This window comes from Bombus terrestris, chromosome 15 (assembly GCF_910591885.1).
Source record: "Bombus terrestris chromosome 15, iyBomTerr1.2, whole genome shotgun sequence".
Taxonomy (NCBI): domain Eukaryota; kingdom Metazoa; phylum Arthropoda; class Insecta; order Hymenoptera; family Apidae; genus Bombus; species Bombus terrestris.
Genome location: NC_063283.1, coordinates 1,479,121 through 2,460,000, shown reverse-complemented (window position 1 = coordinate 2,460,000; position 980,880 = coordinate 1,479,121). Strand labels below are relative to the sequence as shown.

Sequence of the window (980,880 nt, the reverse complement as noted above, 5' to 3'; positions counted from 1 at the left end):
TCTAGGTGTGATAAGATCAAGGACAATATAAATTCTCTGTGCATAGCGGGAAAAGGACAGGGGTGAAGAGAAAGAGGTAGGGAAATGACGAAAGAGGGCGGGAAAGAGGGAAAGGGGAATAGAGAAACGCGTTGAAAGAGAAGGCGAGAAGAACGCGAGATCGAGGACAAGCCAGGGGCACTTCCATTTAAGGCACCCCGCGTGCGATCTCTCGTTTCTCTCGGCGCCACTTTGACACGCATATTCGCGCAACATTTGCCATTCAAGTAACACACTTTTCGTGTCGAGCAGCTTTCCTCTCTCTACAAAAATTTGGATATAAGCCACATTGGCGACATTGCAATCGGGAAGGACGAAAATTCATCGTGCAACGAAGTTTCTCATGGTTATCTTGTTCATGCATTTATTTATTCGTATCGTACTTTTACATACATAGTTGCGGGCGATTTCGAATTACTGCAAGTACCGTAAAACCTCGATTATTAGAATATGGATTAATAAAAATCGTATCTCATATCAAATTTCACCGCCTATTTTTAGAAAAGTTACCATTGAACCTGATCGGTTGTTCTCTTTCCAATAATCTTTGCCATCAAATGACGCAAAATTAACAAAAGTATACTTGTCTACTTGTCATATATATATCCAATAAAAAAATGTCTTGAAAGATCCGTTTAATATTCATATTTATGGAATAATTCAAAAAATGTGATCTCTCGAATACAAACAAATCTATTCGATTGTCCAAACGACGTGTCGTCATAATCGATGTTCTACTGCAAAATATATTGTATTGGAATTAAATATAGAATTACATATATCGTATTAGGTGTCTCTGTCGATCGGCAGAAATCATCTTTTCTTTCCATCGGTCGTCAATTGTTTGTCGATTAAGCAAATTCGCTTATCGGAATAGGTTTCGCGTCGGGATCCTTCAAATCCAACGTGTAGCCTAGCACCTTCGAGGTATTCATAGTAGGGTCGTAAATTCTTTCCACGTGTCGAAGAATGTCGCCCACGATTTTATCCGTGCTCTCGCGAACGTACGGTTTTCCGTCCGAAGTGCGACCAGAATGAACGATCTTCATTCCATCGTTGTTAGATATAATCACGTTATTGCCTCCAATTTTGTGCACCGAAGCTGGACCATGAGCTAGAACAGTTTCATTATCTGATTGAAGAGCACGGGGAAAGAACATGATATTGCAATTTTAAGATTCAACATGCTACAAGAACATAATGCAAGGAAGAGCGTAACTGAATCCATAACGACAGATTTTATGCGTAATATATTTCATTCTCGTTGACATTAACGCATAGAAACGATAATTAATTTATGCGATTATTTAAATCGCGTATATTTTTCTGTTTTTCGCTAACTCGATTAGAAACTATAAATAGATGTGATTTTAGTTTTAAACACTGGGAAAATGTCGATGGTTATAACGTTAAATAAATCTCTAAGCTTTCACTATGAGTCGTAGATGTATCGCTTACTTAATTAGGAAGATATTTCAAAAAGTGAAACGACTAGACGAGCGATGCAAATATTGCAATTAGATAAAAAATTCGATCGCCTTGAAAAGCGAAGAGAGAACGGATCTCTTTGTCGATAGTGAAAGGAACGTTTACGTTAACGTTTAACTGTAATTGGTGTAATTTTCCAGCATTGAGTCGAAGAAAGAACTTAAAAAGGTCGAGTAATCCGTTTATCGCGTACAGTAGAACTATATCCATCTGAATCCATTGGGGTATTAATTTGCGTGTCTAGGGTTTATAGATGTATGAAGTAGTAGAAGTTTACTGATTCCTCCCACTATCTGATTGCTTGTTCACGTAGTAGTTCACTTTCAGGTAGACATAATAGTCATTATCAGGGAATTACTCATGCCTATTACGCAGGAAATCACATTACTCATAGCTGTAAAGACTAAATTACGTACCGAATGCATTCGTGGCAAGTATTCTTACATCGTTGTACAATGCCTACAAAAAGTATTCCTGCGCCAAAAATATAAGTACAATTCTACTTATTGCAGCATTTACATACCATTTAATTAAATGCGACTATATAAAATTTAGTATCATTTAGTAGTACTTTCATATCGCTACAAAAATTTGATACTATGAAAATGTAGTGTAGTAGAATTTGATTAATAAAAGCGCTCCGTTGCTTCATTTGCCAATACTCTTTGTAGTGCATTGTATAACTGATTATGTACTACTAAAAAAAAAAAAAAGAAAAGGAAATGTGCAAAAGCTCATTTGATGGAACATTAACTAAAATTTTGTCCCAACAACTACTTCATTCAAGTGGAATTCCACTGTACCTAATTCTTCGTTCAGTTTTTCCGTTACCCGATGAATCTGTGCCGAGTTTGCTTGCACCGTTTCTTGTATCCGTTGATTCAGTTGCATTACATTGTGCTGAATGTTTCTATTCAGCGCCCCGATATTCTCGTGGAGACCTCTCAGCCAATCCGTTCCCGCGTATACTTGTCCATTGGACCTGCTACCAATCAAAGTGCGCGTTACTTCAAAATAATGCACGCTGTGACCACGTAATTTCTCGCACGCACGAAGAAAACGCCGGAGAAAGTTAGCTTTAATGAAAACATACATCGCGACCAGACTGATACACCGCATTGACACTTGTCGAAACTTCACGAATTTTGACGCTACATCGTATGTGGTATTTTATTCAAAGACTACTTAGACTACTACTATCCAAAGACTGATCCAACTTCACTAATATAATCGTGACAGTTGACGTCCGTTATAGTATTAATGTCATTTCAAAGTATTTTGCATAAGAAAAGCTCTTTGCATAATGTATGTATATTAGTAAAAAGTTTCTAGAAATGTTCAAAGACATTCGCGAACAGTTGTAGGTATCGATAAAAATTGCTAGCTCTTTGATATTTACACGAAACGCTTGATCGATACTCGTACGAAAATATCCACAGGATATCGCATGAAAGTGTCGATACCAATATGAAGTTTTAAAAGTAAAGATAAAACTTTCGAAGCTTTCAGATGTTTCTAATTTATGAAGTCATCTATTTCGGTATTCGTAAAGTATTTGATAAATATTCGGTTGCTGTTGGATCGATAGATAGATTGGTATACCTGTTGCTCCATCAGATATCGGTATCGATACTGAAAATTAATACTAACCCGCGATTTCGATACCTTTTAATGGACTAAGTGCTCGGATATTGAATTATTCGAGCGTCAATACGTATCGCAATAGTCCCACCGCTAATTGCGTCCATAAGCCGCTGAACCGGCTATCGATCGACTAACCTGCACAACATCACCGTAGCGACCATCGCGGCGCAAAATACGCTGATTCGTCCTCTCATCTTTGCTCTCCGGCTTTTACAGTCTTTCTTCTGGTTCTCTGGTTCTCTGGTTATTCCGTATTGTTCGTAAGAGCACAAAGCGATCGGTGCATCAACCACGCGAGTTAAAGCGAGAATCGCGTAATCCTGGGATCACGGAAAGTGAAGCACGACTGTGAGGCGCGCAATAGAGGCCTTTCTTTCCCCCTTCAAATCTCTATCCGTGTTAACGTTCAAACCATTACCTTTCGTTGGCTGTGCGCGCCGCGTCATCAAGAATTACGTATTTATCGACCGCGATTCTACGCGCATCATCCACTGTCGACGACTATGCGCGGTATCGTTGTAGACGGTATCGACCAGAGACATCGCTCGCAATTAGTTAAAAAAGAATCAGCGAATCCATTCTATCTGTCAATGCTGAGCTAAAGTGAATTCAAGCTCGACATTGACGTAACGCGAATCAAGTACACTCGTATCCGTAAGTTACTCGACACTTGCTTATTTCGGGGAAAATTATTCTTAAGAATACGACTTTCTCAGTTGACTTTACTCTTCGCTCGTTGTTTATTCGTCGTTTACTCGGTCAAATGAAAATATTCACGATTTTTATACTGTGAAATAATCTATTGTGTATATCGTGAGATGAAGTTAGCATTTACGCGAAATATCGAAACTACGCAATGTCAAAAGTATGTATGCCTCTTAACGATCGTTTTGCCTAAAATGCAATAAATTAATGAGCTTATTCGCAACAAGTTCGTTTTTCTTCTATCCTGCTCGTAAGTCGCAGCGTGCGTATAATGTTGCTTCCGCTCGTGAACAAATCTGGTCGGTATGGACTTGGCATAAATAATAAAAATCGATGAACCGAAGAAGTGATTTAATTTATTACTTATAATCGTTACAGTACACTCTGACTGTACTTGTTCCTGGAATCGCGAGACGATGCAACCAAGTCCTTGACAAGATCGCGTTATAATACTTATGTGTATATCTCTCTGTGAGACGTCCGAGTTGGATAAGAGGGCACAAGGTTATCTACGGAAATGAAACGTTCGTCGAAAAACTCATAATATCGACATAATAGAATCGACGGGAGAAACAAACATTACGCTGGGTTCATATTGGCCTGAGCTACTTCCTGAATATCTTCCTAAACCGTTCGCCAGTTGTTCAGGCAGCTCGCAGATAGTTTGCGTACTGTTCACCAACAGAAGCAACATCGTATCCCCACTTTGAAGCTCGATGGTTCGCGAAAAGTCCATTCTACGATTTTCTAACGAATATTGCATGTAACAAATTCCCAAAACGTAGAAAAATATTTCAAGTACTGCACCGTGTTCGTTTGATGCAAACACTTCAGTTAACTATTACGTTTGACGAACAGTTCTGTTTACCATTTATTTGCATACTGCGCGAAATATGCTTGTGTTACGTAGAGTGGACATCAACGTAATACGCCTACGAAAATGTTGTCTCCGAACACTGTTCATCAGCTGTTCACTAATTTACATGTCTTTTAAAGAACGAGGAAAAACGGTTCGTCGGTATCGCATCGACGCAAGAATCAGGATTTTTCTATTATTAGATCATCGTGATCGGTCGATGATGGTTGAAAAACGTCAGAATGGAAAAAATACGAGGCGGTCACGGCGATTCGGAAGACAGGAGATGTATTGCCGTGATAGAAAGAGGGAGACTCGATTCGGGGGAGTGACGAACATGGGTCGAACGCGGTGGGAGACGACGTTGAAGAAGAGGACGGGTCTGGTTGACCCACGGGGCAGAAACTGGTTTCGGATTCGGATTCGGATTACGCGGCCGTTCCGAAACCGTTCTCGCGTACACATACGCTCGAGGCCACGACGCATCGACCCCCCACACGACCACTCCTACGGTAAACGCGCTTCTTTCATCCTCACGACCTTGAACCTTCTTTTCCATCTTCTTCTCCTTTTCCCCTTCCCCGATGTTTCTCCTTTCTCTGCCCTTCGATCACGTTGAAAAAATATAAACTACGTTTGTTCTGGTGCATTCTATGCATCTTTGTACACGTTGGAATGCACAGTTATCCGTCAGGCAGTCTGAGGCAGCGTGGCTGTTCCCTGTCCATTTAAGTGGTTTGTTAATCGTCGTTCTTTCTAAATTGCACTTCGTAAGCAACAAAATCCTGTAATACGAGAATCGTAGGTTCAGAAAAATTGTATCAATTGCGAATTGTCAGAGTCAAATTCGAAGTTTACTGGTCCCGATTGTAAAGCAGTAGTACTGTTCGTGATATTTACCTTTGCACAGAAACGTTTAATGTAAAAAATTAATATGTCGGTGAATTTTTCCAGATTTTATTAAATTTCCGAAATTTTCCTTATTTTCTCGGAAGCCTCGAATCGACTTACTGATATTCGTCCATTAAAAATTAAATCCAACCAACATGGTACCCATATCTCCGTTTCGGTATGACCGCAAAGGGTTAATATCTCGTTCCCATTCCCTTCCTCGTTTCTCTTCGGACCCTTGTCCATCTGTTCTTTCCTTTGCTTACAAACGAACGCATCCCGACCTCTTTCATCCGTCCGTTTTACGTCCGATGTCATGTAGGCAGCAGGTAGCAAACAAACTCGAATCGTAAACGGCGTAATCGTCTCATTCCTTCCTCTTTCCACTCTGTGGTCCCGATCGAGCAAGCAAGCCCGATCTCGAGGCAAGAGAGAGAGAGAGAGGAAAGGGCGAGAGAAGGAAGAAGAGAAAACTCGACCGAGCCGCTTCGTTGGAAGGATGATCGACCTTGGACGATTTGGCCTTCGAATAGGGTGGCTGGTCGTCCTTTGTCGAGGACGAGATGGGCGCCCTGGTGCGTATACAAATGCGTTTCTATCTCTCTCTCTCACGGACGTTTGTTTCCAAACAAGGCGAGTATAACAAGAAAAGTTCGCAAGATCTGTCCAGTTATTTTGAGGCAAAGTCAGGCAAAAAAAGTGCACGATATCTGTAAAAGTAGAGAAAAAGATAGGAAAGCGAAGAAAAAGCAAGAAGAGGACAGAAAAGGAAGGTAGGGAGTGAAAGGAAATTCTAGAGAAAATATGGGAAAGGAAAGCATACTGAACAAAAGATAAGAAATGGGAAACCATGGGGCAAGGAGAAAAAGGAGGAAGAATCGAAAAACCGGGAAATATGAGAAAGAAAGGGGCGATAGGGCCGAAGCGGAGTATCCTACGATAGAAAGAGATCGACGGTCGAGAAGTTCGGAAGCAGCGCTGCTGGTCTGTCGGCCATCTAGGGAGAATCGAAGAAAACTGCAAAGTGGTCTTTCCAGTGGGGACCTCGTGTATACTATACGCGTATGGGGTTCAAAAGAACGAGCCAAGGTAGTGGGGAGGTTGTACGACGAACGACGGTGCCTCAGTGTTCTCGCGGCAGTCGAGACGCATGGGTGTTATGTAATGTGTAGTTATTGTTTGTGTTTTCAACCTAACCTAATATACATTGAAACCCACGTTGCTTTTTTCCCGTTTCTCCCTATTTGCCATAAAACATTGGCGCTCGTTACCTAAATCACAAATTGCGAATTGAAAGAGCGCATCTTTTATGAAAAGTTTCGCGTCCAAGTCTTCGAACGCGAGATCAGACTTCTTCTCGATAATCTGGAGCTCGAAACGAATCACAGGACGACTTATCATGTGGAGGACAGAAGAGAAGGATATGTCAGTAGAATCCATGGATACGTGATTGGTTACCTCCCCTCGAAATTTGTGTAAGTGTATATGCATACGTATAGATTGTACGTTTTAACTTGACCACTTTACGAGCGACGCGAGTATATATTATTATTTGTCACGCGTTAATCGTCCCGGTTAACGGCTCGTCTATTCGGGTCTCGTCCTCTCCAATGTCGTTCTTACCGTAGAAAGCATACACTGCGGTATAACTGCATCTTATCACGGTACAATCGTATAAACACCTAAATACTATGCAAATAAAATAAAAAAGCTTCTATAAGATATTTCGTTCTTATTTTCATTTGATATCTCAATTGCTTTGGTCGATATTGAGGATTTATGGCCAATATGATTTATGGCCTTTGTCGGTCAAATTTTTTTCGAATTTTTAAGCTCATCGACGTTTCTTGAAATGGGAGTGTTGTACATATTTTTTATGTATTAGTCAATCCATAGTTTTGAGTTGTACAATGTGTACACTCTGCAACGAGGAGTATGTTGCACGCAAGATTGCTTAAGTGCTCGTTTCGCGTTTTTCTCTGCGATCAGTATGACGTACACCGGTATAATTACTTTTCGATGATTCGAGATTAACCTAGACTTGCCTATTACGTACTTTAGGAAGCACGCATGAATGATCGCAGATAAATTTTTCTATCTACTTTGCGACATTTTTTAGTTTAATAAGCATGCAACAGAAACGAGAAATCATGCGTGTATCAGTAACAACGAGTATTTCATAGTTCCCTCAAATTAAAAATCTTTCCCAATGATAAAAAATGACTGAAAAAACGCTGTACCGTTGAAAGCCGGGGGAAGCTTGAAAACAGATTATGCGATTTCAAAGTACCGAACATAAACACGATACGATGAGACGAGACGAAATTGAAAGGAAAGAGGAGAAAAAGAAGGAAGAAAGAGGGGAAATTGTGTTGGGTCCGAAAGCCGGAGGAAATTCATATGTGTCGCGCGCACAAGAGAGCGTCGCTGTCCACTCACGCCATGAATTATTTATTTATCGAACCGCTTGTTGTTTTTTAATTTTCGTTACGAAAGCGATCGTCAAATAAGAAGAAGGATAGAATTATAATAATAATCGTAGCAAAAATTTCTTCACCTATTTCTGTGTTTTATTCATTTAGATTTATTCGTTACTGTAGACAAAATACAAGATACATAAAAGGATGCAAGCTCGTGTAGAAATAAAAATACATATTGCGGGTATTTTACAAATGTTTAGAGACGAAAGACGCGTTTGTATACTAATGCGAGATGTATTTCCAGCATAAGAGAAATCGAACGCCGACCTGATTTCTTGCGAGAAGAAAATCGAGGAAAAATTCCACGTTAACGCGTGTTCGATAGATTCGAACGAATCGTGGTACATGGAACGCGCGTCGAACGCAGCTTCTCGATTCGATGGGTTTTTTCGAGGTCGAAGAAACAGAGAGGTAGTTTACGAGGCATTTTAACGATTCGTTGCATCTCTCGTCACGCATTGCCCATGAAACGCACGCGAGTCGTGTCGTTTCGTTTCTTTCGGTCACGTACGACGCGTTGGGTCCTTGTTTCTGATAATGTTTTGTCCTGGCTCGCCTACCAACGACTAGGCTCTCTCCGTAATTTGACGAAGTAATTGAAGAGGAATAGTTTTCCTTGCCGTTTATCGAATCCTGTTTACGAAAGTCAACGCTGACAATAGATAAGACTTACGTTTCTTCTAATGGAAACATCTCGATCACTTCGGAGAAATCATTACATAAACGTACGATTAATTCAAAGTGTATAGCTGCACATGTCAATTTAAATTCACGGTATATGCAAGTGAAACGAAGGCGATTCTATCGCACGACGTAAGATGAAAATCACAGATAAGAAGATTGCGTTGCAAGATTCATTTACGAGAAAATCGAATTTGAAAACTTGTCGAGTATACGTAAATTTGCTTAATCTCTAGACCGACAGTATTAATCAACAGAAGGTTATTCTACGTGCAACAATCTCTGAAAGTATATAAAATGTAACATAGAAAACTGTTATTCATATATTACGTGTGTTTTGAAATTCCATTGACGTGTAGTAGTTTATCGTGATTTCGTTCGTAAAATTAGTAGCCAGTATATATAGAAGTTAAAAATTAGTATAGAGTGCTCTTTTTAACTCTCGATCAGTAAGAGTCAACGTTAAAAGACAAACACGACGTTCGTTCGCAACCTTTTCTTCATTTTCAATTAATTTACATCCTCCAATACCGTCTCTACCTATCTGTTAACGAAGAACGATATACCGGTTAATAATAATAATAATAATAATAATAGTTATGAAGGAGAATTTTAAAGATTTGCTAAATATCTTTTCAACTTCGTGATACTCGAAAAGATCGAAGTATTTATAACGTTCTAATAAATTATCATCCGGTCCTCGAGAATTAAACGTTTTATTATACTCGATTTCCGTCTTATCTCGAGCCATAGTATCTCCTGGACTTGACGCGTAACACGTGAGTTTAGGCTCACGGTGTACAACTACACCGTAAATATACTCTTGGAAGTTTAAAATATACATTCAACCCTCGAGATTATCGAGTTTATCCGAAGGTTTCGAAGCACGTAGACTCGTTGACGAATGGAAAAAGGGCAAAGGTTCCTTCGTTTGAAACGAAGCGAAGGTGCGGGTGAGAATCTCCGTTTTCGCGGCAGGGTTCCCACTCGTTTTGGATGGTCAAACGGATTGGAGCAACTTCTCCTCACGCGGACCGAAACAACGATCCGTATAAGGAGCTGGCCCACTACCTCTCTCGTGCTCGTTCGTTCGACGTCCGGTCGAACACACACACGGTACTCTTGCGAATCGTTTCTCTGCGAGTAAAAGCTATCCACTTGGGTTCCGTGTCGTCTGCCGTCTTGTCTCGTTTCTTCTCGTGCTGTTTAGTATCAAGTGAGATTGGTTCACCATGTATCTGCTCTAAATTACGATTCGAATCTTCAGGTCCGCGTTCCGTGCACGCTCGAAATCGCACTTTCTCGCCTGCGGCAAGGCAGCGCCAATGGTCACCTTGCCGGTGTTTAATTGTATATACGTAAGCTGATTTAACACGTCGACGTTGACCATAACGTCAGAAGGAAATTCTGTTAAGCAGAGATTGGCTTTCGTTTAAGTTTGATAAATGTAAGAATTTATGGCTAGCCTGTTTAGCATCGAATCATTTTTTTTTCTTTTTTTTTCGATAGTGGAGAAAATTTCTGGTTTTGTTAATTATGTCGGAAGTTTTGCTGGGTGGAATTGCCTGGTAATATAATTACATATATTTCGTACAGAAGTGTTACGTAGTTTGATACGCATTCATCCTACGTACACTCGTCGACTAATGCGAGAAGAAGAGAGTGGCTTGTCGCCATTAGAATAGTATTGTAAATTAGTTGTAACTAGAAATATCGCTATTATTTTAATTTCGTGTTCTAATTCATTTATGCAGCAAGGATTAACTAGTTATTGGTAAAGTTAATCTTAGATTTGAATGCATTATATTCTTTTTGCAAAGATATCAGAGAATATGTTGTTATTGATCGCTACAGAATATTTGGCCCGCAATTAAAAAAAAAAAATTCGAGTCTGAAAGAGATAACACTGCGAAGCTCGTAAAAGATTTAATAAAGACGTTAAATATAAAACGTCATCGCGTATAACGCAATTAATATCTAAGTTTTGTTCGAAGATAAGGTAAACGGAGTAAACGAGAAACTTTCTGGAAAAAGTACCAATAAAACGAAATGGTGAGTAGACTCAATTACTTTGGAAGTTTTGCTTTCGGTTATTTCGTAACAGCTATCTGTACATAAATCGGTAATTGTAGTAATCCTTATACAACTTGAACCGAAACATGAAAATATTTTAAAACATCCAAAATATACTCGTTAATAGTATCCAATGAACGGAGTAAGTCCCTGTTTAGGTTCTTTTATTCTTTTATTTACGTTTATAAAAATATGAATTCCAACAAATACCATCCGCAATTTATCATACAGCTGTAGACTCTTTTTCTAAGAAGTGATCAGTTATTTTTTGATTCTCTTATTCCTAATTTTTCGTTATTTTTGTCAGTCACCAAAGCTGTAAAAAACCTTCGGTTAATGAAAGATTGAGTTAAGTTAAGAGTTTCGTAGTCGAAACAAGCATCTGTAGTGAGACATTAACAGAAATCCTGACGAAAAACAGGTGAGGTGATCGCGTGACAGAGCTGTCATCCAAATGAACCACCTTGACGCCAACTCGACCGATTTCTTTCAAAGTTTCTCACCCTCTATGAGAGAGAGAGAGAGAGGAGAGAGAGAGGAAGAGACGGAACAGACGAAGCAGCAGAAGGCAAAAGATCGTTGGAGAGGAGTGGTTGGTTGCCGTGAATGGCTTCTTTGTCGAGTTCTTCTGCTACGCGACTCTTCAACCAGAAGGAAGAACAAAACTTTTCTTCTGTCGAGTTGATGAAGCTTTCACGAAGTTTTCAACGTTCTACGAGCCCGATATCTGCCTCTGCGTGACATTACACATAATTTGCCCTTATCGTTCTCCCTTGACCGTTCTATCGATGATTTCCCGATAAGCCGTGACTTGACTCGATAACTCTCCTCGATAAATTTCCTCGGCAGACAGCAATCGAGACAGTAGAATGCTGTGGAAATTGTAGAGAGAATACGTTTCGATAAACTATTCTGAAAGCGAGGTGCGCAATCCGAGGGAAATTTATCGCGTGGCCAGACTGTTTGACGCCGTTTTCCATTTATCGATCCGAGGAGACGATGGTTAGTTCACAATATGTTTTTATTCGTTTTATATCTTGTGTTCGTGTTGCAATACTGTGAGATATTGTAAGATGAAGTTTCCATAAATTGCGCTCCGTTTTTTATTCCTCTAACGTCGATTAACTGAGCTCTTGTCAAACTAGACTAAACTTGTCAAACCAAATCATTCTACAATAAACAGTCTTTATATATAAAACCAACGATGAAAAACGCGAACAATCACGTTTCTCGATTTTTCTATGTCATTTTTATTATTCGATACGTTACGATGACAGTTCCCCGAACGTTTCTCAGAAAACATTGTGAATAATTTATCTCCTATCTTCGAAACACGTACGTACATTTCTGAATCTATCGGGTGATTTCCTTCTTCAATTGTTTCGTATTAAAATACTTCTTTTTAGCTGTCAAATAATACAATAGCGAAGAGACCAATAGAAATGGACTTATTATTCTTTTTGCGTGTCATCTTCCTATAGTATCGTTTCTTTAATCATATAGGTCATCCCTGCTATGTATTCTGTTTTTATAATAAATTCCCAAAATATAGAATGGACGTAAGATAGCGAGTTATAAATTTCGGCCGACATTTTGTAATTTATCGCGTCTCGATTTATCCGGGCTATCTCGGTTCCAGCGAAGCCGATTATCAATCGAGGTCTCGCTATATTTCCCTCGAAAAATCATATATTTTTGGTAGAAATCGCATTCAATTGCTTCGGTACGGTATCAACGAGAAGCTGTATACGTTCTTTCGCACGACACGCGATGGTGGTAACCGCAACCGTGTAGAGGTCGAGTCGATAGCACGCCCTCGTGTTATCTGCAGTGTTAAGCGAACGACCGATCGTCGAACCACCTGTTTCCACTCAATCTCAGAAAGCCACTACCCTGAATGTTGAATCACGATAATGGAGGAAATCTTAAAAATCAGATGCGACATGATAATGGCAAGGTGTGTGAAATTAAACGAAATGCAGTGGCTACGAAAAACGTTAGCGTATACCTTTCTTCTTCAACGAAGGTACTACACATCATTTTCATAACATGGGACTTTTGCAGTGATATAAAACTGCTAGATGGTATGAAATTTAATATACTTGCACCTAAAAAAAATAATTTAAAGCAGCGCCTTTTAAACCTTCCCCATTCGCGACTCCATTTTGCCCGAGAAAATTTTACGGGGCCGCAGTTACATACATAAAAAGGTAGACTTTTCGATCGTCAATGATGAAGATGTCGTTTTGCGATAGATAAGTGCGTTTAAGGCCATTTTAGAAATTGCTGAGAATCCTAATTTCAGCCAGAAACTCGTTTAAACGATTTTTTAAGAAAGCTAGTGTTTTATACGTATGCCGATATCAATAAATATCTCGGTGAATTCTACACATTTCCCATCCCATATGCGATCACGATCCATAGTTTTAAGAAGCCCCGATTTAGACCGCAGACTTTTATCCAATTTCCTACTTTTATTAACGTAATTAAAGAAATGCAACCTACGTAAACGTTTATTTCTCCCATTAAATATCGTGGAAAGTATTTGGAATATTTTTTATATTATGTGCATTTCTGCGTGTTGAAATTTTCTATAAATACGTAAGAATACGTAGTCTAGTTACAATAAATACAACAATAGCGTGCAAGTAAGAAAACCATAGAGACGAAACGATATTTCCAAGGAACCCGCGGCTATAAGGTCAAAATTGGAATTAAAATTGGAAATTGAGATCGCGGTCTCGGCCGTGGCCACTGAGATGCCGATCTCGGAGGAGAGCGCACCGACGATGCGGCAGCCTCCGTCGAGGTAAGTCGCGACCGTGTTACCATGTTTGGCGACCCGCTCCCATAAAATTTCTCGCAGGCCGGTCGCGCGCGCGTCCGACTACACGCAGCTATGTACGCTTCGCTCCTCCGACTAGCAACCTACTCTACTACCGGCTCGAGATAAATCGCGTCCGAGTAACGCGCTCGCGCGAGTGCGCTAGCCACCGCGAGCTTCTATCCGTGGTACTAGGAAACAAGACGGTTCCACCGAGAGAAAGAGACGAACGAACTGTGCACGAGCCACACCCTGCGAGGAGAGTCTCTGGAAAATCGGTAGAGTAAAACGCATCACGGATCGAGGCGAACAGAGATTGATGCGCCACGTGCTGCGTCGTGTACACGTTCTAGTCTTTGCTCTTCTTTGCGATTCCTCGAAGATGGTTCGAGGAGAGAAATAGGTACGATAGTGGTAATCGTTCGATCTTGAACCGCTACGCTGAAATAGAAATACATTAATTTTCTAGCAAAATTCTGAAGTATCTCGTTGAAAAATTGTAACCTCGATTTATAGCTTAGCACCGTTTACGTTGCGTGTTATTTTTGGAGTTAAATCGAGCCTCTCAGACGCCGAACAGATCAACTCCGCTTTTTATGTAGTTATCGATTTTACATTATCCAGACACATCGTTACATAATATCCATCGTCTGGAAAAAGAGATCTTGTTTCTGAAACATTTTCTCTATATTGATATTTTTGTAAATTTTAAGAGCTGGGGTCTGTAATTCTTGTCTTTTTCTAGATTCCAATTTATGAAGTTAATGAGCATGTCTTCGAAGCGACTCGATCGCGGTAATGTTTGTTACGACAGAGGTACTTAACATGGTCCATACCGTCATTCTTGCGAAACAGATTGCGATTTTATTCCAGGAATATTCTCTAAGCTTGTTCGCGTTACATACAGATAGCTATATTTATTCGCTATCTATATCAATAAGTTTAGACTACGCTTCTAGTTCGAAATGCTGATAGTGTGACGAGGCTGTGTACGTATAGCGTTCAAAGCGAAACAATTGATTGGCTCAATCTAACTTATTTTAATAAGGCTTCAGCTATACTCGACGTTATAGCTTTGGATCGAATAGGAAAGTGCAATAGGATGGAAAATGATTCAAAGAAAGCAGTATAATTGAACGCAAAATTATTGTATATATTAGGAAAAACGGGAAATTTAGAAGGGAAAATAAAACGGCTTGGTAGGACTTTAGGGTTTAAGGAGTCACTGTAAACAACAGCTACGAATCGAAAATAAGCTTCTAATCTCTTAAAAACTCGAGCGCGTTTATCGCCTTCGTTCGACCGTCGTTATCTCGAAGGTAATCGGAAGAAAAACGAGGTATCTCGCGTGCGATACGAAAGCTCCGGTTGCACCGACTAACGGTGCTCGTCACAGACATTCCGGCCATACATACCTAAGCATACGTTTGAGAAAGACAGGACAACACGGCATGACAGCACAGTATAGCGCGTCTTTTTCTCGTCACGCGCGCATAATCGATCGATCAAGTACGCTTCCGCTAAACGAACCAGGAACTCGAGAAGGACGTCGATCTATGCATCTATTATCGCTTCTCGCGATATCTATTCTTCTTTATCTTTACATTTCTTTCCTTCTTGAAATATTTTTTCAAGTTTCTTTATCTTTATCGTTTGATTAAATCATTTCGAATCACTTTTTTCCACGTTGTTTAATCCTGTTGATTCTTTTATGTTAGATAAGTGCGCGATTTCACGTCATCTGTTTGATCAAATCACTCGAGTTCGTGTAACTCGTCTAATACGAAAGAATCTTCAACAACGTGGAAAACCTTTTTCCCATCTTCTCCCTTCGACATCATTTCCTGATAAACCGAGCTCGTTCTTAGTCGATCGGAGATAGGCGACGACACGTTAAGTCTTCGCTCGACGTATCTCTTCTACGCGATAATTAAAGTTTACGTTTATTTATTCGACACCGGTTATCTGACGCGAGCAAATAAGAAATATAGACCTGGAAACGGGACGATATACATCGAAAATGTTACGAATTTGATGTCTTGTAGATACGAATTGAGCACAGTTGAATCTCGTTTATCCGCACGAAATATACAAAATATAAGACCGAGTAGAATCGGAAAAGTAAAATCAACCAACGAGTCGATCCTTACGATTAAATGAGATAGATTTAAACAACGATCTAGTTAACTGGTTAAGTACCAATCGCAACGAGTTTCATTAATGCTACAACTCGTAACTCGAGTTTATACGGAAAAATTAACGCTTAGCTTCGTACGTTCCCAACAAGTATTCCATATTTAATACATTCCATATTGTTCCGTAGTGTTACCTTCTTCGATCTCGAAACCGTTCGACGTGCCGTATGTATGTAGGTACATGCATACGCGTGTTCAGGACAAATACGGTAACTTTGGTGCTCCTCGTTGGCCTTATTCGTGGCGATGTCACCGTACACCGTTTCTCCTCTAATATATCTCGATATATCCACCTCTCTGTCTCCGCCTCCAATTTTATAAGTGTCCAAACGATCGATCATAATACACAGAGGACTCGAAGGCACGACAACAATAAAATAGCGAAGCGACGAAACGAGTAACAAAAATTGCCTGCCACGATATTTATATTCGAAGAAAGCACCGTATCCTGTTTAGGGTTTCTCGAGACCACCGTGACGTTCGTACCACCCTAGTATCGCGCAAGCAACCATGGACTTTTAAAAAGTTTACCCTACCGAGACCACCGCAACGTCGACCGGAATATTTTATCGTCGATGAGCAGGAAGGGGATACTCGGAAGAAGAGTCCGGAATTTCGTGGCTCTGTTCTTCCAACTACACGTCATGTCACGTATCCCTCGTGCTATTAATTTGAATCGTTGTTGTCGTGCTATTAATTTGATCGTCTTGCGATCGAATTTTCTGCATTTCGATAATATCAATTCGTTGTGTCCATTGCGCTACTTCATCCATATACAGTAGGACCTTCTGTAACGCGAAATATACGTTCCGGATTATACGGATTTCGCGTTGTACGAATCCAAGGGCGCGAGGGACTATAACTAAATAAATATGTATTTTTTCTTAATATTATAAAACACTGTAAACAGTGCCTTCTTATCGCACAAGGGTTAATGGGGGTTAATTCGAAGACGCATATATTTTTATATCAAAAACGAGTCATTTCCAACAATTTCTAAATTCCACGGGGACAGTGGCGCGATTTTTAGTCCGCGTTACAAGCAGTCCGACTGTAGAAATCTTTGGGAAATATTTCCATGCGAATCTTGGGCAAATATATCCACGCGAATCTGTGGGAAATAAATCCATGCGAATCTGTGAGAAATAAATCCATGCGAATCTGTGGGAAATAAATCCATGCGAATCTTTGGGAAATATATCCGTGCAAAGTTTCAGGAAGAATTCCCCCGCAAACCTCTGCAGAGAATTTCGCAGTACTTTGTTTTCTTATATTTATATCGCTGTTTTCTCTATTTCTCGTCACACTTCCGAAGCAGACAGAGTCTGTATATACACATATCGTAACCACGTGGGTCCGTCGACGTCTCGGGACGCGTCCTCCTTTATCCCGCTATCTATTCATAGACGAGAAAGCGAGCTGTCACCGTGACACGGACGTTCAAAGACAAAGAACGTGCAAAAGAAGAGATGTGGAGTCGTAGCCATTGTCGGGAAACGCGGGGTACATCCAAATAAGCATTTGCGGCCGTACGATAACAGCTTGGTTAGGTGAGAAGTTACAAACGTTGCGATCGATGTCGAATTTGACGGACTGTTACGTAGTTAACGTGACTGCACGTACGCGATCCGATGTTGTTTTCCCTTAAATCAACGCTCATACGACGTAGCTCTAACACACAGTAATAGCACATTGCTCAATCGCCCACCGCTTGCAAATATCTGTCACAACTACAAATATAAAGAACTTTTTCATAATTACGTGCAATGAAGGAAACGACGTTCTCTGATCGTAGTCGTAGCTTATTTATTTACGATCGAGAGAAACTCAAACTGGTAAGGAAAGAAAGAAAATTGTGTAACATACAAAGTAGTCTATAAAATAAATGACATAGCGAGATGAGAATTGATAAAGATGTAGACTTTAAAATTCGATATTCGTCACAGTATTGTCCGCGGTTTCGACGCTCGTGCGACGGAACTCTAACTTGACGTTTCAAACGGGGATCGTTTTTTCTTTTATAAAAAGCCGGACAAACGAAAGTCGAGTATCGATCCGAGGCTGCAAATCGATCGATCATTCGCTGATCACGAGAATAAATGCGATCTGGACGCAAAGAGGTAGTCGATACGGAGACGCAGGCGAGGTCGTCGACCTTGCGCGCGCTCCCGGTCGTCCGCTGTTTGCCGACTTTCGTCCGCGACGCCTTCTCTCCGTATACGCGCGTCCCATGGCGTCCGCGAGGCTTCTCGGCCGCCTTAGGGACACAGCTTTCCCGGCGACGCCGCTCATCGATCATTTCTACGTTTCTGCTCCCAGGTGAGAGAACACTCGAGAGAGGGAAAAGGAGGACAAAGCCCGATCGGGATGGACCGGTGGCCGGTGCGACTCGCGATTCTGGGCACGCTGATCGCGAGCCTACGCGCCACCGACGACTTTCGACGTATCTCCTACGAAGGTAAGAACCGTATTATCGCACTCTTTTTCAAGATTATAGTCCAGTACGCGATAAGAAGACGACTGTACACGTGACTTTTCGCACGTACGACGCGAACGTCGAGTAAACTTATGCTTTCACGAGAGATTCTTTCTTATCATAGACGATTAGCGTAAGAAAAATCGCGAATGTTTCTTAAGGCTCGATACGAACGAACGACTTTTTCGCGTGCGTTATCGAGAAAAGAGGAATGTACACGGGGAGATACAACGCTCGCTGCTAGGACCCTCTTGCACAATATTAAACTGATATTGTTAGTAGACTGCGAATGCTTACGCAAACTCACACTTTTGTGGAAACGGTTAATGAAACGGAATGTGAGCAGAAATCTGCTTCATCCGTTAAATACCTAGCGTAACGTGTATTATATATGTTTGGTGTTTCACGTCTTTCCGTAATACGTGTATTTTAGCATTTTCATATTTTCTGTAAATGGATATACGTGCACAGCCCGACGGTTTGTAAAGTTTTACGTATCGCAAATTGCGAGACGATAGGAGCCCGCTCAGAAGCCACTTTGATCAGTTCTGTAAATAAGCGGAAGAGTTCCATAAATAAAGCTGCGAACGTAACGAAAACTATCTTAGAATCTGCTGTTATCTACGTTGTCTTAGCGTAACAAATAAGCTCGTAGAAGAAAATAACATTATCGACGATTGAACGTTAATCACGTACTTATCTAACGAAATCGAAAAATTGATAAATCGATCAATTGATAATAAATTGAAGAAGTTGATCAATGTAGCTTCGATGAGCTTAATTCTTACTCCATACAGAAGATAGCAGCTTTATTTTAGACTTTTTTTACTCCTACACTCTCGATAGTCTTAAATTATGCATCCACGTCAGAGTAATTTTGAGAATCTCTACTCTTAGACGGACGAGATAGAAAATTATCACGAACTATCCCACGGATCGCTCAGAACCGCAAAGTAGTTTGCGCAAGAGTTAGAGAAGACGATCGTCAACTCGTGGGCGTGAAGGCGCGTCGGTCGCGTGGCGATTCGACCGCTTCGAAGTGTCTAGCTCCTTCGCCAATTTATCCATCGTACTATCGACGAGAGAGAAAGAGAGAGAGAGAGAGAGAGAGAGAGAGAGAGAGAGATGGCGGCAGGGAGAGAGTCGTTGAAAGTTTCGCCGCGATTTCGAGCGATTCGTCTGCGAGGTCCGCGCTCGGTTTCGACTCGACCACGCTGACGCGTAGGCGACGAACGTGGCACGCGTCGCCACGCGCGCGTGTTCTCGCTGCTCCTGCTTCGGCTCCTTCGTCGATCTGGCGACACCCGTTTCGAATCCACGTCCTCTTCTCTCGTAGTTTTCCTCTCTGTCCCTCGCCTCTGCGATCGATTCACGGATCTTTACGGATCCTTAGCGCTTTATTATGTCTGTTGTCTCACATAGCATCGCGTTGCATCGTTTTTCCTTTCTCTCATGCGAGGTCGCGGACGCGTAATTTCACGACCTCGAACATCCTCCTACGTTACGGCGTGGAAAACCTTTTTGTCGCGCCTTTGTCGAGTTGCGTCACCGTACGATCGTTGTAACGACGATGACGATGGGTTACGTGTACCGTTGATAACGCGGTCTCTTTCATTCCGTTTTTCACGAAACACGTAAACACGTTCCTGCCGATTTTCGGGTTTAAATGCCTCCTCGCGATTAAACGAAAGAATTTTAATACGTAATGATAATGTTAGAAGTAAAAAGAAAACTGGGTTAAAAATATGTGTAAAAAAGAATCGCCGTTGATAAGTCGACGAAGTTGCGTATAAGAAGGTAACTGTTAAAACCAGAAATACTTTAATGTCTTTGATACATTATACACGATATCATGAGCGATGTATTTAGGATTTTCTCAATGTTCAGCAGCATTCCTTTATCGGGTTTCTGTACATTTCATTTTCATAAACAAGATACGAAATTTAATATACTTAGATCCAATTTATTACATTCGGGAGAATTACGATCGGCCTGTTTGATATTGATTTGTCTTTAATAACCACTAACTTCATGATTATATATGTTTGTCAGAAAAAAGATATTTCGTATGCATCATAAATTAAATCACCTAATAAATTAAATTCCGTAAAAAAGAGGCAAATGTCCTTTGTATAATAGTGTACATGAACCTGTTTGTCCATCGAACACGAGCAAACAGTGTTCTCCTTGCCGTAGATCGATAGGTGAACGCGGACGACATGATGGAAGGAAGAAAATGCGAGGGAAAAGAAAGAAACTCGTCCTAGGGAGTAAAAGAAGTCTGGAAGAAGGTGGCGCGGGGAGGGTTTGGGTCCGCATGGAAAGGGAAGTGGCAGGGAACGAGAAAGAAAAAGAAAAGGCGGAGAGTGAAGGGAGGATACCCGAGAGGCCTTCGAGATCAGGTTATGCTAACTGGGGCCCGTTCGTCCCACACGTATCTACTTATAAGCGCACGTACGCGGTTACACGGACCCTGTTGTCGTACTTGTGTGCGTAGGAGGCACGCGCGACACAGGCAAACGCGTGCCCGAATACGTGGAAACGCGAGAAGTACGACGAACCGCGCGGAGCTACCTTTGCGGAATCGTTTCGCCGCGTCCGCAAAACCGGCTGGAAAACAATAAAACGAAGACAAGGAGAAAGAGCAACGAGAAACGGAGAGAAGAGAAAGCGACAAAGATGCAACTATTATATATAAAAGAGCATAAGAGCTCATAAAAAATATTCGAACGCTCGCAGGGTTATGCGAAACATTTTGAAATTTCGTTGATGCTGTAACCAGACCTGACTATTCCGATCGTATTAGGTCATCCGAAATGTTTCTTTCGTTTTATAAGGAAATAATGGATGCACGACATTTTCCCTTTTATATTATTTCGCCGAACTACGTATGATCCATTTTGTTCTATCGGAATAAAGATCGCAACGTTCGACAGATTAGGTTTCATGTTTGTATAAAGATGCATCATTGTAAAAGACTTGTCTGTAAAAGAAAGACACTTTTCGGACAACTTAATACTAGCAAAGTTTGAAGGCACTTGGTGCAAGCGCTATATATTTCGAGGATGTCGCAAAAGTGTGTAAATAGTCGATCATTCGTTCTATCGATAAACCGCAAAATATTACAGTAGGGGAGCACCTATTTTATATATATGTTTGACACCATTTATTATATATTTAAGACGATAATTCTTTACTGAATACATGTTTGCAGCGAATGTCTTGCAACATTTGTGTTGTGTACATTTTGATCGTATACACGGATTGATTCTTTATTTTACCAATATATTCACGATAATCGTATCTCACTAGGGCGCTAATAAAATTTCAAAAGGTTCTATGTAACCTATATATATATGCAATATGTACATGAAAGTTTCCTCTGCCGAGTGTGCAAATACTTTCGTTCATTTTATCTAGAGACGCGTGAATATCTTGAAAATTGTAAGCGATAAGGAAAAATGTTTCAGACACACGTTTTACGATATCTAAGGGCTCGTACGATGTCGATATTCATCTTAACCTGCATATATACTTAACTACTAAGGTAACTGCACATGTACACAAAGGGAGAGAGGAACGCAAAGCGAGAGAAACTCACGATATCGCGAACGAAACGCATCCGCTTTACGCGATGTTCTCTTCTCGAGCATCGAGACGAGAAAGGCCGAACGAACGCGCCAACATTTACCTACGCGTTGATGATGGCACGAGAAAAGTTTTCCCGCCTGAACAATTTTTCATCGATCGAAGCTCCTCGATACGGGGAACGATACTTTCGATCTAGAGCCCGCATCCAGCACGCATCGAGCACGCAAAAAGACAAACTAGAAAATCTGCTAGCTAGGAAGAAGATGCTATAGCTCGTCGCTAAACTAGTTTGTCCGGAAGCGAAAAACGACTCCGCTTACATCCTCTCGTTCTCGGAACGTGGAAACGATCGCGATTGCGATGGCGACACACGCAGGACAAGAAGCGGAAGAGCAACATCGATGGAATTCGTTGAAACCAAGAGAACCTCGAGTTTTTCTACGTACTCGAAGTTGCGTCCTTTATTCTTCTTCTATTTTCCTCTGTGTGTACAGTCTTCCTCGCTTAACGTTTAAAATCGTATGGATCGCAGGGTTACCAGAGACGCCGTAAGACAAAATGCAATACGCTACTTTCCATTGTATCGCATAGTTCGTTAAATAGTTGGATTTCTTCGATAAACTCTACTAAATCGTGACTCGATAGTCGTTCGAATTCTGACATGGGAACGCGGAACGGGGAAATTGCACTTACAGCGATTTAATTATCGTTCCAGATCTGGCGGATGCTAGCCAGTTCCAGCGAGAGGGAGTCACCACGTATTCTCAACTTCTGTTCGATGTCGCTAGACAGCAGGTCGTCGTCGGCGCTCGGTACGTATGTTGTAACTGGATGCCATATAACGAGCGATATAATTGTAAAGTAAAGCGTTAATTCTTCGAGTAAACGCATGATCGAACACGGAAACGCGTTCGCGAACGTGTCGCGAATGCGAAAAATCGAAGCCGATCGCGAGATCGACATGTGATTTGGCTATCCGCCGAGCCATCAACCGGTTATTTTTCTCGACGACCGAGAAGCGACCGGTCTCGTCGACGAGCTCCTCCGAGGATCGGGATAGCGTCTTGGCCGCTCGCCAAATTGTTCGTGTTTCGCTCGACTCACAAAAATACGTTTTTCACCGAACTCCAACCGATTCTCGAGAGTCTCTAGTGTCATTGGAATGGGAATTAACGAGGCTGAAAGCTTCGCGATGATTTCATGGGTAGGATACAGGTAGCACACAGTGATGTACGAACAGCTCCGTGTGAAAGTATTAGATCATTTACGATAATGTTACCTTAATGGCAATTATGTAATCGTATATCTAATTGACTGTGAAATACTGGAACATTCTATATATTATTTATATATACACTTCGAACCATCAACATCAAGACGCTTATGTTCGCTACGTCCATCGAGAAACCGTAAGAGATTTTACTTCATTCGGTGTTTTACATTAGAAGGCACGAACGAAGTAACAGATTTATAATAAAATACTTGGAAGATAAGAAAAAGTGAAAAGCATACAATTTGTACTAAATATCGGCTGACGTTGTGAAACTTATAATCGGCAATGTATATACACGATTATCAGACGCGTATTTTCTCTGTATATATACGTGCGTTGCTCCCTATTCGCTATCGCTGCTACGATGCATGAAAAAAATGGAAAAAAAGTAAATAAATAAATGGCTCGTCTGCACCTAAGGGTACAACGAGATAGCTCGGATAGCAGCCGCATTCCAGCTACCCGACCGCCTGCTCGAAATCGTCGAGGAACGCGCGAACGCCGGTGATCGATTTTCGCGATCGAGTACCGATCGAATCGAGCGTGGAAAGGAGCGTACGCCCTCGTGTTACCTTCTATTAATAGAATGCTAGTTATTAACCGCGACCCACGTACGCGCGCGGCCAACTAGTCGAAGAAACGGTGCCTGTACGCTTGTCTCGTTCCTGAAAACAAAAAAAAAGAAAAAAGAAAAAGGAAAGAAAAATCCAGCAAATCCGAGGTCGTTCTCTGACATATTTAAACCAAACCCAAGAAACATGTGGAAACCAACACGGTGAAATCGTGTTGGTAGAAGCTGTTCCAAGACGAGTCGCTTTCTCGCGAATTTATCGCGACTTTCGAAGATCGATCGAAGAAAACACGAGCGTGGAAACGCGACCGAGTTGTAGAAATAGCAAGAGGAGGGAAAGGGTGTGCTCTGATCTAGGTGCGTGCACGCGACACGGCGCCACGATTTGCATTCTTCCAGTTCGATTCCCGTGGTCGACAACCGTGACGTCACTGAGTAGTAGATTACCAAGAGCGTGTCGTACCGAGATCGCAACAGGTATGGCAGAGACGCGTTTTTCCCTTGTCTCGTTATTAAAACCAGCGGTTCCTTTCTAAGATAGGACTAGCTTTACCCGTTGTTGAAACGTTTCTTCGCATCATCTCGTAAATCAGAAATGATCGTATTTCCAGGACAAAACACGCTTTTCTCACCTTTCTTCCTACAGCTCTGTATATCTCGCTCTGCCCGAGCCATTTATTATTTTCCTACACAGTTTATCGATTTGTCAACCTTGTGGCGATTCTAGAATTTTTTTATAGCTCAATGTCTCTTTAACTTGAACCTCGAACAGGACTTTCGAACAGGACAGGTGTTTCGAAAGAGATTCTTTCACATTTTCCACGAATTTAAGAAATTTTCCAACCATAGAGAAGTTCGGTTCAGAGAGCTAACTTGCCTGACGAAACGTCATCCTCAACTTTCTGTATTTACATTCGCAAAGACTGAAACGTAATTGGAACTGATTTGCTCTTATTAAGCTTTAATTTCTTATTTTCTTAATTATAGAACTTTCTGATTAAGAGATGACCTGGTTAACAGGTTGATAATTAATGGATTCATTCTGAATTTCTGTCACGCACTGCTGCTTCTAGTTTATGCTCTCCTCGTACGGCCATCGAACTCCACTAGACGCGTAACAAACGCGAGTCGTTGGACACAGTTTCGTCGGACGAGAACGAGGTCTCCGAACGATCCATCCTATTCGTTTAACGAACAGGAAGCAATCTGTCTCAATAGGATTGCCCGTGCGTCGTACTCTTGTTCTACTACACTGTTCATACTCGACCCTCGAGTCGATCATTCGTGTCCTTTCTCAAAATCGCCGCATCTCGACCGCGGTGTCCATCGCCTCTGGTTTTCAACCCTCGTCTAGCCGATACAGGATTACATCCGATACACGCTACAGCGTTCGAGGTCTGTTTGTCTACGTATTATCGTAGACCGCGAATATTTATGCAAATTCGTATCTTTATAGCGTAACAAATGGAAGCTAGAAAATGGTTTTATTGGTAATTATCAGATTGCAGATTTTTGTATAATTTTATGTTTCTGTGAGAACTAAAGAGGTGGAATGTACGTAGTAATTTGTTTGGTTTGCTGAAAATTATGACGCGTACTCCGTTAAGTTTATCATAAATCAACTGATATACCTGATCTTTGGCCGGATTCTTATATAATTTTTGTAATAACATGGTTGACGATTTTATGAATTTATTGGCTCTGTAAACATTCTGTAGTCCGTGAAACACCGATTGTCACGCAACGAAGTCGTGAAGCTTCTGACATGCCACACGCTGAAAAGAGAAAGACATTGCTCAGTGGGGAGATTATATCGCGTCGCTATATCGTGGCAGTGATTCTAAACAAAACACGATCGCGGAAAAGAAGGTCGTTAGTCGCTGTTGCGTTGCTGATATCCGTAAATTGTTTCTAGTTCTTATTTTCGATCCCTGATTTACACGCCTAACGCCTACTCGAGAAACGCTCCTTAAAATGGTAGAAATCTCGTCAGAATCAATTCAGTGGTTCTCGAGATTAGCTCGAACGTACAAACGCTTATCGTGAACTTTATCTTATACTATATCTTATATACAAAATTATTCATCGATTTCGATGAGCCTAATATCTCATCGAGATACAACGTGTCGAATAGTTTTTCCCAACACGTATAACCGCTACTCGGCTTTAACGAGTTACGCTGTGAATCCAATTTTGCCACATTATATATGTCATATGAACTATTACGAAATACTTTTTTCATAATTTCGAGACTCCTAGTTCACGTGTCACATTCAAATCGATACGATACGTAATCAAAGAGCATGTGTCGGCTCGAATGCATGCTGCACGTAGCGAACATGTTAGAACCGTACAACTCTTCACTGTTGCGTTAAATAGTTGATTTTGTATTTTTATATATCGAAAGTAAAAGGAGTGAAATACAATGTCGAACCTAACTTGACGTAAGATCGCAAAGGGTTAATCGGCCCGTGTTCGGTACTCGGCCCGATCGCGGAGCCGCTTCGCTCGACTAACGATCGCTTTTGGTGCGACTGTCGCGCGCGTAGTCGCGCATAGTTGCGGCGTGCGCCCACGTAGGCGCCGTTTATGCTTCGTTGCGAGTTTTCTACGGCGTGATTGCGCGATCCGCACGCTCTCACCGTGCCGCCGCTTGCGAGCCACGGCTTTTTACACGCGTCGCGACCCACGCGTACTTTAAGCCGAGACTTTTAGACTCGCCGAGCCAAAGGAAAACGAATCGTTGCGATTCCAGAGATAACCTGTACCGGTTGACGTTAACCTCGTTGACGCCGCTCGAACACGCCTCCTGGCCCGCGCCAGAAGATAAGAGCAACACCTGCCAGAACAAGGGTCAAAGCGTCGAAGACTGTCGCAACTATGTGAAGGTTCTACTCACTAATGGAAAGAGCCTATTTACTTGCGGCACGTACGCGTTTAGCCCTTGGTGCACGTGGAGAGAGGTAAGTAACCATACGAAGTAGAGAAAACGCAGGAGATTATGAGCATATTAGGTGGAAACGATATACGTAACTAGATTGTGAACGTTAATGCATTTATGGAAAAATGCGAAGAATCCATATTATGTTATGTATAGGAGATGTTGTAAAATTTAGCGAATGACATAAATGTTCGCTTAGATTCTTAGATTCTTTGGTTAATTTGCATAAACATCCTAGAGGTCTAGATATATCGCAGCTATAAATTAACGCGCGACACCCATTGATATACGTAGCTGTATCAAGAATTGCAAAGGAAATTTAAATCTTGCACCTGTTTCGTAGAGGAAATCTAAATCTTCAACTATAAAAGCTATTTGAAGATCGATATATTCTACTTGCGATATTTCGTTTAGACTTTCGTCTTCCGACGTTTCGTGAACATTCCTCAGCGTGCACCTAAAAACATCGGGGCAGGAATAGAAACGTTTACGAAACGTTAGAACAATTCGTTCAGTTTACTGCTATTATATTTGCTCGAGATCTTATTAGCGATGATAGTATTATGTATCTTTTCAACGCACCTGCAGTACGTAAGAACAGGGTCGATTCGATTATTTCACAGATCGAGAACATCAGCAGCGTAACCAGCGAGATGTCAGGCGCAGCAATGTGCCCTTACTCGCCGCGTGCCAACGTAACTGCGTTATTAGCCAGAGGTCCAACAGGTGGATTGTTCACTGGGGCGCCAACCGATTTTTCCGGCGCGGATCCAGCCATATGCAGAACGCTTGCCTCGCCAAATCTTCGAACGCATCAGTACGACTCCAGGTGAGTTGTTTTCCCAATTCTCGACGATATCTCCCGCAACCTCAGTATCTTCAACGTCCGTGGCCGCTTTCAGATGGCTAAACGACCCACAATTCGTCGGCAGCTTCGAAACGGAGGATCACGTGTACTTTTTGTTTCGCGAATCAGCCGTCGAGTACATCAATTGCGGCAAGGTAACGCGGTTTAACGATCGATCAACCGAATCGTTGCACAATGATCTGGAAAACTCTATATTTTTTGGTTAAAATTAAAAAAAAAAGAAAGCGACTCTTTTTGTAGATTTAGTTTTTACGACACAAGATAATTTGACCATTTACAGTAAATTATTTGAAAAATTTGTATTATTTTGCACTGTGCAATGGATTCACTGATCTCGTTTCCTCTTCCTCTCTAACTATCCGACAACCAAAGATCTCTGTTTTCAGAAAGTCTACTCGAGAATAGCGAGAGTGTGTAAAAACGATCGCGGGGGTAAAATTATGATGAAAGAAGTCTGGACCACGTTCAGCAAGGCGCGATTAAATTGCTCTCTCCCCGGCGAGTTTCCTTTCTACTACGACGAGATTCAGGGCGCGGTCTATCATCCGGAAGAAGGCATCGTTTACGCGACGTTCACCACGCCCATGTAAGTCCCAGAGTCTCTGGATGTGTTACGTCGTAATCGCATTCCGCGTATCATCTCACGTTCGCTTAACATTTCTCCTCATGTCTGTGCCGGTACTCGCTCACGAAGAAACGAGGAAATTGGTATGTACAGTTTCCCGAAATTTCTCCCACGAAAGAGTGCTACGATGAAGAGGAAGGTCCGATTTTCCAGTAGTTTTAGTACACCAACGAGAACAGATTCAAAATCTGGATATCTCGTTTTCAAAGTGCTATCAATTTATAATCAACTAACATCGGTAGTAATAAACTTTTGCGCTCCCGCGATAAAATGAAATTGTAGCGACAACTTTTGTATAAGGTTGTCCGAAAAGTGTCTTTCTTTTACAAAGATGCATCTTTATACAAACATGAAACCTAATCTGTCGAACGTTGTGATCATTATTTTGATAGAACAAAATGGATCATACGTAATTCGATAAAATAATATAAAACGGAAAATATTGTGCATCCATTATTTCCTTATAAAACGAAAGAAACTTTTCGGACGACCTAATAGGTTCAATTGTTCGATTTTGCGTACTTCTGATCAGATTTTATCGCGTAGTATCCCCTACCTCGTATCTGCATAAGAATAGAAAGTTTTAGGGCGGTTTTATAGTTGCCAGACGCAGCGTATTTTTTTTGTTTCTTAGCATACTCTTCTTCTGCTTTCCTTTTTTCGTTTCTTGAATGACGAAGAAGGGGAGAAAGACCGAAACTCGCTAAACTCGACGTGTATTTTTAGCAATGGAATTGCCGGGTCGGCGATATGCGCATTCAACATGTCCGCGATCACCGCGAGCTTCAACGGACCTTTCAAGCACCAAGAGAATTCGGGCGCTGCCTGGGAAAGAAGGCCATCTCATCACAATCGTCAAAGATGTGGTTCAAACGCGAACGTCGCTCCTCATCAGATTATAGACAATCAGAGGTACCAGCTGATGGATGATGCGATCCAAAGCACGACACTGGAGCCATTGCATACCGCTTTACTCGAGAGATTCACCTTGATCGCTCTCGATGTCACGCCAACTAAATTGCACCGCGGTGTCACCGTGCTGTATGTGGCTACTGATGTTGGTTTGATCAAGAAGATCTCGGTTTTACCACGTACGCAGGAAACTTGTATCGTAGAAGTTTGGGGTCCCTTACCATCTACGCCGATGACCATGCAGTTCTTGAAGGACACGCAGAGTCTGTATGTTGGTACAGAACTCGGTCTATCGAGGTACGCGGTATGACATAGATTATAGATAATAATATCTGTCGTTGGGCCCACATTGGTCAGAGTCTGTTCGAGAACAAAAGGAATATCGTATTTACAGAATACCCGCTGCCCAGTGTCATAGGCATCGAAGTCGCCAGGCTTGTCTCAATGCTCAGGAGCCATATTGCGGTTGGAACGAGCATCTGATGAAATGCGCCCCGGCCCCGAAGCAAAACCATCTTGCCAATCACTGGCATCAAGAAGTCACCAAGTGTCCTGTCCTCACAGATCCTGTGGATGGTGGCTGGAGTGCCTGGAGCTCTTGGTCTCCGTGTCAACACGGTACCACGGATCATGGGCATTCTCATTCGCATGCGCATTTGCATCTTCATGCCGAGACGGTAAGTCAGTGGCACGCTGCCGTTCATGTCGGCGTAATGCACGAATAGATGGCGATAAATCAAAAGCGAATCCTTGCTTTCACCAGGGCTCAGACACTTGTCAATGCCAGACACGGGATTGCAATAACCCGCCTCCGCAGCATGGCGGAGCAACTTGTTCAGGAGCTAAAGTGAGAGTAACCAATTGTACGGTTCATGGTGATTGGACAGCTTGGTCATCCTGGTCAGCGTGCTCACAAACCTGCGGCTTCGCTATGAAAACACGTCGACGCACGTGCACGAATCCGGCTCCGGCTTTTGGAGGGCGAGTGTGCGTTGGTCATGATCACGATGACACCGTCTGTATAAATCTTCCACCCTGTCCTACGCCAGCAAAGGTGGCGCCGCCACCACCACAGACGTTTGGTCAGTGGTCATCCTGGAGCGCTTGGAACGCTTGCTCTCGGCCTTGCAACGGTGGTAAGCGTGATACGAAAATTTCACCAGTTCTTCTTTAATAAGAATCTCTTGATAAATGATCTCTCGTCTCAATGACTTGTATCCTGTCTCCTAGTGATTGACTTTTAATCGTCTGTTTGACAGGAATACGGATACGAAGAAGAACGTGCGAGAGTCCATCATCACGAAAACCTCCTACCGTCGAATGCAATGGTTGCGACTTTCAAGTAAGAGCAGCACGCACTTGTAATAGCTTCGTAAAATTTCATTTATTCGAACGTGATTCCAGTAAAACTCCTTTTTCTTTAATGTTCGATTAAACGAGCTTTCGCCCATTGAATTCATTTGAATGACTTTTAGACAAGATTTTTAATCTTTGTTATATGTAATACTATAGTTATTATATTTTATTACACTTCTGCTATCGCGTTTCTTTCAAACAATATATCACCACAATCACGAGCTCGCACTTCTATCTTCTACAGGTCGAGGAATGCAACTCTCATCAGTGCGTCGAAACGAAAAGATACTCCGGATGGACTCCATGGCTAGCAGTTAATGGCAGTCTTCAAAGTACAAACATTGGTTATGTAGAAAAACGGTTTCGATTTAGTTGTCGTGCGCAAACTGACGATCCATCCAGCGTCAGGGTGCAACTAGCTAAAGAGGAAGAGCGCTATTGCAGAAACGACGGTTCCTGTCTAAGAGGAAACGCGAATCCAAATCCGTATGGGGATCTCGGAGCAGAAGCTGGGTGGGGAGAATGGTCCGCATGGCGGCCTTGTGATCGACCTTGTGGCGGAGGTTCTCAGCATAGAATGAGGCAATGTGAATCGCCACCTTGCGAAGGTCCATCCGTGCAAAACAGATTGTGCAATGTGCATCCATGTCGGTCGAACCAAGTTGGACTCGCAGGGGCTGGAGGCCAGTGGTCTTGTTGGACTGACTGGTCCGATTGTTCGGTATCGTGTGGCGTTGGCGTCCGTTCCAGAACAAGAGAATGTCTAGGACCGGAGGGTTGCGAAGGTCCAAGGCTAGTTAGAGAGACTTGCGAGATGCCCAGCTGCGAGTCTTTGGCCGGTTGGGACTCATGGTCACGTTGGACGCCTTGTGACGATGATCATCAACAACATAGGAAAAGACAGTGTCTTCAACATGGTAACGGACTCTGTCAAGGATCCAGCAGAGAGGTGCGCGACTGTTTACCCGATTGCATGGACAATGGTGAGTATGATCGAACGAAGTCTGACTTATTTAATTAAAAGTACCTATGGAGAACTTTTTCGCAGACGCTGAAGCAAAAATTATTATGTGTGGTACATACATAGTGTATGTTACGTTTAAACGTAATTTTTCAGATATAAATGCCCTAAAATCAAGCGTAGAACGCTCGGGTGTATCTATCGGCGCGGTAGTGGGCAGTTGCGTAGCCGGATTCCTAGTTGGCTTGGCCGTGACCGCGGTTTTGAGCTTCTGTTACTTGAAGCGACGACAGCAACGAATTCCTGGTAGTCCTCACTATATCAGCAAACAAAACTCCTACGTTTCGGTTCCGTTGAAAGATGTGAGTCGACAGTCCAATCGCTATATTGTGGATGGACATATAATACATAAAAAAGATATAAGATATCAATAGTAATTTGTGTCTATGAGAAGTTTGCTAGGCAAAAAAATGCACATCCGATTTGTTCTGCATCTTCTTATTTCTGCATAGTACTTGTTACAAGATTTAATGAATACATATCTACTTAGGTTCCATTTCTTTAGTCATCTTTATTAAACTATGAATTTAAACATCTACAGTCCTCTAAACCACGCACGTGTGATACTTTTTTACTAACACGAGGTCTTCTTCCGATCTAGGTAAACGCCAAGCGACAGCCTAGCTTTTCCGGTAGTACGAATGGTAACGGAACTCTTCGTGGGAAGAACAATCCAAACGTGAACGGTCTCGGAAGTCCGAAACTGTATCCAAAGAGTCTGGACTACGAGTCTGCCACCTTGAAGCGCAATAGCCATGGCCAACAACACATTCGAGTCGATCCTGATCAAGACAAATACTACTGAACGGGCAGCGTGCAATTAGAAATGAACGAATTTATTTCACTGCCAGATGGCTTCTGCGTTGCGACTAAACGCGAAGACCTGACACGAACACCTATGACGAAGAGACATCGCCATGAAGGCGCATAGCGAGAACGGCGAGCAAGAAGTAACGAACGCAACACGACGTGGCTATCATCCGTCTCTCCAACAATTTTGAGCTATGTATGCGAAACAGTTTAAACGAAGACAGCTTCCAAATGGACCAAGGAGAGATGCAAACGCGGACAGATCGCCTATACTAGAGATCCAGTGATATTCATCCCATATATATTTGTTTACTCAAAACTATAGAGACGATCACCTCTGGTTTCGCGTTGAACGATTCAGTGCCATCGTTACGTCGCGAACGCGTGCATCGCTTCGTAATCTCGTTAAACATGAGCGACAAAGGACGAGCATGTAACGTATCGAAACGTACCTAACTAAACGTGTGCGGATGTGAATATGAGTGTAGCCTATGTGTGAGAGATCCTGAAAGAGAGAGAACGGGAGGGTGTGAATGAATGCGTATGTATGCATAAAGATTCGAGTCATATGATTCGCATATTTTTTATTATTGGCTCACATTGAGTCGCGGTCACGCGTCGACTCGTACGCACGACAAACGATAGTCGAGGAGAGAAGAGGAAAACAGCAACGATCGTCCGTGGGATTGCGTATCGTGATTTGCCGCGAAAGACGATCGAGCTTGCGGAAATCAAGATTTAGTCGTGGATTTGATTCGAACCGTTTCGGGTCGACGAGTTACGCGCGGCAAACGAGCGTACAAATGGACGACGTTCCGTGATCGAACGGACTTGAAACGCTTCACCTCGTGTAGTATCCATCACGCGACTGCAATAAAAGGAACGATAACGCCCGCAAAAATAGGGTCCTTGAGCGAATTCATTTTTCCCCCCGAACTTTCTTCTTCTTTTACCCTCTGCGGCGAATGAGGATGAACTTAGTCCGTTTACAAATCAACCGACAGCTTTTCTATCTTGTCGATCACGTAATCCATGGAAGCTTTGGTCGGTGGTGGTTGACAGGTGACGACCATGCGGAAAAAGTTGCCAATATTCTTGTACGATAGCGGCGTGTAGCCAACCATCAGCGTCCCCTCGAGCATCATGCGTTCCTTGATTTTGGCTGTGATTTCGTACAATTTGTTCCACCATTCTTGAGTTTCCTGTTGAGCTTGCATACTGGGTGGTATGTACCTGTTACGAATCGAAAGAGGGAAAGAATACGTAACACAGATATGAATTATGAACACAGAATTGAGAGGATACGATGATACACAAAGGAACAACGATACTCACCAAAAGCAAATGTTACAACCTTCGTACCGGGGAAGTACCAAACGAAATCCTTTCCGGCTTTTAATTCGTTCGAAAAAGTATTCGACCGTGGACATAGCGAGCTCCACGGATTCGCGAAGTCCTTTGGTCCCTCGTGCTTTCCACATCAGCCAAAATTTGGCTCCGTCGACCTACAACGAAAGAAATGTCGCATACAGAAAACATGACGATATGTTTATGGACATAGTCAACCCAGTTTACCTTTCTCCCACATTGCAAACTCTTATCACCGGTGTCCCAAGATACGTCATAATGTTTGTCCTGCTGGAATAAATACCGCGCTCCCGCGCAATTCGCTTCGTGCAGAGCGTTTTTACCCTTAACCAAGAACATCGAGCATTGGAACGGTGCGCCAAGCATCTTGTGTGGATTCCACGCCACGGAATTCGAACTGCATCGATCGAAATGCGTCATAATATATCGCGATACACGAGTCAATCGTGAAGTAGAGACAAAACAATACATCACTGAAGCAAGAAAGACAAAAAGATCGAAGATAATTACGTACAGTTCGATTCCTTTCAACCGGTCCCGATATTTCTCCGAAAGTAACAACGTACCGCCGAGACACGCCTGTAACACAGCGACAATCATGCGAATTACAATGGGAAACCTTTTTCATTTGCCGCTCGTTGCACTCATCATACTTGTACGGACGTCAACATGTAACCATAGATTTTCCTCGCGGCAGATGGCCGCGATTTCCGGCAGCGGATCAAAGGAGCCGAGGACCGTGGTACCGCATGTAGCGTTCACGAAGAAAGGCAAATGACCCTGTTTTTTGACTTCCGCTATGGCAGCCTTTAACTCGTCTGGTCGCATTCGTCCAAATTCGTCGCATTTAATCTATCGAATGAATGAATCTCCTGTTAGCCATTTAAAATGCAGCGAAGTTTTTGTCTACAAACGGTGGTTCACACTTTCCAGCAGCAGTATATGCATTCAGTTATCATACGGGGTTAAAAAATCATCCTTTTTATACGGATCTTCGATTTATCGCTATAAAATAAAATGTTCGACGTCCGTGATAACGATAATCCAGTTTTCTCTTTACCAAGATAATAGACGTAACGATAACGATTAATAGAAATATGTCAGTACGTTATCCAATATGTTATTGGCTATAAAAAATATAAAATGCAATTTGCTAAACGACTTCTAAGAATAACTGGCTGACTATGAGTTAGTTAATATTGTATGATGTATATGAATATCCGATGCTGCTTGCAAGGTGTTAACAGCCGAGGTGAATGCGACGATCCTCTTTTACCTTATAAACGTGATCGGTTCCTAGTCCCAACCAGTGGGCTCCTTTAGAGATTGAATAATGGCCAGCCTCACTGGTGAAACAAACCATCGGCGGAAGACCCGCGAGACCTTTCCTCTTTATATCCGGCATCATTTTGTATCTGGCCATCACCATACCATACATATTTGATATACTACCACCAGGACAAAGTATGCCATCTCCTTCTGGCAACGGAGGATACCCAACCAGTTGCAACGACTTTTCTATTATTTGTCGTTCCATCACGGTGAACACGGGAGCCACCTCGTACGTGTATCTAACAAATTAAAGGTATAAGGTAGAATTGTGTTTGAATTAAGCTATGTAATTTGCCTTGTAATTCGTCAAAGTACAATTTTTTAGCAGTCTACGTTTGGAAGGAAACGCGTTGACGGACGATGCTCGCAAGATGTTCGAAGATTATGATTATAATTCTTACGATTATAATTTTCTCGGATAGTTTTTCAAAGGTGCAAAAGTATTGTGTGCACAATGAAAGCATCGTATCCGCGGCGATTGGTCGCACGATTTATCATTGATAACAACAAATGCTATATATCTATGATAGAATTCAACTTGTTGACACATTAAGCAGCATGTCGTCGTGTGTACCTGTGTTAATTAGATACAATTAGACATTAACAAGGATAACTAACAGTAGATTAAAATAATAAAGGTATAGTAGTTAGCTGTGCGATAACAGTGCAAGATCTATAAGAGTCACTATATAAGACTATAAGAGTCACGTTCACGAATAAAAATACGAACATGCGATAAACTGTTCGCAAATAAGCGTGAACACGCCTTCCAAATCAGCGAATCGACGTCGTATAAAATATCTTAGATAAAATCTTACTGGCTAGTATTGAACACATCTGTCAACCAAGAACCTGCCAAACCATATTCATCGATACCAGCGAACAGCTGATTATGAAAATGTGGACTGAACGTCTTGACAGAATATCGAATCGTTTGTCGTATTGTTGTCTCGATTTCTCCTTTGGTAGCTGGTTCCTCGGTTAGTTGTATCGACAATCGTTTCTGCAAAGTACGATGAAAATATATTCAAGAGAAATTTCTGCAAACTTGTTTAGACTCGATGCGACGAACGAGCGGTGCCATGTTATTGCAATTTCATAGCAACGACGCTGTACGATTTGGCATTTTTATATCTTCGATAACGTAATAGCACGTTCGTGTGCATTCGTTCGTATGACGCTTTGAACGCTGAATCTTACAGTCTATGAGAAAAATTACTCGATCTAAGAAACTTCTCGATTTTATAAACAAGACATAATATACTGTGTGACCCGTTTTACCTAAAACACAAGTACGTTTATCGTTTAATTAGTTAATGAACATTATGAATACGACATAAAAAAAAAGCGTAATTTGAAGTTGAAAGGATTAAAAGCAAAATCCTTTCAAGTCGTACAGCGTCGCAATCGCAATATCGCAACAAAATTGCATCGCACGTGCGCATCAAGCCACAATTTACAGTCAAAGGCTCACCTGTAGCTCTTCCGGATGGACGAAGTGTATGACGGGTTCGTTACCCGTACGATCGAACGCATTTTCCTCCTCAAGAATTTCCAGTAATCGTCCTAGCAGCTCGGTCATCGCCTCTGTCGATGCTGATGCGACTGTTGTATCTCGTAAACTGTATTATGGCTGTTGAAACAGTTAGGTCGACGGCACCGAGGCAGCAACGTTCCCCCACGCTTCGACTCGATCTTCCTTCATTCATTCGTTGGTTTAGGTCGGCCTGTCCGCTCAATCACTGTTGCAGGCGCGGCGTCGAACCGTTACAGATTGTGCAAATACATATCGACCGGAAATTTTCGTGTCGTACAATCGATCAAACGAATACGGTGAAACGAGTCGGTGAGAGATGAAAAGAACGCGGTCAGAGATACGGTGGCTCGCGAAAATGTTTGAGCACTTATCATAGAAAACATTTATTATTGTGCGTATAATGTAAAACATTTCGAAATTTCATTAGCACTGTTATCGCCATTATATCGGTTAACGACCGTTAGCGCAAGCTAGATGGAAATTTAATGAAATTTCATAATATTTTGTGTAATACACATAATACATTCATATAAATGTTCTATAATAAATGTTCGAATAGTTTCTAAAACGAGCTTTCAAGCTTTTTTTTATTCTTGATAGTTAGGGAAGAAAATAAAACAATAACAGTACACGTATACGTTTAAACCATAGCGAAAAAGCTTCTTTTTTTGGAGTTCGACGGATGAATATGTTTGTATAGCTACTTTGATTTTATCGTTTTCAGCAATTCAGTTGAATGTAATTCCTACGTTTGCTGTAGAAAATTGCAGAGGGCGTAACAGGTACGTACTTCGATCTTCTTCGTGTCAGGTCTGTCTTGTATGCGTTTAATCTATGCCCATATAACGTTATGTCAGAGATACGTACAGTTTGTCTGCGGTCATGTTCATTCTGTCCTTAATATGCCTACACTTGACAAGTGCCGTAATCGCTGCTTTTTTCTGTGTTTTCATGAGCCATTTTATACGGTCGATAAAATCGTACGATAAAATACATACATTGTACATACGAGAGAAAATGACGAGATATATATATATATATAAAAAACAAGCAACGGATGGAGAGAAACTTCGTTCGAGAGTTCTTCGATAACAGCGAATATATACATGTAACGCGTGTCGAGCTGTTTCCTCTTTAAAAAAAAAAGCTGTTATCGTTCCATAGAGAGAGAACGAGACAGATTAAACACGGAAATAGGTTCGTTTTGCGAGAACGGATCGTCCGTGGAAGCTACGACTCGACCGCCACCACTACCGATGCGATCGACTGGAAGTCGAGGAACCAAGCCCCTCATCGAGGCCCATTGACCCTCGCACAGCTCGTGAAACGTCAGATGTAGCAATAATTTTCCACCGAGTGTGCCAGGACCTCTGCAAACCGCTCCAGCGCCAAATTCCCAAACGCCCAAATCTTCGCCTGGTTTTGTCTCATTTACTCGGGCTAGGTACATTCTCTGCAGCCACATGGCCAAATAGGAAACCGCGCAGTCACAGTGCCATGGATTTCTAGCAAGGCGAAGCTGCTCGATGAACTGCACCGTGTCGAAAATCCGAGGTGGCAAAGAAGATAGATAATTTGACTCCAGCTGCCTAGGCATTCGGGACCGCTCTTGTAGATAATAATACTGTGTCTTTCTTAGTGGCTTGTTGACGTTAACACTTTGACTGCTGCGCCGAAATCACATGTTTCGTTCAGGATGCCACGGGAGTATTTTTAATATTCAAAGCATATAATGGCAAAATAATAATAAATTGACGATGTAAGACAACATTCTTTCCCAATGGGCCGTCTATCTTATTGGTGGTCACGGGTGACTACCGTGACGTCTTGCTAACAATTGATAGCGACATATTGTAACAAGGCTTCGTCTATTTCGACAAACCATTCGCATTCGTTAGTTCGTCGTAGGCAAAACGTGCAGAATATATCGTTGAAACGTGTAGAAGATATTAGTAAACAACATTGGCTCATTCTATATATAATAGCAAGATATGTGCACACTTTTAACTTCAATTATGTGATTATAAAGCGGTATTTACGATTATTTTCTAAGCTGTGTTTATAATAATATTCGTAGATGATTTCTCAAAGATATGGATGCAAACACAGTGCACCGTTAGATGCAAGATTTGTTCTCATTTCTTTTTATTGATCTTCTAATAGAAACGTTTAATCGTTCAATGGGGCACTTTTTCTTTCAAAGTATCTTCTGTTTATCGGTTATATTCAAAATGTCCTAACTCTCAATTCTCATACAGTTTTTGCACCGTGGCGTCACAGGAGAAACCGTGGCCAGTCATATATGACCAACGTGGCAGTCAAAGTGTTAAACTAGGTTATCACTGAAGCAACGACGAGAAATATTTTGTTTGTGTTCCATGTTTCTCCGTTTTTATTCGCGTTTCTATTATTAGTCTAATAATAACAAAAGTTTCCTGCTCGGAGCAGTAAACAATTTTTTTTTCTTCACGGGTAAACGGGTGAAGAAAAGTTGAAAATCTAATCTCAATACCTCGCTATCTCAATCGCATAAAAATTGTTTATCGAAGAAAAGCAGAAAACAGCCGATAACGCGTCGCGATAGAAAAACACGTTTCTTCGATGCGTACAATTTACCAATAATTTCATAATATATTTGCACCTGAACAACTTGTTATTAAAAACAAGCTGTGTAAGAGAAGCAACAGCCAAACGTTTCTCTGATCGCGTTGCTTCAGGCTGGGCAATATCATTCTCCAGGTTGATATTTGCTAAATAGCGTTCAAAAGATGAAGCAACAACGGTCAACAAAAAGAGTTCCTCGTATTGCTTCAGTGAGAATGTTACTCACAGTTTTCGCAGGCTCGGCGTATCCTCGAACAAATCGGGATGCAGATTGCTCAGGTGGTTCGAGTGCAGAAACAGAGAAGTCAAGTTTGACAAGCCGTGAAACGCGCCACGCGATAGGCTTTCTATACCATTTGCATACAACACCAGTCTCTCCAAACCGGTAGAATTTGAGAATAGTCCCGGTGTTAAGTTTCGTATACGGTTGTGTCCTAGTTGAAGTTCTTTCAACGCTACCAAGCCATGAAAGGCCAATGAATCGATCTATGGCGAGCAAACGGGATTCGTGTGAACCAACGGAAAGAACGAAACGAAGAATGAGATCAATGAACGATATTCGCTAGTTACATCCGATATTTACTCTGGCTATCTTGTTGTTAGACATCTCGAGGGAGCGCAGACATTCGAGCGGAGCCAACAAACTCGCGGATATCTCTGTCAGTTGATTGCCCCTTACGTTCAATTCCTGAAGCGACGCTTGCGCTCGAAACAACTCGTCGGGTAATTCTTTTAGCCGGTTTTCTTCCAAACCGAGGTACTTCAGATTCGTCAGATCCTTGAGCAGGTCTACGGGAAGGGTTGACAGACGATTTTTTCCTAATAAGAGCTCCTCCAGCGTTGATAAGCCGCGAAACGTTTCCGACGCGAGGCTCGATAGTTGATTGCAGGACAGATCGAGCAGTACCAGCGACGTGGTACTTAGGAAGAGACTTTCCGGTAGAGTTTGCAGCCTGTTGGACGACGCGTCCCTGCGTCGTGACAAATATGAGATGCTGTCTGTATATATTTATATCTTATTTCAGAAGTAAGATGCAATGCAGACGAGCGAATTTTATCCCAAATGAGAATTTCATGCGCGTTTGAGCAATCTGTTGGATCGTACGACGACCACAGGCGAATAACAGGATAGACTGTCGATTTTTATGCATTTATGGAAAATTTGAAGGCATAGAAATGCATAAAATAACCAAAGTAAGACGAATCTCTATTTAAATTCCATTTCATACAAGTAGGAATCTGCATAAAAATTTGCGTATTTTAATTTCTTGCAGGAGAGCAATTTTAAAGTTCGATACAACCAATCCTATATTATTCTCCCTATTAAGGTAAGAAAGAAAAATATTCTTGCCGATGCCTTGAATATTTCGCAAATATATTTTAGTCAGCTACCAATATTTTAGAATACTATACTTTATGGATTTATCGTAATATTAATTTTTATCAACTCGTCTACACTGAGCGTTACTCCGTGGCTATGAATGCTCCTTCTTCAATGATACTGCATGTGGATTATGATAACGCGCGAATAATCAATCGCTCGTCTGTATCGAGTCTAGCTGTAAGAAAAGATGGAGAAATAAAAAGGTGAGATAGAAAAAGAAATTATCGATACGGTCAAGCAAACTCGAGCTTCCATTCTCTCCACTTGGTTCGCTGTCTCAAAGGAAAAGGTCAGTCGGTTCGAGGATCACTCACAGAATACGGAGATTTCTCGTGCTCAGAAATTGAGATCGGTGCAACTCGCCGAGCAAATTTTTGCTCAGCCTGATGCGCGTGACAGCGTGCAGCGAGAAGAACAAGTTTAGAGGAAGATGCTCGATCGAGTTGTCGCTGATATCTCTGAAAAAAGAAAAACGACGATCATCGAGTTTCGAACGCGACTCACAGTGATCTGGCAAGCGGTATTCTTCGAGCAACGTTAGAGAATTCTCCGTAAATTTTAAAGAGTTGTATCAATTTATAGAAGAAAGAAGTATTTTTTAACATTAACCGTTGCAGACGCTGTATCATCTTCGTCACAAGCATATTCTACTTTATGACGATAAAACGAAGAGTCGACTGAAAATGCAGTAAAGCAATAAAATCGTTAATATACAATAGTCTTGATAGAATAATGATGTAATTTTCCAGACGACTGCGTAAGTGTAACATGAAAAGTAATAATCGTAAAATATGTGCACGAATCAGAGTAAGAATCGAGCCAGCCTTCGTCATTCGTGAGTTAAAGTTGAAAAATTGGATTTTACACGATCCACCAGAAATTATAAATCACACAGTTACAATAACAATTATTCATAATCGTAAATAATTCTAAATCGGCAAATGTAACTTTCCAGACGACTGTGCGATATTTCGAAACGGCGAGAACGGCTTCAACCCTTTCTATACTCACAGATGATTCAACCGTGTCATGTCCAAGAAGGTATCCCTGTGAAGCGCCGTCAGTCGATTGCCAGCCAGATCCCTGAAAGCACCGTTTTTCCAACGATTTTCTCGATCGGATTCCATTGCCTCTCTGTTCGTTCTTTGACAAAGATACACGACGAGGGAGGAGAAGCGAGAGGAAGAGAGAGAAAGCTTACAATTTCAATACATCTCGAGGAACTAGTTGCGCCGCGGGAAGATCCAACAGATTCTGCCTCCAACAAGACACCGATTTAGTTTCCGGCTGACACCTACACGGCCCTTCGGCGCAAATCTCCCAATCTTCCTCGGCGGAGCTCATCTGCCAAACTGCGAACCATTCGTATTTTCGACGTGCTTCGAAACGATTACGTGGACGATACGATTGATAAAAAAGAAAAAGAAAAAAACGAAAGAACAGAGGAAAAAGAAGAAAGCTCGGACGAGATAAAAAGCTACGCTTACCGGGTTGCTCAACCGCCCTGAGTCTTCTTTCCAAACGAGATAAACGACTCTCGAGCTCCTCGAGAATCGTGATCGCGACGTTACCATCCGCCGAAATCGCTCCCGTTACCATTTCCGACTCCATTCCCGTAGTTGCGGATCGTTCGAGAGTGGACTCTGAATACGCGCAATCGCGAGAACTGTCTGGTCGCGGCTTACAATTTGCCCGAGAAAGAGTGGCCGAGAGCACGAGCAACAATCGAACGACTGGGATCATCCTCGTAGGCAGCAAAAGCTTCTTGTTTCTCGAGGCACCCGATTCGTTCGACTCGTCGCGCCAACTCTCCTCGCACGTTCGTTCCACTATTCGATCTCCTCTCGCTTCCCTCCGTCATTCTCGTAAGGGCTTCCGGTTTGTGTTCCCGTTAATAGTTGCAGATTTTCGCGTAACGCTCGAGATTGACAAACAATGGTGGAGCTTCTAAGTAAGCTGACGCGACCTCACGATCGCCTATCTACCACTTATCGTAATCGCTGGTACCCCGGCACTCCGACCTCCTACTAATGGCCACTCGCCTTCACTTCCATTACGAATCTAAACCTGCTGCCGTGCATGTATCGTTCTTCGAAAGGAAAGAAACGTACCAACGAAGACCAGCGATTCTTGTCACGGGAGAGTTTCACGCGTTTTACCAGTTAAGCGGATTACATGGGGACAATAATGAAGTACACGCGAGCGTATTCGCTGTGGATAAAAACCGATGCGATTAAGTACATACATTAAGCGTAAATATACTTAAACGTGTTACATGTATATCTATGCGTACATACACAACTTTCACCCTCTGGGTTCTTTTCTGTACGATAGTTTACCAAGTATTAACGAATATAATTTGATAAAGATCGTTTTCATTATGAGCCCCTCGATTGACGAGTTACGAGTTCCAGATCGTAGACTTGTATTTCGTAAGTTTATATTAAACGGAACAATCAAATAACTCGTAATTTGTAAAATTTTCTTTGCACAATCACAATTGTTTTATTAACAAATTCGTTACTATAATGTGACAAAATTTATCGATACTAATATTTCATAACTACTTGTGACTTGTGATATAATTATGATGAGTGTGTTACATTGTTGCTACGTGTACTCCTTTTAACGACGACTATTGTGTGCGCCCTTTGCGAGAAAAAAATCGCTCACCGGGCGTAATTGTAAAACTTGTGGTTTCTCTTTTTACGAACTCTTTTATTTTCATCTTCGGTTTCATTTTCATTCGAGTTTCTTTATTCTCGCCGAAGCTAAAGCTAGAGCTAAAGCCCAAGCGCGACGTCACATAAGCATAAGCGTTGCAGGTGTTTTCCCATTAACGTGGACGAAGCAGACGGTTGGTGCAACGAAAGATCCGTCCGTTGTTTAAGAGAGCCTCACGCCGCCAGCTCCGGCACACTCGCCCTTGTTCTTCATTACCAGCTCTGTAAAAACAGGTCGAAAGGAAACGTAAATTGGCGCGTTGGACCGTATTTCCGGAAATTCGTATTTCGATCGAAATGAAATTTGACGAGTATCTCGGAAAGAACGATGAACCTAAGATATGAAAAGATTTGACAACTTAGAATACAGAATATTCTATGTAACTGAATTATCAAGCTATAGGTTTAAAATAGTAGAAGATCGAAAAAAATATCGTTAGCCAAAATTATTGTAAATAGCTCCAAATGTATGTGCAATGTAAAGTGAAAGTGTTCTAAACACTTTAAAGTCACCGCTATCTTTTTTTAAAGAACCGCAATAATTTTTTTAACGGAACTATCAATCTTGATTGCTATTAGATGCTGCGTTCGAAAATTGCTGCAAATATAAGTCAGGTATATAATTGAGGGATACGTGCATGTATTGTATTCAGCTCGAAAACTCTGAAAACGCTCAATAACCGAAAAGAACACCAACTCCTTTAATAGGACGACATCGGTGTTGGTTTGACTGGTTGTACTTCAGATTCATCGTTCCTTGTTACATATATATCCGCAAAAATTCATCTCGATTTGTCACCGATTTCAGAATACAGGTATATTCGGAAGGACATGCGCGCGAATCACCGATTCGGACAAAGAGACACACTCACTTGTTCCCATTTCGCAGTTGTGAACGTCCAGAGCACATTGGGTACCGAACGTCCTCGGCTTAAAGCTAGCGTCGTTCGGATCATGGACGCAAATCGGATCGTACGCAGCTCCACATTCTTTCGCGCAATCCTTCTTATTCCTTTTCGCCTCTTTGGCCGCCTCTTTAGCTGCCTTTACGTCCTTGGATGCGGTCGCGGTCTCCTTGATCTCCTTAGGCTCTTTGACCCGTTTCGTCGACATGGTGGTCGTATCCGTGGGCAAGGCGCTCGTCTCCTCGATAAAAGCGAGGGCGCATACGACGACCAATGCTAAGTCGCGAAATTATGCGACGACCAACATACGATTATCGAATTGTGAACAATGGAGAAAAACGAGAGAACGTTCGCGATCGGTTTGCTTCGACGCGCAGTGTGTAACATTTCAACGATAACAAGACAAAATTATTCGTTTCTTTTACTACCTTAATTATCGATCTTATTAACCCAAGGAATTATTAATATTTCACTTAAAATCTATCGAACTAAGAAACCTTTGTCGATTTTATAAGCTTTTCCGTTAATGTGAAATACAATAACGATAAAAATAAACGTATAATTTTCTTCCAAGATCGATCTAAAAAGATGTTTTGACTGTGATTCGCGTGATACGCAGTGAACGTATTAAATAATCGACATCCTTTTCCTCCTTCGCATATTATCAAAGTCACGTGTCTGATCGAGATATCGTCTTACTTCTCAGACTATTTTTCTCGGTCTGTTACTCACCTAATAAAACGATGGACTTCATGACTTCGTAATGGCTGTGTGAAATTCGGTATGATTAATCTTCTTCGACTTGAACGACAGGCGATACTATACTCATCTGTCAAGACTAAACGACTGAAACGTTGTCGCCTGTAGCGGTCGCGTTTATAAACGGACACACCCCCACCGTACTCTCCGCTCCGGAAAACTCGAGAAGACCGAGAGGATCACGTAACGGCAATCTTCAAAATTACTCGCGCCTCCGCTCTTTACCAACGAAATTGCTAAGTGTCGCGATTTCGCTGGAAATGGAACAAAACGAGTGGAAAGAAACGAAAGTATATCTGCGACGCGTGTCCAATGTCGACGATATACGTATATTTATTCAACGAGAAGACAACGAGCGAGTCACGTAGATCTCGTGATACACATCATATAGGTACATGCGTGTACAGTCGGAGAGAAAAATAAGAGTGGAGAGGTAGAGGAAGCAGGTACATATGAACGAAGTTTAATCGAACTACATACTATATTAGCATTATACTTAAGCTTTATTCGTTGATAGACTGCGGATATTCAAGCAAATTCATATTTCTACGAATACTATTAAAAAATATGGATATAAAATTGCTTCGTCTATCGACCAGTTAGCTGTTTCGACCTATTTGAAAAGTGCGTACTTAAAATGTGTGGCAAAAAGTAAGCGGTGACGAGTATACTCGTCAAGCAAAGAGTATGCGCGACTGTTATAATGTAGAATTAAATTACAATGAAACGACTGTTTTATTGTTTAATTTTATTGCTGACGGAGCTCGTCGATATTATTACCATTTCTTCGCGACGAGTATATTCGTCAAGAACAGCTGACTAGTTAAATACGACAGAGGCTATTATAATTTAAATATCTATATATATTTTTGCATACGGTGTACATTCTTCGAACGTGTATCTTCGCATCTGAAAATTTTCTACGAATGCGTGAAAATCCGCAGTCTATTTATTATATATCCTTATAGTACATACATGCGTTTAATAAATAATGGAAATTGATATTTACACGTTTGTGCGGCAACAAGCCGTATTTAACGAGACTCGATCGATACCTGTCCACTTATTCTTATTCTCGACTGTACTAATAGCTAGGTAACGTATAAATACGCGACATGAGCAATGTGATCATGGATGAATCACTGAGTGCGGTCGAACCGAAAGATTTCCATAAGTAAGGACGAATCAACAAACAGCTAATAGGCTAAGACTTGGTTTGAAGGCGCCGCGTTTCCTCCATAATATAATTCTGCAGTAATTGCTCATAATCGGGCCACGATTGGTCGTTTTTGAAGGCTCTACGAACTTGGCACTCGAGCGTGGAGCATTCACTGGAGCGAGATTCGTTCGCGATCTCGTGTTGTTTCCATGCCTCGTCTACCACCAAGGTCAAGAGATTTAGTCTATCCCATACTTTCCAGTTAGCTAAAAGAATAAAACGTCGTTAGCATTGAAATCGATTTTAACGCGTTACGTAAGGTAACCTATGGTCAACAGACCAAGTCGATTAATTTTGAATCGTTCGGCTTAAAACTTTACACCAAAGTCTCACTTTTTTTACCCGATATTCTATCATTCACAACGCGACTAGTACGAAGAATATCAACGTATCGAGAATTTGTATTATTCATGTAGCCGCCCTTACTTGGCATTGATCGGCTATCGGATATTCCTATCAGCATTATCTTTGTAACGTGCTTGAAAGTACACAGCATCAGTTTTTCTCGATCAGCCACCCATCGAGTGAGTTTACCACTGAAGATATACGATCGTGACTCGTCGAATATGCAAAATTTATTAAATTTACTCCTTGATTTCAGGCAATTTATACATATTCGATCTACCGATAGTACATAAAATACTAACTGACACTGTCATGTGCCTTGGTGTACCGTATCTTTCGAAGTTAAATACGTCAGCGTCTTTGAGAAAAAGTCGTGATGACTATATTAGGAAAATATAGTCATCGTACGTCCTTTAGCCAATGCGCTAAGCGCGTAAGAGCAGTTGATAAATGTTATTGTTCGATAGAAATTTTCTAATCTTTTCGCAATCCTCCTTTGGATATAATATTAACAGGACATTGTCATCCTCGAATAACTTGCAATTGTATACTAAAGGATTATATACCCGTGAATAATAATAACGATAATAGTGATCTATGTGTGTAGCTCACGAATGTTTTTGGAAGAATTTTTATGATTAAGTACCTATATCGTACAATTGTACAAAATTAATTAATGTAATTTTGAAATTTTGTTACCATTGGTAACGAAATATCGCTTATATCGCATAACCATGTCGATAAGGTCGGAAACGAACGTAGAAACGTACGTATAAATTGCAAATTGCAAGATATTTATCAAAAGCATAAGCGCGCTTCGCAAAAACCTTGAGAAAGATTTTAAAAATGTTATTGCGCCGGACGTACACGAATAAAAACTAATAAAACTTTTTGTAAATCGCTTCACACAGCTTCATTAATATTGCGCATGCACAATTAATTCGAAGTAACTCGAAACCACTCAGTCAATCAAGAATTTCCCGTTATAAATACGTTCTAAATGTAAATCTGAAGAAGGAACATTACCGTTTCGCAAACTACGGCCTTCGTCTTCATCGTCATCGTCATCGTTGTTGCTCTGCATATTCACCTTCTTGATCGTCTTTTTAATCTCCAATTTGGGGATGAAAAGCAGCAGACAGATAACAGCGATAAACTTAACTATCATTTTGAAAATAACCAATTTCAAAAGTATCTTGGCCAGAGTGAAGGCGTTGAGCTTGAGGGCAAAGGGCCAAGAGAAGTCGATAGATGGAAAACCGAGATGCACCGATTCGGTCATTCCATGTGGAACTCCGTACGCTGCAATATATGCATCGCGTATTACTATCTTAAATCATAGAGGAAGGAAACGTGACAAACTTAATGGGAGTTGCAAACGATCAATCATATGAAAAATAACGTCCGTACACTATTGTATCTAGCGTATAGATTGAGAAAAATAGTGGAAAACCACTGGAAATGAAAAGTACAAGGATACGTTTAATCGACAAAGCAGAGATACGTAGTAACTGGTAAACAAGGCAATGTGGCAATAAATATAGAATGCGGTGCACTACTTCATTACCGTTGCAACGAAACTGAACTAGCATGACTGCGTACATCGGAAAAATATTTAGACATGCAAGCATGTAAATAACCGCGATATCGTTCAATATCCATATTCAGTGGAGCTATCTTTAAAAATTATATATGTTTGATATGGCATTCATGCCGTGTACTGTAACTTCCATCATTGATCGTATCATAATGCTAATACAGTTTCTGAACGTTCGATATAATATACACACACACACACATATAATATGCGCATAAACCTTTTCAATACTAGCTTCCGGAGCAAAAAATATTGCCTGTCTCGATCCTTATCGATTTTTTGCCAATGATATTGATCGTGCGCAATCCTGTGAAAATAGAACGTACGCGAAAATAATACAATACCTCGTGTCTCACCTTGCTGTGGCTGAGTCGGATATACACCAACGGACGTGTATTCTCCCCCATAGGAAGATTGGTCGTGATAAGGTGGTCCGTATGTTTCACGCGGTGGTCCGTATGTTTCACGCGGCGGTCCGTACGTTTCACGCGGTGGTTGCGATCGAGGAGGTCCGTAAGAACTTTTGAAGCCCGAAAAGTCACTGGACGATCGTGTCGGCAAAGAATACGAATCGCTCGGTACCATGGAGAAGGAATCTCTGTCCGAGCTGGTTTGGAAAGATATCTCGGACCTTTTTCCTGCATAGACTGGTCCCACCGATTGTTCCTTTCTTCGTAGAATAGAGCTACTTGTCGTTGCATCTACTGCAACTATTCCTTCGCGAGGATCCGTGCTAGTTCGAGAATGTCTTAATGCGTCCAAATAGCTGTCCTTGCGACGAGTAAATGGACCGCTATTTTGCCACTCAACACTTCTCGTCGATGGTTCTATTCCCAGCAGAGTCTCTCCTTCGGATCTCGCTTCCATTTTATCCTCGCGGCTAATAGACGTTGGGACGGCCGCTTCATCGTTGGCGATCGTAGTCGCGTTTTTGGAGATTTCGTCAGCGTTTGCGACTACGATCGTTAATGAAAATAACAGCCCAAAGACGCGAAAGATTCGCAAACTTTTTCCGTACTTTTCGATCATCGCTCGCTCTAGCAGAGTAAGCGGAGAAACAGAACTCGCGCACGCGCGCGTACGTTTACAATAGAGTTGGAACTCTCGATGGAACGGTCCTGGGGACTCGAAGTTTTCGAATGACGATAAACCAACGACCGAGGAAACGTGCACACGGTTCCATCTTCTCCCCTCGAACGATAACACCGTCGTTGCATATTAAGCGCATAACGGTGTTCAAGTTCTGTATTCGTGGTTCGTTTTCACCTCGAACGCTCGAATTTGAATCGCCACCTCCGCCGCGTTACGGTGTCGCCTTTTCATGCTTCGCCCCGAAACGACGAATCGAAGGGAGCGAAAGAGACAATAGGATAAGGCGTCCATCAATTGTTATGCATTTGGTGACGTTTTCATAACGGTGTTGCGATTCATCGAACCTCCTACGATCCACTGGCACACTTGTTGCCACACGTCGTACGGAAATCGGTCACGTTCCAATGCGTTCACTCGCGGAAAGGGAAATTCGCTGATCGATCGATGTACCTCGAGCGTCCCTAGGCAACCAGAATAAACGCTTCGACCCGAGCATCCTTCGGCTTCTCTAATTTGTTATTGGCAAAGTCATGTCGCTTGTAAAAATTCGATCATCGTAAGTAAGCGAAAACATTAATCGAATGGCAAGAAATTTAACGATTTGAAATTCGCACAGACACGCCCCTCGGTATTTTAATCGAGTGACGAATAATTTAGTAACTCGCCGCGTGTAAATACCGAGAGTCTTTAGTCGAGTAGTTTTAGTAGAACGTATGCAGTCGTTTAGTCGAGTGGCGAGTAAGAAAGTCGTGTGCCTGGTAATTTAGTAATTTAGTAGCCTGCTGTGTAGATACGAGAATTTAGTTGAGTAGTTTAGTAGAACGATTTAGTCGAGTAGATTTGTTTCGTTAAATTTTTTTTTTAGTCGACTAGGTTTGCCCCTCCACTCGCTACTAACCAAGGAGATTTGTAACTCAATTGCACTAACTCCGGACACTTTGTACGCACCAAGTAATAAATGGTTATTCGTCACTCGTCGAGATTACTGGACGTGTCCGTTCTGTTTTCATTAAGGGAAAATCGGCCGGTACCTGCTAAAGCTATCTTTTTTCCCTCGCTACGCTAAATGAGTGGTCGGTTCTGGCTTTACCTTAATCTTCGTTTATAGCCTCGACCATTCGATTGCTAGCTACTTTCCATTCCTTTGTAGATGGGCAAAGTTTGGAAACTGTTGCGATTTTGCGCTGATCGGAAAGGACACGATCGCGATGGCTTCTGGAATTTATGTCCGTTTCTACGATTCTACGAGTAAAAAGGCACGAGTAGAACGATTCGGTGGCGGCGAGAGAGGAGACGGCGCGTGCTGTCTCGCGGGACTTTCGGTGAGTTCGCATCCTCTTTAGGTTTGGATCGATTTACTATGTTTTATGCCATTGTCCTAATACATGTCCTAAGAAATAAAATCGGAAATAGGTGTATACGCGTGAAATAAGCACCTGTGCATCGTGAGTTAGAGAACCGGCAAAAGAACTTTTATCCTTAGTGTAATAATCGCGGAAAGAAACGGACGTCGAAAGAATATACCGACGTGTCCTCCGTACATTGTACAATCGCAGTATTATATCTTATTTTATGCCATTTATCCTTTTGGATCTTTATTAACTTTATCGAGCGCTTATGCAAGGTCGCGCCAATCTTCTCCGTGATTGAAAGGAAAGCCAACCCAAGGATCTCGATATTCGCTTATCCTACACTGCGAAGAATCGGTCAGTGCGCCGGAAGTCAAGAAGCGAATGGCTACTTGTGTTGCGTGTTCGCTGGCACCGAATACCTGCTCGGTCAAGCAACTTTCCCAGACTTTTGCCTGACGGTTTGGCAATGGAAAACCGGTGAACGACTGACAAAAATCAACGGGACAGATATGACGATGTTTGACATCGATCGCACGAGACTCGTGTGAGTAGAATTAGTAATATTTTTCAAAGGTATAGTATTATTTATGATTGTTTCCTACGGTGCGAGTGAAAGGAGAACGAATTAAAAGCAATGTTCTGTAACAAGTTTATTAAATTCTTCGATACTGACGCTATGATCATGTCTATTTAGCTTGGTATTTTCGTTTATACTTCGAGTATTCGTTCAACACGTATGCATCTATACATCTAAGGATTACATAGAATAATGAAAATTCTGACATTTGTAAATCGATATATTGAAACACGTGTCTGTCAATCTGATGACTACAGCATAGATTTCTCAGATCTGCTGCTTACTAGTTGAAACAGGAAAATACTGTCGATGATATTATAGTCCAATCATGAACGAACCTAGCATGAAGTCTCTTAGCTATCGGAGAATTGCTGCAAACTACTCTGGTCCCGTTCGAGCTGGTTAATAGTACTGTTTGTCGTTCGCAACTCCTACAATTGATTAAATTTTATGCCCCTACGATCTTTACTCCTACGTGGCTATAATTCAAAATATCCTCTCTCGGATTCTGTTAATCGCCTGTGCAATTTCATCGACTCGTTTCGCACGGTATAAGACTTTTTCACAGATTCTACTAACAATGCGAGCAGAATTTTCGTTTGAAAACTTTTGCATACCCTCCATACCATCTCTAGGAAATTCACGCTCGCAATTCTTTATATTCGAAAGTGTTATAGCACCTCCGAACCATTTAACGCGTTCAAATTTCGAATCGATATCTGCGATAGTTTCGGAGAAAACAAATTGTAACGCTTCATATGGTTCATCCTATGTATGTAATTAAGTGCAATAATACAATATATCGGAATAAAACTATTTCTCGATTTTCGATAGATGCTCGACCGATTCGGCCCACCTGGTAGCACGATTTATGCCATCCACCGGCACCCTTTCAGTGTACCGCGTATTGACTTGCTCGAATACCGTTCGACTCTTTCCGATGGAATTTCACTCGGAGCGCACTGCAGTTTCCTGTTCCTGGTCCACCGACGGAACTTTGCTCTGTTGTGACGAAAGCGGCACCGTTTGGTCCGTCGATTTCGAGCAGCAAGTGGACCCTGGCGTTCGAACAATCGTCCGACCTCTTGACGAAGATGATAGAACGATTTCATCGCGAAGAAACCCCACGTTGGTGGGTCACGGCGATGGCACGTTGGTCGTCGATGGCGCGACGCACGGTCGCGAGGTTCGAGCAACGGTAGGACGCGTGTAACTCGGGCCAAGATACGTATATCGAGATCGTAAAAGAAGTCGGATGTCAGAAATAAGTCAGGTTGATAAAGATATAGGGAACTTTACGAGCCGAAACCTCGGCATGAATTATGTATAAAAAAAAATAAAAAAGTATTGGACCAATCGATAAGTTATAGATAAGTCGTGTCAATTTTGAGAAGATGGTATCCCGCTGGGGATAGCCATCCACACGTTATTTAATAATAAAGTTAGACAAATTTATCAAATGTCCAGCTGGACAAATTGTAAAGCATAAAGCACAACTCAGGATATAAACGAGGAATCAGGACAAAAATAAAAATTCGTGGACCACGTTCACAGGTCACGTTCACACGTTTCCAGATCACGTTCGAGGGTCACGTTTACACGTTGCATAGTGCGGCATTTGAATGAGGATGCGGGACAAAGATCAAAAAATGCATATATACCGTGTAGACTAGCTGAAACTTGAAATCGGGCGATCCGAACTGCTTAAAAGTCTGTGTATCGGGGGTTTATTAGTATTTCCCCTATTTCATGGCTCGGTTGAAATATCCTGAATATTTGTTTCTTTGCATAACTACGCACGATGACAATTTTAACATCTTCCACGCGATAATTGAATGCTGGTGCTGATGGTGGTAAATGATACGCTAAAAATATTTAATTTACGATCTGATTGTATCTTGGTCTGTATTATGTATCTGTGGTGTTCACGAATCATTCACGGCCGATCTATCCGACGAATCATTACCAGTTTTACAGGAAACTTTGGAAAGATCAAAACGAAGAATGGCGCCCGGCTTGGACGATTTCGCTACCGTCGTACCCGAAACACGCAGAAAGCGATCCAAGTCAAGATAGAATCTTAATGCTTGGGAAGGACGGCGATCTCTTTGAGATAATCGGTCTGCTGCATCATTGTCCCCCTCGCCTCGAGTTTCTACTACGAGATGACACGGGTTATGCAAATATAGCTGCGTTACATGGCCCATATTTAGGAGCTTTAGACCAAACTGGTCGTCTGGCGATCATTGACGTTGCAACTGGTGAACTTGCCGCAGCAACTATACAGTTAACACATCACGGCAAAGGTCGGTTCAAAACTGGAATCGAAAATAATTTATCAGACTGTGGATTTTTTTTATGCAAATTCGCATTTTTTGGAATACACTTAAGGAAGTAGAATCTTGATAGAAAATTATTTGAACTGTTCGAAAATTTTAATATCTCGGATAATATCTCAAGCTGAATCCGTCGTCGTGTAGCTACGTGCGTTCTCTGAATCGTTCTTCACTCCCTGCGCGCTCTGCACATCGCAAATATTCGCTAGATCCTCGATAACGTATCATTCCTACCTTATCATTCAGATCGCTCATCCTACAAACATGTACAAAGAATCGTAGTTACTATACATAATGATTTTTATTTTTTGTATATTTGTTTAAAATGATGAAACAGAGAACTATGATTATTTAACTAAGACTATTTCTTAACACTTTGCCGACCGAACGGGGAGACTTCCCCTCTGTAAAGAATATCGCTGCGTGACCGAACGAGGAGATTCTTCCTTTTTGACTTTAGCAACGCGTTTTCTTTTTTTCTTTGTTGTTATTGTTATTATTATCAGTTATTGTTTACCTGAAATTGTTCCCAATTAATCGCACCACTTTTTCTGCTTTTATAAAGTACAGTATATAATAAAATACATCAATTTAGCGGTATTAAAGTTAATTAAAAAGTTACACTTTTGCACGTGTTTCACAGGTGTCCATGACCAAATATAATTAGGTATGTGCTTCCAAATACCCACTTTTCTGACAAGCCACGGACTTATCTACCTGGCCATATGGCTTAGCATAAACCTACTATGGCTTAATAACCCATGGCAACTTCTTATCCCTTCATGACCTATTAGCCGACTCTGTCGTTTTCTCAAATAATTATTTTACGATAGGTCAACCCAAAAATTTGTGCCGATTTTCGAGGGGTTATATATGTTATGATTGTTTACATACCTTTCAGTTTCATGAAAAAATGTAACCCCCCTCTCGTTGTACAACTTCTTCCCATTTTTCCGGTAGGGCCATTATTCCGTCTCGATAAAAGTTCTCTTGTTTTTCTTTAAAATAATTTTCTAAGCTATTTTTGAGAATGTCAATATTTTCAAATTTTTTACCTACTAAAAAGTGTTGTAATGCTCTGAACAGGTGGTAATCAGATGGGGCAATGTCTGGGGAATATGGGGATGAAGTAAAATTTCCCAATTAAATTCAGACAATTTTTTTGTAACGCTTTTCGCTACGACATGCGGTCTAGCGTTGTCGTGATGAAAGATAACGTTGTTCCTATTCACTAAACCTGGTCGATTAAACACCTATGAATCGTTGTCTTAGGTATTTTCAGAACATTTGACATCTCCTGAACTGTCAAACTTCGTGATTTTTCAACAAGATCACGAATTTTATCTTCGTTTGTCTGAGAAGGACGCCCGGAGCGTTCCTCGTCTTCTAAACAGAAATTTCCAGCTCTAAAACATTGGAATCACTTCCTACAGGTGCAAGATGAAAGCGCATTTTCTCCGTAAACAGCACATATATTTTTCGTGGCAATTGTTACAGAACTTTCTTTCCAAAATTCATATAACATGAGATGTCGAAAATGGATACGCATTCCATTCATGATTTTTTGCTATTAGAAGTCACTGTGTTCGCTATATTACGATCTTATACCCACGAAAATCTGCTCTAGCCTGTTCTCGATCAGCTAAGCTCAAGTGCATTGGTCCCTTATCGTCGTATGTTTAGAAATCGACACATGAAATGTATACACAAAAGTCGGCACGAACTTATGGGATGATCTAATATTACATTTATTATACCATATTATATTATATTTTTAATAATGCTATCACGTTTCCTTTTTTTTCTTATATACTTACGTAATCTGAAAGAAACCAGATCCGCTTAAACAACAGCTGCTCGATACTATTACGCAGTTGAAGCGGAAATATCGCAGATTTTAACGCTTGTTTTTTCCGGGTTCTTTTCAATCTGACTGAAAGAATTACGAAAGAGACAAATAATAATCGGTGTTAATCGCAGTTGCTGATTTCATCTCGCATCCCGTGTTACCGATTCTGGTAAGCTGCAGCGTCACGGGAAACTGCCTTTTCATCGAATCGTATCCTACGATACCTGTCCGAAAGCATTGCGTTCATCTTCAACGAGAAGCTTTGGATCGCGTCAAATTTTCTAACAGAGGTCATTTGCTGGGCGTTGCCTCGTCTAAAATCGGGCGCCTGTTCCTTTTATCGATAAACGTCGTCGAACTTGAAGAACGTGATTATAGGATGTCAGCCAGCAAAGTCGCGGCCTGGTTGAATCTTGGGCGAAAGGTAACGTAAAACGTTGTGTAAAGCTCGAACCTGTTTGATAGTCGAGTCACGTTAATTCCGTGCTAGGTGATCGATTTTTTGATCTACGAAATGGACCAAGATCGCGCGAAAGCGTTACTTCTAGTTACAAACATCGAATCGAGCGACTCTCGAGCTGGGGACGAGATCATCGTGTACTCGTGTCGACTCTTCGATCGAGATGTCTACGTCGAAAACGCGGATTGCTCGATAAAACTTTTGTCTTCCTTCGAGCACCTCCACTATGGAAAAGAATCGAGCTACGAAATAATTGGTGTCCCATATCTCACGAAACAGTTGCATCGGCTAGAGTTAAAGGTAAAAAGAGAAAAGCGAAAATTTCGAGAATGTATGTAAATAAAATAAAATCGCGATATCTGACGTACCAAGCAGAATACACATACAGTAGAAGACAAAAAAAGATGTTTAAACACAGGTGGTACATAAAGTATCATAACAGTATCAAAGTATCAAACAGAATAGTATTTGATAAAGAACAATATGAACAAATGTAATATTATCCATACTTCAGAATATGCGACTGTCAGTATTTCGGTAAAAAAATAATATGTGTAAAAGTCACAAGATGTATCTAATACGAATGTCACTGACATAGGCATGCATAGGTACATAAACAAATTACTTGGCAACTTTAAACTTTCTTTTGTTCGTTACTTTATCATTTCTATCGCCTGGAGAAAGATTAACAAATAAATCAATCTTCGTAAAGATATCATTAACGCGTTCGTATGAAGCTAACTGTACATATATAATAGAAAATTCGAAAAATGTACGTAAGCTAAAAAACTGAATCTACAGCTAGCATAGAGAATATACGAATCGTTGAATCGACTCGCAGGACGATTTCCAAAACGCCTTACTCTCGGAAGCTCTACCATCGCTGCACCAAACCAGAAGCATCACCATCGCCATTCATTACACGAAATCTGGCGAATCCCCGAGTCTGTTCACCTGCGGATTCGATGGACTAATCGTGTGGAGAGACTGCACCGAGCTTCGACGAGTATTCGCCCTGTTCGCCGCGCACCATCGTTCCGAAGGTGGTGTTCGACGCACAATCCTCTTCGACAATGTGGTCGTTTCTTTGGGTAGAAACGGCGATCTGGTCGCTAATAGATTACCAAACCGGTTACCTCTTTTTCTTCCTGTTTGCTCTTTCCTTTTTGTTTGTTGTTCCGACTAACCAAGTTGTTTTGCCACGATCAGGATGGTCGAACCGGAGGATAATCGAGGTTCGAGGTCAACCGAATCCTATTGTTGGACTACACTCGACGACCGCTTGAAAACGAGAAAAAGCAAACAGGTGGATGCGACAGAGAACGAGGAGATCGAAGGGACGGAGACGTGGATGGATATGGTGAATCGCCAGCGGTCGATGGCCGAGGAGAAACAAGCTCTAGCGACTCGTCTCTCTCTTCTCGATGATTGGAACAAGCTGAAACACCGGGTAAATAATTATTTATCACGTATCCCGTTTCTAACTGATGCATTTTGTGCGATTGGACTGTAATTACGGAAGTGTAATACGGTAGAACCTCGTTTGGACGAACAGCGCAGCAAACAAGGCAATCCAAGGCGATCCAGTACGTAGACGACATCGGTAAAAATAGGGAAATTAATTTTATTTCATTTAGGCTCTTGCAAGTTTTCACAGCTCCTAACTCGCACGAGGTATCAAAAATCTGTGCAACAAGCGCAAGTTTCTTTCTTTCCTCGTAGATCTTTTTCTACAAGCGGATCAGGGAAGGGGGAATCAACAATCCCCCTTCCTAGTTTGAACGATACAAGGTCAGCATTAACTCGTATTATCTGAAGGCACTTAGAGCTTGTACGTCTTCCTGTGTTGCAAAAAATCGCAAAGTAGTAATTAACGATGCTAACAAAGAACAATCTAACAACGATAATTTTGAGAGAACGCCTTTTTTGCTGACAACAGGTAAAGACATTGCTCGACTCGAACGAGACAGCACCACCAAACGCTCGACTGCCGATTTCTGCGTTCGATCTCGATCAACGTGGTAGAGAGCTCGCATTAGCAGCGGCCAGGTCAATGGAAATCGAATTGACGAAGAAAGCCGAGGAAAAAATCTCGCACCTGAATCGATCGATACTCTACTTGCGCGAACGATTTCTAGATCCATTGATCGTCCGACCGAGGAGCATCTTTTCCTTGTTCGGTGAATCGAAGGTCACCAATTATCCTCTCGATAAATTCGTACCTCGGGAGCAGTCGTATATTCCGCCTTGGTGTCAATTTTCGAGAAGAATGAGAGAACTTGTGTCTAGGTAATTATTATTGTCTTCCATTGTTGAAAGAATTGTTTTGTAACTGGGATAATTATTGATAAGATGTCGCATTGGCAGAGATGTTATTTAAAAACCGAAAGGAAGACAACAGGTCTATTAGTCTTATGCAGGATAATTTTCTCGTTAATTGACTCGAAGATTTATATATGTATATACGTACAGTGGCTCACGAAAGTATTCGAACGCTTACATATGCAAACTTTAATGACCGAAATAATGTACATTAAAGTAATTTGCTTAGACAAAAGCAGGTGTCAATAGGAAGATGGAAGTCTTAAGATGGGAGTCAAAATATTAATATTAAATAATTTAATAATATATGTAGCGTTCAAATACTTTTGTGTCATAACTCCGACCTACGTTGTTGAATCCCTTTCAAATTTTACTATAATCTTGATGTAATCTTGAGACTTTCCCGCCACTATAGATACCAAATTGTTTTAACAAATTAGTTTAGTACATCTCATTTTATTAATTGAAATTTGTGAGTGTAAGCGTTCGAATACTTTCGTGAGCCACTGTATGTACATACATTCTCGTTTGGAAATCTTAGAATATTTCTTAACTTTAATAAAAGTGTGACATTTGGCGTGAAGCTTAAATTGCAGGCATTTTTATTAAAATTGTCGATGTTAGCAACGCACGTTTTCTTATCGTATGATATACATCAAGATAAGCAGGTTATTACGACCAACGATCACTATAAGATTCTTAAACGAGGATCTATATATATTTTTGATACACTAATCGATGAGATACTTCTTTCTCCATACAAAATTATGAAGGTATTCATATCTGAAACTATTTAGCTTAAATGATACTTTGCTTTAACTCCGTGTAATTGTAAAACTCGGTATGAAAGGCAGAAAGAGATAGTCTTGTGTTCGTGTCTTTAAATACACGGTATTAATTTTTCAAATTGTACTCATCTCGTCCATAATTATCTCAACGAGAGGAGATCGTTTGCCCGATTCACTCCAACATTTACGTATCGTATGCAGATTGGAGGGCGAAGAAAATTCACGAACGACCAACGTCGAGAACCCACGGTTTCGTTGCCACGGTTTTGTAGACGTGCTTGAGACGTGTATTATCGCGGATCACCAAGAGCGCGAGTTAAAAGTAAAGTTCAACGAACTGTTTGAAAAGACACGATCAACGAAGCAAAGGGAGATGCGAGCGGCGAACGAACGCTCCAAGGAAATGCGTCGGCTCGTTCTCGAGCTGAAGACTGTGTTTCACGTGGATGCGAGTGCGAAACTCTTCGAGCCTCCACAGTGGCATCCAAAGGAAATAATCGAGGACGAATTCGAACGAGACGCGAAAACGATTGACGATGCACGATTAAATGGACCCGAAAGAAACAACGAGAATGAGAAGAACTTGGTTGAAGACGAAATAGAGGTGGAAACGAAAGTCAACGATTTTCGTGAACAGATGCTCGACAGGATGATGGACGGTGTATTAGAAGTTAGGTAATCGCATTTTACCATACTATAGATGATGCACGATAATACAGTCGAAATATAAAATTGAGGAATTGAGGAATTGAGGAAGCAATACCCAATACAAAAACTGATTACAATCTAACACTCGGCTCCCAACTTCTATCTTCTCAGATCAAAATAATGCTAATCCTCGATCCTCGCATCCTTCTCCCAATCATTTACTCATTTAGCTTTAACGTCACCAAGGCATACACTCTTACTTACACTCTCTCTCTCTCTTTCTCTCTCTCTCTCTCTCTCTCTCTTTTCCTCAGCACTCTTACTATTCTTAGTTTCTACCTTAAATTTACAACTTATGCTATTCCGAGAAACTCGAACTTAAATATATAATAGACCAAGTGTATACCCCCCTCTCTTTTTTTTTCTTTTTTTTTATATTACATTAATATTAAGAAAACTAAGACCAAACGCGGTTGCATCGATAGGTCTCTTGCCAAAGCCTTAATTTATCGTTTTCGTTTGTTACGTGCTCGATGCGACGGTGAGTCTTGAATTTTGAACGCGATCTCGCCTGCCGTAGATTGGAACACAATGCAAAGAGAAGCATTCCGAAACCCGACTGTCTCACCCGGAAAGATGCAGCTAGTTACACAGAGGAGGACATTCGGGCAATCGAATCGTACGAGGAGAAAATTCGCGCTAGAGAAGTCGATCGGCAGAAGTACAAGTCGATGCTGGAGGCCGAGATCGAAAGGATCAGCGGTATGACCAAAGAAACGTAACATTGTTGCTACCTCTCAATTAGGCGACTATCAGTTAAATTGCAACTGTTTGCTTGGAGTCGCGAACCTTGAACGATATTAATCCCTTGCTTTTTACCATTTAAGCTGCAACAGCACGTGCCGTAAGAAACGGCAGGGTCGGTCGGACGTCGAACCATTTCACGTCTTTGTCCCTCTATAAATTTGACCATTAGATTCAGGTAGAATCAAACATACGATAATCACTTATTATACACGATATAGTACCACGCTGGAATAATTTACTTATAATTCTCAATGAGAATCGATTGTAAAATTCTTCCAAATAAAAAAAAAATTTCACGGTGTGGCTTGAGCATTCGAAGTTGTTTTCATATGTGACGTACGACTAATTTTATGTTGCAAGATGTTTGATAAGTAATTATTACCAATTGATCATTGAACAAGAAAGATTTATTATCTTGAAGCGAATGATAAATAATATTTCAATAACATAAACGTAAGTGAGAGTTTTTGAACGTAAGTTTCTTTTTTTATTTATTTAATTTGTACGTTACAATTTGTCCAGCTAGGCATTCGATTAATTTTTCTAACTTTATTGCTAATAATATGCGAATGGCTACTCCTAATGGGATTTCATCTTCGAATTTGTCTATTTCTTTAGTGAGGTTAGTGGAGTGTTTTCTCTTTGGTCTTCTTTTTATGACAGTTTTACTGATTTCATTAGCCAGCTGGTTTGGACGTGTTGGCATTGACACGTTTCTCATATAACCATGGGGCGTTGACTATTATTCTGAGTATTTTATTGTATTGACTCTACTTTATTGAGGTAACTCATTGTTATTGTGCCCCGTACTGGTATTCCGTACGTCCAAACGTAAGCGTAAGTATTTTCAAGCGATGCCACTTTGCATACCTGGCCCAGGATTCGTCGATGCCCGTTAGCAACATTGTTCGATGGTCTGGTATGGTCGAAATTTGGCTCATCGTTCACTATTAAGCAGACCCATAAAGCGTTTAAGATATTAGTTAAGCCGTTAAGGTGGTCCGAATAATAGACATTTACAAAGTGCAATTTCACAAATTCCAATTTCTCAAAAATAGCAGAATCTGTCCCTATCATAAACTGATGTAAATTCTCTTATTTCTGTATAAACTCAACGTATATAAATGCAAATCCCCATCTCCTGTTGGCTAGAAAGTGTTATTATTTACTAAAGATAAATATCTTTTGTATTCCTGTACCTATAAACGATTCATAGATCCGTAAATACCGGCAGTTTAACGGTGAAAACTAAGCTTAAAAACAGATGTTGTCCGTGTTTCAGGAGAATTTTCGAACAGTGTAAAATCTTTCGACGACGAATTGAACGAACTATCCAAAGAAAAGATACAAATCGAACGATCGATACTGTCACAGAGATTGAGCAAAATGCAGGCGATCCTACATCATCGAAAAATCGTTCAGAAAAGACAGCAGATACGACGGACTATCGAGTTGGAACTTATACCCGCGACGAAGGAGGCTGATACACTTACCGAAGAACGAGATTTGTTCGAGGCAGGTGTCGCGGAACTAAAAGTCAGCTATGAGAAGGCGCGTAAACGAGATAAACAGCTGGAGACAAAGTTTCGTTCGGAGTTTGCCGAATTAAAACCATCGGTGCCGGAGCACCTGTTCCGACAATACCGCAAAAGACCGAGATTATTAACCGCGCATGGACCCTGCGGTACGTCGGCTACGTTTCTCACTGAACTCGCTGTTTGTATCATTGAACAGAGAAACTCTGATGTTTTGCCTCGAGAATGTTCAAGCTATCTTCGAGCTATGAATGAATTAGACAGATTACCGGAAGGACTGAAGAACGGATTAGAGCCGGACTATTGGCACCTTCTTTGCCGTCTTAGGAGACTCAAGGTAGAAGCGGAGATTAAGGTAAGATCATGCTAGATGATATCGTCTACATAGTAGTAAATATAGTGTAATATATGAAATTAGAATGCGGGGTAATGTTCAGGTTTTTTGAGTTATTTAACACGTTGAATGGCACACTAGTTTTACAGGGATTACCCACGGTGCCAGAGTGAATTTTTTATTATGCGATACATATAATGTTGAAATATTACCTACAAAAAATACGTTACGATGTATAATCATCATTAACCGATGGATAATGAAATTAAAGGATGCAATGAATTTGTCTCATTGAGGTTACTGGTGATTTCCGTGCCGCTGAAATGCGATTTCGCGCATTATTTTTTTTGCGATTATCAATTATCTTATATTGTTTCTTGACGTTGCTACAATAAATAATTGCTCTATGTTATTACGTCCCGACACGTATTAACCATGCCACAACTACCATAAATCGTAATTCATCCCTTCGTCATACTTATTCGGAACCTCAATAATCCTGAAGAACCGTTACAAGATTTAGCATTATTTACTTTAGTGTTGTGGTGGATGATGTAGAGGATTGTAACATAGAATAACGAGAACTTGCTATTTCGGGTGATCCAATATATCGAAATCATTATGATTCGAAAGAACATGCCATGAATAATATTAATTATTTAAACCTTATTCATCTTGTAACATTTCGTTGGCACTCTTTTTTCTTATCTTATTTTATTGACTATTCAATTCATTAATGTTCTTTTTATTTATATTAATTGATTGACATAATATCAATGATACCAAAAGTTGCAACACTGCAGTGTTTCTCCAAAAAGATTTGTCTGATACCCCATGCACAGTAATGTATACCGCCAGTCATGAATATTAATAGATTTTCTAATATCTAATATACAGGGTGGTTGGTAAGTGGTGGTACAAGCGGGAAGGGGGGTGATTCTACGCGAAAAAAGAAGTCGAAAATACGGAATAAACATTTTTCGTTTGAGGCTTTGTTTTCGAGAAAATCGACTTTGAATTTTCGCTCGGTGTGGGTGCACTTTATCGTGTAGATCGTTGTATCGATTGACGTTATGTTGATAAACACTTCCAATGTGTTAGAAAGTGTTCATAGAAATTTAATTAGAAGAACAGAAGTATATGTTCGGCAGAATGGGCAACATTTTCAGCAATTTTTGTAATAATAAACTTTATGATTACTTCATATTATTTCATTATGTATTCCTAATTTTCCATTACGGCAAAAACAAACTTAAAGCGTGATAATATCCATCGATGATACAGTGAGATCCGTTATAACGAGACTTAATAAAGTGCACGCGTACCGAGCGAAAATTCAAAGTCGATTTTCTCGAAAACAAAGCCTCAAACGAAAAATGTTTATTCTGTATTTTCGACTTCTTTTTTCGCGTAGAATCACCCCCCTTCCCGCTTGTACCATCAGTTACCAACCACCCTGTATGCTGAACGCTTTTCATTCTATTATAAATCTACAATATAAATAATATATATAAATAGTATAATAATATATAAAAGTAAAGAATAATAAGCTATATAATATAAAAGATGGATTTAAAATACTTGTTGAAATGATTCTTACTTTCAAGAAAACCCTACACCTTTTAGGGTTTCTTTTCTATTACTTAATTAGGACTCTACAATTTGTCTAGTTGGACATTCGGTAAATTTGTCTAACTTCGCTTCTACTGTTTAGTTTCCTTAATCCTCCAAGCCATAGAGTATTGTTCAGCTGTAAGTGAATTTAAAGGGCCAGTTAGCTAGCCTCTGATAGGGTCCCATGTACCGATGGTGGGGGTTAGGTCATTTTTCGAAAATCTATAAATTGCCACAGGTCCATCCTTAGAAACCCTGTCATAGAGCAACAGTGCTAGCGTGCTGATGTGAGCTACCGTACATTGTACGAATTAAACTAAAATTTGAGTTAACCATTGATAAATTGCTTAAAGTGAAATTTCGAGATTTCTAATAGAATTCCAACATTTATCGTGGTGTGTAATTCCGAATCATAACTCGTTCGAAGGTGAAAAGCTGCGCGATCGAGTTGGCGGAAGCTGAACAGTGCTTGACTTTTCTACGAAACGCGTGCTGTATTAAGCGAGACAAAGTGTACAAGTGCAAAATAAAAATGAAACAATTGAAAGAGCATATGAAGAATTTCATGGAGGACGAAGAAGTCATGTTGATTCTCAAAATGAGTCAACTTTGTTTAGAATCAAATGACAGTTCAGATGATGAGAGGGACGCACCGAGGAAGATGCACGGAGATCGGATGTATGAGAAAGAAAAAGGGGTTGAAAGAAAGAGATCGCTCACCTCGCAAGAACTCCAGATTAAATATGACATCGATTCGTATCAAGTAAGGCACCATGAATGCGATAACAGGATGCAGGATGTGCAGGAGTACGAAGAAAATGGAGAACCGATGGAGGTAAGAGCCTAAGAAGGTTTAAAAATATCGTTGATAGACTGCAGACAGTTATGCATTTATAGAAAAAACGGGATGTTAAGAAATGGGCATTTTTCGACCATTGTGAATGAAAAATTCTTGCACGACTTTTAACAGCATCTCTCAAGTAACAAAAAATGTTATTGGCATTTATCCGAAATGCAGTGGGAATTTATTTTCTTTATATTTTAGTCCACTTACATAATAACGATTAATCTATATCGGCATAATAATTCTTTGGAAATTCTGCCGATAAATCAGTTTGCAATCGAGTAAATCTGCGATGCCGTCAGATCGTCGCTACGCGAGAACAACAGCCAACAGCCAACAATGATCTGGTGGTATTTCGGATTCATCCGTTTTCAAACTTCGATTCGTTTACCAGCAGATATTCTGAAGAATTATTTCGTACATAGATCAGTATTTGAGGAAGCTTGTATTTTTTAAATTATATGAATTTCATGAAGATGAATTTTCAACAGTAGTAATAATTTATTCATTCCATTTTATTAGCGCAAAAATTGAACTTGGTTACATAGATTGTGGTATGTACATGATCTCTATCACACACTATTGCCGAATCTGTCTTGCATAATTATTTCTTTGATGATTCATTCACCGTTCCTATTCTAAAACTGCCTTTGACTTGCAATAAAGTACTTTTGTGGCATAAAATTACTCGAAGCTGTTTCATCGGATACTGTTTTCATTTCACACTTTGCACAGTAGCCCCCTTTGCTTTGCCTCCCCTCCCCCTCTTTCTCCTTTCTCCTCAGCTAGCATTCCTTTCACGCTCAGGCTTGTTTTATCAATTTCTTTTGCATACTTTCCAGTATTCGAATGTCCCTTGGCTGGTTTTACAATATAAACATCTCCTTTCCTCTTTCTAAAATCTCGCGAAACCTTCCCCTTAAGTTCAATAAACTTACTTCGGTTCCGAAAAATCAGACGCTTGTTTTTTATTTACAGTTGTGCAGAAACGTTGACGAAGATTTCGAGTTTTTCGATAGCGAAACGTCGTTCACCGAACCTAAGGTAAGGAGCGTTTCGAAATAAATTTACCTTTTCATGAATCGAGATGAAGCAGAGAAAAACAAAGCATCTACGTTTCGTGTTACAGAGGACTCATGACTTTATAACACACAACGGAGCCAAGTTGGAAGAGAACAAGAAAGAGACTAAAATCTGGAAACGAAGATACATCAAGTCGACGAAGAAGGTGAACCAATTGTTACGTCGGAAGAAAAATCAGATTATGGAATTAGAAAATTCGCATTTATGCTCCTATCATGTGCAAAAATGCAGAGTGCAAGTAATAAAACAAACATATACAACGCAAATATTTGGAAGTAGGAGAGGTATTAAATAAGACGGGAGAGGGTTTAGCTGAACTGAGGATAAAGGAGAGAAGAGCAAACGACAGGAAGGATGCACAACAAAGAGACTATAAAACTCAAAGATGCAATGATTTTTAGTTATTAGTGGTTAATTTGTAGTTCCTAGTTTTAGTTTTTAGAGAATAGAATAATCTGGAATGATCTCAGAATAACTAAGGAAGTGGAGTAGAATAGAATGGAAAATGGAATAGGTGGTAGGAGTGGAGTAGAATAGAATGGAAAATGGAATGGGTGATAGGAGTGGGGTAGAATAGAATGGAAAATGGAATGGGTGGTAGGAGTGGAGTAGAATAGAATGGAAAATGGAATGGGTGATAGGAGTGGGGTAGAATAGAATGGAAAATGGAATGGGTGGTAGGAGTGGAGTAGAATAGAATGGAAAATGGAATGGGTGATAGGAGTGGGGTAGAATAGAATGGAAAATGGAATGGGTGGTAGGAGTGGAGTAGAATAGAATGGAAAATGGAATGGGTGATAGGAGTGGGGTAGAATAGAATGGAAAATGGAATGGGTGATAGGAGTGGGGTAGAATAGAATGGAAAATGGAATGGGTGGTAGGAGTGGAGTAGAATAGAATGGAAAATGGAATGGGTGATAGGAGTGGGGTAGAATAGAATGGAAAATGGAATGGGTGGTAGGAGTGGAGTAGAATAGAATGGAAAATGGAATGGGTGATAGGAGTGGGGTAGAATAGAATGGAAAATGGAATGGGTGGTAGGAGTGGAGTAGAATAGAATGGAAAATGGAATGGGTGATAGGAGTGGGGTAGAATAGAATGGAAAATGGAATGGGTGGTAGGAGTGGAGTAGAATAGAATGGAAAATGGAATGGGTGATAGGAGTGGGGTAGAATAGAATGGAAAATGGAATGGGTGGTAGGAGTGGAGTAGAATAGAATGGAAAATGGAATGGGTGGTAGATATTAGGTCATCCTATAAGTTCGCACCGACTTTTGTGTATACATTTCACGTGTCGATTTATAAACATACAGCGATAAGGGACCAATGCATTTGAGCTTAGCTGATCGAGAACAAGCTAGAGCAGATTTTCGTGGGTATAAGATCGTAATATAGCGAACACAATGACTTCTAATAGCAAAAAGTCATGAGTGGAACGCGTATCCATTTTCGACATCTCATGTTATATGAATTTTGGAAAGGAAGTTCTGTAACAATTGCCACGAAAAATATATGTACTGTTTACGGAGAAAATGCGCTTTCATCTTGCACCTGTAGGAAGTGATTCCAACGTTTCAGAGCTGCGAATTTCTGTTTAGAATACGATGAACGCTCCGGGCGTCCTTCTCAGACAGACGAAGATAAAATTCGGGATCTTGTTGAAAAATCACGAAGTTTGACAGTTCAGGAGATGTCAAATGTTCTGAAAATACTTAAGACAACGATTCATAGGTGTTTAATCGACCAGGTTTAGTGAATAGGAACAACGTTATCTTCCATCACGACAACGCTAGACCGCATGTCGTAGAGAAAAGCGTTATAAAAAAATGTCTGAATTTAATTGGGAAATTTTACTTCATCCCCATATTCCCCAGACATTGCCCCATCTGAGTACCACCTGAGCATTACAACACTTTTTAGTAGGTAAAAAATTTGAAAATATTGACATTCTCAAAAATAGCTTAGAAAATTATTTTAAAGAAAAACAAGAGAACTTTTATCGAGACGGAATAATGGCCCTACCAGAAAAATGGGAAAAAGTTGTACAACGAGAGGGGGATTACATTTTTTCATGAAACTGAAATGTATGTGAACAATCTTAACATATATAACCACTCGAAAAACGGAACGAACTTCTGGGATGACCTAATATTTACGAAAGATAAAAAACCAAAAGAATCTTACACATTCGAAAGGTACGAATTAAGAAATATTAAATAATAATAATATAACGCAAATAGTTCGGAACAATAGTCAAGAATTATCACTTCCTGGGACTAATTCGAAAAATAAGAGGTTGTCACCTTATCGGGTTTTGTAACTGTAATTATTACCGCCTTGTTTAAAATATCTGATCTACAATCTTTGTTTCGATTCATTCAATTAAGAATGTTTAGTCGTCATTTCTATTTCATATGAAACCTCTGGCTAATGTACATATGTGCGTTTTTACGATCGTGTTGAATGTATCAGAAATAATCTATCAGAGTTATCGCGTTCAAGCCTAATTAATTTGCCGACATCACTGTATCTCTTCAATCGAGAATATGCAAAACGCTTCTAGATTTTCTCAAACTCTGCCGATATGATTTATTAGGCGATATGAATATGAATGAAAAATACGTAAACATAGGTTGTTTAAAAATTAATTACAGAATTACAAGAAAATTTCTATTTGATATTTATGGTTAGATAATTGTATTAATTTGTGATATTTTGTATGAATGGCATTTTGATTGTAAAAAGTAATATTTATATAAACAAACTCGTACTTTTATAAAACTAGTGATTTATAGGAATAGTAAAATAGATTGTGATTGTATAAATAATATTTATATGAAGAAACTTCTGCCTTTATAAAACCAATGAAATAAATCTATTAAAATATACTCGTATCAACGATTATTACAAACATTCTTGTTACAATCTTTTGCATATCATGTGTAGTTTTTGCTTTTTTGTCGTTTTACAATTCTTTGCGGATGGATAAAGATACTAGGATTTGTTATGCTTCCAAGGTCAGGTCGAACCTCCCGGTAAGGTCACAGTTCCTGGAATTTCCCAATGCAAAAGATACCGTCCCCGGCTTTTCCATTTAACTTTTCCTCTTGCTCAAAGCGAAAAAGAATTTCCTGAGGATCGCCGATAGCGCGTTAACCGTTCCGCGATGACACAACGGGAACGATAATTTAAACGAAGAGCAAAGGTTAACCGGAGGTCACGCTGCAGGTTATATTATTATCAAAGGCAGATGTTTTCGCATTTTCGCATCGATCAAACTCGATGCGTCTCGTCGCGAAAGGATGTAGAGACTCTCGGTGGGTCGTCGTAACCTTGACGCGAGGGGAATCACGCATTCATTCGAAAACATACCGCGTCGCAATCGACCAATCATGGTACATCGTTGACCGCAACTGCTAGCTATCCTCGACCGTCGTCGATTAGCTCGTAAACCGTATCGCCTTGTAAGACATACGCTTCGCGAAAACAAGAAAAGCATGGATTTTTATAGGGGTGCAGGAAACTGCAGGGGGGTCAAACAGACACAGATTGGATAGCAATGAGGCGTTCAAATATCAACAACGAAGCGAAGTTTTCCAAGATCACGGAGATTCGAGGCTTAGAGCCGTTAGATCGGTGTCTTGATAAATTTCTTTTATTGATTCTTTATGAACTTTTAAAATTTTAGTACGTTTCGGAGGTTTTGACAGGGTCGGAAGCAAATGTAATTTAACACGTACAGATTAAAATATGCATGGTTATACAAACGATTAATACTTACTTGTATTATCAGTTAAATTACATTACAGTAGGCTCATGGTTATTTGATGCCACTTTAACCGACCGCATCTTTCTCGAGATAAAGACAATTGAACAGAAAAGTCATTGACTTGTTATCGTTCTCTCTTGTCCGACTAAACGCAACCTTTATCTTTGATCAATCGCGAAAGCTAAAAGATTCCGAATTCGACTCCGACGAGTTATTAAAAGTAACAAGTTAGCTTGCCAAAAACATGATGCAAAATCGAATCAGCGAGTATTTCTCGTCAGGCAAACGAAATGCGATTGAACGGTTTCGACGATTATTCATTTTACGTTTATTTTTTATCCGTCTTGACGATGATACGAAATCTCTGGCTACTGGATCGGACGTGCTTCTCTTCGCTGTGAGATCCAGATTCGAAGTGTTCGAAATCCCGTGGCTACCTGTGCGCGCGAACTCGCGCTATGCAAATGTGCCCGCGAATACTTGCTTCGGCGAGGGGAAGAGAAAAAGGGAAGAACAGAAACAGACGGAGAAAGAGAGAGAAAGTGTTATAGCAACGCCGCGATCATCTATCTCCGTCTCTGATTACTCCCTCCAGATCGCAGGTATTACGCGAGAACACAAGACGAGGAAAAAGGCGCTCCTCTATATAAACGGGCCGTGCAGGCTCTCAAAGCAGCTCGTAGAATCTCGCAACAGTTTATCGTGTCTTCAGTTTTTCTATCCGATTGCGCATCTTTCTTACGTTCGATATTATATTCTCTTCTCTTGACGTTTTACTCGAGATAATTTGTGTACGCTGACGGCTATGATGTTCCGTCGTTCTGCCCTCGCGGCTCTCACGTTCCTCGCGAACGTGATACTTCTTACCACCGCTCATCCTTCTGAACGAATCTGTAAGTATGAGAATACGGTTACAACAAGTACATGTTCTAATCAACTGTCTTTCCCAAGAATGAAACGCAAACATCCGAAAAGCAAAATACGCGCAATGTAGCTATAGGTAGTCGTAGATAGATCGCGAAATTTTATGCGTATTCGTATCTTTGAGAATATTATTAAAAATGTAGAATCTCGGTGGAAGCTTGCTTTGCCTGCCAAGTGCTACGGAAAGCGCTTTGAACGTTCTAAAATAACAAAAAAAAAATTCTATTTTTCCATATTATGTGCGTTCTGTGCAATTTTACACTTTCGAGTGCCTTACAGATGCATAAAAGTCCGCGGTATCCAAAAGAATTTCTGTTAATCTCCTATAGCATTGCAAGTGCGTACGGGTGTTTGCGAACTTCGTGTTAAAAGAATTAGAAAAATAAAAAAATGTTTTTTTAATATGAAATAGAACAAACATGCATTTTATCTTATTGGACGTCGGTTGTGTCTTCGTTTACAAAGTGGCAATTTCTTATGATTATTTATTTTTGCAGTTACAATATGCGTCCCCGAGGTGTACTGGAAAGAATGCGCGGATATGATCAAAGACTCAGCTGTCAAGGGAATTCCAATCTCGTGCATCTCTGGTCGCGATCGATACGAGTGCATCGAAAGGGTTGGTAAAAAGGAAGCCGATGTGGTAGCTGTTGATCCGGAAGATATGTACCTGGTGGCGAAGAACAACCACCTGCAGGAGAAAGCCGGCTACAACATTGTCGAACAGGTGAGAAAATTTTAATTTATGATTCGTAAACGTACAACAAGAATTGATGAAGGATTTCTTTAATTTATTTTACGAAGATAGCGTATATTAGTTCCGTGAACAATTTGTCTACAACATTTATTGCACATTTTAAATCGTTATAGTTTTTAATAAGTAAAGCGATTGTCTATTTCTTTAATTATATTCGTAAAAACATATTAGAATTTGCATAAAAATTCACAGTCTACTATTAATCTTCTATCGGAAAAATAGAATTGGAATTGGTAAAGTTGTAGGAAAGTCACCTCCTATCCAACTTTGTAGATGTTTAAATTATAGGCGAAACTCGCTGTAGCGATCCGAGAGTTCTTTACGAATATCTCGGAAGTAAGAGAGTCCAACATTTTCGTGAGAGGAAAAAATTGTTCAGAATGTCGAGTTTTTACAAATGTATTTCGAAATCATCGGAATCAGGCAGGGAATTTGACATTTCGCATGCATCAAATCAGGTGAGAACGAAGGAGGAGCCACACGCGCCGTATCGTTACGAAGCTGTGGCCGTGATACACAAGGACCTGAACATCGACAACGTGCAAGGTTTGCGTGGATTAAAGTCTTGCCACACCGGTGTGGGCCGTAACGTTGGTTACAAAATTCCGATCACCAAACTCACTGACATGGGAGTACTGAACAATCTACACGATCCAGAATATTCAGCGCGCGAGAACGAGCTACGTGCATTGAGTTCTCTGTTCTCCAAGGGATGTTTGGTCGGCACCTGGTCTCCGGATCCAGCGATCAACCGCAGACTTAGTAAGTTTCTTCAACTACAGCGACAACGATAACGGTAATACCCATAATAACATGGAACCAATTCTATTTAAAGTCGCCATCTATCTAAAACCGTAGCTGAGCCCTCGCTGAAGCGACAATTTTTTTTTTTTTTTTATTTTTAATTTGTGCTTTACAATTTATCCAGCTGGACATTTGGTAAATTTTTCTAACAAAGCGACAAATGAGAAACTTTTCATCGCATGCTGTTGCAGCTAGTTTTAAACAATAGCTAACGAGTATCATGGGGTATGCATTTTTCTATCGATATAATCATGACAGTCGTATCTCGTTACAGTATTAATGAAATTTCAGAAGATTTTATGTAACATATTCATAATAAATACTCGGATACTTTCGCCGCTCATTGTACTTCGACGGTATTAACCTGATGTCGCGTACACGTATCGCACTGTTAAAGTGGCTACAAAAAATATCTGTACATATTCTTATTATTATGCTAAAGTGTTCTTTTTCTAGTAGGCTCTTTATTTTCACGGTATCGATTTTGTATACTTACACGAAAGTACTACTAAATGACACGAAATTTAGTCTACTTGAACCTAATTAAGCATTACATAAATGCTATAATTAATACAACTGTGTATACTTTTTGCAGTCACTGTATATTCATTCCTCGACTGACCACGTTTGCGTTCGATTTTTCAGAGGAAACCTATTCGAACATGTGCGCTCTTTGCGAGAAACCGGAAGTTTGCGACTACCCGGACATTTACTCTGGATACGAGGGCGCGTTGCGATGTCTCGCGCATAATGGTGGTGAGGTAGCCTGGACGAAGGTGATCTACGTGAAACGCTTCTTCGGCTTGCCAGTCGGCATGACACCTGCAGTCCCGACCTCAGAAAATCCTGCTGACTACCGATACTTCTGCCCGGACGGTAGCAAAGTACCGATAGACGCAACCACGAAACCTTGCACCTGGGCTGCCAGACCTTGGCAAGGATACATGACCAACAACGCAGTGAATGACGTAGAAGCGATTCAAAAGGTTCCTTTTTATTTTTTTTAATTTCCCTCTTCTTTTTTCTTTTTTTCTTTCCACTCTTTTCCTTGCAGAAGAATATGTATATTGCTAACTGATCAGTACTGATTCTAAGTGTTGTAATATTGGATTCTGATAATTGTAAATACTGCTGGGATTTTAGTAGTGATCAATAATGACCAGTAGCGGATAAGAGTATCCCTGGCTCATATTTCTAAGTTATTAAAACTCGTAGCTCGTGGCTGAAACCTAGCAGTGGGATACCAAATCATTACCGAGGAAGTACTAACAGTCGATAATATCGAGTACCTCTTCGGTATTATATTTTTTAGTAATTTTCAGTAGCTTTTTTCTGCTCGTTCTTACGTTTTTTCCTTATAAAAAAAACTTACTGAGATCTACTAAGAAGTATAACATTGAAAAGGCATTCAAGAGTACTCACAACTACCGAATACTTTCTCGGTAATGCTTCGGTCCGATCAATGAAATCTACCACGATCAGTTTTTAAGCTACCAGAACCTTCGATATTAATCGTAATACACTACTCAAAGTATTAGTATATTAGTGGCTAACCAGAAATATTTCTCTGTAGGGGTTCCTTTCATGGGAAGCTTTCTTTCTTCTTCTTCTTCTTCTTTGTATTTTTCTTCTTCCTCGACAAGTCTCGTTGGTTAATATTTGAATACACTGTCGATCATGCAGGAATTGACGGATCTTGGTAAACTAGGAGAGGAAGAAAAGGCAGCTTGGTGGAAAGACATCATGCTACTGGACGAAAAAACTTTAGCAGTCGCCGCGTCACCCGTATTGCCCGCGAACCACTTAAAAGACGCAAAATATCTTGATGTGATCGAAAGAAACTCTGGAGCTACAGACAAAAGTGCTCGATGGTGCGTCTGGTCCGAAAACGGTCTTGACAAGTGCAACGCTCTTGCGAAAGCAGCGTACTCGAGGTAAATCATGTTCGCTCTTCTGCTCTTACACGATAATTTATCGACTGATAATATCGGTAAAATCGGTGAATCGTAGAATATTAACGCTGTCGATCCTCGAATTTTATCATTTTCATCTGAAATATGGTAATTGGAGGATTTATCGTTGTTCATTTTCGTTTTTCATCAGAGATGTCAGGCCAAAGTTCGAGTGTGTGCTCGAAAAGAGTCAAGACGACTGCTTGAAAGCCATCAAGATAGGTAATGCGGAATTATTGGTTGTCGAAGGAGGTTGGGCCTCTCATGCGATCAAAAACTTTAACACGATCCCCATAATCGCGGAATCGTACGGCCCAGGTTCCACAGACCTCGGCGAGAGAGCAGCAGTGGCAGTTATCAAGAAATCTTCTTCGATAAACAAAATTGGTAAGAAATAGGAAGCGTTATTCCCGGCTAATATCATTCGATCTTAAAAAGCGCCGTTTCTCAAAAATCTCTGTTTTATATACGCAGTATGAATGGAAAATATTATCGAATAAACAATTCGGTTTTTGAATATAATAATAGAAAAAGAATTCATCCTTTCATCGGACAATAGGTTAAAAGTTACAGATCCATTCAATTTTGATACTTCGCTATCATCACCGAATCGAATGAGAAATTTTTTAATGGATTAGGAATAACAGTGCTGTAATAATAATATAGTAACGTATCGTGAATCATGATACGCGTATGAGATACGCATACAGGAGTAAAATATAGGAAGATATAATAACACGTGTCATAGTATCGATCTATGCGATAAGATAATCGGCTGTACCCATTGTCGTTTGTAAATTGATTTCAGAGGATTTGAAGGGCAAGAAATCTTGCCACAGTGGATACAAGGGTAACTTTGCCGGTTGGACAGCACCGTCGCATGTATTGAAACATAAAAAGTTTATATCCTCGGAGGACGATCTGGCCAATTTCTTCACCGCATCCTGTGCCCCTGGAGCGCCGATCGAGTCGACGCTGTGTCAACAGTGCGTTGGAAACTCGGCGAGCAAAGACGATCGAATCCGAGAAGCGAGCAAATGCAAGCCAAATAACGAGGAAGCGTACATCGGCGGCAAGGGAGCTCTCGCGTAAGTCGATAAACTCCCAAACGTGCATAGAATACGTGTCATTTTAAAATTCATAATCTACACGAAATATCAAATATCAAATGTTTCTTCGAAGAAGAAGATATCCTAACATTTTCGAGCGAGAGTGTCGTCATGGGATATAAATAAAATTCACCGTGGTAAAAATGCTAGAAATGTACAAATTTTCACGCCGTTATCAACAAAAATACATACAACGTGGCGCATAAAATTTCATTGCGAATTTAATATTTACATCGTGAAATATTTACTACCGTGGCGAATACGTCGCTTTGATTTACAATTTATAATTCCCGTTTTTCATTTTTTCTTCTTTTTTCTGTCACACTTAGTTGCTTGTTAGAAGGCAAGGGAGACGTGGCATTCCTGCCATCGCCAGCTTTGAGCGACGCCGATTCCTCAAAGATAGAGTTACTTTGCCCGAATGGTGAACGCGCTGCTATTAGCGAATGGCAGACATGCAACTTAGGACTGGAGCCACCAAGGCTGATCGTCAGCTCGGCTGCTAAAACTCCGAACGCTTTGGAAGAGCTCACTCATGGTATATTAGCTGCCAGTGGCCTGTACTCGAAGCGGCCCGATCTTCTGCACATGTTCGGCTCTTGGTCCGACCGATCGAACATACTGTTCAGGGTAATGAGCTTTCCTCCTCTTTTCTCCCAAAAATCGGCGATAATCGTTTTATGTAGAACTGAAAATTCCTTAAAGTTAAACGTTTTACTTCGTAATTTTTTGTTCGCGTAATTTCTCCCACGACGAGTCAGAGTACTCGTTCGGTAGCGTGAAAACGACGCTTTTATAAAATCCGTATGAAAGCATGTGAAAGGTAGCGAGCGAAAGAAAATACGGGAGCTAAGAAACAAGCGCTAGAATTTTGTACAATTTCACCCGTGTGCTGTTGGCAAAACGTTTACGACACAATTGAGAGTACGTAGAGTCTTACGTAGTAATTCTACGCTAGGAGAAGAATCTAACCAATCTTGAACTTTCTCGATTTCAGGACGAGGCAAAGGGTCTCGTATCAGTGAACAAAACGTGGAACAAGTGGAACGATTGGCAACAAACGCGACAAACTTACGGCATAGCATGAAGCTTGAGAGACACTATTCCTCGTCGCTGGTTTCAAATGGACGCGACGCTGTATATTTAACGATACAATAAAATAGCATAGCAAATAATTCATTTTATTGGTTTTAACAACAATCTGCATTTCTCCTCTTTGTACCAGAAAGTTACAAATATGAAACAAAATCATGACAAAATCATCAGAATCGAGAACAATGTAAAGCCGGTAGTCCTACGCCGATAAGCGAGGACCACATATAAAATGAAATAAATAAATATACAATTAAATTCGAAATATAATCAAAATGATTAAAAAGAATAATCAAAGTGGCAATTAAAAATAAATAAAGATCAGTCTTACCAATAAAAATCAATTCTACGGATCAAAAATAGTTTCTGCGGCAGGTATCCTGGCAACCTGCTGCAGGAAAGGTTCCGATATCCGACCGTATCTGCTGCGAGTGTATTTTCTGTATACCACATTGAAACTGTCCTGCTGAATTTCCGAATCTAACACGCGCCGCAATATTACAACACGAAGTGAATCGATCTCCTTGTCTTCTAACCTGAAAATAATCGCCTGATATTATATTATTTGTACATGCAACTCCAATTGTATAAATTATTCTCTCTCTCGACAAGTTCGGATAAATGGAGTTGTACCGTATAAGAAAGCACGATGTACGTTATCTACAGGAAAGAAAAAGAAGCGATGTTAACCTTTGAGGCGAATTAAGAGCGGCGGAGAGTAAACCTCTCCAGAACAACCATCGGGGTATAGTATTGTCTCTTGCGACGTCCAAACCGATACCGAGCACCAACTCTAATACCGTTACGCTGATCAATCTTGCGGATACTTTACAAAATTGCTCGTCCAGAAGCGTGATATCGATCTGAAACATTCACGAACAGAATACAATTCGCGTATATTTGTCAGATTTACCGTCTACGATTCGGAGCAAGAAATAACTGTTATAATCGCGGTTACAAGTTATGACTTGCTATTCCATTTAAATTCCATTTAAAGCTGCATAAAGCCATAAAGGGCCTGATAAAATCAACTTAAGGATCGAATAAATGAGAAACTAAATAGTAATAAGAAAAGATCTTCACCATGTAGCAGCCGCAATTGTATAGAAAGAATCCAGTTTCCTCGGATACGTCGAGGTAACGCTCGCAGCTGATGAAATGATGCGTAAAAAGGCTAAACGTGTCGGCGAACGTGATGTTAAAATCAAGAATTCTCAAGATCTTCCTCTCGCAATCGATCAACAAGTCCTCTCTTCCTATGTAAAGATCATTGGCGAGGGACACCATCTTCGGAGCCTGCGAATAAACCACCAAAGCGTCAAATAAAAACAAATGTTTGCGAGGAATAGTCCCATTCGCTTACCGACGGAATCTTGTGAAATTTCTCTTGCCTCTTGAGCACGATCCACAAACTGGCCAACGCGTACATTTGGATCAACGTCGTATCCATGGAAAGCTTGTCCATAACGGCGTCGAACAGCTTCACTGATTGATACACAATGCGCGACGGATATCGGCAGTGTATCTACCAACAACAACGAGATTTGTCATTGTACGTGTAACGTGCAAGACGTCAATTACCAGAAGCAATGCTACACAGAGTTGTTTCTATTAGAATAAAACCAAGACGTTTTAACGAAGACACGTGAAGATAAAATGGAAACGGCATGGTATGTCTGGATTAGGTGATTTTGTAATTTCGATATTAATTCGTAGCCGAGAGGAAGTAAGGAGTTTTTATTGTTCAAGAAAGAACAAGAATGCAGATAATGGGAACAATCATATTAGAGGGAGATCGTGGAAGATCGTCTGACGTGCCGAGAAAGATCTAATACGAGGGTAGCGCTCGATAAGACGTTGACTGCCACTCAAATTTTATGTTATTTGCTCTAGAAACCGCGATAGATCGAAATACGTACTACACCATCGTTTCTTAACTTGTAGTCCGCGAACGTTCGGCTACGTGGCCGCGAAGTTCTCACACATGCAAGCTATTGTTATATTATTAGATTAAAAAATATGTACTATGTGTATTTATTTATTTGTAACGAATGTTTTCTCTTGAGAAAGGACGTTGATGAACGCGATAGTTAACGCATCTTCTGATTATGCATATTTGGCATATTTTACGGGTTTAGATTTTGACAGGTTTTCAGAATTTCACTCGATATAAATATAATAAAAGGAAATATAGAACAGAGAGAGAAAATTATTTAAAGCGATAAACAAAAAGTTAAGAGCCGCCGTGTTACATCATAACATTTAGTTCTTCCAAAATATTATCGAATGTTATTATATTTGCTTTTTATATACTTTTTTCTGATAATGTTATAAATTATATCTAACTAAATTGTCTCCCAGTTTTTCAAATTTCTCATTCTACAAAATTGAATAACGACCACCGTGATGACTACAGTGGCGGTCAACGTTTCAAGAAAAAGGTACTACACGTACCATTAGTATGACCACGTGTTCGTTCATAGGTTATGGAAAAATCGGCAGAATCATCGAATACACGTGCACCATCTTCTCTGTTCTTGTCGTTTTTTAAATTATTTCATTATCAAATTATTACTCGCCGGAAGACGAACAACGACGCTGTCGCTGTGCTTAAGATAGTTTAGAAAAGGACAAACGAGAGGAGTACACGTGCATTCGACGACTACGCCATTTTTTTTTCTCTTCTACTCACTCCTAGACGTATTATAAAAATGACGACCAGCCTCCTCTGCTCCGCGTTGATGTGCCTCGTTAAGAAATTACGCGACAATTGTGGTGCTTTTTGCTCCCTTTCGCTCTCGATCATCGGCAGTTCATCGTGATATTCTGCATGATACAGTAATTCAGCGGGAAAAGGATCGATCTCTTCTTTGAAATCGTTTCGACGTTCCAGTAGCTCGCCCTTGTTAGATGCGCTTGTGGTATACTTGCTCCGTCGAATCACCACCTTCAAATTTAGATCAAAAATAGTAGACGAATAAATTGAATTTTTTAGATCGAGGGTATTTCTGAGAGTTGGAAAGTGAGTACATATCTGAATAGTAACGATAACCGATTAAGGGAAAGGGATTAAGGGATGAGTAGGGTAGGGAGAGACGAAGGGTCTAAATGTAAATGGACAGGAAAAATCGAGGGTGAGAAATAGCGTGCCATTATGAAGACGCACCAGGAAACGCGAAGAAATTGTGCAGATGTTGAGAGCAAAATTTCGACCTTTTAATATATCGTTCATGTGTATAAGTATAAATTATAAGTATTTAAATAACAAAAATTATGTACGAATCTATACGATTATGTACGAATTAATTATGTACGAATATGATCGAACGTATATACACTCAAACAATTTTTTCGAAAATAAAAATTCACGTAAAAGAGCGCCACTTTGCACCCTTAACTTGTCTTTTTACGTTGAACCCTTCCGCTTCAGGTGCCGCTTATACGCGGCGCCTGCGAAATAACTTGTAGGTACGAGCGTCCCTTATAGATGACATCCACGAAATGACCTGTAGGTACGAACGCCGCATATAGACGGCAACCTGGGTTCGGCAGCCCATATATCGGGCATACACCAATGCCATCTGTAGTCAATAATATACGTTTTCGTTATCGACAGAATATTTTCTGTTGACTTTGTTCATATATTGGATTTCACTTCTTAAAAGTTAGCGTTGAAACCGTGTTGTTCATCGAAACGTCTTACGCGATATATTTCAAACATTCAAACGATCGTATACCGTTTCGTGCTTAAAAATCTGTTAAATCCATTGACAGTGAAACGATATTTCATATACGGTTCTTACGAGAATTATTGTTATTTAAGACTTAGGAAAATCTATATACAGCAACCACGCACACTGTACGCATTTCAGTGACGGTACTTCGGCGGACTGGACTGCCGAAGCGAAAGGGTTAAATCAACTGTGTCTCGAGTTGCGCGCAACCGTCTGTATCTTGCGAACACGAACATGACCAAAACTGAGATTTTGTACGTTCGATCATTGACGGCAAGTTCTATTCCGATCGGACAGGTGAGTTATTTGAAAAAAACGTTTAAAGATTGTCTACCTTGATAGGAGTCTTTGGCGGTGGCGGTAGCAATGATCCGTCGGCAGGCGTCGTTGTTTTTATAATCAGCGACGTTTCCTTTTCTCGAGCGATCTTCGGTGAATTGGTGGAAATTTGTTTTCTGTCAGAAATAAAGGCACGCGTCCATAAAACATGAAGGCGTAACGTATCGAGCAAAAAAAAAATAGAAAAATCGCATAGTCGTACCTATTGTCGCTGATCTTGTTTCTCGACCTTAGAGCTACAGTTACTTTTGCTATTGGCCTCGATGCTGGTTTATTTAGAGTCGCGCATTTATTAACCGAGCCGAATCCAAAACTTTTCTCGCGCCAATCGGCCGAAGATGAACGTTGCGACGTGCTATGCGTGACGGTTCGCACCGGCTGAACGGAACGAGATCTGCGACGAGGTATTTTAGACGGCGGAAGCTGTTTGTCTATTCGTGACTCCTCTACCGACTGTATTTTTCCAAACAATTTGTTCGAAATTTCAATCTTTTTTGATTCAATTTGACGAACAGGAGGGCTCGTTGTCTCGTTTACCCGTTTAGAATCATTTTTTCCGTAGGATGGCGCGACTTTCGACTCGATTTTCAAGCGACGCAATATTCGTTTCGAATTGGGATTTACCCTCGGAGTGAAACTCAACCTCGGAGCGAAATTCGGCTTCGGAGTGAAATTCGGCCTCGAAGCGCCACTCGACTTCGAAGCGACACTCGACTTCGAAGCGACACTCGACTTCGAAGCGACATTTTTCTCGTCGAAATGCACACGAAACGGTGTTCTTTTCGCACGCGCGTTTCGTTCAAGCTCGCGGCTCACTCGACTATCTTCGTTTTTCAAAGCTGTTCCCTTTCTTCGTTCTTCGTTCGAGGCTAAAGCGAGACGCGTGTCGCGCGAGATCGATGGTTTCTTTTTACCGGTTGCCACGTTTTCCTTTTCACTCGATGGTAAAGTTTCCTTAGACGGGATCCTCGTTTTTAAGAAGCGCGCGTTTTGCCCCACGTGAGCCATCTATGCCGATTTTCTGCAAAATATTCTCAGAATTTCTTCTCGGAAACTGTTTTCTGTTCGATCTCATCCAACCGTTACGGGGAAACGCGCACAACTGTGGCTTTGTTTATATTTGCGTATTAATTTGATAACGCGTCGGCACGAGAGGACGATTCGCGCACGGTCCGATAAATATCCGTCTGATTAATTTCCTGTAAACCGTTGATCGCTGCGAGATCGTTGCTCCCGATTGCGACACACTATTCGTTCGACTAATAACACCAAACAGGTGACTAGATAAGACGAGATCAAAAAGAGAAGTAGAGGCACTGCGTCTTCCAGTTCTACCGAAGACCAGCCGGATTTTGCCTGAAATTCCAAGAAGATCGTTATGCTCGATTCGGTACTATCGTTTATATCGTGTCTACAAGGTTTATACCTTGGCAAAGTGAACACACAGTGGTTCACGAAAGTAGTCGAAAACTGTTAGAAACTATTTATGTGGAATCGAGTGCGAGAAGGAGAATAACTTGTAGCGGCACACGAGCTAGAGAATAATTCAAATCATGTTGTTGTTTTGCCTCGGAGTATCAAGATCGTTAGGATACACGTAATGTAAGAACAAATAAGCTCCGAGCAAAACAATGTCGCCGCTACGTGCAACCGTCGAACAAAGACGAATTTGAATTTTCCGACTCTCCCCCGACCGGTATAAATAAGCGGACCCTGATCAAGGTGGCCGACAACACCTACGGAAGCCACCCGAATCGCAACAGCCCGACCTCTGTTTCTTCCACGCGACGTTCCAGGGCCGCGCGAAGAAGTACCGTTGCCCAGGCACCTGGAATCAGAAATGGGACCTACCACCACGACGAACACGAAACGGCGTTTCACGGTGGCGGACGTTAGCACGCCTTTCATCGGCTTGGACTTCTTAAGCCACTACGAGCTACTACACCACAGCGACGAGACCAGCGACCTATCGACAACACGACACACGGACACGACAGAGGCTGTATCGAGCAAAGCAATCGTCAGTGAGTCGACGTATCAGCGACTTCTCGTCGAATTTTCGGACGCGACTCGTCCACTCGTTCGATAACGACAAAATACGACACAGTGCGGTACTTCATATCGAAAACCATGCCAGGCCCATCCGTCTTCAACGAACCTCGACGCCTCGCCTCCGCTCGACGCGAGCAGTTGAAGGCGAGATTTGAGACGATGACCGAGCAAGCAGTGATGCGGCCAGCGAATAGTCCATGGGCATCACCTCTGCGCGTCATACCAAAGAAGAACGGAAGCCTACGACACTGCGGCGATCGCGTGTTGAACGCCTGCTTCGTATCGACAGGTATCCACCGCCGCATATCGAAGATGTCGCGCAACATCTGCACGGGTTTGACAGCAAGCGGTCGACGCTTTACCCCGCATCGAAACGACGAACCCGCCGAACTTTCACAACCGCACACGAAAACGACGAGCGAAGTCGTACGACCGTATGTACAACAAAAGAAAAAAAGACTTTGTAAACCAATTTCAACGAATATGATGGTTGATGGAGCGGCACATGAGCTATAGAACAATTCAAATCATGTTGTTGTCTTGCCTCGGAGTATCAAGATCGTTAGGATACACGTAATGTAAGATCAAATAAGCTCCGAGCAAAACAATGTCGCCGCTACGTGCAACCGTCGAATAAAGACGAATTTAAATTTTTCGAATTTAAATTTTTTAAACTCTTCACCGACGAGTATAAATAAAGTTACAGTCAATTGTCGATCACTTATCAACCGGTTATCAACGAATTATCAGCGATCTAATTAACGAGTCCTTAGCGATCCTATTTTGCGACCTATGCACCGTCTTAGCGAATCGGTTAGTGCGATCGTCTTTGCCAACGTTATTTGTATACTAATTTATCATTTTAAATATATTCAACGGTTTCAACAACGAGCAATCTCGTCCATTAAACCTCACCGACCAATCATCCTCTATGCATAAACCCCTACAAATTGGTAACACCGATGTGAGTTGAACACGACTAAACAACCTCTACAAACTGATAGGTGCTAATCGATTACATCGATCAAATGTATATTGTTGAAACGAAACTTATGATTAATTATAACAGATGTTCTTGACGATACTCCTCGACACTCGACGATATAATTTTTTAATTGATTGGTTACACGTTCAATTCTTTTTCTTATTTTCTTTCCATGTCATCTGTACTGACACATACACACACTCGCATACAGTTTCCCTACATGTATGTGTGTAATTGCAAGTATGCATATTTTAAGATAGTTCACAATGACTCACCCAACGCACTTGGCTCGACCATTCGAGCTTAAGCAGCCGCTGAAGGATGCCGCTATCCCGTAGCAGAAGAATGCTACGAAGGAAAAGCCGCCGATAAGAGAGAAAAAAGAACGACGCAACACTATGTTTGACTCACTTGGTGTCGATAATGCCACGATAAGGACTGTGAATCGGGACTGCCATAGCTATCGTAGTCTGCATTATCGCATCCAGAGGTTCTACCGCGCACTCGACTTTCCCTTGCAGCACGGTGGCCATATTATCCAGCGTCATGAAAGCGTATTTCTTCTCCTGACAAACACGATTCAAACCGTCCAAATAGTTTACCGGCAGATCAAGTTCCCTGGCCAACAGCTCCTCGAACATGACCGTGAGCACGGTGTCACTGGTGTTCTATTTGTGCCCGAGAAAAACCAGCGAAATATTTTCACAGTAAATTGCCAAACTACTCGTACCTTTGTAAATTATTGAAATCCAACGATCATAATATTCTTTAACGATATCCATTTAAACGTTTATCAATAGGAATATTATTTGAATTTCGATTGGTATATTGTTATTGGAATATATCGATTCCTTGTAATTAAGCTTTTCCGCGCTTATAAACAAATTTTAACGTGCAAAAACATATAGAGCGTTAAATGAAATATGCAGTTTTCCCAGGGAAACTTTGAATTATAATATTTGAAGGATGAAGCAAATCTCCCAATTAGATCGCATTTCTTTAGGTACACTTATAACATTATGAATTTGTAGAAAAATTTATTTATAGTAGATTATATACAGTACGAATGGGAAATCGTCGCGAATCTATATCACGAGAAGTATTGATCGTTCGAATTGAATAATTGGGACGCGTTGTAGTTGATGGCGGATGGTGGATGTAAAAATACGATCTCTTACCTGGAAGAAACTGTAATCGGCCGAATCACCAACCACGGCAAATCGATAGGTACCATCTTTCAGCAAACCCTCCATCGTGGTAAATGGCATCACAAACGTCTTTATGGCCAAGAAGCTGATTAACGCTGCCGAATAAGCTGCAAGCACCACCACGCCTGTTAAGTGAACGTTCAGATGCACCAGTCGCGTGGGATCCAAAGGAGACGGTTCCATGCCTGTTCACAAATTCGAAATTAAGACTCCCCGTCCTTCGACATTACCAAAGTATTTAAACTAGACCGATTTTTATGCAAATTCATATTTTCGGGAATATAGTTGGAAGAGTATAAGCTAGCACCGTTTAATTTAGCCTCTAGCGGAAACGGTTTCGTATATACATTCGTGTGCAACGAAGCAAATACTTTTGAACATAGTAAATAGTTTAATAAAAATAAGTTTAACTTTGTTTAATAAAAATTAACTCGTAGGTTTCCTTAGGTGGCTTCTTCGCTTGTAACTAATCAAATTTGCCAAATTCGATTGGGCTATCACTCACCCTGTCCACAGAACGCACCAAATACGAAGAAGAGAATCTCGGATAAGGTAGACCTGGAATTGGACCTGAGATCAACCGGAAACCAATTCACTTTTCTCGAGAGAACATCGATCCCGGTGATCGTCAGCGCCACTACCACGACGGTTAGACCGATCGCGTTCCAAACGTTGAATGCAAATGGTGCCAAGTACGTGTTCCATTTCACTGCTGTTGTGTCCGGTCTCCTGATGTATGCGCGGCATCTAAATGAAAAGAAGGCAAGCAAGAGATACGTCTGATCCGATACGTTGCATGCGGTAAGTTGTTAGAGAAATTGCAGGATTGATTTCTTGGTTCTGTTGCTTGCAGGCGGAGGTAAAAAATGACTGTTAATGACCATCAGGTTGCAGACTTTTATGCATCGCTAGCCATAAACGATAGTAATAGCAATAATAGAAGAAAACTGCTGACTCTTAACTTACTTGGTCGAGTAGACGGGAGTGGTAAATTTAATGGCCTCCAGTCTGTCGGACGACATCATCAGCTCGGTTGCCGCGAGATCTGCCTTGTCTTCTACCAACATTCTGATCGAACCTGTCCACGTGCCATTTGGTAATCGGGTACCCCATGAGCTAGCCTCCATGTAGGTAAACCTGAGACCCTCGGTGTCGCGCGAGTCATTTGAAAGAGACATAAAATATGCAAATGAATACTCTTTCTCATTCGTACATATATTAAGTCTTATATCGAAGTATACTCTTTTTCATTTATGTATTAACTCTCCATAGATTAACGCTTCGGAATATGCGACGAACGATTTCGTAAATTACACCACTCGCGTACAAATGGACCTAGGATCTCATTGGGATTAGTCGAATTATTCGAATTCGAGCGACTTAAAATTCAAGCAACGACCGAAGTAAATTACAAATTCACAGCGGTAAAGTGGGTTTGTTAAGCTGCTTGGATTCAAGCAGCTTGCTTGATCATGCTCTAACGTCGGACGAAGCTCAATTTAAATCTTCGAGAGTCACCTCCCTCGCGAAGTTGTCGACAAATCGAGCCCGATATCGCGATCTTCGTACACGATGGACTGTCTGTTTGACAAACGAGAAAGGGTAAGAGGAAGAAGAGGAAGAAGAAGAAGAAGAAGAAGGGCTACGGAATCGTCCAACACGGAGAGCATGCTACGAGGCTTCGCATCGAAATGTCTAGAACCCGTTAGCCCAAGAAGAAATTCCTTACCGTACGTAGTTGCATGCGCGTAAAATTCAAGAAAAATTGATTTAACCATTTTTCACAACATAACGCGAGAAAATCTTGAGAAGAGATAGCAGTAACTTTACATCTGATATTTACTACTTACTCGTTGTTACTAGACATTCTTTTTATTCATTTCTAAATTTATTTCAGCTACAGAAATTTATTTTGCCCATTAAATGTCGTATAATAGATGCGCGATGATGTTACGCAACACAACCGCGACACCGCGGCGATATTTTTACGAAAGATATCGACGAAGCGGTGACGGCCGGAAGAGAGAATGGTTCGAAGAGAGATCGGCCGCTAATCAAGACGAATACTTTCGAAGGGAAACGGCCAGGCAGCTGAGAGAACTTCGACGTGCCCTCAAGAGGAAATCCGAGCAAGAAGAAGACGCGACGAGTGTCAGAAAGAAAAAGACAAGAAGGCACGACGTAGCATGCTCTTGCGACGAGGACGAAGAGACGAACTTGAAAAGATGAACGAAAGCAAACCGATGGAAACGCTTGATCTATGGTCACATGGTACAATGGTTCGCGAACGCTTAAGAAACCTTTTTTGAATGTATTAACGATGCGTGTCGTACGAAACGTAACGTTTCATTAGGAGGGAGGCGTCTCTCCCTGAGAAAGAAGATTCTTAGTTCCAATTTTCTAAATATTATGCGTATTGTAATTAAAATTTGTTTCGATGAAAGTAACAGTAGTATAATAGTAGTATATCTTAAAATAATTTTCCATTAGAAAATTCGAACGTGATACAAATTTCCCAAATTTTGTAGCAGCAACACTCCCATAATTAGCCTATATTTATAAAAGTTTTCTACGATAATTGAATCGATTCTCACTGTATATCGTAATCGGTATAGTTTCTGTAAACGCTATACTAACGTGCAATTCATTCCTTCTTTCAGCAGTTGAATCACTTCACCGAAGAAACCGCCGATCCTAGAAGGCTGACCAGCTTTATCGCGAATGATCCGCGAAACTGGAGGATCCTGCCAGTGAAACAGTTCATCAATACCGATCGATAGCTCCTCGGATATTTCTATTCTTATGTAAGTATCGAGACACTTGCAGAAAGCAAGTAGTGGTGTTAGATTAAATTAAATCAACAAAGTACAATGGCTGGCAAAAGAAAGTTTATAAAGTGAGTATGGAAAGACACCATAATTTTACAAACTGGATTTCTATTTAATAAGACCGGTAAATTAGTATAACGTAGTATATATGTTTATGTATAATACATGATTGTACATATACAAAATTTGTACATGCCACAGAACAGCTGACTATTAGCAATACGATAAAAAGCTTTTAACGCGATAATTACTGAAATTCATACCGTATCAGTTTTAAACTTTCTTTTATGCGCAACCGTACAACCTGTGTACGAACGATCGCTGTAACTCACGTGAACGGAAACCACTCGTATGTTGCGTCCATTTAGATCGTTTCTACGTTGATATAATCCAAGCTGAGGTCCCTGGAATCCTTCTCTCGCATTCCACTCGCCAAACCTCATCGATCTCAGATTATCCTCCTTGCTGATTTGGTACACGTCCCGGACAATCTCACCTGTTCCCTTCGAATCTCTCTGAGTCACCATCAGGACGCAGTTAAACGGTACGTAGACGTTCGACAAAAATTCGTCGAATTTAGTGCCGTCCCTCAGGAACAGCAACCACGTCGGATAAGACATCGTGATCCATTTGGAAACCTGTGATCGTTTCGTTTGGATTCGTCGACGATCTCCGTTTCTTTTCTCTGGTATTTCCTCTTACCTGTCTTTATTTTCACTCACCGAAGTGAATTGCTCCCTGATCTCGTCGAGATCGTTCAATAACACGAACAACGGCCTTTTGATGTGATAATAAGTCTTTCCTACCTGAAATGAGACGCGATAGCCGATTGAGTTACGTCACAAGGCATTAAATAGCGAATATCGAGGCTCACGAACTAGCGAACACATTGACCTTAAAAAGCTGATCAGTGTTGAGGTTTTTGAATTCATTAAAAGATACAAGACGAGTGTCTTCCTTTTTCTTTTTTTAAATATTTTTCGGTAAATGATTGAAAATATACGTTTTGATAGTAGATATAACAAAAATGCAAGAAATCGTCCGTTCCGAATTTTTCCTCTTTTTATCGTCTTTTTACTGGGCTATAGTCAAAAAGTTGAAAACTCGATCGCATCAGCTTCGCTGATATACGTAGTACAGAATACTGGAATATTCCTAAATACAGAAACCTTCGAATCCGACATTTCTTGGTAAACCTACTCGAGTCTTGAACATGCTAAAATCCATAATCACAGTCCGGATGTTCAGAGATCCACTCAAGTACCTTTGGAGCGCCAACAGTCCATCTATATCTTCCAATCCTAAAACGATCATCCACCGTTCGATCTTCGACGTTACGTTCTTACATTCATCGAAACATCACCAGCTCACCTTTCTTCTCTATCACGTTCATCGTGCCGTGAAAAAGTATGACGCAGGTGTTGTTGAAGTGATCGTGAACACCCTTGATCAAACTCTCGTAGACTTTGAGCGGTCGTATCAGAATAGGTTCGGCGTCTGCCAAAGACGCGGAGAGGCGCGTGCTCCTTGAGACGCACAGTAGCAGCAACGTCGCACAGAATTCCCGTCTGAACCGAAGCATGGTCACCTCCTTCGTTAATAATTTTCTAGCAGCCGAAAGAGCGTAAGTGAAAATTATTAGTTTTTCAATGATTGCAACTAAATGATCGCGGATTTTGTCGATACCACCTAACGACAAGATCCGCAATCGCTTAGTTGCGTTCATTTGCGAGTAAAACAATCTGCAGTTGGAATATTTCTCGCTGCGTTGACACTGATTATGCGATCAGTTAGCGATACGGATAAAGAATTATCCAACTCGCGATAGTTTTACTATCAAATGAACACTTAGCTTTGGAATCCCACGGGTAAAAAAGCAGGATAGCAGCAAAATTGAAATTGACTCGTAAGAAAATTGAGTCATAAGCAAAGGACAACGATATAGAAAAATAGCAGCGTACTTATCCTGTTGGCCAAAATCTGGCTTACACTCGTTTGCCCACGCACCGGAGAATTGTCTCGTACGCGACAAAGTTTGCCGACGGTCGATTAGTATCACGACGATTACTCGTTCGCAGCTGTCACGCGACTGATTCTACCTTCCCGATTTCCAAGTCAGAACGTACCTACATCCATCTAAATTAAACTAGATAGTGATGTATGAAATTGCTCGATCATACGAGAGCGGAACGTCGAAGATAGTGAAGCACGTTGCGCGTCTTGTCAGGTAATTGACAGTTGGTCGATCGAATCGCATCGGATACGCTCGATTAATCTGCGTCCTCCTCTTCTTCCGATGCGATAGTTGCCTAGCCCGTTGCGTCCACTAAAGCACAACAAAGTTACATAGAAATCGATCGCGATGGCGTGGATCGAAACGGTCGTTTCTGACGATACGTCAGAGTCAGTGACTCTTCCAATTCCGATACTCCGCTTTGTAGCATCTTCGCGCCATCAAAGTCTGCGTGCCGCTTACTGTACGCTGGCGTACATGAGTATCCGGAGATTTGGTAGTGTTTGGTAAATAAATAATATATGAATTTTATCAACTTGGTACTTGGAGTACTTGGTAAATTTGCGATAATAATACGATAATATCTACCAAGTTTTTAAACTGGCGATTAATTAATGACTACGGGTAGCACTTGCTATCTTCTTACGGAAGTTGTATATTTAAACTCTGTTAGAAAAGACGAAAAAGTTAGACTTAGGAAGCGTGTGTAACAATACCGAAGAAAACTGGCATGAAATTGTTAATAAATATCGGTTAAGATCTATATAGAGTTGTGACGATCACTTTCTTCTTTCCTTGTAAACTCATAAACTAAGCACGTCGAAGAAGAGCAACCGTCTGAATACTCTTATAGCATATTTTATTCCGTTCAAGTTGGTTCTCATTTACTTACGACGTTTGACCAGCTTCGCAAACACTGACTTTCCCATAACCACCGTTTTCGTGATTCTCGTTCATGAAAAAGAAATCCAAGGGGGTAGGTCGAGTTGGTCGCCGACAATATTCTCACGTGAATGATACATCTCGTAGAAAGAAGAGAAAAAAGATCGATCGACTTTGTCCAGGACTCTTTTCATTCCTTTGCATTTCGTTCCGACCAGGGCAGGCATGAATTATAGCGAAGGTAAATTTCAAAATCGTGCAGCATCGAAAAAGATGTCTAATGCGAAAGACAAAAATATTGGCACAGTAGGAACGTAGAAATGAGAGGAGCAATATTCTCTACATATCTAAATATGCTCAACCACACGCGTAAGTATGCTATGTAGATCCTACAAGTTTATGAAGAAATTCAAGTATTTTATAACACCGTGGTAAATTATTTCTCCGCTTTCTAAAAACTGGACTTGACAAAAAATTTCTTCTTAAAAAATTCAATCATAATAGACGATTATTTGGCACGATAATCGATCATTGTATCTACAATAAGGAAATTCGGAAACTTTTTACCTGCATCCTTGATATTTAAGAGGCAGACGACGAAGTATGCGGAGTATGATTGTAAATAACGTTGCCGAATCCGGTCCGGTGCCGGACACGAGCAGAAAATGGCAACTATCGATGGAAACTATTTGTGTAAAAATGAATAACAAATTGCACGAATTTTTCTTTGTGAAAATTCGAAATGATGCGATAATGTCGGATATAATTGCCGCGGCTCGCAATCAGTCCACCCGCTCCTCCTACATTTCGCTGTGTAGTTCGAGGTGAGTCAAGCAAGAGGGTTGGCATTTGGCGATAAGCGTCGATTTGCACGCGATAAACAGCAATAAATAATACTGAAAAATATTCGACTGACGCAATTTTCCGTTAGGCGATACATCGCGTGACACGTAAAAAGCATGCAAGGTTGTAAATTAGCATCGATAACGAGTCAAATGACAGTTTGACCGTGTTGGGAAGTCGATAAAGGGTATAAGCCGATCGCGATTCCGATGGTCGACCAAAAGTCAGAGACCAAGTTTCCAACAACCGCGATCCACATCGAACTTGCGCCATGAACACCGTTACGATCGTCTTACTGTTGTCCATGTGCTTTTGTGCACTGTGTGGGGCTACTCCTGTTTCTTCTCTCGATCAAGGTAAAAAGCGGCCGTGATCGATCGATCCACCACTACGCAATCTTGCGCCATTGAATATCTTATCATTATCGAAGCTTTTATAAGTCGGTGGCTACAAGGCATTAGTATTAATAAATTCCCTCTTGCTATTGTAATAGTATGTCTGACAATGAATTATTAAAGGCAAAGTTTACGAGTTACGAGTTGTCTTGTCATCTATCAGATTACGAATTAAATAAAAGAACTATTGCGAATACGTTTCTTTTTTCTCTGTTTAAAGTCATTAACAACTACGTACTTTTACATCGACAGACTTCTTTTATTCGTTCGTTTATTTATTTTGTCTTATCAATCTTAATTCGTATTCACGCCTGTTACGCGGCACCCGGCTTTTCAACGTTGACGCTTTTAAAACTGACTTTCAATCTTCTGATTCTACCGCTGGAATACGTGCTCTTGTAGATAAATTTATCCACCGATCGTCTTGACTTGTTTTCTACTGCCAAGAGTAATTAATTTTGCTGCTTTCGAGAGTAATTAATTTTCGATGCAATTTTTTATATAAATACCGGTGTGAAATCGTAAAATTGTGAAAGAGAATTTCGTAATCCGGCATATAGTTTGTCTATTCACTAATACTAAGTATGTTGATAAATTGCCAAGTTACAAGACTCCATATCGCGTCACAGATGTGTGTCGCGTTACGTCTATAAATTATAGACTTCTCTTTTACAATTTCCCAACGTTTTATCACATAGCTTGTAACTGTCGTTAACTTTACTCGTAAACTTTCCGTTTTCATTGATAACAAACTTATCACTCTTATTCGTGGTTTACGAATACCGGTAGCTTGCAACTTCTGTGACTCGTCAAATTTTGCTAATAACGTTAGTACGAATCTTCGATTGCGCAAGAGGCACCTGTTCAAGGGTAGTACAATTTTATTAACGGGATCACGTTCCAGTAGAGCTTATCCCGAGCAACTGTACCAACGAGACTGCTACGCAGTTGCAGCGCGTCACACGGCAGTCTCCTTCAATCAACTTCGTCGAAGGAATCGGATCGGATATTCTTAGAATTCCGACCAACCTGTTGGCCACCATCATATCCTTTATCCTTTCGATCATCGACGGGATCAAATCAACGTTTCTCTCGTGGATCGGAAACATCGAATCGTTCCTCCAAAACCCTTTAACACTGCTCAATAACAATCAGAATTCTAATCAGAGACGACGAAGATCAAATGTGTCGAATGGCCTATCAGATTTAATAAGTGATTTGCCGAACTTGCTAAATTTACCGGTAAGCTATTTCCAACAAGCGACAAGCTCGGTCGGAGATTCTGTCGTTTCAAAAGTCCAATATGTCATAAAAGCTGTAATAAGATTCGTATGGAACTTTGTAATCACGAAAGTATTACCCTGGCTGGACGATGTACTCACCAGAGTCAAGCAGTCAAATACTTTGCCATCCTTTTTGAACGACGCGATTGGAGATGCGAATTTTGTTTATTCCCTTTTGCGCCTGTTCACTGGAATCACCTCGAACAGTTCATGAGTGGCATCGTGATATAATTTTGGCTCGAGAGGCTGGTCGAAATTATTTTCTTGACTTTAACGCTAGAGCCGTCAAAGAAGTCATAATGTTCGGTATTTAAGACTTTCTGTTTCCACTTTTATCTCTTGCTTTTTTCTTTTTGTTTGTTAGATGTTAGTATCTACTGGTGTTTAACTTTACCGAGACAAATATATGAAACTGTATGAGCAAGTGTAATTATTTCGTTTGTCACGTTGATTTAATCTTATTTAACTGTTGTGTAATATATTTAGATACATATTAAAGATTGATAATACGCTCTAGTGTGAAGAAAAGAAAATATAAAATTCTGGGCGCAAGACGCGTAAGAGAAGAAGCTTCGAAAACGATTAATTATTATTATTTATTTCATGATAATGTTTTTGTATGGGAATTTTTAATTTTCGTGTTAATATGCGTGTAAGGGAAATAAGATTTCTCTATCAGCTTTTCTAACGTGTCAAATAGGGAAAAAGACAGTGATAACCCGAATAACAGACGTACGTTCGAGAACTGTTTCTCGATAATCAATGCGGATAGATCAGTTTATTAATCGTTATAATAGAGTTTATATGTATAATAAAGCGAGTGTCAACAAATTTTTTGCCGCTGTCATTGCACGTCGTTTGAAAAGATCGAAAAAAGATAAAAATTCCTCAAAATTCTAATAAATGTTACATTCCACGTTGTGAAATATATATTTAATCCTCTACACAGCATAATTTATATATCCTTGTTTTTCCTCTTATCAGTCATTGCGCCTCTTTCATCATCTTTATCTTTCTCGTTTTACGATCGTCTTACGAAAACGCTTGCAACCAGAACAGCAACAAGTGTAAAGAATAACAGGAGAAATCTTCTCCATTGTTAAGGAGTGCGGGTGCAAGATACGTTCGCCAATTACGTGCCTATACAATTACCGGTAAAATCGCTTCTAAAAATGCAATGCGGGACATTTGGCATGCAATCGATTCTTTCGCCATTCTCTCTTCTTTTTTTTTTTTTTTTTTTTTTACCATTTTCTTGGAAACAGATATCAGTTACCTAGACTTTAAACTTTCACGATGCTTAGATGACATATTTCGTGAACATTCTAAATCGTTTTTTCCATGGAGCTGATCTGTAACGTTGAGACAAAACGGAACGTGCTAACAGTAGACGTCCAGTCTCTTTTCGCGACGTATCGGTTCATTGATCGTTCGTCACGAGACTTGGTTAGGGATTAAACCGCGTATTCCAGGAAAAGCAGAATGACACGAGTAAACAACGAAACCGAAAGCGTGTAAAATCGCTGTTACGTAAGTCGAAGGACGCCTCTAATCGCGTATCGCGTCATCGTACTATTCGCCGTGACTCGCCTCTTTCCCGCGGCTCTTTGCTGCTCGTACACGAAGTGCGAAAACCATGAAATCGTCAGTGAAATCCACACGATCTAACATCAGCTTCATCTTCGAACGTTCAACGTCACAGCGTTCTCCATTCACCGGAAATGATCAAATTTTATTCAACATGCAATAACCGTCTGCCGATAGCAGCTCGCTGTCGCTTAGCCGGTTTCGCGTATTCTATTTATAAAATTCGTCGAGTCGTAAGCTTTTGAGTCATAGAATTTCCATAACCTCGCGTATACCGCTAATTACACACGAATTGCCCACGGTATGCGGTGGAGCGATAAGCACCGATGCACCGGGATGCGCCGCGTCGCGACCAAGCCTTTGTCGTTGATGACCGTAAGCGTCCGTGAACGCGCCCGCCCATCCGAAGTCACGTTTCAACGCCAACCACGGCCGTTAATTTGCACGTCTGGTTTGCCGAATCGCACGTCAAATCCACGCAAAACGCGTAAGAATTATACGATCGGAAATCTATGTATAGATGGACTGCGTGTTTAGTCAGCACGATGAAAGATAAAAGTATAGCGTCTCATAGTTTACGTAACATCGTATTAAATCGTATTAGTCGAAGTTGGTTTTAACGACGCTCGATTCGCGTGTCTTACAATCCATCAAACATCCGTTTACGAGTTTACATGTTATCGCGTTACAACACACCGCGATTATTCGTTTGTGGACCATCGCGAGCGCGCGGGCGGACGTGCACGCGCTCGTTCCTATTCGTTTCTCGCCACAATGCAGGTGAACGCGTACGCGCCTCTACCCGACCAGTGTGCATCAGTTGCTCGCGAAATTGCAGTTGGATCGCGTCTTTTCCAAACCGAATCCCTAAACCGACCAGTCGTTCGCAGATATTCGTTCGATGACGATCGTCGCGGCAATGGGTCGTTTACCGCGTTAATCGATTCCGATTCCGCTACTTTGCAGCCTCTTTCGACCATTATCCTCGTTCAGATCGATTCAAGTAACTTGCAACTCCTTCGTCTATGTCGCTATCGTTCAGCTAGCTTCAAATATTCTGTCAAATTTCTCTCGTATAAATATCCATAATTTGCATGACTCATATTCCATTAAAACTGCATTTATCTGTACTTCTTCCATCATTTAGCGACAAACACGGTCATTAGCGACGGTTATCTGACCTCGTCGAGAAACAAACAATTTATATGTAATAATTAAAGTTGGCGTAATAGGTGCTCGCAAATTTTCCTCGTTACTTGTTATTTTTGGTGACGTAGTAGCAGCACAACAACGTTCCGATACGTGAATGAATCAGCCGGCAAACGTTCGCTTAAACGAGCTTCGATTAAAATTTCATTGCGATAAGTGGAATTCGTCGAATTTTATTCGTTCGAATAAAATAAATGGAACTCTACCGTGTTGGGATTATGACGTCGAAAAGGTTTCACCAGCGCAATTAACAAACCGAGAGCGAAGGGTTAAATATCCGCTTGAAATCGGACTGCTTGCACTCAAGAAACTTAGGTGCAAGTAACTTGACGAATTTGAACGAGACTTGACGAGAATCATGACTTACTGCGACTCGTAGGCAACCGGATTTCCCCGGGGAAACGTTCGAACTTTCGTCCCGACTATTTTTTATCCGACTGGACTCAGGGTAATTACGTAAGCGAAGCTGATACATCGTCGTGTACACGACCGCGTGCGAGGCAACGTTCGCGAAAATCCTTGGCACGATATCGAAGCTCGCGGACCGATCGCGCGCCTGCGCTGCTCGCGCCATGCGATCGATAGACGAGCGATAAACATGACGGCGATCGCTCGTCTTCTCGCTGGGATCGTGATATTCGGCTTTATCGCGAGAACAGGTAAAAATCATCTAAAATTTCCTATGTAGACCGTTCGATCGAGTCGACTGGTTTGCCTCTGGTTGCAGAGGGCCGCTGTTCGCACAACAGTTGGGAGAAAATCGCTGGCGTTAAACCGGAAACCATCGACGCGCAAACAGTTCTCTTTAGCGCGGTCAACTCAAACGGAATAACGAAGCGTTGCTTCGAAAGGTAGGCGCGAATCTTACCCCTTCCGGTGTGTAGTAAAACGGGGAAAAATTCAAGATGAACTGTTTAAAGAATAATTTCTTACGGATCTCTTAGATTTTTGATATATATAATACGAATTGATATATCGTGGTAGATAATAAAAAATATATACAGCTTACGGGGTATATTCGTTATGGCTCTCATAGAATGTCTGATATAATATAACAAAATAAAATCGACAGTTTTATTTTACTCTAGTAAACGTTTATTTTTAAATACTACATTTTACATGTTTCTATTCTGTGTATCGTATGTTACGAACTACTTTGGCAATTTTTTGCCCGATTGCAAAAGATAAATCGCTTAGCCCGAAACAAACGTCCATCGATTCGAATGATCCTATCTTCCTGTAAAATCTAAATCAAGTAGCAGTAACAATCGGTGAAAATGCAAACCGTAAATCGTAGAAGGTAAACGAAATATGTTTCTTTGAGCAACGTCTTCCTTCGAACTTCAGATGCGAACGCGTAAACTGCACCGCGTTCGTGATAGACTTTGGTAGAAGCGTCTGCTACAGCGTGCGAATAGAGGACGACGAACTGGTACCCGAACCGAATTCCATCTTTTACCACCGAGTTTGCGTGAAAGGTAAGTCGAAATCGAACTATTTGTATCATTTTTTATTGTTCGTCGAAATTATTTTTGTCTGCCGTCAGTGCCGGTAAGCTGCGCGAGACGAAAACTTTGGCAGGTGGAGAGGAGTCCGGGAGCGGTGTTCATCGATACCAGCGCATTCCATCTATCTGGTCCGATCACGCGAAACCAATGTTACGAGAAATGCATAGAGACAGGTAAGCGCGCTGGATCGAGTCGAGATCGATCGAGTTAACCCGTTCGCGATTTCCGTTCAGGAAGAAGCTGCGAGTCCGCGCAATTTCGCACTTCGAAACCCCTTTCGATCGACAAAACAGCGTTCGGACGATGCTCTCTCTCGTTGTACGAACGAGGAACCAGACCAAGAGCGTACAGAGCGTCCATGTACAGGGACGAGTACCTCAGAGATCAATGTCGAAATCTGTGTGAGTAGCAACTTTCTAGTATCTTGCGGAAACTTGGAAAATCGATCGGTACCGATCATAACCGAATCGGACACGATGGTCGATAACGAAGAAACTCTGTGTTACAGCCAAAGACGAGTATTGCTCGTACGCGGAATTCCAAAATGTCTCGTTACCGTACTCTGACGTCGCTTTGATGGACCTTGACGAGAAGCAGGTAAATTTTTGGTACTTTATACGCCATTCAAAACAATGAATTTATTGCATGCATAAACATTTAATCATAGCCATAACCGACTAATTAATTTATTTTCGTGCATATCTTGTCACGTTGAAATTTTCCATACGCGCATAAACATCTCTAACCACAGGAATAACGGGTCCATCTATCAAACCTGTAAGACTTCTCTTCGCTCCTGTTCGTTTAGCTCGTGCAACAGAGTTTTAGATGGTGTTAATCCTCTAATTCCGCTTTGTATGTCTCGTATGTGTTCCTGTTGTTTGGTCTAATTTCGTTCGACGAACAAATCGACGCAGTGCGAGAAAAGATGCGACTCGAGCGTGGATGGTTTTATCTGTCGAGGATACACGTTTGCCAATTCGTCGGGTCAACCACTTTGCCTACTGCACTCGGAAGACACCACCAGTCTAGGAGTTAGCTCGTTGATCGACGCGACGAACGTGGTCTACAGAGAGCGAGAACCTTGTTTAGATCGTAAGTGATCTTGTCTTTAGATCTAAAAACCAATCATGCTGCATGGTAGATTTCACGCTTGATGTTTCTCGTGGTCAGTGAAGGTACGGTGCAACGATTCGACGATGACGGTCGAGTTGAAAACGAGCGACCCCTTCTTTGGCCGACTCTACTCGAACGGATACGCGGATGCCTGCGGCGTTCAAGGTACAGGCAGTAATCGAACAATATTGAAGTTACCTGTTCCACCCGTTGACCAGATTCGCGAAGGCACCCTTCGTTGCGGATTGCACCCTGCCTTTTCCGTCGACGATCAAAATCGGTAAGATATCATAGATGAAAGCAATATAGCGCAATCGTTAAGTCAGCGAGCAATTAGAGTTTACACGGTTCGAATATCGAAACATTAATTGGAAAAAATCTTAAAGGAGTAAATAGTTCGAGCATCTTTTATAAATTGCAAACTTTCTTTCTGTCTGTCACGTTTCTGATTTCTCGAGAAACTATCGTGTCGCGAACTTTATAGTTTGCTTTTTAAGGTTTACCCTGAAGACGTGACGAAACATTAACGCAAAAAGGTAACTCGTAACTGGATTGTCCGCCAAAGAACGAAAAGCATCGTAACAAAAATGAGAAAAAAATGATATTTTCATTCGTAGAACGCGACCGTTGGTTTGGGCAACGATCGTGGTACAATTCAATCCGATCGTTCAACGACTTGGCGATCAAGCAGTCAGGGTTGGCTGCTCGTTAAACGATCAAGCACCTCCGCAACCAAAAAACGTCACCGTTCAATCTAGTTTCAGCTTTCTCGATCCAAAGTGAGTATCTATGTCTTCGTTTTTTATCGACCATGCGATACTCGCGATACGCCATTTTCCATTTTCCATTTCCTATATTATTTAGCGCAGGAGTGCCTCCGATCTCCTCGACGATCGTCAACGCGTCCTCGCAAGCGCCGATAGTCACCATGAGGATATTGGACGAGAACTCGGCAGTCGCTATGGTCACGCATTTAGGTCAAAAGCTCACTCTGAAGATTCAATTGAGTCCACCAGATGGTAATGGAATGCTTTTACAGTAATCTTCATTCCCTTATCTTTCTACACGCTCCAAATATAATTAAGGTTAAAATAGCTTTTAAACTAATCAGTCGCAATTCTCTTTATCATTTCTTTGACGCAAAATATTCCAAGTGACCGATGTACGTTTAAAAAATGTGGATACGCTCCTCCTAAAAGCGTATGTATATCTTTTCAATACATCGTTACACAAACGAAACAACTGTACTTGTAAAATCGCAGATCTTACGTCCTTTTCATCTAACAATCGCTCTAACCCTAATCAGAAAACGGATACAACCTGTTCCAATAATAAGAGTTATTCTGTACGTGTAATTTCCTACAATTTGTGGCTCGTAGGTCCTTATGACATTACCGCCGGACACTTAGTAGCGAGCAGCGCTTCCGGCGATGCCTCGTATCTACTACTAGACGAACTCGGATGCCCCACCGATCCGACCACCTTTCCTGCTCTCTCGAAGGATCCAGTCGATGGTCGTTCATTGATCGCAACTTTCACAGCCTTCAAATTCCCCAATAGTCAACGAGTCCGTTTCAACGTACTCGTTCGATTCTGCTTGGACAAGTGCATACCGGTGAGTCAAATGCGCAGTAGCATTTGTCACTACGATCCTTTTCTCTCGGTACCCTCGACGGAAAGAGTATGACGAAGGTGTAAATGAAACATTAAATAACAAGAGAACATCGATCGATTTAATCGCAACTAAGATCGCATATCTGCATCTTTATTAGTTTAAAAGCGCTGCACAGCGAAAATAGCTTGATTTTTAAAAAATTAAATTACTAAAATTGTTACAAATTAATATTTAAAATTTCTAGTTGCAAGCTTACTTAATAACTGTTACTTAAGATCAAGCTGTAAAACTAGCATTAGTTCTAAATTTTCATTTTATGCTTCTGAAATTATTCTTATGAATTCACGAACTACGGTTTCAAAAGTTTCAGAAGGTTTTCGTGTTCATCCAAGCCTATTCGATTTAATATTAATTTAACGTCACTGCATAACGTCCTTTCCGCCAAGGATACGTTCACGATCGTCCCGATGATCGATTCACCTTGCGATACATGTTACAGACCAACTGCAACGGCGATAAACCTTCTTATGGAAAAAAGAAACGAGCTAGCGAGTCTTGGAGTACGCAGACAACCTACCACGCCGAAACAACGCCAACGTCCAAGGACGAAACTCCGGACGAGTTATCGCTGGAACTCTCCATAATCGTGCAAAATTCCGTCGCGTCTTCGGCTGATCGTTTATCTTCGAGAGAGAACTCGTCTCCCGATACCGTCCTAATCGCCGGAGGAAGTGAGTTTTGCAAACTTTTGCAATCTCCAAACCAACTCAAAACTTTCCTTTTTATTTCGCGTCCGATTTTGCTCGCTTATTATTTCTGTTCTATCTCGCCCTTAGATTCCGTGGACGGACTGCTCTGCGTCGACGCCAGTCTCGCTTTGAGTTTGCTGATCTTCTTGTTGATCGTCCAAATAGCGCTAATCGTTGGCTGTCTATTGACCGTGGCACAATACAGAAGAACCGCCATACGAGCGGAAGAAGACAGAGCCAATATCCTAGCCAGACATCTCTACGGCATTCACGGAGGAAACTTGGACGTAGCGCGAAGAGTCAGATGGGCTGATCACAATCTTTCCTCCTTATCTCGCGACTGACTCGATCTGATCGCATTGCCCGCATAGCTGCGTTTCTTCTCCCCTCTCTTTGTCATTGACACGTTTCCAATCGGTTTCTTTACGATGATTGAACGGATAGTAGGAAAGGACGTGAGATACAAGGCCGCAGAAGCGATTATTTTCAACCAAAACTTGTATTAAAGAAGGAACAACGATGAATAGACAATTACGTAACTATGCGGTAAACTAGTCTTATGTGAGTAGCATTCGCGTATCGACATTGTTGATCGGTAATATGCAGTCATTAAGTTATCTATCCTCTTATCTTCGTAGTCCTGCATTTTCCGTAGTGTCTTAAGGTAACATCTGCAACAAAGAACAAGCGCGTTTCATTGATAAGTTTTAAATAGACAGGGAATGAGATAGAGACTTACACACGTCCGTAGGTTATAGGATACTTATCAATTTTGAACATAATCTTAACGAATAAGATCGCCGCTACATAGTATGATTCAGTTTTCCTTATAATACACGTTATAACGAGTAGGTATCAATGCCATTTTGTAATTACAAAGTGACTGTAGCGCTCATTAACCGCGTGTATTACGAGGAAAATTAAATTCTCGTTCGAAATGTAACAAGTAGATTGCGGAAGTTTATGCAAAGTAAAGTAAAACTTCGATAGGAGTATCAGTATCCTTCGTCAAATTAAAGCATCTCAAAAATTATTTTCTATTTTGCTGTCACATTTCGTATTTAACTTATCCGTCCTGCATGTACTTTGCATACATCTTGGACGTATTTTTCATATTCATCTGCATATCGTAGTTTTCTAAACTTCCGCAATTTAGTCATAAATATTCCGTGACGTATGGACTAACATCGATCATTTCTTACCTTTTCCACATGCCGATGCGCAGGTTAATTGTCCTGGATTGGAGTACTCAACGTCGTCGGAGCCGCATACCGGATTGTATTCGCTCGTCGTCTGAAAATTTTATCGCTCCTTCTTATTTAGTGCAACGAATCGCGTTTCACTTTTCAGCTTTTGAACCCATAAGAATAGAGGACAGGATTTTCTATAAGCGTTAATCGCGTGTGCCCAGATGTTCTCCTTAATTCAAATGCTATTCTTCTTCGTTCAATTTAAAATATTTAGTTGTCGTTTCTTCTACTTCTATCCTACTTCTGTACAATATAATTTATAACGCATCGACTGCTGATGACACTATGACTGCTGATGACTGTTGATGTCATGGTCTGGTAGCTCTTAAAAGCGAAAAATACCACGTCGCCATCCTCAACACGCGTTAAGGAAACAAAAATTTCAGTCGCGCTAAGCAACGTCTCGAAAGATAAAAGATACGATAACTGTAAACATCTCGATATATTGTGAAAAATGGAAAAATAATTCATAAGACGTTTCAACGAAGAAGAATCGTTCTGGTTGAAACGTGAGTATCTGACTTAATGCTTATAGGAAATCCCGCCTCTACACAGCGTCAGGAGTGATGCGTCATTTGGAAGTTCGGCAAGTTATAGACCAAGTTAAACCAGTATGACCGGTATAACGAATTAATAGCCACGACCTTCGACACGTTTAACAAGGTTAACAAACCTCCGCGATAAAATAGAAGAAAGGAAGAAAAAGATGGAAAATTTCAAGGACTTTCATGACTCACCGGACAAGTAGTTACACACTGGTCGTATCGAGCGTCGAAGGAAGCACCCTGCGTAGTCGTCGAAGGTGTTGCAGAACTACTGGTACTTGCCGTGGTTGCGACATTTCTGCCGTCTGCAGGTCCGTCGAAAACGAATCCGTCCACCGAGAACGTACTGCGTATCGTTTGAATCTCGACTTTGCCACTAGCCACCACATCGTTCTTTGTACGACGGCAACAGTTAATTAATTCAAGATCCAATTGATGAAACGTATAAAACGTTTTAACGATTAAACAATTTCAATTATAATTACCTGTGGAAATGCGATCACGCTTCTGCTCGACGCGATAGCTACACACAACATGCATTTCCATCGTTAGAACGTAAATCGATCCTTTATACAAATCTCTACGATCCACTTATTTCACGAGACATACTCACCTAACACTAGACAAAGTTGCCACATTTTGGTTAATCGTGCACCTCCTTTTCTCTTTCGTAAATTTATACGCGTACACAGATAAACGCACTTTGCGGACTTTTCTCCTTTCTTTTCCGATCTTTATATTCTTGCACGTTTGGTCGATACACCAAGATCGAGAGTTTACTGAACGAAAAGAAGTCGTCCGCGTACTTTTATAGCTGAGCCGAACGAGCCAACCAGAGAGGATCGTTGATTAATCTTAAAAGTCCCCGCGCGAACTACTTAATACATAAGCAAATACTGGATTTTCCTGTTCGGCCACTATTCTGTGCACTGTTCAGTTTCTTCTTTTTTTTAACGTCTTCGAAAATAACAACACAGGAAGTAATAAAAGACCATTTCTAGAATCGTTAGTTCGTGCTTCTCTCTTATCCCCTTCTTTGTTATCTTATTATGCAGAACAGTGATAAATGATAGGTCTTCGTTACGTGTCTCGTATATATTATACATGTTATACATTATAAATACGTAATGAATCGCCTAGCTTGGAAATCTCACTTTCCGTGAATTTATTCAAGGCTAGTGACGAGTATTTCATATTAAAGATACCGTTTAGGTATAAATCAATTAAATCACGAATCGTGTTTAATAATCATTAATTAGAAAAATAAGAAGGCATAAAATTGTGTTTCTTAGTTTTCAATAAGATGGTAGTTTATTCGTATATTTTAACAATATACAATTTATCTGTTTACATAATATTTGCATAAGTTACAATGACGACTAAATATCAGATTAAGATTTCTTTCAACGTAAACATGATATAATCAGTAACTAGAATTTATACAAATTCTTCTATTATATATTTATGTAATGTGTATACATCAAGATATCTTAATTTTACGCTGTGTACGCAAAAGCGTGCACAGAATACGGAATTTTCACAAATATGTTCTAAGTGCAATTGCAATTTTACAATTACGTACGAAAACCATCGACACCGATATAAAATATTACATAGATACCGACGAAGTTTGGATCGTACCGGTAAAAAGTGCTTAATACTTAAGTGCAATATGCACTCGCTATTACCAGTATGTGTTACTCATGGTTCCTTTAAAAACCATCCATCTCGTTTAACCCTTTCGCCGGAATAGCGGTATTGAACGGAGCACTGCGACGGAAAGCATACATGTGTTATCGCGCGGACGTCGTCTATAGGCGACGCTCGTACACACAGGTCATCTCGCGGACGTCGCCTATAAGCGACGCTCGTAGCGAAAAGGTTAAAGAGATCATGCCCGATTCTTATTAAGACAAATACATTCGTATGAATTCTGGACTAATTTTCTTTATACTATTTTAATATTTTACAAAACAATCTACACTTTTCCTCCTACATTATTCACTTGTTATCGTGTTTAATCACGTTTACACGTTAAGCATATGTATTTGAAGGAATGAAAAATTTAGAAATTTTTTCGGAAAACAGATATTCCGACCTCAGTTTTGCCAGCTTTCCGAATTTAGTGAGATACACACGCATAGCGATATTGCCACGTTCGCGCAATTTAGCATCGTCAGTAATTGTTATCTTTAGAAATGTTGTCCCGACTATCACAAAAACATTTTAAATGAATCTTAAAAATTAAATATGAGTTGGCAGTTAACAGGAATGACAACGTGAAAATATTATACAGAGCCATTACAGTAAAGTGGTTCAAACAAAAATTTCTTTTCACCTTCCTTGCTTTATCGACGAACGAATCCTATTTAATCAACTATAAACATGAATATCGACAATGTTAAACAATTACCAACGATTTCATGCTATTCGCATGGTCGATTTGCAAGAATTATCTTTCGGTTCCATTTCGAAACTGTTTTAATTTTCTGTTCCCCAAATACTTTAAATCGTTGTTCACATCAATAATGTCGCTTTATTTACGACTGTTCAGATTGGTACGCAGCATAAATCGTTCCAGCTTTTTTCTTTGCCAAATCTGTTGCCTTTTTAGCAGCGTCCTTTACTTTTTCCGCTCTGCCCTGTAACGAATGTTGAAAATCTTCCGCGAGACTAGTCCTTGCCCCTGCTCCTTCATCGACCTTAAATAAAAAGAAAGAAACATGTAAATATAAATTTTTTCCTTTTGACGCTTGGATTATGTACGTTGTTCTTACTAGATGAGCAAAACCCATTTGGGAAAGTGTTGGATTCATATACTGTGCTGTATGTGGAAACATATGTGCCAGGACATAATTAAACCCATTATACATCAGAGTGCAATTCTTTTTAAATCTATCCAATCCAAATGCTTGAATAGCTCTACCAAATCCAAATACTTGGCTGTCGATCCAAGCTGATCTTTTTGCAACTGTCCAATTAGGATTTTCTTCGCACACCTTATAAACAACTTTCTCCACAACAACCTATAAAACAAGGAAAGCATAATAAAAGTTAATTTCCAAGTAATCGCAATACAACAGCTCCCACAAACTTGCTATATCAAATTACCATGACTTTAGTGTAACCTAAATTTCTCGTATATGTTGTTAAAGTTTTCGTTTTGGGGTCCACTATGGTCTCTTCGACAATTTTTACAACACTTTTACTAATAAATCTCTCTCCCCATTTTGGTACTCTGTTAGTTTTTGTCAGAAGTCGTGTGGTATATAACATGCCATCTTTGACCTTCCTTGATACAGTATCTTCCGTAAGTACATGGGTGCTGAAAAAATAATTTGAATAGTACTATTTCTTCTAAATATTTATCAGTAAATAATAATATAGTTTTACATATTTCACAAATGCATTTGGAGTGTGATACCTACCTATTAGGATTTGGATATCTTTGCCAAAATCCACGTGCTACTTGATCCCAATTAAATTGGAAAATTGTATTACTTTCATAATACTTCACCATTTTGTTGACCAGTATAATTTGTACTGTCTAAACAGAATTATAACATTCAAACAATTTCTTTGCAAATTGCAAACTTATTCATATGTCAACAATTCTTAGTTTTAAATTGTTTCTTTTAATCCAAAATTGAACCAAATGAGTACATATATCAATACACATGTGAAAACATATATGTATATAGGGAATTCTCTCCCTTTCAAAGAGGAGAAAAGAAAATACAAAAGTATACAAAAAATCAATTTATTTAGAAATAAACTTTTGTAATTCTACAAATTAATATCACAACATTAACATAACGCGAAAAAAATATAATATCACAGTAATAAAAATAATATTTCTTATAGATGAATAAGAAATTCGAGGTTTATGCAATAGTATTAAGCCATTATTGAAGACACATGCACGTGTGGTATATATTATTTACATATGAAGAGCATAAAATTCGTAAACGTACTTAAAAGCAAAAGAAGAAAAATCTTTTATACACATGCATTAATATAATTTTATCAATTTAACACGAAAACGAATTAACTATAATTAATTATCCGATCGAGTGAGAATGATATTACATAACCCTTTCTGATATTTGAAAGCTTACTAAATAAAATTATTAAATTATCACTTAGATTTATTCAGATTTGTAATAATTCCAAAATATCACAAAATTACAAATATGCATTGATAATTAAAATTTTTCTAAAGGATTACAAGAGTGCCTATACCAGAAAGATTAATCCACTTCGAACGAATATTTTGATTTGAAACTTGATTTGTTGTGAACGTATAGCGCTTTTTTCTCGAAGACTATATTGGTACTTGTTTAAAAGTCTGAGCTAACACAAAATTCATAACATATTTATGTTACTTACATAGTTATTTCGACAATAAATTACACTTTTTTCATATCCAATTGTCAGTTAATCGTTGTATCATATACTGAGTAACTCAGTAACTGGTAAACGACTTGTTCCACCGTCGATATTATCGAACTGTGCCTTACCGTGTTCCAACATGTTTGTTCAAATTCACACACGTGCAAATGCATGCTTGCATATACGCTAGGAATCAGTATGGGCAACTTGAATTAGACAAACAAACAAAGATAAATTGTTTGTTTAATTCCAGAAAACTTGGTCCACTGGAATTTCTATGAAAACACACGTATTTAAAGATAAATTATTCCATTTAAACACTCACTGTACGTAAAAAAATTTTAAAGAAAATGTTAAGCGATTGGTTATATACCATTTTTTAGTATAAAATGTGGTAAGACCGTAACGATTCAAAACATCAACGGATTATGTTTTTGTTTTGTTGTGGTAGTAAATTAAAAATCAATTATTTACTATTTTCATGTTGTTTACAAACAACCAAGAGTTACGAGATTAGGCCGATCATCGTTGATTGTTTAAAAAATAAAAAGTTTAAAAATGCCTATAAAGACAAAGCAAATAAAAGGGATATTAATACCCATGGAGGAACAAGTAAGAAAAATATAGCAGTTTTCTAACATTCCTGTATTATTCAATTTTGTAAAGAGTAACAAAGTTTTAATGTGTTCCATATCTTAGGTAAATAAATTGAAAGAATTAATAAATGCTAACCCTGTTACTCCAAATGGGTCTATGTCAAAAAACTCGTCTCTCTTCGAACACTTGGAATGTTTGGGAGAAAAATTTGACACCTTGGTAAAAGGAGAAATTAGTGATTACGAAGAAATGGAATCAAAGATTATTAGTATTGTAGAAGAATTTTGTTCGCTAAAATATATGGATGAGTCTGTATGTCGAAGAACATTATACATATTAGTTTATTGTCAACCATTATAAAAAAATTCCTTTTAGATTGAAAGCATAGACAAAGAAATGGCAGTTCAAATTTTGTCCACTGTGTTAGATAAATTTAAATTAACTCTTGAAGTACTAGAAAAATTAGAATGTTTGCCACTGAAACAAAGATTGACAGAATTCCTAGACTACATCAAGGAAATGGGTCAAGCCAATGAAATTGAACATTTTCAAAACATCAAGGTATAAAAGATACAGACAGTAGACATTCTGTATTGTTTTCTACAATTATCCTAATTATATTATATTAAATTATATTATCAGGAATTAGGCACTTCCATTCTGGAATTGCTTGGACCATTACAAATATATAAAAAAAGCTTAGTGTGTCAGTTGTTAGCTGAAAAGATCAAACTATATTTGTGTCAGTTGTGTGCAGCATTTAAACTGTTAGTACAATTAGTACAAGAACAACACCGGCTAAATGCACCAATCTATGTAATAAAATGTTTTATGATCTCTACATTTTAAAAGCACACACAAGCTTACTCTAATAGGATTCTTATGCTTTTATTCGCATAGAATTGCAAGAAATATGTCTGTGAAAGACTCTGCTTTTGCTTGAAGATGATAATAGAAATATTGGATACATCAGATTCATTACCTGAGGATGAAGCATTTGAACAAAAAAATCATTTTGTTTATAGGTAATCTAACTAAATAATTTCAATTGTTTTTAAGGAAACAGCACTTTTTATATCTCTTTTATCAATTTATTTTATATTTAGGATGGATTTGGTATTGGATATCTTGTCAGAGATTCCAAATAAATCACAAAAAGATCAAATATTGGAATGCAAAGACTTATGGCTTCGAATAGAAGATGTATTCTCGTGTGCAATGGCAATTGCACAGGTTTGCAAACCTTGCAATTTTAAAGCAATAACCGGAACCTGTCAGTCGATTATATCTGAATATGAAAATTTGAAGTTCCAATTAACGTCTGAATCATCTGATACAGCATTGAATAATTTGTTCATGAACAGTTTAAGCGACGCGCTTTATCGATTAGAACGTAAAATTAATGTGTCGGTATTGAATCTTGTTATGGAAGTTTTCAGTGATCCCTTTCACGCTCTGAGAAAACTTGTTACAATCTGTGGCAATTCATTAAGCGCTAAAAAGCGATCTAAGAACGATTTATCCAATGCTATAGAGGATTTCGATCAAATTATAGACAAATCCATGCAAATTGGATTGTTTGCTATTGCCTCTTGCAAAGATAAAAATCGTAAGTCAAACTCTATTAATTAATACAAAATTCGCATCTATGTCTTGTTAGTTATTCACCATTCTTCATGCTGTATTACCTAGGGAATAATCAAATACGAAACTGTTTGGCAAGTCTCGAATCTTTGGAAACAGAGTTGATTTCTGCCATTAGTACTTTTTATTTGCATCCAGAGAGTAAAGAAATGCGAGAAAATGTAAAACTGTTAACTGGACAGTGGCAATTGGAAGTCAATAAGTTGCACGATGCGATTAATCTAATTATAGATTCGGGTGCTTACTGTCAGGTACTTTATGATGATATCTATTCTATGCACATCAAAGATACATCTATACGAAATTTCCACGCCATTATCATTATTTTTAGGTAGTATTAGACGATCTTCAGGATCGTATTTCCGTAATGACAAATTGTCTCGACAATAGGAAGCCTGTTACTCAAGCGCAAGTACAAAGTATTGTACTTCGATCCTTGTCGCTCTCCCGCCAAATAAGTATCACCATAAACGATATTGGAAGCGACATTATTGAAAGGCAAACAATAATGATGATTAGAGAATTAAAAGCTGGTAAGCATTTATTATAAAATCGTCAATTTATATTTTGTTATATGTAAACCCGTAATCGATTTTTTTTTTATTTTAAAGCAATATTCGAAGCTGATGCTGCCTCGAAAAGTCTGTTAGTGGATAACGCTACGGAACCACAGCAATTGCGAGTAATAAAAAGATGCGAATTAATTTTAAACGTAGTAAAACGATTACATCCCGCTTTAGTTGCTATTATGAATAATACAACATTGATGAATACAAGTTATGGAAAAAGCAGTAAGGGTCAAGGTGATACTATTCACGGTAGGTTATTCTATTTTTAATTACCAATTAATTGCACATAATATTTCGATATACGAATCTTTCCTTTCTTAGACGTGAGTAACAAATTGGCATCTACAATTTATGGATTATCTAATGATCATCATCATCAAAAACCTTTAGCCTATGTAAGAACTCCTTATACAGGTAAGAATAGTATATTGTGTATCATTAATTCTACTATATGCTTCGTTACTCTTTATTCGGTACATCTTTTTAGTGAGCAGTTGCAAAACACCCTTATCTATACAGACTGCGAATAGTATTTCTAAAACACAATTGAATTTATCATGTTTGATTCCTTATATCAAGAAAGGGCGCGAGATGCGCACCGAACGTTCGGTCATGTATAAAACACCACGCAAAAATGACTCTGTTGTTGATCGATCCTTGATTGACATTAGGTTAAAACCACGTGGTTTGACTAGTATCAGACAGCATCTGTTTAGCAGGGACAGTATTAATTCTCATGATGATATCTGTTTGTCTGAGGAAACTATGAATCTAACAGGTAACGTTAGTGAGCACAAAAATACTTCAGTTTTGAATTATTGCATGTTATAATTTTAATTAACCACTAATTATTGGCATAATAAAACTTTCAGGTATTTTAGAAAGATTTGTATTTTCCTGTACAAATCTATGCACAACCTCGTCGAAGTTTCATCACGTAGAAAAAACGCAACATGATACAATCGCTGAAAAATCAGATAAAAAGTCTGTTAGACGTTTAACAGAATCGTTGGTTGAATGCATCGAAACGCAATCTGATATTACAACTGGTAAAATGGATCAATGTTCTACGATTGGCGGAGGCGACGGGCCATCAATTGTGGATATATCGAAAAGTTATGATGATACTCAACATCCGAATAAAAGTACAGAAATAACACAAGAACGACTATTTGGAGATTAAATGTTGCCGTTATGATTTACGTTGGTGAAGGAGAACATTGATCTTCATTGAATTTGGAGTTTCAGTACATCGATTAGAAAATATAAACGTTCGCTGTTGAAATATAGTACCTTAAAGTGGTTTCTATTAAACACAACAACAATACTTGCAGAGCGAGGAAATGAAAAAGAATGAGAGAGGGGAAGATAAAAAATAGAGATTTTACTTATATCTATGTTCTATTTCAATTTTTTCATAAATTTTAAGATTTGTAAAATTTTCATTAATAAAGGAATGTTTTTGAATTAACCTCTCCTCCATCTTAATTTCGATTATATTAATCAACTTTTCGATTGTCAATCAGTCGCGAACTGCGTGTATCGTATCGAATAAGTGATGCGATATATCGTATCTCGCTATTCTCGTTTCTGAAACTAGTGTGTGTATTTGTTGAAAGCAAATCGAGATATTCACGTGACTCTCATTTACATCAGTAAATTGGTTGTTCGGTGGGTTCAGCCCAATTTTAAAAGACATAAAAAATTTATTTATTACAAAGAAAATGGGAGCGTCAATAATACCACTGTTACTTTTTACGGCATTATGGGCTATAGTAGGAATTGTCTTACCAATCTTTGTTCCAAGAAGTACTAATCGTGGGTACGTGTTTTATTACAATTGATAAGTATTCTGAGCAAAAATTCTAGATGTTTAAAAATTGTTTTTGTTATAAGCAAAAGTGAAGTACTAGATTGTTTAATGATAACCTGAGTCTTCTTTCCTTGCAGGATCCTTCAGGTTATGCTTATGTTGACAGCATTTACATGTTGGTTATTGTAAGTTAACAAATGTAAAATGAAGCATTTAACTGAATTTTTTTTATTAAATACCATGCAAATTATTATTTGTTCTTACAGCTGGTTATGTTGCTATATGGCTCAAATGAATCCTTTAATCGGACCAAAATTACCTAAAAATACGATTCTTATGATGGCACGAGAATGGGTAAACATGTTTTCTTATTACAATAATATCATTATACATATACTTGCTATAAATTACACAGGACTAATAACCATAATTTTTTCTTGCATCAAATATATTTGTTACAGAGCCACGTCCAATTTAATCAATAGTAGAATAATCATAGGAGGAAAATGCATTTATCATGGGTATATCAAACTGTTTCTAAAAGTTTGTGTGTAATTAGTGAATTGCATAATTACTGCAATGAAAGTGAAACAGATTAGGCTTTTGTGTATATCGAAAGTTTTAAAAATGTAAATCAAGTATTAAAGGAAACATTCTGATAAATTAAATTAATATATATATATATATTTTATGACAATTGTATATTTTCATTTAGTATAAAACATTGTTTTAGTATAATCTCATACTGTGAAAAGGACTATGTATATTATGTAACAGAGATAATAATGATAATAATAACAGCGCAACAATAATAAAACAATTCATGTTCGAATGAAATTCGTTACATATACTTGTTCATTATATGTGATTGTTTCATTTTATTTTTTTAACACGACCCTTGTCTCATCAAATTTTGTACTAATAAATAAGAGAATCGATATCCTACATGAAAATAAATTTGCATGTGTCTATAGATAAAAATCGCGCGCGCGCACGTATATAATGTCACGTTTGTGAATACGAAAGGTATGTAACTATATTACTTGTATATAATCGTATGTGTGCACGCGAGATATACATCTACATACATGTGATTCGTGTTAGAGCAAAAGTGACAAGCAGTGACGTGATATCACTAAGAAAAACAATAATGGAGGCGTGTAATGTCGTTGAACGTGAAGTTGACAAGATTTTATTAAAATTTGGAGTGGTAAACGAGCATGCAGAGACAGTACTGCAAGATCTAATAAATCATATCGAATCTTTAAAAAGGGAATTTACTCAAGGTAAACTGAAAGCTCTCCCGCTACTTACAATGTCATCGTTCGTTGACAATCTATGAACAAAAAAATAACATTTTCTAAAAATTGTGGTAGTAGAAAGTGAAAATAGGGCAAGAAGATTTCAATTTTTCTATGTGAATATGTAGATCTCAAAAAATGTAACCTGAAAGATATTTATATTATGTATTTTCTTCTTATATTGTTCTATGTAGTTTTAACCTCTTTTATCGCAACGGTTATTTAGAACTTTCCTTTGTTCAAGATATCTCTCGTTCGCTTACATTTTTGGATAATATTTCTACATAGTTTGAATTCATGAAGTATTTGAATGCACTTTAATCTCGTATTTATCATTAAACGTATATGATATCTCACTTAAAAGGATTGGATTTTTTGTTCACCAGCACCAGACAATCATGAATTAACTCCAGGACAAGTGCAAATATTAAAAGAGGCAATGAAAAAAGTTTGTGAAACTGTACATCGTTTAACCACAGAACACAGAGAGTTACACGGTTCTGTTTCAAAAGTAGGAAAAGCAATCGATAGAAATTTCACTGCAGACTTTGCAAGTACAAGCAGAGAAGATGTTTTCTCAGGTCCAGAAAAATCACATCTTTTAAACCAAGTTATTTGTCAGCATTTTTACCGTCATGGCATGTTGGATATTGCAGCAGAATTAGCAGCAGTAAGTCTATATAAATATATCCATACATACACATGTGTACACCATATAAATTTTTTACTATGTACACAATGGATCTGTTGTTACAGGAAGCTGGAATTAAAACAGAGGAAGGTACAAAGGAGCCATTCACAGAATTAAATTATATATTGGATTGCTTAAAACAAAGAAATCTGGATCCTGCGCTTGAGTGGGCTAAAAGACATAGAGAAGCACTTCTAGCACAAGTACGCACAACATCATTCATTGCCACTGCTCAGATAACACTATATTGGTGCAAATATATCTGACATTAAACATTATTTGTAGAATTCGTCTCTTGAGTTTAAGCTTCATAGGTTACATTTTATAAGACTGATTCAACAAGGACCTAGCAAACAAACTGAAGCAATAAATTATGCTCGTCAAAATCTTACGCAATACGTCGGACGACATGGAAAAGAGGTGCAGGCATTAATGGGCACATTATTGTATTTACCAAATGGAATACAGTCCTCTCCTTACAGTCATTTATTGGATCCTACTTTATGGCTAGATATTCACGATGTATTCACGAGAGAGGCTTGCACATTATTTGGTTTAAGCGTAGATAGTCCTCTTTCTGTGTGGTATGTTTCTTCATAGTTTCCAATATCGTAAAACGCGTAAAAATAAATGCATAAGTGATAGGAAAATCTGGCAACGTTATGTTCTAGCATTAATGCGGGTTGTACTGCGTTACCAACGCTTTTAAACATTAAGCAAGTTATGCAACAAAGGCAAGTAAATACCGTTTGGAATGGAAAAGATGAATTACCTGTAAGTAACTGGATAAATAAATGTAAAACAAATATTGCATTATTTAACCGATACTTTCCTCCGCAGATTGAAATAGACCTCGGCAAAGATGGTCGTTATCATTCTGTTTTCGCGTGTCCAATTCTGAGACAACAAAGTACAGAGAATAATCCGCCAATGAAATTAGTCTGTGGACACGTTATTTCAAGAGATGCGTTAAATAAACTTACTAACGCAAACAAGTATGTATTTTAATACCAAGACGAATGTTAAATTAAAAATTGAAACCACTTAGGAAAAACATAATAAAAGGCAAGAGACATTAATAGAATATAAATAAAAATTGAATTTTATTTTCCAGATTGAAATGTCCATATTGTCCAGTAGAACAAAATCCAGAAGACGCTAGACTTATCTACTTTTAGATTACTGTGATACAATAATGTGAACGATCTATAACGCTTAAGTCAACGGGAAGGACATACATATACTTAGATCAAATCATTGTATGCCACGAATTTGGTAATCGTTATTTTTTATTTGACTTAGTACACTGATTTCCGATCTTGTCATCAAAACGTGAAAATAATATATTAGCACATTTGGTAAATACTTTGGTGACGACAATTGACACTGTTTTATTATTTTAGTGTCTTTTGAGAAGTAAATATCTCAACGTAATTACGTATAAGTTGAAGTATGTTAATTTAATTGTAATTGTCTGAGAATGAAATATAAATATAAATAAATATGCAAATATATATATATATAAATATATATATATATAAATAAATATGCAAATATATATATAAAAATATATATATATGTATAAATAAATATGCAAATATATATATATATTTATTTATCTATTTATTTATTTATTTATTTATATTTATGTTGCACATCTTCACGTATACGCGAATATGATAATATGATTATAGTAGTATTAAGTAATATGTTTTTGTATATACTGCTGTTGAATGTTAATTATCAATTAAAGTTGTTTGTAATAATAGCTGTCAATGAGAGATGATATGTGAGTTACATAAAAAGTCGATGTGTATTAACGCAACCATATTGTAGTCTTTTCGTTTGTAACGTAGGATCTGATTCATCCGTCGAAAATTATTACATAGTCAGTCATCGATACGTGTTCTCTAACAAAATATTTTTCTACCCTGGATATCTAGAGAATAAATAAATTTAATATTGTGTATATATGTGTATGTATATTATATTATATGCACACATATAAATATATATATATATATATCTATAATAATGTATTGAAATATACAATGCACAGTGACCAGAAAAAGATATTACCTAATCTAACACTCATAGAATATTCATGAGGCACTAATATTCTATTTTTAATTTTCCCAGACATGAACATATATATATGCAATGATTTTTCACGTTAAACACGTAAATGTTTATTTAAATACATATTATTGAACAACATACACATAAACATATCATGCGTTTCAACGACAAATAACGTCGAATAACACTCGATTCATTTGAAATAAGGTTGCCTCGTGTTTTTAGCGATCTTATAAGATAAAAATTCGAAATGTTTTGGAGCATCGCGTTCGGACATCGATATCGTTGGGCGAAAAACTGACGATTTTCAGAGTCGATTTGCATGCGCGTTCTAATTCTCTTGCCATATAATATTCCCTTCGCAAATACATGCATTTTTACGTACTTCAAAAGTTCGGTACAACTTTACATAAGTACACACACACGTACGCACACACAATACAATTGCATCGCTTATCAAGAATAAAAAATACCTTTCTTCTTCTTGAGTCTCGCTGTTTTTCGACGACTACACAGACAGATTAAATCGGACCCATACACCAGCTGGTTAAATATTATATGCATATATGTATATACGTTACAATGACAGAGGACAGGAGGAAGGAAAATGTATTGGTAATTTATTGGCTTATGCCTGCACGCAATGCCCGTTGAAGATAGAATTATGCACACTTAGATATATGTGAGACGTCTGTTGTTCGTTCTGGCTTCGTCTAAATTCAATGAAACCCACTTTCAACGACATTTAACAACCTGTCAAGCCCAAATGGATCAAGGACGCATTATTTATCAAAGAGAAGGTTTCATCAAACAACGATTAAAACGACCGTTTGTTTCCGCGATTTCGTGTGCCAAGAAACTTTCACGTTTCATGATATCGCTTATTGTCTGTTTGCAATAGCAGCAATCACTTTCAATTCATCCGACATGGGACGCTAAGACAAAACGTTGCAAAAGCGAGATAACATCAGATGAGTGTAATAACTGATCATAATTACTAGATTGTGGATTTTTATGTACTTATGCCAAATTTAAAGGTATAATAATGGACACAGTACGTATAGCATATGAAGATATATAAAACATCGAAAGTAGGACATTTGCTATGTGGTATTTAGACAATAGAACCATTTAAGCTCGATTTTCTAACATGTACATATTCATAAAAATATGAATTTGCATAAATATCCGCAATCTAATAATTATACATCATGGTCGAAGTTCTATCGTACGCGACAGATCTTTCATGTTGGTTAAATCATAGTCTAGAAAAAGAAGAATATGGAAATGAAGAAGCTGGTAAATCGTTGTTGATTAATAATGAAGTTGACCCGTAAATGTTAACTACATTCTGTTATAATTGCTCCTTAAATACATACGTACGTTCTCTATATTTACAGAAATGTAAAGAATCCTTAACGAGAATATATATTGCATTGTAACATTAATACAGATAATTTATAACGATATATCAATGCAAGGATGATAATTCGTACGTTTCTTTAACCTCTTTGGCTCGTTACACTCGGTTCTGGAAATCGTTCGAGATCTCGATCCACTTTTGTGAACACGATGCCCCTACTCTGTTACCTTTTCCTCTCGAGTACGCTCGGTCGTGGCAAACGTTCGCGATGAATTTGCAAATCGAATTGACTCGCGTTTCATATCGGGAGTAGGTCGGCGTTCGCGTGACAACGTAACGCAACCTCGAGAATTCACGGAATTCGCGGAGGAAAACTGTCTCTCTCTCTTGAATAGAATTCAATTCTATATATGTATATGTATTCCATATTATATTTCATCCCGTTGTAATCCTTTTGCTATATATATATATATATATGTATATTAACATAATACATATTTTTGTACAGGTTCGGCAACATCGTGAATTCAAACGTTCTACAACACTACTACAGAGATATATAATATTTTTCTTATCGAAAAATATGTATCACGAAATTTAATCGTGGTAACCTCGCACTCGAGATTCATCTAACATGCAACGACACGATCCGTATTTTTGTTAATTTCTATACGCATTCGCAGTAGCTTAGAATCCAAACGTATTTATAATCATATAACTTTTGTTCGTAACGACTTTATGCATTTTCCACGAGCAAACAACAATTATACAATGATCAACGAGCTTTAGCATATTTTGTAGCGATATAAGTAAACGATATATAAGTTCTATGATATATTTCTATAGATATGTCCTACCTATAGCTAATATATTATACGCGCGCGTGTATGTATGGATTGTGTATTGTCTACATAGAATTATTAGAAGAAAGAACGTGTTATATACGAGTTTGGTTCCTACGTTTCTATATTTTAATTCGTTCGATACCTATCACAAACACGCACAACGGACAAAAAGGAATCGACTTGATCGTCGGAAAGCATTACACGCACAGAAAAAGGAAGCACAAATATTTTCTCGTTAGAGTTTTCCGCCGCGAACTCACATAAAGTTTATCGTGTAATTTGCAAATTCGTTGAACGTTGTTGACTCATCCTTCGATAATTATAGTTTCGTTTTGGTTTGAATATATTTCCTCCACGTCGGAGGAATATTTCTCTTTGGTTATTGGCGAATAATCTATCGTAGAGCACAACGAAAATACTCGTCAGCGGATCGATCTGACGAGTATCACGCATCGTGCGAAAGAACGTGTCGAAATTCGGTCTTTATCCTAACTCGTTAAACACAAACTCGCGAATCTCCAATCCTTAAGGCATTACATGCTTCGTAAGTATGCTTACATAAAGGGTAATCAAACCACTTCTCATGGTCGATTCAATGCTAATTCATAATTCGATCCAATGTAATTTCGAGAACTCTTCATCGTACCTGCTCGCCATTATCGCATGGTTTCCCTGCAGCCATTCAGGGAATCCAAAGCAGGCGGTTCTCCGAGTAAATAATTTTCTTCTTTCTTTAGGAAATTGATACTCTTTGAAACATCGACAATGACTCGAGCGGTTGAAATTTCGCATAGTTTGCGTTTCACGACAGGACAACATCCCAATCTTGGGCATCGTGCGTTTATGCTACACACGTGTTCGTTATATCGATGTATTTTTGCCTCGGTGCCTCGATCAATTCGACGTAAGTATATTTATCGACGTTAGCTACGTGTCATCGACGTATACGATTCTCTTGAACGCACACACTTATTCTTACGATCTAATGTTACGTATATATACAGTTTGCGCTAGACAAAGGGATACATAATAATGTTTTGCCTATCTAGATTTCTCGGAACGTTATTAACATAGATATTTTCCGTATTACATTTAACTCGTTGTTCCATCTTCAAGAATGTAGAGAACGAAATGCACGCCGCTATCCTGTGTTCAGAAATATCCGTCCATTTACTGTTCCTCTTCCTCATTCTGGTACGTTACGTAGCGCACAGACGACTTTTCGCCAATTATCAACGACTAGAAGGTGATACATCATTAGTACGACGATCGAACAAGCTTTCCATTACGAATTTTTGAACAAATAGAAGCAGGAACTTTCGTCTTACTTTCTGTTCCTCTTTCGTTGGCGGCGCCCGCAAAAAGTACATCAGTGGAGCATAAATAAAGTTCAAAATGGCAATGCCAAATAACATCCATTCAAAGCCGATACTGTTGACTAACGTACCACTCAAAGCAGGTCCTGATAATGAACGATTAATAATCAGAATATTATAAGTATCACAGTTTTTTTGAAATTTAATTAAAAATTAAAATTTCACTGAAAGAGTAAAAAGTTCGTCGCGTGTTTAAAATTTCAATCCCCCCTCCCCCCAGACTAGCAGTATATGTTGTCATTATTTCAAGATTTTCAACTAGAAGGATCAATATGTATTGTCGATACAATATTGTCAATATTTATTGACAAATAGTATCTTGGTTGAGAATCTTACAACATTGACAATATTATTGATTAAGTTCAAGTATCAAGCAAATTTTTCACATATACACGTACCAACAGCGAAACCTAAACAAAACGCAACATCTCCGATAGCATATACACTTCCATAGACAGCGGTGTGTCGTATGTCGACTAAGTATCCCAATTCCGGCATCATCGAACTATCCACCATTCCGATAGCAAATCCCAAGCCTGCGTTAGGTACGATCAGATGATGAATACTTTTAGCCAGCGGTATCTGTGAATTTGAGAAAACTAATCGTATCATTGTTTAAGAAAATAATAATAAAAAATGTCGTGCTCTATAGTTTGACGATGATTCATGTTGGTCCGTACAAGTAAAATAAGAAAAAATGAAATACTTACGCACATCAAGCAAATGCCGATCACGACCAACCCGATCAATGCAGCTAACCATCTATAATAAAAAATAAGAGATATTGGTAGATATACGAGAAAATAGTTGGAATAAAACGAATTGAAAATAAATAAATTGCGGATATTTATACATTTATTGCATAAATTTAAAGTATAAAAAAAACAGAATGTATATATTATACAGAAGTATGTAAATTTATTTTTATTTTCGTAGGTAAAACGAATCTTTAATTGGGTTTCATTTCTTTAATTATGTTCGTAAAAAGCTAAATTTGCATAAATATTTGTGGATTACAAATACGGAAGAAAGTTATTAGGAAAAGAGAAAAAAATATAAAAATTAAAGCCGCCCGAACAGGGACTCGAACCCTGGACCCTCAGATTAAAAGTCTGATGCTCTACCGACTGAGCTATCCAGGCGATGGTAATCACGTGTTTGCTTCTCCACTGCTAGCAGAATTAAATTTTTACAAAATATAAAATATTCAAAATGTCTGACATTTACTGATGAATATTAAAAGGAGGACTTAGAGAAGAAGATATTTGTAATAACATCTACTAACCTGCCCATTCTATGTCCGAGTGGTCCGAAAAGATTAGTACCAATCAGATAACTAATGCTTGCTGGTAGAAAGGCAGCACCTTGCTCCCATCTACTCGCATCCATCGTGTCCATCATCCAGATAGGAAGACTGGGTTCTAGCATTGCGATACCCATATTGGCGAACGTAATAGCACCTGAAAAATAGATTGGTCATTGGCAACTGAAAGGGTAATAATACGCGTTAATCCGAGGTGGAACAAATACAGTTTAGCGGATAAAAGAATTCCATAAAATTGTATTTGACAAGAGTAATGAATAAATACAACATACACGATAATATGGTGAAAAATATACGTGGTACAAAAGTTGCTAACATGCGCATATACAACTAAATTACTTGGTAACTTTAAACTTTCTTTTCCCAGCTACTATATATAGATCAACGAATAAACAGATCGATATAATACGTTTGTCGTAAATCTATAATACTTAATATCCCGTATATTGGCTAGGTTTCTCGCCCTTATCGAAGATTTCACTTTTTTAGGTTAGTGAATGGAAAAATAATAGGTACCAGCAGCTAAAGAGATGTAAGGATCGGTGACCAGAGATTTGAGAGACGGTGGTTCCGCTTCGGTGTACACGACAGACGGTTGAAGCACCAAAAGTTGAAGAACTGGGAATGGTATTATACAAAGTACAATCGATAAATGTAAGATAGAATGGAAGTAAATGGCGCGTAAGAAAAAGATGAACATGCAGAAATACTCACTTCCGTCGCCAAGGGCCAATGCCGAAAGTACTAAGAATGGAGCAGATTTTCCGATATATTCGTACATCGCGCCGCCAAATGGAGGCCCGATGAGAACACCAAGAGCCAATCCACCGAGTGCAATACCCATCGCGTTACCACGTTCCTTGTCGTCTTGGTATCTTTCGGCCAACATTCCCATACCTGTGAATGAATCGCACGATCGATCAAAATTCGAACAGAATGAAGTCCAACAAATATTTTTCTAACGTTAAAAAATATCTTCGGTTTGGACAAAATACGAAAGAGATCTTATTTTTTGTTATCCTGTCAAACGAACATCTCTTTAAAGCGCTATAAATTTCTTTATTTGTTAGAATGAGAGCAAGGTTAAAGTATATATAGGGGATTGTAACAGGGTTAATAATACTCGTAAAAAGACACTTAACACATTCGCTCTGCTGGCATAATACATTCGAGACCGGCGATTTTGAATAAAATTCATCCCAATGACCGAAATCTTTTTTACATTTGTAATAAAAAGCAAGTGAAGCTAATCAATGTAGGAATAAAAAAATAAACACATGTTAGACAATTTTTATTTGGAAGTATGTCATGATATACACGGTACGTCATCGATCGTTCGTAATAATTTTGATGGATGACTATGTGATATGCTATGTGTGTCATCCGAATAAAATAGCGTTTTAAAAATAGCATCTCAGAAAAGAAGAAATACGTAGAAGATAATAATATTTAGTTCAAGGATTGGAATACTATACAATATATATATAATAGGCAGAAACATTATTTATACTTGTAACTGCCTGAGAATCGACCAAAGAGACTGATGACATACGTATGTCGTCGTCGGTCATTGCAGCGAGTTACATCTGTCTCGAATGTGTTAATTGATCTTCATCATTCTCGACCCCATTGATACGTATTCAATGTTCATACATGGATTGCTTCTCAGGAGCGAAACGTTAGACACGTGCTTCGTATTTTTGGGGTTTACCTGAAACGCTGGAACACGAAGAGCCGATTCCCTGAAGCGCCCTCGCTAAGAAAAGAATTCCGTAGCTTCGTCCAAACGCAAATATTAGCGTAGAAAGAAACATAATGATGAAGCCAGTAAACATGGGTATGCTATAACCGATTCTGGAAAGAAACACGATGGTGTTGGTCAAATCAGACAAATAACGAGTTCGTTTCTGTACATTGGCGCACTATAAATACGCGTGAAACAGCTTTTACATTTTTATTTCGAGTAATAATCGAATAATTAAGTGGAAGAGCGATATACAGATGCAACTTAAGTCATGTAAAATTAATGTTGTTTGTCTCGATATTTAGAAAATTAGGAAAGTCATTAGAGAAGAATATAATGGTATGCAATTTTTGGAAATTTTTAGACCAGTGAAGAGAAACTTAATTCCATTGCGAATGATAGAACAGAACAAAATAATAAACAAAAACAATATTAATCTTATATAAAAGGAAGAAACGAACATATTATACAACTTAATATACATACATATACAGCACACATTATGTATGTACTCGCTTACTTGTGGGTAAGCGGACCGACGATTGGATTTGCCAGCAATTGAACGAAAGCCTTGGAAGCGAACATTAAACCAACAGCAGTCGTTTCTTGCAGCAACTCGCGATGTCGTTGCGCCTTTTCATCCGGATCTTCCGTCGCCGAACTTAATTCACCGCTATTCGTACTCTCTGGGACAAACGCGAGCCAATAGCGATTAATCATGGTATACTAATCGTATTACAGATTTTCTGCGTTCATCGCATGGAGATTTTCCATCGAAGATAATTTTTCGCAAACAAATAGAATATTCAAGTAAACTATTTTCGTTCTAAATAAAAATTCGATAGTTGTAGATAAATATTTTCTCGAACACGACGAAACATTGTCACGCTCTAAAGCAAGTGTAAGAGGGTGAGAATATCAGGAAATTATTTACTCTTACCAAGCAAACCGCTCGACTCGATGTTAGAAGGCGTGCTCACGTAAAGAAACTCCAATTGAGAATCATTCGACTTGGTCACAGCACAAGGACATTTCGGCGTAGTTGTTACAGTCGAACTCGTGGATGTGACGATATTACCGCTTGTTGGTTGAACACCGGTGAACGTACGACGGGAACCACCCTCATTCAGATGCTGACTCAAGGTTGCGTTAGGATGCTTGATGTCGTATAGAAACTCGGGTATAATGGGCACTGCAGCACGATCATTGGAAACGTACAGAGCATAAGACAAAGATAGAATGGAGAAAACAAAATTTATTTAGTACCAGCAAAGAATCTATTCGACGAAGTAATTCTACGGTATAATACTAAATTAAAATTCAAAACGCGTGTGTGTTCTGGCTTCTGTGACGAGGCGTTCCGTTGTTGCATGTAACAGCTCGGGGGTGTAACTCAGTGGTAGAGTGTCTGCTTCGCATGCTGAAAGTCCTGGGTTCAAATCCCAGCACCTCCAACAATCAGAGCGTTATCGATTTTTTTTTTAATTTCGCCGATTAAGAAATACGTCGAGACTTGGACTCGTAAATTCGCGATGCTCCGATCCCAAACTTTGTGACGTCTCGAAACTCTCGTAAGTCGGAACGTCTTTCTTTTTTTTTTTTTTCTAATTAAATGGTACCTTTGTCGGGAAACAAGATCTTAACAAATTGCTTTTCAGAAAATGAAATTATTCGTCGGTGAATCTATACAACGTACAGAGGTCTCCGTGTGTGAATACGCGCGCGCGCGTGTGTATGTGTTCTTCGTAAGTATCAGAACACCTGCTGCTCTCGTGTGGAGCGCGATAATCGACACACATTGTCAGAGACATAATTAATTCATCGAATTAATATTTGTACAAGGTAATTATCGAGTCGTTGGAAACTTGTAAAAACACGTCGAATGGTTATAAAAATTAATTTGCAAGACATTCAGAGAAACATTCCTCGATGAATTTAACGAGTACGTAAAAATGTTCGAAGACCGTATAGAGACGCTTGCGATTGTCAGCGATGCGACGAAAGAAAGAATCAATGATGTAAACTGATAAACCGTTACTTTCTAAGGGGAAAAGGAAATGGTAATAAGAAATCAGAAACGCAGGTACGGTGTTAAAAGGGCGACGATGGTTCACGATCGTTTTATCCATCGGAAGCGCGTTTCCATAATTTGTTAGCGCGCGTGAGAGCGCCGGCAAGCTGTTTCGTATACGCTACATAAATGTATGACCACTTATCTGGATTGCCGGAACGTCGTCAGCCGTCCCCTCGCGTATATTTCCTGGCAGCTTCTAGCTTTCCGAGCGAGGAATCGTACGGGGGTCATATAGACGCGTGCCTCGTGAATTAAACATCTTTCGAGGGCACGATAAAAGAAAGCCAGCTTTCCACCTCTACTTGACCACCATCGGTCAAGAGTAAAAACGCTAAACAACTGGAAAACCCGAGTAACCATTCGCTAACGTCCTATCCATTTTTTTAACCATTTCCTTCGACTTTATTTCCCACATTTTATTTCCTACATTTTATTCCCTGTATTTTATTTCCTATATTTAATATCCAGTACTTTCTTCGACAGCTAAAACCACATATATAACGCTCCCCCTTTGGTTAAGAACTTGGTCGTGAACATTTTGGTCGAACGAAGACTCGAACATGATCGCGAGTCTGAGAATCTAGCAAGCTGGAAGAGTTAGGAATAAACGATTCAAGAGCGATTTAAAACGAGGAACATTCGCGTGAATCTACCTCATCGTTCAAAAATATTTTCCGGCATTTTCGGTGCTCTTTTGCTTTTATCGGATAATTTATTGATTGACATTGTTAGTCAAACGACGAGTTACAAATCGGAGATTATGGATCCCTCTTTTTTCGTACTTTTACGGAGAGAACCAAGGAAATGAAATTTACATAGTAATTTGTTTCGTCTACTGAAGATTATGACGAGAGTACACCACTTTGAATATTTTATATATCGTGTCATATACATTCTGTGGGTTTCTGAACCTTTAAATTTGTCACAAACATATGGAAATCCGCAGTTTACTAATGACATTAGTTCGATTACTGTTTGTTACTATTATAGTTTTCGATGAATGAATGTGCATCTTAGGAATCACGCGTAATTCGTGAATTTGCCCGCGAAGCTAGAACTTCTGACAAAGTGTACGTACTGCGAATTCGAAGAGGTAGAAATGCGTTCATAGTATTTGGCAGGTGAAGCAAATCTTTGCTTAAATATTAGAAATAGGTTCTTTATATTAAGTTTTCCTATATAATTAACGCGTAATTATACTTGTAACACCGTGAGCGTAAACGAGTAAACCGTAACACGTACAAGCTCTATGAAATAATACCGTAACAGGAAGCTACAATATTCGCTGAGTAACCAAAAAACCGAAGAGGGTAGTTTTATGACACTTCCCTCGAGACCGCCTACAAAACCGTACAGTTTCAAGAACATTAGAATTTTTGAGTTATTAATTATGTCTTGTCCGAAATTCATAAATATGAATAGCTAGCATAAACTATATTTCAATTAAAATGTATCTATGACTTACGATCTTTGGCATATTGTTGAAATGTTAATATGAGAGATAAGATTATTAGTCTAATTTTAAACATAAAATTATCGTTTTGACTTTAAGCCAGAATGTAATTAGTTTGTCTTTAAGCATCGGTACATATTGTTTGTCTACCGAACGGTGTTGATCGATAGTTTTTTCTTTTTTAATCGACGTTCGATTGACGTGGATGAATCGCCCAAAGGATACCAACGAATTCATATAAAGAGGAATTAATCGAAACGGTCGCAGTAAGTGATTAATAATAGTTAAAAATTATATACGTAATTATATAGGTAAATTTAGATTTTTATGAATATAGCCGAAGAAATAGAAATAGAAAGAAACGATAAAAGAATTACAATAGAGATTTCTTTCATCCCCTAAATCTAAATCTCTTATAATGACTACCTTACCATATATTGGATATCTTTTCCATAAAAATATAAAGATCCACGGTCTATTATTGATAATAACAAAATAGTAATAGATAATGGTGTGGTGGCACTCGACCACGGAAATTTCCAACGGCTTCGTGACACAAAGCGCTATATCTTTAAAGCGTGATGCCGACAAGCCTAATGTACCATCGATTTCCCTACGGTTCTTTCGCCGAATATTCGGAAAAGTGCATACGCGGCAACCGTCGCGGACTTTTAACAAACGCGCGCGTAGTGGAGATATCGAGGGGCAACAAAGGAAAGAATCGGCGTGGTTTTGAACCAAAAAGATTCATTCTGCCCCGAGCTGTGAAGTGCGAAGGATTAAGCGAAGCAAACATAAATTAGAGAACCGAGTGGTCGACTCTTGATAGTCAGTGTTAAGCGTTAGTTGTTATTGATCGTTGTTAATCGTTAATTGTTGTTAATCGTTATCTGTTGTTAATTGTCAAAAGTTTAACAAACGTTATTGTTGAAAATCAAGGGTATTTCTTGTGTTCGCGATCACGACATACACCTCCTCGATAGAATTTTAAAGCGGTCGAAGAAATTGATCAATCAATCGATGAAAGGAACGGAATCGTCCGTTGCAAATCGATGCTACTCACCAACCGTGGTTAGAAGCATATTGTCTAAGAGCAGAGCGATGGCAACGATTATGAGAACCAGCTTTCGCGATTCTCGACATCGCTGCAACCAGCCGCTCCATTCTCCACCACCCATCCTCGTTCTATGAGTCCCTCGTCTTGGTTTGTTGGATAATCTGTAAAAAAAAAGAAAAGAAAATAGATAAAAAAAATAAAGCTATTTAAACAGTTGGAAAATTAAAAGAGAAGTTATTTGTACGCTGTAAAATACGCGCTAAAGCCAATTACAAGTTATCATTACAGTTCTACCTTTACTTTTACTAAACGCTTGAAACCTCAATGGAAATTCATCTCCGCTTACACGAATATATATAAACGTCTATAAATTATGTTGTTAACTTCATCGTAGATAATTTTCTGCTGTCCATTATTACCTATTACGTAGGTGGAAGGAATATGGCGAGGGCGTAAAATTGGTCAGAGGTTAAAGTTTCCAACTTTCGACAAAAGCCTTGAGTAGGGTCACCGATTGATCTAGCCCCTAATTATGGCCCCAAGCTTAGGGCTGTATTCCGCACGCTAGTTTTTCCAAATCGACTTCTTTTGCTTGAGCAGCTTAACAGCGAGTAATAAAATCGAAACTTCGGGAAGCTAGAATTATAATTGTCCTCCTTTACAGCAGGACGATTTCTTCTAAACTACAAAGAAAGGACTAATCCTGAATTTACAAACAGTTTTGGACGAGGCTCGTTACGGTCATCAGACCCGTAATATACCCAATTGTTGGCACTATTAAAAGCTGTAAAGCTTTAACCATTGGACCGAATATACGACCTGCCTTCCAGCTACCTTCGAATATGTTTCGGTTCTATAGGATTAACTGCAACATAGAAACATCGAAATTTGTGGGGTTTATAGCTACGAATGTAACGTGGGTATTTGTGTATTTATCAGGAATTCAAAATTGCAAGAATGCATAGAATACGTAAAATATGTAAAGGTGTATAAAATATGCCAAGTATATGAAAGTAAATGAAACTGCAAGTGCTGAAATTAAAGTTTTGTAGAAAACAACGTCAACGTTATTTACACAAAATGTTATTTAACGTTAAAATATAAGAGAACTTATTTGTTACATGTACTACATATCGCTTTACGATATTTTTATTTCAATGTTTCAGACATCTGTTAACCAACGATAAGATTTTGCATTTTATACCTCGAGAACGAACGATTTTATATTTTAAGAAAGGATGTAGATCCCCATTATGTAGTTTTCTTAAAAACGCTGTAAGTGCCAGTACAGATTTTCTTATTTAATGGGATAATTGAAGCAGATTTATCTACGTACACGTTCAAGTACGAGGAAAGGGGCTCGCTGGCGCATGCCACTTAGAGCTTAATCTAGAAAACTGATCGTTAGACAGCGGATCTTTATGCGAGTTCGTGTATTTCTGAATATAATTTTAAAAAATAGGACTTGCACAATTGCTTTACCTACCAAGTATTACAAAAACCACTGCACCTTGAATATTTTATACATTTTTCCGTATATATGTACGTATATTATGTACCCACAATTTGTGCAATTTCGTACTTTCAAATTTCCAAGAAATCCAAAATACAATAATACAAAAATCCGTAGTACACCGATCATGCAACGTGTACATTCTATATTACATAGGAATTATTACCATAATACTTCTCTCCATATTCACTGATATTGGCTTTCATATAAACAACCTTTTTATGGAAAAAGAAAATCCTTTTTAAAAATGGCACTTACGGCCTCTTTTATTTCTTTCACTCTTCGAACCTCTGCTCGAGTTTTATATCTTCAGTTGTGCCCATAAAAATATAAATTTACACGTAAACCCCCAATCCATTTATCTCTTCAGTTGTGCCCATAAAAATATAAATTTACACGTAAACCCCCACTGCATTTAATACACAAAGCACAGGATTTACTAAAATTTCTTCTTTTATTATTATTTAATGTGTACTTTACAATTTGTCCAGCTGGACATTCGGTTAATTTTTCTAGCTATTTACTAAAATATAGGCAAAAGAAAGTTTTTGAAGCTTTCGAGAAAGTTCAGGTTGTATTTAAGTTACAGCAAAGTCATGTCGAAGAGAGATGCCGACCGTGTAAACTAATTAGTGGACCAAAGGTGTCGTTGTGTGCGTGTATATGTGTGCGCAATCGATGGCAAGTCCTTTTAGCTGCGTTTATTCGTTCCGTTCGATTGTTCAGCACGTTTCCTCGAAAGATCTTGGAGCGTCATCGAGCGTCGAAAACGCTAAAATCAAGTTTCGTTTCTCTCCGTTCGGAGATTCGTCGATTTACGCGGCGAGAGGAACTTGCTATCGAAAATGGGACAGTAGAAAGTGGTAGAAATAGGAAAATCTTTGAGAAAGGGCATTTGCTGGCTCGTGATTCGAACTTCCGGCACTCGAGGTACTCTTTGTCGAGTACAAATTCTTCCGACGAAATTTTACGCATCCGACGATCGAATGGAATTTCCACAGTTTCAACTCGTGCCTTTTGTAGATTCTACAACGTATTAGAAAATTGACATCGATCAACGCGCACTTTAGGATGTGGGCGATGTTAGACATTAAAACAACGAAGAAAGCTCCTGCAGAGAAATGTCGTTTGCGGCGTATTTTCCAACTTAGTTTTACACTTAAAAATACATTGACAATTGCGTAGTCCGATAAATCAGCCGGTGAACCTTCCTCTTTGTCTCATTCACGCTTCGTGTTTCTCAATCTGAAGCGAATGAACGTATAATACGCAAATATGGTATAGAGGGTGTAGCATAAGCGATGTATTAGTTTTACACCGCAGAAGATTTAAAATACTTTATAAAATTTATAAGAGACTGGGAAATATCGTCTTTGCAATCTAAAGTAAAAAATCTATCCGACCAAAAACTTTTCCACGTCTCTGTACATTGGCGACTAACAATCGAATGTAGGGTTCGCGTTAGCAACGGAAAGAAAATATTTTTCGGTTTATTTATATCGTTTAATTTACCGAACGTCCAGCTGGACAAATTATAAAGTAGAAATTAAATAATAAAGAAACAATGTATATCGTTTTTGGGAAAAGAAAGTAATTTACGTACTGTTCGACCTACGTGTAAGGCTGTTCTCGATAGCTATACGTCTATTTCGAAAATCTGGAATAATTTCTCTCCGAAACACGATCAAAATCGTTCGATGCTTGGGCTATAGAATTAACGGCATTAATTGGTCGCTTTTAACGGTATCTCCCATGAACCGTCGCGCAACCATTCCACAGCCGATGCCCTCGCCGCTCCTCTTTTATTCGTAATAACTCGATTACTCGATGCTTTTAGCTCGGCTAATTTTCGCACGCTCCCCGTGAATAGGAAACCATTAAGGCCGTCTAAAGCGGTACCTGGCAACGATTCCTACCACTTCCCTCCTTGTCACCTCATTAAAAGGCGCTTTCTCGATTTCTCTTTTTTCCACGAAAGGGCACAAAGAAGAATCCGCGAAGCAATCTGCAGAAACTCGTGCAGTCGATAGATCACCGACCAACCGAAAAGGTAGAAAAAAAGAGAAAAGAAAAGAAGAACTCTATTCGGATATAGAACCCGTCGTCTTCGAGAGGGTTGCTGGCGCGAGATAAGCCTCCTTTGGCTTTCGTTCGCTTCTTTCAGCGTAATGTACACACCTCTCCATCATTCGATGTTCCATCGTTTATCCGTCTAGTCCACCTGGTTGTCCCTTCCGATAATTTCGTATAATAGATAATTCGGAATTTCGTCGTACGCTGTTCTCCATAAATATATAGATATTTCCAAATTATCGTAACTTTACCGTGGCTGAAAGATGCATTTGCAAAGAATAATTGCATACCAGTGCATTCGTTAGAGCATTTCGCAAGTTTCGTATTGTTTCTTTAAGTAGAATATACCTTTACACGAGGAAAAGTAAAGAACGCTTTATCGAAAAATTAAGGTGCGATTTTTTTTTATTTATTTCATTTGCACTTTACAATTTGTCCAGCTGGACGTTTGGTAAATGATTAACATACGTGCATATGCTTTTTGTAGTCACTGTATAAAGAAAGTTAGAAAAATTTCCCAACGTCCAGCTGAACAAATTGTAAAATACAAATTAAATAATAAGAAAAAGAAAAACAGCTGTGTAAGGCAAATAGGCAATGTCCTCTCTTATTTGTCTAAGATAATAATTCTTAAATAATGAATTCCTGTAGTTAACCATCCTAATATTTATGAACGAGGATGTACATATAACATTTCTATCGGACAATGAGTGTGAGCCCAACAAACATCAGTACAAACGTCAACAACAAATTGGCGATGACGCATACAGAGTAATCGCGTTTTACGTCGATACGAACTTCCTGCATAACGCGGGTGCACAACGACTGTCACGAGCCGGAAAATCTCTGCCGTTTTGCGTCCTTCAGCAAGGGTAGGTAGGCGAGGAAAGATAAAGAGACGGTAGAGATAAAGAATAGGAAGGTAAAGCGAAAATTTGGAAAGTCCGTTGTTGGTGCGTCCACTCGGATCTAGTGGCCAAATGCGTAATGTTGACTTTAGCAGATAGGAGCGAACCGTCGAAAAAGTTCGGAGGAAGGGAAGAAGGTTGCAAGTATCTGAAGGAGAGAAGCTTAGGCGAAGAAGGATTTTCTGTCTATTGGCAAGGGACATAGTGACATAGTCACGCTATAATAGTCCCGAAAATGGACTGAACAAACTCAACCCAATACCTTATCAATGGTCAAAGAAGAAATCGGTAGATTCAAATACAAAGGAAGAATGTCAACACATCCAAACCATCTGGCTACTGAAACGAGCAAAATCCATATAAAAAGAAGACTAAAAAGGTAGCACCTCACTGACCTCACCAAAGAAATAAAATAGGCAAACTCAAAGATGGTATCCAGCTGGGGGTACCTACCCAAATGTTATTTGGCAATAAAGTTAGAAAAATGTATCAAATGTCCAGTTGGACAAATTGTAAAGTACAAATTAAATAAATAAATAAAAGAAACCCAATACCAGCGAACAATAGCATGTGTATCGACATATATATACACTAGGAAAACTATTAGTTCTCTTCGTTACTTTCTTCGCGTGGATATGCATATTCGCGAAAACGAAACGAAAGTGAATGAAACGAAATGAAGAAAATAGATTCTACGAGAGAAAAGACGGAACCTCGTAAGAACGAAAAGCCGGTAAAGACTTCTCGCAGATAGAGACGGAACTGCTCGCGGTCATTCTTCGTCGTAATTACCGAACAGATAAGAGAATGAAACACGACGGAAAGAGAGGAAAGCAAAGTATGGGAGCCAACCAAAGTGGTAAGAGAAAAATCTTCTTCGGTCTTTTCCGAGAATAATGCACGCACCCAGGGGACCCGGCTTTCAGGAAAATGCTGATTGCTTCTCTCTCCATCCCCGTCCACCACCCGCCACGCCCGGCTGTCATCCCTCCTCTGTTAACTCTTCGCGATTTCTCCTTGCCAATTCTTTTCTTCCCTCCGATACCCTCGCTTCTCTATACTATTCCATGGTTTACCACTTGGTTTCTTCCTTCATTTGCCGGAACACGGGCGCGCACACACTCGTCTTATCAATATTTCGCTCGACCCTGTACACGGTCATCCCTAACTATGGCACCCGCGTATCTATTCGCCTAGAAAGACATACATATATGCATGTCTCCGCTACCTCCATAAATATTTGGACACTCTACATTTGGTAGCTACTACTCTGTCCATTCCGTTTCGTTTAATTTCGTCTCATCCTGGCGAATATGTTACGTCAACGAGGTAGCAAGAAGAGTTCACGAAACTCGTTTTCTCGATATATTATATCTGCGTAATTCCACTATCCTTTATATCTGTTCGGACACTCTGCGCTCGAAAGATCTTCTTTTCACTTTTTTTCACGTTTCCATCAACTTTGTTTTATTTTCGCGAATATATACAGCGACTACGAAAGGTATTTGTGCGTACACATTGCGTTTTTTTTACTTTCTTTCTTCCTGCTTTTAATTTTCACAGTATCGATCTTTCGTACTATATTCCTATATCGTATTTCTATTTTATATTTATTTATTGTATCTTTTTTCTATTTTGTATTTTTATAATCGTACGAAGACGCTACTAAATACCACGAAATTTAATATCGCCCAAGCCCGATTAATTTGTTACGTTAGAAATAGCCGGGCAAATACAACGGTGCACAAATAACCGTAGCCCGTTGTATTACCGGCTATTGTTTTCGCTTCGTTTCATGCAATTTCGCTTCATCGTATCAAGAAGGTATCGAATACAGTTAACGACACCTGTTTCCCCGATAGATGTATATGCACCTCTGTGTTATATAGATGGAAAGACGGTTCGTTGCAATGGTTAATCGAGCTCGAATTGAATTTTCGAGAAGTCGTACCGCGTGCAACCGCGGACGCCTGGAATCGATGCCTGAAGTACAACGCGTTATCGACGAGAATCTAGATGCTGTCGAAAGGGTTTGACATGGTAGTGGCTTTGCGATTGACAGTTTAGTTGGCTTCGCGTTGATGAAGTGACTGTGGAACCAGCAACTCGTCCGACCTCGTTATCCCGTTTCGATGAACGCGTACGCGCTTCCACGCTGCTCCTTCACCACCGTCGACATCCGCGCCACTCCACCACCCTTTTTTTCACACCCCTGTTCCCGACCTGAACTTAATCGACACCGGACCTCTCCCCATCCCCGCTCTCACCCCTATTCTGCCTCTCATCTCGTCCCACCTATTCTTACGCCCATTTTCTCTTTTCGCTCGTGCTCGTGCATCGACTCGACGCACATTGCGAGTGATTATACAGCGGCTCGCGAAAATATTTGAACGCGTATGTGGAAACATTTTACGGGTATGTCTCACGCGTGTTACTCGAAGCTCCTTCGAATTTCCTTAGAACCGCAACGAAACACGATTATCACGATTTTATTGGACGAAGTTAATTTGAAAATATGTACCTGTTATATGCCATTTATCGCGAACATGTAGCTCGTAGAGATCACCATAGTATTTAGACAGACAATTATTCGTCGTATTAATTAGCTACAATATTTAGCGAGACTATTTTAATTCCACTATTCGTGCTGTGCTCGCATCAAATGGTCTTGTCGCTGTTATATTTATATTCGGATTGATTTTACCAATATAAAATTGTGCAAACTGTATATCTCCTTATATCGTTAATGAAACTTCAAAGTATCACTGTTCTTGCTGTGCCTTAATTTCCTAGCAAATATATGTTTGTAACAAATGTTATACTCTGGTTAGCGATATAAAAAGTTACAAATTTGACCAATATGAAGCAGTGCAAATTTTATCAATATAAAATTGTACAAATTGTAGTAATATAAAATTGTGCAAATTGTACATCTCGTTATATCGTTAATGAAACTTCAAAGTATCACTGTTCTTGCTGTGCCCTAATTTTCTAGCAAATACGTGTTTGTAGCAAATGTCATACTCTGGTTAGCGATATAAAAATTTACAAATTTGACCAATGTAAAACACTGCAGGTTTTACCAATATAAAATTGTACAAATTGCACCAACGTACATCACGATATATCGTTAATGAAACTTCAAAGTATCACTGTTCTTGCTGTGCTCTAATTTTCTAACAAATACGTGTTTGTAGCAAATGTCATACTCTGGTTAGCGATATAAAAATTTACAAGTTTGACCAATGTAAAACACTGCAGATTTTACGAATATAAAACAGTACAAATTTGACCAATATAAAATTGTACAAATTATTCCAATATACGTAATCGCGTTAGTCGTAACGTTAATTAATTTTCAAAATTTCCTGCAACGTAGTAACGTATTCATAAAAATGTCCTACGCTAACTGTTGGAATATGTACTTTCACGAGTCATTCCTGCAGCGAGAAAGGCGAGTTAATAGAAAAATCGTGTCGACCGTCAACCAGCTCGATTTATCTTACGTTCATGCCAGGCTCGTACGTTTTATTCGCCTCTACAGACTGCTCCTTCGATTCCCGATTCTTTTTCACGAACCATGAGTCATGGTAGTAGAACTGACTAGCGAAAGACGTATAACGTAGTAGAGTATAGAGGATACGCACGGTAACCGGCTAACGAAAATCGTTTCCTTTCCAAGAGACCCAGTCAGATCGGATTTCCGACGGGCGAACCCTTTGCACGCGCCACGGTAACTCCTCCTCTCTCGTAAAGTTAGTTTCCACTTTGAGAAGCAATTAGTACTGCTGCTGCTGCTGCTGCTGCTGCTGCTGGTGCTGCTGCAGACCGAACAACCGGAATAGCACAGTTCCGTCGAATGAATAGCTCGATCGTATCTTCCAGACAACTTAATAACGCGACTCTCGCAGCCAACAGAGAGAATTACTCGAGTAGGACGCGATTAATCGCGACGAATGTAATCGACTTTCCTCGAACCGTATTACGTTAACTATCTTTTTAAACCTTGTCGAGTCAGATCTGGCACAACTGGGAAAAGAAATTTTCTGGATGAAAAAAAAAAAAAAGAGTAGATGGAAATCGAGGAGGACGAAAGACGAGGGCGCGAGGAGACGCGTTTAAAAGGCAAACTGTTGCTTCGCGCCTCAACAAGTTGGCCGACCGAGGAAGCGATTAGCCGACAGATCGATTCACGGCTCCGTCTTCGACACACGGATAGAAACTCTGCAGTAATCCTGTCGCACCTTTCTTTTCCTTTTTCTCTCCCCCTTCTTACGCTCACGTTTCGCCGAGCTTTATCATCTGCCGTTGGATCGTTAGGCTTCGTACTTTACGTTTCTTTACGAACCGTCATTGAGAACACGTAATTTTCGACTAATTGAGAAAGCTCGAAGCACATTTGTCTGTAGCACATTTTGGTCAAAGTTGAGTCGATTCTTCGAACATCTAGTCCGTATACATGGCGTGAAAAGTGCTGTGATCACTAGAATCACAGTCAGATTGTGGTATTACACGTAGACTTAAATTAGGTAGGATAAATGTCTGTCTGAAATTGTCACGTATATTTCTACGTTACTTGCAGAAATTAAACCATTTATTTATTTCAGCGAACGCTCGAAAGATTAACCGCAAAGTATGGTTCCACGGTTCCTGTCGATCGTTTCGGTACACGCAGATTGATAATTCGTAAACAGAAGACGATGTAATGTTGAACACAAGAGGCACAGGTGTTTGAAATTTACTCGACAAAGGCCCAAAACACACTTTGCATAAAAGAGAAGAATACTGAAATAAGAATGGAGCATATCACTGTGTCCTGAGTAATTATTCCGCCGGTCGTTTCAATAGAACGACAGCCTACGGCACAAGAGAATTATCAGAACTTACCAAATACTGTGTGTCATTCAAAAACCGTATGAAAATGTGCTAAATGTACTTTACACCGATATCCGAGATTTCCATCGAATCGCAAGACACGACATAAATATCCGTCAACTACGTTTCACAAATTACTCTACTCCTCCTTCGTACCTAATGCGTTCGTCTTCTTGTTTTCGCCAATGTTCGCGGAGGAAGTCGCGCGCTATACTGAGATTACATGTACACAAATGGTTGACCGTTTGCACTGCTTACGTTCAAAGTGAACGAAACCTCGCGTATAGTGGATGTTTATGCATACAAAGTGAAAGATAGAGGAGAAAGACAAGAGACGAGAAAGACGATCGTTAAGCCGGAATAACGAGCTTAGAGCGAGTGCCGAGACGATCTACGTAGAACGTTCGCCGCCGCAGCTGCATTTACTGCCGGTTTCGAAAATCATCGCACCCTGTTGATAGGCAATGACCGGCGATCGGGAATTTTCCGACTGAAAATATGGCTTCTTCGATAACGATATCTGCATAATACACTTTCAGACCGTTTCCATACACAGGAAGAACATAGTACGACGGGGGAGAGGGAAGAGAAACGGTGCGTGCGAGGAGGAAAAATGATTCTGTCGTCTACAGTCTAGGATAGTGTGCGTATCTTTTTTGACATTTATTTTCGCGATTTATTGCTGTTACGACAAGTAAAGAAACCCTAATTGATTCTCCGTGTAGGAAGATATTGTTTAATGGAATATAATTGATCTTTCTTCGATAAATATTACCGCCCACAAACACGTACTCGTCCACTTTGGTCAATTTGTAATAACGTTATCTGAAATTGTATAGAGGTAAATGTGCCAACGAGGCATTGGTATAATGGCAAAAAGCCACTTTCTGTCTTTCTATGAAATTAGTAGATTATAAATTGAAATCAACCGTTGGAAGACAGCAGTGATTTATTTTGCTATCTATTTAATATTAGCGACTGCGTTAACACCGACTTATAATCCATAAATTATTGGCTCTAACGATAAACCGCTTATAGATCGGCAAAGTAGTTCGACAAGGATCGGCGATCGAAAATGCTAATTTTATCATTGAACGCTGGTTCTCAACGAGTAATTCGGTCGCGTCATGATATTCTATCGCACGTAGGTATAATAATTATAAAAGATGAAATCCTTGTTGATTGGCCATTTAGCCAGACTTCGTAATTAAAATACAGCTTGACAAAAATAAACAGTTAACTTTCGGATCTTTTTGTTTCGAATGCCAATATATGTATGTGTAATACTTAAACCGCGGTATTTGCGCGTTTATGTGAAGCGCAAATATGCAAAAATGCATAATGAGCTCGTACACGGACGCTAAATATAAAAATATCAAAAGCGAAACACGGCCAATTCAGTGGGAATTCCTTACGCGTGTTTGAAAAAATATGAAATTGCGATAACCAATTGCGGCAATTTATTTTTAGATAATACACGTAACATACGGTGTAATTAAAACGGATGAACGGTAAAAATGTTCGTCTAAACAAGCGGCGATTTATTTTCGTTTAGCATATCCAATATAGGATGGAATATTAAATAGCATTAAAATAAATAAATACTAGTAATGCTTTTAATTGAAACAAATGACAGTAATTTATTTTTATACTTAATATATGTAACGCACGATGTAGCAATATTAAAATAGATAAATGTTAAAAATCTTCGACTAAGAAAGAGTCACGTCGATTTATGTTTATTCAAAGCGTATATGTAACGTGGCCACGTTAAAATACGATAAATAAATGTTAAAAATCCGCAAGAGAAAATAACCGTGGCGATTGCTTGGAGAATAATTTGCGATCGACGGGTTCGGTATTCGTCGTAATGCACGTAGTACACGTAAAGCACACTATGGCCACGCGACTCGTCGAAACGATCAAATCGCGAGTACGCGTCTATATCCCGGACATTTTTGATCTCGTGGGGATGTTATAGGGTGCGACATGGTGAATCAGCAATAGGGGGCAATGAAAAAAGGAAGACGTGGAAGTAGCGAGACTCGACCGAAGGAATACGATCGAAGGCAAACAGGAACGCGAAATAAAATTACGGCTGTGACGTCGTTTAAACGAATTTACGATATCCTCGGATACGTATTAGGAAACTCATCGGCCGTCTCGCTATCTTTGCATCGTACGAAAGGGCGTAGCGACCGGCTTGCGTTTTCAATCGATACAAACTCTAACAAACCGTCATAAATAGGCAGATTGCGAAGACGTGAAATTATCAACGGGGCAAAGTGAACGCGAGAAAGACAAATGGAGGAAGAAAGGAAGAGAAGTAAAGGAAAGAAAAGAAACCGGGGAGCAAATGTAGAGAAGACAAAAAGAAGGGAGAGCGGAGAGAAACTGCTTTCTCCGTTACGGCGAGACGCCTTCGTAGACAGACAAATTGCAAAAATAAGAATTATTAACGGAAAGAGAAATGAAATCACTGGGAAAAATAAAAAGGAAAAGGAGAAATGGGAGAAGATAAAGGGGGAGGAAAAGGGAGAATTGTGTGTGTGTGTGTGTGTGAGAGAGAGAGAGAGAGATAGAGGCAAAGGATAGAAAAGGCGAGGAAAAGAAAGAACAGAGAAACTGCCTTCTACGCTACGGCGAGACATCTCGGTAGACAGGAAAATTGCAAAAATAAGAATTATTAAAAAGAAAGAGAAATGAAATAATTAGGAAGAAGAAAAAAAAAGAGAAATGGAAGAAGAAAAAAACGAGGAAGAAAGAAAGAGAGCGAGCGAGCGAGAGGCGAAGGACGGAAAAGGCGAGGAAAAGGAAGAGCGGAGAGTGAGTTCGAAGGAGAAACTGCCTTCTCGGTTACGGCGAGTCTGGCGATCGAGTAATCGCATTATACCTGGTAATTACAAGACCGCTCGCAGTGCTACGAGACAAGCCTGTAGCTCGAGCAAAGTACCGAGCAGGGTTATGCAGATTGCTTTATAACCTTGTTACCGATCTATTAACCTCGCGAGCTTGATACCGGAAACTGTTTTTCTTCCGAACCGTTATCAAAAACGTCTCGTTCCTGCCAAACATTCAGAAATACCACGCTCCAATCCGAAAGAATATCGGCTAGAACGTCGGACAGCACGATCAACATTTCTTCCTTATGTTTTAATTTGAATCGTTATCGTCGTAGCCGACGAAGTAAAATGTCAAAGCGGAGAACGAAGATTTCGCAACCGTGCGGTCGAATCTAAAGCCAAACCTGCGTGAGACACACGGAAATGAGGGTTGAGCCTGGAGTGTGAATCGAAACCGAGCTTTAAACTCGACTGGAGCCTCGATTAGAATGCTACGCGACCCCGAGCAATCGCGAGAAACAGACGAGACAAACGGAAATTTAACCAGAAAAAGGAAAAGCCGTGCACTCGTCTTCTTTTATCGAAAGAGTAGAAAAGGGAGGAACGCGAATCGAACGCGAATCCGATCTTTTCTCTCGTCATTGATCGTCGTTCGGAGCAGAGGTAGGGCGTCGACGATCAAAATTCTTTCTCGTCCTTCTCCTCCTTCTCCTGTTCGTTCATCGATCCACTGGTTCGCGATCGTCGCTCCGCTTTTATCTAAACTTTCGTCAATCTAAACTCTCGCGGAACGAACAACGCGTCGATCGTCGTTATCGTTCGCGATCAGTTGCCACTCTGTTTTCGTCGAAATCTTCGAAAATCTAAGCGTTTGTACCGTAAAAGGAACGACTACGCTTGTGCATAACAACTACGTTACGTTAATGACGTATTTGTGCTACTGAACATTTTTCACCGTGTTGATGACAGCCTCTGTGTTATATCTATTCATCGTTTAATCGTTCTTATCGATAATGACTCCATTTTCTAACACGATGCTTTCTTTTCGAACTGTCGTTCCTCCGAGCTTTCTTTTCTCCTCCACTGCATGCACAGAGAAACAAAAACGAAAACGAAACTGAAAAGGCAAACGATCGAGAGAAACGCGAAAGGGACTATATGGAAGAATATATCGATGTCTCGCTGCAAAAATACCGTATGCCCGCTTCCCGTCGAATTTGAGCTTTCACACGCAGGAAAATAGTTCCTCGTCGGTTTCTTTGCGCTGTACAGAAATCGCATTTACATCTACGTGGTAAACATTTTTGTTCATTACACTTACTGTCATCATCGTGTTTCGTCTTTTCGTCATTTTCTATTCGGCAAAGGAATCGCGACATTGTACAATTTGCAACCAATTTTACAATATCATCGACGAGAACAAATGCAACGACGCAGAGAGTATCCGTTTAACTTATTTTTCTGGAAAATGCCAGAGATGGACGCGCGATAGTTACGCCGCGAGCCATCGATATTATGGAAAACGATGAGCGAAATTTCTTACCTATGGCGTCGAAGATGGATCGGTAGGACAAAGTCGATCGAACGTGCGAGCGGACGATGGAGAAGTCGGCCCCTCGGAATTGACGAATCGCTGGTGAACGAGACGCGGAGCCGGTTAGCGTGGAGTAGCCGTGTTTCCAGGTGGAAGCGTCGCGGCCGATTGAGAGCGACGATGGTGGCGAGGGTGCATCTCACCCCGATTTTTCCGGCTCGGGGCTCGGTCGCACTCTCTGCCCACCGTCGTCCGCGTTCGCTTTCGCGTTCGCGTTCGCGATCGCGGCCACGTCCACGTTCGCGCCTCTGCCACTTCTTTACCCGTCACCTCTCTTCTCGATCCTCGAAGATCCAAAGTCCTTTCGGTCGGACGCGAAAGCGCATGGTCCACGGTGCCTCCGGAAGCCCCCACCGTTCTCCTTCGCTCCCGCCCCTTTAACGCTCCTCTTCGCCCTGTTTCGAACGCTTCCGCGTTAACCCTGTCCCTACCCACGCACCTCATTCATCCCTCCTTCGAAAGCTACGGTTCTCCTCGCCACCGTCGCTTCTCCGACTCGTCGTTCCATCCTTTCTTCATCCACTTTTTAATACTAGTTATCCTACTATTCATTTGCGGTAGTTTAGTCTTTTTCTTTTCATTTCGTTTTTTCTTTTTTTTCGGTATCTTACCTTCGATCGTCGTATCCTTCTTCGTTCTCTAATCGTACTGGTTGCTATTTCCTTACCTTTGCTTTTTTCCTTTCCTCTCCGTTATTCTTTTTCTTCCTTCTTTTGCGTATATTTTACCCATTGCGTTATCTTTCTTCGCTTTTTAATTACGCCAGTTATCATATAGCGTTTCTTAGGTGTTCTTATTCTTCTCATTCCATTCTTCCGAGTACCTCGATGACTTATGTTTCTTTTCGTGCTCATCGATCGCGATCCGATTCCACCTACGCACACCCTTGCTCCGTTTCTAAACCTACGTACCAAGTATATGAATATGCGCGTGCACGTGTCGGTGGTTGTCGTTCGCTGGAAAATCGCCTTAACGCGTCGATCCGAAGTAAAACCGAAATCGCGTAGCCACCGAGAGCTTTTTCTTTCTTCTTAACACGTTACGCGTTGGCGTCATCCGCCTCTGCCAGTCACTGTACGGTCATCTGCCATCAGCACCCTCGACGCGTTAAACTGGTAAGCCTCTAAGCCATCGTTCCAGGGAAATATGCCTTCTGATGAAATGTCCTTCCGAAGAATGAAACATTCAAAGACCAAGATTCTGTTGGGTCGGCAACTAAGTGATCGCGGACTTTGTCATTAGGTGGTATTGACAAAATCCGCAATCGTTTAATTGCCAACCCAATATCGTACATACGCACAATGTGTATACGCTAAAGGCGCATTATATTTGACTATTTAGCCCTATCGAGTTTATCAGAACGCGTATTCTTACGAGCAGACTGCGAATGTTCGTGCGATTTCACATTTTTACGAATACGTATAACTAAAGAAACGAAACAGCGCAAGATGGGCTTGTCTCTGCCCTCGAATCTACCCTGTGTATTTTATATACTTTCTGTGTTCAAGTTCGCGGAGAAATCCGCAGTCTATTTACGAGTGTGTGCGTTTCAGTTTTCAGATGCTCGGTCCGTCCGAACGATAATTTGTCAAGCCGCCGTAATTCGTGTAATTGTTCGGCGCGGTTTCAACGATTAACGCGAAAGAAGAGAAAGCTGGACATGGGAAAAAAAACAAGAGAGAAAAGTTGTGATATTAGCGTATTAATGGTGGTGACTGGAAATAAAGGCAGACGGCGAGAAACTCGTAATGAGAAGAATCGAAGGCGTCGAGGGGGAAAGACGAGGTATTCGCCGGGAGAACGCTATTAAGATTAAGATGCAAGGGGTGTGATAGAGGAATGGAAAAGCGGATAGTGGACGATGGGAATGCGGGCCGAGGTCGAAAGGAACGCGAAGCCTTCGTAGAATTCTCGATACGTGAACGCGTAGAAGCGTCGCTTTATTAAACCGGCTTTTATCACGTTCCAGAAACGGAGTCTCCAGTCTTTTTTCAGCCACGCGAGGCTCCAGAAAACGCGATCGATCGTTTTCTTGCGCGGTGGCGCTCGTGACACTCGGCTGAAAAATTCGTCCGTATAGCCGTGAAATCGCGAATGCGCGAAGCACAGATGGAAGAAGATCAAACTCGTGCTCGTTTCGTATAAATTTATAACAAGCTTTAGTATAAACGAGTAATCTGTTCGTAAACTCGTTTACAACGATCGAACAAGCATTTTGGAGCCTTTCGTGGAGCTACGTCTTCGTCAAAGAAAGAACGAGGAACGTTTTTTGTCCCAAGTAAGAGGCGTCAATTTCTAAAGAAATTTCGTCCACGTTGAAGCAACGCGATTAGCAGGCAGATATTTGCGCTTTGTTCCAACTTCGAAGCATCGTGTGTTCCCAGCGACCAGCGATACGCCGAACATTTGTTTCCGTCGCAGGGTGTTGTGGCGCGTGATTTCCACTATTCTTCGATCCTCACCACCTCGAATGGAAACAGGCAACGAGCAACGCCTTCCGTTGAACCGGCAACGGAGACGCGAACGAACACGGAGGAGGAACGTTAGAGATGGAACAGCAACGTCGACGGAAAGTTGCTCGTTGTTGCTCGAGCGAAGGCGCAGCTTACGAAAGGTGGCGAGACTCGGTCGTTTGATAGCAACGGTGAACGACACCGATTAAAGTGGCGTAGCTACCGTGCGAATCGCGCCTCCCGTGTTACCACCTGTGGAGCCGAACGAGAAAGCGATATAGAAATTCCAAGCAGGAAAGCGAGTTCACTTGTTGATTTTAGGAAACTCTAGGGAAAACGCGCACCAGCTGCAACTTGTTGCTAAACCGGCACGCTTGCACGAGCAACTCGTTCGATCTGCTGCTGCTGCTTCTCGGTCAATTCCTATTCGTCTCGACTGGTTCGCACGGTTGCTCGATTGGATCGTCGACAACGGCCAAAGACATTTCGCACAGATAGAACGAGATAGAAAGCCTGTCGGCGACAGACGCCCCTCTATCTCCCTATTCCTATCTGCTGTGCGTAATTAATTCAAGAGGAACGGATAGCGACACCAATAGAAGGCAGCGATACCGACGATCGTCTTTTACACGGGTTCTTCGTTTTTCCCTTTAGCCTGTTCGTCGATCGTTTTCGTCGGACCAGCGGTTCTTAACGTTTTGTTTACCACCGGAGTATTCTCACGAAGAGGGCACGCGGTTGTGTCGAAAAATTCGGAGTTGGTTTTTACACTTTTTTTAAAGATCGTAAGACGGTGTGACGGAAATGGTATTCTGAAGTGCTGAAAAGTGGCAATGTTTTATAACGCTGAATACGAATGCGTGCTTTTATCTTAGGGAAAAATTAACTGAAGACATTACGCGCTTCTCTAGAAACTACGTCTCTCGACGTTGCAGCCACTAAATTTTCCAAACTCTGCATTCGATCAACTTGAAATTTTCGCACGCTATTCCGCTTAACGTTACGTAGAACGTGGCGTGATATTAATCCGTGGAATTTGTATAAATGTTTCGAAGGTGGTTTTCTTCAGCGGGAAGTGAAATATCGTCGCTAACGAGCCGTCATTTTCCTATTTTTCAAAATTAAGGAAGAATAAAGTACACTACGTCGAAGATGATCTTACTTTTTTGTATAAGGTCGCACAAAAATGTCTCGCTTTTTAAGATTCGGTTATATTTAACGCTGAATGCGAGCAAACGAGGTTCCACCGGATTTGGAGCCAGGCAATGTCGTCAGCCACTTTGCTATTTTGTAATTTTATGTAAGAACAAAAATACCAACATAGAGTTTAAAGCATCCTATAAAAATCCTTTATCAAGCGCTCATACGCTTTCTACGCGGATTGCGAATTTTTATTTCGCGGTCTAGTCGTTACAGTGGTATAAAAATTTAAAAAAGTTGCGTATGACGTATATAATAATAATTCGTAAAAGAGTCCCATGGTAAATGCATCTAGCGCGAGAAAGGTCGCGAGTCCGCATCAGACCAACTGTACGGTCGTCTCGTGCTTGCTCGTTTCTTCTTTTCCAAACGCTCTCTCGTTCGTCTTCGCAATCTGTCGTCGGTAAGAGAAGGTCTGGATGCGATTCAAGCGACCCAAGTCAGGACATCACGTTGACAGTAATCGTAAGAATGATGCCTCCGGATAACGATCTCGTCGAAATCCTAGATATCGCGGGATTACAGAAAAATTCACTTAACTGGTAATTGACGAACAATTCACCCGTTTATTTATTTCTTCTCTCTTCTCGGTCTCGTCTATTTTGTTTATTTATTTATTTATTTATTTAACTAGCACTAAGCGTAAGTGTAGCGTAAGCGAGGCGTAAAAGACCGAGCACTAATTTCAAGTTACGACTTTTCAAATTTCACACGAGTTTTCAGCGTGGATGCTTTAAGTTGCGTTCACATCGATCCGATAGCATCACAGTCTAGCGACCCGATCCAGCGCTTTCGTTGCAGCAAGCGATGCAATCCAACGACAGCATCGAAAAGCTGGGTTTACGTCAGTCCAGTCGCTGGTCCCAGCGATTACGTTGCACAATGGTTTGACTGGAATTCGTCGATGTCCACTTTGTTCTAGATTTCTTCGAACCGTTGAATGCGGTAGACTACGGTGGCAGTGGATTCGCGTAAAAATCGGATAAAACAGTAGACGTACGCCTCAGCCAGCGTTGGATACTGAGCCACATCCAGATTCCAGTAACGCTGGAACGTCGCATTCTCGATAGCGGTGGGAATAAACGCTGGTTCGAAGAGCGGACTTTCGGTGCAGTTACTGGACTGGATTGTTTATTAAAATGGTAACACGGTCGACGAATCGATCGAGGATTTGAAAAAGTAGGGTCAGGCCCGCTATGGTTCTACGATGTTCGAGACGAACACATTATCGTTGTTATTTATTTATTTATTAGCTTGGATAAAATTCCCTTGGTGTATACGATGCAGAGGAATGGGAGACATAGACGAAACATACGGTATAAAAGTATAAAACGGAAGAAAAAGTAAACGTAAAATTTAGACGCATGTATCGACAAAGCTGGCGAACCAAGGACTGTTCAAAGCGTTAAGAATATTTTTATAATTATGAAAAGTTCTGACTGGCGGTTCGTTCATTTCAGAGGCGTCGTATCACGAGAATTTCCTTCTCAAGCAATTTTCTTGTTGTTTCCTCGCCTTCGTCTCTATCCATCCTTGCGTCAAAAGCAAAGCAGAACTCGGCTTAACGACCTTTCGAAGACGTCGCGAGTAACGACTCGCCCGTAGCCGAAAATGTAGTAGTCCAGATCGAAGAAAAGAGTAACAAAAAGAAAAAAAAGGAAGCAAAATAGCGAACGATAAGATAGACGTGATCATCGATAGGGAGGCCAATAGGGTTCCTCTAACGCAGCTTCGAGTATCGTCTACGAACAGGAACGTGGTTTTCTTTCTTCTGGCCAATATAAGAAGCAGCGCGTCGGTTCGCGCGTACCTGACCGCTAAAGGCGCATTTACACCAGGCGAACAAGGATATTCGCTCATCCGGTTTAGCTAGCCGTAAACTCCTTGGGGACCATAACAATTTAGATTTAAATTACTTCATTTGGAATTTTTCATTTACTTTAATTTTATTACCAGTATGTACCTGAATTAAATTACCTATATAATTACATTATAATGAATATAATGATAAATATAATTTATAGCGTAAATCACTACAGCCTAATGTCTGTATCTGATTTAAGGGTTGATAATATTAATTGAAGGATATTATATATGTTATTATTATTATGTACAGGATGAGTCAGTAAAATCTATCGCCCGGAAATAATTCTTCATCTATTGACGTACCATCGGGAAACGTTTAAAGCGAAATTTTTTTAATACTTCGTATTTTTTTCGATACTAAGGCAACCTTGAGTCTCTCGAACGACAAGAACGACGTAAACTCGAGAGAACTGTTTTTCATGCATTAAATTTGACAAATTAAAGTTAAGATACCTCTGTTAGATCGATGGTTTTTCCATATAAATAGGTCGATACTTTTATACAGAGAATGTTCAGCTGGATCGACTAATGTTGTAAATAATATACGATGTTGTTTAAAAAACTCAAGGTCGCCTGGATATTTCAGAAGATACGAAATATTAAAAAATTAAAATCCACTCGTCGGATCAGGCTCCTCGGGTATACTAAAATTTCAGTTGAAATATTTTTTTACAAAATCAGTAGATAACGAATCATATTTCATGTAGCAGTTTTTACCGATTCACCCTGTATATATTAATATAAATAATGAACATAAATAATTAGAATTAATAAAAAGAAATATAAGAAACTTCGAGTTTCAAGCAAAAGACGCAACGTATTTCTTGCTTCGGGAATTCGATGGCAATTAAATCATCGTCAAAGAGGAGACTTTGTCTGAGCCAATAGTTAGGAATAAAACTATAAGCGGGCAAATTCGTGGCCAGATGTCCGGACACCACTGTACCACGTTACGTTACAAGGAAGTACATCCCGAGCAACAGAACGAAACATCTCTCTGCTCGCTTATAGAGATTCGTCTTGCCACGAATCAAAACGAGAACGGAACGCGCGAAACGTTTTAACTCGAACGATCGATTACATCGAAACCCTTTCTCCCGTCTACTCTGCACTTTCCTCTTATTCTTCGCACGAGTTGACTTTGCGTCGATTATCGTCGTCCTTTCCTCCTTTCGTCCACGGCATCGCCTGGTTCTTTTCTTTTGATCGGTGTACAATTAGAAATGAAATTTCGAAATCGGTTTCTATTTTCGCTCACAACTATTCGTTCGTCTGCACGCACGTACAGACGATTAGTTGAATGATGTTTTAGTTTGATGACAAAAAGTATTACTAAGTACATTCGTATCTCTGAAATATCGTTAAAAGAGCAGAGAAGCTCGGTAGAAGATTGCCTCGCTCGTCGAGTAGCATAGACAACTGTATACTTTGAATATTTTGTGCATTTCTCCGTGTTACGTGCGTTCCGTGCAATTTTGTGCTTTTGTTTGCATTTTTTAGAAATTCATAAAAGCCCGCAGTCTAACGATCATCGAGTGAACGGACAGAAGAAGAAAATAACATTCCACCTCGTGCTTGACTCTGTCGCGATCTTCGAATTTGTACATTTTGCTCTTAATTTGGCAAACGAAAACATATCTTAACGTTGTAAGAAAATATTTAATACGAAATTGAAGCGAAAGACGATACGTACCAACGACGATGTTTCCATATTTTATGGAACTCTCAGAAATTACTTAGCGTTAGAGAAATACAGTTGGGTCGAAGATGACCGAAAGAAGGTAAGAGGGGGATTAATGACGATCTATCGTCGGTGTTTCGCGAAACGAACATCAGTTTCGTGCTTCCTCCCTTCGTGCTCTCCCTTTCTTCTTTTCGCCTACGTTTTGATCGATGAACAATCGGAAAAGAAATTCTGTGATCGATTTGTATTCTCAGTCAACCGTGTTTATTCGATCAGCCGTCTACTCGTATTCGCTGGAAATACTCGAATGACATCCGATACAACGATTATTGGACGAGCGTGAAGAAGGTAACGTTTTCTTCGTGTCCTGGATGGCGCGCGTTTATGGTCGGTGTTTCACGAAACGAAAGTCAGTTCATGCTTCGCATCATGGTGAAAAACGAAGCAGCGGTGGATATCATCTGAAAGAAAGGGACGACAGAAAAATGAGAGAAGGCAGAGAGAAAGTTTGGGACGGAGAAGGAAAAAAAGTTACAGAGGCAAACGTTTCCAGCGACAGCTCGATGAATTTCCCAGCAGTCAAGCGGACCGGTTTTTGACCTCTCACCATAAGCATGTTCACCGGATTTTGTAAATTGCGAGGATACCGATACCAAGGCATCGAATACCCGGCGTGGCCAATAGCTTCACTCTGAAAGAGAGAGAGAGAGATAGAAGGAGACTGAGGGACCGCCGAAGAAATTGATACGCAAGCTTTAAGTAGAATTTTCTATAAGAGTCAGACGTTGGCTGAAAATCAAAGACAGCGAAACACCAAACACGCAAGATTATATCGGATACAGTGTGGTAAAAGCGAGCGATAAGAATAGCGAGTAACTAGCAATAGGAGCAACCAAAGCAAATAACCTAGAACTGATCGTAAGTTGGACGGACGCAGTATGAGCGAGATAAAGAGCAAACATAAGCAAGTCCGTTGCAAGGCCAACCGGCTAAGGTTAATAAATATACTACTATGCTATTATTACTAGAAGCGTCGGACGCATCTAGATTTTTTGATCGGACACGGTGGCTACATGGAAAGATTTCCTCGTCACTGATAGGCTGACCTCGGGTTATCAATCATCGTCAATAATTTATGCCTCTCGACTAAAAGGGTCAATATATATATATTGTCAATATAATATCGTTAATATTTATCGGCAAACTGGATTTTCATTGAGAATCTTAAAACATTGATAATATTATTGATCGTCTGAGATTTATTATAAAGCAAATGTGTATCGATACATCGAAGTTATACGCGCCTGAGATTTATAGGAAATTAGAGTAATCGCGAGGGAGACGATACCGCGTCGAGACTGTACGAAATAAAGAACAATCTTCCTAAGATTTCCCCTAAAAATTTCCCAAGCATAGAGGTGTCGTTAGCAGAACGTCGTCCGTTGCTATTTTTATGTAAATAAATTAGATTTTCCGTATACGTGTACATACGCCAAAGATAATTTTCTGTTCAGTTGCACCGTGTTTCACGCGTAGAACACGAGTTATTTTAACGTGAAATTATTCGCAAATGAACGTAGGTGGATCGGGTGTCGAGTAGCTCGGATAAGGAACGCATCCGCCTTGAAAACTCGGCGCTTTAGTATGTGCGATATATCCTTACTATGAAATTGACAAAAAGATTGTTTCTCTCATCTTCGGTTCTTAATCAGAAAGAATCCTAAGGGATGAATCGTCCAATTTTTTTTTTTTAGAGCAAATTGAAAATTTCTTCCAATATGTTTTCTAAACTATGTCACTTTTGTCGCTAAACACAAATTATAAATACTCTGTCGAGCTAAATGTCCAATAAATATAAATGAAATTCAAATCTGATAATCACCTGAGAGGGTAATCTATTATTCGTTCTTGGTCTGTACAGACACCCCTTTAACTCATCGACTTGCCTCTTCGTTTTATCTGAAACAACGTTCCGACCTTTGTACGCTCGACACTTTTGTTCCAGTTCTGCATTTTTTCCCCAATTGAGCCTTTCTTTCTCGAGCAGCTCGTTTTTACACCGCTGAACGACGGTCTTCAGCAGCCGTTCCTCCAGTTCTCCTACTTTCTCCAGTAGTACTTTCTCAATGCCTCGCAACCTTTACGCATCGTCCAACTTTCCTCTCGAACGCGTCTCAGCCTCTAAACGTTGTTCTCTGTCCAAGCGTTTGTTCACGCTGTCCAAGCTGCTCGCTGTTACGTTCTATTTGGTTGTCGACGAGAAGGTAGCGTTAACCGACGTTTGATGCAACTGGCAATAAGCTCCACCTTCGGGCAACCTGCCATGTGCGGGAATACTGGCACGGGAGAGGATTAAAGTTGTTCAAAAGTAAATTAACAGTATGTAATGATTTGTTCGAATCTTACTTGATTTCGATATTGACAATTGTCTGACAGATTGACGGATATAAAATTCTTCGGTTGACTAAATGATCGCTAACTCTTCGATAGACAAAACGATAACTAACTGTTCGATAGACAACGGTAATTATTCGGTTGACGAACGGTAATTGATCAACATGTTCGATAAACGAACGGTAAATATTCTCATTCGACAACGCATGGAAATATTCTCATTATGACTTCTCTGAGTCGCTACATTTATATTCGTCGAAGATGAAAAAACGTCGGGGTCTTTTGAAAATATTTGGAAAGATTCTCAACGTTTCTTCAACTGCCGACTTTGTTTGTAATTTAAATTGTAATTAAATAATATCGTTGTAGAAACATAATTAGGTAAATACAGAAACGTGGTTAGATAAGTTTTCGCGAGTTATAGCTTTTAGCGGCTTTAACTGCCTTTCGCTTCAAACACTGTAAACATGGTTTCAATTAAACGTTTTAGATTGACCTTGATTCGAAGAAATTATCAATTTCACTTTCGCGCTACGGATCATGCGGGTCTCAGGACGCGACACTCGTCACCTGCCCCACCTACGTTCATTTGCGAATAATTTTCTGTTAAAATCGTTCGTGTTCTACGTGAATGAGAAAAGGTATATTTTCCAGAGAGGAACACCGCATTGCCTCGTCGAATTTTTAAATATCCTGTCTACATTTCATGCAACGTTAAGAACATCGTTCCAAACGAATCGGATATTATCGAAGTAACTCTTACGTTACGTCTATTGCGATTAAACGTGTGCGGTTGCATTTATCGCGGTCAAATGTCCATGAGCTACATATTCCTATTTCTATGTGCTATATCGAATACAATATATTCGATGTAATGGTAAAATTGTGGCAAGATAATTGTGGGGCTCGATATCCCTGTCACGACGTTTAAAATTTTGTAAATGTACGCACGTAGACTCTTTTGATCGATCGTAGCTACCTGGAAGAATTAGAAAATCCTCGAGAATAACGCGATTGACACAAAGAAACAACAGCAAACATACTCAGATGTTTGCTTCTACAACTTCCAAGTAGAAAAACGATCATTTCTCTTCTTTATCTTTGAAATATCGTCGATACGATGATTTATGCGGCTGTAACGTATTATCCACAATTATCCTGAATAATTTACCTTCGATCGAAGAAGATCCGGTGGCCAATTGCAGAGAAAGAGCTGAATAATAAAGATCCCAAGTTGCGTGACGAACTTGACCTTGCCGGGATTGTCCTGTTTGTCAAGTATCAGCCAAGTGTATGTCATGCAAGGTTATCACGCTATTGAAAGAGAGGAGGAGAAGAAAAAAAAGGGAAAAGAATCTTTGGCTAACTAGCTGAATACTTGCCTCGACTACTTTGAAGCCAATCAATGAGATATTGTACGTGCTGGTGATCAGTTGTATCAGAAACATTATATTTGTCAAGTTTTCGATATCCTCGCACAATCTAGCAGCATAAAAAACGGCAGCTAAAGACGCGATGTTGAGAAAGAATTCTACGTATACTTAGACCATTTGGGAAGCGTCATAGTTATTTTTAATTAAAGACTTGCCACTTATTTTAATATAACTACATCGCCATGGTCTATCAAGCCTGTAATTGCACAGAGATAAACTGGTGGTCAGAGTAATAATTATACGATTCGAGCGAATTCGGTGAATTTTATAGCGAAAGAACAATATAGAGCGAAATCATCCAATGTACAAAGTGTTTTCTGAAATATACAAAATCGTGGCACAACCAGCAAGATGGATATTGCTCGTGTAAAGGTAAGCCAAAACTATAGAATACAATTTTTTCATATACAGCTCCGTCTTCGAGAATGTTGAGTTTGAACACTCGTTGAGTACGCGTGCACTCAACTGGCCGTAATCTGTTTGGTACAGCCGATATAGCTAGATATTTCGTTACTTTTATTTATCCCACAAAGTAGGACGAAACAGAATTCGTCGCACACAAAAACCACGAGAAATCGACACGTCTCACAGACCAAAATCGGAATCCCGCAAAATGAAATTCGTTTCCCGCGAATTTCCCACAAAAGTCAGAAGATTTCGACGTTTCCCACAAACAAAAACCAGTATCCCACAAAACGAACCTCGTCGCTCGTAAAACTGTCGTTTTTGTCGATCCTCTGGGAAATCTGTGGGAAACGAAGTACATTTTGTGGGATAACGAATTTCTCTTGTGGGTCTTGTGGAAAAATTGTAAGAAACGAATTTAATTTTGTGGGACAGTGTCTTTGGTTTGTGGGAAGCGTTGATTTCTTGTGGGTTTTATGGGAAATTCGCAGGCAACGAATTTTGCTTCGTGGGATGACAATTTTTGTTTCTCGGGGGCGTCGATTTCTTGTGGCTTTTATGGGAAATTTCTGGGAAACGAATTTCATTTTGTGGGACAGTGTTTTTGGTTTATGAAAAACGTTGATTTCTTGTGAGTTTTATGAGAAATTCGCAGGCAACGAATTTTGTTTCGTGGGATGGCAATTTTTGTTTCTTCGAGGCGTCGATTTCTTGTGGCTTTTATGGGAAATTTCTGGGAAACGAATTTCATTTTGTGGCTGAAGGGCATGGGAATATTCGATATAACAAATGGAACGTAGATAAGTGCTACGGGAATTAAGACGAGAGATATGGGCTAGGGATACTGAATGTGGGATACACGAGGGGAAATGGTGAACATGAAACAGTAAATGTGGGATTAACGATGCTGTATGCGATGGATACAAAATATGAAAAATGGAATATGAAATATGGAAATATAATAGAACAGAGAATTTAAGTGTGAGAAGTAAGGTGAAAGATATGGATTAAGGTAATAGTTATGGAATAGCATTTGAGCTAAGGAGTACGAAATATAAAATATGCGACGGAAATGTGAAACGTTGTATCCATTTAGGATAATGGATACGATTAAAAAAAAGAAAAAAATATGTCAAAGCACCGAGTTATACGAATCGCACTCACTTTAGTAACAGTTGATGATGATTCAAGCATGTTCGCAAATTTTTCATGCCTACGTTCCTTGACGACGATTCTATTCCGGTAACAAACGTGGTTTCCGTTGCGGTCTTCGCCTTTGTTGCGATTGATAACGACGCCAAAATCGGTGGCGACGACGGTGATTCAAACGAATAGGAATTTTCAATTCTAGATTGAATCGTGTCGAAATATCCGCACGCGATCAGAATAAGCAAAGGACCAGTCGTGTCCACGCCGACGCAGGTCAAACCGACGCTGACCATGGACCCAAGTTGAACAACGTACGCGATCTCGTACCACGGTGTTTCTTGTACGTCGATAAAAAACGCGTATGGTAAATATCGTCGCTTATCGTCCGTCACTTCCAGAGATTTCACGGCTTCCGACGGAACAGAGCTGCTGTCGTTTCCATGAATCGTAACATTCGCGAAATGCTTCGGTTCGCTAAATATCAAAGAGCCAAATTCTATCAACAGCACGTAGAAGAATATAGTGGAAACGCAACTAAACAAGTAGCAGCGACTCAACAGTTTCGCCTTGTTCGTGTAACTTCGAACGATCTTCTTTTCGCGTGAATTTAAAGTCGACCAGAAAGACTCGCAAATGTTCAACATTGTTTGACAAGAATCGCGCAACCACAAAAGAATCACGAGTCGCGTTTGTCCTGCTACGAGTGGAATGATCATTGCGAATGATTCCAAAACGGTGGCCAGAGTGTACGAACTCGTTGCAAATTCGTACACGTACGAAATGGTGTTAATTGTCATGCAAACGAACGCCAAGCTCGCCAACGTGTCTCTGCTCGCTCTTTCGCTCGAAACTACACCGGTCAATCTCAGGAGAGCCAAATTTAGATCGATCGTTTTTTCGAATTCACGTTTCGTTTCGTCATCGCTCATGTCTATGTAGCTTCTTTTGTTCCAGCTTTTAAATATGAATTTTCAACTTAACCGAAGTTGAGCTCCAACTTCTTATCGATAGAAGTATAAATTCCCCGAACAATAGTTCACCTTGCCGCGAGTCTCGCGAGTTTCCGTCGTGCCGGCTCGGTCCGTCTATATTTGGCGATTCCTTTTTCTATCTTTCTTCCCCACCCTCCTTTTCTTCCGTCTTTTGTTGTATCAAAGTTAATGCAGCGCGTGAGAATCCGCGCGTTGTGTTCGCAAGCTCGATGATCAATGTTTCAACGCGTGCACAGGTATCTCTCTTCGGACACCTATCATTATCGGCAAGAGGGAAAAGTTAAAGTCGAAGTTTTCCGACTGCGCGAAATTTCGCGTAAAACACGCGAGATCGCGTGAACATAGCAGACGATTTATATTTTTTCATCCTTACAAGAAAAAATAACGTGACATTGCGGGATTTCGTGGACATAGGAAGATCGCAGCACTTGTGTTCTCCCACTGTGAGTAGAAAATCGCATCGGTTCCAAACCGAGCGAATATAAAGCAAGATTTTTATCATTTTACGGAAGAATATGGTACGTAGTTGTTAGTTTTACGCGAGTCTTGCGAATGAATATGCCGAACGCGTTGATAGAACCAAGGAAAAAGATCAATACGTCATTAATCGACTCAAGATCGTGAAATCGCAAAAACATTTTATTTTCTTACGTATCTTATTGTATACGTACCATTGATCGTTCGTACGACGAGATTCTGCTCTTTCAATTGCGTTCATAAAAGTATAAGTTTGCATAAATATCCGCAGTCTAGTTATATAACGAACACACGTGTCAACGCGTAGAATCGTTTATTCGTCTCCAAAATAAATTCCAAAGAAGGAGCAGTTGAAATCTTAGCGGTTAAACCTTATTACCCGAACTAATAAGAAACGCTAGAGTCGATAGCCAATAGACCTCGATTATCGGAACTGCTCGGTTGTCCGAGCTGTCTTGTCCATCGGTGGTTCGTCGATAAACGAGATTCAACCGTGTAGTGCGAATACAATAGAATCTCATTTACCAGCACTCCGCTTATACATACAAATTAACGCTGTGCCTCTATTATTCGAACTGCGATTCAGCAATACGTATTTTCGCGATACGTAATACGTACAATATTTATTTCCATCGAAAAGAAATTCTACGCGTTTAAAAAAAAGAGCGATTAAAATCGCGACGCTTGAATCCTGATGTTGGAACTAATAAAAAGAGCCGAAGGGAATATCCATCCAACGAATCTTTGTTACCAGAACTGCTCGATTGTCCCTCAGCCTGTTCGCATAAACGAGCTTCTATCTTGTAATACAAAACGGTTTGTAGGAACGACGAAAGTTGAGCCTACCGTTACGCAAGCTCTGGTGATTTTCCATAATTGTTATTTATTTAGAATGCACGACACAGAGGCGCGATTCAGGCATACGTGCAAGATCCACGGACGATTCTCTGCTTAATCGACATTCCGGATATCGTTGAGGATCGATCGCCTTCTTGATATTCAGCCGCGGTGTGCGTTGACTTTGACGCCGTACGCTGTGTCCATCAAATACTCGCAACGCTATCTTCGACCAAGTAATCCAATCGCTGCTAACGTGTTTATTAAATCCGCCAAATATTTGTTGTACAGAGCGTCGAATAAGTGGCGCGACTCGATGGTCGAGGAAGGAGGAACGCGATAACAGGCAGTAACGTGGCCGAAGGAATACCAAGAAGCTCGTGGAAATTGGAAGGAAAGAAAGCAGAAATCGTAGATGCGAGTGGCTCCGCCGCGAGAAAAGCGAGCAAGAGCGTTTTACCCGTGGAGAAAGGATAAACGTGGGTCGTAGTTTATCGACGTAGGCGTCTATGTACGAGAGAGCAGTGGCGCCGAAGCAACGACGTCCGTTGGCGTCGAGGGATGGCAGGACGGAAAAGATCGATCGGCCGTGGCTAGAAATCGCACCCCCGTGTGGACGTGGCCGCGTGGAACGAGGGCGACGGTGTAAAGTGGTGGTGCAGACGGGAAGGAAAGGTAAAGCGAAGGGTGGGTGGGGTCGCGATCGCGCGGCCGCGCGCTCGCTCTCCTCTTCTAGGAAGTCGATGTGATCGCAGTTTCGAGCGAAAGTCGCGCGAACGGTGACGGAATCTACGCGAAGGAAAGAAAGGAAGAACGAAGGGAAGGAAGGAAGGAAGAAAGACGCGAGGAAAGAGAAATCGGAGTGGTGCATCGAGAGAAACCGAATACTGCGACAGATCGCGATGACTCGCCGCTGGTTCTCCCGCCTCGCATTTCTCGCGATCTATCCTGACAGGCTCGTCGATACGTGATCGGTTGGAACGCGAGTCTCGTGCGGTCGTGAGTTTCGTACGCCGATCCTGGGCCAACTTTTCCAGACGGTGGACCTACGTAAGTAGAAGAAAATCGAAGGCAACGATGCCGGCAGGCGTGTTAATACGCGCAAGAAAGCGACATTCCCCTTTCCAGACGATGGCTGCCGACCTCAAGCTCGTGCCCGAGCCCGAGCTTTTGTCCCGGACCTGCCACTCTGATCGATATTCCACCAACCCCGCTGCTTTTCTCTCTCCCTTAGTTTCTCTGCCCCTCTCTCCTTCTCGCTTTCCTTTTCTACGTGTATATGCGCGTAAGCGCACGTAAAACCCCTTCCATTCTCTTTGTTTCTCCACGAGGTTTCGCGTCATTCGCCACCCTTTCTGGCTTTGCCGACCTTCTATCCGGCCAATTCCCTACTCCGTTTGCTCTCAACCCGCCCTGTAACACCGTTGTCTCGCGAGCCGCTATGTCGTTTTCGCCTTTCCGTACTTCGCGCCTTTCCATCCTCCTTTCCTACCATTACCTGTATTCTTCTTCTCCACATGTCCGCCTCCCTCCATCCGTGTAATGAGAAAAACGATGGCAGTTAAGAAACTGCACGGCAGCGCGAGAAACAGAGTTTTCCGGTTTACCTTGAAAGCGACGCGCGACCGTCTCGAGTTCAGTCGTTTGCATTTGCGCGTCGAGCGAATTAACCGTCGCAGGAAACGTAACGGAGCGTGCGGGCGTGTTCGTTAGCGGCTCGCGTATCTTGCTTCTCTCGCCTGTGTATATATCCCGCACGCGAGCGTTCGTGTATCGTGATTTTTCTGCCAACCACAACGATAGCGAACGAGACGACGATAGTCGGTCGCGGATGAGCCAGCGACCACGGGGACGCTCGATCTCGTCGAGGGTAAAAAGTGGCAGAAAGTGGCAGAAAGTGGCAGAATCTCGACGGTGGCTCGAGCGCCAAGCTGTTGGACGTGCACGAGGCTTCGATCTTCCTTTCGAGATTCTAATCTGAAAAGATAAATACGGAAGGAACGTGAAAGGGAGAAAGAGAAGCGTAAGAGGCGTAATGGTACGGAGAGGTGAAATGCGACAGGAAAGGGGAGAGACCGCGGTACACGGGTGAAACGTTCAAGACGATAGACGCGAACGAAAACAAAGATGCGGTGGAAGCAAAGATGAAGGGGCGAAAAGAAAACGGGAAGGTTTAAGCGTTTTATCGGTGCGCCGCTTCTGTGTCGAGTGTCTTGCCGCTTCCCTCTTTCCTCCTTTACGTCATTTCGCTGCTTCGCGAGAAGAGGATATCGCTATTAACTTACCTCACGGATATCCGCATTGTTTCGCGTCAACCAGCCAACTCAGCTGACCTACATTGGCCAGGCACCAGGCAAAATGGGATATCGAGCCACTCGATGCTCATCTACGGAAAACTACTCGCGGTCCCTACAGGGAGACCCAGGTGCCTAGCGTGGTATTCGTGCTCGTCACTGTGGTCGTCGTGGTCGTCGTTGAAAGTACTCTTTCATGCAGCACGGTTCGATATTTGCCGCAACGTCCACGCTACGAAACTTCTCCCACGTTTTCCTATATTTCTCGTTGGCACACGTGGATCGAACTCGGATTCGAAAAGAGAAAATTGACTCAGCCGAGCTCGTGTCTCGCTTCCCGTAGCGGGATATTCGAGGACGAACTTGATATTTATGTATCGCTAGAGACGCGCGCAGCTCTAGAGAACTTCGATCTACGATCGACGATCCATGCAACTGATTAACAGTCAAGTAATGCGATTCGTCGTTGCATTTACGAAGGCGCTTGGCTGCATCTGCTCTTTCTCCTCCTTCGATCGCGTTAAATATACTCGATCTTACGCCGAGCACGATCAAAGTTATCGGAACAAGACGACGACAGTGTCCGAGGGCATAGAAGAGCGACGAAATACAATGGAAAGTGCGCGTTCGTACTTTACATCGCGTTATAACGTTGCGCTTTAATAGTTGGAATCGTTTCAGTCGCGTAACTAAATCACAAGGCACGCCGATTAGACGATAATCTATGGTAATGGTCGATCAAGGCCGATCGCATAAGCTGCCCAGACATTTGGTACGTTTTTGATTGGCATCATTCACCGTTAATGCAACTAACTCGCTGCCCCTGCCCCTCTCGCACCTTCCACTCCTCTTTCTTCTCTTCCTCGTTTTCCTTCTCCTTCTCCGTCGAGCCTCCTTCCTCCTCCGTGTTCCTTCTCCTTCTCCACTTCCTCCTTTACGCTCCCCTTCCAACTTTCTATAAGTCCGCGTGCCGTACTAAAAATAAAGTTAATGCCGAAGCATCGTCTTTCGTATGCGCCGCCACGAAAAGAAGAAAAAGCGGCAGAAAGAAATTGTCGACGGGTCGGCCGAACGCGAGAAAACGCGTTCTCCTCTGTTACTTCCATGACGTTCAGTGAAACGGATCGCGAACCGGTGTCGATCGCCGGAAGCAACCGATACACGAACATTCGAAGCGAACGAAGAAGAAGAGGGAAGAGAAGCAAAGGAAGAGAAAAAAAGAGACAGAAGGTCGAACAGGGATACTCGAGTAACTCGGTTATAAGATTCGTGCGTTCGGAACGCGATTAGTCTTTTTTTTCTTGTTGTTACTGTCGTTAGTATTATTGTTATTATTATTATTCTATACCAACTGATAATAATTGGAATTGACAACAGGTATAGCTATCAAGCGACGAACAACGAAGTTGACGAACGGATACGATACCGCCAGATTGGTCCAAGTGTGCTCGATATCTCTGCAAATTACAGCTTTTCCACGCAGAGATGCGCGTATCGAGAATACGCGGTGTATGAAACGAGAGAACAGGATTAAAATGCAGGAAGAAAGACAGGAAGATACGCGACACCGCATGCTCCTATAAATATGTAATAGGGTAGGTGGATGTTATTTGTTTCTTCGTCAAAAATAGATATTCCATTCTAATAGGTATTAGAGTTAGCATTCTAATAGACATTAGAATAGATATTCTCGACCGTGAAACGAACGAATGGAAACTGAGCAAGGTTGCCGCGCGAAATACACGTTTTCGGACGAAGACCCTCTTTGGGAAAGCGAATGAGATCGAAGCTTCGTCTTCCTCGCTATCGGATAAAGGAGCTGAAAGAAGGACGAGGAAAGTTTAGGCTCGTACACGACAGTATGTAATACGAGAATAGATGAATAATACCGAACGCGAGAGCAGAGAGCGATGCTTCGCGCGTATTATTTAAGGAAATTGCAAACGACTTCGGGAAATTCTTCGGTTTCTTTCCACCTTATTGCCTCTCGTTCCGAGAATTTCTGGCCGATACAGCGTACGATATAACGTTCCAGAGTGATAGAAATATGCGTAACGATATATCGAGACAGCAGCTGACGGAACGATAAGAGAGAATCGTGCGGACTGAGCGATGTTACAACTCCGGCGCGAATAAAACGACTCTTTCCTATGTTTTGTCTTCGTAGGAAGAGTCGCCAGTCTGACGGCTGGATGCACAAAATTAGTATCACGATACCTTATCTCACGGGAGTCGCTGCATAAAGGTTTCTATGCGTCATTAAATATCCATTATACACGTCATAGCACGATAGGCGTACGAACTATTCAGAAGCTGTATCGATCAACTTGACGAATTCAAAAATGTCGGAGAGAAGTCGATGATGTTGCAAACGCTGTTTTCTCGCTATACTTTGCCATCATTTGTGTCATTTTTTAATAAACGAGCTCGCCAAAGTGTATCTTTTCTTGTTCTCGGCATCGAATATCGATCGCGTATACCCATAAAGAATAAAGTTGAACGGTTCGGCTTGCGAGCGACTCGGCGTACGAAGAAGAAAGCAAAGCCTCGATCTCGTTCGATTCTCCGAAGAAGATCCTCGTTCAAAAACCTGTATCTCACGCAAGAAGATATTTTTAACGAGGAAACGAACGATCGACATCCAGCTATTACATTAAATAAGTATGTATCGCGTGTACAGTGTTTTCCTACGTTTTACTCTGGGACGCGTATCTCTGCGTGTATCGCGATACACGTATCTCCGTGTGAAAGAAGATCTGTTAAACTGTAATTTCCAGCGACCGATAGCAACTGAGATTCCAATACTAATCGTTCACGCCCCCTGACACGATTTCTTTTTTTTTTTTTTTTTCTTTTGGGGGGGCCGACATACGCCTACCGAGCTCGAACGATCATGGACAAATTCATCCCTTCGTCGTCGTTCTCGCGATCGTAGTCGTGGTTGTTGTCGTGGTCGTAGTGGCGGTCGAAATCGCGATCTCAGCGAAATACAAGGAGAGATACAAGTATAAATATATGCAAGAGATGCTACTCGTTTTTATCAGTGCTCGTATTCGTTTCTTTTTTCGCAGATTTCGTCGAAATGAGGGACCATCCGTCGCGCCTTTTCTCTGATACGAGGTAAGACGGTGATTTACCTCCTATCAAATACAGTGGCTACGAAAAGTACTCGAACCCTATTTATGTACGCACTAATTCGTTTTATTTTATCTTAAATGCTAATTAATTAGGTCCAAATTCTTACATTCGTCGTATCATTTAACGATATTCTTATACGATTACCGCGGATTTTTATGCGATTTCATATTCTCTGTCAGCATAGCTAAAGAGATGGAACTTGCATACAAATTTATTTCGCTCGTTAAATGATACAACAGACGTGAGAAATGACGATTTCGTCTATTAACTGTGTTATACTGTTGCAGAACGGACGCGTAGAAATGCCAGAATGAGAGGTAAGAGAGACAATCCTATTCTTCGTCGAATACGAGAAAACATACGAGTACCATCGTTCAAAGATTATCCTGACACTATGATTAATTAGTAATAAGGACATTTGAATTTGTTCGGAGCAATGTCGTATTAATGATTCGAATTTGAATTTATTAGCTTTTTATGTGATCAACAGATCGACAGTTCGTTAGACGTCTAATAATAATATTTATCGATATAAACCGTTATTTACTACATTTGCTACTTATTACATCGATGTTACAATTACTATTTGCATACGATTTGCATTAAACTGCTTGCATTAGATCTTGTTTACCGTGATTTATCATTCGGATACTAAAGATGTCGGAGCCAAAGAGCATGTTATACAAAATTATTGCATGCCTTTGGAACGAACTCGCAATCTGACATTTAAAGATCAATTTAATATCCATTTTACAATTTTAATAATGCAAATAATTTATTAATAAAAGTAATAACAGAATCGTATATACCATCGTACAAAATCTTTGCAATTTAATGTATATTCGTAATTTTGCAATTAAACATGTTGTCAAGGATAGGCGAATTTTCAAATATTTTTAAACGATAGTACACACATGCTGCTTCGTTAACGCCGTTGATTAGCGAGACTGCGGAATAACACGGTATTTGCAGGAGTGGCGTTTCTGGGGACGGTGAGATCGGCACGCGGAACTTTCCTGAGGACGCTCGTCTTCGTCTTCCTGGCGACGTTCCTCTGGCTTCAACTTCATGTGATCAGCCTGACCGGCCGAGATTCCGCTGGACAGGCCTCGTCGAACGAGACGCTGCTCTCCCTCGTACCGCAAGAATTACATAGGTAAATCAGGCCGTGAAAATACGCCTTTTCACCATTTTCAAGGAAAATCCTCTTCGCCTGTACGTACGATAATGCGTACGAAAGTAATAATAAAAAAAAAAGACAAGCGAAAGGAAAAAGATAAGTAAGACGTTGGCAAAGAGGGGCAAAGAAAGAAAGAAAAAGAGTTGTTGTTCCAGGTTTCTGAAAGATCGTCGAAATGGTTCTTCGTCGACGTTAACGAACGCGAGCACAGAAACGTTAACCGAGTTCGAAATAGCGGAGATTCGTCGAAACATAGAAAGGGCGAATGCCGAGCAAAGAGTGTACAACGAAGAGTCTTTCGGTCCTTTGGCTAACGACGCTCCCATAATAGTGATTCAAGTGCACACACGGCTCACCTACCTCAGACACCTGATCGTGTCGTTGGCTCAAGCGAAAGGGATCGAGCAAACCCTTCTGGTCTTTAGTCACGACGTTTGGCATCCGGACATCAACTATCTCGTGCAAAGTGTCGACTTCTGTCGTGTCATGCAAATATTTTACCCTCACAGCATACAGACTCATCCTCGAACGTTTCCCGGCGAAGATCCGAACGATTGCCCTCGAAACATTCGCAAAGAACAGTGAGTAATCCTCTTCTTTATCGAATGCGTTAACCGTAGTGTTCTTAAGACGGGATTTTTAACGAGCGTTAGATTACGAAGGGCCATTGTGTGATCGCTACCTGGTATATAATAGAGTGAAACGAATAAATCGTTCGCTTTATATTCCAAGAGATTTGTGAAAGAATTTAGGGCAGTTTGAAGAATGTAGCAAAATGTTTACCTGATTGCAAACTTTAACATATCGTTGCTGAATACAGTAGAGACGAAGAAACGGGTTTCTGTTTTCTTAGTAGTAATTTTCAAACACTCGTGTACCTGTTAGGATAAAGGAGAGAATTGTAAATGGAAACAATGCAATGAGGTCGTAAAATAAAGCGCAAAGAGTCACTAATTGTCGCCGCTACATTCTCTATGCACGCACCTGCGTCAGGTTCTTGTAGGTCAGGTACGTCAGCTTCTTTAGATCAGTTTCTATCTTCCTTTACAAGGAAATAATTGCTTTACTTGTCCATTAAATTTCGTTCTATAATTACAGATAATTTTTTAATGTAGTTTAATAATTGGTCTGCATTGTAACAATCACTAATCGTTCGAAATTGAACGAGGAAGAACAAAGACAACAAGAGAATGAAAATTACGAAATTCCAGCTTTCGCGAATTAACTAAAAAATTTCGCGTCTAACGCTTATAGAAAATCCTGTCTTTATCTATCTCAAAGAACTTCGCTCAAAGATGTTAGGACATCTACTTCTTTTAATAAAATTTTGCGTCATTTGACGTAGATTACGAATTTCAAATCGCTGATAAAATCGTTAATATATTAGTAACGCATAATTTCTTTATCGCGTAAATATTATTTCTTCGAGCCATTATTATTCATAATGTATTTTAATCTTTTCCAATTTTCAATTACTATAATAAGAATTTTCCCAAGACCTTTGAGCGATGGTGCACGATTTCTCTGCACATCTATATATCTATATATCTATAACTCGCAACTCCACAGAGCTCTGAATCTCGGCTGCATCAACGCAAAGCATCCGGACCTCTATGGACACTACAGAGAAGCGAAATTCACGCAGACGAAGCATCACTGGTGGTGGAAAGCGAACCGCGTGTTCGATCAATTATCGATCACGAGAAATCACACCGGCATAGTTCTTTTCCTCGAGGAAGATCACTACGTCGCCGAAGATTTCTTACACGTTCTCCGACTGATGGAACGTACCTGTAAACATAGCTGCAAAAGATGCAACGTCCTGTCCCTGGGCACCTATCTCAAAACCTACAATTATTTTGCCGATTTCAGTCGAAAGGTGAGAGATTCACACGCGTCGCACTAATCGCTCCAATCGCTCTAACCGCTCTGGTCGCTCTAATTGCTCAAATCGTTCTAATCGCTCTAACCACTCTAATCGCTTTACTCGTTCGGTGCGCGAACTCGACACCTCCTTCCCTAACCAGATATGCGATCGAAAAATCGTGCTTCGCGAACCGTTAGCTTGCGCGACCTCTTACTTGCTTCGACGATCCATACTCCTCGCTACTCGATCGCTGTGATCTCTCGTTTCAACTGATTTCTCGCTCGATTCGAAGGCCACAGCCGAACAACGCATATAAGCGACACTGTCTGTGTCTTATGGAATCATTTCAAAATTCAATTCATAGTCGATTGATATCACGTGAAAGTTATCTCTGCGTTTGATTATAGGATTAGATAGATATGCGTTGCTGCCATCGTCTTGGGAATTTGAAAGATTTATCATCCACTTTCGAAACACTTATATATCTTCGAATCCATCAGGTTATTCCCTTCTTTAACTGTTTCATATTTAAAATAGTTTCTTTCTTAGTCATCGAGATAAACATACAAACGAGAAAATCAACAAACATTAAACGTACAATATTTTCCCGTGTGGTCTCTGTTTGATTCTATTGTGTTTGTTGTTTGACTCAACAACTGCACTCTCTCTCTCTCTCTCTATCTTTGCTCTCCTCTTTCCTCCGCTCTCCTCTTCTTACCGCCGCGTTTGCGACAAATCGTGCTTATTATTAAGAGACAAAGAAGGGAAGGAGAATTAGCTAAAAGTAGGGATAGATAAAAGGAACGAAGGAACGAAAAGTCAGGGCGCGAGAGGTAGGCAAATTCGAGTCGATCGGAATAAATAAAGAACGCGACCGCGTAAGAATCGTTGGACGATGGGTGCATACCGAATTATCGTCGTATCGAATCATCAGCTCGATTTCAGTATGAATATCTGTGTGTCGATGTTTCACGCACGCCTCGTCCGTTAGTTCCTTGGCGTCAACAGCGCCCTGCAAAAGGAGCTACTGCTCGGATTAAAAAGATGGGAAGCATCGGCGAGGCAACAGTCGGCTAAAGCCGAAGACGTCATCGGTACCAGTGACAGCGGAAGAATCAACGGAATCCCAAGCAACAGCGGCAGTGGGAGCAGCAGCACCGGCAGTAGCAGCAATAGTACTCCTACCGGGGCGAGCAACAGCAAAAACAGCAGCGTTAGCGGAAATGTCATCGCTAGCAACACTGGCGCTGCCGTCATCCTACCAATCGCACGCAACGCACAGATCGTGCAATCTGCCTCCGCATGGGCTTTCCAACTCCTACCCGAACTCTACAATCATTATCAAAAGGTTGCCGACATCTTTCGACGACCCTCGTTATGCGTGCAATTCTCTCTATCCTTCCCCCTATCTCTACGAAGTCGGGCGCGCACGTGCGCACGCACGCGTTATTTTCTCCGATTTTCCCGAAATTTCGATCGTCCTCCGATACAGATTCGTGATCGATAATTTAACACGCCATTGCGCATGATGCTAAAGCAAGCTTCGAGCAATCGTTCAGGGTATATTCGTAAATGTCAGAAAAGAATGCTCGACGTTGTTAGACAGCGATTAACGAGAGCTATGTATACGATAAGTCGCGTTGTACGAGATTTCTGTTGTGCGTTTGATACACAGTAGCATGCACGCGCGTGCGCGCACGCGCTCACGCGCACCGATCGTCCCGCGATCTTCCTATTTCGTTTTATCCTCGCTATGATACTGTAGTTGCATCTTAAGAACTGCGTTCGTGATATTTCATTCAGGCTGAAGTGATTCCATGGATCTCGAGCAAACACAACATGGGTATGGCGTTTAATCGCGTCACTTGGAACAAATTGAGAAAGTGCGCCGCCCAGTTCTGCTCGTACGACGATTACAATTGGGACTGGAGTCTTCAACATATCGCGCAAACCTGTATGCCACCGAGCAAAGGGCCGGGAATCGCGCCTCGTACAGAATCCGGTTTAATCACGATGATGATGCGAGCGCCCAGAGTTTTTCACATCGGAGAATGGTGAGTCGGAATAATTCTTTCTTTCCTACTGTCCTTTTTGCCTCCTCCTTTAAACTTACGCCTCCTTTGTGCCTCCTATCGTATTCCAACAGATATCTAACGATTATAGGAAATATACCACCTCTGTCTTTCCACACGTCGTATCTCCCTGTAGCGAAATACTTTTATGATCGTTAAATCGATGATCTATGAATGTTACCAATACCAGCGGAGTCCATCACAAGAAAACCAATTGCGAATCGACCGCTGTGATAGCAAAGGTTCAAAACGTCCTAAAGGCTGCCCGAGACCATCTTTTTCCTACTCAACTGACGCTTACTGTAGCTGGCACTGCGAAAAAGACGAAGCTCAGGAAGGGCAACGGTGGATGGGGCGACACACGGGATCATCGGCTTTGTTGGAACATTACCGTTTATCCGGATCTCGTTTTACCTTGAGACCAAACTCTCGAACGAACGACATCGAAATATCCTTTCAATTCCTTCTTTTTTCTTCGCAAACCCTCCTCTATCTCTCTACCTATCTTCTTCTTTGTCCCGTTGTCCAAAAAGTCGCATCCCGCTCAGCCCGTTTCGTTCCCGCCTCGTCCTGACTCATCCAGTTTCGTCTCTCGTGGAAGATGCTCGTTTAACAAGTTCCTTCGCGTCGACGAATTATTGTATCGATCCCACGGTCTGTTATCAGATCGCGCGGCATCCCTAGCGGCGTACTTATCTTTATATTCGTGCTAAACTTAGCAACCGATTCAGGCGGCGGAAGCACATTTCGCGCTTAGCGACTCAGCTCCTTAACGAATTTGCGTCTCGACCGGTCGCCAAAGTCCCAGAGAAACACGCTTATCACGTATTCTAGTCATCGTGCCCAATGATGATTAACGATAAATGGGTAACAAAACAATGGTCGTTGTCTGTCTATAAATTGCTTCCAGCAAGGTAGCGAACAACGTTAGACTGACGATACTCCCTACTCGAGACGACCCAGACTTTTGAACTTGGAGTGACTCCGAGAGCGAACCAAAGCCATCCACGAGTCGCGAAATTTACATAGGATACGTTTTATATTTGTAACGAGAATCAACGAAAATAAACGAATCGACCGATTTTCTCGTATCTATTATCTTCTTCAAACGTTTATTATCTTATTTCATCGTCCTCATTGTAAATCGAGTATATCGTACCTCGGTTGGTCGGCAGTCGTATTTGTACAGGCAGTTAATTGTTTCGTACCATCACCTATAAATATCAATGAAAAGAATATCCTTCGTAAGCCGGGTGCACGACTTATAGTCCTAAAAGTTTCGCGTATGTCGGCACGTTATCGTCGTACTCCACCCTCATAAAGTTTCCTGCTATTGGTCCTTCCAAGTTGTATTTTTCTGCAAACTTCTTTATGTTGAATCGCCTTCGTTGAGGACCATCCCTGAAATTCGTATCAACCGGTAATTCGCGATTTATCGCTTACCAATAACACGTTATTAGCTAGTAATTGATAGAAAACAATTAGTTCTTTGAGGTCGTATATCTGCTCTCAGCCATCAAAACGAAAAACCAGTCAGATTGTACATTATGTACTGCCACATGCTTTGGAAATATATAAGATTTTTAACCCATTAAGGATCAAGCAATAGTTTATCATAACACATACTTTATTGTACATAATTTATTATACGTACTATAATTTCTTTAGATTATGTAAGATTGTAGAATTTAAGTGCAAAAAATAGCACCGAGAAAGATAATAAGCGATATTTTATTACAATCCTTGATATTTTCTTTCGTAGTTATACAATTAAAAAGACAAGATTCAATAATGTAAAATAATTGCAAATAGAACGTTACGTTAACGCAACTTTGATCCTTAATGAGATAATAAAATCTCACAGGTTAGGTCAGTGCACCGTGAAATCGAAACTAGTGATTACAAACTTCAGTCTTTGGACATTCCTTTGATCGTACTATTAGCGTCCGTTCAACGAAAATTAATTCTAATCACCATGGTGTCTATCTTGAAGCTCAGTACGACCACAAAGGATTAAAAAACACGCAAGCTATTATATATCTACTATGCACGCTCCACTTTACCTGTTGCTCAGCCTTCTCTCGTCGAATGTAATGGATCCTTGATTCTGCTTGTAAACGAGAAAGACATATCGATGTTTCCCGCTACCTTTTGGTGGCGCTGGACCAACATACTCCGCCAGTACCTCTCCTTTCGCGACATTTTCTTCTGGAATATTTCCGACCAGCCAATGTCGAAATTCTCGATTGTATCCCTTCCTAGTCGGTACGTCAGGATCTGCGCATGAGAGAACGTCAGGATCTTCATTAGTAATGGCTTTAACGAGCACCAAATTATAAGGCATCGAATCATCGATCGATCAAGAGCCATGGCAAAGAAGAGATAGCGAACGAAAGAAACAGGTTTGTTCACGTCGACTCGGTGAAAGTTGTCGCGAGTTACACGCCTCGAAAGTTTCACAAGGATAAGGTAATGTATATAAGGTCGCGTTCTTCTCCATAATTAACTTGAATCGTCTTTAGCCTCCAAACAAATTTGCACTATACGAGTTTTTACTCTCTGCTCACTTACCTGTCATTACGAGCGTGTAAAGTACACCCCCTTCGTGCTTGTAATGAATCTCTGGAATTATTTGCGTCTCCGTGGGAGTTAACTCATTTCCAAAATCGATCACTTTGTCTCCGTACTTGACCTAACTCAGATCCATACGTATTATTGCCATAAGATAAATATTAAATAAAATAACTAAATAATTTCGTTTAGTTATATGAAATAATTTATTTGATACTTTTCATCTTTTAAACTATTCAAACACACGCATCTATGTCTACTAGATTCAGCTTTCTCCTTACGATACGCTTGCATTTGCACTCCCAGACTCACACTAACGTTAAGTGTAATTATTCAAAGAAACTACACCTCGATCTTCTCTGTTGGTGCCGTGTCTAGTATATCGGGTACGATTTGTGCTTCCTCAAATTTTGTACGAGTATCTGTACCGGTGATAATATGGATACCGCAGACAAGAATTCCTGCAATTTATTTTCTATCTCGTATTTAACACACAACGATTCGAAAATAGTGAAACTAGGTACATAGTTGTATTCGCGATTCGATTTTAATTAAAGATATACACGTACCTATTATCATGGAATACTTCATCTTTATCTCGTTCTGTTGCACTTAGCCTCGACACACTACACACGCTCGACTCTGTAGAAACGTTTTATCCTACCTACTACGTCCCCCACCCCTTTCCTAGCTTATAACCTGACAAGAATTCCTATTGCATTTAACTTTTCTTTTTATTTGGCGTCGAACGACCATGGTTCTCCCCCTCTTTTCGCGAATGTTCGCGTCCTCTTATTCGCTACTTGGCGCTCCTTTCCTTACAACTTTTTCTCTTTTCAAAATCCTCTAAAGAGGAAAGGAGAAAAACACTAATCATTCTATTAAATCATTGATCGCAAATATCAGATAATACAATATATCTATTACATAGTTGATGGAACAAATGTGCTGGTGGATCGAATATTACGATGATACGTTATAACTTTGTTTATTTTTGTTCATTGTGTTTTGTACAGGTGTTACATTACACAATGTAAAAGGGCTTGTACTACATAAATGAGCGTTTAATATCAAATTTCATACAAAATATCTGCGCACCGATCTCCAATGTTTATATACCAGGCTTCATATCCCTCATATTCTATCCATGCTATGTACTTAACCTCCTAATTGTTTATATAAAAGTGGAACATAATCATCAAATTCAGCCTGGTACATGTTCCCAGCAATAGGGTCTCCCAGTTTGTATTTTGCAGCAAATTTTTTAATAGAAAAATTTGCTCGATTATCTCCACTGCGATTAGTCAAACGAGGTTCATCGAATGTAAGTTTTTGAGGCTGCTTATACAAAAGGAACACATAGCGATGAAGTCCAGTGCCTTCTGGTGGACCTGAACCAATGTACTGAGAGAGTACTTCACCTTTGGAAACATCAGAACCAGGAATATTTCCTACCAACCAGTGGTGCCATTCACGAAATTTTGGTTCTTTGCGGCTTGGTGCATCTGGGTCTGGAAGGAAAATATAATAAATTAATCTAACTGTTAATTAAAAACTACTATTATATGTGCAACCTATGCAATTTTACGCTTTCAAATGTCCTATGACTGAATAAAAATCTGCAGTCTAATTATAACATTTAATGGCAGGAAGAAATTTTTACATAGATACCATTTCTTTAGTTGTGTTAAATATGACAATACATTAAAACCTGCAGTGTAATTACTATAAAAATTACTATTCTTTCAATACATACCAGTCATACAAAGGGTATAGAAAACGCTTGCATCGCCATCCCACTTAACAGAAGGTGGATCTTTCACCTGTGTCGGAGTCAATACTTTGCCAATTTCAATGGCAAGGTTATTTGGATAAGTGACCTGTAGTACATTTTGTGGGACCTTGTCTATAACGTCGGGTACGACACCGTGAGTTTGCAACGCTTGAGCCATGGAAGATAAAAGACGAGTTCCAATTTCAACGAGAGGTTTTCTTGCAATTAATGAAGCTGAAAATACACCAAGTAATAACAGACGGTAGACTACAAAACTAACAAATAATCCATTCTTCGCAATCGTGACCAAACCAAAAATACAGCGAGGTTATCGCAAATGATCAATAGGCAATTCGTACAATTTAACCGATACTGAGCAACCGTTTTTGCGTATAATCGATAATCTTTTATTAACTCGCAAAGAAAACAAAACATACAATAAAAAAAGAAAAGCACAAACGAAGTAAGGTTGAAAAAAGAAAAGATCGCGTATTCTACGACACCAATTATTACGCGCAACATTGGGAGGAGCGTAATGCGACACGCTTTGATCAATTTTTCTAATAGATATTACTTGCGTTAATTAAAAGCAGCATGACATCCAACACGGACTTTAACTCATAAATAAAATACTTTAAACTTTAAAGAAAGAATATCATGGAAACTACAAATACAACTGACTTTGCAACAATCTTAGAAACCGGCACACTGTAGTCGAGTCTTGTCCTTATCGTCCCCTCCTTTTGCGAATGTTTGCTCTATATAGATCAGCATACGCATTATATATGTAGTATATTGCAGAAGCCTGTAGCGCTGGCCAATCATAAACATCGCTGTAATACACGCCATCTATCGGAATTCAGGTATTGACAACACATTTTTTTAATTATTTAATATTTATTAGAATATTAACGTATCTGCTGAATTATTGCAAACATGTACATTACATTTCAAATGGAAATCTTTAATAATTTTAAAAATATAACAAAGATATTGATCTTTTGATCGAATTGCATCAGGTGTTTAGATACTTGCATTATAAAATACGAATTTCAAATAAAGAAACAGAAATGCAGAAACAAAATTATTTGAATGCTATATTATAATGAAATAATGCACTGTACACAGACTAAATGGAGACATATTTGATTTTGCTACATATCATCCTACATATACGCATACGCGCACATGTGTTATGTACATGTATACACATCATACGTACGTCATACAACATAAACTATCCATATACAACATTCGTACAAGCTTGCACATTTAAAGATATATTCATTTCTTCATAAACAATTGCTCTACACCCTTCTTTAGTCAATGTACCCCACTTAAACATAATTTCTTTACACTGGTGTACACATATGCGCTAAACTTTGGCGAACAAGAATATCAGGAAACAACGACGATGTTTAGAATCAATTTTTATGCGAAAACATTTCAAGGTCGTGCGAATCTGATGAAAATACGATATCGAATGGGTATGAGAGTATCCTATCCGAAAGTATTATGATACAATTTTGTTCTACAACTGTTTTATCTCAATTTTCGTATTAATACTGTTTCGGTAATGTGACCTTTTTCGCATTAATTGGATAGTTTTACTGTCGTTGTCCTTTATCGTACTCGTGTACATGCTCTTTATATCATCTCTTTACAATTGATCAACTAAAAAATTAAGCGTATTCGCAAATTAAAGAAATTACTATTATTTACAGTAATACGTAGGAACGATCGTACAAATTTCACGCGCAAAAAGGAAACCGTTTTCCTTTTTCCTATTCCACTTTGTCATTATTTTAACTTTTAAATTTGCACCTTTATACAATTTTCTGCAAATTCTTTATCTCGAGCGTATTGATTGTTAATTCTAGGAAAACAGAATAGAGATGAGAGGAATGAGGAAAGAAAAGAAAAAAGAGGTGGTGAAAGAAAAGTAAGAAGAAAAGTGAAGAGGAGAGAGTTAAAAGAGGAGAGAGGTAAAAGAGGAGATCAGGTAAGTGACAGAAACGATAATGAGGAAAATGGAGACTTATTTAAAAACCTAGACGTTTCAGATTACTACGCGTTGCACAACCATTAAATCTTAATCTTTCACCTTGCCAGCTTTTACTTTTGCTTCGGAATTGTCTGAGATCGGCTTGGTGATCAGGATGACTCATCGGTCGATAACCCTGTGGCGAACATAATTCCTTCTGTTCCCTGTAAAATTGCTCATATCCACCATGCAGCAAATAAACTTCCGGATAATAGAGAGCGGGATAATATTCCTTGTTACGTTGGCGATCCAAACTTCGTAGAAACCGTGAGAGGTTTGGACCTCGTTCCCACGAAAATTCACAATGAAACACTAGAATATTTCTTTTACTCGTATCTGGTTCAATTTCAGGCGTATTTTTCAGTGGATCTAATAGGGATTGCTCGATGAGATCTTTACTGTAAAGATTTAGAGCACCTTGGATATGACCTGCATCAAACTCGTACGGATAACGGCAATCTACGATTTCGAACGAATTAATTCTATCGTTAAATTCTCCACGTATTAAAGCGGCTAAGGTATCGACTGAAATTGATTTTAAATCTTCGTGATGACCAACAGCTAATGGCAGGACGCATGGTTTGCTGAAATCTCCTGTGAGATCGCTATCGGTGACGCTGCGATGAATAGCCGATTTGATATGCGCGTGTGCTTCCAATTCTGAGGACACTTCTGTCTCTGTCCCAGTTTCCTTTTCTGTCTCCATTTCTGTGTCCGTTTCCATTTTCATCTCTATTTCCATTTTCGTCGATATCGTCTCTATTACAGCCGCCGTCTCTATTCCTGATGTAGAAAAGCTCTTCTGTAACGACCTACACTTTGGCATCTCGAACATCGTGGCTTCACCACTGCTACAATCTTTGACGACTTCAAAGAAGTTGTTGGATCTTCGTGATCTCTTGACTAGTCTCGGGCTCTCGTTCATCAGTGGTTCAGGCCGTTTCGAAGCTCGAGCAAACGGCAAATTGAAAGTATCTGCGTCGGTGTTCTCGTCGGTGATTTCAGCAATTCGTCGACGTCGTGCAACGGGTATAGTCGTCGCTAGTGGGCTACCATCGTCGAAATCTAGAGTCTTAGTCGACGAGTTCGCATTCGGAGAACGAAACAAGCAGGAACGTACTTTCGAAAGCGACGAGATCTTTTGATTTTCCTTTTCATATTGCAACGACAATGACCGTCTGAAGTTTCCGCTTGCGCTGCGGTAGGTACGTGGATACTCGGGCGTGCTTTGATTACTTGAGACAGGATTCGTTGATGTACTCGTGACCTCGGCACCGACGATATTGCCGCAGAGTAAAGTGGAGATACCATTCGGTAATTGCGTCGCATCATCCAAATTCTCGGTATCTACCAGATCGTTGAACCCATCATCCATACTCTCGTAACCGGATGAAATGCTTCGAAAGAGGGAACATCGTGCGATTCGCGCTCGGTGTGGCGATGATCGTACCGGCGACTCCATCGGACTCCGAGATTCGATAGACATTCGACGTGGAGCAACGGCCAAGGGCTCCGCAAATCGAAATCTATCTCGCCTCGATTTTTCCTCTCTCTCAACGAAGCTCGCCCCATATCCGCTGTCTTGACTATTCGGATCGCTATCTTCTAGAGGATGACGGGTCCTTTTTGTACCGACGATCTATTACACATTAAAATACATTAATTAGACTTGAGTATTTATCACACTCTATCGAATTAATTTTGTCTTTTGACGCTTATTGTTTGACCATGTAAAAAAAAAGTTTTATAGACCGACCCGGTGTGGAATGTGACAGAATGTGACACGCCGGTTGTTCAAAATACAGATAACGACAACTAATTCAGTTCGAGTCTAGATTAATCGACAGATTAGATTCGATTTAATTCAATTCGAAATACAACAGAGACGGAAGTGTCATTTTGACACGCGCCCCCGTATGTGGTAACTATTTTAAATATATTCAAGATGCTGAAAGTGAGCGATAAATAGCCACGAATAATGTAGGAACAGGTGCATATTTTTCTTAACGCGACGATATAAAAGGTGATGTTTTACGCTTGTCCGTAATTCAACGAAAGAGCACTAGTTAGAATTAACAAGGGTAACAAAAAAAGAAGAAAAAATGGAAAAAGAAGTCGAAATATGCAAGAACATATGTATTGATAACAATACCTTTTGCGGGCTAGTACCATGCGGGCTGTTATTTTCTTTGTCGATAGATGGCGAAAGTGGCTCTGGACTGGAAAGACGTCGCGCAGCCATGCCAATTAGCCGGCGGACTTTTGGTTTGGGTTTCACTGTGCCGTCCGAAGTGTTTCTAATGTTAAATACATCCTTGAAGAGGCTATAAAGAAAAGAAATAATTATTACATACCTTTATACACACAGACACAATTGTACATGCAATTACAAAAATACAATATCAGTTCAATGATAAACCTAACCTCTATAACTAGATCCCGATAAAGATACGTACTTCGGAAATTAGAATTAAGAACAAAAGATTTCTCGAACTGAAGAAAATCACGCACCTTGAATTTCATTGAACACATCTTTAGGAATATTGCCACAGATATTATCGACATGTTTTACACGCAATAATATTCTACTGTGAATGAATGATTAACTTCTATAAATTGCCTCGAAATTAATCGCGTTTCTTCCTTCTTAAACACAGTTATATAATATTAAAATAGAATTTTACGCGATTTACAAAGCTGAGCGATACAAAAGAACACGTTGTCGTTCGCACATTGCCGTTTCATTAACGAAACTTACTGCCAGAATACTTTACATATGTACAACACGAAGAAATATGGTAGAGCGAGAGCGCGCCAACTGAATGCGCTTGCGCGTGAGCACCACATGCACTTAGCAGACGCGCAAAACTGATTTCACCGGTATATCTATTTTCGCAGTTTAGAAATCACTGATCCATGTATAATAAGAACGTATAATACGTAAAAGACATAGGATAAGACCTAATATAGTTATAGTAGGTGAAATTATGGACATGTTACTAAGAATTCTTTGCGAACATATTGAATTCCAAAAACACGTAGATGCAATGTAAACAAATTTTCTCTATGTACATATACTTCACTGAATTTGCACTGAATTTACAGACACATATTCACACGCACGTTCACACGAAAAGTACGAGGCGAAAGAAACGAAAAATCGACATAGCTCGGAAGCAGAAAATTAGCGTTATTATGATATATACCTTGTATATTGCCACATTTCACACGAATTAGTAACATCTTGCCAGAACATAGCGATCAACGACGAAACACGAAGTCACAGTTAAAACCAGTCAATGATAACAAACGAGAAGAAAAAGAACTGTGCGAGCCAGGATACCGCAGTACAGAATGGCCGTATTTATCGAATTAAATAATGAAATGACGGTACCTAAAAGCTCGAACGATACCCCGCCACCCGTTACACCGACTGCGGACTCGAATCGACGCACGGCAACCCGCAAAGTCGCCTACCATCTGAGTGGCCTGGCGGGAAGTCTGTCTTTATATGTAGCAGCCTGGTGTGGTGGGGGGAAAGGGCCGACCAATCGGTAACTGGGAAAGGGCCCGCCTAAATCTTCTCAGGGCGTACAGGGAGAACGGAACGCGGAATCCACTCTTTAGGGTAACCGCTATGGGGGGCCCTTTTCTGCCTCTTTGCCGCCCTGTTTCGTTACATCCGTTTGTTCGTTTACTCGATCGTTCGCCGATATTTACCAGTCGCTAAATCTATATGAAATGTACATATATATAGAAGCACACTTGCGTCTGCATATGTTCCCTTACGACTTTGTAAACTTCGATCTAGTTTCGAAATAAAAGTCTATTGATAAAATTCTTTAACTATTTAAACCTTAGTAACTTCAGGTTTCTTCACACGTGTATATTCGCTTACTCGTTGGCTTTGAAAAATATTATGTCTTCAGTAGCTCACGAAAATATCTGAATATTTATAGGGAGCTTCCATGAATACATCGCGCGTGTTACAGAAAACATTTTGAAATTTCATTAATATTGTAATGAGGTACAATTGTATCTCATACATACGATATTTGTGTATCGTGATTACGTTGGTAACATCTGGTACGAGTCTGTTAATGTATATAGAAATTGCAAGATATTCATCAGAAGCATACGCTCCATAAAGATTATCAGAGTATCTCGTACATGAACAGTTAATTGCTCGTTATATTAATAATACATAATATTCTATTTTTGGCACAATTATATGTTTAAAATTATTATTCATGTTCCACCCTAATATTTTAATGATCGTAAGCTTATGATTGCAGTAAATTACATATTTGCAACGTATATTATCGGATTGGTCTTAAATTTTTAATTTAACCAATATGACCATGACGATCGTGCCTCATTACAGTATTAGAAATTATAAAATGTATAACTCGTGCAATATGTACGTAAAAATTCTCCACTGTAGATTTCCAAGTTACTTTCGAGATCCATTGTATATTTGTTTCCAGTTGGAAAGCTTTTAAAGAAGACCATATCTAAGGCGCTCATTATCAAAGTTAATTAATATAGAAGAGACCGCGTTTTCAAAGAAATTATTTAACATATCTAGAGTTATCAAACCGACATATATATTATATTCAAAGAGGAAGGAAAAGGATAAGACGGAGGAGAAGACGAATAAAGAAGAAGAAGGAGAAGAAAAAAAGGAACATTTAAATCTATGCTGCTTATGTTCCCTTCTTTCTCGCGCTCATGCCTATGTGTATACTCGGTCATTCACTGGCTAGCTCACTTTCGATACCAGGCCGGAAAAGGTTGCCGACCGTAGGAGTTGTTGCTCGCACTGAAAGGGCCTGTTCTCGTCTCTCTCTGTTACTACGCTCCTCTTTCCGTCGACTGATGCACCGACCATTCCGAAGGATGCAGCTCTCAGCAGGTACAGCTCGGTCCGTTTTTTCATTCTGCCGATCACAATGCTTCACCTGATCTCCGATACCACCCTCGCATTCTTTAAAGATTTTCACACGGACACGTCAGGTATGCGTTCGTAAAATTCAATCGCGCAAATAAGTTCGTAACGGATGTTCGCGCGTACATATGAATGTCTTATTTTGTTTAATCATAGGGATAAATAGGGAAAAGGGATAAATAGGGATATCAGGTAGTAACCTCGCCACACTAATTTATGCATTGCTCTCCTTGTCGTTAATAAAATACCATCGGTACCCATCTCGTGCTTCCTGCTTGACATCTCATTACACATTTTCTAACGATGCTCTCTTCTTTTTCTATTTAATACAAATATACATGTACCTAAATTTATTTATGTTATCTTTTATTACCTATTTATTTATCTGGTCATTTATTACCAAAATCATTTAAAATCTAAAGTATAAATCTCTTAATTTCTTTAGTCCGGGTTGTAAAATTGTGGTTTACTGCTTTACGCTTCTCACTTTGGTGTGGTAATCGCGTATTGAAGCAATAAACAAAGGTTAGTTAGAGGACAGACGAAGTAAAAAAAAAAAGAAGCGGAGGAGAGAAGTCGAGAAGAGGGTGAACAAGTAAGGGACCGAAGGAACATAACGAACGATCCATCGGTCTGTTCCCAGCAGTCATAAATGCAAAGATTATTCGCTATAGGGCATCGAACGCGCGTAACGCACAGTGCGACCATGGGGGTAGCTCAGCTGCTTACTTTGCCATATATCGGGGGTTGCAAAGGCACCCCTCACGTACAGCTGGCTGATTGTGCACCTTCTCCATCCTCGCGACACGTTATACCCGTACACCGGCTTTACAGACAATCTCTAATCCAACTTAGATAATCGATAACTTGCGGAAAATCGTTAAAAAGTATACAGACCTGATATGAAAACTCGAATTCTTATCGATATATCAGTGCTATATACGAGTTAGTTATTTGTTCTCCAGTTAACTCCACAAATGAAGAAGTAGAGAGAGATTGATGAAATTACATACGAGATAAGCGTCGATCAAATACTATGTCATAAAAATTTCAGAAATTTCAAAAAGTGGCGTTAACCACATTGGCCTGTGAACGGGCTCGTATCATACACTATATCATGCTACACCCGCCGCTTTTTACTAACTTCTTCATTTCATTAGATACACGATTAACACGCGCTTCTCAAGAAACAAACGACCTACTTCTGTAAGTTCATTTGAGATGATGAAGAAGATGATCGCAGGTAGATAACGATAAACTTTAAGGTAAATTTAAAAGAAGCATCGTCTTCGACATCGTCATTTTTCTTTACCTCTCCATTTATGCGGTTGATTAACATGGTTTCTGAACGTAACATCGAAATCAAAAAACCAGACTTATCACGCTTTTTCTTTGCCGTGTGTGCGTGTAAGTACACACTCGGCACTGGTCCAGAAACCGTCTTCCGCGGGAAACGAACGGTTCGAACGTATAACGGACTGCAAGGGAACTGGGAACTTGGAATCGGGCAAACGCCTGGCTCCCTACGACTTTGATTTTTCTATAAGAAAGAGTGCAGATGGTCGTATCCATTGTGATGGTTGGCACGTGCCAACCATGGGTTACCCTGATGGTGCACCGCTAAGTGCATATACGTGTGTACATGTAACAGACACTTTCCAAACGAGCGTGTGCTGTATGCACGCATGCGTGTACAAGATATGATCGTGTACGTGTAGATACACGAAGATACGTGTACGGTGGGTGAAACGTATATTTCTATACAAACGTATAATCGTGACGATGTCCCATTGACGTTCCATTAACGACATACATCGGCACGAAAACGTGGGCAGTCATTTACGTAATACCTTACACTTTCAAGATTCTCTCCATTTTCAAGTATACACTATGGTTATTTATTTTTAATCAAATTCGTTGACATGTTATTATACACCGTACAGTATACTATACATCGATCAATTCGATTTTGCGAATGGAAGCGTAACACAGGAAGTAAAATAATTCGATAAGTACGGAAATATAAAAATTATTTTGTCGTAAGTTGCGTTTGAGTGATACTTCATTACTCTACCGATACAGGTATATGATGTATATGCACCTTATGTTCATCCCGCGAACGTTTCACCAGAAGAAGACGCGAAATGTTTCGTAAAGATTGCACATGATCGATAGACATATAAAAATTGGATAAACGTAACATTATTAAAGAACGTAACAGAAATATTTTTACATTTCTATAAAATGACGTATAAGATCTTATAACAATAATAAATAGTTTATAGAAATTTACTACGGAAAGGAAAGTGTAACGACACATGAATCGTAGGATACGAGGTTTCAAATGCCAGAATGTTCTAGGGTTAATACAAAGATAATAAGCAACAAACTTTAGCTTCGAAGGATCTGTAGATTAGGCAAATTTAATGCCAGATGTTTTGTTAGTTTAATTTAAGTTTAAAGGATTTATCGAACTATTGATTTCACTTAGTGCAATAAATTAAGGATTTTATTGAAATATCTGCTGTACCTTACTTACTTTAATTGCGTTAATATTTGTTAATATATAATTGTTAATATTTCTCAGGAGGGAAATGAAAATCTCTACGATTTTGTCGTATTTGCTTACCGGTAAACTATTTCCAGAGTTTAGGAAAATTATAAAATGACCGATATGCGTTATTCCTTATTTTAATTTTATCCTAAAGATTTTTCCGAAATGTTAAAACTCTTTTTCTCTGTTAAAAAAATAGTTCGGGAATTGTATTAGAGTCAAATAGACCTGGTTTTGAGATAACGATCTTTGATATCTCTTGTAAAGAGATTCGAACTTACTTCATAACCTGATATGATCGTAATGTAATCGTAAAAATACGAAAAAGACGAAAGATTGTTGAAAAAAATACGCTGATTTTAATTAGCAATTAGACAGTTGAATGTATTAGAAGAGCGCCGATGATAATGACCTCGCAACCGTAAAGCATTCTAGAGAACAAGACGGCTTTACAGCCTCCTAAACGAGATCATCATCTGTTCCTTCGGTATCCTGAAGGGTGTAGAAGACAGTCTGGTCGTTCTTGCTATTCTTCCGATACATGCAGCCGTCGCAGATGCACTGTACAGAAGATCGAAATTCGCAATATGCCGAGAAGCAGTCGAAAGGAAGAAAGAAAGACATATAGAGGAGGAAAAGAGAATAAAAATTGCTCGAACCCCTCGCTAACAGCTATCAAAAGTCCCCTCTTTTAGATGGATAGATGAAGACGAAGGGAAGTCAGAAAAAATAATCACCCTGGGAAGTGAAGAAGCAGCAGGAACGGGATGGACAACAAGAAACGCGACGTGCAAAGAGTAAAAGGAACGAGGAGGACTGATAAGGTGAAAAGAGGAGAAGAATGGAAGACGAAATGGAGAAAGAGGTACACTCCGGCCTTAAGTATCAGGACATCTACTCTTTACATTTATTGGAAAATTCTAATAATGGAAACTATTCAAGAATTACCACTTATCAATTAACTTACTTATCGATCAATGTTAATTGTAAAATTGATTGTGAAGATTTTTAATCCGTTATAAGGCGCATGGTTTATGGTTTAAAGAAATACAACTTTTAACACAAAATATTACATTATGGTCGATAGATATTGAATAGGGAACTTTATCCCTTAACTTAGGAACTACCTTTCTTATCGTTATGAAATCTGTCGTTTATGATCCTTCAAGGAATATTGCCTTTATTTTGGGTAGCATTAGGAAGCAAATAATCTCCATTGATGTACCGTCAGTCTGGGATCGTTTAATTACCTCAGGTACTTATCCTCAATTCGTCGTAAAACTTGTCAAGATAAGCTGTTAAGCTATTGTAGAGGACAGGTTATAGTGAAACAATAAGTGTGTGCATATGGTTTAGAAAAATACAATTTCCAACACAAAATATAAAAATAGATGTACCGTTAGTCTGGGGTCGTTTAATTACCTCAGGTACTTATCCTCAATTCGTAAGCTTTGTCAAAACGTAAAACTTGTCAAAACAAGCTGTTAAGCTCAGTAGCTCTACAATTAGAGGACAGGTTATAGTGAAACAATAAATGTGTGCATATGGTTTAGAAAAATACAATTTCCAACACAAAATATAAAAATAGATGTACCGTTAGTCTGGGGTCGTTTAATTACCTCAGGTACTTATCCTCAATTCGTAAGCTTTGTCAAAACGTAAAACTTGTCAAAACAAGCTGTTAAGCTCAGTAGCTCTACAATTAGAGGACAGGTTATAGTGAAACAATAAGTGTGTGCATATGGTTTAGAAAAATACAATTTCCAACACAAAATATAAAAATAGATGTACCGTTAGTCTGGGGTCGTTTAATTACCTCAGGTACTTATCCTCAATTCGTAAGCTTTGTCAAAACGTAAAACTTGTCAAAACAAGCTGTTAAGCTCAGTAGCTCTACAATTAGAGGACAGGTTATAGTGAAACAATAAGTGTGTGCATATGGTTTAGAAAAATACAATTTCCAACACAAAATATAAAAATAGATGTACCGTTAGTCTGGGGTCGTTTAATTACCTCAGGTACTTATCCTCAATTCGTAAGCTTTGTCAAAACGTAAAACTTGTCAAAACAAGCTGTTAAGCTCAGTAGCTCTACAATTAGAGGACAGGTTATAGTGAAACAATGGAAAGTGTGTGCATATGTTTTAGAAAAATACAACTTCCAACACAAAATATAAAAATAGATGTACCGTTAGTCTGGGGTCGTTTAATTACCTCAGGTACTTATCCTCAATTCGTAAGCTTTGTCAAAACGTAAAACTTGTCAAAACAAGCTGTTAAGCTATTGTAGAGGACAGGTTATAATGAAACAATGGAAAATGCGTGCTTATGGTTTAAAAAAATACAACTTCCAACACAAAATATAAAAATAGATGCCTTAAAATCTATTGTCGAAAAATAATGTCGGAAATTGGAAATCATACAAAGCCGAAAGGCAAGAATTAAATGAATAAGTAAAAAAAATATATTTTTTACGTATAATAGTTTTTAAATATTTCTTGAAAACATTGATAATTCATTGCCACTTACTTTACATTTTGTTTATTGTGTTCGACCTTCTACTTCTATTTACACAATAGAAGAAGGTAAACGTAAAAATTTCTCTGCGAATCGATCAAAGGAAGGAGGGTCACTAGGTTTTCGGCACCGCCGACCTGCCAAATAGAACAAAATTCCAACCCCCTGTCGAACCACTACCTATCTATTCTTTATATGCTATTTTTTACCTGTGATCTGCTATCATCTTTCCACCTTCTGCCGGCCTGTATTAATTCCAAAAATTTCCCGGAAAGTTGAGAAACAGCTTGTCTAAACACGCTCGATGATTATCGCACGGATACAGAGTAATTATACTTTGAACGCTTTACAACTCCATGGAAGAGTTGCTCTATCGAAATATTTGCTAATGTCACTGCGGTCGGTGATACGATTGTATCTCTCGCTGGATAGAACCTGAACATTTGTAACAAACGTCTAAAGACAATCTAATGAAAAATTCACGAATTCGTCGTGTCAACGATATCGACAATGTCGACAATGTCATACTTTTGCAAAAATGAGTTAATCCTGGTACCGAGTTTGTAAGCAATTGTACGTTCCATATAAATAGACGACAGTATGAAATTCTGTCTAGAAATGGCTATACTGGAATTTGTTGTTTTATTTCGATTTTATCGCGATTCTTGTCAACTTTTATTTTCGTGATTGTATAAATTTCCGTTCAAGATATAACTTGTTTAAAGAATTAACGGTATACAACAACCTAATATATGGAAATAACTATAATGTATGGAACTAACATACGAAGAGAATTTGTCATACGAGTTAAACGGAGAAACATACGAACAGCTTAGGGGCTTGGCGCGCTTCAAACAGCTAGGTTTCTGAGAATAGCCATGCAACGGTGCCCGCAAACCCAGACCTTGGGATTACCACCGACTCTTATCGACGCTTAACCGCAACCGAAATATCGCGACGATATCTTCCTTTCTTCTTCCTCGTTTCGCTCATCTGAACTTTATCATTCGATCTCTTTTTCTCTCCCCTCGTCCTTCTTCTCTTCCGCCCCCTTCTCCTGCGCGCAATCTCTCTCTCGCTTCTTCGCACTTTTCTCGCCTTTCTCTATCACTCGTTTATTCGCTACATCTTTCCTCTCCCGTTTATCTTTTTTAGCATTATCAACAATCTCGCCGATGCTAAACTGATGCCGACAAGCATATGCATGTGTGTGTCGGGGGAACAGAGAGAAAGAGAAAGAGAGAGAAAGTGCGGATGATACAGAAGAGATAAGATACGAAAAAAATGAAAAAGATATTAATTGGAAAATTAGAAAAAGGAATATACAGAACGATCTTGAAATTTCGATACAAACAGAAAAACATGTGATTCTTCGCGTAAAAAGTCGAAGATGTAGGATACTATTTTTTTTATATACATATAAATATCGTTGTGTGTTTCGCGTTCGTAATTGTTATGCAGTGGCTACAAAAATTATTTGTACACCACTGTTTTAATTTATTATTGCACGTATAAGATATTGTTACCACCGGTCAATCAAGCATCCGGATGACTTATGAACGATATTATACGACTGATTACGTTTCTCTCCCGTGATCTACCTGCGAATACGATTTATGGAATATCCTAATAAGAACGTTGATGGACGTTCGATACGAGCCGATTTATCCCAGCGAGAAAGTCGTTTCGCGTTCATCGATTATTCACGTGCGAGTAAAGCTCGTGTAACAGCTGCACCCGTATAGCATATCGCAAGAGCCAAGCGTTAGACAATACGGTACACAGTGCCCTCATGGGGGAGGCCGAAAGTGTTATATGGGGGCGTGTAACGCTTCCTACTACCCAAGCGAAAGTCGACTATACTCGATCACGTAAACCGTACACCTCCCCAACTGGCCAGTACATGAACGATCTAACGAACTTCCAAACGATCAAATCGTCGTACGTACGCATCTCGCATTTATTTCTCGGTAACGTTTCCCTCTTCGTACGTTCCACGTGGCCCTCGGTACGCGCCAACTGAACTTTGTCGCTCGAACTGAACGCATGTTAACAGAAATTACTTCCTGCATGAACATACATCTTACGCAGTTCCTCAATTGAGATCAAACTTTCTCGCCGACTGTTTTCAGTAAACCATATATCTTCCAAACGTGTAACGGGAGAAAACGCGACAAGAAAATAGGACGTTCTCAATTTTGTTGTATCCCTTGGACCCCTTGTAGCGTGGAACCAATCGCGTATTTCGTTGTCGAGAAAATTTACCAAGTTCAAGGAGACTAACGGTCATTGTTAATATACGTAAGAACTTTCAATTTTAATCATTTAAGCAACTTCCTCTTATCGAAACAAGAGGCAGATTCGAAGCATAAAAATTTGGAGGAGAATTTGGACAGTGAAATTAAAACTTGCTGCAAATATACGTGTAATAAACTCTTTTCACAAGAACGTGTAAAAATTGTCAATGACGATCGAATTTGTAATTATTATCACGTCACAACCGCAGAAAATGTTGAGGTGTTTCGTGTATTAAAAATTCCGTTCATTCAACTCACTCCAAACGTAATCAGATCATAAATCACTCCATTCGAAGACGCACGAGTGACGATACTAGCAAATTAAAAAAAAAAGCCAAATTTTATCTACATATCGTGCGATAGTTAACACATTGTCGACTGGCTATTTAATACAAAAATCAACTTGCGCAACCGACTATCTTGTATAGAAACTAACAGCATTTATCCATGAATATGCATGTTTACTTGTGATATATCAAAAATATGTTAAAAAGCACTGTCATTCCTGTTCTACTCGATTTTCAATTGAAGAAATACGCTCGTACAAATGCGTCTAACGTACGATTGGCCGAACGGCGGCCGGTTGGCAAAAACACGCGAAGGAAATAACGAAAGGAGTAACGAATTTCCTGTATCGTGCGATAGTTAAAAAGATCGGATTGTTGCTGTTTCACAGGATTTTCAATTGAGAAAGTACGTTTATATATAAAAGTACGATTCGCAAAACGGGCCGGTTCCCAAAAACACGCGAAAGAAGGAATGGAGGGAAAAACGACGATGACCGAACGGCGTAGACGGTCAAAGCGGCGAGACGATGAGTTTCTCCTCGTCCCGCGCAGGAAGGTTGCCGCCGTTCCCAGGCCGGAGACTCTTCTCCGTCCACCCAGAGAGGAATTTAAATCTCAACGGTCGGTCGTGGTCTTTTATAGTGGGGAGAGGCGACACCGCTGAGGTTCGCGACGGTGCGACGGGAACGAAGAAAAGAGAAAAAGATAGACCGAGACCAGGAGGTAGGGAAGGCGAGCGTTCTCGCGTGTACAAGTGTGTGTACATGCTGGAGAGAGAAAGAGCGAGAGTGGAGGGCGAAGAGGAGAGAAGAGAAGGGGAAAAGAGAGCAAGAGAGAGAGAGAGAGAGAGAGAGAGAAGAGAGCAACCACCCATGGAACACACTGTTTTGCCGTGTCTCGAACTCGGCTCTGGATTCGGTCTCGTTCTCGTTCTCGGTCTCGGGCTTCGACGACCCCGACGCGACTTCGGTTCCAACCCTGGGGAAAAGGGACTCGACATTGAACTAAGCAACTAGTACAAAGTAGACACGAACAGGCCGCGATGAAGAGGGCACAGAAATCAACGGATCTGGAAACGGGAATAGGGAATAGGGGCGAGAAGATTCCGGTTAAAAGAGCGAAAGACTACTGACAAGGGGATAAGGAAAACAGAGTGTTGGAAAGAAGTGACGATGTAAACATGGTAGGAATGACGATAAGGGATGGAGATACAGAGAAGGTACAATAGGAAAAAGGAAAAGATTCTTGTTTTCAAGAAGAATACCGATAGCAGTATGTAGGCGAACATTTCGAGTAAAAACAAACTGCATACTAGCTTCGATTTATTCGACACGTAACGGGTATTAATTCCCGCCTACCTATTCCCGCCAACTCCCGCTAACTCCCGCCGGCTTGTATATCAGTGCATATACATGCCCTGCATCTTTCTATGCTTCCTTCCCCTATACCAAACGGGAAGAGTTACGATCGAAAATCATTCGGTTGTATAACGTATTTGGTGAAAAGTATTTTTATTATTTGTATAATTTGTATATTCGTTTATTTGTATTTAAATCTGAATAATAGCGACAGTACATAGGGAAAGAGGGAAGCGACGCCAACGTCGTTTTGGCCTGGTTCTGACACGATATATCCTAACCCGTGTTTCGTTTAAAACGGAAAAAGAGTAATATCCACTTGATCCAATCCCTCGGCTCTAGAGGATATTAAACCGACGTTAAAGCACGTTGCTGTGACCATGTCCCAATTAGCGTATTTACAGTCCCTACGCAACCGCTTCCCGTTTAAATGCTCCGGTTACTCTTATCTTGCGGAACGCCTCTGGTATTTTGTGCCAGTCTAAACGATACGATTGATATCGTCGATCGTAATATTCAATCTTTTACAGCCTTATTTTCTATCAGATATATATACATGTATCGTTTACACATAAAACTTCCAGTCTAATTGGACCACTCACAGATCAAAGTTCGAGATTTAAAAAATTTTGGCGTCAATACACTTGATCGATATCGAAGCTTGCTGTCTCGTATAATTTCGTCAATTTCCTTTACTTCTTGGTTCGTGGAGTTAGCCACGATTTGGCAAACAAGCAGCTCGATTGTCGTCTAGTCATGCTCGATTCATTTTCTCATCTGCTTGTATGATTCTCAGCAATGACAACGACGAAGAGGAAAGGAGTACGATCTCTCGCGATGGTACGATCGCTTTGGTATGCTTCTAATGCGACTCAACTTTTCTCTTTTTCTCTCTTTCTCTTTTTCAACTCTCCGACAAAGCGATCTACCACCCATGTACCGTGCTAACCAAGCACCGCGGAAGCTCAAAATTTTCTTTCAATGCCTCTCACAGTTTCCTATTTTTGAGTTTGCTCTGGCCTCTCTTGTCGCTTCACAGTGAAATCTTAGTTCCTTTCAAGACGACGACGTTCCTTCGGACCTGTTCCGTACCGTTCTCATAAAACGACCTTCCCAGAAAGCCGTTCTTTTCTATTTCTCTATACTTGTCGCGTATCGTACAGTCTCGAGTATTTCGCTCACAATGAAACTAGTTGCAACAGGTTTCGTCTGCATCAAGTAACGAAACAATAAGCATCAATCGATATTCTTCAGTCTCGGTCTTAACCTGTTAACCTGGGAAGGACGAATTAACTCGCCGTTCCGATTCTTAATCGCTTAAATACGGGCCGCTAAAAAGAGCGGGGTTGGATGCTTAAACAACTTATAGTACTCATCGAGAGGAATAAAAAATGTCTAATCAGCGAAGGTCCTAAGAGCAGCCCTTTCGATGTAAAATCACCTTTTATTATTTATTAGACCATATAACTTTTTTCATTCTAGGCTTTTAAAAAATCTCAAAATTCACATTATACGATTAGTTCCTGAACGAAACGGTTGGAAAATTTGTCAGGAAAAAAGAAAACAAGCCTGGAAAAAATTGACGAGTGAAATTTCGCGCGTAAACGACTCAGCTGGTCTACAGAGAGGTCAGTGAAGTTACATGGGTTTTTCCAACCAGCTTTCCACGACTCGAGGAAACGAATTTCTTTAAAAGATGAAAATCTGCGACCAACGTCGTTCATCCCCGGGGCGACTTTCTCACGCTAGCTCGGTTACTAAGTGAGGATGTGAAAGACCACGGCGTTCGAAGGTCGTTCGTTCAAATTGCTCGTTTTGCGCATCGCACAAAGCCACCTCTACCAGGACGTTAAGATCTCGGTACACGAATACACTTTATAACCGATTACATACAGCGAGGTTCCAACGTTCGACGTTACGGACCGTTCGAAATATTGCGCGAAGCTAGTTTTTTAAATGCTTGTGCTTATGTAAGCACACGATCGATTGGCGCGTGAACGAACGACAGAGCGCGATAGGAAGCACGAGAGTGGGGGGAGACAGAGAGAAATGGAGTGGGTGGTAGGAGGCTTAATGTAGGAAATGGAAGGGAGAGAAAAAATTGGTTGGAAGGGCGCTGTTGCTGGGGGCGAACTCCACCGTTACGAGTGGAGTAAAAACGGTTCGAAAAAGTAACGGATAAACGGAGAACTGAGATGGCAGAAGAATAGTAAGAGAACAAACGAAAAAGGAGTGGGAGAAAAAAGGCGCGCGAGAAAAGAAGAAAGAGAGGAAAAAGGGTCGGAGGCAGGAGAAAGACGAAAGAACGAAGTGAAGATTGGTGGGTGGGGAAGATATGATAGAAGGAAGAAAAGGAGGAAAGAAAGCAAAGAGATACGGAAAGAGAGAGGCGAAAGGAGTGTTTGAGAGAGGGGCGCGAGAAGCGTAGAAGATGAGGCGGATGAGGTGACGGGATGATGGGGAAACGAGTATGGGTAGACATGCAGGCATGCAGACAAACAGGCACCGAGTGGATACTGGAGAAAGAAGTTGAGAGGAAGGAGGAAGTTGCGCAACGGTCAACCGACGCGGCATTAGAGAAACGCATCAAACCAACCCACGTAAATACTTCTTCCGTTTATTTAAAAATATAAGACGATCCAAAAAGATGAAGTCGGAATAAAGATGAAACGTGTGAAAGGTTGATAACACGCGCCCAAGAAGAAGAAAGACGAAGGCACTTATCGATCGATACGATCTGAACATAACGATCTCTGAATCTTGGAACGAGTATAAAAGGAAAGAACTATAAGAAGGCCGTAATAAAATTCATCCCCCGGAACGAGCCGCCGAGGCATGCATCCGATTTCTTTCTTTCTCGACCAGCTCTCGGGTTTGGTCCAGCTCGTTGGTTACCGCCGCTATGCAGCTACCTGTGAGGGAGTGAATCGTATAAGTACGAATAACAACCTGTTCCCCTCTACCTGTTCGGAGAGTAGCTACGTGTATGTGCGCGGATAACAGCTCCTTTCCTTTGATCTCGAATGACAAAAGACATCCTATGACCACACGTATACTCGCTAATTCGCGCGTTTACTTCCTCGCTTCCGTCAAATACGCATATACGCTTGTTTTAAATATTTATAAATACACGATCTTATTTTAGCGTGCTCCTCGAATACCACGCGCTTCCAATCCAATCTTGCATTTGTTCCACGTGTGCACTGGTAATACGAGAAGAAGGAGCGGAGTCTCCGATAACTCTCAGTAGGTAGTACGTTGGAAAGTTACAAGCGGAAAAGTTCGTATTGTAGACCGGTGGAAACATTAAAATAGTATTCTCGGCCAATGTCCGTTCTTCTTCTATAGATGTCACGGACTGGATAAGGGCACACAATAAATGGTCTGTACACAAAAAAAAAGCAATTAGCGACGCATGGTATTGGCTCGTTTCGCGGAAATGGTCGAAACCACCGAGAATCTCAGTCAGTTTCCCTCCAAAACCGGTCAGCTGATGGTATTTGCCCGACCAGCTGAAGGGACGGCTGTCAAGGGTAGGCATACTCGGCCATTTTTAAATCCCTCGTAGCCGCCGATTTAAAAGACCACGCTTGTTTTCTGCCGCGCGTCGGCCTACTCGCCTCAGCCCCAGTCCCGGCCCCGGCCCCGGCCCTGGCCCCATCCCCCACCAGGTTTGCCTTTCTGACGATGCGACGCGACGTACAGTGGCTCACGAAAGTATTTGAACATTTACAATAGAATTTTTTTACGAATCAACACTATGTATATTGTACCAGATTTTCGGAAATATCGCCAACATTGTAATCAGACGCGATTATCATAATTATAATACTAAAATTTAAAACCAATCCGAAAATGTATATAAAAGTTACAAGACATTTATTGCAAACATATATTTACTGAAAAATTAGTATACCTCATGAATCAAATAAATGTCTTAAATACACAATTGACGTTAAACATGGTTTCACTATATATCGTGGCTTGCTGGTATAGCGAATAGCTGACTGTCCATATAATTTGGCGATCTTTGCGAAGCACATGCTTTCCATTTACTGGAAAGTAAATATCTCGTAACTTCTATATACATTTTCAGATTCCGTTCAAATTTTGCCAATGTGATCACGACAACCGTGCCTCGTTACAGTGCTAATGAAATAAAACATTTTTCGTGCAATATATACAGAAAAAGTTTCTTCAAGTACTTTCGTGAGCCACTGTAACTTCGTCTTGGCCTGTCCCGACCCATCAGCTCTTGCCTGCTCTCGTGTTGTCTTCTTCTCGTCTCGTTTCATCTCATCTCGCCCCCTACCTTGTCAAGGCGTAAACACCATTCCGTTCCCTTTACATTCGTACCCTTAGACCGACGTTGGTATCGCGGCTACCTTTTCCCGCGCTCATTCCTACTTTCCTCGTTGTCTCGTTTCTTCACGCTAACCGGTCGAGTTGCAACGAACGTCCACGCACGTTGTCCGCGCATCCAACGAATCGCGCTTGTTTTTCATTATCTCCGCTTCACCGTTTTAGCCTCCAACCGTTACGACGATCACGGTTCAAATAATCAAACGCGAGTCGGTTGATCGCCGCACACTTTCGACATCGAACGACTATCTTCGATCTTTTCTTTTCACCGCAATGTTACACGTTCGCTGACTGAATTTCGTTCTCGTAAGTGCTTGCAATTTGTGACTTCTGTTCGTAACATATGATTTTTTTTATAGGATAATGATCTTCCTATCTCCCTCTTTCTCTCTGTAGTTTAAAGCTGAGATCTTTTACATTTTATCCGCCAGAAAGTATCCATTTATTGGCAAAAATACGTTTTGTACCAGTACTATACAATATACTAACTTTTTTGCTGTATTTACTGTATATTAATCTTTTCGCGCTAAATATTCCTGTACATACATATAGCAGCTCACGAAAGCATTCGTGGACTTGTAAAAACCTTTCCTTTTCTACGAAACATTTCGAAATTTCATTAGCACCGTAACGAGACTCGATTATCACGATTGTATTGGTAAAGTTCGAAACAAATTTGAGAATGAATATAAAAGGTACAAGATATTTCGTGCAAGTATACATATATATATATATAGTCTTCACCGGAATTTTGATTCAAATGGTTCACGATTAGAGCAATTGTTCCCAGTTTGCAGTTCGCTCTTAGGATTTCGCTATTTCGTAAAGTGGGAAAATTTAAGAAGAATGACAATCAACAATACGCTTAAATTAGCAAGAAGCTAATAGAAATCTTTCAAACTGCTTGACAGTCTGTGCACGCCAATAGCGCAATTATGTTTTGTAAGGTGGTATGAGAGAAAAATGCGAGACAACCGCAGAAAATGATCTGTAGTTTGATAAATGGAATTCTACGGTGGATTTATTCGAAGGGAACTGTATAAATAAAAGGCTCACGACATCAATAGCTACGTTCTAACGACAGGTCCCACACGGCAACAAAGCAAAATAGACCAAAAGAACGAAACGCGCCGTTTTTCCTTTCGTGGGCTCTTTTCTCGAAGATTTCAGGTAAGTATACAGATCCTCGTGACCGCGAGACACAGGTACTACACAAACATGTTCAACATCTTCTCATACCTACCTGAAGACTCGATTCAAAAAATACTCTAATTATGATACTCATCACGAGCGACAATTTAGTTTTTCGTATATTTTTCGATATATTTATCGCGAGTCTTTCGAATTTGTGTCCTTCGTTCTTTGACTGCTTCGTCGATTCTCCTTTTTTTCTTCCTTTGGTTAAGTTGATTGCACAGTTAATTCGTAAAATCGAACTTAAAGGTTAAGAACGACGGAGAAGAAAAGAGAGGAAGAGAGAAATTTGGAGGGAAGACTAGGATGGCGGTGGAAAAAAAGCGGGAATGTTGCGGCGATCAGCTGAGAAATATTCCAAAAGAGGCTGGTCGGTCGGCCCTTTCGACAAACCGGTTAGCCTGGCGTGGGGCATCTTGGCGGGAAACCTCCGCCAATGACAGCCGCTGCTTTATCTCTTTCTCACTTCTTCCCTTCCTCCTTCCTTCTCATTTGCTCGTTTGTCTTTCCCCTACCTTCCAGTCGGCTTTCTTAGAAGGAACGCAAAGCATTTGCATTCACGAGGGAGACCACCGCATAGATGCCTGGCCTGTATCGCGTACACGTTTTGTGTCGTTGACGCGTATCTATGAAAAATTCCTCTTCTAACAATTCTCAACAATTGTTCGACAAAAGGAAGTAATAACGATAAAGCGACCGAAAACGTGCTTCATGGTAATCTCGATTAGTAAAAGCAAATAACGAATTGTAAATAGATCTCGCTTCGTTGGCAACGTTACTGCTCTTCCCTTTAACAAACTTTTCGGTCTTAGAATATCATATGAGAGTTGGTATCTACTGTATATTACATTGTAAGGTAGATGCCTGTGAATATGTCCAAATACGATATTTCTTTTAAATTTCTGTTACATACGATAGCTAACGCTGTCTATGTGTATGTACAGCAGCGTGCAGAAATCTTAAAACTCATACAGATTAGTTCAAATAACTTGACACCATTCTGTTGAAAAATCATTATCATTTAATTAGGTTGGAATATTTTTTCAAATTTCTACTCTCGTCCTTGTTAATCGATCCATGTGACTTCAAGCAATTCGAGTCTGTTGAGCGAGATTGTTATCTTATCTGATTATTAATGTCGTATTAGAAACGATTAATGTAAGCTTGTTATACCTAATTAGAAATCTGTGTTCTCAAGTTTCTAAATAAAGTCGAGCTGTTATTGCTTTCAGCTATATCTTGACTAAAAGGAAACAACTGTTGCTAGGTTATGTAATACCATCCCAGTTTCGTACTTGCCAATGTCGGTTCCCTAGATCAAGTCAATTTTTTCTGAACTTTGCGCTCGCAGCTATACTTCGTATACGTGACATTTTTATTAGACGTTACTAAGTCATCGCTACAATTTCATTTCATTATATGCTGAGTTCAATTTGCGTGTAATAAAACACTCTGTTACGCTGGTTCTCTGGTTATGACATCAACGGAAACTAGTTCGTTACCATCCTTCCAATGAACATAACCTATCCTTTCTGAAGAAAAAGAAATGGTATACTATTTCATATTTTACGATGTATCAAACATGATGTGTCTCATTTCTTATCATACTAATCGCAACATATAAAAATCAAACATTTTTGAATAGTTTTATAGTTACGAGATACAGTGAACGATTAATTGCTATTACAAAATCGCCCAAGACTTGTACAGTACTGTACGCAAACGTGATCGGCGGGAGTAAAATTGCTAGAGACTTAGTTCACGTGTGGTCTCTCGTGTAGCAAAGTTGAAACATATACACGACCCAAACGCACCCGAACCGTCTACGAGCTAAAGTGGGCGGCGTTATTCTTAGCGAGTAGGGATACGATGAACTTGCTTGCCCGAACCGTTTTGCTTGATTTTTTAACGGTCGCGTCACGAGAGCAACGAAGAGAAATATAAAGATAAAATATCGGCTACTGCAGCAGAAACTTGCTGGAATGCGAACAAACGTAAGTAGACGAACTAACGCGTGATATAATTTTAACAACAATTTCCGTCTGCTGTTTGTCTACTTTTTTGTAAAAGGAATAGAAGAACTCCAGAAGGAAGAAGAAGGAAAAGGAGGGAGGATGATATCGAATAAAGCGTAGGAGCTAGTTGAAGCGTGAAACGGGAAAGAAAACCGACGAGTACGGCGCCGAACGAGATGGATAAGCTTACCAGAAACGGTGGGAACCGGTGAGTGAGGTAGAAAGAGAAAGAAAAGACAAGTGAATCTTCCTCGCGATGAATGGAACTAGAAAATATGAATGGTCTTGGTCAGCGTTTTCGAGCTATAGCGTTCAACGAGATATCCAGTACATGAATGTGTATATATTGTCCATTTCAAAATATTTCAAATGTCGAATAATTTGCAAATGATGCGTTAATATGAAATGTTAATTTTGTTTATACATCGTTGATTTTTTAGCATGGTCTCGAATAATTCGTAAATAACGAACGAATGCTTTGTCGGTATAATGATATGACGAAAAGACGAAACAAAATGACGAAGGACTTAGAGTAAACGATTTAAAAAATGATATCTCTATATCCAAGATTTCGGATAAAGAAGAGAAGTACATATTGTCAACTTTTTATAAGAAAAAAATATTAATGATAGTGTTACAAATGATGCTATGTTAAGACGTAAAGTTTCTAGTACTACGTTCGACGAGTTAGTATAAAATGTTACTCGACTATATGAATCGAAGCCAAAAAATACACTCACCGTTTTTTGTCGTTATAACTGGATTGTTCATGGTGATCCAAATCTGGAATTAAATAAAAGATAAGATTAGTTGATGTATAAGAATAAAATACACGTATAGAAAATTAAATTAAACAATAGATACATATATAAAAATATATATTCTACAAGCATACACTTCTTCATTTTCGATCAGTCGAACGATCTGCAAGCATCCCTTCATTTGTAAATATCCTAGATAGAAAGAGTTCTTATATTAAACGCTATGCTGACCGGATATTTAGATATGAGAAAAATATAAGAACATGAAATCGAGCAATAACGAGTGTATTTTGCGTAAAAGGTAAAAGAAAAGGTGACCGCAATACGAAAATAGGGTCGCTAGAAGACCGGAACGCCTTTCCTCCTTATTGCGTTCACTGTACAGCATTTCCGCAGGAAGTTGGTGCAGTGTCTGTGACGAGTTCGTTCGTTTTACTGGTTACCAACTTCTTACTAGTACATTTATCCTTTTGACTATTATTTATAAACAAAGTATATCTTCTATCTTATAAATAATCTACACTATACCATATCTATACTATATCTTTTATAAATAAAGCAAGTCTTCTTATATAAAATATTCTAAATGATTTTTTTAAATACACTATTTATTTAAAGAAAGAAAAAGGAAAAGAAAAGAGGAATATTCTGTTCCGACATATTATCTTTATTCTACCTCTTAGAGTTAACTCAGGTAGTATGTTTTTTTCTTCATTAACGATTCTTTTCATCTTGTCTTTCCTTTTCCTGCGATGGCACGGTTAAGGTGGTTACGGTTACGGTGGTTACGGTTACGGTTGACGCTATGCGGATACGGTTACGAAAATGAATAACTCTTTTTTCGCGACTGACCAGTCTTGTCACTGCACCAGTTTACATCAGAATTGTCAAACAGATTCCGAGGCAAGCGAAAGACTACAAATAAAAAGCAAGAGGGAACAACCGTTCCTTTACTACTGGACAAGACTGTATCGTGGCCAGTAGTGATTAAAAATATCGATACAGGACAGTTTTATTTCTAAAGTCTCGTGTAAATTTCCTTGAAGGATATGATCCTTCGCTAATTTTTTTTGTAAATTATTAAGTTTTAATGGATTTGCGGTTCAATTTCTTTAGTACAGACTTTATGCTTTAGTCGTCGCTGGTGTTAAAAGGGAAAGGATGCTGAAGGTTTCGAAGATGAGACTTAAGCTGGAACATGGAAAGATCTAACATAGACCGTTGGACCGCGTAAAAAACGACGGTGGTTAAATATACACCACATCACCAAGGAGAAAAAGATGAGGGGGAGACTTTAGGGTGGAACTGCATTTGTACATGTTCATGTCGACTTTTCGAATAACCGCCCTCCTACTAAAATCTATTTTCGACGTGAATATCTGTGTTCTATAAATAAAGAATAAATACAAACTACTAGCGGAGGAGCTGTCACAGTCACGCGGACCAGACTAGCGAGATTAGGATGCAGATGTCGAACGTATGTTCCGTAATCATTAGAATCGTACGTGCACACATCTATGAGAGTATACATGCCTGTACATGCTACCGATCGATATCATATCAATAAAATTCAATCAAATAAAAATCGAATTTAGACAAACGACTGAACTAACGTTGCAGTAAATGATTATCACGCATTGTTCGATGTAGCTAATGTTTATCTGTTTATCCACTGTTATTTGTATTTGAAATATAAAATAATATGTTAAAAATAATTGTCGAGTAAGAAGCAATTGTTTGGTGTTAAAGCAGATGGAATAGAATGATTGTGCAAACATAATGGTGGTCATCTGACCCACATTATAATAGAAACTTATCATAAGTAGTCCGAACTACGTACAGTTTATTCATATCTCTTAGCATTTCTATTTTGAATGAAGATTATAGGAGGAAAACATGACAAGTCAATATTTCTCAATATCCTGACTGACCACTTGGTAACCAAAAGAGTGACTTGTCGTTACTTGCATTGACAAATCACTCGCTATGCGCAGAGACATATTACGTTTAAAAAAACAAAAGGCAAAAAGTTCAAGAAATGTTATATAAAACTACAGAATAATTATACAATTACGATAGCCACAAATAATATGCAACTAGTTACAAGTGCATTAGACTTTAAAATTCCTATATGTAGCCTCCAAATATTAACAAATCGTTAAACTAGAACATACTCGTTGGTGTGTGAAGTAGACGTAGCAGAATAATCGTGCAAATATAATGAAACGGTGTATGGTCGCAGAGTCTAACCGTTTTCATCCAACAGACTGTCTTCGAGTCGATAACCGAGAGAAGAAAAGCCTACGACAATGTACGGTGGCACGAGCCAAGTGGAGGGTTGGGGTTGCAACGCGTTTCACTCGGGTACCCACCATTCGTGCACTCGCGTACGTTCGTATATTCGCTCAACGATGGTAAGCATTCGACTACACACTGCCAGGTGGTGACTGTCGTCCCATGTGTGCTCATATGTCTGCCCCCTGAGCCCTTACCTTCCCCTAGTGGGGTAAGTACCGACCCCTTGGAATACCAGGAGACACCAGAGGCACACGTTAGCGCCCCATCGTTTTTCTGCGTTCAACGCTCTAGTACCCGACTACACCTAATTGCTCCCGTTGTTCCTACCGTGGATCATATATTCTCTGTCTCACCCCTTCTCTTTCCATTTTCCTCATCCTTTCGCTTATCATCCATTTTCTTTCCTTTGGCACAACTTCATTTTGTTGTCCTATTAAGAAAAACAACAATTATCCAAACTATAGAGAAAGCTAGTATATTTGTATTGTATTTATATAATCGCATATCTCAGCTTATCTACGCTCATCGCAACCGTAATACGTTATATATCATACACCTAAGCGCACAAGTTCCCCATGCTGTACTAGCGTTCATACAACTTGCACAATTTCGTTGATGAGAGAAAATTCGACGGTTGACCAGTAGAAGTATCGATCGGTTAGCAAAAAAACGACAGGAGATATATATAGGGCGCGGACTACCCTCGCCAACTGGATATCACCGAATCCGATTGTAATTTTTATAAATAGCTGCTTGATGAACATGAAATAGTTCATTTTCCTAATATTCTTCTAACGCGTAGGCTCCTTCAATATTAATACTCTTTCTTTAAGCAACAATGATATTTTGCTTCTATTTCTATCCTATTTAAATAATAAAATTATTTTACAATGAATAAAAAGATGAACAAATTGGATAGCCAAATACATAATAAGAGAATAAATAGAAGCTACTAACAAATAAGTCACGAACCATGGAATGAAAGAGTTATATATCGCTCGTTTACCACACAGGTGCAACCCATTGCACCATGACCGTCATCGAACCGTCAAGGTATCGAACTGGAACGTTTCGTACGTTTACAAAGTGACGCAAAATTATTGCAAAATTAAAAATTATCGCAAAACAATTTCCGGTAACATGAGATAATCTTGCTTATTAATTGTACATTCTTACTCCTCTTCTCAACGACCTTCGATGAATAACATACCTGAAAAGAGGGTAGCACAGGTAATAAGGGAAACCCCTACTACCTATGATTGCTTGAAGATTTGAGAAAATTAACAACGTGCTTTATTATCTGTGCTCGCATTGTCTTACGTGTACTTGCACAATAATTGATCCAATATTATTAATGAAATCTGTACAAATATTTTGTAGCAAATCACAAATTACAAATTGACAGTACCAATAGATTCTCTCGCATAATTGGAACATGTTTGATAATAAAAGACATGAAAATTTACGATCGAATTTTGCAAATAACAAATAATCCAATTATCTTATTTGACATACAGTTATAAAATTATAGCTAACTTCTATAACCTACAACTTATCACTTAACAATTCATTGATAATATTGATTAGTGCAGAAGTATTCTGGTTGTTGCCCTTTTGTTTACTATACAATACTAATAAAAAAAGGAAACCCTAGAAACACAGCAAGTAAGTAGGGGGAGAAAAGACGGACTATACGTTAAATAGATATTTCTGATAACGTGTGTGATTATACACGCGCGTGCATCAGCGCGTAATATATGATAAAGCACAAATGGCGATTAAACAAAGGTCACCGTTCAGGGAATAACACAGCTGCTAACGAAATACGTTTCACCGCGCTCTTGCTCTTCCGCATCGCGAGTTGCGATAAACGTCTGTTTCCAACGTTTCAAACTGTCTCAAACGCTAACGCATCTTTGCCATAACTACGGAACGAACAATAAAAGCGAATGTCAAATTAAAATATTCGAATAGATATAAAGTCGATCAACAAGAAAAAAAGTGGAGCGGAGAAGCAAAAAAAAGATTATAGGAAGGGGAAGACGTCGTGGACGTACGGAGTGAAAGAAATTAAAGAAGGAGGGGAAAGAAGAGAGAAAATGACGAAGAGATGGTAAAGGGCTTCGAGAATCTATAAGGGCCTATAAGGTGTGAGGGGTATCTCAGGTTTTTGTATTCTCGAGGGTTTCGGTGTATTAGCATTTCTCGTGGAGCCGGTAAGGCAGGTCTTGCAATCTGAACCTCCGAGTTTTGATCGGCAACCTTTAACGGTTATAAACCGAATTACTAATCAGACTTTTTTTGTCAACCCAAACAGCTTTCCTTCTGATCAAAGAAGTCAGTCATTTCGTATTGGTTCACCATTAGTTCTACCAGATGAATTTTTGTTTCAAAATAAACGGAAAAATAAATGTATATGAAAACATTACTTATGTATTGAAGCAATCATTGCAAATTGCTCTGCATTAATTTGCTGTTTGCGCAAAATAACGTATTTATTCCGTTATTCTCCTTCCAACGTGAATAGCTTATTTCATATCCCCACTACGTTGCTCTTTACCCCCACTCCATTCCACCTTAATCACACTCCCCTCCACTTGCAGTTTTCTCTACACAACCTCAACATTTTTTTTATTGTCGATAATTAACCAAATATGAGTAATTTATGAACCAGAAATGAGACTTAACTCATAACTGCTATGGTGGTCGTTTTTGTAAATAGAAATGTTTAGAAACTTATAAAAAGTAGTATTGCAGGTAATTCGGGTAATACATCGTTATATAGTCGTTAAGTTATACATTAACTAACTACCTAGTGCTAGGAGAGGGTATTTTCCAAATTATCGTGAAAATGAAAATTACCACGGTTTTATAGCTCCCACCTTATCGATTATGCGTTAGAAACACGTGCATACGAAAAATTATTCTTTATACAAATCTGATGACTAAGATATGTCGATGTATTTTTTGAGACACTGTACTGTCGTAGTTTTGCAAGTATTCATTTTGCTTACCTACTACATTCTCATCGATTACATTGTTCTTGCGATTCGAATAATTGCGCGGTGAGAGCACGGTGTTCATCAAGCTACAAACAATTCCGGAAATCGGTGACACGAATGCTGCTGCTTGCTCTTGACGTTTGTCCGGTGAACATTCGTCTATTTCAGTAATGCACGATAATACAGACACACGTCTACAACCAGACATTGTATCTCTTGTACGTCCAATTTTTTCAATACTTTCAATGCGTCTAATAGGTTTTACGTGCCCTTACAAGGACTACGAATCAAAAATAATCTGCAAACGGAAATATAGAAGAGATGTATATAGAATCTACGTGAGAATTTGAAGAAATACGAATTTAATGATAAATGATAAATAATGAAGGGCGAAGAACGAACTCAATATTATATTCTAAATTTTAACATTATTAAATTATATATAATATAATATAATATTATTAAACTAAAATATTTTTTAATTATTTACTTTGTTCTCTCAGTCTAAATAGCTATCCAATTAAACTTTCGAATAGAAATTGTTTCACGAGTTAATGTGCAGTATCTTGTGAATCTTTCTTATACTTAACCTGTAATTAGAATTAGAAGCAATTAATTATACGTTTATCTCTTGTCAGTCGTAAATATCAAATCTGACCGATATCAACAATAAAAGGTTTCAGTATCTTACTTTTTACCTCTTTAATAACACATGTATAATCCTAATTATTCAATCTCAAATGCATCGAAAAACACTTTGACAATAAAAGATTTGAACAGAGCAACACACGTGTTCCCCTTGCTTACTTCGTTGATACTTTTAATACGTATAATATAATAGAGAATATAATAATTAAATTTCACTAATTACATAACTCTTTTGTATTATATTGTAATTATTTGATACACGGAACGAATGATAAAAGATAAAATCTTCAAAAAGTAAAAGCTAAAAGTAAGAAATTTTGAGAAATTTCGTAATAGAAAAATAGTTTTCACACTATCGATACAAAATGTGTTCCATTGTATTTCTAATTTAATAGTTTAATTACTCTTATATACATGCTACATTATACCTCATTTATAATCATTGAATGACAGAGAATCGTCTTTGAACAGTAACAGAACGAATGGAACAAAGGATAAGAATCGGATAGCGTATTTACACTGTGTAGGGTTAGGTGATAATAACATTAAATAATTTAAGATGATTTCTTATTATCTTTTATAGGACGAAACATTCTGCTTTAATAGTAACTAAGTAATATTTAAAGGAAATAAAATAATCTGTAAATATATCTTTAAATTAATCTTTCAGTTACTTACCTTTCTTTGACCAGACTTTATTTACAAGAATTTTGTACAAAAGTTTCCAACTTGAAATATTGAAAAATCAAGTTTTTTACACTTTGTACTAATTAACTGTAACGATTCTCTTTTAACATGGTAGAACAACATATCAAAAACTAAAATCAGATACATATATAATTTCGCTGACCGAAACACGATAATCAAATCGAACTTCGTTGACACGTATATCGAGCTAAACAAACTGACAATGATGACAAGCCCGCGTAAATATATTATCATTGCATATAACGCCACCTACAAAAGCGCAAGGAAATAAATCAAGAAATGAAGAATACAAAGGAGACAGAAAACCGTTGAACACATGTTCCTATGTGCGCCGAACATAAATTTACACGACTATGAAAATTTTCCTCCGCTATTTGTATCGGAATAAATATTGAATTAACACAAAAACAAAAGAAACGCTTCTATAAAACAAAGTTTATATAATTTATTTAATGTGCATAAAATCTCAAATATTTTTTCCATCGTTTACGTATAACAATATTCATTCACTATAAATTACAATAATAAAATATATGTCCTGTATAACCAGGAAAGTAACAGCTGTACTGTAAAAACATCATAAATAAGTTTAGACTACAATTTTTTTTATGATTAAAAATACGTTATGAATATCGTTAGAATAAAGGCATCTTTGAGGATCGGGCACCTTACCACCGATCGAGGCGAAGTGGTATAATACAAGATAGTAATCGTAATGGTAATAAGTTCTGAATAATACTACAAATACAAACTTTTTCGCCTTATTACCATTTTGTTTCAAATATGTAGCAATGCGTATGATACACATAAAATTGATTAGAAAGCACTTTCGCTCGTTTTGTGGTATATTTTATGTATTCTAGATACAAAAATATGTGAATGTCGTTTCCCTAATGCAATATGTTATAAAATATTTTTCCGAGTAAATTCGGTTGGACTTAAAGAAACGGCACAATTTGACTTTGGTAAAGATTTCGAAGACATGATATACCCACTTTTTGTTGCGCATGTTACAAGATTTTTTGGCTTCGGCGGAAGGGGTGGAGGTTTCGATGATTTCATTACACTTAACGAGTTGACTTGAGTATCGAAAGAATCCAAAGCAGTATTTCGGGAGCAAGATCCATTCTCTACAACGGTCCGATCTCCGTCCGTCAAAGTTGTATCTAATATGAACGAACTATCTGATGACTTACTCTGCAATTCCTTTCCAGTAGCCAATACATGGAATCGTTTATCAAGATCTCCATTCTTTGCTGAAGCCAACGTCGTCGTTGCGGTTGATGTTGTTGTTATAGGTGTTGCTGTTGTCGTATTTTGATCATGTCCACCACAGTTTTGCCGTTCGTGAATCGAACTGTAAAACTTGGCATTTGCTTCGCAATTGGTAGTTATTATCCTAGGTCTTCGAACTTTGTTGCGATCCGTCGGCTTACCATTTTCCTTGTTCTGATCAGTAATTTCATAGCTTTAAGGGTCGAAACGCAACGCATAATAAAAATTTCAAAAATGAAATGTATTTAAAAACGTTACTACGATAACTGACAATATGCTTTATGAAAATGTTTGGTACCATTGAAAAAATACGCATTATTATACCCCAGAGCATATAAATTTCGTTTTTTGTTTACCTTTAAAAAGTCTGGCAATTCAAAATTGATCTCTGTGCCTCTCTGATCTTCTAATCTAGATCTTTGTGCCCGTTTTAAACCTTCGTATAAATCTATAAATATAAATATAAATATAAATATTATCCTATACTTGGATAAAGATATTTCTAATTCTATTATTAGCAATACTATTCACGTACTATGGTATATAATTTACCTTCGCCGTCGAATTTTCCCGGTAATTGCAGTTTTACCCCGTTCCGCCATTTTGCTATTAAAGGAGGATGAGATTTGGCAGTTTCTTCGGAAACATAATCGTTCGCATTGCTTTTTTCGTTCATATTACATTTAGGCTTCCCTCCCTTTAACATTAAAATATATAGATATATAAAAATCGCTCTTCCAAAACAACATGTATGTATACTGAATGTAAGTAAACATATAAAATAACAGGCATCTACCATACCTTCTTTTTTCCATGCATTGTAGAATCTCGTAGAAAAAATTTACTCGGCAAGATAGAGGAACCCTCAGAACGTTGATCGTCGGACTATACCCCAGAAAATAAAATAACCCATAAATAAAAAAGCAATTAATTTTTTCAGATAATTATTTAGATAAATAAAACATTTCTTACCTTACATGAACCATCATTGTAATGATATTTACTCGCACCTTTGCCCACCAAAAGCTCTTCAAATACTCTATTTGTGATTTCGTCTAGAGTGGATTGAGAATTTGATCCATCATGAGCGTATTTAACTGTGTTCAATTCTTTCTGTGGATCTACAAAAATGTTTCCCCTCAAATTATTTCAACATGTTTTACCAATTTCTTATAGCTTACTATATCCCAACATTTTTATTACCTTGATCCTTTATGTTGGTCAAAATTAGCCTTGCAGGAGCATCAATAGCCTGTACATCCGTACAAACACGGTGGTTTTCACTCCATACAGTAATAGTTTCTAAATTAAAACCATACTTATTTAGAAGTGGCCTTAGTACATCTTTAAGAGTTCTGCCTTTATGTGCAATCACAGTTATCACTCGACGGGAAGGTAGATCGACTTTCAATATTTTCGTTGGTACAACTTCCACTTCTTGACCAGCCAGTACCGATGATGGATATTTTGTATCTATAGTCTGAAAACACAAGAAATTTTTTATCATTTTCAGATATTAATACTATATAGGTAATAACAAGTACAACGAATATTCGTTTCCATTAGATTGTTTATACTAGATTATAAATTACGCGTGTACGGCATACATAAAATACGTATATTTTACATCATGTTTAATGCAAATGTGCCCAACTACAAAAGCTACACCAGAAATGCATGCATAACAATTCTCATAAAACAACAATCTCCTACAATCGTTATACCATTCAACCTTATCATTTCATTCAATCAGACTATGTGCAAGAAAGAAGCACGTCCTATACATAGCATGTTTAACAACAAATTATTTTATTAGTTTTGAGCGATAATCTTAGAAGATGCATTAAATAAATACAAGAGATCACAAACCTCATCTGTAGCAAGGATTAGAACGTCATAGTTAGAATATCGAAGAGCTCTTTTATCAAGGAGGCGTGTAACCACATCTTTAATACTCTCCATTTGGCTAGTTGGCACAACCGTAGTCGATCCATCGGGTAATATTACCCGACATAACCCGGTACATTTGGCACGAACTTCTTTCGTTTCATTCGACTGTCCTTCGTAGGACGATAAAGACTACAAGTTATACATACAACAACTTTGTAGATTCGAGATTAAATGTGTGCTTAATAACACTAACATTAGCTTTCAACAAACATCTGCGCATAGTTGCAATACCAAAATATCTACTACACACTTGCATTACAAGTAAAACTAACACATACAATGGTTATACTTGCCTTCGATATAATTGCTTTACCAAACAAAATAGTTTCTAAGTTTGTTTTAATCACAATGTAAGAGAAAAAGAAAGAATACTTACATGTTTGTGGAATGATTGTCTTAATGCCAAATCCCATGATGCTAATGAAGACCTGCTGCTAGATATAGAAATACTGTCGTCGTTGTTATTACCTTCTGCTTCTCTTTTCATAGTTGTAAAGCTCTTATATATGGTCTCATTTCTATTAGGGCCTTTATTATATTCAGATTCCCCACGATCTTTTGATTTAGATCTAAAAAGACATTACTATGACGAATATACACTGAAAACACTTATTTTCAATTAATATTTATTAAATATTATTTATTATCAGTACCTGTTTTTTCTATTCCATGGAAGAATAGATTTTCTACATCGATCTTCTGCATCTGAGTGACTCTTCTTTAGCTTTACACTAGGAGAACTGGTAAGATTTAAATCACAATCTTCTACTCCAGTTATGGAATTTCCTGTTTCTACACAACGACGATATAAATCAGATCTTAAAAATCTCGGATAACTATCAAACTTCATTAGATTAAAAACCTGTTTTTGAGCCTGAAAATAAAATACAAACTAACGATTTCTATTAATACAGAACAACTAATATAATGTTAATAATGGTAATAAACACAATTGCAGAATTGAACAGAAGAATAAAAAGACATGTCATGAACACCTGTAAGAAAAGGTCAGCAGGTGCTTCACTAAGAAGTTCTTGCGTTATTTGGCCAGTTGCATGGCTATCAACGTTTACAGGTTCAGCTGCTGTAGTGGACAAATGACGTTGGTAAATTTGATTTGCCAACTTACGTCTTGTAGTAACATCTTTAGTATCTTTGTATCTCTCACAAGCAGCCCAAAAGTAAATATTTTCATGGCTAAATTCTTTTTTTAGAAATTCCTAAATTATGAAAAGAAAAAAGGTATTAGAAAAATATGCAATGTGTATTTATTTAGTGAAAATAAAATTTCATTCTTACCGCAAATGTTTGTAAACCTTTTGGATCTTCTAGTAATTTTTCAAAACCATTGGCCCATGCATGTATGTTTTTACAATCGGTATTCTTATCGCATAATTGTGTACTACCGTGCTGTGTGAAAGAAGCATTAAAAAAAATTATATTTTATTGATAACGTCGTTAAATGGGATTAAACGAGTCATAGGGGAAACGACCAAGCGCGTACGCCTTCAGCCTTATTCGAACGTTACGAATATTACGATTATCATATACAAGAATTGCAAACATAACAAATATTACAAATATTAGTTAAGAATAAATCGAGGAACAAAAAGAACGGTATGCAATAGATATAATCACTAACTTTGAACGGTCTTTAATAATTGTTATTATATAACATTTAATTTACTTGTCAATAGAACTTCATGGTCTTTTATACATTAACTCTAATTCGTATAATAGTCCATCTAATCCATTGTACTACAGCTATAATTAAGCAACTGTATATAAGTCGTTTTAACTTTAAATATTTATAATTATGAATTCAAAAATAAAAAAGAGAGAGAACTACTAAAACAAGAAAAGCAAATATAAAAACGAAAAATACTTATAATTGTACGTAATAGTAAATAATTCTTAATACATCTATTTCCTCCCTATTTCGTAACATTCCCGACAACAAAAATATATAACCATAAATATCTGAGTCACTTATTTAATATATATCAATCGTTGATAAGATTTGAACAAGTACATCATAATCACAAATGATTGAAATAGAATTAAGGAAAATATAATTGTAAAAAGATTGAAGAGGGCGCGAAATCATAATTAATTTCAATTATTAGAACGATAACAATACGTATCGGTGTAACAGTATAACGTATCGACGTAACATATCGATTTGACGTTGTCGACTATTGATCATAGATCAAATCATTAAAATTTCATTTTCTGTTCTGATTTATAAAATAATAATAGCCAGAATGCTCTTCGATTTCACTTTGTCACTTCTTTAATGTAAACAACTGATTAACTTTGAAAAAATAAAGAACGTCGAACTAGAATCCATTAGATGATCTCCTAGTAATTCCGTAAAATGTTGACCGTGTCATACATACCGATTTCACCACGGTATCCATGTCGTGATCGAAGATCGTATTCCTTCGTGTATACGCGTAACGATCCCATTTATCGTAGGAAAAATAAAAATACTTATATAAACATAATACAGTCAAGGAAATAATTTTCTTTGGTATTAACTATCAAAACAAGATTGCGGTATGCTCGTAATAATAAGGGCTCCGCCCAACTGCAGCGATGCACCCGTTGACAATTATGATTCCGCACACGGTGTCTGTTCAACCCAATGGTCAGCCGAACACGACGTACACCGACAGAACCGACACGATCGACCGATCGATTTCTTACAATCGAACCGATAATTTACACGAACGATTATTCAATTAATTTTTCTAAATAATTAATTCAACCATGATTCTATACTAATCAACATTGTAACTGTTGCACGACAGCGTCACATTCATTTTGTGTGTAACATGTCACTCTCATGTGCACTACCGCTACGGGTATATTCGCTCGTACTTCATTTCCTTCTCTTTCTCTTTCCCTCTCCTTTCCAAGTTCCAAGCTCAGTCGGTCGGTCGGTTTATCCGTCGGTACCTTCATTTATTTATACTAAATATATCTTCTTTCCTACTTTTATCTACTTATTCGATTTCTTTCGTAAAATTATTTTCGTTATTTCATTTAAAAATTGTAAAACTATCGAACCGAAATACGATACTCTAATTCCCACCATTCTCTCTTTTTCTCTTCTTCTTTCGCTCTCTCACTCATTCACACATACTCTTATACTCGTGTATTATCTCGCTCACTTATTCATAGAACTCGCTCATTTGCTCATACTTCCCCTCTATTCTCATATTTCTTTTTCCTTATTTGCACTTTCAGGCATTATTCTTTCATTTAATGCAAATATTTAAATTTTTTCCTCCTTTTTCATTATATTTGTATCCCATTTGTTGCAATAATCTCAAACTTCAAATTGCTAACTCATTTAAGAACCAATTAATATTCTGTGTATAACGTAAGACGTTTATGCCCCCAATGAGAACAATATCGGACCCGGTATTTGAGACAAATATTCCATTTTGAAATTTATTGGATATTGTAATAGAAATGTTATAATAAATATCCATTAACTTTCTCAGATTTTTTGAAAATCCCAAACAGGCCCCAAACACGATCTGATCCCGAATCTCCCACATTGTAGACCGCGTTAGCAAAAGTACGTATTGGAAATAACAAATAAAAATCTTACCAGACAGATATTCTGCGCACATGTCCCAACGTTCCTAATTTCTTGCAAGCTTCCCCAGGGACGTGAATTATCCGATTTATCTGAATAAGTTTGGCACAGTGGTCGAACGTAATCCATACTTGTATTAAGGTCTTCAAAACTATGCACTAAAGATTTGGAAATGCCAGAAAAAACTTTCGGGCTAAACTTGTCTGGTACGTCGATTTCTTTTGATTCTGCTAGTCTCGTAAGTCCCAACAATTGCGATTGCGACTTAATTGCGGCATCACCGGGCGTCTCAACAGGATCTTTTAAACCGTGCAGCATTGCGGTGGTGCAAACGGACACAAGAGAGCCAACGGACGAACTAAGCAACCCCTGCTTAACTGTTGGAGCAGATGGCAATGGACAGGTGGGCAAGTCCCCCCTCTTCGTTCCCTTTTGTATGTCGGAATTCATGTCGGAATTTTCTATCGCTTCCGAACACGTACTTATGCCATTGCAAAAATCATTAAACATCACACTTTCACGAGGCAATTCCAAACTATCTTTGCACAATTTATTTGTTTCGTTCCAACATGTTTTCGATACAGCTCGTACCGTTAGTCTCAAATCTACAGCTTCGTTACCGTATGATCTTGACGAATATTCACACGCATCCTAAACACATATCATGTTAATTAGAAGCAGACCTTTATTTATTAAGTAAAATGAGAACTGTTCAATTTAGAATAGTTACGAAAATATTTTAAACTCTATCATATATTTTAAGTATCTTTTTTATAATCACAATGGATTGAATAATACCCATATTACAATCATTAAAATTTCTTTAGAATTCAGATAGATAGAATGACAAAATGTAACAGGTGTATGCATGAAGAACTTTATATTTTAAATAACAAAAAAAGGACTACATACATTTCAATATATATTTACTGATTAAATAACAAATATTATAGAATAATGTTATTACAATGTAAATCCTACAATCCATTTAATATTAACTGAATGAACTGCTATGAGCATTTTAATCAACATACCCTATATTCCAAAGTTGGACATCTTCTTCGGGGAATATTTTGTACAATATTTTTATCTGATCGACTTGTACAATCATCCTTATAGCCAATTCCAGAATCACTATTACTCGAATGAGCTGTTGATGTACTTATATTGCTTGGTTGCGGAGAAGCAGTTTCTTGATGTCTCCTCATTTCATTATATGGATTTGTGTCAGTAGCTGTTGAATCTGATATGTATAAAGTTTGTATAGCACCAATCAGACCATTGCAACTGTCTGGAAATTCCTGACATACATTTAGTTCAGAAGTTTTGGTGCATGTAAAACCAAATATATTGCACACACTAGAATGTACTATATGATCAATTAATTTATAGTATATTGTAAAAACATGGCAGGAATTGGAAACAATATTTTCTTTATCTTTAACAGATTTAGTTAATATCCCAAAATACTGTTTATCTTGTTCAGAAAAGGAATTACAAAATATTATTCTATAGGACGGATATTCTGCTATAACACGATTTTCTGAATTGGTGAGTTTTATATTTGCTACATGTATTGTTAACAATACTGTGGTTGGATTTCTTTTCTCAGCTTTCAACCGTTTGATGCATTTTCTCAATACCTAGAAAAATAAATATAAATTAGTAAAATCGTATTAGATCAAATTCAAGGATAACTTAGTGTTTATAGAGAATTAAGAGATAGTAATGATAGTGTTATCAAAATTACCTGCATCATGCAAGACGGATGCAATTGATTTGGAATGTCTATAGTTCCAAGGTAACCAACAACTGTTCTATGCACTATTTTCTCAGAATCTCTTTTATGAGATGCTGGCGGTGGTGGTGGTGGAAGAGGACTAGACATATCCCAGTGATAATGTAAATTACAGTAAGTTCCATGGCTTTGCAATTCAGGTGGTGTTTTTCCTGCTACATCAAACATAGCACCACTTTGTAAATCTCGCACAACTTTGGCAACTCTACATTGTAATTGTAACGCTCCCATATTACTTGCACGAGGTTTATGAATATATTTGGGCTTGCAGCGTACTGCTGTTACTCCTTCTTCATCAGAGGAATCAGAATAATAATTTTCAGCTATTTGCAACTTTAAAATACCCTTTGAACGACCAATTAATTGCACAACATCGTCATGGGGCAGTTTGCTAACATTGTGGCCATTAACAGATACTAAATAATCGCCGGCTCGTAATCCAGCAATATCCGCTGGACTTCCTGGAACGATGCAGCTCAATATGCAAGGTTGTTGTCCCGAGATCGTAAAGCCAAATCCCTTCATTCCACGCAATACCTCGACTGCCCTTACACCGTAATTCACTCGCTTTTTCTTTTTTCTGTTTTGGTGCATTCTTAGATTTTCTTTTCATCAATTCATACAAGTTTCAATTTATATTTCTAATTTGTCAATCAAAGACTATCGTTCACCTAACACTTTCACGATCCAAAAAAACTCCCGAATCATCTTTCCCTAAATTCCATCAGTTTCTTTTAATTCTTTCAAATAATAAGTGAAAATATGAAAGTTGAATGATTTTTTTATTCTATCACTCGATCGACTCTAACTAATCATCTATAGAGGATCTATAATCAATTTCTATTTGAAATCGGTTTTCGACCGTTTACGCTTGCGGTTCGTGACGGCGTTCTTTCTGCGCTTTTGCACCTCTTTCTCTCACACTCTATTACTTACTGCATCACTAAACTTTAAAACAGAATTTTTCAAAATTTTTTTACTTGTGTATATAACATCCTATCTTTGTTATTACCATTGAAGTATGTACTAGTATTTATCTCATACATCTAAACACACGAACAACTATAAAATGTTTTGGCAATCTCATTATTCTTTTTCTTTTACTTCTATCCTTTCACTCCCTCCACTTTTCTTTCATTTACATCATTGTTTGTACCTATATTCATCGATCCATACACTTCCGGTATACAAATGCACATTCTACTAGAAATTTCATAACGAAACACTTTCTTTCTTCGTATGGAATCCTATTTTCGTACAACAAAAATTCTATTGTTGATAAAACCCTGTATGCCTCCCAAGTAATTTTATAGCGTTTTCTTTCCACTTTTATATGCTGATAATAAAAATAAAAAACTGTTATGCAAAGTGAAATGAACTTTCTTCATTACTTATTTTTTTTTTTAAATTCAATTCTATTTCATCATGTGTGATCCATTCAATTTACATACTCATTCATGTATAAGTGAATGTATGTAATAAAAAATTAACCGAGTATACGCGTACCAGACAAATTTCCAAATTCGATTTTCTCGAAAATGAAGCTTCAGAGGCTCAAAAAATTGTATTCTACATTCTCGACTTAATTTCGCATGTGGAATAACCTCTTATCGATTATCTACTTCTGTCTAGCCATGAATTAAGCAAATGTAGGTATACTTCGCAAATTTTTAAACTTGATTTGAAAAGAAATTTCTAACGCAATTTTACTTTTTATATTCGTTTTATTTTGAGCCATAGAATCTCCCTGGTTCCATTTGCACCATAAATTACGGAGTCACCTTGTATTTTTGAAAAACATATAAAATAAATTGTGATTGATGTCAGTTAAAAAATTTATTTCACTAAATTTTAGATGTTTTATGAAAGTTCATATTAATTTTAATAATTATATTCTAAATTTGTCTACCTTTTTATTTAATTTTACGTTTGACTAATATATAAATGTATTTTTGATCACTTTTATCGCAACAATTGAAAATGTATTTTAGGTATAGGTTTTGGAAGGCTAGAAAAGTGTTTTTAATCAAATATTATATGTAAAGGAATTGTATGAATTCATTTAAAAAAATGTTAAAAACATAATATGGAGTTCTAAATTGTATGTATACATATATATGTGTTACATGCGTATAAAGTTTCCTAACCTCTAAATTCGAATTCATTTCATTGAGTTATACTTGCGTGCCAGCTTTATTTGTGAAGTGATACATTTTTTAGGCTACATTATTGTAAACTGTAATTCAAGTAATCATTTTTCTATACCTATTAATTTGAGATGAATATTAAATGTAATTAATATTCTATAAAAAATATTCTAATATTACAGATATTGAGTTAGTAAAAAGCTACACTATGGAATCTGATGAAATTACATGGAATATAGTACCAAATACAGTTGCAAACAGAATGATAGATTGCTCTTTGTTACATAAACTGGTACCATGTAGAAGATTACGTCGCAGAAATAAAGCTATGAATGCTGCAATTAAACAGTATCAAAGCATAAAGACATATAGCCAATATATTAAAATGAAGACTTCAGTTCTTCGAAATGTGACAGATGACAGTGAAACAGATTGCAATGACACTTTCACTGAGGATGATTATAGTATTTTATACAAATCTAATGTATCTTTATCAAATTATATAAAAGAGACATTAGAAAAGAATAGAAGATATTCTTATGATATAGAATCTGTGACTAATGAAGATGATTTTATATCTAATGTAAAACCTAAAAAAACAGTCATAAAAAGACCTAAAAGTACGTCACCTATAAATTTAGGATGGCGAAAGGTTGTTAAGAGAAAATCTCAAACAGGTCTTTCTTTGAAAAAAAGGATACATGCAAATAAATTTACATGTGATAATGATGATACTAAAGAAGATTTTTCTGTAATGACCGATAATGTTCAAAGTAATATACAAAGTAAGATGAACACAGCTCATAAATATTTTGCAGATTGTATTAAAGAAAATGTTTTAAATTTAGAAAATCAAGTGTCAGTGAAAGATGAAATAAATACTGCTACTGTTGAAGATGTATGTGACACAGCTTCAGATTCAACTGAAATAACATGCAATGCAACTACAGTAAAAACAGTAACAAACAATAATGATAAATTAGAACAATCAGATCCTACAATGAATAATATCAATAAAGAATTTCAATCAGATAAAAATTATTGTTATAAAATGCTTGGAAGTCCTAACATAAGAACACAGAAAAGGTTGTCATTTTCATCATGTAATGTTAATGAAATTTGGAATACTAATAGTGAAAATATGTCTGTGGATCGAAATTGTCCTAATCAGGTAGAAAAAGACCTAAATATTACAGAAACATTTATGAACATGCCCTCAGTTATTGGTAACACATACCAACTAAAAGACTCAGGTATCGATGAAGATACCGAGGAAGAAATTTTAGAACATGGAAAAAAGCATTATAAGAAATTTAAAAATAGGACTGAAAAAGAAGAAGAAGAAGATACATCAAATACTTCTTCCATAGTAAACTCTAAAAATAATTTAATAGACGATGATGATAACTTGAAATCTAATACTTCTAAAGATACAATATTACTTGCAAATGAAAATATAGATACAAATCAGGTAAAATGCAAACAAAAGATACAAACAGATAAATTGCAACCCAAAGTTACTCATACAGAAGTTATTAATAAAAAATATAAAATAATGTGCGATATATCTGTGCTTAATGAAAATATCGAATCAGAAGAATTAAGCATAAGTGATTTTTGTGATGAAAAACCTGAGGTAAAGGAAATGAAGCTGATAATGGAAGACAGTACTTCTCCAATAACTGAAAAACGATATCAACAATTAAGGAGATTAAATTTAGTAGATAGTGACTCTAGTACCAGTGAGAATGATGATAGAAATTACGATGTTGAAAATATGAGAGACAAGCTATTCAAACGTTCCTCAGAATTTTCTGATGTATTAGGTAATGAAAATGACAACGTACATCCTAATCATGAAATTTCAATCCAACCTCATACAAAATTACAAAAAAATGAAGACTTTTCAGAACAGACTAACTATTGCTTGGATGATGAAGATAATATTTGGAAACAATGTTCAAACACCAATGAAGATTCATCTCCAGATACTAAATCATTTGCTAGTAATAAATCTGTTCAACATAAATCAGATTTAAACTGTGCAATAAGTAGTAATTTTGACAAAGAAAAGCATACGAAAGCATCAAGTGAAAAGGACTTAAAAATTGAAGATATGATGCAGTGTGAGAAAAAGGAATCAACATGTAGACCATACAATGTATAAATAAGAATTTTGTTTTTTCTATTTTCTCTTATATTACCTCTATATTTTGTTAATCTTTTCTTATCCTTTGCCCTCTTAAAGTTACAGGAATTTATAGAGAAGGAAAATTTATTGGTTGAAACAACAAAGCCTTCCTTTACACTCAGAGATGTAGAAGAAGATGATGAAGTCTTTATTATAGACATTCCATCTAAGGTATGATATATGTCATGATATAATTGCCCAATCCAATATGTAGTATATTATTGAAAAAATTATATTTTTTTGTATCTAGCTACTTGAAAATCAGTTACTGCAAAATAAAATAGCTCTCACAGAAAAAACATTGAAACTTGGCAAACAAAAGTACAGAGTTGAATATAAAGATATAAATAATGTATCTTGCTTTTTTGGTACTAGAAAACGAAAAAAACCTTACAAAATAGGTATGTAATGAGTAAATTGATAAATACTTAAATTAATATTAATAAAAAAATATGCTTCTTTTATTAATTGGTTCTCTTCTCTTTTCAGTAAACATTAAACCAATAGCAAGAATCATAGTACGAGAAAAAGTTACAAAAAACTCACATGCAAAATTCTCAGATCAGTGTTCTAATCATAATATTGATTCTTCTGATGAAATCAAAGATGAGATGATCTCAAGAGACACTCCCAAACAGAGCAAGATCTATCAGTCAAAAAAAGGTGTTTAAATATTGACGAATAAAATATTTTATGTAAATAATGTACATGTAGGAAATTACGAGTTTCTGTAATTTTTAGATTGATTAAGGAATTTATATGTTGAAGTAATATTTTAGAAAGGACAGAATTTATGTTGTGATATGCAGTTTATAAAATGTATAAATATCGGACAATAGCAATACATGCTTGTTTTTATACGTATAAACGTAACAAGAATTTTATAAATATGTGCACTTTTATTTTTTACCAAGCATTTACTTTTATACTTGTATTTTATGCTATAAATATAAGGTATTTAAATTCTAAAACACCTTTTAGTGTATGATTAAGAACATTAAATGAGTAAAAGGAATATTACACACAGATTCTAATATTAATGTTTTTATTTAACTTTATAAATGAAATTGACTTAAATTTATGAAGTTTCCATGGCTGCAGTTGAGTCTTCAGTATATTTTCCTTTATCCTTGCCTAATGCTGCAAGCCTACCTTTACTCCTCCTGTCAATAATCTTCTTACGATCCTTGTCCATCTTTAATTTTACAATCACTGTCTGTAAATCACAAAAGATTTAAATTAGAAAACAGTAAATATTTTTTAACCAGAAAAAAAGGTGAAGTTTTATAATATCAGTGCCAACTTTTCTGCAGTAAAAAAGCTAAACAAGTCAAATTCATAGACATAAAGGAGAACCCTTGTATATCAACGAAACCAACAAGCTTTGTGCTTTAATCTATGTGAATGGTTTAGTTCATCATTTATCAAAACTTAATAATACATATATACCAAAACACAATACAAAGAATAGCTGTACTTACCTTGGATGGGTCGATACCAACATATACATTAGCAGTGTTAGCTTTTTCACGTTGAATTCTTTCTATGTATATAACAAACTTTTTCCTGTATACTTGAACGACTTTTCCAACTTGTTGGCCTTTATAATGCCCACGAACAACCTTTAAACAATAAATAAACAAAAATGTTTAATGAATGAGATTTTATAAAATAATTACTTACTTATTCTTAATATGTTTTATCACATTTAATATAAACAGTTTTCAATCTTCAAACGATTTATAAAACATTATCCTACCTGAACTTCATCATCTTTACGAATTGGCATAGAACGAACGTTATATTTTTGCCGAAGTTCTTTGGAAAGAGGAGCTGACATAAGTCTCCTCCGAATGTGAGAAGGTGCCGTGAAATGCCTCTTTCGGTTTTTTCGACGTGAAGAAGAAACAAGTTTATTGAATTTCATTGTTGTTGGTTACCTGTGCATGCAAAATATAACTCTGTATTAATTATAATAAAGTACAATTATGATAGCTCGTAGTAAAATCATGTGGTATGTTGAATGTAAATAACAAACAGTTATAGGTTAGTTACTGTCACTATTTCAACTACAATTATTATACGTTTTCAAAACATAAAGATATTCATATTTATATATTAGAGAAAGAGTAACATGATTTTAATATAAAATTTCTGCCGAGATTATTTTTTTAAATACGATTGAAATCGATTTTGATTTCAATGAACTTACCGACAACAGCCTATCTCAGTATCCCCAACCGGAAGAACGCTCCTTCGGCACGAAAGAAATACAAATTTATCTATATAATCTAGTGAAAATCTATCTCACTCCCAGCTCACACATAGTAACATTGTTGTAAATTCGTCTTAAAGTTTTAACATATTTATGGTTCTATAAGATATCAAATATTGTTGTGAACTGGTGTAGGCTTGTGGCTCCCTCTAGCGTGAATATCTTGTATGACAATAAGGTAAATTCTAGCACCGCGAATTTAACTGTACAGCAGCGTAGCTGAAGTAACGAACAAAAGTTATTTAACAAATTAATAAATTTGATCTATCAATAGATTAAATGTCAAAATTATTTATCAGTAACAATTATGATTACTCTCAAATTTTCTATCTATCTTTTATAGATATCTTTCGTTACCATGGAAAAAATATTGTCAAGGCATAAATCGCTCGCTCTCTGATATTGTGAACTCCAATCAAAATAATGTTTATTAGCGTTAATTAATTTATCCTATTGGATAACAAATTAATCGTAGATTGTCGTGTAAATCCGAGCAGATAAATAGGTCACTCTACGACGCAAAAGGAAAGAATCATTAGAATCGTTGAATCGTTAGGATTGTTGAGCTCAGTGTCTAAGTAAATTTCATTAAAAATCAAATCTTGTTAAAGCAGTCAATCTTTTAGAAATATTCAGTTTCAAATATAATTAGTTTTAAATATAAAATATGCAAGTTAATCTTTGTTGTTATGTATTTCTTCATTTAAACATTAAATTAATTTTGGAATTGTTTGAAGTTATAACGCGAGCAAAGTACTTCAGCACTCCACGGGCTTCAATCACGTTAAATTCCCCAAATCTTAAAAAGGCCACGCAACAATATATATATATATGTAATAAATTAAATTTGATAATCAATACGATTATATAATAAAGAATCAATACGATTTTCCGTCAGTGTTTTCAATAACAACGTCAACGTTGTTTCTCTTCATTTTCCCTAGCTCCTTTTGTTAGCCTAGTTATTTTCCATTTGTCCACGAATAGGAAGTTTTCATTAGATAAAGTTACTGGTACTTCCAGACAACAAAACTTAATATATTATGAGTTTTTGTCAGCAAATGGTGGGTAGCTGTTCACCAGTCACGTTGTTCCGAAGCTCTGCAAAAATATTGCCGTTATGGGGTTATTAAATGTACAAAGACATCTAATATATCATAAAAATCGAGTAAGTAATCCACCAATATACATATTGCTGTTTTGTTGAGTAAAGCGTGTTTATTTATACTCGTACTTCAATTTTGTGAGTGATATACTCCAATAAACAAGCATGAGAAACGTAATATAGCAGAAACTATAAAAATAATTATCTTTCTCATATTTATCAAATTATGTAAATTTTTGTCGGTATAAATTTTATTCTTTCTCTTTTTTTATTTCTTGGTATTATTTCGATTACTTTTTTGTGTTTACATTTTTTGCCATTGCTTTCGAAATACCCTGGTTATCTGTCCTAGCAGATAATACAAAACAAAATGATTATTTGCCTTTTATAAAGAAATACTTTAATATCGATGTCGTTATAGACGTTGTAACTTATAACAAAAATATACTCTTGAGGGGAACGGGGGAGGAAGAAAGAAAGAGACAGAGAAAGAATACAAAAACGTATGTATGTAGAATATACTACTAGTTAATTGCAAAAATAAATACAAGTCCAACAAAAGAAAAGATAAAAGAGTATATAAATAGGAAACCATTAGTGAACTGATATTTTTTACAAATATACCTTTAGAATAATCAAAGTTATGTTTAGAGGGATCGAATATTATAAATAATGAGTCATTTTATCTTCCTTCTCATTTCTAGAGAATCTGAAAGTATAAAATTGCGTAAAATGCACATACATAAGATGAAGAAATATGTAAAATATACAAAGTATATATAGTGCTTTTTATAATATTTAATACATAAAACAATTTTTTACTAAGATGCTATTTTTTGAATCATGTTCTTAAAAATATGAATTTGCAACAAAATGAGCGGTCTAATCATGAAATATAATGTGTTTTTTCTTCTTTCAATGCATTTAAGTAGCACATATTTACAATGGAAAAATGCTTAATAAAATCAAATTTAATCATCCATAATTAAACGCGCCCATCCATCATTTTATTCATGTTCTAGGTCAGTAAAACAACGTGCAGATCAATCCTTTAGGAGAATTTGTTTTTTACTGAAAATTGTTAAAAGATTACGACTTTGAACTTTCGGATATCTTTTGAATCCTATGTTTCAAGGTGTAATCTATTAGAAGAAAAAAGGAAAAAGAAAGATATAGGCAAACTTAAACGGAACCAAATCTTATTTCTTATTGGATTCAATTCAAAAGAAAGGGAAAGTTTGGCGAATTATAAAAATGGGCTCCACGAAACAAGAAGATAGATTACTCGGCGTTGGAATATCTTTGCCACAGTGGATCAAAGGCCGAACCAACAATAGGTTCGTTTCTTTTCGAATCCTTTGTAGAATTGAAGTGTTGTAAGGTTGTCAAACTTCGACTTGTACTGAGTTGTAGGCTTGTGATGCCTTAACGTAGCATTGTTCCTTGGTGAATGTAGAAGAAATTTAAATCAATTGCAATGGTAAGAGGCAATTTTTTAGATTGCTGGCAGGGCATTTCTGTGAATCTGTAAATATTGAATACAAGTAGATTTAGTATTAACCCTCTTGATATGACCATCAAATATATTTGTTATGCAAAAATCGTACTGCCAAGGCGGCGATTGGATTTTATCTACTTTCACGTAAAACTAAGTCTATGATTTATGATTATAATGTGTATCTTGATGAACCTAATATTTGAAGAACAATGTAGCTATTCCTATAAGAATGCATATATATATTTGAGTGTTATCATGTGTCTTTCAGAATGTTCTTTCATCAGAAAACATACATTATAACCATAGCCTAGTGTATAAAATAGAAAAACAATATCAATCTTGATTGAAAACAAATTTAGATCTTGCAAATATGCTTAGCTCTCAAATGATGTTACAAACAAGAAATTGTTACGTTGCAAAAAAATTAGTGCATGCTATAAACAAATTTCTTACTCAGAATAATTATTATTATTTTTTAATTAAAATCGTTTAAATTATTCTGTGCTGTGTTTTCAAAGTTAAGTCACTTTTACTAATCGTAATTGACAGAAATGATCCGGTCAGATGAACTGATTTTTCCTTTTACTAAGTTTTATGGAAGAGTTGATCTCAAAATTAATCACTGAATATATCATAATCATTCACATAAAACAAGAGATTCACATTGTTTGTCTTGGATGTTCAATTCATACATTTAATAAACGATAAGAAATATTTATACGTGAAATTTGGCTAACGCGTGATACAACACGAATAAGCAGTTAATCGCATGGGCATTGTGCCCGCTATTCTTAGACTCAAGACACTCTTCGCAAGAGTAGTACGACCTCGTATAGTTTACTGTGTGCAGTGCATAACGTTTGTTATACTCTTTTCTTATTCTCTCTTGTAGATCTATGCCGATTTACATTAAAACATCGGATTAAATAACGATTGTTTGTTCACGCATGTTATGAATAGTATCGAATTCAACAAAATACTTATGTCAGGCATTGAATTATTCGTTGAATTAGTTGACGGGTTAGCATTCTGAGAAACGCATCGCTATAGGACTTAGAAATTTATAGACGAACTGTTGGTAGTAAAGAGAACAATATATCAATGGTAAGAAGATATCTAAAGCTGAAAGAATCTTCTAACAAAAGACCATCAGTCGAAGAGTCTTTATTTATCGAGTAGCATACCCTTGTTTGCTTCATTAACCTTACTTTCTTTCTTTGCAACGAGTAATTACCAACTTCTTGTCCTTTCTCTTTTATGCAGATGTGATATCAACGACACCACGTTTAGTCCACCATCTCACGACGACAGCTTCTTTTACATACCATATCCGAAGACACAAAATCGATCATCGGTTTCGCAAGAATATCGGCCGATTGACGAAGTTTTTGGCAAACAAAATATTACTTCATCAACAAATAACGTGAAAGTACAGGATACGCAACAACAGTTTACTGAGGAGAAGAAAAAAAATCAGGAAATTGATTTCAGCAAGCATCCCTTACCTTGTCAACCATTTATACCATCAACTTCAACAGCGAACAAAGGTAATTTACAATTGACTGTTGCATGCGTTTTTTGTGCAGCTAGTAATTATACGAATTTTCCTTTAATTATTACGACTGAAACAACGATTAACAAGTAAAATCTCTTTCTTACTCTTTGTGATTCAATGTTTCTGATTTTGCTCCCAGAAAACGGAATTAAATCAAGTCCGAAGGAATTACTGACCAATAATACGAAGATCACAAAATCACAGGGAGTAGATGATGGATTTCACGGCAAGCCAGCACTTTGTGGAAAGTCAATTGTTCTTGTAGCTAATCAGATGATGTCTAACAAATTTCACGAGACTATTTCGGCCGAGCAGGCCGCCAGTCAACCCAGAAGAGGAAGCAAATCTTTACCCGCCACTCCAGTCGCTTCGCCATCAGGCAGTCCAAGCGGTTCGCCTAAGGCTCGTCGTCGTGTTTCTTCCAATCGATACTTTGCAGGAGCATCCCTTCTTGATCGCGAGAAATATCAGGGAGGTTGGATCTTGGCAAGCATCTTCGGACAATCTAGAGAATTCGTTACTGGCAAGATCGAAGAAGAGGACGAAGCAAACATCGAAGCCGCAACTGCTCCACTTAGATCGCTTGCTCGGAAGAAATCCATTTCGTCGCAAAATCTTACATATGTAGGAAGCGATGAGAAATCAGAAAAATCAGCCGCTCACCCAAATGCATTTCGAGCAAGATCATCGCAATTAAGAGAAATGAATTTCTGGTCCCCAACATCGATGTAAACCAATGTAGTAAATTGTTATTCGTTTACATCTTAAACTTAGTTAATTAATAGTGATTGATTCAGAAAGGATTTTTTTTTTGAAGGAAAGCAAGATAGAAATATATACATATTATTGTCACTTTCTGAGTTTTTTAAAATCAACAAATGAACGCATTGATAAAACGAAAAATACACAAAGAAGAGCAACTTCTTGCTCGTTATTTTTCATATATTCTTAACAATGTGCTTATTATAGTTAGTACAATTAATATTTAATAACGTATTTATGCTTATTCTTTCTTTTTTCTATTTTTTTGGCTTTTAATTAATACTATTAAATAAAGATGTTCTTTCTTTAATAGTGAAATCCTATCATAATGATGATGACATAGGTCAGGAATACAAAAGGAAATATTTGTGTATCGAAAACTATGGTTTTTTTATAAAGCCTCGAGGAGCGAGGGAGGTACTTATATTCTGTGAAAACGAAACATAATTATTTTTAAATGATCCATCGCTTGACAAACTTAACTAATCACCGAAGACATTTCATTTTTAATTTTTGGAGAAAAAAGAAAAGTGAAGTAGGGAAAATGTTATGTCATATGTATACGTTTATATATTATTTTTTATATTTATAGAATAGAAGTGATCTTGGAAAAAATAAAATTACTTGAATGTTGACCATTGTTCGAAAAGCCTGTGTTAAAAAAAATATAGATAAAGTGAAATATGTAAAAATATATACAAATTACAATGCGCGAAGTCTGTGGATGTTTTGAAAATAATGATTATCGTGTAGTATCGAGTGAATAGTTTATCGATAGTAATATAATATTTTTCGATCCCGATAACATAATTGTTAAGAAACATACTGAAACACTGAAATGGAGATGCTTTTGTTACGCATTCGAGAACACGAGGTCTATTCGAATATGAAAATTATAGTATCAATTAACTTGTTACGATAATGTAAAAAATAGTGGAATTATTAATTAATGATCTCGGTATATTATTCCCGACATTCCTACAGCTTGAGATGGAGAATTGTTAGGTAACTCTATTCATATGTACGATCTATGTAATCGATATGACAATCGGAGACACTATTGGTGTTAATGATATATCACGGGAATCACCTCATATGTTGTTGCAGTACAATCAGCCAACAAATCGTTAGTATGTGTTATTAACAAGAATATGTTCTACTGTATTTTACAGAGAAATAATAAATAAATAAAACCTATTGTATCGATGATGTTTTCACTTCGACGCGATCGAATCTGTTAAAACCAGTTTATTCAAAATACTTTCTCTAATTAAATATGCTTTTATGTAGGTATTATTATCCTTATATTTCACGGTATAAGATATAATTTATAACTATTTATCAGAGTTACAAAACAGTACAACGATTTCGTTATTCTTTTTATTAGAAATTGTGACTATCATGTTGAACGCGGGAGATACATATAAATTATTAATGGCTAAAGATTTAGAAAACGAACAAGTCATTTTGCTACGTCATCTTACCAAATTATAATACACTCCTTCGCCTCCGGCGTGCTTATGAAATCTCGAAGTTCTTGGCCGTGCTTGTTCTGTTACAATTTGCCAATGTCAATTGCGTAACAACTGCAACCGGCAGTGGTCGTCTGATCGCGTTCCCTCTCACTTTGTACTTGTTTATTCTTTCCGTCGCGTCGCCTTCTACCCCTTCTACTCTCCACGCCCTCGTTTCCCATTTTTGTTATTTTTGATCTTGCGAAGCTACTTACATTCACGTTTTCGCAGAATTTTTTTCCAAATTACTTGGAACCAAATATGACTTTATTAACGGATTCAAGATAAGGTAACTTAATTGAAATAGACAAAATACTCGCATCTTTATACACGCAACAGGATATGTTAGAACGAAATAATTGATTCTTGAATCTTATTCATTGTAGCATCAGTTCTTTCTAGTATACATTGAAATGGACACAGATGTTACAAAAAGTATTGACACATTATTTCCCAATGAAGTGCCTCTGGCAGGGTTTTTCGTTTCATTTTTTATAGTATAAAATTTTTGTAATCATACAAAAGTGCACATGTACTACTAAACAATACGAAATTAAAATTTGAAAAAGGAAACAAATAAAACTTTAATTTCCTACTCTATTTCGTAACAAAAAAGAATCCTTGACAAAATTAACGTTTAAGGGCGTGAAAGTAGACGATTTGTCCTTTGAAACGAGCTCAAGTAGAGTATTGTACGATTCTTATCGACAAAGTTACATTGGTTCAAATATCGACAAGTTTTCGATCAAAATTTAAAGATCTTTTAATTTTTTAGTGTAGTGTATACGTATATATTCGAGGATCGTAGCAGGATTGACTTGAACGTCTTTGAAATTTGGAAAGAACAACGAATGAATAGCATTAAAGTCAGTTTGAATTTTATAACAGTGATATTGTATATACGATCTTGAATGCAACCTAACCCCAATCGATAGATTGAGACACGAACCGCTAATCATCAGCCATAAAGATTACAACAATCTTTTCAATAGTTTGCTATTATCCATGTATATCCTACGCGATATTTGTCAAACGTACGATTCTTTATACGATGGCTAAGCTGTAATTCTATAGTATACCTGGATACCAAGGCATATCAGTTGCAATTTGAGATACATTCACATTGAGTAATTGCGCAGGGTATCTGTCTGCTTTTTACTTTTCAATCGGTGTATATTTACATATCGGTGTTTTGTTATAACACACATTTAACGACACAAGCTAACGAAATTATACGTATTCTCTAACGCGTTTAATTAGTATTTTTCATTCCACCTTCCCCATTTCTTTGTCTCGCTGGTGGTTTGGTTATCGATTTCGTTTCGTGCTAGTCGAATAGTAAAAATCTTCTTTAGAAAGATCACAGTGCAATCTGCTACTTGAGTTTTACGATATCAAATTTTCTCTAGTCATATGCATGTGTTGTAATGCCGGTTCGTTGCAAACCTTCTATGCAATACGCTGGTCTTTGGTCGACGGACACTTGATACCAAGTTTTTGGTGAAAAAATGTTTCAAGTTAACTATCTGGACAGGATTACAAGAGGTTACGTATAAATAGGCTGACAAATCCACTAGATGCATTCAATTCGTTTGTCGTTTCCAATCGGTGAAGAAAGCAGCTCCTACCTATCATCATCATGTTTAGAGTAAGTAAAAGATTCATATACGCAGATATACGCGATGGTTCACGAATTAATTGCCACAATTTTCGATCTGGTTCTGATAATTTAGCAAAAAATTTATCTAACAGAATTTACTGATACAATAAACTTTTCACAAAAGTGCGCTTCACAAATTCGTTTAAAGAAAAGTTTAAGTAATATCATATGTTTTTTATAATCTTAAAGTACAAGAAGTTTTCTTTATAAGAGACTGTTCTTTATAAGAACTGTCGAGACAAACGATATCTGGATACTTTTCAATCTCTTACCATACCAAGCAACGTTTCTAACGTTACGAAGAGCCGGAGAAAGCCCGCCGTTTAACTTCGAAACCGAATGAAAAAACAATGTTGTCATGACGGTGCACCAAAATGATTCATCGTCTTCTTTCCCTGTAGTTTTCGTTTAAGATACTTAATAACTGGTATAACTTCGTTGTACCGTTTCGATTCTGGAAGCTTCTTACATCTAAACAAAGTTTTAAGCAAAGCGACAAATCGGAGAAAGGGAAAATTAACCTTTGTTTTTCAGTTCTTGGTGATTTGTGGTTGCTTGCTGGCGGTTGGACAAGCTGGCGTGATCGGCGGTGGTTTGCTCGCAACCGCGCCCGCAGCGGTCGCGGTGCAGCCAGCGGCAGCAGCGGCTCTTCCTCTGTCCACTGCAGCAGCCCTCCCTCTGCCCACAGCCGCGCTCGCCGTACCAACTATCGCAACATCGACCTCTAACGTGATACGGGGTATCGGTAACTTAGGTGCCATATCGGCCTACGCGAAGAGCGTAGATACGCCGTTCAGTAGCGTCAGGAAAGCGGACGTGCGCGTTAACAATCCTGGAATCGTGACGGCGACCGCTGTGCCCGCCCCGGTAGTTGCGGTCGCAAATACCGCTCTTGCAGGTACCTGATTAATGGGTGCCAATTTACAATTAAATTGTAACTCTCTAACATCCACAACTTAGTTGAACCTAGCCTATACGTTAGATCGCTACATATATTACATACGTCGATGGTGCGTCACTGTACAGCGACGCTACCTTATACGTATCACACACGCGCACCTTTACACGATCTTTTCTAACCGCAATGTACTTAACGATTAGAATATAGTCGAATATCAGACGGCGGTCGACTCGACGATGTCGCGAGGAAATCGGGCGCTTGGCATTCGCTTGCCGGCACGCTTCCTTTATGCTTTAGAATCGATATTTTGTTAGTCCGCTTTTCTCGTGTTCATTTTCCTTTTTATCGTTTCAGTTGTTGCCATAATTCCTTACTTGTTTCGTACCTTTCGTATCTTCTTTTATTGTTTTTTTTCTTCTTCCCTAGTTTCCATTTCCTTTTTTATCTTTCGTTTTGTCTTATTACTTATACATATATCGACTTGAGTAACAAGTTCGTTCGTCTCTTACGAAGAACGTGGAATTTTTTACGAAAGATAGTATATTTACGGAGAAATGGGACGAACAAATCATTGCTTGATCGGATACGTAGATTTTATAGGAATATAGCAACGTGTCTATGCACTCTTGTAAAAAACAAGCGAATGAACTTTATTTTATTACTCAACCCGATACGTACTATTAATATACTAAGCATACCACGCTTCGTCGTACGATATAGCGAAGTAATATCGTTGCGCGTGTATTGCGTGCGGTTAATTATTTAACGAATAGGCGTATAAGTAAAAGCTCGAGTTGAAAACGAACAGTGGCATACCATTGTTCGCTAACGAGGCGGACACTAAGTACGCCGATCGCTTGAACGATTCTTTCACTTTTGACTTTGATTCGATTATTACGATTGTTTCGTGCGATGATTTCAGCTCCAGTGGCTACAGCAGCTGTTGCCGCTCCTGCGCTTCTCACACCTGGACTGACCACCGCAATCGGAGCTGCGCCCGCTCTCACTGCTGGTTTAACTCCTCTGGGGCTTAACGGGCTTGGAGCTTTGCAGGGATTAGGAGCCGTCAAGGTTCTTTAAGGTCCACACGCTCGAACCCCTACGAAGCGGCGGAGGACTCGACTAAAACCACGACCGATTATGAAACGCGTTCAAACATTCGTGTCGATGGCGAATCGTTTTTACTACCTAAACGATCAACTTTGTCACAGAATGTAATAATCGAATATTCAATAAATCAATCGTAACTCTATACGAAGCTCGGACACCAAATTCGTATTCTTGTTCGCTCGTTCTCATCCAATCGAGTGAAGAAGCTCATAACAGCAACGTTTCGCGTTGAATTTTATTGATTTCTGAAATCGTTCTGGTCAAGACTATCGAGTATTTTACGGTCAAGATGATATCAAAATGATATGATTATATTTAAATTAACTTCTATTTCCTAGAAATACATAGTGCGTTCATATGTATACATATTGCATGAACTCTCAGATGCACTGCTCTCTGTCTCACTCGTTCTTTTTTGATATTTATTTTCAGGCCTAACGTATTCGCGAATCCAAGTCAGATAATAGCGATTACTTCGTGGGAATAGACCCGTGCCAAGTGGTAATCATATATCTGAACATCGTTGTATGATTGCAATAGATTCTTCGATTTACGTACTATGTGTATTCTCGTTCGATAGAAGATATAGCGAACATCTAGCAAGATATAACAGGATCAACGCTAGCCGAGAATACCTAACAAATATGAAATTGACGGCGGAGAGGGGAGGAAAATACAAGGCGCAACTTGTTATGTTTCAATACATGTCGTATTTAATAAATAGAAAGTAAAAGAAACGTTTAGTACAAACATAGTGCGATGAAAGTTATTCCAGATGATTGTCAGAGCAACGGTCCAAGAAACTCAGAAGGAGAAACGATTACCAGGAGTAAGAGACACCGATGGGGCTGCTGTAGGCCATGTGCGAAACAGCCACCGCTGGAGAATAAGCGACGCCAAGGAGTGGGCTCACGGGTGCTGCCAAGGGTGCTGCCAAAGGTGCGTGGGCTGCGGCGTATGCCACTGGAGCAGTGTGAGCATAGATGGCCGGGTTGGTTACGCGAATGTCGGATCTGCTAGTGCTGGAGAATGGGGTGGCAACAGTCTTCGATTGGGTCGCAATTTGTGCGAGATTTCCCGAGCTGCGAAGGATATTGTCCGATGTCGACGTTAAAGCTGCAGGGGTCAGAGTATATTGTCCAGTTGGTGCCAAGATACCGGCGTTGCTCATGGCAAGAATGCAAGCGAGTACTACGATCTGAAAAAGAAAGGAACAAAATTAGCTCAACGATACCGTTACCGAAACAACTTCTTCCTCACAGCTATTATCTTTCTTTGTTTCAAGTATATTACACGTGTATTTTAGAAATTTCTGCGACTCCCAAATAATTCAATCCTGTGTTAGAACAAGATCAGAACGAAGAGGCAGGCAAAAGAGAACTTTAGGACCTGAGAATGCAAAGTTACAAAAATAATTAATGAATAGTTTTGTTTGTAAACTTGCAAATGGTTTCCACTCGTTTGAGCCGAGTCACATTTGGAATACACGTGAGATATATTTCAAGTATAGCGCACAGCCATATGATACAGTTTCGATGTTCGTAACAAATTATTCTGCATCGCTTACCTTCGAGAACATTGTGAGTCTGAAAGAGAACCTTGGTCGATTCGCTAACAATGTACGAAAGCAAGTGCGTGTTGATCCTTTGGTAGCCGAAATCTTATATAGTCCGGTTCGGTTAGGTGAATGAGTTACGCGAAATCAGGTGGGGTACAAGGGCGTGTTTCGAACGAGCACCGAAAAAGACTTTCGCCATAGGAACATGCGTAATCGTTTGTATACTTTTCTCTGCCACGCCCGAATCTCCTTTTTCTCTTTTTCGCTCTTTCAATAATATATCGTTAACTTATCCCCCTCCGACCTTGGACTAAAAATCCAAAACCTTCGACTGGTCGCCGTCAGAGAAAAAAAATGACCGCGATCCATTTATTCTATCATTTTATCCTCTTGCCAAACCTCTGCTTGAAATCTGAAATACCGATGTAAATGATAGCGTACTATTCGAACAGTCATTGTTCTCACTTTCGAAAAATGTACCTATCGTATACCCCAGAAAAAATCCTTTCTATTTTTTTTTACATAAAACGACATGATTACAAAATCGTCTCTGTACGTTTCAGGCGAAGTATATTTTTATAGAAGGTATATTTATAGAAAATAATTTCTATAAATTCTGTTTACAAGTCAAATTAAATATTTTATACAGCTTCTACTTCCAAAATCACCTGTATTACAATTTTCAACATGACTGTTACATTTTATACAGAAATTTTTATGAATTTGTTAAACTTGTAAGTTATTTGGAATATTCATAGCAAAATTGGAGTAGTAGTTGAGTAGTAGTTTGTGTTTTGACTGATAGGCTCCATATCGGGCAAGTCACGATTTTATTATCGTTACTAGTGAGTAAAATTAATCTGTATTAGAGTTGCGAAACAGTCCACGTTTTAAGCTATAGTGGCGAATGAATGTTAATTTCACGCGTTGAATTAGAGCCGTTATAATTCCTAATACTCCTCTCTGTTAATACTAAACATGCAATCTTCTTCCATCTTAAACAAATATACAATAGCAGTTAATACTAATTGTCAGAAACGCTACGAATATATCAAATTAACATGTACAATAGATTAATTATTGAGTGAAAGACGTTTCCCGCCTTTTTTTTCTTCAAACATCAAATATCAGAGATATGCATCTCTGAAGGTACGGCCTCTATACGAAGCTTTGTCGAACTTATGAATAATATAATACTTGCACACATGTATTTGTATTCTATAACGATTTGAAATCTTACATTCTTGATAGATTGAAGTCAATCAGTAACGAAGCAATTGAAAATTCCGTGAATTATATTAAATTTATTCTGAATAAGAAAGGTAAAAGCAACAAATAGATTTAAAATATCGAAATATGAGTCAACGGTTTGAAAAATTGAGAGAACGTGGCAATAAATCAGAAATATGTACATTCGTTCAAGAATCGAGCGTAGAACAGGTAATCATAAATATTGCATTTCAACCATAACTTACAATTTTATGACTGACGTATGTGGTGGTAACATTTAAGATTAAAATGTAATTTCATTAGCTTACGCGATTAATACATAGCAGTATTTGTAAATCGAATGGATTAAAAACATTAGATGACCTTCTGCAAGCATTTTCCAATTCTGAAGCCTGTCAAACTAAGCGACGAAAAGTGATTGAATCTACGTTAAAAAATTTGGAGGAAACTAACATATCTCTAGGGCAGGCAAATGCGATCGTTAACCGAATAATTTCTGACTTGCCAAGCTATTCAAAGCAACATCTTGTCAAACTTGTTGACTTCTGTCTCACAAATATTCGTAATAACGATAATGAGCTATGCAGGTATAGCAATTTGTTTTTGCTCCCATTTTCTCCTCTTCTTTTTCTTTCTGCATGAAAGTTTTTTAAACCATTTTCTTCCTTTTTCAGTTGGAAGGATTTATTACCTGCATTACTGGAGGCACTGGAAAATGAAAAATATATTGTACATGCAGATGCTGAAGTTTCTGGAACTGAATATAAATCACTAATTATTAAAGCCATATGCAATTATCATTGGAACGTCAATCTTTTACCATCTTTGGCAAAAATGTTTGGGTAACTGACTTTTTGTGTCTATATGATTGAATCTTACATATATGAAATTTTAGAGATAAAAGAGTTATTTGATTTTACCCATATAAAGGGATATGGTACTAGATAAGACAGATCGTAATGAGGTTTTGAGGACATTATGTTCTGCTCTTCCAAATCTCCCTCTGGATCAAGTACCCTCATTCACATACCAGACATTAAAATTATGTCCAAATCAAGATAATAGAAAGCTTTTGAATGCCTTGTCCAAATACTTTAAGCTATGTTATTCAAAAACAAGTTTGTCTGATGACAGTAATAGTCTTGAAAATATTGGTATGTAAAATATGTAACTAAAATCTGTGTATATTCATTGCATAAGTTTCTAATTGCCATTTTTGTTTTTATATGGATATTTATAGATATAATTAATTTAAAAGAGGTACAAGACATTGAGAGCACTGTTTTGTATCATGTGTACCAAGCTGCTCAGTTAAATCATGAAAACATGAAAGATTTTATCCGTTTCCTTAAACATGTGTCTCATGCCCCAGAGTACGTGCTACAACCCTTTATGCTCTCTGTACTCATGTCAGTTTCTACAATATATGAAGATCAGGTAGTAAAAAACTTAGTATGAAATCAAAAATTTGTATTTTTACTTTATTATTCTAATGTAAAATATTCTTAACAGATATTTGAGATATTAAGACTGGTTGTGGTTAATAGTAGCTTAGAAAAAGAAAAACGACAAAACAGTGCATGGATGAGACAACTTTTACCTACACCTTGCAATATAATTGGGATTATTCGACAAGTCATTGATAGCAGGTCAATTTAATTAATATTTATTTTTTCACATATATGCTTTATTTTACTGTCTAATTTTAATTTTACAGCAATAAAGATCGTCATTTAGTACTAAGGGGACTTACAAATTTAGCTTTTACGTTAATGAATGCTGATCAAAAATCCAAAAATAATGCAACAGCTATGTGGAGTATTGGATCCGAAATAATACGAGAAATAATTAAGAAACGTCACGAGACAATTCCTATTGTGTTACAAGAGTTGATTAATAAAATAGTAGCAGGTGGTATACCTACAACACACTATACAGGTAAAAAAGCAATAATATTATCAGGGAATTGCACCAAATGTGACTCTATTCTTTAATCCTACTTAAAACAAATGTTTTCTAGATTGTTTAAAGTATATGTGCCGCGAATTGTCAATAGTTGTTTTGGATCATCAAGTCTGGATTATAACTATCCTCGAACGATTGTTATTTTTACATCCTACAGTTGCTAATCAAGTTTTGTATGCTATTTTTCCATTGGCGCGTGTTTCACCAAATATACGAGAAAACCTTTTATTGACTTTGAGAAAAGCTCTTTACAGGAAAGGTGCATTAAAACGACAAACAGCTGTGACAGGATATCTTGAAATGTTAAAATATACAAACATGCATTCCCAACTTAGCTTTAGACTTAGTCAATTTAATGATTCAATGAGTGCTAGTTCTAGGTCAACATTAACTCAGGTATATATAAAGATCATAAATAAAAATGGAAAAAAACTACTTCCACTTATCTTTATGAAAAAAATTCTACAATTTTTATCACTCGATCTAGGTAACTTTGGAGTATAATTCGCAACGAAGAAAATCGGTTACAGACTGTGATAAAACTTTATATTATGAAATATCGGATATATTAAAAAAGACCTTTACTTATGAGTATGAAACCAGATTACACTTGTACGAAGGTACGGAAAATTTGTTTGAATGATCAACAATTTGTTGTTTGATACTGCCATTTTCTTAATCTCAATTACGTTTTTAGGCCTGTATGGTACTGTGATCAAAAATCCCGAAATAACAGAAATTCTAGTAGACATGCTCCTTTCACATTTGAATCTATATCTTCATACAGATGATAGTACCTTGCCACCTGTAAAATTAGAATTGTGCACAGATGTTCATGGAGTGGAAGTAGTATTGCAAGAACCTATTGCTCAATTGATATTTACGTTGCAAAAGACATATATTAATACAGTTGTAAAAAATTCACATACTCTTGAAAAATTACATGATATTTTGAAATCACTGTGTAGGAAAATGGCAATTACAGAATTGGAGCATTTAAATTTGGTAATTAAAATTTAAACATCAATATAGAAAGTGGCGTTGATATGTTAATGTAAAAATAAACCTCAATAATTTTAGGAACATGGAACTGACTTACTTCATGGAGATTTTCCAAAGCCAGAGATCAAGTTAAAGAATCTTGGTATGGTCATTGGGATATATGAGGCTTTAATGGCTTTTCGAATTGGAGAATGGTCAAAGGGGAATGAGGAAAGCTGTCATGATACTAACAATTTGTTCAAAGGATATACACGTTTGATAGACTTTATTAAAAAGGTAAAATAATTTTTCTTTATATAATATCGTTTATTTTAGCTTCATGGCCATAAAAGGAACTCAGTTTACAACAAAATTATTCTCCTTATTTTCTTGCATTCTCACTTTACACACACAACTTTATGCTACCCTTATTTTACTATCCCTTATCTAATGTCTACCATGTAACCCTTAACTATTATGTATGTCTATTATCTGTTGCATAAATCTTTACTTCCTTAACTAGATATTCCCCTCTCTCCACTCTTTCGTTTTCCTTGTTTTTCAATTTCCTCATCCAGTCTACACCCTTATTGTTTCCTTTCTTGCTGGTTATCTCTCCTATACTAATCTCTTACTCTTTTACTGCGTGCTCTTGATTTCTGTATTTGGATTTTATTTACTTAGTTGTTGTATCAAAAATCATGACATTCACTATGAATTTTTCTAGCAAAACACAAAAACGAAAAAAAGTGATGGTAATAAATCTAAAAAGGACCGAGATCCCAATAATACAACTAAAAAGCCGGCTAAATCAAATAATATCAAAATACCAAATACTATTATGGATTTGGATGTAATTCGTCAAAGTTTACCGCTCTTATTTTCGTAAGTACCATGATGATCGAAATGAGCGTTGCAATTACTAAATCATTCTGAATGTTTCTATGGTTTTAAATTGCTTATTTTTATTTTAAAAATGAATTATAATTCATAAATAGAAGGTCTTCTACTCAAAATGATGTTGCACTTAGAAGAGACCACAACTTTTGTTGCTATATATTACAAACATGTGAACAACTCTTACAACATACAAAATCATTTATACAGGATACCTCTCAATTGCAAAATCATAACTATATAAATACATATATTGATGTTGGAAGGTAAGTTCTGAAATAGAATAATAGTGCCAATAAAAGCATAATAATAATAATAATGAAATCATTTTTAGATTGCTTTATAAATATTTTGTACAAAATTTGGATGAGGCACTTATAAATGATGAACAAGTAACTATATTGGCTTTACAATGTTTCAAGGAAATTTCTTGCTGTATATGTACATTACTCTCATCTGAATTACCAGAATTTCTCAATTCAATTTGTATGTATTTATCTAACAGTTTACTACGTTATTTCGACAATTTAAATCATAATTTTATTTACTGTTTCAAGTTGAAGTACAATCCAAGAAGGAACCAAAATCTACAAATATAAATTCTCAATTACAAGAAATTATTTTTTCATTGAAGTCGTACCTCAAGAAGTTTCTTACAGAAGAAACGCACAATGATGACAGGGAGAAAGTATCACTTCTGTTATTACAAATAATAGAACAATTTACATATAAGATTAACTTCGAAGATTACAATTCTGAAGAGGTTAGTATATCTTTCATGAAAACTATCTTCTTTGTTTATATAAATCCCTTTTTTCACTAAAAAAGATGCTCGAATGTATAAAAGAAATTATTCAAGTAGAAGATATTCGAAGCCCTATTGTTCCTACAATCATACAATTCTTCTTGAACTTGGAAGAACATAGTCAAGAATGTGGAGATACATTGAATGAAATTTGTGTGGAATTATGTGAAAAAGCTGGAAACATTGATAACGTAAGCAATAATTTTTGTTACATAATATTCAAAACTTTTATGTCTTAAATTGATTGTTATTCTTACCTAAATGTAGGCAGCAACTGAATTAATAGCAAATGGTTCATATAAAAGTATACGTGAAGATACTATACTACAAGTTTATAACGTTTTGAGTGGTCACATTAAACAAAAATTAGATAGTGCCTCGTGGTTATTGATGCGATTAAAGGCAGAAGACACTATAGCTAGAGCACCTGAAACAATTGATGAAGCTTGTAAATATAAATTTGAAATTCCAAATCAAAATTTTATAATATTCATAAAAAATGATATTGTCTTAACAGGGAATAACAGATTAAGGGATAAAGAACGAAATCTATGTAGACAATTATCTTATCTTGCTCAAGCACTTCAAACATTAGCTAATACATTGATCAAACCAGGTCCATCCACTGACTTGACCTTCAAAAATTTGCAATACTTGTATCATTTACTTGGTAATCTTACAAAATACTTTTATGCTAAATCGAATGATCAGAATGCAGCATTTCAAGCAGTCAAGTATGTGCTGCAGATACATATATCACTTTGTAATTAATGATTTATATGTTCACCGAAATTGACAAATCTCACTGGTTGTAGATTCATTCAGGTGGTACAAATAGCTGGAAAATCATTAAAATCTGCTTTCTATAATTTGGTAACATATGTAGAGGTATGTCGAATTCGAATTTTTCATACATTATATATAAAAATCAATGTCATCAGTATCATTATTTTATTTTATTATAAAATATCTTCTGAAGGAAAATCAAAATAAATTAAAATTAAAATCCGATTCATACGCACAAAGGAATAAAATTTTAAAAGAAACCAAAGTAATACCTCGTGTAGTATATGAAATCGAGCAATTTAACAAAGAAATATTACTACTTGGCAAAAGAACGGGCGTAAGTATAAAACACAAGTATTAAATATTTTGTTCTTCGTTCCTTTTTATATTCATAATTTTTAATTCGTATAAATCTAGATACCGCTAGAAAATTACTTGAAACGAAGTATAACAAGGGATTTTAGAATTAAAAATCCACAACTGATAGAGGGGCTTGAGGGAATGGATGTCAGTTTAGTAAGTAAAAGAAAAGATATTGCATTGTACATTATTTTTCACAAAATTATCCGTACTGTAATAATTCTAGAATATCTCTAAACTTTATAGCTCAATACACAAGCTCCAGAAAACACTGAGAGTGAAACATCGAATATGAATGATTGTGACAGCAATAGTGATGATGATACATCTCAAAGCAAACGACTCAGGGTGGATGATTGAAACATTATTAATTAAAATATTTAATACTTTCTTGTTATAAAAAAGCTTGTATTTTAAGTATTTTTATATAAAAATTGTTTAATAAATTTTAAAATGAAAAATTTTACGGATCTATTTTTGTCAACCTATATCACTTATTTTGTCTACTTATATTTTCATTTATATAAACTATTTTTTGTACTATTTGTACGTCTTATTATTCTGATTAGATTTATGAAAACAATAGAACTTGCACAGGTTAAGGAATCTCTATCAATTGTAAAGAATTTTATGGAATCATCACATTTATAATTTTTATGCTACAAAATCCAATGGTCTATTGAATCCTCCTTTTCTGTTCATGTATTGTCTATACTTTCGTTTAAGAATAACATGTACGGCTCCTACATCATTCCCTTCAACTTTTTTGCCTTTAGTAGTGTCAAAACCACAAAAGCCCATTATTCTCATCATTTCTTGTTCCTCTGGTGTTTTTCCTTGAAGATCAGCCTCTGCAAGATATTCATTTAAAACAGTCAGTTATTTTATAATTTATATCGGGCTTTACTAATATTAGATTTACATACCTGTAATCACAGGACGTTCTGTTGTGGGTTTTAATTTGGGTTTAGGTCTGTCCCTTTCTCTTGATCTAGATCTGCTATATGAACGTCTATGTCTGTCCCGTTCACGATCACGATCTCTTTCTCTATCCCTCGACTTTACTCGGTCTCGTTCAACGGATCTAGGATTATTTGAAATTCATGCAATCTTTATACTATTTAAGTCTAATAGAAAAATATAAGAAAATACCTTCTTCTTCTTTCACGAGAACGTCTTCTTCTTCGATCTCTATCTCGTTCGCGTTCTCGATCACGATCTCGGGACCGATCTCTTCTTCTTGGTGAAGGTGTACGGCTACGTCCCATACTTCGTATTACTTAATTATTGATAATTAACTTAATAACAACGTGATAAAGTCTGTCGAATGGACATATTCATATATGCACGTACGTTTTTATATCGAATATATAATTGATAGGATGAAGAGGTTATGTTTACATAAATTGGATCATATTAGGTTATGTTTAACACAGTTGTAATATTATGCTACATAATTATATATCCATATTTGGTATGCTCATATCATACACAAAATAATAGTAGATAAGATCTTCAGTTATAATATAGCAACAATATCTTGTAGTGTAAATGATTTCTTAGTATGTATAGCAAAAAACAGTGTTATGCTTCGTGATATCCTTTATAGTTGACGACTCATCGACATTTATTGCCATGTTTGTATTTGTACATAATATAGTTAATCCATAATATCGATATAATTTAATCATTATTGATCATGCTTAAAATACGAAGAACTAAATTATTTTCATTCGAATTGCTTATTCAGAAAATTGATTAATTAATAGAGTTCATATTATTTCATAGCGGCTTAAAGAGCTAAGAAATAATACATATTATTTGTATGTATCAGTTATTGATACTTAGTCATTAATTCACTAATATGAACTTAAAATATTATAAATTTGCATGAGGATATGTTGTAGAAAGTGAAGGGTTAATAACAAAAAAACAAAAATAAAGAAAAATTTTTTATACGAATTGATAGTTTATATATTTTTTATATGTGAAAAATAAGAAAATTTAGGAATATAAAGATATTCCGCACATTGCGAATTTAATGATAGAATATATATGTATTTTTATATGTACTATATGTACATAATGATCGAATTGCAAGTGTCAAAGATATACATATGTATGTGAACAAAAATAGACCACAAGAATGTGCATCACGAACTTTTCGTTCAATTGGCTAGTTACGACTTGGCTAGCAAAAGCTAGTTTTAGCTAAGATATGCTATTTATATTCGTTTATTAGATTTAATCTTAAGTGCGACGTAACTGAGAGCGGACTTGTCAAATATAACTTTTTATATTCACACTGTTACTCTTAAATCTAAAAACGATACTTCGATGAAACAAAAATTCACAGTTTAGTATCAAATTTAAACACAGTTAATTATGAAAAGTATCAAAATAGGAAAATAGCTTTTCCGATGAATACTTGCAATTAACTTGAGTACATTTCGAGATGATTCGAAGTGGAGGATATAAGAGGCCGACGACCGTTCTTGTGTTGCATCATTAAGTTTCAATCGTTCAAAGAAGCGGCACCCATCTTCTGTGTAAACGTGTTATTCGTCAGCAAAAAATTCTGTGTTTAATAAAGTTTTATATTTCTACGTAATTAAAATGGTAAGAAAAGTTCACAATTCGGTCCAAAGTGACTACTGTAGTCAAAGTAACAGAAAGAAAAAGATGAAATAAAAATTTTAACTAAATAATAAATCATTAATACACTATTAGTCTGAATAACATTCTGTTCATTATTAAACGATGTAAAAATTAGTCTCCTGTATTCTAATTTTCTTTGGAAAAAAAGTGATAGTTCGATATTTTGAATTCAAAAGAACAATTGTATATGCAATAAAAGCAAAGGGAGAAGAAAAAGATCTTTATAGAAAAAAATTTTACGTTTCAGCGTGAGTGTATATCTATTCATGTCGGTCAAGCTGGCGTCCAAATTGGAAACGCTTGTTGGGAACTTTATTGTTTGGAACATGGAATACAACCGGATGGACAAATGCCATCAGATAAGTTTAGTGGCGATGATAGCTTTAGCACTTTCTTCAGCGAAACCAGCTCCGGAAAACATGTGCCTAGAGCAGTATTTGTTGACTTGGAACCTACAGTAGTTGGTAAGAGAAAAAAGGAGTCATTAAATCATTAAAAATTTGATATTCAGAGACAGTAACGATATTGTTTATGCGTTTGTAGATGAGGTTCGAACTGGAACGTACAAGCATCTTTTCCATCCAGAACAATTGATCACTGGCAAGGAAGATGCAGCGAATAATTATGCTCGTGGTCACTATACAATTGGTAAAGAAATTGTCGATCTGGTTATTGATCGAATTCGTAAATTAGCGGATCAATGTACCGGATTACAGGGATTTCTTATCTTTCATTCGTTCGGTGGTGGTACTGGATCAGGATTTGCTTCCCTATTAATGGAGCGTCTTTCTGTTGACTATGGAAAGAAATCTAAATTAGAATTTGCGATATATCCAGCTCCGAGAATTTCCACGGCAGTTGTTGAACCATACAATTCCATTCTTACCACGCATACGACTCTCGAGCATTCAGACTGCGCTTTTATGGTCGACAATGAAGCGATCTACGATATCTGTCAACGTAATCTGGATATCGAAAGACCAACTTACACCAATCTTAATCGGTTAATCGGTCAGATTGTTTCTTCCATAACAGCTTCGTTGCGATTTGATGGTGCTTTAAACGTAGACTTAACCGAGTTTCAAACGAATTTAGTTCCTTACCCAAGAATCCATTTTCCTTTAGTTACGTACGCTCCTGTAATATCCGCCGAAAAAGCATATCACGAGCAACTCTCGGTCGCGGAAATCACCAACGCATGCTTCGAGCCAGCGAATCAAATGGTCAAATGTGATCCCAGGCACGGAAAATATATGGCTTGTTGCATGTTGTACAGAGGAGACGTGGTTCCAAAGGACGTAAATGCTGCAATCGCTATTATTAAAACGAAACGAACGATACAGTTTGTCGATTGGTGCCCGACAGGATTTAAAGTTGGTATAAATTATCAACCACCAACAGCTGTACCAGGTGGAGATCTAGCTAAAGTACAACGCGCTGTTTGTATGTTATCTAATACAACAGCTATTGCTGAAGCTTGGGCTCGTCTTGATCATAAATTCGACCTTATGTACGCTAAAAGAGCTTTCGTTCATTGGTACGTTGGAGAAGGCATGGAAGAGGGTGAGTTTTCCGAAGCTCGTGAGGATCTTGCAGCTCTTGAGAAGGACTACGAAGAGGTTGGGCTAGATTCGGTTGACGTAGAAACAGATAATGCCGACGAATACTGAATCGAGCTTATTTTTCTCATACTTTTTAGTCCTTTGGTCTATTCTTCGCTAATTTTCTCGTTTCACCACTTAACTCTGATTTTCGCGCTTTTTCCTCATCTTTTTTAAAACTTCTACTGCCGAGAAATCTTGTCAGGAACAGATATTTTTTATCTTAACATATATAGTTAATAAATTAATATTGTAAAGTATAATGATGTATCATAAACAGAGAAGATTGAAAAATAGTATGTAAATGTGACACATAACGTACTTACATACAATAGCTTAAATAGAGGCGGCACAAGAAGGGATAAGGATATACATATTTGGAATAAAGAAATTGAAGATGAAAATTATAACACGACGAGGAGTTATCCCACATATTTTCTTGTCAATCAGAGACGTATTTCGTTTGTTTCGTTTTATTGCATTACACAAACGGGGCTGGGGAGGCAAAATTAAATAGCGGATTAAATAGTTCAGCGCGACGCTTTAACAAATTAAAAACGTAAAAACATTAACAGTACAATATAGTTTCTTATCGTACGTAGACGTAATGCGATGGCAGTCTTGAGTCCTGGAAAGATGCTGTGATTGTTGCACGGTTATTTCAATTTTAAATTTTCTATGTTCTATTTCCTATTTTCTATTTTCATTCGTCTCCGGTATATGCATTTTTTTTAACTCGCTTTGCGATCTTCGACTCTTCTCTGTCTCGCAGCTTAATCCTCATTCGGTAATAGTTCTTTTATTTGCGATAAGCTTTTGCTCGTGGCAGTGTCTGGAAATAAAAAATTGAAGGGAAAACCTTTCATAAAGTACGATCCAATAACAACTTATGTTTCCATTATTTATACTCGTGATGCATGTCGAAACAGACATCGATTAAACAGTATGATTTTCAGAGACTAGTGAACAAAAGACGAGTTACACGCAATCCCGAATAATAACGTGTGACCGTATAAACACCATCATAGCAATCATGATTCTAACTGGCGACTATAGAATACGAAATCTAAGATTGCTGCAACTATGCGAATTACATTAGCATTAATAGCTCTTCTACTCTATAATAGTAATAACAATAACAATAATGAAAATTAAGAAAGAGAAGGAAGACATATTCTCACACAGAAATTTCTATCCTACCTTTCTTCTTTGAACTTCTTCTTACGATTAGTATTTCCTGGATACAAAAAATCTGATGTAAGTCGCGGTATAACTATTCCAATTAGCAAAAAGATAAGTGAAAGTTTCGTGTAAAGTGACAATTTTATTCCTGTCATCAATCATAACATAACCTTTCAAACAAATATCTGCTAAAAATGCGACATTGATCTACGCAAAGTCAACTGGTTAGAATCAATAATTGTAAAAAAAAAAAGGAAAAAAGAGAAAAGAGATTAACGCATGTATAATCGAGAATAATGAATGAGGTGGATATGAATAAAGATACCAATTCCAATATTGTGTATTTTGTACATACGTACCAAAGTTAGGACTACCTACGCCTCGACTGGCTTCTTCTTCTCTTTCTTCTTCTTTAGGAAAGATGGTGTCCTAAGGCCTTTCTTCTTCTTCTTTTCCTTTTTCGGTGACTCCTCGCTAACGCTCACATCCTGCGACACGGAACCCTTAACACGGAAGGTCCCAACCGTAACCATAAACCTTTCTGCATGCACATGCAAGTAGCCAATTCGCCTTTTCCTTCTTTCTCCCTACAAGCTCGCACACGCGCGCGCGCCTGCTCTTTCTTCCTCGAATCTTTTCTCCCATTATGTATCGTTTTATCAATATATATATATATATATGTACAGTACTATGCAAAAATATTAAACTATCTACATAAAAGGAAGTATTTCATTTTTATGAACGAGTATAACGATACTTGATGTTGTTTGAACTTTGTTCAAGAATTTAATTCACGAATTATCAGTATAGCTGAAAATCTTTACATATTGAAATATAAACTTATTATATTTCGAATTATTTGTCATATTACTAGGCGCGATATTTTACCCTCATAATTCGAATTCGAAGACACCTAACCTTTGCAAGTAAAAGTTTACTAGCTATAAGTTGAAGTTTGGTCACGGTTACTTTTACGATTCGAAATACATAATATTGCATATGTATACATTACGGCAAAAAATTCTATATCAATCTGTACTCACTGTAGAGAATATCTAAAGATTCGTTTTTATTTGAATCATAATGGTATAAATCAGATCACTGATTACACAAAACAGTATTCTATGTTTATTATTATACAGAATTGATTATATTTTTGCACGCCATAAAAACGTACTGTGACAGCAAATGAGGTTATAGTTTAATTAATTATAAAACTAAATAAATGATATTTTAAAATATTCAAGTTCTCAAAATCTTGACTTATACCACTATGACTTTCAAAATATCATATAACCCTGTATAGTATGGGAATATTTCCTAAAAATTACCTGCAATTATGAGATTATCGTCGTAGATGGTCTAAAATGTTTCCATAGCATTGTACATACATATGTGTATAAATACACGCGCACGTGTGTCCCATTTTCTTTTCCTTCGCCCCTTAGCGTTTTGCATGATCTTTATTGTGGATCCATAAAAATCGGTCATTCTTAGATTCATGCAAGCGAACACTATTGGCGTACTAGCTTATTCCTAGCATTATATCGCAGTTAATGACGAAGCAGCATTTGTGTATGATTCTTAAGACTCGTTTGATAAATTAAAGATGAGATTGTGATATAAAGATTCGTAAAAATTTACGATTAGTTTAAGATAAAAGATAATCACGACTAATTCTTTCACGTATAAAACACGATGCGACGTAGATTCGTTAGAAATAGTAAAAGACAAAAATGTGTAGCTTTATCATTTTACGAAACATCCTTATATGCAAAATGTGTCACGCAATTGGCACTGATCTTTAAATTGTTATAATGAAGATTTAATGCATGATAAAAGGTATGTTCCAATCTTGTGACTGTGTGTATATATGCGATATATATTTCGTTATCGCATATATACTTTGAGAATCCTCGAGCTTTTCTTTCGATAATTCATCGCTCCCTTTTATTTTTGCATTTTTCAAGTTCTATTAATCGATAATATAGCACGATAAAAATTAAAGTTATATAAGATAATATTGCACATTTGTGATAAAACTCGAGGATAATAATGATATTATTTAAGTTAAGATGACATATGAAACAAACCTCTTTACTACTTTGAGAAAATGTACTGTGATGGGCATCAGAGTGATCGCCGTTTACGGTATTTTCCCCTGAAACAATAAGGTGAGAAATATTACACGTTGTCTAAAAATTTTACATATAAATGATAAAGAAGGGAAGCATAATATCATGTAAAATTTATGTTTACAATTAATAGAGTGTATAAATAAAATTAGTGTATAAGTTAGAATGTCACAAGAAATTGGCGAAGAATAGTCAAATACTCACGCTTACCTCGAAAACGAAAACCAAAGTATAATTCTTGTTTGCTCTTCAAGCGTTTCGAATATGTAGTCACATTATAACAACTGATAAAGATGTTAAAATGAATATTAAAATGATTTGTTTTGATCTTTGTATCTCGTTACTTTTAAGAAAATTATTTATTTCATAATCTTAATATGTTTCGCATACAAAACATGTACGATACAAATAAAAGAAAAAATAAATAAATAAAGAAAGAAAAACTAAAAAGACAAAGTATGCAATATCAGGACACGAACAATGTGCATAATACAATTGCAAACACTAGATATAAACAATAAACAAAACGAGCACTGTGTAAAAATAAAATACAAATTAACATATCGTTTTATACCTTTGATAAATAAAAAAATTTCTTTGGTTTGCAGCAACAGAAAAGGAATATTTTTGTGGATATTTGAAAAAGTATTCTTTAAATAATCCTAGGAACTAAATTCTACGATGATGGTTCTACTATTGGTTTTCTCAAGTTATTAACTTAAAGAAACTCCACTGAAGCAAGTGTTACATCTTTGAGGGGATGAATTTCTGAAAAGGATGATGGTTGATCGTTTGATGAGATCATTTTAAAGGAATGCGTTATTGTTATTTTCTAAGTTATGACTAGATAATTCTTTGTCATTTACGATTTCGTCGGAATCATAAAATGTATAAGTATCATTAAGTCGTTTTCCTCCAATTTCTGCGTTTAAATCCACGATCTTCTCGTCTGATTCTTCTTCACCTATGGTCGACAACGGAGAATATTCTTGATTGTAATCCATAGGACAGGAATTCATACAATAAATACAATCAACGCACGCTTCTACAGCTTTAGTAGTCTCTGATAGTGTCATTGGTTCTCTTCTTCTTTTCTCAATTTCGAACAAATCATACGAACCTACATTGCAATCCATTTCAACGAGTTTCTCTAAACTTTCATGCTCAACTTCTTCCTTATTTTGTCTATGCGATGTTTTATTTTCAACACTGTTCTCAACATCAAAACTTCTCTCTATTCGGAAGTTCAATTCAACTGCTTCTTTATCAGTATTTATTGGCCTCGCTTTCACTATTGTACGAAACTCGAAAATTGCGTCTGCTTCTGTTTCAATAGATTGATTATTCTCCTCGTCTAAAGCCAAATTCTCAAAAGAAATCGATGTAACTCCCATACTTTGATCAGGAACTTTTTTTGATTCATCGCTGTTTATCATTGTTGTCAAATTATCCACCTGCTGTCCGATTTCCTCTTTCTCATTGTTACTAGTATTACTGTCTTCTTTTTCTTTCAGCTCTACAGTCTTAGAAGTCTCTGATAGTTTTGTTAATTCTTCTTCCCTTGTATCAATTTCGGGTAAATTATCCGAATCTATATTCGAACCCACCTCAGCAAGCTTCTCTAAACTTTCAGATAGGCTGAGTTTAACTTCTTCCTTATCTTTTTTATGAGATCTCTTATTTTCAACATCTGAATGTATATTCCAATCTATCTCAGCGAGTTTCTCTACACTTTCAGATAGACCGGGCTCAACTTCTTCCATATTTTGCCTATGCGATTTTTTATTTTCAACGCTGCTCTCAACACCAAAATTTCTCTCTATTCGGAAGTTCAATTCAAATTCCTTTTTATCAGTATTTGTTGGCTTCGCCTTCACTAGCGTATGAAATTCGAAAACTGCTGCTTCCGTCATGTCATCTGCTTCTGTCGCTGTTTCAGCAGACTGATCATTCTTCTCGTGTAAAACCAGATTTTCAAAAGTGGTAACAGTCGGTGCAACTTGTGTATTTCGATCAGATGCTTTTTTTAATTTGTCACTGTTTATCATCGTTGTCAAATCCTTCTGCTGTCCGATGTTTTCTTCGTCATTGTTAACAGTATCATTGTTCCCCTTTTCTCTCAGCTCTATATTTGCATAGGTTTTTGCTTTCTTAATTTCATCGCATGCATCGATCACATGGTGAATAACTTCATGTATAACTATAACAGGTGTAGTTTGATTGGTCTGAGTCTTATCGATTTCCTTCGGCGTGTGTTTATCATCTTTTACGTTCGAACATAATTTTGGAGTTGAGAATTGCCAAGAAATGGTTGATAACGGCGAACTAGATCGATCATTTAACTCTATACTCGAGAGAGTATCATAAACTTTCTGAAAAATTTCATTTACTAGACAGTAAATGATCATATACGTGTCATTTCCATTAAGTTCCGCGATAATTTCATTCGCTATATTGCTTATGTCATTTCGAAAATATTCACCGGTAGTTTCCAGCAATTCTAAAGGCGTGTCAGCGAATAGTTCCGATATATCAGATCCTTCGTTCGAACAAATTTCAACTTGTCCATTATCAAAACATATATCGTTATTTATAGTCTTATTATCGTTAGAAAGCTCAGACTTTTCATTGTCGGATAACGAATTGAACCAAATATAATTATCAGTTTTATCGTCTACGCAGTCCTTTTCTCCCCATCGTTGTTGTTCGTTTTTGGGACTTTTCTCCTCTTTTGATTGCAAAAAGCAATTCTGCTCCAAGTTATTATTGGGTTCAAATGTAAATGTTGATAACTTCGACGATTTGTCTATCATCGTTTTATCGATATTTTCGTGATCATTTTCTGAATTCATACATGGTGTCAAACTGTATATTAAACTCATATCGGACGGATCTAAACTATATTTCTTTGAGATTTTAAGTTCAGGAGAAGATAAAGCGATTAATCTTGTTTTCGTTGGCTGTATGTTTGAATCAATACAGCTTACTATTTGGGTAATCTGTTCCATAGAGCTTGTATCGATCGACTTCAAATTCGTTTTATCATTTCTATCTTTTTCTTTCATTTTTTCGTTAGAAGACGGAACATTCAATGAATTTACGTTATTTTTCATTTCCAATGATCTACGAACTTTAGATTTTCTTTTCTTGATCGATTCTTCTTTTGTTTTTTTGTCTTCAAAGTAAACCGAATTTGGAACTTGTTCAAGACCATTGTATTTCGTGTCACCCGAGCAATTTACTTGCTCACCAGTTAATATAACTGGAGGACAAGGACGGTAGTCGATTAACTTAGTTACTAACCGCTCTGCGATTATGTCACCTCGGACAATTTCTAAACGTGGTTCGTATCGATATAGTTCAGCAACTGGATAATGAAGATGTTTGCTAATAATGCAGGCATCATTTTCAATCTTGTTCTCACATTTGTTTTTGCATTGACTGCAGAACCTGCTCGGTGAACCAAGATCTGCAATCATAGTGTCCCATAACACCACAATTGTATTTTAATATTTGCTCCTTTCGTTTATCTTCTTTCTCAGAAGATATTTATTATGATCACGGATGCTCACACCTGCGTATCTGAGATATTTCTTGTATTCGCAACAGCTGACAAGATGAAAAGTATAATATCTTAAAATTTTTCAGCTGTGACATCAAACAAATCAAACAAATTGATCCGAGTATATATCAGGACAAATTGATTTCTTAAAAATCGTGTCAGTCATTACCATACTCGAGTTGTGCACACAGCATTTATAAATTACATTTACTATAATTCGTAATTCAAGGAAAAAATTATAATGAGAATATAATATTATTTATTAATGCGAAGCAAGGTAGTTAACGTGCAATCTAGGACAAAAATTAAAAAAAGGGGAAGAATATGGAGGAAATAACACTTATTCTCCTGTACCAAACATAAATATGCAGAATGTTTATGCGAATGTAAGTACATACATGCAAGGTGCAAGCGTTAGTGATCATAAATAAAGGTGACAAATTAAGGTAGGGAAAAAATGTAATGATAAATTGCAACACCTTCGTGCTTATGGAACAAGCCTTGCGATCGTTATCATTAATTGTACGAAATTTCATTTAAAAAATGCAATATTATGAAACACATAGATGACAAGAGAAATAAGACTTAAAAAAGAAAATGTAAAAGTAATACGACACAAGACTCCCCATATATTATATCGAACATGCATACTGCACGTTTCTTCGATCATTTTCAAAATATCTCCGCCTCTATGAAAATGATCGATTTAAAGTGCATAGGCTCTGGAAGCTAAAAATTGTAAAAAATAGCTTACCGTCGCTCAATACAACTTCAGGTTGACTTGGTGCAGGCACTTGTTTCGTTTCTATCCGTAGTACTCGGGGTTCTGAAAGTAATTGAGACACGATGCATTGATTGATTGATTTATTTTTCAGTTCTGAGATAACAATAAAATATAAAAAACATATGAGAATTTGTTGTTACTTACCATCTCTGCTCTCTTCTTCTGTTTCCGAAGTTACAGATACCGGCGATTGAATTGGACTTTTGGCAGTGCTTGATTCGTGTGTTGCTCGACTAACATTGAATGATGACAATGCTTCCGATTCTGATTGCGATTCATCATCTGTAAAACAAGAAAAGATCAAACCAAGATTAAATTTACTCACTATGTAAATTTTCAATTGAGGGCAAGTTTATATGCTATTTTGCTTACAGATATCTCCTTTTTGTTTGCGTTCAACTTCTCTCTTATACTGATCGAGTTCTTGATCAGTAACAGCATCGAAAGGATTTTTGGCATACGGTGTCTTGTAAACCATTGCGTTGTGTTGAAACCCTCTTTGTATGATACCTTTACTGGCTGCCCCTACCAACACTACTTGTTCTCCTGTTCCGCTAATAGTGGCATCCTTTCATAAGCGAATGTTCTCATCAATATATATTTTACCAAAAAATAAGATGTATAATTTAACAAAATAGTAAACTAATAAATTATTATAATTTTAATTTCGAGTTATTACTTAAAAATGTGTCACATCACCTGCATTTTTTTAGCTTCTTCCCATGTAACTCCTTCTAATATGTGGGATTGTGGTCCAGCTGATATCTTATCCGCCCTACGGTAATCCTTTATCTAGACAAAAAAGCACAGCTCCAAGGGTTTAATCAGTTTGCAAATACAAAATATTTACATATTATTTCATTGAAATATTTTAAGAAATGAACGTAAACTGAATCAATACAATTTCATGTTACTTACCTGTTGTTGTAATTGTTTAAATTCCTTTGGATTGGTATTTTTCGGTACAAATTGAAGGGCACTGTCGATCTTCACCGGTGTACTGCTATGCGTCGGAGATCCGTCTGACACCCACTGCACACAAAACCAGAACGTTAGTCGACCCTTATCGATAATTCGACATCCAACACAGCATTATGAGATACCTATTTTCGCATTGTCTGCGTATGTTATGTGTGCCTGCTTTGCTGGTGATGTCGTCTCGTTATCATTTCAATCAATTTGCGTGCATAACACATTATTAATGTTGCAACATTTTAGACTGTTCATTTGCCAAATTCAAGTACAAATTTTTCGATTAATTTACCTACGATCTAATCTTCTTACAACATTAAAAAAATTACGTCTACGTCTATTTACGCCTATATATACTACTTTCATTAACAGCGAATATTCTTCGAGTGTTTCATATCTACCTCCCTCTGATCTAGGGTCGATCGATCTGGTTTTGTAAATGCAGTGGGACGAAGAGTTGAATATCCATCCCTTCGACGACACGATTTTAACAGGCACACATTCATACACAGTTTCGAATGTGAATCAGTCAAATAATGATATCCATGCGCATCATATGATTATCTTAAATTCGATGCTCATACAACAGCGTTAAAATGCCATAAACTCGACAAAATGCTCGAGAATAAGGCTATTATTTGTTCATCGAATCGATCATTGAAACATAGATTCATAACACACTTCAATAAAATTCTTTCTATTTTTTTCTTCATTTTATACATGCTGCCATGCCGTTGTAAATTAAAGAGAAGGGTTCTATCTTTTTTCGGAAAATTACCTATACACGATAAACAGTAGACATATATTTATTTATATATTAATAAGCTACAAGAGAGAGGCGCGATAAAGTCCCATTATAATTTTAGTCAATCCACCGAAAGATACACAATATTATAGCAACATTTATTTAGAACTACATTTTATATTAATCATAAGTAGATCGTTGAGAATTTATTAGATGTATTAGGTTGTATTCCCTTTTCCCTCTCTCTTTCCTTTCTTTTCACATGAATTTCTTTACAGTGTATTTTCTACTATAATATCATAAATTGGAATGTATCGAAGGTACGCAAATATCACTACGAAGATTATAAACAACGAACAAATGTAATATAATTGATCAGGAGGATTCAATGTTCAGAATAATTATGAACTTTTACTTTCAGTTACTTTCCATATGAGATCTTTTCTCTTTCGCCGTGTCTTAAATGTATGCAATAAAGTATATTGAAAGAGAATAATGGACAACATGAAATATGATTGATTTGTTTCCTTAACTCAAAGGAACTAAGCAATATTTTTGAAAACTTGTACGATCTCTTTTCTTACAATTAACGATGATAATTACGTTTCGACAAATAACTTTATAGAAGATTATAAATGTAACAACATGTGCATGTAAAATATTAATCTTAATATAAATGCAAATCTTGACATTGTCTTAATAGTACTTTTTTTAATAATATTATGCAAGATCGTCTAATTCTTGCGCAAATTTCATCTTCCTTCCCATACACTGTTTTTTACTTTCTTCTATTATTTTTTTTTTATTTATCTCTTATTTTAGACGCACGCCGTTACATCTATTCAGTTTTGTTCTCAAAAGTGATGACTTCTACCTTTGTAATTTTCTTCGGATCGGGTGTTCCTGTTTCAAGTATTTCGACCTTTTGGTATACATTGGGCGAATTTAACCAACGTGACCTATCCGTGCCTTTACGGCCACCTTTCCAGAGCCTATAAAAAAGTGGGAACGTAATAAGTTTTCTTCAATAATTGTGAAGCACCTTTATGTAACAAACATATTTACCCCTGTTTATAAAGTTCTTCTTCTTCGAGTAAATATCCCAAAGATGAGACTGCCGGTGGTACTTCTACATCGTTCCGAGGCCGCGGAGGTTCTCCTTTTACTAGTGGATTTCTGTATATATAGCCGGTTCGGAAACCCTGTGAATGACCCAATAACTTGTTAGTTATTACAGGATCATTAATAAGCAAGAACGATGCAACGTTCCGGAATGAAAGAAAAAAACAGGAGGACTAAGGTAAAAACAACGGAAGGTCTATATACTTACTGCATTATCGAGCATTCGCATAAGTGCCTCAAATTCAGTTCCACCAATTCGCCAACGCTTTTCGAGTTTCTCAGCAAGAGCAGTGGTTTCGGTGATTTGAGCCGTTTGTTGCGGTGTGGGTGGTTTTCTCGAGGCTTCGAATATAGCTTTCTTAGACTCTTCGGAAATAAGATTTAAATTATCCAAACCAGCAGGCATTAGTTTTAACTGGGTCTCGCAAGCTAGGACCGTATTGTAAACATTGAAGAAGGCTTCTTCGACAGTTTCTCCGCAGCAGAGAGCACCGCGATTCGTTAAAAGCATAACTTTATTCATCGGTCCAAGATTTCTTGCTATCTTCTCTTTTTCTTCTGGTTCAAAAAATCCACCTACATACTGATGCGTGCTTACCTCTCCTATTACTATACTTTCTTGTCCAATTGGCAGTAATCCGCACTTTAATGACGAGATCTGAGGAAATATATAATTAACAGAGATGCAAAATGTAAAAACAGAATAAAATATGTATTTCTTTACTCACAGCAGTAACGGACGGAGTGGTAATATGAACAATGCATTTTATATCGGGTCTAGCAGCGTGAATTGTTGAATGCAATTGAAACCCTGCCACATGAACACCAAAATTGGTCGTCCCTTGTTCCACGACCGTTCCTTGCATATCAACTTTAATCAAGCTTGAAGCAGTAACTTCATGATACAACAGACCATACGGATTAACTAAAAAGTGTTCTTGATCTTGATTTAAGCGTGCTGTAATTTGTCCACCAACACCTTGAGTCCAACCATAGAGATCAAGCAGTCTAAATACTGCTGCCAATTTGCAACGCAATAGTTTCTCTCCCTTTGCATAACCCATACTTTCGACACCGCGTATATCGTTGATAGGTAATACACAATTAGAAGCTGTAATAGAATTAGTTAGATAAGCATTTGATAAAACACAATTGAATAACTGGTATTTAATGAACTTACTTTTAAAAACATTTGCATTAAACCGAGCACCTTGTGCACCCATCATATCAGAGATTTGCTGTAGTAGACCTGATGGTCCAGCACCATCTTTCATTTGTGTCTCAATAATTCGTTCTAATTCTTCGCGAAAAATTCGAGAATTCATCATCATTTCAACTCTCTTCCTTCTTTCCATCTCCCTCATATCCTACACAAAAATGTAATGGAAAATATAATTTAAAAATATTTCTTAGATATGCAACACTGTTGTGCGATTTTTCTTTCAAGTCGCATATACCGTCTGATAGTGGACTATTTTATATATGTCTAGAAATCCCAAAGAGGTGGTTAAAAAGCGCAGTATTTGTCGAAAACGTTACACGTAGCACAAAACGTAAGTACAAGATACCACAAAAATTCTTCTATTCCTTAAAAAATTTTTTTCGAAATCTTACCGCATCAATGTCTGCAGGCCGCATTTTACTCTTCTCTTCTTCTGTCAAACCGTCCATTACCCCATTCGTATGTGGTTCAGTCAACGGTTGTTGCTGACTTGTGTCTGCCATTCTTGCTAATTACTGTCCTTTCTTTTCTAAATTATATTCTTTTTACTCGTCGTTTGTTTGCTTTTTCGTATTTTTAATCACTGTCGCTATCACTATCACCGCCACTACCACTAGCTACGACACTACCACTGTCACTGCTACCGCCGCCGCCGCCACCACCTCCTCCACCGCCGCCACCACCACCGCCGCCACCTCCTCCGCCACCTCCACCTCCTTCCACCCCTGCCGTTGAATACCGACTAAAACAAAATGTTTTATATCATTATTAATAACTATTAATACGTTTTAATATATTTTTAAAAATTAAAAGGAAAAACAAGGGACTCGTTTCTCGATTAGATATAATTCTTATCTTCCTAGTTAAATAGAACTGATTTAACACATTATCTTTTAGTATTCTTTTGATTCTGACATAAAGGGTATATCATACTTCGTTATCTATAGGAAAGATAATTTTCAGGCGTTTCTCTGCTCATTTCGAATGTAGAAACCAATGAACACAAGAAAAGCGACAGGAGACAGCAAACGATCAATAAACTTCCGAGTAACAGTCAAGTAGAGTAAGGTGCGTCGAACGCGTAGATGGTAGGGGCAAATTACAAGAATCCTTAGTGCGACTGAAATCGTAGTTTCCTTTTTTCAAATTCTTACTACGTTTATTTATATCACGTGTTTCCATCGTCTTCCCCTATGGTCGTATCCTAATCCCTCTATCTTAACGCTATCTTTCATTTTATATTTTCCGTATCTCTTTTTGTTCAGTTTTTAAATATACTACAACAATAAATGTATCTACATCCTGCCATTCTACTATCAAAAATAAAATATTTAATCTCTTATATTCTAGATTATTTGCTCTTGATTTTTTTGCCGCCATCTTTATTTCTGATATTTCAAGTCTGTTTAAAATAACACGTATGCTAAAAATAGATACATCTTAAAACCATTGGAGCATAATTGTGACAAGAATAATACTTATAAGTGTCGTCAGACTTCTAAGAATATTTGGTTAATAAAAGAAGTTTAATACGGACATATAGAATTAATATTGTTGAAGATTATATATTTAATGTGTGCTTTATTTTTTCTTTATACTTATCCAACTAATGATTGCTCAGAAAATGTACAAAAATCTGAGCACTGAATAACACGAACTGTTTCTACAATACGAATTTATAATAAAATTATAAAGAACAGAAAAGGTTGCTTTGGTATATTATTATTTAAATTAATTTGTACAGTAAAAAAATAAGTATATTTTATATTGCACCTGTTCATCGTTAGATGTGTCAAGCACCATACACTAAAGTATCGCTAATAACCTTGTTTAACGGCTCTTGATAATTCGGAAGCGTATGCTTAACCCAAATTCTCAACTTCCGCAAATTCTACTCTAAACAGGCAAATTGCAGAGATCGTTCTACAAATTCTTTTTACAACTGCTCATACGAAATATCTTTGCCACTATGTCTAGAGCGATTTTCTATTCAACTGCTTTTTTGCCGTTCACTTTATCGATTTCGTTCCAAACGTTATCGTACACACAATGGTGGAGAAAAGGATTTTATTTACCAATTTCCTCAATTCCTTTTAATTTCAGTAAACGTAATTATAGTTTATTATTTCTACATTTTAAAAAAATAATACTACCTATTTTAAAATATGAACAAAATTCTGTAACTATATGCTACGTTAAAACAAATAAAAAGTACTGCAGTTTAAGTTATTGATCGAATAATGCACGTTGTTTAATATTAAAGTCATTGTATTATTTTATAAAAAAGCAAATTGTTATATTGTTATACCAATATTCGAGATATATAATAATATAAATTTTATTTCTCATAGTTTAACAATAAAATTTACTTTCAAGATTAATCATAAACAGTATATATGATATAACAATAGCGATCACTATTACAAAGTTCTATCCATATTTACATTATTATATATTTTAAATATTAATATGATTTTTCTCTTGTATTATATATATCCTAACTTGGTTAATTTTTTACATTAAATTTTATTGATTAGTATGTGACAGGTAAAAGATATAAACGTTTATTAAATTATTTTATATTATTTTATCTCAATATTTAATTAGCGGAAAGAAAAAACTCAAAAAGATTTCTTATTTTAAACAACTTCTTTATCTTACGTACGTACATAATTCATTATGACCAAGTAATGTCATTCCTTCAATTAACGTTCATCAAGGAACGCCAATTGAATTCTAGCTATTCACGGTTAATCGACATTACCTTGCTATCATTTATCTGTATCATGACGATATCAATTTTTCGCTTTCTCGTATATTTCATACGAATGACTTTTTATTAAATTTATACGTCTATTTAAATATGTGTTTTTTGAGAAAAATATAAAAACTGGTCAAACAAGTTACGAGACCTGTTAGTATTTCGTGGAAAAGAGCCAATTAGGATGAAAAACGTAGATAATGTATTGAACTATCGAGATAGTGAACTGAATGCGCGTATTGCGCGCGAGATACTTAATGCGACGCGTCCGCTGTTTCTCGACGCGATGATGTCATAACTTAAAACGTAAAGCTTACTATCGGTGCTCGTTGGGCGATACTACGTTTGCCCGGGCATAATGAAAGGCACGATCGTTGTAGTCTACGTCAATATAGTACATTCGTAGAACAGATCTTTTAACGAAATAACGAACCATTTGTTATTATATACGTTTTACTTAAATTCGAATAGTAATATTGTTCAAAAATATTTGATAAGATTCAGAGGAACAGCAAATTATAATTACAGGTAAATTCAAGTGAAATGCATTTAAATCAATCAAAAGTTGAAAAAAGCTGAAGAGATAAATCAACACACTAGCAAACGCACAGGTGAGCGTGGCTACTATAGAATCGAAACTCGAGAGTAGCAAGTTTATTTCCAAGCGACGATAGATTGCGCGCGGGCGGTCTGGAGTTTGTAACAAAAAAAAAAGACGTCAACGATTATGCAGAAACCTATTGGACCTACGTGTTAAATAATACTTTTCACGGTAAAATTGGTGATGATTTAAGATTTTTGTTTAAGACACTTGCCTACGCGAGAATATCCGCGTTGCATTGTTATTTTCTCACCATTTACGAATCCGATCATAAGGACGTTGAGACGAACTCAGCGTATGGTTATTCGTGTGAATACGCCCAAATGACCACTACATGTATGTCAATTTAGTCCTCTACAAACAAACGCGAGCAATTTCGTGTACACAACCGTGCGCACCCGCGACATTCAGAAGTAAATTTAATAGCATAAAAGAGAATCAACTTGTACACTGGTTACACCTTGCCGAGCTTTTTTGTCCTGACACTACTAGGCGGAGCAGTGTAACCAATTGATTAAATACACGTAGAGAATAACGAAAGGAAACTGAATCTCGCCTGCTGTTCAAATAATGACACACTTATTTATCATTGTAGAGACAACCTCCATATAGAACACTAAAATAATATCAACTTTTAAATTCACGAAATAAAAAACTGAAATGAATATAGTTTTTAGTTTCAACTGAATGGTTCCCGCCGGTCATAGTCTACGCAATGCTGTAAAACATTATGTTAAGTGAAAGAATGGAGTAGCAAATTGCAATCGCGTTTAAGGTTAAATTTTTCATTAAAGCTGTATGTTTAACACGAATATAGAAATAAAAGAAGGTCAATGGTTTAACAATGCAAATGGCGATACAGCAATGGTGAATAATGGGTTTCAATGGCGCAATTATGACAGCGAGTATCTTGACAGTAATTATCGACGTACTTTTACCAAATATTCTTAAACCGATGAGAAACACGACTAACGAAATTGTGAGACAATGCGTTGTCGAAAAGTGTCTACAAATGTAGAAAGAAATATCCAAGATTGCCGCTCAATCGACTCGACTCGACTCTACACAACTCGGCACGGTACGACACACCCCTTACGCTACGTCATTCTTGTCAATTATTTCGAACCACGTTCTCTCGTATAGAGTGCTGGAACTTTCCAAGTGATTCGTATTTACAATGGTATTTTTTACTATTAGTTAGTGAAGTAGTGACTTACCTAGCGCAAAATCGGCAACTATCGTCAATGATCGATATATCCGTATTCGTTTGGGGAACCGTTCGACTCGCTGTTCGTATCACCGAGCGGTCGTTCCGTTCGGTGGACAGCTTCCCCGCCCCCGTCGCCGTCGATGCTCTTCCGGCGGCTGGCAAACCTTCCCCAAGCCTCCTCCTACCTACTTCGCTCCTACTACCACCACTACTATTCCTACCACCACCACTTCCACTTCCACTTCCACCTATATCTTCTGTTCACCACTTTCGTTACAACCACTTCGAGCTTTATATCTCCTTTTCTCCTTCTGTATTTACTTTTCCAACCAGCCTACTTTTTAACCTATGCTTTTATAATTTATTTATATTATATAACATGTATTTATGTCAGTCAGAATACTCATACTTGGCCCCCTTTCGATTGTGTACAGAGGTCGATTCTCCTAAACGATGTATTAAAACTTGGTTATCAAGTGTGAATATTTCGTCTTCGTCTCTACACTGCCCCGCATTCCTGCTTTTTTCCTCCAACTAATTGTACAATGGGCACGCGGATCGTGCGCACAATACTGGTGCGCAACTGATCTGAAAGCGACCCAATGAGAAATCGCTTCTCGAAAATATACCGTCTGATTGGCTGCCTTTCAAGTTACCGTCCAATCAAAACGTTCGAGTTTTGCACAACCAATGAAATACTACGTACAATACGTATATACCAAAAATCATCGAAAGTCGATATGTTACGATTAATCGATAATATTTTTTTACTGCGGCAATATAAAATACTTTAAACAAGAAAAAGTAGAATCTCTGTCATTTATTAATAAATTGACAATGCAGATTGAAATATTGTCATTACAAGTTAATCTTAATACTTCCTTCCCTACATAATTCTATATAACAATAGTTATATCGAATAATATATCGTTTTACACCTTAATTTTAATGCAGCATATATATGTATGTGTTTATCCATTCATTTATCTATTCAATTCATTTCTGTTTCCTCACATTCTATCAATAAAAATATACATATATATGTATATACCTTTGATATACATCGTTCGATTTGGATTGTGTGCTTTGAAAATTTTAAACAATGCGCTTCGCAAAGAATATACCTACTGCTGCTAATAAGTTATTAATTTGAAGTAGCTACAATAAAATAAAATGAAATTAATTTTATCAATGAATGTTTAATATATTAATATTATTCGTAATATTTGAATTATCTGTCATTAACATAGAATAGCTGGATTAAAGCGGGCCGAGCATGAACAAATCGACGGGCAGTAAACCGGGTTTCGTAGTAATATAACGGGCAATGTAGTAGTACCGTAGAAGGGATCGCGCGTCTTTAAAGATACTATATTATACATATAGTCGGTTTATAGTTTAAGCTATACGAGTCTATAGTATTGCTCCCCACTCAGAATGATAGTCAAGTCAAGTGTCACTGGCCGTAACTGGTCTGAGCATCGCTCGAGCGCTTACGTTCGCCAAATGGCGGGCTAAATAATACTGACAAGGAACACCATTTAATTGATGATATAATAGCATAGCTTTTTTAAAGAAAAATATTTAACAAAATGTTATTAATAAATAGTATAGAAGCTAGATCTCTCGTTGCTTTATCTTTATCTTTATCGTTATGTTATCTATATGTTGCTGTATCTTTTTTGTAGCGAATTAGAAACGGTTCATTTAAGCAAACAGTGCATACTTAGTTTTATTACATAATTCAAACATTAAAGAAATTTGATATTATATTTTTTTGATTTACATACTTTTTCACGTATGACTACTCCCTTGTTGATTGTATACCACGATGTCTGGAACATTCTGTATAAGCGATATTCTTGCGTAATTCATAAAACGTGATTCCCTACGTTGTTTGACGATCAACAAACTGATCGTTTTAAACAGACAAACAAGCTTACCAACGATTACAAAAGTTTGAAGCTTGTTGGTCGTTTTAAAAAGAAATAGATCTAACTAATTAACAACTAAACTAATTGCAAGTGATAATTTTTATTAAATTTTTTTATGAGATTTGTAGAGTACCCTATCGAATCATATAAAAGAGTCTACATATATGATTCAGCCATAAACCGAATAACATTCTTTGTGGGTTAGAAGGTTAAAGTACATCGATAAACATTATAAATAAGATATGATTCCATATCTCGATTTAACGAGAATCATTGTTAAACAAAAATTTAATATTTTCATATATGATTCCTATCATTCTTTCCATATTTTCTTTATTTTTTAGATTCAATTTCATATTCAATTTTCAAACATTTTCGCATGCGATATTAAAAAGCTATGGAAACATCAATATATAATATCAAAGTCTTGTGTTAAGCGATTTTAATACATTTTATATAAACTCCAACGAGTAACAAACAATATCTTCAGATGAGTATTAAATTCAATTATCGCAATCTTTTATTTAACAGAAATGACGAACAATAAGTTGTAAAAATTTTATGAGATCTTCTGGCTATTACTAGATGTAAATATCCTTGATTTATTCATTCCTTCCACCGAAGTAACATACGTTCGTTATAGATCATTTTGTATGTTTTCTTTTTTGTTGTGTTGTAACTTCTTATCGATGTTTCCAATGCTATATTATATATGCCACAATAGTATATGTCACTTTTTTCTTATCTTAACTTAGCCTTAGAATGCACTAGCAACGTGTGACAGCAAACAACTGGGACATCCCGTATATAATATGTATGTGCAGGCAATGTTTTATATTCTACACAAAAGCATAGGAAGTAATAAAGTATTTAACCTCGATTTAGGAAACATAACTACATAGATAGCAATTGTCACGACTTCGAAATTTCTTTGAATAAACTCAACATAAATTTGGATAAAATGGACAAGGATTTCTTCCCATTATTCCCGTTACGTAAGAACCTGTTTGGAATATGTTTATGTGTTGTATATAGGAACAAGTGGTAACAGATACGTAGGCACAGTGTTACAATCGAGTCAATGATACAGTCTTTCATCTGCTGTCCGATCAACAACATACTGATTTACGTTCCTCTGCTTTCATTTGAATCACTAAATTTTCCAAGGACAGTGATACATCGCATATACGCAGTGTGCAGCTGGAATTTTCGTGAATATCATCGAAATTAAGTTGTTATTAAAAAGTGTTTTGGACTTTTATAAAATAAAGTATTAAACCAAATATGAATTTATTTACATCTTCGATTAAGCAGGTATGTATATACGTGTATGTTTCTCAGAGATTTGTGCATCTATCGCGCGTTCCTAATAATGACTATGTAATTTTTAACTAACAATTTTAATAATTTCAATATAGAACGAGAGAAGGAAGTAATTTCGATGACGTGGCATGTAAAAATTTGAAATTTAATAAAATTAAAAAAAAAAAAAAAAAAGTCTGTTACTTAATGAGAACTTGTCTATTCTATTCTAATATATTATTAAAAATTTTGATCCGCTTAAACTGCACAGCCTAACTATTACTGTACAATTCTTCTTGTATTCTTCTTTCTTTATAATAACACAATTTTCATTTGTTGATATTCCTATTGCTTTCTTATTTCGCTATATTTACATTTTTTAGAACACTATAGACTTCAACGTTACAAATCAAATTCTCGAATCGATGTTTCCATTTACTTTAATCAAACACCTTTTTCTTTAAAGAGATATACTTTATAGTAGTCTGGAAACGTAATTTCAAATATACAAAATTAAAGCAGGTCCGATGAAACCAATTTTCAGATATCACGAAAAATGTATAGCAATAGGCATCTGACCACCTGTGTAACACAATTACACCACTGTCCTGGCCCTTTAACTCAATTTACAGAAGAGGAACTTTTGATGAAAGAAAGTGGTAAGATTATTGTTATTGTCGAATATTCTGCGCGTTTCATAGATTACTCACATAATCACAGATACCATATGCTTCTTCATCTTTTGCTCGATTAATTGTCACGAACTATCATTCTTAAATATCTACGTACGAAATATAATTTTTGCAAAATTTCTTAGTTGCTAAATTGGCTAAAGAGGAAATTGCTCCGCTTGTGCGAAAAATGGAAAAAGAGGGAAAAATAGACGATGCTGTAGTACGAGCACTTTTCGAAAATGGTGTAAGTTTTTTATCTATCCCTGTAGTGAATTAATATATGTATATAAATTAGTATAATATATACATATATATTAATTTTCGAATCAACTACTATCAATTAATAATTAATCCGAGACATTTATGCTATCAAACTTTTATTCGCATTTTTTATTGACGCATAATATAACACACATTTAATCGATCTATTGATAGTTAATGGGCATCGAAATACCGGAGAAATACAGTGGTTCTGGGTGCAATTTCATGACAACGGTTTTAACCGTTGAAGAAATTGGCAAAGTTTGTGGAGCTGTGGCAGCTCTGGTCGATATTCATAATACCTTAGTGAACTCGTTAATTGTAAAAGTCGGCACGGAAGAACAGAAAGCAAAGTATCTGCCGAGATTAGCACAAGAACACGTAAGTAAACAAATGAAATAAAGTAGTTAAATAACAATGTGCAATAAACTGATAGCATCTTATAAATAATTTCAAATAGCAACAATGTTTTTCATCTTTTATGTTTTCTAGGCGGGAAGTTTTTGTCTTACGGAGCCTGGTTCAGGATCAGACGCCTTTTCTTTGAAAACCGAGGCAAAAAAGGATGGATCTGATTATGTTATAAACGGAACAAAAATGTGGATTTCAAATTCCGATATTGCGGGTTTGTTCCTTGTTTTCGCAAATGCGAATCCTTCTGCCGTAAGTTTAATATTCTTATTCTATTAAATTATGTTTGTAATTTAGAATGAACACATAATTTAGAGTGAACACAGAGGAAGAAAAAAATAGAAGAAAATAAGCGATACGGACTCGACCCATATTGTTTGATCCTGCAATAAAAATTATCGTTTTGATTGATACTTAATAAAATCGCGTATAGTATTTAACGTTGTTTACCAGTTTTTAATAAATTGGATCAGACTATGGTATGCTTCGCGCTATCTTTATCTTCTCAGGTTTTTGTTAAATGCATTCGTCCAAATGCTCGAACTTTCAACTTTGACCTCTGACCGATTTTACGAGTTTATTATAGAATTTTCTATCGTAATCACTTGTTTTTTAAAATGCGATTTAATTAAATTATAATTGTAAGGAAATAAACAATATTATCAGATAACAATAAAAAATCTTTTAAATAGGGATACCGTGGCATTACAACATTTTTTGTAGAACGAGATACACCTGGATTAACAGTCGCAAAACCTGAAGATAAGCTAGGAATTAAAGCATCGGGTACATGTATGATTCACTTCGACAATGTCAGAGTAAATAAAATGATTTTTTGAATGTAAAAATGGTTCGAATATTGCTCGTAGATACTCATTTTTTAAATGTTTGGTTCTCTTCTGAATTAAGGTTCCTGAGGAAAATATTTTAGGAAAAGTTGGCCAAGGGTATAAATACGCTGCAAAATTTTTAAATGAAGGACGAATTGGTATTGGAGCTCAAATGATTGGTATAGCACAAGGCTGCTTCGATGCTACCATACCATACACATTGGAAAGGAAACAATTTGGAAAAGACATATTCTCATTTCAAGTATAAGATAGATAAATTATTTTTAATATAATGAATATCAAAACTAAGACTCAGATTGTATAATTTTTGTGTATAGTCTATGCAACATCAAATTGCTCAAGTGGCCACTGAACTTGAATGTGCCAGGTTACTGGTTTACAATGCGGCCAGATTAGTCGTTGCCAAAAGAGATGTAATAAAAGAGGCTGCCATGGCAAAACTGGTTGCTTCCGGTAATTAACGTTCTCTTTCTAATTTTTTAACGGCAATCGTAAAATACTAAAATATTGACCGTAAAATTTATTATATATTTCTTTTCAATGCAGAAACGGCTTTACGGGTTACCGCAAAATGCATCGACTTTATGGGTGGAGTAGGATTCACGACAGATTTTCCTCAAGAAAAATATTTTAGAGATTCGAAAATTGGAACTATTTACGAAGGCACTAGTAATATGCAATTATCAACCATAGCCAAATGCATTCGTCAACAATATTCGTGAAAATATGTAGTTACATTCGTCTTTTAAATCAAAATTTTATACTGTATTTCTTATTATTATAATAGATATTTTTTACAATTATCTTCTTTTATATTCCACTAATAATAATAAATATTTTATTGATAAATTTATATTATTTTAATTGAAACTAACTCCCATTGAATTCATTTCGGATCATGAGGTAATTTAAATCCGACGAGATCTGCGGTTTCTTTGATACTTCGTTCTCCTTTACCAGCATATCGGATTTGAATTTCTTTACATACTCGTTGAGAGTTTAGATAACAAAGATATGTTTCTGCTAAATTTTTTAGCTCTTCTCGTGCTTTGCACAAAACTTCAGACGTTTCTCGATGGGATCGTGCTTGCTCCAAAATGTATTGCGTCATAATATTATTTTCTGATTTTTGTTGAGATGATGTTCGTCGAATTTCTTGTATAAGTGTGTGAAGCAACTTGATATTAGGTTTCATCTTGCTTGTTACCTATAACAGACAGAAAAAGTTATTTGTTAACAAATATTAATATCTGTTTTAAATTTTTAATCTGTTTAATTTACTTTTAACCTTTTCTTGTATCATAATGATATTAATTTATACAATTTTATAAAATCTTATGAAATAAATGTAATAATTACTTTATTATTCAAATTGCTTTGCACATAATATATCAATACACATACAGATATACATATATATCTCAATAACTTAAATTAGCAATATTAAAAAATAGCAGAGTTACTTAATAATACATTTAAAAGATATAATTACAATTCTTAGCATCTATTTCCTTAGTTTGCTTAGCAGTCAAATAATCAATATCTATATCTTGATAGCAAGGCTTTTCTCGTGTATTCCAAAAACTCTCAGGAATTGCATTAATATTTTGTTCGAGAAACGTATGAATACTTAAGTCATTGAATACTTCTTCATATATGAAATCATTCCGTAAAGCAATTTCTGTAACGTATGGTCGAATACGAAAGACATAATCAATAGGGCTGGACTTATTTGTTTTTCTCAAGTCATCAGCAACTATTGAAAAACTATTTGTCAAGAGGATGCACTTATTTAAGTTTTTACACCAATTTGCATAAAGGAAATTGTTGATTAAATGTACTGAACAGTGTGGCATATATACCAATGTAACATTATCACCTATAACGCGTTTGCATTCTTCATTAATTGTTATAACATTAAAATCAAGCTGTTTCAGAAACTTGATTTCTTCAGAAGAAAAAACTGGGTCATATACATAAATTTGAGGATCATAATGTTTTTTCAAAGATAAGAGTAATGCCAATTGGTATTTAGAGGACCTATGAGTAGAAAAATGACCCAAACCATAGCACAATATATCACAAATGCCACTGCTATTTAAAGCAGTTAAAGAATCTTTTAAATAATGAAAAACATTGTCAGCAAACGATGAATTTTTTACTTCAACTTCAGCCTCTAGTAGCTTTCTGAAAATTATTATAGAATTGTTGTTAAAAAAGGTTGTATACACACCTTCGAGAAACGCGTATGTAAAAGATCCTTACCCAAACAGTGTTTCGTAATTAATGTTCAGATTACCATCATCGTCATCGTTAGTGGTTAAAATTGTGCTCGTATGGCATATATTTCGAACATGAGGTATACGTTTCTTTCGACGAGTTACGAGTTTAAATTCACCACTGTCTCGCATTTTATATGTGTATACATATATATATGTTCATAGTTACAAAACGGCAGATGATTTGTTTTTATACTTGATCATTTTATTGCTTACCTAAAAAATTCACTTATTTTATAGCTTGAAATTGCCATAAAAGCTGTTTCACAACATTGTCACGATTTCGTAGTTTGAGGCAGGTGAAAATATCCAATAAAAACAAGCAGTTATATTCAATAAAAATAATGAATGATGAAAATGATAAGTTTCAGAATTTCTTTCGACAGATAACCTTATATGCTGCTTGTATTACATAGATGGCGTCACTTTATTATTGGATGGAGCGAATTTTGCATTATCAATAACCATAATCGGCTATAACATTTTTAAAATATATATAAAATTGTGACCGGACATTGCTAAAACATAGATCCTTTACTTTCTATCGTTTTATCTAAATATCAATATTTGTGTCAATGTCAGAAATTTTTCAATTAGAAAAATTTGTTTAGATAACTCATAATTTTTGGAAATTTGAAAATCTGAAAATAAATAGTTTGTCAGATAACAAAACACCTGTAGAAGGTTCAATTAATTAAAAACGCTCGCTTTATATACTGGTTTCCAATAAGATTTAATCACATCTTATAATATATACATATAATACTATACGTACATATTATACATAGTTATAAAGATTTACGTCTGCAATTAAAATACATCTTATCAAAAATAAGCAAGTGTTTGTTTATTTTTAAAAGATAGTGTATGCACAATGATAAATTAGCACTTTATGGCAATATACCATTTCGTGTATACTACATCATAGTGGTATATGACATTTACCTATAAATTTGGACAGCAGAATAATGTGCTGCAGTTTCGCCTATCAATTTCGAATTTAATGAATAATTTCCCTTTCACTCAGAGCCAAGCATCTAATCAAACTTTCAATAACATATAAATTTCTACGATAAACAAATTACGAAATCTCATGGTCATCTTGTACGATTAAACTAATATTATTATAGTGAAATTTTACAAGACACAATGATGTTCAAATTTAAACTTTTATGAAGGAATTTGGAATGAGGTAGAAAATTTAAGAAAACGTGTACGAATCTATCAATTACATGGGATCAAATAACAACTATGATAGAAAGACGACTAAATAATATGAATATCAAAATTAAAACAATGATCCAATGATACAGTGAATATAAAAGTAAAAAAAGATTTAATTATGTTGTACATAGTGTTGTACATAATCATATCCTTATAAACACAATTGAAAACATGGAACTTAATCAAAGATTTTTTCTACTCACTAAATATTATATCGAGTCCTACACTTTAGATATGTTATATATTATCGTATATATAAATGTATAAAAACCAGGAATTTAATTATAATGTTAAATATTCCGATTTTTGGATGTAATCTAAAATTCTGAATGAAATAGTAATTATTTCAAAGTTCTAAATAATTTCTTAATGACTTTTCATTTTACTTCGCTTTCTTTATAAATATGTATATTTTGATACCAGAATCACATTGTTATACATAATCCTTTTAATTTGTTGACTTTGCAAAAGTTGATAGTTAACAATGATAATTACTAACAATGAATACATATACATGTTATGCAATTCCAGAACTCAACGCTTTCAATCATAGAGGGCACAAGAAAAGCTTTGATTTTTTGCACGATCGGTATTTCAGTATAGGACACAAAGTCTTGTAAAGTGATAGATCTATCCTATACCTTGTCTGTGGTATAGCGTATGACGAATGCATTGCTCCTTGATGACAAATTGATCGAACAATTAGCCGATCTTAAGAATGGCTAGAGCAAGCAATTAAACGAGTGTGCAGCCACAGTTATGATCGATCGGTATAAATCGACACGGATATATAAGGAATCCATCGTAATGTATTCGTGCCGATCAACTTTTATCAACAGCGTTTTAATACAGTGCGTTATAGGAGAAGAAACGCGATACGTAAAGGTAAAAAAAAGCTATCGGACTGATCACGTCCAACAAACCAACAACGAATATGCGCACCGTAATAGAGGGAGAATGGTGAAAAACATTCTTATTAGTCAATTTTTCTGTTAATAACATAGAACTACAAGAAAATTAAATCTTATCAATACAGCTGTTCTTTTCTTTTCATTACGTACTTATAACTAAATTATCTACTATGTGTTGCCATATTTGTTGGATATATTAACAACTCTGTATAACGGTACTAAAATAACTTCACCCGCCATTTAACTAGGACTTTTCAATTTATTTGCAGTATTAATGAAATTCTTATTCAACTATCATTTAAAAATCGTTTATTTATTATTCATTGAATCATTCTAAATGTTGGCGATTACAAATATATTAAAAATTTTATTTCTCTCTTGAAGACATATTAGGGAGCCTTTCAGAATCTAAACATTTGGTAATTTGTAAACACCAAATATAAGTTACCTTTATTTAAATCATGAAAAAATGTGAAGTTCATGTTATAAAAAGTTAACAATAGTGAGATAATTTTATTATTTTCTTTTATCATGCTATGTGTCGCCTTATTGACTTTTTATTTAATGATTCAGGCGCAAGCGGGCCATACGATATCTACGGGAGACATTTTTTTTTAAAGATGCCTTCAAATATAGAAATGAATAAATGGGCTACAAAATTGACAATCATCTTTCAGCTGACTATCTGGAGTATAATTGGATTCATATTTCTACAAAAAGGTGTAATTTCGCTATGTGAAAAGACGAAAGCACGAAATGATACAATTAACATGCAGGTTCGATATTCTAATCGATTATAAAAATGTACAATGCTATATTTTACGCCAAATAATTTGATTATTAATGTTTTGATAAATATTACTTTTATAAATAAACAAGCAATTATCTTTTTTAATTGAAGTAAATACTTCATAGCATTTTTAGTTAATATTTAGTTAAAATTGATTTTTAGTTAATACTTGAATGATAATCAATCGCATTTCCAATGATAGAAAATTATCGAACTATATATAAAAAAATGTGCACGTTTTAATATCTAATTACATTTGTATACACATATCATTTATATTTCTTGAGATTTTGTACATAGTTTTAAATAAGAAAACTGAGGAAACATTCGAGGATACTATTTTCACAGGAAAAATTCTCGAGATGGAACAAAGGTGAATTGTTTCGAGAATCGAATGTCACAGAAAATCGTTTTAAAATTATAAAATTTCAAATCGGAACTCAGCGAGAAGACATCGCTGTTGATCATTCTGGTGATACTGTATCAGATGAACAGTGGCCCCGCGAATTATTTGCTTCCGATAAAACGGATAGTATCGGCAGCGGAATATCTAGAACGATATCAACAATCAAAAGACGTACGACGATTCATCGTAAACAAGATGCTAAAGACGTATATTCGACTCAAACTTCAACTATTTATTCAAACAACAGAAATGAAGTAGAGAAAGTAAATCACAAAGTGAACGTTATTTTACCACTTACTTCCAATAAAAATCCCTATGAGACAGAAGACACTGTAATAAATAATAGCACGCCAAGCGCCACGTTTGAATCGAAAGACTTTGGTACGACTAATTTGATCAAATTGACTGAAAGAAATTTCTTCGAGCATGAACATAATAAAATATCCGACGAAAGTATAGGAAAGAACAAGAATGAAACAAAATCGCGACGCCGCCCTGTAAATCGAGTCGGGACGGCTATTGCTATAACCATGCTTGTGATCGGCGTTGTTATGTTACTTATAGGACCGCTTATAGTTATTATTCGTACTTTTAACAATAGAAGGCGAAACAGACAGATGTTAAAATCAAGGTGTTATAATGATCAACCACCAACTTACGAAGAAGCAACACTAATGGATGAAACACCGAGATACTCCACACTCCAACTGGATGCAACCATCGATTCCTTTTCTCCTTAATTCCTTATATCGTTGTTTCATTTTCTTCTTTTTTAATTCGCCCTTGATGCATCTCCGCTCGAAAGTCTCAAGACAGTTATATTTACTTTAAAATTAAAAAATATTAAACAATCGTTAAGAGATACAAAGAAATAATTTAAACGTATAGTTTATAGGACAAAGAAAGTAATTTATGCATAAAGTGTTGGTGTATTAACAAGCTTTAAAAATGCATATAATCTACACTAAATACTGAAGTTTTGTTAAAAATGTATAAATATATGTCCTAAGATCTTTGAGCGGAAGTGTATATTATATTTTCCATCAAGTCCGTTCTCCATTTCTATGTTTTTCATCTTCAGGATTTTTCGTTATCCGTTTTATTTTATTGCCTCAAAAGGCGTTAAAAGTCTTTAATCTAAGCGTAAACAAATGATTTTATCTTGTAATTTGTATTTAATTGAAAACTATATATATACATACATACATACATACATACATACATACATATATATATGTATGTACGGCATAATTTTTAATATGTACACGCAATATTATTTTTTCCTCCTTCCCATAATATCATTTTTCTCCATTTCAGCCAATGATTATTGATTAACTATATTTATTTTGAATACATTAATATCTGAAACTTTTCGTAAAACATACAATAAAGTAAATCAAAAAGGTAAAACGAAACGGAACGGAACGGAATGAAATGGGTCGAGACAGAAAATTATCTGTAAATATGACAGAACGGAACGAAATGGAATGAAACGATTTAGTAATTCGAACCAAGATGGTACTGGAAAGTACGATGATATGGTAAGCTTTTGATATTTATTCGTTGTAAACTTGCAAGAGGCATTACATTTTTTGCGTTCTTAATTTATCTTCTTAATTTTCATTGAATTTCATATCATTATATTTTTACGCTTTCTATTTTGGCAACTATTTTGGCAATTTGTAAACGATAGGATGAGTGACAGTGCAAAGTTGAAATACTTCATAGTATATTCACGATTAACTTTTCCTTCTTGAATTAAATATAGCGAAAGTAAAATATAATTTTAAATTTAATTGTAAATGAGATATTTGCAATTGTAGATATAATGAGCGATAAGTAAATTGCGATATAAATATTTCGATTTGTATAAATCAATCGAGTACAGGTTATGTGAGTAAGATAAAATAGTTTCCTTTAAATCTGTTCACGAAACGTTTATCGTTTCGTTCACACATTTTGCAATACTTATAGTGTTGACAACAGCGATTATATGAGAAATGGAGATTTTTTACCGACACGACTGCAAGCACAACAGGATGCTGTTAATTTGGTTTGTCATTCAAAAACGCGCTCGAATCCTGAAAACAATGTTGGCTTGATAACACTAGCTAAGTATGTTAAATCATATCCTATATACCAGTGGTAGAAAATATTTGTTATTTTTTCATTTAAACTTTGTTCTTTTAAACAGTGTTGAAGTGTTAGCTACACTTACTAGCGATGTGGGCAGGATTTTATCAAAACTCCATCAAGTCCAACCAAATGGTAATCTATGTCTAATAACAGGAATCCGAATTGCACATGTGAGTATACTAATTATCCTTATGTTATGTTATACAAAGTTTATAATTTTAATGTCTATGAACAAAAATAAATCAACAGTTGGCACTGAAACATCGTCAAGGTAAAAATCATAAAATGCGTATTGTGGCCTTCATTGGTAGTCCCATAGAAATTGATGAGAAAGAACTTGTGAAATTAGCAAAAAGATTAAAAAAGGAAAAAGTTAATGTGGATGTGATTAGTTTTGGTGAAGAAAGCATTAATAATGAAGTGCTGACAGCTTTCATCAATGCTCTGAATGGAAAGGATGGAACAGGGAGCCATTTGGTCACAGTTCCACCTGGGCCACATTTATCTGATGCATTGATTTCTTCTCCTATAATTCAAGGAGAAGATGGAATGGGTGGCACAGGCATGGGAGGATCTGCTTATGAGTTTGGTGTTGATCCAAATGAAGATCCAGAATTGGCATTGGTTTGTTATTTTGCAATTGTGCTCCTTAATAAAACTCCCACTCTTTGTTTTATTTACCATCTTTATCCTATATATATAGGCATTGCGCGTTTCAATGGAGGAACAACGACAGCGTCAAGAGGATGAAGCGCGACGCGCACAAGCTAATGAAGCGGCTACAAATAAACCGCCAGAAACGATTAAAGAAGTACATAACGAAGAGGCAATGTTAAAGCGCGCACTCGCTATGTCACTCGAGGGTGCAGAAACTTCGTCTTCAACTGCTGACAATACTGCTACTCCTGCTAACATAAATGCACCGGATTTTGCACGTATGACCGAAGAGGAACAAATTGCTTTTGCAATGCAGATGTCTATGCAAGATCAACGTACGAAAATTATCCTTATATAACTATTTATATCTACGTACACGTGTGTGCACATTATTATTATCTATTTTGTTTTATAGAAGAACTTGAATCTCTCAAAGAGGAAGCAATGGAAGTTGAAGAGGATTATGCTGCTGTTATGTCTGATCCAGCATTTTTGCAATCAGTTTTGGAAAATTTACCAGGTGTTGATCCTCATTCGGAAGCCGTCCGCCAAGCCGTTGGGTCTCTTCAACAGAACAAAGATAAAGATAAAGAGAGAGAGAAAGAAAAGGACAAAGACAAGGACAAGGATAAAAAATAAAAAAATTATGCTCATTATTCTACATCATTACAAATACCCTTACTTTATATTAATTGCTGTTCGAATGTGAATATCTACATATATACCAAATATAAGTTTCAGATTTTCCAGAAGTTTATTTAACATTTTTTATACCTTATACTATACATTTTTATACCTTTGTCAAATGATTTTTTTATACGCAATAATTTTTTCTTAATTTTTCCTTCCCTACATCTTTCCTTTACACATTGCAATAGCCGAGAGACTTTGAAACCACTGTCATTTGAAACCGCTGGAAAAGAAGTAATGAGCCTTCAAAATGGCGCCACGTAGAAAAAGCATTGGCTCTCTACGCATTCCACTAACTGACAGTTTAAACAAGGAAAATAATTATTTGCGTTCGTTGAGTGATTTTCAAGCACGAGTTCGCAGACGAGAAAGTATTCGAAATTGTAAAAATGTAGCTGTGAGTAAATATTCGATTATCTATAGAATTTTGTTATTTACTATACGTTGTATCTTATAATATTTTTTATTTTATCAAGATTTTATTATTAAAAAGTAGAAATTGTCTTCATTCACCTTAATGTTTTGAAACATGCTATATTATTGACATTTGTTAAATATCATTTTAAAATTGTTAATTATCGTTAAGAAAGCATAGGTTATGTTTGACATTTGAAAGAGCCGTTAAAGGACTAAATGTATATGTATAAAATCTAAATTAAAATATGATATGTATTCAATTTTCTACATAGTAAATTTTTTAAAGATATATTTAGATATTTAATTATAGCATTTTTAATAAATAGAATTCTTTCAATTATATACACTACTTATTTATTTGTTTTCGAAGGTATTTAGTACAAATACAAATAACTTATATTTCTTTTGTCAACAAAAAAAATGTTGCAGTTTTAAAATTATAGTTGTTCATAATTAGCGATTGTCACGTTAAATAATCTATAACGCGCATTTTAATTTTAGCGTAATTATTATTTTAAATGTTACTTTGAAATAAGGTTGACAAATGGAGAAGTTTTGAAAACTGATCTTTTGTTTCACGTCTTGTATAATAATTTATTGAAATTAGAATTTTTTAAAAATACGTAGATAATATTTGGATATTAGTATTCTTTACTATCATATAGTGGTATTTCTATATTCTCATATATGCATGAATAAAAGCAATAATTACGAAATAAAGTAACATCAAGAGGTTGTTAAACAATTAATTCATTATTATGAATTAAAGCTTTTCAAAATATTTACTGCAAGTTGCTTTGAAATAGTTCGTATACATAAAAAGTCCCATATGATACACATTGCATTCATCTTTTCTTACAGTTAATTGATTTGTTTTCTTCTGGAAAATCTAAGTAAAATTATAAATATTTTCTGTTCAATCCGTGTTCTTTTCACGAGGCATAACGATTTTAATAATAGAAATCGTTATAAAAATATAATGTTTTCCATTTTAGGAATATGATTTGGAGCAAAAAATTAAATTAGAAACTAAAATAAAAGAAGGCTCTTCCAGATTGTTGGCTGCTGCGCGGCATCCTGCACAAAGTTTGGAGGCTGCACGTGCTTTATTTACTTCTAACAAACGAATGTCCGCCTATATGGTTGAGTTAGAAAACCGAGGAAAAGATGCATCATTGAAAACGAGGTACTGGTCTATTTATACAAATATATTGTAGATAGGAATACATGGAAATAATACTATTTAACTTTGTATGTTTTAGCAGTTCGGATAGCAAGGCCAAGTTATCTATCTCGGATCTTAGATTTCCTTTGATGTGGAGAGATTCTGATTACTTTAAAAACCGTGGAGATTATCGAAGATTCGCGATTTTTTGTATAGTTCGAATTGGTGCAGAGGTTCAGGATACGAGTTTACTTTTTCCAATCGATAGAAAGCAAACGGATATTAGTTTTCCTGACGTTTTATTATTCAGTAACGTATCAGCTGAATTTGAATTATCTTTAGAAGTTTATAGTCATATTTTGCAAGAAGATCTTAGTATTGCCAGCACTCCGAGAAAGATCAGAAGAACTATTCATTCTTCAATTTCGAAAACAGTAGGTCGAAAATTTGCGGCCGCTCTACGAAATGAAAATGAGTCTAATAAAACACCACAGTTTGAGTTACTGGCTTACGCAAAGATGACCCTTAACGATACCGATGAGAATATACGTTCACATGATCTAATATTAAACAATTTTGGTAGTAAAGCTAATGCATTGCCGCTTTTCGGACATTTTTGCTGTCGTTTAGCTGTTCAACCGTATTACATCGATAAGGAAGTTTGTGCTGGATTCGCAATTATAAATAATCGACGATGCTGGATACGATTACGAAGTTTCCAAATTGAAGTTTGGAAATCGAAGAAATGTTTGGAAAAATTAGAAAAACCTACGTATACGATTTGTGTAAACAAGGTAAAATGAAACTTTGGATTATATATTTTTTAAATTTTCTATCGATATTGAATATGATTATAATATTGTTATATTTCAGGAAACTATTGTCCGCCGATCGAAATCAACGAAAAATCAATTACGTATAATAAATCACCTAAATGGTAATGAGATACGTGATGTTATAGAATTATATTCAAACGAAGATGTTCAAGAATGGTTTGAAAAATTGGAAACATGCATTAAAGAATATGTCAGATGGAAACATGCAGCAATAACAGTTCAACAAATTCCACATTCCGAATATTCGAATGAAAATATAAATATAATGAATACTTTTAATGGAAGGAACAAACGACACCGATCTCTTTATGACGAAACTTCTTTAACAGATAATATTTGTAGGGAAGAAAACATACTTTGCTCTACATAAAAGTTTTATTTCAAATATATTAATATTTGCTAAATAATAAAAATTATAGTTATTAAAACCTGTGAATATTATAAGAATAAAAATTGTAAAAATTTTAATATATAAAAATGCCAATTTTATTTTTAGAACTGACTTACCTATGCATTTTTTCGAGAATAGGTATCAGCTTAAATATATCACCTAAATTTCTCTTTAAATATTATAATAATGCATCAATAATGGTATATTGTCATACCATTATTCATTTCATTAAACTCTTATAGGCATTTCTTCAATAAGATTTGTCATTTGACATTTGTGTAAATAAACTTAATTAAATCATGCATAATATTGGATTGTTAACTCCTAATAATAAAGAATAATTTTAAAACAATTTCAATAGTTCATAAAACTTTCATGTTATGCTTTCCTGATAAAATAAAAAATGCAGTTGACTATAATTGACTACTACAGTTTTTACATGATTACTATTAAATAAATCTTTTTATAATAATTATACATCGGTACTTGGTTTTTTTCCCATAACTATGAGCCCACCAACCATGGCTATAATAGTGAAAGCTTGTGCTGCAACTCGACTACGCATCATATATTGCGCCATTTGACTATTTCCTATAAAAGTATTGTACAAGCCATAACTCAGAGCAGCTACAGTTGCTGTAGCACCTGAAATAAGATATTTGACATAAAATTTTGAAATTGTAAATATATAAATCAAATAATGAAGTTACATTTTTGGAGGTTATAGTTACCTATAGGTACTAAAGGATTCTCTTTGAATTTTTGTATTGCTCCTTTCGGCTGTTTGATATTATCATTTTCATTCAACTCAGTACGTACTACTTGAATCCATTCCAATTCATTTAACGTTTCTTGATCTTTTGTTGTACCTGCCAGCATTTTTTATTATGTGATAAACTGCAAAGAATCAATTAATTTAGTATATAAAGGACAAATGTCAAGATCGAACTTCACTTGCAAACAGAAGAATATATTTTATGTAACTGACAAACTTTATTGTATACGTTTTTTTAAACTATATAGCCTTAAATACATGTTTTGCCTATTAATTAATATAATTTTCTAATTAAATGTGATAGTACTATACTGCTGTAAGGCGAGTTTATAAAATGCGTGTTCATAGAAATAACCAAACAGACCTGTATTCCTTTGCCTAGCCAATTTCTTATCTGTACTATGCGTATGTAATTACTTACATGGGTTTGGAATCCCCTCCATCAATATGTTGTCCCTACTATTTATAACGTACCACTTCTTTTTCTCTATTGTTTGTGCTATTCCATGATATTTTAAATTGTTGAATTTATTTTAATAACGAAAGTCGATACACGAAACAAAATATGAATGTGCAGGAGACAATAGAAGAATTGATAGAAACTGGTATGGAAATTGCCAAAAGTCAAAGTTTAGAATTGTCGATTAACAGAAAAGAGGAATTGGTATTACGGCATATCAAAGAGTTTTCAAAGAAGGAAGCGCGGATCACTGATTTTCAACCAGGTTAATGATTACGTCTATTTTATTACTCGATGTTGTATAAAGTGAACATCTCTTGTGATATGTGTATTCTATTCGAATATTAGTCGCATTAAGCTTATTCAATTTATGAGACTTGATTGCGATGTTGATTATTTATGATCTATAGTTTCTAAACTTTGAAGGTAATTCTGTATATGCATATAAGATCCTTATACTAGAAGCTAATTTAAATATGTATTTTATTTAGTCATATTAACTTATCTATCGACTTTGAAATTCTCATATCGTAAAGATTTTATATAACTTTGGTTTTCGTCAGGCAAAGAGTATTGTACGTGAGAGTTGTAAGTGAAATGTTTAAGAAATCCAACGAACAAAGTATGAAGAATATTAGGGGGGTAAATACACCAAGATCGGATCAGTCATTACATTCGAATAATAAGAATATTTTACTTACGGAAGAAGAGATACGCGAATACTTCAAGCTCGTAGAATACGAAAAAATGCTTGATCAAGAATTGTCCAATTTGAGGATGGAAGAGACAGAATTTCGTTCAACTCAAGAAACTATGGATTTATTACATAAATACAATGATATTAAAGATGTAACTCAAATGGTTCTAGGTGCAATAGCTGTAGCAAATAAAACGACGATTAGGAATCTGTATAAACAATATGATTTATCACTGGAAGAAGATTAAAAATTCACATTTTCTTATATATGACATATATGTACCTACATTATTTTTTTTCTGTTACCCACCCTTTTTTTCCTATACATAAAATTTAATATTTGTCATTTGTTACATTAATTTTGTATATTAATATTGTTATAGTGATTTTGTAATAAAATTTCCAAATAAGATTCTTGTTTAAATATGTTAGGTTTGGAATGGTTCAATGTCGCAGAAGGATTATCTATATATCAACATCTTAAAGGAAAAATAGTTATTTTGGATTTCTTTACATATTGTTGCATCAATTGTATGCACGTTTTATCAGATTTAGATGTTCTTGAGAAACTGTTTTCAATTCAGGATGGCCTTGTTATTGTTAGTATATACAAGATATACTATAAAATATGCAACAATTAATTACATAAGATTAATAATTGAACAACATAATACCATTATTTTCCTACAGGTTGGAGTACACAGTGCAAAATTTCCAAACGAAAAAAATTCAAAAAAATTGTTGTCAGCAATACAGAGGTATAATATAAAACATCCAGTTGTAAATGATACTACAATGTCAATGTGGCATTACTTAGGAATTGTATGTTGGCCAACATTAATAATGTTAGGTAATGATCGTACATTTACATCTATAGGTGACAATTATCTTCAGAGACGCATCAAATAAACAACTTATTCCCCTATTAGGTCCTACTGGTGAATTACTTGCAGTTTTTGTAGGAGAAGGACACAGAGATGAATTGATAATACATGTAGGCGTAGCGTTAACTTATTTTAGATCATTAAATAAAATTCATACAAATGATATTCCTTTGCAATTGGCACAACATTTACTGCCTGTTGGAAATGGAAACATTCTGTTTCCAAGTAAGGTGGAAATCCTTCAAACAGAGCAAGGAGAAAATTTGGTTGTTGCTGATACAGGCCACAACAGAATTTTAGTAATGGATACTGCAGGAAATGTGCAACACATTATTGGTGGTCCTAATCCGGATTTCAGAGATGGAAATTTTGAAATTGCAAAGTTTAATGGACCTCAGGGAATGTCTACGTTAGACAGTGTGATTTACGTAGCCGACACTAAAAATCACGCAATTAGGAAGGTAGTAATTTAAACTGTCAAATGTGAAATTGTCTTTTTGATACGATGTACGTATAATTAATATTTTTCTTTAGATAGACCTGATAAAAAAAACAGTGATTACTATTGCTGGTACCGGTACTAAAGGTAATGATTACAACGGAGGTAAAATCGGTACAGATCAAGTTTTAGCTTCACCATGGGATTTGGCTATTTATAAACACGAGCATGGTAACAATATCACACCCATATTGTTAATTGCAATGGCTGGTAACCATCAGATTTGGGCACTCTTCTTGGAAGATACTATTTGGTGGAAAAATAAGTAACATCAAAATTATTTTAATATGTATGGAAGTTCTTTTTTCATCAATGAGAATCATATATTTTGCTGATAAATTTGTCTAGAAAATACAAAGAGGGTACTTGTCTGGCGATAGTAGGAAGTGGTACGGAGGAAAATCGCAACAATACGTATCCTCTCTTGGCTGGTTTAGCGCAACCGTCTGGTATAACTATCGCCGAAGTACTAAAGATTGCTGTTTTTGCCGACAGTGAAAGCAGTGCTATTAGGAGCCTAAATTTACAAACTGGACAAGTTGTCCACATTTGTGGTGGAAGTAGAAACCCATTGGTATGTTTGAATGAATACGAATTAATTTCAACGATTTCCGATAAGCGAGGATTCTTCTTAATTAATCGAATAATAACTATAACATTGATAATCATGATATCACAGGATCTGCACGACTATGGAGACACAGACGGTGTAAACTATGGGGTAAAGCTTCAACATCCTTTGGGTATAGCATGGCATCCGAAAGAAAACATTATTTATATAACAGACACTTACAATCATAAAATTAAGATAATCAATGTATCCACTAAGCAATGTAAAGCCATATATGGTGTTGGAATACCACATGCAAGCTTTTTAGTATGTTGTCTATAAAATAAATTTTATAGTTATCAATTTAATCATGTATTTATGAATTCTTTATAATTTATAGTTCGATGAACCTAGCGGTATTGCTATAAATGCAGAAAAAGGTCTCATATACATAGCTGACACTAATAATCACGCTGTGAAAATGATCAATACGGAAAGGGGAAACATTACTACGGTAAATTATTACACATTTTAGAGCATAGATGTTAAAAATAAAACTGAATGACTAAGTTAACAGTTTATTCATCACGTTTTAGTTACCGATAAATATCCCAGTAATCGAAGATGACAATAATTGCAAGAATATTTATTTCTTCGATACTACCATCAGCGAAACAGGCGGTAAATTAAACGTCTTGTTCAGTATAAATTTTTCCGACCGTGATTTAAAGTTAAATCCGAATGCGCCACAGAAGTGGACTGTGAATTTGACAACGAATGGTTCTGGATGGACAGCTATGGAACATTCTGGAGAACTTACAAATCCAATAGTTGTAACATTTTTAAAAGGAAATGAAACACACGAGGTGCGTGTAATTTTGGATATAGTTGCCTGTAAAACTACCGAGTGTATATCAAAAAGATTGTTAATAGTGTACCGTGTACATCAAGTAGCAGATGCTTCCACTGTTGTAACAGAAAAAAGAAAGGTTTTTGTTAAATAGTAAATACATTCTTATTTCCATTTTTCTTTTTTTACCGAATATCAAGTATAAAATGATTAATCATACGTTGTAATTTAACTGTGCATGTTCATCACAGAAATAAAAAGGTACAAACGTTCATTTAAAAGCCCAAGATAGAGTTGAAAACGTGATTTCTTTCTGAAGTATCCTTTACATTCCTGTTTTAATCAATGAAATTCAACGAGACTGTCAATAAGATTTTGGAAATGTTCATTTTTTTCATTAGTTAGAGTCTTTTCTTTGCTATCTGAACGAAAGGTGGTCAATCTTAAAGGAAATAGAGGTAGGGATGATTAAAATTGATGTTTGCAATTATTTAATTTTTGTGTATTTTTGCTTGTACCTTTTCCACCAAGGTTCGAAAGACTCGTTCGAAAATGGTAATAGCGTTGAAAGAAACTTCGTGTCAAATTTGTCGGGAAACCAATTTTCGTAAAGATCTTTTCGATTTCCGGTTGGCTCGGACCACGCTTTCTGACAGTTCTTCTGTATCCAACGAGTGAATTTGGTATTTGGTATTTCAAGTACCTTTGAATATTTGGAAAATTTAATAAATTATTGCATAACAGACTTTTCTTTTCGACGTACGTACCTTTTTCGAGTCTTGGTGGGATACAATATGATATTTACATGGATTAAAAATTCCAATGCCTGCATCGTAGCATGTAGGGGGAATAAGAAATTCGTTTCGATCATTTGTGCGTAATGTTGCTCCACCAGGTCTCAATCCGTATTTAATGCACGTTTGATATCTAAAAGACGTTGCTTTAATGAAAGACATATTTTTCTTTCTTTCTTAGCCCCTTCCCTTAACAAGTCAAGTAAGTTTTTTAAGATACGATGACGCAGTGTAGTTTATTTTTAATTTTAATATCCGTAGTATTTTATTTTAGTCAATTACTGCAAATTACTTGCAAATTAGTTGCTTTCAGAAGAATGGTTGGGACATAATTGAATGGTTTCGAGAAGTACGGATTTAATTAATTTTTCTGTCCGTGAATACACTTTGTAAACAATATATACACGTTACATTTATTGGAAAAAAGTCTAAAGAATTTTACTTTATTTAACATTTTACGTTATACGACACATATGACGCGAGTAAAATAACGGAAGTAACGAGAAGTATTCAACCTGTACTAAATCAACCTGTAAGAAGCACTTCAACCTGTATCACCAAGTTCTAATACGTGTGGCTATAATAGTGTAAATGCGCTAATTGACGCAACTCCTTATTCCCCATAAAAAAACGTGTTAATTCATTTATGTTAAAAAATTAATTTACCAACGACCTTCATTGATCGATGCATTAAAAATTATATGTTCCTATTAAAACAAAATATCGGCGATCTTCGCATGTCCTGTACGTGTCTACCTACAAAAAGGACGATTTACAACAAGTTACGACCCTCTTGAAATCATTCAACCACTTTTTCATGACAACAAATTAATAATCTATGACTGATCTCTAATAATAGATGAAAACGGGACAATCTACAGATCGACGAGCTTTATCTTTATCTTTAATCTATAAAGTACCTTCAGGAATGGAACGTGTTTTACCAACCGTCTGTCAGGGAATCTGCAGTACTCCCAGTTATGGCTACGAAAAATTAATCCATCGTTAAAGGTATATCGTTTGTCCTTACATTCACCTTGCGACCAAATTCCATCTATTCTCTGTAGGCGAGGAAAATATAAACTACCATGCCCATGATATGTACCATCGCGAAACTCTCCTTCATAGATGGCATCTATTGCGGGCAGATAGATTCGGTTTATTTACTGAAATGAGGCTGAAATGCAGAAGAAGGGGACTAAAGGAGCAAGTGACCTAACGGTAGAAAAAATAAGATATATATATATATATATATATATACATACATATATATATAAGAGATAAATATATATATATATATACACACACACACACACATATATATATACATATATATAGAGAGAGACGAAGCGAGAGAAAAAGAAGAAGAGAAAGAATAAATGTGCGCGTACGTGTGTGTATGTATGGTGTTGGTGAAATTTGTATGGTGAATGTATGTATTTTAAGACCGGGATTCTTAAGCCTATGGGTAAATGAAAAACGCGTACAAACTCTAGAACACGAAGCGACGAAAATGGTCGCGTAACGGTACGTGTCGACTTACGCGCGAGAAATGCTCAATGTCGTGCTCAAAAACCAGTACATGTGCTGTACATACATACTTCTTAGACACAATTATTAGAGTTAGCATGTACATCTTAGAAGACTTAATTCCGAGTTCCGCAAAGGATAACATACGTATCTCGCATACGCACACGATACTCTCTGGTTCTTGCTTTTTCTTTTACTATTTACACTTCACCACCTGCATTTTATTTCCTATTATGGTCGCTTCTTTCTTTTCCCCTTTTTTTTTCTTTTTCTTTGCTCTTCCCATAATGCCTTTCACCTTCTGTTTCTTTCTTTTCCCGAACGATTCATAGAGGAAGGTGCAAAGTAACGCATTCGAGATCCTTCTGTAATACTTCTTGGTAGTTATACTAACTGTGCGGCAGAACGAATTTGCCAATTCCCTCCATTCCTAGTACGTTCCAAGTGCCCCTGTATTCGCTTCCATCGATGAAACGCGTTTCTTCTCCGGAATTCTTCGATTGTACGTTCATGTTGCGTGTGTTCGGCCTCTTCTCTATCGGTCTTGTAATTTTGACGCGATATCCGAATAATAGAGATAATATAAACGCGAATCAAATACTACAGCGTTACCATAGAAAAACGCCTCGAATCAAAATATCATATAGTTTCAATTATTTCAACGATATCGAATATGACGCGAAGTGCCTTTAGATCGATCCGAAGCATTTTTCATTTGACCGTTTGATCGATCGTCGATGCTCGTGCTTTTTCATACAGTTGTGTCTGTTACCTACTCTTTCTCTGTCTTTATAATTTAATTAACGAATTACGTATATCTTTTGAACGTGGAATTTGAGAACAAGCAAAACGATAAGATCGTCTGGTATTTTTACGATCGCAATTTTTTCTGCCACCGCGAAATTATTTATTTCCAATATTCGTGGCAACCTGTACGCGTTAAGAATATCAAGCTATCCTGAATTTCAACTATGCGATAAACAATTACGGTTTCTGCTATGATCGTGGAATTTCAACTCGTGACCGATGACGAACAATCGAGGTACCACGGGCAAAATTACACGAACGAATTTGTAGAATCTCGTTTGTATTTCCTATATGTCATTCTACTCTTGTGATACTTTTGCGATTTTTGGGCAGCAGGTCAAGTCGGTCGAATATTTCTTAAAACAGTTGGAGAACAGAGTGGAAAGGGAAGTAGAATAAACGAATACCGTTAAGCGCTCGTCGCTGTTTCTCATCGTAGAATAGATAGAAATAAGATACATGCACGTATATAAAAACAAAGTATTTTGCATCTTTTGTCGCAATATCAACATACAAATTCGTACGGACATTTATAAACAAAGAAAGAAGAAAGACCGAGACAGTCACACGTGTCTATATACTTTGACGAAAGTAGCTTCGATAAAATTTCTTTCGTTACGAATTACGTATCATCGTGAAGCCAACTTATTCAGTCGGTGTACCGTTAATCGCTGTTAATTTCTTCCGGCTAAATATCATTTTACCAGCTTAAATACAATACATTCACTGCAACGAATTACGAAATTAAAAATAAAAGAGAAGTTAATATCACTTTCGTAGAAAGAAATGGATCTCCGTGGAAGAAACGTGGAAGAAACGTGGAAGAACGGTGTCACGATGTTATTAAGAAATATTATGATATCATAGCAACGATTGATGGACAACAAGCGAATGGTTGATTCGTTTCTCTTTTTAAATAAAGAGCACGCAGCTTTTATCTGGAAATGCAAAAGCGACGCATCGCCCGGTCCACGGATTCGAAGCATCGGTTCCGATCTTTTATTCCACCTTCGATTTACATCTGCTTTTACCCGCGTAACTCAACTCTACACGTTGGTCCTTCAACTTCATACTATCCCTCCTTCTTTTCTCTTTCTTCCTTTTTCTTTCGATATATATTCCCATGTATTCCGACATTCGTCTGTCCCCCCGCGTAAACCGTTCCAACCAACATCTCCACTCTCCAAGTTCACCCTTTCTCCATCTTTTCGTTCGAAGACTATGTTCCCCCTCTTCGATCACTTTTCTTTCTCAGTCCGATGCACTCGTCTTAACCGAGGATTCAAGCACGTAGTACGCGCTCGTCCAAGGTGGAAGACAGTAGAGACGGCAGGTGATACGGGAAGAAATACAGATCTGCGCGCGCTGTCAAGAAGACACGGCAAAGGATAAAAAGAGGAAAACGAAACGTAGACAGCGAGAAAAAGGAAGAAGGAAAAGTCGAACGCACGCAGTGTTAATCTTCGCAGCAGTATTCCTTTAAATCACGTTTTTAATCGAGGTAGTTGAATTTATCGTCTCGATATTTACCCTTGTACAGAGGTGCATAAGTATCTCGCTGTTCGTTAAGCGCTAGAATATCGTCGCTGTACTAGAAACAATCGTCGATACAGATACGATGAACGTTGGCCGAAGGGAACATTCAGCAGGCAGGGTATCGTCAAACGGCGAAGAAATACAATTAACGCGCTCAAGAGCGCGAATAACGCAGTTTTCGTTCCACCAAACATTTCGTTTATTATATTTTGTAGATTTTCGGGATTGTCGTCGACATTTCTCGATCGCACGTTTCCTCGCAATCTCATTGTACGCCGCTTTCTTCGTACGACACGCGCCGGTGTATCCCGATATCTCGGGAAATCCAGATATTCCGAATCAAGTGCAACAAGTTTCTTCCTTCCAACGCGAACTATAGAATATATATTCTCTTTCTCATTTTACTCCTTTTATCACTGATAGTTACACATCGACTACCCGCGAAGAGATCGTTCATTTAGTTCGAAAGTCGACGTGCCTACGGTTAAACAATTAAATACGATTAACAGGTAATTGTTTGGTAATTCAATCGATAGGTTTCAAGCGAATTTCGATAAAAGTCGTTCGCAAGCTGCACTCGAGTAAATCGCGATTTACTCAGCGATTTATAACACGACGGAGAACCGGTCGTCGTGTTAAGGCGATGATCCGTAAGAGGGTAACAAGGAACCGTAGGGTCGTTCACCTAAAAGAAAACAGACTCGTCCCCCGTTTATTTCTTCCCATCTATTTTCACGATCATTTTTCTATGATATGGACGGTGTTTGCTATGATCTGGCGTATGATACACCGGTCTACCGTATCATTGCTAGTCGGTCTTTGTCTTTTACGTAGATAGACATAAATCAGCGACTCGATGATTTGTCCTTTATTGATTGCAGATCGTGCAAGAGGAGAGGCATTAGAAATATGTCGTTGAAATCGTCCCATGCCACTTTGGCGACACTTGTGCTGTGGGCATGTTTAAGTCTCAGCCTGGCTTCGGAACGCCTACTTCCAGAAACCACCACAACCGTGTTGCTGCCTATGAAATATTTTAAATCTAGGTCAGTATTTCAATGATTCGTGCATGAATCGAACGAGAAGCACGACGATAAATAACGACGGGATGTAACCACGCGCGTCCTTGCTTCGTAGAATAGCCGATGTAGCGATTGGAGATCGTTATTGGAAAAGAATCGCGCGGAAGCTAGAAACGGAGGAGTAAAAAGCTCGTAAAGATCGCAAGAGAGATGCGAGAGATTCTTAATCGAGTTTTGCAGCCGACGTTGCAAAATATATATCGTGAAAAACAAGTGGTAGATCGATTAAACGATAGCGAAATTACCGTTAACGTTTCCTCTGTATTTTTACATCGCTTTGTATGTCTGTCTTTCCTTTTTCGTTTTCGTCGTGTCTTTAGCTTACTTAAACGTACGGTCATTCGCAAAAATCCTCTTCGTGGATATTAAGTTGAAATTGCAATTTTGTAATACGGTAAAAGCCCGATTGTACGATTTGATCGTGGCACACATTCTTTGCATACTGGAATAACCACTTTATAAATATCGATATTAAAGGGAATCAAGAACATTCGAATGAAAATATAACAATTTCTTCCAATTTCTATTTCTGTATCCCAGTTTTTCTTTTACAAGAGAACCTTCGCGTTATCCAACATTTTTACTTGCATCCAAATTTCGCGTCGATTGATATTCCAATAGTGGTTCGTTCGGTTGATCGGATAATCAAGAGTCTATTGTATTTCGTAGATACAAAATGTACGTACGAAGCACAATAATGACAAGTTCAACTAATTGGCATGCACGATCCTTTGCCAGACGGTCTGCCAATGGTCTAGTATACATCGCGTTTAGCTCGAGAAGAATCGGTATTCCAATGGGTTGCGACTCGTTCGATTTTAGTTTGCAGAAGTTTCACGTATTTATAATTCCCTGGAATTTCTAGGGCGGACACGTATCAGCCAATATCGGGCATATCGAAAGAATCGAAAGATACGAAGAACGAGGTTGTTCGTGCAACGGGAAACAACAGGTCACCTGGCTCGGCCGCAGTCAATTTTCATCGATTGCCACCGTCTCCGGCGAATTTACTGAAACCCGACGGATTTCAATTTTACACGTACAACGAGAGAGGCGATATGATCACGAGGCAAATGACTATGCAAGAGATTCAAGCTTTAATCGCGAGTGGAGGTCCGGATCATTCTAACATGGATATTCAAGAGCCCCAAAAAGCCGAGGATATACTTACGGGAGGAAAGAAGGTAAAGTAAGATGCGAGTTCTTAGAACGAGTGGTTGGTTAAACCGAGAAAATAGAAAATTCGGCCGCAAGAGTGAAAATTGAAAGAAATTATTCATATCCAATTTGTTTAAGATCTTTTCGTTATCCGTCTCGATTCTAAGATTTATATTTTTCATAGCATAGGCTTCTAACGAAAAATCGCCTATTTTAATACGTACTTCACGTCGACGAAATAATATTTAACTTATTTTAATTACGTCTTTCAGTGTCTAATATCGCGCATTTACGCCAAGTTTTATTATCGTTTCTTAGCTTTGCAGAAGTAACGAGGTAACGTTATGTTAAAATCTTTTCTAGGTAATGGACGTCGTGGAAAAAGTGCAAAGCGTACTGAAAAGCGCTATGAATAAACCGTTATCGACGCTCTCTGGCTCGCACCCGATGATCCCAGAAAACGTGAACGTCGAGTGGAGCAATATTTTACCAGCTATTTTGGCCGGTGACAAATACGGAAATAAGGTCGAAGAAAGCCACTACGTTGAAAAGCCAACATCGAAACCGTCATCATCTGCCATCTATGTCGTACATAAACAGAATAATTCGGTTTCCGATTCGCTGAAGCCTGACGTAAGTGAAACGGTTGCACAGGCGAAACCCGAAAATACTAACAAATATACAAACGAACGAAACGAGCAAATCAAGAAGAACGAAACGCTGCCGACAATTGCTACGAAACCTACGACTATCTCTTATACGGAGAAATTAATGATCCCGGTATCTGTCATCACGACTGAGCAAAATGTCGAATTGATGGCTCACAATCGTTATACCACTCAGAGTTCCATTTTGCATAAGGTGACTGGGGCGATACCGTTGTCAGAAAGTACTACTACTTACGGATTTAACGTTCGGGACAAAGAAAACCTGGCATCCACAAGTGCTATTACAAAACCAACAACCACCGGCGTTTCTGTTTCATCGAACATAGGCGAGTCCATCAAAAACAGTTACGATAACATCGGTCTAACGGCGAGTGAAACGTTACAGGCAAAATATAATACATCGCACATTGATGAAACTGTTACCGACCAGACTGTTTCGTTGGTAACACAAACGAAGACGAAGCCAACGACCGATATTTCGAACCAGGAATACGATAAAGTTCCATTGAAAACGCAGACACTGTCCATGATGGAAGCGAATCAAGTTCAAAACACTAACAAACCGTTTAGCAAATTACCATCACAGTCTTCTCTACCGTTTACCAAACCGCCGTTACAATTTTCTGTATCCTTTACGAAATTGCCACCGCAGTCTTCTGTATCGACCACGAGTACTCCTGCAAGTACAAATAAATACAGAACAACAACTTTGGTACCATCGACGACGATACACGACACAGTAACCAAAGCAACTGATCCCTTAAGCGAGCCGATCGAGCCTCCAAAATCTTCTCCATCTATGGAGCTGGTAAATTCTTTATCAAACGTGATCAGTCAAATCTCCAATGACGTTTCTCCCGTGTTATCTTCCTCTTTCGGGTTCCAGTCGATTCCCACTGAAAGCGAGGGAAAACGTAATGACAGTTCCGAAATTACAACGCATCCTTCCACGACCAACGATGACCGACTAGAAAATGCGAATAACACGTCCGAAGAACGTATACAGGAATCGTCTAGCGAAATGACGATGAAGTTCGATCCTGATCAAGAGAAGATTTCCTCCATTACTATATCCGCGCCGATTGTTTCGATGAGTACGACAGAGCTTGATAAAACGGCAAACGTTTCGGATATTTCGACGAAATCTGATAGTATAACGAGTGTTCAGACAAATGTGACAGAGCCAACGACGAATATTAACGAGACGCCGGTTACTAGTTCCAACGTTTTACAAGCGATAGCGCTTATCGAGAGTATGCTTCATACCGCCTCACCTGCTACGAATAGACCCATTATCGAGTCAATCACCTTACCGAACGATTTATCGGACGATTTGTTACCTAACACTGTAGCAAGCTCGCTCATCGCTGATTCTTATTTATCCAATTCGAAGACAAATAAAACACAAGCTGTATTCAAGGAGACAACAGTGTCATCTCCTGAGAAGCTCAACTCAACAGAGACTGTTACGTCAAATTTGGAGTTGTCTACCTCGGTTAACGAGGATGGCACGAATGATACAACGAAAAAAGATTCGACAAACGAGAATGAAATTTATCGAACGTCGACAACAAAGGACGACCTGTTTACCGACCAGCAGAAAATTGAATCTTCGCTATTAAAAAACGAACTGTCCACCGCTTCGGAAACTACGACAGTAGCGTCGTCTACCCTTGATGTTGCTGTAAAAACTACCGTCGCCGATGGAATATCAACTTCCTTCGCGAATAACGCGCTTAACGAACAGACATCAACTTACGAGACGACAATATCGAGTAACGAGGCTTCGACAAGTACAAACACAGGAACCACAATTGCGAATGCTGAAAATATTACTGAGGGAGCATCGCAAAACAATGATAAAACTTCTATAACATACCTAGACTACACGACAGAAACGTCGTCAGAACACGACAAACAAACATTTACGTATCAGACCGTGATAGATGAATTGTCGACGAACTTGAGCGAATCTAGCACGGTCATCGCGAATTTATCTAACGCAGAGGAGCATCCAGTGGAGAGTTCGACAGATAAAATCGTACTGCAAAGTCCTTTAAAGAAGACTGAAGAGCAGGCAAAGAATGATACGGTTCACGCGATCGTGAACCAACAGAAGATCAACATTTTGGGAAACGCAACCATGAACCAACACGAAACTGACATCTTGAACAACGCAACTATGAATGAACATAAAATTAATATTTTGAACGACACAGCCGCGAACCAACACAAAATTAACATTTTGAACAACACAGCGGTAAACCAACATAAAACGAACATTTTGAGCAACACAACCGCGAATCAGCATAAAACGAACATTTTGAGCAACACAACCGCGAATCAGCATAAAACGAACATTTTGAACAACACAACCGTGAATCAGCATAAAACGAACATTTTGAACAACGCAACCATGAGTCAACATAAAACGAATATTTTGAGCAACACAACCACGAATCAGCATAAAACGAACATTTTGAACGACACAACCCTGAATCAGCATAACACGAACATTTTGAGCAACACAACCCTGAATCAGCATAAAACGAACATTTTGAGCAACACAAACGTGAGCCAACAAGAAATTAACATTACGAACAACACAATCGTGAGCCAACATAAAATGAACATTTTGAATAACACAGATGTGAACGAACATAAAATTAATATTTTGACTAATACATCCGAGGATCAACATAAGATCAATATTTTGAATAATACAACCACAACGCCTCTCAGCGATACGAAATCTTCCGTTGTCTCGTCTACTCCTGAATCGATAACCACTGCTCTAAATTCCATCACGGAGGAATCAAACGAGATCAAAGGTAGTACGATGAATTCGGTAGATTGGAACAGATCGGAGAACAAAACAAAAATTCCCGTTGAAATATATTCGTATAAGAGTAATGTCAGTATGAATAATTCGATAGGAACGCAGTTGCTGGGAGCCGCAAGTAAATTACACAGTAACGAGTCGCACATAAATCAGAAGATGAATGATTCTCCAAGTTCGTTGTTACAGAGCAAAATGAACAACACGAGCATAAATCAGCACACGTGGCAGCGGATATCGTTGCACCAAGTAATTCCATCGTCGACAGAATTCACCACGGGATCTACCACGTCAACGAAGCACTTAGAGGCATCGACATCGACAATGTCGACGATGGTAGACGCGAGTTCGACAAAATATCCCTCAAATTATCAATCGACTCCCGCGAACAAAGCGGAATCGACTGTTTCCCTAAATGCCTCGAAAAGCATCGGTGGATTGGATACTAGCACGAGCAACGCGAGTGCCGATATTATCAATTTTTCGAGGCTTTGTAACGAACTAGCAATTAAGTTTTGGGTCGCGGCGAACAGCAAATTGAGTACTGGAAGATCGCTCGTTCTTTCACCGTTTGGCATGACTAGTCTGTTGGCGATGATCTTCCTCGGTGCTCGAGGATCGACGTCAGACCAGATGAACGAAATACTTGGACTCGACAATGTGGCCACTTTCAACCCGCATCTTATTTTCCAGAACGTAACGGACACGGTGAGCTTGGCGAGGCACCAAGGTATCGCGAACGCGGCGTTTGTCCGCGAATTATTTGCGGATAAAGCTAAGGTGAGAAGACTGTTGCCGTTTTATAAGGAGCAAGCTCAACAATTTTACGAAGGATTGGTGACCGAAGTAAATTTCGCTACTATCAGTGATCTCGTGCGTCGCCGAACCAATCTATTGATTAGGAAACAGACTGGCGGTAGAATAAAGGATTTCGTGAAGAGCAACACGGTTCCTCTAAGATCACCGCTGGCTACAATTTCAGCAAATGTGTTTCAGACGGATTGCAACACAAGTTCCGCGAGTACAACAGGCCGAGACGGGGAATTATACTTTGCCGTCTCAGCTGCTCATAGACTGAGGAAATTGATCCCCGTTCCGGCTACCGTTTGGCGATCGAACGTTCTTGCCGGTTATGAGCCCAGTTTGGATGCGACTGTTAGTGCCATTGGAAGTGTGGATAAGCTCGTTTCGACCATATTTCTCGTACCAGGTCAACAAGGTCACGCTGCACCCGGTGATACTTTGGATCGACTAGAACAGAGGTTTATCAAGGAAGCTTTTCAAGATGGAGCTTGGGATAAGCTACTGAAGGTTCTTATACCTAGACCGAGCCTTGAATTACAAGTACCCAAATTTAGTCATCGGTCCATTGTGAACGCTACTGCTGCTTTGAAGAGGATGGGACTCGATCAGCTGTTTTCGTCTAACGCTGACTTCAAAGGGATCAATGGAATTGGAAATCGTCTCTTCTTGTCCGACGTTTTACAGGTAATTCTACAGATTACTGGTAGTTACACAGGGTGTCGCACACTGTCGAACACTTACTCTGTCGTTTATAAGTGTCTAAACACTTCAGTCACTCTGTAATGGCAGTGCGTGGATTTTACCAAAGTTTACAAATCAATGACAAATTAATAATTATATGCACCAGTTCCTAAGTTAGTCCTGTAAGATCATCAGACCATAAGCCTAAAGCAAAAACGCAATACAAATCCATTAATTCAATTTATTCAAAAAATTCTTTCAAGTTGTTTCTCTAAATTTTCTTAATTCACGGTAAACGTATTCTATATATGCTTACTCTATAATTGGTCACTTCCAGATGAATCTATTCAGTACGTGCGGCGATGAAAACATCGCTAATGGACGACATCACATGGAAATTTATCCAGCAAGTCCTACTTTACGAAATTCTCGACACATCGGCGAACAAACATCCCGTAGAAGAAGACGGACAGTCAATATGGAGCCGGCAAACTATCGTACAGTTTCGTTCAAGGAAAGAATGAGGACTATAGAAAGATCAGAAGAGAAGCCGAGATTGAAATTGGACCAGCCGTTCCTTTATTTCGTACGGCACAATCCAACGGGTCTCATACTTCATATAGGCCGTTTCAATCCTAGGTTAATATAAAATTAGGACCTAATATTAGGTTCGTTTCTATGTAATACTTGTGTAGTTAACCTCGCGTATTCTTATATACATATTCTTTCTTATATACATATGTATAATCGCATTAGATATTTCACGCGAGTGTTGCCACATTTATTATCTTTAACCGTTTGGTAGTGTAGTCTGAGAGAGATTCAGGCATGCCGTCGAATAACGCAATTATTAATATTTATTTCGTCCAATGAAAATCCGAACGTATGTATCTTTTTGTATTTGATAGAGTAAGGTAGGTCTATTTGATATTTCAATCAAGTGCGAAATTCGGATATGAACAATTTTTAAGCGAGTGTGTCACTTTAGTGTGTCATTTTAGCTAATCGTTATTAGCTTAGTTTTAGTGTTTTTTATTTACAATACGTTCAATCGACTGATTTAGGGAGACAAGAATTCCAATATAAGTGACGAATGTTATAGCGTAATGTTGCTTATACTATTTACTACATACAGGATGATTTTGATGTCGCGGCACGCCCGGAAAAGTAAGTTAAATATATAGAATTGATGTTTTTCATACGGGGGTTCGTTTTCGAGAAAACAAAATTCGAAAGTTTAAGTATACCCGCACTTCGGAATCGTCCTGTATAATTAATATAATATCGTCGACGACGATTTAAATAATAATCTATGAAGCAGAATCACAATTGCTCGTGTGTTACCATCAGAAAACTTAGGAGTTTCATATCCAAATCGCAATTCCAAACTGATCATATCCAAAATGCAATTTAACCAAGTTTGAGCAAAATTGTTTCCTTTGTTGGCAAAATTCTTGTAAAATCTTTATCGTCACGATATGCATATGTTTGCCAAGTCATATTCGTTAAATTAATTTAAAATTAATTCAGAAAATGCTCTCGCGACGCATTATTAATATCATTGTTCTCATTGTGTATATAATGTATTCAATTTTTACTGCATTGGATATCTAACCCTCTTACCTAACCCTCTGCGCTCTTTAGGTTATTTTCGGTTATTTATGAATCTTATTTTTCTATCGTTACAAAAATTCTTATGTATGTAGGAAATAAGAGACAATCGCCGTTAATGTATGTAATTTCAATGGTATTCTAATTATTTTCTTAAAACATTAAAAGCTCTTTTCCGATTGAAACGAAAGTGACATCAAGATATGAGGAACTCGAAGATTGCAGCAGGGTTAACTTACGCGTCTATATTGATAACGACAATAACAATTATGTTTTAAATAAAAATTTATTTTATTCACTTGAATTTCGTGCGCTAGGACAAAATTAAATACGATGGAAATTATTTTTAAAAATAAAACCATTCAGTTAAAAAGAAAAATGTATTATTTGATTACGCACCATTAGAAAGGCACAACCTTCCACAGGATCCGATACTTCGTGATTTTATGATCCAATATGTAATTCACACGATTACTTGTAATACTCGTATTACAATATTTGTGATAACAAAAATTTTTTCCTGAATTCATCATTCTTCGACGTTCTTTTGAATTTCACAGAGTCCCTCTACTATTTCAAAGTTTTCTTCGCTATCAAGCAATAGTCTTCATAAAAGAAAACCAAAACATTAAAATAAATACATAAAAAGAATACGTTATTTAAAGATAAAACAATAGTCAACGTTAAAATAGTCCTGAAAGCTTATTATACGAGCTATCAGGAAATCTGATAGCAAAAAAAGCAATCAAAAAAAGAAGATAATCAAATAATACATAATAATAATAATAATAATAATAATTTATTTTTATTTTGACCTCTCAGATTTAGAAGTGGATTTGGTTTACAATTGTTTACATTCAATTCTCCATATTTTCTATACTTAAAACATTTACGCATTAATCTAATCGTAATTTACTTAACCTAATAAGTTATAACAAAGCATTAAACAAAAGAATACCTTAATTTTACGAAGTTAACAATAGGGTGGTTTTAAGCGATGAAGAAATGACTACGAAAATGCCACGTAATGGAAAGAAAAATATGTATCTGCTACAGAGTGACACGAAAACACACCTAATCGCTCTGATATTCGACACTAAACTAGATCCCGCGCGACGGGTTAGCCGGCGAATTTCGGTTGACGAGGAGTGGGGAGAGGAAGACTCGCAGATAAGTCAAGCGTGCATAAATAAGAGTCGTCAAATTCCTAGAAAAGATATGTTTTCAATAGCGAGTGTAGTCAAATAAAGAAATAAGAAATAAGATATGTGTAGAAAATAAACGCTCAATGTTTACTTAGTTTACTACTACTAGAAAATAACACTCACAATAATATAGTTGCCATGAAAACAATTTATGGATTTAAAAGATAGAATATCTACGCTTAGAAATTTAGTGTATATATATATATATATATATATACATATAGTGATAACTTTATTTGATTAAATAAGGTTGATTTACCAGATAGAAAGATTAAGAATGACACGATTAAGATGAAATATGATATTTAGTGTTACCAATAAAAATGTTGTCTGATTATTGATTCATTTTGATACAATCGGTTCAGTTCTATACGTTAATTCTAAAATTTTGATTTTTTTTGTGCAGATCATCACTACAGAAACGACTTTAAAAGAATAGAGACACATACATAGACGTTAATACAGTCACATTGCTGCATGGAATTCGATAATATTTTCTTGATGACTACCTTGGTGATGACCTCTTCCGAATTACTGCAGCATCGATGTCAACGAATTCACATCTAATTGTGAGTTGTATATTTTACCGTTCCTCAGGTCATCCAATCATGTCGTAGGACAAAAGGTCCGAATCGACACGAATGACTAGTTGTATTATTTAGAATTCTTTACGAACGTACTAACCTCGAATATCTATTATACCCATGAATAGTAACATAATTTTTATGTGTCTTATTTATTAGTCGAGGATAGGCCTTCTTGCACTTTGCGATTTTTTATACTAATGAAATGATATTGATTATTAAAGTTCATCGCTATGTTGGGCAAATCGCGGATTTATATTAATGTTCCGAGAAACTAATTACGGGTTAAATCGCGAAGTAATTTAAGTCGCGAAGTAATTTAAATTTCGCGTTTTCGTTTAAAGTTGGGCACAGATATTTATTTCGGTTTGAATTATTGATTGTGTTTGCTTTAGTATTAAGGTTTATGAAATATCACGATTGTTCTTAGTTTTGATTATAAATTACTGTAAATTCATAGAAATCAACATTAGAATTTATCGCCTTCTATTTTATTGAATGGAATAGAAAATAGAATAAAAAGTGTATTAGGTATCTCTCTTGCATTTATACGTTTAACAGATTAATATCTTTTCACAGCTGTTATCTTTATCGCTTTCAAAAATTGAATTTTGAATGTAATTCGTACGTTCGCCGTAGCAGGTCGGTATTTCAGAAAGTGAGATACAAAATTTCATGTTGTGATGTCTATTCTGTAGATATCTGCCTAGTCAATGATATTGTTTGTCATACACTGCTACGGCGTTATTCACCGGTTCACAATTTGTTGCGATTTTATCATGATTTCCTGTAATTTATTACAAAGAATTAATTAAATACGCAACATAAAACATTTTTAACAATCCATTTTATTTTAATCATTATGGATTATAAAGATGAGCAACACAATGAAATCGAAGCTTTGGAGTCAATTTATTGTGGAGAATTGGAAAGTATGCATGGAATGTCTAATAACCTACAAATTTGTTTGTATATTGTAAAATATATTACTTTATAAAGAATTACTTATAATTATTGTTTGTTCGTTTCTTAGTTAATTTATTGAAACAATAGATTTATGTTAAATAATCTTCTGCAGTTCCAATTTTGAGATTTTTATAAATGGAACATTTTTTCAGTTTTAGCTGTAGAACCATTTTATACATTTTCCATACCTATTAAAACTGAAGAGTATGAACCAGGTACTGGGAATGGCCTCAGCTGTTCATTGGAATTTACATATACTGAAAAATATCCAGATGAGTCACTTCTTATATCGATAGAGGAACATGAAAACTTCGGAGAAGGAAATGCTGAGAAATTAAAGGAACATCTGATGGAACAAATGAATGAAAACCTTGGAATGGTCATGGTATTTACTTTAGTTAGTGCTGCTCAGGAGTGGCTTAATGTACAGTGGGATAAAATTAAATTGAAAAGAGAAGAGAGTGCAGCACAAAAACTCAGAGAAGAGGAAGAAGCAGAAAGAGTAAGATATATCTAACATTGTAAAAATATTGAAATAAGATTAATTTCATTGATCTTGTAATATAAAAAGCTCTTACATTGTCATAGAAAAAGTTTGAGGGAACACGAGTTACGGTTGAAACATTTTTAAGTTGGAAAGAAAAATTTGATGAAGAAATGGGATACACAAAAAGAAGAGAAATGGCTGAGAGAGAAGGGAAAAAATTAACTGGTAGAGAATTATTTATGACTGACAAAACATTGGATCAGTCTGATTTGAAGTTCTTAGATGATGGTATTGTTTTAAAATGCTTAATTTATTTAATTTAAGTTGAGCTATGCAAAATATTTGTAAAGAATATAATATTACTTTTTTAAATTCTTAGATTCTGTTAAAGTAGACGAAAGTCTGTTTCAAAATCTTGATGATTTGGAACTAGAAGATGACGATGATGACGATCCTGATTATGAGCCAAACGTTTCTGACGATAGTGCCTAAATAAATATGCTATAGTTCTCCACTATTATTTATAAAATAATTTTTATTCATAGAATGTTTAAATACATACTTAGTACTTAAAAGTATTGTTTAAGTACTAAGTAGAGTTTAGATGTCAGATTGACATGTTCGAAGCAAATCTACCAATGTAAAATGAATTCATTAAAATTTATAACTGCCATTTGCATTTTGTATAATGGCTGAAATTTTATACATATATGTATGAAAGGGAATAGATATATTTAATAAGAAAAATAATTTTTATAATTATGTACATAACTGAATCTTTTTCATAAAGCTTCGTTTAATGAATCCAAAATAATCATTTTTCTTGCACTTATAAATGTCCGAAACTATCTTCATTCGAATATCGGAGCAAGAATATAATGAAATAAATACACATTAACGACCATAATTTAACATTTATTCATAGCTTTAGTGTTTAATGTATACATTCAGTAACAAATTCTAATGAGCACATAGTTGCATTTAAGTTGCATAACTTGAATTCCTCTCGTTCTAGATAATATGCATATATTAATACAGAGATGAGAAATGGCTAGCGGGACGACAGGGACAAGGGAAGTACATACTGGTCTTTATTGTTCGCCGTCACGTGTTGCTATATGGTCTTGGTATGTGACGTTTTCGACCAATAAGCGTGTTTGTTTTTGTGATTGTATTAGGTCTACTAGAAATAACCATAGGAAATAATGTGAAAATATCTAATCGGACTCGTATTAATTTTTTTAGCCATTTTTCACCTTTGTAATAGTATAATCTGATATAATTCAGAATAATTTAGAAGAGAGGTGTTTTGTTATATTTGTCACGTGATAGTAATAATCAAATCCATGTTGTTCATCAAAGTTTCTATTTCATGGAACATATAGGAATCTTGTGACAGAATTTTTACTTTTGTATATTTACTTAACTTAAAAGTGACAATTACAATACAGTACAAAAAACACGGTTTTTACAATGTTGCCTTTCTATCTTTTTTCCTTGATGACAGTGTTTGTTAATGCAATATAAGACCATGATAAAATCGAACAAACGAAGTGACAATTTACATACATACATATGTGGCCTTACATAGTATACCTAACAGAACAGAATATATTTTCGTGTTTAGAAATTTTTACTTTTTTGATGATTATAAATATCGCCTTTTTTAAAATATAATATACTATATATCATATATATAATATATTATATATATAATATATATATAATAATAATATAATATATATATATATAATATATATATATATTATATATATATAATATAATATATATATATATAATATATATATATATTATATATATATAATATAATATATATATACTATATATACAATATAATATACTATATATAATATCATACTAAATTTCACACAATTACTTAGATTGCAGTTCTTGAAAAAAGATTTGTTCATATATTAAAAGAAATTCAAATAACAGATAATATATCAGCAATATATAGACGTAATTCCTACAAGCAATAACTATTCACTAATTTCTTCTTTAAGTGTTCAAAAGAAAGTATCACAATATAATAATACTTTTTGATTTACATACATTAGTCGTTCAATTTAAATATAAGTAAAAATAAAAGTTATAAATAAATAAAATAAATAAAGATACGAATCTGAAATTAGTGAACAGCCTACGTACATATATAAATTATAATTGTGGCTTTAAATTAATAATAAATAAGTACGGAGTATCAGCACTTAAAGAATTTGGATTAAGAACTGAATTTCCTGATGTATCAGAATAAAACTTTTGTTTAAAGGATTATGGGAGTGTAGCCATCTTTTGAGTCATTCTGTTTGAAATTTGACTCGAATTAACTTAAAACGACTGTATATACGTCAGAGCAGTCGTCTTGTCTTTCAACTCGCCAACACGTCATAATCTGTTGGGAGAAGAACACGGTTAGTAATGGTGTAATAATACTTTATTAACGTGTTACGCTTAACTAAGTGACGATTTGCGACTGTATTCAGCTACATGTATAAGAAATCAGATTGGGACATGAATATATTTCTTCCAATCGCTGTTCTAATGTACTATCACTCGACACCGAGATTTCGTCACTTGGCTAAACTCACTGTGACATTTTAAAGTGTAAAAGTAAACAACGAAATTCGTAGTAGCAAACATTCTCACGCATTGTATCCGGGCTCAATAACCGGCATTTTGGCTAACTAACGATCAATTACATGTTATATGACACATACAAACACATTTTATGCATGTATAGTATACGTTTCGTGCGGTTTCTCGGAATTTTATATTGGACAGAGCATGCGAAACTCGACAAAATATATCGTTAAAAATCTAGAATAAAATATTGACATCTATATATAGCGCGTTTTTAATACGTCTTCGTGAAAATAGACACTCTTTGATACGTAGAGAAAAATAAGTCGTACTATTTGATTTGTATAGAATTGCTTTATACAACAATTGCCCGAAAAGTATAAACACCGAAAATATTTCAGGAACAAATACGTAACTGCATGTATATTTTAGGATATGAAATACATATCTAATGATCTCATTATCGTTTGTAAAATACTTTTTACATGTGACACACAGACATTCAAATAGCAAATTCGAAACCAGTTTTCGATTATGTCGGTAGCTTTAAACATTACATTATTTTACCCGTAAAATGTTATTCGCTTACGCGCGAATATATTTGAGCAAACCTAAGATAAATTCGTCTATAATTTGAAACGGATACTAATTGCAAAAGCAACGATCAAACGTGTTGTATTAAAAGTCACAAATGATAGTTGTTTTGCATAATCTCACTACTATCTTTTCCCTTTCTTATTTATAAAATGATGTTTATTTATTAAAAGTATATATAAAATATGGCAAAATAAAAATGTGACAGCACTAAAGTGTGCTTCAAGTGCACCAATCATCTTTGGACCGTACATTTGTTCAATTTGATTGGGATTGGGGAAGTAGATTGATTCTTCAGGGTGAGAGGAGATTGGGACATATTGGCATCGTCCGAAAAGGAAAAATCGGGTAACCTTAAACATACAGTACAATATGTATTTGATTTTTACGAAAATTCGTTTCTATGTCGAAAAAAAATGTTATTTATAAAATAACATCATTCAGAGAGAATCCCTCGAAATACTCGAAATAAATGAAAAAAAGAAAAAATGAAATTTCTAATCATACTTAGAAACAATCGTATGTATTCGTGAAATTTTTCATTTTATTTGTTATCAATTTTACGATCGAAAAATTTCACTGTACAAATATATACTTAATTTTATTACGTTATGTTTATATATGTATATTTAGGTATGTATGTGTATAATATAAAATCATAAACGTACTATGCAGGCGTACCTCTATGTGTCATATCGGTTTTTGTGTCTTTCTTTTATGCAACATAAATGTAGGGCATAGAGGTGAATAACAACGTTATAAACTTTCTTTAAATACTTTCACTGGTTAATACCTAGTACGGTTTTGAACGATAAACTAGCAATCCTAATATTGCATATGGGATGAAGGAGAACGTTAAAATACTGCAATGTTAGCTTACTGAGTCATTCGATGCTGTAATAATAGCACTATGTAATTGTTTCTCGTGCTTAACACCTCGTGCAAGTTATATGGTAAAAGCACTGGCATTAGTCACTGACAGAGTAACAGTCCTTACAGTTAAAATTGTTTTACAACCGCACTGTTGCCTGTACTTGTGTCACGACCTGTCTTATAGTTTCAATACAGGATACAGCGATATTTTTATTGATAATGGTAATAATGATAGCTTCTGAATATTCCGCCCGGTGAAATCCGCTACAGATGTTTTAAATCGTGGCGGATTTCTACAGTGTCTCTGAAAAAGATTAATTAAGCTTCAGCGGCCTGCACCGAAGTCAGTCACTGATGAGCAACGAGCATACGATAACGTAAAATGCTAAAGAAATAGTTGAACTATGATTCATACAACAAGCGTTTAATATGAAAGGTAGCTGTGCAAAGAAAAAATATTCCTTTCGACTTTTTCTAGTTTTTAGAAATTGCAAATTAACAGATAATATTCTATAGCCTTTCCTTCGCAGAAGATAATGAATATGCGCTAGCTAAATACTGAACATTTATGATTAACTATATTTGTAGTTAACTGCAACAACGAAAAAAGTTTCAGTTTCTAAGTGATATTAAATTTTTGAAAGAAAAGTATTAAACAAAACTAAGAGAAATAAAGCAATGCTACATTTTAAGCACTTCTGCAAGAGAGATTAAAAAGCGACATGCATATTAATGTATTCACTGAATTGATGTTAATTTGCCTACTATCATATCTTTAAACTTACTATTTCTCGTATGCACTATTACCTTTTGAAACAAATTCTAATACCATTAATTCCTATTAGTCTACGCATCCCTATATTATTTCTAAAACGCTTCCTTTTTTAAACAAAAGTGTTTTTACAATAAAATGCGAAATGCTAGATGGAATTGTTGATTTCATATCATACTTACTTATCTGGTAAAACACGTGGTTTGGCATAATCTCCTGGCCAGTCGTAAAGATTTGGCAGTGGACTGTCATAGTTAGCATCGTACATCTTACTTACAATAAATTCGCGTTTGTCTTTTGGTTCTGGATACTCACTTGCCAACCCAGCTGATAAATGAGATAAAATTTGAGATATATTGTTCAAAACCACATTTAGAAGTTTAATATCATTATTATATATCACATTATCACAGTGCGCTCAGATAAAGATGCTAGAAGATTTAGGAGCCACTTATACGGCAATTAAGAAAACAAAAAATCGAGACTTTTATTAATCAATGATATTTAAAACTCAACTAGCGAATAAATGTAACAATTAAAGTTTCGAACGTAATTCTTACATTCTTCATTTTTATCTTATTGTGGCTTTCAGAAGCACTTTCAATGTTCTACAATCTTTGTTCGGAGACCCTGTATATTGCTATTGATTTGAAAAATTAAACTTAAATATACGTAGTCAAAGAACTTACTTTTAGCGTAAGCGTAGTCAGCAATTCGTACGGCGATATCAATTGAACATTCACGAATAGTGCTTAACGGTGGGTAGAGACTGCCCACTTCGAGATCTTCGTCTTTCACGTGATCAGCAACAGCTTGAGCCGAGATTAGGAATAAATCTTCTGTAATGTGATGACATCCAGTCGCGATGACGCCCAATGCGATTCCAGGAAAAATGTACGCGTTGTTTCCTTGTCCAGGTTTATATACTTTTCCGTTATAGTGCACTTCGCCAAACGGAGAACCCGACGAGAAAATGCATTTTCCCTGAGATACAAAATATATCGTATTTTTCTGCACGCTTCGAATAAAGTTTCATTAATACAAATAATTTTCTTACATTTGTATAATCGTAAGCTTGTTGAGCTGTGCACTCTGCTTTGATAGTTGGATTACTCAATGCAAAGATCAAAGGTCTTTCATTGATTTTGGCCATTTCTCTCAAGACTTCAGGAGTGAATGCTCCTGCTGCTGCTGAAGCACCTGTACCAACATTCTTATTTTAGATAGAGATGAAAGCATACCGATAAATTAAGGATTACGCACCAATTAGAACAGTTGGTTTCACTTCTTTTACAACTTCCAATAGTGATTTCATCACTTTGTGATCTTTCGCATACCAGATCTTATGACCTTCCAGGTTACCTTCTGGTCGATTTTTAACGAGCAATCCATCAATATCCATCATCCAAATATTATTACGTGCTTCCTGTTCAGTACAACCATCTGCTTCCATTGCTTTAACACAAAGGTCAGCTATTCCAATGGCTGCCTATATTAATTAAAAGAGATTTAAGAGTCAAAATAGGACTTGACTGTACAAATAGCGATCTGTTTTTATGATATATAAACTATTGCATACCTCACCAGCACCCAAAAATACGAATTTATTTTGGGACATAGATTTCTTGGTTATTCTTTTCGATGCTAAAATTCCAGCAACCGCAACTGCGGCAGTACCTTGTATATCATCGTTAAACGTACAATACTTGTCGCGATATTTATCTAAGAAACGAAAGGCATTGTGATTTCCGAAATCCTCGAACTGTAACAGTACAGTAATATGAAATATTTATTACATGTAATTAAATTGAAGGAAAAGAAACGGCATCGTTTGTAAGCGTACTTGAATGAGAACATTTTGGCCATATTTTTTCACGCAAGCAGCCATAAATTCATCAATCAATTCATCATATTCAGCGCCTTGACTTCTGGGTTTGTTAAGACCAATATAATGAGGATCGTCTCTTAGCTGTTCGTTATTTGTGCCGACGTCGATAGTAATTGGTAGGCATTGGTGTGGTTTTATGCCAGCCAGGGCGGTGTAAAGAGCTAATTTTCCTACCGGAATTCCCATCCCACAAGCACCGAGATCACCGAGACCGAGAATTCTCTCTCCATCTGTTACGCAAATTGCACGAACCGCTTGCTCAGGCCTAAATATAATGTTACGTGATAAATGATATTTGTGTAAATTAATGTAAATTATTGTAAATTAATCTATATTTTACAAGAAGAGGAAATATAATTTAAAATATGTTATTTTATAAAATTGATTTATGGTTTAAAAAATTCAGTGCAGATATGAAAGTTTTTAATCTAATTGTACATGCTTTATAAATCATAGAAACACATTACACGGTTTTGAGTGCTAATCTATTCAATAATTTATTCCGTTAGCTTTCAAAACAAGCTACATACTTATCCATATCTTCGAAATATAAATTTCAAAGATAGGAAGCACAACATGAAACATAAATATGTATATTTAATATAAAAACAATGGTAATATAATTCAGGACTTAAAGCGCTAATTAGCACTTTTATGAAATACGAACCAGTTGTTTAAGATCTCGTAAATGTGACCTTTATCATATATTGTGATAAATAATCCACGAGGTCTGCGATAGATAACGCCAAACTTCTGACAGGCTAATCCGACGGTAGGAGTATATACGATTGGCATCATCTGCTCGATGTTTTCACTTAATAGACGAAAAAACAATCTCTCGTTTCTTTCCTACGAATTAATTGATTCGTGAATCATCACTTCGAATTTGGCAATTATCGATATCTTATCCATTTCAGCGACTTCGAAGATTTTTTGATATGTTGTCAGAGCTATAATACTAGACAACTTTTTCTTATACATGTAACCATTGCTCGGCCTTATAGCTTTAGCCAAAAGCTATCGATACCACTACAGTGAACTTTCATGTGAATCAGTATTGATAGTCAGCTGCCTCGTGGCCTAACCCAAATCTATATAAACTATAATCAAAAATAAGAAATAGGTTTTGTTCAGGCGTCATTTTATCTGGTCGCCTTGAGGATGCCGCCTATTAAGCTGATGTATCGTTAACCAACGCATAGTTAAAACATAGATACCGACAGTTTTTTGCGAATATTTTGGAAATTAAGGCCAATTGGGAGTTACATGTATAGGAAAAAAATGAGGAAAATGTTGATTTCTTCAATGTATCCAAAAATTATCAGAATCGATGAGGTGGCTGAGATATCGATAATTACCTTGAATTTTATATGTCCTTAGAACTGAAAATTATTTCTTATTTTACCTGTAATTCCACGAGATAAAGATACCGATTTAAATCCTCAGTATACTTCATGACTGAGGCCTTGCACAGAGCCAATTGTTCTTCCTGAGTTTTGAATCTTGGTGGTTGCAAGCCGTGTATACCTAAGGATATTCTTTCTTGCAAAGTAAATGCCAGTCCCTGAATAAAAATATCAGATCTTTGAATATCTCAAGAAGAGGTACACTTCTGTGATAAATATCTGTTTTCACAATGAGGGAATTTTATCATTTGATTGATGATAAAAAAAGATTATTTCTTTCTTCGGTTTTTTTAGAGATTGCCCTCTGTTCGTTAGATTTAAATTACAGTTTTAAACAAAGAATTAAAATTTATGAAAGAAAAAATATGAAGATATTTTATAAGACATGGTAGATAATAGAGATGAATTTTAAATACCTTATTAAGTCGAGGGTCCCTCAAATGGCCAATACCTTTCACCATATTGATAGGTACGACATCTCCAGACACTTCGTGGATTTCTCTGTATATCCTTTGAATATCTTTTGCAGCAGGATGCGTAGGTGGCAGCATTCGCGCCCATGATCCTGCACAATTTCTGCTGCTGGGCGATCTAGTAATCATCGTAAAGAAATAATCATTTCATCTGTTTTTTCTGTATCAATTATTTTTATAAATGCATACGATGTTGTAAATTTTCAAGTTCGATATTCTTGGAAACTTTGAGCTCGTGACTTCGCACAGAAAACTTGATATCTTCGACTTATTTCAGAATAAAGTTAGGGTAATCTTCTACCAATTGTCTATTAGATAGTGTTTAACTAATAGAATTAGTTAAATACGCGCGTATACACGTTTTTAAATTAATCTTCTCAAAAATAAAGCTTTCAGCACATTTTTTTTTTATTCTTGACTATAGAATCTCTATATTCTATCAATTTAATAATAATTAGTTATTACGTTGGTTGGTGTGCATGATTGTACGAAATATATGCAATGTTTTGTCAAAGAAGGATAATTTATAAGAGGGATTAAAAGATAATTCTCTTTCAAGAGTTTTCTTATCTCTGAGATGATAACAAGCGTAAAAATAGTGTAAAAGTTGAAGTTCCTTATTTCTTACAACGTAATTTAAGTAATTTCGGGAGAAGTAAACTTGCTAGAAATAGAAACTTAATATTCCTCTGCATTTAATTGAAAACGTTTCCTGTTTCGTTCATAACCCCGTGTTATAAACATCGTATATTGTTTGTTCCCTAGCTATTAGCAAAATTGTATTTAAAATTAAAACATCCGTTGGTTTATGAATCTTCAACACAAATGCTTGCCAATTAGTACGTTCAACTGAATGAATGAATCATTTATGTAACGTTCGATGCGTGAGAACGAGTTAAAACTGCCTAGCTTTTCTAAAGACCGATTAACGTCACTCAGAAAATTTCTGTTCAATTCTACCATGATCGACAGCTTTTTCTTTTTAACGACAAACACTTGTTGCAAAAGTAACTTGTCGAGGAAACGATAAAGTCACGAACGATTTTAGAGGAAAACGTTTGAAACAAATTGAAAAAAATAAATTGACAAATCACGATAACAGACACCCTTTTTGCGCAATTAAACTAGTATTATTAGTGAAATTTTACAATTTGTAAATTACCAATACCAGCTTTTCTATAATATAGTCAGAGCAAATATAATATGATGAGTATTTTATTAAAAATACGTATTTTTTCTGCTCAGTATGTGTTTTTTTTTTTTTTTAGCAAAAAATTAATTAAAATGAAATTAATTTCAACTTCCCCATATGTTTGATGCTTATATCGTAATATTTTGCATCTTACACACAAGGATCTCAGCATTTTCAGTTAGCCTAGAACTGCTGCGTCGGGAACTTAATGTCACGGATAGTACAGATATCGATTTTACGATTGACAGATATAACTATGATTATATTCGTATTCTTCTTTTACGTAATCGCACGAAAGAGCCCCAGGCGCATAGAATCGATTTGTAGTAAATCAAACTGTCGGGAGAGATCGAAAATGTCAAAGTGGAGAGTTCGTATCGATTAAGGACGCGTTGAAAGCATTGTAACCAGAGAAACCGAGCGGAATGTGGATAACACGATACCCTGTCATTTAATCGTATATTCATTAGACTTAGAATAAATTCTGTAGAAGTAGTAGTTTGACACGTTCGCACATTCGTCACTGGCCATGGTCTTTCAGACACTTTCAAACTAAGCTAACAGACAGTTGCACGAATAAAAATTGCAATATTACACGTTGGCAAAAGACATTTTCTTAAACCAGAAATCGGAATTCGCTTTGTTAGTTTTAAACGCTACGCAAAATTTAAATAAACAACTCTTAAATGTGCAATAACAGTATTTAAATGTAAATTATGTTCGTACGTTGAAAATATAATTTGTGATTTTTAAGGTCGAGTGATTTTCTGACCATTCGGTAAATTTCATGGTCACTTAATACAAACAATAATTCGCAAAAGCGACAATCAGGTGTATTTAGCTGTTCTTTTGAATTCGTTTTATCCGTTCCTTTATCCTGTTCGTTTGAATTCGACAAGATATCTGAGTCATAGATAATAACTGGACATTGCAATAAAATCTTATCGGTTTGATCTGGTTATAACTAAACTATGGAATTAAAGCACGTGACTGCAATTGATTATACATACTTCATGGGTAGGCGTGCAATAATAAGATAGATACTTTCAAGTATATGTAACTAGGTAGGAAAAACGTTATTGCATTTCTGCAAAGAGAACGAGCCAATCTATAATTATTTTAATGGCACGCTGCCAAATTTGAACAAATAACTGTGAAAAATATGTTGGTGGAAACGTTTATGTCTTGGACGAAGATATATTTCATGACGATTATCAGTCGTTTCAGAGAAATCATTGTTATATTTTATCGCTATTAAGATAATATTATCGGATCGCTATTGAAAACCATACTCTCAGTTCCAATAATTTTCAGATTCATAAGAAAAATATTTATTCGTCGTAAAACGTAGAAACGTGCGTTCATGGGATAATATTAGAAGATGTTTCAGGATGAAGAATTTTGCGTATCAAACTATCTTTTCGATTGAATCGCAACTTCCTCCTGTACGCAACTCATTCGTATGATCAGCTTTGACCTATATCAGCTCTATCATATGGTAGCTTGGTCATTACGGTTTCCTCGGTATTAGCTGGGTGCAGCTACATGACATAGCGTTGACGTCATTTTCTGGAAGCACGTGTGTTTGTAAAGACTATTTGTTATAAAACCAGGAACAATAAATATTTGCATATGTAAAGTTACAATGTGCTCACTAGCTTTGCGAAATACCTGTATACACGGTTTACAATTTGAAAGTTAAACAATAAACACGGGATCATCTTCAGAGATGTTGGACGAGGTGCTAGAATTTGCTAAGATAGATTCAAGCATTTCACATTTACGATTTAAAATTTACTTTATAGTATATCTCTTTCATGGACTACTTTTAGAAATCTTTTTTAAAAAACGTGCACGTGATAGACAAAGCGTCGAAGTCGACACGCCGAATGAATAATATCGCAATCGAATGATGCTGAACGTATCAAACCATCGATTAATTCCTTCTTTTTTTTCTATAAATAACATTCATAGTTAAGATATAAGTTACACGATAAGGTATAGAACCAATAATTTAAATAACTATGAAAAAATTGGTAAGTTATCTTTTTACTGTTTTCTAGCCATTAATTGTCTTATCTTAAAATATTTTACTAATTTGAAAGACCTTGACATTTAAGTAAATTCTGTAAATTTTTCAGAACTGAACTACATCCCACGTACAGAACGATTGTTTACATACATTACGTAAGTTAGTCGATTTAAAGTATTATGTAAAATACCAATATAACTTTATTGGTATGTAGTGGTCATGGTCTATGAGTATACCGTAATTTCCACAGATGAATCTGACGAGCAATCGCTTGTAATCGAAGCAAGAACATTTTTCTGCATGATTGGTTTATGACTTTTCCTTATTCACTGTTAGAGAAACATTTAAAATATGAAATATGAAACTTTTAATATTTAAAAGTTAACGCATGTAATAACAAGGATCAACAGAGGTAGTTGAAGTCAGAGGTACATAAAATAGTTGTTAAATGGCGGGGAAGCTTGTAGATAAAAATTAGTATTTTTTTTTATTTCAAAAATAATGTTAACAAATACAAGAGTAGAAACTAAGAATTTAATTTTTATTGTTTCTAATTAAATTGAAGAACTTTTTAATAATAATTCATCGGTCACAATTACGTTAATATATAATTTCATTTTTCTTCGAACGATTAATATTTGTCTATGAACGAGTAACACTAAAACGCAAATATTTAATATTGAAATAAGAAACGAGGACTTACACTAATTCGTATTTATAGATTACCTTCCAAGTTTATACTAAACATCTATTTAAACTCCTCTTTATCTCCATTGACCTTGTATTACTTGACGATGAAATTTTTTTATGGAAAAATAGCATTAATCTAACGAAATAAAATACAAATTTAAGATAACCTTGTCAATATAAAAAGAAAATATTGGTAAGAATTTCAGTACCATACTAAAGATCAGGATATAATAATAGTTTTATATTTTGACTTCTCCCTTCGTTCAATAACGTTAAATATTTTAAATATACAATTTTATTGCATATATTTCATTTAATATGCAACACGAAGTCTCACATTGTATATCATGTTTGCAAAATATTTGGTAGCCACCAAATATACACAATCAGGAATGCATTAAACTCATGTAAACATGTATATATATGTATGAGTTCTAGATGCCATAATAACGGTATTGGTTATTGTCTCATAGAACGAAAATAGAAATAAGGAAAACAATCCAAGCAATTCTTTTTTGTATACATTTTCAAATAAATAATAACAAATAATAATAAATAATAAATTTAAACAATTTACTAAATATAGCGAAGATCGATAAATATGGGTGGAAGAAGAATAAGAGAGGTCAAACGAAATGCAAGGACATTCAACTCAAAATTCGTCGACACTGTTTTCCACAAAGACATGATATTACATATTTCCAAGAACACCTCAAACAACGTCTAATATCATTCGGTTATAAAAATAGATTAATGCAGTGTATATGTATGTTCGTTTGGGGAAAGACGAATACAACGAGCGAAATACTTGCTGCACGTGTTACGATCGATGGAAGACTTCGCTAAAACGATAGGTGCGCCAAAGGGAATCGAGCGAATGAACTATTTCGTACAAATAAATGATCACTCATTCATAAATAAGATTTAAAGAATGACGATAAGGCACGAACAGAAAATTTCACCGAAAACGAACCCCTATTTTGTCAAATTTTTCGACAAGTATCAGTCAGCACGTCCACGAGTCGATGTTTCGAGAGGAAGGAAAGACGAAACAGGATGCGATGATAGAGGGGATAAAATTACCGGCCCTTGCACACGTTGTACGATACCGGCGGAAATTGGATGCTGTAGGATGAAGTATAGAGGAAACAAAGAGCGTGCGAAATGGGAAAATTTGGGAGTTTATCCGGACGTGAGCACGATACGATTTCGTTTGGCACTGTCCCACAGAACACACGGTAACCCCGTATCGATCGACGGATTCCCAGCGCCTTCCTATTTTCAGCACTGCATTGCGGCAGAAGCTAGGTTACGGCGGCCCTTCTCCCGTATTTTACAAGCCTTTTCCGCCTCTCTCGGTGATCTGAATCGACGCGCACGTGCGTGCCTTACCGTATACCGGTGTAGTAAGGTCAGGCTACGCGTTTAATCGAGATCCGTCGCTTCGTGTACGCGGTTTGTTGTAAAAATTGATAATACTCACAATATAGACCTCTGCAGGACGAACATTTCGCTCCTCGCGTGCTTACAGCTGATCGCCTCCCACCCGACAGGATCACCGCGCGACTGCGCGTTTTCGGCTAATCGTGTTCTTACTTGCTTGCTTACCAATGCTGACCCGCTTGCCTGCGCTCGCCGCCGCCGCCGCTCTGTCTACTCTCGCACAGCTTCTTCCCTTTCGACTTCAAGTTCGTCCATATAGCCGGTTACGCATACGCACGGCTGCTCCTTCAGGCGATACACCGCACTGCACACGCGCGCGATTCACGGTATACAATCTGCTGTCTTTCTACACGTCGATCGCACACCTTTCTTCCTTGCCAACCTCTTCACGTTTCCGCGTGCTCTGCGGACGTTAACTGTACTGTACGAGCAACACAGTGTAAGTGAATCGATGTAAGAGCACATATGTACCTCGCCTGTGGCGAGGGGCAATCAAACGTCACGAGAACACCCGAATTCTCCCGATCAGCGACTCTCACGTATTTGTTCTCTGATAGCATATCGCAAGAAGCGTCGCGACGCTCTGGCAATCGACCTAATTTCTTTTATATATTGAATTGATTAAGAATTTCCGAAGCGCATTTTCGAATGCGCAAGAAAGGAACTTTAGAGAACTGCAGGTGTTTTCTGTGTTTGTCACAGCTACAACTAAGTTGTAACAAGATTTTCTCTAGTTGATTTTTGAGAAAATTCGTCGAGCTGAGAATTAGGCATTTGTTTTGAGTATTTTTTCTAATAAGCAGAGAAGAAGAAGGGATTTTTAATTTTAGATGTTACTTATTACGGATAATTTTATATTTATTTGTCTGTTTCTTGCGAACGACGGATAATACCACCTGCGACACCACGAACTTTGAAATGCAGGTAACATCTGTGATACGTGGAATGAATATCAAAATACAGGCGCTTGCCGCGGTGTGCCGCTACGTGTTTAGGTGAAAATGGTCTATTTCTGTATGAGGAATAACGAGGGTATCTTATCTACGATAACATCGCATGATAACAAATTTATCAAATAATTTAAAAATAAACATTGGTGTTTTAATTGTTTGTTCGATCAATTAAATATCGTAATAGTATCTATAAAGCTTATCACTCACACTGATGATTTAATTGAAGAAATTCCGTTTTTACATTATTTATCAGAAGATCTATTTTATCGTCTTTGAGGTATTATCACACGAATATAATATTTAAAAAAAAAAGGACATCTTTGGTCGTTCTTTCGCAAAAATGTCTTCGGAAATCGAAAATAAAGAACGTGATTCGTTTCTTTAAATAAACCAACGATACCCGGACACGGACATTAGCTGCATAAAAAAGTACGTTGAATCTAACGCATTTTATTCTGACGCAAACGGGACGCGCTCTAAAATAAAAATAAAATGTTAAGGAGATTTAATGGCGACAAACCTTTTTTTTTTAGTGTAGCCCACCCGCACGCGTTTTATCCCAGTTACATCTATGTGCATCTGGCAAGTGACCAATGCCGTTAGAAAAACGGAAGGCTTTCAGCACGTCCTTTGTAGGTTATTTTCACCTTTCGTACTTGAAAAAATAATTTTGTTAAAGAATAGTGACGTTTTACCGTTGTACGAGAGCTTGCACACCGTTTGTCCGCGTTCTAATTGCTACAGATAATTATCTCAAACAATTTCACTCGGACGTTTATACAACGTGAACAGAGTATTCTCATTTCATAGCACTTTAAGCTCAAGTGGTGAGATCTTTCCGTGGTTAACGATCTTGCAAAGTTATGGAGGAAATTAACCAGCGTCTCTAGGACCATAGTGGTTTGTTTTCAACGTGAAAAGAACACCGTAAAGCGAACAGGCAATGTAGCACGTGAAATTGATGAACAGGTTTTCGTGGTAAATCTACAAAGCAGTTCTCTACGTGGCGAACATCTGCGGAGTTCCTGTGTATTCGATATTCTGGTCGATTAGCGTATTCGATATAGACAGCTAACGTGATGGCTAGTATAAGTAAGGTCGTTTCGCTGCAAACTTTTACGAATGCGATATACGTATCCGCGTTCTTCAAATACAAATACACAGTTGTGAATGCGGTTAATAAAGCGGATGACATAATGTTGAAGAATTTGTTGCGCAAATTTATTGTGTAATGACATAAATCTTCTGCGTTGAAAGTGAAGATTCAGATCTCTTCACCTGTGACACTGTGCTATTTGCGTGTGATATCAAAGGCCAAAAATGAAAAATAAAATAAGATCGTGTAGGGTCAAAGGATTAAAGTACGTATATATATACATATTTTTGTAACATTTTATTAATCTCAGTTCAAATTGTAATTCTCAGTTAAAAATTGTAATTTTAGGTAAATTCTTTTTATAGTTTACACGACAAGGTAAATTCTTAATATTACAGGTATGTTATTACTTTCATATCTCTTTTTAATAAAGTTTTTTTTATGCGGAATATGTATGAATTATTTTGTTAATTAAAACTGAACGAAGATTACTTGGAATAGGAGAAAAAGAAAGATTGCGGTCATTTGAAAGCAATTTAAAATAAGAGCTTTTATTATGTATTGACACTATATGTATCACTCCAAAGTAACTTTTTATCCTAATTAATTGTTTAAACAGATGACAACAAAAATTATGTTTTAATTACGTTTGACACAACTGTTCCGTGTCTTTATGAAATTTCTGATATCTGAAACGAAAACAGAGCAGCATATCTTAAGATTGGTAGTTTCCACATGTAAAGAACAAAGTAAACAGTTAAAGATATGCATTAATCGAATGTACAAAAAAAAAAAAAAAAAAAAAAAAAAAAAAAAAAAAAAAAAAAAAAAAAAACAAACATGCAAAGAAATTCTTAATAATGTCAGTTCCATTTAGGAATATATTTGTAAAAACTAGATTTTTGAAAATAAATACAGCTAGTTACGTATATAGCTATATTTCATGTATTTTTATTTTCAGTATATATATTTGACTTGCTTTTAACGCCATAGATATAAAATATTATTTAACATCGTCGTAATAATTCATTTTAGGATGAAACCAGAAGACATTCGATTTTATTTAGGACGTTGCTGTTATACGCATCTACTCGAACGTTTCCCAAACAGAACTGAAATGAACAAAATCGTCTCGTTGTGACGCAAAGAAAAATTATTAGACGTCTCGTACAGAGTCATATGTTAAGGTTTATTAGGACAGTAACGATGATTGCATTACAGTTTAGTAACTTATGCGTGAGATGTTCCGGCAAGAGCCTCAAAACAGAATAAGAAAATACATCCGCCACTAGCGGATACCATAGTCGATGCTCCGATCAATGATCGCACTTTGTCCGGAGCATGACTACGATGCTTTTGAACAGTTTTAACCGCAGGACAAAGTTTTGGAGCGCCCCAGGCGCAACTTTGATAACTTACAGGTCCCAGTAATATGCGGTGTGTAAGGATAAAAGTTTATTTTTTTATTTCTCTTTTGTTTCTTTGGACTCAGGAACTTGCTGCTAGGCCGCCCCTGAACTTCCTGCCTAATTACGGAGCGCTCGTTGAGTCGTAAATCGCAAGAGATTGAAATTTTAATAACTATTCAACTAGTTAAGTCGTTCTTGTACACATAGATCCTCCTTTAACTGCATACAAGTGCACTAATCTTCGCAAACTCAACTAGGCGTTTTCTTTTTTTCGTTTTTTTTTTTATTGTAGCAAATTAACTTTATAGAACGACGCAAAAGTATAATCTCGCCTACGTTTAGAAGCGCGCACGTATATCAAATCTTCTGCGTTTAATACGTAGCTCCTAATAGAATCGATAAGTGTCGTTTTAATTAAGGCTTTAGCTGTAACGCGAAACGAACGAATTCGCCTGTTTATCGCTGTCTAAATCAACGTAGACGTGAGATTGAGTGCATGAAACGGAACAGCAAAATTAGTAGACCTCAGGTTCGAACCACCAAAGCTACGACATATATCGTTCTCATTTAATTCCGCCACGTACTCAGCTTCATCGGTACGGAATGAAACAGCTTGACAATATACTGTTGTTGACAGCAACTCGAACGGATTAAATATAACAATATTTACAACGTGGTAGTTACATAGAAGCATTTCATAGTGCCAATTCGGGTGTACAACTTCCTAATAGTGTTTCTGCCGTATTCATCTCTTCATAGACAACATATAAATAACAATAAACGCAAGTGATAACTGCTCATATACATTGTACAGTCCATTTTTTACTTTCTCATGCGCACAGAGACGTTCAAATCGTAATACACAGTCATACTCCTCTCTTTTACCTCTTTCTTTCTTTATAAATCAACTAGAAACTCGGGAGAAGTAGTCAACGCATTATAAACCTATTAAAAAATATCCACAGTAGTCTAACATACACAATGACAGTATTGCTACCTATCCTTATGTATCATTGGATACATCGATGCATTGTCGAACTCGCGAGAGTTTAACGATTTTGCCTTCTTTCGATGCATCCTTGGCGCTTTAACATTTTTGAACATCAACGATGATCTTTGTATTCTCCTTGTTCGTTCGTTCTAGTTTATTTGCTTTTGTTGTTCGTTACACGATATATTTGATCGACGTATCTTCGAGATTGACGGTCACAATGATTGTATAAAACGACATTTCACTTCTGTTGCTGGCTATGCTTAACGCGAGAAGCTCGAGGAAGTGAGCTTGATTTTCGGTTTACAGTTTGGCCGGTTTATAGTTTGAAATAATTTTCCAGGAAAGTGGCGGACCTTTGTGCGAAGTACCGCGAAACTATCGTTAACTTCGACGATAATGACTTTCTGCCTCGGCATGGCGATGCGCCGATGCATTTCTCCATTGTCTCTCCTTCGTCCCTCTTTCTCGCATTGGTCGTTAAACATTTGTCTTTATTGATTATATCTGAAGTGGATGAAGTTTGAACATGAAAGTTTTATGTATCGTGTTTTATCTTAACAGCCTCCGAGCTGCAACTTCTTACTCTGTTGTCTTTTCATTAAACCGCGACTGTTTGCACATTTCCTGAACTATTCGCTCTTGCTTCGGTTCGAAACAGAATCTAACTATTGTTTAAGTGCCGTTCATTGTTGCTTTGAACGTAGCTTATCAGCGACAGAATTGAGAATCAATAGGTCAATCAATGAAAAACTCGATTATTTTGTTTGTTAAAAATATCCGAATTATTCATGCAAACATATCACAAGATACATTAAAAATTGTATATCACTTGCTGTTAGATTACACAGGTTGTTACTCATATATTCATATAACTGGAGCATATAATAAAATAATTCTTCTTTAAGAACGAAATATTCCTTCTCAGCAACTCAGCTTTTGGCTTCAGCAATTTGCGAAAATGAGCCTAATTTACATATATACTTCATACTAGATAGAATCACCCTCCTATAGTATTCGAACCGTATTCGGAAAATTATTTCAAACTTTTTCAGCAATAACCAGCGTAGTCGTAATTGTCCCGATCGATTATTAAAGTTAGGTATTGCTCTTCCCTCTACTGTCTGACTATACTTCTCGATTCGATAGTCATCCTTATGATTACTCATTTCAATACTCGAACACGCGCATACATTATTAAAACCAGCCAATTTCGCTTGCCAGCGAAATTCGTATCGCGCCGGTACTTTCTCCGCTTGTTTAAATCGATTCTTTGAGGATATCGAAGCTCTGATAGCAAATCGTAAATCCGTTTATTTTTCACTTAATTTGAGCGGCGGTTCGTAACCGTTCGATCAACTATTGTTCACGTTACGAACCCCTCTATGATTTGTTCGCGTTATATCAGACTTGTATTCGTTTTTCTAATGAACTAAGAAGGAATGGAAACATCACAGTCATATAGAGGATGTAATAATAAATACATTCGTAGTGTACTTAGGAAGGCGAATATTTCGTGTTTCTCTGTTCACTATACGTATGACTTTCAAATAAATTCTTCGGGCAGATAGTTCATAGCGATTTAATAAATTCGTTTCCGTACGAGGAGAAAAACATTAACAATTCAGCACTTTGGATACGTCATTCTACAACAAATTATAGACTTGTATCGTTACTTATACAACTCTCGTAATATCCTCTCTTCGTACGCGTTCGTTAAGTAACTATACTAACAGGGAACGTTCTCGAGTTTGTAAAGATAAAACGTTATGAAGTTTTTAGCAAGTGCACGCGGCGTGTTGTTAAGCGATACACGAGCCTCTTACTTTATAAATTTGTTAAGAGATGCGAGGTAAGTGATCGTCGGAAGAGATCCAGTGAATCCGTCGAGAGTTGTATTTCATCGTTTAAATCTATATTCGAAATAATACGATAAATTTGATTTTTTAATAAAAAATTACGCTGCTTGTAAAACTCGATTGGCCGGGAAACTCGTTACTCGCATTTCCAACTGATCAAGTGTAATAATATTTTTATTTGCCAATCTCCCGTGTTTCCACCCAACGTTAACAAGTTTGCGATCGTATCGATTTGTTAAAAAATAAATCATATTCAGACTTTTCCAAGGATTAGAATCCATCTAACTGAAATCGAATATCGAATATTCTTTATCAACTTTGAATTCCACGATGAACGAAATTTCAGAATTAAGAAATCGTTCGGTTAAGGACACGCGAAGAAAAGAAATTCAATTTTCCAATTAGTCGAAGCTTCGAAATTTACTCGAGGATTAAGACGAAACCGCGTATCTCTGATCAACACGCCATTATACGCTCTTCTAAAACTTCACAGTTATCTCGCATCGCGAATCTTCGTTCGGTAGGTTTGGATCTCCTCTTATTGCCAATACTCTTTTCCGTGATAGTTATACGTATTAAAACGATGGAGAATGAACGGTGGCGAATTAGTGCGGCGACATAGATTTAATAAATGAGTCGTTAATGTCCTGTACGTATGTATCTTGAGGGAGATCGACTTTGGTATCCCTTTGGCAATTTCACTGATGCAAACGGTGTACCCACTTTCCTTCGTACGACGAATAATGGAGGATTTTGGATGGCTCCTGTCTTCGAAGTTATAGTTCGTTGTAAATTGAGCCAAAGACCCGTCCAAGTTACTGATCGTGATTAAAGCGAAACTCGGCCAAAGAGAAGCAGGCTCACAAACAGCATCACCAGCGCCATTCCACCTTTAACAAAAAATAAAGTAGCGAGACTTGTGATTACCTTGACGCGATCAAGATAACGACGTTCTAAAAATCTTTTTACGTTCTAGCAACGGGGTGGCTGACGACCAAGCCAGTACTCGACGTAAGAAAGAACGGACGTAGAACGCGATAACAGGCATTTACGATAACACAAATAACTGGTGCTGTGTGGCATCCGCTTGCCCTAAGTCTTCCCGTAAATACTCGTTTACTGCAACGGCCACCATGGAAACGGGGAAATATTGTCTGTATAATTATCCAGGCGAATCTACGTGCAAATAACGTCCATGAAATGATTTATGCGAGAATAATGGCCCCTGGCCAATATTTAACTCTGATCATTTACGTTTCCAGCAACTATTGTACTTTCTTGCTTTTATTTCCCTTCCCCTCGATGTTACCGTTTATCTTGTAGTTGTTGCTCGTCGCCGTGAGAAATAAAGAATTTTATAAAATAGCAAGTTTGCAATTTGATCGATCGGTTTATCGTGTATGCAGGATATTCGAGTAGTTACCATCCGATGTTTATCCTGTGAACGATAGCTTTGTGAAAGAAGCAGAAGAAAATAGAATTTCGCTGTTGTGTTTGATAAGGAACGTAACGAGGAAACAGCGATCGTAATAAGAAATTGTCGATATGAAAAAATTGACGTTTAGCTGTCGTGTTGGTTTCGAAAGACGTTTGAAGCTTGTTCTTTTTCGTACTTTCACACTTTACAAGGAACGTTACCGGCCCGTAACTACGTGAACACCCCGTGTATACAATTTATTTTGGAAATAATTTGATCGTTACGTCGCTTTGCGTCGTTCATGCGATGTAACTCGATCGCCGATCCGATTGATTTATTTAACCCCAGGTTGCCAGCACAGAGTTAAATAATTAACGAAAATCACGTGAAAACTTTAACAAGCGATGCGACATTCACGATAACGTTAGAAACATTAATTCAAACGTGACTGACGGCTGCCGCCACATAATAAAACGATTAAAGTTAACGATATTTAAATATCGCTGTGTAATTTCAACACGGGGCAGTTGCACATCCGATGGTAACAAATTTCCCGATCAGAAACTACATTTTCGTAACAAACTCAATTTCTTTTTATCCGTCTTAATGAAAACTCTAATGAAAAAATTCTACTTAAAACTTCATTAATTGTTTTGCGCCTTTCACGGCCGCGCTATAAAGGGAAAACCATGCTTAATCGTTCGTTTAAACGAATTATTATTGCTCGTTATTATTGTATCGTTATCATTATGCTCGTAAGTAACAGCTCTTTCCTATACTCTCGTTTCTTCCGTTCAATCATTGATACAAGTTTACACGCGCTGAAAGCGCGTTTACGTTCCCGTAACAACGTATAATGCGATACACCTTTACAATAGGCGAAAGGATGAAACGTTTCTCGCGTTGATTTGCATCGCAAACGAGTTGCACGGATTTTCGTTCCGTTGTAATACAGATATTGGGAAAAATCCTGTATCGGGGCACGCTCGAAGGGGGCACTTGCAGAGTAATTGCATTCGAAAGCACGGTCGATAGCAGAAGAGAGAGAGAGAAAAAAAAGAAAATGAAGAGGGAGGGAAAGAAACGCCGACTCGAAGCGAGCAATACAGTGGCTCGCAAAAGTATTCGATCGTTCGAAATTCTTCTTTGTATAGATTATAAGAGATATTTTCTTTCATTAACGCCGTCGTTACATCGATGAAATTTGAAAGCAACGAAGATGCGCGTACGGAAGTTACGAGGTATTCGTTGAGAGTATGCGTTTCGCGAAGATTACCAAAGTATTTGAACGGACAGTTATTCGCTAGATTATCTTTAGCGCTAGTTCTATGTTCGAGACTTTTCTATTAAGATTATGCTATTATTCGCGCTGTATGCTAATTTTCCACTAAGCGTACGTTTCCAATAAACGGCATGTAACTTTTATATACGGTCTCAAGATGCTTCGAAATTTCATCGTTGCAATCGCCGATAATCGTGTCTCGTCGCGGTGCCAGCAAAGTTTGAAGAAGCTTCGTAAAATGCACGTAATGTCTAAATAAATGATATATTAGGTCGAAAAGTTTCTTTCGTTTTACGAGGAAATAATGGATGCACGTTTTCCGTTTTATATCGTTTTATCGAATTACGTATGATCCATTCTGTTCTATCAAACTGAAGATCACAACGTTCGACAGCTTAGGTTTCACGTTTGTATAAAGATACGTTGTTGTAAAAGACGCGTCTGTAAAGAAAGACACTTTCCGGACAACCTAATACATTCGCAAAAGTCTTCTGTAGTAAACGCTGGAATACTTTCGCGAGTCACTGTACCTTCGCTTTGTAACGAAGAGAACGTTACGCAATGTTGTGCCGTCGTGTCGCGGTAAATATCGAAGATCAATGATATAATTAGGGATATCGAATCCTTTAAATGCATTCTGTCGTCTTAAAGAACGAATCGCCGAAGAGAACGCGACGCTGTACGCTATGGAATATATAAATACGATGTGCCTGTGTCCTATTTACAGTTTGTTGCAAAACAATGGCGTCCAATTCAATCGTATCAGTCGCTCTCGAAGCGCGACGCGCGTAATAATTGGCTCTGTTTAGTTTCACCGAATTCTCTCTTTTTTTTCCCCCCTGTATTTTCCTTTTTTCCCGTCTCTCTTTCCCCTAACTTCTCTGTCAGTTCCATTACCAGCCGGAGTCTGTGCGAGGATATCGGGTTGAACGCATTAATTACTTTCATGATCGACTAAATTGCACGGACTGATGCCGGCGAATTGTATTGTTTTGCTACCGTACTCACGCCATTGCCGCTGCACTCGCTACATCCATGCAATTTTCCTTTTAATTTAGCTTGCAATTTCTTTCGCGACCATTTTTCCCCCATTCTTATTCGACTGAAAAATGTTACTCTCTATCGACAGACAAATAACACAGTTCAGCATTGATTGCTTTCACTTTTTCTCGCAAAACCGCTGGAAATAGTTGAAAATGAATTTAACGTTCGAGCTGTTAAGCGCTTTATGTATGTGCCGTTTTAGATAAACGAGAAGAATGTTGTTAAAAGAGAGTTAATCGCTTATAAATGCGCTCTATACGAAGTATCGCAGAAACAAATTGATCAATATACCGTTTCTTATTATACAGGGATACTGAATCTTGATTTAATATCTGGTAGAAACAATCTTCCATATGCATTCAATTATTTTCTAATCTATCTGTGTAGTAACTTGTATTATTTTACTCTTCGGCAATATGAACGTCGTACAATTTTCTGCTATTTCTATTAAGAATTTTAGAGTACAATTTCCGTAAAGAAGGCGAATTTACGCAACGATTATGTAGCATAGAGTAAATGGTAAAAAGTGGAAACATGACCAGGGATACGAAAAATTATACAATCACAATTTTCATTACGCAATATTAAAAATTAAGCAGTATTTCGATATCGATAAAAGCTGTTCACTTTAAATTAATACGATGCTGTACACGAGAATCCTGTCCGATGCGTATCCATGAACGTCGATACAGTGGGCGTTTCGTATTTAATTGTATATCATTATATAAATCAAATTCGTTCATTTAATACACAGACACGCTATACATTTAGAAGCCTTTGATCAGATACGTCATTACTGGCCATCGGTTTGCTATTAATTCCACGTTTCCTGCCATTGCCGTTTGAAAATTCTTCTGTCCCAGTTGTTTGTTAAGGTTTACTTGTTGATCCTCCAAATATTTCTTTATACTTTTTCTTTGTTTTAATGACATCCTATTGCGAATCGTTCTTACGCAAATTTAATTAGTTTTAACGGGCGAATGGCAAGCCAATTTCGCAGATTATATCGTAATCCTGTTAGAGTAATATCGATTCCATTTAACTTTCACGGGATTCAATTGTACAACCTATTTCGATTTCTTTCCGCGATTAATACGTTCGCCAATTTATTCATAACATTCCACATTATGGGACGTGAACGAGAGCACGTGAATTATTACGCGCGGTAATGAATACTGTCTGTTAATCGCCACTGATTACGTCGGTAAATCCGAAAACGAATTTTACGCGTTCGATCGTTTAACAGGGAATTTTCATAACCGAGAAAGTTTACAACGTAGAAAACCAAGTTAATACGCGTGGATGTTCATACGTTCATAGGAGATTTACGGATACAAGAACGCGCACAGAATTCCCGTAAAACGCAAACGCTCGCAGATATAAAGATATCGATAAGAATAATTTTCGAATCGTGGAAAATAAGTTTTTAGGATATTTCGAATATCGGAAGACGGCCCGTGGTATGTGAAAATTTCCAAATGCTAATATACGATTCGACTGTTCGATACGAACGACAAACATCGATGTAAGTAAATACGTTCGAGTGAATTTCTCTGAGGGAATCGAAGGAAGAGAAGAAACGTGGCCCTCGTAATTTCTATTATATCATCCCAAGGGTTTCCGTAAGATTGTTCGGCTTCCTTTATATCCGGGAAACTTGATTCTTGTCTTTAGTATTGGTCTGTGTTCCGTGCTTTACATCGCATCCGAGTTTAGAGGAACGGCGACGAGTATATTCTCTGCTTTGACTTCGCTGCTCTTTCTATTTGGATTTTTTTTATCAAGCGCAGACACATATAACGTGTGTGTAATATCACGAAAACGAAAGAAGAAAGGCCTTTTGTTTCATCCGTAAGGGAAACTTTGTAAAATAAAAATGCCCGTGCACCAACGTATTTCGAATGTAAACGTTGCCTCAACTCGAAACTTTTGTTCCATTGATATTCGGCTGTTATCTCTGTAAAACGCTATCTTTACAGCGCTGTATTGCGAACAACTGTTGACTATAAATTTTCTTCGCTACGATACTGATAATTATTCATACGCGTATATGTATGAATATTTGCATCTTTCGCGCAATTGTACTCTATGTACGTATCCTACATTTTTGTACGCGCATAAATGACTTTCGTAGTATGGAAATTGACTGGATACGAAGGAGATAGAGGCGGTTTAAAAATTCGAATGATCGAAATTTGTCGAAGTTAAAGGCGAAGCTATGGGTTGGCAACTAAGTGGTTGCGGATTTCGTCATTAGGTGGTAATGACAAAATCCGCAATCGTTTGGTCGCCAACCAACAATACATAGATGAGGTGTTCATACAGGAGAAACGCGGGAGAAACGAGCTAAGGGGAAGAATTGCGATGAAAATAAGCCAAGAGTATTTGACCGATTGCACGTTATTGGAATTCGTTATTAGAAAATTGAAATTTAATTAACTGTATTAATTTACAACGCTATTAATTTATGATTTTGTGATATACGGTTGTCCGATTCAATTTTGCGGTTCAACGATAAACATTGTTACAATTTCCATAAAATTTACTTCACTGTTTATTTATTTCTATAGCCTATAGTATATGTAAATTTTATTCGTATTTACGTTTGGAAAATAATATATTTTCTCCTCCACGATTCGACGATAAAACAGGCAAAGTTCCGCAAGTATATTTTACCAACAAACTGTCGATTCTTCTGCACCTATGAGAAATTTAAAGATACATAAATATAGAAAATATTCAAACTAACGAAACAAACTAGCGAAACAATTCCATGCTCAAGTTCCATTTGTTTAATCGTGTTCATAAGCCCATGAATTTACCAATATTAAAACTATCTACAAGTTGTACGTTATTTTTCCTATCTAATAGAAAATTCTAAAATTGTAAAAACTATTCGCGCAATTAGCTGCTACTGTCGTTAATAGCTTATCGTGCAAGACGAATGTTCATATACCCAATTGTATTTTTCTAACGTTAAGAAACGTCTCGAGCTTGAGCAAAATATGAACAAAATCGTACGATTCTTCGTATCAACTTCATACGAAATTCGTATTAAATTTCATATGAAATATTTGTTTAAAACGTTAACGTACGTTTTTTTAAGGTAAAGCGAGGACGAGGTGGAAATGGAAATAAATCCGAGAATAGCAACAGCATTGAAGTTTTGGAACATGAGGATCCGGGCACCGGTATCCGCTTTCTATTCCACGTATCGCTCTTGATTCGTTCGATTTATGTACGATTAAAGCAAACGAATCCATCTTCCGAGTGATTTAATAATGGAAGAAAGTACACAAAAATTCGATTTCCTCTATCAATATCTGCAGGGCAACACTGGTCGCTCGTCTATCGCAAATCCTCTTATAAATCGTGTATAATCTTTTTTACACTAACGCATGCTTCCGCTGTTTCGGATGTAAACTGTCGATTATTCATGGGATTGCACGATAAACCGGTGAGTATTTGAATCCGATGAGAGGTTGAATTTTTTTAAACCCATAACCAATGTAGCCTTTCGTTTCGCGAACACGGTAAACTAGTATCAGAAAAACTACGGAACCAAGAAGCTTAAGCATTGGCAATTACGCGAATAACAACAAATTTTAATATTATCATTTGTCTGTACATAATCCTTGTCTCGTGGCTTTGTATGGTTTCCGGTTTGTACACCCCCCTTTTCTATGTTGTAAAAAAAAAAAAAAAAAAAAAAGTTAAATACCTAGTAAGTCAAAGACATCTTGATTTATTCGATTCTTTATTAAAATCAAACGAGATAACGCCTCGGATTATTTTTATCGATTCAAAACGAAATAAAAGCTCGCTATTGTTTCTGATGGTTTGGAAAATACGTTCTTTAAAGAGCAATATGTATATAAAAGTGATACGAAAGGGAGGAGACAATAAGCTCGTAATTCGCTAAAAAAGGGAACAGAGGAAAGTTCGTCGAACTTGCGCGTTTACCTGCTTTGCGTATACACATGTGAAAATATTAAAACGCACAGTGCACGCGTCTCGTGACGCGCAATCGCGACCGTATGTATGTTTGCATTGGAAATTACGGCCTCGGGAGCCTTGCTAGCTCGGTATCGCGTTACTAAAGTTAGCATTAACAGTAGAGAATTGATTGCTTCATTAGAACGTGTGCGTCGATAACGCATCGTTAGGAGGTTTTGTAATACGTGACTGCGTTATGTTTAACCTAGATTTTTTAATCGCGTCGCAGTAAATACATTTCACTGATGTAATGTTAATCTTACTACGTTTTTTGTGTCATTTTCGAACGAGTATTTTTCTTATAGAAATCACAGATTATATAGTTGAAGATATTAGGTTCATACAGGTTAGGAAACTTCTTCAATTCGAGGAAAATAGCGATGAAGATTGTCTTAGAGCATTAAATGTTCCTGCTTTGATCGAAAGAAAAGCAAATAAGCTGATAGATACAAATTTCGGGTCGCGTTTTTCTTATAGATATCAGAGATTATATAGTTGAAGATATTAGGTTCATACAGGTTAGGAAAATTTTGTTAATTCGAGGAAAATAGCGATGAAGATTGTCTTAGAGCATTAAATGTTCCTGCTTTGATCGAAAGAAAAGCAAATAAGCTGATAGATGCAAATTTCGGGTCGTGTTTTTCTTATAGAAATCAAAGATTATATAGTTGAAGATATTAGGTTCATACAGGTTAGGAAACTTCTTCAATTCAAGGAAAATAGCGATGAAGATTGTCTCAGAGCATTAAATGTTCCTCCTTTGGCTGAAAGAAAAGCGAATAAGTTGATCGATACAAATTTCGGGTCGTATTTTTCTTATAGAAATCAGAGATTATATAGTTGAAGATATTAGGTTCATACAGGTTAGGAAACTTCTTCAATTCGAGGAAAATAGCGATGAAGATCGTCTTAGAACATCAAATGTTCTTCTTCCGGTTGAAAGGAAAGCGAATAAGTCGATAGATACAAATTTCGGGTCGTATTTTTCTTACAGAAATCAGAGATTATATAGTTGAAGATATTAGGTTCATACAGGTTAGGAAAATTTCTTAAATTCGAGGAAAATAGATAATTATGAAGATCGTCTCAGAACATCAAATGTTCTTCTTTAGCCGATAGATGGAAATTTCAAGGATCGTAGCAGTTTAAGTATAATGATATATGTAACAGGAAATAGTATGTATCGTAAACAAACATTCTGTTAGATAACAACGTTCGGATATACGGATAATGTATGTACCGATATTTATTTTCTAACGAGTATATCCTCGGTTAGACAATATTATTTATCGTGGAATATAAATAACCGGACAACGTTACACTGACATTCATTTCTTATTTTGTATATTTCTTGTAGATTATATTTTCATATAGAATCTTTTGCATACAGAATTGTTACGTTATCTTAATATTTACTGTTTTCACGTCGTTTAATATTAAAAGTGATTCGGTCGCATATATCGTATCTGTGATCATTCCGATATGAATTGATTTTAAAATATTTAACAGGGAGTCGGAAACACCGAACAGCAGTTATTTGTATTAATTTTTAATTAGAAGTATTTGCCCCGTTTTATAGATAGACGTCGAAATTATATTATTTGAAATGATATTCGACTCAATTAAAGCTTTATAATTATTTTAATGCGTTTTTATACATGTTACTCCGCGTACACAAATTTCATTACTTTTTACGTATAAACGTGCAAACATACGAACCGAGTTTCCATATCATCTCCGTTATCTCGCGCATACATATATTTGCAAAAATTGTAGAATACGTTTCTCGTTGTAAAAAAATTTCTTGCCTTTCTTATGCCGTAATTATATATTTTGTATGAAGCAGGGATATACCATGCGCCTTCTCTCTTTCTCGTGTATGCTTTAAACAAGGCGTATTTAAATTTCCTTTTGTACAATCAGGATGACGGGATTACATTAATATTTTAGAAATTTTATTTTAATTTCTCTGTCGTCGTACGGAAATTAACCAGAATAGAGTAGGGAAAAAGAAAAAAGGGAAAAAACGCCCGAGCATTGTGTGGGGAACGTAAAAATTCGAGTACGAGAGAAAGGGGACGAAAGTTGCTCGTCGAGAAAAAAAGGAAGTTTAGTTTTACCTTTTAACGTTGACGCGTTACTCGGCGGCTTTGTTGTATAATTTCCTTCCTCGTCCATAAACACATAGCTAGCGTTAAATCCTGTTCCATCGTATCTGCCGTTGCTTTTAAAGGTTACGCGAAAGAACTTTCTGTCGCTCTCCACGTCGAATTCCTTTTGTTGACCGCAATGCCTCGAATACTTCCGGTCCCTAGACATGTAATTCGAAAATTCGACGAAGTCGCTCGCAGACACCGCCTCGCAGCTGTAACATTAACATCGTTTATCTCAGAGATAAAAAAATAGCACTCGTTTTTTAGATTCTTCCGATAACTTAATTTTGTTTAAGCCTGCTGTCCGCCTCTATATCATCCGAAATGGACGTCGTATTTCGATAGAAAATTATTAGAATATACATACGTCGTTTTCGAATATTTGGTTTTATCATTTCGTCGTTCTCGTACCTTTTGTGTATTGCACGATTTTCACGAATAAAAGAGTTGCAAAAGCATGATATCTGACAAGATACAAACGCGAAGAAGAAGCGAGGAAGACAGTAGGTTTCAATGGAGAACAATGATCGCTAAACATTATATCAAAGAGATTTTAAAAAACAGAGGATTAGAAAATAATAATTTAAAATTTGTTTTACTTTAATTTTAAAGTGCATTACGAATGTTTATCATTCGTTTTGTTATCGTTGACCACCATCGATAACGATTATTGACGGTGAAAATATTTTTCAATTACCGGTAACCATTCTTGGTGTTGAAAATGTTTCTCAGTTGCCAGTAACCTGCGTTATTGGCGGTGAAAATGTCTTCCAGCTGCCAGTGGCCAGCAATATTGCCGGTGAAAATGTTTTTCAGATGCTAGTAACCAGTATTATTGAAAATGTTTTTCAGTTACCAGTAATCATTATCGATGGTAAAGAGTCGTTTCTTTGGAGAGTCACAGGTTTTCATTGACATTACTGATAATTATCGGTATCTAGAGGAAAGACGTCAAAGTCCTCAATTCGTAATTTTTTCCAACGAAGCTAATTTCTAGTTATTCCTTGAAAAATATTTTGACAGTGAAAAGTTAACGTTTAGGAAGTTACATCAGGTTGTCCGAAAAGTTTCGTTTCATAAGGTGATAATAGATGAACAACAACTTCTGTTTTATATTATTTTATTTCGTTTTATTTCTATTATTATGTTCGCGCATAATTCAATAAACCAATATAAAACAAAAAACATTGTGCGTCTATTATTTCCTTATAAAGCGAAAGAGACTTTCCGGACGACCTAATACACAAAAGTCAGCGAAGTGTGTGCATATAGAAGTTGCATATAATTAACAAACAAATCTTCCAAAAGGTTGAAACATTTTTGCTTGTAGCGAAAATTCCAGTACTTTGTGCTACCGTGAAAATTCCCTTCGAAACCGCTGACCTGCGATTTTCTGTCCTCTTAAAACGTCCTCTATAGATCGGTATAATCTTATGAATTGGATAGTAATACAACGTAGCAGGGGATGTTATTGCGTTCGATATTATACCGAAGAAACGACGAGGAGACAAGCGTATCGATGTCTGCGTATAAAACTACACACAATACGCGAGCACAATACGGAATCGAAGTTTACACAATTTTCAGAGTGTTTTATTACGGAAGTCTGGTTCTTTCGCAAGTTATCAGTTTTTGCAACGCTATCGATCGGCTACGATATTTAATAACGTATAAATCGAGTATAATTTAAACGCATTATTTGCTTCTAATTTCGCGCGCAATCATATCGATTAACAGATGTTGAACTCGTCTCCCTTCTACGATCGCGGTAGAAAATTGTTTCTGAAATACCGCCGCTAATTATCAAATCTTCGATGGATATTTTATCGTGGTATGGTTTGTTAAAGACCGCTTGCAATAATTCATCGATATGCGTCTCATAAATTTAATAGCAGCGGGAGTTAATGTTGCAGTAGAAATGAGTAATTGGCAATTAAAATGAAATAAAAACTGCGATTGACTGGAAGATCTTTCTCGTCCTAAAAATGTTCCATTTCTAATTCTTCCTTCACGTGATCACAAATACAACGAGGAGCAAATACTTTTACAGTCACTGTGTATATCTGTTGGTTTCATAAAATGATAGGAAATGTTGGTTTTCAACGTTAGTTTCCCATTAAATTCTATATTTTAATAATATTCGTGTCGTTGTTGATCGAATGTCGAATAAAAATGTAAAACGTAAAGAAAGAAATCGATCAAAGTGTTCAGATTCTTACGAACGACAAGTGAAAACGATCCACGGTGGCTACGAAAAGTATTTGCACGTATCCCCTTGTCCAATCCTTATCAAAGAAGCATCAAATTTTCGTAACGATATAAAGGTACATATCGCCAAACGATTGCGAAATTTGTGGGATCTAATTAATTAATGTATAAATGCAATAACAAATACAATGATGCGCAAACACCTTTTGCAAGTTACTGTACACCAAAAGGACTAATCACGCTAGAAAGATAGAAACGTACGTTTATATTCCGACGAGGAAATTCATTTCTTCATCGGCACATACAATCTTACCGGATAAAGCACATATTTAGTAAGCTCATAAAAGTTTATGACATCACCCATTTCAGCAAGGATGACCGGTTCGCCGTATAACCGGGGCGCGCTTCTATTACGTATAAAATACAATTGCCGATGTATTATTCAGCGGTGCCCTAAGTTTGTCGTTCGTCTGGTAAATTTATATTTTCGGTAAGGTCGTGCGTTACGCAATCACCGGTAAATTGATATACATGGAGGACTAAGAACGTCGGCACGTCGCTGAAATATTCACCTTTCGCGGCGAATATCGAAGAGATTCGAATGATTTTTCTGGGCGCGCGTGCTCATAAATTGCTTTGGCGGCTGCGTGGGCCGGCAATTCCATAAGTAATTCAATCTTGGCTCTTGCCGCGCATAATTTCGATATCTGTACGTGTGTAAGTGCGCGGTCTCGCCTTCATCCACCGTATTTACAGTGGGAATATCCTTCTGGATATTCTGTTTTCGGATATTCCGGGGTAGCCGGCCTTCGTGCTCCATAAATATTCGCTGGAGGTTTTCGCCGGAGTCGACGAATTCCCGATTACGTAACCCGTGATTAAAGCTCGGCGGAACAGAGGCGGTCAGAAATAACGCTTTATTTCTGCAACGGCGAAACGATTTGAGGGCACACGGCCGGCCACGGTGTGCCAAGTTCGAGTTTTTGTTTGCCACGACCGCGCGAAAATAACTTTAATGGTAACGTGCAGGTCGGTACCGCCAACGTCACGTCACCACCGTCTGCTGGATTGCGGTCGCGGAAATATCAGAAATATTAGGAAGCCGCGACCGAAAATATTACGATTCCGTGTCCTGTAATTAAAGTCGGAAGGAAACGGCGATCGCGAAGAACGTACGACATCGATAACGACGATTTACGCGACCGTTTCTTCCGTGGAAGAATGCATTCGCTGCCTGCAAATAATATATCGCGCTCGTAAGAAATGTTGATACGTGAATGATGATGCTATTATCGTCGAAGCAGAGATGTATAGCATGCGAATCGCCCCCTCCACCGATGACATAAGTGGCAATTCCCGTGATAGATCATCATTCGGTTTTCACGTTTCCCAACATATATTTCGCAGTGTTTACTCGCATCCGGATTTACGGATAGGAATGTATCTTTTCTTCGCGAGACGGCAACGAAATGAAGGCGCGCGGTCGAAGAATCGCGAGGTTCGCGTTGCACTTCGTCTAATTCGAGTCTTGTTCGAATAGCGATATTTACGGTGGATGTTTTTTGAACGAAAGAAGGCCAGAGAGAAGCAAAGGGCGGAAACGAAGTCGCTGTGCCCGTCATACGTAAATTTACTTTATCAGTAACAACAGACGCAAGTGCCTTCTCCTAAGGATTTTGATATCGGCCGACCTCGAATTATTAAATTCAGGTCGTATTTCGCCGGGGAGAGCAGAATCGATGGAGTCACAGAGGCCTACTTCGTGCTTCCTCTCGGTGTTATTGTTCAAAAGTTCGGCAGAAATCGGCAAAACACGACTAATTAGCGGCTTCCAGTAATGAACGATGCGGTGTATTACAACGTGGTTATTGATGGCGATTTAATACGACCCAATTAGGTTATTACGTAAACTTCTTTTTTTCTCCGTATCGCGAGGCTACTGCTCTGTATCAGCCGTATTACGGTTTGCGATTAATATCGAAGGAACGATCGAGCATCTAAGGATTTGCCGCTCACAAGCATTTGGGTGTTTTCGTAGATTTTAGCAGTAACATTACGTGAATTTTAACCAAATATTTAAACTAACTTTTTTATATTTTATTATTTACTATACGTACCATTACATGCACTCGCTATTTAAATACCACTGGTTGCATTAACGTTAGAAGTCCTTGCATCAATTTAGAGGATCCTTTTTAACGTAATTTGTAATTTAGGAACGAAAGAATCAAAGGCTTTCCAAGTGAGAAAATAGCGCTACAACGTGTTCCATAATTACAAATACCAATTTTATTATTGCACGTTGACGGCAAAGAAAGCGAAAATCTTATTTTGAGAAACAGCAATCGCGGCAATTGTTGAAACCATCTGATAAACCACGTAGCCGTAGCCCTTAGCAATCTGTTCTAATATCAGATGATGGATTACATCGAGCTCTTCCGTCTCTCATCACCGATAGTCGTTAATCAGCTGTGCTTGCTAATTGGTCAGCACGATGCAAATACTCTACGTTCCAATGAGCTTTTGGCCTATCGGTTACTGAATTCTCTTTGCATGTGAAGTCTTCGTCCCCGATAAGCAGCTTGAAACTTTGTCTGACGTAGTTTGATTTAGTGGAACGTCGAACTACATCAGGAAACCCAATCGAACTAGCATCGATTTGCTTCCAGTAGCCTTCTAGTTGGCTAAGGATACTCACTTTGTCTCACCTAGTCTCGTTGAGTGACGAGAAGGAAACGGAGAAGGATCGATACATAGAATTCTAGTCACGCTCGAATAGCTAGTTTATCTGTCCTGTCCGATGTTCGTGTTCCTTCCCATTTACGCGATTCGAAGGATTCCCCTTATGTGACTTTTATTGCCGTTTCTGATTTCGCTAGTATATACATTATTGATTTCTGCGTTTAAATATTCATGGAATAAATATTAACAGAAAGTAGATGAGCATCGTAATGGTAAATTTCATGGGAATACATGTTTCTCGTTGCTAGTAAAAATTAAAGGCACGATCGATTGTTTTTATAGTAATTTTATAGAAAAATCTCAGCGAGCTAATCCCCCGGATTTTCGTAACTGACAGGATAAAATATTAATTTTAACGGAACGAAACGTAATGCGTGCCGTTCCACGTGACGTTTCTTCGCGTTTCTTTTAATCTGACTTTTCACTTTTCTCCCCTTTCTACCGTGCGTTTTCAGTTTAATTTTAAACACAAAATGTATTTTAAAAATCGAAGTAGTAAAAGTATCATCTAAATAAATTGTTACAAGCCTTCTTTGTCCAAATTGTTATGGATACCAGCTGATTCTTTTCTTCGTACGCCGAATTAATTTGTATAGTATTGTATGACGAATAGAATACCGGTACTTAAAGCCGTCTCATCCGGATGGATAATTCTTTTCAAGTTATTTAAATGAAATACTACGGTAACGTGTACAGCCTTGAATAATTCTCCGCGACTCTGAATTCTTATTTAATTTATACAATCAGAAAATTATATCGCAAAATGGTAGGCTCTGCAAATACAGCCACGTCAAAATGAAAATCAAAGGACGTCTTTAACGTTTACAAAATTAAAAACTACTATATTATTCGCTTTAAATGACATTCAATTCCTACCAATTTTTCCTATATTTTTAAGTATCGTATTTGATATACACTATAAATACATAAGTATCCAGACACTACAGTAACAACAGATATTTAAATATACCTGAACAGCACGAATCAATGAAAAATTAGTAATTAGAAACAGCGGTTGCAGAAATTGATAAACAGTAAATTGAAAATATCCATCAAAAGGGGTAGTAATAATATCTAGCATTTGCTACGTATATAAAATTACTACTTACGTGTCATTGTTTGCCTTAACATCGCAACTTCCCCATTCCAAAATCATTTTGAAACTCTTTTTAACGATATCAGGGCAAACAATTTGCAACCAGATATATAGCGAAATATCTTCCACCCACGTAACGCATCGTTGCATAACAACAATCATTAACACATAATGGTCATCTTGAAAGTTTTAAATTATAAATCTAATATTCTATAACTACCAGGGAACGTGTAGGTAAAAGCATTGTCTCATCGAGTATTTTTACTTACGGCGACACGCCCTCCACGTCGAAGAAGTGGAAGTGAAGATGCACCCGCTCGTTTAGCTGGCCATTGAAGAAATAATGACATTCCGTGTCGCGTGGGTACAAGCCCGGGTAATTCGGCGAGGCGAACGTACCATTTCGTGTCTCGTTGCTGTTGTAAACAAACGCACAGGGGTATTGCGCCTCCTGTCGGCCTGTCGTTACGCCGAAGTCTAAAACACACGTTAGAATACAAAATGTGGCGTTAACGTGGCTTAAATCTGCTCGCAGCCGAGAATAAACTTGGCGCGCCGGTAGAAGTAGTCTCCGGGTGAGGCGCGACCAGTGGGCGCACGTTCCGCACTGTAAATATGACGTTTCTGAAGCTCGTTAATTAAATCGCACCTATTTCAAGTATTTAATTGCGGAAAGAAGGAAGGAAGGTAACTTTGAATCGGTCTTGGAATCACCTTTGTTCGACCTTTCTTCCACCGTGGTTCGTTCGCGTAATGAGAAATCGCTCAAAGAGTGCTTTGAATAAGCGAAATAGCGATTTCTTCATCAGACGATGTTTCGACACGGCTAGAGAAAATGATCGAGCTGTCTTATTATGAATTTGAATATTTTGCCACTGATTAACGAAGTTGTTGAAATGGTAAATCATGTACAGTCGACCAAAAAAGTTTCCCCACTTTCCTTAAAACAGAATAACAAACGATTTGAGATTCCTTTGGTTTTGAATTGTTAGAAGAATTGGTTTATTGGAGGAGATGTACGAAAAACTATTGAGAAAATCGCAACTGATCGGAATCACGAAGGAAATGCTAAAGGTCACTTTTTTTAACTTCTTATTACCTTCTTATCCGAGAATTTTATCTGAAAATTATCATGCTTCGAAAGGTGTACGGAGACTTTTTCCACTGGCTGTATATTATCGCTGAAATATTATGGTAACGTGTGTGGTTGTGCTTATCTTTCACAGTGTGCGATAATTATATGTACAATGAATTTAGCAATATACCACTATTACGTTAGTATAATACAAGTAATTTTTGTGGTACAGTATAGTAATTCACATCGTACGTAGATGTAATAGACGTTAAAGAAGATGTCAAAGTTAAGCGTTGTTGGAATATGTGCGGTAGATAAACTTTTTAAATGTTTAGTGTGATTAGTTGGTGGCAGATGTATGTTTTTGTGTGTTTGATGGCGAGAGCACTTTTATTGGCCAATAAACGTTGAAAGTAGAATACGGCGAGAGTTGGAAGTGGAAGGTTTTAAAGAGGATATTACGGACGAAATATCGCGGAAAATATTTGAAGTTTAAGTAATACAAGTAATAGTCTGCTTGTAATTACTTTATCTCAAAAAATGAAAAAGAAGTACGGCTACGTGTAAGTTACAAATAATTACTCAATTTGATCGATATAATTTAATTCGACCGTCTTGATATCGATGTTGTGCAACTTTTTCATTGTCATTTACGAGATACTCCTCAAAGCTGCATCTCATAAATAAAAAAACTAAAACGTTTAGCATCGTTGTTTTTATAACGACGGATAAATTGAATTATAATAAAACGTAAAGGTTGAATTTATTGCTTTGGTTCGATGTCAATCGCTATTTTCGTTATTCGAAATATCAGCAGACGATAAATGGCCCATTGATCGTAAAACTGCACGAAAATTTTCCTATCTTTGATAATGAGAACGAAATCTGCTCTGCTTTATTCAGAAAATAATTTTACCCGGTCTCGTATAATCAAATTGCAGGTCAGGATAATTTCGTTTCATAGAAACTCTTATTAGCCGTTATTTACACATTATTTGATCACTTCGTGATGTTTGTGATTGCCTGCACGGCATTGCTATCCATCTGGTACGCTTAATAAATATTGACGTTCGCTAATGAACAGCCACGCGTCGAAATATAAAGCACCACTGTCATAATCGCTATATTGTAACGATGGGCATCAATAAACAGAGGCATAATTGCTTACGTATTATTAACTAGATGTCCGAAAACCAAACGGCAGGGCAACTGCTTTAATTTGTCAATGAATATACAACTCACGGGTGATTCTGTGTGTCTAAATACGAGAACGTGCAATCTAGCTTGATGTGCCAATACTTGAGCGCATAAACCACGTACCAGACATATTTAATATATCATGGTAAATATTGAGGGACATTTTCGTTGTTAATCGATAAGATGGTTTTAATATCACCAGTTTCTGACAGGCTAATGGTATTAACCGTAAAACGCCATCAGTAAAGAGAATCACGTTAATGCTGTCACTGGTGAAATCTCATCCTAAAACGTTCTTTTCTTTGCGAAGTCGATAAAATTAAATAAATGCGATTAATTCTTTAAAATATAATTACGAAATTGCTGTCGTCGATGCCTCGAGATCTTTTCACAGTAAACATCCGTTCAAAAGCTTGAGTTACCCTTTGCCCTCTGCAAGAAGCAAACTTTTTCGTACGTTCCTCTAGGAAATAAGAATATTATAACTACAACTTTCACCTTTAAATACGATCAATTACAATCGAAATATCGTAAGAAGATATTATTGCGACTAAAATATTGATTTACTTCAGGAGGTCATTTTCGTTTCTTTTGGAATCCTAAGATGCATCAAACTTTTGATCGGAAGTGCGTACATGCGTCATCGAAAGGCGAACGAATTTATTAGTTCATCAAGTATATTAATCGCAATGCATTCGTCATTGGCGTCGTTAATTTACAATTAAAGTTAAGGACATTCGTTGCTTTTAATATCTAATGAAATGTCGGGTCTTTCACAGGTTTTCCCTCTTTTTATACGCAATAAATCGCGTAAGAAAATAATCGTTTTAGGGGATTTCACGCCGCGAAAACCGTTTCATCCGTCGAAACGATAAAAGTTTCGCGACTGCCGTAGTTCGGCGACGCCACTGTTACCGAATCGCAACTTTTGAATCTCGGACGGGGGACCGAAAATTAAAGCTGCACGGCGAAATGGGTTAATTATAAGATTGGGAGGTCGTCAGGCCTCGTTTGAAATCGTTCGGAGTATGGCCGGCAAAGTTCTGCGGCTGAAACTTCCCTGTCGAGTTCCTAAAGTGTACTCCGCCGTTATGTACGCCGACCAAGTTTCTTCGCGATTGTAAACATCGAGTAATAAGCTTTCGCGGACACCGCGTACTTTTGTGCTTAGTCGCATTTGTTATAACAGCCGCGCGCTTCGTCTATTCGTTCAACGCGAGCATGTGAGTTTGAGAAGAGAACGACTGCGTGATAAAGCGGTGTAAACGCTTCCGGCGAACTGACCTCGTTCGAACGTAAATGCCACATGGGATTGAACTTTTTCCCCTTGCAATGTTCATCGTTAAACTAGCGTAAAAGCGTGGACGAAAAGATATCGATCTTCACTAAGAGTGGATTGGAGATATTTTTTTAAGCTTTATCGGTGGATGTAAATCGTAATACCGTTCTAACAGTTCCCAATCAAACATCGGAGAACTATAGTCCTTCGATTGGATACATTAGATGGTATTGTATCGTTGCTTTATTGTCTTACGCGTGACCCATGTGCCTTGCGGCTTCGCATGGCTTCCGCTTACGTCTCTCCATTTACATCTGCAAAAGTAAACTTAACGTGGACTCGAACGGACTTGAATTCAACTTGGACTTGAACGTATTAAACACAAACATATCCTGAACCTATTCTTTTTCATACATCATATTCTGATACATCGTACGTATCCACGGTATTGTTGAAAACGTGATCCCATACTTCTCGATTAATTAATCTCTACCGATATCGTATTAAATACAAATTACATTTTCGAACACGTATTACTATGTCGTTTGATATGTTTTGCTGTTTCCCGATAGCGTATCCTTCCTATCCTTCCTAAATAGCGTCTCTGCTAGCTGCTACACAACAGAGATTGAAGTAAATAAAAAAATCATGCTTGTATGTTTATATCACGCTAATTTTTACATCATAATTTTAATACACTACGAAACGGTTATTCTGATCATTACACATGTTTATTACGTAGCTACATATTATACGTAGATTGGCGAAGTAGTTGAAGAGTTGCTAAAATTAAAATGTAATTTTTTATCGTACGATCAACTAAACCAACTAGCCAATCTTTATAATACATTTTGAAATATTTTACCAAGACCTATCTTTCTTTTTAATAGCGTACGAAAAAGATTCTAAAATAAATCCGATCCCTTTAAAATAGTAATTTTTGATTCACGTTGACTAACAATTTTTATCATTTTCCTTTCGTTTTAACTCCTTTGTCCTACGCATCTATTCTTCTTCCTTTTTTTTTTTTTTTTTTGGACTAGAAGATAATTTTCCATGCTTTCAGATTTATTCTGTTTTAGAAAAGAAACAAAAGACTAGTTTCGAAGCTCTATTTCCTAAACCTAATAGTCTTTCTCGGCATTAATTTTACAGAGGCGTTGTGTGTCGTTTACTCGTAGCTGTGTGCTTTGCGAGAAAGGAAAGAAAGTGACTGCATGATAAAGCGTTCCGAACGCTTCGGGCGAAGTGGCTTCGCTCGAAGTAAATGCTACGCCCAACTTTTATTCGTCTAGAGATACTTTCTTCCTGCATGTTAATTTAATTTTTAAGACGCTGGCAAAAGAAGAAGAAGAAGATTCGCTAAGAAAGAAATCATTGAAAAATAAAACGATGACATTTTAACGTCTCTTTCGTTCCATCATTTAGAATCAATCTTGCTCGCGTTGCTATTTATGCAAATTCATATCTTTACGAAGCCAATAATTAAAGCCAAACCTACCAAATATCGAGTAATTCTAATCAAGCTCGAGATATTTTACGTATATTTACATATCAGGTATATTTTGTAAATTTTTGCATGTTTAAATGGCCATTAGCAAAAACACAGGAATAAAGTACAAATAACAGTATTCAGATGGATACAGAGAGACAAATGTATACGTTTCTGATTAATTTCCTGTGTATAGTAGAAAAATGTTATAACAGATGTACCATATAGTGTATTATTCAAACTAGTGAATAAATGATAGTTCTTGCACACGGAAAGCACAAGTTTCGTTTAATTACTGAAATTAGTGACCAGACTATTACTTAGATACGGTTGGCGATTAAATTAATGACCATTTGGAAATTCGGTTTGCAGTTAGCTTTAGTGGTTGGAAACTCCTACAACCGTAATCTGCCAGCTAAATAACCAGTCGTTATCAATTAAATGTCAGAAATAAAGAAAGCTTACTCAGTTCAATAAATTACCCAAAGTAGTAAATTATAACTGTTTAATATCGGAAGAATTACAAAATGAAATTGTATCTCGGCTATTGTGGCAAACGTTTCTAACGAATAAATTAGTTTCCATTATTATAATTATTTACTTCGCATATGGAAAATCAAACGGACCGAGACAAATGAAATCGCAAGGCACGTAATTAAAATTGTGACGCGTACTCTTCTTCGTTTAAAGTTTCACGAGGCGCAACCGATATCGATGTAAAACGTTTCGGGATATTTAAAAAAGTAATGCTGCATCTTAACGTATGTCAATTAATAATTCACGTAATTATTATATTAATATCGATATATTAATTATGCCTATAAAAGCGAAAGTAACGAAGCAGAGGTTTAAATCAGACATTAAATCTATGTATATAATAAAATAGTAGAATAGTAGGAGGGTCGTGTCCGTGAATTGAATAAAAAGGAATAAAAATAGTCATCCAGGAACAGTTCATGAGCTATGAAATCGAAAAAATTAATTTTTGCATTTTTTCTTTGTCTGTTTGTTCGTTTGTCTGTTTGTACTACCGAACGGATTTTGATGGGGTTTTCTCAGCTGTATAGCTTAGTCCCCGGGAAAGAAAAGAGGGTATGTTTCATCTCGATTGGTTCCGTAGAAACTGAGAAATAGCCTGACATCTGAGTTGTATGCGCTACCACGTTTCGACAAGCTCGAGCATCGATGGTTATTCGCGTTTGTTCCGAAATCCAGGCTTTTTATATTTTTTAGCACGCAGAACAAATTAATTGTTAGCATGAAAAATACGCAGGTATTTCGTTTATAAAAATTCATTTGCGTATATTAGTAGCGCAGGCGAACAAAGTGCTGGCCAAAAGATAGTAATTAAATCAAATATTCGTCTGTTACATTTTTCAATTTTACGTGCCATTCTATGCCTAGATAGTATTTTATTTCTTTTTCAAAGCGTTTATTGCCAATATTTATAATACAGAGAATATAAAGAATTAATGCAGCCACACCCAGGCAATATTTTATTTTAATTCGTTGGTGTACGTACTCATTTTACAGCTTACCGATCGAAAATTACCGTTCTGATAAATAATCTATATAAATTATCAATATAAATAGGTATCTGTAAGCGTAGAAAAGCTATAAAAATTTACCTCTGATATTTAAATATTTTATTTAGCAATTAATTGTTCGCTTTTGACAGTTTTTAACACAGCATGAAACGTACGCTTTTGTATTATACTCGCTGCAACTATTAATTCATTTCACTTATTTTATACGTTTTATAGCTTAACAAAAGTCCCATAACCATTTGTAGTTATTTAAAGCGTATAAGAAACTTCGTAAAATAACATTTCAGGTATAGAACTCGACGGCTCAAGTTTTTACGATATTCCTACGAAGGTTATTATTCCAGAACTCTCGTATTGGAATCTTAAAGTAACTACGGGAAGTACTTCTACGCCATTGTATTTATTATAGTGTTTAGATATTAATTAATCAGGTTTAATAAGAAGATGGCGAGAATTATGAACTCTCGAATGAGTTTGCTGCAGTTGCATTCGATGCTTCGGGTTGATGATAAAATATCATTAAAAGGATTTCGGTCCATGGTCCTTTGTTTTCGAGAAATTAATCTTTTCTTTCTTTTTAATAACAGATATTTACGATCCATTCTGATAAATTTTCGATTATTTTTATTCAATACAGTACTGCTGCGTATTCTCACAATTTTGACGGTGCAAATTGCAATAAAAACATTTAAAACTTAATTGTCGCTTGAAGAACATAATTTCTCGATTAATTTCTCGAAAACAAAGGACCATCCACTCAAATCTTTTGGCGACTGTTTTATTGCCAATCTAAAGCATCGAATGCGCATATTCGCACAATGCACGCAAGCATCGAACGTATATTAAATTCCATATCACGTAATAGTATTGTTATACGACTAGAAGAATTTCAAACTACGAAAATGAAGCGTGGAATCTGATGCAGAAACGCTTCATCAGAAAATAGGGCTACGTACAGATACTTTTTTACAGCGACTGAAGATTTAAGACAATTACATTTTGAGACCAATTAATTTTTAAAGAAAAAATTAAAAAAATTCTATTTTTTCTTTCGCCTTCGCGAATATAGTTGCGTAAATTGCAAGATCCATAGAATCCAAGAACAATATTATTAATAGACCGTTGAATTCTTCATACCTTTTCGCTTCGTTATTCTGTCTCGTTAAAGAAACTCTTTTCGATACGAGATTTATAAAAACGTTCTTTTATCTATTCGAGTCCCTTAACACTTGCGTAACTGTGATTTCCTTCGAAACACCTTCCATAGACGGTTCACTTCGTAGTTATTTATGATTCAGGGCAACACGCGGATTCTCCGCAATTAACACGCAAGTGTGCGAAACTGCTCGCAGACTTTTACGACTGCAGCAGAGGTTCTGAAGAAATTTCCTGAGCGTCGCGCAGCGTTGGGACTGTCGCGAGTATTTAACATCCGGCATTATGTCGACGTACAAGCCTATAGTCTGCTGAATACGCACACGGTTTTGCTGTTTCACGTACTTCCGTTCTTCCTGCCGTACTTATACGTGCTTTTGGAAACAACGAACTTTGTCTCTCGTTGCGTTCTGTGTCTTTTTCTCTATACACGCTGTACGAGTTTCGTCCCTTTCTCAACCATCGTTGTCAAGTAATGTCCTGATTCATGAACCGTGTTGCAGTTGCACCGTTCGTTTTAACGTTCCTCAAAAATTTCGTCTGAGATGTACGAATAATTTAAAAGTCGAGGATAGTAGAAAGAAAAACGACGAGAATATACCGTGGCCCGCGAAAATATTCGAACGCTTCCCATGGAATTTTTTTTTTTTTTATGAATATGAAATTTACGAATTCGAATAATCGTGTCGCGTTTTACGATTTATCGTTTTAGCTCTTGTATCATACGTTTCGGTATGATTCGTGAAACGCGGTAGAATTATTTGCCAACGTTGGTACACAGCCTGCTGAAATTACCCAATGTCATGTCCGTACTTTTTATTTCCCGCGAACGTGTATATTAACGTAACGAACGGATGCAGTTCGTGATAATCACTGACGAAGTAAATCGACCACAAAGCACGCGCATCATCGCATCTGCCTTCGGTAAATTTCGTTGTCGCAAATCACTGCATAGATCGTAAATATTTACGCATAATATACTGCATATTCCGGCGCGGAATACACCGTGGAATAACTGCGGACAGTGCAGAAGCGGCTGATTATTCTTGATGTGGGTAACTGATAACGTCTAAAATCAATTCCATAATGGCTCCGCGGTCTGCGATGACCAGATTGTTGCTACGGATAAGCGATAAGACAGTTTTACCATATTATCGGTTAACCGATTGCTAATTGATAGTTCTTCGTTTTTTCCACACTAATTTTTCGATATTTTTCTCAAGCCTGTCTTGGAGAAGCGAATTGGAACGTTGAACGAAACGTCGGAAGAAAGCGTAATGACACGGTTGAAACCGGAAGAATCGCAAACGCGTCGGTTAACCGGTCGATTAACCAATCGCTAATGGAACGTTTTTCTCTCGCTCGACGCTAATTTTTGAATCTTTTTCCATATCTATCCTGGGAAACTAGACGAATTGGATGAAACGAATAATGCAAAATAATGATACGGTATAATGTAAATGATATAAAATCATTCGTAGGAAAAACTCGCCGACTGTTTCGCTCTACGCGTTAATCATCGTGTTATGAAATAATGTTTGTTCCGTTTCACGCTCGCCAGTATGTGATATTACTAATTAAAAGTTTATTTTCTCGTCGCGTTTCCGCCTGCGCGAATAAACAGCTCAGCACGTGACGCTTTACGATTTCCTGGGACTTGAATTTTACCAGTTCGCTACTTTGAGTACTTAATCGACTTCGCTAATTTATAAAGACACCCGAATTTCCATGTACATCTTTACACAGTTGCGAAGGTGTATAAGTTATATCGCGTCGCCTCGCCGATAGCAAACGTCAGAGTTCGCCTGTTACCCTCTATTTCATGCAACTTTAATATTTCGCGCTCTGAACACAGGCTCCTTGATTAAAAGACTGAAACCTTGTGCTGATTTATCGAGAGAAACTTCGTTTCATACGTCGAACAGAAAGTAAAACGATTTCGTAACATGACCCGCGATCGTGCGTACCTTTATAAAAATGAATTATCGATCTACAAAATGTACTGTATCGCGAGAAAATGACTGCGAATACCTAACGATATTTTCTGATGGAAATTATAGAATTTCAGGTGCGTTGAAAATTAATTTCATTTTATGGTAAAAATAAAATTAGAATTAAATTTGATTAAAGGTAAAATTCTATTGAAGGGGAATTAAGGGTACCATAAATGGAAGAAACATTGCAAATGACAAATTTTTCCTATTTAATTTTAACTTTAGGTTTATTAAACATTGAAGGATTTCCTGACTATGCTCCGCGATACATCTTCGTTATCGATTTTATTACGCGCAGATAACGTTCATTGTTATTCTTTCAACATTTAAATAATAATTAAGCAGTTATTTAGAAAGTCTAAAATAATATCACAGATTTATTCTTAGCAGAAAGAACGTATATATATCGTGGCTATTAAAAGTTTTTGCTCAAGCTATATTACTATTTTCATTAATTAAATTCTATTATTTGTTTCTCTCATATCTATGGAGTTCTTCTTAGAAGAGATTTAACAATATTATATTTTACAAGTTCTTAGAGGCTGCTAGTAAATAATATATTTTCTGTCTTCGATAAATTAATCATTTGAAATTTGCAAGCAACTGTGCCAGGTAATGTACGTGTTAGAACGGAAGGATTTTTCAGTGAAGTGTATCTATGATTTTCAAAATGCGTGGCTATTTGGACGTGCGTTTGAATTTTAGTACAATTGCACATAGTTATACGTAAATATATTGAACAGGAAAATTTTAGGGACGAATAGGAAATTCGACGGAGAAATTTATAGGAAAAGTTTAGAGTGGAATATTTCAACGTGTTTAAAGCTTAATGCAACGGTATTTTCGTTGTTTGCTTTTTTCATTCGGTATTAAATGTTTATACCATATATAGTTTACCTACGATACTCGTGATAAATTGTAAAACTCTTAAATAATCATTCAACTTCAAAATAACCTTTTATAATCATCTTCGCCATTGAAAACTACAATTCGAAAGAACATCATAAGCTGTTATTTAAAGAGCCTGGAACAATATTACAGATTTATTTTTAGTAGAAAGAACGTCTTTCGTGGAAACTGGAAACGGAAGAACATGAAGTTTTTAAAAGAAGATTAAAAGTATCGTACGATTCAGGAATTATAAACTACTTTCTAGTACAATCAAAAGTAACAAAGAGCCGCCAAATGTTTGAAAATTTCACGGTTACATTGCTATGAGACTCGAACGTGTTTCAGGTATGGAACATACTACTTGAAGCGAAACGTTAATAGGTCAACAGGTACTCCAATTTTCTATGTCGACTGAAATATGTAAAGTCGTACTACGAAAAATTAAGGAACGTCGTGCATACGCTACGGATCTTAGTTTGAAGCCCTATTGAATATGCAAAGTTGTTTCGATTTAATTTTCGCTCTATATGCCTTTTTTCATTTGATTGCGTTGAATCACAAAAACTCGAATTATTAGGGAAACGCGATCACAATGAAATACTTTAACTCTTTGATCCTTACAATTTTCACTTCGCTATTTAAAGTCGCTTTTCCCTTTATTTATACAGAACGTATTATGGTCGTGGAATAACATACAGCCATTGACGTTTTAACATTTATAGGCATTTTTTTGTAAATTTATTACGTTACACAAAACATTTTGAGCAATAGATAGGCGACAGACAGCAGTCGTGCAATATGGTAAAAGGAGGGTAAAATAAAAGGTTGCGTGTATGAGCGGATGTACATGTGTGTAGATGATCGAGCATGAATGAAAGGCAATAGGGAAAATAATCGTAAACAGAGTGCGTTATATGATCGGGAAGCTGAAAATGAACTATACCACTACAGTCAGAAATTTCAATTACGATTATATCGGTAAAACTTGAAGCAAATTTGAAAATGTATAATGTACATAATAGTTCGTTGCTTTCTTAAAAAACACAATTATTTAAACAATCGATCATCGAAGTTTGTAATTTATGTAATTGTTACACGAGGAAATTATCGGAGAAGGAAATAAACGATATAAAAATATGAATAAAATATAGCAAATACAGATGATATAGTTATTAATCAAGAGATGTTATGGCAGGATGTTCACAGGAACACGTTAATTAATTTTCCTCAATTACACAGAGTGTTTGTAATTGGTCTATGTACTTTTCTTGGAGGAACATACATACGTGTATAATGTGCAACTCGTTATAATGAATTGTTTCGTTTACATGAAAGCACAGGCGAACGTGTTTGTGCAACAATATGTATATGTATTTTACGCGGTGTACTTCAAACAAAGTAAAGAGTAAATCGCGTTCATGCGAAACATAACTCCCAGGGGATATGCCATGTATTCGTGCAAATATAATTATCATCGTCTATTTACATTGGTAAAATTACCCAAGACTTTTCATCAAGACAATCTTAATGATACACTTCAAAATCATTGAAATCTGCGAGTGTGTCACAGACTATAGCCTATAGTGATATATATGACACGAGAAAAGGAACAGATAGAAAAACAAGGAAAATAAACGTGTCGCGCGTTACGTCGACTTAGGAATAAAGTATAAATTCTCCTATTGTTATCGTCGAATCTTTTACACAAATTACGATAGATACGTTCCATGCAAAATGTAAAGAAAAGTGCGACACGTAATATATTTATTTTTTAGTTTAACAAAAACCGTAGCGAATGTCATTTTCCGACAAAACCCGTGTACACGGAACGACATAACACAGCGATACGTACAACTGTTCCGAACTGATCTTGAACGTGATCAAACATTCGCATTAGTCGACGTGGTACGAGGTATGATGGTTGAATTTCGAGATTTTGAAACGACCATTTGCGACAGAATCGCGGCCGATTTTATGACGTTTGTCGATAGCTTGCGGAAGATAACGCACGATTAAAGGTATCGCTGGATAACGGATATACGTACACACGACGAATCCTATACAGAGGCAATCGGATATTCATTTGCGGCCAGCCAAATGGGAGAGGTTCGCGAACCCTCAGTTGCCCCTGCGCGTTTCTCTCCGCGTTATGCCGCACCATCCCTTCTCTTACCCTTTGCCACCCTGTTCTCGGTGATTCACAATGGCCTGGGAAACGACATGTCGCGCTGTGTTTAAAACATTGCTGCCTGACCGGCAAAACGTTGTGATTCTGATTATTTGTTACTTAATTTCTTCTTTCTTTTTTTATTTCCAAATCCTTCGCTATCCGTAATTGTTTAACCGAGCAAAAGAATATTCTTCCCCACTGATCCACGTTTCTATTTAACATATGGGAAAAGTAGATTTAAGATCACTTATCGAGTAATAAATGTCTTATTTCATTTCGAAAAGCGAGCTGCAGCACGTCAATTCTACTTCTTGTGGAATTAACATGCACAGGTACGGCTTCTTCCTCTCGACGTTCTTCAAGGGCCGCCGACAGAAACTGACGACCACGGGAGTGCAATAGAAAGCCAAGGAAGATTCGAACATGTCCATACGACGTCTGAAATCTATCGAGGAACTTTGAAGCGACTATCTCGTGTATGGCAAAAACGATCGTAGAACGTCATTTACTTAATTGGTCAACCGATCGATTAAATACATTTTTTTTTCACGACGCGAAGTATCGTACAACAGTTTTAAGTGCGATAATTTGAGTCGCGGAAGCCGCAAAACTATCGCGTTCTCTATCGTTCGAGTCGCATTGCGATACCTACAATTGCCTTGTACACGCGTTCGCGGATCATTATGCGTTTCACAAGCTTGTTCGCGCGAGAATACGCGACACGACGAAAGGAACCGCAGACAACGAGATTTTGAAGCTGGAAGTTATCGTTATGCGAACGCACCTGTTGTCACGATAATTGGGATCGTCATTATTCGGTAGACAGTCGTGTTCCGAGCGATCGCACGATGCTTTATTATTCCTCACGGATTATTACGTTGTTTTTGCGTCAGCGAGCGTGTACCGGTGTATAAATAAAGGCGAGACCAAGGGGGATCCCTTTGAAAAGCTCGGAAGGGTCGACGAGCAACCAAGCAATAAATATTGATCCATGCATCGGTTAAATGCGATTTGGTGCTATTTGTAGCGGTCCCTTTGCAATCCGATCATAATGAATTTATAGAGATTGCTTGAACGCATTTTGATCGGACGATAAGAATATCATAGCGGAAAAATTTAATAGAAGAGAATTCTTAAAATATGTAACACTTGATTATTTAGTCAGTGACACAAGACACCTGTCCTCCTCGACTGTCAGATAAAAATAACGATAGTCGTTCGGTACGAATGCCCTGTCTCGAACCAAATTATAATATATTTTTTCGTGTGCAAGATTTTAGTTCGTGGGTTAGAGGATGTTTGTTATCCAGGAGGCAAAAAATATTGAAAAATCACTGGTAGATGGATACGTGTGCTGACACGAAAGGGGGAAAACGTAAGAAAGAAATTAGGAAAACTGTACTGGAACCGTTGATAAATAGCATATTGAAACTAGCAAGAGGCTCGAATTGCAAGAGCTTTTATATTCAACACGATTATAATTACTTTAAGATAGACCAGGTGAAACAAATAGGTTTGGTGATTTTCTTTCTTTTTTATATATCTTCGAATATATGACGTACTTTATACTATTCATAAAATTATAAATATACGGAATAACAAAATACAACTCTTTCCGTAACTTGGTTAACTGTTCACGTCCATTGGCTGATATCTAACGAAGTCGTTGATTTATTCAGCGATAATAATGAAATATTTCCTACGTAACAGACAATTAGCGAGGCCATTAGAGCGTTGGTTTGTAATGCTAGAATCATTGTGAACGATTTTGACTAGATAATTAATCAATAGGATATCAAACTAGTTCGCGAGTCGTTTTACATTAAAGCATACGTTACACGAATCGATTAAATTTCGCATCAATTTCACATTTTTCTCTATTACGAACCTGTTTCATTGCGCTGTAAAATACGATTTACCGTTTGAAATATATGTGTATCGTAGGTCCTCCATTTATGTTACTATCAAATCTCTACATTGCAAACATATCCCCCAACGTGAAAGAGAACAGATGTGAAACAATCACATATCAGATGCACAAATTGCGTTCCACTATCGTGGCAACATCGATTGATAAAAATCATAATAATTAACAAGCTGTACCTTGACTAGAGGCAATTGTTACAAATACCGATGGAGTTTATAAACAGATATTAAAAATTACTCCTCTTTGCCATGATGTTCGCCTTGTTCTCGTATTTTATTCTTAAAATTCGTATAGGTAGAAAAATACAAGAGAAATAAAGCTAAGTAAGAAGCTGAATCACGAACTGATACATTCGATATCGCTGTACATGTTATACCATTTTCACCATCGATACTCATCTATACATTCATTGAATCCATAAATTCAATTTTATTTTCAATATTTATATTGACCACGAAATATCTCGCTTGGAAATATCTATAGCAATGGGACGAACGCTAAAAAAAAAAAAAAAAAAAGAAAGGAAAAATGATGGAAAACCGCGGATGGGAATTAGGCACAGCGGTCAGCGTTATATCGCTTAACGTTTTTTTCGCTCCATTTCGTTTTAACGGTAGCGTGCGTCGCGGAGGCACGCATCGAGCAGGTTGGCCGCGTTCTAAATTAGAGCCTCATATTGCCGGTTTCAAGCCGGACAGTTCGATGTAGCTGGTTTTTTGTTCAGCTAGACTCGTCGCGGCCCGGACGAGTTTTCATTTTGAAATGACCCTATTTGCATTACCGGCCGGCCCTTTTTTTCGACACCACCGGTTGTTTTACAGGCAACAAACAGTGTCCTCGATTACACCGGCGGAATGGTGGTTTAAAAGTAACGAGATCGCTACGTTTCCCGACGCTTTGTGCATTTTTACGGAAATTACAGGAGGTTGTTTGTACGCCGCAACATGGTTTTCCACCATCTGACACTATGACCTGACTCTCCACTTAGCCACGTTAACAAAGTTTTTAGCTTTGACGCCGCTATGCGTACGCGTGGTTTTGGCTTTTGTAGTATTATTAAAAAGCAAGAGGGGAGAGAAAAAGCTAGACGAAGAACAGTACGTACCACTCGAATTACGTAACTGGACGAATAACTCGCCTTCGATGTTGTTGCAACGATCTACCGCGTAACAGTAGGACATAGCAATTGTCGTTTTACCTTACGATCCACAGATTCTTCTATTCTCTTGTTCCGTTTATCTGCTTTCTTTGGTTAAATTCTACGTTTGTTGAAACATTGCGCGAAAAAAGAAAGGAGCGAATAAAATATTTGTAATATATCGTAAATCGATGATTTATTAGGTTTTCCGTTTTCCGTTTGGTGAAGAATGAATAGCGAGCGATAAATGGACTTTAAAGGAAGCTGCCTTATTATTTTGCAAGTAAAGTACGTATTGTATTGGATGTTAAAAGATGGTCATTTAACACCATCAATAAGATAAACGGTGCATTGGGGAAGAATGTTGTCTTACATCGTCAATTTATTATTATTTTGCCATTATACGCTTTGAATAATAAAAATACTCCTGTGGCATCCCGAGCGAAACATATGATTTTGTCAAAGTGTTAAATGGCACACGATGGATGGTCTTCATCGTAGATTGGCTCGTAGAAACATCCCTTAAATTACTCATCGTCGTAGCATGTCATATATATCAAATCGATGATGTGGCTTATCAGAATTTTTCAATAGAATTTAGAAAACTTATGAAAATTCGACAATATACGTAGTTAATCTCGTAATGCATCTTCAAATCCAGGTGTGTCGTTTGTCCAGCTGTTGATCACAGGTAATTAAATTCCAGAGGTACAAATGTCTATTGTTTTATCTGTGTGCGTATACGATCAATTCATAATCCTAAGAATACGACTGTAATGTATCAGATGTAAGGTAAAAATGTCTTGATTTTATAATATTTGCTATACAAATTAAGTTATAGTTGTCAGTAATCTCACAGATTTAAACGACACACATATTTCAATTTTACCAATATTTATTGTCATCGTATTTTTTCCCATTCATATTTATTTTTAAGATTTGAAATAAATTGTATTTTTTTTTATTAACGCGCAAAAACAGTTTGCAGCAATGATATTGATTTTTTTGGAAGGTATTTCTCCTTTCGTATCAAATATTTGTATGTCGTTAACAGATAAAGAAAAACACGATAAAGCTTCTCTATCGTCGATAGTAGGCACTGAAATACTATTTCAATAAAAGTTTCTTTGAAAATGTAGCAGCCATATTTGCCAGTAACATTTTGTCAAAAATAAAAGATAGTCTTTGCCATTCGAAATTTTATATTTATAAAAATTGAGCAAAAATTGTTGGTTCTTTCGTTGGATTTTTTGGCTTGACTGATGAAAACTGAATTACGTGGCAGGTATCTTTCATCTACCTACCATTTGTAACTATAAACACACGTCTATCGATAATAATCCTTGTTGATTGCAAGTGCCAATCAAAATGAAAGTTTTCGAGAATACACATTTGTATACATACAGCTGAAAGCGTCTTTCGAATGTTTTTGACATTCGTTTTATTATCTTAATTCATATTGATGGATCAAAAAATGTTTCGTTCTCTTACATTGTTCGCTTAAACCGTAATTAATCTTTTAAATATTTTATTCAACTAAATAAACACTTCCTCATTCTCGAATTATAGATTGGAAATTAAGTTATAGTTATAATATTTATTAGGAAGACTTTCGACTGTGTTTCAACGATAATCAACGACTTTTCTACCATCAAATATATAATCAAAATTTTTCAGACAAAAATTTTAGGAAATTACTATCGATTATCGAATAATTCGTAGAAGAAACTAAGAAGTAAGAAACTACTAATTCCACATGGTTTTATTTCTACGATTTTATTTATTATATCGACAGGGAAATCGATTATCGATAATTATGATTACTAGCAATTTAATGAATAAATAGATAAATTTGTCGAACCAAGCCTCTGTAAAATTGCGTCTATGTAATCACTGAATACGAGTTACGCGTATCAAACGTTATTTCAACGTGCGAATTCAAATTGGGCCACGTGATTCATAATTCGAAATCGGCAGGTACGATTTTTTTCCACAGGCAATTTACGCGCTACAATAGAACTCTGTTCGCCGTTTCCACGTGTTGGTCTCGCCATCGAGATTTGTGCATGGTTACACAACCGCGTCTGGTATTTGTAGCGTGAACGATCCAATAAAATGGTACGTTTAGTAGCCCGTTGGGCCGATAAAACCGAGCCGGGACGATCCGTGGCATCAATTTTTTAAGATCGTTCCCTGAGAAAATTTCGTTTCGCTTCGCGATATCGGTTTCTTCCGCGCAAAACCACATACACCGCCCCAATCGAATTCATACACGAGAAAGTACGTCAGTTTTCGTGTAACATTGCGAGATGAAATGGCTGGTTGGTGTATCGATACGCCACTCGAACAATGACGTCTCCGCTTTTGCCTTTGAAATATTTATCGTAACCACCCTCTCTGGGAAACATCACGTGCCATTTTTACGTTATTGACCTGCGAGCTTCTGCGAATACGGCGTTCCCTTCCGTTTTTTCCTCGGCTTTCTTACGATATCCCCACGATTTTTGGATAAGATATCTCGCGAGAGATTGCGCAACTGTAAAAAGGCCGAGTTCTCGTAAGCTAGCTTGTTATACAGCCGTACAGTGACCGACAGATCGGCCAAAGTAGGAATAGTTTTTCTAGACAGCCGAGAATCGATAGAACGTCGTTTTCTCGGTTGATAGTTCGATTTATTCGCGATTGATGGTGGAAGATAAAATGTGCGCCGTCGAGTTGGAATAACAGCGAGGCAACGCGAAACAATCCTTATAACGTAGAAAATCTTTTCCACTTAGTCACTGAATGCCGAAATCACGTTGCAGCTTGTTCTGTCGATTTCGCACGATCACTTTGTTACTTGTAAAATCGAAGTTTCTCTCCGTTTATTTGAATATTTGTCTCGTCCAACTAAAAGTGTCCTAATGATTCATTTTAGAGAAGCCTCGTCGGCAATTTTACACAGAAAAATGTGGAAATCGTTGAGGGGTTGATCTTTCGATTTCAACAGTTTAGACGACGACTAAATATTGAAATTCTGCTAATTTCTAAGTGCGTATAACAAATATTCCCGTGCACGACGATCGTGTCTCTCCCTAGCCTAAGTGGGGGGAGCAACGTTCTCGCTCGAAACAGCCAAGTTGTTTCGTCTAATTTGTAAATTAAACAGCATCCGCGGAAAACACTGATTTGCATAATCACCGAAATCACCGCACCGACTTGCCCCCTTGTTCCGCCCTTCGTAACGTCTGGCCTTTTTTCAGCGGCGGTCGACACGTTTTCTGAATCAGAGACCGTACGTGTGCAGCCACTTGCGGAAAGAGTAATTGAAAGCGGCGGAAAGTCAAGGGGAGGAGAGAGCAGCTTTTTTCCCTGATACACGTGGCGAATCCGTTAAATTGATAAAGTTTTGCAAGAACTTTTATAATACCAGGCTGTTGAAGAATGTTCAAGTATATACGAGCTGGCAATTTATGTTCTTCCATGTGGCAAGGCGGCCGCCTTCGAACCTCGAGAAGCAGCGGTTAGGCGAGGCAAGGTAAGATGGCGACCTGTATGCCCCGCAGCTTTGACCATCTCAAGTTTCTCGCGTCTATGCGGGTAGGTGCGGGCTGTTTATCACACTTTCGAGGAGCATAACCGTCGTAAAATCGTCCCGCGATCTACATTACAAAAGATCCGGAGCTGCCGTTGGTTTGGCAGTGTGTGTAACCGAGTTCCTGTCGAGGCCCGCCTTTCGTTTCCTTCCTTCCTTCCTTCCTTCCTGGCTGTCTGGCCGCCCGCTTTCCCAACTTTGCAATTGTAATCAACGATAACGATTCCGGCAGCTCGTTTCGTTATTCGCGCGGAATAATTCCCGCGAAATGCAAAACGGCCATTCGAACGTTTCTATTTAAGAGATTACCTTTGAGCCTGGCTGCGACAATTTTGTCGACTGTTTTTCGTCGCTTTGGTACCAACCCCCGTCGCACCATCGTATTTGTACCGTCACACCGCCGAACGTCGAAGCCTCGGTTTAGATCTTTGCTGTTATTTACCGCGCGGCGCGTTTCCATGGTCGCGATCGCGAATTAATTAATTTTCCGGCGGATTAGTGCTATTTTATGAACAACGCGCGATATTATCGGTGAATAATGGAACAGTTAAAATTAATATTCGCCAACAGCACTTTTAATTTGTCTAAATTATACAACCACCGGATCAAACATTTATTTGAAACGAACGTTCGCCGCGTATAGATGTAAATTTAGCGTCGCGTATTACAAAGACACCTAAATCGAATATATTTTAATAACGCGATACAGTTTACGAGACTCGCGATATTTATATTAATTCGATATTTATATATGAATTCTATTTATTAGATGGTAAACGTAGATCACGATAGAATCTAAATTAATTTTCCTGAGAAAGCAAGTTGCCGAGCAAATTATTATATTTCAGATTGTACAGAAGAAAAAAGAAACTCCCACCGATTGAATTGTCGAACCGAAATTGAATAAAGCGGATCTTTTGATATTCCAGTTGTTTTAATTAACGAGGTTACTCGAATTATACGCGTATATCGAGGAATTTCATTATTAGAAAAATATTTCACTCTGTGATCGCTATCCGAGGTAGAGGAAAAACGATTCGGACAAATACGAGGTCGTTGCCACTTTCGAAGATCGTAGTAAAAGAAACCATCGCACAATTTCATTGTACCTGGAGAATTTCAATTTTGACGAACCACTCTCTATCGCTGCTCGTTTTACTTGCGTGCACGCAATAACGTTGGTATTGTTTAGTGAAATCAACGGCGAATATATAATTCGTTTGAATCTCAATTGTAAATCCACAGTATTTTATATAATTCGACGTATGTATAAAAACAGGCCCAATAATTCTTATCAATTTATACATGTTATGTACATGTCAAAATATAGATGTAACGAGGAAACTTTGAAGTTTAATCTAAAAGTAGAAGGAAACTTCTTTGAATCTAAATCGATTCGAATATGTACTTTGGAAGAATGTCGTGGAAAGAAATCAAAGAATTTTATATATAAAGTTCAGAAGGGAGGAGGAATTTATGGGCAAGTTGAATAGCTTAATTTGATTAAAGCAGTCTTCAAACACCCGGGAGATGCGGGTACGTGTTCAAATCCGATTCTCCTTCGATAATCTCTCTTTTCTCGTAGCGAAAACGAATTTAAGGAACGTGTTCGATGTGTAAACCAAGCAAAATACGAATTTCCAGTTTCCTAGTGTTTCACCGCTGTAGATATCCAAGAATAAAAATTGAATAAAACGTGCGAGAAGAATAAGAGCGAAGTATGTACGCAAAAAGGAGTCCGCGGTTGTTTTATCAATTCGCGTAAGAGAGTGTTTCGTTCGTGCAGATCCAATTTCTCCATCATCGTCCTTAATTCGTTCCTTCGCAATTTTTGCAAACAAACTCTGCCTTTCATACATTTTTCTCCATGTTCTCAGTTATTACATCGCACAATTGGATGGTTTCGCACGAGATTGGTGAATACGCTGATACTCATATAAAGAAATGAATTTCGTCGAAGAAGAGATACTACACGAACGGTGCAAACGAACGAAGATAGTAGTACTCGTGAAATACGAACAAGCGGCAAAGACACGTATACGATAGAGTAAAAATTGGTAGCGACGTCGCTTTTTACTTTCTCCGAAATATTAGAAGCAGCTGGCGAAGATGTATGCCTATGTAGTTACACACACGCGTGTATCGACTTGGCCGGAGTAAGCCGGAAATATTGCACGTGAACCCTGTGCGCCAAGTTTGGAAGTGAAATACGCCAGGTTACATTAAAACCTTGCCGCGGATATGGATGCAAGTTTTGAGCATTTGACACTGGGGACGGCGTGTCGAGGTGTACAGGGCCGCGTCGAACTCGCGTGTACGTGTACACACGATATACTTTATCCCTTGTACACTGGGAAGGATCGATAAGTGCGCGTGTATCGACATACCACGGGCACAAACGCGAGTATTCCGTTGTTTTCGAAACTCTTGGCATACTTCTCGTTGGCAGGGGTTCGTAAATCCGTCAGACTGTTTCCCGAGGAGTTTTCGAAAAACGTCGGGAAGAATATGTCTGCCGGTATCCGTTTCTCTAGCTACTGTTGCTATCGATGCTATCTAACTCGTTTCAGCGAATTCCAAAAGTTTCACGTCGATTTCGTTCGACGTCCGTCCCCGACGACGACGTCATCCTCCTCCTAGTGGTCGTACGTATCAGCCATTGCCCTATGTATGTAATCGTATGTGTGTATGTCCGTGCTCGTCGCCTCTGTTCCGGGATTCAACGGGTGTGAACCCGGCATACCGACGACTTTACCTCCCTCTGAAAATGAGTCATTCCTTTCCCGACACGACGACGTCCGCGCCGACAGGAATGCGGAATATATCGTTGATCAGATAGGTGAAATGGAGTTTCACGTTGACGAGGAACACAGAAATGCGGCGTGATTTCTGTGATTTCGAGTCGGTGCACCCGTGGATGGTTCTACGGAGCGATTTGCGTTCGAAAGCCGTTTTGAGAAGCAACGTTGGCCGAGGAAACACGCGGTCCCTTTATTCCTTCCAATCCCAGCGCGGATCGCACGACAATAAATGTTCGTTCCGTTATGGGGCAGCCAGTAAAAATCGTGCGACCAACTGTAACTTATCGCTGCGTTATTCCACCCATCAATTTGCATAATTTCGAATCCCTCGATTTCGTTGGTTTGCTTGCTTTGGAATTAATATAATATCGTGGATTATATTGTTCGCACGTTTACGTTATTAACTCTGCCGAATACTTTGTAAAAATTCTTTTATCCAAATGATATCGTAGGAAACACTGTACTTTGGATACAAATCTCAAATATTTATATCTCGTTACAGTGCCAACGAAATGTTGAAAAAGTCATACGACACGCGCTATACTCACCATTTTTATACCATTTTTATACCGATTGTTCAAATATTTCCACGAGTCTCTGCCAGCGAATTTGGTTTTTTATTATATACAAGACCGAAACAATTGGAAAAATAATACAAACTGTAAACATTATCCCGGAAAAAATATCTTACTCCGTGTTTACACGCAAACTCCATCGGCTTTTTTCTTTCAACCAGTTGTAAGTGCATTAGCAATTCCATTGGTGCAACTAGGAATCGTACTTTGAAACTGTAGGCGAGGCAATAAAAGTACAGAGGAAAGAAAACTCTTTCAGAGGTGCAGGGGACAATTTCGTTCGTTTTTGCAGAAATCCGTCGACCGACGAGATTTCCCGCCGGCAGAAATTCACTGGCTTGCGTGGCGTCAATTTACCGAAACACGAGGAGAGCGGGTTCGTTTGAAAAATTGATTCGTCCGACAGCCGGCTGTTGCTTTGAAGTGGCGCGTCACACGCGAACGCGGTTTGCTAATTTTAATGGCTTTCGATTTTAAAACGCGAGACACCTGGTATCTTAGAAACGGTAGAAGATTCGTTTACGAATGGTTGCTGAACGCGTAACCGGCAAGTCCGGCCTTTTCATGGACGATATCCAGCTTTGAAGTTTCCTAGAAGGATATCCTACCATAGCAATTAAAGCGAAACTTTTTATCGTTAGCGGGGCTCGTTTCGGAAAGGAACGACTTGCGCTCAAACGAAGAACTTCGGTGCCGCAGATCCTCCTTTCTGCCATTGTGAATGGCTCGAAATCCGTTTGTTCGCGTTTCAATTACGCGATAATAGGAATCCTGTCTACTTGCCGGAACTTGCCGAACAATACGCTGCTCGCACATGAGCGATAGAGACGGATGGTGGTGTCAGTGTTAACATGGCAAACTTGTCTCTTAAAATTAACAGGCATCCGATATGTGTATGTAGAGAGGGTAGGAATCATCGGGCACGAGACATCAAGATTTTCGTCTGTACGTCATAGTACCGGTGTTTTGAATAATTGGAAGATGATAATGGGAACTGTGTCTCGCGTTTGTAGTCTTCATTTTGAATTTCGAACTTTTACTCGCGAGCACTTTTACTAGAGCACCCTGTATATTCATGGATAATAATATTCTTCGTTTAAACGCTTTATGTTATTTCAATAGGTATATAGATAATATAAACGTGAATATTATTTTAACATTACAACTACCGATAGTTAACACGAAGCTATTTCTACCAAAACCAATGAAAATGACTGGTGTTTAGAAAATACGTGAAATAGAATATTTTTATATTTATTGATTTATTACTTTCTTACAGAAGCAATTCCATGTTATGTAGTAGATTTTTAGTATTATTAATCCATCTGTGACCATGATCCCCGAACGAGGGTTGACACGTTTATCGTAGAACCAGTCACTTTGACTGATGTGGTATTCTAGCGTTAATATCCAGCGATCTAGCGATCGATCCAGAATTCTTCTGATAATCGATATCATCATATCGAATGATACGCAGTAAAAATTTGAAAAACGCGTGGCAAGTTGTACAAAACGAGGAAACTGATTAATTGAGGTTCGATAAACAGGATCCTTTTACGCTTTGACGAGTACCAGTCATTTTGATTGCTATTGGTATATATAAGTAGCCTTGATACAAAGTTATTTTGATTTGAATATATAAAAAACAAAATAAAATTCATTATATTATTCTTTTAGTTATCGTTGAGAAAGTCATTACATCACTGTGGAAAAAGATATAACATGCAGTAGTTATTAATTTAAAAATAAAATTGTAAAACCAATCAATTTGACTGGTGTGATAGTTCTAGTGTTAATATAGATATAATATTTTCTTTCGATATACATATGTATTTCTTGCTAGTATAATTTATAGCGTAATTTAGTTTAAACTAGTTTAGTTTCATATTTCTCCGCGTATATATAACGGATAGAGAGTATTTTCCTTTCTCCACTGAAAGTGGTATGCGTATCTGAAATTTGTTTGGCTGAAATATGACAATATTTCTCTAAGAATCGCACCTCGATACTTATCGGCTACTGTGTCTCCTTTACGTGGCGAATATCGCATACTCTTCCCTTTTATCCAATTTCAAGCGTTTCTTCCGAAAATGGAGAAAGTTGAAATATCCAAGTACTAAGTGTTTTACAATTGCTCGATTCTCAGATTCGCTAGCGATTGGAAAAGTAAAACCATTTCCCTCCGACTTCCGGACAGACGTGCGTGCGTATAATTTTTAGCAAACTCGAAGTTAAATGTCCGACTAGATCAGAGTTAAATCAAAACGTAAATTATCTGTATATCGAAAGCCAAACGTTCCTTTCTTGAAGCTGTAAATATAGCAGCGAGCAAATATGTATATTCGATTGGGCGATTATAATTTCTATCGCAAATAAAATTCATATCTTCGAACTATAAACCAACTTGTACAGCCGAGATAAACCTAACGGGAGGTTTCCAGCGTTTAATGAACAAATAAGCTAAATTTTGATCTCTTTTAATTTACACCAAGGCATACAATTTTAACCATTTTAATCTCCATTGTTCGACAAATTTAATTTCAGTTGTTGAGACTCTAGAAACCTCATCGTCCATTTCATGCAATTATCAATGTAATTAAATCATAGAACAGAAAATTTCGTTTATAACGCACAAAGAACACAGCTGGACGGCGTATTGTACGCGCATTTGAGATAATTTCTAAATGTTCGAATGCTTATGGTCGACTAACATGTACAATCTTCCTCCTTCCCTATTTCCGTTCGACTTGTTCCTATCTGCTGTCTGCAACTCTAAACACTGCAATCTTCGAATGCTTTCCTCCAAACAGGAAGAAAGTTTCGGTATGAAAACGCTTCCGCAGTCAGGCAGAAATATTCGCGATGCGGTAACCTCTTGTACTTTAATTCCATCCGAATTTTTCGCATCCTCTTCTAAATTCGACCGGCCGTGTTATCGTCTATGCTATCGTTTCCCCTCTCTTCTTACTTCCCCCGGCCAGCGGAGTGGATGGTTCGACGAAAGAACGAATTTTTGAGTATCACGGAGGCGAGTATCGTTTCTCCTCTGGCGAATCTGTTCTCCAGGCGAAAGACAAACACACTTTGCGATCCATTTGTTCCGCAGGCCGGGCATTCCAGCCGTGTACGCTGCAATCTGAACCTCGGCTGTGGATGATGAACGGCCGCACGAGGAGAGACACATTGCCATCACGATAGAATGCTCAACGGAAATTGAAATTTTGACGGGACATAGGCGCGCGGCAGAAAGGACCGGACCCACTGTGGCACAGACGCCGCGAGCTCGTATAAGACCGTACGTCATGCGCCGACGTTACGTCTCGAACACGTCCCGTACCAATAACTTATTCTCAATGATGCGTATCGTCTATCTTTAACCGAGCACATCGAACCGATTTATGGTACTGACAATATCTGAATTTACTAGACGCGAAAGGGACGAGCGAAGGGAGCGCGGTCGCAGCGACACAGAGGTAGCGAGGGAAAAGATAAAACGAACGTGCGAAAGGGAGGAGGTGGAAGCGGAGAAATGTGTATGTAGCGTGGCGAGGAAAAAAAGAGAGAAGAAAAGAAAAAAAAAGAAAAATGAAGAAACGGAGGACGATGTGGAAATAGGAAGAGAAATAGCGGATGGAAAAGGAGTAATGACGCAGGGAAAGAATTTGGCAGAAATGAGTAAAAGTAAAATAAGGGGAAGTTCCCTTTATTCCTCTTGAGAAAAGTCGAGAGCCAGAAGAAAAAGCAAGAGATCTATGAAATGTATAAAAAGGCGCGGAAGAAAAGAGAGCATAAATAATAGAAGGGATATCGAGGGGAAAAGGTAAAATAAAAATCCTAGGAATCTTACGTTAAATGGTAATCGAACATACGTATACCTAGTGTGTTACCTAGAGATCGAATTTTGTTCGGTTATTAAAAAATATTTCCAGTTCGTTGTATATCTCGGTATCGTTGTACTATAAATCCTCATCTAGCCCTCTGTAAAATGGTTTTCCCTGCGCATTCAAATCGTTTGGATAAAACGAACGAAGGAATCGTTTCTGGTTTATTTCTCCTGATATTGGACATTCCTCTTTAAAAACCTAAAGCGATAGCTTCATCGTAGACAAACTACAACGGTAACGTTGAAAGTATTCCAGCGGATTAAATTCACACGTAACTTTCGCGACAAAAATAAAAAATAAAAAAAGAAAGAAAGGACTCTCACTCCAGAAATTTAATGTTTCCACAATTTGTACGTAATAACTTTCGACGCACAAAGATCTCTATTACGTAATACAATTTATCATTAAGAAAAGCAGAAAGAGGAAAATAACACAGTTTCTCAGTTTTTTCCCCCTTCAGCTTAATTGAATCGTCGCAGCGTGTAAATCAAGTATTATAGATAGAGGAAACATTTCGACTTGTTCCGCTTTCGTAGTTTTGTAAACGTCGATTTAAACGCGTCAAAGCACCGAGCACTTTTTCTAATGAAACGCTCCTTAATCGTTCTGCCGACGATCGACGAGATTCATTCACGACCTAGTGATGTAACCGACATCATCGTATCGCCTCTCGATAAATTTAATATTATCGTTGTTTGTGGAACGTGTTCGATCAAACGAATACAAATGACAGTTATTATGAAACACGATTTCGCGTTAATATTATCTCAAAACTGAATTCGATACACGAATGAGTGACCTATGACGTATCAATAGAATGCACTCGCACGTTCCACATAAAACGCGTTTATTTATTAGGGGTTTGAATAACATTGGACAAATTACTATCGCGTCTGAAATAAATTGAAAATGCGAATTATTTTATCAACAAGGTTATCGTCAGAATTGCGCGTACTAAGTTCGACGCTGTTACAGACAAAATGCAAATTGTCAAACTTCTCTAGGCAAAATTTATCGTGTCTGTGGAAGCATAATTTAGTTAATTCTATTTTAAAGGGAGAGATATCAAAGTTGGAAGTTTTATCGAGAATTCGGTCATTTCGTATGCGACGACTTGACAAGAAGAAACGAGCAACGCGCTACTTACTTTCTATGAAGGAATACACAGCTTTGAAACCTCGTGATTGACGAGACGATGTGATGCCATTAAATTCCAAGGAAAGCCGTGGTCCGTTACTCATGATAGGCCGTGCTGCCTTTCCACTGCAAAACGAATCTATCTTCTCCTTCTTCCTGTCTATATGCACGTACGCCACTAATGAATCTACGCCCTCGCATCTGAAATTTACAACAAACGCAACGTTAAAAATTATACTAAAAAGTGTACCAATTTTAGCGACAATTCCCCTTATTTGATATTTCGTTCGTGAAATTTCCCACTGGTAAAAAGTATCTCGACGTTTGACGTAGACAAATTTTGTAAATGTATCACGCGCGTTGTATACAGCTCGTTAAAACTACTCTTTATTTTCGAACATATTATTTAATAATATATCGATGCTATATTATTTTTTAAATCAATACTATATAGAATATAATATTTTTGAAACATTAATTACTGTTTGTTCATTAATCAGTACCGTGACGAGACACGCGCGTGATAATTATATCGATAGGATTTGAAAGCACAGCGATCGAATTGTTATTCGATTTCTTAAAGAGCAAATAACGAATAATAGTTGCCCGTTGTTGCTCTATCCACGAAAATACGCTCATCGTCGATAGTACGATTACATTGGATTATTATTATTAGTAAATGACTGTAGCTCGCGATACATCATCAGGGTAATAGTGTCAACATTCATTATCATCGATTAACGTAATTGGGTAAATTGCGTATGAGACAGGACGATGATACGAGACAGCATAGGCTACGCAAAATAGTTCTTGTTTAGTTTTCGCAGAGTGGGAACAACATATGCGCAAATTAGCATCGTAAAATTGCGACAAACAAACGTTGCAAATTGGATTTGCAAATGCCGTCGACGACATCCGTGAAAAACTTAATTTATGCTATATTTTCTATTTTCCTTAATTGTTGCATACAATATATTTCCTCTACCGTTTACCGCTTTAATTTGTCTTATCGATGGCAAGAATTTACTTTCGAAATATTTGCATACGTTGAACGTTGCATCGAACGAGTAGGAAATAAAAAACAGTGATAATTAAAATCTTTTTTGCGAAACCTAATGATGTTAATAAGACAAATTATACGTACAACTTGTCTGAATGCATCTAATTAAAACCATTTTTCTCCGTTCTTTTTATCGATACGTAAACGTAAATTGCATTCGTTAATTGTGAGAAAAGATACCAGCGTTTCATTAGTCTCAGCGTTCCATGGTCATTTCGATCCTTCGTTTTCATACGTGTAAATTTTATTGCCTCGATAATTAATGTTATTAATAAACAAGAACACGATTTCGCTCAATATAGAAATACGTCCGCGTACGAATTACGCGTCGCTGTTATTTTTAACATTAGTGATTCTTATTGCTGTATCGTATCTATGTGTATTATTACGTGCTATCTAATTCCAGCTTAGAGGATCTGAAATTTTAATTAGATCTCGGATTTTCATCAGCACATTGTAAACTCGTGTACACCGGATTCGAACAGATCTGATCAGTAATGGGTTTTAGGACTTGTGGCAACGGCTTCCCCAAAATTAGGAACATGCACAGCCATCCTAAATTGCGTGCTCGTACACTCCACGTAATACCAGTTTGCGGAAAGCATTTAGGAATTAAGAAAGCTTCCATTTTGTTTCCTTTGTCTTCGCGCAAAATACCTTTCAGCAAGTTTTAGCAGAGACTGCGAAAGTTTTCTTTGTACATAACGATTATCGCCGAAAACGTGGCTGAATTTTGCCAGAGAAATTGCAGATCTTAATTACAATGTGTTTGGAATTCATTAGGATATACCTGTTTAGATTTCAAACAGTATCTACGGCATTAAACAGCTTTGAGTGGTTTGTATATCTATGTACTCATGCGTCGCATTGACGTTTTACTATGCAAATCATAAATCAAATTGATGTTGTCTCCCTAAATATGTTAGGTACAATCCGAGTTCGTAGGTATTTCGATGCATACAGACAATTAAACGAATGTGACAAATTGTTAATAGATTGCGAATGTTCGTGCATTTATGGGACGCCTAAAGGCGCAGAGATACACCGAGTGCACACGATACATAAAAATGACGAAATATTCGATGTAGCGTTCATCGCGATATCAGTCCAATCGTTAGGCACCTATTTATTGGAAACTAGTCTATATCCAAAATATAGCCAATATTTAAAATACAATATTCTCTTCGATATTTCGTGATATTTGGGACAAAGCAAATACCAATTTCGAAGGAACTTTAAATGAAAATCTCCTTTAAATAAAAATCAAACTTTCTCTCCTTTCTGGCAGACGTATCGTCAGTTAGCAAAATCTAACCAGTTCGTATACCTGTCACTCTGCTCACATAATCACATAGATGCGTTTAGCGTGACGTTAAAACCTATATACTGTATATTTAAGAAGAAAAAAAGGAAGAAAATGGTTACGTTTGTAATACTATAAATTTACAGATATATCCGCAGTCTGTTTGTCACGTTAAATTTTGAACGAAATCCATTTAACTATCTCAACTGTGTGATCATCGAGGCACCGAGAACAGAACCAATCTGTTAGCGTTTAATTAATAAAGTTGGACCTTTCCTACGTTTGGAATACGGTTACCGTGTGCCAGGAAACTGCCGATTTCGAAGAGAAATACTCACACCTTCGCGTGGAAACAACCGTAAACCGGTGTAATATTTTAAAGTACTCGGCTTGAGCGCCGTATACAAATTGCTTTTCGATACGTTGCCGAAACAGGCCAGTGGCGTTGTTCGATCGATCTTTTTCATATGTATTGGCAGTGCCACGTTTTGCTTTCCTCGCATTCGCATAAATGCAGAGTCTATCGTAAAACGCTGGACATCGCTTTAGGCGACTGGCAACACAAACACGGTAAAACCACACAAATAAACGGATATTCTAGTTCGATTTATTTCTACGTTACCGTTGCTCTCTAGGGTATTGTTAATTAAACAATGTCGGCTAATGAATTCTATTTAGCTAGCTGATACTATTTCCTGGCAACGTTATACACTGATATTTACACGAAAATTGTTCCCATCTATGTGTGTTCATATCATTGCAATATAATCTTTATACTTGAAATACGTTTCTAGCGAAAATGTGGATATAATCCAATCTCTATTAAGACGCATCTATAAGATTATAATCTTGCTCATACCCTTTTGATATTTACAATTATCCTATAAAGTGTTTTGTCATATGTATAAACGTTCTTCAAATGTAAAAAGACTTGGCAAAAGATGTGTCATATTTATCGTTTCCACAATAAATTTTATCTTAATCTCAACAACTATGTTTCAATGAAACACGCAATAGTGGCTGACGAAGGTATTCGAACATCTGTAGATACGTTTTAGGAATATATCACGCTGCATTAAAAACTTCTACCATGGTTTCATTCCGTTTCATCCTCGTTGAATGCAAGATTCGCATTACGCTTTTGTTCGATCACATAAACTTCTTGAAAACATCGATTGCTACATTGGCATCGGAACGGAGTATCGATAAAAATAATTTCGTAATGAAAATCAATTTTAAGAGACGAATTTCCAAGTCTACATGGATTAACCTTCGTCTCGTATCTTCGACGTTTTAAATCTCAAGATTCTCGAATCATCTCTCTTCGACATTCCATGTAAACTAACTGTCAACTTAACTTAATCACACTATCCAAACATTTGCACGATAGTTCCCTGGATTTGCAATAATCAAGCGACGCGCCGACGAAAATCACGTCGCGAACACATCGGCTGTTTAATATTAATTTATCGTCGAACATCGTCGGTGAATTCGTTAAACGAAAGGACCGAACGAGCAACGAAACAGCTAAAGCTAGTATTTCAGTCATATTCTCAGAAGTCACTAAACTTTCGCATGCCGCCCGGATCGCTGAACCGACTATAATAAGTATGAATGTTGCGCAATGCCCTGAGCCCTGGCAAAAACGACGATACAAAAGATATATAACTTCTTTCAGAGAGTAACGGTGGATTTATCATGCCGTTAGAAGCAACGTATTCAAAGATATATATCGCCTAGCTGCAAGTATCTCTGTGTTTTTCTCTCTTTTAACGATACGATTTGTATGCACGAAATGAATGTCAGGGGTGCATTAATAACGAACGTTAAATCAAAGACGAAGAATCGAAATAATTTCACTACTAGCTGATCGTTTCGTTTTCTTTTCTTTTTCGTTGTTTCATCAGTTACGTCTCGTGAATATCAGGATACTGGTTTGTTTAGTCTGTTTGTCAGAGATTATCGTAATATCGAATATACGACTTGAAATGAGATAAGAATTTTTCAAATATAATCTTTCCTAAGGGATAATGTATCGTCGATTTCTTCTCTACGTATCGAGAAACAATTATTTACTCGCGATCGGTTGCAATTGTAATCTAACAGCCTGAGAATTCAAAGTGAAAATTCGCCATTCGATAATAGCACTCGGATAAAATTCTAGGCAAAAGATCACGCGCTCGAGAAATTCCAGTACGTCCGTTTTAACGAAGAAGCAACACGATCGATAAGTATCTGCTGTAAATTACAGCGAACCTTCGATGCTCCAAATTGTTCGTATCTCCGAGTCACGCGTTAATGTATATCCACGAAAGTCTGTAACTTAAAAGATACAGCGCTATGTAGAAAGCGAACGGGAAGAAAACGTAGAATGAAATTCCCTGTTCGTTGAATTATCCGATGCTTTGTTTTTTTTTTGTTTAATAAAATTTGACTCTCTAATTTCAACAAAGACCATTGACGATAACAAGACGATTGCCTGAGATAAATTTAGAGGCAAAAATTAGACTAAAGAGTTGCATTTGAAGTATGTTTTATATTTTGTGCATTTGTAATAATTTGGAATTATGCAAATACTTATGAATGGTAGTAATAAAGCCGTTGCTATTAGAATCCCAATAATTGTTAAGAGTAAAATCATGGTATATTTGAAATACGATAATTATAACGAACGAAACCATTGCTACTTGAATTGCGACAAATACAAAGAATAAAACTATTGCCATTTGAAATACGACGATTCTAAGAAATAAAGCCGTTGCTACTTGAATCTCGTTAATTGCTAAGAGTAAAATCATGGTATATTTGAAATACGATAATTATAACGAACGAAACCATTGCTATTTGAATTGCGACAAATACAAAGAATAAAACTATTGCCATTTGAAATACGACGATTCTAAGAAATGAAGCCGTTGCTACTTGAATCTCGTTAATTGCTAAGAGTAAAGTCATGGCATATTTGAAATACGATAATTATAACGAACGAAACCATTGCTATTTGAATTACGACGAATACAAAGAATAAAATCATTGTACTGTTTGAATCAGTACGATTACAGAGAATAAAACCATTGCCATTTGAATTACAACGATTCTAAGGAATAAAACCGTTGCTACTTGAATCTCGTTAATTGCTAAGAGTAAAATCATGGTATATTTGAAATACGATAATTATAACGAACGAAACCATTGGTATTTGAATTGCGACAAATACAAAGAATAAAACTATTGCCATTTGAAATACGACGATTCTAAGGAATGAAGCCGTTGCTACTTGAATCTCGTTAATTGCTAAGAGTAAAATCATGGTATATTTGAAATACGATAGTTATAACGAACGAAACCATTGCTATTTGAATTGCGACAAATACAAAGAATAAAACTATTGCCATTTGAAATACGATGATTCTAAGGAATGAAGCCGTTGCTACTTGAATCTCGTTAATTGCTAAGAGTAAAGTCATGGCATATTTGAATTACGATAATTGCAACGAACGAAACCGTTGCTATTTGAATTACGACGAATACAAAGAATAAAATCATTGTACTGTTTGAATCAGCACGATTACAGAGAATAAAACCATTGCCATTTGAATTACGACGATTCTAAGAAATAAAGCCGTTGCTACTTGAATCTCGTTAATTGCTAAGAGTAAAATCATGGTATATTTGAAATACGATAATTATAACGAACGAAACCATTGCTATTTGAATTGCGACAAATACAAAGAATAAAACTATTGCCATTTGAAATACGACGATTCTAAGAAATGAAGCCGTTGCTACTTGAATCTCGTTAATTACTAAGAGTAAAGTCATGGCATATTTGAATTACGATAATTGCAACGAACGAAACCGTTGCTATTTGAATTACGACGAATACAAAGAATAAAATCATTGTACTGTTTGAATCAGCACGATTACAGAGAATAAAACCATTGCCATTTGAATTACGACGATTCTAAGGAATAAAACCGTTGCTACTTGAATCTCGTTAATTGCTAAGAGTAAAATCATGGTATATTTGGAATACGATAATTATAACGAACGAAACCATTGCTATTTGAATTGCGACAAATACAAAGAATAAAACTATTGCCATTTGAATTACAACGATTCTAAGGAATAAAACCGTTGCTACTTGAATCTCGTTAATTGCTAAGAGTAAAGTCATGGCATATTTGAAATACGATAATTATAACGAACGAAACCATTGCTATTTGAATTGCGACAAATACAAAGAATAAAACTATTGTCATTTGAAATACGACGATTCTAAGGAATGAAGCCGTTGCTACTTGAATCTCGTTAATTGCTAAGAGTAAAGTCATGGCATATTTGAATTACGATAATTGTAACGATAATTGTAAACCGTTGCTATTTGAATTACGACGAATACAAAGAATAAAATCATTGTACTGTTTGAATCAGCACGATTACAGAGAATAAAACCATCGGGATTTGAATTACGATGATTCTAAGGAATAAAGCCATTGCCATTCGAATTACGATAACTGTTAAGAATAAAGTCATGGTATATTTGAATTACGATAATTGTTAAGAATAAAGTTATGGTATATTTGAATTACAATAATTATAATGAAAAAAACCATTGCTATTTGAATTACGGTGATTATAAAGAACAAAGATCCCGAATTCTACTATTAATATACATTTTGTGAAAAATAAGCACGTCTGAAAGGTAGTACGTACGCGGAAGAAATGTTTTCTATCCTTTCTTTCTATCTGGTCGAATCGTTTCTCGTTCGCTTATTCATACTGATCCACGATTCTCCGGCACGCAGGGCGGCTCGCACGTCAGCAGCGCGTGGCGTAAAACATATTCAATGGGGAAACTTTTCATTTCCACCGACAAAAGGAAGCCTCACCTGAGGGACCACCTTGTATTTCCATTCGCTACTGATTTCACGTTCCGTTAGAAGTCAAGATGTATTTTTCCTAGCACGATGGCCACGTGCACGCAGTTCAACACAACGCACAGCACGTCTACTGTCCAATTTCATATTCAACGCCCCCGACATTACCACCTTAACTTCAGGCAATAACTCGGTCCAGACCTGACACTCTTCAATCGCGACTTTCGTTTTCGTCCTGGACGCGCTACGATCCCAAAATTCCACCGTTTCTCCGTTTCTTCTGACTAAACCACGCTTCCTCGGACCCCATTCCCTCATTACCCCTTTTTTCCCCATTTCCTGTTCACCATCTTCTCTACTCCCTGTTCATCGTGCGTTTTTTCGCCACGAGAAATATTGCGCTCTTGATACCGGACGTTCTTTCAAGGCTTCTGCGTTCAAGAACTTAGTTTGAAAATTAATGGAGAGTTTTTTTCGGCCGTAAGTGTAGCGTAGCGAAAATTGTGGACGAAATAAACGAAAGTTTCGAGGCTGTGTGAAACGCTGAAGGCCGGACAGGGCGGGTTATTTGTTTTTGAAGTTGAAATTTCTCAGTTCAGATTGTGCTCGCGTGAGAAAAAAAAATACTCTCTGCATATCAGAGTTTTTGGAAAACATAGCCTACTTTGAAACGGACGAAGTTTACAACCGCATTGCGGATAATTATTGACTCACCCTTGGTACGTATGTATTTATAGTGATATTTATATTAATATACATTCATGTGTACCAGGAAGCTTCTCTTGCTCCGATCCTATCGTTGTGAAATCTTCAGCGAAGACGATACCGATACTGATTGGAGATGATATCGATATCGATACCTTCGTTTGTTTTAAATTGTCTGCTTCGTTTCGCTCTACTGCGAGATCTTCCCTTTATTACAATTGAATCTTATGTATTACTCGGCATTAGGATCCCTGACAGTGGACAAGTCTGATTTATACTGGGATTGTTCCATAGCTTGTTTTCAAGTATAGTTATTTAGCACGACAGTTCGATTTCCACAAGTGTTATATTTCCTACTGTCAAAAACCATTTTATTAATAATGTGCTCTTTTTCTTCGTTCTCTTGTTTACGTGTAACACGGCTACGTTTCTGTATTTCTACACCATTGCGTATATTATATTCGTTATCGAACCTAAGACCACTGTCACTAGTGTCTAATCATTGCGGTTACTTGTCAATTCTGCAATATCCACAATTGTATTAATAATCATATTTGTACTAGTCAATATTATATATATGTGTGTATATACAGGGTGGTTGGTAATTGGTGGTACAAGCGTAAAGGGGGTGATTCTACGCGAAAAAAGAAGTCGAAAATATAGAATAAAAATTTTTCGTTTGAGGCTTTGTTTTCGAGAAAATCGACTTTGAATTTTCGCACGATACGCGTGCATTTTCCGCGTGCACCGAGCGAAAATTCAAAGTCGATTTTCTCGAAAGCAAAGCCTCAAACGAAAAATTTTTATTCTATATTTTCGACTTCTTTTTTCGCGTAGAATCACCCCCTTTACGCTTGTACCACCAGTTACCAACCACCCTGTATATATATATATAAATATACACGTTATATACTATACTATACTATACTATACTATACTATACTATATACTATATATATGTCGGGTTCACAATCTTTGTTTGGATTAGACATTGTTATGCAATAGAGAAAGAAGACGCTATGTAATTCGCTAATAAGACCTCGCGAGAGAATAACTTTCCGTCGCGATGATGCTGCAGAGGAAAACTATGATGGGGTGTGTCTAAGGACACGAGATCATCGGATTCGTCGAGAAAAGCCTTCGTTCGCAAAGTGAGGGAAATGGACGTTCCTGTTAACTGGTTAATTTCTATGTTTTTTGGTTGAGGAAGGCTCCGGTGTCCTTTCATCTCCGACATATATATACTATAATAAACGCAATGTATATATATAGTATAGTATAGTATAGTATATTATATATGTATTGATTAAGTGCAAGTATATTAAATTTCATATCGTTTGGTACTACTTTTATCGCTACAAACGTTTAGTATACGATGAAGATGAAACGTGGAATCTGTAAAAAAAGACGTTTCGTTGGAAAATAAAGTTAGGTAAGTAGAAATACTTTTTATAGCCACTGTTTACTACGTCTCATAAGTACAGCAAATCCATATCCGGACCAATATTATTCGAATACTCTAATATCCGAACGTTCTATTATCCCATGGCAACGTTTTTCTTTCAATATATGCTCGTGGGTCGTGTTAGAGGCACATCATTTCCGTTTCCCGGCCTTACAATCTGACACTTTACGGGTCAGCATTACGGCTGAAATGCGGAATTTTTTAGTGGTGAAGTAGTCGCACGAATGGACCGATATAAAGAATATTATTGCGTGTGCATTCGTGTAACATTATGTGCTCGGCCGGTCGTGTGTAGCGATATGAATGTATTTGGAATGAATGCATCTAGCGAACGTTGGGGCGCGTGTGACGCTCGAGGAAAATTTCGACCAATCCACTCGGATGATTGGAAGGAAACTGGCCAGGAAAATCAGATGTCGGTTGCGGCGGCCTCGCCACCGTTTCTATTCACTGCATTTGAATGCCTGGCCACGCTGTGCGCATACTGGAATACGTATAATGTGAAACAAGGGTATCGCAGATTTATTTCTACTGAAAACTTTTCCTTATGTGTGTTTTTCTTTTCGATAAATCTTTCATGCCAGCATTCTTCGACGTTACCATTTTCTTTTATATAATTTTATCGAGTATGGGGTGACAAGCAACGGAGAAATGTGGCGATACACCACCGTTCTTAAGCGTCGGAACATCTGTAAATCTCACGTAAGATGTGATAATTGACTCAGATTACTGGGAAAACCATTAGTCGATTCAAATCGTGTGTTCACGCAAGGCAACGATTTACAATACGTAGAAATAATTTGTACAAGTCCTTTGCGGGAGTTAGAAGAAAATAATGTTGGTAACGATAAGGTCCGTGAGTGAGTCTTTCATGGACGTACCGTGCCATTGATTTATCGCTTTAACGTAGCAATTTGTATAGTAGCTGCAATGGTAATTCGAAAGTAATATCGAGCTTTAGCAAACTGCTGTTCTGAAAATCTAACAATGAAATTCAGTCGAATTTTTAACAAATCCCGCACCGTACTACGACGTTAATTCTAGAAATATTCCACGAGAGTTATTGGAAGTTGGGTAATAAATAACAGGAATGTATACAATTGTAATCTCGGTCTCTGGTCTTCTTTTTTAAACAACTGAGATATTTCTCCGATAAAAATCCTTTCTTATCGAACGCGTGGATTTTAATCAATGACCTGTCACACAATCCCGCTACCTGTGATTTTATGTAAAAGCATACAACGAAAATATATCGTGGCATTTTTCCACAGGAAGTTTCGTGTCTGAGTATATCAATATTGACAATTCATTAAATATGCGGTCTTTGTTTCAGTGTATGGTTTTATCATCCGTACTTTGGTTTAATGGATATTACCGCAAACTACGTACTTTTCTCGCAGCTCGTTTTTGTTCGTTAAATAATAAAAGATGGAGAACGAAATGGTTTTATGGTTAAAAATTATTTATTTTTAATGCAAATATTGTCCGCGGTGTTTTGCATTTGGTTTATAAAGTAAATTTATCTTGTTGATTATTCAGAGTGATAAACGAAGATATTTCAAAGTTCAGGCATGTGCAAAAAATATTTAACTCTTCGACCGTGTAATAAAATAACGAAGAATTCACGATGAATAATATAGAAAAAGATAGAAAAAAGATAAACACTGCCAATATTTTATGAGAAATAAATATCACCGTACGTAACGTAATTGTTAACATTTATTTTCCATAAGAGGTGCATCGTACCGAATGCGATGCAGAGAGAATTACGTACGAAATCAAACGCTCCTCAATGAAAAAAAGTAAAATATTTTGTATTCTCCTTGGTAAGGCTGTAAGTATTATAACTAAACCTTTAGATTCTTTCTTTTCCTCGACGTATGTATGTAACTTTTGTAACAATTTCCCGAAATATCTCGCATTGTCGAATGTTTCTATCGGATAATAATTGAAAATATGTTGCAGTGCTTCGGAATATCTGATATGCTTGTTGGATCGATCGTAAAAGCGCAATATCTTGACTATCACAGCCTCCGAACCTATCAATATAGAACCGCAATAACTCATCTGTGTACGTCGACGAGATTATAATCACAGACTCGCGAAAGAAGAAATATTCTTCCATATATTGCGCATATTTGAAAACAAAGTGGCAAGGGATAAAATATAAATCAAAATATAAAGTATAAAATATACTACGGAATATAGAAATACAACATATAGGAATATAACATAAAACTTAGTTACGTGGAGATAAAAATGAGAATCGTTTGCAACAATTTTTCCACTAATAAATAACAATTTTCGAGTAAAATTATGCTTTTGTTTTATTGGTCATTTTTCATTATTCGGTATAACAAGCTCGAATTGTAGTACGTACGAATGAGCATATTAGTTTTCATTGATATTTATTAAACCAAGCTATAAGTAAAATCACGCACGTATAACTGCGCGTATTCTCTCCATTTGTATCAGCAATTTGTTCAGAAACGAAGCTTCATACGGGGAAAAAAGGTTATTCTATATTTTCGTTTTACCTTTGCCAGATAAAATTACTGCTTTTCGGATTTTTTACCTCCAGCTGTCCCATGTTTTATTGGCTTTGAAGACACAATCTATTTTATATGAATTCGTTGAGCGCCGAGCAATAAATATTATAACCGTGATATTTTTCATTTCCTAAAATAAAATATTCCATCGAAATATCGATGAATCCTTATTATTTGAATTAAAAACTCGTTAAAGCAAATAATGTTTAATTTTTCTACGGAAATCGGGTGGAAGATACGATTGGAAAAGTAATTACTCGTTTCATAAACGTAGTTCAAAAGAGTGTCGTAGGTAATTTGTAGAAATTTTTGTTGTCTGAGAAAATCGATTTTGAAGATTTGTCACGTTCACTGACGGATTTCGATTAACCCGGCCCTCTTTTCGTTATTCCATAGACACGCTGCCTTTCTTTGTCTCTTTTAATATTTGCAGTTGCGTAATTTATTTTCTGCTACGGTCGGCAATTCCAACCTCGAGCGAGGAGCAGCCAGCTAAAATCTTCGATTTACCGAAGTTCAGACTTCCGAGTAAAAGAGGTTTAACAAATGAAAATTCGACACAGAGAAGCTTTGTACGAAGCCACAATTATATTCCCCTTCTCGGGAACTTTCCCTATATTTTATGCTTTCTCTTAGAACTCGTTTCATGCAACGCAGATAAATGCAAAAGTTAAAGATACGGAGGACGATAGGAATTATGCGTTCGACCAACGAAAAATGATCGACTTTCATGGATATGCAGGTGATCGAAGTGCAAAGAATGTGCGTCGTTTTATATTTGTCTTCTTGCGTTGTCCGAGACAATCCTAACAGGTGGAAGAGAGAAGCCGACATCGAATAATTGGTTTCTCACATCTCGCGACATATAGCCTAGCTATAGGTACATTTGGAGTCGCAGAGGAAGCGGCGATAGAAGTTCGAGTTATAGGGGTGAAGTTCGACTTGCAGTGGCTATTCTAAACTCGAGTTACAAAGATAAAATAATGTATCTGGACACGTGGCAAATAATTCGAGTTAAAGTAAGTTTTATTACAACTTCTAGAGATTTTCGCTTTGAAACGGAGAAGAACGAACAAAATTCTAGTCTTATAAAAGTTTTCCGAGTTACGGAGGCTCGAGTTAGCGAGCTTCCATTGTATTTCATCGTTATTTTCCGCCAAATTATCCTCTTAGGTACGTTGCACCACTATAGTGGCTTTCGCGGATGTCATCTTACGTTACGAAGCGTCGCTATAGTGGTTCACTCTACCACTCATTCGCTCACCGTTTGAATTAAATGATCTTTTTCATTTGTCACGCTTCACATTTTTCTTGTCCTTGCAACGTTTCGTAACAGTGTTTCTAACATACAGACAGGATATATAGTCTTCGTTTTTGATACGTCAGTGTCAGATATCAATTGTTGCTTTCAGTTAAAATAAATATACCGATATTAGATTATTATTATTAACATGCCGATTCGTAGTTTTATAATTTTTTAGAATCTTCAAGCTGAAAATGTCGCTTTAAAATAGAAAACGAAGAGCAGTTTGAAAAACACTATCGAGCTATGAGCGTGAAAATTGTGACGAGGGTCGTGTGATGTGTCGTACCGGGCTTCAAAATATATCACACTCAATTGTATAATTAATTATGCAAGTAAATTATTAAAGTGGAAGTATATGTGTCATACCTTTAAAAAAATTATAATTTAATTATCTTCATTGCAATGTGCTTGCGTAGAGAACAGCCCCGCGCAAAATTCATATTTCCGTCACCATAGAAAACAGACTTGAAAGAATCACATCGATATCGGCAGAATTTTTCCAGCCGTCTTATACTTGAAGATTGATAATAATAATTGGAATAATTCGTCTTCTTTAGTACGTGAAGCAAAGTGTACGTAATAATGAGAGCAAGCTTATAAATAATTCATACAGTGATATAAACGAAGTGAATTATTATCACGCTATCCTCAACGCCAACTAGAATAATGAATTACAGAATTAAAGATGAGTCACGAATACTCAAATTAAATAACCACGAACCTTCCTCTTGTTTTACTAATTTCGCTCATAAAATTATTATTTCTTCTTCGTCGCAACACGGTTAACATCGAGCGCAACACGTACACAAGCACGAACGTTTCTACAAAAATTATTCAGTTCTGTGACTCGTTAATTTACTAAAGAGAGTCGTGTAACTAAAATCGTATTTATCGAATGGTTTTACGATGGACGAAAATACAGAGGAAATATAGTTGAAAAGCGTAAACTCATTGCTCGATTCGCATTCCGTGCAATGCAATGGTATGCAACGCCATGCATCCTGTGCAATGTTGCTCGTTCAGATTTCCCACAAACACATAAAAATCCGCGGTTTAGTAATCTTATATTTCAATTGAAAATCGCTTTAGGGAATATCCGACTCAAGTTGTGATATAATTTTCCGTATTATATCGCAAGTTATGGCGTTTGTCAAAGGGGCCTGTAATGTACAATGCATTAACGAGTTTGCAACAGCTGCCACGATTATTAACTATCTCGTAACTATATCAACGAAGTTGATATTAAAGCAATTAAGATCGTAACAAAAAGAGAGAGACAGAGGGAAGCAGAGAAAAAGATAGAGAGAGAAAGAGAGAGAGAGAGAGAGACAGACAGACAGACAGACAAGCAGACAGAAAGAGAGTAATGAAAGAGAAGAACTCGGCAATTCTTTTTTGCCAGCAGTACGATCGATTCGATTTATTTCGTTGAAGTTCTTCTCGTTCTTTGCCAACGTCGGGTCGTATCGGTTCGTTGCCACGAACGATGTTGTTACACGCGATTATCTCGATTTTCCTGAAATGCAACCGGGAACAATTACATAGCCAGAGAAACATTACTCGAGTGACCGCACGATGAAACGTGCCAGCGGCAATTAAACTGCGTTTAAGGCCAGGCACGTGGAAAATGAACGAGGGGATGACCGATCGCAATTGCTGTTGTCAGGAAAGCATTGTTGTAGGCAGATTCCCCGAATACCATCCTCCGGTTGAGTATCTCCTTCCCGAACGGCGTTTCTCGTTCGCTTGCTTGCGAACCTCTGCTTGCTCGTCTCACGATTTACCCTTCGCAGCGCGACACGGCGAACGCTCTCTTTTCCATTCCACGGGCACAATGGATCGTGAACCTTCGGCAGATCGGTCAAGATGTCGAGCGAGGAAATCTTGCGTCGAACTTAAATCAGATTCTAGAATACGGTAAATAAGATGACGTTGCGCGCGTCCTTTTTCGCTGCAATTGTACCTCCTTCGATGGCTATCGTCCTATCTCAACTGTGCTGCGTTCTTTTGTTCGTTATTGGTAGAAATGCACGTGAGAACGTAGACGGACACAAAAGTCCATCAAATATCGAAGGTAAAGAACAGTTTCCATAAAATTTTCACTGTATCTTTTGGTAAAATCTGCTTTTGCCAAAACAGTATCACGCGCAAACTCGTCATTAGAATGGGAATAGTTGTAAGATGTTACGAGAAAGTATAGTGGATTTATGGAGATTTCGATCATTGTGCGCAATGTTACCGCTAATTGATTGGTGATATTTACACGAGTTGATCGGATTTGAAAATTGCGGGGAAGACAATCGTATGACTGGCGGATTCGACGCCGCAGCATAAATCTGTTGGTCAGCGTGATTCTATTACAGTGGTTAATAAACTGACAGGTCAGTTAATGGTTGAATTTATGGCATGACCTGCCCCCTGCTTAACGAAGTTAACGAGGTTTCGGATAATGGCCGCTACGTGCTATTTTATTATCTTGTGGATAGCAACAATAATGCTCTATAGAGTAAATGTGAAAGAAACTTTTAAAGTTATTTTTCATAGTCATTCATTTTACACGGAATTTTCTTCTATACAAGGAACGATTACCTTGTAACGTATAATACAATTTTTCATGTATCTCGTATTTCTGAAATTTACAGGATGATACTCTCTCTCTCTCTCTCTCTCTCTCTCTTGTTAGTTAACTTGAAGGTAGTGTCGTTGATCACACCACAAATCACGCATTCTCGTTACCATTTTACACGCATACAATCGTCTCTACCATGAAACAGGCAATAGCAGTCTTCGATGACAGATTACACGTAGGGATATGGCGTTATCATCGTCATGTGATTGACGATGCTGCTTTTGAGTTAACTAGCTGGAGAATCATTCTGTACGTCACGAATATATCTACGAGCATGTCTTTTAACGTTATTAGACCGCGGATTTTCCTGCATTTCTAGAAAATATGAACATGCAAAAATGCATAAAATGCATATAATGCGCAAAAGTATACAAAATACCCACGGTATGGTATCCGTTATAATGTTTAACAGGCAAAACGATTCTCTATCTTTTTAATTATATTCGTAAAAATATGAATTTGCATAAATATCCGTGGCTTAAACGTTACTATACACATACAGAAGCATTTGATAATTCTTACAAAACAAGTTGGTAATCATTTTACAGAGGGTTAGAAAATCGATTAGTAAACGTTCAGTAGTGAAACGAGCTTCGTTGGTAAAGAATATATGCGCGAGTAATTTTTCAACGGGTAATCTAAATCTATAATTTAATTAATATAAAGCAATTTCGTTAGAAAGTTAGAAAGCGTCGTTTTTGATTATTAATTTCCGATCAAATTCACAATACTGTTCCTCCATGTCGATCAATTAATGACGCGAGGAATGTAATTGGGGAATATATTATAAGATAAATAGTTTAAACTGCCTGAGGAATGTCATTCGATTTACGTAATTTTAATTCCAATTTCGGACAGAATAAATATTTAAACGTTAATGTTATACCATGGTGTGGTTACAGTACGTTAAACAAATTAATGGAATGATTATCTTTGCGAAACAAACATACATAAATTCTAGATAATAGAGCTCTCCATAATTATAACTACATGATAGAATACATCGATATAATAACTCAAACCAATCTCCGTGTAGCCTGTTTACCGTCAAACTCGTTTTAATTAAATTCCAAAGCTCGGAGCACAATTTCACTAATAAATCACAAACATCTCATCTCTTGACATATTCGTGATTTTTTAGGCTTCGAACGTACCTTTCGTTTCAACGCTTTGTGAATATTTCGGTTCACTTCTTTCACTGCACGTCTGACAACTAACAACATGATTCAATAAAAAAAAAAAAAGACAGATCTAATTATTATAAAAGTTTTGAAATCTGAAATTTCTATCTGTCGTTTCATGAATTAACAGAGATAGAAAGAGAGAGAGAGAGAGAGAGAGAAACCGGCGATCCTCGCGAGTTAGTAATTGTCTTAGCCAACTGACGATTAGACAGCAATTAATTCTTTCCCAATCAGGGTAAGTGGCAAAAGAAAAAAAAAAAAGAAAAATCGTGGACAAGGTTGTATATTGGCGCATTGTCACGATACACGCAATCCCTTTACAGACGCTACACACGTGCGTTGGTGAAATCGATCACAACTGTCCGTTCCCGTGCTTTTCACAAGGACAAGCAGAATTCCAGGAACGTCCGATCCTCGTCGCTGGACAACGAAACGAACTCGTCGATCAATCGGCACGCTAATGGCGGAATTCGGCCATCGCCACTCGATGCACTTCGTGCAAATTGTATTTGAAGGTACGTCAAGCACCGTTTGGACTCGCAGTTGCCAAATTCTACATTGGCTTTTGATTACACACCGAAGACGTCACTGGAACACCGCTCCGCTCGTCCGGCCCCGTTAGTTCTTTTCCGCCATTATCGACGCGATGCCGTTTTAACTTCAACGCGTTCACCGCCAAAGCCGTATTTTCGCACACCTTCTAATGGTGTTCCATGATAAAGAAATCGAGTGGGCACTTTTGTCATTGTTGACTTTAATTTTTCAGCGTTGGAAAAACTTCACGGTACAAAAAAAGAGGGAGAGAGAGAGAGAGTTAAAACGAGGGATTATTGCGACACTCTTTTTACGCGATGTTGAATGCAGCGTTGAGGAACTAAGCAGAGGCCGTAGTACTTACTTTTATGTATCTGCTCTTTTTACTATTCAGATTTAAGTCGTTGCAAACAGTACGTATTATATCGTGTACTTTCTTATATTGCTCGGATTAGGTTCGAATCAATTTTATAAATGCCTTCGTTTAGTTGAAATTTTATTCGATTAGCATCTTTGCGGTGAAATTCATCGTTTTAGGTGATTAAAATTATTTTATGTATCCAATACCTTTATTCTCTGTGTATCATATGGTTCAAGTTTATATTTAACGATCTTTAGTAATATACCATGTATATTACGTATCAAAATTCTGCTCTTCCGTGTTTCTACAAACGTTTGTAGTGCTTTTTGTAAGGTTGCAAATTCTCTTTGCTGGTTGTTGAAAAGCGCGACATAGTAATAGACGCATTTAAACGAATAATAGTTTTTTACTTGTTCGACAAATGATTCTACGATTTCAAACGCGAAACTGTTTTACAATTTGTGCTCTGTACGTGAATCATATGGATGTATTTTATTCGATATTTTCACGTTTTTAAAAATACGAACAATCTAACACGACTGATTGATTCGATGAACGATTCACGCACCCATACCTTTTCGCACGTCCTTAATCCTATCGCGCACCTTGCTTTATTTTATTTCTTTTTCCGATTTTTGATAATTTATGTATAATATTATAAATAGTTTATATATAAGGACTATAAGTAGTCCAGAAGTATAACGCGTTGTTGGCTCCTTTGAAAATCCAATTAATTTTACTCTATTTTGTTATGCTAGTCTGTTTCGCTAAAAATTATGGTCATTCGGTTTGGAACTTTTTACGAACGTTAAAATCATAAGGAGAATTTTCTCTCTACTACTACGTACTCGTTTGAGTATCGCTCGTAGAAATATGAGCCACTTAACGTTTCAATCTGACGGATAATCGTGAAAATCTTCATTTTATATAAAGAGAAACACGTCGAAATAGACGCGAAAGAGCAATAAACGAAAAGAAAAATAATAATAGAATAATAAGAATTATGTCTCTTCCGAAAAGTCGTATTTCTTCGAATGCAAATTGCCATTCTATCGCAGAGATACGATAACACTAAAATAAAATACATTAGTGAGATATTATGAATCGTAGAATTTTGTACGATAAATTTTTCATAAAATTACAAACAAGAAAGATCATGTTTTTCCAGGGGAAAAACTATGTCAGTTTAGTCATACTCTATAACATTTCTGGTTTTTAACTGACAAATGGGTCAGCTGTCCAAGCTTTTTATTTCGTAAAATCCTATCCAGGTCGGTATAACAGGTATCCGTTGAATTTCACAATTTTTATGACTTTCATGATTTTGTCTGCAGTACAAACACGTGCCTGCAACGTATCTCTCCCAATGAATATCGCACAAGTGGCACACGAGAGCGATGTTTGAAAAGCGAAGCTACCAAGAATACGTACAGATATTAGTATGACTAAGTGGCAGCTATAAGTACTATGTGCTCAGGAGCAGGTATACCAAGATAAGTCTACAAACGTACAGTGCATAACGATCGAGGGTTATAAAGGACAGCTCCGAGATAAGTTTCAGAGGATATTTTAGGCACACAATTATTTGCGTGACTGATATTTAGAGATTCGTTTATATCGAATGGTAGCGTTATTTTGCTATATATATATATATATATATATATATATATGTCGAATGACATATTTGACAGACTGACTCCAAGACGATGACAGTAAACTCTCCAAGAAGATTGCAAAATAAAAGACAGATACAGTTACATATATCAAATACATATCGATCGGGAATATCAACAAATTCCCAAGCGCCGTAACTAGGCAGTTCCACATAAACCAGCATTGCTCCTGATCAAGACTTGATCGTTTATACAGCGTATCCCTTAACACTGGAACCTCCTTTGTAAAACATTTCGTTCATCCCGTGACCGTGGCTACGTTCGGCGACCAGTTATGTCACCCCGAGCCCAAGTATTGGGAAATCTTCCAAAAGAAAGGCCCGATGTCTCTACATCTCCGACATGTATATAATATCGTGAAATTTTTAGCGGCCAGACGTTGTCGCTATATTTCATGAGACTAAATAACAGACAGATGTTATACAGACATAGGTAGTTCTAAAGCTTCGTTTTAAATAAAAAGCTTTTATTTAAATTAAAAAGTTGTAAAAAAAAGTACGAAACACAAAGGGAACTTAGTAGCAGACTCGCGGTTACTGCGATATCGCGTAAGAACGGATAAGCGATATTTGCGTTCACTCTGTTTATGCAAACGTAACTAATTCTGCATCTCAAAATGGTGGATTCGTTGAAACGAAACAAGGTAGAAATGAAATTCGCGAGGGGTAGTAAATTCTATTTTCGGCCGCTGTCAATCTTGTATTGTCAAGAACCGTGAACATTTCGAGATGAAGAATTAGTTACGTTTGCATAAACAGAATGAACGTAAATATCGTTGGTATATTCCTGTATTATATCGCAGTAACCGTGAGTCCGCTACTACCGTTCCCTCCGTATTTCATATCTCTGCTATAACTTTTTAATAAAGTTTTCAACGACTTACGTTCATGTAAATTTTTTTTCTTATATCGACAACGTTCGGCTGTTAAAATCTGAGACACCCTGCGTGTACAGGGTGTTCCGTCTATATCGTCCTCTTTGATTTTTTCGTTACTTTTGCAGAAACAAAAGTATGTACGAGCAACAAGCTTTCTAGTTTGATTCGCGTTTGTTCTCTTCAAGATCGCTTCTTTTCTTTTCTCGATTATTTCTCACGGTCATCGATAATTTCTCAATAATAACGAGATAACTTTCATCGTCGTATCGTTGTAAGCTAATAAAAGGACGAATTTCAACGTGCAGATATGTTGGAATGATCTTGAGTAGACAGAGTATGTCGACAACGATATAACGTAGAATGGTAAACAGAAACTTACTCGTTCGCTGTATCCGATACAACCGGCGAATGATACAAGTTTAAATCCTGGAACACCACTTGGACTCGTTCCTTTCCCCGTCCCTGGAAGTCGTATGTACAGTGCGTCCTTGGTGGATAAGGTTTCGGATATCCTGGTGACATGACTATCCCTGTTTTCGTCGAGTCACTGTTGAAAACGATATCGCACAGTGACGCTGAAAAAAAACAAGATAACAAAACACGTTACGTGTGGATACAACGAAATGCAAGATCGTTAAGCGACTGTTTGACTTTTTTCACTGCTGCTTTGTCGATCGGTATAGTTACCAAACTTTGATCGAGTTTCAAACGGAGAGAAATTAAAAAAAAGAAACAAAAAAAGAAAAAGAAAAAAAATAAACGAATATTACTAGTAGACTATCCAGTGTCCCCGACATATGTTGTCAAGGACAGTAACCCCCAGAAGATTTTAGCCATTGTTCGTTATCGTTTAAAAAATCATTAACGAAACGAGATTTGTAAAAAACAACGTATGCTGTGCATATACGTATCATGAAGAAACACCGTACGCATTGCTCGGTCGCTCGCACTCGCTCGTAAAAATCTAGTTCAACCCGATACCAATTCCACACGTGAGTGAAACGGGCGAGCCATTTTTAAGAAAAAAAGTTTTTTCGTCGAAAATCGGCCCCCCTACGCTCGTATGTAGAATTGGTATTGGGTTGGACTAGATTTTTACGAGCGTGCGAGCAACGCGTGCGACGTTTCTTTGAAATAAAATCTGGCAGATAAACGTGACTGTCGTGCGGGCTATGTGCGTGTTCGCAGTCGCATATATTTACGCATAGGTAGAATCCGATGCACGTAGTAATAATTTTCTTAATAAATTAAATTAAAGAACAACGAGCGATGGCTAGAGACTTGGGCAGGTTGTTCAGCAGAGAGTCCTTGACGATATATGTCAAGGCCAGTGGGTTCTATTTTGTCAAGATTCGCCACTAGTTGCATCATTGCGCGAATAATTCGTAATTGTATGATACGAAATAATAGCAGTTGCTCGGGTCTCGTCGCGTCCCATCAACCCTTCTTTTACGCGCAAAAATCTCATGATTAGACTGTATTCTCTCTCTATACACGTATAAGTTAAAATACGTATGTATACGTGTCAGGTAAAAGGTTCTATATAGCTCGATTTATCCGCACTAAATTTGGCACGAATATTCCTCGTCATCCCTCTACAACCCCCTCTTAACTTACGGCCGAGAAATTATTTTTGTGGAGTAGCTGAATAATTTTCAACAATTTTAAGAGAACATGCGAAGAATCAATTTTCCTCGTACGATGGTGAGAGCGTTCCCGAATGACTTGAAAATTTATCGTGGAAATATTAGTAAAAAAGGTCGGCCTCTCAAAAGCCAGAGCAACGCCGGGCACACGCAGCTAGTAATTAGTAATAACGATGGAAAAATCCAAGATCATTGGGGCTGGCTTCTCTTTTATTAACATTCGTCGCGAAACCTAGTGTTTAATGAAATGAAAATCACCAGGTACGATTGTTTTAATGCGAATTCTTCGCACAAAGAATTCTCTCGAAATGTTCGTGAGATAGCTGCCGATAAGTTGTCTCGCGGCAACGCTCGCGATTTTAATTAATTGGCTTCACGTTAATTATCAGATACAAAGAGTATTAATTTATTGTCCTTTTAGTTCATTGGCTTGTTTGCGTAATTAGTTGGCCACGCAGGGCATGTAACATAGACGCTTCAAAGGCAACGAATTATACGCACGATGATGGCGTGAAATCTGTTTTGATAGCAAATGTAAAATTTCGTCGCTCAGCCTCGTATTTAACAGACTCGACGAAACGTGTTCAGCTTATTCGACGATTTCAACGTGGATTTTACATGTTCGATTAGGATATAGAAAAAGAGTTACACGCAATCGTGAAATAAAGCTATCTCTTCGTTCGTCTCTATTATCCTTTTTCGATTTCTATCTGTCTGGTTTCTATCGAGTCTGTTCCGTTTCTTACGTTAAGACGTTACGCCGTGTTCGTCAAATCGGCATAAGAAAAAATGAGATTTTAAAAGATAAAAAGATTGTAAAGAGGCTCTTGAATGCTCGAAATCCAAAAGATACGATACGACAAGGATTTACTGCACGAGAAGTAAAAGAGTGAAGTGATATGTACGATGGCTTATGAATTTTGTATGAGTGTTTGAATCACAGTCTTACGAACGTATATCTGGATATCGTTCTCGAGATTATTAGCATATCGAAAATATTGTTCATAGTGGCACGTTCCTCGTTAAGACGACTGCAGTTGCTTTTTATTTCTTTGAAGCGGCGCTACGCTTCCAACAGTTTGAATAACAGCGTGATATACGCGACGAGACAAATTTTTCAAAGAATTCCTAAGGAATTAAGGTACATGAAGCTCCTAGTAAACCGATGATATGGATAGCGTTATTACGTTATGACAAATAACTTTCAGCGATGCTATAGCTTATCAGAGAATATCACGATTCGATCATTTAACTCTCTATTAATATTGATTGCAGTGCAATATCTCCGCTTCAATTTAACATATCTCCGCTACGATTTACGTCAAAATTATGTATTTTAATAACGCGAAGCTGACGAAGAAAATTAAGACATAATATATTGATACGTGATGTTTATTGATGTATCTGCTCGTAGAACCCGATTTATTTGACAATGATTACAGCTAAATAGGGTACATATATTCGAGCATTAAATCGTAGTTTAAAATATTGACTTATTGTAGTACGATCATATTGCCTAATTAAAGTCGAATTTGAACGTATAGAACGTATAGAAAATTCGAAAAATTGTATCACCTTCTCACTAATGTACATTGAAAAGAAACAGACCCGTTTCGCGATTTATTATGTGTATAATTGAACTTTTAATTATAATTCTACTCTTCTCTAATTTTCATGCTTTCATGCTTATTGCATTTGATTTATTAAACACTCGAAGAGGCATTTTCGTGTGACGATAAAAGCAAGTGATTTTTATGATTTTTGTTTAGATTAACTACCGCTGGTTACGTGGAACTCTTTGGACTGTACGTAGATAGTTTCCAAGTGTAAGTGCAATTTGTTTATTGTACATTATACAAGCTTTGCGATTATGTTTGACGAAATGTCATTTGACATTGTCGGCGTGTAGTACAACATCCGAATTTTCTTAAAGTTCGACAGATTATTCTGCGATTGAATCTATTTTTGAGAGGAAACCACGAAAAATTGAAGTTCTAACGTTCCGAAAAAAATTTACCTCTTCCGGTGGGTAAATTGAACGTATATTATCAAAAAAGGCATTATAAATAAATAATGGAATAGAAATTTGAGGTTTGATCTATGAACGACAATTTGTAACAAAAGTGTATGAGTTTCGTTCGAAATTGATTGATCAATTACTTTTTCAATTATCGTACACGCCAGTTTAGAAAGATTGATAAACAATCGAAACAATTTAGCTAAAAAATTACATTTCTACTTCTATTTAGTATTACAATTTAGTAGTACTCGCTTCAAACAAATATTCATCAAAATCACTTGTTCCTCTCGATGCTACACTGCCCCTCACCCTAAATAGAAAGTTTAGATATCCATTTTATATCAAGCAATTCACGAGCATCGATATCAAACTCTATAAAAATGTAATTACAATTAAATACAAATTATATTTATATATATACGAATACAAATTATAATTGTATTTATACATACAACTATAATTAAATGTAAATTAGAAATCTATGTACTGCTACTACCTGAATTGTTCCAACATTGTATATTATCTTTATATCGTCGTGTATCAAAAGCTGTCACAAAATAAACGAAAATATTTTTACATCCGTTCGTAAATTCTTCGATAACTGGGTTAGCAAGCGGCAGCCTGGCAGACTTGCCGCGATTACGGCGCCGTTTCACTTCGTTAGTGGCCAATTTCCGCGGAAACGGCAGATTACATAAGCGAGAAACGAGCAATGCGACCAAATCCGCAGCGGTCAACAAACGCGAGCGTTGTCGAGCGATTCGTTAAATCGTACAATACTCCGCGGCGGAGGAAATTAATGAGCTGGTCGGGGTCTCGGCTTTAGTCAGAAAAATACAAGGAAATGCCCGGGCCACGACAAGTGCCTGCCCTAATTGAATAATCGTGCCGCGCCGGTAACAGCCATGCGATTCGCCAATTTTAATTCACTTTCGACGTTAATGCGGTTTCTATTTAACGATAGGAAAGACCCGTAGCGAAATTAACGCGCACCTTTTCCACGTTTAACTCGGCAAAGCCGGTATAATTCAACAATTTTCATCAGCCGAATTTTCTACACGATTTCAACCGGCTGCCTGATATACGGTATGATTCATAAATGCGCATCTATATATTTTAGACGAATATAAATACTTGAGACTTGAGACGAGTGTATTCGAGGCGAGTCTACGTTTCAAGATAAGTCAAAATTGTGGCGAACTTCACTGTCGTTCCTAAGTACACGGACACTTTGTTCGATTCATATCGACGATACACGAATAATTAATAAGACGTACGAACGAATACGATATTTAATATGTTCTTGAGAAACCAATGGATACGTATCATACGAGATATTAGTCGTTTATTTAAAACCTTATCGATCGTACATATTATTCATCGAGGTGTTAAGCGATCTTGAATACCACTGCTGCGATCATTCACGACAGTCCCCATGATCAATTCTGGATCTGTCCTGTTTTCTGAAAAAAGTTTCCAGGACAGAAGAAGAAAGAAAAGACGATATCGTATAAAAGTACCGCTTTTGAGCGGCTTAGCGATTGGACTGCCAAATTGGTCATACTGGCCACGGTGGTCATTGGTAACCGGAGCGCTTCAACTTCTTACAATTGTAAAATTGTATGAAAATTGACAGTTAGGGCATTTTGAATATAACCGATAAATAGAAGATACTTTGAAATAAAATCAGCAATTAAACATTTTTATTAGAACATCGATAAAAAGAAATGGGAACAAATGTTGCATCTAACGATGCACTGTGTTTGTATCCATATCTTTGAGAGGTAATCTACGAATATTATTATAAACACAGCTTGGAAAATAATCGTAAATGCTGCTTTATAATCGTATAATTGAAGTTAGAAGTGTGCACGTACCTTGCTATTATATATACAATGAGCAAATACCGTTTACCAATATCTTTTACATGTTTCAACAATATATCCTGCACGTTTTGCTTACGACGAAATAATAAATGCGAATGGTTTGTCGAAATAGACGAAGCCTCGTTACAATATGTCGCTATCAATTGTTACCAAGGCGTCACGGTTGTCACCCGTGACCATCAATAAGATAAACGGTCCATTGGGGAAGAATGTTGTCTTGCATCGTCAATTTATTATTATTTCGCCATTATATGCTTTGAATAATAAAAATACTCCCGTGGTGTCCTGAGGGAAACATGTAATTTCGACGTAGCAGTCAAAGTGTTAAATTCAATTATAAAGTGCAACGTTAACAATGTAAATGTGACAGAAAATATTGTAAAATATTATAAAACCAGTTTCCAATAGAAATTCCTTGTTTATCGAGAATATACATATGTAATATATATCTTCTTGGACAATAAAAGCCAACATCAATTGTGAAAGAGCCTTCTTTATTTTATGTCCATGCATCGACAGCTAACCGAACTGACGATAACGTAACGTTCATCCGTTCTGAAACATGGACGTGCATTTGTGAATCACGCTAAATAGAAGCTGCATAGAAGTTGCCAAAAATATGGTAGCCCGGTAAAAAGCGAAAAATTCAGAGTGAAAAAGGAGAGCGTATAGAAGACCGGAAGAATGTTGAGCAAGTAAAGCTGTTTACCCGCGCATTCATTATTTAAGTCCTCTGAGGGAACCGTGGCAGCGGCTTATCGACTTTTGAACACCGCTTATACGGCAAGTCAAATAACGGGAATGAGCAAAGAGGTGCGCGATAGGAGCGGGGTAAACGTTTTAATTTGCATTCATGAGCCGTCCTCTCAAAATTCTTAGGAGGCCACCAAGTATTCCAAGTGCGTCTCTCCGGTTATATCCAAAGGGCGAATTCACTTATGACGATCGATGCGTCTGCTTACTTGGAAAGAATATGGCTCGGTTAGCCTAATGTATTCGTCGAGTAGCCGATGCAGACGTCAGATCTGAACCAGGGGACAAGAAAGCATTTTATATCGAGAAGTTAACAATCGGAAACGGACGGTCTATCGATTGCTTCGACGAAGATCGACTGCTTTATTTTCGGACTATTGTTGCAACGTATCGAAGAGAAGAGAAGGAGGTTCTTCGGCTTCCTGCCTTTATCGAGCTCGTAAATGCTCCAAGAATTATATATTATTAAGCGTTTTTATTTTCTGCTTATGTACGGAGAATGAACGAGGTACGAGAACGCATTGAATTATTAGTCGAAGAAATCCTATCGACAATCGCGCTGTTCGTTACACGAATTTCCTTATAAATGGACTACGGATTTTCGTGCATTTATAGCGAATTTAAAGGTGCAGCGATCCAGAGAATGCAAATGAAAAGGGGGTAGTACTCGTCGTAATTTTTAGTAGCCGAAACGGAGTACCACGCAAGTTCCATTTTCTTAGTTCTCTTCGCGAAGATACGATACCGCATAAAAATCCGCAGCCTATTTATGTCTCGTTTTATTCCGAAACCAGGTACAAAAGAGGGTAATGCGTGTCACAAAAAAATCTGAAAATGTTCTAGAGCAGTGTAAATCTGTTTTGACATTTTTGTCATTTCGGCAAAGAAAGAACAAACAGACAAAATACGCAAAGTGTATTTCCAAATTCCAAATTCCAAATTGATACGAACAAATATCTCCGTATGTACAGTGTGTGTTTCGTTTATCGTAGATTTCTTGATACGGAAGCAAGGAAAAATGCAAAGTAGTACGCTTCTGTTCTTCTTACGATAAGTTTGATAAAATTAATTTACATTAAGGTAATGGTTTCCGGACTGATAGTCCAAGCTGAAGTATTCAACGCTTTAGCGTAGTTTATAAGGTCTGCGATGTATACAGTCTAGAAGCTATAGTCTTGTTGCTTAGGCTGTATGTTCATTAAATGGATATGCTAAATAAGCTTGGCATGTAACATGGGGGTCCATTGCAATTTGTACAATTATGTAAGGGTAATTCCGTGATAGAACGTAGTTACTGTTAATTGTATTCAAAAGAACTTTTATTAACGCTCTGCTCATAACACGCAACCCGTATTGTTCCAACGCGGTACCCGTACTTTGATTAATTATACGAATTAAATTTTTCCTATTTATTACAGATTTATTCATGAGAGTCGTGCGGTTCAGGTGTTCGATCGTATATTAATATCGAATTATTTACTATACGGATTCACGAGTAATATTTGCGTGTTTCTCTTTTCAAAAGGATTCACGTATATCCTATTTCGAAAAGCTTTTCATTCGGATGTTTCTGACTTTACTACATTATGTCTGATCCTTATTAACACGCGCATACGCGTATAGCTAATATAAAAAATACCAGGTATATGTAGAGCGACCCTCGAGAATTTCCAATTTTCTCGGAAATGTTAATAAACGACCTACAACATCTGCTTTAGCCTTCAATTCCACGGTATCTTTTGTTTAATAATATGGTTTTCTGCTCGCAAAAGAAAACCATGCTCTAAAAGGTATGACAGCTTTATGAACACGGTAATTTCGGATCCTGTTGTGTTCTTCCCGTCATTTTCGACCGAACCGTGTTTCTCTGTCGCTGAAAGCTTCTCTAAATTTAAGAAGAACGTCGTGTAAACGTATCCAATTTACAAACACGATTAAACCCGAACCTTGTATTGAGAAATATCTCGTTGATTAATTCGTGTAAATATTAGGTTGTCCGAGAAGTTTCTTTCCTTTTATAAGAAAATAATAGACGCACAATGTCTTTTGTTTTATGTTAGTTTATTGAATTATGCACGAACATAACGATAGAAATACAACGAAATGGATCATATCTAATTCAATAAAATAATATAAAACGGAAATTGTTGTTCATCCATTGTCGCCTTATGAAACGAAAGAAACTTTTCGGACAACCTAACACCATAGAGGTATGACGATTCGGGCGAAGTGAAGCATCGAATATGAATATGATACGATCGCTCAGACGATAAACGACCATCTCAATTTTTTTTTTTTTTAATGAGAAATTTACAAATTTGTTGGTAGGGAGAAATTGAAATGTATCGATCAGATCTTACAGATATACGAGCATTCTTTTGCTTTGCTGCAAGCAGACAACCACGAACAAGAGCCTGTTTTTGTTAAAATGCTTCAACTAGGCCCGATACAGACGAGCGACTTTCGTCCGTGCGATCGCATGTCTGTCTTTGTTGTTCTTAACCGGGAAAAGAAAGAAAGGCTTGGAATCGCGCGGACAAAAGTCGTCTCTACGTCGAGCCTTACAAAGGATATTACAGATCAAGTCAATACCGGTTCAAATGAATTAATAAGTTTCAAGGTATTCGAATTAAACCGAACGAGGCTTAATCGCGCGAAACAAAAGAGCGGAGAAAAGAAATTACGGAGAAAGCTTGTCACGTAGAATTTTCTTGAAAAGGAGAGAACAGACGGAAGAACGTAGGAGAAATCATCAAAGTATCTGTCTCGTTTGAATACACGTCGCACGAAATGTCTCGTTAAACGTAAAGAATCGAAAATCAGTGGAAATTGTACTTCTCGGTATCATCGAAAGGGCGACGATTAATTCCAGGCGCATAACCGAACCTTGCCGCGGCATCATGCACAGGGCTAATTAAAATTTCGTTCGCTGAAATTGTCATACAAACGTGTACACAATGGCCGTTGGCGTCCAACTGTGACTCTCAACGCCGGTTTCCCGAAATTTAATCGCACCTCATTCCCATTTTGCGTTACGCACATCCATGCTTCTGTGAAACTCGTGCTTGGAAAATTTCAATTTACCAACAGAGTCAGTTTCGTAGGAAACTCGTCGAATATCAGCGGGCTATCCAACCACCAAACACATCTCTCCATCTGGATCGCTTGACGTGTGAAAAAGGAAGTTACGCAAAGCGGGCGGAATTCCGCTGTGTGTCAAATCGACTCGGGCGCGTAATTTCGAAAACTCTGGGCGCGTTATTCTCTCTCGCTATGGTAATTGCACGTCGACGCAACGCGACAAGCAAGCACGAGTCGGAACGACGCGTGGGAATTGTTTTAAGCTCGTTTCACTAGCCGACGGAGCAGCTCGTCGCGTCGCCTTCGTTGCAATACAGGCAATCTGTCGTCTGGTCGGTGGTCATCGCGCGAATAGGTCGCGCCAGTTCCTAGAACCGCAAGAGGGTGAAAACCGTTGACAATCCACGCTTTGCCGCAACTGCGGATTTCCTAATTAAACAGCGTATTTGACCGAGGACAACCGAGTCAGCAGGCACCAACCTTCCGACGGTATTAATAATTTACCGTTGAGAAAGGGGAGAGGGAGGGGGAGCAGAACTTTGGTGAAATTAATTTGAACGCCATTTGCCGGCCGCGTCTTGCCAAGTAACCGACCAACTTCGTAGATTTAAGCGACTGGCTTAGTATCCTCGGCTAGATCGCGGCCCGATGTCCGGCACTCCCTCGGCAGAATCGCCACGGTGGCGAAATATCCGCGCGAATATCCTGTTCCGTTTCGGTAATGCACCTTCATATTTTCTTGCGGATTTCTGCATTATTCACGCGCGGATATTTCAACACGAACCGCGCGGCCACGGGCTTCGTCAGTTATGAAGGCTGCTCACCAGACACGAGCCGAGAATTCGCTATCGTATATTTTGGCCCTGGCTTTCCTTCCATCGTTTCCGGACCCGGCGAACTTTCCACCAGGAAATCTCCGTCGCTTCTTTCCGCACGACGAATATTTGTCAACGAGCGTCTATTGATGTTTCGGAATTCGACGAATGGCGTAGGAGAGGAGACAGGATCGTACGGGAACGACAGACGTAGGAAAACGTGCGAGCAGAAAAATTGTTAGCGCTGCGAATGTGCAACTTTAATGGCGATGAGGAAGTTTTAAGGTAATCAGCGCAACGATATCCTGGTATATACTTATTTTTTTACTGACACAGGTCGTGTGATATTTCAGAGCAATTGCACGTTTGATCGTTTTATATATTTTCGTCGTCGTTGCATTGCCGTGTAAGATAGCTGTCGCAAGGAAACAGTATGTGTATTAGGTCGTCCGAAAAGTTTCTTTCGTTTTATGAGGAAATAATGGATGCGCAACATTTTTCGTTTTATATTATTTTGTCGAATTACACACGATCCATTTTGTTCTATCGAAATAAAGATCACAACACTGCGACAGATTAGGTTTCATGTTTGTATAAAGATGCGTCGTTGTACTTTTACGTGTCTGTAAAAGAAAGACACTTTTCGGACAACCTAATATATTGTTGTATTCGCGTTGTATATAGCTTAATTGTGGATTAATAATGAAGCAATTACTTCAAGAAAAACTCTACATATTTATTTTTGTGTATCCGTGACCTTGGAGACCGCTATTACGCAGAAAAAAAATCTAGCGAAACAAAAATATTCTAAATATGGAGAGATCCATATTGTTGTGCCCTTGAATATAAATTATGTTTTGGGTTACAAGGTATAGGAACAAAGCAACTAATAAATAGACCTCTATTTATGTTTCTTGTAGCCTTCAGCCGGAGCTACAAGGTTAACTTTTTTGGTAATGTCCTTTTGCTATAAATATACGAACGTGCTCCCTATCGATTCTATCGTATTGTAACACTAAGAGAATAAGGATCTGGATCAGCATAAACTTATACATTATACTTATACTAATGTTTATACCTTTATTTATTTCAATATATTTTTCTATTACAAATTCATCCACTGGTTCTTCTATCAGCCAGCCTCGATAAATACCGTGAAAGATAAAGATTCCAAATCATGCAATGATAAGCCGAAGGACTAATTTTAAATTGTCTTTGTCGATCGAATACAAAGCTGGTTTCGTGATTGTGCGAATAATTGGAATAATTGGATCATCTCGTATTAATTAGAAATTAAAAACTTCTTAAGCATTGGATATTTTAACATAAGTATAGCAGTATTTTTTATATATAGGGAAAAGGAAAAAACGTTTTATACCAATAGAATTAAAATAATATGAAATTATCGCAAAGCGCACATATAGTGATTCGTGCGCGTCGATTTATTTAATTACACTCGTTTCCTCTGATCAATTTTTAATCAATCTGTTTTCGATATTTAATTCTGGACTCCTGGAAATAACGACACACTAACTGGTATTTGTAAATAATGATTAACGGTGAAACAAACGAATAATTATGAACGGTACATGCTAATATGCTTATACAAATGAATCAAAGAAGGAAGATTTTTGCATGTGTTGAAGTGGTCACCACTTCTAGGAAAACTCCACATCTGGTCTTTTTAGCTTTCTCAAGCGCTGAAGCCATCGACAGCATATAGACAAAAGAATAGCAGGGAGGCAGACCATAAACAGTAGACAAGCGACGTTGGCTTCGGGGTTTTCAGTTATAAAGTAACACTGCCAGCGTGCGGATCTGGACCAGCTCAAATTGTATTCCTGTATTTCATTATTAAGTCAAATATATACTTTGTATCTTACACTTTATCCACGCGTTTTTCTCTCTTTATATACCGAATAACCTCAACAGCATGCATAATACAACGTAATAATTAATTAAAGATAGCGCAATAATAACAATAATTTGCTGGCAGTTTCTTTCGCTGTTTATTGAAATGATCGTATTAGCGTAATTCATTACTTAGAGTACGTTAATATTAATAATGATTACCGCTAATTGTCGCCGGTTGTTGTATTGTTAATTATTAATTTATTTCCATATTCAATTATTGTTCATTAAGAGTGATTAAATTTGTTTTGCACAGATGTGATGATCGGGCAAGTTGGTGTGTAATGTGGTTGCGGTGATACAACGATTGAAAAGCGTAAATACAATGATTAGAGAGTGTGGAGAGAGTGCAGTTGAGTAAATTTGTGTCAAGCGGTATCAATAATTTGTAGTATAATATTTTGAATCTATTGTAACAAAACGTTTCCCTCTCCTTGCAAATTACCCCTACATTTACATTAATTTTGAATTATTAGAATTTCGGTATAATTATCTGTGAATTATAATTACATAGAATATATATATATATATCTGAAAGTTTAGTCAGTTTTCGATTTTAAAATTTCAAAAGGCGATATGATTTTCTAAGAAAAGTTTCCTTCTAAAATGGAATCGCGTTATATTAATAATTTAGTTTAAAAGCAAAAAGTTACATGGATCCTACTGTGGGAGAAATTGCCTCTTTCATATTTTAAAATTGCATCATCGTTTCTTATACTTGGGTTTCCTGTTTTATATCGTTGATATCGACGTTCCTCGCAAAGTTTATTATAACTCCAATATCGCTGGTTTAACAGCTGGACTATAAATTTGCAGAACAGCAATCGAATAACGTGTCACGGATATAATAATTTTGTAACGACGTACAAATTATATTTCGATTAACGACTTTATCAGGAAGCGGAGGAAGCGGCATAAAATGTATTAAGCTTTTAAGACACAAAGCTGGTAAAAATTAATTAATTGGTAATTAATTGCCTGGACATACTGGGATTTGCGATAGCATTACTCGATATGTTACTAATTGCTGAACAAAAATGATGACGTCCTCCCTTTCCAATAAAATTGTGGTACGTTCCATTCGCGCATAACAGAGCATAGCATAGCGGCTTCGTACGACAAAAACGTAATTATTTCACTTCACAAAGCGTTCATCGTCGGTAACGATATTCGGGAAATTTAATTGCACCATTTTCCACTATTTTGTATTCGCTGCGTGGCATTTCAAAATTCAGCCGCCTGTTCGCAACATCGCGCCAACTTCTCAAGCTAATTAGCAATATCTCTGATTAATTTCTAATTTATCAACGTCTACGTACAGCGTTAGTTTTCTCAAACGATTTTACCGTTTCATAATTCACGATCGATCGAACGAACCGTTTTTTAAACGATCAATCGGAAATAGAGAAAAGACAAAAGTGCGAGCAGGGGATCGCGTGACGAGGAAATTTCGTAGCGCTTAGTGAAAATCGAGACCAGCGTGAAACAAATTTATCCCGTCCAATATGTCGGCCGCTTTATCTCACGGTTTAAGGTGTTATATAATTTCCGATACAGTACACTGATGAAGTTCGTGTAGGGCCTCTTTCATTGTGCTTCACGAATCCCTATTTTACGGTCTCTTGACTTAAACCGATTAACCACTGAACTCTCCATATAATAGTATCTCATTTCATAAGCGTCGTTAAGTGCATTTCAAAATGCTTTCTATTTCCCTTTTGTCCGCCTGTACAAACGAGACCAGCGTAGAGAGGAGATTGCCGCTCGTGTACCACCTAGGAAATTAAAATACCAATTTGTGGTCAGCTGAAAGATTATCACTCAACTTTCTGACGTCGTCGATGTACAGTTTGCTCGTAACGTTATCCGTAGCTATATATCGATTGCGATTATAACGCGGTTATAACGTATAACGAATATACTTTACATGTTTATATTGTAACTATCGCAATTTTAACGCACAAAGAATAGAACGTTCATCGACTGTGCGTGTGACGCGGCTGTTAACGACGATACTGAGGATTTCAAATATTATGAGGATTAGATTTAGCTACGTAACGTCGTGTATTTCAAAACGGAGAAAACTTTTGAAAATTCTTTTCTGTTACTGGCATCTAGAGCTGGCATCTGTCCATCTAGAGCTCTAAATGGTAATTCGGCAATTACAAACATCAGAAGTTGGTGGGTTAGATTCAGAAATTAGACGAACGTGTGTAAATGTTCTGAATTTACCAATATATTCGTCGATAAATCACAATCCTGTAAACCTTAAATATCATTGTAAATTTCCCCCTTTTGCAGGTAAATAATATTAAATAGCAAAGAATATCCGTTAAAAATGTTAGTAAAGTGCGTCTCAAAATCTGATTTTGTTTCGTCATTTGTTTGGCGGAAACGCGTGACGATAGGACAAAGAATAAAATGCTGAAAGTTGCCCTGTACTTAAGCAGAAAGCACACTTGTATCCTCAACAACGCGTTCAGAAACGAGTTAATCTCCTTTCATTTTTTAAAAGCTGTTTTAAAAATCAAAAGCGAGAGCAACCTTCTCATTGCTCGACGCTGTAAACACACATATAGAAGATTCGCGTATAATTACACGAGCTTCCGCTTTTACGACTTAAAGTCGCTACAGATAGTTTAAACGAATCGTATGACAAATACTTTTAGCGAAATAAAAAATATCATAATAGAATCGTAATTACTTTTCGCGTTAATTTTAAATAAGTTTAACATTTTATACGTGTACTACGTTTGGTTCTACAAATATCCCTAGATTCTCTTAAAATATCCAATGGGGTTTCTTTTATCGAGGTATACTTCGGAGATTGGTTAGAGAACTTGTAAATGTTTGTAATTCATCGTGGTAGTTAAACAATTTAATACAATATAGAATGGATATGCAGGAGAGGATAAAACAGATATTTAGGAGTTGGAATTTTGATACTTCGTTCTATATGGTTTTTATGGCAGTTCACATATTTACAAAGTACATCAAATTAAAGCGTAGGTACACGGCATACTACTCTCGCTCATAACGGGTCATGTTCAAGAGATAACATTATCTCTGAACTTCCAGTCATCTGATATTAAAATTAGATTAGCTTCTCAAGGTGTAAAATAACTTTCCAGACAAGGTTTTATAATTTTCCAAACAAAATTGCACGGTGCATATACTTTGAAACACACTATGATATTAAGATGAATCATAGTTCTGTTATCTTTATTTCTAAGATCATAAAAATTCTCACAGCAAAGCTAAAAGAATCGACGTTAACTGTATTACGAAATAAAACATTTATATTTCAAAATTATCCGAAACCTTTTAAGTATGTATAATTAAGTTTGTGCTAATCATTAACCAATAATTATTCGTTATCGTGCTAGTATGCCATTTAATATGATTTACCAGTACGTACATATATCTACATACATATTGATTTGCCTGTGAATTAATTGATTGATTTACTAATTAACTACGAGCTTGTTTCAAATTTTATGACGACAGAGTTAGGTAAGCTATGTTACAATTGATTTGCGCCTGAAATTATCCCGAAGATATGCTTTATCGATGGTGAATATTGATCGTCGAAGAAATTATGCGTCGATGCTATTGGAATATTAAATAAAAAATAAATGATAAAATAATATATCGAATGGTACAGGTATAAGTGTTAATACTAGTGAAATGACAGATAAGTAGAAAAAGCGAAATCTGTAGCACATTCGTGCGAAATGTGACGTATGAATTTGCAGCAGCAATTGCACAGTAAATCGAACTGCTACTTGAATCCGTGATGGGCTACGGAAACCGAGATATATCATAGCAACGCATTTCGGTAATAATTTTACATCATTGTACTGACAGTGACTGGCAACGAAGTTTACGCGCTGAAGCAACTTGTTAAACGTGTGTCGGAAACTAAACGTAGTTGATGTAAATCTACACGCAAGCTACCAAACAGTTCTTGTAACAGATTTCTGACAGATACACAAATTTTATACAGTGATCGCGATATATGACCAATTGAATTTTCTGTTAAATTCAAATGAATAAAAGTAGACAAAATTGCCCGAGATCTGCGAATAAAAAGAACCTCGACGATCGACGAAAAAATCTTGACCGAAGACATTAAAATTTCGTTAAAAAATAATGAAAATAAATACACAAATGTTTGTTCTTGAAAATTTCATTCCGAATAGATCAAAGTTTCAAGGATGTCGTGGAAAAACAATAGAACACAGAATTAACTTAAATCGAACGCAAATGTCAAGACTTCGTTAAAATATTTTTTCTCATTTTTTGACACATCTCCCTCTCTCTCGCTCTCTCTCCGGTTTAAAAGAAATGAATTTGTAAGTTCCTGACATGATATCCATTTCTCCACAGCTAAATAATTCTTCAAGCAAACCGAATACCAAGCTATAAATAACATACAACAATGTCACTGCTAGCAGTGGCAACGTTTTCGAAATACACAAAGATATACACGTTGAATCGAAAGAAAATAGGCAATGAATGGCAAATGCTGCTTTTCCTCGACTCGGAGCGGTTTGTTCGGTAGGCGTGATGTATATCGTGTGATATTACATTTTCACGTTTACCGACGTGTCAAGGGGTGTGCGAAATCTCTCTCTCTCTCTCTCTCTTTCCCTCTCTCTTTCTCTCTGCCGGTCGTAAGGATCGTAGGTGACCTTTTATCAGTCAGAGACGTCGACTGCCGGCGTCAGAGAAATCACATGTATTTCCAATCGTTGACGATCGTCGACGGAGGTTAGACGATACCTCTGGGATAGAATGGAAGAGGGGGGATCGATAGAACAAACGGAGAGAGGGTGACGCCACGCCGGAAACCGACGTTGGTGTCTGGCAGCCGTGGAATTCTGGAAAACTGGCGAACCGTGGCGGTTGCAACGCGGTTTTGTCTCAGGGTGAAGCGGCGGATCCGGATGCCGCGAAGAAAAGGGGAGGAAACGAAGTGAGCTCGCAGACGAACCGAGAGGAGGGTAGATAAGGCCAGGGAACGGTAGTAAGGAAATCGAGAGGGAGCAAACGGGTGAACAGGGCGGAGACGGAAAGGAGGAAGGAAGAGAACTTACTTAACGTCGTGGCAAAATGGAACGGTAACTAATTCTGACTAGACTGGCTGATTTATCGGCTTTTGGTTCTTCATCGTTGCCTTTCAACGTCCCAGGCTCTCGCGTACCTCCAGTCACTTCCCAAAGTATTCCGCCGCTCTGTCAGATATTTCGCGTTACCCTTCGTCCCTCTTCTTACTTTCCTCTCTGATGTCTTTCTTACTCCTTACGAGGCAACCTTCGGATCTGGTCCTCGCGGATATATTAAAATTAAGTGTGGGTGGGACGGTAATCGTAGCGTAACAACCGGGAAGGAGGTGGTTCTACGCGAAAAAGCAAGTCGAAAATGTAGAGTGACTAAATGTAGAGTTCACGCGACGCCTCGTTTCTCAGAAAATCGACTCTGAGCATTTCTTTTTATTGATTATATTCTGCTCGATTTATATATACATGTATCTCGTGATAAAGCAGTTGCAGCAGCAGATACTTTTATTGTCTGTGATTATAGTTGGAGGTTGAATAAGTATAATGTATTATACAATACATGCAAACCAAGTCTATTCCTTGACAGCGAGTTCGATATTAAAGAAATACTATTATTTATATATATATTTAATTTTATTTCATTTATAGTGTTTAGTTAAATATTTAGTTAAACATTGTCACAGTAATTAAGCACATTATATTTTGGCCTTAAGCATATCTACCATATACTACCTTTTATGTTCTAATAATAATAAACGAAAGTTAATATTTATAACAAAATACGCTCGAAATAACCCAGATTTCCGTAACTGTAACATTTAACGTAATCGTTAAAATATCCGAAGTCCTTTACGCTCACCGCAACGTTGCGATATGCAATTTTTCCAAGCTTTAAATGCAATTTTTCTTATAGTTGAGCCATCTGAGGCTAAATTACAAATATGTTTATTTCACGTATAGACCCATCGTCGCGCGAACAGCTTTGAAGCTTCCTTTGTTAGACTTTCTCCTCCTTCTACCCTGGCCGGAAGGAACGTTTTTCTCCTCGTTCCCCGTATAATTCGACGACGAGGAAAAGCATCGACGTCGTCGACGCAACTTACTATTTTTCATCATACAGGTGCCCGTCGCCGGACTAATAATTTCTGCCCCTTTCGTCGCCCGAACAACGTCCGCCTATCGTCTTTTTCTCCTCTTTCTATTTTTCTTCGCTGTTCGTCGCCCCCTACTTTCAACCTCCTTTCTTCCTTTAATTTTTCCTTTTTCCAAGTCCCGTTTCCTGCTTTCTCTGCCAGAGACAAATATTTTGATTGATATCGTTTTCATCGCTCGATCGCATTTCCATTAGTTGATGAGCTTCTCGAGCGGATGGTGCGCGTGGGCGGGAGTGGCCGAAGCAATCCGGGAGCAAGCGGGAAAAAAAGAAATCGAGGCTTTGTGTAGGCGATCGACAAGTTCGAACGATGATGTGCCGAGGCTCGACGCGTTAAACGAAATGAAATATTTAAAGCGGCCGTTCATCGCTGTAAAACTTGCGCTGTTGTCGAAACATATTTCCATCAGCTCTGTACACCGGTCCTTGTCAGTTCATAGGTCCAATCACATTTCGGCTTGATCCTTACCTTTTCTCCCAGTCAAATTTTTCGAACGACGCGCCACCTCGTTAATGCAATCTTCCCATTGTGGCCCTTATTATGTCTGGCGACTCATTCTCAGAGGTCCCCTTTCCTTCCCGAACAAATGCATTCCTATTCCCATTCTTTGCCAAAACCATCGTGCGAAAGGGCGTTCTCGCGAGATCTGAAAGCAGTTATTACAGTTCCCCTTCCTTCCTATCGCGCTTCAGTGATCACACTATCTCTGTAAACCAGATTTCTGAATATTTTTCCCGACGTAACTTCCTGTCTAGTCACCTCCTATATTTTATAGTTGCAATTGGTGTTATCAGAGTCTTTCGTAGCTTCTATAATACATGACACTCTGTAATCCGCTCCGCCACACCCCTGGTTAAGAGAAAAAGCGTTTAAAAACAGTTAGCTAAAGAGCTATCTCTGCTTACACACGGACACCTTATGTAACGTCTATTCTTATAATTATATAAAGAATGGAAGAATATCCGCTAAACATTAATCCGAACGAACTCTCGTCCAAACGTCTCGCTCGTGATTTAACATGGACGTTATGGGTCAGCGACGATTTGATCCACCAGATACGAGACCTTCGAGGTTTGTACATTTAACTGCGATCTGTGAAACATTCGAACGGAAGGTACACCTTCTTCTTGAAAGCGGCACCGAATCGATATCCCGGCGTTACGCGCTCATCGTTCTCTTAGGAACGATGCGCTGACCCACGACGTGCTTCCGAAGCTGGGACATCCATCATCTCGCAAGTCCGTCAGGATAGGGGAAAGCTCGTCTATCAAGGGACCGATTAGCGACGATAAAGATCTCGAAATGAATGGACCGTGCCACTCGACCGGCTCATTGTCCTCCCGACCGTGCAACCACCGCGCTTTCGACCATAGATCGAGTTCCCGTGCCGTTTTTTGCTAAACAACGATGCTTCAAATTATTAATCGTCCTGCTGGACAAGATCGGTCGTTCGTGTCTATGAATAATCGAACAGATTTTTCTCCGTTAATGTGTACGTTCGTACGTTGATGGGATAAACGGTCGCGAGACTTCTTTAGCCTGGATATTTATAGGTTTTGATTTCTTTTATCAAAAGGCAAATAACGTTGAAATATTCTAAAATATTATCATACGCGTATATACGGTGGCTTCTTATATATATATTTTGTACAGGTATAAAATTTATAAAATATAGTTCGTGTACGAAACACAGCGAATGTTCCTTTAGTATAATTTATTATAATTAAATACTACGATGTTAATTGCTCCTCGATCAAAAACGATTCGAAATACTCCGTAACGTTAGATATATCTACTCTACTAACAACATTTGTATAAATACCCTTAAACATGTACATAACAAGTTTCCAAATACATTTAATCAAATAATTTTTCCGTCCGTGGGTGAAATTTATTTAGCCCCGTGATTCCGTGAAATGCATTCACGAAACAGGGCGAGTTGCTTTTTATTCGAGAATTTGCTTAACAAATTAGTTCGAACATCCAAATTAACGAACTCTATTCGTTCCGGTAAAAAACAAGTAACGCAACGGGGACAAAAGGAACAACGAAAATCCAAGTTCTCGATTCCTTAATTTACATACGAATGCTCTCGATCGAGGTTAATCCCTTTATTACTAATTAAAGCGTTTTCCCTATTGTCAACGGGAAAGGGGAAATAGGCAGGTGGAAAAAGGAGGAGACGAAGCGCAGTGGATATCTCGGCAGCGCGTATCGAGAAAACCAAAAATCCGGTTACGCTTGCTACCCAGGGTCCTTTCATTTACATGCCATGTACACGATCAGGGACTGTAACAACAGAGACTCGGGTTCGCCTCGGAACGACAGATCCATTCCTCACGCCGTGTTGCGGCGTTGCTCTTATTTTTTCTGTCGGTCGTTCAACTGCAACACGAAACGATCGGTAATCGTGACAGCCAATCGGTCTTTCGGAATTTAGCCGTGAGCGTGACGTTTCCGAGAGTTCTCTCTAGAGCTTTCTTCCAGCAAAACTTCTTTGCGCCGCTTTTATGTCCATTTCTCCGTGTGTCGTTTCAACTCCGCGTCCACGTCCTCCGTCTCCTCTACATCATTGGATAGAATGCGCCGACGATTAGAGCTACGGTTGTAGCGTGTGACGGGCAAAGCGAACGAAATTCCCGGTCAAACAGGATTAAGAAAAATGTGACGAGGGAAATTGCACGGGTAATTAAAGGGTAATGCACTGTACTAATTGATTTTGATGGAATTGAACTCAACTGCACTAGCTGTAGCGCTTTTTGTTCGGCTGAGGTGCGTGGGGATTAGATTTTATAGAGTTTCCTACTGTACAAGCTGTGCAACGCTATGAAATAAATAGCGCTGTTTAGGGCTGATGTAGCTCTCATAGAAAGAAGACTAAAGAGAAAACACCCCACTGATCTCACTAAAGAAATAAAATAGTCAAACTCGAAGATGGTATCCCGCTGGGAGTAGCCATCCACATGTTATTTAGCAATTAAGTTGGAAAAATTTACCAAATGTCCAGCTGGACAAATTGTAAAGTACAAATTAAACGATAAGAAAACAAAATATGACTCGGAATGTTTATTAAGAATCGAAGGGTTTATATACACAGTCAATGTAAAAAGTATTCGTGTAGCACTTAATTTTAATTAAATTATTGTATAACGTGGTTTAGTAACTAAATTTTAGCAAATAAAAAATAAATACATCGCTACGAGTCTCCAGAATAATATAAAAAAAAAATGTGATATTCCTATCGTGAAAATATTAATAAATATTGATCAAATGATAAAGATATATGCGTAATAAGTATTGGTACGGTTAGGATAAAATGGAACAGGATAAAATGTGCATAGATATTTAGAAAAAATGGTCTGCATTAAAGTGTAGAGGAAAATGGGTTTGAAAGACAATGAAAGACATGATGCAAGATAACGATCGGAAGCATAATGCTACTAATACGTGAGCGTGGATCTTGTATAATGTTCGGGAACACTTAAAAACACCTCCATTATCCGCAGATATAAACATTATAGAAAATATACGGGGCCACCTAGGGCGAGAAATACGGAGTCACCATATTTCACGAAAAAATGATTTAAAGAGGGTTGTTTCAGAAGAATGGAAAAATATTTCAAATAGAGTACTCGTCAGTTAGATAAATTTAATTCCACGACCGCTTCAAGTCACAATAAAATCAAAGGGAAAGTTCGCTACGTATTTAAAATAATTAAACCTAGTAATTTCCTTTTATCAGGAATATCAGGTAAGCTTTATTACTTTTTTCCCATTAAACTGTAACTGTAGGAATACTTATTACGCGTATACTGTTGCCATTGTTTTCGATATCTATTAATATTTTCACAAAAGATATAGACATCTCATCTTCCTTTTTATAAAAATTATTCCGCAAAGTTACAAGAATTTTTTATTTGTTAAAGTATCATTAACGAGCGATTTTCCACGATATTTTCGTTGCAATTAATGGCCAATTTTTGTATACTTACGAATCGACGTTCTGACGACGTTCTGACGAACGATACGTCAACGTAATTAAATACGTCAATGTATAGATTTTTATGAGCGTACGTATTTTGGATGTTTCGTTTCGTAGAACGCCAGTTCGTCCGAATATACATCCGTTATAACCATGGCTTAATGCGCGTCGACCTGGTCGAAATGCGAAATTTTGCGGTCATCCTAAACATTTCAGGAATCTACGGAACGTTTGCCTTGACCAGGGATGAACTTGCTCGTTTATCATGTGCGGTACAGTGCTCGAAGACGCGATAGAAACGCCTCGCGGTTGTTGAAGAAATAGGTAATTAAACTGCGGTTGCTCTCTCGGCTTCAGGTTATCGCATTCTCTTTGAATAATATAGTGGAAGTAATACATAGAAGTGTAAGGTAATAGTGACAGAACGCGATTGAAATCTGACCAAGAAGTTCTCAGTAGTAATTGAGCTATGTCGTTTCAGCGAAATGTGTTCGGTAATAATTTTGTACTATGTGCGTCATTTTATTCCGGTTGCTATCTTCCCTGTAGATAAATCAGTGGTTTCGAAAACGTTAAGAGATGGCAAACTTCTATGCCATGTAACATTAATATAACTAACGAAAATAGTCATTCATCTGATAATAGTCTAAAGGTTTGCTACGATTATTTTCATACTGGCAATAGAGAATGCAGCATCGATTAATTCATTATTCTTCTTCATTAAAATATAGTTCGTTGATTAACAGATTTTCAAAATGGGTATTCTGTAGTATTACATTGCGGATGTAATAGTCGATAAGAAAGCTTTATCGATATATGTCCAAGTTTTCTAAATTCCGAATTACAAAGAATTTTAATTCACGTTAATCGTAAGTGCTGAACGTCAGAGATGTATTTAGTTGTCTGAAAAGTGTCTTTCTTTCGCAAACGTGTTTTGTACAACAGTATGCCTTCATACAAACGCGAAACCAAGTCTGTGAAACGTCGCGGTGTTTATCTCAACAGAACAAAATGCATCGTACGTAATTCGACAAAATAGCGTAAAAGACAAAACGTTGTGCGTCTATTATTTCCTCATGAAACGAAAGAAACTTTTCGGACAACCTAATATCATGGTACAAAAAGATTAGTCGGCTGCCACGTCTTTAAAAAATGTCAATTAACCGATCCTCTCTTTCGGAAAGCATGTCACATTTTCGATCTGCATATCGACCGAAGGATCACTATCAAAAGTTATAACGCGTCTCGTCTTGAACATTTCGAAAGCCGAAGTAAGACAGTTTATACTTTGGTGTGAGTCAGCTTAAACTATGTACGTGAATGCATCGTTGAATGACCAACTTTCCGCCAATATTGATTCACTTGGGGCTCAGTCATAGGACAAACTACCCTGACGATGCGATGATAAAATTACTCGTCACTGCTCTCAGTACCAAGAGTTAAGTTGTTAGTATAACTAGGTATAGTTTGCTAAAGCGTATGTACATATTCAGGTGTATACTCTTTGCAAACAAAAAATTTCACAGTCTCTCTTTACCTCTGTAAGTAATTAATAATAAATTAATAATAAAAAAATAAATAAATGAAATTATAAAAATATTTAGAATTCTATTATACGATAAACATAAGGTTTTTACAAGTATTTTAAAGTGATCGTATCTTCTTTAGTTAGCAATATTTTCACTGATAACATTCGGAGACGGTGGCCCTTTTTCTTATCATTAACAATAATGTAAGAATAGTATTGTTAAATTAATAATATTACTGATTGCTAATTTTGTATTATTTTCCAATTACGCATTAGGCGATTTTGTGGAAGGTTCTAAGCTGTCTGAAGCTCATGATAACATCGTCAGCTCTCATATCGCAAGTTGAACGTAACAGGCACAAATTACATAAGTGATTAGTTGATTTGCAGGCAGCGATATTCGAATACTACGCGAAATTTATCGGCAGCTCTGATCTGGAGAGTTCAATCGGTTGATTAGTTAACCGATAAACGAAGGATCTAGATTCAAATCTGGATTCAATAACCCGATTAGCTGCTCATCCCTTATTGATGTTCCTCTGTGTTTCCTACATCTCATATCGTTAAAGCTTAGGTACGTGCGCAATACGTACTTGTATACCTATACACATGCAAGCTGTTACACCTAAAATGTGTTCATCATTTTAAACAGATGATAAAAGATATTTTACATAGACGAGAATATCGCTTATAAAAGTTACGTGTTAAGTATAAAGGAATACATAATGTGATAACAACGTTCCCTTTACAGGCGGAGCCGTACAGTCTACACGAACAGTCTAAAAAGTCAAATGTAGTTTGCAATGTGATTACGAGGTGAAATTTAAAAATTTAAAAATAGAGCTGCGTTTTCGTGGAAGTGCCTTGGTAAGGGGGAAAAATGGGGGGAAATTTCTTAAGCTATGTCGTTCAGAAGTTCGTTTCTCTTCAAAAAATTTCGAAGGATAAATTAGTAATTGGTTGTAGGAGTTTTGAAGAATAACCTGGGGGAAATTCAACTTTGTTGTCAAACTTCGGTTTATCTTGAAGATGGGAGTGGTACCGGCGTACCCTATATCCAAGAAGGGACGTGCTAGAAGTAACTATAATGGAAGAGTAACTGCCATGACCATTAGTGACACTGATTGATCGCTACAATTTTCAGCAAATAATAATTCAGCACCTTCTCTGTAGCTATACATAGATGCACGGCATGCTTGGAAGATCGAAACCAATTAAACTGTGCAGATTATGTACACGGACGTAGCTGGAGGAATAGAACTTAAGCGAACAAGAAACGTCGGAATTTAATTTCCTTCGATCACTTTTCTATCTGACATCGTTTTCACGTACACGACCACTTTCCAAACACCTTGTAACTCAACCTGTAGAAATCTTTGAACGCAACAACGGGTCAAGTAGAGCTATCGACCGAGTAACGTTATCCTTTATCTCCAAATCCAATCTCTAATTAATCGAACGAAGAGAAAGCGACGCGCGGTGTAGGTGTAAGTAACGCTTCGGTATCAAGTTCAGTTCGGTTAAAGACCAATTAAGTTTATTCAATGCGTTCGATTTTACGTAGACGATGTGCGTGAATCGTAGCAACGCGCGCACAAAAATTCCCGTAGTTTCCCCATGGTTGTTCGAAACTCGCGTGTCAAAGTATTACATTGTCAACGAGGTGTGGCGGAAACGCGAATAAATAATGTCGCACGAATAAATATCATGCGTTTCCGATTTTTCAGTTGCCCGATCAGATAAAGAGTTTGCTGTTGGCGTCCTGTTTGTTTGACTGTTCGTATCCGGCGGCTGGATGCAGAGTAGCGTGCGAAAAGAAAAACATCGAATGCATCTAAAAAACAGTATTCGATACAGGTAATCGAATTTAGGTTGCAATCATATTTCGAAACGCTCGTACCTCGGATTTGTTGTTCCCTGTTAAAATTAATAATTTCTTTGTTTCGCCTGCAGCTTCGTTCGTCCAGTGAAACAGACTATCAGAAAAATATGAAATTTCGCGACATCGTATCGATATTTATTTGTTACCGATTCTAGTCGTTAGCCTGTTATGTTCGTTTAGCGGTAATGTTCGCGTAACTGGAACGACGTGTAAAAATGAAATGTCCAAGCGCGTTCACAGTCGCTAATAGCTTCGATATCTATTATTTCACCTACGACAAGATACGTGGTCGTTGTATGGTTTTCCAAAGTACAGTCAGCCACGCAAGTCTACTCCATACAACCCTTGAATGTAACATACGCAAAGTAGAAACGTTAGCTCTACGAATTTTTACGACGCGTTAAGACACGTATCGTTAAAATGCAAGGCAATTTACTTGCCTTCGCCTTTCTTTATAGGAAAGAGAAGTTAAGAAATGTACGATGAAATTACGAAGATTACGTATGTCTGTTACATGTAGATGAAATCACAAAGATAGCAGACGTTGCGCGAATACTTTTTAGATTCTCAGCGTCCTAAGTTATATCGGTATATCCTTGGCGTTGAATAAATTCAAAGTTTCGCAACTTCCGACCCGACCGTATCCCGAGGTGTTTTACGAATTGAATACGTTGAGTTTTCTCGCGCGTTCTAAAAATACGTTGATAATAATTGTATCGACGTACAAGAATAAATAATTTAAGATTTATTTATAGATTTGTTTAATTTATTATTAGCTTCAGATTCGTTTATGAGATAATATTTGTTCTTTGTTTTATTTATTCAACAGCTAGTGGTTTTAATGTTGCGAACAAACGAAGCGAGAGATCATCCTTGAGACTACCACTCGAGCGATTCGCGTTACTAAAATATCGATGCCTATCGATGCGAATACCTAGCAGAGAAGGCTTGGTACTGCGGCATGCGTGGACCGAAGGAGATTTCGTTGAAAACACGCGTGGCAGTCAACGCGATAGGCAGATTTAGATTTCGGTGATTAACTCCATGCGCTTCGTCGACTAGAGTTTCTCGAGAGAGGTAAACAATCTCCAGTTTTCGCAGCTTTGACAAACAGCGTTCGTTCTCTCGCGGTATACGGTGGAAATTTTTCCTGCTGTTCGCCAAGGGTCAGGACGCGGCCACCTGATTCATCGAATAAGAGAACATTGCGCAACGTGAAGCATTTTTTAATCAGTATAGCATAATTACTTTCCCATTACCTCGATGCAAACACGGCGAATGCGATATAAATACAGAGCGAGGGTCATGTAACGTTTAATATTCTCGCTGCTCTCCCGTTTCATTTCATTCGAAAGCGGGCAGAGAGCGAGTCAGACGAGCGACGCCGCGTCTTTTCCTCCAACTTTAATTATATACGTACGTCCAACAGTAACGGTAATTTTTCCAAGCGCAACGTTAAATTTACTTTGTGTATTTCCTGTTAATTGAAATACTTTTATATCCTGGCGGTGTGTCCCGAAGAAAAAAGATTGCGGAACGCCGCGGCATACAATGGCTGAATTAATGCCCGGAGGAAGATGCTATGGTTTATTATTTTCCCTTGGAACCATTAGAAGAGGCGTGACAACGGTACGGTCGCCCCGTTCCACCACTTTAGGTCCTCCCATAAATATTCCTTAATACGCGCTGGTATAATGCGTATCGATGCGGCTGCTGTATAAACATAAATATGACTGCATGCTCAATAGGCGGCCTCACGCTTTCGTTGCAGCGTAAGTTTCCCTAATGCTGCTGCATAAGATCGGTTAATTTATCGTTAATTTATCGTTAATTTATCCTATTCCCCGAAATTAGTATTGTTCCTACGGATCGGAATTCCAATGCGTGGTTTATGCGCCACGAATATTTTCGGCAACGATATTGCTTTGCATGAAAGTAGACTAACGAGTAAATTAATAGCGATATTATTGATAAGGTTCTAAACGTAAATACCGATGATAAAATGTTATTGACATTTCCATATAGGTACAGTGGGTCGTAAAAATACTGGAATATTTGGTAAATATCTTTTACGAATATATTATCTGCGTTGTAGGAAACATTTTGAAATTTTATTACGAGCATATCAAAATATTTCCTTTTTAATATTTATACATATTTACACATCGCTTTAGATATTTCTCCTTTCATATTCATACATGCATTCTGAACAAATACGACTGCAGAAACGTCGTTATTTCTTCCTAGTTTTATGAAACTCGTTCCCGACAAAATCCAAGTAACGTATGAAATTGTGAAATATTCTCATTAAATACGAATAGGACGTTTCAACTGGATCATCGAAACGCCATTTGTACTGTCTTCGGCCAAGTCACGTTCGAGAATCGTCGTTTTGTTAAGGTTTATCTCGAAACCGGAATTTTTGTATAGAAAATACACGTTTATTGGATGAAAATGATTAAAAATATTTTATTCCAAGTATTGCCCATCGCTAGCTATACATTATTCGCACCTGTCTGGCAATCGGTGGATGCCACGCTAAAAGAACCGTCGCTCTTTTGAAGCAAATCAATCATCGAGCCATTTTCGTACATTTTCGTAAGAAGTGAAGTGCTGGTCAGAAAGTGCGTGTCCCATCGATGCAAATAAATAGTAATCGGACGGAGCCAAGTCTGGTGAGTAAGCCGCGTGCGAAAGTATTTCCCAACTGAACGCTTCGATCGTTTTCTCGACCGGTTTTGCTGTATGTGATGGTGCGTTATCATGAAGCAAAATTACTTTGTGTTGCCTTTTTTGATATTCTGGTCGTTTTTCGCGCAAAGCTTGATTCAAATCGATCATTTGTCGTAGGTAGCGCTCAGTATTAACGGTTTCGCCAGGTTTTAACAGCTCATAATAGATCACGTTCCACGTTCCACGTTCTTCGTTCCTCGCGTTATAATTGCCACTTTTGAATTTTTTAAACCACTCAAAGCACTGTGATTTACCAAGAGCATGTTCACCGTAAGCTTCGGCAAGTATTCGATGCGATTCTGCGGCAGTTTTCTTCAAATGGTAACAGAAAATCAATGCTGTCCGCAAATCGTAGTTTCCAGACACAAAATTCTACATGTTCAACGCTATTACAAACTATGCTGTTGTATGAAACTTGTATTGTTCTGAGTCGAAAATGTTTGTCAGATGTCAACAAACACCTTTGGCATCAGTGACGCAGTTTAGTGACAACTACATTATCAGCTAGGACCATCATAGGCAAATTCCGGTTTCGTATTAACAGACCTGATATATGCTAGCAGCGTTTACTTATACCACTTATTACTACTAGAAAAGGCTATGAGGCTGAGAGGCCCTACAAATTGATTCGGAGCCAAACGATACTCGATGGTTTCGAGGACTAAGGAAACTAAACGCTAGAGAAGATGCAGAGATTTCCTAGAAGTGAGAATCGCTTCAACAGATTTATACAGCTACTGATATTAATTTAAACACTTGTGAAGTTATAAACCGCTGTCCGATTCGCACAATTTTTACTAACACACGACTGCCAATAAGATAACATACAAGTACACACCGTCTTACATCTCGTGGAAGAGTAGTTCTGTGATATTTCCAGAGAAGAGAAACATAGTCCCAGATGGAATTTAAGCAACAAATTACGATATGCACTCTGCAAAAAACAGCCCTTGGTTCGCTTTAAGATGTTACGTTCTAGCATCAGCGTCTTTGAATCAAACGAAGTGAGTCAGACTCGAAGAACGCAAGACCGTCACACTTTCCTTTTTCCACGTACAATCGTCGGATGCGTGCCAAGGGATCCGTGGTATCAGCAAGATAGAGTTTCGCGGTGCATTTGTCACAGCGTATAAGCAAAAGGATTTGCCCTGCACATTGCGTGATGTTCTCTATGTCGATCTTCTGTTCATAGTCTCCTTTTACATCAACAATTTTCTTTCTTCTCGTCTTTCTATTGTAATTATCCGACAGTTTGTTTTAACATCACTAACCCTTTGACAACGTAGCTAACACGGCGAAGGAATCAGAACGAAGTATTCGGAATATAATTAAGTCCTTTTCGCCGCGTTTTCTTACGCGATTTTGCAAGGTAAACGATAAGTTATTTGCTTCTTAATGAAACGTAAAGCGCAACAAATACTACAGGGCTGTGTACATAACGTCGTCGTAAAATACGCTGCTTAAAGAAATCTTCTTTATTCCATGATTCATCGAAATTTCAAACTTCCAAACGTAGTAAGAGGATTAAGCGTGAACTCAATAATTCTCTTTAATACATCGAAGAACGAATTTTACAAAGGGAGCGAACGAAAATTGCGAACTTCAACTTATATAAACCGGAATCGCGAAGAAATTTCCTACGAACGGAGCCGAGAATTTTCAAAGCTCTTGTCTCGCAGCGACAATATGGATATTGCGAGCTACTGCGATCGTACAAAGTTTCTCAAGATGTCTCGACGCGGAAGAAAAATGTATCGATTACGCACTTGCGAAACTTGACGTTTTTCACGCAACTCAATTTCGCCTTTACCGCGTTTACGACAGCTCTGCCTCTATTTACGATCTTAGTGTATATTACGAAGAATAGTACCCGAGTAGAGCAAGTGAGTAGCTGTGCACGTATGGGATGCGCGATAGCGTTAATTTCAGACAGTCTCAAGAAATAGAATTATACAAAAAAAAAAAAGAAAAAAGAAAAAATAAGGAAACAGGTAAGGCGAGAAATTTTTCAGAAAATATTCCGTATTACGCGAGAAACTCTATTTCTACGTAGTTTATCCGTAAAACAATAATGATTATAAATATAGTAATGTAGTAATGAGTAAAAATACAGTAGACAAACATTTTTCGAGGACGTCCTCTGTTGAAGAGACTCCCTTTCTACATAGTTAGACCATGTACACCGCATACGCTATATAAATATATAATTTCTATTTTTCTAGTTTAATATTATATTGTTCGAAAAGTTTCTTTCGTTTTATGAGGAAATAAGAGACGTTTTTTGTTTTATATTATTTTGTCGAACGATCCATTTTGTTCTGTTCAAATAAACACACGCGACATATCACTGACTTGGTTTCACGTTTGCGAAAGAAAGACACTTTTCGGACAACCTAATACTATTTATAATTACTTGGTGTATTTAATAATCATCGTTATTTTCCATAATTTGACGACGTCAACAATATCTCAAATTTTTAATACACTTATAGTTATTTAATCTACATTTTGCTTTCTCGCAAAATCATTCCGTTCGTCAAAAAAAAGAAGGAAATAAAAGACAGAGATCGCGTAAAGAGTTATGATCATTAAAGGTTAGGGTCGTAAAAACGGTATTATATCTTTAGTATTTCTTACACCGCAGGGGACTTTAAAGCCTAACGAGAGCTTCGAAGAAGAGGAAAGACACGAAAGCAAAGAGGTAGACGGCGAAATTTAACGAATGAAAGCAGCATCGAGTATACGGGATGTATAAATAAAAAAAAAAAAAAAAAAAAAAAAAGAAAAAAAAATGGGGGCGAGGGAAGATGAAAGAAGAATACGAAAGTTGGACGCGGAGAAAGAGTGGCTGGAAGCGAACTGAGGAAAAGGCAGGTTTCATCGTTAATATTCGCAATTCACGAGCTTAATATGCAGTGAAAACAGAGGGCGTAACAGGGGATAGTGTATCCCGTGAAAATGGAGCGGAAAAAAAGAAAAAGGGAAAAGAACGAGAAGGGCCGAAAATAGAAAATCCAACGAATGAAATTACTCGACGAGGGGAAGCATTATCCTAGCGGGCAACCGAACGCTAAGAAGCAAGGTTTCCCTCGTGTTCCGGTTCGTGCGAGATTAATTCCCGGTTGTCGTCCTTTGTAAATTTCAGCCAAGAATTTCGTCGTGTGCCATGGTCGTGCGTGGCTTATATTATCTCGTTCCCGTACACTCTGCCTCGTTATACAATTCCCCAAGGATTTCGCGCAGCGATTGCAAGGTGGGCAAGGGGCTGGGCAAATAAAGAAAAAAGCAGCGACAATCGCGGCGGTAGATTCCTCAAAGGAAGGAAATTGTGTATCGCAAATAAAAGAATAGGCCGGCTCTGCTGTGAGGTAATTCGTGAAATTTCAAGCGGAAATTCGCTGCATGTCTTTGCGCGCATACTTGCCCCGTGTTTCTTGCATGTGCCGTGGCTCATTATAATAGTCCCGGCGGAGATATCCGGCGGAGGAAAAGCGGATTAACCCTTTCAGCGTTGAGTTGTGTGTTGCGGGCTGGCGACATTTTACGGCAAAGCACACGCCAGCTCGAATAAATTTAAACTTTCGATGCAAAATATATTGGATAGTAATTGGCTTTGTTTCATTCCTTTCGACCATAAAATGGGTGGTTAGCTTTGTTATTTGTGGGAGAGCGCGCGCGTGGGAAATCTAACCGCAAAACTTTAATTCCGCTTCTTCCTTTCCTTCCTAAACGCATCCATTTCGCTCTTTTTCCTTAACCGTGTTCCTTTTAGCTCTTTATATTCACCCAGCACATGTTCCAATGACTCTCTTGTCCCTTTACATAATTTGCAGATTGTACCGTCTTTCTCCCTCTAATAAATATTTCACCTTTCTTTGTAGCCACATCTGAACCCAGCAATCATGCCTCAATCTCCGCCTTTGCAGTTTTCATTTAAATAGTTGGCTCTTTGATTGTCTCTGATTTCGTTATAACGAGTGTTATATCTGCCTTCTTGCCTTTTTCTTGCCATCGTAACTACGCTACCTCGTTCATTTCCGCTACCTTCAGCAAGGTGTTTCCCTCTTATTCTTTCCATTTCCAATTCATTAGCATCTATCATTTTTCTGTCCGTATTAGATGTCTCTCATTTCGTCCCCTTTCCACTTCTTATCTTCTTGCTTCGTATCTATTTCCCTCCAGCGCTGCTGTATTATTTCACTCTTGTTTAAACGTTTCGTTTTTTCCTCGTATATTATTGCCCTCTTTCCCGTCCCTATCCATGCTTTATTCGTTTTGGTTTGCTGCAGAACTAGATATGCTGGGGCGTAAAAGTCCAGACCCAAAGATTCATCTGGTATATTTCTCTCGTAGATCCTCTATTTCTTCCGCTTCCTACCGCTCCCATACTTCTGCAGCGTACAACAAAATACTTTCAACTACACTTCCAAAAATTCTCCTGTCAATGCTGTTTTTCAACTTTCTTCGCCCATATCTGGGCCATTATGGTTCTTGCTTTCCTTGCCACTTCCTCAACACGTGACTCTCTCCCTCCGTCTTTCCGCAAATTATATCCCAAATATTTGAATTTCTTCGCTTCTTCTAGAGTTTGCCCCTGTCAATTCCGTTTCTTTGCCCTCTTTTGTGCCACTTTCTTTATAAAAGATCAAAGATCGCGTTTGTTTTCTCTACATTTAGCTGCAACTCTTTCCCTTTAGGACATTCTCCACATCTTCTTGTCACGTGCTTCAGATTCTGTGCGTCTCACTTGCTGTTAACGCTATATCTCGCGTACGCTAGGGTCCAGATCTTTTCTTTCCCCACTTTGATCTCTGTCGCTTGATTTTCCGTCGCAGTTTCCTCCAAATTCGCCATATGACGCCTTTTTGCACAATCGATTGTACGCGAAATTTAATCAATGCGCGATAAATGCACGCGATAGACTCCGATAAAATATTTCACAAGTGCACAATGTGAAAACTAATTTTTGTTACGTGTCCTGTTTTCATCTTTAAACGTCAAAGCGTCAAACGTACGCACAGTCGCGATCGAGAGAAAGTTTAAAATTGGCACTTGCATACGAGCAATTAGTAACTTTCCAGCGGATACTTGTCGCCACGTTAATAATAATCTACTTTGGTGTAGGTAAGCGTGGAAATGAATCTCAGGGAATTATTCATATATTAAAAGGACGAGAGAAAGAAAAGGGGAAAACACGTGTACACACACAATAGAATTATCTAGCCGGAGGCGGATGCACTGATACTCTAGTTTACAATTGTAAGTTAACAATTGTCTATATATACGTTTATACGCTCGCTGAAAATTCGAGGTAACTGGCTTTGTTTCGGTGACGGAAATGCCGGTTATATTTCCTTGCGAGGCATATGATAAATTAAGCTTATGGCTAAGGCACAGTCGAGAAATTAAATCAGCGCGTTACATCGTAAGATTTACTAATTGTAAGTTACAGCAATGAAATATGGAGAATGTTGAATCGAATTGATTTATGGGCATTCGTATGCGCTTGATCATATATCATAGTATTAAATTAACGAACACGTTATTGTGCCAAATATTTCACATATTTTTATACGACAAGTATTATATTTAAAATATATCGAATACAATGAGTATATAAATTTTAATACGATGATTGCATTAAAATTACTTGGATCGTAACGATCGTTGCTGATATTTAACACGTGTGTATATATGTTTGACGTATTACAATTTTCAGCGTAAATAACGGGAGTGAAATACTGAAAAATGGCTAGAAAACGTAAAATGAAAAGCCGACGTGTATTTAATTTATCGAATATTTTATGTAAAATAATCGCCTCATATAGAAAATTCACGATATTCTATAATGTCGTTATCAACAGCGAGTTTTGTACATAAAAATGTTTCATTCGAGTTAATTAATTTCGCTGCGTGTAGAAACAACGGCAGGAAGTTTGAAAGAAAACTCAATTAAAATCAAAACCGGCGAACTAGACTCGAATACAGCATCCCATATCGCGGAAACTTTCGAGGCTACTTCTGAAATATACAAAAATTTAACGAAGCATCGAAAATTTTTTTAAATCTAGTCTTATGGATAACATATTTCTAAAAGTTTCAAGAATCCCTTTGAAAATCACCAAAATACAGGAGACGTCAAATTCAGCGATCCAAGTACTCTTACGCGATTTTACGGATGCTATTAATAAAATTTACTCATTAACTTTCACCTACAGTATGCTTATAAGCTCGATAAAAAATCAGACAAAGTTCTAACGAAAAATTCTTACGAATTGCGATCCAGCCGATTGTCCTATCGAAAATGAGAGCAAGCAAAATTCTAAAAATGCTTTGTATCAGGTCATACGATAAATGTGTTTATATCTTTCAAGATAAGGATTTGTTTCACGTGTTATGGACATTAGGTGCAAAGGTATACCCGCATCGCATAGGAGCAATATTTAAATTTTCTCGACGTTAACGATTTCAAGTAACAGAGAGATGAACGAAATATACGTAAAAAGGATCGAGTAAAAAGCAGAGCTAGAGCGAAAACACAGTTGCTACGTAGATCCTATTAATGGAGCAACATCTCCCTGGAAAAAATAGTTTTATCTACGTTTCAGGTTCCTCGGATCAGCGTAACCACAAGTGGACCAACGCGAAAGCTGCTTTAATCCCGGTCAGATTCAAATATCCATGTTCGGAAAATACCATTCGAATCTTAACACCCGGTCCATTATCGTGGTCCATTGCGGGCGAGCGAAAAAAGGAAGAGGTCGAGCCCGTTGTTCGACTTTGAAATCCTCGGGATATTCCCTGGTGTGAGGCGAGGGGAAGGGTGGAAAAAGGACGGGCGTCAAAGTGTGGGCGAGGGAATGAAAAGGGAAGGAAGAGGGAGAATGGTATTCCGTTGGCGCAAAGGTACAATACGTTGTGCAAGATAGTCAGGTCGTCTTTGGCGACGGACGGCGTCCTAAGGGATAAGCCGAGAGTGGCTGGTACCGCTAACCACGTTCGATAAGCGGTCAGGTCAGATTCTACGAATCCTCGCGTTCCCCTTCGCCACTATCTTCCGGTATAGTCGCGGGCAACTGTGGCACAGCATGCTCGTCGTCGAACTTTCCGAAACTGAACACAGCGCGATGGAAGGAACAGAGTGCCTTCGACAAGCCCTCGTTTTCCTCCCCGCTCCAGAAGAACTTGATTGCTTCGCTGCCCTGTCGACCTTTACCTATAGAAATGTTTTGTCTGTTCCCGTAGGAATGTAAGTACCCGGTACGTTGTTCTCGGTACACCTTCATTTGAACGTGCACTCGTCCGTATGTACGTATTCCATGCATGATAAGAATGTAACACGATACGCGCAAACGCGCACAGTGAAGACGTACATCTCCGTTCGTAAGTATTAGCTGACAGTACTTTTCGCAGACGTATCATCGGTCTGCTACGCGTTCGTATGGTAAATTTTCAAATTTACTTTTCACGCGGACGAAGCACCGTGTGAAAAATTCTACTCTACGCTTTTGACCTATTTTCACACGTAGAGCAAAATATCCTAGCGATTATTTGCTTCTATTCAGTCAGAGGGAATTAGCCACGTTGAATCGTATTTGATAAATGCTGAAACCCGATTTTCTCGGAAACTAAGCCTTGGACGAAAAAGTTTTATTTCACATCTTTTTCTTGTTTCTTTCACAAGGTATCATCTCCAACCCGCTTGGCACGTTATTCGGCTGCATTCTATGTAGACCCGAAAAAGCGTCTAGTACCTATTCAAATTCCTACGATTATTATCTCGTTTGGAACTACGGATTACGAGGAAACCGTATATTCTGCGCTCTAATCAGCATCTCATAAATGTCTACCTTCTGTCGATCACTGTTTTAATTGATTTTGTATCGTCGGTAGACAGCAGATGTTTACGCGATATTATATCTTTATGAATGAAATTAAATTTGTTTCATCTCTTAAGTGTTACAATAACTTTGGATATTTTACGTATATTTATGTATCATGTGCATTATATATATATATATGATTTATTATCCTAATTTTCATTTGTAATAGTGATTTGTAAAGTTGAAAAATGATCATATTTTTTTACAATATATATTTTATCAATTACCAATTATTCTAGTTCCGATCGTTTAATCGTCCCTTCGACAGTTACCATCAATTATTACATTTTGTACGATACCAACCGGCTAATATTCATGAACGGGATTGTAAGTACGTGGCCGTACACAACCGCACACAGCCGTACGTCACAACACGAGACGTCGTCCTGGACAAATGGGATTCGTGCCGTGCCATTGACTGCGCTCGACGTACGGACAGATTAGCGTTAATGTGTTTTGTTGACTCCCCGGTCCTGATTCGAGTTGGATGTATCGGGATATCGAGCATCTCCGTGTTGTACGCTCCTGGATGCGCGTATCCACGGGATTTTCGCTACTGGACCAAGTCGAGACATCGTCCGTGAAATTAGACGAGCGGAGAACTGGCCGCGGATCCCGCTACCTTCGGAATTTCGCTATTGCACAGTGCCGTTAGCTCGACAGACTCGTAATGTAAGCGAGAAGAAAAGCGGAATTGGACGAGCAAAGATCTTACCGCGGATCTTTCGACCCTTTAATTTTATCTTTAACGTGCGTGTTGTTATTTGCCAGGTTGGTTCTGTTGGATTATTAGACATTTAGCGTTAGTATCAGTATTGGTTTTAGTGGTAAGATTGAACATGCCCGCTCGTTACATAAATCACATGCCACGGGGGAAGCCGTGCTCGCGCGTATCTGCAGTTTCCGCGAGAGGCTTAACAATGGGTATATAGTTTCAGCTGGTTAGAGAATCGTCGTAGCTCGAGTGAAATGCGAGTGCTATACTCTGCACTTAAGATTATAGCTTCGTTCGTGTTCAGAATTCAACTCAAGTCTTCTTGTTTCCTTCCTAGGAATGAAACCGATTTTTCTGTTTCATACCGAAGGAGCTGTGGCGGCACTCGACAACAAAAATTTCCAACGGTTTCGTCGGTACAAAATATATCACCGAAGCGTAAGGCCGAGAGGCCTAACGAGCCATCGATATTTCTACGGTCCTTCCGCCAAGTATTTGAAAGAAGGCGTACGTGGCAACAGTCGCGGACGCCTAAGGAACACGCGTGTATTGGGGATATTGAGAAGTGACAAAAAGAAACGAATCGGATCAAGAGAACAGCTGAGTTGTAACCAAGAACTGAGAATGGTCAGTTGGAATCGAGAGCCGTACGTAAGGAGTCGAAAGTTAGAATTGTTAATAAATTTCTTTGGCACCCTACACGTCCTACACCAAAATCATGTCAGAGTTTCTATTAAAACCCAACCGATTTACGGTGATATAATGTTAGAAATCATCGGTTGACTAGCTTATTTTTATTGAATCTCGCTACTAGACCGAACCTGGTAGATCGAGAGACTCTTATCTAAGCGAGAAGAAAAAGGAAATTAGGCGAGCGAGGATTTCGCCGCGGATCCTCTGACCTTCGAATTTCGCTACTCGGGATCAATTTCGGACCATCGGGATAGGTGGAGACACTCTTATCTAAGCGAAAAGAAAAGCCATATCCGTTATCCGGTGGTTGCATCGCGCGACCCGGTACACGTGTTTCTCTCCCCTTAGCTCACGTTGAACGATAGCAGATCCCGAAGGGTCGTCGAGTTTAATTGTGCCCAATGCTGCAAGCGCAACGTTTCTATTCCCATTGGCTATCGGCGGAGCCCGGATTAGAGGGTTATCGTATATTTGCTATTTCAGTATTTTTGCCCTGCGACCGGCAGCACCGCTGAATGAAATTGAAAGGGACGTACGGGATAATGGTTTCCGTCAAGCTCGATAGACGCACGATTTTCTGCCTCTCTGATATTGAATTCTTTCTTGGCAGAACGAATCGAAACAGTCTTATAGTTAGGACGTTCTTGAACAATAATTTCCCGGCTAACGATATTAAGGAATTGACAAGCGACAAGTCGAAAGCTGTAGATTTTCCTTCGCAAGTTTAACCCGATTGCAGTCCTCCGATCTTTATATTTCAATCTTCCTTTGACGTTAGACATTAAGAAATATTTCGCAAATTGAAAAAAAGCACTACTTTTAAAAGTAGAATTAATACGAACGCGCATTAATTTGTACAAATTGGTTAGAGATGTGTTTGCTCAACTTCATATTTCAGATGTTAAATCTTCTTTTTATATATATATTTTTTAAATATTTTTTTTTATAGATCATAGTTAATAATGAAATATTGAAATAATTATTCGAAAGCAACATATCTATAAATATTCATTTGATCTGATCTCTCTCATAAATGAGAATTCATCGTAAAGAATCATAATAGAGAAATAAATAATAAATAATCTTTCCGTATAAATAATACATAAAATTCTACCTCGAAGCTCTTGGGCCAACAAATTCTCATTTTATATTGGGTTGTCCGGAAAGTATCTTTCTTTTACAGACGCGTCTTTTACAACGACGCATCTTTATACAAACACGAAACGTTGTAATCTTCATCTTGATAGAACAAAATCGATCATACGTAATTCGATAAAATAATATAAAACGGAAAATGTTGTGCGTCCATTATTTCCTTATAAAACGAAAGAAACTTTTCGGACGACCTAATACTTTGGAACGCTAAGGCTTTGGAAGGCTAATTGAAACAAAACGTAGAATGCCAAATAATAGGAGATTATTTGTTTTAAACGCGGTTTAAAAGATAAAGAAAGATCGGAAGCTTTTGCCCTGCTCTTGCTTCCTAAATTGCAGAATATGTGTATAAACTCGGTTGTTGGAGCGTTCGCGCGGTTACAGAAAGAAACAGCAAGCAAAATTTTTGTTTCTAAAAAGTAACACGGGCAACGGTTGCGGTGCCGTGGCATGTGGAACTAACTGCAACGCTGTGCAGTATTCCTCTATCGAGGCGAGGTGTGGCCGGATTTTTTAAAGTTTACCAGTCGGAAGGAAATTGAAAAGAATTATATGGCGCAAAAAGGCATCGATACACCGATATCCAGAGCCGACTTTAGCTGTTACCACGTGAAATGGATTCCTCGAGGAGAACTCTCGCCCAAACGATAGGCGTTATGAACTTTACCTAGTAGCAGTATCAACGGCATCGCGTTCCAGTTCTGATATTACGAACACCGAAACACAAGTTCCTTGGGTCATGTCGTGGTGGTATCGTATTGGATTACGATGCTAACACGCGTTGACCGTGACGATTTCAATGCACTCGAGAAATCATCTCGATCGGTGATGCAATGAAAGCTGAACGATGTCCATATCGGAATATTTGTATAACGCTGGATTTAATCCTTTGCTTTACAGATGTATATTTGCGTCGAGCAAAATCCATTTTCATTACTTGTGAATATGTATATCCCGTAAAGATAATTACGATTTATTCTTAGGTATTTTCATTAATCTGACAAAATGATATGACGAGTAAAAAATTGGTTGTTATTGAATCGCTAACAAAGTGCGATATTAACAATTACCAAAATACTTCTTTTCGATAGAAAGTCAGGGTTATCTTTAGTTGCTTTATTTTTATCTTATTTCCTCGGTTTCAGCGTACGATATTTAGTTTCCTTGTTCTACTCAATTTTCCTAGAAGGAAACTTTAATCCGATATCGCTGAACCTGTTCCGATTTCGACCAACATACATCGTATTTCGTTTCGACGACATAATAACAGCTAGAAAAAAAGATTGAGAAAGATTCGTGTAAAAAAAGCGAAGGTACTTTTGATTCTTTATCGGAAAGAGGATTTTTGCTCATTTTTAACACTGAATTCTCTTATTCGCTTATGTGCGTGTAACAAAGTTTATAATCATTACTTTCAAAATTGAATATCTCTTTCACTTAGGTAGATTTATGTCGTGATTAGTGTTTCCTCTTGTTAATCTGTACATCAATTATCCACAATCTTTATAGAAACACAAAAAATATATCGAGACTATGAACGTGACTGGCCACTTTGAGCATTCCGTTAATGTTGCTTTTTAACGTAAAAATAGTCCGGTCCCAAAGGGTTAGAATTTCTAACATTAACATTCACTTAGAACTGTATGAAATTTCAAATTAGTTATGACGTGATACGATGAAAGATGAATATAGGTCTGGCGATTCGACTAGTTGCGGCCGAAATTTCCATTCCATCGTGTAGCAAACTTCTGAGAATTTGAGAACGTCGACTCGAATAAGCATTATCGAAGTGCTTGACGGCGAACTGCTGTGGCTAATGCACTACAAGCGATATGTCCAGCATATCCCGTGTACATTACGCATTGCTGTTCGAAATTTAAGGTAACCGAAGCTCTCGGCTCAATTGCTTCAACTTCATGGACCAGTTGCTTACGAGTTATTACTTACGGTATTTGTTAACACCGCTGACTATAGTTACTTGTGTCGACAGCGTTCCTTTGTAAGTAACTTATAAACGAAGAAAGTTTCTAATTAATTAAAGAATTAACATGGCAAAAGCTTTGTGTTTCAAAATATACAGTGTGTCCGGAAAGGCTGGCGCAAAGCTTGTACTATGTGTTAATGAGGTCAAGTAGATAAAAAAGGTTGGTACGAACCTGTGTTCGAAAATACTTTGTCGAAGTTAGAAGAGTTCAGAAAGTTTTCTTAATTGTTTTGTAAGTTTGTCAAACGAATTGTCAACAAAGACATTCTGTCGAACAAACGTTAGAAAAATTTCTTCTTTTTGCAAGAATGTAGGTTTCCATTCGTCGGACTGTTTCGAATATCGTTGCTGTCGTAGCGGTAAGTGGATACATCCTCAAAGCTGGTCTTTTGTTCACATCGCTTTTTCATAAACCAAGAACGACTTTTCTGAAAATCTTCGCACACTTACAGCGTATAACTTGTTGATAAATCGTTTTCCAACGTAAGTTTATTCGAACTTTTCTTATCTACTTGACCTCGTCGACGCGCAGTACAAGTTTTGTCCCGACGTTTTCGGACATCCGGTATATACACTGCCGAAAGTATTTTAATACTTATGGAACATTTTAATGAATATATTACGTACACGGAAATTCGATTGGCGCGTAAATGACACAGGTTGGCTACGAAGAGTTAAAGTATTTACAAACTCGATGATATGTCCAATAAATTATTCATTAGGTTTTAAATGCAAATCATATTACATTGGGCTGCCGTGGATAAACTGATCATGTGGCACTGTAATGAAAAAAGAAAAAAAGGAAGAAAAGAAGAAAAAGAATAGAGCGAAAAATGGAGGGGAAAAGAGAAGGAAGAATGCGTTTCGTCCGTGGCGTGTTAGTAGATTCATCACAGCTTCCTAGCAAGTCCGTGCCTCAAATACCGTGACAGCGGAGACCAGAGTAGAGGATGTACTTGTATGAAAGGGATAGTTGGGCGAAGACTTTCAAGAATTTCTTTGGTTTGAATCTCTTTAGCGGCGAACGTGGAACTATGGTAACCGAAAACTTAATAAAATGCTTGTAATTTTATAAAATAATAATTCTTTATCAAAGTATAATCCGTCGAATTCTAAATTCCTTTTTAATAAAATAAGTAAAATAATTTTTAATTGTTTTCTTTTAAGTATATTCTGCTAGTTTATTAATTCTGCCGAATAAAATAATTCCAATACATTTAAATGTGAAAAGCTATTTAAAAATATTTTGCGATGAAACAGTAGCAAAGAATATTCTGTAAATTACATTCGATAAACGTTTGGAAACAAATTACACCATATCCTGGATAGTATTAATATAGTAATTAATATGAGTAATTAATTAATTAATATAATAATTATATATTTTCAACTACATTATTATTACGAATTATATTAATGCTACTTGAATTACATACGTTGCGTTTAAGTTCGGATTCCTACTCGTAAGAACGTGGACCGAATTTAATGTCAGTTCATTATTCGCGTTGATGCACAATTTGCCGTTTTATAGTAAAATGATCAACGGAAAATGGATAATGGTACACTAGCTTCATTTGACTATTAATACCAAATTATAAATTGACGTATAATAGATGCTATTTTGCAGCCCATTTACCCGATAAATTCGAGGATTTTATGCGTTTGTGTAACCGGTCGTTCTATATTCAATAATTTAATGTTATATTTTGCTTCTTATTTAGGATGCTGATGGATTTATGCACTAAATTTATGAATTCATACAGAATCCATATAGAGATGGCAATATTTACGGCGCATTAACAATAAACTACAGAAATAACAAAATTTATGCGTTCGGTAAGTATATGCGTATTTTAAATGTACCCAATTAATAACACGTAATCAGCGCAAATAGATGTGAATTAATAGCCGTAAATATTATCCTGTCGAACAGGATAAAAGCTAATATATGTACGTATATTATTGAATCAAAATGCTCGTCTTTCAGAATATATTATGCATTTCATATCAAACATCAAAGAAAAGGATATCTATACGTATAAATCTATACAATAATTACATAATCTCAGATAAAAGAGATTATCGTTCTATTTGACACTGTATTTAATTCGACACCAAAGAAAGTCATAAATTCTTTGTTATTGTTAACTGAACGAATGATATTGCATGATCGGTGATTAATAAAAACTTTCTTCTATCGTTAATTATTAGCTCTAGAAATATATGCTGGGCACACACATCTGGAAATATATGTAAAACGTAATCATAATTATAACAAAGAAAATACAATGCGCTGAAGTTTGATATCGATTGTTTTAAGAAACAAATATATTCGCATTTAGCTGATCAATAATTTATCAGACTACGATGTTGCGTACAGGATGTTCTCTTTCTGGTTGCTATTTATCCGAGGTAATGCAACCAGCTTTCTCGACCGATAAATAGCAGGGTTTTAGGGCGTTCCCCTTTGCCAGAATCGAGATTCGAGATTACAGGAATTTTAAAACAGCAGGCGGAAAATATTCTCCGTACGTAACAGGTAAATGAGCGAACTTGCACGTTCGGAAGCACTTTAAGAAAACGCAGGATGGGGAATTCGAGGAAGTAGCTAGAATCGAAAACTAGATTCAATCCTTTCCCCGAACATCTCGTACGAGATCGAATCTCTTCGCGTGCAGAAGGAAATTTACGAAAGAATTGTGGATTGGAAGTTAGAGAAGAGTAGCACGGCTTCTTTAACCCTCTAGCGGACACTTTCGACCCTATTGTACTTTTTCTAACGTTAAACCCAACGTTAAACTCGAACGATATCTCAAGCTTCGATAAAACGCCAAAGAATTGTTGCTGGCGCGTACCACTTTCTGATTCAATCTTATGTTCAACGTTTTCTTAATGTAAAATGTAAAAACATTGAATTACAATTGAGCGCCTTTTTTCTGACAATGTTTTTTCAGTCATTCACGTTGCCCAATTTTTTTAAATCTATTCTATCGTTTTTCAGCCATTCTAAAAAATTTAGTAACGTGGTTCACCGATGAATATCACCATGATAATCGACGCGTTAATAAACGTTCTCGTTAGGAAAAGTAAAAGCAGGATGAAATTGTAAGAGTTCGAGGATCGTGGCGATATCTGCCGAGCCATGAAATTTTTTCCATACTCGTTAATGCGAACACGCAGCACGCCGGTACAGCGAGAAGGAAAGGAAGGAATTGACGGAGCGCGAAACGGAAGGATCAGGAATCTCGAGAGGATCTTGGCGAAAAAACGGGCGATAATGCGGAGGCCGTGAATAACCGATACCGTGAAAGAGCAAGTGTGCCAAAGCACCGTCTTAAAAGACGCGTTTTCGTGCTATAGAATAGTATAGAAGATAACCGGTGGAGCGTGCGCGATTTCGGATCAATTGGCCAGCTACGCCAGCTCATTCAGACACCTCGAACGACGCCGCGTCGTCGGGCCGCGTCGTTTCCAAAAGACGCGTGGTCACGTGGAAACTGATACTGTGAATCCGTTCGTTACTTCTTGCGTTGACCTCCTTTGTCTATTCCTCGCTACCGTTACTGTATTGTCCTCGAAATCGTCTTTGCTCGTTGATGAGAAGTCCAAGGAACAGAGAACACAGGCTAGGTATATTGTATTTTATCTTCTATACACGCTGTCCGATCTATCGATCGCTATCGCGATGCATTCGAATTTAATGCAATTCCAGGTGATAAAAAAAAGTTGGAAATATAGAATAAGATTTTTCGTACGGAGCTTAAGGGTATGTTTTCGAGAAAATTGACTTTAAACCTTCAATTTCTAGTCTCACTAGTCAGATGTGCTGCTACGTGGAAATTTTACCCATATATATACATATATACATACGTGGAAAATTTTACCCATTCTATCTGCATTCACAGAGAACATTTTCCACGCTTTATTTTGAAATATATGTAAAATATACAAAATATATTCAGAACCATCTGCAAAGTAATTTAGTAAAATTGGATTTGAAAATTTACTCTCCAATAATTAGTATGTACATACATATAAATTTGGGAAAATTTTACTCGTTTCTACACGAATTGGTACGAAACAAATCTTCTAATGTTTCATACATGTGCATACATATGTATAATATAGTTGTAATGTACATTCAATATCAGCTGCTGGTTAATAAGATTAGACCAAAGTTTCCTCCCAAATAATTAGTTAACCCTATAGTATTCACGAGTTCATGACTAAATCCTATACCGCGCTTCTCTTGACCACACTTACAATTAGTTGCAGCATTGCGTTAGTTTCTTGGTTCGTTAACACTGAACATCAATTAGGTAATTTCAAATCCATACTCATTCACCGCAACATATAAACGTTTATGATAAGATGGACCAATTGCAATATAGAATTTAATTTCATTAACTAAATCGAGTCATGTTGCATTTGATATTCTCTTGATATCCTTCGATCAAGGGTTAAGCTGTCGAAGATTAATTCATAGAAAAAAAAAAAGAAATTTTCATACGTGGACCAATTTCTTCGTCTTCCATTCATTTTTAAATCAGACGAAATACCTTACGTTTACTTTCGATATCATTCAGACCTTTTATTTATTTCTCTGTTCGAATTAAAAATAATCCCAATTAGAGTCTTTATATACTGTAACTTCTTTTTCTTTTTTAACCGTTTAACACTTAGACTGCCACGTTGGTCATAAATGACCGGCCACGGTTTCTCCTGTGACCACCAATAAGATAAACGGCCCATTGGAGAAGAATGTTGTCTTACATCATCGATTTATTATTATTTTGCCATTACATACTTTGAATAATAAAAATATTCCCGTGGCATCCTGAGCGAAACATGCGATTTAGGCGTGGCAGTCAAAGTGTTAACACTAGAACTACCACACCAGTAATTTGACTGGCTTTACAATTTTATTTTAAAATTCCTACCTCATGTTATATTTTTTTCCCGTAATGATGTAATGACTTTCGCAACGATAACTAAAAGAATAATATAATGAATTTTACTTTGTTTACTATATATTCACACACAAAATAATTTTGTATCAAGACTACTTAGACCAATACCAGTCAAAATGTAGAAAGCTTCTGCAATCTGTTTATCGAACCCCAATTAACCAGTTTCCACGTTTCGTGAATATTGCAGTTCCTTTCTTTACGACATACTCGAAATAAGATTGTTTCGGCCCTAAAGAAGATTGGAAACTGCAAAACGTCGACACAAGACGCGGCGCTCTGTTAAAAATACCATCGAAACCCGAAAAGCTACGAGCATGTAAAAAATTGTTCGTTTCATTATTGTTAGGTGTAGCAATGGATTTTTTATTGGGAAGTCTTGTTGCTCGGGCGTCAAAGTACAGGATGTCGCAATTTGTAACAAACCATTCGTGTTCGATGCTGTAGCGTAGCGTGCAACATTGATTTTCTGCCGCGATCTTTTCTTATCTTTGTAGCTTGTTCTTTAAAAGGAGAAGGTTTTTGTCGAAGGAGGGGCTGGATAGGAAACATAAAAAGCTGGAATCGCGTACGGGGCGCGAGCCAGTTTACTTCCGGGCGTTCGAGTTGTTTTACGCTTCGCTATTCGCGTTTACGATTGAGAGGTTTGAAACGTATCGAGCTACGAAGAAAGAACAGCAATGAAGAAAGCTATGGAGAGTCGAAGTGATTTATGGATCATAACGAGAAATGGAAGTAGTGGAATGGGAGCTTTGCTAATGATGGATAATAGGACTCGAAGGAAACAGAAGAAGAACGGATAAATGTGAATATTTATCGAAAAAGATGGAATAAATGAAATAAATATGAAGCAAACAAAAAAATTAATTAAGAATAAGTAATACGTTGGCTGAAATTATTGCTTAATGAATTCAGTTAATTTGATTTATCAATGGACTGATATTTCAGTTCTGTAATTAAAGAACAGGCGACGCTTTAAAATGGAATAAATGTAAATATCGCCAATCTATTTCTATGTTTTATTGAACGTAACGATAGTCTGTTTGATATTTTTAATAAAACATTTGCAAGACGATACTTATACCTTTTACTCGTTGGACTCCTAACTTGTACAGTGGCGTGTAAAAGTTTCCGACTAGATAGATTTTTCGCTTTTTGTCTCAAACATTTCACTGAATTCTAAGTAACATTATACGATTATACGACAATGTTTCTATATTATACCATTCTCTTTCGCTTGTCATACCTTTAAACCCAATATTTCTTAAAATTCCTTTACGTATCGTTTTTCGAATATAAAGTTAAAAAGTTCGTTTTGATTGGAATTTCTTGCGCGCCTACTGTATTTCTACTTTGTATCTAGAAAAACGTAGCGATGCCATTTTGCAGAAAAAGATTTACAATACCTAGCGTATCCTAGCGACGTGTGAGTGATAATTTTACTTCTACAATAAAACATTCTTCAAGCGCGTGACAAGTAAAAAGGTAACAATACCGTTTCCCCGCAGGTCCTGTAAAAACAAAGAGGAACTCGTAATTTCTCGTCTCGATAGACGCGTCACTCTGTAAACTGAAAGTGTATACAGAGAAAACGTAGTAGAATTCTGGATGGAAAAGTTTGTGACAATGGCAGAAAGGAAGCCAGATAATACTACAGGGTAGAGGACGGACGGAGTGAAAACGAGAACGATAACGGTAATAACAAAGGTGAAGATGATTTCGTTGCATAAAATCTTACGATCATTCCGATAAGACATCCAAGGGGAACGAAAGAGAGAAGGTCGCACAGAGGGTAGAAAGGATAAAGGGGCGAGGTTAACGGAGTGGATGCTGAAATTACAATCCCAGAGAGCGACGGCTGCCAAGCGGATGTATAGAAATTCCTGTCGTACTGCTCGAGATTTGCCTCGTTCTGACGTCGTCCCATCTTGAAGTCGATCTATTATATTCTTGTCCTCATTGTGGCGAGACAGCTCGCACATGGAAGCAAGATTGAAGGGAGAAAACGTGGTAAACTCGATCGCGACAGCGTCCTCCGCTAACAAAATGGTTTCACTTAGAGGTAGATACGCAGCGACACGGCGAAAAGGGACGGCGAAGTTTGCTTACGCTCGTCGAATCTCGCTAACAATAATAGTCAGTAACGCTAACAATGTTCTTTTCCAGCCAATAGCTTCCAACAACGTATTACGGTATAATGAACGAGGCAAGAAGCAATTCAACTTTCCGCGAGGAACCTGCGAGTTCCGATCGATCGTCGATCGATATGGCGAACGAGAAGCAACGTTCGAATTCCATTATTGGTCGAAGGGAAAGTAGATTTGTTTTTCTTAAAAAAAAAACTACATATAGTGGATAGGAAAAATATTTTCACATCATTTTGTATTTATATATTATTAGTATCTATATTTTTATTATATTGTACAGCATTTATATATTAGGTTGTCCGAAAAGTGTCTTTCTTCCGCAAACGTGTTTTTTACGATAGTGCATCTTCGTACAAACGTGAAACCAAGTCTGTGAAATGTCGCTGTGTTTGTCTCAACAGAACGAAATGAATCGTACGTAATTCGACAAAATAATATAAAACAAAAAACGTTGTGCGTCTATTATTTCCTCATAGAACGAAAGAAACTTTTCGGACAACCTAATATTAATCAGGTTCAAGTATGTTCACTTTCATATCATTTAATGATACTTTTATATGACTTGAAAGAGGCACTGAAATGAAATGTAGAACCGGATAAAGAACGTTTCATTGGAAAATAAATGTAAGGGCCAATAATTTATATAACGTAGATCATAGCTTGTGGTATGGAAGAAGTCGAAAGTTATAAATATTTTTTTTAATTCTGATTGGTAACTAATGTCAAGGTAATTTTTACTAGCCAAAATGCAGTTTATCGAATGCATCTATCAAGGCATGTTATCCACCGATAAAAACTTCAGAATTTGAATTTCAAATGTCACTGGGCAAAAATTGTTTTAACCGAGAGTGCGTACTCGATATTCTGATAAAAATTAATGAAATTTTAACTGAGAACGCACGCGAGATTCGTCAGGTTTCGATGACGTTAAATACGATTGTAATTAATTGCACTATGCATGGACAGATATATTTACGAGTTTCGTCTTAATAAAATAACACGCCTGTTTTTCGAAAATTTTTAAGTATTCGCACTGCAAGCCCGATACTAGGAAAATTCGAGCACCTCGATCAATTTCACGATTACGATTTTGGATTCCGATTGATCGATCAAACGCTTCGTCAATCAGTACACTAAGCTGATACTGCGTTGACGCTAAAACACTCAGGCACTTTGTCGCGTCCTGTACGCTGTAATTCGCCGTTTTCGAATTTCGCGGCATCGTAAATCCCAGTTACGCTCGTTCGCGACGTTGTATCGGGGACACTGACTTATGTGAAATTAACTGCATAAATCACGACAGAAATAGGTGTGCAGAGACGATACTCAAAAACGCTGTTTCCAGCGCACAGTTATAATTTAAAACTTAAGTGATAGATGCGCGTGTACAGTGTTCGCGTTACGGGTTGTTCAGGTGAGGGATGTTGCCGAATATTGCCGATCGTATCTGCATTTCAGTTTTTATTAACACCGTTTGCTTCTTATTGGCTTTTTCACCCAGTCTACGTTAGTTATGGTTTTTTCGATTGGTACGCACCAGAGTGTGTGTGTTTCGCGAACGATTCTCAAGTTCTAAACACGGAATCTCCAATAACAAATTCCACTCAGGGTTCGAGCTTCGAACGTTGACAAGCTTTATTACGGGAAAGTTTAAGTCTCTATCGAGTCTATACGCGCCTGATGTGCTAATGTTCGTGTAACAGTACGATAACCTTTAACCCTTAAACCTATTATTCAGTGGCTACCAGAAGTATCTGCGCGTATTTTTATTTTCCAATGGGGCGTCTTTTCATGGTGTTCGTCACTTTGTTCTCATAGCATCGAAAGCACCTTTGTAGTTGTCTAAAGATACTACTGCATAATAGGAAATTTAATTTTCTCGTATCTAGTTAATTATATTAATAGACACAATGATATGCAAATTTCTTTTGCAGCTACTATAGGTGAAATTTCATCTAAATTTCATCAAATTTCTCTAATTTCATCAAATTTCGAATTGTCGGAGGCTGCAGGTACGTAGAGTGTCTCATTTTTTACGAATATATCGCGTACATTATACGAAAGTTTTCACGATAGGCACCATGTGTCTCGTTACAGTGCTGATGGAATTTTAAAATGTTTACTACAATACGTACGTGAAAGGTTCTTAAACATGTTCGAATACTTTCATGAGCTATTGTACATTTCGTAGTCGAAGAATCTTTATCGACACCAAGGAATTAGCAATGCTCTGTTTCCAACTGATCGTTAGAAGGGATCGCGATGCCCGGTACCCAATTTCTGAGAACCCAGGAACCTGAAACCTTGTTCAGCCAGTTTAATTACGCTAAACCCCGTGGCGGCTAATGACACAAATGGTTTCGTTGTTTCTCGTTTCCCATCGAGTTCGCAGGGATATATGTATGTGTACGGAGTAACGAACGGAAAAAAGAGAAAGATCGAAAGGACAGGTTGAGAGAAGACAGGATAACCGCATTGCACCACGCCTGCCAACCACATCGATCAACAAATCACCGTCTATAAGCGGAGGAAAGCTACTTCTCTTCGAGAAAGCTCCTAGTCTCTGCTCTTGGTTACAACATTTTTCGCCTAATTTTATCTTTCTTACGCGAAGGAATATCTCGGGTCTGAACAAAATGCGAAAAGAATAATTTGCTACTACGGCAAGAAATAATAATTAGTAAGCGGTAGCAGGAACATGTTCGCCTTTTTTCGCTAGGAAGAACAGATGAACAAGGAAAATAAGGAAAAATACAAAAGAACAAAAGAAAGTAGAATTATATTTATGTGCGAAAGGGAAGAATAACGTCAAACAGTAATTAGTATATCTTTCCTTTGCTAAAGAGCAAAGCGAGAAGAACGAAGAGAAAGGTTACGAGAAGAAAGAAGATCGAAGTGACGTAAATATGTACGAAACAATTACTAGGTAAGAACACGGGATTGTGCTTTCACATGGTATATTTATTCCATTTACCACGTAACAAAGACTCGGTTGCCGTGGGTATTCGTCAACGGTGATAGCGAAAAAAGCTAAAATTCGTGAGATTACGCGGCGAAGAGATAGATTATTCGCGAATAGGCAGTGTTTTAACGCGCGACTAACGCAGATATTACTTTAACGTGAAATAATGTCAGTGGAAATTCGTTAAAATCAGAGTTACAATTCGATTACTAATACCGCGAAAAAAAGGAGAAAAGATTAAAAAGAGATCGGGAAAGGAAGAGGAATATAAAAGAAAGACGAGTAACGAGACATATCAAGCAGGAGAACTACGAGGAAAATCGATAGGGCAACGCCATTGTGCCGTACGTACAGTTCTAGAATTTTTGGTGCTGTTGTTGCTGTTGTTCACCACGAAACGTACAAATCAAGCGGAAGGATGTTATCAAAACTTCCGTCTGCGTGACAAATTGAATTACTACGGAAGCTTGAACGTACGAAGGCACACGGCTCGAAAAAAGGAGGATGGCCAAAACAAAAAAAAAAAAAAAAAAAAAAAATTAGCGCCGGCGGAAAAGGGGCGAGGAAAAAATGGTTGAAGGCTCGTTGTAAATCTGTCTCTGTGATGCAAAAATCTGTCATTTCGCGGATGGGCAACGCGACACACATTACACCCGGATTTTTGGACGATCGACGAGCCAGGATAGAGAACGTTCGCTGCTAAGCTGCGGTAGAATATTTTATTTGCGGGCGTCGTCCTCGATGCCATCGGCGTCGCAGTCGTCGTCGTCGTCGTCGTCGTTGTCGTCGTCGCGATCATAGTCGTGGTGGTTTCTAACCATTGTCGTCGTCTGTGCATCCGATGACGATGTCTCTTGAAATCGATATGAATTTATGGTGTTTTTCTATTGCGCCGACTTGGCAGAACTTTCTTAAAATGGCACGCCGCGGAAACATTACCCGGTAATTTATTACACAGACGCTTCACTATTGCGAGCGGATCTTATGTGAGGAATCGCGGTTCCGGTAAATTCGCTACCATCGAATTTAATAATCCACGGAGCCCAGCAATCTCGTCGCTAACAGGCAAGAGGAAAATTATGTGTAGAACCAGCGTGGTGAACATCAGAGTTGCTGAACGGGAAAAATGAAATAGTTCCGGGGACATTCGTATGATTGAACGCTGGCGAACTTTCCTTCGTTATTCGCGCCTGCGTTTCCTGGTGAATCAGATTTTAGAATGGTTCGAAATCACATTTATTTAATGTCGAATCCAGGGTATCTACTTCTGGGTATCTTGTACATCGATATATTCATATCAAGGATGTAGATATATTACACCGAATCGTGGAAAGCTACGTGATTTATGATATCCTTGTATACTCCTTTGTATATCTATATGCATATACACGATTGCGGCTCTCTCGAGTTACTTATTGTTCACGTTGCATGTATCTGATATATGGGGATTGTAATGTATGGATCTGCATATATTTTTTAATACGCTGTAATAGTCTTCGTGCTTTGCTTTTGCATAGGATATTAACAAATTTAAGGCTAACAATTTTAAAGGTTTACAGTTTGTAATACTGGGAATAGTCGATGTTTGATCGGTAGATTCCAAGATGTACTCATTTAGGTATCTCTCTGTGTGGAGATATTGTTTACAAATTTTATTTGCTCGATACATCAGCCAAATTACGATTTCTTTAAACTATATATTACGTATTTAAGAATTACGTTTGTAAGCTTTATCGCGATAAATTATAAATTATGCTACTACAATATTGAACGGGATATTCGATTACTGCTCGCATTAAATATTGCAGAAATTTTGGAATAATGTTAATGAAATTGCCACCATTATTCATTACGACACTGTACCGAAAGTCCATGAATACATACAGATTAAATCTGATTTATACGAGAAAATATAAATATCTTCATAATTTATGAATGCATAACCAAACACTTGGAAATCAATTTGCATTGTTTTACATGATGCAACAGAAAAGCCTTTTTAGGGTCCAAGGTTCGTTCAGCATACAGGCTGAAAAATTATTTATAACGCTTTAGCAGACTATTTTGTAAACGTTCTGTTATGTTATACATTTCGATCGAACTAATTTATTTAATATTTGTATTCTTCTCTATAACGTCGAACCAATATGTACGATTAAGTGTACAATGCACAGAAAATCAAGAATAAACAACATTCATTCGTTTGTTATATCGTTGCTTGATTTTCATTTATGAAAACGATGACGGATAAACGTCGTGATTTACATTTAATACGAAGTAGAAAGTTGCGTTGAAAAGACGCGGCTGGTGGGTGGACCGCGTTTTCTCCATTTTCCATGATTAGTGGAACGGTCGAGTTATAAGCGTGAAAAATGGCAAATGGACTAAGGGCAAGGTCGACGATAGTAGTTAACGCATGGATAACCTAGGCAATAAAGTCACGGGTATATCCAATGAATCCATAGATCATGTTACGCGGAGGATCGTGTTACTGCATTTGGTTATCACTTGGAACTTGATTTGCTACTATATCCGTTGGCTTTATGGGTTTATTGCTGCTATATGCCTGGATACAATGTCTAGAATTTGCGTATGAATGCATACATTGATGCGACACAACCAATAACAACAATAACAATGAAAATACAATGCTACTCGATTATACTTCTTCCATTATTTTATGTATTTTTCAGAGTCTAAGACCAGTTAATATTCAAACACAAAGAAAACGGCGCATCGATCAAATAGAACGTTTGGACAAACTTATCGGTGCGAAAAACTAGCAGCCAATCTCAACGTTCCTTTCGATCGAGTTTCCAAGAAAATCGTTTCATTCGGCCGTCCTGATTCAATTAGAACAAACGAACGGGTTATTCGAAAGGTGGTGGTGGGTTTGGTGAACGTCATCCCCGTACGTATGCAGATCCGAAGACATGTCCGTCCACCGGTAGTGTCTGGGTCCGTGTTTAAACAGAAGAGCGCCATCAAACATTCGACTTGAGATGCACAAGAGCATTTCGCGTAACCAAACATACGTACCCAGACGCGTTGAGTGTCTAGAAGAGTAGCGAGGCCTATGGAATAGAGTAATAGAGTGTCTCGCGTGGCCAGAATGAGACAGTCGGTGAAACAAAAGGGGACGAGCCGAAGAGGAGAACGATAAAGGAGGAGGAGGAGAGTGAGAGAGAAAGGGGCGCAGTGAGGCCGAGACGACGACAAATCCTGCCAAACACATGAGAGATACTCGAGTTGGCCGCTTGCCAAAGCACCCGAAGCTATTCGTTCGTACCTATATGTTCGCGCGAGCTCGTCAAGACGCGAACTCCTCTTCTTATGCTTTAGCGCCAACGACCCACGGCCAGTTATCTTCTATTTTGCCGAGAATCCTACACTTAGCGTTTCAAATCTGTTACTCCAACTTTGGTTGTTTAGCGTCCTGTGTTTTAATTGCTTTAACTACTCGGTACATTTCCAAGTTTTGTTTCATTGGTACGATGATACTTTGTTGCCAGAAATCTGCGAAATAAGACAAAAACACGTACGTATACTCAAGTGTACTCGATTCTATCGTGTACCGAGTTTTGAGAATCGACGGTTAACACGTAGCGATTGCTCTTAGAGTATTTGTTATAACGATGATTAAACTGCAGCTACGAAAGTATGAAAATGTACAGACTATACGTAATATATAGAAATGCATGAGATATTTAAAATGAGCCGTAATATTCAGTGGTATTAAATTTCTATATAAATTCTAGTTTTTTAGCTACGTTCACGAAAGATACGAAATTGCATAAAAATCAGCAATCTAACGATGATTCTACAGATTTCGAAGTCTATGTATGTATGTTGTGTATGTTGCGTTTTAAGCGAAGAGACAGCGGACAATCCTCTACCTTGGTCACAATACGATTCGCTTTAAGAACTAACTTTTGGAAAGTTGGCACACGCCGACTAAGTTGTTCTTCGCAGATCTCTAAACTGCGTCGATCACAAACTGGTTGATCGTTCGCGAATCGTAGAAGTGGAGTTTTGCGTCTTGAGGAGAGAATCATAAGTTTCGAAGTTTTCTAAATGTTAAAAAATGTTGTGCCTCCCGCTTTACACTCAAAGAAGTGTTTACGATAGAACGATTGATAGATCGTTCGAGCGACTAAAAATATTTATACAAAGCATTTCCCTCGGGCCTTCATTGCACAAATGGAAAGAACAAATTTCCTCGATCAATTCTTCTTTCCCTTCATTGCTTCTTTCTATATCTGTTTTCTTGTTTCTTTCGTTTTATTCATCAACGGCTGATTGCAAACTTTCCAGAAGTCGAGCGTACGTCGATCCTATTACTTCTGCTCGAGACAAACGATTCGTACCCGTGCAAAAAATTATCAAAGGTACAGAGACGTCGGGTAAGTAAAATAAGATAAGAAGTACAATAAAAGCAACCGTTTTACCTCATCTACCATCTCGGTATCTACCAAAGATGTTCGTCGTGATGTTGTAACAGCAATCTCAATGTAATGATGACTCTTTCCTAAATATTCTCGTTGCACAGATCGTACCAGAGATACGAAGCAAAATCTAATAGTCTCGTTTTTCCAGTATCGTTTCCCACGTTTCCGATTTGTTAGTGATGTAGGGAAACTAATAGGAAATAAATTCCTCAGAAATAAATGTCAGTATTTCTCATTAAATATTTCACGTTAGATAGAATAATTGCAGATCATTTCATCACATTATTATTTCCATAAATATCATTTAATTTCATTTCACAAATTATTACTTTTGGTGTTATGTTAAATAAAATCTGTCGAGATCTGCTTGATTTGTCTCTCGCTTTTTAACATATATTTCATGTAGAATGATTTGTTCGCTTTTTCCCCACGTTATCGTGATCAATTTTCTTTGATTTTTAAAAATACGTATAATGCGTATAATATATAAAAATTATCCCAATTGTATGAATCTATCTGAAAGTAGGACGTATCGCAGAATTATCGCGATAGGATTATAATATTACAATAGGGGTTTACTATAATATGTATTAAAATTCGATCGCCTATTGTAAATATTACAGTATGACTCTCGATAAACGGTACATTTTGAAATCTGGATACGATCCTGGTTACGAATTACGCGATTCTCATATCATCCTTAAATCAACGTTCGCTTCAATTTATTACGATATTATATCTATTACATTTCTTTTTTCTTTTGAATAACGATTAAATATATCAAACCACACATCCATTATTGTATCAATAATAGTGTACTAAATTATACCACTAGTTGTCTCATTAATTGATTTGCCAAATAACGTATGTATGATGTGGTATGCGTGACGTGGACGGTTTCGAGTGTGTTAAATATATTATTTGAACATATTTCAAAATGAATCTAGATTTCGAGTTATTGGGTTAGCGTATTAATGCAGTGTTAATGTAGACTGCACACATAATTGCGCTTTAAACAGTAGTCTTCCATATTTAAACTAATTATGTGATTAAAACGCGCAATGTTGTAAAATATCGCCACTCTATAGTAAATAGTAATTGAAATAGAAGGATTGGATTTTTGTTGATTCGAAAATGCCGACGTGATTCTACAGCGATTTAAATAAAACAATCAACATTTTATTCATTCAATCAGAATGTGCGACGCGTGCGACAAAAGATGCGATCGATCTAATTAAATCGAACACGGAACAACGACAAAATAAAATCGTCGCTTTCGTGTAAAGATAGATAAACGCGAGCTAATTAATATTTGACATAATATCCCTAACAAACGGCCGATACATTGTATCGTTTGATCGATCAGCCTGGCAAAGTGAATTGATATTCAGATTATGTACAATGAAAGCTGGGTAACAATGTAGCCAAAGCAAAGGTAGTTTCGATACTATCCGCTTCATGATAATAACTGTCACCATTAACTCACTGGGGCGCTATCAATATGCGCAAACAAGCATGCGTTCGCGTCACGAGCTCACGGGTCGGCGATTAATTCGTTAATTGGCGCGTGTGAAGTAGTCGCGAGGGGCGAAACGAGGAAAGGAAAAAATGAGGCAAAATTAAATGCGAGCGAGAATGGGAAACAGTCGGAGAGAAGAAACATGGAAATGCGCGAGTTCACTGCTGTTCAAAAGTGTCTGGACACTTGCTTATTTCTGATTAGACGTCAGTACGGTCCACCATAGACGCACCTTGGTACGTAACTGATCAAATACTTCGAGTTCACAATGATCTGCGTGTGCATCGTATCAAGGACGTTATTAAAAAAAAAGAAAGTATAGAATACCACGAAAAACTGGTAAATCATACAAATACATTATTGGAATGATTGACCGCAATGTTGAAAGGTGATGAAGAACTTCGAAGAGATTGGCGAGCTGACCCGAAGGAAAGCTGAAGAGAACCTGTCATTCGAGGAATCGCCATCGGGAAATTGAAAATTAACGATAAAAGTGCTGCTTTAAATTACCAATCCATTAACTTGTACACTCCGATTAAATTCACGCATACCGTTACTACGGAATCGATCAAAGTGTTCGTATACTTATGGACGTTAGTGTAGGAAAAAATTACAGTTGGTGGGCGAATACCTTCGTCATTAACGCTGGGGATAATGTTTTTTTCTCCTGGTTGGCTGCTCTGACTGGTATAATGTAACTGGATATATCGCGGCTGAAGGAGATGGATAGGAAGAGCGGACGAAGTGGCATCAGGGATGAGAAGAAATAGAACAACAATAGACGCGAGGGCTGCTGAGGTAAACGATCGGCCAAGGTAGCGAGATGGGGTGTCTAATTACGCTCGTTTGCTACCCTTCAGCCTGGGACGACTGTAAGCGAGCATCCCTTCTTTCGTTAGTTCTACCCCTTTTTCGTAAAAAAGCCCTTATTTAGTTTAACGAGAGGTAGAATACACGAGCGAGTTTGCGACTCGGCATGCCGCTTATGGTGTATTTCTGCCCTGCACAAAAGCCACGAAAATGGAATATTCCGTAAATCTTCTTATTCGCGTTCTCTTCTATGTCCGATCATTTTCGACGTTCGTTATCGGATACTTATCATCGGTTATACTCTTCGATCTTTTCGCGGACGCGGTTCCTGTATCAATTCATGGCGGTCTCTAACGAATCAAACGGCGTTTTTACAGATAATAATAACGGATGAAGAATTCCCCTTTCACGAGGGGAATTCTTTACCTGAATTCCCCTTTACCGCGAATTCATTGGAAACGGCTCTGTTAAAATGATTACGCGCTTCGACGTTACATTTGAAAGAAGTTGAAAGCGCTAGTTATTTTTAATTCCACCAATTCGACGAACCATTCTTCGAATTTTCATATTTCGATCTTGCACTCGTCTTAGCAAATAGGAAAGTTCGGAATGTTTTAAGAAAATGTTTAGCGTAAAATTGTAACGAAAAATTATGCGTGAGACTTTTTGTATAATTTGTTCGAACTGTGATGATATTTTTTGAGAAGATATACTTGGAACGAAATTAATGGAAAGAAAATGGCAAGATTAATTATCATACAATTAATTACCTAGCATATTAATGTTACATAATATTTCTCATACTTCCATTGGAATATCGATATTTCGTTTCACTAAAATATCTATAGTGTATTAGCAGATATTCGTTGAACAATGAAGTAATTGAATTCGAACAATTTGTTATTTGTTAAGGGATCGATAGTGAAAATATTGGTGGAATGCACTCTTGTCAGTCGACAGTGACACACTTTTTTTTGTAACAGTTGATATGTAAAACCTAATCTGGACGCGTGTAAGCTGAATTAATCTGTACAAATAACAACGCTAACGCATCGAAGTTATTTAAGCTTGTTTTATGCATTTCGCGGGCAACAACGTAAAATTCTTGCAACATTCCATTACATCGCGAAAGCCTACTTCGCTTTTAATTCATGCAGTATGCATTAAAGGTATTTACACGCAACGTGTTTTGAATTTAACATCATGGACTATTATTCAGTCAGACATCATTTAGTCAGATGCGAAAGTGCAAAATTTACACACGATTAAAAATGGAAAAAAGAAATGTAAATGTAAGCCGAGATAAAAGCGCTTACTTTATTCGAGCTTACTGTAATTAAAATGTTTAATAAGAGAACACTTTTCATACTTTATAGCTGCAGTTGATATAACAAAATTTGAAATACTTTTATAATACCATATCTTCGTGGTTCTAGCTTTATACTCAGAGTTTCCAATCTGTCCAAGTTGAAAAATGACTTTCCAATGTGAAACGTTTGTATGCTATGAGCACACGAGTCCTTATATATTTTTCACAGTATCGTATAATTCGCATTTTCCAAAATATCTCTCGTTTTATGTCTAGTCGTTCGGTTCTAAATTAACTTAAAAATAATATTTCGATTCACTACCCCCAACGGTACTTTAATTCTCTACGATAAAATTTCGAGTCCTGAGACAACTGGTTACGAAAAAGTGAATCCAGAAGATATCTGCGAAATGCAACGAAACGTTAATATCGTCGAAAACCGTACGCCTGATTTCCCATGAATTTTTTATCGCAAGTCCATCGTAATCCGGACCGAAATTTCCCTTTAACAAACATTCAAGCGTGAGATTCATTGGCTTACAAAATCGTGTCTCTCCTTGGTGCGTTCAAGCCAGCTGAAATTATTAACTAAATCAATGCGAGCAGCGCGATTGTGTTAACGAATCATATTCGCCGTTCGGAAGGTCGGAAACGCCTGTGGGAGTATCACTGCGTTAAGTCGCGGTGAAACAAAAAGCCCGAGGCGATTAAACGAGCACCGTAGAATTGCCAAGGACTAGTTTGCAAACCTGCGACTCAAATTATCGTTAATTTAAATGCTCCTACTTGCATTCGACGCGCAGTCGTGGCAAACGAAAAGTGGAACGGATATATATATATCTATATGTATATATATAAAGAGAGAGAGAGAGAGAGACAGAGAGTGAGAACACAGTTGAAGTTTAAAGGGAACACCATAAAGGCTTAGGCGAGAACTGGAGCGCCGATGGAGCGCCTGAAATTTTAATATCGCCTATGTGTTGAAATTGGAAATTAACGCCGTATCGAGTTAATGTCGTGGCGGTGAATCTGGCGAGGAATATCGACGATTCGATTTGAGTGTTTCGCCGGCCCGTAATTTGTCGAGCGACATTTTCGATGACACGATTACGATTGGAAAATTCATTTCCGACATTAATACGCTAATATCACGCTGTTAATTATGCCGCACGATACGCCTGCTTAAGAATCAATGGAAAAAATTAAACGATTCGACGCGGAATTTGCGTAATAAACGAAGACAAGAGAGTATCTTTCCTTTTTTTCTCCTAAGTAGAAGAATTATAATTGGATCTGGAGAATACAGAGAGATCGAACTTGAACGTACAATGAATTTGTATAGATATGTACATTTGGTTGGAACTTTAATTCAATTTGGTGGAAATTTTTATAAATGGCACGAACTCAAACTTTGTTTCCTCGCTTGTACTATGCACTTTTCCATATATATTTCATTTTAATTTCTTTATTCAAATTCTTTTAATTTATTTAAACAAAATTGTTTCCACTGAGCAGCGATATAAATTTTTATTTCGATTTATATTCGTTAACGTTAAATTGAAAGTCTGTTTAATAGCTTTCAGTGTCATGTAGAAATGTTCATTTAGACACTTAATTTAAAGTAGTCGAAGCTCGGAACATTAAATGCAGCTTCAATGTATGAATATACTCCGAGCAATGTACAGCTAAGAGGCACTATAGTTATCCTAGATGACAATGTTAAGCATCCTACTTTATATACACGTTCTTAAGCTAAGTGACATATTTCCGATAAAGTCCATAGAACGACAACCTATACAAAAATCAATTTCACCTCTTAACACGATGGTTACATCGTTAAGGATATAATCAGCAAATATGTGCACCGGTATTTAGTTTCTTTTTAAATTAATATCGAATAAATAATATTATAAATACAGAGATATTTTTGCAACTATCTGCAAATCGTTGTATACAACTGTGTGCACACGAAACTGAATTGGAATTTACAGATCAAAGACCGTACGGTATTTTCTTTTTCACGATGTTTTCGAACTTTCGACAATCGACCATCGTTTTGTGAAAGTAAACAGAATTAAGAAGGCAAACTTTTAATCGCATATCACGCGATACAATTGTACTGGAACCGATAGGAAGAGCACGTGAAAATATTTCCTTGAAATTGATTTATTCGCGAGAAGCCATCGCGCAAGAACATTTTTTACAAAAACAATTTTCCTTTGACAATTCCTGTAAAAATTACAACGGAAAAACGCCTACGCTGACGGCAGATATTTTCTTTCCGTGTTCACCCTATTTTCGTGTACAATTTAACATCGACAAAACTATCGACAGAACTCGTTATATTCGCTACATAACAGATCGCACGGTACGTGTGCATGTGCGGTCCGCCCTCGAGCAAAATTTTTCATTTCCCAAGGATTTTACTATCCGATATTGTTGACCACCCGCGTGCGTCCAACGCGAGTCACGACATTTTTATTCCCCCCGTGGATTCCATAGAAATCGCGCGGTATTAATTGAGACGCAAAGTTCCGACCAACGGTAATAATTCTCTTTATTTGCACGTCCGAAACTCGGTTAACATTTCGACGATCGTTGCGCGAACTTCATTATTGTGCGGTTAAAAGTCGCGACAATTATTAATCCCGTCGGTGAATAGCTCGAAAGGAACGACGTACAGCGTCGGTTCAAGCGACTACACATTTGTCTTTTTCTTCGTGGTATTATAAATGTGTAACCAAGAATATGACTTTCAGAATAGATGTTCTATTTGATGGCGTTCGCGTATAGAAAAAATGACGGGAGTAGTTAACGGTGAAATTCATCTTCTTCGCGAAAGAATATAACACGCAATTAAAAATACATTAACCCGGGCTATAAATGTATTTTCGCTGATAATAGTTTTCGTTGATAATAGTTAGCTCGGCTAGCGGGCAATAACGATGGTATTTAACTGTGAAATCCATCTTGCTGCGAAGTAACGTAATATACAACGAAGGAAATTCCACCCCCTTCTTATCGAACCTTTCTTTTATACTACGCTAGATGAGCGAAGATAAAGGGTTTCCCCGTCCTAGTGAATTCTTTGAACAATTTTTGGAGTTAACTTTTGCAGGAAGTAATGCGTGCCTACTGCGAACCTCGAATTTCTATATCTGAACTGGGATCTCGATGTAGCAAATAAAAAGACGTTTCAGACGTTTTTAACTAGCAACAAAATACGAGATATATCACACGTTACGTCGGTATATCAGATGATTGTTATTCATACGACAAGAGATTTTTAATACAAAAATTATTGAAATTCATAGCGTATCGAATTAAACTTTATTTCATTCGCAACCATAAATATAAGTTATTTCCGACGAAAGTAGTCGTCAAACTTAATTAACATTATGCAATTTAATAAATATAGGAATTTAGCGAAGATTGAAAAATATAATCGGGTCGGAAAAGACAGGAAGAACGCAGCAGGATTGATAATAATTCCAAAGTCATCCTTTTTGTATTTGACTTTGCTATCGGTAAACCAGTAATCCTAAATTCGCTTTATTCTGTTTTAGCATCGAGAATTTTTATTTAATTTTACGAGGAAATCACCGGAGTATTTTAAAATAAAATAAATTATTTAATAACGGAATAAAGTTCTTTCTGCTCCGTAGCTCTTTTTTTACATCGCTGTTATAGCGACACAGCCCTCCAGGGCATAGGAGACAATGTATTCTTAACATACGACCGGATACATTATGACTACCTTTGAAAACGAACTTTTAGCCACATTCGTTAAGCCGATTTCCCAGGACGCTCTATGGAAACCGTTTGCATTATCGATAGGGCTTACCGTTGGGCCAAGTGATCGAACGGTTCGATGCTAAAGGCTACGTGGAAGTTACGAAAACGTGAGTAATCTCACGAACAACGACACGTTCCCTTCCTCTCTGTCAGTGGTATTGGACGTTCCTCTATCCCGAAAAAAATAACCATAATTTACCAAGTACGCTGCAAGAATTCGTAGTAGACCTCTAGATAGGAATTTAAAGCAGCTGAACATTCTCTGAGACTATCTTACATATATAAATCCCGATTAATTTCCATCACTTGCAATAATGTTATGCATATTTGCGAAATATCTAAAAGAAAGATTATCGCCGTGTCTGTGTGGTCGATGGTGACACGATTGTGACTTTAACAGATCAAAATACTTACTCTGAATTATGATACATGTAAGAGAAATTTGATTATTTCTTACAGATGCAATTGTGAATTTTTGCCACTTAACTTGGTTTAATGTCTAGAACGCCTTAGTAACATAAAGAATTATGTAAAATTTCTAAAGTAGGATTTAAAAAAAAAGGCAGAAAAAGAAACAAATCAACAGAATTACCGTGATAATATTATACATATTTTTAAATATTTTATAATATTTGAAATATGCGTTCAGATAAAATGTTATATATGAGAAAATATTTCAATATTCCATGCTAAGCGTATTCAGATTTTTATATTTTACGCTCCGTTGATTTTATTAAATAACTAACATTCCAGGGCTGAATCAGTGAGCTCCTCTAAAAGATGAGCCTCATTTGACCTCAAAGGTTCAAGAACGTAAATGTTACTCATCATTCCTTGGAGTGTCCCTTTAACCTTTTGCACTGGAAAAGTAGCTCTCGCCTGCCACTCAGCTTCATGCAGCAACTCGAACAGCGACTCGGAGGCAAAATTAACAGATATGTATGTCGCAACGCAGCAGATGGATTGTTTGTCTCTTTGAATCTCAGTCAAGGCTCTGTTACAGTTGATATTTTCCAGGATTGCAGATCTATCACACTTTTGTGTCACTGTGACACAGCCGTATTATCCATCTTTTTTTACTTTCATTTTCGCTTGCATTCGCTTCCACCGATTTGCTGCTAATCTACAGGTCGAACTACGTGCAGACAATGAAATAGTTCCGAGAATTAACGTTCGATAAACTGTAACACTTCCCACAAGTCGATATTTCTTCTTCGGTTTAATACATAATACGACATTATCGTATAATTATTAACGTAATATAATATTAATAATATTATATAATATAGTAATAATATTCTAATGAATAGGATTATGTCGTGCGAGTGCAGGTTGTTTGGAGCGAGGGTGTGAAAGAAGAGTGTTTAGCGCTTAAAATTTTCGCGTGAAACGGTGTGCGCGGCTATCTAAAGTTTTAAGTGGATATGCCCGAAATCTTTTAGAAATGGCTGAAAGAGATGGAGAAACAAAGAAGAAAAAATACGCGTGTGCAAGCTTAAATGCTTCTGCAGAATAGGTGCAGGGGTTAGCGAAGAGCTAGCTAGAGTCAAGAGTTGAGAATAGAGGGCGAAGAAAGAGATTTTTTCTTTTGCAGAGAATTAGGAGTAAAAAAGCTTCGAGTGAGAAAAGCCAGAGTGGTTATTGTTACTGTTATCTTATTATACGATATACTTTTCGTTATTTTACTCGATATTTTACGAATCAAAACCTATCTACGATGTTCGAAGAACGTACTATATATCTCGTTTCGTTATTGAAATAAAAATTGTTCATGGTATTTCCAAGAACAGGGATAAGTGGTTTCGTATGATAAAGGCAAAAAGCCTTTGCACGACATTCAGTCTATATTTTACATTCGATCTGGTTAACTAAAATGTGTGCACGATGGCTTAGATTTTTTCAAATTTACCGTATATCGATACGATGTGATATTCAGATATGGTTCCTAGAACGAGGATAGTAGAGTTGTAATACGTCGTTGAATATCGGCAACGATATTCCGACCGTACAGTTTCTTACCACTCTACATTCAAACATGTCTTTAGGATTTTGCGAAGGATACATATATTCTTTCGCGTATCCAAATGTAGAACGTAAATTTGATACAGAATTTAAAGTATATAATTGTAAGATAAATAAAACTGTTTAACGTATTATCTTTTTATATCATTTAATATGCAGTTATCGATATAGCAGACTTATATTTCATCAGATCCCCAGTATATACATATATTTTTAAAATCACTTTCGTCAGATCATTGTTGGGTTATTAATTCACTACCGCGTGCGCTTAAGGTCATAGAAATCTGTGCCAAAGTAAGATATGTTATATCTCAGTGCATTATGGAAGAAGGGAGCCCTATATAACTATACTGCTAGCATTCCTTTTTTAATATTTTTTTTTTTAGCAACTTGACGTACGTCCTACATTCCAGACGTCGAGCAAACAACGTTTTTGTCTATGTTCTGATTCTATAAATCGTCTCTCGTTGAACGCGTTAATGGCAAATCAGAACGTTGCGATAGGTCAGAGTCGCGGATAGAAATTCGGTGTCTCCTTCACACCGGTCGTCTTATTTCATCGTAGTGGACGTACGAAAATTAGGAACATCTGTGACAAAGAAAACGGATATTCGAGGGAATGGAAAGTAGCCAAGTCTGTCGCAACGAGAGCCGGAAGATGCGAGAAATTCGGTGGCAGTGGCGGAGGAGCGCGGTATAGAGCGCACTTTTGCTCGTGCATTCATAAAGCTGGGTCATTGCCGAGCTGTCGAGTCGGTCTTTCTTGTTTCTGCAGAGCTGCGTCGAGATAAGTAGCTGCACGGTCTGCGCGCTTTGTTTGTTCAAGCTTCTCCTTTCTTTGCCTTCCTTCTTTCTTCTTCCTCTTTTTCATTCTTTCTTCTTCTTTTAACTGCTTCTTCTCTTTCTTCTCTCTGCCGCTTTCCCCGTCTTTTTCTTCCTTCTTCTTTATGCGAGCAGCGTTGTCCCTACGAAGAGAGTCTGGGTCCTCTTCACTCGCAAGACACGGTCGTTACGATGCATTAATTATTAATACAGACTTCTGGCATCTAATATCCACTTTGGCTTGCTTTTCTTTCGGCCGCGTTATCGTCGTATTTATCTCAAGCACCTCGCAAATAGCCGATTCGTGCTGCTGCGCCCTTCGCACCGTCGCCAGATAATACCAGCAAACTTAATGACCACCATAAATCACAAATGGCTCGGCTAGCAATTGTTATTATTCTTTGCTCGCTTACAAGCTGTTACGCTCGTTAAACGTCAGATTTCATTACCTGCCTTTGCATTCGCCAAATCACCACGCTCCACCCTGAATATCGATTGCACGACTAATTCGCGCGACAGACGACTTCCGATCGGATCGACTGGATACACCAGCTCATGAAAGCGTTCGTTTACCATAAAAAACTTTTACATCCATTTTTAACGTGTCATTAAATTAATTAATATCGATATTTTATTACCGCTATAACGAGTAGACCGCGGATTATGACGCAAACTTGTACATAATGCACAGAACCTAGAGAAATATACGAGATAACCAAAGTAGCGCTGGTCGTAATATTTAGCTGACGAAGCAAATTTCTACTTAGGTTCAATTTCGTTAGATGTACTCGTAAATTATAGCACGAAATGATCGCAACTCGATAAAAGTATGAAACTCGTTCGGTTGGTAAAGGAACTACTAACGAACTGATTGCATCACTCCTTACAAGTAACAGGATATTTTCTTGAATTTGTTAACGTTAAGAAAAGAAATAACACGGTTCGTTGACATAACCCGACGTATCCCGTGCGAGTTATGCAAAATCGAGGCTGGAAGGAAGGCGGAACTATAATGCTCGACAGGCTGGCAAGCAACGCAGCGCTCGTTATCGACGTAATCGATTTCCAGCTGGATCGGCCGACCCGGGGCTGTACGAACATTTTTTACTTATAAATGCTGGCAGTTCGTGGCGCCGAAAACGCACCTCGTTATCGTGATTTTTCGTGCATGTCGCCATTGTAAAATTACAGCCTAACTAGGTTTGCCGTTATTCGAACGCGGGGATCCAAGGGTTGCATAAACACGTCGAAATGCATCGACCCGAAATGGCTGTTGCCGTCGTTTACCGAGCCGGCCGTGAATAAAATGATTTATAAATTGACAAATAACGGTCGGTGAATACAGATGATGAGAGAGAGAGAGAGTGAAAGTCGGAAAGAGAGATGGCTACGAATTTTGTGGAAAAGGGACGAAAAATTCGAGGAAAAAATTGGAAAACGAAGAGAAAGATCGAGAGCAAGGGAGATCGAGGACGACCCTCTTTTTTTTACGTGACTGGTTTTTACCACCATCAGCAGCGATTGAAGTTCGGGAGGATAATTAATTCAATTAACGTGTGCGAACTCGCGCATGCATTAAATACACCAAAATGATTTTAATTAAAATCGACGAGTAACTACAGGGACGGCTAGCGACCTGATCGTAAGTATGTGTAGATGTGACATCGTTGCGCACGATCCTCGTATTTCTGTCAAAAACCGTGACAATATACAGTTGGAGACAAAAGTAAGTGGGAATAGATATCATTCAAGCTTTCTCGAATATGGTTTGTTTGCACAAAAATGTAAATCTCAATTTCAATTATTTACTAAATGATCTATATATCATAGAAGGGTACACATATCGATTACGCTTATATAAAGCGCACACAATGCGATTAAATTAAATATAGATTTACAATAAAATAACTGGAAAATAAACTCGGAGGAAACTATTGAAACTGTACTAAATACGATCGAGTGTCGTAATATCGACATGTATAAGTCAACTATATAACATTAATACTATTTCGATTAAACTTCATTGAAACGTACTTCTATTCTAATTCTCCACTTATTTTTGTTCTCCACTGTACAATCAGGCGCGGCCTATAATCGAGAATAGTCGTATCGGCTGACGTTAAAAGTGCACAAAACTGGGAAATTGCATACGAACAATAATAGCCGTTGCGGTATAGACAAATGGCCCGCGGAGATCGTAATCGGTCTGGTCCAATCATACACGGTCATCAAAAGGCACAACTCGACGATATTGTCGTTTCGAATAATTATTATGAATAGAATTTTCCGGTGGCCTGCCGCCGCCGCCGCCGTGTTTTGTCAATCAATCCGATTTCGCGTGAAAATACTTCCGCCTCCACGGCTGAGCTATTATTCGCGTGCTCCTGACGTGTACATCGCGTTACATCGCGTTTACGTTACACGTACATGTACGTTACATGTACGCATCCTGAATTCACGGATGCGTTCCTCTGTTTCGCGAAAATTGCACGGTCTATGTCATCCACCGTTATATGCAACGTTAGGTCGATAATAACAAGACAGTATGGATTCATACGAGCAGTTTTTGGCAAAAGATGTCGAAAGCTATAGGGAAAGTTTGCGAGTAATAACGGTAGATAGGAACGTTTTGTGAAAAGCTACGCTTGTAGATTAATCATATATAAACGATAGATTTTTTTATCAGAAAGATAAACGAAAGACAAAGAATTTGTTATAGATAAATTCATACGTTATGGTTAATACTGAAAAAAGTCGAACTTCAACTAATATTTGTTTTATCGACTGAATATTACAACGTTTATTGTACTTTGAATATTTTATCTGCTTTTGTGTATCCCGCGCATCATAGTATTTCAAAATTTTCAATAAATGCATAAAAATTCATAGTTTAGCAATCAATAATCAAACACGTATAAATTAATCGACAATCTAATAGAAAATGCATCTACTCCAATAATAATCGTTGAACATCGCACAGATACGAGTTTGATTCGTAAGATAATCTCTCGAAACCGTAAAACGTTCACATGGCGAATGAAAACTGATCTAACATGCGAATAATTGTTATAACTTCCATGGACTGAAATCTATTTAATAACTAAATTTTCATAGCTAATTCGCAAATTGAGAAATCGCAGTGGACGCGAATTTGATTTGTGACGGTTTGAAATGCAATTTGGCGAAGCATCGGTCACTTTGTAATGGCTTTCCCGTGCAAAAATATAGAAAGTCGCGCAGCGATAGAAATTCATGATGATCCTCGACAAAACTCGTTTGATTGGTCCGCATGAACTTTCGTCAAAATTGCATCTCCCGGTTCGATCTGATTTAACGATCGAATTCTATCAACGAACGCATGATAGAGGTAATGAAAATCTACCCGCATAGATTTCAGCACGAACGTGAATTTGATTTGAAGCTATTCAGAATAGTTTTCCTCCAAATACCTGACATTCTATGCCACTGTCGGATTCCCGAACAGAAATGTTGGAAATACGAACAAGCAAAAATTCATGAGGCTTGTCAGCAAACCATGACGTTTGTCAAACTTGTTGAGAATCGTGTTTGCTTTCATGCTGGAATTTACTGAATTTAACCGAAAAAAAATCGGCTATCGAGAGCAATAGAATTTTGTTCTGAATGTAATTTTAAGCGGTTTTATCTATTGCCGAATTTAACGCAAACGATAGAAAAATGTGGAATGCCCGAGAAAAAATGAGCCCAGTAGATATGATTATTTTAAGCTTAATATATACGTGGAGCAGAGAGCAGCGAGGGATATTAAATATTTCTATAACCGAGGAATAAAGTTCTTGTTCTACGAAAATTAAATTCTTTTCGTATCGCACAATTATTTCTCTTTTCATTCGCGTAGTAACGAGAATGTTCCATATTTCATGTTCATAACAAAAATTAATTTCCAATGAACAGTCGAATGATCTTCATCGCATGCTGCGCCGTTGAAATTGTCAAAATTTTACAAAAGACTGATCAGAATGCAGAGGCAAAATTACGAATTCGTTGGTGCATAATTAGGTCTGATTTAATAATTGAATTTTGTCGAACGTAATCAGATTCGACTTCATCGGTGAATCCTGTCTGGCGTAAATGAATTTATATCGCGAGTCAAGATAGAGTAAAGTCCTAAATTAAACCGTCGAGTTGCAACCTCGACCGATGTATTAGGGTGGTAGGCATTCGGAAGAAATCTTTAGAGAATCATATGTTAAAAGATGTATAATCTTCCAATTAGTAAGTCAGTGGTTCTTTTAATATTTAATATTTAATATTTAATATTATAATTTGTCACTCAAACATCAAATCAACTACTGACTAACAAAGGAATCTCTTTCTTTCGATTTTGTTTCATAGAATGGACAAGATCGTAGGCAGTATACGACATTAATTAACTTGTGTAACGTTGAAAAGCATTAACTGTTTCAAATTTCTCGATCGGATTACCTTGCACACCGTTGTCGTTTCACATTTTAAGAATAGCTTCAGCTACGACGCTGAAATTCTTGTCAGGCAGAATGGCTTTTAATGCAACAGGCCAAGAATGACCTACTTTATGTCTTCGGAAAGCGGTTCGAAAGCTTAGGTATAGTCTTAAAGGATGGTTTAACGTTACGACAAACCATCAGTGTCACTTCGCGATCACAATCTCAACGTTACTATGCTATGTATGTCGTATTTTATAACGTTCCATTCTATCAAATGAATTTTTTATCACGATATATATAATAATCGATGTACTAAATTCATAGCTGGGAATGTTTTAGCCATTCTTTTGTCGAACGTTGTCTTTGAACGATATCCACTTTCATTGCTGGATGATATTGCAAAATTATTTTTATGCCAAAGGCAACATGTAATCTTCTTCTCTTACGCGACAAATACAACAGAACGTGCAATTGTTCAATTAATTGGAGCAGTAGGAGCATCGATTATCGTTGGTTGCGGCGTTCTGCACAGCTATAAGGCATGCGTGTCGTGAGTCGTGATTGCCGATTATGGTAGCTCAGTCGAATGTGTACTTACACTTGGCCGTGGCTCGATAATCGCAGTAGGAGAACGCGGTCTAGCGTGCGTCGCGTCAGCCCAATAGAAGTGGCGCGCCGCACTGATAGGATCGTTATATTGGCAACAAAGTCGAGCCACCTCGTTGCTACTAGCTGTTAGCAATACTTCGACGCTTCAATGTATTTACACACTGCAGCCTGTCCGGTGGCCACGGATTGCTGTCGTCGACGACCAAACCCATTGTTGCTTCCATAGACTCCGTGTCAGTTTCCAAACCAGCTCTAATAACCTAACTACGCTTCGCTTTGAGTTTCTCCAACGGATCTGGAAAATGCTAACTCACAACGATACTGTTCCTACTTTCTCACAAGGAAGAGCTAGAATGCTAGATCTTTGCTTTGCTGGAAATTCTTTTTTTTTTTTTTTTTTTTATTAATTTTAAGATTAAATATGTAGTCTTGCCTAAAAGAAGATGATCTTGGAAAGTAAGAGAAGGATTTCGACGAGAAAGAATCTGACGACGATTACGGTATAAGATTTGCATCGAAGAAATAAAAAAAAAGGTACGTAATTCAAGGCAAAAGGCAAACCTTTGTCTATGTATATTTTGTAAAGAATCGTTCAAAATTAGAAAAATTAAAAATCAAGAATGCCACATTGTAAATCTATAAAATTATCGCGGAGATCACAAATTGGTCATTTTCATCACTCTGGTGATCCTAGCGTTAATCGAGTAAGTTAATTTCCTATGCACTTTATTCGAACAGTATTATGCATGATTAATGTTGGAAGAGAAAATACCAGTAGATTTCGTTTGCGTCATTTACGTGGGTAAAACAACGTTTTACCGTGACCAAATCGTATTTCGCCTGGAGATGTGACGTTTAATCGAGGACCTAGGAAAAATATTTGTCAGCCAGTGGGGAATACTACTCGCTCAACTGATTTAAGAAGGGTGGTTACGTCGGTAATAAATTCGTATAACTTTATAGCCTGCTGGCTCGTATCGTTATGTGCCATTTCTGTACAAAGAATGGAGTTTCGCCAATCTTACGTATACAGGTAAAGAATGTTTCTCACAAGATATGTACATCGCTAAACGTTTCGTTAGTTTTATGCTTGTTTTCTAATGTTTACTCGTGCTATATTAATTGAAGATACATATGACGGCTACAAAAAGTAATCGTACATCGCTGCATTTATATTCTAATTGATTAGGATGCACGATGTCAATTTACATACGTTCGATGTTCTTAACAATTTACAAGTATGTAAAAGGAATGTATCCCGTCGTTTCCACAGCTCGATGCTTTAATTCTTAATTCTTAGTTGTTAAGTCTCCTAATGGAACTCGATGCTCGCTTCAAATATTAAAATAGTTCACGAGGATGGCGGTATGGTTAGCAGTATCCGCGTTATGGTACCTCCGTGAGCAATTATTTTAGGATTACAGCCACTGCTTGCTGGTTTCATATACGAGCATGTCGTTTTCAGTATGGGAAAACTTTTAATATTTTCAAAACGGCTACATTCAGTCACATAGTCGCTAGTTATTTGTATCGATGCGTTAACCGTTTTCGACGAACGCTGACAACAACAATCAGTGTATCGTTCGCTCGAATAAATCCCTGATATCACTCGCGAATCACCTGTCCATTTCTATTTCTCTACAATTGGAAAACAATAAAACTTTCCTGCTACCGTTCACCTGTTTTCATCGCGAATAAAATTCTGTTTTCTCTCTTCTATAAATGAAACTCGTGCACATTCGATATCGTTTGGTATTCGACGCAATTATCTGTCGATCTAATATTTCACTGAAATAATCTGGCCAAATATTTCAGTTGTAACCGCGTACTGTAGAGATATTGGGATAACGAACGAATCAGGTATCCTTACATGTTCTTACGGGGGCATTCGGGTGTATATCTGTCGGTGACGCGTCTGCAAACATCGTTTGGCACAAAAGCGTGTTTAGATCCCTGTCACAGATTGGAGGAATACTAGGTAAATTTGTATCTATCCCATTCGAGGTAGCAACGGTTCTTACACGGTATGAGTTGAAAGGTACGTGTTTCTGTGGAGCGTTATCTGATCGTCGGATAAGTTTGAATTACTGCTTTCATGGCTCGCTTTGGATCTTCTGCATTAGTTGTGAATTCATGTGTTCCCCCGGCTAATGAGATTCTTGGTTCAGGTATGAAGGGAATTAATTTGCCACAAGTGACAAAATACATTGGCCTCGAACCAGTCCAGTAACATTCACTGATTCGAGAGACGTGTTTCTTTAGTTACATAACGATGAACGTTCTTCTTGTACCTTTATGATTATAATACAAGAAGGACAACATCGTGGCTAAATTCACTTCAGATAATAATGTGTAATAATACGTGTTCAAAAGTACATTTTATATTTCCTAAAACATTAATGCCTTTCAATTGCCATAAATCAATTTTTTACTCGTCCATATATAGTTGGAAATGTTGCCATGAATATACATTTGCAATCCAACGCCACTCAATGACGATCAGATAATAATCAAGCAATAATATTATTCAACATCAACGACGCAATTATAATCTAACAATAACTTGACAAAAAACCAAAGAATTAGATACATACTAGTCCTTCCTCGAATGATTATCGATATAAACATATTTCAACCACCTACTTCAACGTCTTCGATATACCACAACAGGTATTAATAATCTACATATCGCGGTTGTATTATTTCCCATGAAATACGCGTGTTCTACACACAGTCGGTTTTAAATTATTCAAGACTAAACGCAATCGAATAAGCAAGCCGCATTATTTTCCCGGCGAAGTCGCATTAAAAATTTAATAACGCTTTGCCATGACTGTTCGCTTCTGCAGGTGTTTCAGGACGTGCTCCAACAGCCTGTCTCCCCGAAATAATTAAATTCACTAGTATTTACCATTCCATTTATGCGGCCTCGTTGAACGAAATTTCACTAGGAGTTCTCCATTGCCGCGAGGAAACAGAACGAGAGAAAACGTTCGACGAAATAGACGAGGAAACAGAACGAGAAGCATCTTACGTTCTTATCATCGCCGGAATACATTTGAATTTCGGCAAAGAATCTTTCGTTCGATGTTCGTGAAGTATTTTTACTCGCGCGAACCAGGCGAAACAGTCACGAAATTACCAAGCGTTTAAGTTCGCGAGAGCACTTTCACGAATGTTGCTCGGCCTGTTCGCCGTCATTGGCAAGCCGCCAGATTTCCTCTACATTAACATTTTCGTCGAAGAATGAAAAAAGACAAAGATTTTCCAGCCAGGGTCTAGTCTCGAATAAGGTATTACCACGTTGGCCGTGTTCCCCCTCGCGCCTTCATTCTCATAATTCTCGACCTGTTTTCGTCTCTTTTCATTCCCGACGTGCTCATCTCCGAGTATCCGTCTCTTTCTCACAAATCTGACACTGCAATCGTTTCCTAGCGGCGGGCGAACGGAATAATGAATTCGGCCGCGTACTATTAGATTACGTTACGTTGACACTTACAAACGCTGCGATGAATATGATATCTAATTTAGGGGCGTAGATATGGCTAGCGTCGAGGAAACTACTCACGAACCCGCTTTAACTTGGTGTCGAGAGCCGTGGCGGTCGGACGGCCATTAAATTGAGACGGCACCGTTTCTGCCTCTCCAGGTGTACTCTAAATAATGCATACTGGCTACTACTGCATAATAGACGATCGTAAGATGTCCGTTACCGTGTCGCGGTCACAAATGAGCTAGTCTGTGCCGAAATTTTTCAAGCGTTCAGGATCATATCGTCAAGCGAGTGCCGCTAGACGAATTCTGTATTTTCTCTCATTCGGGAATTTGAGGCATTTTCGGCCGGACTTGAAATCGTTAACTTGGTATTGTTATGATAAATCTTGCTGCGTCCCATACTGTTCAAAGTCTGAGAGAAGCAAGGTTAGTCATAACAATGGCCCACTCAACAATGTTAAATGCGACAATTCTAGCCATGAGAGCCTCGGGACTCTGGCTAGGTTGCCTTTCATGCATATAAAACGTACATGATAGACTTATAAATCTAACTTATATGACTCGTATGCATTTTTTTATAATAACGTTAAAAAATAAATAATATTTATTTACATTCGCATTCGTATCATAAAAATGGCATTTGAAGCGATGACACTGGCTATGCCATTACCGCTTATTTTGCCGGTTAACGCTTATCGCTCTGTATGATCACGGTTTTACGAGGATTCCTACAATTAAGACCTTCGTCGGCCAAATGTTCAGCAAGCAGAAGTTTCAAAACCGTTCATTTCCGCGAGAAATGACCCTTATTTTCGGCTTTAGTGAAATAAAATAGCTAAAATAGAATACCCTCAAAAACGTTACGGTGCGAATAGCTTACGAAGTCTGCTTTTTCGAAATTACTTATGCTTGTTAACATATGTGGAGATATATAATAGCAAATTTTTAAGAAACGATTAATTGTTAATAAATGTTATCTTGATAGCAGCAAAAACTCTTCGTTCATCTCATGCAGGAAGTTTGAAAAGAACAGAAAGACAGCAACTAAAGGCAAAAGTATGTTTCGACAACGATTGTTAATCATCTCGTTATTTGGAATTTTTTAATAATTTTCCATCTATCTATAGAGCTACACAAACAGCCTGATCCTTGCTCCCTTGGGCAGAACTCGTAGTATCATATTCATTAAAGGCACGTTGCATCTATAAGCAGGCTTAAGTTCCTTTTTGAATCTTCAATAACCTTATAGACTTCATCAATTCGATTGAAATTCTATTTGGTAAGTTTCATAAACTACTAAGTAAGAGTTAGGGTAAGTCCTGCCTCCACTCTTAGTGGTTTATGAAACTTACCGAATAGAATTTCAATTACATTGACGAATAGACACCGAATATCTAGTTTGATAAATTCAAGCTTCTAATTATGCACCGTAATCCACGTAGGATAACGAAATTATATCCACAATTTATTATACCTATTTAGATTTTATTTCTTTAGTGATATTCATAAAAAATCGAAATACCCGCAATCTCTTCACTCGAACCCGACGATGTCAACATGGCAAGTTCGTCAGCAAATTTTCGTGTTAGTGGTAGTCGGATTTTGCATCGGGTTCGTTCACAAAGTTTCATCCTTGCGCGACTCGTTGATAAGGCATCAGGTTCCTCCGCACGTGATTCTATTCCTAGAGCTCCCTGATAACGCATCAAGTTCCTCGTCTTCAATATTCCCAGCGGCTCCATCATTTCCGTCAGGTTCGTCCGTGCATCTTACTAATAAATTGATAAACCATATTCCTTTAGAATATGGGATCTCTCGCCGGCCTCTCGCGCTACTCGAATCTTCTAATAACCTCCACACCCTCCAAAGGTGAAAAGTTCCATAATCAATGCTAAAGCTTTGAAGATTAACTTCGACTTTGGTTTCTCAAAACTACGAGAAGATTAATTTCTATCTTGTCTACTTACGACATTTGTAACATTAACATTCATAAGTAACGTTGTTTATATATCCGAACGTTAATGTATCCAAAAGTTATTTGTCAAAATTGCATCGCGATCATCGAAATCGTATTTTGATCATATTTATTAATTACATAATTTTGTATCAGCGTATTCGAAAATAGTTGTTTCATTTTTTAATTCACTTATGCTCTCTGTATTTGATTCCCTATTAACGATAAATGGTGGCAACAAGAGGGGCACTTATGTAAAATACCTCGTTCATTGTTAAAACTGTGTTGATTGGAAGTACATACATATGCTACGTGAAATGCGAAGCTTTACGTTTGCATAAATCCTATGTATAATGAATTTATGTTACCTTCGATCGTTAATTCAAATGTTGCGGGACATTTGTAATCAATTCGATAAAATGAAATTTTCAGCAACGTGAAATACTGATGGATTAAAGATGTCGATCACGTAGATGAGTTTATTGGTACGGACAATGTGCAAATAAAGTGTTCGATATATTTCACACATGCATGGTCTTCGTATAAATGAATTCGGAACGAAAACAATTTGTTTGAATTAAGGGCTGTTCATCAAAAACTGACTCATCATCAAAAAGTGCGGTAAAATTTTGCTTCGTGAATTTTTATTTCTAGACGTCACATAAATTATTTAACTTAGATCGTTCTATTTAGTACTTAATTGGAGTATAAACATTGAAACTGTAATTGTTCAATTTATAACTTGAAGATCTTTTCGTGGCTGAAATATTTCTATTTCAGTGGAAACAAGACTATGAAAGAAAAAAGCAAAGAGAATCACTTCTTACAAAAGTTTAACGTTTGTATTTTGAAAACGTGTAATTTTCTACCATTTAACTAAAAATTATATAGCGTACGTATTATGTATTATTCTACATTATTTTTCCCAAACCATATTTTTCCTCACCGGGAAAAGATCACGATGCCGCGAAATAAATTACATAATAATGACGTTGAAGTATTCTTGAAAAATTTACACACAAACATTCGACCACTTATTTTCAGAATTTGCACGTGCTTTGTTTAATTCGCCGAACATTAACCTTTTTTATGAATTCCTTTTATTGCGAACGAAAGTTTGTTAATTGTATCGAAATATGACACAAAGCGGTATATTCATAATTGAAAGATCGTTTACCGTTTAGCGATCATCAATGATCATCGCCCATACTCCATTATTTTGCGCTTCGTTTGTTCATTTGTATGTGATTTCGTTTTGGTCACGTGACACGTGTTGTAAATAGATCAGGACTCGGATGAAATGAGGCCACGGTCCGAAATCTCGATCGATAATTCGCAGCCCACGAAAGTGTAATTGAGTTTTATTGCATTTTAATCCAATAAAAGCTTGTCCACGTTACTGAAATGCGATAATCAATCCTACCGCCATGGTAAACGATATTCGACACAGATGGAAGGCAAATGCGATGTGACACAAGTAATCTTCATTAATCTGCAAACAATGATGATAAGCGAAAAAGTGCTTTTTCACATGCTGTTCCCCTAAATTTACCTTCAAGATGCTTATGCGTCTTCTTACACCAAATAAACATGTGACCAATGAGATTGAAAAGTTTACAAAAAATAGACATGGATCAATTTGGCTTCTGGCAGCCTCATTTATCGGTCTATGATCATTTTTCTATGTGTCATTTACATTTTTATACTCGGTATCGGTGTCAAAGAAACATACTGTGAATAAGATAAGCAATTTCTACTGATACTTAAATTAATATTTAAGTTAATAGATCGGTGATCTTGTTCTTTTTCATTCCAGCTGTGCAGGTGCAAAACATACTGGTATTTATTGTAGCATTTACATATTAATTAATTAGGCCCAATTATATCACACTTCGTATCATTTAGTACTATTAAAAATTTGATATTTCAAAAATCAGACGTATAATACCTGATTAAAGAAATGCTTCGTTCAATAGTTTGCAGCCATTTTAGATTGGAATATTATGTTGTTTTCAAATACTAACTGACACTGATTATTTGTTACAAAATAATGAGACAGATAATATTACAATTTCTATCTCGCGTAGGTTCTACGAAGCAGCTGTATTCGAAAGATTCTAGAGACGAAGATGACATTTCACGGGGCACGCTGACTGGAAATGCTGTGTGCGCTGTCACGCGAACGATCAACAAGTTTCCTATTGAAGTGGAATTAAAAGTAAGGTATAATAAGATTCACGGAGAGAATCGATTTCCTGGAGTAGTTTCGAGTTGGTTTTCAAGCGGTTTCTCCTGGAAATTGTTTGGGATAAGTAGGGAACGATTTTCCTAGCCAGTGTATAACGAAGTTACCTTCGAAGGCATCGACGATTCGTTAAAAATCGCTAGTCGACTCGTCGACAAACGATAAAATTGCTAATTAATGTTATCGGGTTAGATCGATGGCGGAAAAACATTATGGTAATAATGAAATAAAATACGACTCCGGAGGAAAAATAATCCAGACAGCGCTGTGTCTGTAACTTTCCCGCTTTATGTTTCACCGATCAAAGCGGGATGTCTCTATAAATATTTACCGAGTGCAGCTTTTGAAAGTAATACGTGTAAGGTAGAAGATATAGACGTGTGTTAAACTTATTATATAATGTAACATCTTGTAAAATGAGAAAGAACAAACGCTCGATGTTTTGAGCACTCGATTTTAAAAAATAGAGACTGCAATACCGATTAAAATGTATTACACTTGTTCAGTAAAATATATATAGTTAATCGAAGTCACGAAATAATTATTCTTCCAATTCTAGCCACATCATAGTAGCGTACACGATCGATCAATATGAATTGTAAACAAAGATTTAAGTATCTGTCTCAAAAGCACGTCCAGTGCGGTGCGCTGTCGTCTCGTCGTTCCGCTTCTCAACTTACTTTTCCAATTACCTTCGACTGCATTTTCATTTCGAATGTGTCGGACCATTTTCCGTCAAGTTACACAGGTCCTCGGTGTTCGTTCTGTCCGCATGAATACACCTGCGGCCATATACATATATGCACACGAGAAACCGCACGCTCGTTTGCTCGTCCGTTCGTTCGGAGAAACTTCTTCGAACTCCTTCAGATCTTTTCCCCTGGTAAGCTGATGATCTTCTTCAGGACGGGACTTCACGTCCGGTAGTTCTCGGAGGATGTATTCGAACAGTCTTCAGCAGGGAAATACGATACAACAACGAATGTAACGAAGTATAATTCCTCGGTATATATGTATATATATACTGTACAGGGCGATTCATAAATACATGCCCGGCGGGTGAATCTACACACTGAAGTAAGTAAAAAGTATCGTACGAACCATTCTCAGGCCAATGTGGTTAAATTCATTCGTTTAAACTTTCACGACGCTTGATGAATGTCACGTCTTTTTATTTTTGAACGTTACAACTCGCTTCTTCAGAGCAAACCCGAAAGAGTTTCATGTTCTGTAGAAGCGAATTATAACGTTCATGAAACATTGACGCAAAAGTGTGACGCGTAACATGATTGATCATGAAAAACCGAAGGAGCAAGATATTCTCCTTCGTCGTCTATAATTCGAAAAGTATGAAAGAACGCATGTAGGTACGATATTTTTTACTTGTCTCAGTGGGTAGATTTATCCCCTGGACCCGCGTTTCCGAGTCATCCTGTAGATACCATGGCCTGGCGCACAATAGCAGATCAATGTTCCAAAGACTGGCGGATACAGTTTCAAAGAGTAATATAATTAGCAGAGGCGTACTCGAGCAAGCAAATACATCGGCCGGAGGAGTTTCTAGAGGATCCTATCGCTCTCCGCCACTGTGGACGTGATCTTTATGCTCCTCCATCGGTAACGAGGTTATTCAGCAACGGCGCCGGATCCATTGTTTACGTTCGTCGGGGCTCGTACAAATTTTCCTCCGGCCGCGGTAGAAACAAGCGCGGAACCGACGAGCGAATGGGACAATCGCTGGGATAACGCTTCGTTTCTATGCTCGTGTCGACCCGGCCCTACATAAAGGAACAATTTGTGTGACGTTTATACGCGCATCCTCCAACCAGGTGAGCGGAAAACGGATTTTGGAAAGAGACGGAACGACTGTTTCTCTCACCTAATATTCTTGTAGATTCAAGCGTGCTTCAATTAGCCCCGCGCGTTCGCGTACCATCAAGAATTAGTTATTGTGAACGAACCAACCTCTGTCCCGTCTGCCGCCTTCGAAAGGAGCTAAACAACTTGATTTACAAGTTTCGTTCCTCGCGTAGGGTAGTTAAGAACGCTGTTACGACGGAGTTATTAGCGCCGCACAGGATTTTACCTTGCACTGTTTCGTGTTTCTATGTTACATCACGTTTGAGACTTTATTTCCTCGTTGAATTCGATTCACGTCTTGAACCCATTCGTTTCTTAATAGCTGACATATTTTGCATTTTCCATGTTTAACATCCAATAGATACGTACGTAGTTATAAATGTCTGGAATAATTGAGATTAGACTTACATGGGATTATTTAATTTCTAATTTATTTATTTCAGCTTCTTTCAGTAGGTATACATTTTATGTCATAACTCAGTCTTCATAAATGTAATTCAAATTATGGTTTATGGATGGGGTTAAGTTATGGTTGTGTGTTCTTTTCACACGGTATACAGTTTTTGTCTGTATGTCGGGAAATGGCACTTTGAAATGGAGGAAAAGTACATCTATATCGCTCAACGAAGTATCTAGATTGTCCGATCTAGCATTTGTCTCATAAAAGAGGTCAGCGAACCATCACACTCGTTAATTTGGCAGTCAATCTTAATTTTCAGAAGAATGGCTCACAATATAGTATGTAAACTATCTAAATGAAGAAATTGTATCTTCGTAAATGTTTTCACTACTCAATTACATTTATCTACTTTCAGAAATATTTTATAGAAATAAATGTAAATATATTTTAATGTTAAAAAAAGGAAGGATAATATAGAGTTATCGACCAACTAACATGTGGAGAAACACTAAATGGGAGTGACTTGTCGGTGTACAACATAAAATTAGAATATGAAATTCTAGCAATCTCTTTATGGATTAAATGTTGGCACGAGGGAAATCCAGGCTACAGCATAATAAAGTATAATAAAATTAGAGCTGGTGGCGGAACAAAGGTGAAATATGAAATGATGATGCATGAACATGTCGCATAAAAATAAAGAAGTTAGCCGCGTATCGCAATATTGCATAATTCTTTGTTCCATACAAAAAGAATTCACTATTCTTCATGTGACGGTGAAATACATTTAAATTTGAAAAGCTATTGCGTAAAAATGTTCGATAATTGTCAGAGAAATGTTCGTGAATATCAAATATAAATCGAAATTTACTTTATGAAATAAAATGTAATTATTAAATATAACAAAAAGCGAAATAAAAGCTTGATAAAATTGAATACCACAGGCTGCAAAAACATATAGCAAAAATGATAAAAAAGAAAAGTAAATTACATTAGTTTTCTTCAAAAATTCTAAAATTTTCTTTGCCTATATTATGTCAGTTTACTAATTTTTGATCAGTGATCGCATCAAACTTTTAGCTAAAATGCATTTTGAAATATTCGGATTTATCAACGGCAGGGATGATATTAACAGTTTCGAAAGAGATTCAGCCTGATAAATACCCTCATATTTGCATTATAATGGCCTTCGTAAATATCGCGAGTACCCTTTTGTTTGACTGAGTGTAATTTACGTAATTTCATTCGTAAATCGAGATTATCGAGCTGAAATGGCAACGATCGTTTGGAAATTTACATGGGTAAACTGTTCTGGTAGGAAGCACACAATAAAAATAAATTGTTGAAGATAATAATTGGAAAATATATCTGGTAGCGAGGAAGATAGACGGAGAGAGAAACGCACGCATCAAAGAGACAATATTCGAAATTATGAAGCGTAGAGACTGTTTGGGTCGGTAGTCGCGTAAAATGATAGAGATCGCTTCAAAACATTGTTATTAAATTTACTATTGAGAGGAATGCAATTCTCGTAACTGTAACACAATCAGTGTTTCACGTGATGCGACAGAACGTGCTTTTTGCATCGTTCACAGTTCAACCCCAAAAGTCAAAATTTCGTTACATTACCGATAATGTTGGGTGACCAATAAGTTGCATCATGTGTGATGTGCTCTGGTTGAAAGAGATTAACGTGCGAAAATAGCTTTCCGAGATAAACGTGTTGAAAGTACTATTTTATTATCAAAATTTATCATTAAAATTTATTATTAACCTTTTCACACGGGCGTTGCCTCTAGGGAACACAAAGAGATTACTGGTGATTATGTAGCACGAAGTTACGCAAGCTCCAAATTGTTTAAAAATATATTCCTTGAAGTTTCGCCTTCACATGGTACTAAAAAACAAATGAGGAAATTAAAAATACGCCGAGTTCAAAGGATTAATTTATTATTAAAACCACTTACAAATAATTTGTAATTTTTGTTAGTTATTTAGTTAGTTAGTTAGTTATTGTGCAGCCAATGATTACTACTCTAGGAAATTGGAATTGTCTCATCGAAACAAAAAGTAGATATACTTTTGCCTTTAAAAAAAGATGAAAATGTCACGATCGATTTTTTTCGCATTTTAATCTCTCGTTATCAGATCGCGTCACTCACGGTGACTCAAAAATATTCTTAGCACTCTTAGGAATTCCCAAAATTATAATATACTCGTTAAAAAATTCCATGGTAAGCGTTGGAATGTGGACTTTCATTAGCCACCGTATGTAGGGTGAATCTACTTGGATTAAAGTTTGTGGTCTGGTCAACCACGTGCGTAACATTCGCTAGCCTCTACAATTCCATTGCTTATTCTATTAGAATATCAGAGGAGCCACGTACACTCCAAGTTAACGTCACTCTGCTTAGAACAGACAATATGGTAAGCCGGTAAGAACAAACCGGGACTACCAGTCATCTCTATAATGTATGGAACGCAGACGTAACTCCTCTTAGTTATGTATGATTGAACATTTGCTTAACAAATACTACAACATTACTATGGGTCCGCTTAAGAGTAGATCCGATTCACGGTAGACTGTAATTTTATATACATAGTAATGGTGGGATCTAAGCGAGAAACGTGAAAGCCAATTATACTGGTTAAGTCTGACTATATATTTTTGGACGTTTGGAATTTGGAATATACAACTCCGGATGCTACTCAAGAAATACGAACTTGATGATGGAAAGAGGATAACTGTGGCCTCTATAGTGACGGTCAAAAGAAATATTAAGGTGTAAATGGGGAAAACGTTGTAATTTTACAAAACTGAATTATATAGTTACAAAGGAAATGAATGTACAATATAATTGTATGTCTTATATCTTTGTACATGTTTGACACAAATTTTACGTATACTCTCATGTACACAAGTATAAATTTTGAACTTTCTTTTGCTCGTCACCCTACTTATAGCATGTTACAGTAATTGGACTTTTTCTACATTATGAAGTTTAAGAAAAAATTAAGTAATATAAAGTAATATAGACTATAATATAATATAAACAGGACTATCGATTTATGATCAGTCGCGTTGGTCATCAAACAACAATTTCGCATATGCTTCGACACTCATACGTGAAACATTACGATGCGGTTATAAAATATTACGAAATGGGTACAAAAGTGCAGTTGGGACCAGAACAGGAATCGTACGTAAGTATACTTCCCTTGATATTCTTATCTTTTTCGGTGGCCATTCTGCTGTGATTTATTCGTTTTCCAGGGATTTATTCACGCATGCACATGACACGACGGGAGTGAGAGACCTGTTGCGACCGGCTTGCGGTCGAATTGCAAAAAGATTGAATCTGCCACGTAATATGCTGCAGCGCTCAGTAACATTGTATAAACCGACGTAATTTAACTGCTTTCGTTGGTCGAAATTAAAATCGGGTTGTTCGTATTTTGTCGCGGTGTCTACGGATCTACAATATTTCCGTTATATTATGAATCATAACAAGGTAGGTATTGATATATTTCCTTACTTTAAATAGAGACATAGTGAAGTTTGCAATTATCATGATTATATTGTCACGTCACGTTTGTATAACATTTTGTATAATATAGTTTATATAATATATTTATAAAAATTACCTGTACTGAATATTCAGATGATTTCCTACAGTATATTGACATAATTTTCATTTATATAATGAGTCATAGCCAAAATTGTATACAGTATACGAAAACATGTTTCATGTAATAAGAGACTCTGAGATGATATGGGTAGACATATGTCGTAAATGTATCTATATTTACTGCGTAGTATTTTTAAATACGAAAAATAAAGTTATTGTAATTCAGTTTGGAAAACATATTACAGATAAGATCGTATAGGTTAACAAAATTGTATTATTGTTTAGATTGAGAATTAATACTTTGATTTTGGTTGTAACTCATTGTATATTATATGACAAGCTTACGTACACTGTATGTACAGATTAATATTACAGAAAGAGTACCTGATATTTCATGTTACTCGCAATTAAATATGAATCCACATTCAGCAATCAGCTCGTACAACAGCAAACAGCAAACGTACACACGCACATACACGCAGCATTTCGAGAAAACACAATAAATTTTATATTGGATGGCGAGAAAATTGTACGTCTTAAGAGTAACGTCGCCATCTTGAAAGTGACAGCGTCTGACGTGATTGGGCATTTCTAATTATAGCGTCGCTACTAGCGGCGGGCGCATTTGAATTCAAATTTCAATGTGATTCAAAGTTTCTCAATGCTGTAATCATTATATCACAGACTAATTATTTGCTGTATAACGCCATTGTATTTGTTGTAATATTTACATACTAATTAACGAGATCCACGTATATTAAATTTTGTGTTATTCAGTAGTACTTTCATATGATTATAATTTAATGCTATGAAAGTGTAACGTACAACCTTATTAAAACACGCTTCATTGGAAAATAACAATAAGCCAATATTTTTTGTAACTACTGTATATAAAAATGAAAGTAGTTGATGGAACGTTAAATATTAATTAGAAAAGAATGACTATTATTAGTTGTGCACAATACCGTTAATCGTTTTAATATTTAAACACAGATTGTACATGTAGTTTGAATATGAAAAATCTTCATTTGAGTTTTCTGTATGTTCGAAGCAGCGTAAGAACGATCTTGCCTGAGATGTTTTGTATTTCACGAGGTATTTTGCGTTACAAGCCCTGAAGGCTCTTTCCAAAAATGATGAACTTGCAGCACTTGTCAACTCAAGCGCCGCCCCATCAGCCTGGTATCAATAATAAAATAACCGCTTGCGCGACTAATAATGTACGAAACAATCACGGAACGTGTATAAAGTTAGATTATCTTCGGGGTTAACGAAGTTTCACGCCTCGCTTCGTAACCGACGTAATTATCAGCGGGTCACGGATAGATACGCTCATTGAATATGCGCTGAGCCATGGATATTGTTTTTCCATGTTTTGTAGATACGCTTATGTGATTTAAATAAATTTACTATTTCGAACAATATTGAAGTTTCGTAGGATTCAGAGAAATTGACGATTTATTAATCGAGGAAGCTTAATGAGTCGTTATAACGTCGACATTGTGTAATTTCTTTTAAATGGGTTTGAGATTCTGCGAAATTCAATTTTCCAAAACTAAAATTTCGTACAACAATTGATTAGTAAATGATTATAATAAATCATTGATAAAATAATTGGAACTGAAACATATAACATTAGTTTATTGGCACTTGATTTATGAGTGCAATTTATAAATTGTAATTTAAGGGGAACAATAACATTTAAATGAGCGTTTGACTTAACTTCATTAACATTTAAATTAAGCCCAGGGCGCAAACACATATAATTTTTCCAACTAACGAGGCTTTCATTTTATCAAATTTAATTTATGTCTATATCAAATTTAATCTGTTCATTGAACCATTACTTCCGCTGAACAAGATGTTTTTCCTTTAAAGCTCTCCTTTATTCTTCCTTCTATAATTACCGTAAGAGCACAGTCTTTACGGAACTTCTATCCAAGACCATAGTCTACGATGAAGAAACTTACGTTTATCTTTTGATCCAATGTACGATCTAAAAAAGTACCCTCTATGCTTTCATAGTATAGGACATGCTGACATCTAGAGCAGCTTCCAAGCATTTGTAGTGCAGGAACTTCAATTTTGTCATCCTTTGAACCACGGGAAACGTTTACAAACTTTAGTCAAAGACTCGTTCAGATTAGACAAGTTATTCGAATATCTTTATTTCAGTAACTTGAAATCACTGTATCAGTGCAAACTCGTTATTTTTTTATTTATGCATCTGATTAGCCTTTCTGAACGGTTTAATTGCTAATAATCAGTTGACGATAAGAATAAAAATAAGTAACAATAAGAAACAATAATAATTTTCGACTTCTAATTTAATATTCTTTGAATAGCCAAAGCAGGAGCTGGCTTTAATGAATTTGGAGAGTGGAAAGCGGACTGAGATGATTGATTAGCCTAATTTTAAACTAGCCCCCTAGAAAAGTAACGGAAAGCGAGAACGTGGTAGTATGCAGATAGGTGAGTGCCCACGTTGAGTACCAAAAAAAGGAAACGGCCCTGAATTTCGTACAAGTTGGTTGTAATTAGGGTGCGTGGTGCTCCATTGTACAGAAAATTAAGATGAGCGCGCTATAGCCATGTTTTAATGACAACCGTATGGGACTTCCTTGATAATTAATTAAAAATTAAATGCCTATGGTCCGAACCGTCAATAAATTAATTTCTTTCATCTGAGGATTATCAAATTTTAGAAATATGAAGAATTATAAATCTTCACAGAAATGTAGAAATAAAATAAGAGTATTCTTAATTTAAATAAAATTCACCTCACTTCTAAATAGCACAATTTTTAGCTCTTTAATACATTTGTAATTCGTATAACCTAATATTTTTTTCAATTTAGTTATCAAATTATTGAAATAAGCCTGTCATAAACTTGCATTTCTGAGAAAAAATTCAATTGCATAGTGTCTTTCTATGTTTATAATTACATGAGAAATAAAACAAAGAGCTAATATGTGTTTTATAGTTAGAAACGTGTATTCATATCTTGTTTTCAGAACGAAAATTTTGCAATTTTCCTGTTTTCATGCTATTTTCGTGGAAAATCATTTCCACACGAAATACAAGAAAAGCTTTGATAACAAACGCTTGAATAGCTGAATTTGAACTGTCGCATGCATCCGCACGATCACGCTTTTTTACCCTGTACGCTGCATATGACACAATAAAACTTCAGTCTTCGTGAACTTGAAGCTATCTACATACAAGTAGAACTATTCCACATTCTATATAAAAATAAAATCGCAAGTTAAGTTACGATACTATAAATTAAATGTAATTAAAACAGGTTGAAGTCTATACTCTCGAGTAGCTGAAATTTAAAAATATGTTTTCGCTAGCAAAAGTTTTCGGTGTAGTTTAGATTGTGCGTCACTCAAGTTCCTTTCGCAAAATATTTCATTCCTTCACTGTGGAGCACGCCTAAATTTGTAAATTGTGAAGATTTAATATTTTGAAATCCACAACATGGAAGATGTATATTAATCAACAGGTAAATAATTATATATATTCGGACGAAATTCTTTTAAATATCGCAACATATGTTATTGCAACACAAGCATCATTTTAGTCTACACTGAAAGGATCAATAATATGTACCCCCACGTAAATACATTACTGTTACGTTATACATTACTGTTTAAAAGCAATGATTGAACAAGTAGAAGGCAAACAAAAGCGACAAGCAGAATATCTTGGAATTGGTTCTAGTGGCGATAATTGATTTCTACGGGGACGAAGATGAAGTCGAGGAGAAAAGATGGTGATTCCATTACATTGGGACGATAGTTCGTTGTCGCTGTGGTCTTCGACTTGAAGTGGAAGGAAATTGAAAGGAAGAGAAACCCAGTATAAAGTATGCATTACGTCGGTAGCAATGGGGTAAATCGAATTGCACTTATCGACTTAAACCGGCGATCGAATGCCCAAGGGGTTGCGTGACTCCACCTTTGCCTTCCAAAGCGATTCTGGCACACACCTAAATGTCTACTTTGCGGATATACTTCGCAGATTAATGTCAGCTATGCGAGACGACTGCGTGTACGCTACGATAAATGTGCAAGTACGCGTGATATCCAGCAAAACGTTTCTATCTTGAACTTTGTTCGCAATACTTGGCGTCCCTTGATTGCTCGAGCACGAGTTCCACCAGATCTAGAACCGAGAAGTTTAGCGTCCGATGCATCCAGACGATCGTTGCTACCCGCATTGGCGTTGTTTATTGGCTTAAAACGGAGTTACGAACCGAAGATGCCGATAACGAGTATTCAGGCTCCTAAGAAGTTCCCTTTCGATTTCGAGTTTTGCGTTTACTCCGCTAATTCCTCCCTGAGGATCGAGGCAAATAACGCGCGGAGATAGAATAATCTGTTGTAAGGACTTGTGGAAAGAATTACCTTTGAATTATGGAAACGCGTGGAAAGAGGAAACTGTTTGAGAGGAACGATGTATGTATTTCAATCGACGCAATTATAGAAGTATAAAACTGTGTAATTTTACATACCAGCGTTATTCATTGTATCATATAATATACGAATGATACAGTATAATTTTGATATTGTTCGTTTTGCTAGATTTTTGGTATTCCAATTGTTTTTGGTATTTCAAACATATTTGGAATAAATTTTCATATGCGTAGAACGAATTATTTATTAAAATATTTCAAAATACACTGTGAATTTAAATAATATAAATTGTAGTCATATCACATAAATCATAGTTATTTTACAAGTGTCTACAACATACACTTATAAACACATCTGAAACATACTTTGCATTGTCAACGCCATTCCGGTGCTCTGCACTCTGATAATATATTTGCTTTTCCTTCCACACCGAATCTCTGCAAAATGTTTCACACGCTCTTTGCTTATCGTCATACACATCATCCGTTTCACGTACACTCTGCTGCTACGTAGCATGCATTTTTTCTTTCACACCCTCGCCACACATCCGTTACTCTACAGTGCTTTTCAGCATTCGCCTACATCTTCATTCTCATTCGCAACACCTACGAATTACAACATGAATAATACAAACCAGGTATATATCTCGGTTTTATTAACTTCGAAATGTCAAAATGATTGAAATTGATGAATCAAACGTATATCAGACGAATGGATTTCAGTTTCATTGAATGTACACTTCACGTCTTTCTTTCTTCTTTCTCTTTCGTTGTGATAAAATATTACAAATTTACAAATTTATTTTTTTTGTAACAGATTTATTGTTGCAATTCTTTTTGTCTTTTTTTTTGTATTAAGAAATTGTAGTGATCTCTGTCCAAACATTATTGTGTAAGAACCGCATTACCTCCTCTACAGAGTTAAATATGCAATGTCCTTATAATTTTATAAATTTGTAAATCTTCAATAATGCTGTTTATTCGGTTAATTCAATAAATTCAATAAATCAATTGTGAGAACAGAATTAGAAGCTACAAAAAGAGATCTAGAAGAAAACGCAAGGATCACGTTGATGGAATGAATATGTTTGGAAGGTTGAACGTGTTGGCCCATAAGATTATTTATCGATAGCAGAACTTGAGAATAAATACGGAATTGGCAAACATAAGATTCGTAACTTTTACTTCAATCCACTGGTTGCATAATATTTTATAACACGAATAATTTTCTAATTTCCAGACAGACAGGAAGACAACAGTTTATGTTCCCTAGGTCGGTTAAATCTACTTACAATTTAATGTAATTAGAATGTAACTAGACATACCTATCTTGATACAGTGAGAACCAACACGGTCTTGTCAATTACATAGCGACCGCTAAGCAACACTCCGATTACCAAATCAACGTGGATTTATCTCATTCAGTCGAGGTAGAGATAATAATTAGATTACCCATACTTGGTTGGTACTGTAAATTAAAGGCAAGTAAGTTTACGATACCAACAGTCAACATGTTAAAAATATTATTTCCATGGAGATTCCTACGCATGCATCTATGTTGTAACAAAATCGTCAAAATTATTTATATATAATTATATGTACGTGTCTTAATATGTATGTCATCTGAAGAATTTTAAAGTATTTAGAATAAAAATAGCGATCAGAATTAAACATAACATAATTGAGAATATTTTATACAATTATATATATTTTTATATTTTATACAAGTTTATACAAGTGCAGTGTATTGTTTAATAAGTTGCCAAGAACTCTAAATAATCGCTTCTTGCTAGATATGACGTAGAGCCTGTACGAGTGAAACAAGCCTAACTTGTTGTTAATTACTAATTACATAATCCTATCGCTGACTCGTGTTGCTTTCCCTGAAATGTGTTTAAGATGACACCCTTGAGTGGTAAACTATAAGACTATGTTGATAATTGCCAGGCTATTATATAAATTAATCAAGAGCTCAATCGATGTTCTACAAAAGGTATTAAGGTGAAATTAATTAGAAAACGTTATTGTAAAATCTTTCTGAGATATTTCCTCTCATTTTGCTAGGGAAATTTTGAAGATAAATAATTTGAAAATAAGTATTAAACTCGTAAACTTACAAAAATTCGTGTGCTACAGTTGGAATCGATTGACACTAATCTAGATATTGTTAATGCTTTAAACATTTTCAAATTTCTCATTAGTGAATTTTTATATATTTACGTGAAGTTTGAGATTAGTTCCCTGTAGAGTGAGGAGCTTTCATTGTTTTTTCTTCTTTTTTTTTCTTATCGAATTTGAAATTCGAGAGTAGCACGGTACTCCCAAAGAGGATTAATTTTGCGAACGTTATTTCAAAAAGAAAGTTAGGAGAAACTTCTTATACGAACTAAGTCACAACTCCTAACGTGAAACAACATAGAGTAGGTAAAGCGTCTTAAAAGAAACAAATGAAGCGAACAGTCCTTGATCATGAAAAAACATGTATTATAAATTACGTAAGCCTGTAATAAACATCCAAATGCGTTAACAAGTTTATGAAAATAATTTATTATTTATACCTTGAAGGACTAACTTTATCTTATTAAAAATTCCTGAGACACTAATAAAATTCGATGATGATAAATTATTATCAACAGAAATTGATAAATTATTCTTTCTGTCACGATTAATCATCTGCTTTTCTTTTCTACGTAAGAAATGCATTTACGTTAATATCTAACTCTTTAATTAATATGAAATAGAATAATTACTGTATACTTTGTGAAATTTTTGCGTAACCATCGTTTTATTTCTAACATAAATCATCTTTTATCTTTGTGTGTACAAGTAACGTTATACATATTATATTACATTTAACAATTTCAAATGGATTATAGAAATTTCATAATTGAGATCGTTTTCACCTACAAAATAAAACGATGAATTTTTAAATATTTTTTAATATTAGCTACGCGTGAATTGATAATTGTAACGGCTCGTAAAGAACCTTGTTCTTTTTATACTTTGAAACGAACCAAAATGTCGTAAGAATTTAACTATTTGACTAAACAATATTAAAATACATTGGGTATCCATGCAGATACATATCTTCCATAAACTTTAGCACTTGTTCACTCAATTACTTTGCCGATATTATACAAAATACAAAAAGTAACTTGATCCAATAAATTCAAAAAAGATTTACTCGCCTTTTGTATTCCACGGTAATCAAAGGAAAGTTGCCAACTGCAGCATTAATTTCACTATTATCTTCGTCCTATCGATATTCCCTCACTTATTGTTAATTATATTTTCCATTGAGCGTATAAAGTTTGAATAATTTACAGTATTTAGGTAATGCAAGTTGGCCAAGTGAAACACCTGGTTTATATTCGTTCGGAAAAGCCGGGCTCACGGGCCGCCCTCGGCGCTGTATTCCATCGACTAGATTTTAACCTATCTAGTTTACAGTTCTATAGGAGGAACGTATTGGTTCTACGTGAACTGGCGGCTCTAGGAGTGTTCTGCATTATTTATGTCCCGATGGTACATGTTCAGGAGCCGCATCCACAGCCAGCCTCACGTGGCTTACACAGATCACGTTAATGCTTCTGGAGGTATTGTCGTATTTTATGGAGAGCTGCGACTCGACTTTTCTTCATTGAGGAAGCCACGCGACGTCATAGCTTCTACTGATAAACGGCGCCCTCGATATCTTCACGATTTTCTTGCAAACGCCGCGCGCGACACAATTTTTCCTGTTCCCTTTCCCACCTTTCCCTTCCTCAAATTTCGTTTTCTCTCTAAAACCGTGATCGAAGGTTTAGATGATCAGAAACTAGCTGATGGGATCTTAGGTCTGACATTCGTCACTATACACAGGCAAAAGGATGATCGGTAATATCTCTACTGTAACATTTTGATATTTTAGACATTTCGTTTCGACAATTGATTTCGGCTTTATTGTGAATTTTCTATACTATAGTGTGTTACAACGTGTTACCAAACAGTATATTATACATGCGTCGCTTCTTTTTTAATTTCAAAATGAGCCTGATTCTTATCAATTTCTTTCCACTCTAATCTTAAGAGCCTAACGATAATCCAAATACTTCTTGTTCGACAATCGCTGTACATATATTTGCATAGTTTTGCTAATATCCCGTTTTAATGCATCGAGTATCGAAAATTACGTTTCAGTTTCAACACGACATTTACATATTTGTGTGAATATAATATCGTGCTATCAATAAATTGACCGTAGAATATTAAATTGACATATGATGGGTCGAAACGAAAACGTTTACACGATATGTAGCACACGCAGGATCGGTTTCATCAGTTGCAATTCCGATCATACGCGACTCGGACAACGACGACCTACAGCCAAATGAGAACGTTCATTGAACATTCGTTGTTCTCCGTAAGTATCGCTGTTGGCATTTCAAGTCCTCTTGATTCTTCATTAAATCATTAGGTCAACAAATTTCGCATTCCGTCAAGCACCGCTTTAGGGCGATTGCTTTCCGGAATGTGTGTACCGATTTAAATTGCTGCAGAAAAGCAGACCGATAATTAAAACGAAAATCTTTTTGAACTGGAATGTTAACTCCCCGTAGAGTTAATTGGATGGGCTCGTTGAATCGTTTGAGAAAGAAGCGGCGCGATAGAGGATCGTGGGAGCGATGAGTATATCCAAAGCGCAGAAACACTTCCGACAAAATTTCCATGCATTTGCCTGTCATAATATTTGATCTGCCGGTTCAATCTCTCGCTACGACTGCGGTGCTTCAACGTGGATGAATGTGCTCTGTGCACGAGGATAAAAAGCCAATAATGCATGCGGTAACGGTGACACACAATGAAGAGGAGAAACGAGGTTGGTTGGCTCGAAGCTTTCCGACCGCGTCCTTCCATCATCTTCGCTGTAGAATGAGAAAAGAGATAGATGAGAGAGAACGTAGGAATTTCATCGAGGGAAATAATTGGTCAGGCTTTTTTTTCATAAGTAACACTGCCGCTTGTTATGGTCGTGTGTCCGTCCGTCCGCTCGACACTTTGGTCTTTCGTTCGAAATCAACGAGCGACGTGTCGGCATAGTTTTTCACATACACGCGTTTATTACAAACGCCGATAATTCGAACGATTTCGCGGAACGCCGTGGTCGTTTCCTCTGAGTTTGACGAACCGACGCGGTTCGCCACCGCTTTTTCACATTGTTATCGGGCTCTGTCGTTTGGATTCGCGCCACGGTCTGTTCGATCCCATTCTCCCTTGCCACCAGCGTGACCAAAAATTCGTGGTCTGTACGAGTATGTCTCCAACGCGACGAATGCCGGTGGATACGATTGCAGCGGTTCGTTTTGACCAACGTTTAAATTTTCTCCATCGGTCGACCATGGCCGCAGCCGGTTAGTAATGAATAACGATCAGAAAAACTTTCAAACGCGGTATTTCTGTCGTTTATGAAATACCGCACTGGGAACGCAACACGCTGCATCTAGAAACGTAGCGAAGAAGAATTTTTAGATATTTCCCAATTTCTTTTCAACGTTTTGATTGAAACCTCATTTTCACCGTTTAGTATCGATATTTCTTAGAATTTAATTATTGAATATATATGCAAATGTAGAATACTTTGGGGGTATGCAAGTAAAAAGTAGGATAATCTAGCAATTTTTTTCATCTACAAGTATTTGATAAAGGGTCAAGATTTTTATAGGATCGTCATATTGTAGATAATCTATTTTTGTTTAAGTACGCACAAAAATTGTTTATTATCTACGTTCCACTCACATTTGCCGCTGAGTGCAAGCGAACAAGCTTCTACTAGATACGGAATCGGATAATTCTGTGCCATTCCATCATTTCGTCATCTTATATAATAAAAAAAATATGAACACAGAATTGAGATGCTGCTTAAGGTTCCCTATAAAAATCTTGATCCTTTATAAAATACTTGTAGGCGAAAAATATTGTTAAATTTACCTTATATTTTTAGACATCCAGGCGTGCATATCCCCTTGAGCTATTTCTTCTAGAATTGATCATAAATATTGATGAACAACATCAGCCGTGACTATGGTATAGACTATAACTATGCGAATTTGCAACATCTGCTTTCAACGTTGCAACTTCTTTTTACGATTTATCGTCGTCGAACTAAACGCGCAAACTAAAATTCTGGAGAATTTGTGATTACCATTTGAATGGTTTCCATTAAATTATCACTAAAAACGCTGTAGACGTGAACATAATCTGTTCAGTTACACGGCTGGTAGTTGGAAAATTTGTAACGCGTTTAAATATTAATGTAGCTGTATTTCAAACGTTTTCGCTTCGGAAGCGTCTGAAAAGCGGTTTTGCTGGCTGAGTCCGCTAAAGTGTTGGTGGACACTTCCAGGCGAAATGAATTTCATCCTGTAACTACTTCATACCGCGTAATGTTTCGTCTATATATATGTAGATTATTGCAAATAACTTCAGAATTGAAGTCTTAATAGATGTATTAAAATTGTTAATGGACGTGATGTGATATGAAATAAGCGTACAAGTGAATATCTGAAATAATTCCAGCAAAACGAACTATTCCTTTCGTGTAAGTGAATAAATATATAACGTGGCTACGTATGACACGACTAAAAATTCCAAGTTAGGCGAGAAAAATTCTTGTGGTATATCATTATGAAATTAGTTACCAAGATATTTCACATACATAAAAATCCTGAAACTTCATCATCCTCCATTAAGCCTAGCTTCAAATTTAAAATTATTCAATAAGCAAATGAAGCTCATTCGTAGTATTACTGATTTAAGAAATATTTCCATTGTTCGAGGTTTTGGTGCCTGGTTTTAAGTTCGTATTAAAATTCTTGTACGAAATTAGCTCTTAAAATTTTATATTCGTCCTATTTGACGTTATGTCGAAATGTACAAGCGTAAGTCTCGTTAATACGAGCGTATCTTTTCCGATTCTACAGTCGGAGAAACACAAACATGAATGTTTTACACCGGTAAAAGCGAGTTTCTAGCAGCGGAGCGCGGGTGGAAAACGGTGTTAATGGAAAACCGACATTCGCATCACATGAGTCAGTAATATCGCTACATCCGTGCACGTCATAAAGCTGAGGGGGAAAGCACCGCATCTCATAGCTTGCAATTTAATAAAACTCGAATTTTATATTTCCAATAAATGGCAGATCGGGAACTTCCAATCATCCTTTTACGGTTATAAAAACAAAACGCCACTCTAGAAGTTGCCAAATATTTTTCTGGAAATCTTTTTGGTATATTAGTCTACGACTACTTCTTTACGAGAACATCGATGGAGACTGATCTACCCGCGACCACACGTTGAATCGAATTCATTTAAATCGATGAAAAATTCTTAATATGTCTGGTAAACTCGAGATGTTGCGACTCGGATACGATCAGACTTTTCTCTTGCTTTCGTACGATTTGTACAACACGTTTCAGTCGAAGCTTATCCTTTTGCCATTTTTATTGCTCAAGCTTTTGTCGATAGAAAATTTGTAACAGTGTCCAGGCTTTGCATCGAATAGAAACAACTGTACAGTATGTAAAAATACGTCACTGTTCGTATGTACGTGTTAATGCTTATATATAATCAGGTTAAGTACCTCTTTCATCGTTTTTTAAACTTTCAACTTTAGCTTTTAAATCATTGTTTAAAACGATTAGCTTTGAGATCCTTTACAAGGTTTTCATCGAATAAAATGAGAATGTAAAAGCTTAATTCGAATTTCATGGATATCGTTGAGAATGCTTAAAATGATGAGTGGATTTTGTATTCAGATATTTCATCGTTGTCAAGGTGTACTAGTAAGCGTTTGCGCAATGGTAATTTTTTAAATGCTCCGCATTAAGCACGGTGACAATTTTTTTACTGCTTACAAGGTAAATGACGCATGAACATCTCGTTTACATACGTCCTGTATACGTTTTTGTATAATAAACATCAACGAGATAAAAATTTTTCATTTAATTATTTAGAAAGCTTTCATTCAGCCTACATGATTGGAAAAATATTTTTTCCACGAGATGAAATCGGGCACAGTTGCGCTGGAAAGTATTAAAATCGATTCGAGAAAAAAGAAATTTAAATCCAATAAGGGTTTCAACAAATTTTTATTCGAATGTGTAAAAACATTTTTTATGTTATGCATTCCAGTTTTGCATCGCGAGTTGTTGTTTATGCATTGTATTAAATAAATAAAATTTATTTACTTCGAATTTCCATTAACTACGTCATAATTTTTTTTAAACATTAAAAACAATCGATTCGATAACGTTATTGTGGACAAATATATAGAGCAGCGATCTTTCGGATACCGTAGTACAAATATCGAGGAGAATGACTCTATCTTTTGATACTTGCGTCAGAAATTAATCATCATCCGGCGCTGTTATAAATTGAACCTGACAACTTTCTAACTTATTGATTTAAGCTGGCTAAAGAGTCTTTGAAATCTGATTGCTTCAGAAGTTGTTGATCCTGAACGAAGATTAACTAAAAGCTGATTGATGAGAGCTGAATTGCTTGCACAGTTGCTATTTGTGGTTGACAATCGATTAAGAATCAACCACTTGTTTTAAACTCCTATACAATTGTTTCAAAACCATTTGTTCTGCGCCATTTTCTAATTGTTATATTCTTGTTATACGTAAAATAGAAAAACGACTCGTTCATTGACTCACGATAGATCATCGATTACACCAAAAGTAAATTTCACGAGACTGCCACAAAAATTCGTTCGTAGAGGTAAATCATTCTAAGTAAATTTATGGGACACATACGTTATATCAATAATTGATACTTGATTTGCAGGAGACTACACAAAGAGAATCTACGTGGAAAATCTTCTTAATTGATCAAGAGGTTTAATCCAAATGCGATAATTGGTAAACCTGAATGTATGAAATATATAAAACCCAAAGACTGTATATACACGAGTTGTGAATTACAGCGCAGGTGTATAAATTAATAAAACTTGTAGATAAAGAGAACGTTACAAGATGATTAACTACGTTTAAAATGTTCCCATTAGAAGCGACCCATTAAATGAAATTTACGGCTGCTCCTTGCATAATTAAATCTTTTTGAACGAGACACTTATCAAGGCATTTGTTCTACGATGGAATAAGACGGCGGCGTAATCGTAGGATATTTTACTTCCCAGCCATTGCACGTCTATCTCCACGAAGTCGAAAAATTACAAAGTTCTTAGCATAAAGATATCCAACACGGCGGAAAGGAAGTTCGGTCAGGGATACGTAACGTTGGAAATCTCTTGCCAGAAATCGTACATGCATCGGGTAAAATCTTCAGCAAGAAAATGTATTCCCTTGAATAATAATTTCGCTCCGTGGGAAGAACGACGTTTTTCACCGGGTTGCGGTATTTTGAATGACGTTTGGAAAAACCTGGTCATAACTTTTTACCTATCGATGCATTGAAAAATGCGAGATATTCTTGTAACGTTTGATCAGCTTTCACAGCTACTATCGCGTGTTATTAGAAGAGATATTGTGCATAGATATAAAAATATAGATATAAAAATATAAGAGAAAGAGAAAAGTTTCTGCTGTTACTACATAGAGTAAAGAGTACATTACATTACATGTACGAGGAGACAAATATTTGAACATTTATTTGGATCAAGCATTTGTGTTAATAAATAATTGTAAGTATATCATAGATAATTGACTCCTTTTGCAATTACTTGATTCTTGTATAAATAGAAAAGTACGCCGATCAAAAATTATTTGACTTTGTCGAACAAATCTAATTGACAACGCTTTTGTGTTAATACTACTTTATTAAAAATTGTGGTGAGCTAAATTTCCATAGAAACGAGTAAATGTAAAATGGAACTTTAAATATAAAAGAACGTGCATGATATTTCTAGTAGTAAAAATGAAGTTCCACTATATTGTAGATATTTTAATAGAGAAATTGTTTGAAACTGTGTTGTCTGCTAAATTCTACCGATTAATGTCACTTTAGATAAGTACGCGTTATATGTTTCGTTGAGAAATAAAGTCACTAATGTTAAAGGGGTAAATAGAGAGATAAATTTCGTTCTCAGAATTCTAGAGAACAACTGTATCGTAATGGATTATAAAGGATAAAACCATATTGTTGCAAAGAGAATGGGCAAAGCGGTATTATGGTATAAAGGTGAAAAAAGTGTGGCGAAATATACAGCTACAAAAATAGGTAGCAAATTCAGGTTACTGTTAATCTATCGTATTTATTTATTAAACTATTATACAAACAAGTCTCATTATGTGAAGTTTGCAGTTAACAACGATGGCGGAGAAGTACCCTTAAGCGTCCAATATACTTAAGCTACCATTCTATTTTTTATCTTTCTTTCCAGTGTTTGGCGCGGCATAATGCTTTTTTAAAAGTTAGCAAAGTAATAATCGAAGGCAAAGTAGTATCAGGACTATGATGTTCGTACTGAACTCTAGTATTGCGCATTTGCCACATATTAATTTAGAATCCCATCTGCACATTACGTGTCTCGATATTACGTAACTGCGCTTTATTTTTTAATTAATAAATCTTTAATCTCTTATCGCAAATAGAAATGAATTATAATATTGTTCTTTCATTTTCGATATGAAATAACGCGTACATCTTCGTTAATACCATGAACGTATAAGGAAGAGGAAAATCGCACAGAAGGATTCGACTTTTAAAATAACAAGAATAAAAGTTCGTGCTTGAAAGTTCCATTCGAAGGGTCTTCGATGTTGACTTTCGAAACTCTATAAGTTTACAGAACAGCCGAAAATAAAGAGAAACTTTCATCAAACATTTAAATTGCATCCTATGGCGTAGGATGAAACGATAAAAAAATGGATGGTTACGAAGCGATACAAACACAAACTTGATAGACAGTGAAAGTTTGCGACTGTAGGCGCGGTAATAGGATCCCGCAAAATGTACTTTGACTTGCTTCAAAAAAGAAAAAAAGAAAAAAAAAATAGGGAATGCGTTTTACGACGAGTAATTGTAGCACCGTGTAGTTTTTTCATTGCCCTCAAAGGGTTTCGAGATGGGAGCACTCTCGTGACCGTATTGATGTCAGCGGTTGACGACGAGCATCGCTTCCAAACGCTTAAAAATGGTTCTTTGAAGTGATATGAGTTGGATATTGAGGCGCAACGATAAAATAAAAATCGTAAACTGAGATTTCTGGGCAGTCGACTACTGCCGGCGACAGTAGTCCCGAAATCTCAGGCAGACGCATCGCCATAATAGTTCGTATAGACAGTAATTTAATCGAGTGGCGAATAATTTAGTAACTTACCGTATATGAACATTAAAACTACTCTCATCACTCTCTACCGAGCAATCAAATCTGTAACTGCATTATTTCCGGACACTTTCTGTCTACTAAACTGCTACACACTATTGTATTTCACGTAATGGACAACGAAACGTTAATAGACGTTCGACGACATTGGCGTTAGACGTAATAAATGGTCATTAGTGTTTACCATGTTATGCGATAAATTGAAGTATTTGTTTCTACAGGGTAATTTCAATGTTGTGGTACAATCGAGAAGAACGTGAAAATTTCTCTTTGTTTTTTTTTCTTACCATTTTCTTTTATTATTATTTCAGCCGACAATAAAATATTCATAGATCTATAGTCATCTCGACCATATTAAATTCAAATATATATATATTCCTTCTTACCGATATGTGCCAGTACCTTGTCATATCAATGTCAATACCAATGTCATATCGATGTTGACGCGTTAGTTGCGCGACAAATATTGGCAAGCTTTAAAAAATTGGTGCGTTAAGTGGGCAGCAGTCTTAAGCTTGAATTTCACTGCAAACATTTCTCTTTTCTCATCGAGATTGCTTTGAACGAAGGTAAGAAGTCCTGAGATGCTGTTTGCTACGTAGGTATAAAAAATACATTGCTCGATGCTTTTCTCGCGATATTTTAATGCAGGCACTTTACGCAGAAATGCGTCTGATTGAAAATAGAATGGCTCGTGTCGCTTTTAGAACCAGTAACTTGCGTTCTCTTACATTCGCCACTGAAGTACACTCTCGAAAACTCAGGAAAAAATGTGATCTCGTAGAAAAAGAATGATACATCGCGATTCGACGACTTTGTCTTGACACAATTTTCTTTATCGATAAGAACAACTAACAATAAGCAAGAAATTTATGTAGTTCACACAAGAATAATTTGACAGATAGTAGATGGATATACTTTATTTCGTATTGAATGCAAGAATAGCACAACGTTTTCTCACAATGTTCTCTATCGATAAGAATCGATATTAAATATTAATAAATATCGATAAGAGCAACTAACAATAAGCAAGAAATTTCTGTAGTTTATGTAAGAATAATTTGACAGATAGTAGATGGGTACTTTATTTCGTATTGAATGGAAGAATAACAAAACGTTTGTGTGAATAGATAACCACGGTGGAACTCCCTTGTCGCTCGTTAATCACAAAACAAATCACGATCGTGGACAGTCTCACAGTGTACGACGGTAACGTCGGTATTTCCGAGTTAAGGCTGTGTCTTCCGTACCTTAGTTGAATGAACTGATTAAAAGGGAACGCTTTGTTACTTCTGCAATTCCGAGCTAAGTAGATACGTTAAACGTTGAAGTAAAACGAGAACCTGGACACCCATGGACGTTACAGTTTAAGCGATTTGTCGAGTTAACAAAATTATATATACTGTCTGAACCATTATTTTATTGATCTGTTTTCACTACCTTTCAGCGTTTTCCAGGGTACTTTTATTATCATTTATATCATTATTTATCGAGTTTTATCCAGCTGACATTTAAATAAATACTCGATATAGAGAAGCACGCATACATATTTGTGGCGAGAAAAGTCGTATCGTATCCTTGCAGTTACACAAACTGAGAAAACACATCTCATTTCCACGCGAGTGGATCGCTGCGAAATGCTACGGAAACACCATCCTAACTTCCATATAATTTTTAAAGGATTTATCTGCGTGAGACAGTGTAATCGAAAACTCTAAACGTGTTCCCTGACAACTTTCGTAAGATCATCGTGCTCGCTGACTAATGAAGCAAAAGTAACAAGTTCGAGAATAGATCAAACTCGTTTTGCAATCTTTCAGATACGAGGCTTCTCGCCTCGCGGCGAAATTTTCGCGTATTCTTGCGTGGCGATCCATGACGAAGATTGGGTCAGAAATTTTTCGTTGGGTGACATCGTAAACGGTTACGATGTCATTTCGTATTTTTCACCGCGGAATTTATCCACGCAGCCGGTCAGAAAGAGGAATCGCGCTGGTTCGAACCATTGATTTGCGGCGTGGCAACGTAATATGGATTTTCAAATAAAATTTATATCCAACCTCCGTCATCGGTATTTGCACGCGACTCGTCTCGTCGCCGCGAAATAACGCCTCCGCCAAAGATAAACCGATATTTTCTTTCTCGATTGCACGTTGTTAATAGTAGTTATTGGTCCTTTCGATGGCGCGGTTAAAATAATACAACGGCCGATCCCTTTTACGTGAAAGAATCGAATATCGAGAGATAAAAGGTAAGTGAAGAAAATAATATACCGGTGCTGATAAATGGCTTGAAATTAATTAATACCGTGAAATTTCCATTATTCGCTCTTTGTGGCCGCAGCCAGCTCTCGCGCAACCTTTTATCCTAGCTATTACCTTTTTAAATCAAACGTACCTGCTAATAGAACGGAATATCTGTTGCAAACGACATCCGTTATTCCTGCGTTATTTTCGTGAAAATATCGTCCCTGCATTTCATTGAACGAGATTTTGTTACAGTTGCCACATCGACTTTATGCATTGAAATACGTTATTATTTTGTTTATAGATGGAACTTCAGCTTTCTCCTCTTCTCGACACCAGTCGTATTTTCTACTCGTTCTTACTTTATTTTATTTTATTTTGCTTTTTTCTTTAATTAAGATTCAATTCGAGTTTTGCTGTCGCGTCAGTCGTTATTAACGCTAGTTTCTGAGAAGAAGCATCGCAGATATCGTACGGGAATATCTTTCATTATTTCTTTATTAATTTCAATAAATTTTTTTACCTTTTGTGATCCTACTAGCTTTGAACCGGTGAAGCTGAAGTGTTCGTGCGTCAAAGAGATCTTTGAATTTATTTTTACGAAAGAGTCCCAACTTGTGTATTATACTTTGAATAGCTTACGATTGAACAATATATCGCAACTAAACATTCCTATTCGTCAGGTTAAAGAAGTTATAACGTTTCCTTTGTCGAGAGATAACCCGCTTCCAATTTTAAAAAATTGCCGAGTTTTTTATATTAGCTTCGTAATGTTTCATACTTTAATGTTGTCAATGCTTATAGCTGTTTGTAATATTCTATGAGAGTTTGTATTCAACGTGAACACGCTATCTGATAGTCGTAGAGTATCGACTTGGCGTGGATTTCTAAACATTGGCGAATATCAAGTGGAGGAACATCGGATCTTCACCTTAAGGGCAGCAGTGCACTTCAGAACGTGTCAAACGAGCAGATTTCTACTTTCGATATTCTCCTCCTATACTTTTCTTTCGTTTACTTTAGCTTCTTTCACAAGTACGTGCCTCTTTGTCAATTTGTTTTCCGGATTATTAACGGAAATAAAATTTTCTTGAGATTGATTTTAGCTCTTGAATTACACGAATAAATGTACATAAATGGAACTATACATCTGCCTATAAATATATAATAAATACAATTAGTTGATAACAAATAAATCATTCGAAAAACCCTTCTCGATATTCATATTTTTCTTTTCGCCTACTCAAATTTTAATTTCTCTCAAAGCTAAACTGTATGAAAGATATCTCTGATTAAAACTTTGATTAATTTCCTTTTTGAACTCTCTTCAATATTTATGTTCCATAACTTCCACACACACACATATATATATACATTCCGTTATATTTTTAAATTAATATTTGATATAAGAAATATTAATTTAATCAAATCTTTTAATTTATCAATTCGCTAGTAATAATAATACTTATACTAATAATACTTATTTATTTTTTGCAAAATTATTTTAATTATATTTGGATGTATCTTTTACATTTTTTAACGCACACTCTATTTACGTTAAAATAATTTGAATCCAATATTTGTTTTATATAATTTCTATCATTCCTAAAGTGTTTCTGAGGAAATACAGATTGCGCATCAAATTGTAAAAAAAAAGTTATATTAAAACACGTTTTATCATTTTCTACTATACGACCACAAGTAATTTAACCAACATTTCCCGTCGATTTAGTGCAAGTCCGCCAACGTAACGTGTACCTCTCACGAACCAAATTCAGCAGAAGCCACAAGAAACGATAATAATTTCCCTCAGTGTACGTACCTCCAACGTTCAATCAGCGCGCAACGTTTTCATCTCATCTCATCACGGCTCGACGCCATAGTCGAATCAGCCGCGTTAATTTCGCGCGCGTATTTACCACCATACAGTCAAAAAATCAACCGAATTTGCCTCGAGATCGAAATATTATGAAAACAAAGGGATTGTAATTAATTTGAATGGGTTTTTTTCGGACGAACCATTTTGCGCAACATTTCCCCTCTTATTTTCACTCGTAGATTATGCTTCTATAGGCAAGCTGGAAAAAATTCGACATACCCTATATGTGCATATAGAGGTATGAATTTTTATAAAAGAAGACAATTACAGCTCTTGGCGACCGACGCATAAGCGTTCAGTTATACGAAATAAAAATGAAACTAAAATTTCTTACTTTACCTTATTTGAATTTTGATAATAGCGCAATAATAATAAAACAACAATCTCACATATAGAGATTTGACAGCAGCGAAGTATAGACTGCCATTAAATGAAAAATCATCGACCTCGAATACTGGTTTATGAAATAAGAAAGGTATGAAAAGCGTATAAAAAGATAGAGACGAAGAAAATCCGTTTGTAAGGAGAAGAAAAATTCTAGAATATAACGAGACAAAAGAACAGGGTACTGCAGATGTCTAAAGAAACTTGGAAAGTGAAAGTTCCAGCGAACACTGGGAGAAGATTTTTTGCAACAGCACATTGTACAGAACATAGCGATAGTGGCGTAACCATCGCGATGTAGAGATGAAACATAGCTTATTGTGAAGATTGTCTAGTAATAGAAAAATGAAAAAGTGTAATTATCTTAATCCGCCAGTTTCCTGCTTTCTAAAGTTCCACTTATACAACGACTTGTATTTTCGCTCATTACTCTGATATTGGTACATCGCAAGTTCAAATAGACACGTTCGACACGTTCAATTTTATCGAATCTCTTGCACCAATCAATCACTTTCCGTTGTCATAAAACTAAAACGACACTCGAAACCGTTATTCAATCCAACACTAAAACAATCATAATAAAAAGTCTCGAAAAGATACATGGCGACGATAAAACAATAAAACCAACAGATGTAGTGAATAAAAACGTCGCAGTCATATCACGAATCTGTCTGTTTAAATTGTTATTGTTACGCGATTCGTTCATTTACTATTAGACCTGAAACGAAACTGATCCAATTCATTCATAGTCCGCCTACAATGCAACTCCACTTGTCCGAATTTGTCAAAGGACAAACGCTATGTATAATCGGAGTTTATGTATGTGACAGAAGCAGACAAATCTTCCTCGATTATTATTACTCATTGTTTTTCGTTCGCATAACAGAAACTCACGTTCAGATGAGTGAATTCAATCGGCAACAGTTCGGTTAATCGGCCATCGACTAAAGTTCCGTTGCAATAAGTGGAATTCTACCGTACATTCATTCATTTGAAATGGATCACCGTCTGCTAGTTATAACAGTTGCAAGACAATTGAAGCAGAGATTCAGCGTTATATAATGTTCATTATATATGTACTTGCCATATAGTACAAATACCTAACAGTCGAGCTGATCGGTATTTTATTTCGTTATCTTCAAACGGATGTTTGTTAGCGCAAGACTGCGAGTGTCCTATAGAAGCCACTAGTCCTTCTGTAATTAAATATCGTTCGCCGTTTAACCCCACGTAAATGTTATTGTATATCGCACGTAAAGAATTTCGGAGGATAAATGCACTTTAAAAAGAAGAAGGACGAAAATTTAGAATCTCTTAAAATTCGAGTTTTATTCTACTGATTAAATCCAGCCTTCAAACGCTCCGTAAGAAACCACCAGTTTACCCGGTAAATTTAAACGAATTGGCGAAAAGGCTTTGGGATACGGCGAGCTTTGTATCGCATAATATCTGCAAAAGGTAAGACGAAGTGGATTCGAATCGGGTGTCAGTTGGCTCGGTCACAATCTCGATCCGGCCGCTGTAAGTTAAATCGAGGTCTTGCCACTTCTCGAGTGCCAGCCGGGATCCCAGATAATCCTCATAATATTCGCGGGGTCCGCTTCAGCCTCGGCATTCCAATTTCAGTTCAGGTGTGCTAGCCGCACGACTGGCATACAGAGTCGCTTGATTAATTTCCTTTGGCCGGTGTCCGCGCGGCTTTTGCTTCGCTCGAGCGCACTTCTGACCTTCCTTCTGACTTGTCTCGCGATGTCACTAGTTATCCTACTCGGAATTGAATATCAACAAAGAACAAAGAGAGGAAAAGAGAAAGAGAGAGAGAGAGAGAGAGAAAGAGAGAGTAAGAGAGAGAGAGAGAGAGAGAGAAAGACGGAGAGATAGACAGACGGAGTGCCGCAGGCTGCAGCGATGGCAATCCAATTTTCCTGCAAATATGCTACGTGGCGACCGTTCAACCGTCCCAGGCATTGTCGTGCGCTTCAATCATGCTCCTTCGGCCATATTGCGTTCCACGCTCGGTCACGTTTCCGCCTTTCCGTCACTAATTATGCGTGCCTCGTGTTCCCTCGGTATTCATACGTAGGTACTCGATCGTGCTCCCACACCCTCTCTCTCTCTTTCTCTCCTTCTCTTCCTCTCTCTCTCTCTCTCTCTCTACCTGTCTCTGTCGCAGACGAACACACCACACCGGTACGACTAATTGTAAGTTTGCGAGCTTTTGTAGGATTCTGCGGCCAAAAGCGGTATGCCGTGTTAAAGAGATCTCGGTCGACGCAATGCTCGATCCGATTGTCTCGCCGTTTGTGTCGTAGATCGTGCCGCGTTTCGCTTTACGACGTAGAAATCGCGTGTAATTTGCTGGGAATTCCACGTCACTGTACGCGCGGAATCTTGCATTTGATTGAATCCTGCTATAGTTTTCGACGTACTCGTTGCAAACGACCGATCGTTTTCAACAGTAAAAACTTTGTTCGTGTCACGTATCGCGCGCACACGGAGATTCGATTCGCGTACTGGAAATTATAACGAGGACTTTGTCTTGGTTATAGGTTTCCCTACGGAGTCTGCATCCTACTAAGAATTTATTTGTCTTTGGCGAGAAACTAGATACGAACGTGTTTGTTACAGATGCAGAGAAACGTGTACAAGACTATTCGTATTATTGTTTTTACGGTTGATCTAAACATGAGATAAGAAATTTATAAAACATTAATAATAAATGAAAATAATAAGCGTTCTTACATTCGTGAAGTAACAAAATATTTTTATTGACCTGGGTGATCACCAGATGGGTAACCTGAAACTTTTGCACGACAATATTATATTGTAGAGTACTTAGGGTTTAGAGTATTCCCAATTTCAGAAATGCATATCCGTATCTCTGACAAAAAGGAAGGATCACGGAAAATAGCCTTCCTTCAGAATCTAATTCCCTTTTATGATTTAAACGAGCTGCATTCATTTGCTTCTTCCCCGAAATCCCTTCTCGACCCATCTCGTATTATGTTTGATTATTCTCTGATTTGATTTGATTATCAAGGTTGATCAAGTAGCTCGATTAAGTAGATTAAATACGGACGTCCTCCGTGATTAATTGGAGAATTATACTCTAGGGAACAAGATAAAGACGGTATATTTTGTCGTGATATTAAGGATGATGAGAAATACTTCTGGAGACTCTCGATAATTGCACCTAAGGATTTCGTATCTTTTATGAAAGCAACGTAATTCGTTGATAGAAAAATGGGCAAAGTAGCATATTATATAATTTTCTGCATTAAGAAACACAGACAAACGAATTTGAGAGTTTCCCTCGTTTTATCCATCTGATAAGCACGCAATTTTTCTAGCTACAATGAACGAACAAACAGACATGCTACAAGGTATAAAGATTTAGATTAATGAACAATGAAATGCAGAGAGATAAATTGTATGTAACACGGAGGAAATACGAAAGAGTAAGAATAAAAATCATAAAAATAATTGCTTGTCTTTTTCGATATTTCTTCGGTTGTCTTTTAATATTAATTGTAAACTACTCCTTGTTTGCTGGAGCGCATTTTCAAATGTATGGAAAACATTAGTCAATGTCATGAACCTTCGCGCTCCACATTTTTCGTTGCAAGCTAAAACATATTATCGCGCGTAACAGCACGTAACATAAAATTCTGTAAAATTAAAATAACTGAAGTATATTTAACGCATACTTTGAAATTCTCCCTTTGAAAGAGAGCACAGCGGCATAATAACGAGCGAAGGCGGTGGGCGTTAAATATTTAAGTGTAAAGCACAAACAAAGGAGGAAAGAAAAATAACGAAAGACAGGCACGCGAGAATTTGCATGTCCTACCACACTTCCAGTCTTACTTGGTTCTAAGTGTTAGAACATCTTCACGATCTTCCAATTTTATGATTTCAGAGGAGAGAGGAAACGGCTGTCTGGCAGTTTTTTTTTTTTTCGCGCTACAGCCAGGTTAAAGAACACAAAATTGCATTTTATTGCCGTAAATAAATAGGACGCGCGATGTTTGAGTTTTCAAAAGAACAAAGTCCCCGTCGGCATCGATTCAGCAGCTGAAATGAAAAAAGTTTTCCATTTTGACAGTGCTCGACGCAGTCTGATCCGACTTCGTGACAAAAATAATTTTTTATTCCCTTTGTTCGACACGCAGAAACACATAACTCCTCTCCATATATACAGGTACGCGGTAATTTAATTAAAAAAAACGAGACCGAGGGAAAAAGAGGTCTGACCGACCTGTACAGAGGATGGACTTTTCGATTTAATTGAAAGCCGAAAAGTCGTGCACGAACATCACGATCCACTTTAGCCTGCCTTTAGAACCGACTCTAACAATGAATTCGCGACTTTCAATCTGATGAATCGTGTACTAGATCGTTCACAATCCGATTCGTATTATCAAGCGATAGTTGACCGCTTTAAGAATGATCTTTGTCGACCGATTTTTCCGTTTAAAGTCACAGACGGATGACGAGCAGAGCCTGAAACACTGTTCTCTGCCTGTCAATGGGTATGGTAATCTAGGATTCGATAAGCCCATTAATCAGCTTCCTGATTGAATATAATTTTGATTACGTATTCACAGACGGAAGGTCGTGAACCAAATTTTGAATAATTCTCTCTGATATCGGTCGATGGCAGTTTCCATCCTTCGTTAGAACTCGGCTCGAACGAGAAATAAAGCAGGTTCGAAATAAACATTTTTACACTCACGGTCCAATGAAAATGATGTTTCCAATCGTAAAAATTCAAGATATTTTTACAAACGAAGAGAAGAAAATGTTGGAAATTTACCGTTTCATCTATTTCTTCGTTCTCTCTCGCCGATCTCTTCCAACGATGATCGGGTGTAAAAAAAAAAATTCGTAATAAAAGCTTTGGACGATCATGATTCATTATCTTTGGAATATCTATTAACATAAAAGGTATCCGCGTCTCCAATAATCAAAGATTAACGACAACGTAATAATTCCCATGCATTGCATAAATCAAGACCCGTTTAATTTCTGCAGCATCAGTTGGAGTCCACTTGTGAAAATGCGATAAAGGTTTTATGTTTTTTTACATTCGTTGATAGTCGTATAAATCAGTTTGTACAGATAACATATGAAATATTTCATCATCCACTAAAGTAGAATAAAAATCTATTGGCGTTACGCCAGTGATTAATGTCATAAAATCCGTGTTGAGAGAGAAAGAGATCGATTCTATGTGGCAGAAAAAAGTTAAACTACTGCTGATTCCACGTGTGCTTTTTTCGTTAGTAGATATGCACGTCATATGCACATAGAGCTTGTATACGAATCACTGTATTTTTGAATTTACGATCAGCCAAAGATAGACGGTATAATCTGTACGGGTTTCATCCTTCTAGAAAACTCTTCTCTCCATACTGCTTCCATCATTACTCTGAAAACTCTTAGTTTAGTAGGAATATTACTTTATTTGTTTTGTAGAAGGTTTACAGAAGTTTTGTATTCTACTAATTTCATAAAAATATCGTAGCTAATCGCTTACGACAAAAATTTTGTTCCAACGAAGGATATCAACTTTGCTCAAAGTTGAAACGTCAAAGAAAAATGTCAAATCACTAAATAATATTGCGAAAAAGTGATAGACTTTTATATAAAGTATTGAAATTTAAACGAAGCTGAGGCGCGTAGCATTTTTGTAGATTCGACGCAACAACAACCGCGTAAGAAAGGGGGGTTGCTGTGCAAGAATAAAGATATTTCTCTAAGACTTGACATCAAACATCGTTTCTTCGGTTGGAATGTCAATTACAGCAGGAAATCGAAGGTTGTATTTGCACAGTAGGACATACAACTTACGTACGTGCATGGAATTACAGAGCATCCCTAATTCCAGCTTCAAAGACGAAATCAGGACTCTTGTGTTTTAACCGTAAAATGAGAGACGAGAGAAAGGTTCCATGGGATTACGCTTCTCTGCGTTATCTTTCTACGATGTTCTCTCTTACTATCGGGATTCGTTCGTTTCCGGAGCAATCGGGGCAAGTGAGACTCTATTACTTCTTTTTCTTCCACGATACCTTCGATTCTTTCTGTATAGTCGAAACGATTGGTCACGAGAGAAATTCTGAAGAGAACGAGAAATCGAGGACTTTGATGGTAATACATTATTCTATCGCCGTCCCAGAACTTAATAAATCACATTAAACCGTTTTTCCTCGTATAAAGGACGTTTGAAAACGGTGCGGAGATTGTTTTGATCGAATTTTAACGTAACTGGTTAATTTCACCCAGAAATAAATCAAAACAAATCCTTGTTCACGCGACTTACCTAAAAATGTTACGAAATAAAATGGTAAATATGCACGGCATATTCTATTCTAGCAATTGAAGCACTCAAAATACATTTCGCTTAAAAATTCAACCCCTTCATGCGTCAGAATCAAAATGTAGAGAGTAGCATAAACGGAATATATTATTAGAACCGTCACACGAAGATCACACGGATTCAGAAATGCGAAAAACCTCGAAATACTATAAAGACGAGCATGCCCATCTGCAATATCAGATTCTATCATATTCATGTCACACGTATAATCAATGTAGATCGCAGCCTTCTTATCATGCACAGCTTCGAATTAAATCTTACCGTAATATTAATCAAACGATAGTTTGACTTTAACGTACGCGTTCGATAATGACAGCTTAATGTTTCATTCCTCGAGCATCTATCAGAATATTACGAATAAAACTTTCAACAAATGGGAATATAAATAAAATTTAATCCCGTCAACAAAGCAACAAGATAATCATTTTAAAATGATTTTATAATCTCCAAACAATTACTCGTATTTCCGTTGAAACATTCTGTATACACGCTGAGATTTACTCGGATTTCATCGAATTTGTGATATTTGCTTTGTTCCGCTTTGTACATGTATGCCGTGCACTACATGTATTATCCGTTATCATATACGTTAACAAATTTCAGCGGCCGGTGTATTTCGTTGGATTACTTGCGCGTGTAAAAAAATTCATAACTTAAATAGAAAAATGTACAAGAGTACAGAAAGACGAGAATATTGATCAACATTCTGTGCTCAAAGTACCGCTATATTATTAGGAGATATTAATATGTTATATTAAAAGTTATATGATACTAAATCTATCAATTTTTCATTTACCCTGTAAAAACGACTATTTATGCGTCGGTGCTTTGATAAAACCATGCAGCGAAAGAAAATGGAAGAAGATAAACATATTAAAGATCAGAAATAAGAAACGGGATTACCTTTGTATGTTGCTTTCGTTCATAAGACACGAATTAAAAGTAACTTCCAATCTTTTAGATATCGCGACTTAAAGAACAATTGAAACGAGAAGCGTATTTTATGAAAATGTTTCAATCTCAACATCAAGGTTCGCCGAAATGAACAATTTACCCGGAGCTTTTATATCATATAATTTTTTTCCAGCAGTCATCTTCTGCCAGTTAATTCTCCTACCTTTTCCATTTCATATTTAGAATCTTTTAGTCAGGTCACAAACGCGCCATAATTCCTACGGTCCTGTGCAATTCATTCGCTGCGATTTTTTACATTTTGTCCCTCCGCGAAAATAGAGAGAGGAAAAAGAAGACATAGATACTTCACAAATGTTTCGAATGGGAACACAAACTGCAGAGAGAATTATATCCATTTTCCATTCTGAATCTCGATGACTTTATCCATCAACTTGGTCGCAATCTAAAACAGCAATCAACGTGCCACAATCGCGGCGCTATTACAGCGCGGCATGAAGTGGACAAAAAAAAAAAAAAAAAAAAAAAAGAAATAATCATTTTTCAATTTTGAGCTTATTATACGGTGATATGATCGGTCTTTAAGCATGTAATATAAATGTAAACGATAATTAATAAAAACCAAATCGCTTGAAAATTAACTCACTCGTTCATCGTACATTCTTGTTTGTTGATACTTGTTAAATAGCGTTTGTCACGCTTTTAAATGTGGAAAATCCGAGCAAAGATACGTATAATTTTAGTTTCCTATTTAAAAATTTCTTTTTTTAAAGAGCCACATAAAAAAAGGTAATTTTGATTATTCCGTGTCAAGAAGCTATTGTATTACGTTGCTATAGAACTTTTTCCTGCCACAAACTGCTACGCTGGATGTTCTTTATTTTTTTACCGAAATCCATTCGTAATCGCGACTTGGTTCAAAAGTGGACTTCTGATTGTGCCTGTTCCAAGAACAATTCAAAAGTTGTAGAAAAACTGTTCTCTACTAAACGCCAGCACAATAACTGACGAAACGGAATGGGAGATAAATGATCTCTGCATAACACTCACGAGAAAATTGTACGATTGTTGCCAACTTTACTTACCGAAACGTCACCGTGTGTGATTAGACGAAGAAATAAATATCCGATGTATTTCGACCGAAACAAGGAGTACCAGAAACAACGAAGATTTGATAAATAGACGGTGGCTCACGGATTGGTCGGATCTCTTGATATCAAGTGTCAGAAGAACTTGCACATGCAGATGGAATACATTTTCAGATCTTTGTCCCGAATCCTTATTCAAATGCCGCACTGTGGAACGTGCGAATGTTGATTTTCATCCCGAATCGTCAGTCAAACGTCGTATTGTGAGCGCTGGGAAGTTAGGCTACATTCTATGCGTATTCGGATGAATCCAATTCCAATTGAATTCGTTCCAACGAACGAAGCATTCGAGGATCAAAATACACCGCTCATAGAAAACGGAGAACGAATGTTCGCTTACACTTTTCTTTCTAAATTTTACTAACGCGGATGGAGGGAGGAGGAGGAGAAAGGGCATTTGCTCGCTTGGCCTAAACATGCCAAATACAAATACTCCGCATACCCGTGGCACGATCGCGCCATGCGCCTAGCGGACTGGCTACGGCAACGTAACAATCCAACCCCACATTACGACCCCGTAGTGGATAAATACTCGAGGCTTGCACGGCACGAAGAGATGGTCGGTAGAATTATTAACGACCTAACACTCGGCATTTCCTGGCGTTAATGTACGAGCACGATCGTTGCCCGGCTACGCAATCATTCGCACAGTTTCTGCCTCTTGCCTGCTCGTTTGTCGTTTCGCAGCTCGGCCCTGGCTACGCCTGAATTTTCGCGGTTGGAAAAAAGTGTAACGGGTAATTCTGCAAATTATTTCCAGTAGAAAGCACGAGGAAAGGCCAACGAAACGACGAGACGGCCCATTGTTGCCCCGAGGCTTGTTGTCGGTCGTATCTTCTTGCGTTTGTCGACAAAGAAATCTCCAAGAAATATTAACGGCATCAGAGTCTGCGCGCGACATTAGCGAATGACTACTACTCTTTTCGTGCTTTGATTTACCAGATCTTGTTATCTACTCTCGCCGGCACAATGCTGGTGAAAAAAGGCCGTTAGAGGAAAAAGGAGTTCAAAGTCCTTAGAAAAAGTTGCTGCATGACCAAATTTCAATTACGTTGCGACGAGTAATCGACCGATGACAGGTAAGATAAATCGCGTGCGAACGGTGTAGCGGTAGCATGGTTAATTGTACAGGAGTAATCTCGACCAGACCAGGTTGAAATAGTAGATGGTGGAAACGCATTGCCTGATGGAAATGAACGCACCATTGGTCGACCTGTCTCGTATTCACCGACGAATTTTTCACTCGAGGATTCGATCTCGTCAACATAGTCCTGAAACAGCGGCGATTAATAATTTGCTGGATCTTGTCGTACAAGCGGAATAAAATCTCACCGTGACGAGCAGCTCTGGTGACTATTGCGCGAAATTACATTGAAAAGAATTATGCGTCCGTAATACGTGGAAGAGCAGCGTACTCCTTCTTTCTATCGAGAAAGAAGCGAACAGAAAAGTAATGAAAGAACGGAGAGAAAACGTTATGTTGAAATTATTTCTTTCGTTCGCCGGTTGAAAAACAACGTCGATCCCTTCCGCGCACAGATGGTCCTTGTAGCGTTGCATAAAAGGATTACATTTAATCCCGACGCGCCGAACGATTACAGGTGTACGTGGGTTTATTTGATAAGCCGGATTACGGTCAGCATAAGGACCGGATCGGCTATCCTCTCTATACATTCGCGCGCGCTCACCCAGCACCTTTCACTGCTGCAAAAAACACTCGACTTTCTTCCGATTCATGATTCGCGCGGTCTCTATCATTCGCGGTGAAAAATTCCCCTCTTTCAACCACACACCTAATTGGACCAAGATGCCTGTCGTATATTTCGCTTATTTCCCGTCGACCGATGGATGATTTTCTTAAAGTTTAGAGAACGAGCTGCGACACTTCTGAACAAAAAGAGTTTGTCAGTACATTTTTCTTGAAAAATATTTCCAATAGATTTAAGTGTTCCACTACCTCCACCAATTAAGTGTTCTATGTCTGCACTACTAAAGATACAAGAATATACTAAGACAATTTAAACGATGGTTCGGATGTTTTACATACCTAGGTTTGCACACTAAGTATAAGAATCGACAATAAAATACTGCTTTGCAGTTAAATAATACGTTGCTTCCAACCAAATCATAGGCGCACATGAAATGCTTTTTTGTCCATGAGCGTAGTGTAGACGCTTATCGTCTTTGTAGCGGTATAAGAAGATCACGAGAACAGTGGTATTTATGAGAGGCACGTAGGTTGTACCGGTGGCCAAGCGTAATTCATAAATATTGCGTCCAGCGGAACGATGTTCACATGCTTTTCACGCGAACTTGAGAAACGAGCTTCCTAAACGTTACCCAATGTTTCTCGTTTCTTCTACTCTAGCCCTCTTCGTGGTCGTTACGCCAGAGACCTTCGTCTAATGCCAGGCCGGTTCAAAGAAAACGACTGTTTCTCTTTCCTTCAAAAAATTGCCAGTCGGAAGGGTCATCGAGTATCTGTACGAGGTGTTTCCGAAAAGTATCTGATCTGTGGATGAAAAATAGATTTTCTCCATTTAGAGAGGTCTTCTGTGAGCGCCCCTAGCAAGCATCGTGACCTTCAGATATTTAGTCGACAATGGTACGTCGTTCGTACGAGGCGAATCTTATTTCGCTTGAAAAATCATTTCAACGTTTAACTTAAAAGCCGGCCGTATAACGTGGCAAAGTTTCGATCAGCATTCCATAATTTCTTCGGGTTATTTGAAAGCTCAGAAAGGCAACAAAATTAGGCGGAGACGTAAACGACTCAACTACGATCCTTGGCGGAGAGCTGCGTGAACAAGGAACGGGAAGCGAGGTGCATCTGGATTCCCACGTGCTTTTCATTCTTATTCGAAAGTGACAAGACGAATGGCAGACCGTTTCACGGATTACGCGACCGAGATTTAGAATCCTGCGAGAAATCCTATCGGCCTCTTTTCAACTCGTGGCTCTATCGTGGCACGTCCGAACCGCCATGCCACCGTTCTCAAACAGACGCTCGCATGATTCGAGGATAGACGTGTAACTTGCGGTCAGAGCAGCGGTATTTGATTCCGGCTAGAACATTTATCACAGGAGATTTATGTTCTCGGCAACGTTCGCTGATGGTTATAAATTAATTACCTTAGTTTTACGAGCGGACCCGGCTCGATTCCAACCTACGTCGATCACCTACGGATCGTCACAAAAATGTATGTATACGCCAACTTTGAGGCACGAATACTAGTGAAATCGCAGGCAGAAATATAAATGGACAAACAACTCGCCTCCGTGAGTTTACTATTCGATGACATGCACGCAACGAGAAATTGTTCAGCGCGTTGTTTGCCATTGTAGTCATTTGCGGTGATTAGCGTTTCATTAAATTCTTTAGAACGTCGTTCGACGTTCGACGACGACCTTCGTCGACGACGATAAGATCGAAATATAAATATTATATAAATCGATAAGATCGATAAGATCGAAATATAAATATACAGATTAGATATCAAATATATTTTTTATTCATAAAATTGAATCCACTTTTTCGATGATTGTCTGTCTGAAAATACAATAGATCATATGACATCGTGTCACGCTACAAGCAATATCCTTCGAGGGCATTTTGATATGCGTGGTGTTTCTTTCGAATATCAGTTAGATCGCAAGGACATCGCTCTTCTTGTCAACAATATCACATTTTCATCCGGACATATATTCCCGCTGGGCAAATGGACCATGGATTTCTCTATATTAAAATATAGCTTTCACTTCCGTATTTATCTTCTCCCTTCATTTTGTAGTTCATATTTCAATCTTTGCTATATGTATTATTGGATCTACAGAATGTCAGCTTCCATTCCATCGATATTACTCAGATTTTATATTTTTGTATTTGTCATTCCAATAACGAGATACTGTTCATTTACCAAGAAATTGTACATAATTGTATGTACATGGTTTCTTAGATGAAACTGTATTATTGTTACGAACTTGGTAGTTGCTGCGACATTAAACTTCGATCAAAAGAAAACAAAATTGACGGAATTGTAGAAAGATCCATTCGTTTAATAATTAACCATAATTCATAGGGAAAAGTAAATAACAACTCTGTTGTTAATATTGTGACACATTTCATCGAAGAGAATGGCGAAGATTCTTTTGCGGTAATTTCGTTAAAATAAATCTCGATTCGTTAACTCATGCGGATACGTCGTGCCACGTTAAATGTAAATTCGGAATAATCGAGTTTCCGCACAATTTAGACAGGTCGCTGGACAAAATCCTAGCTCGAACATAGTAACACGAAACAGAACGTTGCACGGCGAACGATAATTTAAGTTAGTCGCACGGATAGCATGTAGCGTTACGTGCGCCATTATTCTCGCGGAGAAGCCCCATTTTTCCTGATTCCTTATAATTACATTCCCTGACCGAGAAGTCCCGGTGACAATGAACGTCCGGTATCCAGAACTCCTGCAGCTTTATACGAGCGACGTTTAGGTAAGTCTGCCAATTCATCCCCTCCGAAGGTCATTCTTTCCTTGCGCGTGGCGGTCACTATAATTTCGACTATCCCTGACTTTCAGAAAATCCCAAGTCAAGTTGAAACTCTCCATGTTCCAGCGCAACGACTTAATACCGTGCACTGATTTCTTTCTGTTCTATGAATTGGCATTGTCGTGCGATAATATCGATCACTGTTGCGCAATTTAGCGAAGATATTTGCAAAGAAGGAACATTTTTCGATAGGATTCGAGAAGAAAAGTAAACAAGTTTTTCAGCGAGATCCTGTGGTACCCTTTCATCGTTATCACTGCTAAATACATGAGCGTGACTAAAAAATTGCAGACAAAATAGAGGTTATTTCTGTAAATATTATTGCAGATATTTTGCATATTTGAATTAGGTACTCATAAACGCAGAAATATCCGCAGTTCTTAGATACTGCAGAGAATAACACGAAAGAGAAATATAAAACACTAATAAACAAAAACATTGTCTTTACTAATACTCATATCCACGCTCGTTTTTCTCTCCCTGTCACTTAAAATTCGCCAACAGACATCAAATATAACGCATCCCACGTTTCATGAAAAGAGTACTCTAAACTGCCAATTATAACTAATGAGATATGTGTAATTTTGTGTGCTACACTAGATTAGCCGCGTAATAGAGACACACATATATGAGTATGAGTGTGCGGAAGTATGTGCGTGCACAGCGTCTCGTAAAACAGATGAATGCACTGTTCCGTTAGTAGTGTGGTATAGAGGATGGTCAGACAAAGATGTGCTGAGACGCGTGCAAATGTGTATCGACGAAGATCTTGGAAATCGTATATTAGATAAATCTGAAACTATTTTGATATCAATTCTAAGTGTAATCTAAGTGTTCCTATACATTTATTTCGGCGATTAAGATCCACAATACCGAACAACAACTATTTAAAAAATTACACGTGCACGCGTCTCTTCGCTCATAATCAAAAACCGAAGCCACGAATAATACCCGTGTTTATTGCGAATCATTTGGCTTTACGTACGTGAATATTTATATACGCCATGGACATATAAACGTATGTATGAAAAATATAAATTAAAATCGTCGACTCTCGTTTAATCGGTGGACCGTCGAAGGATTTACGTTATACAGTGATTGGGCAGGAGTTTCCAAAGAAAGGGATTTATCCAACCACGCAAGGTATATTATTTCATCCTGTCGGTTTTCGTTTACGTTTGTAAGAATTATGGTATCGCGAGATTTCCCCAGGGCGTGGAGGAATAGTTGTGAGATGAGTAACGTTGGTCGAGTCCCATGTTCCCTGCCAAAGTCAGAAATATTTATTCCCCGATTTGATCGTCTAAAGAGCGAAATCTCTTCGCGGTTGGATAAACTCATCCGCCTTGGTATATTGATACCAGGCCGCAGAGCTAGATTCAATCTCTTCAAAGTTTGAAAGCCCGAAATTTGCCGCGCGATACCGAGACGAGCCGAGTGTGAGAATCAAAATGCAAGGAGAGGTCGGAGGTGTTTCAAAGTCCTGGATTTTCGCAACTCGTTTCCTTTTATGTGCCGCTCTGCATATGCAACGTAGATTGCATTTGCTGTTAGTACAGTTTCGCTTGGGGAAAAAATCAGCCTCCAAGTCGGGTGAAGAACATGCACTTTCGAGCAGCTGCATATAATTTGCCAGAATCTACGCGTTCCATAAATTATTTACATAACTCGATTGTTTCTGTTGCCAGAGGGTAGACGTCTTTCGATTTCAACAGTTTATTACTGTAAGCAATGCATTTTGAATATTAGCTTTCTTCCGAAAGTGGAAGTCTCTTTGACGTGGAAATATTTCTTAATACGTATTTGCGAGAGTAATTATAGCAAGCACATTTTTGTCATGAACTTAACATGCAACGGTTCACAAAAGTATACCAATACATATAGCATCCTTTCCTAAATTAATAGAAAATAAATGAAACTTCCCATGGTAAATGTTCGAATATTCAGGTGAGTCACGGTAGTTATCGCTAATATAGCGAGAAATATTTCGAAAAAGGGAGAAGCCCTTGTTTTCCGTAATTTTTAATTCTCCAATTTTTTTATGGGTTTTTGTGCCATTAACGACTTTCTTTAATGAAACCAGCTGTAATATCAATTATTGAAGCTGACTGCGGTTTGCGTCTGCAAACCTCTAATAGTCTTAATTACAAACAGCCGCGCCATAAAAGCATTAAATACATTTTTTGAATAATGCAAGTCGTAAAATAGATTTTAATAATATTAGAAGTTTTGTTGTGCCCAGGCAGTTTATTACATAAGGATGGATTAACATTAAAGTACTTTTTAAATGAATAAAAATTCAATTTTTTTTATTCAATCTATTTTTCGAGATAATATTACGTTCAGTATATAAAATGAGATTTAGCAACAAATCAAAATTATAGCTATCACCTAATTATCATTTAATTGCTCATATGAAGTAATCGATATTCTACGTATTACTTTGCTGATTATGTATTCTATAAACTATGCTTCGTGTAAGTACTATAAATCCGATCTGTCCCTCTTCATTTCACCATTTCATTTAAAGTAATAGTATGGGAGAAACGGAAGATACGTTTCCGATATATGGATTTGTTGAATAAAATAGAATTGAAACAAAATGAATAAACGTCAGTCAAATCGAAAAGCTCATGAGAAAACAGTCGTATTATTTATAAATATTGCTTCGTTTTAGGAATAAATTTTGCATATTCGTCAGGCTTGAGAAAATTTCCAGCTTCACGACCCATTCCTTCCAAAATCATGGAAGCGATATCAACGAAATCTTTCCCGAATATTCGACTAATATCTTTAAATAAATTGAATGGACGTTTTACAAGGAAAGTTGCGCGATGAATCAAAAATTGTGTTATACTTAGCAATTTATTAGGAATCAGCACACAATTTTTGATTAAATTTATATTGGTCTGAAAAAGTGGATTAAAGTGGATAAAAAGTAGGACGTTGCGAGAGAATAATTCCACAAAAAAAAGGACCACAGTAATTCATTTTCATTCAATCTGTATAACCAATCCAGAGAGAAAAGCTACAAAAATGTACGAAGCACTAGAAGACTACGAGAAAAAAGGTAATTAAAAAAGTGTATTTTAAGAACAATAAAAAGATGATACACCATGTGAGATAAGTATTCATTAATAATTAATTCTTCAGACACTGAAGCGCAAGTTCCAAATAAAAAATTTATGCCCTCTTTAGTGGTGAAATGCAATTGTGAAATAAAAAATTATTTTACGCTATTTAGAAGAATTTATATCTTTGGAATTAATGACAAAAAATATTTCTATGAAATCTGTTTGTTTATAATTTCTATAAAGAATATAGTTAGAATATATTTACTAACATTTTATTCTCTGAAAGACATTTATAATTGTTGAGCGACTGATAGATACTACATAACTAGAAAAGTAAAAAATGTCAAAAGAGAAGTACCTACTCGTTAAAATATTTGATAGATCAATAAATCTCTATTTCACCTCTATTACTTTATTTATGTTCGTGAAATAATTAAGTTGGCTCCTTTATGTATATTGATAATAATCGAGTTTTATCTAAAGGTATTTGTTTATGTAAATAAACCCTTTGTTTCCAGAGTTATCTGAAATCTGTCATTCCCATAGTCTTTTTTGTCAACAATAACTTTTCTATCAATACATTGAGCTACTCAGTCAAGATATCGGAGCAACAAAACCACAAAACTCCGTGACTTGACATTTCAAAGCTGTATTCAGCTACAGAGCAATCATTATCTGTATCTTTTATAGAATACACGAATAAACGATAGAAAATAAAATTCGTCGAACACTGTTGCTATTCAATGCAGAAATAAAATAAAATCAAACATATTCTTACCGGTTTAGTCTAACTGTGACTTTATATACGTAACAAAATTTCAATTTATTATGATAACGAATGAAAGCGTACTTCAAATCTTATCGATATTCAACTGTTATAAATCGCGTTAAATTTGACTAAAGAAGAAAAAATTGAATTGAATATTAAAATTATTAGAACTTTATGCCATAACGATTCATTTTCTAATTTAAGGCTTGCAAGGTATATACATTGTAAAAGTAAAATAAAAATTACGATTTCTTTCCAAACGTGAACGTACAAAATATGTTATAACGTAGAATTTTTATTTTTACCTTCTATTTAACCTGTGGCAATTGAATATGATAAGACACAGTGAAGCTCGATCGAATCCTTCTCGAAATCCGATCGTTTCGTACATATTGCGCTACACCCTCGCTCTTACATTAAAAACAAAACAAGTTTCTTTTTCGTGGACACTCGCGCCCCTCAATTTTTCCCCCTTCGAATGGTACTCGTAATACTCTCGTAAGACAGCGTAAGACGTAAGGCATCGGTTGCATTGGAAATGTACCCTTGTTTCCTTCGTCACATCGGCTGCGAATGCGCGACTGTATATGTATATATCTATATATACATATATATATCTATATATATATATATATTCAGCTTTGAACGGCGACTGATATAGGCACGTCAGGTACAGCCATATAGAGCGGCATGTGCCCCTTAAGTACCGGCTGATATAGGCGCGTCAAACGCAATTTCTTGCCTGCATTATCCCCCCGAGCATCCTGTATTTGCATAGTGTGACGTACCGCATTAAGTTCCATCCGGCCATGCAACGAGCTTGCAGCCTACAAGGACTTTGCCGACCTACGCACCGATCGAATTACACCATGACAAATGGCTACGTTTGTTCGAGTGTTGACGTGATTTTAACCGCTGCTTCCCTCGCAAATCATCAGTCTGTAGGGTTCTGCGGTTGAAGTTCCTTGAGCCCTTCTAGTGTGAATCGCGCGCTATTTTGGATTGATATCGGTGACACTTTGGAACCGTTGTAGAGGTAAAGATGTCCAGACACAATGATCGATAATATCGACACGTGGTTTGGTTCTCCACCTTTTGGTGATATGTGCGGCATTCGAATTTGGCGAGATCTTTTCTATCCTTCTCCTTTTTCTTTTTTCATAGCGTTTAACGTTCTCCCAAGAGTATGTACGAGTCTTAAATAATTTCTAACAATTATCTTTTTAAGATAACAATTATCTTTTAGCGTACAGCTTTTCGCGTATTCAAACAGTTTCGGGAAACAGATCAGTATTTATAATCCAAATACCTTACTCTGGCCTTCAGGAGTTTTCTTTCTTTTTTGCTATTTTTATTTTGAATCATTATGGACTGTAAATTTTTTACGAAGCACTCTTCGCCGCTTATATTGTGAATTTTTGATTTTATATCTAAATTTATTTTAAATTTTGTATTAAGGACTGACTATTTTGAATTTTGTATCAAGACTAATGCAGGTACTGCAGAAGTATTCGTATTGCGATTGTACTGTTGTCTATATATCGTTCTTGGTTTCATAAGGGAATTCCTGTTTCATAGTTCGGAATCAATAGAAACAGAGGAATTAACTCAATCACCTGAAGGCGATTATATTCATACATATTCCTCGTATAAAGCTATAGTAATCAGTATTCATATAATACTATGGTAATAGAGATAAGGTAAAGGAAACTTTCTAAGCTCAGGTAATTAACTTGGACAGTACTGGTCCATCCATCAACCAAGTATGAATCAAAATTCCGATCCTCCATCTAATCTCTAAAGTTTCATTCAAATAATTAACAAGGTTATATTTCATTTAATTTTCTTTCTCGTCGTAAAACAATTTGGCCGACCGTGACAATTTATATATGCCGATTAGACTACGGATTCTTATTTAATTTCATATTTCTGTGATTAAATCCAAGGAAATGGGACTTACGCAGAAATTTTCCTCATTCGCTTAAAATTGTAAAGGGGTAGGTACCTTACATTGAATATTTCATCTATCTGTATAAAAGAATTCGCTATCTGCTCATGATTTTACAGAAATTAATCGATCTATTACATTAAATGTTTCATTTTCTCTAACGCTTTTTAATCGAAATTTATTAATCAAAGATAAGTCTAACGATTCTAACTCGTGCTGTTTCATTTACGTACACAATATACCATAGTCGTCACAAGTATTTGCTTTTGATATTCGATGCGTTGACATGCCCTCGTCATTAAATGGCCATTACCATCCGCCATCTGCTTCCTCTATTTCCATCGTTAACCGATTTTTTATTTGCCAAAACAATGCAGTAGATACCTACTTGGTGCCTACGAAATCTGGACAATAAGCTAGACGGTTTTTTACGAATCGCGGCGTAAGTTAACTGCGAAACTTTATCGCCATTAACAAGAAATTGACGAAGTTGCTCATGCGGCTGGCAAAAACCGGAATCCTCCTGATTAAGAACTTTAATGATAAATGGCAGTATCCTGACGGTTAACGTCATTATCTCTAAATAAAAATTACGTTATCGGTATTTACGTGTTTGGAGAAAGGGTATAAAAAGCATTCTTCCCTTATCGTTAGAAGATGTTTAGAAAGAAGGTATGAAACTGCTGGGTGATCTCTTCGCCTTCAAGAAGACGGAGAATATAGCCGTGGAACACGTTTTCTAGAAGCCACTTCCGTTTATTAGCACATCGTGGTCGTGATTCTGCTGAGTCGCCGATACTGCTTGACGTCGCTGCCACGACTTTCAACGATTAATAATTGTGTCACGGAGCTTCGTAAGAGCCTGCTAAGGAGCATCGCATCGTAACGCGTAAACCGTGCACGCCCGTTTATGCACCAGGCATATCGTCGATGAAATATGATTTCCAACGGAGGTAGAATTTAAATAAAATCGCTGCACCGATCTTACGCTATTACGCGAGTGTCTTCGAGATCGACGCCGATCGTTTGAAATTCACCACTCATACAGGGCGCGTGACATTGTTATCCGCGTGGCTAACGCTCGATCGAGTTACCGATATAATTAGAAAGTATGGTTCGGCGAATATGAATCGATGAATCGATGGAACCTTACGTAGGATTATTTTCATATTACGAAAGATTGCTATGGTCTTCCATGAATTGCCATACGAGTAATAGGGTTTTAGCTAAGATAACGATTACACATTGTTGTACCCTTATGCGAAGGAAATTTCGCTTTTTCAGTTTCTGCTCCATGTCATTTTTATTCGACACAATTATTACATAATATATAATAACGAAATTTAGTTTGCTCCCCTGTCCCCTTTGTATTTATTTCGTAAGTGAAACTTTGGAGAAGTATAACGTAGTATGAATAACGAAATGGTAATGTTTTATATATACACTTTTTTCAAAGAAATACTTTAATACCTATAGCGTAATTTTTATTTACAAATAATAACGTTACTATCAGAGTCCTTCTATTTCTTTTTTAAATTCTTAATTAGTCTTCCTATTTATATTACTCAAATTACATTTGCAATTAAAGGTCAGAATATAATTTGTCTAATATTCCAATTTACAATTCTAATTTTTCAAACTATAAATATATTTCCTTCGTGTAATACGTAAATTTATTAAGCGAAACGTATTTTGTAAAAATATCATTGGTTACGGTTGCATAAAATTCAGCTCGTACATCTTATTTTGAAATTCTCGCATGTATACGTTTTTATCTATGAAACATTTAGAAAAGAAAATTCATAATGAAAAGCCTTTGCATGCTGTTTTGCCCATTGTGAAATTGAGGTGACTATTTAGGTTTTGTAGACGTAGCCGTTATAGAGAGACCCGGGCATTTACTAATCGCCGTCTTATTTCTCTTTTTTGTTCGGTTAACGGTGCCTAGGGAAATAAACCTAAAAAGTTGCCAATAAAAACCAATCTGACAAATGGAGTAATTTGCCACTATTTACACAGGACGCGCAAAGAGCCAAGCTTTTTAGAAGAGAGTTATCCAACTTTTCCACTTAATTCTTCAATTAAATCTAGCAATCGAGTTATTTCTCTAGAATTACATCAAGTTTCTCTTCGAGATTTATTGCGGATATAATACTATTGCCAATTTAATATTTTTTATTGTTCTTCTCGCTAAATATAGACGCTATCGCTCGAAACTATCTGGTAAACAATTGATTATTTTTCACTATCGCAGAATATTGTCACAAGATAAAGTTTACTTTTAGATGCACAAAGTGCAATATGAAATATGAAAATTGATACTTGTCGAAAGAGCTATTAGTTTGTTTAATTGCCAGGACCAAGTATAAATAAGATAGAGAAGGTTCTTCCAAAATGAAAGACGGTGGGACGGATTTATTTCCAAGATTTTAAAAAATCCTCGGGAAACCATAAGGAAAAAACGGTTCAAAAGGAAGTTAATATGCGTCGTAAAAGCTAACCACGCTCTCGCAACAGTACATCGCACGTATAAAATTTTAATATATTTCGGCTCAGCGATTTCCGCTTGAAACGCGTCTCTCTGTGAGATACAGGTTTATCAGTAAACTTACAGTGGAGCAACGAACGAGGTTAAACATTGTCAAAACACAATCAGGCAGGTGAACGCTGTCTCGAACGTTGTTTTAAAGGTAAAGACCGTGGACAATTAAATAATGAAAATGCCGTGTGCGACGGTGGTCGGTGAGAGTTGCGACGCGGCTTTAACGATATCAATAAACATTATTATAATTAATGAAGCGGGACGCGTGCGGACGACTAACGAGCGGCATGCTCGAGGCGCGCATCTTTTTCCAGGCCCCGATGGATGCGGTCATCATTGATGGTGGTTACGCGCAATTTACCTCTTACAAGCCATCAAAGGTATACCGTCATATCGTCGTCGTCGACGTAATTACAGCACGATGTGCCCCTACTCTCATCAGATACGACGCGCCACGAGGAGAAACCGTTGAAAGGACCAACGATATCCTTCCTTTCGTCTTTATCTGCTTCTTTTAACTTTTTTAACTGACCCTTCTGTGGTCTTTCGCTTCCTTTTCCCTGATTCCGTAAACGAAGTCGTCCGGTTTGCCACGCTCGAAGCTAATTAAACGGCCGTGCTTGTCGTTGTCGACGTCGTAATCAACCTGCATTTTGCGCGTGATTAATTGCCCGAAAACATTCGCGATAGCATTTTCATAGCGCCACGTAAAAAAAACACGAGGCCCGATAAAATTGCACGGGGATAGGAGGACGATCGTTAAAGGTCGCGAAAAATATCAACTTCCAGGTAAATGTACAGGGCTACGTGTATATCTTATATCATTATATAATATCTTATGTATATCTTATGTGTATCTATATATCATTATTCGACAGCGAGTTGTTACGCAAATTTCTATTTTTCTCGACGCTTTTGTAGACGAAGAAATAGAGTTTAAATAAGGTACATCATATCTATTAAGAATTTAAACAGGTACTCTACTTTGAACATTTTATGTATTTCTTTATGTTATGTGCATCCTGTGCATTTTTAAATCCCGCATAGGTCATTATACAAGCTAAAGTAATTTATATGCAGCTGTACACCCGACGAGAAATTCGAATGAAAGAGGACTTCTCGTCGGCTTTATTTCCGTCCGACCTTCGTTGACACTGCTCCAACACTGTGCCCTGATTCCCTCCAAGACGTTTTAATATCCAACGAACTCGTATTAATCAACACATTGCACGCGGCGTGACAAAAAGGACCTATTTTGTATCATGATTAATTAACGGTCGTTGTAACAAATTATTCGCGTTACGTTTTGCAGTTACATGCAATAAAATAAAACAGGAAGGTGATTAAAGATTTCATAGCAGTTCCGAGATCATTGTTTTCTCCGCAATCTTCAGATAGTCCTTCGATACTTTTAGTCATTTTAAAAAATTTAGTAACGTGGGCCAGCGATTACCGCCGTGACAATTATTATAATTTGTCAGTTAAATCGGATATGTCGGTTACGGATATGTTTCACACGTATTAAGTTATGTGTGTTTATTTAATTAGAAGATATATTAAAGAAAGAAAGAAGAGGAGAAAGCGCAAAAATCATTATCCGACTGATAATGTAATTACATTGAAATTTTCACCACTTGCTTAGCATACTTTATACTCTTCTCCTCTAACGATGTTCTACAATTCCGCCCCTACAAACTTTGCCAGACGACTAAATTGGACTCTTAGCAGGAAATGCCTGGGTAATTAAAGCAATCAGTTTACGAGGTTAGAGCGTTACTGGCATGCGAGCTAACGATAACACAGACAAAGTGTGTCGAACGAGATGCCTTCTTCTCCCGCTTCTTTCATATCCATTAACGCTCTGATCCTAAGTTTTTTAATTATATAATCGATATTGTATCTAAGTAAGAAATTACAGTAACAATCTTCGATATTTTAGACGTACAGTAAGTACAGTACAAAAAGCATTTGTACGTCATTATATTTATTACAACATTTGTATACTAATTAATTAAGCAGAATTCTAACGATACGTAATTTTGCATAATGCTCTGGCAAAGGTGTGTATTTCTAAGAATTGTACAAAACGCTTATTTCGATATAAGTTGATAATATTTTGATAGTATTAAATTTAAAGATAATTACTTTTATTAAAATAGTAGCTACCTATGCAGTAAAAAGAATTTCAAACGGTATGTTAATTAATTAAAAAATAAAAAAAAACCTGTGAATTTGAAGGGAATTTACGTAGAGTTTCATAATTAAAAATATGTTACGTATTTGAAAACTGGAACATTGTGTTGATTTAATTATCCGTAATTAACAGAAGTGTGTTCCTATATAGCTTGATTTATACAGTTTTTTAGAATTGAAGGGGGAAAATCTGCCTTCAAAATGAAATGATTCGCAAACATGACTTTTTTCCAGAGTGAGTCGGTGTTCTTTCCTTTTCAATTATTCATACGTGAAGTTGGGTGGACGTGTATCATACTAGGAAACTTTTAACACGCAGCGCGATGACGTTTTTTGCGTGCACTTCCTCATAATTTAGAGGTGCGAGCATCCGACTCCGGCATTTTTACATACTAAAAATCCTTGAAAAATGTCATTTCGAACGGTTATATAAAGGGAGGAATGTAGCAAAAAATGAAGTGCAGCTTCCACTGCTTTTATCAATTTTATCGCATCTGCGAATTTTGAAACTAAAAAAGGGGCAAGGACATAAATAGCAGAAATGTTGAGAAACATGCTTCGGTTGCAATGGAAAAACTTTAGAAATATTAAATTTTGCAACATATTTCCCAGATCACATGCGTGTATCAGTTAATTAATTTCAACGGTATCTAAAAAGCGGTAGTCGTTTAAAAAAAAAAAACAACGTAATTACGTCACATACAGCAAATATTTTCATTATATAATAATATAATCTGATAATCTTTTTCTTTCCATTTTGTACGATTCGTCGATATGTTATTCTACCAGCTATACGATATAATGGTCATAGCAGGTTTATATAAATAATTAATTTCAGAGAGAGAAATTACGATTCATTTTCTTCCTCATCTAGCGATCACATAAGTATAATCCGTACAATTTCGATATTCTACCTGTTCACACATCGCATACAAACACAGCTAGATATAAAAATTAATAAAGAATATTATCGATAAAGTGTAAACGACCTCTGTTTCAAATTTATTAATTAGAAAATTTAACTCGTCGTACGTATACACATAAAAAAGTACACTTTCCATATAAATATAATATTCATGGTATTAATTAATTAGTATTGCACGTAATTTATTCAATTTTCTATTGCCAGTTGTTAAAAATAGAGATCAAGCATCATTAAACAAGAAAGCTATGTAGGTGGATATTTGAAAACAGAGTTTATGATACGCGCGATTGAAAATACGCACAGAATTAACTCTGCAATTTGATGCTCATTACGACACGTTTATTAAGCCGCTTACTGCTACACATTTGGTAAACATGCGTGCTTTCGACATTCCCGTTCCCATAGCGACAGACGTATCATAAACCTGAAGACGTGTCTCAGCAATTAATAGCTTTTACTGCACGAATGCCTCAGACAAGCCTTTCCGTAGTCACCCATACGAAAGGCTTGTCGAAAATGACTGCTTAAGATATCATGATAAACGATCGACTAATCGACCTCCATATCGCCATACTCTTAAAGCTATTTCAATATTTAAAACAGGCATTTTAGGTTCCATTAGAGGAGTTGACAGTTAAGTGCTTAAGGTTAGTTAAGAGTTAAAAGAAGAATAAACAGCGATATTCCACGTGATACATTGGCCTCAAATCGCTTACTGTGTCTATAAATAGTTAAGAGCGAACTGCCAAAAAGCATTCGATGCGATTAAATTTGGATACGGCCATCGAAGAAGAAACATGTCGAAAATTACGCCAACCCGTACTGTACAACTACAGAGAAATTATTTAATACTACAATGCATTTAATACTACAACGTTAATTGAAAGTATCATTCGGTTCGTGATCGATTAAATTTTCGTTGTGTCTAATAAACAAATTCCTTACTACCACGAAAGAAAATTCTGCATCAGGGAATTATTATGTCTTGCTCGGAACAAGCATCTTATTTATGTCGAGCCAACGACCGAAGACAGTAACAGACTTAAACTGGTCAAATTCCTATCTTTGTTTTCGCATCTGAACTCGTCGAGCAAAGTGTTTCATCGTCGAGAATGTCAAGAGGATTAGAAGTTTCATCAGTCTCGAGGTGTTACCGGTGCAGCATGGAGGCAACTTCACGTGCACAAAGGAAACGGCAGCTTCAAGATTGCGTTAAAAATCTTTGCTACGAACGGCGCCGACTTATTCCATGCGAGTAACTCAGTTACCGTTGAAATCAAAGGTTGCAGCCAAGAAATTTGTTCTGTGAAAATTATGAACGAATTGTACCCCATTAAAACCTTATCAGTTGCTACGAATAGTTGTCACGCAACGCGAACAAAGTTTTCAAACGTATAAAAAGTAGAAGATTAGATAGCAGAGACAGTATGTCATTTGAATGTTGCTTCGTGATTTTCATTTAATGTAAATTTCATATTTATAAGAATATTTCTATTGTACTCTGTATCGAATTAGTTTTAACAATACAGTGAAATATATCTCTAATTTAGGGGTAAAATGAAAGCTTAAAGCAATAAGAATCTTGTTAGTCGTCCTCTCGTGTCTTTAGCGTTATTCAACATATTCGATAATATTGTATTTCTTAATATTCTTCGGTCGAAATTTTTGAAATCGAGTTTCGAAAGAGTCGCTTCATTTTTCCCCTTAATTCTTATCAACCGCTGAGTCTGTAGGATATTTTTCTACGCGCATGTACGTACACACGTATAAATAAGACGACATTTGATTCTATCAGAGAAATCGCACTTCACCTGGAATCTTAAGAATTAAATTGATTACATTCCCCTTCCGTCACTCGGTAAAATCTCATCGACGTGCACGCGTTTCAATGGATCGAACTTGCCTCTTCGTCGTAAAAGTTTCCGACCCCTTTTAGACGACTCATCAATTAATTAGATGCGTTTAGTTTCGCTATTCTGGTCTATCGTTTCCTGAGAGCCACTGTTATCCGCGACTCTGAAACAAAGTTTCTGATGGAATCGGCCGATGAATTAGGGGCAGTCAACATGATGGACACGATACAATCTCAGTGTCAAAAACTCCTTCAACGAACCGAGATAGAATGATAGTCGTAAATTCTCTTTATTTTTACGAGGTTCGATATTTCTTGGTATATCAGATCTCTTCTAACGTCAAAGGAGAATTCTGTAGAATTTTCTCGCCGCTCGACAGATAGCGGAAGAATTTCCACTTTTAAATTTCTTTTTATACCGATGAAAAAATTTTTTATCTGCGTTAAAAATTTCACAATCCAATTTCACCGACTATCCCCGAGGAGTTTCGTTGAATTTTATGGTGTCATATTTACGGCTACGTAAGAGCGGTGACACCATCATTTCTAATAAAACTTAAGCGATAAAGTTACAAGTGTAGCGATCATTCGTTCTGAGATTTTTTTAACAAAATTCTGCTTCTAAGCTTAGGTTACTCGAAACTGATGAAGTTCGCGTGTTCTGAATATCGTTTCACAACTCCATGTCGTTTGTCTCTAAACGACAATTCTAGTCGCTCTAATTTTTATTATCTTTATTATTTAAACCAGTAATTTGCATCAGTCGATATATTGTTTGTGCTATTTTTCGATTCGATATTATTTAAAAATCAATTAAAAATTCTTTAAACGAATAGTGCCATTTACGAAATAACTGGGGGAAAAATCTATTTATTGTGAACATTAAATATCATTAAAAAATTAAAATCCAAAGTTTTTAAACACTAACAGGTTAAATACGAAAACTTGGGAATAAAAGAAGAATGGAACGGCAACAGTTAAATTTTTCCAGTTTAATCGTTCTTTAAACGAGAAATTGTTCGAACTTTCACCTCTTTGCTTCTTATATAAAAAGTTAACTTATCGAATTATGGATAAGTGAACTTTGACTGGCATTTACTGAAGTCTAAATTACCGAAAGAGTTCAATGATAAATTGCTTCCTTTAATTAATTCGTTCCACGTGTTGAAGATATACTCTTGACGTAACTAAATTAATATTTACGCAAAGTAAAGAATAGAATCACACAATCAAATACTTGCATTATTAGCCAAGTAAACGTATAATTAGTGTAAAAATCGACTATGAAAGATAAAGTTTCGCGTATATTTATTATTTTATATGTATTGTAAGATTTTATCGTCCGTACTATCGTGCTGCTCCATTGGTTAAATTGAATTAAAGTAATTATTAACTAAGAAATATAGAGAAAATCATTATTTTTCAGTACATATATGTACATGGAATAAAAATATTTTTATAAAACATGAAATCGAATTTTGTATAGTGACGCCATACGGCAAACTTTGTGGAAGAAGTAATATCGTAAAACTAGGTGAAGGCGATAATACGTTTTAGCGTGGCCAAAAGTTTCTCCATCTTTTTTGGGATGTAAAACAAATATGGCCCTTTAACAAGTAGCACAAAATGTACTCGATACTTTGTTCGAAAGTCTTGTTTTACATACTTGCATATACTTCAACTATCTCATCACATTTTTCCACCAGTCTGCAAGAGTCTCAGGACTAAGTCGCAAACTTTTATGAAACCTACGTAGAAGAAATATTTGATACGTATTTTTTTACGTGAAAAGCTACACGTTGGTGGAAGTGAAAGCAACCTGCAGTATTCAAGTCGAGGCATTTCTATTTTAAATACCTTAGGAAGCATTGGGTTTAGACAAAATTATTCGAATACAGAATAATTTAATACTTTTCAAATAAAGTGTCAAACATACCATGCATATAACGTTTTGAATTTTTCTTCGGAAAAATTATGTACTTTCTTGGTATCTCTGTACGAGAAGAGCGATAAGATAATTACGTAATTCGATCAACTTCTGGACAACAAAATCTGGACACATCGCGACTTCGCGTTCATTCGATCGATTCAGCGAGACAAGCGTAATCGTTGACTTTTACTACTGATAAATAGGAATCCACGGTACTACGATGACGACAATGAAAATGCTTTTGACGGAGTCATTCGTCATAAGACGGTCTACCGTCGGATAGACGAAAATACGTTTTCAGCAAAGTTTCGTTTGAATAACGTGTTCGCCAGAGGAAGCGTTTGTTCTTTTCTTCCGGCCGTTTCATCCATCTCCAAAACTAGGGACGTGGCCTTCTTTCGCCGACAACCTCGGCTTCCTCGACCGTAACGAACAACCCTTTTACTTTCGAGTATCCGCCAGGACGTTTCCACTGTCTCCTAGAAATAGAATTTATTTTTCCTCTCGACGTTACGAACGACGCCCGTTCGATTTATGGATATGATTTCGGCGAAGAATCGAGTCGAACTGAGGGGAGAGCGGTGGAACAAAGGGCGCCTCGTCAGTGGCCAGGTCCACGAAAGAATAGCCACGATATTCCGGGTCCCGGTTCCGACACGAGATACCTTTTACTCGACCACGTCTTCGACAGCGGTCATTGCGGGCCACGGCATCGATATCCCTCGCGTAAAATGCGCCGCAGTTTGCACTTAATTGCGATATAAATTCAAGCTACGATAAATCAGCGGCCACCGCGGGGTTAGCCGACGAAGGAAAGCCATGAGCCAGTTCCCTCGGTGCACCTTCGATCGTCGTTTAATCTCTCGGCCCGGTTTCTGTTCGCCGCTACATTTACACATTCCCTGCACGCATACCACGTGTGTATACCTACATACGTGTAACCTAACCCCTCTAGACTACGTACGCACACGCACGTGCACACGTTTCGACCTGCCATAGGTGAAAGAGTAGAAACAGTTCTACCACCACGTAGATCGTGGCGCTCGGCTACAGACTTGAAAATTACTTGCGCGGAACGAAACTGGTTCTGGAATGGACCGACCGACCGACCGACCGACCGACTGCTCGCAGAAAACGCGAGGATAGCGACGTGGAGGTACTCGGCGCCGGAGCAGAGCACATACTTACTTCAATTTGAGACGTTACAGGGCCGCAGAGCGCGAGTTAAAGCCGCGACGACAGAAAAGGGGCTCGATTCGGTCAAGGAGGAAATGGAAAAGGGACCGAGAGAAATTCATCCGAGAGGCTTGTCCTAGGAAAGCGACGTGATTTGAACGAAATCGGATTTTCGGTCGGTCATTCGTAGCAGCTATTGCACTTGAAATACCTCAACCGATTCTCCTAAGGGGCGTAGAGAGATCGGTTCGAAGCTTTCTCTATCCCATTCGCCCCTTTTCTCTTTGTTCTATGCACTCCCGCGCAAATTACAAGCCCCGCGGCTGTCCTGTTCGTGTACCAGCCGCACTTGCACTTGAATAGAAACAGCAATGCTAACACCATCGTGCCTCCTCCTGATCCGTTCATCAGCGTTCTAATAGCTCTTAATGGTCGTAACGCCGTTCACGCTTTCATTACTGAGTTTTGAACGGATCGATTCACCGAATAGCAATGTAAATTACTTCCTTTTCCTGGGGAATCCGAGGACGCCAGCCGGGATCACGTTGATTCTTTTTTCTATGCTCGCCGACTTTATGTACAAACCGTGGCGAAGTACTTTCAACTAATTGCCGGGAAATGCAAAAGGAATTACGACAGTGAAACTATGTGGTTTAACGATGTTTGAGATTACGAATAAATTTCGATAAACGCAAAGATACCGATTAAAGCGTTTTAACAATTGGAAAAGCTTTCATTTAGAAAGGATTTATCGAGAGAAATTATTTTGATTAATTGGTAATAGTGTTAGGTCGTCCGAAAAGTTCTTTTCGTTTTATAAGGAAATAATGGATGCGCAACATTTGCCGTTTTATATTATTTTATCGAACTACGTATGATCCATTTTGTTCTATCGAACTAAAGATCACAACGTTCGACGGATCAGCTTTCATGTTTGTATAAAGATGCGTTGTTGTAAAAGACGCGTCTGTAAAAGAAAGACACCTTCCGGACAACCTAATAGAAACATCTTCGTTGAATGGTTTTATAAGGAAGATATAACGCGATAAAATTGGAAACCAGTTTCATCAAAAACGAATTATTTATCTTCCCATTGATTAAAATAAGTTATTAAGATACAATACCGTGTATATGTGCTAAATACGTAACATCGAGCGTGAGAGGGTGGAACGAGCAAAAAAATGTTATATCGAGACAGATAAAATTAAAGTAGCTCTCAAATTAATAGCCTTAAGGTATAAGTACGTTATCAGCTTTTTACAAAAAATGAAAATTTTGTTAAAAGCTGCAAGTATAATTTTCGATTGCACCGATAAAAATGACGTTAAAGCGATGGAGTAATATTCACACCATTCGCTTTTGCTTTATGAAATTTCTGCCTCATTTCTAGTCATTTTAAATACTCCGTCCATGTAAAACGTACTAGCAGTATAATACTCATTACTCACTGTCAAAAAGCCTGTAAAACAGTTAAATATAAATCGATAATCTTTCAAAGTAATCTTAGTTTTTTCCCCCCCATGAATATCAGATCGGTAACTGTACTTATGCACAAACGAAGCAAAATCGTGATCCATATAAATCTTTCCATCTTACGTCATCAATATTCAAACTTAAATTAATCGAACATTGCTCGTTCTAACTTGTTCTACTTGCCTATAATATCTTCGAATCTTCTATCGGATCATCTTATAATTCGATAATCAAAGTTTTAAAGAGAAACTTTCTATTGTGCGCATAGTGGCGCAAAGTTTCGGTGGATCGTTGGGAATAAATCAAACCGAATCACAGACACGTGCACGCGTTATTGCGGTCTGTTCCTCGTCTGATCTATCCATCCGCTTCTCTCAAGGTTTCGTGCGTTTCTATGATCTATTCAAACAGTGCAGCTCAGCAGCATGCTACGACCGAAATACAGACAACGCGTGGGTCCTGATAGTCCTTCGCAATGCACTATTCATCAAACATCCTAATGGGTTGTAACGGGCACGAGTGCAACTGCAGATTCGGCATTACGCCGGGAATTTGCAGCGCACCGCCTCTGTTCGTGGCGAAATATAATTAGAACCTTTAATCAGTGAACGTTCATACGTCTGATTGGTCGTTGAGGCGACGTTCTGTCTTTGCGCGTTCATCCGGTTGTAAAAATGCTTGTAACGTACAAACTCGTTTTAGAAAGGAACGTAAATCGCCGATAAAGTGGCTCACGAAAATACTGTCACAAAAAGTTTTTACGGATATAGCATATGTGTCATGCGAAACTTTTTACTTTCCTGTTTTGTTATTTTCCCAATTTAAACTCATTTTTTCCTCCAGATAAATCTATGATCTAAGTGGTACCATACGTAGCTTAAATAACAGCTTAAAAAATACTAAATATTGACTAAAATACTTTGGCATAAACTTCAAACATAATTCTTCAAGCTATATAAAATCTTCTGAGCCTCTTTTTTTTTATTTTTAGTAATAAATATCTTCGAATAACGATAGAAACAATTTAGATGCTTAACTCGAGGAAGAGATTTCACATATAACGTAACAACTGCAGGTGTCAACAAATATTTCAAACAATAGTAAAGAAAAGACAGTTTACGATTACTGTCTTTGCGAATAAAAAGATTCGATCCGACTAAAAATCGCTATCACTATTAAAAATTATTTGAATGATATTCTTCGTCAAGCTCGATGGTATACGCAGCGAGTACAAAACGAGTCGACTTCAAGACGTGTACAGTGAACACAGATTCCTCGAAATCACACGTTTACACGTTTTACATGATAATAATTATGAATAATAATTGTCCCGATTTTCAAGTTAAAAGGGCTTGAGTTTATATCTGCAAATTTAATTAAATTAAATGTAAGTTCAACAATTTTAATTGTTTCCACGTAATTACATTTCACCGTTATACATATATAATAACGTTCAACTAGAATTAGACGTTGAATTAAACGGTGTTTTATTCAGCAAGCAATTAAATTACCAATCCTATGCTTGATTTATTCTTATCGAAATATAGCGGCATAATTTGCAAAACCGTTCACGTCCAACAGACAATATCTTACGTTGCCGATAACGTTCGATAGTGATGGTCTATTCATCGAACATCCTAATAGCTCGAAACTGGCGCGTGTGCAGATTCGCTGTCTTGCCGATACCACGCGACGCTATCGCGTTTCCAGCGAAATATAATTGGGAACGGCATGGAAACACGCGCTTCCGGTCGATGTGCGTTCTCATAAATATTTAATGGCTTCCAAGAATCAGGTTCGCGCAGTACCAGCTTACACCGGTGAAAACACTCGTTCAAGAACATTTTCCACTCGGAGAAATAGCCATTTGTCTGGAGATGCATCTATCTTCGAGGAGGAGTTGGAAGACTCAGCGTGAAGCTTTAGAAAACTTGGGGAAATTACGATGAACCTCGCGTAATTCCACTCCACCCCAGCACTTTTCCTTGTTTCCACTGTTCTTTTTTTTACGACTTCTTCCCTTGTAATTAATTACCCTGGAATTGGCACAATTTCGACGTAATTTTCATAGTTTAACGAGCACGTTGACTAGTTTAATATGACGAATAGAAGACGGCTTCGTAGTTTGGTAACACAGAAACAGCTCGATAGACAAGCACAGTCTAATAACTAACATCTTCAGTGGCTCCTCAAGAGGGAAGTTTGCAACTACGCGTGCAAACGTAAGCAAATATTGTCTTCGGATGATTGTTCAGTGATATTACAACGTAGCTGGACGCTTAAACGCTTAGCTTTGCGGGAAAGAATCGAAGCTATTGAGGTTAAATAAGCCGCTTCCGGGGGCCATGTCAGAATTAATTCGAAGCGTACCGTTTATCGTACGCAAAGCTTCGGCATCGAATCGAGGACGCCACGAAGGCTCTGACAACACTGTTCCTGGAGCGTCTCAATAACAGCTAACCGCAGCTGCAGCTCTCCCGTTACCGAGGGATCATACACGCCAAAGGACCGAGGTCGCGTAATTACTGTCGTAACACGCGTCCTTCAAAATTCCCATTAATCACAGCTGAGAAAACTTTCCGTCGACCCATTTTGTCCCGTTAATTTCGTCAACGAGGAAATTATGGAAATTACAAGCTGACGCTTGACCTGTCTCCCGCTCTTTCCATTTTTCCCCTGTATTTTTCTCTTGGAAATCGGTAACACGGCGAAACGTAAAAGCATCGCCGTTTCGTAAGGTTGGACAAAAAAAAAAAAAAAAAAAAAAAAGAGAGACAAGGGGAAACGAAAATACAGATATCACATATGAAATCGAAATAGCCAGGGGCCAACGGCGTGACTTGACGAAAGGGAAACACGCGAGGAACAGGCAGAATGCAGACATGATAAAAACGAATAAATTACCATAAATTTCGTGCAAACGAGCGAAGCTAATCGAACCTGACACCCATAATCCCGAGCACGTGCATTTCTCCATACTGCAAGGTAAAACGAGCCAGATATATGCCGATATATGCAGTTTGACGGATCTTTCCAACGGCATTGATCAAATATCGTAATAGAACTCTAATAGTAACAACCTCTACACAGCTACGTTTTGCTACCATGAGATTGCTATCGCGTACACGCGTCAGTCCTTGCTGCCTGTAATTCGTGCAAACAACGATGTTACAAGCAAGTCAAATGATGAGTGGTTCTAATCAACGCCGTGCCTGCTCATTGCGCCTCTATAGCGAGACACACGGCCTGCTAGCGTCTGTTCGCTAGATTGGTCGGGTTATAGTACCGATACAGCCCAGATGTTAGCGTTCGTCGTTTCCCTCCTAACGGATAGTTTAATTACGTTGTTAACGACCAATCTGTAACATTGCTACGCCGCCTAAACAATGGCTTCTCCTTCTTCACTTGTAACGATTGACGAACGCGCGTCCGCCATTGGGACCATTCGGCTGGATAGAGGCGGATAGCGCGTGGAGAACGTCGACCCAACATGGGGAGAATTATTGGGGCGGGTGGAAAAAGTTATAGCTACTTGAAAGCCACTGGGTGAAATGCGGGATAGGAAGGAGTCGTATTTTTCGTTAAAGGTAAAAAGAAGCGTCTTCGAAGCGAAAGTGGAAGTGGATAACCAGATTTATTATTTCAGGTAATATATTGCTAAATAAGCACGTATCACGCTAAATATATTATCGGCAAGTAACGTTCTTCGAAATTCACGTAACCAAGTGATTTTCCAAGAAACGTAAAACAATTGTCTTGGAATATGATAACTAGACTGCGGATGTTCACGCATTTACGGAAAGTTTAAAGACGCGAAAGTACACAAAATGCACATAGTATGTGGATATATAGTAATTGCAATAAAATCTATCGGTGGTGGACGAAATAGATTTCAGTGTGGCCATTGAGGATCTAGTAATATGTAATACCTATATTATTTTGTCAATGAAATTTATCAGGAAGTGAATTACCGTTCATAAACCAAGATTAAATGTCGTTTTTCATTATCTTTAATTGATAACTCTGAAAAACTTTCAAAGGGTAGAGTGAAAAACATGTTTTTCGGTTTGTGTCAGCTTTGTAACAAGTTTGCTTTACTTTAGTAGTGTAATAAAAGCGTATATGTTGTACTCGGATCCACTTCTCTTCTTTTTTTTCTTGTTTTTTTTTTTTAAACGAATTAATTCTAATATTTTAAATACTAGTTCTTTTATACTGAAATAAATCGTTCATTATGTACGAATAAGCGCTTATATTCATATTTGTTGATATTTAAAAATTATTAATTTAAAAATAAAAATTAGGAATTACATTTGCATAACTGAATACAAGCCATACATACGTTTACTGCGTGGTTTCAATTATAAAAGTATCATGTAATATAGAAGAAAATTATACAATTATTTTATACGTGCTTGTATGTATATTCATATTAATACTAAGCACAACGTAGATACGCGCGACTAATTTGAATAGTAAAATTACTTTAACGCGCCCTGTTTTTAGCCAGATGTTAAAAAATCGACCCATTTAGTTTTTGTTTTTATATTTTGACCGCTATCTAACGACCGTAAATTTATCGAGTGTATTCAATGAACCAAGCCAGACTCTTTCGTATGTTATCTGAAAAATTGATAAAAGAATAAAAATAAAAGTAGTTTTGTAGCAATTTACATTGAACACCAATTAGTCGTTGCTGTGTAAACCTTTTTTCAGAGTTCCAAAGCAAATAAAAATCCAATAAAAATCCAATAGCGTTCGGTTAGATTAGTATCGAATTATATTGTTCGTTTAACCATTATACTTAAAGCAACAAGAATTTCCTTGCGGATAAAACTGAGATACTCTGTATCGTAGTATCGTCACTTGTAAAGAAAATGAATGTTATTAGCTAATCGTTCTCTCATTTGAACACTCGTTGTTCTTTATTAAATTAATTATTACTTAGTTATTAGTTGTTTGTCAAATTCTTCGATCAGTATAATTCTTTTGTAAAAAAAACGACATATAAATAAAGTATGCTAATATGACAGCTATTGAAATCGACATTCTGTACATTTCAAAAACTGAACTAAAAACAAGCATTTTTAATTATACGGCTTGCTCTTGAAAGGTGGTAATTAGATATCTTCTATACAGAATGAATACGGTTCCATATGCTCGTACAGCAAAAATACTCACTCGCCTAACATAATGGTGTTTCTTTCGTACGCTCAAGAAATATTTTTTATTCAGCAGAAACAAACATTTTTCTTCAGCTTTTTTCCACGCGATTTTGTTTTCGAATATTCTCTTTACCGGATATGTATCTTTTATTGCTTAATAATTAATACGAATAGAACTAGTATCTATTATAGCAAATTATGAAATTATGAATTATGAATGCAGTCAGTGCTAAAAATGGCTTCGTTATACGTGTATATAAATATGTGTATATAATGGATAAAATTATGGACAAAATACAGGACTTTTTGTATATATGTTTAACTTTGTTTCAGCAATAAATATCCCGTAATTTTTATATAAATTTTCAAACGCGTTTCAAACTTTTCCAATATAATCGCGATATTTGGGTTTCACATCGGTGCTAATGAAATTTCAGATGTATACGTAAAAAGTTTCTAGGAGTGTTCGAATACTTTTCTGAGCCACTGTACACCGTTTAGAAAATTGTCTATCCACTGTTCGATCGAGCAGAAATGAAGTCTCTGGAAGAAGCGAGGATAAGAAAGTGGAAGACAGGGATTTGTAAGATATCTTCAACTCCCGATCGATCAATTGTAATATGAAGCTTCTATTATCCAGGTCAATGAGGGGAGGTAAAGGAGAACCCCTTAGACGAAAATACTGCTGTGGGATCATAAAACAATTGAAATCGACGTATTGCTTTCACTTTCGCTCGATCAAATAGTAGTTATGGAATTCGTACGTACTCTATAGGGAAATTGGTGGATGGAGAAATAATTTCCAATTTCAATTGCGTTTAATCAATACGTTAATATCAAAATATCGGCATATACAATTACAAAACGGGAAAGGCTATCGTCGATTTTCAGTATCAAATGAGTAAATTAAATTGAACATACGCTGCTGTTATTTGTATACAGATACAATGTAACGTGTACGTGTATTATATTATGCGAAATGAAAAAGCTTGTTAAATTTACGCTGTTTATTCTACTACTTGTAGTACTGTTGAAAACTAGACCCCGGTGAGTCTGTAGATAGTATACAAACTAGTTCTTGAGGGGTTATCGTTGTGGAGAGAAAATTTGACCGACGAAATTTCATTCGTGGTTTACTAAAACTCAGCACTTAGAATGCAACTGGAAACAAGTACCAATACTTACTACTCGAATACAGTCTAACGAAGATGAATTTAAAGTGATTGGCGAATAAACGAAGATTAAATTGGACAGAGATTATTTGAATCTATAGAAACATATTACTGAGCGTTATAACGAAATAGTTCCTTTGCTTTCTAATTAAATAAATTAGTGGATTACTCTCGAAGAACGAATCCATCGCGTCTTCTTGCTTTCTCGTTTTATCTTGTATTTCTTTCCATCTTTCAAAAAAGAAAAATTGCTTGTATATGCACTGGTTAAGTTCGATAATTCGAAACATAAAGTAATGTCTACATGAAGATACTCAAATAGCAAAAATATATATGTTTCAAATAATTTACTCTAAACAATTTGAACACGAAATCCTTAAAAATGCCAAAAATGTAATCATTAATAAATAGACGGTCAAAATGTTCGCTATTGATTGGCTTTCCAACGTTACAATGTTTACCTCCCATGTCACATGTGATCCGTAGAATTGCTATGCGGAACGTTGCCAGAAACCGGACCCAAGGGTTAGGGCAACTCAGTTAGGACTACTTAGAACCGTTGCACGTGCTACGTCCTGGAGTTTACGACATGTCAATCGCTATCGAAGGCAAAAGAGTGAGACAGTAGCAATACGTCTAACCTCAAGGAACGTGCACGTTTTCCTCCATTAAATCTCAACTCAAAATTTTGATTTTTGTTTCAATCGTCCTATCGTAATGATTGATTCAAAATACTTTTTATACTTAAAAGTAATTACTAGGGTTCGAGTTACTAGAGCAGTAAATCAAAGAAATGGAGTCTAAATAGAGATGCGTTTCATCCGCTGAATATTATAAGCAGCACCATTTTTTAAATATTCTATATATATTATTAGCGCTAAGAGTATCCAAGACTTTTGGACAAATATCGACGAAGAAATATGCGCTTCGTATATGAATAGAGAATAAATTCACGATTGTAAAAAATCAACACGGATAAACGTGAATTCGAAATATTTTAAAGAATTTATTAACATCGAGCATATCATACAGAACGTTGAACACTATTTCAAACATTTAATAAAACCTCACTTACTTCTTAATAATTGCATGAACACGTGTAACGCTCATAGATTTCCATGCTACGTTTCAACAGCTACAGTTTGTTAGCATTATGTGCCGCTTTGTGAAATCGATATCCCATCAATCGGTAAATATTCATCGGCTCGGACATTGTGCTGTGTTTTATGCACGTGGCAAGGGGGCCAGGCTAAATAAAAAGTGTATACACGCGCGCTATTCCTTTGCGTATTTTAGATCGATCTCACAGTTGAATGGAACAATGGGACGAGAAATAGAACAAGCCTCAACTACGTTGTCGAAGGTAACAAAACGTTCGCTGTGACAGAATCGATAAATACGAAGGTCAACAAAGAGGCGAGGATAAAAGGCTGATAGATTTAAAATAAGAAGAGACAATTTTGTAGAATTCGATTAGGCTAATTGTCGGACGATATTGGCTGTTAACGATAACCGATTATCGAGTAATTCGACGATCAAACTGACGAATTAAAACCGGTACGTGACTTTCCATCGAATCGGCCGCGGGAGAGAAACCCGTTTCACTGTAACCGAAACTTCCTGTAATTTATGCAATTCGATCCCTTCCCTTAAATAGCCGTATCGTTCTCCGTAACGAAAGATGTGAATGTCTACCTTGATCGTGCCCTATCTTCACCGAGATATATCATACGACCCGATCCGAGCTTTCCCCTTTCGTGGGATTTATGCGAGCATTCTCTGTCTCGGCAAGCACTTGCAGCTTTCCCTTCGTGCCTTCTTGTAGCCCACGTACATATGAGAAAATACTGGCCGGCTTGTACAAGAACGAGGAACATCGTGTTACGGCCACAGGGCAGACAAAAACGTCGGACCTTCGTCGTTGAAAAGCTGACTCGATGCGGTTCGGCAACTAGACCGACTCAGTCAAAGGTAAAATGTACTTTGACTTTGTCAGCAGAAATCCGCCATAGCGATCCAAAATTTTAGCAACGAAATTTCCATTGAATCGTACATGTTCGAATCTGGACATTAAATGTATTATCATACAGCAGGGGTCTTTGCAAGTTTGAAAAATATTCCCGATATTAACGATATCTTGTTCAGTTCGTATTCACGGCAAATAACATTCCACATGGCGAGTTTTGCCAAGAAATTCATTTTCTCTGTATGTTGAACGGTAGTTTGATATGTTATATCACGTTTGAAAGTTGTAGTACCTTTTTCGACTTTTCGAACGGGTTTCTCCACGTGACAATACAGTTTATCAGTCACGACGTCAACAAATGAACGACGCCGACTTTTCTAACTCGAGTTGGATGAAGAAGTATACAGAAGTGTTTCACTCACTGTATAGATCGTTTGATAGAGTTCTTGGCACTTTCTATCGAAAGAGACTATGTACATTCTTAGAGTATACTGTACATATATCTGAATATACTTGAGATTAAGCCATACTTTCCATGTTTATATAAAGCGGTTTAAGTACAATTACAGTAATTTTTGGCTACTTTCGTATTATTAAGTTTGATCACACAATTTTCGCTAAAGACGAAACCATTCGATGATCAAAAATTTCTGATAAGAGGATCTGCGTTTTAAATTATGTCTGGATATTGATGGTGTGTTGCTCCGTGGGAAAGAGAGTATAAAAAATATATATAATGACTGTTAAATGGAATCGTATTTCTACGATTTAACGGCAATTTTCTTCCATACTGTTGTCTTCTCGGTAAACTCTGGCGAAAGTTAAGTTAAATGTGTCACGTATTTCCACAGTTATGTTCGTGACCTCGGTGTACGTAATGGCCTGCGAGTTGAGGCAATATGTGGCGATAACGCGAAACTATACTTGAGAAAGATTAACAGGGCTTAACGCAAATAGGTCGTATTTTTCACTAGCCAGTTTCAGCCTTCGGTTTCTGTAGTCTCGAAGACCACCGGTTGACGTGTAACTATCAAAAATGCGAGAAACTTAGAAAATGTTATGTGCATGTAATATACATGAAAATTAAACGAAATGTTTGTGCTACGAAAGTGGATATGCAAAGCTAAGTAAAGAATAAAATAAGATTTTGATAACTCCAACATTGTTTATTTGAATTAGATTATGTCCCGAGATTACTATATTTCAAGATGTTATTATATTAAAATATACTTTAACAATATGATTTATATATTTCTTTATTATTTCAAAATTGAATTTTATGTTGTGTGGAAGTCATTTTAAATTTCATTATAGTTTCAGTTTTTATTTTTCAGAGATTTGCACGGCAGAAGTTGATTTAAATCGTGAATGTGTGTAGGAAGCAAATCTAAATAGAATTTTATTTTATTTGAATCTTTGTTCCCAGAAAATCGTTTTTCATTCGTTTTATTCCGTTCCCAAAATACTGTTATTTTCACGAACATTTGATTGACGACGAGAATTGGCTCGACTTACTCGCTCTCTAACTCTATAAATATGAAGGATATTGTATAAAAGTAATATAAAGGATGTCTTATAACTGATGATACAGACGAGAAGAGAATGATTCAATATAACAAAACAATGTCTCCATCCCATCTTTTTTATAGAAAAAATGAATTTTGAATATTTAATTTGTACATTTTTTATTGTTTTGACAAATGTCTTAGAAAGATCTTTATCCACGGGATAACGAATTCGTGAACCTTTGTTAACGATTTTTACATTTTTATTGTTCAAATATATTCAACGATTTATTTGTTTCAAGATTCTATCCAGATTTTCCACTATCTTTAAAATTCAGTATTGATTTTACATGGTTCCATCGGTAAAAACCAAGGGGAGTTCTCGGTCAGATGCACGTATAGTTCAGTGGTCTTTGAAACTCGATTTCCTGGAAAACGAATCTACGAATAAAAAATTTTCATTTCGTACTTTTGATTTATTTTTGATTGATTTTATATCCAGTCGTGCTATCACTTTTCTATCAGCGCTTTTTTTTTGGTCAGCAAAACAGATTTATTAACGAGAAATAAATTATACGCAGAAGTGCATCGCTCTCTTATTTATTTAATCCATGACTATTTTTATTCGCGTCGTTTCAAGCGATTTTAATAAATCAAAAACATTTCTAGTTAGCGATATTGTCCTACAGCCATGTTGTGTATACGATATTTTAAAGGAAATTGCACGTTATTAAAATCTATCTTGTTAAAGTAACAAATAGACAACGGTGCTTCCAGTGAATTTATCTTGCACTCAATTTAATTGTAAAGCTAGTTTGAAAATGCATCCCCTAGAGATGCTAACCTTTTAACGTAATATGACGAAAAGAAGCAAGATATTACTGGCAAATCTGTAATGTTCGTTCACGTTCCACGCTTTTCAATTTATCACGTACAATTGAACTTTTACGATACTTTTATAAAAATTGCAAGTTGTCTTTCGCATTTGCGAAGAAAAAAATACGTACTGTCGCGATATGTTAAATCGTTATTTTCTTTAGTGGAGGTTAGTAAGAATTCGGATTAAGAAGGATTTGCTGCGTCAGAGTTCACCTGTAATGTTACTTCATTTACATTAACACGCGAGCTTATGGATGCACTACACTAAGCTGCCCGTCAGAACATAAGATGGCACGTCGTATGCATTAATGCAATAGTAGGATACTCTGCTAACGAGAAATAAACTCCCATCGTTAACAAGTTATAAGAAATGTAAGTTTGAATCTTTTTTCGTAGAATTTTTAATAAAGAAATGAATTTATAATTTTTGACAATAATAGTTCAAATAAAAGTGAAGGCACAATGAACGAAACTCGATGCAGCGAAAATGAGTCGTCTTAGGTTCAATTTGGAAACTGTTTGAACATTTTTCTAAATTCCTCTGCTGGTGTTGGTGGGCGATAAAATTACCCATACAAAGATTATAGATGTGCCATAAGCCTGGGGGATTTAAAAAAAAGTTAAGCGAAACATGTAATTCTATCGATAGTACTAAAACAAGTTTCTTGCTATCCTGTTGCAATAAAAATAGTTTGACGTTTCACGTTTGATTCACAATTTTTCGGTAAATACGACACGCATGAAAAACAAATATTCTCTGCACGCAGCTCAGTGAGTTTATCTCTGATCAAACGACGAACCGAGTTTATCGCGATATGAATCAGTCACGCGTCAAAGGTCAATGTTAACATATGCGACCCCAACTATCTAAATAAACGGCAGGAAGAAAGGAAAAAGGAGTTGATCGAAGTCAATAAAATATTGACGAACGAAATATTTATTGGATTCAGCGGTTCGACGCAGCACCTCTCATCCCCGATTACGACATTAAATTGATATTACCGTCGAAGAGTTCGACAGTAATCTAATCCCAGCGTCACCTTCACTCTGCCCTCGAATTAAATCTCAATTATTGTCGGGACCAGAGGAAAAGGACGAACGTCTCGAACTCTGGCAATTGCTCGCTTGCGTTAAATCGCCTCTTAATTGACAGATGAAACGACTCCTCGAATCGAGCCACTCGCTGCAATAAGACGCGGAACACTTTTCTCTTCCATCGTTTCCGCCCCTTTACGAAAAAGCAGCGTGGCTTTGAACACTCCCTCTATTGGATGATATTCAAAAACAAGTTTCGCCACTGGCTGTAAACTCCTTTTAACGAACACCATCAAGCTAACGAATAGCGTTCTGCAGTATCGCGTTTGAAAGAGACGCGTCAACCGGCTCTTTTGCTCCTCCCTCGAAACAAATAACCAGAGAGACACGGTCTTCGAGCGTCGGCGGTTTACAACCGCCTGCGACTAATTAATTTTTCTCCTTCCACTGACCAAACACGTTTGGATATCTCCGCTGGCAAACACCCTGAACCGAGTGCAGCGGTCTGTCTAATGTATCATAGCTAGATAGTAGTTGCTAAAATAAAACACGTAGACGGCCAAAGAAGAGGGAGTAAACGCGAGAAGAGTTGCCGCGGAACAGAGATAAAGAGAAGGGCGGTAGAGTCATGGACCGGATGCTTATCAACGTTATTCACGCGTAGCTGCTGTATCGTCCTAAAGCTCCGCCTTCGTGCTTTCGAACCGCTCTACTTACGTACACGTGTAACCAGCGACCATGTACTCTGTATGTACGAATATAATGAGGGACCATGTACAGGTGAACACCTAGGGCGAGGTAGTCGAAATGGGTTCCGAGTGTATAGGGGTCACAGAAGCACGTACACCACCAACGAGCAGACGTTTGTCCGTGTACTTCTCTCTCTCTCTCTCTCTCTCTCTCTCTTACTCTCTGTGATCACCCCCTAAACTCCCTCTCTCTGTGCCACTCGTTGCATACCGACCCGCACTCTCTGCTAACTGCCGCGCTATCGTCACATTCCATTCTGTTTGCGGAAATCTTGCGTGGCTACGATTGTATTCCAGCCGGTTCGCTTTTGCGTTTGCGCAGTCGAACGCCCGCTCGCAAACGTAAGTGCAGTTGTGAAATCTCGAGACGCAAAGGCTTAGTGACGCGTGGCTGCAAATGCCATTCGAGCGCTCACGTTGCGATTACTATCGCGACAATGGAAGTTGCTAATAGCTGGAAGCGAGAGAACGTTTCATGATCGAAATCGGAAACAAACGAGATGGCGAACCGATCGCTTTGATCGGTGTTTCGATTTCACCAGCGAATAGTTTGTCCGGTTAAAAATAATTACCGATGCAACTGGATCGTTTGAGATTTTAATGCGATACCTCTGTCACGCGAAACAGGAATCGTAATTCGATATAACACGCGATATCAACTTTGAAAGTTTGCCATATCCGTTGCCTTTTAGATGCAAGAAATTCGTTTCGCGCATTTTTCCTTTTTTTTTTTTTTTTATAAAATAGTAAGAGTTTCTGCACCTTTTTCATTCTTGGTACACGTAGAAAATCTTGACAATATTTAGCCGTTTATTTCCGAAATGCATCTCATTCCGATATCACGAGTTTATTATTCCATAGAAATTTTGCGAAAGAAGAATGATCGATAACTTTTCACAACGATTACCGCGAAACTCGAGCGTCGTTACGAAACGCGGAAGGAACAGGGACCCCGAGGAAAACGTGAAAACCGACAACGGTTGTCAAAGAACGGGAAAATAATTTCATCTTGAGAATCGATGGTGAGCCACGGTTTGTCGCGTCTCTCTCACGCGAGAACGACTTTATTGTGTCGACAATGGCATCCGGCTATATCGCACGTACGCGAGAAACCGCGGCTGGTGTGTCGCGAAATTGAGGCCACCAGGACTTTTCATTGTCGAAGCGTATCCATCCTGCTGTGAAAACGGACGACAAACGGAAACCCGCGGGACGTGTCGCGCTGAAGAAAAGAAACACGGCGAGGCGGTTGTAAGATCCCTAGACGCGTTCCTTCGGCGCGTATATCTCGTGATAGGTTGAAAAGGGAACCGGTAGCTTGTGTCCCTCGATAAAAAGTCTCGCCTCGCGGTGAAGCTCCTTCGTGCAGACTTCTCGAACGCTACATAACGTTACATGGAACGCGTTGCTACCATGTTCCTCCTTTCCGTCGAGAAATTTCTCTGGAGAAAGAAAAAAGGAAAAGATGTGAAAGACGCGTTTGCCCGCTCATAAAAAAGATCCACTCGAAACACTGCTTCGCTCGCTGTGCCGGTATTATCTTCACAATCGTACGTTAGTTTCGCAGACAAGATCTACTCAGATCCTTTGCCGAGCAAATTAGGTTTCTCCGCAACCCGAAGATAGGACTAGCTTGTCAATGCGACGTCAGGAGAACGAACGACTTAGCGACATCTTCTTTCTTCCTTTCGCCATTCGTGTCATTGATCTCTACGATCAGCGATTCGTGCTTGTTCGATTTTACGAATGAAAAATCTACTGAACGTAAAGTTGCATTGTTATGTTACCGGTAAGCAATGAATGGACTGCAAGCATTTCTGTAAATTGATTTTTTGAATATTTAGGTTGTCCGAAAAGTTTCTTTCGTTTTATAAGGAAATAATAGACGCACAATGTTTTTTGTTTTATATTAGTTTATTGAATTATGCACGAATATAATAATAGAAATATAACGAAATCGATCATACCTAATTCAATAAAATAATATAAAACGGAAATTATTGTTCATTTATTATCAGCTTATGAAACGAAAGAAACTTTGCGAACAACTTAATATTTTAAATTTCCTATAGATGCACAAAAATCCGTATCTAGTGAACAAAAATTGTTGACAAATGATTCGCACTTGCGGAAAAGGTATTTTATTGTATTTGTTTCGAGAGTTAAAGTTAAAAGCGCATTGCGATAAAAAATTTATTCGAAGCTTCAAAGGAAAACGAGGCTGTTCTTTCTCTTTCTTTTGGAGCGTGAAGTAATTAATTTAATGAAAACGAAAGCTAGTTCTTTGTATTTCGAAGCATCAAAAGCTATGTATAGCAAAGCAATTTCAATAATTAAAAATTAACAAATTGGAAATTCAAGAGTTCTACAAACAGTTACAATCGTTACATCGCTACCCGGCTAAGTTAATCTTTTACGATATTAAATAACCAATAGCCTATAATGTTTTAAGATCAATTTGTTTATTAAACTTTGTCAGGCCCAACACGCTGTGATATATTTTTAAAGGCAATCACATTTCGATAGATTAATTTTGCTTATATTACTTCCAATTTAATATATTGATTAATCTGAAAATTGGAATGTCAATTCGGTTCGCATGATATTGACACTCATTATTTACTACTGGATTTCTCCAATATGTATTGCGAATGATATTGACACTCACTACTGCGCTCGGGCAATAAGTATCCATCCGAAATACATGATTTTTTTCCTCGCATGATAATTCTATTGCCTCGTGTTCTTCGACGCTAATCCTTGCTACTATATATAAATAATCTACTTTCTGAAGAAAACATTTTCAGTTAAATCTGTATTCTCACAAATTAAAACAATCATCGCATTCTTTACTATCTAAAGGATTGATATCGAGGTTATTATGAAATTACATATCATCAGATTTTTAAATTAATGCCAATAACAAGACGAAGAATTTAATAAAATTGTAAACAATTTTGTATAATATACAACTAAGATTTAACAATATATAACTAAAATTTTATTTCTTATCAGATTCCCTAGAGGTTTCTCTAAACAAATTAAATACCATAGACGGTATGTTTGCGTTGCTATAACTTGGTTCAATCTTATTACTACTCTCTCAGTTTTTAATATATCAAGATGCTATAATAAAATATGATAGTAAGAATTGTTGTTTATTCTGAGTAAACTCGGCTTTTAGGTCTGTAAGTAACAAACAGATGTATACAAAAAAGATCGGTTTCATCTGGATTAATTAATATTTAATTAAACTGCTCATCTCGTACTACCTCTGGTTATGATTTCAGTAAATTACGTCAGAATAACAGTGGTTTAATTTACATATAAAATTATGAGCGAAGGTAGTACGTTTCAAGTACATGTAAAGTAATCTTACATCTTTGAACGTTAAATCCAACGCAGCTTAAATTAAAATTTTAAGATCTTCCTTAAGCTATAAATTTCTATCTTACCGAGAAAATGAAGAGCCTTTCTCAATTTCATGACCTGCTACATACTTACAACTATCTTTTAAGGCTATCGACCAAGCACATTGAATAACCAGCGTATAATACTTAATCACAGAATTGTGAACATGAAATTGTTCAATGTAATTTGATTTCGAGTACGATTGAAAAACGCTGAAACAGTTCCTTAGAATTTAGGGCTGGTCTAATATAGAATTGTACAAGCCTATGCAATGCAAGTGTTACACACTATAGTAGTCGTCAGTCACCGTCAGAGGTTGATGCAATTTCATAAATATCAAGAATTATAATTTTATAAATATATAAATAAGAAAAAAGACTGTAGATTTTTACGCATTTCTGTGAAATTGAAATGCATAAAAATACGCAGAATGCAGAATATACGCAAAACTATGTGTAACATTCAAAGTAAAGTATTCATTATGACTTTAGCTAAGCTCTGTTTCTTTAGACGTGTTCATATAAATATGAATTTGCATAAAAATCCGCAGTGCGGCCATAAATTAATCTCGACGGAATATCGAGCAGGACAAAAGGAAGAATTATACGAACACATTCCAACGTTTTAATTAAACTGTAACAAGGTTCGACGAGAAATCACGGAGCCGTCTGGAGAGTTCCCAAGCCCAAACGCGACAAAGCTCCGAAGTTAATCATCCAGAATTGGTGGCCCGCGACAAATGCTTTCTCGACATAGGAAACGGTAGTAGCAGCTACGTAAACGTCATTCACTCTGTATTTAATTTGGACGAGTAAGCACGCGTTCCAATTTCATCTCGCGAAGAAACGACGCGACCTTAAGTGAGCTTAAGTCAGCTTAGGCCGGCTTAAGGACCATGGGACGTCGGTACACGCTGCCGGCTATGCCGTGTCGTTCTCCTCGCCTCGCGCTCTTTCGTATCGATCTGTCGTCGAATGTCCTCTTTTCCTAGCCTTAATTTAAATGGCAATTATCTGAGTGGAAAAAGTCATTAAATTAAAAATTACAGCCGCGGCCAGCGGCGTGCGAATACACAGCCGATTAGACACGATCCAAGATCCTGAAACGAACGACCGGAAAACGGTCGAGAGAGGCATTTTCGTCCGTGAAACGCTGTAGTACGCGTCTGTTCTTCCATGCCGCGCGGCGTGCTCTTCGTCGGTTACGTCGTTGACACGGACTACTAGCGCAACTGGACCGTGGTTGTTCAGCGGCGATCATACGCTTACCGACACTACTTAGGAGAAGTAGAATTTCAGAAGTTGTATACGCTGATGCGATATTTATCGTACATATCGTATGTCTGAAGTTTAGAAGTTTGGGGCAGAGGGTGGTTCGAGAAGGATTTTATTTGAAATGACAAAATTCTGGCAAACAAGGAAGATTTCATTCTTTTCACATTTTTGTTCACCTTCTACATTTTACGATAGAGGTGCATCGGTCGCTATCTGCCTGCTAAAATCCTCGAACATATAATTTGTATCTGTGGAATCTGTGCATGTCGTCCACTAGACGACATATTTTTGTTTCGGTGGAGACTTCCGGAGGGTCGAAATGTGATTCACCAAGAAAACCATTAGCCCAGACGAAAAGCTGGGATGCGAGGGGCAAGTTTCTCCAGAACCGGCAAGAAACTTTGGATTATCTTTCGGTGGAACGTTTAAGGGTGGCGATTCACCGCGGCCAAAATAGCACCGGAACCGGTATTCCGCTGTCAAGAAACCGTAAAATCCTTGACAAATAAGCGGTAAACAGTAGCTCCTTCGCGTATCTGGCGGTGTTGTCCCGTTGGACCGGTTCCCAGTTCGAATGACCAGAAAACGTCGATGCTTCCGGTCGCCTCTAATGCAACGAATTAATTCAGCCTCTCCGTATTTTTACGAAGACTGGCTATTTACGAGCGGGGCACGTACGTAGATGCAGAGGATGGTCGCAGCTGTTGCGACGTTAAGCCGAAGCAAGTATGCGGTACGAACTATGCACCTAATGGAAGCAATTTACTAGCAGTTCCTGGGCTATAATTAGTAATGGTGTTTGGTCACACGCGTTTCCAGTTGCAAGCCGAGCGAGAAGAACATTCAGCCGATCTGTTCGCGTTATTTTATAACGGCTGGCGCGTCGCAATTAAGTGCGATCGTATTTCCATAATCGCTAATTAACCCAAAATCGCGGTTGTTTAACGAACCATAGCCTGCTTGCCGCTCTCACCCTCTGCAGCCCGATCATTTTTACATCGCGTCGTCTGCGACAGCGTGATAAATTGTTAATTAAAAGATTACATTCGTAATAATGAGAGAAACACGGCCAGCCATGTGAAATCCGGCTGCAGAGTTGACGCTGGCGCGCGATCGATGCAGCCACTCGAATAATTCGATATTCGAAGGTTTTCTGGATATCTGAATGTCAGGGATAAACTTCGGATAGGAAAGTGCCTGCACGTTTGTGGGATTCAAATAACGCAGCGAAGCTACTTCTGTGGTCTATTATTGCCTTGGATCACAACACAGGTGGAGAGGTAAAGGTTTCCTCTATCAAAGGTATATTGATACAGAGCCGTGTGGCAACATAAAAGTTCTATAACCATGTCTGAAATGTGAATGCATAATGTTGGATGAAAGGAAGCGTGACAAAACTTGATACAATTTTTAAAATATCCAGTTGTCCATTGAATGGAATATTCGAGTCATACTTTGGCACTTTGGTTATTTAATTCGATCGAGAACTTTGTTCTCTTAGATGGCATTGATCAAATTTTTAAAATACGTAGAGCTCGTCATAGGTTCGTTCATGTAGTACAAATACGTTAACTTTTTATCATCGTAAAATAAAAATAAACTTTGCAAGGAAATAGCGAATTCAAGAAGCGTTTAGACGTAAATCTTCAAACGTCAGTAATGAACGGAAGACGATATTTATCTATTTGGATATTTAAATTCAATTGATATAATATGTAATATATTATTATATTCTCTAAATGTGTAAACTGTTTGACTTAGAAATTGAAGTAACTGAAACTTTTCGTTCGACGAATTTTCAAATCTTCAAGATTGCAAATCTCTTTAAATCTCCGTCAGAATTCATATCAGTTAAGTATTCAAACATGGAAGCGGTTGAAGAAAGTCCTTTTATTTAATGAAAAGTTCACTTTGCCATTTGTAAGAAAACATCGAACGAGTTAAAGCGTACTCGAAGAATTTCTAGCGGTTCTTCAATCGTATCGATCCACCCGTTATACTCGTACTTACTGCTCCGACCGCGGTAAACCTCCAATGTTAACGGTCGTTTATTTACGAATGAATCACCCATCGTCACTTTGCAAGTAATTAAACGAATTAAAAGTAGCAGCGCGTATCCCGGTGTAAGAAAATTTCCTCCGTGCCACTTACTTCGCCATGCAATTCAAACGTCGTCGAAATAAATCAACAGACGAAGGCAATGGCAGGAGCCACGGCTGTTAGGTAATTTTTTCGTTTTTCAACTGGTGGTAAATCCGTGGTTTAACGTCGCTTCTCGAAAATACTTGACAACGCGATCCCATTTTTTGGTAAATTTACGAGCGAAAACCGCCGCGGAGGAACAAGGCAAACGTGACATTTCGTTGGATTACGCGTTGACAAAGTCATACCGAAAGAAAAACCATAACTTGCCGCGGAAGAAGAATGGACACGTTCCGTGCATCAGCGTCGCGAAGCGGTGTAAAGCGTTTCTTCGTAAAACTACTGTAAAATAAAGCAACGTTTCGCGGCGAGACAATGAAACAACCAGCGTGGCGTAAAACTATTCGTACGCCTCGCGTCGGTTCAACAAATGAACACACATACCCGGCAAATTGCTCCTTTCTGTTTGAAATAGAAAAAAAAAGAAAAAAGAAAAAAGCAAACAAGCTGGGAGAGCGAAGAGGACAAGAGCCGCCTAGTCGCTGTGAGAACGTTGCCGAAGCTCATTCTTATACTTTGTCGATTCAATCTCGTCGTTAGTTTGTCCTCGTTCCATTTTATCGCACTCAGCTGCTTCCACGATACATCGGAGTTATTTTGTTTAATTTTCCCGCCAAAATCGTTAACGTCTTTCTAAGTAGCCCTTTCATCCTGCGATTGTTTGATGGCTCGCATTGTTCGCCAATCGTTGCGCCGGAAAATTAAGCTCCTTCCGTCTTGTCCGTGAACTTTTACGTACTAACGCTATCTATCGCTGGTCGAAGATATAAAGTTGCATGAACTATCCACGAGATAACGAACAAGTAGGTCAACTCTTTTAATACCCTTATTTTGAAACATCTTCGGAGCTTACGAACTTAGGAAAATATAACGAATAGAAATTCTTAATTCTTGTTCGAATATACAGTTACTCGGAGTAATATTCGAACACTGTACTACCTTGGTATATGTTTCTCTTTGTAAGAGCGGATGATTTAAATCGCGTTGCTTTATCGTTTATTTTAGCTGGGAAATAAAATACGTAAACAATGTCTTCCTAAGAACACTTAATCGTACGATCGTCGTCTTTGTTTCTCATATTCGATGCGGTATTTAAACAGGATATTTAAATCGTTCCCTCTTAAGGAAAGCAACAAATACAGAAATAACGTAGTGCCCGAACATTACCGTGAATGTCTGTAATAACAAATTTCTAGAGGTATCTGCTCGAAAGTATACGAAAAAGTTGCTTCGAAACGAAACGAACCTGCAGCTTAAATTAACTGTCCAGTCTAACATGTTAAAGGGAAAAATCTGTTGCGAAGTTTTCAAATACGAGACCTGTTTACAAAGTTTAGAGGGATTTGATCCTCTCGATAAGACAGCGAATTCACTTTAAATTGCCGTTGGCTCGAGCAACTTCTTCCGTGTTTGTCTTCATTTGCAACTAGTGTTTCTTCAATTTACTCCTGACCTTACCCGGAACGAAGATTCATTTTATGCGTGTAAAGTTTGCGAAATACGTTATAAATCTGCAAAGTGTATTATTTCCTTTCTCCGTGGGTGGAAGGCGCGGAATTGTTCGGCAGTTTTAAGCAACTTCTGTTCCGGATGGTGTTGTTGGATATGTTCGTGTAGACAGTTTCTGATTTCGACGTTAAATAAATAACATGTTAATACAAGGGATACAAATAGTCCTCTAAAAATATACTCGCCGTGCTCTCGCTTTAAATTCCGTCTTTCAGGATCCTTGCTCCATTTCTAAACTCTCTTACTCCTACTGTTTGCTTTTATTTACTCCTGCATGCACGCGTATACACAGACAGCCGGTACTTGACCTTTCTAACGTGCGCGTGCATACCTTTAGTCGTTGGTTTGTCAACATTACATTTGTATTCGTTGCGGAGTAAGAACTCTTATCTTAACGTTACATACAGCCGTAAAAGTCTGCATACATCTATTAAATATAAGATATTATATAGTAAAAATGTTAGTTTTACGAACTTTCTTGACATATTCAGTCACATATTGTTCAAATGTAACATAATTTCGTCCGAGTAAAGATTTACTCATAGTATTATTAGCGTAACATTAAAACGTCGATAAAACGATAATCAATAGATTACTTATCGTTGAATGATTTATTTAAAGATCTTTTCAAGCATTATACTTCATCGCGTTGAGTTTCTTTAAAAACCTGATTTAACTGATTTTTATATTTATTTTCATTAATATTTTAATACGTCCGAAGATAAAGCTTTTACTCGAGCTTTTACTTTGATTTACGCCGATAGTACCATTTTTGCAGAAAGGAATCGCATATTTTACAATTAAAATACAATTTGGCACGAATGAAATTTGCTCAAATGGAGAGATTTCGGCGATCCGCTAGTTGCCATTATCTTTTCAAACACGAACATATGGCACACTCTATTTCAAGCGCAATCGGCGCAGATTTATGCGATCAACATCCTGTCACGATTTGCATTCTCTTGCTAATGGTAGCTTTTTATATCACCATAAATCACGTTAACGCATTCTCCGTTTCTTCTTTAAATATTCCCCACAGGAATCACATTACTACTACAGACAACACGAAATATATACTATTCTTATAAGGACTATATGTTCGAATCAAAGAGGAAAAAAGGAACACTCCTTGATCTTGAAAATTTCCTCGTACAGGATAGTTCCGCTTAATCTAATTCGCATAGCCCCTTTAAAGCGGCGTAACATTTATCGAATCCATTTTCATCTGGAGTTAATGATATGAATGTATGTAAATTAAGGGATAGTCAAAAAGTACTTACATACAGTCTCGTGCCTGAGTGGAATTTTTTGTCAGTACAGCTCAATTGTCTCAATTATTCTTTCAACTGATTAGCGCACTTTATTCTACGATAAAAATTTCTCATAAAAACTCGTTCTATTATATCAATAAAATTAAACTTTCGCGTTCTGTATTAGAATTTTTAGTATTTAACAAGTTCACAGCTGGCGCGTGATTTGTGTGCAGAATTTCTTGTTCTTTTCGCGGAATTCTGTCGCGCTTTTTCAACATTTTGGCACATCTCGGTTCTTTCTCGATGTCCCGCAAATATTGTTCCGCGGTTGTTTTATAGTCTCATAATTTTCTTCTACCTTTTAGTAAGTAATTAGTGTAGTAAAATAAATGTTTCAATCAAACTCGTACACTGTTATAATCGCTGGCAGTCAAAGTGCCGCGAAAGAGTTCATTCTTCTCGTAATTAGTACAAATGAATTATACCATTGAAGAAAGCGAAACAAAGGATAAATAGAGGACAGCAGGGATAAATAAGGAAATTGCGAAGTCACTTGCGAAAGTCAAACTCAGGGAAACAAAAACAAAACTTTTGCCACACGCAATTATATAGTCGCACGAACGTACGCGAGTAAAACATGGCGACAGATTGCGCACAAAAGAGCAGCAGTTATCCCTTCAAACGCGATCCGCAATCGAGCTGTCAATGAACACTCGAATCGAATGTTCGAATCGCCGCAACAAAAGTTATTCGTGCGAGTCATGCCGCTTTCAGGATGTTCATCGTTCCGTGTGCTGGGAACGCGTGATTCGAGAAACACTCGGCGATTCAACTGTTCGAGGGTCTCGTTTGCCTATCAACCCCCCCCCCCACTCAACTGTGTTCGAAAAATCGTTAAATGATTTGTAACGTTTTCGACCTCGTTCTCAATCGCATTGTTTTGGTATTACGCTTGGAACGCTTTCTCTTGGAAAACGGAAGGAAAGGAATGGAAAAGACAGCGTTGCGAGACGCTTGTACAAATGGTAGGCAAGGTACAGCGAGCGTAGCCGGGATGGTGTTACACGATAATGTACGCAAACGCGTGGAAAGTTGCACAAGATACGTCTGCGTCAGCGAATAAAGAGCCGGAGTTTCACTGGCGAGCAAGGCAGCGATTTAAGCTTCTTATCGGGCAATTAAATTCTAATAGTTACGAAACAAAGGTGGCGAAATAAGGAGAAGAACTCTGTTTCCGTAAGAGATCTTTCCAGGGATGTCTGCGAATTTTCTTAAACTAAAGCAACCCTTACGGCTAGCAGATACAACAGCTCACGAAGGTATTCGAGCTCTTGCCGCAAAAATTTTGTACGAATATCCTTTGTGGATTATACGAAACTTTTTTAAATTTCGTTAGCAACGAGTATAAGCGTGTGACAAGACACGACTATCACGATTATTATATTGACAAAATTTTTAACGATTCAGGAAATATACGCAGGTTACAAGATATCTGATACGAGTATAGGTATACTTCGCAGAGACGATCAAAATATTTGATCAGTTGTCCACCGCATTAATAATTCACAATATCCAATGGGATCATCCTTGATACTTGTTAAGATGATTTTTTATATTTGGCACTAATTTACTAAATATATATTCGCGGAAATATCTTGCGACTTCTATGTACATTTTCAGATCCGTTTTAAATTTTGCCAATATGATCACGACAGACGATCTTGTTAAGGAACTGATGAAATCTGAAAATGTACATCATATGTACATTTCTATAACGTGTACATCAAGGGTTTTCGAAAGCGTTCGAATATTTCGCTGGGCCATCGTAAATCCAAATTTGACGTTCGATCGAATAAGTGTTGATCGTCATTCGCGCGAAATCCTGTATCTTAACACAGTTGGTAGCGCAGTTAGGAAGAAAAGGCAGATCACTTAAAAGAACAACAAACACGACAGAATCAAGAAGCGAAACAGAAACTGTTCGCGTCGTTGGTGTTCCGGACAGGTGTGTTGGGTGGTGGCCGTTGATGTTGCGATCGGACCGGATCGATCCGGACAATTTTAATTGGTAGCTCGTTTAAAATCAGGGAAGGTAGAAAGAAAGAGAGAGAAAGAGATAGAGAGAGAGAGAGGGAGAGGGAGGAGAGAGAGAGTGGGAGGGAGGGGGAGAGAGAGAGAGAGAGAGAGGTTGAAAGAGGAAGCGCACAATGGAAATTAATTCCTTTCCGCGAGGAGGTAAAGGATAGCCATTTACCAGAGGTGTTACCTTCCATCGGCGTCGAACCGGCGAGCTGGTTATTGTCATTTTAATCGACTTAAAAGAGAGAAACGACACCGTGAGGAAGGTAACGCGGGCCGGCGTAAAATAACACGCCTTCCGAGAGAGGTTGAGCAGGGTGAAGGAAGGCTGGCACTTTAATTCGACTCTTGAACGCCTCATTCGCGGAAGAGTCTTTTAATAAAGTGCAAATCTTGCGTCATTGAGCGTCGTAACGTTCTCCTTTACGGTTTACGGGGTATATCTCGTAAGACTGAGGCTCTATTATACCCGCTCGAGGAGTATTCTTATTGCACAACTGCAATTGTCTGTCGTCGGGTTATCGTCTGCTGCTTCTCGTTCTATAATCGTGCCCATCCGGGGCTTTGTTTAAGCAAACGCTTAATACTCGAGGTTTCTTTCACCGTGAAAAGGAGGCGTGCAGCAAAAGGTAAGGGAAACACGTTTTAATTTCGATCCTACCTTTTCCGTCACCGGGTTCCTTCGCCCGTTGCACAGCGAGAATCACCGGAGACGCGTAGACGAGCCACCATACCGTAAACAGCAACATCGTCATCACTTCGTCGATCTTGTTTTCACTGTATTTCCTCGTTTTCGTAGCTTCGCCCTCGACACTCGTGCCCTCCTCCTCTTCTTCCTCCTCCTCCTCCTTCACCTCCTCTTATACTTATTTTCTCCTCCTCTTTCGCAGTTTTTCCGTTATACCGTAAAATCCACACACAATCGAATCGCAATCCGCTTTATACGATTCGTAACTGGCAGAGGCTTGAATTCCTGGCGAAGGTAAATAGAACGTAACCGTTTAATCGTCGATCAGCTACCCGCCGTGAGCGTCCAGTGGGAAAACGATCGAAAGAAAGGAACGAGTGGAACGCGAGCTTTGAAGGGAAATATTTTGCTTTCGGCCAATCGGGCGGCGCTTGAACGACGAAACAAACGCCAACAGAGAAAAAGAATGATTGCTCTTTTACCTATGGACCGCCGGCCGTTCACGACGAATTAAACTTTTCGATTTTCCGCTTCGTGAGCTTGTCGCTTGTGACGTCGCCGGCACAACGTTAACCTCGCTTTGATATTAATAAATGCGTTCGCGAATAAAGAACTTATCGCGAACGAGGCAGAGAGCACGACACGTCACTTTCAGGAGTCGTATAGTCAATTTTTGCCAACTCTTCATCGATCAAAAATTCGTATCGGAGATCGTAATAGTCCATGAAATGAACTCTCCGTATCTAACCTTACGCGTTTCCTTCTGTAATTACTTTCTCACGACTTGGTGCAAACGTTTTGGTTAATTGAGTGCCGGGAGTCGCCACTGGTTAATTACCGCGTACCATTTTTTGTCCATGTCTTTCGAACGAATTAAACCATTAAATGGTCGTGGAGCTTTCAGCGTGGGAATCGCAACGTTCACGTGCATCCCACATTCATTCAAGCTGTCGACGGATTTTAACGAACGCGACCACTCTAACGATGTTGCGCTACGTGTATCGAGGCAGCGCGTAATTATTTTCACCGTGCGGATCTAGCCGATCGAATCAGACGAGGTTGCTCGCGGTAGCGCGTCAAAGGAGCCCGACTTTGAAGCGGTCTCGACGGCCACGAGGTCGAAGAGCAATCGGCGAACGTCAAACGGTTAGTCGCGAGGGTGCAGCGCGCGTGAAGTAATTCGGTAAAGAGAGGCGGCGCTCAAGCCACGTAGCTGAGAAAGAAGATCGCGATGACACTTCCGCTTCTGTCTGGCGATCTCGTTAATCGTGTCCCTTTCGTAAACAAGACTGAAAGTCTCCGTTGAAAACTAAGAAGCGTATCACCAAAGGAAAACTGACTCTCACGAAGAGAGCCAAGATGCAGGCGCACATGTGCTTTCTCGTTGGTCCTCCAAAATAAAATCCAAATTCGTTCCTTTCAGATCGTGTCCCTTTGAAACGCGAAAGGGGAACGAAGAAAGAAAAGAAAAAAAACAGCGCAGCCTCTTCGAGCAGTGTCTTCTTCGACGTTCACGAATTTTTTCTTTTCACGTGCGATTCCTTTATTCTACTCGCGTGATCATCCGCGTAGTCCTTCGACACCGTTTTACAGAGAACACGAGGAGACGGATGTACAAAGAAGCGTGTGCAGTTGCACCTGGACCGAAACTGAGCAACGAACACGCGGCCCGCAAACGCGAATGCCCGGCGCGCGAGCCGAGACTGCGCCCTCCAACGTTTTCCCATAGTGCACGCACGCCCCTTGTTCCCCTTCGACATCACCGAACCTAAACCACTTCTCTACTCCTCTGCCACCCTTTCCCTCGGTTGCATTCAGTTTCAGTCTCACCCTCTGTCAATCGATGCCTCTCTTTTTCTCACCATCGTCGTTCACCTCCGCGCGATCGAGGAACCGCCGCCCCTGTCTTACCTCTGCCGCAACACATCCCCGCCTCCTTCTCCTTCCTCCTTACCTTCCTACCCTCGATAATTTCAGATTTCTTGCGGCTTGACCGAGATACAGCTCCGACCAGTTCCGCTCATTCCGCCGTAAGGCCAGTCTTCGTTTGAACGAAGAAGATCACCAATTTCAGGAACAGTCTTCGTCGTTTGCCGTTTCTCCACCGCCTTCGTTCACCTCAAGGGGATCAAGAATGATCGTGAAACCGTTTCCAACGATTTCCCTGTCGCTGCCTTGCGATACCGAGCCAGACCGAGCTTTACGAGTTCGACTTTGGTGAAAGAGGTTGCTAGAGGATTCGAGGGTGAAAGGATCTCGATGGCTACTTTCGTTTATTGCACTCTTAAAGTTATTAGAAACCATTAGCTATACGTTTTGTCATTGTGGATGGTTTCTCCGGCGAATCGATGATATAGGATACTGAAAAAGGCGGTTTCGAGGTACGCGGACTCGTAGTAATTGAAGAAGAGGAAAAGTTTCGTCCGTACAGGCTTGTAAGTAGGATGGAATTACTACTTTTGGTTCGATGGTACACTTGGTTTAGAAGATGAACTCTCTTATCATTTTTCGAAACTGTAAAACTTAATGCCGTAATAAATAATTCCTGAGTAACGGAAAAGATCGTCGTTTATACGCGTTCTAAACGGAGTGGTAAATTGTTTACTGTATCATCTTATCCCATAAATCGAAATGAAAAATCGCGCATGCCAGTAACGATTATTTGTTATTTTTCTCAGATTTAAAAAATGTCTTAGCGATGGAAAAATATGATTTATTCGTAAATGAGCCGGAAAATGCAGGAAGGTTAAAGTTTCTACGTGTTACTGTCTATGAGAAAATTGGACGAAGTATTCGCAATTAGTGATACGTTTTATCTATTCACACACATACACACACGTGTTCAAATTGTTTTATATATTTAATAAAGCCATAAAATTATGGGCATTATGAAAACACGATCAAACATTTGAAACTTCTAGTTTGGTAGTTTGAAGTTTAAAGGAAGTAGTATTAGTCCTCTATAGTCAGACTAGGTCGAAGTGGAATCTCTAGCAAAATCAAATTCTCGTAGGAGTAGATGTGAAAGTTTATTAAACTCAAAAGAACCATTAATTCATAAACTTTAAAGTATCACGAACCAGTACAAAAATTCTTTTATACAAATAGATTTATAATAAAATAATTAGAAAGTAAGAGCGATAGAAAGCATTTAATTTGTACTAAGCATCGCAAATATTTTATATTGTGAACACTACATGTTCAAATATATGTATATTCGAACAAAAATGAAAGACACTAAAGAGAACAGACTACGAATGGAACGACCTACTAACTTCAAGCAAGTAAAAATTCTCACCGAAAAAAATTCTCAAAGCAGAATGTGTCAAGTTTATTCTACGACTACTGATGGAAATTTTGCAGATCTTACAACTAGACACGGTAGACGTACGAACATTCCCTTTTTTTTTAACAAAAAAGCTAAATTACTTGTTTCTTTTATCCGCTCCACTATGGCCCCCCTCTGAGAAGAAAAAGGAAAGCAGCGGGAGAAGAAAAAAGACTGGATAGGTTCCGTAATTGGAATATCGAATTCCGAAAGATTGAAATATTTAAAAGAAATAATCACAAGGGACGAGCAGTCCGGCCAGGAAACGTGGAAATTCTTCGCTGATTATTCCCCGGCAAAGAATCCGAATAAGTCCGTTTCGAGGCTCTTTTCATCGTTCTTCGTAGTTGGGATATTGGATTCCAAGTTATTGAAATATCCAAAGGAGGGATCTGCTCTCGCTGGTCGGCGCGGTGGCCCCATAATTTCGTCCATTGATCTTTTCTTTGATGTACATCGGTTTCGAACATTTTCTCTCCGTAATCGGCCGCGTAAATCACGCTAGATCACGTTCTAGTTCTCTCCTTCGACTGGCCAAACTTGCTTGGAAGTGGCCGAGATATAATTTAACCGGCTGGGTGTATACAGAATCCGGTCGAACACATGTACAAGTGGGCGTGAGTTGATTCCTTATGAAAAAATAGGAAGAAAATATAGAGCGAAATTTTTTCGTCCAAGACCTATTTTGCTAATTTTGGAGAAAATCGAGTTTTTCTCGAGTATACTCAAACTCGGCCAATTACCAGCCGGATGTGAATAAATAATTAGAAGAAGATTTATTCTATATGCGAAAAGAAGTAAAAAATGTGGAATAGAAGCAAATCCTCGCAACGCCATGTTCATGGAAACAGAGTTCGAAGAAGAATTGGCCTGACACACGCATACGATAAATTTTCACAATTATTTTTCTCGGGAACAAAGAGTCTTGTAAACAAATTTTATTCCAAATTTTCGACTTACTTTCACGCATAGAACGATATCCTGTCGATTATTTATTTCTGTTCAGTTCAGGATTAGCCACGGTTCAAGTACATCTGATAAATTTTCAGACCTGATTTTCTCGAAAACGATGCGTCACGTGAACAAAGTGTATTCTATATTTTCTTCTTATTTTCTCATAAGGTATATAGGTATCGCCTCGTGCCTGTTTGTATACATCTGTTACTCGATCAGACTCTATATATAGTACATTATCCAGTGGTAAGCGGTACATGAGAAAATACGGGCCCACAAAGTCACTCGTCACGCGACCGGGAAATATAAACATACGGCCGCCGGCTGCTACCCTTCCTTTTTTCTTCCGCACAACCCGCCGGCTGAAAGTAACGCGCGGTTAGCGTGTCGCGCGATCCTTCCTTTCTCCACTTTTCGTAATAAGTACATTCATGGATCTCTAGTTTCGTTATGGAACGAAATTTCTCATTACAATCCTCGTTCAACGTTCCAAACACACGTTACATTGCCCTCGATTCTTTTCTCGTTTCCTCCCCTTCTTTCTCCTCGCTTCTTCCTGCAATTGACGACGAGATTTATCGTTCACGCAATTTTCTCATAGATGAGGCCAAGCAAAGGTCATTGTCCTTCCTTTTGATCTCTATACCTGCGTTCCTCTCTTCTAAAAGCACTAAATTTTCCGCAATTTTCGGAGAACTGCAATGGCTACAAAATGTATTTGTACGTACCCTTAGTTTTCACCGAAGCATTTCTTTCGTCAGGTTCCACGCGTTTCATTTTCGTAATATCGAATTTTTGTGCTCGTACCGAACGTACTACCACACCACGTGGAACTTGATACACCTAATTAAAATGAATGTATAGAGGGAGAGAGAATTAAAAGTGAAAGACGAAAAATAAGAAAGAAGTGGTGAAAGTTGTTCAAAAATTCTTGCACGCAAATTACGGACATTGAAAACTGATTGAAAAGATACGCAGTATGTAGAAATACAAATTAATAGTAAAAAGTATAGCTAAGTCTGTAAATAAGTCAATATTGTACGCATCTCGTTTTTATAAGAAATATACTCACTTTTTATTTCACTGTAAATAACGTAATAAATACGGTATACAAATACTTTTTACAACCGCTGTATCTTGACCGGGACCTAGCGATACTATTACAGGAAGGAAAACTTCGAATGCTTTGCCTCGGACCCAATCAAACCTTCAACACGTTCGTTCAACGTTAAATACACGATCGTGAAATATGTACATATTCCTTTGTGAGATGCATCGATAGATATTCTGTAGGCAAAGCAACATACGCTTCGGAAGGAATACGAAATCGAGTTGGTTAATTAGATGGATTCAGACTGTTCAATCATAGGGTAATTTAACCAACATTTTTTTACAAATATTTTGCGAACAGATCAAAGATGTATCGACTGGAACGTAGGCAAGCACGTGGTATGGTGTAAGCCGCGATAAATCCGATGTTCCACGAATGCCCGACTCGGTCATAAATCGAGACCGACCATCTATGTGGCCGGCTTTCTGAATATGGAATGTTAAACATATATCGAAACGTGTTCGCTTATAATGCGTGATCCAACGCGATCGCGCATGTTTATGATACTACTTGGCAATAACTAATCGATAAATATCAAAATATGAACTCCGCGTTACTGAATTATCGGGGCATAGTGATAGGCGATATAAATGGTCAAATTGAAAACGATGAACGAAACGAGGTAAATACTGGATAACGTGTTAATCGAATTAATCGATTCCGTTTGCCAAGGAAAAAGGTTTATCGGTCGCTAAACAGATTTTTACGAATTTAAAATCGTTTGTTTGTAAGAAGATGCCGAACATCTGAAAAACCCTTTTCGAAGCATACGAATTTGAGAATCGTAGCAGGTTTCGAGTGATCGATGGAACTTGGACAAAGCTAATAAATAAGTAAACAAAACACTAGAGAGTTTATTCGGTCGGATACACCTCGATTACCTTGATAAGAAGATAATCGATAAACAGACAGAAAGAAATATTTAACGAAACTTTTTTCCACCCTTTGCACTTCGGATCGCGTATTTTTTATTTCGGAAAGGAAAGGTACATGTGAAACCTTAAAAGGAAGATTCGCGTCAAGGAACTAATTAACCTGGAACTTAACTCACTAAAAGCATGTTATTTAATTTTCCGTTGTATTAGATTACTAACGAAGGAACTGCATAAATTTGCTTTGCTAATTTCTCTATGCTAAATTACAAAGTTAAAAGATTCGTTTCCGCAAGCTGTGCGTTGCAAAGCTGGGTCAGAAAGTCGCGAAACGTTTGAACGCGTGCGTACATCATCTTAATAAAAAGTATATTTCCTGTTTCTCGTCTGCGAATGTGATAACAGGCCGTTGAAGAAAAACATTTTCCCCGCGCTACCTCATCGTTCTCACCGCTCGTTCGTTCGCGAGCAACTCGTATCCGGGGCGCATACTGTTACGTTTCGTCGTATATTCGTATAAGAAATACGACGGGGTGGAAAGCTCTCTTCAAAGATGCCGAGCCTTCATCCTTCTGGCGTTCGTGATACTGCGAATTCTCGAAAACGACCGATACATCGATGAACGAAATTGAAGATTTCCCTTGCTCTCTTTGTCCCCGCTATTCGTTCCACTGTTACAAATTGCTCAGAAAGTTCTGCAAATTTCAGCGTTTATTCTCCGGAGAAATTGACGGGCTGCAAGGCTGAAATAAATTACGCACGGTAACTTCGAAATATAAACCAGCGACGTGGGTTAACAAAAAGTATCCACCTTCTCTCGAACGTAAGGAACAGGCAATACTCGCGGTCTAATCTCAGCCTCGTGAACGGCGAGAAAGAACACGGAGTAGTTGGAAAAGAGTCCAGAGAAGCATGCGAACCGTTGGACCAAAATCCAACGCCATTAGTCGCGTAAAATTCAGTTTGCGTTTCACGTTTGAAAGAACGAACTCGCCTCGGCGTTAGCTTGGTAACTCGATGTTTCACTGTAACTCATCACAATGGCGGATGTACCGTCGAAACCTGATTTGCCCGCCAGGGCTGAAAAAGCACGCTGGTTGGCCGACCAACGTATCATGTAATGCCAATAATTCGTACGAAATGGAGGAACGATGGCGTAAAGAAGAAAACGAAGCGTACGAGAAGAGTTTGTGAGAAATGGATAAAAGAGAATAGAAAAAGAGAGAGAGAGAAAGAGAGCAAGGACAGGTAGCGATCGGATCACGGAACGCTGAGCGTCATTAAACTTGGTTCGCGTGTTGGCGGGAGCTACCGCAGGGCATAATGCAATTGGTCGATCACAATCGGGCCGTATTAATCGGGAACCTTAAACCGGGGAGCCTTGACGTGGAAGCCACTCGTGACCGTTCATTCGTTATAATTTGCTTCTGATGCGGCAAACGGACCGTATCGCCAGTCCGGTTACGATGCATGCCAGTTTTGACGACGTTCGACCCCCCGTTGATGGTCGATATTCGCGATCTGGGACTCGATACGTGCAATTGGAACGATACCGTCTGCACGGACCGCCAGCCGTGGCTCAGACTCCGTTCCGGCGTTTTCAAACAGAGTGTAAAATAAATTCGATTAGCTCTGCGAATCGGTCGGTCACGTACATACCGCGTCGAATCCGTCACGATTGATAGCGGCCGGGGAAAATGGCTCTGTCACGGTCCAAAAAATGATTGATTACACCGGTCGTACACTATTGTTACGCAGGGCTTCGATGCCAGAAAAACGTTCCATTAAACGAGACATTGCAGAGGAATTAACGTCTCGCCACCATCGCAATCTGTGCCGCCTCTATCATCGTCGCTCGAACAATCGTTTCCGTTTAAGTTCACGGCCTTTATACGAAAATCATTTCCGTAGTTGTTTCTCGAGTACTCTTCGGACGAACTTGGAAATTCCAGCGACCGAGAAGAAACGGAAAGAGGCGCTCAGAAAGTTGTATCATCGTGCGAATTCAGAGACGTAGAGATGGGAAACGAGCGAACCTAGTTTGATATACCTTTTTGGTTTTGCTTGTTTATTCGGGAAGTATCCTTAATGAAACTTTGAATTTAATTCCTTTGCTGAAACGACGTAAGACGCCACTGGAACTTATGTAAATCCTACCCCGCTCGTCATAAATAAGATTCACAAGCTGGATTATTTACATTTTATGTATACCGCCATAACGAACTTCGTATATCCCATTCGCTTGATTTTTTAGTCCATTAGAAACATAATATCGTTTCGCGCATTTACCACTTTCGATATAATTTTCTCCTCGAACATCGATCAAAATGAGAATTGCCATTACTTTCAAATTATTATCGAATATCAAATAGAACAGATATACATTGTACAAAATAAATATTGTAAAATATTGCATCTGAAAATTTCAACATTTTTCGTTATAAATTCAATTTTATAAGAATTGTAAAAATTTTCCTTGAAACCTTATAGAATCATATATATAATTTAAGTTCAATTAACGTTTACATCGATGTATTGGAATAATCTTCCAGTTTGACATTCTTCGTTTCAATCGCAACGTTAGCCAATGACTGTGTAGAGGATTTGGTATAAGAGCAGCGGAAATAGAAGTTCGTCTTTCTTCCATTGTAAGTGTTCCGGCCATACGGGTCCCTGAAGCTCTTACGAGATCTAACCTATCGAACGCTCCACTACACCGTGAGCCTGAGAACCATTCAATGGAAAGCCTTCGTGTTGAAGCAAACTGTATACGTACGAAGAGTCCTAATACCTCTTGGATTTAAAAGGAAACAGTTGTGGGAACGGTAATTTGGCGTGAATATTTATAACGAACGAGTTTCTAGTATTAGAGATGCGTGAAAGGACCGAGTGCTTCGAGAGTAAAGTATAAAAGAAGAGTGCATGGTCGCACAAAGCTGTGAATGAACGCGATCGAATGTGTGCTGGTACTGCGAATGTCTGCGTAGTTTATCTGAGCTGAATGAAAGAGAACATGGAACAGAAATGGAGAGAATATACGAGTGTTGGGATAGGAAGGTGTTAGGGTATATTGCGTGGAAAATGCGTACACGAGGTATCTACATAGTCGTTGAATGGTTTCGCGTTGCACTGGTTGGCTTGTCGAATCGTTTCATCTTGAGTTATCGTAGCGTACGTTCTGCAATAATTTAGCAGTGTTTTAACGTATTTATTTATATAATTTTATTGTACTCGCGAGAATGTTTCGTAATACTAGCTGTTCGTAAAAGTTCGCAGATAAAAAGGAATAAATACAATTCGTTGTAATCCTATTATCGCAGACTCAAAATATCGAAAAAAACAAAAGAAACGAAAGAAAATCGTTTAAAATCGAAATTGAAATTTCGAAGTAATTTTAAAAGCAATTGCACTCCACATACGGCATAAATATTTCATGAAACATTTCACGCATCTGTACAATGAAAAATAAAAAAAAAAAAAAAGCAAACCGAGCCATCATACCGTAAACACTCGATGCAAAAATGTGGATTTCACATCACTATTCGTAAATGCGTATCAATTTCGGATGCGGTCATGTATCGAGTGGCAAATCTCGTCAACTTTTAACCGCGTTACGTTCACGTGGAGAGTTTCATGATTTAACCGGGTTTGCGGGTAGTATAATACGCTCCATTAAATTTACGAACGTTTTTGAAGTCGACCGCGATGCCTTTCGAACAAGCCGGCTACGATGCACTGCATGGCTTTGGAGGAGGACATTATCGATGCTGTGCTCGCGCTGTTCCAAAGAGCGGTACAGCAAAATAGGTCAGGGATAAATAAGTATTAGGAGAGCAAGGAGAGCGGGGAAGGGGCGAAGAATAAAATATGGCCGGTGTGCTCGAGTGTAAAGCGAGCTGGGCATCGGTAAATCGGGACAGAAGGATAAATTTTCGGTGGCACGAAGGGGTACAGAAAGGTTCGGACCAACCAAGGAAACGGTGAAATAATTAATAAGCAGCCCAAGGGCTTTTGGATTCACGCGTAATACCGCGACCGCCAATTGCATCGGGAAATGCGCTTGCAAGAAATTGGAAGGAACCGTTTCGCGAGCCACCAGTGAATTAAAGTAGTTATTCGAAAACTTGCAATTCAATCTTATACCTCGTTGGTCTCGGAAAGTTCGATAAATATGACAAGAGCAATATCGTGTTCAAACAACGGTTCGCCGCCGAGTAAATTGGAGGGTTACGAATTTTATCTTTCGAGGACTGTTAATGTTTAATTGTTGGAAGAAGTAGACTACTCCTTCCTTTTTAGTTTGTATTGGGAACTAGCAGCAAGTTTAAAAGATTTATCTGCACAAAAGTGAATTTCGTTTTGTGCTTCTTGGGTGTTCGGATTATAGACTTTGAGCTTCCGTTGGTATTTTATTGTATCGAGACGTGCCAAATGGTATTAAATATTTGATGTATTTTTCGGCTTAAATGTAGGAACGTAAACGTACGAGAAATTGTTATCAACCTGGAAAATCGCTTGAAACGTTATGCCAATTTGTATGTTTCGAAAATAATCGTAAATTATTGTTAAAATGCTCGCTGCTTTCCGCGATACTCTAAAAATATAGATGTCCGTTATCGTTTAGTGGATAAGTACCGGTGAAAGAGAAAATATTCAAATTCTATGTAAATTCATATTTTCATACTTAATAATAAATCATACATAAGCAATATGTTCAACTGTACACGTGTAAAAAGACATATCTAAGACGTATTTATAAAACATGTAGGTAATTTCGTTTATTTTCGACCTAGCGTGTCTATCGCCCGATACCATCGCACACTGGGATTTAGAATCGGCTATAGCTTAGTCTGGATCGCGTTCGAGAAGCTACAAAGAGCTGTATAGAAAGTGATGTTGTGGAACGTTGCAAAAAAAAAAAGAAAAAAAAAAAAGGAAAGTTACGAGAAACCATAGTAAGCTTTCTCAAATCCATGGTATCAAGAATCTCAAAATGTTACGTAAATGGAATTGAAAAAGTGGTTGGTTAAAAGCGTCTGACCAAATGTAATACTATTACGGTGCGCAGTAACAAACGCAGCTATTAGCGTAACGTAATATTATTAGCTATTATTAACGTAATCGTAAGTAAGCGATTTCTTTATCGACATACGATATATATTAAATAACAATAAACAGCTATCTATCGATAATCAAAGTCGATGAAATATTTTTCGATATAAAATACTTTCTTACGTTATTCGTCTCTTCGGCTTTTGTATTTTAATGGAACCAATCTTTTTGTGGGTGGCTGTATGTTGGATCGTCTATAGATCGTTGGATCCGCTGAATCTCGAAGAAATTAGGGAAATGAAAGAGGAGCACAATGGTGACTCGTCGCGCAATCTCTTCCCTATTCGTCTAGAAGACGTAATCGTTCGTATGTGACCTAGTAACTCGCGTCGCGGTTTGTATTTAATATTTCACGAATGCTCTCACGGCAAATTAATGGCGTAAGAGCACCTTGGCAATTAAGATGATGAAATGACGAATGATTGACAGAGCATTTTGAGGCGCTATATGTATTTTCACAAGTTAGCGGCGTGTTCAGTCTCGCGGATTAAACCCAATAAATCTCAAGATCTAAAGATTAGTAGATCTAAAAAAAAAAGATTTAAACGGTAAAGAAGCGTTTAATATGCTTTACTGCGTTAAATTAGTACTGTCCACGATCGTTTACAAAGGTATTAAGGAAAGTACCGTTTTGAAGCTGCTTGTTGAGCTCATTAAATAAAAATCAGCACAACTCGTTGGTTTCAATTCTTTCGAAGTCTTCTGTGGGCAAGAGGGGAGAAGCAAGGACGGAAATTCCGAGTTCCATTAAAGACATCATCGTTAATATTTCAAGCCGCGTGAAAAGATTAATGCGGAGTCCTTCATTTTCTCTTTCCGGAAACTTTCCGCCGAATACGCTTTCCATCGGAACCTTTTCGCCTACTGATGCAACGAAGGTCAACTCTCGCGAGTCACCGACAAGTTAATAATCTTCTTAACTTGAACGAAGTACGGATCTGAAGAATAGATCTGACGTTCAACGCCGTTTCATATCCCATGTTCAGGAAGGAATATAGGTGCGTTTAGACTAAATTTATTTGCTCGTTTAGTATATTTCGGTTCAGAATATAAAAATGCAAAGAATGCGCGTAATATGCAAAAATATATAAAATATCGAAAGTAGAGTATTTGTTGTAATATACAGTATCGAAAATAAATTTCTCCTTAGATCGCATTTCTTCACGCCTGTTCATAAAAATATAAAATCGCGCAGAGATCCACAGTCTGCTCACTATAGCGCTAATGAGATTTCAAAATGTTTCCTACAGCGCACAAGATATATACATATAAAAGTTTTCCATGGCGAATGATCAAATATCGTAGTTTCGTGAGCCACTGTATACACGCTTAATGGTAGATGCTTTAGACCACTATGTTTCACAAACATATTCGCGAACAATGCAGAAACAGGCAACAAATTGTTCGCCAACATCAATGAGAACATCACCTTTGAAAGCGATAATAATTAGTCTTGGAGTTGCACGGTGCACGCAACTATGGTTACGGAAGTGGAGAAATTCTTCTTGTTCCTCGCCCATCATTCGCCAAACAGGGCAAAGATAGAATAGCGATCTCAGCGACCAACCGCCGGAACTTTTTTCCGCAACGAGCGGGAATAATTTGAATAGTCGCCCCAATGACGAGAAACTTTTTCCAGGGCATAGCCAGCCTTCGAATCGACCGCATATCATTATCAGTTCGTTCCACGATCCTCGCTCGTTTTTCACGGTGATCTTTTTGCCCGGTCGAGTTGTATGACGAAGCTGCTCGCTGCCCGACCGGTTGATTCGCCTCGCGATTCCTCGGACGCTCTTCCAATTGGAAGGGAAATCTGATTCGATTCACTCTCTCCTCTAATTTAAGACTTTGCCTCTCCCTCTTTACCTGCCCACCACGCTGCCAACAGATACGCGCTGCAACGCGAGGTCTCGCTTGGAATTTCCGGTCGTGCTCTCGTTTCGTTATCGCAATCATTTCGCTCATAATTCAGCCAGGCCTCGATAATTAGGAGTTTGAATAATGTTGGTAGTTGCGGATGAACAGGAAATCAAGCATGCCAAGTTTTTATCCGCTCTACGTCAAGATTCATTGAATGCTTTATGACGCGCGCTGCAAAGCAAAGAGCAGGCTGGAGATATTTAAATTACTCTAATCCCATAATCCTACGAGTGTGATCGGAAATACTGAAATGCTATTATGGACAGAACAGATGTAATTTTTTAACGCTGATATTAATCAACTTTCGCAAATGCTCGTCTAAATCGTGTCGTTACTTAAATAACGTATTATTATATTATTGAAATTCGGATTATTTGGATGGATGCTTGATATTGGCATACGTATGGTATATTTGTAGCGTAGGACAACATGTTAGAGCATAAGTTGTATTGGAATGGTGACGGTAAAAATACCAAATTTTTGATCAATTTAAAGTTCCTAATACTAGGTTGCCCGAAAAGTATCTTTCTTTTACGGAAATGTCTTTTTTACAACGACGCATCTTTATACGAACATGAAACTTAATCTGTCGAACGTTGTGATCTTTATTTTGATAGAACAAAATGGATGATACGTAATTCGATAAAATAATATAAAACGAAAAATGTTGCGCATCCATTATTTCCTTCTAAAACGAAAGAAACTTCTCGGACGACCTAATATTTTGATGGTTTCTCGGTATCATCTTCAGTCATGTACGTGCTTCTGTGGCTTTGTTGGTTATTTATTTCTAATTTAATATTATAAATGTTTTATCCGCATTCAGAACGAAATCGGGTTCTTCAAATTCAACAACAGCAACGCTATGAGATGCAGTTACTGAATATTTGAAATTTATTCAGGGCGTGCAATTCGGATATGATATCTACGGTGCTGGAATCGTTAAAAAAGATTTATGAAATTGCAAGGATTTGAATTATTTCAATCAAACCGCGATGCATTAATCTTCGACGCATTAAAGCTTCAAACTGAATGTAAAACCGTCCATTTCACGTAACGTAGATTACAAGCGCGCGTTACAGTTAAATAAAAAGAAGATTTCCATTTTGGAACAGACGGTTATCCAACAAGTAACGAGGCAAAATAATTCAACAGCTTGGTATTAATTTCATCGTCACGAAGAATAAGATTTCCTCGTCGAACAACGCAGCTGGCCGGTTATCGATTTCCCCGGGGTAATTAGAAATTTCAATTTTAATTTCTAATTACTAGAGTCGAGGCAAATAGTCGAGCGAGAAAGGAACAAAGAAAGAAAAAAAAGGAAGAAAAGAAAGCCGACCAAGTCTTCTTACATCACGACTCGTATAACCCACGATGAAATAACTTGAGTCGAGTCCTCTAATTAATAGAGAAAAACTATCTGTCTGACTCCTGCCGAAAGCTTTCATTAAACGTCGAGAAACCCGCAAGTCGTAGCCGACTCAGAGATGAGCGGCATGAAAAAAGGGGGGAGGGCGGAGGAGGATAAAAGGGTGGTCAGGGCGGGAAGGAAAAGGGTGGAAACGCGGAGAAGCACAGAGACAGACAGGGTGAGCTTTTGCGGTAAGAAGCAGGGTAAGGAGTAAAGTGGTGAGGGGGAAAAAAGAGGGGGATACATATACAGCTCACGTTGCGGTCTCTTCCGGCGCCCCCGGAACAAACAGAATGAAAGCTCCTGCCTTTGTGCACCATAACCCGATCTCTTTATCGCGGAAAATATTCTTTAAGCGTAGAAAATAAAACGGAAGTAAAAGTTCGGCTAGTGAATGGGGCTTGTAGGGATCTTACAGGAGAAAGAATAAGGACGAAGAAAGAATAAGGTTAAGAAAGGAAAAAAGGAGGAAAGAAAGGAACCGACGATTCGCGGGGGTGCAAAGGAAGGAACGATCGAAGGATAAACAGAGGAAAGGGAGAGAGAATAAGGCGAAAGGGTAGCACACAGGGAGTAGAGAAAAGTGCATGGAGAACTAAAGGTAAGAAAAAACGTTAGAAGAGGGGAAAGAGGACCGAAATGGTGATGCGGGCATCGTGCTGCGGGCGTAACGGTTCGAGCGAAGGGAAAGAGACTCTGCTTGGAACACAGTGGGTAACAAGAAAAGCAGGTAGATAGGTAGGTCGAGCCGCGTGCTAGGTAGTAGGTAGAAAGCAGTCAGATGAGTAAATAGGCTTGCCGTATTATGGTTTCGTGTATTTCCACGTTACCCGCAAGCCTATTTTGTTTCAAAAAGGGACGCAAATTGGGGACTCGAGTATCAGAAAAAAGGCAGTGGCTGCGCTGTACAAGATGATTACACCGAGCGATAGACATATTTAGTTAGCGTTATGAGGCTCTTTTGCGGCTGTTCTTATTGAAGGGATTCTTGGCTGGTTTGCGAAACAGGCTAAGTGCCTTTTAATGTCGACTACGCGTGTACATTGTACATCGATAATAGTTCGGCGCGCAGTGCTTGTGTTCGCTGTAACGACGCGCAGAGCATAGTTTCGGCAACTATTTTCAGGGAATCAGTCCGGATAAACGCGTGTTAGCGTTAACGTGCAAATAATTTCGAATTACGTACGACGAAAATTCCAGCTACAGAGCACGTATGCGCAATCGTTGGAGACGAATCGTGATCAAACTGGAACGCGCGACGTGCCGGCGTGCGGACAGTAACGAGGGCTGCCTGTTGTCGGAAAAAGAAAATACGGGATCCAGTCGCCGGAAAGCTTTTCCATTTAACGGAGGTGCGCGCGTGCGATCGTCGCGATTCTTTTTTTCATCGCACTCCAATCTTGCTCGAAGCAATAAAACCAAACGGGGGTAACCTTTAATTTCGATATCGATTTTAAGAACCCCGCGGTGTCGACCTCTGGTTCATTATATTCTTAGAATTAGCCTGTTACTAGTGGAAGAACTCTTGCGAATAACGTGAAAGATGAGTTCTCCAACAGTTTCCATCGGTATAAAGACTCGGTAAAATATTCCAAACTGTCGAATTTAGGTATATCGTAGATTCTTTTTCATCATACGGATAATTTCAGATATTATAGAATTTGGAAGCTCGCTTTTAACATAGAAAAATTAACGAATTTTAATCAAACGAATCCAGACGATGTTTGTGACATATAAAATTTCGAATATCAATGGTTCATCTGTTTTTATCCAATCATGTAAAATGTAATTATAGTTCAATTTCAAAATAGGCCATTTACTTATACGAAGTTCATGTAACACAAAAACAGCGTAATTAGCTAATGGCTCTAGAAACCTCCATATTGATTCATCGGATATTTAAAAATCATGGTAAAAACGCTATAAAATTGCCAGCTCGTGAATACATCGACGAGCTAATCAAGCAACTACAAGAGATTATTTTATAACATAATCTCTGTACATTGGTTCGTAAGCTAGCGGGGAAATGGAATTGTAACTACCACATGATATTCAATTATGGCATGGTCGTAACAAATTACTTCGAGCATACGTTTCCACTGCGTGTTCGTGGAAATCTGTAACACGATTGTTCGTGTACATTAAAGTAATCAAAAATACGTAACTAGACGTTGTCAGTGATATTTTTAAATCTTGACGTTTCTCCCTTCTTGAAATATTTAGATTAGTTTGAAAGCAGATTGTTCAATTATATTAAAAAGTACACGATGTGGCATTTAACATTTGGGGAGTTTGAAACAACTGGTTCTGTAACCACGAATAGTAGGTTCTCTTGTACGCTAAGAAACTTACACCGGCTTCATTTGTCCTTGGGAATTTTAATGTTACTGTTAACACAACCTGAAAGTTATGTAAAGCAGAACGATTGCGCAACACTTGCGTCGTGACATTGTATTTAAATGAGACACTAATTCTCGAAACTTCTTCCCAAACAATTATCTTGCTTCTGAAGCGAATTAATTGTTACAAAAATGTGACGATTTAGCATGGAAAGCGACGCACGATAAATCTAATTACAAATTCGTAAATACGGAGTTAAGAATATGAAATGTTTTGATATATTTCAAAAATAATGTGATTTTAGAAACATAATAGGGAAAATCATGATGCGTCTTTGTTTTCACGTTATTATTAAAATTATGCTAATACACTCAGGTATTGTACTTAATATAACAAGGAAGATAGGATTGAAATCAGAAAATAAATTGCATTCATAAATCCAATTTCCTTTCAAAATATTTTTCAGTCCATATAAAAATTTCATTCGGAAAAAAGTAACTCCGCACAGTTCAGTATTTATTTCATGGAATTGTATCGTTCATGTATACAAGCAATAACTTCTTCGTTAAATAATACAAATCTCAATGTTTTCTTAATTACACGGTGAATTTAATGATAAATCCGGTGCAAGATATATAACCAACTTGGAACTCATCTGCATCGTTACAAAAATAACAATTCCTTTACGTTCTGGTAACGAGCAGTTCGCACGGTGGACCAACGAACCTAAACTTCATCAAACTCATAATTAACTTGAAATATACATATGGCACAGCGTGATTCCAAAATATTTCGAGCAAGTTTTCTCATTCAGCCGGTTCGATGGGCTGTCGATTACTCGAGCGATCGACTCGCCATTTGGTTCGATAGAAATTCCGTGTCACATGGGAAAGATAATCGTGTTTATGGTTTGCGTCCAATTTGCCTCTCAAAGGATCACAGAAACGAGACATCGTTCCGCAACGCGTAACGTTCCTTTAAGTCGTCAGATCTCACGACGTCTCCAGCGTTTTACGAAGTTAATTCCGCGATGTAATTAGAAGCCTTTCAGGCTGCCGCGTTCCCTTACCTGCTTCGAGTAGACAAAGCTTTGTCGTAGGTGTGCGTGGCCATGTTTGCGTGTATGTTAAGCGGCCAGCCATGTGGCACGAACGTGTGTGCCCACCGGCGCATCGGGTAACCGCATTCGGAGACGACACACCGACACTTAATCTTTCCTCCTTGTCTCTAGCGCTCCCTTCGCTCGCCACTTGCTGTTTTCGTCTTCAAAATTACAACCTCCTTCTTCAGTTCGTCAATTCTGTTGCAAATTTTCTCGACCGTCTGGTCTCTTCGCTCTAACAATTTCCAGTATTTTCTTGACATATTGTATAGTCGCAATTTACTTTCTTAAAATCGTTCAACTTTCTCGTTCCAGCGTGTCTAAGATAGAAGGGTCGCAGAAGTGCCGAACTACGAATAGATTTTGGCTAATAAAATGTTAAATAAAAGGATGAAAGTTACGTTTGCTTACAAAATAATAAGGATAATTTAGTTGCACGAGTATCTGCTTCTTTTACGATTGTCTGAATTCAAGTCTTGATCTTGATTCTTAAATCTTCTTAACCCTAATTTAGTTTTCCAAGCCATTTACGCCAGCACATATACATTTCCCTTATCTGTATTTCTTTGCTTCTTTCACTGACTGTGCCTCTTCCACTTTATCCGCGCAATACTTTCGAGCGATCGTAGCAAAGATCGTAGGACTTCGCTCCATCGAGGATGTAGAAGAAAAGCACTTGATATTGCTCATATTTCTAATATCGTCGGCCGTACGTAGCTCTGTCCTCCTCGCTCGTTCGAGAAAATTCTATCACTTTCGCTCTCCCGTGTTAGCAAAGATGAAAAAATAAGGGAAGTTCAAACATTCTTTACGCGCTCGATAATCATAGCTTGCAGATCGTATTACATACTTTCCACGAGCGTAAGAGAAACTGAAGACAACTTGTTGCTATGTTTTTCCGAACAATTCAAACTACATAATCCATGGAACGATACAGCAATTACATCGAAGGAAAAAGAACCGAATGAACAACAAGTTTTTGAAATTCGAATCATAAATTCTAACAGCGTAATTATGAAATCGAAACGAATCATTTCAGGCAGCAATCAGCGAACGATATCGTTACGTATCTATCGGTGATATCAGGTTCAGCTTCATTTAATTCCATGGATAATAGACCGATTTAAGCCGCGTGTTTGGTACACGCACGCGGAACTTGCGTGGGCGGATTCAAGCGTGTCGAGTTGGTAAATTCTACGGTAAGAGCCGCGTTACCGGGAACGCGGGTAATAATTTTCAGCAGAGGCATTTACATTTTAAGCCGCTTAATGCGTAAGAAGAGAATTTGCACGGAATTTAATCAAGTCGACCGAAAAGGGGGGGGGGGGCGAGGGAATAAAGCAGAGGCGAGCGCAGGCCAAATCGCGAGCCAACGCGGTGTTCGTGACAGCCGAATGCCTGGTCGGAAAACATCGAGGAGGATATCTGCCGATGCGCTGCATCGTGCCGCTGCTGACGCGGACTTTAAACGGCTGTCGACAAAGGGGAAACGACGTCGTTACATTGAAACTCCTTTCTCTGTGCATCCAGAGGAACGCCATGAATCCTGGCAGCTTAACGGAAAAAAATTGCCTGTCGATCTTTACCGTAAAGTATAGTCAAGAACAGAGATTTCCGATTCGTTTGAACGGCATTAACGAACCATGCTAGAGCCAACCCCGTCATCCCTACAGTATTACGCACGATCCTCCTTCTCTGTTCTATCGTCTCGTCGACATTCCTTTGCTCTCTCTCTCTCTCTCTCTCTCTCTCCCTCTCTCTCTCTCTCTTTCTCTCTCGAGCCTAAGAAAGTATCGCAACGGTCTAAACGCGCAAAGTAGACGAGAAGAAAGGCGACGGACCCGTAGAGACGGCAGGAAAAAGAGGAGACTCGGAAAGAAGAAGGAGGAAGAAAATGATGAATGGATGTAGAGGAAGAGAAAGAAGGAGCACTTTACTTCACTTTCGAACGGTACACAAAGGGATGAACTTTGCTCAACGGATCTGGGACAGTGATTGTATTTTCTGCGAGCACGAACTCAACCCGAACGAGCAAAGTAGAGACTGTTTGAGAAAAATTGTCGCTCAGCAATGCCAACGACGTCTTCGCGTCCTTTCCCTGCGAACCGTTGCGTCATGATCGCGCATCTCTTCTTCTTCCTCTTCTTCTTCTTCCTTTGACGTTTCACCGTGAAGGCGTGGCGGTTTGCTCGTCGATAATTAGCCGATCCAACGTGGGATAGAATACTTTATTTGCTCAAAGTTCGACAATGTCGTAATCAATTGAGCTGTTATTATCTAGCCGGCAACACCTGCGTACATCCTCGTTTTTCTTGCTCACGTTGAAAATTATGAACGCTCTCGCTGAATTAGACAGCGTGATCAGGTGCACGAAATTGCTAGGCCATCAAGGATTTTTACCAAAACGTCGCTTTATTTTAATTAAAAATATGCTATTCTCTATATGTACGTGCTAAAAAGTGTTTTTTAATAGAGATAATCATGTTTAAAATATTTCAAAGGAAGTTTCGTTGTTATATGTTATTTTAGCGAAATATTCGACTATCTTTATATCTATTATTATCAAAGTGATATTCGACAGAATCCGGAGGTAGACCATAGTCGAAGACCACTTCTAATTAAGACTTCACAATGATTATTGATCGGCACGTGCTAGACTAAAAAGCGATCTTCGAAAGCATTTGACCTTTCCCAGAAAAAGCCTGCCTTGTAGCGTTATATAACCCACGAATCCTTTATGCAGATAAACCAAACGATAGAAACGTCGTACCTGCAATTAATTCTAATAATTAGATAGAATAATGTATAAAAAATTTGACGCTGATATAAGACGTTAAAGGTAAATGAACTTTTAGTTTCTGTATTGAAATAAGAATCGCAATGCGCGATAATATTAATTTTGTATAACTAATGATTAACTAACTTATTGATGTTGATTTTTCGGCGAATACATCCCTTTCTGCAATTACCTTTATGTATTGTTATTCTCCTCTATGCTTATTTTTTTACATTAAAATCTAAATCTTCGCGAAGATTAACTCACTCTCATTTAGCGAAGAAGGATTAAGTATAAAAAGTACATGTAATATACATACAGCATATTTAGTTTCACCGAAAAGAAATATATGTACAATATAGAGGAATGTTTGAAATTAAGTTTGTAAGATATAAAAAGAAAGAACTCGTCCTAAAACAATGTTCTACCGAGGTTCTACTTTATTAATTATAGTCTGAAAAGTACGAATTTACGTAAGAGTCTACAGTCTAATAATAACGAATGTACACACAGGCACAGAGAATGTTTATCTTGAATAAATCCTTTTCTTCTCCGGTGTGTCGTTTTCCCTTTTTCCAAAAGAAAGTGCCTGTACTTCGCATGGCGGCATATTTTTAAAGTCTAGTACTCGTGTACTAGTGGCCATGACTCTTATATTATTTATACGATCCACTTTTAGCGCTCGAGAACGTCCGCTACGCGAACCTGAACTTCTGACGAAAAAAGCATTTCGCACTTTTCAGTCTCCGACGCTTTTGAATTAAAACAACCTCCGCCAAGGAGACAGATCACGAGTCGCGGGACAAATATAAATCTATAAATGTTTACTTCGGTTAAGAGATAGGAATTAATTTCCTCAATATCGACGCTCTAAACTTACATCAGCAATGAAATTCTCTCGAGTTTTATTCCACCGGAGACACATTTCTCGTAACTAGAAACTTTACGAGTATGTTGAAAAAAAGTCTATCGCTGCACGAAATGCTGAACAACGCGAGGCTTTGCGAAGCTTAGCAAACATCATTTTGTTAATGCATAGACAACTACCATTAAAATGCGGACAGAGCGAAAAAGTTTGTTGCTGTTGTGAGTTATGTGCACGAAGTAGGGAAATGTTATGTCTAGTTGAAAGAGAACTTAATTCACGTGCTGTGCATGCTTGTTTTGTCGTCTGATCTAATAATAGGCTTCTGCGTTTTATGGAATAGACTTCTTGTTTTTAATTTGTCTAAATTTTCCTATATTTTTTAACGCGACGATACGTCAAACATTCGTTTGCACTAGTAATAACACAGAATGTTAAAAACACAATGTTTTGTTCTAAATTTGAAACTTTTAAAAAAAGTATTAAGTAATAGTCATTTGATCTACACAATTAAAATTGTCTATAATGTTTTCAATTTAAATTTATATATTTAGCCAAGAACTTTTATCCGAAGAATCTCGTTTCATACCATAGAATCCGCTCCGATTGATATAATAATCATCTTTATTCTATATTTTAAAATGTTCGCTATTTATCTACTTCGTCTAGTCTGAAACATGCTATGAACGTTTTTCTGCGTGTTATAAAAATTTCAATGAAGTTAAGAAAGACGATTTTTTGCTACGAGCTCGCAAAATAAATTTCAACCTTTAGATAGTCGCGTGTGAGTGTGGAATACGCTTTATCGTGTAACAATTTTACAGCCAACGAAGAACGATTGTTGCACGCAAACATACATCAGTTTTACCGCGTCTGAAAGCTAAATAAAGCTCACTATCTTATCTTGTCATCGGTGAAAGAAGAAAAGGATATGTTTTGATGCAGCAGAGCCTTAAAAACACGCATTGCAATCGTATCTCATAACATATTTTGTTCGTTGTGCGTTTTATCGCTAACGAAAAGGTAGCTACGTGGAACCGAAAGTTAAATTAGGCAAATAAGAACAGAGTCGAATAACAATCGCGAAGACTTCTCACCAACGAACGATGAATAATAATTCAGACATATTTTTTGTATTTCCATCGCGTTATGAGTACGTACGTTGTATCTGGAAGTTTCTTCTCTCGAGAAATGAAGTAGAGAGTTCGTGAAACGCCGAAACAGAGCGCAACATGCTAATAACACGATCGAATCTCGAAGGATCGCGAGAACTAACGTCACCTAATCATCGTGAGAGTTTTAAATGTAAAATAATAATTTTCATCGCACAGATGACGTTGCACGTTGACACCGGCCATAATCCCTTCGGTCTTTGTTCATCCCCCTCGACTTCGCTTATTTTCTCGCGATAAACTCTTCTCGACACATCGTAGCCCCGCGCAGTCCCTTCGCATTCACCTTTCAAACTTATATGTCCATTTACTTTCCAGTAACCGGTTGTTTCTCACCGTCTTAACGGGTCTCCCTCTACCTACAAGCGCTTTATCGTGTCTATAAATTTAATTCATTCCGCATGTCTGTCTGTGATTCGACGACTCCTTGCTAACCGCAACCTAACCCGCCGCTTCCACTTCATATTTTATTTCACTGCTCGTGCATGCAGTTTTAGCGTCCCAGTTCTTATGGATCATTTCGTAGATAATTTTAAACATTCACTCGCCCATCCGTTTTCTAAACTTCTCTTCCTCTGCCACTTCTCGCGCCACCCTTTCTCTCTACTTTCTATCCTCAAACTATCCACAAAATACTTGGTCTAACGTGTTTCAGCATGACTGTATCGCACAACCGGCACGAAAACGTGCTGCCTGTAAGCCAGGCTGGATTACCGAGTCACCCTCTACGACGTAGAACGAAATTATGTGCGGATTTTTGTACGATCCTGAATGTATGCTGCATACAAATTATACGGCGCAGTCGATGGCGTGGTTTTATGGTACATGCTGAGTGGACTTACCCGGGATAAGGATAATGAAGGATGTTTAAATTGAAAAATGTTGCACAGAATGCTCAAATAACTACCATAGCGATTATTGCACTGCATTATTGTAACTTGAATTTATGCTTTTATTTTTTTACTTTTTCTTTTTTTTACAAATAAATATTTTGATTAATTAGCCGTGTCATTAAGATTTTACTATCAGAATTAATTTGAGTTTAAAGTTTCTTTTGTTTACAGTTTTATCATTAAGATCCATTTTGAGCATTTTTGTTGAAACGTGCAAGAAGTTTTAGTTCGAAGATTTACACGCATATGAACGACGACGCTTGGAGAAGTTTCAAGTTTAATGTATTCGACAAGATATAATTTAACGAACGTGATCATAAAGCTAATACGAAAATTTTTCGAACTCTAGGGAATAAAATACGTCGGTGGTTTTTCTAAGGTTGCCCACGTAAGGTGCCCTGAAAAGCTCCGGTACATTTTAACGACGCGATGAATTAATTCAATGATAAGTTTCAACCTTTAATCAACGACGTAATTTTCATAATAATCCTAATGATCGTTTCTCACCGGCACCAAATTTCGGCCTCTACGTTCACAGCGTTCGGCGGAGCACTTAACCTACTTGGAAGTTTAAGCGCCGAAGTTTTTCATCGTTTCTACTTTTAAATTTGCAATCGTGTCCTTCCTTCCCCTTAGCTTTTATATCCCTAACCTAACTGCAGCGCAACTAGATACCTCGGAAAACAAAACCTTTCCTTTTCTACGACTATAAACCAAGGAATTTTCAAACGTCGATGTCTGCGCTTCGTACCATCGAGTGTCCCGAACGATAAAATTCTGTCGCGATGAAACGAAGAAATAATCAATTCGTAAGTCAGCGTGCAAGATGTACGTGCGCGAAGTCGGCGCCGAAGAAAGTACAGGAATTTCAGTTTTAAAGGCGTCGTGGAACAAAGAAGAGAAAGAACGGATACAGAGAGGAAGCTTTGGCACGCTGGGATGAGGAGTCATAATTTTCAGTCAAGCGACACGTCGCGCCACCGCTGTGACCCACAATCCCTCAGCTATTCCTTGCTTTCCTGCGCCATCCGACTTCTCCAAACTTCCATTCGCTCTACCTATGCGATACTTTTCTCTTTTCCTCCTGCTCGGTCTCTAATACGTACGCCGCCACTTAAAAGTACGTGGACTAGAACTTTCTGTATACCAGAACTGTGATACAATATTGTGACACGATGAAACTTAATCTTACAAGAATCATACTATAAAGGAATCGACTTTTGCAACAAGTGTTATCATTCGATGACGCTGTTTTATCGTTACAAGCGTTGTTACTGAAGGATGTTATTCGCAGCACGTTTGGTCGTAATGCATTTCTGCGAGTTTAAATTTCCCATAAATGCATAAAGAACCGTGATCTAGCGGTAACTTACCGCTTTTCGGTTAAGAACGATATTCTAATAACATACTGCATGTTTGAATCCATCGTTATAAATATGGATACAACTTTGCTTGTTGAATTTTTCGTTTCATTGAATTGTAAGTCTCTAACACGATATACGTGAAACTTTTGTCTCATGCTGGAATCTCACGCCGGATCTAAGAGGCACGCAATCTTCAACGACAGAACTTTGACCGAAGTCGAACGTGCGTGCGGTAGTTTCTTCTTCGCCGAAAATTTCATTTTCTACTTAACTCGCATACTTGCCAGTCGCCTTAACGGCGCACATGCGCGCTCTCTAATCTCCGACTATATAGTCGGCGCAGTTTTCTAGATCAACCGCCCGCTATCTAACTTTTACCGCTTCCCTTAAATTAACTTCGAGCATCTACTACAAAGCCGAAAACTAGAAACGCTTCGGAAACGGGAAGCGTTATAATCCCGATGCAATTTCCCAAGAAACCGTCCAGACGAGCGGCAGTTCCGCTTAAAAGCTGCGGTGCCGAGCACCGAAACGGCCTGCCCGATATACCACGAGCGAATCTTTGGACCACCAGCTTCTTGACCACGGGATATCAGCTAGATGTTCCTATTCATAGATCGGGAGATAGCGACTCTTTTCCGTGTATGATAACCAGACTGAGGATTTTCATGCGAATTCACGTTTTGAGAATATAACAAAAAAAAGGTAGAACCTCGGTAGAAAATTGTTTTTCCTATCTAATATTATAGAAAGCTTGCTGCGATGGCTTGCTGTACAGACATTGTATGCTCACTTTTCGTGAAATTTGAGTTTTTTTATAGGCAACAAATAGTTGTTTGTTATTTCTTTGTGCTGTATAAAATTGTGCTTCGTAAATATCTTTGTCTATTGTGCTTAGTATAGGCATATAGAGGTATTTTCAAGAACCATGATCCGCTTTTGCCATTTCACGGCCCCAAAAAAGATCCACGTATAATTTACAATCAATTTTATAACAGCATCGAGAGAGACAAGTACAAGACAGAAGATACTTATTGAATTATGAAATATCATTGAATTTTTAAAACTGTTTCCCTAGAAAACGCTAGAAGCGCACATGCAATATCTCTGTAGTAAACCATCGATTTCGTGTTATGTGGAATCTGTGCAATTTCGCACTGTCAAATTTCCTAGAAATGGCAAGAAGAAAAATCCTATCTACTTACAAACTTTCTTTCGATCGTCAGTATGTAAGAATCGTCGTATCGATATAGCTGGAAATACAGATGGAATTTCAATAGCGAATTGAATATGTGAACGTAAATACAAACTCGTCGCAATTTCCCTCACCTATTCGCCGTTTGTTACATCACCTCGGAAATCCTTCCCAAGTACTTTCTACGCAGTCCTTGCGGCGAAGCTACGGGTCAAAAGGTGAGCGTTTGGAATGGTGAGCGCGTTATGCATGGCGGTAAGCAAGCTGGGTTCGCAATCCGCAACGTGGTTACGTAGGTACACGCGCGTTCCCCAAAGTCATGAAAGTCTTATGACAACGGGGAGGTCCGGCCTGAGCAATTCCTCGTGTAAACTTCAATGAAAATGGGATCGTAGGCCTGGCCGTGATGCGGTCAGGCGGTACCCTGTGGCACACAACGAATTACCTCGCCGCGACAAATTAGTAAACGGAAGCGTAGAAATTAGTTAGACGCCGAGGGCCATGCTGGTGGCACTTGGGCCTTCCTTTCCGTGTATGCGGAAACAACTAGCTAGAGGAAACTCGTGGCGATTTTATCGATCGTATCGCGCGGGCTCCTCGTCCGGATTTGAATTATTTCGGAAGCCCGGTGCTTGGAATAATAATAAAGTGCGGCGGTCGGCCGTGCGCGGCCTACATACCGTTGATCGATTTGTAACCTATCCATTATGCATACGTTTATCGATCGTTTCGTTCTACATGATTTTAAACAAATTTGATTACATGCCCACTGGCGATAAATCAGGCGAACAGGCGCGAGCGCATGGAACCGTTCGAAGTGATACATTGCAACAAAGAGGACGGCACTCTTACAGGGAAGCGGGAATATTTGAATTCCGGCGAATATTTCACTTGGAATGGCGAATACGATTCTTTTGGCGGCGCCTCGGCCAGAGAAAGAATTGATGGGTGGAAAAATTAATTAACGAACGCGGTTATCTTCTCGGTGATAAAATGCAGGCTAATATCTTCTGTCGCTATCGTTCGAAAATAAATCGACGTTCGTGATTTTAATCGTCGATTAATATTGCTGGGATATGTAGCCACGTGACAACTCGATTTAGATTAGACGAGAGTCGAGTTTCTTAATTTTAAAATATTTAATTGCGATTCATATTCCTATGTTCCTTAAAGCCATCGATTCTTTAAATGCTAAAATGCTTTAAAATTAAACAAACTACGTTTACTGGATATCGTTGTATATTTTTGATCTCGTCTAAACTGGCGATATCACTGAGAGTTAAATATTTCCATATTCGATAATAACACACACCATTCGTTGTGTTCTTTTTGAAGTAATTGAATTATAACTAATTTAACGTCACTCCGTGAGCCCAAAATAGCAAATCTTAACTTTACAACACTTTTCATTACAAGCCTGCCATCTAATTAAAACCTCTTTAACTTGTACTTCGTGCTCTTAATTAAATTTCTAAACCGTACTGTTCGACGATATTGCTTTCTGCGATCCAATTAAAATTAAGTGAAACTCAAGTTACACATTGAAAACTACTCGCTTCTTTAAAAGAACGTTTATTCTAGCCTGACATGCTACATAACCATATCTACCCTCGCTTCGACTGAAATGCTTGGAAAATAGCTCTCAGGATTGGAAAATAACTCCTGTTTCCATTATATTACGAACGGGATAGACTGATTTTGCGTCATTGGCTTTCCCACGAGTATCAAATAAGAAAACGAAAAATTACTTCTGGAGGATGACTAAAGATACTATCAACGAACAGCCGAGTGTTCGTACAAAATCTCTTGTAACACGACAAAAATACACAAGATATATTCAGAAAAGATTTCTGTAAATGTTTAAATAAATATTGTATATAGTACGTATAAATTAACCTTCGTGTTACTGTTATATAATACGTGATAAAATTGATCGAGAAGAAATTTGCCAAAATCGAAATCGAAGGAAATATTACCGTTTTCGCAAATGCGAAATTTGCCTGATATCCATTAAAGATATTTTTTGATTGCATCGTGTAGCGTGTTATTATATTAACGAACAGTAATGGTATTGGAACACGACGGATTACAGATTCGCTTAATTAACCGACCACGTAATGATAACGCGTGCCAAAAGATTGGAATGCAAATTGCTATTTTTTTACAATAATAATTAGTTTCGTTAATGAATTCATGGACTTTGTTTTGGCTTGTGTCGGTAAAAAATTTGCATGAAAACACAAGATAAAGTTTGAAAAAGCTGCTCAAGAGGTTTTTAGGTTTCAGACAGATAGCGCTTTAAATACATTATCTTAGGAGTGCATTTTATTTTAAGCTCTTATTTTTTAATTCAAATGAGAATTTCTTTTTTAAACTTGGTTGATACCTTGAGCACGAGAACGAAGAATGATTCCATGCAGAAAGTTGCTGTGTTTAATTATATAATAAAATGTTCTATTACGAACTATCGTAACAGAATATATTTCAGTCTTACGGTACAATATATCGAATATACCAGACGATGCGATAACACGTTGCACTCTATTGACGGAGAATGAACTCATTCCGCCGTAAACGATTAATCGAGAACGCTTCGACAGCGAATCCTCTGTTGCACGTTTCCTTTTCTCAAGCCGCAAATCCAGCGAAAGTACGAGTTTACGAGGAAAGAAACGAAGATGGAGGAAAGGGGAGGCTATAAAATTGTAAACATATTTGCGAATTTGGACAGAGAACGTCGTTAAACCGATTGCCAGAAGTCTGGAGTTGGTGGAACGGACGTAGACCGGTGGAAATAGAAATTAATGAAAGCCGGATCAGGAAACGGATAGGAAGGATATTACGTGTTGAGGATATGGACTTGCCAATTACAATCGTATCCGAGCAGCTATCACCCTCATGGGATCTGCAATCGCTGTCTGTTTCTATCTATCCAGAATACGTGCCTGCGCGTGTATTTCTATAGTTACGGTTATTCGCGTAAACATATGTAGGTGTTGGTGCTTGGCCATGTCCGTGTGTACGCGAACACGACTAACCGCGAGGGACAAAAGTATAGTTATATTTGTATATAGAAAGGCCAACCCCATCGTAGGTCCTATTTTCCGTCTGCTACACCGCAACTTCGAGTCAGTCGACCACAAAATGTATCATCTCCTAGTTTGTACTCCCAGGTTAAATTAGATTTTATTGGGACTGTTATCCATTCTACGTTACCCCGGAAAGTACTTCCGGCCGAAGCAATCACGAGTCTCTCCTCGTTCCCCACCTCAGTCGTCCCGCCACGCTCCGAGTGCTCAGACAAAATTCGAATCTATTCCGACGATGCGCCGGATGCGGTCGATCGGTACCGAGCACGTATCCGAGCAGCTAATCATTCCTTTTTCCGATCGAACAAAAAACCCCGCGTCCCTCTTTTTCACCACTTCTTCTCTGTTCGTGTTCCGTTTCTCCTTAGTATCCTTAGGATACTTGCCCGAGGAAACGAGGAAAAACGACGAGAAAACGGAGGACGGTAGTTAGAATGGCCGACTTTTACGTCTCGGGGAAAATATTTAGATTTTAATGGAAGTAAGCGCGAGGGTGAACGGATTCGGGGGAAAAATAGTAAATATCGGAAGTAAAAAAGTTGCGATAACATAAACGGCAGGGGAAAAGCAAGGGTAGATAGTTTGTGCGAGGCAGTTTTAAGATCTTAAACTTCTTGAAATAACTGCAAGCCTGGTTAATGCGCCGCTATGTTTTTCCGTGCCGGAAAAGAAAATAAGGCGAAAGGAGATTGCGAGAACCGGCATGGAACAGCTTATTCGTGCCGCTAACTTTACTCGATACTATAGCACGACATAGACAAACTGTCGCAACTTCCGCGAAATTGTCGAGTTCGAGCGACCTATCATCCTTCAAACTTTGCCCGCGCGAAATCGCCGCGCCGCGCACCAGATCCTGCACGTGTGCCCGCGTCTTTCTTTTCCGCGCTTTTCCTATCGGCGTTGCGTCATCGTTGGCAAAACCGGCAAGTTCAACGACACCGTTGTCGCTTGGCAATCTTTCAGCAACCAAGCGAGTAAGTCGAACAACGCTACGATTAACCCTGACGAAGCATAGATCCGCCCGATAGTATCGCAATCGACACGCAATCGAATCATATCTGTTGGGGTTGGAAAATTAAACGTATTTCAAGGATAGAACAGAGATAGAGGATCTTCTCTGAATCTAACAGCTCGTAATAGAGACGACCGTTGCTCGTGTTTTTCATTTTCCAAGACAGCAAAATAATTCTCCGGCATACGTTTCTTTGTTGCATATATAAATTTCGTTTAATTTTTTCTTCCATCTCAACGTTCATCGTACAATCCAGTTATGGTCACATCATTGCGAGTATACGGGTAGTTGCAGGAAACCTATTTTATTAAAATATATAAAGTAGTCCATCTTATGACACGGTATATCAACAGAAAGAGTAACCATTAATCTACTTTATAACTTTTTATGCCAGTCAAGATCGTATATAACACGTATAACGAAAAAGCGGCTAGGTCAACAGAAAAATTATATATCGCAAGCCACCGATCTCGGAGAAGCGGATTAAGTCATTCGAAATCTCGAAGGTAACAAATTATCATAAAAGTGTTCATTTCGTATAAAAGAGTTTTGAAGATGAAGGCGGGAAAGCCGAGAAAGAAAGCACCGAAAAGACCGAGATCTTGCAAAACGTCTTATGCCTCCTAAGAAATATCATTCTCCGCTTTAACCCACTTTTTCCTTTTATCGCACGACTCGCACGAACACGCTTCTGAAATATCAATTCCGCACGCATCTCATTCTTTCGTAACTTTCCTAATTTCCTCAGTCTTGACCCTTGAACCGTCAATCCCATGGTTCCGATTGTTGCATTCCTTAAATCACGCTCATGCAAATCGTCGACCGGGGAGTCTGCAAACTTGTCCGAGGCTCGAACATTCCTCTCGCTTCGTTCCCTATGAAGCCGACACAGCCGGTACGCGGAGGATCGCATAAAATTTCCGAGTCTACGGATCCCTCGGTCGCGTTAAATCCCGTTCGCGATAAATCACCGAAGGAACAGAGTCGCGGCGCTTTCATAGATGGCCATTATTAACTCGCTACTCGCCGTGTCTCTGGGTCGCTTAACTTCGTCTCCTTAATTGAGGCGCGGGCGCGGACATAATTTTCCAGGCGCGATCAACTTTCTCGCCGGCGGAACTTCTTATCGGCTGCCATCGGATTCGCGACTTCGTTCACCGAAAAGAAACCGACCCAGTCGACTAGTCTCGTCCCGAATTCGCTCAGTTCCGCCGGAAACGCCGTTGCGACGCTAGCTCGCGTTGGCGCGCGCGCGCGTGCAACTAATGATAATTGCTCCAGCCACGCGGTGATAGCTTTTATTTTGGCCAACCCGCTGTCCGCGGTGGCGTCCTCGCAAAAAAACGAGAACGTTAGCGACCGACCATTCGCGCAACTTTCGCCGGACGAACATTACGTGGCAATAATTTCTGGATACAAATGCCCCTAACAAATGTACTGGTATGGCGCGATGCGGACGTCGACCAACCGCAACTCCTCCCGAGGACTTCGCGTTTGTCGCCGTGTTTTCTTTCAAAAAACAAGCGATTGATATCGTTCTTCTTCGCTTGCTTTCTTAGTTGGCTGATTCTTCGGCTTGTTCGAAAGATTATAAGATAGAAGGACGACTCTGCGAAAATTTCGCATTGGATGAATTAATGGGAGGATTAACCAACTGTAGTTTATTGGCAAGATTATATATAGTTACGATAAAAGATAATTTTGAATTGAGACACTGCGGATTTTAACATCTTTTGTACTAAAAATTTATTACGATGTTGGTAGGATTCTTTTATTATTTATGGTATCTTCTACGTTCATTGCTCTTATTAAATGTAAATTAATTTTCGTAGATCATGTTGTCCTTTTATACTTCTTATTCTATAAATATCTTTTTGGCCGTCACTGTATGTAGATAAATCGGTAGAGCGAGAAGAGCTGGAGAATATGGCGAATGGAATCTACGTCTACATTTACTTAATATTATAAGCACGACACGGTAGTCCGTGCTACGGTTGAGAAAAAAAAACGATATATATTTGAAGAATAAATTGGAATTATAATACAATATACGAGGTACACGAGAGACAAGTATGTCTCATTGTGGAAAAGTTTTATGTTCACTGTCGAGTCTTATGTTAATTACCTGCCTTAATTTAATCAATTAAGGTACAAAGCACTGCCCCACCCTGAAGCATATTTAGATAATAAAGTATCGCAAAATTATGTTTTGCTTATTGAAATTTAATATATCTCTTACCTTTTAGAAGCGAAAATTTGAAATTAATCATACAGATATATGATATAACGATATGGAATTCAGTTCAATAATAATACAATTTCGTTTCATTAGAGATTTGCTAAGTAAGAGATGATTTAATTCTCGAAAAATTAAGAACACAAATAGCGCACAAAATGGAAAAGGTTTACAAAACTTGGTAAATGCAGATTCGCAGATAAAATGAGAAACTTACCCAGAATCATCTCTGACTCAATTAAGTTTTAACTAATGTTTGTGTTCAACTACAGCGTTTGTTCAGTCTGCTGTTATCTGCTGATAAGCACGGATGCATAAAACTCGCGTGAATTTGTGATAGGAGAAATTACTTTGTTTTAATGAAAGAAAAGTCTACTCGCTAGACTTACTGCTCGACGATTTCCATCTACTTACACGCTTGAAAGAAATATCATGAATATGTTATCGATTAATTAATGAGATATATGCACAATGAGATAGAGTCTCGAATTAGGATCGGCACAATGGAAATATCTGATATTATTCTTTTTAGTAAGAATGGTAAAAATATTTCATGAAATTTCAGGTAATTTATTAACGATATCTGCACGTACATGGTTCGTACAAATTTGCATTACACAAGTTTTATTAAAAAATTTTCTACACATTAATGGTACCTCGAGCGTATATAACCATAATGCAAAGCAATGCAATGAAAAATATCATTGATTAACCAAAGATACTAAATTCAGCGACAAGACAGCGTTTAAATTACAATTTTTGTTTTTTCACCACGACCGACTTATAAATTCTTCTTCCTAACAAAACATGAATGGCATCACGAGCTTATTGTCTGAAAGTTCTGATACTGTAATAGAAACACGCTGTACCTCTTTTTCATGAACGATGCTTGCCAAATCGCTAGGAGTATTTGCGTCTAAACTTCGAGGCATTTTCCTGCGGCAATACCTGCTGCGTAAAATAGGAGAAACTTCATGTCACGTCTTGACGCTAAGTCTAATACCTAGATTAAGTACCTACGAAGTTGGCGTAGACTAATGGCTACAACATTGTGGACGGTTCCATGCTTTATCAGCGCTGCGGGGGACATTCTGATATCCATTCACGGCTCCTCTCCTCGTTCATATTTCCAAATAAAGATTAATATTATAATTCCTCAGATGAAGATGACACATAACCCTCGGTTAAACTTCTCGGACACGAATATGGAAATTCGCCATTAACAATATCTGCCATTCCGAACATTGCCATTAACCTCGTTGCTATAAAACATAATCGAACAAAGAATATCAAAATATCGCGCGATGTTCCACATTAGAACAGAGCCATTCTCTATCCTGGTACAGTTGTTCGTTTATATCTAAATCATTGACTGAAAACTTGATAATTTACTTTTATTTTTGATACGCTGTTAACGAGAATAAAAATTTCATGAGATTTATTAAGTAATCCATATTCATCTTAAAATTTCGTAATTTACAGTTTTTCGTACAGTTTTTTTTTTTTTTTATGTGAATAGAAATTGTGCAAGGTTTATTTTAATATAATCTATATCCGTTCTGAATTTGCTCACTGCGGAAAAACAGGCTCTCTATACAAATCCTACACACACAATCCGATTGTATACAACATTCCTGTGAAAAGTTCTCGGTAGCCGGACGCACGAAGAACGTTTTTAAAAAATGTGAACTTGGCTAAAAAATTAATAGAGAAAGCTTCTTTGATTGTCCACCGACTTCGCTTGTAATACTCGTCGCGTCGAAGCAAGTGGCGTACGCACGGGCCAGCGGTCTAGTTGTCATGAAATAGTCAAAAACACGGTAATATTTAAAAAGGGCGGCGTCTCAGGTGTAACGTCAGTCGGAATAATCTAGAAGCGGAAGGTCCGGATGAAAGGTGAGAGAAGTAGACGCGGCGAAATTTATTGGACGGGCAGACTTTCAGTGAAATTTTAGTTGGTCTGGCTCACGATGGAGGCTGTTCAACTGCCGACTGGCCGTTTCGTTGTGGTTTCCCCGCTCATAGTTGAGAGCCGTGTGTCTAACGCAACTCACGTCGCGTCGTCGCGTGCCACGGTTTGATCGTTCTTCGTGAAAACGTTTTTAATCGTAAAGTGTCAGAGTTACAATGGCCCGATCTACAGCTGCGTAGAATAGACCGGACACGGACTGAAACGAAACTCGCACAGGTATAAAAAAGCAGCGAGATATCGAGCTTGGCGCAAGATCGCGCGCTTTTTTGCGTTCCAGTAAATTGAAAGGCTCGTTTGTCTTCGTTATTCGCTGAGTAGTCACCTCGCTTATAGAAAGAGATATGTACTCGGCGATGGATTTTTGCGAACGTGCAGGCGTCGTGCGTGACTTCACGGAGAATTTGTCGACTTCGTGATTGCGTGGTCGTGGCGACAAAGGGAAAAGAAACGGAAGCATTCGTTCTACCTATCGTTGTTAACGATTTCGTGCGGAATACATATTCTTAATGTTTGCCGATTTTAATGCACTGCGACTGTACGAACAACACTTAAGTATACTAACTTTTCACTAAGTCCAATAAATTCCTTGTAACTTGTGTATGAATTTTTTGATTGGTCTCCAGTTTTGTTACTGTAATCACGATGTTCGAGTTAACCTTATTACGGTTCCAACGAAACTTCAGAAAATTTCGTATATATATTGCAATATATATTCATAGAAAAATTCAGTGGTAAGCGTCTAAATACGCGAGCCACTGTACGTGAAATCCGTAGTACGCATAGATAATTGACACAGCAGAGGCTCCTAATTAATCGAGCTGTGTATTTGTCGTATGACGCGTCACTAGCCCGAAACAACCGATTTCCTCGCCAAAGAGCTGTTTCGGTTGCGATATGTCGAGGAACAACCGATGCGTAAGCAGTCCATAATGTGACGATTATAATACGGCCCAGTAGAAGAATAAACCAGCGATCATTGATTGTATGTATTAATGCAGAGATAGTAGATATTTCAATATATTAGATCGTAGGTATTTCTTTCTAGAAATAAAAATATTGCTATGTAGAATAGGATAGAAATAAACGTTTTTGAATGAATGAATTTCGGTAGATTATCTTTTTTCGCTAAAGTCCTTGGGAAGAAGATTAAAGACATTTTGGCCAACGTAGATCTTGAATTGAATATTTTTAGCGCAGAATGTTATAGCAGAGTACGGTTTATGATTTCTTTCCGCAAGCGGAGAATTAGCTTCCAAGCCATTAAGCATTAAGTGGTAGACTTTTTTTCTTGGTTCTGAAAGTTATTTCCAATGATTTTTATGACGCCATAGATACTCAACATTCCCACGCTTCCTTCCACCATTTAAGGACGGGAATAATTTCTTCGTCAATTATTTTTCATTGTAAAAAATTCAACCTTTTTTTCTCGGTTAACGAAAGCGTAATTTATACACCGCGCACCGTATTAATAAACTAATAATTTTGGTTTATTAATATAATTCGAGCTTTACACTTTATGTTTGTAAAAGCCGAGTAGCAATGGTTAAACGAGCAAACTTCGCGGAATTCTTACTACAACTCCTTAAATTGCAGCGGGAATATTTTGCGTGAATATTTGTATATAAGTCGACTAATTTTCTCAAGTAGTGACTAAGCATTCTGGCTGCAACATCTACAAAGAATACAAACAATGCATAACTCTCGGAATTTAAATCTCATAACTTTCCTGTGGTACAATTTATCTACGTTTGTATGTATATATCTCATAATTCTTCCTCGTTACAATGGAATTTGCATATTTTTCTCGCAGAAATATTTAATCAGCCTGACTTTTTGTTGCCAATAAGATTAATATTTTATAAATTATACGCCTTGCTAATTATGATTATGACAGATAATATACTTGAACTACAATAGCGAATGAAAAATATACGTGTATTACAGAATATGAAATATGGGACATTTACACATCGCGGAAATAACTCAAAAAGGCTCTGAATTAATACATATAATTCTTGCGATATCTTTCATGATATATATGCATATACAAAATTTGCTAAACCGCAACAGCCATACAATTCTCGAAATAAGAAAAACTATACGGGTGAGGAAGTTACGTGGCATATAAATTAAGGTCAGAGGTCGCACAACCTTAACGTCATTAGTCACCGACATCCTTTTCACTAGGCCGACAGAAAACGTGCAAAACTACTAGCTCTCCAATAACGCTTCCTTCCCGAACGAAAAGGAATCGAACCGGCAAGGATCTTTTTTTCTTTTATTTTTTATTCTCTTCATTCGAGCGTTCCTTCACAAGAAACATTCAAACGTTACATGGCAGGGTGCGCAGTTTATCGATTAATCGAGGAAAATCTCAGTGGCCCGATCTTTCTAATTTAATCGTCGTGATGGATACAAGCGGAGAACGGAATAAAATCGGCAGCGGACCGCTCGAAAAGAGAGAAAACTCGCTACGGATATGAAGTTCAACTCGGATGTGGCCTTGTGTAAGTACTGTTACGAAGCATCGATCGAAGCTGATCCTGAAGCCAATATCTCATCCTCGCTTGCGGTCTATTAGATTTCCACGGTTTCCAAGGGGTCATCGACTTCCCCATCCTTCTATTCCCTTCGCCACCAAGAAAAAGCTCCGGCGTAAATCGCGACTCTTTCCACGTCAACCTCTGAAAAGCACGCGAGATGGATCTTATACGTTTCCAGCATCAGCCGGTTCCAGCCTCGTGACTCGCGCGTTTGTCGACTGTATCGCAAAAATCGATAACTATTCGCCAAATCGACCTGAATTACATACATTCACATCCTCAATCATTTGTCGATGATCCATTATACAACGTTTCAAAATTATGAATTAATTGTTAGAGTATATATAGTAACAATGGTACGACCTGTAGACCAAAGGATCTAGAAAAATGAAGGATAACTTTATGATCTTTGTGCATCCCCAACGCGCGTTGTCGGTTCTGTCTGGAGCGCGACAATTCGCATCCGCGAGTTTGCGAAAGGGATCGTTAATTTTCGTCGAATTAAAAACGAAATTAAAAATAATGAAGTTGCGAGGAATTATTGAAAAGTAATAAAAAAAGCGTCGTTTCATTTTGTTTAACTTTGTAATTTTAATCTTTTTCAAGCTTTTAATTCATTTTGAACAATGAAATTTGTTCCGATCGCAACTAAAAATCGTTGCGTATCGACAGTCGAGAGAGAAACGCCAATGTTTTCGTACGGCATCGCGCATGGCAACACGTGTTCGAAAAAAAAAAAAAGAAAAAGGGAAAAAGAGAAAAATGTATCTCGATGTGTCGAATAGTAACGATGCAAAACGCTAACACTAAATCTCGACTGTTGTTTATCACGTGTATAATTTCATATGATATAACAAATAAATACACACAGCTGTGCGTTCAATTCCCTTTTCGTTGTCGATTCTCCATCGAACGTCAATTCTTCAAAAAAACTATTATCTGCCTCGCCATAAACGACAGACGGTGCTTTTTTGAAACACTATACGTTTGTTGCCAACGTTGTTCAATTTTCACGTTCCTCCCCGAAAACTGCTCTTTCATTCAGCCGCAAGAAAACAAGTTATTTCAGGTAATAGTAGTCACCGTTTCATCCGGTGCGCCGGACAAAATAAATACGAAACCAACCGGTCCAGTCGGATAAATAAATCCCGTCGCCAAACTCTTTTAAAGCGTGTTTCGAGGGATGGTTTACGGGGTGGTGAGAAGGGAGAACATAGGGGCGAAGAGATCCGCGGTGAATTTTAACCTGGAGGCGTTTGCCGGACAAGTGTCTGTAATAGGCTCCTTGTGCCGCTTTTTTAACCGCCACTGCCGCTTTAGTACCCACTTTATCACGGTGTGGTCGTTTCGTTTCAAGTGGATTATTCTGCATCCGACGCATTGCCGCAGGTGGGCACGGTTTATAGCCCGGGTTATTACGATCAAACCTCATTGTGCACCATGTTGACACAATACTAGATGCTGCCAATGCAAAGCGTTACACTTACATCCGATTGGTTGCTTTGCCGACTTAAAACACGCTACGGAATATGTTTTATATGGTCGGTATAAAAGATTTACTTGAATATAAATATTAGAATGAAAATATTAGCTCTAGGAATTTTGTTGTATGCTTTGGCTGAAATTATAATACCAATCATTTCTCGCTAACAATATAAGTAAATTGTGAAGTTGAACGAATAATTGGAAACGTTACCTGAATGCAATGAAATCGTTTAATAGAAGCACACAATAAAATGCACAAGAGGAACGTATTTTGGGGGGGAAAACGTTTACGATATTCAGAAAAAAAAAGAAAAATTAATAAAGGATAAATATTCGTATATAGAACGGAAGTAATAAAATGAAATAAATCTTTATCCGTTCCACTTTTTAAATTGTATTTATAAAAATATAAATTTCCATGAACATCTGCTGTCTAACTTTCCCTACATATAAAACGTAAGTATTCCTATTTCTCGTTATTTATATTCCATACTCGTACAATGTTAAAAATTACAAAGACGTAAAATTCCACATCCGTTACTATTATGTAAATATTATTATTTATAGATGCAGAGAATATGAAAACCTAAAAATAAAATTTTCCATCGAAGGGCTACGTCGGTATACGCGGTGACGTTATTGAGCAAACGTGATTCACCGAGGCCAAAAAGCCTTCTTTCATTGGTGTAACGAAATGTTGACAGTGCGAATTTGACAGCCATGTATCTACCCAGGCGTACGATCGATGAGTTATAGAAGCGTGACAATTCATTAGGAATTTTTAATGATACAATTCGTATCGACTATTGTCCTTTTTGATTGTATTTCTGCTCGGCGCATCGTATGAAACATTACGAATGTGCTTGTGTTAGCGAAATATCGCGATATCGGAAGTTGGATGTATCAACAATGCGTATATTTATTGGGATTTTCATGCGTTACGCTGAATGAATGTTTAAGTAATTTCATCAGTACAGAGGCAATCTTTTTTCACGAAAAGAATTTTTATTTCGCGTTGCATCGTATAACAGAATCCATTCCAACGAAATTGGTAAATATCGTGTGCAATAATTCCGTAGCTTATTTAAACTGAAATGTCTTCTATATTTCTATAACTGGCCGTACCGCTGAATTTACCTTCAATAACATCGTACTTATAAATTATTTACGGAATTAAATTCATTTATTTTAGACGAAATCATGGAGGAACCTATAATTGATAAAAATCATCGTATGAAATCATCGTATTCATTCTCGCGTTTAATTATGTAACATGTACACGTATATCAAATATATCTGTTCGATACACCATCAAAGCCACCACTCTAATTAAAAGCTTCCAAATAAATCTCAAAGAGAATTTGTCGTATTTAAATTCAGTAGGCATAATGACCGCTTAATCGCTTTAGATCAAATTCCTTTGCGCAAATCGTAAGACACAATTTTTACCGCCTACTTTTTGTATTTCTAAAGCGATTGTAAAACTTCCGTATTTGAACATTTTGTACAGAATGTTCACTACGTGGCAAATTCTTTAGTCGGAGCTCAAATTTGTCAGCACTTAACCGTCGTAAACGTCCTCGTGAAAAATACACGCTGATCAGCTCCGTTTTAAAGCAAACTTATATGAGAGTATACATCTAATAGAGAAACTTTTTATCAACTTGAACGAGAAAGAGAAAGTGTTCTCCGATGCAAAGCCAGGCGTAAAATAAGCCGGAAACAAAGTTACGTCATTGGAAAAGTTAACATCCTACGAAATGGCATATGTAGTAGTTCCGAAGTGCAGCCACTCCGGCGAGAAAATTGCAGAATTTCGATCCATCATTTCTCTTGATCTTATTTGGATTTCTTTTTCTTTTTTTCTTTTTAGCGCAACTAGCCGTTTCGTTTCCACGCCTCCAAGTAAAACGTCATCAGAATTTACCGTCTCCTGTTCCGCTTTATCTGCCAGATACGTTATTTCTGCGACGGCGTAATTCGTATATACGTTTAGCAGAGCATTACCGGTGTCTACGAGCGTTATTTATTGCTTATTCCTTTCAGTCCACAGCAAAACAGTTGTATACGAGGAACCGTAAACTGATCCTAAATGTACAACAATATTGCGTCGCAGCCGCGAACGCCACGCCGCGATTCTCCCACTCATTCTAGCTGAGAAAATTGGAAAACTTGTCCATTTTAGTCCGATGGAACAAGTTTGCCTATCTATTTATCCGCGTAATTAATTTCGTTGGTAATTGCTTTATCGAGACGGCCTTTTCCGTTTCATCGTTCAAGGGGATATTGAAAGAATGCATGAAAATTCAAGCTACAACTATGTAAAACGTTGAAACGGAATTAATGTTATGGTATGATATGATTTTTTAATGCTAATCGTAAAATGTTTGTAGCCTTTGAATAACATATAATATTTATAATTACGCCTAAATTTGGAAACTGAAAGAACGTCATTTTACATTTAAAAAAGACATTTCGAACGATACCTTAAGTTCAAACGTTATAGAGGATTCAGTGATAATCGCGTTTAGTGAACAAATTTTTCCATTGTTTAAGTACGATTATTATTTTAATTATGTGTACGTACCTACACGGTAGGAGTTTACTCATTTACATTCAATTCACGTTACGTTCAATCGAATATACGCATTCTGTATATAGAACAATATTTGGCCCTCATTGAATTGCCAACATTGTAAATGTCATGTGTAATATGGATCCGCTCATATGTACAAAGAAAATAATTTGATCACGGTATCGAGAATGGCTGTTTCCATCGTAAATGTAAAGTCAAGTTTGTATGTAATAACTGCCAAACATTTTGCATCGCTTTATTGTAACAAGCCCTTATGTATATTAGTTATTTTTCTATAAATATTTATGTAAATTTTAATGGTAATGGTAAAGTTTCCTGTCCAGCGGTATTTGTAACACATATCGATAATTTTGAACACACTCGTCCGTAAAATTTGATTATTTTGTTACCAACCTTTCGATTATTCTGGTTTTCTGTTTGAATATAGATTTAGAAACTACACTTATCGTATTATCGTCCAATAAAATTACAGAATTGATCGTTGCTATTTATTTCCCGTGAAATGAATGTCACATTTTTTATCTCATAATGGAACATATTTTGTTCTGCCATTCGAATACAGAGATTTTCAATTGAACACGTCGATCGGAACGTTTCAGCGATACGATTCAATCGCGGCCCACCATTTCCACGGTAAAGATAAAAAAAACAACCAATACCTCAAACATTCTTCACCGATACGTCGTTCCCCTTTCAATTTTAAAAGGCTCTCAAGACTCCACGGAACCTTTTCAAAACGAGCGCGTGCCATTACAGGCGGGAGAAAAAGGCCAAAGAAACTCAAGACTTCGGTGATTTTCCATAGCTCGAACTCCCATCAATTTCGTCACGAGATCATAAAATATTTTCGGAAATTGAGCTGGCAACGATATCGCGTAATAATACAGCGGGAAAAGTTCGGAGAACGTTAAAGCAGGGCGTACGCGTTTCATCGTAGCAATTACTATTTCTCGTTCGGGGAATTCTCCTTGTGCGGTCGGGAATTTTTCCGCCTTCCCGCGTCCAAAGAAACTTTATCACGTACTTACATTTTTACACCTACTTACATTTTATTACTCATATTTGTACACTGCCGTCATCAAGTACGCTTCTATTTTTAATAAATCTTTGATATCCGACATCGATATCTAAATTACGGATTTTAAGTCGGCCTCATTTTTAAAGAAAATCCTTAACACATTAACAGCTCCCTCTATCCTACAAGATACCAAGTCAAACGGGTTATTACGATGTAATTCACCCATAACGTTTTCCAATGTCGAGCAAAACATAATGACTGACCCAAGATTTTTCAGCGAGGACGTATACATTACACAAAAGGCCTCTATGAATGTTCGAATATTTGCGTGAGCCACTGTATACTTATGAGCGACAGTGTACATCCAGTGCTGTGCAGGTGCTCCGATAATTTAGAGCACTTACCGGCGGGTGTAGAGCATACGAAAGTAGGTTCAGTATATAAGAGCATGCAGATACATCACGTACCTTGTTTTACGGTTACACCTAAGTATCGTGAAGAGGGTTAGGAGGGGGTAAGGGTGAGGTAGTGCAAAGGCTTTCCACGCAGCAAACTTCTCAACGGAGCTAAGTCCCGAACACACTCGGGATACTGTTGTGCTGATAAAGGTTACCATTGCGCGCGTTCATGAGACTTCGTTGGTGTTGTTGCACCCCGTATTGCGCAGGATAGATTTACATTGGTAAACACTGTCACCCGGGGACCGTGTACAAATTGAGATTAAAGTTAAGCCGGCCCGAATATTGGAATTATTCGTCCTGCCGGATTAATCGAGATCAATTAAAGGGCATCGGACTTAGGTAATGATCACCAGTAACCATTTCTATAGATACAATCTCGATGAACGTAAACGATTGCCAGAAACGTTGAGGAAACTGCTAAAACTTTACTCTTTGTCACATATGGAACAGTATTCTATCGGTCAGGGAACATTGACTTATTTAGTCAATCCACTAACATCCTTATTTGCTATAGTTAGTTATTTTTAACTTAGCATCAAACTTCTTTCTACGAATTACGAGACGTTTCTTATGATTTCTGACACTTCAAATTCTGGAAATTATATTCCAGTTGGAAGATAGCAAGGTTATCCGCTAGAGAAGATGGCAATCATTTTGGCTGTACGTAGGTTTTCTCGTTTTACGTGCAGTTTTAAAAATATGTTTAGTAACGGTATTTCGATTGCGAAACATTGTTGTTGAATACTTTTTCGTTGAATTATATTCAATAATTTTTATCATTAATTTCAGAATCAATGGATTGCTTTTTACTGAAACGTTGAACGCACTGTACAACTGTAAATATTAACGATCAGTTGTCCTGTATATGTATAATTTTCGGGAACAGGAGTAATTAATGTATTTTATTTGAAATTTCATGCATGATGAATTGATACATATTATATCACAAAGATATAATGATTTCAAGTGATCGCGAGATGAATTTATTTTAATAAAGTATAATTTATTTGTTTGCTTATGTTCTGCCATACTTCGCGCAAATTAGAAATCAAATACGATTGTGCGGTCGTTTTTGAAATGATATATCGATATATCGAACCAATATATTACATTTTATATGCAAAACATTTTAATAAAAATGTGAAATAAAAAGAAAATCAAATTTATGCGAATGTATCGAAAACAATAAAAACAACGATACCTGGGATTTTAATGTTAATTACTTATTAAACGGAATGATCACGTGATCGGGTAAAGTTTTCTTTTATTGTCACTGAACAGAAAAAGGAGGATATTATTTTCAGAAATGCAATTTTTTCGTATATGTGAAATATCGCATATTATGTAATTTTTTACAAATAACGCCACATATTCTATTTTTATAGATAGCTGAAATTCTCTGGGCATTCTACATAAAAAGAGAATTGGGAGTATTAGAAAGATTATTTAATTAAAAATTCCTGAAGCAGCTCAAACGCTCCGTGAAAACGTACATCGTTCCTGGAACGCAATGAAGAAGCGTGTCAGAAATCTTTTTTAATGAAGATATTTACATAAAATATCTCATAAATTAATCATGCCAGTTTATCCGAATAATTTTTTATACAGAATAACGAAATATACGAAAGATAGTGGCAGATAATAGAATACATATGGATCATTACTTCCGCAATAAAACATGACTGTAGCAAGAAGTTTCCTTTCAGTCTTTTTAGTATAACATTTCCTTTTATTACAACGAGAAACTGATATGAATTGCATGCTGTAACATCAACAGTATAGATGTTGTTTTCAACAAATGGATATATATGGTTCTACAGGATGTAATTCTCCATAAAACAGACAAATGGGGTATAAAGAATGAAAACTTTTTAAATGTCCCTTCGTTTTCGAAAAAATTAATTTTCCAAACATACGTTTACGTTATATGAGCTATCGATATCCATCGGTTTATCTATTTCGGAACGCAAGCATACAATTTCGAAATCGACCTTCTCGAAAACGATATCACGATGACTTTTAATTCTTTGAAATCGTTAATTTTTTTTTTAAATCGTCAATTTTTTATTTTTTTTATACAAATCTAACACATATCGCACGGTAGTTAAGAGGGAGAATTATGAAACTCGGAAACGTTTGAAGCTTGCAAACTGTGCTTCCACTTTCTTTACGTGCTGTTTGTTTGGAGAACAATGTTAAATAAGCATCGAATTGTGATACACAAGAAGAAAGGAAATATCAGCTGCTATGCGCGAATATCGATACGAACGTCAAAGTAAAGACTGGCGAACTCGTATACAAAGGCTGGATCACCTTGTACTTGTCAACCGAATAATTTAGTTTAGTGCTTCTGCTCATAACCCGGGGAACTAGTTTTCATGAAAAAGATATAAAGTTCGTCTCTCCTTCGAGCTTTCAGGACGCGCGTTACACGCGGCTGATGACTCTGAAAGTACACACAACTTGCAAAGTTTATGCGACTCAGCCGGTAAAGTTATATTCGAAGAACTCCCGGAGAAATCATATCGCAGCGAGTATCAACCGTGTTGTTCGAGACATCAAAATAATCTGTTTGAACAACAGAAACAGTACCTATGCGCCGCTATTACGTTTGCTTTTCTTCGTTTGTAGAAAACTTTACGGATAAAGTGAAATTTTACATCGGACATCGAAGTTTCGTTGCTTGTGTACTTCGATTTACACATGTTTTATGCATGTCAATATCGTACATATCGTAGCGCGAAGTGTTTTTTCTATACACTAAGATTTTATTTAAAAATATTGGATTTTTAATATCGGTAAAATAAGGTATATTCAAACTAAGCAATTTTTATTCAATTTGTTTAGAAGGAACAATCTCCAAATCAATAATAATTGATATTCCAGTAAACGAGATTTTATTGTACGAATGCGTGTCCCTTGATATTAATTTGATTTTAAATAAACAAGTACGTAGAATAATGTGAATATAATACGCCGGATCCAAATCAACGTATCGCCAACTGTAATTATTCATCTGTACATGATTTATATATTGTTCAATTATTTTGTGTCTGATACCATGTAAATTGATATTGATACACATGTCCAGCTACTAAATACCAGACATTAGATAAATTTCGACAGATCATGAATTAATAATTATTGCCGCCCACTAATATAATTACAGGAATGATCAATTATAAAATCGATAAGTACGATTTACCAATTATTCAACGTATAATTCTACTTGCTTATGTCTTGTTCATTTTTTCCAAAATTATTATCTGTGAATTGTAACAGACTAACAAATAACAAAGATTATGCAAATAAATGATATGTTAATATACGATATGTATCATATAATATGCACACTACATACGCTAGACTAATTGACAAGTTGATAGGTATTTTGGATTTAGTTACATTACCATTCCACAAGCGAGAGAAATTTTGGATTGCTGGAATGTTCCGGACCATTTAACTTTACAAGACACATTTCTCTCAGTGAGAGCTGATTTTCTGCTGAACCACTTTCTAGATTTCGACTATTAAAACTTTTACTACCTAGCACAAATGGTAGAAGGGATAAAGCAAGTTCGAATGAAAAAAGCACGTAATAACAATGACTTTAAGAGTGTACGAATAATAGGAATTGTAATGAATGGTTTGATATAGCCAACAATTTAGATTAACATAGATTATTTCCTACGATGTTCCAAGATTTATATACCGGGAAGAATAAAGATCACAGTTTTAACTAATTTACTGAATATCTTCCTATTGGGTTGGCAACTAAGTGATTGCGTCATTAGATTGTAATGACAAAATCCACGATCACTTAGTTGCCAACGCAATAAATACTTGTGCAAGATTGGACTAATTATAGCTCTTAATATACTATTACACGTAGTAGTAACTAAATTAATCTACGCAACTGCATATTATATTTATATGCTTACCTTGCATTTAATTAACTGCATAACTCTGACGTCTCTATATTCAAAACATTCATCGTACTTACGTGACGTATATAATTAAAACAAATTCCCCATAAAACGTGAATTTACGACACTTTCAAGATTCTCAATTTTCCAAATACGAAAATATACATTCCAATAGACTACAGCTTATACTTCCAGATTTATCGAACTCAAGATATAAAAATTGGTATTTTCTGTAACAACAATTACGAACCTTAAATTGATAATTATTATCAAATGACTATTTGTTTCAAATATATCATGTTCGTGCGTATCAATAGCGTCACAACTCATAATAATTCAGAGAGATTACGAGAACATCGGAACCATGGAAGGGGCAGAAATGACGCAAATAATATTTGACCATTGTTTCCCAAAGTCTACTTTTTTTACTAACATTATACGTATAGTAAATACTTTCCTGGAAGCTTCCAAATAGCTTTTCGTTTTTACTGAAAAACTCATTCGAGTTGTTTCGCTTTCAAGGTACACGTACAATATAAAAGAAAAAAAAAAAACGATTCTAAAATGTCAATAAAAATCTCCTCAAAACCGCCTCATCTACTTTAGCCGTCTGATTATACATTTATATTTTTTCAATCTCGGCTATCGAAACAACTAACTGGGCTGATAAATCGACACTCCTTACTTTTCCATGCTCAAGCATATATCTTGTTCGTCGTTTCTATGAATCCTTCGGATTATCTCCGAAGTAGTCACTTACCGACTGAATACTATAGGACGATAATCGGATAAATGGAAAATTATTGATTGAGAGGGATAATAAATCGACGACATGGAGTGATATACTTACTGGTAGCGCTGACAGCCGGTCCGATGACCGAGTGCTTGGGGTTACCGGTAACGGCCCCTGGGACGACCTTGTCCGGCTCTGAAATACATTATTGTAATTATCCTCGGAATATACAGTGCCGTTAATTACAGTTGGGAGTCGCGTATGCGAATGGAACATGGCCAATCTACCTTAGCAAACGGTCCCCATTCATGATTTATTACCTCATAAATAGTCAGCCGGGCAAACCATCCTTATTCCGTTCGCAATTTCGTTTACGACGCGCGGGAAAACCTTCATTAATCATGTGATCGTTATAAAAATTATTATCAACAAAATTCGACGATGTTTCCATTTAACGAAGGGAACAACAAGGCAAGTGGAGCGACAGAGAAACCGGCGTCAATGTCAAGAGGTCGTTAATTAATTTGACCGCGATTAACATGTCAGTAACGCGTAAGGAGGTTGAACCAACAAGGGATACCAATGTTATCGTCCGCGTAATAACGAATTTATGCAAATAGACTGTCGCACCGATAACACGTTCCAAGAAGGTGGCAGATTTTGTGCTTCGTTGGTATTTCTCGAACGAGAGCAGCTTACAGAAATTATCTAAAGGGATAGCAATTGGGTGGATAAATGAAAAGTTAAAGAGCAATTTAACCAAAGCTCTGCTTTACGGTATGTCGGAAAGCTGTGAATTCTGCTTTACCGATAGGGTGAACGTAAGGGTTGAAAGCTTCTCGCAAGTTCTGCTTCGAAGCGCTTTCGTGTTTGATCTCAGCGACACTCCTCGTGGAGCTTGCAAAGCGATTACTCTGATGAATCTATGATACCGACGACAGAGACTGCAGAGTATCGAATTTGACAACACTTGTTTAATAATATTTCGTATTTATCTATTTCTAAAACCGAGAGCTATCTGTTTTCAAACCTTGTTAAAACTCACGGCTATTGTTATTCAGTCAGTTTTGTTATTACGCTAAATTTTATTGTATAATCTGCTTTACCATTTCCAGTTAACCGCAATACATAAATCATGAATTATTATAGAAAAAGTTGGAGCGACGATAAATATAAATGAAACTATTTCCCCAGGATTTTTCAACAGAAACGCATTTTATTTTTATTGCATAGCATTCATCAAACGGAATAACGATTATCCCGTAGAATATTATTGCAACTTCTGATTCTGATTAAGATTAATAGGTGGCCGTAACTTTTTACAGTCGAGAAAAGATTTTCGCCATTCGTCATTTAGAAACCACAAACTTGCTTAACACTGGTGAAACAAACTTCGTAGAAATTTCGAACAATCTGAGATGTCAGCCACGGAATCACCGTAAATTTCGACTGCAAAAGTTGAGAAACACGAGTGAACCGGGCGTCGATTAAACCACGGAAATTGATGCATGAAAAATGAACGAGTTCTGGTAATGACAGAAAATTCCAGAGAGTTGATTGCAATTCTACGATGACAATTCGCACGCTAATGATTCCTTTAAGACTTTGGCTTTCAGCGACTGCAGCTCGAAGCTTTTGATTATTCAAACAACACGGCATGACGGAAATTCAGATGGAGTCGAGGGGAAGAGATGGTTTATATCGGTGGATTTTCATAATGTCAGGAAACAGTGTCTTTCGTTACCCACCAGGATGCGGCGCATCGTCCAATGGCTGGAATTGGAACATCGCCTTGAAACCCTGGCCCGGCCACTCGGAATTAGCGACGAACTCGACGTACAGGTCTGACCCGGTGCTGAGTACTTCCACTTCCGTTCCTTGGTTGCAGAGCACAGCTATTGTGGGCGCCCCTGAATCCGTACCGTCGTGCACCCTGATTAAATCCGCTCTATTCAGGCAACTGCAACAGAATACCTTTCGTTAAAAGCAACTTATTGGTATGTTATCCTTCGTGAATAACCAAACCGAAAGTTGAGCGGTTCGTTTCGTCCCTGGCAACGCGACGCGTACAAAGTGCCTATATCATGAAGCGATACATATCGCTGAATCACGTAATTTTCTTACGATAATAAGAAACTTGTTGCTATGACATGTTATTGGTTTGTGTAAAAGAAGCAGCGAGGATTTCTTCCTGCGAGCTTCAATCGTTAATTCATTAGGTAACTTTCACGATTTTTCTTTAACCGATTCCGATCTATTCGCATCATTTCTGTCTTGGCTGTTGCCGCGTCGACGACAATGTGGCTTGCGATTTATTTTATTTGTTTCATGGCTTCTAGATATATTCAACTTGGGTAATTCGATGTCTTTGGGAGTGGAGGCCGAATGCTAAATCGATTGTTATGTAAATTCGAACGTTTCTCATGGATGTCGCGACCACAGGAAGTTGGAAGTAAAATCGAACGAGAAATCTTTTCTGATGTGCCCCGTTGTAACGAGATATCCGTGTACGCGTAACGACTGAAACAGGGAAAGGTGCAACTCTAGCGTTTCTATGAAGATAAAAGTTTTTAGAGTGCAATGAAAAATTCCAAAGTTTCGTATAAATCGTGAAATGAAACGAAACGACATTTGCTCCGTATACCTTTGCCGCTTCGTCTCTTAATTAAATGTTTGTATTACGATTTGACAGCTTTCACATGGCAGTAAAAATACGAGAAGAAAAGTAGTATAAAATACGTAGCACAAATCGTTCATTTTGGAGAAGCATAAAAGTGAAAAAAAAACATTAATTTTATTTCGTCTCTACCTAAATGTTTTATCGCAAAATATATTGATATTAAGTTAGTTTCTCTGCAGGCTTTGAAATTTATTAAATTTTACAATTATCGTAATGTGTGAAAATTAGGGTTAATATATTAAAATACGATAGATTATTTAAATACTTTAACTCGGAGTCGTCGGTAGAAACGTTGGAAGGAATTTAAGAGTTCAATTAAATTCTCGTTTAAAAATAATTTAAGAGTTACGTTCTATGTAGAACGTCCTGTCCTGAAGCGTTCCTATTACAACTGTACAGAATCACCGTCCCTATCACCATTTACTTCTCCGTTTTTTAACATTTCAAATTAATTAATCCACGTTGTAACTCGCGTTTGCTTCAAACTGCGTCCCGTTTGTGAGAAAATTGAATCTTGTGTAACTAACTCTCATTCGAAAAATAATAGATTTTAATCTCGAGATACGATTACAGAAATACCGAGATTAACTTTCTCTAAAAAAGTTCTATTTTGTAAGACAATCGAAATAAGACCCACTATGAACATGTTATTTTATAATTCATTATTCAAGAAAATATAAGTCAAATTTCCGAGTAGTATAAAAGCGATCGAGCAAAAATAACTGGATCAATAAAGTTAGAAGTCCCATATTCGTCAATGGGAGATAGTTAATCCCTTTAAAGTTTTCACTTATCCGCAACAAGATTTATGCGTGAACACGGTTTTTAACACGTTTGTCACGGTGAACATCGATACGAAATTTCTCAGAGTGCTCGTGATAAGATAAATTTCCTGGTTTGGTACAATTTCGTATTATAATAAACACGATTATAGTAAATTTTATGGTGTAGATCTAGATATATTGTGGTTTCTATTAGCAAAATGTATAAATAGACTGGCGTTTTTGAAAAATGAAAAATCTGAAAGTACGAAATTCCACAGAATACACATTACAATGGAAAAATGTATAAAATAGGCAAACTATAGTGCTTCCTATAATACTATAATAATATAATAATAAATATTCAACATAAATATAATGGTATATAAATCAATTTTCTACCAAGGCTCTGACCTTATAATTATATTCCCAAAAATATGAATTTGCATAAAAATCTGTGATCTATATACATATTTATGTAATACATAACATATTATAATATAATATATGTAATCCGCATGGTAACCAACACTTCAGAAGACGCGAAAAAACTCGTCCATTCATCGACACGTTCGAGCAGTTTAAGAACCTCCAAGGTCGATTCTTAGCTTAAATACGTACTATATGTTCCTCGAGATGTGCCCTTCAACGGAGGTGAGATAATTTACCTTCGAGTGACTCGGCTCGTTGCGAGATCTCGCGGAAAAAGGTGCACAAACTGAGACAGAGAACAAGTGGTGGACGAAAAGATACCGAGAGGTTGGAAGAAGAGAAAGACAGAGTCGAGGTCGACGTCGAGGGTTTTAGACGAGAAGAGTTAAAGGTGAAACTGCAAAGATACTACAATGACAAAAGGAACGTCGCGTCGGTGAAAACGAGGATCGCTGGCGTAGGCCAGAAAACACGACGGAAACGACCAAAGGAATGGGAGGACAAAGAAAGAAATACGAGAACAGTCTTCCATCAATAGTCGACGATTCTCTTTATAGGTATACGTGAACTACTTTGCCCAATCGAATGGAAGAGAATTACACCTCACGGTAACGGGGTCGGCTCCTCGAAGCGCGTTAAGCCAACGGAGAGTCGGTGATTCGATCGATTTAAGGCCTTGATCGATGATGACCGCTGGATAACCTTATTACCTGCATGGGTTAAGCAATTACGCTGGCAGAGAAAGATTATCGTCCAAAGAGCCAGAGATTAAAGAGTATGCCCGTCTTTTCGCTGCTTTCGTCTGACGTCTTCGTTTGCAGGGAGCATGGTATACACAAATATACTCCCGTTTAAAAGTCATAGGGTGTCTCTTCTATTATTAGCAGCTTTTCGATATTTCTGTACGTATTTGCGTTAGTGTATATTTTATTTGTTGTATAAACTATCAAATTAGACGAATAATTACAATAAAATTCATCTATAGTTTTTTTTTTAATTTTAGACGAGATATAATAATTGTCTTGAGACTCTTAAGATTCATAATTTATAGTTAAATAAAAATTATATAAATTAATAATAGTATATTTTTGGCTTCCCGCGAACTCAACTATCTGACCACTAAAATACTGAATTGTTTCAGTTAATTTTTGATACGCAAAGAAAGATTTTATGAGTAGAATATATTTTCAACTGTATATTTATATTCTCAACTTTTATAAATAATCACCATCTAGTTGCTCCATTGAATTAGTTTCATAATTTTAGTTACTATCAGCAACTAAATAAAAGTTTATTTTCAAACACTCGTAGCTTTGATGTAAACGTACTCCGTATATTTGCTCTGAGATTATTATACCAACAGCATTAAACTTTTGAAAGTAGAAGGTATTAGCGAATTTGTTAACATTTCTAGATATGTTTGACGGTCATCGTCATATTTCATCACGCTGGTGAAACATGGTGCTGTTTTTGCGAGACCTGTGATTTTTGCGGTCACAGATTGCTCTGCCACGTGGTGAAGATTCCACGTAGCGTATCCGTGCCTGGAACTGTAACAAAACTTGCTTGATGAATCGACGCAAAAAAGCTCATAGGCGGCATTCCTAAATTTCTGCCGTATTTGTCACTGAAACGCGATTTTCGCTTTTCTTTATATAGCAATACCCTCCTTATTTTCCTTTTCAGATCAGAACATTTCTTCGGTACTCTCCCATATTACCTACACGATTAATATACGTTCCCGCTCGGAAATTTTAAGACAATTATTATATTTATTTAAAATGTGGATAAATTATGTAACGTTAGAAAAATCGAATAAAAACTCGATATCGTCTTAAAAGTTTTACACTGCGTTATCCAAAACGATAACTTTTTGCTGGATATTAATCGTTAATTATTCTTGGATACTTCAAGAAGGAACATGTCTCGAACAGATTCCATGAATGGGAAACGTTCCATTCATAGTTTCGAACAATGCACCACTCACGCGATGCATAACAACGCGAGGTTTCCTTATCCTGGTTTCAGATCAGGATAAGTATATTGAAAAATGGTACGAAGATTCCAGAGTTTTATTTACGCTGATAATATTCAACGATGCATAGTCTCGTACTGGGAAATTCAGGTATTCCAGTGACTGGATATCTCTAACGCCACCGACCACGTTAAAACTGCACAGATGTCGACTTCCTACCGTGCGCACCAACGCGAACTTCGCATGGAAGAACGCGGAGTACAAGGTCCACTTCTTTTACACAGGAGATCGTATTTTTGCGAGAATAAGAAAAGGGGAGGTCAACCGTAGCGATGGCTAAGAGAGAAGACCGAACTGGTGCATTAATGTCGGTGCATTCCTAAGATCGGAGGATTTCAAGCGCGATAGAACTTCAACTATAAAACTCACGTTTTTAATCAATTATATTACCTACGTTATATTATGTTATTTAAATGGTCGTTTTAAAATGTTATATAATACGCAAGATTTTTAATCTATTTCACATTGGAAAAATGCGAAAGGAATCTGAAAATATATATGAAAGTTGCAAAGCATTTACTGGAACCACTTACTGAATACTCTTCGCGAAGATCACCAAATTATTCATTATGTTAAATGGGCCACAAGTCAAAGTATATATCGAGATGTTGCGTACTAATTTTTCACGAACAATAAGTGTACGTTTATAATAAATGTCTTGTAACTTGTATGTACAATTTCGGATTTGTTTCAAATTTGACTATTATTATCACTATAGTCTTGTCTCGTTACAATGTTAACTAAATTGCAAAAAGCTCCTTACCATACGTTCATACGGTATGATAAAAGTTCCTTACGATGTATTAGTAAAAAAAAAATAGTCTGTTCGAATATGTTCGCGAGCCATTGGATATTTTTGCAAATACTTTGGAACTGCGAAAGTCGAATAAGAAGCGATACACACTATCTCCTACGGATTGTCAGAAGTGCTCAGAAATGGGTGTATCAAGTGGCTGACAGAGAGGAGTCTCCTAGTATCCATCAGCACTATTCAGCGTAATATCCGAGTGCGTCTGACAGTGCGGCTTAACGCTGATATATCGAAACATTTCTCAAGGGTCTTCCTCGCTTTTAGCAAGTTTTACCACGACCTTCGCGGTAAACGTTATCGAGCGCAAGATTAATTAATAGCACGCGCCCACTTCTCTCCCTGGTGTTCGTTTTGCTTGCTCGGAACGGATCGTTCAACTAACCATTGAATTAATCATTCTTCCAGCTTCTTACGCTCATCTGACTTGCGCCAACGTGCTTTGAAACTTAAATTAGTCGTAAACAGATGAGTATCAGAAAGTTAGCAATTATGATCACGATGTTGCTTTCTTTTTGAAAATAGTATCCACTTTACTAAGAAAAGCCTGTGTTGTATAACAACTCAACCTTTGTGCTGTGCTTTTTTCATTTTTAGTTAAAATTTCTTTGGAGATTATTTATATCATATTTAAGTATTAGTTTCAATATACACTTTGTTCCTTTAAACATCCTAAATTCGGAATCATTAATAGTTACTATTCCTTTCACTGTCGTGCTCATTCGCCGAATCGTACATAAATTTTAAAAGGAAAATAAATTTTTCGAATCTTATAACTTTTAACAATGTTTAAGTCGAAATAAAAACGAAGCAAAGAGTAAGATTTTCAAAATTATTTACCAGTTATTAGTTTAAAAAATACGAATGCTTTTATCGCTGGCTGGACGTTCCAACGGTAAATTTCACAATGCTACATTTAATAATGTCAGACTGAGTACCATTCGTTCAAAAAATACGGGCAAACTGAAAACGAAGCATCAGCTAATTGGACCATACAGTTATTATTAAAAGTGCGTGGAAACGCGAACAGTGAGAAAGCAAATAATGTAGTTGTTTCAGCAGAAACGGAACGAAGTTAATTGATTCAACGAAAAGTGGATCGAAATCAATTATCCTTTGTTGGGAAATGTTTATTCTGAGAACTAAAAAACGAAAGCTCATAACGTTGGGATATTAGGGCGGTTTGCGAAACATGGAAAAAATATGCACCTCGTTGCGAACTAATATTTGAGAGCCACAAATTTCACCGTCGCAGTAATTACAGGTTTTTATAGCTTGCAGCTTGAATCGGTCGTGAATCAACGTGCTCTCCGATATAAGCAAAATGAAGGCACAAAACACCCGTAAAATACTGACATTTTAACGGCATCAGGAGTTCAGAGGAATTTCGAAATAATTGATTTCTTTATAGCAATTTTCTACGAACTGTATATAATAAGTAATTACCTTGCAGGAAGTGGTTGTTGAACGTTTTATAGAGCATATTATACTTGTTCGGATGAGGTTCTCATCGAAAGTTCCGCCATAACCGATATATTGTAATCGGGTTATTTTTGAACTATAATAATTTGAAGTAGAAATTGCTTAAATTACTTGACCTCGCGGTATCTCCATTTATATTTACTACTTTACGAAAGACCTAGGAAAAATACAGAATGGAAGTTGCAATTAATTAATCTAAAAATCCTACTCATATCATTATGTGCCATCTATGATCCAGCAATATGAGCCGAAGATTAACAGGAGAGTTAACAGGAGAGTTAACAGGAAGAGGATCTGGAACTTTGGTTTCTTGAAATTAATTTTGATATTCGAATAGTACGATATCGCTACCATTTTCCTTCTTCCTTCTTTTTTTAGCTTTTTAAGATCTAGAAAAATCAAACTATGTGTACTTTTATCAGGTGGCAGAGAAGAATTGTAAAAAAAAAAAAGAAGGAAAGAAAAATAGGACTTCGTAAGAACGAAAGCAAAAGGTTCAGAAGCTCAAAGGTCAATGACGAAATGAAATTAGGTAGCTCGATACTGAATTAGGACGGAATTCAAGGATTTATCAAGGATTAACTCCTGCACGCTGCAGCTGCAAGTCTCTGGGCAAGTCTCTCGTTTCCCAAGTCGACCCCACCATCACCATTTTCAGCTCTAAGTCTTCGTGCACAGAGGAACTTTATGTGGGTTAAGTAGAATCATGGTCCGTGTCACGCTCAAAGGATTTAGGAGTCAGGCGTAGTCGGCGCTGCAGGATTTAAAAAAAAAGAGGAGAATTTTCCCGTAAAGAAGTACGTTTCCCGTCGCTGAAACTACCTATTGTGGTAAGGTTAATAACGACTAATGGTTAAAGCACCGCGTTAAATTCGTACGTTTTTACGGCTACTTCTAAATCTTTCGAGAAAGAACTAAAGCCCGATTGAACATCCGATAAATTTTTTCATTTAACACGACCGCAGGTATGTCATTCCGTAAGTTAAATTAAAAGTTAATGTTTATTCGTCAAAGAACGAAATTATTCGTTTGTACGTGTACCGGCTCAAATGTTCTTTATTATTGATTGAAATTAATTTAAAATATTTGAAAACAAAGTGTATAAAATAATAGATCAATTTCCGAAATTAACTGGATTCGTTTAGAATCCATGGACCATAAAAATATTAATTGATTAATTCATACATGTACTGAGTGATGGGAAATTTTACGCTGCGATCATTATAGCGTGATTCTATTATATATCTGGTTATGGATCGATGGAGATTTGTTAAGAAAAGGTACCGCATAAAACTGACCTTGGCTCTGAAATTCGAGATGAAATTTTTTTGCTTGCATTGTATTCTACTGGTCGCGAGCGACACCTTTCTCAAAGGTGCCATTCGGTCGGAAACTTAACCGTTCTCTTGAAAAATGGTGTTAAAGCTTCAATAGCTCTTGCAGCTGTTTTATTTACAATGTGCTTTTACTTCATAGTCAGATGCAGGTTAAGTAGCCGTGTCGTCTCTGATAATTTACTGCTGCTCGTAAATAATACCCTAGTAGCGTATGTTGTTCTGTTGCTGATACGCGCACCATCAACAGTCTAGTGCTATGATGCGAATTGGTTACATTTGAACGACATACGACGCAAGTAGCTAATAGTTTCCCTCTCAGTTTACTGCCATACGCGGCAGTGAAGTTTTAGGTTCTCGTTGGTACCGGTATACGCGATATTCTTGATTACCAAATTGTTGGATTAACTGCTGGAAATCGCGTCAATCTGGAATTTCTATTTAATCGAATGTTATACTTTAGTTATAGTTTAATCGCCCTCCATTATCCCTCATCAAATTTCTATGAATATCTCGAGCTAATGCGTAGCTTTTTTCTGCTTCGTCAACAATACATTAACATAAACATATCTATATTGTAAGTAAAGCAGTTCCTTTGACAGAGATGGTTCTCGTGACGAATAAAACGTGATGCAAACAAAAAGGAATTTGGCCCTGAATTTCAGAGTCAAGGTCAATTTCGTGGCACCTTTTTTTTAACAAACCCTCAGCGATCCTGAGGTGACGATTAGGGCGACGTATAATTTCCTTCCACCCTGTACATAATGATTATAATTTATAATTAATTGAAACAGATATTCAATATTGTTTCATACGTCTGTCATACATTCGCGTACATGTATCACATATATTTCTTTTATAAATTGAAACACACGTCGATAACTATTATCGAGTTATCTACTGAACGTTTTGCGCATTCGGTAACGTGATTTGAGCAGACTCAAATAGAGTCACAGAATATCTAAAACAGAACAAAAAGAAAAGATCAAATACATATATATATATATGTGTAAAGAGTTTGAAGCGAATTTAATTATAAGCAGCTTCGATGTGAATATATAGAGACAAAATCGATTTATCGGGACAAAGACGAGTGAGCGAGTCCTTTTGCCAATCTATCGCGATAGGAAATGTTTGTACATAGTTACAAACATCGCAAAATATCACTTCATAAAGGAAATTACGGTTTTACTTCAAAATGGTAATTTCACCCAATTGATATTTCTCTTTTGATTGGTAAAACTGCTGTTAATTATATAGGTGGTTTCTACAAAAGACCGACTCTAATTAGTTTAATGTTAGATAAATATTATAAAGTCACAGGTACAGAGGAAAGATTATATCTTAACTTATAAGGATACTAAAGTATTAATTTTATTGCTGGGGTTTTCAAATACTTCATTTGAAACGACGCTGTTTTAGAAATCCTACCTGAATTTAGATCTTTCCACTTGAACCCCCTTTTAGTATGTTTTCCTTGGAACTACGTTCTGATCTTGGTTTCTGTTTTTCTTAAAATTTAATTATCAACCACAGAAACCGTTCTTTTAAGTTCTATTCTTTATTTTATAGGAAAATATAGCACGGACTCTCTAGGTATCTTGTAACTTCCATATATATTTTCAGATTTCGTTCAAATTTCATTTTAGCGCCAATGAAATTTCAAAACGTTTTGTATAAGTTGCACAACATACGAACATAAGATTTTTATGGTACATAATTGTACGAATAATTCTGCGAGCTGCTGTACGTAAATTACCCCGTTGCCTACAATGCAGTTAGGTCAGTTTCACTTATCACTAGAGCCTCGGTGAACCGATCGTATATCGAACTAATATATGATGCACATTATCGCTGTCCTAGGAAGGACTTTGGTTAGACAGACCAAGAAAGAGGTGGTCAGGATGAGGAGAAGGAATCCGTCCGAGGAAACGAAAGGGGCGGAGAGACAGAGAAGAATACCAGACCGTTTCTATTCTCGCAGGACTTCTCTTGCGAATGTTCGCCAGCTGGCAGAGTCAGTTTTAGATGGCTTTATATCAAACTTCCACGACACCAATGATGACGTCTACATAGACGTAGTTATTATCGCTGGTTTGCAAACACTGGAATGAGTTTGTTTGATTAGTTTAGCGGCTCATTTAAGTTTACCCTTAACTCTTGTACTCAATCGAGCAAATAATCGAAAATAAAATACCGCAGCTACAAAAAGTATTTTCACGGTGTTCTTCATATACCAATTAATTAAGACCAAGTATATTAAATTTCACATTCTTCGGCAGTGTCTTCGTACGAGGATAAAAATTTGGAATTTTATTGTGAAAATCAGACGTAGAAAGCTTCATTGAAATGTAAAAGTACGTATGCGCCGATACTTTTTCTAGCCACTGTAAATACGATAAAAATGATCTTGTACAAATTCCGCTACAGTTCAGTATTTTATTGAATGTAGCATGAATGTAGCAATCGTTCTTCTTCTTGTTATTTCTGTGTCGTATCATCCAGTTTTTCAGTATTTCATGCTTCATATCCTTCACGGCATAATAACGTTTCAAATGCATTAAATGATATGGCATTGGTTTAATACACACATAACAGAAAATATCACGCAAGAAATATTTCAACAATTTCGAATCTCTCTTTCCGTTTACACATTTTTATCTATCCGTGGAAACGTTTGGAAAAAATCACTCGCAGGTCGTGCGTCATGGTTTTACTTAGCTTCACGGCTTTTTACTTTCCTCTTGTTTAGATCCTATTAAAGTTTAAACAAACGATCGAACGAAAAAAAATATTAATCCAGGGAAGTTTATCGCGCACGGAAATCTCCATTGCGTGTTTAATCCACCTAAAGTCGTATCCCTCTCCCCTGTTACGAAGTTTGACATACCATCGAACTACGACCGAATACAATGTTGCCGGGGAAAACTTTTAAATAGAAAAGTTCGGTCCGAACGTTCACGATCTTGTGCCGCCGCTCGTTATCGTGCCTCGTTAACTCGTAAACGTTAATAACCGACAGGCGTCGTAATTCACAATTAGTGTAATAGAAGCGCGACAGCGTGGCTTCATGCAGGAATGGACGCTTTAAAAAATGGATCAAATACTTCTGGAAAGTGGCACATATGAAATCTTCATGAATATTGTATCTGGCTCCGTAATTATGGCATCAGAGGAGAAAGCGATATCGAGTATTTCTTTCATCGTTGCAAAAAAAAGGATTATGCTTGGTCACAGATTTGCATTTTGATGGTAGTATTAAGAATTAATAACTACTGTGGATAGATAGTTCGATGGAAATTCGATCGCGTGATGGTATAGAAAGATAATATACATAAACATACGAAACAAAATTTAAAATTTATAAATATATGCGTAATATAAACCAAGTTACAAATTATACAGAATTAAATCATTCGATTGTTCGATAGTTGGAAAATTTAGATATTGTCTAGTTCTTCGTTATCTTCCTGGAACAATGATTCGATTTAACTTCGATCATTTATGAATATGCGAGACTAACTTTAATTAATAAATCAAACACTGATCAAACAAATGAAACATCAACATTGATGGAAAAATAAAATTTGCAAGAACAATTGTGGCTTTCAAAGAATAATTATTTATTTGGTACAGTTAGAAATTTAAAAAATTAGATTGTCAGAAATTTATGAAATATCTTAAAAAAAAAAAAAAAAAAAAAAAAAATGGTGAAATTTAAAAAATTAAAGAGAGAGAAGAATCGTCCTATGTTCCAAAAATGGAAATTTCAAGAGCGATATAAATGGAAACATTGAAAACAATGAAAACATCACACAAACGCGCGAGTAAACAGGCACGAATTATTGGAATTAATATTTAATCGGGGTGCAATGAATTTGATTATCTTCAATAATGCAAAAACCAAAGCAGACCTTCGTTTCACGTAACAGTTAACATTCGACTAATGAAGATATTTTACGATTAATAACAAAATACATACATATATGAAAATTACTCGGTTCAATAATCCTTTCACGGTAATAATATGTAATTACCTTTATTAATAGCTCAAACAAAGTGATCAACGAAATTAACAAATTCATTATGTCAAGATTGAAAGCGCTCAAAACTTTTCCGATCGCTTCCTGTGAGATATCAGAAGCAAATTATTTCGAGGTGAATTATCATACTTTGATAATAAATTAAATCATTTGAAAGTCATAAAATATACGTAGACACGCAATAACGTTCATAAGGCATTGATTTATAAAACTATAATCCTTCATTTACGTTGTTCAAACCTTAGATTCATATTTTCAACAATGTTTGCGATACATTTTCCAGATTTGAACTTATGACAAAAATCACTTATAAATATCCCGATAATTTCTATAATAATCCCCTAAATTACTCTTTTTCCGACAGTTTTTTCTAGCAGTTGGATATCGGAATTACTTATCGAAAATTTAAGGTTCGGTACCGTGCACGGGTTATTAATTCGAAGCTTTGGCAGAATGAAATTTCACATACGCCAATCTAATGTGTATATTCCGACCTGCTGTCATTTCCTATACCGACAAATTCATGTAAAGCACTTGAAATGTAACTACTCTTTGATTTCCCATGCAGCTACAATTTTTAAGGATCGATATAATATTCCAGCCGAACATTTGTAAATACAATAACATGGTAATATGTAAATATTAATCTATCGTTTATAAACCAATTAATACAGTAATCTGTAATTTGTAAATAGTAATTTGTAATTTATAAATACAATAATACAGTAGCGACGATATCCACATGTAAATAGTAAATTCTAATTTTATTATCTCCCTGTTTTGAAAACTTTACGCAACGAAATTGTGATGCTCGCGTTCTCATTTTAAAACTCAATAGCAACCAAGTTAATCGAATCAACTTTAACAAGGTTGATCAAATTTCAACTCGAAGAAAATTCCACAAACTCCATGACGCGTGAGGATTCGCTTGCTAATCTCCATGCATTCGGTTAGACGTGTCTTTTGACGCATTTGCAGAGTTCAGTTTCTTGCGGCTATAAATCGTCCATGTTCGACTAAGTATACATAGCTCGGTTTAATAGTTCCTCTCTCGCTGTAAGTCACAAGATATACTGATACTTACGGAATTCGCGACTTTAATCCTCTCTGCTAAGTCTACAATCCTCTCTTCTTATTGTCATCCCTTTTCCTTTCTACTAACGTCTCTCTTAAAACTTGTCAAATTCAATTCCAATCTCTAACACGTGACATACACGAAAATTTATCGCTGCGATGTGGGTGTTACGTTCAAAGGAACAAAATAGTTACGATTTCCGTACGTAATCTGATCGAATTCGTAACATGTGATCAAATGCAGCTACTTTTGAGGCAGGACATTAGTCAGACACAAGAAATTTAAGTTACAATGAGAGGTCACGCGATCTACAGTTAACGTGTTAATTAAGTCCAAGTATTAAAGTATACTAACATCATTCAAGTATAGTACCACCATGTGGCCTAAAAATTTTGTTTACTATGAAATTCAAGATCAAACAAGTAGAACCTGATAAAGAAACGTTTCGTTAGAAAATGTCACTGTACGATGTTCTCGTTTTGTATTTCTAGTTTAACTCGTCATTGGATTCAGCAAATCTACTCGCTCAAAAATTCCAACAAATATTACTTTGTCGCGTTAGCCAGCCATGTTAATAATCGCGTTCGATCGCGCCACAACAGCGAGGGAAATTTCTTTTATTATACTATTATATACCAGTCATTACAAATTCGTCCATTTCTTCATCCACAACAACCTTTCGACAATAGCACTTCGTAATATTCTTAAGCAGCCATACGCCTTTTTCCAGTTTTATTTCTCTGTCTACATCTTCCTTAACACATTCACTCGGACCAGCAATAATCCCAAAAGAGCTGTTAGTCCCGCGTCGAAAATTAATCTTTATTTCCACTGATCACACCTGCCTGCCATAAGGTTTAGCATTCGCCATCGAGTTCCTTATTTTTACTTGCATATGTATTCTTTAAGTTGACGCGCTCCTTGGGCGTATTAGCGGTTAAATGTTGGGACACACGGGATGACCTCGTACGTCACTCGAGCGTACGTTTCGCACCTGCGAGTGACCGTCAGTCAGTCTCGTCTAGCAGTTTTTCCTACCAATTAGCAGCGATGACCGCTGTCCTAACTTCCTTACCGAAAGTTACAACTAACGAAACAGCTTGTCCCACGTTCTACGCACGCTCATCTCAAGTTTTCATCTTTTCCACATGCATCACCGATACTTCACTTGCACTCAGCTCTCCGCTTAGGAAACACAGCGAAACAGCATCGTTTCGCGTACACCTTACATTCATTCGCAGGTAACTCAGCCTTCGAAGGTGTTCTTTGTGAAATATGAAATAATAAATAGTAATATTTAAACTTTGAAACCGTGTCAGATTCTATCTAAACATCCCTATGATCTTAATCGAGGTAGGGAATTCGGTTGATTCGTCGTGTCGATACTAATCGAGACGAGAATTTACGACTCTCGTTGACGAATCACATCAGAGACGCGTCTGCCCGCGAATACAGTCGAACAATACATGTCGTATCGATTTTGAGGTACACGGTTGCGAAGAAAAATTCGTAGATGATTGATGCGATAGTGAATTTTCAAGTTTTACCACCGCGGCCAGAAGCGACGTATGTAATTCGACCAGTTGTTAGTCGACCGGCAACTCGATTTTTAACTTATCGGCGAACAGTCACGTGGGTGAAACGGCAGCTTATATTTCTTTCAGAATATGATTGCAGATGCATTTATTCGCAAAAGCATTCGCTACCGCTGCTGACGCAACAAATTGCACGTTTGTAGATAATTCAGCGGAGTGAATCAAGAGTCACGAACGGGGTGGAGGATACGATGCGTTTGAAGCGCAGTTGCGTCAGAACCGCTGTTATTTAGCAAATGTACGATTTATGTCTGATCCCGTACAGGTGTGCTTTGATGAATTATTATCCAGGATAAGTTACGTATTTATTTATTAATGTGTTTTAGAGGCTGTCTTTTTCCGAAACCGTAACGATTTACTTATAAAATAGAGATTTTTTTAAAGGATCGAGAGGCACTTAAAATGAGGCACTTTCCATCTCTCTTATTTTAAATAGGGACGAATTAATTGTTTGTTATTGAAATAATTATTCCTGATCTTATATTTTACTATATTCTTTTTTATTCTGCGTAGTGAACAATTTTTTTGACTGAAAGAATGGAAACTTTCTGTCGTGTTTAACGAATTGTCTTGTTCAATGCTAAGAGAATGGTTTTAGTTGTATAAATTATGCGTATGAAAGTAATCGAATAAAATGTAATCAAATAAACTATAAACCAAACGCGAATCGAGATTTTAGATTCAGAGAATTAGGATTATTAAACTTCCAGCCTTGCTATTTGGTTTGCCAACGTTGGCTAGCAAGCGCTACACGTTTCTGAAATTTCAAATTGAATTCGTACTGTATTTCGCCAACCTGAATAATTTCAGTTATGATCAAGTTACCGAACTTATTCATTGAAGAATAGTAATGTAATAATTTTAAACGTAACTGATTTCTCTTCTGTGGTATAATATATCTAATTGGTACAAAAAAATAATTTCGCAATATTTTTAATTCTTTTTCGAAAGCTTACCTCAAGTCTCCTTTTTGTAAAGAAATTTCTTCGAAAAATAAACGTATCCTCTCCTTTAATCTGAAATCAGATGAACATTGTTTAAGTAAACATTTTTAAACGAGTCCTTGGTAATAATTAAATAATAAAATAATTTTTCATATTATCGTTAGTTATTTAATGTAACACATAAATGTGCCCATATTTCGATAACAGTCAGGAATGCGAACGATTCAAAACTTAGAACAAATGGAAATCGTATTCGCAGGAAAAATCAATAGAAGTCACACACATACACACACAACATACATGCATTCTACGTGTCATTTGAATCAGACAAGAGCAACTCTTCGATAGATGGCTGTAAACAAGGTTGGTTTAAAATACTGCACGTTTGGTAACGATTGAAGGTGCTAATTCGATTCTAGTGTACTAGCAACGTGACAAGGTCTTAAATCGAAGTAGCAAGTGGCGACATCGATTGATGCAGCCGGGTCGTTCGCGTTTACTACGGTTTCTTCAACCTTTTTCCAATGGAAACTGAACCCAAGCCAAAGCATACTTCGTATGCCACTGACTGAGGTTTCTAGCCTTATCTTGTCAGGTTTCTATCAATTCGCCCGTTCAGACATACGTTGTACCTATAAACTTTTACGTTTCATCAATTTTACGATTGAAATGACTTCACCTAAAATTTCTCGTGATATAAATATAAGTAATACATTCATAAAAAGCATCCATACGCGTTCGAGTACTTTCGTTGCATATACCGTAGATGATTGCTCCTAAATTCAAGAAACTCCAATATCAACTACATTTTCGCATGAATTCTACAAAAATGTCATTCTCCATTTTAAATAAACCTTAACCGCTGAGTATCGAACATTTCTAATGTTAAACTACTGTTACACAAATGCGATTGTTTGAATGGTGGAACTCATAAATACACACGTGTCAAGTTATACGTGTTTTCTATTGATTCTCGCCATATTTATCGAAAACATAGGAAAAGGCGAAGCCAAGCTGCCTCGACCGACGTTTCTACATGCACGTGTTAAGACTAACCGCACTAACGGTTCGCAAGTGTTTGTAAGCCATTTGAACGGTCGGTGGAGATGCGCAAGTGCTCGCCCACGTTTACAAATATTGCCGAGAAGTGTCAGTACTTCAAACGAAATTAGTTGTTTGTGCGCGTTCAGTGGGGATTATCGCTCTTCCTCCATGGGTCAACGACGAATGCTTGCTGACGTCTTCAAGTGCTCACGACCGTTTATGCGCGATTGGTACATGTTTAGCAAGCCATACGCAAAGTAGTGTACGTGTACGTGTGCCTTTGCGAACAGTCTTTGAAGGCCGCAGATGTTAGGAAAACTGCACACAGACTAGGTCCGAATAATTTAGAATTTCTTCGATTCGGGTAACTATTGGTAATATAATTTATCAGATGTTTGAATTAATGGCAAAGAACTTATTTATTGACGTGTAATGTTTTTCATGCGACATACGATCACTCAAACTTTCGTCATTCTTTTAAAAATGTGCTACGGTAACCGACAGCTAAGATACACGAAGAAATAATTGAAATAAATTAATGGTATCTGTCTACGTTCCATGTGAAAAATCGTTGCTTGTCATTTTCATCTTCGTATTTAGTTACAGTCAATACACGTAAGTATATAATTTATATATAGTCATACGATTTTACATTTTTATTACTTTATATTGACCACGAAAGTTTCTAATAAATACAGCTTCGATTACACAATTTGTTTTATAAATTGAAAGATTAGAAGTGCAAAGTATGTATAGTACGAATTTATGTATACATTTTTCTATAAGTTTCTCCTAATATAATTATTTAATTTCTTTATTTCAAGTTGCTTTCATACCTAACCCGATATATTCAGAAAGAACTGTTCATTACCAATTATCTTAAATTAACCGATCGGTGGAGTGCCGATCGAAGGTAACGAGATGACGAAGATACATGGATCAGGTGTTAATTAACTGGTATCTCGATTACGGATTGGACCCGTTAAATGCGCGAGAACGTTAGATATATGGTAGGACTGGAGATTGGCTTCAAGATGCATTATATGTGGATTATGTCGAGGATCAGTTTGCGAGCTTGATACTAGGTCAGTTTAGTTACCTTGCTCGGAAGAGGTACGAGCACCGGATGTTCTTTGGGTAGGAGGACGGGTACCGTGGCGAGTAGAAGCGTCCGTATTGCCGTTTTGACTGTGAACTGACAAACTCGAGGTCGCACATTGTACCAGGAATCAACACGCCGTCCGTCTCGAACAATCCTGGAACAAAAACAGACGATGATACGTACGAAACTGTGAAAATACCATAAAGTAAGGGAGGAGTAGGTTTTATCCATTAATAAAAAAAGTCGAGTTATTTTCCAGCTTTTATAATCCCTCGTGAATATTCGTATTCCAGCGGAAGATACCGGGGTCGATTCACAGTGGCTTATAGAAGCCTATAATCTCTTCTTTGTTCTGACGAAACAAAGAAGGAGCCGTTTTTAAGACATCGTCGAGGAAATGGATCGACTCAATTAACGAACAAAACATTTCCTTCGGGGGGGAAATTATTTTGATGGATTTCACGTGTACTGCCTCTTGGCAACAATATTCCGAATAATCACGTAATCACAAGACAATGAGGAAAGGAGAACAAGATGCTTGCGGTAGTGTTCGCAACCGCATGATAGACCGCAACTACTTATCTTGACAAATGGCGATTATCTGCCTCAGGGACGTTTGATTGACGTAATCAGGCTGCAATATAACGATACGTCAACACCTAAATACAGTAGGATCTAATCGTCGAATTTACATCCGCGTCAAGAAGCAAAGACATAATAAAACATATGATTACGAAACAATGTAGATTCTGGTTTTATCGAAGTACGACGAGATTTATATTTATTTCTGTTGCGTATTTTTCTTTCTAGTAGTAGTAGTACTATACTCAAATAACTATAATAATTCAGTGGCAGTATTTTCATATGGCAATAAAAACTTGAAACAGATGGAAGTAGAACCTGATAGAGAGACGGTTTATTGGCAGACAAATGTATATTCAAACATTTTTTACTAAACTGTGATAGTTTACTGAATGGCAAATTGTAATCTTGAATTAATTTCATTTAGACATTTCATATATCTTTTATTTTAGCTGTTTAACGCTCTATTCTTTTATCAGCCTCGGAGAGTAGGTCTCTCGCAGCATCCAAGTTTCTTTGTCTTGTACTAGAAAAGTATCATACTAACCTGATGTGTGTGTGTGTGTGTGTGTGTGTATGCGTGTGTGTGTGTGTGTATGCGTGTGTGTGACACAACGTAGTGAGTATCTTTCACGCGACGATCGTACGTGTGCAAAACACTTAATGGCGAACATCCGGCGTCGCGTACATCGCTATAAAATTGCTCAGCCAACGGAATATCCAGGAGCCAAGGTCGGTGAGGCAAAGAAAATTCACGAAACTTTGTTTCGTGTGTTGGTAGAATAGTGAAAGAAACAAGCGAATCTGTAGTTGCAAAACGAGATAAAAGTGCACGTTGCGTTTTAAAGTACTAGGAAGATCAACATCAATAATGTTGAGAAGAGATTGAATATGGAACACGTTTTGATTTTCTCTTCGTGTTTCCCCAGAGTTGAAAGACTCGAGGGTGAAGTACATTATGATATATCAAGTCTGCCACTTTATATACCGCATTTTTATACCACAAGGGACACTACTCTCTGTGGTACAGAGCTAATTGTCAGTATTTTTCATCCGATATAACTCTTGGCTAGATGATTTAAGATTTTCATTTGGAATTTATATTTAATTTAACCCAGATATTCTTGAATTGTTCCTTTTTATATCGTTTCACAAAATAATGTTATCTCAATTAATTCGCCTTATTACGACTTTTTAGTCGATTTCCGGAGTATATATAAGCCAAACATTAGGACTCCTAGCTTCAGCTTTTACCCTTTAGCTACAGTAGTAACTTTGTCGAAGTTTAGTTGCTGCTCATATTAAATCGAAACTCTGACACTCAGCAACAGATCCAGTTCAATTCCCTCGCGTACCATTTCTGTTTCAAACTATCTTTACACCTTTCGGTGTATGAAGCTGAAAAACATATTCTCAGCCGTTCGAAGTATCAACTTACATAATTATACCACCTTTTTCGTTCCTTCGTTCGAATTATTTAATATCACCCGGCAATTAATGCGCTTCGTTACCCTTCCCCTATTCTGCTTGTTCCTTCAATTCCTCAAACCTGTGTACTTATGTATAAAACAATGCTCCTTTTATACCTCGTATAAAACACGTGTATAGCACGCTTGATGTGGTTGAGCCCCTGCTGTTACATCGCAAAGTTGACATCATTTCTCTGAGTTAACTTTGGAATATGTATAATCCGGTTGCTGCAACAGCGTGATCTCGTACACAAACAAGCGGTTCTCCGTCATATGTATACACAAGGTACATATGTATGTACGACGAATCATGGTATTTTTTAACGATTGATACTGTTTTATAAATTTCAAAATTCTTGTCCATAAAAATATACGTATGTAGAATTAGGTAAGCTTAGTTAAAACTGTTAGTTAAAATAAAAATTTTATCAGTATCAGAAATCTTCAGTATGAGATATTGTCACTATATTTTTCTTCTAATTTCTACTTTGTAGTTATAGTACATCTTTCAAACCTGCTGATGTTATGTAATTTGTATAAATTTAAAATATATATTGATCTGAACGCTACGCCACTAATTATTACCAATAACTATTGGTTGGAATCAATGCCAATTTGATTGATTCTTGGTACTGTAGCCCAGTACCATCCATAGCTGTATATATGTATTGAATAGCTGGCTCCGATGCATCTGTGTAAGAATCGCAAGCATAGAAAGCATGTGATCAATACCGAAGTTTCCCATGGAAATTATATTCACACACTTTATTTGTTTAAAATTTTAAATCGTCCCTTAGTGAGTTCGTTCTCCGGGGATAATCGGCCTATAACCAATTGATGTTCATTTTGACAGACACGTATATACAAATTTAATAAATTATATTATACGTGACAAATGTCCATTTAGGGAAATTCTATGATTTGTTGCATACACTACCGGCTGTAATTATTTGGACACTAGCAAATTATTGCAAATACATAAAAAGAATTTTAAGTGAAACTCTTTAATTTAACTTTTCAAACATTCTTCTATTGCAATTTTGGAAATATAATAAAGTATATAATATTATGCTCCTGACTATGCGTAAATTTTTCAAAGATCTCAATTGGATCATGACAGGATTCCACATAACAAAATTTACGTTCCTTTGATCCAGCACTTGCCTACAAATTAACAGTACAATGTCGAGTCATTTTGATCCACGAATAAATCGGCAAGAATTACTATTTTTCTCCGTAAGTATAATTATTTGCAAACTGTTAACTTTTAAAGTAAGAAAAATATTTGTCTGTATTTCGTTTAAAATTAAGGGAAGTTATGTATCAGTGATCGTTTCCTTTGAAATGCTGCTGCGAAAATGAATAATTAAAATAAAAGATTCTGATAAAAACGTAGACGGTGCGCTCTTAAATTCTCATTACTAAAATTAGAAAGGCCAGTTATTAAAAATTCTGAAAGGACTTGGGAAGTTGCAGTCTCGCAGTTAAATGACACGACGCTATTAAGTGCTTCCCATGCATATTCATGTCGTCGAGCATTAGCATACGGTGTCGCAAGGGCGCGAAAAAGAATCCATGAAACTCGTTTTGAAAGTGAAGCAACTGAAGAAAGTGAAAGTTTAACGGTCTACACAGGACAGGAATATCTATTATACTAAAATGCTCAGAAAATAGTAATCTTATAATCATAATTTTCCTATATATTTCACACGTCGAATTACCTATCTAATGTCGTATTATTTATTTAATTTTCATAATATAATAGAATAAAATAACAAAGGGATAATACGTATTCCATATTGCTTGCAAAATATTGAACGTGTATTATGATTTTTCCTATATTTCTTTTAATTTAGAGAATTGCTGCTTATATTAATTCTTTAAGATAATTTAGCGATCATAACATTTATAATTAATCATCAAGCACGATTATGGCATCAGACTTCTATAAAGGTAGCAACACACAAAGATCGATTACTCTATATCATGTCATGGAGTTATAGAACTTCCGACACTTGTAACAACATTACAGTACATTACCTTCGTTATAACTTAATTTAATAAAGCCATCTTAGGATAAATGAGTTATACTGTCAAAATAAACGGAAACTCAGTTATGCACATGTTTGGTTCATAAATCTCATTACCAAGACAACTACGTCATTATCAATTGTCTTTATTTCTTTGGAATCTGTACTTAAAGTTAGTAATATGCGAACTTATTTCAAATAGACATATTATAGAATAGAATAAGATATATTATCACTAGCGTTTTAATTAAATTACTATCCTTTTAAATATTTTTCTCTCAGTTCTGTAAGCCGTATTACGAATCATCAAAGCTTTGAAAAATACAGTCTACGAGTAAAAGCTTCTTCGAATTAATAAAAGTGAAAGCTAGTTCACGCGCGATGGACGCAATAACATAATGCAACGATGTTATATACGAAAGGCAAGGGAACGTCATGAATTTAATTTTGCAATGTTAAAGGATAGTTAGATGCACAGTTTCTACTCGCTTGTCGCGTACGCTGATATTCTCCGTTTCGAGCGCTGGTGTACGCACGAATGCTTTTTCTGACAACTTGGACCATAACCCGACAACCCGTAAAATTTTCGACCGATGAAAATTTCAGTTATCGCATATATCCACCGCTTCTCGAGCTTCCATGTCCCCGCTTTCCCCCTTCGAATTTTAGTTAACTTATTGTGACGGCGGCTGTGAGCAACCGCTTGCGAAACTGTGTCGACAAAGTGCTCAGTGTTCGTGCGGTTAGTTAGCGAGGTCGATGAGAATTTCTTGTGATCAGTTGCTTTTTAATTCATAATTTTTCATTCGAGGGCTTTTAACGTTGCCCTTCGCTTGGAACACTTTTAACGTATTTAAATAAACTACATGATCAAAGAAAATGTTTCAAACTCTTGGTTGACTCGTGAATCTTTGCTGCAAACGGTGATACTTTTAGATGATTTCGTATTTCGAATTTTAAAATTTCATGGTTATTGGATGACATATTTATGGTATTTCGGTTTTCACTTGTGTTTTTAAAATATACTCCGATACAAAGTTAGTTGATTCAGAACGACAAATATTGTGATTCATAACTTTTTTCCTCTGGTGTCCTCCTTTTGGACTTTTTAAGCTCATCAACATTTTTTAACAGACGAATCCTGGGTATCGGATGTAATTTAGATTTATAAACAAGTACGTATCGAACTGAATTCTATCACTATGTAGTATGCAGATTTTCAAGTTAAAAAACAGCAGTTTTGTTACATGCGATTATATTATAGACAACCCTCTTTTTAAGAGTTTTATTGTTAAAATTACTCAAAGATCATCTGATAAGCTCTCTATTCTTTCAAAAAGTCTATTCTATCACATTCTCCGGTTTTATGTTCAGAATCTGATGAGCACGGTCGGAAGTTCTCTTGTTTCCTCCGAAATGTATGTCGCATGACGTAGCGTATGACATCAATAGGACATCTTAGTCTTTTATATTAAGCGTCGTTTCTTGCTTCTTGGCCATTTAACGAGACTCGACCCTTTAATAATCCTTAATACTAAGCAGAAGTCTTCGTTAAACGTTACTTCTGCAATATACATCCATATACGTGTATTGCTCGCTCATACATAAAAAGTGATTTCTATAGTTTTTAAGCCGCAGCGTAAATGCTTGGTGCGGTATAAACGCCAGCATTCAACGTTTCGCTGGTATTTTGTACACGTTCTTCCATGTAATTTTAATACAGCATCTTACGAAACATCTTCATAAATCGGCTTTAGAACATTGTGTACCGCCTCACAGAGAGGAGACTCTTGATTAAAATTTTCAGCGTAATTTTACGCTCCGTGCACGTCGAATCTGTACGCGCATATTGAAATGTTTGCGTTGTCATAGAACCGAATCCAGAATTTTATATGTTTTAGCAAATATAGAGTTTTGAACAAATATATGCTTGAGATATACAGTATTAAAATATATAAAAGAAATAAAGCTCGATTTTATCTTGCAAAAGTACACACTCTTTTAAATCCTGCTTTTCTTCTCGATTGCCACAGTCCCCGGCGTTTGCAAAACGGAATCGTCGTTGATCCTTTGCAAACAATCGATCGTTCCTCTTCATTGATTTGTGCATTTGATAGGCAAAGCTGAATTTATTGAACGGTACTTCATTTTGAAATAACATAAACTAAACGGGCTGCAGTGCAGCACGGATATTGGCTGCTCGAATCCATTGACAGATAATCTCTGGCATATTGCTTGACTACTCCAGTTACCGTTTCTTTAACCATTTCATTTCACCTATCTATTCTAGGAGCAATACCGAAATGAATTTCCGTTATCTCGGTACACTTTTCGGAAGTCAGTGCAACAAGCGAATAAACATTCAACATGTTAACCCCCTGCTTTACCCATTTTCCCCAGCAAAATCTTTCCTGAAAATATCAATTATCTCTTATCTCTTATTTTTAATTTTTTTGTAATCTACATCTACGTATGGACAAAGAGACGCACAGAATGGTTCAGTGTAATTATTATTGTTTAAGAAACGACTTATATATTGTTAAGTATACAAGCACAGAAATTTGACGCTGCGAAAATGAAATATGAAACCTGATGAGGAAAAGCGACTTAATGGGCAAATAATAGCACGTGGCAATACTTTTCATAGCTGCTGTAGATTATCCATCCAAGGTATCCATCCGAAACAGAAATATTAGGAGAACAATTCTCAATTGTATATATACCATTACGTAGGTGTGTCTTGTGTCATCGTGGAGGAACAGGATGCCTTTATGGCTCACCAACATTGGCTGCTTTCTTCCCACTGCTTCGTGAATCCGTTATCGTTAGTAGTAGAGTATTATCCTATCAGGGTATTGATAATTCAAAAATATAAACGTCGTAGAATCAGTTTCACTCTTTAGGGGGCCAGTATTTTTTCATAAAAATACTGACGTTCATTTTCCAAAATTTGTTAAGATTATATTTAAAAATAAAGATTAAACAAATTTTTCACCTCTTGAGAGATGATGACTCTTATAATAGTGATATATATATGTGTATGTGTGTATGCGTGTATGTATGTATAAATTCGATTTCTGTCAAAACTATTCTGATGATTATAAAATATTTCTACACGTTTTATGACATTCTGTTTCACTTGATCGCAAAAACATTAATATAAAAGCGGTAATACAGCGAACAAAATTCAAGTTCATTGTATATACAATGCTTTGAAAACCTGCGTGTAAATTAATACGGTGGAATGCTCTATTAATTATGGTGGAACTGTTCGCTTCTCATTAAAATCTTTAACGTGTAAAACTCGAACAAAATTTATTTCTAATTTTTAGGGTATAAAACTTTAATTAAACTGATAAACGTTTTTCACTTTTTTATATCCAAGAAATTAGTGCAGTCTGTCCCGTCGAATACAGAATTTGGTAATACGGAGAGAAGAGGCATACTTGAAAATCATAACCGTTGACCGGCTCGTGCGAAGCACGATCTGAAAATTCCACTCGGCAAAAATTTCTGTTCCTCCCACGCTTCCAACTTTTCCATTTTACGCGGCGGCGGGAGACTATCGAAAACTGCGACGGCAAAGTGAACGCGGAACACGATGTCAAACATTGAAAATCGACAAGAACTTTCCTCTGAGTTTGCATATCCCTGTCATTGAAAAAGAGATATTCAAAAAAACGTTTTCGTTCGTTAGGCAAAATATGAAACTCAAAGATTGACGATATCCTAACATATGTTACACACGTTTTATAAGAATTTAAAGTTTGCAGTCTCGTAGATCTTCTGGGACGCGTAGAAATACATGTATATTCAGTGCATATTTGATTTTCTTATTCTTCCAAATAAAATATACATTGTAGAATATAGTACATATCATAATTGTGAATAATTCTTTCTTATAAACGGTAAGTATTAGATCTGCTATTCGTTAATTTATTAGAAACTGATTAATGGATATCGTAGTGACTTTTGATTTATATACATACACACATGGAAATTTTTCTTTTATTTATTAGCCCTACCGTGTCATTCCGGACATTTACGGCCCAATTTTATTTTTTTAACGTTAAGAAATATCCGACTCATGTGCAAGATAAGAGTAAATAGTTACTGATACGCGTGATTTTTTATTATAACTTTATATTAAACATTTTGTTAAGATATTACAAATATGTTTCATCTGTTAAAACGAGAGCAAAATTGAAATATAGAAATTCGGAAATCTCGCAACAGGGTTAAGACAAATTCACACGTGAAATGAATAATGATTTGAACGTGGATAAATTATTCAAAATATCATCGACGAAGAATTTCTCTTAAATTTTATTCAAACATGATACGAAAGTACTTCATGTTGTACATATATTATGAAAAATTACAACGCACCAACGTTATTTATTCATACAATAACTATTGGATTGTAAATTATTACGTATTCACCCAGGCAGAAAAATACAACGTAGATTTTATCGATCAATAGATTTTATAATTATTACATACGAAGACTACAGAGGAAGAACACGATAGGCCACATTTTCCATTTTTCATACGCGAGCACTAAAATTCTAAAAACTATTATTTAAAATCCAGTACATCGCTAATTAACCTCGCGTTACAGAGATTGTCCCTTTATTTGATTGTTGGACTAAACATATGTTCTTTTGCCTCTTGATAACTTTAAAAATATTGCTTGCCAAAATATTAATATATCGGAAGATATTAAAATATTGTTTGTCTTAATGCTTATACCCCTAACTACATAAAATGTCGTGAATTATATTATTTTTGTCGATTTTACATTGAAATAGAATTAAACATAACTAGAATAAAAAAAAAAAAAAAATGTATTCATCGAAAATGTGTTTCCCCCATGATGTTCACATTGTACATATTTATAATTGTTTTACATGCACATTTCGCTCTCAGCGTGATATTTACATTTATCTCGATCTTTTGATCCGATGTAAACTACATCGAATGGATGGAAATATGAGGAGAAAGCCAGTACCAAAAGGGAACCGTAGTCGAGAAGGAACAAAATCTCGTTGTCGCGAAATCGTACGGCCGTAATACGTTTCACGATACGCAGGTATTATACGGTACACGAAATTCAGCAGGCAACGTTCCGGCGGATCTCATCTGAATATTTTACACGCCGCCGCAATGCCGGAGGTGTCGCGCATGCCGACCTGTCGATGCATAAAATTTTGCGTCACATCTTCAAACATTCTCCGACGAAAATGAAAGTAAACCAGAGAGTACGAATGAAAACGGAAGGTCCTAGCGAAAAGAAAGGAAATAAAACGAAAGGAAAGAAATATAAAATAGACGAAAGTTGAGAATAAGTTGAGAAATAATGGAAGAAAACAGAATGAGAAAAGGCGAAAGCAGGGGGGAATTGTGAAACAAATGAAATAAAGGAAAGAGTTAGGTGTATAGAAGAAAAGTAGGAGAAAGCACAGTAACGTCTCGCAGGGATCATACGCGGTTCAAAAGTTAAGAAAGTTCGCAATGGAATCAAGTTTGAAACGCGTCCCTCGGACGTGCTGAATCGTGTCTCGGAGGATCCTGAATGGCAACGTGCCACATATATACATACATACTTGCATAATCTTCGCATTCGTTTTAATGGTATATCCATGACACGCGAGACTCAGACGAGGAAGAAACCGTCGCGTTATTACGACAGGCTCGCACGTCTTACGGTGTCACGTTAGAACCGTGACACCTTAAGATTTCTTGCTTGACTCGTGACGCATTTTTCCACCGCGTGTACGTCACTGTGCTTCACGATTCTGAACGTTCTACGCCAACGTCTATCAAGTTTCCACGCACCTTAGGGAAATTGACTATGATGTCTATAAGCTTAATAGAAGTTGCATTAAGACTGGCAGATTATATTTTGACAACTACTTAAATGATTTTCTAGATTTTCTAACTTTCAAGATGATTAGATCGACGTACACAGTCGGCTGTGAATACTAGAACGTGTCTATTCCTTACATTTATCGAAAAATTCTACCAAATTTTATTTCTTATAATATTCCATATTATAAGGTTCGTATAACGCGAATGAAATAATAGATTTCTAATAAAATAATTAGAATATAAGAGCAATGAAAAGTATTTCATTTGTACCTTTGTACCTTTCATGTGTACATCGATTGGCGCCCTAATAAGTATTTTATGGTCATCAGTGTACGTACAAGAGAAGTATCTTTCTATCTGCATTGCCGCTGCACTGCGCGAAATCTTGAAAGATTTACCGCGAGTCCTTTCCAGGTGAGTCGCTCGATGTGAACGGTTTACAAAAGATCCGCGATGAGTACCGTTTTTTACCATCTTAAACGCTTTGTCCGCGCTAACAAGAATAGAAAAGGAAGAGGGAAAAGGAGGTTTAAATGTTCCTTGTGAGTAATACCGCGCAAGCGAACGTTTCCACTTCCGCGGAGCTCATCGTTCCGATCCTCTTCTTTGCCCGCACGAACAATGCCCTCGACTCTTTTCGAAGTTTCGGTCAAATTTAGAGCCTTCGATGATCCATGGGATTAAGTTCCCAATTGTACTCGGACATGCAAATTTTTTTACTTTTTTAAAATATTCTACTTTTTTTTTGTTTCTTGTTTTGTAATTAATTTGACACTCTGCAAGTGTTAGGATTCCTTAGAACGCGATTTACAAAAAATGCAATCAGTTAACTACGTAGCTAATGTATATTAACAGTAATGTACTATGAGTACTAATAGCATTTGCATTAGGGCGCGGGACATTTCTTGGCTCATTACGCTGTTAATTTCCAAATGAATCTCATATACAATATCGATATAATGCAGTAACTTTTGGAGTTCTTGTAGTAATTAGAAAATTCCAGTGGACTCAATAACTATATTTTACCTGGGAAAATGAAAGCTAAATGTTTATAATATAATGTTTATTATAAAAACATGATTTTCTTGATATTACTATCAATTTTTATTTCACGATACTAAGGTGACATAACGTTTCTTAATTCAATTCACTAATTCTATATTTTTAAATTTTAATTAACAAGCGGAAATTCTAATTAAACATAGAAGGAAACATTATAACCGTGTAATACATACAACGAACGAACTAAGTATCGCAAGAGACATGGATTTTTTGCACGTTAAAAGAGAGCATACCCAAAACTAACACAGTATCGCGAGACACGGGACTAATTAAAACACTTGTCCCCTTAAAGTCCAGTGGCAAAGGTGGCCACTGCAATGGAGACCTTCTTTCTTTGCCCTTCACTGCGCTATAAAGCTGGCAATCCTTATAAACCCAGACTAAGTAATCTTATTTTATTACGCTGGGAAAGTAGTAAAATATAAAGACCTTTATATGTCCGCTGTAACTTTATCCAGTTACAAGACGGCTTTGTCAACAATAAACGTGTTAATCCTTTTGTTCTGTACATAATAGCGGGTTTCTTTTCTATTTGGCGAATTTTGTATTTTTCGTTATGAACATTTCACTTTACGTATGTAGGTATTATATATAGTTGTGCTCTACCACTCGAAACATTTTGCTAATTCTAATCCAGCTTAAGATACAGTATTACGAGTAATTCTATTTAACGCTTGTTTATTCGTCCAGTTCGAAATGATATGCGATTGTGCGACTATATTAATTCATTCAAGTTGATAAACCAGAATAAAGGTAATGGTAGATTATTTTATAAAGAAGATAAGTGATCATAAAACATAGATGTGCAAGATTATTTTATGAAATGTTCAACGATACGGAATAAATTTAAGTCATTAGAAATTTGCATAATTACAAGGCTATCAAAAAACCAAACTTACGAAACTAAAACGCAAGAGAGCACACACGTAGTTAAACGAAATATGTACGAATAAAGAGGTAAGAAGCGGGTAGAAAAATGTGTAAAGATGTAAAATATTCCGTAAAATATCTCGGTCGTATCAGCATTAAGAGATATGTGCACGCTACATACGGTGTAATGGAAATGGATGATCAAATTTCAATATCGCGTTTTGCTTTTCCTACGGAGAGGAAAAGGGGTGAAGATAAATTCTATAAATACATGTCTGGAACTCTTGATTCTCAAGATTGAAACATCTTTTAAAATTTCTCAAAAATGCTATATGTAGAATTACAGGGACCGTTATCATCCCCTTCCTTCGTGAAAATTGATAACAATAGCATTGATGATTTAGTCAGTCATTTTGACAAGTAAATCGTAAGAATTTCGTACTTAACTGATAAGAAATATAGTTAGAATTAAAAAAATATTAATTTGCGTAAATGTACGTAGCCTAACGATAAATTAAAAATATACACTGTCACAGTGAGATGCGAAGATTCAACACGATAAACACGAACAGGACGATCCAGGAAGAATCTAGAGATCAGTGGTAACATTAATTGCCAAAAAGGAACTGTTCCATGTTTCTCTGCAAAGTTCCGCAAAAAAAAAAAAAAAAAGGAAAAAGAAAAAAAAGGGAATCCACGTTGAGTTTACGGAAATTGCATTGCCGGAAGCTGCACGAAAGTGCTTCATAGCTTGGCGCAGGGAAAAATTACTTTGACTGAAACTGAACTGACCCAACGAAGATCTGAAAATTAAATTTATCCGATTATTCTTTCAGCTGGAAATCTTTTCCTCGTTATATGCATCATTCGACTGTCGTTCATCTATCAATTCAACCATATTCTATCTGTACCTCTGTGAAAAAGTTCTTTAGAAAATTATCAAAATGTCAGAGATATTCGATTCCTTTCATCGATGTTATCTGCCTTAAAAGAAAAAAGTACAATTGCACATACGAAGCTGCGGATTGACAAGCGTAACGAGCTTTTGATGTTTTAAGGTATCGTATCTAACCATTGGCTTTGACTAAGCTTTTAATTTTGCTCTTTCATCGAGTCTTCGAGACAGCGTATAAAATCTGATTTTATTCTACTCGGCGCTCCTGAATAATATTGTATAAATACTTACACGCGTTTAAAATAATATTACATAATACATTCAACACCGACATCCTATATACTCGTTTCATTTAATGATATTAAAAATAATATGAGAAATATAATTGCGAGAGTATCAAAAAATTTACCTGTATTAGACTATAACTAATCTGTAACAATAATAAATAGAGATTTAAATAGGCAAATAGATCTTTTAGTTCGCATATAACGGTACTCGCGTTACACAGCAAGTAAGAAATATTTTAATTCAAACCAACGACGCGTTAACGCAAATATCTCTTCTCTGATAAGTTACGAGCTTCTATTCAAAGATTTGAAATTACTTTCAAAGGTAAATAGCTCTCCACTTTGCGAGGAACATATACTTAAGACAAAAGAGGATTTCATTTGTCACATAAGCGAAATACAATCCGCTTAAAAACAAGTGTCTTTTACTTGCTTCAGTTTACAAGTTTTATTTGCTTAACACAGAGCACAACTTCAGCTTGTGATAAAATCGATTTATAAACGTGTACAGATTTATAGTACAAAGATTGTAACGAAAGGCGATTAATTGGCAGGAGATTATTCTACGTGCGAAAATATGTTGAAAACATCGAATACAATTTTTTCGCTCGAAGTCTTGGCCTCCGAGAAAATTGATTTTGGAAATTTGTCGAGTATGCTGTATGGGACTAAGCGTAAACTAAACGCGTTTACACTCAATTCTCCCGAAAACCAGACATCATAGCTGTCAATTTCCAATTCTATACCTGACGACTCTTATTCTTTAATTTTGTCTTCTACCGAGCCATAGAAGCTTCCCGACTTCGATTATGCTACATTCACGATACTGCGATTTACGTCCACCGTGTACATATGTACTCAAACCTATATACTTTCACGTGAACGCATTGTTGTATAAAATCACGCCGATACAAATCCGACTTTCATCACGAAGAATAGCTGAGTGAACGATTACGGCTGCGATCGCTGCCTTCTCATTAATCTTCGCTTACCTCTTTGATAGTTGAATCGTCCTCTTTTCGCTGATCAAACAGATTCCTGCCGCACAGAAGAAAATTCAAAAATTTGGAGTCTTAATTACGTGTCAATAAAAAAATCCGTGTAATTTGTTCACTCGAACGATCGCAGCGATAATCGAAAGAATAATATTCTCTTCGTTTATCAAGGTCTAGGGTGACAACAGGTTTTCACCGCCTTTACATTCCTCTATTATTGGGAATAAAAACAAACGCCTCCACTTGGCCCAGATTTCCTTCGCGAATGAAGTGACGAGGATTTTTTTTCTCATTCCCCTGCAAGAAGAAAAAGCGTCGCAACTTTTTGTTCCTCCGCCATTTCGAGTTCAAAGGAAACGCGTACGAAAACGCGGACTCCATCCGAACGTTCTGAATACGTTTTATTATCTCGAAGCTATTGTGACGTGGAAATTCTCGATTTTCTCTCTGCCAGCCCTTTACTGCTGCGTATTCAAATGTAGCTGCGTATTTAAATGTAATTTAATTACGCAATCCTTGCCCGACCAGCGACAAAGATAGAGGAGTTTGTGTAAGCGAGTTCATTGTTCGCTGATGCGAAGACTAAAGTATTTGAAATGGCTAGCCAACTGGAAATCCGTGTCTTATATTCTTTAGTAAAGCCAATAGAAATTAACATTTTTGTTATCCAATTTAAATGAAGAATTTTTCTTATCGTAACGTACACTATCGCTCATAAGTATACAGAACACTTTGGCCGATTTATAGTAACAGTATGTGAATTCTGAGTCCTATGAACCGAGAATCTTCATATCTATTTACATTAACTTTCTTAATCTCTCTCATAATTCAATTCAACGATCAAAGAATCTACAGACAAAGAGTTTGCCAGGTATCAGGTTTCAAGGCTTATAAATAAAAGAAGATAGTTCTATGAGGTACAAAAATTACAAAGATCAGTTTTATTATTATATATTCACTTTAGAAGATCGATTTAATCGAGTTGTAATATGCTACACGTAACTACAGATGATCGCAAAGAACTAAATCATCGCATTTTGAGTCGATTGTAGTTTCTGAATCAAAATATATGTTGTCAAAAGTAAGCAACTGGCCGAATACTTTTGACAGATACTGTACCTGTGTACGGATATTTCTTAAGCTTTGTATATTATTTTCTTTTTAAGTTGAAATCCCTCTCTTTTCCTCGAGCTCGTTTTCTCGTTCGCAGATCCTCTCATTTTAAAGGCCAATGGAAAAGATGGTCTTCTCGATGCAGAAGGAAATTGCAACTTACGAAAACCTTCTTGGATATCATGGCTGCGTAACACCGTAGCCAGTGTCATAAAGATATGGCGTTCTAGACAATTGTTATAAGTCGCAGACAATTTTGTTCTTGCTCAAACGTATTATTCTCTGTCCATTCCTCTACTTTACCTTTCCCTTTCTACATTGTACTTCCCGCTCCTTTTATTACAATGGCTATTTTATTCGTTGGTTATCTGTTCTTTTCGTATCTTAGCTGCTATTTTTATTCCGTCATTGATAATATGATCACGGGTTAAGGGAAAAATTGTCTGGAACTTATGATAACCTTTCAGAAATACCGTCTTACGTATACGACAATGTACACCATAAATTGTATACATATTTCATGAGTTTTCCGTGTAGATAGAGTTCCATTGCGGCAGCTTGTGCCCCTTTTGATGCATTGTGTACCTACTTGGGATTCGTCGTTGCCAGACCGTGATTTATACACCGTAGCTATTCATTAAATAAAGGTTAATTTACTTTGTCTAAACGTATATACGTATCTGTAAGTTCAAGTTTGTTTCAAAATATTAACTCCATTTTGTGAAATTGTTTTTTTTCTTTTTTACGTTTGAAAAAAGATATGTAGTTCTATCGATTCCTTTCGGTAGATAAATTCTTTCTCTACGTTACATTTTAACTAATAGATCGCAGTCTATGGATCAAAAAGAATTTTTTATTTGACACGTTTTAGTCCTCGGATATAGTTATCGATATTCTAACAGAAGAGGTTTTGGATATGGTGAATAGTCAGTAATTTTTCCATTTTGTAACACGTTCCTTTCGCAAAAAGCACGAGCCGAAGCTAAGAGCTGCATAAATATCATCCGAAAAAGTGTGGACTTTCCATTTTGTAACAGGGATCTACAGTTTAGAAATAAGAACGCTGTTAACACGGAGTTACGGAGGCTTATCACCATTTAAAATTATAATTTCGCTATAGTCGCTACTACGATTGTATTGTAACGATTAATTGTTATAAAAAAGGTAGACTTTCTAAATAATTTTATGAATAAATGGAAATACTTAACAGTGCAAAATGATTCTCACTTTAAGTTGCAATGAATTACCTTGTCTGGAAAGAAAAATAAGTTGAAATGAAATCGGTACAAAAGGGAAGTAGAGTTTCTCGTTCGAAGCCTCATTTTCGTAGAAAATCGAGTTTGGAGATTCATCGAGTACACGTGCTTTTGACTAATTTCTGATTGAACGAGGGTAATACAATCAAGCTATTTTACAAGCAAAGAAAATGTAAAATACAAATTTTCGTTTGAGGTCTCGTTTTCGATGAAATCGAGTTTGAAGTAGTTCAGATAGAATAGTTCGGCTGGTAGTTAGACGAGTGTTCATGTACTCGACGAATTTCCAAACTTGATTTTCCCGAAAACGAAACCCTCAAACGGAATACATTTCTTTTCATCAACTTATCCTTGCTTGCAGCATTGCCTTCCACAGTTACTTTTTCCACCGCTCGTATACATGTGTGCAATCGAAACTTTATTTGAAAAAAGATTATATACATCTGTGCTGTTGAGAGTGCTACCAAAGTACTACCAAATGCTACTAAATTATACAAAATCTAATCTTCTTGGAGCTACTTAATTAGTATGTAAATACAATAATCAGCACAATTTTATTTGGTTAAATGTTATTCTGAAATGAATAAATAAGGAAATAATATTTTTTCCAATTATCTCATTACTTTCCTATCAAATGAAACATTTACTTTGTTTGATATTTCATACTCGAATGACACAAGTACATAACTTCAGGCTCTATTATGTCAACATTGTCAATTAATATTTTTTACATTCATTACATTTCTATCCAGCCGATCTTCGCCGTAAGAAATCGATCTAAACGAGCAAAGGTGTATCTATCGAAAATCAACAGCTACGGATTCCAACTTATCGACAGGGAACGCGTAATTTCTACCGTCGGCCTTAAAAAAGTGTCCAAAAAAGCTTCTCGTTCATTGGCTTCTTTAATTCAACGAACGCCCAGGAAAAAAGAATGCGGCAATTTTCCAACGGAGAGTCTGGTACGTCCCACGGAACCGTTTGAAGACATTCGCCCGAGGTGTAACGTGGTCGGTGTAAGATAAAAAGACGAACGAAGGCGACGAAGAAAGAGACGGACAGAGAGACTTCGCTTTGTGTCACGACCGTTAGCCAGCCCGGGAAATGCAGCTCTGTATGTACGTAGAGCGGCAGCTTACGCGGAGCCCATTTAAGCTTGAGATCCCGTACAACATATAAAAGTCGTGCGTTAAGCAGCGAAATTAATTTCGCCACGGCTCGGCGCCGCGAAGTGTTTTTCCAACGGCGAGACGGGGCACAGCCTTTGTCTTGTGGAAACTTTCAGCTTCTATTTTATAATTGTGGCGCGGTTCCAAAGTTGCCGGCGTTCCTCCGCAAAAGACATCGCGGTTACAGCTTCGTACTTCGACCGACAAACTTCCACTTATATACGGCTCGCAGGTAAAATTGCGCGTACTTTTAAGAGTACGTTACGCAGCGTGCAAAGCATCTGATAATTATCTGGAATTTATGCCAACCGTCTTTCTCATCGCGAAACCTCCCTCGTTAAATAAAATTCGAATCGCAATCTTACACTCCGGTACGGTACAATGTGCAAGCTGCAACTGGTTTTGGAAATATAATGCTTGAAAATAATATAAGACGAAAGCTGGTGAGAGAAAGAACTGCGGATAAAGGTAGAATGAAAGATATTGTGCGGCTAGGCCGTGGCTGGAACAGTCATTAATTTTTAACGATATCTGCGGATCATTTCGATTACTATAGAGTGAATTTTTCGATCGACACAGTTGGTTACCAGTGAAAAGAAGAAGAAAGGAAAGCAAGAAACAAAGTGGCGCTACCGAGATTGAGAAAATTTCAAAGCATTTAACGATCTTTAACATCGACTAAACTTTCTTACTTTTTGATGTTCTGCGCTTTTAAAACAGAAGACCATCTTAGAACGAAAAAACGTTCCCTTCTATTTCTGAACTTCTCTCACACGAATTCTTTGAAATTTAATCCGATTCGTACGGAAAGGTCCCTTTCTAACTATTCTCTTCGGTGGCACGTTATCAGCGGAATAGTAAGTTTCGTTCTAAAATGATCGTATGCTTGTCGTCGTAATGTATTCTTGTAAAAATCGAGATATTATCTGCGGGTTTTTCACGTCCTAGCGGAATAAATGTCTTGTTAAAATACGCGCGCAAAGAAAAAGCATCGGGAACAGCGTTTGCAGAACAGAGGGAATTTACTACACGGGGCTGATGCTACTCCGCACGAATTAATGAAAATCCTTTACGTGTTTTCGTAGCTTTTGCCCGTCTACAGTATGTTCTTTGTACCTTCAATCTCGTTCCTAGAAGATATTTGACGTATAAATTCAAGCAAATTGGGATAAAGATTAAAGTAATTTTATTTAAATTCCAATAAGTACTAGTCATGCTTCTGTTGCAATTATATCTTTGTAAATATTTGAATCGTATCATTTTTGTTATTTCTCATAGAACATCAGAACAATTTATTATTATTTCAACTATGAATATACATCTTATTATTTCGATATTTTATCCCGGTGGTTTTTCTTAAAATTTTCTCTTTGTAAGACAGAATTTCCCTAGCCATCTTTGGAATCCTGCATATTCTTATGAATGATAAACATGCATATTACCTGGATAGTATAAACACTTACAATTAGTTCAGAAGGTTCCACGCTACGATCATTATAGAGATAAAATAAAGTCCTCGTCTCAATTTTCCGTATAATGAAACGTCGCGTATGCAAATTATAACTGACTTGCCCAAAATTCAGGGCCCTTTTCCCCTAATTTCAGTACTCACTCATCTACCTACACACTTTCCCTCTTTGCCATTCTTTTTTATTCCGTGACAGAAAAATAGCACACCTCATAAATTTAATATTTTCATAATTTCTATGTAATAAATTCACCTGCCTTTTATCTTTGGAGAATCGTATCGTGTAGCACAATTTATTACTGTAGAAAATTAAAAGAAAACGTCTCGCCATTTAAATACTGCGTAAAAAAATAATCATGAATCGATGTAGCGAAAATCGTACATAATTCAGAAAGTGTGACAGATACATGAATTGTTTTATGCAGGTATGTATAAAAAATTGTTTTTAGTATCTTATATGCTTTTATTTTGTAAAATTCTCGTCATGCATTTTAGCACCGATTCATATAATCTTTCGATGTATTTATGGCAAATGTTACATTCATTTCTGCTCAACATACATATCCGTAAACATATTTAAACTTTCTTACACGTAGCTTTTTCTAATCTTACTCAATAATTTGTTATTATATTTTGTGGTTATTGCGGAACGTTTATTATCGTCCTTTCTGACAAATTCTTATAAATATAAAATTTTCATTATTCGTTTTTCTTATAAATTTAGTTGCGTTTCTCTGTTATATCCAATTCTAGCCTAAATAATAATGCGTCTTTCGTTCATACGTCGGATCCTTTACACAAATTGCGTTCGATCCTTTACACTATTTGTATTTTTCCATCTGTAAAAATAACTTTCATGACTTTCTTGCATACGGTGATTCGCTACGTAGCGTAGACGCGTGTTTAGATCGACTCTGCGAAGGTCGATAGTCATTCATCAATGATTGATTAAAAAGAAAAAATGTATCCGACTATAAAAAGTCTTAACTGCAGAAAAATGGGTTCGCTTATCCAAGGACTACTGTATATAAAGAAATAAGAATAAATGGTAGAAGGGCGTGCGGGCATGTTCGGACAGTGACCCTCATCCTTATACGTGTAGAAAATCGATGAGCACGAGATCGGGAAGAAACGACGAGAATAAGAATAAATCGTAATTCGAAAAGCAGGAGTAACGTGTTACTGCGTACCACTTTATTTCATTTATTTTTACCGTCTTATTTTTTGATTATTTGCTTTTCGCAAACACTTAACTTTGAAAGAACTATTGCTTCACTGTTTCTTCATTTTCTTTTACACTTTTCTTTACGTATATCACGATACGCTTTATACGCGAAACAAATGTATATTTATATACGTAAAAATATATGTTCGCTACAATGAAATTAATGAAACTAATAAAGTACACAAATGCATTAAAAGAAAAAATAGGATATTTTACTCTCTTGTATTCAAAGTAAAATCGTATTAGAATTTCCGCAGAATACTGAATAATTAAAACCTCTCTCGGTAGATTAGCCACTAAAAAATCCCGGACTTTGCTTCTTTTCAACCAATCTCCAGCACAAAGCATCAATTTTCATATAAAACATAATGTTCTTAACTGCGCGCTCTTGAAAAAAGAATGAAAGGTAAAATGGTAAAGGTTTTTCAGCAAAAGCCATTATTTCCAAAGCCATGTACGATTTCGGCGAACGTTGAAAACAGTTGCGAAAGAATCGAGCGACGATTAAGTGCATCACGCGAGTAACATTAAACGAGAACACAGGAAAACTAGAAAAATTAGAGGGAGAAACGATCGAACGAACAATCGAACGCCACGAGAAAGCCTTAAAATTCTATTCGGCGCACAGTGACCGACGACACGGTTCGGAGTTCCATTTCGATGATGGAACCGACATTCCACGGTACCGGCTGATCGCCGAAGAAAAATGTTAGGCGCGTTTGGTAGCCGTGAAACATGCCAAAGTTACCCGATACGGCAAGAAAAGAGAGAAAATCGTGGTGGTAAGAAGTCAAAGGATCGCGTGGCTTGGCCGCGTGACCGGAATCGAGCAGAAACTGCACGACCCCGACAAAGACTGAGATCCATCGATTTTAAAGTCGTTTACGAATTGGCGAACGTAGGAGAGTAGAATTCTTAAGCAACTCGAATTCTCTCTTGGAAATCATTGACGCGGACTCCACGAAACCTGACGGGCGGAAAGATTTTTCTTACTTATGTAAACTAACGACGGGTTCAAGTACTTATGTACGTCGCAAGTGGATTCGAACATTGACGCGTTTAGTGTTTCGAAGAAAGGAAGCATCATCTACGACATCATTGCTCCTTTTCGGTTTTTAACCTCGCTACAATTAAGCACAATAGATGTAATGTTTCTCTTTTATGAAATAAGACGATGTAACTGATTAATTAAATTAATAATTGGACACAAAACAGAGTTGTGAGTGTAAAAACTCACTATGAGTGTAAAAATTAGATTTACACATTTAATAAACAATCGTTGAACAACAACGGCGCATAGACTTAGGGTATTTGTATCCTAGATTGACTTACTTACAATTTCTTTGAAATTTTCATGATACGTTATTTAGTATATTATCTGTACATGATTCAATTTTTAGAGCGCCTAGCCTTACCGAAATGAAGCTATCCATCTTCAAAGTTGGAAGTTTTAACACGTAATCCTTATAGTAAGCCGTTGCAAAAATGACTTTTTGATTAATTATGGAAAACCCGTTCTTGCAAAGTTGTCAAAAAAATTAATATGCTGTGTGCTTCTATCTCATCGTTCTCGAATAAAAGTAATGTGAACGTATAATATTAGTAATCTCGGCGTGCAAAGTGCCGTACATTATAATGTGAAGTTGCCGACCTGTCCATTCCTGAATTATTTGTCGGTATGCGCGCGTAGAAAGTACAGACAGCCAGATATTTCCTCCTAGAAAGAGAGAATCTCAGATATGCACGAAGAACACGGCTTTCAAATCTTAGCGTATTTTACTTTTGAGGGATATTGTAGCGCTAAATACCTTAAGTTAAGAAAATTGATAGATAGTTATAAAATATTATGATGGAAAAAAAGCAAAATAAAGCAAAAATAGCAAAAATAAAAAGACGAAAGAATCCCTCAAAACCTGTAATCAGTCCAAATTGAAATACTACATAAGTTCTTTACCCTTTGGGATGGCGAAGATAGACCCAGAATTAACGTGCATCAAATTTATGTTTGGCTACCATAGTCTAACCATTTCTAACATAAACCGATACTTGATATAAATCCAAAGAATTCTAAGTCGAAAACTAGTATCACAGGAGCGTAAATTTAGTGTTAGCTTATAAAAGACATAAAAATTGCACAAATGATTATTGTAATAAATTGTTGAAGCTATCGATTAAAAATATCAATTCGTGATAAGTAAAATTAATAATTTATTTTATTTTACCTAATATCAACTAAATCCCTAAAATCATTCGAATAATATTCTATTTCTATTCAATTATATTTTTAAATTTTAAATACGGTACTCAAATTTTCATCTCACTACTTTAAATAAAATCAATGTCAATGACTATGGATGGAGTTTAATTTCTCGTGTCCACTTAAAGCCAAGGGATCAACCTGTGCTCCTGGATTTCAGCATGCAAATGCAATCATATCACAGGCAACGAAATCTCGTCATCTAATCGTACGTGCTACGATTTGTAAGTCGCGTGGTTTGGCTATTTTGGTGTTGGCTTCAATGTTCAAATATGATTATTTGAACTCAAATACAAGCTTCTCTCCCACAAATTTTTCCACGCTCGCGTACTCTTCAATAATGCACAATTATTAATAATTTTATTAAAAGATATTTTTTAAATATTCTTTTTCACTTAATAAACTTCAATTTATTCTCACAATTTATGGCATATTCTGCTTTTAAAAACTGTTAGAAACTCAAGTGTCCCTGCGACATCTGTGCGTATTTGATGAGTGGATGTATGGATGTCGCTGGCGTGCTGTTTCGTAACGTAGCTTCTTGTCCTCTTTCCTTGTTTTTCCCTTGTTCCATTCGATTCGGTATAGTCTTTCGCAAGCCGACTCTCGTTAATGTATTGTAGCCGACGGACAATGTAACCGATGTGTGCTTCAAAGATCGTTCGTATTCTCATTCCTTGTATTTTGTCCTGCAGTGTATTATTTACATACATAATATTATAATCTAATCGCCGCGTTCTATCCTACACTTGTACGTTTCTGATTTTCAACAAAATTAATAAAATCTATATAAGAATCAAATGTAACGCGATTAAGTTGATATTTCAAAAATATTATATTAAATTATAATTAATAATGAGATATTTAATACAAAGGGTATATTTTACCAATGGATAATCATTATTCTTGCGCGTGTACAGATAAAATCATATTAAACGTCAGATATACTACAAGGCATCTCATACTTTTGTATCCTAGTTGATAAATGTTAATACTCAATACTTCTTTATTCTCTCAGATAGTTTTATATCTTCCGCCCCATGTAACATAAATGACCATCATGATACAAGCTCGTTTAAGAATCTTTTACGCAATCTATTCGATTCCTTTTCACCAGTTATGTATTAGACTAAAACAAACAAAATTAAGTATAGGATAAACATTTTATCGATAAATAGAATTAATTTATGATATATAAAAGGGACGAGTCCCGGTAATTGGTACCGTTTTCCAAAAATTAATCTTTATATTGTTCGATGTGAACGTTGCTCCCATATGAATTAATTAAATCTTTGGAAAAGCTAAGATTAGCCAATATAAGATACCAAGCTAAGAAGTACGCTAATACAGTCCATTCTAGATCAGTAAAAGAATTTTGGATGATTCAGACTGGTCTGACAACCCCCATGGGGGAGCATCGTGGGATATCGCAGGAACATCACGGGGTGCGTGTGTTTTAGCTTTAATTAACCATAAGATACATATATTTTATTCTTGCTCTTTCAGTTGGTCTTCTGCCCTTTTCTTTGGGTTGCTTGAGTTGTCGATAAACTGTGCTGCAATTTTCTGAGGCAGAAACTTACATTTTAATGTTGCATCAAAAATATCAATTGAATGGTATCGATAGAAAAGGAAATCGAAATTAAATTCTTGATCGGATAATATTATACGATTTTTGTACGTAACGAAAATTATCCTCCATTCACAAATGTCGGTTGGCCGATTGAAGAAATAACAAAAAAATTACGGTTCTTCTAAAACCGCTCGACCGAATTTACTGCCCACTGGTGTCAAGATATCGTTTTCTATAGACGTTTTTCTGGGCTCGATTTCAACGATAATGGACCAAGATTTCTCAACCAGGCCAAAATCAGGTCACCTTTCCTTCGAATTATGTAAAGTCGCGAGCCTATTGCAGCGACAAAAATGTTCCTTTTAAACGTTTTTGGATCTATATAAATCGATTTACAGTCAGCCACAAAAGTCTACATACAGCTTTTAAATATAAAAAAATATAATAAAAAACGTTAACTCTATGAATTTTGTTGACACATTATGACACTTTTTGTTCAAATGTAACGCAGTTTATTCATCTTTATTAAGAAAGAAGAAATAAAAAGATACAAAATACAGTGTCAGAAAAATTACATGTACCTGTTGTATCTACATGAGATTGTACGAGTAGTGAGCTTAAAATTACATTAATATTTTGCAGGTGCGTCTCCCACGCAAGCATCAATAAAAATCTCGTTGACGTTGAAAAAATTAAAGGTTCCGTAATTCCTGATTTAACTATATCTCGAGATTTCTGTGTGAATTAAACGTATACATTTTTTAAATTCTTCTTAAAAATATAATAATAATAATACTCGAGCCGCTTATATGCCGAATCAATTAATTCCACCAAATCAAAAACTAGAGAAAATTAATAGAATGATATAAGCATCAGGCAAATACTTCAGCTGTACAATTTCAAAAATTTCAAAGAGTCGACTACCTTGGCCTATGTACGCTCGATTACTTTCTTGATATATGTAAATAATTTTGTTGCGTTAGTTTGCTGCTTAGTTTTCTCTGATAAATCGGATACACAAAATTTAACAGATAGGTGCGAACTTTCTTGACTGACTGTAAATGGACGAAACGGAGAAAGAGGGCGAGAAACGAGCAGGAAAGCGAGATCAAGTAACGACGAAAGGGTGAGGAAAACGCGAGAGAATCTGAGAGAAAGAATGGTAAGTGGGCTCATTGATGCCGACCGCGATAGAGGAGAAGAAAAAGCGTCGCTTAATGGCCAGGTTTACTTGGACTTTACGGTCCGAGTCGTGCACGCGGCCGTGAGACTCGAAAATAAGCGTCTCTCGACTTCGTAGTCGACTACTCACTTTATTCGTAGCTGTTGGAAATTCACGACGGGCTACCGGCACTCATGGATGTCGATCGGTCTGCCGATCTTCTCGAACGTATGAAAGAGGGGATCAAGTCCTTCGCTGAATTTGAATGCATTACTAGAGGGGAATACATTATCACCCGCTACGATCCGCCGGGATCGATCCATTTTTCTTCCTTTGCCGTGAACGGAGTTGCTTCTTTCGATATTATTATTTATTTATGGCTGTCCTTCCATAAAAGGCCGATACGTTTTTCGAGTATCCCTTCCTGCGGGGTGCGAGCATCGTTCTATAACTTTCAAGTAAAAAGTACTTCTCCAAAGATGTCTATTCTATATCCTTAACGATAGATATCTCGATGATTTATGAATACGTTAAATCGCGTTTTGTGCATGAGAGTATGCACGTAGTTTTCGAGGATTGTATAAGGCTGTATCTTATTTTGTACGCGTAATAAAGGAATTGTTGGAATATACAATGGGAGTTACAGAGAATTGCGATAGTATAGAATTTTAAATAACATATTTTTCATTGCACATGGAGAATTGTATACTTTAGGAGAAAAATTTATTTCGTTTAATGAAATGTAGAAATATATAGGTACTTCGTATACGGTTGGTATTCTCATCAGTAAGTAAATAAATAGGTATTTTAATAGGTAACTTAATTATATATGGAGATATTAATAGCTTTTGTATCAGACGTTCGTTTATCAACGTATTGGTATTATATCTATCCATTGCTTTTATCAACTTCTGGTTTGTAAAATTACGTACTTCTATTATTTTCAGCTACCATTAATCTTCCATGTTTTATTTAGTCGGCTGATGTGTATACGTGTGTGAAAGTAAGATGTTGTCATATTTAGTTAATAAAATAATACAGGTGCAGCAAGAACAATTATTACGGCGATAGGAGTCATTATCGTAGGAGTTTGGAATTTCACGTTAGATGGTCAAGGACTAGAAACTTGCGGAAGAGAGTTTGAAGCACGTTATCCTAAATTCCTAGAAATAAGTTCAGCTTAAAGTTTACGTAACATAAGATGTCCATAGTATTATCTACTTCTAAAAGAATATTCTTTTTTCTGCAAACGCATGGATATGTGAGTGTACATGCGAATCGTACATGCTAGCAAGAAAATTGTTAGAGAAAAAAGTAACACGATAGTGAACTCAAGAAAATTACGCTAACAGATATACGTATCCATATATATATAATACATAATATATATGTAGCTGCCTATGTGTAATTTTCTTTTACGCGAAATTCGAAGGTAGAAGAATGCACAGAATGCGCGTAATATGCAAAAATATATGAGATATATAGAACAGAGTGTTTATTATAATATTCGTTAGACGAAACAAATTTCCATTTAAATTCCATTTCTTTAACCACGTCTACAAAAATATAAAAATGCCTAAAAATCCGCAGTCTAGTTATAACTTTTAACGAGTATAGTACGTGAAAATATGAGAGGGTGTGAATAATTCATGGCATACCGTCAAAACCTTTCGACGACCCGGCAGGCGTATACACTTTACGGCCGACCTTCCCTTAAACGACCAGTGGTCATTGTTAATAATAATTGTCTTTCGATGTAGGGAAATAAGGGTTCCAGGAAAAGTACGGTATAAGCAGAATAATTGGTTATAAGTTGCATAATAGAATAACAGGCTGCCCGCTTTCATGGTAAATAATGTGAATGCGTGAAGCGAATGGGAGAGCAGTAGCGTATCGCCGCTGGACGTAATTGTAATTTGCATTGTTTAAAACCAGTTAAATAGCGGTTCTGTCCGTCTATCGACATTATTCAATGTGTCGAAAGGATCCCACAGCAGCGTTTATATCCTTGCCCATACGTTCAGCTCAGCGTTCGTGAATGGAATTAATTTCCTCTCAAAATTATTGGATGCCGAGTGCTGACGAAAGTTTATGGCGAGCCATAACAGATAACGTTATCGTTCTTTATATACAAATACGTGGATGTACGCAAAAAATATGCTAATAAAGCGAATGGCGAGCACGTAGAATTTCGTGTTCGACTACCGATGAAACAACGCGGCCGATCAAGATGCTTTATCGTAAAATTAATTGAAAAATATCGAATGTGTTTCTATCGATAAAAGAATAACGATGGACTTTGAGTAGCGAGAAATTTTCCTCACAATTTAACTAAAAATCCTATGATATTTGTAATAATTTGACAATACAGGTAAAAATCGAATTTTCTTAGATCATCTACGTAATTATAATAGTTGATGTTATTTTAGATTGAAAAAAAAAATAAGAACCGAACAACAGAACCTCGATTGTCAGAACATCGGCCAATACAAAATTTTGGAACGATCTCGTACAAACAGGACTGGAAGACACGAATGGGAACTGAAGAAACTTCAATTATGGAATTGTATACGATATCAGATGAAGCCAATAAATATTGAAGATACCGTAGAAATTATACGCATGTACACATTGAAGAATATTTTACAGCAAGCAAAACAAATTTATAATTCTCCGAATTCTAAAAGAATCGTCGAAGACATATAAGTTTAACATATACGGCAAATCAATCATAAATTTTGTACGTAATATGCAATTAATTTTCTAACGTATAAAATATGTTTATTTTATGCATACTCTATATATATACTGTATATACATAGTAGGCTATCTTTTTTACATTTTACAAAGTCTTATTGATTTTGACACGAGATTTAGATTAAACCTTGTAAAATAAATTTCAGTAATCTGTACAATACATAGAAAGAGGGAAAAAAGCAAGAAAATACATTTAGCGAAGAATACCAGTTATTTTTGTCCATGTTTCACGAATTCACTTGTATGTATAATCCTGTTTCCCCGTTTGATGGAAATCGAAGTCTATATACGAGCGAGCAGTACTAGCTAGATTGCGTGAGAGGTCAGAGTTTCTGCAATTATCCTAGTATTTTGTTAGGGAAATTGCGACTTGTTGCAACTGTTTGCATTGTGGATGGAATTCTGTGTTGAAAGAAAAGGTGCGTAAAAAAACACTGTTCTAATGACAGTGACAGGACTTTCGACGACGCAAATTTTTTTTCCATTCGTCACGATATAATATAATACGTCCGTATTGCACTATTACTAATGTCAATAAATTATCCTGCATAATAGTAACATGTTGGATAATAAAATAAATAACGTTACGCAAATAAAATTAACGATTAAATTCTGGAAATTAATGAGAAATGATCGACTAGTCGTTTTCTATTATCTATTGATCAATTATTAACTTTAATTGTTAATTTACAAGGGACAGGTCGCTAAATAGTTATATGTTGCAGAACTCATAAATTGTCTTTACAACTTTAGAATGTATAAAGTACGTCACAAATATTAATTTACAAATTACATCACCGATATAAGCAACAATTCTTTCACATTTCCTCTTATTTCAATTTCAATTTATATATCGTGTGAAATTGTTTTATCGTGATCGTTTATGGCCAACGCACTACGTTTTATCAGTTGGATTATTATAGGAAGCGGCTGACCGGTCCCTGTTTTATGATAAGACGCAAATCCCTCGGTTCTCGGGTTTATGATATACCTAATAGTAAAATTCCGAACTGAATACTAGGTGAAAAAGATACTAGATGATTTAGCACTCGAGCGATTTCGCTAATGGAATGACGTTTTAGAAATTGCGATACCACCCGCTCGTTTCGTTTCTAATTCGAAAAAAAAACAATTTTCAAATTGAAGTACAGGGTGTATTTATGCAGTTCTCTATGCGGTAAATGTACACGTTGAATGAGCTAAGCTTTCCATAAATTATACAATGAAAATACTGCAATACGATTCGATTATTAGAGCGTATATAATTCGTAAGCGTTCTGTAAAATAAAGAATTGTATATTTATTAATTACGTATTAATTACGTACATTGGTAACAATCTTCATCGATATCAATATCAGACATAAGTAAAAGATTGTCAAGAATGAACAAATATCTGATACTATTTCAAGTGAAATAACGTTTTATACTTTAACTTTTACATTGCTATCAAATAAGAGGTGCAAAGCTTTTCATTTTCAAATGGATTTTCCATCACGTTTGTACGACGTTTTATTATCGAGATATCATCGATTAAACGGAAGTGCAATTTAAGGAGTCTCGTCACAATATTCTTTTGCTGTTGAAATACTCGAGTCTTTCGCTCGTCTTCGATGACCTACTCTGTATACGTATATTCGGTAACAGTGCGGTGGTCAGTGATAGATGCTGCGAGTCGATGCTTTTCTTACCGCTCGTAGATGAGATGCACGCAAAGAGAAAAGTAGGTCACGATGTTTCTCAGAATATCAGTCGGTATTCAATCTTCCACTCAACATACACTTTTTAAATAATGTTTTAAGACCTTCTTCCTTGAGAATCAATCGGGATGCGAGATTACGATTTCAAATACGATTTCAAATTCACGTTTCTCGACACGCTTGAAGAAACAATTAACTTCAAATACCCAGAGAAATTCGTTTCAAGCGATCATGCAATTTCAAGCAATACGAAGAAGTTACCGCGTTCGTTTTTCTCAGCTGTCCATTCATAATCAACTTTTGTACACATACTATTTGGTTCAAAGTGCAATCCTGTCGAACCTAAAACTAAAATTGTTCTACAGTTTCGCCCGATGAAAGTAAACAACCGAAAAGCTACCATTTCGAAAATAGGAAAACAATGGATAGCGATCAAGCTTTCGGGATTTTTATCGTGGTTCGGACATACACGATCCATTCGGAGGCAGCACTTTGTTAACGTTAAACGTTGTTTCAAAATCATGTAGACAGACGTACACACGTAGGTGGACGCGTTCGAACGACTGTCATTTCACACCGGCCATCGAGTAAGTAGTGAATCGATAACAGCACATGGCTGCTTGTAGGTATCATTCGACACACGCCAACGATGCGGTCCTCGTATAATTGCTAATTAATACGACGCATCTGGCGGTACGTCAACGATAATGTTTTGCAAAATATCTTGAACGAGTCGAGAATCGAAACTAGCTGGGTTGGTTAGTTAACTAGCCAGCTGTGTTCGCGAACCGGCTTGATATTGGCGGGTTCATTTGTGATTTGCAGGCAATTGTGATCGTTCAAGAACTAGAATTAATTTATGAACGTAGCTATAATTGAAATATGCGGCAAGAGAGCGGAGAATAATATTTTATCACATAAAATATGACAGTAATAAAACTGATCTGTTTTGAAATATATAATTAAATAAAGACAAGTAACATGACTTTCAATTAACAATTTCATAATTAGTATTTTTCAAATATTTTATTCAACTAATGCCTGACCATAATTATTATACCTATAATTTCATATGATAATATCTTTGTATTAAGCAATGTGTGCTGGAAGTTCAATAGCTTGTTAATTTTGTATATAACACACTACGTATCGTTCAATTATGGTGTACTGAAAGGACACTGAAATTTGAAATTGAGAAACTGAAGTTTAATTGTTGGAACCTGAAAAAAACTGGACGTTCCACACTTGTATTCTCATAGAAACTGTGCCACTGAGTAAGACCCAGAATCTGCTTGGTGCAAGCTGAATAACAAGGAGCAAAATTACGCAGGTACGTAGCGAAGTCAAAAATATTCGACACATTCTTCTTCTATATGAAACGAATGTAGCCGCGTAAATAGATTTCTAAAGTTCCTTTGTTTAAATAGTATATTTAACCAAGTAGAAGAGCAGAAAATTTGTCAGAACTGACGAAGAAATGAATTGCGCGACGTGCTGGTAAAAAGCACGACTGAAACACGAAGAGCTACAAATATTTAATCGTCGTGAACGTTTGAAATCTAAAATATATTAATACATAACTGCTTTGTCAAATATTTCTTTTGTAAAATGTTCATCGATTTTCATATAAACTTTTTTTGCACAAACTCTACGTACTCTATACGTAAATCAGCGACAATATCCATTTGCTTGAAACAAGCGTTTCCCTATGGACAAACAGAATTTTACAAGACCATTTAATCTAACAATTGGTACTTGACAAATATTTGAGGAAATCATTGATGTTTGTATATCTGAATATCAATCTTGCAGAAACTATCATTTAATTCGCGAACCTCATCGATCTATAGAACATTAGAAATCTATTTACAGCTTCTGTGTAACTTCGAACGTCACTTTCATTACCACGCTTATGCTATATAATGAATAATCAAGATTTGTTGAATTTCAGGTGTCGATAAGATATCTGCGATCATCCGGTCCTTGAATTTCCAACTTCTGCCGCAGGAACTTCCACTTCGGAAGTCGTGGCTACAAAGCTGAAAGATCTTCCTTCGTACGAACATATCAATCTTAAACAAACTTTGCCAGTGACCCTATCACGATTAACTAATAGTACCTAGCCCAATCTTGTCTCATTGATGACATCCGAACATCCACTTGGAAACGGTTTCGGACATGAATCCAATGGTAAAATTTATTGCTCAGATCTCATCTTTAGTTAATCCATTTTGTTACAAAGGGAATAGGTAAAATGGGAGAGCAGCTACCAAGTATCCTCCAAGCTAATGAACTTTCGTGGTTTTCTACCACAGGGCCATCCACTCAAAGGTTCCTTTATAATCTCTTTTTTTCGCTTTGTCTCCTTTTTACATTTTTCTTCGTCTATTAAGACCGTCATGCTGTTTATAGAAGCGGCTACTTAGCAATTAAATTGAAAATCTATTTGCTCGCGTTAAACCTAGGCTACTTCAGAGAATTACAGGATCGCTGAATTTTAACCGAAAAATTGTCGATTTTTCAACTGCTGTAACTTCGCGAAAAAGATTATGCATGAGTCCACTTCAGTTCGTTTTACAGGATGAAGACTCTCCTCTTACACCTCCGAATTGAATTTTTTCAAAAAAATTCTTTTGTTTATAAAAACAAAGCGGAAAAATATGAAATGAATTTTTCCTTTCCCATTTGTTGGACTAAATTTACAACAATACGAATGTCCATAGAAATCCGCAGTCTAGTAATTACTTATACGAAAAATACTCTCAAATTTTGCCTATTTTTAAACACTTCGTGTATTCCCTTAACAAGAGTGCAAGAAGATAATTGCAAGCACAGACTTTTACAGATACTAGATTCCAATCAACAGATATCGAATTTTCAAATAACTCCCGCATAATCGAACAAGAAGAGCCTGTTCGTTGCTTATTTTCGACTCCATTCTCTTGCATCCGAAACAAAGTAGAAGGAGCAGTAAACCAGAATAGAATCCATCTTGGTATCGGTGCACAAGATCGATCCCGAAGTGTCTCCTTCAACGAAGAGAACGTTATGCGATGGTTTCTATTTCCGTAGGTGATCTGATTTCGTTGGATTCGATTATTACGCTCCCCACACGCCGACAGACATCTCACCTCGGCTCGGTTCGCCGTAGAACCGAGGCTCTTTTGATTTTCTGCATTCACAAAGAGAGAAAAAACTATACGCACACGAACAAACCGATCGAGTACTGTGTCTCGAGGATGTATCTCGATAAGGAAACCAGAGAACTCGATCGCGGAATCGTTGCATCGCGCGGATGACTTCCAAGAGGGTAAAAGAACCTTTGACTGGCTTGAAAAGTCCGGACTTGTCGAATTACTACCTTGAACAGGTGTAATCCACGGCAATGGACTTCCTTCGCTGTGCCTTCGTTCGCGTTTCCATTTTATCGTTCGCTTTGAGGTCGTTTCACAGCCAGCCTCGTTTGTAGCTGTTTTTCAACGAGGCAAAGACAGGAGAGTGGAATTCCTTGATATATCCCCGGGAACGAAATTCGTCTTACGTAAAATTCTTCAACGCCGCTCGCCTCCGTCATATTCTATTCCTCCATTTTTCTGCTCGTTTCTCCTCGACTTTTCGCGTTTCTTTACTTAAACACGTAGGCATGTATCTCTGTTTTCTTTCTTCCTTTAAAGTGGAAGGGAGATAGGGAATTGCATGGACAAAGCGTGACGTCAAAGTGGAAACCTTCTTCCTTTGAAAAGAAAGTATCGTATTTTGATTTCCAATGAGTCTGCATCTAGGCTGCTCTTTCGTATCGTTTCTATTGGCGCATCGTTAGTATTTTCCGAAACGTATGTAATTTCTATTTTTTATTCTTATCGTACACTCGTATTTCATGACACCTTTTCTCATTTTTTTCTTCCTTTTTTTTTTCTAAGGTAGAGTAAGTGTTTGATGCTTGGATGCAAGTTTTTGAAGATCAGCTCTCTGGTGGCGTAAAAGCTAAGAATAGAAACAAGACCATGAAAATAATATCTTAAATCCCAGCGATCAGAAGCCAGATCACGATATGGTGGGACGCGTTGACTTCCTCTATAACAGATGTTAGTTCTGCATCATTAGGGATAATGCGACGGAAAATAAAAATTAATTATCCACACTTTGCCGTGGCAACCATAAAAATTACATTTCTCCAGAAGTACTCCACTTTTTTTCAAACAAATATCGAAGCGCGCTCGGCCTTACACAATTCTATCGCAATTCGTATCAATTTTGTCTTCTTGTTCATGAAGAACGAACCGGTTATCACAGAAATACAACTATGTCGTACAATCCTATAGAATCGTGTATGAGTAAAATCAATTTCCTCGCTTGCATGAGCTTCTATTACAATCTCAAGCGGTATTTCATAACTTGTTCCAGAAAAGAGGGAAAAACTACTACTTTCTCAAGTGCTCATCGATGGTAATAATCGATTTGACATAGTTTTGTTCGCGTTTATGAATTTTGAACGAATTAACACGCTGTTTGACGGCCCCGAGGGCGCTTTGTTGTCTTAAGGACTCGTAGAACCACAGAGTTCGTTAGGAGCGAACCTCCTATGTGTTAGCAAGTCAGCTTCCGCGTCGTACACGAGTAACGCAGTATTTGCGCACATATAATTATTCAAATTCACAGTAATGGAATTTTGGAACCGGAACGTTACTTCACGTAAAGTCGCATCGCTGCCGATATTTGTCCGTAAAATCCAGCGAGTTATCTGGAATTTTCTTTCACCAAAAATATATCGAACTGATTGTTACTCGTCTAACGTTTTACGATTCACAATAATTATACGCGTAGTAGGATAAACTTAGTTAATTTGAATATGTGTTCGGCGTGTAATTTTATTTTATACGTAAAAAGATAGCGCGCGTGTGTCACGATTCAGTTCTTGATAATAGCATAATTCTCTAAATTAAACAAATACGCCTGCCAGGTTTTAACATCGTGAAAACTTCACATACATACGCTTGTATTTGTATTAAAATATTATATTTGTAATTTTTAAAAATGCCATACTTAGGTTTAACAGTTACTTTACGCAGTGAATTTATTTAAACAGAGAGTTCCGAGAAGTTTAAAAACTCTGTCATTTAACGATGACAGATATCTTTAATGTGGGACATTTCATTTCTCTTGATTTATAAGAACGGCATCACAAATTTTTGTTTGGCCGCATTTCAATTCCCAAAAATTCGCAAGTTTTCAGCGGACGTTTGAAATGATATAATTCTCTTTAAAAAAGTTCGCAATAGTGAAACAAATCTCGCGCAGTTCCCCTTTGAAAGTGCAAGATAAAAGCAAAAGAAGAACGAGCTCAAGAGTAAACTCAAAGCGAAATAAATTCTCTCCACGAGTTATTTAGAGCGATCAATGTAGAAATGTTCGGACTGTACTTAAACTTACCGTTACAGGGAAAAGAATCGTTTCCCTTATTCTTGCTCGTTTAAAAGTGGTAAAGTTTTTTGATTAATTCTTTGAGCAATTAATTTTTCTACTATATCCTTTCTCGATGACGTTGAAAATGTTGCATAGCAATTGACTTTTTTGTTTCATTATAAGGAAAAGTTAAATTGCTTACAAGATTCGGAAGTACAAGGAAATAAATAAGAAACTAATTACGTTTTTGATAGTCGCGCAATATGAAATTTCTCTCCGCTAATTCTTACGTATTGAAGCTTAAAAAAGAAAGTGCGAAGAGTAATTAAAATAATTCAGTTTAAATGGTAGCCTATTATTTAAACATCAATATATTGTATTTTTCAGTATCATGATACTACAAGTATAATAAACATTTTTTAAAGATTATAAATTAACACACAAAAAAATACACTTCTTCGCCTACTTTGCAAGAATTTAATTTAATAACAGGTCGGATACACCGGTGGCTTTCTTTATTGCTAATATATACATAATTATATATGTATGTAGATTTTCTCTGTACAAAACATTTACATACATATTAGTTACTTTCCTTCTAGAGATCAGGTTGGCAACATACAATCCTTATGCTCTGCAACGTGTTTAATAGTATTTACTGATCTCTTTACAAAGTTTAATCACGCGTAATATATTAACAATACCAATAGAACTATCTTATCTATTCTCAACATTATTATTATTATTTTTCTACTCACATTCAGATTTTATAATATGTATTTTGCATATACATAACATTTTAGTGTAGATATATTTGGTTTACTTTATGGAAAACCGTACTGTTCGTAAATTCATTTGATCATGTTGAAATAATTAGAAGCAACGGAGAATTATCAATGTTGACGAAGGAAAAAGATCGTATTTATAAAATATAATTAGAATTAATTAAAACTCGAATTACCAACCAAGAAAAAAGCATTTTCTGATTCAACGCGTTCTTAAAATCAAATGAACGAAACATTTGACGTGCATGCAAATTGAAATTGAAATTATGTGCGGCCGCGGAAGTCAATATTCTCTAGGAACACACCAGCCCACGGATTCGCGTGGGAGGAACAGATTGTTGGGATTGAAAAATAATAATTGAATTTTCTGCCGACTGACGTGAAAATCGTTTTAAATCCTTTCTAGTATGGGGCAGATTGGTGATCTACAGATCGCCGGTATTGTTGCCAACCCAAAACGAACTACTATCGAAATGAAGAGCGCGCCACACTTTTTATTTCCGATAAACACGAAAGTTATTCTTGTTTTTTTTTTAGTCTATACACCTCTCTTTTGAAAATGTTGACTCGATGAATTAACGTTATTTAATTCTCTGTAAAATTAAAATTAATTCTAATAATCGTGTTCCCAATCAGGTGAAATTAAAATATCGTTGAATTTAAATATCTATTGAATAGAAATAAAAATGGAATTTTTACAAATTCATTTAGTTGACATTTTTTAAACAATTATTTTTCTGTTTTGCAAAGTCGTTGAAATGTTTTTCTCGAAAAAAATTGCGCTTTTTGCTCGCAGAAGTAGGCAAGTGATGGTATGAAAGTACCTAAAACGTTTAAAAAACTGCGAGCTAGTTAGCCCATCACGGAATTCGCCCTTTAAATTGTAAAATAGCGTGGGATTGAGCACGGAGATAGAAGGAAGAGCGCGCCACAATTCTTCAAAATGCACAGCCGAGAATCTAAGCAGTCCACGAGCGAAATTTTCAAGCTAATTATATCTGGATTTAAATTTCAATCCCTTTTCAAGTTCTTAATTCGTTTTTCTACTTTCACTTTAGTAAGTAAGAGTGGGAAAAATGCATGGGAGATTATTTATATTAAAAACCACGAGTAGAAAAGGAATTGAATCCAATTTGCGTACGAGGAACATACGATCCGAACGATTCGTTGAAAGCGGAGAACCGAGATCATTTGGAGGGACGCGTACAAATTACGAACATAATTGCAGACCACATAGGCACTAGTTTAGATCATATAAACCTGATTTATGATAGAACCTCGTTTAATCGGAATTTAATATTATTGCCGTTATTAATTAACCTTTCGAATGCTGAAGCCCTACAGGTCGATAAATAATGAATACAAAAAGCAATGAATAGATAAAATGGCTATAATGTAGATCTATTGAAATCTCAAATAAAAATGAGTTAATTTAATACGATTCTAAATAATTTAATTTAAAATATGATTCTGAGATAAAAAACTTTTCATTTTGAATTCCTGCGTGAAGTGTTTTATGTTGTCAGTATTTTAAAATAAACGCGTTTCCAGAAAAAAAGAGGAAATATGTCGAAATAGATTTTAACTATTGATAAAAGAATTAAAAAATTTCATGAAAAAGGATAGAAAATCGGAGGACACTTTTATCTACTATACATATAGATAAGCTTTGATCGAAAAATGTTATAATATAAATATTTTAAAGATTCTTTTTAGATACAGCAATATTCAAACGTCAGTGAGAAATTACACCTTGGAATATTTTTTTACACGATATTTATACTCTTTAAAGTATATTTGTATTTCAACGAATAAGGGCCTTTTACTATATTTTATATTCGTACCAATATGGAAGTAGCGAGATCCAAAAATGATCGCAATTGATCGTACCATTTATCTCCTATTAGAATCTCGAGAAATTCAATGTTGCTGCGCAACAGAATAGTGATACAGACCTCCAACACCTACGTATAAGAGGCAGCTCGCGAAATTTCATTCGCTCATTCATAATAGAGCTTCGCGCGCTAAGAGTGTATGTAGCCAAATCTCCGTCAGTTTATCATCATTCCTAAGCCTGCAAGTAATTACAGGAGACTACGGGTATATGTTCAAATTCTAGTACATACTCCCTTTCTCAACCCAGACCAGCGATAATTAAGTGACTCGTGCTTTCAGCATCCTACGTTTGATAGGGCGTACAACAATATACACGGGAAGGAATATTAATTCCGTTGTGTAACAGCGATCACATTTATTCGCGACGGATTTCTGTTTAACAGTTGAAGATCAGCTGGATTGTTATGCCAGAAATGAGTGGCTCGTGGAATTGCATTACCTTCGGTATTATGTTCGTCCAGCTTTCGATGGTATTTAAAGAATGTGACAAAAATATTACTTAAAGCAGCTACAGAGGATAAAAGTATCGAGGGTGAGATATCAAATAACTCGGAGAAACGAATGTTCGTCATATTTGAACGAGGCGGATAAACTCGGATGTTCAAGTGTTTATGGGAAATGAGAAAGCGTAAAAATGTAGAGAATGCACGTAATGTGAAAAGATATAGAAAATGTTCATGTATTACAGTGTTCACTAAGGCAGTCGTTATACTTGAAAGTTCTTACGTGTTTAGGGGAAAAGATCTATTTTGCAGATTTATTTTTGAAAGAATGAGCGATTTGCTTTTGAATATTCGGGAAAGAAACATTGTTCACTGTATATCAGAAGGATAACTTTTATGTAGATTTATATTTATTGCTGCTTTGGCGGGGTGTTTTTCATAGAATTAAGGACGTCCATTTTATTATGAACTTTTATCGAACAAACGTACGATTGCACCATTTAACATTCCGTACGTATTCGTACGAATGCATTATTTAGCAGCAGCAACAGTGGAAACACGGAACGTTACCAGTGTTGAATAAAAAGAATTGTTAGAATGCAGTAGATTGCATTTGTAGTTTGTTTCATGATACGATATTTATTATATCCACTTATTACAATATTACAGTACAGTGCTCTATAAACGGAAATCCGTTGTAAATCAAGAGCAAATGTTGCCGACGCCAATTTTCCAGGCTCAATGCAAAAAATAAAGAGAGATAAGTCTTCCCATTAAAATAAAAAATAATTCTCTTCGATTCTCATCTAGATTAAATTCTATTAATTCGATTCGATTCCATCTACATTAACATAAATTAAATTCTTGACCTCAAAGAACTGTCAGACGTTAATGGTTACAAGAAAGATATATTCAATCGAATTCGATATTTTGCGTTTCGTTAAATGTCCGCATTATCCAGACGTAGACTACGACTGCCAGCAAGCCGAATCTGTAAAGCTGAGGGTAATTTCTTCTGTGCAACAGTACGGGCATCGATACAAGAAAGTAATCAATTTCTCTACATCAATTACGATAGAAGAGTCCTTTATCAAGTTACTATTAGAATAGTAGTTTGAAACGTACAGAAATGCCAGCTGCGCACGTCTTACACATTTTAATTGTTAATGAACGAACAGCTGAAGCGTACAAATTGTCTCGAATTTAGGATATTTCGGTGTAAGACGCCTTTTTAATTTTTAATTTTTTCCTCGAACCTTCTAAATGTCTATCGTTTGTATTAGAATTATCAAAATGATCGAGTTCAGATTCTTTGTTTTCGCGATAAGTAAAAACAGTAGGAATTTTTTTAGCGAAAGTAACGTTGAATTTCATCCAGACAGAAACATGATTATACAATCTTCTACATTAATCTACATATATGTAGTGAAGCATCGATCGGAAGTAAGTAATTCGGGCGTTAAAGAGAGCACTATCAATTGCGATGCATATACTTCTCTTGACAAGTCGTCACGTTTACGTGACACTCGATGATCCCCATTAATCGCGAGGCTCTGTCAGTCACAGACGTTTAAAATTATTGCTCTAAATGCGTTATAACGAAATTTATTGGATTTACAACGAGCCTGTTAACGATCTTGGCGTACTGATTTCATCGCACCTTCGACTCGTTCCTTTCGTTTCACCTTTAACCCTTGTCTCTGCAATTCTCAAGGCAGCCTCTAGCACGCTCTGTCTAGCGACGCGACGGAAGAACGAATTTCCGGAAGACGAGACCCAATCGAGCGTCGCCCATTCGTCACGGCGACTTCTACCGTAAAGAAGACCGAAGAAACGAAAAAAAAACGACGCATAAACGAACCGCAACTGCGATTCTCTTGGGAGTTGCGTTGTTCCACCATGGGGAATGAATTTCTTGGTTAAAACTTTTGTTTTGTGCCGGGTATGAAAATACAAGACCGTATTGACTATACATGTATGTTGCCGCTCATAGATGTGTGAACATTTTGCTCGATTTCTATTAACAATACCGGATTATTATTGCCAGGAATATACACTTGAATTAATGACAGAGTAATGATCAAAAAGCAAAATTTAAATTGTTTTAATACCATGTAATATTAATATATGTATAATGTTTCTGTTATAGATAGAATAGAAAGCCAAAGGGTGGAATGAAAATTGGCTAAAACAATGATCGAGAGATATAGTGGATAGAGTCAAAGAAAACATTTAATTTTCCTATATATATACCAATCCTACACAGTTTAACGATTCTTAAAGATTTTAATAATTTTCTCACGATTTATCAAGCGCATCTCGATGGAGGGACTTCCATCGATGACGAACTCTGCTCTTGATGACTAAGGATTCTAGAAGTTGCTTACAAAACACGTCGGAATATCTCGTAAAAACAACCTGTGTACAAAACAAATATGTACACGCATTGAACTGGACACGAGCAAAACGTAAGTTGCACTGGATAAAGGCAATTGATCATCCAACAGTTTCTTTTCCACCGACATATCGTCGTAGGTTGAAAGTACCTATATATTAAGAAAACCATCTTCTTCGTGTCGTTTCCACAAAGCCATAGGAACGTGCGCTCGAGATTCTTCTTAAATTTCGCGCTACTGCTCCGGTGGATAGATTTTAATGGGCTTTGTACGCGGGACACGTAGTCACTTTGCACCAGCAGGCTACTACTGGTGGCACGCGCTATCTGCGTTTCCGTGGTGTACGATTCGTGTGCACGTGTTTGAATACGATGTGCACGAGTGCACGTACACGGCAGCGTACGTTCGTGGGTCGATTGTGTTCAACAGACCGGCTGATAGCGATTAGAAGCCAAACCAGGCCAGATTTGAATGGCCGATAAAACGAACAAGGCGATGCTCGTTTCTTTCGGCTCTGTTTATCAGACCGGCGCGGCGTTGTCAGGAATTTTCTCGTTTGAATGGCTGGACCCGGTTGGTTAACAGAAAAGATAACTTTGCGCCAGCGTAAATTCCTCTTCTTTTGGGTTATTGAAATTCTCGATAAGACAAGGAAAAGGGGGTGGCTCGTATTCTCCAACGTGAATGTGAGATGAATTTACTATTACATAAATACTTTATGGTTGTGCGTGGCACAAGTATTACGCACAAAGAAAGAGAAATTGTTGGTTACGTCAGTAAATAAAACATTTCATTGAAAATTTTCGAAAATATACATAATTTTGCATTAAAATTAGCTTAAAAACCATTAACAATACCGGAATATGTAAACGATATAGTAAAAACAAATACTTCAATAAGCGTTTGTTCCGACACAGCACAAGTATCATATAAAAGTTCGAGAAATTGGTAATACTCCTCACCAACAGAATCTTTATTTGAAATTTTGCGCAATACACGTAGTTTTGTATTATAATTAGTATATAAACTATTAAAGATACCGTTAGAAACAGTATTGTTAAAAAAATGTACACATTTATTCCAATAAACCTTAAAATACACGAGTAATGCCTATTGAAACTGTTAACTACTGTTGCAAATCCAATGAAAATTTTGAAATCTAGTTGAAGTCGTAAGGAACTTGCCCTGCAAAATGCTCTTCGCTTTATTCTGCTTCGATTTTCCGTTGCTAAGATATCATCGTTCTCGTGGAGAATCGAATTTTTCACTAATTCTCTATCGCTGTCTCTCTCGCACGCTCAGACCTCCCACTCCAATCGCAACCTCTTTTTAATATTGCGCTGGTCAGTGACAGACAGCGTCTACGCTTCTTTTACTATTACTACTTACTAAGCGTACGCATTTCTTGGAAAAAATGTAGGTCAAACCGCTGCGAACTGCCATTCATATTTCTATAAACTTAGACACATCTATTATACCCTAAAGGGCTGTATCTTCGGAACGAATTGAGATATCGATTTAAATCAAAATACATTATTCAGCGCACATTTTCTACTATCTTCCGAGTAGACAATATGTAAAAATTTCCTGATTGTTTTATGTGTATTGTTTATAAAATATTGATGTATTATCTGATGGTGACATTTGCCGCTGATTATTTTTTTTTTTTTTTTTTTTTTTTTTTTAAGAAACAAAATCTCCTCATAAAGAGTTATATAGATTGACATTAATTTCAACAAATAAAGCTCTTACATTGTAAATTTACCATACCTCGAGGTTTTAAACGGCGAAAATACACTTTTCTATTCATTTTAATCTTACTAAATCTCGATAGAAACGTATTATATAATACTGACATTAAAGAATTGTAAATCTGTTCTTGTAAATTGCTATTTATAAGATAATTATTATTTGAATGGTTGTTTATAAAATAGGATACGAATATTGTACAAGTATTTAGAGGAAAGTCTTATTCGAGTTTCTCAGCATGAAGAAATAAATTTCGAAATTCTCTAAACAGGTACGTGAGCCAGAATGATTTATACGGTTCGCTCTTTCTTTTCCAAAAAACGGCAAAAAATCTTTCCCCGTATTTTCTTACGGAGTAATCTCGTAGCTTAATCTTCCTCTTTTCGTTCCTTTTCTCTGTGTACGTTAATCCCATTACGAAAGCCATTTTCTGCAAAAACGACATACGGTCGACTACACGAAATATGTTTTACTTAACGCTTATTTACTATATTTACCGCGAATCGGATCTTTGCAGCGTATAAAGCTTTTCTCTGCCAAGTCGCTGACAAAACGAGACATGTCAGACCTTCCACCTACACATTATCGATCTATCTATCATTAATTTGAAGTCCAGTTAAGTTGTGAGATCGCAAAGATATGCAATCAATTCGATACATCGTTGTCACGGGAAATCACACATTTTTTAAAATACATACGTGGAAAAATTGTATCGATGTATTAAATGTTATTGATACAAGCAATTTATCGAAATGACAATTTGTATTCTTTTCAGTGCGTTCGTCTAATTTTTAAATTTAGTGAATTTCTTAGAGGAAATGTGTTTCGAGTAAAATCCAGATAAAATCCGCTACGTTTGACATAAAATGCATCCGTTTGACAAATCTAGACATCCCGCCAGCAAGCAATATTTCCTTTGCGATATTTCAATCATCGAAATCCCTGACCACTGGGATTTATTGACTGTAGTTCCAGGAAGGCTTAGCTTTAGCCGCTTAAAGTCCCATCACTTTTTCTTTTGGATAGATTGATTTATGCATATCTTGGAAAACAATCAAACATAAATATAATAAACAACGAAATCGTCAATTTATCTACTAACTGCTCTTCCGGCTGTTATTAGCAATATTTTTCAATCGTTTTTGTTTCGTTTATTAAATGTCACAACGATTGTTTTACCCTACATGTTTTACTCATCTTTGCATATTACGCGCGTTCTATGCATTTTCTTTACTTTCAAATTTTTCATAAATGTGTAAAAATCAGCAGTCTACTTATTATACCTATTCGCTTATACAAAGTCAACTTAACGTATAATGCGCGTACGTAGTAAAGCAATTAATCTCGAGCACACAGACTGCAGCGATCTTAAAATCTATCCGTCTTTAAGGGAATGTCAATATTTGATCAGACCTAATAGGAATCGTTCGCTTAGAATGAGGAGTCTCTCGATCGGGACGATTGAATTCCCTAAATTAATCGTGTACCGACACATCGGATTCATTATCAATTTATCCGCGCCCGCACAAATTAAGGCAATAGCTATGATACACGTTGGCTGTAGCGCGCACGCGTTTGGAAACGCTGTTGCGCGCCGTTTACTCAATTCCGGCGATCAACGCGCTCCGCAAATTACGGCGTTTTAATTGCAGAACACCGCAAACACGCAGGCCCTTCCCTTGCGGACGGAACTGTTCGATGTGATTTTAAAATTACATCAAATAATAGGACGGACGTTAAGTGTTGCGTAGCGTTGCGTAACGAAACTGTTTATGCACTTGATTGCCATGATCGTTAGCTAATGAGCTTTTATTGTTTCATGCCGTGGCGTTTTGGTTACGCCAGATTTAATATGTTTTCGAGTGAAGCGTTTAATGGTATATTCCTTGTGCGAATGAAATTACGAAGTGATTCTCCAGTGAGAATTAGGGGATAATGTCGAGCGATTTCGCTTGGGAGTTGCTAACGAGCTTGATTATTTTTCGATAATTGCTTTCACGCGGCCTGAATGTTTTATTTTTCCAAGCGATAATTAAATAACCGCTAGTATACTGCATAATTATCATTGGAAGATTATTGTTATCGTAAATAAAATCTACTGTTTTATCGGGACTGAGAATGCAAGCAATAGTTAACCGTTAAACTTGAAACTTGTTGCATTGTAACGCAAAACTGTGTCATTTCTTTATCGGTGCAGTAAGTGAACCTTTTTCATATCCTGAAATATTTGTCAAATGGTAATAATCATCAGGGAAAATTATAAAGTTTCAACTATTCCCTTAATGGTAGCAAATTTTACTTTTAATACATGGCATTTGCGAATAAAATTGACAAAAAGCAGAAAATTTGTCGTTTTGATAATTTTTTGTTAATTAGAATAACAAATAGATACGACACGATGTAAACTAGAGAAGAAACGATGAAAATAAAAAAAGCATCAGAGAGAAAACGAGGTTGCAGATACGTAGGCGCTGCGTGTGTGTATATAACATTATAATAAGAAGAATAACGTGTGAAAAGAACATGAAAAACGACTCGTATGAATTTAATGTTGCGAACGCCCGTCGTGATGTCGTAATTTCTGCACCACTGACATTTATTACTTTTCCAGAAATTAAATGAATATAAATAACGACCGGGTAAACACAATTTGATTCAAACAATGTGGACGATGATACGGTGGTACAACGAGAGGTGACAACCTATGTGTTAAACCCAATGAATAAAATTTCACACAGATATTTGCTCGAGTAATTTGAGAGTTTAATTGAACGAAATGTCGGGGTGTGTTCTCCCTCGCAACTGTTTCACGTAGCCGACACTTCACAATCTGCCCTGGCGAAATTATCACTCGAAACGTTCCGCACGGCGAAACTTTTGCGTGTCCCGATGTTTCAATGTGTCCGGCCTCGAGATAACTGATTCCGCAAACTGAAAAGGATCGGCCTATTTGTATCATAATGACAAATTGAAAAGGAACGGTAACGAGAGGAGATAGTAATTAGTAAATAGTAAGATGCAATTCAGTCCTCTTTTCTTTTGACTAAATAATTTTCTTAAACCTGTCTACTGACATACGACGTCTTATTATTATACAGAGTGGCCCGCAACTGATGGTACAACTGTGTACAGGCTGATTCTACGTGAAAAAATAAGTTGAAGATATGAAATAAAATGTTTTTGTTTAAGATCTCATTTTTAAGGAAATAAAGCTTGAAAATGTTTAATTTAAGAACCGGTCTAATACACGCACGCGATACATTCTCAAATTTATTTCTTTCGAAAACAAAGCATTTTCTGAACGAATTTTAACGCTTTGACTGCCACGTTGGTCATGTATGACCGGACACGGTGGTCATTGGTGACCGGAGCGCTTGAGAGAATGTTGAAAGAATGTTGTCTTACATCATCGATTCATTATTATTTTGCCATTATATGCTTTGAGTAATAAAAATACTCCCGTGGTGTCCTGTGCGGAACGTGTGATTTCGGCGTGGCAATCAAAGCGTTACTTGTCAAATTTTCAGTCTTTTCAGATTTCCAAGATTTTCTTGGAAACGGAAGGTCGTGTGAAAAAATTGTATCGTATATTTTCGCCTTATTTTTTCTCGTGGAATAGTCCTGCATCCGGTGGTACCACCGACCATCCTGTATATCAGCTTTTAAAATTTAAACGGGTCAGAATGTCCTATTACGCCTAACGACGGTCATTACGAAGATTCAAATCGTTGCACTTTGATTCGATCGTAATCGTGTAATTAAAATATCTTGCCCAAGTCAAAAATAAGCTAACGGCCGAGTACATTCGTCGCGTAAGTTACAAATCTAAAAACCTCTGCCTACTGTTTCCTTTCTGTCTGTGATTCGCAAGCGTTCTTCATTTTACGCAACCGCAACTTCATAACCGCACTGTCACAAGCAAGACAGCGGATTCGAAGTTGTTTCACGGAGCATTACCCCCTTTCCAGCCGTTCGGCACAGACTCAAAGGGCGGACGTTAAAAGAGTCTGCTAACGTCGTTCACGAGATTTGCTCGGAGTTTGCGCGAGCGATGTTTCACCGGCTCTCTTTAACTCGAGTAACCGGTCGCTCAATTAATCCTGCCTGAAGCAGCAACTGTGAACAGCTAGTATCGAAAACGTAGCAAGTGAGACTTTTTGGTATTTTAACCCTGTGATCTCATTACGGTTAAATGACCCGCTTAAACGATCAAACTTTTAGCTCGCGATCTCTACCGGATTTAGGAAAGTAGCGTGGCCAGATTGAAACGTTAGCTACGCATAGAAACGATTCCTATTAGGTCAGCGCATCGATCTTCAATGCTATTGTACGTTAACAACGATGTAAAAACGGCAGGCATAGAGACATTTGTAAAATACTCGCAAGAATGATATTTAGAAAATAAGAAGCTAATTTTGTTTGAACTATTTAACGGTAGTAATATATATTAACCAATATTACAGAGCGTCAATAAGAAATTTCTTGTGTACTAAATTACATTTTTGAAATTTGTATCAAATTTTTTAAATCTTTCGTTCGTATCAATCATATATTTTGTATGAACAAACAAGACTTTGAAATGAAACTAATGTAAATATCAATCCACGTTCAACCCAATATGAATCCATTGTTATTTCGTATTTTTGTTACATCTTTTTAATAAAGTATTTCTCAGTTTATTTTATAGATATTTTATACTTGCTATTATTCACAAAACATACGTAATTCAGTCGAATACGTAACGTACAGAATTATTTACCAGAATAAATGGAACATTCTGTACATTTAGTTGCTTCCCATTCTCATAGATAGAATAATTAAAGCCATTAATATAAAAAGAAAAAAAAAAAGAGATAAAACGTCTGTAACGCGCTCGAACCAATATATTCTATGAATTCTGCGCAAATAAATGGATACAAATTTAAAGGCACCGAAAGAGCTTAAAAGTTAGGAAGCCTGATCCGCTCGAGCCTAGAACAAATCACTTTAAACATTTACAACTACGTCGAACAAACGTCAGTTGCACTTGGTATTCTAGTTGTCTCGTATCCATTTAAATAAATTAACCCCCGAAGGAAGAACGTTGCTAGATGTGATCCTGGGACAGAAATGAACAGCAAGAAATTTTCTTAAGTTTCATTAACTTTGTACGTCGCTGGGGATATTCTCTACTGAAACTCGTAATGACGTGGCAAGTTGTTTACGAGGCTGTGAAAGAGACGGACGTGCCGAGACAAAGTTTCGTTCGGTCGTTCGCCATCGCCACTGAGAAAGAGAGAGAAAAAGGGAGGGAGGAAGCAGATTTACCTTTAACTCCTACGAAAAAGTTCACGAGTTTAAGTACTTTCCGTATCAGATGTCTCTTAGGTATCGTTGAAATAACACAACAAACGGAAACGGTTGCATAAAACAGCGGCGGAGACCCAGTTGTACCAATGGGATTATGAAAGAAAATTATCACCGCTCGGGCATACCGTCGAAAACAACTTTCCAGTAGTGCTTGTGCTTGTTTTCGATTCGACTGAATTACCTTTTAAAAGAAAATTAATTATCGATTGAAAGCAAGTCGTTGCCGGCATTGATTAAAATTTTCGCTGTACCAGAACAGTCTCATTTTTTTAAAATGGTTTCATCAGCCAGGTGGAAAGGCATTTGGATCCGCGAAACGATCATTTCAGTTACATGAAAAAGGATATTTTCCCCAACGGTCGTATTTTCACGTTCGTTGTAGGTAAAATTTTAATTATTGAAAGGCATCGCTACAGAAGCAGGAATTGAATAGAAAATATCATATTCCACTGCTTCAAGGACCAACGTTGGTAGTACAGTTCCGTTAATTTTAATTTCGTGTCGTGTTACCGTTACTTCTAATTTAACTGTATTTGACGATAGCTATACAAATTTCAAAACGTAGGAAATTTATTGTTCTTGAAAAAATCAATTCTTTAAAGATCTGAAAGTTGTTAATAGTTGGTAATTTCCTTTACCAAAATTGCGTAATAAAATCTTTAAATTTCACAAGCACTTTGGTTGAAATAACATAAAACGCGAACAAAAGAGACTTGCAATGTTTTAAACAAGTTTTATGTTAAGTAGACTAAAAAGATATTCGGTAGAACAACCATACGATTGTTACGAAAATTGCAGAAACTCCTCTCTTCTCGGTGTTCATCCTTGTGAGAATCATATTGCTCATATTTTATTGCGTGAAGGAAGATTCTGCTGTGGTATATTTTTCGTAACGATAATAGAACTGTCAAAATGATAAAATCCAGAGCGTACGTTTAAACGACCATACCAAATAGCCTCCCCGTAGCGAATCATCTTATAAGATCAAGCTTTCTAACCGAAATGTAGTAAAATTTATACAGTATAACCAGAAAAACATATGTTTCTTTTAACCGCGATCTCAAAACGTTTTAACAATACAGCTGGTCATAATCGAACGAGATAATTAATTACAGTAATCTAAATATTCACGTCATATTTTTAGAATTAATGAAATTTTATTGAAATTCATTCTATGGAGAATAATACACAGAACGTGCAATACTTTGAACAACGTTAAACGCATATAATGTCTAGACAACTCGTGACCGCACGAGAACTTGCCTTCATAATATTAAACTGCCATTATGCTATCAGAGAACATTAGATACCTGATGTGATGTTTTTTGAAAGTTCTAATAGCAAATTCAATATACATTTCATTCACTTCGACGCTCATTCATAAAGTCAACATTCTTTTTCCAATTTCTAACTTTCTAATTAAAAAATTAAAAATTAAAAAAATTAATTAATTAAAAATTAATCTCGAGAGGATTTACCAACTCGTAGATATAATATTACACTTTCCCAATTATCCTACTACAATTAATGTCAAAACAATACGGCTCACCTTGCACAAAAATAGCTTATATTGTTAGTAAATTTGCTTTGGCATATAATGGCAAGTAAACTTCGCTTTATAACAATAGCCACGTGGTAAAACTGTAAAACTGCGAACAAAATGCTTTCACGATGTAAGGGCTACGGACAAAGGAATTTAATTTCCGAGACGTGAATGGTTCTTGTTTGATTGTATGATTTCGTAGCCGCGGACATGCTCGTTCGAAATGAATTCTTTACGAAGCTTCGATTACCAAGCTTTTCCATTCCTTTTCTTTATTTTCTTTTCTTTTTTCTTTTTTTTTTTTTTGTACCAATTTCTAACATTCCCATAGATAATTTCAGGCGAATGGCGTTCCGTTAACATCAACGAGACCGTGTCGTAACGACGATTTAAATTTTTCAAAAGTGAGCAATAACATGCGTCGAAAGTGGTGGCTCTTCTTCTAATTGCCGGAAGGCTTCAAATGGATTCAGATAAAAGGGGAAATCGAATTTCAGTCGATATCTCGGACGGCCAGTCTCCAAGTAATTAGCACGATGCCGGTGGTAGAGAAAGTTGAAAATAGTCCAACAGCCTCAATTGGCCACTTTAATCAATACCGGTGCAAATAGCCCAGAGACATTTCGTACTTGTACCATATTTCCTCTTTATCTTGACCATCGTAATGCAGAACTCTTTATCACTGAGAGCGATAAGTACTGAGAGTTCGGGTCTCGTTAGAATTTTAATCGTAACTCGTCGAGTTTCGATCGGATAGCCAGTGGGTAGCTGACAAGTACTGCATATATCTTACTACTATTTGACGCGAAAATTTACGGTGGCTTGGACGGTTTACGACTCGTTACAACGCTATCATCGACGATTTGCAATATTCGAACAGAGAAGAAACTTCTCACCAGGAGTCGACTTTCCACGTTATGTCTGAGAGACAAGCGCGATTTTGGCATTCATGGTTCTTCGAGAATCGATAAATGGTTCCACGAGCTGATGTAAACAACCCATAAACACGTTTACTGCTACGATGGTCATCGGTTATTCACGTTTTAGGTACTAGATCTTTTGCAACGATCGCAACGACACAAATTTCATAACCAAGTTCGTAACTAACTAAGAAATTGTCAACAATGTGAATGATTCGGATAACATCGTTAGAAAGAAGTACGCGAATACGATCTAATATTTTGTAAAAATTTAATGTTATAGTGTGGTTTAGCTCGGTCTATTGCAGTTCCTAGAACAAACTATATAGTTGATTATATACTTGCTACGATTTAAGTAATTTGAATAAAGCGTGACATTTGTCTAACATCTATGTAAATCTGATTCGTGCAATCATTTATGGCACTCGTGGAGCCAACGATAACGTGAATACAATACGAAAACTGCTACTATGAATGTAAAGATCGGTTTAAACAGTTATCGAAAAATAGGTATAGATGAAAAGGAAATTAGGGTTACTTGTGTATAGTTGATGAGATTACTGTAGGTAATATTAAATATTCTTAATGGTTTTAATAATTCGCTAATAATTTAGGAACTCGAGTGTTATCTAATTTATGGCTTTCTACGTTAATGGCTTCCTACGTACAAATATGTTTACGATTCGTTGCACAATGAAATTAATAATTATCAAATTTTGTAACGGTTATGCGCAACTAAAGAAAATTTTGCTTAATAAATGTATGTTATAAGCAATAGTTTCGCTGAGATGATTTCCAAGACATCGCCCCCACCGTTTTCTCATTAATTGCCGAATTTCGGGGAAATTGAGGCGATGAAGTTGTTAGGATGGTAAGTACATTATCCTGTGATCGTGTAATCTTCTGCCTTATCTATTTTCTGTACAGCGACTCGTTGTTGCAACATTGTTTATTTATTATACCTATTGTAATTATTTGCAATATTATTGGGAAATAATATCACATATTGTAATAATTCTGTATCATCATTTCTGAAAGATAAAAGTAATTTAATAACAACATGTACCCAGATATATCCCCTAGAGCCTCATTTTATCGTAATTGAACATGTTTTAGGAGTAATACATTATCCCTAGACTTTATCTCAATTCATTATACCAAGTATCAGTTACGTACTCGATCAATTTCTACCTTTTCCGGAGAATGCAGTCATAACATTGATTTTGATCCAGCTGGTACAGATAATAAATGAGATTTATTTAAAGCTAAAATACGAGATATTGGCGCATACATAATCAGACGGTTGGTCCTTATATTGAAATGGCTCGCAGCACTGCTTCAAGTTGCACGAGATACTAATCCGCTTTAAATAATATCAGTTTCGTGTATTAAAATTGCGTCATTATTTTCTCGTTTCAGGAATTAACGAAGGAAGTAATTACAAAGCGGATTGATTTTCATATTTCATATTGCTTTCGATCAATTTTACCTTACCAAAGTAGTAAAAATTAAATTGTAAATATAAACATTTTAAACGTCCAAATAAAACGTACGTACATATTAAATTCTGTGCTGCTCTGATAGCAGGAAGCAACGCGATAAAGGTAAAATAACAAACTGAAGAATATTGTGTCTATAAATAACGTTTGATACAGTATAAATAGCGTCAAAATAATGTTTCCAATTGTGCGCAAGTATCACGTAGAAAAGTTCGCGGTATAACAATTCGCTGTATAATAATTCAAACGGACAACGTTTCCAAAAACAACCGTGTTCGAGAAAGATATCGCTAAATAATCCTCGAGATGTGCAAATAACATTCAGTTGCATAAAATACTGGACATTAGTGGTGAAGAAAGGTGACTGGGAATCCCGCGGTCCGCAGCCACCGCGATAATCATCCCCCTAGTGTATCGCGCTATAGTCCCATCCGCTGGTTCTTTGGTTTAAGCCCCGTTTGATTAAAACTTCCCGGTTACGAGGGAGAAATTACATTTTAATTATACATGGTTAATCAGCGAACACGCTTCACGCTCCGACACACGGTTAGCTTGCTGTTTAGCGTTTAATGGACGCGTATAATCTACGAGGGAATACGCCGAATTTTCTAACGCATCGTTGCCAGGTACTACTGTGAAAATGTGTCCGTAGAGTGTGATCGCGAGTCTATTAAAAGAATGCAATAGTCTTGAGATTAAGCTTCGTCAATGGAGGTTGAACGTTGTTTTCGCGAATATTTTATCTCGCGGTGATAAAGCGATACCGAACTGAAAAGAATTTTTATTACGATGGCTAGGAAAAGTGTTGGTCATAAAGAATGCTGTTTTTCCGAGAGTCAAGTTCGAAACAATGGGAGGCGTTATCATCGGGCTTTTAAAAAGTCGGAATAGAAAATTTACCAGAAAAAGATAGTGAATTATAAAAAATACTGGTCGATTGGTAAAGGATAATTGCTTTTTTTTTAAACTTTTAACAGGAAAACTGAAACCCACGCTACTTATGACAGGATGACCTATATTGGCGTACCATTGTATTTACTGTAGCATTCACTTGCTAATTAATTCGGTCCAAGTGTATTAAATTTCGAGTCATTTGGTAGTACAGGTGGTTCCCGAGTTTACGAATTAATTGGTTGCTAGTGACGTTTCGTGTATCGGCAATTTGTACAGCGAGAATCTATTTGCCTCAGAATTAATACTGTAAGCGAGAGTTACGTTCGTAAGAAAAAATATATATAAAATATAAAATAAATATTAAGGAATAAATATTAAGGAAGAATTACTAGTCTAAGATTTACATATTTATAAAATAACACGAGACATTTAAAATTCAAAACAGAAATTTAATTCGAAGACAGAAATTTTAAATTAAAAAAAATTTTTTGAAGAAGAATTAACTCGCTGCTTCGTCACCGGAGGAATCGGCAGCTGTCGGGATAGTAGATGTATTAAAAATCTCTCATGTATTTTTTTCTTTTCCTTGAAAAAAAATTGCTCCTAGTCACCTTTGCCATGGGCAATATAAAATAAAAATTTCGGTTAAAAAATTTATAAAGCCAAATGTTCGTAAAGCGAGAATTCGTAACGTGAAAATTACAGTGGCGGATAAAAGGAAGTTCAAAATTGTCACACTGAATTCTACTAATTTTTGTACCAAAAATTTTTTACTATATTGCTATCTATTCTGTAGTATATATTATATTTATTCGCTGCTCTCATTAAACATAAATTCATTTTGCGCAATTATGTTGTCTTTGTATACTTCTTATTTTATACAATTTCCTTCGTCCATCACTGTAGCTGCACTCTCTTATGGCTACAAAAATTTGATACTACAAAAATGGAACATCGAATCTAATAAAAGAATAAAAAAAAGAAAGGAATGTACAGGATGTCCCGCAGCACTGAACAACATCTTAGGCCGTGGATTCTTCACATGAAAGCAATAAAAAAAGAAAGTCCATTGTCCTCATGTGCAGAATCCATCGTCGAAGCGATTTTGCCGATACTGCGAGACACCCTGTATATCGTGTATGAAAGTCGGTTTTCTCTTTCGTTTTTCTTCTTGTGTGAATCTGCGGCGCACCGTTGCAGTAGCGCACATTCTTTGGTGACGGGTTCGTCTCGGATGATGGATCGAACGAAATGGATTCGTGACATTCTTCACGCATTACGACAAATCCGGTGCATTTTTCTTCCTGCTCTGTCAAGGTCTTTGTTCCGCGATCCTTTTAGCGCAAACTATGCCAGTGAAATATCATCGTTGGCTCCGTGGACGGTTAGTAATCAACGATCACGAGGGGACTCACAGTGATAAAGTATCTCGATGTAACGGCGATCGAGCCGAGGAAATTGAATATCGATCGAGTTAGCCGTGGGATCAAGCGGCTCCTTCGCGTGAAGCATTATATGTTAGGTTGCTTTGATAACACGGTTTACGATAAGCCAGCCACCGAACACCGATTTTCCTATCTGTCGTCTAATCTCTGGTCTAACTAATCTCTTTGGTTATCGACTTCCATTATGCTTGGCCGAATCCTGGATGAATTTCGTCCAGCTCGGATTAACTTTGACCCGAAATCTGTTCCGAGTGGGCGACGTAGTGGCGTACCATAGGATTGAAAAGCACCAAAAGCTTAGGTATGTGAAAACACACAAAGTGTTAAGAGGAAAAGATGGTTAGATCGTGTGTGTGCGCGCGCGCCCGCCTCTGTGTGTCAGTGGGAATATGTGCAAATGTTACGATGTACGATGTTTGCTACAGTAGATAGGAAACGTATTAGAAAAATATTTTGTAACAAAGCGGTATAAATAAATGATAAATAGTACACGTGCTAGGGAGATAAAAATTTTAAATTTGGAATACCTCGTGCAATAATCTTATTTATAACACTAAAATGTATCTATTACTGGCAGACATTCTGTCTCGGACAGAAGGTTCAGATATTACGATGTTCGCATCTGAGAAGATAAAATGTTGTTTCCTGAGTTACAAAAGAAATTAGCTCCATTTTTAAACATTTGCAACGCATAGAAGTAAATTGAACACGGTATGTAGCACAGGTGAAACTCTTTTGCCGACGAAATGAAAAATTTTGTGCGAAACGAAATTTTTTTTCATCAATTCATAAATTGTGTGGTTCTTTGAGGATATTGTAGTATAATAAAAATATGTGTTTTGAAAAAGAAGTAAAATTGACAGAGAAAATGACGAAAAATAAAGGAACACTTAACTTTGAAAATATACACATATATATTCATCTTTTGATATATATATTTTGTGTTTTGTACAAAAGTTTTCTCAGACTTCTCGATAAAACGTCGAATTAACCTTCTTTCATTGTTAAGCACGATAAAGGGTAATCAAGATGCAATAATTCATCCATTTCTAATACATATTTATGAGGAAACGGAATACATATTTGTAAGTCGTACATGAGCTGAACGATTGCTGTGAGATAGTCAATGTTCGGCGACAGTCGTGGTCGTCTATCGAACATAAGCATAATAGACCTCTTTGAAAAACGCTGATGACAATCGTCCGGAGAAATTGGAGCGTATAGTAACGAACGTATGCGAGCAACTGTTCGTTTTAGAACGCCAAGTTATGTTCAGTCTGGGGATGAATTATTCATCACAATGTTTGACCTTATAGTGCACTGATACGAAGGTTCTCGCCATTTCTTGCACTGTACCTTGAACACGCATTTTCTTTCATTGAAATGTTAAACGTTGTTAAATTTCCCAGATGATTAAATAATTTCTTGAATCGCTCGATGTGGGTTATATCGCATCGTAATTGATTTATTTTGGAACTACAGATATCGTTCAAGAAATTAAACGTACCTTTTGTAAAGTTTTGTAATTGAGATACTGTAATTAAAGAAGGAGATAAACTAAATAAATGTTACGAATTATATTTATAAATATATCAACGAACCTAGGAGTTGTAGAAGTAGGAAAACGAAACAATTCGATGCACATGTCTCGCTTTATGCAAATCACGTGAGTTTTTGGAAAGCACCGAAGTTTCGCTTCTTTTCCACGTTGTACACATAAAAAAAGAACAATGTTAGCAAGCGTATGAGAAAATCGCGTATTTCGGAATGGCCGAGAAAAGTCTCCTCCGGCCGGGAAGAATTATGCCACTGTTATATGTGGCACACGTAAGCTAGCATACACGTGAGCGAAATAAAAAATTCCCAAGCCAACGTGTTTAAAGCATGCTTCGCCTAGTCATATTCGTGAAACGTTTACTAACGAACCACGGTTTTATCAAGCCTACAGACAATATTTGCTATTTAGTCCTGGACCTGCTTGTAAATCTACGATCGGAATTTCCCTACATCTACGTTTCGCGATCACCGCGAATAAGAAACGCGACACGTCCTTTGGTTAACGGAAAAATACAAACAGAAACCAAGAGGATAATAAAAATGTGGTCAAAGAATTCTTTTCTTACATCTTTCTGAAGATGGCAAAAGTTTTAGACTATTAACGGTTTTTAAAATGAAATTTGTATTGTTGCATTACAGATTTTCATGCATTTATGGAAAATTTTAAGGTACAAAAATATATGTTATACAACACGCACGATATAGAGAAATATATGAAACGTTTAAAATAAAGTGGTTGTCATAATTTAGTGAATGAAACGGATCTCTATTTAATCTCTATTTTTTTAGTTATGTTCATGAAAATCTATCTTATTGTTATAAAAATTTAGGATCTCTGTGTGTCAACTACCAATTAATAATATTAATTCATGACTGGTTTAATCCGTTGTTTTTTTGTAGATAATCGCGAACGTATATAACATGATTCTGTTGCAGATACCGGAAAGGAGAAGAATGGGCGGAAATTGCGCAAAGTTTAGCGTGCGGATTGAATATACGAAGTAATAATTAAACAATTATTCCGCATATAATTTTCTTTTAATAAATATTTAATGTCATAGTATATTTTATATTTGATCGTAATATAATTATGAAATATAAGAATGATATCGATTTAATTGACAAATTTAGATTTCCGTAATGAAGTCATATATTTATAAATAATATCATAGAGTAATATTTCAATGGTTACGGATCTACCTCTCATTGAATTTAAAAAATTCAGCTCAGTGGAAGTTCTTTGTCTCAAATGTAATTTCTTTATCCCAAACACTTTATTAATTAAGAAGAATTTGCCCATTAAATTTTTTCGGATGGCGCATTGTTTTTAGTAGTGGAAATGACAAAGATTTATGAACAGAAAATGCTTGCAGAAGTAGTTACGAAACATTTAAGCTAGATAAATGGTTCAAATCCTTTAACTGGTGACAGTCTAAGGAGGCAAATATTTAGTGTATGAAATATCTCACAGGTACAAACGTTTACCTTATCTATCGTAACATAATAATAGTTTTCAGTTTTATTTCCTTTTTCAATAATTTATGTATCTGATGCATATATGTATGTAAGATCAGGTCTAAGATGTACATCAGTAGTACTTAAATATGCGGAGCATGCACGCCAGCGTGTAAGGGGTGTCAAAAATTGACAGAAGAAGAAGAAGAAGAATAAGAAATCAGCATCCAGTCAGTTGAGGCTAACACGTGATCCAGCTGTGTTGATTATATTTTCATACCCTTCTCAATGCATATATCATAGTGAAATTTCTTTCTATTTGTATAAAAATAAATTCAACCTGTAGTAATCATTTGCATACTGTGAAAATGACGTATGATATGCTCATTGCATTTGTTACAATATGATTTACTTTCTTTTTACTAATACTTGTTTCGTTTAATTAATCGTTAATTATTCGTTTAATAATCGTTCGATAAATTAACAAAGATCTAGAAGTGAAAATCTTTTTACATCTTTTATACGTAACTTTTATTCACTGTCCGTTGTTTAAATTTTGGTAGCACAAACTTGGTTGTCATTAAAGGGATTTCGTAACATTCTCTATTCCCGTAAATTCGCGCTTAAGCGGTTCACACTATAGATCTTTCATCCTAATGCTGAATATCTTCCGCTTCAATTACCTATGTGCTAAGTGGCGTAACTAATGGCTTTGAATAACCATATACATATCGAAACACGTATTAACTTTCTCTTTTACTGCACGATTATTGTTGTAAATTCCTTTTGTCAATACAAACTTACTTTTCCAATAGAATTGTTTATCTTGAATGCATCCTCGTTAAATATTCTACATTATTATATATGTTATACAGCGGTTGGATTTGTCATAGAAATTGGTTTATCGTAGAGAGAAAAAGATAAATATATTTTCTAGAATATTATTAATAAATATGTTATTAAATATAATCAAATGTATGTGATTGTATTGTATATTAAACGTTATTGTCGCAGAATATGTTAGCAGAGGTTTTCATTAGATTTTTGCCACCACATATACATCTTATATTGATCCATTGACCTAAAAGTGAATATCTTTATTGTTAAAATAGAGGCTGCTAAGCAGTTTATGAAACAATTTATACAAGCAAGAGATCTAAGATAGAACACGTATATGATCTCCCTTTCCCTTCGGTTTATTAAGAAGAATTTACTATCTTTCGATCTTTTTGAATTGTTACGAGATTCTATTTTAGGCACGAGGTCTTCAAATGATTTTAACCGACATATTATTATCAAATAAGCGATACTATACGATTCAAGATGTTTTCATGTATGTACATTCGTAGATAAGGTCTTTAAACAAAGTTTCAATTATAAATTTCCCATTCTAATAATTCCTATTCTTGTGTTCAAAACACAAGGCATCCATCTCCACATAAAACATCATCTTTACCGTTGAACTAACAATAAAGTATAGTTCTACAGACTTTGTCGGACGTTTTAGTACGCACAGATTGCAGGTATTTCGTCAGAAGACGATGCAACGTTGAACGCAAGAAGCACGCTAGATATTTGAAACTTGTGGAACAACGTAACTTAATTTAACTTAAACACAGTTTTCTTCCAAAATGTGTCTCAAAAGTGTTTTAGACACCTATCGGAGATCGTTAGCAACAATTAATTACTTGAATTAATATTCGTATAACTCACGTCTGTTGATGAATTGGAAATTGCCAAAAAAGCCGGTCGCATTAGATGGAGGTCCCTGTGTGTGAAGCTCTAAAATAAGCGTAGATCTTGAACTGTATAGAACCTGCGGGATGTCATGTAGATCGCCGCAGAGCACACCAGTCCAGGGGGTGTATTCGGAAACACCGTTGGTCTCTAAATGTAGAAACACCTTTAGAAAGTCACCACCCACGCAGCTGGAACATAAATCAGTTGCAAGCTGTTAGCAATCTCTTTGTGCTTGTAAGAAGAACGTGACCTCAACGAAACTAATAAACATCGTTTTCTATGTATCTGTGTATGCACGCATAGACATGTTTCAAGAGTGACACGCAATTATGCACAGCTATACGAAAACTAAAGCTCATAAAAGCGAAATATATCATTTTTAGGGACGATTATTTTATACAAGGGGAAAAAGATTTGGCGCATGAAGAAATTTATAGCTCCGGTTAAAAGAATATCTCAACTTGCTAAGTAAAAATATGCTATCGCAATGTACTTCGCTGCTTTCATTTTCTAGTCATTTTATTGTATAATATGTATCCATTATTTCATTATCATCGCACGTATAATCGTACATACTAAATAAAGTAAAATTTCTTAGAATTTTCCGATAAATGCAATCAATAGGCATTTTAATATCAAACTGATATAACTAAAATTTACAAGAAATACATTCATCTTTAGAAATGCAAATATTTTTTATCTCCTATTCTGTTAATTCTGCTTCGTTTAAATTCTATTACTACAAATATGAAGGAACGAAATGCGCTTTCGCTGTTTCTCGCAGAAACAGCCATTTCCCTACCATCCAGTTTATTTTTTAAGGAAATATCTCGCAGTTGATCGGTGTAAATTTCTGCTTTGAAATTCATCGAATTTCACCCGGTAGCAGCGGCCCCGGCGATAAGATGCATCAGATATCGAATCTACAGTACTCGTAGAATAGCTAATTGACTAATTAGCCTCGGCAGTGAAACGGAACAGGTGTTCCCAAGTCCGGCTGTACACAGATTACTGGAGTTCACGTGCTTGGGGAGCATTTCCAATCCCGTGACTTAAAGCGAATACAATGGCAAAATTAGCACGGATTATAATAGAGCCAAGTAGCTTACAGCTAATATTCACAAAAACAATTTGCCAGTTCGTTAGCGGTTGTTAACACGCGAATTCTATATAGCTTTCAGTGGCCATAAAGAGTGCTGAAACTTATTCTGTCGATGAAACTTTGATCTCTTTAATCTTATTCTTAAGCGAAGGATATCACGTTATATAGTCAGTCACAAAAGTCTACATACAGCTTTTAAATATATATATATTGTTAAAATCTGACACTATTTATTCACTTTCACTATTATTAAGGGAAAGTAAATAAAATACATAAAATATAACATACAATGTTACAAATAGTATACACGTTATATCGACATGAAACCATAAAAATAGTAGGCGTAGTATTACGTTAATATGGTGTAGCACCGACCCATTTAAGGATCAATAATCTTCGTAACGTCAAAAAATTAAAGATTTTCTAATTTCTAATTCCATCCCAATATTTTTGTGCTTTAAACGATTAATAACGTTTTTAATGCCTTTTTGGAACATTAATAATAACTACGTTGATATATAAGTATGGATAAATAGCTTTGCGACAACGTACCAAAATTTCGTTTAGTTTCACAAAATTCGATAAGCATGTGCAAACCTTCGTGACCCGGCTATAACGTAGAATTGGTCATTAAAAGATTATTTAATCTTTACTGAACGGAAATCTGCGAATGAGCTAATTACGCGCCACAGGGACTTGATTCGAAATTTACTGAGGCTTTAATGATGCTGTTACGCAGCCTATTCATCACAAGCGTTTGGACGATTTCTAATTAATTAGCGGCAGACCTCTCGCAATATTCCATTTGTTGCAAGCATTCGCCGCAGCCGGTCATGATATCTCCCTGTTAGTTAAACGGAGACAATTACGCGGGAAACGACTGAGTATTAATGTAGAAAGTTCCAAGTTCCTTCCTTAAGGCACGATAGGTCGAATGGTCACACGTAAGTATGATTAATGGTAGACATAAAAAGGTTGTCTTAATTTGCGTTCATACCGAAGAAAGCCGAGTGGAGAAAACAGTAAGTAGACATTGTAACAGGAAATTTTCCTTTCTACGGAATACCACTGTGAAGCTTTAAAACTAACCTTTAGTTTTCAAGAAGAAATAACTTTTTGAATATATCGACATATTGCTCTAAATAGCAAATTAAGATAATATAATAATTTGTTCGATAATATCGTTGAACGAAAAGTTCGATAAGATAATCGAATAAATAGTGAAATAATCAAACAAGTAGCCAAGTTCAAGCGTACTTGACAAACTTTCAAACTCGTTTTTCTCAGAAACAAACCGATTTATTTTTTCACGTCCAATAATCTTGTTTGTATCACCAGTTATAGAGCATCCTATATATATGAGACAAATATTTTTGCATATTAAATTTTTGTATCGCTTTTTGCGTAGCTTCTCTGTAATGAATGTTTCATATCAATATTAACAACTGCTGAATTTATTTTCCTTCAGAGTCATTTCTTCGTCCATGCAACTCAGCAGAATTACCAACAATTCGCGATAAGAACTAGCGATTAAAATAATTTGATATGCAAGTATAACGTAATTCACGTTTGGCATGTGTTCAGGCACATGTTAAAATGCGCTTTAATTTTATTTCGACCATGGCATAATAAACTGCAGTCATGTGTAATTCATACCATGTGAGAAATAACGTATGCAATTCATGGAAGGATGCGTCTTGTTTCGTAAAATATTTATGTAAATTAATACATGACAAACAATAATGGTTTCTTAGTTCTTTCATCATACACAGAGTGTTCGCGTTATTATCGTCCAGCGTTTTTCTCGAAAATGGCAAATATAAAAGAAGAAGTTGTACGACTTGCGATCCTCGTATTGTTAAAAATTATATTAAGAAACTGAATCAAATAATGTGAAATTTTTCGCTTTAAGAATTTTCAAGTGATATTGGCGCTATATGGAGATACACGGGTGTCGGACTCGCGTGAAATTACATATCCCTCGAGACAACCATCTATTCTGAGATAAAATGGTGCAGCGTATCGAGACAGGAGACTAACGAAATTTAGCTTGTACTTTAATTCGTTTCGAACTTCGTTTAATAGTTTAATGATCAAATAATTCTGAAGAATTAAATATTGTAAGATAATGGCATATCTGTACTATATTATATGTATGACTCGACTCTTGGATATTTATATTTATTTATTTTATATATTTATTTTACTTATATTTATTTATACAAATTCGTATCTTTCTAAATATATGTAAAGAAATAGAACGTAATATCAAGGTAACGATAATGTTGCACAATACTATCAGTGGTTATAATGAAAAGAATATATGTATGCATTATAATTAAAATTATCACTCAAATTTCGGATAGTATCACGTTTACCACAGTCAATGTTAGAAAGTATTTCAATATGCAATAGGTTATCGATTATTTGCGTAATAAATGGCTCTCGTTCAACAAGGAATGTATAGTATGCCTTTATAAAGTGACATCATCAACACGAAGACTTTCCAATTGATGCCTTTATTACTGTACTTCAATATTATACGAAACACAAAGCTTTATAGTGAAATGCTTTTATTACGAATAATAAAATATAAAATTATTATTTTTTTTTTATTCCTGCATAACAACTCAATATCTTTCATGATTAACTTTCAATGAAATATTATTTCAGTTACGTTTCAAAGTCAATGATGTATGTATCAACTTTGAAGTTCATAAAGATGTTCAATAGGATTAACATGTTTGGTTTTAATTTGATAAATTGCGGTCGAAATTCACGGTTATGTGTGTAATGTTTGATTTAAATCAGCATGTTGCAAAATTTAGCATTTGAATGACTATTAACTTTGGTGTGGATATTATAATTTTATGTAAAATGGAAATTTTATGTGTTGGCATAATTTAAGCATAATTTCATGTTATTTTAATTTATAAAACTCTGTGTGATGTTGCATCGTTGTTATATTGATACGTGTTTACGCATGTTACATATGTAATTCTATTTTATTTGCGCAAGTGACATTCGATAAACAAGGATTTACGAGAATATTATAACACGATATAATTAATAATTAAATTCTGCAACTTCACTTTAAACGTATGCACAGTAATTCGTATTAAATTCTGAGGGATCATAAAAGTTTGAAAATAATACGATAAAAACTGATTGTTAATTCCTGTTATAGTTAAAGATATGATACTAAATTTCTAAATAATAAAGTCACTTTTAATGCACAAGAAAGTACATTTTCTGCTATGGAATCAAACTTTAACATCTACGAAAGATATTACATTAAAGTTCCTTGAAATTTCTTAATAAAGACATTGTGGGAAATGTTTTAATTCGATTCGAACTACTCAAGTTACTCTAAACGCGTTAAAAATAATTTCATTTACCAAATGAAAATGTTGAACTTGAACGAGGAAACTTGCTAAATTTCTATTATTCAATTATTTTCGTAGTTTTACGTAACTTCACGGCTACGTTTATACGTCCAATTTATATAGCATGCCACAAATCGCGAAAATCAGAGGGTAAAGCAAGAAACAAAGGGAAATAAAATGATAACAAAAAGAGACGTACTCAAAAGAACGGAGTCATCGAATATCCAAGCGTTGGAGAATTAAATTCTCGAGAAACATTTACTATGCTCAGTGACATTGCCGCGTTGTCAAAGAACGTGTTGTTCCGTGAAACCCAAAGAGCCGTCGCCGATCGTCAACCGTTATAACCACCCCCGCTGAATTTACACACAAAGCGATTCATAGTGAAAGATGAAAACAGCCCTTCTCTCCAACCAGAATTCGAATCTCGACATATCGCTTTGTTCTGCATAGCGTGCATCAGCTTTGTTCTCAATTTTTTCTGTAGGTCAGGAAACAGAAATTTCCTGCTACAATTTATTACATTGACACGCAGTGGCTCGCAAAAGCGTTTCAACACGTATAGATCATAGAAGGTTTTGCATGATATACGATATGAACAATTATCACGATGATGTTGGTGAAGTTTGAAACAAATATACATAGGTGTTGTAAGGTATTTATCGTAAAAATTCACTTTAAATAGGTAGTTATTCATTGTATTAATAAATTTCAATATTTCATGGAATTATATATTTTTATCATTAAATGTATGTTCTAAGTGTAAAGCAACTATTTATACTGCATACTAATTTTTTACTAATATATGTATGTACATATATACTTACACTAATATTTTTTAACTTGTATGTAAATTTTCAGATTAACTTTGAAAATACTGCCACTTCGATCGTGACAGTCGTGTTACGATATTAATGAAATTTCAAAGGATTTTCTATGATAAGTGTTCGATTACTTTCTACCTCCCTGTAAAATGAGTTTGTTATATCGCAATATTAATCCTGACACTTTCCAGAGACGATTTTACACGAATATTATAATATAAGAATAAAAAAGCATTAAAAAAAAAAAAAAAGAATTATTAATCGTCTCATTAAAAATAACGAAGGCACGAAAATATCTGAGAGAAATCCCACAGTATCCCACACGTAAATCCAACGTATAATTCTGAGGCAATTTTTTATAAAATAAAGTTTCTGTTAACTTGCAATATTGGACCGAAAAGACTTCACATCATTATTGGACAGCGACGTTGAATCAAATTCCTGGGAAGCACCTTCAGAATAAAGTTAATAACACTCGATAGCTTCCCCTATCGAATACAGATTTGTTTGCCGCGAGTTGCAGACGTATCTTTTGTTAATAGCATCAGCGGACGCTTTGTTCCCGTCCAAAGGGTAGCAAACAAGATTCGTTTCTCCTGCATTCGGTATGAAAATCGATAGGAAATTCCACGAAGTATCGGAACTGTCGTAGCCTGACGATAATCCCTTGTATACCGCATACAAACTCAGCGCATCGTCGAAACGAGTGAAAAATATCAGACAATGGATCCGGATAAAAGAACGATGGAAAAGTTTCCTATCGGATGATGAACGAAGCGATTTTTGAACCGTGATCCGATAAGAATCGTTCCGTTTCAACCGTTTCGAATGATGTATGGTCAGCGATAAGAAGAAAGGTTCTCGTTTGATCTTGCCATGTATCGTAATTGTTTCTTCCTTGCAGTTGTAGGAGATGACTTTTTTCTTGTACGAAGGTTCGTTCGTTCCTTGTCAACGCTTGAAATTGAGCAACGCGTAAAAACAGCATATATCTGATTACTCGTTTCAGATACCGTATTATTAATTTTACACGCTACGATGTTTACATTCTTACCGAACTGAATTTTTATATAATATCCATTAATTATATATGATATTTTATCTCCTTTTCTTTTTACATAGGCTTTAACGTCGCATCAACTGTGTGGTTATTAGCGATGACAATGTGAGCAGAGGCAGATTTACTATAATAGTTAAATTTTAAATAAATATCTTTGGACATATTTCTGAGAAAGCAAAAACGTAAACGCTGGAAACTTAATTTTTGTCACGGAGATCTTCGCTTAAAGACACACTGAGTCAGGTGTGACCAATTCTAAGTCTGTTTAATACAACTTGGTGTCGACGATCTAGGTTCCTGCTCCTTAACTACTGGAGGTAACTACGTTCTTGTTAAAAAGTTCTTCGTTGATTCCTAGTGCGTATGAGATTGTAGAGCTTTTCTATACGTTGTTTCAGCTGAAGTGGAGATGTTTCTTGAAAAACTTTGACTCTGGCTTTGACTCTAAGGGACTTTTTCAAGCTTCTCTTGTTAAAGATAAGGTAAATGCATTCTTTGCTGTCTCGTCCACCAGTTCGTTATCAGCGATGTCCAACACGTGGTGGGATTCGCGAAAGAGTAATTGTTTTACCTACCGAGTGATTTTCCAATCAAGTACGATGCCATCGGAACTGTATACATTTTTGATGGATGTGATAGCATCCTTGCTATCGGCGAGAACGATGTAGTTTTCGTTTGATCCATACCAAACAATTTTGAATGCCTGTTGGATCGCTATTATGTCTTCTGATTTATTGCTAATATCGTTAGGTAATCTAAATTTGTATATTTTATCTCCAAAGACGATAGTACGCCCCATCCCGTCTTGGAATATGAGACATCGGTATATCTTGTACGGACCCTGATAATTGAAAGGCTAATTTTAATGAATTCGATGCATTAATATTTCGTTGCGCGTGGGTTCTTTTCGAGAATTATTAAACATTTTTGAAAGAGGGGAGGTTGTAACTACGTAAAAACGTACGTATGTAATTTGTCGGAGGATTTTCGCGAGGGACCACTTCCTTGCTGGTTATATTCTTCTAATCCGAATCTCCAATTTTATAGAACCGTTTGCTGTATCATACAGCACCAATTGCCATGTTTTTTGCCTATTGGATAATCAGAATTACATAATTCACCGGTAAATCTAGTTCGTAAAAAAGAAGAGGAAAGCGAGGAAAGTATAGTACGTTGCAGTGCGCAGAAAAGGGGAACTGATTAACGTGCCACAATTCAAAAAGTTCTCCCTAAGAGCCCCGTAGGATCGTTGGCACGAAATCACGGCATAGCGTGCAAAACTTCGCGAAGAGTCCTACTCTGATTGGCTTTACGCCAGGCTTATACCCCTCGGGGATCTCCGAGCGTAAAGAATATTTTTGGAATATTACATCAGAAATTTATACGCATAGCGTACAGAGTATAGCGCATTACGTATACGCACAACGTATGGCGTATAGAGTTGGCCTTTTTCACCTTTCCGCCGATCAAAAGTCGTTTAACGGCGTTGGTCGAATCTTTTTCCATTGTGTGATCTCCGTAATACACAAACTTACGAAAGTATTCGAACACTTCCATAGGCACATTTTACGAGCATATTACGTTTGTTATACGGAAGATTTTGAAATTTTATCTGTTACGAGTAGACTGCGGATTTTTACGTAAATTCATATTTTTGTAAACATCCAGCTTTTTGTAAATTCAGATTTTTCATTTATATATTAAGCGTACAAGTAACGAAACGATATACCGTGATTGAAATCAATTCTGTAATATTAGATCGTCCCAAAAGTTTCTTTCGTTCTGTAAGGAAATGATAGATGAACGATATCTTTTGTTTTATGTTATTTTATTGAATTATGTATTTTGTAATGATAGAACAAAATACATTACACGTAATTCAATAAAATAATATAAGACAGAAAATGTTATGCATCTATTATTTCTTTGTGAAACGAAAGAAGATTTTTGGACAACCTAACATATCAAATATTCTAATTAACATGAAGTATTCTAGACGTATAATAAATTGTCACTGCAATTTATATATTCAAATTTTTAAAGAGCCAAGAAAGTCAGCATTTCGTTGTAACAATCCTTTGATGAAATGTGGCGTGTTTGCAGTACTAATTATATAGTAATCATGGACTTCACGAGCTATTAGTGTCTCTCCAGTCCTTTGATTCGTACGATTAATATTCTGACGTCTCTGTATTAGTCTTTGCGCAAATAACGTTGATGCCTTCCAGTGAAATATCACGAATTAATTTACAACAAACCCACCGTTAACAATATTGGACAGTCAACCATATTATATTTTCTATTCCACATCGTTAGTCTCATCTTTGTAAACACATTACGTTATTTTATAAATTTTATTTTGAATAAAAATGTACAGTGTGCCGTGTAAATAAATTAACGCGACTAAGATTTCTATCAGAGCTTCGTGTATAAAAAAATTATTTTTATCACGTGAAAGTAATTTTTGACTCAAATTTCATTATTTCTAGACAAATCGGATAAAATTTATATGCTTATTTAGATTTTCAGGCATAACTTAATACCGAGGATTGGAGCGACGAAAACATATTTCGTATTTTCGAGAAAAACATTTTACACGGGTACAGCAGAAATACAATAACGTTAATTTTCTGAATATCGGAGGATATTAATGCAACATTTATTTATTAAAATTTAACATTCATTCGATAATAATATTAATTTCTTTAAATCCATTAATATATCCAAACTAAATTGAATAATAACGAAATTGAGCTTTTGATCGGTAATAAAATAAACGTAACGAATGTGAACAAGCAGAAGAATTGTTATTTAATTTTAAAATAATCGAATCAAGCCAATTTCTCGTTTGGAAATACATTTGAACTGATTTTATATAAAAGAAAAATGTCGGAAAACAATTTTCTACAGACTCGATCGTGACGTAAGGACTGGTTCGTAACCGAAAAATTGCAGACTTTAAATAGACTTAAAGAAAAAAAGTAGATAAGACAGACAGCAGGGAAGGAAAATTGGGAAAAGCCCGGAAACTGCTCATACTGGTGCGAGCATGAACGTTACACGTGCATTTCTGAGGTAGCTGCAAGGGCCAAGGGAGAAACCTTGAAAATAGTGAAACAGCAGAATGAAGACTGAAAATTCCTAGAGAAGTTCGCAGAGAGAAAGTTAAAGAAAATCAGGGATCGGGGAAATCCGAAAAAAGGACTAAAGAAAGTAACCAGACTCGCGTGATATCGTGAGAAACGTAGAGAAAAATGGAAAAGAAAGTTTACCGAAAGATATAGAAATATAAGGAACAAAAACTTGGCAATGGTACCAGAACTGTTACAATTCTAACTTAATGATCAGAAAATTACGCAGCCTATAAAGAAAAATAGGAGAGTAATTCAGTGGAAAATTCGTTAGAAAAGAATGCAACTATAACGTTGTTCTCGAGTCAAAATTATATTTCTAACTCTTCTTAAATATGTTTCTTTCGCATTATCATCGCGCGTGTGCTCTTACGATAAACTATCTAACACAAATAATCAAACTATCGATTCCCTTTAATGAACAAGAAATGTAATTTTCTTTGTAACAACATTTCTATATAATATGATTTTATTTTCACAAAATTGTATGTCATTTCCACGTTCCAGCTCGGTTCGTAATTTCTGCAATGTTCATGCTACTTGGAAAGGAACAAAGGCTGTTTGCCGATAACACCGGGAATCTCGAGAAATATCAAGAGGGCGGTGCTTCGAGAAGTAAGTAAAAATCGGCTGAAGCTTGAAAATATCTATTTCTGACTGAATCGGGAAGAAAGCTAGCTATGTTGAAAGAAAGTAACAAGAAATGCCCGGAATTGACTAATTACGAAGGTTTCATCTTTCAATAAGATGATGCTGAGTTTTATAAATTTACGAGAAGTATGCAAAGAAAGATTGAATCTTAACGGCAATGTTCAATTCCATTAACCAAATGTAACATACACGATTGTAATTCCGATCTCAATGAAAAAATTTACCATTTGTACAGTGATACACTTAAAATATACGCAAATATAACAACAAGATGATCAGGATTTTATGTTATAACACCAACCAACCAATACGAAATAAATCCTGTGTACGAGAACTATCGAAAGAATAACATAAAATACCTTCCACTTCGCAAATTGTAACATATGATGCAATTCATCTACGTATCGTTAGCCTTCAATTTTGATTTCACTGTATGTATTATACGATAGATGAATTTGCCTGAGTAACTAGACAGAGACAGGCAAAAGGCACTTCGACTTTTATTGTCTCTCATCGTATCGAAGATTCGTCGAAATGAAAGAACGTCGTACACTTCAGTCACTTTCATACCAACGTGTTTCCATTACATCGTTCTCGAAGGAACGTGGAAGAAGCGCGAATGTCGATGATGCACGGCTCGATGGAAGCAAATGAAAACGAGGAAGACGCAAGATTTACTATGGTTTCGTTGTTCATCTCCGCGTTCGTTCTCGAAGCAGAAAATAGTGGCGCACTAAAAACTAGCGCGAACCGAATAGCTCGTATCAGGGACGTGCTCGTAAAAGATGTCTGCCAGTGCTACTTTAGCGACGTAATACGTGTTTTCCATTAAAAGGCTGCGAGTATGTGTGCGAGACGGGCAAGTTCACCCGCTCGATTTAGTTCTATGTCGGTTTATACGCTGCCGCGTCGCCTCTTTAAAAAGTGATGCGCTGTGTAAAGCGAAATTTAACCGATTACGGCAATTATATGTTCCACGCACTCTGCTCTGCCATCGTTTAGTCATTTTTAATCCGATTACCGAACGAGGTGAAGGGCCCTGAAATCGTATCAGTCGCCACGAGACCAATCGTCTCGAGAACCGATACGCAACCAGAAGTTTCATAACCGTGCCCGAGAAAGTAAAGGAACCGAGCAGAAGGAATCGGAAGCTCGGACGACTTAAGATATTAATTTCTTCAATTGAAGACGTCATTTCCGTGACGACGAGTTCTCTTAATCATGTCTCTTTCTTGAAAAGAAATGTTGCTTCGGCAGCAGAGTAATAAGAGATGGGATTATTATCGGAATACGAGAAGGAAAGCTGAAGGGTGTATTATAGTGAGTTATCGTTCTGTAAACGTTTGCACTTCTACCTTTTAATTATTTACGTGTAATGCAGTTTCTCGTAATTCCTTTTGCTTTGCTTCATTCGCATTGCTAGAAAATTTCATTTATGGCTGTGTATGTGTGTGTGTATGTGTATTTCTCTATAAATTATATCCAGTATATTACTGTTTGCAGGTAAGGAACGATATAACAATAGCGAATAAAATAAATTTTCAACGTCATAAACTTTCTTTCTTTTATAATGCTACATAAAATTGCAATATGAACGTTTTCTCTGCATAATTACGGCTGTGATATGCAGTGGTTTGCACCTTCAAGTACGTCATCAGTGAAAGTTTGCAATCAAAGTTTAAAAACACGGTCGAGCACGAATGTTACAACCGACTCTGGCTGCTGTTTTTACCTCTTAACTACACACCATTCGTTTCTGGAACGAGTCCGTATGTTTATTGCATTATCCAAATTTAGCGTAACATTTCAGAAGCACCAGCAACTGGATGTTATTAAATCTAGGAATTTTAATAAACAACTATGTGTATATCGGACAAAATAACGAAATAGTTACATTAGATCAATTTATATAATATAGCGATTTAATAAATAAAATTAGCAATTAATTGTGCGTGGAATTTGTAGAAACAAGGGAAACAAAGGAAGGCAAATAAAATAGAATTGTCTTGTTTAATCGAACATTTTAGAATTGATAAGAAAAAAATAAGGATTAAATTAGTAAACCGTTTTCCGCTGATGTAAACTAGTAATGTTATTAATTTAATGATTATATTATGTCATGGTATTAACGCGATTTATAGATACAGGATCGCCATTAGTTTCCGCTTGTCAAATAGTATTGCTACAAATTACATATCGAATTGCGTCATCCCGTTAACCCATTTTGTATCCGCATTTCGAAAATATATTGTTCGAAAATTGCGTATGGAAAATCGCTGTGACATACTATGTGCATTTTCGAAGGAATATTAGATAACGTTAAAAACGATACGAATTTTTTTAAAAAAGCGGAAGCATAAAATAGTGTTAGCTTGACACGTAAAGTTAAATTTGATATTCAATTAACTATTTCAATTCGTTTGCCTGAGAAATAAAACGTTCGATAATAGAATAACGTGTATTTCATCCAGGATCTATAAAATTTCAACATACGAATTCAACTTTTCTTATTTATTCATTGCAAGAAAACTTTCTGAAATTTCGAATTCTATCATTTTCACGTCTTTACGTTAACTGAATTTTGTTGAAAATGGAAGAGCTTCGTTCATTTGACATCATCATCATCAACATTTTGATAATTGTTTCTGTCGCAATAAAATATGCCAGGCTTAACTTTTTTTTGGAATCGCCAATAACAACAACAACTAAATTAATCCTCGTAACTATGTTAATTTATATTTAGGTATGTCTAAAATTATAAACAGAAATTTCATTTATTTTACGTCTGTGTAAACTATAACAATAGATTATTATAAACGCATCTAGTCTTTAGATATAATCGTTATAATCTTTCTAATAAAATATTTCATTAAAAAGTAAACAAAATTGTAGGATCGATCGTGCGGCATATAGTGAATATTTTATTTACAGGGTAAAATTCGTTTTCTACGGTGTTGGCTGCGAATTACCGACTTCCTTCTCGTAGTCAGGAAGCACTGACATCCTTTGTTTCACCGTCACGCATCCTTCCCTCACTTTTGTTCCCAGGTTGCCATCGAGCTCGTAAAGGCGCGCCATAACCGTTTCGAAACAAATCCGATATTGAACACGATCGATCGTCCAGAAAATTTTTAAACAACGTTCCTCGTTAATTCTAATTCGGCGTAATTACTCGAACGTTTATGGAGATATTAAACAACACGATTGCACTATTATTACGATACTATTTTCGATGACATGGAAATTGAATGATATAAATTATAAAAATATATTCTAGTATATTACTGGCATGTAAATCGTAAGAAAAATTCGGCTACGAAAAAATTAAATTCGTCCTGTCTTTTTAACGTGTACAAAGGAAGAATGCCTTAATTTCACTGATGCAACGAGAATACGTAGTCGGATTAATCAACTTGATTGTTAGAGTGTACATGACGTTCATTGCGTATTTTTTACTCGAATGACGGTGCATCAAATCGTGCAGTTTCGCGATACATCCTGATCACAGGCTCGTAAAACTTGCTAAATCATAAAACTTGTTAAATCCACTAAAAGGATCATTTGTGGCGAGCAAGGGAAAAGTGTCGCTTTCGAGGGCGATTGCAGATCTTTGTTTCGACAACGTTTTTACGAGCTCGTAAAAAGCTTTGAAATTATAGATCATCTCATTCGGACAACGATAAATTCGATACGAAAGGTAAGATTTGTTCTTCGCTGTTTTTTCGGCCGTGAATGGATTCTCTTTATTTTATTCGGGTTTGTGACGACAGTGGAGCAAAGATTAAAACACTTTGTTTCAAAATATTAACGACATATTTCCTGTAGGCGTAAAACATTGCGAAAGTCAAAAGAGTTTTACATAACTAGCTATATCGATCCAAAGGATTATAAATAATTTACTGAACTCACAGATTTTATTTATAGAATGCAGTGGCTGTTGTTGGTTATGCTCCCCTTGGAACCACGCAACTTTCCTTCAATCCATGTTTCTCTTCAAACAATAACGTTCATTTATCATGATTTGTTCATATATTCACAAGTTCAGATGATAACTGTAACCTGGATGTGCTTTCTGAGGCATTTCCGATTTAATAGCTCTTCTTGTTTTCAAAAAAATGTTTAGGATTATAGGAACCACGAAAGAACACGCACAATTTTTTATTTCAACTATATGGTAAAATCTAAGAATCTAAGAATGTAAGAATGGAATACAAAAATCCAACGATCGGACCAGGATTTACCTGAAACTTTCACCAAATAAGAGAAACGTACGATCAACGCCAACAGTTAGCGCGTGACATCAACCAAGTCACATTAGGCAAATTTTTCTCAATTTTGCCCACAATGAAACAAATGATGCACAGTATGAACGATATTCGTAAATCGGAAAATAAAAACGTGGCATTGTTTCATCGGATCGGCAGATGGACAACGGGCGATCCATGGTGGCTTAACCGAAACGAGGCCCACGCTTTTCAGCGACGGCATCGCAATTGTATCCGCCGCGATGCGACAATAGAGATTTAGGAATGCGAGCTCAGCTAAACAATGGAGCTTTATGAGAACCTAAATCCGCCACAATGGACGCCGATAGTTCTCGCGGCGTGCGTGTGACGATCGATATTTTAAGGTGGCGCGGCGCCGACCTTGCGCCGCAAACTGTCTTTCGATTTTATAGTTTCGAAGCTAAAGACGGTCGGTCGCTTTATAGCAATAAATTCGTGACTCGGTCAAAGGGTTGTAAAAATGACGAAGTATCTGCTTGATCAGTGTGATCAATGAGTTCTTGTACAGTTAGAGTATCTATGTCAGCCGTAAAAGTTGTTTCAGTAAGTAAAGGAGGTGGGACATTAAGAAATAAAAAGATAAATATATAAATATTGTACAGTTAAGTATTGTATTATTATTTTCAAGTATCGATAATAATATATCACTGATTAGAAGATTGTTTAAGGCATAACAGACAGTTTTAATCGTTGACATGTGTGTTCAATTTATAAAATAAATAATCTCATACTTTTTCCTTTAATATAATTAGTATACTATCTAAAAATTAAAACTGTTACAGGTTAATGTTTTTCAACTTAACAAGGTAAAAAGAATATTAATTCTAGATGTTCATTACTATAATAGAGTTTTTCACAACAAAAACCGAGTACCATCTGCCAACAGGCTTTGCTTAGGAATTTCATTATAATCTTAATACGCGTTTAACTATATTTTATTTTCCAAGAAATTCATTGTATACTTTTACATACTACTCGTGCATACTACATATCTTTTACTGTTAAATTAAAAATAAAAATAACAAATAAGTTAAATTAAGAAGTAACGTTATTAAAAGCGTAGATTAAGAGAAAAGTTAAGATTTCTTATCTTTGTAATTACTGATAACGTGCAGATGTTATCGATAGAATTGGTGTTCCATCGTAATTAAACTATTAATTAAAACACTTTACTCAATTCTCATGATATCTGATATATTTATCGCAATGTATTATTATCTAAAGTAGAATTAGAGACTTGAAGTTCTCTAAGAAGTTCATTTTATCGCGTAATATTACCTTTAGTATCGAATAATTATGTAAAATATATGCTACAGGTCACGAGAAATTTTGCGATATTGTTGAGATAAAGAATCTTTGAGAACGTAGACATATTAAACAAGTACAATGTATCCAGAGTCGCTGAAATATTATTATATTTCATTAACTTATTACGGGAAGAATTGTATTCATGTACAATTAGGCTACCTATTTCGTTAACTTATTACAAAAAGAATTTTATTCGCATACAATTTAGTAACCTGTCAAAGTTCGGCTGGCAACTTTTGGCAGTTACTATACATTCCTGTGCGACAGGAGTTTGAGCGCCCAATAGAACCATAAAGTGAGGTGTAATTTCCGTTATAATTCATAATTGGTATAATAACTCAGGGGGTAGTTCATCAGAAGTTTTCGTTGTCAGTTCATCGATACGTTAAACACTTCAGAAGTAATCAAAGCTTCAGTATTATTAATTTGAATCAGCTGAGCTTAGAACCAATCAACCTCGCCGTAGTTTATCGACATTTCAGACAATCAGCCTTTCATTAAGTTTGTAAGCAATTAACAATCTACAATTTAGCAATGACTATTATAATCTCCTGCTTATTTAAATATTTGTTTATGTAATAAGTATACCTAGTATGTTTCAAATAATAATTATGTTATAAGTACTAAGTTATTATTATAAAGTTAAATTAGTAAAAAAGTTAAAGTTATTATTACAAGTACTAAGTAATTATGTTATGTTCAAATTGTTTATACAAGAATATTTGATAAGAAAACAACTTGTCGAAAACCGGATAAATAGATAATTTTCCTTTTATAATTTTCAAATCTCCGTACTTTCTAATTTGAAAATGCAATTTATTCATACAATGCACGTTTATTTCAATTTGTTTGTTTTCTCCTATATGAGATTTTCGCAGCCAGTGGTCTGCTATGTTAGAAACGAAACATGACGTTGAAAAATATAAAACGAAGTGGAAATAAAACACACTGTGACTCGTGTTGGTAACGAGTAATCAAACATCTTAAAGAACGAAGTGTTTCAAAGAGTTTAATCGCGAACATTAATTACTTATTGTCGAGTCGTAAAAATCAGGAATAACGTTTAAATATCTATTAAAAACTCAATACACTCGTAGTAGGATCCTTGGTAAACACTTTGCAAAAGTGAGCAAAGGAACATGGGAAAGCTTTTAAGAAATCGGAAAGGAGCTAAGTGCAACTACAGCAAAAAGATTTTGGTAAAAAAACGTGGCAAAAGTGAAATAGAAAAATTTTGCGATAACAACTAGCGTCATTGCAAATCTTTTTTGTTTTATCGTTCATTCGTTTTATCATTACGATATTTAAAAGGAATGCAATTTTCGTACATTGTCACTAACAAATATGTAAATACTTTAGTCAATTTGTGTTACTAAAACATACATCTTTTTCATAGCAAACTACCGAGCAGAAGTAATATTTATCAGGTTACGAACTTATTAATATAAAGTCGAAAATTAATAGGGAAAAATATTCAACGTGACGTATTACAGCGAGAAACCAAATACTACAGGAAAAATAACTGATTGTATTGATAAAATTAATACACACCTAATTATCGGAAGTGCATCACAGATCATCAGCATTATTCAATCTGGGTATCATTACCGATTATTGAATCGATTCAGTGATTACAAAAGTATTCAATTACTCAGCAAATGGATTTGGTCGAATATTTTTTATGTCGGAAAAAAACCAGAGTATATTTTTCACTGAATTTGAAATCCGCACGACATACAGTTCAAATGGAATAAAAATTTATCGCTTCCATCGAAGATATAATTTATAGGGGTAATATAAGAACGCAATGAAGCAAACGGTTACCTTATGTATTTTGGGGTTCTAAATTTTCATGAAAACATAAAATAGTATGCATAGGGAACTATCTCGTATGTACGTCGGTATATTAGGATAGGAAATTAAATAAGCCCAATCAAAATTACCTATCGGATGCCGAGTGAAAGCGGGACCATTCAATGCTATGCGCCGAACATGTGGACAAGGAATTAAAAATGAGAGAATATTCCAAATATTCCAAACAGCACGATAGACGCTCTTTTTCATCAACTACAAATTGAAAATTGGACAATTCTAGGATACCTGTTTTTCATCGTATACGCACATGTCATAAGAGAAAATAATTCTTTAAAACAAGATTCAAGGAATCGACGTTATTAAGATACAAATTTTAATTATTCTGGAGTTATTAAGCATTCACATATAAATTAACAAGTCTGAAATCTCTATAAATTCGTAAGCTGAACATTATAAATTACGACGTATTTTCATTACTTTTTTCACAAGGAGACGACATCCACAATGTGCAAAGTACAAAGTATGAAAATTTTTGTTGCCTGGTTCGTACAACAGACGACGCGCACGTTTAACATACACCGTTAACTAACTCAAATGTAATTCTGTTATAATAACCTAAGTAATTATTTTCAACACGCAACTTCTCGCCGCGCCCCGACTTTGCACTTAGTCACGCGAAGCTAGCGTAATAAAAAATGCCATACCCTTGCGCGAGTACTTACCATACGGCAAAGGCATATAAATATTTTATAGTTCGAGTAACTATCGCGCAGTTGTTTTTTTAAAACCGAAAATCCTACGTGGTTTCCATTCGATTCTATTCGATAACGCTTCGATTGGATAATGTGCGATCGCGGGAATCTCCACCGCAAATATTCGTCTATGATGAAACTTTCTACACTAATCACTAGAACCGACGCGCACTAGCAAATATAGATAACGAAGTTGCCGTGCGCATAATCGTAAAGCTCGCTTTGCTCTATCGTACCCTACGTGCATAAGTTGCGTACATTCTCTTCCGTTGCTTGTGTATAATTGTGTTACACGCGTGTATATGCTTTCGCGCACGGATCTCTAGTGAGCACGAGAATCTCGTGAATCGCTGCTGTAACTCGAGAGCCCGCGAAATTCCGCATTTGAATGGTACACGGACATTATCGATGAATCTCGAGCCATCCATCGCTATTAAGCCGAACGCCGTTTGTATACACGTTGGAAGATTTCACTGGTTTGCGCGACACGTCCCAACAACATGTGACGACAAACGTGATTTCATTCTCCTTTCTGAATTTTACGTTTCTGAAGTAAAAATTAATATCGATTCCCAGGGGAAACGTCAACATTACAGTCGCGAAGAACGTCTGTTTTCGCGTGTTTTATGATAGATAATGTACGAGATATCAGTGTGATTATAGATTTCTTAAACATAATAGTTGATTTTATTCTGTCTGCCGAATTGTTCACGTTGCTGGAGTAGAAAGTAAAATATTTATTTCTAAAAGAAGTATCGGTATTATAGTCATGAAAAACATGTGCTTTCGTGCGTTTTACCGTAGCTTATTTATTACGTATCAAAATAACTGTAAAATCAGGCACAAACCCGAAGGGAAACAACAAGACAGAATTAGAGCAGAGAGACGAAACGCTGTTCTTTGAGTGGTACTTTTCAGGACCGTTGATTAGGGCTACTTAGGCTGTTTAAGCAAGGACTCCTGTAATTTGACTCGAATAAGCTCAAGGTTATACTTTTAAAGATGACATTTGCTTGTACGTTTCCGACGAATTACGTGAATTTAACAAGCTTCTAAATCTGCAGTCGTTACACGTGTTTAATACGCGCAGCATTTTACACAAAAGCTAGTACTTGTAAAAACTAGTAACAGTATAGTTTCTTATACTAATGTGACCAATAAAAACCAAACACGAACCAAAAATAGAAGTTCTCCGTTATTTGCAGAGCGTGAACTAGCGAAGTCGAAGGAAAAAGATTCAAACTTTTCTGATTATCGAAGTTTCCACATTAATTAACGAAGCTGTAAGTAATACAGACTCATCCGTTGCCATGACTACGAATAATGAAGATAATTTTGGTAGTTTCGAGTTAATTGATGCAAAAAATAGAGTTTACGTCACACAAGTACGCAACAGAATTAATTAAATTTTTAATAAACTTATCTATCATGCGTGTAATCCATTATTTAGAATCTCTCCCGTCTCTTACATATCGTAATCTCTTAAGTATTTCCAAACTCGTCCGTAAACAATCTTTCAGATGTTCGCGTTTCGTGTAATCAATTACCGAATTTCTTGATTTCAATACGCCACCATCCTAACGAGTATCAATCTGTCGAAACGATTACCGCGGCATACCACGAAAAAGCAATCCCAAGAGACCGACGAGCAAAGAACACGAAACTGAGCCGAAAGAATAATTCCGAGTTCCTCGGAGAATCTTTCAGAATCAATTGACGAAAATATTCAGGTAATTTCGTGCTCGATCTTGTTACGTCCACGGGGAACGAGACGATCCGTAGTCCGGCGGTCTTTCAAGCTTCTACTCTCTTGCAGGCCAGTTCCTCCGCTGGGAATATGATCTAACAATGGAGAGTGGCCATCTCGACCAATAATTCAGCGAGCGTCGTAGACAGTGCACGAGAAACGCGAGTGGTGTTTCTCATCGTCGTTGTCGTCTCTCTGGCACCGTGGAGAATTTGCTCCGCGAACATTTTCCTATCTGGTTTCTAGGCAAAAAGGGAACACAATGAGGCATGGAGGTACCACGTCCGTGTAAAGGACTCCGTTACAATGGCACCGGATAATGAGCAACCGAGGACACAGGTCGCTGCTTGAAGCAGAGCGGCCTGATTTTTGACGTGCGGGTGAAAGATAAAAAGGTTTCGCAGGATCGTCCTGGTAAGGTCATGCATGTATGGATGCGATACGTAGCGAGCTTCGACGTTCCTTTTGTGTCGTGGTGCGTTCGGACCAAGCGAGCTCCTTAAATTTTTAACAGGTTCGTTTAGAACGTTCGCTCTCTGCTCGCTTTAGTAAAATTTAGTAAAATGAAAACGTGATGAAACATTTGGAGACTGCAATGCATACACTCATAAAAATTTATATACACATCCGATTACATTAACGTATATTGTGACGTTCTCACGCCATAATGCCATAATACTTTACTGCCATTCTGTACGTAGGATGACCCAGTTTTTCTCCGCGACACTTTAGCTGTGCATTCTATAAGATAAAATAAGAAAGAGACGTTATGTAAACATAAGCTCTTGAGTGCTTTATTAAAAAGTTATAACAAATATACATGCGACAACCGACTGCTTTCCTCTTTGATACTAGGGGTAGATTGTCACTTCGCATTATAATTTCATTTCAAAATGTTGTCAGTTATTACGAATGGCTCCTACGGAAAATGGAATCTATTACATCGCTAGTTTCTTGTTCATTTGCAGAAAATACGTTACGAATCTTTTGCATTAATTCCTGATTCCTAGTAGTTCGCGTTTGATAAACTTTCTCTTTCACAGTTTTCCACAAGTAAAAATCTATTGGCGTGATATCTGATAATCTTGGCGATCGATCTTCTTTTGGATATCAATCGGTTAACCACTGCCATAGTAGTTGACCAAATCAATGGCCTCGGAAAGTAAACAGTAGAGTATGTGTAAACATATCAAATAGATATCGGCATTATGTTCTTACCAGTAATGATCGTAGGATTGTACCACTCCGTCATCATTTCGTATTTGTCTTATAAAAGGACACTCAAGATTCTACGTCTGTATAATATTTTTTTCTTCATCTTATTTATGGAATATGCTGGCCAAGTTCTGTGAAAATAACTGGGACCCCAGATCAACATAAAGCCTTCGATCCTTAATAGACGCCGCAGTTCAGTTCAATCAAAATCACTTACAGTACGTTACTTTTCAATTATCCGTACAAATTCCTTCGTCACAACGGAATTTCGATAGCTTCCTTTCATCGTCTATACAATTTCCCCGTCACACGTATTGAGTTTGTCAGAATGCCAATTCGACTGAATACTACGCATCTATGGTAACCATAGTCTAACGCAGAACGTGCATCGCTCACCGAAATCAGGCATCCACTTAATTCGATCATCGCTTTTTCCTTAAATCCTAAGCCAGCTTGGATAATGAATTCCGGAGGCGAGTGTCGAGCCTCGGCGAGAGCAAGAACTGAATATCCGGATGATCCGTGATGAACCTCTCGAGAGACGACAAGTATTATGGATAGCGATTAGGATTCTGTCACTTCTATAGATTGTTGCAATAATTCTGCTGCAGCCATTCTTTCAAACAGACGGAGCCCTATTTGAATTTATCCGTAGAGAGGACTGCATTGAAATCCTGTGAAATTATACGACTAATAATCAGTGGTAAATGTGTCAACACGTGTGATTGACGCACATAGGAGAATTTGGCCTTTTAGCAAGATTGTTTTAATACGTAGATTGATTTTGTCGGGTATAATAGGATGGAATTTATTTGATCGAACGTTGACAGATATTAGACCGTTTCGGATGAAATAGTCGAATTTTCGAAACAATTTTCGATATGATTGTAATTTTATTAAATATGATATTAATTAAGTCAAATACGGTTTGGTTATAGTAGAGCAAAGATAGAAATGATCACCTTCTCTAATTTAGAGCTCCATTATGAATCTTATTCTTTATCTCAGAAAGGCGATAAAACTTGCTGTATAGTCTCCGTTCGTCGTTAAAAGGACAGGGACCGGAACGAAGCGAGCTCGATGCAACAATTTGTTGAAATCTCGGGAAATCCCAATTCGTACAGTCGACTGGCCAAGTCCTTGGCAAACACCGCTAAGAGACTATCTCGGTGACAGGAGATTTGTACGTTCACGCTACGAGGTCGAAATCACAAGTATTCATCGGACAAATACTATCTTCGAATGAGTGATTAAACTAATCCGCTTTCTTACCTTCAACCTAGCTGGCATTGTCTGCTTAAAACGCGATACAATTTTGTTTCGTCGAATTTCATACGGATCCAAATAGTTAATCAATGTACAGGATTGTTATTATCCTCGATTTATTATTTATCCATTATCTACTGTACTTCTTGTTGGGGTCGACTGATAGAGAAACGAGTGGACGAATTTAATAGAAATATAAGAGAATAATAGAAAATATAATAGAAAAATATATTGAAATAAATAAACGTATAGGTATAAGTATAGTGTATAGCGTATGCTGGTCCAGATCCTCACTCTTGCAGTGTTACAATACAATAGAAGAAGCCATGATAGGGAGCACGTTCATATATTTATAGCAAAGAACATTACCAAAAAGTTAACATTGCAGTTCCAGCTGAAGATTACAAGAAACAGCAATAGAAATCTACTTATAACTCTTTTGTTTCTAGACCTCGTAATCCAAAACACAATTTATATTCAAGGGCACCATAATATGGACCTTTCCTTATATAGAATTTTTTGTTTCATTAAATTCTATTCTCTTCGTAACAGTGGTCTCCAGGTCACGGATGTACAAAATAAAAAGGTGTAGACTTCTTCTTGTAGTAATTACCTCAACACTTCTCTACTTACTTCTATTGCTTTCTTTGCTAACAATTAGAACATACTTAATTTCATATTATAGAAAAGACCTTTAACCAATCGTTATTCAAGAACTATTTATTATGTTGATGGGGATTTAACTTTCATATTGTATTAAACATCACGCATGGGTTACGACATTTGTGGTCGATGAAATTTACGACCCATTTTCTCAATAACTACGTGACAAAGGATCGATGTGGTCGTATTTTATACGGAAAACATGGCACCTTTGTCGTTCTCAGATAAAACGCCGGAATCTTAGCTGGATCGTAAAAAGGGCTCGTTGCGCGCGGTTATTCTATTTCCCCTATCGTTTTATGGCTTCTCGTAACTAGTAGCAAGTATTTGATTATACCTTCTTAGATTTGTTCCCCGGTGAAAGTTTAATCACTCGTGGAATTCTTCATATCGTATCGCGAAGTAATTCTTTCGAAGCAATTATAATATTATTGTAACATTATATTATTAATGTATTCGACTTTTTACGATAATTTTTTATCATTGTTATGACTAGCGCTGTCGCAATTTGCACTTGACTTTATTTACAATTCGAAGAGAAATTACAATTAATTAAATAATTAATAGTAAACATACTCTTTAAAGGATAAAGGCGTAAATCACGATAAAGTTATTAAAATCGTATCCTTTGAAATGGCGTGGTTGTTTTAATATGCAAGTACTAAAAGTACACGACAAAAGAGTGTGACTAAATAATCTTATTTAAGTTAAACGTTGAGAACATTTTTTTAAAGAGAGATGGTCCTGTATATATTTATCGTCCTTTAACGACTTTATATCTATCACACTTTATTATTATTCAGTTAGTTATTTTTATTAACTTATTGATGTTCTTGCTAATATAATTTCTCTATTAATTTACTTTACGAAGTACATACATGGTTTTGATAATAACTTTAATTGCTTTTAAGTAATAATTTCTTGCCGTGCTATGAAATAACACTTAATGTGAAATTGAAACGCAGATAACGAACAATTTGTTATACATTTGACAGAATGCTTGCGCTTAATGGTGGATTAAATTGCATTATTTCTTGTAAAACAAATTACAGCAATAAAGCGTTTTCCTTTTACATTCATAAAAGGATTAATGTGTTATATCGGCTCAATTTGTTACGTGGATAAGGTGATTTATTCTACGTCGTAAGATATTGTTCGTTCCAATCCAATTATAAATAGGCACATACATCAAACACTAGCTTGGTTGAATATTGGAAAATATCGCTATTAAGTGGATCGTTGAAATTTTGACAAAAATTGTTTAGTTCCGCTACTTTTCTCCTCGATATTTGACATATTTATTTTCGGATATAATAGCAATTTAATCGGGAAAAATGGCGAAGATGTCAATGTTATACGGCGCAGTTAACATTATTCGTAAATCTTAAGAGCTACTAAATAACCAGACAACGTTTATGAAACATTTCCTAACTTATAACCAGACAAGCATTATAAGATAACGCTTTTAAAGTTGAAGGATAATATAGCTCATTTAAAATTTAACTTCATGCAACGTATATTTCTTTACTATGCTTTAAACTTTGCAAAATAGCTTTGTATAAACTCTGGATGTTTATGAAAGTTACTATTTTTACGAACGTAATTGAAGGGATAAAATCCAGGTATTTGTTTCGCGTCATTAAATTTTCCATAAATGAATAAACGTTTGCAATCAAATAATCAATCTTATTGAAACATTTTGAAATTTAATCGTAACTTAATAATTTAATTTCATAATCAATTTAATCATAAAGTTCACAGGTGCTTGGAAGTTATTGATCTAAAATATTAACAGGAAGCTTTATCAACGATTTCGCAAGTAATGGCGAACGTGGTTATGTTTTAGGTAAAAAGTTGAGCGTGTCATTTCTTTCGCGGTAACGTGCCGTCATTTTGGGCCAATCCTGCAGAAGATATTCTTTAATACTTTCTTCGCACTTTTCATTCGTGCCATATGGTGTCGGGGTTACGAAATCGCGATCTCTTTCAATATCCTCGGAAAAGCAGCGCTCGAGCAGCGCGTTTTAAGCGATCCTTGTAATAAATAATACTCGAGAATGCGTGGTTGAGGTATTCTGAGTGCCTCTTAAATTTCTTGGCTGCATCGTTACACAAATGAATGGATATTGTTCTGCGAGTCCTCAAGAAAATTATGCGAATGTCATACTTAAGTGCTTATGACAAACTGGCACGTTACAATTAAAGTTAAACCAACATCAGTGTTAGGCCAGTTTTAATTTACATATATGTAAATGTCTCGCAATTTACCCTTAAATAGAAATGAAACGAAACGTTTAAGGATAAAGGATTTCTAAAACAAAAGTAGTTCACCAGAAGTATTATACTTTTAAATAAAAATAATTTGTGTTTTATATCTTCTTCAAAGCAGTTTGCAAATAGCATATACATAGCATCTTTTACAAATATATTTATTAGGTTGTCCGAAAAGTGTCTTTCCTTTACAGTCACGTCTTTTACAACCACGCATCTTTATACAAACATGAAACCTAATCTGACGAACGTTGTGATCTTTATCTTGATAAGACAAAATGAATCATACATAATTCGATAAAATAATGTAAAACGGAAAATATTGTGTATCCATTATTTCCTTATAAAACGAAAGAAACTTTTCGGACGACCTAATAGATTAAACAACAGTTATATGTACGTGTATACAATGTGGAAGAGTTGGAATGTTTTAGAACGTATGAAATTAATTCTCGGATAATGTAATAGTGGTCAAACTAAAGATTTTCCTTGTGCTTTGAAAAAAATCGCACGAAATGCACAGGCGACACGTTCCAACTGCATCGAAATCTGGCATATTTGATTAAATTTCAAATATAAGCGATTGCTTTAACACGAAGGTTTCATTGACAGCTTTGACATGTGCTCCAACATTCCACTCATCACCTATCTATAAATGTGACAAAACCAGTTTAACTGGATTTACCGAACCGAAAGAAATTTTTGATTTAGATTAACGCACGAAATTTGTTAAGCAAATAATTCCAAAAATATGTCGAAAATAGGAGCAGAAATAAATAATCAAAGCGTACATATGAATATTTTTAAATATTACAAAGATTATTAATTTTTTTTATGAAAACAGACAGTATTGATCGTTATAGAACAAACTGACTTTATATACAATCTAGTGTTTTATATGCAATGTATATAAAAGCAATCTTGCAAATAATTATCAACGATATTCGCGCATTCTTTGAATTCTACGATAAGAATAATTAATGTCAAAACTTTAGATGCGAAAAGTGTTAAATACCTCGTTGTCAGGAATGTCTGTTCGTACGTAAAAGACAGACACCGAAAGGAGGATCGTCGAGCGCATTTCAGGAGCACTCGAGCATCCATCTGAGGTGGATTCCAAATGACAGACGACAGCAACGCGAAATTGTTCGCCGCGCAGGATGACTGAGTACAATTCGAAGAATATAACGAGACGCCTTTCAAGGACACATAGAATTCAACACAAGGCGCCTGAATGACTGCGGTAGAAGGGGTGGTTACCAGCAAAAGAGGAACAGAAATTCAATGCTTACTGTTGAGCGATTACTAGGGCGCGTGCCATTCTCTCTCTTGTTCCCCTAACTTCCACCGCTGCTATTACAGTTGTCATTCCCCATTTCGTGGTTTTGTAACACCTCGTGACAATTACTCTTCGCCATCTTCCGATGCCACAACGACTGTCGAATTTTACATTTCTGTCCTGTGTATTCGATCGAACTACGTGCGAGGGACAAAACTCATATGTTACATACGTGTTCTTGTAAAAAGGGGTTGGAAAAAGAGGTTTTTCATGCTTCTTTTATTGACGAAAGTGTACTGTTTGCGACAAAACCAATTCCAATTTTCTAGAATAATTATTGATTCCGCGATTCACAATTAGAACCGTGTATTAACGACGAAGGTAGACAACTATCTGTTACGTTAATGCAAATTGCAAAAGAAATCTTAATCGTCTAGATTTGTATTATATATACATGTCCTATAGTTTTATTATATGTAGATTCCTCGAATCTCAATATTCCAAATGAAATAATAATCCCAAAGTTTTTTTATAAAACTTTATACTTTATATAACATATCTCGTACTTCCAAGAGAATTAAAAAATATTATGACGAATTTCAGATAAAGTTAAAAATATCCAGATAAATTCAGAAATGTCATGATATCCACTACGTAAAAAGGTCGACGGTATCCAATAATGTTCGTTCTATTTCCAGTCGAGAACAGAGGCATCGGAGAATTTGAAACGTCGCAGGAAGTCGCAGGAGTTGTCATCGAAGCTACTGTGATCACTAAAACGTACACATAGTCGATTTGCAACGTGCGAGATAGACGAGAGATTTTTTCCACATCCTATCGTTTATCGGACTTGGTCCGTATCCGTAAATAATGGTACTGTGTATCACCGGAAGCTCGTCTGCTGTTCTTTCTACGAGTACCAGCTGGATCGTAAAGCTGTTTACAGAAACGGCGAGTCGAGTGTAACCTTATGTTACGTTTCAGCGGTCGGTTGGCAGAAACACGGTGAGATATTGCTTGCAAGTTCTCTACCTATCTGACCATTAAAGATACTGATGTTCGCTGGATCATTATCGTTAACGAAATACGAGAATCAAGTAGGATAATGCGATGAAAGTTTACGACAAATTTTACATTCTGCGCGTAGTATGGCGCGTTTAGTCTAGCATTGATAATTTTATTAAAATGTAGCATGTTCTGAAATTACTAGAAATAATAAGTAGATTACGGATTTTAAAAATACGTTGAAATTTTTAAAATACGATAAAATGCAAAAATATATAAAATACTCAAAGTACAGTACTCGCTTATCGCTTACCATGACGTTAACGTATAGAAGATATTAAAACGTTATTTCCCTTAGCAGTAATTTCTCTACCAAACTTCATTAATTAAAGAAGGTCTTTTATAGATCTACGTATAAACTGTCTCCGTTTCTTTTCTCTTTTTTTTTCGTGAAATTTTAATACACGTACTAGAACTTTGAAATTTGAAATTACTAGTATTATTAATTGAAAGTTTCATCATTTGTTCATGTCTTTACTCATTGATAGAACATCTCTTACACTGTTTATCACGCTCAAAGAGTAGGAGATTGCGTGTTCTACGAAATTTGAGTTCAAAGGAAATTCCGAAATTTTATTACGATAATTACTGGGAACAACTGATATTCATTACACGATCTAACACGAAATAACACGATCAAAGTGTTGTTTGCCAAAGAGATCGAACAAAGACACCGCTTAATTATGAAATTCCTAGCGTACACCTTATTCTAAATAATAGTTGATATTATCATGGAGCTGTAGGAATAGATATTATTCAGCAAAATTAAACAAAATTTTTGTTCTATTTCGTAATTCGTTGAAATATTTATCTTTTTGAAATATTTTTATCAAGAAATGTAAGAAGGTTGTTATGCGTACTGATATACAAGACCTGCATATAATATCGCTAACATTGTTGCACGGTATTAAAAATCTTTTGATGGAAATCTGATTATAGCTATAGCAAAGCGAACCGTAGAATGTAATATGATCAAGCGAATCCTTGTAAAATTTAAAGTAGTTTAAACTCTGTCTATGCATTCGGTTAAAAATTCATTTTGAAAGCTTTGAGAAATTTCATTCGTGGCTTCGCGCAGTCTAGCAAATACAAATTCTTTCAGATTAACCAACACCAACAGGGGAGTCATGAATCATACTTCACCGTGAATAAATAATGCGCGTTCCAGTTTTGAACTGAATGTGATTGCATGTTTAAAAATTTACCACATCGCTTTTCCAAGTTTTTAATTCAATCCTCCATTCATCGCTAATGTAACTTCTCTTCGGTATTAATAATATTTCAGTGAATAATTACATTTTATATATTTTTTCGTAGTTCCCGACAATTCGAAGAACAGGCCAAATGTATTGGTTTTACGTGGGCGTACGGTGTAATATATAAATCATAAATCACGGTGAACCAGAAAATATATCACGATAAGCGGACAGGTTACGTTATGTGATGTACATATGTCATAAGAAGAAGGAAGCTCTCACATCGCTAAAGTGATGTGATTCAAATCGTTTTGACAGAATGCATGGTGACCGATTGTTTGATGTGAGTTATCGTTGTCAGAAATCATCGATTCGAGTGATCGTTTCGCCACAATTTATGATCTCGCCGGGCCGTTCTAGTAGCATTTGCTATGATCTATGTCAATATACAAGAGGATCTGTATCGAGTGTCAACTTCCTCTTTAACTATATATATATCAGAACCGTCAATAACGCGTGTGTATTTTACCACTGTATTAATTGCTCGTACAGTGAGTTGAAATTAATCCACTCTTCTAAAAATTGATTTCCAATCCACTATAACTTGCTACCATTATTATCACGAAGATATTTCAGAATAAATAGAATAGAAACGGCAAAAACACAATTAGAACTCCAGTTACTGGAACGAAATTTTAATCGATGTTCGATTAACCGAACCCTTGCTGATTGAATTCGCTCATCTGAACGTAAACTCCTGTTATATGAATCCCAACTGAATAAACTGTTTGTTCCTTGACAAGTTCAGATAAATGGAATTCTACCGTAACAACAAGTGCAGCTGGTTACCGAACGCATTCGACTGTTCTGCATATAAGAAGAGAATGAGGTCGTTCGGGAAGAGGTAATGTTCGTAAAACGTCAGCGAGCGAGTGACAAAACATACGGAATTTCATCAGCGAACTCCATTGCGTAGATACGGAAGGATGATTGACGAAGACCTACCGCAACCTTCGCTTGGATCTGTTCAGCTAAATTCGCCTATATGCCGACACTTGTCAGGTTCAGTGGATATTTCGAGGCGTTGTTACTGATGATACCAGAATGGCGCTTGCAAACCGCAATGACAACCACGCACCAGGTTGGCTGAAATGACACCGCAGTGTCGGTGCTATGAATACTGCTGCTGTTGTGGCTAACGAGAGCATTTAAGGTATGATTGCTTCTGATGCTGAAAAACGCTTGTGGAGGGGCTCGTGGTTTGAACTGAATGGCAGTCCTGGAACGCTTATGAACGAATTCCTTATTAAAGAATTCCTCGACCGAATCGTTGAATCGGCCAGGGTTATTCAATTACGCTGGCCGAGCATTGAATATGATTAAAGGTTTTGATACTTTCCTTGGAACCCGTAGTGCTATCAATCATCGAAGGAGATCGCTAAGATGTTAGCGGATGAGATCCCTGTGCAATGAAATATTTTCCAGAACTTTTTACGATAAAGGGAAAGAAACAACAAGACAGTATCGTTTCTCGTGGTAATTGAAAATGAGACAGATCGGAAAGAACGTAACACGAGGGAATATTTCCTTAGTAACATTATCATTTACATAATATGTGGAATAATATTCGTAACTGGTAGTTTGGCAAAATTAACAGGAAACGAGAGTTCTCTGAGTCACGACAAGACCGGCTATTATTCCATTTACTCGACTCACCACCTTCCGTATGAATACGCGCCAGAATTGAAAGGCGTTTCACGCGAGCACGATGAGACCTGCTGCGATAATTACAGGATAATTATTCCTTTCTTCTTGCTAAGAATTTCCATGGCTGTAATCGGTTGGTAGCTTGGTTCAATCTGTTCGAAACCTGTTCTGTTACTCCTTGTCTCTGTCTTCCTTTCCCTCGCACTGTTCTCGTTCTGGTTCGGTTTCACACTCGTGGCAGGTACCGATTTTCCTCTTATCCAGCAGACAGAATGTTCCTACGGCGAGCCTAATGGTGGCTCTGCAGCTCGTAATATCGCTGCACGATCTAACGCACTCGCTGCTGCTTGTTCTTCGCCATTGTGCTCCAAACTTTCTATCGATTTTACCTCTTTCTTAACTTCTTCCTAGCCACCTTCCTTTGTCGTGGCAATCTTTTGTCACGCGACAGCATTGCGAGAGATTGACGATCGTCGTTTTACTTCTTATTCGTGATTGTTTACGTATAAGCGTAACGAACACGGTTGAAAATGAAGAAAGATTCTGTGATCGTTTATAGGAAATTGGAACGCTTCCTTGAATATCTCCGCTATTCGCAGAGACACGGGAAATTTTCTACGCGTAATACGATAACATAATTCTATATATTTTAGGAATATTTTCTAACTAAAATAAATAAAGAAAAGAAATAAAGAAGAAAAAGCATACAGGGTTCAACAAACACGGAGAATTACACGTTGCGCGACGTTAGGACACTCGGGCTTTAACATTTACAATGCATATATACAGATCTACCCAGAAACTACCTATCTGCATACTATACGTGTACATGCGTGTACACAACGCAGTTACCTCGTTTATTAAATCTTGGTAGTGAAGCATGTTATCCTATCCATTAATAAATGCAAGGGAATAAATACAATTTATAACCGCTATTAGAGATTAAATACATTAACATGCGAAATACGATAATTCCAACGAAAAAATGATAGGAATTATAATTTTTCATTAAACGAGTATGTAATTGAATTCGAGAGTACAGTTTATCCGAATAGGATGTATGCTAATAACAGATGACTCTTTCCATCGTAAATGTTACTATCGTATGCATTAATACATGTATGACGTGTTTTTCACACGCGACTATACACTCCAAATGATAAACATATACAGGCAAATTGATTAGCAAATTTATTCTTTGGTACATTATTGTCGTATTATATAATACCGTGGAATTTCCGGAAGTTAAGCGTGCACATCGAAAGTTTTAACAAGATACATCATGCGCACGAAGTTTACGAGGATTATGAGATAGGTAGAAAACAGAGGTGACTTTAGCGTGGCCATAGCTAGCCACGTTTCACCTCCCCATCAGATCTAATTAAGTCCACTGGTTGTTGCTAAAATGTTTAACCAAACCTTACGATTATGTTCTACTCATTATCTCGTTGAGAATTGTTATTCAAACATTAGGAAAATGTATGTTTTCGATTTTATCGTGAAGTATTTATACGATGATTATAAACGTCTATCACGAACAATTGAATAATTCTCGTCTCTAATTAAATAACGATATTTTCATTATTACATAAAAATCGGAATCTATCGTTAATTCCGAGAATTATTTTATTATTCGATACAACAAATTTAATCTCAGACATTCTACATTTCTACACCGTACATTTGCAATGAAAATTCCTAGATTAAAAATATTTTTATACGATATTTTCTTAAATAGTAGCTATCATATATAATAAACATCTGTTTTACATTAATTCTTTTCAAAATTAACATCCTCACGTAAAATACATGGTATGGAAAATAGTTTGCGTTGAGCAGCGCATGGGAATGGATTATGTCGACTATTGAAGATTTTAACACGTAAATTTAATTTCTCGAGTCAAATGTCGCCCATAATAACCATAGCAACAAAGTACGTGTCGCTGACAGAATATGCGCTTTGAATATGCATAACCATGATTATCGACAAAATGCAGGTACAAGCAATTTGTTATCACTAAACCATTCAAACGTATATTCCTCGATATAGTTAGATCATGCCTTAATCAATAGAAGATTAGTTTTATTTTCATTTGTGGATAAGATATCGAAAATAATGTTCCAACTGTAGCTGCCCATCCCTGTGTGTATAATTTATCTAAGTAGATTTATAAAATCGTTAATATTTCTTTTACAAGATGGGTACTTAATTGGATATACATATGAAATATATTAAATTTATATTAAAATCGATTAACCGGAAAAGGTGCGAATTTTCGTCAACGTTCGTCGCTTTTTTCGCACCTTCTACATCGCAAACGACTCGATTGTCATTTTCTTTTGTTATCGCGCTTGCTGGCCAACGATTGAAAAGGACGAAAGAAATCGATTGTCAGTTTTAACGACGGCATTATTTTAAGCCGTGCTTTACTGGATGTTCGTAACCGGTCCGGTAGCAAGCGTAGAAATAGAGAAAAAATTCATTAACGATTCTTCGATGGTAATTTCGTCTGTTTCTGTCGTTGCGTTTTATTTTCCTGACGACCGAATCGAATATTCGACTAGCTACAAAATCCTTGGCTCACTCTTTTATTTACTGCTTGAGTAGGAAGTTTCGGCCGCGACCGCGTCCCTTTTTCACTTCGCTTAATCTAAATTCGCAATCGGCCACTGTCCAACGGTAATGCTCGCTCTTCTTTCTTCTCTCTTTTCCCGTCGATTCGAGGAAAAAACGAATTACCGGATAATATGTTTCGCCGCGTGACGAAATTACGTAAATTACGTAACGAAATAAAATGGTTCGAACCGTGAAACCGAACGAAATTACATGGGTTAAAAAAGAAGCGGAATAAAAAGGAGCGATCGAGTGTAGTGTGAAAGAACAGTGTAGTGTGAATCTCCAGCGCTTCTAGGGACAAGTTGGACAATTTCGGCTTTGATGTCTTCCTAGGTCAAACGAGAAAAGGTTTCCGTTCTCTTTAATTTAGCTCCAGAGCGTTAGGATTTTGTTCGTACCAGTGTTCCGTTACTTCTTTTCTTTCTATTTGTCTTTTCTCCTCTATTCGATTGTCTATCCCTCGTCCACCCGTGTAACCTCGCCTTTCTTTTTTCGATTCGAAGTTACCTCATGGGAAAGAAACAAGTGACCCATTCTTTAGCCAATAACGAGCCCGATCATCAAGATGGTAACGGACGAAATATGGACAGAGGTGCCTCGCGAGATATGACCTCGGTTTTCTTAACGTGTCGTCATTAAAACGATGTGGACTTATGTTACGCGTGCCTAAATACTTTAACCGTTAAATATTCGAATTTAATAGGAATATATAATAGAAAGAGATGTATTATATTAATACATTTATTATTAAGGGTAATAAAGGGTATGATATTTATTATTATAAACGTATTACGTTTTTCTTTCGTAATGCAGTAGAAAACGACGATGTAACTATCGCAATTGCGAGAATAAAGTGAGAAAGTTCTAGGTCTGCTCTGCCGTAAGTCATATTACAAGTTGTATGAGCAAACGAATAAATGGATTTTTTCACAAAGCATTTTTAAGTTGAAAATTAACTTTGCGCTAATTCTCTTTCTCGAAATACGTAACAATATCTAAGTAGATACTCGTCTTTAATTACTATTTGCAGCATAATATTTCTTCGCGTTCATTTACCTTCTTATTTAAGTAAAGTAAGTCTTCCGTACAACAGTAAGCTCCTAACGTTTGAGCAATATTACCTTCAGTTCTGGTAATTTTCATGCTAGCTATACGAACTGCCGCCATAAATTTCAAACATTGTCTTTACAAAGCTAGAACTTGGATAACGATGGTAACGATTAAACGTTGTTCAGACAAAGTTTAGGATAGAATGCTCTTGATCGTTGAATATCAGAATATTTGTTCGCCGGATCTTGGGTCTTAATCATCGCACGGGAATAACGTTTAGCGCTAACGCATCTCCACCACATATTGCTAAGCGATTAAAAATATTGCTCTCTCCCCTCCCTCTCTCTGTATATATACATGTAGTTTTATCGCTCTTCTTGGATTAAGATCAAAGCGAATTGACGACGATCATTTTATTGACGACGTGGCAATCGATTGTTTGGGAACGAGCTTACGCGTGTTTTCTCGGCAAACTGGGAATAAGGCAATGTTTTCCTGGCAACTTCCTTAAGATATAAAGAAACTGTGCGCGTTTTAAGTACTTTACCATGGGATCAAAGAGTATCGAAACTGAATTGCTTATAACTTTACAAATAAACCTCGAACGATATCTTTCTACGCGAACTTATTTATTGCCACAATGTCCAGAATTAGGTCATATCATTCTGTATATTATAAAAATCGTCGTAGGCTGAGACAAGGATATAATTGCAAGCAGGCTGAAGGAAGGGAATAAATAGAACAATTTGCACGAAAGTTAAACTCCCTTCCGTTCTATGAAACAGCAGTTTCTAATTATCACACGGTAGCTACAATTCTTCGGCTCGTCCCGGTTCTTACGAGAAGCATACGATTTCTCGACAATCCACATGTTCCGCGATTTTCGCCGCAGCGCCTTAACTCACTTCTTTCACTGGTCAGAAAAATTTGTTGCTACTTCGACAGCGTTTTAACCGATATTATCACACGACGCTAATATCATTTCTTTCTAAAGCAACGCACAAACAATTTACGAATGTTTTAGGTGTGTGTGTGTAAGCAAGTTTAAGTCTTTATAAGTCCAGCTAATCGTCGTTTCGAATTATCGAAAATGTGAAGAATTTCTAGAATATAATTAAAGTTAGTCAACTGGATTAAATGTACTTCGCCCGGAATTGTTTTACGGATACCCGGCTGGTGCCGGAAGTAGGAATAATCGTGGGTCATGTATTTTGGCTTAGTCCATCAACCGGTATTATACATCGCTACAAGAAGCTTCGTCATTTTCTTCCGAGAATAATTTTCGATACAACGGTTAATTTGGAAGTTAATAAAGGTCTGCGCTTGTTGAATAATATCTTGGCACTGGCAGCTGCAGAAAGTTTCCGAGGGCGAAGGATCTTCGCTTCCATAGCCGCTTACTCGTCTCTGAATTCTGCTCCTACATCTTTCTCTTTCTGCTCCTTGTCCTTTCTCCCTCGGACATCCTTTCATTTTCGTTACCTCGCTTTTGAATCACTTTCATATAAAAATTAATTAGAAACTTTCGCAGACGACTGGTTATCAAGCTATTGGTTGTGCTTTAGGCATTCAGTTCGCGCGATTCGTTTGAAAAACGATTCGATCGATGAGATTTATAGTCATCGATTATAGAAGTTTGGTTTGTCAACGTCAAATATTTTTACTTGGAACATTGCTGTCCTTTTTGACTGTTGTTACCTCATACGATGTGCGGTATTTGATTTTGGTGGAAAATTAATGAAATAAAATAAAATAAAATGAAATTAATAAACTTGGAGCGAGGCAATTTACTATGTTGATATGATAGTATAGAAAATTGAGATATTATATTTGAGGAAACATTTCTTCGAATAAAATAAAACATTATTTCATTTGATTGCTATCTAATGAAGTAATTTCAAGAAACATCGTCTGTTTATTTAAATAATCTAACGCAGAATTATATCAAGGTAATGTTTAATATATTTAACAAACAGTATAATATAGCATTTAAATAATCAGTTTTCAAATATTTTATTTAAATGATGTCCCCATCCTATTTTATTATTTTTATATGTACATTATTATTAACAGAAAATTATACATATATTAGTCAATAGATATTATTTTGATAATAGAAATGAATACCTATTATCAGTGATAGACAATTATTGATTATTAAAGCATCAGAGAATACGTCTATAATTGATTATTACCTAATGAATGAAATAATGAAAATCTGACCAAAAGAATCGTGTAATATTGCAATTCATGTTGTAGTAACGATGACAGCATATTTCAAAAAGGGGAGAAAATTATTAAGCGGAAGCTATCTCTAATTAATTAGTATTTAGCGTAAATGTAACAATTGCGTTAAGAAAGCGAATTTACGTAATCTCCACGCTACTTAAACGTAATATTATTGCAATCTAATTTAAGGGGCGTTAAACATAACTCGATAAGTAATTCAATGTAGTTCAGCTTTCGTGGAAACTGAATAGAACCCTTAACGTAGGCACACGGTTGAACACCTCAGGTATCAGACAACAAGCAGTGATTTCAAGTCACGTAGCTATCAAATGTCAGAGGACTGATTAGAGGAACAGTAGCTACGAGCATATGATAAGCAATCAGACTTTACATTACGTCAGAAATGGAAACATTATTCCGAAAGGATCAGGTTAGGAAATAGAGGAAACGAGAAAATGCTTTCTGATAGCTTAGCACTTGCTCCGAAGTCTTCTGGTGCATATAGGAATCCTTTCTTCCTCCATTTTTGTCAGAGATGTAGGATAACCGTACAGATATCTTAGAAAATAGATCAGCTGGAAATGTCGAAGATCCGCGTTTGAAAGAATTTTAGGCGACGAGAACTTTAAAAAGTACAAAGAATTATTTCAGATCTCCATGACGATTGCCAAATGATACATCTATTGTTTTTCAAAATTAATTTTATCTTATCGCAATTGCAAAATATTATTTGCAGAGACATGCAGACATTTGATTTGCGTTAGTTTTGATAAATTATTTATACAAGATTTTCGTTGTTCTTTTGTAATTTTAACGTTCTTTCTGAAGTTCCGTTTTCTATATCTTATTGAATTACTTCGTCATATTCTTTTAAATTATTCAAAATCAACATAGTTACAGGGTTTGTGTGCGTTAAAATGTTAAAATTGAATTCGCTTCATCCTCAAATACAAGTATTACCGTCTTCCTTTTCCTCCTCTTTTATTTCCTCTATCCTGATCTTCTTTCCCTCATTGCCCTTTTACTAATATCCTTTTCTACCAGCCTCCCACTTTTCGCTTCCTTTTGTTTCCATTCTGTACTTCCCGTCTTTTATATTTTCGCTTGCTTCTTTCTGCTTTTCGCTCAGGTTTCATTATCTAATTAAATTTTCTGTTTCAGATCTGACGGTCCTTTAGACACCAGTCGTTGAGGCTTATGTTACCATTTCTAGCCATGAAAAGTCCATTTCTTCTTTCTTCCAGAACCTAAGCTTTCTTTTCATATCCTGCGCTGTGAAATCCATTTCTATTTTTTATTACCTCCCGTACTTTTCATTTTAAGATTATTATACTCCAATTTTTAATAAACTTCACAATGAGAGGTTAAGGAATCTTCTGCAAATTGACTTCCTCCTTTTCGACCGAATTCAAGTAATCGTGGTTCTATTAACGAAAATATATTTCACATCTGTTCACATTTATTCGAAACTTGTACGAAATCCTATTCACTTTACATCTACGACCATTTCTTCCTTGGCAAAATCTCTATTTATAAATTTCTTTTAAACGAAATAGCAATGTAGTGTAAAATATTCGTTTCTTTTTATAGTATCAAAAAATGAGAGAGGAGGTTTTTAGAGAACAAATAATGATACCGAATCCTTTCCTTCATAATAATTGCAACCTTCAAGCAACTGAAATGTTATTTTATTCTCAACCACGAAGTAAACAATTTTCTTTAAATAAGTCATTTGAAATATTATAGAAACATTCTCGTTAATCCTAACTACATCATTAATTATTTACATTAATTTAATATCAGACATCGTGAGACGCATATTCAAACATGTTTTATTGTTAATGTTAAAACAGCTTTAACTCATATTTTATAGCAAAGAACACGATAGCCAAGGCAGCATCTCTTTTGCGTAAGAAACTGTTAATTGGTCCGTATCTAGTTAGGAAATGTACACATTAAGAGATGAGCACGGTGTGCTGAGATCGTATTTGTTTGCTCACATTGTATGGCGAGTAGTATAAATCAAACTGCATGTTATCATCTCTCGCTGCGTCATCGGTCAATCTCAATATTTGCAAATATAATGCAATGTGCAAAGCATTTGTGCTTGTGCTCAGATCAGAGGATACGTGTGTATGTTGTCTTGGAACATGTTACGTGCAAATTGCGTAACATTATACACGTATAACTCCTACTGTAGCTTCTATTTAACTTCAGCAGATTAATGTGGCAGACTAAAGCTGTACAAATGTATGATTAAAGCGCACATACTTTCAAATTTTAGTGCAGATCATTGTAAATTATTTTAAATAAATACACGCACCAATTTATCTTCAAAAGAGAATTTTTCCTCTATCGCTTGAATAAATTCACGAAAAATATCGTTCAAACACAATGTAATGTTATAATCACAAATTTAAATACGCTAGCCGTCATTTATGCTTTCAAATATTTTAGCGAAGAAATCCATTTGCAATCCCCGATTAATTATAAATTAAAAAAAAATTCTTTTCCTTGTGTTCGTTTCAATAATTCTTATAAAAATTCCGAAAAGATTTTATAGAAAGATATTTAAAGGATTTATAACGATAGAGCAGTTGAGTAATTTTCTTTAATATTCATATGACAGCAAAATTCTTCTAAAACATTTCTACGTTAATGTCGTTATTCTTTCTTCGTGCTTTCACACTAAATATACATCTTTGCGACAAGTTTATTATCATATTAATAAGTAACGAACAGTTGCTTTTCTTCTTTTAGTTGAATAAACTCCTAACGATAAATGCGATTAAAACGTTAATTAAGCTAATATTGCCAACAATTATGGATATAGACTTGCGAGAAATGTTTTCATACCCTCTTTCCCTACTTTAGAATGTTGACCTAGGTTTGTCTGAAAGCAGTTCCAAGAAAAAAGTTTTAAATGAACCTGTAAATATAATCTGAATATATTTTATTTTATGTAGGACAAATAGACACGCTTTACCATAATTAATCTCAATACACGAGTTTAATGATACGAGTGTTATACATGGATAGAACTAAAAAATGTCTATTTATTTATGGATATGAGACCTCATGAAACATTATTAAAATTGTTTGTATTTAGTTTTGTTACTCCTTGGTTAGACTTTGCATGCGATACAACGACGTTACTATATTTCGCAAATATATTTTCATAGGAAGAAAAAAGGTTTTATTTTATTATCGTTAAAGTATTATAAATCGTTATAACGTCACGTACACAAATTTGTTGATCACATTCACTGAGTTTAGCTGAATATAATTACTTTTAATAAGCAATAATGAAATATGCAAATAAGTTAATAAACAACGACGATATATGCATCGCTGTATTAGAATGATATGTAATCATAAATATTCCTGCATTATTAATTTTAAATTGAGCTGTGTCGGAAACTAAATTATATAAAATTATTTAAAGCAGATATAGGTACATATCGTTAGATCGTATTTACAAAAGTTAAAAGCACAAAGCAAATTAAATATCCGACTCGGACCTGAAATACGCTGTATAAACAAAATAACTTTGGATTCGATTAATAAAGATAGAAATATGTTTGCACAGCATTTCAATAAATTTCTTGATACGCTTTGAATACATAGCGTCAAAAATTTGTGTAAACTCTCCGGTATGCATATTTCGAATATACAAAATTTTATTTACGTATTTAAATAAAAACGGCATGTAAACTAAAACATTCAGTTATTCGAAAAAAAAGTTACGCTCTCGATACGTATGTCTCGTAGATATCAATATTTCTACAAACATTGTAGTTATATTCTGAATATCGTTAACTGCGAATTTTATTGTTGCATATGTATCCATAATTTTCCATAAGTTTATTTCCACGTTCTCTCCAAAGGTCCAGCTCTTTCCAACCAATCTCTGAAAAACTGATACAATTGCAATACGAAAACTATTTAATTCCCTGAAGCTATCTAAACGTTTTCGCCATTCCAGCACGTTTGATCATTTGGCAAGTACACGGTAAATTTTTCTGTTCACCAGACCAAGAAATTCTCACAAATAATGAAATGAAACGCTACCAAGACCAGTAAATTTAATGTTAAAATTACAAATTTAATTATTAGCACGCGAATTCAATACCAGTAGAAACGTTTCAACGCTTTCAAGGAGCAAGGAACATAAGCCACAAAATTTGCTCGTAAAGACGAGAAAGAATTCATCTCTGAAAGTCTATTGCAATCCATCGATTTGTAGGGCTTAGAAAAGGGACTGGCAAAGAACCGATACAAACGGAATAACAACGGTCGGTTAATTCGCGTTTCGTGACCCCTTTTTCCATGAAACATCGACGGAACATCGAGGCAGTTAATCATGACGCGCGTCGAGGCACGGCCGTCGACGTTGACGATCCCAACGAACTGCTGGTCCGGAATCAGAGGAAACAAGTGGATATGACTTCGCCCTCGGAAATTAGAAGCGTCGCGTGAACGGAATAATGAAAATCCGTCTTTTGTCCTAGGAATGGTAAACAATGATAGCGACGTGACGTTCGCGCCGCCACTTAGATCTTGCTCATGATCCAAGTAAAACGAGATTTCCAGTGGAATCCGTCGGACGAACGAATGTTTCGCTAGACCTTGCGCAAAGCTTGCCCGTGATTCAAATGATTAGAATGGTTACATCGAAATTCTGAACAACGTAGAGAATTTATGGAGATTCCTTGCTGTGGACGTGCTATTAACTTTTGGATTGATTAAACGTTACAGCTGGCACAGCTGCAATAAGGAATTATAGCAATATATATGTAAATATTAGTATGATTTTATTTGTTCTATCGTTTTAATATCGTATCGTTTAATACATTTTATACAAAAATGTGAAAATGAATAAAATTATTGTCAGTAACTACAACGTGTGGAAAGAATTTTTAACAAACCTACCTCCGATCCTTTGGCTTCGATCTAGAATTTTAAAAAGCAGTCCAATGACGTTTAACTTCAACTTAAAAATTGGTCGTGAGAAATCCTTATTAACATATCCAATTAAAAAGATATCTTTCACATATATAAGGAGCGGAATAGGAAAACCACCAAAAGAACGCGCGTCAATGATACTAGGAAAGCAGAGAACTCGGATGATCGTCTTTACGACGCACGAGTAAGTCCTCTCTGCACGCAACAGCGACCGTAAAACGTTATCGTCGCGTGCGATACCGGCGTCGGGTGTTAAACTTTGTCATGAAATAGTTTCTTCCGGTGCAGTACTTATAGAAATCCTAAAGAGGAGCGATAAGATACAATGTGGGCAAGCCAGCGACCGATTTCTCTTCTACGTAGGCGCGTCTCTGTATCGGATGATGGCTCTGCTATTAATCCAACCAGTGTCGCGAAACGACAAGTCGTAAAATGTGCAAGTGCGTAAAGAGGCGCGTTGCTCTATGACGAGGAAAAAAATTGCTAACAGAGTGACGGCAGACTTCATAAAATAGCCATATTTGAGAGACGCCATTGCGAAAATCGTGCTTTATATTCGTCGTTTTATTTTTCTTTCGACCTCTCCGTTCTTGTTTCCGTGTCGAAGTTCTCGTGTAGCTAGCCACGGATCCACCGTGTTTCCGGCCACTGTCACGCGGAACTGAGAGAAATAGGGAGAGGAGAGTTTCTACTACACATTTTCTCTTCCTATCTGGAACCACTGCACCACGATACAGATGCGTTACTATTTTTTAACTTTCGATCTGTTTTTCAATTTTCCAACTTCAGAAATTATGATATCCGGCGTGGAAATAATATCTGCTAAATTTCAGAGCGAGTGGACGAAAGGAAAAAGTTTTGAAATTTTCCCAATTTCACGTTAATTTTGGACGTACTCGTATCCCCAAAATTGTCTAAATTTTTTAAGTTCCTTAGCGATGATAATTAACATTTTTAAACTGTTATTTATGTGTTTGTAAAATGGTATTGAAAGTATATTATTTTACGGAATTTAATGTACTTTACGGACCATTGCCAATTGAAATGGCTGTAGAAACAATGAAAATAATATGTTTGAAATGCACTTTCGTAAATTGAGATTTTAGGACAGCCGGATAGTGTCTGACTAAGCTTCCAAGAATCATAATTCATTTTTCGTCACCGGCTGATTGTCATGAACCCGAGGAAAGCTTTAGAAGCAAAGTCATAAATCTTCTTCCCTTCAGAACCACTGTGTAACACAAAATACAATCTCAAACACACCATCTTAACGGAAAATACAAACATACATTGAAATATTAAGTTTGACTAAATAGTCAATAAAGTTGGTGAAGTACTAGTGATACACAACAACAATTATGTGTAAGGAGAAGACCGTAAATATAGTATTATCGATGATAATTATACATCTCACTCTGTCATTCAGAAAATTTTGACGATACTATCAATTTATGGAAAGAACGTAAAGTATTTGCTTATTTTATAAACAAACTGATTGAACATTTCCAAGAATAATTAAAAGTTTGCATGCTATCAGTGCACAAAAATTATCTTCTATGAATAAAAATGTCTGAGAATTGTAAAAAGTTCAGTAAAGGTATTTAGCGTACATGTTTGTCAATTTATTAGTCTAAGATTTTTTACTTTAGTCGCGAAGCACATAATTTCTGGACTTATTACATATTTACCAAAATCTGGATCTTCATTCATCACACTATACTAACTCAAGAAAGACCGAACCACAAGCTGTCAAGTCGAAGATTAAGGGAAGGCTTATCTACCGAGCCCATTGTATTTTCCATATTTCCATTTTCGCAGCAACATTTAAAGCCATGTATTGTAAAACTTTGTATACGAAAGAAATACGTTCTACGAAAACGAAACATCATTCGAATATTTCCCATTCTGCTCTTTTATTCCTTTTTCACGGCATTTTTCGGGTTAACTGTTTCTATGACTATATCGTAAATGGTATTTTCGAACGATAAATTGTTTCAATAAAATATAGGGCGAGACGCGTAACTGGAACCATTTTGATAACTCTACAAGTAAAAACTTTATTCACACACACACACAGAGACACACAATATATATATCAATCTTTCATATTCTTCGAAATTTTAGGGACAACTTCAAGTTTTAAATAGAAGTTGCAATTTCTCATGATAAAAGCTGTGACATTAAAACAAGTTCAGTGAAACGTATTAAAATTTATATGAACTTGTAAAACGGACGCCGAAATTTATTCTGTATTGCCTAATATTCTTCGTAAAACTTTTAAGCTTTAACGTTTGAGATACACGAGACGATAATAAATAGCTAACATTTTAGAAATACTTTATAGAGAGAAATATAAGACATGCTTGACAGTACGCCTCTAAAAGAGAAAACTGGACAGGATTATCTTCGTATAATTTTCCTAACATCGCGAATAACTTCAAATTGCACTAGTTCGTGCAAAAGATTACGATGTTTCCGAATGAACACTTAAACTTTGTACATTTCATGTATGTTACGTCGCGTGAGATGGTCCGTGCGTCGTGCAACAGTCAAACACCAATTCGAAAAGAGTCAAAACTTAGCCGCCACTCGACAAGTGGCTAATACCGATACGAGTCGAACACATTGAACTTGATTGTAAAAGACATTACAATTCGGCATCGTAGCCTAACCCACGAGTATGCTCGAACATTTATATTATCAGTGAAATCAGTTGTTGGAAATAAAATATATATTATATCCTACTAACCGCAGTGTTATACCAACTCAACCACCCCAATTATCTCAACAGAAATAAGGGGATCGATCTGTTCGCAGCATCGATTATTACAATCGTAACGGGAATTTACGACACACCGTTGACGCGTTTCCTCGCGATCGCGTCTCTCCGCGACTGATCGACTTGACGATGTACGCGTTGAAAACTGATTCTGCTTAAACCGATACGTCGTACTTTGTCAATTGAAGCTACTATATATCGCTCAACACGATCGTTAGAACTAAAATCATCTTACAATTGCACGAATTCCTTTGAAATCGCTGTGTTACGGCAGGATTGTTCCGGCCTGTCCGTAACGGGGCCAAGCCAACAGCATCTTTCGAATTGTCGAATATTCCCATTGCACGTGGCCATTCCTTCGAACACTACGAAGATCTCATATCCATTTCCATGCTCCCATTACCATTAATGGCGTGCACTGCCGTTGCAAAATCAATGAAGGAACCGTGCCGTCTTTTTTCTTAACATTAGTAATGCCATTTATCCACCGAACGGAAGTTCGTCCCGGCGACGTGCTGCGTCTCCCCAGCGGGCTCCATTGAATATTTCATGAAGTTAACGTTGTTGTACTTATATTAATTGAAAGTACGATCGATTGGGCTCCAACTTCCGGCTCTCCTGCATCATCTACGATCGGTGTCTGATCCTCGTCGGAAAAATCGAGTCAGACAAATACGATGAGTTTCAACGACGATATTTTCCTCTTTAGGTTTATGCAAGTGCCTTTGTAGAGTTGGCAACTAGACGAAGGTAGCTCGCAGATCGCATCAATACGTTCACCGTGCAGAAGGCGTATTCCAGTCGGCACATACACTTTCGGATTACGTATGATATTAATCCGAATATGGCAGATGAACTAAAAATCCTGAAATTACGAAAAACGTAAATAATCCAAGACGTTGATGTGACTCTAAGCCCTGGCAAAAAAGGAAGCTTTACCCTATGAAGACAGTTATCGTACGAGTATTATTTCTTGTCACATTACAGCATTTTAGGAAATGAAAAACGGATGCACAATGAATCTGTTAACCGTAAGGGGCGAAGCCTCGTCGGAAGAAGGGTGGTGACCCGAAAACGATAATAGTGTTTTCCTTCGACCCACGGAGCATCGTCAAATTGCTCGTTTATAAACATCAAGCGTAAGCAATTTCCAGGACAATCCCAGAGAATTACGAGGTTCCCACGATCCAGGGATGGAAAGGATCCTCAGCCGATCGCCCCTGGACCAGAAGACAAACCTTCCACACTTGGTATCCTCGTCATCCAGCTCCTACGCTAAAATATTCATGTCAATTAAAGGGTCATATGAAACGGTCGCCGTTTCACTTTACGAGTCGAACCTTTTTTCTTCTTCGCTTCTATCTCGGTTAATGTCGCGGAGGGAAAAAAGAGCAAAGGGAGAAGATCATTCTTGTTCTTCTCTTCGATTCTATTTGTTACTCCTTTATTTTCTTGGCCTTTTGTTAGCTCAGTGACTATGTTTGCAAGAGGTTGACGACGAACCGTCGTGGATTGTCACACTCTGCCGACCAGGAATTTCATCTCGCACATAATTAATCTCGGCAATTACGCGGCAGACAAGTATAATTCCGTGGTAGCGCCGGCATCCGGCTGGGCTGCGATGAAAGCCGATGCTACAACGTTCCGCACTACTGTCCGGGCCGCAAACTCGAGGTTTCCTATCCTTCTGCGCTGCCTGTTCCTGTTTGCCGTGCTATGAAACACAACGACCGAAGCTCGATTTCGTCGAAACACGACGCGTCGCGTCCAAATTGCTACATACCGTTGCAAAATAGAGCATCGGTGCGTAGACTACATTGCGTACGTACACAACAGCCACGAACAAACACTGGCTTCTTATTTCACTGTTGTTAATTTGCTCCTTTTATTATATCACGCGTCTACAATGCCATGTAATATCCTAGAGAACGTAGAGAGGAAGGTGGAATTTAATGTTGGTTCGCACCGTTCGAGCTGGTGGTTGCAAGATTGTTGAAACTTATTATTAGAATAAAACACAAACGCAACAATTGGAGTTTGTATAAAAGGGGTTCATCGATACGTATCTCTCCACCTATTATTTCTCGAAATATTCTCCAAGAAATATTTCTTTCTTCGCGGCTACTTTTGCTTTCTCGTAACTTGTTTGATCAGAAATATCGTGATGGATTTCAGACGTTCTATACGTACAAGTTCAATTAACTGTTTGTTAACCAAGTACCGTTATTTTTAATATTGCATGTATATTATTGAAAATCTATTTTCTCTTTATTCATTCCTCCATTTATGCACCATTCTGATTTACTTTGAATATTTCAACCTTTCATATAATCAATTACCATTCGAATCGATCACTTCGAAAGTCACCAACTAAAATGCCCCTGAGCAACGTACACCGCGAAGTAAATTCGACACGTAGCATAAACGTAATGAACGCACCGATATCTGCTGAACAAAGATAAAACCAATGCGTATCAATATACGTCCGGAGCATCATGTGTCATCAGAAAGTGGACAGTGTGCATAACGGGCGTACGCACGGTCGATTCCCTTATCAAAACGGATAGCTTCGTTAAAGCCATTATTCACTCATTGTAATGCATCACGTGGCGATAACATCGTATTTTAAGGATGATTATACGGTGGCCAAGAAGGGCTGATATGTAACGATTACGTTTATCACTGTTTGATACGTGATCGATTACTTTACCGACGACAGCTTGTCGACCTTATTTTTCATACAAACAGAAAACACATTTCACCGATATGCACACCTCATGTAAATACATATACTGTTGAAATTCCGCTACAGGATATCACAGTGAACCATCGACGATTCGTCTTAGTCAGGAGAAATCGAAAAACATCGACGGCAGGTCCCATATTTTCTCGATTCGTTATATAGCCGAGCTTTCAAGCTACATGCTTACATAGTTGACGGATTAGAGGCGTTTTACATCGCTAAGCATCGAGCCACCGCTATTTTGTCTCCATACATACTTACGTGCGTTAAATACTTTACTTTAAATACTTGTGTACCACTGACCACTATTCGATCGCGACTATAAATATGAATAACTTGAACTTGAATTTGAGAAATAAATTTTCCATATTAGATTCCAGTAACTGCTCGTACAAATATTATTTTAGTCGCTGATATACAGAAGAGGTACAATGAATTTAGATTACGATAGACACGTAAAACGAAAACGAGGCGGAAATTTCAAACATTTGTTTTATCGTACCATGGATAACTAAGGTACGTAGGATAACATACGTTTATCGGACATCTTTTACTTAGTTCACTGTGCGGACTAACTCTCCGAAATATGGGCATGCATTTACGATTCACACCGTATAAAACCAAGTATGTAATCGAGTATATATATGTAACATAGTTACAGAGACAACCGATCGACGATAATATCGCTAGAGAGGTAGTCGATAATTAGAATCGAAGACACCGTGGGTCTTTAACTGGCACTGTGGAACTTGGTGCGACACCAGGCGCTGTGTGCACCAGCTCTCACAGCAAGGGCAGCTTAATATTGACGCCGCCGGATCTAAGAGCGAAGTTGCTTCTCTTCTCCGTGGGATTTTCTCAGCTTTAGAATATATAGTACAGAGCGCTGTGTAAACGATCGTCGTGCCTCTGCACACCATATTAATAGGGCCATCTTCATGGGCAGCTTAATATTGGATACGAAGCGCCTGGCCGGTCCTTAGAAGCAGAAACGATTTATGGCCTCCACCGCTGGAGGATTTGTAAATAGAATCCCGTGTAGGTGGAGTGGCCGGAGGACAAGTACGTGCTCGGCATAAGTCCATCGTCTAGAGAATATTAGGAGGATTTTTAGCAATTGACGCGATGAGAAGTAGGCTTGTTATTAGCGATGTTATTGATATCAAGAAATTGAAAACGAGGCACGTTCATAACCCGTAACATACTGGCGTTTTATCATTGAATAGCTTTTAATTAATTAAACACGTTCTTTAAATTTATTTATGTAAAATGTGAATTTAGATTCATTCGTAAATTATCATGTATTTATCGTTACTATAATTGACAACAAATTCCACTAATATTAGCAGAGGTAAAATCGCAATGACCTATGGAAGACTATATTTCACGTATTACCCAAATAAAATAGCAATTAAATACAAAACGAGACGGAAGTGTGAAACATTTAACACACGTGTATCCGACCAAGTTAATTCAATTAATCGGCTTGTTTGAAATATTAAAACTTGTTAAAAGACTGATTCAACTTTACTCAACTTCTCAACTACACCTAAAAATCCACCACTTAACTTTTAACAATTCCCAACATAATTAACCGATTAGTCGCAACATTTGCTTTCATTTTCCCCGAGAGTAAAAAAAAGGAAGAGACAAGAAACAAAATTAATGAAATTGATACGATTCCCTTTCTCTGTGTATAATTGCTTGCAGATTCGGGCGTAGGATCGTGAGCGGGTTCGATATGAGGCATTTCGATCCCTTGAGCTGAGCAAATATTGACGCGGCTCGCTACACGCTCGAGCTCGTCGATGAAGAAGTCTGCCCGCAAAATTTGAGCTGTTCGGAAACCACATTGATCAACTTCGTAGATTAGACAGCACAAAGTGATCACGATGTTATAAACATTTGCGCAAATTCGTATTTTGTGGAATGCAATTTAAAAGAAGAAATAGAATTTAAGCAGACGATTGCTTTCCCTATTAAACATTATAACAGATACTATACTTTCGGCATTTATTACATGCATTCTGTACATTCTGTCACTTTCGAATTCGAATTTCACCATCGAATAAATTCCAATAAAATACGATTAAGAAATTAACGAAAATTGAATTCGATCAATTTGTCGTTATCAGTTGATCGTTTGGTTCCAATCCACGGAAGGCTGACCGTTTGGTTAGAGAGAACTTGCGATTCTCACGCTGTCGGTGCGCGTGAACTTGCCGAGACCGTAGAACGTAGAATGTAGAAATTTCCGCGCGACCGAAACCCTTGCCGCGTTCTCTGCGTAAGCGACGTGCATTACCCAATTGTTTGCCCATGTTTCCGACAGACTGTCTCGCCATGTCGGAAGTTCCCGCGGCTCCGTCGTACTTCGACGCATAATGCCCGTCAGCAGAAATTCTGCCGCATATTTGCATACATAATCGCGCCCTTGTATCGCGTCGGTCATCCTGGAGCCAGCCCCTACAATCGATCGCTCGATACACCGTAATTACACCCTACTGTAAATAGAAGTTGAACGTAATAGTAGGTGAAATATATATGTCGAGGAAAAGAAGAAAATACGTGTATATAACGTGCGCTAACCTTTTTGTAAAATATCTAATTCTTATGGAGTCTGTTTCGCAGGCATCGAATGGATTAGATATCTGAAATTCTTAATATTTTCAATATTCTTTATATTGAAGTAATTACTTCGAGAAAAACTCTACATCCGTGACCTGGAGAATAGAATTTGGCGAAACAAAAAATTCAAAATAAGCAGAGGTCCATATTATCGTGTCCTCGAATATAAATGTTGTTTTGCTTCGCAAGGTATAGAAACAAAAAAGCTATAAGTAGATTTTTCTGTTAGCTGTTTCTTGTAGTCTTCAGCTAGAATTACAATGTTAACTTTTTGGTAATGTTCTTTGCTATAAATATATGAACATGCTCCCTATCATGGCTTCTTCTATTGTATTGTAACACTACTATATATTCTTCGTTATATCAACGTTAAATATTATTTTAATAATTTTCCGACTTATCAATGGAATAGGAACCTCCAACATTTGTTTTTTGTTGAAGCTTAATTATCGAATACGTATTGATGTAGCTTATAAGAAATTGTTACTAATTCGCTACCGAATAAATGCAACATGCTTTTTTCAGAGTGATATCTTCAAGTCGACATTTATAAAATTGGAAACGGCTAGAAATAGAAAACAACGTCACGTGTCCAAATAAAATGGAACGAAGCACATTCCGCGGTTAATTTTAGGCGTTCTTTGTGCAAAAATCGTAGTCGCACTACCATCTCACGGTGTCTTGCAACAGACTGGTAACATCAAAAGAGATCTGCTGCGCTATTTGCTAACTATTTAGTTGTCGTTATGCTGGTCGAAAAATCGATATACCGACGCTATTACATTTTCAGATAGGGAAGGCCGGAAAGAAGATGGTGAAACGAGAGAGAGAGAGAGAGGCAAAGAAAGAAGGCAGCGAGACCGCAACTTCACAAAAGCGAGATTCATATTCCGCTCGGAGAAACAGCGGCATTCGGAGCAGAAAATAAAATCTACGGGGGTCGTCCCGTCCACGGAAACGGACGCTGCATTCACGGGAACGTTCCTCGTTTTCGTCTCATAACTTCCTCCTTCCTGAACTCCTAACCGACTCTTTCCACCGGCCGTGTCACATCGCTGACCCTTCCTGCACTTAGCCGTTCTAAACCAACCGGCAAACTTCGTGATATGCATTTGAAATGCCGCCACTGAGATATGAAATTTTCCTTCAACTAGCTGCAATCAGATTTTCTTCTCGCAATAATCGCTAAGGACAGCTACATACTGAATGTTCTACGATGATGTTGCGAGAGAACAGTGCTCTGCCTTTCACAAAAGTTATTTAAACATCGTTTATAATACGAGACACCTGATATTATCATCTTGATTTATATCAATATGAAACCATACGATATAATATCAGGTGTCTCGTTTCTATATTTTAAGTCACTTCGATTTGGTTAGGACGCGAACCGATCGTGAGAGCCAAAGACGATATTTTCCAGTCACGCTATTCTCGGCGTTAATCCAATGAAAGCTTGGTCGATATTTTAAGGATAACGAATAATTCTCTGTCAGGCTGTGAGAGAACACGGCAACGAAACAGAGACATATGTATAATTTGGCGAAACGGACAAATATGTATAATTTAGCGAAACAGAGAAATATGTATAATTTAGCGAAAACAGGAATAGGGTCGGTACACTTGATGTTCTGTGCAGTTACGACACAAGAACCTGATTGTGTAGTTACATTCATCGTGCAATGTATGTACGTTTACAATCGGGGTGGTTTGCAAGCCGGCTATCAGGGGAACACGCGGCGTAACTATCAGCTAATCAGTCGCCCCAGCTAGCTCGATGTAAGACGGAACGCCTCTTATCCGATGATCCGTCTTTCCTTCAGACATAACAGGGGCTAAGTATACTCGATCAAGCTTCCGTCACGTCGAACTGTGTGATAAATCTTCTGGATTTGTGTGTGTATGCGTGTATTATTTTTCTCGCGGTCTAATAAGTTTTATTATAATTCTGATGCAAACTTTTAGTGTAATATTTATGTTACAAATATGAGAAAGCTACATACATACCGATGTTGTTTATTAGAAAAGTTTTGTCTTACTAATCTTTATAAGGTTATTACGATTATTGGCCGATATCTGCATCGACAAGATTTCCAATAAGAATACGAATTGCACTACATTGCTTACAAACTACAATAGTTTTCATCAGATATAGTTGAGTTAATCGTTGAAGTTCAAGCACGATCGATATACAAATAGGATATAGGAATCCTGAACACATTGCCGCAGTCTAAGTTTCGGATCTATACAAATTGAACGTAACCGGTCATATCTTAGAAACGTGATCTGGCTGGCTAAACTGAAAATTGTCTAAATTTGTACACGTGCTAGATGTGTTTAATTTTGTTGAAGCAACCGCTCAATTTTGATTCGACCGATGCGATATATGCAAAGTATATATTGCATTTGCATCGCTGATCAAAAATTAGATATATGCATAAATTATAGAAATATAATTGGTTTTGGTAAAGAGGGAATTTGCGTTATGTATAGCCAGAAATATGCCAATTAAAATGCTAATACGAATTAACGGGAGTGTAAATAGCGAGATATATGACATAACGACCAATTGATACACATTATTTGGATTAAAGCGAGGCTAAAAAAGCTGAAGCTTTATATACAGGCTGTGTGTATAGCCTGCGCGAGCACTCGCATAGTAATGGTCGATTAAAGGATGGAAGGATGAACTTCCCGAGTCAGATATTATTTTGGAAAACCGGGACAGAACTCTTAAGCAAACACGGTTTCGTAAACTACCTCTTTCAGCGATCCGACCACCTTTAAATCAAACAAAAAGACCATGTTGTTTGGCCACTGCTTGCCTACTTTCATTGAGACTTTAGAAACTTCGAAAATCCTCCTATATATAAGAACTCGAATTCATATCTATTTAAAAAGTAAGTGCTGCAAAGATATATATTTATTTAAAAAAAAGGGGGAATTAGCAGCGTGTAGCTAACGAAGCAACGTAAAATTTACCTATAAAAATCCATGATTTTCATTATTGTTTAACACTTGCCTCGTATTAATTCGAAACTTTTTCCCAGCAAAATATTTTTAGTTTTAAGCTGAAAAATTAATCAACTTCCCTACAGATATCTCCTGTATTGAACTGTCTCCTATATAAATGATTCTAAAGGCTTCGAAAAAGATGGTAGTTCAAAGGCGTCTAATCGGCCCTGTGAATCAGTCATTAGTAAAGACTCGTTACTTCCGAACTAAACTGTCTCAGGTTTTAGAGCATCCTTTTTACTCTCTGAGCAAATGATGCATTTCTTCAGCCTGTCCAGCAGTTCAGGTTTTTTGCAATGGTTCGATTTAATGACAAAAGAATGTAGTATACATATAATCGCATGCGTACTCTACCAAACTAAGAACAAGATTTTCTTCTGAATAGTGTCTTTATGTTGGCTATAGAAATAATATCGTATTGCTATCAGCCCTTCCTTTGCGCGACTCGGTAACTATGGATAACTTTATTACAAATTTCAAATATTTAATTCGTACAATTGCTTCAAATGATTATATTCAATTGTTGAACATTCCTCTTACAAATATTAATCCAACCTGACGGAGAATATTCAATTTCATTCTTGTTAGTATAATAGGTAATTTTACAATTATTGATCGGATTCAAGAACACTTCACTCGTTTGTAATTATTGTAGGTATGGGATAATGTAATTTATATGAAGCCATATATACATATTTCCCAAAATGTTGTATTTCCATAGAATTATTATATTATCCGACAATAAGGGAAAGATAGCGTTTTTATTTAAATTTCATATACATCTCGTACGTTAAATATTAGTTGAAAAGAGACAATAGTAATTGCAAACAATGAACATTGAAAACTTAAACGAGAGACCCTTTAATTACATTTAACTCGGCAGTTACAGATGTTTTGCTTCCGCGAAAACTTTAACCGTGGCATAAAACAGACTTGCTCGAAGGCATATCAAATGAAATGAATATTTGGTACGAGCAATAGCGAGTTTCAAGTTGTTGAGATAATGTTAAGAGAAAATACTCGGATAAGGAAATTGTCGTTCGCAAGATTTAATAAGAATTGTTCACAGACCACGAATTTTTAACTCCAATTAAGTTAAATGCAAGAATCTTCAATTACAAATAATTTAATTTTAATTAAAAAAAAAACTTTCGTAAATTTCGCGCAACGAAGATGTTCTTAATTTTAAGATTATTCCATTTTTCATCAAATAAGCTGTCACGTGCATACATTATTGCGACCAGCATAATTTAGCATACGAATCGCTGTTACATCTGGATCGCCATGAAATCGTGTCTTTTGCCCAATAATTTATTCAAAATTTCCAGTCCCTATCCTCTGTAACTTCCATCTGCACGAAATGTATGTATAATGCAAGTTCTAGTCCCGACTTCGCGTAGCTTTTTTTTAGAAAGGAAACTCGAAGTACCACCGTATCGTACGTTCAGAGTACGATATGATAATTCGTATTTACGTTATCAATTTCAAAACAAATATTTTGACAAGATTGATCAAAAACGGACATTTAATTGAAAGTCAAGTATCAATTACTTAATAGTATTTATGCAATAAAATAAGTTATACTCCGTTGAGTTCTGTATCAGCTATAATAGGTTAAATGTAGGTGAAATAGGTATTTCTTTCCTCATTGTTTAAGAAAAACTGTACACGGAGAACTAATTTCTTTAATGCAAGATAAAATAAAGAGGAAGTTTTATGTATTTTGACTAACTTTTATATCTGCCAGATAGATAATAACGTGAAAAATTGAATTTGTCAATGGAGTTTACACATATGTCGTATTACTTACATACATTCCTTAAATTATTGTATTTATTGAATATTACATTAGAATGTAATAACGCAGAATAACGTGATAATAATGGAATAATTAAAAAGGAACATTAGGTCAATCAAAGAAAGACACGATACATCTTCATATTCTTATTGAATCCACGTATCTTGCAACATACGTTGCATTTATATTGTAAATTAAAATGTATCGTATGTTTAAAGTGATTTAAATAATAGTACTCACTCGGATCGAATACGACGGATATTGAAATGATGAAACGTCAGCTTGACGATTTCGTCGGGTTGACCGATAAACGTGTAAAGCAGGCAATCGATATTTGACGGATATCGTTTGGGATAATAAGGGGATGTGAACGTGCCACCTTGAGGTTTGTCCGAGCTGCTGTAGACGACGCAAGAGCAACCTGCAACAGATATTTCGTAATCATTGCATCAACGTAAACGTAAACGATCAAAGTAGCACATAGAAATACAAAATCCGTATAATCCGGATAAATAAGTTTTTACCCTAAATCTTTACCCTAGTGGGTACATAAGATTTATAGTAAAGGAAAGACGATAAGAAAAACGGAAAAGTCTATTTCTACGGAACCTACGTGGAACCATAAATTACGACTATCAAACGTTTCGTGACACGCGTATCCTGTGTCAAGTTCTCGGCAAGCGACTTCTAATCATAGTTCGCACTATTCGAAAATACCAAATTCTCGCACTATACATACGAAATATCACGCTGGATAAAACGCTGGGAAAAATTGTTTGACCTAATATAATGTACAAAATTGAAGGATGTGTAATTTCTCATGTGCGAGTCAAATGTTTCAATTTTTAAAATTCCTTTCATAAATTCATTAACAATAACAGTACTAATTTGTTAGCACGAACGATTGTGTAACAAAGTGCACTTTTAAATCCTCTGGTAAGTAAAATATACTTGTACAAAAATATTAAAAAAATTAAAAATTCCGGTATGCGTATGTAGACTATCCTGGCTGGCTGTGGAAGTAGATAGTTCGATATTACACATATCGTATAACGTGCAATAAAATGGAAATCGTGGGAGAATTTTTAATACTATGCATACGTGAAAGGAATCGAACAAAGATATTCCACGGTAATGAAATCCACCATCTGACAGTATGCCGAAAGTAACGCTTCGGTCCAAAGTCCAAAACTTTTCTTATTCCCAAAATGAACTCGTCACTTTTCCCATCGATCTTATCCCCCGCTCTTATACCCTCGCCACGAGTATAGAATCGACCCTACGTCAATCTCGAAGAATCAAATTAAAGTTTGACTTCTCTGTGAGGAAACGTACCGCAAGAGACCCGTAACTTTTCTGCGAAACTTTCAGCAACAAAATCACTGATTGCCCGGACAGATGGTTCAGTGGTTAATGATCGATCGCGAGAAGTCGCGTTAGCCAGGTTGGACCGGCGGTTGCATTTCCTATTTAGAGATGGCGTCCAACGATCCAAGTCAATAATCTCTGGGAACGAAGCTACGAAAGAATTTCCGTTATCTGTCAAAGCGTTAAGCTCGCATCGCAACAGCGATTTAATTTCCTGTTGCACCATTTTCTTCTACCTTAGCTAGACTAAAGCAGGCTCAACGTCTTTGCTTTGCAGACGAATCGACAAAGGGTGCGGGAAATCGGATGCTTTTACAGTTAAATAACTGAGTGACGCTTGAATTATTATTATTATTATTATTAAGCAGTCTTCTTTGGTTTTAAGTACTAAATAAAATATAAACTAAATACAAATTACGTACTTTTCTATTTCTACAGTCTTAACTTTACCTCTTCGAAATTCTTGCTTTTCTTTAGCGAGCAAAAAGGATTTTGATACTGTGAGAAGATGTTTGACATCCAGTCAAATCGAGATATCATGTATACTAACAATACCTTCTTCATATTTTCTTCAAAGTGTACAGATACCTTTTAATGATTGACAAATACAACTGGATCGGAAATGATCGGAAGGATGTACGAGAATCAACAACCGTATGAAATGTCTTTCCAAACATATAGCGATTACATCAAGACGATAATTATCTACGAGGTATCTTTGAACGAGGTTTGAATGTCATGTACAGCTCTTAAACATTTTTAAGACGAAGACTTGCGATTAATATTTTGCCAATATCAACAAAAAGAACGCTTCAGACGACATTCGATTTGATCGATGAATTACACGTAATAGTTTCTTAATCTTCGAACGTTTAATAAGCCGATAGTTCTCGTCTCCGCATTTCTCTTCCATGATATTACTCCGTCGAACAATATTTCTCTATCAGTTTATCGATTTTCATTGTGGTTCGTATAAGATAGTTATCGGATAAGCCAGAAAAACCCTATCAAAGTTCATGGTCCAGTGTTATCAACTGTATACCGGTCGAGCAAGATAGAAGGCCGCTTTGGTGCGACCCACGAAATGTGGGTCATTACGAAGGCTCGTCGATACGGGTGCAATAATTTATCCGCAACAATATCACCGACCGTCTCTGCGATTAGTTCGCGTCGATCAGTTGGAGAGCGCAGTTCCGTTGATTATTTCCGCGAACGTGATCCATTACAAAGCGTACAATTCGTTCAAGAGAACACGATTAAATCTCAGCGTGCCGACTTAGAAGAATCCTATTCTAATAGGATCGATCGATTAGTGACAGGATCAAGATCAGTGTGTACTTACAAACACGATCCAAAACCAATCATCCAAGGTTCGCTTCGGAAGTTTCGAATACGACTCATGAGATATAACGGTTCGTTCGTTGTAGCATGTCTTATTTTGCACTTTGAATGTCTAAAATAAAATCAAACTATGCCTACTGAAACTTAGCCAACAACAACAAAAATTGCAAATGGTATTGGTACAGAAATGATTAACATTAATGAATCAAAAACGAATTTTGTTTCCTGATGATAATCGTTCGTCGTCGTATGGAAAATGTTATACAAAACTTTTCGAAATACAGTGGCGGACAGAAGATTTAAAATTCATACTTGTCTATAATAGCTACACTACATCGCTAGTGACTTTGTACTAAACATTTTTTACCATATTGATAGCACTCATATATATATATAGGATTTGTTTATTCAGAAATATTAGAAATCAGGGTTTCCAATGATTTCTATCCTAAATGATAAGTTTATTGATAGATAGGTCTATTTACAATGTATTAAACGATGGTTATTTAACATGAACTAAATACAGTAATGTGCTATAAGTAACACAACTAAATAGATCATTCACAACTCACAACTAATAGTTCACAACTCATAACAACTTGGCAATTCAACTCTCGACTCCTCGCAACTCGACTCTTAGTTAACGACTGCCTGTTAATTCGTCTTTCTTCTTTAAGCATCCCTTTGTCTTTTCTCATAGCCCCACCACGTACGTGTTCCGCAACCTTCCGCGGTCATGGTCACGTAGGTCTTCTTCCGCGTAACTATTCGACTGAAGGACCGACAACACATTGGTAGGCCGCTCGGTCCATTGAAGTTTCCAGACCCTTTTGGCCTGTCGGCACTTAGGCTTTCTCACAACATTGTTTATGGTTCACCCGATATTTTAAGCTGTCCACGATACTATACATATAAATTACATATATCCATAATTTAATGCTTCTTGTTAAACATAATACTACTTTCTAAACAGAATGTTTTTGTACGTTGAATGTTTCGGCTTACCCTTACTTTTGTCCACCACTGTACTTGCAGGAGGATCGAATCTAGGTGGTCAATCTTCGAACCCACCTGTGCAAGATACTCAAGCCCATCGATAGATCAATTGCTCGAAAAACACCGAATAGGAAGGATTCGTGCAATACGGCGGATGTCGCGTTTCAGGTGACGCGTATTAATCGTGCTTCGTAGCCGTACAGTTTCAGAAGAGTTTCAGTAAATTAGCAAAAACCGAGTTCCTAATTTGGCTTCTCTTCTTTCGCGCTTTGCTTAATGACGGCTGCGCGCTCTCCTCTTTTCCTTCGTCCCTATGTTCTCGCATCTCTTTACCCGTCGCCGTTCCTCTTTATTTTCTCGTTTCCTCTATTTTCTTGCCTTCACTTTGGTCTTTCTTCCGCCGCCTCTTGCGAACCCTCTTGCCACTAAAACGCGACGCAGTTACACCTCGGCTGTACCTGCACGATCGCGTTTGCCCCGACTCGCGATCCATTCAGCGACATCTCCGCTCGCTTTGACGCATCAAATATGAACAGGAGACGCGTACTCCCGCGTTATAAAATATACGCCGCCCGGAATTTATCAACGTCGCGACCCACGCTCTTTTCGTTTCGCACGGCGAATTTCAAAGCGCACTCTGTGATCCCACCTGTCTGCCATCGACGTTCCCCAAGGCTTTGTTTAAAGGTCGACTTTGCTGAAAGGTCGACTCCCGTTCGACAGTCAGTCAAAATGATCAATTGTGGAGAAGTAGTGGTTGTGCCTCGCGATAAATCATATTACTACGGGTAAGCCGTCCCTGTTTTATGAAACGTATACTTAGTAGCTACATAAAAGGAGAAATTGATGGAATATACGATATGAAAAAGTCGACTTTTTAGCATATTTATAAAAGAATTCATCATTTGAAATTCCAGCTTTGCCTTGAAGTAAAGAATTGGAATGTTTAAGAAAAATAATGTTCACGAATAAACGCAATTATTTTCATCTTTACTTTTTACATCTTTACTTTTATTTACCAAATATCCAGCTGGGTAAATTGTAAAGTATAAATTAAATGATAATAAAAAAAAATCTTTACTTTTGTATATTCGTGGCCTGGAGACCGCTGTTACGATGAGGATAGAATTTAGTGAAACAAAAAATTCTAAATAAGGAGAGGTCCATGTTATTGTACCCTCGAATATAAAATATGTTTTGGGTTACGAGGTCTAGAAACAAAAGAGCTATAATTAGATTTGCTGTTTCTTGTAGCCTTCAGCTAGAATTAAAAGATTAACTTTTTGGTAATGTCCTTTGCTGTAAATATATGAACGTGCTCCCTATCATGGCTTCTTCTATTGTATTGTAACACTGCAAGAGTGAGGATCTGGTCCAGCATATGTTATACACTATACTTGTACTTATACATTATATGTATACTTGTACCTTTATATATTTCAATATATTTTTCTATTACAAATTCATCCACTCGTTCTTCTATCAGTGAACCTCAACAATTCCCATAAATAAACCGCGAGGATAGAATATCGAAAATTTTTAATTAATTTTCACACTATATTACGTACTAATAGGAGATATATCGCACATGCGGTGACTTACATATATATAAAGAAAAGTAAATAATACGGTAGAGAGCATAGTCTCTTAATTGTTCATTTTTCCCTGTAAGCTGCTGTAAAATCGCCGGGGAAGATCATTGTTTGGTCACGTTCAGTCGTGCTGACTCGAGGATTTTCTAGCCGGTGCTATTTATAACCGAATGACATGTAAGGCTAATGGGCAAAAAGTGGGCTGCTCCTCTGAGAAAGTGCAAGCATTTAAAAAAAGGATACAGTATGTGGTGTCTATCAATTTTCTTTATGACATAAATTTAATGGGTGATAATGATGTTCATAAACTAGGTCTTTTGTTTCAAGGGGATACGTTCTACGTTGGATTTATAACTTCACGACTATCGTTTTAAAAGTCATTCATTACCAGAGGAAATCTAGCGAGTCACAGAGGCATGTATCTGTACAAAAAGTAAGAGACAAATGGATCTGGCAAGATATCTCCATCTCTGAATCAATGTTATGCAGTCAATCAGATGAATAAAAGGAAATAAAGAAGGGTGCTCGAGTCGAAAATTCTACGTGTGATCGCGTAGCGATTCTGGCGTGCCGTCAAGTAAATTGTCATACTTAATTATCAGATTAAAAACAGAGAGCAAAGATAGTTTTGAAACAAACATAGGAACGTGCATTTCGAATCTTAAAGGGAAAACAACCGGAAAAGAATCAGGTTTATTCGTATCAATATTATTGCGTTTATTCAATGTATCGCGCGATCATAATCTTCTAATTACCATCGTAAACAGAAACATAATATAAATCGGGATACGACCTACATAAATGGAGTAAGATCCACGCACATAACATAAAACTTTGCTCGTTAAAGTTTCTACGAGGTGGCAACATGTAAAACGCGATTCCAATAAACGGATGGTTGACCCATTCGACGCCACAATAAACCACGATATTAATTCCCGGAAGGCGTTATCCAAGTTCGAAGCTATCTTTTTCGTATGACTTCGCCACGGTTCTCTCTCTCTCTCTCTCTCTCTCTCTCTCTCTCTCTCTCTCTCTCTCCAAGTAATTTACGAGGCAGCACAGTCGCATTAAGACGCCCACAGCTGGTGGCCACGGTTTGTATCTCTGCAATCTCTTTCCGTTCTCCGCGAGAGCCGCCGCGATCCCACGAGCATTATATCGTAGCTCGAGAACTCTCGCAGGTGATTCACGGATCGCTGATACTAGCGCGCCGATCCGCGCCAGCCAGATCTTGCCCGCTGATAGTCTAGTCGGTACATGGTTATGTACAAACCGGGCCGGCGTACATAAGCTTCGAAACATATTACCAAGTTCGGAGAAGACACTAGAAATCACTTAGCGGTCGATCGCAGCGCTAGCAACTAGCTAGCGACGAATTGACTTTTCAAGATCGTCGACTGATACCGCAAGCTGAGTGATCCCACGACTCGCGAAATCGGCGTGTTTTCACTGTAGACTTGCGGAAGACACCGATGCCCTGTTGAGACGAATGCGGCATTTGAAATGGGCGTGGTGTGAAAAATATGAGCGAGAATGCGTGAATGCGGAAGAACGAGCGGAGGAATCAGCTTCGGCAAGTCACGCGTTTAGAAAATACCCTATGTTCTTATATATAATAGATCTTCGTTGCTGTTAGACCACTAGAATGCCTGGTAATTAGTATGCAACGGACGTTCACGGAAAGTAGACAGAACGGCGATACACTCGACGATAATATCGGAGCAACGTCAGTTCGCGTAACAAGTCCCGCTCGGCTACCAGTTCCATTCGGGATAACATTGGAAGTCTTGATGCTGGTCACGACTTTTGTCATTGCTTGACACGCGAGCGTCATAAATGGGCGTAGTCAAAGTTGGCGTGATGAAGCAGCTTATCTATCTCCGGTTCGAAATCCCTCGCGCGATGCAGCGGAGCCAGACATCCGCTGAAAGCTTCGCGCTACTCTCAGATCACGCGATTACCCCGTGAACATAGAAAAGCTTCTGTTAAAGGCTGATGGATAAAGAGAAAGAGAAAGAGGGAAAAGAAAAAAGGCTGCAGGGTGCAGGGAAGAAGGAAAGTGGAGCTCAAGAGAGGAATATCAGCTCGAAAAGTAAAACACCAGGCTAACAAGGAAACTATATACGGCGTTTGTATCGTGTTTCAATAAAAGTTTGAAACGAAGAACCTACAATCTATATTTCCACCTACATTCCTGCGGAGCACATCGACTACGAAGGTAACACGAACAAAGGTTCTGCGACTATACGTTGTAAGGTAATTGTATACTGGATCTGTCAAACGATCTTGCAAGTCGTCAGTCAACGACACCCAACACTGATTGCTATCTCCAGTGATCGAAATACGATACAATGCGATCGTTGCAGTATTACATACTCCGGAGATATGAGCATGACGAATGAAATCGAGCCCCGAAAACCCACTAGAGCCCGATGAGTTTCAGTTTCCAGAAGGTAAGTATACACGCGATTCGAAACGCCTGATCCGTATCGTGCAATTACGGTGAATGCAGTTTCGTTGTTGACTCGGACTCGACTCTCTATTATTTGCAAGCCTCGGAACGGGGAAATTAATTCGTTGTTAAATACTACTTACATTGTTATCGACTCTGTAATTGATCGATTAGCAGAGTGTGCAGTTCGTCTCTGCTTAAATGAAGTAGAGAGACGTATGGAAGTAATTATTGACGCGACGCGGCGGCGATATCTACCCCTTGGTTATTTGCACGAGGCGAGCATATTTTCGTTAATCAATGACCGTATCGATGCGGCAGGCGTGGGGAATGTTAATTGCATTGTCCTGCAACGAGAAGCTGTATCCATAGAATCGTGTCGCGTACAAATAAAAATGAAAATGATCGTATGTAAGTTATCTCTGCGCATTTTGCTGCATTATACTTGTTGATATAATTAGCATGCTCATTTCACGTCGCGTAACATAAATACATTCGCTGGAGGTGGAAAATGTTTGAATTTAATTCATTGGAAGACATTCAATTTGGATTATGAATGTTATGAACTATAAGCATAAAACGGAAATTATTACGCGGATAATTGCTAGTTGAGGGATTTCAATGCGATTACGGCAATGTGCTTTTAACACTCGTATGTACGAAAGGCAAAATGCGGCAAGAATAATGTGTCGCGTTAATCGCAATGTGAGAATCAAAGAAAACAATCGAATAAAGAAGCATTTGATGACGTAGAAGAAACGTACAACATAAAATTTTGATTAAAATTCAATGCCGATAACGAACCACGAAAATAAACATAGCATAAAATAAAACATACAACATTAAAGTAGAATAATCTACGAAAACATAAATTGTTTGTTTCTTTTTAAATTACTCAGAAATTATTCGAGGGAACAAAATTATAGCGTAAATTCAAGCAGAACGATCTTAAATAATATCGTTTTAACAATGTTCGCTGAAATTAAATCGCGTAAAAAAAAAAGAATCAGATAAAATCGAAACCGTATAGAAACAGATTCGTATAAAAACAAAATTGGACGATTGTACACTTTCTCATATCCCTAACAAAACAAAATTGCACATGAAACCATCGCGTAAATTTCCTTACGCTTGCAAAGTCTTCTATTCACGATTACGTGACTTCATAAAAGAGCGTGGTAGTTACGTAGCTCGCGATTAGAGAAAGAAATTACACGAATCTCGATCCAACTTGTCGAATAAATCTTGAAATAGTTCCTGTTAGGTTATCTGGCCTGAGATAAGCTACCTTCCTTTCCGGAAACATCCGAAAGGTGGTAAACGGAATAACGAACAATTTTCCGGCGAATCCTCTCTTGGCAGGATCCCAACGAGCATCTATTTCATTACCCGGGATCGGGATGAAACTTGAAAATTTCGGTGGATATAACAGCGAGAAGACCGTGACGTATCGTGAAGCGGCGAAGAAGCGTAAGACTGGCAAAAAGCTGAGGCACGTTCGCCGAGGTATCGATTCAGAGCAGCTGCCACGACTATTCCTTTGAGAATCGATGCCACGAAATAGACGAGGCTAAGTGGGCGCGAGATAAATTGAGAATAATACCTCCCCTATTCCGTGCACCTTCTTGCCACGTGCCGTTTTTACGAGATCAAACCTTTCGCCACGATCCTTCGACACTGCCGTTTCCGTAACATCTGCTCTCGACGATTATTCTTGGACATTTTTCACTGTACAGTCCGCTCGAATTACCGAGAAAATTCGCGCGACACTCTTGCAACGTATCGTTGCACGCATACTAATGCCAGGAGAAATCGCTGTTATTCTCGTTGCTGAGCGAAGACCTCGAAGACTTTCGGAAACGTTTACCTTTAATTAACTTCCCTACGTCGGTCGCAGGCCGATTACTATTGCGGCCTCTGCTTGTTTTACTTATTTGTCCCCGGTCGTTTGCTCAGATCACCTTCCTTTCGGTCGAGCCAGGAAAGCACGTTTTAGCTGATCGAATTTCGATCGCTCCGCTGTTTAGTTCGATTGTCTCGTTGTTCAGACCAGTGCTTTATTTGGATCGTTTGTTGTTACTTTGAGATTTGATTCACTCAAGAGGACACCTTATGTGGCAAATTATAATTGCATATAGCTATATATAATAATTGCTTTTTTACAGAACGGACGCACGTGAGATATTTGAATTTCATAATCGAATTGTTCACACTGGCAATGTGACGAAGTTTTAATACGTTCAGTTGAAATTAGAAATATAGAAATAGAACAATATCTTAATATCTTTTGCTGCTTTTATTTTATCATGTTCTTTTATGATGTATACATATATTCTTCGTGAAATTACATAATTTTGTATTAGTGCGTTACTCGAGATATAAGATTGGAAAGTTGTACTACGTTTAAACAAAATTTCTAAATATTAACAGTTACAATTACAATAGTGAAAATATGTAACAAGGAACTTTCTGACATCGGTAAATAAATCGACATTCATAATCTGCGTAAAAGTACGAATAGGTGATATTAACAGGTGTATATTCAGTCCAACAAATTTCAATATCCAGTTATTAGCCTATTTCACCTATTTAACGTCACACAGGTTGCAACGTACCGCGTCTATAAATCGTTCAGACGAAAAAGGACGAAGGAAATGGACACTGGAATCACGCGAGGATCTGGCCGACTGAACGCGATAAAGAGCCAAAACTGTATATAAAAATCTCTCGTGAAATTTATGATATTGCCGGACAGGTTCAATTGTTTTGGCAAAAACAAAAAAAAAAAAAAGTGAACGGCGATGCACTATACTTCCGCCACGGTTTGCTTGACCGCATTTATTTCGGCAACTGTGGCACCAACAAAAGTTAAAAAAAAGAAAAGAAAGAGAAAGAAACAATAAAACGAGGAAGAGAAATAAAAAGAAGAAAGACTTGTTATTTGTTTCGTAAACAATAGCCTTCCGGCCTTAATCGCGATTGCACATTGTTATTCAGTGCTTCACGGTATCGTTCGAAACTACTCGGGCAGAAGAAGACAAAGAAAAATTTAGCGGGGCGAACGATATTACGTAGACCGATGATAATGACATATTACTGTGCACGCAAAAATGACACCCTATTGTCGAAAACGAGTCATCGCCAGTGATCAGTCTGGAGTCCACAGGTCAAGACTCGCATCCCGACTGACTACCTTGAGAATTAGTTATCGATATACTGCGAATTTTTATGCATTTATGAAACACGTATGTAGATAACAGAAAGTATCGGAAATATAGTACTCGCTATAATATCGAGTAGCTAATACAATCTGCTATCTAGGTTCTATTTTTCTAATTATCGTTATAAAAATATGAACTTTTACAAATATTTGCAATTTCTTCATCAGACAGGACGAAACAACAAAAAAAGACTAGTCGCTTTGCGATTTTCGATCTCGAAACGAGTCTTAGTCAAGTATAAGTTTCTTTTTTATTACTTAATTCGTACTTTACAATTTGCCCAGCTGGACATTTGGTAAATTTTTCTAACTCAAAGTATAAGTCGAGACGAAAATTCTTATATACACGGTAGAAAAAACGGTATTCCTTTACCTAGTTTCGCTAAAAGTCGAAAATTCGCGTATTTCTGCGCCTGTGTGAATTGCATCGCGTAACAACGCCGACTAATTCTTCGCGAATCGAATCTGCGGCAGAACGAAGCGTTCGTTTGACAGAGTTCGCGGCATGCAGAGATCATCAATCTAGGAGCAGGTGGTCACACTATCCACTATCCACAGATTAGGAAAAATTTATACGTCGGGGAGCACTACTGTTTTTTCTTCTATTGGTTGGGATTTGCGCGCGACGTTCAACGGGTCGGATATATTTTTCTTCGTTATTTTGGATGTGTGGGTGTGTGTTTTTTTTCCCCCCAGCCACGAACATACACGGTGGCACCATTGGGAAGATATTTATTCATGAATCCGAAATTACACTGTAGCCGCGACGCTTCCGTTTCACACGATCGGTTGCGCCACGTCGCGGCCCGGCGAAAGTTACACGAACCCGGCACAGTCCCTCATATTTCATGGTTTTTCCGCACTGTTTTCCCCCTCTCCCCCGCTACGATGCAAATGTTAAGTATATTTGAATTGCAAAACACGAGGCGCACGTTTAAATAAAAAGCAAAGATTGCGCGTTTCGTAAAGATCGAACACGGTTGATCACGCTCCACATGGCCGTTTATCGTTTCCGTGTTTGTTTACGAATACGCCACTTTGTGCCCGTTTCGTTCAGTGTAAACTGCAGCGAAGCTGAAAGTATGTTTGAATTCTGGGAAAACATAGGAAATGTATTAATTCGTCTGTATAAATAAAGTGCACTTAGTTGACTGTTTGGAATTACGAGGAAATAAGTAACGCTTTTACGTATTTTTATCGGTACCACCGATGTACGGATCTATAACTCGTTTCGTTCAATATTTACAAGAAAATATGTCTGCCAAGAATTGTACAAACATCCTTACGGTGTACAAATTTTCGAAGGGATAAATGTCGACTCGAGAAATTAACGTTTTTCGAACGTACGTAATAGAGGCATTCTATGTATCAACAGTTATCTATCTACAACATCGATACGTAAATAATTTGTCATTGACCACAATTATATTACATAAACGTAATTTTTATCAAATTTCTGTTACGGTGGCAATGATATAGAGTAATTAATTCTTTTGGAAATTCTAAATCATTTATAAAATTAAAGATGTAACTTGATAATTTAAATAGCCACGCGTAAAACTAACTTTCATATTTTTGCTCCAGCGACAGTCGAAGAAGAGATAGTACGTGAAAAAAGACATCCGATAAATCAATTCGCTCCGTATTGTCCACTGTCAAATGGACAACGAATACAATGGCATCCTCTCATAAATGCTTAATCTACATGTAGTAGAGCTGCACAGGCTTCCAGCGGCTACATCAAAATTCGAAGCGTCCATTCTTCACTACGTTTAATATTGACAGAATACATTTGCAACAGCGAGCTCCGGAGATGCAGTTCAATAGTTTATGTTTCTCTGAATCACCCAACCGTTCTAGGGTTAAAGACAGATATTGACTGAACCAGTGGACAGCGTCCTCTATGGACCATCCAGATATTTCCTGCATTTTGTACAGCGGTGCTCTCGAGCGGAAAACTTTTCACGTAATATCGGAGTGGATATGTAGTTGTGGCGTCGCACGATCGACAATGTTCGATCCGAAGGAGCCACGATTGCCTGTTACAAAGTGTATGCTGTTCTCCAAAAATTGGTAGCCACAGAAAGATCAACGGATACTCTTGATTACAGCTTTGTTGAATGCGGGATGGATGATGGCAAGAGTTTCAAAGTAAATTTTTTAGTTTATTTTTCCTTCGTTATTAAAAATATCGTGCGACTACAAGTTCGAATCATCAATTTCCTGTACCTTTATCCATTGCATGTAAGAGAAGATAAAATGTCAGACGTTCAAGACACGACAGAAGCGTCTTCGCGTGTTTTCGTCGGTGCACCCAAATTGTCTGCTTAGAACAAAGGAGTCTCGTACATTTATATCTGATGACGAAGTGTAACCAACGAGTGGCTTCGAAACGTAACTACGTATATCTTGCTATAGAAGTCCGTTACATCTGGTTTATAATTGGCTGTAGAACTTTGTTGTTCCTTTCACACGAAACTAGCGAGCCCGTTACCCGCAATGAATACCTCAAACTGAGACCTGTATCTAGTGCCCATTGCTCTGGTTTAACAGTCTCGATGGGCAAAACAAATCTCTCGTTACGGGAACTGTGTCAGACAATTCTCGTTCTGAAGCACGATGCTTCGGACGTTTTTCGGACCCTTCGCTTTAACTAATGTTAAAAATTTTCCTCGTTGAAGCTCTAGTCAAAAGTTTTAGGACGCGTCCTCAAGCACATCCTTATAACAAAGTAATAATAGACCGAAGTTGCAGCATATCCTGTACAATTTATCCACAAATGACAAAATTTCAAATTATGTCGACAACAAAGCATGAAATAAAGAGATAATCACATTTTCTTCCTTTTTCGTGTTTCAGCAAATTCTTTCTTACGAAATTCTTACGAATTACCCATTCCGTATATAATTACGGACAAATGTAAAAGAATTTCGCGATACACCAGCGGCTCGAGCCAGATAATTTATTTCCCAGCTATCTTTCGCGCTTGCTGGTATATATAATTTAATCAATAAGTTCCGCGGCATCGTGCGGTTGTTTATTTCGACAGCACCCGCGGCCGAATAGCATCGGCATTTCAAACAGTTGCACGCAATTCCTTCGAGTGCCGTTCACCGTAAGGTCAGTCGATATCGTGGATATCCAGTGCAATAAAAACACCGCTGCCAAACAAAAAGGGGTAAAAACGAACGATTCTTCACAACCCACGCGCCGAGCCGACAATAGGAGCTCGTTGGGCGATGTATACAGGATATGGCCGAATAACATGTACAAGCGAGCGTGAGATGATCCTTTATAAAAAAATAAGCAAAAAATATGGTATAAAATTTGTTCGTACGAAGTTCCCTTTTCGAGAAAATCGAGCTGGAAAATTTGTCAAGTATACTTGAATTTGGCTAATTACCGAATATGTGTGAATAAACGTTTTGGTAGGAGATTACTGTACACGCGAAACTGAGTCGAAAATGTAGCGTGATATTTGTTCGCAAGACGTTTTGTTTCAGAGAATTAGGCTGATTCCTAACTAAACATATTCAAACTCTTCTTGAAAATGAAGCCTATTTTCGCACGCAGAATAAGTAACCTTATTCATATTCAGCCGGTAATTAAACAAATTCAAGTATATACTTGGCAAGATGTTCGAGCTCGATTTTCGCGAAAACTAAACTAAATTGTATTCTATATTTTCTTCTTATTTTTTCACTACCAGTCGCCTCATGCCCCTTTGTACGCGTTATTCGACTTGTATACACCGGTTAGAGTCTCGGCGAGTTCGCACGTGTTTCCGAATCGAAATATGTGGATCGAACCGAGGGTATATGGCATTAGCGAAATCGTAATTGAAATATTAATTTATGACGCGTAACGACCACGCAGTAATTAACACGCTCTGTAACCCCGTGTCGACGGACGTGCAATGCATGCATTACTGCGACACAGCCGCATTACATAAATACTCGGCTTTGGTCTGCTCCCGGCCAGATCATAATGGGCAAAGTGTACAATTCGACTATTATCCTGCCGATACCCGGCGGTTACTATGAAAATCCGCCGATGTATACGTACGTATGTAACGAACATCGGCTCCGACGAAATTGTTCGCGAAGGCCTAGAAGGTATCGTTGTGCTTCGACAGCTTCGGCTCACCTTTCTGCGATAAAGCGCGTTTCGCGTGGCAATTGTTACTTATATATCTTCTTACCATTATACAAGTTGACGTTATAATGTCTTCGTTATAATTGTTGCAATAAGTTTGTTATCATCTGTCAGTCGAATCGATGCGGTAGTAGGACACTATAAATCAGCACTATAAATTCTCTGGCAGAACGTTCAAAAAAATACATTGAATTCTCCGAGTGCAGGGATTAATATCAAGAGAATGGGAAAGATTCTCTTCGTATTATTCTACTATTCTATAAATTCTCCTATTCCTTTCCAATTTTCAGAAGAAAGTTACCGACGTTATTACGCGGAGTAATGGATGAAGAATAATATCCGAGTCTATCACGTTCTCTTCGTTGTTATTCCGATATCATCGGCAACATTAAGTCGGCAAAGTTGCATGGAAAAACATTCAACTTTTTTCATCTTAATTCCCGAATGTCGGAAAGTCCATCTCCCTGTGGGAACGTCTTCGTAACATCTATGAATAGCCGCAACGTTCAATTTCGTTTGCATTTAAATCGGAATCAAAATATTGCTTCTACCGAAAAATCATTTTCGCCAGTCAACGAACAATGCTTGGTCGGGAAATGCAATCAAACTGACGTTCAACGTTAACGAGAAAAAACGCCCCTTTGGGGTATATATATGCGTACAATATAACTTGGCAAATCGCACTTCTGCTCTGTTTTGTTTCGATCTAAAAGATTTCGGACGTAACGCGAAAGTCCATCGAAGACGAAGAATCGGAAGTTCGTAAGAACGAAGAACTTCTTCGATTGCTCAAACAGTTAAATAAACAATTATTTGTAAATAATTTATTCTACCTGAAGATAATATAGAGCTACTTTCCCTATATTACTCTTACAACAAAAGTAATAAGGTAGTTGAAACTTGGAAGAAACCGCTAGGTAGAGGTGTACAGCAGATATCGTATATCATACTTGCCGATACGAAGCCAATTCAAGAAAATTCCGAAGGCTAAAGAAAATCTGTGTAAGATGTAGATACGGAAAATCGAAGAGTAGCGAACAACATCGAGAGGTATGAACGACACGCTTGATTTCGATGTACTCCGCGTGTAAAATAACAGAAAAATAAGAAAAGCTGCCAAATACGAGATAGTTCTGCTTTCGATTCTTAAAATAATTAACTCGCAGATAATAAACTCGTTTCTCAACTTTCCCTATCATTTATCACAACGCTGAAACATCGTCATTTATCGTAATATCAAAACTGTAAATCTTTAAAAATGATAGAAATTTCTTGTACACGTGCAGCATAGAAATCTCATTTACTGCAAAAGTAAAAGTGCGTATGTAGGCTTGTCTTCACCAGGGACTTGAAAAAAGCCCCGGATAGCAATATTAAGAGAGGTGTTGTGGACGTTCTTAAAGCATAAATCGTCGGGCCATGTCACGGCCGTGATACACTGCGGTATTATCGCTGGCCTAACAATATTTTTCAGCCGTTTGCTCGCATCGGAAAGCGGTCGCTTGGTCAGCTGCTAGCCGGCTATGTATCAATTATACGAAGCTGCATCGTGCACGAATAAATAGAATCGGATTCGTACATGTGGTGGTAAAGTGAGAGTAGCGATGGTGGTGGAGGGCGTGCGATTGCGACTTCGCCACGTCCCGGGTGGTAGTCCGCGAACGCTCGTCCCCTTTCACGGTGAGATTCGACGGATTGGATAGGTCGTACGATAAAACGACCTCGCTGGGACCATTCGGCGATAGATTGACCAATATGATGGATCGACTGCTCGGTTATATCGCTCGGTGACCATCCACGCGTACCCCAACTACCTTCGCGAGTACTGCAAATTAGGATCACCATTAGTACGGTTAAGCCTAGTATCCCTCATCTCTGAAGCTTCCTACGCGATTATTTGTTGCACGTTAGGAAGAGACCAAGAATCTCGAGCGATATTACGTGCTGGCTGGAATCCAAGTGAAATCTTGTACCACGTGCGTATACCAATATGTCAGTTTGCGAATCGTTGCTTCGTATTATTTCGTGGGATATGTTGTTATACCTTTTTTAAACGTATGTACTGCGAATTGTGAAAAGGGTAGAGATAGAAGCGTTTATTTGGTGGGATTTGTGGTTAAGCGAATAAAATTTGCGTTTCCGAATCATACGAGGTAGAAATTCTATAAATAAAATCTTATCTAGTTGTAAAATAACACAGTGAGTACGGAAATATAATGATTTCTGGAAATAGCCGATAATGTAAATTTTGAAAACTATGAACAAACTGAAGGAAGATTATTCAGTTTCGTTAATCTAAATACTTTTGTTTGAAATGATTCTCAAAGCAACAGGTACACGCGAAGTAATAATTATGCATCTATTAGAAAAGGAAGCATATCGAACCGGTGATATCGCAATTTCCGTAATCTTCTTAGCAGCTCTAACGAAGTATGAAATCCTACTATAGTCTAAAGGTATGAGTGTGTTATTATAGTGTATTATTATCTACGTCACATGTACATTATAATTTTTCCCTCAGCGTGTATATCATCTCTTGAAGAATCGTCGTTACTTTTATCTTCATAGATACGAGTACTTAATTTCTGGCGTTTCATTTACGGGACAAGTAATTTCTACATTAAAGCAAACTGCAAAGGCATTGAAGAACCGAAGAAGCATCTATTACTAGATTGAATTTTGACAAAATCGGTGGTTGCGTTTTTGTAATTACGTTCAACAATGATAAAAGCCTTTTGCTAAATTAACGCAAATATTAACAGAAACGTCCGCGAAATATATTTCACTTCCTTTTATTTCGTCTCGTTCCGTGTACAATTATTTCCAATTAATGTTCCACGAAGTGTTCACTAACAGAACGGATGAAGCATTTTGTTTCCAGTGACAATAGGAATTATCCCATTGGAAAATTGCATGAAATTTTTCACGTGGTCCTTTCGGCCGCGAATACCGAACAGCCTCGAAAACTCGTTTCGTATTGATTAAACATCACGATGAATGGCCTGATAAGCATTGTATCGCGACATGCACGTTACGTGTTAGGTTCCCTGTCAATAAACGCACGTTCGAACGTTCAACGTTTGCGTATGTCGCAGTGCACAGTTCGTATTGTTCGCCGTTCAATTATTTTATTAGATTTACAGAAATGTTCTATTGGTTTCAAGTAAACACGTACGAAGTTTTTACAAAGAGAATAAACGTTTATCTCTGTGTTACTCTGTAAGGCAATTTCCTTGATTGTCTAGGATCCATTATCATCTTCCAAGTAGTTTTCCAACCGCTATAACATTGCTCGTTTTTTGTTATTGAAAACTTCTTTATTACTTTTTAAGGTTTTCCCATTTAAAAAGTTTTGGATTACGCTAGATGGACGAGGGAATTTAGGATGAGCTGGACTCTACACACGAGACAGATCACTTACACAATTTCTGAAATATCTGTTATTATCTCCTATCGTCGTTATAGAGCGTCTCGGCGATGATGGTCCGAATAAGATGGGAGTGATTCTACACGATAAGATAAGTCGAAAATATAAAATAAATTTTCTTTGTTCGAGGCGTCGTCTTCGAAAAACTCGAATCACAAACGGATTGAAATAGATTAACATAATTGAATGTTATGAATTAATATTAAAACATGTGTGAGTCCGAGTGGTGTCAATCATTTTTACGAATTCAATTAACGTACTTTCCTCTTTTAAACGGCTACTTTATTAAGTTAATTAACTCGCTGAAAAGAGGTCGCAAAGTGAAAAAATGTATGGGAACTTTCGACCGATCGTACAAAGGCCGAACAGTTAAGTCAAAGGGAAAGAAAAAAAGAGTAATCACACACACGGTAAATGTTTTAAGTGCACACATGCACGGCCGTTTAAAAGTAGCTAAAATGTTATATCTTATGTGTGCGCGAACTATATTAAAACGCGAAAGAGGGCTCTAACTTCCTAATTTCTAGAACTAAGCCAGAGAAAATAAGATGGAAATATATTATCGCCGGTCGTTATTTGCAAAGACATCCTATAAACTATTTATCTATGTAACGGGGATAACTATTTTCGATGTGCTAAGAAAAGATACAGTTCGTATCGGTTCGAATTTACACAAGAATATATGATAAAAATACGCATACAGTTGGGTAAACAGTAGTCGAAATTTTATATGAGACTGCATATCAGCAAAAGTATGTTGTAAGAAATACAGTATATCATGTGAATGCGTCACGTCTGCGGGCAAATACGATCGATATATCGTGTTTTATCGCCAGTCAGTGCATGGTGTAAAGTTTTCTATGGATATTTGTGGTATTTGTGGTATTTGTAGATTTTTTTGCAAACATTCATATTTACATGAAACCTTTTATTGGTTATTCGTAAAATATATAGACTTTTATGTGAATGTTCGCGACACGTATAAATTTTTTTTCTTTTTTTTTGTATATGCATTGGTACACGCGAGGCTATTTGCAATCTGAAAAATTTTTTTGCGAATACTCGCCATGTACCTATATACATTTTTGAATTATTTATAAACAAGCTGTACCATGTAACTTTCCGAGAGAACACATCCGATGCTTGATCTACAATTTTCCTATTCGAAGTGTAGTAATAGTTTTACATAATACAGTAAAAATTATTTATCATACCCTTTGTATAACGAGCCATTTATTATTTCTTTTTGCCAATCGTTATTCTATCGCCTTTCCTTTATTTTATTTCCTTATTGTAAATACATATACTACGTTACTTTACTCCAAGTAATTAATAGTTTCAACGACAGATTACCAAACTACAGCATATAGCTACTCATTCCAAGGGAACACCAATCTCACCACGTGACCGACCACAGACAGAAATTCAACCGCGCCAAATTTCTTGCCCGTTTCGAGGAGAAACGGCACGCCGCCAGATTCTCCACTTACCGAACAAGAAGTTATCTGCGCAAGGTCGTGAGAACACGTCGAGAACTATGGCCATTAATTACGTGGGAAATAATCGTTCGTCATTTTATTCTCACAACGCGTGATCTACTCGTACGCACACCATACGTGCAATAGGTCGATATTATATGAATCTCATTTTTACAGAATGTATAGTCACTTTTGACTCCGACGGTATAGAAACGACGACAGACAATTACTCAAAGCGATTCTACTTGAACGACACGCTCGCGTCAAATCCGTGACAGACGTGCAAAGGGCGTCGTATTAATGAACTTGGTTGCGATAGAGCTGGATTCCATGGAACGGCCAACGAAGCTAGCCAGCTTGAAATGACCGGTTGTACGATTGCCCGCATTTCGATTAACCTCTTTCGTTAATGAGGAGAGCCGGTGCGTCGAGATTCGCGTTGAACGTAGCAAGGTCGATTCTCAAATGCTGGAGAATTCTCTCCCTTTGCCCACTAGACCAGACCAAATCTCACGAGTACCTTTTGATTTTCCTAGCATCGATTCACCACCCCTCGTCGAAGAAAGTTTCGCGAGTACCCGCTTACGAGGATCGACGCAAATATACTCGAGAAGATTGCGCAAAATAGTTTCGAATCAGCAAGTATTCGACGAAGTGGCATTGTTTCCCTGTGCATCGTAGAATGCGTGCTCGTCTATCGGCTGTAATTGCGGATACATGTTTCGATCGATAGAAGATAGAAGGATAGTTGGAAACGTGTTCGGTTTTTGGATCATACTGCTTCGGAGAAAGTCTTCCCCTTCTTCCACTTCTACTTCTTCTTTTCTTTTATTTCAGACAACTGCCAAGCGAAGAAGTTCGCACGAAATTAACGAGCACAGAAGAAACCGAAGTTCTTTTATCGTGGGCATCTAAACTTGCGGAAGTGGAAGAGCTGTGGTGTGGAGTTGTATTATTATTTAAGAGTTCACTTTATTGGAATGAAACTACTTTTCGCAGCATATAGATCTTTCTGCATTGTGCCTGACTTGTGATTGTAAAATATACAAAATATAAGAGGAAGTATGAAAAAACTTATGAATGCATCTCTTTTCTTTTCCAATAGGTATTCGTTTACCAAGTTGGATTTTTTTCTCTCGTAATATATCTGCGTTTTGAAGATAACAATTTTGATTTACAGTGGTTTAAACAACGTAAATGGCTTTAAACGTACGTAAGATAAGCTAGAATTTAGAATTACCATATTTAAAAATGATAACAAGATCTAACCTGAATATCAGTGAGAAAAAATATCATTGTTAGCCACTAACGAATCGCCGAGACTACGAATTATTAAAATTAACGTTAAAGTATTACATCACTTCTCAAATTTTCATTCATACTTTCATTCGTAAAAAGACGTTAAATTTCCGGCAATTAATATTTCTTATCTTCTATCAAATAAAAATATTCCGAACTATTAAAAAAACAGTTATTCTGTCGAAGGAATATTCGTCTTGAAATACGTCACGTTTATTGATAAAGGTCGCGATTTCCAAGCGTTTGGAATCACACTCGATGCCCCAAATCAACGCAGCCTTAAAAACCGTGAAAATAAGTTATACTTCCTTTTCATCTCAGGCGAATGGAATATAGCGATATCACTTTTATCCCGAGAATTCAATACTCTTTTAACCTTTTAATAAGGTTACAAATATGCTATTTATGAAACCGCAGTAACTTGAAAGAGCTGGAGCAAACCTTACACAAAAGCACATACACATTCGCTTGCATTGCAGTATCTAATAATACATGAGAGCCGAAAAAATGTTGCTTAGTTTATTATTGCAAATATATCATTTATAAGCCTTAGAAATACAGAGAAAAGCATTTTCTCTTGTCATAATTACTTATAAATTTTATTAAACTTCTTTTAACGTTTGCGATAGAAGAAAGATTCTCTTTGGCTTTTATCTAAAATTTAAACAGTACAAAATTTCGTTAAAAGTCTCCGTTATACATCAATACTTAGATTATCTACCTATATCCGCTTTCTGGAAATTGTTCAGGAGAGTAATTCAATGATACGGGAAGACCGTAATTGTATAATAGCTTGAAAGATAGGATTCTCTTTGGCAAGAATTCTGCATCAGTTGAAGGTAAATCCAATTAAAAATTGATGTTTAATATCGTTATGAGCTTCTTATAAAAAGAGTTAAAATATTATATTCTTTGAAAGGATTTTTCATTTAATACCAAGGGAGACCAATTACATCAGAATAAATGCATAAAAATCGCTTTTTAATTTTATCAGAAGGATCTCCGATAATTGGTTAGAAATGGATATTTCATTCGAGCGAGATAAACAAATTTAAGGGAATGAAGAAGTGTTCTAATAATATTTGAACTGTATATAAAAATAGCAAAAGAAACAAAATTAGTGCGCGAAATTTCTCAAGCTAGAATTTCTACCGAAATTATGGTTCTACAGCTCATCAATTAAAGTCAAGGGATTCTATGTGATAGGATATGGAGAATATCTCTGCCGAATGGCCAAATCGCAATGGTTAACAAAGTTTCATGCAGTGTTGATCAAACCTGTCGCACGAGATTCTAATCTTCTACTGTACACGATTACACGAAGAGGATTTCGAAGTAATTTTCATCCGTGATTAACGATATCTTGATGACAAGCGACACTTGGCTCTAAATTTCACCTATACGTAATAATGTAAATAATAAATGCGATATCTTCTATTTACTTTCAATCGATGCTGAAAGTTCAAAGAACGTATTTTGGATATGCTGCACACGATACGACATAATATTTATTCATTAGTTTAATAACAGTAGTAACATTTAATTGAATGAAAATGGAATATTATACAATAATCATGAGTTATACAATATAATAGTTGTAAATTATTGGTAGTACTGAAATTAGATGAAATAGGTTAGATAATAATAGGAGCGTAGGGGAATTTTCTCCCCTCCTATCTCTCTCTCTCTCTCTTTGTCTCACTCACTCTGAGTATTTATTAGATTTCATATGAAATGAGGAATTTCTGCAAAAAAGAATTTATTTGAATGGAAGTCCGTTCCTTGCATTATCGTAATTAGGTAGTGAAAGACAAAAGGGATAATAAATTTTTTTATCATTTACTCAATTCATTTGATTTCATTTGTAATTCTGTTTAATCTAACTAAATTGTATTTATTTGAAGATATTTTTGTGACACAAGGCACCATCTGTTCTAGTTCTTCCGCTTCAAAACGCTACAATATTCGATCGTGTTACGACACTTGTCGTCTACATGTAAATTACATTCTGCATTTACATTCTACAGTTGACCCTATTTATTCGTACGTGATCACACATACCATCGAAATATCAAGAGCTAATATCTCCCATCTATCTCGATTTTGACACCTACGTTGAATACGATGCTCTTATGAAAGCCTCGTGGAACTTTAATTACTTTAGTGGAAGTTGGACTGCAAGTAGCATTAAACCGTACACTATAGTAACGCGCAATTAAATTATTTCAGTACGACTGATATTCGTTTACGTTTTCTACAGTATTCTGTAAGTGAAAGTAATAAGTTACTAAACTTTTAACCTGATAAGAATTAGATAAATTACGTGGGCTAAAAAATTTCCAACGATGTGAATAGCTAAGATAACACTGTGAGAGAAAAAGTGCGCAGATACAATATAATATTTGGCAAAAATTAAATGTTATGGCGTGTATTTACCGCGACTTCCAGGGAACGATATATAAAATTTACGTGGCAGTCAACGTGTTAAACGACTAGTTTCCTTTTACTTCGGAACAGAGCCAACTTTACAGTGATATCTATTCGACGTTAGAAACAATATACTTTAAGTATCGAACATTCGACAATTTTCCAAATAAATTATTCCGGATTGTATTTTCCGCGAGCTTATTTCCAGCGAGAGTCGGTCAATCTCGAATTCGTCGGCGATCCCTGAAATTGAATTCACACGACGCCAGATATTCATTACGAACCGACTGACCGCGTATATCGCTCGGAAATTTCTCTTTTTTCCATTTCGTTCCTCGATGCACAGATTTTTATGGTAACGACACGATTTTTCGCGTTTTCAACTGTTTCACCGCGTTGCAAATAGTTCGTCATTGGGAATAGACGCTACTCGATGGCGGTGTGAACGTATCGATTTTATCGTCGCCGATGTCCAACGTGGTAGAAAGTATTTTCGTGGTGAAATCATTCTGCGACCTACTTGCGCTTGTACAACCATTTGCGATTTGTCAGCATGCGATGATGTGTCTGCGAGGCAATGCTTTCTTGAACCATGTCAGGTATTGGAGGAACGGTGCGAGCGCGAGCATTGTATCGTCTAGAATGAAAGTATTGTCTGTCGCGGTGGCGCGCAGTAGTATAGGTCAATGATCTAGCGGACGAGACAGCGCTCGAATTGCTTCTAGGAGCGTAATGTTCCGGGAATGAGTAAGTAACATTCGACTATTTTTCCAGTAGATGTTATACGACTTTAATTAATAAAGAAAGTTGATCAACATAATATAATTATGGCATTATAAATAAAATTCGTTTCGACGGACAGATTTCAATTAATACGAGCCTATATTCCGAGATCCAGTCTACATATGGGCCGATTATAGACCAAAGAGAATATACGGAATATCCAAGGTACAGAACATTTTACAATATTTAATAGATAAAACAATTTTCTTCCCAAGTCCCATTACGTTGGTTATATTAATAAAAATATGAATCTGCATAACTAACCGCGGTCTAATTATAACAGATTTATAATACACAAATTGCTTTATAGTAGTTTCATTTATACAACAATCGCTATTTCCTCCTTATATTTTAAATATCTGTTATCTTCCTTGTTATTAAGTTCCCTATGTTCACACTCTGAAACAGCCACTTGCTAAGAGCGCGCGTTTTCTTCTCAATTTCTAACATCTCCGCGCCTGTATTCTCTAGAACCCTCTTTCCCTCCACCGTACGAAATCCATGCAGTGGTTCGATACAAATAAGTAAAGCGGCAACTCTTGTTCATATGCCCTGCGACTTTATACCACTTTATCTTTTGGAGGATTTTCTACGAGTCTCGTTCTGTGTCTCCCGGTATAAGCAAGTTACACGTTCGTAGTAACATACGTCAAATATATGCGAGGAAGAGAGCGCGTACCAGCTGTCGTTGGGCCTCGTTGCCGTTCCCGTCACGTCACTGCTATGTGTTGCCACGATAAATCTGGCATGCCCGAATCTCTCTCCCTCTCTTTCTCTCTCTCTCTCCCTCTCGCGTTATTACTTCGCGCCGTTTCCACGGGGAGCCGGTCGCTGGTTACACGTCGTCTTCCAAACCGCCTTGCCCCCTTTTTTCCTCTTCAGGAGCAACCGTCGCGAGATATTCCTTATTGCCACGCCATTCTCATCGCACGTGCCGCGGCGAGTATTATCGAGATGGGGAACAGAAATTACGGTCCGATATCTTCCTGAATCACAAGGACGTGCGCAAGTTCTGATATAAACGCAGGGATGCGTCCATATTTACGGAATCAGACGTGATTCGGCCAGCAAACGAGGCCACTGCCTCTTGATGCAACTGAGAAGATTGCCTGGTTCGCGTACCGCAATCGTGTGAGGCGTATGTGATTTCTTATTATACGTTTATTTCACTGTTCTTCGCGAACAACGAACACACAAGTACGTGGCTTAGCTGGACGTTAAATAATTTCAACGTCCACGTTGCTAGTTTCTTCGATTATCGATATTCGACTTCAAGCGGGTTATAAATCCGTGAATTTTTTATATGCGCAACGCGTGACAATTTAATCTTAAAAAATATTGCCAGTTGCGCGAACCGAATGAAAGGTGATTGGAACAAAGAGGACGAAATTTTGAAACTACACATGGCGAACGAGTAGAGAAGAGAATGCGAACAAATAACCGGGAAGAGCATTGCAAACTGAAAGGCGATCTGTCGTTTGTCGGTACATCAAATTCGTTTACACTCCTATAGCGTAAATAAAAGAGTCATTGTCGTCAAATCATTAGCCACTGAATTTCATTCGTGCGTTTAAGCTTGCAGTTACGAAATAAAACGCTGAGATAGAATATTATTGTACAGACACAATACGCGAAAACAAAGATATTCGATGGCCACATGTAGAATATCAAAGCCAACATGCATGACGGGAGAAAATTAAAAAGACAGTTGGTCTGTACCAATATCCGGGATATTGATTAAATAGAAAGGATGGCTGTTTGTGAAACTCCCTACAGAGTAGATATATCGAATGGATTATCTTAATAACAATCCATATCGTATGTCCCACACTTTTCCACTCGAACTTTCCGTAAAAACGTTTGTTCTGACAAAACAATTTAGCCATTAAAGTATTGTATCGTATACAAGCGATTCATGAATACTGAGTTTCCTTTCCGATAATAGAACTTTCTCCACACACAGGAGTATTGTACGTACCCAGAACAGGGGAAACTACTAAGCAGTAACGATTTTGCCATTATTGAAGTACCTCAATAGAAAAAGCAGCATTGAGTTGCCTTTACTGCCAACTAGAATAATTGAACATATTATCCCGTACAATTGCAAGAATGGGCCGAGAGCTGGGATCATCTTACCTAGAAATAATATTTCGAAATAATATATATCAGAGCTTTCTCCTTCGTAGATATTAGACAGAGAAACGAGAGAAGAAGCGTCTTTTATCATTTTTTTAAAGATAAATCAATGACGGTACGTTTTATGAAATCGATGAAAAGTAAATTGAACTGTGTCGATCGTATTAATGACTTTCAAATGTTTTAATTAAACGTGTCTCGATCGATTGATACATAGCAATAAAGGAATATCGGGATACATACGGCAATAGTATTGGTGAAAAACTTCCATTTAAGACCGTAGGCTGTACAACTTTTTAATCTACCTGCGATCTGTCTGCCCTCGAAATCCAGACAGCAAACCGGTCGGAAACAACTCAACTTTGCTGTTCCACGTGTTCATAAGACGATCAAGTTCCAGAAGGAAATTCTCGCCTTACTATCGAGAGAATTCCAGAGATAACGGAGAAATCGCAGTTGATCCTCTTCTTTATTTAAAGGTGCTTACAGAGTTCGAGATGCTAAGCCAACGATCGCCCGCTTCTCGATAATACGAAATTCTCTTCTTTAGTTTCAATTGAATCCCCGTTAAAAAAATGAAGTTGCTGTTATAACGCTTGAAATAAACGAACAATATGGATAGAACAATAGCGAAAAGTCGTACTTCGTTCCATCGAAGTAGTATAAAACATCTTTATGGAACCCAGAGAAGAATTAAAGCTATTAAAAAATAAATGTAAATACAATGCCGGATAAAACAAGGTTTAAAACTAACACGCTATAAATTCTAGTATCTCCCGTACCAAAAATTGTGTACCATATTGACAACATTATATTTATTCATTGATATAAATCCATTTTGCAAAGTTACGTCTTCTTGTTTTATACACTTTCTTATACGTAAGCTATATTTATGCTAAAATCTGATACTAAATTAACTAAAGTACACTTTAAGGAACATCGCTCAAAACAACGTTCCAAAAATGTCATTATTATTTCATTTAAGTAGCTTTTCGTCGATAAGATACTTCCTTACATCTACTAGATTCGTTTCTGTTGAGAATTTTGGATCGTAATCGCCGAAATAAATATGTAGGAACACTTACATCGCACGTAGAGATGATAATAAAATAGTTTTGTATTTACTTAATATGTGATTTACTAGATGTTCGTAGATATTCATTGCACGTGTTTCAGCACTCTTCTGGTTTCACCATCTTTCCACCACCTTACGTACGGAACAGTAACATTCTTCTGTTTTATGAGACACTGCGCACGCACATACTGCCACGCACAGACATACTCATATATGTGTAACACTACTGCGTGGTTGATCCGGTATAGCACACAAAATTACATATATCTCTGTAGTATCGTGGAGAAAAAGGCCTAAGATATCGGTCGAACCATAAACAATGTCGCGAGAGCCGAGGCGTCGTCGGGTCCATCAATGTGTCCTCGGTCCCTTCAAGCGAATAATTTCGTAGAAAAGGCCTACGTGACCCTGGCCACGGGTGTGTGCGAAACACACGCGTGGTGGGGCGAAAAAAGACAAAGGGATGCTAGCCCAGGGGGTATTAGTTAGTTGGGAAATCGTAGAGTGTGAGTTGAGAAGTCAGAGAGAGTGAGCGCAGAAGCCGGAGGGTGTGAGTGGATGAGCCGGAGAGTATGAATCGGGAAGTTGAGAACCGAATATGATAATAAGACGTACGACGATATTGTAATCAGTTCGTTGTATTGAATATTGCTTGTTAAACTAAAACATCATTACTTGTCCATCCTCTAAGACCCATTAAATTACTACATCTCAATTTCAAATAAGTTCGCCTCATTAAGCTATATATTAATTATTACTAAGAAACTAGCCAGCAAACAAATGACTGCACGATATATGCATACAGTTAGTTAGAATATACCAGTTATTTCCACAAGATAAAATCGCTCTTTACTCTCACAATGCATGAATGAAGATCCGGGACCGATACTTCGCATCCAGCGGCCTCGTCATTCTGCATAATAATTGCAACAAAACAGTCTGCAGCCTTTTACTGGCGATTCATCGTCGTTTCTAAGCGAACTGATATCGGATTTTTTTTTTCTTTTTTATAAGAAACTTGTGGTGGATAATACGCATGGAGAGAAGGCGTGCACACAGTTTCCTTTTTTCATTGGGAATTCATTGAGAATTCTGGAGAAACACCAACCACCGGTATTCATCCGGATGACGATCAGCAGGAATAAGTTCAACACTGAAATTGCCAACCGAGCAGGAAAGCCTGACAAACTTTTGCGCAACTTAGGTAACAAGGCGAGCTCGTCAAACAATCGCGGTGCTAGGCCACAATGAAACCGCGGTATTGCCAATCGGTTGAATTGGGTTTCGGCTCTGGCTTTCGAGTTTCCGTTTGATTGAATCGATAAGGACCGGGTCAGCCGACTAAGTATAGTTAAGACGCGATTTAGATCAATTAGAGGAACGGCTGTAACGTCCGCACAGATGTTGCCCGGAAAAATTTTCTCGATTTATTACTGAACCTCTCACTGGTTAGTCATGCTTTGGTCTCGTTGAAAAACACTTCGCGTAATACGCTGAAGCCGAGTCGTGAGTTTACATGCAGCAGCAATTGAACTAGCCACGCTAGCTTTTCTGTAGGTACAACGAGCACGAATGCGTTGCAACGATTGCAAGGCCCGTTCGCTGCTTGAAATCAGGAAACATTAAGGATGCAATGTAAACTAACTGCAATGGTAATAGATATAGTAACTGTATTACGTTATTCTAGTTTTAGTATAGAAACCATTGCTAATTGCAAGCTAAGTAAGTTAAGTTTGATTTGCAAATGATGCGAAACTAACGTAAAAACATGCTTACATCGAGAGCTACTTCTAATTAAACCCAATAGGATTCTCGAATATTTTAAGTCTCGTTTAAACCGGGCCAGGGATCTTTCAATGTTTTACGAAAGTCTTCGGCATAAAACAGAAATTTTTTCTAGAAACTAGAAAAATACAACTATGTCGGAAATGTCGAAAGTAGCGTAGCGAGATCAATTTAGCGAACGTAAAGATGTTTCAAAGTGATCGGTATAATTTATTAAAAACTGGAATCTAATTTTCAAATGTTTTAGAAAACCGATACGAGGATTCGAAAGCTACCGTACGTTCCAGCTCGTTGCCAAATTCCATTCGCCGTTACACGAAGAGTGGCACCACATCCTCGCTCCCTTGCCTCGGAGGAAACGCGATAAGGGCGCAAAGCCTCCGAGAGCCTAGTTTTCTGAATTAGAAGTCAGACTTGCTCGAAAGCCACGAGACATTACGAGCTTACTTTGAAACACTGGGCTTCCAGTATGGCATAATCAATCGAATATTTGGATATCTACAAATGGATGCTTAAACCGACCGTGATGTAGAATTTGCTTCCATATCATTAGTATTGAATTACGTTATATAATTATGGCAAATCCTTGAATTGATCATTACGATAATTAGTTTATTTTGTACGTCGATTATGATAATTCGGCAATACAATGGAATCTCGATTAACGGAATACCAATTAACTATTACACGATTGATTACGGGCACATCTATCACTGGAAACTTTGGACATGGTCCTTCGTAAGAAAGATTAGAAAGTAGTAATTGAAACAATAAGAGAACTGACTCTCTTTTTTTATTTGATATTTATTTTTTAACAGTATAGCATGACAAACTGACTATGACTAAAAGCTAGTTACGATAAGACCAAAAATATTTATGAGTTATATAAAGTAGGTATAAAGTTATTCGGACACCCTATGCCTTACAATATCTAACCACCATATATATAGATATGACTTGATAGATCCACGTTGAGATATGTCAAGTCACCCAAGGTGAAACGCACAATTTATAACAGCTTTAAGAAGGGAAGAAAAGTCAGATGACACGCGACGAAAAAGCGGAGACAGTGGTCCGATTTCTCGAATACTCAGGCACATAATAGAGCCATAAATTAATAAAACCTTGTTCTTGGTCACTTTGACCTTTCTTAACGCCATAGTATATTTGCACCTCGTGCAATAATTTATAAATTCCACGAATCGTAAAAAATCGATAAATACTATGGAACATTCGGTTATACGATAGTCGAGAAAAATGTACTCAGAGAATAAAGAAGTTTAATTATAGGTGCATTTCTGACCGGTTAAGTGGAAGAAAATTGTACGTAATGGTATAATAGTGTAATTATTACTAACTATAAATCGCGATACCGCATACACAATGGCGCAATTTCCTCGTCAGACGTTATTCTCAGTTTGATGTACTTCGCGCCTACCATGAAATAGGCCGAGTGAATTCGCACATACGAAGATACTGAACAAGAGTCTGGATGAAGTCAAAGTTTCGCCACCTTCCGCGGAACGATATTATTAAACTTCCGGCAAAGCCGAAAGCGAGCATATTCGCCGGTCTAAGATTGTAATAGGGAACTCTTGGCCTGCGGCTACATCGAGATTTCTTGGCTGGCACGTCCGGAAACTTGGTGAAATTATTCGCGGCAGCGTGACAACCGAATTGATTAGATCTAAACTTCCACTTCCTTTTCGGATGCCGCGTCATATTGCGGCGAACAAATTATCGCAATGGTTACGTGGCAGAACGCGTCGTGGAAAGTTTCAAGCCCCTGCGAAACGAATCGACGAAAAAATTACCGCCTTCAAATTACCGCCGTTCTTCGCTAACTTGTCGACATGCATCGTGAAATTTTTTAAATTGCAAATTTCCAGCTTTTCCACGTATCGCCGCCACTTTTTATCTGATGAAATCGGAATAAAACTCTGCGGCCTAAAAGTTTAGAAAATTCGTCGTTATCGAGGAAGGGTGTTTTTTTTTTTTTTTTTTTTTTTTTAAGGAAACGAAGAAAGTCAAATTGAATCGAATTAATCAATTAACTTGTACAGATAGTTCTGAAACTTTTCAGTATAATTAAGGAAAGTAGAATATATAACGTGGTTAATAATAAAATCATATTGTTTCGACTAACTTGGTGTATTAAAAGACAATGCAGAGAAAATACGCATGTGAAAATATTTGAAGATATGTATACACCATTATACGAAGGAGCTGAAGAAAACAGCGACAAAGATGAAGGCGATGAAAAGCAGATATATTTCACCACATCCTGAATTAATCTACCTACTTTACCAGCAACAAGGCATAATAAATTCTGTTTTCAAACGGATCGTAGAAATATTAAAATGTCAAAACTGACATTAACAATGAAACAAGAACATAAAGATCTAAAAAAGTGATCGAAATACTTTTTCTTTTTAGGTGTATCACATTAGACGAGACAGGCAAGGGAATTGTCTAACAAGAAAGAGGGAAACAAGCAAAGCGCAAAGAGCATACGAAACAATGTCTGTTCCGTGCTGTTGACCACACGTGGATGCGCCGGTGCAGTGGTGTAACATCTTCAACGACGCTAGACGACGCAATGAACTTCATTGCGTGCTTCGCCAAATTAAATACCATCTACCTTTTACATAATGTTGGTCCGACTGCACGCGTCTAATGGAACTTGGCACTTTTCTCACTGAGTAAGAATACGTTTCCATTTTTTGGAAACTTCCTTGAATGCAACAAATTGCAATCTGTAATTATTATTATGGTTACATTAAGGATACGTATATACATTGCTAAATTTCTACTGAAAAATTAACGAATATAAGTATGCAAGTACAGATACTTTTTGTAGTCACTGAATGAGCAATATTAAACAAAAATCTTCTAAAACAGCCAATATTGCGACAGCCAGTAATATTTAAATAATTTGTGCATGTAGCAATATAGTAGTAAATAATAAAATATACTATTTATTATATTTGTACCTGATAGAAATTGTACTTAATGATACATTTTTAATTGCGTGTTTATTAAGATGACTTCGAATGTTCTATGAATATTCGATCAAACGTTCATGTGCAAAACTAAAATATGTTCACCGCGCGGGACAAATAATCAGACTAGTAAACAACAATTAGAATTTGACGACAGTCTTTAGATATTCGAGGACTCGCAGGATGTAATTACTCCGCGCTAAATAAGCCCTGATACGTTATCTCTCGCGTGAAGCAATTTGCGCTTAGTAGATGGGTTTTAATTAAAATCGTAATTTTTGTTTCGTGTAATCGTTGTTACGACTACGCCCCGACGTCGGCTGACGTACGATTAACATCGATGTAAATTCTACTGTATTGCTCGCTAGATGAACGTGCGGTACAAGGACAAACCCTGTGAAAAATGAAATGTACGGGTGCGTGCAAAATAGAAATCGTGACATAGCTGAGCCTCTTTACAGGAAACTTTATAAGGTGGAATGAGACATGAACCGAGCTGATGGATAGTATTCGTAATTTAAATTAATTTCACTAATCGTATGCCAGGTATTGGACAAATTGTGCGTCAAAACCGAACTAATTCAGACTGTACACTATAAAATAGGATTAAAATGTATTTCATAGAAAAATCTAAAGGTCTGTTCCTCCGGTTTCTGAATTCCGCTTTTCTCATTTTTTAATAAAGGCGCATCGAGCGAAGAATTAGAGAAATGACATAAAGTCATTGGAAAGTTCATATTCGTGATTTGAAAGCAGTAGCTAGAAACCAGTCAATATTGATCAATTGAGTTTAGTTTAAATTAGGATGTAATCAAACTTGTTTCCGATTAAACTTTGTGGCCATTAGATTTTCAATTACTCGAAATCATGAGTAACTACGTGCAAAACAATTTTCGATTAACTTTCGTTCCTCCGTCTGTAGCTTTTTATTTGCTGTCTTTATAAAGGAACAATAATTTGTTTGAAACGCTTTTCTCATCGCTAATGAGTTTATCAAGCGCATGTTTAATTGCAATTATAGTGAGAAACGTCGGATAAATTACCAATGAAATTGCAAAAATAATCGTGGCCGGGCATACACCGTTTAAGCGCGACAGTATTTAGCATAACGTTAATTTAGACGAAGCCTACAGCACGACTGCGTGAAGCAATTATACCAGGGCTAATTAAGATACGCAGATAGTCTAGTAATTTACGAATAATCTCGCGAATATCATTAACGGAAAAGCGAAATGAAATGCACCACTTTTTGCCTGTGATTTCATATTACCATGAATATTCCCATTGATAAGCGATATCGTCAGAGAGTAAAAATTTCGATTCGTTTTGCATAAATGGGGGCAAAAATGTTATCACAATAATTATAATATAAAGATATAATTAAGAGTGTAATTTCGGAGATATTAGTAAAAATTATGAATTACAGCAAAACGAATATCAATTGCAAACACAGAAATGTAATGTTGCAAAATTATTAAAGTTTTGCTTTAATATACACAAAGGAAGTATGTATAATGAAACGAATTGGAATGCCCCTGCATTACACGATGTTACTGAAATATCGAGATATTATTGTTAAAATATTGGAAAAGCAATATGTTTTTGAGGTCACAGAGTTTTTACATATTCCAATAGGCTGTTCTTTTTGTTCCGAAACAGTATTGTATAAATAAAATGAACAATAATCAAATGCGGATATGCATATTTACATTGTTCAACTTCCAAACACAATGCTTAAGTCGCTTCATTTACAAATTTTTGCATAAAGGTATAAATCAACGTGTTATGGGATTAAAATCTTGCTACCAAATATATGGTTGAAAATATGAAAACAATCGAAAGAGATTTAACGTTAAATTTATTGCTAACCAATCTAACGATACCAAATATTAAATTTTCTACTTGCCTTCAGATTTAGAGAGATATAAGGTCAAAGTACGTCGAGACAATAAGTTTTCCTCGAAACAAGACATCGAACTGCAGCTTATACAAAAAGAAGTCACGAAGCGATCGAGCTTCTGGACGAAAGTAAATTTTGCTATAAATTATGAAACGAACGTTTTTCGCTCGGCAGAGAAAACAAGATCGCTTAAAGGAAGTACCTTACTAGAACGTGAATTGTAAACGAAGTTAAAAAATTACTCTCGAGGTTAAAGAATTTTAATTATGCGAGTAGTTAAGTTAGTTAGAGTTTCTTACCTCTTCTCCTAGGTCAAAGAATTTTCATCAAATTTTGCATTTTAGATTGAAAACCAAACCGAGTTTCGCGAAAGTTTCATTTGTTGCTTATACTATTCAAAGGATAACGTAGCGTTCTATGCAGCATGCTCTAGTAACGTTTGACTATTTTATTTTACTGAGAGTTTTTAAATCCGAAGCACATATACCACAACTATAGATTGACAGATAATTTAATTTATTTGCAACTTCTTGCTTTGGAAAGTTTCTTTATGATACTTTGTAGTATATATACATAAATATATTTCACAGAATTGTTGCCCTATACCGTATCTAATTCTCTGACAATTAAGAAGAGATAAATGGTACAGCAACGCTCAACATTCATAACCCATTCACATAATCTAGTTTAATATATAAACTTAAGTATAACGTGAAAATCATGTGTGAAAAAGAATTATCGCGAATCTCTCTATTTGTAATTTTATAACTAATTTACATTCTGTCAAAAATAATCGACAGGAGAATAGCGTTGGCCATACTGGCCAAAGCATAACTTGTCTACGCGGCACCACGCATACCAGCATCATCACATATACTACATGAATTACTCCCTTTAGCACTTTAAATTACCACGTAGGCATGCAAATTTTATACTAATCATATCAGTAAGCTACTTTTATCAGGAAATCTGTTTGTGTTCATCTATTTTACAAATGAAAGAAAGTTTATTATCATTACAGTTTATTATAGGTAGTAATTCATGTGCAAAAGTATGAGTTACTTCCCACGAAGTACAATAATGAAAGCATAATTCAAGTTATTACCGTTCCCAGGAGGTCATTAGCTGGTTAATAACTACAATTTTCAAAGCATGCACATAGTGATTTCGGATATTCAAAATGTTTCGCTTTATCTCCAAGCGATCGTATATCAATATTTTTCATCTGTATTTTTAACTGAAATCTCTGTGCGTACTCTAATTTATGTGCTTCAGTGGATCCGATAAAATATCTATAATTTGAAAATTGTTAATTTATGGATTGTAATCTTTATCAATTTTCGAATAAAAACGAGTAATTTAGCAATCTTTCATTCCTCGTTCAGCAAAATTTGGTCTAAATATTTCTTGAAAATACACGAAACATTCCATTTATCAATCTAATTTTTAAAACGTTCAGATAACATCGTCCCTTTATTCTCAATTAATGTTTCTAACATCATTATAATAAATGCACTAGCGAATACCTATACATTTATGAGAAATTTCACGATCCATCAACCACACTCATTGTAAATTACAATGAATGAAACGAATCTCCTGGATTCCCATTTCTTTGCTCGCGTTTGTAAAAACACGAATTTGCATAAACACCCTCGGTCTAGTGATAAAAGTTCCAGCCTTTCCAATCGCAACATCTCAATGATCCCCCTGATAAATACTATAAAAATAGCTAGAGACATATTTCTCTCAGTCATCTGATTTGCAAAACCGTATAAACTATCCTGCATCAAACCAAAGTACATACATGCCACGCGTTCACCCGCGCCATTCTTCAAGCGATATCAGCACGAGTGATATCAGTAGTACAAGTGAACCTCTCAACGCCGACGGAAGTTGTATCACGAGACTAGCCAAAGCATGTAACATGCTTCCGATATGATAAAATAAGCGTCGCGATACGCGTACCGGCAGAGGGCGAGGGAGAGAGAGATAAACGAATTGAGCTCGTGTATCCTTGGGATTCGTGACTTCGAATAAAACCAGCGACCATCATCGTGCGGCGATTCTTAACGATCCCGGGTCGAGCAGTGTTTTTGTCCGGCATGTTGCCTAGATACGTTCAAACGCCTAACTTCCGGCTATACATTAACCCCTTAAGGGTGAGACACGAGCACAGCTAACTGTCCAAAATGCAAAAGCCCGTCTGAGACACGAACACTGCTGACTAACCACTTTTTCTATTAATAAATACAATCACGTTATTTATAAAAACACTCGCTTTCTTTTACCTTCTATCTTGCGATTTGCTTCTCATTCTATTAAAAACGTAAGATGTATTATTAGAGTCAGAAAAAGATATATTATTATACAGCCAAGAAGCAATCCCACTGAAGACGAAGCGTGCATTTTTAACCGGTTAGGTAAAAAAAAAAAAAAAAAATTGTACGCTAATGGGGTTGAAAGTATATACTTATTCATTTCTAGAGCATCACGCTCCTGGATGCAACCCGAGCGCTGCCTCGTCCGCTTGATCATTGTCCTATACTACTGTGCGCCACTGTGAAAGACAATATTTTCATTCCACCCATCACTGTATGCTATTAAATCGCAAATAGTTATACGGGCGTAAGAACCTCCTACTTCATGTTGCGCATCCTATTGCATTAAGAATGTATGGTATAGCATTGGAATTACGAAAGGAATATATTATAACGTTACATAACCAAGAGGAATTCCTTTAAAAACAATATTCTGTTTCTTTGACCGATTACGTCGGAAAATATTAATCCAGTTGCGTTCTTTAAGTCATTTTCCACTGAATCGTGCCTTTCTGTTAAAACATTTCTTGATTTTGAAGAAAATACGAAAGAATCGTTTTATCGATACGAATGAATTTTATTTGAACTTAAAATATTTTATGTCTCTGTGCTTGTCGGTAGTAAAAATATCGGATATAAATGTTCGAGGAATATAAAAATTGGAATATAACGATTAGAATATAAAAATTCGAGGGCTGCGGCGTGTTAAGAGATTCAGATGGATGCGCCGCGTGAACGCGACTGGCATTAGCGCGATAATCGGAAGCTGGACGACGATCGATTTTATCGGTTCCCGGAAAATAATACGTTAAATCGATCGTGTCTACGCTCCGTAAGACTTTATGGACGTTAATTTTTCTTCGGATATGTATTCCGACGAGTTTCGCATTCGGGGCGAGCACATTCCGTGAAACGCGGAAACATTTTGTCGTTTGTAACTTTAATGATTCGACGGCGGAGCCATTTCGGAAGTTGGATGGAAATTTACGACAGCGCGTCGGATGAAATTGTTAAGGGTTTTATTGGCGTGGGAAAAATGTTGGAATATAAAAGATCGTTTATACGCGAGGTAGCAGTTTTAGATTGGTGGCAAAGGTTGGTCTTTTTATATTTCATAACTGGTATATTTATTAATTAAAATTGTACGTGGGTCGATAAATTAGATACGAAATTGTGTAGAAAGTACAAAGCGTATAAGTTAAACAATTCAAGCATATTGCGAAACAAGTTTTTCATATATCCTCTTGGGAAATGAGATAAACGAATTTATTTTAAACGCTGGTTTTAACCGCTGCCTGTTTAATTCGTTGAAATCCTACGTATTTCTACGTATACTACGCCATGTGCAAAAATATCCACATGTGTGGCGCTTTGACTGTTCAGTTGAATTTTAATCTTCATTTCGAAAGAAAAAACGTATCAAGGTCTACTGGATGCAAATAAAATATTGTAAAATATCAAGCATTATAAAAAAAAAACACTATACTTTGCATATTATATATATATATATATATTCTTTCGTATTATCTGCACTTTTTTAGTTTCAAGTTTCCTAGAAAGGCGTAAAAACCTGCAGTCTAGTTGTCACCAACGATTCTCAATATCAAGCGGACCACGTCCAGTTGTTTAGGAAGCAATATCTCGTTTCAAAACGGCAGGAAATTGCGCGAACATCGCAGAGGAGGCAATAGAACGGTTTAAAAGTTAACGGGAGAACAGCTCTAATAAAAGCTAGCCAAAAGTATCTTTCTATTACCTGGATTTACGGCGTGGCAGTGGTTGAGGAGCGGCAGCCAACAGAGCAGTAGCACCGCTCTCTGCATCTGAAACAAAAACCGCAGATATTTTTCACAAGACGTTTAATTGCTATTCTGCAGCTCCCGACCATCTTCTAATATAATTATACGCTGATTAAAACGTACGATGAAAGCTGCTCGACGAGGCTTCCAGGCCCAACCACGAAATCCAATGGATTCGTGGCTGCACTAATTACAAGAAGGAGCCGTGGTTCAGCTCGAGGAACGCGTCACTAACATTTCGGAGAAATGAGCCATCATATACATGTACAATTATGTACACATATGACATCGATCCCATAGAGATACGAGTCTTACTTAATCTTGCTACAGTCCTCGAATATCTATATCCCGATCTCACTGTTTTAACAAGCAACTTATTCTAAACTTGTTTCGAGAAGTAAATATATTTTGGATATCTTAAGAAAAACTTTAGCACGCGGTTAAAACGGGAAACAATGCACATTAAGGAAATTTGTTCAACACTTTCCTCGAACTTCTAGAAGTGTATTCAAAATAAGGGAGATATGATTGGGTTTAAAGTAGACCAAAGACATGATTAAATAAACCATGAATAGAACATCAAATAAATATGACGAATTTCTTTCCTCGTTAAATAATTTAAGTATTAATAACCCACAAGTTTAAACAAATTTCCTATAAATAACGTATTAAAGAATAACGTGATACAGCACATTTTGAAAATTATTCGCTTAAAGTTTTATTGAATATTTAACTTCGTAATACCATTTTATCGTCAACATAATCCAGAAGCGCATAAATTACAGCTTTTCCTTATCAGGATGCATGGGAATTTAGGGCCGATAATCACCACGTCTTTTCGTATTGGTAGCCACGTGATGTACCATGGCACTTTGATCATCCAATTTAGAAACAGTCTGTACAATCGGGCACAGGTGCGTCGGTACACACAGGGAGGTCCAATCCTCCGGTGTCCGTTCTAGCGAAAGCAAATGAACTCTTGAACAGAGGCCTGTGCGCGTGCACGCACGACCGATCTGCGCATATACAGAAGCAGCCGTGCGAAAGACGGCGTATACTGAATTTCCAACAAGCAGACTTTTAACTGTAAAATATCGGAAACCGGCTGAAATTCTTCGTAGAACAGGAAACGAACGGCACGGCCGATTTGTCAAATTGATTCGACCGGTGAACGCGTGGAATTTTAAGTTTGCCTCTTAGCCAAACCATCGGAGATACACTCGGGATCCACCAAAACCAGTTTCAGTTTTGCAAAAAGAGAGAAACATGCACGATTCTAGCAATTACGGGAGGGGCGATACGAAGTTACTTCGAAACATATCGTTTCTTTTTAAGATATTATGTTAACTATTATTTAGAAGCTAGAACGACGAACCCGACGAATCGAAAAGTACGAGAAAACGACGATGTTGCAAACGCTGTCTTATAAATTTAGCTTTAGCACGTACAGTTATTCGTGACATCTTCTTACGATAGATTATGGAAATAAATCGTTCGTTCTTTTAGAACTGATTTAAATTTATGTTGTGAATTTATTTGACTGTATCCAAAAACTGGATTATTATTCATTACTCGACGGAACATATAATAGCATGATCGCCATTTAAAATATTACTTTAAACGCATCTGTTTTGTTCCTATTTCGCCGGAGTTTCTATAACATTGTTATCCGCTTCATTAACGACGTCGATATTTATTAAACTTTTCCCGCGAGACTTTAATCGCGGTGTTCCGCCGAACGACATTAAATCACGCATTATTCACGGTTCTGGGCTAATGAATGCAACATGACACGCGTATATCATAAAAAGATGTTTCAGACAAACGAAACAGGACTTTAATCCTGGCAAATAGCGCGTCCGTAAATATGAATTAAGCAAATGACGGGGCTTCATTAAAATTGCACCATCGATTGGTTCCGAATGTGGAGCGATCTCGCGCGGCTAAATCCACTTAAAGCCAGCGCCAGGGTAGAAAAGCTCGTATCCATCCGCGCGATATTTCGAAGGCGATCCCAGCAGAGGGGAAATGTACGTTCTCAGCCATTACAAGCGAATACTATAATCCAAAATTGCTGTACCGAATGCGATCGATTCTACGCGCTTCTTTATACGAATACCGTGTCATCTCGGAATTTCTTCTTCGATACGGTTCAAGTATTAAGGAATTGTATTATTACGAACAAACATAACGGACAGTAGGCAAAAAGCAAGAGAAGACGAAGATGGACTGACAGTAGAATTAACTAACGTTTAATATTTAGCCAAATATATTATTCGTCGTTGATTAGAATTAAAGCAATAGGAGAAAAATAAATAAGTACCTGTAATACACGTGCTCATGTTTCTGTCTCGATAAAAGTAAAAATTAATATTATGAAAAACTCTTTTTAATGGCTGCAAAGACAAAAAATATGATAGTAGTCGATTGGAATGGTTCCGTAGATTCGATGTTAAATTAAAAGTAGTATATACAAGGCTATTCAATGTCTGTTGAAACGTAGAAAACATCGAACCGTCATGAGTTTTGGTCGACAGACGTCGTTTCGCTTTGCGTAAAAAGAATTGTTGACATTGGCGAACAATGAAGACCTCTTTGTAAATGTTTCGCTTCCTTTGAAGTCAACCTTGGGTACACCTCTTGAGCAAACACTTAAAACAGTGATATTTTTAGTATCTTCTTTGAGGATTGAATCAAATAAAAGGGGAGGCAGCCGGAATATGCTAATATTTGCTCCGACACGAGCGCCATAATTTTTTTTTCCTGATAGACATTGATAAAAGTTGTTAAAATATTTAAGGAACAAAATTTATTATCTTTGAATAGCGGAGCGATAGTTTGATTTCTTCTGCAGTAAAAAGTTAGAAATAGATTGTCACATCTTTACGTAACTATTTCCTATTAATTCAAGATTGAGGCGAGGACTTGTATATTTTTGTCGCTAGTGTAACAGTTCAGATAACTGTTTAATCGCGCAACTTTTACTCTATACTTCACGTATGAATTTAACGTTTATTCTTTTATCGAATAATTTCCGAATACCGGAATGAAACGTTGACAAAATTTCTATCGTAATCCATTAAATGGTCATTTCAAGAAATAAACGAATACTCTCTGTAGAAGGAGGAGGGAGTGATAATGATGTTAATCGAAGATCAATGCATGAATTTTAGGAACACTGTTCTGAAATTTTCAAGTTTTATCAGCCTTATTAGCAGGATAAAAAAGATACATGAACAGAAACAAATCAGGGAAACTGAAGTTCGCGGAATCTTTTTCAAAGTTCTAATCAAACGTTCGTTTAACTTTGGATTTGTGCCAGACGATTGCTATCGGAAGTTGGAGAAAATCCTTAAAGCGTTTGCCTTTTAAAATTAACGTTTAAAGTAGTATACACTTCCTCGCGTTATGAACATATTATTTCAAAATTACAAGAAAGTTAATAACTTAAATAATAACACAAAAGATTACATTCAAACGCTAGAATTAATGGTATGACAAATAATTACGTTTATATTCTTTTTATAAGCATCTTAATATCGAAATTATAATCGCTGAAAGTATAATCTGGCCCACGTTTTAAAACTAGCTTGCAACCTTTTCATAAATCTTTCTCGACTTCATTTCCAATAAGCAGCCAGCGGTTGACAAAAGATTTCCACGGAGCAGCAATTTTATTGAAAATTCTTAAACTCGTTTCGCTGCAATTGTTCGGTGTATGAGGAAAATTTTACGCGCGTTTTCCGTATACAATAAGCACTTCTCGAACAATCGTTGAAGATATCTGAGAACTGTGCAAATGAATCGGTTACGCCATTACGCTATAATTCCAACATCTGGATAAAAGAAGGCTCGTTCGAGAAACGCAAACGCCGGATAAATGTTCGTTTAAGATGTTTGTGACCATATCGCTGTGCAACCTTTCGCGAGAATCGCTTACGATATTATCGAGTACAAAAAACTAAACTTGAAATGAAACTTCGAATATACCATGCTATAATATTCGCTGAAAAATGTTCAGTCCATCGTATTTTAACTATTGTAAAAAATTTAGTGAAATAGCTTGGGTCACCGCGGCAGTCAAAATGTTAATTTAGTTCATATTCCTAAAGCCACTAGGGCAGAAGGTTAATAAGAATCGTATTTTTCCCCCTCATCGCGGTAGACTGCGGTGGTAATATCCGTTGCGACAACCATTCGGAATAGGAATGTTGTCCTGTAAATAAATTTCTCGTGACAAAGGTCCAGCCTGACTACGCTAGGTATATAGTCGACTCGGTGGTCGAACGTTGTTAGTTTCGTTTTGCAAGCTACACGAAATAGGCAGGACAGCTGTTAGGTAAATGTATTTAGTGGTAATTGGCGCGGTTTGCATGTCAAAGTCAGGTAAAATGCGAATCACAAGGACGGTGTAGTATAAATTTCGCAATTAAGCTTTACAAGTGTATACAGCGATATACCGAAAATTAGGAAGTTCTGCGACGATGAAATACTTTCGTCGATCAGTTCTATGGGGAGCCGATATGTATAACAGAATATAGAATCAAAGAACTTAACTTTAAATGCTAACTTTCTGAGTAACTATATAGATGGCATTCATCGCACGTTAAGTGGCGAATTTAATAGCAGTGTCATTTGCAAGATGACTTGACAACATACAGTACCTAGTAGCTGTGTCTCAAAAAATAAAAAAATAGAATGAAGATCGATTTAGGGCATCGATTCAGGGCGTGAAATGTTTTGTAAATTACTTGCGAACTTTTTCAAAGTATAATAATTCAACGTATAATTGCATCCAAACAAAAGACTAAAGTGTCATAAAAATATCGCTATTTACGACAATAAAAATATAATCGTTGTTTTTATATAATATCAAGCGGGTCGAAATGAATTCATATTTGCGAAACTAATAGCATAGAGCGTACTATTTTCACCGGGCTGACTTCCTACTGTCCACTGGATGATTAACGCGGATGCTGTGGAATGACTCGAAGCACGTTTCGAAGCTACACGTGGGTGGAATCCGGCCTAGATTTTTCATGAAGCCCTTTTCCTCGACGAAATGGAATAAATTAACATCCCAAATCTGGCTCTTTGAGCGGTTACCCCTGAGAACTCCAATAAAACCGGCGTAGAACGATAAATAGAATAGTGGAAGGAGTAGCCACGGCCTCTCCTCGTGCTTTAATAAGCATGTGTCCGATAGAAAGTTCCAATCGGCGAGAAATATTGATGGTCTGAAAAACTACTCGCGAACGGTCAAATGTTTTATTTTCACCGTGGGATTCGACGAATAGACAAACTGAGTTTTAAAGAAGATTCTGGCAAACCATGGAGTTCGATATAGCTCGACGTTTATGATATTCATAAATAAATTTACTCGAATAGGATCGAGAGAACAAGTATATGATACATTAAAAATTCTGCCACGCTATATACCTGAACGAAAGACTGAATCAGCAATGTATTACTGAGTAAATATTAATTGACAAAAATATTATTTGGTATATGTACGTCCATACTTAATAGATTCTAAAATAAACCACTTCTTGGTCAGACAAGTTTTATACATCAAGGTAATTAAATATTCCGTCTTGCAACAATCGCAAATATCGTTCAAGGTTATCTTTAATGAGCAAAATCAGTTTGACACCCTCTGTGAAATCGTTAATAAACGTTATCTAGAATGTATCTGCCGAGACATCTGTGTATCTCGACACAGGACTGTGTATATGTATGTACGTATATATGTATAGGTATTAAAGTATATTCTCAGTCGTACACAAGCTGCATCGTGCTGATACTTGCCCTCGACGCCGTCTCGAAATTGTATTAGCGTCGTCTCGAGTCCATGCAAGAAGTAGGCCGTTCCAGTTGCACTCTCTCGCGGAGAGAGAACGCGGCAAAGGTCAAAAGTGCATGAATTGTTGCGAAGTGCCTCGGTCCTCCACTCGCTAAAGCAGTACAATGCGATCGGTGACCCCGTTTCGTGTTGTCGGCCTGAAAACCACCGGCGACTGCTGACATTAGTGAAAAGCACCGCGATCAACTATATCTCTACTTCTATTTCTCTTCGTTTTGTTTACTTTGTTTTTCTTATGCTTCCCCTTCTCCTTAACGGGCTAATAGATGAAGAGTCGAAAGAATACGGATAAGTCTCTCCCGATCTTTCCAACTTATTCTCAGTATACGCTTCTATTACGTTCGATAATAAAATCGACGAATGTTGTGGCTAGACGTACAGTCAGTCACGAAAGTCTATACACGTTCGTCGAATTTTACGTGCATGACTTACCAAAGAAACTGACACAATTGTCGTTGACGTATTTTTATTAACGTATTAAGAAATCTTGGCAGAGTGTTACATTACAAAACCTATGATCTCTTCAACGCTGGGAAAATAGAAGGACATTGAATCTTACGTAAAGAAGAAGACCTGCGAGGTATTAATATCATGTTAAGCTTGTCATTTTTATGATTTCATGTGCATTTAACAAGTGTATGTAATTATCGTGGCATTACATTTTATATTCTTTTTTTACTTCAATTTTCCTCGTAAGAAAGAATGCAAATAAGCCGTATCACATTTCAGCGTTACGTGTCTGAGTGTGTGAAAAAAATTCGTAGAATTAATTTAACTTTGTACCATGATATTTTATATTTAAGGAGAGGAAATGTGCAGAGTTTTGTGGCCGATTGTACCTTGTACTCTACTTCGTTAAGACCAGTATAATATAAGCTGGTGAAGTTCTTTGTTGCAATGAACGCGTTTGATCAGAAATATTAATATCGGGAAAAATAACGATATAAATTTGTGAAAATAATCGATATACGTACGATATGACTAATATATCGAAAACACTGCGCTTATACTTTGTATATACAACTTCTAACGCGTGAACAGCTTTGAAGATCTCTCGATGAAACGAAAAGCGTTAAAAGCAGTCACTAGGACAAAATTTATACGAGAATGAATCCTTGTTGAATATTTTGCTTTATGCATTAGCGATGAGCGCAAACATGGTTCCGTCGAGCGTTATTTACGAGCTCCCCTTGTCAGCTCGAGTGAGATAGATTTGTATGAATATTTGCTCGTTTTTTCTTGAAATTTTACATTACACTGCTAGTGTCACGTATTCTATTACGAATAAAGACTAGTCGACGCTGAGAACAAAAGAGTGCCTCTTTCCTAAACGATGATCAACAATGGCGTGCCGTTTTGAAAAGAAATCACCAAAGTGTTACAAGAGTACGTGTACACATTTCGTGTCACATAAATTCTCTGTTACACTTGTGTATCTACAGGCGTCGAGCACATACGCTGAATCTAGATGAAGATTTCCTGAAGGCATCACCCTTTGGAATACTTATTTCTCCTGCTCTAAGTATTCGTCGTAAGTTAGGACTTTCGATGAATCATTTTAAGCTGCTGGGGGGGGGGCCTGTATGTAGCTCATTCAAATGAAATTTTTGCCAAAGAAACATAAATACTTTGAAAATTTATTTGAAGATTTCGTGCTTATTTATGGCATTCAAGGGAAAGTTGAAACTTCAAAAGTGAATAGAATGCACATAATATGCAAAAATGTATACACTACTCGAACTATAATATCTATCACAATGTTTAATAGGCGAACCAATTCTCTGCTTAGATTCCATTTTTGCAATTATACTCGTAAAAATATGATTTTGCCAAAGTACACGTAGTACCGCTATAAAAATTTATTACCATAAAACGGTCTATATCGTGATTGAAACGGGTAACCATCATTTTCTCTAAATTTAATCGACACTGTAATTTTTCATTTTGGTCGGAAAGGATGGTGCAATACTTAACAGAAATATCATACATGCACCGTGCAAAACTGGCCAAAGTATCGCCGTATGTATCTCGTCTGAGTTATCGCGAACGATGAAAATTCTCGTTCGATTGGCTCGCGAAACCCGTCGCGAGCAGCAACCAAGAGGGAGCGATGCAGTTCGATACTCTCGTAATCGATTCCGCCGTTTATTTATTCTCCTATTTCTTCGAGTTTCGGAACGGTCGACCGCTCAGAGAGTACGATCGATCCGCGTAATGAGAGATTCGTATGCCAATTCGATACGACACTTAAAGTCGATTCCTCGCCGCCGATGGAAAAATCGTTCATTGCCGTGCAATACCGCTGCGAACTTGCGCGACAGATTTCGCACGGAAAGAAACGGAGGAAAAAGGGGAAAGCGTGTCTTCGAAAATTGCACGCTTCTCCGCGAGTTTCCTACGACTCGGAACGGAAGATTAGGGAAGTAGAACAGGAAGAAACTTATATTTTTAGCGCGAGGCTCGCACGCCCGGAAGGAGAATGGAGATATAAAGTTGCCATTTTCCCTCGGTAGAAAACTAAAACAGTTCGCACTCCCTCGAGCCAACTCGGAAACCATTTTACCCAACTGATACCGATGCGCAATAAATAACTTCTGATTAGAAAATCGATGTTCGATCGTGGTCGATAAAAGAGAGCGAACGGTCGAAATATTGTTTTAAAGGTCTTTTAAGCGATGCTATTGAGTAAGAATAGATGCCATTAAGAAAAATGAATTGTATTTAATGCCTGTAAAAGTTCTACATGACATATTAAAAATGTTAAATAATTAACGAAGATATATACGTCAACAGCTTTCATGATAAATAATTTATACGTGATAAAATTAAATCATGTAAAATTTACATCATATGTTGCTCGGCGAAAGCTAATGTACTTTTGAAAATTCCCATTTCAATTATTCCGCGTATCAATCTACAATATCCAACGTAACTCAATAATGATCTCTTTATTTCATTGTACCAACAGTTTTTCATTATTTCTCGTTTCAATTAGTAATGCTCTATGGTATTGACATCTTGTATCTTGTAATGCCTTTTCCAATAGATTTGATATACGAGATTAGCGCAAATTGCATGCCAGATCGACGAATAACATATTTTTCAATCCAAGATAAACGATATTATTTCGAACCAAATTACATCGAATCGGATCTGTAGGAGAGTAAAAGCTAATATTAATTTATTACGATTATTTGTGAGTAATTTCTGGCCACTTGCGCTTATTAAATGTGTGACAGATTGAGGCAAGACTAAAAGCGATGTTCCCTGCAAGGTTTCTGAAATTTGGTTTTATACGCGACATTCACGGATTCTTATGAAATTTCATATTTTTACGAATATAACAGAAACCTGTCTCGCTCAATTTAACATTATAATGATCACTGTATTTTGTATATTTTATACGTTTTTGAATATTAACGCATTCTGTGCATTTTGCAGATTCAAATTTTCCATAAATCCACACAAGTCCGCGGTCTACTTATCATAATCGCTTTTCATAATAACTCCTCCGATATCGCACGTGCTCCGCTTGCTCGTACAACTATTTAGAATCGAAAACGCCAAGCTCACGATGATTCCGCGTTCTTCGTAGCAGAAACTCGTTGACAAGCGAGGCACAGACAAGCCCTGGAGCGGCGAATTTCGGAAAGGGGGCATTTTGCGACGCGAAAACAATACTTTCTCCAAGCAAAGAGCGTCGCCGGAAACTTTCAGCTCGAGTTTCAAGCGCGTGTATAACTGGTAAGCGGTTCGCTACTGCGCCATAGTCAGAAAGCAGGAAGAAATATTTTTCGGTGGTACATTGTTTGCGCGTCAGGTCACGAACGCCGCTTTCTCACGAGTGACATCCTGGTGTGTGCACAGACGTCGGATAGGCTCGGCCAGCCTTTTTACTCGTCTCCACGCGCTTTGTAGCAAACTAGAGTGGAAAATGACGGCGTGTGTCAGCCGTTTTACGAAATATTATATCGCGTTCTCGTTCGCAGGCCAAAGTGGCCGCGAGCAGGTAACCAGATCGCTTTAGACCGCCTTTTGGACGAGAGAAGCAATTCGATATTTAATTCTTAGGCGATACGAACATTCAACTACGCAGGTGGCAAAGCCGAGTTCGCATCAGCGGACAAAGTTTTATTCGTACGTATATTTCGAGAGAACTTTCCTCAATTGCGTTTTTAATTTTCATCGTGAGCTTCAGGATGGGCGAACAATTGTAGCGTTACGTTGTGAAAGTAGTACGAATAAATGGTAGTATCAAGCAAAGAGAGTCATTTTATAAGAAAAGCTTTTACTATGTTATAAAAGAAATTAAATTAACGATATACCAAATATTATCATGAAATACAATGTTTCAAAAATGATGGAAGCAAAATTAAAAAGCGTTACAGTTAACAAACATTCGCATGAATTTGCCACGTGTTTGACTTAAGACTTTACCAGAATATGTAGAAGCAGGTAATTAAAATGCCCGTTAATTACAAATTCCATCCTGCTTATTTAAAAATATTCTATCAGAGTTGAGCACAAACGCAGTTGCACATAAAATAATCGAGAACAAACTTAACTTTAAAAAGGGTTACGTCAGGGATTAAAAGTTGGCTTGACGTAACAGGCAAGTATGAAACAATTGTCCCCGAAGTCCAGGACGGATGCGTTTTGTCAACTGACCCACTACATTCCACTCGCTATAATAACCAGCGTAATTCTGTGAATTTGGTCGACCGCCTCCAACAACAAGATTATGACCTTCGTGATGAATAGCCGTGGAAAATGTAATGCAAGTCTCGACTGACTGGCGTTTTTAATTAATAAAGCGTGCCAGGAATACCCGAGCTATTTTTTCCACTTTTATGTCGAGACTCGCGCCGCTGCACAAAATAGCCTTCTACGCAATTATTATCGTTCTTGGATCGACTACCTTACTAATTGCTACTCACGCGTGAAGCCGTTACGTTGTTATTTTCTTTCTATAAACAAATACAGTGGCTGCAAAAAGTATAGTCACACCATTCTTTTATAGCATTTACATACTGAATAATTATTTGCAAGAATATTAGATTTCGTGTTATTCGTTAGTATCTTCGTATGATAAAAAACAATTTGATACCACGAAAGTGAAAAGTATAATCCGATAAAAAAGGAAATGCTTCATTGAAGAATAAGGACGTGTGCAAGTATTTTTTGTAGCCACTGTATATGAAAGAAAATATCGATCATTTTAACGCAAAAATATGTAAAAGAACTAGAATATATCGTTCGAGGTCAAAGGTTTTTTGAAATTAAACTTTGAAATATTGAAGTATAAATTGACAGGGAAATTGACTTTTATGAGATTTAGTTTGCATTTTATATTATATATTTTATTCGTTACAATTAAAGCGATATAACAAAAATAAGTGGATATGTATATATTATAATTATGTTTCTATCTCAGTAAGTAGAATATATTCATTGTTTAATATCATCAGTATGGTAATTTTAGTAATTATAAAAATAGATCTGTGTCTGACATTTTGATGGATTTGATAATTTCAATCTCAATCAAAGGAAACGCGATTAAAACAATGAATATAATGTTATATAATGCATACGTCCGACCATATTTATATAACATTTCGAACACGCGATGTTAAAGTCAAATGCAGCAGAAACCACGGAAATTTTCAGGATGTATTATCAGGATGATTTTCAATACGAATATAGCACAAGTAAAACGTTTCGTTGTAAACTTTACGCATTAATAATTTATTTCCAAATTACTGAAACTTCAATTGATTGTTATAAATGTACGGTATAAGCAGGTAAGCAAACAGTACGAGAAGTTAATAATGAAGCAAATGAATCGAGTAGAAAATAAATTTTCCTTCATCGTAAAGTTCGAACAAAAAACTGAGGAAATTGAACTAAGAAATTCTGCCTCTTGCACTTCATTTTCCTGATATAACTTGAAAAATTTGATACCTCTTTCGAATAAAAAAAAAAAAAAAAGGATGTTGCGAAAGCAACTGTGTAAACATTAATTTACAGAATAACAACAAATGCGTCGGTATGTCTTTGTTTGTCAAATATACATTAATGAATATTTCCCTCGACTCTATAACTCTCATTCGATTTTTTCAGAAATTCAGAAAAAAATGTACGTACGATCGACCTTTAAATAATTGTAAGTTATACAACGTAGAAGTAGGGAGTGAACACGACGTTCGCGCTTAGATTCGCATTTTTCTTGAAAAAAAAAAAAAAAGAAAAAAAACAGCATCAGCGATATTGTTGCAACAACACGAAATGTCGAGTGCATCCTGTATATCGTGTGTGCATCGATCGCAAAAAGGCTTTCAACGAAGCTTTCAACGAAACTCCTCTTCCAATGTGCAACACACGTACTACGCGTGTATAATTCATCAATCCCATAAATTATGTTAGCAATTATGAAAATGACTGCTGTCATAAATCTGGAAAATTTGGATTCGTTAGATACTGTGTATTATATCGATTTACACTGCGCTGTATCATCCTGAAAATTTCCATTGCATTGAGTCGTTTATTTGGAAATAAACTCCCCCTGAAGACTATCCACTCTGTTGGGATTCAATATTTGTATTACGAAATTTAAGCAGACAGTATTGTTAGTATATCTCTGTCGATATGATACAAAACCGTTCGTTCGAACGCGTAACAATTTGAACATTTCGGATTATACGCTGCTTGGATATGTTTTCGTTTCTATTTTATAAAATTAAAATTAGAGTTAAGATGAAAATTATAATTGCAGAGACTATCGCAAAGAGAACTTCGAAAACACTTGTCCGTATGGTTAAACGCAAACGAAGGTTCAAAAGGACAACACACGTTGATGGAACATGCGGTCGTCACACGCGTACCGATGCGTGAGAGGTGCTGTTTGCTTTGGATCTCGTTCAATTTGAATTTTCAATAGATTTCGCGGCGAACAGAGGTCTGAGCTGACCTGAGAGAACAAGCAGAGGTATGCTGTGGAGGTTGAACCAATAGAAAAGAGTGGTCGAGATACGCTTTTGTCGAAATTGAAAATTTATTTGTTAAATGCTGATTCGAAAGGTGATGGAAGTTGAAGAAACTCCGATTCTTTTTTTTTCTAGTAAGTAAAAGAGATAGATGCTTAAAAAGAGGAAACTAGATTTGCTAAACTATTAAATAACACAGTTCTAATGACATGAAAAAGAATTTCAAAATCAACGATTTATTTTGTTACAAAACAAAGTGTACACACCATAAAGCAAATCTCAGAAGAAGAACGAACGTTGTGTCTACAAATGTTTCGATTCCAGGCAACAATATGCAGAGTTATTTATTTACAAAAACCTTTGAATTATTTTGACATATTTTTCAAAAATATGCCGCGGCTACAAAAATATTTTCACATACTCTCATTTTTTAGTAAAACGTTCCAAACGTGACTGTTAAAATATCTCCGCATATTCTCGTTTTTTCACGAACTGTTTCACACGTAGTAACGATAATGATTTGTCTCCAACGATTTGCGAACTTCAGTTTGCCACCAATATTCTGATACTTCTAATCAGCAGTGCATGTTGTCGCGTGTCTAGAATAATTTATCCCGCTAAAGGAAACGATAATCACAAGCAACTGCGAATAAACAGAATCGTGCGAATAAATTACAGTTTCTAGAGAAATAATCGACGCGCGCGTAATCGACGCGACCGATAGAACGCACCGCTGCTGAGATATGATCGATATTCTTGAAAAGGCCGAAGGTATCGAGGGAAGCCGCTTCCGCGCGTAATTTACCTCCGCACGAATATCGTGATTTTGGACTGAAGTAAATCACCGAGGAAATAATTCACGCGCGCCCACGGAAACACACGCCTCACGGAAAGCGCTAAACTTTGTCCTTTCCGCGCGAACAGCCCGCAGCCATCGCATCGGCGGGGTAAGGCTCGCAGCTCTCGCGAAACGAGCACGTTCAAACGGCGAACAGAAATTCCAGAGCGGCAGTATTCGAACAAGAAATTCAGGAGGTGAAGCGTTACGGAACAGCACCCACCAAGCTTCGAAAGCGACGCACAAACGTGGGAGATAGTAGACAGGCAGAAGAACGGAACTAACGAGTACTCTTATTTACTTCGCACCACGGGATTTTCTGTGCCACAGGGTACGATCGTTGGTATATCACTGTTTGATTATAAACACTCGTTCTCGCGAGGAAAATACGCTGAGAAAACTCATGCCCTCGTCTCTTCCTTTTTTCTTCTTTTCACTTCCTTTCACCTGCTTCAAAAATCCCAATCTCTTACAGATTAAAAATAAAGGTACTATTTATATATTTAGAATATTACAAAATGAAACGTAATAATAAAGGAACGTGATTGATGTAAGAAAGATACGCGGCATAAAATTTAAAAAATACAAAATTTTCATTCTTCATTTTTATGCATTCTTTTAGTTGTACAAGCTGAAAAAAGAAATGGAATTTTTCTCGCGTTTAAAAACCAAACGACTAGAATTTTAAGTACTTACGAAATTTACTTGTCGTAGGAAAGAAAGTTCGAGCAACCCTAACTTTGCTATTCTGTATATCATTTAATATTTATACATTCCTCATAGCATCCCCTTTTTTCCTAAAACTCATCTGGCAGCACGTGCTGTCTACGTCACTGTGTCTACGACTCGAGATACAGGAAGATAATGGTATATTTAAATAAAAAATCAGATGCGATGGTAAAAAGTCAACAATCAAATTCCACCTTATTGCTGGATATTACGTTGCTACAGAGTATCTTTTATGTGTCATTCGTCAGATTTGAAGAACTTTAATCGTATTCCTGAGAATCTAACGAGATCACGCACAATGTTAACCTTCTGGTCTGCAGTGTAATTGAGATTATTAAAGAAAGCGCAAATACCGGAATCGTAAAAAATCATCGAAAAACCGACAAACAGAATATTTTGAGGTAAAAACTGTATGGAAAAAAGTCGAACATCGAACAAACCACAACAAATGCGAACAGCTACAGTGCATCAGTTAGCGTCTGCCGGCGTAACAGGCCAAGACACGCGCAAAAAGGTTGATAGATTACAGGATTTACGAAGCACGGCGATACCTTAGCAAGACAAAAACAGAAAATTATGCCTGCAGAAAGCGCGTTCCGTTTTTGGTGTTCCAAGCCAGCGAAGCAATCGTAAACTTCGGCACGGCACTAAATTATACGGCGAAGTAAGAAACGATAAACTTTCGTCGTAGCTATAACGATCGAAGATGCATATGCGTGAAGGGATTGGAAGTTTCGATGTGCAACAAATCTACGTGATAGACGATCCGGTGAAATTACTTTCACGAAACACCCGTAAAATAAATGTTTATACATCTAGTAACGCACGCGACGTCCAGCGGTGCGCGCCATCGAACAGTCGAAACATCGACCATATCGAAAGCAAACAGCGAAACAAACTTCTTTTTGATGCATCGTGAAGAGAAAAAAGGCACCAACTATGACCAAATTGCATTTCGTTTCCGTGATTAAAGAAATGATTGAATCCTTTCACGAGAATATTTGTTATATTGACCGAGTTTATAGAGTTTTGAAATGTTTGAAACAGTTTGCTATTTCTGTGGTTAATTACTTTTTATTTTATTTTCTAGCAGTTTTCATTTAAAGTTTCTCGAATATTTCTTTCAAATATTCAACTTTTTCAAAACGTTTATCGATAAAGAATCTTATCTATATGTTAATTGAACGTATTTTGAATTAGGCATAGTTCGAATCCATTTAATTTTCCTAACACACTCGTTCGCTGATTTATTTACGCAATTTCAACGAATCCTCAATCGGACACAACAGAACGCAAATATTTAACGATTTCCATCGACATACATTGCTCGACATTTTATTTGCGATCGATTTGCACTTCATGGAATCAGTCGATATCAACGATAATGCCAATCGTGTATGCAGCAATGTATATATAATGCCACAACTAACTTCATACAGACACGCAACGTTGTTCCGAACTAGAAAACTAGAGATCTGGGTTGCTACCGTTTCGACAAATACTTATTTTTCCACCGAATCAAATGCAGATATTTACTATTCTATTAAAAATATTTTAAAATTCATCGAATCTCAATTGACATATTTCTGAATTTCCTACGGCATAACGCGCCGGTATATCGCAATATTCTGAAAATTATTCGTATCGATGTTCGAATATGTTTTTTAATTCTGACACATTTTTATTGCAGCTTTTAATAATTTTAATTCGTTCTTAATTGAACATTCTACAATCCCTTGCGCGCGCTTTCAGCGTTCTATTAATCTTTTGAAGCACAAATTACGCAAATAATACTTTCCTGCAACGAAAACATCCCCTCGCTCTATCATACTAACTTCGTTTAACTAATTTGTTTACCGCAACATAAACTACAACTCCAGCCACGCCGTCTCGTAGCTTTCCTCTGGTAGCTTCCTGTTTAAACTGAATTCGGTCCCGCAACTTCGCGTTAGGAACGAATGATAAAGTATTACGAAGTAATCAGTATTAGGGGCTAAACAGAGTTTATCTCACTTCCCTTTACCCTTAGCAGAGCAGAGGATATTTAGACGATTTCAACAACCTGTGGCACTGAGTCGTTCGATGTTCAGCGAAGGACGCAATACTGTAATTCTTGGATTGCCGAAGTCTTTTTCTCATTCTTTGATCGATTGTAGTACACGCAATAATCCTTTATGTCACTTTTCTGACATATCGGTATGTCATTTCTGCCATAACTTTAGCGTCCATAAAGGAAGTTAAGTGGCATCGAAGTGACCATAAAATTAATTCAGCATGTCGATTCGAGAAAATCCTATCGAGTACACCTTTTTCTATACATACATAATGCACGATACATCGATCATGTTGATACCATACGCCGAATAATACAAGGACAACACCAGAGGATGCGAAACAAAGAATTACCGCAGCATTTTTTGGATGGCATTCTCTGACATTATTTAAATTACATAAAAATTCGTACTCTCACATTCACAAAAGAATAGTTAAATGTTTAACAATCAAAGGAAACAACAATTCGAATGACCGATTGTTGTCAGTACGATACCAAAGTTGTGTTCGGACTTGATATTAGATAAAAAGCAAACGTATGAATTATTTATCGAAACAGCCTTGAAAAATGCACCGACGTTCCAGAGAGAGAAAGGGGAAAAGAAAACGTTGATAAAGGTGTATTTGCATTGGGATACCAGCGTTGGAAAACGAGCTGACCAACAGAGTCTGAAAGGAACTGGAAATCGGGGGGAAAGAATTCCTGTAGACATTTCATCGCACAGTTGGGTTGATCAAAGAAGAATACGTCAATACGAAGATCAGTGCGAGACTCAGCCACGGAAGTAATATTATACATCTCTCGGCGAAAGTTCGAAAAGTATCAGGCTGAAAGGAAACTGAAGAAAGACACGGAAAACGGTTGGATGCAGCGCGTTCGTCGAATCGTACACAGTGAAACGGATTGATCCCGAAAACGTTCGAGTTTCCTTGCTTTTGCAGTCACCGCGCGGAGTATACTGGGTCAGACGTCGTGTTTCCGCAACGATTTTCCTTCGAGAAACAGTTGCGGTCGCGCGAAAAATTCACCGACAAGATGGATCGCCAGACCAAGGAAATGAAAGAAACACTTGGAAAAAAAAGAGAAATAGAGCGGATCAACTGATTTAAAACGTAAGATTGTTGTTAAGATGAATCGTGAAAAGATAATTCCACGTTTCAGTATTGCACAGGTGAATGCATAAGAAGTATAATGATTTGAATGATGATCTATTAGCGACATTCAATGACATATTAATGACAAAATGAAATAAGATCTAGGCATAGGTCTATAAAAACTAGCTCTTTAGATCTATATCTATAATCAAATTAAAATGTATTTCTAGCGAATAGATACCGAATATTTTTAACGCGTTAAAATTTTTTTGCGCTGTGACTACAATGCCTTCTTCCGTGAAAGCTAGCTATAATCATTTTATTACGCTTCACATAAACAGTAGTTTTATCGTCGATCGTAATAAAACAGTCAATATTTCAACGATTTAAGCATAAACTTTTCCACAGAAGCGTCTTGCAATGCCTAAGAAGCTTTGCACATCCTTAACGCAAGTAGGATTTCTGAATTCTTCAATAGCTTTAACTTCGTCGAATAAAGTAGAAATTTTAAATATTCGGCAATATCTTGTAAGAATGTGCATCTTCTCCGTGTAATAATTTATCCGTACTCATCTGCATATACGAGATACTTTTAATCTCATCGATAATATCGATAATACCAATATTAAAATTTTATGGTACCAACGTCTCTTCGTATTTATAGAAACATGCAATAGAGTATAATAAATTAGGTTTGCGGAAATCTAGGTGGCGATCGATAAATATAGAATGATGTTTTTTTGCCTCACTGGTACGATATGCCGATTGGAAAGGATATAAGCTTCAAAATATGAATAGCAAGCACAGCGGGAAACGTTACGTTGCATAATTTACTGGAATAGTTTATTCATTACAATGAACCTTTCACCTTTTCTTCGTAAATGTTGCTTCACTGCGCCACATTATTCCTACGCTACGTCGATATCGCTTCGTGCAATATGACTCGATAAAATTCTCTTAGCTTCCTCTTCCAAAAATGAAAATTAACATTTCCTTAAAACATTAACAATTCTTTCTGTTTGCTAGAATGAGAACAAGAGCGAGATATAAAAGTCCAAAGATCACAGCATAAGTTAAAACAATAGAAATCAATTACCCTCTACATTCGATCACCCAAAATGCAAAATTCTGCCAAGATTGTTTGTTGATCTGTGCAGCCGTCATTTTCTCAGGAGTAAATTGAAAAATCGAAATTAGACATACGCGTGTAAATTCCGAATGTATCAGGCTGTCCGCGGTTTATCGACAGTTCCGGGACTTTTGTAGTTTCCGAATGATGAATAGTCGCGTCGGTAATTATTCGAAATGGCTGCTCTTTCTTTCCAGTCACGATTGGTAGCTTCGTCGTCGAGAACGTTTCGAAACCTCTGATTCGTCGTCAAGTTGAATGAGAGGGTAAAAATCCGAGCCACCCGTTCGTGCAATCGTCTCTTCTCGTTGCAGCGGATTGCAACGCTATTGTGGTCTAAACGATGTGCGTGCAAGCATGTACATGAAACTCGCCTAAGCGAAAACCATGGCGGGCCTCTGTCTCATTATCTATAGTGAAACACAGCATCGTTGAATCTCTAATTGAATCGACCGAGTTGTTTGTACGTCGATCTCGTCCGACGCAGGGTTAATGGATCGGAAACAGTTCTATAAAACCACGCGAACATAATGGAGATTCGAGAAATGATCGATAAACGGAAGTATATTGCGTTCTTTGATCGATGTCTACGAATACAAGAAACTTGAGTCGCTATACAAAATGAGCTGGGACCTTTAATGGAATTAAATTCTACGGTCGTAGATTTTGTAATAAAACGTGGCGATGAAAGGAGGCAAAGTGCACAATTTTTGTAAATTTTCGCGTGTTTGAAAATAGCGAGAACTCGTCGAACGAAGCACATCGCTACCTCATTTCGTATACCTGATTAACTTATTAGTTTTACGAGCTTTGTCTTGCGTATCAAAATTCTCCAGAATAGCGATATTTAATTCTCACAGAGACTGTTTCGATGAAAAAGTAATATCGATTTTATGATGCAGAAATAAATCAATTTATACACGCTATGGCGTTGCTGTTTCATTTTTCTATAATTCTATTTCACGTTCAGTAAGCTTCTTAATACCACTTCCATGGAAGGATATCGATTTTGATTGAATAAAATGGTGTATGTGTTGTTCAGTTCCATCGGACGTGCTTATTCTTTCTCCATTCAAATGGCTTTACAATGTCTGAAAAAAAGCTACTAATCTAATAAAATGAATTGCTACGTAACTATTAAAGTATAATTATGATAATTTTATGCATTTCAAAACCACCAATGATTAATTCCGCTCCATAGCTTTCGCTGTTTATTTCATATCTATCTAATTGAATAACAGATTAGCATGTTTACAATTTAATTACTATCGCATTGCTTCGTATGTAAATAAATAGCAATATGAAAACTGGTCAATATACGTGTCAATCCATGGCTATTGATGTCACACAATATTATGATTCAAACGAGAAAGAACACAATGTTAAACGCATTTACACCAATTTCATCGAATCTCTTTGATATCGATAAAACATCGTTCAACCTGATTTAAGTAATCAGTTCCAATTATTTACTCTAAACTTTCATTCAAAGATTAACGATAGAAATAGTTTCAAAGTACTAAAACTCGCACAAATCAATTTTATATCGATTTACGACAAAATAATTAAAAAACAAAAGCAGTGCAAGACATCCAATACAAGTTAACATCGCACGAAACGTTCAAATACTTAGGACAGATAGTGCATCAACCGCAAACACTGCCGACTAATTAATACCTAATTGCCTCAAATTCCGATGAAACTCCATTAAACCTGCACAAAGGGACGTGACCATAGACGATAAGAAATTAGCGAGATTACAAACGACTTGTTGGCGTGTTTGTGCGGGCCTGCTCGTTGTAACCTATGCGAACGTGATGAAATTATCTTCGTACGCTGTACAATGGCACATCGAGCATTGAATGTGGCCTAACCGTAGTCCACGACCATGATATCGCCGCGCCAGTGTACCTTCTATTTGCAGGAATCACTGCCGTTTTCATATGGACAGGCTACTATTAATTCTGGTTAGTCCGGTAATTATTTCACATTAATCGTATAACGAGGTTAGCCATGATCAATCATGCGTCAAGACTCGTGGCCCTCGTGCGAGCTCCCTCGCTCTCTCTCTCTCTCTCTCTCTCTCTCTCTCTCTCTCTTCGTTTCTCTGCCATCGCGCTACAGGATTATGGGTAATTCGTGAGCGTAGTTATTCATACGACGCACGTGGACGTCTCTTCTCCGCATTGTTCCGTGCCTACGCGAACGTGCTTTTAGCCTGGCGATCGGCCACAATAATTATAAACCGTGTTCCTCCTATAATTAAGCCGCGTCCGCTTCGATTTTATCCTCCTAGCTAACAGCACGTCTCCAGTTATCAATCCGATAAACGGAACCGGTACGGCGTCCACGTGGAATTCGAACGGAAAATGTGCTTGCGTTTTCGGCTCGACGTGGCGGACATTTCAAATGTGAACATCGATCCGGCTCTCTCTGTCTCTCTTTCTCCCTCGCGACATTCCTGCGAATTCGCTGCTCTGTCCCCGTGCACGTTCACGATAATTGCTTAATAACGCTTGGAAGGCAACCTGTGCGTTGATGAATTCATGAGCAGGCTGCTGGACCAGCGACCTGTCGCGACGGTGTTAAGTGTTAGGTTTGTCAAGAAGGTTCAAATGCCTGTCCAAGCGACAGCGGCGAGTTTTAGTAAATTAATATCTGCATTTTTGACCGGAATCTTTTATATTTGGAATAAGTTGAGATTTCTTTCTGTCAAGAAGCGACGGACAAGAGAAAGTTCATGAAAGAAAAAGCATAGAAAAGCGACATAATTTTAGAAAACAGATATGTTATATATAATGTAAGCTATAACATGTATATTACGTACTTGGCTTCACGTTGCTCAAATAAAGTCGGTGTAATTTCGGAGCAGTAAACGTGTACACCTCTGTGTTCCGTAAACGGAACAGAGGATTTACATTTCATAAGAGAAACGAATAAATATAGTGTATATACGACAGAATTTATGTACAGCTACTATCAGTAAAATATTTTTAGTACAATGTTATTAAACTTCACAGTGTATCAATTTTAAACCTTCCTTTATCCACCATCGTATATCCATCCGTTCGTTTAATAGCATCCTTTTCTTCGAGACGTTATCATCGTAGAGACAGTTATCGCTCTTTCCTTATTTGAATAACCATTGAATAGACGATAAACATGTAGGCACTATGGACGGAATGACGCTTAAAAATTCGTAACCACGTCGTACAGCACGGAATGGAAATTGAAATATGAATTGTGACATTCTGTGTAAAATGACATAGCGAAATTGAGTCGCACTCGAACCTGCTAGTCATACATATTGCATTCGCAGCTGGATATTGCGTTACGGGCAAACGAACACGGGACCCGTGCTTTGACGGTCGATTGTGTACAAACGCACCGTTTTCGTAACACACTTATGCTCCATAAATCGTGTGAATTATTAATTATTGCTATACCAGGCAATGGCTCGTCGGAGGAAAAAGAGCAACAGCGCGAGAGCAATTTTCCGACGGTCGTTGGGTTTACATACTCCTGAGAATAGAGCGAATTGCCTGGCTCATTGGATTCTATCTCCGACCGTCGTCTATCCTTCTGAGCAATGCATGAGAATCCGGTATGTTCGTTGAATATTTTCCCGTCGATATTTTAAACCCTATCACGTAACGAGATTCCGCGAGTCATTTCTTCTTTCAGAGAGAATTCTTTCATGGTATGAAACTGGTTGAGAGATCGATCGTGTTTGGATTCCACGATGCCTGCCATTCTTCCAAGAGTGCGTATAATTTGTAATTCCGTAAGAAATGTTGAAATGTGCATTTCTTGTCGAAGAAATTGCAACAAAGAGAGTATTAAAGTAGAAATTATCCTAGTATTCAATTTAATATTATTAATGAAATTTTGTACGTTACAGGTTATTAATAAATGCTGTTTAATGGCAATAGATTTAGTAATAAAACGAATGGAATGTTGCGAGTAAATTTTATAAATTACAGGTCATTTGATTATCCTATTTAACGCGTGACTATAAAATCGTGAAAAGGTAGTCGACCTACGATTCGTGGCTTGTCGATTGTTTAACGGTATAGTTGGTAAATTGTTTTACGGGCCAAATCCTACATCCTGCGGCGGTACTACATTTATAAAAATTTACAAAAATTAATATTGACCGGATTTTCGTTGGATAAAACGTAGATTATTTTGAAGATTAGCTGCCAAAATCAAATGGAAAATCAATTTGCTAAATAAAATAGTGTTACTTCGAATCTTTCCAACGTTTGAACTTTTGAAGTGATGGAATATAATTAGATTGGAAAAACAATTTGAAATACGTAATTACATAATTTTGGTTTCATGTAAATTTCGATGCAAACTCTTCCGCGGAAGACCCGTTCTTTAGAATATTTTAAATGCGAAATTTCGATATACGCGTTCGCCACCGAATGTGACATGGAAAAACAAGTTTATACTTTGTCACAGGCTCCTGGGACTTACCACCTTACAACGCAATAAACTTCCGCCCCGACTCGAGCTCGTAGTACCTCGGCATGAGGGAAAACAAATTTTCTAAGTCGCTGACCTATAAATATTAATCTCAATTTAATTATTATATCTTTATTCATGAAATCTTTTCCTCTCTGAGTGGAATTAAATTGTCAGGCCGTAACAGTAGTTCAACTTGTTCCAATCAAACGTTAAACGATTGGAAAGCACGCATAACAACTAATAAAACCTCGTTTAATAATGGTAACATATTAATATCTGTCATACCGTCGAAAAGCTTCAAACATTCAAGAAATTCAAAGGAATATTAATTACAGCATTTGTTATGATTTACATAACATTATAAATGAAATTATCGACTAAAATTATATGTAATATATTTACAATTATTTCATAAACATATGCACGGAACTCAATCTGTGCGACATTAACACTAAACACACGTACCATATAATACAATACAGTAATATAATAATAATGCAACAGGTTCATACTCGATATTGTATTACACGAGATTATAAATATTTTAAAGATTTTATTATGAAGATAAATTTACCAGATTGTTCGAGTCAAACGGTTATGACGCAAGCATGTTTAATTCACGAATGGAGTAGATCTAACATCTAAGCCGATAGAGCAACGAAGCATACGTTTGACGTTTCATTTAAAATTGCGGCGAATGGAGTCTCACTTACAACGGAACTGTGCGCAATTTAAAGAGTCCGTTTCGACGTGACCACAGCGTCGACTATTTTATTTTATCACCTTCGCGTCGATGGTACTGGGAGGGTAATGTGGCCGGTGGAAGGCAGAGAGTTTCGTGGGTCTGTTGGCTGAAAACTACAAAAGCGAGCGGTGGAAACTTTAATGAAGAACTCGGCAACTCCAACGAACGAAGAAACGTAGAAAGACAGAGGAAACCGCGAAATCGTGTCTACAGGTGAAATTTCCACTCCTTTTCGCCAGAGGTGAGAATTCGGTGAAGTTTTCATTTGCGAGTATCGTCGTAGCGGGAAGAAGGTACAAAAGAATGCGAGAATTCATTGCGAAACGGGTAATGAATGCGCCCTTACGTGCTGGCTAACGTTCGTAATGAAGGTTCGCGCGCGATATTACGCTCGTGGCGCGCACAATAATTTGCGATTCATCCGAAATTCGATAACGATGCTGCGAGAGAGGAACACTGCCACGAGTACTACAAAGGGAATCGTTCCTTTGAAATTTATTCCCTCTTTGTTTTCCTGGAAACGATCGTGTTTGCTTTTTTGCAGATACAAAACGTTTACACAGCGGTTGTAGTATTTTCAATTCCTTTATAACGATGAAGACAAACAGTTTTTAAGAAACTATTCTTTGCAAGGGGGCTGGCTTTGCCTTAAATATTAAAAGACTCTTTATAATACTGTCATTGTTTTTTTTTTTTTAATTTATCGTAGTCAATGAATATATGTCATGTACCGCGTGAGACATTGGTTTTACACAAAACACGCGTACTCCAGACAAATAAAATTCATATAAATTGATCGAAGTTTCAACGTAATTCCAATTTTTGCGTGATACTTTGGAAATTATGTTTACATCTCGAGGAGTTCGAAATCTGACGCACTTTCAGCCTTTGTTTTGCTATAAATAAAGTAGGCCAAGAGAAGGTAATACAATGAAAAAGGAAATGAAAAAGACGAAATAAGGAAAAAACAAAAGGGAGCCGCTCGCAACAGTCTGAAAAGGCATAAGTCGACAGAAGGAGAGGACGAGAGGCGAAGCACTTCCGTAACAATGCTGATCTCTTCTACAAAATAAAACACTCGACGCCGAAGCGCAGGAAGAAGGCAACAGAGGAGCAAAAAGATAGAAAGAAAAGCGAAAGGCAACGCGTTGTTTGGCGGCGAGCTAATGAGCCTCCATTTGGCAGAGAGCAAATATACTCTGCGAAATGAAGATTGATTTTTTCTCGGAGTTTATGCTCGTGTTCGCCCGCAAAGACGATTGTCTTTGTGACGTTACAATCCCGTGATTGCAACTGTTCATCGCGATCTTGCGTTTTATGCAAATCACTTTTGCAAAACCTTTTAATGAAATAGCAGCAGAAAAAATGAAATAAACGCAATGTAAATAAACTCGTATATACAAATTAAATGACACGAGGACGATCAAACTTTGAGGCAGCTTGACGATTGTAAATTATAAGAACGAAGATCACCTCGCATTAAATAAAGTTCACGCTCAAAAACCAATTTTTCGTATTAGCAACTTGGTTGAAAGAAATTAGGGCTTGCCATTTACTTCACGTGCTGTTACAAGTCTACGTTTTTATTAGCCAGCTGCACGCTAAACTACATACAACCCTGGAGACTTTCGAACCTGTGTACACACACGTGGCATACAGCCCAAAGTTTCGACTGATCGCGTACAAGTTGCCGGACAGACGCGACGTTACTCTCGTTACATCCATTCCAAAGTAATTCCCAAGTGTTTCGTGCCAGGATATCTCTCAATCGCGTACGTTTCACCCGAAGCGAAGCGCTACTCGAATCCAGCCGATTAACAGAACCAGTTCTCGTCGTTCCCTTTCTGTCAAGGGACCAAACACTGCTGACTGCCTAGTTCCTTCGTTTCGTCATTGCAGCTAACGTTCTTGCACTCTGCTAGCAAGTAATTACGATCACCTTTATCGTTTGATCATTTTTTCCAAAATTCCTTTTCTCCTCATATTCGTTATATTTATTAAATTATAAAAGATCTGCACAATGCTAATCAATCTTGTTCATTATCGGTACAGACAATATTTAGAATCGACATCGTTTTGAATGTTTCAAACGAAACATATATATTTCTATATAAATTTTTAATCGGTGTATCTATATACAAAATATATTACAGAGTTTATTACTACGTATTATTCATAGACGTTTGTAGATTTTTTCATAATATCTGCGAGCTAATTTAGCTTACTGCTAGCTAAATGATCTTATGAGCGTGTTACGTCTTTTCTCTTGAAATGTGCCCAAAATAACACAGCCCTAAACTCGACAGCAATAGGGTAAGTTTGCTAATTTAAGACTTTGTTTGTGATCGCCTGGTGATAAATTTAATTAACCACTCGTGCAACGCTCTGCCAGGAAAAAGTTCGAGAACGAAATTACATAGACGACTCTGTTGCCAAACTTTTCCTGCAAATGTGTCCTATTAGCGAAAGATTTTAACGCTCCTTGTCGTTCTTCCGCCTATTTACACAATCTAAGAAGATCGCCAAACTTCTCTCTTTGTATCCCACACCTGTGGTATCAAAGTTAGCTCTAAATACCGTTATCGAGCTACAAACATGTAGGTACATGGATGAAGAGAAATCCTCACCTTCGTTATCTCCAGAGGCTGCATTAGTTGCATCGGCCAGCATTTAGCGCGCAAGCTCTTCTAATTCCACAGAGTGCACTGAGAATTTTACGATTATTGGATTGCTCGCTGACAACTAGAAGTATCCATAAGATAATTTCTATGAACGAACCAGTACCTCCGTACGGGACCTCGTTAATCCTAATTAATGAATTTCTGAGCTGGAATCGATACTTTTTAAATTACCGACGATTACCCTAGAACTTATCGATAGCGAACTTACATCGCAGAATACAGCATTTATTTTAATGAAATATAGGTTTGATATATAGTTAATAAATAGGATCCCGAATTACTAGTTGTAGACATTTCCTTTATCCGTGAAGATTTGCGATACAGCTAGGAGAAATTAGAAACGGAGATATGTGGATTAACTATTTCGAGCCTATTTTTCTAAGTAAAAAATAAACCTAGTGTTGGATTCGTCGATGAAATAATTGCAGAGAAATTTTTTAAAGGAAAATTATATTATATATTATGTATTATAATATAATAATTGTATAGATTTTGTAGATTTTATAGATTTTTTAGATGCAAAAATACTCGATATAATATTTAGAAAGTAAAACAAACTTCTGTTTACGTTCTATTCTTTCGATTATTTTCATAAAAATATGAATTCGCGCAAACATCCGTAATCTGATGACATTGATAGAGAAAATGAAATCAAGGGTGAGAAACGGAAAGTTGTTTTGGGATACTAACACCACATCGCGATACATTATAAGTTTTTAACACAGCCGTTGAAAAACGACGAAGGCGAATTTAATCATAACGCACGGGGATCATTAATTTAATGTAATTATCTTATGAATTTAGTCTGCGGCGTTCCTAAGTTACTCGACGCACGGAATAATTCCATCGCGACGGATTACGCGTTAAATTTCCAGGTTGTTTATTTAGGTCTGACGAGGAGCAGACGCGGTTCTACGTGCAATATTTATTAAAGGACAACGCTTCACCGTTATACGATCCATTAAAATGTTATACAATGTGTAAGTTCTCATTAATGAGGGAACGAGACCCTTCTGTTCGATGTGTTGGAGTCTGAACAACAGACGTCGGCACCAAGCTTTGTTGTAACGATAAAATACATTTCGACAACGCTTTCTCGTTACGCGACAATAATATTAAGAAGATAAACAAGTTTGGTGAAACTTCGATATTAGTTGTCAACGTAAACTCTGTTGACTATTGTTCTTATCTGGAACGCCTGGCATGAGCTTACAAGTACCTCCACTCATAGTTAGTGAATGTTCGTTTTTATTACAAGGTGTACTCACATAAATTCTTTGAAATATGTTTTTAATATCTTATGAATCACATGGTATGCATTTTTCTCATATAACAAAAGTATCTTTTAAAGAAGATCAAAAGAAAGTAAGTTAATGTACGAATAGAATTAATAGAAACAAATGAAATTTGCAATGACGAGCAACACTTTAAGGAGACAGATAGTGAATTGACTTGAAGTTAAAGAAAGAATTGTCCTGGCAAATAATAATTCGCTATTCACAAATATGTTTATGCATTTTAATATTACGTTGTCGTATAGAATACTTGAAAGTGGAACAATTTTCACGATGTTGCAATGCGGATATTTCTCTCAACTTGGATCTGTTTTTGTTGATCAGCGTTAAATCTTTCGAAAGACATTGGCCTACATTTCTGTGGAATATCGCAGACAAGCAGATCAACCGACGAGGACTGATGATAGCTCTAAAAATTTCAGTATAGCGTTAACGACTGCTAGTACTTCGTGGGCTTGCTCCCTCCGTTCATCCTGAAAATTTTAAGAGCTCGATAACGAGGTGACTTGACCTCGCTCCAATCCTCGGTCGTCTCGCAATTTTCTTTTCGCGACCCGGCCTGGCACAACGTGAATCCTACGAATATATTCAGAGCCTTTGGATTTTCTAGCCAACATATGATTGTCCTGCTCCCCTAAAGAGTCGCAAAGTGAATGAAGGATTTCGAGTAGGAAAAGAAAATTTTTATTTTTGAGAATTTCAAGCAGTACGAGATACAATTTTATATACGACAGAGTATTTGCACAGACAAAACTTGTTTACATCATTATCCTCGACCTAAGTACACAGTCATTTTCTGCTCTGAATCGTAACTTCTGACGCAAGAGGGAAACCATGCTTATAATAAAGACAACCCGTACAAAATAGTACGATACACGCGTGACAAAGAATTATCTACATAAATGTAATTATAGTTACGAAGAAATAAATGAAACGTTAAATATTTGTATAATGAAATAGGTAGTAGAAAGAGAAAACACCAAAAAGCTGGCACTGTTCGAAATAAATTATAACCAAGCTGATTGAAGAAATTGAAACACTTTGATTTGAACACTTCAAGAGAAAGGCAATATGAAATCCATTTGTAAATGTTCGTACTATTAGCTACTAATATCGTACCATTATCTAGAACGAGTGTGTAATGCTCAAACCACAAGAAGTATATTACACTCCGTGACAGTGTATATGGTAAAACGACACCATTTAAGAAAAGAAAACTATAATGGTGGAAAGATACCATTTATTAATGATAAAATTGAAAATACGCGAATGGAAATTATCGAAATAAATTTACCGAAGCTACGACTATCTGTACAGTATAATATATCTGACGAGGGAAAATTCATACGAAGGAAAAAGATATGAGAAATATAGACATTGGACAAGCAAAGGTTATATCTAGAGCGAGAAACAATAGTATCAGTTGTCCCTTATTGGCGATTCATTTATTATTCGACAAAACAACGAATAAATTCGTGTAACGAAGATTGTTAACGGTTATATTTTTGCAAATGACATAAATTTGTTACTGTAAATGTTGTCTATCATGCTACTTCATCTGTTTTTTTATAAAGTATAAATTACGATCGAATTTCATACTGCTCAAGAAGAGACAATTCGCGTATGGATTTGTATACGTAGATATAGAAAATTTGGTTGCATTAGTTTTGAAAAACCCTATCATTCTGTCGCGAGATTTGCAATTTCTATAATAATGCGCAAACTACCATTCGCATATAAATTTCAACTTAAGCTTCTGCAAAGAGTAGAATTATACTAACTCCGATCGCGGAAGTGATAAGTGTTAGATCGTCCGTTACCGAGATTATGTTCTCTACGGGAATAATACTTCACGGCTCAGGATACAACAAATTTCCAGTTTAAATTTCCTCTTTATCAAAACCTTTTTGTACATCGTTTGTTCATACCGTAACCGTTCACGCTGCAAATAAAACGGGCTACTTTTTATCAGTGTCAAGATAATGATTCATCGCTATCATTGTCATTAATTACCGAACCACAAACTCCACGATCATATGTGTTTTAATATTCATATACTCGGTTATTCATGTGCACCCGCTAATAATTCAAATTACATCGCCAAATGTACTTTTGTCCTGATATACGCGATGCTTCGATAAAACTTGATTTATTTCCGCTCCCACTGAACCTAAAATATACATATGTATGCGATATACATATGTATATGTATATGTATAGGTGTTCGAAAAAGCATGGCACAGCTGATAAAGAGATTCTTTGTATAAAAGAAAAACTGAAAATATGTAAAATAAGAGGCAATTATAATGTTATAGATTTAACTTAACTCTGTTTAACGCAGTGTTTGACTGGTATTCTTGATTATTCAGCTAGCTATTACTCGATACATTTCATTGTAAAATGACATGTATCCGCAAGTGTGAACGTGATGTGTATACGTATAATTGGCGAAAGCATTACAATCCCTTCTGCTTAGGATGACCATTTAATAATCGGAGTGTTGAACTGTCAAAGGGGAATCGACAGGACGAAATAGTCTCCAGACATATCGAACCCTCTCCCGCCCCGAAACCATTAAGGAAGCATACCATTTTCAGGCGCGCAAAAGTAGAGAATTCTCTGCGTAAGTAGTTTCAATTTTTTTCAGACGATATGAACGTAGCTTTTAGCCTTACTTTTCAACGTTTTTCCTTTTTTAAGCGAAGTGCTACACAAGATAGAAAATTTATTAGCTATATTTGAGATCTTCTCTGCTAGAACATCGAATGGCTGACTGCCACTGACGACAAAAACCGGAACCTTTGAAATAAAAAATTCTTTTTGACTTATAAACTAGAATCTGCTGCTTACATACATGTAGCAGGGAATTTTAAAAAAATCTCAATGGCAAACAGCACTTGGCAGCATTTTAAAGAGGAAAAGAATTTTTAGCAAAAAGTCAACCTTATACGTTTCTGAAAAATCAAATAACTAAAATATCAAGAAGATCTTACGGTAAATTAAAGAATATACCTGCTACGTGAAATAAAATCAGAATTCGAAGAAAATCCGAAAAAGGATAATTTCAAGGAAAATATATAAGAAAAGTTTTAAGATAACATTTATCATTGGTGAGTTTCTCTATAGCAACCTTAAAATTTCATGAATGTCGAAAAAATTTAATTTCTTGGAGCTGTCAGAGTGGTTAATCCCCTTAAGTAGAGGTCACCATCAATTTAGATCTAGTCTTAAATAATTGGTTCTTGGCCACGCACATTTTGCTCGCATGCGTAGCATCAGGGACCTTGCTAACAAGATCTGGACAACCAGGGTAATCATCCTGAAAAGGGAAGGGCGCTTTACGACATAAACGCTAAGAGGGATGAGCTTTTTGTGAGCGACGAACATTCTGAATAGTATGTAGTGAATGTTAAACCAAGCCTCTTTGTTATAAAAAAAAAGAAATATTACGAGATCTCTCTTTAAACAAAACTGAGGTACATAACTAAAATAACATTTAATTTATGAAAATATTTTATAATACGAATCATTTCCTTTTAAGATCGCTTTTGTTTATTTTACCGATTATTATATGTTCTTAAAATTGAACAAAAATTCATAGACATCTTGCATGTCGATTTCTACGAAAATAATGGATTTCGGAGCAAAATTGATTTCAAGAGGGAAACGAGCTACGCTGCCGTCCAACTAGAGATCTGGTCAGAAAATTATTTCTTTCCGACCTCTCTGCAAAGGCGAATTTAAAATAACGCTGCATAGTATGAAGGAAAACCACGAGAAAACTACGGATCGATTTTTCACGACGAAAGATAAAAATATATTACGATCGAGGAAGCTAAAAACAACCACGATTCCTTGAGAAATTCAGATTTCCTGCGAGCTACAGAACTATTCGTTTTCCAAGTCTTTTCGGTAGAGTAATCATAATCGGAATAAGAAATTTGGAAATCGTCTTTTTTTCAATTATGCGAAGTAAACTAGAATTCTTAAAAAAGAAAGTATAGGAGGAATAAAACGAATATCTTAAAGTACCTTTTTAGAATATATATATATCATAACATATATCGCTACGAATTGTATATCATATATATATATATTATATATGATAGTAATAACTTTAAAATGATGTAGTTTCTGTTGCTTTATTCTCCAGCTTGGTTTGATAGCTTAAATATATTACATCTATATAGATATAGTTCTATAAATGGTTCTATAGCCAGAAAAGTTTAAATTTTGCTTGTTTTGATATTTTCTCTCAAAACGTCCATTCACTGCCACAAACATGATTTTTTCTATCACCTCTCACCACCACTTTCACTAGAAATCAACGAATAAAAGTATTTTGTAACTACCTATGTAAAAACCGTTCCAGGCAATAGATCGATTAAACCGAACCACGGAACGAGTGACATCGTTTTCAACTCTCCAAATTCCACTTTCTAAACAGTCACCATACAAAGAGAAATCTACAGAGTGAGATATAAATAACTGCTCGATATGGATCCAGCATATTATGAGTAATACATACTGATAAAATATTAAATGAAAAGTTATTCTCATCATACAGTATGTTTCCTATAAAATGCTAAAGTTCTAAAATATAAATAATATGTAAATAAAGTATAATAAAATGAAACATAAATAATAATATAAAATGATATGTAATAATAAATAATGTGATAGTTCGTAAAATCATCGATATTAAAGAAGCACATCTTGATCAAAATTCACTGAATGGGTTTTAATTAGCTGTAAAATTCGAATTCCGATACTCGAACTTAATATTGGTTGAATTAATTTGTATTAATTAGAAATGAAAGTTCCATATAAATGTTTATCGAGGGAGAAAATGTTTGGTCCGAGTGCCTGAAATTAGAGTGTGAGAGAAGAGTGCATAGACACTCAAGATTTCAAGTGACCTCGGAATATCTGCAAAGTTCGCTTGTCGTGAAAAGTATTTTCAACTGGTTTTACCAGTATAGACGTCTTACCCCGGTTTTTCCGTATAGAAGCTTTAGCCTGATTGCTTTCAAAGGTGATGTTCGAACCGATTCTAGGAATGTTCGTCGTATATTCCAGACAACTAAAAATAATAATCAAATTGTTAAATGTAGGTCGGAGTTAATAAACAGACTCGCTCGTTCCTTACAAATATACACGTGAAACAGAAGTGAAAAATGAAGTGACATACTTTCGTAAATCCGTGTATATACTGTTCCGTGGGCAAAATTATTACAGATGATCAAGTTTATACGCACAGTCGTGATTTACCATGAGTTACATTTTATCGTGTGTTATTGATTTCACCATCGATAAATACCGATCTAAGTTAAGCGAAAATCGATCACCCTACGAACTAGGTAAAGTTTTCGGATTTGGTGGTATCGTGTTCTAATTCGAGCCAAGTGTTAAAAGGTCGACAGGGAGGAACAGACCCTCCGAAGTGGAAGGAGGACGTCAGTACGAGGCTTGGCATAAATCAGCCATGAAAAGATCTGCTGCGGTTGCTGAAAATAATATCCTACGTGTCACTTCTTTATCGAAGGAAAAGAACCACTTCAGGAACCAATCCAGGATTTGGCCCTCTTTTATTTGTCCAGTGACGCTACTCGACCTACCATCGCTCTTTCACGTCCGAGTAAGATTATCACGATACTTCACCGCGCTACTGGACAAGCGCCATAGTAGTACAAAAAGATAACTATAAATGTACGTAAAGCCAATTTCTCTCAATGGTTTTGCTTCTGTTTCTGATTATAATATTTAGAATACTTTTCTTCCATTCACAAACTTTCCTATCCATTTATTATAAAGAAATAGAGTATAGTTGTATCTATTTACTTTAAAAAACAAAAGGAAGGATGCTATCAAGGATATATCGTTTTTGTTGAATTTTGTTTTATCTTTGTAAATTTCTATCGGAGTAGTGCATTTGAAAAGAGAAATAAAAAGTTCAATATATTTGCCAGGATTTTAAAAGCCCTGAAGTCATTCGTAACAATGTCTTTCGCAAAAGTATTCTGAAACTTCGATAGTGAGAACAGCAAACTTTTTCCATAAATAAAGCGCCAAATATGACGTTATCAGATCTCATGACGTGAACACAATGCACGCGTATTACCACAAGGGCGTAACGTTCGCCGTGTTTCAATATTCTATGGATATATCCCACTGTTTAGAAAAACGTTCATACTGATTGAAATTTAAAGATACAATCAACGTTTCCAGCGTATATATTGCGTGAACCAAATTTTTAGTCGACACGATCTTTCGCGATTGTTTCCATACTTTCGTTAGGAAAAACACATTTATCTATGCCTCATAAATTTCTATAACGACAATATTTTTATTTATACTTAAAATACAAGCATCGTATTCTGTATCAAGATTAATTATTTTATAGTAGCGTAAATGTAAAGGAAAACGAGTTGCCTGAGTGTTAAGTGGAACAGGCTCGTTTATTGTCAGACGTATGTAACGCACACATGTATCTATACTGTTTCGTATTATACTAGATCCGAACAAACCTAGATAAACATTATAGATGATTCAACAAAAGCAGGAATTATTTGACAGTGATTTTGTTCACGCGCTCTTTCATTTAATTTATGAATTGTAGCAAACTTCAAGAGTCGCTGTGGGGCATACTCGTATAGCTACAAAAGCAGCCAGATAAATAAAAACTATTTTTAAAAACTATGTACTTGAAAGAACGAGGTGATATCCAGAGAGCTGAGAATTTTGAGATTAAATGTTAGAAATTCTCAAGCAAATTACTGTTCAACTCTGGTATTAAAAGGAAAATGGAATGCCAGCGTTATGTTTACGTTATATTAAATAAAATTTAGTAAAAATAATAAATTTTCTGACTGACTGCAACAGGTGATTGCCGATGAATCTCCAATTTCAGTTAATAAAAAATGGCCACATGTTACAGAACGTAAGAGATGCTCTAAATTCACTTGATTACTTTTCACTCGCTTCCGTAATTTATTTTTAATTATTATAAATAGCGTTTGTTTCTTTTTAAATAATTGCACAGAGAGAGGATTGAGATATAAAAATAGCGACAAAGATTGTAAATGTTTTTACCGATAAAGCAAATAAGCAAAAAATATTTAGACTAATACTTTCCTGAAGATATAAATATATGTGAAACCAATCGATCAATTTCTACTTCCTCTCTCCAGAAATGATTACAAATTTCACGCTATGAATTCGGTCAAATTTAATACAACTATGTGTCATCAAAAAATCTGCTACGCTTGACTAATTCGACGTGCAGCGTATCGAGAATGTCGCGATCATTTCGGTGTATCCGTATCAATTATTATCACTACCATTATCGTGAATACGACGATATTATCTGCTTCGAACACTTTCAAACATGAATTCTTTCAAATCACCTATCCAGTATCGAGCTTGGAACAATCTTCTCCGATGTGACAATCAACTCCAATCAACTCACAGTTACAGTTACGCGCATTAGTATTCCATCACGGCACTATCTCCCTGATGATTGTTACTTTGTATAAGAGGGTACGATGTAAATACCGCGTTAAAGACCGCATCGAACGTAAGGCACAAAGATGAGTTTCATTAAAAGTCTATCATACAATTAAATGTTATTGTCAGGAAGAAATTATTTACGTATTTTCAAGCTGCAATAAATGGTTCGTATTGCCGTGGAATAGGCAACACGACTTAAATTATCCTCTCTTATAGAAAGCAACAGATGGAGAGATAGTGCTTTGTCCAAATATTAATATAGATAACTGTATTTTCGTATTAACCGTGTATTATCCGAAATTAATCTAAATAGTCAGCTGCTCTTCATTAATTTGACGTGCATTATATCGAGAACGTCGTTGTCGCGTCGCGCAATAGTTACGATGTATCGGTACCAATAATGCATAAATAAACAATGTTCGTATAGCAATAGCGGCGTAGCATCCGCGCCAATCCGTCGGCTGTGAGACACATTGTATTCCGCCTATTATTCACTAGATCTAATGCATTTGCAAATACGATCAGCCGCGATCTGGATTCGTTCTCTTTATCGACACACGCATGATAATTCGATTATTATTATTATAAAACGATAAAAGTACACCGATGGTATCGTTTTCATTAACGCGTGCACCACTGGCTGGCCTCGTCGAAAATTGATGGTGCCACGTCGACCGCACTCGGAAGATTAATTACGCGACCGGCCTTTTCGTATCGACCGACTCATCGATAAGTCATTCTCTCTGTTCACGACCCGCCGTTTTTCGTTAATCGAATTAGTCATCGTGGAAATGTCACTTTCTTGCTTGGTCTTTCGTCAAAAAAACGAGAGATTGAAGCGGTTCGGAGCAAGGTGCTACATCTTGGCTAGCATTGAACTCATTTTAGGTTACTTTAAGTTCGTTCAAACATAAAACGATTCAGGAACCTTTTATCAAGCGATCGCGCTAGATCCGTGACAGACGAAGGTTTTATTGTACTTATTTAATTTAGAGCTTTTTCGTATAAGATATTTCTAGGTTCTGAAACAATATACACGATAAGTACAGTAGATCGGATTGCTATTGATAATTATCTTAATCATGCCTACTCTACTTACAAGAATAGGAATACAAGTTAAATTAGGTATATTAATCTTCGTTAGAAGAACAAAGGACTATCACTGAACATTATGTCCTGAAGGGTGCTCACTACCCCTAAGTCCACTAAACGTACTACAAGTAATCGCTCCTTAAAATCGACTTCACTCCTTGCGAATCAGTAGTTTAAAGTTTGCAATTTCCAATACTATAGTTAAAATTCGTCTACTACTTCTAAAAAATCGATTACACATAATCAATAATTAACTTGACAAGAGCCAGATTTCTAACGAATTCAATTTGAATTTACATATATCAATCGAATGACGATATAGAAACAATTATGGAATAATTGAAGTAAATATATGAATATACATGAATAGTAAAATAAGTTCCACAATTATGGAAATTAACTTCTTCGGTGACGAGAAGCTCGTAATTAAAGCGTGGATTTTCATGCATAATCTAGAAAAAAAAGCAAATAATAATATTTAACAATTGTCTATCCAAGTCCGAGTTTTTCAATTATATTCATAAAAGTATGAATTTGCAAAAATATCCGCTGTCTGCTCATAATATATAAAGACAAAGCTAGAAATTAAAAAGCTGGACACGCTCGATCTCCTTAATTGAATAAAATGAAAACTTATTTCCATCCAGGAAATTCCTAAATTTCCTTAAGTTCTAAATTTAATTATCACTTCAGAGACCGACGATCAAATTACCTCCCAGGCAACGGTTTTTTATATATGTAACATTTAGAGGAGAACAAGTTTGCCAAGTATTTGCAACTTCTTCGAACAAGCCAAATCGAAATAAGGGGCCGGAAACTTTAATTGTTGCTCGTGAAGCGGCGAGAGAAGAAACAGGCTCTCGACCACTCACAGACGCTCCAACTTCGCTGCAAGTAAGTACTAAATTGCTTTTAGTTCGCCCGGGGCCGATGCATCAATTGATTAGAAGTCACCACGTTTGTTGCAGCTTTCCAGAAAAATACAGCAGCCACCGGGGTCTAAAGACAGAATGTACTATACTTTGCAACGCATACACGTGAACTTTCGTATTTGTAAAGGGTGTTACATTGTCTCATCGGTATTGAAGTCACGCATGACTAAAGATTCGAGCCAAGCATGAAAAATAAGAAAGTAGAAAACAAAATGCAAATTTTGAACCGAGTGCAATTGCTTTCGACGAAATGCCCAGAAATTCTATGCTCTTATCTGAAACATTGATTTGGTCATTTTGATCGTGTTGCTTTTAAAATAGTGCTAAATATCGAGAAAGTAATTTCAAAGGTTTTGCCTTCCCATTTTCGTTGTCACTAATTTTACAATATTTTCTGTTTGATTAAAACGTGCACTCGATTTACATCAACGATTGCTGCATCGAGTTATACGTTAATCGATAAAACAAGCATACAACATCCTGTGCCACGAACAACTGTAGTTTCGTTAAATTGTTACCTTCAATATTCCGAACAACGCTGATGCTTTAATTGCTCTGAAAATTACATCAATAACAGAATTTTTCGAGGAGAGAAATATTCTATAGAAAAAATTTCTAATCGACGTAGATACATCACTTTAGAAACTATTTGGGTCAATGCTAATCATAAACAGCATTCAATCACTTACACATTTCAGTTGCTTCCTTTGTTAATTCATAGTAAATTACTCGCACAAATCAATAATTAGATTGACCATTTAAATGGACTCAGTTCGTAAACATTAATTACTTTGTTGTTTAACAATCTAACTACCAAACTAAACCAGCAATGCGTCAGAATACCTACGGAACCAAATTATCAGCTATTCATCAACAACACGCAATGTATATATAAATACTCGCTTATTTTTATGTCAATATGAAAATTGTTATCTAAATATATGTAACAAATATTTTGCTTCAAGACTATAAAATATTAGGTTGTCCGAAAAATTTCTTTCGTATCATAAGGTGATAATAGACGAACGACAATTTCTGTTTTATATTATTTTATTGAATTAGGTATTACCCATTTCGTTATATTTCTATTATTACGTTCGCGCATAATTCAATAAACTAATACGAAGCAAAAAACATTGTGCGTCTATTATTTCCTTATAAAACGAAAGAAACTTTTCGGACAATCTAATAGTATTCATCTTCCTCGAATCTTCAGAAACAACTTCAGATAAAACGTACCTTACCCAAGTACTCGCATAATAACGTTGCCAAGAACCTGGCATCAGAAGAAGTTTCTTTAACACCCACAATTTAGTGGCCACCATCGCTTTAATAGTTTAACAATCTGACAGATAATATCCGACTATAATAACGTCACTACCGCTCACACCATGAGAGGCCATAAATGCGCCGTCATCCTCATTAAGCTGAGCGATTAATTAAAAACAACTTTCTACGTAAAGCTCACTTTTAAAAACAACGTTGTAAAAGCCGCAATGGAGAATCTCTTACAAGAACCTAGTAAATCATTGCCACCAAAGAAGAAGAAAAAAAAACTGTTCGTCTCTTCGCTAAAACCGGAATTACAAATTAATTTGATTGAAATTCAATGGAGAACTGAAAAAAATTTATCTTCGAATAAATCGTGTCTCATTGAATTCCATTGAAAATTTAAATCCATCATCTGGATAGTAATAACTTTACATATTTAAGCTAAAGAAACGTTATTTTTCTATTATGTTACAATTACTTTCAAACGAAACCAGAAAATTATCAAACGCAGTGTAAAAAATGTCAATCCCTGGATTCTTTCTCTTTCTAAAAAGAAATCAGGTCGCACGCTTCAAGTTCTACAATTATACCTATTGGTCGCCTGATTATCTTCACAGATATTCGTTCACAGTGGGCGCGTTACAATCGCGAGGATTCGCGCATAAACGACCGGATATTACCGGGTCATTGTTATTTGAAAATTCATACGGTCAGAAGTCAGACCGATTTCGCTACGTTGCACTGTCCCGATAAATTGCATCGCGAACTACGCGAATGTTTATGACCGGATCCACTTATAACAGTAATTCCGTACATGCGTTCGATTCACGCGATCCCCACATCCCATGTGCCATATACATATTGTAAACGCAGGCTGAGTCACGCAATTTGACAATACAGTGCTAAAAGAAGAAGGTTAAATTGTATCAACAACTGCAATTCACTTATACTGACAGCTACCGACAAATGTCCTGAGATAAGGATGACGAAGAAAAAATTCAATAGCATAGAAAGATTCCTGTCATTTGCGTCCGCCAGTGACACAAACGCTTATTTCTTTCCCAAGAAATTTTAATTCTAATCCAAGATAAGGTACGACTTTCCTATGCGCCGTGGTCATGGGGGCCGAAAATATGTAAAATGCAAGTTTGTTTCTGTCTTATGAGAATAAAATGTTCAAACTGCGGATTTTTTTATTAATATGAAACATATTTAACCCCTTGACCTACAACTACGGGAATAGCTCGTAGTACGATGATCGGGCCAAACGTAAATATTACGGGCATAGTACGGATCATCGTACTACACAAGTCGTGCGAATAGCTCGAAGGCTGCGCGAGCTTGTTTACGTTTTCAGCGCAAAATTCTCGAACGTAAATCGTAGGTTAAGGGGTTAACAGTGTGCCTTTACGATACACATGTATGAACTGTATGATTATAGGACAGTGATACAGAGAAGTACATGGTATCTATCGAATAATTTACTAAACACTGTTTCGATGTATAACCAATAACTCCTAACAATTTCTTAACACCTTGAGGAAGATGTTATTCTGTAAACGAAATATATAAAATCTGTTAATTTTCACAGAAAATAATAAGCAATAATTTTGTATTACGACATAATTACGGCGCGTGAGCAAACATAAGCAACAATCTGCCCTTAGCTATTCGCTACTTTCAGGATTCTGTGTTTATCGAAAAAGCTTTCTCCGCGCGTATCTTCGTTGAAAAGCGCGGCATCTCCGTAAAATGAGCTTCAGTAGGCAACGCATTCCTCAGCCTAGCCGTCGATGCATTATTGTGTGCGGTATTGACGTATGTGGATCGGTTGCGTTGCGATGTGTGGTTTCTGGAAAATTGACTTCCGCGCGAAACGTATTTGCACACGCAAACATGCGCCTTCGTACGACCTACATACATACATATACATATACGTGGCTGGTAATGTCCAAGAAGTCAGGTCACAGTTGCACTCGAGGCGACGCGTGCCGCTCGGCCGCTGCAAACGGTTCGAGGAGCCTCGATTGTTCCGAGCCCATTCCGTTATCCTTTGTCGACTAGTCGCGACTGCCGCTTTTCAACCAAAGAAAACCTTCTGAACGTGAATTTCCTGCACGGACGAGCTGGGAAATCAAGAACGACCTCTAAGAGTGGCGACGATTAAACGCGTCTGAATATGGAAATCTCTGAATCTGGTTAGAATAAACAGGGTAGAAATGAGATAATGTAGAATGAGAGGAAATAATTTGGATGAAATTTTTCGGTTGGAAATTTCGAAAATGTTGAACGAATATTTATTTGTCGATAGCGAGATGGATATAAACGTGCACGTACTAGGAGAGTGAAATTAATGTTCGGATTTAGAGAGTGAAATATTATCGAGCTGAATAATTTGAAAATTAGTTCAGATGCGCAATGTATCGGTTAAGTAATCAATTTTACTGAAAAGATATTAATTTAAACCACTAATAGCAGTTAGACATATATTATCTGAGTCTCTTGACAGCGTAGCGGTAGAGAAGGAGCAAAATTTATCATAGAGGATTCGAGCTGGAATAGGTAGACACGATGCAACTCCGTGGAGACAGTTTCATAGAAATAGCTCCATCGTGGCGAAATATAAGGGTAGTAAGTAGCGACGAACGTGTGTAGAATCCGGAAAAATGAAAATGTGATCTAACTACCTGATATATATGTGCTATTTGTAAAACAGTACTGGTTATAGTTCTGTTATATCCGGAGAAGGTAGGTGACGATAGAAATTCAGCCACCTTATTGAAGTTCTTTTCTCGTGCGAGGCATTTGGAGGTCAAAAAACAGGCTTCGATATATTTTGCAAAACTAACTTTCTCTCGATATCATTTTAATCTATTTCTAACGAAATCTAATCAATTTCTAACGAAAATTTTCATATATATTTCAAATATATGATAGTTATAAATATGGAATTTACGAGGAAGTGAGAGCTGATAATATCGGTAAATATTATCTTTGTTCGTCTTTGTTGATCGATCGTTGGGTCAATCCTATCGAGCTATTTCGAATTTACACAAGTCGAGAAGTACAGTTTTAATAGTAAGTAGTCTTGTAGATGTAGAAAGTGTAGAAAAAGAAAGTAACGATATTTACCGATTCTTTTCCCCTCGATACTGTTATTCTTTCCAATCTTAATATTCGTAATAATATTTAATTTTACAATACATTATAGAAGAAGGGATTCGGAATAACGGCATCGCTTAAAAATTCAAAGAAGAAAGAGCAATAAAGTCACAATATGGAAAACATTGATACCATCTGTAAATATATTCGACGTAAACTCAATATGTGATCGGATAGCCTGAAACGTGATAAAATATTAAACAAAAATTGAACTGATACCATAAAGTCTCCTTTTTACGACTGAAGCAAAACAGCCACTAGAATTCCAATCCGCCGTTCAGGAGGCGAGAGATCGATACCAGTGGCTGCGTAAACGATCGTTAACGAGGGCTCTGAAATCATAGAATGGCTTACCTTCGAATCGAAGAGTTGTCATCTAACTTGTCCATGGATCCGTGGCACAATAGATTTCGGTTTAGCTCGGACTTACGTGCGGTATAATTGGCCGTTTGTTTGTCTGGTTGTGCACAGTCGAGCATGCTTACCTATTCACTAGGCTAAATTAGATGTGTTTCTACCGTTCTACGCGATATTCTCCACCGAATTCGTGCTGAATCAGCCGGGATTGGGATGGCTAACAGAAAATCCTTGTCGCTTCGAGAACGTCTGCACTCACTGATTTTCCGCTACACTCCCGCATAGATAGACAACTATTTACTTTGACAAAGAGATCTCATATTATGATATATTATTTTATATATCAATTAATTAGATGCAAGTATATTAAATTTCGTATTATTTTTCAACGATAATTTCATATTTACGCGCTGTTGTATTTATTACAACATTTATATACTAATTAATTAGATCCAAGTATCTATATTAAATTTCTTATTTAGTGATACATTTATATGACTGCGGAGATTTGATTCTATTATTTCAATGAAACGTAGAACCTGATAAAAAGAAGAATTCTTCATAGGAAAATAATGGTACGTGCAAATACTTTTTTTAGCCATTGTATGCGTAATTAAAAGAATTTCCAAGGTTAAATTGTTGATGTTTGCAAGAGAAATGGGGGAGTAAATGTGGCTCGACCATGCATTTACAGCAGGAGGTAAATAGCTTGTATGTACTTACTAGCTATGAATTAGTAGCACGGCTTTCATTAAATGATGAGAAAACGTAGAGAACAATGGAATCATTACAAATGTAACATGTTTGTTAAATGCACGGACTATTACTAATCTTGAACGGTAATTTAAATTTTTAGAAGATTTACTCGCCTTCTTCTAGGTATATAGATACACCGGATCATAAATTTTATTGTGTGAATAGAAAACATTTATTTGGTAAATAAATAATAATTACACGATCAGATATAACCAATATTAACCATCAACAATACATAAATTATTTCATAGTTTTAACTGCAATAAACAGCTAATAATAACTCGAATCAATTTCATTTGATTACTAACCACAGATTTTAATCAACACTCTATAAACGATATGGCTAGTAATTACAAGTGCAATATTAAACAAAACCGTTAATTATGACTAATGTTCCCTATGAGTTCGTACATATATGTCTGATAAACGTCTCGGTGTAATATGGATTCAATGATTCATCTGCATATTCAGAAATTACAAAAAAACATAAATCATTTTCAACATACATGATATAGTGATTGGCGAAAGTTAGTTGGATACTTATAGAAACTTTATAAGAATAATGACTTTAGATTCTTTAATGGCTATAAAAACAATTTACGCGCTACTATACCTACAAACATTCGTTTGATTTGTAACTTAATTTTGTGTGAAATTATAATTTCGTAAAACGATCTGTCTCTTCTATTACTTCTGGGAATCGAATTAATAGTTGGTCAAATCTCGCGCGTGACAGTTACTTGCCTAATTAATATTCTTGTGACTATATATATCTTTGCTGTGTCTATGTTGTATCCCTTTGTTGTACGTATCGATAACTGGGAGGCTAGTAAGGTGTTCAACAGAGGGACTAGACCCACGGGGAAACGGCCCTAGTGCACCATGTCAAGAGTTTATGACACATCGATCACTATTGAGAAGCTAAATCCAGCTGTTTATATGACACATCGGAAATGTAAATTTTCTACGGCCATGCATAACACGTGACTCCGACATTTGTTCATGACGTAGAACGTTAAGTAACATTTCTCTTGAAAACAGCATTGTTTATTGTTTCTATCATAAACGGTTAACTATGTTAACTTAGAATTAACAATTTATAATTATAATTTATTATAATTATGAATTAAATACCAAACACTTACATATTGAAATGCAAGACGTGTAAACGTTGAGAAATATACAATGGATTATTTTTTATATATAGAACATGGATTCTAAGGTAAAGATTTTACGTAGAAAATAATTTTACGAAATCGCTGGCGATCTCTTCTGCTACACAAAATATTGCACGTTCGCTTCACGCACATTTGGCCATTTACCTCGTTCGTGCAAAAGAATCTGACGATGAAAAAAATTTTCTTAGTTTTCTCAGTAGCTTATTTATTCGAGCAAACATGGTCGCAAAACGACCATTCGAAAGTTTGACTTCGCGGGCTTTTGTCTCGCGGAACAACTTGGCGAAAAGAGTCGTGTCGTTTACGGTTGCACGCATCGTAAACGTAACGCGAGAATTAATTAACCCAGATACAGCTGGTCAGACAGCGCGACTGCTCTGCAAGAGGAGAACCGTGCATTTCGTTCGCCAGGAGAATTCGTGCGCCTCTGATTTTCAGCGAAGCATCCCTGCTACGTGTCATTATATTGTAAATTACATCTCATTAGGAGTGACATTAACCGCACCGACTAGCCGATGTTAATTACATGATCTCTCAGTTCATTTTATCCAGTAAATTGTATATTACAACTTCGTTTCATGGATTCGCCGCAACCACACGTCGCGTCGCGCGTATCGCTAACTTATAATTTACGAAATAATTCGAATTTTGCTTTAGCCAAACAGATAATAATAATTAGAGCGTACTTGCGCGGTCTACCCATTATCGGTGATTCAAACGACCGGTTAAATATGTGTCCGATAAAAAGCGGTCGAATAAATTTTCGACGCTATATTCCGGAGTATCGGTGTATCCGCGCGTTAATTATACCGCCTACGCTATTTTGACCAGATCCCCTAGTTCCAGAAAAAAAATTAACGTGGGAGATAGAAAATTAAAACAGCGAAAGTTATGGAGTATTGCAAATGATTAATTGTCAGAATAAATAAAAAATTTTTTATGTAAGCATATATTATTCAATATCGATAATTTGTTACTGGTATCCCACATTATCTTCTTCGTCCGTTGCATATTATTTCTCGTTTCTGAGTACAGTGACTCAAATTTTCGGTGGTGATAGTTTTCCCACTTTTGCATCCGTATTTTATATGAAATGCAAATAAGGAAACAAAGTTTATAAAATAAGAAGTAGAGAAAAAGACATCACAATTTTACGAAATGGATTTATACTTAATAGGAGCAACGAATAAATATAACAGGTATATGTATATCGCGAAACAGATGACTATTACCAATATGGTATGCGATTTTTAGCAGAAAGATTACTAAAATTCATAGCGTATCAATTGTAAACTTTCTTTTATCCCCAAGTGTATCTGCAACCTGCCTGTATCAAAACTACTATCAGAGAGTGCAGGACCGTACCTTGCTGTTAATTCAAATTTGACTAAAATTGTGTGTTGTACAATCTTGTTCGATGTTTTCATAAAATTGACGCATTGCAAGAACAATAGTTCGTAGCGTTAGTCCGTTATGCTAAGAATCGCTGTAAAAGGAGTTTCCATAAGCGACGTGGGATAGTCGAGGCATCCGTGTGTTGTAAATGAAATCCAGGGTCAATTAAGTCGAGGAATCGTCGCATCTCGTAACCCAGTCAAACCGGTACCGAGTAGAACGAAAGAAACGAACACCTATCCTGCACTCTTGAACGTAGATTGCGCTCCCGTGTATACAGGACGCGGTTCTAAAAGGGAAACCCTGCGTATTTCGCTGAATTTCTCTTCGGCAAGTTTTTAGACCGCAGAGCGGTGAGCCGCTGCTCGGCTATACAGACCAAAAGAGAATACAGGCCGGGGTTCGCGAGAGGAAACGCCTTAGCCTTCTCGTTCCGAGTATTCTATGGGAAACATTGGGCTCTCTACGAGCACCGTGCACAGACACCAACGATCCACAGTTACTGGACCGTACTGAAATCGAACTTGTTTGAACTTACAAAACGACTAATTTTCTCTGTTTCTCGCAGAAGCTTCGTGCCAAAAATTCAAATTAATTCAATTCACGCCGGATCGAATCAAGGTACAAACGATTGCGACCGTATGAACATGAATTATTTGGTTTGCAAGGAAACACACGCATAAATGAACTTTTAAATAAGCTGTAACGTAAAATTCTCGATTTCTGATGTAATTTATCAGATGTAACCAGTCGATGTTTTGTATGAACCGTTTCACATCAGCGATGTTTATTAAATCAGAGGAACAAACAATTTTGTTACAGGCAAACAATTATAAAAATATAAACGAACAAAATGAACGAATCATATTTGTTACAACTGCATCATCCAAATTGTTTTGCAGACTGAAATTTTACCGTGTATACAAGTATCGATCAACACACTAGTTACGAGAAAAAAAAGATTGATACAAGCATGGAAAAAATACAGCATTCCAATTTACAAAGTAATAAAAGTTGACAATACTGGTATGCGATACAATAGTATTATCTGGAGGGAAGCAATTCAAATTCCTCGATGCAGTGCTATTCAAACATGGCACGTGTTGAAGAAAAACATTATTTTCTTTGAAAGTGGAACACGGTCGTCGTTGTAGTTCGATCGTCTATAAAACTATCTCCCTCAAAGCATTGTATCGTTGAAGGAGCATTCGCCGATAATCCCGACAAGCAAAATATACGTCGTTCGTCGTGCTCGAGCGAAAGGTTTTTATTCCACTGTCAGAAATTACAGGTATCTTCTTGGGTGAACCGAGTCAGCCGACCTAAAGAGAGGCTGAATCGATATAAGAACCAGAGAAAAATTTAATTGGATTGAAAACTTGGAGCGTTCCGCCCTTTTCGGAGTGTACGATCGTTCTGTTCAATCGTTCTGTTCGACCACCAAGAACTTTGATATAACGTTATCTTTCAACTATGTATAGAGACGAGGAAGAACATTGGATTCGATATCGCCGAATGAAAAATTTTCCCCTTTTATTGGCGGCATCGGTCAGTTGATTTTGTTCCGACGTTCGTTCGACGTTCTTCTTTTCAGGAAATCATACGAGCAAATTCTTTGTTCACATACCCTGACATAGGTAATATACGACATGAGTAGTTATTTTTTTAATATTATATTTGAAAATGTTCTTCGATATTTATTTCATCTTCGATAATATCAATTTCAAAACCATTATCTAAACCAAACAATATCATAGTATAAAAAGACCGGTGTATATTGTTTACAAATTACTTTAAGAGAAGAGCAAACACGTTAAAGATCGGTAAATATTTATTAATATTCATCGTGCGAATATTCACTTCTTATCAAACACTTCTCGCCGAACAAACTTCCGATTTTCACTTTATTCTCTTTTTATCGACGCAATCGTATTTATCAAACGCTTTTTGTCCAACAAATTTCTCATTTTCCTTTCGCTATTTTTCTTTTCGAGCAATTCGCACGGCGTCGAATCTGCGTTTTTATTACTGCTATTACATTTATGTACATTATCGAATACGAAATAAATAATATACTACAGTAAATAAACGTAAATAGGTTCCAAACAAATCGGACGATTTGATGTTGCCTCTTTGTTCACAAAATACCAACGGAAGCAGGTTAAAATCGCACGGTCTGTTTGGCGAGCAACTCATCAATGAAGTGGTCAGTGAAATTTCACTAAAGATTAGCTTTCCCGCAGCGGTCGATTTGCGGCAGACTTATTTACTTGTTTACGCGCGGATTCAGTGGCGTGAATTCAATTTAGGTGGCGGAAACGTTGAAATAAAGAGGTACGACAGAATCTGGCAACGAAATCTGTACCACGACGCAACAAGCGTTGTTATCAAACCCTCTTTGAATCAACTATGAACCTCGCTACGGCACGCTCGTTCTGCAAACTTGTTGTCAAAATGAATTCTCCGCTCGTAAATTCAAATTATATTCCTTTGAAAGGATTAGACTTAACGTATGTATACGGTGTCTTAAAAAGGAACGTACGACCAATAGATTATAACAGAAATCAAGATGTTTATTAAATGCAATACTTTGCTTTACTTCGCCTGCCTATAGAAAAATAAAATTCTTTGATAATAAAGCAGCAAGTCTGCGGAATAACATTTCTTTCTGATAACGAGACAGAGTTCTAAGAACGCGCGAAATATTTGAAAACTGAAGAATTCGTACGAAATAATAGATACAATATTTATATCTTGGCACTTGTTGGTTGGCACAAACAGTTGGTATATTTCTGTCTATCTATCTATTCTATAAAAAAAGTATAAAATCAATAAGCACTTGAATAATTTAAACCATGAAAGTTGGCACGGAATGCGTATACTGCTACACCTACGTATTTACCGAGCTGTTAACAATAGTTGGTAAACGGCCGATTACGTTGCGATCAACAATACCATTCGACTGAAACTACTGGCTCACGCGATCGTATCACGAGACTATTAATCAAAAGAATCGCTTACTTCGCGTTATATTCATGAATCTACATTCTTTTTCAAGTCGTGTCTAAGAATATCTATCTAACATTATTTAAGAGCTAATTATTTATTTAAAACACTAGATCTTGCAACGCATTGTAACCAGAATTCTCGGTAGTAGTGGCAGGTAATTTTCAGAAAGCTTGACTCGATCGTCAGAGACAGGAATAAACCGTTTTAGAAGCACCATGTTGGTTTTGTTGAGAATAAACCTCGATTGACCGACCCGTGTACAATAAAATACAGTAAACAACGAAAGTTAAAATGACCAGTCTCGGTGGCGAATCGTGACTGAATCGGTTTCGTTATAGGGACCGAAGCTGTGTAGATGGGTACGTAGGTACGTCGAACGGTGATACTTCATATTGAGCTCCCTCAGAATATTGAAAACTATTTCCTGTGCCTTCGTACCGCGGAGAATTTTACTTTTCTGTGGCTCGCAGATTGAAAATTCGTCGATATGAAATTTATAAGAAATAAAGCAGTAGCGATTGCAGGTAAAGCGTTCGAGTGACATATACACATATATAATAGTGACATATATATAGCGATATATAATTAAAAGCGGTTATACAGCGTACAAAAATGTGATTCGCATAATATTGATTTATCTACATCTTTTACCATTCATTTATATTCCTACATACTTTATACCTACTTGATCGATCTTCAATTTAGATCTAGACATCTAGTGCATAATATAATTGCAGAGTTTCCTATTCCCCCGCTGTATCATTTACGCTGAAAGAAAGTATCGAGCAAATTATCAAAATTCAATCCTTTCTTTCGTGCACTCGATTCGAAATAATCGCGCGATGAAGAGAAGATATAACGAGATGTGAATGATGAACGATAAAGCTTTTAACGCTGGCATAGTTCCTCTTTCTGTCGAAAATACTTGAAAATAGGGAACGGATTGCCTTTCGGCCTACCTTATCCCTATGGATTACTCGATGCTCATATTCGTTGAAAGCACTTCGATGTTAATAAACGCTCGCGCCATATCGATGCCACTAGTCGAGGCCAGCAGTTCGATACCAGTGCGATATAGCTAGGTGGTACGCGCGGGAAAACTTATTTACCTGCGTCGATCGGACGAGAGTTTTCCATTGAGCTATTACGACCCTTTCCACCGAGCCCAGTTCGCTAGTTTGTCGTCTAATTAATTGCAAAACTTTATTACGAACCCATACACGATATTATATATGTAATATTTTCTAATCTCGTGGACGAAATTTTCATTGAAATAATTCTATGTATTCGATGATGGTAATGCTCGGGAAGTAGATAATACCGCAAAATAATTATAAAAGCTTGCAATTTTTTGAATAGTAATTGATATTAAAGAAATTTTTGATCATCGTCAAAACCCTTTTGATTATAGAAGATTCGTTCGGACTGAGATTTTTAAAGTATCTCCACGAAAATGTCTTCCAACGTATACCTTTACAAACAATACAGAAATATTATAGAAAGCATACGGTTTAAAGAAACTATACCATATGATATAGATGAGTATAATTTACAAAATTAATCAAAGTCGAACATATTTCGCTATTGAACTTAAACTGTCTGGAATTTGCAAGTATCCTTATAATTCTGAAAATTTTGAAGAATTATCTAATAAATTTCAACTTTTCAAAGTATTATATTTTTCAACAGCTTTCGCATCTACCGCGTATAATAAATATTTTTCTTTCCATTATAAAACTGTTAACTGGAAGGAATGTCTATCTATAGGATGGAACAAAGGTATAACTCACTATGCATTGTTCGAAGAATTACGAGATATTCGTACGTACAAGAGGGAGCAAAAAGTTACAAGTCCATGCAAAAAGGAGGTCAACTTTTTGCTGTGGAAAATGCTAGCTCTAGAAAACACTTTAACTCCTATAGTCGCTCCTCCCGCTCGTTATTTATCGTCCTCGATCGACATCTCTCGCCGATGAGTAACTCCTCCGGTTGTTTCTCACTGACTTGTTCGCGCACAAGCAAGGGATTCCCACAATTGGAAATAAATTTTCCTGTGAGTGTGGAATTTGGGGTCAAGATCCTTGGGCGAAATAGAAGAAGGGCGATGTAAACGCAGTCACGGCAATAGCGGAGACAAGGGCATTCGTAATAAAAGCAAACGTCAGGACGTATTTCGCCGGTATGCGACCTACCATACGGTGTTCCATTATGATTATTGGAAGAGAACGGCACGAAGAAAAGCACGTCCGACAAACAACAAAGCAGCTTTATTTTAGTACGCTGAACCATGCACGCCACGCGACTGATGATAATACGAACAGCGTTGTTGACGATACCAGAATAATTAACTAAAGTCTCGGGTTGAGATGAACCCATATTGCAGCAACAAGCATAGCGAACGAAGTGGATGTTCGTAACGTTCATGGCCTCTTTCGTATTGTTTCTATCTGGAGCGTTAATTTACATCAGTTTCGTCCCTCTTAAAGATTTGCCCGCAGAGCATATACAGCAAATAAATGAACACCCGTTAAACATTATTTCTTCCCACTATCTTTGATGGTCCAGGACCGTGCCTCTCGTAGCTGCAACTACTATTAACGATCAGCGAACGTGGGAGGCATAAACGTTGATCGTTACGCGAAATTTTTCTCGCTTTTCATCGCCACGAAATAAATTTCCCTTTAATTGACGCAATTAAAATAATTTCGCTCGCGGAGACTCTGGCCACGTTTATTGCCTCGCCGGATAAACATTTTTTGCTTCATCCAGTCACGGTTCTCTTCTTGCAATCGATAATAAATGGAGAAGGAGGACGATTTAATTTAGAGGGACAAAAGCTATACGACACGCCTCCGCACTGCTCCGTTTCGGAAGCACGCTAAGCCACGACGAACCCCTTAACTTTTAACGTGTAGGATTTCCGAGAGTTGTGGAACGACGTTCAAATCATCGAAGCTCGGACACGGCTCGATAGCTGGTAGATCCAGAAAGTTATTTGATTTACGGTAACGATATCACCGTAATCGGTTTAAAAGCAACCAATAGCGTAAAACATTCTATAAATCGAAGTTAAAATAATGGAGTTTTAGTTGGAAGTTTATAATAATTTTCTTATTTGTCACGTCAGTACTGGATTTTCATTTGAGCGATGGTATTTTTGAAACTAACGGAAAATGGATATCGTACTCCATCCTCGATGAAAAACTCGTATTATAACACCGAAGAAACATCAGAAAATTGTTCATTTCTGTAATCAGGATTAACAAATGGAACGCAAACGGATGAACAGGCGATTCAAATTTTATATATCGATGCAAAAAGCAATTATCAGCGTGGTCAATTGCTGGGAACACTGTAACTCGGTCAAAGCAACGCTTCTCAATCAGGGCTAACACACCACGAAGAGGTCACCGATGTCACTTGCTTGTAAACATGTTGTTTAGCTAGCCGCATACTCGCCTACCAGTAGATTCTCATCTGGGTGTGAACGCGTTTCGTTCCCCGTGGAAAATAGACGACGCAGAAGCTCACGCAACGATATAAAAGAGCTTGCCTAGCTGGTAAACGATCAATGCCACCGATCATTGATTCTATCGCCTGTTACAACCGTATTGCTTTTCAGCGAAATACTATACGTCGTTACGTACAAAAATATTTGTACATGTAGATGGGGTATTTTTCAAGTTAGCTGACGTAAATTTATATTTAAAATTCATATAAATACTGTCGACAGAAGGGATATAGCGATTATTAGACTAGATATTATTAGACTGTGGATTTTTACCCGTTTACCATAAATTTAAAGATACAAGATTCCACGGAATGCATTTAATATACAAAAATATACAAAATATCCAAAATAGAGTCACATCTTTGTAGCAGGCGAAACGAATTACTGTGAAGGGCCACTAACAAATTCCATTTCTTTAGTTCTCTCCATAGAAATATAAATTTTTTTTTTTCATTGTAAAGATATCATATTTTGTTTTATTCAATTTTATATATATTAAATTATTTAAATAAATTTCACTTTTACGTAAAACACAAGGATTTCTGATGCCTCATACGAGAGAATCCATTCTACGTACGTTTGATACATTTTTTGTCGTCGGTCAGAAAAAAACTGAATTGCTTCCTAAAAGTTCCCATGGAAAGTAACTACCTTATTCATAGGTCGAAAAAGTGACAGCAATAAAGTCACATATTTTGTCATCGATGATATATACAATCCAGTCAAAATGGCAAGGTGCCAAGTGGGTGGTGTTAGTGGGATTCGTGGCTTGAGCTCGACGCCAAATACATTGTCCTGCAAAAACGGTTGATTTATTAGGACCGCTGGTCCGGTGTGCACGATTTTGCCGGACCTCGTACAATCGCATTCAGTCCGATAATTTGCCTGCTCCTCACGCCGCTAATATCTTCCCACTGTGAAGGGGAATCGCAGCTGGCTATTAACTTCAACGAGAATTTTCCAACTACCACCTAATTTGTCCTCCAAGTAATTAAAACATACAAGCGGAAAATACTGTAAAAGATTCTGAAAATTATTTTCCCCGAGCTTACTTAAGACGTAAGTTATAACTTTCTAGGGTTATAACTTTTGCAGATTTGCATAATTTCTCAATTTATGCTCAATCATCCATAAGATAAATAATTAGTAAGTTTAACGCATAAAATTTCAGTAATTTTTTATTATTCGTTTGTATTTATGGATTGAAAAGAAAATGTACTGCTTTGACACTTGATTGACATTAATATCGTATTACATTCTCATACAATTTATCAGTTTAGCATTATTATCATAGTTTATTTTACACACAGTTGATATTACATAAATTGCGCATCCTCTGCTTTAATCTTTAGTAATATTATCAATATACTACAAACTTTATGTGGCTCACATCGTTAAATATATTAAAAACATTCGTTAATTTGTCACTAGGTACATTTCAAAAACACGCTAATGTACAGTACAAACTCTGAATACGATTTGTATTAGACACGTCTGTTTATCTGATTTGTTTTATAAAACCTACTTTCGAATAATCTATTTCATTCTCCTTAACCGATCATAGAAACATTAAAGAGATAGCAAAGTCAAATGAAAATCTTGTTAACGCAACCAATAGAGAAATTCGAAGCAAAGAACGATCATTTTTGGAAGATGACCCTAACTTTTTGCTAGATCTTACCTGTCATTTGCATAATAGGTCCAAGCGAGCTTATCCATTAAGGACAAAGTTTGGTAGAAACGATCGATCGTCCGGTTGGAACTAACTCGCCAAGCTTCGCCAAACAAAATCTTTGTTATTTCTTGCGTCCACGGTCTCATCGTTTCTTGCTGATATTACCCTGCGACCATTTTCAAGTATTCAAGGCCACTTCATCTCTCGATACATAGACATATCGTAGCATGATTTATGATCGGAACAGTCCACAGAAGTGCCAGCCACAATCGATCTATCTTGAATTCGAAGGATAGCCTCTCCATATACTTGGAAATCTGGCATCTACTATGCCATTCAATACGCTCTCTATCCTCCTTTTCCTTCTATGTCGGATATTCTATGCCATGAGATATTAATTCACCAACGATGTCTTTTTTCTTTTTTTATTTCTAGCTAGTCATGGCATGTCGAATAAACTCGCGATCAATACCGAACTAGGTACCGTTGCCGTTAAATGATTTCCGAAGGATTTGGTTATTAGACCTGAAGTAGACCGACATTATCTACCATTCTCAGTGGCCTAAGATGTGCTATGAACCTCGAGTTTCCGAAGGATAAAGGGATAAGGTATTTGTAACGGTTCAGTGGAAATCGAACCTTGAATGATTAGGAAACCTGGTAGAAATTCTATGATATTAGTTAATCTTCATCCGCTTATCTTTAGGCAAAGACCAGTGGCGTTCTCAACAAACGATGACATCGCTGATCAAGCAATTAGTAACTATATAATGAAAAATATGCTATTTATCTAGATGAACCAATCACTGACCATAAACGAACGTTTTACCGGGAAAGCTCTTGTTTGGATCAGCTAAAATGAAAAACTTCGGGGGCAGGATTGTAAAAACAGTTTGACTAAAGCAACGAGTTTTGGAAAGGAAAAAACAGTACAAACATGGACTGAAGCAACGGATTCCAAAAACGAGGTTGAAACCAGAACTTCAGAATCAGATTTCATTAATGAAACTGCAAAAGCGAAGCAACGGCCTTAAAATACATACTTTGGGCTATTCGTTGCAGGCAACAGGTTCGCTACCCTAACGTGAACTACTATGCGTGAGCCAAAAAAAAGCGAATTTCCATGAAAACTTATTGTCTGTAAATAAACAAATTTTGTATCTGAGATACATATGATATTGAAGGATAATTGATTTTCGGTGAAGGAAAACCCAAAATTAATCTTCTTGATTACATATTTTTCAGTGTCGTTTCTTTAAATAGAAAAATTTCATGTACTTGTACTACGTTCCCTGATACAAATGCACCGTAACGATTATACCTGCAACGCGACGATAGTCAAGATACGCTGCACGTCAGATTAATGGAGTGGAGGTGATTATTTACATAGTACAGTTATTGGAGCGAAAGTAATCACGCGTAGATTGAATTTGAAGATAATCACGAATTTAATGTTAGATAGTTGAATCGAAGAATTTATGTTTGAAAAAACTACTCGAAAATGATGATATAGATTGGAATAAATAAGCAATGTTTTTCTCTAGTATGAAAATCCAATAAAAGAATTGAAATCGATGTATAATATTTTCAAGCCTATAATTTAAAGGACATTCCTCTTCGAACATACTATTCCATCGTTTGATATTATGAATGCCAAATTATAGATCAAGGCAGACTGTACTCTCTAGCCAAAAAAAAAATTGATCTGTCACTCTAAATTTCTGAAATTTTAACGTTTTGCAATTACTTCAAGGATAAGCTTCTCGATTACCATTAGTTATGCTTTTCCTCGCTGCGGAATACTATTGTAGCATTTTCAATGCAACGGGATATTAATTATCGTGATTCGTGCTCCCGCTCCAATAAATGAGAACGACATTACTCTATATCAATAGTTTCCGAACGAGTGAACGCGCTCCTTGAGGAGAACCGGGACATTCTGGAAGGATCGCGGCGCATAAATCTTCTCCCGCTCTGGATCCATGAATTTTCTATCAACGTGGAAATTCTTCCGCTATTAGGTCCTTTATTAGAGTCTTCGGACGATGATAAAGAAAAAGCCCGGGGCCACCCCGAGAGTTTTCCATCGAAAGTCGAAAATAATACACGATGTCGCGAAGTTGCGGCAGAAACTTGCCGCGTCCAGAGGAATAAAATTTAATCGCGCCACAATGGCGAACTTTGTCGTCACAACTTTCCTTCGCACTCATCGCGATCAATAACTCGTCGCAGTGTTGTTCCGCGCTTTTCGATCAAGACTTTCTGAACACAACAGAGGAGAAAAGTGTATTGCAGCAGAGAGAAGATAAAAGGAGAAAATAAAAATAATAACGCGACAAAAAAACACGGAGGTCGCTACATAATTTTGTTTTTATTTTAAAAGAACACGTGGATTTTTCTTCGGTACGATCGGTGCCATTAAGTTATTTCGAATGGAAATAATGTCGCGACATAGTGGAAGCATGGATAACGAGATTCAAAGCAGTAGCACGAACAGGGCGCTGCTTCCGTCTACGTTCAAGCAAAAGTAAAGGAGCGCTTGAACCTTGGTGAACGGCGAACTACTCGCTACATTCGCGATAAATATCTCTGCCGTTCGTTACGTAAGTGCAGGGACCACGAACGCATCACGAGCCGAACTTCCACGACACAGTACTTTATCGTCATCGAAATGTCGTTTCCATTAACGGCGACCAAGTGACTCGCAAGCGCAATTTTACCTTTCATATATTCCATCGTGCATAATTCGAGATTGCTGATCGTGTTCGCTAATATCTCCTCGTTTTTCCAAGTTGCGTACGATATCTTTTCAATTCAAAATCACCATTGGTAATTTATCGTTTCTTACGATAGAATACAATAGAATAGTTACAGTAGAATTTACCTGATGAAGAATACTCTCACTTTTCAATGACTCTCCATAAGATCGAAATATATTTTAAAATCTAGTCCAATATTCTATTCGGAATATTTAAATAAAATATAGGTCATATTAATTAAAATCCTGTAAATATAAAGTTGGAAAAATAAAAATAGTAAAAATGTTTTATAGCAGGGAATGACCGACTTGCTCAGCCACGCGCTCGGCTCCGAGGTTTTAGAGTAAATCCGTGCTATTGCTCACAGTCTTCTTACCAAAAAGCATCTCGCCTTCCGCACATTATAGTCAAATCCTTCAGGATCAATGGTCTTCGAGGCAACGCAATATCTGTTTGCTTACTATCTCTAAACTATCTCATACATCATTCAAAACAATCAACGTGCGAGGCTCTCAAAAGCCAAACCGTCCAACTCCACCTTTTGTCAACGTCTCAATTTTATTACAAACAAAAATACGTAGAAATTCCTGCAGTAGCTCGAGCAAATTATCGCGTGCAGAAACGTATTACAAACGTAAGAATCTGTTCGTAAGAATTTGTCCAATTCTCTTCTCTATCTCTCTTATTGTTCGTCATGTCATAGAACAGAGAAAATCGTGTATACTATCTGCTCAACTTGAGAGGTTGTCATTATTCTACGATGGTTTTATAAGCATCCTTCATACGTGTTTGGTTTTGACACCGATGACATAATGCAAGGAAATTTCACACCTTCGTAACATGACCAGACAAATTTTGTTCCATCTGCATGTCGCAAGCGATATACGTAACATAGCATTCGTATCTTTCTTCGAGTGAAATTGAGATCGGATCGTACGAAAGAACATATCGAAGAGCATCTAAAATGGCCAGCAGTTTTAACTCTCTAAGAATAGATATAGCTACAGCGCCAGGGTATAAACTATCATATTTCCGAAATTACGATATAAGTATTTAGTTACTGAAATACCGCGAGGGTAGTAACGCGTTATCGAAATTAATTTTGATCTTGCGTGTAGACTGTATACTCTTGGATAGGTCACGGTTAAATCACGGTATATTCGGTATAATTATTTATTGCTTAGCCGAACATGTGTATGATATTTGAATTATACTGGCGGTCTACAAGAGCATAAATGTAACGCGTGTAATGCACGAGGTTATTTCATATTAACCATGCAGTTGCGACCACGATTCTCTTCTACATTACGACCTACAACCATGAAACAGCTTTTGTCCAAACCATCGATCGTAGTTGGGAAACCGACAATAATAATTGTTAATTTAACAAATAGAGGTATGTCATCGAGTAAACAAGATTGGAGATCGCGCTCGAGCTATACGTGCGTGAACGTACGATAAATTTTGTGGAGCCTTCTCCAAATTGAAAAAAATGCAGATCAGAATTCGTAGTTTTCGAAAGTTCGTAACAATTTTTCGTATTCTTGTAAAATCTGTTCATCTCGAAGAATAAAGGAAAGCACTCGCAATTACATTGAAACCATTTTGCAGCGAAATAAAATGACGATGTGCCGCAATACAAACGCGTCGCGACATTAAAAAAAGAGTTGTCGTACGTAGATTGTGTAGCGCATTCTAAAACAGGCAGTACATAATTAATCGTCGTAACAATTACAAGTTTTAATAGTTCGGACGTTTACCATTTGTTCGTCATCGTTTTCTTGTCGCATGGTACGTAACTTATTTTTGATAATAAGAGGCTATATTTCATTCAGGATATTAGTATTGCGGACGATAGAATTTCTACGTCCGTAGTCCTCGATAGCCGCGAATTTCATAAACGCAGCGTTTTTATGAGGTCAAGAGATGATAATCCGTAAGGTCGAGAAATTTCACGTAGAGAAACATTCTTGCTTTTAAATATCATCAAAAGCGTCAAACCCGTTCAGATATCGTCCATTCTTTCCCTATTCCTATTAAGCCATGCGCTAAGGGCGCATGGAAGGGCGTCCATGATACCATAAAAGCACGCTGATTGGAAATTTCCTACGCTAGATGGAAAACGAAAGCGATGGAAACCTTGATGGAAAAATCGACAAAAGATTGGTTGGAGTGAAACATCTCGGAATTATTTTGAATCGTTAAAAAGCCACGTTTCTTGGAAATCTTTTACGATTCCATTAAATTTTCAACGATATTCTCAAAAATGACGATCCAATCGTGAAACAGGTAAGAGATAGCTAGGAACCGTTGGTAATTCATATTTTCAATGAACGACGAAACTTGTATTTATCCGCGAATTTCCAATCAATATCTGATATTTCACGCCTCGTGAAACAAAACGCCTCGCTCTTCCCCGGTAATTTTCCTCCCGGACTTGCTCGCAGCAGCGGCAGATCCGCAAGCTCCTTTCACCGCAAAGAAACAACACAAAGCCGTACACTTTGTTGCTAAACAAACACGTGCGCTTGAACTTGATTTACCGCGCTTTAATTTCGTTCACAACTAGGTTCTTTTTAACGCTTCTTTCGGTCTATACCTACAAACAGTCAATATCAAAAGGATGTTAGGAAGAAATAGGAGATACAAGTGTCCGTCTGTCGTGACTTGGTTCGAAAAGTATCAAAAGTGATTATTGGATAGCCGATAACGTTAGAGCTCGTGAAACGTACCGTTTATTAAGCTTATCGAGACGGAAACGAGTAAAAGACGAGATCGAAACGTACACGAGTGTACGTACGTTTATCGCGTTGTTAGTAAGACGATAAGAACAATCGTGAGTTATGCCATCGGCACGTGCATGTCCACGAGTAATTTCGCTGACTTCTCGCAGCTGTATAACTCGTTCGTAAAGTCCGCCGAATACTTGATCTATTACATACCCGAAAACCTCTCTAAATACGGATCGCCTAAAGTTACCAGTTCATTTTACGTGAAACATGAAACAGCTGAAAAAGTTACGGACACCAATCAATAGATTCGAATCCTGTACGTTCGTTCCATTCACTGGCCGTAAATATCGCAGCTGTCGAGACGGCGAAATGGTTTTTTTTTTTCTTTTTTCTTGCACCAGATGGACGAACGATCGCGCTTTCGTCTTCATTTTCTTTTCCTTAACGCACTATTCGTTTCTACCAGCTGGCAATTTGCAAATAGTCGTTTTCATAATAACACCTTGCACAGTCGACTATTAGCAAGTTATAATGTCTAAGCAATCATGGAATCTTTGCCGAACTTCTCTAGCGATGCCACGAATCAAGATAGCTTAAAGAGGTAATTTTATTTTTATTTCCCGCCATTTCTCGCTGCCATTTGGTTAAATAGTCTTCCAGTTGAATTCAGGTTGCTTGTTTTCTTTATTGAGTTTATTGTCCACCTTCGTCGTCACGGAAAATAATTCGATTTAAACGAAATTCTAGATTCTGAGTTTCGCAATAGCTTGGAGAAAACGTCGAAAATGTTACATATTTCTGTTAAAAATTCTTATGGAAAAATATCGATTCTCGAGGAATACGGATTTTAAACGCGAGAGAACATTTAGATTTGCTTTGTAGTGAGCTATTTTTCCAAGATAAAAGTTCTGTCTACGAACCGTGTAATCAGACAGAAGAGTTTTTAATGGAAATTTTTTCTACAAGTTAGTTACCTCGTAACCACAGCCATTTCTGTATCTTGTTGGAAAGACGTGTTTTCTTTCCAAAAAGAATATACAACAGAGTTTCATTGTAGTTGATAGCATGTTTGTGACATCATCATCTTCAAAAATTATGCCGCAAATAAAAAGTTTCGCAACATTGTATGAGCGCAAACCACGAATAATTTATGGACAATTCATTTTTCTGTTTTATGTAGCAAAAAAAAGTCATTGTCAAGGATGCTGATGTTGTCGATATTTCCTACAACGTAGTAAACTTTATTCCAATGATTTACCGTCATCGTAATGTTTGCCCGTAATGAGCGATAAAACTTGCTAACGCGTTATAAAGGTAATTCAACATTAAAAGTAATATTTCCAAATTGCAACGTTATAAGGCTAATTTGCCGCTTGGATAGAAGGGTCGATGTATAAAGCATAAGGGTGGTTTTCGGAGTTTCCCGATACTCTCACATACACACCATTATGAACCTAATTGCGCGACCGATCTCCACATGTACGACAGTTCGAGTACACTCTCAAAGGATCGAATCCCTTGACGATAGCACCAAACAACGGAACTTCGGACACTCGCTTGTACGGAATGAATACTTGTGAAACTCAAAATAAAATATCTCGCACACCAACGCATAATAATGCAACTCTCGTCTCGTTCTTAACTTCCTCTGAACGCGTAATGAGTTTTTCTTTTAAATTTAAGAATTTCTCATATCATTGAACGGAAAGAAGATGTTTACCTTTTTTTGAAATGCTAATCGTCTTTATAAAAGAAATTAATAATTTCCTAAATTATTAAGCGATTTGAAGCAATCACATTTACCGAATCCCATTTATTCATTATTTTAAGACCCAATTCCCTTTGCCTTGCTCGTCGTGAATTAACAAAGCGTTATAAAGCAACAAGAATCGATGATTTGGTTCGACCAAACACGTTTCGTTCGCAATATTTCATGACTTCGCAGCGAACAGTTGCCGGCTGACTTTTAACTTCAAACGATGCACTCGTTGCGCCTCTATAACTTAGCGTGAACCAAAATTTACGTTTCAGTGGCAGCATTATTTATCGGGCGATCGAAGCCAACCGTACTACACACAGACCGAGGTTTATGACTTCTTCTCTGCCATACGAACCGTTCGAATTGCTAAGAAAACGTATATCTCTACCATTCGTACTTGTACGTTGCAACACGTGCGGTCATCGTAAACGCACGTTGCTGCAAACGTTTCAGGCATGCATATCGAACCGATTTGCACGACACGTTGACACGCGTATTTGATTTGCATATTTTTGGATGCTAATATGCAGACGCATTTAACCGTAAAAGAGAATGTCAAATTGACTTATCTTTGGAAAGATATTTTCTATCAATTTATTTGAATTTCTGAACCAAGATTATATAAATCAATCGTAAAAGGAAGATACATGATCCACCAATGTGTACTAGTTATCGTATTTCATAGTTCACAAATATTGGATATTTTTATAATTCACGAATTATAGAATTTATCATCTATTCACTTTTGCAAGCTGTATTAATAATTGAATTTATCAAGTTACGCTAATATTTGCAGACGAAGGATATCGTTATAGGCGCCAAGTAGAAGGAAAACTCCGACCAAGAAATTATTTTAAAATTCAACTATTCTCTATCTTTCGCTTCGTTTCGAGCAAATGATAAAACTAATAAGATAAAATAGAAAAAATTTGTGAACGACCACCATTCGTTAATTTACATTGGCGTAATATCGGGGACAAAGTTGGGCAATTTCCAGGCGAATTAAATCGCCGATATCCGTATTCGCTCTAATTAAAATATTGGAACGCGCGAGAATGATTAAACTAATATCTCACGGGTTCGACTGCTAACCGGCTAACGCAATTTAAATACCAAAAACGCGCTTTGACGCTATTAGTTTACAAACCCCATTTATCTCGAACGCCGCGTGCACACGAGGGGCTGCAACGTGTGTATTGAGCACATCACGCGGTGTACCGGTGCATATGAGATATCAAAGTAAATTGACACAGCTTTACTTGACAACCAGCTAAAATTGCTAAACACTTTCTACGCGTTTAGCCATGCGCCTGTATAAACAACCGAATATATTTACATTGCAGAATAAGTTCTCCCGCAGGATCTCTCCATTCCTGAAACGACGAGTGCCTCTACAAAATGGAATGGAATGGAACTACGTGACATTGTTTGCACGATACCACCGAAACATGTCTGTAATCGTACATATTTCACGCGTACATCGAAGCAGTATTACGTTCACATCGTTAAATAATAAATAAAGTTGATTAATAGCCCTCTGTGGCGTTACTGTTAAAGCGTAACTCGACTCTGTAATGTTCAACACGTTGACTGTTGCGTGAATTTTATGTAGCCGCGATAGATTGAAATATACAACACCATAACATTTAATTTTTGCAAAATGTTATATCGTATTTGCGCGTATTTTTCTCTCACGATGTCATTTAAATCATTCGCATCGTTGACAAATTTTTAGTCCATGAAATATATCTTGTTTTAATCATCCTAAAAAATGTAGTAAAAACACCGCGGTCATCGATGATCACCGTGACAGTCAGCGTGTTAATACGCGTAATTTACCATTCAAATTTAATTTTAACCAGTAAAAATTCATTGCCACAGAAAACGCTCGTACAATGTATCGTTAACGCAACTTTATTAATTAGTCGTCGTCACAGGGAGACATCGCGTTTTTCCATTCACAGCTTCATCGATATATTTGCATTTAATGAATAATATCGGTTCAAAGCGGCAATGAAACGCGCGCAAAAATGGCAGATGACGTGGGACGAACACGGGAAATCAATTTCCAAGGCGTGAACGGGGACAACAATTCAAGAACTTTCTGCAACGAGTGCAACGCTTGTAAATGTACTTCGACAAGCGCGTGAATGGCGATTCTCGTCACGTGTGCGGCAACTCGCGCGCGCATCAAGCCGCGCACACTCCGATATCACGTAGGGGTGGCCTGCCGGTTACCGAATAAATCATTGCCCGTGAAAAATATCCCTGGACCCTTGGGTAAACGACGGAACGACGGCCTTTTGTCGCGAAACCGCGAAACTTTTCAATTGAAAGTCGAACCAGATGCAACACCGTCCTCCCTTTTCTTTCGCTTCTTCTCCTGTTACTCGACATTCTCGCGAAATCGCTTTTTACGCACGAACCGAAAGATTGAGACGAAAATTAATTTTCAAATGACAAAACGAACATCGGAAACGGTGAAAAATTGAACAACTTTTTAATTAGTTCTCCACCGAAGTGTAATTAACCCTGCTGCATTCTACCTGTCATTTACGATCCAACTGTATTTTTCTAACGCTAAAAGATATTCCAGGTTTGAACAGAGTATCCAAAAATTCTATTTGACAGACAATTTTACACTTCGAAAAGTTCAAAATCTTTTTCGTTTGCTAACATGAGGGCAAGATTGAAATATAGAAATTCGAGAACAGTAACAGAATTAATCATCGATTTGGCACGTTTGAACATAAGTATATTAGCTGTAACGAGTTTTATCGCCATTGTATCGAGTGCGATTGGTCATCTGTAAGAAAACTACAACCCCATAAAGGAGGCAGGGTTACAAAGCCATCTGTGCTGATTACGGTTGACGAGGGAACTGAATTGCACTTTCAGCTTAATGTTTGTCCTACACGAAAAATACACGATCGTGTCGCGAGAACACGTCTATCGAGCGTCTGTTCGAGAATATAAAACTGGATACGTTACTAAATCTTTAGTGTCACATCAAACGCGATTCACAGTTTACCGCGCTTTGGATAATGCAGTGTTGTAATTTCACACATGTGCATATACTCAGCCGCCTTCGCTTCAAAGCTGTACGTGCTATTGATTGTAAGTACGCATTCTGATAACTAAATTGCCTCGTATAAGACCTTGCCTCTTGTCATGCGACGAAGCAAACATTGGGACCACTTTAAAGTCATCGTACGTGCACACTTTTGCCACATGCAGGCAAATTTCTATATACCACGTATTCTAATCTACTCGATGCTCTAGCTGATAGAGTCTAGTTCAAATTTTCGCTCGATCTAAAATTTGCTGCATAATAACTTATTAGATCAATTTATTTCGCAGGATTTACCAGAAAAATGCGCAGTGCAATAATAGTAATTACACAAAGGCAATGGAATAAATTCAAGCGCAAAGTAAAACAGAGACTAATTAAATAAAAGATATATGTGTATGTATGTAATAGATAGAATTCCTTTGAAGCAGTTAAATTAAATTCCCTTGTACAAAAGCAAATAATGGAATAATAAGAACATTCGAACGTTAAGATCTGGCTGCATATTGCTAATTATATCCACTATGCGTATGCTAATTTTGTATACATATCCATATACGTATAGAGAATACAAAAATGTCTTTTTTCAGTTTATGTAATATCTATACAGATATATTAAATTACTCAGAAAAGAAAGAAGGTATGGAAACGAGCGACAAGCTTGGTTCATTTAAAATGGCTAATGTATACAATTGATTTCGCATCAGCGAGATACGTCGATTAATGTCAATGTAAGCGATATTTAAGCTAATTGCTGAACCAGCCAAACCAGTCCTCGGTCAATGCTCAGAGCATCGTTCTTCCATTATGCAGTTAGTATAAAGCAATTAAATTAAACAGTTGATACGATCGATCCAGATTGTTCAGGTGTCAGGTTATCGATGTGCATGACGCAAAGTGGGATAATATACATATAGAGTAAAATCGTGGGTGCCATTGTGTCTGACCTGGGGCAAACATATACTCAGGTATGTATGTAAATTGCGCACCTCGACACATGCCGTTAATGGCTGATTGTCTCCTTTTCTCTTCTATACTTTCACAGAAACAACGAGCCAACGCTTTCGATAGAAAAACTCGACGCATTTGCAAAAACTTTAAACCGAACGTAAACTAAATGCTAAAGTAAATCGGGAAAAAATTGTTCGTATCCTATTTTTTGCCTTTGGCGCACGAGATATTCGCGTACTATATAATCCCATAAATTGATCGAATTTTAATAACGAATACTTCGATATTGTGCCAGGTGATATTAAAATGTTTCTGTTTTTGTTCCTACTTTGAAAGTTATAACCATACTATATTTTCCGTTACACGCGAATGCAAAATTTTTATATATATTCTTTTATGCCGTTTCCGATAATACATGTTTGAATTAGAAGTATCGTTTTAATGCATTCGAAAAATATTATAAACCTTTCAAAATGTGTTACTGTATTATTTAACACCTTGAGTTCATATCACGAGTCTGACTCGTCATCGTAATACCTACAATGTACAAAAATAGTGATAATATCGTCGTATACAAAGTATACAATGACGAGATAATCTGAATTAAATCGTACATCAAGGGGTTTAAAGACTATAAATTGTTACACGTTAAATAACTGCATCTTTGAATTTGGTGCCTTAAATGAATTTTCTGTGTATAATGAAATCCCATTATTTATACATAAACGTTAAAATACCTTGAATCAATTTACTCGTGGTAATGTCGAAGAACAATGTAATAATGGAAACAAGTCGTAATTTACGCTACTCTTTATTAACGATCATTTGCATGCCATTACTACGTTTAATGCTTCGTAACACGGAGAGTTCTTGAAAAAAAGTTACATACCTTTGTAACGATTTCATATTTTAACTAACATAAGTATAATTTACAGTCATACGTAATAAGTAATATCGTTTCATTCAACTGAGATGTTTATTATACTATCATTTTTCAAATTTAAACAAAGATGTAAAGACACTGGTCAAATAATGAAATATAAAGTTATATTTTATGCCAACATAATGAACCAAAGTGACGAAATTACATTTATAAATAAAATGATCTTTCCTTGGAAAAGTTAATTAAACCAACCGTAACCCTCCGCAACACATACGCGTCATTCCGAAAGATAAATGTATTTGGAAGCAATTTCAAGTAAAATCACCGTTATTCCGTGATTTTATTTCCAATGATAAAAGGAAAATCCCATAAAAGAATACCGCATCATGCCGGTGAAACATTAATCTGGAAAGTCGATGTTATAGCCGACGAGTTTACTATGAAACGATGCAGACAAAACCGAAACTCGGACATTGAAGTACTATCCGGTATCAAAAAGAAAAAAACGAAACTGAAAACGAGAAGAGGTACGCGCGAGCCAATGCTCAAACGTTGCTTTAAGCCATTTGACTGCGATATTTTACACGGCTTACGCACGACAGTACAAAGAAATGTAAAAATCGCAACCGCATGCAATTCAACGAAGCATGTATATTTGGACGGTCGCAACAACTCACGAGGACTCGCACACGCAATGTGAAGTTTGTTGCAATTTTTTATTCGTACAGAAGTGTCTCGTGGAAACAACAATGACACGCGAAATGGTCCTGAAAACGAACACAAACAGTACTCTACCACCGTGCTAGGTATGCAATGCTACACTTCCTGAAAGATTTATGCTCGCTCCATGTGCGATTTCAGCATTTCCAGCCAGTTGCAGGGTCCAGTGAATCGCGTCTAACCAAACTATTGATAGACGAACCCGGGTTTCAATCGAAGAATCCGGGTTTCAAGCGAATAAAAATTCAGCGCACTTACCATTACGTTAAAGATGCGACGTCCCTCATGCTTCGGCGCCCGATACAAGCATTCCTTCACAGCCGGGCGACGTCTCCGCTGAATACACGACAGCCTGCACTTTGCACCAATTCATACTAAACGCACTTTCCCGAATTGCTCCCTTCACACACCGTTCATCAGAATTCCTTCAAGTACACTGACTAGGCACTCTACGACAAATCGACAACAAACCGGCAGTGAGACTGTAAATCTTGAACACGATCGAAACAGGGATTCAAACGCTCGCTTGAATACATTCGACCGAATAGACCTTTACGCACTCGCTCAATCGCGACGTTCGAATTACCTTCTATGCTCGTAGAAGGTAGCAAAATTACAGCAAAGAACGAATAGAGATACACTCGCCATGGACACAAACGGACACTATTTTATTCTTTACTACATCTACTCGTCTAGGACGAACAACAGTCAAACGTAGAAAAGGATCGTCGTGATAGTTGTAACGATTCGTACGACACGTTGCCCTGTCATGTTCGCGGCATGATCGCGCGAACCATCGACAAGCGATAAGACATCCGCAAAATGATTGCACGATCGCTGGGATTTACACTTCGTATCTACGCGAAGCGACGGCAACGACACAAAACTCGCGATGAGATCGGACGTTTCCGCGAACGTGACTTGTTTTCGGACAACAAAACGTGACGGAGCCACGCGAAACAGGGTGGTTTGAGGTAACAGGGTGTAACGCACACGACTCTCCAGCGGCAGTTGACGCGACACTAGAGAAAATCCGAGTCCGCTTGCCGCCACCGGATGCCAGACGCCGGACGCCTGCGCCCTTTGCCACCGCCTCCACGAGCCACGAGATTTCGTGCAATCGACGCAACGCGCCAGTTTAGCTCACGATCATTTCGCAAACGGATGTACCGCCGACCCGTCGAATATCATTAGCTTCTTTGTTTTCCGCCGTAACATCCCCGACAGTCGATAGAATTTCACGTCAACGTTACAAAGGCATTACATCGAGATTGCAATTCAGACCTTTTCCATACGATCCAAACAAGGAATTTCGGTCTTTCGAGCTTACTTCAAATACTTTTCTTATCGTATTATCGATGCGATGTTCCTTGACGCTTGAAACTGTTTCAGATCTGCCCTCAAGACGCAGACCGCGACATCGATCACGACGAAATACAACGTAAACACGATTTCTGCCGTAAAAACCAACAACATGACAATCGAGAAGAAGTAAACAAAGAAACTAGAAATCAGAAACAAACTATTAATATAGTTCGTGACCATTAAACTTTGTCGACAAAAAGAAATTGCTGATATTCACTGAAAATTAGGAAGTAAGTTAATTGAAAATTTTGAAATAACACCGCATATTTTTTCTGATACTTTATCGTAGTTTCTAAAGAGACGAATAAGCTTAGGTGATCTTGTACCTCAAAAATGAAACAAAAATTTGTAAAATGTAGTTACATCATACATCGAATTATTTCTGGTCAACATTCTTATTTACACATCTCGTATATAGCATATCTACTTGAAACGAATAAAATCGTTCACTGTAACTACAATTGATTAAAACGGTCTTCAGAAATGTTTCAAATGAATTTTTTAGAAATTCTATAGCTAACGAGCTCTTTCATAGGTACTGATAATATTCACAAAGTAGTATAATCGTGGGATTACGGTTAGATGCAGGCTCTTGGTAACGAGCATGGGTTAGTCAGGTCGAGTTCGGCACAGATGCAGATAATGGAATCGTAATGCTATCGGCTGATCGATGATAATTCTACATCGTTCAATGGAAAGCTTGTGGTCTGTGAAGTATAATGAGCACACGAGAAATAGTAAGCTTCTGTGATTAACAAGCTTGGCACAACGTTTCTCTCGATCCAATGGTAATTTTGCACTGATCGCTTGGAATCGTATGACCCGCAGGATAATTCTACTATAGTGACAACTATTTCTGAAAATTATTGCGATGCAGCGTTGATACTACGTATATTAGTGCTTTACGATAAATATCAAATAATACCTAGGTCCCTTTTTACACGGTGGATGCGTACGCTGCACAAAACAGCCGTAAAAAAGGTCGTGAAACAATTGATTTGTAACAAAACATAAAACTTCATCTCATCGTCGTTCTCTATTATATCGCAACGTGTTTTCCCATTACTTGAAAAAAATCAAATTTCGTCGCTCGAAATATTCTTCGTTCGATCGTTTTGTATCAGTTACGATAACATCTATTTCGTTTTTTTCTTTTAATAATTGTCTACTAAGCCATACAAGTTTTCAGATCCCTTTGAACTCGTGAAGAACGTTCAATATTAATAACAGGTATATTTACAGTTACGGACATATTAATTAATGGAAGAGCTATTTATATGCATCCACGTGTATCTCCTTTTCTACGCAAATTTAATAATATTATGGAATAAAGTTTAATTAGTTATTTATGTTTAACTTTTTACAAATTTCGCTATGTACTTCTAGATTTACCAGATTTAATTTCATTACAGAAATCAACATCTACGTGTATAAGGTTTCAAACTGTTGTTGCTTGGTAATGCACCTGTTTTGAACAGGAGTAAACAAACTTCTTACTCAAACTAGCATTCTTGTTGGAAATTATACTAAATTACACTATCACACAAATTGGAAATTACACTGTTACAATATCACGTTCAATCAGAAATTTCCTTATATTCTGTACTGTAACGCGGTAGCGTTACAATTTTATCCATCTCAGATAAAATCATGCTGACAGAACCTCGTAATTTGTACTCGTAAAACAATACTTGTAACAATGCTGTACTTCCCGTAAAAAGATATAATCAATTTTTAGCTAATTTTCGTGAAATGAAAACATAAATTGTGAAACTCTGAACTGACCAAACTGATAAATTACTGTTAGTATTTAAATAGTATCGATTTCTACCGCATTTTAACATAAAAACAACGTGTGGATTTTCGGAAATTCCGACCAACAGCAAACACACGTTACATTACGTAAAGGAGGAATTTTATAATTTGAATACTTCGCTCGTGTAAAATAATTTCCTGTTTGCACCAATGCAACGAAGGTTACATAATAAGCCAGTCACATTCATCTTTCTGTTTATTGTGTATACACTGTCAAGGAACAGCTTACAAACTCCAGCGCAATTTGGATGGAAAAAATCGAATACGTGAAACGTACCAGTTGGTGAAAATAGAGGGATAGTTGAAAGGAAACAATGACAACGCGTTCATGCATTATTGTATTTACAATAGAATAGTATCAAGCCTGTCATTGATAGGTAGGGCAATTTACGTTTCACGGTTATGTCATTAGCCCGACATAAAAGCGATTACGGCTGCTTCGAATTGCCGGCAGTAAAACGAACTTCTGCTTTAATCTGACATAACATTACGGGCCATTGAATAGAACTGGGTGTTCCTCATTTCGCGAACGAGGAATATCGGCTGCTCGATTATTGCACAAGGATAAATTTGTCAACAATTGAATCCGACTATCCCTTCTCCCACATTGGAATATTTTTCAACATTCTGAAACGCTCTTGATCCATGAATTGCTCGTAGGGTTGCACAAATTTAAATACGAGGAAACGAAGGGACAATACGAGCAATTAATTACTAAAATGAAAAATAGTTGGTAACATACGAAATGTCCATTTTCTTTGGTTAAAATACAGTAGTTAAGAAACAATAAAATTTATATTATTTACAAGTACTTTCATACGATTACAAAAAATGGAATAAGGGTGTGCAGAAATGCTTCTTGTAAACATTATAGTTCCATCGAAGAAAGGTACGTAGATATCGAGACTTTATCAACAACGATCCAAAAAGGGATTCAAATATTCTATTAAGTTTCTTCTATCAAATCAGGCAACTTCCATTTAAAGAATATTATCGTACATTTAATAGTTAGAGTATATTTAAACTAGACATACTGTGCATAGGAAAATGTAAATATCCATTAAAACCGACTTTATTTTATTAGTATGATGCCATATTTTTCGACGTTCGCTGATACAAAAGACGATACAGCTCGTGGCAGCCATGAGCTGTATTGAGTCTGTAAGGAGTTAAGATTACGGCGAAAAGTTACTTTAAATATTAGAGGTTCCTATCTTTCCGCCTCTCGCAGGGTTTCTACAAAGTTTATTACGACCCGTAATCCCTTTTCCCTTTTACGACAAAGTTCGCCTAACGGAGAACGATGACGTCGTTTAAGCCGGCAAAGCGTCGTATCACACAATGGTTTTGAGTAGAAAATTCGCTTTCTTAACGATTCTGCGTGTAACAAAGTTACGAGCCCACGCATGTGACCGCGTTAAATCCTTCGAATAAAATATTTGTACTATAACGTTGGACGACGAGAAGGCGAAATAGATCATTTCATCGGCAAATCGTAGAACCTAGAATCGTAGAAACAACCTCTCTTCTGCTCTCATTTTAATGTCACATTTTATCACAGACGATAATACAAGTACCAAATGACCAACGTGCCAAGGAAACAACCAATGACCCGTGCTTTTCTTTCTCGTCCGCTAGCATTTGTCCGGATTAGCTGCCAAATACTCTCTAATTTCTTCTATTACCTCTGTAATACGCGGCTGATAGGATTTCATAATGCGGCATTGATTTTTAACGAGATCGCTGCGTCGATCACCGTACACGACGTACTCCAGTTGATCGGTAGATCCTATAAAATATTCTTCCACAGCTTGTCGCGTTAGTAACATTATTTGCATGTTGGCGACCGTATATGCCAATGCCAGGCCTTGAGTGTCCTTGCAGCTCTCGATGAATTGCGCGCGAGGTAAGCAATCCTCAACATCGAGACCTTCCGCGGCCAATTCTTTCTTCATGGTGTCACAGTAAACGTTGATAAGCGACTCGTTGCATCGACGTCTAGTAGCACGATCGGTCGACAACAGGAAACAGATCACAAAATCGATCGCAGGCGGAGAGTATCGCAGGAATTGGAAGTCTATCAGGTAACACCCGATCGACTTACCGCTAGAGTCTTTCTTGAACATGATATTATTTGGCCATAGATCCCGGTGACACATCACGTTTCTGAATTTATTCGACGTCTTCAGCAATTCTGGTAACCTCTGTACCCACTTGGTTATCCAATTCTTAATAAGAGTCGCCTCATCGTCCTTCAGCTTCTCGTTCATATCAACTATAGTGCATGCGCCTTTGATGCACGAGGAGAGATACTTCTGCGCCGCCAGATCGCTCTCGATGAAAGCCACCTCCTCCAGGTACTCGCCGTAAAGGTCAAAAATCGTTTGACCGGTACTACGGCGAAGCTTCTCGTCCAGGATCAAGGATCTCGAGTGTAAAATCGAGATCGTCTTTGCTACCAGAATGCAGTGTTCATCGTCGAACGGCAGATATTTGTCCAGGTTAACGTATCCGTTTTGCCCGGCGTCCTCCAAAACTATTATAACGTTATTCTTGCCAAAATAATAATCGGGCAACCATTTGGGACCGCTTCCTGTGCCCATCTTCGGCACTATCTCACTATAGACAGCGATCTCCTTATTGAACGTATTGCTGCGGACTAGAAAATCGTACTGTGGACTGGCGGTTGGTGGCGGTGTCTTTGCAAAGAATTTGAAATGCTTCGATTTGTCATCGATTTTCACCGTAACGGAGAGAGTATAGTACAAGCCCAAGAAACCATTTATCTCCCCTAAGTTATCCAAACTCCAGTGTAAAACGCGAAAGTTATTCGAGAGAAGTTTTCGCTCGACGATCTTATTGATGTCGGAGTCGGACAGAGGAGCGACTGGTTTCTCTTTGACGGAGCAGACCTGTGACTTGGTCGAGTCGGTCAAACAGCAAGACGAATCGGCGCTAATCGTTGCCATGTCGAGGGAGTACGTTGAGACTGTCGCGACGGAGGCAATACCAACATTTATATACGGTCCCTGTTCGCGTTTGTCGCTTTTGTGGGATCGTAAATAAGCATCTTGAAGCATTTGAGGGAACGCTGAGTAGTGATACTTTGAAAAATACGGAGTCCTCTATCAGCGACACGATTAAGAGCCAGTTAAATCACAGGTGCCATCCGAGGAAGGAGCGAAGATGCGAGTAAACGATTCGATAAAACGTCGCCACGACAATCCGATTGTAATAATTTATACATTGTGTAAATTTGTCGGACATACCTTCTAGACGAGAGGAAACGAACTAAATGATTTATGCCTTTGCACGAAGAAACATAATAAGACTGCGATAGCGTGCGTGCACGAAGAAAAACTGGTACGCTGAGGTTTTAGAAGCAGGAGTTTCGATTCCACAAAAATGCCGCAACCAACAAAGTTTCACAGTCAAAAAACGAGATATGTACTCGTGAAACGAACTTTTCTCACGTCGATTATGCGATTTAACGCGTTTCTTCTGCCACGCTTTTCGTTTAATGTAGCACGTTTCTGTGGCAAATGATATCGAACATCGTAGATAACGCTTAATCTGCACGGAACTTTACGATCGTTATTTAATGCTTAAGAAAGTACTAAAATGACAATTTGCACGACAGTAATTACGACGTAACTGAATGTAATTTGATAACAAAGAAAGTTTGGCACGACATTATCCTTTGATTACTTTTTATGCAAATAAGATAGCAGAGTATTTATAGAAGCTCAGATCCTTCCTAATTAGTAGGATTACAAATCATTCGTATCCAAACATATTTTTAAAATTCGTGATACACGTAAGATCAAGGAAGTTCTATGGCTTACGATAAGTCGAAAATCACGAACCGCGTTGGAGACATCGTTTTTAAGAAAATCGAATTTGGGTACGCGTTTATTCACGAATATTATAGTATTTAAATGCTTCCTATTATAACTTATTCTTTATATGTATAATTATTACATAACCATAGTTTGATGCATTTCATTAAACAAAATGTGCTAAAATAAAACGAACGTTTATTGGACGATGAATGTAAAATTTTGACCGAACTGCGAGCTTTGGTTAAATCCTCTTCTACAATGTTTACATACAAATTTATTAGAAAATGTCAAATGTTTGCGTATATCCTAAACGTCAAAGTAAATTCACAGGTTTCTGAATTTGATGGAAATCCGAAAAAAAAAGTATTTATTGTATACCGTTGTTACAAGCACATTTATCGAACGTTAACAAACAAATATGTTTTTCGAAAAAGTAGCTTATAGCGATCTACAATGCATATAGGCGTTGCATTCTGAAAAGAGAAACTTTTATACGTATAAAGTCGAAATGTCGCTGGCAATAAATGGATTATCGGTTGACAGATAGTTCCAAATTATGTGACAATATCAAAAGATAGGAACGCGCGATATCTTGCGAGTTATAAATTTTATACTTTTGCTACAAGTTGTTTGCAATTTCCGCGTGAGGTGCACAGAACGCATATAGAAGTTGCTTAATAAAGCCAATGCTTAAGAGTATTTCACGAGGCATAAACCGTAAATCAATATAAAAAAGATTTGAACAAATATTAGAAGAGAATAAAATGGAAATGTCGACAAACGGAATTTACTGAAACATAAAAAAATAAAAACGGAGAGAAACTTAACACGAAATACTTTTACTTTGTTCTTTTAATTTTCTGTCTAATGTCTTAATGTATATCGAATATATAGACTTCTATAATTATATCAATATTTAAATTATGCAATTCTGCATCATCAAAATAAATACGTTTTGTTCCTCTTTCTTCGTTCCGATTAGTGTAAGATGTAAATTCTAAACGAAAATTATTATCAATCAATTAAATATGATTTAATATGACATAAAATATAATGCTTATTAATTATTCATTCATATATGACGCCCTAAAAAGAAACTTGACGTATATGCAATGTATTTTACCGCGGTTTGTAAAATTGTTAGAAATTAATTTAAACTTGCATTTTTGCTCGAATCTCTTGGGTAGATGGAAAGCATACAACGACTGATTTCTTTTGGGAATGCTGATCCTTAAGGGGTTAATGTCGGATGCGCTTCTAGTAATTCCAGCGTACGAATATGCGATTCGCAAAAAAAAAAATACAATATAGTTTTATCTTACAGTGCAATAGCAGCAAGTAGAAATAATCAAAATTATGAAATCAAAATCAAAAAATCGATATTTTACCAGTTTTATTTTCGTTTAAGATATTCAGGGGAATTTAATTGAGCATCATATAGAAACACTCAATGTTGTTAAAATTCAATATTCGCATTTCAAAACAATCGTTAAATGATTAATTGAGGGACTTATATCAAGTATCGAGTGTTGAACGCGGACTGTTTTTTTCACCCGCTAATAAAATTCAATTTATCGGTGATCGATCACTTGAATTTTTAGCAAGTGAAATATAACATTTAAATGAGGGATAAAAAAAACGTAGAGCGAGGGAGCGCGACGAATATGCTCTTCTGTTCAAGAGCAAAAGAGGAAGGACGAGAAACGAAGAAACGAAAAGATGAAGGGAGAAAGAGAAAGCGTTGAAGTCCACGGGGTACTATAAAACAATTCCAAAGAAACTTCTCTTCGGTACTCTCGTAGTTGCTGAAATTTATTTGCGTTCGGAATACATCTAACTTCTTAGGAGAGCAACGTATTAATGAGGTCACACTCTAGATAACCCTTTCGGCTTCGTTACTTTACATTACCAAAGGCAATTCGATTAAGCGTATTGCGGAGCTGCGAAGGGTAATGAACTTGCTAATATTGCCCTATGTACACGCTGGCATAATTATTGCTGATTGAGTTTTCGCTTGAGACGTTCACCCATAATTCCAGGTCGCAGTCGTTTTAATCGCTTCTCGGTCGTATCGAAATGAAAAACAGGTAAGAATTCAGTCCCTTTAAATTAATCAGATAATTAAATCGCCATAACTCTGCAAGCTAAGACCCTCAAGGAGTATTATTATATAGTGAAATTATATTTTTTTTCAATTTTCAAGTATCTTCTAACGATTGAAACCTCTCTGAAAAATTAACTTCACGAATATTTAGAAGTAGTTATTAATGGATCACACTCTCAACAGTCTCGACCAATTCGTCGTACAAAATGAACAAATCGAATCATAACTAACAAAAACTCGATTGAAAGTGAAATGAAATCATCAAATCAAAAACCATGGAGAATTTTGTTTGACTATCGAACATGACATAGATGCACATCCATGAGAAAATCATACAGTTGGTGGACATTATCGATGAATTTAGATCGGCGAAGGGTGACTTTTTCAAGTAATAGATCCACTTCATCCCAACTTCGTTCAACTGCTATTATACAACAAATTTTCTAGCCGAGATGACTTTTTAATTGCCCGTTTGGTCACATAACAGCAACGAACGTATAGCAGCAGGCCAACAGGCAACTGCCAGTTATCGCGAGCTGCTCTCCATCTTTTTTATTCTGCTCTTCCGTGACGAAGTACGCGGGAATGGGCCGAAACAGAATTCTGATTAATTGACGTGGCTTTAATTAAACTTTTAATTAACGAACCCAAAACAAAGAATTGAAAATAAGTGTTAGCCTGTCCCTGACCTCGGACGATTAACTAGAAACAATAGGGAAGTCTTTTCGGGCTACGATGAATACCGGTGGCCACGTTTATGCGCATAAATTTGCACAAAATCTTCTTCGATTAGCGACCAACGTTTTACCCGTCACGCGAACTTTCGCCGCCCGCTTTAAATTCGTGTCATTGACATCGATATTCTGCGAATAACAATAATGAAACAAAATGTCAGGAAAATTCAATCACCGATGCTACGCACAACGGAAAATCCGTAAATATTATATGTATTCTTGAAAGTTGATATTTATTTTTAAATTGAAAGTAGCATTTTCATATATTTGATACAGACAGCGAATGTGATTCTTGCCCCAACGGTCTATTTTATTTGATTGAATAAAACTTCCTTTTGGAAAAAAGTTCAATTTTATATTAATTTCGCAGAAATAGATTTGCAAAATTGCGAAATGAATTTCGTTTCGGCAGTTGTGTTTTTGTTAAAATTACTTTCACGGAATAATAACGCGATAGAGAACTACAACTACAGTACAAAAGTGTTTCGTATTGATAATTCTATTTTACCTTTCAATTTACACATACTATATGTATGAAGAATAGTGTGAATTATAGTTCCTTACTTCAGGTGCTTTAAGTGTTGCGATGCAGAATATCGTAGTCTAGGTTAGACAAGGCATCAAAAGAGACGTCAATAAATTACCCGGGCTTTTTATTCAAGACAGTCGTACAAGGACAATACTTGACATAGAACGTGAGATTCGAAACAAGCAACAGCAGAATCTGTGGCCATCGATCGATGAATTCATCATAAATGTACCGCACACATCCAATCGCCAGGGTATGTGTGTTCTAGGTTACATAAAGCCTGGTCGATTCGTTTCGATACTTTCTATACCGGCCTTTGAGTTTCAGCGATCTCTCGATACCTTGCATAAAACTTGAATCCAACTTGGTATAGCGAGATGCGGAGCTATATATCCGATGTCTGCACCGTGTCTACATAAGTGCACGTACCTCTTTTCATGGTGTTTCTATCCTCATATCCGGAAATAGCAATCCCAGTATCGAGCAACTTTCCAGGACATGGCAGTAAAAACAGAAATTTGTATATATGAAGACATAAGGCAGGATATCTTTGAACTGTCAAAAATTGCTTATAACGTTCGCGAGAAATTTTAGATTTTAAAGTATCACGATGATCAGATGAAATGTACTACTCACGAGGATATTCTAATATACTAATTTCTCGCTAAATGTATGTATGCGATAAATGTACTGTAACTTCTATATATACATATTTTCAATGATTCGTTGATTTAAAATTTTTCTATTATAATCCCGATAGTCGAGTCTCATTACGATGCGAACGAAATTTAAAAGAAATTTCTTACAATGCACAGAGCACATTCGTAAAAGAATTCTGTGGTAAGTGTTCGAATACTTTCGTGGCCATTGTATTTGCGATCCTTCGGATTTCGGCCGTGATTTTATTAATATGTACGGCTACGCTTTGTTCCAAGGTTCCGTGAACCTGAAAAATTGTCAAGTCTGCCTGAGAAAGTGAATGTTCACGGAACAAAGCGGAAAATATCATTTAGAGAAATATCTAAGGCAATTCCTTATAACGGACAGTGCGCTTAAAATCGAAATTACACTCTCGTAACGAACATTTTGGCTGATTCGTAATACCGGAACCGTCCATCTCCAAAGCGGAAATTACGTTCGCGAAACGAAATTGCGATCAGCATGGATCGTCTGATTCGAATTTTCTACACACGACGGAAATATTCGCCTTTCAGTGTTTATTAGAGATTAATGTTTAAAGCATTGTTTACGCTAACTAATTAAACGTAGTATCATTGGAAGATGTGGTAATTAATGAATCTTCTGTGACAAGTTTATAAAGCGTAAATTGTAATTACAATTAGGAAGTATAGAATTCTGGGTATACTCGGTGGAAGTTCGAAGCTGGTACTAGTTTAAGTTCGGTATAGAAGCAAGCTCTATATGCGTACGTACAACGGTTCCATGTTCGCCATCTCTTTCAACGATCTGTCCGACAACGTAGACTCCTATCCAAATCTGTACTCCATTCGAATACATCGTAACAGAAAAGGAAATATCAGAGGATTAAGAGAAAATGCCTATACTACTAGATTACTGATCGGAAATAACTGGTAAAGGTGACCAGTAGATAAAAAATTACAATTTTATAAAGAATTATTTTTCTACATACCTACATGTACGAAAGATAATAGAAAAATTATGAATTTACATTTTTTATAAATAATCGCATCGACAAAAATCTCGAAGCAAAAGAAACCATCTTACATGTGTATATATATTTTGTATTATTAAATGCTTCGAAATTAAAAATTGAGCAATTGCACTTCGTTTTTGTACGAGGAAGATTTTTTAAATTATATAATGATTGTTTAATCTGCGGTATAATAAGAAAATTCGTTCAAAACTGAATAAAGCAGAACCATTCTAAAGATACGATGTAATTTATTAATTTAAAATGTAATTTTTTTCAGAGATAGAAACGAACGGACGTATATGTTAATCTTTGCTTCTTATTATCTCTGTATATCTCAGTTCTTTCAGGCTTCCGAAATCTCTTAAAAAATACATTTTATTAAAATACTGTTATTCAATTATAGAATAATTTTACATCTTGCGCATTTTATTCGTAAAGTTTTCACCCCATTTTTGCCCAATATCAACGCTTAATTCTCTCACAAATACATTTAGCAGCAGTTTTGCTCTTTAAATCATAAATGTATACGGATAATTATATCATCCTTTCCTGAGAAAAAAATTTAAAAAAAAAACAAAATACATACGTATAAAATATACCAAATACAACATAAATTAAACGTTAATGGAGATCATGTAACATTAACCACATGCATATATTCTTACTCTTAGCACTTTGGTCTTTTTAAGATTAATATCCTTATTGTTCGTACGTGCACCACTTTCCAATAACAAATTTGGTTTCATACGTCGTACAGAATTACCCAATTTTCATCCTGTCTGTCAAAGAAAAAACTTTCTGGGGAACCAGATTTTAAACATTTACGTTGCAAAAAATGATGGCAACCTCGTAGAAGCATTCTTCACAGAAAGCGAGCAATTTTAAATTTGAACGATGCAATATCGATCTCCGGTAGTAGATGAATACGTGAAACGTGTTGAATTTGTGCTTTGCTGAATATGTGAAAATTACCAGTCCAAAGTCCTTATAAATTATTATATGTCACTCATAAAGAATTGAAAAAGGTGTGTAAGTCGATTAATGATTACTGAATCTACTTTCAAGCATGGATTTCGCCGCGAATATGATTTAATACAGAATGTCAAGAGTAATAATCGGCTGAAACATGAACATACAAATAATTCAGTCATACATATTATTTTCTTTTAAGTACTTAACTAAAAGGTAAACTCCCTCGTATACCGCTTTATTCGGTTAAATGGAAAAGCTTCATAAAACAATTTTTCATACTTAACTATAAGAAACGAGAACTCTATTACTAAATATTCTAACGCAATCTTTTTATCACTTTATTAAATATCAATCAAATTTAATATTTTACATGCACACGAAGCATAGTTTTAACGAATTCTACATAAATGTGATGTAATGAATAGTAACACTTTTCAATAGTATTTTATATTATATGTAATATTAATAAAATCGGTCGAACTAATGTTAGAAAAAAGAGAATCAAAAAAGCTTGCCTAACAGATTCACTCTAGCAGAACGATCCGTTTTCCTCGTCGCTAACTAGACTAAAACCACAGCGAATGTAGAACTCTTGCATTTTGCTCGATCGATTAAATTTAGTCCCAGGAAAATCGACTTGAACTCTGTTCGGTCGACCGTACCACAGATTAGTAGTCATCGGGACCTTGTGGCCTTGGTTTTCCTTTGAGATTTCCAACCAATAAAGACTAGGCTTGGTACGATCAGACCGTGGCTTGGAAAGATCGAAATCTACGCTATGAAGACGCTCATATGCCGATTTTGCGCTGTCTTCTTTGTTGTTGTTAAAATACGTGATCGAATTTCGAAGAGCGAACGGATCCAACTGAAATCAATAGTGTCTTCAAAGAACCACGCACAGGGTGTGCGTATTAAATACGTATCAAGACTTTTGTACAACAAAGTTTTATCTTTCGAACAAGCAAGAAATTATCCAATTTATTTATAATTGAAATGTCTTTTCGTCTGACAACAATAAGATGAATTATACATCGTGAAACATAAAACATATTGCGGCACTTATACTTGTAAGACATAAAAACTTGCATGATTTTGTCAAATATCTTCTTACTTAAAGAATCAAACACAAATAATCTATGATATTTGTATAATTCCTTCAATATTTTTTAACTGCATTTATCCCTGGAATATTCATACGTACATTTAAAGATCACCCTATGAACAAGCAGACGACAGTTTGATACTTAATCCAAGATAAGCCGGTGCATCATCATCCGAGACAGCAGTATCGAATGGTTGGAAAGAAAATTTCATCCCGAGTGATAGATTTCCGAATACGGCGGGAAATGGTTTTTCCGTATCTCACGGGCTTGTCTCAGTTTCAGCGTGAACGAACTACCCCCCGGAATAGAACGTTCAGCGAGCACTGCCGCTCTCGACGTTAATTATTAAACTCTCCGAATTCGTTTGGAAAGTTCTCTTACCACGGGATATTGCCTAGATGCTTTTAGAATGTACTCCTCTCTCGCTCGCATCTGAACCCAGGGTATAACGTATTCCGTCCGATACATTTTCTTATCTCCTTTATCTTTAACATGAGGAACGATTTACAATCACGAGAATTAACTAGGAATTTCCGGGTGTCACCAGAAAGAAGCCGTGTTTTCCACGAATGTCGTGGAACAAACTGAAGATGTCGCGTCTCGTGAAACAAAAGACGTGGGGAAAGAAAATGAAACTCGTCTTCTCACAATGTAATAACTACAAGGTAGTTAGTGTAAGAATGATTCTAAAAGGGTCGGCAATATTGTTAGAAGACATATAATAATTCTATGGCTGAAGAAGAGCAAACGTAGTAACAAAATTAAGATGTAATAAAAATTATAGTTGTTTAAAACTTCATAATCTTATAAAATGTTTTAAGTGATACTTATATTCTATTTAAATTGAATTCTATTTAAATTTAAATTGAACAGACTTATTAGAATGAGTGTCATATCAATAACGAGAGTTGAGAAAAAGGAAATAAATAGCCAGGAAAGCACCGAGACATAAACTGAGAGTGGAATATCTTTTGCATTTCGCAACACTAAATTACTGTAATCACATACACGATAGAAAATTCAGAGTAAACCGCTAAGAGTGTTCTGTACGTTTGGCATATTAATTATTTTATTATAAAAAAAGTTAAACAAAATAGAAACCTCCCGAAACTGTAGCAGGAAATTCTTTTACGCAACGCTAATAAGTACTAATCTATGCACTCGAGTTTAAATATACACAACACTAATTAGGAAAGTGCAGTGCGGCCGTGTTAAGGCTGCTGACAACCACCTCTGTACATCTTTTTTAGCAGCAGCAGGTGGACAAAATTTAGGCACTTTATAATTGCAATGCTACTAAAAAAAAAACGTGATCATTTATTAAGACAACATTAACTTGAAAAGTAATTGAAACAATGGCGATGAAAAAGTATCGAAATATTAATTCATAAGATAAATTCAATGATAACTACTTCAATTGTTCTAGATGGTCAGAAATAGCAACGATGTAAAGTTAATCAAAAGTTGACATTTTTCTAAATTCAATTTTAATTTAAATTACTTCGAAACTGTGACTCAACCTGTAAGTACTACTTCGCGACACTGATAACAATCAGCGATTTAGCCAATATGATGGTGGACCGACATCGGCCAAAAAAGACTACTACCACAACTACCAAAAACAAGCATAGTGACAAAGTAATACCGAAAATGACTTTCCATGTTCTGGAGGATCCAGGGGATGGAAAGCCATTAGTAGTTGCCCTCTTCTGTGGCAATTGTTCTGTCCGCTGAAACTTACATTTAAGCTCGAGTCTGTCTAATCGCAGCAGAAGAAGTATCTTATAAAAATAAAATAAAAAATAAATCACTCATCCTAATGATCAACATTATATTAAAGTTTTAATCCTCAATGTCACGTCATTAACATAAAAAAACGAGGTGTGCAAGAAGACCTGTCCTGAACTAATAAATAAGGCATAAAGATAATGTCACTACTCAGGAATATGATAAATATCCGCGGTCACTGTGCTCGAAAAAAGTTTTACGTAATACAACTAGTCGTCCGTATCGATTCAAACCTTTTGTTCTACGATTATGATTGGATGACCAAAGGAATACAAAAACATGCGACTCACGATAAGATGCGGAGACGTTGCCATCGATGATGCAGCAATTCAGAGGAAGTCATCACCAAAACAATCATCGAGAAGGAACCAGCAAACCTCATACAGGAAAATGGGAAGTTGTGAAAAGTCTGTAACAAGACATGTGATATTAGACTTTAATTTTAAAGATATGACTGATTCTAATATAAATTTTATTTCTTAATTAATAATAATTAAAGTACGTGAGAAGTAATTTACAAAAATACTTACATTTTTGGTTTTTTAAACATCCTCAGATTTCTTCTGGGAAGCATAAGGAAGTGGAAACTGCGAACAACCTTAAAAAAATAGTAGATTATTACAATTTGTTTTTGAAAATACAGTGTTAATTATTTAAGAAGTTTGAAATAATAGAAGATGAAACTCTATTAAATTTAGAACCTTAATAATAATAAAAATTAAAAATAAACATTCCAAATTTTAATAATTATAGAAATTGAAGCTCTAATACAACAGTCTGAAATCTATAAGTTAACAAAATCATTTAAATAAATTAGGATACAATATGCCAAGATACCAGATATATCAGATTCTGATTATACCTGGATCCTCTTGAGCACTGACTTTAACACCGAACACGAATATTAGAAAGAAAAAGGTTTACATAAAAAAGAAAAATAAAAGAATATTAACGCGTTCGTTTCGATTAAGTATCGTTTAAATTATGTCTCCGAACAAACACTGATTCTAATTTCGCATATGACAATTGAATTGAAGAATTTGAAGTTACGAAGCAAACATTGATTCTACCAACTGCGCGTGGTCACAAAAATTTTCTGAAAGTAAAATTGTATTAGTAAAAAGCGGTAGAGAAGAGAGAAAAAAGAAGAAAATTTTACATATTTTTCTTCGTTACTTTATCGATAGTTTGTTCAAAAAAAAAAAACTCTTTTATAATAGACAGCAACAATATTCGTTAAACGTATCCGATGTGGTCACAATAACAACACGCGTAACCTTGAGCTAATACATTCCTCAGCATATCGTACAACTCTATTTAAAAAATAATAAAAATTGTTCATACAAGTTTAATGGCGATATTAATACCGAGAATTCATGATTGAAATATAAAGGTTATTTAAATTTCTTGAATAAATATAATAAAAATTGAATGAATATATATTGTTGATTGTTAATAGACCATGCATTTACATATCTATAATTTAATAATATTACATATTAAACGGATATCTATTGTATTACAAGTGAATCAAAAAACAATACGTACATGTACCTCCATTTTCGTTAAGGTAAATCCAACGTTTGCAAATCGTTTTGCATGAAATGTCATCGAATTGTCACCATTAACTGTCTTCGTCTATGCATCTCTAATGTCCATCTGCACAAATCATAACCATAAATTTGGGATTAATATATAAAACTGAATCAATTGTGTCAAAATGAAATAAGAATTAAATTCAAATCCCCTCTCAAAAATTCGTAATACAACGTATTGGTAACAGTGATACTCAACCGATCGACGACGAATGAACAGAGAAAATTGGAAAAACTATAGAATTTCACTTTAACAGTACCTAACAAAGTACTAAATAAGAACATATTAGTTAAACGAACCTGATAATGCTCGATTAAAGATGATATAATACTAATAAAAACACTATATAGTTGAAATCACATCCATCAAAGAACGACGCAAGTTGATACCACGATTTTCACCTAACTATGACGGTCCGCGCCAAAACTTCACTTAAGTGACTCCTGATTGGCTGGAGTGAAATGGCTTCTCCTTCGTATAAAACCGCGCGCAAAATTGAAATATCGTATGTCGAAAAATTCATGGTGGTCGTCAACCTATAACAATTTCAAAGCAGATAATTATAAAGAGTTTTGAAGGTTTCATACTTCTTCAATTTCTACGCCGTTAATATTAATCATATTTTGTTCGTCACTAGTCTTCTTTTATTATTATTGCTATAATTAAAAGTAGTGGATATAATGTTCCTCTTTAATAAATACAATAATATAAATAATTAAAAGAATAAATGAATTAAAGTAATATCTATAGTATATGTATGTAATATCTGCTTAAAATAAATCGAGAAAATTTATAAATTACTATAAAATATAGATTAATAACAATTCCAAAAAAATTTATAATTATTACTTATAATTTATAAGTTAAAAATTAATAGAAAATACACACTCGCGAAATAATATCATATGTCTATTGATAGCCAACTTTGTTTATACATTTTACATATTGTTTAGCTGTTATAATTTCATTCTTAAATTATTTTTAGCTTTGCATCATTGTCTAACAATAAATATATATGTAAATATATTACGTGTCAGATATACTGTGTACCTCGTCTGTGCTATTAAAATGAGATACCTTCTATCGTTGTTTAACAAGTGCCACAGCGCGCCATCTTACGAAATGTGCAACAAGTTCTTCCGGGTAAATCATTAGTTCGACGATTTTATGCCATGCGGCGCTGCTTGTATAATTCGTACTAATTTCCGCAGGAGTGAACATAATCGAAATTAAATTAAAAACGCCCCTTAATTAGTTATGGTAAAGTGCGACTAATAGGATACAGCATAGTTTTCCCTTCCGGTTCCAGCTTTCAGTCAACTTTCGTTAATTCAATTTCAAGCGATTCGAATTACGTTTCACTCGATCATGGCATCACAGGTACGCTTTCTACCCCAATAAACATTTATTTTCTTCCACTTTTAAAACGTTTTCGAAATGTGTAGTTTGCAAGGAGAATTTGATTCTAAATACACGTTCCGTGAAATCTTTTGTTTTCGATAATGATTCACAATCATATGATGAACTTATATTATGGTTACATTATGAATTATGTTACGAATATTCATATTTACGGTTTGCACGATGTTATAAAACAACGAAAGTACTATCGACATTTTTCATTGGAGTATTGAGTGAAGTTATTAACAAACTATACAAGAATTTCTTAATCAGAATTACATTCCATAAGTCAACAAATAATGTATTAACCTAAAATCTATTTCGTATTTAATAATTGTTGTTAATACTTTCACTAAACTAACAGCAAGTTTAGTAATAAATTTGGTATGTAAAAGCTTCTTTATACGTTAATTAAAACGGTTTTTCCTATTCGTGGAGGAACGTTAAGTATAAATAGAGGAAAGAGCAAAAGGCCATAGACATAGAACAAAGGAATGGAATTTTTCACAATTCAAGTTACACGTAAATAGGAGTAATTGCGTAAATACAAATTACATATGCATATCGCTGCGAAGGTTCACAGAGTATGGCTCAAATGTATTCTGTACAAGGTAGAACTGAATATATTAAGAATATGTATGTTAATGTTTTCTCTTGAACGATTACTTTTTTACGTACGTATACGCGTAGCGTGTAGCGACAATGTTATGCAGTGACCGAGTCCCACGGTTCATCGAGGACCGCGTCGCGTGCATTCGATACTGTTAAAGCAAAAGAGCATAACTACTCCCGGAAGAGAAGTTTTTCATTCATTCTTATTTCCAAGTAAAATGTCACCTGCAGTAGCGAGTTCACAAACAATGCAGAGGTCATACAAGAAAGGAGTACAAGTCCACCATCGAATTTGCGGTAGTTATTCATAAGGGCAAACTAAAAACATTTCTCATATGTATTAGTGAATTAATTTCATTTCCTATTCGGACTAGACAACTAAAATGTTAAAGAAATATTTCTGATTGATTTAAATCACACATTCGTTAATACATACTTATATTTAGACTAAGGTTTTCATGCATCGATGCAGAAATTAAAATTTTTGTTTTATATCTCATACTTATGTTAAATTACAGTATTGTTTGTCTCAATTAATTTTTACAAGTGTTAAAATCTTTACAAGTGTTAATATTACACACATTTATATGTGTTACGTATTTGCACTAATGAATTACTTCCAATTCTAACTAATTTGATTGTCATGTTCCTTTTTTAAGTTTTGTAAAACAAGATTCATAGACGGTAAAATTGTTTTTTTAACTCGAACTGTACATATAACTTGTAAACTAACGTCCAAACGACGGGCTTTAAAAATTACTATTGAAGTTTCGATAAATTGCACCGGTGAATTTGCGTAATTCTCATTTGTATCGAGCGCCGCTTCGTCGAGTTCGTTACGACGTGCGTCGTGTCGAGTCTAATCAAACTGAACCGAATGTCGGGCGCGGTTAATCGTCTAATGAAATTAGTCGAAACAAACGTCAGGGATTGGTCGAATGACCGACCCATCCATGAATCACGTTTTACTATTTACCAAGGGACTCTGATTTCTGAAGTACTCCATTATATCCTATCTCTAGCATCGCAATAGTAATCTCATCTTTCAAAATTTCATTTAAAAGAAGCTTAGAATGCACGAGGCAGGATTAATAATTTCGAATAAATCCGAGAAATAGTCCCGTAAGCCAAATTTAACAAGAACAGGAAAAAATATATTCTGCGTCATTTCGAATGTATAAAAATTTCTTTCTAAAATTCAAAACAAGAAAGATTCGAAAGCGTTACTAAACGTATTCGTGGCATCGCATATCCAGTTAACTGAATCCAAAATAGAGAAATTTGAATGGTACGTTATGAAAGTAGCCAAACCTAACTTCGTCTGTCGCGATATCGCGGATCATCCGGAATGATCGAGATCGACTTGGACGAGCAAATGGAAAAGTGGCAGTAACAAAGAAAGCAGGATCCCCTGAAAGGCGGTCCTTTGCAATTCCATGGGAAAAGGTAGCGCTTCCTAATCTCGAGTAAACCATCTCACGGTGTAACGAATCGGGAAGAGGCATTTGGCCAACTCGGACGTATTTCTCGGCGAGGAGATCGCGCGCAGATCAGATATGGTATCGGTGATCCTGTAATTCTTCTCCCGTCTTACCGAACGGTACGAGATCGATCGAAGCGAACCAAGTAGAGAGAAAAAAGGGGATCGTGACGGAAAGAGAGAGAACGAGAGAGATACGAATGAGAGAAGAAGGAACGGTAAGAAAAGGGAAGAGAGACGGGGGAATAAGAGAAGGAGAGCCTTAATCATAGAACGAATGCAGGGAAGGAGAACAGGGAAAGAGGTGAGGACATGACTGAAGGTACTGAGAGAGAAGGGGGTAACGGGAAGTAGAAAGTGGAGGTGGAGATGGTTAAGGCAAGGGGAGTACAGGGGCATGTCATACGACACACAGGGCAGAGTTTAATCAGGTTCGACTAGTTAGTTGGCAGGTGCGAGCGTCGCGCGCGCGCAGGAAGGAGAGCCGAGCGGCCTCCAAGAAGCAGCGTGGCTCCTGCGTGTTGCTACTTTGAGCAAGAAACGTAGCTCTGGACAGCCACCGGACGCACAATGCCACGGACGAGAGAGGTCTATCTTCGTCCCCTTCTGTCCGCGACTCTTTATCTCCCGATACGTTCTTTCAGTGCTCTCGGTACGCATCGACGTTCTACGCTCTGTTCTCACAGTCGTTAAATGGTTATAATTTTAACCGCTGTCTTTACGAGGAATTCCGTTTTCCATTGCCTGCCGCGTCCCCCTTTCCGTAGGAAGAGAACGCTAAGCTCATGTCGAGATCCGGCGACGATACCATGCACGACTTACGATCGTCAAACCAATTGGTTAGAAATCCGATTGATCCATGATTCTCGGTATTGGACGGTAGCAACCAGGTTACTGGCCAAAGAAATTATTGCTGTCTTTCAGATTGAAGTGTAGTTGGATCGGCTACCATGTGTACAATCGTAAAGACACTTGAGAAACAGCGTGTTCCTTGGTATTTGCTTACCGAATTCTTATCAAACAATGGATACAGAACGATAATTGGATTACGAAAAAATAATTCGTATCAAGTTACCGACTACCTTTTTATATATATTTTTATTCTTCGAGTAACAAATTATATGAAAATTCAAAAATAAAAAAGAATTATATGAGAAAATAGGTCACAGTGATCAATATTCTCAACGAAAGAGAAAAAGTTCGAAAAAGCGCTTGGTAATAGTACAGCGTGCTGAGCAATCGTATAGCTATCTCTGAAACGTCCATTTGCTGTTAATGAATTCGAATCTATATTTAATTTCATTCTTGCTATCGAAGTGAAACGCTCGCGACGATATGTTTCCAAGAAGCATGGTCACAGGAACAGTACCTGTATCTGAAAGTGTCAAAATCAAGCTCGGAATGGTGAATTGGCGCTGGGCGAAGAGAAGCCGGCCAGGTGATTTACAAGCGAAATGCAAATAAACCGCTCTTTTACTGTTATTCGGAACATGCCCCGTCTGGCAATTTTTACCGCGGCTACGCCGGGCTGCGCCTATATTTACCGAGACAGCGAGGCCGTCTTTTTTCCCACGTGTCGTGAGGCGTGACCTCTCGCGATCGCATAGTCTCCTAGGCCCCTTCTCCGTTAACGAGCGATCGGCGTCGAATCGTCGGGGCGTTTGCGTTAATGGCGACGTGTCTCTCTGTATACCGTTAAAGGCCTCCCCGATGCCCGATGTACCTAATTAATGGCACGTCCATGGCGCGGATACCAGGTACGCCTACGGCGGGTTCAGTGGATAGCGCTGACGCGCACGTGCGATGTCATGCCTAACATTCGTCTCACTTGCTGTCACGCTATTACCATCGCATTTCAACTACTCGGTAAATAGGCATACCTATCGGCCGCGCGGAAGATTGCAGCCGCCGGAGACAGCCGGCACGTGCTTCTTAGCGGTCTTTCTGATGCGTGTACGCGCGCGTATCAACGTATAATTAGCTCGCCGCTATCGCGGATCTAAACTCGTTCCCCGTAATCGAGATATCCTGCTAACAGTGCTAACCAGCTGGATCGAATCACGCGCGACCATCATCAATAAATTCACCGAAGCGATGCAGAAATCTTTGAAACGGTGCTGAAACTCACCTGGATACGTATCCGCCACAGCTATAGTTTTCCAGTTTATACTGGCCAGGTTGCGTGCTATTTGCGTTGTCACGCTGACACCCGAGGCGTCTGACAGGATTAAGCAGCTATATGTTTTATAGCCTTTACCCGTCCGTCCTACCGGAATAGAATCTATGCGGGTCTCGATTGTGCCGGTAAAACCGATACAGACTATTACGTGACCGAAGAAGATATTGAACCACTCGCGCGCTATCGTTCGCGTTATTTACGCATGCATCGAGTAAATACCTTTTCTCGTGTTGATGTTTTATTTACTGATTGTACGTTTATGAAATAATAGGTTGTTTCTTGTTTATTGATAAATGAATATGCATGAGATTCTTTTATGATTTTAGCTTATCAAATGGTACTATCGCTTTTAACGTCAGCTGCTTTAATGACGCGAAATTAACTTATCTCGGTTTTATGATTCTTAAACATCGTGCTCCGTAAAGTTCTTTTCCCGTGAAAGACTGATTACAATTACAGCAATTGTTAAACATAATTTAATAAATAAATAATTTAAATTATTCGAACGACAAATGTAGAAAATATATATATTGCATAATTGTCGTAAAGGTAACGGTAAAGTGTAGCAATAAAAGAAAATTATTCCTCGTATGTTATAGTAAAACTGTTTACTAGTAATGTAAATACTATTTTACTATTGTGTCAGTAATTAGACAAATAAAATGTACATTAAATAAATCGGAAGGAAATTGTTAATACTATGTAGCAGACTGGAAAGTTCTTCTTAAAATAGCATTTAAGTTACACCGTACGTTAACAACAACAGCTATAAGCTCGACATGCTTAATCACCATAAGCGTTTATGCGATTAGCTGTTCCCGCGCACTTTGAAGACACGTGCGTCGAAAAAAGAGCTTAAAGTGTAACCGGTAATATCCAAATTGCGTGTTCGAGTCACAGCAGAATGATGAATCTGGAGTGAATTCGACAAAGCATTTTTTGCATCGTGGGACAAGCCTACCTGCAACGTGTCTGCGAGATGAGAAACGACATAAGAGAGAGAACGAAGAAGAGTGCAAAGGAAATGAAGAAGAAACAGACCACTCTGTTAATGCGAAGTAATGGACGAAGCTAACTCGCGAGCTACACAAATAATAGGCTACCACTCAGACGACGACGTGTTTGCGAGCGTCAATTCATCCTTTTCTTCCTTCTTGGTCCCCCATTCTCGCATACTTCAATAACAGACTGCCGCTTTAAAATGGCTAATTCAACCTTACAACGAAACGATTTGCAGACAATAAATGTTTTCTACGTTCGGCTCGTGCATAGTGAATACTGACTAACCGATTCAGAATGCCGAGCCAGAGTCTGCAAGAAGGACTCTTAATCTTCGACATGATCGTGGCACGCGTTCACGTTTATTGGTAGTTCCCGCCAACAAATGATCTTCCAGATAGTAGCTACTTAAGATAGCAGCAGGTAAGAGATAGACGGAAATATATGGGAGCAACTGGAGAAATGCAATGAGGAACTTTGAAAAATATTTATGCTAACGATGTACAAGTCCGCACTCGACGATAATAACGAATTACATAGACAACTGGAGTTGTAACGAAAATGAAAGAAGGAAGTAGATAATATACAGTGACTGCAAAAAATATTGAGACACCATTGTATTTATTGTAGCACTGAATGCTTCTTAAGTATTTCATAGAAAAAGCCCCTTCATTGGAAAATAGAGTATCAATGCTCTTTGTAGCGATTGCAAATGTCTCAAAAGAGTCAGAACTAACAACGAGAAAATATTGCTTCCGCAGTTCTCATTGAGCATGTAGAAGGCGAAAAGCCGAATATCCGGCTACGCGTTATAGTCATAAATTTACTAGCCATTATTACATACCAGAGATAGTGGGTCAAGAGCGATTCCGCATGTATAAAAGATCGTTTCAGAATCATCAATCGCGTTAATATTCCACTAAAGACGTAGCTCGCTTGCAATTACTTTTCTATACAGTCTTAAACCTCGATCCCTTCCAGCTACGTCTTTCACACGTCAGAATAAATTAAATTCCTTCGCATTAGAAATGCTAGACGCAAGCTAGGAAATTACCGTAGGAAATTATCGTAGGAAATTACCGTCTATATGGCTCGATAAGCAAATCCGAATACCAGTTTATAAATGTTGAAGCAAAAAAACTCCCATAAATTTTCCATAATTTCTCTATTAACGCCGAAACTGAATAGCACACGCGCATGGGAGCCAGAAAATGGACGCGAATTTTAATGCGTAGTCAGGGTCATATTATTCGTGGCAATGCGCCCGATTTACTCCACTTCGTTCTACATACATACCTGCCAAGTGCACGACACGTATAAAATACTTCTACATCCGGTTGTTCCTGATTTCTGATTTCGGTGGAGGCATTACGATCACCGGTGCATAGAGATCGTGGAATTTTAGATGAGCGCGATGGGAAAGATTATGGTTGCTAACTAATGGAAAGTGCTAAATAAAGTCGTCCACTCGCAACGGAGTCAAGTAATAAAATCGACCCGAATAAAAATCGCTGATCCTTAAAGTACGTACATCGCACATTTACATCGTTATTCTATTGCAAATTTACTATTCTATCTACTTTACTATTGTAATTGAAATTTAGAAATATGTACTTAGATATATAGCTATAAGAATGAAGGTGTCTTTTTTTCAAGAATGTATTAGAAACATTCATGCAAAACGACCTCGTGTGAACTTGTGAAACCAGACCTTATACTATCGTACAAGCCACAGATATCTAAAAACTTGTAAACGAAATACTTCGTTTATCGTAATATTTCACAGTCGTGCATTAAAATTTATTGCCTAATAAATTGATTACAAATTTTTGAATCAAATCAGTGAGAAAATTACTGCTACGTACCAAGTTAACTCTGTCAGAAAATGTCTACATTTACTTGATGATTGAATTATTCATACGCATCTCGTAAAATGACAAAGAGAACCACGTTGCTAATTGACAAACACGTTATCTGTACCTCGATCAACGAATACGAGAAGAATCGCTGAAAGTGAGAATATCAAGAGATTGTAAGCGTGGATTGAAAAGTGTTTCTTGAATTATCGTAAAAGCACGTTGCCATGTCCCCATCACTCCATGTACGACACAGAGTTGAAGAGAGTTTATTCCGGTGAGCATCTCGCGATTGCCTTATTCGTTGCGCCGATGGGTGTCTTCTTCCACTTGGCTCAAGATTCGCGAGTGTACGACCTTGACATCGATCGTCCTTGGACCCGAGGGGAAATCGTGCGAAAGTAATTTTCAGCCTCCTTCTTTTCTCTGTCTTTCTCTCTCTTACTTGCGCCACTCATCTAGAAAACTGCATGATCCGCGCCAATAAGCAGTGAGTTCCGTGCTAAATCGTAGACGAGACGTATATCACGGTTTTGATCCGCTTAGAAACTAGCTCGAAGCATGACTATCTCGAATGCAACTCGCGTGCAGACACGTCCGTGTACAACGCAGTTTGAATGTCTCAAGAGTCGTCGGCCCAATGCCTCGTGAACTCGGCATCCAACGTGGTTCGCGTTAGTAGCTGAATCCGCGACGTGTGCACCACTTTCAAACTTTTGACCTGAAAACGAACACTCCACGCCTATACATGGAAATCACGTAGCCGTAAGTTACCGCGAGGTCTTGGTCAGAAACCTGGCCGGTTTGAATCCTGGCCGAAGTTTAGTGGTACCTGTGTACCACTTATATAGCTATATGTCACCCGAGGCGCAAAAGGTATCTGGTAACTCAAGCTACGAGAAACAGGATATCGAGACTGTACTCTCGTCTATTTCTGCACTCGATATCCTTCTGCGCGAGAAAACCAATTTATCGAAAATGGAATTGTAAAGTATCAGTGTTGCCATGGTTTTGCTTGAAAATGTGATCTTCGCGTAAGATTAACTTCTCGTACAGTGCTCGCTCACGAAAGTACTCGAACACTTACTATAGAAATTTTTTAGGGATATATTATGTGCATTATACGAAGCTTCTTGAAATCTCGTTAACACCGCGATCAGACACGATTATCGTGATTACAGTAGTAAATTTGAAGCCAATCCGAAAATGCATATAGAAATTACAAGTTACGTGCTATACGTAATACGTAGTAAAGTACATTTCTAAGATTAGTCAAAGTGCTAGCTGTTTAAAAATATAATAGATTAACGTATATCCGTTTTTACGAAAAATTGAACCAATTATGCACGAATTATACATAAAACGACCTCGCGAAAACGATCAATTTGATCGATTCTCCGTTCGCGTGATATAGACACCGCGCAATTTTTTGTCCACTGTTTGTTACGTTTCGTTAAATCGCCCGCAGCGGCAATTTCGAGAGTCTGTACCTATGATTTCTGTAGCATAGATGAATGAGTCATGGTTGACGTTGGCTCTGCAAAGGTTTCGTGTCTGCCGAAATCTATTCTACTTCACGCTTGAATAATTACGAAACTCAGTCAAATCCCTCGATTCAATACCTCTGATCGCTCTATATAGGATACAAAGTCATTATCATCTGCTGTCGTTGAATACCAATGTATGAACTAATGACACACAACGCGTGCTTTACAAACGGATTTGAAAAGCGATTTTAGTCCTTTTCAAAAGACTTATGGATTAACCATTTATTGGTTATTGGGCACGAGCACGCAGTACTAGGGCATTATTCGACAAACCAAAGTGCAACGTACTAATAACATTATAATAAAACTCGGCGAATCGCGAATACGTTATCCGATCATCGTAAAAATAAAGAATCTAATGTCTTTTAAAAACATTGAAAATTCTCGTTGTTTATTAAGATAAGAACGATGAAAGTTCGAGGATCGCGGCAAGCTTAAAAAGAGGAGTTCTACGCAAGTGCGCGCAAGAAACGTCATCGACTTCCCGTAGCATGTTCGTGGCCGAAGTGTAGCTCGAACAATAGGTTACTGTACGTTTCTTGCATGATGTAAAAAAGACGAAAGAAATTCCGGTTGCTAGTTGACCGCGCGAGTTTCAGATACCTGAAGACGTCTCGATGGGTTTGCGTTGTCGACGATCGACTAGTAACACGATTGCGGCTCGCTTGACTCGAGCGAATAAAACGATTCTAATGGGCCGGACGTTTCTCTGAAGCGGACAAGCGTAATCACGCGAGGCAGCTTGCAAGGAAGTAGTTACCGAGAAGTAATTAGCGTACACAACGTGTGACACCGTCTAAACGACGATCGAACGAGCCGTGATTCAACTACGGTCACCTTTCGTGCCAATTCATTAATATGCGTATTGCGACCAAAGAGAATTCATCGGTACACGGGGACAAGCTATCGGTCAGCGGCGTCTGCGGCTCTGTTTCGCAACGACGACTAGTCGAAAATGCATCTCACGTACCACGTGCGACCAAACTGTGCTGCTCTCTGGCTACTGACGCGTTTCAAGGATCAATGAATAGGTTTGATCGCGGCTCGCTGCCAAAGAGTCCGTCCTCGTGCGTGAGAACTTTCCCGAGAAGTCGACAACAAAATACATGATACATCGGCTACGACTCTTTCTGTCTCTAAGAAAAACTCAAAATAAATATGTATTTACGAAATCGCTGAAAAGCTATGCCGATCAATATCGTGAATCAAAATGCATACAAAAAGCGACAATGACAAACATAATGCGGAATTGATAATTTTGTGAAAAGCAGAGTCGATTAATTTCGCTTCTGACGAATTCGTAGAAATCTTGACGTTTCTTTAGTTACTCTTACTTTTCTTGTGAAATTTTAACAGGAGGATGGGATGTCAAAGATTGACATACACGAATTTATTACGGGGAATTCATGTAACGCATACCCGTATGTACGTATATCTGTTAAATTACGTACTTATATCAGTGGCTATTATTTTCTTATATTCTATACGGATATTATTTTCAATGATAACGAAATATTCTATTACTCGTATACAGTTTTACCGCATACGTGACATGTAAGGAATACTGCTTGAGTTGATTACGGTCTTCGAAGCAATTGAATTCAACTTCTACTTTCTGTCCGCAAGGAAAACCTCGTTCCTGAGATATTTACTTAAAAGGAACATTTTGCTCTTTCTTAGCATTCAAACAAAAATTCATGAATTATCAGCCTTACCTATGGAATATGTTTTCAGAAATGTGAATCTTCGCTTAAATTGTACATTTGCTTGGGCTTGAGAACATGCTTCAAATTTTTTTACATAAACCCCACAATTACTCAAATTTCATTACTATTACCAATACATATATTCTATTGTACCACTACTATATACTGTACATACTATATTTGATACGAGCGTATATCACGACAAGAACGAGACTGTAGAAAATATAAGTTTGCAAAATTCACGTCTACAAGTTAATTGTACGCAAGTTATATAATTGTGGAAAGAAGGTGAAAAGAATCGAATAAAAAAACAATAATTAAATGCAAACGAATATAGAACGTTCATTCATAAAGCGATAGAGGAAGGAGATAGTTGATGATACAAATTTGTGAACCGTGGAAATAAATAACCTTCGCGTACGGATTGAAACGATTGTGCTTATGCGAACGTTGTATCATTTTATTTGCGATAAATCAAATTCAGATGTAGATACACGTAACAGAATATAAATAGGTACATAAATATAAAATAATGCAAAGAGTCATGAATTAGATTTTTATTCGATACGTTTCACATTGGAATATATCGATCGGAATCGAAGCGAGTCTTATCATCAAAATTCGTACTTATCCGAAGATTTTGTCAAAAGCGCAAACCTAGTTATAAGAGAATAAGCAAATTCGAGGCGTTGAGAATCGATGATGCGCGATCACGTGGCGCGCGTTCGGGACACCTCGCTATAGGCATCGTACTCCTGGAGACAACGGTGACTAGAGGTAGCAAAGAGAGAAGAACTGCCTTATAGGGGAGTTAAGCGCACGGCGACGACGCCTCGGTTGATCTTCGTCTCGTCTTGTCTCGCCTGGCCTCGCCTTGGATCGGATCGGATCGTCCATCGCACTTCGCCCCGCCTTGCGTCGCATCTTCTCGCGTACATGAACGCTTGTGCCGACGTCCCGCGACCCCGATCCTTCTCAGAACGCGCGCTAGAGACTGCATCGGGTTTTTAGCGCGATCTTGAAAACGGAAAATGTTTCTTTTTTCGTCGAACGTTGGCCGTACTCGCCCATCGACGTAGCTCTCCAAAGCTGTTTCTCGCGAGTCGCGCTGAAAATCACCGACGAAGGGTGAAGCATGTAACACGCGCTAGCTCGTCGGAACTAACCGATGAATATTTATCGGCGAATATTTATCGAACTAATCGTTTGAATTAATTATCATATTTACTTGGTTCGACAATTTTTATCGCGAAGAATGTGTCACGATTAACGGTTAGCTGAGTTACACGGAAATCAGGAGAAGAGGGAATGATCGATGGGGGATGTCGTTTGGATATCGAACGAATACGAAGCGCGAAGAACGAGAGAAGCCGCAACTGGAAGAACGAAAATAGACGAATAGAAGGAATATTGATAAGGAGAAAAAGCGAACCGATAACGACTGGAAGAAAAATGACGGATGATAGTTTGAGACGCAACCCTGTCCATCTAGCGCTGCGCGGCGTGGATTCGCGATGGAAAAAAGCGGAAGATTGAAAATCATGATCGATCAAACGGTAGAATGTGAAACGAGTAATAGGTTCTGTAAACGTCGAGGATGACGATTCGATTAACGATGTGGGATCGCAGTCGATATATCCTCGCAAATAGTCATCGCGACTTCCCGAGCGTGGAACGCAACGAGGAAAGGGTCACATCGCAGATCGTTCTTGAGATATCACTGTTCCCGGAGCTGCCCTAGTCGAAGAAAGAGAAAAGGTATGAACGAAAGGAAGAAAAAGGGCGAAGCATGTACGTATAAGACTACGGGAGAAGACGAACAGGAGAAAGAAGAGAAGGGTAAGAGCGAAGGAGGAAGAGGATGAGAAGGATGAGGTGGCGCGATAGCGGCAAAGATGAGGAGGGTGGGAGATGGAAAACGCGGCCCGGCTACGAAATGGCCGTGCCCCAAAGAGGCCAACGATCGAGAATGACCACCCGACGTCTCCCTAAATAATGATAATCCCAGCACCCTGGTTTCTAGCGTTCCTTCTCGTGCGAAACTTACGACAGCCTATAAACCTAAGGAAAAAGCGTGAACTCGGATCACCGAACTCGGAGATTCTTAATTCTGAAGGGACGATCAAAGGCCGCTTTGAAAGGTAAGACACCTTTACTGGTTTTTCGAAATATCGTCGACCTATAAACCAACGTGAGTTGTTTCGTTGGATTCGTTAAATCTTGAAATAGCGCGTTAGTAAGTAATAGTATGTTAAAGGGGTATATTGAAATTCCATCTATCGTACGACAGACGGTCAGGTGTCGATCGATCGATCAATTATCGAGAGATTCGGAGAATCCGAACGGCGGCATCGGTGGCGGTGACGGTGGTGACGATGTAGTTTTCGGTAAATGTGTCGAAGCCCACCGACCCGCGATGCGGTGTCGTTGCCCTCTTCTCTTCGGTCTGCTCGGTGCTGGTTGCACGGCCTGCCGCCGCCGCCGCCGTCGTCGTCCAGCTCTCCCCGTCTCTTTCTCCTTTCTCATCCCTCTCTTTCCCAACCCTCCCTCTCTCCGTTCCTCGTAATCGCCTCTCATTCTCTCTCTCGCAATGCGTATACGCCGGCAAGAGCTACCACCGCCGCCGCCGCCGCCGCCGCTGCTGCTGCCGCCGCTACGAGTAGGTTATCCCTGTCCCCTCCGCGAGACCATCCTCTTATTCCCACTCCTCCTTCGGAGCACCTGTCGTGCTAGGGAGTTCGGCGCGTTAGGGGCGCTTGCCGGAGGTAAGTAGACGGCAGGTTATCAGTCCGCAGAACATCTTCGTCGCGAACGGAACCGTAAACCAGTGTGGTTACGTATTCTCTCGTAAGTGGAGGAACAGAGAAAGGGAGAGCAGGGTGAAAAAGAAGGATAGAAAAGGGGGGGAAAGAAAAAGAGCGAGAAAGAGTAAGAGAGGAAAGGTGGAGGTAGTAGTAGCGGAGGAGAGGACAAATTGACGAACGTACGTCGCGGATCTTTTGGCGGATACACTACTTGTCGTTGCTGCTGTTGCCGTTGCCGTTACCGGTACCACACTGCCGTTATCGATGCTCAGTCGCAGCATCGGCTACGATCGAACGGGAGTTTGATTTTCGTTCTCTCTCGTCGTGTCTCTGTATCACGCGCGATCTTTTCCCTAGCGCGAAACCATCGTACGGAACAGAACTATCGGTTCACAGACTCTTTGCCGTGAGAAATACTATATTTCATGGACTCTTTGTGTTACTCTTCATTGAACGACCGCTGAACGAACCGCGCGAATAATCACAGTTACCGATCGGATCGTTTGCCCCAATTTGCGGTATGCCACTCGAGAGCGATCATCTGTTGTCGTTGCGCGATCGTCGCGATTGAATCGATGTAAACGCCACGCAGAAAAGTCGCGGTACCGGTGAATTGTGTTGAGTGACGGACCTCGTTTCATCGTATCGAGAATAATTTTACACGGAGAATAATTACCGAAAATACGAACGACGACCGGTGTCGATGATAAACGGTGCTCCGTCGATCGTTGGGTGATTCAAACGCAGGATCTAACGATTAGTGTGCGAACGTAACAAGAGGAGGGGCCAGTGCCAAAGAACACGCACGGTCAAGCTTAACACGCGACAAGGGCAGAAGGCGGGCTTGATAAGGCGATAACGCGGCTGCCGGGATGCGGCACGAGGAGCCGCTAAGCTGCAGCTAACACGTGGCGACTCCGCACGCACTCCGCGATCGCTAGGTGAGCCTTATTCGTGTAAACTAATTCACGAGAAATATTAATCTTCCTCGTAGCCGAACAATCGTCAATTCGAAACAAAACTCTCTGATCCTTCGATTTGCTCTCGGAGTCTTAAACGGCAGAAATAAAATCAAACTTGTCTTTTTCCCACTAACGATCTCACGAAAATTCCTATTAATTACAAAATTATTCAAAATTATCCTGTTGCTGTTCCTAATGAATCTGCCGAAATAGATTGCGTGAACTAGACGAAACGTCAACGGAAACGATCCTCGAGACGTTAGATCTCGTAACTCTGGAAAAGAATTCCTTCATGGGCCGTTCGTTTTCGTTTAACGGGTTTCCCATTCAAGCGGGACTGCGCGGTTGCGACAGTTAATGCAAACCGGGCCGATGATCCGGCTGTCGATATAAACGCGCACGCGGATAGAGTGGACCACGGCGAAACAGCCAGGCGGATAAGGTTCTCGTACGAGGAAATCGGGTGGGGAGGGAATGTGGTCGGTCCGCAGGCAAGGAGGCCTCACCAAATTTTCGTGCCGCTGGTCTGGGCGCAATGTGCCTCGAATCTCCACGTACTTCGAGACCGTCTCTTTCTCTCTCTCTCTCTCTCTCTCTCTCTCTCTTTTACTCCCTGGTATCCTCTTTGTCTCGCTCATTTGCCATCTTCTTCAATCGCGAGCACGGAGGCTCCATTCCCGCGGGCCTCTGTTCCACTCTCTTCTCTCTTTTTCTCTCGCTATCCGTGTCTCTCCTTCTTCTACGTCGGCCTCTCTTTCTCTTATTCATCGTCGGAGTCGAGCACCCAACCGCTTCGCGGAGCTTCGAGACGCTCAAGAGTTAGCGCTCGCGCATTCCGGTTAGCGGTCCAACGAATACTCGGTTAGTGCGTCTTTAGTCCATGTTGAGGACACTGTCAACCTTCTAACCGGAGAAATGCGACGACGAAACATTAAAAGATCGATGAGAAACGCCAACGATCTAAATTTCCGTTAAGCTTGAAAAAGTAAGCTGACTGAATCGCGCGAACCTTTTAGTCCAACGATGTCTCGACACGCGATAAAGATTATCTGGTCGCAAAGTCGAGATTCCCACGTGCGAGGGACGATGAAAAACGGATGACGTTCACGTACACGTTCACAAATCCTAGGAAGCTTAACTTTGCTACGATCCTTATCTTCTTTGTGTCACAGTTTCACTCTTCTTAACGAGCAAAAAGATCTTTAACGTTACAAAAAATACTTTGACATACACTTACGATCAGAAATTATGCATATCGATATCTTTTACATTTTCTCAAACTTAAGAAACTCGTTGTCGATAAAAAGATTAAAGAATCCACGATTGCGTCTAAGATGATTCGGAGAACGTAACAGAATTGCAGACTTCCTCGCGCGGAAACACGTGATGTAAGATGTAACGCGTTTCCGGAATCCACCAGCAATCGGGACAATCGGTCTTAGGAAAATCCAAGTCGCACAACGTTGCTCTTCGCGTTAACAAAGCGTATCATTCGTGCCACGTTTTGCGAATAGCCGAATTCTTTGCACTCTTGATGAGTTTGCGTTGTATCAACGCGTTGCATATAGATGCAGCTGCCGAGCTATTATGCGATTCTGGGAAGGAGGTCGACTAGGGAGACCGATTCAGGTTCGTTCGATACACAGGCCGACTTCAAATATACTCACACGCATAAGCAAAAGAACTTTATACATCTGCCTACATTTGGACCTTGGCCGAACATTCGTTTCGAAGATACACCGAGTCGATCGATTTTATGTCATCGTGGACCTAATTGCAGCGAGCATTCTTCGAAGACTTCCATAGTATTAAAATAGAATATTTTGAGAGTTTATATTTGAGAGAGAAAGACTGCGTTTTTCTCTTCCTTCACTCAGAACCGTAAAGACAGAATTTGTTTTCACAGTTTATTCGATTGTAAAAAGAAATTACATGCCAAAATATATTATCGTTTGATAATGTCTGCAATATATTCTTTTCCTGAGCCGTAAATTTGGCACTGATTAATTATTTAACTAATTGACTTAATCGAAAGAGTATATTGAATAGAATAGACATAAAAATATCAGACAAACGATCGGCTATAAAACGTTCACGACTTTATCTTAAAACAGGAATCGTTGTCCTGTATCAAAGCGTTTGATATTTTTCATTTTTAACAGCTCGAAGTGTAAAGTATTATCGACGATTAAATTAAATAGTCATCGACAAATTTAACAATCTTTTCCCAATATGATATAAGTGTGTTATATATGTATTCCACCACTTTTTATCTTCTGCTTGTAAAAAGATACACAGATGATCCAAGGTCCTGTATTCTGTTGCAGTCTCGCGTCGTCTTGATCTTGGTCTTATTAACCATTAAGTTAATAGGGCATCCAATTTTCAATTTTGTACACCTTTTCCGATTTTGTAGAATAGATCTAGATTTTTTCTTCAATAACGCGAAACCTTGAAACTAGCATTTTGGATCTTCATCGGTATCCATCGCCGTTACCGATATAGAAACGTACTTTTCTCGGCTCATGCTCGAGTTTCTCAACCCTCTTTTTGAATACTTTGAACTACTTTTCCCGAGCACGACGAGTACGGTCACGTACTCACAATCACTTTGAAATATCGCATAAATCTCCTGGATCGTTCCGAGGGTCTTCGTTTGAACTTATAATTCCAAGCACGCATGAATATCAATGTTAGCAGTAGACATTTTCCAACAGCTTCTTTCGCATCTAGAATGACGGTCGATAACAAATTTTTTATACTAATTGATCTATGACAAGTTTCTCTAATCGTACAAGGTATAAAAGTAATAAAACGTAATGAATCATTTGGTTACCAAATGTCAAAGCGGCGCGCATGGGAAAAAATGGCAGGAAATTCTTGGGCCATTTGTTAATTCGGAACAGTGCTCGCGAAAGTAACCGGACTTGAATAAGTTGTGTAAAACCCGTAATAAAAGTCACGTAAAAAGAATGGCCATAATAACCGAAGAAACATGTGGTTTCTAAATCACTTCCATTCTCGGTATATCATTAAATTCATTAGCGTCTTCGTCTTCTTATTTTTCGATAAAATTTGGCATTACTTTACTCGACTGAGCAACGCGCGTTAGATGACTGCCGGTTGTCTAATAATTTACACGAAACGATTAGTCGGAGGATCTCGTGCCATTCGTCAGACGTTACGGTTTTATTAAGGGTACCCGAAGACACGGTGCACGCGTAACTGCTTCCTGAAACTTACCCGCGACGCGCATTCTTTTTAAAATTTGCATCGAAATAAGTCGCCGAACGTCCGTTTGCCATCGCCGTCCCGTCGTTGGCGGGCAAAAGGAGTACGCTAACGGTTTTCGAACAGGTGTCATCTCTTTTTTCCGCGCTTCATGAAATATTCACCAGGCATACGATTACGCTGGTACCAAGCACTAATCCGTACGTTGTACGGGGGCATTCAACCTCCTGGCCGCGGAGCGGCGACGCGGCACGGCGGTGGCATTGAGATCACGCCCGACATAACTTTGCATTCGTTTGCCAATGTAATTTCTCGAGGAATTAATATTAGCATACCGCAACTTTGTCTATTTGTCGACACGGCGCTACACATGGCAAGAAATAACGACCGGTTGTGTACCGCGAACAGTGTCACGGGCCAAGCGATACTTCTGACTCGTGTTTCATGAATTTCGGCGTGCAGCAACACGCTGCTTTATTACGAATACTAATGTCTGTCGCTCGAGTTTGCAAGCTTGTCCCTCTCACATGCTGTTACGCTCGAATACAAGAAACTTGCGGCGCAATTGCAATCTCCAAACTATGTACTTTTCAGCGAATTGCGAATACGAAATTATCATCTTCCTCGTTTCCTACCACTTTTATATTGCTCTTTATTTCTGACGCCTTGGGATTTCATCAGATACATTCTTTGGTTATGGTGACCCATTTCAAGTATCATGCTATATCAATAGGGTAAATGAAAAAGTATTTTCTTTCCATTTTAGCGACTATTTAATTTTTTTCAGTTCAGCATAGTTGAGCTCCAACATTTCGAAGCTCTTGTCGAACTTGTCTTTGTTAGTCGATTGTCGTTGTTGTCGATTAATCTTTGTTTTTCACCTTATATCTCTAAGCAGACGAAGATTTCGAAAATTAAAAGCATTTTGCACGAGGTCTAACAACACCGTCCCATCGTTAGAATAATCCATAGAAGTATTAATTTTAACGTGCGACGTTTTCAAGTTTGTAATCGGACCCCTAATACGCAATATTGTCCGATCTAGATGCATAATTACCCCTAATCGGATTGTCCGCGGCAGAGCTCTCCTGACAGCATTAAAGCATCGGCTAAACCGTAGCTGACGGCTCTCACAGATTTCACAGCTTTCGGATTTTCGCGCAGCATGTCGGTCGCGCACGGTGAAAACGGTGATATCGATCATCGGTCGATTTCCACGGCCCATGGAGTTCATATATATCGCGAACGTTATCGCATTCTGGCGCTGGCAATAGTGGCTAGATGGTTGCGCAGCCTATAATACTTTACGCATCAAGCGTCGCAAATACTAGTGGAAAACGTAATCGGAGCGGGGTTATGCGGTACGCGTGCGTGCGCGTACACCGCGGCCGCGTATCATTTACAGCGGACGATTCGAGCGGACGCGTGCATGCTCTCCTACATGAAAACCGGTATTGGTGTAGATTCGTGCCATTATCCATTATCTACCACGGTATTACGTTCATTTGACACGCTATCCGCGCTCGCAACCGGCACACTGAAACTATTTCCAACGGCGCGGTGCGCCGGTCCTTTACACGCTTGTCCATCTACGCGTTACGCGTATATGATTCACGCTCGTTACCAGATGCCAGTCTACAAGGAGATTCTCTCATTAATTTCTAACCGAATCACAACGGCAGATATAAAAAAAATCCGTACCGCTGCCCATACAGAAACGGATTAATGCAGGCAGATCTCGCGCGGAAACGGAGCAGCGTGGCGCGTCACAGCGTTAACCTAGTTTCTTCCTTGCTCCTGGTTTCTGTAGCCAGGCTGAACGAAGATAATGATGATTTGCGACAGCTGTCGGTTTTGCGGTAAACGATTGCTGCCCCGACACGCCAAGCTGCTCTTAGAATTCGTTGGACCGTGCTATCCTGAATCTCGACAGATCAACGAGCGCCTTTCGGCTTCCTTTAACTCTCTTCTGTATAATAATTCCTTCGTCATTGACGAAGAAGAGAACGATCGAATTAACACGGCACCATGGAAAATCGGTATACTTACGGGTAGCGTAGCCGTCGACATAAGTCTCTACGATCTTCTTATATTTTATCAAATTAACGCATCCCGGATGTGCAAAAGCTTTCTATTCTTTATGTAACAGATGTAGGCTACATCGCTATGATACAACTCGTCGTAATCGTAAATTCTCAGTTCGCCACAATGAAGGACCTACTTCCTTGTCCATATGTCGACGATCTCTCTCTCTTGACAGATCAAATTGATTTTCACCTATTAATAGAAGAAGGACGCGCGATCTCCTTGAGAACACCTGACTGAAACGGCGGTAACGGGTTCACGATAGCTGTGACTTCGTAACACGATGTCCGCGCGTTAATTACCTTCGTCTTCTATAGGATGGAAACTCGTCTGGTTCGGACACGCGTATTGCCAGGCTTTCCATTCACGATGCTCTTATCTGACCGTGTGTACGTCTACATTTACATAAGCGTACACCGCGAGTGCATTCACATGGTCGAATGCACAGGGCGCGTGTAGCTCGCGTAATACGCGGCTACCACGCAGCCTTCATTCGAGACGATCGGTACGCAAGATGAACATAACACATGCGATAATTGCTCATCGTTGTGCCGGCTGTCCTCTGTGCCGCAACAACCATCGCTGGGTCATATTAACCGTTAATGTTAACATAACCGATCTCGACCGCACGGTGAATGGATCGTAAAGTCGATTACTCGTCCAGTTAGTGCTCGTACGAATCTCTTCCATTCCATACTACGCTCGTGTTGCGAGCTCGTCTCGTTTTCTCTTTGTATCCTCTTCGATTTACCGAGCAATAAATTCTTCGACACCGGCATCGAGGCAACAGTTGCGGCCAGACACGTATTCTAAAGGTCACGCTGGTCAGAGCATTATTTTAGATCGTTTTATCTATCCGCCGGAAGGGATTAATCGCCTATCTATCATATTTTTAACTACATCTTATTACCAACTGTTTGATCGGAATCGTTAATGGTAAATACGTTCTATTTATAGTATATAATCGTTAAAATTCGAAGATCTATTTCATAACGATTTGTATTTTTGCTCTTATTACAATCGTATCTTATAAGGTAATTTATTAGATCATTAGAATCTTATTATTCGATGGATTTTCCTTTGCAATAATGTTGTTTTACCATTTAAGGGTTTTACGGTGTAAAAGGTATTCCTTGGTAATTACGTACGATAAATGTATAGTTCTTAATATATATAAAAATGATATATATCGTGATATATAATACGTATCGTGATAATTAATGGTATTACAGTACAGTTACGGTATAATACATTACTTAGAATAATTAACGTGAATAACGTTTATGATTCGTTACATGAATAATTTATTATATCTTAAGAATTGAAAAATAGTTAGTGCATCTTCGGTAATTGTTAGGAAATAATAGATATATACAGTATATTTTTACGTATTTAATAGAATATACATTTGGAGATTTTCTAATCGTTGTTAAAGTTGTTCAAACGATATATTATGTAATACACAGTAGGTAAAGTACCAAATTTAATATTGTATCGTATGAAAATAATGCCACATACATCGTGTAACTACCAACGTAAGCACCTGAAGTTACACACTATCGTTAAATATTCTTCTTTTCAAACGACGTTTTAAATCTTCTAAGCAAGGTGTAGTTAAACCACATGGATATCTAAATGACGACAAATTTGAAATATTCAGATCCATATTATAATTATCTCACGTAAGTATCTGCTGTACATTTGCCACAGTGTAAATGTAGTTTTCACTGAACCATTTTAATGGTACCGTTTATTCAAGAGCGCCGAGATTCAAGAAACACATTTAAAAGTCGCTTGATTTAAACGTCCATTAAGACAGACTTTTTCGAATAATTCTATCATTTCTCATCACGGTAATTGCCACTTGCGCGGTAGACGCATCGTTTAAGAAACGATATTTACATTTGTACGCGATTATAATTAATCGTTGCTTATGATCGAATCTAAGAAACTTTTTGCCAAGGAACGAGTTTGTCTCGCGTCGTTAGTGCCTGATGATCAGAAGACGCGTATCTGTTTCGGTTTTTACTCGATTCAACTCCCTGATAGTTTTGGAATAAGTTACCGTTGGCTTTGGTGACACTTACAAATTACCCAGGGATATAAGAATTAATGACTTTAGTCCTGGCTCCACTACTCGTACGTTGTTTATGGGAAATCTATGTATCTCTCCGTGATGAAATAATACGTCTCTCCCACATACTACGAATAGTTTAGGTGCACGAAACACTAAGAAATTATCGCGTCAGTGTGAGGAGATGCCTCGAACTCCACGAGACCGGATATATAATTTCGAACCTAAACTTTGTATTATTATTTTTATTTTTAACATCTATTTGTTAATATCCAATAATTGGGGAATTAAATATTCTACATTATTTTACACTATCTACTATTTCTCGTGAACATTGCCCACATGAGGATTTAAGTAAAATCATTGGTAACGTACTAAGTACTGTTTAGGACTGGGAAGATTTGTATTACTTACTTTCAGGAATGTGGTAAATTATACGCATCATTCAAAAAAATTTTTTAATTGCTGAAAGATTTACGATATCCATGAACAAATTAATATAAAAGTGCGTCATAATTATAGCACCGTGAACTGTTATTACTAGCGAATAATTAAATTGAAGACCTCCTTTATTCGGTCATTGTAATTAAAAATTACGAATATCTTGCAAGTAAAAATTATCTCCAACAGCAATCATTTATACATTTAATCAACGCCAATTTTAGCTCGAGTTAAATTCAAGTTCTAAGAACCAAAGAATAATAAACCAGTAAATAACACGAAAACCACGAAATATATTTAAATAATTTATACACGCTATGAAATAAACGTAGATATTACATGAAACGAAGTATATTCTTTGGTATCGTGTTTCAATATTCAAGCAGTAATAAAACGGTAATTTTGCGACATTTTAACACAACGGAAAATCAAGCTGTACAACAGCGGAAGAGCTGATCTCGCGTAACTAATGCGATCAAGAGATTTGTACTGCGATTTATTCGCCAAGACAAATCATCATGCCGTGGCACGCGTGCTCGTAGCTCGCGTCCGGTTTTATTCGCGGATGCTCGAGTCGATGAAACAGAGAATCGTCTGGGAAAGGACGTACTCGGGATCTCATGAAAGGATGCCACGGGGAATTATTAACGTGGGATCTATCTGGCGAATCGCAGAAGTAGTAAGTTGGGGACACCGTTACGGCGCCGCGGCGATACGAACAAGCCCGTAACGTAACCGATCGTTCGAAGCATTCCAACTTTGAGACATTGCAAGAATGTCTAGCTCGCCTACCTTTCGAACGATCCTCGTTAAAAACTTCGTGCACATAAATAGACATGTATGTGATACTCGGAAGATAGGTTTCGTGCATTCTACGTTCGGTATTTGTAATCTTTCACAGGTTCGCGAGCAATAATTCCTGCATACTATGGGAACTCCAGCGAGATGACCCTGCGTATCCGGGAACGATCATAGGATGATTGTTATCTCGATCGGTTTAAACGGCAAATAATTGATGGCACGCGGAAGGTTTGATTTTTCATGCACCAAAATCGGAAGCACGTGAGAACCTTGTTGCGAACTATAACACGCGACAAACACAAGAATAGCAGTTACAATGTAAATAACCGTGCTGACGATAATGATTACGTCATCAACGATAGAAACGACCGTCGTGACGATAATCGCGTCGTAATCTTTTATGTGCATTACATAGAGTTGATAGGCGTGCCAATTAAAGGATATTGGTACATGTCAATCAGTTGCGTGGTCGATTCTCGGCCGACTAACGCTAAAAATCTAAGGTAAAGAAGATACGTATGTATATAGGTCAGGCTGCTTTTATGTCTTCGCTATAATTAGTCAATTAACATTTCCTGTTCACAGAAACAACCGCATTAAAATTTATGAGGTAAAGAACATTTTCTTCGAATTGTGTTTACAATCTCATTCATATCTCCATTCTCCTGCATGGTAAAGCATTTCGGACTATTATTTCATATAGACATTAATCGGTATAGACGTACCGTTTCTCACGAACTACAAAAATACGTATTGTATGTAGTAAACTTCTCGGGGCCAAAGAATAACGAAACGATACGTTAAAAAGGAATTCGACAAAACGGAGCATAACGAATTTTGTATCTGTACTTTAATTCGAATGCTATTCGCATGATTTTACGGCATTCTTGCGCTCATCGAGTTTGCTTTCGCCGATCGTTCCGCGAGAATAAACACGAAACGGTAGCCATTCGATAATAGCCACGAATCATTAACTGTGACTCTGTTAACGCATTAGCAGTGGAAATTGTTATCGGGGTATGCCCCGATGCAGATTCGAATCGATCGCAATGAGATCCATTTCAGTTTGTAAGCGTTGCCACTGCGTTAATTAAAACATGCTTAGCGATACGGCATTCTTAGTATCCAGTCGACACGCTGTCTACTACACACGTCGACTCACGAACGCCGCTGACGTTCAACTATATTATTCGTAATCTGTGACGTGCCACTTACGCGTACAACACAGTAGTAAACTCAATTTTAATTAACGTCGTCCGCATAACAGCGTCGTACTCAGCTGTTCGCCGATATACGCCAGCTGGTTTCTTCCTTTTGTTTCGTGTATTACGATGTAAGCCTAACAATTGGCAACGTGACGTCGCGACGTGTACATCGATGATTATGTAAATACAGTCGACGAGAATAACAAGTGGACAAGTAGCGGAAGTATCAATGAATTTTAATCGAACTGATTTATAGTTTATATACTTCAGTTTTATTTATTACATATGCTCTTAGTATTATAAGTTATTTAGTGAAAAATCGAAATTAATACTTACATTTTTGTATAAACAAGCCATATTCGACGAAACTTCATTGATACCTACTTCCATTACGTGTCCATTTATTTTTGTCCCCTTCATAAATATTTAACAAATGAGTATTGAAATTAGATCTACGTAACGATCTACGTAATGTATATAACTAATAAATTGTATCGAAATGTAATAAGAAAAAGGAAGCGTGAAGAAGCATATTTCCAGAAATTAAAGTTAGGTCGATTCATAGAGTTCGACAAAAACGGTACCCTTGTGAGGATTAAGTTCTTTAAAAATTACCAGTTACTAATCTACTTCGATGAGACAACATTCAAGACTATGAAAAAGCGTCGAACCGCTCGTTATAGTCGATAGTCGAAGAATAAAAAACGGTCAAAGACCGTTGAAAGCTGAGGCTGGAAGGAAAACAAAATAAATCGCTTGGGACAGTCGTAACGCCACGATCATTTGGTTATTAAGAGAACAAGGTTGTAAGGCGGTCGCTGTCAATTGAAAGCTCTGTGAAGCGATGCATTTAATTTGACAAAAAACAGTAGACTCGGCAAGCCGCTGATCAGCTCCGACTCGATTTGCCGTTGAGATTTGCTTCGAGCAAAATCGTGACGCAACGACCGCTAAAAATTTATTATCGACTCTCGTGACAATCGTAAAGCTAATCGCTGAATCATCGACGGTTGGTCCATTATACAGTCAATGATTGATGTGTACCGCCGATTGTAACGTTGAAAATCCATCGGCTTAAGCTACTCATAAATGGCTTACCGCGAAAATGGACCACAGTCGTCGAGTTTTATGAATGGTTGCGGAGAACAGGTTTCAGTCTGGATACGCGATCGTTAATTTTATTTTTATCTCGCGAACGTTTTATTTTCCTTTTAATCCCGGATACCCATATCGCTTTAACCAGCGCGTTTCATTTTCCCACGCATGAAATTGAAATCTCAAATCGATCAATTCGCTCGTCTAACATGAATCGGCACCAGATACCCAAGGTTGAATTATACGCTCCTTTTACTTGTTTATTGCTAGCCATCCGAATGACATAGCAAATAAAATGAAGCAGACGATCGGTCTTCCCTGTAATTATCATTTCCTCTCGTTCGTTTAGCTTCACCCGAAGGTGATACGGATCGTGGAGCGAAATATATTACGGAGCAAAATACTGACTACTCTGATTGATCGTAGGATTTGCTGTACGCAAAGGCAGTATTAGAGACGTGATCAAAGGAACGAGGAACTGGCCGAACCGGTAACGTATCGCTTATCGATTCATTAGCGACTTCGTTTCAGCTACATTCGAACCAACAAAGTGTCGTTTCTAAATAGGTCAGGCACGAACTACAAAACAAACTACCAGTTGTAATTTCCTCCGTGCTTTTAAGCGTCGTTTTTTTCATTCGGGAAAGAGACAACGTTCAACCTTGTATTATCCTCGCAATGGATCTCGCGCGATAAACCGATATATCAGTCGAACGACAATTATCGCGTAGAATAACATTGATCAAGAATAGAAGTTCCAGTCCATTTTGTGTTGGCACGAAAATACACGAAACTCGTTACGCGAAAGTCATTTGTCTCGTTCGTGCTTTGACTTCTATGCTTCCTTTAATGTCTACATTGGACGTGGCAATAAGTTTGCGAATGGTAACGTCGCTCTGGTATATAAAATACGCGATACGTGAAATATGTGAGAAAAGCGTCCAAAATGAAAAAGAAAAATACAACTTATGTTAAAATTCGTTAGACGGACGTTGTACTGCCAATTATAGTAGATTTTATACACAACGATGGTAAAAAAATCAGATTGAAATGGCTATGAAAAGACAATATAACCGAATCGATCAATCTTGTTTATCTGAAACTGATCGTAAACGTCGCGGATCCTAATTCTACCGAACGGATTGAGCACGCGTACGCTCGAAACCCCATAACCATGATTTCTCTCGGCAAATCAATTTTACGCCGAGACCTCCTTGGGATTCGAACCGCGACCTGACGGACGGTGTTCAGTTAATTTGCTCGCTAGACCATGGTGGTCGGATAAATTAAAATAGATCCGGCTGCAAATTCCTTTTAGAGTCAGCTCGCCTGCATACGATTACAATAAATTAAGGCATGCTCTAACGACAAAACGTTCGTGCTTTCAGAAAAGCGTATCTCATCGTGAGAGGCTGGGACCTCCAGGATGCCAGGGGTGTGGAGGTTGCTACGTATGCTGATCTATATGGTGAGAAATATTGCTAATCTCTGTACATACAAGTAGATTTACAATAGCTTGCGGTAAAGATTCATTATAGCTTGAGCAAATATATGTAGGTATACACAGTTAGTAACTATAGTACGGATTTTTATCATCTCATGGGAAATATGACGGTGTTAAGTATGTAATATGCAAAAATATATGAAATATTCAATCCAAAGTATTTATTATAATAATTAGTGGATGAAACAAATTCCTATCCAAGTTCCGTTTCTTTAGTTATATTGATAAAAATATAATAACCCGCGGTACAATAATAAATAGTTTTTGCCATAGCTTAAGCGAGAGAATAATAGCGCGAATAAGCCCATATGAGAAGTATTATTCGATATGACCTAACGGTAACTCATATAGAAAGAACACGTTTATCGATTATTTGTGAACCATCGATAGATGGATATGTACAGATCGAGTCGAGGTAATCGAACTTCCGGTTCAAAGGCTATCGAATGGTTCAAATAATTAATAATCACGCAACGCTGTAACATCCGACTGAAAGTATGCTACTTTCTCGCATAATGTACGAACGATTATTATTAAGCTTGCCTGAGTGAATAATGAAGACAAAACGGGGATTAGCATCTAATGTGCATATTTACAATCAAAGTTTAAGCGTCAAGAGAAAATTACACTGCAAATACGTTTCACGTCTTGACACTTGAGCCAGAAAGTTACGATAATAAAACAGATCATAAGGAATAAAGCGTAAAATGATAAAATTTTGTAAACGATTTTAAGCTTGATCTATTTGAATATCTAGAAAGCATAAATACCTCTAGCATTAATACTAGACTGTCATTATAAATTATATATATATAAATAAATAATAAAATGCAATGAGACTCGAGGATTAAATAGACACTTATGGCACATTGTAAGAAAGCTGCAACATGCGTAATATCTGATCTGACTATATTGTATCGACCGAAAGTTTACATACATACGCGAATTTACATACAACCATTAGACAAGGAGAGTAAGTTATTAGACCATGAACGTGAAAAACGAGTTACGGATACTATTAAGTTACAGTGGCTCATGCGGATAGTTGGAATACCTGTACATAATCCTACACCCATTACACCGCCCAACTATTCACACGATTCTTCGCACGTTGTCTCTTATCTGCTAGCCATTTCTTTCGTAAGCCAATTAAACTCTAGAACATACTGAACTACGGCTACCAATTCTGATAATGGGCCATAATTTCAGTGAACTGCGTTTGCTGACGCCGCGTTACTCATAGATCCCTTCCTTAATTAAAGACTAACGGGCTCTCGGTAGCCAGGCCCTAAAGATAGTAGGTAGTAAAAGGTACCGTTCAAAAATTAGAAATCAAGAGAAGAACGAAGGAGGGATAAAACTGTTCACTTTATATCCGTGATGATCGTTACGAAATGATGCCTAATGAAAAATTCGTCACAGTTGGATGACAATGCGATGACGCAGCAAGAGACGCGACAGCTTGCAAGCGGATATTCGTGCCTACTCTAGGTACCGTTACCCGTATCTTACGACCTTCTTTTCCTCCTTTTCCCCTTGCACCTGCTTCCTCTGAAAGTTATTCAGGACCCCTGCACAACCTATTGCCCCCACGACGTTATTGCGTCTACAGAGTGAAATCTCTTATTGCGGTTTCGCGCAGGAAATGCGTCGTCCTCTCGTGTGCTTACTGCTTCAAAATGTATACCCTTCCGTATCCACGTTGTTCGTTCTGCCGGATTTCTATATTCATTCTAGGAAGCTTCGTATATAGTTATCGGTGATTTTCATCCACTTTATCCTGTTTTACCTCGCCAAACTCTACCGGAATAATTTCGTTCGATAATTCGGCTTTATCGTACCCACGGTTATAAATGAAAATTTTACAAGAACAATTTTTATGAACAATTCGAGTAATATGTACTTTGCAGAACCAAGAATGAATGATACTCGAGTTAAAGGTCTTTGAATCCAGTCGAATAATCAAATATTCTGAAGAAATTGAGATTTTTGTATTCAGTGGCTCTGAGAAGTAAACTCTATGGATTGTAGCAAAATATTTGAGACTGCATAAACGATCGAGAGAGATAGTAAATTCGATGTTTTTTTAAAGCACTGAAATAACAAAAAGCACAAACATCTTTCTATACATATAATTAATAATTCACGTTGAAGATTATTTGCTAATACAACTTTTTTTCTTCAAACATTTAATATCTTAATCTCGAGACAAATTATATCATCAATTACCTCTAACACCATCTAATATCGAACGAAATAGAATTAGGGTTCCATATCTCGTTTCCTGTTAACTCTTGAACGGGTCTTCGCATATACAAATATACTAACCATCGGTGATTAACTGCTCTTAGAAGAAATACCGCAAAAAACTGCGTGACTATTCATCGTTTGCTTTTGTGCCCGGCGCGACAGACCACGAGTTTTTAAAGAAGGAACTTCAAATACAATCCATCGCCGAAATCTTTATCGGTGCCTATTCAAAAGAACGTGACGCGAAGAAATAGTTACTCGTTTCATGTAGAGAGTAGCACATAAACGAATACAGAGGAAGCTATTTCCGCGTGTCACGAGGAATACAATCGAGTACACGGAGACGGGCATTAGTATTCGAACGCCAGAAGAGCCGCGATGGGAAACTCACCTACCGGCGTGCCTCACGTTCGAGTAACTCAGAATACTGATACGTTCGCGGTTATAACGAACTGAAAGCCTATATCCCGCGAATTGTTTCCGCCTGTAGCGCATAATATAAATATCGTTTACCATTCGTTTCACGTTCAAGAGCACGAACGTATTGTCTTCTCTCGATAAATGACCGAGCAAAGAGCGTGGATGTTGCGGAACATTAGGTATTTCTGTTGCATTGATTTTATCTTTTCGTTACGTACGGGATATCGAATTTTTAAAAGACTTTCGTACTTACGTTATCGATTTTCTAACTCAACAATCAACTCAATCTTGTAACATCTACAAAAATTTAGTTTACAAACGAGTTACTTACCAGAATGGACGTGACCCTATTATCAAGTACAATTTTACTATTTAACAAAAAAGATTTCTTAATAGGGAATAATATACATAAAGAATATTTTATTAGAGATCATCAGATGCCAAAGACTGCTAGCTAAATTTTTAAAGAAAGGAGATGCGAAACGAGTAAGATTAAGAATTTTCTACTTCGAATTAATTTCCTGACAAAATTTCCTTCTTGTATCGCTCTTCCAGGAAACAGACAATATACTCTCACTCGCAACTCCGATCTATCTCATATTGATGCGCTAGTTTAAAATTCCATCCCAATTTTCCCCTCATCTACTCTCACAATCTACCAACAAGAAGTACATTAAAGAGTCTATAGCTACCTCAACATCCGTTCTATCCGGATCATTGAACCCTCCCGCCCCCCTCCTGTCAGCCGTTATTATTCGCACATAATCAACATTTTTCTACAACGTTCGCGAAGGATATCGTAAAGCGCTGTGCATCGGGCGATTGATTCTCGATCATCGACCGTGAACCAAGGTGAAGCAAAATGATGGAGAAAGAAAAACCGAGGCTCGCTCGGTTGCTCGCGAGAGCACGCAGTGCACACAAGCGCGTGGTCTGTGTATACCAGGTGCGTAATCATTTCTAATGAAACGTTGTCATTTAACAGTGCGATTGTAAGAGCACAGAAACTTGTTTTCACTTGCGCGAAAAACGGCGACCGTTAATGCAGCGGTAAAGACGCCTCTCCCGTTACAGCATTGCGCGAGCACGGTATATACACCGGGAACACCTTCCTTCAAAGATCTTCACTTACGCGTGCGTGTCGCCGAGATTTTCTGCGATTCTCTGGAGCCAAGCGACGCGATCTCCGCGGCGGCGACTATGCGTTCGAAGTAATACGCCCAAAGCTGTACGCGAAGAATGCAGGCTGGCCAGCCGGTGATTTCTAGAGAAATCCTCGGAACATAACACGCCTAATCTCCCACGACCTGTGCACGCTTGCGATTTTCATGCCAAGATTCTAGGATATTACGCCGCCGTGAATCGCAACGTTTGCGCCGTATGTGAAAAACGGCGGATCACCGTAAGGCGAAACATTACAGTGTTTTGCCGGGCTTAATATTCCTCTAAGTATCGCGAAATATGTCCGCCGAACGATACATTCTATGCACGGAACGTTTATTTGCTTATCCGTTCATTCATTGCGTGGCATTTACGCTCGTAGGAGAATACCGAGGATAGTCGCGCAATAATAATTTACGGTAAACGTAATGGTATAATCATCGCTGCCGATTCGAAATAAAGATACGTGAAACGCGAAATTACAGATACGGTCGAGTAAGTCTCGTTATTGAGGCACTCGTTCGGGAATTGTAGCCGCGAAAAGGTACTTATGTTCGACGATGCTGTACAGCCTCGCGAAAGTCTTCGAACGATGATATATCTATAATTGAAATGGACACAGATTCTATGGTATAGCGGATATTTTGAAATTGCCACGTGTATTTTGCATAGGATATGTACGAGGATAACGTGTATCATTGGTTATATCTGTTTGTTCCTTGCTCATTGATAACTGAGATTTTGAAGATTGCAAATCATTTCGATCGATCATTTCAATGGATCATAAACTACAGCTTACGCAGCTTATGCTCGCATTGTTCATCCTTGACTGATCTACATGATAAGTACGGTTTACAGTAGGTACATAAGTAATCATAACTTCACGACTCACAAGAGGATACTTTAGTGTATAGAAGCGTGCATAGGTAGGTTTCATGTGTAGAAACGTGCATTAAAGGATAGGTCATTCGCATAGCACTCGCTAAATATCTGTTGCCCGCAACTTAAGATGTCTCGAATGTTTCTCATAAACTAGGAGTAACGCAGACATCCGTATCCTTGACAATATTATTAGAGGTGTAATGGCACATCGTGAAATCTGAATCTTCGAACGTAGCTATTGAAAGTTTTACTAGGGTCTAGCCGCGGTGAGAGATTGCGTGCTGCTTGAAAATATCGTAAAAACTCTGTAAGAACAAACTTTACGCGTTGAGACAACACGTAATAGAATACAGTGTGTCAATATTTAACAATCGTACGAGTACTTGTATCTATAATATATATTACGTCTGCTTCAATTTGACACGATGTAAAATAATCGGATATCAAATAAATTAATTGATTGCAGCGTGTTGAACGTAGTTAAATAAAATTGGTAATTTTTAATGATGAATTAGTCGAATAAGAATTAATACGTTTATGACAATGAACGATATAAATTTGTCATGACATTTGTGACTTTGTCTCGTTCTGAACTAACATTTACGATATTGCTCTATTAGTTATCAGAGCATAACTAACATTGTAAAAATTTCATAACGGTTATGCATCTGGGTAGTTATACCGCAACTCTTGGCGTGCTATTATTCGAACAAATTTCTTTAACGCTAGCCTACTGTATTGTTAAGGTATATCTTGGCCATTATCGCTTAGCTAACTTCGTAACTTACGAATCGTACAGCGATCGTTAAGCTTCATAAGAGTATCGACATTTCATAGAAAATATATTTCACTGTTGCATCTCGGCTTATCATAAACGATATTACGTACACTTGGAACGTAACGATCGTTACAAGAGATCGTTAAGTTGTAATTGTACGATCATTTAAGTAATTAAATATTTATTGTATCTAATTTAAGAAGAAAAATGCGAATATAAAGGTGTTAGGATACACGTAATCACGATAATAAATGTAACCCCGTATTAACGTTTTTACAAGGTGCTTAGTAAGTTTAATTTATGTGCGTGCTTCATAGAATTTTAAATGCAATTAACCACATAATCTGCGAAATATCTCTTTCCCCCCCCCCTGTAATTTATCGAATCTCCTACTGAATCAACAGGTTCTAAGATTATCAACTATTAACACATCTCATACCATATAAGATAAGATAAAATACCACTGAACTAATTTAAGAGTGAAAATGCAGCTCAAGCTACGACTTGATGGATGATTAATATTTCCTACGTAATTAAATGTCTTGCCAAAAGCAGCTGGAAACTACATAATGGCTAGATTCGTAACTACCTTTCATAAATTTGTGTATGACAGGTTACTGATATTGAAGTAGTATCTACTTCCATCAGATACAGACATAAACCGTAGAGGACCGCTTCATTCGCGATAAATTTTGATGCGGTGGTTATTAATATAAAACGTATACGTTCAAACATGTTCGGTCGAACAACATCTGTGGAAGGTATTCACGACAGTCACGCGTAGTATAGTGTGAAAGGAAGACAGGTCATGGTGTTCAAAGTATAAAAACGTATTCCTCGAATGCACAGGTGGTTGGCTTGAAGAGCGTTGGTAGCAATAGCGACATTTGGCCGCTAGAAAGGCCAGAGGGAATGCCAGCCATACAATCTCTCGAGGTGATGTGTGGAAAGGATCACATGGATGTACATCTCTCGTTCTCACAACCCTTCGAGGGCATCGTCTCGTCCAAAGGCCAACACGCCGATCCGCGATGCGTCTACGTTCCACCGTCCACTGGCCAGACTTTCTTCTCCTTTCGGATAGCCTACGCGAGGTAAGACCGCGAAAATATCAAGCATTCGTCTATCGAACCGTATCTACCCGTGAAAAGATATAGGCAAGCTCGACACGATTAGATGATTTAAGGCGTTGCTCGATGCTCGAGATCGATTATACCGTCTCGGTTTACCGGGATCTCCATAGAGGATTGTTAACTTATGACATTAACTGGAACTTATGAGGCGTCTGGCGCGAACCGGCTCGCAAACTACGATAAAGGATAATTGGATAAGCGATTGGGTTTAACGAAAAGTTATTTGACAGGCTATTAATCGATTCTAATGGGGTTTCGCGCGTATTTCAGTGGCTTCTGAAGATTATTGACGAATGTTGTTTAACGCAAAGACACGAAGAATAGAGACGTTAAGTATTATCTGCTACATTTTAGCAATGAAAAATAGTAACAGCAAAATAGTTTATCTGCAACGTTTCAGCGATTAATAAATTCGTAAATCGATATTCAGTCTAGATTTTGTTCGTCTGGTCGCAGATGCGGTACCAAGCCGGATATGCATGGACAGTTTTATGAGAACACTGTTGTCGTTCAGTACGACAAAGATTTGCTCGAAGTCTGGGACGAAGCCAAACGACTGCGATGCGAATGGTTCAACGATTACGAAAAGACTGCTTCGAAACCGCCAATGGTTATCGCGGATCTCGACGTAATACAGTTAGACTTCAGAGGTATAATTTGCTCTTCTACACACATGCAAACAACATATACATTTTCCACATCGACGTCGCTTAATGATCTTCGTATCTCTTAACCCTCGTCCAACATCCATGTAGTAAATCTCGTCACAGCAGCCCTTGGTACGATTAATATCTTAAATTTTAATACGTTTATACTTTAATCGATAAATACAAGCGATTTGCCTTGATCAAGGTTTACTATAGGAAAGACTATGGATATATAGTTAATGGGTAAAACGATGATCCTTCTGTGCAAAGTGTTTTATACGAGGTACAAATGGTCGCATCGCGCACGGTAACTCGTGTAGCAGCGGTTAACCACAGGTAGGACCGCAGCCTCGCCACTTAACTTCATTTTATGCAACACGTATAAATCGCACCTGACACGTTGTACCTAGAGAACGGGCAACAGACTGCCTGCAAACTAAAACGCAAATATAAGTGTACCATTCTATCGGTATTGCAGGCGACAACGTGGATTGTTGGATGGAAATTCAACATGGCAAGGGACCATGGGCACCTCCGGTTTCCGGAATAGTACCGCTCGGCTCTACTCTCACCCTAGTCGTCGCTATAAACGATTATCGAGGTAACGTGACAACGAAACATCCAACTTTATGAAACTTTTCCAAACCTATAAGAGCGTTGATGCTTTCGCCAGCTGGATTATCGCGTTTGACATTGTTAGAGGCTTGCAGGCGTGAGCCGTTTCCAATAGGAAGAAATTGTCGACGTTCCGCCAACATTGCGGCTGGCTTCATCGGTAGACTGGGGATTTTTACGCAAATTCATATTTTTGAAAATATAATGAAAAAAGTACAACTTCGGTAGGAAATTGTTTTACGTACCAAGTATTATAAAAAGTATTATACTTTGAATATTTTACATGTCTTTTCGTGTTATACGCATTCTGTGTATCTTTGCGCTTTTAAAGTTTTCACAAATAAAAATATATTATACATTATATACTACACATTAGAATTCGAAGGATACCGAGTAGCAGTACATGCTGACGAAGCTAAGTGTAATACCGACGAAACGTCGGTAATCTCTTCCTGTTGGACACGGCTCACGCTCGGAAACTTCTAATAGCTTTCGAAAGCTACACAATCGGGTGATACTTGGAAACGGCTATGTATTCGTTAATGTCATTTCCGTAATTAATTCGACACAGGAGAATTCGACATGCGCGTCAAGTCGTGCGTGGCCTCGGACGGCGGTGGACACACGATACAGCTGAGCGACGAGTTCGGATGCGTGCTGAGGCCGAAGATGATCAGCCGATTCTTGAAAGCACGGGGTTCCGACGATCGGGCGACGGTCATCACTTACGCCTTCTTCCACGCGTTCAAGTTCCCGGACGCGTTGAGCGTGCACATCAAGTGCAAGGTAAACGATGTTGGGTAATATACAGCGGATAACACAGCTTACGATCGAAAACAGGATTACCGACAACTGAAAATATTATTACGCGCGACCAAGGTGCTTTGGCGCACCTTCTGTTAACTTGGAGAGATGTTCGTCAAAGTAAAGAGCAAATATTTACAATTAAACAGCTTACGAACGGCTTAATGAATTTACTCTGTAAACGGCAATGAACGTTAAATCATTTGGCTACTCATTATGCAAATTTATACTTAGAAAGACAGGGAAAAAAAATGAAACGATGACTAAGAGGAACATCAAAGCAATAAGTTGTTTCGATCAATGTCAAGGTTGAGATCTGTCGTCACGGCTGTTTGGATCACTGTCAGCTCAGTGGATCCGTTGGCCACTACATTCAAGAGCGCAAGGATCAGATACGACCGCAATACCCGCAAACCACGGTACCGCCCACCGTTCACAACGACGAGGACAACAGTGCCGACAAGAGCAACGAAAACGTAGGTGGTGGAACCGAGCAAGGTGATGGCTCCCTTTACGACGACATTATTCAAGATGGTGATGAGATGACCTCGATAGGAGGTCATTTCTTGGGGGTCGAGAAATCAGTTCCGAAAGCACAGGCGCAGACAAGCAACCGGCTACCGGCGCCGGTAGTCGAGACACCAAACGAGGAAATTCATTTGGATAACGCTGATCTTTCAAGACCATTCGTAGTAAGTATATTTCGTACTTATTTACATATTTTCTAGGTAAATGAGATTCTAAGATGCTGTCTTCGGAAACCTTCGGTAGAACCACGTTTATTCGAATAGATCATGAGACAAGGATAATACGTATAGATTTCCTACATAGTGAACTCCCTTTTTCAGCTCTTCCTATTAATTTCAGTGTTGAAATTTAAATGCTAGGAACTAAATTGTTCCTTTGTTGGCACATACAATGTATTTTAAATAAAAACAGATGTTTTCGTATATTAATATTTATATTCGCTGTTGAAATAAGTGTCTGTACGTATTATGAGATTACACTCGACCGTAGTTTGAATAATAGAGGATCAGCGTTAATTTTCCTATGTAAACGAGATGCGGATAAGCATATAGTGTATTCAGATTTCGATATATTTGTAATAGAAAAGAACGGAAAGGAAATAAATCAACAAATGCGTGAATAAGTTTCTTTTCTATCTAGGATCTTCATGCGCTTATACATTTTCCACTGGCATATCGTTGACACTTAGGGTCCTTCGTTTGCAGGATCCTCCACGGATGACACGATACGAGAGTGATCAAGACCAATTCCCGCACGGGCCTCGGAATCTCGAGGGTGACAGCAGCGCGATACCCGTGATACCTCTCTCGTCTGCAAATGGCAGACGAAAGAGATCGGTCGTGGTATCGGATAGGAAAATCCGCAGCGCCGATGTCGGCGTCAGTGGTTTGTACGAGGTGATCTCCGAAGCCGATCTAGCCTTTAGCCCGGACACACACGCAGAAGCAGTAACGGTCTTTCAAGGTAGAATACGCGAGGAAGTAGTTTATGGTATCTGCCTGCCGATGCCCGGTTTCAGCGCGCTGTTTATCGTCGTGGCGCTTTCTGCAGTCATTTCCGCGCTTGTCGCCGGCGCGATGCTGCATCGGTTGCAAGCGCAACGTGAGGCAGTCGACAGCAGAAAGAACAATAGAGCGGTTCACTCGACGAACGGTTGGCTACCTTACGGATTGCTGCGCGTACGCTGCACGACGAGACCAACTCATCTGGAACAAATTCAACAAAAACAAACGAATCCAGTCGCCACGAGTCCTTCGGTCGAGAGAGGTTGACGATTCGTGACTTTTGTGTCGCTAGTGGGACGCGGCCGTGTACGCTCCATGAAAGACAATGTACAATAATACCCTGTACAAAGTATTTTAAGTGCGTCAAATCACGTGCGACAGGTTCTTTTTGCGAATGATTTCGAGACGATCGTATTTCCTTCGAGGGAGGATTCTGTGACGGAAATTTTTTCATAGATTTCCATGACAACGATATTCTCCTTTTTCTTTTCACGCGAACTCGTAAACGAAAGCATTGCTAGATGATTATCGTCGAGTGGCAATTATTGGTATTGGGTAAGTAAAGAGCATAATCACGCAGGATAATATTTGATCTAGAACGAATATATACAATTCGCAAGGGAGATTTCCATCAAGAGAACAATGTGACAGCTATTCGCTGTGAATATCGTAGAAATGATATTTCATTTTAAATATTGCGAATGATATTAGCGGAAATGTTTTGTTTTCTTTGTTCGATGTTTCATTAATCGGATCAAAGACGATAGGTGAAATGCTTTCGGCGCGTATTTTTTTCTTTAGGTAATTCGTTAACGAAAAGGTGCGTATTAGTATTTTCTATGAGTCTGTAGAGTACGAATTAATGCAATTAAAATGATTTATTGTTCTATCGTAAGTCGTAATATGCCTTGTAGCATTGCGCGTCTGTTATCTATTTAATGATGAATTCACTAGAGGTGCTGATAACGATATTTGTTAATTATAATAGAAATCGAACGGCGTTCGATATAATAAAAATTAGTATGCTACAACAGTGTAGGAATGAATATATACAATTTTGTAAACTATACGTAGTCTTTATATTTTTATTTAAAATATTTCTTTTAGAGATTGACATTTTGATATTTATTATTGACAAATAATAATAAATATTGTACATAAAAGGAGAATATTTTTTACAAAAATTTAATGTTAATCTGCCTTTGAATAATTTATATACATTCATATACTACGATTAATGATGATGTTATATAAAATTTATATACATATATTTTTTCAGAAAGAGATTATTTTCTATTTGTATCTTTATATAGAATAACATTTGAATTACATTTGTATAAAATATAGAATTAAAATGTTTTATATTAGTATTTGGCAAATAAGAATTCTACTTGTTAGATATATGTATTCTCTTCCTTCTCATGGTCCCTTTTTAGACACGAACCTTTGCTCATTATCGATGATGTAGGTATGCCAGAGTTTTCGATATCTCGTATCGTTTGATTTAATTACACTGCACTTATTAAATATTAAAGTAATAGGTATTGAAATAATCGTAACATCAGAGAAAATGTGGATGTCTGAGTCCGGGCGTTCTCGATACGATGCATCGATATCATTAAGAGAAAGTTATTACGTTGCCTTACGCATAATATGAAATCAATATAGAATAAACCGAATTACATAAACTAATAAAACCTAATAATTATCTGGTTTTTCGAATAATCGTTAGTTTCGAACATTGCACGGAAGACGTGATCGCGTATTGAATGAAATGCGTTGGATTATCAAAACTCTTGGGAAACTTGAAAATGACAGCACCTCTAGAGTTAGCCCTAAAGAGGCTGAGAATAACAGCTAACTGAGAATAGAAACGATATCGTAAATATTTTCAGGAAAATTGAAAGATGCTACTACTAAGCTTAAATTTTCATCTGTTTTTAAATATTTATATTATTACGTTAGATTAATACGAAAAATCGCGACATAGTTTAATGGATGCCTCGATATGTTTAACCTTTCGTTGACATTTTTAATAAAGCACATATTAGACGTTAAAAGAATCGATTTAATTTTAGATTGAGAAATATATATATATATATATTTTTTCGATCCTTCTTTTGTTAGTGTCAACTGAAGGTTGAAAATTCCATGAAAATCGATTGCCTTCTCAGGTTTTTTAAATAGGTGACTACATAGTAGGCGAGATTATTTAAAAATCTTTGAAACGCAACGCGCATTTAGAATGTCCAGGAAGACATTTAATACCATGAACAAGATTTTGTTACTAAACTTGAAATACCAAGTATATATACGTAATTATATATATAAATAAGAAGCGTATATTTGGAAGGTTCTATCGTAAAAAGGGCTTTCCGCTTTAAAAGTAGTTGTGCAAGTACGAAAGCAGAAGGGCAAAGCTTTCTGTACAGGAAAGCAAGATTTCCTCGTAATCCCTTCCATACGTCCTTTTACATATTATATTTTCACTTCTGTCTTTGTAATAAAAAATGAAAATACTTGTCTTTTGCCTCTTCCTCTAAGAACAGATTAATTAATGATGCGGTGTTTGGATAATTACATTCTATATACTTATTCGTCCAAACGTTTTGCAAATCGCCAGAATAATTGTGTTATGCTAGATTATTTTAAGTATATGTATACACGTGTAAAAAAAAAAAAGAAAGAAAGAACGTTCTCGTATTCTTGGAGAATACAAAAATTGTTAAAGCAAGTATCAACAACCACCAATTATGTGTGCAACTATGTGCGATGCTGGACAACTACCACAATACTTCGAGCGAAAGGAACAAAGAATTAAGTCGATTGTTAATCGATAGGTTGTGTTTTTATTTAATATAAATCAATGATAATGCCAATAAATGTATTTACAGGACCTTGATCTATTTCCACAGAACCAATGATTATTCTCTTCCTGTGTCTCTATACCTCCCAAGGGAAAAATAATTTAAGATTTACAATAGAACACAAACAACGTCAGGTGAGAATATTCATGTAAAAAAGTATGGTAAATACAATTATATATTTACTCGCATACAAAAGTTAAAGTACTAATATTCTTGTAAAAAATACATTATTTCATCGATGAAAAATAATTTATAAACATTTTTATATCTATATGCTTATATGCATTAATATTAAGTATTAAATTATAATCTTTTGTATGCTATTACAAGCTACTGACTGTTCTTTTATACACTTGATCTTAACGCTTTGTATCGTATTCTTTCACTCGTGTAATTAGCGGACAAAATTTTCGTATACGATAGATCGATACATATAGCAATACGAGATTGATCATTGTTTATTGTCTATGATTTTCCACGCATCGGTTTCAATTCCTTTACAGTGAAACGTCGATTATATCATAAACAGACCGACAGACAGGTCCGACAGACCGATAATCATCATCAAAGTCAAGAATATACACGTCTACGTTTTACCTTCGAACGAAACATGTAGCAATTACAATAACAATCTAGAACCGAATTAGAATGTCTCATCATCGATTAAATCGATATCTTAAGAGAAACGCAGACAATGATGACTCAGGATGTAAACTTGTGAATACAGTTGATATTTCTTTATATATCTTTGCTGAAAAATTATTATTTAGAAGGTAGGATTGAAATTGTATTAAAATTGATGAAAGCACAAAAATGTGACAACATTTGAAATATCTACTTCAGAAGGAGTAGTGAATTTAGCTAAATCTAATTCGTTTCTTACCACTTCACTGCTACGTATTCTTTCATACAATACACGAGTATATCACAAATATTATTTTATTCTCTATTGTATTACGGAAAGTTTGAAATTTTAATTCTGTTAATGCGCGAAATTATTTACTGGAAAATAATCGACGTTTCACTATAACTGCTAATACGATGTTTTAAATAAAGATACATACTCTATTTAGTTAGAAAAAGAAACTCCGTTACATGGCAACGCGTGCATACATAAACTAACGTATAAAAGTGTTCGCTTCACTGAAGCGAAACGTTTCGTATTTATTGTTAACTTATACATAGAATTATTCAACTCGAGATAGCAAATTTTTTAATAGTTTCATAATAGTGACTGGCTCTTACACCGTTACAAATACACAAGATACAGCATATAAAGCCGCAAACATTTGAAACGTTATTATCTAATAAATAAATAATATTAAAACAATAATATCGTCAACAATGTCAAAAAAACAAACATTTTTTGGACTATTTTTCCATAATATTTCAGCCTTAGTTGCATCAAGTTACATATTGTCAATAGGTATGTAACGGGTAACGATCGATTAAAAAAGGAAATACCCAGATACCATGGTCCCGAAATGGTTGTAACGAAGAAGTTGCAAGGGCAAAATGTTTGATTATCTTTGACTAAATTTTCAGAGTGTCTATACACAGTCGCCAGCAAGGGCTTGAGCGTAAGTTTCGTTATGACGAAGCACAAATCCATATTAGTCGACCGTTCTGATCGAACAGACATTGTACACGTAGATGCAGAGAGCATCGTATTTATTTTAATACAAACAATATTCTGTCTGATACGTGTCGATGTACAGAATTGTGCTTGCGACATTCTGTAGCCTCTACGATACCTGTAATGGCGCGACCAAGAGGACCGGTTTGCGCGACATTCAATATATTAAATATAAATCTTGATCGGTCTGAGAATAAATATGAAATAACGACTAAGAAGTAAGTTACCAGAACGAAATTGTACAGTTTGCGGTATAAAAGAACCGGCGACCGATTTGTCGAGCAATCCCGTAGCGAAATATTAAATAATATGCGTATCTAGCTTTATAGCTGCTTCAATAAATAATTTAACACTATGAAAATCGTCAAACCAGTCTCTAGGAAGAAACCCGCTTGATACGAAGCTTCTCTACGCAAAAGTAAAGCCGATCGACAGCATAACGTTTCGCAATGTACATGTTTCACAATGCTACGACCGCTTGTACCTATGAGTAAAAACACGTCCTGGTTGACTTTTTAGGCGTGCTTTGTTCTTCGTTATAGTACGTCGCAGCCTTCCTAGCTTTTCCTGAGAACGGTCTTAGGCGTAGACAGAGGTAGGTGGAGAGTATACACGAGAATAATAACACGGCAAGGAGTACTATGAGAGTAACGACGAAACCTGGAGTAGTCATGCAAATCATAGCCGCGTTCGCGGTGTTCTCATTCCGTACAGGGAAGATCATCGTCGATCCGCTCGATTCTCCGTTGTTCGACTCGTCGATGGAAAACGTCAGGTCACCTGTAGAAACAACTCGTATTATACGATTGACTCCGACCGCCTTCTGAGGACTCGGCATTATTTCTCGGGATTTTCTTCGTCTTTCGTCTCGAGGACGTCCCGCAGCCGCCTGCAAATACGCTTCCAAAGGAAGCGGAATAGGGGGCGGAAGACCGTAGCCGGAGTCAGGATGTCCACCAGACGGAGGATGATGATTCTCCAAAAGACCTTGAGACTCCAGCAACAAAGGAGATTCGGAGCACTGCTCTGGACATTGATACCGACATATCTGTATGGTGCATTGAAAATGCACTTCCATCGAGTCGGGGAATTTGAACGCCTGGAAATGAGCGTAGGAGAGAACCGACGCGGACGCACCGAAGTTCTTAATCTTAGTGAACCGCGACATAAGCTTCGGTCTAGTAATGCAACCTCTCTGATCGACCAGCTGAATCGGCGCTCGTTTTCCGTCGTGTGCCATGCAGTTTCTCACGAGCATATCGAATTTCGAATCGTCGTCTTTTATCGCGAGTACCATCGTCATCGTCTGACCAATTTTAACCAATCCCGAGACTTCGGACGCCCATGGACCCTTGCCGACCTGTATTTGCATCCAGCAACCAACGTTATCCCCGGCAAAGTCGGCGCGCACCACGTCCAACATGTCGACTGGAAACGGACGGAACGTAACAGATTTCTCGTACAAGTCGTGCCAAGTGCATCGCAGCTTTCGCGCCTGATCCCAAACTTCCTGAACTTGCGGATCGTATTGCACCACGATAATGTTTTCAAAGTACGTTCCTGACCCGGATTCAGCGCCGTACCCGTATAAACCATTCTCTGTATTGCCAGCTGTGCCACACGCGTGAATACTAATCTCGAAGTTAACCGAGGTGCGCCCTAAGCCTGCTGGTAAGTGCACACAATTAACGTTACTGTAGTGGCCTTTGCTAAAGACTATACCGTAGAACGGTTTATCAAAGCCGAGGTAAACTTTCATTAGATTTTTCTCGCACTTCACGTCCAACGAAATGATCTTCGGCATATCTGGCGTGGGTGCTGGCCAGGGTTCTGCACCTACAGCTGTGCTAATCCCACTACCCGTTGTGTAGATCTTGTCAATGGCCTCCGATGACGCTTTCGATGGCGGCAAGGGTGGCGGTGGACCATGATACGCGACGTTATGGTGTGGTCTTGGATGTGGCAGTCCCAGTCCACCTCGACTTGGAGGGAGAGGGAGGGGATGACCTCGGAGACCACCCGGTTTATAATGATTACCACCGGCATCCTTCTCGCCTAACGATTCTAACGCCAATTGGTCCGAGGTATTTATGTCGTTGTCTTGACGATTCAAGGCTGAATTATCGTTACGACTGTCCTCTCCGGGAATTGCCTCGACTACCTCGACATCCTCCGTTCGAGCCAGCTGCGAACACACCAATGAAATGCATCAGTGTAAACGTGTTTCTATGCAAAGTAGGCAGTGAAGTATTTTGTAGAACGTCCATTGAGAGGAAAGGGATAAACGACGAGAAAGCGTGAAAGTAGATTGACGTTGTCGGACTACATAATTTACACACGTGCAAGTTCTTCAGGAACGGGCCACCTTTATACCGGATCAGCTCGCAAGTGCAATCAGCGAATACCTATACATATACATTCACCTAAATTATCGTGCAACGATGCACGAATTTACTCTGAACGATCCTGACAAAAGAATTAATCTTCAACATGCGAACGAACGATATATACGTAATGGATGTAGTTTAACTTTGTTTGCGACATTTCGTCTCGCGTGAATTATTATCGTTTGAATCATCTAGTGATAAAAATTGTTTATCAGATAATACAACATGCGGTGAATCTACGTTTCGTTTTCATAATATCAAATTTTTATTGTAGCCATTATATGCATATAAATGTAACTTGAACATCGAATAACGAATATTCCACTTGTTCCTTGCACGATATTGAAATTATAGGAAATATGGCGATGAAAATAATAAGATAAAAATTGTCGACTTCTGCAAAGGCATTTTTCATCCTTGGCCGCTTGTCACAATCCGAAGATTCGCTCAGAGAGCTATCTCCTGCCGTGTGCATTCCTGATGGCCAATACAGGAGACAACAGTCTCCGATCAACAAACCCGTTCTGACTGTTCGACGAATGACGGGTTCGGAGGGTCGAGGAGGGGCAACCAAACGATGAAATAGGAGCATCGGGCCCGTACACCAGTGTAGTGGCTGATTGCCTCACGCGTGACCCTGGGGCATAACGGACCACCCGTGTCTTTAGCCGCAGGTCAATCGGCCAGCTCAGCGCTTCGGATACACGTTCAGTTTTCCGCTTCTACCGTCCTCCGATTCCGACATCTGCTTATCTCGTTGTAACTATCCGGCCAACGCGTCCTATAATTCGAAAGGCTTACTGGGTCAATCGTGAATGAACCCATGATGAATTTCGATCACGACGATGCGCGTCCAGCCAGAAAACACGGTGACCGTCCTTCAGCTAAAACGACTTGCATGGTGTTTGCATATCGCGCTGTTCTCATTTTCAATCCGACGAGCTTCTCAAGATTACATCGCTAATAAGCTGTTTCATTGGAAACCGTAATAACGATACGCGATAACAGCCTACGCTTTTGCTCGTAATAATAACGACGTAATTAATTCTCTATTATTCGAGGTCTGATTAATACCATTGAGAAGGAGATTTGGCAAAAAATGAAAATTATAGGGATCACGAAGGTTGATGATTATCCTCTACACCGAGCGATCTCCTACCTCTGAGAATTTCTCTCGTAGTCTTACAAAGGTATTTCATTCATTCTAACTGCGCTTCATTCACTTGACTCTGCCTGTACACAGGGACTATCACGCTCTATTATATACCGCCTAATATAATTCTCCGATATTTTAGTTGGAAGATATCGTTGAAAGAATGCAAACGAAGGCTTGAGAAGTAAGTGTGCTTAAATTCCGTATCTTTCATTACGTATTTTTGTACGATATTAATAAAAAAGTGATCAACTTTCTTCGAAATATGGTCATGGAAAATCTTGTTCGATGTATGATTATTGCTAACTACAGTATGCATAATCGAGACACTATTCTACTATCTAAGTCTCATTCAATAAGAATACTCTTGAATAATTGACGCTATATATCCACCTATGACACATTACTTACATTAATTACGAATTGATCATATTATTTATAATATTATCAATTAAATTAATCGCAAATTAGAATCGACTTCGTAATTGATAGAAGAAGCACTACGTTACAGAATTACAGAGCTTCGAATCTCGATTTACCAATAAACACGTTAAATCATCGCGATACAGTTTAAAGCAAAATTCCCATTTTCGTAGAACCGTTCCATGCATAGGCAGGCAGCGGTAATAACGCTGATCATTAATTTCAATTGATGACGCAAAAAATATTTAAAATGTTCCCGCGGTCTGGAAGAATGAACGTTGTCCGAGTAGCGATGGGAAAAAAGTAAGCAACGAATTGAAATCGTGTCGGTCCTCAAGAATGCAGGGTGGGAAGGTAAGATCACGAAACCGGTCGTTTCGTGTGCGATTTTTGCGCGCAATCTTGTAAGACCGATTCGTGGTGAAGGTCCGACGATAAAACGTTACTTCGTAGTAGACGTGGATGAGCCGGATCGGAACGCCGCGCACCATTTCAAGACATCGACCGGGTCTCGAGTCGCCCTTAGCTCTGGGTCAGAGCACTGGGTAACGGCATCGCAGGCTATGTACCCACCGCGATATCTGGGTTATAATGTAGTAATTACCCACGCAGACATACCGACCTACCCCCTTTGTAATAATGCCGCGTGTTTTTCTTACCTCCGGTCGGTTTTGACCACTGATTCACTGTTTCACATATGTTTTTTCCCGACTTTCAGTCCCGTTTATCGGACGTTCAATTATTTTACGCAAAAAAGTCTTTTAAAACTGGTAGATTTTATTCGGAGCTTCGTTCTCGTGATCGCAAAATGTTCCCTATATCTCATACTGGAATTTTTAACGCGACCGAAATTTTAATAAACGATGATATCTTTAGAATTCCAATGGAAGTATAAAAATATTAAAGGATTTAGAAGCAAACGTAGACGTTCGAAAGATAGTTATTTCAGAAATGAAAGGGAGAATCGTATTTACTTACCCCCTTTAGTAGGAGACAGGCTAAAATGAAGATTCGCCACCGCATACCGTGTTAGCGTCCACGGTGAAGTATTCTAACCGTACCGCTGAAAAAATAATTGTTCTTCTTTAAATCAATGCAATCTCTTACAAATAATGTTCGCGCCTAGAGTTATTAAGAAATAAAATATTTACTAATGTACATATATCTAAAATAATAATGGTCAATCGAAGATTATAGCTTTCCTTTTACGATCGAGATAAATGGGTCACCGAAATTATCCAAGTTAACGAAATTAAGTACAATTGGTGATCGAGAAACGGAGAAATTATGATATGCACCGTATAAAGCTCGTAATTGCGATAATTTCACGGCAATCGGAATCGATGTACGAGTAAGATGATACGAAGAATTGTTAGTAGAAAATATCGAACATTAAATGGACGAACCGGTCCATCATTGGACACCTCGCTCGTGTTTAATCGTCAATTATCAGACACGCTCGCTTCATGCGACCACTAGGCCACCTGTCCCAAATTCCTGTCGAATGTCCGGGTTTTCGCTCCGTTACCTCGTTGTAGTCCGCGATACCAGACTGCCATGATCGATAACTATAGGTATAAAACAAATTCGTCAAACCCGCGCCGAGTTTCAGAAAACATCATAAATCATTTAGCACGTTGTCTTCGCCAACGATCATCGATTCTCTTTGCCATGACTGAGAAATAACAACTGAGAAGAAACGTAAGCTGATTTCACTATCGAAACGATCGTGATCGTGTCGGCTTTTCTGTGCTCCTTCGACTTTACCGTGTTCCTTCGTACGTGCAAAAGTACCGAAAGAGGAAGACGAACCTTATTTAAATAAAGGTAATGTATTATGTATTCGAGAAATATATGTCTTCCTTCCGCGATAATTATTCGACCTTACAGATGTTTCCTGTGACTGGTTAATGGCGAGTACCTATGCTTTTCAAATATAAAAAGACGAAAAAAATTAAGATTTCCAAGGCGAAATGCTCGTGAATCGACCATAATCGTGTGGTGAATTCGAGATACACAGAAAACTACCGATGAATGTAGGCAAGTAGGTTTTCACCTATCGGCGTACCGAATCCACTTACGTGGATTCAATGCTAAAATCGTCCTTGGCAATAGATTTCTGTCCTATTTCAAGTCAGACAACAGGCGATACACGAAACGAATCACCGATTTCAGATTTGAGTGGTCATTAATGTGCCACTTCGATGATAGTGAGCTGAAAACTTCTTAAAGGTGATGAGCTCGAAACTCTTATTGATCTCTATACGAAAGTGATTCAAACTTATTTAATATTCGATAATTCTTTACGGTCACGATACAGAGAATTTAAAAAAAAATACTTTTCTTCCACTTATGCGATGGCGAAGCATAACGCAGCCGCAATAAAAGTAGCGTTTCTTCCTGTTCGTAACGTGCAACATAAAAGTTTTGCGCGCGCCAGTATATAATTTATTCGTTCCTTTGAGAAATCGCGATCTACGCCGAATTCCGTTAACACGGTGAAGTCACAAACGCTTATTTATTACTGGCATACATTAATTATTATTCTGCTTTACGATTCGTGCCATGATAGACCACGACACCTGTTCTTTCTTTCACTACGAGGCCATGTTTAAATAAAAATCACCGGCGGCTGTTTACACGTCCGTTGTTCCATGCTAGCCATGAATCGAGCACGCTGAAGATGTGGCATGGTGCCAAATACATATAACGGTTCCAGCGGTGTGGTAATTCCAAAGTCAGACATTCGCATAATAAGTGCGTAGCTAATAGCGACCCATATGGAAAAAGAGTCAAAATATATTCTCGTTCCCCTTTCTTCTCGATTACCACACTATCGGAATAACGAAGACGTCCGTCGTTAAAATATAACAGAAATAAATGAGTTAACTCTTTCATCGTTGGATTCAAATACAAAAATTTAATGGCTCGTTATCCATCTTTCTCTTACTTTTTCACTTTAAATCAATTTTGTCTCGTTAGTTCAGTCTGTCGGCATGTAAATCAATATCGATTTAGAATCAATGTCAAATTGCAAAAACAGGATAATTAATTGATAGATAAAAGCTCATAATCGTATGCGATAAATGGAAAAGCGAAGATACTCGCTAGTATCGTCGATGATGTGTTTATGAAATGTAGTCACATAATGTATATACATTATCCTATCGCCTATAATCTAGTGATTATATGGTAATCGAACGTAATAGAGCAAACTGACAACTTGATGGCAACTCGATGCATTTTCCTAGTAAAGGCGTGCGTCGTGTTACAATCACATAGAAAGTAACATAATTCAATGTTATTAATCATTCCTTGCATATGCTAATTATACTTAAACTGGCATATCTTTAGTAATAAGCTTAGCTGGAATGTCATCATTAATAATTTATACGAGTTTCGTTTAACTGGAAATACGTATCTACTCGATGTTATATTTACTCTTTTATGAAAAAGCTTCATGATTTACAATAACAAAAAATTAACTGAAATTATTTCGCTTCACTGATTTCTGTACTGATTTCATAAGGTAATAATTCTCGATCGACTAGCAGCTGTCAACTGTAGCCGCACATGTGCGCACGTCCGATAGAACGAAAGCGCTTACCACGTGGTTAACTATAACGCGGTATAATTTCTCCGATTTTCAATTCCTCTTATCATTGTCAACCGATAATTGGATTTCATCTTAACACGTGCTAATTATTCATTAATTCACGGTGTCCTACGATAAATACGTCTAGAAGATCTCGTACGTAATTGCCTTACATAAAGTCATGGTCAAAGAATCTAATTACTTTCTACTTTCCGTGGCAATCTCCATCGATCAGCCATCGGTAAACATGAAGCTATCAAATTTCTGCAAGGCGTTATTTACAAGCGATTTATCGACATTATGCACGATACGTACAGCTTAAAAATATCTTACGTTTGTCCAATCGGAAAGTAGACGTGAAAACGCAGATGAACTTGTGACTTCTCTTTTCCAGATTCCGTGTCAAAGATGTGCGATGAGAAAGAAAAGGAGGGTTCGAGCAATGCACCGCACTGATTGAAGCACCATGTGCCGCGAAATCTCCGCGTACCCGCGCGGTCGGAGCCTCTCTAAAGCACAGACAATTGATCTCGACCGATTTCAGTGGCGAAAACGAGGACGAAACCGGCGAACGGCGCGAGAAGGTAGGACCCGAGAGACGTTTGCCAAAGCCAGTTGCTGCTGATTCGTGCTCTTCCAAACGACTCGTTAAGTGTCCTCGAAGGCTCCCCGTGCGACTGATCTCTTCGTGTTTACCGCGATGCGCCACGATATCTGTCAAGGCAGCTAGAAAGACACGTTGCAGCCTGGCTGTCGCCCGATGGTGCACGCGAGAACTCGTGGAGTCGGAATGGGGTACACCTGTCCGATATAGAGAGTATACTATAAACGTGGCGGCCCGCCCCCTGACCCAGACACACAGTACAGTTATATAGGTCTCTCACGAACCGGAGGATATCTCTTCTCGTTCGAGCCACACTTCTGACGACCACGACCACGACCACGACCACGACTCCTGTAGATGTGGTCGCGGTGGTGCTCCTATTCGTTGTTCTTTTCCTTCCCGATAACCACATGTTGTCGCGTGTATGCGTGCGACTTGTCGGACCTACAATGTTGCGGTAACATGCGTCTTTAACATTTTTCTGTGTACCTACTACCCACCGTGCAGGTGAACGTTGCGTGGTTCACGGAACGCCTGAATTTAATAGACGTGGGAGACTAACGCGTAGAACAATTCTAGACAATTCGACGAATTCTTTGGTCTTGATAGCTTCGTATGCGACTACTACGTTGAATCGAATGTTTCCATTATCATTATACTTTATAATTTCACTTACCAGGTTCATACTGTTAAATGCAATAGATGTTTTTAATATTAATCTGTGATCTCTTGCTCTTTTTTTAGTAAATAATGTTTGTCGTACTTACGAGCGTTTATAATTATTACGAATTATATAATTTTAAAGGGTAACATTAAATATTTAAAAAACGAAAGCCTCTAATTTCTAGCATTTTTAAATAACGTTCGTAAAAAAGTCTGCGTTGAACCGACATCAACAAATTAATTGTTAAAAGTCTTTGCGCATCACAATTTAAGTCGTTACACCATTCGAGTAACATCAAGATCGGGAACTATGTAATGCTTTATAGTACTGTTCACTTGTTTATTTCACACGAAGCTTTAATTGCGTAGTACACTTTTATCCTAATTACCCAGGACAATGACTGCACATACATACGTGCAACCAGACGTACGAACATTGTAAATGGGTGAATCAGTTGACAGTCAACCGGCCGGCCGACCGACCGACCGACTGACCGCACACGCATTGCTGACCTATAGATGAGTACCAGCCGGTACTTGTGTCTCTGTGTGTAACAATGGATAGAATCTTATTAGCAACGATCATTGTTCGGTTTCTCCTCTGTGAATATACCCAGAGGTGTTTCCTGTTGGTGTAAGGAATACTTAACTAAATTTTGACCATTAACTGTTCGCGTTTTTTTTTTTTTTTTTTTTTTTTTTTTAAGATACAACATTCCAAGCGTGTAAGAAATTGGAAGCAAAGAAACGGTCGGGTGAAATGTACGCGATGATTCGATAGATGAAAAGAAACGTTTCTAATGATTAAGGTAAATTTTATGTATATTGTTGTGTGACGGCAACTTAAAAAACAGACACATTTCCATACATGAATACACTATTGATACATTAATATATTACATGATTATTGATTACTACGAGATCACAAACAAGAGTTTTGTGCACGCCGCTGTCGGAATGACAATGTCGTTAATAAGCGATTACGCTATCGCTTGAATAATATATTTACAATTGCATTTACACAAAATACCTACAATTTCTTTCCTGCGTATTTACATTAAATTTACGATACAGATAAAATACATCGTACGTTATAATTCGATGGTTTCACCATTTTTGCGTCTGTGCAAGCACTTATAATATTAGCGACACAGAGATCAACCATCGATCCATACTTCACCACGCGACTGAATAGCGCATCATCCTTAAAGACATGATTTATCAAATACACAGAATCGTAAAATGCAGAGTTTGAAACAGCATTAAGCTGTTGCCCCTCGTACACGGTATACGTCTCTGCCGTTATAATTGACACGTTGCGAAACAGGTATTTCGTATACCCTTTAAATCAGATTAAAATGACAGTTACGACATCGTGTCGAACATTAAACATAGCGAGTGTTATGAGTATCATGTAATACGCGTAATGTTTGCGTATGAAATAAACTTTTCGTTCACATCGACCGATTGGATTGATACGGTATGTATAAATTAAATATACACAGTGTGCAATGTCAATTTTCTGATTGAACGGGGTGACATAGTTTCTAAAATGTGAATCCTGTTCGTACAAAAACTTAACAATGATGCCTTTTAACTTCAAATCACCTTCTTTTTTTTTTTATTAATATATTGTCTTCGATGTATTACGCTATCTTATCACGGTAAAGTTCTAGAACATATTTTAGAAACCATTAGGATTTGAAAATCCAATTTGATTTTCATGAAACTTTCTAGATACTATCCAACATTTGCCTAACGATGGATCATCAAGTATAAGTTTACGTTTATTCATACAATCCATTAAATTGTTCTATTCAGCCATCGCTTACGTGCCTGTATTTATACTTTGTTTCTTCATCAAGGTGCTCTTTCGGTTTATAAATATAATAGAAACGAACAATTCCGTTAAACACGTGTATTTCGTAACATAATTTCGGCAAGATTTCCATGTATAACTCTATATGACCGCAGTGAACCAGCACCGAAAAGATATAATACAAGAGAGAAAAATCAATAAAAATACGTTCAATTTAAAAAAGTGCTAAAAATACGATATCTTATAAAACTATAACGGTTTATATGGCTTACTTAAAGCTTTAGTAGAAATTATGTATGCAAATATTGTTTAATTTACAAAAAATTAAAAAAAAAACATGTTTTTGTTCATCTTGATAATAAAAGAAATCGATATATTGCCTGAGCATCGAATTTATGAATATTTTAGTATTATTAACTATATCTTAGCTTTCTTTTTGTGAAGTAAGCCTTTTGGCATGCATCTCAAAATATTCTGTTTCTGAAAGTATTTAATACAATCGTATTTACTTTAAAAACAGCATACAGTGAGTCCTACATAATCCACTGAGGTAAAACAAATAGTTGTATATAATATTGGTGTTTTCTTATTAATCTTTTTTTTTTTTTTTTGTATTAACAATAGTGCACAAATAAAACTAGTATTGTGTTACGCGAGAGCAGATGCTGGTAGGGAACTGTGCTTAGGTTTTGTCTTATTTAGAAAAACCTTTATATAGCCATTGAAATCCGCACTCACAAGAACATGACCGCCACAGCCTTTAGTACGCTGCTCGACCACAGGATCGACGGGAGGAACATCTACGGTGGAACTACCCAGATTTTTTGCATCTTCTTTACCTTCCCAGTGCTCTCTTTCTTCAATTTGTTTAATAATACTATCTGGATTTGGTGCAAATACTGCGCATGTCACCACAGCGTTATGAGCTTTTATACCTTCCCAAAAGTCGTTTCGATCTCTACGTACGCTTGAAAATTTCGAATAATCATGATGAGTTTTCCAAATATAAATGCATTGATTTTCCGAACCACTAACTATATATTGTCCATCGGGACTAAAGCTTGCTTTAATTTGACTACTAACGTTAACATAACCTTTGTATTTGCATGATAAATTCAAATCTCGCAAGTCATACAAGCGTATTCGGCTATCATTTGAAGTAACTAAAATTTTATCTTCTCCCGGCATTGGTTCGATACCACTGATCTTCCTTCCCGTTGAATTTTTACCTCTCGTTGATCGAACGTGTATTTGCGTGTGATACTTCAGCTGATCGGTGTTGTAAAATATACATCGGCCATCGTAAGAACCAACCACTGCGAATTTCCCATTTTGACAGAAGTTTGCTGCAGTAATCAATTTAGTTTGACCATCGACTTCATTCCACACAGCTACCTTTTTATCTGGAATATTCCATAATCGAAGTTTTCCGTCTAAAGATCCTGAGAGAAAATAACGATCATCACGAGGATGGAATACTATTGCTGTAACAAAATCGATGTGCTGAAAACAACATAAGCATTCCTTTCGTGATATATGCCAAAGTCGCACAGTTTTATCCATTGACGATGATAAGATAAAATAATTTTTAGACCATGAAACGTCGAGCAAATCCGAAGTATGTCCAGTATAAGTGCAAAATGGCTTTGGCATAAAGGGACTTTTCGTCCCTTCTATTTCACTAAAGGCACTAGCCACGACATTAGGATCTTCCATAGACTGTTGCGAAACCAAAGATTCTTGGGAAGGAGTTGGACTAACTTTTTCAGCATTGTATTTAGTTCGCATATCTTGAAAATACGTAAAAGCATCCCGTAAAACCCAAATTCTTAAAACTCGATCTTGACCTGCAGTAGCGAGTAATCGTCCGCAAACTGAAAATTTCATACACCAAACAGGGCCCACATGCTCGCCACTCAAATCTTGAACATGCTGTAAACAACTAAATTCATATGGTCCTTTGTGACTATTAGAAGCTTTCAGTTTTATGTATTGCTGTTCACCAGGATATACTTCATCTACTATATCCATAACATCTTCTTTATGTCTTGCATGCGATACTTCCTGTGCAATAGATTTTGCTTTATCCATTGTTTTCTTCACGGTAGATCCTAAAAATCGTTTTAACTTCTGCGTCTTTTTCCGAACTCTACCAACAGATACATCTTCATCCGGTGGTATACTAGACATTTTACTATCAACACTTTCCTCGTCACTTTCTTTTTCCTTTTCTAGACTAGAATTACTTATATATTCTGAAGTAAGTCTCATAATATGAAGTGACAAAGGATTAATACACTGTGGCAATTTATCTTCTGCTATACTTAATGGTACTCTTTCTCCAGTATCTAAGTTTAGAACAGTTACTTGCTCCAAAATTTCCTAAAAATAATTAATACATTATTGCGGAAATATAAATAAGAGTAACAACATTTTTAGATTTTCCATCCATAACGTACCATATCGGTTAGTCGTTTTCCAGAATCTGTTCTTGTTCTTACAAACATATTTAACTGTTGAACCATATCTTGATCACCTGCCGATTTTCGTCTTTCCTTCGAACCTTGAGGACTTAAGCCCGATAGTTTATGAGGACCTAATGAATAACGGCCAATACTATTATTGGACATGGATCCCAGTGGACTACTACTAGATTTGTCGCTTGATCTCAAACTCATTAATTCAGCTTTCATTTTTTCCAACCTTTCCAACTCTTCGGTCGATGGACCTTCGGCTTTTGATCTATCTTCATCCTATATAAATAATGACAATAGTAAACAGTTTATACTTTATGTAAATATGAAGCTATATTTTACAAGTATATAGTACTACAGACTTGTGGTTTAACAACATATTGTCCCTTCGTTGCAGATCGAATATCAAGAGAATGTTCAAATTCTCTGGTAATAGATTCGATAGTGCTTGCTGGACTTGGTAACGGCGAAGCAGATAATGCCAATTCTGTCGTGGAAGGCTAAAATTATAAACCTATATTTATTTGTCTTATTCAAAACCACGTTCTAGTAACAATCTTTTATGCTATTGCAGAAAGTATCTTTTATGCTAGAATGTTATGTTAATAAATATCGTACTGCAAGATCAGAAGGTGTTTGAGCTTTTGACTTTTTTTTACGTCTTGGTGGTGCAACAGGTATCCCAGCCATTGTAATGTCTTCGTTTGACTTTCCATTATTCTTTGTACTAGCGATGACATCCGGTTCTTGAAGCATAACAGTCTTGTCATTTTGCAAGTGAGAATTATAATTGGACCTACTGTTAACAGAGGATTCCTGAAGGATATCCCCTGATAACGTAAGGATGCTGGAGGACTGGGACACCTTACCAGATGCTGTGTCCTCGTCTTTGCTTGGAATACTAACAATGGAGGACATCTGGCTTTCACGGGTAAGGGTGGCAGAAGTGGGGCACTGGGTTACATTTGGTGCAAGTGTAATAGATGCACTGTCCCCAACTCCAGCTAAAATTCGACCCACTCGTCCTAAAGATGTCATGCTTTGTAAACTAAGAGTATCATGTTCTATAATCCTGAATGGATGAGTTGTTTTTGAAGGAGTGGGATAAACACCCTCAATAGACGATGTTTGACTATCTGGAGGAGAACTGTTAATTGGAATATCATCATCCTCTGTTTGCATACGTTGCCTAAGTTCACGAAATCTTCTTCTGCCTACGCTCTTATCTGTACTTGAATCCTTTCCGTCTTCTTCCTGTTAAAATAAACAACTTTTATTAAAAATTAACACAATGCTAAGCATATAATAATTCAATGTTGACAGATACTTACATTTTTATCTTTATTGACTATACATTCTATTGTTACATGTTCCTTTGGTTCTACAATTGGTTTAGGTTGAGCAGGTTTCACAAAAACATCATCATCCATTTTTCTACTGGATTCTGATCCATCCTTACTTTGTATTTCAATGCTGATAGAATCACGTTGTTTGCTTTTTCTATAAAAATCAAATATTTGATTTTAAGAAATAATCCTAACAACATGAAGCACAAAAAAAATGTCACATTACTTTAACAAAATATTAATTTATTAAATATTACTGATATAAATCACTTTTTTACTATAATTTTATTGATATGTCACAATGTCAATATACATATTTAAATAATAGTGATAATAATAATAATATACAATATATGACTAAATATATTATAAATTAACATTCAAAACAAATAAAATATGTAAATATTTACCTACTAAAGGTAAGCAAAAAATATAATTATGTCAGAGTGAGTGAATGATTTATTAAATAGATCAACAATAGTATAATAGTAAAATTTTTCAAAATTTCTAGAATTATAATACTAATCTTTTAACTTCTGGAAAATTTACAAATGCTAATCCTGAAATCGCCGCATATGATCGTATGAACGACTGATATAAGTGCTGAAAATCAGACCTAACCAAAGATAATTACTTAAGAACACTATACGACGATAAAAATTAGATACACAAAAGCGACTCGAAAGAATCTTCTGTATCTATAAGAACTTGAAGCGAAAATCGAAAGAGAAGGAATTGAATACGATAAATCGAAAGAGAATAAAAATTGCAAGTTAAATTTTATCATACATTACTTTCAAGCAGTATTCAGATAGTAATGGAATTTATGCAAGAACACTTTTTGTTATATGCACGAGGTGTATAAAAAATTAAATATATAGGATTTAGAACAGAATCATTTAATAAGCAAAAAGTGATAAAATTACCGTGCATTGTGATGAAAAGTATCATCCTCTGCATCGAAAAATTCTTCAGAATCGCTGCTTCCAGACATTGTCGTCTGCACTGAATAATCGGTAATAATACTCTTGTCCGCATCGGTACTGTCAAGGCACGTCACGCGTTTCGCAAAATCGCGAACACTAGGGCCAGGTAGAAGCGGCCACAGGATCGCAGGCGGCACGAAGTCATGATTCGACTTCTAATAGCGGTTACACAAGTGCACAGGTTTTGCGTTGAATGCGCTGGTGCGTATTTCAATTATCCTAGTTCTTTCAAACGTGAATTAGTGATGCGAAAGTGGTAACACTGCACGAGACCGTCCAATAAAGTGGCTGCATCATGGAAAAGAGTTGTACGATTGGTGAACAACAAATTTGCAACCTCGAACTCGTGCAGCTGCCCGCTCGCCAGCATGCCTGCTGCAAAGGAGGCGAGCCGTCACACAAAAGCAAGATGGAGGATCTCACAGTCGAAGTATGCGGCGAAAACGGAGCATATTATAAGGTTCGTTCTGTGAAAAGTATACAAAAAACAGGGCGGAAGATCGAGGCCGTGGATAGACCAACTTACGGCCCGTGGCGCGGTTCTAATCTCACAAAAGAGACGCTCGTACTTCGCGAAAGCGCGGCCCTCAAATGTTCGCGAGGTAACGCGGCTTCCTCCGACGCCATGTCTCGTTTGACAGGGCGTGATTTTCGTCAGCATTTGATGTTGCGTTTCATCTCAATGTCCTACCGATTCATGAAAACGCATATCCTTGATACTGGAATTATAAAAACATTGCTCTTTATTGTACCCCGAAAGCATCGTGATATATTGTATTTGAATGTCTTACGCCACTCGTTATACTTGTGATTCTTCAACGAATAAATTTCTACGTTTTATGTCTTATTTTTTCAGGCCTTTGTCACAGATGTTTTTGAGGACGAGGTTCTGGTCACATTCGAAAATGAGTAAGTATGTTTTCCATTTCTTAGGGATGGTTTAGGTGCTAATATATCTGAAGGTTCACTCTAATATTCTGCTAATAACAGTGTAGTCTCCTGAGCAAAGGAATTATACTATTTTTATCAGCAATAGGAGGCCTAATATTTCTAATATCTGTGTCAACAGTTCTCAAAAATTGTATATTTTTTATGAGTGTTATTTGCTGCCACTATTTTTTTAGGGTTTTTCATATATCACTTTTCTTGTATGTTAATGATAAATAGTATATTAAATACTCATAAATATTGTAAGATATACTTAAAATTTAATACAAAGGGTTATATATATTTATACATATATAGTTATTATATATATACAAGTTGTATATTTTTTCTTTGTTTCTTATGTGTAAAAACAAATAATTTTATTTTGAGTTTTAAATATATTAAAATTAATAATGTGTAAGTATATCAAAGAATTATATTTTATTTTGTTCTAAATTTGATACTATATGTAACAGAAAACATAATATATTCATGACATCTATTAACAAAACAATAATGACAACAACAATGTTATTCTATGGAATTATAATTTTAAGGTATAGATATGTATGTATAATATATATTTATATGAATAGAAATGCTTCTATCAGAAATTATTTATAAGTGTATATTGTATTCGTTAAAATTTTGAAATTGTATGATATTGCTTATGGATAATTAATGAATAATATTTAATAAAATATATTTCATATTCTAGCTGGCAACCAGAATCAAAATTTCCATTTGCTCAAGTACGTCTACCTCCAACAGATGTTCAGAAACCTGAATTTTCTGAAAACATGGAGATTGAGGTATTTTCTAGGTCCAATGAGCATGAAGCGTGTGGATGGTGGAAAGCCATTATTAAGGTTAGTAAAAAATTTTTTTAAGATATAATTTTGATGAAAAAATTTTTAAATAATTTCACGTACAAGATTTTATACGCTTAATTTTGTTTCAGATGAGTAAAGGAGGCTTTCAAGTAGTTGAATATTCGGGATGGGAATGCGCTTATACTGAAATTGTAGCTAGTGAACGACTGAGAGCAAAAAATCCTAATCCCCCCATTGATAAAAATACATTTCACAAGATCGAAATAGAAGTACCTGAAGATCTAAGAGAATTGTATGTAGCATGTTTAAAGACTATCTTTTTTTGTAGAAGATTAACATATATTGATCGCATGTACATTATATTTTAAACATCTTATTTAATGTACATAGTGCCAAAATGGAAAATGCACATAAGGAATTTCAAAAAGCGATAGGGGCGGCAGTGTGCCGATACGTGCCTGAACGGGGAGTATTGCTGGCCATCTCCCGTCATGAAAATTTACATCGTCACAGTAGCATGCTCCAAGAAATGCACTTTAGAAACTTATCGCAAAAGGTAAGTTACAAAACTGGATTTGGTCTTAAACAACTTGGTGATAATATAAAATGTGCAAATTTCATAAAAACATATTTTGATATCACATATCTTTATATCTTACACAATATTTTACTTGTATATTACAGGTATTGCTTTTAAAAAGAACAGAAGAAGCAGCACGTCAACTCGAGTCAACGAAGCTTCAAACAATTGGGGGGTAAGTAAAAAGATTAGAGTTGGTGTTGCAATTAAAAAAAATCTTGTGACATTTAAATACCTGCCCTTATCCATACACTGTCCTGGTTACCATCCTGTCTGTGGTTTGCATTTACTGGCAGAAAAATTCACAAGATTTCCAATCATTAATTAATATGTTTGCTTCAACATCATATAATTTTCATGACTGTTATGTAGTCACATTACAAATATTTATTATACATTTCCTCTAGTTTTCACATATTACAAGTGTGATTGTGTATAAAATATTTAATAAATTTTACATGCAATGTTTTCAAAGTTCATATAAATCTTTGTGTGTTAGTTATCTTATTTTACATACTTTTGCCAGTCACAAGAGCACGATGTGCATATAGTAATAAATTTGCACACAATGTGTTTTTTCATCTGTCTTTAGTGAATGTCACTTTGTGCTGACAAATTCTTTTGTTTATCTCATAATATTACTTATTACAAGTAGATTAATGCTATGTTTTTCATTGTTTGCTGATTACAACCATTAGTTTACATGATTAATTATATGTGATTAATTATATATGATATATAACACGATCAGATTAATTTAATTTAATCTACATAATGATATATTTTTTACAGTTTTAATTTTTTAATCATTGTGTTTATAAGACAATAAAAGCATAATTTTTTCAATTATGTAAAAGAGTTTAGGAATTAATGGTTTGAAGGGACATCGAATAGCAATTTTTAGAATCTAATTTGCAATAAATGATTTTATCCATTAATTATGATTAAATAAAATCAAGATCATTTCTGATAATTAAATTTATGTACTATAAAGTACACATTAGATATGCATGTATTTGCAAACATATATACATGTACACACTTATTCGAAATGTCATAAAAATTTTTAATTATTTTTTCCGTTATATAGCATATGTCATAATGAATTAATTTGAAACAAAATTCATTCAGCAAAATACTTGTACATTAATAATCATATAAAGAGTCACAAATATCTTTATAGTTTTAGATGCTTTGCGTGTTCCTGCAGCAAACAATGTCATTATATGTTTCAGCTATTAATACATGTAATTAGGATAACTTTAAATTCTTTTTAAAGTTATCATTTCATACTTTCGAACGCTATAATTATTCTTAATAAAATTATATTTTTAGATTGAGATACACATACCTCCATACATTCAGATAACGGGTTTGTATAATTTTTCATTGATTGAATAATAATATTTAATAAATCTTAGGAAGTTAGTAGAAATTGGGCAGAAATCGTTTAATGCTAACACTGGATACTAATTCTTTTTTACACAGGTATGTCTATGAATGTCTAATATATAAAAGAAAAAACGCATAAATTGAATATGCAATGTTATATTTCATTTTCAAATTGCAAGTGTACTAACATACATATAAAAAATAGTACAATGCTTCAATATTATTTATGTCTCAGTATTAGTATAAGAATACTGTGAATAATTATTTCACATAAATATTCTGGAAAGCAAAATCATATAAAACTTCTCAAATTTATTAGTAAGGCGCAAACAGACAGAATGGCAGGGACATAGGATAGGGCCATCTTATATATGAATTTCCAATAAGTTACACCAAGAGTTTCTTTCTCATTTCAGCAAATTTAGATCTTCAAACTTTATATATCAGCGTGTCTCAGACTTTGAGGCAGGAGTGAAAACAAATTCAAGGTGAGATCACAGCAGCGTGGTTTAGATTTAAGTTTAGCTTACTGTATGATAAATCACACAGCTGCATTTTTCAAATGAAAAATGAAACTACACTATAAATGTGCATGCTTCGGCGTTGTGTAGATCATTCACTTAAACTCAAATGCTTTAAGTACACTGACATACAAAATTTATTGTTTATTTTTTCTACTTATTATGTGTTCTGTAGCAAAATTTTGCGTGATTGATAAAATAGTAAACGAACATAAACGTGTAGCTGTGATCTGTTTTCTTTTTCTTTTTTCTTTTTTCTTTCTTTTTTTCTTTATATACATATATATATATATATATTTATGTGTTTGGATAGAGATTTAAGTTTATTAATTTATCCCATATCAGAAATTATATTCTAGCCTGCCAATGTTTGAGAAACACTGATATATTAAGTGTTTTGCACAAAGAACTGAATAAGTGGTGGCTCTATCTAATATATTTCCAAATCTAAAGAATTTATAAAATTTCAATAAGGATTTTTAAGTAGAACAATATTTCATAATTAATGTGAAACTTTTATACATGAATAGTTATCATGTAGGCTATTATAATATTTTTAGTTTTATTTATGTGATATCACTTATGCATTCCATCTTCATTTATCAAACATCTACACAACTTATATTAGTTTTATAATCCTTCATGTTATATCATAGTTACAAAACAGTTTACTTATATAAAGTAAGAAATTTAATGGTAAATATTTTTCTAGTTGTATTAAGATAAACTTTCTTTAAATCAAAACAATTATATTGTCTGTTTTCGATTAAAAAGTTATCTTTGCTTTGTTATCGTATTATATTGTTTTCGAATACTATTTAAAACTTGACACATTACATTTGTTTTTATTAATATAATGTAGGAAATTGATTTGAACAGAAGGATAAAAGTTTTGTTATTAAGATTATTTATTTAACGTTTTCAAAAATTTGTAAGTCAAATTAAATTTGTAATATATTTTAAAATACAATTCCTTTATTTTCATAAGAAAGATATGTATGCATGTCTTTTACAATGACTTCACTATGATTTTATAGTTTCAAATTGATATTCATATTATATTACTGTTTAATATAAACCATTTTATATACATACATATTTATTTATTATTACATCAAAATATATATAAGTATTTTGTATGAGTGTATGTATGCACACATATTATGTGTCATAAACAAATTTTTAAACATGTATTGCATGTTAAAAAATTATAAATTTCGATTTCACCTTTACATAATTTGTAGAAAATGTCCAAAAATCAAATTACTCCGGTGTTAGTATATCTAACAATAATTTTGAAATCTTTGCTTGAGTATCACTTTATTATAATTTGTAATATATATTATATGCATTTGATGCTACCTCATAATACATTTTTGTATTACTACTTTTATCTGCCAGAATGCAAGCCACTGACAGGAATTTAAATTTCATTAAAATATATTATGTTCATTATCACTGTATTGTAATGTAATAACATGTGCGCGTAATAATGTAAGACTGCATGTTACTAATGAAAATCTAAATTTTGCATTATTAAACATCAAAATTTGATTATACAATATTATTAGGATATATTAATAATATTCATATACATAACTAATTATTTATATGCTACATTATTATTATCCGCGGTTGATATCAATCAGAAACTTCATATCAATATTTAGTCGATATTCATTAATTTAAAATATCATTAAACAAAAAATATTATTTTGAATTGTTCTATAGTAATCTAACATATGTATATTAACATATTATACATATATATATATATTATGGACTCTGCAATGTTTCAGTAGAGAAAGGTGCTTATTATACATGTTTAGAGCTAAATATATAAAACAAAATTTTGTTTTTTTAGATACACAGATGAATTTAATGTTCGGGAAGACTTGATGGGCTTAGCGATTGGTGCACATGGGGCAAATATTCAACAGGCAAGGAAGGTCGATGGAATTACAAATATAGAGTTAGAAGAAAATTCATGCACATTTAAAATCTATGGAGAGGTAAAAATTGAAATAAATCTTTACTTTTCTTTCATCATTTCTTTCTATTATGTTATGTTTCATTTAATGAATTAAATTACTCAAGAATTATAAATTGTGAAGGTTCTGTACAAAAACATTAAATGGTATATGCTTACCTAATTGCAGACACATGAAGCTGTTAAAAAAGCTCGTTCTTTGCTTGAATATAGTGAAGAATCTATACAAGTACCACGTGTTTTGGTTGGGAAGGTGATTGGAAAAAATGGTCGTATAATACAAGAAATTGTCGACAAAAGTGGTGTGGTAAGTATTGTATTAGCATTAATGTAATTTTTAGAATACTTATTATGTAATTCTAAATATTATAAATTTTAGGTACGAGTTAAAATAGAAGGAGACAACGAACCTCAACCAACGATTCCAAGGGAAGAAGGTCAGGTGCCCTTTGTCTTTGTTGGTACTGTTGAAAGTATTGCTAATGCCAAAATGTTGTTGGAATATCATTTGGCACATTTGAAGGTATAATGATGTAAAATATATATATAATATATTATAGATATTATTGTTTATTCACATATTTTTGTAATTTTGTGTTATTTGTTTTAAAGGAAGTAGAACAGTTGCGTCAAGAAAAATTAGAAATAGATCAACAATTAAGAAACATGCATGGATCAACCACAGGACCAATGCCCAACTTTCCTCCAACAAGACGAGGAATGAGTACAGGCCCAGAAGAAGGTGGTGGAGGTCGTGGAGGTCGTGGTGGTCAATCTCGTGGACGTGGTGGCAGGGGTAGGGCTCCCACCAGACACAATGCCGGTAATACTATTACTGACTATATCAACAATGTAGAGAACACACAAAAACGTAATGGCAGAAGCGGTGGACCCAACACGAGAGACAGTAGAGAACCCAGAGATTTTAAAGACAGAGGGCGCGTTGTCACAAAGTAACATTTGATAAATTGTTGAAGTTAAAATCAGTACTAGGATTATTATTATACAAGGTTTATAGTAGAAACTCATTTATTCGGATTTGGTGGGATGATTATTTGATCTGAATAAATGAAAATTCGAATTATCCGATATTCATCCCCGATATCATCTGCTTAACTTTATTCAACGCTCAATTCAAGATATATTTTTTGTGTAACATACGTAGCTTATCATACGTAATTTATTCTATCTTTACTACATAATAAACTATTTATTTTCTATAACCTTTTGAAAAATTGTATGTATTTAAATATTTCTTTACATCTACAAACTGATAGATAAAATAAATTGCATATATAACTGTACATTGAAAAATGTTGCTTAAAAAGACAATTTTTTCTGCATTTATAAATATTTTCTAAGGAATTATTTTCATTTTATCTGTTGAGCCCAATAAATAAAATAATTGCTTAGGGATTCGGATAAACGAGTTTTTACTGTACTTTATTCTTGCAAATACCCATTAAATAATATATTTACAAGTTTCTTTACAACATTTAACAAATTAAAAATCTCAAAAATTTGTAAATGTATCAATATAAACATAGAAAACATTGATCAAAACATATACAAAGAGAATAATTTTGTTCTTAATATTTTACTTTATTCATGATTTCATGATGTTCAAATTAAATTCGGCCTCTATTAATAACCATTTACAGTTGTTAGTATCTTTCATTGTTTAATTATATAGATTTAAAACTATACTTGTTATAAAACCGTTTCAGCTATTTAGTTTTTCATTGTATATCGTTATTCGTAATTCATTACTTTTGTCATAATTACTTTATATTGCCTCAGTTAATATCTATAGATATATCAACAATTCGCATTTGTAAACATGTCATTACATAGAACATGGAATTATAACATAATAGGAAATAACTGCAACCATATGCATTTGCATGTTTGTGTTTAATGGAAATGCATGTAGTAGCTAAGTAACTCGCGGTGTATGATTCATTTGATTTATTGGTTATTTGACATAATAAATAAAGTACATAATATCATTTTGTGTGCGAATTGTCTAATCAAATATTATATCTTAAGAGTAATTACTTTTTACGGATTAACAAGTATTCCGCCTCAAATTTATATATAACATGTATCTATATAACAACTTTTGAACCTTTCATTTAACTAAATAATACATTAAATGTAATTAACTTTAATTGCTTTTTAAACGTTAACAAAATTAAGTGTTATCTTAGCTATATTAGGTCGTTTGCAAATTGATAAATAAGAAATTAAGAAGCAATTATGTTATTATTCTTATTGAAAAATGTACTTATATACGTTTTATAATAAAATTTACCTTGTAAAATACTCCATGTGAATCTGATTTTTAACTTATGAAATATTAGGTAGTAACAATCACATGAATTTTACAAATACTTTTAATTACATTAATGTAATCTAATAAAACTATCTTCTGTGATTTAATACTACACGTTAATATGTTAGTTTTCATAAAAATTTGTACAAATTTATGCAAATATAAGTATATTTAACGGTAGAAGAAGAAATTAAAAAATTAGTGAGCTTGATTCCAAAGATGCCTCTTCACTCCCAATTAATACCCTTAGTTATTATAATGGGAAGCATCATTGCTAATGTGTTAAATGCTACATTGATCATCATCAACTACAAGTAAGGATACTAATCTTTCATCATTTCATTTGTTTTACAAAATCATTAAGATGTTTGTGTTCATCATTTTATGTTCAAGGTTTAACTTGATTTTTGTTATAAATATGGTTTAATTTACAGGATTACGTCGAGATACGTTAGATGGTAGTGAAGACCGAGTAAGGGATCTACCTCCGAGAGGTGGTCATCAAGGAGGTACAGGCAATTCAGGGTACATGGGTGGTAGACAAGGTCGTCCTCCAACTCAACGTAGAGATCGTAGAGACGAACGCCGTCGAACAACCGATGATGAAGATACTGTTCTCGATAGTCAAGACGTTTCAAGCATTGATAGAGGTAACAATACTTTTCCGATAATATTGTATAACAGAACAGCCGTTTCGTCCTAAAGATTGGTAAAGTTCTTTGAGAGTGGCATGGATTGTGAAACAAACACTTGTGACCATCTAACACTAACAATATCAACGATGATTACTAATGCACGCTTACTAATGCGATATAGCTTTCTACGTAATCAATTCTATAAACATTTGAATTTCAGTAATTCTTTTATATTACTTTATAAAAAGATGGTCACAATGGTTTGCGTATGCATAGAGTCTGTATCAAGTGTGGAGGGAGGACCTAAAGGCATGAGGCGAAGACGGCTTCGACGTTCTCGACAACGTAGTTCTACACCAACAAATAATCAAAAAGGTAATCACGTGAAATTGAAAAATTTGATTTGACATAATATTCCTTTAGGACGATCGGTTTAGATATAGTATAAGAGTTAAGTACAATATTAAATAAATGTTTTAGAATGAATATCAATATTTACACAGTAACACTCAGAGTTAATCTACATATTTGTTTAGGCAGCAATGCCGGCCCAGGAGACCAATCAACTGTAACTAGTAAAGAAGGAACACCAGCAAATGACGTTTCTGCTACTAATAACAGTTCCCAAGGGCCTAAAGGCCAAAGAGAATTACGGTCTCGCCATCCTCGTATGCAACAGAGCAATAAGCCTAAGGAAGCTCTGGTTAATGGTACCAGTGGCTAAATAACCATTATGATCGACAACTGCTACTTACATATAACACTACACCTGATGAGAGCTATTAACACCCAGCACATAACATGACGCATACCTACGCAAGGACTACACGATTATGGATCGCGACATGATTAGTCTACGCTCGTTGTTAAGACTGTTTGCTACCGATAAGAATATGACAATTGTTTAAGAAATCGTCATTCTCCTTAAACACATTTAAGGACACATATTAATATCCATGCATGGTTTAGTTTAATGATAGTGATTATGCTATCATGTTTGATATATGGATACATTCATTGGGAGATAGTAGAAGCATCTGGTAAAAAGGAATCCCCTGATTGTGAAACTGTGCCTCATTTTTATACCAAGCTCCCAACTTGTGTGACAGTAATTCGGATGTACTATAAAGTACTTCTTAATCACTTGAGAAATGATCTAATAATAGGCTGGATATTCGTGGCTCGTATGTCAATTATCAATTTGAATAATTTTCGCCTAGATATGTCGCTATATTTATGAAAAAATAACACAATACGTACAGAGATGCAGGATATAATCCATTTTAATAGATTTTCTTTTTGTTCCTCTTCTTTATTATTTCTTTCAACATTGCAATGATTGTTAGAAAATAATAAAAAAAGTGTTAACATATTTTAATGTATGTTATGAGCAAAGGTACGTATTTTGTGTTATTTTGTGTTCATATCTAAATGAAAAAACACAATAATTGAACATACCGGGTATAAAATATTTTGCGACAAAACTAGGACGAAACATGATGTGGTGCAAGAAAAAGATGGATTCCATTGTTAGTTATAACAATGGTAGGTGGCAGCTGCATGAAGTCTTGGTTAAAAGGTGTTCCCAATGATGTTCCTTCTATTTACTTAACAAGATTGAGTTTTTTTTGGTTTACGATTATTAGTAGAGTTATTTAACAACACTAGGTTTTTATGTTTCAATACTGAGTGTTGATTAATAATACCACGATGAATGCTAAAATGACTTATTTGATTGTGGAAAAACACAAATGAGTGTACGCAGGAAGTCGGTTTTTATTTCCGGGTTCACTTTTCATGTAATTTAGTCTTTTTTTTTTTATTACAGTCTAAGCATCTATATCAAATATTAGAATTTGATATGACGTTCGTTTCTGCATTGTTTCGCATGATTTAAAAAGAAAGTAAACGTATACTTAGTAATACCAATGTATGATGTGCCAGAGAAGGAATGATACATGTTTTATGATATCTAGCTGAAGTGCAGACTTAGCGCATACCTTTATTACTATAATACTACTTAGTCGAAATGTGAATGTCTGAACAAATACATTAGCTTTACTATACTAAGCTATAAAATAGATATGGCTAACTGTTTTAAATTGATTATCTGTCAATTTAAAACAGCTGCCTCTTCTTCCGGATATGACAACAACTAATCGGACATGTCTTAAGGATTTTGCAAAAACGCATGGCGGTTGATGCAACACATTGACACCTAACAAAACAGCTGCCATTTTATCTGAATATTCTTATGGCAGCCAAAAAAACTGAGACATCCCCCAACTTGCTTGTTTCAGATACATTTGTATTGATTGCAATTTGTGCATAATTTAAGAATAAAACATTTCTGTACATAGAGCGGTCATTAGTACGATGAACCACAATTTTTTCGAAACATTGATAATCGTTTTTTAATCTTAACAGTCGTTTTAAACTACAATCTTCATCCCTATCCTTAACTTCCATAACATATCCATTATTAAAAATAATGATTATTACGCTTAATCTTTGTTATGAAGCTTTTAAAATATTTATAGTCTGAAAATGTTAACATTTAATTACTAGTTCTATTTATAATTACAAAAATATTAAGAAATATTAAAAATACATAAGAAAAATAATTTCTACATTAATTTAAAGCACTAAGTAACAATTGCTTAATTTATACAAGATTTGCAACTTTTAGCGTTACTTAATTACATGAAAGTTTTGGATACAAACAAATAAAACTATACTAGAACTGATTTATATATTTTAAAAATTGTATATATCTACTGTTGAGGAAATCGTTTAATTTCAAATTATCAGTTTTTATGGAAAAAGATCAGGATATTTTTTAATACCTCTTAGAGAAATATATATATAATTTATCATAACTATGATTTGCTTCTGTAAAAGAAACAAAAATATTTCTTCATCATACAGAAATTTAACATATGATACAGGATTTAAGTTGCATTAGTTGAAAAAATTTTTGTGTGATCTCAAAACCATATACGGCTACTAATAAATAAAGTTATTGCAAATTACAAGTAAATATTATAATATTTACAAGTACAAAGAAAATAAATTTTTATATTATTATGAACTGTTGTATTTAAATTCATGAATATACATATAATTTTAAACTTAAACAAATTCATAAAATATATTTCTAAACTATGTTAATTATTGAACATAATCTTTAATTCTTTAAAGTGCTAGGAATAAGGAACTAATACAAGTCAAAATACACATAATACAAATAAGTATAAATTCCATTACTGATTCAGAAAATCAAATTATATAGCAGCCACTGTTTATATATCAATTTTCTATCTTCATATCAGTAAATAGCTAACGTAAATAGCTAACATATACTGAAATATATAATCTAACATATAACATATAACTGAAATATATAATCATATGTTAGAAGATATGAAATTAATGTTACTATTTATAATAACTTAAAAATTAATATTCAGATAAATTATCTCATCGATATTATTAATTACTAAACAAATAACATTTAATAATGAATTTTAAATAATTGTTAAATAACAGTTTCACAGTGTAATATTGAGAAATTTGAAAAATTTGAGAAATATTGAATAAACAGTGCTTTTATAAATATTTTGCGTGAAATAAGAAAATATTCATATTTGTGCATACATAGTATTAATGTTAAAGAATGAAATATTTAATTATTTTCTAATTACTTTTTAATCATATAGAATTCACAAAAAGTATATAGTAATAATTACAAAGTCTACAAATAATATTAATTTAATCTGATTCAACTTAAGATTTTTTATTTGAGCGGTGTTATATTAAATATTTTCAGGTAGAGGCGCTGTATGTTCATTTCTATATTTCGTTCATTGTATCTCTCATCTAAATTATGTGTAAGGTAAGTCTTTAGTCAGAAGCCGTCAGCTGTTGTGTCAAGTGAACATTCTTAACCAACAAAATAGGTGAAACTTACCAATAGTGTGTAATTCTAATTGTGAATCTATTATTAGTTACTAAACGTGGTATAGATTTGAAAGTATTGTTTAACAGGAACCAGGTACGTTTATACGTTATTTAGAATGACTTTAGTTGGTTTTTGCTCACAGACTTTTCACACCTGTATTAATGCTAGTCATCTATGTATAAGATTTCTCGATATACAATTCAAATGTGTTTTTTTGTATTCATTTTTTATTTAGTTTAAAAAATAAGATATTTTATTCTATTTGAAATGACTGTAATGTTTTTGTTTGGGAAAAAATAGAGTTTAATTATTATACACATGATATATATTTTATAGTATGTATATACATATACATTCACACATATATACACATATATATACATATTCGTGCATTGTATATATATAAATGTGTATATATATATATATATATATATACACATTTAAGCTATTACAAATGGCGATTATTTTGCATTTCTTACTAAATTTACATTTACATTAATTATAACTGTATTTATACTCGGGAAAAGGTTATCTTTTCATAAATTTACAAATTTGTTACATAAATCGAGTTGGTATAAAACTTGTATTAAGTAATTTTCTATATCTTATGTGTTAACATGTTAATACAATCTGTGGAATATACATATAATCGATTTATAATACTATTAGAGAGATTTGTATGGTGTGTTACATGTCGAATCATATATCGTTTCTTAAAATGCTATGTGAATTGGACATAATTCACATAATTTATACATTTGGATTCGGACGTTCGATAAAGGGTAATTATAATCGTATAACGGTATGTTATATGATTTATTAAGTTAAGGTTAAACTGTACAGGTTGAGTAATCGAACCTTACATGCTAAAATATTTCATGGTACATCCATAAAAGATTTCGAAATGCTGATTATTTATGCTCTTCATGAACGTGGAGAAATCGTAATTGATGACAACCGCTTTGATAGACTGTATAATTCCTTTTTTAGTGAAAGTAGTAAAGAAAATGTACATAAAAAATTGAACGTAAAGTGAATTTATTGAGAACGTTACGTATTAATAAATTTATATGAATTATAAATGATTTACACTAATATACAAAAATTTTGTACATTTGACAGTGAATTTCATACAGTTCCGAAGTCCAATATATACTTTGGCCGTTATTAATAAATAATTCATTATTTAAAAATTTTGTTCAAAATAAATTTTATAATAATTAATTCGAAAACATTAGAAACGTAAGAATTTTATGTGTATTTAAATACGATCGATATAATAACATGTAATACATACTACATGTGTGCCTATGACGTAAAATATAATCGCTTGTAAACGTTATGTTTGTATTACGATATACATTTTTATTTTCAATATTAAGCATTGTATAATATGTGATAGAAGATATATATGAAGTCCTATTATATTTATTTCTTTTCCCATTATTTACTACAGATTGAGCTACCTTAACCGTGTGACACAAAGAATGAGACAGTAGTGATCTATAATACTATTTAAGATGTTTAAAGAAAATGATAACAGTTCTGGAAGCTGTAGCAGTACAGTGCCTAGACCACGAAGAATGTTAGCACGATTTTCTTTACGTCGATTATTATATTCAAGCCCACTTATTGGTCGACGAATTGTGAGAACACCTAGTTCAAGTAACAGAAATACAAAAAGTATGAAGTGATATTTGGTCTGAAATAAATATCGTAGATAAAATACAGAATAAATTATTCTTGAGAATGAATTATTTTTCTAGCAAAAGATCCAATTGGTGGCAAGATCACAGATGTTGAAAAAGGAGAAGCCAGAGTAAGTAATGGTTCGAGCCATTTTCAATTTCAAAACATAGATCTACAACGTGCTTCCAGTAAAGGCTCAGTACTTTCTTCTGACGGAAAGGTATTTATAGAATATGTACTTGTAATGAAATTCTTAGAATTGAATTTCTATTAGATCTCGATTATATTAATTGTTTGATAATTTTAAATGATATCCAGGTTGTAAAATAAATATTATTTCAGAGTAGTGAAAATGGTTTAATGGAATGTCCTTTATGTTTGGCTGAATTGCCTGTGGAGTTCTTTCCTGTTGTTCAATCTTGCCATCATTACAGTTGTTATGATTGCTATCAACAATATCTTAAAGTTGAAATTTCTGAATCTAGAGTTAACATAGCATGTCCTGAATGTTCAGAACCAATTCACCCAAATGGTAAATGCACTTTTTTGATAAAAATAATGTAAACTTCTTACTATTATTTGCTACTTATTCATATACTTACTATTATTTACTGAATTTATTTTTTTATAGATATTCGAATGATCCTAAATGATCAAACGCAATTGGAAAAATATGAAGATTTTATGGTACGACGAGTTCTTGCCGTAGAACCTGATGCGAGATGGTGTCCTGCACCAGATTGCAGCTTTGCAGTTATTGCTAGTGGTTGTGCTTCGTGCCCAAAATTACGTTGTGAACGACCAGGATGTGACTCTTATTTTTGTTACCATTGTAAAGCACGTTGGCATCCTAATCAAACATGTGATGCTGCCAGAGCTCAACGCACTCAATACTATGAACGAAGTTCATCTCTCAGTTTCAGTCAAAGTGATTCACAACATAGTATGTATTCTTTATATTTAAAGATTTTAGAATTAGTGAATCCTGAAATTCCAAGATAACATGTGTTTTCGCATAAACTGTGTCCACAGAAGATGACGTCAAACCTTGTCCAAGGTGTCAAGTCCTTATTGTTAAAATGGATGATGGTAGTTGCAATCACATGGTTTGTGCTGTTTGCGGTGCCGAATTTTGTTGGTTATGCATGAAGGAAATCAGTGATCTTCATTATTTAAGGTAAAGTTTATCTGAGTTATTTATCTCCATATTTATTTTTATGAAATATTATTTTTAGAATTCTTAATTTTTCCAATTTTTCATTTAATCGCAGTCCTTCTGGCTGTACCTTTTGGGGTAAAAAGCCATGGTCTAGAAAAAAGAAAATACTTTGGCAACTTGGAACCTTAGTGGGAGCTCCAGTTGGAATTGGTCTTGCTGCTGGAATAGCTGTACCTGCTATGATTATAGGTTTGTATATTATGTCTTTCACATTTTAACGTCAAACTAAATGTGATATATTTATAAATATATCTTTTGGACAAAATTTTATGTAACTTTATATTTGTATATGTATGTTTTGTTACAGGTATTCCAGTATGGGTGGGAAAGGAGCTGTATACAAGATATGAGAAAGATAACAAACATAAGAGGAATGCTTTTATTGTTGGAGGAGTAACTGCATCTGTAAGTTAAAATCTTATTTTTCATATTTGTACATAATTGATTTTCTTCGAAAGTATATATATATATATATTTATATAATATCATCAGACGATAGATAAAGTATCGAGCATCTTACAAAGTAGTATCAATGTAAATTTACAGATATTTTTTTTAAATTATCAAAGTATTAAAAAATATTAAAAAATTTATTAAAAAATTTATTAACTAGTCGTAATAAAACTACTTACTTATTTACACATATATGAATATTGCTTAGGAATTACTTTTATGTTTGAAAATCATTGTACAAATTCATGACAACATCAAAGTATATTTTATTTATATAGTTTGTACAAAGAAATGGAATAATATAATTATTGCGTATGTGAATTAGCAGTAACAGAATGTCGGTCGTATAGCCGTAATAGTAATTGCGGGAAGAAATTTTGATAAAAGAACAAATTCAAATCAAACGATTGTTATATTTAACTGGCTCGTGGAGGAAAATGTTACTCCTGACTTAAGTTATTTGTTATGGCACGTATTAGCAATTCTTTTATATTTCGAGTCACTTTTAATTTTAAAACTTCATACACTGTTTATTGATATTCTGTTTGTTGAACGTCCTTACTAAATTATAGGTGTACATATCGAAAGAACAATTCAATATCGAAATATTTTTAAACATAAGAGTCTAACATCAATTCTATTTCCACCACGTTAACGAAATTTAACGTGATTTCGATTCCGCAATTACATAATTATCGACACAAGCCCTGTTGCTTGAGATGTATTACGTTAATCGCAATCGTAACGTCAATGGCAGACGAATCGAGCTGTTGAACAATCAGTTCTATAACTTTTGCTTTCTCGATTTACATTTCGCTTAGAAGTATTAATTCGCTGCAACACTATCATAGGCAGTAATAATGCTGACTAAGGGTCGTTTTCGCTATTAGCAATCGCAGTCTCATCTGTAAGTACACCTTCGCTATGAAGGTCCTTTAAAACGTCGATCAAGCGTTGTTCCGTATCTGCATCGCCTAAAGCAACATCTACAGATCCAATACAGAGTAAGAGAGCGAGGAGTTGCGATCGCCTATAGTCCTTATTTAAATCTTCTCTCGTGTAGCCCAAATCTTTCGGAATGTCGACGCCAAGACGAGAACACGTCCCAATTAGTGCCTCCCAATAGATATCAAGGAAGGTTTCTGTATGTTTGCGACGTAATTCGGTTGGCAATGAACTTACTATCAACAGAGCAATGTCATTAGTCGGTCTACTATAGGTAACCATTTGCCAGTCGAGGATGCAGCATTCAAGGCCAGATGGTCCTTCCTTGAAAAGTAGATTATTACACCAGAAATCTGTGTGCGTGATCAAGGCTAACGGCCCTTCTGGCGCAAGGAGTGCAGATATTATATGCTTAGTTCTAGGTCGTAGTACAAGTAGAGCCTCCAGTATCGCTTCTAACCCTGGTGTACTTTTTAAAAATTTGGCAAGTTGTGGTAAACCACGCTCAACCAGTTGTTGATACGAGTCCGTTGCCTTTGCTGTTTGGAAGAGGAACGGATAACGTTCGGACAGAGGCTCTCCCTCGACAACTTTCATTGCCAGAGAATGCGCGTGTATGCGTGCTATAGCATCTAATGCGACCTTAGTTTGATCGTATGTCATTCCTTCGCGAAATTTGATATTTCGAAAATCAGAATCGCGAAGATCGTGCAGTACGAGAATAGAATCTGGCGTTGTAGGGTTGTCGTCTGACTCATCAGCTGGTGTGTAATGTGCATGATAGCAGACTGGAACTGACAGAAGGATTTCCTCGTCCGATTTATTTTCCTGGGATGCTAGTTGCTTCTTTTGAAATTCTTTCAGGTCAGGCATGACCTGATATAAATAGAATCCAAATTATTATTTATTGGATAGAATAATTTAAGATTGACGTAGCAACAGCATGGTAGCATTATATTAATTGATTGCTTACCTGTGTGTAAAATTTAATTTCCCGAAGATCGAATTGGCCTTCGATAACAAAGAAACGACTGAACGCATCTTTTGGAAGCTCTTTCACGATAAGCGACAGGTCTTGCGTGGTATTTGTGTCGTTCAACACGTACTTGATTTTAACACGAATTATAGCACTGAGCGCGCTTTCATTACTCATACAGCCCGGACTTACGTTACATTCGGTTATTGTGACCTGTGTACATGACGGGTTAATTTGCAAGCGATTCAACAATACTTGGTACGCTACATCTTCAAATGTGTTGCATTTTCATTGCTAACAAAGCATTTACAGGCTGCTTAAATGACGCCGTATAAAAATCGCTACAGGCAACTGTTAACTGTAAATCATAGTTTCTACCGAACTAACCGGTTCTTTGTGAAATTCCCTTAGGATACCACCAAGCCACTCCTTGTCAATCTCTGGTTCTGAGATAATCTGCTTCTGCTCCTCTCCGCAAGATGATTCTTCCGTATCTTCCCAATCCCAGTCCGTGTCTTCCCAGTCCCAATTCGCCATGGTTTCGTTTCTTCTGATTTTATCTCTTTCTCTCAATCTCTCTTTACTTTTATTTATTCGATTAACACTAATGACAGTCAATTGACGATATCAGTGTTGGCGGGATCGATGAAAGGAAAACGGGAAAGAAAAAACAGATGAGGGATGTATGTGTATCGTGGTTGTAACGTTTCGCGTGTCTACTGTCCCCAATCAATGCCAATAAACTACATGTACACTCTCGTGAACGGTAACACATGCAGGACGGTGCCTATTTGACTGTTCACATCGGAGCGCACGAGTCTGTCATGTATGTGGAGGCTTCGTGAAATCACCAGTAATGAATGGATTCGTCGCGTGTCCCTTCTACTTCCTGTTACGCCGTTCGGTCCTTGAATGTTCGGGCCGGCGTAGTTCGGCGCCCGTTCATCGAGGCTCGTAGTGTCCACGGCGCGACACACCCTTGGCGCAGAGCACCCACCGACTTCCCGATCCCAACACTCGATTTGTCAGACCGTTTTGCGATCGTGGTGTAGTATGGTTCTTAAAGTACCGACTGACACGATGCACGTTCCATCGTCAGCCACCTAGGTGGATGCAGGCCGCAGGGTGGGACAGAGAGGATCTCCCATGCGCGCACTCCTACCGTCGCGGCGATCAATATCCTTCCTTCCGCACCTCCCACACTTTCTGCTCGCCATGCACTTTCTCTGTCTCCTGTTTCGCTATCTCGCGTTCTCTTCTATGCTCGATGGAAATTTAGAAAACAGATCACCGTGTGCCAGTAATCTTTTCCCTCATCATGGCACCTTACCTTATACGACTGTCCCGAGATATATTTATATTATTACCATGTTTTACTTTCAATGGTATTTCATACTATTTTTCGTATATTTTACAGAACATAGATTATAGATTGATCGGAAATTGCTTTTCCTTTTCTCTCTCCTTTTTTTATTTTTGAAGGTGATACGTGTATTAATTGCCCGAGAATATGCAAAGCATGATGCAGAACATATTAAAATAACAGATGCCTTTGAATAGACAATTCTATATTTGCTTTTGTTTTTCTTTTATTATGATCGTTTACAGTTGTACTAAATAAAAATGCAGTATATTATACGTATGTTATACTAAAAAAGTGGTCCGTGTTAATGGTTTACGTTCTTTTCTATTTTCGCGAGCATACATTGAAGGGGACTTACGAAGTACATCTAAAACATTCCCTTAATTACTGTGTTAATTATGCAGCGTACATACAGAAACTTCCGGCAGCTTAAAACCGCACAATACTAGATCAACTGTAGTTCAAAGTTTTCGATACAGTTGCAGCTTTTACATTTTTGTTAGCTGATACCTAATGGCAATTTTATCGCGTAACTCTACCTACTTAAATGTATCTTTTCGTTCTCTTAATATTATTACTTATCTGTTCATAATTAATTCCGATCTAATAATTATACGGTTTTTTATTTATTAAGTCCCCTGCCCCAAAATTCAAGACTAAAGAGTTTTATTGCTTCATATTATTATTTTTTTTTTTATATATAAAATTCTTATATCATAAATTTACTATTTCTATAGATACATAAGATTTTAAGTTTAATTTGTAGAAACTTTATAAAATTTGAATCTCTGTACGTCTCAATAAAAGCTCGAACAAGAGCCACTATTCATAATTCATCTACCATCGTTACAGGTTTTAGTATCACCCATATTGGCAGGATTGGCCGTAGGTATTGGTGTACCCATTTTATTATTTTACGTTTATGGTGTAGTCCCCGTTTCCCTTTGTCGAAGCGGAGGTTGTGGTGTTTCTACAAATGGTACAGGGGTGCGATTTGATTTCGATGACGAAAACGAGCTTATGGGTTCTTTGAGTGTCCGCAACGGTGGAGGTAAATGTCTAAATAATTCAAATTTTAACATCAAGTGTAGATGGAGTAATTTAGAAGACTAGATAATTCAAAATATAATCCTTATTGTAGATGCAGCATCGATAGATGTTGCGAGTCATCGCGGCGGTAATCCTTCGATAGGAGAAGCTTCCCTTTCATTAGGTAGTGGAAGTCATTTAGAAAAATTAGGTCGTGAAAACGATCGCGAAAGTGCCAGTAACGTAGCTGTTGCTGGTACCAGTCTCGCAGGAAGTATAGCTTCTAGTGTTTTACCAGGAGGTCAGAGGTAAGAGACTCTTTGTATTTATATAATTTTCAATTGTTAGTTACACATTAATAGTTATTGTTATATTTAAAAAATAGATTGGAGGTTCAAGCGGATGTGACGTCTACCCAAAGATTCAGTTTGTGTAGCGAAACAGCATCTGCCGCAACCAGTTTATCAGAAAAATCTGTGAACGCATCTATTGCTTTGGATGACGGCGCAGCTTCTACGAGAGCTCTAGCAGGCTCTGTTCTAAATTTTAAAGTATCTCGCTCTTCTTTAAAAGTATTATTGCAAACGATCAGTACTTCAGTTATGAATTTTAATTATATCGATTGTTCAGATGGATGGAAGCTCAATCAGCGGTGGTAGAAGCACGGAAGGAGAACAAGGGACAAGCTCTGTTGCAGGAGGTCATATGGATTCAGCAGGTCAAGCTACATCTTTGAGTTCCCTCGAAGAAGTAGCGCCTGGTTTAGCGAAACGTGCTCGGCGCAAGCCGACGTTAGATCGCCAGTGCAGTGATTCCAGTAATTGGACCGTTTGTGGAGAAGACGAAGGTTCTGAACGTGTCAGATTTGATGATCATGTTAGTTTCATCGAAGCAGATCAAGAAGGAATTGTTAATACGTGTGGAGTGAATAGTCGAACTTCCGGAAGACGTACTAAACGTACTAAAGAAACAGAACAAGACGCAAATACTCAAAAGAGTACAAAGTATGAAAAAATTTAGATTTTTCAAAATTTAACTCACTGCTTTTCGATGTTCTTGATTATTTACGATCTTTTCGTTTTAATATTGTAAGGCACTGGGTTAATTAGAAGATTTTGAGAACTACAATATTTTTACATGTATAATATCCGTTTACTTTTTCAGGAATTCTAACAATGAATCAAAGGCTGATTCGGCAGATGACAATGTATCGTGGGAACGGGTTAACGTTGCCACTTTGAGAAATGTCTTCTTCTATAATTCTACAACATCTACAGATCGCGAGAAGCGATTGTCGGTGATAGAAGAACCGTCTCCTGTAGTGGTACAGAATAACGGTGCTCGTTTTTTCACGCCTTCTGACAAAGGCTGTAGCATAAATAATATGGAAGAAGATTTACACTCCTAAAGGAACAAAGACTGAGCATTTATGTAATAATGTACATGCGTCCTTTAAATACAAGACACACAGATGCGAATTCACATACAGTGACAAGCAAAAATGTAAACACGCTAGTCTTATAAGGAAATGATACAAGTTCTCAACTGATTGATAAGGATTAGGCAATTACAATTACAAATTGAATCAACTAACTAAAATACAAAACTTCATTTTTTCATTTATACTAATTAATTGAAATTAATTTCCATTTTAATTTTAATTCAAAGCTTATTATTTATACTAGAAATTGTAATATCTATTATTTAACTACATGTTTCCTCAATCCTTTTAATTTTATATTTTTGTTAATGCAATATGTTTTTAATTGCAATATTATTTTGATGCAATATTTATAATTTTGCACTTGGATTTTAGAATTAGAATTTTTAATTAATTTTTTGTTTTTTTTATTAATAATTTTAATTTGTGTGGCATATTTATTAAATTGTGCTACTTCTCATGAATACCTGAGAGTGTGTTTTAATATACTGCTAGATTTCTTTTAATAACTAATCACAAATTTTCAATGGAATTTATATTTTTCATACCATAACAAAATTTGACTTAGACGTAAATAATTTGTTAATAATTTGTCGTATGTTTTGGATCGCTATATCATTGAGGTACTAATTTTTTGTAAATCAGGACTTTCCGTCTTATTTAAATTGACTTGTTTTTCATTTATTTTTTTAAATTTACTGTGACTTTTTATTTTTGCATTCCTTTATCAATCATTGTTATTCTATTCACTTTTTACAGAGCACCGAAAATAGTAAATACAAATTGGACCAACTTTATATCATTTTGAATATAGTATGTTGTTAATATAAATAAAAATATGATTTCACATTTTGTGTACTAGATTTAATTTGTAATTATAATTGTCTAATTTTTGTGAATCGGTTAAAAAATGTATATCATTTCTCTATAAGAATAGTGTAACAAAGTTTACACTTTCGTTTGTTATTGTATATGTGTATATATGTATTTAAGTGTACACCATATGCGTGCAGTAATGCCGAATTTACTATATTTATGCACACCATGTATAAACGTATTATGAATGCAGTAGAGGGAACAAATTAAGAGCAACTTTGCATGGCGAAGCGTATTGAAGTAAGTAGTATGTGCATTCATGTTTCAGAAGTGCGTGCGTATAAATATGTGTAATGTACGTATGTGTGTATAGTTATATATATACAATCGGGCCTCAATTCAATAACACAAAAGTTGCAAATTAATTTAACATGGATAATTTTCATTTTGTGCCAATGTTTTTTTGAGAATATTGTTATACGTGAAAAAATTACATTCTCGTATACAAAACAGTGCTCACATATAAAACGTATCGAATTCGTTAAAATTTTTCTATGATAGAATTCTTCAAAAGAAATAAAATTTTCACGTGATATAAAATAGGATAACTGTATAAAACATTATGGAAAAATTATTACTATGCCTTTTAGTTGCATTTTATGTCAAGCAACGGTTATTATTTTCCATGCATGAAACATTTCTTCATTTGTCAGTCATATTTTCAGATGTATAAGTATCATAAGAACCTTTGTACACGAACATTTTCTAAATGTCCTTCGATGTATGAAAATACACATAATGTAATGTATGCAATTAAAGGCAATGAATATGCCTTGACAGTGAATGTTATGCAATTTTAAGGAAAAAAATGAACATTAATATAAAAAGAGGTATGGTAGTTTTTTATCTTCAGTTTATATTTATTTATTATTAATCTCGGTGAATTATATGTGTTAATATCAGGTGCTTTATTAGGCATGTCAAAAGCTTTGATTTGGTTTCTTGCCGATATAGATATTTACATTTATGTAATGTTAAACATAAATCACTAACGATCAGTGTAAGGAACATTGTAATCATTTTTTAACAATTTTACCTTTCATATATTTTTTATTCTAAGTTCTGCAAAACTTAAATATGTGTATATAATTGTGTAAAATTATTGTCCCAGTATATATGTTTTTTGTGTGTAACTAATAACTTCGCTAATATTTGGATAAGCTAATGTCATACGTCCGGACGAAAATTGTATGAAAGAGACATTATATATGTAAAAAAAAATGGATACATGGACCTAAAAAACCGAATTGCGAAATATGACATAAGCTGCCATATAATCTTCATATATTAATAATAATAAATGTTTTAGTTAAATAAGGCATATTCCTGCAAGTATGTTCTAGAGTACTGGTATGTGGTACGAAATATATACATATATAAAAAGGCAAGTTTAATGTAGGAACATTTTTAAAAGTATGCATTTTTACCAATATTTTTACGTATTTTAAATAATAATTTAAATATACAAATTAAAAAGTACATTTCGTTGATACAAAAAAAAACGGTGCAATTTTAATGCATTAATATGTTAATACAAATAATTTAAAGGAATCTACAAAAGTAACTTATGCTTTTACAAGTATTAATTTCTTCAAATTCTGTTAGTTACTGTACATTTTGTATGAAGATCACAGTTCTGTGTATTACAAAAATATATTGTTTAAATAGTTGTTTCTGTTACGATAAATGTAAATTCGTAAATATAACAAAATGTAATGTAAGTTGTATATTCATTTAAATTATAAGAATATTTCTATGGTATATGATATTTTTGTTTAGTTTTTTGCACTTCCATTAATGTATATTAATACTAGTTGTTAATAACAAATAATTGCGTGTAATATGAAATTAAATTTGTATAACATCACTAAACATTTTTATATTCAAGTATATTATACTTATTAATATAATATGAAAGATTCTATATCGATCTACTTAAGAATAAAGGAGATTTTTTAAATAATTCATCAACTTTTCGTTTAAACAGTTCACTTTGAATAGGTTCATTTAATTGACATAGAGGATTTTTCACAACATATTCTAAATAGACCTGGAAAAAAATTAATTATATCATTGGAGATTTTTTAGTTTGCTAAAATACTGTACAGCAATATAATACTAGAATACGCAACATTGTATTACTCACCTCTCTATATAGTTGTTGTAATAATTCTCTAGCATTTTGTGTAACATTATCAGTGTTTAACACAAATTTTAATCCAGACGGAGTTTCCAAATAATGCAATGTATATTTACTAGTTTTATAATATAAAAATCCTTCTTTTGGATCCAATGGGGATATCTTACTTACAAATGATTTTATAGAAAATAACATCCCATACATTAATTTTGCTTCCTAAATTTTGTGCAATTTTATAATGTATATTTCTTAGAAAAAAAGATTGCATAGATTATACTCGAATGAAAACAAAAGACCTTCTTTTAAATGACTTAATTTAAAAAAGGGATTAAACAAGTAATTGTTAGTGATTTTTATAAAATAGGTTACAGGATATTTGAACTTGGGAAGGTTAGGAACGGCATATGTTTTATAACTTTAAAATAACAATTCTGTTATAGTTATTCATACATACCTCTCCTTTTGTGATTCCAGATTTATTCAACCTATTCCATTCTGCATAATACAGTAATGTTCCATTTTTGGAAAATATATATAAATTATGAATTGTCATAATTTTCCTGACAGTTGTGTATTTTGTTTTGCTGTTAAAATGATAATATTCAATCAATTAGTTATCGACGATAGCATAGTGAGGTATCCATTGATTAAATGCAGGATAGACATGACATTAAATGCAGCTTTGCGTCTCAGGTTATGAAACGCCGACTTGCAAAAAAATCAGTGTTTCTTACGCCCTCTGCGATTTCCTACGGCGAACATAGGAAACATATCAAAGGAGATTCAAAAAACTTTCATTGATATGAACGGAAGAAAATCGTTTTATTAAATGAATAGTTTCAAGTATGACAGCGAATGTCAGCAGTCGAAACGTATTAAAATTGGTTAATATTGAAAATATAATAGGTTCTGCATAAAATCGCAATTTCAATCAGTTGTATCATAATACGATTAGAGTACGACATGTGTAAAATGTTCCGTTCTATACCTTATTTGTAATTTTATAGAAAAATTTAGTTTGAATTCAAACCATTGCTATATTGAAACGATAACGTTGCATGCGATACGAAAATGGTACGAGAGATCAAGTGACCCCTAAAGCGTGCGACGCGAAACGGAGAGCGTTAAATATCTCATCGGTAATCTATCTTATCGATGATGTCAGCTTCTTACGAGAGTCTGAAGATGGCTTATCACTACATTTCCTTCTGCGCAGAAAACGATTAAGTTTTTCTATGTATACAGGACTACTTGTAGAACCACTCAATCGTCAAAAGTGATAGAAAGGGACCTTACCATTTGACGGGACATTGTGTTATATGTTCTGCATTACCGACCATTGCAGAACCGACATTGTATACCGACATGGAACTCTACTGTATATTCAATCCAAATGCGATAGTTGGTATAGCTAGAAACAAAGACAAGGTATTGCACTCATCGATGAAGTACAGGATAGACGTAACATGAAATATTTTTCCGTGTTCCACGATTTAGAGGTTTAGATATAACCATGAAATTGGAAATTATTATTGTAGAGAAAATAAAGAATTCTACGCATGCTTTAATGCATCATGAAGATAATATACATACTAATATGTAGGTTTTATCGTTACTCACATGTTCATATTTCATTTTTGTACTATACTATATACCGCCTATGCGCGTATGCGTGCCTTGACAAGTAAATACAACATGCGATAATCGAAAGAATCTGATCGGTACATAGGGCAAAATTCATTGAGTTTTTTTTAAAGAGACTTGCGATTATGTATCCGTGAACGCGCTCTCGGTATGTTTGCCATTTTTCCTTCTTTTCTTGTGTTCATCTCAAATGAATATAATAGCGCAAATAAAACTAGAATACGTAAATCTTACAAATTCATAGGGCACGAAATGCCAGAAAGCCATAGGTGCGTCTCGTTCTATGTTGTATCCCATCGAACTCATCGGAACGACAGTAGTAAGGATCAGAAAAACAGCCAACCAAACTTAATGAGCGAAAAGTAAGTAGAAACAGTATCGTTAGCGTCAGACTGCTTTCGTTTTATGTATTATTTGCCGACTCTTCGCGACATTTTCGTGGGGCAAATAGGGATTCGAGTTGCCGCGCGAATTTATCGCCGAGTACAAAACGTGCTGGTGGCTGGAGCTTGGGCACGATTATCGTTTCGAGCACTTTTATTAACACATAACGGTATCGCAGTAGACGACCTCACCGAGCTCAGCACGTAAACCGTCGCTTTTCGATCGGACTTCTCCGACGTCGAATGTGCCATTTGCTTTTTTACTGTTAGAGTAGAGTCAAGGGAAAGCTAAAGTCGAGGAGAGCCGGAGGAAAGCTTTACCGTAGAACCGTATAATACCTATGCGAACGACGCTATGCAAATAAATACAACGTAAACGGGAGCATAGAATAATAGAGGATAACAAATTATGGATGATATACGCTCGTATAATGCCCATTGCGGAGGGACTGCGAGCTATAAGCGGAGGTTAAAGGTATAATGCGCTGGCTATGATCGTGAAACTGAAATGAAACGAATTTCGGCGAACGACCGGAAGATAAGTAGTTAACAATGTCGTGCTCCCTCGAATCCTTAGACGGATTAATTTTACGTAACCGGTTGTACTAACAATTTCTAGACAATTTCTTCCCCTATACATTTTTGGTATATTCCTCGTTAATGGAATTAGCGAGACGTTTACCTCATTGGAAAGATCCTCCTTTTCTTTATCATCGATTGCGAGGAGGAAGGACTTTATGTGATAAATCACTTAATCCTGTCTTACACCGGTCTACTAGACAGATCCAATTTCATGTATCCAGCTGTAGCAACAACTTCAGAAAAATGTAGATTCACTTTTCCAAATGCAGGATTCAGGATACTCCAGCGCATACGTAATCCCTTTTAAATACAGGATTGAGAAAGACAGTCTTAGAAAAGTTAGTCGATCGAGCAAGATCGAAACTCTATTTAATTTTCGTCAATAAAAAAAAATCTTACATTCTACAGAAAAAAATATCATCCTTTGGAACATCTCAACAGTGCAGTATCTATTGTTTCTGTGAACGTTAGGCGTTCGAATAAACGTATCGCGATATACTTGGTCGATCTTCTCTTACGTAGGTACACGAAAAGTGAAATCTGAGTTTGTACGTTCTTCCATTAAGTGAAATCTTTCGATACACATTCGTCACAAACGCGTCAGCTGCAGCATAACGGTTTGCGTGTTTACACCTCCTCGACACCGGAAATACAATCTGCATGGAACGCGATAAAAATATCACCGCATAAAACGAACGATCGCATCGTCGGTGACTGGAATGATTCGATAACAATGACCTAGGCTGTAAATCAAACGAACGTAGCCAGCGCGCGTTGAACCGACTGTTTCGAGTGCATCATGCGCTTCGACCTCGCCGCACCAGGGGTTTACGCGCTCGTGTAATATAATCACCCGCTGGCCAAACGTTTGAAACGGTAAGCTTAAAATGGTACACATATAGAGTTGTAGGACAACTATAGTCGTACACTACTAGGACTATACCGGCCCTGATGAAAGCTTACCAAGTTTACTCAATAGTGTCCTTTCTATTATGAGTGCTTCTCTGTCAATTTCATTTATTCTGACTTTGACTGGGCCAACTAGACGTTACCACAATTTCACACGATTTAACGGTCAATTTATCCTTAACTATTGGTTGCCGACCTGGTTCAGCTTTGGAGCGAACAGACGGCTTTTCCCGCAGAACCACGCGAATATTTTACGATGGTTATTTAACCGACACTACGCTGCTCATGAACGTTTCTCGTGGATTCGCCGCGTTGTTCCCTTTTCTTTCTTTCAACATGTTCACTGCCACAATAATCGCAAATATCTTCCGACCAGAATTATCTTACGCAATTGTCTTGAATAGAATAGCGATAAAGTTATATAATCCTGCCACGTTTTTTCAGTTGTTCCATTTTGACTTAATCGCGTTCTTTTTACGTTAAAGGTTATCTCCGATTTAAGCAAGATGCGAAACAATTGTCATTTACGTGATTTTTCGTTCCAATTTTACGCTAAACGTTTCCTTAAGACGTAAAAAGCCTTTCTATTTATTGGAATAAGAGTAACATTCAGATATAAAAGTTGAAGCGAATAGAAAAAATTGATATTTTAAGGAAAGATCCTCTAGGATGATCGCGCAAGGTAAAGAGGTTAAATCCGTGTAACGCTGCGAAGCGAGAAAAACGTTCGTGCGACATACTCCCGTGATCTGCACCAAACTAGCACACACGAGGGTCAAGCACACGATCGCATTGCAATAAAGCAGTCTACGATAAATCGACACTGTGTATTCACAAAGCGTACTAGATGTCGCTTTTGTCGGCAATTTTACAACGTTGTGAGTAGCAATAACAACCACACGGCTCCGATTTTTGTTCGTCTGCTCGCTTGTTTGCATGCCTGTTTATTTATTTGTTTGCTTGCTCGATCGCACGCCCAGTCGCTTATTTGTTTATCGTCCTTTTTTCTTTTTGATTGGACCCATTGAAATTGACCGATCGCCATGCTAAATTTCCTATGCGCAACTCAATGTACCTCCGATGAACAAAATTTTGCACTTCTATCGGTCAAACAATAATTGTTATCGACTGGTATCGCTTTGGTTGTCCTTTTTCTTCGGTAGATGGTACCGCGATTGTATCTTGGAATAGTTCTTTCGCAGAAAGAAAGAATCCGGTCTGACCGGATTACCGGAATTGTGAATCGAAGACTTCGTCTTCTTTTGTTTGTCGAACGACTTTCTGTGTCGATTGGGTTATCCGGGTTCTATTCGGCCCTTGTTCGCTAGATATAGATTTACTCGGAAGTAACCATGGTTTATATAATTTGGTAATTTTTGTTTCGCGAGCGTAGCAAGAAATGTTAAAGCCAAGGCTAAATCCTTTATTTCCACTCTGTCAATTGCTGTTTCGAGTTGTTGGTTATGTTAGGTTAAGTAAGAGAAGGTAGGATGTCACGCGATCAGAAACATTCTTGAAAATGATCTTGTAAATCTTTAATCAAAAATAAGATTTATCTTTCTGGTTAATAAACAGCTGTTGAGAGCGCATAGATTTATTTGCAAATACAAAACAAAATCGCGTTGAAAATCGTTATTTTTCATTGATTTTCCGAGAAATCTTTTCGAAATTTCCGTTTCGATATATTTTTATTATTTCACATGTATGTTTTTATTTTATGTGGAATTGGTAAACGGCGTATTGAATTTTAGAAATACTCTCCTATAAATCCTGTAATACCACGGGAAATGTGACTTATCATGTTTTTCATCTGCGGCCTTCGAATGAAAACGACAAATTATACGTATTATACATTAATTTTATAATACATCTCATTTATAAAATAAATTACTACAACGAAAAGAACGCTATTTTACATATTTAACGCATTCTTACACTGTGAGAAACGTTGATCCCAAGCAGAAATTAAATAATGTATTATTTATCAAAAATTACTTGACATCGATGCTTTTTACAATATCGCTTCTTTCTGTCGATACATTCTACGCAATTTTTTGCGCGTATAAATGAGATCCGATATAAATCGTTTGATGTCGAACAAAGGAATTAATTCTGCTGATATTTACGAAAATATTACGCGCTTCACCTGCAGAAGCTGCATAATTCGTAAAATCTGTGAATTACCGGCTAGGTCTTTATAAATGATAAGCCACCGCTTTTGTTTACTGGGCAATCACCAACGGAGCAGAGATAGGGGATGTTTAATATTTGCTACCGGGCAAAGTAAGTTTGCAAATCGTCCCTTTTATCCGGAACTCGTAGAGCAGATTTCTTTACCTCTTCCACTCGGAATCTGTCTCTTTTCTCACGAGGCCATTGCATACAGCATACGCGATTGGGAGATACGCGAGATCATTGTCCGTTTGCTCTGTTGGAAACTAGAACTCTTTTTCTTTTCCCTGTGCCTGCTATAAAATAGCACGTCAGCTTTTCCTTCGACGTTCTTTCATCTCGGAATTCAACTTTTGGAACATCAAACAGCCACCACCGTTGTGCTGTCCTCCACCGTAAATCGTCTGGGAAATCATCCGCAACTATTATTGTGCTTTTAAAATCACAGCCACGCGAGATTCAGCTACCGCGTTCCAGTTAATCAACAGATTGTCCGCGTTGCGTATGGTTATCGGGAAGATGAGCAGTATTTTTGCGAAGTATTTAGAAAAAAGGAAGCGACTGGGACGATTAGTAATTCTGTGTTATTATTGCTATTTATTGTTAAATTAAATTGAATTTTTCCTTTCACTTTTCTCTAGTCAATTTACATTTTCAGTCAAGCACTGCATAATTTATTGTCTTTCTCTCGTAACAGATAAGTTTAGAGGATAATCGTTGTCAAGCTTAACGTATGTACTTGTCTTTAAATCATTTAAATTACAATCGCGATTAATTCTTCAAAGATAAGGTCTTTAAATATTATACGCAAATATTGACGGATCTCAATTCAATATACATAGATGAAAGAAGATAAACGATATCATCTATACTAAATGTATTGGAATATTGAAACAACTCTGATGCTGTTCTGATATAAAATGTTTCATGAGGTTTATGTAGTATGTATTCTGTATTATTTCACTTCCTACAAAATTGAACATCCTAAGTAAACAGTCGATTGAATTGTTAACGTTTCGTATGCTCATCAACAAAACATTAATTCTTTCCACCAGTAACATTTTATCGTACAAATTCGTTTAATAGATTAAATATTTGTCATTGTTTGATTCGATCAAATAACGAGAGCAGTTATTTTATCGAAAAATACATCGGGTGGCTCTTATTGTAGTGATCGATTTAATGGAGAAGCACGTGTATTAAATAAAGAAAGCCTCAATTATATTCGCGAGTTAATTAATTTCAGTATCCTTAAATCATAGCATTTGTTTATTCATTTATAATTATCGTTTCAAGTAATGATGATCAGGATGATCCAGATTATCGATCGTTGTTTAAGCACTTTATCACAATAATACCGGAAGAATATGATGCGCGCAAATATCAAACATTATCCTCAAAATTGTATTGCGTTGTATTTTTGAAATTATCGCGTTGCGATATTTATATCTTTACAATTGACAAAGAATTTTAGATTAAGCATAAAAGGACTCGTCAACCTTTATCTAACAACGTTTATCGAAATATTAATTTGCGTAAATATGCGATTTAATTATGAGACGTTCTTACACACTTTTATACATTTATGACCCAACTTTTACAATTTCGTCGAATTGCTCATTTTCCTTTGTGTTGCCGTTCCACTCGCGAAAGCGCAATGACGTCGCAGCTTCGAACGTATGGCTTTAAAGCAACAGATTAACGAATCAGTTTCGTAAATACCACGTGTAAACCAGACAGAAACGAAAAGACTGCGATCAAATTCGTACGTAGTAGCGACACAACGCCGTTTTATCAGTGATAGATCGATCGTATTGCTATGAACAGAGCTGTCCAAATATTTTTGTCAGGCTTTTATCATACAATGCTGAACGCGCATGTCGACGATTGTTCATATATAGTTGAATAGCTTCCGAACTATTTGACGTATCGATGTTAAAATAGGAATCCACGAAAAAGGGGAACGATCGATGTCAAATATACCCTTAAACACCTGTTTAAACTCATAGCCGTGTAAGTCCGCATTATCGTTTCTATCGTATGCGAATCTCAAGCGAAATCGAAACAGCAAAGGCAAAGCGTATTTCATCGTCGCGTCGCACAACGAATACGACGTTGGCCGCTCGCCGATGTCGTCTCACGAGACCCGAGACGTTTTATTTGCGGCTACGGTACTATGAAGTGTATTCAGAACCAACCTCTCGATAATAGCTTTTGTCGATTATCTTGATATCTGACGTTATATAGTTCTCTAGCAGCGCGCAGCTGCGCAGACGATCGCGATCGCGATTACGAATCGAAGTTGGTGTCGAAGTTGACGAGGCATTCGTAATACGGTTTCGACCGCAAATATTTTACTGATATTTTCGTACAATCACCATGACGGAAGCTAAAAAGTGGACATCCAAGGTGAGCATAGCGCGCGCTTAGGCTATTGATCATCCTCAAGCTTGTGAAAATAGTGAACGCAACGCGAATGTAATTCCGAACATCTTCGATCTGACGAGTTATTGTCGGACGACTACTCGTTTATACCTTCGTCTCAAAATTTTATCAAAGTGGAGCGAAGGAGGAGCAGTGTGATCCAAACGCACCTTATAGACCGAATAAAGCCTCATGGACGAAGATGATCGTTGTTTGCGATGCTCGGTAACCGTGACATACATACGCAATGAAAACGATGTATACACGTAAATATGTGTTTTGTCACAGGGAGATTTTCTAGAAGAATCGATCCTGTTCAATTTGTGAAAGTGACAAAGCCACAGAATTATTGCAAATACGCTACGGGTATCAACACGTTTCCTTTATTTCCTAGTTATTTTATTTTACAAATCTGTTATTTCGTTCGCGTTACACGCGTTTCACGATGTGAAATTTATTCGAATTTTTCGATAAATATAACGAATAAGTGTCCTAATGATTTGTGAACCTAGCAACGCATGTAAGATGGAGTTCTCGAAAGAGTAGAACATCGTTAATCATTCGTACAATCTTCGTCGTTTTCGAATTAACGTACACGAAAATTGTACGCGGGAACGGTATCTACGATGAAAGCTATAGTACCCGTTAAGTACATAGAGTTTCGTTCCAAAAATATTACACCGACGATCTCCTCGCGGCGGCGTAGTCTCGTTCGGAGAGGGGTATAATCGAGTTCGCGTGCGTCTCGATGCGCCGACGAAACAATGGGATCGACCATGCGCGGAAAAGAACAGCGTTTCGTTGGATCTTATCTGTCGGTGGCTTACAGTGCGAGTAGATTAAACTACCGATGCTCGTGCCGTTAGACTTTGCAGATAAATTCACTCGATTCGAGCGTTCCCTTAATCTCGTTACGTAAATACCTTGGACGGTCCTCCAGTGGCAGCTCTTACCTTCCCACTTCCCGCATTACCTTTCGCCCGAGTGTATTGTCTTCCACGTTCTCCTATGTTTCGTCCGACTCTATGTTCCACAGACTGGTCCTTACACTTGACTATCGAGATACTTGATTCCGCTGTTCGATATCGAAGAATGACAGGCAGGGGTGCCGTGGTTTCCTAAAACACCTTTCGAGGAAGAGGTTTCGAGGAAGCGACCTTATGGTACGGTCAAACATCGTGAATTTCAACTAGGCCATCGTATAGTAATTTTTTAACAGGCCTATAGCCAATACGCGGCACTCAGAGAAGTTCCATTTAGCTCGGTCATTAATTCATTATTCAGTTTAATTTCAGCAAGTATGTATGCTAAATCGTCTTTTACAATCTAGCTTCTCGACATTGAGCCTAACAGTTCTGGATATTTTGAACTTCTCACACATAACACTAGTATCGCAAGAATTAGCACGACGCCATGCTATGACCGGGCAGAGTGCTTGACTAAATTCCTACTGATTCGTACGATAGATCGTGGAGTGCGGGTTCGCCTTAGATTGAACTGTTTACACGGGAAACGTGTTCGAACCACGGAATGTTCGGATAATAGAGAATTCGGATAATCGATGTTCTATTGTTGTTAACTCGCATTTATTTCATAACCTTCCTGCCCACACAACCACTACAGGAGGTTCTTCCGGTTGTTGGCCCCTTTTTTCCCCATTCGGTTGCCGGTTGTCGTGCGTTTCGCGGCGATGATTTATATGATGCAAATATAACGTAACCCGTGTTATTGGCAGACGAAGAGGGTTTCACTGGGAGTTGGCGGTGCCTTGGTGGAGCTAACGCAGGATCCTGAACGGGGTAGCTGGGCCAATCCCATCGAGTTTGTTCTATCCTGCATCGGGTATGCCGTTGGCATTGGCAATGTTTGGCGTTTCCCTTACCTTGTATATCGTAATGGCGGTGGTACGTATATATACATATGTTCGTAGCTGTGCGTATCCTGGCGTCGTGGTGAACGTACGGTATGTATGCTGCATGTGGATACGGGTAGCGTGTGCGCACGACTTTCCCATACGAGAAAAACGTCTAGTCGTATTCGCTAAACAGACGGTCACGGGCTAGCAAACGAACTACTGGATTACGCGGAATGATTTATTTTCGTGCGTCGGCCGTTTTCGCAGAAAAAGGAGAAAACCGGAAGGGAGAAAAAGGGAAAAGAGGGGAAGCAGAGAAAGAGAAATAGGCGGCTGAGCAGACGCGTGACACGGAGTGTACGTGCGTGGTCGACGTGACGAAGCGACTAATTCGAATAATTAAGCGTAGTTTGGCAGCTCGTGACCGAGCGTTCGGGAAATTTAATAAATCTTTCCTGGCTGCGTGTGCGGTTGTGCCTGTTGATACAGCCGCTCCTCTCTTTCACCGGGTTTATTTGCGAAATTCCAAAAGGGAGGAAAAGAGAGAGAGAGAGAGAGAGAGAGAGAGAGATGCTGCCCGCGTATTCTGAACACTTGGCTTTTAATTATTCTATTTTACTTCCACTCTCGTCGTTTTGTTCTTTTCTGTTTACGTGGCCCCAGCTCTTCATTGTTCCCCGGTCGGCACGGCGGCTCCTAATGAAAGACGACCAAAGAGAGAATAGTGGCTGACCGTTTTTAACCTTTCTACTGTAACGCGGTGTTTCGTCGCGTTAATCAGACTCAGGGGCTCGATAACTTTTAATTAGTATCCATTCGAAGTGAATGATAAATCGGCTCGTATTCCTTGGGTATATTTATCTGGTTGTTCCAACGTAAGCGAACATGAACGGGACATTAATCGACATCAAGAATAGCCTTTTCAATCGAAAAGACCATTTTTTACTTACTTTTTAATACTGCGGTTGTTTAATTTTTTCGTTTACTAACCAATTTTTCATCGACGATTTGCCGTTTATTATACGTTAGAATGAGAAGATTAGATAGACTCTTCGGTATTTATTTGACCGAACAAAGATGTATATACGTATATATCGATTCACGAAAGTATTTGAACATCTACCATGGAAAGCTCTTATATCCATACTGTATGTAGTATGCATGGATGACGGTATAGTATGGATAATCGACTGCTTAAATACTTCTATGATCTCCGCGAAATATGTACTTGTAGCAAGCATCTTGTAATTTCCATACATATTTTCAGATTCTACCGACACAAGCGTTACAAGTCTCGTAACAGTGCTAACAAAATTTCATCGATTGATACTTGTGTTCGAATACTTCCGTGAACCTACGTATTATCGTAGTTGTCGCCATCCTCGTTAAACTCTTTATAAATACGTTATAGCGCGTATTTTCAGTCGTTGCTCTGTTTACAGGTGCTTTTTTAATTCCATTCGTTTTAATGCTGATAACCATGGGATTGCCGATATTTTTTTTGGAACTCGCGATTGGACAATATTCAGGACTTGGCCCTAACGAAGCGTTCACACGTATGGCGCCGGCACTCGAGGGTCTCGGTTATTGCACCCTCGTCGTCATTTTGCTTGTAATGGTCTACTACATGGTGATCGTTGCCTGGACACTTTTCTACACGTTCGTCTCGTTCGTGCCGAAGCTCAGTTGGGCCTACTGCGACAACGATTTCAACACGAACGGTAAGCGCACTGATAAAATAACAGACGTACTGCCGCGCCCCTTGTAAATTTTAGAGAACGCACCTCGCCTACGAACGATGGGTTCAACTTGTTATTTAGTGTAACGTAGCGTAACCGTGCCACACGCGTATTTTATCGTTCCCATAAAGCCCGAAGAGGTCGTAGAACCGTTTTAAACGATCGAATGACGAACGGCTCGTTTCTTCGAAATTCAATTTCTCTACTCTGCAGAACGGAAGCGCATAACATGAGAAAAATATTCTCCTCTTCCTTCGTATCGTTACATGCTGCTTTATGTTTTTCCATACATTGTATAGCTGGCAATTTATGAGTATATACGTGTACTACATATGCCTTTTGTATTAGCAATATCTAAATAATAACAATTTTCATATTGAATATCTTTTGTTCAACAAAATATAGCTTGCTTTATAGATATGGAATGATACATGCGAATATTTTTCGGTTTTTCTAGAAACAAACTTTAATTAACTTGGATGGAACGAAATGCTATTTTTGTTTCTCAGTTTCAACGTGCTTTTCGGTTATTTAAAGTCGCACCTAATCGTTTGTGCGGGGTTGAAGCTTTAAAAAGCTATTGGTATTGGTAAATGATTCTCGTGTATCTTATCTCCATAGATGAAACTACTACGTAATTTGTCGATCGTAATTTGCCAAATTATGTCATACATATTATCTTTTCTTATTTAATCTACAATCTCTCTACTCTAATCTATTCTAATATCTATTCTAATCTATATATCTACAAATTATAGATAAGAGGCACAAGCCTACAACATTGTTCTTTATTCGTATTTCGTTTAAGATATAGAGTGTACTTCTAATTGCACGCTACGATGAAGATATAATATGAGTCCTTCCTTTATCGATTTAGCAGTTCTTTAAATGTTATTGCGCTTGTTCGTAGAATATAGTAAAGCAATTTACTTTTACAACTAAATGATTTTATTCGTTAAAAGAATTTATTTACATCGCATTCACCACCTTTTCCTCGATGTCGATTCAAATCGTACACGTATGCCCCTTTTTGCGAGAGTTGGATGTTTTATTCAAAATATATCTTGTTACAAAAATTTTTGTGCAAGATGTTTTGTGGGTTACGTGCGATCTACGATATCGAAATCAGAACACAAAATTAGCAAAAGAGACCGAGATAATATTCTCGTTCGAGGTATGACCTCGATTTTCAAATAACAATTTATTTCGCGCTGTAATAGTTACTCGCCTGTTTTTAGAGAAATCATTCAAAATAATATCGTAAATATCCACTGTGATTGTTCAGCGGCGAAGAGTTCAAAATAAATTACATCCTTTGTTGCTGAAAAAACGGCGACAAAAATCTTGTAATGGCAGTTCGGTTTAGCAACTTTACTTCTACTTTATTACAACTTTCATCTACAAAGCAATCATTGTAACCACTGACCGCCGACCGCCAACCGCTGACTGCCAATTGATATGACCAATATTGTTATAAAGAATTTTTTTTTGTTACAAGTGGTGATTCGACATTTTTCCAATTTCATGGAGACGATCGTTTGCTTTTATATCTGCTATTCCCAGGTTACTTCGTTAAATCTATACGCGTTTGATGTGGATTTCTTTTAATATTCTCATGTAGATTGCACTAGTCATCTTTAACACAGTAGCGTGTATCCTTTATGATTGATCAAATAAATTACAAGAACAAAACTTAACAGATATGAATATATATATATATATTATTACACAGCGAAGGAACGAGTGCATTAAAAAGAGAAACTGTGCATTTTTGACCGATTAGGGGATTTGGATTGAGATTTGAAAAGTGTAATTTCTCTTTTTTATATTTTTTTCTAATTTTTTGTCTGCCTAAGGATTGCTTGCTTATCTCATAGTAAAAAGCTTATCTAATTGTTCGTTACGTACGAGACAAAACGTGTGTATTTAGGTTAATGCACTTCGTGGAATAGGTTGACTCACACCATGCAAATGCATGCTTCACACACATAACGTACTAGCTCGCTTCGCTATCAATTTCTGGTAGGCTTTAGGGTATTCGTATGCATAATATATGTATAAAAAGCTAAAAATTAGAGATCCTAGGTCTTAATCGCCATAACTTCGTTAAGTTTACTCGCTGTACGGATCGTAACAACTTTTATATTTATGTAATATTATACGAGAAATTTATTCTATCTTATTTTAGATCTTAACTTATTTTCAGCTTATCTTACAAGTTATATGCGTACTAGATATGAATATATATATATGTTATTTTATATTATATTATTAATAATATATATTGTAATTCTAATGCTACATCCTACGTTTTTCATTCGATAAGGTACAAAGTACGACCTAGGGCGTACGAGAATACAAGTATTTTTATAAAAACGTGATTGTTTATTAATACATGGCTACAGAAAATGTGTTAAAAATGGTTGCGTCTGTGTCTCACACAAACTTATGCACTTTGGACGGTTATAGCTGTGCCCACGTTTTACGCGTTAAGGGGTTAAGGACGCTCGTTCGTGCGATTTTTCTCAGGTTCAACAAACAAAGCAGTCTCTTCAGCTGCTTATTGCTGCCGCCTCCTTACGCGTGTCACTAAAACAAGCGCGCGCGTGCCCTCGTAGCCGCGCCATAAGGGAACGCTTGGAACCGGAAATCCCTCGTAGAACGAAGTATCTCTCTGAAATAAATGCGGGGAGAACAACAAAGCGCTCGTGTAATTAGTGGCGGTCTCTCGACGATCGTAACAAAGTACCAGTGCGGATATACATACGTACATAGGCAACATAGGTATACGTGTATATGACCAGCTATCGCATGTAATATCGAACCATACGCTGTCAGCTCTACGACGCATCGTATTCTGTAAACGACAGCTATTTCGTTTCAATCAGCGATAGCCTTTGGAAGCCTTTGGAAGCCTTTGATGTTGTTTCCTAATTATCGCGTAACCAGGGCAACGATATTGGATATGCGGGGATAAAGCCATAATGTCGACTTGTACAGATTGTTATAGTGGCCTACAAGGGATTCAATGTCAAACGAATGATCCGGAAACGATATTTTACAACAAGACTTGCATATCGGCCAGGCTTATCTGCAAGAACTTTGGTTTCGAGGATGGCAACGTCACGCATTGTTTCGATACGAACAGATTGGAACTTCTCCAACACCTTTATACTCGCACCCTTTCTTCGGAGGAATATTTCAAGTATGCCATGAACCAGTGTATGTTATAAAGCATTTTCTTTTTTTTTTTCTCTTTCGATATATCGATCACGATAATCATTAGATCACGGATCTTTGCGCATTTACGAAAGATCACGAAACAAACGAACAGAACGCACGCGATATGCAGAATAATATATCTAAATACAGCAGTTTTTATAATACTTGGTAATTACTTTTCTTCTAATGAAATGAGCTCGAGCGAGTATTAGTTCCAAAATCGATATTCTAAATATATTGGGTCACACGAGGAAAGTAGACCGGTTTTTATGTCGAGAATTAGGTCAGTGGTACCGGAGAGTGCTACGAAGAAAAACATAATCACCTTTTCTTTCTACAACTTTTTCCCATTTCGCCGGCAAACACAATAATGCTGTCCACGTAAAATTTTCTGACTATCTTTTTACTAAAGCATTCTTTCATAGCATCTTTCAGTTAACTATGACATGTTCCATTTTGCTATTTACCTTCTATCTTTATTTAGCTATCATGTAGTTTGTTATTCGTTTATAAATAAGAAAATCACGGAGAAAGCTGAAATATTTAATCGTGATCGGATATTATCGTTGGTTGAATCTAGCGACCGTGTATTGGGTCTACGAGGTGCCACGTGGGAACATTTTGGAGGCATAAGATGGGAATTGTTAGGATGTCTCACCCTCGCTTGGATAGTCTGCTTCCTATGCCTGATGCGCGGTGTCCAGTCCATTGGGAAGGTCGTCTACTTTACCGCGCTTTTCCCTTACGTCATACTTACAGCGCTGCTGATACGAGGTAAGAAGAACGCAAGAAAAACGCTTTTCATGCAATAGAAATTTCTTCGTTGATGCGATTAAGGAATTATGTATTACGTTGAGAAACAAGCTCATTCACGTTTTCTTAAAAGAGAGCGTCAAGTGTGTTTATTTTCAAGTAAAATTTATCTAAGCAAGGTGTAATTTATTTTACATAAATTCAAACACATGTATCTTTACGTTCTTTAAATAAATTTTAGAACTAGACTGGAGGCTTTTATGCAATTTCATATTTCTGCGAACAGAACTAAATTTCATCCACTAAAAATTATAAAGAGTACTTCACTTTGAATATTTCATATATTTTTATATACTATTTGCAATCTGTAGATTTTTGCAGCTTTAAAACTATTATAGATACATGAAAATTCGCAATATACCGATAACATTCTCCGAAATGCATATTGATGAAAAGCGAAAGAACTTATTGCTCAAGTTAATATGTTTGCTATTACACAGACTCTTAAAAAAAAAAAAAATTATATAATGTACATTTTTATCTTAGAACTGTTTCTCCATCGTATAAAAGAATGTTACGACGCTATGTGTATACAGGGTGTCCGTTGATCGTCAGGATTTTTCAGATGATATAAAATTTTAATTATACGTCAGAATAAATGAATACTTTGCAATATATTATTAATTCAGAATTGCTGCAAAACAATTATTTTTCAATCATCGGACACGTTCATTAAGAACGCAATAAATAACTATCAACGAATCGGAAGAGAATATTACAATCGATGAATTGTCAACAAATTAAAAAATAAATTAATTGTTAACGATCAGGGATGATAAAATGGCATCATGACCCGCGCGAGGTTTTCGCGTATATCAAGTTTCATAATTAAAATTCTTCGACAAGATAATTGATAATTTATGAATATTAAAATTGTATTAAAATGATATTAAACGAGATATCTCTTTATGCGACATTAAACTTCAAATACGAAATAAAAATCTAAATTTAAGAATTTTATGTATCACTGGATTGCATAAAGAATATGTTTTTTTTAGCGATATCAGTTATTTTAAAGAATTTGTCAATTTTTATTGGTTTATTGTACACGTGCAGGTGTTACACTGGACGGTGCTGGTGACGGTTCTCTTTGGTTTATTACGCTAAAATGGTCAAAACTGAAATCAACTAGCGTATGGGCAGATGCTGCGTCCCAAGTTTTCTATTCCCTTGGTATTGGTTGTGGATCTTTGATCACTCTTTCGAGCTACAGTAATTTCAATAACAATTGCCACAGGTAAGCGTATACATTCGATATTCGACCACGCGACTCCTTCTTTATAACGCTACTACGAATTTTGTGTACTCTGAAATTGGTCGAAAGCGTATATTCATGCATCAGGAAATAAATTTATGAATGAGCAAATGTAGATCATCGTAATCTATTCGTGTTCTTACCAATTCACCATTACGCTCTCGACAATCGAATAAAATTACACGGATATCCAATTAAAATCTTCCGCTCAATTAATACGATTCATCCACTTAAAAGTCAGCAGTAACGATAATGCATTTTACATTCGCGTGAATCTTTGGATACGTCCACCAACGATTTTGCACTCGTGCTTCGAATGAAAAAGCGTTCGAATGTCTGAATTCTGTCGTCGGAATCGACTGTAGCGATCTTCTAATGACGTGATTCGTCGTAAAATGATTAATCTTTTAGCTGTGGAATCTATGTGTCCCATGAGTACATTAAAAACTATAAATCGTTGCGATTTAAAATTCGTCGAGATATTTATTTTCACGACGATATATGAATCGTTACGTACACATTTCCTATCTCACTTATTAAAATTTACCATATGGGGAGTACATATTAGCCAACAGATATTAATCAATAAATGATTATATCCAAAATCCATATGAAACAACATCTTTTTAATTCTTCGACGTAGTTATTGCAGCGCACTACCGACAGTTTAAATCGACAGTAAGAGGATTAAAGCTAGACTTATCAAGCCCAGAGTGTATTTGAAACAGTGAGCCAGTGAATGCGCGTGGCCACGATATTTGGACGTTGAGAACGTCTGCTTCATTTCGTACGATACTGATCGTAAGATGAATCATCCATGCCACGGTACCTCCGAAACGACGATACTCGCCGAGTCGGAGCGTTCACGTGCTCGAAATATTGCAGAAAGTCGTAATTAGCATGATTATCCGACGCTGAACTTCTATCCCAACGGTAGATACAATTCGTTGCACGTTGCATCGCGTATATAAATTATATCAGTGCGACGCAAGTCGAATGAGCAAGTAGTGCAGCACCGGAATATAACTTGCCGCACCAGCTGGCCAACTTTTACCTGTGATTATTAATTGTTCTTCCTCTGTTCTGTCATTTAACTGCCGCGTCTCGCCCTTATCGCGTGATACATTTTATACTTCCGAAAAGCCTTACATGGCGTCGCTCGCTGAATCAGAAGGTCGTTTTCTCCTGACGATACGAAGCTAAAACACGGTACCATCCACCTATTTTCGGTCACACCGATGCCTTTGATACGAGCTTTTATCGTCCGTCGTTTGCGAAATATTCATACACGATTCAGACGTCCTGCGGAAACGACTTGTAGATACAAATAATAAATGATCTTGGTCTCGTAATAATCGTGGAGGGTACGGCAATCTGTCAGAATGCATGAAAATATAAAAATGTGATAGAACCTGCCGTATTCGATCTAATGAGAAGGCAAACTTCCTGCTACCTGTCTTAAATATATTTTTCTCCTTTACTTCTCTCAGAGACGCAATTATCGTGACGTTTACGAATCTTGCAACGTCGATCTTCGCCGGATTCGTAATTTTCTCCATTATGGGATTTCTTGCCCGTCAAGTGGGCATGCCAATCGACGACGTGATCAAAAGCGGGGCAGGGCTGGCTTTCATCGCGTACCCAGAGGCCGTGGCACGGATGCCGTTGCCCAATCTCTGGGCAGTGTTGTTTTTCGTCATGCTGTTCATCCTAGGCATCGGTAGCCAAGTAAGTACTTACATCAAACAACAGGATGGTAGATTCGCGAAAAGTAACGATCGATTGAACGAGTTGAACCGTGCGCGCTCCTCGCGTTTTACAAGTTCGTTAAAAAATGGAGTAGGTACTTTTGAAGTTAAGGAGAGCACTGTGCAAGTCGATTCGCGGTTGCCGAGCAAAGAGAAAGAAGGTTTAGCGAGAAGAAGCGAAAGAATAGGTGAAAGTAAGAAAGGGGAGATAAAGTAAAAAAGGGAGAAAGGAAAGGGCATGAGCAGAGAAGCGTGAAGACTTTTGAAAATGAAGAGCATCGTATTTCCATGTTGTTTAAAGTTTAAAGTACGGCCTTGTTATTTGCACGGTGTGGGTTTGCGCGCGCGAGAAGGAGAAGGCAAAAATTTTTCGTCCTACCGAGCCAGCTAAGAAGGCGCTATTCAAGTGCCGCGAAAACCGGAACGCCAGCCGCCGTATTCGTCAAAAGAGCTGTGAGGGAAAATGTGCTCGCGAGTAGCCAGACGATCGTGCCGTGTTACTTTTGCATCACCTCCCGTCTCTCTGCCTCGAGGCTCGTATATCATGGAAAGAGTTATGGTTTGCCGTCCCACTGAAATCCACACCTTTCCTCCTGTCCTCGTCTTTCTACCTTTTTTTCCCTACGAATGAGAGAACCGTAGAAAGGTAAACGAGCGAGGCAAAAAGAAAGCTGGCGGAGAGAAAGGGAGAGCCGCGGAAAGAAAGCGAAAGGCTCTTTGTTTTCTACACGCGTCTCTGCCCCTCTGCTGCCTCTGCAGCTTGCACGCTGAAGGGTAATTAAGACAGACGGCGTCAAGAAAGAAAAAAAAATATACGAGGGGGAAAAAGGGGCGAGAAAGAAGAAAAGAATATAAAAACGGAGAAAGGGTAACGAGAATCCCCGACGGGCGAGCATCGAATCTCGAGTAACACAGTCGGTCGTTGCTTTTTACGATACGCAGTTCGCAGGCGTGCAGGCGATAAACACCGCCATATTGGACCTGCGACCAGATTTACGAAAACACGAGAGCTACGTGGTATTAGGGATATGCGTCACTTGCTGGCTCCTTGCTATACCGATGGTGTTCGATGGTGGTATTTACCTGTTCACGCTGATGGACTGGAACACCGCTTCTTGGGCAATACTATTGATCGGCATTGCCGAGGTCGGCGTGGTAGGCTGGTGTTACGGGTGCAACAAATTCCTGCGTAACATAGCTGAAATGCAAATGCGGTTCAGCCTTTTGCTCCGCAGATATTGGTGGCTCAGTTGGGTTGTGCTCGCGCCTATCACTTGTCTGGTAAGTGCATTGTAATCGCATCCCCTCCGTTCGTGTCTTGACGCGTTGCTACAGTTGTTTCCGTGCACCAGGGCCTTCGAAATACACCTGGCCAACTATGTCCAAGTTATTCTCCGATAATTAACTCGATCGATATCGAACTTGTTTTACAGATGTCGGATGCCGATGCCGTTCTGTGTAAATGAAACTCGATGGCGTAAAATGCCGAGGATATTTTCATTGAAAATCCCCTGATTTGTCATCTGCAATATGGAATTATCGAAGATACTAAAGTATCGTTTGAATTAAAATTGATTAGGTTAAAACGCAAATGTTAATTGTAAATGTTATTAGCGTATGGGAAATTCGACAAAACGTTATCGATCGATAAAAGTCAATTAATTTGTTGTAATCGATTAGGAGAATCGGACATCTTTGCGTAAATATAAACGAAGTATAAAACATTAGAAACTTTGGCAACGACTATGACAACAGAATAACAGTTTTATTTTGGAAAGAAAAGCTTCTTATAATTACAAAATTTCTTCGATATTCAAGAGAAATATATTCTTCCAGTTCGTAAAAATGTAATTGATTTTTAAATATACTAAAATGTAATTAATCTTTAAATATAATATAAACAGAATTCGCATTCTAATGTTTCACGAAAAAAAGATTGACGTATAATTCCGTATATTCCTAGTGCACGGATACACTGTACGTCTTAGCAGTGTAAGATAAGAAAGCGTTGAATAGATACGTATTGGACATAAATGCAACTTACATGTAGATATTGGTTAAAAGTTTCCAGATAAACTATATCAATTATGAAATTTGTTTTAAAGTGTCATAAATATTTTATGTTCAACCAATTTTAATAGTAGTTTCGCTGGTTACTAATGATGCGGCCTCAAATTGAATTTCCTAATACAATAGATACAAGTTATATTGGGAAATTTCGAGCAACTTTGAAAACAATAACTTTCTGTCAGAGTTTCATAACTTTGACATACATGAATGTATAATGCTTAGTATCTGAATTGTATATTGTGCTCTTAGGTGAGGTCAGCAGCCAATTACGCATGTCCTTGTTGTGATTATATCGTTCCTCCTATCCATTGTATAATACAAATGATATAATTATATAATAGGGATAAAGCTAAATCGATTTCCGTGTTATTTCGGCACGATCAAGATTTGACGTTTTTAAACTAAAAGAGAGCGCTACATATCTATGTCTGAGTGCAATCAAAAAAGTCAATTTCCCAAAACTGAATTCGAATTATTTAAATTTACGATTCTTTTACGATATTTCTACAAAATTTCACATTAAAATGCTTCAAAATAAATATTACTTTGAAAAACAGAGTTCGCTTCAAAATCATATTTACATTTATTAAAAAATAACCTCCCATGAAGATATATATTTTGCGTTCGTTTTTGTGGCCTCTCCCTTAATTACAAGATGAGTAAACCGAACAAATATTCTTTTTATTAAATTGCATTAGGCGTCTTAAATATTTCATATACTCCGATTGCTTCTAAAACAATCGATGCTATCTACATTTTCAGAATTTTCAAATACATAAATCATCGTTCATTCTCGCCGTTATACATCCGAATCTGCCCAATATTCGCCCCCAAATATACTATGTAATCACACTTAGCTTTCGTAAAACTTGGTTGAAACTATGGCAATCATACGAATCATCCGAGCGATTAAACAAATCCGGTTCATGGACACGAGCTAGTTCGTTCGTTCTGTTCGTACCACTCTCTTTTTCCGGGCATGCACCTCATAGTTAAGACGTTAATCCTTTCTCCTTTCGAGGTGTTTTCACTGACGGTATTATCGCGGTTTTGCTTCTCGGTCCGCAAGCATTTAGCGCGACGCTTGTGCTCCATTATTGATTTTCCGTTTGTTTTAGACTCTTCCTCCGCCTGTCGGTCGTATATTTTTTCTTATTATTTCTTTTTTTTTTTACTCTGCCTCTACTGCTTTCGCATCTTGTTTAGTAAATGACCTCGCGCTCGGTCCTCGTCACGCGCGTCCGAAGCCATTGAAAAAATCACAGCCTAAATAATTATGTTCCATTGCTCCCACTTCATCGTTAACAAACGTAAATCCACTGAAATATCTGGATCACTAATTCGAACAGGCGAAAGCACGCGCAGAGAGACACGGTAAAGAAGCAAGTAATGATCATTCTCTCGAGTCACCTTGGAGAATTTTCATCATTATCGCAGCAAGAGCAGAGTAGAGTCTCTCCGGTAAAGATTTCTCGGTTCTATTCTATCGTAACCTACAGTGGCTCGCGAAAGTATTCGAAACTTATCACGGAATTTTTTACGAACATATTATATATATTATACGAAACTTTTTCAAATTTTCTTAACATTATAACGAGACACGACTATCGTGCTTGTAACAGTAAAATATGAAATGTATATAGAAGTTATTCAATTCAAAAATATACATAGAGACATTAGAAGATATTTATTGCAAACATACACTTACAAATCATTGCAACAAGATCGTAACTTCTCGATCAGTTTCTCGAAAACAGAGTGCCATGCACTCATACCATTTTGGGGTTGTTTTACGTCAACTTGAAGTATAGAATGTACATACAGTCAACTCATTCGAGATTTCACAGTTTTTGCTATCTCCTTGTTAATGAAAAATTAGTATACGACACGAATAGTAATCTTAAATATATAATTAGTGCTAAATATGGTCTCACTACATGTTGTGGCTTATTAATATACCGAATAATTGTCTGTCCAAATACTTTGGTGATCTTTGCGATATGTGTGCCTTTAATAAATATGTTCTAACTTCTATATATATTTTTGGATCTGTTTCAAGTTTTATCGATCTAGTCACGATAGTCGTGTCTCTTGTCTAATGAGATCTCAAAATATTTTGTATCATACGTATACCGTATATAAATATATAACAAGTTCCTAGAAGTGTTCGAATATTTTCACGAGTCATTGCACTCCACCGATGCCTATCCTGTTCTATATCTGTCTTTGTATCGAGAGTTCCAAAGAGATCTAAATCTGATCGATAGACTGCTTTATTAAATGCGATATACTCGGTCCCGGTTAGTTCGATACGACAGTTTTCAATACACCATAGCTCGATTTCAGATTGACGCTCGATCAATCCTAATTTATTTCCAGAAATAATATTCTGCGATAGTTTGTCTTGCAAGAGTTCGTTTCGTAAACATTAATGTGGATCGTAGAATAGCTTCCTCCGATAAAAGCTTAAAATAGCTTAAAAGTTTCGCATCAGTTGCTGGCATTGGAAAGTATCTAAGGGCGTTTCTTGTAAACCTTTACATCGGTAAACTTTTGTAATGCTAATGTCCAGCCTTTTCTTCTGAGTTTTTGCTGGCCTGATTAATTTTAGAAAGTTCAGTGCTTCGTTGCAGTGATCTCTTCTTATTATTAACGGGGTAATTAGGATTAAAAATAAGCAAAATTTTACTTCTGTAATTTTTACTATCTCTATTTAATTGTTAATTATAATTCTTCTTAAAGCTCTTTTTTAAACCTCAGTTGGGTCTTTTATGGATCCCCCACTTCGTTCGTTATCTTTATAATATTTAATTATACAGGATGAACCGGGATAAATTCATTAAAAATTTTATGAATCTATTCCGAGTAGTTTTTCACCACGTACTGCGTTTTCTCTTTTATTGATTAGCTCTCTCTGTTTTTCTTTGTAATAGAAACTGACATTTCTTGCGTTGCAAGAATTTTTATTAAACATATAGGTAAGCAAACATAAATTTCGATAGGTTTAAACAGAATAATTTATACTTAATTTTCATACAGCTTGTTCTATGCTTTTCCGTTTTTTATTTTTCAAATTCAACTACCAACGTAGAATCCAGTTGATTATAAAAGTATTTATTATCGATTAAGGACGAGTGTGTATAGAGATATGTTTTATTGTTCGAGAAATTATTAATGATATAAAATTATGTTCACAAGCATCAAAACCTCGTTAAAATTCTGTTCGGAATAGTGCATATTTAATTACCACTGAAATAAATGTTGCACCAAATATTTACTGTATATAGATATTCGCATTATATTTTTCTGGTGTTCACGATAGCACAAAAAATGCATAATGTTTGTTTTCGCGTTTTTCCATATCTTGGCAACATAACCAGACTACATTTAGCTGACAACACTGTAGGCGGGAGTCTTTTTATCTTCTTTCTGTTTTTTGTTAAATTCCTTTTGTCCACGATATTCCCTTTAAAAACTAGAAGGAGAAACCGCATCTTAATATATTTCTAAATATACGTTTTACCAGTTTTATACATTTTAATTAGAAAATCTAACAAGTAATCGTAATCGCTTACAGTCTACCAGCACGAACGTTACAAGACAGTAATCTTTACGCGTACCTTTTTCTTTTATTTTGTCGTAATTGTAAATGAACGAGCATGTACTGTTTGTACTAAGTTACGTATACTTTCATGTATACGCATGGAATGACGTTGCTCCAGGGGAAGTTCGCTTTAACGAGCAGCCACCCTTTATGTTTTCCTATATTTACTCTCTACATTTTTCTATATTTTTCTACAGGGTATCTCGTCTAACTTTATCACTTGAGATATCTATCTTACCTTTAGAATTTTAAGATGATGTTCTGTGCGAATATTGCGTGGCCTTACAAGTAAGATGAAAGTATTTTCATTTTAAACAGGGCCATCCATGGATTTTCATTAGCATATAATAATAGCTTTTTGAAGGAGATAAACAATATGAGATTCAAAATGTTTCTGGATATTTTGCAAGAAATTAAACACGACTTTCAGGCGAGTAGATTTTAGCAATTAGTTAGTTGAAGTAATTTTTGTGGGCTCTTAAAATATCCAACTTCTTCGAATTAAAGCAATCCTGATACAGCGAAAAATAAATGATAATGAATTTGATGAACGAGATATATGGAGTTTGATATTTCAACTATCCCAAATATCTCATATTTGTAGCTCTTCATCGATAATTTGCCTTATTGAAAAGCAATGTCCTTTTATCGATCAATGCAGGAATTTCTTTTAAATCGTTGCATTTAATGTCATATCCACGTTAGTTTTGCGATTAATCTTCTTCCAATCACATGAAATATACAACAGAATTGATGTTAATTATTAAAGTCGCTATAAGCTTTCTCAATAATCTAGTATTACACTCTTCCAATATTTACGTAATTTTACCCAAATGCTACATTTATGTCGGTAATAACTCGTACGAGATTCTTTTAGATATCGATAGATATTAAATAAAGAAACAGCAATATACATACGCTTTGATTACGATGGCTGATAATATGGTTCCGATATTTGTATTATCATAGCACAGTCGATACTCGTATAGCATAACAAAGTTCTTTTTCTTTAATACGATTTTACGCGAACGAAAGTACGACAAAATTTAATGGATGATTCGTTCTGTCAGATTCAAAGTGCAGAAAAATCTATATTCGATATTTCACATGCACCAATCTAATACCACCTATACGCAATTGTACGCGCAAGAATATAAGCGGTGGCAGTTTTCCTCAATAACCATTCTTTTTCTACCTCTTCTCCTTTTTCGTGAAGCGAGCCACATTGCTGGAAACCCCTGTCACGTTCCATTTTAGCGATCATGAATCGTATCGAAATAAATGATCACGGTACGCCGAATCGAGTGGCGGTTTTTCCTCCTCTTTCATCGATTACCGGCCTCGTCCGCAGGTTGATTTCGAGGCAACCAATCAAATCGACAACTTAACTTCTGTCTCAAAGCGCACAGACTCGAATTGATCGTCGAGAAAAGAGCGAAGCTTTCCTCGGTCGCACTCTCCTTTTTTTCTGGAAAAACAACGGAAACAACAAGCCTGTGAGCTTTGTTTCGCGATCAATCGAGTGCGATCTCTGTTGATTTATCGCCGTTTTCCGATAAATCGGCTTGCGTGTTTCGGTCATCAGTCACTTGATTTTCATATACAATGTGTCCTCCAGATAGGATGCAATGGCGGCTTTGAAACTTCCCACGCCATTCCGGAAACGTTTTAATACCTATCGGGAACTTTGGGCAATGTGTTCCTTTCGGTGTAGCTCGTATGTTTAATGTAAGTTACATAGCGAACTCGAAGGTATCGATCGTTAGTATTTATGGACTTGCTGGTTGCCGGAAAATGGAATATATTGATTTTTCCTACAGATTATGGTAGTTATATAATACATATTATATATATATATATATATATGATATATTTTATTATATAGGATCCGTTCTCTTTTTATTTTATATTTTACGATGTTTCCAGTGGCGAATTATTACTTTCTCCTCCTCTTTTTAATCATATTTAACGAAAATTGATGATTTACAGAGACTAGTGTAGAATTTAGGTTTATCAGAGTACGATGAGATCGCGGGTGTGTTATTAAAGCTTTGAAGCTGTTAGATCAATTTCATTTAATTTGAAATTATATCACTCCATCCTTCGCAATATTACTTCTTTCCCACTTTCTTCTTTTCATCTTCTTCTATTATGTTATTTCATTTTTCACTTTTATTACTTCTTTCTTACTCTTTTTCCCCTTATCTTCTATTATGCTTCCTCTTTTGATATCAAACGTACATTTGTCACTACGCTTTAATATATTTCTTTAGATTTCAAATAGTAGATACATTTAGGCTTTTACGAATATGATAAGTTGTTTTAAAAAATCAAAGAGAAGGAAATTAAATACTAAAAATTATATCTGTTATTCCTAGAATTTTAGCGAAGACAATGCTAATAATTTACGCGAATAAATTGCTCTTCCGTTCCTTAAGGGGAATTAATTTTATATTTCATTTTTAAATTTTGATGTCTTCCATAGATTTTACTTACCGCTTCGATAACTTTTGCGATATCCATTTCATTTCCGATTAAATCTGTAAGTATTCAGTGCCCAATAAGATATTACTGGCAATTAGTTTATCGATCTCATATCGTACACGAAATGAAAGCAAACAAATAATTTCATAATCATTTAACATTAATGTCATTAATGACAAAAACAATTCGTATTCATGATTATTCAAGAATTTAATACATTGGCTGTCATGCAATATGTGGGAAATCAATCGCTATATTCCCTGCTTTGTTTTTGGTACTACGCAATATGTCGCACATTTACACTTACTTATATACATATAAAATGTACGAAATACGTATAAAATCTAAATATGACGTTTTTATATTGGTTTCCAACTAAGATAGATAAAATAAATTTTATATATTTCTATGATCCGACGATGTTGTATATTCGCAATTTTATCACTAAATTACTTTCTGCCAAAAACAAACTAAGTGTCCATATATTCTTTAGCGACACTGTATACACCTACAACACAGTGCAATAAAGATCATAGTTAATGAAACGAAAAATGACACTATTCACAACAGTACGGTATCTACGATACAGCAGAGGCAATTTAATCGATGAGTAAATATAGTCATTGGAATCAGATCTCGCTAGGAAGGAGTAAATTTTCATTTTAATCTGAAATTCTATGCACCGGAGACGTAAAGATACCTGAGGGAGAGTGTGCCAAAGTCAGCCCCGATTAAAAATATCAAATTCTTAATTGGCCGTTGTACCATCAAGCTTACTGCTCCCCCGAGAAGTTTACACAAGAAATAAGAACTCCTTTTGTTTCCCTTCTCTTTTCCTCTATTCCTGGTTTTTCGTTCGCAGGTGGTGTTCGTGTATCAAATATGTACGTACGAGATGCCTCGTTATGGCGAGTACATATTCCCTGGCTGGGTGAATGCGATCGGAATACTGATCGGCCTGTCGACCCTCGCCCCGATGCCGTTCTTTTTCATCCGTCGCCTTTGGAAAGGTCCGGTAAGTTCGTCACGAGAACGAGAGAGTAATAACAACGAACGGTAAATCTCATGGATTTCTATCGTAACGACTAGACTAATAAGCATTAATTTGCCGGCCGATTACCAGCAATTGCACGCTATCAAATCGCCGAGTTTATGTCGGAAGCGGACTGGTTATAAGCTAACTCTCTAGATATCAGTCGGCATAATGCTCAACAAACTAGAGATTATTATGCAAACTGCTCGCTTGTTTTTACGACACGCTACTGGCTGAAGCACCGCCACCTCCTGCTGTTTAGAGTTTACGGTGATTCTAACTATAATAATCCTACATCAAGGCCTTACTCCAGGTTGGCCAAACGGTCTCGATCGCGTTTAAGGGTTTTTGAGAACATTCGTGTCTCGAGACGGCAATAAAAGCGTTACCGTTAGCACATTCTGAACAGAGTGCCCTATATCTTTATATAGCAGAAACTCCTAATTTTGGACGAAGGACTCAGAAACTTTTCGAAAAAGTGTCGTATCGCAAGAACCGTTTGACGGAGATATTTCGCGTGCTACCTCCTTACACATCACACCCTCCTAATACAAATCTCAAATTTCGGCGAAACGAATACATACCATTATATTTCTTAATCATACTCAAACAATTCTGCATTTTTATAACAGCACATTTATAATCGAGTTGTAAATCCATTTGACTCGGAACTGATATTTCAACATCGTAACACTACAAAGAGAAACGTTCACCAGAGAAACATTTATCAATAATTCAATTTAACGATGCTTTTCTTTCTTTTTTGAAGTTCCTATGTAGGCTCTATACAAAGGTATGCTTATAATATAGTAGTTTCAATGCTAACGAAAATTGTGTTAACTATGTTATAGGAAGAAAATTGAACAGCGACATAAAAGGTGACTCTTCGAGAAAGTCTCATCGTTTCAATCCTTGTAACATTTTGTTCCTGTTGACAGAGAACAGAAGAGTATCATAGTACTATCTTGAAGAATTTTTTATCACCAGTTATAGAGTTATTGTAGCGAGAAGATTGATAATTTTCAGTGTTCTTTCATTTTTTTTTCCAACAGTAACCGTGGTATTACTTTTACTTGAAGTTTGGAATAGCGCAGAAATTGACTATTTCTTTCTACTTAATTTTGTATTAAAAAAAATAACATTTGGAAAATATTAATATTTTGTACGATAAAGATAAAATACTAAACGTTTGTTTGAGGATTAAGTTCTTTTGTTTAGTATTTCTTAGAAGAAATGTTTTATGGTTGAGTTTATATAGAATCATGGTATTACAAGAGTGTACAAGTTTCTGCGTAAATTTGAAGATTAAAGCAGTGCAGGGCTTATCGGTTTCCAGTATTTTTTCTTCCAATTTACTGTGGTATCCGGTTTACTTAAAGGCCGAGATAGTATACTGATTCAATATTTTACAAGGCAAGGAGAAGGTCTTGAATGGATGTGTACTTCGAACTGAAACTAATACGAACTTTTCAGAATTGCCATATATTTCTTTTAAATTTTTACAGTTTACAATCTCTAGCGAAATAAAAATTTTACCAAAAATTTTACCATTATATTCTCAAAGATATGCATTTACATAAAAATCCGCAGTCTCCTTGTAATAAATGTGATAACGTGTTAAAGTTAATTAACTTATAATAACTGTGGTAATTTTTTATCGGAGTTCTAATTTCTTGTCGTATGCATTATTAAATATCGAACGTGGTCAAGGTTTCATTTAAAAATTACTTGCCAAAGCATCTGATCGAACACGTGACAAGGATATCTTTGAGTATTTCTTTTATTCATGAAGATCGCAATAATCTGATGTGGGAATATAGCAGATTAAATTTCTTGTTTTAGCGGAACCAACTTTTTCAGTGCAATGCAAACAAACCGGAATATTCGCGGAACGTTGAAAGAAAATCAATATAGTATACTAGCTGGTATCGGAAGTTCATATGTATTAGCAATAACTACTGAAAGTTATCCACAATATTAATTTTCTATTCGTCTTCTCCGGTAATTGATATAGGAAGTAATTGTACGAGTGTATTACTTCTTTTACTTATTAATAGATATGCCAGATCTGTACCATGCTCAATCAGAAATATCACACGTTATCATCTCGTCAATTTTATATATTCAATTTAAAGCTATCCCGATTGAAATTAAATAAAGTTTATGGCATAATCTTTGCTTGTGTATTATTGAGTTTCAATTTGATGGTTTTTAAACAAACCATTTATGTTTAACTTTTTGAAATAATAGAAACACGGAGGAAAAAGTATATTTTCTTGATATCTGAAATAAAATTCGTATAAAATGTTTTACTAACAGTATTTATGATAAAAATTACAGAATATGTTATAATTTCCAACTCTAAATACGTTACGATAGGGGTAAAAGCGCTTCTATTAAGCTATTTGTATATTGAATTATGCAAGTGAATTTCTTTCCAGTTTCTTTATGAATTCATAAATTCGAGTAACCACACTTTTCGAATTATTTCGATGCCCTTCGTAATTACGTAATTGTACAAGAATTACAGTGTGTTTAGATTGGTGTAGACACTGTAAATATCCAGGACAAAACGTGCCAACGAACGATAATTGTATAGTGTTTCGCGATATCGTGGCCATAATTCAAAGGTGAACGAATTGCAAATTTTTTAAGAGTCACGTACTGTTCAACTGTGGTTAAGCCCTGCAGCAGGTATGCGCCGATTTAAAAGTTGCTTTCCCTTTACCGTAAAATCTCACCAACTTTGAAATGTCTTAATACAAGTTTTTCCACGGTACGTAGGTAATCGTACTTTGAAACGAAAAGTTTCGTTCCGTGCTCCATCGTACGGATCGAACCTATTTCAGCCGTACTTCTGACCTCTTCTTGACCGCTTCCGCTTTGTTTTACTCGATAAATTTACTATTACTCTTATCTCCTTTTCTCTTGTTTTCGACTCTCCGCACAGTTTCAAACTACTTGCAAGCTTCGGGAAGATATGAGCCCGCGTGCCAGTCAGAAAATCTCTGCGATGTCTCTCCTTTCGCCATGCAGTGACCGCTACAGTTAGATGTTAATGCTTTGAACTTAATCAACAACTTGGTCGAACTTTTTTAATAGACGCAACATCTTACTCTTAGCTCTTGCTCGCCAGAAAAGATTATTTTCTTACTTTCGGCAAGTATTTTAATGAAATTATTTTTCATATCACAATTGAAAATCTTTACATCTTTAAAATCTGAATATCATCTTTTTCTTTGGAATATCTTTTAGATACGGTGCTATCGTTGCGATTCTTGAGATAATCAAAATCGTTATCTAAGGAAGCCTAGGTTCGATTGCTATAGCTCTTGAAATTATCTTCTTTAAAGTGGATGATTAAAATCATCATCATTTAATGATATATATACAGATATTTAGTTTTTGCGAGAGAAAGTATTCAAACAATACTCTTAAAACACACTCCTGATACTAAATACTTATTAAATTATTATTCTACCAACAGTATTTTTTAAGAAACATTCGAATGGTTTTAAGAGATCAGATTAAACGTTTACAAAAAACACGCCCCTTGGATAACATCAGTGGAATCTTTTATTTGGCTAACAATGGCTAGCAGCGTGCAGTTGAAACGGCGAGCTCGGAGAATGCCAACTCGAATTGTTTGCATAAAGCCCGGCGCTAGCGATTGTTCAAAGAATTTAACTTTCGTTTTAATTGTCCGCAGAGGGACTGGAGTTTGTTTCGACCAAAGAAGACGTGGGGACCAGCTGCGGAGAAAGGTACAGGTAACGGCAATTCGTCCATGGCGACCACCAAGATCTCGCAACCGTATAGAAACGAATCACAAGAGGATTACATTTAATGATTTTAACGAATTCATCTACCTTTTAGACGATTCTAGTCACGTTAACGCGAATGTTAATCACCCGATCCAAGCGTTCGAGAACGCTCTCTTCCCTACTTAGTTTTTTTCTGTTAGGAAAGTTTTACAAATAGAGTGCGGATTTTTATGCATTTATGTGAAACTCGAAGATGCAAAAATACACAGAATGCATGTAACTTCCAAAAACTTATAATTAATTATAACAATTTCCAAAAATATTTAAAATATAGAACTTTCGAAATATTCGAGCCATACACAGGTCGAAGTAGCTAATTCTACTTTTTGAAATTTTGAACATTTTAGCGAAGGTTCGATCGAAGCTTATCTGATATAATTTCATCAATTTTCTCTGCTTTTTGTTTCGTGGAATTTCATTTTTTCATTTTTAGGCAAGTTGCGTTTTCTTAATCGTATTCGTAGAAATATCAATACGCATAAATCTCCGCTGTCTGTTCATCAATGATCTTTGTTCTATTCTCTTTCATTCGCTTTTGTCTGATGTGAAACGAATTAAGAGCTTTCATCAGATAAAAGTCAGATTGGAAGTTTTAAGGAACCCGGCAGATTTTTCGGGCGAGAACGAAGAGCTACGATATATTAACACTTCAGCCGATTTCATATTTTCCAATACTCGCTGTAAAACTTGGAAACTCTGTTTTCGTTGGAACTTTTAAATTAATGCCAGCGAACAGCCACGGTGGTAGCATCAAGTACAACGAGGTGCGTGTGTTATAGCATTTCGCTAGCTGTTTCAAAGCAACGTTTTAATTTTTATGTCTATGTGAACACGCTAACGCGTACGAACGATATTAATGAATTTGCAATTTTTACCTGAAAAGAACTCATCGGTTCGTTTTGATGTTTCGTTCTTTGCATTTCAAACAGGGAATGTATCGGCAATTCCACTGGAATACCGAGCGTGTGCAAAATTCGATATGCGTTCCAATGTCAACTTATTTTTTCCACAATCCGTAATTATTCCATAATTGAAATAAGCGAAATACTTACAGTTTACAATATCTTTTTTTTTTAAATCATCACCACAATATCGACCGATCAAATATAAAATTATCAATCTTAGTTTATGTACTGTATCAAAATTACAGTTTTCTAGCCTCTTTTTCGCTATACGTGATACTCTGAAAATTTACTTGTTTAGTCGCCGATACTCGAGTGAACGGAATACGAGGTCGACTTCAATTGCATGATTCGGCTCATGTAATCGAAGCAGCGAAGTTACTCTATACTGTATACAACTATACGTGGTCTTGTAATAAAGCACGGTCTGCTACATCGGTTGCATCCGAGCGTGTGCGGTAGTGTGCACGAAGGGACGACGTACAATAGTGGTGTCGCGTTATGATCACCGGTCACGCCGGTGGAAAAGTGGCGAATGTCGCTCGCATTCGTCCCGTGTTCCCTCCTAATTAATGCGATGGAACATCTCCGGTACAAGGAATTCCGTGTCCTCCGCGCGGCGTGGCAATATCGTGTGGCCGTCTCGACCGCTTGTACTCCGTCTTATGGGGAATGTCGGGACGGTGAGAGTGTGCGGCTTGCAACGGTGCGTTAATGAGAATTTCGCTCGATCACCGCCTCGATTCACAACGCGTGCCTCACCGGTTCAACCCCGCAGCAACGGCGGCGACTTTTTGCCCACGAATATGAACCCGTAAAATTGCCTCTCGATCCCTGAATTATCCTTCCCATGAATTTTTATAAGCCCGACGCGTTTCGTTGGCTGCGCGTTTCACAGGATCTGTAGAGGCTTCGTATATGCTAGACGCGGGTATTTGGGAGACAAATTTTAAAGGGATCGATTCTGTTATAAGAAATCTGTTCCTTGGTTCGTTGGAGTAAGAAAAGTAATGGCATTTTTATGAATTTATGGGGAATTTAGAGACGAACAAATGTGCAGAATATACGTAAAATGCAAAAATATATGAAATATCTAAAATATCCGATATTATGTTTCCTTGGTTGTCTACTATTCGATAAAGATATTACTAGTATTCAAGTAATCGCTGCAATAAAAGATATCCGAGGTATTAATGCGGTCGAGGCTGCGTTAATTTTATACGCATTACATTAAGTACTACGGACCTAATGATAAGTATTATACATGTACGTAAATCTATTGTCTTATCTAAGAGGAAGAAACGGAAATATCAAATTGATAGTAGACCGATATGTATCTTCATTTCTGCTTAATCTGTACATAATTATAATAATCTTAAATAAACATCGTATATATTAGTTTATATTTAGCGAATTATAATCATTGACTGTATAATAATATAATTGGGAAATTGTTATCTATTGCACTCATCATGCACAATCACTTTTCTATCGGTACAATAAGTACCTGCCAATTTCAGTAATAACCGGAAATGAACGATCGGAATTGACAGTTTATTGTTAATGTATTAATGTCAATCAGTCAAAAGCATTTCTAATTTGACATGTTAATTAATATTTTAGCGTTACTGCGGTATACCTGTCTGTCCTAGATGTTCTCTCATATCAATAATAGGTATAATAAATGATAAATGACAAATTACATTGTTTATTTATAAACGAACATTTACCTTCATCTTAAAATGTATAATCTAACTATCAAAGCCAAAAAAAATTAGACTTCTAAATATAAACACTATATCGCAAAATTTCGAATCAAGTTATTTATATTAAAATTGCATATAACATCTTGACGCTTCAAATTTGGATGGTGTCGTTGGTTGAAATTTTTTATGATTTCGGCATGATTCTATTAAATTCAATCGCTACTTTAATTAGCTAGAAGAATAATGATTGCCACGTTTGCTTAACTATTCATCAGCGATGCAAGTTGTTTAAAATTGAGATAAAGATAGTAGAGAGAAACTAAATTCAAATAATCGTGTTCATCAATTGCGTATTTTGAGACTGTGAAAAATTTAATACCATAAGCTGTTTCGATACTAATGCATAATGCTTATCAAATTATTTGACTTCGAACACGGCTGATACCTTTATCAAGACCATATATTATTCTCGTTATCGCTTAATTCGAAGACGAGGACATCTCTCTTATTATATGAATGTTTCTTAAGAAAGTAGATACATAGTCATTCGATATTAATCAACGATAACTATTGGTTATCATCTTTGATGCGTTATAAATCTATTTGCACATGAGTTCCAATCTCTTTGTTAGTATCGTTAGTTTTAAAAATCAGCCACAGTTGCAGAAAACCAGAGAGTCAAGAAGCAAGGAAGAAGGTAGAACTTGGAAAGACTGTCGCTGATAATAACTGTAGATGTTTATAATAATAAATAATATGCAATATTGAGAGGTTCTTAGAAATTGTAATGCAAATCCTACTTTAAGACCGCAAAGCTGAAAGAAAACTGTCCATCCATCTAAAATTCAGTCACTAATTTAACAATTTCATCGAAATTGTATTTTTCGGATTAAAAAGGAATTATCTGGACAGAGTTCTTATACAATTTATAGAAAAGTATAGAACGATGAAAACCATTTTTCATCTAATACACAAAACATCAAACGCGCGATTTTGCGCGTGATCATGTAGCGTGAGAAACGCATGCATCCAATATTGAAATATTGCACCTGTTCCTAATTTCGGGAAAACCAGACCACGCCTCTACTGCCTACCATATGTGTCCTACTTCAATTTTCGAATCATTCCGCAACGCTTCAATCGCTTTTCGATGTTCAAAAATAGAAAATTTTAATAATTCAACTTTCATCTAAAACGTATGAATCTATAAGTGAAAAAAACATACGAACGTAATGAAGATTTTGAAATACAAGAGGTAAGTAACGAATATATTTTGTACATTTAAGAACGCAATAAAATTTGCTGTCAAAAAATTTTTAAGGAAAGATGATACACACCTCTAATCGTTCTGAGTATCTTGCAGGTGTATAAATCTTGTAGAAGTAAAATTTGCAGATTAATTAGCAAATTTTTGTTTTTAAAAGGGATCAAACTTATATAAAGCAAAATTTTTAATATTTCCAAATGCTTACTAAATATTGCTTTACTTTGGAAACGGAAAAATGATTTGATTTTAATTGATTTTGATAAATGGCTGCTATTTTTACTTTTATTTCTAATCCCCTACCTTTATTTTTATATTCAGAATTCTATTTTACACGATTGTTTTCTTCAATATAAATGACATCCTATCAAAAAATACTTTGTATTACTAAGTACACTAAACAGAAATAAAACGATGTTCTATTAATTTGCCTAATAAATTCGTTCAATTCCAACAAACGCGATACAGTACGATATAAACAAGATCGTAAAAGATATAAAGATAAAGGGAAAGAGTAAGAGGAAGGAGAAAAAGGAAGAATAGGAAGTGGAAGAAAAGAGGTATTAAACAAGGAGCCGGAATAAGGACAATCGGATGACTGGAAGGTAAGAAAAGAAATGCCGTGGGGTATAATCTCTTCACGATAACGAAGCAATCACTGTGGCTAGTTTATAACGACTTACAGGAAAATTTATACCGAAGGAAGTAGTCTGACGCAGGTATAACGCGGCGTACGCCACGAAATTAGGTAACAACACCGATAACGTTGGCCAGTCCGTGTTGTTGGTAGCGTTGTTGCTCCTAGAGTACGCACAGACTAAGTCGCTGGTTGTATCGTGTCTTAGATACACGCGTCGTTAATTAATTTCGTTCGTTGCCTGCAGTTATCTATGAACTAGCAACTCTTTTATTCGATAATCACGACAACGGATGTTCTTTGTTAAGACAAAGCTTTTTCGCTCTCTCTTTCTATCCGAAGGAGCAGCGTTTAAGCAACTCCTCCTCTTGTATTTATACCGTGCCATGTGTCTAAGAAAGTAAGCTGAAACACACAGCGGCTCGCTAAAATATTAGAACACTCTTACATGTACAAAACATTTTAAGATATCATTAATACCGTAACAGGACACGGCATATGATAGAACTTATTAAATGTTGGTAAAATATGAAACATATCTGAAAATATATATAGAAAGTAGAAGAAATTTATCGGAAGCAGTGTATGGAATGAAAAGATTGGTGCCTATAATGCAAGATCTTTTTAATTTTAATGTTTATTAAACTCAGTTCGTCTGGTCACGTTACAGGTAAGACAGAAGAGGGTCTTTCGAATTGAGTTTAAGTTTTGAATTAATATAAAGGTTTGTATAAGTTAATTATAATTACTATAACTATATATTAGTTGATTATAAAAGGTTAGGTTAATTTTTCTCGCTGAATATTACTCTATGTTCGTGTAGATTTGTAGTAGTCCTTAGTAAAGTGTTGTTAATAAAAATCGACCAAAATGTCCATATACCTATGGAGGATAATGTACGTTCCACGGTAAAAGATATTGTACCTATAAAATGAAGGGGATTGAAGAAGAAGAAGGGAGAGAAGACTGCAAAAAGAGAATAAAAAGAGGATATCCGTGCCACAGGACAAAGAGAAGCGGTTGCCCGCTGGAATCGAGAGAGTAAATGGCGAAGCCGGCCATAGGCAAAAATAATTAGAAAACGATTCATTTATTCGAGACATTTCTCAGGTGGGTTAGCGCTCGCAATTAGTCTTTAATTCTCGTTAGTTTCCTCGTGTACTCGTTCGTTCACTCTTTTCGCACTGCGTTCGCGGTGTGGATCGTAGTCGCGGTTTGCCGTTAATTGAACTTGAATCTACTTGCGTTGGTAAACGAAGGAAAACCGTCGGACGAGAATTACTCCGTCGAAATCAGGTGGTGATTTCACCTGACTCCATAAGATTGGTTTCGTCGCGTGTCGAGAAAATTTGTCAAGTTTTGATTAGTAATTCGAAAGAGATGTCGTGTGGTTATTTATATATGTTAGAAATCGTTGGCATATTTGAGATTTACGCGGAGATTCTTCGTAATATTAAATCTTTCTAATAAATACAGAAAAAATAAATCCCTCAAAAGAGCTAACTAAATGTGCAACAAATATTTTTCCTTACAGAAAATAATAACGAAGCGGTTTGCGTATAGAATATAGTGTATAGACGTTTATAGAGACAAAAGGTTTGATTTGTATGAACATTGTAACACTGTCATATTTTTCTTGATATATCCATGTTATTAATTATAATATTTTAAGTTTTAAAACATTTCCATCATAATCTGATGGTCCTAAGCAATTCAAACTCGATCGGACTCTCTACTTTGACCAGTATAGCGATATTTTTGCACGAGGAAATGTCCAGATTCTGTAGTATTTATTATAACGGACGGTCCGATTCGTCGTTTTGCCTGTGTCTTGTGCACGGTCATACGGTGAAGACAAAAATACGTTTGTTCTTAAAACGTGGGTTATTTCCGTTTTATGTATACGTATATCTACAAATAAGATACATAGGTATATGTATTATCTTCTCGGAGATTCTTCACGGGAGACTCGTTGTTTGTCCGTTGCACATTTATGAAGCCACAATATTTTTAAAGGAAGAGACGATTCTAGAGAAGTCGCAGAATTCCTAAAATTTTAGGTATTACGTGGCCGAAAACTTCTGTGAATTTCTATGGTTGCGGTTCGCGGAAGGTCGAAAACCTCGGCCTCGTTTTATATCGCAAACACGTTTCAAAAGCGAAAGAATAAAAATTACCGACTAGAAAAGCAGTTGCTCTGTGCGAGTAATATCGCGATTCGCGACGTAGACGCGAGATTTTTGTACGATGGAGCAACAGAAATGTGATGCAAGTATAATAAAAGCAAAATTATTTTGAACGTCAACGAAACTTTATCTGTACGGCTTGCACAATGGATCGAGTTCGTGCTTTGTAACATTTTGCGTCAGATTAATATAGTCTGAAATAATTTTGTAGCGCATACTTTGAAATACGTTGTAATGATGATGATAATAATAATAATAATAATAATGATAATAATAGTGATAGTAGTAGTAGTAATAATAATAACAATAACAACAACAACGATAATATCTTATTAAAGTGATATACAGTTTGATACACTGTTATGAAAATTATACCTAATTAGTACACGAATAATGCGATAATGTAGGAAGCATTGTATTAAACGAATAAAATAAAAGATATTTTAAATAATCTGTTCGAAAAATATAATGCATAAAATTAATTAGTTTTTAGTCGCTTGTAAATAAGGCAAGATCAATTGGGGAAAAATTGACTTTTTTGATAATCATTGTATATTATATGAAGAATGATTACAAATACTGTTTGTTCCTAATCGTTCGACTATTTTGAAAATTATTTTTGTGGATCATAAAAATCGTAAAATTATAAAATAAATTATAAAATATGTGAATCAGCCTTACAATTAGGAATAACCATGAATGTGAAAAGAAACGTCGAAGAAAACGACTATTACCGAAAGATCTTTGTCGTAAATTACAAAGAACCTTCATATATTTTTTCTTCGTTAATTAATCAATGCATATATATTATTTAAGTTGTCCTTTCGATAAAATATATCAAACAAACGGTTTTACAACAATGTACATCCGCGTCAGCCAAATTTACTTCAAACATATGAATTATGCAAAATATTTCGTTTTACTTCCTACAGACTCCACCGATTTGAATATTCGTGTCCGCAGCATTTGTGAATTTACGTCGTTTTAGAAACTAACATATATAAAATATGAATATAGGAAAGAATATACTTCGTCACGCACAAAGTACACAATATTTTGCGGTTCTTCACCGAACAAGGGGTAGGTGGAATCACACGTTTCGCGCTCTTTAATTAAACGTAAATGGCGCGAGATGTTCGCCTCTCCCGTAGAATGTGGCTGTTGGCAAGGGCCGATGAAAATGGTCGCGTCGTCTGACATTAACGTTGGCTCCTTTGATCCGCGAAATACGGCATTTTAGTTCACAACGAAACCTCCCATTCTCTGCGTCATTTTCGAATCTGGGGCTAATTGTAGCTTAGCTGACGTTGTTCCAAGCCACTCTTCCATTAACCGACCAGTGCAGCAATTAACCGGAATTTCTACGAAATTTCATGCGCCTGTCTCAAAGGACGATTCGAAATTTATTATTTCCATTTATTATGTACACTGCACACTCGTTACCGTGGTTTTCACCTTTTTCGAGAGAGATTTCCTTTTCTCTTTCTTCTTCTAACTCACTCTCTGTTTATGTAATATAAAACTATATGAATTAATGGCGAACTAGCGATATTTACTATATGTTTGTAGAATGAAAAGCTACATATATAAAGCTATGTATACACTTTATCCACAGCATATTACAACTAAGTACACGATTCGTCGAAGCGTTAACATATTTTAAATATTATTGTTAGAATCACTCCCATATTAGCAATTCGGTAAAATCTTGTCTATTTTATCCGTACATCGATGAGCTGCTGATATGGGAAAGCTACGCCATAATTTTACGTTTCATTTATAAATTTCAATTGTTTTACGCCGAGTAACTCTTAACGATATAATATTATCACATCGTAACATTCTAAATCATCTTGAGTGTTTCCGCCTGTGTTTTCGTGACTAAATTACACCGTGTCAAAAAAGAGCATGTGTCCATATACTTTTAAGCGGTAGTGTAAGGTTTGTGAGTGTTTGTCCGTGTATGTTGGCTCGCCACCTCTTTTAACTCTCCCATCGGGCAACAGTAACAAGCTTACCGTGCCTCTTTCGCCTGCGAACGCGGGCATAATGGAAGATTTAAATTTGCAACTGGGGTTACGCACGCGTGCGAATTTGAATTTGGATCTATTTTATAATCCGGGCTATTAAAGTTGTCGCTGAATTTGCATTCCCCTGGTCTCTCGCATCGCCTCTCCGGAAATTTTTGGCCGGAATGGGAGCCAGCAGCGTGACGGAGCGGCGAATGAAATTCATGAAAGCGTTGCCCGTGGCCCCGTACACGTACGTAGGTACGTTTCCACTGGTTATTGTGTAGACACTAGCTAGCCGCCAGGTACACTTCACTTCCAGCTTTTATTTTTCCTTTTCCTTTTCGTTTTACTTTGCCCGGTTTGGCTTGGTTTGGTTTAGTTAATGTCTTGTTTCTCTTTCCGAATAGAGGACAATATTTTTACCACAGTAATAAAAGTATACATACATGTACATTTACCCGTTGGTAATTTCGGCTAGATAAGAAATGAAAGATAATCAAGTGCACCGGTGAAAAATGTACTGTGTAAAGAAGCTGGAGGTAGCAATTTTGAACGCGATTCGTGGTGGAATTGAATATGGTCGCCCGGGGTATTTGTTGGAAATGTTTGAATAAGGCTGAGTACTTTCGGAAAAATGAATCGGACGGAGATCGATTGGAAATATTTGCGGTGTGTAGATTTCGAGATTTAAAGAAGACATAGTATTACACGCTGGGTTACAAAGGATCCGGTATCGTATATGTTGTTTCGTTAATAGAATGTAAAATGAACAATTTACTCAGTATGTATGTATGTTAATCTTTATTTATGAATTTATGCAAATAAAAATACGACTTTTACAAATTTATTTCTATCGACAAATATATTTAAACATGCTGGAAAGCAATTGTCACATGATTGTCAGTATTTTTTAATTAATTAAAAAATAGAGGAAGTTTCGTAGAAATTCGCAGTTTTTCGAAGCTTTTCCAGTTTCATAGGCATTACGTGACAAAAAGTTAACAGAAATAGAAGTTGTCGGCATAAGGCGAATTGTATCTGCCATTTCTTCGATTTGTCACACAATGTTACCTGTCATGCCGTGTTGTTCGTGTTTCGATCAAATTGTCCACTGGATACGATGTATTCAACAACGATTGTTATCTCTTTCATCATGAATTTTAATCTCAGTGAAAGCATGTGCCGTTATTCGATAGTTGTGAATCTATTACAAATTGATCAATAATAAATTGTTAGGTATCATTATTGCATAGGATTTGAATTCAGTGACTTATAATTGCTTTTTCCATGACAACACGCTAATTTAACTATTAATGGGTTTTAATAATCCCTATAAACTCGCCGACTCCTCACGCTGCAAACAAGTTAATATGTATGGCAATTACAGCGAGTGATCATTAAACTACGAAACCATTTTGTTGTGCTGCATGTGATGGAAATACTAGTTGAATATTAAAATGCGGTTCCATTATAATGATATTTGTTCAAGATTGTTTATTAATTAATGCATCTAATAAAACTAGATCAAACTCTGGCATTTAGTATTACATTTATTAATATTCCACGGTATCAGAAATAAATGCAAATTTCGTTTCTCGTGACCATTATTTCGCTATAATTTCAACGTGTTAATTATATAAATGAATATGATATTCTCATCGCGGTTTTATTTTAGGGACAAATCGGTAGTGGCTTTTTTAACGGACTAGACACCGAAATTAAGGTCTTTATAGTACAAAGCAACAATAGGTTAGATAAAAACCTTTTCAATGCGCCGCCAATAATTTTCGCGATTAAAACTAGTACTCGAAGATAATTTGATCAATTAATTGTAAATATTTAATTGATTGAATGTGACGTATTAAAACGTACACGACAATTGGTTGAGTTCTGGGTAAAATATATAGCTACGTTACCGTAAAAACACTAAATTCCGATGTTAGAAAGTAATCGTTCATAATTTTAACATAAAGCAGTGTTAAATTTCATTACTCGAGTATCTTCAATTTTCTGTTAGTTACTGCTGAATGTTCTTTCTCTATGTTTGAGTTTTATTAGTCAACTCAAATAAAATAGGTACTACCTTTAGAAAAATTATATCGTAAAATACGTATAAAAAAGTTTCGCGACTAATGAGTTATACGATTGAAGATCAATGACCGACTCTTTTCCAATTCTCGCGAATTTCTGTTAAAGAACCGTCTTCCTTATTCTTTCACGAAAATCGACGAATTAGGAAGCGGAAATTGATAAATTGTCGTAAGCAAACTTCAGATAAAACTGTCAATTGTTATAGACGCTTAAAACTCTGATTGTAGAAGATTTTCAATATCCGAATCTGAAGTTAATTTCTTTATTAACTATTTTCTCATTAAGGGAAAGTGGAATATACACGCTATTTTTATAACAAAAATAAATTCATGTACACTTTATCAATTTTATTGAATAAAAAATAATGTGTGAAGATTTTTGTTATATTGGTTCCTCGATAAGTTTCGACCGATTTCAGAATCTATTTTTGTGAAAAAGATATAGTTTCCATTTTTAAAAAAAGATCTATCGATATTTTGATACAGATAGGAATTATAGAAATTTTATTATATATTATTATTATTATTATTATTATTATTATTATATATAAGATAGGTACGAATCGTAGTAAGTAACAACGTAGAAAACCTGATTTCAACCAAGATGGGCGATCCAAAGGTTAAAGTCAAAGCCTTTATTGTGCGTCGAGGCAGCAGGTCCCACGAGTGTAAGACAAAACTTAGAATCCTCTTTATGTTAGGCACTCTTGAGAATAGATTTATGTATTACTTTGCAAGTATTTGCTTAGTTTTATATATAAAAGTGGTAGCGAATGTTTCCGTGATAATACTATTCTAATAGAATGCTGTTTAATTCTAAGTTCTCATCTCTTCTGATCGTTTTGCTTATTATTCCATTCTCGCAACCTTATATATATGATATATGAAATGAATATGTATAGTGGGTATGTTATTTGCTAGCACATATAGTCCTCCAAATTCTTCCCCTTAAGTGTTATCAATTTTCTATTACATTATATATTACATTACGATTATGTTCTTTTCCTATTTTGACTCTTACAAAAGGTATAAGTAAAACAAAATAATAAAAACAATAATAATAATAATAAAAATAGCATACTTTGTCATAAACGAATTTTAAGCAGTTGATGGTAATTTAATGCAAACAAACTAGTCGACTTCTCACTACAATGTAAGTACGAAACATTAAAAAACATTAAAATCTGTTAAATATTTAAATGAAAAAATTTGAAAAGATACGCGATCACATTTCTTACATTATTCAGGGAAAGATCATCGGTCCATTTCCTTAACAATTCTTCTTAAAGGAAAAACAAAGCTCTACAGAATCGGTTAATGAATGATGAACGATGACATGAAGGGGCAATTGATACGTTAAATAGATTTATTTGTCACTGACTTCCTTCGATCAATTTTGAAACAATCCTCGGAGGTCTCGCCTCCATCCATCCTTCATGCGTAATTTGCCCCTCATTTTGACATCCGGCACTAGTTTCCTCCCTTCGAAGGGGTTAGTTTTGAAGATGTTTCAATCAAGACCTCCGACAGCCGGTTTAGGAGAGAAGGAGCCTTCAGAGAATGTCGACTCGTGAACAGAGACGAGAAGTTTCCCGTACTTCGAGAAGATGATCCCTAATGCTCATAAGTGTACTCTAATAGCGACATTAGCTCAAGTGATTTATTTACGTGCAAAGCAGGAGAATTTGATGCGCGCATTAATTTAGACCCTCCTCGAGTTCTGACTGTCTATGTTCCAAACATTTGCGGATATTTGTCTGCGTATTAACTAATTTAACAACAGTCTTCGTACACGAAGCAAAAGGATTTGCTCTACTATTTTTATATCGCGTAAATTAATCGTTCTTAGGAATTAGTAGCGATTAAGAGGCGAATAATTCTCTAATTTTTATCAGAAATTTGATTTTGTTTTCATTATATTTTGTAATGACCTTAAATCAAGTGCAGATTGTTATATAATCTATTCATTAAACGATCGATGCACGATAGGTTAGCAAATCGGCTCGTAATAAACAGGTCGATGTATAATAGAGTGTCACAATGTTCGGTGCGTGAAATGAAATTAGACATGGAATACGAACCAGAAACTGCAGTAAGATCTCGTTTAACAACGAGCTACGTTCTATGCAAATCGCATCGTCGTAAAACGAGTAGCAGGATAGGTATTTATTGTTGGGTCGCGGTCGAACAACGTGAAATTCTTCTTCCTCGGGGTTGTAAATTCTAAGTTCACTACACTGGTGCGTGATTTTCGCACCGGTTGCCAGGCAAATTAATTTTGTACAACTTATTCACGACGGAGAGTAAATTTACAATGTCAGGCTAACTGTCATTTTTGGTCCTTTGTTATACGATTCCGCGTTGAACAGAAAATTTGATTCTTTCTTTTTATTACGCACCTAGAATACGATTCGATAAAATGCAAAAATATTTACGTCAGAAACTTCGCAAACGAGCACGAACTTTGTCTTAAATTAGCTTTGGCGTACAAAATTGAATTTTTGGACGCGTGTAGCAAATGCGTTAGAGGTTCGAAGCTTCCGTATCTTCAACGTTAAATTAATTAATGTACAGCCGATTGTGGCGAGGCGAACGTGGTAAGTAACTTATTAGTTGATATATTTAATGAAGTATCTGCGTAGAATAACTTAGACTTATCTCGAAGTAAGGGGTATATGATTATAACACTTGTAATTGCGGGAAAGAAAAAGAGGAAAAACTGTAATATGTTCTAAGAAGTATGAAACAATATTCTAACTTGTTTGAGACACGCGATTATAGATACGTTATCCAACCAGATGTCAAGCTTGCATTTAACTTAAGCAATTATATATAAAATTCGTATATAATGTTTGAATATTTTTATAGTCATATATAAAATTCGTTATGCAAAATAAATGATGTATAAGTAGTTTGACATAATAAGGAACTACTGAACGGTCAGTCACACACATTTCAATAACTTGCGAAAACAAGTCAATAAACTCAAAAATACTACAATATCTAAATATTAAAGTACCTTTCCCATAGTACGTATATATTAATTTATACTAATAATATTTCTCTTAATAATGGTTTAAGGTATCATCAACTTTGTAGAAAATGAATGTATATTTTTCTTAATACGAAAATGGACACGATGAACTTTTAGAAGTTACGATAAATGTGAAATGATTTCTTTCTTGAATGATAGTTTTAAAAAATTATTTTAACAGATTAAAAATTAAATCTGAGACTCCTTCACATTTCACGGTAGTTGGGTGGACATGGCCCTTCACCTACCTTTCGCTGGAAAGTGGAAGTAGTCGGCGGGTTGTCACATCACAATCCTATGGGAGCTGAAGATTTCACACGGGATCTTAATCTGCGGTGGAGACAGTTGTAAGCTGACATACTACTTCTTCTGGCATAAGCTCCAGATCCTACGCTAGATAAAGAAACCTAAAGAAGGGATCAAAATAAAATATTCTCTCCGGAGAGACTATCTGGCACACAGATGGTTTCTTCTATTCTTATATTCTAAGACTTTCAAAACTGGAACCGGAATGTAAGGTGAGAATTCAAGTTTAAGGCTAACACTTGGCCTGGATCGTCACGTATCAGTCTCTCGGATAGACATATTTGCAATTTGAATCTGTGTTAAGGTAAACTTGAACAGCAGCTACGAGAGCAAACACACCTACATTTGTTGCGTTAGTTCGGTCATGTTTAGAGTTCTCCGCAATCTGATAGAGTTCAGGTTAGTGAAAAACTGTATCACTTCGAAAAGTGAATCACTTCGAGCTGTTGTATTATATGTTAGCCATGTTATTTTCAAATGTAGCTCATGCCAGTTAGCCCCAAGCAGATCTAGATTTTCTAATATATACGTCCCTCTGGTCATTCTGGTACCAGGTCATTCTTGAAAACGAAGGAGCAAGTTTATAGTTTCTAACGTACGAGTCCAGGTCATCTTTGTATCGTTCAAAACGGTGGAGCAAACTAACTGGCTCGAAAAGGAGCATTTAGGAGCTCCGTTCCAAATATTCCATTGGCATTTTAACCAATGGACACGTCCTTGCTGAGTTCTGGAGTCTTGCGTCGGACACGAGGCATATAAGAATCCTGTAGTGATATAGTAGTACCGTAACAACCATGACGTATCGAGGCAAGATGCAATTGCGTCTACTTGTGAAATTGGTGATAGGACATTTGAGCCTCCTTCTGGTATAGTGATACAATCGATGTAATTGATGCAATTGAGCATCAACAATGGACCCATATGGGCCAGATACAGAGAGGAGCAGAGAATCCTCTCTACCTAATTCTACGGTGCCACCAACTGATAGCCGCAAGATCAAAGATCTTGGAGGTTTACTGGCCTGACTGGCACTCAGAACTATCTACAGTCAGAAAGCTTCATCGTTTCTCGTAGGTGGCCTCTATACCAAGGAAACCCAGCAACTAAGATCGTCTCTGGAGTGCAGATACGACGATTCAAAAGGATCGAGTGCCTGGGTATCTTATTTTTATTAGTAGCGATAGTAATACCATCAGGAGAACTTAATTTTGTCTCGTTTTTTATTATGGATCTTTTCATTGGCAAGGTTCGATTGAAACATTATAAAATTAAATTCCAAATACACGATTTTTTAATCAACCGATTCCGAGTAAATCTTCGCGTACGATATACGACATGAATTTGAAATTTTTTGTGATTTAATAAATTGGACAGAGAGATCGAGGTTATCGCGGTTGACCTGTAACCTCCCACTTTGAAACAAAAGAAAAGAGTTGTTGTTTTTACCAAGGAAATCTTCTACGCGACGCAGATGCTTAATTTCCCTGCGGACAACGAGCTTTAATCGCGTCAGACGTTGAAGCATAACGTCCCGCTCTTTCCACGTTCTCATTACTAAGAAAATCAATAGTTAAAAAATGGGGGAGAAAAAGAAAAAGAGTACAGACAGAGCAAAACATTTCAAGTATTTCCACCGGTTTTTATATTACGTTCGATGCTCAAAAATGGTAAATATTACTTTTATACTGAATCGCGAACATTTCAGCGATAATGAATGACATTCGGGGAAAAAACTGAATAGCCATAAATCGTAAAATCGACATAGAGCTCCAGCTCGACGTTTGCTTCGACTAATTTAAAACGTTTCAGTTAAACTATCGATCGATTTCGAAATGCGACTCTTTCCAAAGTGTCAGGCTCAAGCTTTGTTGATACGGAGCGTAAAATTTCGCGATAATATTTTTTTTTGCTCTTGAAATATATGAAATAACAAATACCGTTTCGCTCTAAACTATACATATATCATGTGATTTTTGTGTTTGGTTCGTTGTTAACTTTCAATTAGTCGATAACGATAAAATTGATTTTTGAAGCGTTTTTAACGTTTGATAATCTAAAAATAATGAATTTTATGGAAAAAGTTGTAAAAATAAACGGAATTGACAATTTACCGTATCGAAGCTGCCAATAATAGCGAGATCATCGAAATTTTATGCACGTGTATTATACTTTTATGGTACTGTCATTTAAGACTACACCTTAAATATCATTATTTCTTCATTCTGATTGAAAATAGACGAGAGTTCGACATTTTATATATAAATCTAAGTTACATAATAGAACTACCGATGGCGAATAATTTATAATGTTTACTATACATTTCTTTCAAGTAAAAGTGAGAAGTAAGAAAGTAAATTTCAAGAAAGTTAAATGAAATCAATGAGAAAAAGATATCGTTAGGATCGATAAAATGTTCACTTATTCAAAAAGTAAAAATGATAATACGAAGAGACATCCAAATTCTAGATACACGAAAATCCTAGCGTTCTTAAAAATCCATTCGACATTGCTTCGCGCTGCAATGTCCGCGCAAGCGATTATATGCGTTTAATTAAATACTTGGTATTTATCGATTAATTTATCGAGAGACAATGGGTTGCGACAATCCTATTTTCTACTAGGGTTGATTAAACCGCGGTCATGGGTCAAAGAAGGTGCTCCGTCTCGCAAGTCCGGTTTACGTCGGCTTCATTGTTTAAATGTCACGCGTATAATTTTAATTCTCGTCAACTGTAACGCCGGACGGTGAATCAATAACCGACGATTGCCCGTCCACCGGTGCTCTGCGTCCGTGAGAGCACGTCGCGGAGGACAAGCAGCAAGCAAGCATGGGCGACAAGGGCGGAATGAAGCGGAAAGGGGTTGGAAACGCCGAGGTAAATGCGGTTGCCATGAAGCGAACGGCCAAGGGAATCATAATTTGGGATATCGTGTTGAGTTTAGTTGCAACTTGCGTTCCCTTCAGAGCTTCGATGTGACATGAAATTCGTAACTGTACAGAAAGACGAAAAATACTGGGAAAGGACTAGAAAGGTCTTAAGCTCGATCCTCGCTGAAGCAACAACGAAGAACTTTTTTTCTCGAAAATGTCGCTGGTTATTATTTACAATGATATTCCTCCATGTCTCTTCATACCTTTGTTGCCGATAACAAAATTTGCTGTTGTTTGTTTCCGGTAAGGATAAAAGAAAAATAAGCAACATGCAGCGACACATCGCTACAGGAACAGATGTTCCTTCGGTGTATACTTGTATATTACGCTAGGTACAAATATCGCTTTAAAATCGGAATAGAAGCCAAATATTCCTCCGAATATTGCGTTACTTCAACGTTTCTACGAGTTGTCGTTTATTGGATACCGTTCGAAACGTACAACAACAATAGGTATCAAGAGGTTCCTCATTGTAGCTTCAATGAAGACTTCAGCTTTAGGTTCTGCGGCTTGGTAGATATTTTCTTTTGATACAGCCAAAATGAAAACGATGTCGCTCAATATTTCGTGAAAAAATAATAACAGTTCATCCACAACGATGCTTGACGTTTTTAGGGAAGACAAACATCGTTCCGTCAAGAGAAGTTCAGGTTTTTTGAGGAACAAAATGAGGGGCAGAATTCGCTCCCCTATCCGTGGGTATCGGTAATTGAAAGAAAACGTTGTTAACGACCAGATGAAAATTTGTTAAATGCAATCATTCGTCGAAATGAACCCATCCACTGACGATTAAGATGACGACGTGTCGCAACATTTGAAGAAAGTTATCTAACACATAGTAGATTTAAAAGCAGGATATTACATTATATATAAATTCGTTCATCGTAACAATTATTCTATGTCCTAATAATTTATATTTCCGCTACGACGTACGGATCCAACATTAGAAGGGTTAATAATCGCTTAGACTGCGATTCTCAAGATTTTCAATCGATTAGTCTATATCAGAGCTTTTAAAAGGCCAAGAGATGCTGAACATCGGAAACATTATCGTGAAACCGGCGAGTGTAATAATTCCTATAAAGCAGGATTGGACGGTCGGTAGATTTTCCGCTCGCTGAGTTTATCCGTTTCTATTTTTTTCCTTCCATTATTTCATAATATGGAAACCTCTCTCGAGAAACCGGTAGACTATATTAAACATGTAAAAAGGTACGAATAGGAGAAATATTCGGCAATGCAAATAGAATATGGTACGACAGATTGACCGGCGGTTTGGTAAATAGATTCGAACCGGAGCGACATCTATTACACAGCAAATTACAGTGACCGCAATTAAATAAACTGCGACGTTGCCTTGACGGTGTTGGAATACCTTAAATACCACTGGAAAATTGCGATCCGTTGGTGGGCATTAAATCAAACAGTCTGTTCATGGAAAATTCGTTTATTTAGCCACGCGGCGTGGACAGGAAAATCGCGGAACGTTTCCACGCGTCGTTAATCTCGGCTCGGCTCGGCTCGAATCGCGTACGAACGATATGGCGGTAGGCAATTGGAGGTAGTCGGAAGTTGGTAAATGTCGTTGAAGTTGGCGGTGTAGGAACGGAGCGCACGCGGTTAGCGAAGTTGCCACGGAGCGGAGGCCCGGATGGCCGGTGATACCCGGACCGGACTCGACCGCGTTGCGACTCTTGTATCAGAGATAATATCTCGCTCGATTCCGAGTGGCCGCACTCGCAGTCACGCGTTGTGCTACGACCGACACGCGCTAATTATGCAAATGAGTTTAGGACTGGCGCGGGCCGCTGTTAACGAGCGATGCACGTGCATTCACGTTCCATCGAGCGGAGAAACATCGGGTTTACGCGCGGACTACGACACGCGTCCACGATACGTGCACGCAATGTCGCGTCGTCGTCGTCGTCGTCGTCGCCGTCGTCGTCGCGAAATCAATTTTTCATCCGGACAGAAGTCAATTTTCAAGTTGAGGAAGAGAAACTTCCGGAACGTGACGGCGTGCTAAGAGAGAAATATCCTGGTCATTTCAGTAAACGAGAGTTGGACATCGTTTAACATTTTAGATTTGAAACTTTTACGATGATTAGATGTATTTGTGCTTCTTCGCGATTCTATCGTGTTTTTCCTGGTTCGTCGAAGCTCTGCTTCCACGTTTTTCAGGTCTTCCCTGAACAAACGAACTGGAATGTTCGCTACGTTTGGCGATGATCACGCCGATCTAATGGTTGATTATCCAAAGCGTCGAAAACGTGAAAAATTTAACAGAAAATACATTTTGATTATAAATGCAGAAAATTATTGTAAAACTACGGTATAACGAAGGTTCTTATACGACTCATTATCGAGAAGAGTACGAAGAGTACGAGAACCACTTTACTTCAAAGTAACAAAATTTCTTCGCTGACTGTGTGCCGCAGTTTTTCGCGTATACACGACAAATCGATCTGTTAAATGAGAATGAACGACTTGGAAACCTTCGACTTCGGATCTACCGAACATTCTGCCTATTAAATTTTATTTCAGATTGAGATTAGGAGGATTTAAAAAGTAATTTGAAGGAATTTTATCTCGGCAACTCGGCATCCGCGAAAATTGACGTTCGTCGACTCGTAACCATCGCTTCTACGTAAAAATGATAAAACTTGCCTTCTTCGCATATCTTGTTCGGTCTTATTTTTTATTTCAGCATTTATCTAAATATATTTCCCTTAATTTGCCACTATTCAGCTGATGAACGGTTAATCTTTTAGCGATAGTATTCGTATAGCGATCATTTTGAATATTAGACGTTGGACGATATTTACATAATTGATATCAGTTTCGGGGTGAATATTTTAAGCCCAGTGCATAGTAATAAAGCGGCTGACCAATTTAAAGTCGATGATACGCGATTTAACCGCTTCAGATTAAAGTTGATATTTATTTGTTGTTAATACCGCAACGTAAATATCTTTGATACGCTTTGAGTAGCCGCGTGGAGGACTTGTTCAAGAATATTATAGCACTAAACGTATAAATTATTCCTTGCTCTCTGTTTTAGTAGATAATGTATAATAGTAACTTGTGTTTATTTATGAATATCCCGATACTAAGATGATATAACATTTTAATTGATTACATTTTAGATTTATTATTTCGTCATTATACGTGCAATGTAAAATACTAATAAAATAAAGTTTATTAGAGTTTTTCGATACGTATAACTAGTTAATGTCCTAATACTTGTGGCTTATAGCGAATGCATAATTTTTAATTATACATTTGTACTTTTTAAATTCGAATCGTTACAGCGAAGTGAAAGGAAGATTAAAATACAATTTTTGTCCAGAGGTCAATAATTTCGTTGGTAAAGTTCCTCAGTAGGGAATTCATAGAATACGAGAACAGTGGAAATTATATCAGAGAATGTAATTGTATGAACAGGATGGTTAGGTGAGATCTTTCGTAAATTCTGTAGTGGTGTAAATCTCTTTGATAGAGTATGTAGAGCGGTCAGCGCAAATTAATATTTAACGAATATTGGATAGCATGCGTAACGGTATTTGCTTAAATAATGTACTGTTATGTAAATCAACAAATTATAGATATATTACATTAGTTAGAGTTAGAAAATAGGAGATAAAGCTTATTTTACTAGCTACGTTATTCTTGTCAATTAAACGATACCTGTGGTTTAAAATGGTCCGATTTGAACTGTTTAATTACGCTCAACGTAATTTATGAGCGATTACATGTAAGTTGCGACTTGTTTAAACAGCAATTTCAAGAGTTTATAATCGAACTTTTTAATGTACTTTGAAAAGTAATTTTTTCAGTTAAATCAACTTCGCGTTCATAGTTTCAACATATTACGGTGGAATTAAAACAGAAAAAATGCGGCGAAAGAGAAACGTACATTGGAGTCGTTTCTGTTTCGAAGTTGGCGATCGTAGGTTTTAATCAGAAAGTTTTTCTACCATGAAACTATAATAGCCCCTTCGTTGCTTTATAAATACTGCATCAAGCATGCAGACCGAAGGTAGATCGTATATATTCATTTTTTTAAAGTTGAAAATTTCCTTCCAATTTCTATTCATCCTCATTATTGCTGCCTGATACCTTCGACAAATAACTAGGTATAAACATGAAATCCAAGCAGAAATAAGTATTATTTATCAAGTATTATAGCGAGTACTCTATGATTTTGGATATTTTATATATTCTTGCATTTTACCTGCATTCTGTGCATTTTCGCATCTAAAAATTTCCTATAAATGCATCAAAATCCTAATTATCCACGTTCTCTCTTCCTTATTACGATCATTGTCAATGTCCCTCACAATCGACAAACCAAACTAAGCGGCGTGTACTTTCGTATTATTTTTTCGTATTATTAAAATGGCGATATTGTCTTGTAGCAGAAATAGTGGGATACCCTGTATACATAGATGGACATTTTTATTCGTTCCTTTCGAAATTTCTTCAAAACTCGTAACTTTCTCTGAGCCACTCTGTTATAAAACAGACAGCGTTTAATAAATTCCGCGTTGGCTCGCAAATAAATGTGCTGTGTTATACTTTCAACACACATAAAACATTTAATGGTTTAAGACAAGAGAGAGGGAGAGGCAGAAAGAATAATGAATGTTGTTAATTTACGTGTCGTTTTTAAAGTTCGATATTTCCATAAAGGAGTGTAAATGCATTTATAATGTCGGTCTTATAATTTAGATTTTATCAAAATATCAGTGTCGGACCTTCGAACCGTATTATTTAAGGACACATTTGCTTTGAATATTAATATCCTTTCCTTGTACGACAACCTTTTTAATTCCGGATGTCAAATAAATTACAGTGAGTTAGCGTAATTGTAATATCGAAGCGGCCGCTTTGTTAACGCTGATCCATTGTAAATGCAATAACGGCAAATACATATGTGTAACAGGTTAACGTGGTTCGATATACATTATGTAATTCACACTCTGTGCATGAGTAAAATCTTCATGCGCAACTAGCATATATAATTCATAGGATATCGCGGCTGTATTTCGGAATAAAATTAATTAAAAAATTAATTTAACTTTCGTCAGAAATTATATGGCTAAATTTTAACGTTTTAGTTTAATTATTAATCACGGTAATATAATTAGAACGATACGTTAACTAGTATGATATATTATAATTATCGTAAAATATAATTAATTTTTGTAAGTTCAATCTTGTAATAATTTTACTGACTATTGTTAGTGATTACAATTTCATGCTGACTTTTTATACAGTGACATTTGATAATATGATTTTTGGTTCGTTACTTCGCCATAATTAATAAAATAGCGCACGACACCCGAGTTCAATCGTACGTTGCAATGAGGAATGAAAAATACGTCACAGAAAGAGTGGCTTTTGAGGAAATTCGAATTTAAGCTTTTACGACGTGCGTATTATACAATGTTAAGAAGTAGTAGTAAGATACTACTAGCAAAGAGTCTTCTTACGAATTAAATCACAACGAATCTTTTACAGATTGCATGGCAACGATAAAAAATCATATTCATCGTATTAAAATCCGTATCAATGAATTTTGTTTTTAAACGCCAAAGAAGCTGCAGCATGAACAATGTAAAATCGAACTGAATGCGAACGATCGGAAATCAAAGGACAAAAAGCAGCGAGGCTATCAAAGGCTACAAAACAGTCTGTGAACGATGTTTGAATCATTTTTTACACCCTTTTGGAGCCTCTGTAATCCAACCATAGTAATCCCGGTAAACCCATCACTGTATCAAGCTTCCATTAGTCAGCCAATCCCTTCCGAGAGAGTCCGAGTAAAATCTTCATGCACAATCGGGACGATATGAAGCCATCAATACGTAAAATTCAGCGATGGTCCGCGAAAAAGGGTCAGAGGGGCGCTGATTGCGTCCATTGAAACGGAAACGGTCACCATACTTTTCCCCATTCGAGTCAGAAATCACCGATCTTGAAGGGGCAGAGTTTACGTTTCGTCGGCAAGCGTCGCGATGAGAACCATCCACCTAATTTCTGCTCTATCGACTGACGTGTCATACTTACTACCACTACTATAAGATCGAACGTCTCCGTCAATGTGGTGGCAGTTAGTGGTAAAAGCTGTCTGGGGAATGGACCGTGGCCGGTCGTTTTTCAATCTTTCATTTTCGTCGCTGTGGAGCGCCAACGGTGACTGAATGCCAGAAGAGACCACCGTAGGCTTGATTTCGCGCGACTCTATATTGACACAAGCGACAACGATCAATTCGGACCCAGAACTTCGAACGACCGCTCGACAGAGTCGAGTGGTTAGAGAACGTCGCGT

The 980,880-nt window shown here is 37.1% G+C and overlaps 53 protein-coding genes, 18 long non-coding RNA genes and 3 other non-coding genes across 162 annotated transcripts; 36 read left to right on the top strand and 38 right to left on the bottom strand.

Moving 5' to 3' along the window:
• Window positions 1-386: 386 nt before the first annotated feature.
• Window positions 387-3,643, bottom strand: LOC100646603. 2 transcript variants are annotated; one of them, XM_003400974.4, is made up of 3 exons: window positions 3,307-3,643; window positions 2,331-2,509; window positions 387-1,153 (listed from the first exon to the last, which is right to left on the bottom strand). In XM_003400974.4, the coding sequence occupies exons 1-3, from the start codon at window positions 3,363-3,365 to the stop codon at window positions 891-893; spliced, it is 501 nt and encodes a 166-aa protein (XP_003401022.1). In that variant the 5' UTR covers window positions 3,366-3,643; the 3' UTR covers window positions 387-890. The 2 variants fall into 2 exon arrangements, with proteins under 2 accessions (XP_003401022.1, XP_012172148.1); XM_012316758.3 differs by having other exon boundaries at window positions 2,331-2,512; window positions 3,307-3,635.
• Window positions 3,644-6,711: 3,068 nt separating this feature from the next.
• Window positions 6,712-33,221, top strand: LOC100644345 (semaphorin-5A). Of its 3 annotated transcripts, none has more exons than XM_012316755.3 (14): window positions 6,712-7,098; window positions 18,196-18,334; window positions 22,659-22,755; window positions 26,543-26,750; window positions 27,352-27,557; window positions 27,631-27,730; window positions 27,983-28,182; window positions 28,948-29,430; window positions 29,528-29,810; window positions 29,897-30,269; window positions 30,393-30,475; window positions 30,734-31,472; window positions 31,607-31,812; window positions 32,112-33,221. In XM_012316755.3, exons 2-14 carry the CDS (start codon window positions 18,244-18,246, stop codon window positions 32,313-32,315), a joined length of 3,273 nt encoding a protein of 1,090 aa, XP_012172145.1. In that variant the 5' UTR covers window positions 6,712-7,098; window positions 18,196-18,243; the 3' UTR covers window positions 32,316-33,221. The 3 variants fall into 3 exon arrangements, with proteins under 3 accessions (XP_012172145.1, XP_048268595.1, XP_012172146.1); XM_048412638.1 differs by lacking the exon at window positions 6,712-7,098 and adding an exon at window positions 11,305-11,859; XM_012316756.3 differs by lacking the exon at window positions 6,712-7,098 and adding an exon at window positions 17,323-17,426.
• Window positions 25,463-27,438, bottom strand: LOC125386422. The gene is made up of 2 exons (XR_007226554.1): window positions 27,311-27,438; window positions 25,463-25,562 (listed from the first exon to the last, which is right to left on the bottom strand). It is a non-coding gene; the product is annotated as an uncharacterized LOC125386422 (long non-coding RNA).
• LOC100646126 (glutamate decarboxylase 2) lies at window positions 32,888-36,783 on the bottom strand. The gene is made up of 8 exons (XM_012316757.3): window positions 36,495-36,783; window positions 35,839-36,023; window positions 34,965-35,259; window positions 34,352-34,540; window positions 34,203-34,267; window positions 33,896-34,085; window positions 33,656-33,825; window positions 32,888-33,553 (listed from the first exon to the last, which is right to left on the bottom strand). Exons 1-8 carry the CDS (start codon window positions 36,600-36,602, stop codon window positions 33,307-33,309), a joined length of 1,449 nt encoding a protein of 482 aa, XP_012172147.2. The 5' UTR covers window positions 36,603-36,783; the 3' UTR covers window positions 32,888-33,306.
• A 333-nt stretch (window positions 36,784-37,116) lies between these two features.
• Window positions 37,117-42,870, bottom strand: LOC100646242 (leucine-rich repeat-containing protein 15). 3 transcript variants are annotated; one of them, XM_020867097.2, is made up of 7 exons: window positions 42,033-42,870; window positions 41,747-41,897; window positions 41,557-41,628; window positions 40,860-41,003; window positions 39,732-40,132; window positions 39,388-39,647; window positions 37,117-38,142 (listed from the first exon to the last, which is right to left on the bottom strand). In XM_020867097.2, exons 1-7 carry the CDS (start codon window positions 42,286-42,288, stop codon window positions 37,708-37,710), a joined length of 1,719 nt encoding a protein of 572 aa, XP_020722756.2. In that variant the 5' UTR covers window positions 42,289-42,870; the 3' UTR covers window positions 37,117-37,707. The 3 variants fall into 3 exon arrangements, with proteins under 3 accessions (XP_020722756.2, XP_003401019.2, XP_020722757.2); XM_003400971.4 differs by having other exon boundaries at window positions 37,117-38,146; window positions 39,745-40,132; XM_020867098.2 differs by having other exon boundaries at window positions 37,851-38,142; window positions 39,745-40,132.
• Window positions 40,997-44,453, top strand: LOC125386418. Its single transcript, XR_007226549.1, has 2 exons — window positions 40,997-41,096; window positions 41,163-44,453. It is a non-coding gene; the product is annotated as an uncharacterized LOC125386418 (long non-coding RNA).
• A 787-nt stretch (window positions 44,454-45,240) lies between these two features.
• Window positions 45,241-49,420, bottom strand: LOC110119952. Of its 2 annotated transcripts, none has more exons than XM_020867099.2 (3): window positions 48,438-49,420; window positions 47,523-47,798; window positions 45,241-46,357 (listed from the first exon to the last, which is right to left on the bottom strand). In XM_020867099.2, the coding sequence occupies exons 1-3, from the start codon at window positions 49,120-49,122 to the stop codon at window positions 46,137-46,139; spliced, it is 1,182 nt and encodes a 393-aa protein (XP_020722758.2). In that variant the 5' UTR covers window positions 49,123-49,420; the 3' UTR covers window positions 45,241-46,136. The 2 variants fall into 2 exon arrangements, with proteins under 2 accessions (XP_020722758.2, XP_020722759.2); XM_020867100.2 differs by having other exon boundaries at window positions 48,450-49,420.
• A 636-nt stretch (window positions 49,421-50,056) lies between these two features.
• Window positions 50,057-66,265, top strand: LOC110119921. Of its 2 annotated transcripts, XM_020866858.2 has the most exons (16): window positions 50,057-50,258; window positions 50,336-50,507; window positions 50,810-51,081; window positions 51,949-52,312; window positions 53,084-53,420; window positions 55,431-55,723; window positions 55,790-56,059; window positions 56,601-56,890; window positions 56,969-57,209; window positions 57,699-58,048; window positions 59,071-59,544; window positions 60,098-60,279; window positions 61,607-62,214; window positions 64,235-64,642; window positions 65,630-65,695; window positions 65,781-66,265. In XM_020866858.2, exons 2-16 carry the CDS (start codon window positions 50,394-50,396, stop codon window positions 66,027-66,029), a joined length of 4,518 nt encoding a protein of 1,505 aa, XP_020722517.2. In that variant the 5' UTR covers window positions 50,057-50,258; window positions 50,336-50,393; the 3' UTR covers window positions 66,030-66,265. The 2 variants fall into 2 exon arrangements, 1 of the variants encoding a protein (XP_020722517.2); XR_007226539.1 differs by lacking the exon at window positions 65,781-66,265 and having other exon boundaries at window positions 64,425-64,642.
• Window positions 66,266-70,137: 3,872 nt separating this feature from the next.
• Window positions 70,138-76,224, top strand: LOC100650460 (transferrin). The gene is made up of 9 exons (XM_012316750.3): window positions 70,138-70,396; window positions 70,925-71,154; window positions 71,643-71,946; window positions 72,634-72,974; window positions 73,672-73,922; window positions 74,092-74,327; window positions 74,749-75,028; window positions 75,379-75,679; window positions 76,047-76,224. The coding sequence occupies exons 1-9, from the start codon at window positions 70,309-70,311 to the stop codon at window positions 76,134-76,136; spliced, it is 2,121 nt and encodes a 706-aa protein (XP_012172140.1). The 5' UTR covers window positions 70,138-70,308; the 3' UTR covers window positions 76,137-76,224.
• LOC100643862 lies at window positions 75,188-81,233 on the bottom strand. Of its 2 annotated transcripts, XM_012316752.3 has the most exons (8): window positions 80,417-81,233; window positions 80,210-80,330; window positions 78,834-79,088; window positions 77,505-77,666; window positions 77,225-77,437; window positions 76,832-77,004; window positions 76,473-76,677; window positions 75,188-75,737 (listed from the first exon to the last, which is right to left on the bottom strand). In XM_012316752.3, the coding sequence occupies exons 1-7, from the start codon at window positions 81,220-81,222 to the stop codon at window positions 76,488-76,490; spliced, it is 1,920 nt and encodes a 639-aa protein (XP_012172142.2). In that variant the 5' UTR covers window positions 81,223-81,233; the 3' UTR covers window positions 75,188-75,737; window positions 76,473-76,487. The 2 variants fall into 2 exon arrangements, with proteins under 2 accessions (XP_012172142.2, XP_012172141.2); XM_012316751.3 differs by lacking the exon at window positions 75,188-75,737 and having other exon boundaries at window positions 76,210-76,677.
• On the bottom strand, window positions 81,201-90,949 carry LOC100643744 (glutamate receptor U1). Of its 8 annotated transcripts, none has more exons than XM_020867009.2 (13): window positions 90,751-90,934; window positions 90,194-90,460; window positions 88,659-89,613; window positions 88,488-88,588; window positions 88,010-88,093; window positions 87,620-87,925; window positions 87,097-87,203; window positions 85,426-85,596; window positions 84,965-85,206; window positions 84,430-84,644; window positions 83,663-83,919; window positions 83,527-83,599; window positions 81,201-81,570 (listed from the first exon to the last, which is right to left on the bottom strand). In XM_020867009.2, the coding sequence occupies exons 3-13, from the start codon at window positions 89,011-89,013 to the stop codon at window positions 81,406-81,408; spliced, it is 2,076 nt and encodes a 691-aa protein (XP_020722668.2). In that variant the 5' UTR covers window positions 89,014-89,613; window positions 90,194-90,460; window positions 90,751-90,934; the 3' UTR covers window positions 81,201-81,405. The 8 variants fall into 8 exon arrangements, with proteins under 8 accessions (XP_020722668.2, XP_020722674.2, XP_020722666.2 ...); XM_020867015.2 differs by having other exon boundaries at window positions 88,659-88,894; window positions 90,194-90,379; window positions 90,751-90,930; XM_020867007.2 differs by having other exon boundaries at window positions 88,659-88,894; window positions 90,751-90,929.
• Window positions 90,950-91,171: 222 nt separating this feature from the next.
• On the top strand, window positions 91,172-93,648 carry LOC100650343. 2 transcript variants are annotated; one of them, XM_003401162.4, is made up of 2 exons: window positions 91,172-91,382; window positions 92,326-93,648. In XM_003401162.4, the coding sequence occupies exons 1-2, from the start codon at window positions 91,298-91,300 to the stop codon at window positions 92,916-92,918; spliced, it is 678 nt and encodes a 225-aa protein (XP_003401210.2). In that variant the 5' UTR covers window positions 91,172-91,297; the 3' UTR covers window positions 92,919-93,648. The 2 variants fall into 2 exon arrangements, with proteins under 2 accessions (XP_003401210.2, XP_012172139.2); XM_012316749.3 differs by having other exon boundaries at window positions 91,184-91,382; window positions 92,329-93,648.
• Window positions 93,649-94,006: 358 nt separating this feature from the next.
• Window positions 94,007-103,292, top strand: LOC100643503. Of its 2 annotated transcripts, XM_003401108.4 has the most exons (13): window positions 94,007-96,159; window positions 96,228-96,351; window positions 96,848-96,978; window positions 97,047-97,181; window positions 97,242-97,409; window positions 97,517-97,605; window positions 97,926-98,103; window positions 98,182-98,404; window positions 98,742-98,903; window positions 98,989-99,143; window positions 99,504-99,739; window positions 100,239-100,470; window positions 100,576-103,292. In XM_003401108.4, exons 1-13 carry the CDS (start codon window positions 96,099-96,101, stop codon window positions 100,830-100,832), a joined length of 2,151 nt encoding a protein of 716 aa, XP_003401156.2. In that variant the 5' UTR covers window positions 94,007-96,098; the 3' UTR covers window positions 100,833-103,292. The 2 variants fall into 2 exon arrangements, with proteins under 2 accessions (XP_003401156.2, XP_012172136.2); XM_012316746.3 differs by having other exon boundaries at window positions 94,010-96,159; window positions 100,239-103,292.
• On the bottom strand, window positions 100,969-103,040 carry LOC100650221 (four-domain proteases inhibitor). Its single transcript, XM_003401161.4, has 5 exons — window positions 102,897-103,040; window positions 102,769-102,806; window positions 102,476-102,676; window positions 101,691-101,781; window positions 100,969-101,159 (listed from the first exon to the last, which is right to left on the bottom strand). Exons 1-5 carry the CDS (start codon window positions 102,919-102,921, stop codon window positions 101,107-101,109), a joined length of 408 nt encoding a protein of 135 aa, XP_003401209.2. The 5' UTR covers window positions 102,922-103,040; the 3' UTR covers window positions 100,969-101,106.
• A 270-nt stretch (window positions 103,293-103,562) lies between the features above and the next one.
• On the bottom strand, window positions 103,563-106,820 carry LOC100650096 (PRELI domain-containing protein 1, mitochondrial). 4 transcript variants are annotated; one of them, XM_003401160.4, is made up of 5 exons: window positions 106,673-106,815; window positions 105,712-105,830; window positions 105,395-105,608; window positions 105,061-105,309; window positions 103,563-104,985 (listed from the first exon to the last, which is right to left on the bottom strand). In XM_003401160.4, exons 2-5 carry the CDS (start codon window positions 105,801-105,803, stop codon window positions 104,824-104,826), a joined length of 717 nt encoding a protein of 238 aa, XP_003401208.1. In that variant the 5' UTR covers window positions 105,804-105,830; window positions 106,673-106,815; the 3' UTR covers window positions 103,563-104,823. The 4 variants fall into 4 exon arrangements, with proteins under 4 accessions (XP_003401208.1, XP_020722676.1, XP_020722678.1 ...); XM_020867017.2 differs by having other exon boundaries at window positions 103,563-105,309; window positions 106,673-106,820; XM_020867019.2 differs by having other exon boundaries at window positions 103,563-105,309; window positions 105,712-105,826; window positions 106,673-106,805.
• Window positions 106,821-106,958: 138 nt separating this feature from the next.
• Window positions 106,959-110,821, top strand: LOC100649973 (serendipity locus protein alpha). 2 transcript variants are annotated; one of them, XM_003401159.3, is made up of 12 exons: window positions 106,959-107,287; window positions 107,375-107,584; window positions 107,648-107,833; window positions 107,915-108,088; window positions 108,173-108,297; window positions 108,379-108,881; window positions 108,965-109,167; window positions 109,248-109,449; window positions 109,528-109,734; window positions 109,807-109,899; window positions 109,973-110,263; window positions 110,358-110,821. In XM_003401159.3, the coding sequence occupies exons 1-12, from the start codon at window positions 107,234-107,236 to the stop codon at window positions 110,666-110,668; spliced, it is 2,559 nt and encodes an 852-aa protein (XP_003401207.1). In that variant the 5' UTR covers window positions 106,959-107,233; the 3' UTR covers window positions 110,669-110,821. The 2 variants fall into 2 exon arrangements, with proteins under 2 accessions (XP_003401207.1, XP_048268596.1); XM_048412639.1 differs by lacking the exon at window positions 106,959-107,287 and having other exon boundaries at window positions 107,490-107,580.
• A 250-nt stretch (window positions 110,822-111,071) lies between these two features.
• LOC100649858 (V-type proton ATPase subunit e) lies at window positions 111,072-112,161 on the top strand. Its single transcript, XM_003401158.4, has 4 exons — window positions 111,072-111,307; window positions 111,436-111,483; window positions 111,565-111,652; window positions 111,760-112,161. The coding sequence occupies exons 1-4, from the start codon at window positions 111,210-111,212 to the stop codon at window positions 111,781-111,783; spliced, it is 258 nt and encodes an 85-aa protein (XP_003401206.1). The 5' UTR covers window positions 111,072-111,209; the 3' UTR covers window positions 111,784-112,161.
• A 227-nt stretch (window positions 112,162-112,388) lies between these two features.
• LOC100649748 (E3 ubiquitin-protein ligase RMND5A) lies at window positions 112,389-115,259 on the top strand. The gene is made up of 7 exons (XM_003401157.4): window positions 112,389-112,584; window positions 112,986-113,269; window positions 113,356-113,493; window positions 113,576-113,874; window positions 113,962-114,064; window positions 114,131-114,285; window positions 114,405-115,259. Exons 1-7 carry the CDS (start codon window positions 112,449-112,451, stop codon window positions 114,466-114,468), a joined length of 1,179 nt encoding a protein of 392 aa, XP_003401205.1. The 5' UTR covers window positions 112,389-112,448; the 3' UTR covers window positions 114,469-115,259.
• A 195-nt stretch (window positions 115,260-115,454) lies between these two features.
• LOC100649552 (synaptic vesicular amine transporter) lies at window positions 115,455-157,711 on the bottom strand. Of its 4 annotated transcripts, none has more exons than XM_048412648.1 (12): window positions 157,587-157,711; window positions 126,612-126,766; window positions 122,962-123,213; window positions 122,542-122,707; window positions 121,989-122,131; window positions 120,992-121,174; window positions 120,794-120,895; window positions 120,239-120,413; window positions 119,664-119,715; window positions 119,352-119,535; window positions 118,906-119,039; window positions 115,455-118,816 (listed from the first exon to the last, which is right to left on the bottom strand). In XM_048412648.1, exons 1-12 carry the CDS (start codon window positions 157,601-157,603, stop codon window positions 118,748-118,750), a joined length of 1,632 nt encoding a protein of 543 aa, XP_048268605.1. In that variant the 5' UTR covers window positions 157,604-157,711; the 3' UTR covers window positions 115,455-118,747. The 4 variants fall into 4 exon arrangements, with proteins under 4 accessions (XP_048268605.1, XP_003401203.1, XP_012172114.1 ...); XM_003401155.4 differs by lacking the exon at window positions 157,587-157,711 and adding an exon at window positions 140,361-140,492; XM_012316724.3 differs by lacking the exon at window positions 157,587-157,711 and adding an exon at window positions 135,987-136,115.
• LOC125386420 lies at window positions 119,889-120,902 on the top strand. Its single transcript, XR_007226552.1, has 3 exons — window positions 119,889-120,099; window positions 120,197-120,619; window positions 120,767-120,902. It is a non-coding gene; the product is annotated as an uncharacterized LOC125386420 (long non-coding RNA).
• Window positions 120,023-120,095, bottom strand: TRNAK-UUU. The gene has a single exon. It is a non-coding gene; the product is annotated as a tRNA-Lys (tRNA).
• Window positions 123,404-123,475, top strand: TRNAA-CGC. The gene has a single exon. It is a non-coding gene; the product is annotated as a tRNA-Ala (tRNA).
• On the top strand, window positions 124,901-146,478 carry LOC125386419. The gene is made up of 2 exons (XR_007226551.1): window positions 124,901-125,814; window positions 135,707-146,478. It is a non-coding gene; the product is annotated as an uncharacterized LOC125386419 (long non-coding RNA).
• Window positions 147,860-154,224, bottom strand: LOC100643382 (odorant receptor 13a). Its single transcript, XM_003401107.4, has 5 exons — window positions 153,011-154,224; window positions 151,391-151,490; window positions 151,180-151,275; window positions 148,150-148,305; window positions 147,860-148,075 (listed from the first exon to the last, which is right to left on the bottom strand). The coding sequence occupies exons 1-5, from the start codon at window positions 153,922-153,924 to the stop codon at window positions 148,025-148,027; spliced, it is 1,317 nt and encodes a 438-aa protein (XP_003401155.3). The 5' UTR covers window positions 153,925-154,224; the 3' UTR covers window positions 147,860-148,024.
• LOC110119943 lies at window positions 148,854-150,231 on the bottom strand. The gene is made up of 3 exons (XR_002308463.2): window positions 150,021-150,231; window positions 149,497-149,950; window positions 148,854-149,421 (listed from the first exon to the last, which is right to left on the bottom strand). It is a non-coding gene; the product is annotated as an uncharacterized LOC110119943 (long non-coding RNA).
• On the top strand, window positions 155,223-166,943 carry LOC100648803 (alpha-1,6-mannosyl-glycoprotein 2-beta-N-acetylglucosaminyltransferase). 16 transcript variants are annotated; one of them, XM_012316728.3, is made up of 10 exons: window positions 155,983-156,351; window positions 158,973-159,190; window positions 160,667-160,715; window positions 161,021-161,050; window positions 161,706-161,889; window positions 162,069-162,494; window positions 163,483-163,792; window positions 164,772-165,128; window positions 165,584-165,834; window positions 166,043-166,943. In XM_012316728.3, the coding sequence occupies exons 4-10, from the start codon at window positions 161,044-161,046 to the stop codon at window positions 166,269-166,271; spliced, it is 1,764 nt and encodes a 587-aa protein (XP_012172118.2). In that variant the 5' UTR covers window positions 155,983-156,351; window positions 158,973-159,190; window positions 160,667-160,715; window positions 161,021-161,043; the 3' UTR covers window positions 166,272-166,943. The 16 variants fall into 16 exon arrangements, with proteins under 16 accessions (XP_020722657.2, XP_012172126.2, XP_012172118.2 ...); XM_020866997.2 differs by having other exon boundaries at window positions 160,667-160,779; XM_012316727.3 differs by lacking the exon at window positions 155,983-156,351 and adding an exon at window positions 158,233-158,367.
• LOC105666522 lies at window positions 162,422-163,489 on the bottom strand. 2 transcript variants are annotated; one of them, XR_001099349.3, is made up of 3 exons: window positions 162,898-163,485; window positions 162,697-162,791; window positions 162,422-162,595 (listed from the first exon to the last, which is right to left on the bottom strand). It is a non-coding gene; the product is annotated as an uncharacterized LOC105666522 (long non-coding RNA). The 2 variants fall into 2 exon arrangements; XR_007226550.1 differs by having other exon boundaries at window positions 162,697-163,489.
• LOC100648915 (protein D2) lies at window positions 166,934-169,260 on the bottom strand. Of its 2 annotated transcripts, none has more exons than XM_048412653.1 (5): window positions 168,993-169,260; window positions 168,772-168,884; window positions 168,424-168,544; window positions 167,916-168,153; window positions 166,934-167,253 (listed from the first exon to the last, which is right to left on the bottom strand). In XM_048412653.1, exons 1-5 carry the CDS (start codon window positions 169,012-169,014, stop codon window positions 167,115-167,117), a joined length of 633 nt encoding a protein of 210 aa, XP_048268610.1. In that variant the 5' UTR covers window positions 169,015-169,260; the 3' UTR covers window positions 166,934-167,114. The 2 variants fall into 2 exon arrangements, with proteins under 2 accessions (XP_048268610.1, XP_003401197.1); XM_003401149.4 differs by having other exon boundaries at window positions 167,916-168,129.
• Window positions 169,261-169,395: 135 nt separating this feature from the next.
• LOC100649310 (protein D2) lies at window positions 169,396-171,034 on the bottom strand. Of its 2 annotated transcripts, none has more exons than XM_012316723.3 (3): window positions 170,879-171,034; window positions 170,180-170,431; window positions 169,396-169,934 (listed from the first exon to the last, which is right to left on the bottom strand). In XM_012316723.3, the coding sequence occupies exons 2-3, from the start codon at window positions 170,373-170,375 to the stop codon at window positions 169,582-169,584; spliced, it is 549 nt and encodes a 182-aa protein (XP_012172113.1). In that variant the 5' UTR covers window positions 170,376-170,431; window positions 170,879-171,034; the 3' UTR covers window positions 169,396-169,581. The 2 variants fall into 2 exon arrangements, with proteins under 2 accessions (XP_012172113.1, XP_012172112.1); XM_012316722.3 differs by having other exon boundaries at window positions 170,772-170,954.
• Window positions 171,035-171,268: 234 nt separating this feature from the next.
• Window positions 171,269-211,223, bottom strand: LOC100648576. Of its 3 annotated transcripts, none has more exons than XM_020866987.2 (17): window positions 209,775-211,223; window positions 209,059-209,667; window positions 208,037-208,675; window positions 205,714-205,824; window positions 205,410-205,634; window positions 205,068-205,306; window positions 204,791-204,983; window positions 204,334-204,543; window positions 203,668-203,944; window positions 203,437-203,585; window positions 203,266-203,349; window positions 203,017-203,161; window positions 202,821-202,912; window positions 202,386-202,638; window positions 194,513-194,555; window positions 174,394-174,565; window positions 171,269-173,880 (listed from the first exon to the last, which is right to left on the bottom strand). In XM_020866987.2, exons 1-17 carry the CDS (start codon window positions 210,414-210,416, stop codon window positions 172,240-172,242), a joined length of 5,724 nt encoding a protein of 1,907 aa, XP_020722646.2. In that variant the 5' UTR covers window positions 210,417-211,223; the 3' UTR covers window positions 171,269-172,239. The 3 variants fall into 3 exon arrangements, with proteins under 3 accessions (XP_020722646.2, XP_012172102.2, XP_020722648.2); XM_012316712.3 differs by having other exon boundaries at window positions 205,068-205,288; XM_020866989.2 differs by lacking the exon at window positions 204,334-204,543.
• LOC125386417 lies at window positions 192,964-195,065 on the top strand. Its single transcript, XR_007226548.1, has 3 exons — window positions 192,964-193,306; window positions 193,403-193,751; window positions 193,828-195,065. It is a non-coding gene; the product is annotated as an uncharacterized LOC125386417 (long non-coding RNA).
• On the bottom strand, window positions 197,291-198,072 carry LOC125386424. The gene is made up of 2 exons (XR_007226556.1): window positions 197,804-198,072; window positions 197,291-197,694 (listed from the first exon to the last, which is right to left on the bottom strand). It is a non-coding gene; the product is annotated as an uncharacterized LOC125386424 (long non-coding RNA).
• Window positions 211,224-211,320: 97 nt separating the features above from the next.
• On the top strand, window positions 211,321-215,188 carry LOC100648343 (probable serine/threonine-protein kinase DDB_G0280133). Of its 6 annotated transcripts, none has more exons than XM_012316711.3 (6): window positions 211,933-212,069; window positions 212,152-213,795; window positions 213,871-214,130; window positions 214,218-214,331; window positions 214,411-214,561; window positions 214,650-215,188. In XM_012316711.3, the coding sequence occupies exons 2-6, from the start codon at window positions 212,178-212,180 to the stop codon at window positions 214,829-214,831; spliced, it is 2,325 nt and encodes a 774-aa protein (XP_012172101.2). In that variant the 5' UTR covers window positions 211,933-212,069; window positions 212,152-212,177; the 3' UTR covers window positions 214,832-215,188. The 6 variants fall into 6 exon arrangements, with proteins under 6 accessions (XP_012172098.2, XP_012172099.2, XP_012172101.2 ...); XM_012316710.3 differs by having other exon boundaries at window positions 212,152-214,130; window positions 214,650-214,823; window positions 214,902-215,188; XM_012316708.3 differs by lacking the exon at window positions 211,933-212,069 and adding an exon at window positions 211,321-211,471 and having other exon boundaries at window positions 212,152-214,130.
• LOC100648461 (60S ribosomal protein L26) lies at window positions 215,189-216,522 on the bottom strand. The gene is made up of 4 exons (XM_003401145.4): window positions 216,373-216,522; window positions 215,920-216,100; window positions 215,642-215,782; window positions 215,189-215,376 (listed from the first exon to the last, which is right to left on the bottom strand). Exons 2-4 carry the CDS (start codon window positions 216,085-216,087, stop codon window positions 215,239-215,241), a joined length of 447 nt encoding a protein of 148 aa, XP_003401193.1. The 5' UTR covers window positions 216,088-216,100; window positions 216,373-216,522; the 3' UTR covers window positions 215,189-215,238.
• A 930-nt stretch (window positions 216,523-217,452) lies between these two features.
• On the top strand, window positions 217,453-222,557 carry LOC100647790. Of its 2 annotated transcripts, XM_048412652.1 has the most exons (5): window positions 217,485-217,603; window positions 217,962-218,043; window positions 218,563-218,877; window positions 220,302-220,585; window positions 220,733-222,557. In XM_048412652.1, the coding sequence occupies exons 3-5, from the start codon at window positions 218,795-218,797 to the stop codon at window positions 221,323-221,325; spliced, it is 960 nt and encodes a 319-aa protein (XP_048268609.1). In that variant the 5' UTR covers window positions 217,485-217,603; window positions 217,962-218,043; window positions 218,563-218,794; the 3' UTR covers window positions 221,326-222,557. The 2 variants fall into 2 exon arrangements, with proteins under 2 accessions (XP_003401188.2, XP_048268609.1); XM_003401140.4 differs by lacking the exon at window positions 217,962-218,043 and having other exon boundaries at window positions 217,453-217,603.
• LOC125386421 lies at window positions 218,619-220,337 on the bottom strand. The gene is made up of 2 exons (XR_007226553.1): window positions 219,492-220,337; window positions 218,619-219,065 (listed from the first exon to the last, which is right to left on the bottom strand). It is a non-coding gene; the product is annotated as an uncharacterized LOC125386421 (long non-coding RNA).
• Window positions 222,558-222,721: 164 nt separating the features above from the next.
• Window positions 222,722-225,192, bottom strand: LOC125386416. Of its 2 annotated transcripts, none has more exons than XR_007226546.1 (3): window positions 225,051-225,192; window positions 224,802-224,924; window positions 222,722-224,497 (listed from the first exon to the last, which is right to left on the bottom strand). It is a non-coding gene; the product is annotated as an uncharacterized LOC125386416 (long non-coding RNA). The 2 variants fall into 2 exon arrangements; XR_007226547.1 differs by having other exon boundaries at window positions 224,802-224,983; window positions 225,051-225,188.
• LOC100645776 (pupal cuticle protein C1B) lies at window positions 224,387-227,277 on the top strand. Of its 2 annotated transcripts, XR_007226543.1 has the most exons (4): window positions 224,387-224,517; window positions 225,064-225,427; window positions 226,353-226,644; window positions 226,973-227,277. XR_007226543.1 is itself a non-coding variant. In XM_012316705.3 (3 exons), the coding sequence occupies exons 1-3, from the start codon at window positions 224,509-224,511 to the stop codon at window positions 226,508-226,510; spliced, it is 531 nt and encodes a 176-aa protein (XP_012172095.1). In that variant the 5' UTR covers window positions 224,387-224,508; the 3' UTR covers window positions 226,511-226,682. The 2 variants fall into 2 exon arrangements, 1 of the variants encoding a protein (XP_012172095.1); XM_012316705.3 differs by lacking the exon at window positions 226,973-227,277 and having other exon boundaries at window positions 226,353-226,682.
• LOC100646965 (pupal cuticle protein C1B) lies at window positions 227,231-228,248 on the bottom strand. The gene is made up of 2 exons (XM_003401134.4): window positions 228,108-228,248; window positions 227,231-227,738 (listed from the first exon to the last, which is right to left on the bottom strand). The coding sequence occupies exons 1-2, from the start codon at window positions 228,117-228,119 to the stop codon at window positions 227,361-227,363; spliced, it is 390 nt and encodes a 129-aa protein (XP_003401182.2). The 5' UTR covers window positions 228,120-228,248; the 3' UTR covers window positions 227,231-227,360.
• A 139-nt stretch (window positions 228,249-228,387) lies between these two features.
• LOC100643259 (Fanconi anemia group I protein) lies at window positions 228,388-235,484 on the top strand. Of its 5 annotated transcripts, none has more exons than XM_020866859.2 (22): window positions 228,388-229,538; window positions 229,632-229,915; window positions 230,003-230,170; window positions 230,259-230,482; window positions 230,569-230,765; window positions 230,841-230,977; window positions 231,046-231,266; window positions 231,349-231,689; window positions 231,781-231,913; window positions 231,991-232,298; window positions 232,374-232,571; window positions 233,002-233,159; window positions 233,276-233,437; window positions 233,506-233,657; window positions 233,729-233,934; window positions 234,000-234,167; window positions 234,244-234,424; window positions 234,494-234,710; window positions 234,792-234,864; window positions 234,956-235,099; window positions 235,180-235,278; window positions 235,369-235,484. In XM_020866859.2, exons 1-22 carry the CDS (start codon window positions 229,455-229,457, stop codon window positions 235,480-235,482), a joined length of 3,969 nt encoding a protein of 1,322 aa, XP_020722518.2. In that variant the 5' UTR covers window positions 228,388-229,454; the 3' UTR covers window positions 235,483-235,484. The 5 variants fall into 5 exon arrangements, with proteins under 5 accessions (XP_020722518.2, XP_012172092.2, XP_020722519.2 ...); XM_012316702.3 differs by having other exon boundaries at window positions 233,273-233,437; XM_020866860.2 differs by having other exon boundaries at window positions 229,687-229,915; window positions 233,273-233,437; window positions 234,244-234,710.
• On the bottom strand, window positions 233,806-236,829 carry LOC100644822 (U4/U6.U5 small nuclear ribonucleoprotein 27 kDa protein). 3 transcript variants are annotated; one of them, XR_007226544.1, is made up of 5 exons: window positions 236,275-236,828; window positions 236,049-236,206; window positions 235,766-235,973; window positions 234,234-234,403; window positions 233,806-234,150 (listed from the first exon to the last, which is right to left on the bottom strand). XR_007226544.1 is itself a non-coding variant. In XM_048412654.1 (4 exons), exons 2-4 carry the CDS (start codon window positions 236,388-236,390, stop codon window positions 235,777-235,779), a joined length of 471 nt encoding a protein of 156 aa, XP_048268611.1. In that variant the 5' UTR covers window positions 236,391-236,401; window positions 236,476-236,829; the 3' UTR covers window positions 235,120-235,776. The 3 variants fall into 3 exon arrangements, 2 of the variants coding, with proteins under 2 accessions (XP_048268611.1, XP_012172093.1); XM_048412654.1 differs by lacking the exons at window positions 233,806-234,150; window positions 234,234-234,403 and having other exon boundaries at window positions 235,120-235,973; window positions 236,275-236,401; window positions 236,476-236,829; XM_012316703.3 differs by lacking the exons at window positions 233,806-234,150; window positions 234,234-234,403 and having other exon boundaries at window positions 235,120-235,973; window positions 236,275-236,824.
• A 272-nt stretch (window positions 236,830-237,101) lies between these two features.
• On the top strand, window positions 237,102-240,899 carry LOC100643627 (tubulin alpha-1 chain-like). The gene is made up of 3 exons (XM_003401109.4): window positions 237,102-237,741; window positions 238,028-238,244; window positions 238,324-240,899. The coding sequence occupies exons 1-3, from the start codon at window positions 237,739-237,741 to the stop codon at window positions 239,448-239,450; spliced, it is 1,347 nt and encodes a 448-aa protein (XP_003401157.1). The 5' UTR covers window positions 237,102-237,738; the 3' UTR covers window positions 239,451-240,899.
• Window positions 239,839-256,217, bottom strand: LOC100643137 (protein hu-li tai shao). Of its 5 annotated transcripts, none has more exons than XR_007226542.1 (16): window positions 255,685-256,205; window positions 251,498-251,847; window positions 251,064-251,250; window positions 250,612-250,994; window positions 250,092-250,541; window positions 249,827-249,963; window positions 249,636-249,753; window positions 247,963-248,076; window positions 247,744-247,836; window positions 247,417-247,612; window positions 247,189-247,326; window positions 247,015-247,086; window positions 242,657-242,724; window positions 240,923-241,104; window positions 240,582-240,618; window positions 239,839-240,213 (listed from the first exon to the last, which is right to left on the bottom strand). XR_007226542.1 is itself a non-coding variant. In XM_048412640.1 (14 exons), exons 2-14 carry the CDS (start codon window positions 251,606-251,608, stop codon window positions 240,181-240,183), a joined length of 2,100 nt encoding a protein of 699 aa, XP_048268597.1. In that variant the 5' UTR covers window positions 251,609-251,847; window positions 255,685-256,204; the 3' UTR covers window positions 239,839-240,180. The 5 variants fall into 5 exon arrangements, 2 of the variants coding, with proteins under 2 accessions (XP_048268597.1, XP_012172087.2); XR_007226540.1 differs by having other exon boundaries at window positions 240,923-241,066; XR_007226541.1 differs by having other exon boundaries at window positions 240,923-241,051.
• Window positions 256,218-258,006: 1,789 nt separating this feature from the next.
• LOC100649947 (short/branched chain specific acyl-CoA dehydrogenase, mitochondrial) lies at window positions 258,007-261,913 on the top strand. Of its 2 annotated transcripts, XM_048412651.1 has the most exons (10): window positions 258,007-258,425; window positions 258,497-258,925; window positions 259,458-259,572; window positions 259,731-259,831; window positions 260,023-260,229; window positions 260,341-260,511; window positions 260,952-261,077; window positions 261,169-261,351; window positions 261,428-261,563; window positions 261,657-261,913. In XM_048412651.1, exons 2-10 carry the CDS (start codon window positions 258,896-258,898, stop codon window positions 261,830-261,832), a joined length of 1,245 nt encoding a protein of 414 aa, XP_048268608.1. In that variant the 5' UTR covers window positions 258,007-258,425; window positions 258,497-258,895; the 3' UTR covers window positions 261,833-261,913. The 2 variants fall into 2 exon arrangements, with proteins under 2 accessions (XP_048268608.1, XP_012172084.1); XM_012316694.3 differs by having other exon boundaries at window positions 258,007-258,925.
• A 338-nt stretch (window positions 261,914-262,251) lies between these two features.
• LOC100650824 (SRR1-like protein) lies at window positions 262,252-263,821 on the bottom strand. Its single transcript, XM_003401086.3, has 3 exons — window positions 263,376-263,821; window positions 262,603-263,297; window positions 262,252-262,317 (listed from the first exon to the last, which is right to left on the bottom strand). The coding sequence occupies exons 1-3, from the start codon at window positions 263,519-263,521 to the stop codon at window positions 262,295-262,297; spliced, it is 864 nt and encodes a 287-aa protein (XP_003401134.1). The 5' UTR covers window positions 263,522-263,821; the 3' UTR covers window positions 262,252-262,294.
• A 1,362-nt stretch (window positions 263,822-265,183) lies between these two features.
• Window positions 265,184-267,984, top strand: LOC105666521. Of its 2 annotated transcripts, none has more exons than XM_012316691.3 (3): window positions 265,184-265,498; window positions 266,202-266,300; window positions 266,663-267,984. In XM_012316691.3, exons 1-3 carry the CDS (start codon window positions 265,373-265,375, stop codon window positions 267,458-267,460), a joined length of 1,023 nt encoding a protein of 340 aa, XP_012172081.1. In that variant the 5' UTR covers window positions 265,184-265,372; the 3' UTR covers window positions 267,461-267,984. The 2 variants fall into 2 exon arrangements, with proteins under 2 accessions (XP_012172081.1, XP_012172082.1); XM_012316692.3 differs by having other exon boundaries at window positions 265,187-265,498; window positions 266,098-266,300.
• On the top strand, window positions 266,973-270,265 carry LOC100647518 (26S proteasome non-ATPase regulatory subunit 4). 2 transcript variants are annotated; one of them, XM_020867058.2, is made up of 7 exons: window positions 266,973-267,101; window positions 268,038-268,261; window positions 268,695-268,835; window positions 268,915-269,026; window positions 269,106-269,480; window positions 269,560-269,848; window positions 269,929-270,265. In XM_020867058.2, exons 2-7 carry the CDS (start codon window positions 268,236-268,238, stop codon window positions 270,150-270,152), a joined length of 1,167 nt encoding a protein of 388 aa, XP_020722717.1. In that variant the 5' UTR covers window positions 266,973-267,101; window positions 268,038-268,235; the 3' UTR covers window positions 270,153-270,265. The 2 variants fall into 2 exon arrangements, with proteins under 2 accessions (XP_020722717.1, XP_020722718.1); XM_020867059.1 differs by lacking the exons at window positions 266,973-267,101; window positions 268,038-268,261 and adding an exon at window positions 268,538-268,613.
• Window positions 270,016-271,622, bottom strand: LOC125386423. The gene is made up of 2 exons (XR_007226555.1): window positions 270,717-271,622; window positions 270,016-270,426 (listed from the first exon to the last, which is right to left on the bottom strand). It is a non-coding gene; the product is annotated as an uncharacterized LOC125386423 (long non-coding RNA).
• On the top strand, window positions 270,353-273,108 carry LOC105666519 (rhotekin). 2 transcript variants are annotated; one of them, XM_012316676.3, is made up of 4 exons: window positions 270,353-270,600; window positions 271,616-271,806; window positions 271,886-272,579; window positions 272,659-273,108. In XM_012316676.3, exons 1-4 carry the CDS (start codon window positions 270,454-270,456, stop codon window positions 272,989-272,991), a joined length of 1,365 nt encoding a protein of 454 aa, XP_012172066.2. In that variant the 5' UTR covers window positions 270,353-270,453; the 3' UTR covers window positions 272,992-273,108. The 2 variants fall into 2 exon arrangements, with proteins under 2 accessions (XP_012172066.2, XP_012172065.2); XM_012316675.3 differs by having other exon boundaries at window positions 270,355-270,600; window positions 271,883-272,579.
• A 256-nt stretch (window positions 273,109-273,364) lies between these two features.
• LOC110119153 (HIG1 domain family member 2A, mitochondrial) lies at window positions 273,365-274,346 on the bottom strand. Of its 4 annotated transcripts, none has more exons than XM_020867060.2 (3): window positions 274,209-274,346; window positions 273,744-273,881; window positions 273,365-273,657 (listed from the first exon to the last, which is right to left on the bottom strand). In XM_020867060.2, exons 1-3 carry the CDS (start codon window positions 274,228-274,230, stop codon window positions 273,485-273,487), a joined length of 333 nt encoding a protein of 110 aa, XP_020722719.1. In that variant the 5' UTR covers window positions 274,231-274,346; the 3' UTR covers window positions 273,365-273,484. The 4 variants fall into 4 exon arrangements, with proteins under 4 accessions (XP_020722719.1, XP_020722722.1, XP_020722720.1 ...); XM_020867063.2 differs by having other exon boundaries at window positions 273,744-273,909; window positions 274,209-274,343; XM_020867061.2 differs by having other exon boundaries at window positions 273,744-273,909; window positions 274,152-274,231.
• Window positions 274,347-274,352: 6 nt separating this feature from the next.
• Window positions 274,353-278,014, top strand: LOC100644536 (NHL repeat-containing protein 2). Its single transcript, XM_012316678.3, has 9 exons — window positions 274,353-274,512; window positions 275,377-275,543; window positions 275,635-275,794; window positions 275,874-276,289; window positions 276,363-276,592; window positions 276,676-276,901; window positions 277,007-277,204; window positions 277,278-277,391; window positions 277,474-278,014. Exons 1-9 carry the CDS (start codon window positions 274,353-274,355, stop codon window positions 277,879-277,881), a joined length of 2,079 nt encoding a protein of 692 aa, XP_012172068.1. The 3' UTR covers window positions 277,882-278,014.
• Window positions 274,535-274,978, top strand: LOC105666520. The gene is made up of 2 exons (XR_007226545.1): window positions 274,535-274,673; window positions 274,811-274,978. It is a non-coding gene; the product is annotated as an uncharacterized LOC105666520 (transcript).
• A 2-nt stretch (window positions 278,015-278,016) lies between the features above and the next one.
• On the bottom strand, window positions 278,017-281,704 carry LOC100648802 (MORN repeat-containing protein 5). Its single transcript, XM_020867064.2, has 5 exons — window positions 280,446-281,704; window positions 279,470-279,656; window positions 278,495-278,654; window positions 278,246-278,430; window positions 278,017-278,169 (listed from the first exon to the last, which is right to left on the bottom strand). Exons 1-5 carry the CDS (start codon window positions 280,561-280,563, stop codon window positions 278,070-278,072), a joined length of 750 nt encoding a protein of 249 aa, XP_020722723.1. The 5' UTR covers window positions 280,564-281,704; the 3' UTR covers window positions 278,017-278,069.
• A 1,599-nt stretch (window positions 281,705-283,303) lies between these two features.
• Window positions 283,304-291,610, top strand: LOC100642902 (mucin-3A). 2 transcript variants are annotated; one of them, XM_048412637.1, is made up of 6 exons: window positions 283,304-283,440; window positions 284,342-284,660; window positions 284,998-286,110; window positions 286,189-287,778; window positions 287,935-289,629; window positions 289,964-291,610. In XM_048412637.1, exons 1-6 carry the CDS (start codon window positions 283,304-283,306, stop codon window positions 290,273-290,275), a joined length of 5,166 nt encoding a protein of 1,721 aa, XP_048268594.1. In that variant the 3' UTR covers window positions 290,276-291,610. The 2 variants fall into 2 exon arrangements, with proteins under 2 accessions (XP_048268594.1, XP_048268593.1); XM_048412636.1 differs by having other exon boundaries at window positions 284,998-287,778.
• A 2,118-nt stretch (window positions 291,611-293,728) lies between these two features.
• LOC100643424 (RWD domain-containing protein 1) lies at window positions 293,729-296,053 on the top strand. Its single transcript, XM_012316690.3, has 4 exons — window positions 293,729-293,958; window positions 294,145-294,494; window positions 294,581-294,767; window positions 294,859-296,053. Exons 1-4 carry the CDS (start codon window positions 293,889-293,891, stop codon window positions 294,969-294,971), a joined length of 720 nt encoding a protein of 239 aa, XP_012172080.1. The 5' UTR covers window positions 293,729-293,888; the 3' UTR covers window positions 294,972-296,053.
• A 718-nt stretch (window positions 296,054-296,771) lies between these two features.
• Window positions 296,772-308,617, bottom strand: LOC100642264 (NADP-dependent malic enzyme). 3 transcript variants are annotated; one of them, XR_001099348.3, is made up of 12 exons: window positions 308,484-308,617; window positions 303,030-303,204; window positions 302,613-302,771; window positions 301,875-302,056; window positions 301,163-301,472; window positions 300,899-301,081; window positions 300,583-300,808; window positions 300,377-300,519; window positions 300,009-300,303; window positions 299,502-299,646; window positions 298,555-298,851; window positions 296,772-296,892 (listed from the first exon to the last, which is right to left on the bottom strand). XR_001099348.3 is itself a non-coding variant. In XM_003401020.4 (11 exons), exons 1-11 carry the CDS (start codon window positions 308,507-308,509, stop codon window positions 298,812-298,814), a joined length of 1,884 nt encoding a protein of 627 aa, XP_003401068.1. In that variant the 5' UTR covers window positions 308,510-308,617; the 3' UTR covers window positions 296,772-298,811. The 3 variants fall into 3 exon arrangements, 2 of the variants coding, with proteins under 2 accessions (XP_003401068.1, XP_003401069.1); XM_003401020.4 differs by having other exon boundaries at window positions 296,772-298,851; XM_003401021.4 differs by lacking the exon at window positions 298,555-298,851.
• LOC125386412 lies at window positions 306,451-311,483 on the top strand. 2 transcript variants are annotated; one of them, XR_007226535.1, is made up of 3 exons: window positions 306,451-306,465; window positions 307,587-310,757; window positions 310,841-311,471. It is a non-coding gene; the product is annotated as an uncharacterized LOC125386412 (long non-coding RNA). The 2 variants fall into 2 exon arrangements; XR_007226534.1 differs by lacking the exon at window positions 306,451-306,465 and having other exon boundaries at window positions 309,026-309,825; window positions 309,930-310,757; window positions 310,841-311,483.
• A 177-nt stretch (window positions 311,484-311,660) lies between these two features.
• LOC100651020 (suppressor of lurcher protein 1) lies at window positions 311,661-825,756 on the bottom strand. Of its 2 annotated transcripts, none has more exons than XM_012316672.3 (13): window positions 824,990-825,756; window positions 758,084-758,150; window positions 719,811-719,991; window positions 664,996-665,210; window positions 606,207-606,363; window positions 604,076-604,135; window positions 588,623-588,834; window positions 586,992-587,069; window positions 379,431-379,626; window positions 358,536-358,726; window positions 330,959-331,166; window positions 324,611-324,855; window positions 311,661-315,641 (listed from the first exon to the last, which is right to left on the bottom strand). In XM_012316672.3, the coding sequence occupies exons 1-13, from the start codon at window positions 824,990-824,992 to the stop codon at window positions 315,580-315,582; spliced, it is 1,875 nt and encodes a 624-aa protein (XP_012172062.1). In that variant the 5' UTR covers window positions 824,993-825,756; the 3' UTR covers window positions 311,661-315,579. The 2 variants fall into 2 exon arrangements, with proteins under 2 accessions (XP_012172062.1, XP_012172063.1); XM_012316673.3 differs by lacking the exon at window positions 824,990-825,756 and adding an exon at window positions 768,555-768,647.
• Window positions 374,017-384,368, top strand: LOC125386415. The gene is made up of 3 exons (XR_007226538.1): window positions 374,017-375,841; window positions 375,930-376,121; window positions 382,467-384,368. It is a non-coding gene; the product is annotated as an uncharacterized LOC125386415 (long non-coding RNA).
• LOC110119947 lies at window positions 457,121-464,507 on the bottom strand. 2 transcript variants are annotated; one of them, XR_002308467.2, is made up of 4 exons: window positions 463,758-464,507; window positions 461,519-461,641; window positions 459,364-459,727; window positions 457,121-459,262 (listed from the first exon to the last, which is right to left on the bottom strand). It is a non-coding gene; the product is annotated as an uncharacterized LOC110119947 (long non-coding RNA). The 2 variants fall into 2 exon arrangements; XR_007226533.1 differs by lacking the exon at window positions 461,519-461,641.
• Window positions 459,721-460,484, top strand: LOC125386414. The gene is made up of 2 exons (XR_007226537.1): window positions 459,721-460,082; window positions 460,160-460,484. It is a non-coding gene; the product is annotated as an uncharacterized LOC125386414 (long non-coding RNA).
• On the top strand, window positions 605,165-619,029 carry LOC125386411. Of its 3 annotated transcripts, none has more exons than XR_007226532.1 (4): window positions 605,165-605,481; window positions 605,612-605,722; window positions 605,932-606,414; window positions 606,503-619,029. It is a non-coding gene; the product is annotated as an uncharacterized LOC125386411 (long non-coding RNA). The 3 variants fall into 3 exon arrangements; XR_007226531.1 differs by having other exon boundaries at window positions 605,166-605,471; XR_007226530.1 differs by having other exon boundaries at window positions 605,168-605,722.
• LOC125386413 lies at window positions 643,783-664,305 on the top strand. Its single transcript, XR_007226536.1, has 3 exons — window positions 643,783-646,943; window positions 662,764-663,298; window positions 663,402-664,305. It is a non-coding gene; the product is annotated as an uncharacterized LOC125386413 (long non-coding RNA).
• A 2,338-nt stretch (window positions 825,757-828,094) lies between the features above and the next one.
• LOC100649899 lies at window positions 828,095-831,006 on the bottom strand. The gene has a single exon (XM_003401001.4). The coding sequence runs from the start codon at window positions 830,989-830,991 to the stop codon at window positions 829,546-829,548; it is 1,446 nt and encodes a 481-aa protein (XP_003401049.2). The 5' UTR covers window positions 830,992-831,006; the 3' UTR covers window positions 828,095-829,545.
• Window positions 831,007-836,647: 5,641 nt separating this feature from the next.
• On the bottom strand, window positions 836,648-839,449 carry LOC105666518. Of its 2 annotated transcripts, none has more exons than XR_001099347.3 (2): window positions 838,969-839,449; window positions 836,648-838,632 (listed from the first exon to the last, which is right to left on the bottom strand). XR_001099347.3 is itself a non-coding variant. In XM_012316674.3 (2 exons), exons 1-2 carry the CDS (start codon window positions 839,336-839,338, stop codon window positions 838,297-838,299), a joined length of 423 nt encoding a protein of 140 aa, XP_012172064.1. In that variant the 5' UTR covers window positions 839,339-839,449; the 3' UTR covers window positions 836,648-838,296. The 2 variants fall into 2 exon arrangements, 1 of the variants encoding a protein (XP_012172064.1); XM_012316674.3 differs by having other exon boundaries at window positions 839,252-839,449.
• An 843-nt stretch (window positions 839,450-840,292) lies between these two features.
• On the bottom strand, window positions 840,293-842,646 carry LOC125386380. Its single transcript, XR_007226457.1, has 4 exons — window positions 842,554-842,646; window positions 842,207-842,317; window positions 841,189-841,256; window positions 840,293-841,067 (listed from the first exon to the last, which is right to left on the bottom strand). It is a non-coding gene; the product is annotated as an uncharacterized LOC125386380 (long non-coding RNA).
• Window positions 842,647-854,802: 12,156 nt separating this feature from the next.
• On the top strand, window positions 854,803-883,354 carry LOC100648459. Of its 4 annotated transcripts, none has more exons than XM_048412888.1 (8): window positions 854,803-856,175; window positions 870,121-870,200; window positions 876,577-876,821; window positions 877,317-877,510; window positions 877,986-878,108; window positions 878,694-878,908; window positions 879,235-879,618; window positions 880,159-883,354. In XM_048412888.1, the coding sequence occupies exons 2-8, from the start codon at window positions 870,159-870,161 to the stop codon at window positions 880,723-880,725; spliced, it is 1,770 nt and encodes a 589-aa protein (XP_048268845.1). In that variant the 5' UTR covers window positions 854,803-856,175; window positions 870,121-870,158; the 3' UTR covers window positions 880,726-883,354. The 4 variants fall into 4 exon arrangements, with proteins under 4 accessions (XP_048268845.1, XP_003401037.2, XP_048268843.1 ...); XM_003400989.4 differs by lacking the exon at window positions 854,803-856,175 and adding an exon at window positions 856,805-857,779; XM_048412886.1 differs by lacking the exon at window positions 854,803-856,175 and adding an exon at window positions 863,797-864,052.
• Window positions 883,288-893,969, bottom strand: LOC100642778. Of its 2 annotated transcripts, none has more exons than XM_048412889.1 (3): window positions 892,835-893,969; window positions 889,903-889,987; window positions 883,288-887,146 (listed from the first exon to the last, which is right to left on the bottom strand). In XM_048412889.1, exons 2-3 carry the CDS (start codon window positions 889,945-889,947, stop codon window positions 885,446-885,448), a joined length of 1,746 nt encoding a protein of 581 aa, XP_048268846.1. In that variant the 5' UTR covers window positions 889,948-889,987; window positions 892,835-893,969; the 3' UTR covers window positions 883,288-885,445. The 2 variants fall into 2 exon arrangements, with proteins under 2 accessions (XP_048268846.1, XP_012172058.1); XM_012316668.3 differs by having other exon boundaries at window positions 892,853-893,969.
• Window positions 893,970-894,112: 143 nt separating this feature from the next.
• LOC100646361 (WD repeat-containing protein 44) lies at window positions 894,113-900,629 on the bottom strand. 2 transcript variants are annotated; one of them, XM_003400972.4, is made up of 7 exons: window positions 900,352-900,629; window positions 899,411-899,579; window positions 898,949-899,333; window positions 898,698-898,825; window positions 898,442-898,579; window positions 898,065-898,358; window positions 894,113-897,987 (listed from the first exon to the last, which is right to left on the bottom strand). In XM_003400972.4, the coding sequence occupies exons 1-7, from the start codon at window positions 900,417-900,419 to the stop codon at window positions 896,254-896,256; spliced, it is 2,916 nt and encodes a 971-aa protein (XP_003401020.1). In that variant the 5' UTR covers window positions 900,420-900,629; the 3' UTR covers window positions 894,113-896,253. The 2 variants fall into 2 exon arrangements, with proteins under 2 accessions (XP_003401020.1, XP_012172053.1); XM_012316663.3 differs by having other exon boundaries at window positions 898,698-899,333.
• Window positions 900,630-900,722: 93 nt separating this feature from the next.
• Window positions 900,723-911,985, top strand: LOC100649034 (synaptic functional regulator FMR1). Of its 4 annotated transcripts, XM_048412881.1 has the most exons (14): window positions 900,723-900,871; window positions 901,268-901,320; window positions 902,057-902,207; window positions 902,300-902,463; window positions 902,562-902,727; window positions 902,856-902,926; window positions 904,560-904,631; window positions 906,529-906,676; window positions 906,824-906,961; window positions 907,034-907,177; window positions 907,267-907,477; window positions 909,424-909,639; window positions 909,901-909,999; window positions 910,161-911,985. In XM_048412881.1, exons 1-14 carry the CDS (start codon window positions 900,821-900,823, stop codon window positions 910,346-910,348), a joined length of 1,872 nt encoding a protein of 623 aa, XP_048268838.1. In that variant the 5' UTR covers window positions 900,723-900,820; the 3' UTR covers window positions 910,349-911,985. The 4 variants fall into 4 exon arrangements, with proteins under 4 accessions (XP_048268838.1, XP_048268839.1, XP_048268840.1 ...); XM_048412882.1 differs by lacking the exon at window positions 904,560-904,631; XM_048412883.1 differs by lacking the exon at window positions 909,901-909,999.
• Window positions 911,986-913,519: 1,534 nt separating this feature from the next.
• LOC100645692 (E3 ubiquitin-protein ligase RNF19A) lies at window positions 913,520-922,882 on the top strand. Its single transcript, XM_020866717.2, has 13 exons — window positions 913,520-913,678; window positions 915,042-915,268; window positions 915,352-915,494; window positions 915,617-915,806; window positions 915,906-916,217; window positions 916,307-916,451; window positions 916,546-916,682; window positions 916,801-916,898; window positions 921,083-921,281; window positions 921,372-921,567; window positions 921,645-921,810; window positions 921,890-922,263; window positions 922,424-922,882. Exons 2-13 carry the CDS (start codon window positions 915,106-915,108, stop codon window positions 922,665-922,667), a joined length of 2,367 nt encoding a protein of 788 aa, XP_020722376.1. The 5' UTR covers window positions 913,520-913,678; window positions 915,042-915,105; the 3' UTR covers window positions 922,668-922,882.
• LOC100649427 lies at window positions 917,189-920,780 on the bottom strand. The gene is made up of 3 exons (XM_003401154.4): window positions 919,255-920,780; window positions 918,865-919,080; window positions 917,189-918,767 (listed from the first exon to the last, which is right to left on the bottom strand). Exons 1-3 carry the CDS (start codon window positions 919,402-919,404, stop codon window positions 917,814-917,816), a joined length of 1,320 nt encoding a protein of 439 aa, XP_003401202.1. The 5' UTR covers window positions 919,405-920,780; the 3' UTR covers window positions 917,189-917,813.
• A 1,530-nt stretch (window positions 922,883-924,412) lies between the features above and the next one.
• Window positions 924,413-926,561, bottom strand: LOC100650579 (trafficking protein particle complex subunit 1). Its single transcript, XM_003401164.4, has 3 exons — window positions 926,171-926,561; window positions 925,723-925,932; window positions 924,413-925,626 (listed from the first exon to the last, which is right to left on the bottom strand). Exons 1-3 carry the CDS (start codon window positions 926,267-926,269, stop codon window positions 925,498-925,500), a joined length of 438 nt encoding a protein of 145 aa, XP_003401212.1. The 5' UTR covers window positions 926,270-926,561; the 3' UTR covers window positions 924,413-925,497.
• A 2,590-nt stretch (window positions 926,562-929,151) lies between these two features.
• On the top strand, window positions 929,152-960,081 carry LOC100642661 (sodium- and chloride-dependent glycine transporter 1). 3 transcript variants are annotated; one of them, XM_048412917.1, is made up of 10 exons: window positions 929,152-929,201; window positions 935,566-935,672; window positions 937,128-937,406; window positions 940,425-940,629; window positions 941,227-941,420; window positions 942,516-942,696; window positions 944,205-944,442; window positions 945,405-945,743; window positions 953,483-953,635; window positions 957,363-960,081. In XM_048412917.1, the coding sequence occupies exons 3-10, from the start codon at window positions 937,154-937,156 to the stop codon at window positions 957,498-957,500; spliced, it is 1,701 nt and encodes a 566-aa protein (XP_048268874.1). In that variant the 5' UTR covers window positions 929,152-929,201; window positions 935,566-935,672; window positions 937,128-937,153; the 3' UTR covers window positions 957,501-960,081. The 3 variants fall into 3 exon arrangements, with proteins under 3 accessions (XP_048268874.1, XP_003401150.1, XP_048268873.1); XM_003401102.4 differs by lacking the exon at window positions 929,152-929,201 and adding an exon at window positions 933,225-933,815 and having other exon boundaries at window positions 935,566-935,734; XM_048412916.1 differs by lacking the exon at window positions 929,152-929,201 and adding an exon at window positions 934,541-934,993 and having other exon boundaries at window positions 935,566-935,734.
• Window positions 960,082-980,880: the final 20,799 nt, after the last annotated feature.

What these genes read in the sequence shown, in the direction of transcription:
- LOC100648459 (XM_048412888.1), top strand. Translation starts at nt 870,159, where the DNA reads ATGCCAGGGGTGTGGAGGTTGCTACGTATGCTGATCTATATG. An exon ending in GCGTGCACATCAAGTGCAAG is followed by an intron (nt 878,909 to 879,234) that starts GTAAACGATGTT and finishes ATCAATGTCAAG; the next exon opens with GTTGAGATCTGTCGTCACGG. An exon ending in ATCTTTCAAGACCATTCGTA is followed by an intron (nt 879,619 to 880,158) that starts GTAAGTATATTT and finishes CTTCGTTTGCAG; the next exon opens with GATCCTCCACGGATGACACG.
- LOC100648802 (XM_020867064.2), bottom strand. Translation starts at nt 280,563, where the DNA reads ATGAACGTACAATCGAAGAATTCCGGAGAAGAAACGCGTTTCATCGAT. An exon ending in CCCACCAAGACTCGAAAAAG is followed by an intron (nt 278,431 to 278,494) that starts GTACGTACGTCG and finishes AAATATTCAAAG; the next exon opens with GTACTTGAAATACCAAATAC. An exon ending in TTCGAACCTTGGTGGAAAAG is followed by an intron (nt 278,170 to 278,245) that starts GTACAAGCAAAA and finishes ATTTCCTTTAAG; the next exon opens with ATTGACCACCTTTCGTTCAG.
- LOC100649748 (XM_003401157.4), top strand. Translation starts at nt 112,449, where the DNA reads ATGGAGGCGTGTAATGTCGTTGAACGTGAAGTTGACAAGATTTTATTA. An exon ending in AAAAAGGGAATTTACTCAAG is followed by an intron (nt 112,585 to 112,985) that starts GTAAACTGAAAG and finishes TTTGTTCACCAG; the next exon opens with CACCAGACAATCATGAATTA. An exon ending in TTGCAGCAGAATTAGCAGCA is followed by an intron (nt 113,270 to 113,355) that starts GTAAGTCTATAT and finishes CTGTTGTTACAG; the next exon opens with GAAGCTGGAATTAAAACAGA.
- LOC100646126 (XM_012316757.3), bottom strand. Translation starts at nt 36,602, where the DNA reads ATGACCGAGCTGCTAGGACGATTACTGGAAATTCTTGAGGAGGAAAAT. An exon ending in ATCTATGGTTACATGTTGAC is followed by an intron (nt 34,268 to 34,351) that starts GTCCGTACAAGT and finishes GCTGTGTTACAG; the next exon opens with GCGTGTCTCGGCGGTACGTT. An exon ending in GGTTGTAACATTTGCTTTTG is followed by an intron (nt 33,554 to 33,655) that starts GTGAGTATCGTT and finishes GATTCGTAACAG; the next exon opens with GTACATACCACCCAGTATGC.
- LOC100648915 (XM_048412653.1), bottom strand. Translation starts at nt 169,014, where the DNA reads ATGAAGTATTCCATGATAATAG. An exon ending in GAAGTATTCCATGATAATAG is followed by an intron (nt 168,885 to 168,992) that starts GTACGTGTATAT and finishes AATAAATTGCAG; the next exon opens with GAATTCTTGTCTGCGGTATC. An exon ending in TTACACGCTCGTAATGACAG is followed by an intron (nt 168,154 to 168,423) that starts GTAAGTGAGCAG and finishes TTACTAATGAAG; the next exon opens with ATCCTGACGTTCTCTCATGC.
- LOC100651020 (XM_012316672.3), bottom strand. An exon ending in TTACAAAAAGGAGACTTGAG is followed by an intron (nt 588,835 to 604,075) that starts GTAAGCTTTCGA and finishes ATTCTGTTGCAG; the next exon opens with TTGCCTGAATAGAGCGGATT. An exon ending in GGACGATGCGCCGCATCCTG is followed by an intron (nt 587,070 to 588,622) that starts GTGGGTAACGAA and finishes AATGTATTTCAG; the next exon opens with AGCCGGACAAGGTCGTCCCA.
- LOC105666521 (XM_012316691.3), top strand. Translation starts at nt 265,373, where the DNA reads ATGATCGATCGGTATAAATCGACACGGATATATAAGGAATCCATCGTA. An exon ending in AAGAAACGCGATACGTAAAG is followed by an intron (nt 265,499 to 266,201) that starts GTAAAAAAAAGC and finishes ATCATCTTTCAG; the next exon opens with CTGACTATCTGGAGTATAAT. An exon ending in ATGATACAATTAACATGCAG is followed by an intron (nt 266,301 to 266,662) that starts GTTCGATATTCT and finishes CTATTTTCACAG; the next exon opens with GAAAAATTCTCGAGATGGAA.
- LOC100650221 (XM_003401161.4), bottom strand. Translation starts at nt 102,921, where the DNA reads ATGTGGCAACTTTGTCTAGTGTTAG. An exon ending in GCAACTTTGTCTAGTGTTAG is followed by an intron (nt 102,807 to 102,896) that starts GTGAGTATGTCT and finishes TGTTGTGTGTAG; the next exon opens with CTATCGCGTCGAGCAGAAGC. An exon ending in GCGTGATCGCATTTCCACAG is followed by an intron (nt 102,677 to 102,768) that starts GTAATTATAATT and finishes CGTCGTACAAAG; the next exon opens with AACGATGTGGTGGCTAGTGG.
- LOC100649947 (XM_048412651.1), top strand. Translation starts at nt 258,896, where the DNA reads ATGAATTTATTTACATCTTCGATTAAGCAG. An exon ending in GAGCACTTTTCGAAAATGGT is followed by an intron (nt 259,832 to 260,022) that starts GTAAGTTTTTTA and finishes ATCTATTGATAG; the next exon opens with TTAATGGGCATCGAAATACC. An exon ending in GGCAAAACTGGTTGCTTCCG is followed by an intron (nt 261,564 to 261,656) that starts GTAATTAACGTT and finishes TTTTCAATGCAG; the next exon opens with AAACGGCTTTACGGGTTACC.
- LOC100644536 (XM_012316678.3), top strand. Translation starts at nt 274,353, where the DNA reads ATGAATGTGCAGGAGACAATAGAAGAATTGATAGAAACTGGTATGGAA. An exon ending in GATCACTGATTTTCAACCAG is followed by an intron (nt 274,513 to 275,376) that starts GTTAATGATTAC and finishes TAAATATGTTAG; the next exon opens with GTTTGGAATGGTTCAATGTC. An exon ending in TTCAGGATGGCCTTGTTATT is followed by an intron (nt 275,544 to 275,634) that starts GTTAGTATATAC and finishes ATTTTCCTACAG; the next exon opens with GTTGGAGTACACAGTGCAAA.
- LOC100643744 (XM_048412642.1), bottom strand. Translation starts at nt 89,013, where the DNA reads ATGAACGCAACTAAGCGATTGCGGATCTTGTCGTTAGGTGGTATCGAC. An exon ending in TACGAGTGGTTTCCGTTCAC is followed by an intron (nt 87,204 to 87,619) that starts GTGAGTTACAGC and finishes TTTCACTGGCAG; the next exon opens with GATCCTCCAGTTTCGCGGAT. An exon ending in TGGTGCGTTCTGTGGACAGG is followed by an intron (nt 84,645 to 84,964) that starts GTGAGTGATAGC and finishes ATTTGTGAACAG; the next exon opens with GCATGGAACCGTCTCCTTTG.
- LOC100647790 (XM_003401140.4), top strand. Translation starts at nt 218,795, where the DNA reads ATGGGCTCCACGAAACAAGAAGATAGATTACTCGGCGTTGGAATATCT. An exon ending in AAAGGCCGAACCAACAATAG is followed by an intron (nt 218,878 to 220,301) that starts GTTCGTTTCTTT and finishes TCTTTTATGCAG; the next exon opens with ATGTGATATCAACGACACCA. An exon ending in AACTTCAACAGCGAACAAAG is followed by an intron (nt 220,586 to 220,732) that starts GTAATTTACAAT and finishes TTTTGCTCCCAG; the next exon opens with AAAACGGAATTAAATCAAGT.
- LOC100643503 (XM_012316746.3), top strand. Translation starts at nt 96,099, where the DNA reads ATGACGGCGATCGCTCGTCTTCTCGCTGGGATCGTGATATTCGGCTTT. An exon ending in CGAGAAATGCATAGAGACAG is followed by an intron (nt 97,182 to 97,241) that starts GTAAGCGCGCTG and finishes ATTTCCGTTCAG; the next exon opens with GAAGAAGCTGCGAGTCCGCG. An exon ending in TGGACCTTGACGAGAAGCAG is followed by an intron (nt 97,606 to 97,925) that starts GTAAATTTTTGG and finishes AAATCGACGCAG; the next exon opens with TGCGAGAAAAGATGCGACTC.
- LOC100647518 (XM_020867058.2), top strand. Translation starts at nt 268,236, where the DNA reads ATGGTACTGGAAAGTACGATGATATG. An exon ending in CTGGAAAGTACGATGATATG is followed by an intron (nt 268,262 to 268,694) that starts GTAAGCTTTTGA and finishes CAATACTTATAG; the next exon opens with TGTTGACAACAGCGATTATA. An exon ending in AAGATCCAGAATTGGCATTG is followed by an intron (nt 269,481 to 269,559) that starts GTTTGTTATTTT and finishes CTATATATATAG; the next exon opens with GCATTGCGCGTTTCAATGGA.
- LOC100650096 (XM_020867017.2), bottom strand. Translation starts at nt 105,803, where the DNA reads ATGGTGAAGTATTATGAAAGTAATACAATTTTCCAATTTAATTGGGAT. An exon ending in AGATATCCAAATCCTAATAG is followed by an intron (nt 105,609 to 105,711) that starts GTAGGTATCACA and finishes TTATTTTTTCAG; the next exon opens with CACCCATGTACTTACGGAAG. An exon ending in TAGGTTACACTAAAGTCATG is followed by an intron (nt 105,310 to 105,394) that starts GTAATTTGATAT and finishes CTTGTTTTATAG; the next exon opens with GTTGTTGTGGAGAAAGTTGT.
- LOC100643627 (XM_003401109.4), top strand. An exon ending in CTTGGAACCTACAGTAGTTG is followed by an intron (nt 238,245 to 238,323) that starts GTAAGAGAAAAA and finishes ATGCGTTTGTAG; the next exon opens with ATGAGGTTCGAACTGGAACG.
- LOC100646242 (XM_020867097.2), bottom strand. Translation starts at nt 42,288, where the DNA reads ATGATCCCAGTCGTTCGATTGTTGCTCGTGCTCTCGGCCACTCTTTCT. An exon ending in CCTCGAGATGTATTGAAATT is followed by an intron (nt 41,629 to 41,746) that starts GTAAGCTTTCTC and finishes CGGTGCTTTCAG; the next exon opens with GGATCTGGCTGGCAATCGAC. An exon ending in ACGCCGAGCCTGCGAAAACT is followed by an intron (nt 38,143 to 39,387) that starts GTGAGTAACATT and finishes ATGCCTAGGCAG; the next exon opens with CTGGAGTCAAATTATCTATC.
- LOC100646603 (XM_012316758.3), bottom strand. Translation starts at nt 3,365, where the DNA reads ATGAGAGGACGAATCAGCGTATTTTGCGCCGCGATGGTCGCTACGGTG. An exon ending in GCTACGGTGATGTTGTGCAG is followed by an intron (nt 2,513 to 3,306) that starts GTTAGTCGATCG and finishes TTTGATTGGTAG; the next exon opens with CAGGTCCAATGGACAAGTAT. An exon ending in AAAACTGAACGAAGAATTAG is followed by an intron (nt 1,154 to 2,330) that starts GTACAGTGGAAT and finishes AAACTGTTCTAG; the next exon opens with CTCATGGTCCAGCTTCGGTG.
- LOC105666519 (XM_012316675.3), top strand. Translation starts at nt 270,454, where the DNA reads ATGGCGCCACGTAGAAAAAGCATTGGCTCTCTACGCATTCCACTAACT. An exon ending in GAAATTGTAAAAATGTAGCT is followed by an intron (nt 270,601 to 271,615) that starts GTGAGTAAATAT and finishes TTTCCATTTTAG; the next exon opens with GAATATGATTTGGAGCAAAA. An exon ending in ATACGATTTGTGTAAACAAG is followed by an intron (nt 272,580 to 272,658) that starts GTAAAATGAAAC and finishes GTTATATTTCAG; the next exon opens with GAAACTATTGTCCGCCGATC.
- LOC100642264 (XM_003401020.4), bottom strand. Translation starts at nt 308,509, where the DNA reads ATGTTCGTCCTGCAGAGGTCTATATT. An exon ending in GTCCTGCAGAGGTCTATATT is followed by an intron (nt 303,205 to 308,483) that starts GTGAGTATTATC and finishes GATGATTACTAG; the next exon opens with ATCGCCCAGCAGCAGAAATT. An exon ending in CCACGTGTTTTACCAGATAA is followed by an intron (nt 298,852 to 299,501) that starts GTAAGTATGATA and finishes AATCTTTTTCAG; the next exon opens with AGACACTGTAGAAATCCGCC.
- LOC100650460 (XM_012316750.3), top strand. Translation starts at nt 70,309, where the DNA reads ATGATGTTCCGTCGTTCTGCCCTCGCGGCTCTCACGTTCCTCGCGAAC. An exon ending in TCATCCTTCTGAACGAATCT is followed by an intron (nt 70,397 to 70,924) that starts GTAAGTATGAGA and finishes TTATTTTTGCAG; the next exon opens with TTACAATATGCGTCCCCGAG. An exon ending in GCGAAAGCAGCGTACTCGAG is followed by an intron (nt 73,923 to 74,091) that starts GTAAATCATGTT and finishes GTTTTTCATCAG; the next exon opens with AGATGTCAGGCCAAAGTTCG.
- LOC110119153 (XM_020867060.2), bottom strand. Translation starts at nt 274,230, where the DNA reads ATGGAGGGGATTCCAAACCCAT. An exon ending in GGAGGGGATTCCAAACCCAT is followed by an intron (nt 273,882 to 274,208) that starts GTAAGTAATTAC and finishes AAATGCTGGCAG; the next exon opens with GTACAACAAAAGATCAAGAA. An exon ending in GAATCCTTTAGTACCTATAG is followed by an intron (nt 273,658 to 273,743) that starts GTAACTATAACC and finishes ATCTTATTTCAG; the next exon opens with GTGCTACAGCAACTGTAGCT.
- LOC100650824 (XM_003401086.3), bottom strand. Translation starts at nt 263,521, where the DNA reads ATGCGAGACAGTGGTGAATTTAAACTCGTAACTCGTCGAAAGAAACGT. An exon ending in AATTACGAAACACTGTTTGG is followed by an intron (nt 263,298 to 263,375) that starts GTAAGGATCTTT and finishes AATAATTTTCAG; the next exon opens with AAAGCTACTAGAGGCTGAAG. An exon ending in GGAAATAGATGCTAAGAATT is followed by an intron (nt 262,318 to 262,602) that starts GTAATTATATCT and finishes TGTCTGTTATAG; the next exon opens with GTAACAAGCAAGATGAAACC.
- LOC100649858 (XM_003401158.4), top strand. Translation starts at nt 111,210, where the DNA reads ATGGGAGCGTCAATAATACCACTGTTACTTTTTACGGCATTATGGGCT. An exon ending in GCATTTACATGTTGGTTATT is followed by an intron (nt 111,484 to 111,564) that starts GTAAGTTAACAA and finishes TTGTTCTTACAG; the next exon opens with CTGGTTATGTTGCTATATGG. An exon ending in TTATGATGGCACGAGAATGG is followed by an intron (nt 111,653 to 111,759) that starts GTAAACATGTTT and finishes TATTTGTTACAG; the next exon opens with AGCCACGTCCAATTTAATCA.
- LOC100645692 (XM_020866717.2), top strand. Translation starts at nt 915,106, where the DNA reads ATGTTTAAAGAAAATGATAACAGTTCTGGAAGCTGTAGCAGTACAGTG. An exon ending in GTTTTACCAGGAGGTCAGAG is followed by an intron (nt 921,568 to 921,644) that starts GTAAGAGACTCT and finishes TTTAAAAAATAG; the next exon opens with ATTGGAGGTTCAAGCGGATG. An exon ending in GCTCTGTTCTAAATTTTAAA is followed by an intron (nt 921,811 to 921,889) that starts GTATCTCGCTCT and finishes TCGATTGTTCAG; the next exon opens with ATGGATGGAAGCTCAATCAG.
- LOC100650579 (XM_003401164.4), bottom strand. Translation starts at nt 926,269, where the DNA reads ATGACAATTCATAATTTATATATATTTTCCAAAAATGGAACATTACTG. An exon ending in CTGGAATCACAAAAGGAGAG is followed by an intron (nt 925,933 to 926,170) that starts GTATGTATGAAT and finishes CACAAAATTTAG; the next exon opens with GAAGCAAAATTAATGTATGG. An exon ending in TACAACAACTATATAGAGAG is followed by an intron (nt 925,627 to 925,722) that starts GTGAGTAATACA and finishes ATTTTTTTCCAG; the next exon opens with GTCTATTTAGAATATGTTGT.
- LOC100649899 (XM_003401001.4), bottom strand. Translation starts at nt 830,991, where the DNA reads ATGCTTCAAGATGCTTATTTACGATCCCACAAAAGCGACAAACGCGAA.
- LOC105666518 (XM_012316674.3), bottom strand. Translation starts at nt 839,338, where the DNA reads ATGTATCGGACGGAATACGTTATACCCTGGGTTCAGATGCGAGCGAGA. An exon ending in CATCTAGGCAATATCCCGTG is followed by an intron (nt 838,633 to 839,251) that starts GTAAGAGAACTT and finishes TATTGATTTCAG; the next exon opens with TTGGATCCGTTCGCTCTTCG.
- LOC100646361 (XM_012316663.3), bottom strand. Translation starts at nt 900,419, where the DNA reads ATGTCTGGAAGCAGCGATTCTGAAGAATTTTTCGATGCAGAGGATGAT. An exon ending in ACTTTTCATCACAATGCACG is followed by an intron (nt 899,580 to 900,351) that starts GTAATTTTATCA and finishes TGATTTTTATAG; the next exon opens with AAAAAGCAAACAACGTGATT. An exon ending in AATATGTTGTTAAACCACAA is followed by an intron (nt 898,359 to 898,441) that starts GTCTGTAGTACT and finishes TTATTTATATAG; the next exon opens with GATGAAGATAGATCAAAAGC.
- LOC100643259 (XM_012316700.3), top strand. Translation starts at nt 229,455, where the DNA reads ATGAGTCAACGGTTTGAAAAATTGAGAGAACGTGGCAATAAATCAGAA. An exon ending in ACCTACAACACACTATACAG is followed by an intron (nt 231,267 to 231,348) that starts GTAAAAAAGCAA and finishes AATGTTTTCTAG; the next exon opens with ATTGTTTAAAGTATATGTGC. An exon ending in ACATATATTGATGTTGGAAG is followed by an intron (nt 233,438 to 233,505) that starts GTAAGTTCTGAA and finishes AATCATTTTTAG; the next exon opens with ATTGCTTTATAAATATTTTG.
- LOC110119952 (XM_020867099.2), bottom strand. Translation starts at nt 49,122, where the DNA reads ATGATCGAAAAGTACGGAAAAAGTTTGCGAATCTTTCGCGTCTTTGGG. An exon ending in ACAGCAAGGTGAGACACGAG is followed by an intron (nt 47,799 to 48,437) that starts GTATTGTATTAT and finishes CATATATTGCAG; the next exon opens with CGTACGGAGTTCCACATGGA. An exon ending in AGGCCGTAGTTTGCGAAACG is followed by an intron (nt 46,358 to 47,522) that starts GTAATGTTCCTT and finishes TTATTCTTTTAG; the next exon opens with CTAACTGGAAAGTATGGGAT.
- LOC100648803 (XM_020866998.2), top strand. An exon ending in GTACCGCAAGAATTACATAG is followed by an intron (nt 161,890 to 162,068) that starts GTAAATCAGGCC and finishes TTGTTGTTCCAG; the next exon opens with GTTTCTGAAAGATCGTCGAA. An exon ending in GTTTTTCACATCGGAGAATG is followed by an intron (nt 165,835 to 166,042) that starts GTGAGTCGGAAT and finishes TACCAATACCAG; the next exon opens with CGGAGTCCATCACAAGAAAA.
- LOC100642902 (XM_048412636.1), top strand. Translation starts at nt 283,304, where the DNA reads ATGTCGTTGAAATCGTCCCATGCCACTTTGGCGACACTTGTGCTGTGG. An exon ending in ATGAAATATTTTAAATCTAG is followed by an intron (nt 283,441 to 284,341) that starts GTCAGTATTTCA and finishes TGGAATTTCTAG; the next exon opens with GGCGGACACGTATCAGCCAA. An exon ending in TACTTACGGGAGGAAAGAAG is followed by an intron (nt 284,661 to 284,997) that starts GTAAAGTAAGAT and finishes AATCTTTTCTAG; the next exon opens with GTAATGGACGTCGTGGAAAA.
- LOC100644345 (XM_048412638.1), top strand. An exon ending in CAGGTCGTCGTCGGCGCTCG is followed by an intron (nt 22,756 to 26,542) that starts GTACGTATGTTG and finishes TTGCGATTCCAG; the next exon opens with AGATAACCTGTACCGGTTGA. An exon ending in ACAGAACTCGGTCTATCGAG is followed by an intron (nt 29,431 to 29,527) that starts GTACGCGGTATG and finishes TCGTATTTACAG; the next exon opens with AATACCCGCTGCCCAGTGTC.
- LOC100642778 (XM_048412889.1), bottom strand. Translation starts at nt 889,947, where the DNA reads ATGCGGTGGCGAATCTTCATTTTAGCCTGTCTCCTACTAAAGGGG. An exon ending in CCTGTCTCCTACTAAAGGGG is followed by an intron (nt 887,147 to 889,902) that starts GTAAGTAAATAC and finishes GTGTGTTCGCAG; the next exon opens with CTGGCTCGAACGGAGGATGT.
- LOC100648343 (XM_012316708.3), top strand. Translation starts at nt 212,178, where the DNA reads ATGGAATCTGATGAAATTACATGGAATATAGTACCAAATACAGTTGCA. An exon ending in TTATAGACATTCCATCTAAG is followed by an intron (nt 214,332 to 214,410) that starts GTATGATATATG and finishes TTTTGTATCTAG; the next exon opens with CTACTTGAAAATCAGTTACT. An exon ending in AAAAAAACCTTACAAAATAG is followed by an intron (nt 214,562 to 214,649) that starts GTATGTAATGAG and finishes TTCTCTTTTCAG; the next exon opens with TAAACATTAAACCAATAGCA.
- LOC100649034 (XM_048412881.1), top strand. Translation starts at nt 900,821, where the DNA reads ATGGAGGATCTCACAGTCGAAGTATGCGGCGAAAACGGAGCATATTAT. An exon ending in AAAACGGAGCATATTATAAG is followed by an intron (nt 900,872 to 901,267) that starts GTTCGTTCTGTG and finishes TTATTTTTTCAG; the next exon opens with GCCTTTGTCACAGATGTTTT. An exon ending in GGAGTGAAAACAAATTCAAG is followed by an intron (nt 904,632 to 906,528) that starts GTGAGATCACAG and finishes TTGTTTTTTTAG; the next exon opens with ATACACAGATGAATTTAATG.
- LOC100650343 (XM_003401162.4), top strand. Translation starts at nt 91,298, where the DNA reads ATGAACACCGTTACGATCGTCTTACTGTTGTCCATGTGCTTTTGTGCA. An exon ending in TGTTTCTTCTCTCGATCAAG is followed by an intron (nt 91,383 to 92,325) that starts GTAAAAAGCGGC and finishes ATCACGTTCCAG; the next exon opens with TAGAGCTTATCCCGAGCAAC.
- LOC100649552 (XM_048412648.1), bottom strand. An exon ending in TATGCTTCTAACCACGGTTG is followed by an intron (nt 123,214 to 126,611) that starts GTGAGTAGCATC and finishes ATCGTGCTGCAG; the next exon opens with TGCCCATTATACCCGAGTTT. An exon ending in TCGGCATTTGCTTGATGTGC is followed by an intron (nt 119,536 to 119,663) that starts GTAAGTATTTCA and finishes TCAAATTCACAG; the next exon opens with ATACCGCTGGCTAAAAGTAT.
- LOC100649310 (XM_012316722.3), bottom strand. Translation starts at nt 170,793, where the DNA reads ATGCTGCTTTTAATTAACGCAA. An exon ending in GCTGCTTTTAATTAACGCAA is followed by an intron (nt 170,432 to 170,771) that starts GTAATATCTATT and finishes GTGTATTTTCAG; the next exon opens with CTTCATTAATTGCAAGAAAA. An exon ending in CTATACCCTTTGTATGACTG is followed by an intron (nt 169,935 to 170,179) that starts GTATGTATTGAA and finishes TTTTCCTTCCAG; the next exon opens with ACCCAGATGCACCAAGCCGC.
- LOC100648576 (XM_020866987.2), bottom strand. Translation starts at nt 210,416, where the DNA reads ATGCACCAAAACAGAAAAAAGAAAAAGCGAGTGAATTACGGTGTAAGG. An exon ending in CCATGGAATAGAAAAAACAG is followed by an intron (nt 204,984 to 205,067) that starts GTACTGATAATA and finishes ATGTCTTTTTAG; the next exon opens with ATCTAAATCAAAAGATCGTG. An exon ending in AGTTATAACGACAAAAAACG is followed by an intron (nt 174,566 to 194,512) that starts GTGAGTGTATTT and finishes TTTTCTTTATAG; the next exon opens with CCTCTTCAAGGATGTATTTA.
- LOC100642661 (XM_003401102.4), top strand. Translation starts at nt 933,786, where the DNA reads ATGACGGAAGCTAAAAAGTGGACATCCAAG. An exon ending in TCTTCGGAGGAATATTTCAA is followed by an intron (nt 940,630 to 941,226) that starts GTATGCCATGAA and finishes GGTTGAATCTAG; the next exon opens with CGACCGTGTATTGGGTCTAC. An exon ending in TCGCGCCTATCACTTGTCTG is followed by an intron (nt 945,744 to 953,482) that starts GTAAGTGCATTG and finishes TTTCGTTCGCAG; the next exon opens with GTGGTGTTCGTGTATCAAAT.
- LOC100648461 (XM_003401145.4), bottom strand. Translation starts at nt 216,087, where the DNA reads ATGAAATTCAATAAACTTGTTTCTTCTTCACGTCGAAAAAACCGAAAG. An exon ending in GTAAAGATGATGAAGTTCAG is followed by an intron (nt 215,783 to 215,919) that starts GTAGGATAATGT and finishes TATTGTTTAAAG; the next exon opens with GTTGTTCGTGGGCATTATAA. An exon ending in TTGGTATCGACCCATCCAAG is followed by an intron (nt 215,377 to 215,641) that starts GTAAGTACAGCT and finishes TGTGATTTACAG; the next exon opens with ACAGTGATTGTAAAATTAAA.
- LOC100643424 (XM_012316690.3), top strand. Translation starts at nt 293,889, where the DNA reads ATGGATTATAAAGATGAGCAACACAATGAAATCGAAGCTTTGGAGTCA. An exon ending in TTATTGTGGAGAATTGGAAA is followed by an intron (nt 293,959 to 294,144) that starts GTATGCATGGAA and finishes ACATTTTTTCAG; the next exon opens with TTTTAGCTGTAGAACCATTT. An exon ending in TTTGAAGTTCTTAGATGATG is followed by an intron (nt 294,768 to 294,858) that starts GTATTGTTTTAA and finishes TTAAATTCTTAG; the next exon opens with ATTCTGTTAAAGTAGACGAA.
- LOC100643382 (XM_003401107.4), bottom strand. Translation starts at nt 153,924, where the DNA reads ATGAGCGATGACGAAACGAAACGTGAATTCGAAAAAACGATCGATCTA. An exon ending in TTGGCTTCAAAGTAGTCGAG is followed by an intron (nt 151,276 to 151,390) that starts GCAAGTATTCAG and finishes CTTGACAAACAG; the next exon opens with GACAATCCCGGCAAGGTCAA. An exon ending in CGGATCTTCTTCGATCGAAG is followed by an intron (nt 148,306 to 151,179) that starts GTAAATTATTCA and finishes TCTCTCTTTCAG; the next exon opens with AGTGAAGCTATTGGCCACGC.
- LOC110119921 (XM_020866858.2), top strand. Translation starts at nt 50,394, where the DNA reads ATGGCTTCTGGAATTTATGTCCGTTTCTACGATTCTACGAGTAAAAAG. An exon ending in GTTAACACATCACGGCAAAG is followed by an intron (nt 53,421 to 55,430) that starts GTCGGTTCAAAA and finishes TGTTAATCGCAG; the next exon opens with TTGCTGATTTCATCTCGCAT. An exon ending in CGAGATCGAAAGGATCAGCG is followed by an intron (nt 60,280 to 61,606) that starts GTATGACCAAAG and finishes TCCGTGTTTCAG; the next exon opens with GAGAATTTTCGAACAGTGTA.
- LOC100649973 (XM_003401159.3), top strand. Translation starts at nt 107,234, where the DNA reads ATGCCTATAAAGACAAAGCAAATAAAAGGGATATTAATACCCATGGAG. An exon ending in CTCTTGCAAAGATAAAAATC is followed by an intron (nt 108,882 to 108,964) that starts GTAAGTCAAACT and finishes TGTATTACCTAG; the next exon opens with GGAATAATCAAATACGAAAC. An exon ending in TCAAGGTGATACTATTCACG is followed by an intron (nt 109,735 to 109,806) that starts GTAGGTTATTCT and finishes TTCCTTTCTTAG; the next exon opens with ACGTGAGTAACAAATTGGCA.
- LOC100643862 (XM_012316752.3), bottom strand. Translation starts at nt 81,222, where the DNA reads ATGGCTCACGTGGGGCAAAACGCGCGCTTCTTAAAAACGAGGATCCCG. An exon ending in CGCCAAAGACTCCTATCAAG is followed by an intron (nt 79,089 to 80,209) that starts GTAGACAATCTT and finishes CTAAATTTGAAG; the next exon opens with GTGGTGATTCGACGGAGCAA. An exon ending in AATTTCACAAGATTCCGTCG is followed by an intron (nt 77,438 to 77,504) that starts GTAAGCGAATGG and finishes GTTTATTCGCAG; the next exon opens with GCTCCGAAGATGGTGTCCCT.
- LOC100644822 (XM_048412654.1), bottom strand. Translation starts at nt 236,390, where the DNA reads ATGGGACGTAGCCGTACACCTTCACCAAGAAGAAGAGATCGGTCCCGA. An exon ending in TCTCGTGAAAGAAGAAGAAG is followed by an intron (nt 236,207 to 236,274) that starts GTATTTTCTTAT and finishes AAATAATCCTAG; the next exon opens with ATCCGTTGAACGAGACCGAG. An exon ending in AGAACGTCCTGTGATTACAG is followed by an intron (nt 235,974 to 236,048) that starts GTATGTAAATCT and finishes AATATCTTGCAG; the next exon opens with AGGCTGATCTTCAAGGAAAA.
- LOC100645776 (XM_012316705.3), top strand. An exon ending in CGCAAATACCGCTCTTGCAG is followed by an intron (nt 225,428 to 226,352) that starts GTACCTGATTAA and finishes CGATGATTTCAG; the next exon opens with CTCCAGTGGCTACAGCAGCT.
- LOC100643137 (XM_012316697.3), bottom strand. Translation starts at nt 251,608, where the DNA reads ATGGCAGACACAAGTCAGCAACAACCGTTGACTGAACCACATACGAAT. An exon ending in CCACTCCGTCCGTTACTGCT is followed by an intron (nt 250,542 to 250,611) that starts GTGAGTAAAGAA and finishes ATATTTCCTCAG; the next exon opens with ATCTCGTCATTAAAGTGCGG. An exon ending in TTAAACAATTACAACAACAG is followed by an intron (nt 247,837 to 247,962) that starts GTAAGTAACATG and finishes TTTTTTGTCTAG; the next exon opens with ATAAAGGATTACCGTAGGGC.
- LOC100649427 (XM_003401154.4), bottom strand. Translation starts at nt 919,404, where the DNA reads ATGGCGAATTGGGACTGGGAAGACACGGACTGGGATTGGGAAGATACG. An exon ending in GGGAATTTCACAAAGAACCG is followed by an intron (nt 919,081 to 919,254) that starts GTTAGTTCGGTA and finishes TCATGTACACAG; the next exon opens with GTCACAATAACCGAATGTAA. An exon ending in AAATTAAATTTTACACACAG is followed by an intron (nt 918,768 to 918,864) that starts GTAAGCAATCAA and finishes TATTTATATCAG; the next exon opens with GTCATGCCTGACCTGAAAGA.